This window comes from Phocoena phocoena, chromosome 2 (genome assembly GCF_963924675.1).
Source record: "Phocoena phocoena chromosome 2, mPhoPho1.1, whole genome shotgun sequence".
Taxonomy (NCBI): Eukaryota; Metazoa; Chordata; class Mammalia; order Artiodactyla; family Phocoenidae; genus Phocoena; species Phocoena phocoena.
The window spans coordinates 34,005,323-35,158,755 of NC_089220.1; the positions used below are offsets into that span (position 1 = coordinate 34,005,323).

General features: G+C 38.2%; 9 protein-coding genes and 1 pseudogene across 17 annotated transcripts; 5 read left to right on the top strand and 5 right to left on the bottom strand.

Moving 5' to 3' along the window:
• The first annotated feature begins 2,378 nt into the window (after positions 1 to 2,378).
• Positions 2,379 to 38,294, top strand: TMEM229B (transmembrane protein 229B). Its single transcript, XM_065872820.1, has 3 exons — positions 2,379 to 2,435; positions 26,299 to 26,480; positions 37,609 to 38,294. The coding sequence occupies exons 2-3, from the start codon at positions 26,354 to 26,356 to the stop codon at positions 38,124 to 38,126; spliced, it is 645 nt and encodes a 214-aa protein (XP_065728892.1). The 5' UTR covers positions 2,379 to 2,435; positions 26,299 to 26,353; the 3' UTR covers positions 38,127 to 38,294.
• A 48,190-nt stretch (positions 38,295 to 86,484) lies between these two features.
• Positions 86,485 to 110,363, top strand: PLEK2 (pleckstrin 2). Its single transcript, XM_065872290.1, has 9 exons — positions 86,485 to 86,962; positions 94,758 to 94,922; positions 103,975 to 104,156; positions 105,356 to 105,447; positions 105,763 to 105,950; positions 106,187 to 106,288; positions 108,025 to 108,108; positions 109,006 to 109,084; positions 109,839 to 110,363. Exons 1-9 carry the CDS (start codon positions 86,921 to 86,923, stop codon positions 109,964 to 109,966), a joined length of 1,062 nt encoding a protein of 353 aa, XP_065728362.1. The 5' UTR covers positions 86,485 to 86,920; the 3' UTR covers positions 109,967 to 110,363.
• Positions 110,364 to 113,103: 2,740 nt separating this feature from the next.
• Positions 113,104 to 132,354, bottom strand: EIF2S1 (eukaryotic translation initiation factor 2 subunit alpha). Of its 2 annotated transcripts, XM_065871461.1 has the most exons (8): positions 132,113 to 132,354; positions 127,878 to 128,119; positions 122,862 to 122,941; positions 120,925 to 121,076; positions 116,786 to 116,892; positions 115,326 to 115,423; positions 114,446 to 114,589; positions 113,104 to 113,654 (listed from the first exon to the last, which is right to left on the bottom strand). In XM_065871461.1, exons 2-8 carry the CDS (start codon positions 128,116 to 128,118, stop codon positions 113,529 to 113,531), a joined length of 948 nt encoding a protein of 315 aa, XP_065727533.1. In that variant the 5' UTR covers position 128,119; positions 132,113 to 132,354; the 3' UTR covers positions 113,104 to 113,528. The 2 variants fall into 2 exon arrangements, with proteins under 2 accessions (XP_065727533.1, XP_065727534.1); XM_065871462.1 differs by lacking the exon at positions 132,113 to 132,354 and having other exon boundaries at positions 127,878 to 128,122.
• A 381-nt stretch (positions 132,355 to 132,735) lies between these two features.
• On the top strand, positions 132,736 to 145,501 carry ATP6V1D (ATPase H+ transporting V1 subunit D). Its single transcript, XM_065871129.1, has 9 exons — positions 132,736 to 132,916; positions 137,309 to 137,426; positions 138,214 to 138,293; positions 139,897 to 139,964; positions 140,686 to 140,730; positions 141,823 to 141,926; positions 142,362 to 142,428; positions 143,617 to 143,695; positions 144,806 to 145,501. Exons 1-9 carry the CDS (start codon positions 132,876 to 132,878, stop codon positions 144,945 to 144,947), a joined length of 744 nt encoding a protein of 247 aa, XP_065727201.1. The 5' UTR covers positions 132,736 to 132,875; the 3' UTR covers positions 144,948 to 145,501.
• Positions 145,502 to 150,249: 4,748 nt separating this feature from the next.
• On the bottom strand, positions 150,250 to 213,158 carry PALS1 (protein associated with LIN7 1, MAGUK p55 family member). Its single transcript, XM_065871676.1, has 13 exons — positions 212,792 to 213,158; positions 199,038 to 199,246; positions 184,179 to 184,256; positions 183,466 to 183,612; positions 182,114 to 182,275; positions 179,992 to 180,069; positions 170,278 to 170,461; positions 167,106 to 167,177; positions 166,682 to 166,753; positions 164,226 to 164,393; positions 162,975 to 163,177; positions 161,118 to 161,228; positions 150,250 to 150,426 (listed from the first exon to the last, which is right to left on the bottom strand). Exons 1-13 carry the CDS (start codon positions 213,156 to 213,158, stop codon positions 150,250 to 150,252), a joined length of 2,028 nt encoding a protein of 675 aa, XP_065727748.1.
• A 49,506-nt stretch (positions 213,159 to 262,664) lies between these two features.
• Positions 262,665 to 292,091, bottom strand: GARIN2 (golgi associated RAB2 interactor family member 2). Its single transcript, XM_065872506.1, has 8 exons — positions 291,963 to 292,091; positions 287,245 to 287,333; positions 282,985 to 283,160; positions 279,547 to 279,746; positions 278,335 to 278,842; positions 275,241 to 275,488; positions 269,093 to 269,121; positions 262,665 to 262,782 (listed from the first exon to the last, which is right to left on the bottom strand). The coding sequence occupies exons 3-8, from the start codon at positions 283,141 to 283,143 to the stop codon at positions 262,760 to 262,762; spliced, it is 1,167 nt and encodes a 388-aa protein (XP_065728578.1). The 5' UTR covers positions 283,144 to 283,160; positions 287,245 to 287,333; positions 291,963 to 292,091; the 3' UTR covers positions 262,665 to 262,759.
• An 8,438-nt stretch (positions 292,092 to 300,529) lies between these two features.
• Positions 300,530 to 925,210, bottom strand: GPHN (gephyrin). Of its 8 annotated transcripts, XM_065872417.1 has the most exons (25): positions 925,039 to 925,102; positions 805,441 to 805,519; positions 702,539 to 702,596; positions 656,927 to 657,019; positions 644,249 to 644,287; positions 617,509 to 617,603; positions 577,081 to 577,147; positions 570,930 to 571,202; positions 534,697 to 534,831; positions 518,815 to 518,871; positions 478,677 to 478,739; positions 476,906 to 476,948; positions 422,281 to 422,418; positions 404,213 to 404,305; positions 395,009 to 395,064; positions 388,547 to 388,666; positions 386,960 to 387,018; positions 385,740 to 385,893; positions 368,835 to 368,956; positions 329,579 to 329,666; positions 317,823 to 317,896; positions 313,605 to 313,669; positions 310,194 to 310,297; positions 302,646 to 302,742; positions 301,406 to 301,539 (listed from the first exon to the last, which is right to left on the bottom strand). In XM_065872417.1, exons 1-25 carry the CDS (start codon positions 925,100 to 925,102, stop codon positions 301,406 to 301,408), a joined length of 2,370 nt encoding a protein of 789 aa, XP_065728489.1. The 8 variants fall into 8 exon arrangements, with proteins under 8 accessions (XP_065728493.1, XP_065728489.1, XP_065728492.1 ...); XM_065872420.1 differs by lacking the exon at positions 644,249 to 644,287; XM_065872418.1 differs by lacking the exons at positions 478,677 to 478,739; positions 644,249 to 644,287 and adding an exon at positions 516,521 to 516,592.
• On the top strand, positions 343,770 to 344,048 carry LOC136119403 (protein canopy homolog 1-like). Its single transcript, XM_065872920.1, has one exon. It carries the CDS (start codon positions 343,770 to 343,772, stop codon positions 344,046 to 344,048), a length of 279 nt encoding a protein of 92 aa, XP_065728992.1.
• LOC136143081 (mitochondrial assembly of ribosomal large subunit protein 1-like) lies at positions 458,766 to 461,341 on the top strand (annotated as a pseudogene).
• Positions 925,211 to 941,452: 16,242 nt separating the features above from the next.
• On the bottom strand, positions 941,453 to 957,803 carry CCDC196 (coiled-coil domain containing 196). Its single transcript, XM_065872808.1, has 10 exons — positions 957,754 to 957,803; positions 957,497 to 957,649; positions 956,114 to 956,210; positions 955,029 to 955,079; positions 953,217 to 953,294; positions 952,931 to 953,014; positions 952,350 to 952,407; positions 951,834 to 951,980; positions 941,741 to 941,811; positions 941,453 to 941,569 (listed from the first exon to the last, which is right to left on the bottom strand). Exons 1-10 carry the CDS (start codon positions 957,801 to 957,803, stop codon positions 941,453 to 941,455), a joined length of 906 nt encoding a protein of 301 aa, XP_065728880.1.
• Between the last annotated feature and the right edge of the window lie 195,630 nt (positions 957,804 to 1,153,433).

Consider the following 1,153,433-nt stretch of genomic DNA (forward strand, 5'->3'; position numbering starts at 1 on the left):
GCCTTGATTTCCTCGTTTATAGAATGGGGATTAAAAACAGCTGCCTTACCCAAAGAGAGAAGATATGTCCATTGTAAGGCATTATATAAATTTTTATTAGGAAGAAATGATTCCTAATTTGGGAATGAGGAAGACCCAGATGATGGAGTTAAGTCCATAGGAGAGCTGGTTACAGGAGAGAGTGACTGATGCCAACTCTTGTGCCTTAGTTCCCAACTCTTCCTTCTTCAGATTCTGTAACTGGCACCTTGGCTTCTATATACTATGGCTTCTATACTAAAATTATATAGGAAAACATTTTCTTTGACCTCAAAGTTTATTTTTTGCCTCTGATTTCAAAAGAAATTCAAACATTTTTGCTGGCCCCCAAAATATTGTGGGTGCTAGGCACTGCAAAGTACCTAATGGATAAGTCATCCCAAATTCAGATCTTCTGCCTTAACAGACCGCTGTGCTTTCCTCTGAGCAATGCTGCCTCCCCCAGCCAGAAGGGAGTAGGATCAGCGGCCAGCCACAGATTGAGAACCAGAGCAGAACTGGTCCTCCGAGGCAAGGGGGCGCCAGGGAGGTCCCTCTGCAGCAGGTGGGCTTTGCTGCCAGACTTACTGAAGCCTCTTCTTGCCAAGGTGTTTCTCGGAGGGGGCTGTCTCCTGCCTCTCTGACAGTGTTCTAGGACAGCCCACATGCTTCACTGTAGCTCTGATCGCTTCTCCCCATCCCTGCTTTACCCCCAGCAGAAAACACTTTCTTGTTATTGAAGGCCTACTGTACTGAGGACTCCACATATATTGCTATTGGGTCATCACAATATACTTATGAAATAGGCGATATTATCTCCATCTTAGAGGAGGAAACTAACTCAGAGAAGCCAAGAGCTCTTGCCACTGGTACCACATGGCTGTGCACTTCCTCTGTGGGTTTGAGAAACCCAAGACTTAGGATCAGATTAGGTTCCGACTGGAGGACAGCAGCTCAGCTTCTCATCCAGAGTGGGGCAAGGCCAGCTGGATGAACCTCAGGTTCCTTTTCTTAGAAGACTCTGTTCTGCCTTGGACCTCTGAGAGTTCTCTGTCACTGTGGCATGTGACAAAAAGGGGGTGAGGGCTAGGAGGGAAGCAGCCATCAGACCTCACAGATCAGGCCTTGGCACACATATGGTCTGTGTGAGAATTAGAAAAGAGCACCCCCTGGACGGATTATTTACAAAAAGATACCTTCAGGGGGTATTAGAAATTGTAAAAATGTCCTTCCCTCTTGGCTGCAGAGCCCAGGGCCAAACCCAGGCTTGGTGTAGGGATTGGGGTTGCATTGCCTTCCTATTCCCTGCGCAGCCTTTCTGCAGGACCCAGGACCCACCTGAGGGGCCTGTCTCAAGGCAGGGCCCTCTGACACTGATTTCCCACAGTTCCACATACCAAAATCTCCAGGCTTTCTAGATGACATCCATTATTTTCCACCTTCCAATAGAAGAATCGAGATTGACTTCAGAAGGAAACTCTTATGTTTAATCTTTGTGGTATAAACCAAACTGTGGGCCTTGGACGTTCAGGCTCTGCCTTAGGTAGATTCCTTAACTTCCACAGGGCTCAGTTCTTCCATCTTGAAAATGGGGATAATAAAACTCATCTTGCAGGCCCGTTTCAATGAATGGACGGCACGGAACATTATGCTGGCATATAGTGGGTCTGCAATACCATGTTGACCGTGGCCCTCAGGTAGCTGGGACCTACAGGATACCCACAGTGGACATTGTACACGCAGTCCACACAACTCCTACAAGCTGGGAGCTGAGGGATCCCGGCTGGTCCTCTCCTCGGGTCTCCTGCAGACACCTCAAACGCAGGCGCGGCGGCAGGGGCTGGGAGGGCCGAGGAGCTCTGCACTGCAGCCACCTGCGCCGCGGCCCGGACCGAGGGCGCGCTTCCAGGCGCCCGGGGCGGTGCGGTCGGCCGGGCAGCGGACCCGGCGGTGGAGCGGGGGAGCGGGCGAGCAAGGAGTTAAGCGGGGCCGGAGGCAGAGCGCTTGTCAGACGCGAGCATGTGCAGTTTGCACCGCATCCGTACTATGGGTGAGTGCCGCCGCCGCCGCCGCCGCCGCCGCCGTCGTCGCCGGCTCCGTTCTGCCAGGGCAGCGGCGGCCACAGCCCCCAGACCCCCGCACCGCCGCGGCGGCGGCCGACACACAATGCGGGACTAGGAGCCGCGCGGGAGGACCGGCGGCGTGGGGGAGGCAGGGCCGGCAACTCGGCGCGGGGGGAGCCCGAGCGCCGGGCTTGGGGGCGGGGAGCAGGCGGCGCAGGAGAGCGCCCCGAGCACCGGCGCGGGAGGAGGAGCGGGAGCGAGCAGGGGAGACAGCGCTCCCGGCCGCACCTGCGCCCGGCAGACGGCCGGCCCTGCCCTGCCCCTGCTCGCGGCCCCGGCCCCGGCCCCGCACCGGTAGGTGCCTCCGATGCCCGCAGAGAGGCCTTTCCGCCGCCGGGAGAGGTGGCCGCGCGGGGCGGGCAGCGCCGAGTGCGGGGGGTGCGGGCGATGGTGCGGTGATGGGGAAGACCGGGCGACCGGGCTGGGGGCGCTGCCGGATCCCGCTTCCTCTTTGCTTTCGGTTTCGAAGCGGTGCCCCGGCTCGAGAGCGAGCCGCAAATTAGATGGTGCGCCCAGGCTTGGATTCCCTGAGGGGGATGGGCGCACAGGGGGGCGTGTTGGGGAAGGGGGTGCACGCTGGCAACTTTCACCTCCTGAAACAAAGGGGGCTTGGGGAGATGCGAGGGGAAGGGGTCAGCCTGGGATCTCCGGCAGCGGATGGTTGACATCCCCTCTTCCTCCGGGCGGAGAGCATCCCCTAGGCCGCCTCAGGGGAGCGGAGGGGGCGTCAGGCTGGGTGGAAGCTAGAGAGGCTTGGGAGTGGGAACCACGGACCCTCCTGAGTTTGAGGCTGAGGACTTTTCTGAAGGGGAGGGAACCGTGCCAAGATGAACCCTCTCTCCAGGGTGCATAGAAAAACTAGGTGATGGTGGACTGCACACCTAGGCGTCCTCCCCTTCCCAGCCCCCTGGCTGCCAGCTCTCCATCTGCCCATCCTGATCTCCGGTCCTCTGTGGGAGATGCGGGGCTGGGATGGGGACCATTACAGCAAGGGGAAGGCGATATTGGCCTCTTTCCCAGGTGTCTTCCTTTCCCTCTTTCTGTGCCCAGTCAGAAACTGATCCCCTTCCCTTCCTGCCCTGGACTATGTCTCCCTCTTTCTCCACAGTTTCCTCGGGGGGTATGTTTGTTTGTTTGCCTCAGGTACAGAGCTTAGGGTGGCAGGTTGTTCTGATGCCACTTCGAGCCCTCCCAGGAGGAAAGGAGCAGGACCCTGGGGAGCTGTGCCAGCATAACCTTGGGGGCTCAGCTTACCAATTCTCCTGCGTTCTCAGCACCCAGTAGCAAAGGAGCTGTTATTCTGGCCTTCAGACTTGGGTCATCAGGGGGCCTGGGTTTTTCTCTTTGCTGTAACCAGGAAGAGGGGTCAAGGGGAGGGCTGAACAGCCTTCCCGGGGCAGGGATGGGGGATACAGTGTCTTTCTCTCTAGAAAACAAATGGGCCAGTTTCCAGGTCCCCAGTCCCCGACCTTGTGTCTCCAAGAACAAGGTGCCTCCAGCTCTGATCTGGCTTGCATGTGACCACCGGCTTCCATCCTGTGGCAGGACTGCCCATTGCCTTTCTTCCTCTTAGAAAAGACAGCCCTTTGAGAGTCGGGTTTTCCCCCGGGTTGCAAGGCAGTGCTACATCTGCTTGCCTGTGGAGACAGAAGGCACTGGATTGTGTGTGTGTGTATGGGGGGGTGGGGGCGTTGAAATGCTGGGTGACTCTCCTGTCTGCTCCTGTGACTGAACTAATGCTGTGAGTGGTTGGGCCAGGGGTGGGCCTCCCAGGACACCCTAGAGGAATGGAGGGGTGGGCTGAGATGAGGCTTGGCCTTTCTCCCCTAGGCTTTATATTTGGGGACACAGTTGAGTAACTGGGGAGACAGTAGAGAGTGGGCCAACTTATTTATCTCATCCTTGGAGGGAAATTACAAGCTGATTTAGTGTTGACTTTGGTCACTTAAAGGTACAGGAGGGAGGGAGCAGTAAAGGATAGCAGGAAAAAATGAAGTCCCCTGAGCTATAGCTCTATATGGCCCTGGACCTTGTGGCTGAAGTCAGATGCAGGTGCTAGACCGGAGAGCACCACCCGCCCCACTTCTAGGGCCCTTTCCCCTCTAAATGGGCAGGGTTGATTATGGCTCAGTTCTCCTTTGGGTTAATCCCCAAGCTATTCTGAGCTGAGGATGATGGTGTAGAGGCCTGACCTCCCCACCTCCAGTGGTGAGAGAGGGGCTTTTCCATGGACTGTTACTCAAATGTACTGACCATAGATGGGAAAATGATACTCCCTCCGACTCCCCCTTTTAAAGTGATGAGGCATGAGTTTTTACATTTATAAAGTGACTTAAGTGCCTTGGGTTCTTGAATGAAAGATGTTAAATGAGTTAGGGAGCCTTATACTGTGTTTAATTTCACTTGTATCAGATTCACATACTGTTTCTAAAGGGAAAGGTGTCATTTTGCAGGAAAGGGCTACATTACAGCATTTGTGATAGGGAAAGCGCAGTGTTGGTTTTAAAAGTGTAAGTTTTTAATCAGAAAGGCACTTGTGGGCAGCAAGTGCTTTTCTGTCTGCCTCTGCTCTCTGGATACCTTCAGGTTACTTCCTAGTAGGGTTTTTTCTGGTAGATGGTGTCCAGCCTGGATGTTGGTGACAGTCACCCTCCAAGCTCTCAGAAGGGTCTCTGATGATGTTGGGGACGCTGATGTTATAAATTGAGACCTGGGGAAGGGCAGTAAAGTGAAGCCGCTTGACCTTATCAGCAGCCGTATCAGATCTGGCTGTCCTTGAGGGAAGGGAAATCTAACCCTGGCACAGCCTGACTGTTTTCAAATTTGTATCTCTTTACTTTCCTCCGCACTCCTCCCCCACCCCCAATTTACAGACAAGGTGGTTTGGGTTATTTTTTTTATTTTTATTTTTTGTTCCAGGAACATTCCTTTTAAGGTGTGGATAATTTCTGACTTGTCAAACTCTCAGCTCCCTTTGTGGCAACACCTGGCTAAGGAGGGAATGTCGAAAGGGATACTGATGCTCTGAGCAAGAAGAAACTCAGCCTTACTGACCAGGTGTTCTGCTTCCTCCACCAACACCTCTCAGAAGTCAGAGGCTTTGTATTTGAAAAGTAAAGTCTAAGCTGATTTCTGGGGAAGGGCTGGGAGGTGGTACTTTTGACTATGGCTTCCATGGAGGGAAACTGAGTCACGCTAAGAATTAGCACACTGACTGTGGTGTGTGTGAATGTCTGTGTTGGGGAAGTTTTCCTTTCCTGGGATTTAAGAATGTTTACCGTTAAGTACCGGAGGAGATCCACTGGTTACACTTTTTCATCATGAGATGAAGATGCACTGATAGACTTTAGGTACCTATGTGTTTGATTTCAAATGTACATTTGCCTCAGACTTTGAGCTGTGGGATGTGCCATGCTGCTATGATTCAAGGAAAATGAAGGGGTTTTCACCCCTGCAACTCACAGCCATAGATAGAACTGAGGCTGAATAAGGAACCTATCCCATTCCCAGGTGAAAAAGAGAATCTGCTCCCTTCCCTTTGCTCACATCCATCCTGCAGGTGTGAACTCCCACTCTGCTTCGCCCTAAGGCTGTCCTCAATGTTCATTTTAACATCAGTTCCTTTATGTATAGATTTGGTGGGGTCGAGGTCACAGAGTGGGTGCTATTGGCCCCCTGGTCCCTTAGAGGATGGTTCTGAAAGGTAACTTTCCACCCTCCCCGGATGTTGGTGCTTCTGCCTTTGGGGTCGGTCACCATCAAGTCTGGCAACTTGAGTAACCAAAGTCATTGCCAATTCCTGTTTCTGAACATCCAGCTCCCCATTGTTCTTTACTCTGCTTGCTCCCCAGCAGGGAGTTTGATATCCTTTGAGGGCTCTTGGCTCTCAGTGTGGCTGGTATTATAGAGGGACAGCATCCTTGGAATTAGGGCAGACAGTCTACATGGGCAGGACTTGGGTCCTCAGATTGCTCCTTTTTGCTGCTCCCTCTGGAAGCATGGCAGTTAAAACAAAGTAAGACTTGCATTGTTAAATCCTAACTTACCATAGGGAGATCTAATAAATCGGGGGCGTAATTGGAGAGGGCTCTTTCTGCCATTCCTTTCCACCTCAGAAACCCTGCATTCAGGACACACTGGATTAGCCATTTCTGACTGCTTTCGTAGTTGGACTTGAATGACGAAGGCCTTCTAGCTGATTCATTCATTTGTTGTTTCCTTTCAATTTTTTTTTTTTTTTTTTTTTTTTGGCGGTACGCTGGCCTCTCACCGCTGTGGCCTCTCCTGCTGTGGAGCACAGGCTCCGGACGCGCAGGCTCAGCAGCCATGGCTCACGGGCCCAGCCGCTCCGCGGCATGTGTGATCTTCCCGGACCAGGGCACGAACCCGTGTCCCCTGCATCAGCAGGTGGACTCTCAGCCACTGCGCCACCAGGGAAGCCCTCCTTTCAGTTTTTAAGAGGCACTCCTGTCACGTGAGTTTCTGGAATGGTCCGTTTTCATCAGAAAGGTCACTTACCCTGAGTTTTCCTAGCCCCGAGCTAGGGATGCCAGCCAAGAAGGAGATTGGAGGGCCACAAAGAGAGGATTCTTTTCTGGAGTTCTGGAGTTCTTTGGAGCAACGGTGGGGACCACTGCCAGCCCCCATCTTCTTTTTCATAGCTGTCCTTGGCCAGACTCCATTTAGTCTTCCGTCCCTAGGACCCACACCCCCCCTCATTCCCGATCGAAAAAGCCTTTCTAAAGCCAGGAATAAGGCAGCCAGGTCAGTGGTCTTACTTTCATCTGCCTTCTGAAAACAAATATGGATGAGAAATATTGTCACCAGTGGGAAACATAAGCAGCGGCTCCAGACTTTCATGTTGTAATTGTGTTTTTGCCTGCCACAAACAAGGAGATGACCTTCCTATGCTGATCTGTAGATGCCTTAAAGCTTTCATATAGCCTGCCCAGTTTCCAGCACATGGCGAGTACCTATTACATCATCAGCTGTGGTACTTGGATATGATCAGAGACCCAGATTTCTAGGTTGTTGGGCAACGCTGTTGTTTGTGCAGGAGCTGATGGTTGGCGAAGGCTTCCGGAATTAGGAAATCCGGGATCCCTCCCTGACTCACTTGTGTGACCTTGGACAGCCCATGTCAGCCCTTTGGGATTTAATTCCACACAGGGAGCTTCAGCTGGCTTCAGTGAACATAGCAATAATAATGACGACAGCCACTGTTTATTGAATACTTACTATATGCCAGGCATTGGGCTAAGCCCTCGATAAAGGATAAAGTCACTGCCCATGTCACACAGCTAGCAAGAGTCCAAATTGGGATTTAAACTGAGATCTGTCTGATGCTACTGTGTTCAATAGCTTTGCTTTGCATGGTGGGACAAACTCTGGGGAGGAAGGAAAGTGGAGGTTAGTTAAAGTATAGGAAGGAAAGTGGAAAGTGGAGGTTAAAGTATAGGAAGGAGAGCTGGTGTGGATTAAACACAGCTACTTAAAAGGAGATGAAAATTGAGATTCTCCTTTGAAAAACAATATCCTGACGAATGTTTGGGAAGAGAGGGGTCGGTACCCTGCACTGGGGAAGCAGACCAGATGGCCTGGGATTTGCTATAAGAGGACCAGACTTCTGCTTGGCATAGGGATGTATCTCATAAACCCCACTTCATTTGGATGCCAGATTTTTCTCTTGCTTGATAGGCTGTCTGGGCAGCATTTTGCCTTCTGTCACTCTCCTTCCACTAGTCATAGTGGTTCATCTTAGCAGATTCTTGACTCCAGGCCTCGTCCTCCAACCTAGTTTCTGGGCCTTCCCCTGCCCGTCATTATGGTCCAGCTGTGGAGACCTTGATTATGACTCCTGGTCCCAGGTATACTCTGCAAAGTACGGTAAGCATTGGACCATCCTGTTCTTCTGAGGAAGTACTTGTGGCCGCTGATTACTCCATTCAGAGGTGACCGGCCAGTTCATCAGGATGGTCCTCAATTCTTTTATCCTTGTTTGTTCTAGGCAAGTTAACTCTGGGGCTTTCCTACCACTTTGAGGTGTTTGTGGAAGAGGAATGAAGATTGAGGTGGTGGCCTGCGGGAGGGGAGCTGACCTCCTTTGAGAGTTATCATGACGGTGTATAATGGAGCGTTGTGCTGGGGTCAGGGGACTTTGTTTGGTTCTTGTCTCAGCTCATGTGACATGAGTTCATTTCCTTGTCTGTAGAATGAGAACGTTGGAAGAGATATTCTCTAACACCTCCTCCAGCAATCATGCTTGGGTCATCTAGTAGAATCTGGATAATTTGGTTTTTTCTCAAATGATAACTCAGCTGGTCTGGAGTTGGAGGAAGTCACAGCTGGGAGAGCAGAGGTGTGGTTGAAGGAGAAAGAAGCCAAATTGGAAGTTAGGGGACTAAGATACAGTTGGAGCAAGTCCCTTCTTGGGAAGGGGGACTAGGTTGGATCATTCCTCATTTGTTTAAGTGGGGCAGCCGAGAGGTGGCGTCTGTTCCCCCTTATACACGCCATCTCCTAAATGATGAGGTACACCCCTTGTATCTTGAAGTGAAGGCAACAGGGAAGTTGTGCCTTGGTGTATGTCTTACAGTCTGCACTTACATTTAGCAGATGCCAGGGCCTGGTTCAGTCCAGGATCCTCCAGGGCTCCGGGACCGGAGGACGTTGGCTGATGCTTTCTGAATGACGCAGAGTCAATGAGAACGTATCTCCCTCTGCTGCCCTAGCTCCACTTAAAAGAGCAAGATCATACTATGAGCTCAGCCTAGGAACTCAGGGAGTCACAGCTTTTCTGTTCGTGAAATTGGGCCGCCTTGATTTCCCTTTGCGCAAGCCATTTGTCCAAGGATTCTGTTCTCCATTGGTACGTCTTCTGTTTTAATTTCATCGTATGCAAGGTTGGGGAGCAAATGAGTTCCCATTGAACCCACCAAACCAATCTTTTCTGTCCCTACCTGCCTTGCTTTATTCCTGAGTTCCTTATTGCCCTATAGCAGTGATTTCTAATGGTGGTTACCATACCACTGGGAATATTGAGAGATGATTTTAGTTGGTAAAGGGACAAACATTTCATTTTAATAGCTATGTTTCTAATGAATGTAAAGAAACATGACTCATTGGGATGACTTAACTCACTAACACGACTTAATTTTGTCTCCTGCTGGACCTTTATGTTGATTCAGTGGGATTAGTTGTTTCCCTGCCCTGGGAGGAAAACTCAATCAGGCCCCATAACTTTCTGGGTCATTCTTAGGCGGTAGGAGGTCCTGTGGTCACTTTAAGTCACAAACGGTCTCAATTCAGTACTTAATACATCCAGTCCTTTGTCACTGGCCTGAGAGGGACAGGAAAGGGCTTACTTGGCCAGCACTGTTGTCTGCCAGCTCCCAGCTTTCCTGGGCTTGGCAGGTACTTAATGCTGAGTCTCTTCTTGTGGCCACGTTCATGGGTTTCTCAGACACGCTTCCCCCACATTTGCTGGGACCATTTACTCCTTGTTGTCTTGAAAAGAGCAAATTATCCACTATTCTAGATCACTGTTCTCTCCTCAGCCCCTAAAATCCGCGATTCACCTCCAGCCTCTTCCGGCTAAGGTCCTTCTGTCTGTCCGAGTGGCCCTCCTGGACAAGACCTGCTCTGATCTCTTGCCAGCCTTCACTTGCTTGTGGCCCACTTTAGCCCAAGGAGACAATCACACATCCTCTGGCGCAGTGAACCTGGGAATGCAGGCCCATCCCCCAGCTCAGCCGGCTCCCTTGGCTCCGCCCACAGCAGATGGCCAGCTTTTGTCTCACACCTCGTGTGTCTCAGGTATAGTCAGATGCCAGTCCATCCTGTCCTTTCAGTTGCAAGGTCAGATATCAGATTTCCTGGGTGGTTCTTTTGGAGGCCCTCTTACCAGCTTGGGAGCGTCCTACGTGTTGTATTCACTGCCTTAGTTAAGACTTTTGATGGACCCTCTTGTTATGTATCATCAAAACCATAGCTGTCACAAGAAGCCCAGGATTTCATGGATATTATAGCTTAGGATGAGGCTACAGTACATATATAACTACAAATTTAACTTAAATTAACAACAACTAACACTTACTGAATACTTAAAATGAATGCCAGGTACTGTTTTCAGGACAGTAAACACTCTTTCCTGTAACTCTTACAAGGGAGGTACTTGTATTATTTCTATTTTACAAATGAGTAAACTGAGGCAAAGAGAGGTTAAGCAGCTTGTCCAAGGTCACACAGTTGGCATCAGAGCCCGGATTCAGATGGAAAGAATCTGACCCCAGAGTGGGCTCATTTAAATAGCCATGCTCTGCCTCTTCCTACGAGGGTTGTGGGCAGCCATAAATCATGGAGGCAGAACTCAAATGATTGGGAGATGCGGCCTTGGGACATAATTGTAAGTTCTTCACTCTGGCATTTAAACTCTCTATGCATTGCCTTTACCTGCTTTTCTAACAGCTCGTTCTGTGCCCTTCACCAGAGCCTAATCCATGTGCCCAGCTCACCCACCATGCACCCGCCCGCCCCGCCCCATACCTCATTATTTCCCTGCCAGGAGGTCCCTCCCCTGCTTTGCTGCCTCCCCAAATTACAGTCCTTGTAGAAGTCGGAACCCATCTTTGCTGCAAAGGTGTGTTTGACCAAAACCACTTCCGCTGGGATCTTTTACAACTCTTTTCATTTCCTCACTAAATTGGCAATTATTATGTGCTTTTATGCAGAGAGCAGTGAAGAGCAGTTTTAGCACACCTGAGTCTGATCTCTCTGTGCCACTCACTTCCTGTTTCTAACTTGTGCAAGGCCTTCACCCTCTCTGAACTTCGGTTTCATCATTTTTAAAGTGTGGGTGTGGATTAGCCCTTTTCAGATTCCAATATTCAATGATTTATGGTCACCTTCCAGTCTCCTCTAACTTTTCAGCTCTTGAGGGCTGGACCTGTGTCTAGTATGTCTCAGTACAGCCCAGGACTCTGTACAGGCTTTTACACACACACAGTATTTAACAATGTCAGTTGGTTGGTTGGCTGGTGGGAAATGCTTTAAGTTTGCTCTGGGCTTGACTGACTTTTAGAAATCGCCTTCCTCTGGGTGATCACTGCTGAGGACCGTTGCAGCTCTCTTTTCTGTACAAGTTTATAACAAAAGTTTTGGGTCCAATCTGCCACCTTTTTTCTTTAAGAGACGTAATGTAATGCTATTCAGGCCCACACTTTTTTATCTGCAGTTTCAAAATTCAAAACATTCTAAAACCAAAAGGCTTTTCTTTAACTCGTGTGATGGCAAATCCCGACCTGGACGAACCTGAGGCCACCGGTGGTCTCTTTACTAGGCAGAGTGTGAATATTCATAGATCTGGCTGCAGAAATGTGCATGTGTTTGGGGGTGCTGCCCCCAGACCCTGCTGTGGGGATTATGTAATCTACTGGATATGCTCTACATTACCTTTTAAAAAAAAATCTAAACAATTCTGAATGCCAAGGGTTTGGGACCAGAGATTGTGGTTCTGTGCGGTATTTCTTCAGAGATGCTATTGGCAGTAAGTGGTGGATAGGTCCTTGGGATGCGGGACTGTGCTAACATCACAGACCCTCACGTGACCTCGCCTCCTGGGCCTTGCTCTAATCTTGGCCCTGGTTCCAGTATGATAGCCCACGCCTTGGTTTTCCAATTTGTTTTTTTAAAATATTGCGTTATGATATAATTTATCTTGATTAGTAAGTCTTTCTTGGCACCTCCTTAAGTTTTGTGCCGAGGCAAGTGTCACTCCTCCCTCACCCTAGTCCCAGCCCAGCTTGACTCCTAAACCAAGAAGGCTTCCCTGTTGCTGCTATGGCATCTCAGGGATGAACTGATGTGTCCTCAGGGTGGGAGTGACTGCTGGGTGCATGTACGTCGCTTTAATCCTGGGATTGGGGGTGGGGGGAAGGGCCCTGTTGGCCCCCTGGCTGAGTCAGCTCTGCAGAGGGACTTGTAAACTCGTTCCTAGATGCTTGTCCTACATCTGGATGTTTCTTCAGAGCCCAAGTGAGCCAGGTTCCTCTACTTCCTTCTGGGAAGGGATGCAGTAACTCATTTGAGAGTCAAACTGCTTGTTAATCCCTACGGCTGCTTCGACCTGACATTTTAAAATTAAAAGCAGAAAAAAAAAAAAATACACACACACACACACACATACAAATGTTCCTGGAAGAACATGAAAACAACAGAAGAATGTACGGTGGTGGAATCTAAAGTGTTCTATTGTGTTTTCTTCATTTTTTTTTTTTTTGATGAGGAAACCAAGAGGAGAGGTAATAGAGTTGTGAGGGTTAGTGGAAGAGCCAGGCTCAGAAAGCCCTGTTTCCAGGCCTCCCATTAGCATCCAAGCCAGCAGGCTGTGCTGTTCCTTTTGTCCCAGTCCCCAGGTGTCCTCAGATGGGGAGGACACATGAATCAGTTAGCTATCCCCTCTTGATTGAAGGACACTTTCTTTTAACCTTTCATCCCTATTTGGCAGTGACGGGCATGCCTATGGGAATTTAGGCCACCTTTCCCCTCCCATTAAATAACCAGCCCCTCTCAGATTCAGAGCCCTAAGTATTTCTGGCCTGCCTTTTTAACCTATTACATACTGTTTACTCATCTTCTCATGCATTAAGAAGATATTCCCCGGACCAAGCCTGGCACCTAGCTCTCTGACCTCTTCTAAACACATCACTGCCTCCAGATATTCAACCATTTGTCATTTCCCTGGGCCCTGCAGATGATGTGTGGTCTTCTACCTATTGTCATTACATGCTGGAAAATGCTGAGGTATAGTATAATTTAAATTAATCGTGGAGATGAAATTTCCCAAAGGTCCCCAATTGAATAGCTGTCTTAAGCCCCATGGGTTGACCACGTCTTGTACCCATCGTTCAGGAACTTCATGTCAATATCTGTAAAAGACCATTGAGTTTCCTCTGTGGGGATTGATCATGTGAAGCCACCCTGATTCTACTCACCCCTCCATTTCCCTCAGCACTGCAGTTTCCCTTGCATCCCACAATCTGGGATGGTGCCCCTTTTTATTAGAACAATTATTTGTAATGCCTCCTAATTACCCCGAATAAAATTCATAGATAATATGACATACCTGTATACGTAAATTAAAATAAAATCCATATGCCTAAACTGTATTAAGAGAAATAAAGGAAAAGTTAATTATAATACAATATCACATATTCCAGTATGTAATTGTTTGGGCACGACGACAGAGAAAACAGAAGGAAGGAGTCAGCTGCTTGAACCTGTACATAGAATCACTGAGAATGTAACAGCTACAAATACCCACAAGATACAGGTGTGTCGTGTGGGTGACTCAAATACCAGGAGAGGTGACGCTGAGGCTTTTTCCCAGCTGGTGGACCACTCTTGGTAAAGTTCCAAACACACAGTACAGTATCCCCTCGACTTGCACTCCGGTGGCATTCCTGGACGAGTCAGTATATGTTAAAACCATGCAAAAATCCTCTGTTTATTTCAGAAAGGGAGTTTGGTTCTAGATGCCGATAATTATGAATGGGCTTTTCACCTCTGTGAATGCCTAGTGGAATGTTCTAAAGTTATGTGTGTGGGGGGGTTCTTTTGTGGGTTGTTGTGGGAACTGCAGGGCGTCTGGCATTCCAGGTCCCCACTAATAAGTACCCGTGGTACTCCCCACCCACCGTGATGCTGACAGAAGGCCCTTACCCCCGCCATCCCAGGGGTGGCCCCATTGAGAACAACTGGTCTGGAAGAAGGACCAGGACCAGGAACTGGGAGATCTGTGTTCTGGGTCTGGGCCACAGCACCTTAGTACTTGTATGACCTTAACTCTGGCTACCTGGGTCTCCTCTCTGTAAAGGGATTATTATTATTATTTTATTTATTATTTTTTTGTGGTACATGGGCCTCTCACTGTTGTGGCCTCTCCCATTGTGGAGCACAGGCTCCGGACGCGCAGGCTCAGTGGCCATGGCTCACGGGCCCAGCCGCTCCGCGGCATGTGGGATCTTCCCGGACCGGGGCACGGACCCGTGTCCTCTGCATCGTCAGGCGGACTCTCAACCACTGCGCCACCAGGGAAGCCCAGTCCTGCTTTCTTAATAGCTCTGGAGTCTTCGCTAATTTGAGGTGGCTGCTTGACCCTTGTTGGCATTTAGGATTGTGACCTCTACTTACTGTTTGGCTGGATTAAGATCTTTAGAGGCTCTCAGCACTGACAGGCTTAGGGTCCCCTAGGTAATTAAAAGTAAGTTAATATAATTCTAAATTATAATATAAAACCATGTACTTAGAAACAGCAACATTTATTTGTGTGCTGAAGCCACAGTAGCTTCTTTCTGATTCTCACTCATTTTCTCTTCTTTAGAATAACTTCCTCTGGTGTCCCGTCGTGGCTGGTGCCCTCAGTGTGTGTCTAGTGGGCCAATCCAGGATCACTTAGAATGTCAGCCACCTGTGGCCCGAGCTTGGCCCTTTGCCTCTTGGGTCTTTGCGTGTACCTGGTGGCATGACATAGATACTGGGTAATTGTTTAAGGAACGTGTGAAGGAATGCATGAATAATGAGATAAACTTGAAGTAAGTTCATTTAAGTAAAAGGCACTGTCAGAATGGAGGCTATTATTATTTGTAGGCTTCTGCTATTTGACGCTACAGTAGAATTTCCACTGTTGTGCTTCAGCTTTCATACTCCAACCCACTTAGCATTGAGTAGTCTGTACATAAAAGATGCATATAAGGATTTCTGAATTAATAAATAAATGAAGTTGTGCGATGAGATGGTTTGCCCGATTCCCTTTCCTGCAGTGAGGCTGCTTAAAGAGACTCCATCAGCTGCTTCTTATTTAAAGAGGTGCATTACTTAAAGTGGCTACCCCTCCTCATAGTACCTGGGGAGGGAGGCTGTGCTTGTGTGGGGGGAGGGGAGGGGAGGGGGGTTTACTTTGGAGTTAGGTGGTGGTGATAGTGGTGGGGTGTGGGAAACAGAGCATCTACCCTAGAAAGCCTGCATGAGATCTCAGAAGGGATGAACGTGGTCTAAAGGCCTAAAGTCAGGCAGAATGAATAGGACTAACCACAAATTTGCGGGGGGCGGGGGGTGGAAATGAAATACCATGAAACACCTAGAAGGCTGTGGCTTAAAAAATATAACCTGACTCGTTAGTATGGGCTTGTGGACAAAACAGGTGTCAGAACATCTCCAGAAAATATTAACTACATATAAGAATAGATCCAAAAGGTTAACCAGGTCTGTCCTATGGTACTGTTAGGGCGGCCTCCTGGAAGATTGCTGATCTTGGGTAGAGGAAGGAGTAAATAGGTGGAGAAGTAAGAAAAGGGGAGGGCCCCATTGGAGAGGAAATGTGTCTATGAGGGACATTTTGACAGGGCTGGAATTTTGGGGCTGGTGTAGACATGTGAGGACAAATGTCCTTCCTGGATTCACCCTCCATGTCTGCTCCACCCCACCCCACCCTGTCTAATGGAAGGGACCCCTTTGTTGTTGTTTTTTTCTCCAAACTTTTTGTTTTAAGTCCTTATTGAATTTGTTACAATATTACTTCTGTTTTATATTTTGTTTTTTTGGCCACGAGGCATGTGAGATCTTAGCTCCCCAACCAGGGATCAAACCACACCTACTGCATTGGAAGACAAAAAGTCCCAACCACTGGACCACCAGGGAAGTCCCTCTCCAAACTTTTTATTTGGAAGTAATTTCAAACTTACAGAAAAGTTGCCAGAATAGTACAGAACACGCATATACTCTTTATCCAGATCCAGTTTTTTTTAACATTTTGCCTCATTTGCTTTATCATTTATGTTTTCTCTCTCTCCCTCTTTCTCCCTCTTTTTCCTGAACCTTTTTTTTTTTTTAATTTATTTATTTTTGACTGCGTTGGGTCTTCGTTGCTGCGCATGGGCTCTCTCGAGTTGCGGCGAGTGGGGGCTACTCTTCGTTGTGGAGCGCAGGCTTCTCATTGCGGTGGCTTCTCTTGTTGTGGAGCACGGGCTCTAGGCATGTGGGCTCAGTAGTTGTGGCACTCAGGCTCAGTAGTTGTGGCTCTCGGACTCTAGAGCGCAGGCTCAGTAGTTGTGGCTCTCGGGCTTAGCTGCTCCATGGCATGTGGGATCTTCCCGGACCAGGGCTCGAACCCATGTCCCCTGCATTGGCAGGTGGATTCTCAACCACTGCACCACCAGGGAGGTCGTTTCCTGAACCTTTTTAGAGTAAGTTGCCTACATCACGGCCCTTTCTCTCTGGATATTTCAGTGTGGATTCCTAAGAATATTGTTTCAGAGAACCTTCAGTAAATTGAACTTTGATATGATACTTTTATCTAATCTGCTGGTTTTCTTACAGTTTTGTTGATTGACTTAATAACATCCTTTACAGCATTTATTTCCTCTCCAGTCCAGAATCCAGCACTGCATTTAGTTGTTATGTCTCTTTAGTCTTTTCATCCAGAACAGTTCCTCAGCCTTTCTTTGTCTTTCATGACATTGACATTTTTAAGAACATAGCCGCCTCCTCCTCCCCCTTTAAAAAAAATAGAATGTTCTTCCTTTTGGATTTCTCTGCTGTTGCCTCACATTTAGACCGAGTTATACCCTCCTGGCTAGCATACACATGAGTGATGTTGTATCTTTTTCATCGTATTACATCCAGAGGCACCGGATGTCCATTCGCCCCTTACGTGTGATGTTAAGTTGGATCACTTCGTCAAGGTGTACGATTTCTTCACTGTGCATTTACTGATTTTTCCTTGCTACTAATAAGCAATCTGTGGGGAGACAACCTAAGACCATATAAATGTCTTACTCCTTATCCACATTTTGTCCCGAGATTTACCAATCATCCACCCTGGGTTTGCAGGTATTTCTGGATCCCAGGCAAGGCATGGGAGGTCAAGCTATCTGCGACCAGGTGACCCACTTTCGAGGGCATCACCCACGTGGGAGGACCTTGCTGTGCTGTGGCCAGCCCTGTTGAGAAACCACATTTCCACAATCGTTTTCCTCTTTCTACTCCCACCAGGATCAGAAGCTAATTCGTCGTTCATTCAACTGACACATAAGAATGTTCTTGCGAAAGCTTCTCAGCTTTATTTGGACACAGTGGGGTATGGAACGAAAGCTAGTTCCCTCTCGGTGTCTTTAAGGAGCCTACCATTGAGTTGGGGAGACAAGACTTGGTCACTGAAAGGTAAAGGACATGTAAGTTGTCAGTACTGTGACCCCACAGGGCAGCTCAGTGAGAGCTGTCCTATGACCCTGGAGAATTAAGTGCCCTTAGGAGTTTGGGGGAGGAGGGATCAGAGTGGGTTAGGTACGATGAAGGGACATTTCATTAACAAGGGTAATCTTTGGGCCTTAAAGGACAGGCAAATCTGGGTAAACAGCGATAGATAAGGGCATTCCAGGAGGGGAACAGTGTGCACAGAGACACGGAGACGGGAGCATGGATGGAGAAATTGGGGGACAGCAAGTTATATACCAGTCTGGATGGGGCCAGGGGTTGGTGTAGGGGGCAGGATCTACCCCCTTACTGAGCACCTACCTCGCGCCAGGCATTTTAAAAAATAACTTTCCCGATTCTGAAAGTAACACACGTTTGATATAGGAAGTTTAGAAAAATAGTTTTTCTATATAAAGAAACATTTTCATGAAGTCACTCTATTCTTTCATCCAGAGATAAGTGGTTAACCATGGTGTATTTCCGTCATTTCTGAGATCTGTATCATTCTTCTGGCAACAGCTTTGTTTGGGTTCATAGATTCAGTAGCCCCTCTTATCCCTCAGAGGATATTAATCATACTTTGAAAAACATTTCATTCTGGTGACTTTATTGATTTTGTTTTCCAGCTAGAACTTCTGTTCTCTAATTCGGTGCTTCTTTGGTTGCTTTGGTTTTTGTCAAATGTTTGGTAAGTCTTGGTTGTGTTTCTTCTCCCTTTGTATTTTCAGGTTTTTTAGTCACCTCTGTGTGAAACCTGATTCCGTGCTCTAGAGCCAGCTGCCCCTGGTTGTGGACAGGAGGGTGGGACGTGTCTGCTGGGAATGCAGGAGCCGTCTACGTGTCCCCTTGCCTCCCTACCCTAACGTCCCGGCAGGAGCCTGGGTGGAGAGGTGGGGCAGGAGCCCGCTTGCCTGGCTCCTCCAAAGCCTATGACCAACCACTCAGGGCCTCTCCTGGACCCCTAATCTCTCCAAACTTGGACCCTGCAGAGCCACTTCTCTGACTGAGTGTAGAATCCTCAGCCACACCGCTGGGGTTCAGATCCTAGCCCTGGCACTTACTAGCACTATGACCTTGGGAAAGCTGTGTAACTCTGGGTCTTATCTGTAAAGCAGGGAAAATAATAGTCTGTATTTCAAAGGATTTTTGTGAAGGTTAAATGAGATAATATGTGCTTAGAACAGCATCTGGCACATATATGTGCTGTATGAGTGTCATTATTATTTTTATTCCACGGTTTTATTTTGGGGGGTTGTGGTTTCTGTATCTGTTTATTCTCATTTGCTTCCACCTTCAGGGAGCCCATATAATTCCCTCGTTTTCTGGTGTTGTAATGGATTTATTCTTCTTAGAAAATGTCTTTTCTGTCATTTTCTTAGACTTGGGGGATTTAGGCATTTGCCCCTGGCCTGCCATCTTGATATAGTCATACATTTCCTTCAAGTTCTTTTTCTGTGAGCCTGTATGAGTGTGTTATTGTTATCTGTAATACATACATGAAGGCATCCATTGCCATCTGTGTCCACTCACCCAGGAGCCTGGCCCAGGGCAGGACTCGCCACCTGGTCTAGGTTCCCGGACGCTAACTCTGTGCAGGCCTGGGAGGTGATGAGTTCTCTTCTCGGCCTTCCTCAGGCTGGTCTGAGGCGTCCTGATGAATGTAATGGGTCCTCTGCTTCCTTCTTCAAAAGGAATGTTAATTGTTTTCAGCAGTCTAATTACGTGCCTAATGAGAGCCTGACTGAGATAACATTCCCTTTAATTACTCTTGCCTAAGTGCTGTTTGGAGCCATATTTGAGAGTGTTGCAAGGCTCGGTACTTTCACAGTAGATGAAGCTGTCTGGCGAGAGGCTGAGTGAGGGGCCAGGGTTGCTGGGCTTAAGGCCCGCGGTGGAAGGGCCTGCTGCAGTCAGTGCCCAGCCCCATGTATGCTGGCCTTTCCTCTGGGCCATTACTTAAAGGAAAGGGACAGTCAGATTGGGTCATGTATGGAGCAAACAGCACCCATCACGGCTCCCCCAGAACAACTCATTTCTCAGTCTTCCCCCCAACCCACCTGCCCTTCAAGCTCCTCTTGGCCAGGCCCCTCGCTCTTGGAGGACCTGCCCCCGTGCCTTTGCCTCCATTCAACACTTGGATTTTGAGTCCCTACCGTATGTCAAGTTTTATCCAGGACATGAGGATGCAAAGGTAAGGAACTCGTGGTCCAGATGGCTTTCTAAAACAAAAAATTTGATCATGCCCTTCTCCTCTTTGGCCAGGAGAAATGCTACATGTCTGACCCCTACCCCCTTCCGGGGTTTATCTTCTGTACTTCCTTTGGTGGCTTTCCTTTTGTTCTGATGTGGTGTCTTTCAATAACCGGGCCTTCATGGGCAGACCCTTGGAAGGCAGCTCTCCCAAGCCCCTGGATGGGCTTGAGAGCTGGAAGGGACAGCTTACATGAGATTGTCTGCCCTGAGAAAAAAGGGCAGCTCTAGGTGGCCCACTGCCATAGGTAAATTAAGTCCCCTAATTCCTGTCTGCACATCTGCACCTCCCATGAATGGTGTAGCAGGGGGAAAGTGCTGATGAAACCCTTGGCCCTCCCATTTTCTAGCTGTCATTTAACCTCTGAGCTTCCCTTGCCTCCTGTCAGTCGGAGTTAATGCCTGCTTCATGGGCTCATGGAGGGGACTCATGAGATGACCTGTGTGACACCTGCCTGGCACATAGAGGGTACTCAATAAATGGTTTGGAGTTTTTAAAATACCCCAAGGAGCACCCCCTACACTGAGTTATAGCCAGAGACTCAGGGGCTGGCCTCATTTTACCAATGGCCAGAGCCCTCTCCTGGCCTCTTGGATAAAAGTCACTCTTCAGACAGTAGACAGTGACTTTCTTGGAACAAGGGTTCATCCTCCCCCATCTCACAATGGCAGCCTTGGTTAACTAGGCTTGAGGGAGAGAATGAGGGCAGTGGTGTCTGTTCAGAAAAAAAAAGAGGATTTCCAAGAGCAAGGAAGCTCAGCTCAGCTTTAGGTCTGCGTGTTTCACAGCCTTCTCGTCACCCTTGGTAAGTTCTAGAGCAATGTCCAGTGGAACTTTCTGTGATGATGGAGATGTTCTACATCTGCACCGTCCAGTATGGTAGACACTTGTCACATGTAGCTATTGAGCACTTTAAATGTGGCTAGTGAGACTAAGGAACTGACTTTTTTAATCTTATTCATTTTTAAAGTTAAATTTTAAAGAGTCACATGTAGCTAGTGGCTATCAGACTGGCTAGTGCAGTTCTGCAGTTTTCAGAGAAATATCTCTTTGTGCACTTCTTGATCTTGGCTTGGGCCTCGTCTCTAGGCTACTAGTTTTCACATGTCCTGTTTGCAGAAGTCAAGGTGTGCTAGTTGCTGGCAAGGACCAGGTAAGTCAAGGGGAACTGACAAAATCAGTGACTGGGAGGGTGATTTGGAGCCCCCAGAGCTATAGCCATCCTGCTGAGATTCACCCACCATGCCAGGCATCTGACTTTCTTATTTGAGATTCTGCCCCTTACTGTCTGCAAAGGGCAGAGCCACTGGTTTTCACAGCAGCAGAGATGGGTAGGTGGTGCTCAGATACATGACTCTCGTGCCAGCTAGGTGTGTTCCAGATGAGGAGGAATCATCTGTGCTAGTTAGAATTTTTTTGATTGTAAGTGACAGAAAATCCAACAAACTACCTGGAGTAAAAAGGAATATTTACCTTCTTGTTAAGGTGAAACACCCAGGCTAGAGAGGACCTGGTGAAGTTACTTAAATTCTTTTGATCAGAAACAGATGGAAATTCCAGGCCATGTGTCAAAGGATTTCACCTTCCCTTCATTTGTTAATAAAATTGCCAAGCAACAGCTGATGAGGAATTCATGGTTTCCAGCCCCTGCCTGTAAGAAGAGTCTTCAGTTGACTGGCTACATTTATTTGGCAGTTGGGCACTTTGCCCTGACCTAGGTGGCCCTGTAGGGATCACCAGATGACCCTTGCGATAAGGGGCAGGGAATGTCTGACCCCTAATTACACAAACTTTAGCTTCTCTGGCCTGGCTATTTCTCAAACTTGTTTAGCTTGTTTCCCTTACTGTTCCCCCTGCCTGGAATGCTTTTCCCAAAGCTCTTTGCAAAGCTTCTTTGTGTCTTTCTGATGTAGGCCCTGATGCTAGATCCTTAGAGAAGTTTAAGACTCGCCCTCCAGCACCTAATTTCTTTCTCTCCCCTACCAGGCCTTTGCCCTCCTTCGTGGCCTGTTACCAGACATTACAGTATGTGCTGGCTGGCTTACTTATTGTCTGTCTCCCCACAGAACTGTGAGCACCAAGGGGGCAGGAGCCTTGTCTTGTTCACACGGGGTACAGTGCCTGGCCTGCACCAGGTACTCAGTCAATATTTGCTGGAATACAACACCTCGTATAAACAAACCAGCCTCCACAGGACTTCTGGGACTGGGTCCCCGGCTGTTTAGAAATCTCTGGGGGTGGCTTGGCTGTAGCAAGCTGTGAAAAGTAGGGCATTGGGAGTCACGCTGTTGAGATGCTCCAGATTTGTCCTCCGAAAGACCAACTGGGCTTCTTTCTGCCTCCACCGGGGAGGCAATGAAGGGGCAGGGTCCCCATTGCTCCAAAGGCATGGTGCGGTGGATTCACCTGTGGGACATCCGAAGGATGTGGGCAGTCATAGGGAGAAAGCAGATACATAAATTCCCGGTCACTTTGTGGGTAAGGCTGTGAGTCCACTGCCTGTTCCTGTCCAGCTGACAGAAGGAGCCTTGCTGGTCTCACGTGATGAGGATTCTAGGGCCCCTCAGCTGCCGCCTGTTGGGATCTGCATAGGGGATTATTGATGAAGGGGAGGTGAGGCAGCTCTTTACAGTAACACATGCCTTGCTCTGGGATGGCAGCCAGGCAGCTAATTAGAGAGCCCAGCAGCTGTCCAGCCTTTCAGGCAGTGAGCAGCAGCTACACAGTGCCAGGGGGCGGGATGGGAGGGAAAGGAAAGGAACACAGGGCCAGAGGCCACCCTCTAAGGTGTAGGGGGTGGGTGGTCAGGGTTGGTTCCAGGCGGGGACATTGGGAGGGGTGTGTCAGGTGGAGTGGGCTGCATGGGGAGGAGGAAGGAAGAAGAGGAGGTTGTCAGGACAGGGTAGCCTGCAGGTGAGACAGAAGACAGGGTGATGAGATGTCCAGCAGGCAGGGTAACCTAGATTCCAAGCCCAGAGTGAGGGGCATGGAGTGGAAGGACATGGCCAAGTGAAGGGAAGGGGGGGTCCATCCCCTATCTACACCCTTTCTTCCGCATGCCAGCCAGGCCCCAGGGCCTGGGTCTCCTTGCTCCCAAGGGGGAGCTGACCAGACACAGCCTTTCCCCTGGTGGGGGGGGAGTTGGCATTCCAATTGCATTTGTAGCTGAGCACGGTCACTCCTTGGTTTGGGAAGTTGCCAATCCACTTGTGTTCAGGGCTGGTCCTACTACAGGACAAGTAAAAGCAGTTGTTCTGGGTCAAAAGGGAGGAACTGGGGAGGATTTGAAAAACCAGAGGGCTCCCCAATGGGTCTCTGGGGCATCTTCTCTTTACTCTATGGGCACCTGGGTGGGGTGATTTGGGGAAGAGGAGAACAGGAGAGAAAAAGGGATAGTGTTTGCCTGCCACTTCCTGGCTTCACTCTTAGGTTCCAGGCCATGGAGAAGGGTGGTGGATGGGGGTAGATTTGATTTTGAGGTTCCGGTCAGAGAAGCAGAGATTCAATCCTGCAAGCCCAGCTTACCTTAAATAGTTATAGGGGAGGAGAGAGAATGATGCAGAGGGAATTTCCTGCCAGCAGCTGCTGGTTAAACCTCTTTGGGAAATGAATCCTACATATATGGAAACTGGACGCTTCTTTGGAGAGTGCCAGCACATTGTAGAAATAACAGAATAGGCACTGTTATTCTCTGACCTGAACCTGAGCTTGGCTCCTTGCCCATATGAAAGCCTGCGGTGTCTCCCGGGATGCCTAGGACGCTCTGTTCCTGCCCCATCCCTCCTCATGTGACATGTCTTCTGTACTGTCCAGACCCAAGGCACTCACCCCATCTATCCTCACCTCTCAGCCTGGGTGATGGCTCTTGGAGGTGGGAGAAAGGATAGCGAGGACCCTCCTTTCTTCCCTGGTCTCCAGAGACAGCCCTGCCCATTGTAAACCAACGTTTATGGTGCTTTGTGGGAGAGAACACTTCCATGATGGTGGCCTAAAAATTAGAGAAGAACACCAGACATCATTATGTTTGGTTAATAACACTGGATGTTGCAATCATCCAGTAATTTAGTTGGATCCTTCTCTACCTTGCTTGTCCCTCCATCCAACAGAAGTTTCACGGTCTCAAGGAATTCATCATGTGGAGGGGGAAACAGACACATAATCATTTTAAGATGGGGCAATATGTTTCAATAGGAGGCTGTTTCAATAGAGTCCTGTGGGAACATCAGTGATGGAATACCTGGGGGGCTGTGGGAGGATGGCATCACAAAGGAATGAAGAGGAGGCAGGGTCTCAAAGGAGGAGTGGGTATGGTGGGCTGCAGAGGAGGGCAGTTAGAGAGGGCTTGAAATTGCATGGTAGTCTCTGCCCCTTCAAGCTTCTGGGGCATCGGGACGTGTCGAAGGAGAAGCTGGACGGACTTGGCTGTACATTTACAAATAAGCTGCTTCCAGGATGGACTAAGTAGATTACACCGAATGAGGGATGAGTGCATGCAGATGTGTGCCTTGAGAATGAGACTGGGATGGAAAGCAGTTTGAAGGTATGCTATATGGCAAGAGGGGTGACTCTGGAGCCCGAGGACCAGGGTTTGAATCAAATGTATGGATTTAGCCTAATCTCTTAATATCCTGAGGCCCAGTGTTTTCATCTTTAAAATGCAGCAGGGTTGGTTGGGGACAGGGTGCGGGTGGGGAGGTAGGATGATTCCTGCCTTCCCTGCAGGAGTCTGGGGAGAATTATGAGAGGTCATATACTTGAAAAAGTACAAGCACTACCACATGTTAGTTGTATAAGGGCTCTTCACACATTCCTCTACTCCAAAAACTTCTGGTTCAGGTCATGCTGTCCTCAAGGGAGCCTCATGCCCTCTTCACCCTGGGACCTGGTCTAAGGGGCCGGAGGGTGTCAGAGGGGTCTGGGGACAGCTTGTGCACTTGGAGGCAGAGGTGGGACCCCATCACCTCCTCGTCCGGCTCTTCCCCTGGGGGAAGAGCCTGCAGACCAGGAAGCAGGAGGTGTCCAGCATGAGGCTGGCCCCAGGAGGGAGCCTGTTCTGACTGCCGCGCTTCATCCGCCAGGGCGGCAGCCTAACCAGCCTCAGGCCCCCAGGGCTAACCGTGGCCACCAGCCTCGGGCGCCCAGGGCTAACCGCGGCGACCAGCGGGCTGTGCTGTCAGGATGTGGGCTTTGGTTTCTGTTTCTGTTTGGTTTTGACTAGTGCTGTTAATGCGGCCTGCTTAGGGCCCAGAGAAGGGGAAGTGCCCGTGGGGGGATCGAACTCCCCAGGCACAGGGTCATGGTGGTGCTGGAGATGGAGGGCGCGCTGGACATGCCCCTGATAGGTATGTTCCGGGGTGATCCCTGCCCATGGCCCGGCAGGCTGGGAGAAGGGAGGGGTGGGGACAGGTGGGGCAGGGTTGGGGGCTCCTGTTTGTGGAGGAGCTGGGGAGGGACAGAGGCCAGGAGAGCACAGCAGCCCGCAGCACTTCACCCACTCTGTCCTTCACTTCTCTCAGTGCAGAGGCCCAGGGGAGGGACCCGGGGGTGCATGCCCTCCCTGCCTGCAAGCACAGGTGCACACAGTGAATTTCAGGTCCCCAAGCCCTGCACTTTCACTTCTCTTGGCTCCCCTGCTGCCTCGCAAGTTGTCACCTTCGGGAGCAAAGGCCCGAGTCACCCCTGCTCAGAGAGCCTGGGGGGTTGGGGGAGGGAGGAGGGTGGCCATGGGCATCAGCGCAGGGTGGTGCCTCTGTGGCCCACCCTGCTTGGTCGTCCACTGGGGGATGGGGGCAATTCCCTCCCCCGGTCACACACTATTCTCAGCTTCTGAGCAGCCGGTCCGTCCCTCTGTAGGACTGGGCTGGATCTGATCTCTGTCCCTGGGCTTGTGCAGAAGGTACAGTTTATCCAAGGGATTTTCGGGGAAGCTTCCGCACCTTCATATTAAAGAAAAAAAAAATGTCGAAGTCTCTATCAGATGGTCAAGTCTTAGGGCTCTATTAAAAATATGTATGTGGCAAGGGGCATTATAAAGTCAGATTTATATCAGCTTATAGTCAATTACCGATGTTAATAGGAAGGGTCTCGACAATAATAATAAAATAATAAAATGAAATAAATATGAGGGCAGTGGGATTGCGGGTAGAGGGTTTTAGCACACATTCTGTTGGTGTGCTTGTTTTTGCACGTGCTTGGCTCCCCAAATGCTAAAACAAATGCTCTACATTGTCTGTCTTCCATGAGGTTCTTGACTGCCCTTGAGAACAGATGTACCCACTACAGGGGGAAGGTGAGAGTGTAATTTGAAGCTAAATTGAGAATGGAGCTGGATTCTAAAATTATATCCCTGCTCAGATTTACAAGTGTGCACACACTTCACTCATGGCACAAGAAGCACCGATTCCTAGCCCCCATGTGAACTGCCTGGGATCCATTCCAGGCTCTCATCTCCGGATTAACCAGACCTGGGCAAGCAGGATGGCCGAGAGGAGGTGGCAGGCTCCAGGAGAGGCCCCATGGCCTGGTTGTGATGAGTGTCAGGTGCTGAGCCTGGAGCCCGGAGCTGTGGTGTTTGCCTTGGGGCCGCCTCTCTGGCTGGCCTGGTGGCTCAGAGCTGGGGATAGTTTAAGCTAATGAACTCCTCCTCTTTAATTCCAGGGACAAATGGAAGCCACCCATCCACTAGCCGAGGATCAGCTGAGCCCTGGGGCTGATGCTTGCCCACACTGTTGAGAATGGCACCGAGGCCCAGCCAGGCACCGGGACAAAGGTTAACCCGGGACACTCCTGGACAGTGATCCTGATGTCTGTTCGGAGCCGTGCACTCAAAGGTGTGATAAGTGAGTATGTTACTGGCTCCCAGGGGATCCCTGGCCCTTCCTGCCTCAGCAGCATGTGCACAGGGCTGAAGGTTCCAGTTCTGAGCCTGCTTCCGGTCCAAGGGCCTGTCACAGGGCTATGGTCCTGGAATGGGAGGGGGTTTTCCAGCAGTTTCTTGCCGTGTCACATGCTAGAGCCATTGTATAGCCGCATGGCCTCTAAGAACTGGGTCAGACCCAGATGGGCTGACATGAGTGATGTGAGACACCCAGCACTTAGGAGGTGGCATCTTCCCCAGTTCTCTTTCTTATCTGTATGCTCATGGGTGCTTTGGGCCCTGGGCCTCACCTCTGCGCGGTGGGAACTGGATCTCACCTAGGCTTCCAGACTCTGCCCAGAAGCCATGAGTGGTTTGTGTGGCCTTGGGTAGAGCATCCAGGGCACTGGATGGTGAAGGCTTTGTGGTGCCTTAGCTGCCATAAGCGTGGCCACCAGGGGGTCAAGAGGAGCAAGTTCTCTGCTGCTTCTGCCATGTTTCAGCCATATCTCCTCCTCAGTCCAGAGGAGCGGCATGTAGGGCGAGGGGCCCCCTGGCTGGGGAGTCTCACCTGTCCTCACATAGCCTTTCTTTCCAGCCTCGGCCTCTGGCTTTTCCTTGATGATGCTTTTAAAAAATGACAGTTGGCTGCTCTCCCAAGCCGCAGAGGCTGTCCGGCCTAAAGGCTGTTCTGTCTGAAGAGGGCAGACAGTCCCACTGTGGGACCGGGGGCCGGCAGGCAGAGAGCTCCCCCGGAAACCAGGGCAGGGAGCGCTGGTGGGTTTGTACTCGGACACGTTTTAGGAGCTGTTGGACTGGTCCATGGGAGCCCAGAGCCCTTAGCTTCTATGTAGGAGTTTGCAGAGAGGGAAAGGGTAAACCGGGTATTTCTCAGCTTTAGATAGATCTTGACTCCACTGCTAGTTGAGAGTTTAAAACTCAAGGCTAGAATCTATTTTTCAGTCAACCGAGGCTTGCAAAATCAGTTTGCGATTGGAGGGTCTTTCAGGAAGTGTGTTACCGAGTTGATTTATAGCCGGGGTGGTGTGAGAGAGCCTGGACTGTGGGAGTGGGATGGGGGGTAGAGAGATGGTCGCGGAGGCCACTGTGGGAACGCGGTGACTCAGACGGAGACCTATTCCCCGCATTACACAGAATTCCCCAGAACAACCTACATCGTCAGCCTTAAAACAGTTGTACCCTTTTGTTCAGTGATACCACTTGTAGAATTGTTCATTAAGAAATCTTTCTTTAGGAAATAGTTCCAGCAAAGAAAAGGGCTGAATTCTCTTGTTACAGGCATAAGAAAGATGTTCTTGTGGTGTCATTGTCAGAGTAGAAATGGGAAACAGTTGTTCTCCCTTTGTTGAACACCTAGGTTAAGTAAATTATAGATTTCCACGTGGTGGACTATTACACAGCCATTATAATAAGGAGAACATAGGAAATATGACAACTTGGAAAAATTGATTATGATGTAATGAGTGGAAGTGTCAGGTTACAGGATAAGTACATTATGGTAACTTGTAAAATAAACACATGAGAAAAGATCGCAAAGGGGAAATGATAATGGCTGCTAGTTTGCTGGAATTATGAATGCCTTTTCTTTCTATGATGCATGGATTTGTTTCTTTTAAAACTAAATTAAATCTCAATGAGTACACCACATACCACTAAAAGTGATTTTCTCTAAGATGTGGGATGATGGGGGACTTTTGCTTTCTATATCATTCCTTTCTGCAGTGTTTAAATTTCAACTGTGAGCAAATGTCACTTTTGTAATCAGGAAAAAGAAAGACATTTTAAAATGCTAGATATAAAAAAATTTTAAAGGCTGTATTTCCCAAGAAAGAGGAGAAGAGAAAGGCTGAGCTCTTTAGCTCTTTATACCTGCTCTCATCAGTGTTTAAGGGCCTGCGCCTGTTTGGGCCCATTCATTCATTCATTCCTCAATCCATTCATTCACAGGTATCAGTGGGTCTTACTGCCAGGCACTGTTCTAGGCACTAGTTACCCAGCAGTGAACAAGGCAGAGCCCTGCCCTTGTGGAGCTTTCATTCTAATTGGGGGAGACAGACAATGAACAAGTAGTGAAATGTCGGAAAGTGAAAGCGCTAAGACCAAAATGGGATGATGTGGGTGACGGGGAGGCTATTTTGGATCAGAGATTCCTCTGAGGGGTGTTGGTTGAGCTGAGATCTGAATGACAACAGAGAGGCAGCCATGTAAAGTCTGGGAAGGGTCCTGCAGTCCCCACCCGCAGCTGCCCTTTGCTGCCTGAGCCCTGGTGAGCCTCGGTGCCAGGCTGACTCCGTTCCCCAAGCCCACTTGCCCCCGCCGCACCTGCCAGCTGGGATTTGCTCAGCATCTGAGGCTGTCCGAAATCCTCCCTGGCCGGCTGCCCTGCACGGATCGGCTGCTTCTGCTACTCTGGCTGCTGTCGCTGCTGCAGGCACAGGGCTTCTCTGGGCAGCCTGCACGCTGGCCGCTGCTCTTGGCTGGCATCTCCGTGGCAGGGCTGGGGCGTCTGAGATTCCCGGCAGCATTGGGGCAGGCTGGCCATCGGGGAGACTCTGGGTAACGTGTGGCCTGGTGAGAGGTCTTTGAATGGCACGTGCCTTAAGGTCCAAAGGGGTGGCTGCTGCCACGGTCCTGTGAGGGTCAGCCGTGACCCTGGAGGATCTTCGTGTGGATGCTGCCAGAACGTGGCTTCAGAACAGAACTTGGCCTCTCAGAATAGACGGAGAGCCTTCAGGAGCTCTGACACCAGTTCTGGGCTTCGCTGATGATCTACCGAGAAGCTCACATCCTTCTTGCTTCCTGTTGTCTCTCCATATACCATCTCAGCCTTCCACAAGCAGAAACTCAGAAAACGGTAGTGCCCTCCAAGGAGCCTGTAGTCAGCCTCAAGAACAGTGCAATGTGCTGACTGGGAGTGAAGGCTCTGGAGCTGAGGTCGAATCCCAGTTCTGCCTCATGGAGCTGTAAGAACTTAGGCTAATTTTCTAGCCTTTCTCTGCCTCGAATTCCCCATCTGTGAAATGGGCTTGAAGATTATCTGAGTTAGTACATGGAAAGTACTGAGAAGAGTGCCTGATTATTACTGTGACTTGGGAAGTAGCAGGAGGACCAGCCCAGGGAGCTTTCCTGGGGGGGCGCCCACAGCAAGAGAGGGTGGAACTCTATGGCATTTGGGCAAGCCAGTGACCCCTGGTATCTTCCCCCACTTGCTTCCCTTCTGGCCCTGAAGCAAGCCCATGTTTTCCTCCCCCTCAACCTGATGACCACAGGGGAGGCTCAGGACTGTTTCAGAACTTGCCTCTGGCACCCAGAGGTAAGGGCGACCGCCCACCCCTCATTAATTCCACTACCCCACCAGGAGACTGCACTCAGGGTTGCTCAAGCTGTGCCCCCGATGCCTTGTCCTCAGAGACCCCTGGAAGGCCTGTGCATCTCCCCAGAGCAGTGGTATTAATTCACTGTAATGGTTTTGTTGCCTGGGGATGGGGAGTGAAATCTGGGAAGTAAATGAGGTGAAAGAGGAAGGCTTGCCCAGCCCGTCTGCATGGAAGGGGAATCCTGATTTTCTAGCAAGACGCTCCTCTGGACGAAAATTCCCGGAGTTGTCGTGTTGTTCCAGGAAGTTAAGATGCTACACGATGGGGGGTTTTGGCAAAACCAAGAGCAGTCATCCCATGCGGCTTTGCCTCCAGCCTGTCTTGGACTTTGATGGCATTCTCTTCGCTCCTCTCAACTGCTCACCCTGCGCTCTGTCACCCTAAGGAATAGCTCAGCGGGTTCCAGGAGCAGCAGGTGAGATACTCCTAGGGAGCAGGGCTCTGAAAGCCAGCCCTCCCCCTCCCCCACCTGTCTCCTTGGAGGGGCAGTGCCGTGCCCTGATGACTGGCCTTGGGTTCTGGCCCTTTGCTGGGACTCCGTGTGCCTGGCTCTTTCATCACACATGAGGGCTCTTGTACTTGAGTGTTGTTCCCTAAAATCCCGCTTGAGAAGCCATCCACTGCTCTGCAGATTCTTTTCTCTGCTTTCAGTCTTGCCCACGCTCTCCTCTCTACTCCACCCTGAGTTTTCATTCCTGGGCTGTCCCATCTTTGTGTCATGGTCCTCAGGATGGTTATGTCTGTCACCGGGAGAAAGAAGCAACATCCCGTGAACTGCTGGTTCCTCTTGATGCAGGTAGACCCAGGGCTCCGATCCCAGGGCTGAACAAGGAGGTACTGGAAGGGTCTGGGGCAACGGGCTCAGGTTGGGGGAGGCCAGGCAGGGATGGAGGCTGTTGGGCCCAGCAGAGGGAGGGGAACCTGTCCTAGCTCAAAGTTCAGGCACAGCTCCGGTGAATATTAGAAGTGGGTTTGGGGAGTGGAGTTCTGAAAATCCACCCAGGCCAATGCCTGCCTTTAATTTTAGCATCTGTCCCATCACAGTGTGAGCTGCCATCCCACCTGACGACACTGTCTCACGTCCCCGCCCCTGTCCTCACCCCCGCCTCCTGGCCCCCGCCAGCTCTTCCTCATTCATCTTCCGTGGACCAGTCCAGGTCTCCTCAGACACCACCTGACCTCGCCTAGGTATGCTTCCCCTCCACTTACCCGTGTTCTTCCAGGCACAGAGATTCTAAACCCAGAATCCAGGCCTCGGGCTCGCCCTGTTCTCTCTCCCCACACCCTCTCTTCTGTTCGGCACTTGCCTTCTCTCCCTTTGACAGCCACTCCTTTAATCTTGCTTCTGCTCCATAGGGTTTGGGCGTCCAACTCTTCCAAGTCACCTGCTCCGGGGGTGTGGGCGTGGCTGGAGCCTCTGATCTGTAACCGACTGGGAAACCGTTCTTGGCCTCCCCCAAAAGATCAGACCAAGAGGCAAGGAGAGTAGGGTTTTAAAATCAGCATCAAGGAGGGGACTGACCAGAGTGATGACTCCACCAGTTACATGAGGCTGCTGAAGTGCACATCTGAAGAAGTCCCTTCTCCGGATCCTGGGGGACAGAGGGGCCAGGGCTACGAGTTCCTGCCAGGTGGACAGACCTGCGTTCAGAGGACCCTGAGTCGGGCAGGAGGCAGAGGGGTCTCCAGGCCACCACTGTCCACCCACCTCGGACTGCGGACCCCTCCTCGCTGCTCTGTGTTTCCCTGGAGCCCAAGCTCTGTTCTGGGCAGAGCTTAGCAACCTGTTGGGAGTTCAGCATAAAACTAGAGCTTGAGAAACTGTGCCAGGAATGCTGGCCCTTTCACTCACGCTTCTTTTAAAGCCAGGCCCTCACAGGGCTGGTTCTGAGACCCCTCCCCTTTCATCACACCTCCTCAGCCACCAGGGAGCTGGAAGCTCACTTCGATTCTCCTCAGCTGAGTTTTTGTTCCATGGGCTGTATGTGTGATTACTGTTTTCACCGGTAGCTTGGCTGCCGGGTTAGTGCTCTGGGTGGAGGTGAAGACCTGACTTGCTTGGCACAGAAGGCTGCCCGGCTGCTAGTGAGGACAGGGGCAGAAAGACCCTGCCACAGGTGGGAAGGAGAAGCTGACCAGGAATCCTGGCTCTGTGCCAGAAATGAAAGCCATCTTTTTTTGAGCATTTGCTGTATCCCTAGTAGTGGATATCTCTTAGCTCATTCATCCTCACTGTAACCCTCAGAGGTAGTTACTCTTATTCTCACTTATAAGGAATCTGAGACAGAGAGGTCAGGAAATGTGCCCTAGATCCCACAGGTGGGGGGTATTATTGTCCACAACACAAACCCAGGCAGTTAGGATCTGGAGCCCCTGCACTTAACCCTACACACCATTCACACCTGTGAGTCATGGTTTGTTGTTGGGCATGGCTCAGGAGGGAAGAATGGGTGTTAATTTTACACAGTTTCAGGTTTCCTTAAGTTCATTTGTCTGGCAAATTTACTGAGCATCTTCTATATACAAGGTGCTAAGATGATTAATATATAGTCATTCAACAAATAGTTTTAAGGGACCTCCCCGGTGGTCCAGTGGTTGAGACCCCGTGCTTCCACTGCAGGGGGTGTGGGTTCGATCCCTGGCTGGGGAACTAAGATCCCACATGCTGCGTGGCCAAAAAAAGAAAATAAAACAAACAAACAAACAAAAATAAATGTTTTTAAGATACCATTATTTTTATAAAAGTTATACATACTAGTTAGAAAAAAATTTTAGAGTCTACAGAAAAGTATAAAGATGGAAATAAAAATCACTTATGATGTCACCATCTAGAGATGATTGTGGCTAAATTTTTTGTATATTTACATGTGTGTATGCCTTTGCAAACTCAAAATCATACTCAGCATTCCACTCTGAATCCTGCTTTTTTTCTCTTAATGTTGTATTAAACATTCATCAGGTGGCTACTGGTGCTGGCCTCCAGAGGAATCATGGCAAAGCTGAACGCTAACTGTTATCACAGAAGTGAACGGGGTGCAGAGGTGGACAGGGCAGTGGACAGCTCCAGGGTTGCAGGTGTGTAGGAAAGTCTTCACAGAAGAGCTGGATCTTGAAGAAGGATTATGGCTTCGCAGGCCATGGTTGGGGGAAGGGCACCCCAAGTAGCAAAAACAGCAATGGAGAGATCGGGAGGACAGGCTCTGAAGCAGAAGTGGATCACGATGGGCTTTGCCAGTCATGCCTAGGGGTTGAGCCTTACTCTGTAGATGTTAGAGATCCACTAATGGGCTTTAAGTGGGGAGAAACATTGGATGGGCATTTTAGAAAGACTGCTGTTTCTATACACGCTTTCACAGTAGTGATGAGTAAATTGAAAGGAGCAATGCAAGGCTGGGAGACTGGTTAAGTAAGAGACTATTGGAGTCATCCAGGTGAGAGATGATGGGGCTTGAACTAGAGCAGGAATGAGAAACAGGAATGACAAGGAGGAGATGGATTTCAGATGTTTAAGAGGTAGAAAGGATAGGCGTTAATGGCTGACTTGGTGGCTTTGCCATGTGACTTGCTTGGGCCAACAAGATGTTAGTGGGTGTGACTTAACAACTTAACTAGTATTGAAAAGCACCAGTGCAGTGGGGTTGCTCGCTCTTGGGCCTCCGCCCTTGCCATGAGAAGACCTTGCCAGGGCTAGTCCACTAGGCCCAGAAGAAGGACAAGAGGCAAGTGGAGCAGAGCCATCCCAGCCAAGCATAGGACAGAGCCCCCAGATGACTCACAGCCTTGTGTCTGAGGCCAGCCAAGATCTGCCAACCCATAGGCACGTGAGTTGCAATAATAAATGAGTTTATTTAAGCCATTGAGTTTGGGGATGATTTGTTATGTAGCAATTGCTGAGTGATAGGAATGTCTTCATTCTTTTTTTTTAATGTATATATTTATTTATTGGCTGCGTTGGGTCTCAGTTGTGACACGCACAGCATCTTTCGTTGCAGTGCACGGGCTCTTCATTGTGCGTATGGGCTTAGTTGCCCGACCAGGGATTGACCAGTGTCCCCTGCACAGTAAGACTGACTCAACTACTGGACCACCAGGGAAGTCCCAAGAATGTCTTCACTCTTGAACTGAATGCTTACTGTGTGCGAGGCACTATTCTAGGCACCTGAGGGTGCAGTGCTGAATCAAAGTCCTTACTTTCAGGGAGTTCAGATTAAAGGGGGGAAGTGGCAGAAGAAGCAAGAATGACCTCTTTCTGCTAACTGGGTGCATGGTGGTACCATTAATCAAGATGGGGGTCAGGGCTTCCCTGGTGGCGCAGTGGTTGAGAATCTGCCTGCTAATGCAGGGGACACGGGTTCGAACCCTGGTCTGGGAGGATCCCACATGCTGCGGAGCAACTAGGCCCGTGAGCCACAACTACTGAGCCTGCGCGTCTGGAGCCTGTGCTCCACAACAAGAGAGGCCGCGATAGTGAGAGGCCCACGCACCACGATGAAGAGTGGCCCCCAGTTGCCACAACTAGAGAAAGCCCTCGCACAGAAACGAAGACCCAACACAGCAAAAATAAATAAATAAATTAATAAACTCCTACCTCCAACATCTTCTTTAAAAAAAAAAACAAAACACAGCCCAGGCTTTACCTACTTTGTGAAGGCAACATTAAAAAAAAAAAAAAAAAAAAAAAGATGGGGGTCATACGATCCCTGAGGTAGACCTGGGTGACCTGGTCTGAGGCGGCACCTCCAGTGGGAGGCCCTCCGTACTCGCTTCGCAGCAAGGGAAGGTGACCACCCCTTCTGCTGGACAGAGGACAAGCGGTCCCCTCCCGGCCACAGGTGTGGGACAAGACACGCTGACAGTCGGGCACCAGTAGGGACGGGAAAGCTGCTGGGGCTGGAACTGCCTTCCCCCTTCACCCTCCCGGGCCCTGAGGGGCTGCTGTTCGGTGCCATGGCCGGAGCAGCGAGGGGAACTCGAGCCTGAGGCCAGAGGCCTGGACTCCTATCACCGGCCGGTCCTCCCACACTCTCTGTGTCGAGTTGTGTGCTGGGTGCTCCTTTAATTGCATAATTTAAAAAGAGAAAAGAAGCTAAGAGTGGACCAAAACATTGCACAAAGTGTTCTAATTTCCAAAAGAAAAAGAAAAAAAATGATGGGGCTCATAGGAGATATTGGGAGGGAAGATAATGAGTTTGATTTGGGAAAGGAATATGAGGTGCCTATGTGACACTTAGGTGGAGGTGTTCGGGAAGGAGTGGGCTAAATAGGTGTAGAACACAGGAAAGCTGTTTGGCTGGGGACTGAAAGTCATCAACAGTGAAACAAAATCATCTGTACCAAAGAGAGACAGAGCACATGCTGTGGATATTCAGGGGAGGAAGAAAGGATTTGTGGTTGGGAGGATGAAAAAGATTTTGTTCTGAAGGTAACCTGTAAGCTGGGTTTGTACTTGTGGAGGCAAGAGGAGAAAGGCACATAAAACACATTAGATGGGATGGTGGTAAGACGCAGAGAGCTGGACTGTGAGAATTAGGCTGAAAAAGTAGATTGGAGTGAGATCAGGGAGAGTCTTGAATGCCGGGCCAACGACACTGCAGCGTTTCATTAGCAAATGGGGAACCATTGAATGTTTTTGAGCAGGGGAGTGACATTAGGCACGCATGTCTAGGAGATGGCTGAAGTATGATGAGTTTTGAAGTCGAAATCAAAAGATACGGATTCTAGTCTCACGTCTTCCATTCAGTGCCCCTGGGATATGGGGCAAATGACTTCTCTCTGAGCTTCAACTACCTCTCTTTAAAAATGGAAGTCAAACTACCTGCCCTTCACACGAGTCTTAATTTAGTAAGAACCAATGACAAAATGTGAATGAAAGTGATTGGAAGACCACCAAGCAATGTGCATGGGTAGGCATTATTGTGACTAGGTCTCCTTTAGCTGAAACGTAAGGCTGGGATTCCCAGACAGGTGGGCAGACTGCAAATGTCATCTTGTTAACCTCTGTCCCTTCTGCCACCTCGGAGAGAGGACTGCCAAAGGTGTCAGCCTGGAGTCCACTGGCAGCTGGGGTTCATGTTCTCCTGCTCTGCCTGCCCGTTCTTGATATAACCCTGAACTCTCCCACCCCACCCTCCACATAAATGACGTGTCATTTAGAGAACACCTGCTCAGGGGAGGACTGAACCAAGGCCACAGAACAGAGGACCGGGAGACAGCTGCTGCCATCAAGGAGTACACAGGCTGGTTGGATAGTAACTAGGGGTGGCATTGAGTAAAGGGTCAAATGAGTGGTCCACACAGTCGCTGGTGGAGGGCCAGGCCAGTCTTCGGAGAAGCATGATGGGGCCTTGAAGGCCAGTGGGGTTTGAAAGAGAGGATCGGAAAGGAATGAGAAGTAAAGGGGAGGACTCTCTCCTCTGTCAGCCCACTGGTTTCCTCTCAATATCGAAACTAAACACCAAAACCCCACTTAATGGAGCAGTTAAAAACAAATGCGACCACAATAAGCAACCACTTCACACCCATTAGAATGGCCATCATCACGAAACCAGAAAATAAGTGCTGGCAAGGATATGGAGAAATTGGAACCCTTGTGCATTGCTGGTGCGAATGTAATATGGTACAGCTGCTGTAGAAAACAGGAAGGCCACTCCTCAGAGAATAAAAACAATTACCATATGATCCAGCAATTCCACTTCTGGGTAAATACCCAAAAGAACTGAAAGCAGGGACTCGAACAGATATTTGTACACCCGTGTTCAGAGCAGCATTATTCACAATAGCCAAAAGGTGGAAGCACCCATTAATGGATGAGTTGATACACAAAATATACCTAGGTAGATCACAATAGAATATTATTTAGCCTTAAAAAGGGAAGAAAATTCTGACACATGCTACAACATGGATGAACCATGCAGACGTTAGGCTCAGTGACATAAGCCGGTCACAACAGGACAAATACTGCATGACTCCACTTAAACGAGATACCTAGAGTTGTCAAATTCATAGAGACGAAGTAGAATAGTGGTTGCCACGGGCTGGAGAGGGGATGGGGAGATAGACAGTGTTTAATGAGTTCGGAGTTTCCGTTTGGGATGATGAAAACATTTTGGAGATGGATGGTGGTGATGGCTGCACAATGAGAATGTACTTAATATCACTTCAGTGTATACTTTAAAACAGTTAAAATGGTAACTTTTATGTTATGTATATGTTCACATACACACACATAAAAGACACATGTGACGGGCTGCTTAGAAAGAGCTCACCTGAAGTAGGAGTGATGTGGAACTCACCTGAGTTTGAGAAGAAGTGGGGGAAGAGATGGGGACCCCAGTGGATGGGCCTAGTGAAAAATTAGCAAGTAGGCTGGAAATGGGGGTACTCTTCCACTGACTACCAGTCAGCCCAAGGAGTTATTATAGGGAGTGTAGTAGACACCTCTCTCCAAGTAGCACTTGAGTAGCGTTTCTCAGAGGAAGCCAGTGGGGCTGTTTGTTTTCCTCCTTTTATTTCTCATGCCTACCTGGCTCAGGTAAGGAATATGAAATAAAGTAATGAACATGGAATAGGATTAGGAGTATGATGAGTAACTAAAAGAGAAAGGTAGAGGCAGGTTTGAAATCCCCTCCGGCCTGGTCACTCCAGAGACTTGGGGCGGGCAAGTCTGTGGGCCTCCTCCCTCACTTGTGTCTCCTTTGCGTCCCTAACAGCCAGCCCCAGTCAGCGCCATGGCTTCCGCCGAGCCCCTGACGGCGCTGTCCCGCTGGTACCTGTACGCCATCCATGGCTACTTCTGCGAGGTGATGTTCACGGCGGCCTGGGAATTCGTGGTGAACTTTAACTGGAAGTTCCCGGGGGTCACGAGCGTGTGGGCGCTCTTCATCTACGGCACGTCCATCCTCATCGTGGAGCGCATGTACCTGCGCCTGCGCGGCCGCTGCCCGCTACTGGTGCGCTGCCTCATCTACACGCTCTGGACCTACCTGTGGGAGTTCACCACCGGCTTCATCCTGCGCCAGTTCAACGCCTGCCCCTGGGACTACTCCCAGTTCGACTTTGACTTCATGGGCCTCATCACCCTGGAGTACGCCGTGCCCTGGTTCTGCGGGGCCCTCATCATGGAGCAGTTCATCATCCGCAACACCCTCCGCCTCCGCTTTGACAAGAACGCCGAGCCCGGGGAGCCCAGCGGCCCCCTGGCCCTGGCCAACGGCCACGTCAAGACTGACTGAGCTGGGGGAGGGGGGTGGGCTGGGAGGCTCTCATGGATCCTGCGGACAAGGGTACCAAGCTGGTAGGGTTGCCCCCTCTGTACAGCACAAGCCCTGCCCCGTAGGGCACACGGAGCCCCCGTGCCCCACCCCCCGCCACCGTGGGCGGGCATTGGGGGCGTGGTCAGGCGTTGGGGGCGGGGTGTGGAGGCGGCAGGGGCACTTCGGGTAGGGTCTGTGGATCTCAGCCCAGCTCAGGGGCGGGAGGCCTGTGGCTACACAGGGACGGGACTACGTGGGTGACTTTGAAAGCAGCAGGCCCTGTCCTGACTAAGGGACACAGAGTGGAGCAGAAGGTGGGAGGCAAAGCCTGAGGAGGCTTTGGGCTGCTGCGGGGGCCACCTGCCTCCCTCTCACCTGGTTTAGTTGGGCTTCAGCTGGTTCCATTAGGCAATATTCAGGTGCTTGCTTGCAACCAATACCTCCCCCAGGGGCCTGCTGAGCTGCAGCCTAAGAAGAGACTGGGCAGCCAGGAGGCTGCTGGGCAGGAGTGCTGGTCTGCAAGGGCTGGGAGGTCTTCCCTTGGCTCCTTTCCCCTCCCCCAGGGTCCCACGCTGATCCCTTGGCCTTCGGGGGCTCCCCCCCTGGTGCTGGATTCCCACCAACCTTGGGCTTTTGGAGGTTTCAATCCCTGTGTGTTCAGCAGCATTTCCCCCTTTTCTCTTATTTTCAAAGCCTTTACCACTAGCAGCCCCTTTATCCATGTAAGCACCCCACCTGCCCCACCCACAACTCCCTAGGCAACACAGCAGCTGCCAGAGATAGAGCCCTGAGCAGACCCCTCCCACTCTCTTGCAGCCTTCCCTCCACTATCGTCGATGGCCAGATTCCTGAGAAGTGCCCCTTTATGCCTCCCCACCTGCCCCGGTCTGGGGGATTGTGGCAGGGCCCCTGGTGCTCACCTCCTTGCAGTGGCTAAAAACGAATGATAGCCCCAACGCACAGTCAGGCCATCTTGGGCCCCATGGATCCACAATGGGGACCTAGAGACAAATCAGTGTGAAGGGGGGAAGTTGGGCAGTAAAGGTACCTGACTGGTTTATTTTCAAACCAGCCGGGGCAGTCTAGCTTTCTAGGTGGTGGAGGAGCAGGTATGCAGCGGTGGAGAGTCATGGAGACTGAGGGAGGGAGAAAGAGAGAGCCTTTCAGCTTTGGGAGGGTCTTCGAAGCATCCTTAGTGGGAATGGGTCAGTACTGGTTCTGCCATAGCCCCAGCCCTGCAGCAAACCTCCTCAGGGCTACCCCGTCCTCAGCCCTCCCAGAAAGGCTGACCCACTGAGCTTGCTCCTTAAACAGTATTTACCCTGCCGTGCTCATGGGCATTGTCATTTCGGTTGCCCCGCCTTCCTCAGTGACAGGTCCATTGCTGGCAGTAGACAGGTGAAATCCTAACTCCAGCCCACTTCCAGCTCTGCCCCCTCCCTGAGTGGAGGGGTCCATCAGAACACAGCCTTTCCCATGGTACATGGTCTCTTCTTGACCACACTATGACTCTTAGGTAGAAATCAGCCTTTCCCTTTTTATAGAACATTAAAAGTGATAATACCACCTGTGGAGAGAATCTCCTCTTCTTGCTGTACTGCTCCACCTAGACTGTGCAGACAGCACCAGCTAGGGCACAGGCCAGGGTGGGGATGCGGGGTGTGGGCAGGGGCGGTGTCCTGGATTGGGAGAAAGGCTGGGAGACTCTGCCTTTGGCAGGGTTGTGTTCTGCAGTGACCCTGTCCAGGACAGTTTGAAGGGCGATCCCCAGCCTCTATGTCCTGGGCAGGCTCCTCCAGTCTAGGCACAACCTACATTCTGCAGGGGTTAACCCTACCTTTGATTTTACTGTGGCCCCAATTCCAGGGCTTTGGGGCTTCTAGGGGTTCAGCCTTCCAGTGGGGGTCAATTGCTTTCCATCTACAGGTGGAGGGGATTCCAGAGGAAGAATAGTGTCTGGTTCCCGGTTCATGTCAGTAATTGTTTCCTCGGTCTTTTCCCCTTGATCCACATTATCTCGGTCTCCTGGACCCCACTACCCCTCTAAGCCCCTTAGACCACACTACTCACCTTTGCTCTCCCCTCCACGACAGAATCTGGTGGTCAGCTTGTTGATGTCTCCCAGCCCAAGGCCTCCATGATTCTCTGCCAGAGCAAGCCCTTGGGTGGCCCACTGGGTCTGACCGCTCCAGAGGTTGCCCTGTCTGTTCCCTGGCACTATCTCTCTGGGCCCTATAAAAACTCCCAAGTGTGAGAGGTCCCCGAGTAAACCTGCCTGCCTGGCAACGTGCAGAGCGCTGTACTTCTGCTTCATCCAGGTGCCCTGAGGCTCCTATTCTCCCTCGTAGGGGACAGAGCCCCTAGCAAAGGGAGGTGAGGACCTGGAGCTTGACCACAGGATCTGTGTGTCTTCAGGGCCCCAATCCCATACTGCCCAAGGACTCAAAGTTTGGAGTAAACCCAGCCCTGCAAAGCAGAGAATCTGCTCACTTTTTATGAACCTCTGGTGTCCTGGGCCTCTCTCCACAGGACATGGCAGCGTCTCTGAGTCACAGATCGCCATGTGCTGTCCTGCATGGTTGAATCGCTTCTGACATCTGCTAGGCATCCTGTCCCTTGTGCCGTGTCCCCCCCGATGCCAGTGAGTCACAATGGTCTATGCTTATTCACAGCAATAATACCTAGGGAGTGCCCATGAAGTCCTTTTGTCCTGGTCCCTCGCTTTCTGCATGGGTCTCCTGGGGAGGCAGCCACTGAGTGGGTCAGTTAGGAGAACCTGTATTTATAGAGCTCTAGGCTATGCAGACACCACCACAGGGGATGCAGAAAATTGGGAGGCTCAGGCCTGGAGGGCTTATGGCTAAGGCAGGGAAAGCACCTTCCACCCTGAGGCCACCCCAGGCCTGGAGGAGCGGCAGGTCCCTGCTCTACAAAAGGGGCTTTGAGGCGGGTGGGACTGTCTCCCAGCTATGGCACCTCTTCAGAAGGATACATGCCTGGTTTGTGCACCCATTGCCTGCTCTGTCTCCATTGGTCTCTTTGTCTCTTTCTTTTCACATTCATGCACACAAAATATACCGGTGTTTGTGTTCCAGGACTGGCTCTGACCCATCTCTGTTTCTTCTGTTTTGGAGCCCCTTTCCTAGGAGCTGCTGGAAGCCAGGCCCTTCACACTCTGGCATCACACTGTCTGGAGCATGCTGGATGGGGCCATGCTGTGGGGAGGGCAGGTGGCATTCTCAACCAGTCCTTTCCACGATCTCTGTGCTGACCATCTCCGGTAACCTGAATTCTCCAGCCGACCCCCGACTCCCCATCATAGTCTGGTCCAGTCCTAACTTTGGGACCAGGCTGCAGCGCAGATGGGGAGGCCCAGGCAGTATCCAGGTTGACTGTGGGTTACTGCATCTTCCCATGAGATGGGCTTCTCTTGAAAATGCCAGCCATGACCTGCAATGTCTCATGGGGCGGGAGGGCCCATGGAAGGAGTCTGAGGGTACCCCAAAGAGCTGGAAGGCTAGAACCCCTTACTTCTCATTACCTTGAAAGTCATGCTTTTTAGAGTTCTGCTCTCCCCCTGGCAGTGCTGCTTTCCCCGAGAAGCACATTTGGAGGGAGTCATCCCTTCCTGCTCTGTGTACCTCTGTTCTGTCTAGCATCCCTTGTCCGCCTCTCCCCCCACCATGGTCCTGCCTACTTTCCTACTTCCAGGAAGAGGATGGAGGGTTCAGAATTTGCTCAGCCAGTTTAACCAAAACCAAAATGGCCTGGCCCCCCTGGCATAGCCAGACTGTAGAATACCTGCTGGTTTTCCGGATGGAATAGGCATTGTGCTTTCTGAATCATCGAGAAAGCCCTCTGCCTCCCCCACTCACTCGATGGTGCTCATTTCAACTGAAAGCCCTTCCCCTTATGCAAATGAGCAAAGCCCCAACAGTCATTTACATGTTAGTCTAAACAAATCTATAAGGCTAGTCCATTAGAGCAGGTGTTTATAAAAAGAAAGAGGCAAGCATAATGGAACAGGGTCTACCTGATGGAGCTTCAGACAAGAGGCAAGAGGTAGGACCCAGAACAAGGAGGCCGAGGGGACTTGAGACCCTTCTTCATTGGCCAGCTCCTTCTGTACTCTACTAAATAGGTACCTTTCTTTCTTGATACTTTCCTTCCTCACCTCCTCTGCCCCACCCTCACCCGATGCAAAGAGACCTTCTGACTCATCACACCACAGGTTAGAAGAACAACTGTGGTCCCTGCTGCTGCTGGTCCTGCGACTGCGGCCAGGCACTGCACTGATTGCTTGCCCTCATTTGCAACTTTTCTCCCATCCGTGGTGAGCACCGTTATTTCCCTATTTTACAGAGGAGGTCTGGTGGCAACCAGTCTACAATCCCGATTTACCATGTCACTCTTTTGTTAAAACGTAAGCCGAAGACCCTTTGGGGAGAACTTGTGATGAGTCACGTGTCCTTTTGTACTTTGATGAGACTCTGGCTGCTGTTAGAGTCCAGTCCCTCCAAATGCTATTCACAACGTGAAATTAATGTTCAGGAGGGGGAGGTTTTTGGGAGGAGAGACAGGGTTATAAAAAAGGAAGTATGGGAGGCCATCTTGGCCAAGACTTAAACCAATTGGCACAAGGATCCCTCCTCACGGAGGGAGGGTTGTGAAATTTTGGCCTCTGGCAACCCTGGGTTTGGAGGTGACATCTTCTCTACCTCCCACATGCAGCTTTATTTATTCCCCGGGCCTTTCACCTTTGATCCTATTTCCTTCTCTTGAGATTAAGCTGGGCCCCTAGCTGTCGGTGCTCTCAGAGGGTTTGAAACTACCAGGTGAAATCGTTCTCCTTTTGAAAATTCAGATGGGCCTGAGCATTGATCTGGTTAGTTCTTCAACTAATTATTGGACACCTACAGGGACCAGGCTGGTTACTGGGGTGCTCACAGCTAGTCAGGAGAAAGGCGTGGACTGTTCTTTCATGGAGATAGTTATATCAGTACAGTACAATGTTGATCAGGCCTCCAAAAGAGAAGCCTCAGTCTAACAGAGGAACCTGACTCATCCACAGGGATACATATGTAAGGCTTCCCCAGGGAAGAGACACGTAGTGCAAACCTGAAGGTCAAGTACTGATGCTTTCAGGGGTGGGCTGGCTTCTCACTGTCTGGAAATGGAAGTCTCACAGTATGTCAGCCCTAGTAAGCCCACCCTAAAAGCCAAGCTGAATGTTCCAGAGCACCACAGTCCCCTTTGGGAAACTGGAGTTAGGAATCCTATTTGAACAACAATCCTCCCTGCCATATCTGTGCCCACCACCATAGAACAACTCACCGCCCTCCCTGCTCTTCCCAAAGCATTAGTCCCCACACAGCCCTGCCAGCATTCTAGCTTCACTCTCAGAGTCCTTGGACCTTGGCCAAAGACCCAGCTCCATTGATTTGTCCAATGCTTCATTCTGGTGATATGCTTTCTAGGTGTGGGCAAAGGTGTCCTTTCAACGCCAAGTGGTACAAAGAAGAAGGATCCACTGATAGTCTAGCCTGGCTTCTTGCCTCTGTTACAGTCACACCTTCTAAACAGAAAGGAAGTGTTCTGGTTCATAAGGGTCCACTGATGGTGAAGGGTCCTGAGGCTGAATCTTCCTAGTTACAGCATGGGGATGTATTCGTTTCCTGTGGCTGCTGTAACAAATTACCACAAGCTAGCTGGCTTAAGACAACAGAAATTTATTCTCTCACGGTGCTGGAAGTCATAAGTCTGAAATCAAGGTGACAGCACGGCTTTCTTCTGGCAGTTCTAGGGGACAATCATTCTTCGCTTCTTCCAGATCCTGGTGGCTGTTGGCATGTCTTGGCTTCCTAGGCCTGTGGTGGCATCACTCCAGTTTTTGCCTCGATGGTCACATGGCCACTTCCCCTTCTGTCTGCGTCTTCTCCTCTTTTGCCTCTTCTAAGGACATTTATCATTGGATTTAGGGCCCATCTAGATAATCCAGGCTGATCTCATCTCAAGATCCTTGACTTAATTACATCTACAAAGACCCTTTTTCCAAATAAGGTCACATTCACATGTTCCAGGGATTAGGATATGGCTGTCTCTTTTGGGGAGCCACTCAGGTGTTAAGGGGGGAGATTTCTTCTGAAGCCCTGCATCCTATACCCGTTTAGGGATTCCATTAAGAGCGAGAGCTAGAAGTACAGTGTGGTGTAACCTGGGAGAGAACTCAAGGATTTAGGTCGGGGTTGTAGCTCTCCGTCCCAAGACACATCCTGTAGCTGCAATGGTTTCTGTTTAGATGCAGATCTGATTACTTCACTCCCTACTCCAGACTCTTTAATGATTTCCCACTAACTTTAAGATCAAGTTCACCACCTCGGCGAGGCTTTACACAGCCCTTTGTGGTTTGGCCTCATTTCTCACCTCCCCCTCAGTCCTGCACAATCCAGGGAGACTGACTTGTGGTTTTCCTGGCAGCTCCCTGCTCACTGCCTCCGGGCCTTTCCTCTTCCTGAAACACTCTTACTCCTTCTCTTAGCCCAACTAGAAACGGATGAGCTCAATTATAGCCAGCATCGTTGGTCTCTGTTTACTTCGAGCTCTCTCTGGACCCAGCTCTCGATTTAGTTCAGGCAAACTCAGGATGGAAGCTGTCTCCCTGGAAACTCTCAGCGTGACAGCTTCCAGCAGCAGTAGCTAAGTTCTTCCAGTGCTGTCCATGCAGCAGACCTTCGTTCGTTCGTTCAGCCTACTAAGCACCAGGTCCTGTGCTGGGCCTGTGCACAGCAGTGAAAAAGGCAGACAATCTTTGCCCTCCCTGCCTGATGGCTTCACCTGAATTATGGGGTGCATAGAACACTGATGGGCTGATTTAGGGAAAGGGAATTAACTAGACTTAGGGGTCAGGAAATATGTCTGTGTCGGATAGCCAGGAGAGGGGGTGAAGTGCCGGACTCCAGGTAGAAAAGACAACACACGCAGAGACTGAGAACTCAGAGAAAGAGCAGGGGCCCCTGTGGTTCTGCAGTAGCTCCCAGGGTGAAGGATGGAGTCCACAGGAAGGCAGGCTAGATCAGGAAATGTCTTGTAAACCAAGTCAGGGAGAGACAGATATAAACAAACAAGAAAACAACAGGCTGTAATACATTAACAGAGTGGTGTGCAAATGAATAGGGAGCACCTTTAGATTGGGTGGCCCTAAAAGGCCTTTGGGAAGAGATGATATTTAGGTTGAATCCGGATAATGAGGAGGACCAGCCACGCGAAGATGGGGAGAGTATTTCAAGCAGAAGAAACAGCTGGTGCAAAGGCCAAAAAGTGAGAATGAGTTTGGATAGCTTGAGGAACAGATGAAAGGCTGGTGCAGCTGGAGCTTGTTGAGAAAGGGGGTGAGGAGGACAGTGTGGAGGTGAGAGAGGCAGGCGAGCGTCACAGTGTGTGGGGCTCTGGAGGCCTGGGTCGGGGGGAAGAGAAACGGAGGCGAGAGCTCTCAAGGAAGGAGACTCGTGGGGCCTGGCCCCACCCCGGCCAGGGATCCCTTTCTGGGGGTGGGGCCCGGTAGGGGAGACTGAAGGTAGAGCCTGGGGTCCCGCATGCCCTAGCATCTGTCCTGCCCTCCTAGACGCGGGGTCATGGATTGGGGTCAGCATAACTGAGACGTGGGTGTGTTTTGTTTCTGCAAACCCTTCTCTCTACCTGTTATATAAGCACTCCTGCCCTGGGGTAGATTATTCCAGGCTGGGTCCTGCAGGGCTTAACAAACTAAACTTCTCTCTCTCTCTCTCTCTCTCTCTCACATACACACACACACACACACACACCCCACATACACAACACACACATTCACATTCTGAGCAGCCTCTGAGGACCCATCCTTTGACTCACTCACCCTGACTCAAGCCTTCTCTCAGGATGCACAGGCCAGGGGTGTCTAATCCACCACACATCCAACCCATCTCGCCTCATCTCACCCCACCTCTTACGCTTCAACCTTTGTGAGATGGGCCTGCAGAGCTGTCCTGAAGCTACCTGTGAGCCAACCCCCATCCCACCCACAGACCTTTGGGGTCTCAGGGCCCTGGCAGATTGGGGCAGCCCAGAGCAGGGCAAGGGTTGGGAACAGCATAAGTACTGAATCAGACAGACTTTAGGCCTAACTCTGGCTCTGCCACTTACTCTCTGTATGACTTCTGATAAGACACTGAGCCCCTTTGAGATTTAGCTCAGTGGATTTAGTTCACACTTAGTTTAGTTTGATTCACTGGGAGCATATCCTAGCCTTCCTGGCAAAGCTGAGTGTAAAAGTAACCACGCTGAAGGTTTGGAGCAACCAGAAGGGGCATTACAGTCCAGTTCAGCACAGCAGACATCTTACAGTGGGCTATTTGCCACCCCTATTATTAAAAGTCTGTGGGCGTTGCCCTCAGGGAGTTTTAACTGGCCAGCTCTGGCCCATCACCGGTTGTAGGGAGACCAGCCCTCCCAGCTTGCCTGGGACTCAGGGGTTTCCTGTGCCAAAATGGGAAAAGTCTTAGCAAACCAGAGCAAACTGGTGACCCTAGCTGGTGGGCGTTTACAGTATCCTTACCAAATACAATACAATGTAGTTCCTGCTTTGCAGAATGACCCCTCTCCCCCTCGACATGATCTTGGCGGGTCCTCCTCTCCCAGGACAAGGAAGGACAAGGAAGGACAATCAACCCTTTTTTCTTTCATTTGAGTATCAAAACGAAGCCTAAAGGGACTGTCCAATAAATCATTCCTGCCCATGGATCCCCAGAGGACTTTGGGTTCCTGTTGTTTTCTCAGAGTGTTCTTTGGCCTTTCCTTAGACACCCTGAGGTGCCCCTCACAATTTTCCAATTAATTCCTTCTTAGTTTGTGTTAGTCAGTTGATTCTGTTGCTTGTAACCTAACCGACCCTTCTCCCACTCCCCACGCAGCAGTGTTCTCACTTCTGTGTGTTGACAATCCAGATCCCTGCTACATACCTGACTTCTTTAAGCATCCAGCCGTCACTTGTGATCGTATCTTTAGCCCTCATGCTCCTCCTTCCTAATTCATGAGATGTTGCTCATGCCTTGAGCTAATACCCTCTACCCTGTCTGCACCCCACCTCTAGGAGACCTCACCCATTACAGTCTATGCTTGCCACACCTGCCTGTTCAGAGCCTTAGGTTGACTGTTGAAAGCTGAGGAAGCTTCAACATGGGAATGCCCCAAACTAGGCCCTTCCTTTATAAACTGTAAAGCACCCAGAAGTGTGAATCATGACCTTTCAAATTTTGTGTATAGGGACTTCCCTGGTGGTCCAGTGGTTAAGACTCCGTGCTCCCAATGCAGGGGGCCCGGGTTTGATCCCTCGTCAGGGAACTAGATCCCGCATGCATGCCACAACTAAAAGATCCCTCATGCTGCAACTAAGACCTGGCGCAGCCAAATAAATAAGTAAATTTTTTCTTTTTTTTAACCAATAACCACTTATCACAGAAAACCAACAATTTTGGAACGTTTCTTATGGTAAAGGAAAATTGTGTGACATTTTAAGATTGGCAAGTTTTTGTTTTGTTTTGTTTTTGTTTTTTTGAGGTACATGGGCCTCTCACTGCTGTGGCCTCTCCCGCTGCGGAGCACAGGCTCCGGACACGCAGGCCCAGCAGCCACGGCTCACGGGCCCAGCCGCTCTGCGGCATGTGGGATCTTCCCGGATCGGGGCACAAACCCGCGTCCCCTGCATCGGCAGGTGGACTCCCAACCACTGCGCCACCAGGGAAGTCCGTAAATATTTTTTTTTTAAATGCATACACATGTAAATGTGTATGTGGTACTATTTTTTTTAAAAATGTGTATATTCCAGGATTCAGACCTGATCCAGTTGGGAGTAATCTGATTTTGTGTGTGTGTGTGTGTGTGTGTGTGTGTGCTGCATTTGGTCTTCCTTGCTGTGTGCGGGCTTTCTCTAGTTGTGGCAGGTGGGAGCTACTCTTCATTGCGGTGCGTGGGCTTCTCATTGCAGTGGCTTCTCTTGTTGCGGAGCACGGGCTCTAGGCACGTGGGCTTCAGTAGTTGCAGCACGAGGGCTCTAGAGCACTGGCCCAGTAGTTGTGGCGCACAGGCTTAGTTGCTCCGTGGCATGTGGGATCTTCCCGGACCAGGGATCGAAACCATGTACCCTTCATTGGCAGGCGGATCCTTAACCACTGTGCCACCAGGGAAGTTCCCGAGTAATCTGATTTAGGAGCTGTCCTTTTCTGCAGTAGGGTCTCCAGGAAAACTACAGAGCTCTGAACAAATATTAGCTCCGTTTTCAGATGGGGAAACTGAAGCTCTCTAAATCCTTTAGAAGCAGGCAGTCTGCTAACCACCTCTGGGTGGACAGTGAAGGACAGCTAATGCTCACTGCCTACCTGGCTTGCCCACGGGCTGCTCCCTGGGACAATCTGTCCTGCTGAACCAAAGCCAAGGGTCAAAGCAGGAGGCAGAAACTTGTCTAGACCTCTTCAACACCAAAGAACAAGTGTCTTCCTTGAATCACTTTAGAAATGAGAACAAAATGATGTTAGGTGTTATTTTGCTGACTTTCACTCTATCTGTTCCCCCAGGGCCTCAGGCCTGCTGACCAGCAGGACCAGATGGCACCTTTTGTGGGAATATCTCATCATTTTGGCCTGTGTGTAGGCCTTGAACATCCTAAGAAACGACTCACCTTCTCCTTCTGACTGACATATCCTTGCATTCCTTCTAGTTATCCATACATTTTCCTTTCTGTGAGTCTGCTAAAGGCACTCGGGACCCAATTCTAGCTTATATTTCACGTCCTTGAGATGCCAGCTGACCTTGTTGTACACAAGGAGGCAGGATGAGGGTAAGGGAGGGGAAAGTGAAGGCATAGAACCAGGAAATGGAAGGACCAGATTGTTCCACATTTATAACTCTATTTGTAACCAGCCCCTTTCTCAGTCTTTCCAGAATGTGGCCATCTACACTGTGTGTTCCCCTGGCAAATTCCTGATTGTTCAACAGAAGATGCAACATTCCAGGCTTTGGAGTCATTAGACTTGAGTTTGAATCCCAGGTCCCTGACTCACTTGGGCGTGTTATGGAAACTAAGCTTCAGTCTCCCATCTGGACACGGGGTTAATATTACTCCACACCTCCCAGAGTTGAGGAGATCAGATGAGACAATGCTTGTCAAGTGCTTGGCATGCAATCAATATCAGGTATTAGGAGAAATATTCTCCTTTGTCAGTCTCATAAGTCAAAATGCAAGCAGATGTCACTCCAGCAAGCATCTCTGGACTCCTGCTGATGTGGTCATGGTGGCCAAAATCATGGGCTTTGAATGCTCCCAATCTGAACTGGGCCACTTATTATCAATAGGAAAGCTAATTAACCTCTGTACACACTAGTTTTCTCAATTGTAAAGTGAGAATGATCAAACCTACTCTATAGGATTATTATGAAGGTTAAGTTAAATAAAATTATATGTCTAGATGCTTAGTACAGGTCCATGATTCCTTACCCCAAACCCATGGGATTTTGCAAGACTTTCTGGATTTCAGAAAAACAATAACATTTATATGATGTATATTTTGTGACTCCTGAACCAGGTATGAGTCAGCACCCGATAGTGAAACACATTATTATTTCTACAGGAAACCTATGAATATCATACCTTGTGAGACAGGCAGGGCAAGTATTCACATTCTCACTTGACAGATTACAAACTAAGCTTCAGGACAGTGGGCTGTGCAAGAGCACGTGGTCTATAATTGGCAGCACCAGGATCCCTGGGTCATCTGGTCACCTGGCCCAGGGACTCTTCCCGTCACACCACACACCGTGAGAGACACCACCCTGCTACAATCATCCCCTTTGCTTAGTGAACTTAAAAAAAAAGCAGCTACTAAACAGTCAAGTTTTCTTCCCGTCTTTCTAAGTAGATATGTGTATATTTCTACACTCTTCACATATTCCGCCTTTCCCACTTTGGTGCTTGGTACACATTTCTCTGTACGGTATTGTGTTGTAGTGTCATTGTTAAAAACGATACAGTCTTCCAGAATCTTAATATAACTCAGTTAGCTTAGCTCTTCCCCTATAACAGGGTATTTGCATGTTTCCAGTTTTGCACTGTTCTAAAATAATGCTCAGTCACTCACTTTAAACTTTGCCTTGGGGATGAGCAAGTACATTGATCTGAAAACACCTGTGCCTTGAGCCCCGGGCTGGCTGGCAGCCTTCGGGAGATTGTATTGCCAGGCACTTCCACCATATATTTGTTGTTCCCAATCAACTAATCAATTAGGGTTTATTGAACGCCTACATGGGGAACAGGGAGCTCTTTGGTGCTGGGAGGGGGCACAGAAGCATAAGCTGTGTCTCTGACCCTTAAGAGGCTGATGTGTAACCCAGGAGGCCTTTCAACTTCAAACCGAGATGGGTTTGAGTCCAGCCAGTGAGGCCTTCTAAGCAGGCCTGGTAAAGATGGGCCAGGGTGTGACGTGAGTGATGAAAGCAAGAACTTTAAATAGGTCTCTGATGTATTCCCTTGCCTGTCAAGGGCTTTGGTTCCATTCAGGAGGAAGGTGCTAAAAATGAAACAGTGAATGAGGAAAACAAGGTCAGGTATTCCATGAAACCTTCCCTAATTTATCAGGTTTTACTTTCAGACTCTAACGGTCAGGACAAATCATTAAAAATCAATAGAAAGTACCACCTCCCTGAATCCCCTTGGTGGGGGGTCAGCAAAAGGATTAAGCAAGATCTGGTTGCTGGTTCTATCTAGCTTCTCCTTAAGCAAATTATTTAACCTCTCTCTGCCTCTGTTTGCCCATCCATCAAATGGGAATGACAATAATGTTCTCATGGGACTCAGGATTGTAACGAGGACAACTTGAGATCCTGACAAATGTGTCAAAAAGAACAAAGCGTTGCCCAAATGATCTGGGGGGGGCTGGGGACCACAGCTTGCTCGCTGCTGCATCCCAAGCACCTGTACAGTGTGGGTCTGGAACATAGTAGGAGCTCAATAAACATTTGTTGAGTGAATGAGGGAATTGGCAGGTGTAATCATGAGTCCATAAAGGGCAGAGAACCGCACGTCATTCCATCAACTCTGAGCCTGTGGAGGAGACTCACTCCACTCCACCTTCAACCCCACATCCATCCTCCCCAGAGCAGTTCCCATCCTGATTCTGTCACCCTGTATCCACTATAAGGAGTCCCTCATTCAGGGCAACAAAGATTCAAAGCCTTAAGTTCACCCGTGGTTGGGGAGCAGAGGCCAGCACTGACCTCAGCCCATCTCCTCGGGTTTCAGGCTGCAGCACTCTGTCACAAGAGACTGGCCAGCTTTGCCCTCATTTCCCGCTCCTGTCTGCTGAGGCAAGGGAATGTCGGGCCACAGGAGGCAGCAGCCAACAGCTGCTCTCTGGCCAGCTGAGAAGGACACCACTGGAAAGCAGCCAGGGCCTCAGGTGTTCCATCATCTCCTAGCCCAGCCCACCTGCTGCTCCTGGGGCATTTGGTACCCACAACTCCTGGCTGGCCTGTGCTAAGGAGTTCAAAGAGGCTTGAGTCCAGACAACTGGTTGACTTTCCCAAGGTTTCCTGTATTTCTTGAGTCAATGTCATCTTTCTCATTGTGATATCCTCAAGGACAGGACAAGCTGTGGAGGTCTGCAGTTGTGGGGTTGTGACAACCAGTCACTTTCCGAAGTCTGGTTTCTTTGTGTGTTTGTCTCTTTATTCTCTGGCTTCTCCATCCAAATGTAGGGTCCAGAGGGCAGGGCGCATGTTTAACCCTTTCACTGCTTTCTCGTCCCAGTGTGAGAACCGTGCCTGACCCAAAGCAGGTGCTGAATTAATATTTGTGAATGAATGAATGAACAAACAAATGAACTCTTTTGCAATGTTTGTTATATGTGATAAGTGATAACTAGTATAAATAAGTAATTATTATAAATTACTTTAGGGCTTCCCTGGTGGTGCAGTGGTTGAGAATCCGCCTGCCAATGCAAGGGACAGGGGTTCGAGCCCTGGTCTGGGAAGGTCCCACATGCCGTGGAGCAACTAAGCCTCTGAGCCACAGCTACTGAGCCCAGGTGCCATAACTACTGAAGCCTGCATGCAAAAAGAGAAGCCATGACAATGAGAAGCCTGCACACCGCAACGAAGAGTAGCCCCCGCTTGCCACAACTAGAGAAAGCCGGCGCACAGCAACCAAGACCCAACACAGCCAAAAATAAAAAAAAAATAAAAAATAGGGCTTCCCTGGTGGCGCAGTGGTTGAGAGTCCGCCTGCCGATGCAGGGGACACGGGTTCATGCCCCGGTCCAAGAAGATCCCACATGCCGCGGAGCGGCTGGGCCTGTGAGCCATGGCCATTGAGCCTGTGTGTCCGGAGCCTGTGCTCCACAACCAGAGAGGTCACAACAGTGAGAGGCCTGTGTACCGCAATAAATAAATAAATAAATAAATAAAATAAAAAATAAATTACTTTAAAGGAAGCAGTAACTTTCAGCCTCTCAAAATTAACATACACATTGTCCTGTCTTATTCATTTTAATTAATTCATTAATTCATTCAGTTATTCATTCAACCTTATATTGGCTTGGCCAAAAAGTTCGTTCGGGTGTTCATACCAGCTTACGAAAACCCGAATGAACTTTTTGGCCAACCCAATATTTGATCTGTAGGAGAGATTGGAATTATCCAGTCACATAATGTGTATTTTGGGGTACAAAATACGGGTACCAACTTCTGCAAGCATCTATGATGGGCCAGGGGTGGGGGATTTAACCTAGTCGGGGAGGTCAGGGGAAGATTGCTGGAGGAAGTTGCATATAAGCCAAGAGCTAAAAGAAGAAAGTCATTGACTGGGAGTCAGAGTGGGGACAGAAGGATACTGAAGGAAGAGTGGAGGACATGTGAAAGGGCTGGGGGTGGGTGGGAGCATGCAAGAAGGAGAAACTGAGCACAGCCAGGGAGTGAGGAGGTCAGGATGAAACTGGGTCACCCCCTTGGCGAGGCCTGAGCAGAGCAGATGGCCAGCAGCGTCCAGATGTGCTCAATAGGGGCCCTGGGCCAGGGCAGGTGCCCTTTGTAGGAGATGTCACCTCCTCCAAGACACTGGTCCTGACCCGCCAGCCTAGGTTAGTCCCCTGCTTTGTGTTCCCAAGAGACCAGGGCTTCCTCTCATCACTTAACTTACAAAAGTCTACTTTAATGATCTGTTTTCTTATTTTTGGCCTCTCGATTTGTGAGGTCCTTGGGGGCAGAGACCTTGGCTATTCATCCTGTGCCACCAGTGCCTAGTACAGTGCCAGGGACGTGACAGATGACCCCTTAGCATTTGATAAATGAATGGATGGAGGGCCCTCAGGCCCTGGTGGTGCTGGACAGGTGTTTGGATTTCTATACACTCAGGAAGCCCCAGCTAAGCCCTGTGTTGCTAACAGAAGAGTGTGGATGGGGGTGTCTCTGCTGAGTGCTGGAGGGGAAGGGAGCCAGAAGGCTGGAAAAAAGAAAGGTCAGGAGATAACTGTGCAGTTAGTACCACATGAAGGAAAAAAGGATATACAGTGCCATCCTTAAAAGGAAGGAGGGATGACAGTGTCAAGATGGATTTTCTTACGAGATGCGTAAAAGGAATTTCGACAGGTAAAGTTGCATGGGTTTAAAAGGATGAACAAGAACGTCAGCTGGGTATTTAGCAGACTCTCATGTATTACATGCCAAGCACTGTTCTAAGTTCTTTGCAGGTATTTAACATTTAAATCCTCATAACAATTGCATGAAGCATTTAGCTGTGACTAGGTCTATTTTACAGATTCGGTACCTGAAGAGCAGAGATGTTAAATACATCTCTTAGGGCCAAGCAGCCAGGCTCTGAACGCAAGCACTTTGGCCCAGAAGCCAGGCTCTTATCCCCACCCCGTGCTGCCCTCAAGCCAACCCTTGCTCTTTGCTGGTATAACTGAGGAATTGGCTTTAAAAAAATATAAATTTATTTATGTTATTATTTTATTTATTTATTGTTTCTGGCCGCGTTGGGTCTTCCTTGCTGCGCGCGGGCTTTTCTCTGGTTGCGGCAAGCGGGGGCTACTCTTCGTTGTGGTGCGCAGGCTTCTCATTGTGGTGGCTTCTCTTGTTGCGGAGCACGGGCTCTAGGCCCACGGGCTTCAGTAGTTGTGGCACGTGGGCTCAGTAGTTGTGGCTCGTGGGCTCAGTTGCTCTGCGGCATGCAGGATCTTCCCGGACCAGGGATCAAACCTATGTCCCCTGCACTGGCAGGTGGATTCTCAACCACTGCACCACCAGGGAAGCCCTGGAATATTTTTTAAGATCCTCCTGAGAGGGAGGTATGATTCTTCCCCATTTTGCAGATCAGAAAACTGAGTCTCAGAGAGGTTAATTTGTAGAAGACCAGTCAGCTGGTAAGTGGCAGAGCCAGGATCTATGATTACAGCCACGCTTGCTGTCTCCCATGTCCCCCTGATGCTCTCAACTGATCTCTTAACCTGGGTCGCAGGCCACTCCCTCTGCAGTGTGGGAGCCCCAGCCAAGGCCTGGCAGATGCAGTGCCCCATGTACGTATCTGACTCAGCAGCACCTTCTCTACTCTGCAGTTTCCCATCCCAGCTCTGAGCCTCTAACCCACCACTACAGAGACAGGAACACCATCTCGACCTGGCATGAAGTTAGGAGCAGCTAAATCCATCAGCAACTTTTGGGGGAAAAAGTAAAATCTATTTATACATCCCTGATGGGCAGGAAGGCAACAGCTCAATCTAGGAGAAGGTGGTTAAGGACTCAACTAGTCAGCATCCTGGGGACCTGCGTGGTCCCTGTGTAACATCCCACGCAGGGCTTGGAGCCTCTGGCAGATGCCCCATCTCGCTTGGATGCCAGGATGTTTTCCCTGGTGCTGCCCCTCCCTGCTCTCCTGATCCATCCATCAGGGGCTCCATTGGTGCAATGGCTGACAGGCTCATCCACACCTGAAACCAGGGAAAGGGGCAACTTGACCCAACCCAGCCTCCTTGACATAGAGGCCCAGGGCCAAGTTGATAGCTCAGACCTGTCAGGGTCCTCTGACAGCTTCCCTCCAATACAGTCCTCCTGTGCTGAGCTAATTTTGTATTACTTTTGGTCGCTTACAGCTAAAGGAGACCTATCTGTCTAATACATTCTTTGTCTTAACATTATAACACTATTAATCCAGACTAAATAATCACACACTAATTTTCTCTCTCTCTTTCTCTTTTTCATTTGAGCTGCTATAAATTCAAATCTCCCCCTCTAGACTTTCTTGTCTAGCTCAGGAGTCAGACAGATAGATAGCAAATGGTTTAGACTTTGTGGACCATAAGATCCCGGAGCAACTCCTCAACCCTGCCATTGTAGTGTGAAAGCATGTGAACAAATGAATGTGACTGTGTTCCAATACAACCTAATTTTACAAAAACTGCTGCAGGCTGGACTTCACACACAGGCTGTAGTTTGCCAACCCTTGATCTAGTTGGTCTTTTTGGATCCGAGCCTGGTCTTCTCATTTCTCCTTATTAAACATAATCTCATTAGCTTCAACCCATCTTTCAAGTCCAGGGGCATAGTTTTTGTTTTTTTTTTGCGGTACGCGGGCCTCTCACTGTTGTGGCCTCTCCCGTTGCGGAGCACAGGCTCCGGACGCGCAGGCTCAGCGGCCATGGCTCACGGGCCCAGCTGCTCCGCGGCATGTGGGATCTTCCCGGACCGGGGCACGAACCCGTGTCCCCTGCATCGGCAGGCGGACTCTCAACCACTGCGCCACCAGGGAAGCCCCGGGGGCATAGTTTTGAATCCTGTTTCTACCTTCCAGCATAGCAGCTCTCCCTCCCTACTGTATGTCACGTGCATATTGAAGGAGCTTTCGGGGTCTTCATGGTTCATCAGAGCAGCAGGCCCTTGAAAATGCAGTAAGTGGCGCCATGCTGCCCATCCTGGGAAAGGACACACGAGGGAGAAGTCAGGACCGCCAAGGGTAGGATGATTAACCGGACGGCCACCTAATCACACAGCCTCTGTTGACCAGCACCCAGTCTCTCTCTGTTTCTCTGATTTTCTGGCTCAGGGACGGGCCAGGAGTCATCTGGAGGCTGTTTGATTCTCTGAAAAATTCCTTTACTCAACACTCATTGTTATTCAGTGTGATAAACCCCCATGCCTGCTCTTTTACTGTGTCCTCCAGCAATCTCTGGGGCACCCTTCCTGGAATCCCACTCTTCAGGCTGGATAAACCTAAGCATTCATCAAGCCCAGTATCCCTCATTTTACGGATGAAAAATCCGAAGTACGAGATGGGAGCAACTTGCCCAAGGCATGTAGGGCATCTGTGGAAGAGCCAGACTGGAACCCTAGGTCCCTCTGCTTCTTTCCACATCCTTCCAGAAGGAACTGCCTCAGGTGAGCTTCCAGGTCATGAAGGCCCAGCAGCCCTCCTCTTGTACCAGTCCAGTGACAGAGAGGACAGGGACCTGGGAACTTGTGCATTCCAGTGCTTCTATCTGGGCCTCCCACTTTGCCATTAAATTGAACAGAATATCTAGTTTTTCCCTGAGAAGCCCTGTTTTTTGTGAACGTCTCTCACAAGCTTGGCTCTAAAGCCAAAAGGAATTTGCATTAGCCATAAGCAAACTGTGAACTGCATGAGCGGCTTTGCAAATTGTCTCCTTTAAACAAGATTGATGATGTTTCCTTGTGAATGACCATTTCTATATGCATGGTTTTTTTTTTTATGACGCCACATGGGTTTTTTCCCGTATATTCCACGTATTTCCAACACCAAATACATGTTGTTTTTCCATATCAATTCTCCAATTCCCTATCACCAACTTGGTTTCCAATAATTCAATTCAATTTTGATACTACCTACCTAGAGTTAGTATCAGATCCCACCAGTTAAAGAACTCAGTCCCACAAGATTTCCCCCGCTTTAGATGCTAGCTGCAAGTAGAATCCCTAGATGACCCTCACTTCTACCTGACCAACTACAAATCTGGGGGTTTCCACAACTCCCCTCAAGTTCTATAATTCACTGGAATGACTCAGAACTCAGGAAAGTGCTCTGCTCACAATGACCACTTTATTGTAAAAGATACAACTCAGGAAGAGCTGAATGGAGGAGATACACAGGGCAAAGTATGCAGGGGTGAAGCTTCCACGCCCTCTCAGGGCACACCACCCACCAAGCACCTCGATGTGTTCACCAGCCCGGACGTTCTCCAAATCTTGCTGTTCCAGAGTTTTTATAACTCAATCTCCAGCCCCCCTCCCCTCCTCAGAGGTTGGGAGGTGGGGCTGAAAATTCCCACCTTCTTACGACATTTGGTCTTTCGGTTGACCAGCCCCCATCCTGAAGCTATCTCTAGGGGTCCCACCCTGAGTCACCTCATTAGCATAAACTCTGATGTGTTCGAAAGGGCCTGCTATGAATAGCAAAAGACACTCCTGTCAGGAATTTCCAAGGAAGCTCTGTGCCAGGAACCTAGGACAAAGACCAACTTTGTCGTTGTTATACTATACTATACTATGGAGTTCCTAAATCAGCTAGGATGTTTATAGCTAGAGCCCTAAAAACACACTCTGGACATGCACTTTATCATGCTCATCATTAAGAGGCCACCCTCCTCCCATGAAAGAAAACGATGCTCCCTTTCTTTGTACCTGTTTCCCTATTTGGGGTAAGGGGATCGACTGGGGCCATGTCATTCTTATGTCCCCAGTTCTGAGTGGACAGGACTTCCTGCCATTCCCAGGACACTGGCCCTCCTCCCCTTTGCCTGTGCCGTGTCGTCTGCTTGGAATGAACTTCTTTCCCTTCTTTTCCTGTCAGATTGCAGGTGATCAAAAATGTAGGGCACAGAATGCTTTGTGCTGTTGGTAGGTCTTCTATGACAGGGTACTTTTAATTTACGTTTGTTTTTTTGGCTAGAAGGAATCATTTTACACTGTCACAGAACAGAGATGTAATTTGGGGCTCACAACTGACAGCACTCATTTCACGTAACTGCTGTTGGTTCTATCACATTTCTGATCATCACAAATTCTTCCCTGTGGGCAGATGCAAGGGCACACGCCCACACCCCCCTTTTCCCTGAGGCTACATTTGTGGTCAAAATCACAGCCATCCTCCCAAGCCCTGTTCAAGTACTCCCTCCCGTAAGAAGACTTCGCGGTTCATCCAGGCAGAATTAAAACAGGTCTTCCCATAGCACTTTGTACTCTGCTCCATTAGATTGTTAACAGGCTGTTTGCCTGCAAAGGCTGTGAGCATCAGGTTGTTGATCTCTGCCCTGAGCAGTATCTGACACATCATGAAGGCTCACTAAATACTGAGTCCGGGTCTACAGGAGAGAGAGGGTAACCTAATTAGACAAGATCCAGGACAGGACACAGAGGAAAACTGGTGGTGTGGGTAGGGAGGGCGCTCCCTGACAGCTATCCTCTTTGGAAGGAGAAGCTATTGCTCTTGAATGTCTGGTTCTGATTTACTCTGCCTTCTGCACTGCTGGATCCACCCCCACTAGACACACACGCTTCTATTAATAGATACAACTCAAGACAGCAGCTTCAGAAATAACCTCTTCTTCAAGGTCAGTGCGAGGCCATAGAAACACCATCCTGGTCAACCCGCTGAACCAATAGGCGGACACTGGTTCTCAGATAAAAAGGCCCCCAACCCTCAAGGATGGGGCACTGTGGAGGGTGAGCGGGACCACCTTATGCATTTCATGGGCCTTAGGCACTTGTGCCCTCATAGCCCATTCCTCTGAAAACGTATATTTTAGGTTATACTTTATGACTACATTGGCGTAAAGACAAATATAATTCAGCCTTGACTCATTTTTTATATATTCATTACTATTAGATTCATCTTCTACTTCTGATTTTTAAAAATTAAATTAAAACACTTTCATGGGCCCCTAAAAGTATTGTGGGCCTGTATTAGACTGGGCTCTCCAGAGAAAGAGAACCAGTAGGAGATATATAGATATAGATACATAGATATATAAATATAGAGAGATTTACTGTAAGGAATTGGCATATGTGGCGTCAGAGGCCAAGGAGTCCCACAGGCTGCAGTTGACAATCTGAAGACCCAGGAAAGCCAATGGTGTAAGTTCTTGTCTGAGTCTGAAGGCAGAAGATCAATGTCCCAGCTTGAAGACAGCCAGGCAAAAGCTTGAATGCTTCCTTGCTGTCTTTTTTTGTTCTACTTACTCTGACAGATTGGACGAGGCCCGCCCACACTGGGCAGGGCAACCTGCCCTACGGGTCCAGCAATTCAAATGTCACTCACATGTGACACAAACACACCCAGGGTAATATTTAACCGGATTTCTAGGTATCTTTCGGCCCGGTCAAGCTGCCACATAAAATTAACCAAGCCAGGACCTCAGGCTCCTTGTCTACTGGGCCTCCTGGAGAAGTTGGCCCTGAGCGTCAGGGAGTAGGTTAGATATGGCCCTTTCCTTGGAGTTACCACTTTGTCAATGGGACCCACAGAAGAGATGGTTCTTGCACACAGTGGTTACCTGGGCTCACTGCCAGGGGTCTTGGGCCTGGGGGCTGGGACCCAGGCATTTTAATCTCTAGTTGGGAGGAATGGGAAAGAAAGAGGGTCAAGGCCTCGGATGACTGGTTTTCATGTTTCCTTCGTCACAAACCATCTCTATCCTTAGGACACTACAACAGTTAAGATCAATATTCTGCCATCATTCCCTGCCGTCTCTTCCATCGGCCCATTAGCTGGATGGCCTAGAGAAGGCCTAGAGAAGAGTACCCGTTTGCTCAGGGTATCAAGGCAGGTGGTGAAGTAGAATCATGGCAACACCAGGGCAAACTGGGAGATCCATGGAGCGTGTCTCCCATGCCCCAGGCCTGACCAAGGAGCGGGGGCAAGGCGAGAGAGACAGAGAGTTCACAGCTAAGATTTTCAGGGCAAATCCTCCCCGACTGCATATTCAAATCACAGACCGCAGTCCATACACCTAAGGCCCATTTCATGTTGCTTTACATCCATATCAAGGAGGTTTGATCTTTGAGAAAATAAACACTGACCAAGCTTCAAACAAGTCAGACCTCCTGCTATTTATTTTTAGTTCTCTGGATGTGTGCAGATCATCACCAATGCAGTAAAGAAAATGCAGAAAAGAAAAATGCTTCCCATAATTACCCAGCTAATAAATCCTGGATGAAAGGCTCCTGGGGACAGTGTGTTCTGATGACCTTTGCTGGGGAGGTAGCTCTGTCCCTGAGGAAGACATAAGATGTGTTGGATGTGTGGTGGATTAGACACTCCTGGCTGGTGCATCCTGAGAGAAGGCTTGAGTCAGGGTGAGGGAGTCAAAGGATGGGTCCTCAGAGGCTGCTCAGAATGAGAATGTGTGTGTATGTATAGTGTGTGTGTGTGTGTGTGTGTATGTGTGTGTGTGTCGGGGGGAAATGAATGTGTTGCGTGTGTGTTTGTGTATGGGGTGTCTGTGTGTGTGTTGGAAAGGGTCTGGTGGAGGATGAGGGAGAGACTGGGGAAGTCTAGTCATGGGTTTTGAACCAGAGATGGGGGTCTATTTCCAGGGTTCTAATGGGCACTCGAAGTTTTTTTCCTGCCAAGAATCTATTTCTCCTTTTTTCTAGTTGAAATTCTTCTTGAATTTCCCTTTTGCTTAAGCCAGTGGGTTTTACTCACTGGCAAGTGAAAGATCCCTAAGTGAAGAGTCCAGTAAAAAGAGCACTGGACTGAAAGTCAGGAGACCCAGGTTCCAGCACTGGCTCTGTCACAAACCAGGCTGTGACCTTGGGTAAGTCACTCCTTCCCCTGCTCTCAGTTTCCCCATTTGTCAAAAGACCAGTGGTTTTCAGATTTGGGGTTTCATGGACCAGTTTAAATCATCATAAATAGCCACATCACCAGCAACGATCACCAACATTTTATGGAAGAAAGACTATTTTAACCCCCAAGGTACAAAGGACAAAATCTCAAAGTTGAAAAATGGGGTAAATTTAGATTTAAGAAAAATCCACTAGTTCGTATTTTTTCCCAATATTGCCCTAGACAGGAGAAAAGAGCACCGTAGATGTACTGCTCTGGTGCCTGGAGTTTGGTGACTATTAAACTTCACATACTCCCAGGTCCATCTTCAAGCTGTAATGTGGTAGGATGAATCTTTCAATTCTGTACCTTTGTCCAAAATTATCAGTCTGTGAACGGTCAGTAGCCCAGCCCTTAGCTGCCCTTTCCTCCTTCTGCAGGTGAGAGAATGGAAACATCTACGACAGTTAAGAGACATTTCCCCCAAACCATGCCGATGAAAACCTACTGCCACTACTGCTCCTACTATTACTACTGTTACTGCTGTGAATACCGTTACTGCTACGACCATTACTGCTGTGAATACCGTTACTGCTACTACAGCTACTAAAATACGAACAACAGCCTGTTCCTGACACTGTTATGGGCACTGTACATATTTAGAGTTTAAAAAGCTAACTCGGGCTTCCCTGGTGACGCAGTGGTTGAGAGTCCGCCTGCCGATGCAGGGGACGCGGGTTCGTGCCCCGGTCCGGGAAGATCCCACATGCCGCGTAGTGGCTGGGCCCGTGAGCCATGGCCGCTGAGCCTGCGCGTCCGGAGCCTGTGCTCCGCAATGGGAGAGGCCACAACAGTGAGAGGCCCGCGTACCGCAAAAAAAAAAAAAAAAAAAAAAGCTAACTCAAGTTTCACAACAACCCCATGAGGTAGAAATGATTATTATTTGCATTTTGAAGATAAGGACATTAAGGCACAGACAAAATAATGAAGTCACAAAATAATATTCAGTTGACCTTGGACTCTCTTGACTCTGCAGAGGTCAGATTAAATGTATGTGTGTGTCTAAGCCTTGGGGCATGTAGACCAAAGCTCATTGTCCCGGATCCTATAATTTCCCACCTGCCAGAGCGAAACTGGTACCTGTCCCTGTCCCTGTATGGATGGTCTCCTTCAGTCAGGGTCCAACAACAACACAATCACTGCAGCTACCATTTACCTTGATGCTCTGGATGAGGCCCTTGGGCTCCATAATCTCGCTTTATCCTCACAAGAGTCCCATAGGAAAGGGGTTTATTGTTTCTCTTTTGAAGGTGACATAACTGCAGCTTACAGAGGCGACCTGCCAAGGTCACACAGCTGGCTGGGATTCGAACTGAGGTCTTCCTGACTCTAAAGCCCCTATTCCTAACCCTGTTAAGAAAGGGGGAGACTATGTCCCATTTTGCAGTCAGAAATATAAACTGCTCAGAGAAGGGAAGTAATGGTCCCAGACCAGGGTGGAGCTGAAACCAGCATCAGGCCCAAATCTCCATGCTTCCTAGGTTCCTGTCCAAGCCCACGAGCACCCCACCTTCTAGATGCTGACCAGGAGAGGGCACTGGACAGGCATTTTTAGAAAAGGAAGGAGACTCAAGGGGAGATTAGGGACAGGACAAAATATCTTGGGGCCAGAGCATGCTGTCCTTGGAGCTCTTGCCAACATGGCTCAAAGTGGCCTTGGCGAGGTATTTGGGAGGGGGTTTCATAGCTGGGCTGGGAAAGAGGGCACCAGGCTGGGTGCAAAATTTCCCAAATGGCAAACTGGTTCCCTGGTGTCATCTCTCGGCCCCGACTCTTGACCTGCTGGGCTCAACCTAGTTTTCTCAGCCTGGAAAATGGGGTTCACAGGGCTTACTCAAGAGGCTGGGAAGGAACATGAGATAATGACTTCCTTGATTTTGGAGTGAGGACAAGCCTGAGACCTTGTTCTGCTCCCATCCCCCACTCCCTGTCCCCCTCTGTCTCACCAGTCCTCCCCACCTTGGTAACTGGCACCATCCATCATCAGGCTTCTCAAGCTGCAAGTCTGAGATTCAGCCTCGATTCCTCCCTGTCTCTCACTCTAGCCCATCAGCAAACCTCCAGGTCCAACCTCCCAAATATGTCTCAAGCTCCACCCCTTCCCCTCCACTCCACCACTGAGTCCAAGCAGCGTCCTCTCTCACCTGGACACTGCAGGGGTTCCTGAATGCTCTCCTTTCCCCCACTCCTCCCCTAAAGCCTATTCCCAGACCTACAGCCACAGTGATGCATGAAAATTTAAACCAGATCCTGTCACTTGCTTAAAAGCCTTCAATGATCTCCCATTCTACATAGACACAAATCAAAATCCCTAGAATTGGTCTGACTGGTCTGGCCCCCGCCCATCCAACCGTTTTAGGTCACAGGTCTCACCCTCATTCAGTGAACCCCAACCCCGATGAACCTGCAGTTCCTAGAATCCATCTTCCTCCAAAGGGCTTTGGCACCTTCTGGTCCCTCAGCTGAATGCTGTTCCCGGTCAACAGCTTCCTATCACCCAGGCTCAGCTCAGAGAGGTCGTCCCTGACCATCTTTTCTGAAGCAGAATTTTACTTTATATTCTAGCACAGTACCTGTTTATTTCCTTCTGAGCACTCACTACAATATAAACATGTCATTTCATGGCTTTGCTTACTTGTTTATTTTTGGCCTCCTCCATCAGACTGTAATTCCCTGAAGGCAGGGGCCTGTCTGTTTACGGTCGTAGCTCCCTAGCACAGCACTGGCACTCACATATTTTGGATGAAAGATTAAAAGTCCATTCCAAAAGTCACAATAGGATCTCAGCCCAGTGTCTCTCCTGCCCCTCCTGCTTCTACTCCTCTGCTCTCTTCCTCAACGGGGTGGCCCGCTGCACAGGAGGCTGGGAAAGTGAGGAATCTGCTCTCTGGGCTGGGTTCTGACCCCGTGGGAAAAACCTGCAAAAGGGCTGAAAGCGGCAGTGAGGTTATAGGGTGTTGATGGGGGCTGGAAGCAGAGTGATAACTCCCAATCGCCCACTCTGGTGTCCTGAGGAGATTCTTTCCCCAGCCTGGTCTCCCTCGTGGAAAAGAAGCCCCCTCTGCTGGACCACACAAGGATGCCGAAGACTGGGTACCACCTAGAGGGAGCAGCTGTGAAATAGCCAGGAGTGGGTGAGATCTGGTATTTCAGGGCCAGGAAACAGACGTGGTAGTTTGAAAGGAAGCATTTGTACTCTCCCTCAGGGCTGCAGAACATCAAGATTCAAACCTTGGGTATGTCGCTGGGCAAGGTCTGGCTCCCCCACTAACCCCCCGCTGCTCCATGTAGAGAGCGGGTGGGATCTCCCATCCCACACAGGCGCCTGGAGTCCTGGGCATTTGCCCAACCTTCTTAAGGGAGGTTGGCCAACCTTGACAGGACAGTAGTTTCTTGTGACATCCCTAGATCCTGGCAAGAAGCCCCAAGGCTCTGGGCAAGAATGGATCTGTAGGTTCCAGGAAAGAGGCTTCTGTGGGAAGCAGAGCTATGGTGACATTTCTGTACCTCAGGGATCGGCTCGCAAGGAAGTAAGCCCTCTGGGAGCCACAGAAGCTCAGAACTGCGTTAGCAACACACCCTATCAGACCTGTCTCCCCTTCTCATCCTGAAAAGGAAATATTCAGCAGTCTCCAGAAAGCTGCCTGCTAAGCTCTCCCTGCTCCCCAGTTTATTGCAAAAATGTGTGGGCAGTAAACTCTCCTAATGAGAGGACTACATCCCACACAGTGGCGCCAACGCTAGACACGGCCAAGGACTCGGTGGGATGACACGTAAAGGGATGCGAGGGCTTGGATCGAATCCAAGGCAGAAAGGGCCTGTTACCGCCTAGAGACTGGGGGTCCGATGGAGGGAAAGGGGAGGGGGTGACATCCAGGCAGGTTTGGCTCGAGGCAGGGATCCTGGAGATTATTTGTAAGTGTTCTGTTAACTTTTCAAGTGCCCTTCCTGGGATTTTGACAAATCAGTGAAAACTTGTATGACCATGAGGAATTTTTTAAACAGTCTCTAGAGCAAAATACAACATAACAAGCACCAAGGACTTAAGTGATTCTACCCTGTCGTGGCCACCGCTCTGTGGGCATCTCACATGGGGCATTGGCTGCCCACGGGCTTTGGTGTTCTCTGCAGTCATCACTATTCCTTCTGTCCAATTCTATGCAGGCACAGGGTCTGTCACCTGAAACGCTGTCTAGTCCTCTAAATGTTCCCATGGTCTGCGGTTTGCTTAGAGGTTAGTGGTTCTTAAACTTCAGTGTTGTTATGGGTCAGCTGACCTGCTTGATAAAATGAATATTCCCAGGCACCCTTCAGAGATTCTCATTGACTATGTCAGAAGTGTGGCCCCAGAATCTGCATTTCTACAAGCATCCCAGGTGATTCTGATGTAGGGGATCCTAAGACCCCACTTTGAGAAGCACTAAGAAATCATTGTGCAATTGATTGCTTTCCAATTTTTTTCTATTTAAATAATACTGCCATGAAGACGTTGTAGAGATGATTTTTTTTTCTTTTACCTTATTTTCTTTAGACATTTTCTTAAAATAAAGATTACGGAATCAAAGGACTGGAATTGTTTTGTAGTGTTTGCCAAAGTAGTCTCAAGGGAATTTGAATAATTGAACATTAAGTTTTAGCATTTAAATTGATTTTTATAACAGTATAAAAGTTGTCCATATTGCAAGTTCAAGATTTATAATAGGGCTGGTCATGTTTCTATATAAAGCTTTGTGTGTAAACTATCGGCTCATTTTCTCTGATTACTTCTCAAAAAAGGAACAGGATCCTGGCCTTTTATAGTTATATTAATTCCTTAGCTATTTTGGATAGAAAGCTTTATTTGCCACATATATTTCTCCCCCTTCTGTGGCTTTCATTTTTGGATTGGCTTTATTACATTCTGTGGCACAAAAGGCTTTTAACAACACATTTGGGTCCATCCACCCTGTCTCTGATATCTCTTTCAGCAGTAGTCAAAATGTTTTCTCATCACAGTTGAAACGCATTTGCTTTTCCATTTCCTTCTCTGGCTTTTTATGACCCATTTGAAATGTATTGTAGTGCACGGTGGGAAAAAATATGGATATAAGCTAATTCTGATCCATGCTGATGTCCCACGATTTTTTTGAAAATTTATTTATTTATTAATTTATTTTCTTTTTTGGCCGTGCTGTGTGGCATGTGGGATCTTAGTTTCCCGACCAGGGATTGAAACTGTGCCCCCTGCAGTGGAAGCATGGAGTCTTAACCACTGGACCCCCAGGGAAGTCCCCATGGTGTACCACGATTTAGATGATATTTGTTAAATAGTGACTCTTTCTTATAGCCTTGTGTTGATGCTCATTCATCTTACATCAAGTCCTTAAATAACTTCAGTCTCTTTCTGTAGAGTCTATTCTATTCCCCTGGGCAGATTCTCTTGTCTTTACTCCAAGAAAATACAGTAATGGCTGTCTGGTTATTTTAAGTTCCCCCAAAACATTTTTTTGACATTTTGCCCATTCATATTCCAGCTGAGCTTTAGAATTTATTTGTTAAATCTGTGATCCATCTCATTGTGTTTTAAGTTACATTCTTTTGTAATCTTAACTTTATTTAGACTTTATAATCAAGAGAAGAGTTCTTCATTCATTCATGTTTTCCTTTACTCCTCCCACTTTAAAATTTTCTTTGAAAAAATATCATTGAGGGGCTTCCCTGGTGGTGCAGTGGTTAAGAATCTGCCTGCCAATGCAAGGGACACGGGTTCAAGCCCTGGTCCGGGAAGATCCCACATGCAGTGGAGCAACTAAGCCCATGCGCCACAACTACTGAGCCTGCGCTCTAGAGCCCCCGAGTCACAGCTCCTGAGCCCGTGTGCCTAGAGCCTGTGCTCCACAACAAGAGAAGCCACCACAGTGAGAAGCTCATGCACCGCAACGAAGAGTAGCCCCCGCTCGCCGCAACTAGAGAAAGCCCACGTGCCGCAATGAAGACCCAACGCAGCCAAAAATAAATTTAAAAAAATAAAAATTTATAAATATACATATATATATATCATTTTTTCCAAGTTAAATGAATTTCCAACTATTTTGGGGGGGAGGGAGGATCATTTTTGTGACTAAGCCAGCTCTCCTTTTTCCTTCCCTCTGCCCCACTCTTAATTTATCCTTATACTCACGAAAATATAAGTGTTTTGACCCAAAATCCATGCCAATAAAATGATACACTCCCCCACCCCCACCTCAGGCCCAGCGTATGTTGCTTCTTGGCTGCAGCCAGCAGCAGTATGTGAGCTGCTCTGAGGTCACCTCCATCTGTCTTACTCCCTTTTTCTTCCCCTGCCTGTAAGATGGGCAGAATTGTCCTGGTACCATCTTCCTGGGTTAGGACATAGCTGGTTAGGAAGACTTAGAGTATTCCAGAAGTGTCATCCCTATTTATTGAACAAAACAGGAAGATACGGTGTAGTAAGTTGAATGAGTATCCCCTCAGGTCCATATAGAACCGCAGGATGTGACCTTATTTGGAAAATAGGGTCTTCGCAAATGTAATTAGTTAAAATGAGGTCATACCTGGATTAGAGTTGGTCCTAAATCCAATGACTGTTGTCTTTATAAAAGAGAAAACAGAGACACAGACACACAGACAGACACACAGACGAAGAATGCCGTTTGACAACAGAGGCAGAGACTGGGGTGACGATGCATCTATAGACTAAGGAAGGCCAAGGATTGCTGGTCACCACCAAAAGCTGGCAGAAAGGCCTGGAGCAGATTCTCCCTCAAAGCCTCCAGAGGGAACCAACCCTGCCAATACCTTGATTTCAAACTTCTGGCCCCCAGAACTGTGAGAGATAAATTTCTGCTGACTTAAGCCACCCATTTTGCGGTACTGTGTTACGGCAGCCCTGTGAAGCTAGTCTACACAGGATCCCTGGTCTCACCTGAAATCGTCCCCAGTGCTGACTTTTCATTGTAGGATTATCTAAAACACAGAGAAATCTCCTTGTAAGCCTGCCCCAAAGCAGAGAATGAACAGTCCACCCTGGAATGTAAATACTCAAGAAATGATGAGATTTTTCCTGTTTCCTGACCAACCACAAGTCTCTCTTTGTAGAAGGTGAACTATTTATGGCATATTCCAAGTTCTAAGAACCCAGGGCTCTTTTGCAAGGGAGGCAGTGTGATGTAATTCAAAAAGCTCGGAAACTGGGCTCAGACCACCAGGGCCTAAATCACGACTCTCATTTACCAGAAGTGTCGCTCTGAGCTGGTCACTTAATCTCTTTGAGCTGGACTCCCAATCTGTAAAAGGAGACAATAAAAATTTATACCTAACATATTTTAGGGAGTTATTGCTGGGGTCTGATGAGACAGTTTATGGGAAATCATTGTTTAAATTGTAAAGCATCAGGCAGATGTTATCACTAGTGTTTGCCTGTGGGGTGGGCAGGACAGAGAGGAAGGGCAGGAGGGACATTTACTTCTCACTGTATCCTTTTTTTGTTGCATGCATATAGTGAAAATAATATGTTAAAAATATTTTAATGTGTAATGAAGGGGAAAATGTAAATAGAATTGTGTGCCCATTTCCATCGTCGCCCAGCGAAGACATCTATAATGTGGGCACCAATGGCCCTCAGGTAGGAACCTCCGTCTCTCCTGAGCTTCCGGTGCAGGAGCTCCTGGGACATGACCCAGCTCATATCTCCTGAACCATTTTTCCTTGCTTGTGTTAATCCACAGTTTGGAAAATAGAATTGGGTGTCCAGCCCTGCCATGGATTTCACATTGTCTGATTTACCTTTTAGAAATCTAGAGAGAATAGGGACCCCTCTTGCCAAGTGATTGGGGCAACTTATAGAATTGTGTGTAAAGACAAAGGCATATTTGGGAAGGCATTTTCCCAGAGCATTTTGAGGTCTTGTGCTCATCCCAAAGGCAGGGCAAGAAGTAAATGCTTTATACCCAGACAAAACTATAATTCTAAAAATACATGCACCCCTACGTTCATAGCGGCACTATTCACAAAGCCAAGAAATGGAAACAACCTAAATGTCCATCGACAGATGACCGGATAAAGAAGATGTGGTATATACATGTACAATGGAGTATTACTCCACCATTAAAAAGAATAAAATAATGCCATTTGCAGCAACATGGATGGACCTAGAGGTTATCACGCTAAGTTAAAATGAGAAAGACAACTGCCACAGGATATCACTTATATGTGGAATCTAAAATATGATGCAAATGAACATATCTATGAAACAAAAACAGACTCACAGACATAGAGAACAGACTTGTGGTTGCCAATGGGGAAGTGCGAGGGGGAGGAAAGGACTGGGAGTTTGGGATTAGTAGATACAAGCTATTATATATAGGATGGATAAACAACAAGGTCCTACTGTATAACACAGGGAACTATATTCAATATCCTGTGATAAACGATAATGGAAAAGAATATGAAGAAGAATATATGTATAGCTGAGTCACTTTGCTGTACAGCAGAAATTAACACAACATTGTAAATCAACTACACTTCAATAAAATTTTTTAAAAAAAAGAGGTGATTTAATCAGAGTCCCCGAGGGATCAGAATGGGAAGCAGAGCCTCGCCTCCACTTAATGAAGCTCTCTGCCCAACCCCTGCCAGGTGATGAGCAGGTCCTCCAAGGTCCTGAGGGCTCATCTGGGCCCTTCCCCCTGATTCTATGTCCCAGGGCTGTGCCTGACACTCGCACCAGCCCACTCACTGCCAAGACTCCACTCCTCCAGTTGTCACCACTGGCCTCTTTGAAAGCTCTATCCCCTCGACACCATCAGCACTAGCTGGTCAATGTGACACTCTACTTGGGTCAGCCTTCTGCCAATAAAGGCCCCCTCTTCATCCTGCTTTGGGGGTATAAGGCTTAGAGCAAAGTCCCTTGAGCCCCCAGTGGGAAGACTCCTTCGGCTCTGCCACACAGCCCTCTCCTTCGGAGCACTGACATTTCAGTCCGGCACCAGCTGCGGGGCAGCACAGCCTTTCTCAGAACCAGAGGCATTTTGGCCTTGGTTTTGAGTTGGAGCCACCAGGTGAAGATCCTTCCCCACTTTAGCAGTGCCCTGATGTTATTCCCCACAACCTATCTTTCCCAAGCCCCGACTGCATATAAGTGAGCTCAGATTGTATACAGGATTCAGGTTCTGTCCCAGGAGGCCCTGGGTCCTTGTCATCCAGGGTGTGGGGTTGTCGAGCATAAGAGGGGGCTGGCATGTATGACTGTGGCCTGTCTCCATGGGCCCCAGCTCTAACCAAGACATAGCCAGGCTTGCCCTCCTCTTGTAAGAGTTTAACAAGGATGCTTGTGATTCCCTTATACACTATAATAGTTCAAGAGCAACAACTTTGGAGTCAAAGACAAACCTGGGTTCAATCTCAGCTCCACAGTTCACAAGCCATGCAACCTTGAGCAAGTTACTTAATCTCCTGCAATCCCAGTTTCTTCATTTGTAAAATGAAGATCAAATAGAGCCAGGTTACAGGGATGTCAAAGGAAGGAAATGAGATAATGCATATAAAGGGCTAACTGTTGGTACCTGGCATGTAGTGAGCACTTAATAAATATTAATTTGTTGTTGTTATTAATGAAATGATTTAGTCTCTAGTGATAGCTTGAGCTTGGTGAACTTGAGCAAGTTATTTCACCTCTGTGGGCTCTTATTTTATATAAAATGAGAGGATGGGTCTTGAGCCTTGTATTCCTTCCTACTGCATGATCCTATGATTCCTTTGACCCTAATGGGGTAATTCCACCTGCCACGGGGACCAATGTTAGGATGATCAGATGAGAGAGACTGCCAAAAGTCTACCAGGCTTCTTCAAACCAAAGCCTGTCTGGCTCCTGGCCTAGATCCCAGGGCGGCGGCAGGAAGGGCTGTGGGGAGTTTGCCTGTAGGAGTAGCCTGGTAGATAACCAATATTAAAGGAAGGAGTGCCAGGCCCTGAAGTCTACCTGAAAATCAGAGTCTGAGTTCCAAAGGAACAGGCATCGCTGAGTAGGGTAAATGTCTGCCCCAGACTGAGTCCTAGTAAGAAAAGTTGTGAGGTGACTCCGGGCTGAAAACGCGGTTTCTTGAGCTCTGTAAAGAGGCATTGTGGGCATTGGTTAAAGACCTGGCTGAAGAGCCAGGCTGCTTGACACTTTCCTAATGACTTACACACAGTCTTCACAACAACCCAGAATCTTGGTTCTTCCACTAAGCAGCTCTGTGACCTTGGTCAAAGTACTTAACCTCCCTGGGCTTCACATTCCTCATTTGTGTAGCAGGGGTAATAACAGTAGTTCCTCCCACTGAGTTGTTGTGAAGACTAAGTGCATATGAGTCCTTAGGAAAGTGCCAGGCATATAAGTGTTATACAAGTGCTGGCTGCGAATATTTTTATGATATTGCTTTGGGCTTGGTATGCTGAGAACACCTTTGCACGGGGGAAGGCAGGTGGTCCCTGTAACGTTGCAGTAGAAACAGTCAGAAGCTTCCCCCTGGAGGTCTGGGGCATAGGTGGAGCTCCTATAAGACACTCTCTGGAGAGTCTCAGAAATGTGTGCAAAAGACTTTTTGGATGGTCCCATAACAGTGGCAGAGTATACCAGAAAAATATAGTGTCTCACAAGTTACTATAACCCCCCATGCAGGGGCCTGAGGAAACTAAGTTTACCCCATCATCATTCGGGATCGAATCCCCTCAAGTCGGATACCCCTGGATGGGCTAAACAGTAAATTGTCATCTGCCATTCAGCGCAAATGAGTTTCTCAGATGAGCCAGTGTTTTAGCAGAAAGCGAGGAAATGAGAACTAAAATTGGATGGGGCAGGCGGGTCCTAGCACGGGCTCTGTGTGGGACAGCAGGTGGGTGGGCCCTGGGTGGCAGACAGGAAGCTCTGAGTGTGTTTTGGGTATACGTAGGGATTGCAGAGAGCAAGGAGGCAAGCACCCGACAAAGGTGGCCTGCTTCAACCTCGGGTTGAAGCCCCTGGGTCCACCATTGACAGACTCTCCGTGGGCCACAGCCCACCAGGGCTGCCCCTCATGCCCTCCCCTGGCCGACCGAGGTGGTCCTTCCTCACGGAAGCCATCTCGACCGTGTGGGACTTGGCTGCCCCCTAACGGCCACTAGGCAGAAGTTCTTCTCTTATACTAGGAGAAAACGCAAAGATTTTACAACAGCATTTGGATAGCGCTTTTCAGTTAAAAGGCACTGTCACAAATATGAGTGTAGCCTTTCTGCTGAGTACGCCCCCGATCTCCCATAGTCTTCAGCCGCTTGGAGCATATTTCCCCCCACCCGTCCCCAGCCACCTCCAACACGCCACCTTTCCGATTTCCTGGACTCATCTAGTTTTTCCTTATGGGTGGAGGAAAGGGTCCTGGAGCCTGGGGAGGACTGGGTGAGTTCTGACTCCTCCAGGGCCTTGGGTCCTTGCTCCAGCCAGAGGACTGGAGAGCACAGCTGGAAAATGTCAGCCCCTCCGCTCAGCTTGCCCACGCTCTCCCTTCTTCACACAGTGGTCCTGACCCCCTGGACACACCTCAGGCCTAGAATTGCTCTGAGTTGTCTTTGCTTCTGAGTTGCAAACCCCAGGAGTCTGCAACTTTCAGCTCCTCTTTAAAGCGGACTCCATCCACACTATCCACCCCAAACCAGCACACATCCTGTCCTTTCTCTGCTGCTGTTTGAGGGGCTTACCGATTGTCCCCAGAGTGAAGGGGGTAGCAGATAATGAAACCTCCAACAGGGCAAATTACAGAGGTTCCCATACTTTCAAAGGTCTCACAGCCATGATCCCTCGTCTTTGGCTCCTAACCCTGCTGAGATCATTGAAAACCCCAAGGGTGAGGTTCAGATCCTCTTCCCTCCTCAGGAGCTCGGCCAAGATGCTCTCAGATCCAACAGTATTCTCCCTTGTGTGGAGTGTCCTAGAGGCCATTGCTGATTATCTTTCCACAGAAAAAGGTAATCTGAGAGTCATACTGAATATTTTAAATGTTTGATGTGGTATGTGTTTTGGTTTTGGATGTGTTATTTTGAGAAACTACTCACCGATGTCTTGTTTGGGGCAGCATAAGTCAGCCATTAAAATGGTTTCATTCTGCATATTAAACTTTGTTTCCCCAGGCAAGGCCAAGCAGTTGAGCCAGTTGGAATGACGTCCTTCCTCTCAAAGTGAGACCTGGGAAGAATTAAGGCAATGAGAGGGGAGTATGCAATGGAGGGGAGCTGGGTCTGCTCTGATGGACAAGAGCTGGGCTAGGACCACGGGGGGACCGACTCCCAAGCACATGATGGGATCACAGCAGTGGTCATGGCTTTCCTGATCCGATGGCACCCTGAGAGCCAGCCTGACCCCTTGAGCTTTGCCCCCCATGGAAGCCTCAGCAGTCTGGGGCCCAAGAAATGGGGAGGATGTAGGATGCTGAGAATGGACGTGAGAGGGAAGATGGGGGTGGAGGGGGTTGGTTCTACTTCCTTCTCTCTTAACGACCCCTAATATTTCAGCTTCTCTCCCCTGCCTGGTTCAGTTCCATTGGACCATAATAGGTGAGAAGAAAGAGAGGGATTTAAAATTCTTGAATTCCTCCAACTATTGCAGGAGCCATCAGAAACACCCACCAAGGGCTCACTTGCACTCGGATGCTTCCCAGTAGGGTGACAGCCACACACTTGCCCTTTCTGGGGGGAAACAACAGCCCCTGAGATGGAAGAAACACTTGGGACCTAAAGGTAGCTGCATCAGCACAAGCTCATTACCCACACCCTTCCCTTTTGTGCAGCTCCCTCTGACTGTGTCAACATTGCCACAACTCGCTCCAGTCTTGTCTCAGACTTCCCGCTTCCTCTTTCCTGTGCTACCCCACTTTCCCTGAGTTCCCCAGTCTGGCAATGGGCACAGCCTCTCCCCACTCTGTGGCCCCTCCCCACCTCTCAGTCTTGGCCCCCTTAAGGGCTCCCCATTCTGTGAGCACCAAGAGTGCCCGGACTGTGCTAGGGGCTGGTAGAGGAAATTCCTATAGTACAATCTCTCTTACGAAGAAGCTGGTTGGGGAGGAGACTGGGGAGGGGTGGTCACAGGTCAGGAAAGAACTACAGGGACTTCTCTGGTGGCGCAGTGGTTAAGAATCCGCCTGCCAATGCAGGGGACACGGGTTCGAGCCCTGGTCCGGGAAGATCCCGCGTGCTGTGGAGCAACTAAGCCCGTGTGCCACAACTGAGCCCAGGTACCACAACTACTGAAGTCCGCGCGCATAGAGTCCATGCTCTGCAACAAAGAGAAGCCACCGCAATGAGAAGCCCGCGCACCGCATCGTAGAGTAGCCCCCGCTCACCGCAACTAGAGAAAGCCCGCACGCAGCAACGAAGACCCAAGGCAGCCAAAAATAAATAAAAATTTTAAAAATTAAAAAAAAGAAAGAACTACAAAGCCTTGTCGTAAGTACTATCCTAGAGGTTTATACAGATGGTCGCTTAATTTTTTAAATTCAGTCTTGGAAACAATATGCTCCCAGTCCCTTTTTGTCCCTTTCCTTCCAGCTTGGGACACTTTTGAGAGAATGTGATGTTTGTTGCTGCAAACACACTGAAGATGACAGGGCAGAAAAATGGGAAAAGCCCGGTTTTTGATGGCAGCATTAAGCCATTGAATCAAGTCTGAAACCATCTATCTCCAGACTTTTTGTTAAGTAAATAAAAACACCCCCCTAGGGTTTAAGCTACTGTTAGTTGACTTTTTGGTTACTTGTAGCCCAAAGCATTATAACCAATACACATTTTCTTCCCTGAATGAGAGAAGAAAATTAAGGGGGATTTGGGGATGGACAAATCACAGTTCTAGTGACCAGTCTGGGCAAACCCAAGTTCTTTGTGGAAAGGGGCAGAAAATCCTGTGGTAGATGGGCCAACTTCACCTTTGTTTAACTTTTTCAGCCAATATTTATAGAGTGGCACCTACGTCCTGGGCATCAGGGTTAAGTTGCTGAGGCTAAAATCAAGAGCAAAACCACACACGGTCCCAGTTCTCATGAGGTTTAGAATCCAATGAGGGAGTAAGACATTAACCAAATAGTAATCCTAACAAGTAAATAATTAGAAGCTGAGCTAAGCACATGGAGGAAAGGAACAGATGCTGTGAGAACCTACAATACAATACATACAACAAAGCCTGGAAGCTGGAAAGACCTCCCTGAGAAAGCAATCTATCTATAAGCTAGGAGCTGAAGGAGGAAGGGGACGGGTGAAGCAGGCAGAAGCTAGTGAGGGCTGGGGATACTGGGAGAAGTGCATGCAAAGGCCCTGGGGCAGGAGGGAACCAGGCTGGTTTAAGAGCTCTGAGAGAAGCAGACTAGAGTTTAAGTGGGTTGAAAAGTCTGCCTTCAGTGTCTCCCCAGATCTGGCCTACCAGTGTTCCCCATGATCCCCCCTGCTTCTTCGCTCATCCCACACTGCCCTTCAGGAACCCTGTGTCCTCAAGGCTCTTTGACTCAAGTTTGCACATTCTGGAACTCCACCCAGACCTGCCTTTCCCTCTAACCCCACCCTTCAAATGACCCTCCTCCCTATCAAAACCCCCTTTGCCTCCCCCAAAACCAATCTATCAAAGAATTTCTCCTATATTTTCTTCTTAAAAAAGAGTGAGAGGGCTTCCCTGATGGCGCAGTGGTTGAGAATCTGCCTGCCAATGCAGGGGACATGGGTTCGAGCCCTGGTCTGGGAAGATCCCACATGCCGTGGAGCAACTGGGCCCGTGAGCCACAACTACTGAGCTTGCGCGTCTGGAGCCTGTGCTCCGCAACAAGAGAGGCCGCAATAGTGAGAGGCCCGCGCACCGCGATGAAGAGTGGCCCCTGCTTGCCACAACTAGAGAAAGCCCTCGCACAGAAACGAAGACCCAACACAGCCATAAATAAATAAATAAATAAATATATTAAAAAAAAAAAAAAAGAGTGAGAGAGCAAGTGAATGAGATATTGAGAGAGAAAACCAGCCTGTCACTGTTGGAATTCAGACAGCAAGCAAATTTTAGGCAGGAGGCAGGCCCTGGACCTGGCACCTCCCACACACCCTCCTCCATGAGACACCAGTGGGCTCTGCATGGGAGATGCCTGGGGAGCAGTTCGGGCTCTCAGGGTGGGCCGGCTGCTCCCTTCCCTTCCTGGATACACCAGTAACTTCTCCTCCGCCATGGAACTCAGAGATGTCTGTACCCAGGTTTCTCACTGCAGCTGTGCCCGGGGCTTTGGGGGAGGGCTGGGCCACCCTCTGAAGAACTGACTTCAAAAGGCCTAAGGAGCAGCAGTGTGGCCCAGTGGGAGGAGGCTGGCTTTGGAACTAGACAGCTCTGGGGCGTGACCTGGGCCATCACTAAGCTTTCTGAGCCTCACTTGCCTCATCTGCAAAAAGGGAGTAAGATTATCTTCTTTACAGAGTTTCTGTGAGGATTAGAAATAAAAATGTATAAAAGAAGGAGAGAGAGGAGATTTTTAAACCTAAGCTAGGGCTCAAGCACAAATCTAGTGTCCAGGAATTAGCATTCAGTCTCAATTTCAAATATTTTGCCCTACATGTCCACTCCCGTGTATTGGGCCCTGGGTCCTGAGTTTTCATTTGGAAAGCAAGATGATCCCTGTAAGTCAAGATCTTCATGGTCCAATTTGCTAGCCACTGGTTACACGTGGCTACATAATTCTAACTGAAATAAAATTTAAACTTCAGTTCCACACCCTAGCCACATCTTAAGCGCTCAATAGCCATTAGTGGTATTGGACAGGGCAGATATAAAACATTTCCATCAGAAAAGAAAGTTCTATAGGATAACGCTGGCTTAGAGAAAAGGACCATGTGTAAACAGGAGGTCTGTTTATTTTACTTGTCATCCCACTCCTGGACCAAGACACAGCCTGGGACCAGCTGGCGGTTAGAGAAGCACTACATGTGTGCGATTGTGTGTGTGTGTGTGTGCGTGCGCGCACACATGCATGTGTGTATGGGTGGTGGACAGGCCAGGTGTCCAGCCCTCAGACTTTTAAGATGAGCTCGGTGACACCACTTGCAGAGCTAGAGCTGGTGGGTAAAGTCGCACAATGAGAGCCCACCACAGAGGTCTCAAACCTGCCCCATCTGTGAGACAGCAAGGCTGGGGGCAGCGAGGAGGTCCCCACCCTGGAACCCAGTCCTGACTCAGGACCCCAGGAGGAAGGACCTCCTGGTGTTAATTCTAAGGCAGAAGGGGAAGAAGGTGTGAGGCTACGAGATGCAAATGTGCAGCCCTTGGGGCACAGGGACATGTAACTCGGATAGCTACCTTGATTCAGGGGCTACAACAAGGAGCCGGAGGGTAAAACAAATACACTTCCCAAGAGTCTGCTCCAAAAAGGACACATGAGGAGGGGACTGAGTCATCCCAGGTCCTAGGGCTGGGCTGACCCACCCCAGGTCTGCCCTCCCTGGTTGCCTCTGGGTCTCACACACAAGCACTGCATCCTCTCAAGTTGACCATGGTCTTCAGGGAAATATGGACTGTTCCCCACCAGGCCTACTTCCCAGAGACCCTGACAACATAGGTGACAGGCTTCCTACCCAAGTCCACTTCCAGGAGCCAGTAATGTACTGAGCAGGCCACAGCCACAAGGAGAAGCACCTCAAGGCACCCCAGAGCATTTCAGGCCTGCAGACCAGGCAGCTCCCTGGGATTGTGCTACAGAGTTACCTGTCTTCCAAAATGCCTCCATCCCCTGCATTCTGTTATTCATTCAGAAGTCACTGGAGGGAGACGCAAGAGGGAGGAGATATGGGGATATATGTATACGTATAGCTGATTCACCTTGTTATACAGCAGAAACCAACACACCATTGTAAAGCAATTATACTCCAATAAAGATGTTTTAAAAAATTAAAAAAAGAAGTCACTGGAGGGATTCCCCTGGCAGGCCGGTGGTTGGGACTCTGTGCTTCCACTGCATGGGGCACAGGTTCAATCCCTGGCCGGCGAACTAAGATCCTGTGTGCAGAGCGGCACAGCTAAAAATAGATAAAATAAAATATTACACGTTTAAAAACAGGAAAAAAAGTGATAAAAAAGAGAAGTCTTTGGAGCACCAGGCCTCTATGCTGTTCCAGTCCTTGGGAGACCACCTCCATAGAATACAATACACTACCTCACTGCACCTCTGAGGTTACGAGCCCAGAGTTGGAGTCACATCTGTAATCACCTTGGCAAGTTACTTCTGTTTCTTTACCTGTACATGCAGAGAAAAACAGCAGCTACCCCACAGGTCCGTTGGGATTAATGGACCCCTTAGCACGGTACCCTAAATATGGCAGCTATCATTATTACTAGTAAGCTGTGGTTACACACAGGGCTGAGCCACAGCTCTGTCTGGGAGTAGCTGAAGGGGGCTTCAGTAGCTGAGGTGGGTCTGCGACAGGCAGGGTCATATGCTAGAGAGGGAAGTGGGGAGGACCATTCTGGGAGGAGGACAATTGTCTTGCCCAGTCCTTGGGGCTGCCTGCCTGACTGGGCTGACCCCTGAGTCTCCCCCACTTTTCCCTTCCTAAGCCAATCAAGAGACACCACGAGGGGTAAGAGGGAGAGAGGGAGGAGGTGGCCATGATCTGTGTCCTGGTTTGGGGTGGATACAAATCTGAGGGCTGGATAGCTCACCACCGCATCTTCACATCTCTGGCCATAGCGTGTCCCCATCCCTGGAAAAGTGCCATGAGGGGTCCAGGACTGTCCTCAATATAAGCTGCCTGGTTGTGGCCTCTAGAAAGAGAAGGCACAACTACCATCTTAGCACGGATTACCCTGTCTTGTCATAGGAAGTGACGAGCAGGTCTGGTTCTCAGAATGACCTCAGAAACTCACTGTCGGTCTTTTTATCCTAATAATGACAACGAAAATTGTAACAGTGGCAGTAATGTTTAAAACCTGCAGTTTTTCTGGTACCAATTTCCTTATTGCTATGTTGATATCTCATTCATCCAGAATTCAGTATCTGGCAACCTCACTCATGTGCAAAACAAAGCACAGAAACAGAAATCAGGTGAAGGAGGAAAAGCCTGGAGAAACTGAAATAGATATCCCATGATGACAGCACTAATGCTTCTGGACGCCATTTATCCCTTTTCTTAAGCACCATCTAATAACCCGGGTTAGTTGTCTGAGTCTAATCAGATCGTAGGCAATTTATAGAGTAGCCGCTGGAGATGGGCACCCTGACAGCAAGAGAAGTGGCAGCCGGTAATAAGGGAGGAGAGAGAGAAACTATGAAAAGCGGAACACAAACCCATAAAGCACAGCAGTCTGGATCTGTTTCAGAGGGCGTGTTTGACAGCATCTCTGCAGTTCCTGCATAATTCCACGCTCTTACCAACGGGCTCAGAAGATACATCTCTAGAAGTCCAACGGGTGAGTGATGCAATGGTTAGCATTGTGTTCATATAGGGCCAACCCTCACCCATCCAGTCTCAAGCTCTCCCCAGCATTTCTGAGAGATGCAATGTTACCTACTTCTTGTTACCATTTTTTTTTCCCCACTGAGGAGACAATCCAGAAGGAAGATCCCTAGCCTGGTGTCTGGAGACCCGAGTCACCTGTCCACCCAACCGTTATTCTTTGACCTCCTGCTATGGGGCTCCATTTCCTCCCCTGTAAAGCGAAGGTTGGTCTATGTAAGCTTTCAGACTGATAGTTCACGTTTTCAGGACGAGGCTGTTTGGGGCTGGGCAATAATGATCACGAACGGTATCAAGGGTTTACCAGGCACAGGTGCTTTCTAAGTGCTTTACATAGCTAAGCTTTAATCCTCCAAACAACCCTATGAGGCTCAGGTTAAGTGGCAAAGGGCCCAGCAATTGTTTTAATACCTAGCTATCAATGTCTTGAAATTCTTAATTTTTGAGCCATGAGCCCACCTTTTCATTTGGTATTGGGCCCTGCAAATTATGTTGCCGGTCTCCCCTCTAGAGTAGCTGAGTAACTGACAGCTGTGGTCCCTGACCAACGACAATAGCTAGCATCATTTGAGAGCTGGTCGGAAATGCAGAGTCCCAGGCCCGGCACAGCCCTCCGGAGTCAGATCTGCGCTTTTATCAAGATCAGATCCAGAGCCTGCAACCTCAATCGCTGTCGTCTGCCATTTCCTTCCACGTCCGCATTTACTGGAAACAGGAAAGACCTCAATTTCTGATCAAGTGAGGGGAGATTCACCTTGCTTCTGGGAAGTGGGCTTCTAAGGGCCCCAGATCCTAGAACACCGTGGGCAGGCCCCGCGCACAGACTGTCAGCAGCGTCAGCTAATTCAGACGTTACACTGTCCCCAGGACCCGACTGGGGTGGGACTAGGACAACGGCGCCAACGAGAGGAGGGCGCAGAATTTAAGGAGGCACGCGCTCCCAGGCACTGATTCCGCAGCCGCACGGCTCCGATATGCGTGCCTCAGGTGAGAAAAGTGAAAAGTGAAAGTGAGGGGAAAGTGAGAAGTCTCGGTTAGCTGGCGCTTCCCCCACCGGTTCGGTGCCCGTCCGCGCTGTTCCGCAGGCGCGCGTGGGGCGCTTAGAAGAGCCAGGCTCCAGTCCTGGGGATTTCTGGTTAGAGCAGCTCCGGTACAGGGTACGTCAAAAAAGAGCCTGATTGCTCAGAATCAGAATTCAATCCTTTCACCATCTCTTATCATTTTTAACCCTAGGAAGCTGGCAGCAACCCTCTACCCCTCTGGTACCTTTAAGCTCACAGCTCTGCGTTGGAGATGGTTGGGGCTGCCTTCACCCTGCATCAGAGAGCCCCTCCCGGGGCGGAGCTGGGTGCGTGGGGCCTGTGGCTTTTGTGCCCGCATGAGTGCAGGCGGGAGGCCAGGCTGGAGATGGCTCACCTGAATTCAGCTCGAGCCATTCACAGCACCCGGGAGAGGCCAGAGACCCCCTGGGGCAGCGTCTAGTTGGGGCTCTGCATCAGCGAGGGCGCTGATCTTCAGCTGGTACCCATGGCTGCTGGAGTGGAGAGGGTCCTGCTGATGGGAGGGCTGAGAAACTGAGTGATTTTCCAGGGCCGAGGTTCCCAGAGCCAATTTACCTTCAGAGCTTTTCCTCACCTGCAGAGATTTCTAAAATTAGGATTCTCCAATCCACACACATCAGAATCTCCTGGAGATGGCCCCTGCTACTTTTGTATGAAGTAGAAAAAAGGTGCCCACTCTGAGCAGATGTGCCCTGCTGGGATGTGGCTTGGCAAGTGGATGGAGCCTTCAGGCGAAGAAACGCCCTCCCCTTAGGAATGCAGCCCTGGGGGCTCGGAGATCTTGGACTGAGGGACACACATTGCCCTCGGCCCCATTTGCCCACTTTATGCAGAACAAAACCTGCACTGCTGTGAGCCATGGACCTGGGTGGGGTTGGTAAAAGCCTTGCAGGTATTTCTGATGACTTGCCAATGGGAGTCTCTGAGGCCTGGAGAGTGAATGTGATACATCTTGGCCAAACATGGTGCCATGGCCACTCACTTCCTGTGGGGTTCCTCAGACATTCCCAGGCCAAGGTTCTGCTCCTTTCTTTATTACCCACACAGAATAAATAAAAAGAAAGCCTAACCTCCAGGAATAACATTTAGGGAAGGGAGTGAAGGAGGGAAGAGGAAGGAAGGGGGAAGAGAAGGAGGGGAGGGCCCTTATCTACATTAAACAGGTCCAGCTCTGCCTGTGAGCACAGCTGAGTCATGCTAGGTGTCCTGCTCCACCCCCCACCTCCTGGAAGTGAGACAGCTGCCAATGGGCATTTCTCCTTCAGGACTGGGTTCTGGGGGCTACACAGGCTTGCTGGTACTGGTGGCAGGGAGTCTGGGCTCTCCTCCACCAAAGGCTGGCTGAGCACCCTGGAGGGAGTGACACCCCTCTCAAGGTGTTCCAGCCTTTCCAGTGGAAAAGGGAGGTGAGTTCCAGGGTGTTAATGAGAGGGCACTCCACCCCTTCATGTCTAGGAGAGGTTCCGAGTCATGTAGTTCTTTTGGCATTGCCCTGTAGCATCCATTATGGTGAGAGTGGGCAGCTGGGATAGAGAGGTGGGTGTATCAGTTTTCACTAAGTTACACCGTGGTAACAAACAACCCCTCCCTTCAAACCTCAGTAATTACAACAACAAAGGCTCACTTCTCAGTTTGGCTGCAGCTCCCTTCCCAGGCTGTCTTCATTAATGGATCCAAGCTGTAGGAACAGCCCCTCTCTGGGTCATGCTGGGCTGTGGCACAGGGAAAGAGCAATGGTGGAACCAAGTGATGGTGCTTAAAGCGGCTGCTGGGATATCCAGCTGATGTTTCATTGGTCAAAGCAAGTCACGTGACCCATCCCAAGTCTCTTGCGTGTGACTTGGAGCAGGGACGTATGATTCTATCACAGGGATAGGGCAGTGAATAATCAGGAACAGTAATGCAATCTCCCACAGTGGGACCCTGACTTAGGACATGGGGATTCCTTCTAAGGAAGAGAGAACATCCTTTGGCCAAAGGAGACAGTATGAAGTGGTGAAAAGAAAAAGGCTTGGAATCAGACAGGTCTAGATTATAACCTGGACTCAGCCACATACTAGCTGTGTGATCTTGTCCAAGTTATTTACCTTCTCTGAATCTTCTTTTCCATCTACAGAATGGGTATAATACTTAGTTCACAGGGAAATTTTGAGGCTTAAATGAGATAGTAAATATTAAGTCTTTGGCACATAGTAGGAATACAGTAAATAAAAACTCCCTACTCTACTCCCTGCCCATCTTTTGTATCTTATCCATAACTCTGGAGGTATTTATTACCAAGACTCCCATCTACTAACCTCACAGGGTTGGGATCAAGTGGAACAGAGAGAATTTATTGTGTCCTTACTACGTACCAGGCACTGAACCACACAGTTTACCTTCATGATCTCACTTGTTTTGTCCAATAGCCCTGTGAGGTAGGTACGATTATTACCCCATTTTATAGATGAGGAACATAAGGATCAGAGAAGATAAGTAACTTGCCAAAGGTCATGCAGTGACAGAAATAGGATTTAAAGCCATGCTTTAGATTCCAGGACCCATGCTCTAGAGCAATGATTTTTGAGAGTGATTTGTTTGGTAGATAAGAAAAGAAACTGAGAGTAAGTTTGGAAACTTATGGCAGGTGGACATTGCCATGACATTCAAGCTAAAGCGAAATAGCCTTATTTCGCTGAACAGAATACAGACTAGTTTAGGTGATGGAGAAGTCTCTGGTAAGTTGCATGTGGTGGAGGCCATTCTAGTCATGCAAGTAGGACCGCACAATTGTCTATGACTCAGAGGAAATGAAAATCGCTGGTCGTCCCCACAGACGGTGTGAGGGGCAGTGATCTGGAACACTGCATTCGCTATGTGCTGGTGGGCCTGCCGGGTCAGCTGCGGCAGACCAGGGAAATATTTGTGGTTAATCAAAATGATACCTTGTTTACACTGATGGGTGAGGCCTGGGGGCAGGGTTTGGGCAAAATTTCTCTTCCAACTTTTCCTGTTGCCTGCACTCTTAGCTCCTCTCTCCTCCCCCTTTTTGTCTCTGCCTAAACTTTTACATTTCAGGACCCCACAAGCCCTCCTTTTCCTGTGAGTGGTGCCCTATTCTGGGCCTCTCACTGCCCCTTGCCCCAGCAACTTCCCAGTTCTGAGTCTCTTCCAGGGGGACCCCCTCCAGCTGACTGCCCCTGGGGAGTAGGGGTCCACTCCCAACAGAGATAAAACAGAGATAACACAGAGCATAGGCAACTGGGGATGGTCTGTGTTGGGTCTGATAGACACAGGAGACCGGCATTAATATATGCTGCTGGTGAGGGCATCTAGAAATGTGGTACATTTCTAGAAAGCAGTTTGGCAACATGTGTCAAGAATTTTAAAATTTATATGCTTTAACCTAAAATTAAGCCCTAGATATTTATCTGAAATAATCAGGGATGTAGCAAAATCTTTATGTATAGAGATATTTATCATAGCATCATTTACACAGTGAAACAGGAAATTCAACCTAAATGGAAATGATCAAATAAATACATTATGAAATAGGCATGATGAAATATTATGCAGCCATTAAAGTTATGTTTCTGAATTGTTTTTAATGATTTGATGAGATGCTTATTAGCTATGACAAATGGAAAAGGAAGGGTTTAAATTTTTAAAATAAAATTTAATAAAAATATATGTGCATGTAAAAACACTCATCATCTGTCTAGGTGATGGGATTTGAGTGGTTTTATCCTTTTGGGTATTTTCTAAACTTTCTACAATGAGCACAGATTATTTTTATGATCAGAAAAAATATAGAAAACATTGTTTAAAGTCTTTTCTGGTTTTGCAGACAGTCACTCCCTCATTGCAGTCCTGCTCTGATGCAGGACACTGTTGGGGGAAGTGCCCCTGCATTTGCCAGGAGCAAGCCTTACATGGTTAGCTTGTATTCTGGTCCTGGCTTTGTCACTAACTGGCTGTGGGACTGTGGACAAGTCATTTTATTTATCTGGGCTTTGGGGTCCTCATTTATAAAATGAGGTTACTGGATTAGATGATTTAAGAATTAAATTCTGATTCTGTGGTTCTAACAAACTCACTGGGTCAAGGTATTCATTGTGAATAAGGCTTCATGATTTATCCTTTTCTAGTGTTAGTAAATGGGATTCTTAGCTATAGCTAAAGAAGTGACTCTCTAATGGTAGAATTTCACATCAGACTGTGATTCACCTACACCCAAATACTGACCTTATAGCTCTCTACAGCTTACACATTCTAGACATCAGCTGGCGCTTTTGAGAGAGTCAGAGTCCCTTCCACATCAGCCTCTGGCCCTGAAAAGGAGACGGGAGGTGTCTCTCTGGAAGAACAAGACAAGTTCCTTGGTCCCGAGTTTCCTTCCCTTCCCTGCTTCCTTCCTCCAGTCTCAAGCTGTTTCCCACTGTCTCTCTGCTTCCTCTGTCTCCATCCTCTTCGCTGTGGTTGAGTCTGGTTTATGTTAGTGTAGTTCCCTGGTGGACTGGTGGCTCAGCCACCACAACCAGGGGAAGAGGGAGTGTGACTCATGCCCTGTGTCCAGTGAGTCAGACTCGGGGTGGGCTGGACCAGGGGCTTCCCTAGGACAGGAAGCAGGTTCTTAGTATGCAGAGGCCTTAGCTCCCTCCTAATACGGACGCTGCCAGGATAGAGGACCAATCTTTCTCCCTTTCCCATTTCTGTGAACTCATTCAGGAACCCCTCTTGCCAAAGAAAATGTCACCTCTTCTAAGCCTCAGAAGGTTGTGTCTGGGTAAGGCCAAAACTGCCTCTGTGCCAAATGACTGCCCCCCAGCATCCGAGAAGAAAAAGGAGAATAACAGACCATAGTTAGAGCCAAAGAGGATAAGAATTTCCCATTCCAGTCTCTCATGTCCTGGGTTTGAGCCTAGCAAGTTTTCACAGCTCCGATTATCCTTTCCTCCTCTTCCCAGCTCTTGACATGAGAAACAAGTGCATTCACACTGCCCTGGGGTTAAAATCCAAGTTTGTGTGACCTTGGGCAAGTTATTTAACTGCTTCAAGTTTCAGTTTCCTTGGCTGGAAAGAATGAGATAATAAACTCACCTCATGGCATGTTGTGCATTAAATAGAACCCAGCACCCAACACAGGCCTGGCTTTAGAAGGTGCTGAGTCGATGTTCAGTCTGCAATGGAGTGGAAGCCCCATTGCTTTTGGACTCCTCTGAGATCCAAAAGTTGCTTTGTGCAGAAGGCTGAAATGGGCCATTTCCAGGGTACAGGAGCCCGTTGTGCTTTGGGAGTGGGCTCCAGGCTGGGTCTGAAAGGCAGCCAGGGGCACCATCTCCCAATCTAGAGCTTTCTCTTCCCTTTTACGCATCTGGGGCCTTTCCCCTTCCTGGTGAACAGTCCTAACAGGGCCCTTCACACTGCTGGGCAAACAAGGAATAAACTGACCTTCTCCTAAGGACTACCAGACAGGATCAGTTTTACTGATGCTTCCTTTTGTTTCAGGCTCCAATATGGCTTGTTGTCCATCCATCCAGTCCTCACTTAAATTTGTGACATTTTGTTCATCATGGATTTTTTTTGCATTAATTTTTACTAAATTTTAAAAAAATATTTAACGTATTTTAAAACATTGCATTAAAATATTATTTATCTTGATTACTGAACTCCTTGGCACTCCCTTAACTTTTGCCCCTAATGATGGAAACTTCAGCTCTAACTTTTTGAGGGGAGAGGTGTATTTTGGGGACCGACTGTGCCTGCTTCCTTAAACCTGTGACCTTGCTAATGGGAACTTTCTCTGCCCCCACCAGAGGCCAGGATAAAGCTCCCAGTCTGGTTCCAACTCCTCCACTCTCCCACCTCCATTTCCATGGAGCTCAGGAATGACCCCAAATCTTTGAAATCCTTTCGGTTCAGCTTAATTCCGTTAAGTATTGGTCAACAGCAATATACTAAGTGCCAGGCAAGTACCTGGTTAAGGCTGGGAGTGGAGGAAGATGGGCAAAGACGGGAAGAGTCAGAGGCGCAGAGCGCGCTGGGGGAACCTGGATGGAGAGAGCCTGGGCGGGGGAGGCTCCGGGAGGCGACACGGGGGCGGCCCTCCCCTGAGAACTAACCACGGACTTTAGGGCACCTTCGGCGGGGAGACCACGTCAGAAATCCCGTCCGGGATTGACTTCCCGCCCGGGAGGCCCCGCGGCCTCGGGCTCTGGGCGCGGGCCAGCGGGGCGGCGCCGGCGCCGGACCGGAGGCGCTTCCTGGGCGCAGCGCGCGCCGAGCTGCGCGCGGAGGAGCGGGAGCGCGGGACGGCGCACCGGGGAGGGCGCGCTGGCGGCGACATGGAGGACGGCGTGCTCAAGGAGGGCTTCCTCGTCAAGAGGGTGAGCGCAACGGAGCCTCTCCGGACACGGCCCGGGGCGGGCCCGCGGCGGGCGCCGGCTCACCTGAGCCGCGGTCGGCCGGCCTGGGGCCACGTTGGGCGGAGTCGCGTGTAGTAGGGAAAGCCGGGTGGACGGTGGTTGGGGGTGAGCTTTAGATAGAAAAGAGGGGCCAGGGCACAGGCGAGGAGGAGAATCCCGCTTGGCTAGGGCGTGTGGGGTGCAGGGGGCGGCTACTCGTAGTGGACAGCTTAATTAAAACAACTTACTAAAATACGAAGCGTATAGGATTAAAATATGATGTATTAAAACAACGAAAGTGTGTTCGGTAGTCCCCAGCGCCCGTCCAGTTAATGCATCATCTCCTATATTTTTCACAATAACCCGTGTGGGAGGAGGAAGCTTATGTTTCTTAAGCCCCTACTGTGCACCAGTCCTGGACGTTGTCTCCTTTAATCCTCCCAACAGTCCGACAGGTTGGTGGTACCACATTACCCCCCCACCCCCCGTTTCTTCAAGGGGAAAACAAAGCTCCAAGAGGTTAAGTAGCTCAGGATCTGGACTAGTGGGTGATGGAACAGGATCAAACCCACTCAGGCTGACTCCAAACCGTTTTCTGCCCACTGCAGGGTGGGTATTGTTATTCCTGTACTACAGATGAGGAAACAGGGGTAGAAAGATGAGAGCGCTTGCCCAGAGCCCCAGGGCTAATAACAGCCGGGACTGGAACCGCCATCCTCGTTTCTTCCACATCACCCCATGTGGCCTTTCCCACAGCAAGCAAGAGTCCAGACAAAAACTCAACATATCGGGAGGGCTTCCCTGGTGGCGCAGTGGTTGAGAGTCCGCCTGCCTATGCAGGGCACACGGGTTCGTGCCCTGGTCCGGGAAAATCCCACGTGCCGCGGAGCGGCTGGGCCCCGTGAGCCATGGCCGCTGAGCCTGCGCGTCCGGATCCTGTGCTCCGCAACGGGAGAGGCCACAACAGTGAGAGGCCCGCGTACCAAAAAAAAAAAAAAAAAAGTAGAAACTGAATGAAAAAGCAGCTGCAAGAGGAAATTAGATTTTTAAAAGTTCTTTTAACATTGATGTTCACACTAAACATTTATGCTAACCCTAAGAGCAGAGCATAAAATCTGGGGATGAGCCTTTTGGCTCTTCTGAGTTTATAGCTTTGGGAGGGGGATGGATGAAGAGGGATGAAGGGACTCGGCCTCCCCTGGCCACCAGATCAACCCTGAGGTCTCAAGTCACTTTCTGTTCAATAGGTAATGCAGCCATGTTATTTTACACACTATATGACATAGGAGGGCGGGTGTGTTGTTTGCTCAAAACTGTAAGCAGGAGGTGTAGGAGGCTGTGCCGGATCAAGGGTCAGAGTGGATACAAGCAGGTACAAAATTCCACGCCTGTTCCATGCCACTGGGATTAAAGTGATAGGTTGGTCCCTCACAGTTTGTGGAGGCAGCTGCACCTCAGAGAGACCACCTATGGGGAGCTTTTCTTGCAGCTTATAAGGTGAGAGGGAGAGGGGTTTGGGCAGGGGTTTTGATGGGCATTGTTGATTGCCGGGATAGCCGAGCCCTGGTAGGGGCCTGTTGAGGACAAGCCCTCGCAGAGGGGCCCTTTGGGGCATCCCCTTGTTCCTGGGGGTTACCTTATATGATTCCCCACCAACACCACCACCACGCAGAGTCAGGGGAGGGCTGGAGGGAAGGAAGGATGTGAGTTCTCTTCCAGATGGGCCACCCAGTCCAGGGTAGCAGCTTAGGGAGTATAGGGTACAGGGAAGTGAGGACAGTCAACCAGGTCTGGCCCCAAAAGCCCACCTAGGGCCTTAGCTGAAATACCTAAAGCACATTCCAGCCAAACCCAAAGACAAGAGTGTGAAGCTGGAGCCTGACCCTGAGGCAAGCGGAAGCCACACCCTTTCCTACAAGGCAGGGATGGGGCCCCTGCCCCTGCTAACTGTCCCTGCCCACTGATCAGGCGAACTTTTCCTCTCCCCCATTTCCCCCCTCCTCCTGGATGGCAACAGCAGCCCCCGTGGCCACTGGAGAAGGTGCAGGGCTACGACGGTGGGATTCCACAGATTCGGGGGGGGGGGTGGTTACGGTCCAGAAGTGGGGCAGGGCCTAAGCTGGAAACCCAGCGTACAGAACAGTCGTCACCAGTGAGGGCAAAGCAGGAGACGGGCAGGGACATGATGGATTTGGCTCTTAATCCAGCCCAGACAAGAAAGAAGCAAAGCTCCCGACAGAAATGCAGAGTGCTCACTTGGCCTGGCTTTAGAAGGAGGGTGAGGGGGAAGGAAGGCGGATCTGCATGGGTAGGACTGCTTGTGCTTTAAGAAGCAGCTGAAGCACTGAATCAGGCATTGCTGCCCGGCTCGTACCTCAGAAACAACACTCAGAAAATGACATGGCAGTGTCGACACGCTTTGGCCTAGAAATTTCATTTGTAGGACTCTATCCCCAGGAAATGCCATACAAGCTTTAGGAACAAAGTGTTATTTCTGTAGTGAAAAAACTGGAAACTACCTGTATGTCCCCCCAAATAAACAAATGATTACAAGTGAATTTCAGTTATGCAGAGGTTAAAAATGTTTATAATATTATAATCCAAAGAGTAAAAATATAAATGGTATGAGTAAGGAAAAAATTTGCTTGGAAGAAAAAAGCAAGAAGGCTAGAAGAAGTTTCGAAAGCTAAAGGTCTCACATCGAGGTGTTCGCAGGGCCATACTCCCTCTGAAACCTGCAGGGGAGAATCCTTCTTTGTTGCTTTTGTTTCTTGTATTCGCAGGCTGTAAAGGAAACACGCAGGTTTATTCCTTCCTGTGTAGGAAAAATCTAGCTCTTCCCCACTGTGTGTTTCTCTGTCCTGTGGGGTTCCTTTACTTTTACACAGAACATTTCACTTCTGACTCTTCTAGTCACCAAATGTGTGGAGGTTTTTCCCTACACCAAGCAATTCTCTGCAACACCCAGTATGTGTCCTACAATTTAACTCAAGGCTGACGCTATCTACTCAGAGACGGCGTTAGATCCCACAGCATAAGAGCTCAGTCCTACAAGACTGCTTCCGCAGCCCTCCCCCATGCCCCAACACACACACACTTCAGACACCAGTCAAAAGCCCAGGTTGTCACCTGTACTCTGACCAACTGCCTATAGATCAGAGGTTCCAGGGAAACACTTAATTAATGTTTACCAGCTTATTAAAGAATGTGATAGGGCTTCCCTGGTGGCGCAGTGGTTGAGAGTTCGCCTACTGATGCAGGAGGCACGGGTTCAGGCACGGGTTCGCGCCCCGGTCCGGGAAGATCCCACATGCCGAGGAGCGGCTAGGCCCGTGAGCCATAGCCATGGCCGCTGAGCCTGCGCATCCGGAGCCTCTGCTCTGCAACGAGAGAGGCCACAACAGTGAGAGGCCCGCATACCGCAAAAAAAAAAAAAAAAAAAAAAAGAATGTGATAAAGGAAAGAAATGAGCATCCAGGTGGAAGAGATGTGTAGGGCAAGGTATGTGGGAAGGGGCCCAGAGCTTCTGTGCCCTCTCCGAGTGTACCACTCTCCCAGCACCCCCGTGTGTCTCTCAACCTGGAAACTCTCCAAATCCCATATTTCTGGGATCTTATGGAGGTGTCATCATGTAAGCATGATAGATTGTTAACTCCATTTCCAGCCCTTCTCTTTTCTCAAGAGAATGGGAGAGGGGGCTGAAAATTCCAAGCTTCTAATCATGGTGTGGTCTTTCCAGTGACCAGCCCTCACCCAGGAGCCCACCCAGAGTTGCCTCATTACACAAAAGATACTCCTGTCACCCAGGAAATTACAGGGGGTTCAGGAGCTCTGTACCAAGAACCGGGGGCAAAGAGCAATATATTGCATTTTCTGTTATCTCACACAGGCACTCCTTGCTGTTCCTTGAGTTGTAGATGCATCATTCTATCTCTGCCTCCATCGTCACATGACGTCTTCTCCCTGTGTGTCTTTCAGTGTCCAAATTTTCCTCTTCATGTAAGGACACCAATCATATTAGTGTTATTAGGGCCACCCTAGTGTAGTATGACCTCATCTTAACCTGATTACATCTGCAAAGACCCTATTTCCAAATAAGATCACATTCACAGTTCCCTGGGGTTAAGACTTCAATGTATCTTTTGGGGGGACATAATTCAACCCACAACAAATACCATCTCTGCTTCTTTGGGGTTGCAGGGTCTTGGGCAAGACCTTTCTGGGTCTCAGTTTCCTCATCATTAAAGTTAGGGAGTATAGTATAGGCTTTTTCAAAGGGTCCTCCAGCTGTAACATTCTGTGCTTTTTTTTTTTTTCAATTTTTATTTATTTATTTAATTTTTATTTTTGGCTGCGTTGGGTCTTTGTTGCTGTGCACAGGCTTTCTCTAGTTGCAGAGAGAAGCTAGTGGGGGCTACTCTTCATTGCGGCGCGTGGGCTTCTTATTGTGGTGGCTTCTCTTTGTTGCGGAGCTCTAGGCGTATGGGCTACAGTAGTTGTGGCACGTGGGCTCAGTAGTTGTGGCACACGGGCTCAGTAGTTGTGGCTCGTGGGCTCTAGAGCGCAGGCTCAGTAGTTGTGGCACATGGGCTTAGTTGCTCCGCGGCATGTGGGATCTTCCCGGACCAGGGCTCGAACTCGTGTCTCCTGCATTGGCAGGCAGATTCTTAACCATTGTGCCACCAGAGAAGTCCTATTCTGTGCTTCTTAAGCCCAGTCCTAGGGTCACATCGCAGCTTATGGAATCTCCTCCTTCCCCCTAAAGGGGCTCTAAGCCATTCATGGTCCAACTGGCCTCTGGTCCCAGTAAGCCACTTACAGACAAGGAGCCTGGAGAGGGAGGCAGATTCCCAGGTGAGGGGAAGCCTGGGCTCTTTTTCAGCTTATGCCACTGTGCTTTTGGCCTCTGACACCATTTGCCTGCTGGTTTTGGATGAGTCCCTTACGCCCTCTGATTATGGCGAAGCTTATCTGAGAAGCAGGGATAATGGGGCTTTCCTTCTCACTTGGTGGATTATTACAGTAACCTCCAGCTGAGCTGGCTGCTCCAGTCTGGCCGACCTTACTCAGCTGTTCTGCTCAGGTGTGGTCGGTTGATCCTGAGAACCTACGCTTGTCATCCTTCTGCTTAAAAGTCTTCAGGGACTCCCCTCTGGCCACAGTGAAGTCACCAGCTGCTCCGAGTTTTCTACCTACGTAGTAGATTCTATCTCATCAGCCTTTCTTCGATTGCTCTCCTTTGCTGTCAGTCTGGATTCTTAGCTGCTCATAACACGGTCCACTCTAGCAAGTTTCAACGGAAGGGATTTCATAGAGAATAATAAATATCAAGTAACTCAGGAATATTTGGGAGGGCCGGGTGCCACACAGCCAGAGATGATGCAGCCAGACCAAAATATCCAACAGCACCACCAGACGTTTCTTGTGGAAACGTCACTGCCGCCACTGTTTGCCACTTGTCCCTGGTAACTCTGGGGATTGGGTGTCAGAAGAACCTGTCCTTCCACCACTATCCTGCCACCTTGGTGGCTGCCAAACATGCATCAATGCCCCGTGCACAGGACTGGCAGCAACCTGGCCACCTCCCTGTTCCTTCCTGCCATCGATTCTGGGAAATGTAGCATTTTGTCCAGGAAACGTAGCCCTATCTCTATTGGTTTGTTCTGCTCAACATGTGTTGGTTACACTTTTCTCCCTAACATCTCCAGGCCCCTTTCTCCTTTCCGGTTGTTTTAGTTTATTAGGGCTGCTATAACAAAATACCACAGACAGGACCACCTAAACAACAGATTTATTGTCTTGCAGTTCTGGAGGTCGGAGTCTAAGGTCAAGTTGTTGGCAGGCTTGCTTTCCTCTGAGGCTTCTCTCCTCGGCTTGTACATGGCACGTCTTGCTGTGTGCTCACATGGCCTTTCCTCTGTGTGCATGCCTCCCTGACATCTGCGTGTCCAAATTTCCTCTCCTTGTGAGGACCCCAGTCAGATTGGATTAAGGCCCAACTAATGGCCTTATTTAACCTAATCACCCCTGTAAAGGCCCTGTCTCCAAATACAGTCACATTCTAAGGTAGTAGGGGGTTAGGGCTTCAACATATGAATGGGGAGGGGGGGATAATTCAGCTCAGAACACCTATGTTTTAAGGTTTAAGACTATTTTGCCCTCTCCCCTTCTCTGCCTCACACCGGCCCCCATGCCGGAGCCACACCTGTGTGCCAGCAACTGCCTTTACTGCTAATTGCTGCGCCAGGACCCCCTCAGCAGGGATTGTTGGGCGAGGGGACTTGAGTCTGGGCCATGTGGTCTGGTGTAGACCAGTGCTCACACAGTTGACTCCTTCGACAATTTTCGGTTCCCTAACACAGTCAGTACACGCACGCTGAGCGTGGAACAGAATTGCAGCACCACAGATATGAGAACTGAAGCGGCCTTTGACATTAATAAATGCTGGGTCAGGAAACCAGTGAATCGGGGACAGTCTCTGAATCAGATAAAGTGCATCTCTCTTGGTTAGAATCCAGCCCTAATTGGGCTCTGCTCTGGGAAACATGCCAAGAAAGCCACTTTCATGAGCGTGTACAAAATCATTTCATTCTGATTCTTCAGCAGACATTCTCCCATCCACTGTTCTGTTCTAGAAACAGACTCTCTGCCTTCACCTGACTATCCTGTCCACTAGCTCCATGACCCACCTGAGAGCCCCCCCAACTCCCCTGCCTTTTAGGCCTGTCACAGCAGGCTAGGTAAAAACGTTAGGGTCCTTGACAATTTGTGGCTTCAACTTTACAAATTGCCCACATCCTTCAACTAACAATATTCTTTTTTCGGAATATATCCTAAGGAAAAAAAATTAAGAGATGCAGATCAAAATTTATGTGCAAGGATATTCATTGCAGAGTTGTTTATAATAGTGAAAAAAAACAACCTCAGTTACAACAGGAGATGGACAAGAAAATGATGCATCCACCTAGTGGTCATTAAAAGACATGTTTTAAAGAAATTTAATGGTGTGAGACGATGCTTGGCAAAGTCAGCAAAAGAAAAACTAGAAAATAAAACTCATATATGTAATATCCTGATTTTTAAAAAAACTAGAAAGTAAAAACTAAAAGGGAAAAAGACTGGAAGGAAATACAAAATGTTAACAATGGCTGTCTCCCAGTAGCAGGATCTTTTCTTCTGTTGACTTTGCAGTTTCTTTCAAGGCTTATAACCAGAAAAAAAGAACAGATGGGAACTGGAAAGTCAATGCCAAAGGTGTTTGTTACATACTCAAAAGAGATGACAAAGAGATCCAAAGCTCATGCTTTCTTCATGAAAATGAAAATAAAACGTGATTCTGAACTGGATCCTTTCACAATTAAGGACATTATTGGGGTAATTGGTGAAATTTGAATGGAGTTTGTGGAACAGATGAAAATAATATATTCATGTAAATTTTCTAATGTCGTATTGTGGTTATGTTGGAAATACCCTTTTTATTTTTGGTAGGAGTTACACAATAAAATACTGAGAAGTGATTGGAGCTTCATCGTGTTAAAAACTAACTCTTGATTGCTTTTGTAAAAAAATTTATAATTTTCTTCAGCTTTTCTCTGAATTGAAACTATTTCAAAGTAAAAAAATAAAATTAAGCTAAAAAAGAGAGATAATTCTGTCCCCTTATTGGAGAGTTGATCCCATGGCACAGTCTGGTCACCTGTGCCATGGGCCACCTCTCCCTGGACACCACGTTGTCCCCTCGGCCACCTCACCTCAGGGTTCTCCTGTCTGTCCTCAGGGTCACATTGTCCACAACTGGAAGGTGCGATGGTTCATCCTTCGGCAGAACACGTTGCTGTACTACAAGCTCGAGGGGGGTCGGAAAGTGATCCCCCCCAAGGGCCGCATCCTTCTGGATGGCTGCACCATCACCTGCCCCTGCCTGGAGTATGAAAACCGACCAGTAAGTGAAGGCCCCCGCTTCCCAGCTCCTCCCTCCCACTCCCTGGACCCTCCCGTCTCTGGCCTCTTTGGTGAAGGTGGTGTGGGTCATGGGAAGAGCTGAGTTACTGAAAAACCTAGACTCAAATCCTGGCTGCATCACGTACCAGGCATGTGACCTTGGGCAAGTAATTGCATCTCTTCGAGCCTTAGTCCCTCATCTATAAAATGGGATAAAATAACGACACCTGACTCTCACGACTGTGATGAGAATCATGAAGGTAACGGTGGGTCAAAACACCTTGTAGGCTAGGAGCCACTACACAAATGTGAATAATTACTGCTACTTGGGGTTCGATAGGAAGACTTTCATCCCCCGAGGGGCACATGTTCCAAAAGTTCGGGGCAGCTTCAACTCTACCATCAGAAACGAATCTGAATTAATCATTTACTGAGGGCCCATTAAGTGCCAAGAAATTTGCTGGGCTTGGAGGTGTCAAGGAAGAAAATGGTAAGATTGCTTCTTTCAGTTAATGATCTTATTATGAAAGCAAGTGATTAACAGAAAAACATTCAGAGTTCCAAATGTTGGTACAAACATTATTAGCCGCAGAGAACACTGTATTGCTGAAGGGGAGGAAAATGCCATCATAGGCTGTCTGCTCAGGTACAGCTTTAAGAGGGGTAGAGGTTTGGGCAAAGATCTGAAAGAGGAAAGAGGCAGAGTTTCCAGGCAGGTAGAAGGTCTTGGGTAAAAGTGGAGGGGCAGGTAGGGATAAATTTAGAGATCAGGATGGCCATTGTGGCCAAAGGGTATGTTCACTGAAGGAGTGGTGGGAGATTGGCTGGGGCCAGGTACAGGTAATAGGGAGCCATTGAAGGTCTTGACTGAGAGAAGGGGCTGGTGAAAACTCTCTTAGGAAGACCAAAATGAACACCTAAGCTCAGTTCCTAATAAGATAACTAGTTCCATAAAGAAGGGATCTTACCATTTTCTTCTTTCTTATCATGTTTTTCTTCTTTGACTCTTCTAGACAAATTGATGAATCTTCTAAGTATAAGAAAATATTAATGACAGTCAATTCTGGGTAATGGGTTTACTGGTGTTTGTTTTGTACTTCTTTATAGTTTAAAAGTTTTCTCAAATAGGAAACAAAAGGAGCTGTTAAAATAATCAGGCATGAAATGAGGCAGAAAGAAGGGATGAACCTGAGGAAACATTATGAAGGAAACATTGACAGGACATCGTTGACCGGATGTTGAGGGCAAGGGAGAGAGAGGCATTGAATATCATTCCAGCCTAAGAGGCTGCAAAAGTGAAATGTCATTCTGTAATTTCCACTGCAAACCTGGAAATGCCACTGATTAAAAGAGATGGTGTAGCTCTCCGTGGGGGTGGGATGGGACTGCTGGGGAGTGCTGAGCCTGGTAAGAGACTTGGGTGTGCATCTTCTTCCTTGTAGCATCATCAGACCAGACACAATGTCTGGGCACATAGCAGATGCTTAGTAAATGTTTGTTGAATAAATGGTTAATAAAAAAGAAAGATTTACAGATAAGTGAGACAGTTCTAAGACAACCTAGTTTTCTAGGTGCATTTAAGACTCTGGGTTTCAATAAATTAAACCTTGGAACTTGTAGGTTAACTTTTTCTTGGGGGTGGTAATTTTTAGAAATTGGAGTATAATTGCTTTACAATGTTGTGTTAGTTTCTGCTGTACGACGAAGTGAATCAGCTATATGTATACATGTATCCCCTCCCTCTTGGACCTCTCTCCCACCCACCGCCCATCCTACCCATCTAGGTCATCACAGAGCACCAAGCTGAGCTTCCTGTGTTTTATAGCGTGTTCCCACTAGCTATCTATTTTACACATGGTGGTGTATACATGTCAGTCCTAATCTCCCAGTTCATCCCACTCTCCCCTTCCCGCCCTGTGTCCACATGTCTGAACTCTATGTCTGTGTCTCTATTCTAGATTCCACGTATATGCATTAATATACAATATTTGTTTTTCTCTTTCTGACTTATTTCACTCTGTATGACAGACTCTAGGTCTATCCACATCTCTACAAATGACCCAATTTCGTTCTTTTTTATGGCTGAGTAATGTTCCATTGTATATATGTGCCCCATCTTCTTTATCCATTCATCTGTTGATGGACATTTAGGTTGCTTGCATGTCCTGGCTATTGTAAATAGTGCTGCAATACACATTGGGGTACATGTGTCTCTTTGAATTATGGTTTTCTCGGGGTATAAGCCCAGCAGTGGGATTGCTGAGTCATATGGTAGTTCTATTTTTAGTTTTTTAAGGAACCTCCATACTGTTCTCCATAGTGGCTGTATCAATTTACATTCCCACCAACAGTGCAAGAGGGTTCCCTTTTCTCCACACCCTCTCCACTATCTACTGTTTGTAGATTTTCTGATGATGGCCATTCTGACCGGTGTGAGGTGATACCTCACTGCAGTTTTGATTTGCATTTCTCTAATAATTAGTGATGTTGAGCATTTTTCATGTGCCTCTTTGCCATCTGTATGACTTCTTTGGAGAAATGTCTATTTAGGTCTTCTGCCCATTTTTGGATTGGGTTGTCTGTTTTTCTGATATTGAGCTGCATGAGCTGTTTGTATATTTTGGAGATTAATCCTTTGTCAGTTGCTTCATTTGCAAATATTTTCTCCCATTCTGAGGGTTGTCTTTTCATCTTGTTTATGGTTTCCTTTGCTGTGCAAAAGCTTTTAAGTTTAATTAGGTCCCATTTGTTTATTTTTCTTTTAATTTTCATTACTCTAGGAACTGGGTCAAAAAAGATCTTGCTGTGATTTATGTCAAAGAGTGTTTTTCCTATCTTTTCCTCTAAGAGTTTCATAGTGCCCAGCCTTACATTTAGGTCTTTAATCCATTTTATTTTTGTGTATGGTGTTAGGTAGGGTTCTAGTTTCATTCTTTTACATATAGCTTTCCAGTTTTCCCAGCAAAGAGACTGTCTTTTCTCTGTTATATATTCTTGCCTCCTTTTAATAGATTAGTTGACCTTAGGTGCGTGGGTTTATCTCTGGGCTTTCTATCCTGTACCATTGATCTATATTTCTGTTTTTGTGCCAGTACCACACTGTCTTGATTACTGTAGCTTTGTAGTATAGTCTGAAGTCAAGGAGCCTGATTCCTCCAGCTCCATTTTTCTTTCTCATGATTGCTTTGGCTGTTCGAGGTCTTTTGTGTTTCCATACAAACTGTAAAATTTTTTGTTCTAATTCTGTGAAAAATGTCACTGGTAATTTGATAGGGATTGCATTGAATCTGTAGATTGCTTTGGGTAGTATTGTCATTTTCACAATATTGATTCTTCTAATCGAAGAACACGGTATATCTCTGCATCTGTTTGTGTCATCTTTGAGTTATTTCATCAGTGTTTTATAGTTTTCTGAGTACAGGTCTTTTGCATTGTTAGGTAGGTTTATTCCTAGGTATTTTATTCTTTTTGTTGTGATGGTAAATGGGATTGTTTCCTTAATTTTTCTTTCTGATCTTTCATTGTTAGTGTTTAGGAATGCAAGAGATTTCTGTGCATTAATTTTGTATCCTAAACTCTACCAAATTCACTGATTAGCTCTAGTGGTTTTCTGGTGGCATCTTTAGGATTTGCTATGTATAATATCATATTATCTGCAAACAGTGACAGTTTTACTTCTTCTTTTCCAATTTGTATTCCTTTTATTTCTTTTTCTTCTCTGATTGCCATGGCTAGGACTTCCAAAACTATGTTGAATAAGAGTGGCGAGAGTGGACAGCCTTGTCTTGTTCCTGATCCTAGAGAAAATGCTTTCAGTTTTTCTCCATTGAGAATGATGTTTGCTGTGGGTTTGTCATATATGGCCTTTATTATGTTGAGGTAGGTTCCCTCTATGCCCACTTTCTGGAGAGTTTATCATAAGTGGTTGTTGAATTTTGTCAAAAGCTTTTTCTGCATCTATTGAGATGATCCTATGGTTTTTATTCTTTAATTTGTTAATATGGTGTGTCACATTGATTGATTTGCATATATTGAAGAATCCTTGCATCCCTGGGATAAATCCCACTTGATCATGGTGTATGATCCTTTTAATGTGTTGTTGGTTTCTGTTTGCTAGAATTTTGTTGAGGATTTTTGCATCTATATTCATCGGTGATATTGGTCTGTAATTTTCTTTTTTGTGTGTGATATCTTTGTCTCGTTTTGGTATCAGGGTGATGGTGGCGTCGTAGAATGAGTTTGGGAGTGTTCCTCCCTCTGCAATTTTTTGGAAGAGTTTGAGAAGTATAGGTGTTAGCTCTTCTCTAAATGTTTGATAGAATTAGTCTGTGAAGCCATCTGGTCCTGGACTTTTATTTGCTGGGAGATTTTAAAATTACAGTTTCAATTTCATTACTTGTGATTGGTCTGTTTATATTTTCTAATTCTTCCTGGTTCAATCTTGGAAAGTTGTACCTTTCAAGAATTTCTCCATGTCTTCCAGGTTGTCCATATTATTGGCATATAGTTGCTTGTAGTAGTCTTTTATAATCCTTTGTATTTCTGTGGTGTCAGTTGTAATTTCTCCTTTTTCATTTCTAATTTTATTGATTTGAAACCTCTCCCTTTTTTTCCTTGGTGAGTCTGGCTAAAGGTTTATCAATTTTGTTTATCTTCTCAAAGAACCAACTTTTTTGATCTTTGCTATAGTTTTCTTCATTTCTATTTCATTTATTTCTGCTCTGATCTTTATGATTTCTTTCTTTCTACTAACTTTGGGTTTTTTTTTGTTCTTCTCTCTCTGGTTGCTTTAGGTGTAAGGTTAGATTGTTTAGATTGTTAGATTGTTAGATTGTTAAATTGTTAGATTGTTTATTTGAGATTTTTCTTATTTCCTGAGGTGAGATTGAATTGCTATAAACTTCCCTCTTAGAACTGCTTTTGCTGCATCCCATAGGTTTTGGGTTGTTGTGCTTTCATTGTCATTTGTTTCTATGTATTTTTTTAGTTCGTCTTTGATTTCTTCAGTGATCTCTTGGTTATTTAGTAGTGTATTGTTTAGCCTCCATGTGTTTGTGTATTTTACAGTTTTTTTCCTGTAATTGACTTCTAATCTCAAAGCGTTGTGGTCAGAAAAGATGCTTGATACGATTTCAGTTTTCTTAAATTTTCCGAGGCTTGATTTGTGACCCAGGATGTGATCTATCCTGGAGAATGTTCCATGTGTACTTGAGAAGAAAGTGTATTTTGCCGCTTTTGAGTGGAATGTCCTATAAATATCAATTAAATCTATCTGGTCTATTGTGTCATTTAAAGCTTGTGTTTCCTTATTATTTTCTGTCTGGATGATCTGTTCATTGGTGTAAGTGAAGTGTTAAAGTCCCCCACTATTATTGTGTTACTGTCGATTTCCCCTTTTATGGCTGTTAGCATTTGCCCTGTTTTGAGGTCCTCCTATGTTGGGTGCATAAATATTTACAATTGTAATATCTTCTTCTTGGATTGATCCCTTGTTAATTATGTAGTGTCCTTCCTTATCTCTTGTAACAGTCTTTATTTTAAAGTCTATTTTATCTGATATGAGTATTGCTACTCCAGCTTTCTTTTGATTTCCATTTGCATGGTATATCTTTTTCCATCCCCTCACTTTCAGTCTGTATGTGTCCCTAGGTCTGAAGTGGGTCTCTTGTAGACAGCCTATGTACGGGTCTTGTTTTTGTATCTATTCAGCCAGTCTGTGTCTTTTGGTTGGAGCATTTAATCTATTTACATTCAAGGTAATTATCCATACCTATGCTCCTATTACCATATTCTTAATTGCTTTGGGTTTGTTTTTGTGGGTCTTTTTCTTCTCTTGTGTTTCCCTCCTAGAGAAGTTCCTTTGCTGTAAAGCTGGTTTGGTGGTGCTGAATTCTCTTTGCTTTTGCTTGTCTGTAAAGCTTTTGATTTTTCTGTCCAATCTGAATAAGATCCTTGCTGGGTAGAGTAATCTTGGTTGTAGGTTTTTCTCTTTCATCACTTTAAATATATCCTGCCACTCCCTTCTGGCCTGCAGAGCTTCTGCTGAAAAATCAGATGACAACCTTATGGGGATTCCCTTGTATGTTATTTGTTGCTTTTCCCTTGCTGCTTTTAATATTTTTTCTTTGAATTTAATTTTTGTTAGTGTGAGTAATATGTGTCTTGGTGTGTTTCTCTCTGGGTTTACCCTGTATGGGACTCTCTGCACTTCCTGGACTGGGGTGGCTATTTCCTTTCCCATGTTAAGGAAGTTTTTGACTGTAATCTCTTCCAATATTGTCTCAGACCCTTTCTCTTTCTTTTCTTCTGAGACCCTTATAATATGTATGTTGGTGCGTTTAATGTCCCAGAGGTCTCTGAGACTGTCCTCACTTCTTTTCATTCGTTTTTCTGTGTTCTGCTCCTCAGCAGTTATTTCCACCATTTTATCTTCCAGGTCACTTATTCATTCTTCTGCTTCAGTTATTCTGCTATTGATTCCTTTTAGTGTATTTTTCATTTCAGTTATTGTGTTGTTCATCACTGTTTGTTTGGTCCTTAGTTCTTCTATGTCCTTGTTAAACATTTCTTGTATTTTCTCAATCTGTGGCTCCATTGGATTTCCGAGATTTCGGCCCATCTTTACTATCATTTCTCTGAATTCTTTTTCAGGTAGATTGCCTATTTCCTCTTCATTTATTTGGTCTTGTAGGTTTTTACCTTCTTCATCTGTAACATATTTTTTTGTTGTGTCATTTTTTTTGATGGGTGGGGCTGTGTTCCTGTCTTACTGTTTGTTTGGCCTGAGGTGTCCATTACTGGAGTTTGCAGGCAGTTGGATAGAGCTAGGTCTTGGTGCCAAGATGAGGACCTCCAGGAGATCTCACAACGATTAATATTCCCTGGGGTCTGAGGTTCACTGTTAGTCCAGTGGTTTGGGCTTAGTGCTCCCACCACAGGAGCTCAGGTCTGGGCCCCGGCCTGGGAATCAAGCCGTGCAGTGAAGCAAAAAAAAAAAAAAAAAAAAGCAAAACAGTAACAAAGAATAAAAAATAAAATAAAATTAGAAAAATTAAAAATATATTAGGAAAAATAAAAATATAAATGAAATAACCACAAGGCAAAACAGAACCATGACAGCAAAAAAAAAAAAAAGAAGCCTGGAAAAGCCCTTGGTGGTGGGCGGAGCTTAGGTGCAGCGCGGCTGGAGGGGGTCCCAGAGGACTGAGGTTTAGGCCCAGGGCTCCAGCAGGCTCTCTGGGGCTCAAGCAGGCAGGGGAGACGCTAGCCTCGTTCCCCTCCGATCCCCCAGTACCCCAAAGGTCTCTCCCCATCCCTGCTAATCCCTGCTCCATGGGCGGGCTCCTCCAATCATGGGAACCCCTCCCTTCCCCCAGCCGCCCCTCAAGGGTGCCAGTCCCATCCTGCCTCCTCTTTTCCTCCCCTCCCCCTTGCCCCCAACATCCTACCCGGTTGCTCGGGGATTCCTCCCGTCCCTTTAGGTTTCCGAGGTCCCTGACCAGTGCCTGGTAGGGGCCCTAGTTGTGAGGAGACGCGAACGCCACCTCTTCCTACTCCGCCATCTTGGCTCTTCCTCCGCTGTAGGTTAACTTGTTGACCTGATACCGCTTCATAGTCTTTAAGGAACAGTGGAGAGCAGAAGTGCTGGTAGAACAGGCTGGCGATAGGAAAACTTTGTTCTGTGTTTCGAAAAAGGAGACAAGTTGCTAACTGGAGCTGTGAACTTCTTGCTAATTCTACGTAAAATTCTCAAACAGAGAAAATTGGCATCTGCCAGTTCATGACTACTTGAGGGGGAAGAAGCCAAGAGGAGTCAGTAGGTTCACTAAGAACAAGTTATAAAGTGTATCGTGTGTGTGTGTGTGTGTGTGTGTTTATTTTTAATTAGGGAAGCTATAAAAAAGTGTGTCTGGATTTCACATGGAACTTTATAGTCTCTCCTGAGATCTTTTCATTAAAATGGCAAACTACAGACTGACAGGGTGCTGGTTGAACTCATCTTTCCACGACGTCGATGAGTGAATCCATGTTAACTTGGAGGAACAGCTTCATGGTACTCTTTGGGACCGTGAGCCTGCCTTGTCTTATCCACCATTTTTGCTGTTTAGGTGAAGGACTTGATGAAGTTCGCAAGCAAAGCGAGGTAGGAGCTAATACATTGGAAACCAGAATCAGAATGAGACAGAATCCTTCTGTTTTCCAACAGAAGTGGTGAGCCCAGTCTACTCAGATGACATTTAGTAGGATCAACATGCAAAATCTCACAATGTTTGAAAAAAAACCCTAAATGCCCATTTAAAAGATGGAGGAGATGTGGCCCACCTGAAAAAGACTCTCAGCTGACTGCCCAGAGCATCAAGCCCTGAGGATGCCACTGCTGAGACCTCAGGCCCATGCTGTCTTGTACCCCCAGACCTTCCCTGGAGCAGTTTGTTCCATTCCAAGGGTCGTATTTTATGAGAATGTTGAACCAACGGCAGAACATTTAGCAGGGCATAAACTGGTTGAGAACGTTTAAACAGTATCATATGAGGAATGTGTGAAAGACTTGGGATGATTAGACCCGATTAGAAAGAGGATGAAAAGGAACAGAGCTAACAGTTCCTTCAAGGTGGGCATTAATAGCCTCATATGACAGATGAAGGAACTGAGAGTCAGTGGGTCCTTTAATGTGCCCAAACGTCCATAGCTAAGTATCCACATCAGTGTGACCTGGAAGCCTGTGCATTTCCCACTTCAGCACAGGGGCTGTCATAGGAGGTGAGCTTAATCTATGTGGTTCTAGAAGGCAGAATCAGGAGCAGAGAGACCAAGTGCCCAGGAAGCAGACCCTGTGCTAATGAGTCTGTCCAAAGGGGAAAGGTGGTGTGCTCCCCGTTACTGGAGGTGTACAAGCAAATCTTTAAAGACCACCAGCTGGGGTGTGGTTGAGCGCTCAGGCACTCGGCAGTCACTGGACCACGTGGCCTCCTGGATTCCCCTCGGTTCTGTCATTTTAGCTGCTCAGCCAGCATTCTCTTGCCTGCTCGGTCTGACTGGCTGTCTTCCCACAGCTCCTCATTAAGCTGAAGACTCAAACATCCACGGAGTACTTCCTGGAGGCCTGTTCTCGAGAGGAGAGGGACGCCTGGGCCTTTGAGATAACAGGAGCTATTCACGCGGGGCAGCCGGGGAAGGTCCAACAGCTCCACATATTGAAGAACTCCTTCAAGCTGCCCCCTCACATCAGCCTGCAGTGAGTGCCTGGGCCCTGTCCTTGCCCTATCTGGCCTGGCTGCAGACTCTTCTGTGTGTGTGCAGCGGGGATGCAGGGTTGGGGTGGGGTTTGGTGGGGGGGGGGGGTGGCCTGTGGCTGTTACCCAGGCCTGACTGGTACCACCATTGTGCTTCAGGGCCTTTCGCTGTCACTGTCCTGCTTACATTGTTTTCTCTGCCTGGGAGTGGCCCTACCTACCTGCCCGGGGAACCTCTTGGGGCCTCTGCCTCTCCTGGCCCCTTCAGTGTCTTGACACCCTCTCTTCAGTTTCAGCCAGGGTGCTCAGGGCTATGTGACAGCTCCCCAGAAATCCCTGCTCACCCAAGTCATTAGTCTTGTTTGCAGCCTGGGGGCAAGAACGATGCGTTCCGGTAGCGGTTGCATTCTCGCTCTGTGGGATTCTTCATCCATTCATCCATTCATTCATTTATTCATTCATTCAAGAAACAGTTATTGAGTGCCTACTGCATGCCATACATTGCTCTAGGTGCTCAGGAGATGCAAATGAGAATAAACAAAGTCTCATCTCAGGGGCTTTCCAGCCCAAGTACATAAACAGAGAATGAGAAAAGATCTTCCATTTGTGGCAGGAATCATCCCACAGAACAGAAGGAAAACAGTAGTGGAGGCGATACTATAAAGTAGGGACGGATGAAAGGAGTTCCCATCATTTCTGCAGGAAATACCCCCTAACCTTCCAGGCAGCAAAACTACCAAAAAGCTTCATACCAGGCTCTGGGATCTTGATTGTGCATCTAGGGCGCGCGGCTGAACCGTGGTGAGTGCAAAGCAGGACCAGTGGCAGATGAGTGCGGGTTCAAATGATGGGTGACTTTGAGAAGCAGCTGGAGGAGTTTGAACTTTATGCAGTAGATCATAGAGAATCATTACTGAACATTCTTTTGTTTCTAAATTAAAAGCCACAGCTCATTAGTTCTACTACAAAAGGAATACCTGTCTAGTCTAGAAATATTAGAACATTTAGATGAGCAAGAAGAAAAAGGAACGTCCCCAAATCCTACCTCTCAAATTCTGATGCATAATGGAATACCCCCTTTTTTGCGATGTGTATCATCCCATGTGCCATGTGCTTTATACCCTTAGCAACGGCTCTTGGACCCTCCCTCATACCTGTCAGTGTGACCAGGGTCCCTCCCCTTTGCCTTCCTTCTGGGTAGTCACATCGTGGACAAGATGCACGACAGCAGCAGTGGAATCCGGCCAAGCCCCAACATGGAGCAGGGAAGCACCTACAAAAAGACCTTCATAGGTGAGCCTCCCCTCTCGGGGGCTGGGCCAGGCACTGGAAACCTGGGGCTTGGTGATCCGGGACTCAGTGTGCTTGAGCGGCTTGTGTTGAGGCCAGAGCTGCCTGCCAGCCAAGGGGCTGGCCTGAGATGGCCACGTGTGAGTGCGGCCACAGCTCTGAGCAGCAGGTGTGACCTTCGGTCTGCTCTAGGGCAGAGCCCCAAGGCTATGCAAGGCTGCCCAAGAGGTCAAGGTCAATGAGGTCACAGCCAAGCACCCCTGAGGAAGCTGGTCTGGAGCCTGTCGTCTGACGGGTGCTGCCCTTACCCTGATGCAGGCTCCTCCCTGGTGGACTGGCTCATCTCCAACAACTTTGCAGCCAGCCGTCTGGAGGCCATGACCCTGGCCTCCATGCTCATGGAGGAGAACTTCCTGAGGCCGGTAGGCACCCGAAGCACGGGAGCCATTCGCTCTGGGGATCTGGCTGAGCAGTTCCTGGATGACTCCATGGCCCTGTACACTTTTGTAAGTTAGGGAGTGGGTTCCTTTTGCCACAGGGGCAGAGAGAGGAAGAGGCAACAGAGTTGGGGGGCGGGTGGGGATCCACAGTCACGGGTGAGAGGCCAAGGCTGGGGGAACAGCTTCACCCCAGGTGGAGTGGGTTTTCTGTATGAAGGCTTTTCCTTTCCCCCGCGGTAGCCTCCACAGCCTAGAACTAGGACTTTTTGGTAACAGAGTCCTTGCTTTCTCCTTCCCGCTAGGCTGAGAGCCCCAAGAGGAAGATGAGCTCCAAGGAAGAAATCAGTCTCAGCGCCGTGGAGTTAAGTGGCACAGTGGTAAAGCAAGGCTATCTGGCCAAGCAGGTATGGCCGCCTTGGAGCGGGGAGCAGATGGGCAGTTCGCAAGCTCGGGGGAGGCAGTAATCCCTGCAAAGGGCGGGAAGGGCTGAGACTGCCAGGGGCACTGATTATCAGCAGAATCTGCTAAAGTCAGGGTCCAGTGGCAGCCACCGGGAGCAAATCAAGGGGCATGCACGTGTCCACTCACGCATACACGAGCCCCAGACAAGGGGGCGTTCCGGGAAAAGTGCACACAAGTAGTTATCACAGCATTAGAAAACAATGCCTGTGTCACTGCCCAGTTCACTTATTTGTCTGGAAAGGCATTGCCTACTGGTTGGCATTTTGCCTTTGCTGGCTTTCTGCTCCCTGAGGCTTCCTGGGGTCTCTGCCTGCTTTTGTGGGACTCTGCCTGCCCCCTCGAGAAGTATTTTCTCCACCTACTTCAGTAGGTTGAAGGTGAAATTCTGCAGTGTAATCTCTGTGTTTAAAAACTGACCGTGGCCACTGCTCCTACCACGTTGGGAGAGCGGCCACGTTAAGCGGGGATAGCCGGGTCACAGTCACACCTGCGGCATGTCCACCTGTGCCTGCAAACCAAGCTGCCGCGTCCCGGCACGTGAGGTGTAAGCCAGTCTCCTACACACCTCTTGTGTCTATGCAGTCCTGACACGCCACGTGAATGTGTGCGTCTGTACAACACTGCTCAGCACCGTTCCCATCTTCTTGGAGCACTCGATGTCATTGTCACCTGCTTCTTGCGTATCAGGGTCCCCTTCTGCTCTTAGATTGCTTACCGTCCACGTAACTGCCTGTTTATTCCAAGGGCTCTGCTTCTGCTGGGCCTGAAGGGAGTCTGGTGAGGGGAGGTAGTGAGGTCCTGGGAGAGGAGGAGGGTGTGGGAGGGACTCGGGGTGCTCCAGACTAGAGGGTTAAGGAAGCTTTGTGACCTAGGGGTGAAGCCACAGTCACACGCACGGCAGTATCTTCCACGCTTAGATTTAAACATATAATTGATTGTTTCTTACTCTTTTTTTTTTGCAGTAGAGTTGATTTACAAGGTCGTGTTAGTTTCTGGTGTACAGCAAAGTCATTCAGTTATGAATATATATATATACATATTCTTTTTCCTATTCTTTTCCATTATGGTTTATTACAGGATATTGAATATAGTTCCCTGTGCTATACAGTAGGACCTTGTTGTTTATCCGTTTTATATATAATAGTTTGTATCTGCTAATCCCCAACTCCTAATTTATCCCTCCCCCACCCCTTTTCCCCTTTGGTAACCATACGCCTTACTCTTTTTCTGATGCGGAATGCCAAAGTGGTTTTCACTGTATATAAGTGCACATATATACCTGTAGGTGTAGGTTTGTTTTCGGACTAAGTTGACACTTAAAATTTGGTGCCCTTGGGTTCAAGTTTGCCTGTGAGTTCTTGGTCCAGTTGAAACCTGTGACCTCCCTGTCCTCCGTGTGCCCTGAGTGGTGTCCAGGCAGTGCTCCCCCTTTCTTTCAGTGCTGACCCTCTTTGGCTGTGTCAACTCGGCTAAAGGTGACTGCTGTTGGTGAAGTGTCACTGAGCTGTGAAGTCCATGACACGTCACTGCAATCCCCAGGTCTCCAGGCTCTTTTGAGAAAGTCATTCGTTGGAGCAGGCTGGCTGGGAGGTTTGAGGTTCCGCACTGGAGGCACAGAGGTGGGAGGAAGTGACTGAGAGCTGTCACCGATGAGCCTTGCACCCTCTCTTTGCCTCAGGGGCACAAGAGGAAAAACTGGAAGGTGCGGCGCTTTGTTCTGAGGAAGGACCCGGCTTTTCTGCATTACTACGACCCTTCCAAAGTGAGTGCCTTGTCATGCTCCCAGACATCTCTCCAGAGCAGAGCAGGCAGCTGGCTTCACCTCCCCCGCCCTTCCTCCCAGCGTCCCTACCATAACTCCCACCCACTATGCCTTTCCTTCCACGGTGCAAGCTACCCCTCACAGTCTGATCACTCCTTTCTTTCATCACATTGTTGCCTGCTCAGTGGATCTACATTGTTTTGAGAGGAAAAGCGTCTTTCAGTTTCTCCAAAGCTGGCTGTGTGCCTAGGGAAGGTGAGGTGGGCTGATAAAGAGACTCCTAACTGGTGCTTTCTAGTCTCTTTTCACCCCTTTCCACCCAAAGAGTCCAGGAATTCTGCCCCTTCAACCTCATGTCCCCACCAACGTTTTGAAAGGTTTCTTTTACCATGTAATATTTAAGCCATAATTCTGAGTTTCAGATAATAAGTATTCCTGCATGCTGGGTTTGATCTAATTCCAATCAGAAGAAAAGAAAAATGTCCTTTTAGTCAGCCTGTTCAGCCTTGTCTTGGTAGATGTATTCATTTGTTTTTTTGAAATAAGAATGGATGTTCCTCCCTTGCTGAGCTTCAGTCAGGAACCCCACCCTAAGCTGAGAAACTGAAGGAACTTGAAAGAGTCCCCCACCCCGGGACCCTGCTAGACCACAGGGAGGGCCGAGGGACAGGGAGGGGGGTGGCACTGCTGCAGCTGGCTGTGGAATGAAGAAGCCCGGACTTCCTCGCTGGTGCAGACGACTTGCCATATGATGTCCAAGTTCAGCCTCAACTGCTGTTACAAATGACTCTCACAGACTACTTTAGCAGGCTGACTGCGGGTGGTTATAGATGAGAGGGTGACTCTTCTTTTTTGTGCCTTCACACAGTTCCTAATCAGGTCTCCTTTCCTTTGCAGGAAGAGAACCGGCCAGTGGGTGGGTTTTCTCTTCGTGGTTCACTTGTATCTGCTCTGGAGGATAATGGCGTTCCCACTGGTAAGGGGCAACTTTCGCCCTGGCCTGATCTCGGGGGCCTCCCTCCTGTGCTCTCAGTTAACACTCTGCTGTTGAAGGGCTAAGCTGTGAGGGCTGATGGGCTTTCTCAGCGAGACGATGAATGGTGTGAGCTTTGAAGCCGATCAGAGAAAGGGCAAGTGGGGTGTTCTTAGTGTGTTAACAACACAACTAAATGACCCTTGTCTTTCATATTCTTTCCCATCCTTTTCTGTGCTTACTGGCCCATAGGCTTCCGCCTAAGAACAGTAGCTTACAATAGTGCTTAAGGACTGACAACACACTATTAGCACACTAATTTCACAATAGACAGTTGAGGTAGGAGGATAGTATTATTCTTAACTTATGGATGTAGAGATTGAGGTTCAAAGAAGTTAAAACAATTCAAGTCAAATCCCACATCTGTGTCTGGTTTTAACATAAACATACTGGACTCTTTGATGTGAGTTAGACTGTAGACCTGTGGTTTGCATAGCGGGCAGGCCAAGAGGGCTTCCAAGAATGTCCAGACATAGCACCGGCAGGCCTTAAGGCACAGGTGAGGGAGAGGGGATGGACAGGAGGAATACAGGAAAGCACACATCTGGTGGGATTTCCTAACCATACATATTTGTACTAAGAAATACTTCATGGTATGTGTTTTTGTCTGTCTCAGTTGACTTTCAGCTACTCCCAGCTGAAAGCAGACATGGATGTTCACTTGCTGATTTTTTTTTTTTTTTTTCTTCCTGCCTAGGGGTTAAAGGGAATGTCCAGGGAAATCTCTTCAAAGTGATTACTAAGGATGACACACACTATTATATCCAGGCCAGCAGCAAGGCTGAGCGTTCAGAGTGGATTGAAGCTATCAAAAAGCTAACGTGACAAGGATCTGAGGGAATGGGATCAGGATTCCTCCCTCTTAACAGATGACAGGATTTCCTGGAAAAAGGGAATGTGTTAAGACTTTTAGCTTTTTCTATTTTGTACTGCTTTGGAGTAAGATTGGTGAAGAGTTCCTTAGATTACAGTGGGCAGTGGTGCTATTTCCTTCCCCACCTTCAAAGTTAACATGGAAATGCTAGAATAGCCATTAGGCATCAGCATCTTGACTTTCGCTCATCATCACAACCAGCCATTCCTTGGGTACCAAAGTAGGTTTCCCTTGTCACACTAACTGGCCACGTTGTAATACTAAATAAAACATTATAGTCTCATGGTGGCGCTCTCTGAAATGCTGTCAGCAACTCATTCTTTGGAATGAATAAAAATTGTTATTTGTTCCTGGCTATTAGAATTCCTATACCAAGTTTTAGTTTTCAAAGGTTTTTCATGCTTAAGGCTATACGAATTATTAGGCAAGCTGATTATAAAAACATCTCAAGTGATCTGTCACTAAAACATGCCTCATCTTAAAGTGGGGATGGGGGGCAAAATTTTGAAAATATCGTTTTGCTTTGAAAAATAAGCTTTCGTTAAGTATTATACGTTGCAGAAAAGAAATCATGGACTCAGACAGATTAGTCACACATACAAAGTAAAATTACAGTTTTTCTGTGGAAAAAAATGTCATTTAGATAGAGCAGGAGTTTGTTGAAGGACAGGAACAGCTCTCTAAAGGACACAGAAAGATGTCAATGGGAAAAGAATTAAATCAAGCCATGAAATTTTGGGTTTTAGAATGAAGATTAATGGAGACAAATAGGTACCAAGAAGCTTCACCAGTTAGGAGGTTAATCTGAAGTAGTGAAAAGTCTGCATCATACAGTATCTTTAAAAACATTTTTATTACTTTCAAGTTTAATACAGTAATCTGCCAAGTACAAGTGCTTCGGCTTCCTTTAATGGATACGTAACTTACATTTAAGGGGAGTGGATACTTCCAAAGTGCTTAAGTAAAAATTCATTCTCTTCAATAGTTTGAACTGTCTCCTCTTAATCTTGTCTAGAATAACTGATCTGAGGTTTTACTTTATTCCTTACATTCTAAGAGACTGCCTTTTAAAGCACCATTTTCCATTTGGCATTTCACCAAGGTCTCTGTCCTTGGAATTAGTTTCTTTATTGCTTCTTGTTATCAACAGGTGTTTACCTGAATTAAACTGCATTTGGTTTGATGGCTTCTTGACTCTAAATTAGCACAATTACACCCCACTCTGTATGGTATCAGTATCGTGTGTTGAAAAGTAGTTGACTATCACCTTGAGGCAAATCAGGGGTCAACTCTCGCCAAGAGTACTAGCACTTGAATTTTTAAAAATCCGGAACCATTTACACTGTTCTCGATGTAAAAGTAGCTAGGTCAAGTACGGCAGCTGAGTAGTAACTGTACTGCTCAGCACGTCTCTGTAGGTTTCCACTAAGTGTTGAGCATTATCCATGTAAGTAATGGCTTGTCTTGTTTTACTAGGAAACATGAAAAATGGTTTGCGTTCATATTTTTCCAGGCCATTTAAGATTTTCAACTAATTATGCCTAATGGAGACTCAAACTATTTTCAGTTGAGTCAATAACCACTTGACCTCAAAGGCGGCATGGGGAGTAGATGAAATTGTCAATTTTTAATGAAGAGTCTTTGTGGGGAGAGATCCATTTGGATAAACTGGTCAATTGTCTTTGTCAATCTGTTCAAGTTATTTGGAGCTGGGTGTGATCGTGTTCTCATATTTGAAAGTGATACTTTTAGGTCACCAGGGTGAGTTGAGTTAGTTCTCTCCTTCATGATCAGTGAGGTATTGATCTTTTTTCTCATAAGGGTCATAAATTTGCAAAATTGTTGCATAACTGAGCAAAAGACCTGCATGGGATAAAATCACTCACCACTGATGCCACCGGTATTTCTCGACAGTTATGGCTTTTGAAGTATTAAAAAAAAATTCAGTAAACAAAGTGAAAATTCAATTCCTCTGCTTACAGCAAACATTTAAGGAGCACCTGTTACAGTTTGATAACATTCTTGATGCTGTGAGCTTTATAGACTTTTCTTTGACTCCTCAGAAAGACTGAAGTGAAAATTATGTGCCAGATTCTCCTCTAAATATTCCCAGTATGCAAGCCAGCAATCATGGCTCCCTCGTGGAAACGGTTATATGAAATTAGACTTCTGGATTTAAAGAGCTAGTAGAGGCTGCTAAATTAAACAAAGGGACAAACCTTCAAAAATGGCTCAAATGGCTCACCAACACACTCTTCTATTTTCCATTCCCTTTAACACTGAGGTAAGTCTAGTCCTGGATTGACTAAGGTGGGTTAGGTTTAATCTTCTAAGTATTTCTTGGGAATGATTAGTAAAATTAATTTATATAGTACCTCAAGTACCCTAAGAGATTAAATTTATGAAGCAGACCAAAGTTAACTTAAGACTTTCTACACCCTGGCTACTGTAGCTGTAACTGCAAACCATACGTTATCTATGAAATTTATTTACCTTTGTATATATTATTTATTTACCTTTAGAACAATCAGCTCTTAAAGAAAAAAATGATGGAAACACAGAAAAACCATTGTAATTGTGTTCAAACAGATCCCCACTCTATTATGAAGAGAACTGAAGCTTCTAGGTGGCACCTAGCAAATATTTTACTGGAAAAAAAAATCAAAAGTTGGGCAATGAGACTCAAATAACTTAATTTAAAAAGCAGCATCTTTTTCTTAAAAAACAAAAAAAAACACCCCTAAAACCTTTACCACCCTGAATTACAAACTCAAGGCAAGCAGCTTAGTACACCAACAAGGACCAGTGTGATAAATTCTCCCTCATACCACATGTCATCAGTCTCAAATAGGTAAAAGGCACACAACCAATGTAATTCTTTAGTTGCATTTTAAGGCTTTTTCCCCCTAGGAGTAAACTTTCACTAATTAAAATTATGTTCTCTAAACCCTCCCTTTGAAAGGATCTGCTATATTGATCCTTTAGGTCACCTGCCTTTATATTACTACATTTCAAATAAAATGAAGATAACAGAATTAGGGTCTTAGTAATCATAATGCTTTTAACTGGTGACAATAAGGAAGAAACCTATGGTTAAATATCCCAGAAATTTATTTAATGTTTGCTTGATACATTTTATATAGAAAGGTTAGGACTATTTGCTTTGGGTGCCCCTGGTAAATCTCATGGAGGCACTGAACTACAAAGGGGTGCCAATCTGGAGACATCAGAAATGGAAATCACACGCCCCAGTTTATGACTGTTCTTAAAGATTTGTCTCTAGTGAAATCAGGCCACTCCCTTAAAAAATGCTCAAGGTGTCAGAGCTACTGTGTGAAAACAGCTGACATTTAGGAGGGCATTTCACGTTTTGGTCTGTTGGAACATTTAAATACTTCGAAATAAAAAATATTCAGCTTTGAAGTTTTCAATACTGGAAAACTTTCAAGTCTAGGGTTAACAGCCAGGAAGGCTGCTTTGTGTTCCTTAAACTGGACTCTGTTGCCCACAAAGTTAATCTTCGGCTTTGGCTTCCATTTCTTCCGCATCGTCATCTCCATCCACTTCGGCATTTTCTCTCTCAAGCCTCTCCAGCTGCCTTGCAAGTTCAGTCTCATCTGTATCTGTGACCACTTTGGGCTGTGGAAGCAGAAGCACAATTTCAAAGTGAAGTAGTTAAACAGTACACAAATTCAATTTCAATAGTATTACTGCCTGGTATTTTAACTCTTAAAAAAACACTTTGCTAACAACTCTGCCCTATCTGTTCACTTTTGAGTGCTGAAATATCACCAATAAATTCCATGAGATAAATAATAAAAGAAATTTATGAGAGTAAGACAATACAGGAAAAGAAAACATAAATATTAAAACCTAATACATCTTCTGTAATTTCTAACAAGCTAGAACGGAAAATATATGAAAATAATTGCAGTGGCTGTATCTTTCAAATACACAAAAAGATGTCCTGTAAAAATGCATCTTCTGGCTTCAAAATAAATTACTTTTCTTTTCCACAGAAGAAACTGTTTTGAAAATTATATATGAAAATTAGTTTTTGTTCTTGTTGAGATGAGGAAAGTATGAGACTATTCTTGTTTTTAATTCTGAAATCAAATTTTAAGCATTCTACATTAAATTCTGGCAATAACCAATCACTTATTTTCATTGTCTATATTTTTTTCCTTTTGGGGGATCAGTGACCACAATCCTGAATAACCATCCCATGAGAGTTCTTATTTACTTATAAACACCCTTTTAGGAACTCTCTGAGTCAATGATTATTTTATGCTTAGGGGAGTTGTAATCTTAAACGTATCTCATGTTTTAAAATGACTCCGATTAGATATTTTAGAATGCAAATCACTTAGATCATTTAAATTTCTTAAGAACTTTAAGAACAAGGCAAAACACCCCAGTATTGACCTCACCTCCATTTGAACATTGAAGACGCCCCTCTTTTCCTCAATCTTTTCTTTTATAACAGCCATAGCTTGGTTGAGGACAGAGAGGCCTTCTGTTCTCTCCAGGGTGGTTGTAGTCATTACATACCGAGGAGGAGCTATTAGATTAATCTAAGGAAGACAAAATTCAATTATGAATGTACCTATACAACACACAACAATGAGGATGTTCGAGAATCGTTTTGCTTATCTGCTGCTTTAACAACAAATCACCCCAAAACTTACTCCCAATTCTGCAGCACAGCAATTTGGAGTAGTTTGTTAAAGTAGCCAAAGCTAACTGATACTATGATCTAATCCAGTAGTATAAACAGGCTACTGCAATACCAAATATGAAGGATTATGACTTCTGGGTCTTTGGTGGCTAAACTAACTATAGCTATCATTGGCACAATGGATAATTTGTCTCTAAAATTCCTGTTTGGTTCCAAACTAAACTGATAGAAGAAATTCTTCTATGAGATTCTGAATAACAACCATCCAGTTAATTTTATTGCTAATGAATGATTCAAGGCAAACATCTTGAAAGCTCTGTGTGAATATGAGAGAATAAGTTGCTCTTTTCAAGATTCTATGAGCATTATGGGCACAGTGACTCTTTACTGTAAAGTAGGCTTAGCACAGCTGGCCCCTTGGCACTAAATACCAACAGGAATCTCCATCCACTGTGACAGTGGCAGCAGCTACAACAAAAAGCCTACACATAATTGTAAACATCTCCTAGAAATATCATATCAAGAACCACTTTTCATAATATTTGTTATGAGACATGATCATTAAAAAAATCTGGTTTGATTTGGTTTAGGTGATTTTGGTTTATCAGGGAGGGAAAAAACTGACTACTCACCTTGATGGGCATGGTTTCTGTAGAACAATTCAAACCTGCTCTCAGGGCTTCTTTTACAGCATCGATGCCTTCATAACCATAACAAGCCACTTCAATATCTAAAATTATAAAAATTCAAAAGCTTATACCAAAAAAAATGCAAAAATTTTTTTAGAGGTTTAAAAGAAATCAGAGACATGACAAATACACTAGTATTCAAATATGTATGAAAGCTTTCATCATCCTTTCAATTATCAATCAATCCCAGCCATTAATTTTCATAATTAAAAATATCTGAATATGCACTGAAATTGTATCTTCTCATTCACATCAAGCCCCTGAATGATGAATGATGAAACTATAAAAAAAAGAGAAATTTAACGAACACCTTGAATTCTGGCTACGTCTGGGTTAAAAGTCATGATTTCAACCCCTCTGTGCTTTAGTTCCTTATTTGTAAAATGGAGATAAGGAGGAGTGTGATGAAGACTGAATGAAATAATAACTACAAATTGTTTACAACAGTTTAAAAACTGCATACCCTCTGACCCAGCAATTCTACTTTTAAGAATCTGCCTTACCGAACACTTGTATAAGTGGGTTAAGTGTATGTGTGTAAGGGTGTTAATTTGCAGTGTTTTTTGTAATACAGTTGACCCTTGAACAATACAGACTTGAACTGCATTGTCTGCTTACAAGTAGAATTTTTCAACAGTAAACACTACAACACTACATGAACCATGGTAGTTGAATCTTGGACTCAAAACCACATATATGGAGGGCTAAGTTATATGTGGATTTTAGACTGTACAGAGGGTGGGCGACCCTAACTCACCCACGTCGCTCAAGGGTCAACTGCTGTAAAAAGACTGGCACAATCTAAACACTCATCAAGAGGAAACTGGCTTATATCAAGGTTTATCATTCTATGGAATATTACTTAGCTATTCAAAATGAGAAAGATTCCCGTGTTCTACATGAAAGGGCAGCCATGATACACCAAGTGGAAAAAGCTAGTTGAAGAAAATTCTGCATAGTATCCATCCTTATAAAAACATAAAAATTTACATCTGAATATAAACAGCATACATTCCTGTACACCATATGTGGATAGGAAAAATCTCTGCTGAAAGAATATATTGCAAACTAACATAACAGTGGTTAATCCAGAGGCCTGGGAGGATATTACTGGACTGCTGGAATTTTAAAGCATGCACTAAAACAAAATAATCGCCACCCCCCATGCCCCAGAAAGCGGGCTAACAAGGTTAGCTGAACTCATTTACTTGCGTCAATATATATGTATTTTATAATTCTGTAAAAGCAAAGATAACTTAATTTCTTTAACTTTTCTTGTTATGAAAAACATTTAGAAAAAGGTAGATGTTGATGTAGCAACATATTCTTTGGTGAGGCTCATTTTGTAACAGCTTTTTTGGTACATGCAAAATATTTTAAACATCATTTAAAAAATCATTTACCTGCTCGAATTTTGACAGCCTGTGGAGTCAAACGCCTATTAATATTGTTAATGAGTACTTCCCGTTCATCTTCATTCAAATCTAAGCCATCCAAAATAGATGGGTCTCTGATAATTAAAAAAAAAAACAACACACATATACACAAAACAAAATGTCAAGGTTACTTTACTGATAATTAGGACACCAAACGTAATACCACAGAATAATGGTTAAGAGCACAGCCTTCAGTGTCAGAATTAGAGTTCAAATCCTAGCTTCACAATTTAATCACTATGTGTTTTTGGGCCTTTCTAGACCTCAATTTCCAAATATGTACAATTTGAATGAAAACAGTGTGTCTCACTGGATTGTAGTATTAAATGAGATAATGCAAGTAAAGCGTTTAGGCCTGTATGACAAACAGAAAACATCCAATTGATTATTATTAAAAGAAAAATTTTAGAGATCTGGCTAAAGCAAGCAATTTAAAATGTCGCCTATACAGGCATACTTCGAAGATACTGCGGGTTCAGTTCCAGACTGCCATAATAAAGCATGTATAGCAATAAAGTGAGTCACACATCTGGTTTCTCAGTGCATACACAAGTTATGTTTACACTATACTGTAGTCTATTAAGTGTTCAATAGCATTATGTCTAAAAATATGTATATAACTTAATTTAAAAATACTTTATTGCTAAAAATAGGTAACCATCATCTGAGTGTTCAGAGAGATGTGATCTTTTTGCAATAGTAACATCAAAGATCACAGATCACGGTACAAAATAATGAAAATTTTTGAAATATTGCAAGAACTACCAAAGTGTAACACAGAGACATGAAGTGAGCAAACGCTGTTGGAAAGCTGGCGCCAACAGACCTGCTTGATGAAGCGTTGCCACAAACCTTCAATTTGTTAAAAAAAACACAGTATACGCGAAGTGCAATAAAATGAGTTATGCTTATACGTCTCACATCCCACTATAATTAAGCATTTCCATGTAATTAGCAGTCCCTGCATCAAGGAGCTTAAAAAGAACAAAAACATGGAAAAAATTTTTTAAAAAACAAACAGAAGTGCATCCCTGGGGGTGAGGAGAGGAAGATATTAGTGGGGTCAGGAAGGGCTTCAAGGGTAAAGTGGCATTTCATCTGACCCTTGTAAGTGCCACAAACAGGGACCACAGTCTTAGTCACTGGCATGTTTGCTGAACGAATGAACAAATGGAAAAAATGAAATGACGACTAAAAGAATGGTAGGATTTTAACGAGCTAAGGTAGAACTTAAAGTTTTAAGAAAGTTATGATATAACTGAAAGACAAACCAACAGAAAATGAGGAAATGAGATAAATAGATGTTTCACAGAAGAAATACAAATGGTCAATAAACATATGAAATGCTGTTAACTTTACCAACATCCAGCAAAATGCAAATCAAAACAAGACACTATTGTATGTCAATCAGTTTGGCAAAAAAATCTGACATATATACCAAATGTTGATGAAGAGGGAATATAAATTGTAGAACCAATTTGGAGAGTACTCTGGCAAAACTAAGTAAATTTAAAGGTGCATATAATCAATCCTATGACCCAACAATTCTGTTCCTAGGTATCTTAGCAATTCCCAAACATTGTACAGAGAGACATGTACATGGACATTCGTCATAGCAGTTTTGAAAAGTACGGGGAAAAAAGGGCGGAGGGGATTATGTAAAAATCTCTTTATAGAGGAACAAATAAAGCATATTCTCACAACGAAACACTATATAGAAATTAATATGCAGTAGGCATACATCTATCAATTTGGAGAAATTCTGGTCAATAATAGCATTGAGTAAAAATGTAAAGTACAGAAAATCTTGTTACAATGATAAAATAAATTTTTTTTTGTTTAAACAAATTATTTAAACATAAAAAAGATTCTATACATACTTTTCATAACCTACCCACACATGTATATGTATATAAATGATAATGATACATACTAATTTCAGAATAGTGGTTACCACTGATAAGTGACTGGAATTCCGTCTTGGGAGGAATAAAATATCGTTTCCAACAATCTCAGAAATTATATTTAATTAAGAGAAAAAAAATGAAGCACATGTGGCACAGAATTATCATGAGTTAAATCTGGACAGTTGCAACATGTCTGATGAAGCAAGAAAAGAATGTGAACGGTGATGAGTGAATGTTAATTCGTTAAGATGAATGTTAATTTGTTAAGAATGTAACCTGTTATTTGTTAAGAATGCAGAGTGGTAACGGAGACGGGGTGGAGGCAGAAGCTAGAGAGGTAAGCGGGGCTGATAATGACAGGAAACCAAGGTAAGACATGTACTGACTGAGGAGTCCAGGACTGAAGTCAGGGAGGACAGAAATACAAAGCAGTGCTTGATGGTTAATAGCATAAGCTCTGTAGCATAACTACAATGCCTGTGTTTGAGGCTCTACCATTTGGTAGCTGTGTGAACTTGGACAATTTAATCTCATCTCAATTTCCTCATCTATAAGATAGGAATAATAATGACACTTATACCATAGGTTGTTGTGAGAATTATATAAATGTTAGCTGTTATTATTCTCACCTTTCCCACAAGGTGATATTTAAAAAAAAAAAAAGTCACATGAGGGGAGGGGGTAAACTAGAAGGTATTTGGAGCCTCTGATGAGTAGGCCTGATGGAGGTTCTAACAGTTCTAAGCCCCACTTGGCCATTCTGAGGGCTGAGGAGACCAATAACCCTTGGCAGCACAAGGGCTGGGAAAGTAACAATGCAGTGGTGAGGCTGCTTGTGAGGTATTAACATCTAGGAAGGACTGGGAGGTGCAGAAGTAGAGCAGTAAGTACAGAGAACTTAAGAAATCTGGCTGTTAAAAAGAGAGGACACAGTGCTTGTGACAGGAGAAAGTAGAGGGGAGGTTGAAAAGTTCGTTTTTAGTATAAATAGGAGAAATCTGAGCATATTTTTATGCTGATGGAGCAAAACCAATAAAGAAAAAGGCTGAAGACCCAAGAGAGGGAATAGGAGATGGAAAGACATCCCTTAGGAATAGCTGGGCACAGGTGGTAAGATTACTTTGAGAGCAGGAAGGATCCGAATTCCAGTATGACAGGAGCACAGGAGGTAGTGACAGGTGGGATGCAGATAAGTTGGCTGAGAAAGTGGAAGTAGAGGTGATCCTGTGCAATGGCCTCTACTTTCTTTTTTAGGTAGTGAGCGCACCAGGTGAGAGTGAGAGGAGAGGGACAGAGTGGGTATCTGAGGAAGAGTGTGGAGAAGTTCTAAAATAGCCAATCTAAGAATGAGAGGAAGAAGTGACCAGGAGTAAAGAGAATGTGGGGCAGCAGTTAAGGCCCAGCTGAGGTTGGAGACCATGAATATGCAGTGGCACCAACCTGCAAGACTGTGGTTTTTCCTAGCAGCACCCAGCAGTCTACAAGTGCAGAGAAGGCAGGAACATCGCTCCAAGGCTGGATGTAACAGAAGGAAAAACAGGGCAAAACTCATGACACTGGCAAGAAAGTTGTTGAAATGATGGACCATGGTGTGTCTATGCTGAATAAGAAAGAGAAGGCAGGAAAGGGTGAAAAAGGGAGAAAAAAAAAAGGTTTGGAATCAGAGCCTGATAATAATAAGAATTAAAATGACACAGAGTAGGACTAACTGTGGGAGCTGGAAGGACAGGAGGCTGTGGTGAAAGAACAGAATGTGTGAATTAAAGGTTTCGGAGACAGCAAATCCTGGTGACAGTAAGACCCAGGGTAAGGCTATATGGAAGACTAGCTAATGTGGCATGGGCTGAAGGTCTAAGGAACTGAGGTAAAGAAAACAAGTTTTAAACAAAACATCTATGTTGGCCCTGAAGTCACCTAGGACAATAACAAAACTAGGAGAGGACAGTATGTAAGACAGTAGTGTGAGATGAAACCATATGGTTTACAAAACTACATAACTATGGTATACCAAATCATATAGGCTCGGCTTTATAGGACTGGCCCATATCATGGGCCTATTATACTAAAATATTTTAATCTAAATTTGGCAAGGACTTAATACATAAATGTTGTGCTATTAAATGTCAGGCTCTCAACTTGTGTGCTAGACCCAGCAGCTGTAGTATCAATGGAGAAGCAGAGCTAAGAAGGTGTTCTTACGAGACTGCGTGCTTAAATGCATCATAGGCACCGTATCCGGGTCTCTTGTACTTGTCATCAAAGACCCAAGCGGTCCTCTGGAACAGGCTTTCCAGCTGCTCATCCTTGGTATATTCTAAGACCTCAGCAACATGACGAAGAATGCTGTAAACCTAGAAACAAAATGAAGAGCTCAACAATTCAAAGGTAAGAGATCTATATTTAAAAAAAAAAGGTATTTTTACATTTTAGTAGATAGCATATAAAAACAAACGTTTGGTTAATTTGACTACACTAATTCCTTAACAACAAAAGATTGCCACACACAAATTCTTTCTCCATAGAGAAATATTCGCTTTTCCATAATAACCAACTCAAGTGGGTATAACAAGTACAAGTAGTATAGCATTTACAACCTAAGACCCAGATCAAGTCAATTCTGGGACAAACAAACCTCTCTGAATATATTTCCTCAACTGGAAAGGGAGATACTAGTATCTTTCCTTTTTACTGTAGTGAGGTCTTATGGATCAAAATGTAAGATAGTATTATTACTACTCCATAAGAGCATGGAACCTGGATGGAGATTTTATTATTTCTTTTGCTCTGTTATCATTTAACAGTTATCCTTCAATCCTACCCACCTGCTGCCAAACTCTTTTCCTAATCTCCTAAACATAAAAGGGCTTAAAGAAGAGAAAGAGTATAAAAAGGCCTTCATGTTAATTACACACAAAATCTGAGTGAGGAAAAGTACTAACATTGGCTATTTCATTCTATTGTCTTATTATCCTAATAAGATCTATTATGCTCATTTTACAATATCCTAGGGGAACAAAACAAAAAGGAAGTTTCCTAGAGCAGTGCTTCTCAGATCTGGACTTGGTGGGACTTGAAAGATTTGGGTAATGGTCTGATGGCTTTTAGATTTATACTCTTTTACTGGGGTTAAGCAAGATTTTAAAAATATTTTCTTCATGTAAACACTGTTTTCTTGGCATTTTATCTTGAGGACAGAAACACACATGGCAGAGGAACAAAAGACACAAGAGAAGGGTAGAGAAAACAGAACCAGTGGAAACTGCCAATAAGCACTGAGGATCTAGGGAATAAAGGAAAATCTAAATAGGACCAGAGAACAGAAAAATACAGAAAGATGAGAATGAAGAAATGACTGTCCTTGCTTTATTAGTGCTTACTGAGGAAATTACAGCAAAACTAATAAGAAAAGGAAAAAAACCAAGGTGGGTGAGAGGTGGGGTGGAGAACCACACTAAGTAACAGGCCCTGCCTTGCTTTCCTGGATTCAAAGACATTTTACAAACCTTTGCTCATTCTTTTTTTTTTTTTTTTTTTTTTTTTTGTGGTACGCGGGCCTCTCACTGTTGTGGCCTCTCCCGTTGCGGAGCACAGGCTCTGGACACGCAGGCTCAGCGGCCATGGCTCATGGGCCCAGCTGCTCCGCGGCATGTGGGATCTTCCCGGACCGGGGCACGAACCCGTGTCCCCTGCATCAGCAGGCAGACTCTCAACCACTGCGCCACCAGGGAAGCTCGACCTTTGCTCATTCTTAACAAACAACAGCTGGTTGTCTCTGTGATCCTTATCCCAGAACAGAGCTGAAAATCAAAAACTACATGCTACGACAAGCCCAATCAGCTGAAATCACCCATAGTTAATTTAACCTAAAATACCTTAAAAACACTAATGGTCCAGTACTGATTTGAGAATATTACACATCAAGCAATGCTTTAAGGTAGTAACATCATGAGACAAGAACACTGAAGTCATACTCTTTTGAAGTAAAGTCTTCAAATTGTTTTTCTATGTAACACAGAATGAGAAATGGTAATACTGTTACAGAAAATGTAGGTTTTGTTTCTGCCAGGAACACACCATGCAGATTATTTATTAAACACATCAAATAGTGGACTAATTTGATTAACAAATCAACTTACAGTTTTGGATTTGGTAAATTTATCTTCACATTTGATTGCTTCCTCTGGAGAAACTCTTCTTTTTGACAAATCAATATATCCTATATGAGAAAAATTTGAAAAAATTATCTCTAAGTGCCAAAGAATCACTGTGACAATTTCCACCACCAGATTGTTGGGTTGGCATACCTACACTTATTCCCCACTAAAATCGTATCAACAAAATACTGCATAAAAAGTACAAGGTAAGAGATTTTTGTTTTCAGAAATGAATTTTTATCATCATGTAACTGCATATTCTATTACCTTAGTGGAGGGGATAATTCTCAATTATCCAAATGAGAGCTAAAGCCAAAAGACACTGTATTTGTCTATTTGGCATCCATTCATCACAGGGTCAACTGCATTAACTATATTTTCTGTATTCTTGATGCTCTGACATTTGTGGCCTGGCTGACTGGGGAAGAGACTTCCCTGCCTGGCACTAGACAATTCTTAGAGTTGGCAAAGGCCTCAGTGGGAGCAGCCTTTTACATGCAAATCAACCAATCTAGAGCCCATACCCCCAATCAAGTCATCAAAGTTCCACACAGCAGGCCAATATTATCCCATGCCCTAAACCAGCATAGAGCCAGGTACCAAACAACTAGGGACAGCCCCAATGCACCAAGCCCTGCCCAAACTATTCAAATGAGCCAACCCTAAACTGTTTACGCCGACCTGCCTTGCCTTTGTCATGGAAACCTCAATAAAAGCTCTGGCCTAGGCTTTCCCCTTGCTCCTTCTATCTCCTGATCAAAACTGGTGCTTCCTCATGTGGCTTTGCATGGCATGCTGGGTTCCCATCTCTTGGGAAACTTTAATAATAAAAATGTTCTTTCAATGGCATTGGCCTCTCCATGTCACCAGTCACCTCCATAAATAAAAGTCCCATGGGTACACAATGAGACAAGTAGTTAAATGTATTTTAAAGAATTATGAGGGAGCTCCCCAACGCTCACTGCAGCACTGTTTACAATAGCCAGGATATGGAAGCAACCTAAATGTCCATCAACAGAGGAACAGATTAAGAAGATGTGGTACATACATACAATGGAATATTACTCAGCCATAAAAAAGAACAAAATAACGCCATTTGCAGCAATGTGAATGGATGGAGAGATTGTCATACTGAGTGATGTAAGTCAGACAGAGAAAGACAAATATCATAACATCACTTATATGTAGAATCTAAAAAAAGGGTACAAACTAACTTATCTACAAAACAGAAACAGAGTTACGGATGTAGAAACAAACTTATGTTTACCAGGGGATGGTGGGGGGAGGGATAAATTGGAAGATTGGGATTGACATATACACACTACTATATATATAAAATGGATCACTAATAAGGACCTACTGTATAGCACAGGGAACTCTACTCAATACTCTGTAATGGCTTACATGGGAAAAGAATCTAAAAAAAGAGTGGATATATGTATATAACTGATTCACTTTGCTGTACACTGGAAACTAACATGACATTGTAAATCAACTACACCCCCATTAAAAAAAAATAAAGAGGGAGAAAATGGTTTTTTACGTTTACCCACATATTTTCCATTTCAGCCATCACAGTTCTTCAGCCTGAACAACTTCCTTTACCATCTCTTATAATGTAGGTCTTACCTGGTAATAAATCCCCCTAGTTTCTATTTACCTGAAAATGTTTTCATTTGATTTTTGTTGTTGAATATTTTCTTCAAATACAGAATTCTGGTTTGACAGTGTTCTTTCAGTGTTTTACAGATATCATTCAATGCTCTGACTTTCATTATTTCCAATAAGAATGCCACAGTAATTTGTATTACTGTTCCCCTACAAATAACATTATTTTCCTCTGGCTACGTTGAAGACTTTCTCTGTTTTTCAATAGTTTGGTATGCCTAAATGTGGTCTTAGTATTTATCCTGCTTCAGGTTTGCTGAGCTTCTCTAATATATAAACATTTTTCTTCCCCAGCAAATATGGGAAACTTTTGGCCATGGTTTCTTCAAATATATTTTCTTTTCTTTCTTTTTCTCCCCTTCTTTTGGAATAGAGCTTTTGATAGTTGACAGGTTTTTTTTTTTCCTCAGTTCTTCAGATTGGTTTTTTTAAAATGAACTACCTTCAAATTTCAAGAAGCCTTCTGTCATCTTTTATCTGCTGTTAGCCCATCCAGTGAATTTTTTAGATATTATATTTTTCATTTTAGTTCTTTTTGAGAGTTTCTAATTTCTCTACTGAGATTTCATTTTGTTCATTCACTATTAAGCATATTTTCCTAATATCTTTGAGTAGTTATAACATTTACTTGAAAATGCTTATCTGCTAATTCCAACATTAGGGTGATCTCTAGGTCAGTCTCCATTGATTACCTTTTTGTATGGGTCATATTCTCCTGTTTCTTCAACTATTTAGCAATTTGAGTTGTATCCTTGACATTAGGAAATATATGTGGCACATTGTGAATTCCTTTAGGTTCCTCTTAGGGACACTGAATTTTTTTTTTTTTTTTTTCTGGCTAATCCGCACGGCTTGCATTTCCCAACCAGGGACTGAACCCACGCCCTCAGCAGTGAAAGTGAGGCATCCCAACCACTGGGCTGCCAGGGAATTCCCAAGGATACTGAATTTTTGTTTTAGCAGTTAGCTTGTTTGAATTCAAAACTATAAGCTCTGTCTCCCCAGATGGAAAGCAAACAAAATTTGTTTAGATTTTTACCCTATCGGGCTGCAGTCTACCCTGTGTATTACTAGTTTCACGGGCTGGCCAGAGATTTCAGCAGAATTTATATATAAACTTGGGGGCTCTCCCTCTGTGTCTCTCCTTTCTCTAATCCCTATCACTACTTTCCAACTGTTGTGGTTGTCCAGAACTCTCATCTCTGGCTCTCAAGCCATTAAGACTGTATGTTTTCCCCTAGAATTGTCAATGCCCTGCTTGGAAGTTGTCTGTAACATGCACTCAGTCAAAAAACTGTAAAATTTATCCAGTGCAGTTCCTTTCTTCCAAGTGTCAACCTGCCTTCAGTTTCAGCCTGCTTTTGGTTGCTCCCACTCTCCTTGAGTAATTTTTATCACCCGTTCAGATACTTGTTTAGGGTTTATAGCAGTTATGATGAATGGTTTATCCAATAGGACTTAATCTTCTAGTAACAGAAAGGATCCCTTCTATAGATCTTCTGCACTTTGCTTTTTTTCTTATCTTACCCTGGAGATCTTTTCATATCAGAATATTCAGATCCCATTCTGTATAAAATTGCCTTGATTGGTTGTGTCATGATTTATGTAATCACAATTTAGATTGTTGTTTCTTGTTTTTAATTAACACTATGAAAACAACGCTATTATGAAAATAAATTTTTACATGTAAATACTGTACTTATACAAGTTTACCCTTTCACTTTTTCTGACGGCAGTTGAAAATGTATTTGATTCCTTTTTGTGTATATATTTCATATAATAGGAAAGCAATATAAGATAAGACACCATTCGAGGTCCTACTGGAGCAACAACAAAACACAAGTTTAAGGAATAATCTCAGTCTTCAAGCAGTTTAATAAATGGAAGCTGGGGAGGGTGCCACAAGTAAGTCATATCAAAGTATTTAGAATAATCAATGTGCTAAGTGGTAGCACCACCTAAGGGGTAATATAAGCTGCCTCGAAAGTTTACTGTCTAAGATTATAATCAGAAAAGAAGTCAGTTATGTATAAAATTATTCATTTGCAGAAGTATCAATTAACTAGGTGGCTGAGGAGATTCAGAAAGCCAAGCTCAGTCAGGGTGACTAATTGGTCTTTTAAGCATGACAGTAACCACTTGTCTGAAACTAAAATCTAACAAACTATAGTAAGATGACTAAAACAAATTATCTTAACTATATTAAGCCAGTTGAAGACAAAACCTACTCAATGGTATTATACAATATATTTAGAAAAATTGTGTTCACAAAGGTGAAGATTTACAAGGGGTCCAAAGAAGGGGTACCCGAAGAGTAAATAAATGAATACCTATTCATCTCTGCCGGAAAGATCCCATAGGATCTGGGGGTCACAAACATTGTGATTATCAGAGACATACAATATTGGGTTTTGGGTGTGTGTCTGCAGTATATTGCTTTTTTAAAGACATAAAAAATATTCCTAAAATCCACTTACCTTTGCCCAATTTCCATCACTTATTCAATAACCTGATTACTAATCTAACTCTAAATCAATAAAAAGGCACCTGACAAATATGAATGAACTAGTACTCTGGTTTGCTTATTTGTCTCTCTGAGTTTGGTGAGTTTGGCAATGAGTCAATTATCAAGATCCTGATAACCTCTGGGAATAAAATTCAAGTTACTTGGCTCACAAAAACTAGTCCTGGGATGTACTAATTAAACCACTACTGGGCTTCCCTGGTGGCGTGGTGGTTAAGAATCTGCCTGCCAATGCAGGGGACACAGGTTCAAGCCATGGTCCGGGAAGACCCCACATGCTGCGGAGCAACTAAGCCCATGCGCCACAACTGAGCCTGCGCTCTAGAGCCCACGAGCCACAACTACTGAAGCCCGCATGCCTAGAGCCCATGCTCTGCAACAAGAAAAGCCACCGCAATGAGAAGCCCATGCACTGCAACGAAGAGTAGCCCCTGCTCGCCGCAACTAGAGAAAGCCCGTGCACAGCAACAAAGACCCAACTTAGCTGAAATAAATAAAATTTAAAAAAAAACAACAACCCACTACTAACTTAAAAGGTCTTGTTTAGATGGTTAACTAGCACCCTTCTCTAACAACTCTGTATGTAAAAGAGTTTAAAAACAAAAGGAGGTGTTTTTTTTCTTTTTTTTTTACTTCAGTAGGCAATTTACAAAAAATATATTTTAAAATAAATCATTTTAAATCAAAAATTTCCAGATATAAATTATTTAATATATGAATACTTATATATTAAATATAAACTTATATTTAATAAGTAAATATAAATTTTAAAAATATAAATTATTTTAAATCTTTTTCTCATTTACCTTTTTCTTTGTCCACTCTGATAACAACCACACATTCATTCCTTCCAATTCGGATGAGTTTGTTTATAGAACGGATACGCCTTCTGGACAACTCACTCAGAAGAATCATGCCTTCGATGTTGTTGTATTCCAGCAAGCTGACATAAGCTCCCATTTCAGCAATGGACCTTACATTCACCATCACTACGTCATCCACCTCAGGAAATTTGTGCTGATAAAATCTACAACTTAGACCCGGCATTCTGCAATCTGAACAAAACAATCAAGTAAGTGTTCAGTTAAGGTCAAAATTTTTAAATGTCAATTTTCCACATCTTGCCACTGGAAGAAGTTATCGGTTTTCTCCCCTCTTTAAACTTCTTAAATGGTACCAGAAAACAGAGGAATGTTCTGGAACCAAGCTTTAATTTTTATTTTGCTCCACATTTTTGTAAGGCTTGCGTGATTCTCTACCATCAGTTTCAGAGGAATCATAAAAAATAATGACCATTTACAAAGTCCTTACACTGAAGGATTAAAGGTATACCTTAAGAGTAAAATATTATTTTAATACTTTAAGAAATAACAAATGATAGGAAGCATCACTACTATTATAAACCTGTCAGAAAAACTAAAGCTACTCTTCCTCCAAGTCAGCTAAGACTGGATATGTTACCGCCTGCTATATGAAGGGAAGACTCTTCCAACAAATTAAATCCTAACCCTAACCATATATCAAATGATATACTCCATTATTTATTATAGCCAAAATTATAGTATCACATGTCAAGACAAAAACAAAAAATTTATTAATCACAAAAGACACTAATCTGAATTTTTTTCCTCTTAAAACAAACTTGAATTTAATTCACAACTACCATAATTTTTAGCTTCCACTTTTCCCATTACTCCCAAATATTCTTCTCTTTTGTTGAATAGTTATATCCAAGCTCGAGAACAGCTTTATAGATTCCCACTACTATAAAGTTCAAGTTTCTCTTAACCTCCACACATTAAATATATTTAAAATTACTCCCTTTGATCCACCCAACCTATTTTCAACACCACTCCTATTATGACCCACAGGCCTAAAATCATACCATATGTAGAAACACATTTTTAAAAGGAAGCTCTCAAATTAATCATAGTTGATAATTTTCATGTTTTTCTGCTAACCTTAACTAATTTACTATTGTCAAAGCTCAGAAGACAGGCAATAATAAGACCTAAGGTCCTACGAAAAATTTGTGAAACTTCACCTAACTTATTTTTTTTTCTTATTAATTGGGAAATAAGACTGTCATTACTTATCTTAAAGACAGAACACCTACATCCAGCTCACAGAACACCAGAGTTCTGCTTCAGAGCAGTTTGAGAACTTGCTACCTGCACCCACATGTTTCTTCCTAGTGGCTTACCCACTGATTTATACATTTTTCCACTACCTACAGGGTCCTATATCATCTGGCCTCTGCCTATCTCCCTGAGGTATCACTTTCCTCCTAGTCTTCCCCATTTTATAGATGAAAAACATGAAGCATGGGTTAAGCATCTTGTTTTGTCATATACTTTTAACAAGTGACAGTCAAAATCTGAACCTATGAAGTTTGAATCCATAGTTTGTGTCTTATACAACAGGCTATATTTTCTCTCAATATCACTGATAAATACATGACAATCAGTAAAACATCTTAAACAAAAAGCACTATCAATGTACATATTCAGTGCTGGAACATAAACTATAAATTAGTGCAAACTTCTAGTATTAACCTATCCCGTATAACAAAAAATAAAGCTGCATATTAATAATAGTGGCAGAGATATATTTCTCTTTGAAGCCTGACAAAACAGGGATTTAGCAAATAAAGGGAAGCAGACATTCAATTACCCACCAAGAAACAGCTGAGCTGGTTGTTTCATTTTTAAACAGGGCTTTTTTTTTTCTTGGACAACTGTTGTCAAATATCTGCATGTAAGGTACTAAAATTTGAGAGCTGAAAAAGTTTCAAACTGGATATAAAAATAAACGTTATGGAAATGTATGAAACAGTTTTAAGAGATTTAACTGGTGCTAACCACTTTTACTCACCAAGTTTCTTCAAATAGTAAAGCCAATAATTTTGGAGAAGCAAGACTTAATTTAATTGTAAAAGAACATAGGCAATCGTGTAAAAGAATCCTGAAGGGAGATATGGATGCTAATGCTTCAGGAGGTACAAGTCTCTTTGCAACAGACAGTGTAAATAAAGGAATACTGCTAATGGTATGTCATTCCCAGTAAAACACAAGTAATAGAGTATAAAAAAAATCTACTTTGCAAAAGAACCTGCATAATGGTTAACAGATTTTGAACCTATCTCCTTATTTATGGAAATATTATGCTAATAACAGTAACTCTGAAAAAAATCAGTCAGGAAAATAGGAGTCACACATCAAGTATCTATCAGCCCTTTTACATAATTTTTAAAGCACTTCGACTTATTTTATTTCACCCTTAATAGGGTCCTCAAGTCAGGCAAGTAGCATAGCCTGACTTTGGGAATAGTTCTAGACATGGGTTCCAGACTTCACTCTCCTACTTACTAGCTGTGGCTGCTTGGGAAATGCATTCCCATTAACTGTAGTTTCTAGTGTGTGCCATGTACTTCACCGTTTTGTGGTGGGTATCAAATGAAATAATATACATGTGATAAAATTTGGAAAGTGTAATGTGCTATACAAATATAAGCTATTAAAAGGCAAAGGAGGTATCATTTCCATTTTGTAACTTAATTCATTAAACAATTATTTTATTATTAAAATAAAGTATTAAATGTCTTCCTCAAAGACAAATGCTTACTAAGTACAACAGGAGCTAAATCCAGGTCATCTGACATTGACTCCAGAGTTTAACCCACAAAGCCTCAATATGTCAGATTACTACAATACTGTATGTGTTCTCCAGTAAAGAACACCCATCTTTCAAAATACATGAACTGAATTCCAAGATAATTTCAAATACCCTGCAATGTCAGTAATTTTGCCTGGTCAAACAGTAGGCAGGACTTCTTAAACCACTGCATGGTCAAGTCGCCATAATGGATACAGAAGTCCACATTCTTTTCCAAAGTAAAGTATGATGTGATAGAGGCAACTCCCGTGATCATTCTGATTCGGGCCCCCGACAGTTATGTTCTGAATGCTCGTTTTGACTACATAAGTGCTACACAAATAAAGCTTTTAAACTAGTTCACTGTCGTTGAAATAGGAAGCACCCATCTCTAAAAACATTACTGTGCATCTTTTTGAGATGTTTTGAGAATCGCTGTCATTTGGCATACAATGAACTGAGAAGAGGCAGTAAAGCTCTATGTGAATAATTCCAAACTGTTGAAAGACACAGAGTTACGAGGTTTTTTCCCCGTGGATAACAGCTTAAATCGGTAGAAAAAACAAAACTTCTTTGCTACACCTTTTCCCCAAGAAACAATGTTTCTTGTTAATGAACGTTAAAGTAGCCTAAGTTTGGGGCGCTGACAAAAAGGACCTAAAATTCCCGTATCTTATGTGTTTTAGTTCTGCTTAACCGTAAGATCACAGCGCGTATTTCTACAAGTCTATTCTCATCGGTGCTGAAACACGGCAAACCGATACGAAGAGTAATAAACTCTTCAGTAGGATCTTTTAGTGCCATCTTAAGGAGCGACTCTCTCTCCAGAAACGCACCACGCCAGCAACACAGGGCGAAAGCAGCTTCGATTTTTTTAATATCACTTATCAGAGGAACAAACTTGGATCTTTTTTTTAACCCAACTCTTGTCAATATCGTGGCCCAATCAACGGGTTCCTTGAAGTGCCAGGTCTGGTTACAATTGAGAGTATTTGCTGGGGCGGAAGAAAAACAAAACCAAAAAAAGGATGGAACTCTCAGGCCCGGAGAGGGCAAAGTGTTCCGCGTCCCGGGGCGGGGGCGTCACGGCATTCTCCCAAGGCCGCCCCACCTCACGGCGTCCCCACTTGAAGCACACTAAAAGAGCTGTTCAGTCACTCGGCCCGCCTCCCTTCACGAGAGGCCTCCGTTCGCACCATGACACCTCTGCTACACGGGGAGACCGACACGGAGCCGGCGGGCGGTGGCAGCTGTGTGCAGACACTTCCCGCGCAGGGACGGGAGAAGGAGGGGGTGTTAGCCCGGGGCCTACCCTCTATCGACCACCCATGTCACTGGACACAACCAAAGTGAATTCCTGGAGAAACCGATCGGGGCGACTAGTCACCTGAGGTATGTGTGTGAATCCCGCACTGGTGTCCGGCGCCACGCTCTTCAATCGGAGAGACCAGACTTGATCCACCCGTAGCAGCCGCCGACTCTCCTCAGCGTGCGCTTCGCTCGACCCCACCGCGCATGCGCAACCACCTCGCAGCACGCAAGCGCCAACAGGATGGAGGCCCCTCTTCGTCACTGACCATAGAGTCCAGGTCCTCCGAGAACAAAGAAGAATGTGGACCTTAGGAGGACCTGAAAAGTACGTTTTCTCGCCGTCTTTAGCTTTCGCTAAGTAACCTTCAAGGCGCAGGTAAGAGGGAGGACTCTGATTCCTTGTCCCTGAAAAATAAATCCTCGCTGAAAGCTTTAGTCAACCATGAGGTGGCGCTGTGACCAAAGATGAAAAGTGGAGGAAAAGGAGTGTACTCTTCCCTGTTCTTTCGCCTCGCCCTGCGCAGCCGCCTGGGAGCTGGAGACTGGGGGGGCGGGGGTGGGGGCTAGAAGACGAACCGGAAATGAGAGGCGGTTCCGGGGTGCGCGCCCTTCAATATCCGGGCATCGCCTTCTTCCTGTCGTCTTCCCCACACCCCTACCCCCCACCCCTACCGACAGGAAGCGGAAGTTAAGAAGGCGTATCCTGGCTGCCTCTTAGCAACGCCGGGGTGGGTCACGGGACACAACCAGCTGACTCAGGTAGAGCAAGAATCAGTGGGTGGGCTTGTTGCAGCCACGATTGCCCGGCCAGGGACCCGGGCTGAATAGACATCGTCAGAATGTCGGCCAAAGACCGAATTGAAATCTTTCCCTCGAGAATGTAAGTAAAAGAATGGAACGAACAGGTGTTCAGGAAGACCTGCCCGAGCCGCTGTCCCTCCATACCCTGGACCAGCAGCGGGGCTCCTTGTTTCCTGGGCCGACCTGAGCTCTCTCCAGTCTCTTCTCGCGAGTCCAGGGCGAGGCTCCCTGAGGGGCCCCTTACACATTCCTCTGAGTGAACCAGACTGGACAGAGCAAGTCCAGCCCGTGAGAACAGGCGCCTGGCCTGCTGGCTTTTGTAGAGATTAGCTGACTTTAGTCATTAATCGAGCCATTCATTCCATATTCCCTTATTGATCCGGACACTGGATTTATATAACTATGAATCGTCGCCACTCTTGCCCTAACAGGGCTCACAGTTTAGTGGAGGGATAGACCAGCGGACGCAGTTTGATAAATGCTTTTTTTTTTTTTTTGCGGTACTAGGGACTCTCACTGTTGTGGCCTCTCCCGTTGCGGAGCACAGGCTCCGGACGCGCAGGCTCAGTGGCCATGGCTCACGGGCCCAGCCGCTCCGCGGCATGTGGGATCTTCCCGGACCAGGGCACGAACCCGTGTCCCCTGCATCGGCAGGCGGACTCTCAACCACTGTGCCACCAGGGAAGCCCTGATAAATGCTTTGAGAAGAGAAGTCTACTGCGGTGGGAAGCAGGCTTCTAAACCAATTTGGGGGTTTAATCGAATCGCCCTAAAGTGGGCGTCAGGTTTGATCTTGGATACCCATACTCATTTTCTAAGATCCCCTGAAATGTCACATGCGGTGGGAAGCTAGACCTGAATTTCCGAGGCACTCCTTTTGTCTGTCACCATTGCATGTCATTCAGACTTCTGTTAATAATCACCCATCACATTGTAAAGTGCATATTTGTTTATGTATATTTACCACTGAACTGTGAGCTCTCTCCAGGATGAGAAGTGTCTTGATTATTAATCCACAGAAGGTCCACAAAAAATGTTACTTAAATGAACCCATGCCATGGAATCTGTTCATTTGTGGCCTCCTTTTCTCTTTGGGCCTGAATTCTTTGTCAGGAGAAAAATTTTGAGTTTTCTCAAATGTGCCTAACAACGTGTGGAAGGTAAAGATTGTTCTTATTTGCCCTCTCCCCCTCCCCCTCTTCCTTTTCCTCTTTTTTTCACTGAGGAGCAGAAAATCAGTTTTGGCTTTGACACTTAGATCTTTTGATTGTGGTCCTATCTCTTTGGGGGTGTTCTGCTGTTTTCCTTTATTTTGACTTTTTCTCAGAGAATCTGAGGATGCTTTAAAATAAGAGTTATATTTTAACCCCCAAACCTAGATTTCTGTACCTACCTGGGTGGCTACAGCTTTTAATGAAATGAAGGGGTTTTTGTTTGTTTGGTTTCTACCTTTGCCTGTTGACTTTCTAATAGCTGTTAGTCCTAGGTGGGAAGTAAGTCAGTTGTGGAGAAAGGCAGTGCCTGTGAAATAGATAAGGCTCCGGACTACCCTGGGGTAGTGAGGACTGTAGAACTCCCAGCACTTAAAGACTGACTCCATCCAAACCTCTGCCCTAAGAGACACCAGACTCTAGCATGGCTTCTAGTAGCCTAAGGCTATGTTCCTAGAATGACTCCAGCCCCTAGTAAAATGCCTGCTTGAGAAAACTCATCCAGCCAGAATTTACTCTTTGTTCTATGCAACACCTGAGACTACGCCCCTGACCTCCCTTCCTTAATTGCCTGCTAGCAGACACAGCTGGCCTGATGGCATTTCCAATGCCCAACCTTTTGGAATTTTTCTCTGACTCGAGTCCACTCTCACTCTCCTCACTCATTTAAAAATGCCTAATCACCTGTGCACAATCAGAAAGGAGCTCAGCTCTTTCCCCTGCTGTCAGTGGTTACTGAATAATATCTGTTTTCACAGCTTTAACTAATGTCTGGCTGTGTTTATCTTTGATAGTAGTCAGAATGTTAACATTTTGTTTTGTTTTGTTTTTGCTTTGAGACTAAGAGGTGAAAATACACTCTTTGGGCTTAGACAAGAATGATAGGTTTGTGAAGGTGAAAATTGCTATTTGAGAGCACTCAGCTTGCCGATTAAGAGGAAAATCAGGTGCAGGAAATAACTGCTTCTCTAAATATTTTCCCCAAGGCTTATCAGCAGGTACTTTGTCATGTAGTCAGATGTTTTTGATTCAGCTGGAAGCAAAGTCATCATCCTAGCTGAAGGTCAAACATTTTTTGTAGGGCCAAGCAGCTCTGTGACTTGTAAAAGAACAAGTGTTTAAAGAGCGAGGCTAGAAAACACACTAGTGACTTCTGTTTCAGACACTGCTACCTTACAGTGTTATCCTGTGAAATGGGGCCGTCACCCACTTAGGCACCAGAGAGAGCAAATCAAGTTTAGAGTGGAAGCAAAAGAGGCATGAAGGATTTGGAGTCAACAGAAGTCAGTCACATCCAGGTTCTCCTACATACTGGCTATAAGCCTTTGGGCAAGTCACTCTTTGAGTCTCAAGAATTAAAATTTGTCTATTTCATGAGAAAAGAAATTAAATATAGGAGGAAATTAAAATTAGCGTGGTGAATTCAGTTTTATGAACCAGTTCACCTTTTTACTGTAAACTTGCTGCCATTTGCATTACTAGGACTTGACTTAAATTTGGTTCAACTCTTTGAGCCCAAAGTCTGGTGGTTAGTGTCAACAACACGGTATGTTAAATGTACACATTGGGGTGCATAGCTCTTGCTCAGGCTGGAAGCTGAACCAACTTCACTTGGTTAGACCTCCAGTGAAGCTAGTCAGTGCAAATTCAGCCACTGATAGCTAGTTTTTCAAAGACAGAACTGTTCACCTGAATTATGTCCCCTTAATCTATAGGTGAGGTAGTATGGCATATGGTTGGGGTACAGTGGACCTAGGTTTGAACCTTGGTTAAATCCCTGGAGTCAGAAATCTGTTTCAGGTCTTGCTCTGCATTTTCTTCACCGAGTGACTGTGGGAAAGTCATTTCACTTTTCTGAGCTTCGTTTTCCTATCTTTCAAGATAATGTCTAAAGCCCCTTCCAGCTATAGAATTATTTTAGTAATCTTTGGCCTATGGTAGAAGATTCAGTATAATCTAAGAATTTAGTCAGAAGTTTAGCAAAAACTATTTTGCAGTTGGTAATAACACCAGTCATATGAAATTATGTCCCCTTAAATCACTTTAGGTATGTTATACAATTGATTATTGAATCTTATTATCCACTTTTTTTTCTCATTATTAAATTTTATATGGCATATGGTAGCAAGAATGGAAATGTCAATTTCTGCTGTTGCTTTCTTGACTTTGGTTTTGGGGTTTCTGATGAGAAAAGATTGAAATAGGGAGGTAAGGAGATTTAAGTGGCTTGTCACTTCTCAGAAGTGTTTACTTATATGTGTTATTTGTTACCTGGAGTCATTTACAAATTAGTAAAGTGATTGGTAGTAGAGTCTTAATTGATGATATCAAAACACTTCAGTGCCACACTTTTAATGGAAAAAGTGATAAATGATTGTGGTATGAAATACAGAAGGTAAAACAGAATATAGTAGTAAAAAGTAAATCCATCTTTTTCACTCAACCTCACTTTCCAAATGAAACTGTTACCACTTTCTGTGAACCTCTCTAGAACTATTCTCTTTATCTGTATAAGCACATTCATCCCTTACTGTGCATAACTGAGACAATGTAATATGAGGAGCACATGCAGATCTAGCTTCCTCTTTTTTTTTAATGGCTTCATATCATTCTGTTGTATGATGAACCATGATTTGTGGAACATTTAACTTGTTCCCACCCTTTTGCTATTATAAATAAGGCTGGACTACTCGTCCTTGACCTTGTACATGTTTTTGTGTACATGTGGGAGTAAATCAGGGGGATAAATCCCTTAAAGTAGAATTGTTGGTCCTGAAGGTAAATGCATTCAAATTTTGATACATATCATTGGACAGATTTTTTTTTAAATTCTTAGTGCATCCCTAATGGAAACATATACTGTTTTAACTCACAAATCAAGTAATTATTTAAACTATGCTGGCATCATAAAATAGTTCTGACAAATATTTATTAAATCATAATAAAATTTATTAAATTATTAACCAATTATTAAGTAATATTTATTATTATAATTATTAAATTATTAATGTTATTTATTAACTTATTTATCAAATTATTAAGTTCTTATTTATTAAAGGATTGTTTCTGTTTTAAATAAAAAAGACTTCTTATTTATGGAACACTGAGGGTGGAAATCTACAGTATTGAGAAACCAATTAAGCCTGTCAGTTACAAATGGTATATATTCTTGCTCTCATGACATCAAGGAATTTGCATAATTTTAACACCATATTGGGGAAGTATTTTTATTTTAAATGTCTTTAACTTTATTTACATAGGGCACAGACCATCATGAGGGCTCGGTTAAAAGGAGCACAGACAGGTCGAAACCTCCTAAAGAAAAAATCTGACGCCTTAACTCTTCGATTTCGACAGATCCTTAAGAAGATAATAGAGGTAGAGTGAAGTTTGCTTAGAATTGTATTTATTTTAGAAGTATCTATGGAAAATCCAGCACGACCGTTGGCATTTTAATTAAACATTTTTCTTTCAAAGGTAAAAATGCCATTGTAAATGTAACAAGTTTCAGAAAGTACATTTAATAATATTCAAACTCTTTACTCTTGCCCCCAAACCTCACTTGATCTACTCTGGCCCCTGCCTGCCCCTCTGATCTCATTTGGAGCTTTTTTTCTAACATCCTCCTCTAGGACCTTTGCATTAGCTGTTTCTAATGCCCGAAATGCTCTTTCCCCAGAATTTATTATGACTGTCCTCTGGCCTGTCTGGTAACTTTCTACCCACCTGTCCCAGTTTTTCTTCTCTTTCAAAAAAAATTACTGTGTATTCTCAAACATTAAATATTCCAGATTTTAGAATCACTGTGCCATTAGGATTTTGAGAGCAGTATAGTGAATTTAAAAGATTAATTTGAGCAAAACAGCACAAATAAGGAATTCATTCAGGAATAAGGTCGGCCCTTCATTAAAGATTCAGTTTTCTATTTCTTAGTGCCTTTATTCCAGTATTTTAATTATAAAACTCATGGTTTTGCAACATTGTTAGTAACCATAACCAAAACTGTTCAAGCAAAATTGGATATATTTATTTTATTGTTACCAAATCAATATTTACATGTACACCTAGTGTAAAGTACTGATGGTTGTTAAAGGAACATGATTATGATATGATTTTTCCCTGTAAAAAACTTGGTTTTATTGGCTGTTGGTTTTTGCTTTTCCAGACTAAAATGTTGATGGGTGAAGTGATGAGAGAAGCTGCCTTTTCACTTGCTGAGGCCAAGTTCACAGCAGGGGACTTCAGGTAAGAACACTTAAGTGGGGTGTTTTGAAAAACAAAGTGCTATCATGTTCATAATTTCATGTAAAAGCCTCTTTTAATTTAAAAAAATACATAAGCATGAAAGACAAATGATATAGTAATAATAAGAACACTTTTAACCCCATCACTTTTTGTGTTTATTACCACCCACGTGTATCTGTTACATAGTTGCAGGCACAGAATACTTAATATTTTACAGTCCATTTTCATTTAGTATTGTATCATAAACATTTTTCCCTATTTTCACATAGCTGCATAATATTTAGATGTATGATAATATATTAACGTTTTCCTGTAATGGTGGGCCTTTGGGTTGATTTTCAGATATTTGGATTATTAGAAAAGGTGCCATGAACATCTTTATGTATATATTTTTTAATTTCTGTTGAATTATTTCCTTAGGAAAATTTTTAAGAATGGAATTGGTTGTTTAAAGGGCATGGACTTTATGGCATATGTCAATGTGTGCTTTACAAAGTGTACAAAATGGCTTAGTTATTGCTTTACATATGTTATGTTTGGTTATGTGATTTGATTCTCCAAATAAGCCTGTGAGGTGGACCAGGCGAGCATTGCTGTTCTCAGTTTAAGTTTAGTGCCTTCGTAAAGTCAAATGACTACTCAGGGGCAGAAGTGGAAGTTTTCAGGGTTTTTGATTTTAGTCTTCTTTACCAATAACACAATGCCTCCATTCTTAGTTTGTGTTATCTGGGAACATTACCTGTGGACAGTCTTACAGCTTGAGGGGCATAAGACCTTTTTTTTTTTTTTTGCAGTACGCGGGCCTCTCACTGTTGTGGCCTCTCCCACTGCGGAGCACAGGCTCCGGACGAGTAGGCTTAGCAGCCATGGCTCATGGGCCCAGCTGCTCCGCGGCATGTGGGATCTTCCCAGACGGGGGCACGAACCCATGTCTCCTGCATTGGCAGGTGGACTCTCAACCACTGCGCCACCAGAGAAGCCCGACCTTTCTTTTTTTCTTTTTTTCTTTTTTTCATAAGACATTCTGAAGTAGTAGACTTTTAATTTTTGCCAGTGTTGGTAGGATAACAATTTGCATTGACTTTTCCATGAGAGGGCGGGAATAAATAGTGTGTATGTGGTATGTGAAAGTGTTTTAGGGTGGTTATGGGGAAGACACTTTATTTTGTGATAGTAACAGGTGGGGAGTCAGACAAAGCCGGATGGAAATTAGATAGATTCCAAGGTAAAGGAATTGGACTCCCGCTTAGGCACACCTACAGATTTGAACAGCAAACCCAGAAGGAACGTTTTCTCCAAATTACATTAGTGGAATGAAAATCCCTAAAGTCACATCTATGCACCACATGTCTGATTGAAAACTTAAGCAGCCATGCACATTAAAATCATTCTTTGTATTCTTATGGCTGATGTTTGAATATTGCTCATACTTTGCTCTCTGAGGCCCTCCTCTGGTAGCAGTGATTGTTCTTTTCTGAAAGAAGACAATCATCAAAGCATAATCATGACATCTTACTTTTGTTGAAGTCACCTGATGGGTCCCTGCTGGTTTATTTCTCACTCTAAAAACTCAACTAAATCAAGGCCTTTTCTTTTTCTGCAGCACCACAGTAATCCAAAATGTAAATAAAGCCCAAGTGAAGATTAGAGCAAAGAAAGATAATGTAGCAGGTAACTTTTCAACCCTTTGGAACTCTTGGTGGAGAAAAGATAACATTTTAAAATTAACCCGTTTATACAGCAAGATCTTGATGGCCCAGTTAATCTTTTCTCCTTAGACAAAGTTGTTTGGCTTTACATGTTAAAACTTGTTTACTGGTGGTTGCCAGGGGATGGGGGTGGGGAAAGCTGTTGTTCAGTGGATGTGAAGTTACAGTTATACAAGATAAATACATTTTAGAGACCTGCTGTACAGTAGTATAGTTACAGTTAATAGGGTGTTGTGCACTTAAAAACTTAAGAAAGTAGATCTCATGTTGAGTGTTAACACATACACACAGGAAAAGGGACACAGGTCTTTTGGAGGTGATGGATATGTTTATTACCTTAATTGTGATGATGGTATCATGGGTGTATGCATATTTCTATACTCATAAAAATGTATACATTAAATATGTGCAATTATTTGTATATTATGTATACCTCAAAGATGAAAGAAAAAAAACAAACAAACATTGTAACAGCCAGATCCCTTACTAAGGATAATTTGACTTTTGAATAGGAATGAACACTTAAGGAAGGTTCCTAAATTCATTCATTGAAACCAGTTACAGTTCCAGGCAATCTCTTGACTTTTGAGTATTTGCTGAAAAAGAAACACAGGAAACAGTGGTTAAGAAACAGTACTTCAAGGACATGTTTGTGAATCCATATATGTTTTTGTGTTTAACAGGCGTTACTTTGCCAGTATTTGAACATTACCATGAAGGAACTGACAGTAAGTGTGAAACTTTTTATGTGTGTGTCTCTGGGTTCTTCCAGTTCCTCTTTAAATGAACCTTATTCTGGAAAATGATGATAAATAGACCTGCTTAGAGTTCAGTGGTTCCAGTGTTGGAAACCTTCTTTTTTTCACTTTATTTTTGGCCTCGCCGGGCAGCATGTGGGATCTTAGTTCCCCGACCAGGGATCAAACCCATGCCCCCTGCATTGGGAGTGTGGAGTCTTAATCACTGGATCGCCAGGGAAGTCCAGAAGCCTTCTTATCAGATATATTTGGGACAGTAGTTTATCAGTTAATCAAAAAAGTGTTATTGCAGGGAGTCACAAAACATTATACATTGCTTAAAATATTTTATTTCAACCTAGAAATTTATAGAGTCATTTGCAATTTTAAAAGTATAAGGCCATGGCCTTTCTTTGAGTATGAATCCACTGATTAGACTTCCATGTTGTCTTTCTGCATAAACCACACCCACAATGTATTGTTTATAATTTCCAGTTTGGGTCTTTTTAAAGTACAGTAAGATCTTAGGCACTGTGATACAATCTGAATGCTGAATCTTCCTAGACTTTTATAGCCAGCCTGCCCAATTTTTTTATAATTGTCTCACCTTTTCCTAATTTGACAGCATGTTTCAGGTAGTAATGCATCTTTGTTGAGTCTTTCCAAAGTAATCAGCTTTCTTTCATAGAAACAACAATATTCTTTCTTTGGCCCTCATATTAAATTGGTTCACATCAAATATTTAGTACTGCTTGAATAAAGAAGTAGAATATTCTAGAGAGTCACCTGTTAACAGAGTGTCAACCATACTGGGGCATCAGGCAGTATAATCTACAAAGGGAAGGGGTGCATTCATTAATCCAGCAAGGTAACTTCTCCTATAGTTAGATTTAGAATAGTATCCTTGTGCAAAACTATTCAGCAACATGTCCTACAGTTTTGGGGGAGTGAAATGGGCACTTAATATTTGGGTTAGTGAATTTATTTTTCCATGTTTGGTATTATTCTGACTTATCTTCTTTTGGGAAGTTTATGGGGAAGATTACACCCTAAATACAAATGTTGTCTGACTGGTTCTTTCAGGTTATGAACTGACTGGTTTAGCCAGAGGAGGTGAACAGTTGGCTAAACTGAAGAGGAATTATGCCAAAGCAGTGGAACTACTGGTGGAACTAGCTTCGCTGCAGGTAAGTTTCTGATGGCTTCTGCACCATCGTCCCTACTTTTTACTACTAACAAAATGTTTGTGCAATGTTATAGTTTCACTCTTGGCTAGGTGAGAACAGCAATAGTCAATATAGATTTAAATGCAAATATAATATGGTTTATGCATGAAAGCCTTTTTTCCCCCCGCTTTGTGGCCAGTTAATATATATCTAGGTCATTAGTGTATGATTCTCTTCTCTTGCCATCTTTATAACTTCAGGTGAGTCTGAAGTAAACAAATTCTAATAGAATGGAAATCATGTTAGCTCTATGGAAATCTCATAAGAATTTTGTGTTCTTTAGAAGTAGTCTTGGTTTCCAAATGTTTCTACAAGTGCTGAGTGAAGGCGAGTGGTGGACAGGGCATGAGTAGGAAGACTTTGTGCTTACATTATTAATTTATCCTCTTATTTTAGACTTCCTTTGTTACTTTGGATGAAGCTATTAAGATAACCAACAGGCGTGTAAATGCCATTGAACATGGTGAGTGTAAGCTGCTCTGGGGCTCTTTGTCCATCCTCTTGTCCGCACCTCCACATTTGTCACGGACCTACTAGGAATCAGGCACTGATCGCCTACTGAATAAGATGTTGCCCCTGCCCACAGTGGGAAGGGCAGTGAGTCAGTAATACAGGTAACTGTTAGTAAATCCTTTGATAGAAGTGTGTGTATGATTTAGGGGGTAGTTAGAGGAGAGTGGTGAGTTAAAAAGTACGGAATGTTTTACTCATTTCTGATTATTCATGAATAAAAGGTGAAACTATTTCTCAAGAGCCCTAATGTTTTTGTAAGTTCTTTCCAATGACTGAGTGATAAATGTTTTTGAACACATGAAGTATTAAGCTTTAAAGCTCTCTTTCTTAGGCCTTATGTCCTGTTCTCTTGCTGTTCTCCTTGATTTCTAAAAATAAATTTTCCCATTGGATGCATTTATTTTCCATCTCTCATTTCATTATTTTAAAACTGACTGCTGAATGTTGCCACAGTACTTTTTGCTTAAGAAACTCAGTTTTCATTAAAGCAACACTTATTCAATTTTAAAGTAAGAAAGGAGCAAAAGTTGAGCAGCAAGGAAATTATTTTACTTGGGCTCTATTAGTGTTAAAGAGGAAGTTATCTCATTGTTTAAAAACTCAAAACACATTTCCTGACTGCTTGCTTGTGCCAGCCTCTTGCATGGAATTGCAAGCAAAACAAAATGGATAAGGTAACAGTTCCAATTCACAAGGAGTTCACATTCTAGAAGCAGAATAGGCAAATTCTGTGTAAAGTAGAACCTTATGATTGACAGAAAATTCAACTTCCTGTATTCTCTCTGCTCAATGCTCCAGTTTTTAACAATGGATTGCTGTAGTATTTAAAATAACATCTATGGTTCAATGTTACATATTCATATAAATTCAGTATATTCAGTGTTGTATATGTATCACGGTCCAGTGTTACCTGTCCATAGAAAAGACAGTATGAGGGCATATTCCAAAATATTTATAATTAGTTAACTATGGAGTGGTTGGATTATACTTCATTTTATTTCTCTGTGTTTTTGTTTTTTGCATTAAATGTACATTTATTTTACAGTTAGAAAAAATAAGTTACTGTTATACAAATGAGCACTGGCAATTTGAAAAAAGATTTGAAGTTCTCACTATATATATATTTTTTAAACCCTAGTCATCATTCCCCGGATTGAACGTACCCTTGCTTATATCATCACAGAGCTGGATGAGAGAGAGAGAGAAGAGTTCTATAGGTTTGTTGGAATTTGCAGTTATTGATCATTTTTTGTTTTTCTGTATTCCAAAAGCTCGATTTGCTGAGACATGCTGGCTTATGTTCTTTAGAATTAGCACAGCTTGGGACTTCCCTGGCAGTGGTTAAGACTCTACGCTTCCATTGCAGGGGCCATGGGTTTGATCCCTGGTCGGGGAACTAAGATCCCACATGCAGTGCAGCGTGGGCAAAAAAAAAAAAAAAGAATTAGTACAACTTGTATTTTATTCTGATAAGAAACAAGGAATAATATTGCCAAAGGCTGTGGAGATAGATCTGTGCCAAGTTTTGCACACACCTAAAATATGGCATCTCTGAAAACTCAGGCCCTTCAGACAAACTATAAATAGCCTCGATAATTCTTTAAAATGAAACAATGATTTAGATGGGGTGTCTCCTACATAAAAAGAAACTGGAATTAATCAGTCAATCAACAAATATGTATTGCATGTTGGAAATGTTCCAGGAGAAGGTATAAAGTACTTGGGGACATTACATAATAATATAAATCATACCATTAGAGTCAGAGTACTTGGAGAGAAATGATACCTGTACAGGAATTAGCTCTGAACATTTAGAGCTAGTAGGGACAATAAATACTAAATAGGTGGTGTGCAGGGGTCAGTGTGTCAGTTTCAGAGAAGTGGGAGATAGGTGAAGGCAGGCGTATTCAGGAAAGACATAGCTGTCTTGCACCTTGAGTAGCTTCTGAGTATGATTTATAATCATAATTAGCAAAATTTGGTTTGTCCTTCAGTTGATGTGCAGGGTTGTGGTAATCCAGATTGAATGATCCAAAATTTTAGTGTCTGAATGCTGAAAACCTGTTCCATTATCAGGGAATGGACATCAAAGTTTATTTACCCTGAGACAGGAGCTTTTGAAATCAGTTATTAGCTTAAAATGTGTGTATTCTACCTCAAATCTTTTTTTTAAATGGGTTATAAATATGTTACTGAAATTGAAATTAATAAGGGTAGAATTTTGTTCTACTTTGTAGGTGTTTATTATCCTTGTTACAAAACTAGAAGAAATCAATTCTACTTAGTACCAAAACAGCATTCAGAAAATTCCCTCCTTTATTTTATAGGTTAAAGAAAATACAGGAGAAGAAAAAGATTCTCAAGGAAAAGTCTGAGAAGGACTTGGAACAACGGAAGGCAGCTGGAGAGGTGATGGAACCTGCTAATCTTCTGGCTGAAGAGAAGGATGAGGATCTTCTCTTTGAATAATGTTTCCTGCTCTGATTCCTTCAAAAGGCCTAACATGGCATCATTTTAATTCACGGTGTGTAGGTTTGGTATGTGTGGCTATTTAATTTTTGGCCTAAGAATTTCACCAGTTGTAAAATTCCCTGTTGTCTATTTATGGGATTACCTTTGCAGAATCATAATTCAGCAACCATTTATCACCAATGAGATTTGGAGAACCTGCCCAGAAACTTACAGAATTTATTCTGCGAAGTGTCACCCTACTCCACTTACATGTCTGTTGCAAGTGACCTGCTTACCAACATATTAAGAAATTCCCCTTAGGAAACAGCAGTGGTCTCAGGCCAACACACGTAGGCCAGCTACTGCTGGAACACCCTTTGTTCCTACCTACTTGCACACCATTGTCTGAGATTGCTGCAGCCATCCTTGTGTTAGTTACTGTGGGACTTCTCTCCTCAAACATTATGAAAACCTTCACTTATTCTTCCTTGAATATCAGGTCTGTCTTGTCTGTCATGGGAACAGTTCTGCCAGTTCAAATGTGACTATGGTAATATACAGTAAAATGATTTTAAAATGAGTTGTTCCTTTTTTAATGAATTTACTGCTAAGTTGTGTTCTTATGCTCAGATCACCACATGGGATTAGCATCCAAAAAGAGCTTTCTCTGCAGACATGTATGAAGTGGGTAGCTTCCCTTTCCCCCCCTTCATAAACTTACTGAGGTGAGTGAGTGAGTGTTGAATTTTGGGATACTAATAAATATGATTGCCAATGAGTTAAGAGGGCTTATTATTACTGCTGTTTTTTCTAAGAATAATTAATCCCCATTTGAGAGTAATAAGGTAACTGTAGTATTTTATAATCAGTAACAACTTGAGGCATTTGAATGACCATATCGGGTGACTGAGGTTTTTAGTAGTTTGATCTGGTGTGAGCCATCCATGATTACTCAGGCTTTCCTGCACTCAGTTATAGGCATTGTTTGACATGATTGGCCATGGAACAGTTTTTAATTAGTGAAATTGTGACACTAGCCTTAACCGTATTGTGTTTAAATCAACTGATATCACAGCCTAGACTAATTTTAAAGTAGGTAATTTTAAAGTAATTTTGCATACATTTAACAAAGACCTACCATAAAATAGCTTAGTGGTATTAGACATTTGTGTTTTATCTATTATTATCTCATCACAACAACCATTAAGAGGTACGTATTGTTTTAATCCTGCATTTCACAGAAGAAAATTTTGAGGTACAGTGAGCTTGAAGTGGTGAATCCCAGATTTAAATCCAGGCAGTCTACCTTCAGAATTTTTACATCCTTAACTTCTATCCTTTTTGCCTCCCCTATGTTAAAAACTTTGGGTAAAGGTAAAGACATAAGGCCTGTCCTGGAGGAGCTGATTTTTAGGAAATCCTGTTGCTGCTCACAATAAAATCTCAGATTCAATGTAAATTCAGTAGTGATTGGAAAACCAACAACTGAGTTCCTAAGTCTTGAAAATAAATAGGTAACAATGAACTGCTTAATATCTAATCCTCCCAACATTCTAGTGAGTTAGTTATAAATACCATCATCTCCATTTTGCAGGTGGAAGGCAGGCCAAATGTATCTTGATTTCAGAGCCTTGGTTCTTAAGTGGTATGTATGTATGTATGGCTCTGTAGGAGGCAAAAATTAGCTGGAAAGTAGATGCAGAGAGCCAGGTTTCGTGGGTTTTCGTTTAGATAAATTTATGTTCAACTTAAGGAACTAAGCCAGAGAAGTACCCTAGAGTTTTTCCTGTGGCACCATAAACCTCTGGTACTTACTGGCTTTGGCTACCCTCCCTACATAAGTAAGTGCAGAAGATTTTACAGTTTAGCATATTGTTAAAAAGAAAGAGACAAGAGTGGACAGAAAATTTGTTGTGTAGGGTTGGGGTGATTGAAGCTGTATGGGAAGGGAGTAGATCAGGAATAGGAATAGAAAGCTGGACTGGGGTAGCGTGTGTGTATGTGTAACAAACACTTTCTGGTACCTGATTGGCCTCCTTTGGGAGATACAGAGTAGGTATTATAGAAAAAGGGAAGGGATGAAGAATGGAGAATGAAAATATGTTATATATTTGTCAACAAGTCATCCTATCCTCCGTGTTCTCAAATTGGTGGTTGCATGTAGTGGAATTCGCCTGAGTATTACATACCTTCTTCCCCAGAAAACTAGTTCCAGAGTTCACAGCTTTAAGTTGTCTATCTGTCTTTAATACAGTTTAAACAATTAAGGAAACAGAACCTACATTTGTGCCAGTAGGGGGCACTTCCCCACTGTGAAGAATAAATTAAGACGTATTTGTGTTTCACCCAGAGGTTCCAATGGACTTGATTCTGGCAAAACTTGAAGACAAGGGTGGGTCATTTTAGATGTGTTGAAACCTTGAATGGCAGAGGATATAAACACAGCAAGAGAAAGTATTCAGTGACTTTTTAAATTTGAAATATAATTTTACTTTTTATTTTTACATTACAATGTGCAGTGTTACATCTCAAAACAACAGAGTGCAGATAGATACAGGCAGGATAAGAGTACAAAGGAAAATTAACAATAGATGTCAGAAAGGTTACCTTTATTAAGGCTAAATCCCTGGTTTAAATTTTCCACACACATTCACAGAATTACATTCAAATTATTCCTTAGGCCATGAGAAAAGGAAAAAAAAAATCCAGACATTAGATTTTCATAGAAAGCAAATCTGGATTAATCTAAACACTATTCTCCTTTCTGTTTGTTCTGACTTAAGGAAATTTAGTAAAGGAACATTATTTCCTTACTTGAACTAATGTACATTTCATTAGCGATTGGTATCATTCCTATCAGTGGTTAAGACCTCCCTCCACACTGGGGTCTCCAATCAGAACCACAGAGGGACAGGAAATGGAATTGGCCAGAGCGGTGTAGGGCACAACTAGGTGGAGAGCAAGGCTTTTTTCCATTTTCTTTCAAGGAAGTCAGCAACAACTCAGTTTTCACTTTGTAGGGACTATGTCGAATATCAGCACATCCATATCACCAGGATTGAGGAAAGTTGGGATATAAACATTTCTATCCCTCTACCACTGCTGATGAGGAAGAAAAATATATAGGACTTAAATGATCCCCAAAATACCTCATCAGCTTAGATTTTTAAGAAGTATACTACGGCATAGCATGTGCCTCGGTAGGGGACTTGGACTTGCTTGTTAAAGCCATGCCTGAGTCTGCACAGCACATGGCCCTAGCGTTGGCCCTGTGGTCTACAGGTAACTCAGGGACTAGCGCAGCAGCCACTTACTGACACCGCCTAAAATCTCATTCTAACTTGACTCAAACTGCAAACGTTTTAGATCGTAGGGTTGAAAATAGTTGTCAGTTATAAGCAGCTCACAAAACTCCACTGTCTACCACAGACTACCTTTCATTCCTAAAGAGAAAGTATACTGGAAAACTGAAAAGATTAAGTACTTACGGTGCCTTGTTTTCAGTGCTGAAAATCACTGTGACCTTTGCATTTTCCTGCCATAAACTGGAGTGTTTCAGACCTGAAGAGACAGTATGTATGGCATTCCTTACCTCAACCTAGGAATGTTACTTTCTTCCTAAGGAACATTATCTTGAAAGTATTTCCACACAAGATATATTCCACAGCCAACTTTGAGGCCATGTGAATTTCAACAGAAAAAGGCAGCATATAAACTGTCTACAATTTGTTCAAATAATAATATGCAAAGGAGAAAAACTCAAGTATGTACATGACACTGAGACAAACTACTCATTAAAAACAGTTGCTTATGTTAAATTAAGTGACAATTCAGTATTATTCCAGTGTTTAGCTTTGGGGACAGGAATTGTAGCTAAAGTCACCATATAAATAAAATCAAGACATTCACATTTGAGGTTGTTTGTCACACATCACACCATCCCTTAAGCCTTGAAAATACTACAAATTAACTTTCCATGCCAATTACAGAAGTTGAATTTTAAAGCTACAAAGCTATAGAGACAGTATGAAAGTTTCATTAGCTTAAATGTTTTATGATTTAGCTTGTTGCATTCTGATCATAAGAGGCAGACCTTATCAGGATAAAAACCTATTTCTATATGCTTAACTTTTACCCTGCAATGTTCTTTTCCTAAAACGTTCAAATGACTTTCAGGTCATCTTTTCCTTCTGATCTCAAAGTCAATTGTCATATCATTTCCCTCATATAATTTTATTCCAATGCTGAGCAAGTGTAGTCAATGACCATTTGTCAATCTATTAAATATTAGTATACAGTACAGCAACTATATTAATCACAGAATTCCAGTTTATTACCTACATATATGGCACAGTCATCAAATTATACTGTGCTCATATATAAAAATGAAAAAACTGTCAAATGTGCTATGTCCTTTTATGCATGTAAAAAACTATTTGCATCATGAGGAAGAAACTTAACAGTCAACAGAGTTTATATCAATATCTGCCATTCATAAAAATGTAACTTATACATTCTATTGTACTATGCAGATCAGGAAAAGGAAGTAAAAGTTACCCAATCAGTTGCAACGATTAAAGAAAAAAATTCAGAAAATCATTATACCTTTAAAAAGATCAGCATATGTTGTACATGTTTTAGATCAGAGACTAAAACAGGTGTGACCTTTGCATAAACCTTTCACTTGTGCAGTGAAGTCTGATCCACAAGTTTGAGCTAAAAAATTGGTGCTTCTAATGGAATGTTTTTATGAATTAAAAGACATACAAATGAATTCAAGCCTAACAGAGTAGCTCCAGACCAAAGTGGCACCATTTTTTTTTAAAGTAGTTCTGGTGACTAACCAAATACTGTTGTCTTGCCCAGTGCAGAGAAGCAGTTTCCCTTCACCCACAAATTCCCATGAAGTCATTTAAGTTAACTGTTAAATAACATCAATATTTATTACTATGTGAGACATGGACCATTGTGTATACACACAAAAGTTTTTCATGGAAATATGACTAGGCAGAAAAGACTTGGTTAGGTGAAAACAGAATTAAAAGGTTTTTATGTGGATAAAATGGAACTGCTCTGTTGAAAACTTCCATTTAAAATCCCCAAATGAGGCAAGAACCTCTAAAGCCCATGTACAGAGAATAAAGAATGCTGTTAATCAATTGCCTAAGGGGATTTTCTTCTCACTAGTTCAAGATCTAAGAACAGGTCTACAATTTATACTGCCTGCCACCTTCTAGAGACTTGCTCAAGTATCAGGGCTATCTTCCTATTGGCAGTTTGCCAGATCAAGTCCAATCATGCCACAGAATGGATGTTTCCTTCACCTCAGCCAAGTGGATGGCACCCACTGAGGTTCAGTATCAAGTTTGTTAATCAACCTAAGCAATTCCTGATAGGCTTTATCAAGATCCGAGTTCACAATTGCTGTGTCAAAGTAGTGGCCATTGTTCTGCTCCATCTCTCTAGTCTTCTCAATGATTTCTCTCAACTCTTCAGGCTGCAAAGAGAAGATAAAAATTATGAGGTAGGGGCTTCCCTGGTGGCGCAGTGGTTGAGAGTTCACTTGCCGATGCAGGGGATACGGGTTCGTGCCCCGGTCCGGGAAGATCCCACATGCTGCGGAGCGGCTGGGCCCGTGAGCCATGGCCGCTGAGCCTGCGCGTCCGGAGCCTGTGCTCCGTCCGCAACGGGAGAGGCCACAACAGTGAGAGGCCCGCGTACCGCAAAAAAAAAAAAAAAAAAAAAAAAAATTATGAGGTAATCCATTCCTTACCAAAATATACAATGAGTCAGAGATGGCTGAAGAACAAGAAATGGCCTTAGCACTGCTTTCCTTCTGTCTCAAAATACTCAGCCTCCAGTGTTCAACCCAACCCTGTCATGACCACAGGGATTTCCTTTGCTCTGGTATCTTCAGCACTCACACTGCGAACCATTTGCAACTCAATATAACCTGTTTATACTGCTATTTAGGTTTTTATATATTTCTGTCTTATCCACAAGACTAGAGGCTTCAAGAGCACAGACTGTTACTTTGAATTCCCTACAGACGTTCGTTTTCAAACATTTCAGGGCACCATAACCTCTTCCTAAAAATAACATCTTCTGTAACAGTGAACCTTTCTGGCAGGACCTCAAGTGCCACCTGCTCTTGGCTCTTATAAAGAACCCCTGCCCTCTATATCTGTTGCAGAGTTAAAAAGAGTAAACATCATGAGAAAAGGATCAACAGAATGGGTACCTTTTTCTATGAAAACACTGCTGGAAATCCAAGATTTTAATAATCTAATATATTTTTTGGAGGAAATACCTTTTAAAATTGCTTCTCTGCTTTCAATACACAAAGGAGGTCTTCAAGATGCAAAAACAAGTATCCTAAGAAGAGTTTGGGAAGCCATATAGAGCAGGCTACTTTAATGCATAAAGGAAACAGCTGTTTCACAGATAAACAGATGGCAAGGTTATATGCAAAACTTATCGAGAACCTTCTGATAATCAGGCATATAATCAGGCACATGTGTCCAAGAAAGTGAAACTGCCCCCAAATCACCCCTGTCGATGAAGAGAACTAATTAAATGTCCATATGTCTCAGACATAAAGGCCACACATCAATACTATATTGGACCCACAATACCAAACAATTTGTATCTTTCAACTGGTTGAACTTTTTTAACAGAAGGAAAACATTAAAAATATGACAGTGTATGTAAGTCCATGCCACTCTCTCACTTTGTCACAGCTTACCCTTCCCCCTTCCCCATATCCTCAAGTCCATTCTCTAGTAGGTCTGTGTCTTTATTCCGTCTTACCCCTAGGTTCTTCATGACCTTTTTTTTCTTAGATTCCATATATATGTGTTAGCATACGGTATTTGTTTTTCTCTTTCTGACTTACTTCACTCTGTATGACAGACTCTAGGTCCATCCAACTCACTAGAGCCGCATAGCACAGGGAGATCAGCTCGGTGGTTTGTGACCACCTAGAGGGGTGGGATAGGGAGGGTGGGAGGGAGGGAGATGCAAGAGGGAAGAGATATGGGAACATATGTATAACTGATTCACTTTGTTATATAGCAGAAACACACCATTGTAAAGCAATTATACTGCAATAAAGATGTTAAAAAAAAAAAAAACCGTAGTAGAAGAAAGTAGTTACAAATACCACCTATGACCATGTGACCACTTAAAGAAATAAGGACTGTAGTTGTCATAAGTATTTCTTCATTATTTACTTCAGAATACATTTCTATTAAAATATCTTTGTTTTCTTCCCTCTCTTATTTCCTTATCATGTAACATAAGATCATATATCATAGTGTTAAGTATTATTAATTTTATATCATTGTCTTTAAGTTATGGGATATTAAAGATAAAAACAAACATAAGTCAAGGAAAAAAAAAAAAATGACAGCTCTGGCTTGTCCTGAATTAGTTTCTTGTGTGGTCCTCTAATTTTCATTCTGGAATGTTGTGCATCTGGCTCTGGTACACAGAATCCTTTGTTTCCCAGCAGGGACTCTACTACACCACTGTAACTGAACATACTGTGACATTCTGGTTAAAACTTATGTCTACTCAAAGCTCAAGATTATTGAAAGAACATTCTAGAATTCAAGGTAGAATCTAAACCTTGTGTTACTAGATTTGAAATATAAATGTTAAGCCCCACATCTTACATAGATTCACCTGAGTATCTAATCCACCTAGTTTATCAAATTTAAGTATTCATCTTTTGCCAAAATGACTTATTTACTTGGTAGTTTATGTTTTAATTTTTCAAATTACAATTCATGATGAAATTGAAACAAAATGTTTTTGCTCAAATATCTTTGGCCTGAAAAAATTATCTATAGGCAAAATTGACCATAATAGTTCATACTATTAGTTTACCACTCTCAAGCCCCCATTACAGCAGAACAGATTCACAGTACAATGAAATAACTGATTATTTAAATTTTGCATTTGGTGAGGAACACCATCACTTTCTTAATTAGCACTATCTCACAGAGTTAAAATTGAGAATTTGTTTTTACTCAACACTTCTACTGTGTGATAAAACACTATTAAATACCAAAGGAGATAAAACATAAAAGGCAATAAGATACACCACCCTTTACCCAACAGCTGCAAAATATACATTCTTACTGGTGTGCAGGAACATGCACCAAGATAGAACAGATACTGGGTCATAAAATAAGACTCACCAAGATTTGAAAGACTGACATCTTACAGAGTATGTTCTCTTACCACAATGGAATTGTAAATCAATAAAATATAAATCTCCAACAGATGGAAATTAGATACTTCTAAATAACCCATGGGTTAAAGAAAATGACAGAGGAAACTAGAAAATATTTCTAACAAAATGGTAATGAAAAATATAACCTTAATTTGTAGGATGCAACTAAAGAACTACTTAGAAGGAAATTTATAACTTTATATTAGAAAAGAAGAAAGGTTTAAAAATCATCTAATTCTCTTCAGAAACTAGAGCAAGTGCAAATTAAAGCCAAAGTAAGTATAAGAATAAAAATAAGTCAATTAAATGGAAAATAGTCAAACAATAAAGAAAATTAACAAAAATGTCTCCCAACTTATTTCTTTTTCTAAAGTGTTTTGGTTATTCTTTAAAATTTCCATACAATTTTAAAATAATCTTTTCAATTTCCAGAGAAAAGCCCACTGGGATTTATTTTGCCCAGATAACAGGTTTCTTGAGATATAATTCATTTACAATTCACCCATTTAATGGTGAACTGGAAGCAATTCAATGGGGGATTCATACAATTTACCCACTTAAAATGTACAATTCAATAGTTTTTAGTATAGTCATAGAGGAGTTGTGCAATCAACACCACAATCAATTTCAAAACATTTTCATCACCCTCCATCCCCCGTCACCCCCCTCCCTCCAAAACCCCATAGTCATTAGCAGCCACTCCCCATTTTCTCCCAACCCCCAGCCCTAGGAAACCACTAATCTACTTCAGGTCTCTATAGATTTGCTTATTCTGGACATTCCAAATAATAGAATCATACAAAATATGGTCTTTTGTGACTGGGTTCTTTTACTTATGTTTTCAAGGTTCATCCATGTTGTACCATGTATCAGTACTTCATTCCTTTTAATGACCATTTTTCGAGAAAAGATAAAGCTACAGTCATCAAGACAATGTGATTTAGCATAAATACAGAATAGAGTCCAGAAATAATCCCTCCCCGCTACGTATTTGGTCAAGTCATTTTTGACAAAGATGCCAATGTAATTCAATGGGGAAAAAAGGATAGCCTTTTTCAAGAAATGATACTAAAGCAATTGGATAGCCATGTGTGATTAAAAAAAACCAAACCCTTACATCACACTAAAATAAAGATTAATTTGAGATAGATTATAGACCTTCAAGGGAAAGCTAATACAAGAAAGCTTTTAGAAGAAAATACAGAATCAATCTTTATAATCTTGGAGTAGGCAAATTTTTTTAGACAATACACAAAAATCATTAACCATAAGAAAAATGAAAAAAATTATGCAGTTGACCCTTGAACAACACAGGTTTGAACTGTGTATACAGAGATGTTTTTCAATAAATACAGTTCTACATGATCCATGGTTGGTTGAATCTGAAGACATGAAACTGTGGATATGGAAGGCCAAGTATGGGACTTAAGCATCCTCCATTTTGGTATCGCAGCAGGTGCTGAAACCAATCTCCCATGCATACCAAGGGACAGAGGTACTTCATTAAAAACAATTCTGATCTTCAAAAAATATGTTTTTAAATTACAAAGAGTTTGAAAAAATATTTATATCCAGAATATATAAAGAATTTTTACAATTCAACAAGAAAGCAACTCAATTAAAAAAAATAAAACTTGAGACATTTCACAAAAGAATTTGTCCAAATGACTACATGAAAAGATGCTATCATTAGTCATCAGGAAAATGCAAATGAAAACCACAATGGTAACACTTCACACCTATTAGAATGACTAAAAAGTTGTTACAAAACAACAACAGCAAAAGTTGGTAAGGATATAGAGCAAATGGAACCAAAGTGAGAGTGTAGAAAGAAAAACTGTTTATAAAATAGTTTTGTACTTTTTATACACTTAAAACATACACTTATCATTTGATCCAGCAATTCAAGAAAAATGAAAACATATGTCCACCAAAAAACTATGAATGTTTAGAGCTGCTTTAGTCACCAGCTCAAAATTGGAAACAACCCTAATGTTTTTTAACTGGTGAATGGACAAATTGTGATATATTTAGATCACGGTACACAACTCAGCAATAAGATATGAACTACTGTTAGATGCAACACAGATGAATCTTAAAAACATTATACTTATCAAAAGCTAGATACAGGACTTCCTTGGTGGCGCAGTGGTTAAGAACCTGCCTGCCAATGCAGGGGACACGGGTTCGAGCCCTGGTCCAGGAAGATCCCACATGCCACAGAGCAACTAAGCGCGTGTGCCACAACTGCTGAGCCTGCACTCTAGAGCAAGCGAGCCACAGCTACTGAGCCCACGTGCCACAGGTGCTGAAGCCCTAGCGCCTAGAGCCCATGCTCCGCAACAAGAGAAGCCACCGCAATGAGAAGCCCACACACCTCAACGAAGAGTGGCCCCCACTCACTGCAACTAGAGAAAGCCCGCGTGCAGCAATGAAGACCCAACACAGCCAAAAATAAATAATAAATAAATAAATTTATTTTAATAAAAGCTAGATACAAATTTAAACTTACTTATAAATGGTTATAAACTTAAACTTATAAATGGTTTCCATTTATACGAACTTCCAGAACAGACAAATCTATAGTGACAGAAAGTAGGTAAGTGGTTACCTAGGAAAGAGTGGAGGGGTATTAAGTTTAAAGGGGCATGAGAGAACTTTTCTAGAGTGATGCAAATGTTCTAAATGTTGATTGGCATGGTGGTTTCACAGGTACACATTTTGCCAAAACTCACTAAATTATACAATTAAAATGCATTCATGTAAAGTAATCTCAATAAAGTTAATTTTTTAAAATTAGAAAACTATAATTAGAAAATCAAGCACATTGTATACTGCTAAAACATTGTGGTAACTGATTAAGTTCCTGCTTTAAAAACATGTATATAGTTGACCCTTGAACAACACAGGCTTGAAATGCACAGTTCACTTGTACACAGATTTTTTTCAATAGTTAATACTACAGTACTACACTGTCTGCAGTTGGTTGAATCTGAAGGTGTGGAACTGCAGATATGGAGGGCCAACTATAAGTTGCACACAGATTTTCAACTGTGTGGAGGTTCTGGTGCCCAAACCCCACATTGTTCAAGGGTCAACTGTTAATAGGTATTCTTTCTAGAACTCACTCAATCTGAATTAAAAATAAAGTAGGTAAAAATATTTAAAATATTAAATATTACAATTAAATATTAAAATATCAAAAATAAAATAGGTTAAAAAATTCCATGAGAGCCCTGGCAGAGACCACCAACCAAAAGAAAGTTGCTTCACATGTTTTGGAACGGCATGTGGCCCTTGGCATGGTATCAAATTCTTGCTGGAGAAGAATAACCTAACAAAAAATAAGTGTGCATGTCAGAAAATAGAAAATTAGGTTGAACAAGTAAAATGGAGTCCATTTTGGTCCTTTATGTGCATTCCTCTCCTAGAACCACTACAGTATTTCTGGTCTACCAAAGTAGTTAACTGGGCACCAAGTTTCATAGACTGTCGATCTAGTTTTCCTTATTATATGTGATCCTCCTCAAGAACAGCCAGCAAACATGTCTCATATTTTTTTTGAATTTTATTTTAGTTTTTTAATACAGCAGGTTCTTATTAGTTATCTATTTTATACATATTAGTGTCTATATGTCAATCCCAATCTCCCAGTTCATCCCACCACCACCACCTCCCCCACTTTATGTCTCAGATTTCTTTTGTATCATCTCAAGTGCTTAGGACAGCAGATACTCTGACCCTACTTATTTATGAACTTGCACTTGTGTTGCAAAAATGAAAAAGGAGTGAAACACTACTTTAACCAGCTGGCCTACTTAGCCTAAATAAAGCAACCAGAATTATGCTCAGCACAAAGGATGGGAAAGTCCCTGATGTCGAAGACACTGAAAAATACCACCTTCACATACAGACTGAATAACAAATGTAAGTAGACCCAGAGTAGAAAAAGATACCTTGGGAAGGAAGAAAGAGGGCTGATGGGTGTGGTGAATAGTCAAGAATCAAAGACTTTTGAGGAGATTTTAGGGAGGAATATTATTATGTGTTTTTATGGCTTTTAAGGAGATTTAAAGGCATAGCAAATGAAATGAGATCTAAGTGATTCCTTTGTAAAATAGAAATTTTTAGGAAATTGGCAAAAAACAAGGAAGAGTATTTGTTACTTTGATATAGCATGTCACTTGACGGTTTTCATTTCATACATTTAAATAAAATGTCAATGCTTTCTGATTAATATATCAATATATTATCATTTAATTTTTAGTACTGTTTGGTATAATATGGACTACCTCAACCACATCCAGCATCTAAAATAATTAGCTGCCTGGGGCCTAGAGTCCTGGGCGGCTGCTGAGAGGGCCTTCCTGGCCTGTTGGTGCCTGTGGGGTGCTGCAGGCTTCTCCTGGGCGTCCAGTCCTGGTTGGCTGCGTGTAATGGCCTGCAGGGCTCTGAGTGGGCAGTGCCCTACACCAGCGATAGCCTTAAAGGGAGGAGAACTCGTCAGGGACGACACTGTGCGGGTTAATTTGGGAAGTGATGGTTAAAGTTTCTGGCTTTAGACTCCTTATTTATGTTGTTAATTTTGATGGGGGTAGAGATGGAAGCTGGTCCCGTTAACAATGAGTTCTCAGTCTGGAGAGGAAAACAAATCAAGGTGAACTAAAGGAAATGAGTCTTTCCCTAAAAGAAATAGAAGATGGGGAAGATGAGATGTCAGAAGATAATGACAATGGCAGCAGAGATGAGCCTGTCGTCCCTAAGAATGGTAGGAAGGTTGCTACTGCTCCCAGAAATAAAATAGAAAAAAACCGTTTCTGGCTCCCATGTTTGCTGAGAAATTAATATCACCACACAGGAGGGGAGCCACAGGGGCCAATTTGCCAAAAGACAGGAGGAGTGCCAAGCTCAAGGACCATGAGAAGAGACATGAGAACTCGGAGGAGGATGAAGAGCCTACGAAGAAAGCACCTGATAAACAGAAGGAAATGACCAAACAGAAGGCTTCCACTGAAACCAAAAAACAGAAATTAGAAGGAGATTTGGTTAGTGAATTTTAAATCCGCTGATGACCAGGAAAAAGCCCTGGAACTCAGTGAAACAAAGGGCCCTGGATATGAAACTAAATTGAAGAAACCAAAGGGAAAGGAAACAAAGAAAGATCGAAATGCCAAAACACTTTTGATCAAGAACCTGCCTGACAAAGTCACTCAGCATGAATTAATAGAAGTGTTTTAGGATGCTTTTCAAATCAGATTGGTGAGCAAGGATAGGATGAGTGAAAGGATCGCCTATATTGACTTCAAGTCACAGGCCGATGCACAGCGAGCCTTGGAAGAGAAGCAAGGAACAGAGATCGGTGGGCTTGCTGTAGTTCTGGACCTTGTTGGAGAAAAAAGCCAAGGCCAAGATGAAAGAGACGGAAAAGAGCACTTGGAGAATGGGAAAACGAAAGAATAAGAAAGCCATGCATTTCAAGAAAAATGTGAGAGAGCGTATTTGTGGAGGTAAAGAATGTTCCTACATGTTTAATATGCAAACAAAGCCTGTCTGTGTCCAGAGAATGTAACCTAAAACACCATTATGAAAGCAACCATCATAGGAACCACGATGGATTTACAGAAAAGATGTGATAGAAAATTCAACAAACTGAAAAAAAGACTGAAATTTCAACATGATTTGCTTTTGAACGTGGAAAGAATAAGTGATGCTGCCATGAAATGTAGTTATGTATTAAGTGAGAAAATTGCCTGGTCAGCAAAACCTCTTGCAGATGGTGAGTTTATCAAAGACTGTCTGTTGAGCGCAGCAGAAATCATGTGCCCTGAACAGACACGCACTTGCCAACATAAGACTAACCGGTAATGTTGTTGCCCAGCATGTTAACAATACGACTGAGAACTTGCAGGACAAGTTGCAAGAAAAAGCTGAATCATTTGTGGCTTTTTTCCATTGTAGCTCAGGAAGGTGTGGATGGAAATAACGCCCCCCCCGCCCCCCCCGCCACGTAGCTGTATTTATTCATGGTGTCAATGAAACTTTTGACATGATCAAAGAACTTCTGGACATGGTTTCCATAACAGGCACAACATCAGGAAATAGTTTTACGTGATGAGAAAAGTCTTAAAAAAATTTAACGTGGACTGGTCAAAGCTGGTAAGTATTAGCACAGATGATGACTCTGTGATGGTTAAAGAACTAGTTACAAAACTGAAATCTAAAGTGTCAGGGCTTTGCCAAGACAAGGAACTTAAGTCTCTGCACGGTCTCATTCTCCAGGAGACGCTTTGTGCTAAAAGATTAAAAATGGATCATGTCATGGACATAGTTTATACCATAACCTGGATACACTCCCATGGCTCGGACCACAGAAATCGGTGCTGTGTTTAATCAGTTAGACGCACAATATGGAAACATGTTCTGCTCTATGGAACTTAAGTGGCTGAATTGTGGTGTGGTCCTAAGGCAGCTTTTTGAACAGTTGGAGGAAACTCACTTTTTCATGTCTTCTAGAGGAAAATCTGAGCCTCAGCTTACGAGCAAAGATTGGGTCAGAGACTTAACCTTTTTGGTTGACATTATTATAACATATCTAAACATGCTGGATATTTCTCTGCAAAGGCGTTCACAAGTGGTGACACAAATGTATGATTCAGTTGGCTCATTCCTAGTGAAATTTTGTCTTTGGTAGACTCATTTGGGAAGGAACAACCTGGCCCACTTTCCTACGATGAAATTAGTTTTTGAAAATGAAAACGACAGCCTGAACTACATTCCCCAAATGAAAGAGTTGAAGACTCAATTCCAAAAAACGTTCTCTGACTTTTCCAACTTTATGAGAATGAACTAATCTTGTTTAGTTCCCCTTTCTCACTTAGTATTAATAATGTGAATAAAGAGCTACAAATGGAAGCTACTGAATTGCAGGTCAACACTATACTGAAAGCCAAATATGATAACGTTGGAATCCCAGAATTCTACAGATATCTTGGGAGGTTACCCTAAATATAAAAACCATTATGCAAAGATTCTGTCCATGTTTGGAAGTACTTATGTTTGTGAGCAGCTATTTTCTGCTATGAAACTAAAGAAAACTAAGTGTTGCTCAGAGTTAAAGGATCAAAGACGAATTCTCTGCTGCATGTTGCAACACAAGATTCGCAGCCTCACGCTGACTGATATCTTGGGGCAGAGGAAAGGAAGGCCAGATTCTGAATTTCAAATCTGAGGAGTAATACATTATGGAACTTTGAATAATTATTTATATTTCCAAATTATATTTTTTCAATGCCAAATTTAAAGTACAATCTCTGGCATCATATGTCTGTACCTTATAACATATAAAATAAAATTTGACTATATTCTGGCAAAAAAAAAAATAACTAAAAACATTTTTCCATTTCAGATCATACGAAAAGATCAAAGGCAGAAGACAAACAGAACATAAAATTTCAATGAGAAAAAAGAAGAGAAAAGCAAGAGGACTCAAGTTTGGCTCTTTGCATATGTGGACTATCTGCAGATAAAAGTGGGTAATCCCTAAGAATCTGCTGAGAATATTTGGTGTGGGGGGAGGGTGTTACCTAATCCTTGTTAGAAATAACATAGATCTGTGTGAAGAAATGTAAGGAAGTTTTAAGAAATGCCAAAGGTGTATGTATTACTGTATGTATATATGGTAGGAATACATAAAAATGTATGTATTACTACCATACATTTGGGGTGATAATAGGGAATGTATGCGGAACAACAAGAGAAGCCCCCTGCTTTGGAGAGCTGCTGAAGTCCAACCAGAGGCAACTGTGGCAGTTTTGGGGAAAGTGATATGGCAGAAAGAATAATCCGTTTGAAAGCCTAAGCTGATGTAGTTTTTAAGCACTGTGACATATTAAGCCATGACTGTTTCATGTTACTTTCAATGGAATAGTATGACAGTATAATAACTTTACCTTTGGATTCTTGCCCTCTTTGGCCAATAATGCCCGAAGTCTTTCTTGTGAAGGGGGTGCAATGAAGATAATATATGGTTTCAAGTCTGAGTTCCGGAGAGTCTTCAATGACTGTAAAGAAAAGACAGATCTTAACCATTCAATATAAGAATATATTGTGTACCTATAACACACACAGAATATTGGCTTACTCTTTATATGTAATGAAATAAAATTAATGAAGAATTACAACTATGTGATGATAAAATACCCTGCTAATAAGATCACACACAGATTAAAATAACCATATTAAAAATCCATTTTGAAGGAATTACAAATGAGCAGTCACCTTACCATGTGCCAGGGTCTAAATGCAAAAAGAACCAGAGAAAAACTTCACATACACATACAAAAGAAAATTCTGGAAAAGCACATCCAAGAAGAAAAAGCATACTGTCTGAATTAAGAGACTGTGGTTTTCACCTTGCCTTTGCATGAATGTGTGTCCCTAAATTGAAGCACTCTACAAAAATGGGGATTATTAGGGACATGTCCTTTTCTATCTTAAAAACAGTAATTAAGACAATATGCTTAACTACTCTAAGTTCTTTGGTAAATCTGTTAGCCAAAATAATATAAAGAATTCTGAAGGAATTTAGTAAAAACATCAATCCTTCTCTTAAGTCTGATATTTATAATTGAAACAGCAGAGACTAATAAGCTCTTTTGTTCACTAAAAAATAAAGAAAACCTAATTACTATTTCAGGAAAGCCATTTTGGAATCAATTCTCTCTCTCTCTCTTTTTTTAATAAATTTATTTATCTTTGGCTGCGTTGGGTCTTTGTTGCTGTGCGCAGGCTTTCTCTAGTTGTGGTGAGCGGGGTGCACTACTCTTCGTTGTGGCGTGTGGGCTTCTCATTGCGGTGGCTTTTCTTGTTGCGGAGCACAGGCTCTAGGCACATGGGCTTCAGTAGTTGTGGCACATGGGCTCAGCAGTTGTGGTTCATAGGCTCTAGAGCGCAGGCTCGGTAGTTGTGGTGCACGGGCTTAGTTGCTCTGCGGCATGTGGGATCTTCCCAAACCAGGGCTTGAACCCGTGTCCCCTGCACTGGCAGGCGGATTCTTAACCCCTGCGCCACCAGGGAAGTCCCTCAATTCTCTTTCATATACATCTCTTTAATTACCACTGCCTATGTCTCGTGAGTTGACATACACAGTAGGTTCCACCACATTAAGCAAAGTTTTATGCTAAAGCTGTATGTACAATGTAGAAAAAGAAAAAAAATTCACAACAAACACAATCTTAAAAATCCCACATTTCTAAAATTATTTTATTTTTAATGGAAATCTGAAAAGAAACTGTTAGTAATTTTTGAAGGTTTTCTTTTGTATGACAGATAATAGAACAGTGGACATTTCGTTAGATACAACCCAGCACTCATAATGATACTTACTAATACTTGAACTACGTCATTTAAAACCATAAAAATGGCCTCTAATTATTCTAATTTTTCTCATATAAGAATCAGGAAAGGGAAATTCTTTTATAACCTTTAAAATACCAAAGTATTTTATAACCTTTTATAACCTTTAAAATACTAAAGTATATACACATTTACCAGCACTACAGCTACTGTATTTTAAGTTTCAGAAAACATGTACATGTGTATATATGTAAGTATGGAATATATGTATTTTCCCCTCAGAGGAAACTGAAAGAGATTTAGCAACCTAAATTCGTAGGGAATCAGTGTGAAAAAACTGTATGAGAACTTAATTAGGTCCTGTGGTTCTTGGACCAAAACACAGTTCCCACTAAAAATTACTCTGTGAAAAATGTCCTCAAGTTCAACACCCTAAACCAAAATAGTTTTACCTGTGTACGAAGACTTAAAAGACATATTTTGCCCGAGTTGATCACTTGCCGTACAGAATCTATGCTGGTTCCATACAAATTTTTCTCAAATTCACCATGCTCAATGAACTTTCCAGCTGCTACGTCTGCCTCAAATGCCTGCCGTGAAACAAAGTGGTAATCTCTACCGGCTACTTCATGGTCTCGCCGACTCCGAGTTGTATCTAGGCAAACAAAATGAGGTAAAAATAATGGACGTGGATCAGAGTAAGGATGAGGGATAATTCTGTTAGTCAGAAAAAATGTTTATTTTGTAATACAAATTTAAAAATAATGAATTAAGGAAATGTTAGACGCCCATGTGTTTAATTTAACATTGACTGGTTTTACTTCTAGATTGAGAAATGAACAAAACTGTGTTTTTACTATCTTAATAACCATTACCTTTAATATGTTTTATGCTTACACTCCAAATTACTTCATCTTGCATTTCATTTAAAATACTATCACTCTGGGGACCTCCCTGGTGGCACAGTGGTTAAGAATCTGCTTGCCAATCCAGGGGACACGGATTTGAGCCCTGGTCTGGGAAGATCCCACATGCCGTGGAGCAACTAAACCCATGCGCCACAACCTACTGAGCCTGCACTCTAGAGCCCACAAGCCACAACTACTGAGCCCGCGTGCCCCAACTACTGAAGCCCACGTGCCTAGAGCCCTTGTTCTGCAGCAAGAGAAGCCACCGCAATGAGAAGCCCACGCACTGCAACGAAGAGTAGCCCCTATTTGCTGCAACTAGAGAAAGCCCACGCGCAGCAACGAAGACCCAACGCAGCCAAAAATAAATATAAATAACTAAATTTTAAAAGTAAAATAAAATACTATCACTCAGTTTTTCCATAAGATTAGGTACTATACAATCTTTAAACAGAACTTCTGTATTCAGAAATTAGGTCTAAATTAGGTCTAAATTTTTATCTTCTGCATCAGTTAAAAAAAACAGGAGCTGATTCCATACTGAGCAGGGCATTGTAAGAGGCCCAAATTGAAATTCATTTAGAACGTAATTAGTACCATACTCTTAGAGAAAATGTATATTTATCAAGAGTGACTATCTTTAATAGCAAATTCTCAAAAGATTTGGTTAAAACAAAGTTCCTCTTTCTTGGACAACACTCTTTTGATGAAATGGGTGAAAAACTTCCCTATACAGTTAGGTTCTAAGGTGGTAAGCTGAAAAGCACAGGAAAATGGGAATGCATCCAAACTTACGAGGAACTGCAGATGCAAAGCGGTCTTTCTCTTTGTTCATGAGCCTCTGACGCAATTCATTCTGGCCACAGTTCTGTGGACCAATCAAAATGATAGGTCTTTTCCTATTTGCTGGCTGATGATAAAGTGACATTTCCTCATAAGTTAAGATCTCTTCATTGTCATAATCTTTGAAAAAGAAAAAGTTAAGCCCTTCAGACAGAATTATTGCCATGTAATAAATATATACTCATAGATCTTTCAAAAAATTGAAAAAAAAGCACAAGTTATTATCATTAAAAATGCTTAACTTTTGGGATCAAGACAGTAATATGGAAAATCATGAGTATTTTCCCATGTCATTATATCCTTGCCAGGATTATGAAAATAAAGCAAATAATATATTAATCCTTCTAGAAATGTTTATTGCTTCTTGTTTCATACTGTGTTTGAATGTTTAATACAATATAACTATACTGATTCATATCAAATAGCTAGTTTGCAGCCAATACTTTGACAGAGGGTGAGGCACCAAGGCATAAACTAATGAGAATAATATCTGTCATTTTTGTAAAATGGGGATACTAATACTTTAATTAGAGGGTTGGTTTAAGGAGAAGACAATGTATATGCTGCAAACAATACCTGGCATGACAAACATTTACAGATAGTGCTGCAATTAGTGTTATCAGAGAAAGCTGGAATACTTTTCTGTGATCATATAACTTGAAAACACAGCATATCTATGCTATCCAACTTTCTACACTTATGTTTACTTTATCCTGGAATACTAATACTAACCTGAGATCATGATTCAAGAAGAGGTATAAATTATAACAGGTGGGGTAACATTCCTAAAGCCCATAATCCAGATGAAATCAGAGCTGTCAAGTGGTAAGAACACAGGCAGACAACTAGTGACCTGCTATCTTCTCAATCATATTACTTCAGCTAACTGGGTAAGAGCATCAGATGTGTAGTCAGACCGTCAGCTACAAGTTCCATGGGGGCAGGGGACCATCTTAATCTTGTCAGTGCTTAGCACAGAGCACAGAGCAGGAACTCAAACTCTAGTTGCTTAAACTCCAACTCAACCATGTATTAGCTGTAAGAACTTAAGCAGGCCACTTTCACATCTGAACTTGAATTCATTAATCTGTAATCTCAAGGAATTTATTTTGAGAACTAAATGGATGAAGGTTACTGCCCCTGGAATAGAAGTTATTATAAATGATAGTTATTAATAAAAATGTTAATTATGATAACAGCACCATGAACAGAAATGTAATTCCTTCCCTTCTCAAAACGCTTTTCCCTCTGAAAAATCTAAGTTCCTTCTTCTAATATGTACAGACTGTGGAAGCATTTTGACTCACAGATGTAGATACATCATAATATAACAGCTATTAGAGCTGAACCAGTTAATTTTAGTGTATTTCAAAAGATAAAGAAACAGATATTAATCACTTACCCAAGTATAGAGGAAAAGATTAAAATTCCAATAAATCTTCTTAGCTACATAATCTATCAATTAGCATTAAGGATGTTTATTTTGGGAAAAAAAATTTATTATAGTAGATGGAATCTCAGGTTTAGTTTTGTATCAAATTTTCCAATAATCTATAACATTTTATTTTCACTAGTTCAATTTATGCCACTTAAGAAATTTTCAAGGTATTGAGAGAATAAAAATAAGCCTTATAAATTGTGTAAGAAGTTAAAGACTCCCTTTGCTTTATTATTTAGCTTATTTCTAATGTGAATTAAAGAAGGGGTAGCAAATTCTAAAGCCCATGAGGACCAACCAAGAAGGTAATGAAAGCACTAAATCAGGCTGGGTTTATAAAACATTGGATGTGGTGGAGACTGCTGAATTAAGTAGGTGCCCAGTATAAAGGCAAAAGCATATCATTCAGGTCCAGCAGACCAGTGTCATGTGGGAATATGAGCCCAGTGTTATTAGAGCTTTTGATTTTAAGAGAAGCTACAACTTAAAAATTTTTTAATCTTAACAATAAATTAAAATAGAACAGAAAACTCTCCTGTGTGCCTGACTCAGTCAGCAGGCTCTATGCAATGGCTTGCCTTGGTGACATGAGTTACTGTAGACAAAATGTTCATTTTTTACTTAAAATGCAGCTATATTGTTAGAATTTGTTAGAAACATGTATTAATTTTGCAAATAAGGAGTTTAAGTAGGAAAAAATTTATGAGGAAACTATCAATATAACACTGTACATGGTAAATTGTACTATAATTTTTATACCAGTTTTTCTCAGAATTTAAAACTGTGCATTCCTCATAGGATTCCAAAAGAAAATAATTTCTGCTAAATGGCTTTATTAAGCACACATGTTACATTAAGAGGCCAAAACCAGAAATAAAATTCCCTGAAAATATCAATTTAATTTCTTTCAAGTGTTAGATATGGACCTCTTTCGGATATAAATACAACTATATCTGAGAGTGGAACTTACCATCATTTTTATTGGCATTATATAAAACCTTTTTCCTTTTCTTTTTATTCTTCTTTGCACACCATAGTTTTCCTGTTGAGAATAAAAAACGTAAGTATAAATGTGGTATTTGTTTCCTTGAATAAAGCTACATATTTCAAATAGAAGAACTCAAATAGTTTTAAATTTATAGACACGTTACATTGTTCATAGAAGAACTATTTTTCAGAGAAGTAGTTATAATTTTCCATTAATCTCACATCACAGATAGATAATCTTTAATACTTAAATCCTCTCCTTCCTTTACAGTCCTAAGGTAATCAGTTTTGCTTCTCACATCACTCTTGCCATGAATACATCTTTCTTGACAGTTATGATATGTAAATCTAAACCTGATTCCAGATGAAGACCCAAGAAACCTCAATGTCAAATATAAGCGTCCAACCTGATTTTTCTGGCTCCTTATCTTCTTCTATGGTTTGCTTCATGGCTTCCCTTTGCTGCTGAAAGCTTTTCCCTAATAAGCAGAAAGGAAAAAGAGTAAAATAGTTAAGTCAAAAGGATAGAAGTATTTTTTTTTAAATCAAGGGACACCACCAGAAGTAACTCTTCATTTATATTCCTTTCTAAATCCTCCTGCCACCACATCAGAGTATGTCAACTATGATTATACGCTCCAAACAGTTAAAGTATTAAGTCTCCACCTTGCTCTCAATCAATCCTAGAACATGTATTACTGAACTATATATCATCTATTAAAAAAGATAAATAACAAACCAGTGCTAGAAAACTTAATAGTTCAATTTTTACAAAGTTTTCATTTAGCATCTACTATGTGGAAAGCACTGTGCTGGATGTTACAATGGTTCTGATCATTTGAATTACTGCAAATCAAGCAAATTAATTCTAGGAGTTAACTTTCCAAAATAATATGTAAACAGTCACCAGTTTTTGATTCCAAGACAGCATTCAACATATTCCCTTGCATTTATCATTTTCAATCCCTCTTTTTCTTTGTATGTATGTATATGCTTTAAAGATTTTTCATTTCTACCTTAAGCTATCCACGATACAAATAAATGAAAAACCTATTACATTTTTCCTCTCAGGATTAAGATTTTAATATAGGAGGCTTTCAAGGTTTCTGATTTTCATGTTCTTTTCAGACATCTACCTTAGAATCAAATGTATTTTTTTCCTGAAGGATAAAAGTGGCTTTAGTTAGAAAATTCTGAATTAAGAGTTCTACTTTTATATTTAATTTTTATATTTAATCCTTTCCATTTCAGGCCAGAGATTCTTAAAAATCAATAAGCAAATTCCATCTATGATGTTGGGATAATCTGTTGAACTTAGTGCATTTTATAAGAGCACAAGCAAAAACAGTATTGAGTTTGATATACATAAAAAGCATTAAAAGAAATCAAGTTATCTCCAGAAGCTGTACAGATTGTGTTTTAGATAAAACAAGTAGCTACGACTATAGGGAAATTTTTAAGAGCACTAAATTTTTTTTTTTTTTTTTTTTGCGGTACATGGGCCTCTCACTGTTGTGGCCTCTCCCGTTGCGGAGCACAGACTCCGGACATGCAGGCTCAGCAGCCATGGCTCACGGGCCCAGCCGCTCCACGGCATGTGGGATCTTCCCGGACCGGGGCAGGAACCCGTGTCCCCTGCATTGGCAGGCAGACTCTCAACCACTGCGCCACCAGGGAAGCCCGAGCACTAAATTTTTTTAAAAAGTATTTGACTTCAACAGATTTAGAAGAAAAAGAACAAAATAATTTAAATAATTTACATATTAAAATGTTTTAAAACATTACAGTAATGTACTGCTATGGCACATTTTTATAGTACACACATATGTAGACTGTTTTTGAAATAGAAGCAGACATTAGTGGGAGACGGACATTATAACCTCTTAGAAATCCTTCTGACAGAAAACCGTCAAACTCAAACTAACGTGGGTCCATTTATTTGTCCTATAAAAAGACTTACAAATGGTATCATTAAAACTTCCTTGATTTATCTATATATTTTCAGAAACTCAATGTAATCAATCAGTCAATAGATATTAGTTCTAAGTATTTATGGGCTAAAGCTGACATGGTGAAAGATATCAAATTGATATCTGGCACAAGCACTACGAACCATAATGGCTGCCCAGTACCCCAGGATTCTAGAGGAATGTTCCTGTAACTGTTACTGTGAAGAATCAAGGGTATAGTATCATCCTCTGAACTTAATATAAGAAGCCCATTCCTCCTTCCTTGATATATGAGTCAGTATACACAGAATCTCCAGCTTTGGGGTTTTAAAGCAGATGATTTGTGGCTGTGACTTTATTATACACATAATGTATTACTTGTAGTCACATTCATTGTAAGCCAAATTCTATAGCCAGATCTGTTATGCTTAAAATCTTAAGGTTTAATAGGAGGTATAATCCCTAAAAAATGTTATAGGCCAAAGTCAAGGCTTGGAAGAGTTTTTAAAAAAAAAAAAACAGCCTTAGAAGGTCTAATTCAGAAGCATCAGTTCTGGCAGAACTATTTTAAAAAACCACCTATTTATTAATTTAGCAGATACTGCCCTAAATTTAAAAGAATAAGTAAGATGTAGTCACTGGCCTAGAAGTTTACAAACTGAGAATATACAGTACAAAGTACTGTAACAGACAATTCCATGTAAGTATTATAAAGTAGGGCACACAAAAAAAGAAAAAAAAACATTGTTTTACATTAATGTATAATTAAAGTATTAACGGATATGCTTTAAAGTCAAATATGGAAGAGAAGCTTATCTCAGTGCCTTATACAGTGCTGATATAACAGTATTTTTTGAGTGAATAAGCCGATGAATTATCACTTTATTCCCATTTCATCATTCCGTAAGTATTCCTTTGCCTTCACTAGTATCTTATACTTTCCTTGGTTCTGTTTCCCTCATTCCACCATAGCCACATCCTGGGAACTGCAGGAACAATTTGTAGGAAAAATTACATCTATACACTTCATTCCATTAAGCATCATCTTCACTCTTCAGAAGAAATATGTTCCCTTAATAATCTTAATGTCCAATGTGAGCTAAAGTTTTATTTTAGTATAGTCTAAATTAGAGAGTCTTCTTCAATGAAAAGTTGGGGGCATCCTATTTCCACCCTAAGATATCTTAGGAGAGATAAATTCAGTAGTCTTACTCTCCTGATTCCTTATAAAGTGATGCATCTTCACGAATTCCTACTTAGATATCAAGTTTGATGCTCCAGTTGACGATAATCTCCTGTTATAGTATAAGTTTTGTTGCCTTGATGCTTTTGTTGTTCAATACAAGTTTTGTTGCCTTGAAAACAGGGTAGTCTCAATGTACCTACAGTGAATGTAGTACAACATGGGATTGGCTGACGAGATTATATCGTAATTCCATTCTAAAGCCCAACAAATTGGTTAATTTATATTCAAGATACTTACGTTACAGATACAACATAAAAATCAACGACGTGAAAAAGTATTTACATCATTTTTTTAAAAGGCATGAAAAAGTGAGTTTTTCTCTTTGAAGATTTGTATTTTAAATGTTTTTTTAAACTTTGTACTTTCTACTATACTGTCTCTTACCTGGAACAAGCCCAGCTAGAGGCTGATTATCTTCGTCCCCTTCCCTGTAGGCCTGCCACCAATTTGGATCTTCTTGACTGATTACATGAAGTATATCCCCTTTTTGAAAAGACAGACCTAACTCTCGACATGGAACATAAGGGTCATCTGAGGGGTCATAGTCAAAATGAGCCTTTACGTGGATCTAAAAGATAAAAAGGGTAAAAGTAAGAACAACAATAGTGAAATGGCAACACAAAATCTTCAGCATAAATATAATTAAAATGTTACATTTTTCATTAGTGCAAAGATACTATGAATTGAAAGAAGGGAGGTTAGTTTAGTAACTGTATTTTGGGAGCAGAATTTTCCCAGACTCATCTGTTTTCTTCAGTTAAGACAGTCCTGTTGATTGCAAACATGTACAAGAGTATGCAAAACACTGCACTGTTAGCTGCTAACAAGCTGAGGTGCTAAGGGGCCTCAAAGGTTTGATAGAAGCAGAAGGAATGTAATAGAGACTCCCTCCCCTTCCATTCCTGACCTGTGAAAACAATGACTCTGCAGTAAGGTATGTAATTTCTAAACCACTACTACCAGGAAAGGTAGACTGTAAACCTCACCACATCTGTCATCTAAGCAGGTGAGTGTCAGTTTCCCTGGTGCCACCATCCAGGGAAACTGTTCTTGACCACACTGTCAGTGCGACTGTGCCTTAATCTCTTTCAGAGTTTCTTCTAAAGGGATATGTTTAGGGTTCATAAATAATGACACCCTAAACTGCTAAAATTATCTAAATCAAGTGTATAATCATTCCTATCGTGTTCTATACATAGGCTTTATTACTAGTGGTGTAAGTTAAAATGTTTGTTAACTGTGTTTTTACATATCTAAAACCTGTTAACGCTCTTAGCACTAAAGGTAAGAATTCACATGAACCTTATTGAAAGCTAAGTTATTTCTGATGCTATTTTCTTCAATATATTCTATAAGATAAACAAAGTATTCTTACTTCTTAGGAGGTATAAAGGAATTAATATTCTCTTTAACTCCCCTATCTGTACTTTTTATCCAAGCTGGTCAAATGGCATGTGGCATTTTCCAAAATCTGTAAGAAGCCCATTTTCATCTAACAAAATCCTACACCTATTTTCAATGAGTTTTTCTGCCCCACATAGGTTATATTTCAGGTTTGGGCTCAGTGAGCCAGGCGTCTGATTGACAGCCTAAGAATTTTATAATTCTGAGTTCTTTTCTATCCAACTGTTGTTTGACTTTCCTTAAGTCTTTTACCTTAACCATGACTGAGGCCACCAATCATAAAGATAATACTGGTCTGCTTCAAAAACTATTTTATGAGAAAACACTATCTTTTTTCAGCTCCTGAAACACTTAAAAAATTGACTATTCTCAATCAATAATGAGAATATATGAAATCTGATAAAATACTTTTAAAGTGCTATATATATAATACATATCCCTCCATTATAATAACCAAGAATCCTCATGAAAGCAACAGCCTCTTTCAGAAATTTTGTTTGAAGGTATCTTTAGATAAAGAATACTGTATTTTTTAATTTCAGAAAAATATTTTACTGCTATAAATATGAAATGAGGAAATCTAAGTCTCAATATACAAACAGCAACACTGAAGTAAAGCAAGTGACTCAGTTAAAAATACAGAACTTAAATGCTAGTCTGCTTTTTGGGGGGTAGCTTTTCATTGATGTACTACATAAGTTCAAATAGTACACAAAATCCTAAATGTATAGCTCAATTAATTTTCATAAACAAAACAAACCTGTGTAACCAGCACCCAAATCAAGAACCAGAATATCACCAGCACCTCAGAAGCCCCGCCTCACGTTCCTTTCAGTCACTAGCCACGCTATGTCCTCCAAGGATAAACATCATCCTGATTTCTAGAATAGATTAGTTTTGTCCTCTAACAGTAAACATCACCCTGATTTCTAGCATAGATTAATTTCCCTGTATTTTACTTCATATAAATGGAATCACATAGTACACACTCTTGGATTAAATATGTTTAAATACCTCACTCAATTTAACAGTTCTGCTGCATTACAACTGGAGTGTGCCCTAAACAGCCTTATTCTTGATATGAAGAACAGACTTTTTAATAAAATCTTGAAAACTTTGTCAGTTAAAACCAAAAATGAATTTTAGAGAGTTATACAGGGTAGTAGTGAGTCAAAACAGCTGAGAGACTGGGTAAAAAGACTATACATACAATTCTGTAACCCTGGCATGAGGTCTCTAATCTATAGGATGATTAAAAAAAAGAATCTCTGCTTGAGTACCATCCCTGTTAATCAATAATGCTTCTACATCTGTTTAAATTGTTGCTCTTTAGTCAAACAATCTTAGCAATCTGAACATGAAATTATAGGCATCATTTATGGTGGTGGAGAGATCATTTTATTAATAGGCTTTTCAAAGATGCATGAAATCAGACTACTTGTCAGCCTGATTGACGATTTTATCAAATCACTTTCTGAAATCAATACCCAGCATGTTGTTTTCAAACTGTTTTGCTCAGAACACCTGCTAGGATGTTTATTAAAATACTGACTTCTTATGCCACGTCTCAAACTTTCAGACTCTGTATTTTAATTATGTTCCATGTTATATACATGCTGTTTAAGATGTACCCTAAAATCTCAGGGAACTACTACCCTGAGGGAAACTAAATAGACCAGTGAGGACGCTGTATCTAAGTCTATGACCTTTGCCAGAGGCCAAACAAAATCACCCAGAGATGCTTTTCTCCCTACTCTGTTTAGGTCTTACCTCTTCACTATTCAGATTTAGTTGGTTTGGAATGAGGCCCCTCTTTGTGCAGGCTGGGAAGAGGAGTAAAATTGAGAGCAAAGTTTATTTCAAATCAGGGAAATTAACCATATGACTGAGTAAAAGTCTGAGTATTGACTTGACATGTACTATGTGACTTCTATCTATATATAGGCATACCTTGTTTTATTGTTTCACTTTACTGCATTTTGCAGATACAGTGTGACTCACTTTATTGCAGTGGTCTGGAACCGAACCTGCAATATCTCTGAAGTATGCCTGTATTCCACTGCAATTCTTATCAGCTGTAGGAGTTATCTTCAGCAATCTTTCCTCTTCAGCTCTGTTAGTGGCTAATTTATTTCCTTTCCCATACAAAAGAAAACAGAGTCCTTTTCAAATGAAGGAGAGATGCCGACCCCTATAGGAAAGCTCCAGGGTTTAACAATGCTGTATCACTACAATGTATCTGACCAAAACAATGTCTGATTTCTAATCCAAACAAAATCATCTGCTTAAATTTTAAATTACAAGGCTGTTTAGACACAATTATCTTCCAGTCCAACATTTTTCTCCTTGCCCCTTTTTTTTAAGCACATTTGAAATCCTAATGATGGGAGCACAGCAAAGGAATAATAATTCATTAATTTATTTACATCTTTCCTAAGGGATTCAATGCTCAAAAATAATTTTTCCTTGTAATATTTCTGTATTTCTTATTATACTAGACTTATCTCTAACTTTTAAAATTACTTATAGAAGAGAAAATAGTGAAAGTGTGTCTTCTTTTGTCTTTGGCCTAAACTTTACCATAAGGCAGATTATAAAACTAAGGGCAGCATCAAGAAAAGCCTTTGAGTGTCAAGCAACAGTTTTCAAATTCCTTCTCCTCATCCTGAGATTCCTCCTCTCCGATGCCCATTCAAGAAGGAATATCTTTTTTATTTGTTCTCTTCCATTTTTAACAGGAGAAATTTGGAATATCTGTGGGGCATCCAGTTAATGGTTAGTAGTAGTAGGCAGACAAAAATATGAACCTTAGGGTAACAGCAAACTTAAGAGAGCAACTGCCCTAACCTGAAAGGGGATGTCCATCTAATACACTGTACACTGAAATTTTCAATATTTTTTCATCTTCTGATAAAATATTTATAAAAATCTTATTGCATTATAAAATTCCAGATCTTCTTCCAAATGAGAAAAAATTAAGATGAAAATTATATTATACATTTTATACCTCTAAGAGAAAAGTAAGTATACTGGATGGCAGTGGTTCTCAACCTTTCCTTTTAACCCAGTTATCTTCATAGGCTACGAACAATTCTTAACCTATCGTTTTTTAAAATCTGTAGAATTTTCTGCAAACACATAAAGTACATATAAACAGACTGTTCCCCTGACCTAATTTCCCCACAATAAATACAACTATGGCCCAGATCTCTCCTTAGAATTCCAAAATGATATATTCTATTCTATGCATTCGATATCTCTACCTGAATGCCTCTCAGGTATCTCAAATCTATAAAATAAACCTTTGGATTTTTCTCCCCAAACCAGTTTTTCCTCCACATTTCCTGTTAGTAAGCACCACCACTATCCACCCAGTTGTTCGAGCATCCTTGCTTCTTCCCTATCCTTTACTCTCCACATTCATTACAAGGTCCTGTCATTTCTACTCCAGAACATAGCCTGATTCATATTCTCCACTGCCACTGCTATCTTCGAAATTTATAAGTCAACATCATACTTTATAATGGCTTCGGCAACAGTTTCCTAAACCTCCTTGCTTCCATTATTGGCTCTACTAATCCAATTTCCACCCAGCAGCCAGATGTGTTTTGTTTTTAAATACAAATCACACCATGTTACTGTATTTGAAATGCAAACTCCCTGCCACGGCCAAGAAGACTTACTTGACCTGGCCCTATCTATCTCTCAAGCCTCATCTCTTAGAATTCCCTCCTCACTGTTCTACTCCCCTACTTTGCTCCATTCCTACAGGCTTTCCAAACATAAAGTTCTTTAGAACTTATACCTGGAAGCCCTTCTGGTAATTAACAGGCCTGGCTTCATCTCATTCTATAGGTCTCAGCTTCATGTTGTCTCCTCCAGGAGGCCTTTCCTGCCAACCTTATATAATCAATCCCACCTCCTTTTATTCTCAGTGTTCAAATTCTATTGATTTCCATCTTATCACTTACTGCAAACTATAATTAATGTCATGTTCATTATTATAAAGCTAGCACTTATTAGCACAGTGTCCTAGTACACAAAAGGGATCAAGTAGATAATCACTGTGAGGAAAAAAACTATTTGGGGCCCATAATATTTCAATTATTAATACCACTGGCCTAGTGGCTAATGCTATGGTTTGTATCCCTGAACTGTGATTTTAGTATCCTCCTAAGTCTTTAAATTCCCCTAAAACTACATCTTTCTCCCATACTCCCAGCCCAGACCCCCAAAATCAAGAGACTTCAGTCATGCTCCCAGCATTATTAGAGTTATCAAGTCTCCTACAGATAGAAGAGATTCTACCTCAATTTCAAATACTAAAGTCTCATAATATGCTTTTATTATACTCAAAATACAGACTCACTATCATATCGTATAGCTACTAACAGGTTAATTCATCCATAGTTACAATTCTCTATCACGGTATTGTAATTATTTTCTTTGGACTGATAATAAACAGTAATACAGAAACCTTCTAACATTTAGTAGCTTTGTGGGACAGTACCTGTTATATTACACAGCAGTTAAGAGCAAAAGTTCTGGAATAGGCATGGGTTCTAGTCCTGGCTCCGTCACTCACCAGCAGTGGGCTTGGGCAATTAACTTGACCTTTCTAATTCTAGTTGCAATGCTTGTTAAATGGGAGTAATAAAGATAGCTATACTTAAAAGGGATACTATAAGGACTAAATGAGATAACACATGTAAAACAATTAGCATTGTGCCTGGCACGAAGTAAGTAATCGTAATAATAGCTAACACTTATTGGACAACCAATAATCTCTGAATTTTCTAGTGCATATTCCATCACTAGTAACTAGTGTGATCCCCCTACATTTCAATTTACTCCTGTTTATATTTGGGCAGCAGATTAGACGAAAAAAGTGCCTTTGGCTCAAATATTCTATTTCCTCCCTTCAATATTATTTCAATTATATTGTGAAATAACCTAAAGTTGTACACAACTTTTCTTTTAGTCAATGCGGGGAGAAGGTAACTGCAGTTTAAACAATGTATATGTTTCCTCAGACAAATGTGCCAGTAACCTAGGAAGCTAAACTACAAAGGTGTCAAGACTTTTGTCCACTGCAACCAATGGAGCAGCCCCTGACTGCTATGTGTGATACAAAAGAAACTTACCAAATAAGGGAGTACTTCTCCTGACACAGCTTAGTCTTGCCATTTGTAATGTTATAATTCAGCAAGTGATTATGATGGAGTTTCAGATAACACCTATTTTGTTATCTTAAATGCATATTTCCTTCTAACATCACAAAACATACATCAGAATGATAACCTTTTGTTGCTCTTACTAGATCCCGACCTGTACCATAATTATGCTTAATAAGTTGGCTCTAATTAAACTTTAATATGAAAAAAGATATACGCACCCCAGTGTTCATAGCAGCACTACTTACAATAGCCAAGAAATGGAAGTAACCTAAATGTCCATCAACAGATGAGTGGATAAAGATGTGGAACATATACAATGGAATACTACTCAGCCATAAAAAAGAACGAAATAATGCCATTTGCAGCAACATGGATGGACCTAGAGATTATCATACTAAGTGAAGTCAGAAAGAGAAAGACAAGTGCCATATGGTGTCACTTATATGTGAAATCTAAAATATGATACAAATGAACTTATTTATAAAACAGAAACAGACCCACAGAGGTAGAAAACAAACTTACGGCTACCAAAACAGAAAGGGGGTGGGAGAGAGATAAATTAGGAGTTTGGGATTAGCAGATACAAACTACTATATATAAAATAGTTAAACAACAAGGTCCTACTGAATAGCACAGGGAACGATAATATCCTGTAATAAACCATAATGAAAAACAATATGAAAAAGAATAGATATCTGAATCACTTTGCTGTACACCAGAAACTAACATAACATTGTAAATAAACCATACTTCAATTTTTAAAAATGGTTATTTCTTAAAATCACTAATCCCATATAAAATTATTATGCATATGCCAAATAAAATTATGATCTACTATCACTGTTTTCCTTGTGGAAATCTTCCATGCGAGCATTAATAATAGTAGTTCATTTCAAACCTGTTTAAGTTTGATAAAAACTTTACAAGAGATATTGCAATTGAGAGTTCTTCTCAATGAAAGGAGGAAATGAAGGGGAAAAAAATATTGCACACCATTTCTATTTTGAAAACACCTCTACCCATCAAATGCTGTATTCTAAAAGGGATAAGCCTAGCATCTTTTCTTTTCTTTTCTCTCCCTTTCTTGTTAAAGTCATATAAGTAAGCAAATATTCCAACCTTCTTCTGTTGTGTCTCCTCACACTGCATAGCCACTTTTGAAGTTCAGGGCTTGCTCATGGGAGAGATATGTGGGAAAGGATAGTGTACTGAGAATAAGGCTGTTGAAACTCAAAGACAAACTATTTCCTCATTTCTCTTCCTACAAAGAACTTTAAACAGAAGGAAGGTTGCAAATGCAACACTGACTTCAATATGTTCCAATAAAGGGAAAAGACCCGGAACGATAGCCAAAATATAAAGCATAACTGTGATGAAATATTAAGAAAAAAATGAAACTGTGTTCCCTTTCAAATTGTTATGCTTGTACAAAAATTAAGAATAGTAACAGATGCAATACATCAGGCTACCATGTTAATCCAGCACACTGAAGTCTATGACTTTTTAACAGCTTTACTGAGATATAATTCATATGCTATACAAGTCACCCATGTATACACTTGGGTGGTTTTTAGTAAATTTAGAGTCGTGCAACCACAAACAATTTTAGAACATTTTTATCAAAGCCCTACTGATTGGGAATCACTCTTATTCCCTCCTAAATCCCCACCCTTTCACCTAAGTAACTACTAATTTACTTTCTGTCTCTATGGACTTACCCATTCTGGACATTTTATATAAATGAACCCAATACACAGCCTTCTGCGAATGGCTTCTTTCACTTAGCATAACTTTTTCAAGGTTCATCCACGTTGTAGCAATATATCAGTACTTTATTCCTTTTAACTGCCAAATAATATCCCATTCTTATGGCTATACCATATTTTGTTTTCCATTCATCAGCTGGCAAACATCCGAGTTGTTTCTACCTTCTGGCTACTATGAAAAATGCTTTTTTGAACATTCATGTACAAGTTTTTGAAAAGAGGTATGTCTTCAGTTCTCTTAGGTTCTATACCTAGGAGTGGAATTGCTGGATCATATGGTAATGAAGTCTGTTTTTTACTATAGCTAGAGTATTTAAGAGTTGTGCATACTTTGTAAAAAGGACTTTTCCCCACTACACTAAGCATATTTAAGTTAAATAAACCCACCTATACTGACAGAAAAAGACAAAGCTGAACATTATAAGTCATAAAAATTCTGAACAAGAAGTATTTTCTATTTTTTTACTTTTCAGAGTTCACTAACTTTGAAATATTAATATGTCATATTTATTTAAATAAAATCTACTGAATTTACCTGTTTTTACTTGAGTGCAAGAAATATTTAGAGTGACATTTCTGATGCTCAAATGATAAACATCACTGTGCATGCTTTTGTTTGAGGTTTTCAATTCCTTGGTATTAATGAGCTGAAAACTTATATCCACACAAAAACCTCCACAGGGGTGTTTGTTCATAGCTACCAAAACTTGGAGGCAACCAAAATGTCCTTCAGTAGGTGTGTGGGTAAACTGTTGTATATCCAGACAATGGAATATTATTCAGTGCTAAGAAGAAAGGAGCTATCAAGCTATGAAAAGACATGGAGGACTTAAATGCTTACCACTAGAGAAAAAAAGCCAATTTGAAAAGACTACATACTGTAAGATTCCAACTATATGGCATTCTGGAAAAGGTAAACCATCGCAGTCAAGACAGTGTGGTTGCCATGGGTTGGGGGGAGGAAGTGATGAATAAGCAGAGCATAGAGGATTTTTAGGGCAGTGAAACTATTCTGTACGTTACGATGGTAGATCTATGAAATTATACATTTGTCAAAACTCATAGGATGTACAACACCGAAATTGAATCCTAAAGTAAACTGTGTACTTTGGGTAATAATGAAACCATCAATACACCAATGTAACAGATACACTACTCTGGTGTAGAATGTTGATAGCAGGGGAGGTTGCACATGTGTGAGTGGGAATTATGTGTGAACTCTACTTTCTGCTCAATTTTGCTGTGAACCTAAAACTACTTTTTTTTTTTTCTGGCTGCATTGGGTCTTTGTTGCTGCATGCAGTCTTTCTCTAGTTGTGGCAAGTGGGGGCTACTCTTTGTTGTAGTGCGCAGGTTTCTCATTATGGTGGCTTCTCTTCTTGCGGAGCACGGGCTCTAGGCGTGTGGGCTTCAGCAGTTGCAGCACACAGGCTCAGCAGCTGCAGCACGTGGGCCCTAGAGTGTGTAAGCTTCAGTAGTTGTGGTGCGCAGGCTCAGAAGTTGTGGCTCGCGGGCTCTAGAGTTCAGGCTCAGTAGTTGTGGCGCACGGGCTTAGTTGCTCCGTGGCATGTGGGATCTTCCCAGACCGGGGATTGAACCCGTGTCCCCTGCATTGGCAGGCAGATTCTCAACCACTGTACCACCAGGGAAGTCCCCTAAAAATCCTCTTGAAAAATAAAGTTTGTTAATTAAGAAAAAAGTAAACAGTAGCCATTAGAAAATAAATAATGAACATTAAAAAAGTCACTTACTACTGTTTCCTTAGCAGGAGGAGGCTTGATCTGTTGACTGGGAATCAGAACAAATGTCAAAGTACCATGCATATCAGACTGTAACAGAAAAAGTACATTATTTTAAAAAGCTGTATTTATGAAAATCATTCCATGATCTTATGATCAATAGTCCCTAAACTGGACTATTCTGGAACTCCAAGGAGACTTAAAAATAAAAAATTGGAAAAGATGAATCCCATTTTATCAGGAAGCACAAATTATACCTTTCGTGGACTCCATCATACAGCTACCTAGGAATATGACATTCTGCAATTTTGGTCCTCTCGTCCACTGGGAAAAGCCACTTAGCCCATAAGTCTTGGGTTTTTATCTTCCATTAAGTTTAAGTTTGGAAGATTTCACAGTGAAGGACTGGAAGACACTGCAGCACTTCCGGGTCATCTACCCTGACATACATCGATTTTAATACAGTAGAATTTGAAATAGTAATTTTACTAGGATTAGAAAAGCGATGCAAGTACACAAATATTCTTACTTCCCAGATACTTTGTCTCTGTCATTCATTCTATTTTATAACTGTATAGAGTCTTACTACTAGGTTCTCTATTATTTTCCAATACAGTCGGCCCTCCGTATTCATGGGTTCCATATCTGTGAATTCAACCAACCGCGGATGGAAAAAAATTCCAGAAAGTTCCAAAATGCAAAACTTGATTTTGTCACCTGCAAACAGCTATTTACTTAGCATTTACATTGTATTAAGTATTATAAATAATCTAGAGATTATTTAAAGTATACTGGAGGATGTATGTAGCTTATATGCAAAAACTATGCCATTTTATGTAAGGGACTTGAGCACCCATGGATTTTGGTATCCATGGGGGCCCTGGAACCAATCCCCCATGGATACCAAGGGACAACTGTATACCACTGCCCACCTTGCTCAGCTACCTCCAGCCTAGACAGTAATCACACTTATGGTCCTGAGATAGCAGGGAGCAGTACTCAATCTAGAGACAGCAGCCAGTAAAACAAGGGCTAAGAACAATGACCACTAGCACTTTGTGCTATCAAAGCAATGAATGGGACTGGGTGACAATAAGGATGTGAGGATGTTTTCTAGGTTCTTCAGTAGACGTCAGCAGATAGGAGAGATTTTAATGTAACAACTGATATTAAGTAAATAAGAATATAAATCTGATTGATGGGTATATATGAAGTGATCATAAATCACCCTCAAAAGTTGGCTCTAAATGGCCTCCTGATTATACCACCACTGTCTAACAGGACTTTCTATGATGACGGAATTCTGATCAGTGGACTGGAATTGCAGAATGCCATATTCCTATATCTACACCTTCATATGATAGCCATTAGTAACATATGCTTCTTGAGCATCTGAAATGCAGCTAGTAAGAATGAGGAACTGAATTTTAAATGTTACTTAAATAGAAATAACTAGCACATGTAGCTAATGGTTATTATATTCAACAATGTAGATCTATACCACTGCTATTATCTAATATTGCTAAGGAAACAACAATCAATTGTAGGTAATAAAAAACCAAAATAAGGGCTTCCCTGGTGGCGCAGCGGTTAGGAGTCTGCCTGCCAATGCAGGGGACATGGGTTTGTGCCCCGGTCTGGGAAGATCCCACATGCCGTGGAGCGGCTGGGCCCGTGAGCCATGGCTGCTGAGCCTGCGCGTCCGGAGCCTGTGCTCCGCAACGGGAGAGGCCACAACAGTGAGAGGCCCACGTACCGCAAAAAAAAAAAAAAGAACATAAAATCATGAGGGTGTGAACTTTGTTTCGTTACTGTTTCCCTAGCAGCTAGCACACAGTAGGCATTTAACACATGTATTTTTGAATGAGTTATTATTAGTGATTTCAGAGGCGAACAAAATATACCTGGTAGTAATAAAGAAAAAAAAATCAGCAGCACCTCCACCCCCACAAGAATAAAATTCTACTAATAAATATTGTGGAAACAATTATACCATGGGAAAATTATGCTAGAAATTGTATAGAGATCTTAACAGTTATTTTTAAAATGCTTTTTAAATATTTTATTCTGAAGTCCAATAACAAAGGAGGCTTTTGAGAGTCTATCAATTATTCTTCTACACGGGGCAACTTACCAACAAGTCAAAAACCTCATTGACATCTTTCCCCCGAATTTCAATGCCATTGATCTCCAGAACTTCATCCCCTTCATGTAACAGACCACTTTTTTCTGCAGCACCTCCTTTTACTATCCGACTAATGATGACAGAATCCATTTCATTACGAACTGTAGCACCCTTAAAAAAATTCAATAGCCAATATTTAAATAAAAATGCAATTTTTTGGTTCAACATGTCCTCATTTTTTAATTTTTATTTTTGTATTCAACAATTCTAGCCTTCAGTTATCTTGAGAAAAAATGTATTTACACAGCTAGAATAATCATGGCAATTAGGTTTGAAAGCTGATCATTTCCCCCACATTTTGTGCTTCAGAAGCATTCCATTCGTTAAAATTCTAAAATCAGACTTTTGAAGCATACAACAGCATAAAAATGCACTTGTTCAAGAACAATGTGAAAGCCTATAATCAAATTTGTTCTCTATATGCTGGATGCTATTCAAATGGTTATACTATATTTAGGTATAATTAGTGAACATGACTTGTAACTAAAAGTCTTTTTAAATTCAAAATATCATTAAGAGATGAATACTAATCTGGTTAATTATCAAAATATTAAATATGATAGCTGCATCCAATTCACATTAAAATGTATTAAACATCAATATTTATTATACAAATTGGAAGTACAACTGCAATATATACACTCAAAAACTGGAAATATGAAATACAGAATAAAGCTTGAAAGTAGATAGTTTGTAACACTTTTCTCCTGAACTTTTATTTTAAAATTTTGTCATGACATTCCCAATTTCTTTCTTTCTGGTGGGGAAAACCTAGTTACATAAAATGCCCTTTAATAAAATACAGTCTCTATTTCATATACCACATTGTGCAAGACAATTTGAGAACTTAGGATTCAAAAATATTTCTCCCAAAATAAAGAAAATTAAGTCAATGATAGCAGACTAACAGAAAAACGTTCTACATATAAAAACCACAAAATATTAACATTAAACAATGCATACTTCTAAGTATATGTGAAGTATGTAAGTAATTACATTGAATGAAAAGATCAGACTTTCCACTGTTTTAAAAAGCTGGCAGGCTAATGAAGCAGATTGCTTGTCCCTTCTTTGTTCAACGATTACTTCACAAGCTATTATTTTCATCAAATTATGGGTGAGAAAAGATGAACAAATGATTTCTCAGATGAATAAGGAGTATGAGGAAGAACATAAAAGAATTCCAAAAAGTTAGCCTCCAAAGAGAAAAACTACCAGAAATGTAAAGGGTCTTCAACTATCTGCCATACAGAAGACCCCTGTGTAGAAAGGATCTTGTATCAGAGATGTGGGACACTTACCAATGGAATATCTCGAGCCTTTTCTATACGAACTATTTTTACAGTTTCTCCTCCATATTGGCCAATGCTTTCATAAACTCTCTCATCTGTAATGGGCTCTAGCTGCATTTCCTGCTCAGCAACCTTATCATGGGCCAGTAAAAGTGCCTGTTTCAAAGAAACCCATAGCATTTAAAGTAACAGCATGATTTATTTCTGTAGAGAGATTTTAACCTAATCATGTACATAGTATCCTGATCATTAAACCTTTAAAAGAAGTGCTGTAATTAATTATATATTCAGATCTCTTTCCAAACTTTCCAACTGAAGTACAGATGCAACCCTGTATCTTTTATAGCTAATAATAACTAAAGATTTGTTAGGTATAATACGGAATACTCTGGGATGAGTTATCAAAGTCTAAAATATTTATTAAACTTCATAAAAAACAAAATTACCTCAAGGGTCCAACATCACAGATAATTAAAATTTATGGAAAAATATGACCAAAAAAGGGAGGAATTTGTAAAGAATAAAGTTGTTTCAAAAATAATGTGGTTAACTTTAAGTACAAAAATATATAATCCAACAATAATTATTCTGCAGTGGAAGTTGTAAGCAATCAAAACAGGCTACATTAATATTTGAGGTCTCTTTTAGCCCAAGAGACTCTGATTCAAAGTGATTTTGGATGCTGGAAAAACCACACATATGATGTTCTCTCCATTTTCTACCTGAATATGTGGAGCATTCAGCAAAGCAGTTAATTCTTGTCCTTCCTTCTGGTGGATTGGCTTCAAAACACTTTGTACCTAAGAAACAAAGAATATTCTTCCTAGGTTATAAAAACTATCACTAGCATTTATAAAGATTTTTTTTTAAAAAAGGTATGATTTAAAATTGTAAAAACTAGAAAACGGTTCAAGATGGTGGAGTAGAAGGATGTGCGCTCGCTCCCTCTTCCGAGAGCGCCGGAATCACAACTAGCTGCTGGACAATCATCGACAGGAAGACACTGGAACTCACCAAAAAAGATACCCCACATCCAAAGACAAAGGAGAAGCCACAATGAGATGGTAGGAGGGGCGCAATCACAATAAAATCAAATCCCGTAACTGCTGGGTGAGTGACTCACAAACTGGAGAACACTTATACCACACAATTCCACCCACGAGAGTAAAGGTTCTGAGCCCCACGTCAGGCTTCCCAACCTTGGGGTACAGCAAAGGGAGGAGGAATTCCTAGATAATCAGACTTTGAAGGCTAGCAGGATTTGATTGCAGGACTTCCACAGGACTGGGGGAAACAGACACTCATTCTTGGAAGGCACAAAGTAGTGTGCCCATTGGGACCCAGGGGAAGGAGCAGAGACACCATAAGAGACTGAACCAGACCTACCTGATAGTGTTGAAGGGTCTCCTGCAGAGGCAGGGGGTGGCTGTGGCTCACTGTGAGGACAAGGACACTGGCAGCAGAAGGTCTGGGAAGTACTCCTTGGCGTGAGCCCTCCCAGAGTCTGCCATTAGCCCCACCAAAGAGCCAGGTAGGCTCCAGTGCTGTGTTGCCTCAGGCCAAACAACCAAAAGGGAGGGAATCCAGCCCCACCCATCAGCAGACAAGCAGATTAAAATTTTACTGAGCTCTGCACACCAGAGCAACACCCAGCTCTACCCACCACTAGTCCCTCCCATCAGAAAACTTGCACAAGCCTCTTAGGTAGCCTCATCCAGCAGAGGGCAGAGAGCAGAAGCAAGAAGAACTACAATCCTGCAGCCTGTGGAACAAAAACCACATTCACGGAAAGACAAGATGAAAAGGCAGAGGGCTATGTACCAGATGAAGGAACAAGATACAACCCCAGAAAAACAACTAAATGCAGTGGAGATAGGTAAACTTCTGGAAAAAGAATTCAGAATAATGACAGTGAATATGATCCAGGACCTCAGAAAAAGAATGGAGGCAAAGATTGGGAAGATGCAAGAAATGTTTAACAAAGACCTAGAAGAATTAAAGAACAAACAAACAGAGATGAACAATACAATAAGTGAAATGAAAATACGCTAGAAGGAATCAATAGCAGAATAATGGAGGCAGAAAAACGGACAAATGACCTGGAAGACAGAATGGTGGAATTCGTTGCCACAGAACAGAATAAAGAAAAAAGACTGAAAAGAAATGAAGACAGCCTAAGAGACCTCTGGGACAACATTAAACGCACCAACATTCGCATTATAGGGGTCCCAGAAGGAGAAGAGAGAGAGAAAGGACCTGAAAAAATATTGGAAGAGATTATAGTCGAAAACTTCCCTAACATGGGAAAGGAAACAGCCACTCTCCGGAAGCGTAGAGAGTTCCAAGCAGGATAAACCCAAGGAGAAACATGCCGAGACACACTGTAATCAAATTGACAAAAATTGAAGACCAAGAAAAATTATTGAAAGCAGCAAGGGAAAAACGACAAGTAACATACAACAGAACTCCCATAAGGTTAACAGCTGATTTCTCAGCAGAAACTCTACAAGCCAGAACGGAGTGGGATGATATATTTAAAGTGATGAAAGGGAAGAACCTACAACAAAGATTACTATACCCAGCAAGGATCTCATTCAGATTCAACGGAGAAATCAAAAGCTTTACAGACAAGCAAAAGCTAAGAGAATTCAGCACCACCAAACCAGATCTACAACAAATGCTAAAGGAATTTCTCTAAGCAGGAAACACAAGAGAAGAAAAGGACCTACAGAAACAAACCCATAACAATTAAGAAAATGGTAACAGGAACATACATATTCATAATTACCTTAAACGTGAACAGATTAAATGCTCCAATCAAAAGACACAGGCTCGCTGAATGGATACAAAAACAAGACCCATCTATATGCTGTCTACAAGAGACCCACTTCAGACCTAGGGACACATACGGACTGAAAGTGAGGGGATGGAAAAAGATATTCCATGCAAATGGAAATCAAAAGAAAGCTGAGTAGCAATACTCATATCAGATAAAATAGACTTTAAAATAAAGAATGTTACAAGAGACAAGGAAGGACACTACATAATGATCAATGGATCAATCCAAGAAGAAGACATAACAATTATAAATATACATGCACTCAACATAGGGGCACGTCAATACATAAGGCAACTGCTGACAGCTATAAAAGAGGAAATCGACAATAACACAATAATGGTGGGGAACGTTAACACCTCACTTACACCAATGGATAGATCATCCAAATAGAAAATTAATAAGGAAACACAAGCTTTAGATGACACAACAGACCAGACAGATTTAATTGACATTTGTAGGACATTCCATCCAAAAACAGCAGATTACACTTTCTTCTCAAGTGCACACAGAACATTCTCCAGGATAGATAACATCTTGGGTCACAAATGAAGCCTCAGTAAATTTAAGAAAACTGAAATATCAAGCATCTTTTCTGACCACAATGCTATGAGATTAGAAATCAATTACAGGGAAAAAAACCCACAAAAAACCACAAACACATGGAGGCTAAACAATACATTAGTAAATAACCAAGAGATCACTGAAGAAATCAAAGAGGAAATCAAAAATACCTAGAGACAAATGACAAAGAAAACATGATGATCCAAAAGCTATGGGATGCAGCAAAAGCAGTTCTAAGAGGGAAGTTTATAGCAATACAATCCTACCTCAAGAAGAAGAAAAATCTCAAATAAACAATCTAACCTTACACCTACAGGAACTAGAGAAAGAAGAACAAACAAAACCCAAAGTTAGTAGAAGGAAAGAAGTCATAAAGATCAGAGCAGAAGTAAATGAAATAGAAACAAAGAAAACAATAGCAAAGAACAATAAAACTAAAAGCTGGTTCTCTGAGAAGATAAACAAAATTGATAAACCATTAGCCAGACTCATCAAGAAAAAGAGGGAGAGGACTCAAATCAATAAAATTAGAAATGAAAAAGGAGAAGTTACAACAGACACCGCAGAAATACAAAGCATCATGAGAGACTACTACAAGCAACTCTATGCCAATAAAATGGACAACCTGGAAAAAATGGACAAATGCTTAGAAAGGTATAAGCTTCCAAGACTGAACCAGGAAGCAATAGAAAATATGAACAGACCAATCACAAGTAATGAAATTGAAACTGTGATTACAAATCTTCCAACAAACAAAGGTCCAGGACCAGATGGCTTCGCAGGTGAATTCTATCAAACACTTAGAGAAGAGCTAACACCCATCCTTCTCAAACTCTTCCAAAAAATGCAGAGGAAGGAACATTTCCAAACTCATTCTATGAGGCCACCATCACCCTGATACCAAAACCAGACAAAGATACTACAAAAAAAGAAAATCACAAACCAATATCATTGATGAATACAGATGGAAAAATCCTCAACAAAATACTAGCAAACAGAATCCAACAACACATTAAAAGGATCATACACTATGATCAAGTGGGATTTATCCCAGGGATGCAAGGAGTCTTCAATATACAAAAATCAATCAATGTGATACACCATATTAACAAATTGAAGAAGAAAAACTATGGTCATCTCAATGGATGCAGAAAAAGCTTTTGACAAAATTCAACAACCATTTATGATACAAACTCTCCAGAAAGTGTCCATAGAGGGAACCTACCTCAACATAATAAAGGCCATATACAACAAACCCACAGCAAACATCATTCTCAATGGTGAAAAACTGAAAGCATTTCCTCTAAGATCAGGAACAAAACAAGGATGTCCACGCTCGCCACTATTATTCAACATAGTTTTGGAAGTCCCAGCCACGGCAATCAGAGAAGAAAAAGAAATAAAAGGAATACAAATTGGAAAAGAAGAAGTAAAACTGTCACTGTTTGCAGATGACATGATACTATACATAGAGAATCCTAAAGATGCCTCCAGAAAACTTCTTGAGCTAATCAATGAATTTGGTAAAGTTGCAGGATACAAAATTAATGCACAGAAATCTCTTGCATTCCTATACACGAATGATGAAAAGAGAAATTGAGGAAACACTCCCATTTACCACTGCAACAAAAAGAATACAATACCTAGGAATAAACCTACCTAGGGAGACAAAAGAGCTGTATGCAGAAAGCTATAAGACACTGATGAAAGAAATTAAAGATGATACAAACAGATGGAGAGATATGCCATGTTCTTGGAAGAATCAATATTGTGAAAATGACTATACTACCCAAAGCGATCTATAGATTCAATGCAATCCCTATCAAATTACCAATGGCATTTTTTACAGAACTAGAACAAAAAATCCTAAAATTTGTATGGAGACACAAAAGACCCCAAATAGCCAAAGCTGTTTGAGGGAAAAAAACGGAGCTGGAGGAATCAGACTCCCTGACCTCAGACTATACTACAAAGCTACAGTAATCAAGACAATATGGTACTGGCACAAAAACAGCAATACAGATCAATGGAACAGGATAGGAAGCCCAGAGATAAGCTCACACACCTATGGTCAACTAATCTATGACAAAGGAGGCAAGGATATACAGTGGAGAAAAGACAGTCTCTTCAATAAGTAGTGCTGGGAAAACTGGACAGCTACATGTAAAAGAATGAAATTAGAACACTCTCTAACACCATATACAAAAATAAAGTCAAAATGGATTAGAGACCTAATTGTAAGACTGGACACTATAAAAACTCTTAGAGGAAAACAAAGGAAGAACACTCTTTGACATAAATCACTGCAAGATCTTTTTTGACCTACCTCCTAGAGTAATGGAAATAAAAACAAAAATAAACAAATGGGACCTAATGAAACTTAAAAAGCTTTTGCACAGCAAAGGAAACTATAAACAAGACGAAAAGACAACCCTCAGAATTGGAGAAAATATTTGCAAACCAATCAACAGACAAAGGATTAATCTCCAAAATATATAAACAGCTCATGCAGCTTGATATTAAAAAAACAAACAACCCAATCCAAAAATGGGCAAAAGAGCTAAATAGACATTTCTCCAAAGAAGACATACAGATGGCCAAGAAGCACATGAAAAGCTGCTCAACATCACTAATTATTAGAGAAAAGCAAATCAAAACTACAATGAGGTATCACCTCACACCAGTTAGAATGGGCATCATCAGAAAATCTACAAACAACAAATGCTGGAGAGGGTGTGGAGAAAAGGGAACCCTCCTGCATTGTTGGTGGGAATGTAAATTGATACAGGCAGTATGGAGAACAGTATGGAGGTTCCTTAAAAACCTAAAAATAGAACTACCATATGACCCAGCAATCCCACTACTGGACATACACCCTGAGAAAACCATAATTCAAAAAGACACATGCACCCCAATGTTCATTGCAGCAGTATTTACAATAGCCAGGTCATGGAAGCAACCTAAATGCCCATCGACAGACGAATGGATAAAGAAGATGTGGTACATATACAGAATGGAATATTATTTAGCCATAAAAAGGAACAGAATTTGGTCATTTTTAGAGACGTGGATGGATCTACAGACTGTCATACAGAGTGAAGTAAATCAGAAAGAGAAAACAAATATCGTATATTAACACATATATGTGGAACCTAGAAAAATGGTACAGATGAACTGGTTTGCAGGGCAGAAATTGAGACAGAGGTAGAGAACAAACATATGGACACCAAGGAGGGAAAGTGGTGGTGGGGGGTGTGTGTGATGAATTGGGAGATTCGGATTGACATATACACACTAAAATGTATAAAATGGATAGCTAATAAGAATCTGCTGCTTAAAAAAATAAATAAAATAAAAATTCAGAAAAAAATTGTAAAAACTACTTGTAAGAAAGAAAAGCACTAAAGAGAATTATAACTTTAAAAAAGTATTTTTTTCTCACAGTTTTCAATCTTGTTACCTGATTGACAATAGCATTTTTATTTATGCCTATGAATGAGGTATTTCCTTCTTGAAAATTTCTGCAAACATACTATGTAAAAGAGACTAATAATGATTATATAAGGGAAGAACTGTTCTAACAGTTATGTTGCTATTTTATAGTGTTTTAATCATATGTTTATGTAACTACATTTTAAATCAGAGATGACATTTTAAAGTTACAGACTAACATATAAATTTATATTGGAGTAATGAAACAACCACCATACTACAGTGAATCACATTAAAAAATTTACCCAAGTCAAGCAATTCTTGCACTCCTAGGATAAACTCCACTTGATTTTGAAGAATTTTTTTTAGTCTTTGTTTCCTCACCTGTAGATTGGCGCCTACAATGTAAGGTTCTTAAAAGATTGAGATAATCCACACAAACTGCTTAGCACACTACCTAGCACATAGTAAATTGTTACCTTAATATATTTCTAGATGTGAGTTACTCACATTTTAAGATTTCTATATTAATGTTCATAAACCGGATTAGAGACTTGGTGAGCATAGTCATATACACTGGTCTACAGAACTACTGTTTTTAGTATCTATACTATTCTAGCACAATGAGTTGGGAAATAGTCAACAAATATACATGAAAACAGTTTATTTAACGTAAGACTCATATGCTCCTTAATGTTTTGATAGAGCTTGTAAAATTATCTGGGCCTGGTAGTTTATTTTAGGGGTGGATTTCCAACTTTCAATTTTATCTATAGTTACTACTTTTTTTTGGTTACCTTTTCTTAAGTCACTTTTGGCAATTTACATTTTCTTACAAAAACCACCCACTTGACAGCACTTTCACATTTAGTGACATAAAGTTGCAATTATAATTTTTTAGTCTCCTGTGTTTGCATCTACGCTTCTTTTTTCTTTCCTAATGTTATTAGTATTTTTTCTTCATCTAACTGGTCAAAGGTTTCTCTGTTTTCTTGTACTTGTCAAAAAACCAGCTTTTGATGTTAAATCTATTGTTCTTTCCATTTAAATAATTTAATTCCTTTTTTCTGCTCTAGTTTATTTCCCTTTTCAATTTCTAATCACTTGAGCTGTATGTTCAGTCGAATTATTTTCCATCTTTTTTTCTACCAGAAATATTTAAAGGTACAAATTTGCTCTGTGGACTAGTTTTCCTCAAAGATTATACTATATATGTTTTCACTATTAATACCTCTGATTTTATTCCTTTCTGTGCTTCCTAACTCAAGTACCAAAAAGAGCACTTTGCAGCAATGCAGATTAACAAAGCCAAAATTATCATCATCAATGAAAACATATAGAAGTAAATTAATATATAGTATAATTTTTTAATAAAACTAACTCACGATTGGGACTTCCCTGGTGGCACAGTGGTTAAGAATCTGCCTGCCGGTGTGGGGGACACAGGTTCAATCCCTGGTCTAGGAAGATCCCACATGCCGCGAAGCAACTAAGCCTGTGCACAACTACTGAGCCTGTACTCTAGAGTCCACGAGCCACAACTGCTGAGCCCGGTGCTAAAACTACTGAAACTCGCGTGCCTAAAGCCCGTGCTCCACAACAAGAGAAGCCACCTCAGTGAGAAGCCCGCGCACCGCAACAAAGAGTAGCCCCCTCTTGCTGCATCTAGAGAAAGCCTGTGCACAGCAGCAAAGACCCAACGCAGCCAAAATTAAATTAATTAATTTTTAAAAAAGTAACTCATGATTAGAACAGGAATCTAGTAATTCTCTAATACCTCTTATGGTTATTTTAAATAATTTTTAAAGTAATTCCCCCATCAAACCTAAGAGATGATAATTTTGGGATTAACTAATTTGACCACAAGTAGATCATAGCAATGACAGCATCAAAATTAGCCTGTCCTCTGGTTTTGGTACCTAGAAAAACATGTTTCTAAATGTAAAGTTCTATATGTATAAACAGGGGGGCATAGCAATTATTATCTTTTGCAAGAATTCGATTAAAGTCTTACTAATGGTCGAGTGCAGTAATCCAAAACTGTCAATAATTAAATGCTGATTTTTAAAATAGGGTACTTTTCTTTTTTAAATATATCATATCCCAGTTAATTTAAAATGAAATTTATAGTCCCTAAGAAAGTAATCCTGAGAGAGAAAGAAAATTTTCGATTAGAAATGCACTTTGAACAAAATGTACAAAGTCAACTCAATAATTTTGTGTATAGACACTTTTTTTCTATCTTTACCTTTTTATTTATTTATTTATTTTGGCTGCACTGCACGGCTTGCAGGATCTTAGTTCCTCGACCAGGGATTGAACTTGGGGCCATGGCAGTGAAAGTGCCAAGTCCTAACCACTGGACTGCAGGGGAATTCCCTCCTATTTTTACTTTTAAATCAGTTCCTAGCACCTCTGAGATAGTCCCTTCTAAAGAAATTTCAACTCCTGTTATGTGTTTATTTCCTTCCCCTATTAATCTAGTTGTTGCCTATTTTAGTGTCAACATACAACATGAGCTACTTCTACAAAGGCCTAAGGAATTAAAAGGCTATTCTTACCTCATACTGGCTCCTTTCCATTAGGCTATAAAAATGCTCTAATCTCTTATCTTTAAAAAAAAAAAGTTCTCTCTTGATCTTGTACTCTTCTCTAGCTAAAATACTTTCTCTATTTTCCTTCAAAGCATTTTAAACTAATTTTTTTTAATTACAGAAATGGTATATGTTAAATGTGAAAAATCAGAAAATAGATAATCCAAAAGAAGGAAATAAAACTCACCATAATCCCCAAACCTAGGGAGAATCATTTGGTATATATCCTCCTATATTCTTATACTTGTTTTTACCAAAATATTCACCAAGAGATACACATCTGACAGGAGGACTTGTAACTAGAGTACATTAAGAACTCTTACAACTCAATAAAATTTACAATATGATTTTTAAAATGGGAAAAAGATCAAAATATTTTCCAAAAGAAGGAAACAGCTTATGAAAAAATGCTCAACATATGGAAATGCAAACTAAAACAAGATACTGTTACACATCTGCTAGAATAATAAAATGGAAATAACCTAAATATCCACCAATAGGAAAGTGGTTAAACAAACTGTAGGATATGCATACGATGGAATACTACTCAACAAGAAGCTCAAACGACTAAATACATGCAACACACCGATGAATTTGAAAAACATTATACTAAACAAAGCAAGTCAGATATAAAAGACTATATATTATTTTATTCCATTTATATGAAATTTCCAGAAAAGGCAAATCTGTAAAAACAGAAAACAGATCACTGGCTGCCTAGGGTCTGGGGAGTGGGAAGTGGTTGCTGTCTACAAAAGAAATTAAGGGAGCTTTATGCATTCACGGATGTTTCTATAACTTGACTGTGGTGGTAGATTACACAGGCGTATACATGTGCCAAAAATATTGAACTATATAATGAAGCATACCAATTTTAAGTGTACATAAATTATATCTCAATAAAGTTGGTTATCTAAAACAATACACCCATAACCTCAAAACCATGAGAAAATCTTTGTGTATATCCTTTACTTCTTACTTTTACCAGAATGAGATCATGCTAGTCATACTGTTTTATAACAATATAACTATTTCAATTTGATACTAATTATTTTTTTTAATTAATTAATTAATTTGTTTATTTTTTACTGCATTGGGTCTTCATTGCTGCACGCGGGCTTTCTCTAGTTGCAGTGAGCGGGGGCTACTCTTCGTTGCAGTGAGCAGGCTTCTCATTGCGGTGGCCTCTCTTGTTGCAGAGCACAGGCTCCAGGTGCGTGGGCTCCAGCAGTTGTGGCACACGGGCTCCAGAGCGCAGGCTTAGTAGTTGTGGCGCATGGGCTTAGCTGCTCCGTGGCACGTGCGATATTCCCAGACCAGGGCTCAAACCCGTGTCTCCTGCATTGGCAGGCAGATTCTTAACCACTGCACCACAGGGAAGCCCTAATTTCCTACTGAAATATTTCTTCACTTCATGTTCAATGGCTGTTCAAAATCTTACATCTGGACAATTACACTAGCCTCCATACTCTAAGCCGGACTCCATTCTTGATCTCACACATCTCCCGCAATGTTATCAGAATAATACTTTAAACAGGAAGCCTGTTTATATCAAACTCTTGTTTAAAATCCTTCGGTAGCTCTGCAATCACTTATAAATTTCTTGCTTTGAACTCTTTTAGTGGCTTTTGTGTATTAAATTTGAGAAACACATCAACATCTAAATAAGAAAATTACCTATATATCCACCACCCAGAGATAGCCTTGTTAATAATTTATTATTTCTCTCAATATCTCTTTACCTGCATTTTCAAATAGGATATCTGTGTGTATACACATTTTATCTATACTTTAATAGGCCTCATGTTGACTACCAAATGAATCAAGGTTTTAGTTTTTCAAAGTAACTTATTCACATTTTCCCTGTTCCCCTACAACATTTCATGACTTTTTCTTGTTTTACTGCACTAGCTAGTACCTCCAGAAAAATGCTGAATACTAGTGGTGAGAGTCTGTAGATTCCTTTTATTATTCCAGGCTTAAAAAGCAACATGCTGGGGACTTCCCTGGTGGCACAGTGGTTAAAAATCTGCCTGCCAATGCAGGGAACACGTGTTTGAGCCCTGGTCTGGGAAGATCCCACATGCCATGGAGCAACTAAGCCCATGCACCACAACTACTGAGCCTGCGCTCTAGAGCCCGAGGCCACAACTACTGAGCCCGCGTGCCACAACTACTGAAGCCCACGCGCCTAGAGCCTGTGCTCCACAAGAGAAGCCACCGCAATGAGAAGCCCGTGCACCGCAATGAAGAGCAGCCCCTGCTCACTGCCACTAGAGAAAGCCCGCGCGCAGCAACAAAGACCCAACGCAGACAAAAATTAAAAAAAAAAAAGCAACATGTTGGGTGTTTCATCATTAGGTAAGATGCTCCCTATTAGTTTCTGATATTGTTCTTCATCAAGTTAACAAAATGTACCTGGTTTTCTAAGAATTCTCATTATCAAGGAAAAGGTATTAAATTTTTTTCAGATGTCTTTTCTGCATCAAGTTGACCATATGTTTTTCTCCTTTCATCTATTCATGTAACTTAATTATTTTAAAATGTTTACTAATGTGGATCCATTGTAAGAAAATTTAAACTTATTAATATGGCTTATTTGGCCTTCAGGACCTGGACTCTATCTTGAAAATCATATCCTACTCCTTACTCATTGTGCAATAAATATGCCATGCTTTCTCAGTCACTACTATCCTTGAACCCTTTGCCAGTGGAAAGGCTTTCCTTCTTTCTTGGGCTTTCAGGTAAATTCCCAACTGTCCTTCAAGACTTAGCATATTAAATTTTCTGTTTCTTCCTTCCTCCCAAATCTCCTCCTCTGCCATGTCTGCCTCTCCCCAACCCCTACTGAAGTAGGCACATCTCATTACGCTCTTGGTACCTTTTTCATACTGCCACCATAGTACTTCTCATTAGATTGTGATTGTTAACTCATTTTTCTTCCACAGTGAGAGTCTAACTCAATTTTCACTGGTTGATGTGCATCTGGGCTCCTTCCAGCTTCTAATGATTATCTGGCTGCTATGAACGTTTATGCTTAAGCCTTTGTGTGGATATGTTTTCATCTCTCTCAGGTACATACCCAGACATAAAAATGTTGGGTCACAGATATAGGTACTTTAGCTTTAGCAGACATTTCCAAACATTTTCCAAAGTGGCAATACCAATTTATACTCCACCAGTAACACTATCAGAGTTTCAGTTCCTCCATAAGTTCATTAAGATTTAACATTGCCAGTCTTGCAAAAATTTTTTTAGTCATTTTGGTGTCTATGCGGTAGTCTCTCATTTTGTTTTAATTTGCATTTCTCTATTAGCTAATGATGCTGAACTTTTCATACTTACTGGCTGTTGGGGTTTCCTCTTTTTGAGAAGTCTCTGTTCAAGTCCTTTGCCCATTAAAAAAAAACTAAGTAGTCTCTTTCTTGTTAATTTGCGACAGTTCTTTTGGATGCAAGTTTTTGTTATATACATACTTATACACGTATATACCTCAATATCTCAAAATCAAACACCATTTTCTAGTTTGTTGGCTTGCATTTTTACTGGATAAGCAAAAGTTCATTTAACGAAACCCAGGTTCTCAACCTTTTCTTGATAAAAGCACTTTAAAAATGACCAAAAAACTTGTTTTACATTTATTAATGAGTATCCTGGATTGTCAAAGATATAATCTGGATCTCAGTATCTGAAGTTTTCAGAAGCTGTATTATCTATTATATGATATTTAATGTTTAACTGATATTTTAAGCTATAAAAACAAAGAACACTTCCTAATGTGTTAAGACATTCTTTCATCAAATTCTTGAGTTTTTTTTACTTACTTGGATTAAATTTCCATTTAAAAATGATATACTAACTGAAACATGAGGTAATTTCTTCCTTTAAATACTGTATATGAAAAAAGCTGGAATTATGAATGCTAAAAAGCAAAAAATTAGGCAATGGGCATATGAGTAGCCTAGTTAGTCTCATCCCAGTCACAAAACCTCACCTGGCCTCAAAATTCAGAAACATAAAACAGAAGGGTTGAATAAGGTGACTGTTAAGCTTTTCCAGCTGTAAAATAAAAGCAATGGGTCCATTTAACCTTCAGAATTTTGTTATCAGATTTAACACTCTTCTTTGATGAGTTCCAAGTACATCCTTTTCTCACATGTTATGCACTGTCAAGTCAGGGCTGCCACACAGTTGTGCATGCACAACTCCAGGGGAAGTCATTCACTTTGTAGCACAACCGTATGTTGTTGCCCCAACTAGGTTAGTCATTTTGCACTCATTTTAAGACCAGTCTCAGCCCAATGTCACTAATCACCTACTAGCCCACCACCACCAAAGCAATACAATTCTCAAGTATTACTGAAGGCTGTGAAAGCAAACTTTGAGAAAATCTCCTTGATATAGAATCAATACTTTTACAATTGTGAACCATGTACATGTTAACTATGCTAAATCTAATATTGAAAATTGAGTTTTTAAAGCCCTTTTTAACCATTTCTTTCTCTCAAAGCATTACTCTTTAAGCCACTTCTAGTTCTTTGCCTCTCAACTCCTAAAACCTTTAAAGCTACGTTGCCTCCTTTTTTTTTTCCTTTCCTTCCAGCCTTTCTGTTGTGCCACTTTCTTCCAATGGAGCAATTTAAATCTCTCTTGTTTATATCATTCTCTTTTCTACCTACTGTTCTTAATGAAACAAAGCCCCAGTACCTAGCTGGACAAACCTTCCTCCTAAATGGGAAGAGAAGGATTACACTGATCTATTATGTATTCCTCCCAACCCTACACAATAAAACTTATACTATATTTGTGAATAAATAAGATCAAAGTACTGTCAGCTATTTCAATCTCTATAAGGAATTTTCAGGAAACCCATTTAAACTATAAGTAAAACTACAGGGATAATTTATTAATGAAAAATTCTGCATATTTAGTTTCAATAATAAAAAATGAGCACAAAGAATAGGTCTTAACTAGGTCTTTTAACTAGCAGATGGGAAATTTCCCCTCTAGGAACAGGTCCCTAGGTCACACTCCTATCCTGAGCAACATGAGACTTCTCTCTGCCACTCTTGCACATAGGACCTTCGCTCACTGTAAGCATCTACATGAAGAAAATACATTCTGTGCTAATTCAAAAAGTGCCTCCTAACCTATTTTACGTGTCTGTAGCTCTGGAAGCCCTACCCTTCCCTCAGCCCATTTTCTGTTTTGTGTCTGGGTTCAGTGAAATAGATTTACCTGATGGGCTTCCAGAATTATTCATTTTAAAATAACTTAAAATCCTGTAATAATGACAGAATGTCCACCCCCCAAAAATAGGAGATGGCTTACTTACATCCTTTTAAAACCTTCAATTTAAAATATGTTTGCAGAGGGACTTCCCTGGTGGTCCAGTGGTTAAGACTCTGTGTTCCCAATGCAGGGGGCCCAGGTTCGATCCCCAGTCAGGGAACTAGATCCTGCATGCCGCAACTAAAGATCCGACACACCACAACTAAAGATGCCGCGTGCTGCAACTAAGACCCGGCGCAGCCAAATAAATACTTTTTAAAATAAATAAAATAAAATATGTTTGCAAAACACATTAAACACTAAACATCAACAAGCAGCAGACACTAGAACTTAACTATCAGCATGTTAACATGAGAAACTCTCACTGTACATTAAAATTTAATTATTTTGGACCTTCTATACAGTATCTATAGAGGAAAAACTTCAAAATACCTACAAGTAACAAATCTTAGAAGTTACATATTTATGATACCTGATTATCAAATATAATTTAATCTCATCAGTATTAATTTATCTCAGTTTATAATGTATAATGCTTAAAATAAAACTATACTACATTAAAATTTTTCCCCTTTAGTAATTTAGACAAATATTTCTCTTACTATGCAAATATGGAGTTGTATATACAAACCTAATGCTATTCTCTTCATGAAACAGAGCCCTGACTGTGAACTAAGCATATATTTTTTTCAGGATAAAATACACATAAGCAAATTTTTCCTAACACAATAAATTATTAACATGTGATCAGCAGTAATTAATTCTAACAAACCTTATATTCACACCAGTATTTTCCAAGAACGCTGCCTTACTATCACTATCAATTACTTTGTATATGTCAATGAGACGTTCAGAATACATACCTCTTGTGCAAGGTCTTGTGCATTGGAGATAAGAGGAAATGGAGGACTGGCCTTGTTCATGTGTACTGTGACAGCGTTGTATATCTTAAATGCATTCTGGAAATCTTTATTTTGTACAAGTTGTAAAAGCAGTGAAATATCCTCCTGGCTCTGAGAATCTACCAAAGTATGTTGGATATGTTTAAGTGAAGAAAACAGGTCTTCCACTTCTAGTAGGAGAAGGAAAAGGTATCCAAAAATTAATTTTCTGTCTTAATTCCACATGTATTTTAAGATAAAATTTCTTGAACCAATAACAATTAAAGTTTTCAAGAAAAACAAAACTTGCAAATATTTTTGAGTGTCAAATCACTGTCATTTTACTGATTTTTAAGTAAGACTTTAAAAATTATACAACAGAATAACTTTTTTTCAAGAGTGTTTTAATTATGGAACTAATACATATCACTATAAAAATAAATGAAGGATAGAATACATAAATGAATAAAAAATTTTAAACCACCAATAGTCCTATCACTTAGAAACAACTTAAAAAAAATCGTACTGCATTTCCTTTTTTCATTTAACAGGGCATTTTCATTGTTTTCCCACATCACCAAACAGTCTTTAAAAAACTTATAATGGCTCCATGATGTTCTATTATATGTTTAAACTAAAACTTATAATAACCATTACACTAAGTTGAGCATTCAGGGTGCTTCCAATTTTTTGCTAGTATAAGTAATGAGCATTTCTGTACATAATGATCACTGCTATGTACAGTAAAAATGTCTGAGATCCTGGTGTTTCTTAAAATAATTCCAAGAAACAGAATTTTTAAATAAGATTCTGACATTTTAAAAGCCAAAGAGTTGTCTAGGGAGGTTTTACTAATTTATATCCCATTACCAATATTTTTACCAATATTCAAATTTACGATTTTTAAAAACCTTCCACTTCTTTAACAGGGAGGTTGAAGTTTACTCAGGCACTTCTTTCGTGGTTCATAGAACTCCTATGAACATGTGAGTCTCCTAAAGTTTTACTGAACATTTGGGGCATGTGTACATGTGCACGTTCCCTTTAGTGTGCACGTGCAGCACATACATTTTTCTGGAAGAGGGTTATCCCCAAATGGTTAAGAACTACAGTTTATCTCTTCTCTGACCCCCAAGAGGTAGATATATGCACATGTATACACTCTGTCACATTTGCTGGAAATAGTTTTCTAATTTTTCCATCTGTCTGTTAATTGCATTTGTGGTACCTTTATTATAGAAGTTTCCGGCTGTTATGTGTTAAGAATGATCCACCTTTCCCTGTGTGATTTCTTTCACTGTCCAAGCTTATAAACTCCTTCCCCTAGGTCATTAAATGTTTACCTACATTTAAATTTTCTAATGGCTTCTATTTTGTAGTTAACTTCAATCTCTCTGGAATTTTGTTATAGATTTGAGGGGAAATTTTAACTTCATTTCTTTTCTTCCAAATGGTTAACCAATTATTCTAACACCATTTATTGAATAATCCCTCCTTTTCCACTGATTTACGATACCACCAAATTCTTACATATATCAGGGTCTGTTTCTAGTCCACTGGTCTATCAGAACCACAATCTTCTTACAATAGTATTATAGTCTTTGCTCATATTGATATGACAAATACTTGCTCATTACTTTTTCAAAAATGTCTTGACTTCAAATGAGCTACAGAATCATTTTTAAGATACCTCCTCACTCTCTATTTCCTATTCATCCAGAAAGAAAAACCTATTGAGATGCTGACTAAAATTAAAACTGTAAATGATTCTGGGAAAAACTTTCAGTAGATAGTATCTGTGTATATCTGTGTCTTATACAGTCACATTAAAAAAAAAAAAGCAAAAAACCTCTTGGTTTAAGTCTTTCTGTTAGTTTTCTTCACACAGGACCTGTAGAAAAGTTACTGATTCTTATTTATCTTATATCCTACTAGTTAAGAGTTGTTAAATGTTTTATAGGTTAGAATAGCTCTTCTGTTGATTCTGAAGTTCCCTATCTTTCCCCCCGAAATCAAAACAGCTTTAGCTCTCCTTATAAAAATTATATATGCTCTTTAGTAATTTAAAATGCACCAAAAAACTGGAAAAAAAATTGAAAGTCAAAACTGTTATTTGAATGACCTAAGAAGTTGTGATCCAGAACTAAATAAAACTTGAGAAACAGCCAGAATTTAACCATAAGTTAATGTTATCTACAAGAGTAGACAGAATATAGATAGGGGAAATTTAAAGATGTTGGTCAAACAGTACAAACTGTCAGTTTTAAGGTGAATAAGTTCTGAGGATCTAATGGACAGCAATGGTGACTAGAGTCAATAATACTGTATTGTATACTTGAAATTTGCTGAGAGTACATCTTAAGCATTCTCACCACACACACAAAAGGTAACTATGTGAGGTGATGGATGTGTTAATCAACTTAATTGTGGTAAACATTTCACAATATCACATTGTACACTTTAGATATATAAAATTTTTTTGCCAACTATACTTCAATAAAGTTGGGGTGGGGGAAGAATATGGAGTGTCAGATTTCATCAAATTCGAAGAAGTCACCACAGAATTACCTAAGTGTATAAAGAATTCCCTGAGTATAAAGAATTCAATAGCCTTAAAGTATCTTTAGAGCAAAACAGGAAAGCATTTAAATATCTTAAAAGGAAAAAGAATTACAAAACCAACAAAGTAGTTAAGGTAATTGACTACAATCTTAAGGAGACTATAGACTTTCTGAGTGGATAATGAGACTTCTGTTTAAAATTTCAGTAATCTTTTAAAGCGGCTCAGCCTGGTTGTCAGGGCAATGAGAAAATCAGGAGCTTCAGGATCTCACTGCTGAATGAAATCAATAAGCAACTTTAGACAGCCTAGAAGGTAACAAACTCCCTACTATGTCTCTTCAAGCCCAGGGGGATTTAAAATTTTAGTGACAAAGGAACTTCTACATAATCTCTGTGTACCAAAGCCACCCACAGACACTAAAATACTGACATTTAAAAAAAATTTATCTGTAGTCATACCTCTCAGATATAACTACTGGTATTATTTTGTTATAATATATATATATATATATATATATATATATATATATATATATATATATAGCCTTTCAGACTTGTAAAAAATGCTGATCCTAACCATAGAGGTCACATTGTAAATGTTGTTTTGTAATCTGATATTTTCCAATGTCTTTAGAATAAATTCTTAGGATAAAATTACTTATCAAATAATAAAAACATTTAAAACTTTGATACATATTGCCAAACTGCCCTACAGATTTGTACTAACTCATACTCCTACCACTAAAGAACTTGAGTGCCTGTTTCTACAAACAGCCCAAATTTTTCACTTTTGGTGATCTGGTTAGGAAAACACGTATTTCTTTGTCTAGTAGTGACATTTAATGTATTTTCACAAGGTTAACAGTCATTTGTATTTCTTCTGTCGATTTTCTCCTTATCTTTTGACCATTTTTCTACTAGATTTTTTTCCTTAATGACTAGAATTACAGAGATTATATAAATATCCCTGCAGTCTTAAGCAGAATGTACTAAATTTTCTTGCTGTATCAGAACAATGGTTTTTAATCAAGGATATTTATGAGAATCACTAAGGACATTTACAAAGATATTTACATCCTGAGTTCTACCTCAAACACAAACACAATCAGAATCTCCTGTGTCTTCTTTAATTTTATATATATATATATTTTTTAAAGTTGACTATGTACCCTTCTGGTTAAGAACCAATGACTTACAGGCTTTATTAACAGCAGTTATTGTAATATTTTAAGACATGATATACTTGGGAATAACTAAAGCACTCACACCTATTTTCTTCTATACTAAATAACCTTGATTGCTGTACTGAATTTTTATGTCTGCTTTATAGTTATTCTAGTTCCTCCTTTGCAACTATTCAATATTTCCTTTTGTTGCCCTCTCTTACTTCCGTAGCAAACACAGCATATAATTTTCATTTTTAGAATATTTTACGCACAAATAAAATACTGTAGTCATAAGCCAGCAAGGAAATAGGAAAAGGTAGGGTAATCTAAACTAGGGACGGCTTAATGAGATAAAACTGGAGATCAATGGCCTTATTTCACGAGATCAGTTAACAGCTGAGATGCAGCACAGAGAGGCAACAGAAATTTTTTTTTTTTTTTTTTTTTTGCGGTACGCGGGCCTCTCACTGTCTTGGCCTCTCCCGCCGCAGAGCACAGGCTCCGGACGCGCAGGCTCAGCGGCCATGGCTCACAGGCCCAGCCGTTCCGCGGCATGTGGGATCCTCCCAGACTGGGGCACAAACCCGCGTCCCCCGCATCGGCAGGCGGACTCCTAACCACTGCGCCACCAGGGAAGCCCTGGCAACAGGAAATTTTCTGGTTAATCCAAAAGGGATGATTGCTTTAAAGTTCTAAGAGGGGTTTCCCAGGTGGCGCAGTGGTTAAGAATCGATCATCTGCCAATGCTGGGGGCACAGGTTCGAGTCCTGGTCCGGGAAGATCCCACATGCCGCGGGGCAACTAAGCCCCTGAGCCACAACTACTGAGCCTGCGCTCTAGAGCCCACGAGCCACAACTACTTGAGCCCGTGTGCCACAACTACTGAAGCCTGCGCACCTAGAGCCCGTGCTCCGCATCAAGAGAAGCCACCCAATGAGAAGCCTGCGCACCACAAGGAAGAGTGGGCCTCACTCGCCGCAACTAGAAAACGCCCACGTGCAGCAATGAAGACCCAACACAGCCAAAAAAAAAAAAGAAAAAAAAATTCTAAGAAATCAGTAGGCTTCTCGTGTTGATAGGAAGTTAGGTAAGGAATACAGGTTCCAGATAAAGAGTAAATCTGGTCAATTTTTTCATATTGTGTTCATACTGAGGAATTCTAAAGGCATAAAGACCATCTGGGACAGTTTAAAATCCAGAAAAGAAAAAAAAATCTCAGGGTCAAACTGGAAATGTCTTTCTCTCAGGAGATCAGGGACCAAGATAAGATCTATAGGAAATAGGAAGGCTGAAAGCAGAACAACAATACAACTGAGTCCCAAAGAGGCTGTTGACTTAGTACCTATCTACTTAAGTAAAGGCTATCAGGAGAACTTAAGGACCATGCCAAGCGCCAGAAATAACTTTAACTGGGCTTAAGGTTCAAATTTTGTAGGTTGGCATCAAGACCAATTTAAACTTGTTAATTATCATCCTTTACAAATTCACTAACCTCTATGAAGTCCTATTCACGTTTCTGTTGTTTAATTAGTAAAAAGTGTTTTCACTGAAATTATCTTTTTTTAGGAGTTGTCTCCAGACTTACTGCATTAATCAATGTTGCCAGATTAAATTGAGATCATTTGCACTTAAGCTCAGCTTTCACAATGAAATATCACCAACCCGTTATTTGTAGTTGAAAAACTACAAATATGTATTTGGCCTGAATTACACACTAGTCACTGCCAATATTGAATAGAAAGACACAGAACAATATCTGTATTACAGGCATATATACATATATATTATTTTATTTAATCCTCATAAAATCTGAGAAACTTTTCCCAATTTAAAAAAACCCACCAAAACCTGAGACATACATAGTTCAGAGCAAATCTCTACAGATGGAGAAAATGAAGTCATACAGAAAAATGGCACCTGGGTGAAGAATCTTTTTGAACTTCTAAGGCAGTGCTTTTTCTGCCATACCAAGGGCTTAAAAAAAGATAAATTTTTGTTTCTTTTTTAGATTTTAGGGCTTGATTGTGACATGTCATTTATCTGCTTTAGAAAAGCTGTCCTGAAGTGTCTTTCTGCCCAATATAGCAGCATGCAATGTACACTGACTAGTATTTAGAGGAGCTTACACATTCTATTTTACCATGTACCTGTACGAAGAATTTCCTCTAGTTAACTGTGTTTGTACATGTTCACACATATAATACACCCTCCAAATGCTACTTTTATAATACTGTTGCATTTTATTTCTGCTGTTTTAACCAAGTGTCTTATGCTTCAAATATTTTCTCAGAGTATTTTATTTCAACTCTAACATCACAATAGTATGCTAGGCAGTACACTGTAAAAGTTCAGCAAAAGAAACCAAAACTGCAGTTCTTGTGAATGTAGAGGCTATGTATCTTTTTGAGAAATATTGTAAAAACATCTTTGATAGTGTAGCACTAGCCTGGGTAACTAAGTAGTTCAGCAAAATTGATAACTTATGATTTAAATGGGAAGTTTCCAGATAAATTCCATATCTGCTTTCATGGCCAATTTAGCTGGGAAATTTTCCAGATAGCATTCTTAGGCAGGAAAGCTCCCCAAGTACTCTTATGCTTCAGGTTCAAATATGTTTCCATGACAAATGTTTAATGAAGAAAGAGAACAGATTAAGTTATTAGACAATCAGTTTTTAAGACTTCATTAAATATAAATATATAGCTTGACAAGAAGATATGGATTAAACCATATGTAGCTGAAACAAATAAATATGTAAAAGGAAATATGAAACAGTAAATTATATAAACTTATTTATAAAGACATGAATTTCATCAGAGGGTTTATCAATTTAATGGAAATTAAAAATGATGCTGCCTCTGCCCAATAAAGTTTTAAGGTCACAGAGAAAGCAAAAAATATCTATCGCATTAGTCTTAAAATACTGATTAGGATAAATTTTACTGGAAAATTCTGAATGGAATTCTGCCAAAAAGGTCTTTTCTTTGATATTAAGTATGATGTCATAATGAAAAATAATTGTTGGCAATATCAACTCTGGGATTCTCATTCTGACACACGTTCATATAAAAATTCTTAATTTCAAAAGGTATTTTGTTGTAGGTTTAAAAAACTTTGTTTCTATATGGTATATCTTTAAAAGCATTTTACAAATACATATTATGCAAAACAGCAAATTTTCTACACATAAGAAATGTTCCATTGTATGATGTAGTAATTAGATTACGTGCTACTTAAACGAAAACCACCTAAGTTCTTCGAAATTCTGTGCAATTCCAGAGGAAATCTGAAAAATCTAATCAGATGCAGCTAAATCCATCCTGTCAAATATGTACCCTCTTTTATAATAATGATGAAGATAGACAACAAAGAGAGGACAGACTATAGAGAGAACAGAGACTACCCACATGAAAACAGTTTCTACATATCTATTCTAGCATTAATATTCTTCCATTTCATTGTTTAAATAATACCAATTCTTTTAACCTATTCTCAGAAATTTCTATATTTCAACCAACTTCATGACTTTTTCCTGAACACTTTTAAAGATTTCTTCTTTTCCCCTAAACTGTACAGTCAAATTGACTATTCAGATAAGGAACTTAATAGTATTGAGTATGAGGAGATTATACCAGTTTCCAGTACATCTATCCACTGACTCGAAATTCGAATGTTCATTTAGGAAATCTTTGCTTAAGTAGGGATGGGCTGTCTTTCCTTTTTCTTTTTTTCTTTTTAAATTTAAGGACATAAAATTCAGATCTCTGAGCTTTGGTTTTCAGTGGACTAGGTTAAACTGCATTTATTAAAAATAACGAGAAGCTCATGAAACACCCTGAACAGTAATTAATCATTAAAAAATTGCGTTACAAATTAAAAAGAAATTCTAGACAAGCATACAAGCAAAGATAGTTGAGAGAGATGGCAGAGCAAAAACCTTAGCCCTAAATATAAGACAATGGAAAAATATCATTGAAATGACTACTATTCAATCAAGTACAAAAGCTTCATGATTTTTTTTCTCTGGACAAAACTGAAATGAGTTTGGTGAGCAAGAAAAAGACCCAAATATGAAGGCAGAATACCTGGGTCCTAGTTTTGACTTGATCACTTACTAGCTGCAATATATATCACTGGAAAATCCATCTCAAGTCTCTGGGCCTTTCTATAAAATGAGTGGGTTTGACTTGGATATTATTTCTCAAACTTTCCTTAGTGATCCATTAAAAATGTGTATTTTTAAATTTCTCAACCCAGTATATACACCCCTATTTGAAATAAAAATTTATAAATACTTACATGCAATATAATATACCTTAATAGCTTCTATTTTTTTCTAGTTCTTAAAAAAATTACTGGTTGGGCTTCCCTGGTGGCGTAGTGATTAAGAGTCCGCCTGACGATGCAGGGGACACGGGTTCGTGCCCCGGTCCGGGAAGATCCCACATGCTGCAGAGCAGCTAGGCCCGTGAGCCATGGCCGCTGAGCCTGCGCGTCCGGAGCCTGTGCTCCGCAACAGGAGAGGCCACAGCAGTGAGAGGCCTGCGTACCGCCAAAAAAAAAAATTACTGGTTGATAGGATGGCTAAAATTAAAAAGACATATTGGTATAATAACAAATAGAAGCAAGAATGTAGAGAAACTGTAACCCTCTCATGCTGCTGATGAAAAGGTAAAATAGTGCAGGTACTGGGGAAAATATGGCAGTTCCTCAATAAGTTAAAACACAATTACTATTTGATCCAGCAATTCCACTCCTAGGTATATACTCCAAAGAATTGAAAACAGATGTTTAAACAAAAATTATATGTGAATATTTGCAACAGCACTATTCACAATAGCTAAAAGGTAGAAACAACCCAAACATTCCACCAACAGATGAATGGATAAACAAAACATGGTATTTCCATACAGTGGAATATTATTCAGCTATAAAAAGGAATGAAGTAATGGTTCATACTACAACACAGATGAACCCTGAAGACATTATGCTATGTGAAAAGAAACCAGTTACAAAAAGCCACATACTGTATGATTCAGTTAGATGAAATGTCCCAAATAAACAAATACACAGAAAGTAGATTAGGGTGGTCAGGAGTTAGGGGGAGAAGAGAATAGAGAGTGAATGCTTAGGGGTCCAGAGTTTCTTTCTGAGGTAATGGAAACACTCTACATAATGGTGATGGCTGCACAATCTTGTGAATGTACTAAAACCTCATGAATTGTACACTTTAAAAGAGTGAATTTTATGGTATAGTAAAGCTGTCATTTTAAAAAATGAAATAAAAAATTACTGGTTAAGAGCCACAAACTAATTTCATGGACTAAAAGGTTAGATGATCTCTGGTAGCTTCTGGTCCTTACAAAAGTTAAATTTTAGTCAAACTTACAATGTGCAACATGTTTATATATGTGTTTTCACTTGGTCCTCAAGAAAATACAGAAACTGAGGCTCAGGAAACTTAAGTAACTTGTCAAAGGTCAATAGCAAGTGAAGGTAAAAAGTATTTAAACTCTACATTTGACTCCAGGCATCCCTGTACCGATATGCAGTGATATCACGCATTTCTGAACATAAAATGATTCAAGTCTTTGCAAGGGGAAAAAGTTAAAACCTATTAATACTTAATAGGTAGAATGAAGTTTTGATACATTGTGTCAAAGACTAAATGGTACAGCAGTTAATTATTTTTCAGTAGCATTATGCATATTTAATAACCAAACATTACATGACTATACACATATTCTAATGAATTTTTTAATCTTTATTTTAGGTTAGTTCTAATTTTAGCAATCTGAACAAATCAAAAAATCGTCAAATGTCCCAACATTTTAAACATAATACCAATGGGTCTAATCATTTCATTTCCAGAAAAAAAAAATTTCTCAAAGAACGGCTAATAAAGTTTGGAAATATCTATAGCAGTTGAGCAAAAATTTAATAGCAAGAATAATTAACTTCTCAGAAATGTATGAACTCAAGGTTTATTGGCACTGGAATTTTGTTTGTTGCCTTTAAATAAACTTTATTTTAAAAGCCAATCTTAAAAAAAGTTTATCACAATCCAGCAAAATTCCAGCATTTCCCACGGTCAATCAAAAGTCAAATAACATCAGAAACAAATGTGGAAGAAATATTTTATTTTATAACATCAAACAGAAGAATACTCTTGACTTAAAAGTCTGAATATTCAGAGACACCTGACAAAAAATATGTAGATACTAATACTGAAACATGGTATTATTAATATTACGAAAATATTTTATTCATCCTAGTTTTCTTCCCCTTGGTGTGTCTTTTTTATTTCTTAACACTAGTAGCATCTGGTGTAAATCAGAAATCCCCTAATCATAAATTTCAAGAATCTCCTTATTAGCCACAAAACAGATAGCTCACCATGGTTGTGTGATGGGTGGGTGTGTATGCCTTTCCTAAGGTCTCTTCAAAAGTGTGATAATCATACAGTGACATCCATGATAGACAGCAATGTTTCCTAGTTTATTCCCTTTAAATATTCTGTCTACTATATTTACTTGTCCACAATCCTGGCCCAAAATTACTTATCTTTGACTATAAAAATCAATCAAACAGTGAATTCTATAATCTAAAGACATCTGAAGATGATCCTACTCTACCTTATCCTACCTGCATTCTGCTCTTTTCTCAGAATTTTTCTCACAGGGTAGCTTGCTTTACTTACGAAAGAGAACAAGACAATGATATTGTATTTGTAGCAAAGCAAGTTTGAATAACTCGTGCCAATTTTACAGAAAGCCTCCCTAATATATCAAAATTCTTATAATTTATACTACTAATATTAATTATTCATTTGAAATTTCCACATCACTATTTTCTAATTTTCAATAAGATTCTAACTGCTTTTAAATAAGAAGATTCAGTTTATCCTTTCTGAATATTTTCTATTAATTCCATCCCTGCATTTTTATTATTATACAGTGCCGAATTTATAAATATGTTCATTAAAAACCACCACCCAGATAATTAAAGTATCTAACCTTTCCAATCACATTTTCAATTCTTTAAGGAGAATTTCCTCTACTCACAGATAAATGATGATGTATCATTTGGAAACTGAAGGCTCCCTCTCAAAGAAATAAATCAGTTGCCCCATCCTTCCCTCATTTAAAACAAGGTTGCTGTTTCTGGCTGTGAAAAAGGCTGAGAAGTTGTCTCCTGGCATGTGTATATTAATCAAAACACTGGCAGGGAGACTCATACAACTTTAAGGGAGTACTGTTGTAGTCTGATGTGTTAGCAAATTATAAACTGGAAAAAAAATGTCTGATACAAAGCTAATATACTTCATTTTAAAATGAAAACTTAAAACTGAGTATATCCAAAAACTGAAGATTTGACTGACAATAACAACCTTATAACTTTTCATGTTTCCTACACTTAACACATTTGTGTTGAATGTTACTAAAATTAAATCTATCACTTATTTCTCAAAATATGAAATATTCTCCTAACCAAGAAATGACTTACAGATACCTGGTACTACATTTCAAATTACTTTAAAATAAAATATAATAAACAGCCTTACGTTCAAAGATTGCACAAAGATAACTTTTAAAACCACACTGGATTGCAAGTTGGAAGAAAATATATCTGTACTTTAATCTATAGTTGTAGAAAAATTAACCAAGCAGCATACAAAAAGAAATAGGAAAAAGCAAAAAATTTAAGTGAAATGGTCTTCGGTTTTCTGTGGTTAGGTAAAAAAAAAAAAAAAAATTCCCTAAGTGAATCTGGCTTAAGCTGTATTTGTTTCCTCATGGAGATTACACGAATATTGTCTATTAGATGGACTTTTATGCCTCATACAATTAAAGCAAATGGACAAATACATTAATCTTAAAAGAAATTTAAACGGAAACCCAGAAGACTCAATCCAGGCTTGGGTTGGATATGTTACAATGTAAGCTTTCTCCAAGTCACAGAGAATATTTACAGAATATTTTAATATAAAATAATGGAGTGGTAGGAGATGAAGGCCAATAAGAGGCAATTGGGAATGAAACAATTTTACTCTAACAAAACTCTTAGGAAAAAAGAGCATAAAATTCCTTCATATAAATGTATTTTAAAAATATGTAGTCTTTCTGTTTTCACTATAATGCCTTTCATCTGAAGGCATTTAGCATACTTCACTATGACTGAACATACCTATGATTTCTTTTTTTTTTTTTTTTTTTTTTTAAGTGGGATCTTCCCGGACCAGGGCACGAACTCGTTTCCCCTGCATCGGCAGGCGGACTCTCAACCATTGCGCCACCAGGGAAGCCCCGATCCTCTTATCTTTTTTTTTTTTTATTTTGGCGGTACGCGGGCCCCTGACTGTTGTGGCCCCTCCCGTTGCGGAGCACAGGCTCCAGACGCGCAGGCTCAGCGGCCATGGCTCATGGGCCCAGCCGCTCCGCAGCATGTGGGATCTTCCCGGACCAGGGCACGAACCCGTGTCCCCTGCATCGGCAGGTGGACTCTCAACCACTGCGCCACCAGGGAAGCCCCCCATACCTATGATTTCTTAAGTCACAGAGAAGTGTGCACACTGCTTTCTGTCAAGAAATGTGGATCCTTAGTAAATGTATAGCAAAGAAAAGCAGCAGATGTTGTGATAAAGTAGAAACTGTTCTAGACTAGATTTAGTATGTATGGTGTATATACCATATATAGTATATATGGCACCTTTATATAGATTTAATATATATGGTATACTATATACAGAGAGAGAATACATATGGTACCTTTGAGTAAATCAGAAAAAGGTGTTCCACTCTTGGTAGCCAAAGCTCTGGTCTAGTGAGTGAAGAGCAGGCTGGATATCAGTCTCCACTCAAACCCTCTGTTCTTTGCAGTACCTCAACTGCATGTTCAGATTAGGCAAATTTAAACTTGGCCCTACCACTTGCATGGAGTCTTACACAAGTGATTTAACTGAGGTTCAATTTCTTTTTCTGTAATGGATATTACAGAGCCCTGTTAACAGGACTACTCTGGGTACTAAACAGAAAGCTGTTTGCTACAGCATCTAGTACAGGATTCAATAGACACTTAAATAAATGGCAAAACAACGACGAAAACCCTCTCCTTCCATAGAAAAGTGAAGTGTCTCTCTTTTCACATCTATAAATAATAAACCACTAAGAAATAAAATACTTCCTTTCAGTTAGCCTGGTTTTAAGGGAACACAAGTTAATGTATACCACTGACACTAGTTCAGGAATCTCTCCTGTGTGTGTGTAGGAAGAGAGGGCAGTTAAGTTCAATTATGAAATATTTTAAGTTTGGAAACACACATTCGACATCAATTTCTCTTATAGATTCATAATGCCTATTAGATTATAAAGGCTACAAGAAGTACTGTAATAAGAAGCTGTTTAACTTATTTAACCCACTGTTCTCGAAATTTATTTGATCACAGAATTCTTTTTTATTTATATCTATTAATATCTCATGTCACTAGTTTTTTTGTTTTCTTCACAAAATGAAATTTGGAAATAGTATAGGATTATGCCATAGGAATAGCACCAGTTCTTCTCATTAACAGCCATTAATTAAAGAAAATCAAATCAATGTTAAGCTACATATATTAATTTCATTACTATTTACTAACCTTAAGGAAATCAGAAATTCAAAATCTGAAAACTACTTTTCAGGAATTTTGATATAAAAGTTTGAGTTTGAAATAAAACGTGAATTTCAAGGCTTTAAAAGTTAGGCCTCATACGTAAATTTTTAATTCAAAGATTAGATATAAAAATTATGTTGTAGTGACTGAACACTTAGGATATGTGCTTTAGCTCTACCTGGCTAACAGTAAACAATGGTCATATGGCCTTTCCAAGAAAGGAACTGATCTTGGTCTGAGTTCAAATTGCTATTACTTACATTCTCTTATATCCCTCCTCCGTCCTATACACATTTATGTCACGGCAAGAGAAACAAAAGCAAAACATTTTCTATTATTCTACTGTTTTTACTTACCTAATATTTTCACAGCATAATGAGGACTTTCTAAGATAATTCCTTCCTCTGTATCAAATATAGGGTTATCTATTCCAGTTTTTGGAGGAATTTGGGCTAGTTTCTTAAGTCTCATGGAAGAATTAAGGTCAAGTTCTTGTTTTTTCCCTTCTTCCTCTCGCCTACGCCTCATGTCCTCCTGTTGTTGCCGAATACGTTCCAACTGTGCACTTCGACGTACTGGCATCATCCTGGTGCCCAAATCTCCAGGGCAGTCAACAGCCATCTCTCGGTGCTTCTGATGTTCCTCTGGTGATGCAAGATCAACATTTTTTACTTCGTTGTCTGATTCCTCAGTAACATGCCCATTCATATGGGATGTTGTCATGGTTATCTATAAAAACCCGTACCACTTTTTATAATTCAATTTTTCCTATAAAGCCAATCTCTTGATTCTGTAGTATAAAATCCATGTTACTTCAAAAAAAAAAAAACTTCTCACATCACATAATAATGCTATGAAAATGTATCCATGAAGGAAATCTAAGGGGAAAGATGGGGAAAAAAAGTATAAGAATTACAATATAAAAGTAGATTTTTTTACATAGTCCACTTCCAATCTCTATCTCTACACAATATAGAAAATATCTCATAAGTATATAATATTATCTTGCTATATAGATTAAATATTTTCCTTTCATTTTATAGATCTGAGGAAAACAAGGTGTTTCAAGAAAAAAAAGTACCCTCTCAAGTTTAATTTTACAGCTAAGAAAAATGATGTATTAGAAAGTTTAGCACAGCAAGAAAATAAGAAGGTTCTGGGTACTAGTTTAGTAGAGAATGAGATATTTAAGGTGTAAAAGTATTTTAATCATCTTTACAGTTGTCTCAACACAATCCTTTATGCTCAATTAACATACATGAGATTGAAATCCCTTCCTAGTTAACTGCTAAAGAACCTGGCATACAACAAGCCATGTTGCTGACTCGACATAAAGGCAGCACTGTGGGAGACAATTCACTTTTTGGAGTTTATGAGATGAAGAAGATACCCAATGAAAAAGAAATTTTAATTAGCAGCTAAGGCATCTACAGGATAAAACTACCTTAAGTGAGAAAAAGACTATGTCAGTTATCAGTCTTTATAACTGGTGGCAGTAAAAAAAGAATTAGGGTTAGTTCTTTCAGAGGATTCATTTAGAGAAAATGGTAGTATCTTTTACCACTCAAAAATGTTTTAAAGTCACACTATACAGCAAACAAGAACATATTGGACTTGGAGACCAGAAGACTGAATTTTAATTCTGGCTCTGCTACTTCCTCTAGCTTTATGATTTAAGACTAGTTTCTCTCTCTGAACCTTAGATTCCTTTGGAAAATTTATTCATAGAATTGTTCTGAGTTTGTTTTTTTTTAAAGATTTTTTTGATGTGGACCATTTTTAAAGTCTTTTATTGAATTTGTTACAATATTGCTTGTTTTATGTTTTGTTTTCTTGGCCGCGAGCATGTGGGATCTTAGCTCCCCAACCAGGGATTGAACCCGCACCCCCTGCATTGGAAGGCGAAGTCTTAACGACCAGACCACCAGGGAAGTCCCCTGTTCTGAGTTTTAAATGAGATAAAGTTTTAGAACTAAAAACTATTTATACTTATATTAATTCTTAGTATTAATTTGATTCTCCTATTTTAAAAATCCTTCAACATATTTTAGACAAGAAAAATATTTTACTGGATGACAATGGCTTTTCATCAAGCCATTTCTTGGGCATAAATAGGCAGATTATTTATATATGTGCAAACCCACACATTAAATCTAATTAGTCTTCTTTTGCTCAAGAGTTTAAAAATATTTACAATAATAAACCTACTACCTCCTTGAGTTGAGTAGCACTCCAGTTAATAGGCTGGTTAGAGAACATGCCAACTAAGCAAAAGCTGAGTTTTCAGACGATATTCCTAATGCCAGCCAGTCTTCTCTCAAGCAAACATCTTGTCACAGACTGCTTAACACAAACCCTCCTAGACTACCAGGAAAACCACTAGACAAATAATCAGGAAAATAGATGCAAGCTACATGAGCCACTAGAATTACATTTTCACAAGAACTCTGGTAGATTTTTCTGTCTTCCACCCAAATTATAGCTCTGATTTTTTATAATTATGCGATCTACATAGAAATACCTTATTTATCATTAAATTGCCTTCTTTTTCATTAAAACGAGAGCTATTAGAATTATGTTAGATAGGGACTTCCCTGGTGGCGCAGTGGTTAAGAATCTGCCTGCCAACACAGGGGACACGAGTTTGAGCCCTGGTCCGGGAAGATCCCACATGCCTGCGGAGCAACTAAGCCAGCGTGCCACAACTACTGAGTCTGCGCTCTAGAGCCCACGAGCCACAACTACTGAGCCTGCGTGCTGCACCTACTGAAGCTCGCGAGCCTAGAGCCCATGCTCCGCAACAAGAGAAGCCACTCAGTGAGAAGCCTGTGCACCGCAACAAAGAGTAGCCCCCACTCGCTGCAACCAGAGAAGGCCCGTGTGCAGCAATGAAGACCCAATGCAGCCAAAAATAAAATAAATAAATTTATATATCAAAAAAATTATGCTAGATAATTCTTGTTTTATAATATTGATTATATGCAAATGCAAATTTATCTTATTTAATATTTTCATTACAAGTAAGCAGAAATTTACATAGGAGTTACTGTAGTGCTATGTTTAATTTTAAAAATTTAGGAGTATATGTACTTCCAGAAAATTAAAACTCTCAACTTTCTCTACTTACAACATTTATGGGATATTAAAAATCAAACTTAATCATGAGTATTTTTTATTTACATATATGCTGGTCTACAAAAATTATGATTTGAAATTAAAACTTAGCTTAAAAATTATAAGATTGTGTCCATATTCACTGTACTAAATCATGGAGGTGGAAATTACAATCATGCAAGAGAAACTAGGCCAGGTGATCTCAGTCAGAGTTCTCATGCTTGGACTATAATCATGCTTGTCTATCTGGATCTAGTCTTTTACCCTCAGAAAAATTTCTGCAACCTGATATTAATTCACTTAAATCTCCATTTTGGTCACATCTCCCTTAGCGTGTTCATAGTCCACTGGCCGAGACAGCAAAGAAAATGAATGATTATTCTTCTCAGTTGATTTCTCCTCATTAGATTCTAAATTTGTTAAAAACGGGTCATTCATGTCTTATTTTTATACCTTCCCTGTACTTAACACAATACATGTCATATAGGAAATGCCCATTAAGTATTTGTTCAACTGAACTTAGAAATGTTATAAATTCAGATGATGGGCTCTAAAATTTAGTCTGTGATAGTCATAGCAAACCCTCAAAACATAAGGACACATTTCTTCCAGCAGCATTTCAAAAAACAACTAAAAATTAGCCAGATAGAACAGTCTGTTCCAGGCAGAGGGAAACACAAGACCAAAAGGAAGGAAGAACGTGAGAATATGGCATTTGCATAAAGTAGAATGGAATGCAAAATGGCTGGATGGGACAGTGGGAGCATGTCATACATGAATAATGATAAAACTAGAAAGGCAAGCAGGGGGCCAGTTGGAGAAGAGTAACAGATGAAAACTTTGACCTTTATCCTGAAAGTAGTAAGAATCATCATAGGATTTAAAGCAGGGACTAACATGATCACACTCACTTTTAGAGAAATATCACTCTGGTAGAAGACTAGAGGATAGACTGAAGGGTGGCAATGAGACCAGTTTGAGGGCAACTGTAAGAAATGGGGCCCTGGGCTTCCCTGGTGGCGCAGTGGTTGAGAATCCGCCTGCCAATGCAGGGGACACAGGTTCAAGCCCTGGTCCGGGAAGATCCCACAGGCCGCGGAGCAACTAAGCACATGCACCACACTACTGAGCCTGTACTCTAGAGCCCACGAGCCACAACTACTGAGCCCACGTGCCACAACTACTGAAGCCCATGTGCCTAGAGCCCATGCTCCACAGCAGGAGAAGCCACCACAGTGAGAAGCCCGTGCACCACAAGGAAGAGTAGCCTCCGCTTGCTGCAACTAGAGAAAACCAGCACACAGCAACAAATATCCAATGCAGAAGAAAGAAAGGAAAGAAAGGAAAGAAAGGAAAAAAAGAAAGAAAGAAATGGGGTCCTGAACTAATTTAAGACAGTGAGAATGAAGAAAAGTTATATTAAAGAAGCATGTAGTTACAGAATTCCTAAAACTTGGTGTTTATATTTCATATAGCAGGGCAAAAAGGAGAGAAGGAAGTAGTAACACTAGAAGAAGTAGTAACAACAACTACAACATTTACTGAGCACATAATTCTATGCCAGACACTACTGCAAGCACTTCACATAGTATTCACTCATTTAATCCTCACTAAAACTCTAAAAGTAGGTCCAGATATGCCTGTTTTATAAATGAGGAATGGGGACTGAAGTAGGCCTTGAAGACAGGATGAAGGAAAAAGAAAGAGGCCATATGAACTAAAGACAAAAAATTAAAGGTATGGGAAAAGTACAAACAAACCTAGTTGAACTATAGCAGTCAGTTTGTATAAGAGAATACTGGCTAGAAAATTTGACTGGGTCCAACTTATGAAAGGTCTTAAATATAAGTCCTTAATCTCAAGGCAGTAAGAAAGCCGTCAAAAAATTAGAAAAAAGGGGTGATCTGAACATAAATTTAGTTGAGCACTTACCCCTGGCTAGGTACTGGGGCTACAGAGACAGGATCCCTGCCCATTAGTTTATCTACCAAAATGTCTCACAGAGATCTAGAAATTAATGTGTCCATAATTAAACTCATATTTCCCTTTAATCCCCTCTATTCTCCTTGATCCTTTTCCTCCATTCTCAATTCTAATCAATGCCACTATATCTACCCAGTTACCCAAGACCGCACAAGGTTTAAGAGTACAGGCTCCAGAACCCGGCTGCCTAGGATCTAATCCTTGCCTATTTTCCTTTTAAGTCTCAGCTCAAATACATCCTCTTCTGGATTTCCATAATTTCCCAAACTGGGTATGTGCCTCCTCTGAAATCCCACAATCCCTATCACATCTCTGATCAAACTCGACTACAGCTATTTGTATCTCTGTCTGTCTGCCCCAGACTAGAAACGCTTGGAAGTCAGGAACCGTGCCGACCCATCTCTGGATCCGTGACACTGCCTAGTATATAAGACCAAGCAAACTGGAGGCTTCAGAATATGAACCCAGGCAGTGTGACTTCATGGCCACTATCTTTGGGTCACAAGGTGGACAGCAATATCATTAACTAAGATGAAGAATTCGACAGAAGGGGAGATAAAGGGCATTACGGGTTTAGTTTTAGACACAATTTCAAGGTGATTATACGTCATACAGGTAAATGATCTAATCAGCAAGGATCTGTCTTATTGATCTCTATAGCCCTGATAACTAGTTAAGGGATAAACGCCTAATTAACCATATAAGCAAATTACTCCTGTGTTCAGAACATCTGATGGCTTTCATATTGCCTAGAGAACAGAGTCAAAACTCACAAGGTAAATCCAAACTTTCTAACTGTATCTTTTACTACTTTCCTGTACAAGCCTTCTAAGTTAGCTTCCTCATTTGTGCCTGCCTATCCCATATCTTTCTCTTCCTGCCCAAATGTCTTACGAACTAAGAAATAAGAACTGCTTTTCCTTTCATCTTCTGCTTTCAAGGTCTACCACAAATCACTATTCCTTCAAGAAATATTTCCAGATCACCCCAGTTAAATAATGATCTCACCATACCAACACTCCTAAAGACTTCATAATGCTCACAAGTTAATTCATGAGGTCCATGACAGATTCTTCCAGAATCAAAGAAACATTATGCTGTGTCCCACAGTTTTGGCATTAAAGATCATTATAATTTTTAAACAGGCAAACCATGAATATTCTAGCTCATTTATGTAGTCATCACATAACAATAAACAATGAAAGAGAACCAGTCCAAAGGAATTATTCTGTCACTCTGGGGCGGGGGGGGGGGGGGGGGGGGGGGGGGCCGGCGGACGGACACGGGACGGGACCCTACAGTCCTTTGCTTAACAATTTGGAGTTGGAGGCTGGTAAATAACTGAACTAGAGAATTACCTCCTTATATGTAAATGAAAGACTGACTTATGCAGACAATGCAGTTACAAGCTGCTGGTCCTAAGAATATTCCTCTCATCTCAATACTCTAATTATAAATAAATTGTTTTTAAAATGCCTCAGGGCTTCCCTAGTGGTGCAGTGGTTGAGAGTCCACCTGCTGATGCAGGGGACACGGGTTCGTGCCCTGGCCCAGGAAGATCCCACATGCCGCAGAGCGGCTGGGCCCGTGAGCCATGGCCACTGAGCCTGCGCGTCCGGAGCCTGTGCTCCGCAACGGGAGAGGCCACAACAGTGAGAGGCCCACGTACCTCAAAATAAATAAATAAATAAAAATGCCTCAAAGGCCCACATTTCAAATCCTAATCAAAGTCCCAGCTTATTATACCCACACCCCCATGGGAAAAAAAAAAGAAAGAAAAATTTTAAAAACAAAGCAAAACTCTTTACACATTCCACAAAAGAAGAAAATGAATTTTCAGGCCCGTAGGCCAAATGTTAACTTTGAACTAGTGGAGAGAAAGGGCTCTGCTTATGTGAATTGAATACAGAAGAAGGGGGTAAAAAGAAGCTAAATAAGCTTCAATAAGTACAAATGATTGAGACTGGGGGGCCTGAAATAGCCTGAGGGATACAGGCCCACTGAAAACTCCACACCAAGAAACAAAACGATTCGTGTGAGAGCTGGGAAACATGAACTGTTAGCAGGAAGACCAGTTTCTATATAATCAGTATCCTAACTTTTAGGCAAAGGGATATGTAAAACATATACTTCATATGAAAACAGTCGGTCTACACTAGCATTTAGAACTCTAGATTTTTTTTTTCAATTCATCCTTCCTCCCCTTCTCCCAGGAGTAATGCCCTTTGACCAGCAGCTGGGAACTCTCATTTTAAGTGATCAGCATTCCTCTGACATTCTAAGAAGTTGCACTATTTGTTTCCATAGAAACAGCTTTGTCAGCTAACACAAAATTCAGGCCAAGAATAGTGAAAAGAACTTACATTATGCAAATTGGAAAGTCCTTGTCTACTATCCTTAGTTCTTCTCTGATTTTTCACAGAACTCAGACTAACTTTCTTACTCTGTAAAACAGAAAAGAGACAATTAATCAAGTGTAAAAGTCTGTAGTGTCTTTTAGAGGGAGGGAATGGCAGAAAAAAGTTAATTCAATATGATATCCAATTCTGTTTTCAGATGACTAGGGTTTCTCGGTATAAAGCAGTAAAAATGTACACACACCCATCTCTAATGAACATCAATTAAAATCAATATAAATTACCTGAAGTCAATGATAAGAAAGAGGTAAACATAACTGGTTTAAAAGCTTTTAAAAAAAGCACAAGACCCTTTTGTAGATGATTTTTAATGACTTTTTTTTGATCTCTAGGTTAGGCTCAAACAAAAATGCAGTTTTTGGTTTTTTTCTTTAACTACAACTTCTGGATCCATTTTAAACCTTATAAATAGTTTCATAAAGTCAAGAAAATGAGAAGTTTAGGATCCAAAAAGATTCAAAAAGAATGTGACAGACAAGAACCACAGTTAATTCAGAGGGGGGAATGTTGATGCTACATTGAAGACCAAGATAGAAGAGGATCCTGTCCTAATGGGAGATTACATTCTGATAGGGTAAAAGATAATAAAAAGCAAATACACAATAAGATGAATTCAGAGAAAGAATTATAAAGAAAGTAAAACAGGGTTATACAATAGACAGTGATGTTTGGAAGGGGCAACATTAGATAAGATGGTCAGGGAAGGCCTATTTTAGGAGATGATAATTAAGCTGAGACTTGAATGATAAAAAAAAAAAAAAAAAAAGTCAGTTGTGGGAAGATCCAGAAATAAAGGGTTCCAGATTGAGGGAACAGTAAGTACATTACTTTCTGGATGTCACCAGAATCTCAATTTCAATATATCCCAAACTGACCTGAACTTCTTCCCTACTATTGCTAATTACAGCACTATCTCCAAGATCTTCCTCAAGCCTTATTATCCAATCAGTTGCAAAGATCTGTTGATACCACAAGGTTTTTAGGATCCACTGAAAAAGTGGCAGAATAGCCACCCCAGAATATGCCACTAAAAGATACTGTTAAGAAAATGAGAAGGCAAGCTATAAAAAGGGAGAAATATTTGCAAAATACTTATATTCACTATAAATACTCTTATAACTCAGAAAGTCAAATAATACAATTGTTAAAAAGAGGCAAGAAATTTGACCACCAAAGATATACAAATGGCAAAAAATAAACATTTGGAAAGATATTCAACACCATCAATCATTAGGGAAAATGCTAATTAAAACCACAACGAGATACCAGCATAAGGATAGACAGAAATCTGTGGTATAGAATTAAGAGACCAGAAATAAACTCTAACATTTACAGGCAATTGATTATCAACAAGGGTGTCAAGACAATTAAATAGGAAAAAAACAGTCTCTTAAATGGTGCCAGGACAACTAGATATCCAGACATCCACATGCAAAAGAATTAGGTTGCACTCTTACCTCACACCATATACAAAAATTAACTCAAAATGAATCAAAAACACACATGTAAGAATTCTATAAAACTCTTAGAAGAAAATAAAGGCATAAATAAATCTTCATGACCTTTGATTACGCAATGGTATCTTAAGACAGGACATCAAAAGCACAAGCAACAAAAGGAAAATAAATAAATTAGACATGATCAAAACTTAAAACCTTGTGCTTCAAAGGACACCATCAAGAAGTGAAGAGGCAATGCACACAATGGGAGAAAATGTTTGCAAATCATTTATCTGATGGGGGACATGTGTAGAATATGTAACAAATGCTTACAACTCTATAATAAAAAGACAAATAGTCTGATTTTAAAGTGGGAAGAGGACCTGAATAGACAGCTCCCCAAAGAAAATATACAAATGGCTTTATTAAATAGGTGCATAAGAAGATATTTAACATTATTAGCCATCAGAGAAAAGCAAATCAAAACCATGAGACACCACAACACCCACTAGGATGGCTAGAATCAAAAAGACAAGTGCTGATAAGGAGATGGAGAAACTGAAACTCTCATACACTTCTGTTGGGAATGTCAAATGGTGCAGCCACACTGTAAAATAGTCTGGCAATTCCTCAAAAGGCTAAACACAGAGTAATTCCACTCCTAGGTATACGACCAAGAGAAATGAAATATATGTCCAAACAAAAACCTTGTACAAAAATGTTTACAGCAGCATTATTAATATAAAAGTGGGGGGAAAAAATCCAAATGTCCATCAACCGATAAATAAAATGTTGTATATCCAAAATGAAATATTATTGGGCAATTAAAAGAAAGTACTGATACATGCTACAACATTGATGAACTTTAAAAACAGAATTGAAAGAAGCCTGTCACAAAGGACCACATACTGTATAATTCCAGTTATGAAATATCCAGAATAGGCAAATCTAGAGAGACAGAAAGTAAATTAGTGATTGCCTTCGGCTGATGGGGTGGGGTGGGGGGATTATGGCTAAGGGGGGTACACGTTTCTTTTGAGGGGTGACGAAAAGACTAAAATTGGTTGTGGTAATGGTCGCACAGTTCTGAATATACTAAAAGTTACTGAATTGTACACTTGAAATGGATGAATTGTACATGGTATGTGAATTATAACTCAATAAAGCTGTTTAAAAAAACACAATGAATGGGGAGGGGGAAGGGTGAGCTTTGACAGGGTGAGAGAGAGTCATGGACATATACACACTAACAAACGTAGTAAGGTAGATAGCTAGGGGGAAGCAGCCGCAAGGCACAGGATATTAGCTCGGTGCTTTGTGACAGCCTGGAGGGGTGGGATAGGGAGAGTGGGAGGGAGGGAGACACAAGAGGGAAGACATATGGGAACATATGTATATGTATAAGTGATTCACTTTGTTATAAAACAGAAACTAACACACCATTGTAAAGCAATTATACACCAATAAAGATGTTTAAAAAAAAACACAATGAAATACCATTACAAACACAGTAAAATGGCTAAAATTTAAAAGACTGACAATACTAAGCTTTGGAGAGGATGTGGAGAAACTGAAACCCTAATACAGGTGAGAACATGAAATGGTAGTCAGTTTGACAGTTTCTTAAAAAGTTAAACATACACTTATGATATAACTCACTGATTCCATATGAGAAATACATATTTTTAGTTGTAAAAAAACCACAAAGGTTTATATGGAATATTCATAGAAGCATTATTAATAATGATAGCTTAAAATTGGGCACTATCCAAATGTCCTTCAGCTGGTAAATGGATAAATTAAAAAAACAGAATACTATTCAGTAATAAAAAAGAAAGAACTACTGATATATGCAACAACATGGGTGGCCTCAAAAACATAATGCCAGACACAGGAGTACATACTGTATGACTTCTATTTGTAATGAAATTTCTAGGAAGGGCAAAATTAGTGCTGTTAGAGAAAGCGGTTTGGTGGTTTCCTGGAGCTGTGGATGGGAGCAGAAACTAGCTATAAAAGGAGACAAGGGAATTTTTTTATGGGATTGGAAGTGTAATGAAACTAGATTTCAGTGATATCTACGCGATATAAATTTAATGAAACTCAAACTGTACCTGTAAAACATGTGAATTTTATGGAATGTAAATTATACCTCGATAAAGTTGTTTTCAAAATTCATCAAATTGAACACTTAAAATTATTAAATTTTAATGTAAGTTACACCTATTGAGCTGATTTTAAATTACACATTTAAAATTGCAACTTATTACATGTAAATTATATCTCAACAAAACCAATTTTAAAAGAAGACCAAGTCATATACTGACATCACATTAAAAAAACCTATTTACTCAATAAATGTTTAACTCAGTGCAAAAATTTGTTTCCAACAATGAATGCCCCACACATCATCTTCACAGAGAAGAAATTTAGCTATATCTAAAACTAAGTAAATACAAGTCAAAACTCAAATAGAGTTGACCCTTGAACGACACGGGTATAGGGACGCCAACCCTCTGTGCAGTGGAAGATGTATAACCTACAGGCAGTTCTCCGTATAGGTGATTCCTCCATATCCGCAGTTCTGCACTCATGGATTCAACAAACCATGAATCCTGTAATACTATAGTATTTACTACTGAAAAAAATCCACCTGTATGTGGACCTGCACAGTACAAACCCATGTTGTTCAAGCGTCAACTGTATTTGGGCTAGTCATGAAAAGTACTAGCTCAGAAATTACTAGTGACAACAATTTAAGCAAAAATATATAAGCTCACCAAAGATTTAATTGAAAAACTAGTTTTTTCAATTATTCCTTATGGAGAACTAAACAGTATATTTTTAAAATAAAAAATAATATATTTGAAGTAAACTAAATTCAATAGGTAACAATGTAAATTTTTTTAAGCTGCAAAACAGATTTATACAACTGACAAACCAAGCCCCTTAACTTAAGAAAAAGACCAAATGCAAATGTCCTGGGCTTATTTTTTAATGTAACAGTATGACAAGTCCTATAATAATGGCATTTCTAAAATTCTACTTAGTTTATGGTTTAGGTTTCAGATAAACGTACCTTTATTTATCATCCAGATAACTGCATGCCAAAGAAGCCACTGCTATACTCACAGCTTTAAAACTATTTATATATTTAGAATGTAGTATGTCAGATAAATTTGTATAGAATGGAAGCAAAATTCCTTCATTTGAAAAAAATCCTCAAAGTAGAAATCAAATGAGTAAATATTTCAAAGGGAAGTAGGGGTAACATATAACTTAAAGCCACATAAGTCATCTGCTCTCACAGACAAAAAAAAAAGAATGGTATGATTCCTGCTCAGTGTAACTGGATATCAATAAGGCCATGTCAATAGCTTAGAAGACACATCTTTCTCAGATGAAAACTTTCAGAGACTTAGCAGCTTTGAACATAACTGGCAAAAGTTGTATATAAAACATATCTGCAACAGAAAGATTTTCAAGTTCCTATTCTCACCCTGTAATTTTAGGCCATATGATTGCCTTAAGACAAAAATAAAAATAAGACAACATGGAAAAATTAGCTGGAAAAATAATGCTGCATTTATCGTTTGTTAAACATCTATATCCTAAAATATTCATTTACCAGTTTATCAAACATTTATTTATAAATATCACCTTGACTCTTCTTAAAACATTTTTGGATTACAGTGGCTCTCCATCAAGGGTGATTTTGCCTTCCACCTGTCCCCACCAGGAGAATTTTGACAATGTCTAGACATATTTTTTATTGTCGGGACTGGGTTGAGGGGTGCTACTGGCATCTACTTAGCAGAGGCCAGAAATGTTGCTAAACATGCACAGGATAGCGTCCCCACCCCCAAAGAATTATCCAGTCCAAAATATGACAGTAATGCCAAAGTTGAGAGACCCTGAGTTAAACCAAGCAATCACTAACCCAAAATTGAGGTATTCACTCATTCAATAATTTTCAGTAAGCTTCTCACACTTCCAAGACAAAACTTTAAACAGTCAAGCTCCCTTGCTAATAACCACTTAGAATATTTTCACTGATTGTTAGATTATTTTCACTGATTGTGTTTCAACTCTTTTTCAAGTACAGTACTGTGGGTTTCCAAATAAACTGCGGCTGAGAGATGCTTAAATATCATCTAGTATTTTTCAAAATGTTCAGGAAAGGATTTATTTCAAGAGTCATCTTGGCAGTGGATGGAAAGAGCAGAAGCTCATTTTTGTCATTCTTTTTAAGGTTCAAGGAATAAAAGTTCTGTTAACTTAAATGTTTAAATAATAAAACCTTTAATCTCATGAATTACTCTTACTTTACAAATCATAAAGTAAGGTCCAGAAAAATTTAAGTCACTTGACAAAGTGGCAGAGATCAATAAATCTAGAAATTCAACAAGGTAACGATTGCCAACAGAATAGCAACAGAGTAAATGGAATAAAAACTAGTACCAAATAAATTGCCCTGTATTGCATACCAGAACCTGAGTGGGAAAGCAAATACAATTTCAATAACATATTCCAGCATATGATACATTCCCCCCCACCCCACACCAGCATCAAATGATTACCATCTGGCCAGAGACTAAACATGCATATAAAATGATATTTACATTAAGAGCGGCCCAAACAAGACTAAAAAAGTGTTTAGACAAAACATTTAATGCTCAAGCTAGTATTATTTACTGATTCTCTCTGTGTCATGAACATTGGGCTACCAAACTTTATATAGTTAATCCTCAAACAGTTCTACAAGTACTTCTGTTATCCCCAATGACAAAAGGGAAGACAAATTTAAAGAAGCAAAGTATTTTGCCCAAAGAGCACCTCAACATAAATACTCAACAGCTGTAACGTGCACTTTTATGTATATGGTTTCAAGTCCTTCGTATCATATAATCCTTACAACATCCTTATGTGGTATTTTACAGAGGCCAAAAGTACAACGATTATTTAAATGGTTTTGAGTAGCAGTGATGGTGATAGCGGTTAGTATTAATAGAAGTAGAAGCAGTAGCACTTCTTGCCAGGCAGGGTGCCAAAAATTTCACATATATTATTCACATTCAATCCTTCCAACTCCTCAAAGTTATCCTCAAGTTTACAGATGTGGAAAACTAGTATGAAGAGGTTAAGTTGCTTCCCAAGGTCATAAATCTAAATGACAGAGCCAAGACTCATACCAAGTCTGTATGACTTCAGAATAGAAGCTCTTCACTCCTGCCATTACTTTTATCTAGTCTTATCCAATACAAAGAGGAAAGAAAGAAAACTTCTATTGATTATTCTCAGTTTGAACCTTCCTTCACTTTGTCCATAGAGAGTCTCTCTTTTAACCAATGAACTTCTATGAAAATCACACTTGCAGATCCAGATACCTAATAGCCTCCTCTTGCTTTTTTATGCCTAAAACTTAGCTTTGGCCATAATTATTCCCAGGGACCAATGGGACTACTTAAAGAACAATCATTCACCATGTTTCTTTACAAATCTGGATAGTACCCTGTTATAGTAGTACCTTGCAATATTAAGAACTATTGGAGGGGACTTCCCTGGTGGCGCAGTGGCTAAGAATCTGCCTGCCAATGCAGGGGACACGGGTTCGATCCCTGGTCTGGGAAGATCCCACATGCCACGGAGCAACTAAGCCCGTGTGTCACAACTACTGAGCCTGCACTCTGGAGCCCGCGAGCCACAACTACTGAAGCCCGTGCGCCTAGAGCCCGTGCTCCGCAACGAGAAGCCACAGCAACGAGAAGCCACAGCAATGAGAAGCCCATGCAGCACAACGAAGAGTAGCTCCCACTCCCCGCAACTAGAGAGAGCCCATGCGCAGCAACGAAGACCAACGCAGCCAAAAATAAATATAAATAAAATAAATAAGTTTAAAAAAAAAACTGTTGGAGGAACAAGAAATCATTTTGCTAACCAGATGATAATAAGCTCCCTATATATTATGTAATATTCTGCAGAGAAAAGTATTTTTTTTTCAATTCAGTGGGAAAATTCTCCATTTGCTTATATCAAACACAAAATAGAAGATATGGTGGTCTTTGGAGATATTCAAGACCACACACTCATAGTAGGAATTGGTTAAAAGCCAAACAGTATCAAAGATATCAAATGGTTGGTTACTTGAACTGCCCCATTATCACCTTCAACAACTTGGTAATGAAAGATTAAATGCATCCAAAAGGTTAAGTAAAGCTTCTGAAAAAGGCACTAAGACAAAAGTTAACTTACAACATTTTCAAACTGACTAGAAACGGATTTTTAAACTTGTGGGATAAAATTACTTGCAATATGGCTTTTCAGTAATATTGCTACCGATCAACAATATATATGGCCTAGTTGGAGAACAAGAACAGTCTCTGATAAGGAACAGAGCCAGTGTAAGAGATAGAAGATAAAGCCAGAACTGACTCTAAATGCAAGCTAAATTGTTTGAATTTTCTCCTGCAAGCAATGGGAGACTATGGGTTTCTGAGTTTTAAAAGAATCAAAAAAAGGTTTTTTAGGAAGTTAAATCTTCTCTACACTGTAACCAGAGTTGACTAGGAGAAATGTAAGTAGAGAAGCCAATAGAGACAATGTTTTAATACTTATGCATGGGAGGATAAAGGAAATAGGAGAAGAAAGGAAAAGGGATAATTTCAAACAATGCTGATAACAAAGGATGATTTGACAGGCTTTGGAGACCAGGAACCAAATACAATTCTAAAATACTGAGCATGACAATTGAACCTGGCAGAAAGTATGGGACCTTAAAATAGGAAAATTCAGAGAATAAAGTTTCTCTTCCTGGAAGTGAGAGAAAGAGGAGGGGGAAGATTAGAAAGATGATAAATTCCATTTTAAAAGTATTGCATTTAAAGTGGGAATTCTGTCAGGCTGTTAACTGCTAGTCAGGGAACCAAAGGCTAGAAATGAAAATTTGTAAGTGATTTCATATTCACATCTTGCATTTGTAAAGCTTTTCAGTTTCCACAGTAATCCAAGCACATTATCTCATTTGATCTCCACAGGTGCCCTGAAAGGTAAGCAGGTCAGATATCCCCATTTTCCAGAAGATATGCAAGCACTGCAAGTTAAGTCAGAGCTAGAAGTACTAGAATAGGAACTAAAATCCAGATGAGTGAAACTTTATGTGGATCCATAGTGCTAAGTTAGCTATATTTCTGTAAGACTACATACTGACTACAGGCTTCCTTTCAAAAATCACATAATTACATTATTCTTTTACCTTTACAATATGATTATAGAAAATTCATCTTTTCTCCTCAACTGAGTGCTTCATAAAATGAAGTTTAATCTGGTAATTAATTTCACTGTTACATGTGTTTAGAGACTACAAAGTTACTGTAGTACCAGATTGCGGCAGCATAACATCTATTGCTCAGTTTCTAAATAGTCAAGCAGCAGAAGTAGTCAAGTGGAGAAACAGTAGAAAATGCAAGTGAATTTTCCAACCTATTTGAAAAGTGAAACTAAGCTACCAATATCCCAACTTCTCAGTAACATTTTAAAAATGCTATTCTCTACTCTGGATTGTTCCAATTTCAGTATGTCCTGCCATAGTGAGCCAAATGTCCTGTCTTGCCAACTGTTTTGATAATAAAATATTAATGTATAGCTTGAAAAATGAATACCATAAAAATACAATAGACCAGATGCTGTTAGATAAATTAGCTATCCCCATGGGGTCAAATTTAAGTACTGAAAATTATAACCTTAATACCCCTAAATATGTTAGTAACTAATTATACCAACTCCCATCAATTCTCCTTCCATAATATTTCACATATACCTCCTTCAGCTTCTCTCTTCTCATACTACTACCTTAAATCTCAGTGTCTCTGGGCATCAAACTGAAGTCTGTTTGACTCTGGCACTTAACAACTACTCTGTAGAGCACATTTCAAACTTCTTAGCCTGGAATATGGCTCCCCTTGACTTAGTCCAGAATACTTTTCCCACTTTATTTCTCCCTCCTCTGTCTTCCGTAACAAACTAAAGGTGACCCTTGAACAACACGGCTTTGAATTGCACAGATCCACTTATATGCAGATTTTTTTCAGTAGTAAATGCTACATTATAACACAAGCTGAGGTTGGTTGAATCCACAGATACGGAGGGCAGGTTATAAATTATACTCAGATTTTTGACTGGGCAGAGGGGTTTGCCCCTAAGCCCCAAGTTGTTCAAGGGTCAGCTGTACTTGCCATTTCCAGTACAAGCCCTGCAATTTCTTTCCTCTGCAACTTTGACTTATTCTTTCTCATACCTGGGGGAAAAGTCCTTTTTGTTCAATTCTTTATCTGTCATAATTTTCCTCTTCCATTAAATATCTTATGAAATCTTCCTTAATTCTGCCTGTTCCCATCCACAACCAACCCTACCCTTCTAGGGTACTTAATCTATGCCTCTGCTGTAGCATTTATTTATACATTTCCCTCTCCCCATAAATTATATTTCACTTTTTAGTTAAGTCACTAATATATCCCCATACTACCTGGTAGATGATTCAATTTACTTTTTTTTTTTTTTTTTTTTTTTTTTTTGCGGTACGCAGGCCTCTCACTGTTGTGGCCTCTCTCATTGCGGAGCACAGGCTCCGGACACGCAGGCTCAGTGGCCATGGCTCACAGGCCCAGCTGCTCCGCGGCATGTGGGATCTTCCCGGACCGGGGCACGAACCTGCGTCCCCTGCATCGGCAGGCTTACTCTCAACCACTGCGCCACCAGGGAAGCCCGGTTCTAGAACTTTTGAAAGGGCTTTGTTGCTTCTGCTAATTTTTATGTACTTTAAGAAGGTAGTTGTAATTTTTAAAGTTTCTATGTTTTTTTCTTTCAAAAAAGTATTATGTGTGTTTTTTCTCCCAAATTATGAAAGTAACACTTTTTTTGTCAATATTTTGTAAGATATCCAAATTGTACAGAAGACAGACCTGAGATGTCTGTTATCCTTACTTTTCAGAGATAGTAAGTGAAAACAGTATTGCATATATTCTTCCAGATTTTTTGTTAGTAATTTTATAAACGTATTTTTATGTGCATTTATAAAAATGGGATGATATATAAACACCATTTGGAAACCTAATTTATTCACTTGCCTTTGTTCCATGTTAGTTGATATAGGGCTTCATGCTCTAGTAACCACATTAAAAAATTTTTGAAAGAAACAGGTGACATTCCTTTTCTTTTTTTTTTTTTTAGCTGCGCTGCATGGCTTGCAGGATCTCAGTTTCCTGACCAGGGATTGAGCCCAGGCCATAGCAGTGAAAGCCTGAAATCCTAACCATTAGACCACCAGGGGACTCCCTTAATAGTATATTCTATTCAACACAATGTCTAAAAAAAATTACCATCTCTACATGTATTAAATACAAAAAATGAGATGTTTTACATTTATTTTTTCCCCCACACTGAGTCTTCAAAATATAGTGTGTATTTTATACTGATGGCACATCTCAATTAGAATGATAAACTTTCATTGGAAATACTTGATCTGTATTTAGAGTTTTTAAAATTTACAGTTGAAAAAGTAGAGTAACATATCCCAGTTTTTCCAAACATACTTTATAGGATAAATTTCTAGAAAAGGAATTGATAGTGAAGCTTTATTTAAAATTTTTGGTATTTTTGTGGGAGAGGCCACAAAAGTGAGAGGCCCGCGTACCGCAAAAAAAAAAAAAAAAAAAAAGAGCTCTAGAACCATCAGGCAAAGAAAAGAAATCAAAATATTATTCCCAAGGCCCTAAACAATTTTATAAACAATGCAACAATAAATAAGAATTTCTAAATGAAGCACTTAAGCAATCCTTAGGATCATGACTCTTTGGAAGTCAGGATTTCCTCTGCCACATAAAAATGCATACATTACATCTTTAATTTAAAAATAAGAGGAAACCAGTTTACCAATGGCATAAGAACATTAGTTTTAAGAAAAATTCCAAAAGCGATCACTAATACTTTACAATATAGTAAGTCAAGTTCATCTTTCATATTAATAATGCATAATCACAAACTCAAAGAATCCTAATTACCAAACTCACATGGCTATTGTTTTGCCTTCTAGATGCCTATTTCTATGGCTATTTTATATAGATTTTCTCCTTCCCCTTTAATCTTAGGTGTCAATCCGTTAGTCAATTACTTTCCCTGAAACACATGTGTCACAAGTTGCAGGTCTCTAAAAATATATTGTAAGAGATACTAAATTTTGACCTCAAGTGATGTATAGCTTACTAGAGAACAAAAAATATACTCCAAACGTCAGCAAATTAGTAGATGATTACCTCTACCTAGATGACTTATTGGTATACAATTCAACAAATGGCCATTAAAAAAAAAAAGGAATTTGCCTTGTCATTGAAGAAATACCATTTCAGAGTTATTAGAACAAGAACATTAAGCAAAATTAATAATCAACAGAGAATATTTTCAGAACCAGAAGTAGAGCTGTGTCATCAAAACAGGAAAGGAGGGCTTCCCTGGTGGCGCAGTGGTTGAGAGTCCGCCTGCCGATGCAAGGGACGCGGGTTCTTGCCCCAGACTGGGAAGATCCCACATGCCGCAGAGTGGCTGGGCCCGTGAGCCATGGCTGCTGAGCCTGCGCGGCCGGAGCCTGTGCTCCGCAACGGGAGAGGCCACAACAGTGAGAGGCCCGTGTACCACAAAAAAAAAAAAATTTGAGAATGAAGAAGACTGATGACGATAAAACTGTCACCAAGTTTAGAATCCACTGAACTTTTAGTACTATAGAATTGTTGACTGATGTCTGGGTATGAGTAATGATCTGATTTTGACCAGACAGTCTTAAAAGGCAGGAAAACATAAAGGGGATATTATGCAACAAGAAATAAGAACAAAAGGTCAATCTTAAAGATTACTGTACAGAAATACTATAGTTATGAAGGGTTACTAAACTACACATTCGTGCAACAATGTAAGTACCCATTTGGTACAAAAACATGGGATAGTCGTTGGCAAGAAAAAGACTGGTAAGGCAGAGTCTTTATCCTTAAGGAACTTAAATTCTAGTATGGAAAACAGGGAAGTATACAAGCAAACAAACAAAACCCCTATAGAACTGCAATGCTATTTGGTAAGTGCTATACTACAACTGCAGAAAATGCTATAGGAATTACCTGTAGAGGAAGAGCATTCTAAGAAAACTTGTATAAATGGGAAAGAATATAAGACCCAAGACAAATATGAAAGGCTTCCATTACACAAAAGGAAAAAAAGTGAACAAAACACTAATGCAAGCACACAGACATGAGTAAAATTAAACAAATGCTCTCTAAACATAAAATTTTAAATCTCCCTAATTAAACTCAAACTCTACAAACTGTTACTTTTTAAGCCTATTTTAAACATGTGTAGTAAAAATGACCTAGTAAAAATTACCCTAGAATAATGCTTGAGAGTCAATAAGAGAAACTGATAAAGCTGAGTAGAACTTGATCTCACTACATACATAAGCTGTTTATAAATAAAGCAACAAATTGTTTTCCCCCATTCACTTTCACTATTATTTCAGAGATGAAAAAAGCTCTACCTCAACACACAATTATAATTATTTATCACTGACTCAGTCTATGACAACCAATTCACACAATTCCTATAAAACTGCTTAATCAAATTATTGATAATCATACAATCTATTCAAAATATATTTATTAAAACATAATGCAGCTCATTGCTATTCCATGTAAACATCATAAGCCAGTTTTGTATTCTTCCTATCTCTTATCTATGGATAAGCATTTATGAAGTGCTTAATATACACCAAGTAGTATGCTAATCATTCTTTTTTTTCTTAATTTTTATTTATTTTTTTATACAGCAGGTTCTTATTAGTTACCCATCTTATACATATTAGTGTATATATGTCAATCCCAATCTCCCAATTCATCACACCACCACCATGCTCCCAGGCCACTTCCCCCCCTTGGTGTCCATACGTGTGTTCTCTACATCTCTGTCTCTATTTCTGCCCTGCAAAACACTTCATCTGTACCATTTTTTATGGTTCCATATATATGTGTTAATATACGATATTTGTTTTTCTCTTTCTGACTTACTTCACTCGGTATGACAGTCTCTAGATCCATCCACGTCTCTACAAACGACCCAATTCTGTTCAATTTTATGGCTGAGTAATATTCCATTGTATATATGTACCACATCTTCTTTACCCATTCATCTGTTGATGGGCATTTAGGTTGCTTCCATGACCTGGCTATTGTAAATAGTGCTGCAATGAACATTGGGGTGCATGTGTCTTTTTGAATTATGGTTTTCTCAGGGTATATGTCCAGTAGTGGGATTGCTGGGTCATATGGTAGTTCTATTTTTAGGTTTTAAAGGAACCTCCATACTGTTCTCCATAGTGGCTGCAACAATTTACATTCCCACCAACAGTGCAAGAGGGTTCCCTTTTCTCCACACCCTCTCCAGCATTTGTTGTTTGTAGATTTTCTGATGATGCCCATTCTAACTGGTGTGAGGTGATACCTCATTGTAGTTTTGATTTGCATTTCTCTAATAATTAGTGATGTTGAGCAGCTTTTCATGTGCTTCTTGGCCATCTGTATGTCTTCTCTGGAGAAATGTCTAGCTCTTCTGCCCATTTTGGGATTGGGTTGTTTTTTTAATACTGAGCTGCATGAGCTGTTTATATAGTTTGGAAATTAAACCTTTGTCTGTTAATTGGTTTGCAAATATTTTCTCCTATTCTGAGGGTTGTCTTTTCGTTTCGTTTATGGTTTCCTTTGCTGTGCAAAAGCTTTTAAGTTTCATTAGGTCCCATTTGTTTATTTTTATTTCCATCACTCTAGGAAGTGGATCAAAAAAGATCTTGCTGTGATTTATGTCACAGTGTTCTTCCTATGTTTTCCTCCAAGAGTTTTATAGGGTCCAGTCTTACATTAACATTTCTAATCCATTTTGAGTTTATTTTTGTATATGGTGTTAGGGAGTGTTCTAATTTCATTCTTTTACATATAGTTGTCCAGTTTTCCCAGCACCACTTATTGAAGAGACTGTCTTTTCTCCACTGAACATCCTTGCCTCCTTTGTCATAGATTAGTTGACCATAGGTGCATGGGTTTGTCTCTGGGCTTTCTATCCTGTTCCACTGATCTATATTTCTGTTTTTGTGCCAGTACCATACTGTCTTGATTACTGTAGCTTTGTAGTATAGTCTGAAGTCCAGGAGCCTGATTCCTCCAGCTCCACTTTCTTCCCTCAAGACTGCTTTGGCTATTCGGGGTCTTTTGTGTCTCCATACAAATTTTAAGATTTTTTGCTCTAGTTCTGTAAAAACATGCCATTGGGAATTTGATAGGGATTGCACTGAATCTGTAGATTGCTCTGGGTAGTGTAGTCATTTTCACAAAATTGACTCTTCTAATCGAAGAACATGGTTTCTCTCTCCATCTGTTTGTATCATCTTTAATTTCTTTCATCAGTGTCTTATAGTTTTCTGCATACAGGTCTCTTCTCTTCCTAGGTAGGTTTATTCTTAGGTATTGTATTCTTTCTGTTGCAGTGGTAAATGGGAGTGTTTCCTTAATTTCTCTTTCAGATTTTTCATCATTTGTGTATAGGAATGCAAGAGATTTCTGTGCATTAATTTTGTATCCTGCAACTTTACCAAATTCATTGATTAGCTCTAGTAGTTTTCTGGAGGCATCTTTAAGATTCTCTATGTATAGTATCATGTCATCTGCAAACAGTGACAGTTTTATTTCTTCTTTTCCAATTTGTATTCCTTTTATTTCTTTTTCTTCTCTGATTGCCATGGCTGGGACTTCCAAAACTATGTTGAATAATAGTGGCGAGAGTGGACATCCTTGTCTTGTTCCTGATCTTAGAGGAAATGCTTTCAGTTTTTCACCATTGAGAAAGATGTTTGCTGTGGGTTTGTCATATATGGCCTTTATTATGTTGAGGTAGGATCCCTCTATGCCAACTGTTTGGAGAGTTTGTATCATAAATGGTTGTTGAATTTTGTCAAAAGCTTTTTCTGCATCCATTGAGATGATCATAGTTTTTTTTCTTCAATTTGTTAATATGGTGTATCATTGATTGATTTACATATACTGAAGAATCCTTGTGTCCCTGGGATAAATCCCACTTGATCGTGGTGTATGATCCTTTTAATATGTTGTTGGATTCTGTCTGTTAGCATTTTGTTAAAGATTTTTGCATCTGTATTCATCAGTGATATTGGTCTGTAATTTTTTTTTTTTTTTGTAGTATCTTTGTCTGGTTTTGGTATCAGGGTGATGGTGGCCTCATAGAATGAGTTTGGGAGTGTTCCTCCTTCTGCAATTTTTTTGGAAGAGTTTGAGAAGGATGGGTGTTAGCTCTTCTCTAAATGTTTTATAGAATTCACCTGTGAAGCCATCTGGTCCTGGATTTTTGTTTGTTGGAAGGTTTTTAATCACAGTTTCAATTTCATTACTTGTGATTGGTCTGTTCATATTTTCTATTTCTTCCTGGTTCAGTCTTGGAAGTTTACACCTTTCTAAGAATTTGTCCATTTTTTCCACATTGTCCATTTTATTGGCATAGAGTTGCTTGTAGTAGTTTCTTAGTATGCTTTGTATTACTGTGGTGTGTGCTGTAACTTCTCCTTTTTCATTCCTAATCTTATTAAGTCCTCTCCCTCCTTTTCTTGATGAGTCTGGCTAAATATTTATCAATTTTGTTTATCTTCTCAAAGAACCAGCTTTTAGTTTTACTGATCTTTGCTATTATTTGTTTCTATTTCATTTACTTCTGCTCTGATCTTTATGATTTCTTTCCTTCTACTAACTTTGGGTTTTGTTTGTTCTTCTTTCTCTAGTTCCTTTAGGTGTAAGGTTAGATTGTTTATTTGACATTTTTCTTGTTAACTTGAGGTAGGCTTGTATTACTATAAACTTCCCTCTTAGGACTACTTTTGCTGCATCCCATAGGTTTTGGATTGTTGTGTTTTCGTTGTGATTTGTCTCTAAGTATTTTTTTATTTCCTCTTTGATTTCTTCAGTGTTCTCTTATTTAGTAATGTATTGTTTAGCCTCCATGTGTTTGTATTTTCTTTACAGATTTTTTCCTGTAATTGATATCTAGCCTCATAGTGTTGTGGTCGGAAAAGATACTTGATACAATTTCAATTTTCTTAAATTTACCAAGGCTTGATTTGTGACCCAAGATATGATCTACCCTGGAAAATGTTCCATAAGCACTTGAGAAGAAAGTGTAATCTGCTGTTTTGGGATGGAATGTCCTATAAATATCAATGAAATCTATCTGGTCTATTGTGTCATTTAAAGCTTGTGTTTCCTTATTAATTTTCTGTTTCAATGATCTGTCCATTGGTGTAAGTGAGGTGTTAAACTCCCCCACTACTACTGTGTTACTGTCGATTTCCTCTTTTATAGCTGTTAGCAGTTGCCTTATGTATTGAGGTGCTCCTATGTTGGGTGCACATATATTTATAATTGTTATATCTTCTTCTTGGATTGATCCCTTGATCATTATGTAGTGTCCTTCCTTGTCTCCTGTAACATTCTTTATTTTAAAGTCTGTTTTAACTGATATGAGTATTGCTACTCCAGCTTTCTTTTGATTTCCATTTGCATGGAATATCATTTTCCATCCTCTCACTTTCAGTCTGTATGTGTCCATAGGTCTGAAGTGGGTCTCTTGTAGACAGCATATAGATGGGTCTTATTTTTGTATCCATTCAACGAGTCTGTCTTTTGGTTGGAGCATTTAATCCATTCATGTTTAAAGTAATTATCAATATGTATGTTTCTATTACCATTTTCTTAATTGTTATGGGTTTGTTTTTGTGGGCCTTTTTCTTCTCTTGTGTTTCCTGCTTAGAGAAATTCCTTTAGCATTTGTTGTAGAGCTGGTATGGTGGTGCTGAATTCTCTTAGCTTTTGCTTGTCTGTAAAACTTTTGATTTCTCCGTCGAATCTGAATGAGATCCTCGCCGGGCAGAGTAATTTTGGTTGTAGGTTCTTCCCTTTCATCACTTTAAATACATCGTGCCACTCCCTGTTGCTTGTAGTTTCTGGTTAGAAATCAGCTGTTAACCTTATGGGAGTTGCCTTGTATGTTATTTTTCATTTTGCCCTTGTTGATGTCAATAATTTTTCTTTGTCTTTAATTTTTGTCAATTTGATTACTATGTGTCTCGGCATGTTTCTCCTTGGGTTTATCCTCCCTGGACTCTCTGTGCTTCCTGGACTTGGGTGGCTATTTCCTTTCCCATGTTAGGGAAGTTTTTGACTATAATCTCTTCACATGTTTTCTTGGGTCCTTACTCTCTCTCTTATCCTTCTGGGACCTCTATAATGCGAATGTTGTTACGTTTAATGTTGCCCCAGAGGTCTCTTAGGCTGTCTTCATTTCTTCTCATTCCTTTTTCTTTATTCTGTTCTGCGGCAGTGAATTCCACCATTCTGTCTTCCAGGTCACTTATCCATTCTTCTGCCTCATTTATTCTGCTATTGATTCCTTCTAGTGTATCTTTCTCTTCAGTTATTGTATTGTTCATCTCTGTTTGTTCTTTAATTATTCTAGGTGTTTGTTCTTTAATTATTCTAGGTCTTTGCTAAACATTTCTTGCATCTTCTTGATCTTTGCCTCCATTCTTTTTCCGAGGTCCTGGATCATCTTCACTATCATTATTCTGAACGCTTTTTCTGGAAGGCTGCCTATCTCCACTTCATTTAGTTTTCTGGGGTTTTATCTTGTTCCTTCATCTGGTATATAGCCCTCTGCTTTTCATCTTATCTATCTTTCTGTGAACGTGTTTTTTGTTCCACAGGCTGCAGGATTGTAGCTCTTCTTGCTTCTGCTGTCTGCCCTCTTGCTAATCATTCTTGATACATCATCTCAATTAATCCCCAAAATAAAGACTCTGAAGGGGATCAGAATATTCCACCCCAAAATGTGACACTGGCATAAGGATTATTGTGAGCTAAAGGCAATTAAGAAACAGACACAGGAAAAAAAACTGGCCTCCCCTATCACGCTTAAAAAGGACAGCATAAATTTCCCTTTTTAAAGCTAGCATGAATTTCCATTTGTAAAGGTACCATAAAGAGGACCTCAACCCTGGGAGTTGACTCTTATCAAATCAGATGATACCAACTTAAATCTGCATAACAAACCTTACTAAAATAACCTTTATATTCAGTTTAGTTCCCCCCACATAATTACCTTCCCACAATTTACAGCCTCTAAAAGCCTCTTTTCCTTTGTCTTGTCTGGATTCCACAATTTATCATTCAGTCTCTCTGCTTCTTTGGTCTTCAACTCTTTTCTTTGAAGGTCTCCATATGCATAAGTAATAAACCATTTCTCCTGTTAATCTGTCTTTTGTCAGTTTAATTTACAGGGCCCCGACAATGAACCTAGGAGGAAAGAGAAAAAGGTTTTTCCTCCCCTAAAGCCTTCTGAATCAGGCACAAGTACAACCCCCCCACAAGTACAACATTCCTTATTCTGCAGATAACTAATCAGATTTTCACAGGTAAACTTGCCCAGAGTCACACACAAATCAAGAAGGCATTTCAGCACAAGTCTGACTCCGTAGTCTTGAGTACTTAATCGGCGCAAGGTTTGTAACTATAATGTCTATCAGTAAGAGCCCACAAAAAAGCAAGACAAAGCCATGAGCAAATTCATCTGTTCATGTTTATATCTTTGTAAATGAAGTGAATCAAGAACCCTCCACCCATAATTAAACACACTTACAGCCAAAAGAGGATAAATGGAATTGTTCTGAATCTCAAATTCTCTCAGGTTACAGGAGGTAACTAGATTAGAACAGTCTCTGGGATGAAACTCCCAAGTAAGGCTAAGGTTTAACAAGTAAATGATTAAAAAGTGCAAACGGATAACATGCACCTACCTTGTGCCATATTAAGCAGTGAGATACTAAAATAAAAAGACATATCCCCTACCCTTAAGGAGCTTACAATTTACAGGTTCAAAGTTCTTCACTTTAATTCAAGTACGATTTAAACACTAAATTAAGGATGGTTTTCCCCAAGAAAGATCTTAATCTTACCAAAAAAACAGTGGTAAACAAGGTAAGTCTTAAGGCAAGCTAAAATACAAAGTAGAAAAATCCAAGGGCTTTGGAGTCAAACTGAATTCAAATACCTGCTATCAGTTACGATAGGACTCTGGATAAAATAATCTCTCTGAGCCTCTGTTCAGTCACAAAGTTGTTAATGTTTAAAACTACATACAGGGCTTCCCGGGTGGTACAGTGGTTAAGAATCCACCTGCCAATGTAGGGGACACGGATTCGAGCCCTGGTCCAGGAAGATCCCACGTGCCACGGAGCAACTAAGCCCATGCACCACAACTACTGAAGCCCGCGCCTAGAGCCCTTGCTCCACAACAAGAGAAGCCACTGCCATGAGAAGCCCACACACCTCAACGAAGAGTAGCCCCTGCTCACCGCAACTAGAGAAAGCCCGCGTGCAGCAATGAAGACCCAACGCAGCCAAAAATAAATTTCTTTAAAAAACAACTATATACAAAGGATATCGCATACTGCATGACACATTAAGAGATGGGGCAAGGGATACAGCTCTGGGTAGGAGTTAGGGGAAAGCAAAAAGCACTGTAATTTAGCCAAATGCACTACTACTCTCACTATAAAATTTAAGTATAAAAGGGTAAGGTGTAAAGTATAAAAGGATAAGACATAAAAGGAACACTATCCCTTTAGATGCCTACAAAGAACCATCAAATTTCCTTTCATAAACTCTTAGGTATCTACTGATTACTCTTAAGTGAATCATTATTTTGAAAAACACCTGCAGCTTATTTGTATAGTTCTCAGACAAATCACTTGGATCAGAGGTTTAACTCTGGGGTTCATGATCTAATTTCCATGAATTCCCTGATATGCACAACAGTGTGTGTGTTTTGGGGGACAGGGCCAAATGACCATAAGACTCACAAAAGATTAACAGACAGTTAAGTTTACATGTCCAGTATTTATAAAGTAGAATTTACAGTTTTCAATGTGAGGCAATTTGAAGAAACTCAATAGTTTACGCTAAAAGAGTATGGCATTATCTCGTAAGTTGACCATTCCCCTATGCTATCATCCAGCAATTTCACTCCTAATTATATACTTTGAACAGTGGTGTCAATAGAACTTTCTGCAATAATGGAAATATTCTATATCTGCATTGTGCAAAAATAACATAGCCACTGGCCATATATGGTTATGAAGCACTTGAAATGTGGCTAGTGTAACTGAAGAGCTGAATTTTTAATTTTAGTTAATTTAAATTTAAATAGTCATGATTGGGATTGACATATATACACTAATATGTAGAAAATAGATAACTAATAAGAACATGCTGTATAAAAAAATAAATGAAATTCAAAGATAAATAAATAGTCATGTGGCTAATGGCTACCATACTAGAGAGCACAGCCCTAGAGAAACACATGTACATATTAACCTTGATAGACTAAACGTGCAAGGACATTCATGGTAACATTACTCATAATAACCAAAAGCTAGAAACAACTCACCAACAGTAATACAGTTAAATAAACTGTGATATATTATTTTTTAAAATAAACTTATAATTCTGTAACATTATAAGTACAATCCCACAATTTATTTGCATATTATTTGAGCAATTCTCTGACTCTGCCCGTTTCAAACAACTATTAAATTCTCTTAATCCAACCTAATCTCTAAGGGACTGTCCATACTTATTTCAAAGCCAGACCTTTGAGGGCAGTGACTTTATCTAATACTTCTCTACATCCTGCACAAAGTCTTTACATTGTAAGTATTCAGTATTTACCTATAATTTTCTGAATAAACTAGTTAGGAAATCTGAGGCAGACAAAAGTGTGCAAAAGTGAATGATGATTACTTGTAGAACAAAGGAAACCAACTCCTTATACATAAATATCATACAGATAATATAACCAATGTAAAGCAGAATTTTAAAAATCTGCTTAAAAACAGCCAACTTTTCTTTCATATTAAGTATAATACAATTATATTCTAAGCTGTAACTGTATTTAAATAACAATACAAAGTTTTCTTAGTAAAATTTGATAAGACTTTGCAACAGCTTCTGTTTAAGCTTTAGGGGGAAAATGGAGAACGTGGGACAAGAAAACTAGATTTCTGGGAGTCCAGATGCAGGTGATAACAGAGCTAACAAACCAGGCAATGGTGCAATGAGAAGAGTACTAGAAAGATTATGCATCTGGTATGTGAGATCCAACCCTAGTCCTGCCACCAACTACTGGCACAAAATTATTTCAACATCCACCTATGTGGCATCTCTGCCTCTGATCTGTGAAGGAGCACAAAATTTTTTTTTGGAGGGGAGTTAAAAATCTCGAATCTAGCTTTATCTTGACAGTAATTCAGAAAGAAAGAAAAACAACTTTCTGATGCTTCCCTTATGTCCCAAACATTACACAAAAATGAGTACCTAAATATGGGTACTTTCTAAGTACAACCAAATCCTAGCAGAGCACCTAGTTCAGTTTACTCACAGGAGGCAGTCAATTAACTTAAATGAATGCAGTCTTAAAGGCACTTCTGAAGCACACAAAATACAGAAAACCTACTTCTTAGGTCAAATTAAAGTAATGCATTTTAAGTGACATTATCAAACATTTTTTGTGACAATGTAAAATCTTCAAAACATGAAATTATATTTCAACACAAATTCTCAATTTTTTTCATGTGAAGTTTCTGACACTATTGTGAAATCAAACAGTTATAACTTATATGGCCAAAAAGCATAATTCAAAAGACAATTTAGCTATAAACACAACTATAATTTCTAATATTTGGAATAACTAATTAGATATACTACACACTGTAAAATAATATAAAATGGTGGGGTGGTGGGAGCAAATATTTATTGAGTATCTACTATGTGTCAGAATATTTTGCTCAGTGCCTTCCATACCCTATTTTTAACCTTTTAAATCATCTTCCGAGGTGGCCACATGTTAAAGATAAGGAAAGTGAGGGCCTGGCTGGGAATTAGAGCATGGAATAACCTCCCAACTCAGCTGACCCTAAGGGTCTTTCTGCTACATTACTATAATTATTTTCATTTCTCCTGCTAACTTTTTGCCCAAAACCAAAGTAGGCAAACTAAGCCCACAGGCCAAATCAAGGCATACCCTGATTTTAATAAACAAAGTTTTACTGGAACACAGTCACATTCGTTTGGCCATCTTTGCACTGTAACAGCAGAGTTGAGGACCTGCAACAGAAATTATATGATCTGCAAAGCTTAAAATATTCACTATCTTGCCCTTTAAATAAATTTGTCAACCCCTGCCTTAAAGGATCAATACTGCCAAGAACCTCAGAGGCCTCAAAACTTCGATGTTTAGGGTCTTTGAGACAACTAATAACTTAAGAAGGAACTTTAAAATTATGTGAGAGAAATTGCTTGAATTTTTATAGTGGTTAAATCATATGATAAGCCCAAATTTATAAAAATGATAAAATTAAACAGCTTGGTTATGAAGTTACTGAAACCTTCTTCTTTTTTTTTTTTTTTAGCCGTGCTGCACAGCATGTGGGATTTCAGTTCCCCGATCAGGGATCGAACCTGTGCCCCCGGCAGTGGAAGCACAGAGTCCTAACCACTGGACCACCAGGGAACTCCCCATGAAACCTTATTCTTAATAATTAAACTGCCTTCTGTAGTCTGAACTGATGGAGGAAAAATTTCACAATTCAACATACTAAAGAATATTTAATAAGCATGCATCTTTTTACTATGTACCCACATTTTTCATGAAAGAATATCTTTAGTATAGCAAAACAGAGCCTGGCTTTTTCTTATAAGTACTTTATTTTATATTTCACTTCACACTTTTTAATATTTTCACTTAATTCATTACACTTGGACCACGCCAAACATTTATGTGATCACTCAAGGGTCTATTATTGATCTTCCGGTGTTGAGGAAGGAGCCTGTTTTTTTCCTGTGGCTGTTTTCATTCCAAGTAAAAAAAAATCTCCTAATTAAATCATTTTATCTTCATTCAAAATATACTTACTATCCAAATACATTTAAACAACTTGCCTAAATTAAGCCAGCATGAGGAATGCTTGATTACAGTGTCACAAATAGTATTTCCTTTCTCCATTTAGTAATTTTAAAGAAGAGTCCTCCAGTGGTACAGTCTATAAACTCCTGTATAGACAGATCAAGAAAACTTAAGTCCTACCAACATGTAAAATTTACACAACTGTTAATGAATACCTTGATTTATCTGACTTTATAAACACTTTGGTTCACAAAATCTTATGTTCAGTTTCCTTGTTTATTTTTAAGAAAAATGTTAATGTCAAAGAAAAATAATCCAAAATGATTTAGTTTGTAACAACGCTGGAGTTATTCCCAGAAACATGGAAGGCTGCATCAACATTTAAAAATTAATCAGTGTAATTCACCATATTAACAGATTAAAGAAAAAAAATTCAAATGGTCACCTCAATAGATGCAGAGAAGCATCTGAGAAAATTCAACACCCATTCATGATTTAAAAAAAAAACAACCCAAACCCTCAGCAACCTCAGAACAGAAGGAAACTTCCTTAACCTGATTTAGAGAATCTACAAAATGACCTATATCTAACATTATATTTTAAAGGTGAAAGACTGAATGCTGTAAGATTGTGAACAAGGCAAGGATGTTCCCTTTCAACACTCCTAATCAATATCTCACTGGAACTCCTAGACTGCAAAGTCAAGAAAAAGAAAAGACATACATATTAGAAAGAAACATTTCTCTATTCATAGATGACATGACTATCTCCAGAAACATTTCGCTATTCATAGATGACATGACTATATCCTTAGACAAATCCCAAGAAATATATAGGAAAAAGCTCCTAAAAGTTATAAATGAGTTTAGTAAAAACGCAGGATACAAAGTCAACATACAAAAATCAATTATACTAGCAATGATCAATTGGAAACCCAAGTTTTTAAAAATGATCATTTACAATAGGACTAAAAAACTGAAATGCTTAGGTATACATATTTGCAGGATCTACATGTTGAAAACTACAAAACATTCATGAAAGAAATCAAAGACTTAAACAAATGGAGAGAAATACCATGTTCATAGATTGGAAAACTCTACCTTGTTAAGATGTCAATTATCAAGTTAATCTATAGATTTAATACAGTCTCAATCAAAATCCTAGCAGAATTTTTTTTGATATATCAACAAGCTGATTCTAAAATTTAAGCAAAAGAACTAAAAGAGCTAAAACAGTTTTGAAGGAAAAACAAGTTGGAGAACTCACATTACCTGATTTCAAGCCTTAATTTTAAAACTATATTAATCAAGACACTATGATATTGGCAAAAAAAATAGATCAATGGAACACAGGAGTCTAGAAATAGACCCACACAAATGTAGTCAAATGGTTTTTGACCAAGAGACAAAGGCAATTCAATGGAGAAGAACAGTCTTTTCAACAAATGGTCATGGAACAACTGAATAAACGAAACTCAACCTAAACCTTTCTTTATACAAAAATTAACTCAGGACTTCCCTGGTGGCACAGTGGTTAAGAATCCGCCTGCCAATGCAGGGGACATGGGTTTGAGGCCTGGTCCAGGATGATCCCACATGCCACGGAGCAACAAAGCCTGTGGGCCACTACTACTGAGCCTACGCTCTAGAGTCCAAGAGCCACAAATACTGAGTCCGCATGCCTAGAACCCGTGCTCCTCAACAAGAGAAGCCACCGCAATGAGAAGCCCACACACCACAACCAAGAGTAGCCCCTGCTCGCCGCAACTAGGGAAAGCCTGCGCACAACAACGAAGACCCAACGCAGCCAAAAATAAAAAGAAGAAAATTCAATTTAAAAATGGGAAAAGATTTGGAATTTGGACACTTCACCAAAGAAGATATACAGATGGCAAATAAGCAAAGAAGAGGTGATCATCATCATTATTCATGAGAAAAATGCAAATAAAAACCCCAATGAAATACTGCTATATACCTATTAGAGTGACTAAAATTAAAAAGGTTGATCATACCAAGTGTTGATGAGGATGTAAAGCAACTGGAACACTCATACATTGCCAGTGGGACTACAATTCAGCCTCTTTGGAAAACCAGTTTTACAGTGTACAGTTTCCTATGCTGCTTTAACAAATTACCACACATTTAGTGGCTTAAAACAACGTAAATTTATTATTCTCAGGTTCTGTAGGTTAAATATCTGACACAGGTCTCTCTGGGCTAAAATCAAGTTGCTGGCAGAGCTACAGTCTTTTCTGGGAGTTCTAAAGGTTAATCCATTTCTTGGCCTTTTCCTGCTTTTAGAGACCACCACATTCCTTAGCTTGTGCCCCAAATTCTCCAACCTCAAAACTAAGAACTCTGCATTTCTGTCCCTGCTTTCATTGTTACATCTTTCTGACTCTATCTTCTCTTTCCCCTTTAAGGACCTTCAGGATACACCAGCACAGCATCTGGATAATCCTAGGATAAACTCCCTATTTTAAAGTCAGTTGATTAATTCCATCTGCAACTTTCATTCACCTTTGCCATGTAACCTAATTTATTCACAGGTTCTAGGGATTAGAACATCTTTGTGGGCCATTATTCGGCCCACCACAGTTTTTTTTTTAAATAAACATACACTTCCCAGAAATTTCACTTGAAGGTGCTTATCCAAGAGAAATGAAGGCTTATGTTCACGTAAAAACCTGTTGGCAAAGATTTATAGCAGCTTTATTCATAGTCCAAACAAACAAACAAAAAACTCAAATGTCTTTCAACTGGTGGATGGATAAATTGTGATACATCCATACAATGGAATACTACATTCAGCAATACAACAGAAGGAACTGCTGATACACCCAACAACATGGACTGCCACTCAGATGTATTACGCTAAATGAAAGAAGCCAGACTCAAAAGGCTAACACTGTATGATTCCATTACCTGATATTCTAGAAAAGACAAACTACAGGGAAAGACAACATCAGATGCCAGGGGTTAAGGGTGGGGGAAGAGCTGACTACAAAAGAGCAGCTCAAGGAAATTGCAGGTGCTGGAACTGTTGTGTATCTTGACTTCGGTAGTTGCACAGCTCTATGCATTTGTCAAGACTATTGTACAACAAAAGAGTTAATTTCACTTCACATAAATTAAAAATAAAGTTAAAACCTCTGTGAAAGAAGGAAAATAATTATATCATTTGTCACCCATCAGATTGGCACAAATTAAAAAATCTGACAATGCCAATCTGACAATTCCAAGTTTGGACAAGGATGACTCATATACTGTTGGCAGGTATGTAAATTGTTACAACTTTAGAGGATAATTTGGCTGCAGCTAGTAAAGTTGAAAATGCACATCAACCTATGGCCCAGCAATTCATTCTAGGGAAAACTTCACAAATGTGCTCAAGGGGATATGCACAGGGATGTTCATTAAACATTGTTTGAAATATTGAAAAACTGAAAACAACCCTTCAGTCAGGGAATGAATTAATTGTGGTTAGTGGTTATTTAAAACTGAAAAGGAAAGAAAATGCAAGATGGAAAAAAATCAGAGAAGGGTAACTTATTGGTTTGTTTATTTAACAACAGTATATAGTGAAAAGAACACTGTACTTGGAATCTGAAGGCAAGCATATTAGCACTTAGTTCCAACTCTGCCACTAACTAGTCTGTCTATAAACCTCACCTTCCTTTTCCTGGAAAATGAAGAGGTTAGACTATACAAAGACTAAGATTATTTCCAACTCAACAAGAACACTGATACAAAAAAATGGACCAACTTTCTTGGCATGTCTGTGATGAGCTTTTTAATCATATAATAATAATTTAGAAAGACCATACAAACTCCTAAACTCACCCTACTGACTTGGATAACCCTCATATCCTTTTGCATTTTAACATTCTAAACAAGTTAATATTAATGAGTCCACCTTGTCAAGTTCAGAACAGTCTGGCCAAAAGTCATTGAAGTACATGGTAAGATTTACTTGATTTTGTTTTAACAAAGATAAAATGACAAATTGCTTTCCGTATTTTTTGCCTGTTTCACCTACAGAGTTCCTACATTATAATTTAATAGGTTTCACCTGCTACAATAGTATAAAAAGCCTTTTAAAACTTATAGGGACTTCCCTAGTGGCACAGCGGTTAAGAATCCGCCTGCCAAGGCAGGGGACATGGGTTCCAGCCCTGGTCCGGGAAGATCCCACATGAGCAGAGAAACTAAGTAAGCCCGCGCGCCACAACTACTGAGCCTGCGCTCTAGAGCCCGCGTGCCACAACTACTGAGCCCGCAAGCCACAACCACTGAAGCCTGCACGCCTAGAGCCCGTGCTCCTCAACATGAGAAGCCACCGCAATGAGAAGCCCGCACACCGCAACGAAGAGTAGCCCCCGCTCGCTGCAACTAGAGAAAGCCTGCTCTCGGCAACGAAGACCCAACGCAGCAATTAAAAAAAAAAAAAAAATTGTAATATGCCAAGTCCACAGGAATCTAGTAAAAAATCAGTAGTTCATAATCCAAAAAGCTTATTTAACAATTTCATTATCCCAGTACTAATACTTCAAAGACACCAATAACCAACATGCCATTTGTTCCAATTGCAGAATTTATTACGTTATTAATTTCCGGTATAATCCAAAGGCATAATTAGAATACTATCATTAACATATACACTTTAAAAAAAAACAAATATTAACTCCTTTCACCTTGTCATTAAAATCAAACTTTCAAAGTTCTTGTGCTACAGGCTTTCCAAATCTAAATTCTCACAATCCTAAACGAGTACGGAGACAAAACACACACTATGTACTACTAGAAACCTTCTGGCTATCAGATTTTAATTTCAGCGCCAAATGCCAAGAAAAACCTTTCGACCGAAACCTAAATTCGAACACCTTACCGTATGTCAATCAACTAAACAGAGGTGAGTTATTACCATTAGGAAGTTACATAATTTGCACCAAAGATTGTTTAAAGCCTCTCATTAAAAGCAGCTTAAAACAACTTACAATCTTCAAAGTTCACCTTGCAAACTTAGAGTAAATTATCAGAAACCATGAAGAAGATTAGGCTCTTCTTGAAAATGGTTACGAGGAAGCAAGTTGTTTATTTGTTTAAAGAATGCAGCGAGCAGCCGAATACCAGCAGCTGAGTCGGGCAGAGAAACGCCAACTACATTCCGTCTTCTAAAGAAAAGTGTTCTTCGCCCCGCCGATCTCCCGGACCCTGCCTGTAGGGAGTCAAGAGAGTCGCGAACTCGGGAGCGCGGGCGCAGAGAGAAGGCGCCTCCCTGCACCTCGGGCCGGCCGGGCAGGAGCCCCCGCCGGGGTGAGTCGTTCACCAAGCCAGAGGGAGCGGGCACCGCCAGACAGCGTTCATCCGAGGGACAAAGGTTGGGCTCACGCCCTCCGCTGCCGGCCCGGCGCCGGCTGCCTGCAGCAGCCCGGGGTCCCGCCCGGGCCCGGCGCGTGGGGGAGGGGGTGAGCCCGGCTGCCCCTCCCCCGGCCGCTCGCTGGGACCTGTTGATTAAGACCTCCACACCGAGCCGCTGCCGGTCCGCCTCTTACCTCCGCGCCACGGCGGCCGCTGCTTCTCCCGCCCTGGCCTCTCCCAAACACTGCAGAAACGACAGTTCCCCCGCGGCACTTAAAATACCGGATAAAGAATCCAGAAACTCGCGATTCCCCACCTCACAATCCTTAGTCCCCGCCCCCGCCCCACCGCCAGTCGCCGCAGTCGCCGCAGCCGCCCCCGCCGCCTCCAGCGACTCCACCTCGAGACCGCGCACGCGCTCCCGGCGCTGTTAGGCAGAGAGCCTTGCGCGGTTCGCCCAATCCCGAGCCGGCGCGGAGAAAGGGCCCGCTCATTGGACCGCTCCGCAACTCCGGGGGCCGGATCGCACACGCACTCGTGCGCCTCAAGTGGAAAAAGCGAAGTTCTTCGCGCTCAGTCGCTGGGGAACAGCTTTCGGCTTGAGTCTGCGGGCCAGGTTGTGGGAGGACGTGAGGTTTCCTTAAGACGCAATGGGCGGGTTAACGCTCTTGCAGACCTTTCTTCTCTCCCTGAATGTCTGTCAGCTCCTGAAGAAAATCTGATTCCTCTTGAGGCGACTCCTGTGAAACACATCACACAATATAACATTTGTGTAAAAAAGAACCACGACATACCTGAACACCTGGATGTGTGTAGTGTCCCACAAAAGAATTCTCTGCTACCACGGAAGACGCCACAAAGCTAGTACGTAGGACCGAGTTCTGAAAACCAGACAGGAAGGTGCCAAGGGCCACAGCTGTTTCACAAAACTCAAGTCCCTGGCTCAACCCACATCCAACGCAAGGAAATCCAGATAAACAGTCTTCAGGATTCCCTAGAAACAGCCATATCCAAAAAGGAAAAAAAAAAGGTTTGCGTGTGTGTGAAGAGAGATCTAGTTCATTTTCTAAGTTCTTAAATGCATAAAGTAAGTAATAATTCAAGAAATTTCCTTTGGTTCCTCAATGAATTTTTTTCCCCTTTAGCTCGGGGTTTCTCAACCTCAGCGCTATTGGCATTTGGACCAAATAATTCTTTCTTTGGGGACTGTCCTGTGCAATTTAGGATGTGTAGCAGCACCCCTGCTCTCTTACCCACTAGATACCAACAGCACCACTACCCCCATTTGTGACCCTCAAAAATGCCTCTAAACGTTGCCGAAGATCTTCTGGGGGACAAACTCACTTCCATTTGAGAACCACCGATCTAGCTGTTCAAAGAAACGGCCTCCTTATAAAGTAGTCTCTCTACCCATGCCTTCCAATTGCCTGGCCTCAAGCAGTTTTGCAAAAGACCCCACCCAAATGAACCCTGCAGCTACCTAGCCTTGCTTCCCCAGCTGCTTGGACGCCTCTGTCACACAGCCCCGTCCTAATAAAATGCTGACAACTCTCTGAGATAGCAGCTACTGACCTCAAAATATGTGGAAATTCCTTTGTGAAATGCTATACAAATGTTATTATTTTTACTTTCTAAAGGTATTTTCATCTTAAAAAAGGGTAGAACCTATGGCAAATAAAAAATTTATTCTCTGGTTAATAGAGCCATTCCCGGAATCCCAAAATCACTCAAATTACTGGTCTCGTGTGCAAAAAATGAAAGATACAAGAATGGAAGGTATAGAAACTGGAGGCAAGGTGATTGGATTTGAGTTTCAGCTTTGAAATTAACTAGTTCTGTGATATGGGTGCGTGACAAGTTTCCTGGGCCTAAATTTTCTCATGTGTAAATTAACAAGTTAACAACTTTTTCTTTTTTCTAGTTTTAAGATTCTGGAAGCCTCTGCGTATGTAATCTAACATGGATAGCATAGGGAGTTAAGAAAATATAATCTTCATCCCAAAATAGAATGAAATGGGCAACCTGTGGTTTAAACCCTCCTGTCAGAAGGCACTTTACCCACTGAATCACCCTGGCAAATTTATAACTTAGTACTTTGGATGAATAATGAAAGCCAAACTGTAAAATCAAGTGAACGGTGCAGAGTAACCATAGTAAATACCCTTCCTCCTTCCTCATCTTGGCATCTGTTCGGTCTATCATCTGACAACAGCTTCTATTACATGTTGATGTAATAAAATGTTGTGCTGTTTATTTCATTAAAGGCTTGGGGGAAATATATTAATATTGCATTTCAGATATTTTCAGCAGGTCTGAAATCTCAGTTTTCAAGATTCATTAACGGTTATATGTGAAATTCTTAACTAAGGCTATTATATCCCTTTGGTCTTATCACCTCTGTGTACTAGTGAAATCTGAGTTTTCATAACTGAAAATAATAACCTAATCACCTTATAATTGTATGAACCAGATGATCAGAAATAATGTAAATTAAAAGAAGAATACTCACTGATTCAGATATGAGAAGTTATGAAACAACAAATTAGTAGGTACATTAATTATTAAACAAATATCTAAAATTTTTATCAATGCAAAAAAAACCAGAAAGCAAACCAACAAACCATGAACTTTTCTAATTTAATTGGGTTTAGTTATTATTATTTTGATATTTTATAGTACTTCTTAACCTTTCATAAACCTACCTAAAAATATTATGTCCCTAAGCTAAGAACACTCTGCAGTTGTTGCCATGTGGAACGGGAGGTCCCACTGTCTGCAGCTAGCATCAGTATCGTTCAGTATAGGTCAGTATCATTCGACTCAATTGACTTCAATAAATATTCACTCATTAATTTAAAATATGTATACTGAGTACTTCCTATGTGCTTAGAACTGGGCTATAGGGAATCAAAACATGTGACAGCTCCTGTCCTGGACTATAAAAAGGTGAGGAAAGGGAAAAGTAAGGCAAGTTCATATAGGTAAGATACAAGGGAAAATATGGTAAATGAAAATAAGGTGCTCTATGGACTTAGAGAAAGGTAGTCTTATACTAAGAGAAACTTTACTAGCTTCTAATGACAGGGGGGTAGAGAGAGGGACAGAGAGTAAACTACAATGAAAATACCCACAGTAATAGGAAAACCGAGATCTTACACATGGCTTTAGAAAGATAGATATAAAATTTTTAATCAATTTGAATGACTGAGTACAGTCCACAGAGACAAACATGGGCTCATATGGGAACAGCAAGTAGTCTACAATAACTTCAGGCTAGGATATTCAATATATAGGATATTAGTCATTTATCACACTTTTATTTGTACCCTTCTTAGCTGGTCCTTTGCTAGGCTGAAGATGTATATATAAATAAAACATGACCCAGGAAAATTTTTATTTTGGAGAGAGGTAGTAGGCAAATTTGGAGGTTGGAAATTTTTCTAATGAAGGGAAGTCCAAGACTGAATGCCAAGAGAAAGGAAATCAAATTTGTTCTCCTTGAAAAAGGGCTATAAAGTGACCCACATCTTTTCCTCACCAAGCTCCCAATCAAATCTCTATTTTGTTAGTGTGTTAATCTCACCTGTCACTTTGATTCATATCCATATGTGAATACCTGTCTGAGACTGAGTCTGGAGTGGTACCTGTGCTCAACTCCAAAGAGCTGAACTCTAATGCCTCTTCTAGCCTCTCTTGCACTCACTCTGATTGAGATTTAACTCCACCACTGAGTCAAAACAGCCTTTCTCAAGAGCAACTTTCCTAAATGCAAAGGTCAATGCTCAGTCCTCATCTTCCTTGACCTGCCAGCAGCGTTTGACACTGTTGAGCATTTTCTCCATTTTATCCTCTGGGCTCCCGAAGTACCACTCTAGCTTCTTGTCCTACCCACTGCATCCTCCTGTTCGGTCTCCTTCGCTGGTTCTTTTTTATATCCCCCTGAATGCTAAAAGTTGGAGTGTCCCAGGGCTCTCACATGGAATATTTTACTTCTCTGTCTGCCTGGGATTGAACAAACAGCCCTAACATTTACTAGCTGTTTAATCAGAAGAAAGTTACTTAATTTCTCTAAGACTCAATTTCCTCATCTATAAATTGAGAATAATAAAATTAGCTACCTCCAGTGGTTATAGGGACTAAATGAAATGTATATGTAAAGTGCTTAGAAAAGTGCCCGACACTGTATGCATTAACTACTTGTCCTTATTCTTTTTTTTTTCATTCAGTCATCAAAATCATTTATTGTAATGATATATTTAATCATTTGGCTTAGTTTTGTTAAATTTTTTCTTAATTTAATTTATTTCTTATACAACAAGTTCTTAATAGTTACCTATTTTATAGATATTAGTGTATATATGTCAATCCCAATCTCCCAATTCATCCCACAACCACCAGTATCCCCGCCACATTCCCCCGTTGGTGTCCATATGCTTGTTCTCTATATCTCTGTCTCTATTTCTGCCTTGCAAACTGGTTCATCTGTACCATTTATCTAGGTTCCACATATATGCGTTAATATACGATATTTGTTTTTCTCTTTCTGACTGACTTCACTCTTTAGGACAGTCTCTAGATCCATCCACGTCTCTAAAAATGACCAAATTTTGTTCATTTTTATGGCTGAGTAATATTCCATTGTATATATATATCACATCTGCTTTAACCATTCATCTGTTGATGGGCATTTAGGTTGCATCCATGACCTGGCTATTGTAAATAGTGCTGCAATGAACATTGGGGTGCATGTGTCTTTTTGAATTATGGTTTTCTCTGGATATATGTCCAGTAGTGGGATTCTTGGGTCATATGGTAACTCTATTTTTAGTTTTTTAAGGAACATCCATACTGTTCTCCATAGTGGCTGTATCAATTTACCTTCCCACCAACAGTGCAAGAGTGTTCCTTTTCTCCACACCCTCTCCAGCATTTGTTGTTAGTAGATTTTCTGATGATGCCCATTCTAACTGTTGTGAGGTGATACCTCATTTTAGTTTTGATTTGCATTTCTCTAATAATTAGTGATGTTGAGCATCTTTTCATGTACTTCTTGGCCATCTGTATGTCTTCTTTGGAGAAATGTCTTTTTAGCTCTTCTGCCCATTATTGGATTGGGTTGTTTGTTTTTTTAATATCGAGCTGCATGAGCTGTTTGTATATTTTGCAGATTAATCCTTTGTTCCTTGATTCATTTGCACATATTTTCTCCCATTCTGAGGGTTGTCTTTTGGTCTTGTTTATGGTTTCCTTTGCTGGACAAAAGCTTTGAAGTTTCATTAGGTCCCATTTGTTTATTTTTGTTTTTATTTCCATTACTCTAGGAGGTGGATCAAAAAAGATCTTGCTGTGATTTATGTCAAAGAGTGTTCTTCCTATGTTTTCCTCTAAGAGTTTTATACTGTCTGGTCTTACATTTAGGTCTCTAATCCATTTTGAGTTTATTTTTGTGTATGGTGTTAGGGAGTGTTCTAATTTCATTCTTTTACATGTAGCTGTCCAGTTTTCCCAGCACCACTTACTGAAGACACTGTTTTTTCTCCATTGTATATCCTTGCCTCCTTTGTCATAGATTAGTTGACCATAGGTGCATGAGTTTATCTCTGGGCTTTCTATCCTGTTCCATTGATCTATATTTCTGTTTTTGCACCAGTACCATATTGTCTTGATTACTGTAGCTTTGTAATATAGTCTGAAGTCAGAGCATCTGATTCCTCCAGCTCCATTTTTTTCCCTCAAGACTGCTTTGGCTATTCGGGGTCTTTTTTGTATCCATACAAATTTTAAGATTTTTTGTTCTAGTTTTGTAATAAATGCCACTGGTTATAGTAGAGTCATTTTCACAATGTTGATTCTTCCAATCCAAGAACATGGTATATCTCTCCATCTGTTTGTGTCATCTTTGATTTCTTTCATCAGTGTCTTATAGTTTTCTGAGTACAGGTCTTTTACCTCCTTAGGTAGGTTTATTCCTAGGTATTTTATTCTTTTTCTTGCAATGATGAATGGGGTTGTTACCTTAATTTCTCTTTCTGAAGTTTCATTGTTAGTGTATAGGAATGCAAGAGATTTCTGTGCATTAATTTTGTATCCTGCAACTTTACCAAATTCATTGATTAACTCTAGTAGTTTTCTGGTGGCATCTTTAGGATTTGCTATGTAGAGTATCACGTCATCTGCAAAGACTGACAGTTTTACTTCTTCTTTTCCAATTTGTATTCCTTTTATTTCCTTTTCTTCTCTGATTGCTGTCGCTAGGACTTCCAAAACTGTGTTCAATAATAATGGCAAGAGTGGACATCCTTGTCTTTTTCCTGATCTTAGAGGAAATGTTTTCCGTTTTTCACCATTGAGAATGATGTTTGTTGTGGGTTTGTCATATATGGCCTTTATTATGTTGGGGTAGGTTCCCTCTATGCCCACTTTCTGGAGAGTTTCTATCATAAATGGGTGTTGAATTTTGTCAAAAGCTTTTTCTGCATCTATTGAGATGATCATATGGTTTTTATTCTTCAATTCGTTGATGTGGTGTATCCCATAGATTGATTTGTGTATATTGAAGAATCCTTGCATCCCTGGGATAAATCCCACTTGATCGTGGTGTATGATCCTTTTAATGTGCTGTTGGATTCTGTTGGCTAGTATTTTGTTGAGGATTTTTGCATCTATATTCATCAGTGATATTGGTCTGTAATTTTCTTTTTTTGTAGTATCTTTATTTGGTTTTTGTATCAGGGTGATGGTGGCCTCGTAGAATGAGTTTGAAAGTATTCCTTCCTCTGCTGTATTTTGGAAGAGTTTGAAAAGGATGGGTGTTAGCTCTTCTCTAAATATTTGATAGAATTCAACTGTGAAGCCAACTGGTCCTGGACTTTTGTTTGTTAGAAGATTTTTAATTACAGTTTCAATTTCATTACTTGTGATTGGTCTGTTCATATTTTCTATTTCTTCTTGGTTCAGTCTTGGAAGGTTATACCTTTCTAAGAATTTGTCCATTTCTTTCAGGTTGTCGATTTTATTGGCATAGAGTAGTAGTCTCTTATGATCCTTTGTATTACTGTGGTGTGTGTTGTAACTTCTCCTTTTCATTTCTAATATTATTGATTTGAGTCCTCTCCCTCTTTTTCTTGATTAGTCTGGCCAAAGATTTATCAATTTTGTTTATCTTCTCAAAGAACCAGCTTTTAGTTTTATTGATCTTTGCTATTGTTTTATATGTTTCTACTTCATTTATTTCTGCTCTGATCTTTATGATTTCCTTCTACGAACTTAGGATTTTGTTTGTTCCTCTTTCTTTAGTTCCTGCAGGTGTAAGGTTAGATTGTTTTAGATTTTTCTTGTTTCTTGAGGTAGGATTCTATTGCTATAAACTTCCCTCTTAGTACTGCTTTTGCTGCATCCCATAGGTTTTGGATCATCGTGTTTTCATTGTCATTTGTCTCTAGGTATTTTTTGATTTCCTCTTTGATTTCTTCAGTGATCTCTTGGTTATTTAGTAACATATTGTTTAGCCTCCATGTTTTTGTGTTTTTTACGGGTTTTTTTCCTCTGTAGTTGATTTCTAATCTCATAGCGTTGTAGTCAGAAAAGATGCTTGATGTGATTTCAATTTTCTTAAAGTTACCAAGGCTTGATTTGATCTATCCAGGAGAATATTCTGTGTGCACTTGAGAAGAAAGTGTAATCTGCTGTTTTCAGGTGCAATGTCCTATAAATATCCATGAACTCTATCTGGTCTATTGTGTCATTTAAAGCTTGTGTTTCCTTATTAATTTTCTGTCTGGATGATCTGTCCATTGGTGTAAGTGAAGTGTTAAAGTCCCCCACTATCATTGTGTTACTGTCAATTTCCTCTTTTATAGCTGTTAGCAGTTGCCTTATGTATTGAAGTGCTCCTATGTTGGGTGCATTTATATTTATAATTGTTATGTCTTCTTCTTGAATTGATCCCTTGATCATTATGTAGTGTCCTTCCTTGTCTCTTGTAACATTCTTTACTTTAAAGTCTATTTTATTGATATGAGTATTGCTACTCCTCTTTCCTTTGATTTCCATTTTCATGGAATATCATTTTCCATCCTCTCACTTTCAGTCTGTATGTGTCCGTAGCTCTGAAGTGGCTCTCTTGTAGACAGCATATACACGGCTCTTGTTTTTGTATCCATTCAGGGAGCCTGTGTCTTTTGGTTGGAGCATTTAATCCATTCACATTTAAGGTAATTATCGATATGTATGTTTCTATTACCATTTTCTTAATTGTTATGTGTTTGTTTTTGTGGGTCTTTTTCTTCTCTTGTGTTTCCTGCTTAGAGAAGTTCCTTTCGCATTTGTTGTAGATCTGGTTTAGTGGTGATGAATTCTCTTAGCTTTTGCTTGTCTGTAAAGCTTATGATTTCTCCATCAAATCTGAATGAGATCCTTGCCAGTTAGAGTAATCTTGGTTGTAGGTTCTTTCCTTTCATCACTTTAAATATATCATGCCACTCCTTTCTGGCTTGTAGAGTTTCTGGTTAGGAGTCAGCTGTTAACCTTATGGGAGTTCCCTTGTATGTTATTTTTCATTTTTCTCCTGTTGATGTCAATAATTTTTCTTTGTTTTTAATTTTTGTCAGTTTAATTACTATGTGTCTTGGCGTGTTTCTCCTTGGATTTTTCCTGCCTGGGACTCTCTGTGCTTCCTGGACTTGGATGGCTATTTCCTTTCCCGTGCTAGGGAAGTTTTCGACTGTAACCTCTTCCAATATTTTCTCAGGTCCTTTATCTCTCTCTTCTCCTTCTGGGACCCCTATAATGTGAATGCTGTTGCATTTAATGTTGTCCCAGAGGTCTCTTAGGCTGTCTTCTTTCCTTTTATTCCTGTTTCTTTATTCTGTTATGTGGCAGTGAATTCCACCATTCTGTCTTCCAGTTCACTTATCCGTTCTTTTGCCTCAGTTATTCTGTTATTGATTCCTTCTAGTGTATTTTTCATTTCAGTTATTGTAGCATTCATCTCTGTTTGTTTGTTCTTTAATTATTCTAGGTGTTTGTTCTTTTTTTTTTTTTTTTTTTTGCGGTATGCGGGCCCCTCACCATTGTGGCCTCTCCCGTCGCAGAGCACAGGCTACGGATGCGCAGGCTCAGCGGCCATGGCTCCCAGTCGCTCCACGGCATGTGGGATCCTCCCGGACCGGGGCACGAACCCATTTCCCCTGCATCAGCAGGCGGACTCTCAACCACTGCACCACCAGGGAAGCCAGGTGTTTGTTCTTTAATTCTTCTAGGTCTTTGTTAAACGTTTCTTGCATCTTCCCTTTCTTTACCTCCATTCTTTTTCTGAGGTCCTGGATCATCTTCACTATCATTATTCTGAATTCTTTTTTGGAAGGTTTCCTATCTCTACTTCATTTAGTTGTTTTTCTGGGGTTTTATCTTATTCCTTCATCTGGTACATAGTCCTCTGCCTTTTCATTTTGTCTGTCTTTCTGTAAATGTGGTTTTTGTTCCACAGGCTGCAGGATTGTAGTTCTTCTTGCTTCTGCTCTCTGCCCTCTGCTGGATGAGGCTATCTAAGAGGCTTGTGCAAGCTTCCTGATGGGAGGGACTGATGGTGGGTAGAGCTGGGTGTTGCTCTGGTGGGCAGAGCTCAGTAAAACTTTAATCTGCTTGTCTGCTGATGGGTGGAACTTGTTCCCTCCCCCTTGGTCATTTGGCCTGATGTGACCCAGCACTGAAGCCTACCTGACTCTTTGGTCAGGCTAATGGTGGACTCTGGGAGGGCTCACACCAAGGAGTACTTCCCAGAACTTTTGCTTCCAGTGTCCTTGATCCCATGCTGAGCCACAGTCACTCCCCACCTCTGCAGGAGACCCTCCAACACTAGCAGGTAGGTCTGGTTCAGTCTGCCATGGGGTCACTGCACCTTCCCCTGGGTCCTCACTACTTTCTGTGTACCCTTGAAGAGTGGAGTGTCTGTTTCCCCCATTCCTTTCAAAGTCCTGCAATCAAATCCCACTAGCCTTCTAAGTCTGATTCTCTAGGAATTCCTCCTCCCATTGTTGATCCCCAGGTTGGGAAGCCTGATGTGGGTTCAGAACCTTCACTCCCATGGGTGGACTTCTGTGGTATAAGTGTTCTCCAGTTTGTGAGTCACCCACCCAGCAGTTATGGGATTTGATTTTATTGTGATTGCGCCCCTCCTACCATCTCATTGTGGCTTCTCCTTTGTCTTTGGATGTGGGGTATCTTTTTTTGGTGAGTTCCAGTGCCTTCCTGTCAATGATTGTTCAGCAGTTATTTGTGATTCGGGTGCTCTCACAAGAGGGAGTGAGCACACATCCTTCTACTCCGCCATCTCTATTCTGCCAGATTTTCCTAAACCTCACAGTGAAGAAAGTCCAGCCCAGCCATGCTGTTGTCCAGACTGCCTTTGGACCCTGTCTGTAACATCAGCCCTTCCCTCAGTCTCCAGCCTGCCCACCTGCCCATGCACCCTGTATCTCTGGACTCACCAGACCCCCAGGCTCATGAGCCAAGGTTTAAAATAAATCTCTCTCTCTCTCTCTCTCTCTCTCATACACACACACACACACGCACATGCACACGCACACACACACACACACACAAACACACACACCCTCCTGGTTCTGTTTCTCTGAAGAACCCTGTCTAACACAGGACTCTTAGAGGCACTAAGAGACATGTACAAGGAAAAACAACTACTTGTCCTTATTCATATTATCATGTTCTTTTTTTTTTTTTTTTTTTTTGCGGTACGCGGGCCTCTCACTGCTGTGGCCTCTCCCGTTGCGGATAGCACAGGCTCCGGACGCGCAGGCTCAGTGGCCGTGGCTCACGGGCCCAGCCGCTCCGCGGCATGTGGGATCTTCCCGGACTGGGACATGAACCCGTGTACCCTGCATCGGCAGGCAGACTCTCAACCACTGTGCCGCCAGGGAAGCCCCTTATTTCCTTTCTTGTGAGCATAGGAAGTGTCATACTCCCACAGCAGGGCTGCTTTCCACACATAGCAGAACATTTCTGATATGGCACGTTGTCAAAAGCTGTGAACAGTTCAAATAAATTCATACTCCAAAATTCTATAAAGTTGCCCTTGTTTTCACACAGACTTAGCTCTAGTGAACTTTGATAGATTCCTGTGGCATGAGTCTCCCTTTCAGAAGTCATGCTGCTTTTCCCCTAGTAAGAAGGCTTTATTTACGTGTTCAGTGAGCCACAGAGACATTCTGCCCTGCAAAATCTAGATCTGCTTGATATATTTAAAGATACAAGGATCTCTCAAATAACAGACAAATTATGATGGTGAGGTTTTTATATCAGTTCCAAAACCAAAACACCTTATTTGATCCATAATATTGCTCCTACAGAACTTCACCAATGCATCAGAAAATGTGTTCCAAGTTAAAACTTATTACTGTAGGAATTGATTGCTTCCTGTAGTATTCACACTAGTTCTCTAGCCAGAAAATCTGGGACACCCCTAATTTGTCCTGGTCCCACGCAGTGGTGCCAGTAGCAGGGAAGGTAAGGGCTGTCTCTGTGGCTCGGAGTCCTGTAGCAGTAATAGTGACAAAGGACAAATGTGCACTTCTGATGGCTCAGCCTGTTTATATCTAAAGGCTCTTCTAACAAATATTATACATTCAAGGACTGACTTTATGTCTAAATCATGGAGATCATCTGCTTCCTAGAAAGATAACACTGCACTCACTTGCATCAGCCATGTATTAATAATTAGCTTATTGGTCTTTAGTTGAATTTTCCTTAAATATTGACGTTAACAGACCATTGACAGTTGATAGCCAGTTATGCTCAAGATTAATATCTGGTATTTATAGGTAACACTTATTTATCCATCCACAGGGAATATCACGCTCATTTTATTGAAAGATTTCCAAAGTATAGTTTAAAATATTTTTGTTTTAAAGTAGAATGAATCATGAACATATTTTTCCTTATAATAGGCATTGTCTTAAGAATTGTGTTCTAAGGCTATGCTGATCATATTAGATAGCACAGATATTGAGCTTCTCATAATCACAGAAATTCTACTGGACAGTGCTGTACTAAGGAATCAATGTGCTATCCCATGAACTATTTTTACAGCAGGACGATATGGAAAATAATATAAAGGAGTACTGGTACGAAATTCTAAAACCTTAGGTAAATATTATAAACCTGTCTTACGTGTTATATAACAAAAAATAATGAATATTGCAGAAAGTTGAAACAACCCATTTATGGAATATTTATGAACTTTCTTTGACCAAAAACCTATTTTTAAGAAAAAAATGCAGTACATTATTAAGAGCAAGCAAGTTTGTGTGTGTGTGTGTGTGTGTGTGTGTGTGTGTGTGTGTATGTTTAAACCTAATAAAAATTTGCAACTTCAGGCTGAACTACCTTGAGTTTCTTTTCTTCTATAAATATATGGTACTGGGCTTCCCTGGTGGCGCAGTGGTTGACAGTCCGTCTGCCGATGCAGGGGACACGGGTTCGTGCCCCAGTCCGGGAAGATCCCACATGCCGCAGAGCGGCTGTGCCCATTAGCCATGGCCGCTGAGCCTGTGTGTCCGGAGCTTGTTGCTCCGAACGGGAGAGGCCACAACAGTGAGAGGCCAGTGTACCGCAAAAAAAAAAATATGGTACTGCCTTAAAAAAATTGTTTTATTGAGGTATAATTTATATTCAATAAAATGCACCCACTTTAAAGTGTTAAGTTAGATAAATGCATACACCAGTGTACTACCACTGTACTACCAATTGGTATACACCAATGTACTACCACTACCAGTCAAGATATAGAACTTTCCTTCACCTCAAAGAGTGTCCTTTACCACCTTGCAGTCAATACCTTCCAGCCCACCCTGATCCCATGCAACCACTGATCTAACTTGTCTTTATAAACTGGTTTTACCTTCTCAATGTTCATATAAATGGAATCATATAGTATGTATTCTTTTTGTATCTGACTTCATTGTTGTTGTTGCATCTCTTTTTGCTGTTGTTATTTAGTATCACTGTATGAATACACAGTACCACAGTTTGTTGAACTGTTTCTCTGTTGGCGGGTATTTGGGTTGTTTTCAGATTTTGGTTATTATAAACAAAACTCCTATGGGAGTTTGTGTATAAGTCTTGTTTTGAACATATGTCTTATGGTGAACATGTTTTTATTTTTCTTGAGTAAATATCTGGAGTAGGATTGTTTGCTTATATGATACGAATGTCTTGGAAAAGTGTAGAGAGTTTAAAACAACCTGTTTGAAAATGGCATTCATTGATTCCCTAAGTATTGCCTCTTAGGCCAGCTGCTCACTGGAACACAAAGACGGAAAGAAGTCCCACCTTCAAGGACCCCAGAGTGCCCAATGTTAGAAACAACACAGTGGTGGGCTAATGTCCAAATGAGAAAAAGTAAAACCAAAGAGCATAACATATTTATCCAACAACCTCAAAGAAAAGAAGCTCTACAGATAAAAGTGAGTTTATGAATTGAAAATCTTATAGTTTGTATAGTTCTCTACTTATTTTAAAATCAGTACTCACGGGCTTCCCTGGTGGCGCAGTGGTTGAGAGTCCGCCTGCCGATGCAGGGGACACGAGCTCGTGCCCCGGTCCGGGAAGATCCCACATAACGCGGAGCGGCTGGGCCCGTGAGCCATGGCCGCTGACCTGCGCGTCTGGAGCCTGTGCTCCGCAATGGGAGAGGCCACAACAGTGAGAGGCCCGCATACCGCAAAAAAAAAAAAAAAAAAATCGGTACGCACAATGACAGTAATTAAGATTTAAGAAATTAGATTGACATGGATTAAATGCTTAATGATCAGTAGTAGCCTTTATTTCTGCCACATGGAAGACACTGCTTTGTTTTCCCTTCCTTCGATTGTTATTTCCTGAGCTGTGCTTGTTTTTTAGTTTAGTAGTTTGTATTTATCTGGCAAAGAAAAAAGATGGAGTCAGTTCAATTAATTCAAAAGTCTGAAATACAGAATCTTTTAAAGTTATTACTGTTAAGTATAAAACTTAAAGTAACTAAACATGAGTAGAATAAGTGATTGAAATAAGTAAAGTTACATTTATAATACAATACAGTATTTCTTCTTAATATAACAATAAATATCCTTGGACAGGTAAGATCTCATTTTTTAAATCTAGAAGTTGATGCAATATTAAAGGAACTTCTTAATTTCTTAAAATCTTTGTTTTTTAAAAGTTATTTCTACCATGTAATAATCTAATAAATCAAAAAGTCAAGATTAAAATGATGGGCTTTTATTCTTTAAGACTTATAGATATTGTCATTGAATTATTTGCAAGTTCTTGATCTATGCTAAACTGAGTCCTGAAATAAGTCATATATATGTGAGATTTACATACACATAATTTATGCTCATTGTAAATAAGGGGCCAAGTAACTTTCACATTATTTCAGTTATAATAATACGAAGTCTTTATTAGTAGCAAACTTTTTTCACCATATAAAAAAATCATCTACCTTTTCCCATATATTAGCGACTCATAATTTAAATATTTGGGAGCCACTTTTTGAATTTCTGAAGTCAAGATTTAAATACGTTATGTATATCATCATTTTTGCCCTTCTTTGCATTTGTAGATCTCTCTTAATGAGACCACAATATTTGAAATTTCATGTTATAGAATATATCAATGAAAGGATGAAATCACTGTAGAATATTGGGTTAGCTTTTTAAAGGAACTTCTCTCTCTAAATGCTATAATATATTGAGAAATAGCTGGGCTTGGGACTCTCCCTAGGTGGGTATAGGAATCAGCATATCACCCTGAATGCCATCCCTTCACTGTCCACCACCATAGAACACTGTTAAGAGCATACTTAATAGTGTATGCTCTTAAAAACACTATTAAGGAGTGACAAAAGAACAGCACAGACTAAGGAGAGTATGTGAAGGCCAGGGGATTATGGTGTGTGAACATTTGTTATTTTTTGGCCACATTGTTTTTCTCTGGTGCATTATCTCTGGCCCATGGTGTGCATCTGGGTGGGGCCCTGTTAATAAACTCAGTGCTCAAATGCTAAACTGACTTTGATGGCAGAGTGACAGAAAGGCGGAAAAGAGGGTAGGCACCTCAATTCCATCATCAGAGCCCTGATAGGATGGGTTATGCTTCCTGCTGAAGCCACCCCTGTTTCACCAAACTTCCCTTCAATTGTGTGAATTCAGCCTTAAACGCATGTGTGTGCATATGCACACACACTCACATGCACAGTCTCTCTCACACACACACACACACACACCACACATACACACATGCACAGTCTCTCTCTCTCTCTCACACACACACACACACACTCACACCACACATACACACATGCACAGTCTCTCTCTCTCTCACACACACACACACACACACCACACATACACACATGCACAGTCTCTCTCTCTCACACACACACACACACACTCACACACATGCACAGTCTCTCTCTCTCTCACACACACACACACACACTCACACACATGCACAGTCTCTCTCTCTCTCTCACACACACACACACACTCACACATGCACAGTCTCTCTCTCACACACACACACACACACACACACTCACACAGCATTAGCTATATTGGGAGAGGCAACTGAGAGAAGTTTCATTCATAAGTAACTCACTGTAAAGCTAGTGTCTCAAAGACATTTAGAATACTGTATGCCACCGCATACGGCTGTGCAAGTTGAGACTGCAACGTGAATGGGACCCCCAACTCTGTGCAGTGTCCAATCCGCACAACTGTACATGGCAGCCCTGCAGGCACTCTGTGGATATTTGTATAATTTTGGTATGAAAGTAAGAGGCTTTGGCTGTGTTGGCTAATCTGAGAAAGCAGGTTGGGAAAGAGTATGATAAGGGAGCAAAGAGGAAGGTAGCAATGAGAAAGGAATCACTGTAAAAGCAGTAGCAAGTAATTCCCTGCCAGTGCCTCACCTGAAGCGCCTTCTTGCCCTGTGCTGATGTTACATTTTGACCCCTGGTGGATTCTAGAGCAGAAGCCACAACAATATCTCAATATTCCATTCCACCTCTATTGTTACTATAATAGAAGTAATAAGATTCAATGTTAAAAGATTCAGTTTATTGGCAGCTTTTTGTGAAAAAGTCATGTCTGTCATTTATATCTATAGACTTATAATTGTAAAAATTACCTTTAGGTTGTCTTACTTGTTTTTTTCCATTGGCCTTTTCTTGTTTTACTTTCCTTTCCTCACATGTATTCCCCTGAGAAAGGGAGGACAGATGAGGCACAAGACTGAGGAAATTAGAAGAGGATTTGACAGGAGAGGAGAGAGCCAGAAAATACTGGGACAAGGTGGAAGAGAGGTCACTAGAGAGAGAGAGGAAGTGAGGAGAGAAAAAAGCCAAAAACAGGAGAGAAAAATGTCACAGAAGGAGAGAGAACTTAAATTTGAGTCTTAAATTCAAATGATGTTCCAACCTTCTCATCAAAAATGTCTTTATTCTTTCCGATGGAGCCCATTGTTAAATTTCAGTTTCTCCCACTCTTTTTCTTTTTAGCCCTGGTTTCATAAACAGAGAATGAACCTGGCTGCTTAGGATTCCAAGGGTTTGATTTGCGGTAGTTAAGAGGACAGTGGAAAAGAAAGATGGGTGGGGGAGGGGAGGACTCCCAGTATTTCTTAAATGAGTTCCCTCTTTCTTTTTTTGGTGGGGGTTCGCGGGCCTCTCACTGTTCTGGCCTCTCCCGTTGCGGAGCCTGTGCTCCGAACGTGCAGGCTCAGCGGCCATGGCTCAGGGGCCTAGCCGCTCTGCGGCATGTGGGATCTTCCTGGACCGGGGCACGAGCCCGTGTCCCCTACATCGGCAGGCGGACTCTCAACCACTGCGCCACCAGGGAAGCCCTCTTTTTCTTATTTCTTGAATCTCTATCCTTTGTCTCATTTCTTTCCATCTTGGAAAAATAACACGGGATTATAGATAAACCTATTGTTTGGGCTCACTGTAAAGAAATCAGCAAAGTTAAGGAGAATAAAGCTTAGAAAGGTAAGAAATTGAAAGTCAATAAAGGAGAAAGATGGACCCAGATCCAGAGAAGATGGGTTTAGCCTGGGCCCTGCCTTGTAGCCTTTTCATAAAAACAGTACATTTGCAGTGCCACTTTACCCAAAACCTTACTCAAAAAGGAGAAGAAGTGTCATTCTTTCAAACTGCTGAGAGGTTGGAGAGATGAATTGGAGACCATGGTCCCCAACTAGCCCTGCCCAGGAGTTATGTGAATGTGAATCTGATGGGGCTAATAGAAACAGCAATTTGTTTTACTGCCGTGGGAGCAGTTATTATTCTGGCTCCTGCCTAGAATAGAAATCAGATTTACAAACTCACTTTCCGTCTACATTCAGTCTAAATTCAATGGGACAAGGGATTAAAATTCTACCGATCTTTGCTTTTCTTGGGGTGAAGAGTGTTGAGTGTGAAAGGGGAAAAAAGAAGTGATTCAGAAGAGTGTGATAAGGGGGAAAGAAATGCTAATCAGAGGGAACAGTGAAAAACTGTACAATCCTAAGTAAGGAAAAGCGAGAGGATATAGGAAAGGAAAGCGGGAAGAATGAGAAAGTACATGAAAGAAAACAAACAGGGAAAATAATTAATACTTCGTGAAAACTGCATGCCAAACGTGTATATCGTACCATCTTCATGATTTAACAAGTGCAAGAGGGGAATTTCACTGCACGTTTGCTGTATCTTTCCTCAGCTCCTGATTTCCAGAGCCCCATTTCAAGCTGCCTGGTAAATTTACATAGATGCGCCACCAGGACCTCAAACAGGAGCTAAGAAAATCACAGCAGCAGAAAGGGCCTTGAGACAGCCAGTCGTGCCCTCCTCGTTCCCCCACCCATATGCACACACATTTGATAGCTGAGGAAACTGAGGCCCAGAGAGATTAAATGATGCATTCATGAAACAGAGGAAGTGCAGTTAGGACTCAGACCTAGGGCTTTTGATTCTCAGTTCAGTGTTTCATAGCTGATTTCTTCACCTTTTCCTTGCAGATTTTCTTCCTTTTCCCAGCTTGCTTCATGGACTCACTACCTCCTAGTCATGTGGCCTCCCAAACTCTGTCCTCCTCAGTCCTTTTTTTCTCATGTCCACACAGGTAGTTTAGTCATTAAAGCTTGTTGACTGTGTGTTCATGTCCTTGTTCTCATCTCATTGCTTCTTGCCTGGCCAAGACTTTGGTACCCTTCACCTAGACTACTATAATGACATTCTGCCTCTAGCCTCTTCCAGCTTCTCTTAGAGACTGCAGTCAGAGTATTCATCCTAAAATGTAATACTAATTTTGTCATTTCCTTGGCTTTCAGTGACTCCTCCTTACCTACCAAGTAGTACTTTCCAAACACCTTAGTGTGGATTAAAACCTCCATGACCTGACTCCTGCCTTGCTTCCCAGCTGCCTCTCTCACTACTCCTAAATTCAACATGCCCAGCCCTGTCTCATTCCTTTGATTTTGCCCACACTGTTCTTTATATCCAGGATATCCTTGTTTCCCCTTTCCTAACTCAAAGACTGCCTCCTTTGTAGAATCTTTCATGATTTTCTCTCTTGAGCTAAAACTAAGTTCTCCACTTTTCTCATACAGGGCCTATAACATTCCTATTTATGTTATTTGTGCACATGTCTTGAAGCCAGGTAATAGGTCCTGTTATTTATTTTTAATCTCTCCCAGAGCCTGTCACAGTGCCTCATATATAATAGATAGGCAATGAACGCTTGTTCAGTTGAACAAAATTGAGTTTGCGCCAGAAGACAGGTAAAAGAATCAGTCACATATAAGATGAAAATAAAATTATCAATGTCCTACATTAATTTCAAATTTCCATGGCTAAAATAAGGAGTGCTTCAGAATGTACAAAGAATGTACTAATTATATGCTCCTGCACTAATTATGTATTAGTGGTAAGGCTGTTGCTAGATTTATCCTTGTCTTTAGAAAATAAGAGGAAAATGTTTGCCAGTGTAGGATATCTCTGGAATTTTTACAAATTTGATTTCTTTTTGAAACAAAGTTTGGGATAGAAATTGATAGATGAAAATTCTATATATTGCGAAGAAAATTTTGTATTTTTCTTATAAACTATGATAGCGTTTTCCTACATTGTTTTCAGGTTTAATACTGTAGATTGGAATATAGGTAAAACCACATTACAGTGAAGTTCACCTGGTATTTTGGACACTAAATTCCAGTGGTGAAGGCCCAAAGACAAATCCTGCTTGTATAAATAGCTTTTCTATAATCATTTGCTTTTTAAAAATTTTATTGAGCTAACATTTATTTATAACATTATATGAATTTCATGTGTACAACTTTATATTTCTACTTCTGTATATCTTACAATGTGCTCCCCACCAAAAATTTATTTTCCTTCTGTCACCATACGCTTGATCCCCTTTACCCATTTAGCCCTCTCCACCAATCATTTGCTTTTTTTTTTTTTTTTTGGTAGGACTCTTGCAAAAGTGACTAAAAATGTCTTCAAGTGTTTTTGGTATTTTTTTCCTCTCCATTTACATTTAGTTAAGTGTGCTTCTGTGTTCCTTCCATGATGTTCTTTTATGTGCATGACTGGAGCTGAGGCCTATTCTACCCCCCAGAAGTTAGACAGTAACTTAGAAGTGGGTCAGCAGCAAGTAAGGGGAGAAATCTCCACCGGTGCCTACAAGACAGCCTCTACTTCAAATACTTGTTACAGGTTAAAGATCCCGAGACATGGAAATATGTAAGGAAAATGGTAACTAAATGGTATCACCTGACAGCGAAGCAGAAGCCAAAGATGTAAGCAGGAAGGAAAGAGGGGCTAGGTGGTTTTAGATTTACCAAGAAATTGCGCTGTGGATCAATTCCCTTCCAAATCAGTAGGAATAAGAGGCCGTATCATGTTCAGGTTCTGCCGGCAGAGCTACCTCGGGAGTGGTTCACGCCCAGTGAGTTAGACATTCAGGGAACTAGGGAACTCTATCAGCACAGAAAAAAGCAAAGTGATGCCTACCTCTTGAAAGATAGCATGAATATAGTCCTTGAGGCAGTTTCTGCAGGATAGGACTCTCACAATGGAGCAAAGGCAGGAAAGGGAACGCATCAAAACATCTAGCTGGATTCCTTTGTTCTTAACTACTCTGTTCTAGGACCCAGAGGTGACTGCTTGATACCAGGGATCACAAAGAAATGTAGTGGAATTTGTTTCATACCTGAAGTGTCTGAATCAGTTCTCCTGCTCCTGTAAAAATAAATAGCACATTTCAATGTTTTGGCAGTATAACCACAAATACTTAGAAAAGAACTACTAAGTATGAGATAATCATTCTCTAAGTACTTTGTAGGTAGTAATGAAACATATTTAGCAAGTCAAGGGTATTATTCATTATAATTTATTCTTAGAGTAAAATTATTTATTCTTAGAGTATTCTTAGAGCAAATTCTTAGAGTAAGTAAAATCTTAGAGTAATTCTTAGAGTATTCTTAGAGTATTCTTAGGGTAAAATTACCTAAATTTTCACAACATGTAAGCTATCCAACGTGTAAAAGCTTTAAAAGTGAGTTGTATGTAATTACATATAACCTATTTTTGTGTGTGTGTGTGTGGTACGCGGGCCTCTCACTGCTGTGGCCTCTCCCGTTGCGGAGCACAGGCTCCGGACGCGCAGGCCCAGCGGCCACGGCTCACGGGCCCAGCCACTCCGCGGCACGCAGGATCCTCCCGGACCAGGGCACGAACCCGCGTCCCCCGCATTGGCAGGCGGACTCTCAACCACTGCGCCACCAGGGAAGCCCTAACCTATTTTTATTGTAACTATCACCTGTCACTCAGTGAGGCTGTGACCATCCCTAACCTGCTACCTCTCGAGCCCCTGAAAATTCATTTGAGGTTGAGACTCCAAGAAGCTAACTGCTGCTGCTCTGGGGCTTCCGTAAACAGAGTCAGCTGTTTGATCACTATTTCTTTCTTTCTCTACAGTAGGGTCAGCAGACAGATCACACAGGAAGCTCTCATAGACACGTGGGGTACATTCTGGAATGGAGGGGTGACTGGGGTTACAGTGCCTACTCTGCTAGCTCTTCATCACAATCTCTGTGGCCCTGATGGGAATCTTGTAGGCGAATAACATACCCAAGTATTTGTCCAAGTTAATACACTTCTTATGGTTTAGTGGATAAAATAGGAGACTAGCTGTCAGTTTTTCAGGCTATTTCACTTTCAGAGATGTCTTTGGATAAAGAAGTTTGTTTTCTGCATGCCTGATTTTTAAAATTAATATCAAAAAATACTTATTTTTGTAACCTCATTGACATGCTAAAATATAAAATTGTCAGTTAATTTTCACCAAATCTTTGTTCCTTGGCTACATTTCAGTAACTCTTTTGGAAGTATTGCTGTTTGAGTAAAAGGGTTTGGAAAGAATAATTATCCTTAGATAATATCTTCCCAGATAAATGTGCAAAGACATAATTCTGATCCATTTAAGAGGTCTGGCAAATCCATGCAGTTCAGGTTCTACAACGGATCTTAAGGTTAAATTAGTAATTTTCTGAGAAGTTTGCAAACAACTACTCATGTACCAAGTAGGTCTGGTGATTTAAATAAGGTTGAGTTTAATGATAAAAGTTTTCAAGAGACTGAGAAATATCAAGAAAGTGTACTTAAAAAAAAAATAGGTGCAAATTAAAATAAAGCCTGCCATTGTCCTCTTTAAAACAAAGGGAAGAGTCACAGTAGCACTATTGCCGAGGTATGCGAAGGAATATAAATGCTTTATAAAGTAAATCCTTCACTTCTAAAATGACATTATACAAGTCTCCAGCGTCTTTCACTCATCTAGATTTAAGTTTCTCAATTTACATTTTTAAGATCAATGAATCTGAGGGCAAAATATTCAATGACATCATTGTTTAATTTTTTTTCCCATTGTTCCAAAGTATACGGTTAGAAAGTGTCACTGAAATCCATGGTCTTAGAGAAGAAAAATGAATATATACTAGAATTTAGTTATCACTCTCATGGTGCCCTGACTTAATCCTGCAATTGTCCCAGGATTAAGCATCAGTGAATCCCATTCTGTTCTTTGATCTTATCACATCTTTCATTTATAATGAACATTCTCAAATTAGGCTCTAGCTAGTAATTAAGTTCCTGATGTAAATAGGCAATAAAATATAACTTATGCTTGATTAAATTGGACTTAAGAGGATTAGTTAGAACCAAAATTTGTTTTTTGCTTTGTTTTTATCTATTTCTTTCTTTCTCTACAGTAGGGTCAGCAGATAGATCACACAGGAAGCTGAGAGACTGAAGGGCAGGGCCTGGAAGAGTTTGGGATTTGCTAACCAAGATCCTTTTCAATCTTTAAAATTCTAAGACTTTTGCTATTTATATAGGCATTCATTTCCTCATCGTTTCTAATAGTGATCATAATAGTGAGACTAACAAAATTTTGCACCTGCAGATCATTTTTCAACCTAAAAACTTAAGTTCTCTCTATAATTTTTAATATTTAAAAAAACTGCTAAGAGCTTATCTAATGCTCAGAGGATTTTTAGGGTTGTGAGACTGTTCTTTATGTGGCTATGTGTCAGTATGCATGTGTCAAAACCCACAAAACTGTGCAACACAGAGAGTGAACCTTAAACTAGGGACTATAGTTAATAATAATATATCAATGTTGTTCATTAATTGTAACAAATGTACCACACCAATGCAGGTGTTAATAATAGGGGAAACTGGGGATGAGAGGAGGGTGAGGAGGTGGCAATGGGGTGGGTATGTGGGGCTGTATGTACTATCTGCTCAATTATTCTGTAAATCTAAAACTGTACTTTAAAAAAGTTTACTAATTATTATTTTTAAGTTTTTTTTTTAAAGGCATTAAAAGTTAATCCAGTGCTTCAGGGCATCTATTATTTGCAAAAGGGCAAGGAAAGAAGTTGAAATGATTTAAACAGTTAACCTTGTTAGATTTTGAATCGTGTGTTTCTGAAGCCTTAGACAAGGGCGGGACGGACTTTGAGACATAATGAATGAGATAAAGCAGAAGGAAGATGTCAGAATGATCAGACCTGATTAATTATTATTTAGGACAAATTGCTAGATTGGATGGATTCAATTTTATCTCATTTGTTTTTTAGAAATCTTATGCTTTTCTATGAAAGTCATACTCATACACAGCAAAAGATATATTTTCTATTGAGTGGCACCTGCTTCTATACCTTTGCCTCTTACATTCTTTGTTTTTCTCTCACTACTTCTGACAGATGATTGATTACTTTTTTTTTTTTGCGGTACACGGGCCTCTCACTGTTGTGGCCCCTCCCGTTGCAGAGCACAGGCTCCAGACGCAAAGGCTCAGTGGCCATGGCTCACGGGCGGGCCCAGCCGCCCCGCGGCATGTGGGATCTTCCCAGACCAGGGCACAAACCCATGTCCCCTGCATCGGCAGGCGGACCCTCAACCACTGCGCCACCAGGAAAGCACCGATTGGTTACTTTTTAAATCTCCCTTCCTTCTTTCTCCTCTAACACATCAGACTTCCAGTAGTCCTCCTGGGCATTATTTAGTTCCACCAAAAGAACTCAGTGGTTACCATCAAGAAATAATAGATCAGTGTCCTGAGGGAAATTTCTCTCAGCTACTTCTCCACCCTCAATCTGAAGCAGGAAAGTTTCTTCCATCTGGAAAATAAATAAATAAATAAATAAAAGCATTCCAACCGAAAGCAGCAGAATACACATTCTTTTTAAGTGCATATGGAACATTCTCCAGGATAGATCACATGATGGGCCACAAAACAAGCCTCAGTGAACTTAAGAAAATTGAAATCATATCAAGCATCTTTTCCTACTACAATGCTATGAACTTAAGAAATCAACTACAAGAAAAAAACTGCAAAAGCCCACAAATACATGGAGGCTAAACAATATGCTACTAAACAACCAATGGATCACTGAAGAAATCTAACAGGAAATTGAAAAAAAAATACCTAGAAACAAATGAAAATGAAAATACGATGATCCAAAACCTATGGGACGCAGCAAATGCAGTTCTAAGAGGGAAGTTTATATAAATACAATCTTACTTCAGGAAACAAGAAAAATCTCAAACAACCTAACTCTACACCTAAAGCAACTAGAGAAAGAAAAAACAAAATCCAAAGTTAGTAGAAGGAAAGAAATCATGAAGATCAGAGCAGAAACAAATGAAATAGAGATGAAGAAAACAATAGAAAAGATCAATGAACTAAAATCTGGTTCTTTGAAAGGATAAACAAAATTGATAAACCTTTAGCCAGGCTCATCCAGAAAAAAAGGGAGAGGGCTCAAATCAATAAAATTAGAAATGAAAAAGAAGTTACAGCTGACACCACAGAAATACAAAGGATCATAAGAGACTACTACAAGCAACTATATGCCCCAAAAATGGACAACCTAGAAGAAATGGACAAATTCTTAGAGAGGTACAATCTCCCAAGACTGAACCAGGAAGAAATAGAAACTATGAACAGACCAAACACAAGTACTGAAATTGAACCTGTGATTTAAAAACTCCCAACAAGCAAAAGTCCAGGACCAGATGGCTTCACAGCTGAATTCTATCAAACATTTAGAGAAGAGTTAACACCTATCCTCTGAAGCTATTCCAAAAAATTGCAGAGGAAGGAACAACTGCAAACTCAGTCTATGAGGCCACCATCACCCTGATACCAAAACCAGACAAAGATACCACAAAAAAAGAAAATTACAGGCCAATATCACTGATGAACTTAGATGAAAATATCCTCAACAAAATTCCAGCTAATCAAATCCAGCAATACTTTAAAAGGATCATACACCATGATCAAGTGGGATTTATCCCAAGGATGCAAGGATTTTTCAATATTTGCAAATCAATCAATGTGACACACCACATCAACGAATTGAAGAATAAAAGCCATATGATCATCTCAATAGATGCAGAAAAAGCTTTTGACAAAATTCAACACCCATTTATGATAGAAACTCTCCAGAAAGTGGGCATAGAGGGAACCTATCTCAACATAATAAAAGCCCATGTATGACAAACCCACAGCTAATATCATGTCAATGGTGAAAAACTGAAAGCATTTCCTCTAAGATTAGGAATAAGACAAGAATGTCCACTCTCACCACTTTTATTCAACACAGTTTTGGAAGTCCTAGCTATGGCAATCAGAGAGGAAAAAGACATGAATTGATTTTTTTTTATTGGGGTATAGTTGATTTACAATGTTGTGTTAGTTTCTGCTGTACAGTGAAGTGAATCAGCTATATGTATACATATATCCCCTCTTTTTTGGATTTCCTTCCCATTTAGGTCCACCACAGAGCATTGAGTAGAGTTCCCTGTGCTATACAACAGGTTCTCATTAGTTATCTATATGAATTGATTTTTAATATATTTTTTAATCCAAACTTCAAAGCTCTTGGTCATATAGGAAAAATTTCTGAAGAAGCCTCCCTTGAATTTGACCTGATTGTTCTTCCTATGGCTATGAAGGGGAATCCCCATTTTGGCTCTGGGGCCTCAGGAGAAGCCCTCACAAGCCTTGCTCAGCCCTGCTTTGTACCTAGGACTGGCTTCTCATAAGGCAACAGTTCTCAAACCTGATTGTACATTTGAACCACTGGGAGGCCTATTACAACACAAAATGCTGAGACCATCCCAGAGTTTATGATTCAGCAGGGTGGGGGTGGGCCTGAGAATTTACATCATTAACTGGCTCCCTGGTGATGCTGCTGACCAGCCACACATTAAGAACCACTGGTAGGGCTTCCCTGGTGGCGCAGTGGTTGAGAGTCTGCCTGCCGATGCAGGGGACACGGGTTCATGCCCCGGTCTGGGAAGATCCCACATGCCGCGGAGCGGCTGGGCCCGTGAGCCATGGCCGCTGAGCCTGCGCGCCCAGAGCCTGTGCTCCGCAACGGGAGAGGTCACAACAGTGAGAGGCCCGTGTACCACCAAAAAAAAAAAAAAAGGGTAAGGGATATGTAGAGAAGAAAATACAGAGAAGTGTAAAGATAAAAATACCTGTAAATACTGTAGCCTCTATCTCCAAAATGTGGACATCGTGATTCTGTTGTTTTCTTCAGCACACACCACTGACACCAGGCAGATGGCCCAGAATGGCAACTGAATGGTGTGAAAATAAAAATTAGACAAAGTTGAACCAAATGTGGATAACTGAGTTGATTATGTTATCATTCAATTACATTGTATGTATGTCTGAGGATCTTCAGCAAACAATGCCCTAGTTGCAGGGACTTGAAAGCATGCACTTATTTACATACTTCACATCTTAGCATCACTTGGCATTTCCCTGCCTCACATACCTGGATTCTTCAGCCTTGAGAGCCGTGCTTTTAGAGTCTGTTGTCCTTATTTCAGTGGGCCTATCGCTCATCTCTTTGGATTTATTTGTCTCACCTTCTTCTGGAGTCAAGGTAGTTTGAAAACATCTTTCACCTTCGAAAGTTAGCATTAGGTTTGAGATGGTGACATGTTTTGAGGATTCTCTAAACTCATTCTTAATTTTTGTATCTCGTAGACAACCAGCCTTCAGAATATTTTCCATTTTTTCCTTTGAAAATAACAGGCGGCAGCAAATCAGGGAGCAGAAGAGCATCATACAGAAGCAGATTATTTAAGGAGCAGTAATTATTTCATCTATATTTACTGAGTGGCCTCAAGTGCACAGGCACAATGATGAGGGGGGTGAGGCTTGGTATTGCACAACCATTGAGAAGAGTCCAGGTGGGTGCTGGAGGCTGGCAGCATGGGGACCTGACACAGCACATGCTAGAACTCATGTGGTCAGGTATACCAATGTCACCTCACACAAGAAAATTAGGACTCAATTGCAGGACTTCCTCTCCCTGAATTGGCAGGAAAGGAAGGTTTTCTAGAAATGCCTTGACACCTGCTCCCCAATCCAAGGTTGCTCTTGATTTAAGAGCATCTAATAGGTGACAGAAGTTGGAGGTTCCTAGTAATACTAAAGAGTTTGTTTTTCAAAAGACTTAGAATCTAAAACTTAGTACCCTAAAATATTTCCCGTTCTAATGTCCTGGTTTCTGTTAATACACCACTTCTGTCGCTCCCCGCCTTCCTTAGAATCTCTCTCAGGCCTCAGAGCAATAGGTCAGCCGGTCTTAAGGACTCTGTCTCTCTTGGACTTCTCTGGTGGTCCAGTGGTAAAGAATCTGCCTTCCAATGCAGGGGACATGGGTTCGATACCTGGTCAGGGAACTGAGATCCCACGTGCCGCGGGGCAACTAAGCCTGCACGCCTCAACAAGAGATCCTGCGTGCCGCAAACTACAGAGCCCATGAGCTCTGAAGCCCGCACACCACAACCAGAGAGAAGCCCATGCTCCGCAATGAAAGATCCCACGTACTGCAACTAAGACCCTATGCAGCCAAAAATTAAAATAAATAAATAATAAATCTTTTAAAAAAGACTCCGTCTCTCTGATGTCCTTCACATCTGCACCTTCTTCCTCCCTTTGTCATTACATAGTCCATCACCTCTATGGCTGTTCCTTGAAAATAATGCAATAATCTTCTCTAAAGCTAAAACATTTTTTTCTGACAATGAAAGTAATGTATATTTATCATAGAATATTTGGGAAATCCTAAGAGATATAAAGTTAGAGGGAGAAAATTATTGCTTGCTTGATGCCACAGGCCAGAAATAACTACCATGACACATTTCATTGCGATCTTTCTGTCCATTTATTTATTTTGAATGTGTCTGCTTTGTGGTCATATCTCACATTTTTCACTTAATGATTTATTATAAAATGTTATTAAAAACTGTGTAAAGCGACTTGAATCTTTCTAATTAAAAATTATTTTTATTGTAGGAAACAGAAAATTCAGAAATATATAAAGAAGAAAACATCAATTGCTTATAAACTTGCAATCTAGAAACAAACTACTATTAACAATATGACTTTTCCCCCTCCTATTGTCTGTGTGTTTACATGCATTTTTATGTAATAAGGATCATATTCTTTACTTCGTTTTTCACTCAGGTTTACATCATAAACATTTTTCCAAGTAAAGAAAAATTCTCCAACAATTTTAACAGCTACAGAGTAGTCATTCGTTTAACAAATATTTCCTGAGTGACTATGATCTGGCCAGTCACTGTAGTTGCCCCTGAATGAGATAAACATGGTACCTGACCTTTGTGGATTTACATTCATTTAGCCATTTCTCTGTGGTGGATGTTCAGTTTACTTCCGTATTTTCATTATTTCATTTTTATAAACATGGTATAGATGTGGTATGATTAACATCTTTATAGCTAAATCCTCATTCCTTTTGATGATTAACTCCTTAGGAAAGATTCTTAAAAGTGGAATCACTGAGTCAAAGGGTGTCAACATTTCTAGGTTCTTGAATCATAATGATTTCAAGAAAGTTTGTTCCAATTCTCACCCTACCATGAATCTTTACAAATTCCAAGGTGACCCCACCTTTACGAACACTGACTATTTTTACCCTTTTAATTAGCAGTTTTGTAGATGAAATTTTTTTCAAGTTTGCACTTCTTTGATTACTAGTGAGGTAAAACTTTTCCACTAAATTCATTAGCTAGCGTTTTCTTCTTCTGGAAATGTCCATCTTTGCCCTCTGCCATTTTTCTGTTGTGGGCCCCACGGAGGTTTCTCAGCAGCAGTCTAGACACTGATCTCTTTACCTGCCATCCATCCTTCCATCAGACTAATCTTTTAAAAACACAGCTTTCACTCCCTTACACAGAGATTTTGTGGCTAAGGTTTGCCCAAGGACTGAGTCTACACTTCTTATTTTGGCATTCAAGGTTTGCAAGCAACTTTCCATCCTATATCCTAATATTTTCCACATATGTTATGCTCCAGCCAAACTGATTTATTCTCAGATGTGTCTCTGTGTTTTTCCACTTTCTGGCCCTTTCTAAAGATGCTCACTTTGGGTATTTTATTTTCTTATTTCCACCTTCACTTCTTATTGAAATTTCACCCCATCCTTCAGTATACTTCATACTTTTGTGTACATTTAAACCTTAATATAGCCCTTGCGTGATATTAATATCCCCATTTGAGAGGTGAGGAAACAGACTCATGCAGGTTCAGTGACTTGGCCAAACTAATATGCAGCAGGGCAAGATTCCAACCCAGGGCTTCTGATACCAAAGTTCCTTTTATCCCACCATAGCTTTCTGATACAGGGTTAAGTTGTATGGTATGGATGTGCACTGCCTGTTTCAGGGAACATCTTGCAACTCTTTTACACCAGGGTTCAGGTATCAGAACTCATTATTAATATTAGTTTACTAAGAGTAAGTTCCATAGCATTTTGATAATCGCTATCAGGTAGCTTACCAAAGAAGGTGAAAGAGAGTGATTATTAGAGAATGAAAGTCTTCCATGTCACATACCTTTTCCTCCTGCTTGGCCCTGAGTATGTCATCATTTTCAAACACCACTGTGACATTGCAGATGTCCGTGACTTCTGTGACTTCTGTGACAATTCTTATATCTGGGGCCTCGGTGACCTCATTTTCTGGAATATCCGTGACATCGGTGATGTCCGTGAATTCTGAGAAATCAATGCTTTCTATGCCATTGATGGGGTCTGAACATGTGTACCGGTGTGGGGTCTGTACAGCTGTGAAGGCTGCAATATGCGTGATGTCCACTGACCCTGTGATGTCTGTGCTGTCTTTGATTTCTGAGAGGCTGAAGACTTCTGACACTTTGGAAGCTTTGGCTTTCTCCTCATTCAAGAGGGAGATGAGTTCCACCCACTGACGGAATAGGGTGTCTTGTTTGCATGCAGGGGCACAGAGCTGTAGGTAGTAGGCTCGGCCACTCACCAGCTTTACTTTGATGCGCATATTCTCAGCATCATGCACAGAAAGAGTCACAAACTGCAGAGGGAGAAACCTGCAGACAAATGCAAATATCACTTGGAGGCCTGATTGGAAACTATCGGCAGGACTTTCCTTTTATAGCAGTTTGTGGCGTGAGACTCAGGACAACAGGCGTGTCTCTCTGACAGGCCTGGGGAGGGGCAGGCATGGGACGGGGCAGGACCTTCTTGTGGCCATATGTTCCCAGGTCTGGTTCTTAGCTTTTGAGGGTCAAAACTTTGATTTTTAGTACATGTAATCAGGCTCCTGAGGGCCATCTGGCCTGAATCATACTAAGACTCTAATGAACTAAAATATCAACTATTTACTATTTATTTAGGAGAAGTTGTCCCATTTAGTTAATCCTGCAAGGTTGAGACTGAGAGAAGTTAGTGATTTGCTGTGGGTCCTACAGCAAGTTGGTGGCTTGAGACAAGACCAGAGCTAATTCTGATGGAAGTTGGGATAGGGTGGGGGGAATGTTCTAGAGAGGCATTTTATTATGAGCCTTCAGTTCCTGTTACTTAGGTTTAAGTTTTGAAAAGTGAATGGCCTGTTTGACTTCCAGGTTGTCAAACTATCTCCCCAGACTTTAAGGATGTGACTCTCTCATCTGCAGCAGGGAGCACAAGTGAGATGCTCCCTTGGACCACTTGTCATCTGTGTTTCTATTCTCAGCTCCTCAGGGGTAAAGCATGTTTTCTGAGAGGTCTTTAACCTCTTCTCTTTGTAACTCACCTGGTGAGCACCAGATTCTCCAGAGAAGGAGATGTCAGAAGACTTTCAAAAAGGGGTTCTGAATTTTTCTGGGCGGCGGGTGTCAGATGTGCCAACAGCATCGCGTTGGGGGTCTTGAGGGTGGGACTGGAAGAGCAGATGCCTACAGTCACCCAGTTGGCTCGGTTGTGAAGGTAAATGGATTCACCTCTCCTGTTGACCTGAGGCAGAGAACAGGAAGAGGAGTTTTCTGTTGAAGTGTGTGGCCCTGACAACCTCGTTTACCCAAGCAGTGTAGGAATAAAGGAGAAATGAACCATGATGCCTTTGTTCAAGTGAATTCTTAGAGATATCACAGAGAACAGACAGACACAGTCTCTGACCTGTGGGGTCCACTGGGGAAGGCGAACATTAAACAAGTATGTCACTAAGTGTTGTTGTAAGTGTTACTGAGTATAAGTTCAGGGTGCTGTGCTGTGGAGAACATCACAGAAAACTTGACTTGGGAGGAGGAAGGCAATGGTGTGCTGATAAGTGTGTAACCACTGTCTCTCGGGAGATGCTCATAAGTTTATTATCAATTTCACTGGTATAAAAGATGAGTAGCACACAATTTACAGACAGTGATATACCATACTCTTTATGTTAAATCCATACAACCAATTGATTCTCCCAGAAGTCAAACTTGTATCCATAACCTCAAGATAATAGTAAAATGTAGTAATATAATAGGAATGATGAGTTTTGAGTATTTGTTGCCTTTGGTTTTTTTTTGGGGGGGGGTACTTTAAAAAAACATTTACTTATTTATTTATTTCTGCTGTACCGAGTCTTAGTTGCGGCATGTGGGCTCTTAGTCACAGCATGTGGACTTCTTAGTTGCAGCATGCAGACTCTTAGTTGCGGCATGCATGTGGGATCTAGTTCCCCGACCAGGGTTCAAACCCAGGCCCCCTGCATTGGGAGTGCAGAGTCTTACCCACTGGACCACCAGGGAAATCCCTTGTTGCCTTTGTTTTGAATAGTTTTATTTTTATTTTTATGTTTTTTTTGTGGTACGCAGGCCTCTCACTCTTGTGGCCTCTCCCATTGCAGAGCACAGGCTCCGGACGTGCAGGCTCAGCAGCCATGGCTTACGGGCCTAGCCGCTCCATGGCATGTGGGATCTTCCCAGACTGGGACACGAACCCGCGTCCCCTGCATCAGCAGGCGGACTCTCAACCACTGCGCCACCAGGGAAGCCCCTGAATAGTTTTATTTATAAGTTTATACAATTTAATTCTTAACGATGGCTGTGTTTAACAACTGACTTGTAAACTTCCTGAACACTTACCAATCGGCCAGCTCCAGCACACCCTCACCATAGGGTCAGAAAATCCTCCCCTGAGGAAGGGACCTCTAGCTGAGACCTGAACAATGTGGGACATAGACTGTCTGAGAATCTCTGCCAGTTGGAAGAAGAGGAGACTGGAAAGTGGGTAGACAGGGATGTGAAGGAAGCCAGAGAGGGGAAACACTTGGTTTCTCAGCTGTACATTAACTGTTTCAAAAAAATAAATGACTTAAAAGCAAATATATTTAGAAAGAGATTGTAGCCTACACTATTGATTACCTACCCAAAGCCATGCTCCTATTCATCGGATTAATGGAATTCTGGTTTTGTCCAGTATCCACCCCTCAGGGATGCTGCCCCAGCTGAGGAGCTAAATCCTGATCCACTTAAACTGGTCATGGTGATCCATTCCATCCCCTGGCCAGTGATTGCTCTCAGCAGGCCCTGGCCAACGAGACACTGCTGGGGGCCTCCTGGAGGCTCTGGGAAAGGGTTCTCAGCCCTCACAGACAGTTCAAGGATGAGACACATCCCTTCTGTTGCTGGCAGCTGTCATGTCCTGTTTGCATGTGATATCACGAAGGGAGTGAATTTGAGGGTGACAACAAAAAGAGACAACCCAGGTCCCTGATGACTCCCAAGAGTGAGTTGAGGTCCTGTGGTTCTTTCACTCTACTTGAGATAATTGTTCTTTTTCGCTCACAGTTGAGTCAGGAACCTTGATAACTTGCTGCCAGAGACATACCGACCACAAGAGGTTGTGTGTGTTAAAGGGAATAACATATCCAGTTAAGACATGGGGCCATGTCTGATTTATAGAATGCTGACTGCCTCTCCCAGTGTTCATTAGAACTTGAAAATGGTTATTTGAAAAAGGTGCAGAAGTGTGAAAAATAAAATAAAAAGATTATTAGTAGGAAAGAAGCACACAGAAGGTAAAGAACGTCAAATCACAGCATCACATGCTTTCTGGGGCATGACTTAAACATTAGTGTTCTTTGAGGCATCACCTCCCTCCTATGGTGTCTGGAAGTGAGGAGGTCTCCCGTCAGTGCAGAGAATGTGTTCATGTTGTCGTTCCTGTCACTCCTTTGTAGAATCAGCCGAGGAGCTGCTTAAATGGGCATGTTTCACGTTAGACTTGGTTGTGACATTTTCAGGAAGTTTAAGGGTATGGCCCACACCATTTAACTCATTTCCCTGTTTCTTTGTCTGAGTTTTTTTTTTTTCCCTTTGGCCATACCTCACAGCATGCGGAACTTCCCCAACCAGTGATCGAACCTGCACCCCACTGCAGCGGAAGCACAGAGTCTTAACCACTGGACCGTCAGGGAAGCCCCTGTCTGAATAATTTCATGTTGAATGTTTAGCGGAAAGTTAGAACTGCTCTCAAATGCATTGAAGTGTAGTTTCGTTCATCATGTAGGTACATTTTTAGGAGAAGGAAACTTTTCTCCCTGGCACAATTTGACAATTATATTTTACCTTCAGAACTAAGAACGAAAATGCATTTTAATCCCTAGTTGTGTTAGATGTTATTCTTTAAAATGTCTCCTAGGGGCTTCCCTGGTGGCGCAGTGGTTGGGAGTCTGCCTGCTGATGCAGGGGACACGGGTTCGTGCCCTGGTCCGGGAGGATCCCACATGCCGTGGAGCGGCTGGGCCCGTGAGCCATGGCCGCTGAGCCTGCACGTCCAGAGCCTGTGCTCCGCAATGGGAGAGGCCACGGCGGTGAGAGGCCCGCGTACCACAAAAAAAAAAAAAAAAAAAAAAAAAAAAAAAATGTCTCCTAAGTTAAGGAGTTATCTGAGTGCTTTCCTGTGGCAGAATATTCTAAAAATGACTATAATCTCTTTGTGTAGTTTTGGGGAGATGATATTAGAATGAAAATTTCAGTAGACTTGGGACAGAATTTCTAGGTAAGAGTTTGTTGGGAAAATTTGAAATGAATTTTCCTTTTACATCATAATTATTTTAGGTTGTTTGAAGTTCCCAAACTGTTCCCTTTAATTGTATCACACATTCCCTTGCCACATTAAAACAATTTTTCCAACCTTTTCTGTTGTCTTTGAGAAAATTAATTACCAAAGTTATTAGAACTTAATTCAGGGCTCAATTATTATTTACCTGGACAAAACTGCTCTCTAATATGGGAGGAGATACAAAAGGGGCATACTCTCCTTCATCCAACATATTTTGAAGCTCTCCTGGATCCTTGGAGCCTGGGACACAGATGTCATCTTGCTCGTCGATCCTCGTAGTAGACTGGCTGTTATTCTTCTTCATTGTGCTTACGTATAAACCTCAGAAAGTTGAAGAAATGGAAATACAATGAACAGAGACAGAGAAAATCTAATATAATAATTCATTCGCCTCACTTTTCCACTAATTCAACTAATTTTATCAACATCTACGACATTCCAGGGATTGTGATGGGCACTGGAGATCCATGTGAATAAGACCAATACGATGCCTGCCCTCACGCAGGTTACAGTCTCTGGGGAAACAGCAAGTAAGCAAGAAGATGTTGGATGATAAGGGCTACAAAGACTCTGGATCAATTCCATGCGATAAAAAGTGTCTGGGGTGTGGGACTGGCAACAGAAATTAGTTAGGGTGGTTAAGGGAGGCCTCTCAGCATCCCCCCTCCCCAAACCATTATTTTCCACCTTCCTAATTAATGGTACCTCTATCCTTCCCAGCATGCATGGGCCTAAAGTCCTTTTCTGTAAGTAGGGTATACCATACTAACCATACTAACCTGAGATCATCTCTTCCTGACCATTCACCCGCTACCGAGGCTTAGTGAACAGTGGGTATCTATCTAGTCACTGACAGCTGTACACCTCCTGCTGTCGCTCTGGCTCTCTCTCCAGAAACTGCTTCAGTAGACACCAATGGCTCTACTTCATTGGATTTCACCTTTCACCTACCAGAAATCACAGAATTCCAAGAAAGGAACAGGTCCTAGAATGCAATTCTGTTCAAACCTTCAAAAGATCACTCTTCCTTCTTCACAAACTCCATGCCGGTTAGAGGAAAGCAGTAAGTTCTGAATGCTTATTTCCACCTCAGTCCTTTCTCAGAGATCCTTCTTTTCCTTTCCCTAGCCAAGCTAGACAGTAGCAGTGAACATGCCCCATCTCTGTCCCAGCCAGGGCCTGGGACACAGAGACCACCGCTGCCTGCTAACCCATGAGCGTGTGACCCTGGGAATTCTCATCAGACCTTCTGCTGGTGACAACACAATGCCCCCCTCCAGCGCATCTTACACATGAACATAGGGAAAGTGAAATAACTCAAGAGAAAGTGAAATAGTCCAGAGGAGCCAAAATGTAAAAAGAATGAGACAAAAGAGATCATTCAGGAAAAAAAGAGAAACAGATAAAACAACAACCATCAGCTGAAACAGGGAGGACGGAAAATAATAACCAACAAAATATATTTAGTTCTTGCTTTGCGGCAGGCAATAATAGCTTTACATGCACTGTCTCATTTGATTCTAAAAGCACTATGAACTAGCATTTTTAAGATACTTATTTTATACACCATGAGGCTTGGAGAGGGAAAGTAACTTACCCGAGGTCACACCTTATAAGTCCCCACACCAGGAATCAGAACCTCATAGTCTGACTAGAGGAGCTTATGCCATGGCCTAAGGTTCAGTCCTGCCCTGAGTGCTTGGAAAGATGGATGTGAGAATCGGCAAGGGCGCGAGGGGTCAGGATAGGTCAGGACGTATGGGAAAAAGGAAAAGGAGGGTGAACCAGAGACAACAGAAGGTGCCTTCCCCTTCTTCCTATTCTCTTCCCTTCCTGAATAATTTCGTCCTAAATCCATTAGCTGGGACAAAGGGAGGCAGGACTCTAATGAGGGGAGTGAGGAGCCACAGCTCAGGACACAAGGGAGGCAAGAGGGCATCTATTACCAGGAGAAGGGCTGCAGCCCAGTGTAAGAAACCAGGGCCGAGCAGCCTGAGGAGGGGGTCCGAGAGGGAGAGAGGACGGTGGCAGAGATGGGTAATATGTTCATGCAGGGGAATTGATCTAATAAAATAGGAGACCGTGAGACTCTATGTAAATTAAAATTTCGATGAGGAACAGAATATTTAGTTCAAAGTACCTCTCACCAACATATTTATCAGTGTCAAGGGGGAAAAGTAACTGTACAGTGAAGAAGCCGGGCAGACACCGTCTCAGTGAAGTGATGAGTGAACACTATCAGTAATGGGAAAAACCAAAATGACGTACCACCTTACAGGATGCAACGAGATAATGACGTACCACCTTACAGGATGCAACGAGATAATGACGTACCACCCTACAGGATGCAACGAGATAATGACGTACCACCTTACAGGATGCAACGAGATAATGACGTACCACCTTACAGGATGCAACGAGATAATGACGTACCACCTTACAGGATGCAACGAGATAATGACGTACCACCTTACAGGATGCAACGAGATAATGACGTACCACCTTACAGGATGCAACGAGATAATGACGTACCACCTTACAGGATGCAACGAGATGCACACATCATTCTGTGATATTCCTCCCAAAGATGCATGACCTGAATCCAATTATTAGGAAACACCAGACAGATCCAAATTGAGGGACATTCTACAAAATAACTGGCCTGTGATCTTAAAAAATGTCAAACTAATGAAAGTCAAAGAAAGAGTATAGAGCTGTTCCAGACTGAAGGGGGCTAAAGAGACATGACAGTGATTCCGAACTGGATCCTTTGGCCGTGCAGGCCATTACTGGGACAACTGGCAAACGCGGAGTGGGGTCTCTGGATTAGGTGGTGGTAATAGGCAATGCTCCTGTCCTGGTTTTTTTTTGTTTGTTTGTTTTTGTTTTTTTGCAGTACGCAGGCCTCTCACTGCTGTGGCCTCTCCCGTTGCGGAGCACGGGCTCCAGACGCGCAGGCTCAGTGGCCATGGCTCACGGGCCCAGCCGCTCCGCGGCACGTGGGATCTTCCCAGACCGGGGCACGAACCCGCGTTCCCTGCATCGGCAGGCGGACTCCCAACCACTGCGCCACCAGAGAAGCCCCTGTCCTGGTTTTCATGGTTGTATTTTGGCCGTGTAGGAGAATGCCCTTGATTGTATTTGGGGATAATAGGGCAACGACTTGGCAAATTACTCTCGAAAGCTTCAGGAAAAAAAAAGTCTTTGTATTGTACTTGCAATATTTCTGTTTGTGATTGTTTAAAAATTTTAATGGGAATAATAATACAAGGAAAGAGGAAGGAAAAGAGGGTATAAACCAGGGGTCCCCAACTCCCGGGCCATGGACTGGTACCAGTCTGTGGCCTGTTAGGAACCAGGCCGCGCAGCAGGAGGTGAGTGGCTGGCGAGCAAGCGAAGCTTCATCTGTGTTTGCAGACGTTCCCCATTGCTCGCATTACTGCCTGAGCTCCGCCTCCTGTCAGATCAGTGGCAGTGGTGAGTTGTGTAATTATTTCATTATATATCACAATGTAAGAGTAATAGAAATAAAGTGCACAATACATGTAATAGGCTTGAATCATCCTGAAAACGTCCCCCACCCCCGGTCCATGGAAAAACTGTCTTCCATGAAACCGGTCCCTGGTGCCAAAAAGGTTGGGGACCGCTGCTATAGACGAGAGCATGGAGGAGGGGAGATGGATGAGTTCTGAGTGTTTGGCCATCAGTGCAAAAGGCTGTATTCAGCCACTTCAGATTTCCAAGGAGAGAGCTTTGCAATAGCAATGAGAGAATCCTCACAGTGACAGGATGGTAGGAAAAAGGCACATAATGGCCCATTGCCATCTAGGTTTTATCTCCTCCGTGACATCCAGCAGGACAAGGCATTTATTTTATCATCGCTGAGTGGCTGAGAAACAATGAAGCCGCCTTAGAGAATCAGAGGACACAGCAAATGTTGGAAAACATCAACTGGATTCTTTGGGGCCTAAATATACGGGGATCTCCTAGAATCTGACAAGAAGTCACAAGAAAGGTGCATTTTTAGATGAGAGCAAGGTATGACGGAGGAAGGAAAGCAAAGGTCGGCAGCCTTTTGGTTCAGGGTTACCAGTAATATCACAGCAACTATTCACCCTTCACTTCCCAGAACAGCTGTGATTGCTTACACTTTTGTCCCTATCAGCCCAGACTCTCTACTATCAGTTCATGTGTACCTGCTTGAGGTCTAGAAAAGCTGATCCCTGTAAGCAATGTCTTTGGTACAGCGTCATTCCCAGAAGAGGAAAGGAGAAAGAGAAAGCCTGGAAAGTGGAGTAAGTAGAAAGCGAAGGGAGAGAGAGACCAAGGGTGAGGGCGCATGTGACAGTGTAGCTCTACGTGGTCCCCCCACACCCTGCCAGCCATATGCACCATCACCTCTTACCTCAACTCAGGGTCAAGCCACAGTCCTCTCAGAGACAAAGTTTTTAACTCACTTCATTTTGGGCTTCTTCCTTTTAATGATGAAGTCTTCTGTGAAGGAGACAAGAAATGGAAAATAAAGTGTACAAGGGAAGAAAATACTAATCCTTACTTTCATTTACTACATGAGGACCATGCCTTAAAAGGAGTTCCTCTAGGGACTTCCCTGGCAGTCCAGTGGTTATGACTCCGTGCTTTTGCTGCAGGGGGCACGGGTTCGATCCCTGGTCAGGGAACTGAGCGGGCAAAAAAAAAAAAAAAAAAAAAATTAAATTAAATAAATAAAGGCTTTTGCCTATGCTGAAATTAAAAAAAAAAAAAAGAGTTCCTCTAATTATACTAGTAGTCAGAAGGTTGCTGTCTGTATTTGAACTGAACTGTTGGCAATGGTGCCAATCACGGTTTTTGGTGAGTGGAATCAGACAGTCATGAGTCTGTAGCCCATAGCTGGCCTGAAACTACGAAATAAGTGAAATCCTGGGCTCCTATAGTCATGAGGATATTCTATAATGTGACAAAGCTAGTAATATGGACTCAAATAACCGTTGTGCCATGGAGGGTGGTAAGAAGCCTGGGTTATTGTCTTCCTATAAAGAGCCAGAGCACTCTATTCAACTCTCTACCATCCCAACTGGTAGTTGTGTACATGTATACACTTACATATGCTCATACTATTTTGTCACTAGTATGTAGTTCTCACACCGTATTGTGGTTGCAGACACTATAGACAATCCTTTTTCCTCTCCATAAAATTCTGAAATAACCCCTTCAGGAATACCTGGGACCAGGTGAACTACAACTATAATTGCTCTCAGAACTCAAGTGCTGTAAGGCCAGTATGGAAACTGGTGTGGTGGGGATATAAAGAATCTGGAGCCAGACATATCCAGGTTCATATTTGGGCTCTGTCACCTGCTACTTGGTGACCTTGGCATGTTACTTGATATCCCTGAGCTCAATTTCCTCATCTATAATATGAGGATAAAACCACCCAACTCGGGACTTCCCTGGTAGCACAGGGGTTAAGGATCTGCCTGCCAATGCAGGGGACACGGGTACGATCCCTGGTCCGGGAAGATCCCACATGCTGCGGAGCAACTAAGCCCGTGTGCCACAACTATTGAAGCCCGCGCGCCTAGAGCCCTTGCTCCGCATCAAGAGAAGCCACCGCAGTGAGAAGCCCGCGCACCTCAATGAAGAGTAGCCCCCGCTCGCCGCAACTGGAGAAAGCCTGCGCGCAGCAATGAAGACACAACGCAGCCATAAATAAATAAATAAATATTAAAAAAAAAAACCAGCACCCTACTCAACTCAGTGTTGGGACCACTGGATGCACCAATGTATAAAAAACACTGAATAGCATGACTATTGCACCTGTAGCTGCTTGTGCTGGTCCACCACACTTGACCCTGTGTCCAAAAGTATAATCTCCTCAGTGTTTGCTGGGCTGGGTTCCTTCTTGATCACTGTCAGTTTCATATTTCCCAAGTTTCATTCATTCTAAGGAATGAAGGAATTTCCTCAGCTTAAAAACTGTGAAATGGAGTGTGCCTTGTGATCACCCTCCACTGGCGGGAACAATTGCATGGTGGTTGTCATTTGGCTGTACCTGCATGGACCTAGTCATGGTTGTTCACAATAAATTATGTACATTGGTTGTACTGCATGCGTTGCATTTAATTGCCATTTAAAATGTGTTCCCAATGGGTACCTGAAAATCTTTTGTTGACACCTTCTTGTAAGATTGGGAAAGTTTCTGTATAAAACTTGCAGAATGCACATCAGAGGCTTGGAAGAAGGTCCAAGAGACCAGAGTGGAGCACTCCTCTAAGAAATGCACAGAGGATGAGGGCACAGAGAGTGACAGATAAATATTGTGTGGAAGAATCCCAAGTAGTAAGAAAGCATTGAGTCATACAATTAGCTGCATTGTTTTTCTTTCTCAGTGGTCCATAGTATAATGCTGTATCTTATAATTGATGGATCTCAGATTTGATAAAACACAGTAGTCAACTCTTGCTCATCCACAAGTGGATGATAGAGTACACATTTTTGGGGGAAAAAATCACTTAACAAAGTGACAACATCCACATATTGGAGGGTATGTCTACTGTTCACAGACACATGCTACTCTGTATGTGCCCTGTGGCCCTTTCGCAGCACAGTCATTTATGTGGCTTCCAGAATCCCTGGATCTGAGAACAGTTCCTCCAGAGAGAGGATGATCTCCCAGGGGAGCAGGTGTAGCTGTGGATCCAAGGCCACAGAGAGGGAGGAGAGAATGAGGAGAAGGAAGGGCTCCAGGGGATTGGTAGCCAAGACCAGGCCTGGCCCCTCTTGTCCCCTTTGAACCCCGGAACAAAGGTAGGGGTCAGCTAAGAAACAAAGAATGTAACCATATATTTTATCTTCTCTGGTTTGATGCTTTTTATTGTTTGTTGCTAAACATTTGTTCTGGAAATACTTTGATACTTTTGAATTATGTGTATGGATGGTAAATGTGTGCTGAATTTTAACTAGTTTTGTTGTAACTGTGATTTGAGATTATCTCTCTGTATACCAAAGCCTCCACCCCTAACCTCTTCAGTTATGCTGGTTAATTAATCAAGATAGCACTGCTCTTACGGCATATGAATCGTTCTGTGAAACCAACTGTGTGGCTGTGCACGCGCACAGCACCACGCGTTTTGTCAGTGGTCCAAAAGCAGGGTCAGCCGTTAACTATTTATTAGGACCACTCTTAATAACTGGAGATGGTATTAAAGTTTTGGTATATATATATATATATATATATATATATATATATATACATATATATCTCATATCTTTCCAGTTTTACAAATTGCTTTAGCTATATAATATAATATATACTAATATTTTCCCATGACATTAGATATTTTAAAAAACAGCAGTTACCAGTCATGGTGTGGACCTATTGGGAACATCACAGTCTCTTGTAAGATGTGCCAGAACGAACCGCACCCAATGGTTCAACCGATGTTTGGGAAATAGTTTTCTGTTAAAGGGCAGTGGATGATCCAAGGTTCTCCCTCTGATGAGTCTCCTGTGCTCTGCTGTGCTTTCTTGTGGGGAGATCACAGAAGGGTGGCCTAACATTTTGCTTAACTTACTGTGTTTGGGGTCTCCTTTTCTCAGGCTGCAGGTTTGTAGTTCCCGTTGTTTCTGGTGTCTGTCCCCAGTAGCTAAGGTTGGTTCAGTCGGTTGTGTAGGCTTCCTGGTGGAGGGGACTAGTGCCTGTGTTCTGTTGGATAAGGCTGGATCTTGTCTTTCTGGTGGGCAGGACCGCATCCAGTGGTGTGTTTTGGGGTGTCTGTGACCTTATTATGATTTTAGGCAGCCTCTCTGCTAATGGGTGGGGCTGTGTTCCTGTCTTGCTAGTTGATTGGCATGGGGTGTCCAGCACTGTAGCTTGCTGGTCGTTGAGTGGAGCTGGGTCCTAGCATTGAGATGGAGATCTCTGGGAGAGCTTTCGCCATTTGATATTATGTGGAGCCAGGAGGTCTCTGGTGGTTCAATGTCCTGAACTTGGCTCTCCCACCTCAGCGGCACAGGCCAGACACCGGGCCAGAGCACCAAGACCCTGTCAGCCACATGGCTTTTGGGAAGTCTGAGGTCTTCTGCCAGCATTCAGTGGGTGTTCTGTAGGAGTTGTTCCACATGTAGATGTATTTCTGATGCGTTTGTGGGGAGGAAGGTGATCTCCACATCTCACTCCTCCACCATCTTGAAGGTCCTCCTCAACAGCTTGAGTTTTAATGGAAATTGGGAAAGGGAGAGAGTGAAAGTCTGGGAGCTAGCGTGCAAGTGTTTTCATTGGCTTTTCTGACCACTGAAATCAGAGAGGGTGTCTATAAATGCCCTGAAAATAATACCACTCCCATGTAGTCTTTCCCCGCACTGATATTTTGTGATAAAACATTTTTAAAGCTATAACAAAGCTGAAAATATTCTATAGTGAACACCCATATACCTACCACATAGTTTCTCTTTTTTTCTTTTGTCGTGTTATTTCCATAATGACGTGAAAGCTCTTGAATGATGGGGTTTACCTGTCACTCATTAGAACTGGTCTCTGTGATACTTGGAGCTTCTTTGTAGCACTTTGAAGCATAGCATTTACTTAGTTTTTTTCTAAGATTCTTAACACAGCAGTGAACATCTTTTTCGTATTGGTCCATCACAGTCATAGGTTGCAATTCTGGTTGAACCTTAGAGAAGATATAACTGTTGTGGCCTCCCTCTCTTCCGACAATGGGGCCCCAGCTAACCTTTTAGCTTTGAACAGAAAAGCCCTGTGTTCTAGATCTTCTCTCTCATTTGAATAATTTAAAATGACCACATTTCCACAAATTCATTCAATTCAGTCACTTATGGAAGAAAGTTTGAAAAATCAAAATGTAAAAATCATCAGAAAACTTGTTTTCAAAGAAACTCTCAATGAAACTATTTTTAAGAAAAAGAAATTCAGTAACCAGGTGTTAAGTCTCTGAGATTTCTTGCTTGCTCTGGTTGAAACTAGAAGGAAATGAAACTTTAAGGAAAAGGGGAAGGTGGATAAAGAATAGACATTTTGCCCTCGAATTATGAGAATTCATTGAACTATCCTTTCCTTCTCTCTCAGGTTCACACCAAAGTTGCAGTAGGCAGACAGTCACTTACATAGAGGTGAGGATGAAACAGATCTCTGGAGATCTCCTGGATGTCTACTAGAATAGTCTCCAAATAGCACGTTTCCAGCTCTTTTCACATTTCTTTGGCAGGTGTTTTCAGTCTACTGGACAGGCAACTTACCCCTTAGTGAAAGAAGCACAGGAGGCCAGACGTCCCTGGGCATTGTTCTAAGGCTCCTGCATCATAATGTGCTGACGTAGTCTCTGAAGTAAGAGAAGAACGCTGGGAGCAGCAGCCCTGAAGGTCAGCCCGTAACCCTGGGGTGAGGTGTTGCTGGCATTCCTGTGGAGCTGCACAGCTCAGGAGCAGTAGTTCTGGTTGCCATGTGAAGTTTTCAGAGGCTTCCCTGGAGAGAAAAGCCAATTTAGTCATAGGATCACCATGGAAAAGATATCATACTGAGAAAGTTGAAAACACTATCATTTATCATTCAAGTGATAATTTATCATTCAATCTACCAACATCCCAATTTTCAGAGACTTATACATACTTAAGCCGCTTTGTGCTTCTATGAAGAAAAACTTCAAAAGAAGGTAGGATTCTTAGAGGGCAGAGGCCTCTTTATCTTCATACCCCCGGCTTCTAGTATATTCTGACACGTGCTGTAGTAGGTGCTCAGTAATTGTTGGGTGAATGAATGAATGTAAAGAACTGCATGGCATTCTCTCTCTGAAGTTCTCCTCTCTCTTGAAGACGCATGATTAGGTTACTTGCCTTTGCTTTTCTCTGTGGCTTCCCTGTCAGATTGTCCTTCTTCATCTTTGCATTGTGGTCCAGTGCTGCAGATGCCCACCTGTCTAGCCACTCCCTCCCCTGCTCTTGAGGATGGAAGGGCACCAGGGGATGCAAACTCACCACTTAGGCCTGGGGGGCATGACCTTAGTGAATTAACTTCATTTGGGTCACCATATTCTAGATTCAAACACTTGCTTTGGACAGGGCCCAGAGGATATTCAGTCTCTCAGAATAAATATCATCTGAGTTTTTGAGTGGATGATAGGGTTCCTATTTCCTTAAGAACGGTAACTTCCACGTGGGACCATGTGTTGGGGTCAGGGAGACCACAGCATCCACTCCCATAGGATGTGTATCAGGCAGTTTTCCCAGAAGCAGTGTTGAGGGCTGGATGCATAAATGGAGTGTTTACTGGCATCAAGCTCTGGTAGTAACTCTCCACGTATAACTGGCTCAGCCTGCAGGCAAGGGCAGTCTGTACATGTGCAGGATCAAAGGGTTTCCTTTTATTTTTCCCTCAGACACTCCCTTTCCCGTCTTTTATCCTGAATGCCCTCTTTCGGATGGACAAATTCTTCCTCTAGTTGTATGAGTACCATTGGCTCTTTCTTCTTTCAGCATATTTGTTGTGTGATCCCTTGCCATTTTCTGTGCTTCCTGACTCAGGACCAGGGTACATTTCTGCATAAATCTGATTCATCTCTTCCATGTTGGTGTTACTAATTCTGATGTCTTGATGAAACTCTTCGTTTCTCACTTCTATTTTTTTCGAGGTTACTGGTATCTTAAAAAGTGAAGAAATACCAAAAGAGGGAAATAAAAATCATGGTATATTTTAAATATTTACCTTTAAAATATTAATGCTTTTTAACGTGCACAGCGTATTGAACCATACTTATAACTTTACGTGGAGATGATGTCATAGTTCTGAGTCTGAGGCACTTTGTTGAAATGAGGTCCATGACCAATTAACCTTCTGTCCTTGTTCCTCATGAGATGTGCCAACTCGCTCATGCCTGCATGGGGTCCTCTCTACTGCATGTCCTAAGCATGATATGAAGTTTTTATGCCAGGTTTTGTCTCTGGCTCCCTGGTGAGTGCTATACAAGGTCAATTCTGTTGGTCAGTATAGCAATGAGTACCTACTATTTCCTGGGGCTACAGAGGTGAACAGTCTCTGCCATCAAGTGGAAGAGGGGTGATGAAAGCAGATAATTTCAGTGGGATGCAGAGATAAGTGGAAGCACAGATAAGAGGCACAAAGTCCAGTCTGGGGATTTAGGGAAGGGTTCCTGGAGGAGTTAATGTCCAAGGTTAATCTTGGAAGATTAGCCAGCCTGAGCAAAGGCATTGAGGCATAAAATGACATGCTTTGAAGGGGTAACTGCAAATGGTCTGGTGTTAAGTGAGGGGGGAAAGTGAAGGTGGACGAGGGAGGGGCTAGATCACAGAGGACTTTAAAGACCCTAACTGGGGGCTTGGACTTGATTTGTTGCAGCAGTTTTCTGATGAGGAGTTATAGCACAGAGAGATTTATGCTCTGCATTGATCACTTTGGTATCAGTGTGAAGGACAGACTCAGGGAGGGCAATTCTGGAGGCATACAGATGAAGATGGTAGCAGTGGGACTAGAAAAGAGAGGGTTAATTTAGGAACTATTAGTAGAGTTGACAGAACTTGGTGACTAACTGGATGTGGGAAGTGAGAAGAAAGAGTGACTCAGAGGTTTCTGGTTTGGGAACCTGGGTAAATGGTGGTGCCATTAACCAAGAAACAAAACACAGGCAGAGGAAAAGGTGTAGGAGGCAGGAAGGATGAGTTCCTTGTTTGCAGGAGCCCTTGTCTAGCATGGTGCCTTGTATTCAATAGGTGTTTAGTAAATAAGAGGCTTTTTTCTTAAACCTTCAGTGGCTTCCCATGCTCTTAGGCTATTTGACATATATCATAGGGATGTGTGTGTGTGTGTGTGTGTGTGTGTGTGTGTGTGTGTGTGTTTAGTATATACCCAAGAGCCTATACATGTGTGAGCGTGATCTGGCTGCATCTCGGCTTCAGTTCTCTCCAGCTGTATCTCAGAACCCTCCCCTCTCCCTCATCATGCTTCTGTCTCCTTTCTGGTGTTGTATTCTTTAAGCCCTTTCCTCTGTCTGAAATGCTCTTCTCTCAGTTCTTAACATGCGGGGCTTATTTTCATTCTTCTGATCTGACTTCAAATGTCACCTGTTTAGAGAACCCTTTCCTCAATCCCCGGACAAGTGATTGTCTTTCAGCTCTAAATCCACCACTGCATTCTACATTGTGGTGCTGGGGCTGGAACTCAGCTAACGACATTTTTTTTTTTTTTTTTTTTTTGCCAGCTGGCTTCCTGTTAGGTTGAACAATAGGCTGCATTAGACTACAGGGAACTCGGCAAGCAGAGGGAGCGAAGAAGGGACTTGTGTTCGTTCCTGATTGCTTCTTGATTCTCTCTGTCACCCTGGTAATGGCAACTTGTTCTAGCCTTTTTTTCCCCTCACTCTCAGAATTAGCATCTGGGCAGTGCCTCTGCCTTGGAGGGTTGAGTCCTAGATCCAAGAGGTCTGACCTCTGAGCTTCCAGATTCTGATAATTCTAACCTCTTCCTCCCATCTCCCAGCCCTAGTTTTTTGTGGTATCCGCTTCCTATAGTTATTATCTCTGACATTTCCATGTTTCTTTTGTGCTTTTCCAGATCTCCAACACAGATTTAACTTATTGTTATGCTAAAGTCCCTTAGTGTAATTTCTGCCTTTCTTAATGGCTGGATCTTACACAACTGAATATGATTTAGGGCTCCATCCAGTTACTCTCTAACTATAATAGGATTTTCTTCATAGACTTTTCATAATCTGTATTTCAAAAAAATTTTTTGTTTTTGCTTTCTCATAATCTGTCTCCTCTTGGATATGAGTCTTGGTCTCATTCATCACTGTATCCTCAGAGCCTAGCATGGAGCCTTGCATACTGTAGGAACTTAATATATGCTTGTTAAATAAATTATTGAATTATTACAAAAGACTACAGGAGACATATTGCTAACTGACCATACAAAATGGCCAGAATTGAGCAACTTTTTAACCTCTTGGTTCTAGGCCAAGTTATAAATGAACTCTGTAATGATGTAACTCTGTTACAGACAGTTGAGCTCAACACTTCTTCTAAGCCTGTTAGAATATAATGTTTTATTTAACATAGATCCACCCATCATCATTGGGATAATAAGATACATAATTTATTTGCTTTGAATTCTGTATGTACATAAATCCCTACTTTCTATAATTAGGAATGATAATGACTTACCTATTAGGGTTTCATGAAGATCAAGAGTTGGTTATGGGTTAGATCCACAGTTTTTTTGGTTAGCAAATAATTGAAAAAACAAAAGCCATCCAAAGAATCCACTTGCTGTAACATGCAACATCACTTAATAGCACTTACTTGGTAAATGTAATCTGCTTATATTCTTTTTTTCATTGTGTGTTATATGATTTGAAACAACCAAAGCACAGAACCAAGAAAGCAGGTTAACAAGGAACTGCTTACAAGGAATTACCATAGCACAGGGAATTATATTCAATATCTTGTAATAACCTATAATGAAATATAATCTGCAAAAACCCACACCTGATTCACTATGCTGTACACCTGAAACTAATGCAATATTGTAAATCAACTATATTTCAATAAAATAAAAACTACAATGTCTAAGATGAGAATTGCACTCGATAGGATTAATGGTAGATTAGACATTGCAGAAGAAAAGAGTAGTGAACTTAAAGCATAGCAATAGAGCCCATCCAAAATGAAACAGACAATGAGAAAAAGAGTCCCCCCCAAATTAAGAGCACCTGTGAACTGTGGGACAATTTCAAGTGCCCTCATGTGCAGATAATTGGAGTATCTGAAAGAGAGAAGAGAGTGGGGCAAACAAAAAGTATTTAAAGAAATAACTGAAAACTTTACAAACTTGATGAAAATGATAAATCCATAGATCCAAGAAGCTCAATAAACCTCAACCTCAATAAACTGCGCCAATACACATCATAATCAAACTGATCAAAAACAACAACAAAGAAAAAAGTCTTAAGAGCAGCCAGCGAAAACATATATGCTATGTAGAAAGGAACAAAGATAAGGATGACAGCAGATTTCTCATTGGAAACAATGCAAGCAAGAAGAGGGGCATCTTTAAAGTAATGAAAGGAAAACACTATAAACCTGGAGCTCTATACCCAGCAAAAATCTCTCTCAAAAACAAAAGCAAAACAAATACTTTTTCAGACATGCAAAAGCTGAAAGAATATATCACCAGCAGACCCACACAACAATTTTAAAGGAACTCCTTCAGGCAACAGAAAAATGATACCAGATGGAAATGTGGATCCACACCAAAGAATGAAGAACCCCAGAAATGGAAACTACATAGATAAATATACACAATTCTTTCTGAAAGTCAAGCTCTGAAGGGAACAAGAAAGACTGGGTAATTGCTATGGCTAGGCAGGGGGCTAAGGGAGGTTTTCATTTTTGTTTTTAGGACATAGGAGAATTTTAAGGATGTATAAAGCTGATGGGAAAGCATGTAAGTAGGGAGAGGTGACACTATAGGTTAGATAGAGCAGAGTATAGGGCTTGGGCAGAAAGGTGGGTCCTTGACAGAAGAGGGTCAAGCACTTCTTTGTGACCTAGAGAAGGGGCTGGGTGTCTGGGCAGGGAGCCTGTCAATTTAGTGGGGGTGGCAGTCTTGTTGTAGACTTTGGTGGGTAAGTATGTACTGCTTGTATAATCATAAGAAAAAACAAACAAACATGAAAAAAAGGAACTGCTTAACTTCCACACAGCTATAAGCAAGAATCTAAAAACACCTTATAATCTTTTATTTAAATATCAACTACTAAGACAAAGAATTGTAATACATCATACATACATAATTTAAAAATAATTTTGGTCAAAGAATGCAAATAGATTATATGACATTGACTTTCACTGTGCCAAGTAGAACCATTTTATTGACCCTTAAGTTTTAAATTAAATTTCCCTTGAATCTACCTCAAATGTGTTCATATATATTTTTTTCCTTTTCTAATTCAGAAAGAAAAATGTTCCTTGTCTTCTCCAGCCTAACTGGGCCATCAATGTCCTTTAATCCAGCCCTTCCTTCCTCTTCTCCCTTCCCCATCTGGAACCTTACTCTCAAATTTTTAATATGCCCACTACTATTGTTTTTCAAGCAAATATCTTTTCTTCATCTTGTTATTGGTTCAAGCTACCATCCTGTGTCTATCTTTCTTTCCTCATGCCCAAGTTCCAAATATTTCATAGTCACGGTTTCTGTCTTGCTATCTGGCTTTTGCCTTCAACCCATTATTGAAATTGCACTCTTGCAGCTCACAAATGATTGCCTGATCAATACATTATTTTGAGCCCTCATTCTTCTTGACATTTATTTTTGACAGTTATCTTTCCTTCTTGAAACTCTCCTCCCTTGTTCTGGGACACTGCAGTACCCTGTTTTTCCTCTTCTAAAAACTGCTCTTCCTTTCATTACATCCATGGCTTTTTCCTCCAACACTCCAAAATAAGGTGCTTCCCAAGGCTCTGTCCTCTTTTCTTGGCAAGTCCTTCCTTAATAATCTTTCCTGTCTACCCTTATGTTTCAAATACTACCTTCATGTGAAGGATCCCCAAGGTTATATTCAGTTCTCTTCTGTGAACTCCTAACCTATACTTTCAAATGCCAACAGGACATGGCTACCTTAGGGCCCCTCTGACATCTCAAACACATGTCCAAACTTACCAGCTCCTCCACAAAATCCATGTTTCTGACTTTCTTTTTTTTTTGTTTCTTGTTGAACATGTTCTCAGTCAGCCAAGACTAAAGACTTTGAATCATCTCTTATTCGTCTAACTTCCTTTCCAACACTTGTAATCAGTCATAAAATTCTTTCCATTTTTTAGGTCCAGAGGCACACTCAGATGTCATGACCTTCCTATCACCATTACCCCTCTAACATTATGGTTAAGGCTATCGTCACCCCTCACCTGCACAATGATGATCACTTCTTAATTGCTGTCTCTCTTCAGTTTTTCCCCAATCCAGTCTATCCTATTCAATGCTGCCAGAGCATTTTTTTTTCCCAAAAAAATGATCCTAATACTTCCCTGATCAAGAATCTCTAATGGTTTAATTGTCTCTAGAATAAATCTAGACTCCTTACCCTGGTATTCAAGAAGTTCATAGTTTGGGCCTCAAACATGTACATTTTTGGTCTTACAAATATATCAATTTTCTGTTTCTATGGCTTAGTGTTTGGGAATATGGACTCTGAAGCCAGATTGTTAAGTTTGAATCCTGGCTCCTCCTTTTATTAGCTGTGTCACCCTGGACAAGTTTCCTAACCTCTCTGTGCCTCAGTTTCCTCATCTATAATAGGGATAATAACACTTACAAGGTTGTTGTGAAAATTAAACATATGAAAAGTGCTTAGAAAAGTGTCTGGTAAGCTCTGTATAATGTTTCATGGAACAAATATTTACTTTTGCCTATCCATATGCACATATGCCAGGAACTCTAAGGATTTGGGGATAATATCAGTAAACAAAACAAACAAAAATCATTGCCCTTGTGGATCTTAAATTCTATAATAAAAATAACAATTATTATTAATTGTACATTCTGTTTCTAGAATACCCTTCTTTCTGCATTATCACCTTTAAAATTCTACCTTGACTTCAAGACCCACTAAAATTTCTTACCCCTTGAAATCTTACCTTGTAGAAGGTTCTCATTTGAACTCCTCCAACTCTTTAAATCTGAATTACAGCATTCATCACATTTTACACATTCTACCATGTTATTATCAAATATCAAACATATCAAATATTATGCTTGCACATGTTTTTTTAATCTTCCTTGATGGACTGTAATGTTAGCAATTATCCCTATTCATTCTTGTAAATAGTATAGCATGATGTACCTTGTACTCAAGCATACAGTATATGCTTAATAAATATTTCTTGGATGAATGTAGGTAAAAAACTCCTTGCATGAGCTTTCATTTGACCTCTATTAATTAACCTTATCTTCTTTAATTGAACATATAAACTAAATTTAAAATGTAGAACATTTTATTTTCAACTTTGGAAATATCAAGTATAAGTATCAAATATTTATTATTTACAAATTGGCTTTTTTCATTACCATCATTTGGCACCTTGTCTACTAGTGGGCTAATTTTTGTTGTTTGCTTTACTAAGTACTCTATAGCATATTCAATGTCCCCCGTTACCACTGTTTGGAAAGTGCCCCTAAGTTTTTATTAAAGAAGCCATTGTGGATAGCATATATTTCAACTGTATTTTCTATAGTCAGTACAGATTTTTCCCATTTTTCACTTCCAAACATGATAAAAAAAATGTCCAGGTACTCATCTGCAATTTTATGGTTCATTACTTATTTTCCCCCTCTATTCCAAGGAACTGTAGATGTTTGAAATTTGTTTTTATGACATCTGAAATAAAAATGTAGTTTTTTTCTAAATTATCAACTATCTTTCCTCTAAATTTGCTTGCTATTCTCCAGCTATGACTGGAAAGACCAGACCAACTACAGGTTCTCTCCTACTTTCTAATCTGTATTTGCACAATGCTACAGTAAAATATAGATTATATTTTTTAAAATCTCCTTTATACCACTTAACCTTGCTAAGCCATCTTAACTATTCCTTTTATCCAGGCAGAACCCCATCAGAATGGCATAACAATCTTCTCTTTTTTTATTAACAAGGCCAACACACACTGGATTTTAAATAATGGTCGAGGATTTTTTTTTATTCATTAAGTTTCAGTATCATTACAGAAAATGTTATGGTACAGAGTTGTTTAACATTGTTTTTTCTTTGCTCTTGATTTCCACATGAATGCTGGTAACACTAATATCTGTACAAGATCAGTCTTTGATTTTATTTTTTATTCTGTACAATTTTAAATGTATTGGTTAAAAAGGCTGTCAGCACTTAAGGAAGCATTTTTTTCCCCCCAGTTTGTTTGTTCAAATAAAAGGTATCCAGTTACTGCCCAAGAGTACTGTGCCATGAGGCTACTGGGATGCGAGGCCCCCCCACCCCCGAACGCTCTGCGGGGACGGTTCTCCTTGAGGCAGGGCAGGGCCACCACCCAGTCACTCTCCATTTGGCACTGTGCACATAAACACGAGATACATGATAAAGAACAAGCAAAAGCTCTCTGTAAAGCGGTTATGAAGCATACTAAGAAGGGAAATCCAAGTGTTGCCTACGCTAGTATAAATAAGCAGACAGCCTTGATTTAAGAGCATAAGTAGTTGTATTTTAAAGATGAGAAAAACACAAGTTCTGCAGGCACCTACTGCTGTCTACTAAAAGCTATCGCTATCAGACCTAGCATTGAACACACAAAGCAATTTGCAAGAAAGGAAAAATTTGCTTTGATATAATCAGAATAGAGTTGTCTGTTAAGATTTATTTTTAGGTGTTTTCTTCTTTAAAAGGTATTTAAATTCTTTTGAAATATAGTTCAAGATGTTGACCATACAGATCAACTTTTATCCAAATCAGAAAAACTAGCTGTGCCGTTGCATATTACAGGATACAGTCAATGGTATGTAGACATGCATCAAAGCTTTCCCCCGCTGGTGACCATCATAGCCGTCCGATGACCATGACGTCCACCACCTCGCCCTTGTGGAGCTCCACGTACTGCTCTGTCTTTGGAGGAAGCATCAACAACCCGTTGGCACTGCGCATGCTCATCAGACGGCTGCTCATCTGGTTACCTAGGAGGAAACACTCGTTACAGCAGCATCAGCGTCATGGTGCGTGCATGCGCAGCCCTTGCAGTCCTTTCAGAATAAAAACTGATGAACGGAAACGCAGGTCTTCAAGAGGAAGAGAGAGGATCAGACTTCCCAGTACCTTTTCCAGGTGGCCTTGCTACTGTATCCTACTACCTTCTCACTGAACTTTAAAAATAAACATTACAAATTATTGCTTAAAAGAACAAAACCAAAATTTTACAGCATTGTGGAAAATACCATAGAATTTCTCAATTCAGGCTAAAATGTGACGTGTGTCCGAAAAGACAGGCTTTTAAACCCTATTAAAATAATACCAATAATAACAGCAGTGGCTACCATTTCTTTAGTATTTACTAAGTACCAGACAAGGTGGTAGACCTTTTACTCAACTACCTTATTTAATTCTCAACGACTCAAAAGAGGTTAGATAACTTGCCTAGGGTCCTACTAATTAGTTGGTGGCCAATTTGAATGCAAGTCTGATGGCAAAGCCCATCAGAGACCTACTCACTGTGCGCGCTGATGTTTGCACTTGATAGGACCTTTGTTTAATTTTTTCTGGAATCCCATCAAAAGTCAGGTAAAATATGACTAGAGAAGTTGGGGATAAAAGTTTAAAGTCTACAGCAGGTAACTTCAGAACTCTGAATTATCAACGTTGATTTCTCAGTCCTTAAATCTTACCAATATCTAGTGTATAGTAAAGGCTACAGAGAATCACACTCTAATTGGGCTTTAATCTCACACTGATGGGTGGCATAGCCCAGTCCCCTCCTTTTCCTACAAAGTTATGCTCAGAACTTACTGGTTGAACAAACAGATAAAAATCTTCTGTAATTTTAGATTTGTATTTCAAATGTTTATCTAGAAAATATGGCTCCATGGAATAACAAAATCTTTATTTTTATTTTTTTACTCGTCCTGTTACGCTACACTGTTTTAGGAATAAGTTAACATCTAATCTTTCAAAAGGGAAAATGTACAATAATTACAAAATTAGGTATACTCAAGGAAGGAGGTTATACATAAATTTGTGTTTTAACAGGATGGGTGTATAGAGATACCTGCAGGTGTGAATGACTAACCTGTACTCTGTGCCCAAGGTAGTGGTTCTTGGTGATGCCAAGTCAGTATACACCGATGGTATTCCGGGCGAGGATCCAGTTTTACATCACATGATAACTACAGAAAAATGAGGAAAAGAAAACAAACTTGATCACCTGATCATCTCTTAAAACTACAGGGTGGTGGCAGTTGTGCAAAGAGTTCAATGGACATGGAAATATCTTGGCATTCTGCTGTCTCCACCACTGCCACCTTATGTTCTTAATACAGGAAGTCCAGAGGTTGCATTGCTCTGGTGAAAAGAGAAAAGAAGGCTAAGAAGTTGGTACCCGCAGTAGGAAAAAGGGCAGATGAAAAATATAAAGTCTATTTTTGGATTCTAATTTTACCTCTGACCTATGAATTAAGAAATCAAAGCAGATGTTTTAACATTGAAAATAAAGGAGGTAGACCTACACAAACATACAAGCTCAACATCCATTTATCAGTGTGTCATCCAACTGTCCATCCATCCATCCATCCATCCATCCATCCATTCATCCATCCATCCATCCAGTAAAGATTTACTGAGGTGCTAATTCAGCTACTCATTCATACACTTGTCTTTAATATGAAAGGGATACTTTCTTTTTAAAATTCTTATTGGAGTATAGTTGATTGACAATGTTGTATTGGTTTTAGGTGTACAGTAAAGCGGATCAGGTATACATATACATAAATCCACTCTTTTTTGGATTCTTTTCCCATATAGGCCATTACAGAGTACTGAGTAGAGTTCCCTGTGCTATAGAGTAGGTCCTTATTAGTTATCTATTTTACAATAGTGTGTATAGGTCAATCCCAATCTTCCAATTTATCCTTCCTCACCTCCCCCCTTACCCCCAGGTAACCCTAAGTTTGTTTTCTATATCTGTGACTCTATTTCTGTTTTGTAGATAAGTTCATTTGTACCCTTTCTTAAGATTCCACATATAAGTGACATCCTATGATATTTGTCTTTGTCTGACTTACTTCACTCAGTATGATGATCTCTAGGTCCATCCATGTTGCTGCAAATGGCATGATTTCATTCTTTTTTATGGCTGAGTAATATTCCATTGTATATATGTACCACATCTTCTTTATCCATTCTTCTGTTGATGGACATTTAGGTTGCTTCCATGTCCTGGCTATTGTAAATAGTGCTGAAATGAACACTGTGGTGCATGTATCTTTTCAAATTATGGTTTTCTCTGGATATATGCCCAGGAGTGGGATTGCTGGATCATATGGTAGCTCTATTTTCAGTTTTTTAGGGAATCTCCATACAGTTCTCCGTAGTAGCTGTACCAGTTTACATTCCCACCAACAGTGTAGGAGGGTCCCCTTTTCTCCACACCCTCTCCAGCAGTTATTGTTGGTAGATTTTTTGATGATGGCCATTCTGACTATCTCATTATAGTTTTGATTTGCGCTTCTCTAATAATGAGTGATATTGAGCATCTTTTCATGTGCCCCCTGGCCATCTATATGTCTTCATTGGAGAAATGTCTATTTAACTCCTCTGCCTATTTTTTGATTGAGTTGTTTGTTTTTTTGATATTGAGCTGCATGAGGTATTTGTATATTTTAGAGATTAATCAAAAGAGATAGTTACTTTCTTTTCTCTTGATTATCAGATTATCCTATTATCAGGACTGATTATATCAGTCCAAATACTGATAAACAATCTCATTAAAGCAAATAAAAATAGTCTCATAAAAGTTATACCACTTTGGTTTGGTCACATCACTGGCACTAAAAGAATTCCTCTGAACGAGTCTTTGCTATGGAACGGCATCTTTCGTATCTTTGTAACATAGCCAATTTCTGTTCACACACATTATACAGAATGACCAATCAACCTTCAACCTGGAGCCACTGGTTTTTTTTTTTTATCTATGTCATTAAATTCATCCTGAAATCTGATCAAGGTGATAATGTGTTGGTAGCAGGTGCCTAAAAGGTATAACTTGAACAAGTTTATACAGTACATAATTATGATCTATAGCCCATCAAAGATTAGTTCAATGTTAGTGAAAACAAGACTCATTCCAATGCATGAGAATTAACATTTTCCATTAGCATAATAATCGTTTAAGTTACTCTATCTTAAAATGGTCTAGAAATCCTTTACTCAACTAAAACAGATATTGCTTGGATTAAATGATACAGTTAAAACTTGACCTGGAAATTTTTATTGAAGTGAGTTTATCTCTAATCCATTCTGGTTACTTTGTTTTAAAATATTCTAATAATCTAATTAGAATATTAAAACATTCTAATTATGCTTTTTCTCTGGAATCCAGAATAAGATTCAATTCTAGGGTGTTTCTCCTTGATTAAATCACACTCTACTCTTTCACATGATATTACTTATGTTTATACCCTATTTCATACCTACTGGGGGGTAACTTGCCATTGTTCCTAAATTATTCTGTGCTTACCTGAGGACAAAAATCTGTCTTTCAACCTGAGTGTGTGGGTGTGTGTGTTCTCCAGTACTAAACCACAAGAGCTATTCATGTGGCTGTGTCATTTGCTAAGTGTTTAAGGTTTTTCCCCAGCAATGGCACTGACTGGCTCATGGAAGTACAGTGGAGCAAATACTATACTGGGAAGATACTGGCACCTAGGTTCTACTCCCAGTTTTACCGCTGACCAATGTGCTGTATTGGCAACTTATTTTGCTTTCCCATACCTGTTTGTTCATCTACAAAATGGGGTTGTTTGTTTTAACGGAAGATATTTGTTAATTTAATAAACAAGAATCAATTGCATCAAATTAAAGTGAATGAAATTTTTTCACAGCCTCACAAACAGCTGTTCCTTTTGTAGCAAGAGATGAAGCTAATTAGATTTTTATGGTATTTTACTGAAATGCAGAATACTTTATTCACCAATATATTTAGTTACACTGACATTATAGTTCTGGTATATTACATCAGTTAGCTTAAGAAAGCACCTATTTACTATAAGCTTCAGTGCTTATAAGAATGATGTACCATGAGTAAACATACACATATATCAATATTTTGGTGGAAAAACACTGCAAATTGTGGATGTTTCACTTCTGCCTATTTCTTCTACTCTTTCAAAACTGGGCAGTGAGCTGTGGACTAGGAGTCCTCTGTTGCCTTTGAATATTTTGCTGGCACACAGTAGTCACTCAAGAGATAAAATTGTATTATTTGGTATAGTATTGTATGGTACGCTCTACATGTGAATGTCTAAGAGAGAGAATGAGAAAAAAAAAAAAAGAAAGGTCAATGAAATGAGCTGATAAGCCACAGACTGGGAGAAAATAATAGTAAAAAAAACACACCTGATAAAGGTCTGTTATCCAAAATACACAAACAATTCTTAAAACTCAATAATAAGAAGATGAACAACCCAATTAAAAACTGGGCAAAAGAATTGAGCACCTTACCAAAGAAGATATACACATGAGAAGTAAGCATATGAAAAAATGTTCAACATCGTAAGTCATTAGGAAATTGCAAATTAAAACAACAATGAGACATCACTAGATACTTACTAGAAAGGCCAAAAATCCAAAACACTGGCCACACCAAATCCTACTGAGAATGTGGAAGAACGGGGACTCTTATTCACTATGGTGGGAATGCAAAATGGTAGAGCTACTTTGGAAGACATTTTGGCAGTTTCTTACAAAACGAAATATATTCTTATCATACAGTCCAGCAATCACAGTCCTTGGTATTTACCCAAGTGAACTGAAAGTTTATGTTCATACAAAAACCTGCACACAAATGTTTATAGCAGATTTATTCATAATTGCCAAAATTTGGAAGCAACCAAGATACCCTTCAGTAGGTGAATGGATAAACGGAGGTATATCCAGAGAATGGAATATTATTCCTTGCTAAAAAGAAATGAGCTATCTAGCCGTGAAAAGACACGGAGGAACAAACGCATATTAATAAGTGAAAGAAGACAATCTGAAAAGGTAACATACTGTATGATTCCAACAATATGACATTCTGGAAAAGGCAAAACTATGGAGACAGTAAAAAGATCAAGGGTGAGCAGGGAGGGAGGAACGAATAGGCAGAGCACAGAGAGTTTTTAGGGTTGTGAAACTGTACGATATACAATGGTAGATACATGTAACTGTACATTTGTCAAGACCCCTAGAATACACAACACTGAAAGTAAACCCTAATGTAAACTATGGACTTTGGGTGATAATGATGTGTCACTGTAGGTTCATTGATTGTAACAAGTGTACCACTGTGGTGCAGGACGTCAACAGCTGGGAAGGTTGTGTGTGTAAGGATGGGGTGGGGAGGAGGAGTAATACAGGAACTCTCTGTAGTTTCCACTTAATTTTGTTATGAACCTAAATGTGCTCTAAAAACAAAATTTGTTACTTAAAAAAAGGGGAGAACATTTTTTTCCTTCCTCTTTGTCCTGTCCATCTTTTAGAGAAGTGACCTCAAAGAATTATCTAATACAGTAAATAATTAATTGCAAACACAGTGTAATAGGGCACAAAGAAGTAAATAATCAACCCTTCTTAGGGACACTGAGAAAGGCTTCACAGAGGGCATGATGCCTGAGTCTTATGACTAAGGAATTTTCCAAGCTGAGAAAAGAGATGGGGGTGATTAGGAGAGAACCTCCTAGGAAGGAGATCTCACGTCCGTTCTGGAGGCAGTAAAAAGCTTGGTATGGTCAGAGTGCAGGATGGGAAGCAGATGAAGCTGGAGGGGAAAACAGGCCTTGGGATGGAGGGCCTCCTGTGCTCACTTGAGCAGTTTGGATTTAACCCTGCGGTCATGGGAAGCATTGAAGAATTTTAATTGGAGATGCTGACATGATTAGAGTTAGAAAAGGGATTTAAAAGGAGGCAGGATTAGAAGAGAAACCATTAAACATTGGAGCCATCATTCAAACCAGCTTATTTGGCTACAAAACACAGGGGATGTGGATGGTGGAGGGCGCTTTAGGAGAATGGTGAAGATTTGGAAGACTGCAGTAAGGAATGGAAAAAGTTGATCCACAGGATATAAAAGGATCATCAAGGGGAATTTTGGCCCCTGCTGAGGTTTGTAAATTGGAAGTGATAACTTGAACAGCTGTACTCTCTTCTCTAGTTGTACTCAGTGCCCTGGGAATAAAACTGAAGGACAAAAAAGGGAGGATTGATCTAAGTTTGTGGATTCTTAGAGTTACTACAGTTCATGGAAGAAGAGGCAAAAAAAATTTGAGGGTGTTAGAAAAACACTGAAGTGATACACCACAGGATTTAGGTTGGATGAGGAAAGGGGTAAAGCCAGAAGGGACTTATGGAAAGGGAAAAGGGAAGGTGTTATAGGAGTGTTTAAATTCTTTTATATCTACTGGTAGGTAACTTGCCATTGTTCCTAAACTGTATACCAGAGTTCGTGATTTTTGAGATGGAGCACTTCAGGGTATTAAAAAGGATATGTGTATTGAGTTGCTGAAGCAGAAATAAAGTTATTTAGAATTATGAAAATAAAGCAACTGATTATAAGAGGTGAGGGAGAGAAGACTTTTAGACGATTGCCAAGACCTGACAGTCTTGGGAAGGTTTGATGGTGGTAATGAGGGCAAGGTGGAAGCTCCAGGAGACTCAGGGAAGAGGCTGGGCTAAGCTGCGCAGATTGGAGGAGAGAGTTTGTGGGAGACAGATGACCAGAGGGGATTCTATTAGAGTGGAGGGCCCACGTGATATGCTCCAGGCCCTGGTTGGTACTAAGGGCCCGGACTCTGCTCAAGTCTAGTCAAAACTTCCAAAGAGTGGTTAAAGGAGCTTTACACTAACTTTTAAAAGTACTAGAGAAGTTATGAGGCACTGATTTCATTAATCCAACAGAGAGGCGCTCGAGCTCATCTGCCTTATAAATCATCTAAAATCTATCAAGTAACTTTAAAAATTCTTACACCTGTTGGTGCAGATCAGTTTTAAGTTAATTTTTCCAAAGTTTCTATAACCTAGTTATATTTTTCATCTCCGAATAATAATAAAACTGGTTTATATTTCTTATAAATCATAGACAGTTCTATCATTTTCAATATTTTTTTAATCAATCCATAGGCCATTATATTCTCATATAACAGGTATCCAATTATACCTTTTGATGTTCAATGACTGATCATTTTTAAAGCTGAATAATGCTCCATTGTACACATACACTTCTTTTTCCCTATCCATTCATCTGTTGTTGGAAATTTGGGTTGTTTTCTTATCTTTGTATAGTGAATTATGCTATAATGAACATTGGGGTGCAAATATCTGTTTGAGATCCTGATTTCAATTCTTTTGGACATATACCCAGAAGTGAGATTGCTGGATCATATAGTAGTTCTACTTTTAATTTCTGAGTAACCTCCATACTGTTTTCCATGAGGCAACACGGATCAACCTAGAGGACATGATGCTAAGTGAAATAAGCCAGTTACAAAAATACTGCATGATTCCACTTATAGGAAGTATCTAAAATAGTCACTGACAGAGGCAGAGAATAGCATGGTGGTTGTCAGGGGCTGAGGGGAGGAGGGAAGGGAAATTGTTGCTCGATGGATATAAAGTTTCTGTTATGCAAGGTGAATACGTTTTAAAGAATCTGCTGTACAACATATTACCTATAGTTACCAATGTGGTATTGTGCACTTTAAAATACTTTAAGAGGATAGTTCTCACATTAAATGTTCTTAGCATGAAATAAACAAACAAATCAAAGAACACAAAGAAATGTTTGGAGGTGATGGATATGTTTAGTACCTTGATTGTGATGACGGTATCACAGGTGTTTGCATATGTCCAAATTCATCAAAATGTCTACATTAAATATGTGCAATTTGTGTATATCAATTATACCTTAGTAAAGCTTAAAAGAAAGAAAAGTACTGATTTAGTATTATAGTTTAAATTGCCAGGAAAATTGTTCATTAGTTATTACATAGAAACTGTGTTACATAATTAGTTTACTAGTAGTAGTAAAGCAAACTGAAGTTAGTGTTGGTGGAGAAGGGGACTATAATTTCAGAGTGATTTTTACTGCAGGTATAATTCCTCAGCCGTAGTGGTCCTTTTTCCAAACAATATGGTCTCCCTTTTCTTCTGCTTCACTAGAGTCTCTTTCTTGTCCTTTAATTGTCTTTTTCTGAACTGTTTAAAATTTATCAGCGGGGTCACAGAAAAAGTGATCAGCTAAATTGCTGTTCTCTCTAAGTTTACATAGGGGAAATTCTTGTCCCTCCTTCCATATAGGTTTAGTATTAGTTTAGTATTCTATTGACCATTTTGTCATTACGTATCCACTCCTAAATGGACTTCTAGCTGGAGAAAATTATTCACTTTAGGAGTCATGGAATAATGTGGGAAGGGAATAAAAGGGACTCCTTTCCCTCTGTTTTCTATCATGAAGAGGGGACTATAACCACATTTTTCCTCAAAACTAATATAAAATTCTAGATGTTTGTTTTGGGCAGTTAAAAAAATCATACTCTAATTTGTTATTAGGCTTCAATTTTGGTTTCCGGTCATTAGAAAACATTACCCTGGCTTTGATGATGGTTGGCCGAGGATCCAAGATGCCTTGCATCTTTCTCAGTGCAGGCACAACAAAGAGATTGCAGGTAACCACGGCTGACACAGGATTCCCTGAAAGTCAACCAAGCAGTTATTTATAGTACACACATAAAAATTTGCCATATAATTATGACTGTCTATACCTTCAGGTATCATAGAGAGTGAAACGACTAACCACTAGCATTCCTCTTCTGAATCACCTTGAATCCAAAAGGATGCCAGAATAGAGCTGTAGTTGACCAAATGCCACAGAGGGTGTAAATATTTGGATCTAGCAGTGAAATGCAGAGACTTATGATGCACGGAAGCTGTTTGACACCATTTATATCTGTTTTCCTGAGAGCCGTACATTGAAAGCCTTTAGTAATGAGTTTGCACTTGCTATTTTTAAAATGTTCTAAAATTACCATAGTAGTACATGCTCAGTGCAAAAAAAAATTAGCAAGTAGGATAAGAATAAAGAAATTTATCCATAATCCCCTCTAACCAAAATTTTCTTTAAACTAAAAAAAAAAAACAACAATGATTTAAGACGTGAAGGACTTGAAGTTGAATACTCTTAGGAACTGAATTATGTTCCCTTCAAATTCATATGTTGAAGTCTTAACCCCCAATGTGGCTGTATTTGGAGAAAGGACCTCTAAAGAGGTAACCAGAATTAAATGAGGTTGTAAGGGTGAGGCCCTAATCCAATAGGACTGGTGTCCTTATAAAAAGAGGAAGAAACACGAGTGTGTATACACAGAAGAAAGGCCATGTGAAGACACTGAGAGAAGGTGGCCATCTGCAAGCAAGGAAGAAAGATCGTAACAGAAACCAACCTTGCTGGCACCTTGATCTTAGACTTTCAGTCTTCAGAACTGTGAAAAAATAAATTTCTGTTGTTTAAGCCACCCAGTCTGTGATATTCTGTTATGGCAGCCTGAGCAGATTAATACAAATACCAAGTTTATTTGCAGTTATAAGAAAAATTTGAGGAATTCAACTGTACCTCTCCAAGAAGAAATCTGGGTGTGTCATGAACTTCAAAGAGAGGTATGGTGGGTTATGAAAAAAATGACTGAGCTGAGAATAACAGATTTCACTTCTCGTGTGGTATTGTTAACTCACCAAGCCACGTGACCCAGGCAAGAGTTCCAAACCTTTCTGGGTCTAACGTTACTCATCCACAAAATGAAAGGTTTGGATTATATGATTCTTAATATTCCTTTTGGTTCTAAAATTCAAATTTTACTAATACTTTTATACAGTGGTATGTGAGTATGCATATATATAGAGAGAGAGGGGGTGGGGAATGCTTATTATATTTTAGGTTACCTTGGCCTGGCTTTGTGCTGCTAATTTCATCATCAAAATAAAAGCAATGGTCAGTTTAGCCTATTACTAGCTAAAAGCATACCTTTAATTTTCTTCTACCCACAAAAGCAGTTAAGAATAGATTTTTTTTAAGTTGTTAAAAAAAGTTGTGATGAATGACATTGATTATTTCAATAGAAAAAGTGAGTTGTCCCACAGGACAGCAGACTCTTAATGAGAATCAATTGCTTTCCTCTTGCCTCAAAATATAAACAGATGGAAATTTTTCTGGAAGAGCAAAAAAAGGAAAAATACAAGAAAAATAAATAAGAAAGCTATTGCTCAACAATGATTACAGTATTCTTGTAATGATACTGTTTTATAAAATTACTCTATAAAAAATGAATTGTTCTATATAAGAAAAGAGACTGGAAAAATCAACAACAAGAAAAGTGCAAATAGTGGTTATTTCACGGGGAGGGAGATTATGGATAACATTTCTTAATGCTTATCCGTGTTTTCTAATGTTTTTACAGTGAACACATGTTACTATAGTAATTTTAAAAAGTTAAAAAAAGAACAAGTAGATAACACATAACTTTTCAACTGCATTAGAACTTATCAAGATTAGTAATGGCTTTAATTGCAAGGACCTTAAGAAACCAAAAATCCAATTCTGAGTTTTCAAATCCTTATAAAAAGAACCACTTTGCTGGTTCTACAATCTGAACATGTGAATTGTTGCTGCCCTCTTTTGGTACTTTCAGGCTGAGCAGTGAAAATCTCAAAATAAAGTAGCAATTTGAAAATAGGCTATTTAATTATAACTTCCTTGGCAGATCAACAACACTTAGTAATGGCAAAATAGGCTCCCACCATAACATACTTTGTAGGTCAAGTCATATCTTCAGTAGACAACAAAAACAGTCTCTTCTAGTCAAAATGAAGCTAGGAAGATGATTTCATTTCTCTATATAATGGTCTTCAGAGTATCTAGGGATGTATTAAAGGCCCTAAGGAGTTTTGTACCACAGAAATCGTTTGAAGACTAAAACTTTATTTACATGACCTCGCTCTTAAAATTTCCTATATGAGAGAAACATACTCTCCTTTATGCTTACAGATAGGGGCTTTAAACATGTTTTTAAAGTTCTAAAATTTTCTGCCTGCCTTCTTTTCTTTCTATCTCTATTTTGAGCTTTATTTAATATAGAAAAGCAGGTAAATATCCCAAAGCCACCAGACTTGTACATCTGAAAGGAATAAGTAGGTTATTTTCTAAAGGAATGTATGCCAAAAAATAGAGAATGGGACACTGCTACAGATCAGAGGATAATTTTTAAAATTGAAAAAAATAAGTAGATACATAAAACTTCTAAACTGCTTTAGAATTTATCAAGATTAGTAATGGCTTTAAAACCTGGCTTTAAATTAAATGCACAGCCAAAGTCCAAAAATTGTAAACTGAACCACTTTGCTTTTTCTATAATCTGAACACGGGAGTTTCTGCTCACGTGGGAGAGGGTGGGGATAATGATGTGGTCAGACTGTTGATGCCTGGGATTTGGCTGAGAAGCATCAGTACTTGCAGCCCCTCCTGTGTTGCTGCTCTCCCCAACCAGTCCAAATCTGGTGAGAACCAAAGGCAGCTTTGTACTTTTTTGTTCTAGTATTTCCATGGGCGATTTAAGGCCCTTTGGCCCCTTGAGCATAATACTCTAGTTGTGAATGGTAATTATACTGCTAACTTTGACCAATTTCCTGTAAGGAAAAGCAGGTGCCCTAGAAAGAGGTAGTGACACTTAACTCCTGATTATCATCTTAGGGTCTGAAATGTGCTTTGAAAGATACTAATTTGACTTTCACACCAACCCTAATTAGCCCCATTTTATAGATGAAGAAACAGCTTCAGAGAGGTTATGTGATTTGTCCAAGGTCATACAGTATGAAAAGCTGGGATTTGAACCCAGGTGTTTCAGATTCCAAATCATGCGCTCTGATAGGGGACTGGTCACCTGGGAAACAAAAAGATTTTGGTTATTTTTCCAGAAAAAGCAAAAGAAACTATTTCAATTATTCTTACCTGGTAGTGCAAAGATTATTTTTCTTACACCATCAATATCCAAAGTTGCAAATGTCGTTGGCAGGCTAGAGGAAAAGTAGAGGTTGTTTGTTAGTGACTGCTAAGCAACCTGAGTAGTAAGTTAAATACTGCAGTTTTCTTGTTACGTGGTTTTCATACAGGTTACCTATTGTGTGAAAGTTCTTTTCTGTTGACTCTCCTTTAAATCTTTATAACCTGAAGTGTTTCGAGAGCATTTAAATAAATTCTTTTTTAGCATCTTCTGTTTTCAGGTAACCAAACTTCCTGGTTTTCTGTAGTTTACATTGTTTTCCTTCTTGCCAGTGCCATAGAAGCATATGCCAAATCCTGGAGTTTCCCCACCCCTCTAGTTAACAATGTCTATACGTTTTTTTTTCTGCTGGAGAATAACAATCATTCTTTTTATCTGAAGACTACCTGGTAATACATGTCTATCAGATAACTACCTATTGTTCAAGATGAGTATTTCTCAGCCCTTTAAGACTATACTCAGAAATAAACATAAAAGTTTCCCTCCTATGAAGGGAATGTTTTGAAATGTCAAAATAAATAAAATACCATGACTAGAACAAAATTAAAGCAATAGTAATTTAAGAACATTATCAAATTATACTTCCTCAAAAGTCTTACATGAACGCTCATCATGGGGGTGTGCAGAGGGGTGTGAGTGTGAAGAGGGCAGGTGGTTAATAATAGTGATTTTTTTAATTGATTACCCTTAATATAGAATTTCAGCTAAAATTTTTATTATATTAATGAATCTTGAGTGATGCAAAATTCTTAGGGAATGCTGAGATTTAAAAGTAGCTGAAAAATTACCCTTTTAAGCACCCAAATTGTTTTTCTTTTTACTATTTTTGCTCGTTGGTTGAAAGAAGAAAGGATCACTCACTCATTACCTTTTGCAATAATATGATGAACATTAATATTTTCGATGAATTACAGCCATCATTATGGATTGATTCTACTCTGCTATGATACAGAGATTTTGGGTCACAGGGGTATTAAACCATAACATAACAGTACACGTGGCGGTGTTTCTATAGTTCTTGTTTCTGTTTTTTTCCCCTAGTTTTTTTTCTGTAGGTCCCCTTAATGCTAGACTGCCATCATCTTGACCCTTAAAGCTGGCCTTTGGTTTGGGAACCAGAGAGCAGTAGTAATAGTTATATTGTTGGAATGATAATAATAATAGTAATAATAGAAGTTACTATTTTTAAAGAAACATCTAAGCATTATATCCATTATTTCACTTAATTCTTACAATAATCCCATGAGGTGACAATTGTCATCCCATTTTACAGATGAGGAAAATGAGAGAGAGATTAAGCAATTTGGCCAAAATTACTCAGATACTAAGATTTGAACCAAGGTTTTTCTAACTTTATGGCTCATAATTAGATAAGGCTCTCATAGGGTACACTGTGAAGTGTTATTACATGGACTTCGTAACATCTATTCTTGGCTACTCTGAGGCCTTTTTTTTGCTTACTTCCTGATTCTTTGCTGTGTTTTAGAAAACTGAGATTAGAATGTCATATCCATTTATAGATAGGTTATTTGGCAATGACTGTTACTGTGTGATGAAAATAATTTCCAAGATACATTTTTGACAACAGCTATGCTCACTGTAGATGACCCATAAAAAACTGTGATTGGTAGATCTGGTTGATAATATTCCAAATGCTGTTTGAGTATCTCCGTGTCTAAAAGGAAAGAGGTTAATTGCATTCTGAATGTACTGTATGTGGGAAGAGCAAAGCTAAATTGTTCTTGAGCTTTTTATATTTCTTCTTATTCTACTATTAAGTAGCAATTACCTTTAAATTCTTCTTATCTTCAGACAAGTATAAAATTCTGGACAATTAAAGGAAGCCCATTTAAACTTCTAAACCACTTTTTTTTTAATAGCAAACTAACACACATAATAAGATTGAGGAGGGAATGCATAACACCTTCCTTCTACTGTATTTAAAGCCAATTTAAATCATCTTTTGAACCTTGCAGACAGCTACTGTGATTTCTCTGAAGGTACTCATTTTAAAAAGATTCCATTACAATAAAACATTTTGTTATGTGCGCTGCTATCATGAGTGTTTTATTGCTAGACTGTGAAGTTTTTGTTTAGGATCTGGAAAGCCATTTCCTTGAAACTCAACACCTATTGTTCATTTTTCCTCTTGAGATCAGAATGTAACAGCTTTTATACAATAACCGAAGTCACAGAAGTCCTACAGCTGAAGTAAGTGGTAAATAATAGACTAAAAATAAAATGAATACCAAAATTATACATCATGGGTGCTGAGATTAATTTAAATAATAGATAATTTAAATAATAGATATTATACAAATATTTCTCCTCTAGAGGTGAGGGTAAGTAATGTCAGCTTCTTTCTCACTGCAAAGGAATAATCAATTCAATTTTTGAGATTAGTGAGAAGTACACTGACATACTTTTGGGATGTCCTCTGTATTCTAATCAAATTAGTACTGCCCATGGGGACAGAGTAAAAAAAAGCCTGTGTACTCATAGCATAATAATATTTGCTTAAGACAAGATATTCTTAATAGGAATGATCCCAATCCAACACCTTCAATAGTAAAAGGGCCTTGTCAGTGGCAGCATATCAGTGCAACTACAGAAATATAATGCCAAGAATTCTAAATTCTATTACATTGTGGAGAAGGCTTTAGGGACAATCTTAACTTCATATTTAAATGTAAAGCCTGATCTCTGCCTTAGAACTGACACAAGGTATCCAATAAATCAGGGAGATTAGGAGTGCTGGCTTGACACTTAAAAAAGGTTTCTGGAATTTGCTGCTAGTTCCCACGGCTCACTTGTAACAACTGGTAAGTCCCACCTCTACTTTCTCTTAGGGTTCATATGAGCACCCATCAGAGTATGACCCTGAACTAAAGCATCATTACTGTTGTCCCTGACAGCATGGAGGTGTGCTGGAATGCTCACCCACACACTGAGGGCTTTCAACAGTGTTTTTATAATGTTTACATACCACAGGTTTATAGAGGAGCAGGGGTCTCAACAGGCAGGCTGTTGTTTAAAGACATGGCCACACATATTTTATCAACACCAATGTTTGCATTCTTTGAGGATTTACAATGGATTACAGAACCTCCATTAGCCCTTCCTGAGGGAGCTATTAGTTTTCAGGAGATATGTAAGATCTAGGTATGTGGTTACTTTTCTTTCCTCTTGGGAGGTAGTAAGAAGCAGTATGAAACACTATTCATGAAGTATTCTTACAAAAAGAAAAAATTGAATCTGAATCTACTCGAACCTTTAGATCTAACTTCTGATGTACAGAATATACTGGAGAGAGACAGGAACAAATTAAATGCCACCACAAGGAAGCAATCAGCCAAATCCATTCACTAGGACAAAACTAGGACAAAAGATTCAGTTGCTTCAACAAGTCAGTGGCATGCCAAAAAAGGGGGGCGGTGGTTGGTAAATGTTCCTGTTTAATAGAAACTTAACCAAATACAGTGAGTAGACCTGACTTGAATCCTAATTCAAATAAAACATATGTAAGAAGGCATACTTTTCCTTGACATTTGGGAGAATTTTCAAATACGATCACGGTATTAGATGATACTGAGGTATTCTTATTTATTCTGTTACCTGAGATAATACCATTGTGATTATGTAAGAAAGTACTGCTGTTGTTATTAATATTTGAGATGTATACTAAAATGACATGTCTAGAACTTGCTTTAAAACAATCCAGCCCTCTGCCCCCCCAAAAAGGTGAAGAAGAGGATTGATAAAACAATTACAGAAAAATGGTTACTGAAGTTGGGCGATGGGTATATGGGGGTTTCACTGTACTCCCTGCTTTTGTGTACGTTTGAGAATTTTCATACTGAAATGTTATAAGTGAGAGAAAGAAGCAGAAAAAGAGAAGGAAGGAACTAGACATGGAAATTAAAGGGAGAAAAGGTTTGGAAAGTTGCTTTGCTTTGTTTAAACCAGACCCAGTGATTTATAAAGAAGATGAATTTCCATTTCAGATAGGATATACACTTGTTCAGAGAACTCTAATACTATAATATTTCTTTTATTAGAATAAATAATCCATAATAGAAAATGTAAAAAGAAAGCATTTAAAAACTTTGTTAGTCAAAGCAAGCCAAACCAACCCCACATATTAGATAACAAGATAATTTTCATACCCTGGTTTCATAAAAACCCTGCCAAAATGGATCTGGGCATGAAGATCAATGTCCAGCACCTGCTTGAGATAGTCCTGCAAATATGAAAAATAATCACTTTACTTTCGAACATTCTAACATCAGACTTTCAAACTTTAAATGAAAAAAAATAAATTTGTAAGATTGAAAAGAAAAGAAACACCTTATTTTAGTGAAGTTGATTTAAGACAAATATTCCTTCATTCCTCATTCATTTATTCATTCAGTAAATATTTACTGAGCACCTGGTATATGTTGAGTATCAATCTATGTACAGGGAGATACAGCCTGGAGCAAAAGAAACAATGTCCCTTCCCTCATAAAAGGTACATTCTAATAGAAGTAGTTACATAGTAAACCAAGTAACCACATTAACATATAAATCATTACTTGATAGGTTGTTGTCTCTCTTTCAAGACAGATTTTTATGTCTGAGAATGGATGTTAATAAATATGACTTAAGTAGCTGTGCCTGGGCAGGGAAGCCACATGTATGCATCACACACTATTCTGTCTAATAACTTAAAATGATGCACATTCCTTGAGGAGACACTTGGACATTTGCCCACAGATTACCAAATCTAATAAGTCAACTAAAAATGTAGGGAGGGAGCTCTAAAACGGAAAGTCAAGGGTGTTTAATTGCTCCAACTTTATATTCTGCTATTACCAACACAACCAACCTAAGGTTATGACCAACCCAGAGCCATCTGACAAAACATGATCTTTGGAAAGGAAAGGCAATACTGGCTTGTAGTTGGTTTTGTAAACATAAAGAAAAAAATTGCAGTTTAAAAAGTTTCTCTTAAGTAATACAACCTCTTGGTCTATTACTGAGTTTCCTGCTCACTAATCCAAGATTCTAGTAACCTATTAAAATTTAAAATATTTCACAAGTTATGGGACACTTTTATTTTTTTTGCGGTACGCGGGCCTCTCACTGTTGTGGCCTCTCCTGTTGCAGAGCACAGGCTCCAGACGCGCAGGCTCAGTGGCCATGGCTCATGGGCCTAGCCACTCCGCGGCACGTGGGATCTTCCCGGACCGGGGCACGAAGCCGTATCCCCTGCATCGGCAGGCGAACTCTCAACCACTGCACCACCAGGGAAGCCCGGGACACTTTATTTTTAAAAGCTGTTTCCTTCTATCTCCACAGCCTCAACCAACATCATCTCACCTGAATTACTGAAATAGGTCTCTCTGCCAACACTCCTGCCCTCCTCCAATTTATTCCCGCCACAGTAGTGAGAGAGGCCTCCTGGAAACAAATCTGATCAAATCAATATATAATACTTCAATAACTTCCTGGTTTCCAGAAACAAGTCTCAGCTTTTAAATATCATAGCTAAGATTCTTGTATTTTCTAGTCCCCTTTTGCCAATCATTGCTCTTATCAGGCAATCCTTTTCCCACCAGCCTGATTCCTCTTCCTTAATCTCTCTCTCTCTACATTCCAGCAGGACTATATTGCTGTCAGATTTTACACTTTCTTGCCTCAAATCTTTGAAAATGTTCTTCCTTCCGTTTAGAATACTCTTTCTTTCCACCCTCCTCTCTCTCAATCTCTGAGATGACTCTCAATCTCAGTCATCTTCTCAGCCTCCCCTGAATTCCCAGGGCTGGATAGTAGATTGATTAGTGTTTATTTTTAGGTTATATTATTAGATGCAATAATTTAGAATTTACTTGATGAACTGATCCATGTACATATATGAATAGGAAATGTCCCTCCACCTAATATCTAGTAATCCTTTTTATCTTAATTTTCTCTGATATCAAGAGAGTCATACCAGCTATCTTTCCTTGTAACATTTTTCTCATCTTTTACTTTCAATGAGCTGTGTCCTTATATTTAAGGTGGGTCTCTTATAAGCACCATGCAATTTGTTGTTTTTTAAAATCCAGAATGACAATTTTTAATTGGAGGACTCAGTCCATTTACACTTAATATAATTATTGCTATATTTGGGGTTTAAAACTATTGCCCTCCTATTCATTACCTATTTGTCACTTTTGTTTTTATTTTTTTCTTCTTTCATGTCTTCTTCCAATTCACCAAAATTTTTTGTTATTTAATTTTCTTTTTCTTCTATTTGTTAGTTACACATTCTCTTACTATTTTAGTGGTTATTTTAGAGATTACAACATGCATTCTTAACTTACTACAATCTATCATAATTTGGTATTTTTATCACTTCCCAATGTAAGAACTTTAAAACATGTTAACTCCATCCATTCCTCTTTCCTTTTTGTGCTATCTTGTATCATATACTCTATATACATTATAAATATGTGTGTGTGTATATATATAACTATTATATATATACATTCTACATATACTATACAGACAATATATACTCTATATATTCAATATATATTTATATACATTTAAACCTCAAGATAACAATTCATTTACATTTACTCACATATTAATCCTTTCCTTTGCTCTCTAGTCCTTTCTACATTTTCATGCTTCTATAATCTTTCCACCTGAAAAACTCCCTTTAGGATTGGTCTGTTCAGTTTTTATCTAGTTCAGTTCCACACTAGCTTTTATTTTCTTTCAGCATTTTACAAATGCCATTCCATTGTTCTCTCTCTTTTATGTTTTAGAAGTTCTGTTTTGAACACATTGATTTTGTTTTTAATATTTTATTTTATTTTGGCTGTGTCGGGTCTTCATTGTGGCATGTGGGATTCTCTCTAGTTGTGGCGTGCAAGTTTTCTCTCTCTAGTTGTGGTGTGCGGGCTCCAGGGTGCATGGGGTATGTAGTTTGCGGCACATGGGCTCTCTTGTTGAGGCGTGCAAGCTCAGTAGTTGTGGTGCGTGGGCTTAGTTGCCCTGCAGCATGTGAGATCTCAGTTCGCCGACCAGGGATTGAACCTGTGTCCCCTGCATTGGAAGGCAGATTCTCTACCACTGGACCACCAGGGAAGTCCCTCCATTGTTTTCTGAGTTCCATAATTTCTGTTTAAATCATTTCTGTTAGTTCTATTTTTGGTCCTTTGAAGGTAACATGTCCTTCTGGTAAGATGTTTCTCTTTGTCCTTGGTTTTCAGTAGTTTTGCTATGACTACCTATGTATGGTTTCTTTGTATTTATCCTGCTTGAGATTAGCAGAACTCCTTGAATATCTGGCTTTATGTCTTTTATTAGTTTTGGAAAACTCTCTGCCAGTATCTCTTAAATATTGCCTTTGTTCACTCTCTCCTTTCCTTTTGGGACTCCAATTACACATATGTTACACCTTTCACCAAATCCCATACGTCTTTTATGCTCTTTTCCATATTTTTTCCAAATTTTCATTTAGTTTTTATAAATAGATTCTAATTTTCTAGTGAAATTCTTTGTCATTTCTTTTTCTTAAACACATTAATTACAGTTTTTAAAAGTCCATATGAGGCAATATAAATGTCAGGACCATTTTTAGGGTTGTACTATCTTGTTTTCCCTTCTAAATTTTTAGTTATTTTGTGCTATTTCTGGTATTTCTGGTAAAGTCCAAACATTATATATGAAAAAAATTCAGAGGTTTTGAATGATGATATATTTCTCCAGAAGGAATTTAATTTCTTCTGGCAGCTTAACTAAGATTACCTTGATATAATCAGAGACTGAGATAATTTGAGGCTCAATTGCAGTCTTTGAGAAGACTGCTTTTTTTTCCAGTTTGTCCTTATTCTTAGATCACAGCACTTCAAGGGTTTAAATTGAAAGCCTGAGATATTTGCCAGGGTCCTTCCTCCGCGGCAAGTCTTGAACTCTTAAGACTTTTGAAAACTCTACTTATTTTCTTAGCCTTTTAGCTATTCTGTTATGCTTAGATTCTTGACCTCTTGACCATTACATCATCCCCTGTCCCTCCTGGCTTAGGAGTTAGTAAATGCCTTGAGGAAATATATGGTGAAGAATTCCAGTTCAACTTCTCTGTGGTTCACTTTTCTCTGAGATCTTGGTGCCTTGAATCCCATCTGTCTTGGTTGTTCTCTTTGGACACCTTTTTCTTATCCTTTAAAAAAATTTACATAGCTTTTATCTATTTATTTTTAATAAATTTATTTATTTATTTATTTTTGGCTGTGTTGGGTCTTTGTTGCTGTGCACAGGCTTTCTCTAGTTGCAGCGAGTGGGGGCTACTCTTTGTTGCGGTGGGCTGACTTATTGCGATGGCTTCTCTTGTTGAGGAGCATGGGCTCTAGGCACGTGGGCTTCTGTAGTTGTGGCACGGGGGCTCAGTAGTTGTGGTGCATGGGCTTAGTTGCTCCGCGGCATGTGGAAACTTCCCGGACCAGGGCTCGAACCTGTGTCCCCTGCATTGGCAGGCAGATGATTAACCACTGTGCCACGATAGCTTTTATAGTTGTCCTTGGTGGAAGAGTTGGTCCAAATAAGCCACTCCATCATAGTAGAAGCAGAAATCTCCAGGCCTTTCTTATGTGTTCTTATAGTACTATGTCCTCCTGACATCATACACTTAAGGAATACTGCAGTTGCCTGATAACAGATATGTATCCTTTATTGTACTATAAAGTTTGTGAGATCAGAAACCCTCTGTATATATATAATGAGTCCATGGTGATTAGCACATGACTTTCATTCATTCATTTGCTAGTTCAACAAATATTTTTGAGTGCCTACTATGTATGAGGAATTCTATTTGTGCTAGAGATTTAATAGTGAACAAGATACATATGGTCCCTGGCACAAGGATGTCCTGTTATAGTTTACTGGAGGAGGAGACAGCCTAAAATAAGTAAAACAACAAATAAAATAACTATAAAGTGTGGTACATGCTATGAAGGAAAAAAGCAGGTGCTGGGATAGAGAATAACGGTATGAGGTGGAGAATAAGGAAAGGCCATTTTAAAAGAGGTGGTGAGGATGAGAAGGACTCAGCCATGAGAAGTGTGGAGGGATGAGAATTCCAGACAGAGGAAAGTATATACAAAACCTTCAAGAGCAGTAAAGAGTGTGTCTAGAACTGAAAAGACAATGGAAGGTAGTGAATGAATAGGAAAGAGGCATAAGGGGAGGTTGGAGAGATAGGCAGAGGCCACACATGCAGGGCCTTATGGGTAATGATACAGAATTTGGAAAGCATATATGCTCACTACATACTTATTAAATGAATGAAAGTATTTTATTTTTCTTGAAAAAAAAGGATTTCTGTTGTAAAAATGCCCCTTTTCATTCTTTCTGAACATGAAGAAATGCTTCATGTTTCTTGTGATGGAAAGCTTGTACCAGACATAGCAATAAAAGCTGAGAACCATCACTGTTCTTAAGTTTCTGTCTACCTATAGAAGCAGGAAGGACCTCTGTCTGATGTTCTGAAAGCTAGATCCAGATAGGAAGAAGAAACACGAATGGATGAAGGAGACAGGTCTTTTCCTCAACTCAGGTAAGAACAAACACTGTCAGATAAATTATGAAAGACTTTGAAATGGGCAAAAAAGATTATTGGATGTCCAAACAACCTTCTTGGTTATTTGTGCCTTTCATTGTCTTTGCGCTATTTTATAAAAATTAAGCTGTAGAAATCTGATGGTGAACATGATTAGTATCCAAAGAAATGCAAGTTAATTCTGTCGGTGGCGGTGTAATTGATTATTCTCCTGTGGATATAGAACAGTTCTGCATCCATTAGCAGACTGATTTCAGCATTTATGATTACCTATAGGTGTCTCTGTTCTTTGAATTCTTAGAACCAGTTGCAACATCTTACTGGTTCCCTCATTAATTTATGAGTTAAATAAAATCATTGACACATGTTCATTTTATAAAATAAAAAAATATATGAGATTCATGATTTTATCTTTAAAAAACTATACCTTAACAATTCTGAAGGCTCCACTGAGATGCCGTATTGATTTATCTGACAAAACCAAGTAAACTCAATTGCCAGAAAAGTGCATTTTATGGGTGGCTTAAACCTGCATACATCATTCTTTGGTTTCTGGAGTGTATTCCAAGTAGTAATAAAACCTGAAATCTGCTAACTTTGGGTTTCTCTATTTTTGCCTCCTCTATTAATTTTGGTGCTATGCATGGCCAATAAGGTATTCCCCTTTGTAGCATCAATGATTGAGAATTCGGTTTTATGGTCTGACCATTTGGTGATTCCTATAAATGGGTGATTGAAATCTATTCTCTGTTAGGTAAGAGAAGATAGAGAATCTGGTTTGTTAGTCTTTCTTGTTTGTTTGTCTGTCATTTTGAGCCTAAACCAATTAAGAATTTTGTGACCTCTAGGAAGGAAAATAGCTCTTTATTTGTAGACTATTTTTGTTTGTTTGTTTGTTTCTGTGTTTACTCTTAATCTGTGGTTGAAGTTGTAGAGCTGAAGCTGTATTTTGAAAAAATAAATTTATTTATTTGGCTGCATCGGGTCTTAGTTGTAGCGCTCGGGATTTTCATTGTGGCAAGTGGGCTCTTCATTGCAGTGCGTGGGGTTCTCTCTAGTTGTGGCATGCAGGCTCTAGAGCATGCGGGCTCAGTGGTTGCAGCATGTGGGCTCTCTTGTTGTGGCACACAGGCTCTCTAGTTGCGGCGCACAGGCTTAGTTGCCCTGCAGCATATGGGATCTTAGTTCCCCGACCAGGGATCAAACCCACGTCCCCTGCATTGGAAGGCGGATTCTTAACCACTGGACCACGAGGGAAGTCCCTGAAGCTGTATATTCTTTATGTGGTTGTGTGTCTATGTGTCTGTGATCCAGGAAGGCATTTATCTTGTTTTGTGAGTGTGAAATGTTTTCCTATTTCTGGAGGGTATTCATAAATTATATGCCTGTGAGACTACCACGCACAGTGGGCCTTCCTCGGAGTATGCTGCAGATTCAGGGTGTCCCCTACTACCCTGGCTCTCTCCATTTGAATTTGAATGTGATGGAGGTGTTGCAGGGGAAACACAAGAGCCTCTCATCCCCAACTCTCTGGTTTAGCAGGACATGAAGAGAAGAGCCCTGATCTTAGGCCCACAATAAAGTTTGCTTTGCCAACGGGGAGAAAAATGAACACACTGAAACACTTCTAATGTCTCTTAAATTAAAGATACTCTATTCTGATTCATTTAGAGAGATAAGTACTTACATAAATAGAATATTCCTAAAGTTCCCAGATAATAAGAAAATTTATCTTATACTATTTTAAATATGCTGCACTAAAAAAAATTCTTCTTATAATTTTAAGAATAAAGTTCACATAGTTAAGGTAAATCTCTGGCAAATGAGACTAGCTTAATTATTTTGGTTAATAAGCAAACCCAGCCATGTTCTTTCTCTTATCAGTGTTAAGTAGGAAAATACATTTTATTTTGCTTGGGTTTGTTTTTTCCTAAAATTATATAGGTTACTCATCAAAGAGTCTAACGCTATTCTTATATAATACTTAAGACTGTGAAAAATCTAAAATTTGGTTCAATGAAATAGAATCATTATTCTGACAAACTTTTAATTTCAATAGTAATTATGTTTGTAGAATGTCAGCTTGAAAATAATTTTCAAGATTTTTAAGTAATTTAAAATCTTGAACAGTTATTAAATTGATTAATTAATGAATAATCATGAGATACCTTGATTTCTAAGTACAATAGGATACTTGATCACTGCTTACTAAGCATGACTTTTAGTTAATACATTATACTTTGCTTCTTATTTTAATATGCCATAGAGAGGATAGATATATCTTTGGGTCGTGTTAATGAGTATGTTTTCATTTTTGCTACATTAAGAAGGTACAAAGGGGATGTGTGTGGCTGTACAAAGTTGTATTCTGTGTTTATGAACTTTGCTAGTCTGCTAAAATGCTTACATATGATTTGTCAATGACTGATGCCCCCTAATTTTTTCTGTGAAATAGAAATTAGTGATTTTCTTAAACATTATAATAAATATGGGTGGTTGCAATTATGTTAGAAGTAATCATGACAGACAAGTAAACTATGCATATTCTTTCACTTTTCAGGAAAAAAAAATATTAAAAAAAAAGTCCAATACTCAAAGTACTTGGTCTCAGGACCCTTTACATGCTCTTAAATTAAAATCCATTAAGGATCCCTAGAGCTTTTGTTATGTGGGTTATGTCTATCGATATTTACTGTATTAGAAATTAAAACTAAGAAGTTAAGAATATTTATTTGTTGGTTCATTTGTAAACAGCAGTGATGAAGCTATTTCATGTTAACATAAGTAACTTATTGTTTATACATTGCTCTATATTTAAAAAATCTCTTTAATGCTCAGCTTAATAGAAGTCAGGTGGATTCTCTTATTTGCTTCTGTATTCAGTCTGATGAGATATTATAGATCATACAGTCACTGGAAAAACTCACTATACAGTCATGAGAGAAGGAAAATAAAAAAGTCAAATAAAGTCTTAGTTTTATTATGAGAATAGATTTAACCTTGCAGACCCACTTAAAGAGTCTCCAGGACCCTCTTTGGTCTGGAGACCACTCTTAGTTCTAAAGTAAAGTGTCAGTTTGTTCCAACATATAAAAAAAGCATAATAAAAGACAAAACTCTGAAAATGACTTTGATTTGCCTTGGTTTAATTACCTGTGTTTGAAATGAAGCTGAGAAATATATTAAAATTTTAGTAAGTTCACTCAGTTTTGATGAGCTTACTTCTTTGCTTTACTGATTAATGCTTTCCCTATGATATGTAAGGTTATTCTTTTTGTGTAATATGCCTTTTTGTTTATTTTGTCTTTGATTATTTAAGGAAATGAAAAAGTATAGAACAAAGGTTCATAATTCATGAATAAGCCAATATTATTTATGATGTTACCTTCTATGCTTGTTTTCCAATATTTTATTGTTGCTTTGAAAAATTAGGTAACCAAGTATATTTCTTAGGTACCTATCTTAATCAGGTGCCCAATTTTTTTTTTTTTTTGACAACTCTTTTTTGCCTTCTAAAGATCAGATCTAAATTTAGGGAAAAAATTTTTTTTCAGAATATCTTCAGCGCCTAAGACTATGTTTGAAACTTCCTAGAGGGCCCCTAGAAAGTCACGAAGATTTGTTCTTTCATCTTATAAAAAGAGAAATTAGAAATAGTTAGGTTTGTTTGATATGTTACCGTTACAGGAGTTTCAGAGGAAGGGAGTTACTGTTACATCTGAGAAGAAAGGCTCACTGTGCTCTAGGTTAGGTTTATGCAGGTAAAATGTCATTAATATAATGTTTCAGAAATTGTATGCTTTATGGGAAGTATCTGGAGATTTGACAATGCCCTTGCTGTTCATAATATGTTTTCACCCTCAGGGGAAACACTCACCAAAACTTTTATGAAATAGTTACCTACTGTATACCAATAGAGAATCTTACTTATCTTCTAATATTATTGGTTACAGTAATAAATTAAGCACAGCTATTAAATATCTACTAGCTAAGGAAAGCCTCTGTTTTACTTTGATGCTGGCCTGAAGGCTCTGCTATATAAGTTACAGTAAATAGTTTGTGTCTGCAACAAAGACAGACACAGAGCACTAGGGAAAAGGACAATCACAGGTATTTTGAACTATTGATGCTTCAAAGAATAGTCTCTAGGGTACAGGCTGCTGAGGTGATATAGCTTAGATAACTTTTGTACAGTACCAGTGGACTGAGTCAGGAATCCCAGGACTCTTTAGAATGAAAACAGATGGTTTCAAGAAAGCAGACTGCTAACCCAAGATCTAGCAGAACAAGAAAACCATGGGACTAAATGAAATGTTAAGGGAAATAAAAAATATTGTAACACATTATTTATTTGTTTGGAATATTGTTCATTAATTTTAATATTCTATTGCTATATGGCTGTAGATGTGTAAAACAAACTCAAGGAGACCTATATGGTTAATTAATACTTTTGTTGCTAAATAATCAGGGCAAACCTATGAGACCAGTCCTTTTCTGTGATCAGTAATGATCTTTGTGATTATTTTGATCATATGGGGTGGGGGAGACACTGTTAGGAAAAATTAAGAGACCTTGAAATAGGAAGAAACAATTATTTGATGTCCAGTCTAGCGTATCCTTATCGATTATCTACACGTTTCATTGTCTTTGAGCTATTTTACAATTCAGTAAGTGGTGGAAAATTTATAGTAATGCACACAATCCTTTAGTTTTTAGGGCAGAAAGCAAATACTGTTTACTTGAAACTTTTGGTGTTTTATAAAAATGAAAACTCTTTGCAAAGGCTATGTGAAACAGGAGGAGGTGGGGGTGGGGAGAGATTTTGAGGGAAGCAACTATGGAAGAGTCATTTCTCCTTGGCTGAGAAGAGGATAGAGGTCTGTGGGTCCCACAAGCAGCAGGGGCCCCTTTCCTCTGCCCTAAGACTCCCAGTCTCCCCATAATCCCAGTGCTATTAGCATGGCCCAAAAGAACAAAGATCTGAGATCTAATGGCATGACAAGGACACTCTAGATGTGTCCAGCGAAGACTGGTGACCAGATGTGTCTCCTTGATGCTCTGTTGCCTCTTAAGCCCCTCCCAGTTCTTTGGCATAATTTTTGGAGGCAATTAGTCCTATAGTGGCTTAAACAAAATTTCCTGCCAGTTCTGTAGCATAGGTACTCACAGTAGAATTTAAGTTGAATCACATAAATAAATTTCTTGTGTACCTGAGTTTCTGCACTTAAAATTCATGTGTGCTACATAATGCTTCTGGATCTTTCCTTGACTAACTTCCCTGTCTTTTCAGTGACTGGTTTTCAGGCTCTGCCCTTGGGCTGAAGCAGATGTTCTCTCTCTTACACTTTTCTTTCTTTCTGCTACTGAGGTACACTGGAATTCTTTTGGGGACTAGAATTTGCAGGCTGGCAGGAGTTTGCTGCATTGATGCTTTCTCTCTTTCTTCCTGGTTCTTCTTTCATATGATTCCCCCTCAAGGAGTTAGGAAGGACAATTATTAGCTCCTATGGAATACTCTGGGATGCCCAGTTCCTAAAAATCTCCTTCCTAGTAAATTAAAGGTTTAGTGTAAGTATCTTACCACACAGAGAGTAAAAAAAGAAAACCAATATGCTTTACTATATTGGCCTGTGAGCAAATCCCTGGGATAAATGACATCTTTGTTAGCACTAATAAAGAAGGTTAAGGTCCAGAAGTGTTCTGTTCTTACCATAATTGAGCCACAATTGCCAAGCCTATGTAAGCTATAAGCTTGTTGCCTCTTCAGAAGTACTGGAAAAGCAAACTTCTGCTCTGCCAAATAGGTACTGTCCCATAATTAAGTTCATTAGCAACCAAGATAAGTTTTATACGAAATACTCCCTGGAAATAAGAAATTTAAAATTTAAGTACTCTTAACTTCAGGGTTTGCCCTCATGATGCTCAGAGCACATCGGGCAGTTTGATGGTAATGATAACAGACATGTTGCAAAGTATTTCTTATAGCTTTGCTACAATGCAGACCTCAGCCTAGCCTTTGTGATCTTGGGAGAGGACTGCAGCAATCTGCTCTACCCAGGGCTCAAGACCTCTAGGAGACTTTGAGGGAAGACTGACCCAGCAATCTGTCTGCTATGAAGAGAATACCTATCTACATTTTAACACCTTCACTCCTGGATTTAATTTGTGATGGTAAGCTCTCTGACTTATCTGCACTGCATACCTTTTAGAATGCCCAGAAATTTCTGAAGCCCTGTGGATTTTCAGCTTTGTGGCAGTCTGGTTATGGATACCAGATGACTACCACACCACTGTTAATCAACTGCATACTTCATGAACCTCATTTTTTCATACCTTTTCCCCCATGGACACACCCCCTGATGTGATGATGACATCAGCACGACTGATACCCTCATTCAAGGCATTGAGTAAGTCATCTGGGCTGGAAAAAAAATAAAGACAAATAAATTAACACACAAGGAAAAGGTTTAAAATATAGTGCCAACTAAAAACTAGACCACCTATTCAACGAGTAGGCATTAACATGAGTTCAGCACAAAAGTTTGTATGAAGTGGGAATCAATAAGGTCTCTGCACAGTAAAAGCATAACTCATTGTGGAGAAAGAAACTTGTAAGTGTGGAAATAGTAGTTACTGGTACTTTCACAGGCTTTTTACTCAACAAGGCAGTATAATGAGGGGAGACAGTGAGGTGTGGATAGGCTGCCTAACCATCCCAGTTTGCCTAGGAGTATCTCAGATGTAGCGCTGAAAGGTACACTGCCTTGGAGTATCTCAGATGTAGCGCTGAAAGTTACACTGCCTAGGAGTATCTCAGATGTAGCGCTGAAAGTTACACTGCCTAGGAGTATCTCAGATGTAGTGCTGAAAGTTACACTGCCTAGGAGTATCTCAGATGTAGCGCTGAAAGTTACATTTCCTAGGAGTATCTCAGATGTAGCGCTGAAAGTTACATTTCCTAGGAGTATCTCAGATGTAGCGCTGAAAGGTACACTGCCTAGGAGTATCTCAGATGTAGCGCTGAAAGTTACATTTCCTAGGAGTATCTCAGATGTAGCGCTGAAAGTTACATTTTCTAGGAGTATCTCAGATGTAGCGCTGAAAGTTACACTGCCTAGGAGTATCTCAGATGTAGCGCTGAAAGTTACACTGCCTAGGAGTATCTCAGATGTAGCGCTGAAAGTTACACTGTCTAGGAGTATCTCAGATGTAGCGCTGAAAGTTACATTTCCTAGGAGTATCTCAGATGTAGCGCTGAAAGGTACACTTCCTAGGAGTATCTCAGATGTAGCGCTGAAAGGTACACTGCCTAGGAGTATCTCAGATGTAGCGCTGAAAGTTACACTTCCTAGGAGTATCTCAGATGTAGCGCTGAAAGGTACACTTCCTAGGAGTATCTCAGATGTAGCGCTGAAAGGTACACTGCCTAGGAGTATCTCAGATGTAGCGCTGAAAGTTACACTTCCTAGGAGTATCTCAGATGTAGCGCTGAAAAGTACACTGCCTAGGAGTATCTCAGATGTAGCGCTGAAAGTTACACTTCCTAGGAGTATCTCAGATGTAGCGCTGAAAGTTACACTTCCTAGGAGTATCTCAGATGTAGCGCTGAAAGGTACACTTCCTAGGAAATTTCAGGCACACCAGGACAGTCGATCGCCCTAGGTGTTGGAGACTTAGGACTCTTTAGAGGGAATATGACTTAATTTAGTTAGGCCTTGAGAAATGGGCTGAATTTTTACAGGTGGGAAGGAATGGGAAAGGGCCTTGTAAGCAAGAGGATCGGACTGTGATGGAGCCTGTGGTGTTCTCGATGAATGGGGAAAATGAACTGCTTGGGTGAGGGATCTGACTTGGAACGGCTGGGATAGGTAGTGTAGGGCATGATTTTGGAGGGCTCTCAAGGTCAAGAATTTGAACTTCATCTAATGGGAAAAGGGTGGGGGGGGTCCCTAAAAATATAAAGAGCCAGTAGGTGTTTATTGGGAAAAGGGTAGAGAAAAAAAGAACAAGGAAGGCAGAGACAGTATGAGATATTTTGAGAGGATAAAGGGACAGGGTGAATGTTAGGGATTGAAATTAGTGAGATTCCTCACAGTCAACTGAAAAGACAAGTGCACCAGGCCTGCTCTGATTGTACAGATGGAAGGCCTGGGAGGAAGGATGGCGTGAAATCAACAGGCTTATCCTATTGATGTTAGAAGGGTTGCAAAGGCCTAACCTGAGATTAATCAAGTGAGAAAAAAACAAAATGCCAACCATCAGGGTTTCTGGAGAGATAGGAAATCAGGCAATAGCTGAAAGGGACTGTTTAGTCACAATTTTAAATGCATACAAAGCTACTGGGCAATGTGCACTGCACTTGCATTTACCTTCAAATGATGGAGTACAGAAAAGGTGCCTTTTGAGGAATATTTGTTCAGCCTAAACCCTTGTTTTCTAAGAACTTTTTACCCTGTGTAGAAGGGAGGTATTTCCCTTTCTCCTCCATAGACATTTTTTTTTTTTTTTTTGCAGTACGCGGGCCTCTCACTGCTGTGGCCTCTCCCATTGCGGAGCGCAGGCTCCAGACGCGCAGGCTCAGCGGCCATGGCTCACGGGCCCAGCCGCTCTGTGGCATGTGGGATCTTCCTGGACCAGGGCACAAACCCGTGTCCCCTGCATCGGCAGGCGGACTCTCAACCACTGCGCCACCAGGGAAGCCCTCCATAGACATTTAACATGTACATTTAAAAAGGGAACAATCCTGGCTTCTGATGCTCTAGTTCTTGTTTTTAGTCCTTCCTGAGGCATATTCTTGGTCTTGTGCTCCAGGAGACAACTCTTCCCATAAATCTTCCCATAAATCCCCCCCTTTGCTTAAACTAGAATCAGCAGGTTTTTGTTAACTTGAAATCAAATGATGTCTCAATGGGATAGCATATGTTCTCCCAAATCTCTCATGGTAGTGAAGTTTGTTCATATCCTTTTCCCTTGATGCACTATTTCATGGGAGGATGAGGAGGAGGGAGAGGAGATGAAGGAGGAGGAGGAAGAGAGGAAAAGGAGGAGGAGGAGGAGATTTGTAACTAGCACAAATTTTATCCGGGGTGACAGAGGTAAGGAGAGGAACTTGAGATCTACCGGAGAGGCTCTTCAGGAGACAAAGTTGGGAGGTGGCACATTACAGAGATTAAGAGTGTGAACTCTGGAGTCAGACTGCCTGAGTTTAGATCCTGGTGCTACTACCTGCTAGATGTAGAACCTTGGACAAGTTGCTAAACCTTTCTTTGCCTTAGTTTTCCATCTGTAAAGTAGGGATAGTATAGGGTTGTTATGTGGGCTAAGTAACATAATATATATGTTTGTGGGATAGTACCTGGTACAAACTGAGTTTATAAGAAAGGTTGGTTGTTGTTGTCATTACTGTGGTACTGACAAAAGTTATCATACAAACCTAACAACCTGGCAGAGTTCAACTTTAGCATATTTGACTGTTTTTATTTAGGAGAATATCTATGACTAACACAGAAGAAAATCATAGATTGGACCTCAAATACATTCACAGAACTGTATGTGAAAAGCCCAAAGGGCTCAATAAATAAGCTAGGCCTGGTTCCAGCCTGAATAGTTCCATTTACTATTAGGTTCTCTTACTGACTCTAGATAAAATTCTCCTGCTCCTCAAGCACTGGCCTGTCCATGAGTGTACCAGAGGTTGTTTGGCTTTGGTGAGCAAGTTCCCAAGGAGACAACAATAAAAGTTTGAAAAATGGCTCACATGAGGTTCAATCTATAACACAGAGATCCTTTGAAATCATCTAGTTAATTGCTTACGCAGTCAAAAAGATACCCAGGTATTCAAAGAAGGTCAGATCTATGTGTAAAACATTAAAAAAAAAAAAAACTTAAAAAAAATCCCTGACATGAATTTTGAAGCTAATTTGGTTGGGCAAACATCTTGGAAGAATTATATTAAAAAATGGGTGTATTTTTGAACTATGTATTTTGAACAGATTTTTCATCAATCTTTTTCATTTAGCTTTAGGGAAAAAGATAACAAATTACTCTTTTGTACTGAAATACTATAAGATATGTATGTGAGGGATTCCTGATCACTGCATGCCCAGCACTCTGGTCCCCTTGCCTTGCTGAATCATTCAGCTGAGCCAAACTGTTGGCCTGTGGAGTCAATGGGAAAAACATCACAAACACAGGGTGATGTGGGATGTGATTCAGGTGAAGGGACAATGACTATTATCAACACGACATATAATTTTGTGTTAGTATAAGAGACATTTGCTAATTCTACCAATCTTACAATATTTAATTTATAGCTTGTCAACTCTACAGGATTATGGCAAAGTCACTGGAAACAAAGCAGCAGTGACATACACATCAACATCTTTGTAGGTGGGTAAAGTTCCTGGGACAGGCTAGCTGATGGCTGCAAATAAACATACTTTTCAGTGATTTTTTTTCCCCCCTTATTCCTTGTTTTCATATTATCTGGGAAAGACTTTTTCCTATTTTGTAAAACTGCAGAGTCATCAACTCTTCACATGATATTTTCTAACTTGCAGAAATAAACTAAAAGGAATTTTATATCAAGCAAGTCCTTACTATAATTTATTATGTTTCAAAGAATACACTCAATGCTGCTTTCTTCTCTGTGGCTGATGGATCCACAAAATCACCAAATCTTAAAACTGGAAAGGTCTTTGGGGGTCATTGTGTTCAGTAGCAGAGCTGGGAGCACTCTTTGGGGCTTGCCCTTCTCTATCTCCCTCTGCCCATCTCTTTAACTCTACTTTCAGTTGCATACTTCTGGTGTGTGGGACCTAGTAAGAGATCATAGCTTACAGGGACAGGGACCAATGTATGGCAACTGTCAGAGGATTTGTAACTTCACTTATACTGCATGATATAACTCCATTTATTATTTCACAATAAATCTCTGAGGTAGATTGAACAGTGTGATTATGCCTATTTTACAGAAAAGGAAAGTGATATTCAGAGAGGCAAAGTAGCATATTAAAGGCTAGGCGGAGCAGTAAGTGGCAGAGCTAGGACTAGAACCTGTTTCCTTGTCGAGCGCCTAAGCAGAGTGACTGTCTAGCTTTTTCAGGCATATGATATGTCATACAAGGAAAACTCTCATGAGAATGGACCATTATGCAAAAGCATAAAACAGAGGATGCTAAGGCAGCAGGAGAAGATCTGTCTGGGATGACAATAAAAATGCATCTGTGAACACGTTAGTTCTGCGGAATGAAACAAACATAGTTCTGAACCCTATATTCAGATGAAAACTAAATAAGATTTTGATTAAACATAACTTAGGGCTTGCTCACAAGTCATAAATTTCCTCTCTTTTTTGTGATTCATATTTTAAATGATGAAATATTTCTCACATAAGATAACAGTATAACACCCATGTATCCATCTCTCAGATTTGACAAATGCTAATATTTTCCCATATTTATTTCATATTCCATCCCCCCAACCATTTCACTTTTAAGAACTAAAAATTGAGTTTGCTTCTAAGACTAAGAGATTACTCTGAATAATGATTAAAAATAGGTAGCAAGGATTATAATCATGGACATTATAGTAGGATAAAAATCATGATTTTCTCAGTTTTGTTAAATAGAGAGCATAGCATATTAATTTTCGCAACGATAGGAGAGTAAAATGAAAACATAATATGACCTTATATGTCTTATATATGACATTACTTCTTATATATAAGATCAGTTGATATTTAAGAAATAAAATTAATGACAATAATTCTCTTGTTTTAAAAGAACAATACACTGTCACACTTATGTGTTAATTTTACAACTCTATGATGTAGGCAGGGCAAGAGAGGTCAATGAAATTCACAGAGGTAGTGACAGGTTCAAGGTCACCTATGTTCACTCTACTATTCTTTTAAACTACAGTAGTATTCACACTGTGAAAGACACTTTGTTATATACATTGTCAGAAAAGTTATTGATCATTTTTATCTAAGTATGTAAATATTATTTGTGTATGCCAAATAGTGACAATCAAAGACCGATAACTTGTATTTTTTACATTTGAAATATCTTCTCACCATTGCCACTCGAAGGGATGTTCAATTAAGCAGATTAGTAAGTTTTCTAGGTATATACCAGTAGCTTCCCTTTTCTCAAAGAACAGCAGATCTTAAAGAGATATTGTGATACCATTTAATTCTTTCTTCATTAAAAACTACAGTTTTAATTAGATTTGAAAGGTGATTAACCATTTCTTTAAAGATAAATCTAATAATAGCATTAATCTTGATTTACTAACACTTTCTATCCATTTTCACTTGAAATAAGTACCTACCCATGGTTCTCTGAGAGTACAATATTATATGAAAACATTCTATAAGAGTATTGATTTAGTGCTAAATGCTAGAAATTTAAGTACTCGGTGACAGAAAACAGAACTGTCAACTGAAGCCTGAGTGTGTCAGGGCCTAGAATCCAGTTTTGTCTCTACCGCTGAGATGACTTTGAAAAATGAACATCATTTCTTGGGGTCTCATTATCCTTATCTGTAAAATGAGAACATTTTGACTAGGTCCTTTCCATGTCTAACATTCACTGATTTAAAGCACTAGAAGCTGATTGGGATGCAGTTTAAGCACAAAGGTATTATTTTTAAGTTGACCCAGAAGTCTACTTAAAAAATACTATGACTGCCCTATCCCTAACAACTGGGAAAGCCCAAACCTTCATAACTAAATGTCCAGGAAGCACAGAGGCTTCAATAGAAGACTGGCAGCTTGCTATTGCTGCTTTGCCAATTCAGAAGTTGTGACTTCCATGACTTTTACCACTTTGATCCTCTTTTCCACTATAACTACATTCCTGTCAGGTCTATGGCACCCTAGCAGCTTCTTGAGGGCTGAGGGTGAATACAACTCTCAGTAGGTAAAGGAAAATACCAGCAATTTAAGCTGCCAGCAACTGGAGGGTGGAAGAATAAGAACGATAGTTAGGATGGCTCTTAGTGAAATCAACATGTTGGGGGAAATAGATAATTTTAACAACAACAAAAACAACACACAATTAAAGCACTAATGGAGATTCATTTACAACCTTAAAAGGATGTTCTGGAACAAAAAATATAATTTTCAAAATTTAAAATTTAGTAGATGAAGGTGAATATAGTCTCTGTTGAAACTCAATTAGTGGCATGGAAAACCAAGTAGTAGAAATGTCTCAAAGAGATGTACAAAAATATAAAACGACACAAATCATGCAGGAGATGATAAGAAATTTGGAAGACACAGCAAGACACTGACATATTATTAATAGGAATCCCATACGGGAAAAAAGGAACTGATAGAAGGGGAAAATAGAGGAAAATTTCATTTATTTATAATGACTTGGCTTGGAGATTGAAAAGATTTACTAAGTTCCAGGTAAGACTGACAAAAAATTATACACCTAAAAATGTCCTGGTTAAATTTTATAATTTCAAGGATAAAGAGAATATCTTACAAGCTGTCAGACAGAAAGAAAAAATTTACTAACAAAGAAAAAAAGAATACTGGTTTTGGACTTCTTACCTACAATACTAAAAACTATAAAACAGTAGATTAATATCAACATACTCTGAGAAAAAAGGCTTGCAACCCCCAAATCCTATATCCAGTCAGACACCACTCACCTGTCAGGACAGAAGAATAATATTTGTGAAAATGTAAAAATTTAGATAATAAATCAGCAAGTAATGTTCTGGAAAAATGACTCTAAATGAAAAATATTAACCAGATCAGAGACCTCAAGATAGGGGAAGATGAAGAGTAGAGAAAACACTAGTAAAATACACACATATTTATAAACTATATAACTAAATCTAAATGAATAACAATCAAATAAACTGGGGGATTATAATATATGTACTAAACATGGATTTCCCAGAAGTTATAGAGACATACTGCAAGAGAAAACTTAGTAATAGTCTAGATTTAAAAGCATTATCTCAGCAATGCCTAAAAGTTGAGGGAGTGGGAGGAGATGGGAGAAGTAAAAGTGTTCTCAAAGTCTCATTGGTGTAGGATGTGCATGGAGGAAATAGGAAGGCCTTGTAGGAGGGATATAGTGAGCACCTTTTAAAAATATAATAGTGGAGAAATGAATATTTGATTATTAGTATCAGAAATTAGAAAGAAAGCATGAGGGCAATGGTAGAGTACAGCACACCTTCCAAAATAATGAGTGAAAGGGAAAAAATAGCACCTGCATCAAACCAATAATAGGGAAAAGGACAAAGAAGAAATAACAAAGTTCTATTAATAGTAAAAATAAAGTAAGATGGAAGGAAAAAATATCAAGAGAATAATATATAGCAAACTTCATGGTAAAGCAAAATGAACGTCAAGCTAGGATCAGGGTTACAGTAAGGCAGATGCAAGATTGAGTTTTTTAAAGCTCAATTCCCATTTGGATGTTATTTATAAGGGATACACTTAAAAGAGATGAAAGAATAAAAATAAAAGGTATGCCCAAAAGACACGAGGCTAATATAAATATTCAAGAAAGCAGGAATGGCATTTTAATGTCAAAGTGGAATTTAAAGTCAAAAGAACTAAAAAGGATAAAGAGAGGAAACTAATTGTGATAAAAGGCAAATTTATAAAACTGATACAATAATATATAACTGTCTCACAAGTCATGTTCTCATTTTATCTAGGCTTCTTGACTGACCTACCAAATCCCTGCACATTGTAGGCACTCAATAAATGAATGAACACTGGCCTCAAATTAATCTCTCCACAGTAGCTTTGGGAATAAATAATGTACAATATTTACAACTATAATGATATTATGGGCAAATAATATTATCTGTGGGTGGAAGAGAAGATACTACTAACATTTACGTAATCATAAATAGTACTTTCTTTGAGTGGATGTCATGTAGAAGAGGGAGTCAATTTATTTGGTGTTGCTCCAGGCAGAATTAGAACTAATGGATAAGAGAAACAGGGATAAAGACTTTGGCTCAGGGTAATAGAAAAACATCCTTGCCATAACAGCCATCCAACAATAAATGTTCTCCTCATGAGGCAAATAATATCTTTCTCACTAAAAGCATCAAACAGAAACCTGATGGCCAGCTGTTAGAAATTTTCTCTAACACCTCCACTGAGTAAAATATTGGAGAAGCTAACATCAGAAATTCCTTTCAATTCTAAGATATTGTATTGTATGGAAATACCAAAATTTATATAATTAACACAATGACTATTTTCTCTTCACGTATATAGACTGAACCAGAAATGGAGAAACTGATGCAGGCATTGCAATATAATACTCAGCTTGTAGATCACACGTGTCTCCCTCTCACTTTTTGGACACCAGGAACATTTGACTATTTGACTTGAGTGAAAAAAATAGAAGCATTTTTCCTCCCCCAAGCTGTGACATTCACCTTCATCTTGGAAGATGGTCACCAATAATAATAACAACTCTTCCTAGAGTTGTAACTTAATTAGATGTCAAAAAAGCTTAAAGTTAATAGAAAGGTAGATAAAAGAGAAAGAAGTATATCTCAAAATAAATCTATCAAAATGAATGTGGCTTTCTCAAGACTTTACATACTAATCAGTTTCTGTGAAGGAGGAATATGTCTAAAGGGTATGATATCTTTTGACTATTATATCTACTCAGATTTCAGTGGGTATTGGGGGTCCACTTTCAGTTCAGACTCTGCTTTTTAAAATTTCTATCTGGAATAGGGCCAAGATGGCAGAGTAGGAAGACCCTGAGCTCACCTCCTGCTATGGGCACACCAAAATCACAACAATTTACAGAGAAACTATCGATGAGAATGACCTGAAGACTAGTAGAAAATCTCATTGGCAAAGGCAAATATACAGTAAATGTAGTAAACCAACCACTCATAAAGCTAGTAGGAAGCTTAAATGAAAAAAGTAGTAAAATCATCTATATTCACAGTAAGTAGTTAAGGGTATGCAAACAAAAAGATATAAAATATGATGTCAAAAATATTAAACATGTAGGGGAAAGTAAAAATGCAGGGTTGTTAGAATGCATTTGGACTTAAGAAAGCATCAACTTAAAATAATCATGTATATGTGTATGCAAACCTCATGATAAGTACAAACCAAAAATCTATAAAAGATATATATACAAAAAGAGAAAGGAATCCAAACATAACAATAAAGATAGTTATCAAATCACAAGGGAAAAGAGCAAAAGAGGAAGAGAGGAACAAAAAAGACCTACAAAAACAAGTAACAAAATGGCAATCAGTACACACCTATCAATAATAACTTTAAATGTAAATGGATTAAATGCCCCAATCAAAAGATAGAGAGTGGCTGAATAAATTAAAAAAAAAAACAACCATATATATGCTGCCTGCAAGAGACTGACTTCAGATCTAAAGACACACATAGACCAAAAGGGAGGGGATGGAAAAAGATACTCCTTGCAAATAGAAAAGAAAGTTGAAGTAGCAATACTAATGCAAGACAAAATGGACTTTAAAATGGAGAATGTTACAAGAGACAAAGAAGGACATTACATAATGATAAAGAGATCAATCCAACAAGAAGATATAACAATGTAAAATATATATGTACCCAACATAGGAGAACCTAAATACATAAAACAAATATTAACAAACATAAAGAAAGAAATTGATAGTAACACAATAACAGTAGGGACTTCAACACCCCACTCACATCAATGGACAGATCACCCAGACAGAAAATTAATAAGGAAACATTGGCCTTAAATGACACATTAGACCTGATGAACTTAGTTGATACATACAGACCATTTCATCCAAAGCAGCAGAATACACATACTTTTCAAGTGCATGTGGAACATTCTCTAGGATAGAACACATACTAGGTCACAAAACAAGGCTCATTAAATTTAAGAACACTGAAATCATATCAAACATCTTTTCTGACCACAACACTATGAGATTAGAAATTAACTATAAGGAAAAAAACTGCAAAAAAAACCCCAAACGTGGAGGCCAAATAATATGCTACTAAATAACCAATGAATCACTGAAGAAACCAAAGAGGAAGTAAAAAAGTACCTAAACAAAAATGAAAATGGAAGCACAACAACCAAAAACTATGGGACAGAGTAAAAGCATTTCAAAGAGGGTAGTTTATAGTGATATAAGCCTATCTCAGGAAACAAGAAAAATCTAAAATAAACAACCTAACCTACACCTAAAGGGAAACTAGAAAAAGAACAAACAAAACCCAATGTTAATAGAAGGAAAGAAATATAAAGATCAGAGGAGAAATAAATGAAATAGAGACTAAAAAAGCAATAGAAAAGATCAATGAAACTAACAGCTGGTTCCTTGAAAAGATAAACAAAATTGGTACACCTTTAGCCAGACTCATCAGGAAAAAAAGAGGGAGGACACAAATAAATAAAATCATAAATGAAAAAGAAGTTACAACTGATACCATAGAAATACAATAGTTCATAAATAATTATTACAAACAATTATATGTCAATAAAATGGATAACCTTGGAGAAATGGATAAATTCCTACAAACGTACAATCTCCTAAGACTGACTCAGGAAGAATTAGAAAATACGAACAGACCAATTGCCAGTAATGAAATTGATTCAGTAATTTAAAAAATTCCCACCAAACAAAAGTCCATTAACAGATGGCTTCACAGGTGAATTTTATCAAATTTTTAAAGAACCATTAATGCCTACACTTCTCACATTATTCCAAAAAAACTGAGATGGAAGGAATGCTTCTGAACTCATATACGAGGTCAGCATCACCTGATATCAAAACAAAGATATCACACAAAAAAGAAAATTATAGGCCAAAATCACTGATGAACATAGATGTAGAAATCCTCAATGAAATATTAGCAAACAGAATTCAACAATATGTTAAAAGGGTCATATATCATGATCAAGTAAGATTTATTCCAGGGAGGCAATGATGGTCCAATATCCACAAATCAATTAATGTGATACACCACATTAACAAACTGAAGAATAAAAATCATATGATCATCTCAATAGATGTAGAAAAAGCTTTTGACAAAATTCAACATCCATGTATAATAAAAACTCTCAATAAAGTGGTTACAGAGGCTACATACCTCAACATAATAAAGATCATATATGACAAACCTACAGCCAACATCATACTCAATGGTGAAAAGCTGAAAGCATTTCCTCTAAGATCAGGAACAGGACAAGGATACCCACTTTTATTCAACATAGCATTGAAAGTCCTAGCCACAGCAATCAGACAAGAGAAAGAAATAAAAGGCATCCAAATTGGAAAGGAAAAAGTAAAACTGTCACTGTTTGCTGATGACATGATACTATATATAGAAAATCCTAAAGACACCAGCAAAAAAACTGTTAGAACTAATAAATGAATTCAGTAAAGTTGCAGGATACAAAATTAATATACATAAATCTGTTGTGTTTCTATACACTAACAACAAACTATCAGAAAGAGAAATCAGGAAAATAATCTCATTTACAACTGTGTCAAAAAGAAAAAATATACCTAGGAATAAAACTACCTAAGGAGGTAAAAGACCAGTACTTGGAAAACTATAAAACATCGATGAAAGAAATTAAAGATGACACAAGTAGAAAGATACACTGACTGTGTCCATGAATTGGAAGAATTAATATTGTTAAAATTACCATACTACCCAAGGCAATCTACAGGTTTCATGTAATCCCTATCAAAATACCAATGGCATTTTTTCACAGAACTAGAATAAATAATTTAAAATTTTGTATGGAAACACAAAAGACTTTGAATAGCCAAAACAATCTTGAGAAGAAGAACAAAGTTGGAGGTATCAAGCTCCCTGATTTCAAATTACACTACAAAGCTACAACAATCAAAACAGTATGGCACTGGCACAAAAACAGACCCATAGATCAATGAAACAGGATAGAGAGCCCAGAAATAAACCCAGACTTATGGTCAATTAATATACGACGGAGGCAAGAATACACAATGGAGAAAAGACAGTCTCTTCAATGAATGTTGTTGGGAAAACTTGACAGTTACTTGCAGAAGACTCAAACTTGCCTAATTTCTTACACCATATACAAAAATAAACTAAAGATGGATTAAAGACCTAAGTGTAAGACCAGAAACCATAAAACTCCGAGAAGAAAACATGGGCGGTATGCTGTTTTACATTGGTTGTAGCAATATTTTTTTTGGATATGTTTCCCCAGGTAAAGGAAAAAAAAGCAAAAATTAACAAATGGGACTATATTTGTTAATTAAAAACCTTTTGCACAGAGAAGGAAACTATCAACAGAATGAAAAGGCAGACTATTGAATGGGAGAAAATATTTGCAAATGATATGACCAATACAGGGTTAATATACAGCATATATAAATAGCTCATACAACTCAATATCAAAAAAACAAACAACCTGATTTTAAAATGGGCAGAATTGGGAGACTGGGATTCACATATATACAGTATTGATACCATGTATAAAATAGGTAACTTAACGACAATACACTGTATAGCACAGGGAACTCAATGCATTGTGGTGACCTAAAAGGGAAGGAAATCCAAAAAGAGAGGGGATATATGTATATGTACAACTGATTCATTTTGCTGTACATTAGAAATGAACACAATATTATAAAGCAACTATACTCCAATAAAAATTAATTGAAAAAAAAGATGGGCAGAAGACCTGAATAGATATTTTCCCAAATAAGATATTTAGATGGCCAGCAGGCACATGACAAGATGCTCAGCATAATTAATCATCACAGAATTGCAAATCAAAACCATAACGAGATATCAACTCATACCTGTCAGAATGGCTATTATAAAAAAGACAACAAATAACAAGTGTTGGCAAGGATATGGAGAAAAGGGCACGCTTGTGCAGTGTTGGTGGGATGTAAATTGGTGTGGCCACTATGGAGGTTCTTAAAAAATTAAAAATAGAACTACCATATGATCCAGCAATTCTACTTCTGGGTAGTTTTCCAAAGAAAACAAAATCACTAATTTGAAAAGATATATGTGCCGCTACGTTCACTGTAGCATTATTCACAATAGTGAAGATACGTAAGCAATTAAGTGTCCATTGATAGATGAATGGATAAAGAAGAGATGGTGTGTGTATATACTGTATATGGAATACTACTCAGCCATAAAAATGAATGGAATCTTGCCATTTGTGACAACATGGATAGACCTAGAGGGTATTATGCTAAGTGAAATAAGTCAGACAGAGAAAGACAAATACTCTATGATTCACTTACATATGGAATCTAAAAAACAAGACAAATGAACATACATATCAAAACAGAAACAGAGGCGTGGGCCAAAGGGTCCTCTGAATCCTCGCTGGATTCCGGAGGGAGAGGGGCACGCGGAGACGGGCACCAGCTGTTCCAAAGACAGCGCAGCTGCACCTGCGAGAGGTGTGATTCGATTCCCTTAGCCCAGTCAGAGGCATTCCTCACAGACCGCTTGGATAAAGTGTGTGAGCGAATGAATGACTACAAGCTTGAAGAAGACCCCGTGATTAAGGAGAAGAATTTCAAGAGATTTGCTCCAAGGAAAGGAGACAAAATATACAAAGAATTTTTAAAATTCTATTTTTATTCTGATGCTTACAGACATTTGAAATTCGCGTGTGAAACTATAATGGAAGAGTACGAAGATGAAATGTTCTCACTTATGGCCCAGGAGGCACACTACCTCGCTGACAAGCTGTGCAGCGAGAAATCAGGTCTGTGTGAAACTTCTACTAATCACAGTGAACTCTAGGAATGATGGTGCTGCTAGCTAGAGGAGAGACAAGTCACAGCCCCCAAGGTCAATGTCTGCATTTCTGTCTTCATGTTTCTTCATGAGAAGAAACTTTATGTCTCTTGTTCATAGTGCATTGTCTCATGTTTGATATTTTATTGAAAATCTCATTTGGCATCATGACAAGCCCCAATTCTTTCTATAGGTGAAGCTGAGGAGTGCATGAAATGAATTACCTTTGTAGATTTTGATACAAACAGGCTTGGCAGGAAAGCATTTAACTCAGTAATAGGAAAAAAGTGAAGACATTTCATAAATGAAATAAGGATTTAATAACGTGTACTGTATATTTCACGCACATATACAAGTATAGTGCTCTGTTTGATAAAAACTTGATTTGATTTCATAAATACTTGATTAGTCATGAAATTAAGAAAACATATTGCTGCAAATTCCAGGTTAATTTTTCTGGGTTGCATGGCTATCACTGAAAGAAGCAAACTCACTTTATATCAGGAATGAAATTTAAATTTCTAGAAACCTTAAGTTTAAAAACTTTTTAATTTCTAAAATTTAATTAAATGCATAAAAAGCAGTGAGCACTTTTACAGGGAACAGTAACTATATTGGCCTTTCTGATGCATACATCCTGAATTCAAATGATTTAGAAAATTGATTTATTATTCATGTATTTATTATCATGTAGTCTTAAAGGATGATACCAATGGCCATGTTTTGTTTCGCTGCAAACTCTCCTGTCGTGCCTTTGTTTCTTAAAGACTTTCACCTAACATTTAGCGTGTAGATTTTACTACTAACCAACCTATCATTCTTTCTATGGATGTTTTTGTAGGTGTGGAGATGGAAGGAGAGGTGGGAACTTATGGAAAATAGCCTTTTGACCACGTTAATAACAGAGTGTAGTAATAATCTAACTCTTGGAGATTTCATTGTCTCTGTTAAGTTTACATTCATTGGAATATAACTTTAATCATTTAAAAGGTCAGGACCTATTTTACACTTGTTTTAAAGAAGTTCTCATTGTTGTCTCTGAGAATTTACTAGGTAGGATGCTTATACTTTGTCATGTGGATTTCTATTTGCTAAGAATAAGCCAAGACCAATGAATCCACTTCACTGAGGAGTGGAGAGTAGAATAGAGCAAAGTCCCCAAAACAAAAACTATTTGCCATATGTTACCTGATGGCCTAGAAAGCACATTACTTAAGCCACTCAACTGACTCGTCAGGAGGAAATAATTCTCACATTTATAAAAATTTGCCAAAATGAAGAGAAAGACGTTTCCATTCTTCTCCTTTACCCACCTCAACTCTTATTAAAAGTTACATTTTTAAAGTTAATTCCATTTATTTGGGAAAACTGAGAAGGTTTGTGATTTTTTGATATGTCTGTAGCTGGCTAAGTAGTATAGATCCTACATATTATAACCCAATGAGGCTGCACTGCATGCAAATGACAAAAAATGGAAATAGGATTAAAGAAAAATTAGCATCATTTTTCAGTAGGGTAGTAAAATTGTGACTTAACACATAGGCCCTATAACTTTAGTAAACTTAACTATTTAAGTTTAATTTAGCATTTCAAAAAATGAGTCATAAACATTTTCCTAACTTAGGCTTCCTTGGTAAATGCACTAAACTGTTTCTTCACGGGAACATGTAGAGACACTGGCACGAAGTTCCCTCGAAAACCATAACATTTGTGATTGAAGAAGTGTTGGCTGCGGTCCTTCCATACCTTCAATGGTAAATCTGACACATTCTCACATCTAGACAGTACTAATGCTAATCGTAGAATTTAAGAGATTTTGGGCTTTTGTTTCCCACCTAAAGGACCTTGGGGAGGTATGCCTTCCCTCCACTGACACTGACGGCTGTTTCTCATGGATATTGAGGCTTCTGCTTTGACTGGAGAGAACCAAATATCTTGCCTCTGATGGGGAATATCTTAAGGTTTTGCTAAATAGGGCTTTTCAGTTTTTTCTTACTTCCCAGTAAAAATAATCTTGTCTCTTGCAAGATTTTCAATATCTCATGACTTAGATAATTTTTTAATTTCCAGATCAAACTTGTTAAACACATGTAACTGTTTGTAGTTACTGATTAACACTACATTTGAGTGAGCCACTGCATTTCTTATGGCTGCGATGACTCTTAAGTTTCCCTCTGGGTGTGGTGAGGCTGCGCTGCTTTTGCTAATGAACAATAATGAGAGAGTAGCTAACTGCTGGCTTTGCCATGCCTCCAAACACATTCCTGCATTTTAATGACTTTTATTGACCAAAAACAAAGCAAAAGCAAAAAGCCAGAAAAAGAAAAAAAGAAGAAAAAGAAACAAAACAACACCTAGGGTGTGGCAGAAAAGTTTCTTAGAGTCCATGAAAAGCACCTAATTCTGGGTCAGAAGAAAATCTCGGAGAAAAGGTGGGGAGAGGTTTATAATGCTTATTAAAATAATGTGGAGAGAAGACATGTTTCAGGTAGATGATTTCAAATCGTACTTTTAGGAGATGGTTTCTTTGGGTCTCCATGGAAGACTTCTGTGAGCCTCTGCTCATAAAGAAAAGACCAAATTGGCTGAGATGAACAGCTTATATTTTGTTATGTGGATTACGATTTGCTAAGAAGAAGCCAAGACCAATGAATCCATTTCACTGAGGAGTGGAGAGTGGAATAGAGCAAAGCTCCAAATGGGAGAGATCAATACTTGATTTACTAAAGCAAGCCCTAAAAAAAAAAGTCAATAACTGGTTATATTTTTTATACCTATTTCTCTGCTTGGTTGATATTTATTAATATATGTAATAGCATTATCTAAATATTTTAAAATATAAAAAAACAAACAAAAAAAACCAAAACAGAAACAGAGTCGTAGATACAGAGAAAAAACAGGTGGTTGCTAGAGGGGAGGGGATGGGGGAGATGACTGTAATAGGTGAGGGCAATTAAGAGGTACAAACATAAAATAAATGAGTCAAAGGGATAAAATGTACAGTGTGGGAATACAGTCAATAATAATATATCTTTGTATGGTAACAGATGGTAACTAATCTTATTATGGTGGTCATCTTGTAATGTATAGAAATATTGGGTCACTATGTTGTATACCAGGAACTAACATAGTGTTGTAGGTCAATTACACTTAACAAACAAACAAACAAACCCATAGAAAAAGAGATTGGACTTTTGATTACCAGAGGCAGGTGGTGAGGCGAGGGGGAATTGGATGAAGGTGGTAGAAAGGTACCAACTTCCAGTTACAAGATAAATAAATACTAGGGATGTAATGTACAACATGATTAATATAACTAACACTGCTGTGTATTATACATGGAAGTTGTTAAGAGAGCAAATCCTAAGACTTCTCATCACAAGGAAAAAATGTTTTTTTCTTTTCTTTTATATCTATACGAGATGATGGATGTTCACTAAATTCATTGTGGTAATCATTTCATAATGTGGTCAGATGATTTTTAAAAGATTTTTATTGGAGTATAGTTGATTTACAAGGTTGTGTTAGTTTCAGGTGTACAGTAAAGTGAATCAGTTATACATATACATATATCCACTGTTTTTTAGATTCTTTTCCCATATAGGTCATTAGAGAGTATTGAGTAGAGTTCCCTGTGCTATATAGTAGGTCCGTATTAGTTATCTACTTTATATATAGTAGTGTGTATATGTCAATCCCAATCTCCCAATTTATTCCTCTCCCATGTTTCCCACCTTGTAACCATAAGTTTGTTTTCTGTATCTGTGACTCTATTTCTGTTTTGTAAATAAGTTCACGTGTACCATTCTTTTAGATTCCATATATAAGCGATATCATATATGATATTTTTCTTTCTCTGTCTGACTTATTTCACTCAGTATGACAATCTCTAGGTCCATCCATGTTGCTGCAAATGGCATTATTTTGTTCTTTTTATGGCTGAGTAATATTCCATTGTATATATGAACCACATCTTCTTTATCCACTCCTCTGTCGAAGGACATTTAGGTTGCTTCCATGTCTTGGCTATTGTAAATAGTGCTGCAATGAACATTGTGGTGCATGTATCTTTTCAAATTATGATTTTCTCTGGATATATGCCCAGTGCAGAAGACCTAAATAGACATTTCTCCAAAGAAGACATACTGATGGCCAAGAGGCACATGAAAAGATGCTCAACATCACTAAATATTAGAGAAATGCAAATCAAAACTACAATGAGGTATCACCTCACACTGGTCAGAATGGCCATCATCAAAAAACCTATAAACAATAAATGCTGGAGAGGGTGTGGAGAAAAGGGAACCCTCCTACACTGTTGATGGGAATGTAAATTGGTACAATCCTATGGAGAACAGTATGGAGGGTCCTTAGAAAACTAAATATAGAACTACTATAAGTCAAATGATTATACTGTACACCTTAAACTTATATAGTGCTGGATGTCAATTATATCTCAATAAAAGTGGAAAAAATTGTATCTGCCTTAAGTTACTGTAATCCTGATTCTGGGATAAACCTTTTTTTTGCTTTATCACATAGTCTACTATAGAAGTCAAAACAAAGACAGATCCTTTACCCAAGATTAGATTTTATGGACTTAGCGTATTCAGAATGCAAATGCAGTTTTATTTTAACATATTTAATATAAACACACAGATGGACAACAGCTGCTAATTAGTTTCCTGTTTCATCTGTTACACCAACTGTGAGCTGTATCATTTTAGGATGAGTGAAGATGACAGCAGGAGACTGAGAAAAAAATTCTAGGATTTGGAGACTAAAACAATAATGGCAGTTGATCATACCAAGATAACAAAAAAAAAATAGTTAAGGATAAACCAATCATATACTAATTTCTTCAGAGGTCAAGGATAAATTCCTGGACTATAAATATTTTCTGGGTGTCTACTTCATGTATAGGATCAAACTATATACTACATATAGTCATCATTTAGTCCTCCTTCAGTCTCACTGGGTTTTCAGGTACTATGGAGTCATATAAAACAGAACAAAGTATGGTCACTGCCTTTAAATGTACAAACCAGTGCAGAAAACATGTGACAAAATTTAGAAAACTGAATAAAATGAGTAAATAAATTAACACTGATTGAACTAAAAATACATTAATTAAAGTGAAAATACATATAAAAAGAAATGTTATAAATGTTGAGTGGAACAGAATGATCAGAATTGGTTTGGGATAATTAGGAAAGGCTTTCTGGACATATTACTCTTTATGGGAGTCAGGTCATATGAGAAAAACATTTCAAAAATTACAGTAATACCTAGAGGTAATTCTTGGAAGAAACAGTAACATCAACTGTAATAGCAGCTCTTAAGGATTAAAAAAGGCAAATGTAGTAGCCCCTAAAAAGTCTGTCATTAAGAATGGGAAGAATCTCTTGTCAATAAACACATGTTTTTTATGGTAAAAAAAATATTTTTGGTTAACCAATAGAAAATGAGAGACCTCTGTTGATAAATGATCAGAAAATAAATCTATTATGTTGACTTAAAAATTAAAACTTTATTCCATAAGGGAAGCTGATAGTTTATAAAGAGGATAAGAACCATTTAAATTCAGATCTAAATTGTGATAATATGAAATTTCTAGTTTTATAAATTAAGCACTAGGAAGCTAGGATATGTTTGGTTCACAAATTGGAGGATGTAAGGCACTGGGCTCTGTTAAGTCTATCTTGATAATTCCTGCTAAAAGTGTCAGTTTTATAAGAATCCAATTTGCTATCTCCGTGCCTGTTCCCCTTCTGTTTTACGCTTCGCTGCGAAGAGGCAGCTTTACAAATTGGCAGCAGCAGGAGCAGGCAATTTAAGTCCAAAACATCAATTTATGACAGAACCAAGCAAGCCCAGCATGATTTGAGTGGGGCAGGCTTCCGTGATGGCAATTTTCCAGAAAGGGGAATTCTTTTCTTAATTAAGGGAATTTCCCAGCCTTTCAGGCCTTGAAAGCCTAGAAAGTCCAAGTCAGCAGTTTGTTAGCTACCTTACACCAAGCTGTTTCAAAACTTATGTAGAAATATAAACAGCTCAATAGTTAAAACTCAGTTTTAGGAATGATATAAATTTAATCAATGTTGAACTTTATTTAAAAAGATTTCCTCAAGTGGATTTTGTGTATTTGAATCATAATTACTGCTTGGTATATTTAAGAAGTTAATGTGTAATGTTTGGAAGTTAATATCCATTGAATGATTAAATCCCCCAAATCTACCCAGTTTTTACTCTGTTACTCTACTTCTTTTGGCCTGATAGAAATGCATGACATGTTTTATTATAGTAGTTTTTTTTTTTTTCTTTTAATACCTGCTGTGACCATCTAGTACTTTTTGGAGCATGAAGAGATGTACCCACTGAGAACTGAGTCCCTCACTCTGTTCCCTTTGCTACTGCACATGACAACACCTCTCAGAGATGTAGTTTTAAGCATTGAACTTGATATGTTAATTGGTTTATATTCATGAGCTGGACAGATTCTTTAAAATCATCACCATCCTGCTCCTCACAATATAATGAGTCATTTTGTACTTAAATTTCCAGGTGCCAGAATGCATATATGTTACTCTGGAAAAACATTTTACCTTTTGTGAAAGATGGCTTGGGAGAATTAACTGTGTGTGAAGTGAATGAGAGTGACAATAAAAATTATTTTTTGGGAAAAAAAAAAAGATGTTAATGTGTAAGATCATGTAAGCCAGTGGAAACAGCTCCCCAACTTTTAAAGTTAGAAGCTTCCTAAATTCATTTGGAATTCTGTTCCCCCGTCCTGCCCCACATTCTTCAGAAATATAAAATGAATCATCCTAGGTGCAAAGCTTTATATCATGCATTTTTTTCTGAGGTACCTCAGTTACCAATATAATTTTGTTGTCAGTGCCGTATTTTCTGGTCTGCTCCTATGGCTAAGGTTTTTGTACTCACTTTGAAGGGACCCTGTAAGATTTTTCTGGACAGTTGCACAGTTGGAAGTTTCTAGGTTCCATGGAAAAGGAGGATGGTATAGGAAAGGATAGCAGAGTTGTCTAATCTAGAAGAGGTACTCCTACTAAGTGCTATAGACATAGGGTTACCAAGACATACCTTGTCCTGGATTTCATGGAGCTTACATGCTGGGAAAGAAAACAACACTGGCTCAATATGAACAAATCCTTTTCCCACCCTGTTTAGGCCACATCAGGACACTGAGGGAAAAGAGAAAAAATGTAAAAACAGAGAAGCACATATGTGCTAAATGACCAATATCTTAACCAAGTCTGGCCACAATTGTCATGTCACATATAATACTCTCTACTTATGTATGTATGCAAACATCCTCATTTGTCTTAGACTTCCTCCACAGTAGGGAAACAGTATTTCATGCTGCCTAGGAGAACAAAAGGAAGCTAACAGGTTACTGAACCAGCCATGGGGAAAAGAAAACTAGGATATCTACTGTTCCATATTCAAAGTAGAAATAGGATGTAGCTTAGAAGTATTACAGTTTACCCCTGTAAACACAAACTAATTTGTGCCAGTTTGAAATCACTAGGTTTGACTAGTTTCATATTCAGATCATATTCAGTGTCCCCCTCTTTCCTTTCCTGTTACTTCCTGGCATTTATTGAGTAGCTACTATGTGCTGGCAACGTTCTAAATTCTAAGGATAAAGCCATGAACAACTTGTTTCACATGCCTACCAGCAAGCAGTTGAGGATAGCAGTTATTTTATTTATCATTTTACCCCTGGTATCAATATAGCTTTGCATACGGCAGACACTCAACAAATGGTCGTAAAGCTAATAAAATAAAAAATTTAAAAACACTCTCAAATAATTGTGGGTGTATGCCAAGATTTAGTTATAAAGGTCTTCATCAATTACTCACAATTGAGAAAGATTAGGAACAATCTAATGTCTGACAACAAGCGATTGTATAAATCAGTCAAATTATACTTTTTACTAGAGAATAATATGTAGGCATTAAAATGACATAGCGGAGTACTATACAATGATATGGACAGATGTTTATGGTATACTGAGTATAAAAATGGAGGGAAGGAAAATGGAAGGCAAAAATAAGTATAATTTCTTTGTTTTTTAATACACATTCACATACACATAAACTGTATACATGCATAGAATTAAAGAATAGAAGAAGAGTAATGTTGGGGAACAGCATTATGTGTTAATTTCCTTTGCTTTAAAAAAATCTATATTTTGTAAATTTTCTTCAATGAATGTTTATTTGTTCTAAGATTAAAAAGTCACATTAGGGACTTCCCTCACAGTCCAGTGGTTAAGACTCCATGCTTCCACTCTCGGGGGTGCGGGTTTGATCCCTGGTCAGGGAGCTAAGATCCTGCATGCCATGAGGCTAGGTCAAAAAAAAAAAAAAAAAAAGGTTACATTAAAAATGTATAGCTGGGTGGGGGGCGTTCCCAAGATGGCACAGTAGAAGGATCCAGGACTCACCTCCTCTCAAAGGCACAAAAATTTTAGAATTATTTACAGAACAACTATCAATGAAAAAGACCAGAACCTACCAGAAAAGATAATATAACTAAAGACATAAAGAAGGAAGCACAACAAGATGGGTAGGAGGGGTGAAGTCATAGTATAGTCAAGACCCAAACCCCCAGGTGGGTGACATACAAATGGGAGAATAATTAAAATTGCAGAGGTGCTCCCTAAGAAGCAAGGGGTCTGAGCCCCACATCAAGTTCCCTAGCCTGGGGGTCCTGTACCAGGAAGACGAGCCCCCAAAACATTTGGCTCTGTTGGTCAGCGGGGCTTGCTTTCAGGAGTCCCAGAGGATTGTGGGAAATAGAGACTAAACTCTTAAAGGGCACACAAAATCTCACATGCTCTGGGACCCAGGGAAGAAGCAGTAATTTGAAAGGAGCCTGGGTCAGACCTACCTGCTGATCTTGGAGAGTCTCCTGGAGAGGTAGGAGACAACTGGAGATCACCCTGGGGAAACAGACATTGGCGACAGCCATTTTTGAGAGCTTGTTCTGCTACGTGGACACTGGTGCTGGCAAATGCCATTTTGGAATCCTCCCTCTAGCTTATTAGTCTCAATACCCAGCCCCACCTCTGCCCATCAAGCTTGTAGGCACTGGTACTGCGATGCCTCGGGTCAAGCAACTAATTGAGCCAGGACACAGCTCCACTCACCAGCATACAGACTGCCTTAAGATCCCCTGAGCCCACAGCCACCCCTGGACACGGCCCTGCCCAACTGAGGGCACAGGACCTGTCCCCACACACCACTGCATAGGCACTGGACCTGAGACCCCCAAGACTCTGCAGTCAGAGATACTGGGACCCAGTTCCACCTAGTAGTGGGCAGGCACCAGCCTCAGAATCCCCTGGGTCCTGACCCCACCTACCAGTGTGCCTGTTTTAGCCTTGGGAGCAGTCTCACGCAATAGCAGGCACCTTGGACGAGAATGCTAGGCCTGGGACAACTGCAGCTCCACAGCCCACTGTGGCAGGACCCAGACCACCCACCAGCAGGCCACTAGCTGCCCTGGGACTGACTGGGCCCCTACACTGCCCAACAGCAAGCCAACACAAGCTTTGGGACACCCTGGACTCCATAGCCAGCTGTGTCAGGAATGCCCCAATGACCAGTGGTCTGACACCAGCTCTGGGACTACCGGGCCCTGCAGCCAAACCCTGCCAATGGGCCAGCACTAGCTCTAAGACTTGACTTCACCCACTGGTAGGTGGGTACCAGCCCCAGGATGTCCTGGACTCCGACTTCACCCACCAGTGAGCCAGCAATAGCCCTGGACACCCTGGGATTCTGCAGCTAGCTGTCTTGTGACCCAGCCCCACCAACCAGTAGCTGGCAGCTCTGTACAAGGCAGCGCCTGGTAACCAACAAAACTGGGGGCCAGTCACACCTACCAGATTGCCCAGAGTAGTCAGCCTGCTGAAACAGAAGGACCTACATAGCCCACACAGGGGACACCCCTATAGCACATAGCTCTGGTGACCAGAGGAGGGTGCACTGCTGGGATACATAGGAAGTCTTCTACAAAAGGCTACTTCTCCAAGATCAGAAAATGTAACCAACCTACCAGAAACACAGAAATAAAAAACAGCAAGTTAGGCAAAATGAGGTGATAGAGGAATATGTTCCAAATGAAGGAACAAGATAAAACCCCAGAAGGAGAACTCAGTGACATGGAGATAGGCAATGCACCCCAGAAAGCGTTCAAGGTAATGATCGTAAAGATAATCAAAGAACTAGGGAGAAGAATGGATGAACAGAGTGAGAAGTTAGAATTTTTTGACAATGACTTAGAAAATATAAAGAAGAACCAGAGATGAAGAACATGATAACTAAAATGAAAAATACACTAGAAGGAATCAACAGTAGACTAGGTGATACAGAGGAACAGATCAGTGAGCTGGAAGACAGACTAGTGGAAGTCACTAAAGCTGAAGAAAAAAAAGAAAAAAGAATTTAAAAAATGAGGACAATTTAAGAGACCTCTGGGATAACATCAAATGTATTAACATTTTCATTATAGGGGTCCCAGAGGAGAAGAGGAGAGAGAAAGTGGCAAAGAACATATTTGAAGACGTAACAGCTGAAAATTTCCCTAACCTGGGCAAGGACACAGACAGCCAGGCCCAGGAAGCATGGAGAATCCCAAACAGGATCAACCCAAAGAGGATCACACCAAGACACACTAGTAATTAAAATAGCAAAATTAAAGATAAAGAGAGAATATTAAAAGCAGCAAGGGAAAAGCAATGAATAACATACACAGGAACTCCCCTAAGGCTATCAGCTGACTTTTCAGCAGAAACTCTGCAGGCCAGAGGGAGTGGCACAATATATTTAAAATGATGAAAGGGGAAAACCTACAACAAAGAATACTCTACCTGGCAGGACTCTCATTCAAATTTGATGAAGAGATCAAAAGTTTCACAGACAAGGAAAACATAAAGAGTTCAGCACCACCAAAGCAGCTTCACAATGAGTGTTAAAGGGAATTCTCTAAGTGAAAAAGAAAAGGCCACAATTAGAAACATGAAAATTATGAAAGGAAAAAGATCATCATAAAGGCAAATATACAGTAAAAGTCAACCACATACAAAGCAAGTAAGGAGGTTAAAAGACGAAAGTAGCAAAATCATTTATATCCATGATAAGCAGTTAAGGGATTCACAAAACAAACAGACATAAAATATGATGTTAAAAATAGTAATTTTGAGGGAAGGAGAGTAAAAATGCAGGGTTGTTAAAATGTTTTTGAACTTAAGAGATCAGTAACTTAAAATAATCAGGTATACATATATATATGTAAATTGCTATATATATAAACCTCATGGTAACCACAAACCAAAAATCTATAATAGATACACACAGAGAAAAAGGAAAGGAATCCAAACATAACAATAAAGATAGCCATCACACCACAAGGGAAGAGAACAAAAGAAGAATGGAACAAAAAAGAACTACAAAAACAACCCCCAAGCAAGTAACAAAATGGCAATAAATACATACCTATCCGTAATGACTTTAAGTGTAAATGGACCAAATGCTCCAATCAAAAGACACGGAGTGGCTTAACGAATACAAAAACAAGACTTATATATATGCTGCCTACAAGAGACTTGTTTCAGATCTAAAGACACACACAGACTGAACATGAGGGGATGAAAAAAAGGTACTCCATGCAAATGGAAATCAAAAGAAAAGCTGGGGTAGCAATACTTATACCAGACAAAATAGATGTTGAAACGAAGATCGTACAAGAGAAAAAGAAGGATGTTACATAATGATCAAGGGATCAATACAGGAAGATATAGCAATTGTAAATATATATGCACCCAACATAGGAGCACCAAAATACATACAGTAAATGTTAACAAACATAAAGGAAGAAACTTACAGTAACACAGTAATAGTAGGGGACATAAACAAACCACTCACATTAATGGAAATATCATCCAGATAGAAAATCAATAAGAAAACACTGGACTTAAGTGATATATTAGATCAAATGGAGTTAATGGATATATATAGAACATTCCATCCAAAAGGAGGAGAATACAAATTCTTTTCAAGTGCACATGGGACATTCTCCAGGACAGATGACATATTAGGCCGCAAAACAAGCCTCAGTAAACTTAAGAAAATTGAAATAATATCAAACATCTTTTCTGACCATAATGCTATGAGACTAGAAATCAAATACAAGAAAAAATAAAACTGCAAAAAACACAAACACATGGAGGCTAAACAATATGCTATTAAACAACCAATGGATTACTGAAAAAATGAAAGAAATAAAAATACCCGGAGACAAATGAAAATTAAAACACAATGATCCAAAATCTATGAGACTCAGTAAAAGCAATTCTAAGAGGGAAGTTTATAGCAATGCAAGCTTACCACAGGAAACAAGAAAAATCTAAGATAGACAACCTAATCTTACACCTGAAAGAAGTAGAAAAAGAACAAACAAAAACCTAAGTTAGTTGAAGGAAAGAAATCATAAACATCAGAGCAGAAATAAAAGATATAGAGACTGAAAAAACAATAGGAAAGATCAATGAAACTAAGAGCTGGTTCTTTGAAAAGATAAGCAAATTGGGTAAAACTTTAGCCAACTCATCAGGAAAAAAGAGAGAGGACTCAAATCAATAAAATCAGAAATGAAAAAGGCAAAGTTATGACCGATACCACAGAAATACAAAGGATCATAACAGATTATAAAAACTACTATGTACCAATAAAATAGACAGCCTGCAAGAAATGGACAAATTCCTAGAAATGTACAATCTCCCAAGACTGAACCAGGAAGAATTAGAAAACATGAACAGACCAATTGCCAGTAATGAAACTGAATTAGTAACCAAATAACTTCCACAAACGAAAGTCCAGAACCGGATGGCTTCACAGGTGAATTCTACCAAACATTTAGAGAAAAATTAACATCTATCCTCCTCAAACTATTCCAAAAAATTGCAGAGGAAGGATGCTTCTAAACTCATTCTATGAGGTCAGCATCACCCTGATACCAATACAGACAAAGATATCACACACACAAAAAAATTACAGGCCAATATCACTGATGAATGTAGATGCAAAAATCCTGGACAAAATATTAGCAAACCAAATCCAACAATACATTAAAAGGATCACACACCATGATCAAGTGAGATTTATCCCAGGAATGCAAGGCTGGCTTGATATCTGCAAATCAATCAGTGTGATACACCACATTAACAAATTGAAGAATAAAAACTATATGATCATGTCAACAGATGCAGAAAAAGCTTTTGACAAAATTCAACATTTATGTATAATAAAAACTCTCAATAAAGTGGGTATAGAGGTTACATACCCCAACATGATAAGGCCATATATGATAAGCCCACAGCTAACATTATATTCAATGGTGAAAAGCTGAAAGCATTTCTTCTAAGATCAGGGACAAGACAAAGATGCACACTCTCACCACTTTTCTTCACCATAGTATTGGAAGTTGTAGACACAGCAATCAGACAAGAAAAATAATAAAAGGAATCCTAATTGGAAGGGAAGAAGTAAAACTGTCACTGTTGCAGATGACATAATACTATGCATTAGAAAATCCTAAAGACGCCACCGGAAAACTATGAGAGCTCATCACTGAATTCAGTAAAGGTGCAGGATACAAAATTAATATACAGAAATCTGTTGCATTTCTATATACTACCAACAAAAGATCAGAAAAAGAAATTAAGGAAACAACCCCATTTATAATCACAATAAAAGGAATAAAATACCCAGGAATAAACCCACATAAGGAGGTAAAAGATCTGTACTTAGAAAACTATAAGACACTGATGAAAGAAATTGAAGACCACACAAACAGATGGAAAGATACACCGTGTTCATGGATTGGAAGAATTAAAACAACCACACAACACAAGGCAATCTACAGACTCCATGTAATCCTTAAAAAATACCAATGGCATTTTTCACAGAACTCGAACAAAAATTTTTTAAATTTGTATGGAAACACAAAAGACCTTGAATAGCCAAAGCAATCTTGAGAAAGAAAAACAGAGCTGAGGGAATCAGACTCCCTGACTTCAGCCTATACTACAAAGCTACAGTAATCAAAACAGTATGGTACTGGCACAAAAACAGAAATATAGATTAATGGACTATAATAGAAAGCCCAGAAATAAACCCATGCCCCTGTGGTAGTCAATTAATCTATGACAAAGAAGGCAAGAATGTACAGTGGAGAAAAGACAGTCTCTTCAATAAGTGGTGCTGGGAAACCTGGACAGCCATATGTAAAAGAATTAAAGTAGAACACTTTCTCATACTATATACAAAAATAAACTAAAAATTGATTAAAGACCTAAATGTCAGACCAGAAACCATAAAACTTCTAGAAGAAAACCCAGAACACTCTTTGACATAAATTGTAGCAATAATTTTTTGGAGCTGTCTCCTAAGGCAAAGGAAACAAAAGCAAAAATTAATAAATGGGACCTAATTAAACTCAAAAGTTTTTTGCACAGCAAAGGAAACCATTGGCAAAATGAAAAAAGAACCTACTGAATGAGAAAAAATATTTGCAAATGATATGATCAATAAGGGATCAATATCCAAAATATATAAACAGCTCATACAACTCAATATTAAAAAACCCCCAAACACCCTGATTAAAAGATGGGCATAAGAACTTGATAGACATTTTTCCAATGAAGATATATGATGGCCAAGAGGCAGAAGAAAAGATGCATAACATCGCTAATCATCAGAGAAGTGCAAATTGAAACCACAATGAGATATCATTTCGCACTTGTCACAATGGCTATCATCAAAAAGACCACAGGTAACAAATGTTGGCATGGATGTGGAGAAAAGGGAACCTTTGTACATTGTTGGTGGGAATGTAAATTGGTGCAGCCACTGTGGAAAACAGTACAGAGATGCCTCAAAAAAAATAAAAATAGAACTACCATATGACCCAGCATTCCACTCCTGGGTATATATCCAAAGAAAATGAAAACATTAATTTGAAAAGATACATGCACTCCAATGCTCATAACAGCATTCTTTACAATGGCCAAGTTTGGAAGCAACCTAAATGTCCATCAACAGGTGAATGGATAAAGAAGATGTGGTGTATATACACTATGGAATACTACTCAGCCATAAAGAAGAATGGAAGTTTGCCATTTGCAACAATATGGCTGGACCTGGAGGGTATTATGCTTAATAATATAAGTCAGACAGAGAGAGACAAATACTGAATGTTATTGCTTATATGTGGAATCTAAAAAATACAACAAACTAGTGAATATAACAAAACAGAAACAGACTCACAGATACAGAGAACAAACTAGTGTTTACCAGTGTGGAGAGGGAAAGGAGGAGGGACAAGATAGGGGTAGAGGATTAAGAGGTACAAACTACTATGTACAAAATAGACAAGCTACAAGTATGTATTGTATAGCACAGGGAATATAGCCAACATTTTATAATAACTATCTATGGAGTATAATCTATAAAAATTTTGAATCACTATGTTGTACACCTAAAACTTGTATAATATTGTAAATCAACTATGCTTCAATAAAAAAAAATAGTAAATAAACAAGAAAATAAAAAAGAAGAAAAAAAGAAAATGTATACCTAGAATATCTAGAACAATGGCCTAAGAAGTTCATAATAGAACTGGACCAGGAAGAGAAGGTGATCATGTTACACCCATTTTAAAATGTTTCACCGTCCTACTACTAATTATTGGGTTGGCCAAAAGGTTCTATCGTTCTTTTCTGTATGATGGCTCTAGCAGCACTCAGTTGCCTTTACCTTCATTCTAAACAATTTTGTTTGATTGTATGTGACAGCTGTCATATCAGTGTGCATTTAAAAAAAGACATCAAAATTTGTGAATTTTTGTGTAGCCATTTTTTTTTTTTTTTTGCAGTACGCGGGCCTCTCACCGCTGTGGCCTCTCCCGCTGCGGAGCACAGGCTCCGGACGCACAGGCTCAGCGGCCATGGCTCACGGGCCCAGCCGCTCCGCGGCATGTGGGATCCTCACAGACCAGGGCACGAACCCGCGTCCCCTGCATCGGCAGGCGGACTCCCAACCACTGCGCCACCAGGGAAGCCCTGTAGCCATTTTAGTATTGAAGATGGAGGAGAAAAAGCAACATTTTCGGCATATTATGCTTTATTATTTCAAGAAATGTAAAAACGCAACTGAAACGCAAAAAAAGATTTGTGCAGTACTGTGACTGATCCAACATGTCAAAAGTGGTTTGCGAAGGTTCGTGCTAGAGATTTCTCGCTGGACGATGCTCTACGGTTGGGTAGATCAGTTGAAGTTGATAGTGATTAAATCGAGAATGGAGACATGAATTGAGAACAATCAACGTCATACCACGTGGGAGATAGCTGACAAACTCAAAATATCCAAATCAAGCGCTGAATATCATTTGCACCAGCTTAGTTATGTTAATCGCTTTGATGTTTGGGTTCCATATAAATTAAGTGAAGAAAACCTTCTTGACCGTACTTCTGCATGCGATTCTCTACTTAAATGTAATGAAAACGGTCTGTTTTTAAAACAAATTGTGACAGGCGATGAAAAGTGGATACTGTACGACAATGTGGAATGGAAGAGATCGTGGGGCAAGCGAAATGAACCACCACCAACCACACCAGAAGCCGGTCTTCACCCAAAGAAGGTGATGCTTTATATATGGTGGGGCTGGAAGGGAGTCCTCTATTATGAGCTCCTTCTGGAAAACCAAATGATTAATTCCAACAAGTACTGCTCCCAGTTAGACCAACTGGAAGCAGCACTCAACGAAAAGCATCTGGAATTAGTCAACAGAAAATGCATAATCTTCCATCAGTATAACTCAAGATCGCATGCTTCTTTGATGACCAGGATAAAACTGTTAGAGCTTGGCTGGGAAGTTCTGATTCATCCGCCGTATTCACCAGACATTGCACCTTTGGATTTCCATTTATTCAAAAATTCTCTTAATGGAAAGAATTTCAATTCCCTGGAGACTGTAAAAGGCACCTGGAACAGTTCTTTGCTCAAAAGGATAAGTTTTGGGAAGATGGAATTACAAAGTTGCCTGAAAAATGGCAAAGGTAGTCGAACAAAAGGGTGAATATGTTGCTTGATAAAGTTCTTGGTGAAAATGAAAAATGTGACTTTCATTTTTACTTAAAAACTGAAGGCACTTTTTTGCCAACCCAATACAGCTCCTTAAACAGCGCTGAAAGACAGTATACAGTCAGTAGCAAGCTGACTGCTTCAGGAGAGTCTTTTTTCACACAGGTAGTTCCTAACTCACAGATTATGTTCCCAGAGTCTATATGAGAAATTGGCTGTTTGGAACCTGGAACACATTCCTTTAAAAATAATATTACAGATGGTGGGCAAGACTCCAGGGTAGTTAAAAACAAAAAAACAAATCTTCATTTAGCTCATAATGTTACTAATATGTTGCTGAATTATGCTTTAGTATTAATCTGAATTTTGGAAACAAGGTGGAAGACTGAAGAAAGAATGTTGAAATGGAAAGCATTTGTTTAAGTTATCTTCCCATCTACCTTTCTAGGGTCCTTTCCTGCTGTCAAAGGTACTTCTTGCCATGCCTACAGTATCTTGCTGTGCTAAGGTTCTGATGTGGTCCTGTTCAGGATTTGCCCTATGAGTCAAAGAACTCTAAGTTCTAAGTGATTAGTTCCTGTTTATTTAGGACAGCAGATTTACCCTGATGTTGCATGTCTGATTTGAACTATTAAATATTAATATGTGAACAACTCACTCTCAGGTAGAATACTTTTAAACACAAATGCACCTCTAAATATTAGATTATCAAGAAGTATAGCAAAGTGAACAGAACAAACACATTTGGCCAATGTGGAGGATATTTGGGCTTAATAAAACACCTCTCCTAAACAGACTGGGTCTTGAGAGTCAGGGAATAAGGAGATTAACTGTTCCTTTAAAGTTTCTTGCTGTTCATGGCTTTTGCCCTTTCACTTCTCAAAAAGCTTTCTCTCCCTTCCCTTCTCTTAAAAGTACTGACAGAGGAGCTTAGATGGTGAGTAGGGGAAAGTTTAGAATAGGGTAGCCATTTGTGAATCTCAGTCATTTATAACTTGAATTAATGTAGGTCTGAATACCAAATTACCATTATTTACATTGCATGCACGCTCTCTTCTCCTCTTTCCCATTCTCCTCTCTCCACTCCTTCCCACCCCCTGGAAGATACTATGAACTTGTTATAACAAATTACCCAGAGGTAATAAATGCTGCAAAAGTGGCTCTAGTAGTTGTGGGAGGAAAGATAAAATAAGAAGTTATAAAAGGAAGGGGATTTTCTCTTTATGGAAGGGAGAGGTGTCTATTTTACAGTGAATAAGAAGCTTTATTTAGGGGTCCAGAAAGTAAACTTGAGCTACTGTAATAAATCCTCTTGCCTTCTTCTCCCACTTCTATATCACCTAAAGATCTAGAATTTTGCAACTCAAGTCCTTATAATTCATTCATACACACAGTCAATATTTAATTCAAAATTTAAACTAAATTTTCCTCTCTGGCTTTTGAAATATTGACAGTTACTATTTACTTAGGGGTTTTATCTATTAAAATGGATATAGAATATTTAGTTTATTAACCTTAATATTAATAAATTGTGGGTGCTAAGCCCAGTTAAGAGGGCAGCATGGTACAGCAAAAGGAGAAAGACCCTGGAGTTTGACAGGCCTAGGTTGGACTCCTCATTCTGTCTTTTACTAGTTGTGTGACTCTGAACAGCTTATTTAATTTTTTTGAGCTTCAGTATTATTATCTACAAAATGGGGATAAAAGACACTTATCTAGATCGGTTGTTTCATGAGGCCTAAATAAGATAAGTAAGTGAAAGAATGTAGTATAGTACTATATATATAGTAGGTAGTAAGTAAAGATTAGTATCTCTTTCCAGGAAAAGACTGGCATGTTTGGAGTGAGGAGGCTGGAGAAAATGGATGTGGATTGGGTGGGGAGGAAAGACAGGAGTGAAACAGAATTGAAAACTTCTTTGTAGTTCTTACTAATAACTATCTTACTCATTTCTGTAGTACCAAAGACTGAGACAACATCTGATATAGCATAACCCTTCATAAAAGTTTGTTGGATTATTAGAGTATACTTACCCACATATAATAAAACCCCAATTCTGCCACAAGCATATAATTGGCACCTTAGAAAGATCATATTTGTAGCAGAATAGAGGGTGAGTTAGAGGAGAACAAGGCTTGAGGCAGGGAGACCAGTTAAGAGGATAGCCTCATGTGCCTAGACAAAAAGTAAACAGAGCCCCAAACTAAGCCAGGATGGTAGAAATGAAGAGATAGGAACGTACAGAAGTACTGATGAGGGAAACTGTATGGGATTTAAATACAGGGCTGAGTGAGAGACAGAAACTTTCCATTCAGGTTTCTTATGGCTCGGGTGACTGGGTGGCTGGTGGGCACAGTCACTGAGCTAGAAGAACTCAAAGAAATGGAGTAAGATGGTAGTGGGAGGCGCAGTGAGAAAGGAAAGGAGGGAAAATGAATTTAAAAAAAATTTTTTTAATTCTTTTTCGGTACGCAGGCCTCTCACTGTTGTGGCCTCTCCCATTGCAGGGCACAGGCTCCGGACGCGCAGGCTCAGCGGCCATGGCTCACGGGCCCAGCCGCTCCGCGGCATGTGGGATCTTCCTGGACTGGGGCACGAACCCGTGTCCCCTGTATCGGCAGGCAGACTCTCAACCACTGTGCCACCAGGGAAACCCAATGAATTTAATTTTACATGTTGAATTTGCTCTGCCTATTGAACTTAAAGAAAATATACCTAGTAAGCAGGTGGATCTAGGCATGGAGCTCAAGACAGAAATAAGATCTGGGAGTCAATAGCATACAGAATTAGAAGGAAAAAAGGTCAAGGGTGAGCCATGGTGACACTTCCATTTGGGAATGAGCATAGGAAGAGAAGCTGCCAAAACAAGAAAAGAATAAACTACAAATGGAGAATGAAGAAGTTGAAATGGTGTATTGCTGGAGAGGGATGTAAAATTGTGGTAGAGAGACCTAACAGCTGGGTTGTGCAGGCATTTTATTTGTGTTTACAGACACATACCATTTTGATGAGGCTTTGCAATCCAGATGAAGATGAATCAACACCGACACCCTTCTGTTCTATGTAATAGCCTTCAGAATGCCTTTCGATTTAATCTCTTTTTTTAAAATTCTACTTCCAAATTTGAGCATAAGCTCTGGAACTTTCTAAAACATCTTTATTACTAGGCTGTAATTTATAGTGCATTTACAGTACATGCAATTTTAAGGACAAGATCTATATCTATTTCAGTTTTGAATCAAGAGCCTTTGGTTTAAAATTCATAGTAGAATCATGATTAAGTTTACCATACTCTGTTACTTCCTGTGATCCATGAACCAGTGGCTTGGTATTCTTGGGAACTTGTTAGAAATGCAAAATCTTGGCCCACTCCAGATTTGCTGAATCACAATCAGCATTTTTAATGAGATCTCCAGGTGATTCAAACAGGTACACAATTAATACTTCCTGACTAACTGAACAATGAATAAACAAACCGTATTGTTGTTCTTATTTCTAGTAGGTCTCCAACTTTAGCTCATGTGATACAACTTGGGCAAATTATCTTTCCAAAATATGGTTTACTATGTTAATTCTGCGTTTAAAACAAGCTGCAAATTTAACCAAACTGGGTAGTGCTGCCTGGATTACAAAACCTTTCAAAATCTGGCTTCAAATTTCTACCAAATTTACACAGATTATCCTTTTACCTGAACCTCCTACTCTAAACAGTCTGGCCTGACCTGAGTAAACTATTCTTTCTACTTCTCTATTTTTGTTCATTCCGTTTCCTACTTGGTTAACATACTCTCTTTTTCTAAATACACAAATCCTATTTATCCTTCCTGTCCTAGCTAAAATGAAATATCTTCATAATGATATTATCTTGTCTTCATAATGAGAATTGTGGATTGTTACTTTCAAGAAACTTAGATTCCATTTCCACCTCTGCCACTAACTTGTATATTGCTGGGCAAGTTCAATGAACATCTCTGGGTTTAAAAGCTAGTCTTTTTCATACACAAGGCCAATAGGCACATGCAAAGATGCTCAACACTGCTAATCATTGATAAATGCAAATCAAAACCACAATGAGATATCACTTCACACTTGCCACAATGGCTTTTATCAAAAAGACCACAAGTAACAAATGTTGGTGAGAATGTGGAGAAAAGGGAACCCTTCTATGCTGTTGGCGGGAATGTGAATTGGTACAGCCACTGTGGAAAACAGTATGGAGGCTTCTCAAAAAACTAAAAATTGAACTACCATATGACCCAGACACTCCATTCCTGGGTATATATCCCAAAACACTAATTTGAAAAGATACATGTACCCCAGTGTTCACAGCAGCAGCATTATTTATAACAGCCAAGATATGGAAGTAACCTAAAAGTCCATCAACAGATGAATGAATAAAGAAGATGTGGTATATACAATGGAATACTACTCAGCCATGAAAAAGAACAAACTTTTGCCATTTGCAACAACATGAATGGACCTGGAGTGTATCATGCTTAGTGAAATAAGTCAGACAGAGAAAGACAAATACTGTATGATATCACTTATATGTGGAATCTAAAAAATAAAACAAACTAGTGAGTATAACAAAACAGAAACAGACTCACATATATAGAAAAAAAAACTAGTGTTTACCGGTGGGGAGAGGGAAGGGAAGAGGGATTAAGGAGTAGAGGATTAAGAGGTGCAAACTACTATGTATAAAATAAATAAGCTACAAGGATGTATTGTATAGCACAGGAATACAGCCAATATTTTATAACTTTAAATGGTGTATAATCTATAAAAATTCTGAATCACTATGTTGTACACCTGAAACTAATATAACATTGTAAATTATACCTCAATAAAAATTTTTTTACATTATAAAAAATTTGTCTTTTTAAAGAAAAACGCTAGGAACCACAATGGTATTGTGTTCCACACAATGAGAGAAAATATGTCTAAGGAATATGTTTTAATATTCACATAATAGTTAAAAATGAATGTTTTAAAAATATGGTTAATGCTCACGTATTTGAAGCACCCCTCCCATAAGCTCCACTGTACCCTCTTTTTAAATGAAATGTACAAGAAACAAAGGCAAAATTCATCCAGGTCAATCCAAGTAAGTTATAGAGTCTTACCCTTCAATTTTAACATTTATTGTTAAAGTCATGGTAGGTGATAAGAATAAGAGCTAAGAAGTAGAATCATACAGAATTTAAACCCAGACTGAAACCTTTTAAAAATAACAAGAATAGCACTCTTACTCCCTACTCTTATCTGGCATAGCTGAGTAAGGGTTCTGTGCTTGCTGACATTCTTGAGCTATTTCTCTCCCTGCTTTAAACATAGGGTAGTTTCTCCCGTGACCCTGCTTGTTTCCCTGGAGAGCTTCACATAGAGGCTTCTGTATAACAACATTTGCTTTCACTAGCAAACGGCTATATAGGAAAGAGAAGAATGAAGAGGGAGACAACCTTCACAGAATATCAACAGGCTGCAGATTAAATGTGCGTTGTTTCCTTTGCTAAATTCCCAGCACAGATTTCCATCTGAACAGTTTATAAATTCTTTCCTCCCACATTCCACCTCTGCATTTTAAACCATTTACTCTGGGCCTCTTCAATACAGCACTCTTAGGCTGAGAAAGTTTAGATTTGCATCAATTGTATTTAAAAAAAAAATTGTTCTCAGTTTTATGTAAGGTATTAAATCCAAGAAAAGAATATACTAAAGATGTGCATATTCTCAAAATTGCCTATATCTTGCTTATAAGTTTTGTTGTTCTTTATATGCTGTTTTCAAGGGACATTTTGAAGTTACATGTAATAGCAACATTAATTATTAGGAAATGTCTACAACGAATCAACAGCTCGTCCTAGAAAATCAAATATTAGCATATCAGCATAGGAACCTTTCAATGGTGTTTTGGCCTTTGTAGTAAGGTAATGGCAGCATAGCTTTTCATTTTAATACAAAAGTACAACATTAGGAGGAGAGAATGAACAGAATTATAGTCAAGACAGCATAAGGTAAAAATGATACACACAAACAAAAAGCACCTTTTACCTTATAATAGTTCTTAGAGCTCATTAATGTACTTGGAGGCAGGGCCAAAGTCAGCGGTGGCTGGGAAACAAATTCTAAATCTGGTGCGTTTGTTCCCTGGAGTTTCAGGTCTGTTCTGTGCTGTTGGAACTCTTGGATTCATCCTACCTCCTCTCAGAAATTACTTTTTGCCTTCTTTAAAGGTGTATCTGCATCAGGATAAGTTTTAGATGCTTGGAAGTTTTTATATATGAAAGGATGGGTTACCAGTCAGGTCCAAGTTCAACCTTCCCTGCTTTTTTTCACTGGGTTCTTTCTATCCCTTCCCAGGGCTACGGAGACTGGGTCAGGGGTGATACTAGGTAACCTGCAGCACTGGCTTCACCAGCATGGGTTCTAAGTTGGCTGGTTACTTACCTATGGACTTCTCTAGAACTAAACTTTCAGGTAAATACAAATGGTGAATTAAAAAAATAAAATGATGTTTGAAAATATGTGTCACAGACTCTACTCCAGTGTCCACAGAGAAAGAAAAAAAATCAGCAGGAAAGAAGAGAAGTTTAAAAGGTGAGATTAACATAAAAACTACTGCCTTTCAGGTTACTAGCAAGACGCTGTGTTCCAGGTTTGGACTACATTGTGTCCAGTTTGAGCCTAAACTGGGGTTTATAGGAGTCCCAGCATACCTTGTGAAATGGTAGGACAGAGCCTCTTCAAGAGCATATTTGAGCCCTGGGAAAGCACTCATCTTAAGGGAAGGAGGATCCAGGCATAATGAGCTTTGCTCAGTGACAAGGTGGTGATAAGACAGATAGGGGCAATTATGGGTGACAGATACATCAGGGCATCCATCACTCAGATATGTCTCCTAGCTTTGTCTCCAGCAGGCTGTTGTTTGAGTGTTACTAAGAGCAGGCACACCTCTGGTGAACTGGAAGTAGTGCCTGGTGAAAGATAGCTGAACAGCAGTGTTGCATGGAAGTGGGATGTTCAGAAGGGGCAGACTTGTTTTTGATTGCATGTGCAGTTGGAGCTGGAGACGCAGTTGGAAATTTATAGAAATATTTGGAGAATTTAGCAGAGGGCTGAGTTAATTTAGTAAATGGGGTAATATGCTCTCAGAGATGGGCAATTATAGTCAATGTGCCTCCCTTTGTATTTACAAGTGGGTGAAGCCTGGAGAAACTCAGGTTTTATAAGAGTACGAAAATCAATATAAAAGTCCTAGAAAATAATTGAGCTTAAATAAATGAACTTCAAAGAATCAGTTAGTACTAATTTTGACATTTCCTTCTTACTCTTCTCACCCATGTCTTCCCTATCTTTCTTGACATACATAAAAGTATGAATAGGAATAACACCCAAAGCAGAGCAACATATTCCTCCTATTGTAAAAGGCATTCCAGGAAAATGTCTGTCCTTAAAGGACATAGACATCTGCATAATTCTTTGACTTCTGAAGAATGAAATAAGTGAAAATTATGGTATTAAATTTCTTTCTCTTTAGCAACAATCCTGCCTAGTTAGTATTCCCAAAATTCAAATTTGTACAATAACAACTTCAAAATAAAATCCAATACTTACTTGTCTCCCACAATTCCCAAGTTGATTGTGGGGTAACCATGTTCCTGAATTGTTGCTAAGAGGGTTGAACGATTGCTGTCTCGAATCTTTCCTGGTAAGAGGTCATCTTCAGGATTTAGCAGCTACAAAGCCAAAAAAAAAAAAAACCACTACAAATTATTTTCTTAGGATAATATTGCCTATTGTTAATGGGGAAAAAATAGATCTAGTAAACAGAGTTTAGCACATCTAGCACCTAGAACAGTATCTGGCCCATAGAAGATATATGCTCAAAGGATCTTTGATAAATAATGAAAGCACAGGAGGATCAGAAAACAGTCCTCCAGAATTAAAAAACATGCAGAAATTTAAGTGGTGACTAAACAGCAGGCCAAATATCACACCAGCTTTGGCTACAATTTGACAGAATAGTGCTCTGGAGATAGCTGCCTTTCTACTGGTTGGTTGTTTACTGGGTCAAATTAAAAAAAAAAACTTTCTTTTTTCCTCCCACTATTATTTTCTAATCTGTCCTTCACTGAGAATATTTGAGGAAGAGACTGTGTGACATGATATTCTCAAGTCTGAAGAGAATGATCATTTATCTTTTCTTTCAAGCTTTTGATCTCTTTTGTGAAGTGGGATCAGTAGTAACGAAGAAGTTAAACTTATTTGAAGGAGAGGGAGCCAGATATCTTGCCTCTATTAGCAAACTTAAACAAGTAATACTTAACTGCATACACCCATGATTCCATGACTTTGAACTGAATCACCCTTTAGAGATTTAATATCTACTATTATATGGCAATGAAGAAAATTATAAGAAGCTTATTTTATGTTGGGATGTTCCAATGAAGCAGTGTAGCGTAGTAGCAAGCAAGAGTCTACCTTATTCAGATAGGGTTCAAATTCAAGTTGCCCAAACACATTATGCCACAATTTTCTCATTTATAATATATAGTAATAAAACTACCTTGAAAGGCAGTTGTTAGGACTGAGATAATGAATACTCAGTTAACATAGATAAATATACAATAAAAACACTTCTCTGTCCTTTCTTTATGATACATGATATTGAAAGAGCACCTAATTCCCCCCAATTGTTCTCATATTGTTACTCCTAGGTGCTAGTATGGATGGAATCAGTTTATAACGTGAACACAGATTTACATTTATTAGATTATAAAATACTTAAGAGTAGGAGGTCCCTAACACACACAGACACATACAACATGCAAGTTTAATTTACACAATTTTAAGATATACTTTGATTTCAGAAAATTACAAAATGAAAAAAAAAGTACATCTTTGAAGTGAGAAAATCTGGAATATCATCTTAGGAGGTTGAAGGCAAGCCTGCACATTTCAGATGCTTAGGCTGTTAATATGGCCAATACCCAGGGTTTTGTATCTCAGTTCTGCCAAACAATGACCTAAAGCCCCTTTAGTCTTCCTTCTGACTCATTAGTGATACCACGTGGCTGGACCTTTGGCTTTATGTTGGAAAAGTAGTAGCTTTGCAAACAACTGTCCCCTTAAAATATCTGCAGAAAAACTTTGGTCATCTTATTCACTGTCACCTGGGAGACTTCCCTTCAAGTACTGCACTAATCTAACTTAATCAGATCCCATGTGACACTGCAACCCACTTTCATCCTTTGTCACTGGCAGAGCTTGGAAAGTTGCTATTGCGGTACTAATACAGATTAACTTTCTGATCTTAATTAACACACAGTTATTGAACTTATAATTTTATAAGGCCAAGGCTTGCAGCTTTTAAACTCCATTAATCACACAAGTTGCTGCAGAAAGAAAACTGAATGGTTATATAATATTTTTTTCACAAAGGGTACTGACCACCAACTGAGTAATAAGATTTCCCCGTTATTAGGGTGGTTTCTTTGCCCTTCATGTTCCTCTCTGTTATTTTGTTGCACACAGTTCCAGAAATAATAGAACAATTAGCGATCACTGGAGAACCAGTTGTTTGTCTGTAAAATTGACATAATGAAATAATAGCTAGTTAAGTGAGGGTATGGGATTTCCAGTGCATTTTAAGTATTTTCAAAGAAAACATACAGAATCGAATGGAAGATTATAAGGTTGCATACACTAGAATAAATTCACAGTATTCCTCTTTAAAAATGTAATCTTATTTTCCAGCTTCTTATACTTCTAGTCATCTCTGGAATGATGCCTGAAACTTATTGTAGTTAAAATATAAAAGAAAAAATACAATATAAAGTAAAATAAAACATAACCCAAAACAAACAAAAAAGAAAACAAAAACATAACCCATTATCTTGATACCTTGTTACTTTCTTATCCACCCCATACTAAATTTCAATTTCCTGTTTCTGTTATTGTCAATGGTGCCACGTATTTCCAGCTTTCAAACATTTAGCCTTTGATTTTTTTCATTTTGTAGTCCACTATCTTCCCAAAGGTTTCAATCCTTAATCCTTACTCCATCTTTTTTTTTTTTTTAATGTTTTGCTGCTTTATACACAGGAATCCATCTCCTCGACACTACATTTTTATTCACTCTCTTATCAACCCTCCCCATCCCCCAATTTCAGGCATTCAATATATCTGAATTTCTGCAAAAGCCTTATAATTGGCTATCTTGCTGACAGACTCTTTCCTTCTGAGAAATAAAATAGACACATCTACTTGCAAAACTGTACGATTACTTGCATAACAGGTAAACTGTACCAAACTATGATATGTAACAAACTATCTTAAGTCAAATTGTTATAACATAAGCTTGTTCAGACCTGTATGGTCCTATAAGATTATGGACAATTAGAGACCATGGTAACTCCATATGGACTCGTGCTCCAAAGATAAAATGAAATTGTTTCAGCAACTCACCTATTTCACAAAATGTGATCAGTCTGCCTAGACCGTATTTACTAACTACCTTAAAACCACCTCATGACCAATCCCAGTCCTCAAAATCCTGTAAGTATCCTTCTGTAACTTCCTCCTCTTGAGACACTACTGAGACTTTCAAGGTGATGCTCTTCCTTGCTCAGAAACTTTAATATATCCAGCTTTGTATGATCAACAGGTTTCCCTGGTGGTCTTTGTATTAGGACAATGATGGTCACGAAGGTCCCTACCAACACTTAGGCAAGACCTCATGCCGCCACTATTCTCATATTGGTTACATTGCACTTCACTGAGGTCTTTTGAGCCTCTTTGCTCACGGGAGTCTTTATGATGGTAAGTCCAGCACTTACATTAAACGCTGATCCTTTTTTGTTGAGCTCCCAAAGTTAGCTGAAATTTGTTTTGTTTTTGAAGGGGAGCAGAATATGCCGCCTCCAAATGTGCCCATTTGGCACATGCATTACTTTCAGCTGAAGGCAATCAAGACCCAGCAGACTCAATACAAACATTTACTACTCCCTTAACTGCCTAAAAGAATCTAGATAGGGGGCCTGGCCCAGAAAGAGAGCCATTACCAGAGATAACTTTTTATCTGACTTACCTGCATGGTAGGGCAAACATCTGATTACTGAACATCTGCTCTTCTCATCTTCCTGAACTGCCCTTCTCCCCTTTGAAGCCCCAGGCCCTATCCCATTCCCTAGCTCAGACTGACATACAAGCCTCAATTGCCTGACTGCCTTTGGGTCTCATATTTTTATGGGATTCCTGTATGTACAAAATTAAACTTTTCTCCTGTTAATCTGCCTTATGTCAATTTAATTATTAGATTAGCCAAAGAACCTAGAAGGGTAGATGGAAAAGTTTTCTGCTCTAAGAGTAAGATTCCCAGGACTTTTTGGTTATCTGACTGAATTTGTAAGGATTTTTGTTTTCCTTAGTGTTGGTTTGCTAAAGTGTTGATTTGCTACTAACCATTTTGTTTGTCAATTGGCTACATTGTTGTGTGTCTGTAAGAACTTTTCTTTGTTTATGTATGAGAAACTGGCTTTCAGAGAGATCTACCTCCCCATTCTGGCCTGCTGACTTTTAGGGTTAGCTCTCAATGGTTCAACTTTAGTTTTTTTTGTTTTTTTTTTTTAAATTTTAAATTTATTTTTTTATACAGCAGGTTCTTATTAGTCATCAATTTTATACACATCAGTGTATACCTGTCAATCCCAATCACCCAATTCATCCCACCCCCACCCCCACCCCCCATCGCTTTCCCCCCTTGGTGTCCATACGCTTGTTCTCTACAACTGTGTCTCAACTTCTGCTCTGCAAATTGGTTCATCTGTACCGTTCTTCCAGGTTCCACACACATGCGTTAATATACGATATTTATTTTTCTCTTTCTGACTTACTTCACTCTGTATGACAGTCTCTAGATCCATCCACGTCTCAACAAATGACCCAATTTTATTCTTTTTTATGGCTGAGTAACATTCCATTGTATATATGGACCACATCTTCTTTATCCATTCATCTGTCAATGGGCATTTAGGTTGCTTCCATGACCTGGCTATTGTAAATAGTGCTGCAATGAACATTGGGGTGCATGTGTCTTTTTGAATTATGGTTTTCTCTGGGTACATGCCCAGTAGTGGGATTGCTGGGTCATATGGTAATTCTATTTTTAGTTTTTTAAGGAACCTCCATACTGTTCTCCATAGTGGCTGTAACAATTTACATTCCCACCAACAGTGCAAGAGGGTTCCCTTTTCTCCATACCCTCTCCAGCATTTGTTATTAGTAGATTTTCTGATGATGCCCATTCTAACTGGTGTGAGGTGATACCTCATTGTAGTTTTGATTTGCATTTCTCTAATAATTAGTGATGTTGAGCAGCTTTTCATGTGCTTCTTGGCCATCTGTATGTCTTTTTTGGAGAAATGTCTATTTAGCTCTTCTGCCCATTTTTGGATTGGATTGTTTGTTTTTTAATATTGAGCTGCATGAGTTCTTTATATATTTTAGAGATTAATCATTTGTCTGTTGATTCATTTGCAAATATTTTCTCCCATTCGGAGGGTTGTCTTTTTGTCTTGTTTATGGTTTCCTTTGTTGTGCAAAAGCTTTTAAGTTTCATTAGGTCCCATTTGTTTATTTTTGTTTTTATTTCCATTTCTCTAGGAGGTGGGTCAAAAAGGATCTTGCTGTGATTTATGTCATAGAGTGTTCTTCCTTTGTTTTCCTGTAAGAGTTTTATAGTGTCTGGCCTTACATTTAGGTCTTTAATCCATTTTGAGTTTATTTTTGTGTATGGTGTTAGGAGGTGTTCTAATTTCATTCTTTCACATGTAGCTGTCCAGTTTTCCCAGCACCACTTATTGAAGACACTGTCTTTTCTCCATTGTATATCCTTGCCTCCTTTGTCATAGATTAGTTGACCATAGGTGCATGGGTCTGTCTCTGGACTTTCTATCCTGTTCCATTGATCTGTATTTCTGTTTTTGCACCAGTACCATATTGTCTTGATTACTGTAGCTTTGTAGTATAGTCTGAAGTCAGGGAGTCTGATTCCTCCAGCTCCATTCTCAACCTTAGTTTTAAGGACTTTAGACATATATAAGTGATATTTTCCCTGTTGACTGGCTTTTAGCTAATGAATTCATGGATTCACCTAATAATAAACTTGTACTTCTCCTGGCATAAGTTGGCTTCTGTTTTATCTTTCTTGCATTTATTTTTCTAGAAAGCGTAGTTTCATCAAGGAAAATTTGGAATTGCAGTGGTCGTTTTGGAGTACTTTTGACATGACAATTATTCACTTGAAAGCACTTTTAGAATAAAGGGCGAATACAATTCGGAATATTCAATGATTATCACTTTTATTGTTATGCACTGCTTCAAAATGAAATTTTAATAAAAATACAAAATATTTACAAGTTTGTTGAACCCTGTATTGAGGAAATTCTCTGTCTTACTTGTCTAAAAGAGGAATCACTTAGTTTATTTTAAGAGACCTCTCTCTTTGTTTCTGTTCTTCAGAGATTTAATCCTACCTTGATGGAATAATCCTATTTAATTCTATCTTGATGGTCTTGATGGAATTGTCAAAGGGCCTAAGACTGGTTGTAATAACTTACTTTCTCTCTTTTTAGTGTATTGAAATGGGTTTGTCTGCATCTAAGACTTCTCCTCTTTGCAAAGAGAAGGTATTAGAATTTTATAGGTCAGTAACTATTACCATATCCATTGCAAACAGCTTCCTTATACATCCTTACTTTCTCCTTCTTTTGGAAAATGTAATTAATTAATTAATTATGGACATTAATTAATTATGGCCACACCTTAGAAATACCTAGATAGTCCAGACAAACAGACCTAACACAAAATAAGGTGAGAAAAGTCAGATTATAAACTCTAATGGAGAATGGTCTTATTCTAAATGGCTTTTAATTAAACTCTGAAAAATAAGTTTTAATTGAGAGTTAAATTAATTGCCTTGGTTGCTTGGATGTAAGAAAGAAAAAGGAACATACAGAGCTTTTAAACATAATCTATGGAGTCTTTAAGAATTTGGTTTATAAATACAGATGTTTACAAATTGTATTAGAAAAAATTCATATTCTATTTCTATTATCATGATTCTGGACATGTCAGACTGATTTAATAATTTTAGTTTAAAAACTGTCCTGTGTCTTTTTCCTAACTTTACTACCATATAAGAAAGTTATACTAGTATAACATTCTAGTTATGTAAGCCTTGGGTCTCTCTGCTTTATTTTTTTCTATTCTTAAAAACTCTTATTTAAAAAAAATTTTTTTTAATTAATTTTTATTGGAGTATAGTTGATTTACAACCTTGTGTTAGTTTCTGCTGTACAGCAAAGTAAATCAGCTATACATATACATATATAAAAAATCTTAATAGGTTTTTTTTTTTTGGCCATGCCACACGACTTGTGGGGTCCTAGTTCCCTGACCAGGGTTCAAACCTGGGCCCCTGGAAGTGGAAGTGTGGAGTCCTAACCACTGGATTGCCAGGGAATTCCCTATTTTCTTATTAAAAAAATCCTAATTTGAACCTTCTAAATTGTGTTCATCTAAATATGGGGATGATGATATGGAATGTCTCCGTGAAAAGAGACTGATGAGGTTCAAGACATGCTACCCCAAAATATGGCATTTGGCATAGTGAATATTTTAAGCTGAAGGAATTTGAGAAATAGTACATGCAGGAAGGACTTTCTGACTTTCCCCTGAAGCACGTCAAAAAACCCTTATGTTAGAGGTGCCCTCCCTATGCCCAGAGGAAAGGAGCATCCTTATCTCTGAAGGTGAAGGGACAGAGAGAGGAATCTGAAGGAACAGGCCTTGCTAAGTTTCCCTCAGTTTACTACACTTTCCTCATGACTTCTGTCCTTTCCTATTTCTCCACAACTTTCCATTTTTCATCAAAACTAATTTAAAAAATGCTCAGGTTTAACTGATTCTTCAGGTCTTCATTTTTTTTAAATGAAGGCTCTCGTGTTACATAAAACTTACATTAAATTAATGCTGTGCTTTTCTCTTATTAATCTGTCTTTTGTTACAGAGGTAATAAAATTCAGAGCTTGAGAAATTAGAAAGGTAGAGGAAAAAATATTTTTCCTCCCTTACAAGATGAATTCTTATAATGCTTCTATTAAATCATGACTTTATAAGAAATTAAATTTTAATTGCCAGATCCTTAGTTAACTCTAAGATCTTAAACTAATATTAATTTGATTGACTGGTAAATAATCTTGGATATGTGGACACTGTAATGTTTAATATACCAGTGCCTGACGTAGAGAATGGACTTGAGGACATGGGGAGGGGGAGGGGTAAGCTAGGAAGAAGTGAGGGAGTGGCATGGACATATATACACTATCAAATGTAAAACAGATAGCTAGTGGGAAGCAGCCGCATAGCACAGGGAGATCAGCTCAGTGCTTTGTGTCCACCTAGAGGGGTGGGATAGGGAGGGTGGGAGGGAGTCGTAAGAGGGAGGAGATATGGGGATATATGTATATGTATAGATGATTCACTTTGTTATAAAGTAGAAACTAACACACCATTGTAAAGCAATTATACTCCAATAGAGATGTTAAAAAATATATATACCAGTGTTTATATTAAGTACATCATTAACAGGTTAAAGTAACCATCATTAACAGGGTAGAAAGGATATATGAAGATAGAGGAATGCTTATGTAAGGTAATGATTATGTTTTATTTATTAGGAAAAAACAGAACAATATTTTTCTTAAAGTAAAAATTACTGATTGTGCCAAAATATAAAGGAAGACAGTAAAAAATAAATTTAGGAGTATTATTCAGTAAAGTATAGAAGGTCTGAATGGAAATGACTTATTGCTTGGCAGTAATAACTATAAATAATGAATATACGGGAAGAATAATATATATTAAAAACATTGACAAAGTTGGCTACGTGACGTGGGCTTATTCATAAGGAAAAAAGGCCTATGGATCTTTTATTGTAAATTGTTACTAGAATTTGGGTTATCTTTTTGTTAAAAATGGCTAAGTTAATTTGTGTCCAGATAACAAAGGTCCCTTTTTATAACCAAAATATTCTGTTAACTCTCTGGTTTATGGCACATTCTTAAATCATTTTAATCAAAAGCTTCTAAAAATAATGGTTACTTATTGTTGATTAAAATTATTGTCTGTAAATATTTATTGTCTTTATTTATGACATATTAATATCTTGTTTCCTCTGACAACTCTTCTTGGTTTTGCCTTTCCCAAATTTGGAATAAATCTGTTGTCTTTTATACCTTTTAAGCCATTTTTGAGTTTACTGGATGGCTACTACATAATACAAAGATTTGCTCCTTTCTTCTTATAAAGAGAACCATGCTAAAATATTTGACATATTTTCATATACAGGTTTGGAAGTCTAGAATCATGGCTTTGAAGTACCTTGCAAACTTTGGTAATATATTTGTCCTAATGTTTGTCTGTATGGCAGTGGCCGAATATATAAACTCTAGAGCCTTAAATGTTGCCGCACATTTTACTGTAAGCTATATGGTTCAACAAATTATCATGAAATAAAGAGTACACAAAGGCATGGTGCATGTAGAGATCAAAAAAACTACCTCAGAAAACCTAATACACAATCATAGCCCATCAAAAAGTGGTACCAATCTGGATTGATCACATCTCAAAGATAATGAGCTAATTTAGGCTGAAAGTGACCAGAAGTGGGGGCACTGAGGAATGAAATTGAAATCAGAATTTGCAAAAGTGTACTATGACTTTTAATACAGATAAATTGTGCCAAACCATAATACAGAGCACAAACTGTCTTAGCTGAAATTGTTTTTTAACACCAGCTCATTCAGAACCACATGTTCTAAGATCATGAACAAAGTGATTTAATAGTAACTCCACATAGATTCATATGTTCCAAAGATAAAGCTACTGACTGTCCAGTTCCAGCAACCTGCCTAGATTACAAATTCTAATGAGTCCTACCCAGGGCTCTGGTGGTCTTTGTACAGGGGTTTTGACATTTCTGTTGCTCAGGAGCCCACATCTACTGAAAATGATCTTTCTCAAACACCAATCTTATGACTTTCTCCTCCTCAACTATACTCAGCACTGTCTCCCTGTCTGCCAATCCATGGTCATTTTTTACATTGTTAAAAACTATACTGAAGGATCAAGACTCACCTCCTTTAAGAAACCTTATAAAGGAAGAAAATTCTGACGCATGCTACAACATGGTTGAAACTTGAGGATATTTTGCTAAGTGAAACAAGGCAGACACAAAAAGAAAAATTCTATATGATGACACTCAGATGAGGTACTGAGAGTAACCAAATTCATATAGATAGAAAGTAGAATGGTGGTTGCCACAGGCTGTGGGAGGGAGGAAATGGGGAGCTGTGTTTAATGAGTATAGAATTTCAGTTTTGCAAGATAAAAACTGTTCTGGAGATTGGTTGCACAACAATGTGAATGTACTTAAAACTACTGAAGTATACACTTAGAAATAGTTAAGATGATAAATTTTTTGTTATGTGTATTCTACTGTAATTAAAAATGAAAAAAATTAAATGTCACTGATGACCTTGGCAATAACAGTTTCAGGGAATAGTGATGCCTTTAAAAAAGTGGCAAGTCAGGAAGGAAGTATTCCACTCTTCCTGGTAGGAAGGGAAAGATGGTGAGTGAGATTAGGTAATGGTGGAACATCAGGTGGAAATATCCAGAGGAAGTTGTAAATGAAGGCTTGAATTTACAAAAGAGGTTAAGTTTAGGGCTACAGATATGGGAAGTTACCTGCATATATTTGACATGAGAGGAAAACTCTAAGGGAGAATTTAGAGAGAGTGGAAGACACAGTAGAGAACAGCATCCTAGGGGAATATTCCAATTAGGGAATGGGATCAAGATAAGGAACAATGAAGAAAAAAAGTAGTAGTTGGCAGGGCATCAAGAGAGAACAATCATGGAACACCAGGAAAGAGACAGTTTCAAGGTGGTGGGTGAGGAATGGCACTGATGTCAAATGATATAGACAGTTTAAGGAAGATAAATATCAGAGCAGGTTTTAGAGGTTAGGAGGTGAATAGTATACTCAGGAAAGCAGTCTCTGTACTAATGGGGGGCAATAATGAGATTTGGGAGTTTGAGGAGAAAGTGCAGAGTGAGGAAGGAAAGCCAGCATGTGCAGACCTCTCTTTCAACAAAGCTGGTAGTGGATAGGAGGTGAATATGCAGTAGCTCAAGGAGGCAAGAAGGTTTTTAAATATAGGTTCTCTTCTGATAGCGGTAATCTTTGTCTTTTTGGATGTGAAAGGAGGATGAGCCACTAGAGAGAAAATAATCAGAGAACATAGAAGACACAGGAAGTAATTTAGAAATCAAAGTTCTGAGGAAGGTGAGAAAAAGTGGGTCTAAAGGTACAAGTAAAGGAATTGTTCTTAGAAAGAAGTACCTTTTCCTTTTAGATTGGAAGAAAGGAGGATAGCTAAAGGAATGGGGAAATTTTCGAGGTAATGAGACGGGAAGAAGAGATCTCACCTAGTTCAGTTTGACAAATATATTTATTTTTTACCTTTACTTTTTTCCCATAAAGGTGGTTAGGTCATCTGCCAAGAGTACAAAATAGGGCTGCTACTGAGGTTTAAAGAGGGTATAGAGTGCATGAATGAACTATCATACTGGAACTGGAAGAATGTACTAGAAAATCAACAAGACAGTTACATCAGAATTACTGAACAACTTTAAGTGCCAGGTTGCCATTAAATGGCAGTAATTTGTAGTTGTTCAGGTAATCATAGTTCTATGAATTTTTTCAGTAATGTTTTTCTGCTTGGGAGCAAAAATGGAGAAAGTGGAGAATGGAGTCATTCACTTTGGGTATTACCACAGTAAGCAAAGGAATAGGTTAAAGGAGTGAAGCTATCTAAAGTGTTATGAAGGCAACTTTAAAGTGGTGAGTCATAGTCCTTAATCTGGACAAGAAGTATAGTGTGGCTAGAAGAAAGTAATGGACTATCTAACCTGATAAGTTTCAGAGATTGCCATTAAAAAGCTGGGGAAATGAAATTTAAGGAAGTGGGAAGCATTGTGGAATAGTGGAAAAAAGTCATTACAGCCAAAAGATTTAGGTGTGAAACCAGGCTTCATCACTTACACAACATATATAATGTTGGGTAAGTTGCTTTGTTTTTGAGCTTCAAGTTTCTCTTATGTAAAAAGAAGGATAATTATATTAACCTCATAGTGTTGCTTTAATCATAAAGCACATAGCGGTACTGGTCATAGTAGACACTCAACTTCTTATTCCTTCTCTTATTAGTGGGGACAAAGATTTTAAAGATTCTACTTTTATAATAACAGCTGCTTGTGGCAGCTCCCAAAGAACAGTATATGGAAATTTTAGACAGACTTTATATATCTAAAGTTTAAACTTGTTTGTACAGACATCTGTTATTGAGAGTGGCCAAGAGATTTACAAAAGACAGAATAAAATAAGGAGAGGCATAGTGGAGATAAATACACTTAGTTCTGTGTATGTGTATGTGTGTGTGCGTGAGAGAGAGAGAGAGAGAGAGAGAGAGAAAGAGAGAGAGAAAGGGAGAGAGGAAGAGAGAGGGAGAGACAGGGAAGGAGGGGGTAGGAAGAATGAGAATGAATAGAAATGAATGAATGAGTTATGGAATATGGCAGAAGGTGACTGAAACTAGAAGAAAACTCACCATCTATGGAAGGAATATTTATTGCTAGTACTTTGGGTAACTAGATAACAAGCATACAATCTTGACTTCCTGAAGCTAATGGCAGCTGGCTGACTGATGTCCAGTTTAAAGACCTAAAATTCACCATCTACAGTTTCAAGGGAAACAATATATTTTATGGAATGGAGCTCATCTTGATGTTTCACTTTCTCTTATCTTCTACCTTGAATTCACTGGCAAATCCTGTTTGTTGATTTTACCTTCAAAATGTATCCTGGATCTGATTACTTCTCACCATCTCCACTACCATTCTAGTCCAAATCTCTTGCTGGAGTATTGCATATCCTTTCCTTTTTAAAATTTATTTTAATTTTTAATTTTAATTTAATTTTGTGTGTGTGTGTGTGTGTGTGTGTGTGTGTGTCAGGCAATTTTATCAGCATTGGTAATACAGTAGTGAACAAACAATACAAGTTTCAAAGAGGTACAGACAGTAACCACTGCATATCCTTTTAACTGGCCTCCCGGCTTTTCACTTTTTCTCTCCCATATGCCAAGCCATACATATAGAAGTCAGAGTGATCATTTAAAAATTTAAGACATTTTATGTTCCATGCTATGTTTCGCTTCCTCAAAACTGTCCATTTAGAATAAAATGATCTTGTTTCTGTTACCTCTCCAAGCTCATCTCCTTTTACTTTTCTCCTTTCCCTCTATACTTCAGCCACATTGGCCTCCTTGCTGTTCCTCAAACTTGATAAGCATGTACTCCAGGGCTTTAGTGTTTGTTGTCCCCTCTGCTTGAAACACAGTTCTGTTCACGAGGCATATACCCTCAATGGCTTCAGATTTCCACTCTAATTTCCCCTCATCAGTGTGGCCTGATTAGCCTTTGTAAAACAGAGGACTCTACCTGTCTACCAGTCAGGTCCGGGACAAGAAAACCAAAACTCCTCTAGGTATTTCAAATGGAGGGGGTAGGAGAAGAGAGGATTTAATGCATGGGATTGGTTACAAATATGTTGGCAGGGTTGGAGAAACAAAAGAAGAAACGTGTATTACTTAAGATCAGTAACTGCAGTCACCATCGTCCCCAGGGCTGTTGGAGGAAAGTGATGTTACTGAGTTGAGGAGATATACTCCTGCTACCTTCTTTCCACCTTCTAATACCATGTTAATGCATCTCAATGGCAAAACCTAACTGGACCACAGCTGGAAAGAGAGTCTGGGAAACTGTTTTCAGGCTTCCAGCTTTATTGTATAGGGGAGAGAACAAAAGGGCTGATGTGGAATAAGTTTCAATAGATAATACCTGGCATATACCTCTTCTGCTAGCATTCTGTATTATCTCACTCGGCTTTTTAAAAATTCATATCATTTACCACTATATGTTTGTTTATTGACTACCTGCCCCCCCCATCAGAATATAAATTCTGTAAGAGCAGAGGCTTTCTCTGTCCTGCTTGCTGCTGTATCTCCAGGAGTCAGAACACTGCCTGACATCAGTATGGTAGCATACTAAAAGGGGAGGGGTTGTGAGAGAAGACTGCCTCAGTGGAAAGGAGTATTTTGTCACTGACATTGTTTAGGATTGCCAGTGCATGGTGATAATAAAGAACAACATGACTTGTAGTTAGTTTTATTACTGTTTTCGAATTTTCTGCAGACAGTGCATTCTTTTATGTGAGGGTAAAGCCTTAATAAAACGCTTTCACCATGTCTAAGGACAAATTTGAACTTGGGTTAACTTTCTAGCTCAGTTCCTCTGGAAATTTGATAAAGAAAAATGTCAGCTTGTTAGCAGGCAACACTTCTATGGTAAAATGGTCTCTGATTAGTAACTTGCATATGGAATGGAAGAAATTACAGATGACCTATAAATCCCTAGTGGAAAGCCAAGCTTTGGGCTTCCACGAATGTGGTGACACTTGAAGCTGGGCATATCCCTTGTAGGGACTCTGGAAGTTGCCTAAGATTGTTATAAGAAATATTGATTCCTATGTAGGAGATGGTGCTTCTAAGTTGCTGGCTCCCATACTCCCCTAGTAGAATTCTTGTTCCCTTGCACTTAAATGTCACTTGAAGAACAAAGAGAACAGCTGTTGGGTGGCTGTGTGAACTGCTAAGATGACTGGTCCCACTGAAGAAAGCATGATGCTCCCCTGCTGGATGCTGAGTTTCCTGTTCAATATCTTTCTAAGTAAGCTGGTTCAAGGTACAGTATATTCATATATTGTTAAGTCTGATGTTTAGTTAAGAGAACCTCTGGTGAGCATTCCAGCGTGTAACAGATGCTTAATAAATATATATTGAACAAATACATGAGGTTGGAAATGTACGACCACAATTAAGTAATTACTGAATGGTATTCTATTACCTAAATTTTAACCTGCATAGTTTGTCAAAATCAACAAATGTCTACAACAGCTGGTCTGTGTTAGTTATTGTTTACAACTCTACCTTCCCAATTCTAAAAGAATTCCTTCATCCTGAATAAGATCATGTAGTCACAAAATACAGAGCAGGCTTTAAATATAGTATACATAGACATCTTGTATGGCATTCTTTGGGTTGGCTAAGGTTACAGTTTTGCTTAGCAATACACCACACTGGATTCAAGAGGTGGCGTATGTGAAGCCATACATATCAGGGGAAATCAGAACTAATACTTAAGGGGAGCTTGTGCTGTGACTGAATAAATTATAGACTTGTCACATTCATAGACAAATGTAATTTCTTTTGGCCTTTCTGAAATAAATGAGTACTTTTTTTTCCTTATTATTTTCTGGCTATCTGAGGATCTCAAGCCTCAGGAGAGATACTATGCATTATTTATCACTTTTATCTCTAGTTTCCAGTATAGTGTCTGGCATAGAGGTATTCAACAAACATTTGTTGAACTAAACTATATGGTGATAGAGAGTCATAATAATAGCTAACTTTGGATGGGAGTAGGGAGGAATGTCAAACTACATGGAACCAGAGATCATGGAACTTAGAAGCATCATTCCCTTGGAAAACCATGTTAAGTACAGCAGGCCAGAAAACGCAGGGGAATCTGTCAAAGCTTCTCTAAGGACAATCAAATCTATGGGGGCAGGGAACTAGGACTACAAAATCTTCTTTAGATTCTACCATGTATGTACCATCTCTATTCTCACCCCGTCACTTTTCCCTACTACTAGTAAATAGTTTTAATAAAGGGTATAAAAGATAGCTTAGGGGCTTCCCTGGTGGCACAGTGGTTGAGAGTCCGCCTGCCGATGCAGGGGACACAGGTTCGTGCCCCAGTCCGGGAAGGTCCCACATGCCATGGAGCGGCTAGGCCCGTGAGCCATGGCCACTGAGCCTGCGCGTCCAGAGCCTGTGCTCTGCAACAGGAGAGGCCACAACAGTGAGAGGCCCGCATACCGCAAAAAAAAAAAAAAGATAGCTTAAAAAATACTACCAATGTACTCTGGGGGATAACTGATAATATTAATCCAGGCCTACAAAGTCATTAGGAAGAACACAATAAATGTAGCTTAAACAAAGTTGCCTAATAACTAGTTGTCTATTAGTTTGCTCATTGTACTTAGCTTTCTTAAACCCCATGAAGTCACTTAGATGCACAAAGCATATAAATAAATCTCAAATAAGAATAGATCATTAAGTCAACCAGTTTAACAGAAATTTCTTTCTGATGCTGAACATAGTATCAGTTCGTCCTAGGGATATTAGAATCATCACTTTGTAGATCAATTAAAAAGAATGTTTATTTTGGGTCAGTCAATAGTTTTTGGGAATGACTAGCACACCTATACTGGGAAGTAAGCAAATCTAGAATTCTGATTTACCTCTCCATTAGCAAAACAAAACATTCTTTTCTTTTGCCTTTTCCAAAAGAGCTAGAACGGTAATAGACCCTTGAAAACATCCATCTCCAAGACTCTAGGAAATTAAAAATAATGGTAGCAACCTCTTTTTAGAGGTTAAAAGAGAAAAAAAAAAAACAAAATCCTGTTAATCTGTTTAAAAATAGTATAAGATCTAAAGGAATTACTTAAAAAAATCTCAATAGTTTGATTCTGCTTTTAGGCTTTGAATTTCCAGCGGATTCACTTTTCAATATTCCCAGTTTGACCTTACAGCTTCCAATTGAAGTTTTGTATAACTTAAGCATACAGGGAACAGGAAGTTTTTCAAGAGTTCTCATAAAAAGACTGACTAAATTCCCCTTCCTAAATCAGGGCTGAAATGACATTTTGACACATTCTGAATAGCATGCTACTAGAGATGCCATCTTTAGAGAAAAAAAAACCCTCTGATTTTCAAATCCTTCCTGGTGATTAAAGATCACATGGAATGTTTAGCAAGAAAAGGGGCTAGCCATGGTGTCCTAGTTCGTTGAATTATTTCCCACACAGAGGTGGCCCATCATCTCAGCAGCAGGGTATGCACAATTGATTGTCCCAACAGACTAAGTACTTGGTTTGCACAGTTGAATACCTACAGCTAGCAGTCAACATTCTTTGTTTATATGTACTGAGTGTGTGGAAGGTCATTGGTTGTAATATTTCATTTTAGTAAATGGAAGGGAACATTTCTTAATATGTAATTTCTAGTTCTTCCTTTTCATTTTCTGTACTTGAACTATCCTGAGGCCAATTTATTATTTCCTTGTTATAGAAATGTGGTAAGATCTATAATCCTTAATGTTCTATTTATAACACAGAACACAGAATGTCAGAAATACTTTCCTCTGAAAGCCCCACTACCCACCATCTTTCCCCTGCTGTCACCCCCCTCCGCTTTTTTTCCTTACCTCATTCCCTGTTGACATGACTGCAACCACTGGAAACTTATTAACTTCAACCTCTGTGACACCTACAGTTGCCAGAAGACCAATCTCTGAGGGGCCCATGTGGGTTCCTTTGGCCAAAACACATTCCCCTCTTTTAATGTCATGGCCAATGGGTCTGAAAGTCAAAGCAGAACCATAAACAGTATGACTAAGAACAGTATTTTCTCAACTCAGGGGAAACGTTAGTGTTAAAGAAGGAGGACACTCAAGGGGGAAAAAGTGAAGAGATGAGGCAGGACCAGAATACTAAAACGAAGAGATTCTAAAAACTCTATGCTTTTTTAATTAAAAAAATTAAATCACATAACAGAAGACAGAAATAGATTTGTATCTATTGCTGTTAAACAGGAATATGTTACTTCATGTTTGAAAGTTATTTTATAAATTGTTTTGTATCACATTACAGTCCAAAACACCAATTGCAATCTTTCTCTGATGTAAGGCAAGCATTTATATGAAAATATCTAATGCCATGTCCACAGCTTGTTAGCTTTGTGGTGAGGAGAATAATGCTAATGAGGTTACAGTCATGGAGATAATTTCCATTTAGACCACTTAGGCTGGTCCAGTTCTGTGGCTGCATAGGTCCATTCACTCTTGGCCTGCCGCCACAGGAACTGGAGAAGTATAGCTTTGTTACAAAACGTTGAGCAAATTAGCATTAAGAGAATCAGGGCAAACATATTCAATTGTAAGAAAAATCATTTGACAAATATACACTACTTATGGTAAGACAGTAGTCTCATCTTTGTATATAAGCAGTAGTACATTATTCCATTATTATTGGCAGTCAATAGAGGAGGGGCTTTCAGCTAATTATATAAATACTCAACTCTGAAAGTATCTGTGTTAATATCAAATTCTGGATTACCAAGGGGTAGGGATGGGTAATTCTGGATTATCTAGGAGGAGGATTAACTGTGGATTATGTAGGCTCATGACTTTGCCTCCTTCTCGTGTTGCTTTTGAATATTTCATTTGCCTTTACCAACTTTACAAAAAAGTAGGGAGGGCACACATGGGATACAGAATTCAGAAAATTAATTTTGCTACTTGTTAAAAGCCCTGAAAGCTAATGGTTAACTGATTGAGCTGTGAATTTATAATAGCCATGCTCTCCTGAGTTCATGATCATGGCAGAAACAAAAGTTGGCTATACATTCTATATGTTATGAACTTACCTGATATCTTGGCCTGGCCGAGCTTGCACCAGAATTCGTACTTCAAGCTCCTCAGTGCCCTATAATAAGAGCAAATCATGTAATTTCAAACAGAACAATCTAACTGAATTTTGATCAATAGAATTTAGCTACTCAGATGCTTTCATCATCAGATAGGCCCAGAATATATAAAAATATAGAGGAACAGAAAAGCCTTTGCTAAACCCTTTGAACATGATGAATTTCTACCACACGTTCCTGAAAAATCAGCTTTGATGCCAAGGAATGAATGAATGAATAAATAAACAAACAAACATTTTCACTGATTCTCATGCTTTTAAAAAATGTACCAATTCAAATACTGACTCTTACTTTGTAAGCAGCGTTCTTTAGGAAAAAAAAAAAAGATGGCTACCCTAATAGATACAGTGAATATGCATGGAGATAACCTGTCTCTTCTAAATCATGGGTTCAATACTATGCCAAGGTTCCTTGCATATATACCTGCAGGTATTTCTGAAATACTTGCAGAAATTTCAGTGAAGGACTTATAGTTTATCTGGTAGTAGATTTCTATAAATTAATGGTGATCATCATTTTTACATTTATGGACTGTGAATAACATTGTGACACTGGAACTGTGTCTTGTCATCTGGCAGAGTCTGTGGAGGCATGTGTTCTGGATTTCAATGCTCTGCTGGCTTCACTGATGCCAATAAATCTGTTGGACAGTTTTAACAGCAGGGCAATGTGATCTGTGTGCTAAGAGTTGAATTTTATAAGACTTACCTGTGGGAAGGTGATTAAAGAGAAAATCCCCAAATCAAGAAAAGAGGGTGTGTCTCAGCATGGCCAAATTTTACTATATACCCAGCCGAGGAGAATATATATTTGTTATTAATTCTAACTTTAAAAATACAAGATATCTTAAACTTCTCAAAACAATTAAGATAGCCAGTCATTAAAGCATCAGTTGAAATTATTCTTTTATTAGTGACTGATCCTCTGGTTTCAATAACTGCCACTAGTTTCAGTGAGATAAAGGCCTACTTAGAACAGAGTCCTTTATTTTAGGCAATAGAGGGGGAACTGACATAAATTTAATGTTTCCAGACTGTAATTTGGCGGCACAGATTTTCCTGAATTATAGAAAACCAGAGCTGAAAGGATCATTTGGTTTAAATGCTTGGCTTAGTGTAATATTCAAGAACTTGCCCAAGTGTTCTTTGTTAAATTCTTCTCTATTAAGATCTCCTTCACATTTTATCAGAAGCTAGTCTTGATGAACAAGTTTCTCAGCTAGATGATAAGTCAACAGTTAATATCTCTGCTCTTCTATCTTGAGGTAGTTTCTTTCCTTGCTTGCATATGAAATTTCTTGGCTCAAATGTGGCTCAAATTCTGCTGTAATCACAGTAATGATCATAAAAACATCTACTATAACAAAAGGTTTTCAAGCCTAAGGCAGTTCCTTATTTACTATACACTACAATGTAAGGTTCTAACATAACCAAAAAAATTGGGCTAATCTCATAAACATTGCAGAAAATAGGCATGACTTATAATACTGCCATAGGAATGGAGCCATAAGACCTGGTAATGACATACATCATCAGATTCCCTGATCAGTTCAGTATCTTCCACTTGTACTACTGCATCAGCACCACAGGGGATTGGAGCACCTGTTGTAACCCGCATGACTTGTCCTGGCATTACTGTCTGAGTCGGCTGGAAATACAAACATGCAAGAAAGAGTTGATTTACTTTACTGCTGCAAAGGAAAAGTCTGCAGGAGATGTGACAGTTTTTGAAACAAACCATAAAAGGAAAATCTTACAGTCTTATTCATTTTGGGAAAATGTAATAAAAGTCACAAACAAATATACTTACACCAAAGAGGCTTTCGTTTGACTTAAGTAATGACTTAATTAGATGTCTTTCTTGGTGCCCTACTTTCCTTTTGAAGAACTACCACTTATATTTGCCACTACTGTCTCTCACTCATTGTGAATTTTCTTAATATATGTAAAGTGATTTTACAGTCTTTAAAAAAATACCATGTAATATGATTTTATGAATGACAATTATGAAAAACCATCATGTTGATCATTTACTGAAGTTCTGATGTTTGAGAAATGTAGTATTTTATTAACCAACGTTTTAGTTAAATAAAGGCAAGCCAGAAAAATTATTTTAATTATTACTCTTGAAAATCTTTATAAAATATATTAGTTCACCTTGCAACTAATAATAAAAGTCTAACAAATGTAAATAAATCATTTAAAAATGATTCCAGTGTCTGTAATGATTTGGGTTAAATATTATATCCAAGATTTTTATTGTTTGAGCTCTCATATGAATGGTATGGGAGACTGACTACAGGACCTACCTTGCACACTTCCTCCCAGCACAGGAAAAATCATATTTCTGTCAGCTCCATCTAATAGGTTTGATCTGGCCTCAGAAGAGTCACTTGTCATGGGTCATGATTTAGGTCAGATTTGGGAAAAGGAATGCTTTAAATTTCCCCAAAAAGAAAATTCTGAGATAACATTAATTCCCCAATAAAAATGATATCTTTCCAAAGACATCTGCTTCTTAGGTATTTAAAATTTTAGGTTACAACACGTAAATATTCTTAACACTACTGAACTGTACACTTAAAAATGGTTAAGATGGTACTTTTTATGTTATACATTTTTTACCACATTAAAAAATATTAGGGCATGATTAAGGAAAATACCCTTCCACTAGATGTACAATCAAAGTAAAACTGGAAATTTATTTGTTAGAAAAGCCTTAAAAAGCTTATTTCCATAATGTTATTGCTGTAAACAATACCATCAATAGCTAATATTTACTGAATACTCAATCTATGCTAGGCAGTGTTAGGTGCATTATTATATTCCAGAATATAAGCCTTATAAAGACAGAAATTTTCATTTTCTGTTTGCCTCTCTAGATCGCATCGTCATTTTCCTGTGCTGTGGCCCATAAGGCCAACCTCTATGGACTGTTTCAACCAGGTTCCCATCACTCTGGCTTCTGGTTAGGTTCAGCCAATGGGAGGGGCCAACAAGAGATCAGAGGGTAGGAGAGAGAGAGAAGTACAATTTTTATTCCCCTTGCCCTTTCCCTGCTGGGCTGCAGTTTGGTGATGGGTATGTCATTTCTACTACTGATGCCACAGCTCCTATTAGGTGGACCTCTCCCATAGCTATCAATCTCCCAGGTCTAGGTACTACTCTCTCCCTTTGCCCCTTCAAACCTAGAGGAGGTAATGAAATCTCCCTGTTGCTAGTACCTGAGTGCTTCACATTCCTTTGTTAGTTTCCCCTAATCCTGTCTATATCTTGGGTAGAGTCATTTCATTAATCTTTAATCACCCTCTTTCCAGACACATTTATTGCTCTATCATCCCAAAGCCTAGAAAGTGTCTGGCACAAAGTTGGTAGTCAATAAATATTTCCAGAATGAATGAATAAGTATGCATGGTCTCATTACCACAACAACTACATGAACCATGTAATCCTCCTTGGCTTACAACTCCGGTGTTCTCACTGATTTTCTCCCACAAGTCACTGGAGAAAGGTTCTTGGGATCAAATCTGGCATTGAACTACATACTTTATATCCCCTTATCATGTTATTTGACAAAAAGACACTTCAGGGCTTCCCTGGTGGTGCAGTGGTTGAGAGTCCGCCTGCCGATGCAGGGTACACGAGTTCATGCCCCGGTCCGGGAAGGTCCCACATGCCGCAGAGCGGCTGGGCCCGTGAGCCATGGCCGCTGAGCCTGCGCGTCCGGAGCCTGTGCTCCGCAATGGGAGAAGCCGCGACAGTAAGAGGCCCGCGTACCGCAATAAAAACAAAACAAAACAAAACAAAACACATTTCAGGCTTATTTGGAATTGTTACATTCTACTGTAATTTTCTACCAAGATAATGCATAGAATTAAAAAAAAAAGCCTAGGGCCCAATGCATTAATTTTTAAAAATTTTTAGTTTTGGCTGCATTGCGTCTTTGTTGCGGTTCGTGGGCTTCTCATTGCAGTGGCTTCTCTTGTTGTGGAGCACGGGCTCTAGGCACGTAGGCTTCAGTAGTTGCAGCACGCGGGCTCAGTAGTTGTGGCTAGCAGGCTCTAGAGTGCAGGCTCAGTAGTTGTGGGGCGCGGGCTTAGTTGCTCTGCGGCATGTGGGATCTCCCTGGACCAGGGCTCGAACCCGTGTCCCCTGCATTGGCAGGTGGATTCTTAAGCACTGCGCTACTGGGGAATTCCTCAATGCATTAATTTTTTTTCAACCCCAGATACTACTTATTATCTGGTGCATCTCTTAATTCACTAAACATGACCATTTTGCAGTGCAGTGATTTTTGATGAAAAGCATTGTTTTGATATATGTGTTTTTTAGTAGAGGTGCTAATGTCAAAACTATCTTCTGAGACTGTGCAATAAAAATATTTAATGTAGGTCTAAAGAAGTCCTTTTTTTCCCCTGAAAGTGCCTTTCTGGCTAAGGCAGAAAGTGATTCCCAAAGTGAGTTTCAGGGTAGTTGCTTCTTAAGCTGATGTGTGTTAGCCTGGAGCCCTCCCTCAATTTAGTCTGATTCAATGAACCATATTATGTAAATTTACTTCAAGCTTTACTGTGGCTATACCTGTAATTTTCTCTGCTTCTTGGCTTAAACCAACTTTAAAGAAGTGTTTCTGTGTGGCTGCTAAATAAAAAATTTGGCTCCTCTCCAAAACCAGTAATTCTAAATGGTAGGTGAAGGATTCCCACCAGCTCACTTATATTAAATCTAATGTAAAAGATATTACTGGATATATAAAGACATTTATATATCTACTTAGAGTAGACATATAACCTGCAATTGAATTGAATCAACTGGAAAAACTCTAGCAATAAAGTACTTCCTTTAGATTGTTAAGACTACCAACTCTTTTTTTAATTTTTATTGATATAGGTACCTTATATACTTTATAGAAAGTAAAAACTATAAAAATCTTGATTTTTCCTTAATAGAGATATTGAGTTGGATTTTTTGAACTTTGTCCAATGATAGCACTTCATAATTACACAACTGAAACTGTCCAATGTTAACCAATAGGACCAAACTATAAGTGATTTAAGGTTAAGTATTTTGGTACACCAATAAACCATGTTGTAAATAACTGTCTCAGTGTATGCAATGGTCCCCTAGTGCTCAAGTGTATTTACTTTAAATAAGTGAGCAATTTGGCTCTTACAAGATCCCTGAGATTGCTGTAAAGAGTGTATGTGTATGATACATCAGTTATAGATAAAGTACATCACAGGTAACTTGAGGAAAAACCCTGTTTTCTTATATAGTTTTGACCTTTTTTCCCATCAAAATTTTATGAAAACTTACAAGAAGTTGGCAATTTTTTAATTTCACAACTTTTCTTGTGCTCCTTGTTATCAGTTGGAAGTCTTAACTAGTAAATAAAGTTTAGGGGTCCATAAGGCTCTTAACAATCTGCTACCTATGCCTAAGTATTCTAGGCAGTAACTACCACAAACGATTTGCAATTTCCTAATACCATGCAATTTTTCAAACACCACTGGGTCTTGACTTATACTGTTCTTTCTGCTTGGAATGTTCCTTTTTCATTTCTGTTTCTGTTTTTGTAAAACTCTCTTAGGCCCAGCTCCAATGTCATCTGCCTAGCCCTTCTAGGACAAAATGCTCAACCTCTCTATTGTGCTCCATAGCACATGACTGAGAGCATTAGTTTAACACTTAATATATTGTATTATATTTAGTTGTTTATACTCTGTCTCCTCCACTATATGTAAACTGTTAAGAGTAGTAATCATGTATTAATCTATTTTATATTCCTAGAACCTAGCACAGTGCTTCTTGGTACAAACAGTAGGTATGTTTGATAAATATTGGATAGACTCAGTTGAAGATCAGAGAAGTACTCCTTGAATAATTGATATTTTGGGGCTTTGTTAAAAAAAAATGGATGCTTTGTATGTCCATTGCTGATGGATACACATACCAAGAGGTCAAGTAAGTTATGAGGTCATAATGCAAGTTATTTATAAAAAAACGACCTAGGTCTAGTTGTTCTTTTTGTCAGGAGAACAGTCATGAAGAGCAAAACCAGCCTGTGCACAGCATGGACAAGGATCTAATTACTACAGTGTCAGGCTTAGCTTCAGAGACTTGTACACAGTACTCCTCAATGCTTGGATGTAGAGGTGAGGCAGCTAGGGTTACCACCATTGGCACCATCCTTCTCCTATATACTTCCTCAACCCCTCTCTATTTTTAGCACATATGGGAGTACATGCTAAGGCGTGGGATATAGCTTTTGCTCAAACTGCCCTATTTATTTATTTATTTCCTCCTTTATTTTATTTATTTATTTATTTATTGCAGTACGCGGGCCTCTCACTGTTGTGCCCTCTCCCACTGCAGAGCATAGGCTCCGGACGCACAGGCTCGGCGGCCATGGCTCAAGGGCCCAGCCGCTCCGCGGCATGTGGGATCTTCCCAGACCGGGTCACGAACCCGCGTCCCCTGCATCAGCAGGCGGACTCTCAACCATTGCACCACCAGGGAAGCCCCCCTCCTTTATTTTTATATAATCCTTATGAGTGTTCGGTGGTAGCAGAAGAGAAAAGTGCGCTGGTTTTCCCTTTGCCTCTAGTCAATAAGGAAGGTGCTCTTTTAACCAACTTTCAAAACTCACTGGATTAACATATGCTCTCTATTTCCTATTGAACGTAATGATGCCTACAGACCCTTGTTTGAAACTGTTAGACTCTTCTCTTGTACACCTAAGATTCAACCGAGTTTGCTCCCAAACTTGTTTGTGGCAATAGTTGCTACTGAATTAAGTTATTTAAATAAATATTACACAAACCAATGATATATGAGTGTAAAAGGAGCTATTTTTTTCCTATAAAAATTAAGTTAAACCTTTGGAAAAACTCATTTAAAAAAGGCTGCTAAAAAGAACTGATGTCAAATTAGGTATGGGTGAAGCAACTGTAAAAAAAATTATAAAAATATAATAAAAATCTAGAAGGATTCTATACTTAGATACTTTGCAAAGGCCTTAAATTTTTTTCCACTTTAAAGAAACTAAAACTTGAAATCACATATAATGCCTTTTGGGTATAAGAGAAGTTCAAATAGCAGATACTTATTAAAAGAAAAGCCTTAGGTCTTCCCTGGTGGCGCAGTGGTTGAGAGTCCACCTGCCAATGCAGAGGACGCGGGTTTGTGCCCCGGTCCGGGAAGATTCCACATGCCGCGGAGCGACTGGGCCCGTGAGCCATGGCCACTGAGCCTGCGCGTCCGGAGCCTGTGCTCCGCAACGAGAGAGGCCACAACAGTGAGAGGCCCGCGTACTGCAAAAAAAAAAAAAAAAAAAAAAGCCTAGCTCTCCATCAAATTACTGACAAATAAATGTTCATTTATTTAAGTTACATTTACATTTATTTTAAAAGTAAAAGATAATTTCCCACTTGTAACTTATTTCCAATTAAATGACCAATTACTGGTATCCAAAGCATTAATTAAGAGGACTTCTGTTGTACTTCGACCATGGCCCATCAGTGCTTCGTTTCTATTAAGAAATACCTGTTCTCTGGTTAGCTCCCTGATGAGAAAAATTAATCAAAATGATTAGCTAGACAGATTAAATAATCTGCTTCTTCTAAATTTCCCTGTATGTAACACGAGTCCGGGAAAACTCTGCAAAGACCACTTAGAAATTTTAGCTCTATTCAAACATTAATGTTTATACCAGAAGAAAGATTCATCCAATCACAGGGCTGGAAAATGCTTGTGCGGCATGTCATCTGAGACATACCAGTAACATCATGCTGTATATTAATAGATGCAGATTCTTTCAGTTAAGAAATAATTCATTTGGTTCTTTCTCATGGGAACCATCCTTTCATCTCTTTGATAACCTGTCTAATCCTTCTCTAAGATTTCCATTACAACAATGGCAGAAGTCTAGAATTAGAAGCCCAAAGTCCATGAAACTAAAATCTTTAGGGCCTTTCAGGCTTATGAATCTCACCTGTTCACCAGCTTGGGATTCCCCAATGATGAAACGATCTCCTGGGCCATCGGCAGCTGTGAGATGAACAGAACCAAGAACAATCATCAGAATGGACCTATAGCAAAGAATAAGAACCTAGTGTTGGAATTCTAAAACTTGACTCAAATGATCAGATAAGGCTTCAGGAAAGTGGAATACTTTTCTGATCTCCTAGTTTAGAAAAGGGCTTTGTTATTACTAGTTTGATCTTCGGTATCCACAACTCACAAGAACCAACAGAAGTGGTCCAGATTGTGCCTTTTCTTGGTGTCTCTGGAGATAGTTTTCTTGTTGTTCCATAATTTCCACTCTTGCACTTTTTAATAGGAAGTTCTTTTAGCCTATCGTCCTAAATAAATGGGTATGTATGTGTTATATGTGTGTACACACTCATGGAGACATATGTATGAAGTAGCAAGTGAAGTAGGAAGAACATATATTCTTTTCTTCATTTGACACTTGAAGGAAATGAGTTACAGAATGAAGAAACTCAGGTAGAAAAGGTTCAGTACCTTTAACAAGTTCTGGCTAGTGGTAGAGCTAGGACTAAAACCCCAGTCTCTGAATTTCCAATACAGTATTTTTTTTTATGATGGATCAAAATTCTGTTTCTAAATCAAAATACACAGGCAGTGCTGCATCACAATTCCCATTGACTGTTTATTTTTAATTGGAAGAAACACTTTCAGAGTTGAGACGGAAAAGACTTCTCATCCAATTTTTTCTATATACAGTATAGTAATGGCTGGATGAAAAAATATTCCTGGAGATAAATGTATTCAAAAGAGTTTTCTTCACATACAATTGGATTTCAGACCAATACTATTGGCAAGGCAATGCATACCTAATGAGTTTCATGATCATGACCATTATCTCCTTGTAATCAGCATACAGCAAGGGTTTGGGGGCACATACACAGCAAAGATAACACTATTTATATGAATATTTTAATCATATTTGCAGTCATGTTGATAAATAATTAAAAGTATTTTCCCTCTTTTAGAAAGGATATATAAAATTTATTGTTTCTTGGACTTCCCTGGTGGCGCAATGGTTAAGAATCCACCTGCCAATGTAGGGGATGCAGGTTCGAGCCCTGGTCCAGGAAGAGCCCACATACTGTGGAGCGGCTAAGCCCAGTGCGCCATAACTACTGAGTCTGTGCTCTGGAGCCCGTGAGCCACAACTACTGAAGCCCGCGAGCCACAACTACTGAAGCCCGCACGCCTAGAGCCTGTGCTCGGCAACAAGAGAAGCCACTGCAATGAGGAGCCTATGCACCGCAAGGAAGAGTAGCCCCCGCTCGTTGCAACTAGAGAAAAGCCCACACACAGCAACAAAGACCCAAAGCAGCCAAAAATAAATAAATAAATTTTAAAAAGAAAGAAAGAAAGCCAGATATAAGAGAATCCATGTAGCCTGATTTAAAAAATTATTGTTTCTTTATGTGACTACAAAGTAGTATTTTTTCTGAAGCCTTATATATACAATACCGTTTATAATAAGTCACTATTTTGCACAGCTGGCTTTGGTTAACCTGATGTGAAGAGGAACAAAAATTAACATTGGGTGTCTTCTACTTACTAGATGTTGTATCTTGTGCTTTTTAGACATTGTCTCAGTTAATAAACTCTTGGCTTTCTGGTGTTTTTTTGGAATGCTGTTGTATTTTCAGTGTTCACTTGTAAGAAAGAGAATACTGTAGTTTTCCTGCAATGGTATTCTTATGCTGCTTTCATGGGTTCTTTTTTCTTTCCTCTTTTTTTTTTAATGAAACAATTTAAAACAGACATAGAAATCACTGCTTCAACAGTTATCAACATTTTACCAATTTTGTTTCATCTGCCCCCACACTTATTTCTGCAGTATTTTAAAGTTAATCATAATTTTCTTACTGTAGAAAATTAAAAAGTCAATTATCTTTCAGAGTTCTGTACTAACTGCATCTCAAAACTGAATAAACTTAGTTTTGATTATTTCTCTGCTAGAGATATTACCAGCTTTCCACCTCCCATAAGCAACCTAGATGTCTTCTCTTTTTACTTCTTGCTCAAGGGAAAATTAGCATGGTTTTAGAGTAAAAGCTGAATCTGAATCCTGGTTCTGCCTATTATTAGCCTCAGGACTTTCAGCAAATTACTAAAACTTTCTCTAACCTTCCGTTTGCTTGTTGATAAAAATAGGAATAACCATACTTTAAAAATAATACCTTTTAAGGCTTTTTATTCCTTTCATTCATTCACTAAATTTCTACTGAGGTCTTCTGTGCTCTTAGTGTTATATTAGATGCCGGGACAGAGTAGAGAGTAAAACTAGATATTGTTTCTATTCTAATGCAGTGTCAGTCTGTTGCAATGTTTTTCAAACTCTAGATCACAAATAGAGGTGGGCTGTAAAATCATCTTGTAAAGAAAAAGAACAGAAAATATATCTCGTCACACATGGTAAAGGTGAAAATTGTGTCAAGAAACTTATTTTTGTTTATATATATGCATGCATATATATTTATATGCATTGTATATGTTATATATGTATGTGTATATCATTGGTTTGTGATGTCTAATGTATTAATGTGTGTCTTTCTATGGGTGTGGTGAAAACAAAACTCTTAAAGCCACCGATGTGAGGGAGGTAGACATTAATCAAAGAGTCACATTAACAAACATATAAATTTGTATATAAATACAAATTAAGAAAACCATTCTAAAGGAAAGGAACACGGTTTTATGAGAGCATACACTGAAAGTACCTGAACTACACTGGAGGGTCAGGGAAAGACACCCTGATAAAAGCATTTATGATTTGAAAATGAAGGATGAGGAAGAGCTAAGTAGGCAAAAATATATGGGGATGGGGCAGAGGGAGAGGGAAAAGGAGAGGGAGAGATGGGGTGGGGGGAAGAGGGAGAGATGGGGAGAGAGGGAGAGATGGAGGGAGAGGGAGAGAGACAGAGAGGAAATGAAAATGCTTCATCTATAGATATTCACCTAAAGAAAACAGTATGTGTAAAGGCTCTGGTTCACGTCCTCCCTCTATCCTATAGTCTAGCTACTCTCAGGAGTACCTGAGAATACCAAGATGACTCATATTTCAGCTCCATAACATATGCTACTCTCACTGCTTGGAGTGTCCTTTTCTTCTCCCTGCCTTCTGGTTAAAGACTTCTTAGCTTTTAAGACTCAGCTCAAGTGTCACCTTCTCTAGGAAGTCATATCTGACTTCCTTTCCCTCAAGAGTCACCTACTTCTTCTTTTGTTTCCACAGTGTATTCCTGAAATAACTCTAATTACGACTTCCTAATGTATTTGTAACCATTTGCTTACCTGTCTCAGGGAAATTCCTAGTATCTGCCGAATAACAGGTATTCAATAAATGTTCAATATACGAAGTATTCGGAAGTCCAAGAAACGAATGAGTGTGCCTCCTAAGAATCTTTGTAGAAAGATGCATGCATGAATGAACAATAAATAATATTTTCCACTGCAAAATGCTGTATTTTGAATGCCTTCCATTTTCTGCTGGTTCGTGTATATTGTTTTCTTCAAAATACGAGTCAACATTCACCAGCTTTAGAATGTTCAGAAAGACTGCTCTGCTTAATTCTATATAACTTAGATTATGTCTAGCATAGTGCCTAGTTCATCACTGATGCTCAGTAAATATTTGATAAAACAAAGAAATCAATTTGGCACTTCCATAATACTTAGGTGGGAAGTTTGTAAACTGTCTTATACACATTAGTATTGGGCTTTGTAAATTTTCTTAAATAATTTTATAAATGTGTGGTAGGTAGGGATCACTTCCTTTATTTCTTTTTTGAAACCCTCTGCTCTCAGTCTTCCTCTTGTCTCCTGTTCCCCACACATGCAAATATTACATACACTCAAAATGCTCATATCAGTGTTCTGCACGAATGCTCCAAACAAATGTCATTATATAATGAGTGGCTAGAGATAATCCGGGGCAAGGTTGATATAGAGTGTCAGGGAGGCCAACAACTGAAAGAGCCTTTAAGTGATTCTAAGAAGCAAGATGCTTTGTTGCCAAGGAAGGTACACTGACTGGGGAGAGAATATATCTCACTTTAACTGTGTTCTCCACTTTGCCCTGAAAATTTCCACCTGGGAAACATGCTAGATAAGGAAGGCTCAGTCAACCAACATTACAGAAAGTCCCAGGTATCAACGGAGGAGTCATTTTTACCATTTCCCTTATAACAGTGCTTCTCAACCCTTAATGTGCATAGAAATCACCTGGAGATCTTAAAATACAGATTCTGATTCAGTAGGTCTGGGACAGGCCCTGAGGTTCTACATTTCTAACAAGCTGATGCTCATGCAGCTGGTTCTTGGACTACCCTTTCTGAGGAGCACAGCACTGTAAGATTGAACGGAATACAGACAAATTCAGACGAAGAGAAAACTTAAGAAATAAAAAATTAGTGAACTACAACAGAAGTCCTGATTTTACATCAACACCAAGGCTAACTATTTATTATAAAGACAGAAAAGTAACGATCAATCTACCTAACTTACTGATATTTATTTTAAAACATCTATTAAACAGACAGGTAAAAGAAAAGTTGCCATTTTCAAGATGAATTCTACCAGCTTGGGTGGGAGGGGGCAGAAGTGGAGGTACAGTGGCAGATGAAGCTAAAGCTTGGAAAGAACTTAAGTAAGCCACAGTACGCCATTAGAAAAGATGGATGGATTCCAAGGATTTCTGTAAAGGCTTAGACTCTTTCCCCCCACTAATTCTGGCATTTCTATTAATAAGTTTTCTTTTCTGTTTTGTAACTGTAGGATTTAATTTGAAGGAAGAGATAAAAGCAATATAAACCAAATCCTAACAGCAAATGCACTGTATAATGCTTAATGCTAGACCCTGAAACTGCTCCCACTTCCACCTTTTTATTGTCCAGAAAACACTTTTAGTCTTTATTTGAAGATTTCTGATTATATCATTTGATATAAAATTGATACCATTAGATAACTATTCATTGTGTCAATGTATAGAAAATGATCATCCTCAAGCCATTTGCCCTAGAATTATCCCTTATTTTCATTTTCCAGCCATGTGGGAGCTCTCTTTAAATCTCTTGAAATCCTTTATAGCTATTCACTTATTTTCAATAACAAAAGCCTCATCGTTTCCATGTTAGGACTGAATAAACAGAGGCCATAGATAGCATAACTTTCAGAGGTCCTAGGCACCTCTATTCTTCAATAGAGGAATAAGGCAGAAGGACTAATATTCTGTTTATCTCTAATTATAGAACCAAACTGTCTAAGACTGGATGATAGGCAACAGGGTAATAGTATTGATATTTATGTGTATACTAAAATTAACATTGTAGAACGAGTTTGGAGTGGTGGCAAGGGTAGGTGACAAGACTAGCACAACAGGATTAATACTTGCTGCAGTTATACTGAGGGATTAAATCAGGTGAGTTGTTTGGAATTTTAAATCTGCTGCCTGGAAAGCAGGGAGCAAGGAGTAGAACAGATGAATGAGAAGGCATTTTATATTCTTTACCATCATCTTCCAGGAGAAAAATGCCCACATATTGTTAGTATTGGGAAAAGATATATTATTTCCTTAAATACATTATTTTAAGCTTTTGGGGATTAACTTAAATTAATTATTCAAAATTATCTCTCTGCTCACATGAGTAATACTCCTAGATCATAAGGCTTTCTTTTTCATCCAAAGTGTCCTACAGTGGAAGGCCACTGGCTGTCAAATGAGTTGGAAAACCAGCTATGGCCAAACAGGATTTAAATGGACAAAACAGAAACTCTAAAACATTACTTTTGTGACAGAATAAGAACTAGCGCAAAATCAAAAAGGTTATACCGAATTTTAGTATGCATTTTAACACACTGGAAGGAAGTACAACAAAATGTTAATAGTAGCTAGACAGTGAGATAATGGGTTAAAATGTTCTTTTTGATTTTCTGTATTTTCCATAAGCATGTATTTAATCAGAATGTATAAAAGAAAAAGCTTTAATATTTACTTAACCTAAATGGCAAGGATTTCTCTTAATATAATTTTCCAGAATTGTTTGTTGCACATGGTTCTCAAAATAATTACTGGCTTGTTTATAATTTTCCCTTTTCTTAAATAATCCCCAAACTAATTCTGAAGTGATAAGCCTTTCAAATTGAACATTTTCAAGAGAGTGAATTTGGTATTCTGAGATATTTTTACCTTTATTAACATCTAAGAAGCAATTGTGAGACAATGGGCACCCACATCTCTATAGGAGCGTGTGAATGCATCAAGAAGATGGTTGGCTTAATCAGTGTGAAGGGAGAAATAACTCCTCAAAAATACGAAAAAAACTATTGTATTGCTTCTAACTGGTAAATGCTACTTTCATTTTCTTTTCTCTTCTTTCATCATTCAAATTCATTCCCTCCTGAATGTAGTTTTAGGTTTATTAGTTTACATCATCATCACTTGATTCCTATCTTCTTTATACTCTATTCTTTATTTTTTAAAAGCTGTTCCTATTTCTTATTTCTTTAGCTATTTGTTACTGTCTTGATTTTTCAACCCACATACCTTAAAGCAAGTGATCCTCCAACTGGTTTGGAGTTTTATCCCACATGTTTCTGAAGGATACTGGCTAATGCTTAGTGATCCAGAGCAAGTTAGCAACCTCTTTACACCTAGAGGGTTAGCAATGCTCACAGGTGCCACTGGTTATTACTGGAAGGCCTAAGGCAAAGGCAGAGGAGAAGAAAAACAAGGAGAATAAAGGGAGTGGGGAGAAAGGAGTGGGAGTAAAGGAAGAAGGGGTGGAGAGAAGAAGGTATACAAAGTAGAGAGGTAGAGAGCCACAACAATAGCCTCAAGGATATTCTTTACCAAAACACTGCCTGGGGTTGGTATTATAATACAGAAAAGACTAAGACCATGCCTTTTTGTTCACTGATGACTTCTGCTGCCTTAATTATGTTGATCATAATTAACCAGTCATTCCTACTTTGAAATTTAACCATATCCATGATGGTTATCTGTTATGTGTTATGTCTCTGTTATACATTCCATATCTTAGAGAACTAGCAATGTTTCACAGGAAAGAAATAATGTGAATTAGCTGCATGGTGGATTATCTGTTGAACATTTTATACCGTAAGATGTCATTTCAAATGTTTGTGTGTGTGTGTGTGTGTGTGTGTGTGTGTGCTTGTGTATGTGTGTGAAATAACTAAAAACACCACCACTCTAAAACAAAATAAATGATATACTAAATGGTAATTTTATATATAAATTTCTTTGATAGATTCTACAGTTGCAGAAAGGCTCTTTCCTGGCTCACATGGGCTAACTAGAAAAGCTAAAAGCAATAGTTTCTTTTTATTGAGCTGCTGCTACCTCATCTAAAAATCACAGAACAACTTTCTGTTTCAGAATAATTCTGCCTAATATAATTTATTTTCTCACTTTCTCTTACTTTACATTACCGAGAATATAAAAAATAGACTTTCTTGTCCTTTTGGTGTTTCATCTGCTGTAGTTGTTTGTTCTACTCTGGAAGTAAGAATTCATCATTTCATAGCAATCCAATATGGCTACCAATTATAAGTTCAAACAGAATTTACATTTTAGAGGGAATAAGAAACAAGAGCCAGTGAGGCTATCAGAAGACTAAAATAAATTTCTTTCTGGATAATATTCATTATAATAAACACTATAGAAGAAATGAATTTGGAAGAGAAAACATAGGAGGCATTGGGGATTTGTTATTTATATTTTCAGAAATACTCTAATTTGTGAGATAGAGCTGAATGAGGTGCATTTAAGACAGTTTCCTGAGAAAGAATACACTAGTAGGAATTAATCTCTCCACCATTTTATGAGAATAACAGTTTAGATAAATGTTATCCTTTTTTCAGAGATGGTTTAAGAAAATGTGATAATAATAATAAAAAAAATAGTAATAATAGGTACTATTATTAAACATTAAAAAACAACGATTGAGTGCTTTTTTGGTGTGTGTGTGTTTGCCATATACTTTAAGGCTTTCTACAGTCTCACTTAATTCTCACAATAACCTGTTGGGATAAATACTGTTATAATTATCACCATTTTATAGATGAGGAAACCAAGGCTCAAAAAGTTTAAGTGATTTGCTCAAACTTACATAGATGAAACTGGTGCTAGAACCCAGATCACTCTTACTTTGTTATCACTCACTTTTCTACCACTCAAAGTCCATAATCTTAACCATTTGTTCTACTGTCTCCAACAGAGAAAGATACTGCTAAGATATGGCAATGGAACACGGAGGAGGTCAATGAATGTATTTAATTACAAGGAAGAAGAAATTATTTTAATAGCTAGATAGAGTAAAAAAAAAATCCAAAACCAAAAAATCAAGTAAGGGACTCCATAAATGACCATTAAAAAGGAACTGGCCTTCTTAACAGCTTTGATAAACTGGGAAATGTTTTTAGACATTTCTTCAATGATACCAGCCTTGAGTTAATAACCAATAATAGTTTCTAAGCAATTCAGTTGCATTTTCATTTTGGGTTCTTTCGTAGATTGGACTTTAGGCAGGCAAATGCTATTTAGTATTTGCTTTTGAGCTTCATGCAATCCCAGGCAACTCTAAAGGCATGAGCTGCTGGTACCATCTGGGGCTTCAGAGCCTTGAAATATGGAATCTTCTAGGGAATTAGAGGTTTTCCTCATGCTTGCTTTCTATGAAGCCCTTATTGATGTTTGAGTTTAAAGCAGGAGAAAAAAAATTCCCCACTTTATCCCTGTGTTGGGAGTTTGCTCTTCTTTCTTGGACCATATAGATGTTTTCAACTAGAAAACATTTGGACTTCCAGACCAAGACTGTCTGCCATCTGGTATGTGTAGAGGCCGAAAGAATAAATCATGATACAGTGTCTTTATCAACCTCTACATATTTATTTGTAAGTAAGAATTTTCAAGTAACTATAGTACTGTCACTGAAAAGTTTTAATCAAGATTGTGCTGGAAAATATATAGGTGTAGGTTAACATTGTTATCTGTGAATAAAATTATTTTGACAGCCAAGGGGGAAATAGATGTAATAGTCATTAGGTACCTGGGCTGAGCCAAAAATCTGAAAAAAAAAAACCCAACAAATTACAATGTGAGTATGTTGATACTCAAGAAAACCAAAATATTTACCTCGGACAGCATAGCCATCTTTTACTGATGCTGGGAACGGGGGTAGGTTGTCTTTTGCATATACATCTTGAGCAAGGACTCGCCCCATTCCATCTGTAAGAGAAAAGAAGGAAAATATGGATGCTAAGTGCAGTGGGTTAAACAGGTAGTCCTAAACAAGATGGACATAGGTACTTGTCTGACAAGGCTTGTATAAGGGCTCAGTCAGATCTCCTGATTTCTATCCCAAGGAATAGGCGACAGAAGGAAGAGATGCATCCTAGTGTCTGAAATGAAAGATTAAGATTCAGTCAATTAATAGCAATGCTTCCAGGGATTATTTGAATATGAGTAGCTACACAGTCATCAAAGATGTGTTCAAGTTGATGTGTCATTAATCCTTTAACAATCCAAAGATGATTTTCTTTAAAAAGTAAATTCTTAAACAGTCATAGTCATTGATCCAGTAATTTCACTTCTAGAAATCCATCTTAAGAAAATGGATAAATCTTTCTGTACATGTTTATTTCAGAGTTGCTTACATTAGTGAGAAATGGAAAGAAATCAAAAGTTTAACAATACATAAATTTAAACAATGATGTATCCTTATGATAAAATATTATACAGGCTAAAGTAATATTTATGAAAAATATTCACTGACACAGGAAAATTCTTATGACATACATTTTAAAAACATGCAGAACTGTATATACAATGTATAATCCTAACTATGTTAAGATATATGTATATAGAGCAATAGAAAAAGATGGGAAAGGCATACATGAAAATATAAAGTATTTGTTTACTGCAGTATGTTAGAATTATGTATAATTTTATACCCTTTGCTAAAATTTTCTGAAAATTTCCAAGTTTTCTACAATGATCACATGTAATTTCTAGAGTTTTTTTTCCTTTAGAAGAGAAAAGTAAAGAAAAGAAAGGAGCTTCCTTATCATTCTATTTAACTTTAGCCAAAATTTTGGCTTTATTAACCTAAAAAAAATTAGTGACTATAAGAAGAGCACCATTGATCTATTGTGTGAAGTGACTATTCAAACCACTATTCATCCACTCTGGATGAAAATCACATTTGGTTACAGCTCAGGAGTTTGATTTAGTGCCAAAAAGAATAAAAGTTTCAAGAGTCATGACCAATTCCTTAAATCCTCTAGTCAGAATCTGTCATTATTATTATTATTATTATTACTATTGTTATTATTCTAAAGAAGTAACAGAATAATTAATAGGAGATAGAGAAGGAAGAAGAGGAGGAGGAAAAAAAAATCAAGCTTCTCTCCAAAGACTGTAAGTAATACAGAACTTGATTTACATAAGATGTTTGTATAGATTTAGAAAATTCCATTGTTTCCAGAGTTGGATGAGTCTTATTTTGTTTGTTTCTTTTTCGTTTTTAGCTTTGTCCTTCTTAGCCACCTAGAGCCTCTGGTTTCCAGATTCCAGGACAAAGAAGTAAGGACAGACAGATTTTAAATTTTGTACTCTGATCCACAGTGATAGTGATGTTGACTCTTTCTTTTTAAGGAAAGTGACACCTGAATTGGAAGGGAGAACTTCTTAGCAGATTCTAGCTGTAGGTACTCCCAGGAGGTTGAAGCTATTCTGTAGCTATGGACCATACTTTGTAAGACCAGGGAAGTGGTAGGACCAGAGGGTCTGGTTTGTATTCATATATACAACATTAACTCCCAAATGAACCTGAAGCTATAAGGCAGTCTCTGGTAGTGAGCCCCGTGACATCTGTCCAGGGCCACAATGAACTACCTGGGGTAGCTCCTTATCTGAAACTATTCTGGTCTGGTGTGCCGAATGAAAATATAAGTGCTATGCCAGTTCAGATCCTAAGAGAATAATTTTCTGGGATGTGGCATAGCTCAGTAACAGTGGTTAATAATCAAATATAGCACCAGAGCTGAGTTTTTCTGGCAGCTGGTGCGGTTAATCTAGTAAATGTTTATATAGCATTTTATAAGTTACTAAGTAATATTATATACATATATAATCTCATTTAATCCTTAAAAAATCTAGTAAAGCATTATTATATTCATTTCACAGATGAAAAAAGAGAAATTTAAACAGGGTAAGTAACTTATCCAAGGCCATATATTTCACAGGTGGCTAAGGTAGGAATGAAATTTAGATCTTAGCGTGTCAATCATTACTACAATGGCAATAGCTACATACTCTCCATGTACAGCTCTTCCTCTGTTTCCCTGACGTTTAAAAAAGCTACAAGGTGATTCCTCAAAAAATTAAACATAGAATTACCATATAATCCAGCAATTCCACTTCTAGGTATATATTCAAAAGAATTAACAGCAGAGACTTGAACAGATATTTGTGCACTATTTTTATAGCAGCATTATTCACAATACAGTAGTCAAAAAGTGGAAGTAACCCAAGTGTCTACTGACAGATGAATGGATAAACAAAGTGTAGTATGTACATTTAAGAATATTATTCAGCCTCAAAAAGGAAGGAAATTCTGACATATGCCATAATATGGATGAAACTTGAAGACATTATAAAATAAGTGAAAATAAGTGAAATAAGCCAGTCACAAAAGGAGAAATATTGTATGATTCCACTTATATGAGGTAATCAGAATATTCAAAATCAAAATCATAGTATCAAAAAGTAGAATGGTGGTTGCCATGGGTTGGGGAGAGGGAGGAATAGGAAGTTATTTTTTAATGAGTATGGAGTTTCAGTGTGGGGAGATGAAACAGTTTTGGAGATGGATGGTAATGACAGCTGCAGAATAATGTAAATGTATTTAATGTCACTGAACTGTACGGTTAAACACAATTAAAACGGTAAATCTTATTTTATGTATGTGTTACCACCATCACAAAAAACTACAAAGAACTGATGGCATCAACAGCTAGCACATGTTATTTTTCCTTCCTAAGTCCTTGCCAGTAGCCCAGGAGAAGTGATACATGCTCATCATGGCTCTTTTTATTCCTGTATTCCAGAAAGAAAGAGGTTGAACACTTAGTATGCTAAGTATGAAAGACTATTGATACTGACAGTTGTAGATATCGTAGTGGCTTAACATAAATTAACTAAGTTCTCACTGACAGCCAATTTAGAGAAAAGGGTATCAGCTGACTTGATTTCTCCCTTTAATGCCTGAGTTACTCATATATCTTACTGTGCAATTCCACTCTGGAGGGTTCCTAAGGTATAGAGTCTACTCAATCATAATTTGACAAAATTAGATTCTGGAAACTAAAGTAAAAACTCTGTTCCGTAAGTTTCCAATAATAATTGACCCCCTACCCCCATCCTACCATACACATAAACACTAAGAAATAGCCCTCAAATCTGAGGAGGCTCAAATAATAACTCTGGGTTGGGAAGATGTACATATGACAAGAATAAGTGAGTTTATTTAATTATTTATTGAAGTATAGTTGCTTTAAATGTTCTATAAGTTACAGGTGTACAATATAGTGGTTTGCAATTTTTAAAGGTTATACTCCCTTTATAGTTATTACAAAATATTGGCTATATTCTCCGTGTTGTATAATATATGATTGTAGCTTATTTTATACCTAATAATGTGTACCTCTTACTCCCCTACCCCTAACTTGCCCCTTCCTTCTTTCCTCCCCACCCTGGTAACCTCTAGCTTGTTCTCTACATCTGTGAGTCTGCTTCTTTTTTATTATATTCACTAATTTGCTGTATTTCTTAGATGCTGCATATAAGTGATATCATACAGTATTTGTCTTTCTCTAACTTACTTCACTTAGCATAATGCCCTCCAAGTCTATTCATGTTGCTGCAAATGGCAAAATTTCATTCTTTATTTATGGCTGAGTAGTGGTCCAGTGTGTGTGTGTGTGTGTGTGTGTGTGTGTGTAACATCTTCTTTATCTGTTCATCTCCTGATGGACAGTTAGGCTGCTTCCATATCTTGGCAATCATATATAATGCTGCCATGAACACTGGGGTGCATGTATCTTTTCGAATTAGTGTTTTTGCTTTTTTGGATATATACCCAGGAGTGAAATTGCTGGGTCATATGGTAGTTCTGTTTTTAGTTTTTTGAGAAACTTCCATCCTATTTTCCACAGAGGCCGTACCAATTTACATTCCCACCAACAGTGTACGAGGAGGTTCCCTTTTCTTTACATCCTATAAGCGAGTTATTTAAATGCTACAATCTACCCAAGCTTCATTAGGCTACAAAATAATACACAGATCCTATTTTAAGAATTCTATATTTCTAGCATAAGACTTGCCTAGCGTAATTTGAAAATGTTTATACTGAGATTGAACTTTATTTTTGACAAGTGTCCAGTTTCTGACACAAAGAATGATTTGCCACATCTTAAACATGGTGGGCTTTTTCTTATTTCTATGCCATTGCAAATAATGTTGCCTTGGACAGCAATACATTTTTTCCTTCTTCTTTTCTCCCCCTAGTGAATCTTAGGCAACCTTTAAGTTTCAGCTCAGATGTCATGTCTTTGGCCTTCTGTCTCTAACCAGGAAAAGTTAGTTCATTGACCAATTTATTTATCCATTCATCAAACACTGGGAACCTACTATATGCTAGACACTGGGGACAAAAATACTAGTAAGACCTTGCTGATTTCCTCAAGGAATGCACATGTAACAGTGCATGTGAGAGAGGGGGATATGGAAAAATAAAAATATGATTACAAGATAGTATGATATGGGCAGTGACAGATATATGATCAGGGCAATATCGGAAGCATACAGAAAAACCCACCTAACCAACAATTTGTGGAACATCAAGAAAATCTTCCTAGATGAGGTATCTATGCTGAGTTTCACAGTTTGAAGTAAGAACCAAGTAGGAGAAAGGAGGGGACATTTTAGACAACGGAAGCAGGATCGAGGGAATTTAAACTTAACCTTATGAAAATGGGAATCCAATGTAGGATTTTTAAGCAGAGTAATGACTTCAAGTTAACCTCCCAGCAGTGTTTAAGTCTCTTCAGAGATAATGGAACGTTTTATGAACTTGCCTAGTGACAAGATACAGAATGGTTTGGAGGGATTGTACTTAGTCTTCATATTCTTAAAACATTTGTATCCATCTGTTATGGTACACTTTCCACATTACATTACAGTTGTTTGTGAAACTATCTTGACTTCTCCATCAGGTTGTGAATTCCTTGTTGTCACAGCATATCTCACCCATCATTGTATCCCCAGTACCAAGCACAGTGCTTGATACTTAAAAGGCACCCAGTAAATGTTTGTTGAATGACTGAGTCAATGATTGAGTACATTAATGATTAGAACTAAGGAGGGAAAGAAATGTCAGGTAAATAGAGAAAAAGGTAATATCAATCAAATACAACCAACTTCATCCAGAGAATACATAAAATGGAGGAGGACATCTTGTTAACTTCTACTCTCATTATTTCCCACTTAGACTCCTCTAAGCAAGTCATTTTTTGTGTGTGTAATGGATGCTCACCTCCATGCTTACAGTCATGACTTTCCTAAACCTGGACTATCATCTTCCTTTTTGTTATCAATAAATGTCTATCACCTATTTCAAGACCCCATTTAAGACAGTAGGTTCTCCTTGATTATTGCCCCTCTGATTACTACTCTTGTATATTCAGTTAGTAATATATCAGCAAGTATTTGCAAAATTGTGTGTAAGAGTTCTCAAGGTGGTGACTGTGAGAAAAGTGTGTGTTTTGTTTCTTAAGATTCTGAAGAAAGAGAACTGTATTTTTCATTTATGGTTAATCAAAGCAAAAAACACAGGTTATATTTAAAATGACTTATAGCAGCTTAGGCTTCCAGAGGAGTCTCTGCTATTATTTAAATTCAGTTCTTCTTAAAAGGCAAGGACAAATCCAAGAGAAATGAAAACATATGTCCATGCAAAAAACTGTACACAAATACTAATTGCAGCAGTATTCATTAACAGTCAAAAGATGGAAACAATCCAACAGTCCATCAATTGATGAATGGATAAATAAAACATAGTATATACATAAAATGAAATATTACTTGGCCATAAAAAGGAGTGAGGTATTAATGGGAACTATAAAACATTGCTGAAAGAAATTATAAAGAAGATACAAATAAATGGAAAGACATCCTTTGTTCATGGATTGAAAGACATAATATTCTTAGTGGCCATGCCATCCAAAGCCACCTATGGATTCAATGTAATCTCAATAAAAATGCAAATGGCATTTTTTGCAGAAATAGAAAAATTCATCCTAAAATTCATATGGAATCTCAAGAGACCCCGAGCAGCCAAAACGATTATAAAGAAAGCAAAGTTGTAAGACTCACACTTCCTGATTTTATAACATATTACAAAGCTACAGTAAGAAAAACAGAGTGGCACTAGCATAAAGACAGACAAATAGACTAATGGTTTGGTAGTTAATTTTATGTGTCATCTTCACTGGCCATGAGATACCTAGATTAAACATTATTTCTGGGTGTGTCTGTGAGAGTTTTTCCAGATGAGATTAGTATTTGAATTGGTGGAATCAATAAAGTATATTGCCCTCCCCATTGTGGGTGGCATCATTCTATCCACTGGGCATCTGAACAGAACAAAAAGGTGGAGGAAAAAAATTGTCCCTTTTGCTTTCTGCCTGCCTGTTTAACCTGGGACATTGGTCTTCTCTTGCCCTTGGATGGGCTTTATATCAACTCCCTTGGTTTGCAGCCTTTTGGACTTGGACTGGAATTATAACACCAGCTTTCCTGGGTCGCCAGCTTGCAGATGGCAAATCATGGGACTTCTCAGCCTCCATAATCATGTGAGTCAATTCCTCATAATAAATCTCCTCCTATATATATTCTGTTGGTTCTGTTTCTCTGGAGAACTCTGTCTAATACAAACGGAATAGAATAGAGAGCACAGAAATAAACACTCATGTATATGGTCAAATGACCTTTGACAAGGATATCAAGACCACTCAATAGGGAAAAGATAACCTTTTCAAAAAATGATTTCGGGAAAACTGGATAGCCACATTTGAAAGAATGAAGCTGGACTCTTTTATCTTCCACCATATACAAAACTTAACTCAAAAAAGATTAAAGACCTAAATGTAAAACCAACAACTATAAAACCTTAGAAGAAAACACTGAGGAAAGGCTTCATGACATTGGATTTGGCAATCATTTCTTGAATATGACAACAAAAGCACAGGCAACTAAAGCAAAACTAGACACAGGGGACAACATCAAACTTAAAAACTCTTGTGCATCAAAGGATACTATCAACAGAGTGAAAAGGCAAACTTCAAAATGGGAGAAATATCTGCAAATCATATATCTGATAAGGGGTTAATCTCCTGAATACATAAAGAAATCCTACAACTCAAAAACAAACAGATCTAATAACCCAATTAAAAATGGGAAAGGCACCAGGAATAGGAGCCCCCAGAGCACTTGGCTTTGAAGGCCAGTGGAGCTTGATTGCAGGAGCTCCACAGGATTGGGAGAAATAGAGACTTCACTCTTTTTTTTTTTAATACATCTTTATTGGAGTATAATTGCTTCACAGTGTTGTGTTAGAGAGACTTCACTCTTAAAGGGCACACACAAAATCTCACACACACCAGGACTAAAGGCAAAAGCAGTAATTTGATAGGAACCTGAGCCAGACGTACCTGCTGGTCTTGGAAGGTATCCTGGGGAGGCAAGGGGTGACTATAGCCCACCTTGGGGACAGAGACACTGGTGGAGGACATATCGGGGAGGATTCATCTGTGTGAGCTCTCCTGGAGGCTGACATTTTGCCACCAAGACCTGGCCCCACCAACAGCATGTAGGCTCCAGTGCTGGGATGCCTCAGGCCAAACAACAAACTGGATAGGGACACAGCTGTACCCATCAGCAGACAGGCTGCCTAAAGACTTCCTGATCCCACAGCCACCTCTAGACACGTCCCTAAGCATGGCTCTGCCCCCCAGAAGACCAAGACCCAGCTCCACCCATCAGGGGGCAGGCACCAACTCTTCCTGCCAGGAAGCCTGCACAAGCCTCTAGACCATCCTCATCTACCAGGGGACAGACACCAGAGGCAAGAAAACTACAGTCCTGCAGCCTGCATATCGAGTCCGCGAACAAAGGCCAGATACAGACCAGCTGGCCCCTGGCCCTTGGGTGACAAGAAGGGAGTGCACTGCTGGGACACACAGGACATCTCCTACAGAGGGCCACTTCTCAAAGGTCAAGAAACGTAACAAATCTACCACATACATAAAAATACAAACAGCAATTTAGACAAAATGAAGCAACAGAGGAAGATGTTTCAGACAAAGGAACAAGAAAAACCCCCAGAAGAAGCACTAAGTGATGTGGAGAGAGTCAATCTACCCGAGAAAGTGTTCATGGTAATCATCGTAAAGATGACCAAAGAAGAGTTAATACCCATCCTTCTGAAGCTATTCCAAAAAATTGCAGAGGAAGGAACACTTCCGAACTCATTCTATGAGGCCACCATAACCTTGATACCAAAACCACACAAAGATATCACAAAAAAAGAAAATTACAGGCCGATATCACTGATGCACATAGATGCAGAAATCCTCAAGAAAATACTAGCAAACTGACTCCAACAATACATTAAAAGGATCATACACCATGATCAAGTGGGATTTATCCCAGGGATGCAAGGATTTTTCAATATCTGCAAATCAATCAATGTGATATACCACATTAACAAAGTGAAGAATAAAAACCATATGATTATCTCAACAGATGCAGAAAAAAGCTTTTGATAAAATTCACCATCCATTTATGATAAAAACTCCAGAAGTGGGCACAGAGGGAACATACCTCAACATAATAAAGGCCATCTATGAGAAACCCATAGCTAACATCACACTCAGTGGTGAAAAGCTGAAAGCATTTCCTCTAAGATCAGGAACAAGACAAGGATGACCACTCTGGCCACTTTTATTCAACATAGTTTTGGAAGTCCTAGCCACAGCAAACAGAGAAAAAAAAAGAGATAAAAGGAATCCAAACTGGGAAAGAAGTAAAACTGTCATTGTTTGCAGATGACATGATGCTATACATAGTAAATACTAAAGATGCTACCAGAAAACTACTAGAGCTCATCAATGAATTCAGTACAGTTGCTGGGTACAAAATTAATATACAGAAATCTGTTGCATGTCTATACACTTAACAATGAAAGATCAGAAAGAGAAATTAAGGAAACCATCACATCAAAAAGAATAAAATACCTAGGAATAACCTACATAAGGAGGCAAGAGACTGTACTCTGAAAACTATAAGATGCTGATGAAAGAAACTGAAGATGACACAAACAGATGGAAAGATATATCGTATTCTTGGATTGGAAGAATCAGTATTGTTAAAATTATCATACTACCCAAGGCAATCTATGGATTCAATGCAATCCCTATCAAATTACCAATGGCATTTTTCACATAACTAGAACAAAAAATTGAAAAATTTGTATGGAAACACAAAAGACCCCAAATAGCCAAAAACACCTTCAGAAAGAAGAACGGAGTTGAAGGAATCAAGATCCCTGACATCAGACTATACTACAAAGCTGCAGTAATCAAAACAGTATGGTACTGGCACAAAAAAACAGACTTATAGATAAATGGAACAGGATAGAAAGCCCAGAAATAAACCCACACACTTATGGTCTATCACTCTACCACAAAGGAGGTAAGAATATACAATGGAGAAAAGATGGTCTCTTTAATAAGTGGTGCTGGGAAACCACTTGTAACAGAATGGAATTAGAACATTCTCTAACACTGTATACAAAAATAAACTCAAAATGGATTAAAGACCTAAATTTAAGATCAGATACTATAAAACTCCTAGAGGAAAACACAGGCAGAACATTCTTTGACACAAATCACAACAATATTTTTTTGGATCCGTCTTCTAGAGTAATGGAAATAAAAAGAAAAATAAACAAATGGGACCTAATTAAACTTAAAAGCTTTTGCACAGCAAAGGAAACCATAAACAAAACAAAAAAAACAAGCCATGGACTGGGAGAAAATATTTGCAAATGATGCTACTGACAAGGGATTAATTTCCAAAATATACAAACAGCTCATACAGCTTAATATAAAAAAAAACAAAACTGAACAACTTGATCAAAAAATGGGAAGAAGACCTAAACAGACATTGCTTCACAAAAGACATACAGATGGTCAATAGGCACATGAAAAGATTCTCAATATCACTAACTATTAGGGAAATGCAAATCAAAACTACAATGATGTATTGTCTCATACCAGTCAGAATGGCCATCATTAGAAAGCCTACAAATAATAAATGCTGGAGAGGGTGTGGAGAAAAAGGAACCCAAATACACTGTTGGTTGGAATGTAAATTGGTGCAGCCACTGTGGAGAACAGTGTGGAGGTTCCTTAAGAAACTAAAAATAAGAGTTACCATATGATCCTGCAATCCCATTCCCGGGCATATATCCAGAGAAAACTCTGATTTGAAAAGATACATGCACCCCAATATTCATAGAAGCACTATTTATAATAGCCAAGACATGGAAGAAACCTAAACGTCCATCAACAGATGAGTGGATAAAGAACTGGTGTATATACACAATGGAATATTACTTAGCCTTAAAAAAGAATGAAATGGGGCTTCTCTGGTGGTGCAGTGGTTGAGAATCCGCCTGCCGATGCAGGGGACACGGGTTCGTGCCCCGGTCCAGGAAGATCCCACATGCCGCGGAGCGGCTGGGCCCATGAGCCATGGCCGCTGAGCCTGCGCGTCCAGAGCCTGTGCTCTGCAACGGGAGAGGCCACAAAGTGAGAGGCCCGTGTACCGCAAAAAAAAAAAAAAAAAAAAGAATGAAATGATGCCATTCGCAGCAACATGGATGGACCTAGAGATTATCACAGTAAGTGAAGTAAGTCATTCAGAGAAAGACAAATATCATATGATATCACTTATATGTGGACTTTAAAAAAATGATACAAATAAACTTATTTACAAAACTAAAATAGACTCACATAGAAAACAAAGGTATGGTTACCAAAGGGGATAGCAGGTGGGGGGAGAGATAAATTAGGAGTTTGGGATTAACGTATACACACTTCTACACATAAAACAGGTAAACAACAAGGATCTACTATATAGCAAAGGGAACTACACTCAGTATCTTTTAATTACCTATAATGGAAAAGAATCTGAAAAAGAATATACACACACATATCTGAATATATATATATATATACACACATATATATATATCTGAATCACTTTGCTGTGTACTTCAAACTAACAGAACATTACAAATTAAACTAAAATTAAAAAATTTTTAAAAATGGGAAAGGACTTGAATAGACATTTCTCTAAAGATGTATGAATAGCTAATAAACTTATGAAAAGATGCTCAACATCACTAATTATCAGGAAAATGCAAATCAAAATCACAATGAGATATCACCCCACATCCATAAATTGGCTACTATCAAAAAATCAGAAAATAAAAAGTGTTGATGAGAATGTAGAAAAATTGGAATCCTTATGTAATGTTGGTAGGATTGTAGAATAGTGCAACCAGCATGGAAAACAGAAGAAGTTTCCTTAGAAAATTAAAAAATAGACCTACCATATGATCCATCAATCTCACTTCTGAGTATATATCCCAAAGAATTGAAAGCAGGGTTTTGAAGAGATATTTGTACACCCATGTTCATATAGTATGGTTATTCATAATAGTTAAGAGTTGGAAGCATCCCAAATGTCCATCAACAGATGAATGGATTAACAAATGTGGTGTATATATCTAAATACTGTCACATGGCACAAAATGAACAGACCTTGAGGACATTATACTAAGTGAAATAAGCTAGCCACAAAAAGGCAAATACTGTATGACTGCACTTATATAACATATCTAAAGTAGTCAAATTATTAGAAATAATAAGTAGAGTGGTGATTACCAGGGGCTGGGATGAGGAGGAAAAAGGGAGTTGTTGTTTAATGGGTAAAGAGTTTCAGGTATCCAGTATGAAAAAATTTTGGAGATATGTTTCACAACAATGTGAATGTACTTAATGCCACTGAACTGTAATGGTTAAGATGATAAACTTTATGTTATATATTTTTTTACTACAGTAATATTTTAAAAAGGAATGAGATACTGATACATGCTACAACATGGATGAACTTTGAAAATATTATTCTAGGTAGAAAAAGCCAGTAATAAAAGACACATATTATATGATCCCATTATGTGAAATGTCCAGAATAGGTAAATCCATAGAGATAAAAAGTAGGCTAATGGTTGCTTAAGGCTGAATGATGGGCTGTGGGGACAGGAGGAGGCTGATAGCTAAAGGGGATGGGGATTCTTTTTGAGGTGAATATGTTCTAAAACTGACTGTGGTGATGGCTGTACATATCTGTGAATATACTAAAAACTTCTGAACGGTATAATTTATGTGGGTGAATTATACTGTATATGAATTGTATTTCAGTAAACTTATTTTTTAAAGGGCAAGAATAAGAGATTTTTAAAAAAAGAATATTTCTCTCATTTTAACATATAGCTATATATAGAAGAGTCAAGAAAAGTCATATTTGAAGCACACATATACCATCTGGTCTTTATAGATCTTTAAAATATCTTGGAAAGAAAAATAAAACATTTCATTTGGAAAGAAAGAACAGCTTCATGCTTAAGGTTATCAATATAAATCTAGTAATAGAAAATCGGCCAGATTTTTATTTTGTACTCAGGCTAAATATAGGGATTTCTATCTTTAAGGTAAATTAGATCCCTACTGGATTAGTTCTGCTTTTGGAGTTGGTATCAAGTTAACCTACCAGCAGAACTTACGTCTCTTCAAAGAGAAAAACATGCATTACTTCAAGTTTTTTTCTAAAAGCCTGAGTAAGGCAAGGGAAAGGATTTGAAGAGAAAAATGCAATTGATTAGAAAATGATAAGGACTCCCAGCTGGCAGCAAATACTTGAGAACTGAAGGAATAAACGTCAGGTACACCCCTCTGCTACAGCAGCAACTATATCCATATATCTCAGTAGGATTCAAGGATTAGACAATGGATAGCTCTTCCAAGCAGTCAATATTACATTTCTTTCAATGATCGACTTTGGAACTTAAAAAGTATATAGTAGTGCTGCAAATTACTTTATCACATGGGGCAGTCTCCCTTGCATACATATACATACTTAGATAGATGTTAAACCATCTCTTCTCTTTGCCCATAGGTGGAGCCCAAGTATTAGTGTTGAATAAACTTTGGGCACGTGGTTTTAGAAAAGGAGCCAGGCAGCAGTAACTTCTCAACTAGATATTATGACTGTTTAGGCACCCATAAAGCCCCCTTGTGTGTGGGAGTTCTTTTTATAGTTACACAATTGAGTAAAATTAACTCACAGAGGAATCAGACCTATAATGCTGGCTGAATTATTCCTATGTCACAACCAGGTTGACTAATCATCCTCTTTCATACCTCCTTCTATGCATATCATTATATATTTTCATATATATTTTTTCTTTTAAAATGTATTATAAATATATCTTGCTTTAGGTCAGAGACAGGGAGAACTACCTCTGTTGTGGTCAATATTCTAAAAAGGATACTTCACTGCTTTAAACTGAGTTCAGTAAACTTAAAGCTTCCTTGTCTAGAATTGCTTAAGTCTTTTGTGGAAATACAAAGAACTGAGGTCAGTGATGCTAAAGTCTTTGGTCATGAAATCTTAAATAAAAGCCTAGCGCTTATAAAATAATGCTCCTAAGAAGGCAGAATCCTTTCTATTCAAAGGTTATAGTTTTTCCATTGTTAACTGAACAATATTGGGGATTACAGGGAATTCTAGAATATTTGAATCTGCCTTTCAGTAGCTAGTACTGTACCAAGTGTGAATTTGTAATGTGTTCATGTCATGCATTTTATAAGCAAAGATGAATCATAAATGGTAGTCTTGCAAATGTTATCTTCTATTGGTATTCCTCTCCCAAGAAACCAAAGTAAGGTATTTATAATCGGTGGAGCACTTGCTCCTTAAAGGCCTTGCTTGCAGATAGGAGCTGAAAATAGTAGATACGCTAAAAGGCAGACCAGAGACAATAGAAAATTCACCTGTAGTCAAAATAGATTAAACAAACAAACAATACACTTTACACATCTAGGCACTTACTTTAGAAGAATAATTTTCATACTGATTTGAGAGGTACTTTGCTATAATGGAATGAACAGTAGACTAGGAGTCAAGAATCCTAGGTTCTAGTTGTTTTTAATCATAACAATTTTCCTAACTCTAAGAACATTATTATACCTCTTTGGTCCTAAATTCCTTTGTCTTTAAAGTAAGAGAGACTACCTCATCTCCAAGTTACCTTCTTATTGTAATATTATAAGTATTTAATATATTATATGGTAACATTCCTTCACAGAGTTACCCTATATGTATGACCTTGAGAGCATCACTACCAGCACTTCTGTATACATGATTTATTCTTAGTTTTCTGGATTATTGTTGAACCTTCACAGACATATAAAAAGTAATTTTAGAGATCCTACAGTAGCAAACTGCCTCATAGATTCAGTGGTTCTGGATCTCTCTTAGGAAACATGGGCTTTCCTCTACAGGCTTCTATAATTGTAGGTGTCAGAGTATTTGCAGAGGCAAAATATTTGGGATTTCAGAGAACTGTGAAGGCCTTTCAGTCCTCCTCACCCCTATGAAATTCAATAGTTAGAGGTGCATCTAGTTGAAATCAAAATGAACTATGAAGGTTTGCTCATTAAAATGCAAACATCCTCGGAAAAGATAACATTTAAAGTATAGTGAGAATGAGTTTCTAATCTTTTTTCTGGGGAGAAATTGCTTATCTTGAGTAAGAGAATTACAGGCCACATTTGACTCAAAACTCAATTTATAGTGATTCACATTTAGATCACTCAGCTTTTTATACCCATGTTGTTTATTAGGGCACTTATGAGAGACAGTGATCAAATATGTCAGTCATTGCTATTACAAAATGAATGAACAAAGTGCTATGGGAACATGGAGGAAGGATACTTAACCCAGCTAGGGAAAGGGAGAAGTGGACACCAGAAATGTCTTCATGGAGGAGAGCTTCTTAAGCTTAATCTTAAAAAACATGTACTGGCAAAATGGGGAGATGTTGGTCAAAGGGTACAAACTTTCATTTATAAGATGAATAAATTCTGGGTATCTAAAGTACAGCATGGTGACTGTATTGTCACAATGCTGTATTGTATACTTGAAATTTGCTAAAAGAGTAAATCTTAAGTATTTTCACCATACATACACATACACAGAGTAACTATAAAGTGATGGATGTATTAATTAGCTTGATTATGGTAATTATTTCACAATGTATATATATATTAAATCATCATGTTGTATACCCTAAATATACACAATTTTAATTTATTAATTATGCCTCAATAAAGTCAGAAAAAAAAGAATACATAGTGGCCAATTATAAAGGGCCCTATATGACATATCAAGGAATTTGAATTTTATCTGGAGGTTATGAGGAATACTACTGAAGAGTTATATGCAGGAATGTTAATATCAAATTTTGAACAGATAACTTTGGTATGAAATTGGAAAATGGATGTAAAGATGCTAATTGGGGGAGGGAAGCCTTTACAATAATCCAGGAAGTTAATAATAAAGACCTAAATTAAAATCATAGCAGTGGGGATGGCAAACAAGGGACAGATTCAAGAGGACGTAGAGGAAATGAGTATTGTAGAAGTAAAGAAAATAAGTTTAATATTGGTCATGTTAAATTTACTAGCAGCAGGTATACATTTGTCGTAAGAGTTTGGAGCTCAGGCAAGGTCTGGGCAAAGATACAGATTTAGAAATCACTTAATAGTTGGTACTTGAAACAATTGGCATGTATGAGGTTATCTGAAGTGAACGTGTAAGATCTGAAAAGGGTCAGAGACAAACACTCTAAAGAAAGTTCATATTCAAGGAATTGACAAAGGAAGGCAAGCTTACAAAAGAGCCAGTAAAGGAGAAAATGTACCACATTGTTTATCTGTCCCTCTCCTGCACTACACAGTGAGATGCATGGGGTGGGGTTTTATTTTATTCATCTTTGCATTATCTGGACTTAACATAGTACCTGGAATTTAGATTTTTAATAGATAATTGTTAAACAAATCGAATTGTTTCTATATATGGTGTTGTTTTCTAAACAACTAATTAAAGTGCCTAGGAGGTTTAATTATAATGCTCTTTTGCATTACAAATCGAGTTTGATCCAACTCAAAGGTTGAATGCAAACCTAACTATTATTTTTCATCATCATGCATGGAAACACTTGACAAGAAGTTAACCGTCCATGAAGAGTTTGCTTACTTATGAGTGACAACTGATTTGATGAACAAATGAAGGGGAAACAAGCACATGAAAGGAAAAGAGAATCCACCTGACAGTATTATTTTTTTTCTAGAGGAGAAATAGAAATGGCCATTTCCAGTTCTGCTTTTTCCTTAAAAGGACTGGAATTTCTGTCTAAATGTGACTTGGCATCACAGTGAGATTTTTCTAAGGACTGATGTTAAGAGAAACTACCCTGATATTACAAGAGGCCAGGGATGGTTAACTTATTTTTATAACATGTAAATTTTTTCAACTTAATTTTACATTCATATTTTCTGAAGATGTCTTAGTGTTGCTTGACATAAAAATATCTAAATATCTGTACTTAATAATAGAAAGAAACCTATTTCATTAAACTTGATTTCTGAAATTATGTAGTTAATTCCTAACTCCCCACTCTAGTCAGTTTTATTATCTTTATTTCCTTTAATGAGGAATAAAACAAAAACAAAAGAAAAGGTTTAAACCTAATGATAACATATCTAAAAGAATGTAAGTCAAAGATGTAGGATAGGTGTAAGTTATGTAAAAATAATTTTTGTCTAAGTCGCGTCAGGGATCAAAGAGCTAGAATTTGGCATTTAATATTTCACTAATTTTAGGCCTTTTAATTTTCACATAATTTGTTACTTTATCTACTATTGTTTTTTATATTTCAACACTGGAAGAAGAGCACTATTATGTAGTAAAAATAAGAATGTTAAGTCTTTTTTTTTTTCTTTTTTGGCCGTGCCACGCATCTTGCGGGATATTAGCTCCCGGAGCAGGGATTGAAGCCGGGCCACCGCCATGAAAGCGCCAAGCCCTAACCACTGGACTGCAAAGGAATTCCCAAGAATGTTAAGTCTTGAGCCTTAATCCTATTCCTTTTCTGCTGTTCTATCTGAGTTTGAGTTTTCTTGTAGAAAAATTATGGTGTCTGTATAGATGCTCTCTAATGTTCATTGAAATTTGAGTATTTTATGATCTGTGAATAAAGTCCTTTATTTGTAAAAGCAATCCTTTTGTATTGTTTTTATCTGTATAACAAAAACAATTAAGAAACTACATTTTATTCAGATTGCACCTGAACTGAATTTTTAGAAAGGGAAGTAGTTGATTAAAAACTGAAAACACTGGAGAAAACTACCCTTCCATTATCTTTCCACAAGCTGGTCTCAATGTACTACTAAACTAAGAGCAGAAAATGAGAAGATATATGAAGCAGAAAAACTGAGATCAGACTGGTTGCTCAGTGATCCATAGATAAATTAACGTAGTATTTACATTTTACATTTAAAAACATGATTTCCACAAATGAAAATAATTACGAGACACATTAGTTATCTCCCATTTCTGTCAGAAAGGACATAAGGCAGACTCACAGTCAACTGTTTTTCTCACTCAGGGCTGACAGCCCTTTCTTTAGAGTACTGGTATTTTGATGAACAGGAGAAACACTGTTGACTTTTTCCTTTTTTCTTTATGTAAAGGAAGCTTTATGGGTATTTTACTCTGTATACCATTAAGATTGATCTTAGAGTTGAGTAGAAATAAGAAGCAAAAAGCAAGATGATGATAATTGCAGTAATAATAACATTTCTCTTTCAGGAAAACTGTGTATTAGTGTTAGATGAATCTTATTTGGAAAAAAAATGAAAATAAAAGGCAATGGGCAAATATAACAGTACCTCGGTAGTTGATGATTTCTGTCCCAAGCACCGGAGTCATCTCCAGGACTGTGATAAAGGCTTTGTCCATAGATGTTAGAGGAAAAGGAGACATGCGGTGTCTTCTAGCCACCTTGGTGATATCAACAGCACTGTGACCTAAACAGGAAGATAATTAACTAAGAATATGATGCTGAAACACTGATTAAAAAGTGGGAAAGGCTTATAAATATCAACAATTCTCAATTTCATGTGTCCAGAAATGAAGATTACAAGGTAAGAAACTTTTTCCTGCTTCCAAAAATATAGCCTGCTTTGGTGGAACATTAAATCAAGTTAGTAATGTTACACCATGTGTCAAAAGTTGATGAAATTTAATGATGATATTGGCTAATCTTTTTTGTTGTTTGTTGTTGTTGTGTTTTTTTTGCGGTATGCGGGCCTCTCACTGCTGTGGCCCCTCCCGCCGCGGAGCACAGGCTCCGGACGCGCCGGCCCAGCGGCCATGGCCCACGGGCCCAGCCGCTCCGCGGCATGTGGGATCCTCCTGGACCGGGGCACGAACCCGCGTCCCCTGCATTGGCAGGCGGACCCCCAACCACTGCGCCACCAGAGAAGCCGTGGCTAATCCTTTTTGAGTGCTTAACTATGTGCCATGGCACTATTCTAATTAATCTTCACAACAACCTAAAGGGAGCCATCATTATTATCCTTTATTACAGATGAGGAAAAAGAGGTTTACATATCTTGGCCTAAATCGCAAAGCTAGAAACTGAAGAGCCAGGATTCAAACCTAGGTAGCCAGGCTTTAGAGTCCATGTCCTTAACTACTATACTGAAGTTTGAACACTTAATGAGCTAGTTAGTGAAGTGAAATATACAAACTTGAATTTATTCAGAATTTCATAGGAAATTTTCTTTCTTCTAAAAACATAGAAAAATATTATTATTTACTCACTCCCCATGTAACCTTATCTAGTCCCCTGGCATTAATACCACCCATACACTAAACTCCCTAATTTTATATCTCCAACCCCAACCCCTACCTTCACCTCTAGACTTATATGTCATCCAAATAGCTGGTGGATAACAGTGTATATCTACAAGCTTATAAATCATCACATATGCACTTGAATGTGCAACAGGCAATTCAAACTTAACACGCTCAAAATCAAACTCTTGATTCCCCACCCTCCTAACCTACCTGCACGATGTCTTATTCTCTTGCAATTTGCATCTCAGTAAATAGAAACTCTACTCACTCAGTTATTAATCCAAAACCTTGGTGACATCTTTGATTCTTCTAGTTTCGTCAGGACCATATCTAAACTACCATTAAAATGTCTCTAGAATCTGATCATTACTCACCATCTCTACAATTATTACAATAATTGGAACCATCAATTATTTCCTGGGAAATTGAATAGTGTCCTAACTTGTCTCCTTCCTTCTATCCTTGTCCCATTACAGTTTATTCTCCACACAGTAGTTACAATGCTCCTTTTAAACTGTAAGTTGAATTGTGCTAATCTCTGCTCACAACTCTCCATGACTTTCCATTTCATTCAGAGTAAAATCTTTGCTATGGCCCTCAAAGCCCAACATATTATAGCCTACACTGTTCTCTTCTCCTATCATTTCACCCTTATTCAATGTGCTCTAGCCAAACTGGTTCCTTGCCTGAGAATGTCAAATACATCTTTCTTTAGGGTCTTCATACTTGCCATTTCCTCTACTTGGACCATTCTTCCCCAGATATTATGGTTCCATTCATCCCTCATTTCTTTCAGGTCTTTGCTAAAGGATCACCTAATCAGAGGCCTTTGTTAAACATCCTACATAGAATATTACCTACCATCACTCTCTATTCTCCTTACCCTACTTTATTTTTCTTCATGGGAAAAAAAAATATATATATATACATATATATACACATATATATTGATATTTATATACCTATAATATATATTTATACTTATTTGTTTATAACCTTCTTAGTAGAATGTAAGCTCCATGACAGCAGCAACTTTGTCTTTTTTATTCACTGTTGTCATCCCCAAAACCTAGAACAGTATCTGGCACATATTAGGCAATAAAAAATAAATAGTTGTTGACTTAATAAATGAATCATTTAATGACAAAAAGGAAATTCTTAGAGCACAATAAACAACTTGGCCCATGCATAAACAACTTGGCCCAAAGGGTAAACATAAAAGGAGTAACTGCAAACACTGTTGCTTGGCTATTGTAACTGATATCCACAATTCCCTTCTTCCGTAGCCACCTTTCAGCTAAGACTCGCCATATGATATAGTTCTGGTCAGTGAGATGTAGGAAGAAGTTCCTGGGGCAGGCTTCCTACTACAAATAAAAAGATAAAGAGATAAAGCTTTAAGAGGCGAGCATGGTTAGATATTGGGAGGTGCCATAGCCATTTTTCAACCATGAGGTTAGAAACCCACACATAAGTATTGGAAACACGAGAATAAAAAGAGGCAGAGTCTCTGATGACAATACTGAGCTGCTGTACAAGCCCTGGACTGCCTGCCTCCAGACTTTTTATATGTGAGACAAATAAGCTCCTATTTCTTTAATCCACTTTATAATGATTGTATATATTCCCCTGCAGTCTGTAAGTTCCTGGTCACTGCAATTTATTAAATTTAGTCCTCCTACCCAAACCCCAGCAGCTGCTTCAGGCATATTCACTGAACTGACTTACAGGAACTGTCCCAAAGAGTTTTCATTCTAAGACAAATGACATTGTCATAAGTAGTCAAAGAAAAAGACATACAATATGCTTATACTTATTTCTCACCCATGGGTAATCACAAAATTACAAAATTTTCAAAGCTTGAAGGACCTTAGAAATTATTTAGTGCTAAATATGAAAATTTTTTTCTACTTTAAGGTGAACACTTAAAGAAGGATTATGTATGATTTATCATTTACCTATAATTGAAACATAAATTTATTCATAACTCACTTTCACTACAGTCCCTGCCACGTCATTAAATATCAATAAATACATATTGTCACAACCAGTGTAACTGAAGAGAATGATAGATAGGTGTTTCTATAGACCCTTTTATTCGGGTTTATAGATCTCAGATCTGATCTTTTCTAAGATATTCTTTACTTTCTTTATGGTGAAAATTGTGTACAATCTTACAAAAGCTGTGCTTTTAAAATGTTTGGTTTCTGAGGAGAAAATTGCACTTTATTAGAAAGCAAGTTTGACTATCAGTGACACACACGTCCATTCAAAAAATATTTATTGAGTGCATTTTATGAGCCAGGCACAGTTACACCCTTGGTATACAAAGAGTAAGATACACCCTGCCATGAAGAATGTTTCAGCTCAGCAGAAAGGAAAGACATGTAAGTGAATAAAAAAATAAGGGCAGGAGGACAGTAAACAAATGGATGGTTCTCTAACTATAGAGATTGATATTTTTTTAAATTGGAAATTGCATACCAATTTCCCCCAGCCTGGAAAAATCTTTCCTGTCTTTAAGATAATTTTGTACCTTGTTTATATCTTTCTTATGGCAACTACCACTTTCTATCTAATGTTATAGACATTTAAATATTTGCCTTACCTATGCTAGTCTATCATAAACTCCTTGAAGGCAGAACCTGTATCTTATTAATCTGTGTACCCTTTGCTACTTTTAGAGCAATGCTTTCCTTATACTAACAGTAGGTACTGAATAAACGAGGTATGAATGAATAGCAAATCCTTCAAACAAAGCTTAAAGTTGGGAAGGAAGATTCAAAGTGGCACCTCCTGTTCTGCCCTTTGCATCTCTAGGTCCTTTCATATTTATAAACTCTCTGTCACAAAGTGACAGATAAATAATCCAGATTGCTAGATAAATAATCCAAACTTTGATGCTAATGGGTTAATATTGGTCCCTCACTAAACTATTTGCATGTTATCACAGAGGCTTTCTGGATATAAAATAAATTAACTGAAAGAAATGTCTCAAAGGAGGAGTATTTTAATTCTCTGGCACATTAGCAGATACGTGTGTGTGTGTGTATGTGTATGTGTGTGTTCTCAACAAGTGTTCACTGAGGACCTTCTATGTGCCAAGTGGCTTCTTCCCACTCAAGACCCACCCACGGTCACATAGTAGAAATAGTCAGCTACTTCACCAATAAAGAAGGGCTAACTTAGTTGTGTAAATATGAGAAAAACAGTATTGTTACCTTCTACACACAAGAATAAAATGATATAGATAACAGCTGCTCTTTTTAAAAACTGAAGTATAATTTACAATGTTGTGTTAGTTTCAAGTATACAGCTAAGAATATATGTATATATATATTCTATTTCAGATTCTTTTCCATTATAGGTTATTACAAGATACTGAGTATAGTTCCCTGTGCTATAGAGTAGGTCCTTGTTGTTTACCTATTTTATATACAGTACTGTGTATATGTTAACCCCAAACTCCCAATTTATTCCCCCCCTGCCACTATCCCTTTTGCTAACTATAAGTTTGTTTTCTATGTCTGTGAGTCTATTTCTGTTCTGTAAATAAGTTTATTTGTATAATATTTTTAGATTCCACAAATAAGTGATAACATGATATTTGTTTTTGTCTGGCTTACTTCACTTAGTATAATCATCTCTTGGTCCATCCATGTTGCTGCAAATGGCATTATTTCATTCTTTTTTATGGCCGAATAGTATTCCATTATACACACACACACACACACACACACACACACACACACACACACACATCTTCTTTATCCATTCATCTGTTGATGAACATTTAGGTTGCTTCCATGTCTTTGCTATTGTAAACAGTGCTGCAATGAACACTGGAGCACATGTATCTTTTTGAATTAAGAGTTTTCTCTAGATATACGCCCAGAAGTGGGATTGCAGGATTATATGGTAACTCTTATTTTTAGTTTTTTTAAGGAACTTCCATACTGTTCTCCACAGTGGCTGCACCAATTTACATTCCTACCAACAGTGTAGCTGGGTCCCTTTTTCTCCATACCCTCTCCAGCATTTATTATTTGTAGGCTTTTTAATCATGGCCATTCTGACTGGTGTGAGGCAATACCTCATTGTAGTTTTGATTTGCATTTCTCTAATAATTAATAGCTGCTCCTTTTATGTAAATAGAATTCATATATAACGTTAACATACCAAGTTCTGTTGGTATGTTACCAAGTCACCACATATAGGATGACTACGTGACCACATAAGATTCCATGTAACAAAAGACTGTAGCTAACATAAGTTTGAAAACCATTGATCTAGGTGATGCAGTGCTCTCATGTTCAGATCAAAAGTGGATAAGCCATGCTTGAGGGACAGCACCAGGGACACACACACACAGAGCCACTGGCAGCTGGAGGCACAGGCTGAGGATGCACAGCACTCACATGTATAGCTCAGGGGCTCTTATGCAGGCCTCCCATGGGCTGGCATGGTGAGGCCCATTTTTAGAAGGCATACATTTCCAAAATGAATCTGGTAAGCAAATAGTTATGTTTCCTTCTTTTGTTTCCATAAAAAAAAAATTTCAACTATTTTTTGATGTTGACACCAGTGACTGACAAGAAGCTTTAAAATGAAAGCTTCACGAAATTTAAGAATAGTTGCCTCTGACTTCTCCTATTTTGCAAGTTAAAACCCCAAAGCACTTCTAACAGTCCTGGGCCACTGAAGAACTGACTCAGACAGGAAAAAGCACCATGAAATGTTCTCCCCGACACCCCAGCCCTCTTCTTGATTCTGAGCTCAGCACAGAAATCTGATAGAAGAGAAAAAAACTGGGGAAAAAAAAGTATGCACTCTTGTCTCTGAAGGCCAGATGGGTTATAGCCTAGCAGCCAGTTTTCATTGAGTGGTCCATAAATCCATTTACAAAGAAGTAGGAAAGGGAGGAGAGAATAATTTTTAAAAAGAAAGAAGGTTATAACAAAAGGAAGTTGGGGTTTTGGACAGAGAAAATATCCAAAATTTGGATACAGTTTTTCCTATAAAGCAAAAGCTATTTCCCGGCCACAAACATATCCTGATGACTACCTTACAAATGAATACCAACAGTCACAAAGATAATCTGTGACTGTACTAGCTCCATTCAATGTAGGTAAACTACTGGGTTGGCCAAAAAGTTCCTTTGGTTTTTAAGTAAAAATAAAAGACATACTTTTCATTTTCACCAAGAACTTTATTGAACTACATATTCACTGTTTTGTTCCACAACCTTCTGCCATTATTCAGGCAACTTCATAATTCCTTCGTCCCAAAACTTTTATCTTTTTGAGCAAAGAACTGTTCCAGGTGCCTTTTACAGTCTTCCAGAGAATTGAAATATTTTTCATTAAGAGAATTTTGTAAAGACCGAAATAAATGGAAATCTGAAGGTGCAATGTCTGGTGAATATGGCAGATGAATCAGAACCTCCCAGCCAAGCCGTAACAGTTTTTGCCTGGTCATCAAAGGAATATGTGGTCTTGTGTTATCCTGATGGAAGATTATGCATTTTCTGTTGACTAAATCTGGAGGCTTTTCATCGAGTGCTGCTTTCAGTGGGTCTAACTGGGAGCAGTACTTGTTGGAATTAATCGTTAGGTTTTCTGGGAAAAGCTCATAATAGAGGACTCCCACCATATACACAACATCACCTTCTTTGGATGAAGACTGGCCTTTGGTGTGGTTGGTGGTGGTTCATTTAGCTTGCCCCACCATCTCTTCCATTACACATTATTGAACAATATCCACTTTTCATAGCCCGTCATAATTTGTTTTAAAAATGAAATGTTTTTGCTATGTTTAAGTAGAGAATTGTGTGAGGAAATATGGTCAAGAAGGTTTTATTTGCTTAATTTACGTGGAACCCAAACACCAAAGTGATTAACATAACCAAGCTTGTGCAAATGATTTTCAATGCTTGATTTGGATATTTTGAGTATGTTGGCTATCTCCCACATGGTATGATGTTGATTGTTCTCAATGAAAGTCTCGATTTGATTGCTGTCAAGTTCAGGTGGTCTACCCAACCTTGGAGCATCGTCCAGCGAGAAATCTCCAGCGCAAAACTTCTCAAACCACTTTTGACATGTTCCATCAGTCACAGCACCTTCTCCATACACTGCACAAATCTGTTTTTGGGTCTCAGTTGCGTTTTTACCTTTCTTGAAGTAAAAAAGCCTAATATGCCAAAAATGTTGTTTTCTTCCACCTTCAATATTAAAATGGCTATACAAAAATTCATTAATTTTGATGTCTTTTTTTAAATGCATGCTGATAATGACAGCTGTCACAATACAATCTAACAAAATTGTTTCAAATGAAGTTAAAGACAACTAAGCCCTCCTAGAGCCATCTTACGGAAAAAAACGAACTAACATTTTGGTCAACCCAATAAAAAACAAAACAAAACTAACAAACATGGAAATATGTGTCCTACTGAGATTATTGTGTTCAAAGAAATATTTACTTAAACTTATAATAGTTTATAAAAATATATCTTTATTGAAGTATAACTGCTTCACAATACTGTGTTAGTTTCTACTGTACAACAAAGTGAATCAGCCATATGCGTACACATGGCCCCGTATCCCCTCCCTGTTGAGCCTCCCTCCCATCCTCCCTATGCCACCCCTCTAGGTCATCGCAAAGCATCAAGCCGATCTCCCTGTGCTATGCTGCTGCTCCCCACCAGCCAACTATTTTACATTTGGTAGTGTATATATGTCGATGCTACTCTCACTTCGCCTCAGCTTCGCCCTCCCACCCCATGTTCTCAAGTCCATTTTCTATGTCTACCTCTATTGCTGCCCTGAAACTAGGTTCATTGGTACCATTTTTTTTTAGATTCCATATATATGTGTTAACATACGGTATCTGTTTTTCTCTTTCTGACTTACTAAACTCCGTATGACAGACCCTAGGTCCATCCACCTCACTACAAATAACTCAATTTCGTTTCCTTTAATGGCTGAGTAATATTCCATTGTATATATGCACCACATCTTCTTTATCCATTCATCTGTCAATGGAAATTTAGATTGGTTCCATGTCCTGGCTATTGTAAATAGTGCTGCAGTGAATATTGTGGTACATGTCTCTTTTTGAATGATGGTTTTCTCAGGGTATATGCCCAGTAGTGGGATTGCTGGGTCATACGGTAGTTCTATTTTTAGTTTTTTAAGGAACCTCCATACTGTTTTCCATAGTGGTTGTATCAATTTACATTCCCACCAACAGTGCAGGGGGGTTCCCTTTTCACCACACCCTTTCCAGCATTTACTGTTCCTAGATTTTTTGATAATGGCCATTCTGACTGGCATGAGGTGATACTTCATAGTAGTTTTGATTTGCATTTCTCTAATAATTAGTGATGTTGAGCATCTTTTCATGTGTCTCTTCGCCACCCATATGTCTGCCTTGGTGAAAAGTCTATTTAGTTCTTCTGCCCATTTTTTTTTTTTTTTTTGGTGGTACGCGGGCCTCTCACTGTTGTGGCCTTTCCCATTGTGGAGCACAGGCTCCAGACGCGCAGGCTCAGTGGCCATGGCTCACGGGCCTAGCCGCTCCGCGGCATGTGGGATCTTCCCAGACCGGGGCACAAACCCGTGTCCCCTGCATCGGCAGGCGGGACTCTCAACCACTGTGCCACCAGGGAAGCCCTTTCTGCCCATTTTTTAACTGGATTGTTTGCTTTTTTGATATTGAGCTCCACGAGCTGTTTGAATATTTTGGAGATTAATCCTTTGTCTGTTGTTTCATTTGCAAATATTTTCTCCCATTCTGAAGGTTGCCTTTTCCTCTTGTTTATGGTTTCCTTTGCTATGCAAAAGCTTTTAAGTTTAATTAAGTCCCATTTGTTTATTTTTGTGTTTATTTCTGTTACTCTAGGAGGTGGGTCTAAAAAGATCTTGCTGTGGTTTATGTCAAAGAGTGTTTTTCCTACGTTTTCCACTAAGAGTTTTATAGTGTCTGGTCTTACATTTAAGTCTTTAATCCATTTGGAGTTTATTTTTGTGTATGGTGTTAGACAGTGTTCTAATTTCATTCTTTTACATGTAGCTTTCCAGTTTTCCCACTTACTGAGGAGGCTGTCTTTTCTCCACTGTACGTTCTTGTCTCTTTTGTCATAAATTAGGTGTCCATATGTGCATGGGTTTCTTTCTGAGCATTCTATTCTGTACCATTGATCTATATTACTGTTTTTGTGCCAGTACCATAGTGTCTTGATTACTGTAGCTTTGTGGTATAGTTTGAAGGCAGGGAGCCTGATTCCTCCAACTGCATTTTTCTTTCTCAAGATTCCTTTGGCTATTCGGGGTCTTTTGTGTTTCCATACGAATTGTAAAATTTTTTGTTCTAAAACTGTGAAGAATGCCATTGGTAGTTTGATAGGGATTGCATTGAACCTGTAGATTGCTTTCGGTAGTATAGTCATTTTCACAGTATTGATTCTCCCAATCCAAGAACATAGTATATTTCTCCACCTGTTTATGTCATCTTTGATTTCTTTCATCAGTGTTTATAGTTTTGAGTACAAGTCTTTCGCCTCCTTAGGCAGGTTTATTCCTAGGTATTTTATTCTTTTTGTTGCAATGGTAAATGGAGTGTTTCCTTAATTTCTTTCTGATTTTTCGTTGTTGGTGTATAGAAATACCAGAGATTTCTGTGCATTAATTTTGTATCCTGCAACTTTACCAGATTCACTCATTAGTTCTTGTAGTTTTCTGGTGGCATCTTTTGGAATGTCTATCATTGGCAAACACTGACAATTTTACTTCTTTTTTTCCAATATGTATTCCTTTTACTGCTTTTTCTTCTCTGACTGCTGTGGCTATGACTTCCAAAACTCTGTTGAATAAGAGTGGTGAGAGTGGACATCCTTGTCTTGTTGCTGATATTAATGGAAACGCTTTCAGTTTTTCACAATTGAGTATGTTGCTTGCTGTGGGTTTGTCACATATGGCCTTTATTATGTTGAGGTAGGTTTCCTCTATGCCCATTTTCTGGAGTGCTTTTATCATAAATGGGTGTTGAATTTTGTCAAAAGCTTTTTCTGCATCTATTAAGATGATCGTATGGTTTTTATTCCTTAATTTGTTAATGTGGTGTATCACATTGATTGATTTGTGTATATTGAAGAATCCTTGCATCCCTGGGATAAAGCCCACTTGATCATGGTGTAAGATTCTTTTAATGTGCTGTTGGATTCTGTTTGCTAGTATTTTGTTCACGATTTTTGCATCTATGTTCATCAGTGATATTGTTCTATAATTTTCTTTTTTTGTGATACCTTTTTCTGGTTTTGGTATCAGGGTGATGGTGGCTTCATAGAATGAATTTGGGAGTGTTTCTCCCTCTGCAATTTTTTGGAAGACTTTGAGAAGGATTGGTGTTAGCTCTTCTATAAATGTTTGATAGAATTCGCCTGTGAAGCCATCTGGTCCTGGACTTTTGTTTGTTGGATGATTTTTAATTATGGTTTCAATTTCAGTGCTTGTGATAGGTCTGTTTATATTTTCTAATTCTTCCTGGTTCGATCTTGGAAAATTGTACCTTTCCAAGAATTTGTCCATTTTTTCATGGTTGTCAATTTTATTGGCATATAGTTGTTTGTAGTAGTTTCTTATAATCCTCTGTATTTCTGCAGTGTCAGTTGTGATTGTTCCTTTTTCATTTCTAATTTTATTGATTTGCATCCTCTCCATTTTTTTTTAAAACATCTTTATTGGAGTACAACTGCTTTACAATGGTGTGCTAGTTTCTCTCCCTTTTTTCTTGATGAATCTGGCTAAGGGTTTATCAATTTTGTTTACCTTCTCAAAGGACCAGCTTTTAGTTTTATTGACCTTGCTATTGTTTTCTTCATTTCTACTTCATTCATTTCTGCTCTGATCTTTATGATTTCTTTCCTTCTACTGACTTTGGGTTTTCTTTGTTCTTTTTTCTCTAGTTGTTTTAAGTGTAGGGTTAGATTGTTTATTTGAGATTTTTCTTGTTTCTTGAGGTGAGATTGTATTGCTAGAAACTTCCCCCTTAGAACTGCTTTTGCTGTGTCTCATAGGTTTTGTGTTTCCATTGTCATTTGTTTCTATGTATTTTTAATTTCTTCTTTGATTTCTTCAGTGATCTCTTGGTTATTTAGTAGTGCACTGTTTAGCCTCCATGTATTTGTGTTTTTTACAGTTTTTTTTGCTGTAATTGATTTCCAATCTCATAGCACTGTGGTCAGAAAAGATGCTTGATACAATTTTAATTTTCTTAAATTTTCTGAGGCTTGATTTGTGACCCAAGATGTGATCTATGCTGGAGAATGTTCCATGTGCACTTGAGAAGAAAGTGTATTCTGCCACTTTTGGGTGGAATGTTCTATAAATATCAATTAGATCTATTTGGTCTATTGTGTCATTTAAAGCTTGTGTTTCCTCATTTATTTTCTGTTTGGATGATCTGTCCATTGGTGTAGTGGGGTGTTAAAAGTCTCCTACTATAATTGTGTTACTATCAGTTTCTCCTTTCATGGCTGTTAGCATTTGCCTTATGTATTGAGGTGCTCCTATGTTGGGTGCATAAACATTTATAATTGCCATATCTTCTTCTTGGATTGATCCTTTGATCATTATGTAGTGTCCTTCCTTATCTCTTGTAACAGTCTTTATTTTAAAGTCTATTTTATTTGATACTACTCCAGCTTTTTTTTTGTTTTTGCTTTTCTTTTTGCGGTACGCGGGCCTCTCACTGTTGTGGCCTCTCCCGTTGCGGAGCACAGGCTCCGGATGCGCAGGCTCAGCGGCCATGGATCATGGGCCCAGCCGCTCCGCGGCATGTGGGATCTTCCTGCACTGGGGCACGAACACGTGTCCCCTGCATCGGCAGGCGGACTCTCAACCACTGTGCCACCAGGGAAGCCTCCAGCTTTTTTTTTTGATTTCCATTTGCATGGAATACTTTTTCCATACCCTCACTTCCAGTCTGTATATGTCTGTAGGTCTGAAGTGGGTCTCCTGTAGACAGCACATATATGGGTCTTGTTTTTTTGCATTCAGCCAGTCTGTGTCTTTTGGTTGGGGCACTTTATCCATTTACATTCAAGGTTATTATCGATATGTATGTTCCTATTACCATTTTCTTAATTGCTTTGGGTTTGTTTTTGTGGGTCTTTTTCTTCTCTTGTGTTTCCTGCTTAGAGAAGTTTCTTTAGCATTTGTTGTAAAGGTGGTTTGGTAGTGCTGGATTCTCTTAGCTTTTCCTTGTCTGAAAAGCTTTTGACTTCTCCATTGAATCTGAATGAGACCCTTGCTGGGTAGAGTCATCTTGGTTGTAGGTTTTTCTCTTTCATCACTTTAAGCATATCCTGCCACTCCCTTCTGGCCTGCAGAGTTTCCGCTGTAAAATCAGCTGATAACTTTATGGGGATTCCTTTGTATGTTATTTTTTGTTCTTCCCTTGCTGCTTTTAATAATTTTTCTTTGAATTTGTTAGTTTGATTAATATGTGTCTTGGTGTGTTTTTTTCTAGGTTTTATCCTGTATGGGACTCTCTGTGCTTCCTGGACTTGGGTGACTACTTCCTTTCCCATGTTAGGAAGTTTTCCACTATAATCTCTGCAAATATTTTCTCAGACTCTTTCTTTTCCTCTTTATCTTCTGGGACCCCTATAATGTGAATGTTGGTGCGTTTAGAGTTGTCCCAGAGGTCTCTGAGATTGTCTTCAATTATTTTCATTCTTTTTTCTTTATTCTGCCCCTTGGCAGTTATTTCCACTATTTTGTCTTCCAGCTCACTTATTCGTTCTTCTGCCTTATTGTTATTGATTCCTTCTAGTGTATTTTTCATTTCAGTTATTGTGTTTTTCATCTCTGTTTGTTTGTTCTTTAGTTCTTCTAGATCTTTGTTAAACATTTCTTGTATTTTCTCAATCTGGGCCTCCATTCTACTTCCAAGATTCTGGATCATCTTTACTATCATTACTCTGAATTATTTTTCAGGTAGATTGCCTATTTCCTCTTCATTTATTTGGTCTTGGTGGTTTTTACTTTGCTCCTTCATCTGTGACATATTTTTTGCCGTCTCTCTCTCTCTCTCTTTTTTTTTTTAATGAGTGGAATTGTGTTCCTGTCTTTCTGGTTGTTTGGCCTGAGGCTTCCAACACTGCAGTTTGTAGGCTATTGGGTAGAGCTGGGTCTTGGTGCTGAGATGAGGAACTCCATGAGACCTCACTCCAATGAATATTCCTGGAGGTCTGAGGCTCTCTGTTAGTCCAGTGGTTCGGACTCAGAGTTCCCACTGCAGGAGCTTCTGCCTGACCCCAGGCTCGTGAACCAAGATCCCGCAAGCCGCTGGTTTGCTTTGGGCTTCCTCCCATCTCCTTGGGCATCAGAGTCTCCCATCAGCGGTGAGCAGGTGCCCTAGTGGTGGGGGGACGCTCTAGATAATTTTTTGATGTGTTCATGGGGGGAGGTGAGCTCCATGTCCTCCTACTCCACCATCTTGAGCTGATCAAATCTAAACTTATAACAGTTTAGCTGGTGATGTATGGTAATGATAATTTGTAGGTAGACTGGCTACTTTGAGAAAAATAAACTACAAAGTACTTTAGGATATGGGATCTTTATATGGGAGTAGGGATGGTGATGGGGAGTAGAAGTCTAGACATCTTCCCTACTCATAGATGTTCGACCTAAGCAAAGAGTAACAGGCTGAATTATTATAACATCTAAATTGACAGCATTCTTATATGATGGGTTTAATTTTCTGAAGTAGATTTTCAGGATTAAAGCAATTCTAAATTAGCCACAGATTGATGATCTAGAGGTTTCTCTAATAAGCTTAGGTTTCCATTAGTAAAACTTAACTTGTCTCTTTTATATTTTCCTGTGTTTAGGTCCAGACATGGGGTTGATTATATGTGAGTTCAGAATCTTTGCAGGTAAAGTACTCAAAATATTATTGAGATTTCCTATTTTCCATGCAGCATTTATAATCACTAAGAAGACTATATATGATGTTCACTGAAGATTGCCATCATCAAAGACATATTTAAATACTAATGGCAATGTCTACGATGTACAAGGCCTTCAAAGGGACAAAAAAGTACAAATGGATTCCTTTCTACTGAGTAAACCAGGGATCTTTGTTATACAGCAGTAATCTTTTTCTTATGGCATGGCCATCTTAAATGAAGCTGTTCATACCAATGGAATGACTTTTTCCCACTTCAAATGCATCCTTTTTAACCTGCCAATTCTTAATATACAACGTTTCATCTTGGCTTGAAAATCCATTTTTTAAATTAGAAGTAAATGAAAATTGAGAGAATCAAAAAAAAAAAAAAAAGAAGTAAATGAAGAAAAGATGCTTTCAGGTGACAGAGTATAATAGAAACAAGATGTTCATGCAGGTTTTTCTTGATTGAATTCAAAATCTCAAGAGAAAAGTTTATTCTTCAAAACAATCGATAAAAGAGTTCTCCAAACTACTTAAAGTGTAAATCATTATTCATTCCTTAGATACAGAAAATCTCACGGGAGAGACCTGGTCTGCCTTATTAATATTACTGCCTCTATTTCCCATTGTATTTGAAGCTTGAGTTTCTTATATTTCTACTTCCTGGATCTTTCTGAACACAAACCATCGAAGACAATGAATAACTTTCCTAGGAAGCTTAAAAAGCAAAGGTGATAGTAATTTATTCAGGTTAAATAGCTAGGGCCTTTGGTAATTCAAAGAATGTGTGGTTCAGATACACAAAGCATTTAGTCTTTCATATAAACCTCAAATTAAGAGAAATCAGGTCCAAAGCTCTAGGGAAACTGTGGCAATAGTAGCATTTGTAGGCTCGGGTCTACAGGGCATTTTGTATATCTGAAAATAATTTCTTATATTGTTTTCAATTTAATAGCCTTTTTCTACTTGATTATTCAATGTTTTTCTACTTGTTTTTTCAAGATAATGAATAATATATCTGACAAAACCTAAAAACCATGGCTGAGGGGATTGTGTTATTAGGATATGAACAGATAATACAATCAATTTAATAAAATAAAAATTAAAATCCATGAGCATATACTAATAAAGTAATGATTAAATAAAATTCTTCATTATAGCAGAATATCAACTGATAAATGAAAAGAAGGAATTAGAAAGTCACCACTTGGCTACTATCATAGTAATAATTAGTTCATGCAAAAATCATCAATGGATACTAAAACTAGAAGCTGAAAAACCTCAAGAAAAACAACATATTTATATAGTCTCAACATATATCCCCACAAGATTCTTATTAACCACAACAGTAATTTTACAGTGGAGAAATCTGACAGACACCACTTTAACCAAATGATCAAAGTTAATACCACTAGTAATGGGACAAAATGACATTATGAAATTCCTAATATAATGTACTAAGAAGGACACAAAATCACATATGAGGTATTACTGTCAAAAATCCATAATCTGAACCAAGTCATCAGGAAACATCAGAAAAGTCTAAATTTGACGGATAGCCTACAAAATAACTCTCCTATACTCTTTGAAAATGTCAAGGCCATGAAAGACAAAGAAAAATTGAAGAATTGTTCCAGATAAAAGAGCCTAAAGACACATGATATCTAAAAGTTATGCATGATTCTGGATTGGATCCCAGATTAGAAGAAGAGAATGTTTTTTCCTTTTGGCTGTAAAGAACATTATTAGAAAAATTGGCAAAATGTAATTTGAATAAGATTACATAATAGCATTATGGCAAGGTTCATTTCCTGATTTTGGTAATTGTACTGTGGTTAGGTAAGAATATATATATATTTTTCTTTTGTTCCTTTTTTTTTTTTTTATAAAAGGACATATACATTTGAAGTATTAAGGGGTAAAAGGCATCATGTCTGCAATTTACTCATAAGCAGTTCAGGAAAATACGTATATTAATATGTAGAGAGAAATGATAAAGCAAATGTGGCAAAATGCTAACACTTGGGGGAATTTGGGTGAAAGATATACAGGAACTGTTTGTACCATTCTTGTAGCTTTTCTAAAGTTTGAAATCGCTTCAAAATAAAAGAAATTAAAGAAGCTTTTTTCAACAGTCCCTTCATTATGAAGCAATGCATGACCATTCTATTTTTTTCTGCACTGAGGCACTAGGAAATACTTTATCACAGGATTCTCATTGCATATTGTATTTACTACATATCTTACAGTAATTATACTTTTTTATATACATGTCTGTTTTCTTAACTAGATTAACAGCTCTTTGAGAAAGGAAAACATGTTTTAAGTCAAGGCCCAACAATACTGTGCACACAGCGGTCACATAGAAAATTTCTGATGAATGAGTTTCTAAATGCTTGATTTTAATCAGTCTAGAATACATAAATTGCCAAAGAAGATGGGCTGTAGAGATATATACATATTCTATTCTATATATATAGAAATATATATATATAGAATAGAATTATATATATATATATATATATATATAGAATTATATATATATATTCTATATATATAGAAATACAATTTCAAACCCTATACTGGTCATTAATTTCAATGTTCTTTTTATTAGAACTGCCCCCCTTTTAAAGACAACTGCAGACATTTGCTAACAATGAAGTGAAAACTAGGTATTCCTCTCTTTTCTCTACCTTTTTGTTAAAAAGTAGTGAGTCACTGTAGTAGGGAAAAGAAAAAGGAGAGTAAAAAATATGATAATTATCACTTTTAGCTAAGGTCAAATAATCAGGGAAATGGAAAATTAGCTTTGTTCAATGCATGTACTACTTAGCTTGAAGATTAAATGATAACACTGTAAGCAACACTGTAAATAAATCCTTATAGGTTCTTTTTGAGATCTAGAAGTTTATCTACAGAAAAATTATAAGTCCAAAAGGAGGAAAAAGTAATTCATTTCCCATGGTCAGGTATGAACTATCTTGGCAGCTGTCTTCCTTTGGCTTTTATTTTAAATTTGTCACATCAGGTAAGTTAAATATAGAAAACTAAAAGTAAATAGGTAAAAGAACTGACAGAACAGTGTAAACAGAGATGAAGTGAAAAAAATGGTATTAGAAGATATAATGATTAAAGAGAACAGTTAAAGTAACACTAAAAAAGGATAAAATTATTTTAAAAAACTTTAAGTGTAGGAATCAAGTGCCAATATTCCTAACAAAGGAAGCAAAGCCTTTTGAGTTGAGGTGGTTTCAGATGACCAACAGTAGTTTTTCATGACTGTGTTTATAGGGCTGGATTTCACAACGAGGTATTCTTAAGGATGAGGGCTCTTGAGGAAGCTCTCAAATCGGGATCCCTGGGTTCTTGCCCTTACTAGCAGTGCTAGTGCTTTATATACATTAAGAATTGTGGGTGCTGGTTATAGCCATTACGGCAAAAGACCAGCTTTCAGACACAATCTTCCCCTTTTCTGCCCCCATCTTTCTTCAGATCTTTCTCTTTGCTTACACTATTGGTAATTACTTTTTGCTTTGCTGTTATGCTGGTTCAGGAATATAAACCTCAGAGCTTGGTTTATATTTCCTTGGTTCATTCCTGTCCTACTATCTGATTTCTGGTTTGGTGCACTTTGGGTCTCTGAACTCTAGCTGCCTTTGTTAGGCTGCTAGGACCCCCCTTTTAATCTTCAGTAGTCAAAAAAGCTGACTGAGAATTCTCTTATTCCCCAAAGAGGCTGTCAAGATTCAATTTCAGACATACATATATATCACAGTCTTTAGGCAAGTAGTAGATGTTAATTTGTATGGCTGAGAAAGGAAATCTTAGAACAGGTGATCACAGAGAATGAAGCAAATGTGAAGACTGAGTTAGTGTCATTGGTGAAAACAAATCTAGTTTTTAAGGTATTTTGCACAATATGTAGATAAAAACTCTGTGGTTTACTGTATATTTATTGGCCACTTGATATGATCTAGGTCTTTCCATAGGCCTAAAAAGTAGGGTTAATTCACTACTAATTCTGCTGATATAAATGCCGTACATTAAAAAAAAGTGTGAATCATAGTATGACTTTAGCTGTAGAAATAAAGTACAATCCAAGGTATATACTGGAAGAAAATAATTATATGTGTTAGTAGTTGTTATGTTTAAGTAGTAGGATGAAAGTGATTTTTTTCCCTACTTTTATTATTCAGATTCTTTTTTTAAATTTTATTTATTTATTTATGTTTGGCTGTGTTGGGTCTTCGTTTCTGTGCGTGGGCTTTCTCTAGTTGTGGCGAATGGGGGCCAATCTTCATCGCGGTGCGCAGGCCTCTCAGTGTCGCGGCCTCTCTTTTTGCAGAGCACAAGCTCCAGACGCGCAGGCTCAGTAGTTGTGGCTCACGGGCCTAGTTGCTCCGCTGCATGCGGGATCTTCCCAGACCAGGGCTCGAACCTGTGTTCCCTGCATTGGCAGGCAGACTCTCAACCACTGCGCCACCAGGGAAGCCCTTATTATTCAGATTGTTGACTGATTCTACAATACTCAAAAATATTTAATAAATGCTTTTTAATTTGAAATTATTATTTTCTTAGTCAAACCTAGTCAATATCTTCCAAACTCATGGTCCAAATTCTAGGGTTATAGGGAAATTTTTCAACAGCATCTGATTTAATTGCACTTTTAACTATTAAAAGTTTCCTACTGTTCTAAGGATAAAGTTCAGGCTGCCTAGAGTAATGTGTTAGGCCTTTCATGATCTGTTCTTTCTCTTCAATTTCATCTCTCTTTGCTCTTACACATACCCTTCTTCTAGCTATAGCAAACAATAATTTCTAGTACACAGCACAATTTTGTCACACATCTGTATCAACTCTCCTTCTTCTTGCAGTCCAACTAGCAAATACTTGCTTATTTTTTAAGACTATGAAAATAAGGTATGGATTATATCAATATATGGTATTCTAATTCTTATGTTGCTCAAGTTAGAAATTGGGGGTCATTCTTGACTTCCTTAACTTCCACATCCAGTTTCTAATCCTGTCAATTGTGATTCCTTAATATTTCAAAAATCCTGCTTTATTTTTCTATTACTATTGCTTCAGCTTTCATTCAAGCTCTCATCAGATTCCTGGTTCTGATCTCACCCTGACTCAATTCATTCTCCACATAGTAGTAGACATTATTTCAAAAGCTCAAACTTGATCTTGTCATTTCCATGTTTAAATTCCTTTATTGGTCTTTACAATAAGGTCCAAACCCATTAGGATGGCAATTAGGATGTCTGTCTGCAAAAATTATATGGCCAATTGGAGGCCATCATCTGGTAGCTTCTTCAGCCTCTTTTTTCCCTCATTCCCTCCTTTCTCCTCCTCAAACCATACATCCTCCTCTATCTGCATGTCAAACTGCCTGGACCATGGTAACCTCTCCATAAATGTTAACCACTTGCATTAATATTATTTTTTATAGAGCCATCGACTGAGATAAATAGCCTTAAATTCAGGTAGTGAGAACAGTTTGAATAAGGCCGCTCCATCTGTTCCTTCTCATCACTGTCACTCTTCTCTACCCTGCTCTGTGCCTTCAAGGAGCTAGTGTTTATGAATAGGACCAATGGTTTCCCTGTCCCTGTGGCTTCTGCTTGAGTTCAGCCAATGGGAAGTATTGCAGGAGAGTGGTGAGCAGGAGAACAGTACAGAACTAAGGTATTTCTTCCCCTTGGCCTCCTGTTAGTGGGAGCTAAGACCAGAACAGTAACTAAAACCAGACTGTGGAGGCCTCTGAATGCTAGGCTTTGAACTTTATCATGTAAGCCGATGGAAAACCATTTACATAATTTTATCATGTAAGCCAATATTTTAATGTTGTTAAGCATGGGTGTGATGCCTATAAATATTTCTTGTAGAAAACAAATTCTACCACAAAGAGGTTAAAAGATTAGCTCAAAGTCAAATGTCTTAATAGACAGTAGGTCAAGATGAAAAGACCAAATCTCCAGCTTTTGTCTGGTGTGCTTCCTCCTATCTTACACTAGGGGAACTTTCTTTGTCAACTTCATTTACTAAATATAAATTGAATACTCTCTCTATATAAGGCTGTTTATTAAGCATTAGGGAGTGATGTTAAGGTAAATTAGATGGGATTCCAGTTTCCATAATCTCATGGAACACACAAATCAGGCTGTGTTTTAAGTAAAAAAAAAAAAAACAAAAAACCTGTAAATACTTATGTTTTAATGTAAAAGCAAAATACTATGTATGATAACACAGAAAAGGGAATAACTAATTCTGATGGAACAACCTGCAAAACTTCATAGAGGTGGTAACAATTGCTTTGATCTTTAAACAATAAGAAAAAGGAAGGAACATTTGAAACAGAGTGAACAAAAAAAGAGAGAGAGAATTCTCATTTTAGAGAATGAGAAATTGCATAATGAGGTTAGAGGTTGGATGGACAGGATGAAATATAAGACATAAACTGGTCAATTCAGTTAGGACAAATTTTGAAGATGCTTATAGTACTGTGGAAAATAGAGAACTATTCAAGACTTTTTACAGTGAAGTGATACATAAAAATGTAATTCTTGACTAATGGTAGATTGTAAGGAAGAGAGACTACAGACAGGCAGAGCAGTTAGTATGCTACTGCAATCATAAAGCTAAAAGACAATGAAGCCCAGAATACAACAGAAATTGGATAAAGGATATTTAGAAGAGCCATAACAAAGGGTTCTATGAGTGATTGTGCTTTGGGAAGGAGAAGGTAAATATTATAGTGAAATTTCAAGTTTGGTTATTAGGGTGGGTGAGAGTATCATTAACTAAGAGAGCAATATAGAAACAATTTGGATGGAAGGGTACTAAATTTGGTTACTGATGAGGGAAATGTGAGATGTCAGTAGGACATCAAGGGGTGATTCCAGTATGCAACAGCAAGGAGTATCTGGAGTTTGGGAGAGCAGGTAGGCCTATATTTAAGCATCAGTAGTATACACCTAGTAAATCCAATAATACACACTTTTTTTTTTTACACTTTTAACAATTTATAAGTGTACAGTATAGTCTTATTAGCTGTATGCACATTGTGTACAACAGACCTCTAGAACATTTTCATCTTGTGTGACTGGAACTCTGTACTTATGGAACAATGATGCCCCATATTTCCTCCTTCCTCCAGCCCCTGGCAACCACCATTCTACTTTGTTTATATGAGTTGATTACTTTAGATATCTCAGATAAGTCTAATCATGCAGTATTTGCCTTTTTGTGACTGGCTTATTTCATTTAGCATAATGACTCAAGGTTCACTGGTGTGGTAGCATATGACAGATTTCCTTGTCTTTAAATGCTAAATAATATTCCATTGTATGTATATATTCATTCCTCTGTTGATGAACGTTTAGGTTGCTTCCACATCCTGTCTATTGTGAATAATGCTGCAATGAACACAGATGTGCAAATATCTCTTTGAGATCTTGTTTTTTAAAAAAATTTTATTTATTTATTTTGGGCTGCACTGGGTCTTCATTGCTGCATGTGGCTTTTCTCTAGTTGCAGTGAGCGGGGGCTACTCTTTGTTGAGGTGCGCAGGCTTCTTACTGCTGTGGCTTCCCTTGTTGCAGAGCACGGGCTCCAGGCATGTGGGCTTCAGTAGTTGTGGCATGCGGCCTCAGTAGTTGTGGCTTGCTGGCTCTAGAGCGCAGGCTCAGTAGTTGTGGTGCATTGGCTTCATTGCTTCGTGGCATGTGGGCTCTTCCCGGACCAGGGCTTGAACCCATGTCCCCTGATTAGCAGGTGGATTCATAACCACTGTGCCACCAGGGAAGCCCCAAGATCTTGTTTTTAATTCTTTTTGATTATTTATTTGGAAGTGAGACTGCTAGATCATATGGTAGTTTTAATGTTAACTTTTTGAGGAACTTCTTTACAGTTTTCCATAGTAGCTGCACCATTTTACAATCTCACCAGCAGTACACAAGGGTTCTGATTTCTCCACATCCTCACCAACACTTGTATTTCTGTTGTTTTGATAGTGGTCATCCTAATAGCTGTGGTTTTGATTTGCATTTTCCTTATAATTAGTGATGTTGAGCATCTTTTCATATGCTTGTATATCTTCCTTGGAGAAAGGTCTCTTCAAGTCCTTTGCCCATTTTTTTAAACAATTTTTATTGTTGTTGCTACTGAGTTGCAGGAATTCTTTCTGTATTCTGGAAATTAACTCCTTATCTAATATATGGTGTGCAAATATTTTGTTCCATACTATAGGTTGCCTTTTCATTCTACTGATTGTGTCCTTTGCTGTGTAGAAGTTTTAAAGTTTGATGTAGTGCCATTTGTCTATTTTTGCTTTTGTTGCCAGTGCTTTTGTGTTATATCCAGGAAATCATTACCCATCCCAGTCTTGAGGCTTTCCCCTTATGTTTTCTTCTAGGAGTTTTATAGTTTCAGGTCTTACCTTCAGGTCTTTGAGACATTTTGTGTTAATTTTTGTATATGGTATAAGATAAGGGTCAATCTTCATTCTTTTGCATCAAGTTTTCCCAACATCATTTGTTGAAGAGATTGCCCTTTTCCCATTGTGTAGTTTTGGCACCTTTGTCAAAAATCATTTGACCATATATGCAAGGGTTTAGTTTGTTCTTTTTTTCTAGTCCCTTAATTTGTCCAGTTAGGTTACTGGCTTGAGACTTTTCTTCTTCTTTAATGTAGGTTTTACTGCTATAAACTTTCCTGTTATTACTGCTTTTCCTGCATCCCATAAGTTTTGGTGTTTTGTTTTCATTTTCATTTGTCTCAAGATATTTTCTAATTTCCTTGTGATTTCTTCTTTGACTCATTGGTTGCTCAAGAGTTTAACTTTCACAAATTTGTGAATTTTCAAACTTTCCTATTAGTTGGAAGATTTTGAGCTTCTTGAATTTCAAATTCCATTTCTTTCCTCAGCTTTGGGAAGTTTTCAGCCATTATTTTGTCATATAAGCTCTACGTCCCTTTCTCTCTCTTCTCTCCTTCTGAGACTCCTATGATACATATATTAATCTGCTTGATGTAGTCCTATAAATCCCTTAGGCTTTCTTCACTTGTCTTCATTTTTTCCTTTTTGCCCTTCTGACTTGATAATTTCGAATGTTCTTTCTTCAACTTCTTTCTTCTGCCTGGTTAAGTCTGCTATTGAATGCCTCTAGTGAATGTTTCAATCTAGTTATTGTATCCTTCAGTTCCAGCATTTCTATTCAGTTCTTTTTTTAATTTCTATGTCTTTGTTGATACTTTCATTTTGTTCATGAATTGTTTTCCTGATTTTGCACAGTTTTCTATCTGTGCTCTCCTGTAGATCATTTAGCGTCAAGAAAATTACCTTGAATTCCTTGTCAGGAAATGTATAGATCTCTGTGCCTTTGAGGTTGGTTTCTGGTGATTTAGTTTGTTCATTTGATTGGGTCATGTTTCCCTGTTTCTTCACATGCCTTGTGAATTTTTTTTTTTTTTTTTTTTTTTTTTGGCTGAGTTTTATGCATTTGAAAAACTAGCCACATCTCCTAGTCTTTATGGACTGGCTTTGTACAGGTGAAGACTTTCACCAGTCAGCCTGTCTAGAGATTCTGCAGGCCTCTGAAACCTTTTTCTGGGTGATGTAACTTCTCTTGGCTGTGTATGTAACTTTCTAATCAGAGGTTTGCCAGTTTCTTTTCAGAAGTCCATAATCTCTTATTCCTTCTGGTGTCTGCCTGCAGTGTTGCAGGTTCTCTGGTGCTGCATTAGCAAACCAATCTACTCTTTTATTCTTAGGCATTGAAAGTATGCTGGCTCAAATGTCCTGAGTCAGGTAGACAGAAACTTCCCCACCCACCAAAAAAAAAAAAAAAAAAAAAAAGCCGGACACATGCTCTACTCTTCTCCCTTCTGCCCAATGGAGAAACTGTGAGTTGGGTGCTTTCTCCCCATCAAACTGAGCCATGCTGGCCTCTGCACCATTTCAGGCTCTGTGGTGTCAGTGCAAGCTGCTTCTGCTCTCCCTTGCTTTTAGTGGCCCCCATGTACCCAAACTATGTCGATTCCATTAGCATTGCATCAAGCAAGACAGAAACGAGTTCCTTGGGCAGCCTTGTGAAAAGCTGGAATGTTGGGTGCACATTCTATTCTTTTCTCTCCTTGTCCCTCCAGTGACAGACTACAAGCCAGGTGCTCTCCGCTGATCATGGTGAGCTGTGTTGGCTTGGGGGAGGAGAGATCACAGGTAAAGTGAAAAGACTCTTCTTACCCATTTTAATGCAGCTGTTCTTGGCTTGTTCTTGGCTTTGCCCACACCTGGGTACTGCAACATCTTAAGTGGTTTCTGAAGTTCTCATAAGATATTTTGGTCCATATATTGTTAAGTTGGTGTCTGTAGGGGAAAGAAGGGTAGGACTTCCTATTCTGCAATCTATTAACTTAATGTTTTTAGCTATACCAGATACAATACTGAAAATGAGGAGGTTAAAAAGATTGACTAAAAGTAATAAATGAGTCACGATTTTTCATATAAATTAAAAATGTGATAAGCTAGGAAAACAAGACAAGTGAGATCAAATTTAAATTGAAGGTAAATACTCCTTATGGAATTATTAAGTTTTACAAATAAAAAAAATATTTGAAAACTTGGTATATAAACTATATGAGGATATATGAAAGAAACAGTTGATTTATTCTGCTAAGCAGTTGTTGTTTGATCCAGTAAGTGCCAATTAAGGGAGTAAGGAATTAGTTTGCAGAAGGAGAGAACTAGGAAATTTCTTCTAAAAATAAGAACTATAAGAAATGAGAATACTTCTTCAAGAACTATTTCATAATTCTCTTTTCTGAGGAATATGAAGAAAAAAGAAAACTTCATGTTTTTTATGGCAAGGTGCAAGAAAATTAACTAGAAGATTTATTCATAAAGAATAGATTGAATGGCATAAGACTAAAACCAAAAGGTAATGATACACTCCAGGTAAGAGGCAGTAATAGGTCCTAAATCTGGGTGATAGTAGTGAGAATGAGTGAAGGAATAAGGGCCAGAATAAAAACACAAAATAATTTAAGGAGAAGGAGCAGTTAAGAAAAATAGTGTCGGTAACAAAGAGGTTAGCATTTCTGCTAATGTCTATTGTTTTCCTTCTCTGCTCCCATTCTGAATTCTTACTCTGGATGTTCTGCTGTCCCTTGCCTGCTCTGCTTGCCCAAGGTCTTCCTTTAATTTATTTACTCACTTACCCATTCAACCCATTTATTGAGAAACAGTAATTGTGCTAGATCCTGAGAATAGTACTGGTGAACAAGACAGATAAGATAAGGGACTACAGGGCACAAGAGAAAAACATAGGAGGGGCACTTTGCTCAGATTTGAGAGGTGCCCCTTGAGGAAATATAAAATAAGTAGAAGTTTTCCAGGGAAAGAGAAGGGACAACATTTTGGAAAAGAGGGAACCTTTTGCAAATTGAAAGTGTCGTATGGCTGGAGCACTGAATTCAAGGGAGTGGTAAAGGTAAAACTAGAGGTAAACAGAAGCTAGACTATAAACAATTTCAAGGATTTGGGACTTTAAGAACAAGAATAAACTATTAAAGAATGAAAGTAATTAAAAGAGTATGACAGGTTTAGATTTGCATTTTAGAAAGATAATAATGGTTGCAGGAAGAGGAACAAAAGATAAACACTTGAAAGATTTTTGGTTTGTACAACTAGGTAGATAGTGATGTCATTCCTTGAGATGTGAGGAAGAACAGGTTAGGATTATAAATTTAGTTTTGGTCATGCTGAGTAGGAGATAACTGTGGAATATCCAAGAAGAGATCTACAGTAGATAATTGGAAATAAGTCTGAAGTTTAGGGAAATATATAGGTTTACTGAAGCTTTGTGAGTAGATGACCTTGCACATGCAGAATACAGAGTGTGAATGCAAGGTCTAAGAGAGAACTCTGAATAACACTGATATTTAATGACTGGGTCTAAAGTAGGAGCCTTCAGAGAAGCTGGAAAAAAAGGAAACAGATATTTTAAAAGGAGAGGACAGAGCCGCATAGCACTGGGAGATCAGCTTGGTGCTTTGTGACCACCTAGAGGGGTGGGATAGGGAGGGTAGGAGGGAGATGCAAGAGGGAGGAGATAATGGGGATATATGTATATGTATAGCTGATTCATTTTGTTATAAAGCAGACACTAACAGACCATTGTAAAGCAGTTATACTCCAATAAACATGTTAAAAAAATAAATAAAAAGAGAGGACAATGCCAAGGAAGATAATTGTTTCAAGGAGGGGGTGATTAGAAGAGTTGCCCAACCTTGACCTACCTACCTTTAGGCTTTCCCTTTCTCTTATACCCTAATAATAGTACTGTATGCACCCATTTTCTTAAAACTCAACACTTAGAGGTCGCAGCCAGATTATCTGATAAATTTACCTGAAATTAATGGATTCTAAAGGCTTGATTTGTTACCCCATTCAATGAACAGATTATCACTGAAGTAGTAGGTTTTTTTTGAAACAATGCCTTCACTCTAAAGAATAATTATTAAAATAATAACGGTAATATCAGCAGTACTACTAGTAATAATAACAATAGTAGCAGCTAACATTTATTGAGTGACTACTGTTTACCAAACATTTCACAGTTCAATCCTCATAATAACCTTTAAGGTAGATACTCTTATTATCATTTTACAGATGAAAAAATGAAGGCTAGTAAGTAGAGAAACCAAGATTCAGGTAGTTGAATACTAGAGTGTGTTTTCCTGTATAAAATGAGCCAGTGAGGACAGGTGTTTGAGATCCACAGATTTTTCATTGTATCTCAAAATATATAAAAAAGGCACCCACTTGCTCTGCTTATGTACGTGCCTGAATTTGAGCAGCACATCAATTTAGAGAGTTCAGGCTTGTTAAATCATAAATCTTGCTTATTGAAAGTGTTTCATTACTTTCTTAAGTTAGAATTAACATTTGGGACTTATAATACTTTAAATACTAAGGGGTTTTAATGGACTAGATCTGTCATTACAGGAAATGTTTATCAAACCTGATGGTAATAGGATGATGGACAGGTTTCATACAAATATTTAAGATCACTATCATTAAGGTGATGATGGCATCATTAAAAAGATGATCCATTACGTGTGAATATTATGTATGTAATATCCATACATAAATGTAGTATCACATTTATGTATGGATATTAAAAGTATGTGAACAGAAGGAGATATAAGTAAGGTTATAGATAGAAAATAATTATAAAATAAAACAGAAGTAAATCTAACTCCTGAAACCTTTGCCTGAAGTATTAAGGTCACTGAGAGGAACCCTAAAAAATCATAAAATTCAGTTGATTAGAATAAGACTAGCAAACTTTTGTGCATAAAGTAGAAAAAGCAAAGCCTCACAGAAAGTTAGGAGCTGCAGATAAACTAACATATCTTAAAATTTTCACTTAATAGTTATGGTAAGAATTTTAATGAATGACATTTATCTCATCTGCATCCCACTGAACCCTGTTTTATCATATAATGAGTGTCTCCAAATAAACAGTAATGTCTTCAAGTAAATGTGTCTGTAAGATAAAATTACTTTGAAATTAAAAGCCAATTTGAAACCTGGGATGAATGTGCTAGTCTTTGAGAACTGCCAAAACAATTTGGAAGAAAAGAGTAGCTTGAAAAGAAGGACAATGCTGAGTCAGTTTCAAAATAGAGCCATGGGAAATCCTTTACTTCAGTAGTGACTCGACTGAATCATTATTCCAGTTTTTTGCTACTGAAGTAATAAAATGTCTTAATTCATTTAAAGAAGAAAGTCAGAGGAGACCTTCAAGATGGTGGAGGAGTAAGACATGGAGATCACCTTCCTCTCCACAAATATATCAGAAATACATCTACATGTGGAACAACTCCTACAGAACACCTACTGAATGCTGGCAGAAGACCTCAGACTTCCCAAAGGCAAGAAACTCCCCACGTACTTGGGTAGGGCAAAAGAAAAAAAAAAACAGAGAAAAAGAATAGGGATGGGACCTGCACCACTGGGAGGGAGCTGTGAAGGAGGAAAAGTTCCCACACACTAGGAAGCCCCTTCACTGGCGGAGATGGGAGGTGGGCGGGGGTGGGGTGGAGAAGCTTCGGAGCCACGGAGGAGAGCTCAGCAACAGGGGTGCAGAGGGTAAAGCGGAGAGATTCCCGCATGGAGCATCGGTGCCAAACAGCACTCACCAGCCTGAGAGGCTTGTCTGCTCACCCGCCAGGGAGGGTGGGGGCTGGGAGCTGAGGCTCAGGCTTCGGAGATCAGATCCCAGGGAGAGGACTGGGGTTGGCTGCGTGAACACGGCCCGAAGGGGGCTACTGTGCCACAGCTAGCTGGGAGGGAATCCAGGAGAAAGCCTGGATCTGCCTAAGAGGCAAGAGACCATTGTTTCGGGGTGCGCGAGGGGAGGGGATTCAGAGCACTGCCTAAACGAGCTCCAGCGACAGCAGCGAGCCGCGGCTATCAGCGCAGACACCAAAAACTGGGCATGAGGTGCTAGGGTTGCTACTGCAGCCACCAAGAAGACTATGTGCAAGCACAGGTCACTATCCACACCTCCCTTCCAGGGAGCCTGTGCAGCCCGCCACTGCCAGGGTCCCGTGATCCAGGGACAACTTCTCCGGGAGAACACACGGCGCGCCTCACGCTGGCCTCTGCCGTTGCAGGCTCGCCCTGCATTCTGTACCCCTCCCTCTCCCCAGCCTGAGTGAGCCAGAGACCCCTAATCAGCTGCTCCTTCAACCCCATCCTGTCTGGCCAGGAACAGATGCCCTCAGGCGACCTACAAGCAGAGGCGGGGCCAATCCAAAGCTGAACCCCAGGAGCTGTGCGAACAAAGAAGAGAAAGGGAAATCTCTCCCAGCGCCCTCAGGACCAGTGGAGTAAATCTCCACAGTCAAGTTGATGTACCCTGCATCTGTGGAAAACATGAATGGACAAGGAATCATCCCAAAATTGAGGTGGTGAACTTTGGGAGCAACTGAAGACTTGGGGTTTGCTGAATGTGACTGACTGGTTTCTGGTTTTATTTTTATCTTAGTATAGTATTTAGAGTTTATTATCGTTGGTAGATTTGTTTATTGATTTGATTGTTCTTTTTTTTTTACATATATATTTTTTTTTTCCCTTTTTCTCTTTTTGTGAGTGCGTATATGTATGCTCCCTTGTGTGATTTTGTCTGTATAGTTTTGCTTTTAGCATTTGTCCTAGGGTTCTGTCCATTATTTTATTTTTTTTTTAATATAATTTTAGCACTTGTTATCATTGGTGGATTTGTTTTTTGGTTCGGTTGCTTTCTTCTTTCTTTTTTTTATTACTTAATTTTTAAAAAATAATTTAAAAAATTTTAATAACTTTATTTCTTTTTATTTTCCTTTTTTCTTTCTTTCTTTCTTTTTTTCTCCCTTTTCTTCTGAGCCATGTGGCTGACAGGGTCTTGGGGCTCCGGCCAGGTGTCAGGCCTGTGCCTCTGAGGTGGGAGAGCCGAGTTCAGGACACCGAACCACCAGAGACCTCCCAGCTCCATGTAATATCAAAAGGTGAAAGCTCTCCCAGAGATCTCCATCTCAATGCTAAGACCCAGCTCCACTCAACAACAAGCAAACTACAGTGCTGGACACCCTATGCCAAACAACTAGCAAGACAGGAACACAACCCCACCCATTAGCAGAGAGGCTGCCTAAGATCATAGTAAGGTCACAGACACCACAAAACACACCACCGGATGCGGTCCTTCCCACCAGAAAGACAAGATCCAGCCTCATCTGACAGAATACAGGCACTAGTCCCCTCCACCAGGAAGCCTACACAACACACTGAACCAACCTTAGCTACTGGGGCAGACACCAAAAACAATGGGAACTATGAACCTGCTGCCTGCAAAAAGAAGACCCCAAACACAGTAAGTTAAGCAAAATGAGAAGACAGAGAAACACAGCAGATATAGGAGCAAGGTAAAAACCCACCAGACCAAACAAACGAAGAGGAAATAGGCAGTCTACCTGAAAAAAAATTCAGAGTAATGATAGTAAAGATGATCCAAAATCTTGGAAATTGAATGGAGAAAATACAAGGACCTAGAAGAACTAAAGAACAAACAAACAATGATGAACAACAAAATAATTGAAATTTAAAAATCTCTAGAAGGAATCAGTAGCAGAATAACTGAGGCAGAAGAACGGATAAGTGACCTGGAAGATAAAATAGTGGAAAAAACTACTTCAGTGCAGAATAAAGAAAAAAGAATGAAAAGAATTGAGGACAGTCTTAGAGACTTCTGGGACAATATTAAATACACCAACATTTGAATTATAGGGGTCCCAGAAGAAGAAGAGAAAACAAAAGGGACTGAGAAAATATTTGAAGAGATTATAGTTGAAAACTTCTCTAATATGGTAAAGGAAATAGTCAATCAAGTCCAGGAAGCACAGAAAGTCCCACACAAGATAAATCCAAGGAGAAATATGCCAAGACACATATTAATCAAACTATGGAAAATTAAATACAAAGGAAAAATATTAAAAGCAGCAAGGGAAAAACAACGAATAACATACAAGGGAATCACCATAAGGTTAAGAGGTGATCTTTCAGCAGAAACTCTGCAAGCCAGAAGGGAGTGGCAGGGCGTATTTAAAGTGATGAAAGGGATAAACCTACAACCAAGATTACTCTACCAGGAAGGATCTCATTCAGATTCGAGGGAGAAATTAAAACCTTTACAGACACGCAAAAGCTAAGAGAATTCAGCACCACCAAACCAGCTTTACAAAAAATGCTAAAGGAACTTCTCTAGGCAGGAAACACAAGAGAAGGAAAAGACCTACAGTAACAAAACTAAAACAATTAAGAAAATGGTAATAGGAACACACATTATCGATAATTACCCTAAATGTAAATGGATTAAATGCTCCCACCAAAAGACACAGACTGGCGGAATGGATACAAAAACAAGAGGCATATATATGCTGTCTACAAGAGACCCACTTCAGACCTATGGACACATACAGACTGAAAGTGAGGGTATGGAAAAAGATATTCCATGCAAAGGGAAATCAAAAGAAAGCTGGAGTAGCGATTCTAATATCAGAGTTAACAGACTTCAAAATAAAGACTGTTAAAAGAGCCAAAGAAGGACACTACATAATGATCAAGCGATCAATCCAAGAAGAAGATATAACAACTGTAAATATGCACCCAACATAGGAGCACCTCAATACGTAAGGCAAATGCCAACAGGCATAAAAGGGGAAATCGACAGTAACACAATCATAGTATGGGACTTTAACACCCCACTATCACCACTGTACAGACCATCCAAAATGAAAATAAATAAGAAACACAAGCTTTAAATGATACATTAAACAAGATGGACTTAATTGATACTTATAGGACATTCTGATCCAAAAACAACAGAATACACTATCTTCTCAAGTGCTCATGGAACATTCTCCAGGATAGATCATATCTTGGGTCACAAATCAAGCCTTGGTAAATTTAAGAAAATTGAAATTGTATCAAGTATCTTTTCTGACAACAATGCTATGAGACTAGATATCAATTACAGGAAAAAAAATCTGTAAAAAATACAAACACATGGAGGCTAAACAATACACTACTTAATAACCAAGAGATCACTGAAGAAATCAAACAGGAAATCAAAAAATACCTAGAAACAAATGACAATGAAAACATGATGATCCAAAACCTATGGGATGCAACAAAAGCAGTTCTAAGAGGGAAGTTTACAGCAATACAATCCTATCTCAAGAAACAACAAACCTCTCAAATAAATAACCTAACCTTACACCTAAAGCAACTGGAGAAAAAAGAACAAAAAAATCCCAAAGTTAGCAGAAGGAAAGAAATCATAAAGATCAAACCAGAAATAAATGAAAAAGAAATGAAGGAAATGATAGCAAAGATCAATAAAATTAAAAGCTGGTTCTTTGAGAAGATAAACAAAATTGATAAACCGTTAGCCAGACTCATCAAGAAAAAAAGGAGGAAGGCTCAAGTCAATAGAATTAGAAATGAAAAAGGAGAAGTAACAACTGACACTGCAGAAATACAAAGGATCATGAAAGATTACTACAAGCAACTATATGCCAATAAAATGGACAATCTAGAAGAGATGGACAAATGCTTACAAAAGCACAACCTTCTGAGACTGAACCAGGAAGAAATAGAAAATATAAACAGACCAATCACAAGCACTGAAATTGAGACTTTGATTAAAAATCTTCCAACAAACAAAAGCCCACGACCAGATAGCTTCACAGGCGAATTCTATCAAACATTTAGAGAAGAGTTAACACCTATCCTTCTCAAACTCTTCCAAAATATAGCAGAGGGAGGAACACTCCCAAACTCATTCTATGAGGCCACCATCACCCTGATACCAAAACCAGGCAAAGATGTCACAAAAAAAGAAAACTACTGGCCAGTATCACTGATGAACATAGATGCAAAAATCCTCAACAAAATACTAGCAAACAGAATCCAACAGCACATTAAAAGGATCATACTGCATGATCAAGTAGGATTTATCCCAGGAATGCAAGCATTCTTCAATATACACAAATCAATCAATCTGATACACCGTATTAATAAACTGAAGGAGAAAAACCATATGATCATCTCAATAGATGCAGAAAAATCTTTCAACAAAATTCAACTCCCATTTATGATAAAAACCGTCCAGAAAGTAGGCATAGAGGGAACTTACCTCAACATAATAAAGGCCATGTATGACAAACCCACAGCCAACATCATTCTCAATGGTGAAAAACTGTACCATTTCCTCTATGACCAGGAACAAGACAAGGTTGTCCCCTATCACCAATATTATTCAATATAGTTTTGGAAGTTTTAGCCGCAGTAATCAGAGAAGAAAAAGAAATAAAAGGATTCCAAATCAGAAAAGAAGAAGTAAAGCTGTCACTGTTTGAAGATGACATGATACTATACATAGAGAATCCTAAAAATGCTACTAGAAAACTACCAGAGCTAATCCATGAACTTGGTAGAGTAGCAGAACACAAAACTAATGCACAGAAATCTCTTGCATTCCTATACACTAATGACGAAAAATCTGAAAGAGAAATTAAGGAAACACTCACATTTACCATTGCAACAAAAAGAAAAAAATACCTAGGAATAAACCTACCAAAGGAGACAAAAGACCTGTCTCTAAAAAACTATAAGACACTGATGAAAGAAATTAAAGATGATACAAACAGATGGAGAGATATACCATGTTCTTGTATTGGAAGAAACAACACTGTGAAAATGACTATACTACCCAATGTAATCTACAGATTCAATGCAATCCGTATCAAACTACCAATGGCATTTTTCACAGACTAGAATAAAAAATTTCACAATTTGTACAGAAACACAAAAGACCCCAAATAGCCAAAAGCAATCTCGAGAAAGAAAAACAGAGCTGGAGGAATTAGGCTCCCTGACTTCACAGTATACTACAAAACCACAGTAATCAAAACAGTATGGTACTGGCACAAAAACAGAAATACAGATCAATGGAATAGGATGGAAAGCCCAGAGATAAACCCATGCACATATGGTCACCTTATTTTTGATAAAGGAGGTAAGAATATACAATGGAGAAAAGACAGCCTCTTCAGTAAGTGGTGCTGGGCAAACTGGACAGCTACATGTAAAAGAATGAAGTTAGAACACTCCCTAACACCACACATAAAAATAAACTCAAAATGGATTAAAGACCTAAATGTAAGGCCAGACACTATAAAACTCTTAGAGGAAAACAGGCAGAACACTCCATGACATAAATCACAGCAAGATCCTTTTGGACCTACCTCCTAGAGAAATGGAAATAAAATCAAAAATAAACAAATTGGACCTAATGAAGCTTAAAAGCTTTTGCACAGCAAAAGAAACCATAAACAAGACAAAAAGACAACCCTGAGAATGGGAGAAAATATTTGCAAATGAAGCAACTGACAAAGGATTAATCTCCAAAATTTAGAAGCAGCTCATGCAGCTCAATATCAAAAAAACAGACAACACAATCCAAAAACGGGCAGAAGACCTAAACGGACATTTCTCCAAAGAACATATACAGACCGCCAACAAACACATGAGAGGATGCTGAACATCACTGATCATTAGAGAAATGCAAATCAAAACTACAATGAAATATCACCTCACACCAGTCAGAATGGCCATCATCAAAAAATTTACGAACAATAAATGCTGGAGAGGGTGTGGAGAAAAGGGAATCTTCTTGTACTGTTGCTGGGAATGTAAATTGATACAGCCACTATGGAGAACAGTATGGCAGTTCCTTAAAAAACTAAAAATAGAACTGCCATATGACCCAGCAATCCCACTTCTGGGCCTATACCCTGAGAAAATCATAATTAAAAAAGAGTCAGGTACCACAACTTTCATTGCAGCTCTATTTACAATAGCCAGGACATGGAAGCAACCTTAGTGTCCATTGACAGATCAATGGATAAAGAAGATGTGGCACATATATACAATGGAATATTACTCAGCCAGAAAAAGAAACGAAATTGAGTTATTTGTAGTGAGGTGGATGGACGTAGAGTCTCTCATACAGAGTGAAGTAGTCAGAAAAACAAATACTGTATGCTAACACATATATATGGAATCTAAAAAAAAAAAAAAAAAGTGGTCCTGAAGAACCTAGGGGCAAGATGGGAATAAAGACACAGACCTACTAGAGAATGGACTTGAGGACATGGGGAAGGGGAAGCGTAAGCTGGGAGAAAGTGGGAGAATGGTAGTATATGTATGGACATATACACACTACCAAATGTAAAATAGATAGCTAGTGGGAAGCAGTCGCATAGCACAGGAAGATCAGCTCGGTGCTTTGTGACCAGCTACAAGGGTAGGATAGGGAGGGTGGGAGGGAGGGAGACACAAGAGGGAAGAGATATGGGGATATATGTATATGTATAACTGATTCACTTTGTTATAAAGCAGAAACTAACACACCATTGTAAAGCAATTATACTCCAATAAAAATGTTTAAAAAAAAAAAGATGTGGGGCTTCCCTGGTGGCGCAGTGGTTGAGAGTCTACCTGCCGATGCAGGGGACACGGGTTTGTGCCCCGGTCTGGGAGGATCCCACATGCCGCGGAGCGGCTGGGCCCGTGAGCCATGGCCGCTGAGCCTGCATGTCTGGAGCCTGTGCTCCGCGACTGGAGAGGCCACAACAGTGAGAGGCCCACGTACCGCAAAAAAAAAAAAAAGAGTGGCACATATATACAATGGAATATTACTCAGCCATAAAAAGAAATGAAACTGAGTTATTTGTAGTGAGGTGGATGGACCTAGAGACTGTCATACGGAGTGAAGTCAGTCAGAAATAGAAAAATAAATACTGTATGCTAACACATATATATGGAATCTAAAAAAAAAAAAAAGGTTATGAAGAACCTAGGGACAGGACAGGAATAAAGATGCAGACATAGAGAATGGACTTGAGGACGTGGGGAGGGGGAAGGGTAAGCTGGGATGAAGTGAGAGAGTGGCATGGACTTATATATACTACCAGATGTAAAATAGATAGCCTTATATATACTACCAAATGTAAAATAGCTAGCTAGTGGGAAGCAGCTGCATAGCACAGCGAGATCAGCTGAGTGCTTTGTGACCACCTAGAGGGGTGGGGTAGGGAGGGTGTGAGGGAGATGCAAGAGGGAGGAGATATGGGGATATATGTATATGTATAGCTGATTCACTTTGTTATAAAGGAGAAACTAACACACCATTGTAAAGCAATTATACTCCAGTAAAGATGTTTAAAAAAAAAAAAAAAAGAAGAAAGTCAGTTCTGTCATTGTATAACCCAAATCCCGAAGCCTCTATTTTACTTCTTTTACAGTTTGTTCAAATACTCTCCAGAAATTAGCATAGAATTTTACACACAGTTAAATGAAGAAGAATGCCTTTTCACCAAATTAGGTGCAGATAAATTATTTTGCACTCTAGGGATATTTCTGCCTAGATAAATAAAGTTGACTACTATGTTAGAATGAGAATTGAAACATGACCTTACTATACTATTGTTTTCATAATCATAACTTTATTAATCCAGAAACTTCTTGCCCAGGAAGATAAAACTTCAAATAACTTTATTACTTAATCTAGGAATTTTCTGAAAGAGCTATTAGCTCTTTTGTGTGTGTGTGTGTATGTTTCTTCTTTTATGTATGTATATATGTATGTATGTATGTATGTATATACATATGTATGGCTGTGTTGGGTCTTCATTGCTGCATGTGGGCTTTCACTAGTTGTGGTGGGGGGGGGCTACTCTTTGTTGTGGTGCCCAGGCTTCCCATTGCGGTGGCTTCTCTTGTTGCAGAGCATGGGCTCTAGGCACAGGGGCTTCAGTAGTTGTGGCATGCGGGCTCAGTAGTTGTGGCTTGTGGGCTCTAGAGCACAGGCTCAGTAGTTGTGGTGCGTGGGCTTAGTTGCTCCGTGGCATATGGGATCTTCCCGGACCAGGGCTCGAACCCATGTCCCCTGCATTGGCAGACGGATTCTTAACCACTTCACTGCCAGGTAAATCCCGACCCATTAGCTCTTAAATAGACAGTATCAAAGACAGTTTAAACACCAAGACTATTTTAAGCCCTCATCCACAAATCCTTGTGTGCTGGGGGTGGGGTGGGGGTGGGGGCCCTGGGCACTGCTGTGGTACACAACCTCTTTCCAGGGAGTGAGGCATGCTGTGGGCACATGGCCCTGGTCTCCACTGCTGGCCATGAGGTGGCCTACTGCAGAACTAGCAATTGGCCTGGGCTACCTGGCCCTAAGCTCTGCCTGGAAAAGCAGGTGGGAGGAAAAGTGGGGAGGGGTGCCTGGAGTCTGGCACAGCAGATCATATTAATCCCAAATTTGGCATTGATATGCTGGTTTCACTTTGGGGCAAGAAAATGAAAGAGATATTTGTGTGATAAAAGTTTCTCCAGAGATGAAATATACAGATTGTGTATATTGTGTATACAGATTGTGTATATACACATTGTGATTGGGAATGGAATCTCCATCAGATACTTACATGTCATGGCCTACCTAGTTCACTGTGAAATGTACAAATGCCTGAGATGTAAAAGTGAGCCTCACATTAAGATCCAAAGGAAGACAGATTGAAAGATTTAATATTGTTAAGATGGTAATCGTACCCAAAGCAATCTATGGATTCACTGTAATACCCATCAAAGTCCCAAAGACCTTTTTCTTTTCCCCAGAAACGGAAAAGCCAATCCTCAAATTCATATGAAATGGCAAGGGGCCCCAAAGAGACAAAACAATATTGAAAAATAAGAATAAGGCTGAAGGATTCTCACTGCCCGATTTTAAACCTGACTACAAATCTACAGTAATCAAAACAACGTAATATTGGCATAACGATAGACATATAGATTAATGGAATAGAGAGTTCAGAAATAAACCAATTCACCTATAGTAAGTTGATTTTTGACCAGGATGCCAAGACCATTCAATGGGGGAAAGAATAGTCTCTTTAACAAATGGCACTGGGACAACTGGATATCCATATGCAAAAGAATAACTGGATCACTACCTCACACTATATACAAAAATTAACTCAAAATGGATCAATGACCTAAATATATAAGAGCTAAAACCATACAAGTCTTAGAAGAAAACATAGGAGTAAAGTTTCATCACTTTGGATTTGGCAATGAAATCTTAGATAGGATATCAAAAGCACACACAACAAAAGAAAACATATATATATAAAACTTCATCAAAATTAAAAACTTTTGTGCAACAAAGAACATTATCAAGAAAGTGAAGAGATAACCTAGACAGTGGGAGAAAGTATTTGCAAATGATATATCTGATAAGGTCTAGTACCCAGAATATATAAAGAATTCCTACAATCAACAACAAAAAGACAAGCCACCTGAATAAAAACTGGACAAAAGACTTCAAAAGATAGTTCTCCAAAGAAGATACACAAATGGCCAAGAAGTACATGAAAAGATGCTCCACGTCATTTCCCATTAGGGAAATGCAAATGAAAACCAAAATGAGATACCACTTCATTTCTACTGGAATGGTTATAATGAAAAAAACAAAAAACAAAAAACAAAAAACAACAACAACAACAGAAAAAACATAAAACAAAAAACAAAGTAACAAGTTTTGGCAAGGATGTGGAGAAATTGGAATCCTTGTACACTACTGCTGAGAATGTACAATGGTTCAGCCACTGTGAAAAATAGTTTGGCAGCTCCTCAGAAAGTTAAACATAGAATTAATATATGATCCAGCAATTCTACCTCCTAGGTATATACCCCAAAGAACTGAAAATAGGTACTCAAACAAATGTAGGTACAGGCATGTTCAAATCAGCACTATTCACAACAGCCAAAAGGTGGAAACACAAATGTTCATAAACTGACCAATGCATAAACAAAATGTGGTATAAATATACAGTGGAATTTTATGCAGCCATAACAAGGAATGAAATACTAACACATGCTACAACATGGATGAACCTTGAAAACATTAAGCTAAGTAAAAGAAGCTAGATAAAAATCGTCACATATTACATTCATCTGAAATTGTATGATTCCATTTATATGAAATATTCAGAATAGGCAAATCCTTAGAGGCAGAAAGCAGACTGGTGGTTGTCAGGGGCTGGGGGATGGAGAGTAACTGCTTAAAGGGTATGGTGTTTCCCTTTGGGGTGATGAAAATGTTTTGGAACTAGACAGAGGTGGTGGTTGCACGACATTATAAATTTACTAAATACCACCGAATTATTGACTTTGAATGATTAATAATTTTACATTATGTGAATTTCACCTTTTAATTTTTTTCAATTAAAAAAATTAAAAGGAAAGACACTGATGATTGGTTTTATGTGGACTTTGGCAGCCATGGTAATTCATTTGATGTTCTAGAAACCAGAGAAACCTACCAACCAGAGAAATTACGGATCATGTACTCATATGACATTTAGTTTAGATAGCATCTAACATTACCTAAAGATTTCATTTTTGGAATTGAAGATGACACTTCATCTCTGAGTCCAGTGGAATTTGAGTATGAATGAAGTGAAGTGAACTATTTTAGTCATTTCAGATTGGGAATGACTCATTTCTCTGAAAAATATAACTCCTTATCGCTACATAGTTTGGTTAGGTTGTTATTAACATAAGCCTTACCTGTGTCCTGGGTACTCATGCTGACTGACACGTGAAGACTGTAGCTAAATGACTGAATACACCAAAAAAAAATCCATATGTTCAAGTCATAACTTTAACATGTTGTCTTTATTTTTGGGGATCCCTGCAGGATTTCCTGGAGTTAGCACTGGCCCTTTTGTTCAACTTGAGCTTTGCTCAGGTTGTAATTAATTTTACTTACATGTAAATCTATTCTGTAGAGTAGAAAGGCCAAAATTAAAGTAAAACCAAACAAAGCCACACACCATACACACAAAATCCTTGTCTTGCTGTATCCACCCATCTTACACTGTTACATCATGACCTTTACCCAATTCTAATCAAACTGTCACAATGAAAAACTCAACTTAAACCTAGCTTCAAAATATCATAAATACCTCAATGTTGAGCGCACACCGAGATGCTACTAATACTCTGTTAAGGTGGTATTCTCCCTGGCTACACTAACCTCATATTTGTGGGGAGTCAACATTCAACAGTCTTAGAGGCCATAAGGAGACCCAGTCAAGGCTGACCCCTTCCCGCCAAAGCGCAAGATTCTTGATTTGACAACAGCAAGCTCCTCTGAGACCCCTTGACCCTCCTGCTTTGGGGAATGGGAGTGTCTCTAATCACCACAGTGAGATAAGTCTCACGTTAGACGGAGCACTCATTTATTTTCTTTGAGCTCCCCAACAGCTAAATTTATTTTGTCTTGTAGGAATAAGGAACCCATCTTCTTACTAACATTACTGTTTGTCTCTGTCTATCCTTGTCATTTTCTGTTATACCTCTATAAGGGGAAAATTCATATGGAAAAATATGGGCGTAGGCCCCAATAAGTCTGTTTTGCAAACTGGCTCTGGGAATTGAGAGGTTCAGGTTCCTTCTCAAAGTGGTGTCCTTTCATTAAGCTTTGCCCTGGGTTACCCATCAACCTCTGAGAACTTCCCTTGTTCTTATTTTGTTAGTGAGAGTCTGACTGTGGAAGAGAGCTCCTCTTCAAAGCTTTTGATGCTCTGGAACTACAAATACGTCAGTTTGTAGTTGGACAGTCCACTCATTAGGTTGGGGAGTCTGATGTATGAGGTGTCCAAGCAACACCTTGGATGGACTATTCACAGGTTCTCGTTTGCGTTAGTCTAAACTTAAATCTATGCCTCTATCCAGGCCAGAATCCTACTTTTTACATGCATTTATGTTATACCCCAAATCTATGTATTTATCTTTAATTTCACCAAGGATAATTTAGAATTATAGTGGTCACTTTGGGGAACTTCTGTTATAAACAAAATTGTTTGAGAGGTGCTGTAGGACAAAAAAGGAACAAAATTCCAAACATCTAATGGGCTGGATATTTTTGATTGGTGTGAGGAAATAACCAAAAGAAATTCAGATTCCAAAATTGCTTAAAGAAATTCCTTGGCAAAGGCAAAATAAAAATGTGAAAAACTTAAAATAATGTTTGTTTAGATCCTCCAAAATCATACCTTGAACCTAGTGGATTTTATCTTATTTCTCTTTCCCCATCCTATACTCCTCCATTTCCCTCCATCCATCTCTCCCTCTGTTCCACTCCCCTTTCCTTGTGGCTGGCCAGAAACTTCCAAAGCTCAGTTACCTCTTAAAGTTTAACTTCCTTCGGAACAGAAAAAAATCCCCTTATGGTTGATTTTAACTCCGTTCTTCCTCTGAGCTGAGAGTCATCAATGACTTTCCAAAGCCTAGAAAGGGCAGAGTGAAATTTGCAGAGAAATTTGGAATAATTTTAAGAACATACCCAGGGCTTCCAGTTCTATAACAATTAGTTCTTATGTTTGTGGAAGCTTGAGACGCAAAAAATTCCATGAGAAAGCAGAATTGAAGAACCTGAGGGTAACTCAGAAGAACCTAAACTGCACAGGAAACCAGAGGGGTTTAGAAAAGCTAGAGAAGTTGGTCATAGTCTTTTGGAGGCGATTCCAGAAGTCCTTCCTGAGAAAGTAGACTGGGCTCTGACTTAGTCTTACAAGCAAGGGAAGGATAACATTGGAGACCTCAGGGATAGGCTCTTTAACAGTTTTAGACAGCACTCAGGAGTAGATGTTAAAGCAGATGTGACTCCTAACTCTCTTCTAGATTTTTGTAAACAGTCTTAAGCCAAATAGGGGATTTAGTAGGCAAGCAAAAACTAGTATGGGAAGTAATGCCACTGCCAGAACTCAAGCACCTTGCTGAATATTTTGAGAGTCTTAGAACAAAAACAAAATAAAACTCAGAATAAATTGATAGCATTAGAGATAAAACAACTAGATGTTTCTACCAGGGTCAGTAAATCCCAAAAGAGGGAATCTCTTGATAAAGATACATACAGATACTATATAAAAAAGGATATTGGAAAAAGAGCTATCTTGTGTTAGCTAAGAAGCTAAAGGGGAAAAAAAATAAATTAATGAGGGGTATTTTTTGTTTTACCCTTAAATTCCCAGGGAGAAATTTCTCTAAATATTAAAGGAGAACCTTGCCAAAAAAAAATTTTTTTTTTTATTGATATAGAGGCAAACACTATCAATCCTAAACTCGACCACTGTTACACAATCTCCCCCACGGGGTAAAAAAACCTACTCAGTGGGTATCTCTAATAATCCGTTTGTTGGTTCCATGTCATTCATAACTGTTATCTTTGGACATTTAACAAAATAACATTCTTCCTTCTTCTGTGATATCATACCTGCTAACTTGCTAGGCAGGGTGTACTATAATGGAATTGTTAAATCTTTTCCTGATGGTTTCTTTCTTGAAATCTCTGAGGACTCCCTTATTTGCAAAGAGAATATAGCTAATTTGGAAATTGATTTACTAGTATCTTTGTGTTTAAATCAACCCTAAATTGAAGATCTGAAGGAGATGCCAGAATTTTTCATTCTGTGAGCAAAAATTCTATGAATATAGGGAGGATTACAGGGGCTGAACCTATTAGTACCCAAATCAAGCCATTGAAACCTACACTCCAAAGTGTAAAATGCTCTTTTGAACCAGAAGCTAAAGAAGCACTAAAACTAACAGGTAAAAGTAAATAGAGAAAAGATGCAACATATGTTGTACTAGTTTTTGTAACACTTCTATCCCTCAATCAAAATACTGCATGGGTGGGGAGAGGGATTTGTTCAGCACAACAGGCCCATAATAGAATAGTCATTTCCCACTTCCATGTAGTACCAATCCCCAAACGTATTTTATCTTCAGTACCTCCTGAGGCTGCATATTTGACTGTGGAGATTTATGTTTTGCTTTCTTTAATGACTCTTTAGGTCAAAATAGTCAATATTTGTTTGCCTTCTCCTGAGAAAATACAAAATATACTTTGACTGTTATGTTGCAAAGATTTACTGAAACACTCTCCTACTTTTCACAAGTCCTCAACCAGGACCTTAAGACTTTATATTTCCCTGTGATCCTACTCTAATTCAACATGTGGGTAACGTTGTGTTCTAAAGATGGAGTGAGCTCTAAGATTGATTCCATCTATCAACTTACTTTTTTAACTCACAAAGAGGATAAAGTTTCCAAAGAGAAGTTACAACTTTGTCTAAGTAAAGTTCATTACCTAGAACATGATTTCTCTCAAGGAAGTAAATCTCTTACTCCTGACAGAATATGGACTTTAACTAAGAGACAATAAAAAGGATTCTTGAGTCTCACTGACTGTCGTGGGCCATGTGTTCCCAACTTTTCTGCAATTGCCATGCCAATAAAAGACTTAGCCAAGTCCTTTGAAAGTGAACCTCTTCCCTAGGCACCAAACATGAACAGGCCTTTTGTGAGTTAAAATTAGCTCTTTACTAACTTCCTACTTAATTTTTATAAAATTTCATCCCTAGGATATGATCCTTTGTCAGAGGCAAATCTTCCCAGATGGCAGAACTCTGTGAGCACACCAGAAGTTTTAGTTAGCTACAGATATTAGGGTTAATATATGCATTGACAGTAGATTTGCCTTTGGGTTATTCCATGATTTTGAAATGCTTTGGAAACAAGGAAGGGTTCTTGACCTCAGAAGGAATCTCAGTTAAGAATGGTTAACAATTTAGGGACTTCTGTGGTGGTCCATGGTTAAGACTCCACACTCCCAATGCTGCGGGCCCAGGTTCGTCCCCTGGTCGGGGAACTAGATCCCGCATGCCGTAACTAAAGATCCCACGTACTGCAATGAAGATCCTGCGTGTGGTAACTAGGACCCAGCGCAGCCAAATAAATTAAAAAAAAAAAAAAAGGTTAGCAATTTATAGAAATTTTAAGTGCTCTAATGCTTCCTGAGGAAGTGGCTATTATAAAAATAGGAGCTCAAACAAAAGGAGATAATATGGAAGCTAGAGGAAATGTCTTGACTAATCATCATGCCAGACAGACAGCCTTCACTAAAATTATAGCCCTTATAATACCCCAAGGGACCAAGTGTTTACTTCAAAAGCGAATTGAGTTCAAAGCCCCTATTATAGAATGCTAGCAATCAGCTCCAGTCAGAAAAGAGGTACCACGAGAAAACTGGGTGTAAATTGCACTATTAGCTATTTAGCAGCACTGAAGGACTTCAAGCAGAATCTTATAAAAATTTTACATGAAATTACCCACAAGTTAAAGAAGAAATTTGCCACTGTACATAATCAATACTGATGGGAAAGCTTTACTCTATCTCATCTGTCACCACTATAATCCTGGTAAGAATATAAAGGTGGGACATGGTTAAGAGTCCAAAACTCAGGGCCCCCTCCTGAGGTTTAAACACCTCCAAATGGTTTCATGAAACTACTCTCTGGGTTTTGAATATGTTCATGGTGATTGTTTACTTATTCTTAGGATGGTATGAAGCCTTCCCTTGATAAAGAGCTATAACTCTAATAGTAGGAAAATTTTCTTGATTTCATGTTCCCAATCCAGGGAATTCTGACCTTTCTCTCTAGTGATGGAGGCATCCATTTTCCTGGGCCTATTACTAAAGAGTTTTGGAAAGATATGCCACTTACTAATTTCACCCCCAATCTTCAGGAAAGGTAGAGAGAACAAACCTAGAGACTCTTGAACTTCCATGACCTAAGGCATTGTCTTTAATGGCAACGAGATCAAATCTTTCTGTGGTTCATCAACTCTCCCACATACATCTAGGAATATCTCCTTAAATTCCACACTATTGCAAGCAGATATGGCTAAATATTGCAAGGAATTATTCATGCCATACACCAAGTCTTATAAACAGGTACAAGCAGCCTTTCATCAACACGCTTTTAAATAACCTTGTATGACCTAAAACCCAGAGAAGTGGTCTTTTGGAAGAGACATCAGAGAAAGACAGCTCTGGAACCCCGTTGGGCCTTATCAAGTACTGTTAGTAATCAGCACAGCTATACAACTCTAAAGGTTTGATCCTTGGATTCATGTCTCCCAAAGAGGCATAATCCATTCCTGAATTGGTAGATTTTAAGCCGAGGAGTTTTTAGAAATCCTCTAGAAACAGACAATTCTCTGAAAGAGACATCCTCCATCCAAGACCTTTGACCATATGAGTGTAGGGAGCTTCTACCCAAGATCCACAGAATAAGAAGGTGGACTGCCACAGTTTTATCTGCATTCTATTGTTCTTTATTTTCATTGTTATTTTCTTCCCTTTCTTCCCCTGGTTTAATGTTTCTTTAACTGTTATCTATATTGCCCTAATCTTAATATTGCACTTCGTTTGCATCCTTAATCATTCAGTGGTATGTATCTAATACTTGGCTGTTATTTACTTGTGAACTAGCTAAAGCATACAACCAAACTGGTTTTGCACTACATTATTATTATTATTTTTGGTAGCCACCCAGATTCCTTTGGTTCCACTTCCTCATAATGAATCTGTTGGTTTCCTGGGGAACTATACTCAACTATTAGGTGACTTTCCCAATGACAAACTGTATAACAGGCCAAAGAGATGGAGATCTAAAACCCTTTCTTACGTCATACCTAGAAGACAAGGTTCTTGACTCCACCAAAATAATTCTCTAATTTTTTTTGGGTGGGAAGCAAACTTTAAAAGAAATAGAACTTGTAAGGGAACTAAGAAACAACAATGTATTATTTGGAGGCTGTCTCACTTTTATACACCTTACAAGTTACTATTTTTCTTTTGCTTCAGATCCTCTAAATGGACTCAACACTTTAAATTTTATTGTATGGTGCAGAATTATTTTTGATGAGTGCCTCCAAATGTTATAACATATTTGATAAGCACTTATGGGTATTTTGGTCTCAAATAGGTCATTGGGTGTTCCCCAATTACTGGTATTGGATTTGTGGTACAAAGCCTACAGACTGGATAGGATCTTACTATCTTTGTAAACTGATGCCTGCCTTCAGTAGAGTCCTCAGCATCATCCAAGATCCATTTTTAAGCCATCAGTTTCTTTTTGAAGAAAAAAAAGATTGTTAGATAATTTAATTTTTAAAAAAGTAGGAAAAGTGGACCTTGATTTAAGAATAAATATCATGATCACTCCAGAGAAATTCTGGATATCTTTCTTCCTTTCTCAAGCCTCTTTACTTCAAGCTTTACAAGAGGCGCAGAAAGTAGGGAGTGTGCTACATGCTCTGATTCAGAGACTATAGGTGAGTTAGATAATGCCACCAAGACTAAAGAACTCCTCACTTGAAACATGAAATTACAGTGGCAGTGGCTCAGCTGCTTTAGATATAATATTGGCTTTTGAAGGAAAAACATGTGCTGCTTTTAGATAAGAATGTTGTTCTTACATGCCTGTATACGTCTCTGGAATCATTTATATTACTAAAAGGGTCCAGTAAGCAAACAAAGAAGTCAGAAAATTGGGTAGTTTGGCTAATAACCCTATATCTTCTTCTAAAAACTCCTCAGATTGGCTTAATTTTGTTTTTGTTTCTCTCCCCAGTTTTATTGAGATATAATTGACATGCAGCATTGTAAGTTTAAGGTGTACAGAATAATTTGACTTTCATATATTGTGAAATGGTTAATAGAATAAGTTTATTTAACATCCATCACCTCATATAGATACAAAAGAAAAAGAAATTTTTTTCTTGCGATGAGAACTCTAGGGACCTATACTCTAACAACTATCAAATATACCATACAATAATGTTAACTATAGTCACCGTGTTGTACATTATATCCTCAGTACTTGTGTGCCTTATATCTGGGAGTTTGTACCTTTTGACCACCTTCATCCAGTTCTCCTAACACACACTCCCTGCCTCTGGTAACCACAAATCTGATTTCCTTTTCTAGGAGTTTTTTTTGATTGTTATGATAAGTGAGATCATACAGGGTTTATCTTTCTTTGATTTATTTCACTTAACATAATGCCCTCAAGGTCCATCCTTGTTGTTGCAAATAGCAAGAATTCTTTCCTTTTTAAGGCTGAATAATATTCCATTGTGTGTGTGTGTGTGTGTGTGTGTGTGTGTGTGTGTATACATGACACAACTACTTTATCCATTCATCCATTGGCGGACATAAGTTCTTTCCATGTCTCAGCTATTGTAAATAATGCTGCTATGAATAAGGGATGTAGATATCTTTTCAACATAGTGTTTTTGTTTCCTTTGGATATATTCACAGAAGTAGCATTGCTGAGTAGTATGGAAGTTCTATTTTTAATTTTTTCAGAAATCTCCATACTGTTTTCCCTGTTGCCTGCATCAAATTACAGTCCCACCAACAATGAATGAGGGTTCCCTTTTCTTCCCATCCTTGCCAGCATTTGTTATCCCTTGTGTTTTTGATGAAAGCCATTTTGACAGGCATGAGGCGATATCTTATTATGATTTTGATTTGCATTTCCCTTATGATTAGTGATGTTGAGTGCCTTTTTCATGTACCTGTTGGTCATTCATATATCTTCTTTGGAAAAATACCTATTCAGGTCTTTTTATACTGGACTTTTAATTTATTTATTTTTGCTATTGAGTTGTATGAGCTTTTTATATACTTTTAATATACCCTTATCAGGTATTCAGTTTGCAAATATTTTTTTCCCATTCTATAGGTTGTCTTTTCATTTTGTTAATAGTGTCTTTTGCTATGCAGAAGCTTTTTAGTTTGATGTAGTCCCACTTGCGTACTTTTTATTTTGTTGCCTGTCCCGTAGGTGTAATATCCAAAATATCATCGACAAAATCCATGTAAAGCAGCAGTCCCCAATCTTTTTGGCACCAGGGACTGGTTTTGTTGAAGACAATATTTCCACAGACCGGGGTGGCGGGGGAAGATGGTTCAGGTGGTAATGCAAGTGATGGGAAGCATGGTTCAGGTGGTAATGTGAGTGATGGGCAGCGGCAGAAGAAGCTTTGCTCACTCATCCGCTGCTTATGTCCTGCTGTGCGGCCCAGGTCCTAACAGGCTGCAGATTGGCACCGGGCTATGGCCCAGGGGTTGGGGACAACTGATGTAAAGGAACTTTTTTCCTGTGTTTTCTTCTAGGAGTTTTACGGTTTCTGGTCTTACATTTAAGTCTTTCAAGTCATTTCCAGTTAATTTTTGTAAGTGGTGTAAGACAGGTGTCTACTTTCCTTCTTTTATTTTATTTTAAATATTTATTTATTTGGTTGTGCTGGGTCTTAGTTGTGGCAGGCGGTCTCCTTCGTTGCAGCTCGTTGATTTCTTAGTTGTGGCAGGTGGGCTCCTTAGCTGCGGCTTGAGGTCTCCTTAGTTGCAGCTTGCTGGTTCCTTAGTTGCGGCACGTGGACTCCTTAGTTACAGCAGGCAGCCTCCTTAGTTGTGGCATGCGAACTCTTAGGTGCAGCACGCATGTGGGATCTAGTTCCCTGACCAGGGATCAAACCTGGACACCCTGCACTGGGAGCTCAGAGTCTTAAACACTGTGCCACCAGAGAAGTCCTTAGTTTCCTTCTTTTAAATGTGAATATCCAATTTCCCCAGCACCATTTATGGAATAGTCTTTTCTCCATTGAATATCCTTTGCTTCCTTGTCAAATATCAGTTGGCTGTATATGCATGGATTTATTTCTGGGCTCTTGATTCTGTTCCATTGGTCTATGTGTCTGTTTTTATGCCAGAACCATACTATATGATTATTATAGTTTTATAATATGGCTTAAAATCAGGATGTGTGATGGCTCCCATTTTGTTCTCCTTTCTCAGGATAGCTTTGGCTATTCTGGGTCTTTCATGATTCCATACAAATTTTAGGATTTTTGTTTTCCACTTCTGCGAAAAATGCCATTGGAAAGTTTTTTTTTTACATAAATTTATTTATTTATTTTACTTTTGGCTACACTGAGTCTTTGCTGCCTCACGCGGGCTTTCTCTAGTTGCGGCGAGCAGGGGCTACTCTTGGCTGCAGTACGCAGGCTTCTCATTGCAGTGGCTTCTCTTGTTGTGGAGCATGGACTCTAGGCACATGGGCTTTAGTAGTTGCGGCATGCGTGCTCAGTAGTTGTGGCTCACAGGCTCTAGAATGCAGGCTCAGTAGTTACGGCACATGGGCTTAGTTACTTAGTTGTTCCACAGCATGTGGAATCTTTCTGGACCAGGGCTTGAACCCGTGTCCCCTGCATTGGCAGGTGGATTCTCAACCACTACACCACCAGGGAAGCCCACCATTGGAATCTTGATAGGAATAGTCTACTGTCTATAGATGGCTTTGGGTAGTATGAACATTTTTAACAATATTAATTTTTCCAATCTATGAACAAAGGATACTTGTCCATTTATGTGTGTCTTCTTTGACTTCTTTCATCAATGTCTTGTAGTTTTCAGTGTAGAGATCTTTCACCTCCTTGGTTAAATTTATTCTTAAGTATTTTATTCTTTTTGAAGCTACTATAAATGGGATCATTTTCTTTATTTCTTTTTCAGATAATTGTTAGTTCAGATAAGCTACTGAATTTTTGTGTGTCAATTTTGTATTCTGCAACTTTACTGAATTCATTGATCAGTTCTGTTTTTTGGTGGAGTCTTTAGGATTTTCTCTATATATAATCATGTCATCTGCAAATACAGACTGCTTTGTTTCTTCTTTTCCAATTCTGATGCTTTGAATTTCTTTTTCTTGCTTGATTGCTCCATCTAGAACTTCTAGTAATACGTTAAGTAGGGATGACGAAAGTGAGCACCCTTATCTTATACCTGATCTTAGAGGAAAAGCTTTCAACTTTTCACCATTGAGTATGATGTTAGCTGTGAGCTTACCATATATGGCCTTTATTATGCTGAGGTACATTCCTTCTATACCTATAAATTTGTTAAGAGTTTATTTTTTTATCACGAACAAATGTTGAGTTTTGTCAAATGTTTTTTCTGTGTCTACTGAGATTATCATATAATTTTTTTCTTTCACTCTATTAATGTGATGCATCCCATTTATTTATTTGCATATATTGAGCTGTCCTTGTATCCCAGGGGTAAATCTTACTTGATCACAGGGAATGATCTTTTTAATGTACTGATAAATTCAGTTTGCTAGTATTTTATTGAGAATTTTTATATCTATATTCATTAGGGATATTGGCCTGTAGGTTTCTTTTCTTGTGGTATCTTTTTCTGGCTTTGATATCAGGGTAATGCTGGTCTTATGAGTTTGGGAGTGTTTCCTTCTCTTCAATTTTTGGGAAGAGTTTGAGAAAGATCAGTGTTAATTCTTCTTTAAATATTTGGTAAAATTAACCAGTGATGCCATCTGTTCTTGGCTTTTTTTTGTTGTTGTTGGGAGATTTTTGATTATTGATTCAATCTCCTTACTAGTATTTGGTCTCTTCAGATCTTCTATTTCTTCCTGATTCAGTCTTGATAGACTGTATGTTTCTAAGAGTTTTTCCATTTCTTCTATGTTGTCCAGTTTGTTGACATATAGTTGTTCTTGGCTTAATTTTGGACACTTTTGGCTCCTGGCTGAAAAAAGGACTACAAACTCTGATCATAATCCTTCTCACATTTGTGTAGCAGGGTTCAGATGTGAGACCTCCACAGTCCTAAATGTTGCTATATAGCTGCTGTCTCATTCAATAGTTCAATAAATGACCATCCAACAACAACAAACACAGGCAAACTGACACTTATGAAGGTTGAAAAAACTTTCCTAGATAGTTGATGTAATACTGTGATTCCTTAAGTAAGGGTGAAGGTCTAGATTGATTGATTGATCACATCCTTAGATGTTAATGGTCTATCTTTCAGCTTAGGCTGATCACAAGGGGAATTCTGATACCTGAAACCATCTGTAAGTGCACAGCTTACTGTTTTCATTAGCATAACATTACTATTCCATTGTCTTTATCAGCATAACTTTACTATTCCAGAAGATTCTTCCTTGGAAGATAAAAGTTATAAATAACTTTATTGCTCATTCCAGAAGCTTCTTAAACAGAAAGCACCAACAAACGGTTTATACACCAAGACTCAGAAGTCCTTGCCTTGTCATGTCCGTGATTTCTAAATGATTATATCATGATCCTTATTTAATTCTAATCAAGCCCACATTAAAAGAACTGCTTTAGGGCTTCCCTGGTGGCGCAGTGGTTGAGAGTCCACCTGCCGATGCAGGGGACACGGGTTCGTGCCCTGGTCTGGGAGGATCCCACATGCCGCGGAGCGGCTGGGCCCGTGAGCCATGGTCTCTGGGCCTGCGCGTCCGGAGCCTGTGCTCCGCAACGGGAGAGGCCACAGCAGTGAGAGGCCCGCGTACCGCAAAAAAAAAAAAAAAAAAAAAGAACTGCTTTAAATCAAATTTCAAAACCTCATAAATATCCTGACTTTTCCGTTCCCTTTCTGAGACTCTGAGACTAAGACTTTGTTGAAGTGGCACTCTCTCTCACCAGAGTAAGAATAAACTCAGCCTTTTATCAACAGGTTGTTTTAATATTGGTCAAAAAGTTCATTTGGTTTTTTTCTGTAAGACGGCTCTAGTAGTGCTTACTTGTCTTTAACTTCATTCGAAACAATTTTGTTAGATTGTATTATGACAGCTACAATATCAGTGTGCATTAAAAAAATACCGTATCAAAATTGGTGAATTTTTGTGTAGCCATTTTAACATTGAAGATGGAAGAAAAAAAGCAACATTTTCGGCATGCTTTATTATTTCAAGAAAGGTAAAAACGCAACTGAAACCCAAAAAAAGATTTGTGCAGTGTATGGAGAAGGTGCTGTGACTGATCGAATGTGTCAAAAGTGGTTTGCGAAGTTTTGTGCTGGAGATTTCTCACTGGACGACGCTCCACGGTCGGGTAGGCCAGTTGAAGTTGATAGCGATCAAATCGAGACATTCACTGAGAACAATCATCGTTATACTCCACGTGGGAGATAGCTGACATATTCAAAATATCCAAATCAAGCATTGAAAATCATTTGCACAAGCTTGGTTATGTTAATCGCTTTGACGTTTGGGTTCCACATAAGTTCAATGAAAAAAACCTTCTTGACCATATTTCCGCATGCGATTCTCTACTTAAACATAAAAAAAACGGACTGTTTTTTAAAACAAATTGTGACGGGCTATGAAAAGTGGATATTGTACAATAATGTGTAATGGAAGAGATCATGGGGCAAGCAAAATGAACCACCACCAACCACACCAAAGACCAGTTTTCATCCAAAGAAGGTGATGTTGTGTATATGGTGAAATTGGAAGGGAGTCCTCTATTATGAGCTCCTTCCGGAAAACCAAATGATTAATTCCAACAATTACTGCTCCCAATTAGACTCACTGAAAGCAGCACTCGACGAAAAGCGTCCAGAATTAGTCAACAGAAAATGCATAATCTTCCACCAGGGTAATGCAAGACCACATGTTTCTTTGATGACCAGGCAAAAACTGTTACAGCTTGGCTGGGAAGTTCTGATTCATCTGCCATATTCACCAGATATTGCATCTTCAGATTTCCATTTATTTTGGTCTTTACAAAATTCTCTTAATGAAAAAAATTTCAATTCCCTAGAAGACTGTAAAAGGCACCTGGAACAGTTCCTTGCTCAAAAAGATAAAAAGTTTTGGGAAGATGGAATTATGAAGTTGCCTGAAAAATGGCAGAAGGTAGTGGAACAAAACAGTGAATACATTGTTCAATAAAGTTCTTGGTGAAAATGAAAAATGTGTCTCTCGTTTTTACTTCAAAACCGAAGGAACTTTTTGGCCAATTCAATAGTTTTGCGGTGCTAAAGGAAAGTTACCTCTTGCTTGAACAAAGTTACCAAAGTTAACTCTTCCTTGGACAATTCTGAACAAGCTCTATTAAGTTCTAACTTTTTTCCTTTCTCTAGTATCTGCTGATTTTTGCTTTGATACATTTTTATATGTGCTAAAAAAGAAGTTGATCATAGTTTTCTTTTTATTAGCTACATTTTGGAAATGTTTTCCTTGAGGATAGTTAATTCAGTAAGTAAATGAAAAAATGATTAAAATAGAAGAAACTGTATGGGGTATACAAGAAAGATTAGTCACCTTGCCTTGGGGGAACTCAGAGAAGCCATCACAGAGGAGATCACACTTGAACTGAGTATGGAAGGATAAGTAAGAGTTTTCTAGGAAAATAAGGGGAATGGATATTTTATGCTCTGAGGGAAAGGGTCCCAAGGAATAGAGGCAGGACATAGCACTGAGAGAATGGGAGAACTACTAATAGGGTCTCTATGACTGCAATATAGTACTACATGGCAAAGGAAGAAAAAAAAAAAGATAGAAGTAGACTAAATAAGCAATGAGATTAAGAAGTTCAGAGGAAGAACAGCTCATGAAAAGTCCTGGGTGTGGCTATGGGCATGAGTATGAGTTACTAAAGCAGTATTGAGAGGAACGACCTTAAACTTATAGAACTCACAGAACTAAGAGGCTACAATGTCGGATGGGCTCTCTACATGGATCTAAATGGCTATATGGACCATCTACATGATTATTTTATCCTAAGAAAAGGTGAACAGAAAAACCTGGACCATCATAAGGTCCATCCAAAGTGATTAACAACCAACAAGCCAGTTAGAGCATAAGTGAAATGAAAGCAGTTCTAACAGCACAAAGATCCATGATAGAGGTGAAAAAGGTTTCAAAGAAATCTGTTCTCAGTAAGAAATTTTTTTAATTCCTAATCACCACAATCACTATCAGTGATCCATCATCATCTCAGGATCAACAAATGGAAATCATACAGTAATCATCAAAAATGTCATTTTAAAATTTCATTTATTTCTTTTGTTTTATTTTAGCAAATATTGAATCATCACTTCCTTGACTCTTAGTTTTCTCAACCTTAGGTCTTAAGAAGGGATTATAGGACTTTACATCTCCTATTATTGAAGCACCTCCCTCAGATTCACACGCCTGTCAGATGTTATGAAAACTCACAAAAGTATACAAGTTAAACATGCCTGTTTGCATTTATTTTTATATAACTCTAATATGAAGGTCCTGGACAAACAACTGAAGTGTGCTTGCCTAATAACTCAAGGTTTTCAAGCTAAGGTAGCAGATTTACAACACAGAAATGGGAAAATCTTACATTAAAAAAAATAAAATGAAACAAAATTTTACCTCTTTGAAGTTCTCCAGGTACTTTTTAAATTGTTAAATAATACAGACATTCTACTGTAAATAGAAATCATTCCATTTACTAAAACTCCCAGTGGTATAAGTAAGGACCCATTTCAGTATGGTCCTCCTGAACTTCTTCTCTTGATAATGATCAGGAAGAAGATAGGGTGATACCATTAATATTAAGTGACAGAGAACAATATCTACAAAATTAGCATTTATACCGCACTTTTCTCTTAGAATCCCAAAGCTTTCAAGGCACAACCTTTGATGTCACATCATTTCAAGGATACAGGTAAGGAAAAGCTATTTATATTTCCTTTTTATAAGATAGGAAAATGAATAATACACAAAGTCAGAAAATGAATAATACACAAAGTCAAATGACTTCTATGCAAATGTTATTGGTGATAAAACAGAAAAATAAGGTTTCTTCATCTTTGGTTTAGGGCACTATGTTCTGAAATATGCTGCCTGTGAAGATAACATCTTTTAGGAATTCATATTCACGAAATGATTATGATGTACCTGCTTAGGGGTCCTTTTTTTCTTTTTTAGATTCATTTAGTGGATTTATATTACATTATTTTCAGTGAGTCTGTTTCCAAATAACTTTTTGGCAGTGGGGCAATTAAAGAGGGTTCTCATCTTGGAGTCACAGAGGAGCTCATTACTACCCTAACCAGTAGTGCTGTCAAAGTTCTGATGTCAGAACTTGCAAAAACAATTGTGATAAGGGAAATATTCATTAGTATATTGATACTGTTATTTTTAGAAGGCAAAAGCTCTAAAATTCATATTCTTGACATAAATTTTCCCCATTGCTCTTCTTCATTCTTTCACCAAAATGTCATTTTTAGCTTTCCTTCTTGTTGAACCACAAGTTCTAATCCAGTAGTCCATCTGAAATAATGATATACTCACTGGCTCTGAGAATGTTCTCCTTGCTGCTGCACCTGGACTGGACCTGCAGAGAGAGCATAAACTCAGTAATTTAGGGCTCATAACAGAGATAGCCAGATATGTATATTTAATGGGCAAACTCCTGAGGTCTAGGAGCAAAGGCTTTATGTATCTCACATATAAAAACATGTTAATAAAAATATGTCACACTTATTCCATATATTTTTAATTTTTCCTTTTCTTACTTAAAGAAAGGACTGATTTCTAGAAAAAAAACTGGGGGCACAATATTGTACATGGGACAAGGGTAAAACTAATGGCATTTTTTTAATTGATGTGTATTGGAAATCAGTATATGGGAAAAAATTCAAGTTACCACATATTCAGTTGTGAATTCAGATGCTTAATATTAAAGATACTGTGCTTATCTCTTGACTAATAATGCAATTCAAGTAATAAAGCTGTAATCAAATGTTCATTGGTAGTCATTTTTAGTTACATATGTTAATGAGGGGAAAAGAGAAATCTTCATATACAATATTTACATGTGAGTCTAATAACCTTTGTTATTTACTGATTATAATAATTGATTATAATTATAATATTAGTTATGAAAGATGTTTCAATTGGAAATCAATGAAATTGAAGTCACTTATTTGCCAGTTCTTAAGTGTGTATATAGTTATCAATCAGAAACTCATGCTGATTCAAATATTTCAGGTCAAAGTGGAACATTCTTTTACATGTTGCAAAACTGATGAATTCAAGGGCCATGCTGGATGGCACTGACACTTGTTGATTTCAGAGGCAACTGTATTGAAACTCCACACCTCTTCTTCCCACTCCCCAGCAGCTTGCCCCAAATGGTATACACAGCAAATTAATTTCTATCGCTTAACACAGTCTACTATTGTAATGAAACAAATTATGAAAGTAATGTTGCAACTTAGGGTGGGTAATGGTTGTCCTTCCCTGAAAAAAACAATTGTTAATGTTTAAAGAAACAACAATAAAAAAAATCACATACATACAAGACACACCAAAAAAAAAAAAGAGAGGAAATATAATTCCAGATGTTAAAGTTATTCTCTTTTGGCCCAGATTGTTTAATTAGTTTTAAATACACTAGAATGAAGATGCTAATCTGTAAGATAATATTCTTATATTCTTTTTTCGAAGTTTTATTGGAGAACAATGCTGGACCAAATGGGAAAGAAATTAATGACTACTTAAAGAAAATAATACAGTAAGGAAGACACGAGAGCAAGGAAAAGAAAAAAAAGAGAGAGAGGTTTGAGGAGGGTAAATCTAGTAGATAGAAAAGAAAGTATGGTCTTATAGAAGGGGACAATATGTAAATGCAGAATGTTCTGCTATTTCTTATTGAAAATTCATACCAAGAGGGTAAGAATGACCAATGAACTTGCTGCAAAATAAACAAGCAAGTTGGCATACCATGGAATGAAAATAAGTGTTAACTATATCACTAAAGCCTTAAAGGAGAAAAGAAACAAACACTAATAGACAAATTAATAGACAAGCTTAATAAAGAGATAAACTACATTTTAAAAATGATTCAAAGAACACAGGAGATAGCCAAAAGAGTGAGAGAAAAATCTGGAGAGAGAAGGAAAAGAAAGGGGAAAATGTTGAAGGACAAAAACAGAATTCAAAGAAGTCAAATGGAAGTCAAGAAAGTCTTCAACAGGATGTAGAAACAGAAGGAGCCAAACCCATAGCGCAAAGCAACGTTTGCGAATGGAAAGCAGCTCCTTTGATCAGTAATAGTTACTCTTAAGTCGTATCCTCTATTCCTCCAGAGTTCATCTTTAAGCCCTTCCAATCTAGAGTGGAGCTAGTGTATGGATAGAAACAAGAGATTTACAATGAACAGAGCAGTTCAGATGAGTAGTTCAAATTGTCTCATCAAATGTTTCAACAGACTTATATAATGTCTAAATGGAAATGGAGGTGAAGTACTAGCTGGCTTTACCAAAAAAAGCAAACCAAATCAAAACCACAATAAAAAAAACACTCTCTCCCTTTCTTAGGTGGCCTAAAAATTAACAAAAAATTCATTCATAGCATTAATTTTTTTAAAAGTAGTTTTTTTTTTAATTTACTTTTTAATTTATTTTTGGCTGCGTTGGGTCTTTGTGGCTGTGTGAGGGTTTTTCTCTAGTTGCAGCAAGCAGGGGCTATTGTTCGTTGCGGTGTGCGGGCTTCTCATTGCAGTGGCTTCTCTTATTGCAGAGCAGGGGCTCTAGGCACGCAGGCTTCAGTAGTTCTGGCACATGGGCTCATTAGTTGTGGCTCACAGGCTCTAGAGCGCAGACTCAGTAGTTGTGGCACATGGGCTTAGCCACTCTGTGGCATGTGGGATCTTGCCGGACCAGGGCTTGAACCCACGTCCCCTGGATTGGCAGGCGGATTCTTAACCACTGAGCCACCAGGGAAGTCCCTCATAGCATGAATTTAATAAAGAAACCCAAGTCTTGCTTTGTGGCACATCAGTTTAGAACAATATATTTCAAACAGTTTTGAAGAGAAATTTGGATGATGAGAAAAATTCAATATTCTGAATCTGGGTTCAAAAATTGCCAACATCAGTATAACCAATGTCTTCTCATTTACATTACATTGGCTATTTGACCCAGATTTGAGGGAAATCACTTTTAAAAATCAATGATTAAATGACCTTCTTTACTGTAGTGATTTTGAGTACACATTAAAAAATTGAGAAAATTAATTTAAAACATTTTAATACTTATGTGTGCAGTGGATGCCCTTTTCTGTACCATGAAACTTGTCATCATTATAATACTGACTTAATTTAATAAAATCCCAATATGAAGACTTTGCCTAGCTCACAATGTAATGGGATTTACTTGAAAGAATAAAGTTGAGAAACAACTATTGTTCTCATGATATGGACTATAAAAAAGGTAACACAGGTCTGTTTCAAGTTTTATGATTTGCTGTTGTTTTTCTTTATCTTACCCAATTTGTCAGGGATTAAAAATGAAAAGTATGGTGTTGGATGATCTGTTACTTTATTCTACTGGATTATGTTATTTTACTAAGATAACATTTATAGTATTGACAATTAATTCCCCTTTCAACTGAAATCAAAGCTAAAATCATGTGTAGAAACAGTATATTAAAGTCAATGGAGGAAATAAAAAACACAAGAGACTTACTGAAAATGAAGGTATTCATTTACTAATCAAGACTGCTTTCAGACATCAAATAATTCATTTAATTCATTTCAACATGTGTTTACATGTATAATTTTTGCTGAAGATCACATTGTCCATTAAGACATCTTAAGCAATGAAACAGAAAACAAAAGGAGGGAGAGCACGTAATAAACGGTAAGGAAAAAAAGTGAAAATGCTTTAAACAAAGCTGAGAAAACTTTAACAAACAACCACAATCTTTAGATACAGTTAGAGAAGTGACTTACCTTATGCTTAGGTCTTAACAAGAATAGCACAGTGTTTAAAGTCAGCTCTTCATTATGGGAGGTACAATTGAAAGCCATAGGTTATAATAACATGAATTGCTACACAGAAATGAAGACTTTTTCAGCCCAACATGAAAAGCTAACTCTTACGGGAAAACATTTCAACTTATGTTTAATGCAACATGAGAACATTTGAGGGTGTAAACATCAAAACACATGAATCTCACACCAATAAGAGAGAGACAGCCCAATCTCTCAAGAACACAGAAGATTTAATCTGTGACCATAATCTGTGACACATAAGGGAAGGCACATCACTCTAACATAGAAAGATGCATGCATAATGTGTAAGCATCCACTGAAAGCGCCCACACCCAACCCCCATCCCACTTGTACACACAAAAGCCCACTAAGATACAGAGAAAGAATGTAGTGCCAAGCTGTTATGAAGAAAGCAGGACACACGGAAGCACAGCAATGGTCATGTGATTTGAGAGGTGTTCTTCCCTTAAACCATCCCATCACCATGCTTATTTTAAAGAAGCCAGGAAAATACCCCCTTCAATGCTGCAATAGCTACGAGCCCCCAGCTTGAAGCTAGTGTGTGGAATTTTGATCACCGTTCCCTGCGATGTCAGGGGCTCTCCAGTGGAAGCCAGATGTGTAACACCAGTTAGTGGGGTACAAATATGTGAATAACAAACATCTTTTCCCTTCTGCATTTCACAGAAGTGAGGGAGGAGAGAAACAAAATAAAACCCATGTCAAGAATAGGTTCATAACAATATAAAGATGTGTAAATATTAAAATGGAGATTACATTTGATTGCAGGTTAACACAACTCAGATTTCATAAAAACTGCCTCTATTTTGCTGCTCACTGGGTTAATTTGTATTCTTTTTCCTTGTAAATATTTGGAATAAATCTATACAATATGGCTCATATTTAAAATTTCTGAGCAGTTGGTCAGATGGTGTCAAAGTCAAGAACAAAAGTCATCTTCTTTGATGGACATTATGAAAGCCCTCTCTATTTTTAACATGATTTTACTGGCTGGCAGTTACATTTTAAATTAAAAATTAAGCTTCTGTATATATGCTTACTTATATAATCTGAGAAACTCTATGTCAGTGGTTTGCTTTAAATTTTAATCTGTTTAAATTTTAAAGAGCAAATAACAAAAATGACTATTTAGAAATTGTTAGTAAGCTCCCTATGTACTTTTCTTTACTGTTGATAAATCTTATTTTAACATGGGCTGTTCCAGTCAATAAGAGGGTTTTATCAGCTTATTAGAAAAAATGTCAACTTTGGATTCCTATTATTGATGACAGTAGTTAACTTTATCTGTTTTATTTTTTGTATGAGATGGGTTTTGATTCATGTGTGGCATGCAATTTAGTTAGCAGATTTTTAATTGTTTAAAGATCATTTACTTATATTACCATTTTCTCTCCCTCATCCTATTCTTAGCAGGCCAGAATATCTTGATCTTTACTTTAGCATGTCTTTATTATTTTAGGCTCTGGACCCTCCTTTAATCTTACTTTCTTCATTGGTAAAATAAAGACTGTTATGGGCTCAAAGGAAATAATGTATGTATCAGTGATTTTAAGCTATAAAGATGGAAACAAATGTCAGTGGTTGTTATGATCAGTGGAGCCACTGACAGCTGTGAAACATTCTGAATTATACACACTCCTCATTATAACTTTCTCATCAGCTCAAAATGGAGGCAAGTTCTTATTTTTGATGGAAAGAAAAAAAATCCATGTACAGTTGTATGTTTTTCTCAATAGGGATTGACCAAAACTTTTTGGAAATGTCATAGCCATACGGCCATATGTACTGGTAGGAATGAAAGCCATATAATCTAAGTCATGGAGCAAAGTCTGAACTAGCTCCTCTAGCATATTTCTTGCACTCCTGAGCTTTTAGACCTTAGACAAGCTATTTCCTCTTTCTAGAATACTCTGTTGCTTATTTTCTGATCCAAATACTACTTGTCCTTTAAGATACAGCTTAAATTGTATTTGGGGCAAAAAATATTCCCCAAGTTCCTCAACCAGAAATAATCTCTTCTTTCCCTGAACTCTTTTAACAGCCTTACTGAGAAACAATTTACTTACTATAAAATTCACATATTTTAAGTACACATTTGATAGCTTTTAATAGATTTATATGGCTGTCCAACCATCACCACAATCTCGTTTTAGGGTATACCTAAATTCTTAAAGCCTCTTAACTGAACTTCTACTTTAAGAGTTCTCATAGTTACTCACATTTCAATTATTGATGTAGGTTCCCAAATATACGGTTTATTTTTGGAGAGAGAGGACCATGACTTTAATTCTCTTCATATTTCTAACTAAGTCAAATATAGTGCTTTGTATAAACATTTGCCAAATCTCAATGTATTTATTTTTGTAGTATAGTTTTTTTCAATCTCAGCAGATTCAAATTTATTATTTATAGTATAAGTATGATCATAGCTATTCCTGTACTATCTTAAAATGTTTTTATTTATTTGGATCAGGTAATAATAAGAGATACAATATGAAAAGTATGTGGATTATAGCAAAGAAATATCTGAATACCCTATAGAATGATTATAAGAATTTGGAAAACAAATTACTATTAATACTGCTTAAGGTTAATCAAATAGTGACATTTGGAGTCCAATAAAGGTTATTCTATACCATAGGTTTTAGGTCAGGTTAAGAAGATTTCTTTGAGAGAACAGAATGTCCTGTATCTCATAGGTCAGGTCACTTGAATGACAGAGATATTTGATGTATCATGGCCCTTTTGACTTTAATTTCTCTACCTTATTAAACTTATTTAAGAGTAATCTGTCTCTGAAAGAACAAACTTCACTGAATATCATTAACTCATAAAAGTAAAACTGAAGAGAATAGAGAAAAATGACCTCATTGGCATTTACTCAGATTACTTGCCTCTTTAGCCTACCTTGAAAGAGAAGGAAAGAAAGGATTGATTTAAACAACATTAAGCCAACAACTCTACAATCTTAGACTCTTAAATTCTATTTCTTTCTCTTCTCCCTTCTTATTGCAAAAATGGAGACTTGGTCTAGAAAAGCTCCGTTCCATAGTTCTATTCATTCATCACTTTATCTGGATAAATTAGGATATAAATATTGGGCTCATCTGTGCCCGATGACCATTTATTTGTGTTTAATTTGTGTTTATGATATCACAATACATATGTGACTGAACTCAAGAGTTTTATTTATAACGTGAAAGGCAGCATGATAAAGGAATGTTCTTTGGAGTCCAGTGGTATGGTTTCTGATACTGGTTTTTCCTTTTCTGATCTTTAGAACATTAGACGACATTCAACATCCTGGAGTTTTAATTTCCTTATCCATAAAATGAGGAAAATTAAGCAGGATAATATATGTAAAAACTATTGTAAATGAAAAAGAGCAATACAAATCTAAGTCATTATTATTATCCTTACGTACATTTTAAGTCACCTACATTTTATATAGGTAGAATCTGAGGCACAATGAGAATAAAGAATTTGCTCCAGATCATGCCATAAATCAGGGACAAACAGAAGACTATATAATTGCCAATTTCTAGACTAAAGCTTCAAAAAAGGCTGAGTTAAGGTGTGAGGTTACCACTGCAAGGGTTAATCTAATTCTGTGTTGTATGATTTTAGTCAAGTTATCTCACTTCCATGGGACTTAGTTTCTTTATCTGCAAAATGAGGATGTTTTCAGGGGTTTCAGCTGAGGTTGATGGACCCCTTGAGAGAACCTGTGGATAAAAATGAGGGGTCCATTTACTGTGATGGAGAAAAAAATTATCATTTTTATATTCACCAACCTAATTAAATTTTACTATTTTCTTTCATTATGAGCTTAGGTGACAAATTACAGTAATAATAGCAGAATCTATCGCTTCAAATTATTATGGATATTTAAAAATATTGTGTATGTTCACCAGGATTTCAAATTACAGTAGTCTAATGACTTGCTGCTAAATTTTGTTATTTGATGTGTTTTTAAAAAGGCAGTATTATTATATCATAATTTGTAATAGATATTTTGCTAATGATTTCAATTTAGTTTTTTTTGTAATCCTATGTATTTTATTATATATATATTTAAAACATTTTTCTGAAAAAGAGTCTGTAGGCTTTGCCAGATTCCCAAATGGGTCTATGGGAGCAAAAAGGTTAAAAAAAACTCTGAACTAGATAACTTTTAAGCTTCCTTTTATCTCTAGGATTTTGTTGCTGTAAGAAATCTTTAACACCTCCGTCTGCTGCCCTTTATCAAACCACATATAAAAGAAGCCCTTCTCTTTTTGAGAAAATTATATATTGGTCACTGAATTAAGCAACTGCCCATTTAATAGACAGACCATCTCAGAAACAAAAAAGATACATGGCTTTTAAAAAGTTATAAAGACCTCAGACTTAAAAAAAAAAAATTCTGCTTTACTTGTTCTTTTCCCATTGGTTTAGATAATTAATTAAATGGAATAATCATTTAAGTGTCATCACATTTCAAACTCTCTAACCAAAGGTGAACTTACACACACACACACACACACACACACACACATACGTGTGTGTGGATAAATGTGTATCATTAATATTCTTTGAACCCAGTCATACCTTGATCACAGGTAGAGAGCAACAATGCTGTTATCTAAGTATAACATAAATCTTTGCAGGCACACAGACAATATTTATAAGCAACATAATTTTACACATCTTTTCCAGAGGACCATTCTTAATTGTTTTCCCACCACCATTTGAATTACTACTGTCTTAAATTCCACTTAGCTTTCCTAAGTCCTAGGTAAATGTGAAGAATTTCTCTTTTTTCAGTATTAACCTCTTCTAAAAGAAGCTGAACTATGGCAGGTTACACAGCTGGTGAAGTGAATAATTACCATTAAAAATGAAAAGCCTATTTATGCTGCTTTATAGGTAACATGGTGAGTTCCTTATTCTCAAAGAGAATACTATAATATGTAGAACATATCTAAGAATAGAACTGATCACACTATGACTCAAGGGAATATAATTTGAACATCAATCGTGAATATTCTTAATGTATTTCCTATTTAAAGCTTTAATTCTAAATTGAGTCACTCTCAATGACCTCCAAAAAATTTGAAAGTCCTAGGTTGGTCTTCCCTTGGTACCAACAATATTTGTGAGTTGATTTTTGTTCTGAGAATTTTAATGTTGATCATGATAAACATGAGGAAAATACAACTACCTAATTATATATATATGTGTATATATATATATATATATATATATAAATTATATATATATAACAAACCTAAATAAAATTTTTTGACTAGTAGGGATTTTTCAATTATTGATGACACAATTTCTCAATCTTCAGATGAATAACTGATTATTTTAAAGAGAAATTTATATTCATTCTAGAGATGAGAAAGCAAGGATTGTTATTGGCTTTAGATCACACAGTAAAGTAATAACGGAACTCAGCCCTCTTGACTTCTAAATCCATTTCTCTGTACACTAGTAGATGACCTTATCTCTCTAACCTACCAATGGCAAGCACTGCATTCCTAATTAGACCTTGAACTTTCATTGACTCTTTGCTCCTATTTCTCTTAGCAATGAAAACCATTAAGAATAGGTATGTGAATGCAGGAATGAAGAAAAAATGATGTAATGGAAGGCAGTTTGGGGAGTAGCACTCTGGAGCCAAACTGGATTTCAATCTTGATTCTATCATTATTAGTTGTTGAAACTGGATTAAGTCATAATCTCTCTGTGTCTTTGTTTTCTTATGTATAAAATGAGAATAATACCAATAATTAACTTATAGGGTTGTTGTGAAGAAAATGAGATAATATACATAAAGTGCTTGCTTAGATGAATATCTGGCCCAGAGTGAACAGTGTATGAGTATTAACTAATACTGTGTTTGCTGTTGAAGGGCTATGTTCTACTTTGGTAGAAATAGGACTGAATCGATGCCCTGCCGTTAGGCCGTAGCGCTGCTAGGATTGCATCGATCTTCCTGTTTGTACTGTTTGTAACTATGGCCCCATCTTAAGTATTTCTAATTGAGAAACAAAACCTCAGGAAACCGAAACTTAACCAGCCGCTCTCGCTTCTGTAACTATGCTTGCTGAACCGTCTTTTGCAACCATCCAACCAATCAGACGGTGACTAGTGTCTTTGTTTAAAAGTTAACCTATCAGTGACTAGTGTCTTTGTTTAAAAGTTAGCCAATCAGTACTCCCCACCCCTGGAAAACCCCGCAGAAGGTCCCGAGCTTGTTTGTACCTGTCTATAAAAGAGCTGTACTAAACTCCATCGGGACCTCTTAGCGTCACCGGCAACGACTGCGCGGAGGTCCGGGTTCGAACCTGCAATAAATGACCCTTGCCGTTTGGCTTTGACTCTTGTCTCTGGTGGTCTTGTGGAGGGGTCTCGCGACCGTGGGCATTTCACTGTTGTTATCAATACTATTACCATTCTCTGTTTGGATGATACTCTAGATCTGTAATAAAGAATGTTGTCTAATTTCTTTCATGATTTTGACAGTTCTCATAAATAAGATCAAGTAAGATTAGTTTAGATAAGTATTTGAATAGAAAGTTTAAAAAAAAACCGAATATATCTTATGAAATAAAGCCTAATAGATAGTCAATAATATAAAAACCTGAATTATTGAGCACTTGTAATTATTATCATTTTCCGACATTCTTAGAAGAAAATCACCTTCGTTTTCATTAAATATGAGTTTTGAAATGCTGAGTTTTTAACTAGATTTAATATTCTTGGTTTTCCTTGAGTGGTAGCAGAAATGTGCCTCCTTGACATAAAGATTATTTTGAGAAAGAGCAGACATAAAAGAGGCTCTGAAAACAGAGTAGAAGTTACCTTTTGTAAGGGAAATTTACACTTATGAAATAAATTTCCATTTATACTGGGGTCTCAGTCCTCTGGACTTGGAAGAAGAACGATGACTCTTAAATCACAAGATAAATCTTGTCAATGGAGAAGGCACCAATTTAATCTATATAGCAAACCTTATTCTTGTTTGCTGTGCTTTTCCTGGGAACCTCTCTGTAACTGGCCTTACTGCCCCCACCTTTCATTTGTCTTTAGTTGAGGATGATATTTAAACTGGTAGTTTAGGCTATCTTAGGGAGTTACTCATCTTTTCCTGGTAGCTCCCAAGTAAACATGAGGTATACATGTTAACAAACTTTTGTTTTCCTTCGTTAATCTTTTATCACAGGTGTCTCAGCCAAGAACTCAGAAGGGTACATGAAAGATTATTTGCCTCCTCTACACATTCTTAAATGTCATGTCATATCACTTACTTACTCATTAAAACAAAACAAAAAACCTACTATTTCTACTGAGTGTAATATACCACGTAAGAGTATGGCTGCATTGTTCTCCTTCCTAAATCAAAGGCTGTTGTATTGCAGTTGTTAAAAAACAAAATTCAAGTGAGAAAATTTGACGATCTACTTGACTTTTTTCAACATTCCATGAATCAAGCATCATCCCACCGAGTAATTAGTTAGGAGCTCTGAGAAGCTGTACAAAATGGAAGGTTTTTGAAGGCAGAAAGGCAGTAAGACAAGGAAGTCATAAACAAAAGAAAGAAATATTTTAGGCTAGGCTAACTTCCTTGAGGGTGGTGGAGCGGGGTGGGGGAAGGCAGGTGTCTATCAGGTGGATTGCCTCACCAGTGCTGGCCAGGAAACCCTAGATTGACTAGTTAAAGGTTACATTCCTGGGAGAGGCTGAAACTGCAATTAGGTTAAGTGTTAAGTCTTGGTTTGCTGATGTAGGGTTTAGCACAAGTGACTCCATTTTGGGCCTCTTGTTTCTTTTTAAACACAGCATTGATTTAAAAAGTTGTGACTTTTATTTCTCTAAATGCTTAATTAGCATTCGTAAGACACATGGAAGATGTATGAAGGCAAAGACATTTCTAAAACATATTAGTAAGTAGCAATGATTTAGAAAATGTTTAGGCAGTTCCTGTGAGGCCTGGAGATATGAGCTAAGTTTTCTGAAGTCTTATATTGCAGCCATGTGTGGTGTATATTATATTGTCAATCAAGTCTCTCATGACCTAACCAAGTAAACAGTTAACAGATATAGTTTGATATTATTGTTAGACTTCTGTTTACATTATACATATCCTTTCCATTTTCTCTGAATTCTCAAGTTTTGGATGTCTAGGCTTAATCAAAGGAAAGGCAGAAAAATCCACTGTCATTAAAACAGAACTTTTGGCTTACAGAGAAAGCATAACTATTAAAAGTTATTATTTTTTTTGAAAGATAAACTCATGACTCTCAAACAAATATAAAATGAACATCTGTTAAAGATTTTGTCTAAAGTGTTAATTAATGAGAGAACCAGGAAGATGTTTTAATTGGTTCAAAAGAGAATCAAAAAAACACACATATATGGGCCATCAGGAATGTTGAAATGAATTTTCAGATTAACTGAGCAAAAATCAATTGTATTTCCAACTGGACACAATGTGCATTTCTATGGATTAGGATCATTTACATTACTATTCATCTACTACAGTTTAATCTTGTACAATAGCTCAGATGGTAAAAGAAGGAGATGTCTCAGAAGGATGCCCTAGATAAGACAGCCAATAATCATTTTCATTTATTTCAAAGTCTTTCACAATTTTACCTGATAACTTTCTGACCTGGGAGTAACTATTAATAGAATTTATGTCTATTAATTGAGTTCTAGTTTTGTTTAGTTTAGTTTTAGATACTTCTTCCCCTAGTGTATAACTTTGCCTTATAAGATTATATGAAATACCTACTGTAGTCCCTTTTAAATGGACTTCAGTTTTTGTGTTGATTGTAATATTAAAATAAGTTTACTACATTGAAAAAATGGAATTTATATGAAATTTGCATTCTTTTTAAAATCTGACTTGAAAAATATAACTTCCAAGTCTTAATACACACACATTTTTGTAGTTTTCTTTTTCATCCAAGTTCAGTGAAAACTCAGTTTGAATATAAATCTTATCTTGTCAAGATTCAGTCATGAAAAATTCCTAAGGGAAAGAGAACCTTAATATTTATTAAATCGAGGTAGTCAGTGTATGGGTGTTTGTCAGCTATATTCTTTACTATATATTTGAAATATTTCATTAAAAAATGAGAACTGTAAAAAAAAAAAGAAAAGAGGGGACTGATTTACCAAAGGACACTGACATGATGCTGTCCATACTCAAATCCTTTGGCTTAGATTTCTTACATTTAGAATTTGGGATCATCTGGATACCCTTTTGCCCTCTTTATTCTAAAAATATCCAATGCCAATGATTTCAACCCAAATATTTTTCATCATTTTCTTTTCTCTTTACTAAGTATACACTGTACTGAGAATGCTGTTAAATTGCAACCACTGTCCTTGATAGTTTCACCATTAGCCAGTTTACTCCCTCAACCCTTCTCAGGATTGCTTCAGGTAGCTTTGCTGTGCCTTGCATTGCTCAGTTGTTACATGAGGAATACAATCACAATCAACTCAAAACTCCACAGAAATGCATCCATCAGAGCTTTCCAACTCTTAAATCTCTTATTTACTAGCTGTTCTTAAAATTTTTCCACATAGGGAATTCTTAAATAATAATTCTTCCTTGTATACATGCTTCTTTATTGCTTATTTACTCTACTGTCTCTGTAGAACTCCCTACTTTCTCCTCTCTTTTCTTCAGCTCACCATCCATGTTATTTCTTTCTGTTAAATGTTAATACCAATTAACATGGGAGAGTTCATGGGTGATTTTTCCTCCCTCTTTGCTTATCTATATTCTTTACTGAACATGTGAAAAACAAGACAAAAGTCATTGAAAATGAAAGGAAAATAGAAACTGTCATAGAAAATGATAGACATTTGATTTTTTAAAAAATTCTAAAATTCAAACCTCTTAGTATAATATAGATTGACCATTATAATATTTGTTCAAGTCAGTCTCAGTCAATTGCTGATAGGTTTATTTTGAACCATCAACACATACTTCCTCAGTCCTTCCTCTGCATACATATCTGCGATAAGATACTTAGGATTAGTTTAGAGTCTATAATCATAGAACAGCTGTGAAGCTAACTGGTTTTATAAATTGTAAACCTGGACTCATTAGCATTATGTTTTCACTCATCTAAGCTGAAAAAGGCACATAAATACTTTATAGTCTTTTCACAGGATCACTGTATTTTAGACTTAGAAATTTTACCTGTAGAGATGTTATATCTAATTCATTTATGCTAGTTTCATCCAGATTACCTCTCCTAGACTGCTGTGAACTAGTTGGCCTAGAATTGAGGCACAGTATATGGTTGAGTCACCATATTTAAACACTAGAGCAGGTATGTTCATCTTATTTTGTCCCTTTATAGCAAAATGAGATACACATATTCATTTTAACAACAATCATTAAGGTTCATACTCTAATTCTCAGTGGCTGAGATGGGTTTTCACTGAAAATGGAAAGGAAAACAAGAAACAGCTAGATAAAGGCAGGTAATTTCTATTATAAAACACACACAAGGAAAGGGGAAAGCAGCACAGAAAAGAGTGAAGTGTAGGGAACTGCGTTAGGAAGGTGGATGAATGTAAATGAGGTAATAAATAAGGGAATGAGGATTCGTAGAGATTATTCTCCTCTTCACACTTCTTACGTCAACCTTCAAAACACACGGCAGACCTTAACACCACCAATATCATCCCTGCTCTGAAACTGTCTTTTAAAGTCAAAAGTCATAGCTTATAAAATTTAAAGAAGTGTGTGTGTAAGAAAAAAAAAATAGGTATTTTGAAACACATCATGACTAATCTTTTTTTTTTTTTGCTGCATGCGGGCCTCTCACTGTTGTGGCCTCTCCCGTTAAGGAGCACAGGCTCCGAACGCGCAGGATCAGTGGCCATGGCTCATGGGCCTAGCCGCTCTGGGGCATGTGGGATCTTCCTGGACCGGGGCACGAACCCATGTCCCCTGCATCGGCAGGCGGACTCTCAACCACTGCGCCACCAGGGAAGCCCCATCATGACTAATCTTAAGAGCAGTAGCAAAATTTCTCTTTGTGGATGGGATATTTAAAAGGAAACCAAAGTGATTTCAAACACAACTTAAAACAATGACACAGTATGACCACATCCACCAGGATAAATGACTTGGTAAAGCAAAGCCCAAGTAGGTAACTCTAGCTGGAGAATATTTCAGACCAAAGTCTTGAAACAGAGGTCAGTTATGCTGAAAGACAGATAATTGCAAGTGAAAGGATAGTGATATAGGTGGACTGAAAGAGTGGTACCTAAATGAACGCTTCAGAAATGCTACTATCACTGACCTGTAATAGTGAGAATGGCTACAGAGATCCTTGCTATATGGTGGCAGTTAAGGTTGAACAAATAACCCAATATTATTTTGACTTGTCCTTTGAACTCCTGAACTGTGCTACATGGCTCTAAAACAGATGAACTGGGGAGATTACAGATAAACTTGTTATGTATAAAGGGAAATGAGCTAAAGGAGGCAATTTAGATGATTCTGAACTTCTGGTCATACAACATTTTTTGTTTGTTCAAACTTCATTAACCTACATATCAAGGTTGGAGTAATTGACAGTTGCATGGTTCAATTTCTGTACTTACATTTATTTGAGAACATCCTGATATAAATTAGGTAAAACTTAATAATTCATGCCCAGAAAAATTGTTTAGGAATATAAAGATTAAATGCCCAATTTCAGGACCATTCACTTGCTTCCCATCTTTTCAAGATCAAATTGTAATATCAAAGGAAAAAAGGAAGGTTTATTCCACTTGGAAAAATAGTGTCTAGTTTATTTTCTAGTAAAGAAAGAATGTATATATGAAACAAGACAAATGCTTAACGGAACTAATAAAGGGTGCTGATCACTTGATCATTAAACCAATGCTCCTAATTAAAATACTGAAGGCCATTATAAGGTTGTTTACAAAAACAGCTTGAAACTGTCATGGTATGAAGGAGTTAAGTCATGTTCAGTATATTTAATGCTGGATGATTAGGCTGTGAAATCTCGTGGCAAGATAATTAAAACCAGTCTCATTTTCACCCAAACTACTTCAGACTCTTGAGCCAAATATTTTAGATTAAGAATTGACCCAACATTTCCTTATACAACCTCTTTCAGTTCTCAATGGCATCCTTTTATCTCTTTCCTACTCTCTCACTCATGTGCATGCTCTGAAAGGATGCCTACCTCCTCCGATGAGAAGTACTAACGACTAATTTAGCAGCATCTGACTGCAAAAGATCATTTTTTCCTTCAGTTTCCACTTTTATTCCTGGGGAATTCCCTTCTCTGTCAAGCACTGTACAGGAGCTCATCATTAATTACTGCAGCTTTAATACTAAATTCAAAGGGCTAGATTGCTACAGAAGTTTTCTTTCAGTGCAGATATACACAGCAGCGTTCTCAAAGAGCCATGCATTAGTTCATGCCATGCTTCTCAACAAAAAAAGTTAGGCATGGCAGCCCAAACAGAATTGGATTTAATTGCTGTGTGCTGGGATAGCAGCAAGTTGCCAGAGGGGGGGAAAAAAAAAGCAGCAAGCCTGATTTTTATGACTGTAGGCAATACTGACTGCAGAATGGCAAGGACAAAATTTCAAAAATAGACCCTTCTTTTCTTACCCTAAGGCAGACTCAGAAATAGAACAAGGAAAATTGCTAATATAATTGAAAACTGTGGCTATAAAAGTTCATATGAATCTGAATTCCATTCAGGGTTTCATAGAACATGAATCTAAAAATATCTTTAAGGTCTTTCTGAATTCACCTTGTTCTATAAGTTGTTCCTTATGCTCTGCAACTATTTAATATGGGAAAGTTAGAATAAGTGACCGATTTTTAAAATACTGAGGCAGAAAAGGGAATGAAAAACTAGGGCTTGTTTCCTTTTTCCATCTCTCCCTTTCTTCCCTTCCCCTTGCCCCCCACTTCTCTGTTTCTTTTTTTTTTTTTAATTTCTTATAATGGCAAAACATTTGAGTACCAACATACCTACATTTTCTCCCCACTCAATTCCAAGGGATATATGCCATTCTAGTTTTCCTATTCATAATACACATCGAGATGTGTTATATTAAAAATAATGTTATTTTATATAATAACATTACTATGTTTCATAACATAAGTCACATGGAAACTAAGTCAAAAGCACTTTAAAAGGTAGATTGATAAATGTTAATAAGCACATATATTTAAAAAGCTGTATGTAATTACAATTTATCATCCAATGCATTGATACTTATTCATGGATAAAAAAATATACCTCACTGAAAAACCAAACATGAATCTGGGTTCCTGAAATACTTAAGCTGAAGAGAAGTAAGTGAATATGATAAATGTGCATACCTATGAAATACTCTGACATTATATACATGTAATTACACAAGCTGAACTTTTAAAAGCTAATGGAAAGAGTATTACCATACATTATCCATTTTTATTTCTAGCTTAGCCTACTGATGATGATAGGGTGCCTTGTGGAAAAACCCTCAACAGTTCTTTATAATTCCAAATTATGTAATTCTTGTTAAAAATGAGGATAAAATGAAAACTCTATCTTAATGAGAGATGCTGTGAAAAGACAAAAGAATACCATTAAAAAATTCTTGAATAATAGACATAGTACACATAGGATTAACAAGACTGTGAATATTATAGATTAATCTACTTTGGAGAATGATAGCTGCAATTGTAAAATAGGGTGTTACTAGATAACACAGGTAAGTGCCTAAAATACACGCGAAAGACTATCAGTATGATAACAACGGATTCCACAGGATTCAAAACATGCCCTTAAATTCAATTGAGTAGACTTAAAAAAACATATCAAATTCCTTTTCATAAATGATATCTCCTTTGCATATGCTATTCATCCTGACTTATAATGTTTACTGGAGTCCTCTGTCTTCCTATACCACTCCAATGTGTCAGATAGCTTAGCAGAGCACAGGAGAACATTTAAGGGGTGAAAATTTGCCATAAGCAATGGAAATAAAATGTAATATCATGCTTTGCTTTTATTTCTCTTTTCCAAAGAGGTGCGTACTTTGCAAATAAATTAAATAAGACCTACCACCAATTTAGAATAACTGACACCATCTCTGTGTGGCCTAAAGAAATATGGCATTTTTAAAGTTATAAAATAAGATCCCAAGAACTCAAATCTATTCTAGGAAAATCTACCTTATGCAAGTTCCTTTTTGGGACTTACTGATAACTTCGTAAATTTTTGAGTAATTCCCCCATGACTATTTTGTAAACACAGGACCTCAAAATGATAATTTTCCTATGGATTTTTTTTGATGCTAACACTGAAGAGCTTTAATTTTCAAGCCAAAGGCATTTTTTTCTAGTAATATTTTCAAACACCACAGCCTGAATACATAGAATACGATTTAAAAAAAGACAATATTCCAATTTGTAAAATCCTTAAGTGAGGCCCCATATTTAATTTTTGCTATGTTCTCTATATACTTAATATGGTAATATCTACTCTGCAGTGTAGATGTTCAACAGACACTAGATGACTAATTGTGACCTACTGGTAGGGTCTGCAATAATCCTGGAAGCATAAACAATCAAGTAAAAATAACTATCATATCAAATACAATTTTTACATTAATTCAGGGCATCAAGATGCATTATAGACTTTCAAGCTCTAAGTATGTTTTTTATCTGCATTTGGCACTATGACTGAACTTTCATGTAGAAAGCAAAATGGATACAGGATACTCAAAGTCCAGTTCCTTTAAAATTATACCATTAATATTTTAACAGGATAAAAAATCCTGTTTGCTACATTCATTATAATATTCATATATTAGTTTTCTCGTGAACAGACCACGCAGTAGAAATCACCTCTTTTAATTCACAGTCATATGTTTGTTTTACTTTGCTCAGCTGGCTCAAAGACCTATAGCTTGTTTACAAGATACTAAGGACACAGAAGGCATTTAATAAGTCAGAAAAATCAGCATTCACTAGAAAGAGGAATTAGAAAATAATAATACCATACTATAGAAAGCTTATTGAAACTTAACTATATAGGCATAACCCCTTCATAGAAACATTCAATTTATAAATTCATTCAACAAACACCGACTGATGGTGCTGGGGAGAAGTCCTTGCCCCAAACTGCCAGTTTCCCTTCCCCTTTACCTTCCACTACAATGAGTACTTTAAAGAAGATGTTCCATCTGAGCTGTTGGAAGAAGAAAACAGAATGTAAGATCCTATTGCCATTCAGAATTTGCCAGGGTAAAATTAGTTTGGAGTAAGCTGGATTCTGTTAGAGGTTAAAAAGCATTTTCCCAAGAAATAATGTTACATATAGTACATAGATTCCTACATTAATCCATATATGTCTATTTGACCCTCAATTCAGTTAAACCGTAGCACCATTTCAGCTTATTAAGGGTTATATTAACTTTTGAGAACTAGCCTAGGAATCTGGTAACCAGTTATAAAGTTGTTTTCATTGGAAACTGCTTTGCCCCACTTATAAGTTGGTGACTGTCTGTAGAGTATGGCATATAATGGAATTTAAGGATAATATAATGATGGGGTTCAGGACGTGCTACCCCAAAACATGGCATCTTGCATACTGAATAAAACTGAAGAAGTATGAGAAGATGGCAAAAGCAAGAAGGTCTCTTGTCCTTCCTCTGCCCTTCTCCCCTGAAAAAGGTCAAAACACCCTCAAACAAGAGGGGTCCTCCTTATACCCTGAGGAAAGGAGCATCGTTTTCTCCAAGACAAAAGGACACCAAGAAGAATAAGAATGAACAGGCCTTACTAAGTTTCTTCTAGTTTACTACCCTAAGCTCATACTTTATGCCCCATCATATTTCTCTGTGACTATCCCCTTTTCATCAAACCTAGCATAACAACACTTAGATTTAACTATTTCTTCGGGTCTTCATTTCCTTATGAAGACTCCCGTGTCATGTAAAACTTATATTAAATAAATTTGTATGCTTCCTCCTGTTAATCTTTGTCAGTTTAATTTTCAGATCCAACCAGGGACCCTAAGGGGGTCAAGAAAAACTTTTTCCTACCCTAAAATAATAATTATAATAAAAAGTGCTATTCTTTTTAGCCATAATCTTCAGTGAGGTGGGGTGTGTGTGCATAAATAATCCAGCCACTAAATAGGAAAGTGATTTTGAAGAGATAAGATAAAAACTGGAGAAGACAGTCAACTCATTGAATGAAAAAAGATATATCTCGTAGATATATGTTCATATATATCATCTTCAATACACTTGATAATGATTAGGAAAAAGAAGCAAGGCAGGAATAGCACAAGTGCTGACATTAACTTGTGTCAAGTTGACAGTGAAGCTAATAATATTTGATATTTTAGTCAGATTGTGGCTAAAAACCATATGCAAAACACATTCTACTGTGTGACAAATGTAGCGTATAATATGTCTGACAGAGTTAGTTCAAACTAAAAATAATTTTACCTTTAGGCCTTTAGTATAATAACCAGTATTGATAATAATAATTATTATTATTTATTGAGTACTTATTCATATCAGGCACTGCACCAAGCAGTCTTTAGCAATTCAGTCCTTAAAGTGGTATCATTTCCATTTTATAGAAATATGAAGTGCAGACAAGTTAACTTAATCAAGTTTACAATCAAGTGCTTAATATTACAAAGCTAGTAAGAGGCAGGGCTGGGTTTCAAATCTAGGGCTGGGATTGAAATCTAGCCCAATCTCAGATTTTTAAGCACTGTGAGACAACCAATAAAACAATAATTACCGCCAAAGCATGAACATCTTTGGAATATGTTAAGAGGCTGGTTAAAGTTCTTGATTCTTCCAGAAAATTAAAAAGCTTATTTAAAAAAACTCTCAAATGAAAACACGGCCTCATACTCTCAACTCTTAAATTCACACACTAAGCATGAAGCTATTTAGAGATTTTAGTATCCAAAGAATAAGGCAACAGGGAGAATTCCCAAAGAAGAAATATTAAGTATGTTTTTAAAATTTTTATTTTTATTTATTTATTTATTTTTGGCTGCATTTGGGTCTTCATTGCTGCGCAGGGGCTCTCTCTAGTTTCTGTGAGCAGGGTCTTGTTGCGGAGCACGGGCTCTAGGCGCGTGGGCCCCAGTAGTTGTGGCTCGTGGGCTCTAGAGCGCAGGCTCAGTATTTGTGGCACACAGACCCAGCCGCTCTGCGGCATGTGGGATCCTCCCCGACCAGGGCCCGAACCCGTGTCCCTTGCATTGGCAGATGGACTCTTAACCACTGCGCCACCAGGGAAGCCCTTAAGTATGTTTTTAAATAACAAATGGCTTCAGGAAGCACTGAACTACTTAAAAAGCAAAGAAAGAATTACTATATCTTTTTCAATTCTGGGAGAGAATTAAGCCCTGATGCATTATACATCCATTGTATATAATGAATTAACTTCTCTTTTATGAATCTAGAATGGCACCATCTTCACAGGAGCTTTAGAAAATAGCCACACAAGTCACTTCTTGTACTGTGGTTTAGATGAGGAACTCTGGCTAAGAAAGGAAGTGCTTTTCAAAGGGGAAAAATAAGGTGACTAGAGAAAACTGATAATTCTATTTGCTGAAGTCCAAGCTATATATTCCATTGTATCCAAATGCATATTTCTGTAAACAAGTAAAAGAAAATTTACATTGCTAGTAGTCAAGAAGATATTTATCAAAATCTTTAAGAATTAGAACAGGATTGGTGGTAAACCAAACCTGTCTGTAAATCTATGGGTATGAACCACATCAGGGTATGGTCATGAACTGCTCAGAATTCATTAAACCTCTGTAATTTACAGGAAGCTGTGCAAGCATGCATTGGTATTACCTCCTATACAGAAGTGACAATTGGGTTAAGAAAGAAAAAGAAAAATGGAGACACAATGCTGGCCTGTGGTGCATAAGGGCACATGAAGGAAAAGAATGATGGGCATGAGCCCAATGGGGAGTAAAAATCACTTTGGTGTCAGTTTCCCTCACTATTGGTTACAGAGTACAAAAGCCACTGGAAATTTATATTTTGAGCCTTCTTTTGACTTAAATTGCCTGTCAGTACTCCCTTTGTGTCTTGGTAATAGATGAAGAAGCTTTATTCAGAGGTCTGATTATTCAACTTACTTATCAATCAGTAACATTAGATTCTGACTACAATTTTGCTGAAAGCTAACTAAGAAATACTTACTGACTTAACAATAAACCTCAACTTTCTATTATTATTTTTTTGCTTGTGTACCGATTCTGATTCCCATATGAATTCCCATCTGAATTTACGAGAGTGTGATTTTTCATAGACTTTTAGTTCCCAGTGGTTTTCAAACAGGATGTCAAGGAGACTGACTGCGGTCACAGAGAACAAAGCTGCATTGCTCTATGTAAACTTCAAGTTTCAATAATAGGGCAAGAAAGTCAATTCTATTGTTTGAGACTCTTCCCTCCTGTAACATTCAAGGTCAACAAGGAATTAAAGTTGTAGAGACTGGGATGACTGTTTGATACTGTTTGAGCCACAATGAAGAAAAATTGGGCCAGCTACCCCTGTTATTTATTTAAAAGTGGAATATTAGAGTAGACTGTAGGAACAGTCAGGCAGTGTAGAATTAAAATGTTTTAGAAGCATTGACCTAGATTAATATGTGCTTCAGGGAATTAGAAGAATGCATACAAATCTTAGGGACATTTGATACATATATAATGGGATATTTGAGACTGGGTTGTAACTCATAATTTGGGTAATGTGTGTTTATTAAATGGTTACTGTGTGCTAGATGGGGTAAAGAAGCTAAATAAATGTCTTTACCCAACCAAGTTTCATAGTCTAATAACAAAGTGAATATTATATATATAGCAATTAAGGCATAATTAGTGTCATTCATTCAACTTACACTTGCTATCTGCTGTATGCCCCACACTAATCTGGCCTGTGAATTACAGGTTAAAAAGAAAGCAGCCTCTGGTCTCCAGAAGTTCACAATTCATTACAGAAAGACAAGTAAAACATACAATTACAATACACCATGATAAGTAGTATAATAGAATTTAGTACAAACTGCTATGGGGATATGTAAGAGATGCTCCTAACGCAGATGGTGGGGGGGGGGGGGGGAATGGGGGAAGGTTATCAGGAAAGGTTTCCTGGAGCTGGGATATATGAGCACAGTTTTAAGGGACAATTATAATTTGGGTGAAGAAAAGATGGGAAAGTCAGAGAAAAAGGCTAGCGCAATTCACAGATTTGAGGGATCCTGGCAACTGGGAAATGGCAAAAAGCATGGCTGAAGCTAGTTTTAACCATGATAGGGAGTGGTAAGAGGAGTAGTTGATGTAGGTAGGGACCAATTCCTAAGGGCTGTGGAGAGCCACTGAAAATATTTTAAATAGTGGAATGACAATGATTACATTAACATTTTAAAAAGTTCATTCTGGTAAGCATGTGAAGATGGATTAGAGATATTTATGGAATAAATTATGAGGGTAGAGGAACTAGTCTGGATATTAATCTAGTAATCCAGATGAAAAATCCAACTAAATAATTGAACGAGGTTCTGGAGAGAAGGGCATAGATTCTAGAGATACAAAAGAGGCAGAATCTTTAAGACTCAGGTCTGATTGGTTAGAAGGGATATAACTCCCAGGTTTCTAGTCTGCGTGATTGGGTAGTGTCATATACTGAAATAGTGGATGAAGGTACAAATTTGGGGGTTGAGTTATGTACAAGGTGCTTATAACTCTGGAGAGAGATCTGGGCTGTAAATAGGAGTTGATGCCAAGGTAGTTACTATATAGTGATGTAATATTAATATATGTGAAGCTCCTAGAATGATCCCTGACCAAAGTAAGCGCTATACCGTAAGTAGAATAATAATGATGATGGATGGTGATGATCATAATAATAAAAATGGTTGATTATGAGATAACTCAGAAGCATGCAGAGCATCATAGAACTTTTTGTGATAATGAAAATGTTTTACGTCTATACTTTAAAATATGGTAGCCAATAGTCACATGTGACTGAGCACTTCAAATGTGGCTGTTGCAATTGAGAAAATTTTAAATTTTATTTAATTTTAATGAATTTAAATTTAAAAGTCATATGGAGCAGCTGGTTATTGTTTTGGACAGTGTAGATATATAGTGAGAAATGAAATCAAGAGAATCTGGGAATTAATCAAGTTGATCATCAACATGTAAGGAATAGCAGAAAAACAGTCAAATAGGCAAAAGGAAAAACAATATAGGGTAATAGGGTTTAGAAGCACAACTGAAATTCCCTTGATAGGATTATTAGGATGAATGGGAGTTGGTAGAGGAAGCTTTCTGGAGGAGTATGGACTGGAGCTACGAAGTGGAGGAGGGCATTTCAGGGAGACAGGCTAGCACACATAACGGCCAACAAGAAAGAAGGAGCATAATATGACAAGAAGGTTCACCCTGACTGGAGTGGTAGGCACATGATAGGGAGTAAGTGGTCAACGGTCCTTGTTTGCCAGGGACTAAGGGGGTTCCTGGGATGCAGAACTTTCAGTTTTAAAACTGGGACAGTCCCAGGACATGGTACTTCAGTGCTAAAATGAGGGAAGTCCTAGGTAAACTGGGAGGAATTGGTCACTAGAGACTACTACTAGATAAACAGTGGCTGGCCAAAGTATGAAGGACTTTGAAAGAGAGGCAGAGAGGCATCTACCCTTGATACAACTCAGAGGTAGGCTATTACAGCTTTTTCAATCAGGGAACTAAAAGGAATTAAAGTAGTGCTTAGGAAGATTAGTCTGCCATTAGAGGGAAGAAGGACTATACAAAGGGAATCCAATTATTTAGCTACTACTGTAATCTAAGTCTGAGGTGATTAGGGCTTAAAATAGAAACTTATGTTTATTTAATCCTTACTATATCCCAGGTACTCTACTAGATTTTACATAAATTATCAATTCTTCCTGACACTCAGATGCTGAAACTTTTATAAACCTTTGAAAAGTTGATTGATTTATTTGTTTAAACAGTTACTCATCATTCCCAAATATTTTTTGAGTGACTTCTATATGACACACCAAGTTCATTACTTGTCTTACTAAAGCCAGAATTTGAAAGTAGATCTGGCTACAAAGTTCATTGTATGTATTAGAAGTAAGAATAATTCAAAGGAAGAAATAACAAAAATGACAAAATTTAATGGCACACTGTCAAAGATGAAAAATAAGGAAGGGTAAAAAATAACTAGAAGATTTCTATGATGGGAAACTTTAAGAACATGATCTAAGAACTTTAAGAACATGATAGAAGGGATTTAGATAGAAGTTGGATATACTAGTTTGAAATCATAAAAAAAACATTCAAACAACAACTGGAAATATAAGTATGAATGCAAGTGAGCTATGTCACTTTAGTGTATATTCTAACAAGCTAACATTTATTTGGGCTTTAACTATCGATAACTCTAATTAATCTATTGTATTTGTAAATTCTCTATGGCATAGGAAGAATGATAACATCACGACAATAAGCTAATCTATTTGCATAAAGCTGGATTTCCACATAAGAAGAGATTTTTACCAATCTACATACCTACCTACCTACCTATCTATCTGTCTATCTAGATATATGTGGTGCTCCAGGAACAATGATGCTTCAAGGACAAAGGACGACCCTGCCTGAAAACGTTTAAGCGTTACACCCCTTACTGGACTCTTAATCACCCTCCCCACCATGTTGTGATGGTTACGAAATTCCTGAGCCCACCTGGGCAATGGGACCTGTCCCAAATAAGGAAAGGAGTCTGGCCTGTCCCACTCCCACCCTATAGAAGAAAGGTATATGTGCCTCAAACAATCAGTAAATGAAATTTTCACCTCGGACCATTCTTTTGTTTTCTGGCTATAAAACCTGATCAATAGCGCATGTTCGGGCTCGACTCTCCCAAACTACTAGGAAGTCGGCCCCACTGTTCTGGCAGCAACCCTTCCCTCTAATGAATTCTACCTTCTTTACATTCTGCTTTGTGTCTGGAAATTCTTTTCCAACCTGCGTTTGGACCAAGACAATATATCTCTATCTCCTCTCTCTCTCAAAGAGAGATATATATAGTTTATATTTTAGTTTTAAGACACTTACCTCAAAAACTTCCTAAACTTGTTATCTATGCATTAGTATTTCTTGATCTTTGGAATTGGCTTCACGTTTAGAATGTGTAAAATATTATGAATGTAATGAGATCAATGGCTCATGTTGTACACTATTGTTCATTCCTTCAAGCCAAGTTAAGGAAAGCTGGGGGGAGATGGTGAGCAGGGGAACTCACCTGCTCATATTAACAGCATTAATATTTCCTCATCTTAAACTTTAGAATTCTCATTTCTTATTTCCATTGATGACCCTCTTTTGTATTTCAAATGACCTGAGTATATGAGGCAATATATGAGGATAAGCAGAAATTCATTAGTGTCAACTACAATAATGTGTTTCAAAAATCTTTTTTATAATGGAAATTTAAGAATGTATGGCCAAGTAGAAAGAAGTACCCATTGTCTTTTGTCAAAAATTATCAACCAATTCTTTTTCAAGAATGTTTTGATTATATGTATCAAATATCCCTGTCAAAGAGAAAGTCATGTGCTTTCCCACTATCTTTATGGCTGGTCACTTATTTGGATGTCAGAGAGAAATATGTACTTAATTTTCTTATTTTGACTCAAACAATTTAAATATTCCAATTCTTTTTTTTTCATTTCAAATTTCCTTTTTAATTTTAAGTCATAGCTTTGTGTTGTAACACTACTTGTTCAAAAATTAGATCATGAAGGTACCTTCCTATGACCTCCAAATAATCAAAATGTTCTTCAATGGGCTATATAAAAAGCAAGTAGAATATTCCTAATTATCAATCTTTATCTTGAGTCATATAGTTCTTGTAATTTCAAGGAAGAGAAACTCAAATGTAAAGTGTTACAATAGCCAAGCATACCAGCACTGTTATATAACCATTCAGTAATTTTCTCTGCCAAGTTGCTCTGAACCTTAGACTACTGAGAATGTGTTTTTAATTTTTAAGGTTCTCCTCTTTTGAGTTAAAAAATGGTTACAATTTTATAAGTAAAATTAAAGAAAAAACACAAAATAGACCATCTGAGATATTTCCATTAGGCATTTATATATATATATATATATATATATATATACATAATTTTAATATATATACACATATAAATGCACTGGGATAAATCTCCATCTTCTGTGTCAGTCGGACATAGGTCCATTTTCTTAGAAACAGGAACTCCCTTCACAATGGTAGTGAGGAAATTGGCTGGACCATCCTTCTTGAATATAATTCCATGAAGACGCCATTTAAGGTCGTCTGGATCTTGGTTCCTTCTAGCAATCTACTACTCCAACAGTGTGTAGTTCATCAAATTCAGGTCTTTCTGAAGCCAGGCTAGAAATACAAAGTGAGGTGGACGACTAAGGTAACTGACCAAAAAGGAGGAAAGGACGAGGAGCAAAACAATTTCCCAATTTCATTTTTTCCATATTCTCTGTGCTTGACAAAGGAAAAAATATTCAGGTCTGAGTTCCTTTCATTCTTAGCCATTGTTGGTTCAAAGTTTTGTTTTTTTTTTTTTTGCGGTAGGCGGGCCTCTCACTGTTGTGGCCTCTCCCGTTGCGGAGCACAGGCTCCGGACGCGCAGGCTCAGTGGCCATGGCTCACGGGCCCAGCCGCTCCGCGACATGTGGGATCTTCCCGGACCGGGGCACGAACCCGTGTCCCCTGCATCGGCAGGCGGACTCTCAACCACTGCGCCACCAGGGAAGCTCGTCATTCACTTTTTAACTTGAGTTTTAATTTCTAAAAGTCAAATTTCAGGCATCCTTCTTCAGTATGTTTTATAGGCATGTTCAGGAAACAGAGCAGTGATTAACACAGATGAATATAGCCTCTCTCGAGCTATGCCCTTTCAGAGAGATCATACTGAGTTCAAGAGCTTTGTCAAGAAATCTTTTCTCTAAAGCATCATCTCCTTTGGTGTTGCCAATGTGGAATGGAATATTCATCTTGCTTCTATTCTGGGGCTCCACAATTCTAATAGTAGCTTTTCCTTTTTGACCACTTCCCAAAATTATAGTTCTCTTTTTCTGTCTAGCATCTTTGGATGGTTCCTTCACTGATGGAGAAGTTATTCACTGGTACTCCAAGCCACAAATCCTAAGAGATTCTGCAAAAGCACTTGCACCCAGGTCACCAATGAGCAAATTGCAGTTCAGAGTGATGCGCTTCAAACCAGCCATACAGTCAAGATCAGGTCTCCTGGAACGAAGACTCTCAGCCCAGGTTTCTTCATGCCTTCTGGTAGTCTGATACTTTAAGATCTTGGCCATGTGATCTGCTCCCTGCCATGTCAGATTACACCCCGTGAAGTTTACTGTCTTAAGAGTGATAGAGTTCTTTACACCTTGACAAATAACTGTCTTGCCCAGCCATGGCTGGAAGAAGCTCTGGATACAGATCAAGGGCAGAGGGTGCTTAGGAGCGGCGCCCAGTCTACCCCGCGGAGGCGGTCGGTGTTAAGTCCAGCAGGGCCTCCCGCAGGGAAGCGCACAAGGCGGGCAGAGGCACCGAGCCCTGCAGCGCGCACAGTTCCTCACAGCGCGGGAAGAAGTCGGCCGCGGTGTCGCAGCGCAGCTTCACCGAGTGATCATGGCCCGAGCGCGGCTTCGGGGACGCTGGCTGTGGACATGATGCCCACACCCGCCTGGGGTCCCCGGCTCGCCTCCTGGCCCCTCGGGCGTTCACCGCCCGGTGGCTGCCGCCCCGCAGCATGCGCAGGACCCACGTCGCAACCAGACGACGCAGGGCCACGAGCCCCAGCTAGGCCAGCCCCTCCATGCCGCGCTCCCGCTGCGAATTGCCGGCCATTGGCGCCAGCCTCATTGCCCTCTGCGCGCGGGACTGCGGTTCCCCAATTCATTTTCAAAGATTCCAAAAAGAGGTATTAGTTAAGAAACTTGGTAGAGTAGTTGCAGTGTTTTCAAAAGATACATTTCTAACAGATCTCTTTACACTATCTCCAAATTTCCAACTATTATATAGAAACAGCATGAAAATAATTCAGATAAGAGAGAAAGGAACGTGGAACACCCCAGACAACTATATTGAAATAAGTAAGAAATAAAGATTTTCTAAGGGAGATTTTGTAAAGTAGAAAATCTTATGTGATTATCTTGCAGTATATTCATTTTATGAATATTTTATTACAGTTTCCTCCAGCTTAAACATTTTGTGGCCCTGTTGGTTCTAAAAATTGGTCCCATTTTTCCTTTTGAAACAGGAAATGCTACAGTGCTTAAAGTCAAGTTTTATTCCTTTCCTTCCTTCCTTGAATCTCCTATCTGCAATTCAACTAAAACTTCCATTTGTATAAGCTCAAAATTGTCAGTCAATTAAGGTTTGTTTAGATTAGAATTGGTGTGCTAATAGTGGGTTAAGAGTTCAAATGGCAACTGTTTTGCATGCTACAATTTAAAAATGCCTCCTTTTCTTTAAAAGTTAAAGGTAAAAGTTCTTTTTTTTTTGGCCGCACTGTGTTTGGGATCTTAGTTACCCAACCAGGGATCGAACTGGTGCCCCCTGCAGTGGATGTACGGACCTCCAGGGAAGTCCCCTAAACGTCCTTAAGCATTAAGTAAAAATATAATTAAGTTTCAGTCTCTGTCCACTGAACAGGAAAAATGAATTTAGCGTCAAAATCTCAAATTATCTAAATCAATCTTGCTACTGGGAAATCTAAGACATTAAAAACAAGATTTCAAAAGGTTCAATGTTTATTAATTTTGTTGTTGTTGTTTAGATACTGTTACAAATCATAAAAGACATATCTAGTATATACTCCAGCTTTTCAAATAAGTCAGAAAGAACACTATTTCTACCAAGAGATAGTACTATTTCTGGCTTTGGTTTAAGCTAAGGGAATTCTGAAGCAATTTTTTCAAAGGATTTAAAAAAATGAACACTGTTGGAACAAAGTTGAAGATTAGTTAGAGATATGGAAGGTGAGTTCCCCTGTTCCCCCAACCCCCAGCTTTTTTTTTAACTTGGCTTGAAGGGATGATTAGTGTACAACCTGAGCCACTGATCTCATTACATTCATAATATTTTATACATTCTAAATGTGAAGCCAATTCCAAAGATCAAGAAATAGCTAGAGGATTATATTTAAGTAAGGCATAGTAGGTGATCAATAAATATTTATTAAATGACTAAATATGAGGAAAATAAGAATAATAAATTACACAAAGGAATGTCTTTCTAATATTTCCTTGAATTAAAGTTTCATATCTTATAGAAATACCTGTATCCTTTCATAAGATAAAATCCAAAACTATATAATCAACCTGAACCAGGTACTATGAAAACACAAGACTACCACATGCCATTCAGAGAGCTGACGACTTTTAATAACTCCTGAAAAGTGAAAAGCATGGTTTTTAAGACAAAACAATTTTCTGCTACTCACTTGGCAGATTTTACGACTTTGGGCAAGGTATCTAACCTCTCTCTTTTTTTTTTTTTTTTTGGCGGTACGCAGGCCTCTCACTGTTGTGGCCTCTCCCGTTGCGGAGCACAGGCTCCGGACGCGCAGGCTCAGCGGCCATGGCTCACGGGCCCAGCCGCTCCGCGGCATGTGCGATCTTCCTGGACCAGGGCACGAACCCGTGTCCCCTGCATCGGCAGGCGGACTCTCAACCACTGCGCCACCAGGGAAGCCCTCTAACCTCTTTGAGCTTCAGTTTCCTCATCTGCAAAATGAGGATGACAATAATATCTTCTCCAAACAGAGCTGTAGTAAAGACTGAGATAAGATAAATAAGATGTCAAACATAGAGCTTGTCACATAGTAAGAGAATTGTATTTTTTACAAAGGGGCTGTCAACTACATGGAGTAACATTTGCTGAGCCAGGTAAGGTTAGAAATGATCTTGTTTTTGTACATCTCATGGATAGATTAATTTTTGAACAAGGCTTATTATTTTGGTCTCATGAACGTCACAGAAGATAGTGACATGAAATTGGTAAAATCAGTGTGCTACATCAGGGAGTGGAGAATTTATTTCTTCAGCAGTGGAGATAAATGAAAATGATGTAAATGTGAGGGAAAGAAGAGAAGCCAAACATGGAAGGTTTGGCTACTTCCATAGTGATGCTATAAAATAAATAAGAAGAGGCTTCCATATGAAAAATAGAAACATGAGAACATTCCTTGAAATTCTAACTGTTAAGGCTTGTAGTCTAAATTTTGTGAAACAATCATTTACTAAATTAAAATGAAACAGGAAACAATTATGCAAGGTTATTTCTGTAAAGAGGACACCATGAATGTTAGATTCCCTAAGGAGTTCTTCACTGTATTGGTCATTACAGCTTCATAAATTAAACATAAACACCACCTATGGAGTCCACAGAAATGTGGCACTGAGTATAAAATATAGAAACCCTACCACAGATGACAAAAGGAGAAACACACTTCATGACAAGTAAAAAAAGCTCATGTGTCACAATGAAAGAAACAAACCCAGGTGAAGCCAGAGTTCATTTAAGAGCTGAGTGCTATGGAGAAAAGGCCACAATCCCGACTCCCCAGAAACCAGTTCCGCATTCCAACCTGAGAGCCCTCCTGCAAACATGCTGTCACAGAGAAAGTAATACCCTGATGGATGCTGTAGGCTGTGATTGGAGATGATGCCAATGGTAAACTTCTTAAACACTCTCATGGGAAATGGAGAATTGCCTGGATGAAGTGGCAGAAAGAAATGGGTTATATATTTTTTACACTGGGAATCATAATCCTGGGGTATTAAGAAAACACCTGTGGAAAATGCGGTGATGAGATGATACCAATCTTCTCTTTCAAAAGTCTTTGCTAATATCACAAGTTAATTCATTTCCCTTTCATTACTTCCTTTCTCCCTACAAACACACATTTCAAGAAGAAATCAATTCTCCACAAAATCAGTTTTAAGAGGAAAAAAAAAACTTGTAACAGCTGCAAAGGAAAAAATTAAAGAAGATGGCTTTAATTCTATTGACTCAATAAGTTCAACTTTGTGAAGCTACAGGTTTAGCAATGATATTCCTTTCAAGGCTTTTTATAAAGTTTTAAAGTCAGAAGATGATATTCTGCCTGTGGTTCTACATACATTTACCTGGTATTTTAGACAGTGCCATCTTTCTGTTTTTTGCATGAAATTCAGAGCTATTTCTGTGATCAGAATTACGCCGACAATAGTGGACTGTGCATTAGTAGCTAAAGTTGCCTGCACAAAGTGAATATGTGTAGAAATATGTCTGTAAAGTAAAAAATTAAGATCTTAAAATTCACAGGCTATTAAAGGCCTGTTATTTACTAGTCATATTTTGAGGTACATACACTCTTTTCTCTTAGCTATTCAATAGTGTCCCTGCTTTGAATAGTTGACTTAAAGGATATTCAGAGCCTGTTAGTGATATTTCAGGGACCCTGGTTTACACAACCAGAAAACCCACTTATGCTATGGTTTAACACTGTAAGAATAAGAAATTAAACCTCTGAAAAGGCAAATAACATAGGTCGAAGTTGATGTAAAGTATTCTGTTAAAAGAACATGAATCTCATGAGTGGTAAGCTTTTCCAGATTTTAAGAACCTTATACAAGTATCAAGGAGACTATTTTCCTGAGTAACCTAATCAGTTCTTTAAAAGGGAGTGAATCTTCTATTTTACATAAAAATAGGGGAATCATATTAAATTTTCATTTAATAATCGATTTGGAGGCTTTCCTCTGTCTATGGTTAATGGGACAGGATTGTTACTAATTTAATGTAAACCTTCAGCTACCAGAGACAGACCTACACAGCTCTGCAAACTGGAATCTTTGCCATTAGCCAACATGAGTTTAACAACAAATTACCCAGTTCAAAGGAATCTTTATGGAATTAAGGTGGTGGCAACAATTAAGTTGGCTGTTTGGGCTTTAACCATTTCAATTTGATACAGGGACTGCCAAAGAAAAGTTACTCAGAAAAAAGTGCTGTATGAAAATATAGAAGTTTCCCCATAAAACAGCTAGCTTTTCCCCTTTGGTCCCTTCATCTCTTTCAGCCAAGTGCAAAGTGCAAGGCAAAATAAATTAAGGCAAAAGGAAAATAAAATAAGAAAAATGGTGAGGGTGAGCATGTTGTTGACCATGTAAGTAAACTATGTGCAAAGTATACCTCAGATACACTATAGGTAGATGAGCACGAGGGAAGCTGAGCCTGGTTTTGCAGTGGGGACAAGAAAACACTGTTAAAGAGGAAATGATAGCACAGTAAGGGTCTCAGAAATTTAGAAGGTTCCATCACCAACACATTTGCCAGATAATAAAACAGCCTTATAAAGAGACACTTGAGCTTGAAATCTCAAGGTTCATACTATTTGAGGAGAACTGTGTGATAAAAAAATACCTGGCTTAAAAAAAAATCCATGATGGAGATGGCTCCCCAGATCAGAATCTGGTATGATCTTGCTCAGAAGACGCTCTTTTAAGGTTAACAGGAAAGTGGAACACTGGTCACTTTTTCCTATGGTACCACACTGATCTCAGTCTTAACACTAGCAAACTACATGTGAGATTATTTATAGAATGACTCTATTGTACATTTTCATATTACTCTTTAAAGAGGGCACCAAAGCCAGATCAGTATTCTGATTCTAATTTCCTGTTCCTACTATTCCATTCTCATTACTGAATCCATTCAGTATTACTGAATCTAAATAAACAAATAAGCCAGTAGCAACACCAAAAAGATATTTTCAAAACTTAACCACAAAACTCTTCTCCAGACCTGTCTTTTATCAGACTGTTTCATTGGTTTTTTTGTGATAACTATTTTATACTTAAAACCATGTTTAATCTTCATGACTTTCACTTGATAATTTCCTGGCCTGTTCTTATTTTCTAGGTTGTCACACTGCCACATTCAATTTTGTGGCCTCTTCTTTCATTATGTTGTCAGAATGCCATGTGAGCTAAATATTCAAGTATGCATTTTCTAGTTAGAAATTCTTCAGGAAGTTCCAAAATACAAAGTTAGGGTAGGGAAATAAGGTAAAGAAGATGGCACAGTGGAGAAATCAGAAATGTCCTTATTATCTGATCTGTTCTTTAAGTGTATTTCCAGCAACCAGCAGAGCGGAATATAGTAGGCACTCAATAATGGCTTACTGAATAAGTGAATATACAAAATCTTTTGCTTCTATCCTCAAAAACTGAATTGTATGAAATAATATTCAGAAGGTTTTACACTTACCATCACAAAGATTTGTGATAAAATGTATCACTGCCACTTAATGAGTTACTATGAGGTAGTTTCTAAAATATGATCAATTCTATACGTATTAAGAAATTAAATCTTTCAACCACATACATATCTGATTTTCTTTAGCGGGATACTAGTTCTAAGAAAGCTTTTCTCTGCACGTTTGTTCTGTTCCTATAACTATACCCATAAAAGTGAAAAACTTTATCTTTCAAAATAGTTTGAGCCTTGTCTTTTTTTTCCCCTCACTTTTCCATTTTTAATTACTAGGGAAATTTACTTGTCAAGGAGATCTTTTACTAGTACCCTATTGTCTTAATGTCAATTCTGAGAAAGCAATTCCACAGTAAGCATTAAACACCTCACAGATGTGTCACTTCCACTCCAAATGATGTCTTAGGCTACTGCAGACAATTTTATAAGTAATAGATGGTTCAAAGCAGAAGACACATTTTATTAATATGAGTAAATGTCAAACAAGGAAGACTCAGGAGGCTCAATGTTCTACATACAAGAACCAAAAAACACTGAAATTTGCTTAAAGAAAGTAGAGTACATAAACAAATTGATGTTTACTCATTTAAAAGCTACCAAAAGATTATTCATCTAAGGACTAATGTTCCAGTAGTTCTTCCTCACCTCAATCAAAGTAGGCTGATTCAATGTAGACACTTTCAGATTCTTAAGCCCTATATTAAGATATGATGTATTACTTGATCACTTCAGGGTGCCTTTCTTAGTTGTACGATATTTCCTATAGAAGGTATGATTTTAGGTGAGGTCAAGTAGGAAATTTAGCAGAAATCAAAATTTGATCGTGGTTTTCAGGGGAAATATCTTTATTAAGATGCAAGGAAGTAATAAACAGAAAAATACAATGTGTACAGCAAAAATACTCTAAAAACACATTTTTATTTTTAAATAAAAATACTCTAAAAACACATTTAAATATTTAAATAAGTTTAAAGAGCAACAGTGGAATTTATCTTTAAATCTCTGTAAGGGGCTCCCCAAAGAAGATGAATTTATAATCGATACTTTATCCATATGATAGTTCTATATTTGAAGGGTTTAATGTAATTCCATAGTGAGTTTACCTTGTGTGCTTGGCATTCGAAGAGCACAGAATAAACAGTGTAAAAAGGAAGAATAAAAACATAAAGGTAGAAAATTTCAGGGGATCAACTCTTTTAAGTGCATGCTTCCATGCAGAATGATCCGAAACCATCCTCAGAAAAAATAAGCAGCTATCCTTTTCTCAGTTTGTAAAACGATGATAATTTCACACAATCTCTATTATAATAATTTCTTTGTCAATGTCGCCTTGACACACTAACCAGTTTTAGCAGGTGTCAGCAAACTTTTTTGTAAACAGTCAGATAGTAAATATTTTAGGCTTTATGTGCCATATGGTCTTTGTTATAACTATTCAACTGCTGTTGTACTGCAAAAGCAACCACAGATTATATGCAAATGAAAGAGTATGGCTGTGTTTCAATAAAACTTTATTTTTGGGACACTGAAATTTGAATTTCATATAATTTTTCACATGTCACAAAATGATATTCTTTTGATTTCCCCCACATCATTTAAAACTGCAAAAATCATTCCTAGCTCACGGGCCCACAAAAGAGAAACAGGATTTAGCCCAAGGGCTGTGGTTTGCTGACTCCTGAGTTATAGCATTAATTTAATTAATAAAAAAGTGCAAAAAACCCAAAGACAATTCATCAACAATATGAGATGAGTTAGTTTAGAACTAAAGCTGGAATGAAGACACTAATCTTGAAAGACATAAAATCACAACCATCTAACTCATTATTTGTATTACCCCATTTCATACCAGTCTTATTTTGGCACTCAGGAAATTATTAAACATTTAAAAACTACACTTCAAAAGATATTACTTTCTGGCTTGATTCAAACATTTTTCTTAAACTTAATAAAAATATAGTCAAGTGATAACTCCTCCCTTAACTTTTTCCACTTCAGATAATACCATCCCTTTTTTGTGTTAGCATAGCAAGTACTTATAATTATCATATTCCTTCTGCTTCATCACCTTTCTTCTTAGTTCACTTATGTGCCAATAATCTGTCCTCATAAGTCACCTTCCCTTTTACTGTTTGTTAAAGCCTTTAAAAAATTAACATATTTGATTACCCCAAACCTACCTGCATATATTTGTAGCTGAATGGAAATGTATCATCATATTACATAGACTGAGTGAAAATAAAAAATTTGTGGCTTTGAGGTATTTTTATTCATCTCCTTTCTTTTCTTTTTGTCTTTATTTCATGAGTACTTATCTACTTTTTTTCTGAATGTTTCAACATTCAAGCTTCCTAGGGCCCTATTGCTCTTTAATGAATTAACTTTAATTTTATAAATTTACCTTGATGTACATTACTTAAAGGAATTCATTTGCATTATCTTATGTTTTCCAATTATCATCTGTCTGCGTTACTTTTTAATTAATTGTTTATTGAAGTATAGTTGATGTACAATACTATGTAAATACAGGTGTACAGTATAGTGAGCCATAATTTTAAAGGTTATACTCCATTTACAGTTATTATAAACTATTGACTATATTCTCTGTGTTGTACAATATATCTTTGTAGCTTTATATGTAATAGTTTGTACCTTTTAATCCCTAAACCCTAGGTTGCCCCTTCCCCTTCCCTTTCCCCACTTGTAACCATTAGTTTTTTCTCTATATCTGTGAGTTAGCTTCTTTTTTTGTACTCACTAGTTTGTTGTATTTTTCAGATTCCATATATAAGTGATATCATACAGTATTTGTCTTTCTTTGTCTGATTTATATACTTCCTACTAGATTCATGCATTAGATTACATGGAAAATTAATTTTTTCCTTTATGTGGTTTTATTCTTCAATCATTGTTCTCAGCACATTATCAATCTAAGGATTTGTAGTTACTTTTGCAGTAGTTAAATTAGGCAAACTGTGTTTAGGTACAAGATGAAAATTACTAAAAACTCATTTAGGGTTCAGAATACTTCAGTTTTGTATAAAGTATAGAAAAAGATGATACATTCTTAACTTAGAATTCAAGAATCGAATGCATCCTACTTTTTGCTATAGAAGAGTCCATGTAAAATTAAAAAGTATGTTTTCATATGAGAAATAAATAAAATTTAATACTGTTCTAAAAATTACCTCTTAATAAAAGTCTACTTTATATCATTGATTATAAGTAATAAATAAAAATGCAGGTCCTCTAAAAAATAATACATCATATAGATGATACCAATTGAAACATGAATAATTTAATTAAATTCTTATCCCAAACTTCTGAATGATGTCTCACCTTCTTCAACTATAAGATATTTAAGTGGCAACATGGTTCTGAACCTGTCATCTTACTGAAATATTTAGCGATGTTCAATGAATTAAAAGGCATTCATATACTTGCTCTTCTGTGTGGACACCTACAATAAATTTTCACAAAATGGAATGGTCACTATATGCCAATTTATCTCATTTTAGAAACGAAATTTATTTATATAGCGTGTGGGGTACTTAGAATAACTTTATTCTGCTTCTAAACAACAATTTTTAATATACAAGGCATATTTTAAGGCATTCTGGGGCAATAAGAATTAAAGGGAAGGAGAGACACTGAACATTCAGTTAAGATTTTTTTTTTTTTTTTTTTTTTTTTTTGCGGTACGCAGGCCTCTCACTGCTGTGGCCTCTCCCGTTGCAGAGCACAGGCTCCGGACGCGCAGGCCCAGCGGCCATGGCTCACGGGCCCAGCCGCTCCGCGGCATGTGGGATCTTCCCGGACCAGGGCACGAACCCGTGTCCCCTGCATCGGCAGGCGGACTCTCAACCACTGCGCCACCAGGGAAGCCCTCGGCTAAGATTTTGATTTGTGTCTTTTCCTAGCTGAACTCTGTAGAGAAAATACTATTATTTGCCTTTTGACAATATATTTTTTGTTCTTCTGTACTTTTCTAGTTAACAGGAATCTTAGAAGGATACACCTTATATTCAATCTTTTTAGAGAAAGGTAATCAGAACAAAGTGTGACCCAGTGAAATGAAACAAAAGATGAAGACACTGAGACTAGTTATTATGTACTCCACCACGCAGTACAGGTATTGAAAAAAAGAAATTGAAGAGTGGCATGAGAAAACCAATTTCCAAAGCACAGAGATTTCAATTTAACCCTAATCTAACACAAACTCCCTATCATATAGATCTTAGCAAGTTTCAACTTTCTGGTCTTGGTTTCACTGAAAGAAAAATAATATCATTTTTTATGACTGGTTAGGGAAGAGTGTGGCACTAAAACACACATTATCAGAATCTTTTTAGGAGTTTCTAGAATGATATCCAGATATATCTAGACTGATTTAATCATAAAATTCATACTAATCTTTTTTATTTTTTTTAAAACAGTGGGATAGATTCTGGGAATGATTGTGGGTAATTTTTCAAATTCTCTAAGAATATGACTGAAAAGAAGGACTGGCTCAAAAGAAAGAAGTAGAAAAATGAGACGTGTATTAATTTCCTTTTCTGTTTAGCTATCAGAATTTAAAGACTGATATTATTAAAAAACTTTGAACTTTAGTCAACAGAAATTTAATGACGAGATATACAAAATACACATAGTATATAATTAAAAACAAAGCTAAGAAACCAGAGAATTTTCATAACACTATTATTTTTTATTCTATCCTTCATAACAAAATTATTATAGCAATATGAATTAAATGTATGACAATAATCTCGGGAGAAGTAAACCAGGGCTAGGTTTCATAGGAACTTCTTTTTAAAGCCTCAGAAATAGGGATCAAGGTTAAATAGAGACAGCAATTATTTACTGTAATATTTTAGCTTTTCTTCTACCATATTTATACCATGTACCATTTTAGAGATTTTAATTCCTTTATCTTGAAAAGATATATTCAGGAGAAGGACCAAGCATTCTGAGTCTGAACTATCAGTCACAAAAAATACTATTGTTAGTATGCCTATATGACGTATGTACAGTATTGAGTGGCTATAAGGTATTGTTCTCCTTCAGTGTTGTCCTGGGTATATTAGCCATTATCTCAAGTATTTGTAAGATGTTACATAATAGTGTTCATAGTGAAGATTCTTACTACCTAATTTTCTTATTTTTAGACAAAAAATGATATCTTATAGTTATTCCCAAGGAGTCTGAGTTAAGAGACGTCTATTAACTCAGAATAGATGTATCTACTTGCCAGATTACCTATACTGAGACTCTAACACTGAATACCTTCCTTGACAACTGAAACTGAAACATCAAGGCTCTATCACTTGGATCCAGCCCATAATTTATAATCCTGCTGACACATCCAACAAGGGACAGAAGACACAGTAAATGGAAAAGCTCCAAATGAAGTCTCATAAAACGATCGTCAGAAAATTATACAATTGTATAAGAAACACAGATTTTGAAAAAAAAAAAAGGTTTTAATTTGCACTGGAGCCAGAATGCTATTAAATCAAATGCAATGTTAGTGTGGCTTAAAGGTCTTCTATGCCGATTTAATCTTTCTTTCATAAATGTGAGCATGAAGCTGCAGTTAGAAAAGAAAGAAAGAGATAGGGAGAAAAGAGACAGAAAGTAAAAAAGATGGAGATGAGAGGACAAACCAATCAGATTTGGAATTACCAGTCAGCAGAAGTTTAGGTAAAAAAAAAAAAAAAATCACCGGGTGAAATCGTACATTTACTCTGAGAGAGTATCCTTTCACATTGCCTTCTAGGTGATCTCTGAGCTCCTCCAGCTTTCGATGGAGCTACATGTAAACATCAGAAAATGAATTGAAAAAGCAACTTGGTCTCTTTTCAGTTTTCCTTTTTCCTTTTAAAAATAAGATCATAGCATTATACATTTCTCACTGCCTTTGGCAAACATTTCAAAACATCAAAGATCTTTGTATAGCGCAAGAATACATGCTCAATAAACCGTGACTAGGAAGAGAATATTTTATTTTAATTAAAGCCTCTTTTCTCCCCAAAGTGTTAGAGAAAATAAATACCTTAACTATCCTTATAAACCCCTAGAGATTCACTTTACAATTTTCTATTTTGTAGAAATATGGAATAAAGACATTTAAAAATTATGAAATTTGCCTTTCCCAACACACTTTTTGATTTAAGTCTGCATCCATATTCAAATAAACTGATTGAACCCTAAAATGTATATTTTGTTCTTATACATATTTATGTGTATACACATAATCATATTGTATATACACTTAAAAACAATAAACATACAATCACAACTTGAAGTTCTACACATCCAAAAGCTGAACTTCGAGATAAACACACGTGTACTCGCACACACAATCCAGTTTATAACAGATGGTGCTGCAGTATGGATGCCATTTTATCTCTATTTCACTATCAGTCATTTCCAAAAAGTTATGTCCATCTGCACCTTTTCACTTGAATCTGAGTCATAATTAATAGTCTCAACAATAATGGATTTATCTTCCCTTAAAAAATTAAAATATGATACCTCACAGGTAGACAGTGAGGAATGCTACTGATATATCATCAAGATACATAAAGTCATATTTTTCTGACTAAATAATTTTAGCTTGCCTCGCTTCTGAAATAGGTATATAATAGACACTTCCCATCCCCTCTGATTATTCTTAGTGAAGTAACAACAACTACAAAAATGCTACCCAGTATATAGCAGTGTTAGAGAACAGAGAAGATGGCTTGTTTGGAATAAAGGACACAAACATACAGACACACCCTCATCCATGTGCACTCATGTGTGTGCACACACATAAATAAACAACAACAAAAAAGTAAAATTAAGAAGGCAGAAGAGGCAAGGAGAGAAAAGAGTGCAGAAATCAGTGCTTCATAAATTGTTAAATGGAAATAAATTGGAGGTGTGTAAAATTTTAAAATGACTTAATATTAGCCTCAAAGTAGTTATTGAATTTTGGGACATCCCAGTACAGTGAATTATGTCATTTTGATTAATTTAGCAGTTACTATTGCTGTAAGGACAAGTGGGACTGAGATAGAAGAAGTGGTTAATATTGAGGGAGATTTCTCTGCATATTTTTAAAATTCAGCAAATTTTCTAACTTGCATTTATAGTGGCAGCATTAAAAGTGATTAATTGGCTATGTCTATATCTCTTAAGGGTGATAATTTATTTACCTTTCATTGTGATTAAATGTTAGAGTATCGAATGCCCAAGATAAATTGACCAAATGGATATTTAACGACTACCAAATGGGACCATTAGATCAGAAATCTTTAGGTGGTGTATTTGTAGGTCACATACACAAATGGGCAAACATATATATATATATATATATATATATATATATATATATATATATATATATATATCAGTTTCTGTTGATTGTTATATAAATTTTTTAACTTTTAACAAATAAAACAAAGGGGATTAAGAATGCTTACTATTAGCTATATGTGAGCCCCTATACTAGCTAGCATCATATGAAATTCCTTTTCTAATTCTTAAGATTATATATATATATATACATATATATATATAAAATATACATGCTATTAACTCATAATAATTATTTTCTGGAATGAACTACAAATGGTAATGACACTAAAATAACATTTAACAAAAAAAAGTAAAAAGGGCATATAACATTCTGAAAATATTAGTTCTCTGTGTAACAGGAACTTAACACATAGTCAGTGACATCAATCAGAGGAACGGTTTACTCTAGAACCCCAAATTACAGGCACCCGTAATGAGGCAGTGCCCTTTTTATTGTTTGTGGTGCCACTCAAAGCTAGTTATTTGGCAGCTTGCCTTCAGCTGGTTGCTCTATGTGTAGCTGAAACAAACAAAAAAAAATATGATCCAACAGCCAATAAAAATATTAAAATAAAACAAAATGGGATGGTGAAAAATGGAAAAAGCCCCCTTCCTCCCACCACCCTCCAAAAAGGAAGAAGTGTAGGCTATAGACGAAATCTTGCCAAAAAATGTTAGAAACATATTTACTTTGAGGGATCCAACTCTACTAGCAACTCCTTTGCTTTCATCCGGCCGTCTAATTTGCTACAATGAGGGAAGATGGGTAAAAAAGACAGAATAAAGAAAAAGTGAACTTAAAAATTTTTCTAAACATTACTAAATAATACATGCAAAAACATCAATTGACTCTTTGAGATACATCTTAGGAGGCCAAGCCAAGGAGTTAACTAACCCAGAGGCTATATGACATGCTCTGCAGATAGGTTGGTCACTAGAATTCAGTCTTTGTTATGACACTATTCCTAAGATAAGGAAATGGGCACTTACTTTTGGTTATCTTGGGGACTTCTTATGAAGCAGTATCTGGAGTAGTGTTACATTTGCATTTGGCTTATGAAAAACAAAGAATTACAAATATACCTATGCAGAAAACTTAGTCTCCTTTAGTGTCTATTCCATTGTAATATCAGAAAACATCAGTGCTATGACTAGAAACACGAGTGTTCCTTAAGTGGAAAGATCAGTCCTGACAAGCATCATTCTTGACAGGTGACAGAATGAAGCTCCTCTGCTTGTTAACCCAAGCATTGAGGTTGTTCAGCTGTCACTGAGATTCCAATTAAACAATTGTGCTGCCCAACCAGAAAATTTTAATGCCAGACCAAAGTTAGATACATTTACTCCCTCAAAGTTTTCAGTTATTTTTTCCTTTTGGGTAAGATAGGAAAAAAAGAAAAGTAAAGCTGCTATTTTAAAAATTTGTTTCACCTCACTGTGTAAATGAGAAAAGGAAGATTCTAAACCCAATCTAATATACCTATTAGATTAGGTATAAATTAGAAATCCCTTTGCTTTTTAATAGAGCTGTAACAATAATATTTTGGTTAAAGAGGAAGTCAAACTAAAAAAGAGTAGGGGGGAGATTGGAAGGGAAGCTTCAGACCAAGTGCTTTTACATTAATGGATTCCTACATGTGCAGAATAACGGTCTCCATTCAGAGCAGCATAGCTCAAGTTAGTTGTGATTCTCTTGCTTGTATTAGGAGACAACTGATGAAGTATCATTGTGATGCCAAATTCCCAGTGTTAAAGTCCTCAGGAAAAATAAGAAATCTGACCGTGCTACAAAATTATAGTTTCTGGAGACAGGCTATAGATTGTCTTATCCCTTTTAGGACATCTCTGATAGCATAAGTAGATTGCTTAGGAATAATACTGAGAAAATTGGATTTTCACTTTGAAAAAAAGCATCCTGATCCATAAGAATTCTGTCAACTTTTGGTTTTATTTGATATAAATAGTTTTTACTAATCCTTCAACATTAATTAAATTTCGTACCCTAAAGATAATCACTGATTCTTACCCTTCTTGGTTGAACAGAGTTCTTAAATTTAGAAACAGTGGATACTAATTAGAATGGAAACAGTCTATAAGAAAGGGCCTCTGGATGGACAGTGAGTTCATATTATTTAGTCATTTTCTTATGCTATTTTCTTTGATTTCAGAGAACATCTTTATATCAAAAGCTATTTTCCATTTTAAATTGACACAATATCTTGATTATAAACAACGTAGTTTTCTATAAAAAAATATAAAGTCTAATGTTTCATGCTGCTTTCTGAAAACTTTTAGAAACTGCATTGTTATATAGTAACAAGTGAACACCATTTTCTACATTATCTTTTATTTCTGGAAAGCTTAAAATTACATCAAGTCCAGCAACATGAGGTAGTTTCTTCAAGGTTACACAGGACATTAATGACAAATCTAAGACCACCACCATTCCTGGTTTCTACTTTAAAGCTGTATTCCCTTAATAGGCCTGGAAATAAATGGGTTGGAAAAAACCTGATGCTTATAATAGGATGTATATGTATACATGTCCCTGTGTGTCTGTTTGTCTATCTATCTCATTTATGGAAGAAATTTTATGTTACCACATTAATGTATGAATGAAAGTTTTCCTAAATCATTTCAATTCCAAATGCAAGTGCAAGTACAGAAGCTTAAAGAATGAAATATAAGAAGAGAAAAGACAATCACCATTGAACTCTGAACATGAAAAACAGACTATATACCAATTTACACAAAGACTTTTAGGAGCAGACAGCTCATCTGTCAATGCTTGACACCAATTTTCTGTATTTAAATCTGATTTTGTGAATCCTTAACTATCGTAACAGGAAGACTGTTATCCCTAATTAATGAGAAATTATCATAACAGGAAGATTGTTATCCCTAATTAATGAGAAATTATCCCTAATATTGAAAAACTTCAGAAAGAATATGAAAAAGATTTGTCACATATACTAAAATTTGAGTTGTAGAGAAAAGTCAAATCGATAGATTTTAAGACATAATGCTCTCATTTATGCTAGTCAACCCTTAATCATCAATTATGGAGTAGTATAAATAAAAGAAATTCACAGCTAATCCAGATACCTGATTACTATTTTTCTTTGATTAGAATTTAAAAGAAATCACAAAAGATTAGCATTTGAATAAAATGAACTTCACTCTTCATGATAATTATAAAAGCCTCACATTGTTAGCTAATTTTATACATATTTTTCTATGAGGCTATAAACATTCTGTATCAATAACTAAGAGAGGCTAAACTGCAATGTTTATACTACATACAAGATCACTGCAATATAAATGAAGTTTGAGAATTGGATGTAAAGAACTGTAGGGATTACAGGTTGGTTGAGATTATTAGTTTATAATAATGATATATGAAAACTAAAATGTTACCTGCAAAACAAAAAATATTATCACTAATGATTTTTGTACCCTGAAGAAATCCTTTTAAAAATATTTTTACTGAGATTGTTAAGACATAAATCGGAGGATCAAAATCATTTCAATCTTCTATTCAGCCTCTCAGCCTAAATATATTTAACAAGATATCCATTAAAAATTGTCTGAAAAGATTGCACTATATCACCTGTTTTGCAACATTCTGGGAATATTTCTTCAGGAATTAATTACTGGGTAATCTATCCTCAGGAATTAATTACCAGGATGTGGTTACTAAAGTAGTGAAATGACTGTTATTTGTATTCACTTTTTTAAATAAGAGCTTGAATTTTAGATATATCATGCAACAAAAGAAATGGCCTGGGTGCTAACACAATACGGACTGTTGATTCCCTTTGATTTAGCTCAGTTCTCCAAAACTGAGCTCACTGTAAAATTATTTCCATTATTAACAAAGTAGAAAATTACCCCATCTCACCCTCATCTCTCTTGCCAATAATAAGTAGTTGTAAGTGTAATATTTTTTAAAGGCAAAAACAAGATTTTGGAGTAGAAATCCAACTTTGTATTGATTTTTGAAATAAAATATGAAACTTTAAGGAATTTTGGGGTTGTAGAAGCCACTTAAGGTAGGCACCCATATCGCTGGATGTATGCATTAACACATCTCTTTAGCTGCAAGATGTTTGGTGAAGAACTGTGAGAAAAGTTTATATATTTTGTGTGTTTGTTTTATTGATGAGAGAACGCAGGTCTTAGAGAGGTCCATTAGCTTTTTGGAGACATATCAATAAAAAAAGCATAGCTTATATTAGATTCTCTGGCTCTCAGGTCTCTTCATTAAATTTGGGCTCTCATTATTGAATGACTAATGTAGATTTCCCCCTTTTCTCCCCTGATATATTTTGTATTGATTTAGATTAAGATTGTACAGATTAAAAAAAATTCTGTTTGTTTGTCCTAGGGATTGAATTGTTTTATTTTTAGAATTATCTAACTTAAAACATTCAGAACTACCCTGAGAGACAGACATTTTTAATCCTATTTTATTATGCCAGTTTCTTTTTTAAAGTATGGGTATCAGTGACAGGAAAGAAAACTTTTTTTTTTAGAAATTGTTTCTCTTCCAACCAATATCACTCAGTACATATTGGTACAGCTATAGATTGCTTCTGGTAGTTGTGACTGGAGAAGGAGGTTTTTAAAAAAGTTTTACTTGAGAACTCAAAATTTAAACAAACTCTTGTAAATAAAGAAATTCTTGTGGGGATCTGGTTAATATTTCAATTCACTATATTTCAGCCCTTTCAGTAAAACTGGTGCTTCATTGTAAAACAATTCTGCTTCATTTGTGATTTATTAAGGCAAAGTAAAAAAGAGGAAAGAAAGAAATGAAAGTAAGAGAAGCAATAATTCTATAAGTGTGTCGGGAAAAAATAAACACTCTAATGCATTTCTGGAGAAAGGCAAACCAATAAAAGAATAGAGAAGTTCAAGGAAATATTGCAAAGAATAATGAAGAATTAAGTCAAAAATTAGAATCTTGGTAGCAAGTCACAGCTCTACCAACTGCCCCACCCACTTATGAAAAATTTTTATACTTAGGAGATCCTTTATTTTAAAGGCTCCGATTTCTAATGGTTTATTAACATTTCAAATATTTATTTACATTTTACTGTACATTTATAATTTTGATCCCTAAGTTTCTATAATAGCTTTGATTCCAAAATAATACAATCTATACAAAATTAGACTTTTAAGCAAGTTATTTCCTGCCCACTAGCCAGAGAATAATTCAATCCATGCTCTTTTTCCCCAAGTTTCGTATCTGTCTAAAAAGAAATAATGAAGCCCATCACAGGTATGGTATAAAAAATTTATTAGGCATTTTGAAATAGATAAGTTTTAAATAGTATGTTTTTAAGAATTATTTATTATTTGTGTAGGAGATAGAAAAAAGTTTATTTTCAAACTTCCATTGAAATATAATTTTCTATCCAGCAAGATTTAGAATGGCTTAGCCTGCATATAAAAATGCTCTGGTATAAACAGACTTACAAACACAAATAGTTGGCTTTATGAAGATTTGCCTTAAATCTGAAAAGCAGGCAAAAGACATCCATCCTCATCATTGCCAGAACCTGTCTACATAACAAAACAAACCAACAAAAACTTACACTTTTCTGGTTTAAAAAATAATATAGATTATAAAATAACCTGTAATTTAATCCCTATGCAATTTTGTTTACTACTTTTTAAAACTACATATTTTATTTTGAGCATTTTCCTTTGTCATTAAATATTCTTAAAGATATGATTTTTTAGGTTATATAAATAACTCATATATATACATATTATTATACAAGTCATTTAACCATAGACATTAAGGTTGGTTCTAATTTTTCATGAATATGAATAATGCTGTGATAAAAATAATCTTGTACATAAGTCTTTCATGTCCTCTTTCATAACTTCCATTGAAAAATTTCTGCAAATAATATGATTGGTTAAAACACAAAATTTTTTATATATATAGTTTGCTTGCAAGGTTATACAAATTTATATTCCTACTAGTGTGACTAGGAATATTCATGTCACTGCTCATTATAGCATGGATGATTATAATTTAAAAATAGTTACCAATTTGACTACAAAATTTTTAACAGATTTCTGTGAGGGTACATTTTTTTCCCACATAATTATTTGCTGAATTTAATTCTTTTTATGAAATGGCTATTCCTGCCCTTTACTCACTTTATTTCTTTTTTTTTCCCCTATAAGATTAGAAGAGCTTTTTTAGGCTATCAAAGCTTTGATAGATTTGTTGTAATTTTTTTTTTTCTTTTTCACATCTGCTCCACTATAAGATCCTTGAGGTCATGGTTAGTAAGTCTTTGCATTGCTATATTCCCAAAACCTAGCACAGTACTTGACATAATATTCACTAAAAATATTCATTGAATGAATTTCTGAATTAATGTGTGTTTTGTCTTTAATGAAAGTAGGATGAAAAGGGAGAGCAGATAATCCTGAAGTTTTGGGCAAGAAAATACATGGCCAATTTTAGAATATGTATCATTTAAAAATATAAAGATCTAGAAAATAATTTAGTTTGGTATATGTTGTCTATTAAAGTCATGAATGAGACATGGGCCGTTAACTATATAGATTTGAATAATGGCTATATCTAATCAATTCTGCTGGTGAAATAATGATGGCACAGATTACTTTTGTTGAGCTGCTTTTACACAAATCCTATAACTTAAACAAAATGCTAGTGAATACCAAGAGAAATCAATATTCCACTTAACAAAGACAAAGCTTGACCTAACTGAGAAAGATCTTAAACTAAGTTAGAACGTTTTCACTTCATAATCTTTAACTTTATGTAGTAGCATGAAATGCAAAAGCTGAAATAAATGTAAATTATTTTACATTAATTGGATATTAACATAATATCAGACAGAAGGGCTAAAGAGAATGATAATATTTATTCAGTCAGTGTAGAAACTTATTGCAAACAGAATTATAGGTCTAGAAGGGACTTTAGAGGCTACTTAATTTAGTATCATGATGTTACAGATATAGAAACTGAGGTTTACTAGTTCTAACAAAGGTATAAAGTGGCAGACTAGGGCTGATACTCAATATTTGGTGCCTGATAGTGCAATACTTTTATATACTCAATACTGTTGACTTTTCAAACAACTTTGGATCCATAATTTTTAAAATATCTGTCAGTAAATCTGTCAAAGGCAAATGCTAAAGACTGCTCCTTCCAGAATATCATTAAATTGAATTCATGAAGATGCAAAAATGATCTCTTCCTGATATCCATATGAATTATGGGAACCATGGGCCTAAAAGTTTGGCATATGCTTTCAACAAAGGTAGAATTAATACAAGTTGCTAAGTTTAATTAAGAGAAGATTCTAAAACACTTCACTTCCAGAAGACTATCACAGCATTATATTTAAAACTAGGAAATAGGTAACAACTAAAATATGCAAAATAGGGACTGGTGAAAAAAACTATGCTATACCCACAAATTTGAATACTGAACAATAATTGATATTAATGTTGAAGAAGATAATTTAAAAACATGTAAAGATGTACATGACATAGAAAGAATGTTACTAAATGAATGAGACAGGTTAAAATATAGTTTCATAACAATAGCTAACATTTACTGATCGTTTCTTATATTTCAAACACTGTGGTAAGTGATGTATATGCATTTTAAAATTTAAACTTTACAACAACCCTATGAGGCAAATAGTATTATTATTTTTCATTTTACAGATGATTAAGGTTATAGAAGTGAAGTAACGTTCTGAAAGCCACACGTTTAGTAAGTGATAAAGCTGAGATTCATTGCCAAGCCTGGAGACTCTGGAACCAGAGCTCTTAATCACTGCCTTGCTATCATGATTCATTTATATAAAATATTTGAATGCATAGGAAAAAAAACCAGAATGACATAAGCAAAGTTTTAACAGTTGTTATTTATTAAAGGCAGTCTTACAGGAACTCTTTTTTTTTTTTTTTTGCTTATATTAATTTTCTAAAATGAGCATGTATATTACTTTTTTAAAATTAAAAAATAAAAGACCATGCCACTTATAGACTGTCTAAACTATAAAACTGATAACTCTATAGCTAATAATTTCTGGTTAGCTATATCTTCTCAGGCTAGCTAATCAAATTTCATTTGTAACTCAGATTCCAAAGTGGCGACTGTACACTTCACAGTTAAGTTATTCTTAGTTTCAATGATAAATTTAATTCTGTGAGCATTAAATAATAAGAAAAAGATGGGGCGAATTCCATTTTCAATTTTCATTGTACATAAAGGTAGAGGGGACACTTAATCAGATGAATGAAAAACAGAAATCAATGTAAAATCCTGTATATTTAGCAGAATGTCAAAGAACAATCATTTAAAATAATTTGTAAACTCAAAATTCATAGCTAAAATATATTATTACTATTTGGTTTTAGTTTTCTTCAAAGTGTCAACAACTAATTTACCATACTGGATAGTGTCTCTCCTGTTAGAAATGATATGAAAACAATCCTTTTTTTGAAGTCTCAAAAATCTGTTTGCTATCAAACTAGAATAAATAGCAAAATAAATATGCTGTTATAAATGAGGAGAAACTAGACAATAATGAATGAGAGTGGAAATCAGTTACTCAAAAGTCTATAGGAGCCAGGCATTTAATGCAAATAAGTAAAGTCGGCTGGAGGGTATAAAGAATGCCAGCTGAGTACTGATATATGTCGTGCTGGCCCAGTAATGTCAATCTGATTTTTTTTTTTTTTTTGAGGTACATGGGCCTCTCAGTTTTGTGGCCTCTCCCGCTGCGGAGCACAGGCTCCGGACGCGCAGGCTCAGCGGCCATGGCTCACGGGCCCAGCCACTCCGTGGTATGTGGGATCTTCCCGGACCGGGGTACGAACCCGTGTTCCCTGCATTGGCAGGAGGACTCTCAACCACTGCGCCACCAGGGAAGCCCTGTCAATCTGATTTTTTTAGATTAGCTGAAAATTGTATTTTTATTTAAAATCTCACCAATTTTAAATGTTCCAAACTAGTTATAAAAAAAGAAGTCATCCCCAAAGATATCTCTAATAAAATTATCTTCCATCAACTAGGTTATGACTTAAAAGAGGGCTCTCTGTGCACCTATAATTAGAAAGGAGACCCTAGGGAAACATCAGTTACTATACAAATATAGAAGTAGTATCACATTGGAAATGAGTAAAGTTAGCTGGGAATTACATTTTCTGGTTGTATCTTCAAAAGACTTTGTGAAGTCTTCTATTATTTTGAATCAGGGATGAGAAACTCTGTTCCCTGTCCTAGAATGAATCTAGGGTGAATCATTTATATTAAGCATGGTACCAGTGGTCATTTTCCTAAAGAATAAGATCTCTGGAATGAGAATACCACCGTAACATGGTCTAAATGAAAAAGAGTACACACATAATTTTGACCCAGGATGTTTCCAAGAAACATAAACCACTCTGCTCATTTGATTATACTAACAGTTCTTTAAGTGTGGTCCACAGACCTGTGAGGGTCCCTGAGATCCTTTCAGGGGTCCACAAGGGCAAATTATTTTAATAATAATACTAAGACATTATTTGTCTCTTACACTATGTTGACATTTGCACCGATAGTACAAAAGCAATGGTGGGTTGGTACTATAGTAAGAAATTAAGGCAGTGGATCCAAATAGTGTGAATAGTTATTGTATTATTCACCACTATGTACTAACAGTTTAACACTTTCCTCAATGAAACAGTAAATACTAACTCAATTTAATTAAAGCTTGTCCCTTGAATGTGACAAAATGGAAAGTATGAAATAAAATACTTCTGCTGCATAAGAAAGAATGACAGTTGTCTCAGGTTAAAGTACTTAGGCAATAGTTTGAGTTGCAAGCTGAACTAGCCAGGTTTTGCACAGAACAACATTTTTACTCGAAACAATGTCTGACAAACTATGACTATTCAGACTTAGATGTCTGGTAGACATTTTCTTGAAAATGAATGAAATGAGACTGTCAATTCATGGAAAACAGACAAGATTTGTTGGCTTTTTTTTTTTTTTTTTTTTGCCAAAGAAGAAACTCTACGTTTTAAGCAAAAATTAGAACTGTGGAAAATGTATATCACCATGAGCTTGAGAGCTTCCAATGCTTTCAAGGCATTTTTAATGAGCTTGGTGGTTATATTAATTAAAATGATTTTGGATATAGTCAACACTTGGAAGAACTTATATTTTCCATGTGATCAAAAAATATGTTACAAAATCATACCTGTATATAAGATCCAATAAACGTTCAGGACAGACCAATGGATTTTTTTTCCCCAGAACAAACAACTTTTTATTGAAGTATAGTTGATTTACAATGTTGTATTAGTTTCAGGTGCATAGCAAAGTGATTCAGTTTTATATATATATATATATATATATATATATATATATATATATATATATATATTCTTTCTCAGATTCTTTTCCATTATAGATTATTATAAGATATTGAACAGTTCCCTGTGCTATAGAGTACATCCTTGTTTATTTTATATACAGTAGTGTGCCCGACAGATTTTAATACATAGGAGTATGAAATTGTCCTTGACAGGGTTTTAGATTCTACGCTTCAACTAACTTTTTTTTTTTTTTTGCGGTACGCGGGCCTCTCACTGTTGTGGCCTCTCCCATTGCGGAGCTCAGGCTCCGGACGCGCAGGCTCAGCGGCCATGATTCACGGGCCCAGCCGCTCCGCGGCATGTGGGATCTTCCCGGACCGGGGCACGAACCCGTGTCCCCTGCATCGGCAGGTGGACTCTCAACCACTGTGCCACCAGGGAAGCCCTACGCTTCAACTAACTTTTAATAGACTACTAATTGAAAAATTTTGATGTAGTGTCAAAGAATATCCACAATTATAAGAAAATGTTATTAAGATAGTCCTTTCTTTTCTAACTACGGATCTGTGAGGTTGGATTTGTTTCTTCATATACTTCAACCAAAATAACATATCACAACAGATTGAGTACAGAAGCAGATGTGAGAATCTACCTGCCTTCCATTAAACCAGACATCAAAATGAATGTGAAAAAAAAGTAAAACAGTGCCATCCTTTTTAGATTTTAAAAATTTTGGAAAATATTATTTTTCCCATAGCAGTATTATTTATATTAACATAGAAAGGCCTTATTATTCTCATTTTGAAGCAAATAAATAAACATTTAAAAAATTTCTAAGTTTTAATTTTAAGTGCAGTAAATATCACCAACTATAACTCACATAAACAAGCTATTTGAGGTCCTTAATAATTTTTAAGTTTGTAAAGAGGTCCTGAGACCATTAAGTTTGAGAACTGCTGGATCTGACCAATAACGTTGAGAATATTATTGCTCAATAACCAATGCCCCATGGGACAGTTAACTTTGAACACAAAAAAACATATTTTTATGTCCAGAGGATGTATTTTATTAAATTAATTAATGTTATTAATTCAGTTTTTCCCAACCTTTTTGGTGTTTGTTGACTCCACATGTAGAACCCATACATTTCTACAATGTCATTAACTGCTGAACAGTTGTTGATATACCATTGTTGACATGACTTCAGACAAAAGCAAAGAAACCTGATGTTTAGTATAGTCTTACTGATTTTATTTAGGCTCTCAAAAATAGTGGAAAATCATTTGCAGTCCTCAGTTATTGCCTTGATCTAGGCTAGAATTTTAGAAATTTCATGACATTCTCCAGAGGCCTGGGAACCAATGAACTAGCCATATTACACAATCACTCTGATGTTCACAAAGGAAAGTGGTGATAATATGGAATAGTTTGTAAAAGCTAACATCCTAGGAAAAAAATCTCAGAGAAAATATTACCCTGGATCAAATATTACTGGATCAAATAATGCCATTTTTATATGTAAAGGAAATCACACTGCCTTTCAGACATACACATTAAAAACTTTGAGTTAAGAAAATATTCTTTAACCAGAGTAATATAAATTCTTTTGCTCAAAGGACAATAACAGAAGCCTAGAGAGAAGTCATAATTCTGCATTTTGTTTGAATATAAGATTAGACATTATTACTAATTATTAAATGAACACATACTACCTAAAGATATTTCAATATATACATTTAAATTATTTTATAAACTTTAATTAGACAGGGAGAATTTATATTTTCTTCTTAAGAGGAAAAAAAAACTTGCTGGTTAGTCTGGGCACAAAATTCTATTCTAACCTTTGAGGTACAAGGGAATATGTGACAAGAGATTACATTTATTCATTTACTTATTTTAGTCAAACTTCAGATGCTTAGGGAATAAAAGGAAAATTGAATTGGTCTTTGTAAAAAATTCTCTATTTTAATAACATCTATAGGGAATGGTGAATTGATTGGAAGTTTGGAATTTTTTTCTTTTTTGTTCTGGTCATTATTCTCTACAACAAGCCTCTTGATTCTAACAGAGGTGCTGCTGCCTTTCATAATTGAAAATCAGAACTCATTTAAGTTGTGGATCATGCTCACTTTAAAACGCAGTTTGTTACAGAATTATTCTTTTAGCAAACCATTTTTGGGAGACTATCACCATTTTAGAACTTGAGTCCTCTAGATATTGCCCATTCATAGAATCTACATACTATTTGACTTTTTTGGCTTAGGCACTAATTTACTTAGGGCAATGAAAGACTAAAATCCCAAGTTTGTTTTTAAAATATACTTCACTGTGTTCTCAAGCAAGAGAAGTGAAAATCAATTGTCATTTCAGTCAGATTTCATTAAAAGAAAATATCTGATATGAAAGAGAAACGACTTTCTCCATATACAGAAAAATATGTCATTTCAGCAAATAAATTTTTGCTGGAGACAATGTCATTCTATGAAGAACTGTTTAGAAAAGATAACACCTTGTTGTCCTTGTTAGATTGTGATGAGTGTACTGAAAAGGAAATCCAAACTTTGTATGTTTTACAGATCGTGTTCTCACTATAGCTGGAGAATCTTAAAGGATCAAAGCACAATCAAAGCACAATTATATTGCAGTGAGCATAAAAAACGTGAATTCAAAATAACGTTTAATATTGTATTGTTGACCTCACAGGAATAGATGCATACATACAAATGGACAGAAAGTTTTCATCTTAAATGCTGCCCCATGATAAAAAGCTACAGAGGGAAAGGTTGGAACTGTTAGTTTTTAATCATAATTTGGTTATTTAACCCTTCTGTGTTTTCACAAAGACTAGGGTAAGTGTTTCTGATGGTTATTCCCAGAGTATTCTGTACTCCTGCTGATAAATCATAGCACTTATTATACTTTATTATAATTTATAGTTGCCTGTTTTATCTGTTTGTAAAGCCAAGAACAATGTTATTTGCTCACCACTGCTTTCCCAGAACCAGGCAAAGACTTATCTAATAGATTAATAACCCTGTTGGGGAGGCAAGGATTACCAGCTTCATCATAGACAAAAAGCTCAGAGAAGTTGAGCAAGTTGCTTAATGCAGTGTAGTAATTAAGTAGAGAAGTCAGCATCTGAATCCAGGTCGCCTATTATCAAGTCAAGTGATCTTTCTAGTGCTCATCTTTTAAGACTGTATTGTATTTCCGATGTAAAGAAAACATATTCGCACATATATTTCTACACATGACAGATTGCATGCCTAATCTGAAACATGGAAGGGGGATTTCTATGGGGTTTGGCTAACAGTAATATGTACTAAATTATAAATATCCCATCCAAGATGCAGTAACAATAACAATGTCAAACTCAACTTGTGTTCTAATCTTGTGCTAGATATCATTCCTGGGATGTCTTATACATATATTAGATTGAAAACATTCAAAACCAAAATGTATTAACCACTCTCCTTTGCTTTTTCTCTTTTATTCCTTAGTATAGTTAATAACATCATTTACCCATATCTCAAATTAGAAACCTGACTTTCTTTTTGATTTCTTCTCTGCCCTAAATTTTTATGCTATAAAATTAAAATAAAGAATTCATCTAGAACAGATTAATGTCCTAAAACCTACATCCTTGAAATTTGACTCGGCAGGCAAAGGCAAAAAAAAAAAAGTCATTATTTAAAATAAAAAAGAATTGATATCTGAAGTTGGATTTTGAAGTCACTGAATTAGGTTATTTATGTACTAATGAAGTTTTAGTCTGAGAGTTCTTGATTGGTGAATACTACCTGTAAGGTGGTCATTTCTGCTGAATATAATTCTCAAAACCTCCACCTGGCAAAAAACCTTTTGTTTTGTTTTATTCATCTTTCATGTCCCTGGTGAAATGTTACTCCTTAGAGCGGCCTTCTCTGATCATCTCATCTAAGTGAGGTTTCCCTCCTTTTATTTTCTATCACTACACTTTTTTACTTCTCCTTAGTGTGAATTTCAATGTATCATTATTAAGTTACTGTAAAAGTATATTTATTATAATTTAAAGTTATTTTAAATAAATTTATTTTAAAAATACCTATTTACTTCAATATACCATTGACTAAACTGTAAACTCCATGAGGGCAGAGATTATATCTGTCACTGATATAAAAGTACATATAAAAGCATCTAGTTTGCATTCAATTAAGCAGTCTTATAATTTGAGACTTTTAATAGGAGGATTAATTTGATTATCTTCACTTCTTTTTAAAATATAAGTATTCAAACTAATTTTTCTATTATATTACTATTCTGATTCAACCGTAAAAGTTTAATTTTAAAATTACAACAAAGCAATAATTTTATCTTTGAGATTACATTCTGGTGCTGGTAAAAATTATTTAAAAGAAATAGAATCTTATTCCTAGACAAAAATGCAGAAAAAAATTCCTGAAAAAAAAGATATTCAAGTATTCTGTTTTATTTGAATTTACTGTCAATGTGAGCAGCTAAGTGTTAACTATGGAAAAAATATCAAGACAAGCAACTTCCTCCCCTAAAATTCTGCAATAAGCAAATTAACTTAATGTAGAAATTTGGAGTGATTTTTAAAACTGTATTTAATATTCTCTTTGCAATTAAGATGTAATTGCAGAGTTTTAAAAAGGCTCAAGAACTACTATGTATAATTAAACTTAGCTTAAAATATTTATGTACACAGTATATCACTACGAAAAAAATACCGTGTCTTAGATAATTCTGTATTCCCATCATTAAGGTCTTAATATTTGGTGAATGAGTAAACTTTTATACTGGACTTAACATTTAGCTTTAATTATTCCCAGACTTTATAAATGAGTACAACTTATACTGTTGGAATTTAATGAAGTCAAATAAATTATTTTGTTTTAAAAATTTATAAGATATGGATGAGATTCTTCTATCCAATTTATGTCTTGAGAACTCCATGTTTTCATTCAGTTGAAGATGTAGCTGACTGGCACCCCATGTATAAATGTATAACATACATTTTATATCTAGAATGTTTTTATAGTTTTTCTTTATTAAAGATTTAGGACATCAATTTTTTTAAACTATAAAATTAATATCAGCTATTTTTGACACAAGTCTAAAAACGATATACAACAGTTAACACTCTGAAGACTTTGCTGAAAAGGTTGTACCATGGAATGTAAAAACAACTGCACTACACATATCAAGAATTGCTTGAGATTACTTCTAGTTAAATTCAATGATAACATTCATAAAACTCATAGAAAAGCTGGAATTGAGGAAGATAGCTATATAAGTCCTTAAATCTGATGACAGTGAAAAAGCCACAGTTTGAAAAATTACCTAGAGAGCCCTGAAATAAATTTACTGTATAGCCTGATATCTAACATCATATCCTATTAAATAAGAAGGAATGTTACTGTTAAGCTTTTGATGCCAATAGTGGATCCATCCCATAGAAAACTTGAAAGCACAAATGACTAACTTTGCCAGGAAAGAGATATTCCAGGAAAAAGCATCACAGTCATAATTAGGTTTGCTTCTCAATTTTTCACATACATGAAGATGTCAGGTAGCAAATAAATGTCTAATCCTCCCCCCACCCCCTTACATGATTCAGTACTTGGGAAAAATTATAAAAATAAATACTAAGACACTTCCTCCCTCCCCCAAAGGTTGGCATTAAAACTTTCTTTCTAATCAATTTAGATTTGTTTCCAAATATTAGGCAGCAACATTCCAAGTTGAATATGTTTGAAAAAATTTGGAATGATACTAGAGCAGGGAGCTACCCCTGCCTGGACAAGTTAAAAAAAAATCCCTTTGGTGATATTATTTTATTTTGTTAATCTTTCTGTTTATTGGCCAGAAACACATTCATCCTCTGCATAAATAACTTTACTTCTATACTAATAAGTATGCTAAAAAGTAATAAGTCTACAACAAAGAAACAGGAGCTACACAAAGTAATACCGATCGCTGTGAGGTGGTAGGCATTTTGAATGAAATTTCTATTGCTCTATTGTTGGCCTAATATGACAATCTGTGAAACATTAGGTGGTAATTATGTTATAGTCCATTAATTTTTCATCATATTATCTTGCATGCAATCCAATCTTGACAAGCGGAGGGAAATATTGGTTGGTTAGTTTTCCCAGATTCACATAGCAGAGCAGGTGTAAGGTGCCAAGCAACTGTACTTACTTTTGGTGTTGGGCAGGAAGCTGTAGATAGGCGAGATGTAGCCTGAGCACGAGGAGATTCTGAAGGAGTAGTGCTGAGGGAGGCTGTGTCTCGTGGGAGCACCTGAACGCCACGAGAAATGATGGAGTCTGGAATCTGGACAAGAGGAACAAGTATGGTTTAATATGCTGAAAATACCAACAACATGTAAAATCAATACCCACATCAAACATTTTTTGAGGGGGGCATTCTTTGCTGCTAAGCTCTCAGATATTTGGTCTCACTCACTGTTACGTATGAATGCATCCAACAATTTGGGATAGGGTAGAAACCTTCAGATTTAAAATATTTTCCTTGGCCAAATAATATTTCACCAAAGCTTTTTTTATGAGGCAGTACAGAATTGTAGTGAGAAGTAAAGTGTTTGGCATTCACATACTGGCTCTGCCACTTAATAGTTATTTAATTCCTAGATATTTTCCATTTCCCTTTCAGATTCATTCTCTACCCTTCTTCACTCTCTCTGCTTGAAGCTAACCTGTACAGATACAATCAATAAGCTATTTTGTGCTCTCTGGTTTCTAGCTGGGCTCAGCTAATAGGAGCCACTGTCAGGAAACTGAAGAGTTGTAGGAGAGTAAGGTCTGACATTTATTCCCCTGGCTCCTTCTCTACCAGGTCACTGCAGGTTGGCTAAGATCACAGCCCCTATCAGATGACCCTTGCCTTCGGCTCTTTTCTGGATTCCAATAGCAGCTCCCTCCCTTGCCCCATTAGGACTAGGAGTATTAATGATTCCCACTATTACTAGTCCCAGGGTGCTGCATCATGTTTTGTTGCTTTCCCTAAAATCTGCCCAAGCTTTTGTAAATATCATAGTCCTTTATTAAACTCTTTTCAATTATCCATTTAAGTATGCTGTGACTTTGCTGGGATACTGATGGATATACTTTTTTAATTTGCCATTTCCTTTACCTAAAAAATGTAGATAATGATAGCATTTACCTCACCAGATTATTGCTGAGGGTTAAATAAGATAATGTATATAAATTATATAACACTTACAAGTAGTTAGTACTTAAGAAATGTTGGCAATTGCTAGTTATTATATTATACCTATCAATAGGGTAAAGACTGATGTAACTGAATATTACTACTGTAAAAACATATAAATGTAAGGACAAATAATGTGGATTATTAAAAAAATATTAATATTTATGTTGATTATAAAATTTATTATAATTTGGGGCTATGCATAATTTAGTTCATGTTCTAGGCTAGTACTAGTGAGTGTAGGTCTTCTAATCTCAAAATGAGAACTTGACTACTTTCAAGCAATTATCATTCAATCAACAAATATTACTTACTATGTGAAAAGAAGAAAACAGCAGCTAGATTTTGTGACTAGAAAGGTGCTCTCTATCTTACACACCATCTCTTTCTCACAAACGACATATTATTTTCATAAATGCTCTTTTATTTAGTTTCCATACCTACATCCTCAATACCAAAGGTACTTCCACCATTTCAGGGCTTAACAATTTATGTGATTTATGAACAATAACCCCATAACTAGGATGAAAAGCAATGGGAATTCTGAGAAGAAAAACAGCTCCATTTGCTAGTATATTTGAATAGTGAATTGCAATAAATATTTTAAAGAAATGTAAGTAGTCTAATTTAGAAGAGCTATATGTTGTCACTTATGTCTAATATAAAAGGCCATGTATTGGAAAGAAAAAGGTCAAACGCCCCTATTATATTTCACATAATACCACGTTTCTCTCTTTCACAGAAATTACCCATACTTATACTATACTTATATGTATGCTAGTTTGATCAATGTCTATCTCCCACACCAGAATGCATTGTCATGATGATGGAACTGTGTTTTTGCTACTACTGTACATCCAGTACCTAATGAAGCATCTGCACAAAGTAGTATACATGTATAATATATATTTCCAGACTTACACACACACACACACACACACACACACACACACACACAGTCTTCATCCCCCCAAGAAACAAAAGAGTAGGATATTTGAGGGAGAAGGTAACTTTAAATTGTGAGGTACATACTTTTGGGTTACTAGCCTGGAAATACAGAATTAACTATTGGAAATATGAGACTGGAGCTCAGGAAAAAGTTAGGGATTGGATATATACTTTGGGAATTATCACTGAAGGTGGTAGTTTCAGTCATGCAAATATTTCAGGTCACCCAAGGAGGGCATGTAAAAGAACAAACGATGACGGTTCAAAATTCTAGGTGATATCCATATTAAGGGGCTAACAGAAGAAAAGGAATTAGGGAAAAAAAAAAGCCCTGTAAATGGTATGATGATACAACCCTGTTTTCCTTGAATAATCTGGGTTTATATCTATTATCCTGACTTTATTAAATAACACATCTTCTCACTTTCAGAAGTGTTTCAGTTTGGAAGATAAATTATTTGGTCTTCCTATCTTTAAGAAACAGAGACAAAAGAGGAAAATTAAGACAGAGTGAACATAAGGGAAGAGAAAAGAGAAGAAAGATGCTATAAAAGATGTTACAAAATATCAACTATTGGGGAGAACAGGAGTAAGGTGAGAGTTGAAAAGATGCCATTAGATCTAGCAATTAAAGAAGATACAAGTAAAGTAAAAAGAACAGAAACGAGTTGAGGAAGCAAGTGGGGATGACAAACCAGGGTAATTGGTGGAAAAAAAAGAGAGACATTCACTAATATTCTTTTCTTTGGTGCTTGGAATGAAGATCTATCTAATGAGAAAAATGGGAAGTAAAAGTGGGAAAGATAACTCTAGGAGAGTCATAAAAATCTGGAAAAATGCATTGATGACTGAAGCATGGAGGATAACTAAGGCATTGGCAAAGGAAATATCAACCATCATTGAGAATCCAGTTAATACTGGCAACCATAAATTTCCAATTTCATTAGGTAATATAGTGTAGAAATAAAATTTCACCCATCTCAAAAAAGAAAGTTATGCTACAGACAGAGACTTAGAAATTATTTGCAGAGATAAGATTGTGGAAGCTACAGAAATAGATGAGACCTGAAAGACAAAGACCATATGGAAAGAATACAGCAAAACAGAAAAAGGAGAAAGAAACAGACATTAAAGAACAAGATAGAGGTGGTCATTAGTAACCTAAAAGAAAGCTATTATTTGATGAAGATAGATACCTCAATATAGGTGGTAAAGAAAAAAGTTGGAGGAAAAGGATGCAGTGAATATGGATAACTCTGTTGTACAGTGTTTGTAATGTTTCCTTTTTGGAGATATTATGAACAATTCTTGTTCATGTACCATAATTCCCACATGCATTAATTCTAGGATATATATACTCAGAAACAGAATTGCTGGTTGTAGGGTGTGAATACTTTCTTTTACAAATTCCCAAATTGGTTAAGTCAATTTATATGTCTATCAAAAGAAAATGGTGACAATTCCTCTTACTCCAGTATTTAGCTCTACCTAGTATTGTCAGTATTATTAATTCTTCTTCAAATGGGATACTAAAAATATCTTAATGTGTTTTTTAAAAGTCTTTATTGAATTTGTTACAAGATTGCTTCTGTTTTATGTTTTGATATTTTGGATGCGAGGCACGTGGGATCTTAGCTCCCTGACCAGGGATCAAACCCACGTTCCCTGCATTGGAAGGTGAAGTCTTAACCACTGGACTGCCAGGGAAGTCCCCTTAATGTGGTTTTAATTTCTTTTCCCATCATTGTTAATGAGAGTAAATACCTTTTCATGTTTATCAGCTATTTAGATGTTCTCTTTTGTAAAGTCCCTATTCAATTTGCCCTATTTTTCCCTTATTAAGTCATTCATTTTTTATTGAATTGTTACATTTCTGTATCTATTCTGGATAACAAGTCCTTTATCAGTTTTATATGGTGTAAATATCTATTCCTAATATGTAGCGTGCCTTCTTTATCATGTATTGTGATGAACAGAATATTTTAATTTTAATTTAGTTAGCTCTATCAATATTTTCCTTTATAGTTAAGTGGTTTTTGCGTCTTAAAAGGAATACTTTCTGAGTGACATCAGTAGAAAGGTAGAGTAGGTAATGTCAACAGTCCACACCTCTACTAAAGAAATGAATAAACTAACAAAATCTGTCAGAATCAACTTTATCAGAAATCTAAAAACTAATCAAGTTTACAGCAGCCAGGTGAATGCTTAATCAAAATCCCCCCACAAAACCCCCCAATTGATCCCCTACTACATAGCTCAGTGATGGCCTTGAAGACACAGCCCACATGTCTGGTAAAAGTTCTGAATACTGAAGGGAAACAAACCTTATTCTCAAGGGTTGTGGCTGTTTCAACATGTCTGGTAGCTCATTGAAGGATACCCTCAAAGGGCTTTCCTTTATTTTCCCTATCTTGGAACACTCCCATGGCTCAGGCAACTAACTGGAGGGGAGGTTATCCAAATATTTAAAGTCAAACATATTAGCCACTGCTGTCTGGGCAGTGGATAACAGGTGGAATGAGTAACAGATTAACTTAAAAACCTGGGAGGAAAGGCCATGTAATGAGATGCTTTCAGGCATAAGAGCTTTGAAAAGCTCCCAGATATTCCTGAGTTCCAGGAGGTCATGATTATGCCCAAGGCAATGCACATACTTAGAAGACTTCACCTAATGTTTCACCTTCTGCTGAACTAAAGATTTTGCACAAGTAGGAAGTGAAGATTAGGCAGAGTAGTAAACTGCCTGGCTGAGTGTTGAAGGCATGCTCCAATATATAAAAAGAGCTCATCTGCAAAGAATGGGAGATTTTCCTTTTCTGTATATTTATATTTTCCAGGCATTTAAGGAAATTATGTCAAATCACTAGCTGACTACGAAGCTAATGGAACAGAAACTTCAGTGGCCACACACAACAAAGAAGAACAGACTTGACAAAAGTAGTTCAGATATTTGTAGTGAGGTGGATGGACCTAGAGACTGTCATACAGAGTGAAGTAAGTCAGAAAGAGAAAAACCAATACTGTACGCTAACACATATATATGGAAGAGAAAAAAAAAAAGAAAATGGTCAGAAGAACCTAGGGGCAAGACGGGAATAAAGATGCAGACCTACTAGAGAATGGACTTGAGGATACGGGGAGAGGGAAGGGTAAGCTGGGACAAAGTGAGAAAGTGGCATGGACATATATACACTACCAAGTGTAAAATAGATAGCTAGTGGGAAGCAGATGCACAGCACAGGGAGATCAGCTCAGTCCTTTGTGACCACCTAGAGGGGTGGGATAGGAAGGTTGGGAGGGAGGGAGATGCAAGAGGGAAGAGATATGGGGACATATGTGTATGTATAACTGATTCACTTTGTTATAAAGCAGAAAATGACACACCATTGTAAAGCAATTATACTCCAAGAAAAATGTTAAAAAAAAAAAAGTAGTTCAGAAAAGTTAATCAACAAACAACAACAATTATAACAAGCAGTAATAACATACCCTGGGGACGGGAGAGAATTTGATTTCCAGTGTTGCTACTAGAAATGTTCAAAGGGCCCAGTTTTCAACAAAAAAATTATATGGTATGCAAAGAAACAAGAAAGTATGACCCATGTATAGGAAAAAAAAATAAAAAGAAGAAATAGAAACTGTTCTTGAGAAAGTCCTGACACTGGGCTGACTAGAAAAAGCTTTTAAATTAACTAATTGAAATATATTCAAAAAGCTAAAAGCAACCATGGAAAAGCACTAAACAAAGCATGATAATGATGTATCATTAATAGGGAATATCAATAAAGAGGTAGAAATCATAAAAAGAAACCAAGTAGGAATTCTAAAGTTGAAAAGTATAACTAAAATAAAAAATTCACTACAAGCGTTCAGTACAAGATTTGAGCAAGCAGAAGAAAGAATCAATGAACTGAGGAGCAGAAATAAATAAAGAATAAAGAAAAATGAACAGGGTTTAAGAAACATGTGGGAAAACAATAAATGTACCAAGATATGCATAATGGGAATCCCACGTAGAAGAGAGAAACAGGCAGAGAAAATATTTGAAGAAATAATGCCTGAAAACTTTCAAATTAGATGAAATACATGAATCTACACATCCAAGAAACTCAACAACCCCAAGATGGATAAACTCAAAGAGATCTACAACTAGATATATAATCAAATTATTGAAAGTGAAAGGAGAGAATCCTGAAAGCAGCAAGAGAAAAGCAACTCAAGGGATCCTCAATAAGAATTGTAGCTGATTTTTCAACAGAAAGCAAAGGGGCTGGTTGGCAGTGGGAAGACACTCAAAAATGCTGAAAGAAAAATAATCTGTCAACGATAATTTTTCTGTCTGGTAAAACTACACTTCAAGAACGAAGGAGAAATCAATACATTCTCAGATAAACGAAAACTGAGAGAGTTCAGTGCTAGAAGACCTGCCTGACAAGAAATGCTAAAGGGATTCCTTTAGGCTGAAATGAAAGGACACTAGACAGTAATTTGGAATTCATGTAAAGAAACAAACAACACTGGTACTCTACATAGGTAAACATAAAAGTCACTATTAATGTATATTTTGGGTCATGAATCTGTATTTTTCCTATATAATTTAAAAAGAAAACTACATAAAAGACTAATTATATATCTGTGTTGATGGGCACACAATGTATACATATATAATTTGTTAAAATAAGAATAAAAGTGAGGGAGATAGTGAAAAGTTGTTGCATAATATTTAAACTAACTTGGTATTAAGACTAGATTGTGACAAATTAAGATGTTAACTGTAACCTTCACAGCAATCTCTAAGGAAATAATGAAAAAATATTTGGTAAAAGAAATGAGAGAAAAAACAAAATGGTACACTAGAAAATATCTATTAATCAAAAAAGAAGGAAGTAATGGAGGAAATGAGGAACAAGAACAACAACAAAAGACACTGAAAAAAAACAGTGAACTGGAAGAAATCTTACCTTATCTGTAATTACATTAAATATAAGTGGATTAAACTACTCAATTAAAAGGCAAAGACTGGCAGAATAGATTAAACCCCCCTCAAAAAAAAAAAAAACAAAACAAACCCATGATCCAAGTATATACTTTAGATCCAAAGACACATATTGGTTGAAGGTGAAAAACTGGAAAAAATATTTTATGCAAACAGTAATTGAAAGAGAGCTGGAGAGGACGAGGGGAAGATGGTGGAAGAGTAAGACGCAGAGATCACCTTCCTCCCGACAGATACACCAGAAATACATCTACACGTGGAACAACTCCTACAGAACACCTACTGAACGCTGGCAGAAGACCTCAGACCTCCCAAAAGGCAAGAAACTCCCCACGTACCTGGGTAGGTCAAAAGAAAAAAGAATAAACAGAGACAAAAGGATAGGGACAGGACCTGCACCAGTGGAAGGGAGCTGTGAAAGAGGAAAGGTTTCCACACACTAGGAAGCCCCTTTGCCGGTGGAGACTGCAGGTGGCGGAGGGGGAAAGAACCGAGGAGGAGAGAACAACAACAGGGGTACGGAGGGCAAAGCGGAGAGATCCTCCCGCACAGAGGATCGGTGCCGACCGGCACTCACCAGCCCGAGAGGCTTGTCTGCTCACCTGCCAGGGAAGACGGGGCTGGGAGCGGAAGCTTGGGCTTTGGATGGAGCACAGGAGAGGACTGGGGCTGGCGGCCTGAACACAGCCTGCAGGGGGTTAGTGTACCACGGCTAGCCGGGAGGGAGTCCAGGGGAAAGTCTGGACCTGCCGAAGAGGCAAGAGACGTTTTCTTCCCTCTTTGTTTCCTGGTGCGTGAGGAGAGAGGATTAAGAGCACTGCTTAAAGGAGCTCCAGAGACGGGCGCGAGCCACGGCCAAAAGCGTGGACCCCAGAGACAGGCATGAGACGCTAAGGCTGCTGCTGCCACCACCAAGAAGCCTGTGTGAGAGCACAGGTCACTATTCACTATCCTTACGGGGAGTCTGTGCAGCTCGCCACTGCCAGTATCCTGGGATCCAGGGACAACATCCCCAGGAGAACACAGAGCGCCTCAGGCTGGTGCAACGTCATGCTGGCCTCTGCCGCTGCAGGCTCACCCTGCACTCCGTGCCCCTCCCAACCCCCGGCCAGAGTGAGCCAGAGCCCACGAATCAGCGGCTACTTTAACCCCGTCCTGTCTGAGGGAAAAACAGATGCGCTTTCGTGACCTACACGCAGAGGCAGGGCCAAATCCAAAGCTGAGCCCCTGGGAGCTGTGAGAACAAAGAAGAGAAAGGGAAACCTCTTCTAGCAGCCTCAGAAGCAGCGGATTAAAGCTCCACAATCAACTTGATGTACCCTGCATCTGTGGGATACATGAATAGACAACAAATCATCCCAAATTGAGGAGGTTGACGTTGAGAGCAAGATTTATGATTTTTTCCCCTTTTCCCCTTTTTGTGAGTGTGTATGTGTATTCTTCGGTGTGAGATTTTGTCTGTATAGCTTTGCTTCCACCATTTGTCCTAGGGTTCTATCCATCCGTTTTGTTTTTCTTAATAATTATTTTTTTATTTTAATAACTTTATTTTACTTTATCTTCTTTTCTTTCTTTCTTTCTTTCCTTCCTTTCCTCCTTTAGACAATGAATCATCCGAAATTGACGACGTGGACTTTGAGAGCAAGATTTATGATTTTTTCCGCTTTTCCTCTTTTTGTGAGTGTGTATGTGTATGCTTCTGTGTGATATTTTGTCTGTATAGCTTTGCTTCCACCATTTGTCCTAGGGTTCTATCCGTCTGTTTTTTTTTTCTTAATAATTGTTTTTTATTTTAATAACTTTATTATATTTTATGTTACTTTATTTTACTTTATCTTCTTTCTGTTTTTACCTTCTTTCCATCCTTCCTTCCTTGTTCCCTCCCTCCATTCTTTCTACTTCTACTAATTCTTTCTTTGTACTTTTTCTAGCTTTTATTCTGAACCGTGTGGATGAAAGGCTCTCGGTGCTGCAGCCAGGAGTCAGTGCTGTGCCTCTGAGGTGGGAGAGCCAACTTCAGGACACTGGTCCACAAGAGACCTCCCAGCTCCACATAATATCAAATGGTGAAAATCTCTCAGAGATCTCCATCTCAACACCAGCAACCAACTTCACTCAACGACCAGCAAGCTACAGTGCTGGACATCCTATGCCAAACAACTAGCAAGACAGGAACACAACCCCACCCATTAGCAGAGAAGCTGCCTAAAACCATAATAAGTCCACAGACACCCCAAAACACCACCAGACGTGGACCTACCCACCAGAAAGACAAGATCCAGCCTCATCAACGAGAACACAGGCACTAGTCCCCTCCATCGGGTAGCCTACACAACCCACTGAACCAACCTTAGCTACTGGGGACAGACACTAAAAACAATGGGAACTACGAACTGCAGCCTGCAAAAAGGAGACCTCAAACACAGTAAGATAAGCAAAATGAGTAGACAGAAAAACACATAGCAGATGAAGGAGCAAGATAAAAACCCACCAGACCTAACAAATGAAGAGGAAATAGGCAGTCTACCTGAAAAAGAATTCAGAATAATGATAGTAAAGATCATCCAAAATCTTGGAAATAGAATAGATAAAATGCAAGAAACATTTAACAAGGACCTAGAAGATCTAAAGATGAAACAAACAACGATGAACAACACAATAAATGAAATTAAAAATACTCTAGATGGGATCAATAGCAAAATACCTGAGGAAGAAGAACGGATAAGTGACCTGGAAGATAAAATAGTGGAAATAACTACCGCAGAGCAGAATAAGGAAGAAAGAATGAAAACAACTCAGGACAGTCTCAGAGACCTCTGGGACAACATTAAACATACCAACATTCAAATTACAGGGATTCCAGAAGAAGAACAGAAAAAGAAAGGGACTGAGAAAATATTTGAAGAGATTATAGTTTCAAACTTCCCTAATATGGGAAAAGAAATAGTTAATCAAGTCCAGAAAGCACAAAGAGTCCTGTACAGGAGAAATCCAAGGAGAAATACGCCACGACACATATTAATCAAACTGTCAAAAATTAAATACAAAGAAAACACATTAAAAGCAGCAAGGGAAAAACAACAAATAACACACAAGGGAATCCCCATAAGGTTAACAGCTGATCTTTCAGCAGAAACTCTGCAAGCCAGAAGGGACTGGCAGGACATATTTAAAGTGATGAAGGAGAAAAACCCACAACCATGATTACTCTACCCAGCAAGGATCTCATTCAGATTTAATGGAGAAATTAAAAACTTTACAAACAAAAGCTGAGAGAGTTCAGCACCACCAAACCAGCTTTACAACAACTGCTAAAGGAACTTCTCTAGGCAAGAAACACAAGAGAAGGAAAAGACCTACAATAATGAACCCAAAACAATTAAGAAGATGGGAATAGGAACACACATATCGATAATTACCTTAAATATAAATGGACTAAATGCTCCTACCATACCAAAAGACACAGATTGGCTGAATGGATACAAAAACAAGACCCATATATATGCTGTCTACAAGAGACCCACTTCAGACCTAGAGACACATACAGACTGAAAGTAAGGGTATGGAAAAAGATATTCCATGAAAATGGTAACCAAAAGATATCTGGAGTAGCAATTCTCATATCAGACAAAATAGACTTTAAAATAAAGACTATTAGAAGAGACAAAGAAGGACACTACATAATGATCAAGGGATCGATCCAAGAATAAGATATAACAATTGTAAATATTTATGCACCCAACATAGGAGCACCTCAATACATAAGGCAAATACTAACAGCCATAAAAGGCGAAATCGACAGTAACATTCATAGTAGGGGACTTTAACACCCCACTTTCACTAATAAACAGATCATCCAAAATGAAAATAAATAAGGAAACACAAGCTTTAAATGATACATTAAACAAGATGGACTTAATTGATATTTATAGGACATCCCATCCAAAAACAACAGAATAAACATTTTTCTCAAGTGCTCATGGAACATTCTCCAGGATAGATCGTATCTTGGGTCACAAAACAAGCCTTGGTAAATTTAAGAAAATTGAAATAGTATCAAGTATCTTTTCCGACCACAACGTTATGAGACTAGATATCAATTACAGGAAAAGATCTGTAAAACATAAAAACTCATGGAGGCTAAACAATACCCTACTTAATAACGAAGTGATCACTGAAGAAATCAGAGAGGAAGTCAAAAAATACCTAGAAACAAATGACAGTGGAGACACGACAACCCAAAACCTATGGGATGCAGTAAAAGCAGTTCTAAGAGGGAAGTTTATAGCAATACAATCCTACGTTAAGAAACAGGAAACATCTCGAATAAACAACCTAACCTTGCACCTAAAGCAATTAGAGAAAGAACAAAATACCCCCAAAGTTAGCAGAAGGAAAGAAATCACAAATATCAGATCAGAAGTAAATGAAAAACAAATGAAGAAACGATAGCAAAGATCAATAAAACTAAAAGCTGGTTATTTGAGAAGATAAACAAAATTGATAAACCATTAGCCAGACTCATCAAGAAAAAGAGGGAGAAGACTCAAATCAATAGAATTAGAAATGAAAAAGGAGAGGTAACAACTGACACTGCAGAAATACAAAAGATCAAGAGAGATTACTACAAGCAATTCTATGCCAATAAAATGGACAACCTGGAAGAAATGGACAAATTCTTAGAAATGCACAACCTACCAAGACTGAATCAGGAAGAAATAGAAAATATGAACACACTGATCACAAGCACTGAAATCGAAACTGTGATTAAAAATCTTCCAACAAACAAAAGCCCAGGACCAGATAGCTTCACAGGCGAATTCTATCAAACATTTAGAGAAGACCTATCCTTCTCAAACTCTTCCAGAATATAGCAGAGGGAGGAACACTCCCAAACGCATTCTACAAGGCCACCATCACCTTGATACCAAAACCAGACAAGGATGCCACAAAGAAAGAAAACTACAGGCCAATATCACTGATGAACATAGATGCAAAAATCCTCAACAAAATGCTAGCAAACAGAATCCAACAGCACATTAAAAGGATCACACACCATGATCAAGTGGGGTATATTCCAAGAATGCAAGGATTCTTCAATATACGGAAATCTATCAATGTGATAAACCATATTAACAAATTGAAGGAGAAAAACCATATGATCATCTCAATAGATGCAGAGAAAGCTTTTGACAAAATTCAACACCCATTTATGATAAAAACCCTGCAGAAAGTAGGCATAGAGGGAACTTTCCTCAACATAATAAAGGCCATATATGACAAACCCACAGTCAACATCGTCCTCAATGGTGAAAAACTGAAAGCATTTCCACTAAGATCAGGAACAAGACAAGGTTGCCCACTCTCACCACTCTTATTCAACGTAGTTTTGGCAGTTTTAGCCACAGCAATCAGAGAAGAAAAGGAAATAAAAGGAATCCATATCAGAAAAGAAGTAAAGCTGTCACTGTTTGCAGATGACATAATATTATACATAGAGAATCCTAAAGATGCTACCAGAAAACTACTAGAGCTAATCAATGAATTTGGTAAAGTAGCAGGATACAAAATTAATGCACAGAAATCTCTGGCATTCCTATACACTAATGATGAAAAATCTGAAAGTGAAATCAAGAAAACACTCCCATTTACCACTGCAACAAAAAGAATAGAATATCCAGGAATAAACCTACCTACGGAGACAAAAGGCCTGTATGCAGAAAATTATAAGACACTGATGAAAGAAATTAAAGATGATACAAATAGATGGACAGATATACCATGTTCTTGGATTGGAAGAATCAACATTGTGAAAATGACTCTACTGCCCAAAGCAATCTACAGATTCAATGCAATCCCTATCAAACTACCAATGGCATTTTTCACAGAACTAGAACAAAAAATTTCACAATTTGTATGGAAACACAAAAGACCCCGAATAGCCAAAGCAATCTTGAGAACGAAAAACGGAGCTGGAGGAATCAGGCTCCCTGACTTCAGACTATACTACAAAGCTACAGTAATCAAGACAGTATGGAACTGGCACAAGAACCGAAAGACAGATCAATGGAACAGGATAGAAAGCCCAGAGTTAAACCCACGCACATATGGTCACCTTATCTTTGATAAAGGAGGCAGGAATTTACAGTGGAGAAAGGACAGCCTCTTCAATAAGTGGTGCTGGGAAAACTGGACAGGTGCTTGTAAAAGTATGAGATTAGATCACTCCCTAACACCATACACAAAAATAAGCTCAAAATGGATTAAAGACCTAAATGTAAGGCCAGAAACTTTCAAACTCTTAGAGGAAAACATAGGCAGAACACAAATCACAGCAAAATCCTTTTTGACCCACCTCCTAGAGAAACAGAAATAAAAACAAAAATAAACAAATGGGCCCTAATGAAACTTCAAAGCTTTTGCACAGCAAAGGAAACCATAAAGAAGATCAAAAGACATCCCTGAGAATGGGAGAAAATATGTGCAAATGAAGCAACTGACAAAGGATTAATCTCCAAAATTTATAAGCAGCTCATGCAGGTCAATAACAAAAAGAAAAAACAACCCAATCCAAAAATGGGCAGAAGACCTAAACAGACATTTCTCCAAAGAAGATATAAAGACTGCCAACACATGAAAGAATGCTCAACATCATCAATCATTAGAGAAATGCAAATCAAAACTACAATGAGATATCAGCTCACACCAGTCAGAATGGCCATCATCAAAAAATCTAGAAACAATAATTGCTGGAGAGGTTATGGAGAAAAGGGAACACTCTTGCACTGCTAGTTGGAATGTGAATTGGTACAGCCACTATGGAGAACAGTATGGAGGTTCCTTAAAAAACTACAAATAGAACTACCATATGACCCAGCAATCCTACTACTGGGCATATACCCTGAGAAAACCATAATTCAAAAAGAGTCATGTACCAAAATGTTCATTGCAGCTCTATTTACAATAGCCCGGAGATGGAAACAACCTAAGTGTCCATCATCGGATGAATGGATAAAGAAGATGTGACACATATATACAATGGAATATTACTCAGCCATAAAAAGAAACGAAATTGAGCTATTTGTAATGAGGTGGATAGACCTAGAGTCTGTCATACAGAGTGAAGTACGTCAGAAATAGAAAAACAAATACCGTATGCTGACGCATATATACGGACTTTTTTTTTTTTTTTTTTTTTTGCGGTACACGGGCCTCTCACTGCTGTGGCCTCTTCTGCTGTGGAGCACAGGCTCTGGATGCGCAGGCCCAGCAGCCAAGGCTCACGGCCCAGCCACTCCGCAGCATGTGGGATCCTCCCGGAGCGGGGCACGAACCCGTGTCCCCTGCATCGGCAGGCGGACTCCCAACCACTGCGCCACCAGGGAAGCCCTATATATGGAATTTAAGAAAAAAAAAATGCCATGAAGAACCTAGGGGTAAGACAGGAATAAAGACACAGACCTACTAGAGAATGGACTTGAGGATATGCGGAGGGGGAACGGTAAGATGCGACAAAGCGCGAGAGAGGCATGGATATATATACACTACCAAACGTAAGGTAGATAGCTAGTGGGAAGCAGCCACATAGCATAGGGAGGTCAGCTCGGTGCTTTGTGACTTCCTGGAGTGGTGGGATAGGGAGGGTGGGAGGGAGGGAGATGCAAAAGGGAAGAGATATGGGAACATATGTATATGTATAACTGATTCACTTTGTTATAAAGCAGAAAGTAACACACCATTGTAAAGTAATTATACACCAATAAAAATGTAATAAATAAATAAAAAAGAAAGAGAGCTGGAATAGCTATAATAATATTAGATGAAATGGACTGTAAGGCAAAAACTGTCCAAAGAGACAAAGACCTCAGATAATGACAAAAAGGTCAATTCATCAGAAGACAAAACAGTTATAAACACTTATCCAGAGCCCCAAAATATATAAAACAAAACCCAACAGTATTAAAGAGAGAAAAAAAAATTTTAACAATAAAATTGGCAGACTTCAATGCTCTCAGCACTTTCAATAATGGCTAGAATAGCCAGTAAGAAGATCAACAAGTAAAACAGAAGATTTGAACAAGAGTATAAACCAATCAGACCTAGTAACCATATAGAAAACAATCTACCTATCAGGTAGATTGTTCCATGTTCTCAAGTGAACATGGAACATTCTACAGGATAGACCAAATGTCAAGGCCACAAAATAAGTCTCACTAAAATACTGAAGTCATACAATGTTTCTTCTCCGACCATAATGGAAGAAAAGTAGAAATCAATATAGAAGTAAACTGACAAATTTACAAATATGTGGAAATTAGACACATTCTTAAACAACCAATGAGTCAAGGAAAAAATCACAATAGAAATTAGAAAATACTTTGATATGAATGAAAATGAAAACACAACACACCAAAACTTATGGGATAGAGCAACAGGAATGCTCAGAGGAAAATGTATAAGAAAAGCAAACTAACCTCCCAAAAAAGAGGAGGAAGGAGTAATATAGATTCCAGTGGAGATAAATGAAATAGAGAACAGAAAAACACTGAAAGGATCAACAAAACCCAAATTGGTTCTTTGAAAATATCAACAGCATTGGCCAACTTTTAGCTAGACTGACCAAGAAAAAAAAAGATAAAACTCAAATTACTAAAATCACTAATGAAGTGGGAACATTATTATTGATCTCACAGAAATAAAAAAGATTGTAAGGGGAATGCTATGAACAATTATATGCCAACAAATGAGGTAACCTAGAGGAAACAGACAAGTTCTTAGAAACACAAAAACTATCAAAACTGATTCAAGAAGAAATAGAAAATCTGGAATAGACAAATAACAAGTAAAAAGACTGAATCAGTAATTAGAAAAAAGCTTCCAACAAGGAAAAGCTCAGAACCAGATTGCTTCATCAAAGAATTCTGTCAAATGTTTAAAGAAGAATTAAATAATTCTAAATAATAAATCCTTCACAAACTCTTCCAGAAAATGGAAGAGAAGGCTTCCTAAACTTATTTTATGGGGCCAGTATTACCCTGATACCAAAGACAAATTAAGATGACACAGGAAAGGAATATTACAAACCAATATCCTTTATGAATATAGATGTTTGGCAAACATCCTAAATAAAGTACTATAAAACTTAACTAACAGCATATTAAAAGGATTATATACTATGACCAAGTGGGATTTATTCCATTAATGTAAGAGTGGTTCAACATAATAAATATAATCAAAGTGTAATACAATGCATTAATAGAATGAAGAAAAAATCCACATGATCCCAGAATCCAAATGATGTAGAAAAAGCATCTGACAAAATAGAACACCTTTTCATGAGAAAAACACTCAGAAAACTAGGAATAGAAGACAACTTTAAACCTGATAAAGGGCATCTATAAACCCCACAGCTAACGTTCTACTTAATGAAAGACTGAAAGCTTACTTTAAGATCAGGATCAAGGATGTCTGCACTCATCACTTCTTTTCAACACTGTACTAGAAGTTCTAGGGAAATTAGGCAGGAAAAAGCAAGAAGAGGCATCCGAATTGGAAAGGAAGAAGTAAAACAATCTCTATTCACAGATGACACAATTTTTTTTTTCCACAGAAAGAAATATTTGAACTAATAAATTCAGCAAAGTTGCAGGACATATGAGGAACACACCAAAATCAGTTGTATTTGTATACACTAACACTGAAAATTTAAAGAAAGAAAATTAAGAAAGCATTTCCATTTACAACAGAATCAAAAAGAATAAAATATTAAGGAATTGGGCTTCCCTGGTGGCACAGTGGTTGAGAATCTGCCTGCTAATGCAGGGGACACAGGTTCGAGCCCTGGTCTGGGAGGATCCCATATGCCGCAAAGCGACTAGGCCCGTGAGCCACGACTACTGAGCCTGCACGTCTGGAGCCTGTGCTTCGCAACAGGAGAGGCCGCGATAGTGAGAGGCCCACACACCGCAATGAAGAGTGGCCCCGGCTCGCCACAACTGGAGACAGCCCTTGCACAGAAAAGAAGACCCAACATAGCAAATAAATAAATAAATAAATAATAAATTACTAAACTCCTACTGCCAACATCTTCTTAAAAAAAAATATTAAGGAATAAATTTCCTCCATAAAAAGACATAAATAGGGCTTCCCCGGTGGTGCAGTGGTTAAGAATCCGCCTGCCAGTGCAGGGGACATGGGTTTGAGCCCTGGTCTGGGAAGATCCCACATGCTACGGAGCAACTAAGCCCATGTGCCAAAACTACTGAGCCTGTGCTCTAGATCCTGCAAGCCACAACTACTGAGCCTACGTGCCACAACTACTGAAGCCCGCTCGCCTAGAGCCCATGCTCTGCAACAAGAGAAGCCACTGCAATGAGAAGCCTGTGCACTGCAACAAATAGTCATCCCCGCTCACCACAACTAGAGAAAGTCCACACACAGCAAAGAAGACCAAACGTAGCCAAAAATAAATAAATAAAATAAATAAATTTATTTTAAAAAGACATAAATAAATGGAAAGACATATATTGTTAAGGTAGCAATACTACACAGAGGGAATTACAGATTCAATACAATCTCTATCAAATTCCAACAAACTAACACAACATTGTAAAGCAACTATACCCCAATAAAAAAATAAATTTAAAAATATCACGAAAACTGGAAATAAAATTCTAATAGAATTTTTTGCAGAAATAGAAAAGTCCATCCTAAAATTCATATGGAATCTCAGTGGACTCCACATAGACAAAACAATCTTGAAAAACAAAGTTGGAAAATTCACACTTGCCAATTTCAAAACTTACTTCAAAGGTGCAGTAATCAAAACAGTGTAATACTGCCATAAGGATAGACATATAGATCAATGGGATAGAATTGGAAGTCCAGAAATAAACCCTCTTATTCTTTTATGGTTAAGTGATTTCTGACAAAGGTGCCAAGACAATAGGAAAGAATAATCTTTTCAACAAATTGTGTCAGAACAACTGGATATCCACATTTAAAAAATGAAGTTCTCGGGCTTCCCTGGTGGCGCAGTGGTTGAGAGTCTGTCTGCCGATGCAGGGGACACAGGTTCGAGCCCTGGTCCGGGAAGATCCCACATGCCGCGGAGCAACTGGGCCCGTGAGCCACAACTACTGAGCCTGTGCGTCTGGAGCCTGTGCTCCGCAGCAAGAGAGGCCGCGACAGTGAGAGGCCCATGCACCGTGATGAAGAGTGGCCCCCGCTTGCCACAAGTAGAGAAAGCCCGTGCACAGAAACGAAGACCCAACACAGCCAAAAAAAAAAAAAAAAAAAAAAAAAAATGAAGTTCTACCCTTTCCTCACATGATATACAAAAATTATCTCAAAATGGATCAACGACCTAAATGTAAGAGCTAAAAATTATAAAATTCTCAGAAGAAAACAGAGGGATAAATATTCTTTACCTTGGATTTGGTAATTGATACTTAGATATGATACCAAAAGCATAAGGAACAAAAGAAAATTTAGACAAACTGGACTTCATCAAATTTAAAAACTTTTGTACATCACAGGATTATCAAGAAAGGTTGAAAAGACAACCAATAGAATGGGAGAAAATATAGCAAATCATATATCTGATAATGGTTTAGTATCCAGAATATATAAGGAATACTTACAACAGAACAACAAAAGATGAATCCATTTAAAAATAACACAAAACACCTAATTTTAAGAAATGAGGTAAAAGACTTGAATAGACATTTCTCTGAAGAAGATATACAAATGGTCAACAAGCAACATGAAAAGATGTTCATTATCATCAGTCATTAAGGGAAATGCAAATCAAAACCACAGTGAGACACTTCACACTCACTCAATGGCTGTAATTTTTTTAAAAAAGGAAAATAAATGTTGTTGAGTATGTAGAGAAACTGGAAACCTCATACATTTCTGTTAGGTATGTAAAATGGGGCAGTTCTGTGGAAACAATTTGGCAGTTCCTCACAAAGTTAAACACAGAATTATTATATTACTTAACGGTTCTATCCTAGGTGTATATCCAAGAGAATCAAAAACTGGTGTTCAAACAAACGCTTGTACACAGATGTTGATAGCAGCATTATTTTAATAATGAAAACGTGGAAACAACCTAAATGTCTATCAACTGATCAGTGGCTAAACAAAAGGCATGACATCTATACAACGAAATATTTTACAGCCATAAAATGGAGTACTGATGTCTGCTACAACACAGATGAACCTTGAAAACATGATGTGAAGTGAAAGAAACTAGACAAAAAAAGCCACATATTGTATGATTCCACTCATATGTAATGTCCAGAGTAGGCAAATACATAACCAGTAAGTTGATAGGGGATGGGAGGTGGGGGTATGGGGAGTGACTACTTACTGGGTGTGGTATTTTTTGAGGGGTGATGAAATATTCTGGAATTAGAGGTGATGCTTGCACAATATTGTAGAAGTACTAAAAGTCACTGAACTGTACACCTAAACATGTTGAATTTTATGTGACTTTTACTTCAATTATATATTTTAAAAGAAATCTTTCCCTAATCCAGCCCAATGAAAATTTTGTCCTATATAAATCTGTGAAAGCTTTATAGTTTTGTCTTTCATACTTAGGTCTCTAAAAAATTTAGAACTTTTTTGGGGATACTGTATGGGATACGCGAATCAATTTCATTTTTTCATAAGGACTGCCTGTTGTCCCAGCATCATTTATTGAAAAAAGAACTTCACTAATCTGTAGTACAAACTCTGTCATATACCAAGTGTCCATATGTGTTGGCATTTTTTAGGCTTCTATTCTGTTCCATTGATCTAAGTGTTAATTCTTGCACCAATAATGCACTTTATATCATTTTAAGTCTTGGTATTTATAGAGCAGATCTTATCACTCTGTTCTTTTTCTTATTCATGAGTATCTTGGTTATTTTTGGTCCTTTGCATTTCCATTCTGTATAAATTTTAGAAGCAGCTTGTCAAGTTTCTCTCTCCCTCTCTTAATTAAATACATACACAAACACACACACACCACATACAAACTGTTAGGATTTCATTTACTACGCTTGTACAGAAAAGGATAATAGTTTTAAAGGATACCCCTCTAATTTACTGAAAAGTGTTTACTTCTGGGGGGTGTGTGAAAGCAAATGAGAATGAGATGAGAGGGTGGTTCAAGCGGATGTTAATCTTATCCACGTTTATTTTTATTTTTTAATAAAAAGAATGTACTCATGTATTATTGTACAATAAAAAAAATTTTAGTGATGAAAACTATGGAAGGGATTGTTACAAAAATTAAGGAGTGATCAATGTACTCAAGAGCCTGAGAGAAGTCAAAAATATGAGCATAATGTCTTGTATACAGTTGATAATTAATAATTTATTCTTTGATAATAAAGAAGCAGAAGCAGCCACCAACTCTGAGAATTACAAGCTCTCTTTGAGATAGAAGGAATGGAACAAAGTATTAACTCAGAAAAAGTTTAATCAGAAAGGATAGTTGTTTAGCCTTGGTGATCTTTATTTTAATATAATAAGCAAGAGGAGAGAATAGGGGAAATGAGGAGATGAAAAAAGGTAAAAGTCTGAAAACTGCAATTCATTAACGTATATAAAGGAGTCAATAAGAGATGAATGAAAGGCTTGCTAAGTAGTGAGGTTCTAGAGCAAGCAGAATTTGTAGTGGGTAAGTCAGCACAAATAAGGAGGAGAAATGCCAAATAACTTCCAAAAGAAATAGCATTCCTACTTTTAGAGCACTAATCTGTATTATATTATGCAACTGAGAAGATAGGGAAGACAATTTATTTCAGCTGATCTCAAACTCTCTAAGGATATGCACTGTAATTTCAACTGTGAATTATTAAACAACAGAATTTTCCTCGTAAGGGAAATTATAACTGGAATACATATTTTCTTAGGAACTGTGCTGATTCTTTCTAGTTATGTAGCTATTCTGTCCGAAAGCTACTTAGACTGATTAGGCAAACACTTCTAAAAGAAGAAATGGAGAATTATATTATCAAAATTAGAATACATAGCCAAAGTATCATTTCCCTTTATAAACTCTGTCTTTTGAAATACCAGTAAGAATACCAATGAAGTAAACATACAACTTTGTATTTGAAGCTAGAGAAATTCTTTAGTCGGCATACATTTCCTCTTTGAAGCACTATTTTTACCACTTAATATTTTTTTGTTTTGAAAAAATATTTAAACTTACAGAAAAGTTGCAAGACTAATACAACAGAAGATCTGTTATTTGGATTTAATTTTGGGTAGCTAGTGAGCAGATTGATAATAATTGAAGTGAGTCTCCCAAAACAGCCATGCATGAAGGAGTATGGCTTCCACGGCAACAATTCGCCAGTCCCCATTGTAAGGCTTTTGCAGTCCTTGTCAGCCTGATGGTTAGCTCTATCAAGTGAACCCTTTCCTGGTAACGTCTCTATTTAGAGACCTTTAAGGTAGGTTGCACTCTCTTAAAAATCCTACTATACATACAATTGTGCAACATAGGATCTGAACTAATAATAAAAATAGATTACATATGAATGCCTAAATGGGTTCTTTCAGAAAAAAAAATATATATCATGTGTCTTCCCAGAGCTTCTAATACTAATCAGAACACCAATTAAAGTGTTATGATTAAGTGTTATAAAAATTTACTAAAGAACAAAAGTATCAAACCAGAGTATCCTGAGTTCACTAAGGTATTTGACAAGTCATATATTTGACGAGAATTTTAAAAGTTCTTGGAACAAGATAGACAAAGTGCGTTTTGATGGGCTAGAAGAGAAACATATATTAGGTAGTTAAGCACTTAACCAGTACAGTTTCTGGTAGTATGTGAAATAGCCTATCCTAAAAAAATGTTCCATCAGTGACTTGAATGACTTGACTAACATACTTGCAGGTAACAGCACTAGAAAAGACAGGTAAAATACCAAATGTCTGACATAGATTTAAAAAAAGGTCTCCTTGGGGTAGACTGATCAGTTAAATGCAAAAAAATGAAATTAAACAAGAAAATGTGAAGACCTGGATTTAGATTAAAATCAATGGTATAAAAAATCCACAAGAATTTATGATTTATATTTATAAAGAAAAGCCACACTTTATGATTTTGCCTAGACAGAGAACTTATGAGGCTTGACTATAACAGATCTTTTAAAATAAACATAAAAATTTAAATATTCATATGAGTTTGTTTCTTAACAACAACTGTTTATACTTACTAAAATCATTTGGGATTTTTGTTGTTCTCAATGGTAGTAATCAGAGTTCTTATTATTCCATATAAATTTGCCTTCCAGGAAAATAAAAAGGTAAAACCTTGCTGATACCTGCATTCCAGTATCAATTTCTGATGGTGTATCTGTCTAAAACACTTAGAATAGTGTCTGCTACATAATTATTTAAAGCTATCTATCAATATTATCATTATTACTATAGCTGCTTAATACATTTGCTTACTATAGGGAGAGAATATGCTGATTATTTGTCTATCTCATGCAAAAGTCCTTGTACGTAATGGGGATTGCTAAATATATTTTGGTTTTTTTATATCTGTCTTGTGAACTTAGTTGGATGATGCATTGTAGTTTTTCATAAAACATATTAAACAAATATTCATACAGTGTATACTATGTGCCAAACTGTGTTGGATGTTGGATAAATCATATAAACTAACAGAGGTGATCCTTGTCTCATAGACGTTATAGTCTACATATATAGAACTCAAACACATGAATAAGTATATAATTGTAAATTGTGGTAAGTGCTATAAAGGAAAAGAACAAGGTGTTATGAGAGAGAATAGCTCTGAGAAAAATTTAGATTGGAGGAGAAGATTAGTGAAGTCTTTCTGTGATAAAGAGACACTGAAACTGGAACAGAAAAAATAAACAGAAGTTAGCCAGGTAAAGAGTGGGGTCAAGAGCTTTTAGGTAGTGGAAACAGCATGTGCTCAGAGCCAAGAAAAAGCTGGATGTAAACTTAGTGAGCAAAGGGGAGAGGGAGAGAGTTGGTAAGGGAAGGGCCTAGAACCAGATCATGTAGAATCTAGTAGAACAGAAACTATCTGATGCCAAAGCTCATGTTGTTAAAGCACAATGCATACTATTTCCCAGATTTGAAAAAGGTCTACGTAGTTTAATACAGTTTCCTACTTATTTTATTGATAATAATAGCAATCATTGTGAAAAACTTATAAGAACATATACTTATTGGCCCAAATAGTGATTACTACAGGTTTACTACACATGCATACAAAATCAGTCCACAGTACTAAAAGGTTAATGCTAGGAAAAAACAACTGGCATCCTAATAACTCAATCCCTACATTAACAACTATAGTAGTGATATAAAAACTTCTCGGTTCTTTCAATTAAAATTTTGAGAAAGTCAAACATTACTAAAGATAACATAACCTTCTAAAAAATCCTGCTACATGTCACCCATATGAGTAGGAGCAAATAAACAAGAATAAAAAAGCACATTAAGCACATGGACATCTTGAACAGAAATTTTATTTTATTCTGTAAACATCCATGCATTATTGTATTCCTTTCATATGCCAGGAAAAATTGTGAAAGACTTTGAAATGGACAAAAATATTCTTAGGTGTCTTGTGTAGTGGACCATTTTGAATTATCTACACTGTTTAGTCTTTTAGCTATTTTACAAATATAAGTTGTAAAAAACTGAGAGTAATGTAAGTAGTGTTCGTCCAAATGATCCTTTTGTACCATGGAAGTACAATGGACTGCCTTGCAGGTAATCACCAAGTGTTGCATTTATTTGTAAATTCATTTCAGCACTCCCAATGCCTATATATTTGTGTTCTTTGAATTCTCCTGTTAACCAGTTGTAACATCTTTCTGGTTCCCTCATTACTTAACAAATGAAATAAGATCTTTGACATGTATTCATTTGGTATTTGTAACAAAGACATGATTTTAATTTAAAAAATAATTCTTTAACAGTTTTAGAGATCATCCACTGAGATACCCAATGGATTCACCTAATAGAACCAGTAAACAGCATTGCCAGAGGAGTGCACTTTTTTTTTTAACATCTTTATTGGAGTACAATTGCTTTACAATGGTGTGTTAGTTTCTGCTTTATAACAAAGCAAATCAGCTATACATATACATATATCCCCATATCTCTTCCCTCTTGCATCTCCCTCCCATCCCCCCTATCCCACCCCTCTAGGTGGTCACAAAGCACCGAGCTGATCTCCCTGTGCTATGCGGCTGCTTCCCACTAGCTATGGATTTTACGTTTCGTAGTGTATATATGTCCATGCCACTCTCTCACTTTGTCCCAGCTTACCCTTCCCCCTCCGCGTGTGCTCAAGTCCATTCTATAGTAGGTCTGCGTCTTTATCCCCATCCTGCCCCTAGGTTCTTCATAACCATTTTTTCTTTTTAGGTTCCATATATATGTGTTAGTATATAGTATTTTTCTCTTTCTGACCTACTTCACTCTGTATGACAGACTCTAGGTCTATCCACCTCAATACAAATTACAATTTAATTTCTTTTTATGGCTGAGTAATATTCCATTGTATATATGTGTCACATCTTCTTTATTCATCTGTTGATGGATACTTAGGTTGCTTCCATGTCCTGGCTATTGTAAATAGAGCTGCAATGAACATTGTGGTACATGATACTTTTTTAATTATGGTTTTCACGGGTAAAGGTCCAGTAGTGGGACTGCTGGGTTGTATGGTAGTTCTATTTGTAGTTTTTTAAGGAACCTCCATACTGTTCTCCATAGTGGCTGTATCAATTCACATTCCCACCAACAGTGCAAGAGGGTTCCCTTTTCTCCACACCCTCTCCAGCATTTATTGTTTCTACATTTTTTGATGATGGCCAATCTGACTAGTGTGAGGTGATACCTCATTGTAGTTTTGATTTGCATTTCTCTAATGATTAGTGATGTTGAGCATTCTTTCATGTGTTTGTTGGCAATCTGTATAACTTCTTTGGAGAAATGTCTATTTAGGTCTGCTGCTCATTTTTGGATTGTGTTGTCTGTTTTTTTGATATTGAGCTCCATGAGCTGCTTCTAAATTTAGGAGATTAATCCTTTGTCAGTTGCTTCATTTGCAAATATTTTCTCCTATTCCGAGGGCTGTCATTTGGTCTTCTTTAGGGTTTCCTTCACTGTGCAAAGGATTTTAAGTTTCATTAGGTCCCATTTGTGTATTTTTGTTTTGATTTCCATTTCTCTAGAAGGGGGGTCAAAAAGGATCTTGCTGTGATTTATGTCATAGAGTGTTCTGCCTATGTTTTCCTCTAAGAGTTTGATAGTGTCTGGCCTTACCTTTAGGTCTTTAATCCATTTTGAGTTTATTTTTGTGTATGGTGTTAGGGAGTGTTCTAATTTCATTCTTTTACATGTACCTGTCCAGTTTTCCCAGCACCACTTATTGAAGAGGTTGTCTTTTCTCCATTGTAGATTCTTGCCTCCTTTATCAAAAATAAGGTGACCATATGTGCGTGGGTTTATCTCTGGGCTTTCTATCCTGTTCCATTGATCTATATTTCTGTTTTTGTGCCAGTACCATACTGTCTTGATTAGTGTAGCTTTGTAGTATAGTAAAGAGTACACTTTTAAGCACTTGCTTAAGCCCACAAGTATCTTTTCTTGGCAATTGGAGTGAATCCCAAATACCAACAGAACTTTACTTAGATGACTGTTTCTTTATGTTTAAAAAAACAAAACAAAACAAAAAACAACAGAAAACAAAACCCCATTGTTTTTTTTTTAAAAAAAAAATAAATTAATTTATTTTTGGCTGTGTTGGGTCTTCGTTGCTGCGTGCGGGCTTTCTCTAGTTGCAGTGAGCGGGGGCTACTCTTCGTTGCAGTGTGCGGGCTTCTCACTGTGGTGGATTCTCTGTTGCAGAGCACAAGCTGTAGGTGCATGGGCTTCAGTAGTTGTGGCACGTGGGCTCAGCAGTGGTGGCTTGGGGCTCTCGAGCACAGACTCCATAGTTGTGGCCCACGGGCTTAGTTGCTACGTGGCATGTGGGGTCTTCCTGGAACAGGGATCGAAGCCGTGTCCCCTGCATTGGCAGGTGGATTTTTTAAAAAAAATCATCTATTTTATTATCATCATTATTATTATTTATTTATTTTTGGCTGCACTGGGTCTTCGTTGCTGCATGCAGGCTTTCTGTAGTTGTGGCGAGGGGGGCTACTCTTTGTTGCAGTGCATGGGCTTCTCATTGTGGTGGCTTCTCTTGTTGCAGAGCGTGGGCTCTAGGTGCATGGGCTTAAGTAGCTGTGACACGTCGCTCAGTAGTTGTGGCTCTCAGGCTCTAGAATGCAGGCTCAGTGGTTGTGGCGCATGGGCTTAGTTGATCCGTGGCATGTAGGATCTTCCTGGACCAGGGGTTGAACTTGTGTCCCCTGTATTGGCAGGTGGATTCCTAACCACTGCGCCATGAGGGAAGCCCCAACCCCATTGTTTTTTGATTTGTGTTTTGTCTTTGTTTCTAGTTTGTGCACTGCCAGGAAATTATTGCTTCCTGGTGGCAGCAATGCTTGAGACTTTGCTTTTATGGTCTGACCATTTGGTGATCTCTGTAAATGTATTATAGATGTCCATTCTTTGTTGGGTGAAAGATGACAGAGAATCCTATTTGTAGTCCTACTTGTAGTTTTATTTGTCTATTTCTCCATTTTGAGCTCAAAACAATTAAACTGGTGCCCTCTGGGAAGGAGAACAGGTCTTTGATTTTTTTGGGGGGGGTGTATTGGGGATGAGTTTTTGTGTTTCTGTATTTACTCTGGACCTGTGGCTGAAGCTGCAGAATTGAAATTATGAGCCCTCTCTGTGTTTATCTGTAATTCAGAAAGACCTTTACCCTTTACCATTGCGAAATGTTTCCCAATCTCTGGGAAGTATAAAGCTATATTGTCTCTGAAGTTAAAGGAGCTCTGTTCTGACTGGCTTACAGAGCTAAATGCCTAAATAAGTTAATTATTCCTAATATTTCCCAAAATAAACTGAATTTCTAAAACTTCAAATATGCTAGACTTAAAAAAGAATCTTCTACTAGAAACTAACTCATAAATATTTTAAGAATCCAAGTTCATAAAATTAGGGTAAATCTTTGGCAAATAAGACTAGCTTAATAATTTTGGTTTAAAAATTGTCTTAAATAATTTTTAATGTTAAATATAATACAAGTACACATTTTGTTTTTCTTGGGTTGCTTTCCCTAAACATATACAGGTTTATTGACTGAAGAAGCTTACATTATTCCTACATAATCCATGTCAGCTTGAACATAATTTCCATGATCTTTAGGTAACTTAAACTTTGGAGTGCATTACATTAAATTAATGGATAATCATTAGAAGCCTAGATAATTTTTAAATAAGATAAAATAGGAAACATCAAGTACTAAGCGTAAATAAATTTTTTTTTACTGTGGTGAAACATAACATAAAATTTACTACTTTAACCAGTTTTAAGTGTACAATGAAATGGCATTAAGCAAATTCACAATGTAATGCAAACATCACCATTATCCATTTCCAGAACTTTTTCATCATCCCAAAGAGAAATTCCATACCCTTTAAACAGTAACTTCCCACTCTCCACTTTCATCTATCCTATTTTCTGCCTGTATGAATTTGACTATTCTGAGTACCTCATGTAAGTGAACTCATACAATATTTGTCCTTTTATTTCTGGCTTATTAAATTCAGCATAATGTTTTCAAGGTTCATTCATGTTGTAGCATGTATCAGAACTTCATTTCTTCTTTCGGCTTAATAATATTCAGTTATATCTGTATAACACATTTTGTTTATCCATGTATCTTTGGGCTGTTCCCACCTTCTGGCCATTGTGAATATAGCTGCTATAAACACTGGTGTACTAGGTGCTTGCTTTCAATTCTTTTGGGTATATAAGTAGAAGTAGAATTGCTGGATCACATGGCTAACTTTTAGAAGAACCACAAAAGTGTTTTTCACCGTGGTGGCACCATTTTATACTCCCTCCAGCAATGCCCAAGGGTTCCAATTTCTCCACATTCTTTGCCAACACTAATTTTCTGGGTTATTTGTGTGTTTTTTTTTGGGGGGGGGGAGGTTTTTTTTTTTTTTGATAAAACACCAGAATGGATATAAAGTGGTATCTCATTGTGGCTTTGATTTGCAGTTCTCTAATGACTGGTGATGTTAAGTATCTTTTTGTGTGCACATTGCTATTTGTATACCTTCCTTGGAGAAACGTCTATTCAAATCCTTCACCCATGTTTCAATTGGGTTCCCTTTTTTTCTTTTCTCAGTTGCAGCAGTTCTTTTTATATTGTAGATATTAATCATTTCTCATATATGTGATTTGCAAATATTTTCTTTCATTCTGTCATTTGTCTTTTTCTCTCTTGACAGTATCCTTTGATGCACAAAAGTTTTTAATTTGATGGAGTCTTATCTATTTTTTCTTTTGTTGCACTGATTACTAATCATAATTTTAAGTTTATATACTTTTGCTTATTTTTATTTGCTATATAGATGCTAGAAATTTGTGTCATATTTATGAACATGTTCCTTTTTGCTACTTTAACAAGTAGTCAAGGGATTGCATGTCACTGTAGAAAATTATATTATGCATGTTTATGAGCTTTGCTGTCTGCTAATATATGCGTATGTCAGATAGTTCTTAATTATCTACCCCAAGTTTTCTCTGTGAAATAGAAATGACTTTCATTAAAAGTTATACTTAATATGAGTTGCTGAGACTACAGCAGAAGCAGCAGTGATAGAGATATACAACTGAGCATGTGCTTTTATTTTTTTAAGGGGAAAAAAAAAATTGCCCTAAAGCAGCAGTCCTCGAACGTTTTGGTCTCTGGACCCCTTTACACATTTATAATTTATTTAGAACTCCTAGAGCTTTTGTACATGTGGGTTATAACTATCAATATTTACTGAATTTGAAATCAAAACAAAAATTTTACGAACTTACTAATTCATTTGAAAAAAGCAATGATTAACATGTTGCATGTTAAATAAACTATACCATTATATTATTATGAAGATAGTTTTCAACTTGTGGGTCATTTGAGAAAGAACTGTAATACTAAAGCAAAGTATCAGTTTGTTCCAGAATATTTGAAAGAACATAATGAAAGATAAAACTCGGAAAGTGAAGATTATTTCCTTTGATTTATAATGCCCGAGCCTGAAAATAAGTTATAAAATGTGTTAAAATACACATTCACTTAAAACAAGGTTCACTTAATTTTGATGGGCTTCTTTCCTTGGCCTACTGATTAGTGCTTTTACCCACTATCTATGTAATCTGCCTAGATAGCAGAGATCCTGTGTCTTACCAGAATAATTTTCTCTGCTATATGTTAACTTTATTATATGCTTGAGTATTTAAGGGGAAAAAGAACAAAAAGTTCCTCAGTTATGAAAGAGTTACTTCTTAACTGTGTTACCTTTTGTGCTTTTAAAAATGTTTTATTGTCATTTTAATAAAAAAAGGCAACCAAAAAATTATTTCTCAGGCATCCATGATCCTATCTTAAATCAAGTGTCCAAATTTCCTCTGACAACTCTAAATCAAATCAAATTATTAAAAAATTTCAGGGTATCTTTCACTGAAAACTATCTTTGAGATTTCCTGGCAGGCTCCTAGAAATCACAGAAATTTGTTCTTTCAGCATAGATAAGAGTGATGAAAGATATAATTAGTTTGTTTGATGAGTTACAACTATAAATTTCATAAGAAGTCGTCATATCAAAAGAGAAGCCCAGGGCTTCCCTGGTGGCGCAGTAGTTGAGAGTCCGCCTGCCGATGCAGGGGACACGGGTTCGTGCCCTGGTCCAGGAAGATCCCACATGCCGCGGAGCGGCTGGGCCCGTGAGCCATGGCTGCTGAGCCTGCGCGTCCGGAGCCTGTGCTCCGCAACGGGAGAGGCCACAACAGTGAGAGGCCCACGTACAGAAAAAACAAAAAAAACCAAAAAAAACAACAAAAAAAGAGAAGCCCAGTCTCCTCTAGGTTAAGTTTATATAAGCAAAATGTTATTAATATAACTATTTCATTAATTGTGTGCTTTGTGTAAAGTCCCTGGAGAATTGTCAATTACCCCCAGTCCCTAATGGTTTTACTCTAAGGGGAAATACTGCTTAAAAACTCGTGAAATAGTTATATTCCATCCCTCAATAGAGAATTTTACTCCCTGCCATTCCGCTATTACTGGATACAGTTAATAACTACAGCTATTAAGTTCCTGTCATCTACAGATGGATTTTGATGCTTACCTAAAAGTTATGCTGTAAGCTACAGACCAGAGCTTGTGCATTTAACAAGAAGGACAGTTTCACAAGCCTCACAGAAAGAACTGTACCAGATACTTACAACTACTGACACTTCAAAATATATATTCTTGGGTACAGACTGCTGAAGTGATATTGCTTAGATAACTTTTAGACTGTAATAGTGGACTGGGTTAGTATTTCCAAAACTCTCATTAGTCTAGAAGCTGAAAGCTTCATGAAAGCAAACTGCTAAGATCTAGTAGAATGAGAATTAATTACATAGGACTGAGTAAACAGAAGAATTTTTTCCTGGCTATTTGTTTGGAATATTATTGATGTTTTAAATGTTCTATTTTTAGGGTGTGTGAAGAAATTTCTTCTTTCTTCTCAATCTATATATAACCCACACAATTTCGTACATCCTGATTTCTTAAAACTAAAAGTTTTGATTCTCACCGAGTCCCTCAGAATTCAGAAACTCTTACTAGGTCTGCTAACTTTTTTTGACAATATAGTGATTTCCATAGATTTATTAAGAATATCTTCCTTTTTAACAGGATATAATTGGACAAACTGATGGTGGAACCAAGGACTTACCTGTGTCATGTTTGAGAATGGTGCCCATTTAATCAGATATGTCTACCACTTCTGAAGAACAAAGACTGGCTGTACTCACGAAGCTAATACCTATAAAGCCCTCCCAGGAAAAATGACCTGGTACCTGAAGTAGAGGGTCTCAGCCTTACATGTGGTTAAGGAAGGTCACTTATATATGGTAATGAACTTTTGGTGACCTGGAGAAGAGAGGAATTCACCCAGTAACAGGTACCTGCAGGTGAAATAGGGTGAAGAGATTGTCTGGGGCTTGGCTTCCTAAACTTGGAATGGCAAAAATAGAAACTTTTAAAAGTAAAATCTGAGATTCCCTATGAAAACTTCCAGAGAGAAGTTAATTTTGCAGCCTCAGTATTTGCAAAGCAAACTCAGAGAAGCTACCTGGTTAATTAATACCTTGCTGCAGCTAAATAAATAATCAATCCCAAACTAATGAGATCTGCCATTTTTTTGCAACAAAAATCATTATGAGATTATTATGATTGGGGGTGTAGAGAGCTGTCAAGAAAATGGGCAAGAAAGATTATTAAATGTCCTGATTTGTATACTCTTCTGGGTTATCTGCACTTTTTACTTTCACTATTTTACAACTCTGCAAGCTATAGAAAACTAATGCTAACGCAAATTATTGTCTACAGAAATGCAAATAAATTTTGTCTTGAGAAGGAACAATTGATTATTGTCCTGTGTATACTGACCAATTTTGTATCTATTTATAAATTCATCCCAGTCTTTGTGACTGTTGATATATGTATGTGTCCTTTTTTTTTCTTTGAACTGGTTTAACAGCTTACTGTTCTCTCATTAATTAATTAAATAGAATAACTGACACATTTATATTTCTATGAATGTTATGATTCAACCTTTAAACATATTATCCTTTAACGCATATCATACTGTGTTCTCCGAAGTATTTGTTTTCATGGATTTATCTAAATATATTTCTGACTCCAATTGTGCTTATAGCTTAAAGCTTTGCTGCTTGGACCAGCAAACTTCCAGAGTAAATATAGTCTACTGTTCACAGTTCTTACGTTGTGCAATACATTTTATCATTCAAGTATTCCAAACCAAGGTCCAAAAATCCTAATTCTCATTCTATAGAAGAATTTGTAACTAGTTAGTCATCTCCCATAACATCATTCTTTTTCTTTCTCTCTTGCACTGAGAGTTGCTATAGCAGAGAGGTGAAGAGTGATGATTCTGGAGCCAGACTGCCTGGACTTGAATACCAGTTTAGTCTCTAGCTGGTTATATGTCCTTAACCTCTTTGTGTGTCAATTTTCTCATAAGTAAAATGACAATGTATGTAAAGTGTTGGTATATGTAAACTGTTTAGAAGAATGACTGACAATATTATTTTAATATACTAAAATCATCATGGATAGGAAGAAACAATAAAACCATATATATACAACCATGTATATTCTTCAATTTTCTGACCAAAACTTTTTAAGTACTTCTGGTCTTTTGTAATGGTATCATTTATCTCCAGGCAAATCTATGAGTGTCAGGTTGCTAACTTTTAGCATTTTCTCTCTTAAGTTCCAAATAAATGCCCTAGGAAGACAGACACTTCCCGACTGGCCATATCAATCTAACATATTTGTTTTCTCCATATCCTTTCCCAAAAGGAAATCAGCAACTCTTTCTTCCCAGGGCAAGCAGATTTTCTTGCATCCAGTGGAGCTTGGGGACCATCATTATTATGTGGGACTTCTCCAGAAGATTTAATTTCTGTCAGTAAGACAAGATTTCTTATTATGTATCTCCATGGCTATTTTTGTCTTAAATTCCTCCTTGCCTCTCATTATGCTTGGAGTTTTGCAAGCATAATACAAGCATTATGCAAAGTATAGTTGTAATTTCTTCAGGTTTGGATCCAGTCTCCTTGAAAAGACCTTTACACTTATTTAGTAATCACAGAGGGGCAAGATTTATTTTTCCTTTTTTCCTTCCGTGTGTCACATGCCCCCACTCTCTGTTCTCTTGAATCAGGTTTCTCACTCAAATATGAAACTTCAGGGATTCCTATTTGATATGTTTCAGTTATTATAAGGAAGTCTTTTCAGCTCTTTGATGAGACACTACATACTGAGAATTATTAGTCAAGATGCTTTTTGGTTGCAGACAACAGTTTACCCATCTCTATCTCTAATTAGCTTTTTCAAAGTAACGTATTGGCTCAGGTAACTGAAAAGTAGAGGCGGGTATAGTTCAACGGGGCTGGAGTAAGTGGTTGAAAAATGTGACAGGACCGAGTACCTCTCTTTCTCTCCCATTTCTTAGGAATGCTTCTTTACAGTTGGCTCCATTACTGGCAGGCATTACTTTCATGGTTCCAAGATAGGAATTCTTTGAGTTGTATATTTCCTCATTCATATTCAATAGGAAATAGAGTCTATATTCCTAGTCATTCAAATAAAATCTAAGAGATGAGACCCACTTGCTCCTATTGACCTGAATTATGTGTTCCTTGAACTAAAAACTGTGGTTATGTGAAATAGATATGCTGATTATACTAAGCCACCTACCCTGGAGGATTAGTCAATCTCACCCTAACTATATGACTGGGAAATGCAGTGTAGTGTTAGAAAGAGGGATGGGAAATGGCTGCTGGAGAGGCAACTAACAAATATCCATTATGAGAAGCACTTCTCAAGCCTCTTTGTTTCCTGAAAAAGCAAGTTGATCAGTTTGGCAATAACCAGTATTCAGATCACTAGGAGCTAACTATTGAAGAGTTATTCAAATCATTTTCTGTGTAATAATATGAAACTCAGAATATGATAACTTAAAAGCTTGGTTATGAATACAAAACTTCCAAATATTTTAGTTTGAAAACCAGGATAATTATTGTAGTTGCTGTGGTTGCTTTATAATATGAGAATACAAAAGACAGTTTGGTATACTTTGGAATGTTTATAAGTTATAGCAAAGCTATAGCTGGAGAATTCAGTTGTCAACTGGAATTCATTAATAATTTTATTAATCAATATTTACATTTTCTACTTGGCCTTTGACTCAGCTAAGTTTGTTTCCAACCAGGCATGGCTTGTTGAATATAAGCGTTAAAGTCATCATTTGGTAGTTTAGCTCCTAAGGGTCAACTGATACTAGTTTTCCTCCCTGCATCCCCCTGAAATCCTGGGTGTTTTTTCTTCCTAAGGATTAAAAACAAAATTACACTTATTACTTATTTTTCTTTTTCCTTCTCATTTTATATTCATATCAGGGACTGAGGTTTCTTTTGCAGCCATGGTCTAAATTGTCACTGCTTATTCAGCTATACTTATCAGTTTAATCTTTCCTAGCCTGACACTTTTTACAAAGTATCATTCAGCCAATGACTGAAAGAAGTGATAAACACCCTTAAAAGTTTCTATATGTATATCAGAATTTGTACAAAGACTCAACTTTCTAAATGGTTGTAATGAGAACATAGTGAAAGAAAAGAAAAAAAGATGCAAAATCATAAGGAAAAAAAGCAAGATTAATACAAATTAAATATTATCTTGACCAATCTGTTTGGATATTAAAACTTAATGTGATCCTCTTAAGGGATTATCTTAATTAAGCTAGGCAATTTATTTTAAGGTATGTGATGAAATTACTAAAGAAAAAGATAACTTCTGAGCAATGAATTTCTTGAAAGTCATGTGATGAAAGTTCATTGCCACATACTACAAAATCTTAATGATGTTAGAGTACTTTAGGTACAGGAGAAACTCTATTAAATTCCTTGATGGAAGATACTCAGTGGCACTTACACTTTCCCAAAAAAGCACTAGTGAAGGTCTTTCAGAGTAAAACACATCTTCCGTCATATGCTATAGCCTACCTCCAAGGATAGGAGGTAGGCTGTATGCTTGCAAAATCATTAATGCAAAAGCCTCTTGTCTTACCGGTTCCTCTGCACTGCCTGTTGCATCATGGGAATAACTGATGAGACCAGGGATGGGCTGCTCACCGTGTGCCATGATAACAGCAGGACTGGTGTAGAATGGATGCTTCTAATGCACAACACATAACAACTATGAATATAGTGACAGGAAAACATGAAACTATACAAGCAAAATGACTGGAAAGGAAAAAGGGTGAAAACAAATGGAACAATGGAATGTCAAAAATTTTCAAATGAAGAATGACAAAATTAGCTTAGATATCAAATGGTACAAGCTTTTTTTAAGATTGAAACTGATGGTACTTTTAACTCTTTTAATTAAGAGTAAAAGAAAGAGAACATACGATGACTTAATAATGTATTTCATCAATCATTTCCATAAAAACAGAACAAACCTCACGCACAACAAATACTTACTAGCCTTAAGCAAGGACTTAATGGATCACTGAATGGATCTGGAGACAGAATAATACCATCTTCAGTGAAAGAACCACCTACTTGTTGTCTGAATGGACACTTCCAAAGGATCTCTATGATCCTTTCCAATATATACATTGTCCAAAAAATCCTCTCATGCTATGCTCATACCCAAAGTATCTGGATGAGCCATAAACTTTAAAAATTACTTCATATAGCGATTAGATTTTCAATCTTTACACTCTCAATGAACAATCATTACTCCCAGAAGTGATATGCTACTGTCTGAAGATTTTAAAGTGTACAAGGTGGGTTATACTAGATATGGATAATAATATAAATCATGTTCTGTGACTTTAAGATGATAACTAAATTTACTGAAATACTTCATGGTACTATATTTACTCCCAGAATTGTTCAAAGAGAACTTGTAATACTTTGATGCTGTTTTAATGATATTTATTACTTTATTAAATTAAAAACATGAATATCTTCCATCCATTTCTTCTCTTTATGACTGGAGTAATTTGTGTCCAATAGTTAAATAAGTGCTACTTAACTGCTGAAAAGTCTTGTCTTAAAAAAAAATATTTATTAATCTTCCTCAGCTAATTTCTTGAACCACCTTAGGTATCTTACCTTCAGTTTGGTGCTCCTCTAAGAATTTGTGAATATTTGATGTTCTGAATACATGAACATTGTATATTTACTATGATCACAAAAATGACATCTTCAAAGAGTTCTTAAATGTCACATTGTTTATCACTGGAGCTATTACTTCAGTAGATAACAGCAGAATTTTTAATGCCTCAGAACGCAGAATAAAACTTCAATGCTTTCAAGAACTCTACATAATGGAGGGAATATAGCTGTGGAGTGTCATGAATATCCCCGTTCTTTTTAAAGGATGCCCTGAAGTGGTATTTAACTTATGGAAGAATGGGATGGAAAGAGAGATGAGATCAATACATTTACCTGTGGGTCCTTTAGATCTCTGGGTCTCTCTCAGCAGGCTTACCTTGGCCGCAATGGCTGCTGCAGTTATATGTGATGAAGAACTATCTTCTGTTGAAGCAACACCACTGTCTTTCTTCTCTTCTTCCTCTTCTTCACATTGAACCCCTTTGTCTTCTGTCTGTTTATGGGGGCTAGTTGTGGGAGGAGGGGAAAGAGGTGGTGGTGGGGAAGGTAAATCTTCAAGTTCATCATGCACTTCTTTTACTTTTACAATGGCATCACGTAAAAGGTCAATGGCATGAGGTAGGGCTGGCAGTATGAACTGAAAGCATTCCTGTATGCAAGAGGAAGAAAAAAAATGAAGATAAAGCATTTTTATAGGCATACAAAATGGCAGCAGTCAAATGTGTTTGTGATTTTGGATTTGTGATTTTCTCTCCATCTGTCTTAAGAAAGAATCATATTTAATGTATTGTCTTTGCAATGCAAAATATGAAGTAAGAATGGTATATATTACGGTATTCTCCATAAGCTGAAGAACTACACTATATAAGCACACAGTACTTTTTTTTTTTTTTTAAGTAAAATTTCTATAAAACTTTGGGGTTTAAAGATACATTATGAGAGAGCAGGTAAGAATTTTTACCTTTCTGGTTAGAGAAAGATACTAGAACTAACAAACCAATTGAGTACTGAACTATTTTATTCAGAGAAATAAGTTCTGACTACAATCATAAAGTACAGCTAGACATCGTTGTACAATATGTAAAAATAGGTATAAGTTTGTACAGCATAAAAGTCAATATAGTCTCTTGGTTTCTTTTTTTTAGTGGGCAGTGAAAGAAAGTACAGCATTTATTGCAGGGTGCCAAGCAAGGAGAACAGGCAGCTAATGCTCAAAATATATCCATTATTACCTATATTGTATCACCAAAAGAAAATAGGTGAGAATTTAAAAATCAGAACATAAGGCCAGATATGTTTGGGGAATATGTTTGAGCAGAGGTCTTTCTCTTTTACATTTACAGTAACTTACCTTAAAATCTAATATGTAAAGAAATATCTTACAATTTATGGACTACCTGGAAGGTATCTAATCTTTTAACCTACTGGAAAAAATTGTATAGTGAAGAATTTAACTTTAATCAAAGAGAGGTCTGGTCTTTACTCTCAGTTTTTGGGAGGTGATCTCTAGTTCCTTGTTATGTCATGCCTGATAAGAGTGTCTCTGTTTGCCTGGGGGCTTTGGCCACTGCACAGTCTAACAATGTGGTTTACTATGAGGGCTTTGGGAAACACTGTATCAGTTTTGCCTCTGGAAAGAACTGGGAATGGCTGACTAAAGGTCAACCATGTGGACAATACGTGATCAAATCCTAATAAAAACTCTGAACACCAAAGGCAAAGGAGAATGTACATAGTTACCAATACTCTGTGTATACTGTCTTATATTGTGGCTAAGAGGAGGTGATGCTTCCATGATTCCATGGAAGAGGATGACCAGAAGTTCCCTGTTTGGTACCTCTCTTAGACTCTGCCATATGTGCTTCCTTCCTTGGCTGATTTCAACCTGTATTCTTTCCCTGTAATACAACATACCCATAAGTATAACAGCTTTCAGTGAGTTCTGTGAGTCCTTCTTGTGAATTATTAAAAGTGAGGGTGATTTTAGAAATCCCCTCAATTGCAACTGGTGTCAGAAATGAGGGCAGCCTTATGGAGTGCTCCAACTTTGTAGCTGGCTAACTTCTGCAGTTGGTCAAAACTCCTTACAGTTGGTGTTAAGAAGTGGGATTTGATAGAAAGACCCTGACTCACTGGAACTTGTGATCTGGGAAGAGGAAGGAAGAGAGGGTGGCGGATAACGAATCTTTAGAGCCTAGATGAACACAGGGTCACCCACAGTATGGAACTGCAGCTGTACTGTAATTAGTTACTGGAGATAAAATTAGCAATGAAGTTTTAAAATGAAAGATCTAACTCCTAAGGTTATGTCAAAGCACAAGAAATGCAAAATGATAAAAAACAAAGTAAACACACTATTTCTTGGTTAATGGTATCTGTACTAGCTAAAACAAAAGTAATGGAGAATGTTGGGGTGGATCCTGAGGCTGGGCCAAGTTTGGATTCTGAATGGTCTGACATATAGCTGCTAGCCTCAGAGCTGCTTCCCAAGGAAAAATTTATGTTGAAGCAATAAACAGTAAATAAAGTTGGACTGATTCATAAGAAAATGGGGAAAAAGAAACAAGAGATTCAAGGAACTTGTCCTAGCAGGGTGGAAATATTTAAATGGTTATTAAGAAATGTATGAAAAAAGTGAGCATTGATGGGGACAAAACAGAGGTCTTAAAGAAGCACTGCTGTGGGCTGAATAGACAGACTGGAGACCCTGCTGGTCTCCTAACATTAAGGGGTCCTAAGCAAATCTCTATTTACCCTGGTTTGGAGCAATTAAAAAAGCCAGGAAGCAAAGAAACCTTACCTTTCATCACCTTAAGTGATGGACCCATAATCTAATCAATATAAGGCCTGACAAAAGGGTATGGATCCCTTGACCCAACCCAGGCCTTAAACTCCAAGGCCATATGCACATAAATGGCTAAAATCATCAGGAGACAGAGAAGAGACTTTTCTGGAACTCCTTGACATGGGAGCTTCATGTACTGTGATTCTACAACCTGTTGAAATCCTAATGGGGGAGGGGGTACAGTTAGAATGGGAAGATATAGGAATGCAATAGTTGATGGGATTAAGGTGAATGTTTGGATAAGAATCAGAATGTTTGGAAAGTGAACTTTATGTGAAGTGATGAATCTCCTTTACCTGAATGTATTATGGGCATGGATGTTGTGTCTGACTGGAGAATTCGTCCTCTACCTCATATTGTAAAGCAGCAGGCATGTAAATCCACTCGTCCACCAATATAATTGGACATGCTAAATGGGCCCACAGAGTTCATTAATTTGCTGTACAAAAGCCCTGTGTGGAGTGCAGACTGGGCTTATAGCAAAAACTTGTGAGTGCCACCCAACAACAACTGCTGGGATTTTGGACCAGAAAATTTCCATTTGAGAGACAATTACTACTTGCTATTTGACTTTAACTGAGACTGCCTTTATAACTAAAGGACACAAAATAATCCTAAAACCTGAAATATCCAAAAGGTCTTGGGTAATTTCAGAGAAAAGCTCTAATGGGGACGGCAATGCCCAGGAGAGTTCCATAATAAAATGGAAATGTTGCATATAGAATCATGCTACCAGGAGAATGCAAGGAGGTACTCACGAGCAGGCAGCCTCTTTTCACCTAGGGCTGACTTCGGAACCACCTGAGGAGCTGCTGGATCCTATGGCCACTTGGGCCACTTGGGCGGTGCCCTATAAACAGCTTTCTATTGATCAACAAAGAGCTGCTTGGTTTATGGATGGCAATTCCAAGGTGAAGGGACAGCATCCTGTTTGGAAGGCCGCCACTCTGATTGAAGAAGGTAAAAACAAATCAGCTCGATGGGCTGAACTACATGTTTGCACCTATGTTTGGGTTTTTACTGAGTCACGGGAAGTGTCCAAATGGCCTGGCCGTATGGTCAGGCAGATGGGCAATGGAAAACTGGTCTATTAAAGGAATACCTGTATGGGACATGGCCCTGGGGAAATCACTCTGGGAACCTAAGGGGTATATTAAAGTAGATTATGTTAATGCCCACAAGAAGAACTCCCTTCCAGAACTGGAAGTTGATTGGTACTGGCGAGCAGATATCCTGGTGTACTTGCTTGAGATGGCCACCTGGGTCCATGAAATGAGTGGACACTGGAGGTCTGTAGCAATGCAGAGATGGGCTGAATCTAGCTATATTCCTCTTACACTCTGAGACACAAAATGCCAATAAGAACTGTTTTGTCTGCTAAAAAGAGAGACACAGAGGCAGAGGGATATGCAGCAAATTCCACAGGGGAAAAGTCCTACACATAGCTGTCATGTTGGACTGATGCTTTTAGTCCCTGGAGGCTACAAATGGGTCCTAACAGGTATAGACACTTACTCTGGTATGAGCTTTGCTTATCCCAGAGTAGATGCAAATGTTCAATGTACTATAAAAGGACCAGAACAGAAGATATTGTATCAACGACCATGGAGGCACATTTCTTCAGACCAAGGAACACTTTCATCCTCAGAGCAAAAATATGATAGAAAATTGAAACGGGCAATTGAAATATTTGTTGTCTAAAATGTGAGGAGATAAAGTCATGAAGCCTTCATTAGTGTGTGATCACACTCAACAATAGGGAGGCTAAGTGTGAGTTCCTTCTAGACAGATTCCTCTACTTTTCTGGGAAGAGGGGATGGCAAAGGATGCTTGTACAACTATACTTTTCTCTTTACGGTTAACCTTTTTCGTTTTTCCCCACGTCACCTCAACTTTCTTCTTTTCTACCTGATGCAATGGTCCTAGGACCAGGGCTGCAACTGTGGGTGCCAGAAGCAGGGATGATTCTTAAGCCCAAACTGTAACTATACTTTTAAATCTTTATGTCAGAATTCCTAAGGGCCTGATGGTGTAGACTATGTCTTACTCCATCTGGTCAAATTGGGCTTGACAGTAAATGCAGTTATATTGCCTGGTGTTTCAGACTGCCTACTAGCTCGGTACCTATGTAACCGTAACCTTATCTTATATGAATGAAATGGACTGAGTGGGAAGTACTTGCTAAACTAGTATTACTAATGGCAATCTGGGCCAGCCCAGTGGCCAAACCAACAGTCTCATTCAAAGATGTTCAAAGGAAATGTCTGAGTATAAATGGAGAGAAGGAGGAATGGCAGTTGAAGGTAAAGGAATGAGTAAATGCGTTATGCAACAAGGGAAATCCAGTATTACCTTGGTGTCTCAAAAGAAGCTTAGAACAAAGACGATATTGTTTCTTGGCTCAGCTGTAGCAGATGCCAGAAAGGGAAAAGCCATATGTTGCTGAGACTACTCCTGCTTTTGGAACCTGACAAGTCTGTAAACCTGAGGAACATTGCTCTGGGACATGTTTTGATCATATGATATCATGACGACTAGGATAACTGTTAATGTCTGTGTAGGACTCCAGTAATGTGCCAGTATCTTTTGACTCTTATTTTTCAGGTTATATTTACTAATATACTATGATATGTTATAATACAGGCATTGTTAATAAGATTATAATGATGATATTGATAGTGATATATACTGGGAATTTGAATTAAAGCCTCCTCAATACGCAATACCAATGGGAAATGATTGGCCTGAGCAAGAGAGCTAATTTCTATGGTAAATAACTGTGAGAATGTATCATAGGGCACAAATAATAGTAGATCAAGATGGAAAATTAATAAATGAGTACAAAAATATGAAAATTTGTATAATGGCTTTAGAGGATGAATTACCTGTTTCTCTAAATTTATTCCTATCCCACTCTGGCTCCTCCAAATCTTAGGCATAGTCACACTGTTACTGATGTTGTGTCTATAATACACATGCTATACTAAATACAGATGGCCAGCCATACAAATATGATTGTTTTGTTGTAAGAAAGCCTTGGCCAGAGGCCAGGGGGTAGCTTGTGTAATACAGAATTAACCTTACCCAAAGAGAGTCTGGCCTTTGCCCTCAGTTACTGGGAAATGAAAGGAGTGTCTTTGTCTGGAAACTCTGGCCACCAGACAGTCTAACTGTGATTTATGATGGGGGCTTTGGGAAATGTGGTATCAATTTTGCCTTTGGAAAGTGTTGGAGACTACAGGTATATGGGCAGTATATGATGTGCCTCAATAAAAACTCCAGATGCTAAGGGCTTAGAGCTTCCCTGATAAGCAATAATCCCTGTGTTGTTACACACTGATGCCCAGAGAGCAATGTGTTCATGATTCCACAGGAAGAAGATATTAGAAGCTCTCCATTTGGTACCTCTCCTTTATTCTGTCTTATGTACTCCTTCCCTTGGTTGATTTTAATCTGTATCCTTTTCCTGTAATAAACCATAACCATGAGTATACCACCTTTCAATGAGTTCTCTGAATCCATCTTGTGAATTACTGAAACTGAGGGTGGTTTGGGGAAGGCATTGAACTGCAATTGGTGTCAGAAGTGAGGGTAGTCTTGTGGAGTGCTCCAACTTTTTGTTTGGCTCTCATAGTGGCCAAAATTTCTTACACTAAACCATATAAATCTCAAGATAGCTTACCTGAGATCCTTTCTTGCTACCTGGCAAGTTAATTATCAGAGTTTTCCCTCTGATTCCACATACAGGCCTGGAAGGAAAGAGAAACCTGATGAATACTAAATTAGAATGATAGTTGGTTTAAATACATTCAACAACAAAGATCAATCATTGTACTTTATATGTGAACAACTGTTTTAGGAATAAAGTTGTTATAGCTAAAGATTCACCAACTGTTATACAAATTGGGCACTCACTCTAGCTGAGGTTTTTATAATAATGGTTAGTGTAGGGGATTTGAAAAATGCACTGAACATGAAATCAGAATAAATTAGCCACTTTAAAGAAATACTGGCCAAATTATCTTCTTCCTCTAACTTCAACTTTTTCATATCTCTTACAGTTCTAATTCAATGAGATAGCATATTAAAAATGACTAGTATAGTAATATCTATGTTCAAAAGTCTAACACATAAGGCACTCATGAGTTGAGTGAGATGTTTAAACTCTTGCTTCTCAGGAAGTCTATAAGTTTTAAAGTAAGACAGGTCTCTCATAACTCAACAGCAGTGGGGAGAGTTTAGAGAGCTCAGCTGTTAACTGATTCATTGATAATGTGTCAATTTAAAGTAGAAAGGTCTTTCAGAGATCATTGTAAATTTTCAGGCCACTTTTAAACCAAGTGGTTAGATAAGAAACATAAATAGTGGAAAAGCATGGGAAACTGGAATAAAGAGTTGAAGGCCTATGGGCTTCCCTGGTGGCGCAGTGGTTGAGAATTTGCCTGCTAATGCAGGGGACACGGGTTCCAGCCCTGGTCTGGGAGGATCCCACATGCTGCGGAGCAACTGGGCCCGTGAGCCACAACTACTGAGCCTGCGCGTCTGGAGTCTGTGCTCCACAACACGAGAGGCCGTGATAGTGAGAGACCCACGCACCGCAATGAAGAGTGGCTCCCGCTTGCCACAATTAGAGAAAGCCCTCGCACAGAGACGAAGACCCAACACAGCAAAGATAAATAAATTAATTAACTCCTACCCCCAACATCTTAAAAAAAAAAAAAAGAGTTGAAGGCCTAGATTTCATGAGAGTTCAAATCATGCTCTTCCAATAATTGGCTGTGTTACTTTGACCTGGTAATGATATCATTTCCATCATTTGAAAACAAAAGGACTAGATCAGATTAGTCTATTTCTAAAATTTCACAACTTAGATTGTAAGCCACATAAGAGTCTTTTCCTAAAACTTCTGATTGAGTTTCTTCTTTAATTACTTTAAGTCTTTGAAATAACCTAAAATTGTCTTTTATTTTATTGTTTTTTTCTTGTCCTATTCACAAAGTGTTCATAGCTATTTAAAACTTTCCATACGCTTTTCTTTTTAATTGAGATATAGTTGACAAATAACATTGTATTAGTTTTAGGTATACAACATAATTATTTGATATGTGTATAGTTTGTGAAATGATTATCACAATAAGTTAATATCCATCACCACACACAGTACAATTTTTTTCTTGTGATGAGAACTCTTACAATCTACTCTCTTAGAAACTTTCAACTATACAATATTATTAACTATAATCAACATGCTGTACATTACATCCCCAGGATTTATATGTGGAAATTTGTGCCTTTCAACGACCTTCACGCATTTTACCCACACACCAACCCCTGCCTCCGGCAACCACCAATCTGTTCTCTGTATCTATGAGTTGATTATTTTTAGATTGCATATGTAAGTGAGATCATATAGTATTTGTCTTTCTTTGACCTATTTTACTTAGCACAATGGACTCAAAGTCCATTCATGTTGTCACAAGTAGCAAGATTTTCTTATTTTTATGACTGAATAATGTTCTATAGCATATACATACCTCATTTCCTTTATCCATTTACCCATCAATGGATACTTAGTTGGTTTCCATGTCCTGGCTATTGTAAATAACGCTGCAGTAAAGATGGAGGTGCAGATATCTTTTTGAGATAGGGATTCTGTTTGCTTTGGATAAATACCCAAAGGTCGAATTGCTGGATCACATGACAGTTCTATTTTTAATGTATTTAGAAACCTCCATACTTTTTTCCAGAGTGGCTGCACTAATGTACACTGCCACCAACAGTGTATGAGGGTTCCCTTTTCTGCATCTCCTCTCCAACACTTGTTATTGTTTTCAATAACAGCCATTCTAATGGGTGTGAGGTGATATCTCATTGTGGTTTTGAGTTGCTTTTCCTGAATTAGTGATGTTGAACATCTTCTGATGTGCCTGTTGGCCATCTGTATGTCTTCTTTGGAAAAATGTCTATTCAGATCCTCTGCCCATTTTTTAATTTTAAAAAAATTGTTGTTTATAGTTTTGAATATTAACCACTTATGGGATACATGATTTGCATATATCTTCTGCCACTTGGTAGGGTTTCTTTTCATTTTGTTGATGGTTTCTTTTGCTGTGTAGAATTTTTTAGTTTGATGTAGTCCCATTTGTTTTTGTTTTTGTTTCTGTTTCCTTTGCCTGAGGATACATATCCAGAAAGAGACTGCTAAGACTGATGTGAAAAGTATACTGCCCACGTTTTCTTCTAGAAGTTTTATGGTTTCTGGTTTTACATTCAAGTCTTTAATCCATTTTGAGTTAATTTTTGTGTATGGTGCAAGATAGGGTCTAGTTTCATTCTTTTGCATGTGCTATCCAGTTTTCCCAACACAATTTATTGAAGAAACTGTCCTTTCTCCATTTTATGTTCTTTGCTCCTTTGTTGCAAATTAATTGTCCATATATGTATGGGTTTATTTCTGGGCTCTCAATTGTGTTCCATTGATTTATGTCTGTTTTTCTGCCAATACCATGCTGTTTTGATTATTACTGTTTTGTAGTATAATTTGAAATCAGGGAGTGTAATACCTCCACTTTGATCATTTTCCTCAAGATTGCTTTGGCTATACAGGGCCTTCTGCAGTTCTATACAAATTGTAGGATTTTTTGTTCTATTTCTATCAAAAATGTCATTGGTATTTTGATGGGGACTTCACTGAATCCATAGGTTGCTTTAGGTAATGTGGATATTTTAACAATGTTAATTTTTGTAACATGAGCATGGACTATCTTTCCATTTCTTTGTGTCTTATTCAATTTCTTTCAACAATGTCTTATAGTTTTCACTTCTTTGGATTAATTTACTACTAGGTATTTTATTCTTTTTGTTTTGATTGTAAAAGGAAATGTTTCCTTAATTTCTCTTTATGCTAGTTCATTCTTAGTGTACAGAAATGCAACAGATTTTTGCATGCTGATTTTGTATCCTACAACTTTACTGCATTCATTATTTCTAATAGTCTTTCTGTAGAATCTTTAGGGTTTTCTATATATAAAATCATGTTATCCACAAATAGTGACAGTATTACTTCTTCCTTTCCAATCTGGATTTTCCTTACCTAATTGCTCTAGCTAGGACTTCAGTACTATGTTGAGTAAGAGTGGCAAGGTGGCAAGAGTAGGTATCCTTCTCTTGTTCCAAATGTTAGAGAAAAAATTTTCAGTTTTTCACCATTCAGTATGATGTTAGCTGTGGGTTTGTCACATATGGCTTTTATTATGTTGATGTATGCTCCTTCATTTTATTGAGTTTTTTCTTTTTTAATCATAAATGGGAGTTGACTCTTGTCATATGCTGTTTTTTTGGCAACTATTGATATAATCATGATTTTTGTCCTTCAGGTTTGTTAATGTATTATATCATGTTGATTGATTTGTGGATACTGAACCATCCTTACATCCCTGGAATAAAGCCCATTTGATCATGGTGTATGATCCTTTTAATGTATTGCTGTATTCAGTTTGCTAATGTTTTGTTGAGAATTTTTACATCTATGTCTGTCAGACATACTGGCCTGTAATTTTCTTTTTTGTGTGTTGTTCTTGTCTGGTTTTGGTATTAGGGTAATGTTGGCCTCACAAAAAGAGTTATGAAGTGTTCCCTTCTCTTCTAGTTTTTGGAAGTGTTTGAGAAGAATTGGTATTAAGTCTTTAAATGTTTGGTAGAATTCAGCAATTAAGTTGTCTGGTCCTGGATGTGTTCCTTAGGAGGTTTTTGATTACTGTTTCCATCTCCCTACTAGTGATCAATATATTCAGATTTTCTATTTCACATGATTCAGTTTTGGAAGAATGTGTGATTCTAAGAATTGATCCAGTTCTTCTAGGTTGTCCAATTCGTTGATGCATAGCTTTTCACAGTATTCTCTTATGATCCTTTGTATTTCTGTGATATTGGCTGTAATTTTTCCTTGTTTCTGATTTTATTTATCTACACCTTCTCTTTTTTCTTAGTGAGTCTAGCTAAAGGTTTGTCAATTTTGTTTATCTCTTTAAAGAAACAGTTTCATTGACTTTTTTCCATTGCCTTTTTTAGTCTCTATTTATTTCTGCTCTGATTTTTATTTTCTTCCTTATATTGATTTTAGACTTTGTTCTTTCCCCCCGCCCTAGCTCCTTTAGGTGTAATGTTAGACTGTTTATTTGAGATATTTCTTGTTTCTTAAGGTAGGCCTTATTGCTATAAACATTCCTGTAAGTACTGCTTTTGCTACAGATTTTGATATGTTGCATTTTCATTTTATTTGTGTTCAGGTATTTTTTGATTTCTCCTTTTGATTTCATTGAACCAATAGTTGTTCAGTAGCATGTTGTTTAGTCTCCATATATTTGTGATTTTTCCAGCTTTCTTCTTGTATTGATAGTTGATCATGCCATGGCGGTGGAAAAGATGCGTGATATGGTTTCAATATTTAAATTCATTGTGACTTCTTTTGTGTTCCAACATATGGTATATTCTTGAAAATATTCCATGTGCATTTAAGAAGAATGTGTAGTCTGCTGCATTTGGATGAAATGATCTGTATAAATATCTTAAGTCCACTGTTTCATTTAAGGACTATGTTTCCTTTTTGACTTTATGTTTGAATGATATATACATTTCTCTGTGAATTCTTCAATTTCTTTCATCAATGTTTTACAGTTTTCAGTGTACAAGTCTTTCAATTTCTTAAATTTATTCCTAGGTATTTTATTCTTTTTGATGCAATTGTAAATGGGATTGTTTTCTTAATTTCTCTTCCTGATAATTTGTTATTAGTGCATAGAAATGTAACTGATTTTTATATATTGATTTTGTACTCTGAACCTTTACTAAATTTATTAGTTTTAACTTTTTTTTTTTCTTGGTGAAGCCCGTATAGTATACTATATATAATATCATGTCATCTGCAAAGAAAGACATTTTACTTCTTCCTTTCTGATTTGGGTGACTTATTTCTTTTCCTTCTCTAATTGCTCTGGCTAGGACTTCCATTACTATCTTGGATAAAAGTGGCAAGAGTGGCTGTCCATGTCTTGCTCCTAATCTTAGAGGAAAAGTTTTCAGTTTTTACACCATTGAGTATGTTAGTTGTGGGCTTGTCACATATGGCTTTTATTACATTGAGGTATGTTCCCTCTATACCCACTTTGCTGAGAATTCTCATCACGAATGGATGTTCAATTTTCTCAAAATTTTTTCTGCATCTATGGACATGATCATATGATTTTTATCCATCATTTTGTTACTGTGGTCTATCATACTCACTGATTTGTGGATGTTGGGAATTTTTCCATATCTTCTAGGCTGTCCAGTTTGTTGGTGTATAATTGTACATAGCAGTCTCTTTGTACACAGTAGATTCTTTGTATTTTTGTGGTATCAGTTGTAACGTCTCCTCTTTCATTTCTAATTTTATTTATGAGTCCTCTTCTTTCTTGATGAGTCTAAGCTAAAGGCTTGTCTATCTTGTTTTTCTTTTCAAAGAACCAGGTCTTCATTTCATTGATCATTTCTATTGTCTTTTTAGTCTCTATGTCATTTAAGAAAAATAATACATTTATTTATTTTTGGCTGCATTGGGTCTTTGTTGCTGTGCGTGGGCTTTCTGTAGCTGCAGTAAGCAGGGGCTACTCTTCATTGCAGTGTGCAGGCTTCTCATTGCAGTGGCTTCTCTTGTTGCAGAGCACGGGCCCTAGGCACACAGACTCAGTAGTTGCGGTGAGTGAGCTCAGCAGTTGTGGCTCATGGGCTCTAGGGTACAGGCTCAGTAGTTGTGGCACATGGGCTTACTTGCTCCACGGGGTGTGGGATCCTCCTGGATCAGGGATCAAACCTGTGTCCCCTGCATTGGCAGGCAGATTCTTAACCACTGGTGCCACCAGAGAAGTCCCTATTTTTTTTTTTTTTTTTTTTTTTTACTCTGGTCTTTGTTATTTCCTTCCTTCAACTACAGGCTTAGTTGTTTTGTTTTTTAAAAATTCTTTGGAGTGTAACGTTAGGTTGTTTCTTTAAGCTCTTTCTTCTTTCTTAATGTAGGAATTGATTGCTCTGAACTTCCCTCTTAGAACTGCTTTTGCTGCATAAGTTTTGGTATGTTGTATTTCCATTTTCATGTGCCTCAAGATACTTTTGGATTTCTCTTTTGATTTCTCCTTTGACCCACTGGTTGTTTAGTAGCATTTTGTTGAATCTCCATATATTTGTGGATTTTCCAATTTTCTTCTTGTAATTGATTTCTAGTTTCATACTATTATAGTCAGAAAAGATGATTGATATGATTTTAATCTTCTTAAATTTCAAGATTTGTATTGTGGCTTAACATGTGATCTATTCTGGAGAATGTTCTATGTGCATTTGAGAAGAATGAGTATTCTGTTGCTTTCCATTTGATCTAAAGTGTCATTTAAGTCCAGTGTTTCCTTACTGATTTTCTGTCTGGATGATCTATCCACTGATGAAAGCGGAGTATTGAAATCTCCAATTATTGTATTTACTGTCTATTTCTCACTTAAGGTATGTTAATACTTGCTTTATATACTTTATATTCATAGGTGCTCCTATGTTGGGTGCGTAAATATTTACAAACGTTATATCCTCTGGTTGGATTGATCCCTTTATTATTATACAGTGACCTTCTTTGTCTCTTATATAGTCTTTTGCTTAAGTTATTTTGTCTCATACAATTATAGCTTTCTTTTGTTTTTTATTTGCATGGAATATCTTTTTCCATCCTTTTACTTTCAATGTGTATGTATCCTTATGTGAGAAGTTAGGCAGCATATAGTGGGGTGCTTTTTTTAAAAAAAATTCATTCAGCTACTGTATATTTTGATTGGAAAATTTATTCATTTACATTTAAAGTAATTATTGATAAGTATGCACTTATTGCCATTTTGTTAACTATTTTCTTGCTGTTTCATAATTCCTTTGTTTCTTTCTCTTGCTCCCTTCCTTTGTGATTTTTTTGGTAGTAGTATGCTTAGATTCCTTTTTGTTTATCTTTGTGTATCTACTATAGGTTTTTGCTATGTGGTTACCATTAAGCTTATGCAAAACATCTTTTATTTATAAATCTATTTTAAGCTGATAACAACTTTTATTTATGTCTATTTTAAGCTTATAACAACTTAAGTTCAAACACATTCTAAAGCTCTACAGTTTTACTCTTACTATGTTTAATGCTTTTGATGTTGCAATCTGCATCTTTTTGAGTATTCACTAAACAAATTATTGTAGTTATAGTTACTTTTACTACTTTAACCCTTCACACTAGATAAGTGGTCAATCCACTGCCATTACAAGAGTAGATTATTCTAAATTGAACTATGTATTTACCTTTACCAGTGAGGTTTACATTTTCATATGCTTTCCTGTTAGCACTCTTTCATTTCAGCTTAAAGAAGTCCCTTTAACTTTTCTTGTAAGGCCAATCTAGTGGTGCTGAACTCTTTTAGCTTTTGCGTGACTGGAAATTCTTCACCTTTCCTTTAATACTGAAGGACAACTTTCTTGGGTAAAGTATTCTTGATAGACAATTTTTTCACTTCACCACTTTAAATACATCATGTCACTCCCTTCTAGCCTGAAAAGTTTCTGCTAAAGAATCTACTAAAGGTATTATGGAAGTTTCCTTATATATAAGACATTGTTTTTCTTTCTTGCTTTTAAGATTCTCTCCTTGTCTTTACAATTTTTGACAATGTAATTGCAATATGTCTTTGTGTGGGTGGGTCTCTTTGGATTCATGTTTACTGAAACTCTCTGGGCTTCCTGGATCTGGATGTCTGTTTCCCAGGTTAGGGACATTTTCAGCCATTAATTATTCCTTTAAATAGGTTTCTGTCCCTTCCTCTTTTCTCTCTGGAATTCACAGAAATGTTAATATTATTCTGCTTGATGTTGTCCTGTAAGTCCTGTAAGCTATCTTCACTCTTTTTCTTTCTGTTCCTCTTTCTGGATGAGTTCCATTGCCCTGTCTTCAAGTTCCTCAATCCCTGCTTCTGCATTATCTAGTGCTGTTGAACCCTTGTACTGAAATTTTCAGTTCAGTTATTGTATTCTTCAGGTTTGTGACTTCTGTTTGGCACTTTCTTATATTCTCTCTTTGTTGAAATTCTTACTTTGTACATGCATTGTTCTCCTGACCTTGGTGAGCACGTTTATGACCATTATTTTGAACTTTTTTCCAGGTAAACCATTTATATCTGTTTCATTAAGGTCTTTTTTTGAGGTTTTGTGTTTTAGGTACAGATTGATACATGCCTCTGGGATCTTTGTAATTTTATGAAGCAAGTTCATTCTAACTGTGCTTATGTCATTTCTTTTTCTAAGTATAGTGGTCATAAATTTATCCTTTCTTAGAATGATGTTGGGTCTATCTACATTTTTAATTTATCAAGTATTACAAAACATGGAATATATTTTCCAAGAATATAACTATTTTCCAAGGATGTTTCCAAGAATGTTCCAGGTTTTATTAACTCCCTCCACCACAAGGTTAGTGACAAATTAAAATTCAGTCAATACTTTTAATTCCAACTTTTTGGTCATCGAGCCCAGTCCTGTTATGTCTCCAATAATACTTCATCTGCTCTAGGTTGATACCCAAATAGCAGTGTTAATAAAGCTATGGGTATAAACTTCTACCAGTACTGTATGTACATAATAATCATAATACCTAGACCACTATTTCTGTATGTGTTATGTGTGTATGTGTGATATAATTAAAAGCCTTAGTAAATAGCCATGAGAAATTATATCTTTTTTCCCCCTCAATCTCTGTGGCCTTTTATTTTGCCAAAAATATGAGATAAGACTTAACAAAAATTCTTTGTTAGTTCCCTGTTCTCTTTGAATATTTAAAAATTAATTTTGAGGACTTCCCTGGTGGCGCAGTGGTTGAGAGTCCGCCTGCCGACGCAGGGGACAGAGGTTCGTGCACACTGGTCCAGGAAGATCCCACATGCCGCAGAGCGGCTGGGCCCGTGAGCCATGGCTGCTGAGCCTGCGCGTCCGAAGCCTGTGGCCTGTGCTCCGCAACGGGAGAGGCCACAACAGTGAGAGGCCCACATACCACAAAAAAAAAAATTAATTTTGAGATGTGTTTTTTCACTTCTAGAACGTCCAGAGTTATTGTAAGAAGAAAGTACTTTTCATTTATATAAACCTTTTTGGTTAATGAAGTATTTTTACAAACACCGTTTTACTTAACAGTTTTCAAAAACATAAGCACCATATTCTTAGCATATTCCAAAACTTATTAAATGACCTGTAGTGAGTATTATGGGATAAATGCAACCCAATTCCTTAAGGAGTTTACAAATATTAATACAGATTCACAAAAGCATATAAACAACTACAAGATAGTAGGTGATGACACAAGTTATCCTAAAATACAATGAGCTCAAAATAAAAGAAATAAATTTCTATGGGAGGGTATGAAGTATGTCTTTATGCAAGAGATAGCTCTTGAGTGATTTTATAAAGGAAAATATTTCAACAGGTAGGAAAGTGGGGGAAGGGCAAGAAAAAGAGGATAGTTTTAAGTGGAGGGGAAAAACAAGATAAAAGCACAGAGCCAAAAAAAATAGCACCAAGTACTTTCTGGGTATATTAAGTCCTTCATCTAGTGAGAGCACATTGTACTCAGAGGAGTAATGTGAGATAAGAAGTACCAGTGGAAAGATGTTGCAGTCTGAAAGATTAATAGTTTGCAATGTGTGGTCTCTGTGCCAGCAATATATGCATCATTTGGTAAATTGTTAGAAATGTAAAACGTTCCACACTGCCCTGCTCCTTTCCTCACTGTGACTGACCTACTGAATCAAAAACTATGGGGTGAGATCTACCACTTAGTATCTTACTAAGCTCTCTAGTTGATTTTGTTCCATGGCAAAACTTGAGAACTACTGTGATAAACTATGCTTGAATTTTGGTACTACTATTTATTATCAGTGTAAACTTGAGTTAGTTACTGAGTCTCTTTAATGTAGTTTTCAAAATCTGAGTTGTTGTAGGAATTAATATAATCCTTGACATATAACGTATAGTACAGTGGATACATAATATACAGTATGGTACTTAATGGATACTTAATAAGTATCTGGCCCTTTTTCTCTTAGAAAGTATATTGTGATTAGACACTGAAAGTCATAAATTCACGATAAAGAGCTAGAATGTATTCCTAAGGTATCAGGGACCACTGATGGATTCTGTTCAATATAATCAAGCACTACTTGAGGAATAACAGTCTAAAATAAATGGAAAGGGCATAATACAAGATACAAAGAAAAGAAAGTCTGATAATAGAAACACTAAATACAAGTTGAATGATTTCTGGTATATGTTCTGTGATGTATCTGTTTCAGTACCTCATACAGTACTTTGTTTTTTCTAGAGAAATCCTGCTTCCTTTTCTACTGTTTTTTCACTTTTCTTTTTTTGCAGGGAGAAAGGGGGCAACACCTGATTTTTTTCTCTTTTGCTATTAATGATATGGCAATGAGATTGAGAAGACTTGTGAAAAACTTAACATCTAACTAGTCCTTGTTATATGTCATGTGTTTTACTGGCATTTTTACATTACACACAAAACACCCCCTCGAGGTATGTATACAATAGTATATTACCTTCTAGTTTCTTATATGTAAATATAAATTACTGCCAACTTTGACAGATATTACTTGCCTTTTAGCTCTCATTTTTAGATATTTCTAGATCTGATACGGAAGATAAATTATTTTTGTAAGCACTATAGGTAGAATAGCAACATTTTATTCAATGAAGGTTTGAGATATATTTGCCTGAATTTATACTTACAAAATAAATCTCAGAAATTAAAAAGGAAATTAGAAATAGAATAATAGGACTTTTGTTTATTTCCTTTGAAAGAATGTTCTAGTTTTTGTCTTCTTTAAAGATATCAAATGAGGGCTTCCTGGTGGCGCAGTGGTTGAGAGTCCGCCTGCCGATGCAGGGGACGTGGGTTCGTGCCCCGGTCCGGGAGGATCCCACATGCTGCGGAGCGGCTAGGCCCGTGAGCCATGGCCGCTGGGCCTGCGCATCCGGAGTCTGTGCTCCGCAGCGGGAGAGGCCACAGCGGTGAGAGGTCCGCGTACCACAAAAAAAAAAAAAAAAAAAAAGATATCAAATGAGAAGATGCATAAACAGCCAGAAATATTCAATATTAAATGGTAATGTAACAGTCGTTTTTTAAAAAATAAAGAATATATTTAAAAATCAGGTGAACTTGGTTAGTGCATAAACTTAAATGATAGACTGAACTGTCATTAATTTCAATATAACTCATCTAATGGAGAGCTATCAGGGGAAAAAAACAAAAAAACAAGTACTAAAGACCATGAACCTATTTGCTAACTAATTGTGGGATAATTTAACATAAATTTCTTATTTAAAAACACCTTCTAAAATATATAAAGTATGGTTATCAGAGTGAATTAATTCATTCATTCAGTAAATATTTACTGAGTACTTAACCTGGGCAATAAGCAAACAGTGTTGCCCTAGGGGAGTTTACAGATTTATAGGAAAACATCAGTAAGTATTAAGACAGTTAACTAAGTTATAGGCATATTAATAGCTATAGGAACAACAGGAAGGGCACTTTAGTCTTAGTCGGGGGAGGGCAAGGGATGGTTAGGGAAGGCTTCTAGAAGGAAGGAAAACCTAAGCTGCTACCTGAAGAACAGGTGTTATCAGTTAGAGTGGGAAGAACATTCTAGGCAGGGGAAATGGCATGAACAAACGACTCGGAAGCTAGAGACAGAACCTGATGTGTGTAGTAACAATAATGAGGGTAGGTGGGTGGAATGGAGTGAATGTTTGTATCCTCCCCAAATTCATATATTGAAATCCTAACCCTCAATATGATGGTATTAGGAGTTGGGGGCTTGGGGAGGCAATTAGGTCATGAGGGTAGAGCCCTCATGAATGTGATTTAGTGCCCTTAGAGACTCCAAAGAGCGCTATAGAGCACCACACCTGTCACTATGTGAGTTCTTTTCTGTATCCTCAGTAGTGTACAACCTGGAAGAGGGTTCTCATCAGAATCTGACCGTGCTGGACCCCCTATTCTCAGACTTCTAGCCTCCAGGACTGTGAGAAATAAATTTCTGGTGTTTATAAGCCACCCAGTCTCTGGTTCTTTGTTATAGCAGCCCAAATTAAGACAGTGGGAGATGCTGCTAAATAGACAGCAGAGACAACTTACATAGGTTCTGGAAAATAATCTTAAAGAATTCAGTCTTTATCCATAGAAAAATGAGATACCACTGAAGTTTTAAGCAGAGAAATAACATACTAATATTTGTGTTTTCAAAAGATGTCTCTGGGCTGCAATGTGGAAAACTGATTGAAGAGGTGCAAAGAAAACAGAATGTTGGAATATGAGAGGTGAGTTAGGATGGTTGCAATGGTGATGAAAATAGACAGGTTATAGTTTTTAAATGACTTACAGAGACTTACAGAGTCTTAATTTTTTGTGACTTACAGAGACTATAATGAGACAGTAACCTTTCAATCCTAAAATATATATATATTTGTAAATTACATAGAGAATAATTCTTTAAAATGGGACATACTTGGATGAAAACTAAGTCCTAGTCTAGATTAATACCAGAAACTTGATATTCTGTGTTAACTTGATGACAATAGGCATGGATATAAAATAATATGAAAAATACCATTTTGTTTCCCTTAAAAAGAAATTTTTATTAAGTATTAAATACATACAGTTTGTAACGTATGTATAAAATGTAGACAATAATGAAAAAAACCTACCTATGTACCTACAGTCTAGGTTAAGAAACAGACTATTATATCTTCAAAGACTCTGGGTGCTTTATCCTGATCTCAAGTTCTATTTTTCCTCAGATAACTATTTTCCTGAATTTAAAAATCATTCCCTTACTTATTTCTGTAACACCTTTATTGAGATGTGATTCACATACTATACAACTCACCATTAAAGTGAAAAACATTATTTTTAGTGTATTTCAGAGTTGTGCAACCATCACCACAATCAATTTTAGAATATTATATTAACTCCCACCCCACTCCCGCAAAAAAAATCCCATACCTAACAGCAGTCCACATTTTCTCCTAACCCTCAGACCTGAGCAACCACTAATCTACTTTCTGTCCTATAGATCTGTATATTCTGGACATTTCACATAAATGGAATCATATAACATGTGGCCTTTTGAGATTAGCTTCTTTTGTTTTCAAGTTTCATCCACGTTGGAATATATGTCAGTCATAGTTAACTTAAAAAAATACTTTTGCACATAGGTTTATAGAAATATATTGTTCAGTTTAGCATGTTTTTGATATTTATACAAATGGAATCATGTGGCATATATTCTTATATAACTTGGTTTTTCTCACTCAATGATGTATTTGTGAGATTCCTCCATGTTGACATTCATTTTCACTGCTGTACAATATTCTCTTGGATAAATAAAATGTGGTATATTTATGCATTCTTCTGCTAATGGACATTTTTTGCTTCCATTTGTTGCTATTACAAAAAATCCAGCTATTAACTTTCCTTTACATTTCTCTTGGTATATATGTGTAAGTCTTTCCCTAAGGCAGTGTTCTTCAACTTGCAGGTCAAAACCAATTAGTAGAGCAGTACACCAACTTAAATATTTGTCTTAAGTAGCATACACACACACATACAAATACAGAAAACAGAAAATATCAGAATGCCTTCCTTGTAGTTAGGATAACTATTGTTTCCAAAAACTTGTACCTTCTAAACACATATGTGTCCATATATATGCATATATACATACCCACATACACAGAGCCATACACATACATATGTGTGAGGGTACTGGATTACAATGTGAAGTATATTTTTTAGTATGGCTCATGGTCAAAAAAGTGAAAGCTACTGTTCTAGAGAATATCACCAGATGTGGAGTTTATAAGTCATAATAATAAGCAGATGTACAGCATTACTACATAAAAACAAATCATATTCCATAGTGTACCAATTTATACTCCTATCAGCAGCAGTATTGCTGTCTATCCTGACAAAACTTGATACTGACATAGTTTTTTCTTTTTGTCTTCTTTTTAGTTTAGCATTTGTTTTATTTTTAAAGATTTACTTTTTTAAAAAAATGAGGTAAAATGGTATATAACATTATATAAATTTCAGGTGTGCAACATAATTCAATATTTGTGTAAACTTCAAAATGATTACCACCATAAATCTAGTTATCATCCATCAACATATAATTGACACCCTTCACCCATTTTGCCCACCCTCAAGTCCCCTTCCCCTCCGGTAACCACCAATCTGTTGTCTTTATCTATGAGTTTTGTTTTGTTTTATTTATTTGCCCGCCCCCATTCATGGGAAATGGAGCCCTCCCTTCTTTTTTTAATTGAAGTATAGTTGATTTACAATGTTGTTAATTTCTCCTGTACAGCAAAGGGATTCAGTTATATACACACACACACACACACACACGCATTCTTTTTCATATTCTTTTCCACTGTGGTTTATCACAACATATTGAATATAGTTCCCTGTGCTATACAGTAGGACCTTGTTGTTTATCTGTTCTCTATATTATAGTTTGCATCTGCTAATCCCCAACTCCCAACTGATCCCTCCCCCAACCCCCTCCCTCTTGGCAACCACAAGTCTGTTCTCTATGTCCATGAGTCTGTTTCTGTTTCGTAGATAAGTTCATTTGTGTCATATTTTAGATTCCACATATAAGTAAAATCATACAGTATTTGTCTTTCTCCATCTGACTTATTTCACTTAGCATAATACCCTCAAGGTCCATCCATGTTGTCCCAAATGGCATGATTTCCTTCTTTTTTATGGCTGTGTTGTATTCATACATATATACATAAATAAAACACTTTCCTTATCCATTCATTCATTGATGAACATTTAGGTTGTTTCCATATCTTGGCTATTATAAATAACTGCTTCAGTGAACATAAGGATGCATGTATCTTTTCATACTGTAATTTCATATTCTTCAGATAAACACCCATAAGTGGATTTTTTTAAACATCGGGATGAACAGATGATAGATAAGTGATAAAGCAACTACAGTAAAGGTTAACCGTAGAATTTAGTTAGAATACATAAAGGTATTCATTGTAAAATTCTTTCAATTTGGTATATGTTTGTTATTTTTCATAATAAAAGCTTGGAGTAAAATTATTTTAACTTAAATTTTCTAAGAGGTTTTTCAAAGCAATGTCATACTGGAAGATTCTTTCATTCTAACCACCATTCATTGATCTCATCCTGTAAACAGCTCTGAAAATACCACCTGCCCTAAGAGGTGTCCACAGAGTTATGAAAAAGAATTTCATATTTCACCTTGACCAGTTTGGACAAGGATATCCTACTGATTTTCTCTAAATTCCCTGTCTACTATATTCATCCTTATTTCCCACCCTTAGAAAGGTACTGGGACTCTATATATCATTGTTTATTTATGTTTTAGCTCATTATTTTTCTCCTGTAATTTATGTACCTCCGTCTGTTTGTGCAGGTTGCCTAAGAATTGTAAACTTCTGGTGGGCAGGTATGGACTTTTTCATATACCATCTAATACAATGTCATGATCATTTATTTATGCACTTAATTCAATTTTTATGAAACAAGGTAAGTTCAGAAAATTGTGCCGTTATAATCTCCACATTATGAAATAAACAAGAAATAAGCCTTACAAATGACTCCATTTTGAAAAAAACATTTTCGGTTTATAGGATAAAAACTGGTGTATCTATCTTCTTTTTTTTTTTGCGGTACACGGGGCCTCTCACTGCTCTGGCCTCTCCCGTTGCGGAGCACAGGCTCTGGACACGCAGGCTCAGCGGCCATGGCTCACGGGCCCAGCCGCTGCGTGGCATGTAGGATCTTCCCGGACTGGGGCACGAACCTGTGTCCCCTGCATCGGCAGGAGGACTCTCAATCACTGCACCACCAGGGAAGCCCTATCTTCATTTTTTATCTAAGAAACTTGATAAACTCTTTCACTGGTTCTAAAAGACTAGTGATTTCTTCTAAGTTTCGACACAGATAATCATGAAGCTATGTTTTGGCCTTTTCAATGCTTATACAAGTTCTTTTACTTTGCACAATACTGAATAAAAGTAGTTATAGTAGGACTCTGCCTTATTCCTAACTTTAAAGAGAAAACTATTAGTCTAACATCTAATTATTAACTATATTTGCTTGATTAGATTAAGGGAGTTCTCTGTTCGAATCCCAGATTGCTAAGAGCTGTTATTCATAAGTGGGTGTTGAATTTAATAAATGCTTTTTTATGAACCCATTGAGAAGACCACATGGCTTTTCTTCTTTACTCTGTTAATAGATGACTCATGTTAATCAGTTTTCTAATGCTGAACTATCTTTGTATTCTTGAACTAAATCTATCTTGGTCTTGATGTATCATTTTTTATACATTGCTGGATTTGTTGTGTTAATATTTTATTTTTGAAGTTTTTTATCTACGTTCACCATGACATTAGCCTATAGTTTTCCTTTTTCTACTATCCTTTTCTGGATTTGATAACAGGATTATCCTAGTTTCATAACATGAATTAGGAAACATTTACATTTCTACTATTCTCGGGAACAGTTTATGTAAGATTGGATCTGTTCCTTGAAAGTTGTTTAGAATATGCCTATAAAATGAACTAAACTTATTTAAAAAAATAAAATTCATTTTTTAGAAGAGTTTTAGATTTACAGAAAAATTAAAATAGTATAGAGAGTCCATATATACCCTGCACCCAGCTTCCCCTATACGTTATTCATATTTCCTAATGTCCTTTTTCTGTTCGAGGTTCCCATCCAGATTATAATATTACATTTAGTTTTCATGTCTCCTCTTGGCTGTGACAATTTCTCAGGCTTTCTTTGGCTATAATGCTTTTGACAGTTTTAAAAGGCAGCTGTGCTCACCACTATACCACTAACGCTCTCTTGACAGTTTTTGAGTACTGGTCAGGTATTTTGTAGAGTGCCCCATTACTGAGTTTGCCTGATATTCTTCTCATAATGGAATTTAGGGTGGAAGACCATAGAAGTAAGGTGTTATTTTCATCACATCACAGCAAAGGTCCATGCAATCAACATGATTTATGCATGTTATTAATCTTGATTGCCTAGCTGAGGTAGTTGGGAGATTTCTCCACAGTAAAGTTACTCTTCTCCTCTCCTTTCCATACTGTACACTTTGGAAGGAAGTTATTGTGTGCAGCCCATGCCAAGGAGTGGGGAGTTACGTGTCCCCTCCTCGAGGGTGGAATGTCTACATAATTTATTTGGAAATCTTCTGTAAGAGATATCTGTCTCTTTTCCCTCACTATTACTTTATTCAATTATTTATTGATATCAGTAAAGACTTGAATATTTATTTTATACTTTAGGTTATAATCAAATACTACTTTGTTTTGTTCCTCAAACTGTTCTATCTTTGGCCATTAGAAGCTTTGTCAGTTGGCTCCTATGTTCCTGTGACATTCATCCATAATATGGTTTTTAATTTTTTTTTTTTTTGAGCACTTCCTTACTTTCAAGCACTGAAAGAAGATACTCCAGGGTCATTTTGTATATTTCTTGCTCCAGTCCTAGAATCAGCCATTTCTCTGAGGCAAAATTCCGTTTATTGGAAAATCGTATTCAAAACCAAGAACTGAGCCATTAGATATGGTTGTTGTTACTGGGGTGTTGTTTCTTTTAGGTCCTCTCTGTTGACAGAGCAAAGGAATATATATGGGCATGCTAACCTGCATATATATACATATCTACAAATATTTCTATATATCTCATTTGTATCTATATTAAACCTAACATGAATCCATACTGATTTCTCCAACTCTGATCCATTACATCACATGGATCATTCTAGCCTCCTCCTCTTGCTTGTAACTATGTGATTTCCTACTGTATCAGTGAGAAATATGGTTCCCACCACTCATCACCCATTTACATTGTTCATTCCCAGTAAGGGCTCTGACTTACTATGATTTCTGACTTATGATTTTTTGACTTCATGATGGTGTGATAGTGATATACATCCACTAGAAACCATACTTCAAATTTTGAATTTTGATCTTTTCCGGGGCTAGCAATATATGCGGTATGATATTCTCTCCTAATGCTGGGCAGCAGCAGTGAGGTGCAGCTCCCAGTCAGCCATGCAATCATGAGAGTAAAAAAATGATACACTTACAACAATTCTTTACCCATATAACCATTCTGTTTTTCACTTTCAGTATAGTAGTCAATAAATTACTTGAGATAGTCAACACTTTATTATAAAACAAGCTTTGTGTTAGATAATTTTTCCCAACTGTAGGCTAATATAAGTGTTCTGAGCACATTTAAGATAGGCTAGGCTAAGCTATGATATTTGGTAGGTTAGAGGTATTAAATGCATTTTTGACTTATAATAGAATGGGTTTTTTTGGATGCAACCCCATGTCAAACTGAGGAAGATCTGTACAAATACAGTAAAATATCAGAATTGTTAATGCACACCAACATGGACTACAACATTATCAACAAAAATGCTTATGTATAGTTCCTTTCACCTTCAGTCTTATAAACAGCACTCATATCCAAAGTTATTTAGGTCAGTGTCTTTTCCCTCTATCCCCTTTAGTGACACTTTTTCCTGTATTTGTAAGACATTCAGATTCTCTTGTCAAGAGTCTGAATTATTTTATGTCTAGATAATGTTTTATAAAAATTTTGCATATAGTAAGCATTCTTTGTGATATAAAGTTCTGTGAGTTTTGACAGATGCATAATGTCATGTTTCCATATTTTACCACTACAGTATCATATAGCATAGTGTTTCAGCCCTAAAAACCTGCTGTGACTCATCCATGCATCTATCCTCCTCTCCCCACAGACCCCTGGCAGTCACTGTCACTGATCATTTTACTGTCTCTATAATTTTACTTTTTTCAAAATGTCATAAAATTGGAATCATACAGCATTCATCCTTTTCTGACTGGCTTCTTTTACTTAGCAATATGCGCTTAAGGATCCTCCATGGTTTTTTTTTGTGTGTGTGTGTGTGTGTGTGTGTGTGGCTTGATAGCTCATTTCTTTTTAAACAATGAATAATATTCCATTGTATGGATGCACCACAGTTTGCTTATCTATTTATCTATTAAAGTATATCTTGGTTGATTCCAGCTTTTGGCAATTGTGAATAAAGTTCTTATAAACATTCACATGCAGATTTTTTCATGAATATAAATTTTCAAATCAATTGGGTTAATATCTAGGAGCTCCTTTATTTTTGATGTAAATTCTTTTTCAGTTATTATGATAGAATAACTAGACAGAAGATCAACAAGGATACAGAAGAACTAAAAACACCATCAATCAACAGTATCTAACTGACATTATAGAACATTTCACCTGACAAAATAATCTACAGTCTTCTCCAAAGCCCATGGAACATTCACAAAGAGAGATCATATCCTGGACCATAAAAACAAAGCTCAGCAAGTTTAAAAGAAATGAAATCATACAGAGTGTGTTTTCTAACCACAATAGGATAAAATTAGAAATCAATAATAGAAAGTTAACAGAAAAATTGCCATACACTTCAAACTTAAACCAAGTTTATAAACTTTTGAATAACCAATGGATGAAAGAAGTCTCAAAAGAAATGAAAAAAATATATTGAAGTGGGTGAAAATGAAAGGACAACATATCAAAATCTGTGAGATTCACCTAAAAGAGTGTTTCTAAAAATACATTTAAAAAGAGGTAAAGTCTCAAATCAATAATATAAGCTCCCACCTTAAGAACCTTATAGAGCAAAATATGCTCCCCCCTCCAACCTCATGACCAAGTCAATAAAGGGCAGTTACAGCAATTCCTTTTACCCAGTTCATTATGTCTAGCTATTAAGAAAAAAATTACAAGGTATACTAAAAGGCAAAAAACACAATTTGAAGATGAGCAAACATCAGAACCAGACATGGCAGGGGTGCTTAAACTATAACACCAGGAACTTAACACAACTATCTGAGGGCCCAATGGTTAAAGTAGACAGCATGCAAGACCAAATGGGCAATGTAAGCAGAGAGACGGAAATCCTGAGAAGAACCAAAAAGAAATGGTAGACATAAAAAACAATGTAAAGGAAATAAAGAATGCCTTTGATGGGCTCCTTAGTAGACTGGACACAGCTGAGGAAAGACACTCTGAGCTAGAGGATATATCAATAGAAACTCTGAAAACTGAAAAACAAAGAGAAAAACAACAGAAAAAAACAAAACAGAATATGCAATGACTGTGGAACAACTATCGATACAAAAGGTGTAATATATGCATAATGGGAATACTAGCAGGAGAAGAAAGAAAGGAACAGAAGAAATATTTGTAGCAATAATGACTGAGAATTTCCCCAAACTAATGTCAGACACCAAATTACAGATCCAGAAAGTTCAGAGAACATCAAATAGAATAAGTGCCAAGAAAACTACACATAGGAGTATCGTTTCAAACTACAGAAAATCAGTGATTAAAAAAAAGATCTTGAAAGAAGCCAAAGGGGAAAAACTCTTACCTAAAGAGAAACAAAGGAAAGGATTACATCTGATTTCTCCTTAGAAACCATGCAAACAAGAAGAAAGTGGAGTGAAATATTTAAAGTGCTGAGAGAAAAGAAAAACCAACTTAGATACTATACCCTGTGAAATTATGCTTCAAAAGTGCAGGACAAACAAAAATTGGGGGTATCTGCTGCCAACAGATCTGCCGTACAAGAAACGTTAGAAGTTCTTTAGAAATGTCTATATCTGTAGAACTGAGTCAGTTTGCTGTACAGCAGAGATTGGCATAGCACCATACTTCAATAAAAAAAAAAATTAAAAAGAAAGTTCTTTAGAAAGAAGGGATCAGAAACTCAGATCTATGTAAAGTAAGGAAGAGCATCAAAGAAGGAGTAAGTTAAGGTAAAATAAAAACTTTTATTTTTCTCATTCTTAACTGATCTAACAGGTAACAGTCTGTTCGAAATTGTAGTAATAATGTATTTAATTATGTATATTTATGTATATATATGCTTATGTATACTTATATATAAGTGAAATGAATGACAGCAATGATATAAGAGATGCGAAGAAGGAATTAGGATAACTTTATTATTATAAGGATAACTTCATTATTATAAGGTGTTCACAGTACCTGTGAAGTAGTATGATGTTACTTGAAAGTGAACTTGGATTAGCTATAAATGTGTATTGCAAACTCTAAGGCAACCACTAAAAAAAAGAAAAAAAAAGAAGTTTATCCTATATGCTAAGAAAAGAGAAAAAAATAGAATCACATAAAAGCCTCAATTACAACCACAAGTGGCAGAAAAAAAGAGTGGAAGATAAAAACAGGAATGAAAAAGGGCAAGAAATAGAAAACAGTAACAAATATGGTAGACATTACTCCAATTATAATCACTTTGAGTACCAATGGTCTAAATGCATGAATTAAAAGACAGAAATTGTCAGAGTGGATTAAAAACATGACCCAAATATATGTTGTGTACAAGAAATCCATTTTAAATATAAAAGACACATATAGATTAAAAGTAAATAGATGTATAAAAATATACCATGCTAACATTAATCAAAAAAGCAGGAGTAGCTATATTAATTTCAGACAAAGCAGACTTCGAAGTCAGGAAAGTTATCAGGAATAAAGGACATTACATAATGATAAGGGGATCAATTCTCCAAAAAGATATAATGATCTTTAATGTGTATGCCCCTAACAAAAGTGTCAAACTACGTGAGGCAAAACCACAAAACTGCAAAGAGAAATATATGAGTCCACTAATATAGCTGGAGACTCAACACCCTTCTGTCAGAAATGGACAGATATAACTCAGGGAAAATCAGTAAGGACACAGTTGAACTCAACAATACCATCAATCAACTGGGTATAATTGACACCTACAGAAACTTCACCCAACAACAGCAGAAAGCACATTCTTCTCAAGCTCACACGGAACATTCACCATGATAGACCACAATCTGGGCCATAAAATAAACATCTTAACAAATTTAAAAGAATAGAAATTATACAATGTCTACTTTCAGACCACAATGGAATTAAACTAGAAATTAAACTTGTTCAATAACAAGAAGATAACTGAAAAATCCCCAAATTCTTGCAGATTAAATAACACTCCTGGAACTAATAAGTGATTATAGCAAGGCTGCAGGATACAAAGTAAATACACAAAAGCCAATTGCTTTCCTGAATGCCAGCAACAAACAATAGAAACTTGAAATTAAAAACATAATACCATTTACATTAGCACTCCCCATAATGAAATACTTAGGGATATATCTAATAAAATAGGTACAAGTTCTACATGAGGAAAACTACAAAACCCTGAATGAAATAAATAAATAAACCAAAGAAGAACTATATAAATGGACAGATATTCCATGTTCATGGACAGGAAAACTGAATATTGTCAGGATCTCAGTTCTTCCTGACTTGATCTACAGATTTCATGCAACCCAAATCAAAATTCACGCAAGTCATTCTATGGATATCAGCAAACTGATTCTAAAGTTTATATGGAGGGGACTTCCCTCATGGCGCAGTGGTTAAGAATCTGCCTGCCAGTGTAGGGGACACAGGTTCAAGTCCTGGTCTGGGAAGATCCCACATGCCACGGAGCAACTAAGCCCGTGTACCACAACTACTGAGCCTGCGCTCTAGAGCCCGTGGGCCACAACTACTGAAGCCCACATGCCTAGAGCCCGTGCTCCACAACAAGAGAAGCCACCACAATGAGAGGCCCGCACACTGCAACAAAGAGTAGCCCCTGCTTGCTGCAACTAGAGAAAGCCTGCGTGCAACAACGAAGACCCAACGCAGCCAAAAATAAATAAATACATAAATTAAGTAATTAATTAAAAAAAGTAAAGTTTTTACGGAGAGACAAAAGACCCCAAGCAGCCAACACAATCCTGAAGGAGAACAAAGTTGGAGAACTGATACTAACCGACTTGGAGACTTATTATAAAGCCACAGTAATCAAGACTGTGGTATTGACAAAAGAACAGATAAACAGATGAATGGAACAGAATAGAGAGCCCAGAAAGAAACCAACACAAATATAGTCAACTGATCTTTGACAAGGGAGCAAAGGCAACACAATGGAGCAAAAAATTAGGCTTTTCAACATATGGTACTAGAACAACTGGACATCCATCCACACGCAAAAAATGAATCTAGACAGAAACTTTACTTCTTTGTAAGAATTAACTCAATATGGGTCACAGCACAAAATGTTAAACACAAAAACTATAAAACTCCTAGAAGATGACATAGGAGTAGGTGCATTGACTTTTTAGATGTAACACCAAGGGCATAATCCACACAAGAAATAACTTATAAGCTGGACCTCATTAAAACTAAAAACTTCTGCTCTATGAAAGACAATGTTCACAAAATGAGAAGACAAGCCATAGACTGGGAGAAAATATTAGAAGAAACACAACCATTAGGGGAATATTTATCAAAATAAATAATTCTTAAAATGCAACAATAAGAAAACAACCCAATTAAAAAATGGGTCAAAGACCTTAACAGACACCTCACCAAAGAAGATATATAGATGGCAAGTAAGCACATGAAAGGAAGCTCAACATCACGTTATCTGGGAAATGAAAATTAAAACAATAATGAGATACCACTACACACCTATTAGACAGCCAAAACTCATAACACTGCAACACCAAATGCTGGCAAGAATGTAGTGCAACAGGAAATTTCATTTGTTGCTGGTAGGAATGCAAAATGGTATAGTCACCTTGGGAGACAGTTTGACAGCTCCTTAGAAAATGAAACATATTCTTACCATACAATTTAGTAATTTTGCTCCTTAATATTTACCCAAAGGAGCTGAAAGCTTATGTCCACACAGAAACCTGCACGCAGATGTTTATAGCAACTTTATTCGTAACTGCTAAAACTTGGAAGCAACCAAGATGTCCTTCAGTAGGTGAATGGATAAATAAATGGTGGTACATCAAGGCAATGGAATATTTTCAGTGCTAAAAAGAACAGAGCTATCAAGCCATGAAAAAACATGGAGGAACTTTAAATTCTTACTACTAAGTGAAAAAAAGCCAATCTGGAAAGGCTACATACTACATGATTCCAACTATATGACATTTCAGAAAAGGCAAAACTATGGACATAGTGAAAAGATCAGTGGTTGCCAGGGGTTGACAAGGAGGGAGGGATGAATAGGCAGAGCATAAAGTATTTTTAAGACAATGAAAATACTCTGTATGATACCATAAAGATGGCTACATGTCATTATACATTTGCCCCAATGCACAGAATGTACACCACAAAGAGTAAACCTTAATGTAAACTGTAGACTTTTGGTGACTATGAATTGTCAATGTAGCTTCATCAATTGTTAACAAAGGTATCACTCTGGAGGGGGATGCTGATAATGAGGAATAATTCTATACATGTTCATGAAAACCTGTACATAAACGTTCATAGCAACTTTCTTCATAACAGCCCTAAATTGGTAAAGACCCAGATGTCTTTCAATGGTGGAACAAACTGGTACAACCATTCCAGGGAACACTATTCAGCAATAAAAAAGAACAAAGTATTGAACCATATAACAATTGGGTTGAATCTCTAGGGAATTATGCTGAGTGTAAAAAGCCAACCCCAAAAGTTACATACTGTATGATTCTAAATATATAAATTCTTGAAATAGCAAAATACAGAAACGGAAAACAGATTAGTGGTTGCCAAAGGTTAGAAAAAGAAGGCTGAGTGGGAGATAGTTGGCTGTGGAAATAAAAGGCAACAGGAGGGATCTTTGTGGGGATAAAATCATTCTGTATCTTGACTATATCAATGTCAATATCCTGATTATAATTTTATGCTATAGTTTTACAAGGTGTTACCACTAGGAGAAACTTGATAAAGGGTACATGGGATTTCCATGTACTGTTTCCTACATTTGCATGTCAGTCTACAATTATCTTTAAAAAGTTTTAGTTAATAACCAATTTTTAAAAAATGTACTGAATTTTGTAGATATAAATATTTTTATATGTAAATATCAGCCAAAGGTATACTAAGAGGTACACATTTATAAAATTTGAATATAAAAAACCAAGTGGTGTTCTACTAAGAAATTATTATCTGGGGAGATGTTTTGATGGTCTGCCTGTATTTCAAATGCTTTAGTGGAAAAAAAAAACATTTTATATGCTTTCTACTTGTCTTGCCTTTTTGTTTCTTTTTATTTTCTCCCTCCTTTCAGTGCCTTATTTTGATTGTTTTCCTCATTTCATTTCTTCCCTTTGTTTTTGAAAGTTATATCCATTCTTTTAGTGATTACCCTAACAATTTTAGTATGTACATTAACTTTAAAAAATTAATCAGTATCTTTAATCTACTAGAAAAACCACAGGACTTTTAGAATATTTAACTGTAATCATATCAACCCAATTTACATGTTATTCTTTTTTTTTCTTTTTTAATGATTTTAATCTTTCATTTATTAATGTGGCATATTACATTTATTGATTTAAATATGTTGAACCATCCTTGCATCCCAGGGATAATTCCCACTTGGACGTGATATATAATTCTTTCAATGTCCTGTTGAGTTTGGCTTGCTATTTAGTTGAGAATATTTGCATCTATAATCATCAGTGACATTCTTTTCTTTACTTTGACTCCCTCCCTCCCTCCCTCCTTCCTTCCTTCCTTCCTTCCTTCCTTCCTTTCATTTTTGGCTGTGTCGGGTCTCAGTTGTGGCACACAGGATCTTTGTTGAGGCATGCGGGATCTTTTGTCGCAATGCGTGGGCTCTTTGTTGTGGTGTGCGGGCTTCTCTCTAGTTGTGGCGTGCGGGTTTTCTCTTCTCTAGTTGTGACACGCAGGCTCCAGGGTGCATGGGCTCTGTAATTTGCAGCATGTGGGCTCTAGTTGAGGTGCACGAGCTCAGTAGTTGTTGCACATGGGCTTTGTTGCCCCGGGGCATGTGGGATCCTAGTTCCTCCACCAGGGATCTTACCCACGTTCCCTAAACTGCAAGGTGGATTCTTTACCACTGGACAACCAGGGAAGTCCCAATGTTGTTGTTTTCAAGAATCAGTTCCAGTGTCTTTTTTTCATCCATAAAGCAGACATTAACCATTGTTCCCTTTTCCTTCTTGAATCCTCACTCTTCAGCTGAGAGAATTTTTCTTCTGCCAGAATATCCTTCAAATCTTTGAAGTGAAATTCTTTTGGTGATAAAATCTGGCCATTTGCCTTAGTAGAAAAATAACATTTTTTTTCCTCCCTCATAATTGAATGTCAGCTTTTCTGGTTGTGAAATTCATGGTTAACAGATAGTTACTTTCAGCACATTGAAGGTACTACTCCAGTATCTTCTTTTTAATTATTGTTATTGAGAGGTTAGCAATTGGTCAAATTGCTGTCTAAATTTAGGTACTCTGTATTTTCTGTCTCCCCAATTTTATTTTTAAAGATTTATCTTCATAAAACTGAAATTTATGTTTGACAAAATACTGTAAATAAAATGCATGACTAATTAGAAAAAAATTACAAGTGAAGTTTAAAATCTTAACATATAAAAAAAAACTCATAAAATCAATAAGGAAACATACCAAACTAAAAATTGATAAAGGATGTGAATATTCAACTAACAAATGAGGAACTATAAATAGTCAAAAAAAACACATGTAAAATGTTTAATATTGCTATTAAGCAATGAAATGTACAGGTAAATAATGACATATCATTTACTGCTTATCACAATGAGAAAGAATCAAATTTATAATGTCAAGATATAGAAAATTCCACTTTTTAAAACTTTACTGAATTTACATACCATAAAATTCATTTTCCTGGAAATTTTTAATATCTATTTTTCTGTGATATTTTACAGGGTTACTACCATGTGCATAGATAAAGATTCCTTTTTTTTTTTTTTTTTTTTTTTTGCAGTACAGGGGCCTCTCACTGTTGTGGCCTCTCCCGTTGCGGAGCACAGGCTCCGGACGCGCAGGCTCAGCGGCCATGGCTCACGGGCCCAGCCGCTCCGTGGCACGTGGGATCTTCCCGGAGTGGGGCACGAACCCGCGTCCCCTGCATCGGCAGGCGGACTCTCAACCACTGCGCCACCAGGGAAGCCCAAAGATTCCTTTTTATTCATCCTGCTAAATATATGTTTGGATTCCCTAATCTGCAGGTTGATGTCTTTCAAGATTTTGAGATTACTTTTGGTATTTTATTTCAACCATTTCCTTTCCTTCATTCTCTATTATCTCCTTCTGAACTCTATGTATATTTTATATTTTCTAACTCTATCTTCCATGCTTAACTTTTCATTCATTTTTATGTTTCTGTCAATCTGAGCTGCATTCTGGATAATTTCTTAAATAGCTTTATTTGGTTCCCCAATTCTCTCTTCAATTCTATATAATCTGCAATCTAATACATCTATTAAGTTTTTAAACTTTCATTATTATATTTTACATAACTAAATGCATATTTAGTTCTTTTTCAAACTATTTGTTCCTCATATATAATTTTCAAGCTTCTTTTTTAGTTCTCTAAATATATTACATTTATTTATTTTTATTCTTTTGATAATACCAGGATTTTAAGTCTTTCAGGATCCAACTGTAGTCTCTCATTCCTTAGTATGCCTTGATTCTTATGTTTTTTTTGTCAACTTTTATTCTGTATGTGTGACCTGCTAATTTTGTTAGAACTTTATCTGTGAGAAATCTTTGAGATCTAGGTTGAAGTATAATTCTTCCAGAGAAAATTTACTTCTGCCCATTGCTTAGATAAACATGCCCATTTTAAAATTGGGTTGCTTTTGCTTCTGGGTTGAAGTTCTTCATATATTCTGGCTATTAAACATTTACCAGGTATATGATTTGCAAATATTTTCTCCCATTTGGTGGTTGCCATTTTACTTTGTTGATAGTGTCCTTTGAGGCACAAAGATTTTAATGTTGATGAAATCCAGTTTATCGAGTTCTCCTTTTGTTGCCTGTACACTTAGTGTCATATTCAATAAAATGTTACCAAATCTAATGTCATGAAGCTTTTCCCCAACGTTTTCTTCCATGAATTTTATAATTTTAGCTCTCACATTTACGTCTTGATCTATTTTGAGTTAATTTTAGCATATGGTGTAAGTGTCCAATTTCATTCTTTTGCATGTGGATATCCAAATTTTCCATTACCATTTCTTTCTGAAGACTGTTTTTTCCTCTTGGCACCCTTCTTAAAAATCATTTGACCCTATATGCAAAGGCTTATTTCTGTTTTTTCTGTTTTATTTCATTGGACTAGAAGTCAGACTTAATGCCACTACCATTGTTTTGTTTTTTTTCTTCCCACTACTACTATTTAGATTATTGTAGCTTTGTAGTAAGTTTGATATCAGGGAGTGCAGGTCCTCCAATTTTGCTGAGGTTTTTTCAAGATTGTTTTGGCTATTTAGGGTCCCTTTAGAATAGATTTTTTTATTTCTGCAAAACAATATTGCTGTGCTTTGATAGGGATTGAATTAAATCTGCAGACTGCCTTGGGCAGTATTAATATCTTAACAATATTAAGTCTTCCAATCCATAAACTTGAGTGTATTTCCATTTATCTATGCCTTCTTTAATTTCTTTCAGCAAAGTTTTATAGTTTTTAGTGTACAAGTGTTTCACTTCCTTGATCAAGTTAATTACACAGTATTTTATTTTTTTGATGCTATTGTAAATGGAATTGTTTTCGTAATTTCTTTTGCATTGTTCACTGTTAGTGTATAGAAACACAACTGATTTTTGCATGTTAATTATATATCTTCAACTGTGCTGAATACATTTATTAGTCCTATCAGATTTTTTGCTTTAGGGTTTTCTACTTATAAGATCATGTCAAACAGAAACAAATTTCCTTATCCTTTCCCAGTTTGGATATCTTTTATTTCATTTTCTTGCCTAATGCTTTGGTTACAACTTCCAGTGGTATGTTTAATGACAGTGGCAAAAGGAGGCATCCTGGACTTGTTCCTGCTTTAGAGGAAAAGCTTCCTCTTTCAACACTGAGCATGACATTAGCTCTGTGTTTGTTTGTTTATTTATTTATTTAAAGATAGTTTCCTTCAATATATTCCCAGCTTGTTGAGGGTCATTTACATGAAAACATGCTGAATTCTGTCAAATGATTTTTCTGCATCAATTGAGAAGATTTTTTTTTCCTTTATTCGGCTACTGTAGTTTATCACATTGATTGCTTTTGTATGTTCAGCTACTCTTGCATTCTATGAATAAATCCCTCTTGATCATGGTGTATAATCTTTTTGATATGCTGAATTTGGTTGTATTTTGTTGAAGATTTTTTTGCATCAATGTTCCTAAAGGATATTGCTCTGTAGTTCTCTTTTCTTGCAACTCTTTGTCTTTGATCTGCAGGCAATGTTGGCTTCACAGAATTAGTTAGGAAGTGTTCCCTTCTCTTCAGTTTTTGGGAAGAGTTGAAGAAGGACTGGTGTCTGTTTTTCTTTAAATGTTTGGTAGAATTCTCCAGGGAAGTCATTTGGTACAGGTGTTTGATTTGTAGGTAGGTTTTTGATTACTGAATAAATCTTATTAGTTACAGATCTACTTGAATTTTCTACTTTTATGTGATTCATCTGGGTAGGTTTTGTGTTTGTAGGAATTGGTCCATTTTATCTAGGTTAGACATACACATACAACTGTTTATAGTACTCTTATAGCCCTTTTTGTTTCTGTAGAATTGGTAGTAATCCCTTCTTTTATTTCTAAGTTTATTAACTTGAGTCATATCTCTTTTTTTTCTTAGTCAATATAGCTAAAAGTTTTCAATTCTGTTGATCTTTCTGAAGCACCAATGTTTGGTTTAGTTGATTTTCTCTATTGTTTTTCCACTTTCTCTTTTATTTAACACTGCTTTAATCTTTATTATTTTCTTCCTTCTGCTAGTCTTGGCTTTGGTTTATTACTCTTTTTCTAGTTCCTTAATCTGTAATGTTAGCTGGTTGTTTTTGAGATCTTTCCTTTTTAATGTAAGCACTTACAGCTATAACTTTCCCTCTTAGCACTGTTTTCTCTGATGAATCACCGAAAGTTTGGTAGTCTGTGTTTTCATTTAAATTTGTTCATATATTCTAATTCCCCTCATGATTTCTTCTTTGACCAGTTGGTTGTTTAAGAGTGTACTGGTTTAATTTCCACATATTTGTGGATTTTCCTGATGTTATTTTTTATTTATTTATTTATTTTTGGCCACATTGCATGGCATGTGGGATCTTAGTTCCCTGACCAGGGATTGAACCTGCAGTGGAAGTGTGGAGTCTTAATCACTGGACTGCCAGGGAAGTCCCTGATGTTACTGATTTCTAACTTCATCATTTTGTGGTCAGAGAATATACTTCAGATGACATTTACCTGTTTAAATCTATTGAGACTTATTTTGCAGCATAACATATGGTTTATTATAGGAAATGTCACATGGGAACTTCAGAAGAATGTATATTCTACTGTTGTTGGGTGGTATGTTCTTTATATGCCTGTTGGAGATAGCTGATTTATTGTGTTTCTCAACTCATATCTCCTTACTTATCTTCTGTTTGGCTTTTCTATCCATTACTGAAAGTAGGATATTGAAGTCTCCAACTACTATTGAAGAACCATCTATTTCTTTTCTTTATTTTAATAAATTTATTTATTTTTGGCTGCACTGGGTCTTTGTTGCTGTGTGCGGGCTTTCTCTAGTTGCGGTGAGCAGCAGAAACTCTTCATTGCGGTGCACAGGCTTCTCTTGTTGCGGACCGTGGGCTCTAGGTGCAAGGGCTTCAGAAGTTGTGGCTTATGGGCTCTAGAGCGCAGGTTCAGTAGCTGTGGCACACGGGCTTGGCTGCTCTGTGGCATGTGGGATCTTCCCAGACCAGGGCTCCAACCCATGTCCCCTGCATTGGCAGGCAGATTCTTAACCACTGCACCTCCAGGGAAGCTCAGAACCATCTATTTCTTCCTTCAATTCCATCATCATCTATTTTTGTTATTTGTCTGTTATTAAGTATATAAATGCTTATCATTGTTATATCTTCCTATTCAATTGAAACTTTTATTACTATATAAATATCTTTGTCTCTTGTAACCTGTTTTGACTTAGGATATTTAACCTTTTAAAATTTAAAGTCTATTTAGTCTGATAGTCGTATAGTCAACCAGCTCTTTTGGTTAATATTTGCATGAATATCTTTTTCCATCCTTTAACTTTCAATATATTTGTGTCTTTGGATCTAAACCAAGAGTCTTGTTCACAGTATGTCATCAGATTATGCTTTTCTAACCATTGTGCCAGTCTGTATTATTTCTCGGGAGAGCTTAATCCATTTACATTTAAAGTAATTACTGATAAGGCGGAACTTACTTTTGCCATTTTGTTAACTGTTTTCTATATGCCTTATAGCTTTTTTTGTTCTTCATATCCCATATTAGTGTCTCTTTTTGAGTTTAGTTGTTTTTTTTAGTGAAATATCTTAATTCCCTTCTCATTTCTTTTCGTGTATATTTTATAGCTATTTTCTTTGTAGTCACCATAGAAATTGCACTTAACATTCTAAAATTTAACAGTGTACTTTGCATGTATACCAGCTTAACTTCAATAGCATATAAAAACCCTCCTCCTAAACTGCTCCATCTCATTCCCTTTCAGTTATTGTTGTCACAAATTACATCTTTATACATTGTGTGCTCCAAAACACTAATAATTTTCTTATGCATTTAAATTGTAAAAATTTAAATAAAGAAAATAAAAAGTGGAATTACAAACCAAAATTTCAATAATACTAGTTTTTATACTTGTCCATATTTATACCTTTATTGGAGATCTTTTATTTCCTCTCAAGGCTTTCAGTTATTGTACAGTGCCCTTTTATTTCAACCTGAAGAACTCCTGTTAGCCTATTTTGTAGGTTGAGTGTAATAGTAATGAACTTGCTCAGCTTTTGTTTATCTAGGGATGTCTTAATTTTTCCTTCATTAAAAAAAAAATTTATTTATTTATTTATAGTTTTGGCTGCGTTGGTTCTCCATTGCTGCACGTGGGCCTTCTCCAGTTGCAGCGAGCAGCAGCTATTCTTCGTTGCGGTGCATGGGCTTCTCACTGTGGTGGCTTCTCTTGTTGCAGAGCACAGGCTCTAGGTTTGCGGGCTTCAGTAGTTGTGGCATGCAGGCTCAGTAGTTGTGGCTCGTGGGCTATAGAGTGCAGGTTCAGTAGTTGTGGCACACAGACCCAGTTGCTCGTGGGCATGTGGGATCTTCCCAGACCAGGGCTTGAACCCGTGTCCCCTGCACTGGCAGGTGGATTCTTAACTGCTGTGCCACCAGGGAAGCCCTCTCCTTCATTTTTGAGGGACAGGCTTGCCAGTTATAGAATTCTTGGTTAACAGTATTCTCCTTTCATTACTTTGAATGTTTCACTTCCATACCTGCTTCTGGCCACCAATGTTTCTGATGAGAAATCAACTTATAATCTTTTGAGAATCTCTTGTATATGATGAGTGTCTTTGCTCTTGCTACTTTCAATATTCTCTGATTTTGGCTTCTAACAGATTGATTATTATATGGGCTTCTTTCAGCTTATCCTATTTGGAGTTTGATTTTTTTTTTTTTTTTTTTTTGCGGTATGCAGGCCTCTCACTGTTGTGGCCTCTCCCGTTGCAGAGCATAGGCTCTGGATGCACAGGCTCAGCAGACATGGCCCACAGGCCCAGCCACTCCGCGGCATGTGGGATCTTCCCAGACCAGGGCATGAACCCGTGTCCCCTGCATCGGCAGGCGGACTCTCAACTACTGCGCCACCAGGGAAGCCCCTGGAGTTTGTTTTTTATCTTGGATTTGCAGATTTATATCTTCCATGAAATTTGGGAAGTTTTCAGCCATTATTTCTTCAAATAATCCTCTGCCGCTTTCTCTCTTTCTTCTCCTTCTGGGATTTTCACAAAGCATGGTTTAATGGTGTTAGACCAAGAACTTAATGGTGTTCCACAGGTCTCTTAGGCTCTGTTCACTTTTATTCAATTTTTTTCCTTTCTGCTCCCAGACTTGATAATTTCAATAGCCCTATCTTGAAGTTCACTGATTCCTTTTACTGAAACTGGTTCTGAATCCCTTTAGTGACATTTTTATTTCAGTTATATTTTTCAACTCCAGAATTTCTTTTTGCCTTTTTATTTTTTATCTTGCTACTTATGTTTACATTTTACTTATATCATTTTCCTGATTTTGTTCACATCTTTAGTAATTTGAGCATCTTTAAGACAATTGTTTTAAAAATCTCTGTCTAGTAAGTTTACCATCTGGTCATCCTAGTCAGTCTTTTCTGTCAATTTTTTTTTTTCTTTCAATGGGCCACACTTCTCTTTTTCTTTCTATATCTTGTGTTGTGTTGTTATTGTTGAAAACTGGGTATCTGAATCTTGTAATGTGGTAATTCTGGAAGTCACATTCTCCCCCTCCCTGCAGGGTTTGCTATATTTTTGATTGTTGTAGAGTGTCTCTGTGTTGGGATCAGTCTGAGGTGTAAACCTAAGGCCAACTCAGGTCTTTTCTGAGCCTGCATTCCTCTTTGGGCATGTGCAATGGCTTTTTAAATTCCCTTATGTATGTGGTTGCTCTTGAGTGTCCTAATCCTTAAATGTCTGGCTCCCAAAAAGGGTAAAAGAGAAAATTGTAAGGGAAAAAAAAAGGCACTGTCCCTTTAATTCCCCTTGAAGTCACTTCAGTTGGTGGGGGTTACAACAGCGGCCACCTGCCTTTGTCCGTACCCCTATAATCAAAGCAGTAATCCACAAACAGAACCTAGATTCCTGATATTTGAACGACAAGGTCCTAATTGCCCACTCTGGCTCCCACAAGCATGTTAGTGTGGCTGCCTGCCATGGGGTTGAGGGATTGGGGAGTGTATAGTTACAATTATTTTGGGCTGAAATTGACTAAAATTCACCATAGTTTACCAACTAAACCTACCCCTGGAAGCTGAAAGCCTTCAAATACACTCTAGATATCCAAAATTGTTATATCAGATTCTGTTAGTCAACTATTGTCTAGGTCAAGAAGTGGATTACTGGTACTTCCTCTCCATCGTCTTCTGCCCAGCTCCCTTCTACAGCCTTTTATAAGCTAAGTATATTTGGTTTTAGGTTAAAAAATAGAAGCACTTCAAGATGGCAATACTGTTGTTGTCAATTATTATTTTAAATGATCCATGTTGTTTTAACATGTATTAAATAATACTAGGGATAATTTAATTCACTGATACAAAAATTTAAATCCAGTATTTTTTTCCTTAAAAAACTTTTAAACAATATTAGCATGAAAGCATTTTTGGCACTGAATGGAAAAAGTTTACTCCTCCACAATAACAGTGCATGTGTTTTGAGTGTTTATGTTCAGTTACTGACTAGATGAAGCTGAGATCAAATTGGTAATAATGGTAGATAGTAGGGCAAACTGTAAGAAAAAAAGATTAGTCCTACTTCATATATTAAAAACTAACTAGAGACTTCATCTTCTATTTCATAAGATAGATATTATGGAAAATTCTATGTAACAAAAAAATAAGCTGAATATGTAAAACACAATTGAAAGATACGTTATGGAGTATTACGATGGCAAATCTCTTTATAAAATTAAAAACTCCTTATCACTTTTTCTTTTTATGAATTTAGATATTCATATGATAGTTTTTCTTAGTGAGTTAATCTATATAGGACCTCATAACATTTCCATGAGCTATGTGAAGGCACTAAAAAACTATGTAGAGATCACAAATCAAGTTAATGACTGAACTGAGAATAAAACCAGGATAAATTATGTCTCAATGTGTAACCACAGTGGTTGCTCTATTACTGTCAATGATGCTTAGAAAAAAAAGTATTTGATCTCTTTAAAAAGTGAGTGGGGCATAAATTACAGATTTGGGGAGCTTATATGCTGAATTTCTGTGGGCAGTTCTATTAGCTCCTGGGACTGGAAGTGCTAAACCTAGCTGAGTAAATTTCCCAAGGTCACATAGATAGTAAATGCTAGGATATAAACTCAGGGATCTGATTTTTAAAATAGAGCTCTTTTTCTGTTGGTGTTGACCAACATAGTAGAACCTTAACTATGGCTCTGTCTCCTACTTATTGAGAACAGAAAATCAAAGAGTGACTACCTGAGAACTCTGAACATAAACAATAGCAGGCAAACTGGGGACTGAAGTCAGAACTTGAGTCAATAACCCTTAGGGGGCTAATTCCAGTTACACAGCTGTACTACTGTGATTGTGATGGTGCAAGCACTAGAACCCGGTGAGAAGACCTATCTCTCTGGCTAAAGTGTAAAAGCTTGGGTGAGAGGAAGCTCTGTTATTATTTTTTTTTTTCCTTTTCTTCTGCCTTTGCCCTGAAGGTGTTCCAACTGTGCGGAATTGCATAATAGCACAGGGGATTAATACTCTACAAGAAATATCATCTATTTCCAGTTCCTTTAGCCAGAAGCTATTTCTTATAGAGTATTAACTGGGAACTGTAGAGTGTAGGGAAATTCTTGGAGAGGAGAGAGTTGGAGAAGGCGGATTCCTTAATTCTGCGAATGAACTGAAACAAGTTCCAGGCTCACTCCTGAGCTAAGCACATGTAACAAACTCAAAGAATTATAAGAAAGGCTTTTAAAAACATAAGTAAAATATACTCCATTGCCCACACCTCAGGCTAACTCCTGAATGGTTCATGTGCTGGGCAGACCCGGACAGTATAGCAAAGGCTGAATCACCATCCACATAAGGTGAGACAAAATTTTCAATCTGAATCCAATCAGCTTGATTCCTGAAACAAATTAACTAACTAACTAACTAACTAACTAACTAACTAACTCTCTCCAGAGGATTTTAACAGAGTCCAGAGTCTTAAAAGATAATACTCAAAATGTCCAGGGTACAATCCAAAATTACTCAACACAGAAAAGAATCAGGAAAATCTGAGCACTTCTCACAGAAAAAATCAACAGATGCTAAATTAACTCCAAGGTGATTCAGATACTGGAATTGTTAGAAAAATAATATTAAGCAGCTATTATAACCATTCTCCTTTTGAAATAAATGGAAAGATAAAAATTCTTAGCAAAGAAATAGAACCATAAAAAGGCAGCTGAATAGAAATTTTAGAACTGAAAAAATACTATATCTGTAATTTAAAAATGCACTGGAGGGACTTCCCCGGTGGTCCAGTGGTAAAGAATCTGCCTTCCAATGCAGGGTACGCGGGTTTGATCCCTGGTCGGGGAATTAAGGTCCCACATGCCGCTGGGCAACTAAGCCCATGTGCCACAACTACTGAGCTCGTGCGCCTCAGTGAGAGAGCCAGCGTGCCGCAAACTACAGAGCCCACGTGCTCTGGAGCCCACGTCACAACTAGAGAAGGGAAAACCCACACACCACAACTAGAGAGAAGCCTGTGAGCCACAATGAAGAACCCATGTGTAGCAATGAAAGATCCTGTATGCCTCAGTGAAGATCCGGCATGCTGCAACTAAGACCCAACGGAGTCAAATAAATAAATAAGTAAACAAATATTTTAAAAAATTCACTAGATAGGCTCAAAGGCAAAATAAAGATGAAAGAGGAAAAATGTCAGTGAACTTGAAGATAGATTAATAAAAACAATCTGAAGAATAGAGTAAAAATGAATAAAAAAAGTGAACATCAGAAACCTGTGATATGTTATCAAAAGACGTATAATCCGTATCACAAAAGTACCAGAAGAAAATGAGAAAGAGATTGGTGCAGAAAAAGAAAAATCTGAAAAATAGCTAAAGATTTCCCAAATTTGGTTAAAGACATAAGTTTACAGATTCAAGAAGCTCTTTTAACCCAAAAGGATAAACTCAAAGAAAACCACACCCAGATACATAATAATCAAATTGTTGAAATCAAAAATAAAGAAAAAATATCTTCAAAGCATCCAGAGAAAAAAATCATACATATAAGGGAATATCAATTCAAAAGACTGTGGATTTCTCCACAGGAACCATGGAGCCAGAAGAGAATAGAATAACATTTTTTTAAATGCTGAAAGGAAAGAATTGTCAATCCATAATTCTATATCTAGTAAAAATATCCCTCAGGAATAAAGGTAAGAAAAAGACATTTCCAGATGAAGGAAAGCATTAAAAGGTTCTGCCAGCAGACTTGCTCTAAGAACTAGAATTCTGAACAAATAACAACACAACAGTGATCAACACTTAAACTTACTATGAATCAACTGTTCTGGGCACTTAAGCGGGCTAGTTTACTTAATGCAAGAAGGCTGGTACTACTAACATCCTCATTATAGAGATGAGAAAAAAACGATGTTATGTAACTAGTAACAGAACAAGAATAGAACCCAAGCAGTCCGAGTTCAGAGATGACACTCTTAACCTTTACTTGATGCAATCTTCCAACTTACTTGTACAAAAAAAACTGGAAAACTGGAAGATATTAAGTTAACCAAGCAGATGAAAACCATTTAAACAGATGTAGTAATTTAAAAAATTATTTTTATTTAATGCTGCTCTCTAGAGATAAAAATAGGAAGGCAAGGCACCAACTTGATGCATTACTTAACCTTGAAAAAAAATTCTATTACAGCTAGGATGAAACACTGAGTTATCAATAGGAGCCATAACAAGAAACATTTTTTTGAGTACCTACTATGTGTCAGAAATTGTTTTGGGGCTGAGGATATAAAATGAATAAGATAAAGCTGCTGTTCTTAATACAAATTTGGATTTTATACATATTAGGTAAAACAGACAAGAAAGTAAATAATTACAATATAGCACGTGTTATAATATAAGCATGTACAAAGCCCCAAGTACATACAAGGTAAAAATGCTAAACAAAGGAAGCATCAATCTAATCATGGCTGTTTACCATTTTTTTTAAACGATTTGAAAAGCACCAAAAAATAAACATTAAGGGAAATAGTCCACAATTCCCTTTTCCATAGCTCATGCCAACTACTATCTCTGTTTCAAATTTGTAAATAAACTCTCAGTTCAACAGGTAATGAACATAAAGAAAAGCCAGAAGAATCTGGCTGTGTATACCATGTGTATATAGAATCTGCTTGTGTATACTATGCTGTGTACACTTTAGTTTTCACAGCCTTCAGCCTAAAGATGATGGACTTATTTCAAAATACTTAAAATCAGCTCTTGCTAACTTATTTCCCATTCACTCAGCAGTCTACTGCTCAGTAATTATGCGGATTCAGAAGGGAGAGGAGAAATTAATCCAGAAAAATCTTTCAATAAGGCAAAAGTGTTATTTCTATATTAGATCAAGAAAGCTATATTCAATTTAAAGAGTTACCTTAGCAGTTGTAAGGAACAAGTTCTCCAGATAAACTGGGGATCCTGAAGGTAAGGACCATTTCTTACTTTTCTTTCCATACTTACATCCCTAATGGTTAATGCAAGGCCTGGCAAATAGAGTATTATTATGTCTGTTGAATTAGATTTTTATTATAAAATAATTAACAAGAGGTAACGTTTAATTCTTTCTTGACTATATTCCTTGAATGCCAAGAAAGAGTTCTTTTATGTTCAAAGACTACTACTTAATTCCATAGAGAAAAGAGACCAAATGTGACCTTTGATCTCCTACAGTCAGGTAATATAAGTAAGGGTTAAAAAAAGAACAGCATAGGGCTTCCCTGGTGCCACAGTGGTTGAGAGTCTGCCTGCCGATACAGGGGACACGGGTTCGTGCCCCAGTCCGGGAAGATACCACATGGCACGTAGCGGCTGGGCCTGTGAGCCATGGCCACTAAGCCTGCGCGTGCGGACCCTGTGCTCCTTAATGGGAGAGGCCGCAACAGTGGGAGGCCCGCGTACCGCGCAAAAAAAAAAAAAAAAAATAACAGCATAAAAGAATCAATGTGAGTTCATTAAAGACCAGCATGGACTTTTAAATTCAAAATCTCTATCAAGCTACTTTAGTTCTTTTTTTGCTCTTATTAAAATGAAATGTTATAATATAGTATTTGTAACAGGAAAGAAAATACAGTTAACTAATGACCCATTCACATTTCCCTGTAGCTGTGCTTCAAGTGGCTGACATTTATGGCATACAAACTTAGCCTAAGTAACAGAAAGAGCATTATAACTCATATTCTATGCATTCAATAGATATATTTACTTTTATATTCATATTGCACACAGGATCAATAAATGGTTATAAATAATGATTGTGAAACCCTGCAATTATAAAGTTGCTGTGTATTTTCTAGATTACTCTGAAATCAACTGTATTAATCAATGGTCATTAAATCAACAGATTCTCACTAAGTTGATATTTCTGTCTTTAACGTAAGTGATGTATGTTGTTCTCATTAAAGGGGATTTTAATCTAAGAATTGCTAAAATAATAACAAATAAATAACTAAACCATCAAATTGAGGATGGATGTCACCATCTAGGTCAACAAAGGCATAGTTTTAAATACACTAATTTAATATACTAGTAATATATTATTGATTGAGCTTCTTTTCATGACCACACATCAACATGCCTATTTACAAACTGACTTGTAAAAACTTATTAAAAAAGACTCTACTTCTTAGTTTTACTAAATTAGTATTTAATGACAACTAAGGGAAATTAATTGATGATTATAATCACACAAAAAAAGAATATTTTACATCTTAATAAACTGGACTCTTCTTGGTGTTATAACTGATAACTTTTAGCAGTAATACAATATTTTCTAAAAGTTTCAACACAATATGCAAAAACGAACAAAAAAAGAACTTGAAAGAAACTGTGGCCAATATTTAACTAGACAGGATACTGAGACTCATAACTCTGGGAAATAAGCGGGGCAAAATTAAGTGGTATGACTGGAGTTTCTTAGGTTTATCAGTCTATTGTAGTGATTAGTGGTATGGAATTAATTTTCTTTGCAACATGTTGGTGACTTTCTTACCTAGAGAGCATGCCCAGAGGTGTAACATTAAGTGATCCCATCAGCATTGCCAGGGCCATCCCTGGCGCTTCCCGTTCTATTACTTCTTTTGTGGCCTGTAATTAAAGATTAAATAGCAGACTGAGTGAAATTAACCAAAAGTAAGGAAGGCAGAGTAGTAAAACTAACTTAATTATAAATCATGCTATCTATAAACCATACTTAGTAGTTCTCCAAATATTTTAAGGCATCAAGACTCAATTCTTTGGGACCACTGAATAAAAGCTGAGGACCAGAACATCAAGGGAGCTTTTACATTAGCAGACCTTTCTTATCCCTTACAATTCAGAAGTATTTAATAGAAATTTCATCTTGCCTAATAACCTGTATTTTAAAATTAAGCCTCAGATTGCTATAAGAGCTCAATAGATTTTCACAGAATAAAAAATCTGGGTAGTTTTCTTTGTCTATTACTCTTGAAATAATTAGTCCGTAAAAACCCAAGGTCACCTTGTATCTCTCCTAGCTCTATGATTTTATGATATAATAAATGGAACTCAAGAAATCATCGAGTCAACTTTCCCCATAAATTGGGTAGAAGAAAAACTCTAGATTTACCATTTCCATATCTTCGATATAAATGAACTGATTGTTTTTAAAAAAGAATTAATGAAGTGATAGGCTTTAACTATATAATAGAAGTTTTAAGATAGGGCATTCTTAAGACAAGTGTGGTTAAACCTCGAATAAGGTACTGAAGGAGGCAAGAAAATTTGATTTTCTAAAGGTCAATGAAAATAGGCATGTATTTATCATAATGTGATGGTAAAGATATGTTTTAGGCTAAAGTTGGGAGTGAAACACATGACTTAATCCATTTCTAATCCTCTTTCTACATATGTAGCAGGTTACAATAACTGGGAGCAACACAGGAAGAAAGCTTGCAAAATAAAGTATTACAGTAAGTAAGAAGCAAGGCAAACAAAATAAAAAGTAAGTTATGGAAAAATATAGTGAAAGATTGATAGTTCAATATTTCATTAGAAGTCGAGTGATCGTCCTAAGTAAAATCACTGTTCTAGGCAAAATTTAGGTTGGTAAATATCTCACCTAGCCTAATAACCTAAACTTTAAAATGAAGTCTCAGATTGTTATAATAGCTCAATAGATTTTTATAGAGTAAGAAATCTGGGCAGAGCAGTTAAAATGCACCAAGTATGTGTTACATGCCAGTTGATGTTATAAACTTTTAAGATGCATATAAATTAGTTAATCCCTTATAATTATATAGAATAAAGGATTACTGGAATTGATGTAATCTACTGGTTCACTGAATCCCAGCATAATGCAATATTTAACAATGTCAGAAATTTTAAAGGAAAATTAACACTACCATAATGCTTTTCAATAAAACCTGCTTTAAAAATAAGGGGCCAGCAGGAAGGAGAAAAGAACATACTTAAATTTCTAAGTTTGGGAGTTAACTACTTTCATTAAAATATCAATATATAGCTGAAAATTGTAGAGCTAGTGTTATATATAATCTATCCCATGTTTTCCAAATTTAATAAATCCGATATGATTTTGAGGTCTCCTGAGAAGAAACACTATTTCCATGTTAAAATTGCTTCACTGAAGTTTACAACTTCTTCTTAGGGACCTTAAAATCTTAGAGCCCTAAAAATCAACAAAGGGATGTTACTGAGAACAATCTTAAAACAGCTCTTTGTATACGGTTAATATTTATTTCATTATCTGTTTGAAAAGGTCACCTAAGCAATGCGTGACATTTAATGAATTTGAGGGTCCACATAAAGATGATATACTCCAAAGTATAGTAGCACACGTTATTTAAGGACAAAGGAAGAAAATATCAACAGAGAAGTGACAGAGGAAGTCTTTCACTTACATACTTCAAAGCACAGCATTTATCCATCCATACAACAAATACTTATTAAGCACCTACTATGTACTAGGTGGTATTCTATGCAATGATGTTGCAGTAGTGAGTAAAACTTGTAAGAGTGTGCAAACTCACTGTTATCTAGTACATGAAAAACTCAATTGACAAATTACATATGAGAATTACCTAAAAGAAATGTAATTCATTCATTTTTCGAGATACTCTAAAATATACCATTGGATTTAGCCAGACCACAGTGGTCTACCTGAAAAGGCTCATCCACTTTTAAAAGAATTGTTTTACTGGACTTTGCTTTTATGGTATGCAGGTGGATACAATTAAATGGCTCAGTGAAACTCATATTTATTTTAGCGAGTATTTGAGACCATTGCTCACCACACTGTACTGAGGTCCTCTTTAGGAGGACCTGTAGGAGAAATTTCCTCTTATGTATTACAACTAGGAATGGGGTACACTTCTGTGATACCAGTTTGTCTTTAAAATTATGATGACTGTGAATCAAGTTACCTTTGAGAAGAGAGACTAATTTATGAATATTTTTTAGTAGGCTTACTGAATACAACCCAATTTCATCTTATTTTTCCTTGCCCTATTTTTCCATATTTATCTTATTAAAAGTTCTGTTGTATTTTATGTATTTGGCTAAACCATCTTAAATACTTTTTAGGGTATTAGTAAATATATGGATAATAGATGGATGAATGAATGTATGTATTCTTACACAGGGGTCTTCATCATTTTCCAAACATAATTTAGGGAGGACAGTTAATTCTTTCTGAAGACTTTCTAGACAATGTTGGCCTATAGACATAAATCTTGTACAGCATAGAACATAAGAGGAAAATATATATTGTGGTGATGCCACTACAAGGCATTGGTGTTGACAGGGGTGAGTGAGGAGGGAGACCCTCTCCAGGACTAGACACAAAGCAACTCTTTTGCTATATATTCCTAAATAATGCACAAATATAGTCTTTCTTACATCTATATCAAATACATCTTTTCCATAAAACATCAGAACCATTCTATTTACTTTTTATTTTCTCTTCTTCTGTTTGGTGTAGCAAAAAGATCACCATCTGTGAAGTCAGACAATACCACCATACAATTAAGGTCTGGAGAGTAAGGACTGGATCTGTTGAAGCACCTACCATAGTGTCCAACATACAGAACGTGCACTCAATAAATATTTGTTGAATAAAGGAGTGAACAAATGAACCCATATAGGCTTGAAACCCGGCTTTGTCACTTAGTTGCTCTGTGAATTAGAACAAATTAGAACAAAATATTTAATATTTAAAATATTTAATCTCTCTGAGCTTCAGTGTATTTATGAATAAAATGGATGTAATAATAAAGCATACCTACATTTTATGAGAATTAAATGATGTAAGTAAATCACCTAGCATAGAGTAGGTATTCAATACATGTCAATTTTCTCTATGCCTCTGCTTTCCAATTGTTACATCCTTGTATAATTTTGATTATACCAGTTAAAGAAGAGAAATAATACAAAAATCCAGAAACCAAACCTAGAAACAGTGGTTGAGAACCAAAGATGAGGGGAAAGAGAACAGAGAGCAAGAACCTAAATGTAAGAACATTGACAAGTTGGGGGCAGAAAGAAGAATACTGAAATAATGGTATCTAAAGGGAAGAAACAGCCAAACGAGATGGAAATTGGAAGATGGACAGGAGGGCAAGAGCTGGGTGAAAACATCTGTAAACTGTAAATGGAGAGGCTCAACTAGAAGGCAAAGAGCAAGAGAGTAAAAGTTAGTTTAGAATAAAATGAGAAAAAACTATCTGTCGAACTTACTAGAAAATCCAAACAGAAGAGTGGTTTTAACAAATGTAGCTTTATTCCTTCAATCATATACATTAGGATGACAAGCACAGATAAATGAAGGTTATCAGTACTTGTTAACAAGTAGATAACAAGCAATCATTATCAATGGACTATTCATAATCAATGGCAAAAAAAGATGCCATTAAAAGTTTGAAATCCTTTTTTCTTAGTTTCCTTCCGTTTCCCACATTTTTAAAATAAATTATTAAGTTTGATTACCAAATTCTGTTTTTCCTTGAGCAATAGTAGAAATTTATATTCTTACTTCAGATATAACCTTTTTTGGACTAGTAGATTCCAAAATAATGAGGTTTAATTGGATTTAGCTATACTCTTTAAATAAGACATTTTATTTTTAACTTCTAAATACTTTCTAAACTTTGAAGGTTGCAATTTCCTACGCCAAATCACTTATTGTGATTTTTTCTTTTACCCTTGACACTTTGAAGATAACATGAAAGTCAGAAAGATGCTTCAAAGACTACTCAAGTTGCAAAAAAGGGTGTCATAAACAATGATTCTATAGTCCAGGGAAATTGTCAATGAAGTTCAAGTCCATTTTTAACCTTCATAGGAAAAATTACCTTAAAAAACATTATTGCTAAAAGTCAATGATATTTAAGTATGCACAGGACACACAATAGTTAAATGTAAATGTGCAGAAATTTCTTGTATGCATGGTGGTGGTGAAAAATCACTTAGTGCTTTTATTTATGTTTATAGACATACTTTTATTAACAGGTATAATTTATGCATTAATATTTACAGGCTTGTTACTTGACCATGTAGATTTAGTACAATTTCCTCCTAACAACTACTACAGTGCCCTCTGCTGATTAAATAATCTTAAATAACAAAGACTATCTTTGAAACAGTATCTAATGGGTACTAATAACCTTGTTAAGCTATCAAGGTGGGATATGATTACAGCAGTGGTTCTCAAACTTTACTGTGCATCAGGATCTCCTAGAAACCTTGTTAAATGCTGATTGCTGGGCATACCCAGAGATTTTGTTCCAGAATGTCTGGCTAGGGTCTCAAATTTTGCATATCTAACAAGTTTCCAGGTTATGCTTGTGATGCTGGTCAGAGGACTACACTTTGAAAAACAGACTGCAGATAGAAGGAATGAGGTAGATTCATGATAATGTACACAACTTGTTCTAATATTCATAATCACCTTATATTCAACTTTGTAAAATAGATTGAAATAAATGTGAGGATCCTTCATTGGAGCAAAATATAGACCTAGTGAGGAGATAAATTAGGTAAAAATAGGCAGTTTAATGCCAGCCAATCAAACTTTCCTGACTCTATCCATTAACATCAGCCAAATACATTTTCTTGACTCAAACACATAAATTTTATTTTACACTTTAATAAAAGGTTATAATAAACAAACAATTCAGATCTTGTCTCTATATGTATCCTATGGTACAGAGAAGCTATCTTTAATATATTTTTTTCTCAGGACTATACATGATGAATAAAATTTACATAGATGACTAACTCATAGGGATGTTCAAGGAACACCAGCTATAAATTTACTCTTTTCTCTCCTCATTTAAGAAGCAGAGCAGAGTGGAAGTAAGAGTTGCAGTATTATAAGGGCAGTCTTTAATTTATTCCACTTGATTAAAAACATTCATATACAGATTTTGTTAATTTTATATTACTAATTACAAACACCTTTCAACTAATCATGTCATTGTATTGTAACAGTGTGACTAAGTGGTTAAAGACTACTGCTACAAAGAAGAAGCTGCAACTAAGTAATGAAAATATTTATTCCAGTTTAATTTGAGAGTTATGAATGCACTGGTAATGTATTTCTCTTCCTTGGAGCTTTAGCCTTCTTAAATATTTACATCTTTTTCCACTCTTGGAAGAAGCAGAAAGCTTTTCAAAATGGAGATACTCCATTTTGTTTTTCAGTTAAAGTGGTACAATATTTAAGTAAGATCTGGTTATAATGAAAGATCAAAGGAGACAGTATAATTATAGAGAAAGAAACAAAAAAATAAAAATAAAAATTTAAGTACTCCAGGCAATTTCATCGTCCATTCCATTCAACGAACATGTACTCTGCAATGAGCATGAGATGTTGAGTGAAGAGTCTACTGTTTCCATTGTTCATCTCAACCCTTATTAAATAACCAAGTTGAGTATATGTATAGCAGTGAGTACTCCAAAGTTTTATAATTTATTTACCCAGTGAGTACTTTTTCATATTATTTTCCTCATTTATCTAAATATTGATAGTCAAATTATCAAACAAAAAATCAGGGAACTCAAATGGGTGAATTATTTTTTATAAGAGATTTTCACAAGAATAGCACTTATCTTTATAGTCTACTTATAAATTGTACTATTTTATATCTCATTCCAGGAAAAGGGAGAAAATAGTGGTATTTCTATGGATTATTAGCATTTTTATATATGCATTACACTTTTATTCATTTTTGGCACTATGTGAAAAATAATAAAGTTCTCCTTTATTGTAGGTTGTTGGTTACATGTCCTTTAATCTATAGAGAAGAAAATGTTATTCATTCATGTTCTTCAAAAGTTGATATATAGATATGGAAAAATATCATGTTTCTCAAATCTGAAGAAAGATGAAGTAGAAAGATGATCCAATTTGAAATTGTACTGAAAGGCTGTTGTCTGGTCAGTTAACTGGTGAATGTATAACCCAGCTTCTTTACTCCAGCTACTTTGGAATTTTGTTTTTTAAATGTAGTTAGTGGTGTATAATATAAGTAGAAACATAAGAGCTACCTAAAAAAATCTATACATTGGATTTCCACTCTATTGATGGTCACACATAATTACTTGGTTTACTAAAAGCAGTGTAAGTTTTTAATGTTCATATAACAACATAATTTAAGCCATTCTTAAACATCTTAATTGAGAATAAAGGAAATAAGCTCCTACTTTAGACTTATAAATACTATTTGCAAATGACTCACTGCCAATTGATTTTAGAAAATCTAAAACTTTGCTCTTTTGCCTTAAGATACAATAATTCTCACTGGTGGCCTCTTTAGGAAGTATCCACATTAGAAACACGTAATTATCACATCTGCAGTTCTCTTGCGACAAAACTAGATTCTCACCAAGACAGACACATGTGAAAAAGTGAGAGGAAGAAATAGGTGAGGTAAAGGAAAGAGTGAGTGGAAGAACTGCTAAGAAAAGAGAAAAACCAAAAACAGCTCATTCCTATTTTAATATTATTATAAGGTGTTGCATTTTGTCTTCTCATACCACCCTCAGTTTTAAAATTACAGGCCAACTGGGAAAGATGGAAATGAGTACAGTACTTCCTAAAAGCAAAGAAATCCAATATTGCTGTTGTCTTGCGATAAGCTTAACTTAGTAGAAGTTTCAATAGTAAAGATGAGAGAAAAATCCATACACATTAAGTATTTGGAGGCTATGACATGCTGTAGCTTGAATTAAATAACTTGTTCTCTTACGGTTTTGCTCATCTAAAGATGGATTTTAAAGCTACTAACCTCTCACTTTATGATCAGGCTTTTTATTCATCATCTATAACCTAATAGCCCTTCATTATTCACATATTAAATAAATATAAGCTTTTGTTCTTATGCCTCCAGAAATTTATCCATCTCTCAGTTTCCCATTTGTAAAAAGGGGTAATGATATTTGTTATCCATCTTATAAAACTAAATTGTTAACACTATAAAGCAATTTTAGTTAACTAAAAGGATGTCATATTTATAATGCTAGTATGATAACATTATATATAACATAAATTTATAATGCTGTGGAAAAGCTCTTATTTCTCTTATTGCACTGGAGAGCTAAACATGAATACTATTATTTAGCAACATAATTTAATAATAGGAGAAATATTCACATCAGAACATTTTATTTATGGAGCCTTTCTTACAAAACATCTATAGAAATTCTCTGTTTAAGCACAACATATTCCTATATTACATAATACAGAGGAGACATATTTTATTATCTTTTTGTAAGTGAAGAAATAGACACACTAATAAATTCTATGAATAATGCAAAGCCACACAGTAAATCAATAAAACTTAGGCCTGTAGACTCCAATTCTGAAATTAATCCATTAAATCTATTATATGTTTTCAGTTTACAAGGTATTGTAAACTGTATATGTTTATGTCATATGTATATGTCCTATTCAGACATAGGAAGGATCTTTGTACTTTACTTAAATGCGACAGAACATAAAAATGCTCAGTATCATTCCTAACATGTAGTAAGTGCTTAACAAATGTTGAATACTATGATTTGTACTGAAACAAAAGTCTAAAGTCACTTATGTCATACAAGTTGCTGTAATGGACTACAGTCAAAGCAATTGTGAAAACTGAATAGTTCTACCAGAAGCAGTACAGGATAGAAGTTATGGGCACGTTTGTTTTTGAATGTGTGTGAATTACCAGATGTCTGAAGATTGCAATATGCTAGCAATAATCTTGAAAACTTAATGAAGATTTATCAAGAAACAGCAGTTTTGGAGATACCAATGACCAGGAATATAGCCTTGGACATTACCATAAAACCTCCAAAGTAAACTGGGAAAAGAAAATGAGAAGATTATAAATATATTTTGAAGAAAAAGAACTAACAGCACCTCCTGCATTTATGCTTTCACCTAAGTCCAATAGAAAACAGCTATGTAATTACATACGTAAGCAAAGATGAAAAAATATAAGCAAGTATCCATAACTACTTATGGTAAATAAATTGTTCAAATTGGTAAGCCAAATAAGTTTATATAATTTTTTAAATTTCCATAACAACCATACATTACAAATTAAGGCTGTGAAAACAACATCAGACTGACAAGTCAGAATGGACTTGGACCCAGGATGCTGTAAAATAGGGGAACGCAAAGAGGCAACATTTGACTCAAGTTAATGCTCTGCTGCTCATACTAAACAGAGGGGTCTTATCATAATCACTTAAAATCAACAACATTATACTTTATAGTAGAAAAATCTGCTTTGCAAGAGTCTCTCAAAAAAAAGAATGAAAAATAAAAAATAACTCAGTGAGTTACAACCTGGAAGACATATAAAAGCAAGAACACATTATTTATTAAATAAAATTGATATAAGTCAGATGAAAGAAAATCTTTACCTTTATTATAATGGAAGAAAAATCTCTTAACAAGGACTTAAAAATAATGAGAGGTCCAATTTTTAAAAACTATTCTAAAGAGTTGCAGCTATCCTTCGCCAATGAAAAAGGTAAAACTGTAGGAATGCAAAAAAGATTAAAAAACTTCTTAAAAAGTTAAATAACAGCTCTTCTATACACTCTAATTTGAAAGATAAAAGAAATATTTTATTCTATAATTATGAGATTCTTCCATGGAATCGTAACTTACATATTTGTGTGTGTGTGTGTATACCCTTGTGTATACACACACAAATATATTTTTTTGGTATGGAACTTAGAGCTGATATCTTAGAATCAGGATCTATAATTTAAGCTCTGAAGATCACAAACTCTTTTCAGAACATCCAGACTATGATGCTTAGAATAAGGTAGTTCACTATCCAAATAAAGCCTATGTTGCCTTCAAGTCTGAGATTTAGAAGTCAGAATAGAGTCCATCCTTGAACAAAACAATTACACTTCATAAAACTGAGGATAATGTATATGTGTGTGTACACACAAGTACATGTCTTAGAACTGGAGTTGAGTTCTTTAGGTTAGGGCTATAAGCAACTGAATAGTTGACTTTATTAGGGTAGCTGGTGGGAATGGGGAAGAAGAAATTGGTTCTATCTACCATCACTAAACAAATCCCATCACCTAGTCAGAATGAGTAGAAATGACCATTTCTACAAACATGCAAACAACATACACAAGAATATACACACACACTCCTGAGGCTGCTCATTTACAACACTGCCTCTTTCAATGCTACCTTGATGTTCATTTTGGCCCAATTATATGCTTTACCCCTAACTGTACCCCTAAGTGTAGCTCAGCATATGGTAGGCTCAAACCAAATACACAAGAATCAACAAACAAAGGATATAAAAAATTCAGGTTTATAAAACAAACCTGAAAGATTTGGTAACCAGATAGGTAATTATGAAAAGAGTTAACTCAGATCTTCTCTTCACATAATAAAAATTAAGTATCCAAGAGTAGAAGGTGCCCAAAGTAGGAACATTAACTGGGGCAGATGGAAGTTGACATTTTGCTCAATTAATACTATAATAGGAAGGGCAGACGTCTATACCTAACCAAGTTTGTCTCTAGAGAAAGGAAAGAAAACAAAGAAATAGGTGGGGATGTGGAGAGTGGCAACACTAGATTCTGTCATGTCCTGGTTTCCCAGAGGAGTCTTTGTTTTTTCCTTCTTTTTCTTTTTTGAACACAAGTTTCCCAGAAGTTATCAGACTTTTTAGAATTTTCTGTGAATAATTTTCAGATACCACCACTTCTGCAAATTCTCTATTTTTTAAAAGCTTTTTATGTTACAACATGATGGGTGCACTTAAGGAATATTCTCCTTAATCTTTCTGACCTGTCTCTGATCTCCAGGAGCAATGACAAGAAAACATCAAAGAGAAACAGCAGTTGTTTAAACTTGGAAGGAATCATTAAAAAAGAATGAAATTATAGTATTAATTTCCAGCCTCTCAAAATAAATGTGGCCTAAATCAATCAGGGAAAATGTAGATTTACTCTTAAAATTATTTATTAAAATGGAGGGTAGGTCTGAGTTGTTCTTGTGTCATTGGCAGAGGTAGGTTAGGAAGCTAAATAAATAGTAATTAATAGAAATCCAAAACATTAAAGACTATTTAAAGCAGTAAAGACTATTTAAAGCAAGGGACACACTCCTGGGCATATTTAAAGCAATAAAGACTAGTTAAAGCAAGGGACACACTGCTGGGCATATATCCGGAAAAGACAAAAACTCTAATTTGAAGAGATACATGCACCCCAATGTTCATGGCAGCACTATTTACAATAGCCAAGACATGGAAGCAACCTAAATGTCCATCTACAGAGGAATGGAGAAAGATGTGGTATGTGTGTGTGTGCATAATGAAATATTAATCTGCCATAAAAAAGAATGAAACATGATAGATCTAGAGATTATCATACTAAGTAAATCAGATAAATACAAATATCACATGATATCACACACGTTGGAATCTAAAAAAAATGATACAAATGAACTTATTTACAAAACAGAAATAGATGCACAGACATATTGATAGAAAACAAACTTATGGTTACCAAAGGAGAAAGGGCGAGGAATAAATTAGGAATCTGGGATTAACAGATACACACTACTATATATAAAATAAATAAACAACAAGGACCTATTGTATGGCACAGGGAGCTATATTCAGTATCTTATAATAACCTATAAAGGAAAGGAATTTGAAAAAGAATAGATATATATATCTGTAACTGAATCACTTTGCTGTACACCCGAAACATTGTAAATCAACTATACTTCAATAAAAAATACAAAAAAAATAAAGCAAGAGACAAATGATATGATATGACACAATCATTATCATAATTGAAAAGTAACCTCAAAATTACTTACATGTTACTTCATAGAAATATGAGACACTATATTGTTTTCAATCTAATATGATATATTCTGGGCATAAATCTTTACAGATAAAGGGAAACTGCTTTTGGTTAACTATGGATAACGTTGACATGAGTCTCAAAAATCAGTGAGTTTTCAATGCTGGCATATTAAGATCATTCTATGGATTGCTCTCAAGATTTTTCAAAGTTTACCAATTAAATAAAACAGTAAAATTATTATAAGTGAGAAGCAAAATTACAATGTGGGAGAAGCATAGCTTTTAATATATTATTTTTACTATTTGAAATATACTATTTTTATTACATGATGGAAGAGTTTTATTTATTTTTTAGGGATGTCAAATAAAACACAGGATATCCATTTAAATTTGAATTTCATAAGTGAATAATTTTTAGCTTAAGTACTCCCTAAATATTGAATGGGCATATGTATGCTAAAAACATACCTATTTATCTGAAATTCAGATTTAACTGGGAGCCCTGTATTTCTTTCCTTCCTTTCTTCCTTTCTTTTTTCCTCCCTCTTTCCCTGTCTCCCTCCCTTCCTTCATTTCTTCCTTCTTTCTTCCCTCCCTCCCTCCCTTCCTGTTTTATTAAAGTACAGTTGATGTACAATATTATATAAGTTACAGGTATATAATAGAGCAATTCACAATTTTTAAAAGTTATACTCCATTTATAGTTATTAAAAAAGTTGGTTATATTCCCTGTATGGTACAATACGTCCTTGTAGCTTATTTTTTATACATAATAGTTTGTACCTCTTAGTCCCCTGCTCCTATTTTGCCCCTTCCTCCTCCACCCTCCCCATTGGTAACCACTAGTTTGTTCTCTATATCTCTGAGTCTGCTTCTTTTTTGTTATATTCACTAGTGTGCTGTATTTTTTACATTCCCCATATAAGTAATAACATGATGGAAGATTTTTAAAAATTGTTCCTCAAAACATCAAAGTGAGAAGGCAGGTAGCAGTAGAAAAATAGAAAGTATTAAATATTGTATTAGGAAGAGAAAATAATACAATATTTAGATATTTAATTCAGTTTTGAAATATAACTGTTTCATTTTAATATTAGTAAAGAAAGTCAAACATGATTACTAAGTTTGAAGCATCTAAGATATCTTCATTCAGGAAAACATTTTGTAACTTTTAATACAAACCACAAATGTAACAGGTACATGGTATCCTATGTAATAGGTACATGGTATCCTATGATAATATTGTTGTCCTGACCTAATGAATATGGTCTAACTGCTCTCTATCCAAAATTTTAGAAGAAGTTTTTGTAGTATATTGTGAACCTCAAAATAAACACTTCACACATGTCACAAAATGAAACCCTGTACAAAATAATTTCCAATATAACTTCTTTAATACTTTTAAGATATTATTCTATTATCTATTTTATTCCAATGTTGCTTAAAAGCCTGCTGTCATTCCTATATAAGTGATCTGTCCTTTCTCTCTGACTACTTTTAAAATCTTCTCAGTTATTTTGGTTCTAAAGTTTTACTCTTATGTATTTAGGCATCAATTTATTTTATTTATCCTTCTTGAGATACACTATTCCTTCAGGATCAGTGGATTCATGTTTTTCCATCAGTTCTGTAAAATTTACAGCCATCATCTCTTTAATCATTGCCTTTCCTCCATTCTCTTCTTTTGGGGCTTTGATATAATAATGTATCTTGGACCTACTCATTTCATTCTCTATAACCTATGTCTCTCTTTTTTCCATTACATCAGCACTCTATGTAATTGTTTCCACATGAGGTAATTTCCTCAGGTACATAATTCAGTACGCTAATTCTCTCTTCTACTGGTTCAATCTGCTGTTTTCTCTGTTCTTAAAGTTTTTAACTTATGTTTTCTTATTGCTAAGAGTCCCATTTTCTCCCCATTTGCTCATTCATAAATGATGGTCTCTTGTTATGTTTTCACCTTTTAAGTATTGGGTTGGCCAAAAAGTTCCTTCGGCTTTAAAGTAAAACTAAAAAGACACATTTTCATTTTCACCAAGAACTTTATTGAACAATGTACTCACTGTTTTGTTCCACTACCTTCTGCCATTTTTCAGGCAACTTCATAATTCCATATTCCTCAAACTTTTTATCTTTTTTGAGCAAAGAACTTTTCCAGGCACCTCTTACAGTCTTCCAGGGAATTGAAATTTTTTTCATTAACAGAATTTTCTAAAGACCGAAATAAATGGAAATCTAAAGGTGCAATGTCTGGTGAATATGGCAGATGAATCAGAACTTCCCAGCCAAGCTGTAACAGTTTTTGCCTGGTCATCAAAGAACATGTGGTCTTGTGTTATCCAGAGGGAAGATTATGTGTTTTCTGTTGACTAATTCTGGAAGCTTTTCATCCAGTGCTACTTTCAGTTGGTCTAATTGGGAGCAGTACTTGTTGGAATCATTTGGTTTTCCGGAAGGAGCTCATAATAGAGGACTTCCTTCCAATCCCACCATACACACAACATCACCTTCTTTGGATGAAGACTGGTCTTTGGTGTGCTTGGTAGTGGTTCAGTTCGCTTGCCCCATGATCTCTTCTATTCCACATTATTGTGCAGTATTCACCTTTCATCGCCCCTCACACTTTGTTTTCAAAACAGAATGTTTTTGTTACGTTTAAGCAGAGAATCGCATGTGGAAATACGGTTAAGAAGGTTTTTTTTTCCCTTATGTGGAACCCAAACATCAAAGCGATTAACACAACCAAGCTGGTGGAAATGATTTTCAGCGCTTGATCTGGATATTTTGAGTATGTTGGCTATCTCCCAAGTGGGGTATAATGATTGTTCTCAATTAATGTCTCGATTTGATTGCTATCAACTTCAACTGGTCTACCCGACCGTGGAGCATCGTCCAGTGAGAAATCTCCAGTAGTAAACTTTGCAAACCTCTTCTGACACCTTCAATCAGTCACAGCATCTTCTCCATACACTGCACAGATCTTTTTTTTTGCGTTTCAGTTGCGTTTTTACCTTTCTTGAAATAATAAAACATAATATGCCAAAAATGTTGTTTTTCTTCCATCTTCAATATTAAAATGGCTACACAAAAATTTACCAATTTTGATTTTTTTTAATTTTATGCACGCTGATATGACAGCTGTCACAATACAATCTACAAAATTGTTTCGAATGAATTTAAAGACAACTAAGCACTACTAGAGCCATCTTATGGAAAAAATCGAAGTAACCTTTTGGCCAACCCAATATGTCTTTGTTCTTCTGGATATTTCATCATACACTACTTAACCTTGGATTGTCAGGGACAGTTTGATATACTTCTGTTGTGTCTGCATCCTTTGTGGTTTAGTATTTGCCCTAAACAAAATTTTCCAAATATGGATAATAAATGATAATGCTCACCTAATTCTTCTCTGTATTTTGTATTTGACAGTTCTAGCAGTCATCTTTTCATTCCACCTATTGATTAATGGTTTTGCTGCCTTACTTGTGCTTGGTGGGTTTTGGTAGTACATTCATTACTTGATTTTAATCTGTTGGAGTATGGCTGACCGAAAGTGGGGAAAACTTCCTGCAGAGAAAATCTATTTCTGCTTCTACCTTTAATCAGAGGACACCACTGACCAGTTCCACTTCAGCCTCCCACAAGTGTCTCATAGTCTCAGGGATCCCAGGCTGAGCTTTACACATTGCTGCTTGTCTAAGGTTAAGTGTCTTACCAGCAGTGCTGCGATGGTCATGTGTCCTCAGAGCATCTCCTTCTCCCTCTCCCAAGTCCTGGCTTCCTACATTTCTGGCTCTTGCTCCCTGCTCCTTGGTCTCATGGTATTTTGGGGCAAGAGTGAATGTAAAGACTGACAGTAGATGTCCTTTAACAGGGTATGCCTCATAGGGTATGCCCTTTTACTGGGTCAAATTTTTCTACAGAGGGAAGGTTTTTCAAAGTTCCAAATCAACAATTATTCCAGGCCATATACTCTTCGCAAACTGCTTTATTCTCTTATAAAATGAATGTCTTTTATATCATCATTACATTGAGGTTTTTGATGTACTGCACACTGCCCTACAAGAAGATGCTAACAATTTATATGCCAAACAACAATGCTCTTTTCATCTAAACCCTGCCAATTCCAGGCAATCTCAGTTTTAAATAGTTATTTAACTGATGTGTACAAAGAAACAGAATATTTTAAAAATTTACATTTCTTACCAGTTATGAGTACATATTTAAAAGCTACGTGCTTCTTTCCCCTTGCAAATGGCCTGTATATATCCTTTGCCTGCTATTCTACTCATTGCCATATTATTCCTATTTAATATTTAGAAAACTTAATATATTGAAAATATTAAACCTTTGGCAGTTAAATCTATTGCAAATATTAATTTTAAGTTGACATTTGTTACAATTTTTGTTGCTTAGTTGCTTAGTAAAATTTGTTACTTAGTTGACATTTCCATTAAGAGGCTTTAAATGCTTATACAGGGGTTCTATCATTATTTTTATTATATTTTCTGGGTTTCATGTCTCACCTAGAAAGGTTTCTTTTACCTAGAGATAAGAAAAATAACATCTTAATTTTTAAATCATAAGTTTGCAGTTTTTAATATTTAATGTCTGTAGTTTAATTCTGTGTTGCATGATCAGTCTTCTCCACCAAAATGGATAGCCAATTTTCTCAACACCTTTTATTGAATGACCGACCCTTCTTTCCTCCAATGTCTTGATGTATCATATATATATAATACTAAATTCCAATTTTATACATAGGTATGTTAATGAAATATCATTTGGTTGCATTTCTTTCTGAGTTTATTTTCCTGTCATTGCTGTGCCTTATATTTTATTGTTTTACTTGAAAAAAATCACTAGTTATTTTCATACCTTTGCTATTTTAAAATGAAATTTAGAATCAACTTTGTTGATTTAGAATCAATTTCTCCTCCAAAATTCCAGTGGGAATTTGTATGTATTAATGTATGTATGTATTTGTATGTATGTATTAATCAAGTTAAGGTAAATTGATAAGTTACACAAAAAATATTTTCACAAAAATATTTGCATCTAAGAATATCGCATGACTTCCTAATCATTCAAGCTATATTTAACGTCCTTTAACACAGTTTTCTTTTTTCAGGTCTGTCTGTCAAATGGCTTAAGTTTATTCTTAGGTATTATGAAGTTTCCTTTTTTCTGCTATTGCAAATGAAATCTTTCTAAAATTTTTTCTAGTGGGTTGTTTCTAATTTAAGTAATATTAGCATATAGATGTTTATAAAATAAAATACTCATATTCAGCTGCCATCCTGAATTCTTCTTGCTTCTAATACCTTTTCAACTGATTCTTTTGGGTCTTCTAGGTGAATAATTACATCCATAAATAAAGGGCTTACAGCTTTAAAAAAATTCATGTTAGAGTTCTTCATTTTAAAAACATTAATAAGCAGTGTGCTCTGTTATCAAAAGCTAATTGCACTCATTCTCTAGGTCACAAAGAGACAACTGACTTTACTATCTCAGATAGCAGTCAATGCATCTTTGAAGTGATGCTATTAGGGGTGACTACGGGGAACTTTCTGACTCACTGCCTTTATTCTCTTTAGGGATGCATACACAAACAAAATTAAAACACAGTAATCTTCCTACCTAGAGATAACTGGGAACTCTATTAATTCCACTTCAGACAATTTCCTTCTTATTCACAAAGATGCAATATTTTAACCCCTTTCTTCCTTTCCTTTCTCAACTTGTGCTTTTAGTACACATACACACACACAAACACACACACACTTATCTCTTATTTTTTCTTCCTGAACTGCAAACCACCTTATTCATGACTAAATGTACAAATTTAGTAAAAAAAATAAAAATAGCAAAATTCTGAAACAACAAAAAGGAAGTCATAAGTTTTAGATTAAAATTAAAACAAATAAAGGGCCAATGCCATTAACCTTCATCTAAACTGTTAACAATTTTCCTACATATTCTCCATAAAGATTCCCATCAATTTATTCATTTTCAATTAATGATATCTGTTTTTCTACAAGTTTGAACACTACAGATACATTTGAATGTTATTTTGAATTCAATTTTAATTACTAACATTTAATTCTATTATTTTTCTTCATTGCACACATTTTGTATGTCAGGAACACACAAAGTCTTTTGAAAGGTGGCTCAGAAAACTACTCTCTGCAATCTCCATACCTCGTTCGTCAAAAAGTGTTATAAATTCTATCTTGAGAGTAATCTACCCTTTCTACCCGCATCTGCATTTAGGTTCTCAGCATCTTTTGTTTGAATATTCCAATAACATCCTAATTGGTGTTGTAGCTAAGTTCACTCCCATTCAACCCATTCTCTATTCTTCTGCCAAAGTAGTCTCTCTAAAATGCAAATCTCATTAAATTCATTGCAGTTTAACATCTTTAAAAATATATATATCTTCATTTCCTACTAGAAAGAAATCCAAATGCCTTTTTTTTTTTTATGACACAGAGAGCCTTCATCATTTGACTCTACCCCTCTCCAGGCTCTTTCTTGCCACTGCCTCCTCAAAACCCATTCTGCAGGCAGACTGACCTATTGGCGGACTTATGATTTCAGCCATTGTGCCTTTATTGTAGAATTAACCAATTCTTTATACAATGGTATATTTATACAATGGCATATTTATACAATGGTAATGAGAATCAACAAACAACTACATGCAACAGTATAAATCAATTTTACAAATATAATGTTGAGCAAAAGAATCCAGACACAAAAGATTACATACTACTATACACTTTCAATTACATAATGGTTAGTACAAACCCAAAAAATCTATGACGCTAGAAGTCAGAACTGTAGTTACTCTCACGGGTTGGGCTGTGATGAAAAGGGGGCACAAGAGGGTCTTCTGGGACACTGATAATATTCTGGTTTCTTACACATTGTAAATCAACTATATTTCAATTTAAAAAAGAAGAGATTAAGAAAAAAAATTATTCTGGTTTCTTGATCTGGATGCTGGTTACATGGGTATGTTCATTTTCTGAAAATCCATTAAATTGTAACTATACTATTTGTACACTTTATGTAAATTTAAGTAAAAGGTAAAATAAGAACAACAACAGTTCTAGTATCACTTTTTTGAAAATTTCCCTATGTCCCTCAGATAAACTTTATCTTACATATATACCAATATTATATTGATGATCAAGTTACCTTTCATATATCCAATTCTTTCCTGAGTACTAAGATAATAAATTTCTCTAAGGAACTTCCCTGAGTACTAAATCATAACTTTCTATCCATGTATCCCCATGCCCCAGCACAGTGCCTGGCAGTGAGTAATCACAAATATTATGTAAATGAGGGTTTCTCAATGTATGCACATTTAACATTTTGGGCCAGAGAATTCTTTGTTGTGGGAACTGTCCAGTTCATTGGAAGATATTTAGCAGCATTCCTGGCCTCTAATCACCCAATGTCAGTAGCATCCCTCCAGTTGGAACAACCAAAAATGTCACAAAGCATTAAATGTACCCTGGGGACCAAAATGCCCTACTTGACAATCACTTACATAAAAAAATGTTTCTGTCAAAAAATACAAGCCACATGTTTTTCCTCCTGGCTTGCAGTATCTTAGTTCCCCACTAGGGATCGAACCTGAGCCACTGCAGTGAAAGCGGTGGACACCAGGGAATTCCCAAGCCAAGCCGAGCCAAGCCAAGTGTTAAACAATTCACTTGCCAAAAAACTTTGGGCATTACATGGTTTGCTTCTAAGGGGCGACTAAAAAACGTAGGCTGTCTTGAACACTAGAGGGGAAGTTAAGCTCTGTCAGGAAAAGTTTATAAAATGCTTTAAATGTCTAGATAATCAAATGTAATTCATATTAATTGCATGCTAGAATATTGTTTCCTTTGGAATTCTATGCAGAAAAGTGAGTTTGCCAAGCAAAATAATTGTGTAAATAGGACTGTACATTGTGGTGTTTTAAAAAATGACAGTTAATAGTAGCTATATGTATTCAATGTCCTAACTAAAAATTATTTTGCAAGGTTTGTATCTATGAATTGACCATTAATTCTAAAATATTAAGGTTCATAGTATTCTATCCATAAAACATTTAGTGTGAATATTCCATAAGAAAAGAATAGTTAGAAAATAAAGTACTGTGCATCAGCTATGAGAAGAAAACTTGACCAAGGGCATAACTAGCTTGTTAGAAAATAATGTGTTTGTACTTTATAAACTGCATGTTTTTGATTCAGAATGTGTTTTTGAACTTGACCTCTGTTGCAAGATGGTGAGTAGTGAAATAATTGAGTACTATTATGTTAATGGAGTTCGAGAAAAGAGAAAATGAATTGGTTTATATTTATGTGTCAAACTGATACAGTTAAAGTATAAATCTGACTCTGCCAAAATTATTTCCTGACAAGCAATTAGAATCAGTCTTTAAGAACAGGCTGCTGAGCCAAAACTGAATATAGAACATAGGCAGTTAATAAAAGAAACAAAACTGGAAAAATACAAGAAAAATGTTTAATCTCATTATTAGTCTGCAATATGCCAATAAAGGCATACAATTTTCACCTATCAAAGTAGTAAGATTAAAAATAACGGATGTGTACTTTCATAAACTGATAGTATGAATATATAAATTTGTACATATTCTGGAGGGCAAACTGGCAGACTTAGCAATCTTGACTGTTATTCTATTTTAAGGAAATATTTCTAAACTGGTAATCAGAGAAGTATATGACAATTTATATAAAGAGAGTGTTGATGATAGGAAATAATAAAGGACCTAAATGATTAATGACAGGGAAATTAAATTACTCATAGCTTGTTTATACTCTGTAGTGACTGACACATCCCTCCTCCCCGTTTTTGTTCTTTTATAAGAACACTAACAAAACAGAGAAAATCTTACTTTATATGAAAAGGAGAGTGATTAAGAACAAGGGCTCTAGAGCCAAGACTACCTTGTTCAAATTCTAATTCTATTATCTTCTACTCTGTGATCTGGGTTAACTTATTAATGATTTAATTTTTCTAAATCTAATTTTCCTGTTTGTAAAGTGGTACCTCTTGTATAGGTTTGTTGTGAGGATTAAATAAGACATTACATAAATGTTTATCACAATGCCTGGCACACAGTAAGTGCACAATAAATTTTCATAGCTATGGTATCACTTGGGATGATGTTATTAAGAAACCCAAGATATAAACCTTAATATATGTTGGGTTTGCTACTGGGCAAATTAATCAATTAGTCCTAGCTAATAACTATATGTTGAGATTACTGGTGGTTTGTATTTACTTCATTTTGCTTTTCTGTATTTCCCAAATTATTTTTTGGCAAAAACAGTAAAATCAAAATATATTTAGAAATCTACATTCAGAAAAAAAATTTAAAGCTATTCATAAAAGGCATTTTATTATGCCTTTTGTAAGTCATAAAAACATCTGTCTTTTCCTTATCCTAAATGACCATATGTTTTTCAGTTAAAAATCTCACCTTTAATACTGTGTCTTAATAAAAAGGTCACCATTTTTATGCTCTTATTAAACACCTATAATACACAAAATGCTGGGGTCCTAATATTCTCATTCTGATTCTAACAATCCAGGAATTATGGAAATTTGAAGACAGATTTTCTGGTTAATAAAATAGGAGCTTTCTGCAGATGGCCTTAAGTTTTATTTTTAGTTACTAACCATCATGAGAAACAGGACATCTAAAAAGGCTTTTGCCTTTTATCCTTCTCTCAAGATTGATCTTAATTTTGACCAGAGGACAGCCAGTTGGAGGATGAGAAAAGAATTTAACTAATAAGAGATATTTTCTTTCAGAACATTTGCTCAAGATTTCTATAATGAGATTACCTATGATTGCACAGTAAGTACACATCTACTACTGTAATATGGTTATGAAAAAACCAAATAAAAATTGATTCCTGAACATCTAAGATGTTTTTATGCTGCTTATATGAATAGAAAATAATCTCATTTCTTCATAAGTACTAAATATTACAAGAAATCTAAAAGCATTCAGAGATAAATACAAAAAGTTTAGAGTGGTTTGTATTTTATAAACATCGAAATATCTAACTAGTGGACTTTTCAGGTATTGATTTTGATGTTCACGGAATTAAATACTGGTAAATATACATGAAGAAGTTTGTATTGAACAGTTTCTTTATCCAAGGCAATTGACTTTTCCCTCAATAGTCTCTCTCACTCCACTGGATCTCTTGTGCCACACATGTAATGTGTTAGTTTTTGCCAGCAACACTGAAATATTTGATGTAGGAGACAAAGGGTAGAAAAAGAGATTGGGGTTTCAGAGACTGGTTATTAGTACCTGCTACTGTCATTGCCTACATTCAGAACTGAAGGAGTGAAACTTCCTAACAAAATGCTCATATAAGGAAGCTACATCTTCCTTTGCGAGGTATTGAATATGATCTACTGTTCTTCAGGAGAGAAAGGGAAAAAAAAAAGAAAAGAAAATGAAAAATTACACAACTTGTTTGTTAGGAGTAGCTGCCTACAAAGAATCTCCTGATTGAAAAGAAATTTAGAGGATCTTCTTATTAAATATAAAAAGGACTTGAAGACTAATAAAGGTATGAGAGAAATACTGCCTTTCAGGTTAACCTTTAAAAAAAAATACATTACAAAACTCTATTTCCAATTGAGCTTCCCTCAAAATAAAAACAGAATTTCAGATGTCATGAGAAAAGAAAAAGTATATTTATTACAAATAAAACAAGTTGAATAAAATGATGTTACTGATATTTTCCTTTATCCCAGGTCTTATACTTTAAAATACATAAATCGGGCTTCCCTGGTGGCACAGTGGTTGAGAGTCCGCCTGCCGATGCAGGGAATGTGGGTTCGTGCCCCGATCCAGGAGGATCTCACATGCTGCGGAGCGGCTGGGCCCGTGAGCCATGGCCACTGAGCCTGCGCGTCCGGAGCCTGTGCTCCGCAACGGGAGAGGCCACAACAGTGTGAGGCCTGCATACCGCTAAAAAAAAAAAAAAACCTAAATCATTTATTTTCATTAAATATGTTCTTCAGAATGAACACAAGTGAAGAAAAATCTTTTAAAATTATTCACCATTGTTAAAAAAAAAAAGTTAAATCTGGATGTAATTTCTATTTTAGTGCTTTTCTCCTGACATGAGAAGTTTGATCTTCCCAGCTGTGCTGTCAAAATAAATAACTTTAGTAGGACATCAGGGGATGGGAGGAAAAATAGGTTACTAAAACTTATCTTAAGTGCAGCACTTTTAAAGAGATTACTTTAAAGGAATCACTGTGAAGTACTGACCAATAGTAATGAAGCTAATTGCTCTCAAATTTGAAGGCACACATCAAGATAGGGAGGACAAATAAACTCCTAGTTCAAATGATAAATTAATCAAAACCATAATAAAAACCAATAAATGTAACCAGGAATTCAAGTGAGCTTTAGTTGACAGTGAGAATAAATTAAATTACCAAACATTTTCATTATTAGTATATAGTTGTACCTCAGGGGGTAAAATCCCTCATTGTGTTTGCAATTACATTCAAGAACAACCTCCTGAACATTAATTATCTATTTATCTTTAGCCATTCTCTATTCTTCCACTATAAAACCAATAAACTTGGTTTTAGGTAATGCTGTTTATTAACAGCTAACCAATGAAATCAGTAATCTGTCACTGAATGCCCTAGGTTTTAAAATTAAAGAGATTCTTATTGGCATTTAAACTATTACCAGAATCCTTCAGCTGTGACAAGGTATTAACATAGAAGACATTCTTTTTCCTGAATCAGTGATGCTTAGAAGAGGTGAAACGATTCCCTCATATATAATCACTCTGACTTTGAACATTTTCCCTGAAGAATTAGAAGAAAATAACAAAATTTTATGGATGATATTAGAAATATATTTTTTTGCTAAATGTATTTTTCCCTCTTTTGGAATGTAAGTTCCTTGAGAACAAGGCCTTATCTTTGTGTTACAGACACCTAACAGAGTATATGGCACAGAGTAAGCCTCTGAGAGAATTATTGGATGTATTGAATTAACTTCTCTCCTATGCATACAGAATAGTACTAGTTTATACACCACCCTTGGGAGAACTGAGAAGATAGTCACTCAAATCATTTTCTGTGTTTGATACTTTAGATGAGGAACCTTGGCTCAGAAAGGCTGGATAGAGTATGTAAAATCACCAAAAAATTGCTGAGTTGTGAAAACATTATCACCTAAAGGATTGAAAATCTTCTTTCCTAAACACATTATTATTGCATATTTAACTACTCTAGTTTCAAACCCCTTGAAGACAAGGAACAATTCTTTCCAATCTTTGTAACTCCTGTAAGGTCTAGGACACTATGGTGCAGAGTTCAATTCAGGTAGAAAGCTGAGTATCCAGAATTGAAGACCACTGAATTGAAATGAACTCCTGTTCCCATTACTGGTTCCTATAAATACAACCTGGTTGCCTCATCTCAGTTCCGTTAACTTCATTTAAACCTTGCCTTTCAAACGCTTACCTCCTCTTCTTTTAAAGTCTGCATTATTCCACTTCGAGTATTTTTTAAATTCAACCTTCTCCAGAATCACTTTTGCTGTCCTTCAAACATCCAATATCTGTGTTATTTCAACTTTATTCTCCCTTTTATTCTTAGAATATTGTGTCTTCTAAATCTCACTTGGCCTTCTGTGGCCTTTCTAAAAGTTTGTAATTTCTTCGACGCCTGATAAAGTATCTTGGACTTATCCATCTTTTGTGTTAATTATGTAGTTTCCCTGATGTCTTTGCTACTAATTTAATTTCTTCTTAGACAAAAGTATTAAAAGCTACTGAATTCACTTCTAGGTAAATACCCAAAAGAATGGTAAGAAAAACAGGTACTTGCATACTAATGTTCACAGCAGCATTAATGTAAGAGCCAAAAGATGGAAACAACTCAAGTACCCATCAACAGATGAATGGATAAACAAATTGTATATACACACAATGAGGGATGAAATTGTGATATATGCTACAACATGAATGAACCTTGAAAATATTGTTAAGTCAGACATAGAAAGACAAAAATTGTATGATCCCACTTATATGAGGTACCTAGAATAGGCAAATTCAGAGACAGAAAGTAAAATAGAGGTTACCAGGGGCTAGGGGAGGGAGGAATGGGGAGTTATTGTTTACTGTACAGTTTCTATTTGGGATTGTGAAAAAGTTCCGGAACCAGATAGTGGTGATGGCTATACAAAATAGTGAATGTACTGTACTTAATGCCACTGAATTGTACACTTAAAATAGTAAATTTTATGTTATGTGTATTTTATCACAATAAAAAAATTAAAACCTACAGAAGTAATTTTCTTGACTTTCCTAGAGCAGTCTTTTGCTTCATATCAATTTTATCTCTATCACTAAAGGAAAAGGAGAGGGAGAAACAGAAGCAAAACCTATCGATACCTTTTCCTGTATTCCCTGTTTATCACTCTCTTTTTAGCTTTTCCCTTCTCCTTTTCCCTCTCATTTTTAGTAAAAATAAAATAAAATTTAATATGGATACTCAGCATTTTCCACACTTCAAGCACAATGATGTTGTGGATACATACACACATAGAACACTTCAAGTCTACATACACACACTTTCATGCATGCATACACACCCCACTTTAAATCTCCTCAGACTCTTGAAATTGTGTGAAAATTTCACCAAGATTCTTCTCTACTTTTTGTTTGATCTTGTCTTTCGTTTAAATACAAGTGAATAAGACAATAAGCTTTATAGTCCGGATAATTAAAGCTTTTTAGTCTAGTTGCCAAATACTTAGTAAATAAAGGAAAATTTCAATTTTAAAAGTTTACCCACACAAAAGAAAACAGTCTAAAATGTGGGAGGGAAAGATAAATACATCAAAAGGATCTCTAAATGATATTACATAAATTATGGAGTAGCAGAGAAATGATATTCTCAAAGGAAAAAATGGAGCAGAGTGGAAAGTTCCCTTAATCTTAACTACAAAGAGCTATAAGACAACTAAATTTATTATTTTTAGAGATGATACTTTAAAGTTTCAAAAAATTCTTCTGGTCTTAACTAAAAAGGATAAAATTAATAGGAGTAATTTATCCTCATGAAGCCCTGGAAAAATCAGGGAAAATAAATTAGGAAACAAATTTATTATATGGAAAATTACTGAAAGATCCCATACACAAGGAACAAAAGTACATAATATATGATATGAAAAGGCAACTGAAGCAAAGATGATAAATGATTTAGAAAAAAATCTATTCCTAAATAGAGAGAAGAATGTTTGTATAAAAAAGCAGAAAGATGGTGGTAGTGAATTTAAAAGTCAGTTTAGGAGTAAATTGGACTGGACTTACATAGTGAGGCATTTTCCTATTGCTAAGATATGTTTGGACAATATGTAGGCAACACTTCTTGGAAATAAAATCTGATCAGGGTTACAAGACAACAGAGGAGCAACGCCAGTGATTTATCAGATGCAGAGAAGTATAAGGGAGGCAATATGGACCAATCAGCAAGTTGCAAGGCTGAGTACACAGGCGATGAATGTGATGTCTCATGTCAACTAATGGGGCAGCCATGTGCAGCAAATAGGTAGAGAAGAACAGTAGTCAAGCAAATTCAGTCAGCAGTCCAACTTAGTGGCACAAGGCAAGTAGAGATAGGTAACAAAAGTGCTAAACAATCTGAACCTACTTATAATATTACTGGTATAGATTGGGTAGGGCAAGATCAGGCAGACAGATAGCATAGCACTTGGAAGGCCACAGTATAGGAGAATGGTAGGAGAGCCGACAATGCTGGGCAGTCTAAAATGCTAAAATAGCAGATGAATATGTAGTACCAGGCCATTTGCTGATGGACAAAGCACCAGTGAGTGAAGAATGCAAATCATTCAGCAGATACGTAATGGGGGGAAAAAGGAGACACAAAAATGAAAGGCAGTTAAACAGGAAGACAGAACAGCAGAGAAGTGATGACAGATCATCAGAAGCAGTTGGGTAGGGTAGTGAAAAGCCGTCAGCAGGAGAACAAAACAACATTCAGGAAAAGAAGAGATTAAGAGTGAAGCAGTCTCCTGAATGGGGTGTCTTCCATCTAGGAAATAGTCATCAATAAACTGCGTATGAGAATCCACAAGAGAAACAGCACACAAATGGAGATAGCATATGGATCTGAACTCTACTGCCCAGGGATACGGAATGACCCTAGAACACAGATACATAACAATCCACAAGGAAATTAAACAGATGGGAAAAATGGGTCCAAGCGTTTTTTTTATGATGATAAAAGAAACCAAAACACTAAAAATTATTAATCTGGAAATGATTGGCTGGGATTGAAGTCTTCGCTTACCCCTTTCTGGAGCCCACAAAATGGGAATGTTGGGAATTTCTGCAGCAGAAAAACAGAAGAGAAAAGGGATTTCTGACTCCCAGTTTGAGGAAAGCAGGTCAAATTTAGGGCTGTATAAACTGGTTCAGGGAAACAAGAACCAGCCTGAACCTTCTCCCTTCCTCAGAATCAGGCCATTCCTGAGGTTTGGGAAAGGTTTAGGAAGCCCTCACCCCATCATTCCCCACAACCTCCCCTTTCACACTTACCTCCAGTGCAAACAGTTTCCAGCAAGGAGGTACTTGGGAAAATTCACTCCCATGTTTACACCATGGCAAAATTTCAGGATAGCCAACTAATAGTACTTCTTGTGTAGGCCAGGTTCCCGTTCAGTGGGATCCCTTCCACCCTTCGTGAGTGAGCAGAGGGGACAGGTTACTAGAAACTACCTACCTCTTTGAAAGTGGATGGGAAATGAAGCAGGGGTAGTAATACAATAAATAAATAGTAATACTAGTAAATACCTTGATGATCTCATCAGTTGTCATGGATTTTAATTCCATTAAGATACTGATGACTCTAAAAAAAATAGTATCTCTAACCCAGACTTTTCCAGATGCATATACCTAACTGCCAACTTAACACCTCCATTTGGATATCTAAAGGCAATTCAAATTTCCATGACCAAAGTAAAACTGATCTTCCTCCTCAAACCTCTTCTTCCCCCAGTCTTCTCCATTTCACTGAATGGCAACTCCATTCTTCCAATTGCCCAAGTCAAAGTCCTGGATCTTATACTCGACTCTTCTCTTTCTCTTACTCCATCTGTTACCTCTACCTTCAATATATAACAATAATGTATTTCTCACTACCTCTATCTCTATCATTGGTCTGAGTCACTATCATTTTTCACCTGGATTATTTCAATAGCCTCCTAAATGCTTTCCCTGTTTAAATATAAGTCAGATCATGTTACACCTCTGCTCAAAACTCTCCATTATACTAAGGGTGACACACAGGTTCTACATGATCCATGGCTTGCTCCTTCTCCTCCTTTAGGTCTTTGCTCAAATGTCACCTTATCAATGAAGATTTGCTTGATAGCCTTATTTAAAATTACAACCCTCTTTCCGGCCTGTACTACCTATCCACCTTCCCTGGTTTATTTTTATCCATAGTACTTATCACCATCTCTAATACTATCCATTTTACTAATTTACTTATATTTGTGACACACCACTAAAATGTAAATTCCATAAAGGCAGAATCTTCGGACATCTTTGTTCATTGCTGTATCCCCAATATCTTGAACAGTGCCTGGTATATACACAGTAGGCACTCAGGGCATATTTGAGTCTATGAAGTGCTAATTTTCACAGGGCAACTCCTTTCTGTCTTAAATTCTCAGAGCGTTTTTCTGAAAAGCTTACACACTATGAGCTTTTGATTAACAGAGCAGATGCTAATACACTACAGGTTAGGAATGTCCTAAAGTAGGGGGTGGCAAACCACAGCCAATGGGACAAATCTTGCCTGCTGTCTGTTTTTTTGCATGGCCTGAAATCACGGTAATCTTCGCATTTTTAAATGATTGAAAAAAAACTCAAAAGAAGAGTAATACTTCATGACATGAATATTATGAGAAAGCCAATTTTAGTGTCCATAAATAAAGTTTTATTGGGGCACAGCATGGCCCATTCATTTATATCATCATATGGCAGACTTTGTGCTACAGGGCTGGCAGAGCTGAGTAGTTATGACAGAGACTATATAGCCCACAAAGCCTGAAATATTTATTATCTCTAAATATTTACTACCTCTAAAGAATAAGTTTGCTGATCCCTCTTTTAAGGTATTTTATATTTAAAAGGCAAACAGTAATAACTAAAGTTTGAACAAAGATAAACTAGAGCATTATTATTAATACTGTTGCACAAGATACACCTATGAGGGAAGGTACATTTATATTAGGATAGGCTTTCAATATTATATAAAAGCAGACCTCTCATTCCTCTAAATATTTAATACTGATGGTGATATTCATTCATCTATCCACCCCACAGAGCAATCCCATCTTAAGGGACAGGATATAGTACAGGCAAGTCTTAAAAAATGCCAAAAAGGGAGTAAACGAGAAAGGGAAGTAAATAGGACCCACAAATAGAACTCATATCAAAGTATCATGTAATTACCCAAAACCTCTAAATACTGTGTTTAACAATAGTGGGAAATTGGTATGACGTGAATCTCTTTTGAATCTTATCAATGGGGTTATAATGCGGGTCTCCTATATAAAATATAGTCTTGAATCACTGCAAGCATGAGAAACATTATAAGACGACCCCATTTTACTTTACTTACTTATTTACTGCCATGCCGCATGGCATGTGGGATCTTAGTTCCCCGACCAGGGATTAAACCCATGCCCCTCTACACTGGAAGCACGGAGTCAACCACTGGACTGTCAGGGAAATCCCGTATTTATACAATATTCAAAACTAATTTTGTCATTGCTTCCAATGCCTACATTTTGTAGAAAAGTATTCTTAAAATTTGCAGAACTCTATTCAAAATCATCTCCTAATCAAAACTGACCTATCTTCTCCTCACATAAAATTTCATGCTGAGGATTATTACATGCAAGGGCCATATAACATATGCTGCAATCAAACTTATGGGAAGGAGTGAAGAAGGTGAGGGGAAAACACTTAAATTATTCAATAACATCCAACAATATAATGCTATCTTCAGTCTTCATAGAGGATTATAATATATTGCCTCTTATCAATTGGTCCTTTCAGCACAATCAATTGCTTCTTCTGCATTGTTGCCTTTGATATTTCATGTCCTTCTCCCTCTCTGTGCAACTGGTAACAGTTCATTTTCAAACTCCATACTTCCAACAGCTTTACTTCTTTCTTCTCAGCATCTTTTGAAGGAACTTGGATTCTTCCTGTAAATTCTCAGTTGTGTCTGTTATTATGATTATCTGAAATGGTTACTCCCTCTGTTGGATATTTGTCTGCCATTCTTTAATAGCAGCCATGGTTTTCTCAAGTTCCAATATGAGGAAATAATACTAGTAAAATTATTAGAATAATTCCAAACAGTTTATTTTGTTATCTGAGTCCATTTTCTTACCCTCTATCAGTTTCCTTTTATGCCTGGCAATACAAATATTCTGCTCTAATTCAGTGATATAATTCTAAGAAGCTCAGAAGACTTGATAGATATAAATCAATTTGTCATTATATTACATTTTGTGTGAAAAGTGATATTAAGTCCATTTTATAGATGGAGATCTAATAAAAGGAAGATGAATTCACATTCTTGGTTTCAGACAATAATGAAGAAAGGAATATTCCGAAATCTTCATTCCTGAAACTATATCTCTAAATAAACATGCTTTTAGCATTTTATATTTGCAAAATATTTAATGATGCTTTATTGTCAATATCTTAGCATATATTTTGCAAAACTATTCTAGTATGCCAGTCTCTGTTCATTTTATGAGAGTAGGTTGTAAGGGTGAGTTGGAACACTGATTTCAAGATTTTATTACTCTGATAAATTCAAGGTAAAAATAAACATTTAGCATGTCATCTCTGTTTCTTTTTCCTTTTCTGTAACTTATCCTGCTTGATTTTTTCCCCAGAGAAAAATTCTTTCAATATTTACTCAACCATTATCTACTTACTTTTTAAGCTAAAGTTCTATTTAGATTGTAGGTAATAATAGGAAATATTTATGTAGCAAATAAATATTGCTTTTACTCACATTAACTCACATAATATAACTACCCTCTGAGGTAGGTACTCTTATTCTCTCCATTTTACACATAAGAAAACTGAGTAAAGTAAGTTGTGTAAGGTCACATGCTAGTAAGAGGTGAATCTAGGATTCGAATCCAAGTAGTCTGTGCTCTTAAGCACTATGTTATGCTGCGTCACAAATGGTTATATGGGCAACACTACTTTTCTAGTAAGAGCTCTAATTAGACATAGAATTTACGATAATAAGTATATTTGTACTCACTTGTATGTTAACTGATATGATTCATCTCTCTTCCCCATTAGGACTCCCCAAAAGTTGAAAACTTGTTCTGATGCAGAGTAGGCATGCAATAAAGAAACGTACTTAAGGGAAAATGAAGACAGCGTTTTATTTATGGGTTCTTCATATATGAAATTTTTCTTTTTGCCTTATGCTAAAAATTCCAAAATCCCCACCTCAAGGAACAATGTACACTTCCCTCTGCAGTATTGCTATGTGGAACAGGAGGCTTTCAACATGATTTTTAAATGCAATGTCACATATTGCTCTAATTATCTAAATGTTCTAATGTTATACCTGTTACTTTTCAACTGGGATAGTAATACTAAGGAGCTTTTCCTTTTAATGCATAAATAAAACAAAGGGTAAATGTCTTGGGTAAGGTGGCAGGGTTGGACTTTCAAATAATTAGAACTACACAAGCAATTAACTCTCAGATGAAAGAAGCTGTGACTGAGATGTTCACAAAAAGGCTGGGAATGATGAAAAGGTCATGCTAGGACTTTGAACACGACGGATTTTGAATTCTCATCAAACAGTGAGTTCTCTATTATTACCTAGTAATTTTATATAAAACATTAAGCCAACTCGAGGTACAGCACTGACAAAAAAATCTATGATAAAAAATATCCCTTGTTTTGATGGTAAGATAAGTATTGACTGAAAAGGTTTCCAAACAACAAATCAACAAAATTGGAACCTGGTACTTCACAGCAGTTTAAATTTTATATACAAGTAATGGTATGGATAGTCACTAGGTTTGCACATTACATCAAAAACAAAATAAAACAAAACAAAATCTAGGGCAAAAAAACCAATCTTCAAAAATAATGATGTTAGTCTTACTGGGGAATGTACACTTATTGAATAAGTGCCAATTCTCAAAAGCGTTTACTTTTAGAAAGGATTGATGGCATGGTTTTACTGTGTGTATTGGTTGATAGTCATCTTATGAATTTTGGCTTCAGAGGAATCTCTGAATAATGATAGTTGCTATTTTGCATCTCCACAGATGGTAATACTCTAGCTGTTCTAAGAAAGAGATTAAAATAACATAGTTCTAGTTTATCCATCCTTCTACGTAAAGTGAATCTTCTGCTCTAGCTAGGAAGATTTTCTTAATTTTATCTTTCTCTGTAGCTTGATCATACATTTCCCTTTCTTTCTTACTCCCATCAGTAATGTCTTCTTCTCTCCTAATCTAAATCCTATTTCTCTCCTTCAATTTAGCTTAAATTCTACTTGTATAAAAATTTCATTGATAGCTCAGCTTTATATTAATCTTTCCCTTTAAAGAATTTTTTTGACCTGAATTGTCTGAACTTTTTTTTTTTTTTTTTTTGCGGTACACGGGTCTCTCACTGTTGTGGCCTCTCCCGTTGCGGAGCACAGGCTCCGGACGCGCAGGCTCAGCGGCCATGGCTCACGGGCCCAGCAGCCATGGCTCACGGGCCCAGCCGCTCCGCGGCATGTGGGATCTTCCCGGACCGGGGCATGAACCCGTGTCCCCTGCATCGGCAGGCGGACTCTCAACCACTGCGCCACCAGGGAAGCCCATTTGTCTGAACATTTTTGATACTAAGTTTGTATTGTTTTGATTTGTCAGGTGACAACTTTAGGAGTACATGTACTTTAGCATTCACTCAATAAAGCCCAAGGTGCTTGGTAAATACTTGTTAAATTGAACAAAGACTATAAATGTTGTTTTTAGCAAACTGGTAGGTCATAAATGTGCCCATGCTCTGAGGCATATACTACTTTACAATGGATAATGCAAAATAAATATAAACCCCAGATAAAAGGGACTATTACTAAAAAGCTATCCTGAATGTCACATATTTGGGCCATTTCAAGCCATATTCCAAAAATTTTAAACTACAGAGGTACAAAGTAAATAGGTTCAGACGGGATATCAGGAGGTACTTAATGCAACTGCACTAATAATCCACATATCATATAGACTATAGAAATTCTTATTCTTGTTCCTTTGCCCATGCCTTGAAGGAGTAGTGGGAAAATGTTGACTAACATTCTTATTTTTTAGACATATCCACCAGGTATGCTAATAGCTAACAATAGGTATCAGAGTACAATGGTTAGTAGCAGAAACATTTGGGGCTGTCATATCTAACTAGAGGTAATAGGTAATATTATTAATTAAATGAGAAAAAAAAGGTAAAGGAAAAAAGGACATTTACTGAGCATCTACAGACAAGCCAGGTTTTATACTAGATGCTTTTACATGCATTATAGTCACTTCCTAGCTTGGCTAACCTTGGGCAAATCAATTAATTGATCTGTCTCAGTTTCTCCACCTTTAAAATAGATACAACAATAGTACCTGCCTCATATGGTTGTTTTGAAGGCTAAATGAATTAACATATGCTTGAAATCGCTCCTGACACATAGTAAGTGCTATATATGTTTGTTAATTAGTATTATTGACTACTTTTATTGTCTCAATTATCAGAAAAAACAACCTTGAGAGGTAGGCATTAGTTAATTGAGTAGATGAGAAAACTGAAGTTTGAACAGGTTAATTTGCTTTAATTTCATAGTTAGTTAGTGGTAGAGTTTTAGATTCAAACTTAGGTCTGTCTGACTCACTAAGTGTTAGTATCAGGATATAGACATATTGCATCCCAACATATTTAGACAAAGGTAAAAAGATGAAAACGTATTTCCCATGTCCAGGACTATTTCATAAAAATTACAAAAAGAGCTCCTTCAAATGGCATAAAATATAACCTTATTTGACCATAAAGGGATAGTATATTTTATTGAATCTAGTTTTAAATATTTCCAGTACAAGAGTTTCTAGTATTCTGCTTTCTTACCAATTTCACACTGTTTAGTTATCCTATTTATACAGAACAATTTAAAAATACTCAGAATTTTATTTCAATATGGTTGTTTTTACCTTTACCATGTATAATAGTATTTTACTTTAGTCATAACAATGTTAGAATTACAAAATAAATACTCATAGAGTTCTACAGTATCAGTATATGATACTTTGCTAGGGAAATTAACGTTTTCTAGAGAATATTGATATGTACTTGAAAGCAACTATATAATTTAAATGACCTACAGTAGTGATCAAATATTCTTTCAAAAACACAAATTATTAAACATGGTGTTCTGCTATGCTTCTGCTATAATACAGGAGAGTTCTTCTGGGTTTTAAAATGTCCAATGTTAACTTTTAGATGGTGCTGTTAAATGTAAATTCTCACTGATTTTCACAAGAGTCACAAATTAAGAATCATTAACATATAGTCAGTAACTCAGCTCAATTATGTCTCCTTCCTTTTACTTACACAGTATTCTCGTTTTTGAAGCATTATAATGTAAGAAAAATGGTTAATGACCACATAAAATTATAGTTGACTTACAGTACATTCATACCTGAAGTTATGAAATATATAAATTTCAATATACTGATTATGAAATAAATTTTATAAAATAAATAGCTTTTCTTTGATTTGATATTTCTGTAAAAAAATTCCTAATAACCCAAGTGGAAAATATTTGTAGAAAGTTTAGGTAGTAATCTGTTCCAAAGAAATGTAAATATTTTAGGCTATAAACAAAATATGTGATCTGGAATTCATAATCTTTTCCTAGAAATTCATCCTTTGTACCAGATTTTACCTCTTTCAGCATTACTCATTTTGTCAGATGCCTCTTCACTTCCAAAATGAACCATAACAACCCTTTTAAATGAACATCCTTTACATCAAATTTATAGTTTCCTGAAATTTTTGCGATTCCTCCTTTAGTTTATTTCATAATGACAACTTTTATCAGGACACTTTTTAGGAGATACTACTAAGAACAAATGCTTGAAAATTTTTTTGGAGTGAGACTTTACTTAATGTATAACAAATCCAATAATTTGATCAATTTTGAAGGTTCAAAATTTTATGTATTATTTATAATGAGGGATCTTTTGTTTTTATTATTCTATATTGTCTACTGAGACAATGGTGCAATACACTTTATTGTGGAAGAAAAGTGTTCTTTCTTTGCTCCTTCTAAAAGTAAAAATTTAAGAAATGAAACCCAACATCATTTCAAATTACTGAAGAACAAAAGGTAAAAGTAAATTTAAAAGTCAGTTAAAAATGTGAGTAAAGATGACTTATGTTCATCTAACAGACCAGAGGTTGGCAAACTTTTTCTGCAAAGGAACAGATAGTAAAGATTTTAGGCTTTGCAGGCCTATATGGTTTTCATTCAACTATTCAGTTCTGCTGTTGTAGCCATAGGCAATAGGTCAATGAATGAGTGTGGCTATGTTCCAATAAAACTTCATTTATGGACATTGAAATTTACATTTCAAATAGCTCTCGTGTCACAAAGTATTATTTTCCTTTTGACTTCTTTCAGCCATTTAAAAATGAAAAATCCATTCTTAGTTCACAAGTCATACAAAGAAATATGACAGCCTGAATTTGGCCTACAGGCCATAGTTTGCTGACCCCTGCAATAGATCGAGTTTCTTGAGGACAGGGACCATGTCTTATTCATTTTTTAACTCCAGCACCCAGCATGGCATCAGATATATATCAAGGATTAAAAATAAAAAGCTTGATAAATGAGTAAATAAATGAGACCTAAGATGCATGCTAGGCTTTTATTTAACTCTTTAATTCATAATCAAAATAATATATTATTATACAACCTTTTATTCTGGTGTAACTTAGTAGTCTAAAAGTGCTGAAAATTATTTTTACCTTACAAATATTAAATAGTTCAGTATTTTCTAATTTACCATAATATATTATCAAACATTTCTTTGTAATTGCAAAGATGTTCTTTTTAAAATAAATGTTTCTTCATCTTTTATTCTCTTCTAGACTTTATGTCTAAAGGGCTTTCACTTTACCTCACTTATACGTCCTTAATTATACTTTTACCTTTTAAGAATAATAAAAGATTCTTTACGTAATAATACCTATTTTGGATATAATTGCTTTTAAGTGATAATGGGACATGAAGAGATAATATACTTGGTATGGCAATGAGTTACATTCTATAGAATTTTATTACTAGCACTTCACCAATGTCAACGGATTATCCAACCTTTATCAGATCCGAGAAAATACAATCTATTATTAAAAATAAAGCTTTTCAAAAGTTGTAGAGTATGGATTATTATGCTACTATATGTAAGCTTTGATAGTATCTCATGTTGAGAGGCAGGGAACAGACCAGCAGGTACGTGACTATCAGATAAACCTCATTCTAAGATACAGGGCCTAAAAGTAGAAACAAATTCGTAATTTAGGAAAATCAATTCTGATTGCCTTATTCGTATAAAATATGTAAATAAGCAAGTTTACTAAACTTGCTATTTCCATTTTTCTGTTAATAGACCTGGAAGAACTCTAAAGCTATTAAACTTTTCATTTTCTCTAAGGTTCAAACACAGTGCCAATAACTTTAGATTGCTTTATTTCACTCACTCAATTTATCATTTTCCCCCTTTCTTTTTTTTTTTTTTTTTTTTTTGCGGTACGCGGGCCTCTCACTGTTGTGGTCTCTCCCGTTGCGGAGCACAGGCTCCGGATGCGCAGGCTCAGCAACCATGGCTCACGGGCCCAGCCGCTCCATGGCATGTGGGATCCTCCCGGACCGGGGCACGGACCCGTGTCCCCTGCATCGGCAGGCGGACTCTCAACCACTGCTCCACCAGGGAAGCCCTCCCCCTTCCTTTTTTTAAACAACCCACACAACTCACAAACATTGTCCATTGTGTTTGTAGATCAAACTTATTACTGACAATTACTGACTATAAAATATTAGCACCTGAAGGGAGAAGTTTTATATTATTTTACCTTTATCACTAATATTTGTGTTTTCTGTCAATAACTTCTGACTCTATTTAAAAATATTTGCAACCTTAAGTTGTATATAGGTACATATGCTCTACAAATAGGTTTCTCTTTTTAGGCACAATTATCTAAGACAATTAACTATATTATTACAGGTCCAAAATTATATTTCTGGATTCCTAGCTGACATCCCAGTGTTAAGTTTTAGATATTATAAAAATTGCAACTATTTAAAGATAAGAAGAAATTAGGAGAATTATTTTTGGGTGGTCTTATATTGCTTTTATGTTTATTTTTCAAAGGCTTAACAGCCCTATGGACTTTTGCTGTAGATAATCATACCTTGTGTGTGTGTGCGTGTGTGTGTGTGTGTGTGTGTGTGTGTGTATAATTTGAAATAAAGTAAATCTATTAAAGATCAAGATATTCACAATCAGGTAACTTACTTGTTTTCAAAAATAGATATTAGAGAAGACATAATTATATGTATTTACCCCAATACAATTTTAGTCAGGTAGTTGCTATAGGCATATACAAATATAAGAGCACTTCTAAGGTTTTCTGGTAACTGAAAAACTGCACTGAAGAATAAAGAAAGGACTTCTCAATTTTCTGATATAATGAAATACAAAAAGTCATAGAAAGACATAGACTCTTGTTAACAGTAGCAAAGAAAAGGTTGGGTGATAAACAGATACTAGAATGGTAGAATTTCAAGACCTCTGAATTATATGGAGATGGAAAAGATAAAATATGAAGCTTACTCTGTTAAAATTTTAAAAAATTTAACAAGATTGTGACGATTTCATGGATATACTTTAAATCTAGTATACGACTATTTTTGCCCATTTGATAGTTATATATAAAAAATACTACAAATTTGTCCACTTTGGTAGTTATGTAATAACTAATAAAAAAAATTAACCCTTATAAGTTAACCCTTACATAGTGCTTACTAAAATGCCAGGAATAGTTCTCATTGAAACCTCACAGCCACCCTGGTAGATAAGCACTTTCATTTCCCTCATTTTATAGGCAATTAAGGCACAGAATGATTTAATAATTAGTCTACACTCACCGTATTGCAAGTAGCAGAGCCAGAATTTAAAAGTTTAGATTTGCAACCTAGTGTTTTGGTATTAACTTGAAACTCCACGGAATACAAAATATTTAATTTTGTGATGCAAATTATTTTCCCACAATTAAAAATAATTTTGTTAACTGGTTATGAATGAATTCTATGGTAACTTTTTTTACTTTTCTGATATAAAAGTAATATTATGAAAATATCAAACCAGTACACAAACAACAAGGATATATAAAACCAGGGTCATTTACTTCAAACACTTAACCCAACACTCAAACTCCAAAAATCAATGTCTTCACATATGTGGAAGATTTTCTTACAAACGAAACAAAACATAAACACACCTTTACAGGAGATGGCTCCCCTCCAATTGTACTTTTTAAGTTAGTCTCACAGTTTAAAAGAAATATAAAAATTGGCCAAAGGACCATTTCCCCTTAGGACCCAGAAGCTATATAAGAATTACTTCTTTTTTAAGTAGTTGAAGCTAACAATCTCCCAGAATTCTATTCTAATTGCTTAACAAAATGACTTTATTTATAAGCTTAATTATAATAATATTCCAAAAATTTCTGTGCCATGATTTTTACATAGAAGAATAGAAAACATTTTAAAACTTGTTAAAACAATGTGCATTTTCACATACTAGAGCCAATGGTTCCCAAAGTTTGGAAGCATGGTCTATGGGCCAGCAACATGTGTATTACCTGGGGCCTTACTAGAAACACAAATTCTTGGGACCCACTGCAGATTGACTGAATCAGAAACACTGTGGGTGAGACACAGCAATCTGCTTTACCTCTAATTGTGGTACAAGCTAAAGTTTGAAAACTGCTATATTAGAGTAAGGACAATAATTATTTAATAGGTACTGAGCAGAAGTATCTCGCTATGAATAAGATAGGAGACATAATGGTGCACTGATTTGGAAATAAAAAACCAGTTAACAGTAGGTTGAAATTCAGCCAAGAAACACTTTTCTGGGAGGTAAAGGAAACAATGCCACAAGTATTAATATAAGTTTGCATATGACTCTGACGTGACACATGAAGCTTATGGCTTCTTTAAAAAGAAAGAAGGACTTTCCTCCTGTATCACTGAGCACTGTCTATTCTTCATTCTTTCCCTAATTTTTTTTCCTGTGCAAGGTTGAAGGTGATTCTTGTGGCATGAAGCCTAGAGATTAATTCTGCCTTTTGGCTTATTAAATTCTGCATTTAAATTCACATTTAAAATTATGGAATATATAACTTTCTCATCAAATACTATAAAATTGGTATAAATATGCTATTGCAGTCATCCTACTTGAGACCAATGACAAGGGTATCTCAAGACAAATCAGAAACATTTTGAATTATATTAACAAAGCACATCAGACCAGATGCCATGCTGAGTCAGAGTTCTGCTGTTACCTACTTTGGCAATATGCCTGAAATTCAGCCGATACCACAGACCACTGAGCAAATGCAGGATTACCTTCTGGACCAGTTCAATCTTCCTCATTTTAGATAATTTCTACTTTAAGTCCAAAGAAAAGAAGTCAAGAAAGTTTTTTTTAATATAATGATTCTCCCACAGCAAAATGTTCACATTCTTAGAACCACAGGTCTCTTGTTCTGTCTAGCAAAATTACATAAATCATATAAAAAGAATAAAAAGGATTAAAAATAACATGAATAGTCTACTCATTGAATATCAGAAAAGCATATACTATCTCACCTCTGGAGTGACATCTCGTGGCGCAAACCCTGTTCCTCCAGTTGTTAGTATCAAATTAAGTTCCTTTTCATCACACCAATCTATCAGGGTTTCCTGAAAGAAAACAATAATATTTTCACATGCAGAAGGACTTGCCTGCCTACTCAAAACATTCACATACTGAAATACTTCGTATACAGTGAAGAAACAGATTCTTTTCAACACTCATTAAGAAAAATGTGAAGCACAATTCATGGAACAGTTTCTACTGTTAATCAAAAGACACTGCAGTTAATCAAAAGACACTGTATTTTATTCATTATAGAAAATGAAGATGCAACCATCATATTCTTGAAAGTAAATGTAACACAGGAAATAGCATAAATAGTTTATAATTAATGTTCATTATGTATTTAAATGGCATGTCTGACATCTTGTCAGCCACTCAAAATATATTAAGGTTGAAAAAATTGAGCACTATTTCTAATTATATGATCTCATTATTTAATAAGTATAGCAATCCTGTCAGGTAAATAGTCACACTTCAGTTTTATATTTAAGGAAACAGACTCATTGGTTTTATTCATTAATAGACTCAGAGAGATCAAGAAATATACTTGCTCATGGGCTCACAAACTAGAAGGGGAAAAAGCTAGAATTTAAACTTAGAGTTGTTGGACCCTCAACAGATGTTCCTCTATATTTTGCCTATGATTGAGTCAATATTTTTTTTCCCTAAGTTTCAAGTGGTTTAGGAAAGTTTTACGTTTTTCAGGATTTTATTTTAAATAGTTGCCTTAAAGGAAAGGTGTAGGAATAAATGATTGGTTAAAGTTTCTCTTTTTCCACACCAATATTATGACACTTAGTTGAGATTAGAATTACATACCATAAAATTTTGGAGTTGGTAGAGACCTTAGTAGATTTGTCTATTCATTTTACAGATAAGACAACTGAAGTACAATGTGGTTAAATAATTTACTCAAAGTTACCCAGCTAGTTTGTAAAGAAGTGGGACAAGGATCTCTGCTTACTCTATTGCTAGTTCTATTCATCCATCCTACATTTTGGCTATTTATTAAAAAGGACTATTAAGTGCTCATTTAAATTATAATTAAATATTTGCTTTGGTATTTTATTGTTTCATTACCTTTATACAATTCAGGTCCAAAACTTAATAATACAATTATATCATTTATGTACTGATAATTAGATGTGAAATACCAGTAGCAGGCTGATATCTATATGTAAAATACAATGTCTTCAGTTCTCTAATTCATCAGTGAGACAAAATGCATGATAATTATTCAGAAGGACAATTCAGGATTTTTAAATGATTTTTTTCCCTTTCCTTACTCATTTTTATTTCATCCTGGTATCACAGGAATGGAGAGCGCAAAACTCCAAATGAAGGAGATTTTTTCCCCTGCTGTGATTAATTAATGGCAACAAACTAGTTTTAAAAAGACATAAAATATAGACTACTAGAGACTAACTGAAGAACTCCCACCACTGATATAGTTACAATTTTGTTCTGAGGAAAGCTCACACACACAAAAAATCAATGGTTAATCTACAAACAATAAATGCTGGAGAGGGTGTGGAGAAAAGGGAACCCTCTTGCACTGTTGATGCGAATGTAAATTGATACAGCCACTATGGAGAAGAGTATGGAGGTTCCTTAAAAAACTAAAAACAGAACTACCATATGACCCAGCAATCCCACTCCTGGGCATATACCCTGAGAAAACCATAATTCAAAAAGAGTCATGTACCACAATGTTCACTGCAACACTATTTACAACAGCCAGGACACAGAAGCAACCTAGTGTCCATCGACAGATGAATGGATAAAGAAGATGTGGCACATATATACAATGGAATATTATTCAGCCATAAAAAGGAACAAAATTGAATTACTTGTAGTGAGGTGGATGGACCTACAGTCTGTCATACACAGTGAAGTAAGTCAGAAAGAGAAAAACATACACCATATGCCAACACATATATATGGAATCTAAAAAAAGAAATGATTCTAAAGAACCTAGGGGCAGGACAGGAATAAAGACAAAGACACAGACACAGAGAATGGACTTGAGGACACGGGGAGGGGAAAGGGTAAGCTCAGACAAAGTGAGAGAGTGGCATGGACATATATACACTACCAAATGTAAAACAGATAGCTAGTGAGAAGCAGCCGCATAGCACAGGGAGATCAGCTCCGTGCTTTGCAACCACCTAGAGGGGTAGGATAGGGAGAGTGGGAGGGAGACGCAAGAGGGAGGGGATATGGGGATATATGTATACGTATAGCTGATTCACTTTGTTATACAGCAGCAACAAACACAACAATGTAAAGCAATTATACTCCAATAAAGATGTTAAAAAAACAAAAACAAACAAAATCAATGGTTATTATAATAAAGGTGATTATGTGGTGGTTTCACAAATCAAACTTAAAATTTCCATTGTTTTGCTCTTCTATTTATTTAGAAATTAGAAAAGCAAAAATACTCATCATTCTAAGTAGTTATTATTTCTGGTCTATAAAAAAATACATAGTTGACTCCATAACTCAGCAATGAGATGAACTGATCTTGTCTTCCCACTAATAGATCTTAGAAACTTTAGATTTCTTTGTAATATTCCATATTACTGAAGTGTTTGTGCCACAGCATTCTAGTCTTTGACCACACTTCCATTTGTATCAGATCTTGATAAAAAGTGATGTGAAATCCAACTTGTATCAACAAAACAGCTCAAGCACTAAAAAAAAAAAACTATATCAAATACTAATTTTCAGTATTGTCAATACCAAGAGGGCAATTCAAACTTTTCAAATTTCAAGATGCCAACAAAAATAGTCAAAATAGTCCCTTTAGAGTGAAGAATGCTATTGTTTGGCAACAGGCAATAATTCTTATATTTCATCCATTGACTAAATAAACATTTACTGAGGACCTATACCATGTCTTAGGTGTTAAGAGTTAAAAAATAAGTGAAAGACTGACCCTGGTTTTAAAGAGGTCATAGTCCAGTAATGGTTCTCAACTTTGGTTATACACTGGAATTATCTGTGGAGCTTGTAAAAATACTGATGCTTGGGTCTCATTTCTGGGGTACAGCTTGGAAATTGTGATTCTAAAAAGCTTCCCAGGTAATTTTAAAATGCTGCCAACCAGTTGAGAACTACTAGCTTAAAGAGACAATAAGTTCAGTTATCTGAAGGTGAACTTCACAGCTAACCCAACTGGGTGGGCCCACAAAGAGGTCACAGCTTAAGGTTAGTTGCACCACAGGAATATTACTTAAATTTTTCTATTCCCAGGATGGATAACTGATAACACATACTCTATAGATTTTCTTTCATTTAAATAAAATTTGGTATCTTGAGCTCAGTTAAGGATATGTTCTAGTATTTGAAAAGTAATATTTTGTGGTCCAAAGTAGCTGTGTGATGTACCACAGTTTTTTAACTGAGCAAAAATCTTAGTTAGGATTTTGCACTTTTAAGAGAAAACAGGAATCTTATTCACTCAGCTGGTCTCCAAAACATAAGGATTCTTTCTCAACCGTTAATATAAAATACGAGTATTCCAGACACCTAGTGGTCATACTTATTTAACACATCAGTTCGTTTATTTAACAATAAAGTGCCTTTTATTCAGGCACTTCATTAGATAACAGGGATCCAAAGACAAATAAGGCCCTGGCCTCAAGGACTGAGTCAAGTATAGGTGCTGTGAGTCTAGTCAAGAACCTTGCTACTAAAAGTATGATCTGAAGACCAGCAACATTTGTTTTACCAGGGAGCTTGTTAGAAATATAGAATCTCAGGTCCCATCCAAGACTTACTGATTCAGGATCTGCAATTTTAGAAAGACTTCTCAAGGTGCTATATATGCACGTTAAACTGGACTAAGCCATGCTTTCTAACCATGTACCACTCAGGATATTGTGAGTCTTACTTTTCTATCACGTTAGATCACCTGAAAGCAATTTATCTTATCATATATGTTTCTGTACCTATAAGATACCTTTCATTTTGAGATATACCTGGCTGCTACCAGGTAGTATGTCATTGAGGATTTCTACATAAACCATCATTATGAAAAATTCCTCTGCATCTGTTGCAAAACTGAGGCTGAAGACATTGTCTATTTTAATGGTGATTTTCCCTTACATAAAAGGTATTTCTTTAAAAATTTACTGCCTTGAGCTTACAGGTTAGCACAGTAGGATCAAGCTGTAACAAAGAATTTCTGCCTCTCCATATCTAACAGAAATCAACAACAACAAAAAAGAGTAAAAACTAGAGGAAAAAACTTCCACCAGCAATGATCAAACGGGGAAAAATATACAGCTTTATGTCATAAATCTCAAAAGTTGGGTGGTCAACGACAGAAATAAATGGTCTTTGAGAAGCATACTGCAGCAGGGTTGAGGCTCATAATGCTGTTCTGGCTCCCAAAGAAGTCATAATGGTGAATTATCCGAATCATAAAAATTCTCACTAATACCTTCAAATCTAGAGAGATGTAAACTGAAAGAAACTATCTTTTCATCTTGAAAGCAGCTGCTGTGAGAAACAAATGAAACAAGGGGTTGAATCTCTGTGATCAAGTTGAAGGTTCCAGGAACAAATGCACACTGAATTGGGGAACTAATCTGAAACCCAATGATATCCCCACATAAACGGTGAGTTAAACCCTTATATAGGTAGAAAAACTCTAGTACTGGACATTTAATAAAATCTCACAGAGAAAAACAGAGCATTCCATAAAAGACGATATGTTGTCTCTATTCCCTCGCTTCCTCTATTTTCCTTTGTGCAAGTCTGTCAAGATCTGATATACTCTGGGCTGACTTCATCTTTCTTCCTACGTCTCTGCAATGGTTTATAAAATAAGTTCAGATTGAAGACTGGATATTGTTCAAGCAGGTTTTCTTTTTTTTTTTCTTGATAACCATACAATAAACAGAAATTTGAAGGCAAGGAGAGGGTAGTTAGAAGGAAATGTAACAGTGCTAGCTTCCTTATCTTTCAACAAACCCTACGGTTTAAAAAGTTAAAACTATGACTGTAACCTATTAATGATTTTCCTGATTTTTTTTTAACTTTAGAGAGATCTCTGTTTAGCAAATAATATCTCTTGTAATATGCTCTTTTCATTCATTTTCTTTTCCCTCTGTTTAAATGAAATAAAATGCTATTCTGTATTAACTTTAGAGAATTATCCTAATTTCATATAGCTGTATCTTTTACTCAATTAAACATTCATTCATCCATACTTCTACCTGTAATATAGACACAGAAAGATGTTAGAATGTTTTACAATTAATCTTAATAATATTTCTGGGTAATCAGATTTGAAGTGCATTTTATTTTTTACTCTTTTTATTTTAGTTTTTTTGTATTTTTGGAATTGTTTGTAATTCCCATGTATTATTAAAAACGAAAGGGATTTAAAAAATTTAATTTTCTGTCCTGTTTCAGGAACTAACATAGTGTTGTAAGTCAATTATACTTCAAAAATAAACAAACTTAAAGAAAAGGAGATCAGATTTGTGGTTATCAGAGGCAAGGGGTGGTGGGAGGGGGAATTGGATAAAGGTGGTCAAAACGTACAAACTTCTAGTTATAAGATAAATAAGTACTAGGGATATAATGTACAACGTGATAACTATAACTAACACTGCCATACATTATATATGAAAGATGTTAAGAGAGTAGGTCATAAGAGTTTTTATCACAAGGAAAAATTTGTTTCTATTTCTTTCTATTCACTAAACTTATTGTGGTAATCATTTCATGATGTATGTAAGTCAAGTCATTATACTGTACACCTTAAACTTATATAGTGCGGCATGTCAATTGTACCTCAATAAAACTGGAAGAAAAAAATGGATTCTTCTGGTATTAGTTCTTCATTCTGGTAGCTAGTACTTTAATGTCTCATTTCCCCCCATTATGAGCCAGCTGAGAAACAAATTTTATACTTAACAACAACTCATGTATTATTGTGGAAGATTAAATATGGCCACATATTCTTTATAAGTCCTCCTATCAAGAGGTGGAATGTATTTCTACAACCTTTGCATCTGGACTGGACTTACGACTTTGGCCAACAGAATGGGGCAGAAGTCATGGTGTGTGAGTTCTGAAGCCTATGTCTCAAAAGGCCTCACGGTTTCTGCCTTCACTCTTTTGGTATACTTCTATTAACATGATAGGAAGCCCAGGCTAAATCATGGAATGGTGAGAGATGATGTGGAGAGAAAGGCCTAGCAAAACAGATAGCAGCAAGGCCCTAGACATCTGACTGAGGCCATGTTAGACTCTCTAGCCATAGCTGAGCTAACGAATTATTTCAGCCACATGAGTGATTCCAGGTAAGACCAGATGATACACCTACCTGAAACCAGCAAATCTACAGATTTGTGAGAAATACTAAGTCATTGTTGTTTTAAGTCACTAAGTTTTGTGGTGGGTTTTGTTTTGTTTTGTTTTGTTCTTTTGCGGTACGCAGGCCTCTCACTGCTATGGCCTCTCCCGTTGCGGAGCACAGGCTCCGGACGCACAGGCTCAGCGGCCATGGCTCACGGGCCCAGCCGCTCCGCGGCATGTGGGATCTTCCCAGACCGGGGCACGAACGTGTGTCCCCGCATCGGCAGGCGGACTCTCAACCACTGCGCCACCAGGGAAGCCCTTGTGGTGGTTTTTAATGCAACAAATACAGTACAGATAACTATTTTCATAATTAGCATTTTTGCATCCTTCTCTTTCTCTATTTCCAATTTATATCTTATTAGTCATAAGTTTATACAAACTTTATAATAAATTTCCAAATAGCTTTGAAAGTGAACTTGATGTGAGTTACATTTAAAAAAACTGGCAAAAAGTCTCACGGAAGTGATTGTATCATTTAATTATTCAGTTTAAGAAACATACCAATGCCTAGTATGTGCAGGAAAATGTAGGAATGGGGGAAAAAAAAAACAAACCATGACAAATGTCCTTGATATCAAAGAGCTCAGAGGTATGAACAAATTAATATAGTATGGTACATCAATATATCATGGTTAGTGCTATGAAAGAGGGATGCCCATGTTAAGAAAAGTTTTTTACAGATATTACATATTTATGAATATATAACAGTTTCTCTACCATAACTAGGATGAAAACTATCACTACAGAGGTTTTCAGCAATACTTTTCTCTTGCCCAAGAGTGAAAAACCCAATAAAGAGAAAAATGGGACAGTAAGAGATATAAGGAAGTAAGTTTAGACAAGCCATCTTTCTCTACGTCCGCCCGAAGTCGCATACTCATCTAGATCTAAATCTAAAATAATACATTTTCTTTTTTCTCTACATTTATTGACAGAAACATGAATCATTGAATTAAGCAGACCTCACCAAAATAAAATCATTTGAGAAATGTTACATTTTTCTTTGGTCTACTAAAGAGCTGTGAAATAACCACCTGAAAAATTCCTATGTGTACATAATGAAACAGGGTCTTAGGGTCATCTCAGTAAAGTCTCCTCTAACGCCTCCAGGCAATTTGTTCCTGAAGTGTGTTCCTCTGGAAAGCACTTTTTACAGGTTAAAGAAATTTACATGTTTACATGTCTCATCTCTGAGAGTAACCTCCAAAAGGTTGATCATGAATCTCTATCAGTAAACAATTTCTGAATGTTATTTTCATAAACCACTGGAAAAGCATGTAGTATATCACACTTAAATAGAAATTTTAAAAAGATGAGATAAAGATGACGTAATATTTTAAATAGCTTTTCATTTTATTTTACTAAATAATGTGCAAAAAGTTCTCAACAATGTTTTTGTGAGAGCAATGTGATTAATACGCGTTATTTTAGAAAATCTTGGTTTGATATTTTGTGATATGGTAATTAAAAAGTAAAAAATAATTTTAAAAGATAACTAGACTGAAATGGAAGAAGTACTTTAGCTATATGTACTACATCATTACACAACATTTATTTTTCAATCTCATCCACCAAACACGCAAGTGCCTTTTTGAAATGGGGTTAATAAATTTCCATCTTTTATAATATTCATTAGTTGTTTCTACAAAATAATTGGAAGATGTTACTTTGAAAATGTTAACAAATAGGTTCAAAATCCACTAAAATTCTTCAAATGGAAAATTTTTAAATCAGTTAGAATTTTGTTTCCTAGATTTTTTAAAACTCTGCAGTTACTCGTTTTTATAAATAACACAGTATCATTTCCACTAACGAAATAACTTAATGTGAACAATTTTAAATATCCAAGTATCTTAAGCATGTTTTAATATTTTAGGAAAATTTTCTTAAGTTCTTCTTTCACGTCATTTTTTCCAAGTTGTCTCCTGAATTGTTTTAACTTCTCATTTATTAAGCAGATCCTCCCATTCCTTGTCCATTAGTATCACCTTATCTGTATTCATGTATTATCTGGGCTTAAAATCTCTTTCTCTGGTCCTTTTTGGCTTTGTCAATCTACTCCAAGCCACTTTAAAATATATTCTTTAAAATATATTTCCTTAAAACTTTTTAAAAATAACATTTCTTCATTGGAGAAAACAGCAACACATTTTCTAAATACTTGTTAACATAGCTGAAGCTTTCACTAAGCTCTTAAAAAAGTAAATGCAAACAATAGGTATCATCTATTAGACTAAAGAGCATAGCAAGTGATTAAAATGAGAAGTATAAGGGTTTCTGAGATATTTTGGGGGCTGTAGAGATAAAAAGGAAGCAGGTGGCTTTATCCAAGGAGTATTCATCCATAACTCTTCATACATTTATATTTTCCATTTCCATGTATATGAACATTATATGCATTCAAAACATCTATTTTTAAAAATATATATATGTGTTGGACTTCCCTGGTGGCACAGTGGTTAAGAATCCACCTGCCAATGCAGGCATGGGACATGGGTTCGACACCTGGTCCGGGAGGATCCCACATGCCACAGAGCAACTAAGCCCGTGCACCACAACTACTGAGCCCGCGTGCCACAACTACTGAAGTCCACGTACCTAGCACCTAGAGCACATACTCAGCAACAAAGAGTAGCCATGGCAATGAGAAGCCTGCACGCTGTGTTGAAGAGTAGCCCCCGATCGCTGCAACTAGAGAAAGCCTGCATGCAGCAACAAAGACCCAACGGAGACAAAATTAAATAAATTAATTAATTGAAAAATATATATATGTATACATGCTTACATAATCCTTAGGACATCTCTTATGTAGAGAATATCCCAAAACTAAGATTTGTTGCATTTCAAATCATCATTCGTTATTCTCTTACACCCATAAAAAATGTCAACCCAGGTGCTATTTCAGGCTAATTGTACCTTCTCCCTTTTAAGAAAGTGAGGCTGTTCTTTTATTCAAGTTGTCTGATTCTTAACCCCTGGACCAATTTCAGTTTACTTCTATACATTTAGACACCAAACACTATATAGTTTTCCAATACTGTATGTACTACTTATATCTTTATTTTAAAGAATGTGAGTGATTAGAGTTCTAACCATTGTTGATCTTCATTAACATAATGTAAGACCTTGCACTGATTGTGTCAAATGGTTGTGGACAGCAGATAAATATTACTTATGATAATCCTTTTCTTGTGCTACTAAATGTCTTTTATCAATATGATTTTCTCAACCTCAACTAGGTAACAGTATATTAATCCTCTCACTGCTGAAAGAAATAGAAATGAGTAGATACAACTATATCACATGCCTAATTATTCAAGTATAAATAATTTGTGCTTGGGCATCTCCAGTGTATTGTTCTGAAAGAAGGTAACCCGGGTCCACATTCTTCAATTATCACAATAGTGTGGGAACACTGTTACGATGAGGAATTAGTAACTTGAATTGTTTCACAGAATACCAAGGACTTGCTCCTAAAGATGGAATATCACAGATGGAAGTTAAGCACTTGGCAGAATACTTCAGACATAGCAAGGGCTGAATAAATGATTACTTTTGTTACTTTTCAACATTATTTCTGTCAGAGTTACACTGTCTAAGTATGGAATTTCTCCACAAGTTAATTACCTTAGAAGATATCAGTAGAGTTCAGGGTTCATGGTAATCTTCTTAGCATGAATTATGATAGGTCAAAATCGAAATGACATTTTTTAAAACATAAACCGCAAAAGAGAATAATCAAATGATTTAAAGACCTAAATGGATTTAAGAGATATGTCTTTTGACCTTTTTATCCTATTTTCCCTAAGGCCTTCACTAAGCTTAAGAGCCATATCTTGTGCATATCTGTACTCTCCAGTGATCTTATATAATAGGTTACGTGAATAAATTGTGATGATGCTACCGACATAAAGCTTTTCCTAAGATTGACTAGAACTCTGAAAGGACATTGAAATAAATAATAGGAAATCAAACATATTATCTCAAGATGACTCCAATAGGAAAACTTAGGAATCTACCTAATATAAGAAATGCAATTTCAGGCTTTCTCCAATCAGTCAAGTATTTGCTACCTAGAAAAACAGAATGGTTAAAATATGGAAAACAAACCAATAAAAAAGCTTCCCTCCAAAATTTCCCTTAGGATTCTAAGATTAGTTTCCTCTCTCTAACACAATAAACAAAAATAAACTCAAAATGGATAAAAGACCTAGATGTAAGACTGGACACTATAAAACTCTTGGAGGAAAAGATAGGAAGAACACTCTTTGACATAAATCACAGCAAGATTTTTTTGACCCACCTCCTACAGTAATGAAAATAAAAACAAAAACAAACAAATGACACCTAATGAAACTTAAAAGCTTTTTTTTTTTAAACATCTATATTGGAGCATAATTGATTTACAATGGTGTGTAAGTTTCTGCTTTATAACAAAGTGAGTCAGCTATACACATACATATATCCCCATATCTCCTCCCTCTTGCGTCTCCCTTCCATTTTCCCTAACCCACGGCTCTAAGTGGTCACAGAAAACCGAGCTGATCTCCCTGTGCTATGCGGCTGCTTCCCACGAGTTATCTATTTTATATTTGGTAGTGTATATATGTCCATGCCACTCTCTCACTTCATCCCAACTTACCCTTCCCCAAACCCGTGTCCTCAAGTCCATTCTCTACGTCTGCGTATTTATTCCTGTCCCGTCCCAGGTTCTTCAGAATCAGGTATATATATATATATTTTTTTTTTTTTTTTCCAGATCCCATATATATCTGTTAGCATATGGTATATGTTTTTCTCTTTCTGATATATATCTGTTAGCATATGGTATATGTTTTTCTCTTTCTGACTGACTTCACTCTGTATAACATACTCTAAGTCCATCCAGCTCACTACAAATAGCTCAATTTCGTTTCTTTTTATGGCTTAGTAATATTCCATTGCATATATGTGCCACATCTTCTTTATCCATTCATCTGTTGAAGGAGACTTAGCTTGCTTCCGTGTCCTGGCTATTGTAAACAGAGCTGCAATGAACATTGTGGTACATGACTCTTTTTGATTTATGATTTTCTCAGGGTATATGCCCAGTAGTGGGATTGCTGGGTCGTATGGTAGTTCTACTTTTAGTTTTTAAAGGAACCTCCACAATGCTCTCCACAGTGGCTGTATCAACTTACATTCCCACCAACAGTGCAAGAGGGTTCCCTTTTCTCCACATCCTCTCAAGAATTTACTGATTGTACATTTTTGATGGTGGCCATTCTGACCTGTATGAGGTGATACCTCACTGTAGTTTTGATTTGCATTTCTCTAATGATTAGAGATGTTGAGCATACTTTCATGTTTGTTGGCAATCTGTATAACTTCTCTGGATAAATGCCTATTTAGCCTTCTGCCCATTTTTGGATTGGATTTTTTGTTTTCTTGATACTGTGCTGCATGAGCTGCTTGTAAATCTTGGAGATTACTGCTTTGTCAGTTGTTTCATTTACAAATATTTTCTCCCATTCTGAGGGCTGTCTTTTCATCTCATTTATGGTTTCCTTTGCTGTGCAAAAGCTTTTAAGTTTCATTAGGTCCCATTTATTTTCGTTTTTATTTCCATTTCTCTAGAAGGTGGGTCAAAAAGGATCTTGCTGTGATTTATGTCATAGACTGTTCTGCCTATGTTTTCCTGTAAGAGTTTGATAGTGTCTGGCCTTACATTTAGGTCTTTAATCCATTTTGAATTTATTTTTGTGTATGGTGTTAGGGAGTGTTCTAATTTCATTCTTTTATATGTAGCTGCCCAGTTTTCCCAGCACCACTTATTGAAGAGGCTGTCTTTTCTCCACTGTATATTCTTGCCTCCTTTATCAAAAATAAGGTGACCATATGTGCATGGGTTTATCTCTGGTCTTTCTATCCTGATCCATTGATCTATATTTCTGTTTTGTGCCAGTACCATACTGTCTTGATTACTGTAGCTTTGTAGTAGAGTCTGAAGTCAGGGAGCCTGATTCTTCTAGCTTCATTTTTCTTTCTTAAGATTGCATTGGCTATTTGCGGTCTTTTGTGTTTCCACACAAATTGTGAAATATTTTGTTCTAGTCTGTGAAAAATGTCATTGGTAGATTGATAGGAATTGCACTGAATCTGTAGATTGCTTTGGATAGTATAGTCATTTTCACAGTGTTGATTCTTCCAATCCAAGAAAATGGTATATCTCTCCATCTGTTTGTATCATCTTTAATTTCTTTAATCAGTGTCTTACAGCTTTCTGCATACAGGTCTTTTGTCTCCTGAGGTAGGTTTATTCCTAGGTATTTTATTCTTTTTGTTACAATGATAAATGGGAGTGTTCCCTTAATTTCTCTTTCAGATTTTTCATCACTAGTGTACAGGAATGCAAGAGATTTCTGTGCATTAATTTTGTATCCTGCTACTTTACCAAATTCATTGATTAGCTCTAGTAGTTTTCTGGTAGCATCTTTAGGATTCTCTATGTATAGTATCATGTCATCTGCAAACAGTGACAGCTTTACTTCTACTTTTCCGATATGGATTCCTTTTATTTCTTTTTCTTCTCTGATTGTTGTGGCTAAAACTTCCAAAACAATGTTGAATAATAGTGGTGAGAGTGGACAACCTTCTCTTGTTTCTGATCTTAGAGGAAACAGTTTCAGTTTTTCACCATTGAGAACAATGTTGGCTGTGGGTTTGCCACATGTGGCCTTTATTATGTTGAGGTAAGTTCCCTCTATGCCTAATTTCTGGAGGGTTTTTATCATAAATCGGTGTTAAATTCTGTTGAAAGCTTTTTCTGCATCTATTGAGATGATTATATGTTTTTTCTCCTTCAATTTTTTAATATAGTGTATCACATTGATTGATTTGTGTATATTGAAGAATCCTTGCATTCCTGGGATAAAGCCCACTTGATCATGGTGCATGACCATTTTAATGTGCTGTTGGATTGTTTGTTAGTATTTTGTTGAGGATTTTTGCATCTATGTTCATCAGTGATATTGGCCTGTAGTTTTCTTTTTTGTGTGAAATCTTTGCCTGGTTTTGGTATCAGGGTGATGGTAGCCTCGTAGAATGAGTTTGGGACTATTCCTCCCTCTGTTATATTTTTGAAGAGTTTGAGAAGGATAGGTGTTAGGTCTTCTCTAAATGTTTGATAGAATCCGCCTGTGAAGCCATCTGGTCCTGGGTTTCTGTTTGTTGGAAGATTTTTAATCACAGTTTCAATTTCAGTGCTTGTGATTGGTCTGTTTATAGTTTCTATTTCTTCTTGGTTCAGTCTCGGAAGGTTGTGCATTTCTAAGAATTTGTCCATTCATGTTGTCCATTTAATTGGCATATAGTTGTTATAGTAATCTCATGATCCTTTGTATTTCTGCAGTGTCAGTTGTTACTTCTTTTTCATTTCTAATTGTGTTGATTTGAGTCTTCTCCCTTTTTTTCTTGATGAATCTGGCTAATGGTTTATCATTTTATCTTCTCAAGGAACCAGCTTTTAGTTTTCTTGATCTTTGCTATTGTTTCCTTCATTTCTGTTTCATTTATTTCTGATCTGATCTTTATGACCTCTTTCCTTCTGCTAACTTTGGGGTTTTTTGGTTCTTCTTTCTCTAATTGTTTTAGGTGTAAGGTTAATTGTTTATTTAAGATGTTTCTTGGTTCCTGAGGTAGGATTGTATTGCCACAAACTTCCCTCTTAGAATTGCTTTGCTGCATCCTATAGGTTTTGGGTTGTGGTGTTTTCATTGTCATTTGTTTCTAGGTTTTTTTTGATTTCCTGTTTGATTTCTTCAGTGATCTCTTGGTTATTTAGTAGTATATTGTTTAGTCTCCATGGTTTGTACTTTTTATAGGTTTTTTCCTGTAATTGATATCTATACTCAAAGTGCTGTGGTCAGAAAAGATACTTGATATGATTTCAATTTTCTTAAATTTACCTAGGCTTGATTTTTGTCCCAAGGTATTACCTATCTTGGAGAATGTTCCATGAGCACTTGAGAGGAAAGTGTATTCTGCTGTTTTTGGATGGAATGTCCCATAAATATCAATTAAGTCCATCTTGTTTAATGTATCATTTAATGCTTGTGTTTCCTTATTTATTTTCATTTTGAATGATCTGTCCATTGGTGAAAGTGGGGTGTTAAAGTCCCCTACTATGATTGTGTTACTGTCGATTTCCCTTTTTATGGCTGTTAACATCTGCCTTATGTATTGAGGTGCTCCTATGTTGGGTGCATAAATATTTACAATTGTTATATCTTCTTCTTGGATTGATCCCTTGATCATTATGTAGTGTCCTTCTTTGTCTCATGTAATCATCTTTATTTTAAACTCTATTTTGTCTGATATGAGAATTGCTACCCCAGCTTTCTTTTGATTTCCATTTTCATGGAATATCTTTTTCCATCCCCTCACTTTCAGTCTGTATACGTCCCTCGGTCTGAAATGGGTCTCTTGTAGACAGCGTATGTATGGGTCTTGTTTTTGTATCCATTCAGCCAGTCTAGGTCTTTTGGTTGGAGCATTTAATCCGTTTACATTTAAGGTAGTTATTGATATGTATGTTCCTATTACCATTTTCTTAACTGTTTTGGGTTTGTTATTGCAAGTTTTTTCCTTCTTTTGTGTTTCCTGCCTAGAGAAGTTCCTTTACCATTTGTATTAAAGCTGGTTTGGTGGTGCTGAATTCTCTTAGCTTTTCCTTGTCTGTAAAGGTTTTAATTTCTCCATTGAATCTGAATGAGATCTTTGCTGGGTAGAGTAAACTTCCTTGTAGGTTTCTCCCTTTCATCACTTTAAATATGTCCTGCCACTCCCTTCTGGCTTGCAGAGTTTCTGCAGAAAGATCAACTGTTACCCTTATGGGGATTCCCTTGTATGTTATTTGTTGTTTTTCCCTTGCTGCTTTTAATATTTTTCCTTTGTATTTAATTTTCCATAGTTTGATTAATATGTGTCTTGGTGCTTTTCTCCTTGCATTTATCCTGTATGGGACTCTCTGTTGCTTCCTGGACTTGATTATTTCCTTTCCCATATAAGGGAAGTTTTCAACTATAATCTCTTCAAATATTTTCTCAGACACTTTCTTTTTCTCTTATTCTTCTGGGACCCCTATAATTCCAATGTTGGTACATTTAATGTTGTGCCAGAGGTCTCTGAGACTATCCTCACTTCTTTTCATTCTTTTTTTTTATTCTGTTCTGTGGTAGTTATTTCCATTATTTTATCTTCAAGGTCACTTATCTGTTCTTCTGTCTCAGTTATTCTGCTACTTATTCCTTCTAGAGAATTTTAAATTTCATTTATTGTGTTAGTCATCATGGTTTGTTTGCTCTTTAGTTCTTCTAGGTCCTTGGTAAATGTTTCTTGTATTTTCTCCATTCTGTTTCCAAGAGTTTGGATCATCTTTTCTATTATTACTCTGAATTCTATTTCAGGTAGACTGCCTATTTCCTCTTCATTTGTTTGGTCTGGTGGGTTTTTACCTTGCTCCTTCATCTGTTGTGTGTTTCTCTGTCTTCTCATTTTGCTTAACTTACTGTGTCTGGGGTCTCCTTTTCTCAGGCTCCTGGTTTGTAGTTCCCATTGTTTTTGGTGTCTGCCCCCCATAGCTAAGGTTGGTTCAGTGTGTTGTGGAGACCTCCTGGTGGAGGGGACTGGTGCCTGTGTTCTGGTGGATGAGGTTGGATCTTGTCTTTCTTGTGGGCAGGGCTGCGTCCAGGTGTGTGTTTTGGGGTGCCTGTGACCTTACTATGAGTTTAGGCAGTCTCTCTGCTAATGGGTGGGGTTGTGTTCCTGTCTTGTTAGTTATTTGGCATAGAGTGTCCAGCACTGTAGCTTGCTAGTCATTAAGTGGAGCTGGGTCTTTGCATTGAGATGGAGATCTCTGGGAGAACTTTCGCTGTTTGATATTATGTGGAGCCCGGAGGTCTCTGGTGGACCAATGTCCTGAACTCGGATCTCCTACCTCAGAGGCACAGGCCTGACAACCGCCCAGAGCGCCAAGACCCTGTCAGTCATACGGCTCAGAAGGGAGAAAAATGGAAAGAAAAAAGAAATGAAAATAAAATAAAGTTATTAATATTAAAACATTATTAAAAATAAAATAATTAAAGTTATTAAAAAATGAAAAAAAATGAATGAAAGAAAGAAGAGAGGAACCAAACCAAAAAATAAATCCACCAATGATAACAAGCACTGAAAACTATAGCAAAAAAACGAACCAAAAAAATGGACAGATAGACCTTAGGACAAATGGTAAAAGCAAAGCTACACAGATAAAATCACACAAAGAAGCATACATATATATACACACTCACAAAAAGAAGGAAAAACATATATATTTTTTTAAAAAAAGGAAGAGAGCAACCATAGGAGTAAACAAACCTACTGAAGATAAGAAACTCTAAGTACTAAACTAAGATAAACATAAAACCAGAAACACATTAGACGCAAAAAGCAAACCCCAAGACTACAGCTGCTCCCAAAGTCCACCGCGTCAATTTTGGAATGATTCCTCATCTATTCAGGTATTCCAGAGATGCCAGGTACATCAATTTGATTTAATCCACTGCATGGAGATTTAATCCACTGCTCCTGAGGCTGCTGAGAGAAATTTCCCTTTCTCTTATTTGTTCGCACAGGCCCTGGGGTTCAGTTTTGGATTTAGCCCCGCCTCTGCATGTAGGTCGCCTGAGCGCGTCTGTTCTTCGCTCAGAGAGGATGGGGTTAAAGTAGCAGCTGATTAGGGGGCTCTGGCTCACTCAGGTCGGAGAGAGGGAGGGGTATGGAATGAGGGGTGAGCCTGCGGTGGCAGAGGGTGGTGTGACGTTGCACCAGCCTGAGGCACGCTGTGCATTCTCCCAGGGAAGTTGTCCCTGGATCCCGGGACCCTGGCAGTGGCGGGCTGCACAGGCTTCCAGGAAGGGACGTATGGATAGTGACCTGTGCTTGCACACAGGCTTCCTGGTGGCGGCAGCAGCAGCCTTAGCATTTCATGCCCGTCTCTGGTGTCCGAGCTGATAGCCAGGGCTTGCGCCTGTCTCTGGAGCTCATTTAGGTGGTGCTCTGAATACCCTCTCCTTGCGCTCCCTGAAACAATGGTCTCTTGCCTCTTAGGCAGTTCCAGACTTTTTCCCGGACTCCCTCCCATCTAGCTGTGGTGCACTAGCCCCATTCAGTCTGTGTTCACACAGCCAACCCCAGTCCTCTCCCTGGGATCTGACCTCTGAAGCCTGAGCCTCAGCTCCCAGCCCCCACCCACCCCAGTGGGTGAGCAGACAAGCCTCTCAGGCTGGTGAGTGCTTGTCGGCACCGATCCTCTGTGCAGGAATCTCTCTGCTTTCCCCTCTGCACCACTGTTGCTGTGCTCTCCTCCGTGGCTCTAAAGCTTCCCCCCTGCCGATCAGCCGTGTTCACCAGTGAAGGGCTTTCCTAGTGTGTGGAAACTTTTCCTCCTTCACAGCTCCCTCCCAGAGGTGCACGTCCCATCCCTATTCTTTTGTCTCTGTTTTTTCTTTTTTCATTTGCCCTATCCAGGTATGTGGGGAGTTTCTTGCCTTTGCGGAAGTCTGAGGTCTTCTGCCAGCGTTCAGTAGGTGTTCTGTAGTTGTTCCACATGTAGATGTATTTCTCATGTATTTGTGGGGAGGAAGGTGATCTCCACGTCTTACTCCTCCACCATTTTGAAGGTCTCCCCCACTTAAAAGCTTTTGCATAGCAAAGGAAACCATAAACAAGATAAAAAGACGGCCCTCAGAATGGGAGACAATATTTTCAAACGAAGCAACTGACAAGGGAATAATCTCTCAAATATACAAACAGCTCATTGACCTCAATATCAGAAAAACAATCAAAAAATGGGCAGGAGACCCAAATAGACATTTCTCTAAGGAAGACACACAGATGGCCAAGAGGCACATAAAAAGATACTCAACATCCCTAATTATTAGAGAAATGCAAATCAAAACTACAGTGAGGTATCACCTCACACCGGTTAGAACGGGCATCATCAGAAAATCTACAAACAACAAATGCTGGAGAGGGTGTGGAGAAAAGGGAATGCTCTTGCACTGTTGGTGGGAATGTAAACTGATACAGCCACTATGGAGAACAGTATGGAGGTTCCTTAAAAAGCTAAAAATAGGACTACCATATGACCCAGCAATCCCACTACTGGGCATATACCTGAGAAAACCATAATTAAAAAAGACACATGAAGCCCAATGTTCACTGCAGCACTATTTACAATAGCAAGGACATGGAAGCAACTTAAATGGCCATCGACAGATGAATGGATAAAGAAGATGTGGTACATATACACAATGGAATATTACTCAGCTATTAAAAGGAACGAAATTGGGTCATTTGTAGAGAGGCAGATGGACCTAGAGACTGTCATACAGACTGAAGTAAGTCAAAGAGAAAAACAAATATTGTATATTAACACATATATGTTGAATCTAGAAAAATGGTACAGATGAACTTATTTGCAAAACAGAAATAGACACACAGACATAGAGAACAAACGTATGGACACCAAAAGGGGGAAGCAGGGGGGAGGGGGTGTGAGATGAACTGGGAGATTGGGATTGACATGTATACACTGCTATGTATGGAACAGAGTAACTACTGAGAGCCTGCTGTATAGTGCAAGGAACTCTACTCAATGCTCTTTGGTGACCTAGATGGGAGGGAAATCCAGAAGGGAGGGGATATGTGTATACATATGGCTGATTCACTTCTCTGTACAGCAGAAACTAGCACAACATGATGAAGCAACTATACCTCAACAGAGTAAAAAACAAAACAAAACAGACATATGACCAATAGTTTGAGAGCAATTCAACATTAGGTATTCAATACATTTCAATCAGAACTAACAGGGCTTTGGAAACAGGAGAGAGAACCATTTATCACATTAGTATACTAGGTCCCCAAAGTTGTTAAAAACAACTGAGAAACAACATTCACACATAGAACACACTGCTACAGCATTTACACTTTGCTCAATTTGTGTGTGTGTGTTACTTGTACCATCATTCCTTTTCTACTATAGATACATTTAGATTTCTAAGTCTAGGGTGGTATATTGTGGCCCACTGCTAAAGAATTCCGCAAGGTAAGGACAAATCTGCTCATCCCATGAGATAATTGCAAGAATATTTATCCCATTTTATAAAGATATCACACTAAATTTATGAGATATTTATATGACTAGCCTGATAACAATCAAAGTTCAGTAAGATTCCAGATTACAGAATCAATGTAGCCAATAGAAATATAGAAAAATGCTGCTTCCAAGGTTGAACATTTGGAATAACAATATATGTGTGGATTTGTTTACATACTAAAGATATAACAAGATCTAAGAGAAAAGGGGATGATGGCATCTTCTTCTTCGACCTTTAGCCTTAAGATTCTTGAATCTCAATGGAAAACAGTCAATATAAACTCTTGCTTCAGGGAAGCTAATTTTTTAATGATTAATTAAAATCTTTATAGAACAAAAAAGATTGTTCTATTGTTTGTTTATAGAACAAACATATTTGTTTTATTTTTCTAATTTTTTTTTTTCCTGAAGAGTATACTTTCCATACTTCAATGAGGTAATGGAAAATAATATTAGAATGAACAGCTGGGATGCTAAGAAGGCAAACATAGATGTTTATTAGAATATGGTTTTATTTTTGTTATCACTACTGGTACTCTTTCCATTCATTATCCCCTATTCATATGCTTTACCAATGTATTTTGTTCTTCTATAGTAATAGATTTGTTTAATTAGTACTGGTAGATGGTAGTAATAAAACTCTGGTCTCTATAGATTCCCAGCTCTTTACTCATTTTTACCATGGTTTCAGAGGGCTCTTTTCTTGTCTTACATTCTTTCTCTCTCTGTGTCTAATTCTTTATATATCAATTTTCTCTCTCAAGAACTCCTAAATCTTTTATCCAACTCAGGCTATTTCATTAGAGTAATAAGGCTCTATGTTCTTACCATGGTCCATGATTTACATTTCTTGTAAAATCACATCCAAAAGTATATACCTATGAGGATCTTCTGGAGAGACAAGGGTCAAGGTATCCATAACCTCCAAAAAATTAAATATAACAGCTCTAGCAGGTCACACAATATTCACACACATTCAGGCAGTAATGATATATCACTTAGTAAACAGTGTAAAGGTGAATATGCATCCAGATTACATAATTTAGTATTTCTTGGCTGTCTTATTTCCTAATCCCAGTTCATCCTGATCTGCTTCAAATACTCTTGGCCATGTGTATGTCTTCTTTGGAGAAAGGTCTATTTAGCTCTTCTGTTCATTTTTCGATTAGGATTTTTATTGTTGTTGCTCTGTACTAGCTTATTTAAGTGATCGTCAATTCTTTTTATAAATTTGCCTTTCCTATTGTGATATTCCCTTTCCTAGAGATTCATGCTTCTTCTCTATTTAGAGAAGACTTTTCAATATTTCTTTTAGGGTACATTTACTATTGCTGTCTTCTTTTAGTTTTTGTTTGTCTGAGAAATTCTTTTTTTTTTAAACTTTTTATTTTATATTGGAGTATAGCCGATTAATAATGTTGTAATAGTTTCAGGTGCACAGCAAAGGGACTCAGCAATACATATACATGTATCCATTCTCCCCCCAAACTCCCCTTCCACCCAGGCTGCCACATAACATTAAACAGAGCTCCCTGTGCTACACAGTAAGTCCTTGTTGGTTATCCATTTTAAATAAAGCAGTGTGTACTTGTCAATCCCAAGCTCCCTAATTATCCCTTCCCCTCATCCTTCCCCCCACCATAACCATAAGCTCCTTCTCTAAGTCTGTCAGTCTGTTTCTGTTCTGTAAATAGGTTCATTTGTACCATTTCTTTTTAGATTCCTTATATAAGGGGTATCATAGGATATTTCTCTTTCTCTGTATGACTTACTTCACCCAGTATGACAATCTCTAGGTCCATCCATGTTGCTGCAAATGGCATTATTTCATTCTTTTTAATGGCTGAGTTATATTCCATTGTATATATGTACCACATCTTCTTTATCCATTCCTCTGTCGATATATTTAGGTTGCTTCCATGTCCTGGCTATTGTGACTAGTGCTGCAATTAACAATGGGGTGCATGTATCCTTTCAGATCATGTTTTTCTCTGGATAAATGCCCAGGAGTGGGATTACAAAGTCATATGGTACCTCTATTTTTATTTTTTAAAGGAACCTCCATACTGTTCTCCATAGTGGCTGTACCAATTTACATTCCCAGCAACAGTGTAGGAGGGTTCCCTTCTCTCCACACCTTCTCCAGCATTTATTGTTTGTAGACTTTTTGATGATAGCCATTTTGACTGGTGTGAGGTGATATCTCATTGTAATTTTGATTTGCATTTCTCTATTAATTAGTGATGCTGAACATCTTTTCATGTGCCTCTTGGCCAGCTGTATGTCTTTGGAGAAATGTCTATTTATGTCTTCTGCCCATTTTTTGATTGGGTTGTTTGTTTTGATGATATTAAGTCTCATAAGCTGTTTGTAAACTTTGGAGACCAATCTCTTATTGGTCACATCATTTGCAAATATTTTCTCTTAATCTGTCATTTGTCTTTCGTTTTGTTTATGGTTTTCTTTGCTGTGCAAAAGCTTTTGAGTTTAATTAGGTCCCACTTGTTTCCTTTTGTTTTTATTTCCGTTATTATGGGAGAAGGATCGAAAAAGATATTCCTGTGATTTATGTCAGAGAGTGCTTTGCCTATGCTTTCCTCTAGGAGTTTTACAGTGTCTGGTCTCACATTTAGGTCTTTAATCCATTTTGAGCTTATTTTTGAGAATGGTGTTAAAGAATGATCTTGTCTGAGAAATTCTTTACCTCTCCTTCTATTGTAAATGATAATCTGTTGGGCAGATTATCTTAGGCTGCAGGCTTTTCCCTTTCAGGACTTTGAATATATCATGTCATTCCCTTCTGCCCTGCAAAGTTTCTGCAGAAAAATCAACTGATAGCCTTATAGGAGTTCCTTTGTAACTGACTCTTTGTTTTTTTCTTGCTGCCTTTAGAATCCTCTCTTTAACTTTTGCCATTTTAATTATGATGTCTTGGTGTGGGTTTGTCTGGATTCATCTTGTTTGGTATCCTCTGTGCTTCCTGTACCTGGACATCTGTTTCCTTCTTTAGGTTTGGGAAGTTTTCAGCCATAATTTCTTCAAATACTTTCTTTCTTTTTTTTTTTTTTTTTGCGGTACGCGGGCCTCTCACTGTTGCGGCCTCTCCCGTTGCGGAGCACAGGCTCCGGATGCGCAGGCTCAGCAGCCATGGCTCACAGGCCCAGTCGCTCTGCAGCGTGTGTGATCTTCCCGGACCGGGGCACAAACCCATGTCCCCTGCATCGGCTGGCAGACTCTCAACCACTGCGCCACCAGGGAAGCCCTCAAATACGTTTTTAATCCCCCCTTCACCTTTTGGAACCCCTATCATGGGTAGGGTGTCACACTTTATATTATCCCATAGATCTCACATGTTTAATTTTTTTTTTCATGTTTCTATCTGCTGTTCTGATTGGGTGATTTCCATTATTCTATCTTCCAGATCACTTATTTGTTCTTCTGTGTTATTTATTCTGTTATTCAGTGCTTCTAGATTGGTTTTTATTTTGGCAATTGAGTTTTCTAATTTTGATTGGTTCCTCTTTATAGTTTCTAGTTCCTTGTTATAATAACCTGTATTTCTATTGATAATCTTTCTTAATTTCTTTAGTATTTTTATTACCTCCTTTTTGAACTTGGGGTCTAGTAGACTGGTGAGACATTTCATTATTTGTTCTTTCAGGGGATTTCTCTTGTTTCAATTGGGATTAATTGCTCTGCTTTTTCATTTTACTTAACTTTCTCTGTCTCTGTGAATTTAGGAAAAACAGTTATCTACTGTGATCTTGAAGGGGTGTTTTTATGTGGGAGCATCCCTGAGTAGACTGTGTGAGTCCAATATTTTTGATGCAAGGGGTGTTTTTGGTATGGATGCCAGCCACATTTTTCCTCAGAGTGTGCTGGCCATTATTCCCTTGATACGGGGTGTGATTGGTGTTATGGTTTTCAGAGCCTGCACTGGATGCTAGGTGGGGCCTCCTCTCTGCTCACAGCCCTGTAGAGGGCAGGGTCTGCTTACCAGTTGGAGTAGAACTCCTGAGGGTTGGGTTTCGTAAGGTTCCACTGCCTTTAAGTGCATGATTTGTCCCAAAGGAGGTGAGTGCTGAAGCAAGTGAGGCCATGTGGTCACAGCAAACCTATCTGCTGCCCATACAGGCATCTGTGGTTTTGCCTAAAAGCAGCCCAAGGTTGCATCCCTTTCTCTGTTGTGTTCATCCCAGACCTGGTGCTAGGCTGGTGCTGGGGGCCAGGGTGCTGTCACTGTAGGAATTGAGTTGGTTGTGCTGTGGCCTGGGACCTGGGTTGCTTGTGTGGCAGGCCTCTCCCAAGACCTGTCACCCCAGATCTGGCTCCAAGTGCTGGTGTAGGATGAGAACTGGTGTGCTCCCACTGGAAAATTAACCACTTGTGTACTCCTCCCCAGAGGCTGTCAACCCGAGACGTGAATTTCTGTGGTGCCACCTGGTGTGTGCACCAACAAACTCTGTGGTTGCTTAACCCGCACCCACCCACCTGAGTGTTAACCGTGGCTCTGATTCAGGACCTGTGGCCTGTCCCTGTGCACACACTGACAATAGGCTCTGAGATTTGGTCTGGAGTATGCCCCCAAGGCCTCCAGGCTGTCTCCATGCACGTAGACTGAGTCCTCTCCCAGGGCCCTTCCCTCTGAGATTCAGTACCTAGCCTCTGTGCATACTAGTAACCCTGGCTGGTGCAGGTTTTGGGCTAGGAAGTGTAGCAAGATGGCAGCTGTCAGCATAGATCTCTATCCTGATTGCTATCAAGCCAGCATGAGCTCACTCCTTGCAAGCAGAGTCCTGGCCCCATCAGCCCCTCTGTGTATCCCGACAGTCATCCCAGCAGGCAATGGGGCTCCCCAGGGCAAGGGGCTGCCCACGTGGGCCTTCCCTCCATCACAGACCCCTCCCAGTGGCGATGATCCCATCCTGATCCTTTTTCCCCCATCCTACCCATTTACATGGCTATCTTTCTTGAAGCTTTCATTGTATAAGAGATCTTCTGCTAGTTTCCAGTTGGTTTTCTGTGAGAATTCTTCCACATGTAGGTGTACTTTTGATGTGTCTGTGGGTGGAGGTGAGCTCCACATCCTCCTACTCCACCATCTTGATCCTCTCCAATAAGTTTCTGCTTGTTTTATAGTGTTTCTGTGGAGGGGTGGGAGCTTGAAGCTCTAACACTAGCTGTTCTACTATCCACTATTAATTCTAAATAGATATGCTATATTACATAAGAAATTTGCCAAGGTAAAACAGTGTGTTACCGTTAGCATGATCTCTGTCTCATACCCAAAGATGATTTTTCAGAGCAAGAACTGTGAATATTTTCCAGTTTTCCTTTTATTCTACATTTCCACAGTACAGTTCCACTAACAAACAATACCAAAACTTTCCAAACACAAATAACTAGGCATGAATTCTGTTGGTTTGAAAGTGAATCCAACATGCTGTAAAGTTTTATTTAATAACTCTATGCATTTATTACATGGTCTTATTGCCATCATTCTTAAATTAGCTCATGTGAGACCCTGAATTAAAGATAAAAAGATACTCTCAAAACACTTTTTAGCTATTGTATTTTTCAGTTCTAAAATTTTCATTTGGTTCTTTTTAATAGTCTCTATTTTAGGGCTAAGATTTCATGTCTCTTCATTAATTACAAGCATGTTTTCTTTAATCACTGAGCCTAAATATAGTAGCTGCTTTAACAATCTTTGTCTGTTAATGCCAACAGCTGGGTCATCTTGGGGTTAATATCATTTGATTGTCCTCTTGAAAATGGGTCACTTTTTTATTTCTTTGTATGTTAAATAATTTTGGATTGCATCCTGTACATGGTTGAATGATATGTTGAAGAGATACTAAGTTTTGTTATATTATTCTGAAGAACAGGGATTTCTTTCTATTTCACTAAGCAGATGACTTGGGTAGACCTAACTGAAAACTGTCTGTTCTGCAGTGGACGGCAATCCAAAATTTAATTCAATTACTTTAGCCTTAGCTGTGCTGACAGTAGTTTACTCATGGTCCAGATGTCAGCCAGAGATCTAGGGAGCTTTTTTACAGAATTTGAGGTGCCTCTCTTTGGCTCTATCTTTTCCAGGATTTCCCCACTCACTTTTCTTTTTATATTCTTTTCCATTATGGTTTATTACATGATATTAAATATACTTCCCTGTGCTATACAGTAGGACCTTGTGGTTTATTTTATATACAGTAGTTTGAATCTGCTAATCCCAAACTCTGAATTTATCCCTCCCCCACCCTCTTTCCCTTTTAGTAATCATAAGTTTGTTTTCTATATCAGTGAGTCTGTTTCTGTTTTGTAAATAAGTTCATTTGTATCATATTTTAGGTTCCACATATAATTGATGTCATATTTGTTTTTTTCTTTCTGACTGACATTACTTAGTATGATCATCTCTAGGTCCATCCATGTAATGCTGCAAATAGCGTTATTTCATTCTTTTTATGGTTGAGTAGTATTCCACTGTGTATATGTACATCATTTTCTTTATCCATTCATCTGTCAAAGGACATTTAGGTTGTTTCCATGTCTTGGCTTGTGAATAGTGCTGCTATGAACATAAGGGTGCACGTATCTCTTTGAAGGGTAGTTTTGTCTGGATATACGCTCAGGAGTGGGATTACTGAATCATACGGCAACTCTATTTTTAGTTTTTTGAGGATCCGCCATGCTGTTTTCCACAGTGGCTACACCAATTTACATTCCGACCAACAGTGTAGCTGGGTTCCCTTTTCTCCACACCCTCTCCAGCATTTGTTATTTGTAGATTTTTAAGGATGGCCATTCTGACCAGTGTGATGTAGTACCCCCATCACTTTAAAGCAGCTGTGGCTGCCCAAACTCTGTTTTTCCAGCCAGTAAGCCTACAGATTTCAGCTGCCAGCTAGGCCAAACCGGGGCCTATTCTGGGGTTAAGTGTTATATAAATGGGATACTCAACTAGTGCCTTCTTCCAAATGTCAGAATCTACTTGCTCTTGGTCACTCTCCAGTGCTTTCAGGTAGTTAAGGGGTATTTTTGGTCCAGACTTTATAATTGTTATTTGTGAAAACAACAGGGGCTTCTAATAGGGGGCTTCTAATAGGAACTACTACGCTACACTGGAATAGAGCTTCCTCTCAAAGCAGTTTAAATGCTTATTATTTTATTTATCAATAAAATTTAGTGCCACCTCTATGGGTCTGGCATTTAAAGTCATTCTACTCACTGCTGTAGAATAGGCAATATGAAAAAAAAAATGGCTATGTGAGAGAAGTTTGATTACACGTATCATCTGTTATACAATTACAAACTAGGTTCTAGAAATGACCGTTGGTGAAAAAAATAAATGTTTTGTATTTTAACCTGTTCCTATTTTTGTACCACTTTTAATTTTTGGGTGCCAAATGAGAACAGTCTTAGTGATTTTCATGATTCTAAACATACATGCTTACTGGAAAAAGACAAAAATAATTCAATCAAAATAAAGAAGTATAAAGAATTGAAAATCACCAACATTTTACCAGAGATAACCCATTTAAAACTTGCTAATCATCCTTCTATACAAATTTCCATATATACACACACCTGTGCTATTAACTTGATTTTCCAGTTTGACAATATATCATTAGTAAGTTCACTAAAATGATTTTTAAATCTACATAAAATATAGTCTATATATTTTAATTTAAAAACCCTATGGATAAATATTTTTGCTGCTTTTAGTTTTTCACATCTATAAACAACACTATTTACCTTAGTAAGTTTTCTAACTGTGAGCCATTGGGGTAGAAGAAAAGGTAATAGAAAGGGAACAGGCTTGGAGGCAAGACAGACCTGGGTGCCTGTTTCAGTTCTAGTCGATTTGCTAGCTTTATGTCCATAGGCAAGTTAGTGAAATTCTTTGAAAGCTGGACCACTGTTAAGAGGAGTAAGGTAAGCAAGGACATGAAAAATATCTACTATAATTCTGGGTACACAATAGGAACTTAAAAAATAAGTGCCTGTTTGTATGTGCATGGATGCACATACACACACATTATAAAACTATTAAGAAAGCAAAGATACTTGGTCAAAGCACATTTTTTTTAAGTATTTGAAATTTTGGTTTAATTTGCAACCTAAATGAAGAAGAGATTTATTTTGTTTCATTTTCATTTTAATACATCTCTACTGGAGTATAATTGCTTTACAATGTTGTGTTAGTTTCTGCTGTACAACAAAGTAAATCAGCTATATGCATACATATATCCTCATATCCCCTCCCTCTTGAGCCTCCCTCTCACCCTCCCTATTCCAGCCCTCTAGGAGGTCACAAAGCATGGAGGTGATCTCCCTGTGCTATGCAGCAGCTTCCTACTAGCTATCTATTTTACATTTAGTAGTGTATATATGTCAATGCTACTCTCTCACTACACCCCAGCCTCCCCTTCCCCGCCATGTCCTCAAGTCTGTTCTCAACGTCTGCATCTTTATTCTTGCCCTACCACTAGGTTCATCAGTACCATTTTTCTAGGCTCCATATATATGTGTTAGCATACAGTATTTGTTTTTCTCTTTCTGACTTACTTCACTCTGTATGACAGACTCTAGGTCCATCCACCTCATTACAAATAACTCAATTTCATTCCTTTTATGGCTGAGCAATATTCCATTGTATACATGTGCCACATCTTTACCCATTCATCTGTCGATGGACATTTAGGTTGTTTCCATGTATTAAACCACATTATTTATTACTGACTTATGCATATACCAAAATTTTGTGTGAGAATCCATATTCAAATTTTATAATGAGTAGGACATAAAAGAATTTTTAAAATTACATCACCTTCTTTCAAACGTCAATGATATGCCTCTGACAAAGTTTTGTATATGATGTGGTTCTCCTTTGAACATTTTATTCCAGGCTGAATATAGCTAGGTAAATAATTGGGCATAGATAACACCTATTATTTAATTAATTTAATGCTATTTAAAAATCTCCTTAACAAAAGTTATCTCAAAACAATTTTATTCACTGATATTTAGTCATATGTGGAATATAAAATGTCTGATTTTCAGTAACTTTAATAGTAATAACCATCACTATGGTTTAGTTTTCAATAAGAATATCAGTGGTAAAAAATATTTTTAAGATGTTACAATATAATTTATATGTTTATTAGTAAAGAAGAGCAGAGGAAATTCATTTTAGTAAGGTTAAATATAGTATTTGGATGGAATTTTTGCCAAGACCTCTGTGTAAAGATATTAATAATAATTAGTAAGAGGAACAATAAAACACTGATCTATCTATAGGCAGTGAAAAAGTAAGAGAGGTAGGCTTAAACTATCTTTTCAAAGAGAGCCAAGAACTACTCATTTTACCAGATCAGATTGTTCTGATGTTGAGAGGAAAATTACCTACTCCACATTGCACAATGGTAGTGCAAAGTCTGTTTTTTTTGTTTCCCCCTTAAGGGACTAAATGATCAGAAATATGGTAGAGAGAAAACTTACAGCAATATAATGTTTCTAATATTTTAAATAAATACGTTTTTTCCATCATTCCTCTGGGATGCCCTTATCCTGAGGAGAATATAACATAGGAAAAGGTGCTCTCAATTAAGTGAATAGTACCAGAAAGAAGAGAGATGAAAATCATCAACACTGAACAAACCAGACAAAAACACTAAATTAATTGGGTTGGGAAGTGAATAAATTCCCAGTTTTAGATTCTTACCTATATGCCTTAAAGACCCCCAACATTCATTAGTCCTCCCAAATATGATTTTTTCCTTTTAATTCCTGACCTCAGGGATTGGCACTATCTTCCATGACATTGTCTAAGCTAAAAACCTGAATCAGTCTATTTCTACTCCTCACTTCTCAAGTCTACTTGGATCATATCACATAGGTGCCATTTACTGTGTGCTCACTATGTACCAGGCACTGTGCTAAGTACTTTATAAACATTTAATCCCAAAATAACAACAGCAGCTTTTGTAATCCAACAAAGGCTGGTTTGTTCTATCCATATTTTTAGGAAAACACAGAATGGTTAAGATACAGGCACAGTCACAATCCAATTAAGATACAGAGTCTGTTTTATTAACCACTGTGATGTACCTCCCATATTTTCCATTACTGTTGGAAAGACATGAGCCTTGCCTTTATCATCATTCATCTAGATTGGTATAGAGCATCCTAAGTATTCTGCCCCTATACCTCCTTCCAATTCATTTGCTAATGATAGCAAATCCTCTGAAATATACCTGAAAAAATGTCTTTGTTTCAAAATCTTCAAAAGTTTCCCTCCCTAAGACATACAAATCATTTACAATGTGACTCCAGCAACTTAACATTCCATTGTCATCTCCTGAAGTTATTCTTAATAATCCCTTGACTTTAGACAAACTTGCATTTCTCAAAAACACTGTTTAGGGCTTCCCTGATGGCACATTGGTTAAGAATCCCCCTGCCAATGCAGGGGATATGGGTTCAATCCCTGGTCTGGGAAGATCCCATATACTGTGAAGCAACTAAGCCCGTGCGCCAAAACTACTGAGCCTGCGCTCTACAGCTCGTGAGCCACAACTACCGAAGCCCACGCGCCTAGAGCCTGTGCTCCACAAAGAAGAGAAACCGCCGTGATGAGAAGCCCCCGCACCGCAATGAAGTGTAGCCCCCACTCGCCACAACTAGAGAAAGCCCACGTGCAGCATCGAAGACCCAACGCTGCCAAAATAAATAAATTATTTTAAAAACCAACTGCTTATTCATATATTGTCTTTGCTCACTTTTTTTTTTTTTTTTTTTGCTTTAGAAGCCCTTCTCATCATATTCTTCATGAAGAATTCCTTTACCCTCTAAGCCAAAATCAGTCACTGTCCCCTCTGTGCTCTAAAAGTTTTAGTATATATATTTAACATAAAAATTACATTTTATAATGAATAAGACTGTCTCTTGCACAAGACATTGAAATCTTCAGGGTCATTCATTTAATCAACAAATATTTCTTCACTAATTATAACTGAAAAGGTTGACAAGCTGACTTACACAAAAATTTGGAATTTCTATTTGTCAGAGACACTTTTCAGAGAGTAAAAAGGGAAGCAACAGACTGCGAGAATAAATGTGTAATACACATTATCAAAGGACTCATCCAGAACACATAGGTAATGCCTACTATAAAGAAGAAAAAGACAGCTAACCTAACTTTTAAAACAGTCATTTCACAAAAGAGGATATCCAAATTATATGAAAATATGCTCAATATCATTAGTTATTTATTAGAGAAATACATATATTGGAAACATTTTTGGTCACAATTCTCTGAAATAATTAAATGAAAAAAGACTGACAGTACAAAATGTTAGTGAGAATGTGAAGTTAAGTGGAGTTCTCCTAAAATGCTAAAGAGAATATAAATGCATACATGTACTTGGGAAAACTGCAGAATCTAGTAAAATTATTCATTTATATACCCTAGGATCCAGTATCTCTAGGTCACATCTAGCTTGTCTATTAGGTGGATATCTAATGAGATTATGTGTATATATGTGCACCAAAAGACATGTTCAAGACTGTTTATTGCAGCATTATTCATAACAGCCCCTAACTGGAAACAACCCAAATATCCTTCATCAAAAGAATGGATAACTAAACTGTACATTTAATAAATCAAAAAGCACAGCAATTATCCATTGCTATAAAGTTTGATACAGGTAAAGATAATTCATGGTGACAGAAATCAGATAGTAATTACCTTTGAGGAAGAGGGAAGGTGTAGTGATTGGAAGGGGGCATAGGGAGATTTCTGGGATGCTGGTGATACTGTATTTCTTTAGCTGTGGGTTACTCAGATGTGTTCTCTTTGTGATAATTTAACAAGCTTTACACTTACGATTTGTGACTTTTATGTACAACTCATATAGAATATTATACTTCATTAAAAAGTTTATTTTAGGAAACAGAACCGAAACAAGAGCTATGAAACTGGATGAGATAACCAAGTGAGTTTAAGTACAGAAGAAACAAATGCTAAATAAATTATTATTGAATAAATAAAAGGGCAAATGAGAGATTTAAGAACAGCAATCCAATTAAGAGAAGGGGTATCAAAAAGTAACAAATATTGGGCTTCCCTGGTGGCACAGTGGTTGAGAATCTGCCTGCTAATTCAGGGGACACGGGTTCAAGCCCTGGTCTGGGAGGATCCCACATGCCGCGGAGCAACTAGGCCCATGAGCCACAACTACTGAGCCTGCACGTCTGGAGCCTGTGCTCCGCAACAAGAGAGGCCGCAATAGTGAGAGGCCCGCGCACCGCGATTAAGAGTGGCCCCCACTTGCCACAACTAGAGAAAGCCCTCGCACAGAAACGAAGACCCAATGCAGCAAAAATAAATTAATCAACTCCTATTTCTAACATCTTCTAAAAAAAAACAAAGTAACAAATACTGAAGTAAACATTTCCTCAATGGGTCTGCTGTATTCACGTAGAAAGATTGGGTGAATGATGTTTTGTATCTATGCTACTACTAATTCTCATTACCATAAAAGAATCCAGAATCTGGGCTTGAACCTGGCTCCACCACTACTTGCTGTGTGACCTTGGACAAATCACTTAATGATCTTTGCTTCATTTTCCTCACTTATGAATAGGAACAATAATAGTACCCACCTCATATGTTTGTTATGAGGATTAAAATGAGTTAGTAGTTTTTAAGCAATTACCACAGTGCCTGATACGCTGAACATTAAACAAAAAAACAAAACACAATCCTGGCAAAAGGATGTGACTTTGTGATTTCACTTTACTGAAGTTTATTTAAATCAATCAACTGAAAAACTACTAGATATAATAACAATGTTTCCTAGCAATAATCAGTTAAAAATATAATGCCAGAGTTCTGCTTTTGGGCAAAGTGCAGTAGATCATAGCACGTCAATACTTATATACCATAATGAGTAGACAATCAAATAATTACAAAAATCCTACTTTTTAAAAGACACTGAAAAGCTATAGAACCAATAAATTAGACAAAATAAGATTTTAGAAATGGGGAAACTTTTCTAAGTTAAACTGATAATCTGTAGCTTTTCTTACCCACCGCACCCATCTACACTGGGGATATTTGCTGATTTTGGTCACAGGGCTGACCATCAGCTTTTCCAGGCAGAGATCCTCTGCTGGGAGGAAAAGAAACCAGAAAGCTTTTAGACATTTAGAAACTGGAAACTTGAATAGACTTAAACACATGGCTGTTTTTTCCCTTGGAACAATTGTGGATTTCAGTGTTGTACATAAGCCTGCAAAGCTAGACAAAAAGCTTATGAAAGGCAGAGTGAAATCCTTTGCATTCTTCATGGTGCTTAAGAAAGAAAGATCTGCTAGGGAAGGCTAACCAAAGAACAATGAAAGTTTCCACTTCAAGATATCTGCCACTTTTTGAGGCTTATATTGGTTAGGCTGGAGGCAAGAGAGCTAGGCTGGAACCTAAGACTATCAAAGCTAAATCTCCTATTGTAACAGGAAGGAAGGGATGAAAACCCACCATATTCTCAACTCAGCTCTAACCCAGCAAAAGTTTTGACTGAATTGGAGTGATCACTTTCTCATATTTTCTACCTATCAGTAGAAAGGGAGACAGTATGATGGATGATAAATCATCTATAACCAATATGACTGTTTTACACAGGAAATATAAAAATTACTTGGTACGTAAGAAAATAGGGCACAATATTAAAAAGAAAACACAGATGAAAAACCCCACAAGAGATGCATGGGGAGTTTGCAGACAAGAATTTTAAAGTAAACTATGATTAATATATTCAAGAAAATAGAAGAGAGATAAATAAAACAGAAAAAATGATGGAAAATTTCACCAGGAAATGGAATCTATAAAAAATTAAATGGACATACTAGGACATAAAACTTACAATATCTGAAATTTAGATCTAAATGAGTAGGTTTATTAGGATTGAAGAACGTAAACACAGGTCAAAAGGAAAAATGCGGCAGAACACAGAATATTAAATTCAAAGACAAATAGACAAAAAAGTACAAACTGATGTAGAGAAAAGAATGAACAAACAGGACAAAACAAATATGTGAGACAGTCTCAAAAGTATATATATATGAATATATATATATATATATATATATATGAACTAAATACTATATATGTTTTAGAGCTATTTCCTTAGTGATTGCACTAGGGTTTACTATATGTATCTTATCAAAATCTACTTTAGATTTAGAGTTTATTAACTTAATTTCATGAGATATAGAACCATTATTCCTACATAGTTCTAGTCTCTCATCTTTCCTTTTTGTGCTATTGTTATCCACGTTACATATACATATATATATATATATATGTGTCTTTGTACATACAAATACACATGCATCAAATTCAATAATTTGCTATAATTAAGATTTTATATAATTTATGTTTATTGAAGAAGCCAAGAAAAGTAAGAGGGCAAGTAAATATTTATAGAGTTTTTGATATTAACTTTCTTATTTACTATTTCTGGTTCTATTTGTTCCTGTGGATTCAAGATTTCATCTGGTGTTATATACTTACTCTAATGCAGCTTTGCTCTCCAACCTACCTTCTTTGTTTTGTTATTTTCAAATATATTACATTTCTATATATTATTGGCTCAGCAAAAGTTGTATATGTATTGTCTTATACAATTGCTTTTCAAATCAGTAATGAGAGGAAAGGACAAAGAACATTCATCTATACTGTCTTTTATAACTACATAATTACCTTTACCAGTGCTCTTTCTGTGTGTGCATTTACTTTATGTGGCCACTTGTTTTCGGCCTGAAGAATTTTCGTATTTATTGCAAGGTGAATCTGTTAGCAATAAATTCTCTCAGTTTTTGTTTACCTGGGAGTGTATTTCATCTTCAATTTTGAAAGACAGTTTTCCTGGATACAAGATCCTTGGTTTGTTGACAGGTTTTTTTTCTTTCAGTACTTTGAATGTGTCATACTAGTGGCCTCCATTTTTATTGATGTTAAGTCAGATGTTAATTTTATCAGGTTCACTTCTTTTTGGTGAAAACTTTTTATAACTTTTATAAAACTTTTTATCTTTGTCTTTTGGCACTTTTACTATGATGTGTGGTATGAAACGGAAGACTGTGTCCCACCAAAATTCCTATATTGAAACTGTAATCACAATGTGATGGTATTTGGTAGGTGTGGGGTCTTTAGGAGGTAATTAGGTCATGAAGGTGAATTCGTTATGAATGGAATTAATGCCCTTATAACAAAAGGCCAAGGAGCTAGCTAGCTCTCTTTCTCATGTGAGGAATGGGAAGAAAGCTGTCTGCAACCCAGAGAAGGTCCTCATAAGAGCCTGACCATACTGACACCATTACCACGGACTTCTAGCCTCCAGAACTGTGAAAAATAACTTTTGTTGTATATGAGCCCTTTGCTATAGCAGCCTGAACTTACTAAAACCAAGTGCGTGGGTATGGATCTATTTTAGCTAGTCTTATCTGGAATTGGTGGAGCTTCTTGGATGTGTACATTAATGTTTATAATTAAATTTGGCAAATTTTCAGACATTATTTTTTAACATATTTTTTGTGCTCTTTTATCTCCTTGTACTCCCATTACCACATGTTGGTGTGCTTAATGGTGTTCCACCTTTGTCTGAGGTTCTGATCATTTGCCTATCTTTAAGTCTGCTGTCAACTCAGAACAGATGTTGAGTGAGCCCCACTAGCAAATCTTCCGTTTCATTTATTATACTCGCAACTCCAGAATTTTCATTTGGTTCTTTTAAAAAATAATTTATATTTCTATTGATAGTCTCTATTTGATGAGACACTGTCATCATGGCTTCTTTCCTTCTCTCAATATGGCTTCCTAGAAGATTTGTTTCTTTTTCTAAAAACGTATTTAAATAGACTGCTTTGAAATCTGTTAAATTCAATATCTAGGACCTCTCACAGGCAGTTTCTGCTGTCTGCTTTGTTTCTTGTGTATGGTCACACTCTCCTATTCTTTGTGTCTTAAAATACTTGTTGAAAATTGGACATATTATATAATATATTGTAGCAACCTGGGATACTGACACCCTTCCCTCTCTTCAGAGCTTTGTTGTTTGATTATTTATTTGTTTACTGAAATCAGCTAGGCTACTTTAAAAAGACTATTTCCACCCTGTACGAAACTTCTGATATTGCTCCTCAGAGGGTACAGCCAAGGCATACACAAAGTCACCTTGGGAAGACAGTGGTTTTAGTAGGGGTTTCTTCAACTGTCTCTTCTTTCCTTGATCTGTTAAGCTATTTGCCTCTTTGCTGGCACATCCAGCTGTTATGCTCCACTAATGATACTACTGTGATGAACAATGCCTGGGGACATACGTTGCGCCACAGTCTGATCAATTAAATTCAGACAGGGTAGATTTTCATTTCATCTTTGAGGTTTGTTCTCATTCAAGGATTCTTTTTAGCTGACTTTCTCCCAGGTTCAGTCTGATAAACTAATTTAGCTTCTTGCTCTTTTAGAGAGATTATCAGCCTACTCTGAATTGTTTACCACCAAAATATCCATTGTTTTTGAGAGTGACCTTAGGCTTGAACTTCCCCACATTGTTTCAAATAAGGCCTTTCCTTTGGGAACAGCTTAAGAGTAATATATTCTTATGGACTACCCTGGAAAAAATCTTTAAGCCACTGTTCCAAGTGCTGTGTAGGGGTGGTAGCCTTTGGTCTGCTTGGGCTGCCTCTCCTAATGTGGATGTTCTGCCCTATGAGCAAGCTGGAGTGAGGATGATGAGGCCTCCAGTATTCTCAGTGTGCTGCATCAGGACTAGAGCTACCCTCCTATGAATGCGGGCTGGGTAAAGGAAGGGAGCCCCTGACTTTCGACTGCATTCATCAGGAATCCAACCTCTGCAATTCAGAGTTGGAGGCATGAGAAATGATGAAGCCCTGCCCATCTTGGAGAGATACCATAACCCTTAATTGGGAGCTGAGGGGAGAGGAAGCCCCACACTCGAGGCCACATCTACCCAGAGTGAAATTTCCATCAAGATGAGGAGGGGTTACTTCTACACTGTTGGTGGGAATGTAAATTGATGCAGCCACTATGGAAAACAGTATGGAGGTTCCTCAGAAAACTAAAAACAAAATTACCATATGATCCAGCAATCCTACTCTGGACAAAACTATAATCCAAAAAGATACATGCACCCCTAAGTTCATAGCAGCACTATTCACAATAGCCAAGATGTGGAAACAACCTAAATGTCCATCAACAGATGAATGGATAAAGAAGATGTGGTATATATATACAATGGAATACTACTCATCCATAAAAAAGAACAAAATAATGCCATTTGAAGCAACATGGATGCAACTAGAGATTACCATACTAAGTGAAGTCAGAAAAAGAAAGACAAATACCATATGATATCACTTATATGTGGATAATCTAAAATATGGCACAAATGAACCTATTCTACAAAACAGAAACAGACAGACATAAAGATAAGACTTGTGGCTGCCAAGGGGGAGAGGGGGAGAGAGAGGGATGGACTGGGAATTTGGGGTTGGTAGATACAAACCATTATTACATTTAGAATGGATAAACAACACAGTCCTACTGTATAGCACAGGGAACTATATCCAATCTCCTGGGATAAACCATAATAGAAAAGGATATTTAAAAAAGAATGTATATATGCATAAAACTGAGTCACTTTGCTGTACAGCAGAGATTGGCACAACACTGTAAATCAACTATACTTCAGTTAAAAAAAAAGATGAGGAGGGGTTAAAATAAAAATAAAGAGAGAAAGCATTCCATTTATAGTAGGAAACAAAAAATAGGACATAAACTCTTTGCCTAACCATAGGTCTTGAACATTTGTCCTTTTATTCTCTTAACAGCTCTTGTTTTATATTTAAATCTATAATCCATTTTGAGTTAATTTTTATATAAGAGGTATAAAATGGGTGAGGTTAATTTTTTTGCTTATGGATGCCCAACTATTCCAGCATCATTTGTTGAAAAGGTTATCCACTGAAGTACTTTTGTAGCTTTATTAAACATCAAATGGACATATTTGTGTGAGTCTACTTACTGGTTATACATTCTGTTTCATTGATATTATCTATCTATCTGCCAATACTACACTATCTTGATTACTGTAGCTAACAGTAAACCTTATCATTGGGTAGAGCTAGTCCTTCCCTTTATTCTTTTTTGAAATTGTTTTAGCTATTCTAGAACCTATGCCTTTCCATATAATTTTAAAATAAATTTATGTAATTGTATGTCATAAAAAAAACTTGTTGGGTTTTTTAATAGAAAGTGCATAAACCTATATGTCAATTTGGAGAACAATGACACCCTTACTATGTTTAATCTTTCCATCCATGAACATGGTATGCCTGTCCATTTCTTTAAGTGGCCTTTTATTTCTTCAGCATTTTGTAGTTTTAAGCATACAGATATGTGTGTTCTTAAGTGCGACCTATTTAATTTTATTTGAAGTAATTGTAAATGGTATTGTTTTAAATTTCAGCTTCCTACTGTTGTAATTATATAAAAATCAAATTGACCTTTTTGATGTTGATCTTATATCCCCCAAATTAACTGAACTGACTTATTAGCTGCAGTTTTTCTCTAGATACTTTTTTCTACATAGACAATCAAGTGATCTGCAAATAGGGAGTTTTATTTCTTACTTTCCAATCTTTGTGCCTTTTAATACGTTTTCTTGCCTTCCTGTGCTACTGAGAACTTCTAGTGCTCGGTTGGAGGAAAGTAGTGAGAGCGGACAACCTTGCTTTTTTCCTGATCTTAAGAGGAAGGCACTTATTCTTTCACCATTAAGTATATTGTTAGCTCTAATTTTTTGTAGATGTTCTATATCAAGTTCAGGAGGTTTCCCCCCACCCCATTCCTATTTTGTTAAGAGCTTTTTCAAGAACAGGTTTTAGATTTTGTCAAACACCTTTTCTGCATCAATTGATATGACCATATAATTTTTCTTTTTTAGCTTGTAGATATGATAGATTGCATTGATTGTTTTTCCAATGTTGAACAAGTTTTTACCTCAAATAAATCCCACTTAGTAGTAGTGTGTAATAATTTTTTATACATTGCTGGATTTGATTTGGTAATATTTAGTAGAGGATTTTAAGTTCGTAAGAGATCTTGGTCTACAGTTTTCATTTTTGTACTGTCTTTTTCTGATTTTAGTATCAATGTAATACTAGCCTCATAAAACAAGGTGGGAAATGACTCAGTAAAGCTGAGTAAAATAGATATTAATTCTTCTTTAGTGTGTGACAGAATTCTCCAATGAAACCATCCGGGACTGGAGCTTTATTAGGAGCTTTTTCATTACAAATTTAATTTCTTTAATGGTTATACAACTATGCAGATTGCCTATGTCATTGTGGTTAGTTTTGGTAGTATGTGGGTTTTGAGGAAGTGGTCCGTTTCTTCTAAGTTGTCCAATTTATGAGTATAGTTTTTCAAAGCCTTTTCTAATTATCCTTTTAATGACTAAAAGATATGCAGTGATAGTCTTTGTCCTATCCTAATATAGGTGATTGTGCCTTCTTTAGTTTCGTTAGTCTAGTAAGAGGTTTACTAATTTTATTGAGTTTTTAAAGAACCAGCTTTTTATTTGATTTTCCCCTGTCGTTTTAATGTTCCCAATTTCACTGATTCCAATTCTTAAGTATCTCCTGTCTTCTTCTTGCTCTGACTATATCTGGCTCTTATTTTTCTAGTTTCTTGAGGAAGAAACATAGATTAGTGACTTGAGAGCTTTCCCCTGCCCTAAAAATTAGTGTTTTCATGGTATATCTTTTTCTATCCTTTTACTTTCAACCTACCTATGTCATTGTTTTTCAAATGAGTTGCTTGAGAATGGCATATGTTGGATCATTTCTAAAAATCCATTACATCAATTTCTGTCTTTTAATTGGTATATTTAGATTATTTATTTAAGGTAATTGTTGATATCTCAGGATTTAAATCTGCCATTTTATTATTTATCTTTTGTTGTATCTTCTGTTTCTCTTTTCATGCCTTATTGTGGATTACTTGAGCACTTTTTAGGATTCCATCTTAACTTACAGTGTTTTTGAGTACACAATTTTAAATACTTCAGTGGTTGCTTGGTGTTTCAATATACAGATGTAACTTAAAACAGTCTACTGGTATTGGCGTTTTGTCATTTCAAGTGAAATACCGAAACTCTACTTCCACTTAGGCACCTTTACCCTCCCACATTTTAAATATGATTATGTTCAGTATTTACTTTACATACATTGTGCACCACATCATATGGTGTTATAATTTTTGCTTCAACCTTCAAATGTGATTTAAGAAAATCATAAAAAAAGATCAGCTAATCTATTTACCCATTCTGCTGTTGTTCTTCCTTTCTAAATTTTCAAGCCTTTTTCTCTTATCATTTCCTTTCTCTTTAGAGAATTTATTTACCCATTCTTTCAGGATAGGTTTCCTAGTGACAAATTCTTTTATTTTTCTTTTGTCTGAGTATCTGCTTTCCATTCATTCCTGAAGGATAATTTGACTGGATGTAGACTTTGTGCCGGGTAGTTCTTTCTTTCAGCACTTGAAAAATGTTGTGCCGCTTCCTTCTGGAGTCACTGCCTACCCTGCCACCACACCCCCCCGCCCACCTTCAGTGTTTTATATTGGAGATGGTACTTTTCAGTTCTGTAATTTCCATTTGGCTCCTTTTTGTAATTTCTATTTTCTTCATTTGTTTCAAGAGAATTACTAATAGCTTGTTGAAGCATTTTTATGCTTGTTGCTTTAAAATCCTTGTCAGATAATTCCAACATGTGATTATTCTTCATACTGGTGTTTGTTCACTGTTTTCTTCTCATTCAAGTTGTGATTTTCATTGATCTTGGTATGATGAGTGACTTTTGACTGTTCCCAGGACGTCCTGGATATTATGAGACTCTGAATCCTATTTAATCTTTTTAAGATGTCCTCTTGTTGACTTGTAGTATAAGGGCCATATGTTTAGCTTCTTGCTGGGTCCCACTGACACCACTCTGGCAGAAGTGAAGCACTGATTCCCACTGCCTCATTGAAGACAATAGGGTAGAAGTTTAACTCTTCTCTTAACCTTGCTGAAACCTTTCTGGTGAAAGTGGTGCATCACCTTGCTCCACACTGTTGTTAGTATGAGATATTCAGCTCCCTGCTGGACCCTGTTAACACTGAGAGGGGAAGGGAAGTAGAAGGTTGACTCATACTGAGAGTGCAGTAACATCTCCACTGATGTTGATGTATATGAAGGTGGAGTGTCATCTCCCTTAAAGGCCTCATTAACACAGTAAAGGGAGGGTGAAGTAGAGTGGTGACTAGTCCTATCTTGCACTGCCTCTTGGTCTAACTTCTGCTGGGTTGGGGGAGTCTCAGCTCATCACTGGACCCTACTGACACTACCCTGCAGGAGGAATCAGAGCATAACCTGTTTCCACTGGGCTGGTGATAGAATATCAACTCCCTACTTGGTCCCCACTACCATATTCTGGCAGGGAAATCAGAGAACTGTCTACTCTGCTATGTGAGAGATGGAAGAATAGCTCCCTGATCACCCCACCAACACCACTGGCAGAGGGGATTCAGAGATCTGCTACCTGCTTCTGTCAGGTGGCAGGGGGTGAGGTGGAAGATCAGCTCCCTTCTTGGCTCTGCTGAAACTCTGGGGAAGTTAAGTAGTTTTCTCATTGGCATTTGGCTGGAGTAGGGAGGGTATGCCAAAAAAGGCTTTCTGTTCTGTTAGTCCACCCTTGTCTTGGGTCCTTTGGCAAGAGGGAACAGGCTTTTCTACGTGCTTTTCTTCTCTGCCTGTTGGTGGTTCCAGGTTGGAGGCTGGGTAAAATGTGAGACAAAAAGAAACCCAGGTAACTCACTGCCATGTCATTCCTCAAGTCCTGAAGTCCTAAGGCAGTCTGATTTCTTCTTCCTACCTTTCAGAGTCTTTCTATGCTTGTTTATTTTTTAATATAAACAAACAAAAGTCCAGGGATTTTTAATTGTGAGAGGAAAGATTTTGGAAGAACAGGGCTACTCCACCTTGGTTAGAACCAAAAGTCTTCTCAGTAGGAACACTTTTGAACTTGACAAACTCAGTGTAATATCTGGAGCAATTAATACATGAGCCAACAGAATAAAAAAGAAAAACAACATACAACCTTTCCTACTATACAAAAAAAGCACTATAATTATAATAGTATGGTGCTAGCAAAGGAACAGATGAACAGATCAATGAAACAACAGTTCAGGAAGAGAGAGATTTGTGTATGTGTATGTGTGTGTCTAGGCATATGAAAATTTAATACATGGTACCTGAGGCAGTTCAAACCATAGGGGGAAAAGATGGATTTTTCAATAAATTGGGCTGGGGAAATAGATACATTTGGAAAATATTATGAAAGTTTAGTTATCTCATTTGTAAATAAAAACAAATTTATACCAATATAAATTACAAATATATTAAGGAGTTAATACTTAAATATCTCTATTTTAAATAAATTCAGCCAAGTGGCAGTATAAATTGGCTTAACTACCTTGGAAAACAGTTTGATTTCATCCAGAAAATATACATTACTAAAACTCAGGAATCCCATTCCTCAGTATATATTTCAGAGAAACTCCTACACAGGATATTTTATAAGACTTTTATAGCACCATTTTTCATAATAGTTCCAAATGGAAATAAGTTGAATATCCTTCAACAGAAGGATGTCTCAATAATTTGTGGCACAATGCACTATTTTATAGCAAAAAATAAAACAAAAAAATAAACCAAAAACAACCCCCCCAAAAACCTTAGCTATAGACAACAACCTGATGAATCTCATAGTATTGAAAAAAAGAAGCAAGGCACAATAGATTGAATACAATGCAACTCAATTCATACAAAGTTCAAAGAGAAACAAAAATAAATTGTAATATTTAAGGATGTATACATATATAGTAAAACTAAATAAAAGAAAGGAACTGATAATGATAAAAATTCAGGGTATTGGGTGGAAGAGATGGTTGTGATTGGGCTAGGAATGTATTTGCTGTTTATCCCTTAAGGCTTTGGCCAAGCAGCCATTCAATATGAGGTGATTTACGGTAAATTATAAATGTATGCTTAATTCAAACTATGTATGAACTAAATAATGATTTCTGGTGCTAGAAACGATGTGAAAGATTACCACATCTGACAAAAATTGAATTATGCTTCATCAACCAATCATATCTTTTTAATAGTAAATGTACACATGCATATTTATTTATACACGGTATACTACAAAGAGTATATTTCAAATTTAGACTTAATTGTACTATTTAGGTAATTTTAAATTACTCATATACTAGCCAAATAAAATAAACATTACAACCAGATGTTTCAAATTTCCTCCAATCAAAACAAAAAGATATCAGCTGAAAATACTAATGGTGCCAAAAAATGTTGAAATATTTTATGACTGCTTTTCTTCCAACACTTTTGAAAGGAAGAATCAATTTCACATTTTTTTATGCCTCAGGCCTCAAACTCTCTAAAGCTGTTTTAGATACAGTAACTGATGGAAAAAAATCACTATTACATGTCATCCATGAATCATGTTTTTTTTCAAGGAATCTCTTGAGGAGTAACTGTTAAAATTTTATAATTAAAAAGAAAACACGGGCTTCCCTGGTGGAGCAGTGGTTGAGAGTCTGCCTGCTGATGCAGGGGACATGGGTTCGTGCCCCGGTCCGGGAAGATCCCACATGCCGCGGAGTGGCTGGGCCCGTGAGCCATGGCCGCTGAGCCTGCGCGTCCAGAGCCTGTGCTCCGCAACGGGAGAGGCCACAACAGTGAGAGGCCCGCGTACCGGAAAAAAAAAAAAAAAAAAAACACAATGAAAAACACTACTCCTTTAGAGAAAAGTCACTACTAAAAAATTTAAAGCATTTCTGCTAATGAATTAAACTAATAAAAGAGTATATTTATCCTCTGTTTCTAGGATGGGCCTTCCCCAAGGCAACAGTTTTGGGCCACTATTATGATCTCATATAGCTCTTTTAGGCAATTCCACTAACTAGCATGGCCTCAGCTAACTTTTGCATAATGACAAATCTCAGTAACAACTGAAAGACAGAATTATCTTTCTTTTGAGTTACAAGCTGATTTACCCAATGGCTTAGTGGATATATGGTTATCTAAGAGGAACCTCAAATTCAATAAGTCCAAAACTTACCCTATTTCCTCTCAAACTTATTCCTTGTTTTGTATCTCCTCTTTAGGTTAACACCAACACAATCTACTCAGATTCCCAAGGCAGAAACCTAGGTCAACCTTTCCAGCTTCCCTTAAATATCCAATAAATCACCAAGTATTGTTGATTCTATTTTCTTAAATAATATTTCTTGAATCTGAGGCTTTTTTCTTCAGCCTCACTGCCACTGCTTTAGTTCAAGTTTCAATCGTTGCCTATATTCCTGCAATCTGGTCTCCTTCCTTATAGATGGAACCTCTTCTCCACTGAAATAATTTTTCTCACTCATCAAAGAAAAACCTAATAAAATCACCAACATGATTATGCCACTTTCTTTCTTAAAATCACATAATGGCACCCCATAGTTTTCAGTTTAAAATCCAAATTTCTTAACATGGCATAAAGGCCCAATGACAATCCTACATCTCAACAATCTTTATTTTACACGTGTGATCTATCTGGTGTCATATTATCTCCTATTTATGCATTCACAAGTGCCTCTGCTTCTGTACAGAATTCCAATTTGCTTAGTACACCTCTTGGAAAGATTTTGCTGATTATCTTTTTTGAATGACCAAGTGTCCTTCCTTCCTATGTATTTCATAGAATACTTTGTTTACCTTTATCACTTAACACATATTGCAACTGTAATATAAGACAGAGCACCTTTAAGCACCACAAAAAATTAATTTCAACAAGCTCACCTTTATTAATTCCCATTTTATTTTCTGAAAAATGAGAGATATGGATTAGACATAAGGTTCCTCTCAGCCAAACTACTTTATGAATTTATGTCAAGTTGGAAAGAGTCTCTTGACACTCCTGACTTTTTTCCCCCACTTGCTGCTAGAATACAATCATGGTATTAATTACTGGTGTTGTCCACACAGAACACCTGAGATACTGAAAGTAACAGTATAGAACATAAACATGAATTTAACTTATTTAAAAATAATGTAACCAAGTTTAGGAATTATTTACTAAGATTTGAATTTACTGAACTTGATTTAGAAAAGTTTGATCAAATCAAACTTAACAATTTGTTGAGATCTTTACATGTACTGTTAAGAGGCTCAACTTGTCTTGTTTACCCTTGACTATTGCTATCCAATTGTTAAATTTTATTCATGGAAAAGACTAAGTTCAGTTCTCTTTAGACTGTAAACTGCTTTTAGGAAAGGGCCACGTGTTATGCTAGAAGACTAACAGTCCACAGGATTTAGTAAAATGTTAGAGACAGAAAAATGTAACAATGCTGTAATATTCAAAGAATAAGGTCAATTTTTCATGTATTGTGCTGTAAATTTTAAATTGAGATTGACCTACTGTGTTATCAAAGGAACCAGGAAGTATATACTAGAAGACTAATATTATTTATAATTGGTGAAAGATGATAGGGAAAAGAAATTCAAACAAGATTTTAAAAAGTCCATTATGCATACTAATGCTTATAAAGTGTTTTCTTAAGTAAATTTTCAATGAATTTTACAAGAAAGGGTTGCTTTCTTGATTTTCCTAACATGTATTGATGATGGTAGATGAAATCTGATGATGATTATCTGATATGTATATTTTAATTCAAACAGGATAACTGGGAATTAAATGATGTCCTAACACTGCCAAAGATTCAATAGGATAAAGAAAAAACAATTATTTGCCCACCTTCCCACTGAGACACTGATTCTTTGTAGAGGTGAAAAACGCCATACTATACCTTGATTTCTTCTATTTCATCTGGTACTATCTTGTATGCTGATATAGTCCCACCCAACCTGAAATTAGGAGAAAAAAATATTCTCAAAACCGGCAACAGTGTATTAAAAATATGGACTATTTCTTCCATTAGCATCAGAGTGCCACCAATAATTGCCCATTACCCACCCCAATAACCATGGAGGAAAAACAACCATTTTGTGCTCAGGTTTTCCATATAGTAGTTTAAAAAGGTAGACAGTAAATGACTACTGAAAGAGGAAACGTAAGTTAGATTTTTAACCATAATTAAACTTCTCTTATCGATGGTTTTAATGATGCTCAAACTGTCACTTTTACTGATAGATTCTGTCACAACTAAGATGTATCAAGAACAATAGCAGACATTTCTATTTTCATGGCATCATGAGACACAGCTAGGTTTAGAATACCTATCAATTTAACATACCATCAGTATTCTATAGTATTGTACTCAGGAAGACTGATTCCAAATTTCATGTTCTTTCCCTTACAACACACTGCTTTCCTCACTAAAGGAATCATTCTAGAGGTAAAGTGCTCTTTTACTCTAATCACAATTTTTCAAAGGTCCCACAACTAGGAGTGGCAGACTGGGCTTAAGAACTCACTTCCAGAAACTGATAAGCAAATTCTAAAATTCATATGGAAATTCAAGGAACACATAACAGTCAAAAAATCTTGAAAAGAAGAAAGCTGGAGAAGTTACACTTTCTGATTTCAAGTCACTACAGATCTACAATAATCAAGACAATGTGGAGCTGGCATAAGGACAGACATATAAAGCAATAGGGTACAACTGAAAGTCCAGAAACAAACATCACATTTATGGTCAACTAGTTTTTGTTTTCCTTTTTATTTTATTGTAATAAATATAGTTAACATTTTAACCATGTTTAAGTGTACAGCTAAGTGACAATTACATTCATAATGATGTGCAACCATCATTACTATTTGTTTCCAAAACTTATCCATAACTTAAACAGAAACTCTGTAATCATTAAGGAATAACTCCTAATTTTCCCCTTCCCCCAGGCCCTGGTAACTCCTAAACAACATTGTCTTTACGAATTTGACTACTCTAGGAAACTCACATAGAGGAATCATACAATATCCGTCCTTTTGTATCTGGCATATTCCACTCAGCATAGTTCTCAAGCTTTATCCACATGGTAGCATGTATCAGAACTTCAATCTATGAATTACTCAATCATATGGTAATTCCATGTTTAGCATTTGAAGGACTGCCAAAGAGTTTTCCACAGTGGCTGTACGATTTTACACTACCACCAAGAATGCATGATGGTTCCAATTAATCCACATCTTCATCAATACTTGTTATTCTATTTTTTTAATGGCTACCCTAATGGGTGTAAACTGGTAACTCATAGTTTTGAGACTCGCATTTCCCTAATAAGCAGTGATATAGAGCATGGGTCCCCAACCCAGGGAACGGTGGGCAAGCGATGGGCAAGTGACTAAAGCTTCATCTGCCACTCCCTGTCCCTCGAATTACCACCTAAACCATCCCGCCCTGCCCTGTCACTGGAAAAATTGTTTTACATAAAACCGGTCCCAGGTGACAAAAAGGTTGGGGACCACTGCTACAGAGTATCTTTTCATGTTCTTATTGGCCATTTGTATATCTTCTCTAAAGAAATATCTATTCAAGTGCTCTGGCAATTTTTAAATTGGGTTGTTTGTCTTTTTGCTGTTGAGTTGTAGTTTTCCATATATTCTGGATATTAAACTCTTACCTATTATTTCCAAATATTTTCTCTCATTCTGTAGGCTGTCTTTTAACGTTCTTGATAATACTTTGATTCACAAAAACTTTTAATTTTGGTGCCGCACAATTTATGCATTTTTTTCTTTTCATGCTCACCTTACTGGTGTCATGCATTAAGAATCCATTGCCAAGCAGAAACTAACACACCATTGTAAAGCAATTATACTCCAATAAAGATGTAAAAAAAAAAAAAAAAGAATCCACTGCCAAATCCAAGGCCTTGAAGATTTATCCTTATGTTTTCTTCAAAGTGTTTTATGGTTTTAGTTCTTCTATTTAGAACACTGATCTGTTTTGAGTTCATGTTTGAATATGGTGTGAGATATGGGTTCAAGTTAATTCTTTTCCATGTGGAAATCCAATCATTTAGCAACATTTGTTGACAAGCTTTTTCTTTCCCAAAGCTGTTGTCAAAGCTTTGACTTAGCACCCTTGTCTAAAATGAATTTTCCATAGATACGGGTTTATTTCTGGATCCTTAATTTTATTCAATTGGTCTATAGGTCTATCTTTTTGTGGTTCTCAGCATAGAAGTCTTTTACCACACTGGTTAAATGTATTCCTAGGCATTTATTTTCAGATGCTATTTTAAATGGCGTAGCTTTTAATTTCCTTTTCAGATTGTTTATTGCCAGTGTATAGAAACAAGTAATTTTCATGTGTTGATCTTGTACCCTGTAACTTTGCTGAACTTGTTTATTTTTTTTAAATTTATTTATTTATTTTTGGCTGTGTTCAGTCTTTGCTGCTGTGCACGGGCTTTCTCTAGTTGCGTGGGCTTCTCTTGTTGAAGATCATGGGCTCTAGACGCGCGGGTTAAAGTAGCTGTGGCATGCAGGCTCAGTAGCGGTGGCTCGAGGGCTCTAGAGCACAGGCTCAGTAGTTGTGGTGAATGGCCTTAGTTACTGCACGGCATGTGGGATCTTCCTGGAGCAGGGGCCGAACCCGTGTCCCCTGCATTGGTCGGCGGATTCTTAACCACTGCGCCACCAGGGAAGTCCCTGAACTTGTTTATTGACTCTAGTAACTTTCTTGTGGATTATCTATATACAGGATCATATTATCTGTGAATAGAGGTAGATTTACTTCTCACTTAACAGGCTGGATGCCTTTTATTTCTTGTCCTTGTCTAAATACTCTGGCTAGAACTTCCAGTGCAACGTTCAACATCAGTGGTGAAAGCAGGTATCTTTGTCTTGTTCCAGATATAAAAAGAAAGCTTTCCATTTTTCACAACTGAATATGGCGTTAGTTGTGGGGTTTTCACAAATGCCTTTTATCAGGTTAAGGAAGTTCCCTCTGTTCCTAGTTTTCTGAGTGTTTTTACCATGAAAAGAATGCTGTATTTTTGTTAAATGCTTTCTCTGTGTCAAATGAGATGATCATGTGGTTTTCTGCTTTTCAATCTTTCTATTAATGTGGTATTATTGCAGTGATTAATTTTCTTATATTGAACTACCCTTGAACACCTGGGGTAATCTCACTTGGTCACTGTGTATAATTCTTTTAATATGTGGTTGCATTCAGTGTCCTAATACTTTCCTATTTTGCATCTATATTCATAAGGGTTATTACTCTATAATTTTTCTTTCTTCTGGATGTCTTATGTCTTTTAGTGGCTTTGGTAGCAAGGTAATTCTGGCCTCATTGAATGAGTTAGAAAGTATTTTCTCCTCTTCTGTTTTATGGAAGAGTTTGAAAAGCATAATGTTAATTCTTTAAATGTTTGGAATAATTTAACAGTGAAGTAATCTGGTCCTAGACTTTTCTTTGGTGGGAGATTCTTTTTTTTTTTTTTTTGTAATTAATTTTTATTGGAGTATAGTTGTTTTACAATCTTCTGTTTGGTGGGAGGTTTTTAATTGTTGAAAATCTGTTTACTTGTTACAGATCTGTTGAGACTTTATTTTTATGTCAGTTTAGGTAGTTCACATGCTTCTTGGAATTTGTCTATTTCATCTAGGTTACCAAATTTGTTGGCATACAACTGTTTAGAGGATTTTTTATAATCATTTTTATTTCTGTAAGATCAGTAGTAATATTCACATCTTTATTTCTGATTTGTTTTTGAGCTTCCTCTTTTTCTTAATCAATCTAGCTAATGGTTTGTCAATTTTGTTAATTTTTTCAGAGAACAAACTTTTGCTTTTGTTGTCTCTGTACTGTTTTTCTATTCTCTATTTAGCTCCACCTTAATCCTTATTATTTTCTTCCTTGATCTTTTCTTTTTACCCTGCCTCCCTCCCTTCCTTACATTAATTGTCTTACGTATTTAAGCTGATTTTTTTTCTTTTTCTGTAGTGAATCATTTTAATTCCCTTGTCATTTCCTGTTTTACACCTTTTAGGTATTTTTTTAGTGGTTACCATGGGGAATACATTTAATATTCTAAATGTATAGCAATCTAGTTGATTGATAACAACTTAAATCATTATATGAAATGTCTGCTCCTAAACAGGGCTATCCTCCTACTTTTATGTTGTTGTCATAGCTAAGTTTGCTAGTTTTGGAGTTAGTTTTCTCTTTTTCTCTAGTCCTTCAGGGTATAAAGTACTGTATTTATCGAGGATGTTTCTTTCTTTTTGATGTGGACATTTATAGCTATATATTTCCCTTTGAAGAGTGCTTCCACTGCATCCTGTAAGTTTTGGTATGCTGTGTTTTTGTTTACATTTGTCTCAAGGTATTTTCTAATTAACCTTGTGATTTCTTTTTGAACCACTGGTTAAGAGTGAACTGTTTAGTTTCCATATATTGTGAATTTTCTAGATTCCCTACATTTTTGTTTGCTAGCATCTTTCCAATGTGGCCAGAGAAAATACTTGGAATGATTTCAATCCTTTCAAATTTACTGAGACATTTTTTTTTGTGTCCTAACATTTGGCTTATCCTATAAAATGTTCCAGGTCTTCCTCTGTGTATTATCAGCAATTCTCTTTTGAAGCATGACTGTGCTTGTGTCTGTTAATTTACTGTTAGAATTAAATGTGATAATACATTTATTTCCTTAATGCAATTTCATTTAACAGGCTTCTAATTATATGACTTTCCTGAATGAATTAATCTATGTAATAAAAATAAAGGAATCTGTAGATAGTGATTATTGCCATTACTGAAACAGTTCCAGAAAAAAAATATTGGTCCAAATTCATTAGGAATAGAAACATTTAAAGGTAATTCAAAGTTGCTCAGAAATATTTTAACTTTCTCCCCAACTCTAATCTGCTTCTTCTACAGTCCTCCCCAGTTTTTGTTATGGTAAATGCTAATTGATCCAGTAGTCCATGTCGTAAGTGTGGAAATCTTTCAAATGCCTTTACCTTTCTCAGCCCCTACAACAAGTAATAACAGTCAAATTTTTATTGGCATTAATTTATCTGGAAAATAGCCATTCTTCCATTTCCACTTCAGTACTTTAAGATTTTATCATTTCTAACCACAGTTTTAGTAGTATCCTCGCCACAGTTGTAACAAGCTGTATCTTTCTAAAATGTAATTCTTCTCATGTCACATCCTTATTAATGGATAATACCTTAAGAAGTGATGAGAATTCCCTTTATAAACTCGACTCCTCAATCCATTTCTTGTTTCATTTCCTGTAACCCTTTCACAGTACCTCTTTGTTCTAGCCATGCCCAATTGTCACTAATTTCATAAATGCTTTATGCCTCTCTATTACCTGTACCTTGAATGCTCTTCTACACCCCCAAAACTCCATATCAACCTTCAGGAGTCAAATACCACTTTGAGAACACTTACACAAACTCTGGAAGCAGAAATAAGCACCTCCTCTACTGTGAATAGTGCCTTACTCACACTTGCATTATAGCTTTTATCCTACTATTATAATTAGCTGTTTAGAGAACTACCTTCTCCACTAGATTATGAAGGTACAGATTATATTTTAAATTACTTTCTACACTTGGCAAATAGTGAGTACTTAAAGCTTGATAAAGCAGCACACATTTGGTAAATTAATGAGAGAGGTTAGAGGAGCCAGACATGTGAATTTTCACCAAGATCATAAACAAAATCTTTTTTAAGAGCAGTATCTCCAGACTTTCAGATCAAGATGGATGAGTGGGAGAAAGCATGAACACAACCAAAAATACATCTACATTACTATAGGAGGCAGGTCAAAAAGATCTTGCTTTATGTCAGATAGTGTTCTATGTTTTCTTCTAAGAGTTTTATAGTATCCAGCCTTACATTTAGGTCTTTAATCCACTTTGAGTTTATTTTTGTGTGTGGTGTTAGGGAGTGTTTTAATTTCTTTCTTTTACATGTAGCTATCCAGTTTTCCCAGCACCACTTACTGAAGAGACAGTGTTTTCTCCATTGTATATTCTTGCCTCCTTTGTCATAGATTGTGACATGGAACAGTTGCGTGGGTTTATCTCTGGACTTTCTATCCTGTTTCATTCACCTGTATTTGGTTTTGTGCCAGTACCATACAGTTTTGATTACTGTAGCTTTGTAGTATAGGCTGAAGTCAGGGAACCTGATTATTTACACTCTGTTGTGCTTTCTCAAGATTGCTTTGGCTATTTGGGGTCTTCTGGGTTTCCATACAAATTGTAAAACTTTTTGTTCTAGTTCCGGGAAAAATACCATTGGTAAGTTGATAGGGATTACATTGAATATGCAGATTGCTTTGGGTACTACAGTCATTTTGATACTGTTAATTCTTCCAATCCAAGAACATGGTATCTCTCTCCATCTGTTTGTGTCACCTTTGATTTCTTTCACCAGTATCTTATAGTTATCCAAATACAGGTCTATTGCTTCCTTAGATAGGTTTATTCCTAGGTATTTTATTCTTTTTGATGTGGTGGTAAGTGGGATTGTTTCCTTAATTTACCTTTTACTCTTCTACACTGTTGGTGGAAATGTAAATTGGTACAGCCACTATGGAGAATAGTATGGAGGTTCTTTAATAAACTAAAAATAAAACTACCCTATGATGCAGGAATCCCCCTCCTGGGCATATTCCCAGAGAAAACCATAATTCGAAAAGATACATACACCCCATTGTTCACTGCAGCACTGTTTACAACAGCCAGGACATTGAAGCAAGCTAAATGTCCATCAACAGAGGAATGGATAAAGAAGATGTGGTACATATATACAACGGAGTATTAATCAGCCATAAAAAAGAACAAAATAATGCCATTTGCAGCAACATGGGTGGACCTAGAGACTGTCATACTGAGTGAGGTCACACAGAGAAAGACAAATATGATATCGCTTATATGTGGAATCTAAATAAAAGGTCAAAATGAACTTATTTACAAAACAGAAATACAGTCACAGATGTAGAAAACAATCTTATGGTTACCAGGGGGAAAAGAGGGGAAGGATAAATTGGGAGATTGGGATTGACATATACATACTACTATATATAAAATAGATAACTAATATGGATCTACTGTATAGCACAGGGAACTCTACTCAATACTCTTTAATGACCTATATGGGAAAGGAATCTAAAAAAGGATATATGTATAACTGATTGACTTCTCTGTACAGCAGAAAGTAACATTATAAATCTACTCCAATAAAAAAAAATACATCTACATGAGGAACAATTCTCACTAAAAAGTAACTGAAAATTGGCATAAAGACTCCTGTACAACTAAGGTGGTAAGACAGAATCACAGGGAATCAGGCAGCAAGGGAAGTGATCAGGTCAGGACTTGTGCCCCTGGGAGGGGACTCAGAGGAAAAGGGAGATTACAGGGGTGGAGAATTTCCCTGGAGAGTAGTTCCAGCCACGTATTAGGTGCCCTAGTACTGGAGTCTGACACAGGGAAGATAAGTCCCCTTGGCTGGTTGAGCTCTGCTGCAATGAACAGGAGGGCTGTCAGCAGCACGGACTTCATTTGTGAGGAGTTAACCAGCACTGGCTTGCTCCCACGGCAGAACAGAGAGGGAGAATTAGGACTGCATGAATGGCTACCCAGTTTCCCACAACAGCCCCAGCATGCACCCCAGCCCAAGCTGAGCTAATGCTCCAGCCATGCTTATTTCACCTCAGAGCTCCACAATGGAGTGACAGTTGCCACAACTGGGAAGGCTCATCTGTGGGAGGCAGAGGTGACTCAGACCTGGGCAGTGTCTGAGCACAGCACGGTGGCCAATGCTCGTGCTTACCGAGAAAGCTTATCAGAAGCAACCCTGATCTATGACACTGGCCAGACTTCACAGCCTGCATCCTGATACACATCAAGAGGCCAGGTGGGCTCTGCCTGCCCTGTGGCATAGCCCTACAACATTACAGGGTTAGTGGAGACTGCGGAGGAGTGTGTGGCTGCAGGGGGAAACAGAGACACAGATGCAGCAGGGGCTGTCATGGCAGGCAGCAAATTGGAGGTAGCATAAAACTCTGTGGCCAACCTGCAGAAGCCCATGCCCCATCATGAGCCCAGAGCCTGCATGGCCGCTGTTGGTGCAGCACTGCTCTCCTAGGGCAAGGATGCCAGGTACTGAAAGAGGAGGGAGCACATATTTTAAGGAAACAAATCCAGCTCGTAATCAATATTCAAGGCTTCTGCTCCTTAAACTTGGGATCCAACCCCAGCCCCAATAGGGCAGAGAGGGACAATGAGTAGACAGGAAGCACTGCCTTACAGTTAGCTCTGGCCCTATCCCTTCATCTCCAGCCCTATCCACTACCAGCGTGATAGATGCCACAACACCCTGAGGAAAGATGTCACTTCTGTTCATGTCAGATCCAGCTCTCTCACCACAGGCATCAGGCACACACACACACTGTAATACAGACACTTCCATATAGGGACATTCTTTCAAGACCATAATAGGTAACTGTTTTACCTAAATTCATAGTGACAAAAAAAAAAAATGAAAAAAAGGGCTTCCCTGGTGGCACAGTGGTTGAGAGTCTGCCTGCCGATGCAGGGGACACGGGTTCGTGCCCCGGTCCGGGAAGATCCCACATGCCGCGGAGCGGCTGTGCCCGTGAGCCGTGGCCGCTGAGCCTGCACGTCCTGACCCAGTGCGTCTGGAGCCTGTGCTCTGCAACGGGAGAGGCCACAACAGTGAGAGGCCCGCATACCGCAAAAAAAAAAAAGAAAAGAAAAAAGAAAAAAAATAGGGATTTGTTTCAATTGAAAGAGCAACAGAAAACCTCTGAAAAAATAATGAAACAGAAATAAACAATTTACCAGATAAAGAATTAAAAGGCATCCAAATTCAAAGGGAAGAGGTAAAACTGTCACTATTTGCAGATGACATAATACTTTATACAGAAAACCCTCAAGTCTCCACCAGAAAGTTCTTAGAACTAACAAATGAATTCAGTAAAGCTGTAGAATATAAGATTAACATACAGAAATCTGTTGCTTTTCTATACACTAATAATGAACTATCAGAAAGAGAAAGCCAAAAAAAAAATTTCCTTTAAAATCACATCAAGAATAAGACACACAGGAATAAACTTAACCAAGGAAGTGAAAGATCTATACTCTAAAAACTATAAGCCACTGATGAAGTAAACTGAAGATGATACCAAAACTATGGAAAGATATCCCATGTTCATGGATTGGAAGAATACTGTTAAAATGTCCATACTACTCAAGGCAATAGACTGATTTAATGCAATCCCTAACCAAATACCCATGACATTTTTCACAGAACAAATCATTCTAAAATTTATATTGAAAAACAAAAGGCCCAGAACTGCCAGAGCAATCTTGAGGAAAAAGAACAAAGGTGGAGGTATCATGCTCCCTGACTTCACACTATATTAAAAAGTTACAGTAACCAAAACAGCATGGTACTGGCACAAAAAGAGACAGATCAACTGAACAGAATAGAGAGCCCAGAAATAAACTGACAAACTTATGGTCAATTAATTTGTAGCAAAGGAGACAAAAATATACAATGGAGGAAAGATAATTCAATAAGTGGTGCTGGAAAAATTAGATAGCTACATGTAAAAGAATGAGATTAGAACATTTCTTAACATCTACAAAAATAAACACCAAATGGAGTAAAGCCCTAAATGTAATACCTAAAACCATACAACTCCCAGAGGAGAATATAGGCAGAACACTCTTTGACCTAAATCACAGCAATATTTCTTTTTAGGTATGTCTCCTAAGGGAAAAGAAAAGCAAAAATAAATAAGACCTTAATTTAATTTAATTAATTTAAAATCTTTTGCATAGCAAAGGAAACCACCAACAAAATGCAAAGACAACATACTGAATGGGAGACAATACCAAATGACATGCACAATAAGGGGTTAATATTATCCAAAAGACATAAACAGCTCATACAACTAAAAATTTTTTAAAATCCAGTATAAAAAATAAACAGAAGATACAAATTGACATTTTTCTAGCTAACACACACATGAAAAGATGCTCAAGATCACTAATTATTAGAGAAATGCAAATCAAAACCACAATGAGATAGCAATTCACATCTGTCAGACTGGCTAACATCAAAAAGTATACAAGTAACAAATGCTGGCGAAGATGTGAAGAAAAGGAAACTTTTGCACAGTTTGTGGGAATTAAATAGGTATAGCCATTATGGAAAGTAATATAGAAAAAACTAAAAATAGAATAATCATATAATTCAGCAATTCCACTTCTGTGTCTATATATGAAGAAACTGAAAACATTAATTTAAAAAGATACATGCACCACAATATTTATAGCAGCATTACTTACAATAGCCAAGATATGGAAGCAAACTAAGTGCCCATCAACAGATGAATGGATGAAGAATATGTGGTAACTATATATACAATGGAATATTACTCAGGCATAAAAAAATGAAATTCTGCCATTTGCAACAATGAGGATAAACCTAGACAGTATTATACTTAGTGAAATAAGTCAGAAAGAGAAAGACAAATCCTCTATATTATCCATAATGTGGAACCTAAAACATAACTGAAATGAATGTGTATAACAAAACAGAAATAGACTCATAAACAAAGAGAACAAACTAGTAGTTACCAGTGGGGAGAGGGAAAGAGAGAAGGATAAGATAGCCTCAATTACCAGAAGGTAAGAAGCAGAAGCAAGAAGAACTACACTCCTGCAGCCTGTGGAATGAAAACCACATTCATAGAAAGACAGACAAAATGAAAAGGCAGAGGGCAATGTACCAGATGAGGAACAAGATAAAACCCCAGGAAAACAATTAAATGAAGTGGAGATAGGCAACCTTCCAGAAAAAGAACTCAGAATAATGATAGTGAAGATGATCCAGGACTGTGGAAAAATAATGGAGCCAAAGATCGAGAAGATGCAAGAAATGTTTAGCTAAGATCGAGAAGATGCAATAAATGTTTAACAAAGACCTAGAAGAAATAAAGAACAAACAAAGAGAGATGAACAATACAATAACTGAATTGAAAAATACACCAGAAGGAATCAGGAGCAGAATAACTGAGGCAGAAGAATGGATAAGTGACCTGGAAGACAGAATGATGGAATTCACTGCCACAAAAGAGAAAAAAGAAAAAAGAATGAAAACAAATGAAGCCACCTTAAGAGACCTCTGGAACAATATTAAACACACCAACATTCACATTATAGGGGTCCCAGAAGGAGAAGAGAGGGAGAAAGGACTCAAGAAAATATCTGAAGAGATTATAGTCGAAAACTTCCCTCACATGGGAAAGGAAATAGCCACCCATGTCCAGGAAGTGCAGAGAGTCCCAGGCAGCAAAAACCCAAGGAGAAAAATGCCGAAACACACAGTAATCAAACTGAATAAAATTAAACACAAAGAAAATTATTAAAAGCAACAGGGAAAAATGAAAAATAACATACAAGGTAACACCCATAAGGTTAACAGATGATTTCTCAGCAGAAACTCTACAAGCCAGAAGAGAGTGGCACGATATATTTATAGTGATGAAAGGGAAGAAGCTACAAACAAGATTATTCTACCCGGCAAGGATCTCCTTCAGATTCGACAGAAAAATTAAAAGCTTTACAGAGAAGCAAAAGCTAAGGAAATTCAGCACCACCAAAGCGGCTCTACAACAAATGCTAAAGAAACTTCTCTAAGCGGAAAACACAAGAAAAGGACCTACAGAAACAAACACAAAACAATTAAGAAAATGGTAATAGGAACATACATATGGATAATTACCTTAAATGTGAATGGATTAAATGCTCCAACGAAAAGACACAGGCTTGCTGAATGGATAAAAAAAATAAGACCCATCTATATGCTATCTACAAGAAATCCACTTCAGACCTAGCGACATGTACAGACTGAAAGTGAGGGAATGGAAAAAGGTATTCCACGCAAATGGAAATCCAAAGAAGGCTGGAGTAGCAATACTCATATCAGATAAAATAGACTTTAAAATTAAGAATGTTACAAGAGACAAGGAAGGACACTACATAATGATCAAAGAATCAATCCAAGAAGAAGATATAACAATTATAAGTATATATGCATCAAACATACGAGCACCTCAACATAAGGCAAACGGTAACAGCTATAAAAGAGGAAATCAACAGTAACACATTAATAGTGGGGGGACTTTAACACCTAACTTACACCAAAGGACAAATCATCCAGACAAAACATTAATAAGGAAACACAAGCTTTAAATGACAATAGACCAGAGAGATTTCATTAAGATTTATAGGACATTCCATCTGAAAACAGCAGATTACACTTTCTTCTCAAGTGCACACGGAACATTCTCCAGGACAGATCACATCTTCGGTCACAAATCAAGCCTTGGTAAATTTAAGAAAACTGAAATCATATCAAGCATCTTTTCTGACCACAAAGCCATGAGATTATAAATAAATTACAGGGGAAAAAAACGTAAAAAACACAAACACATGGAGGCTAAACAATACAATACTAAATAATCAAGAGATCACTGAAGAAATCAAAGAGGAAATCAAAAAATACAAAACAAAAACACAACGATCCAAAACCTATGGGATGCAGCAAAAGCAGTTCTAAGAGGGAAGTTTATAGCAATACAACCCTACCTCAAGAAACAAGAGAAGTATCAAATAAACAATCTAACCTTACACCTAAAGTAACTAGAGAAAGAAGAACAAAACGCAAAGATAGTAAAAGGAATGAAATCATAAAGGTCAGAGCAGAAATAAATGAAATAGAAACAAAGAAGACAATAGCAAAGATCAATAAAACTAAAACCTGGTTCTTTGAGAAGATAAACAAAACTGATAAGCCCTTAGCCAAACTCATCAAGAAAAGAAGGGAGAGGACTCAAATCAATAGAAATAGAAATGAAAAAGAAGTTACAACGGACGCCACAGAAATACAAAGCATCATAAGAGACCACTATAAGCAACTCTATGCCAATAAAATGGACAACCTGGAACAAATGGACAAATTCTTGGAAAGGTATAACCTTCCACGACTGAACCAGGAAGAAACAGAAAATAGGAACAGACCAATCACAAGTACTGAGATTGAAACTGTGATTAAAAACCTTCCAACAAACAAAAGTCCAGGACCAGCTGGCTTCACAGGTGAATTCTATCAAACATTTAGAAAAGAGCTAGCACTCATCCTTCTCATACTCTTCCAAAAAAATTGCAGAGGAAAGAACACTCCCCAACTCATTCTATGAGGCCACCATCACACTGATACCAAAACCAGACAAAGATAGTACAAAAAAAGAAAATTGCAGACCAATATCACTGATGAATATAGATGCAAATATTCTCAACAAAATACTAGCAAACAGAATCCAATAATCGATTAAAAGGATCACACAACATGATAAAGTGGGGATTTATCCCAGTGATGCAAGGGTTCTTCAATATACACAAATCAATGTGATACACCATATAAACAAACTGAAAAATAAAAACCATATGATCATCTCAATAGATGCAGAAAAGGGTTTTGACAAAATTCAACACCCATTTCTGATACAAACTTTCCAAAACGTGGGCAGAGAGGGAACCTACCTTGACATAATTAAGGCCATATATGACAAACCCACAGCAAACATCATTCTGAATGGTGAAAAACTGAAAGCATTTCCTCTAAGATCAGGAACAAGACAAGGATGTCCACTCTCACCACTATTATTCAACATAGTTTTGGAAGTCCTAGGCATGGCAATCAGAGACGAAAAACAAATAAAAGGAATACAAATTGGAAAAGAAGTAAAACTGTCAGTGTTTGCAGATGACATGATACTATACATAGAGAATCCTAAAGATGCCACCAGAAAACTACTACAGCTAATCAGTGAATTTGGTAAAGTTGCAAGATACAAAATTAATGCACAGAAATCACTAACAACGAAAGATCAGAAAGAGAAATTAAGGAAACAATCCCATTTACCACTGCAATAAAAAGAAGAAAATACCTAGGAATAAACCTACCTAAAGAGGTAAAAGACCTGTACTCAGAAAACTATAAGACACTGATGAAAGAAATCAAAGATAACATCAACAGATGGTGGGATACACCATGCTCTTGGACTGGAAGAATCAATAATGTGAAAATGACTATACCACCCAAAGCAATCTACAGATTCAATGCAATCCCTATCAAATTAGCAATGGCATTTTTTTACAAAACTAGAGAAAAAAATCTTAAAATTTGTATGGAGACACAAAAGACCTGGAATAGCCAAAGCAATCCTGAGGGGAAAAAAACAGAGCTGGAGGAATCATACTCCCTGACTTCAGACTATACTACAGAGCTACAGTAATCAAAACAGTATGGTACTGGCCCATAAACAGAAATATAGATCAAAGGAACAGGATAGAAAGCCCAGAGATAAATCCACGCACCTATGGTCAACTAGTCTATGACAAAGGAGGCAAGGATATACAATAGAGAAAAGACAGTTTCTTTAGTAAGTGGTACTGGGAAAACTGGAGAGCTACATGTAAAAGAATGAAATTAGAACACTCCCTAACACCACACACAAAAATAAACTAAAAATGGATTAAAGACCTAAATGTAAGACCAGACACTATAAAACCCTTAGAGGAAAACACAGGAAGAACCTTTTTTGACCCACCTCCTACAGTCATGGAAATAAAAATAAACAAATGGGACCTAATGAAACTTAAAAGCTTTTGCACAGCAAAGGAAACTATAAACAAGGCGAAAAGACAACCCTCACAATGGGAGAAAATATTTACAAACGAATCAGCGGACAAAGGATTAATCTCCAAAATATATAAACAGCTCATCCAGCTCAATATTAAAAACACAAACAACCCTATCAAAAAATGGGCAGAAGACCTAAATAGACATTTCTCCAAACACATACAGATGGCCAAGAGGCACAGAAAAGCTGCTCAACCTCACTAATTATTAGAGAAATGCAAATCAAAACTACAATGAGGTATTACCTCACACTGGTTAGAATGGGTATCATCAGAAAATCTACAAACAATAAATGCTGTCGAGGGTGTGGAGAAAAGGGAACCCTCTTGCACTGTTGGTGGGAATGTAAATTGATACAGCCACTATGGAGAAGAGTCTGGAGGCTCCTTAAAAATCTAAAAACAGAATTACCATATGACCGAGCAATCCCACTACTGGGCATATACCCAGAGAAAACCATAATTCAAAGACACACGCACCCCATTGTTCATTGCAGCACTATTTACAATAGCCAGGTCATGGAAGCAACCTAAATGCCCATCGACAGACAAATGGATAAAGAACACATAGTACATATATACAATGGAATATCACTCAGCCATAAACAGGAATGAAATTGGGTCATTTGCAGAGACGTGGATGGACTTAGAGACTGTCATACAGAGTGAAGTAAGTCAGAAAGAGAAAAACAAATATTGTATATTAATGAATATATGTGGAATCTAGAAAAATGGTACAGATAATCCAGTTGGCAAGGCAGAAATAGAGACACAGATGTAGAGAACAAACGTATGGACACCAAGGGTGGCAGGGAGGGTGTGGTGGTGGTGGTGGGATGAATTGGGAAATTGGGTTTGACATATATACACTAATATGTATAAAACAGGTAACTAATAAGAACCTGCTGTATGAAAAAATAAAAATAAAATAAAATTCAAAATAAGAACGGAGAAGAGAATAATAGATGTGTGGAACACAGTAAAAAAAAAAATGGCTATAAAAAAAGTAAAGAGAGAAGGATAATATAAGGGTATGAGATTAATAGATACAAACTACTATGTATAAAATAAATAAGCAGCAAGGTTATATTTTACAGTAGAGGAAAATATAGCCATTATTTTATAATAACTTTAAATGGAGTGTAATCTATAAAAACATTGAACCACTATGCTGTACACATGAAACTAATATTACTTTGTTAATCAATTATATTTCAACAAAAAGCATTTTCTCTACCATAATAATACACATTTGTGGTATGCACATTATGCACACTTCTTTTATAAAATAATTTTTACACATCTTAGTTTGAGCAGTGTTATTTTCCTCAATGCTTTCAACTTGACTGAACAAGCAAGCAGAATATCTTTAGCGATTTTCATAAGAAGCCAAATTATTGATTCATACATTAAACTTCAATGAATTAGTCTTGCTTAGACAGTGTTCAAAAAATATCTCTGCCCTTGGCTTGGTTCCTGCCATTTGAAGAAGTTATCAGATGTCAGTTTAACATTAAGTAACATTAATCTTATTTTTTTTCCAGCAAGAACATGTTGTCTAAATAATGCTAAACTTTTTAATCCCAATAGAAAGGTTCTTCTATTAAATATAAAAGTGAGACTACTAGTCCAACTAATACACACATATTCAATAAATTCTGTAAGTGGTTATTTTTAGAGTTTTCTATGCTTAAGGCCCTGTTGTGGCAAATAAAGTCCCGCTTCCAGCTCTAATTAAAATTCAAATCTAAAACTGCTTCAAGGGAGTTCCCTCGTGGTCCACTTGTTAAGACTTTGCCTTCCAATGCAGGGGGTGCCAGTTCAAACCCCTGTTCGGGGAGCTAAGATCCCACATGCCTCGTTGCCAAAAAACCAAAACATAAAGAACAGAAGCAATATTGTAACAAATTCAATAAAGTCTTTAAAAATGGCCCACATCAAAAAAATCTTGGAGAAAAAAAACTGTTTCATGAAATTATATCTCCTGGTAATGTGGTTTATTACTGATTTATTGTAAAATATACAATATTAAGAAAATGAATACTAAAATTATCAAATCAAGAAACTGGGAGTCTCTTTATTCAATTATATTTCTGTTACTGAATTGTTCTATTGATTCATTCAACAATCATTTCTTTCTAAAAAGACTTTCAATGTATTGAAGGTTTTTTGAATGCTAGAAAATCAGCGGGTGCTGCAACGAGACCTCAAAAAATTTGAAAAACCATCCTTCTCTAAAAAGTAAATTATTAATGTCTAGGTCCAATCATAATTGGTCACACATAATACAAAATACTAATGTATACATCTATCTTTCAGAAATGATTTCTTCGGACAGAAATCTATAAATGAACAGTCCTTGGAAATACAACTTTACAAAAGCAAACCACTTTTGAGATTTCCCCAGATTTTTAAAGAAATACACTTTTATGTCATTTGGAAATGCAGGTACAATTTCTAAATGTGCTATTTAATAGAGTTAAAAATAAGCAACAGTTTGGAAAGTGGATCTTAACAGGACAGTGATTAATTTTCTTAAGTCTAATATTTATGGTACTAAACTATGTCCATGTTATCATTCTTCAGCATGTGCAATGTACGTGTAAAGAGAAGATGGAGGAAAGAAAAAAATGTCCTTTGATTACAAAGGGCATGACATTAATTTTCTTAATGTGGCCAGCTATTAAATCATATCTAGAAAAACCTGAATAAATGTAAACTCCTTGAGAGTACGATCGAGATTTTATTCATTTTTGAATTCCATACAGTGTCTAGGATAACGTCATACAGGTATCAAACAAATCTGTATTGAATGAATAATGAAATTCATGTAGCACTCCGAAAACAGTGTTCTTTGAGGTGTTAATAAATACACTCCCTCCTCATTCCAAAGTTAAATATACAAATAAACTTAGGACACCAACATGTTACGTCTTTTTTGGATATATTCTTCATAGTTCTCCTTAGCATAATAAAGGTGCTGGGAAGTTCTACGATACAGTGCTGAAAGAAAAAAACTGCCAGCAAACAGTACTAAATCTGACAAAATTATCCTTGAAAAATGAAAGAGATATAAAGATTCTCAGAGAAACAAAAGCTTCGGAGCCCATCACTACTAGACCTTCATTACAAGAGATTCTAAAGGGAATTTTTCAAGTTGAAACAAAATGAAACTAAAGAGTAACATGAAAGCATATTAAAGTATAAAACTTACTGGGAAAGATAAATATATAGACAAATACAGAATACCATAATAACTCAATAGTGGTATGTAAATCACTTCTAATTTTAGTATTAAAGTTAAAAGACAATAGTAAGATTAAATTTTAAAATATTAGAGATGGATACACAATAAAAAAAAGTAAAAGTGTTGAGTTTTGTGTGTTATTGAAATTAAATTGTTATCAGCTTAAAATAGACTGTGATAAATATAAGATAATTAATGAAAATCTCATGGTAACCACAAAGCAAAAACACATGATATACATGAAAGGACTCAAAGCATACCAGTAACAAAAGACCATCAAATCACAAAGGAAGAAAGCAAGAGAGGAAGAATGGAACAAGAAACTACAAAATATTAGAAAAAATGAACAAAATGGCAATAGTAAGTCCTTAGCTATCAATAGCTGTATTAAATGTAAATGGATTAAACTCCCAAATCAAATGACATACAGTGACTCAATGCGTAAAATTTAAAAATGAAAGAAAAGAACAAAGATTGAACTATATGCTGTCCACAAGAGATTCACTATAGAAATAAGTACACACATGCAAGAAGATACTCTATGCAAGTGGTAACCAAAAGAGAGCAGCGGTGGATGTACTTATATCAGACAATATAGAGTTCAAATAAAAAACTGTCACAAGAGAGAAAGAAGGCTATTATATAACGTTAAAGGGTCAAGTCAACAGGAAGCTATAACAATTATAAATATATATGCACTCAGCATCAGAGTACCTAAATAAATAAAGCAAATATTGATAGATTTGAAGGGAGAAATAGACTACAATACAACAATACTAGGAGATTTCAATACCCCACTTTACATAATAGACAGAACATCCAGACAGAAAATCAGCAAGGAAACAGTAGACCTGAAAAACACTAGTTCAAATGGACCTAACATACATATACAGAACACTGTATCCAATAGCAGCAGACTATACATCCTTCTCAAGTGCACACAGAACATTCTTCAGGATAGATCACATGTTAGGTCACAAAACAAGTCTCAACAAATTTAAGAATACTGAAATTACAGCAAGTATCTTTTCTGACCACAATGGAATGAAACTAGAAATCAATAATATAAGGAAAACTGGAAAATTCACAAATATGTGGAAAAACAACAGACTCTTGAACAGCCACTGGGCCAAAGAATAGATCAAAAGGCAAATTAGAAAATAACTTGAGACAAATGAAAAGAAATAGAAAGCACACCCAAACTTATGGGATACAGAAAAAGCAGTGTCAAAAGGGAGTTTTATAGTGACAAATACTACATTTTAAAAAAAGAAGATAAATCTATGGGCTTCCCCGGTGGCGCAGTGGTTGAAAGTCCGCCTGCCGATGCAGGAGACACAGGTTCGTGCCCCGGTCCAGGAAGATCCCACATGCCATGGAGTGGCTGGGCCCGTGAGCCATGGCCGCTGAGCCTGAGCGTCTGGAGCCTGTGCTCTGCAATGGGAGAGGCCACAACAGTGAGAGGCCCATGTACCGCAAAAAATAATTTTAAAAAAGTTTAAAAAAATTTAAAAAAAGAAAAATCTCAAATGAACAATCTAACTTTATACCTCAAGGAATTAGAAGAGCAACAAAGTTAGTCAAAGGAAAGGAACAGCAAATATTAAAGCAGAAATAAACAAAATAGATAATAGAAAACCATTTTAAAAATCAAGGAAACTAAGTTGTTTTTTTTAAAAAACAAATAATTGACAAACTCTTAGCTGGACTACAAAAGAAAGAGGATTCAAATAAAATCAGAAATGAAAAAGGAAACATTACAACTGATACCACAGAAATAAAAAGAATCATTACACTATTATGAACATTTATATGCCAACAAATTGTGTAACGTACAAGAAATGGATGAATTCCTATAAACATACAATCTACCAAAACTGAATCGTGAAGAAATATTTAACCTGAACCGGCCTTTAACTAGTAAGTTGACTGAATCAGTAATGAAAAATCTCCCCAGAAAGAAAAGCCCAGGCCAGATGACTTCACTGGTAAATTTTACAAAACATTTAAAAAGTAACATTAATCCTTCTTAAACTCTTCAAAAAATTGAAGTATAGGAAACACTTCCAAATGCATTTTATGATGCCAGCACTACACTGACATCAAAGCAAGAGAAAGACACTATAAGGTAAGAAAATATCAAGCCAGCAACCCTGATGAACACACACGCAAAAATCCTCAACAAAATACTAGCAAACCACATTCAACAGCACATTGAAAGGTAATACACCATAACCAAGTGACATGTATCCCTGGGATGCAGAAATGCCTCAACATAACTAAGTCAATTAATGTGATAAACCATGTTTACAAAATGAAGGATAAAAATCACACGATCATCTCAATAGATACAGAAAAGGCACTTAAAATTCAACACACATTTATGTTAAAAACCCTCAACAAATTGGGTGTACAAGAAAGTACCTCAACATAGTAAAGGCCATATGTGAAAAGTCCACAATGAAAAAAAATCAAAATCAACAGAGGAAAACTGAAAGCTTTTCCTCTAAGCTTAGGAATAAGACAAGGATGCCCACTCTTATCACTTCTATTTAACATAGTACTGCAATTCTATAATTCTGTAATTGCCATAGCCAGGGCAACTAGGCAAGAAAAGAAATAAAATGCATCCAAATTGGAAAGGAAGAACTAACACTGTATCTCTTCATGATTACATGATTCTATACATAGAAAACTTTCAAGACACACAAAAAAACTGTTATAAGCTAAAAAAGTAATTCAGTAAAGTTGCAGGATACCAAATCAATATACAAAAAAAAAAAAAAAAAAAAAAAAAGAATCAGTTACATTCTATTCTATACACTAACAACAAACTATCCAAAAAGTAAATTAAGAAAATGGTCCCCTTTACAATAGTATCAAAAAGAACAAAATACTTAGAAATGAATTTAATTAAGAAAGCAAAAGACTTGTATACCAAAAACTACAAAACCTCGCTAAAATATACTTTAAAAGACAGAAATAAATGGAAAGGCATCTGGGTTGATAGAGTGGAAGACATAATACTGTTAAAATGTCTATATTACCCAAAGCAACCTACAGATTCAATGCAATCCCTATCAATATCCTAAGAGCATTTTTTTAAGGAAATAGAAAAAACAAGCCTAAAATTAATATGTAACCATAAAAGACCTCAAATATCCAAAGCAATTTTGAGAAATAACAAAACTCTAGGCATCACATTTCCTGATTTCAAAATATATTACAAAGCAAAAGTAATTAAAATAGTATGGTACTGCAGAGACAGAGACATAAACCTATAAAAAAGAATAGAGCGCCCAGAAGTAAATCCACTTATATACTGTCAACTGATCTTTGACAAAGGTGTCAAGAATATACAATAGGTACAGGATAGTCTCTTCAACAAATGGTGTTGGGAAAATGGGGTGTTTTCAGAAAATAATTTGAATGGAAAAAAAAGGTGGAAAGAGGAAACTTTTAGATTTAAAAATACTTAAACATATCAAGTCAAAACAATTTTGTTTGGATACTGATTCTAACAAATCAACAGTAAACATAAAGAAGAATTATAAGACAAATCTGGAAATTTTGAACATATACTGAGTATCTGAGGATATCAAGATAATAATGTTAATTTTTTAGGTATGATAATGGTATTGTGGTTATGTTTAAACACTGAAGTGTTTTCACCTTTGAGAGATACATACTGAAATATTTGTGGATAAAATTATATGATGACAGAAATTTCCTTGAACATAATCCAGTGGTATATGGGGAGACATGGGGTAGAAATGAAACACGTGTGGCTATAAATTATTAAATGTTGAAGGTTTGTAATGGGTAAATTAGGATTTATTACACTAGTCTCTCTTTTACACATGTTTAAATCTTTACATAATTTTTAAAAGGAGAGAAAAAGAATGGGAGGAGAGGAGCTGTAGATAGAGAGTAATTTTCTGCACAATAAAGGGAAGACTTATTAAAGAGGAAAAAAGATAAATGGGTCAATAACTGAAAAAAGAAAGGGAATCAAAAGATATCTTTTCAAAGGATAGGAAAATACCAGCATAACTGTATGTTAATGCGAAAAATCAAGTAGAAAGAGAAAAGCAAAGATTCAGGAGAGTTGTAAATTGTGAGAGCTACATATTTGGATGGATAAAAAGGGATTAGATTTAGTACACAAATGAATGGCTTGAACTTGCGTAGAAGTCTACATGGTTTTTCATGTATATGTGTTTTCACGGGTAATGCACAAGAAAACAGATTGTCTGGATTCAGATGAAGGAAGGTAGATCAATATGATGAAAACATAGGAAAGTTGTATTCGACTGTTTTTCTTTACTCCCTAACATAAGAAACAAGATCATAAGCTAATAGAAAGGACTGGGGAGGAGGTGCTGGAGAACTAAAGATTTAGAGGAAGGTACAACTGCCATCTAACATTATCGGAGAGAGAATGTATTAGGGCAGGGCTTGGCAAAATCAGGCCTGCTGCTTTTTTTAAAAAATAGCTTTATTGGAAAATAGACAACATTCATTTGTTTATGTATTATGTCTACATCTACTTTTGTGCTAGAACAGCAGAGTGGAATAGTTATGACAGAGACCATATGGTCCATAGTCTTAAAAATCTTACTATCTTTTACAAAAAAGTTTTGCCAACTCCTGTACTAGAGAAATAGGCTGAAATAAACAGACCCATGTGAAGTCAGTGATCATGAATCTAAAGACAGATGAGTCAGTATGGTTACACGTTTTTCTCCATTTTATTTAGCTGCAAGAAAGCAGGCCCAAAATAGATGGAAAGTTAGGATTTCATCAGCTTTATGAATTAGCCAAGTGTATTAGTTTCTTGTGGCTACTGTAACAAATCACCACAAACTTGGTAGCTCAAACAACCAAAAATTTATTCTCTCACAGCTTATGAGGCCAAAAGTCTGAAATCAGAATCACTGATACAAGATTATCACTGAAGTCAAGGTGTCAATAGGGCCACACTCTCTCCAATGACTCTAGGGGAGAATCTGCTCTCTGCCTCTTCCAGCTTCTGGTAGCTGCCACATTCCTTAGTTTTTGGCCACATGACTCCTCCAATTCACATGACCTTCGCCTCTGTGTTTGTGTCTTCTTTTGTCTGTATGAAATCTTCATCTACCTCTCTCTTATAAGGACACTTGTGATGGGACTGAGGTCTCACCCTGATAATACAAAATATTCTCCCCATCTCAAGATAATTAACTTAATCATATCTGCAGATACCTGTTTTCATTATAAGGTAAAAGAGTCCCAGGGATTAGTATCTGTTATCTTTGAGTGAGCATTATTCAGCCAAGCAAGCACAGTGAAACATGAGTAAGACTTGAAAATTAAAGATGTGTTCATAACAGTAATTATAAAGATTGACCACAGAATGCAAATTAAGTAAGAAGGGAAATGAAAACGGTAAAGAGCTAATCAAAGGGCAGTGAATTGGAGGTCCAAGTGAGATCAATTGCAGTTGAGTTACTAGACGAGTTAGAGAAAGAAGTGGTGATTGGTGAGAGGGATGACTGAAATAAAAATTACAGTGGGGTTATAGTTATCGGTAATAAAAAAGCCTACGGTATGACCATTGGAGCCAATGGTTTAGGAAGGGTGAAGGATATCATTAGGTGAAGCATATCATTGGATGAAAGGTGGTAAAGGAACTGAGAGGCCTGAAAATCCTTTTATACCTCCCACTTGAATCATTTAGTAATATTTTTAGAATGTCAGTGTTTCATAGAACATTGTATGACTAATGCAGAATTAACGAATATGCACATCTTAGTTACTACTAAAAGTAGAAAGCTGTGATAACCGCAAATAACATACTGTACAGTAGAAGGACTGAAATCGAGTTTTGCTCAAAACCTCTACAGAGCAACTGTCAGGCTTTATAGGTTTCAATGTTAAAGTTAATATATAATTAAAGAAAATCCTAAACGGGATAAAAATCTTTAAATTATTTTTTTAAAATATACCAGATACAGTATCATAACTAGCAAATTCAAGAAGTGAAAGAACAGTAAGAAGAATTAAATTTGATTCCCTTCTAACTCAATTTCTTTATATTTCAAAGACGCTTAGCAATTTTTTAAAAGTACTGTTAATAAATACTGTGCATTACCTATATTCTTCACTGTTTTGAGACAGAATAACACCTCTTCAGTCTCATTTCCCAGTATTATTGCTTCTCCAGTCCACCTCAATTCACATACCAAAGTCTCAACAATTCAAAACCACATATAGATGCCCAAAGAGCCAAAGTTTTTCACACATCCATATCTCTGTATACATTGCCTACAGAGTTCTTCTCTAACTGAAGAGCTGTCCTCCTGGTGGCAGATAGCTATATGTTCTTTAAAACCTAACTGAAGGGGCTTCCCTGGTGGCGCAGTGGTTGAGAATCTGCCTGCCAATGTAGGAGACACGGGTTCGAGCCCTGGTCTGGGAGGATCCCACATGCCGTGGAATAACTGGGCCCGTGAGCCACAACTACTGAGCCTGTGCGTCTGAAGGCTGTGCTCCGCAACAAGAGAGACTGCGATAGTGAGAGGCCCGCATACTGCGATGAAGAGTGACACCCGCTCACCACAACTAGAGAAAGCCCTCACACAGAAACGAAGACCCAACACAGCCAAAAATAAATAAATAAATAAATTTATTTTTTTAAAAAAAACCTAACTGAAGCCAATTTTTCTGGGAAATTACTTTGGATATTACTCTCCCACCCCTCCACTACTCCCTCCCCCTTGAGTAGTTAATCATGAACTCATGAACTCTAGTCTATCTATACTGTATATCTATTTCTATTGCTGTGCTTATAAATCTAGACTATAATGCATTCTTCTTCTACACACTTATGCCTATTACTAAAAGTGGGGTACTGAAGTCTCCAACTATTACTGTTGAATTGTCTGTTTTGTCCCTTCAATTCTGTCAGTTTTTGCTTCATATATTTCCAACTCTGCTGTGAGGTACATGTGTATGTTTATAATTGTTACTTCTTCCTGATGGACTGACACTTGTATCAGTATAAAATGCCCGTTTTTAAAACTTACTGCTTATAAAACTCTCTGCTACAGAACTCTGAAAAGTCAGGAACAGTAGGTCTATTACAGAACTTGGCCTAGTACTTATAATTAATAGATATGACATAACCATAAAAAATCTATTTTAATTTTCAGTGAAGTAGATATGAAATAAATTTATAAAATCTATTTTAGTTTTTAATAATTTAGAAAATAAATTACATTATCTTCTACAGTAATCTATTACAGTGTTTCATATTGTATACTTTTCCCCTCTAGGATATATACTAAAAATCCCTCATTTTGCAATTCATACTGACTTTCTTTTGTTCTGTCTTTGGTATATATATCAAACAAATGTTCAGACTCATAAATATATATGAGTCTGATGTATATATATGAACTCATATATATATATATATATATATATATATATCAGTTCTGTGTACTAGATGGTTAAATCATTTCTCAGCTTTCTCTTTAGTAACTTAAAAATTCTCAGCTTATCATAAATCTGACTTTCTAAATCTCTGTATGTTCCTGTAGGTCTCTTCTAAATTATGTCCAAAGTTTTGAAATTGATCCATATCTTAAATTAATAATTTTAATCATTGTGTATACTTATTTATTTTTACTGTTTCTTTTATTATAAACTTATAATACATTATTTAGTATGAGTATTAGATATTTTCCCTGATATATGCAGTATTCTCTTTAGTAATTCCCAGAAATACTACTGACAATTACTTTTATTTAATAATCCTTTCAGCACCTACTTTGTACAAATTTTGTTATATACTCCTGGGAAACACAAAAGAAAGTGAAAGAATTTATTATAAATGTATGCTATTGGGGAGACCTTGAAGATGGCGGAAGAGTAAGACGCGGAGATCACCTACCTCCCCCACAGATACACCAGAAATACATCTACACGTGGAACAACAACTACAGAACACCTACTGAACGCTGGCAGAAGACCTTAGACCTCCCCAAAGGCAAGAAACTCCCCACGTACCTGGGTAGGGCAAAAGAAAAAACAGAGACAAAAGAATAGGGACGGCACCTGCACCAGTGGGAGGGAGCTGTGAAGGAGGAGAAGTTTCCACACACTAGGAAGCCCCTTCGCGGGCGGAGACTGCGGGAGGCAGAGGGGGGAGCTTCAGAGCCGCGGAGGAATGCACAGAAACAGGGGTGCGGAGGGCAAAGCGGGGAGATTCCCGCACAGAGGATCGGTGCCGACCGGCACTCACCAGCCCGAGAGGCTTGTCTGCTCACCCGCCGGGGCGGACGGGGCTGCGAGCTGAGGCTCGGGTTTCGGTCAGAGCGCAAGGAGAGGACTGGGGTTGGCGGCTTGAACATAGCCTGAGGGGGTTAGTGCACCACGGCTAGCCAGGAGGGAGTTCGGGGGAAAGTCTGCACCTGCCGAAGAGGCAAGAGACTTTTTCTTCCCTCTTTGTTTCCCGGTACGTGAGGAGACGGGTTTAAGAGCGCTGCTTAAAGGAGCTCCAGAGACGGGCGCGAGCCGCGGCTAAAAGCGCGAACCCCAGAGACGGGCGGGAGCCGCGGCTAAAAGCGCGGACCCCAGGGACGGGCGGGAGACGCTAAGGCTGCTGCTGCCGCCACCAAGGGGCCTGTGTGCGAGCACAGGTCACTATCCACACCCCTCTTCCAGGGAGCCTGTGCGGCCCGCCACTGCCAGGGTCCCAGGATCCAGGGACAACTTCCCCGGGAGAACGCACAGCGGGCCTCAGGCTGGTGCAACGTCACGCTGGCCTCTGCCCTGCACGCAGTGCCCTTCCCTCCCCCCGGCCTGAGTGAGCCAGAGCCCCCGAATCAGCGTCTCCTTTAACCCCGTCCTGTCTGAGCAAAAAACAGACGCCCTCCAGCGATCTACACGCAGAGGCGGGGCCAAATCCAAAGCTGAGCCCCTAGGAGCTGTGAGAACAAAGAAGAGAAAGGGAAATCTCTCCCAGCAGCCTCAGGAACAGAGGATTAAATCTCCACAATCAACTTGATGTACCCTGCATCTGTGGAATACATGAATAGACAACGAATCATCCCAAACTGAGGAGGTGGGCTTCGAGAGCAAGATCTATGATATTTTCCCCTTTTCCTTTTTTTGTGAATGTGTATGTCTATGCTTCTGTGTGAGATCTTGTCTGTATAGCTCTGCTTCCACCATTTGTCCTAGGGTTCTATCCGTCCATGGTTTTTTTTTAAAATTTTTTTCTTAATAATTAATTTTAATAACTTTAATATACTTTACCTTCTTTCTTTCTTTCTTTCTTTCCTTCCTTCCTTCCCTCCTTTAGACAACGAATCGTCCCAAATTCAGGAGGTGGTCTCTGAGAGCAAGATTTATGAATTTTTTCTCCTTTACCTCTTTTTGTGAGGGTGTATGCGTATGCTTCTGTGTAAGATTTTGTCTGTATAACTTTGCTTCCAACAGTTGTCCTAAGGTTCTACCTGTCCCTTTTTTTCTAAATAATTATTTTTTAATTCAATAACTTTATTATACTTTATTTTACTGTATCTTCTTTCTTTCTTTTATCCTTCCTTCCCTCCTTCCTCCCTCCCTCCCTCCTTTCCTTCTTGCCTTCTTTCCTTCTTTGCTTCTTTCTTTCTTTCGACCTTCCTTCCTTCCCTCTTTTTTTTCTTTCTTTCTTCAAACTTCTACTAATTCTACTTTTTCTCCCTTTTATTCTGAGCCGTGTGGATGAAAGGCTCTTGCTGCTCCAGCCAGGAGTCAGGGCTCGGCCTCTGAGGTGGGAGAGCCAACTTCAGGACACTGGTCAACAAGAGACCTCCCAGCTCCACATAATATCAAACGGCGAAAATCTCTCAGAGACCGCCATCTTAACCCAGCACCCAGCTTCACTCAACGACCAGCAAGCAACAATGCTGGACAACCTATGCCAAACAACTAGCAAAACAGGAACACAACCCCACCCATTAGCAGAGAGGCTGCCTAAAATCATAATAAGTCCACAGACACCCCAAGACTCACCACCAGACGTGAACCTGCCCACTAGAGAGACAAGATCCAGCCTCATCCACCACAACACAGGCACTAGTCCCCTCCACCAGGAAGCCTACACAACCCACTGAACCAACCTTAGCCACTGGAGACAGACATCAAAAACAGCGAGAACTACGAACCTGCAGCCTGCAAAAAGGAGACCCCAAACACAGTAAGATAAGCAAAATGAGAAGACAGGAAAACACACAGCAGCTAAAGGAGCAACATAAAAATGCACCAGACCTAACAAATGAAGAGGAAAAAGGCAGTATACCTGAAAAAGAATTCAAAATAATGATAGTAAGGATGATCCAAAATCTTGGAAATAGAATGCACAAAATGCAAGAAACAGTTAACAAGGACCTAGAAGACATAAAGATGAAACAAGCGATGATGAACAACACAATAAATGAAATTAAAAGTACTCTAGATGGGATCAATAGCAGAATAACTGAGGCAGAAGAACGGATAAGTGACCTGGAAGATAAAATAGTGGAAATAACTACTGCAGAGCAGAATAAAGAAAAAAGAATGAAAAGAACTGAGGACAGTCTCAGAGACCTCTGGGACAACATTAAATGCACCAACATTCGAATTATACGGGTTCCAGAAGAAGAAGAGAAAAAGAAAGGGACTGAGAAAATATTTGAAGAGATTATAGTTGAAAACTTCCCTAATATGGGAAAGGAAATAGATAATCATGTCCAGGAAGCACAGAGAGTCCCATACAGGATAAATCCAAGGAGAAATACGCCAAGACACATATTAATCAATCTGTCAAAAATTAAATACAAAGAAAGCATATTAAAAGCAGCAAGGGAAAAACAACAAATAACACACAAGGGAATCCCCATAAGGTTAACAGCTGATCTCTCAGCAGAAACCCTGCAAGCCAGAAGGGAGTGGCAGGACATACTGAAAGTGATGAAGGAGAAAAACCTGCAACCAAGACTACTCTACCCAGCAAGGATCTCATTCAGATTTGATGGAAAAATTAAAAACCTTTACAGACAAGCAAAAGCTGAGAGAGTTCAGCACCACCAAACCAGCTTTACAACAAATGCTAAAGGAACTTCTCTAGACAAGAAACACAAGAGAAGGAATAGACCTATAATAACAAACCCAAAACAATTTAGAAAATGGCAATAGGAACATACATATCGATAATTACCTTAAATGTAAATGGACTAAATGCTCCCACCAAAAGACACAGATTGGCTGAATGGATACAAATACAAGACCCTTATATATGCTGTCTACAAGAGACCCACTTCAGACCTAGAGACACATACAGACTGAAAGTAAGGGGATGGAAAAAGATATTCCATGCAAATGGAAACCAAAAGAAAGCTGGAATAGCAATCCTCATATCAGACAAAATAGACTTTAAAATAGAGACTATTAGAAGAGACAAAGAAGGACACTACATAATGTTCAAGGGATCGATCCAAGAGGAAGATTTAACAATTGTAAATATTTATGCACCCAACATAGGAGCACCTCAATACATAAGGCAAATACTAACAGCCATAAAAGGGGAAATCGACAGTAACACATTCATAGTAGGCAACTTTAACACCCCACTTTCACCCATGGCCAGATCATCCAAAATGAAAATAAATAAGGAAACAAAAGCTTTAAATGATACATTAAACAAGATGGTCTTAATTGATATTTATAGGACACTCCATCCCAAAAAAAATAGAATACACATTTTTCTCAAGTGCTCATGGAACATTCTCCAGGATAGATCAAATCTTGGGTCACAAATCAAGCCTTGGTAAATTTAAGAAAATTGAAATTGTATCAAGTATCTTTTCCGACCACAATGCCATGAGACTAGATATCAATTACAGGAAAAGATCTGTATAAAATACAAACACATGGAGGCTAAACAATACACTACTTAATAACCAAGAGATCACTGAAGAAATAGAAAATATGAACAGACCAATCACAAGCACTGAAATTGAAACTGTGATTAAAAATCTTCCAACAAACAAAAGCCCAGGACCAGATGGCTTCACAGGTGAATTCTATCAAACGTTTAGAGAAGAGCTAACACCTATCCTTCTCAAACTCTTCCAAAATATAGCAGAGGGAGGAACACTCCCAAATTCCTTCTACGAGGCCACCATCACCTTGATACCAAAACCAGACAAGGATGTCACAAAGAAAGAAAACTACAGGCCAATATCACTGATGAACACAGATGCGAAAATCCTCAACAAAATACTAGCAAACAGAATCCAACAGCACATAAAAGGATCATACACCATAATCAAGTGGGGTTTATTCCAGGAATGCAAAGATTCTTCAATATATGCAAATCTATCAACGTGATAAACCATATTAACAAACTGAAGGAGAAAAACCATATGATCATCTCAATAGATGCAGAGAAAGCTTTTGACAAAATTCAACACCCATTTATGATAAAATCCTTGCAGAAAGTAGGCATAGAGGAAACTTTCCTCAACATAATAAAGGTCATATATGACAAGCCCACACCAACATCATCCTCAATGGTGAAAAACTGAAAGCATTTCCACTAATATCAGGAACAAGACAAGGTTGCCCACTCTCACCACTCTTATTCAACATACTTTTGGAAATTTTAGCCAAAGCAATCAGAGAAGAAAAGGAAATAAAACGAATCCAAATCGGAAAAGAAGAAGTAAAGCTGTCACTGTTTGCAGATGACATGATACTATACATAGAGAATCCTAAAGATGCTACCAGAAAACTACTAGAGCTAATCAATGAATTTGGTAAAGTAGCAGGATACAAAATTAATGCACAGAAATCTCTAGCATTCCTATATATTAATGATGAAAAATCTGAAAATGAAATCAAGAAAACACTCCCATTTACCATTGCAACAAAACGAATAAAATATCTAGGAATAAACCTACCTAAGGAGACAAAAGACCTGTATGCAGAAAATTATAAGACACTGATGAAAGAAATTAAAGATGATACAAATAGATGGAGAGATATACCATGTTCTTGGATGGGAAGAATCAACACTGTGAAAATGACTCTACTACCCAAAGCAATCTGCAGATTCAATGCAATCCCTATCAAACTACCACTGGCATTTTTCACAGAACCAGAACAAAAAACTTCACAATTTGTATGGAAACACAAAAGACCCCGAATAGCCAAAGCAATCTTGAGAACAAAAAACGGAGCTGGAGGAATCAGGCTCCCTGACTTCAGACTATACTACAAAGCTACAGTAATCAAGACAGTATGGTACTGGCACAAAAACAGAAAGATAGATCAATGGAATAGGATAGAAAGCCAGAGATAAACCCACGCACATATGGACACCTTATCTTTGATAAAGGTGGCAGGAAAGTACAGTGGAGAAAGGACAGCCTCTTCAGTAAGTGGTACTGGGAAAACTAGACAGGTACATGTTAAAGTATGAGATTACATCACTCCCTAACACCATACACAAAAATAAATTCAAAATGGATTAAAGGCCTAAATGTAAGGCCAGAAACTATCAAACTCTTAGAGGAAAACATAGGCAGAACACTCTATGACATAAATCACAGCAAGATCCTTTCTGACACACCTCCTAGAGAAATGGAAATAAAAACAAAAATAAACAAATGGGACCTAATGAAACTTCAAAGCTTTTGCACAGCAAAAGAAACCATAAACAAGACCAAAAGACAACCCTCAGAATGGGGGAAAATATTTGCAAATGAAGCAACTGACAAAGGATTAATCTCCAAAATTTACAAGCAGCTCATGCAGCTCAATAACAAAAAGCAAAGAACCCAATCCAAAAATAGGCAGAAGACCTAACTAGACATTTCTCCAAAGAAGATATACAGACTGCCAACAAACACATGAAAGAATGCTCAACATCATTAAGCATTAGAGAAATGCAAATCAAAACTACAATGAGATATCATCTCACACCAGTCAGAATGGCCATCATCAAAAAATCTAGAAACAATAAATGCTGGAGAGGGTGTGGAGAAAAGGGAACACTCTTGCACTGCTGGTGGGAATGTGAATTCGTTCAGCCACTATGGAGAACAGTATGGAGGTTCCTTAAAAAACTACAAATAGGGGCTTCCCTGGTGGCGCAGTGGTTGAGAGTCCGCCTGCCGATGCAGGGGACACAGGTTCGTGCCCCGGTCCGGGAAGATCCCAGAAGCCGCGGAGCGGCTGGGCCCGTGAGCCATGGCCGCTGGGCCCGTGCGTCCGGAGCCTGTGCTCCGCAACAGGAGAGGCCACAACAGTGAGAGGCCCATGTACCGCAAAAAAAAAAAAAATACAAATAGAACTACCATATGACCCAGCAATCCCACTACTGGGCATATACCCTGAGAAAACCAAAATTCAAAAAGAGTCATGTACCAAAATGTTCACTGCAGCTCTATTTACAATAGCCAGGAGATGGAAACAACCTAAGTGCCCATCATCGGATGAATGGATAAAGAAGATGTGGCACATATATACAATGGAATATTACTCAGCCATAAAAAGAAACGAAATTGAGCTATTTGTAATGAGGTGGATAGACCTAAAGTCTGTCATACAGAGTGAAGTAAGTCAGAAAGAGAAAGACAAATACCGTATGCTAACACATATATATGGAATTTAAGAAAAAAAAATGTCATGAAGAGCCTAGGGGTAAGACGGGAATAAAGACACAGACCTACTGGAGAACGGACTTGAGGATATGGGGAGGGGGAAGGGTGAGCTGTGACAGGGCGAGAGAGAGTCAGGGACATATATACACTAACAAATGTAAGGTAGATAGCTAGTGGGAAGTAGCTGCATGGCACAGGGATATCGGCTCGGTGTTTTGTGACCGCCTGGAGGGGTGGGATAGGGAGGGTTGGAGGGAGGGAGACGCAAGAGGGAAGAGATATGGGAACATACGTATATGTACAACTGATTCACTTTGTTATAAAGCAGAAACTAACACACCATTGTAAAGCAATTATACCCCAATAAAGATGTTAAAAAAAAAAATAGATAGCTAGTGGGAAGCAGCCATATAGCACAAGGAGATCAGCTCGGTGCTTTGTGACCACCTAGAGGGGTGGGTTAGGGAGGGTGGGAGGGAGGGAGACGCAAGAGGGAAGAGATATGGGAACATATGTATATGTGTGACTGATTCACTTTGTTGTAGAGCAGAAGCTAACACACCATTGTGGAGAAATTATACCCCAATAGAGAGATGTTAAAAAAAAATAAAAATAGAAAATAAATAAAATAAAATGCTCCTTCTTACTCAGCCACTTCATTAGATCACTGGTATCAAGGATTTCATTGATTTATACTTGTAGAAAAAAATGAGACCAAGGCTTCATCTTCTTTTAAATACGTTAAAAGTAAATTACAGATTTTTTTTATTCTTATGAACAATTTCCTGGTCTCAGAAAATTTTTAATTTAAAAAATTTTGAGAAATACCCAAAGTATTATAAATAATATGACTAACATCCTGTACTCACTACTTAAACTACGATATACAGCATTACTAATACAGTTATAGGTCCCTGTTAAACCTTTCTAATCACATAATCATACTCACTCCCCTAACCCAAAGAAGTACCCACTATCCTATATGTAGTTTAAATCTTTTCTTCATAGTTTTACCTCCTAGGGCTTTAAACAGTAATTAGTTTTGTTTTATTTATTTAAATGGTATTACAATGTAAGTATCATTTGGCAATTTGTTTTTTTCTCTCTCCATACTGTGTCTTTGAAATTCATCCATGTTAATATGTGGAGCTCTGCTCATTCATTTTCCCCAATGTATAGTATTCAATTTCTGAATATACTACCTACCCACTTACCTACTGGTGTTCCCTTATGTTGTTTTCTATTATTCACTTTTACACACAAACATCAAATTCTTTACCTACATATTAACCACCCCTACTTCCTGAAACTTTCTATCCTTGAATTCCATCACATCATGTTTGGTCTCCTCTGCTTGATACTCTTCCTGTACTCATCACTTAAATGATGTTTCCTTATGTCCCTTCTTTTTTTTACCCTGTATACTCTCCTTAGATGTTCTCTCACTCACTCCCATGCCAGCCTAAGTCAAATCTGTATCTCCAACCCTTAATTCTTGTGAGTGGCTACTAAGTCTAGAACATTAGTTGAATATCTAATAAAGGGTTATATATCACATTACAATATGTGATAAAATAATATTATCTATGTTTCCAGATTTTATAGCCACTCTGTATATCTAACCACCAATAAATACCTCCACCTGATAGCCATAATGGAGGACATTCTGAATTGTATTATCATATGATTTATGGCTTAGAGACCAAAACGATTTTTTCTACACAATCCTAGATAAAATTTTAGCTCCTCTAGAAACCCCACTTTCACATACTCTTTCTTTAAAACTTTTCAAAATGTCACAGTAGGTGGTTTTCCAACTTCTGGTCTAAGAACCCCCGTACTCTTAAAACATATTAAGGACCCCAACAGTGAAAAAGGCAAATACGTCTTATTATAAAAATAGCTTTGACCTCAGGGACCTCCAAACGAGTGCCTAACACATTTTGAGGGCTATTGGTCTAGGAAACTATTTTCTAGAGATGTTTCTGGTGCATCAGAGAAGTCATTGGAATTCTGCCTGAACAAATGAAATCAACAAATCATTCCCAAAGATTCCTTAGTAGCTACGGATTGAGGTACCCAGGTTGGCTGACTTATAACTTCCTGAGTTTTTTAAACCCAAATCAGCCTTGGTGCAGGGACATGCCTGAAGGTGATGGAATAAAGATAAATGAGACAGACTAGACCAAAACTATTTAAAAATAAATGAGCTATCTTTTTAAAATATGGTCAAACTTTGATTCCTAAATGCCTTTGTTAGAAACTCCCTTTTTTTTTTTTTTTTTTTTTTTTTGCGGTACGCGGGCCTCTCACTGCTGTGGCCTCTCTCCTGTTGTGGAGCACAGGCTCCGGACGCGCAGGCTCAGCGGCCATGGCTCACGGGCCCAACCGCTCCGCGGCACGTGGGCTCCTCCCGGACTGGGGCACGAACCCGTGTCCCCTGCATTGGTAGGCCGACTCTCAACCACTGCGCCACCAGGGAAGCCCTAAATGGCTATTTTTTTAACCTCATCATTCTTCTCCACTGTTTTGGTAAATGAGAAGAGTCTCTGTTCCCACTTCACCCAGCAAGAAAAGAGAACTAGAATTTACTGAGTATTTATAATGGGCATTATGTTAGGCATCTTTACATATACTGTCTCAGTCAGTCTCTGTGGTTCAGAAAGGTTAATTTGCTTAAGGATAGACAGGAAGCAAGGAGAAAAGTGTCATTTACCTAGATCTACCTCATTCCAATGCCCAGACTTTTTTTTACCAAAGTCATACTTCTCTGCGTCAGAAAATATGTTTCTTCGAATTAAGTTTTCATATATAAATGTTATTCTAAAGACTGAGAATGTTCTTCAGACTTTAGTTTATTTAAACAATAGAAAACTTAATTATCATTAAAAATATTAACTGTAATACATTCTTAATTTCAAACAACTCTCATATAGATTAACCACTGGAACACAATTAAATTTGTATTATTATGCTTCATAAATTAAAAGAGAAAGAAATTTAGGAAGAAGTTAGAAATCTTTTAAGGTCTTTAACAATTTGACATAAACCATTAGTAATTAGTATATTGGATACAAGCCTTTATTTATAACTATGCTATTTCCCTTATTTGCAGTTTTAATTTGTTTTGTAGTCTTATTTTTAATAAACATTAGTGAAATTCCATTGCATGTATTTCACATAATATAGTTTACAGTAAATATGAAGAACTCACAGAGTATATGATAATTTTCCCAGGACTAACATAACTTAACCTCTTGCTGATATGCAAAGAGTGTAATCCATAATTAAATGAGATTGGAGAGTAGTATTTAAATTATCTAAGATAGAAACATTTGTGAGTCTCTAAAGCCTTATTTACAAAGATTCTTTTGATATGCTACTAAAATTCTGTTAATCTATTTGCTAAAATAACATGTCAAACACTTTTCTTCATCCATTCGATAAATATTTATTGAGTACTTATTATATGCTAGGCATTACTCCACATGCTAGAGAGAAGGCAATGAAAAAAACAGATTTGGTACTTATAATTATGGATCCTACATTCTATCAGGGGATACAGGCAATAAACAAAGAAAGAAATAAGAATATTTCAATCCAGTAAGTGCTGTGAAGAAAACATAAAAACCAGGATGATATGTCAGCATGCACAAGATTGGATGGTGCTAGTTAAGCTCTGAGAAAGTACTAACTTTAAGGTCTGATATTAATTATCCTAGTATTTGTATATATTTAAAGTAATAAAGCTATTCTAAAAATAAGCAAAAACTTACAATTCAAAAGTTCCTCTATTTTAAATGCCAATTTAATCAACATTTTATTTAAATTAGTGAGATTGTGTATTTCTCTATCTCTTGGTCTAGGCTAAAAGTAATCTGAATTTATCTCTACTGCCTCCTTTCCTTCTTTGACTTTCTTTTATCTTTCTTTCCTACTCCTATAGTATGCCATGTTCAGATAAAGATCAATTATGTGGTCACCCTAGGCACTACCTAAGCACCTGCAGAAGGAAATATCAATGACAAGGTGATTCATCTTAGAACTCCTCAAATACTTAGGAATTGTAGGTATAAAGTACCGTAGAAGGTGGAGAATTATAAGCTAGCAGATTGCTTATATAGAAAGACTCTCAGGTCCTCAGTACAAGTAAACAACTACTTATTCTGATGGTGAAGGAATAGCAGAGAGGTATCCGGTAACAAGCAGAAATCAGATTATTTAATGAGTTTGAAGAAGTGGTAAAGAGTACTGTGAGAGATTTCACAGAGCTCTAGGAGGAAGTGAGAAAATGTAGCTAGAGTTTGAAAAAATATTTTTAACAAGGAAAAAATGAGATAATTATGCATAATAGGAAAAACAAAAAGTTGTGCATAAATGAAGTACACCACTTGGTTCAGCCACTAATATTTACAAGCCCTAAAAAATGAAAACATTGAATATGGATTCAATAAAAAAAATGTGATATTAACTATAAAGGGACAGTAGGTAGAAGTGAGGGAAAGTTAAGAGAGCTAATAATATTCTTATCTATCATAATGAGAAAGTATAGTAGGTAGAATAACGCCCCTGTGAATATGTTAGCTACGTGGTTTGTGGAATTAAACTTGCAGATGGAATGAAGCTCATCAGCTGACTTTAAAACAGAGAATTTATTCTGGATTATCTTGGTGGTTCCCAGTGTAAAATTACAAGGGTACCTTAAAGGTGGAAGAGAGATGGCAGTGTGAAGACTAGGCTTCCTGATGTTGCTTGCTTCGAAGTTGGAGGGGGTGATAAGCCCTGGAAAGAAGGTGGCCACCAAACGCTGGAAAAAGCAAGGAAATGAATTCTCCCCTTCAGCCTCCAGAAACGAATGTAGTCCTGCCCACATCTTGATCTCAGCCTGTGAGATCCTGTATAGGATTTCTAAAGTATAGAATTGTAAGATAACAACTACTTCTTGTTTTAAGCCATTTATAATAATGTTATGGTAACTACAGAAAACTAATACAGAAGTCAACATATAATGTCTAAAATACAATAGAAGGGCTTCCCTGGTGGTGCAGTGTTTAAGAATCTGCCTGCCAATGCAGAGGACACAGGTTCGAGCCCTGGTCCGGGAAGATCCCACATGCCATGGAGCATCTAAGCCCGTGAGCCACAACTACTGAGCCTGTGCTCTAAAGCCCGTGAGCCACAACTACTGAGCCCACGCACCACAACTACTGAAGCCCACGCACCTAGAGCCTGTGCTCTGCAACAAGAGAAGCCACTACAATGAGAAGCCCACACACCACAACGAAGAATAGCCCCTGCTCACCGCAAGTAGAGAAAGCCCATGCGCAGCAACGAAGACCCAACGCAGCCAAAAATAAATAAATTTATAAAAAACAAAATAAAAAATAAAATACAGCAAAGGGCACAGTATGAAATATGTATGCAAACATCAGAAGAAACAACTACAAGAAAGAAGTTGCTTTTGGAAGCAGCAGGAAAAAAGCAGATAGTTGGTTTTTATTGTTGTCATGAGCTATTTTAGCATTGCTTGATTTTTTTTAAAACGTGAATGCATTACTTCAATGAAAAATAAGAATTAAGTTTAAAAAAAGGAAAACCAACATAAACGAAAGACGTTGTATGGTAGAAAAATCTGATTGCTCTTCAAATGTTTGCCAGGAGTGAGAGTGGAAGATTCAGCTAAGCTGAGCTGTAGCTGATAGTTTCACTGTTTTTATTTTTAGCATGAACCAGCAATTATCTTTCAAACTTTTCTGTTCTCCTCACCTCAAACACATCTGTTATTCCTACTCAAACTCTAACACTATAAAATAAACAATAGGACTACCAGGAAGAAAGGTCTGCTAATCATGACTTTCAGCAGTAAAACAGTTTATTTTCACTTGCAAGTTAATTGCAGAGAGGTTAATAGAACTCACAGTACTGTATTAACCCATATTATTGACTGGAAACTTGTAGTTAGAAGAATGTGTGGCTGGAGAATATCCAACTTCAGGTCCATGAAATGAGCTCTAAACTCCGGTAAAAATTTGAATGAGGAGAATAACATTACAAAGATAGTCTGATTTTTAGAGAAAGAGCAGAGTAAAAGCAAAACGCTCCTAGTAAAAACTCCTTAGAAAAAGACCATTCCAAGATAAGATGATCTCCCTTCTCTATAGACTTTTAATATTCACTTGTTATCCCAATTCACTTGTCATGTAATCACATATACTGTCTTATTTTTGTTACTGTTTCTGGTGTGTGTGCGCAATATTTTCACAATGAATTTATATTTAGCAGCAACAGTCCTACCTTTTTAAAAAAAGATATTCCATTCAGTATTTAGCACTCTTGTATGCAAACATAAGGCACTTTATATATAACTTGAACAAATAATATGGAGACGTTCTGCACTGAGAAAGATGAACAATTAAGGATGGAACTTGTTAATTTTTTTTTTTTGATTTCTCTCTATTCCTTTGTTTTCCCTGCTCCCTGCTAAGTGGTTCAACCAGGATTCCTGCCAAAGCTAATTTAACATTCTGACAATTTACCTTAGACATTATAAGCTACTGAAGTTATAAATTTGAATAGCACTGAAGCAGCATATCCCTATAGCATTCTTTATAGTTCAGCAACATGTATTTGTAATAGCATGGAAATTCAATAAAACGCTTAAAAAGAAAAACCCCAAAGGTACTTTGAATAAGATTATAATTTTAATTGGCTTATCTACATTTTTATGCTCCGTTGAAAAAAAAATCTGCTAAAACCACCGGAGTGGCTGTCAACTGGCAGCAATTTTGCTCCCTGGGGACATTTGGCGATGTCTGGATATATTTTCATTATTTACAGCTTAGATAGTACTACTGACATCTAGTAGGGAGAGACCAGAGATGCTGTTTACCATCATACCATGCGGAGAGCCTCGCACAACAATTATCCAGCCCAAAATGTCAATAGTGCTGAGACTGAGAAACCCTACATTAGAGGAATAGAGAAACCGAATAGAAAACGAGAAAACATTTTCTTATAAGTATCTACAGTAGTACAATATATTTATCATGGATTCTGATACAGATGAAGGTCTATTAGTTATGTCCCAGGCTGTCTTTCCAACATACTAATTTAACAGTAACAATACGTAGTTTCATTTATTTAAATCAAAAAATTTAATTAGCACCTATAATACACAAAGCATCACACTGTATACTGAAGAGAACACACACAAAAAAAGTTTAGAACATGAAGTAGTTTAACTTATCATCCTTGTCTATCAGGAACTGCCAAAATAGTTAGGGGAATGTGATATAATTAAGTACAACAACATATAATTAAAATGAATGATACAGACAATGAGAACTATCAAACAGTAGAATACAGAATACAGAAAAAAATCAGGGTAGGGCTTCCCTGGTGGCGCAGTGGTTGAGAGTCCGCCTGCCAACGCAGGGGACACGGGTTCGTGCCCCAGTCCAGGAAGATCCCACGTGCCGCGGAGCGGCTGGGCCCGTGAGCCATGGCTGCTGAGCCTGCGTGTCCGGAGCCTGTGCTCCGCAACGGGAGAGGCCACAACAGTGAGAGGCCCATGTACCGAAAAAAAAAAAAAAAAAAAAAAAATCAGGATATACTCTAATGGCTACTCAAGACCTGACAGAGAAAAAAAAAATATTTAGGGCCTACAATCGTTTGAATTTAGATAGGTAGAGAGAAAGACGAAAAGTACTTCATGTGAGAAGCACAGTATGAATTAAGGTAGAAAGGAGCTATACAGATCACCTAGAGCAAAAGTTGGATGTTCAAATGAAGTAGTCTATAGGACTGGAAAGACACAAGGGGGCAGGACCAATGAGGTCTTAAGTGTTAGGCTAACAGCCATTATTATGATGGCAATGAGGAGCAACTGACATTTCTTTGATGAGAGAAATAACATATGAAAGCAGATTTAGGAAGTGTATTAGTCAGGGTTCCCCAGAGAAACCAACAGGATATGGATACAGATATAGAGATAGAGATTTGTTATAAGAATGGCCTCACATGGTTACGGAGGCCAAGAAGTCCAACGATCAGTCATCTGCAAGCCTGAAAACCATGAAAGCAGGTGGTATCATTCAGACGGAGTCTGAAGGCCTGAGAACTCAGGGGCCACTGGTGAAAAGTCCCAGAGTCTCAAGGCCCAAGAACCAGGAGCTCTGATGTCCAATGGCAGGAGAAGATGGCTATCCCAGCTCAACAGAGAGGGAATTCACCCTTCTTTGGCCTTATTGTTCCATTCAGGTATTCGGTAGATTGGATGATGCCTGCCCACATGGGTGAGGGGTGACTCTTCACCCAGTCTACTGAGTCAAATGGTAATCTCTTCCAGAAATACTCTCACAGATACAACCGGAAATAACGTCTTACCAGCGACTTGGGCATTCCGTAAGCCTGTCAAGTTGACAAATAAATTAAGCCATCATGGGAAGATTAGTCTGGAAACAGTACTGGAGCATGAGGAAGAGTGCTTCCAGAAACATCAGAAAAGAGACAACTGTAATAATTCATGTATGTGATAATGAAGGTCTGATTTAGAAGAAAGAATAGACTACAGGCATACCTCAGAAATATTGTGGGTTCAGTACCAGACCATGGCAATAAAGTGAATATTGCAATAAATTTATGGTTTCACACAAATTTATCGTTTCCTAGTGCATATAAAAGTTATGTTTACACTATACTGTAGTCTATTAAAGGTACATTAGCATTATGTCCACAAAAGCAATGTATATACCTTAATTTTTAAATGCTTTATTGCTAAAAAAAAAAACTATCGTCTGACAATACAGTGTAGCCAAAATCCTTTAATCTATAAAAAGATGCAATATCTCGGAAACACAGTAAAGTGAGGGATGCCTGTAGAAAGAAGCAGGGAACATTAAATTAAGGAAGAACAGTCAGGACTTGGTTTTCTTTTTTTTTTTAGAGGAAGAGTAAATATTTTGCACTTAAGAGTTTAATGAAAGTTAGAAACACATAGTTCAGATACGTCTGCACAACACCAGACAGAGAATCAAAAAACCCTAGCTTAATAACAGCTTCATCTACTAACAACAAGTTACAAGACTTTAGGTAAACTGGTTAATCTCCCAGATTTTACTATTGGTAAAATAAGCAAAATTGTGAGCAACCTGCTTACCTCACATCTTTGTTGCCAGAAGCAAATTAATTAATATATATACATACCTTATAAAGTCTAAATGCTATAGAAATTATTACTGTCATTTAAGAAAAGCTGAAACAGTATCTGATCATTTTAATAATTATAATGAATATGGACTTACTAAGATGATGATGATCTTAAAATGAGTAAAAATTTATCTTATTTTTAATTTACAATGATTAGAACCTAAAACTCTAACTCCAGGTTTTTGGATAAAATTTTATTTTGGTTAGCTATAGTTCATTTTCTCTATTTTGACACTCTTATACATATTTCTGAATACAGAAATGACCTTCAATTACATGTATTTTCTTATTATAGATTTATACAAAACAGATGATATGGAAATGCTACAGTATAGTGGGAAGAGCACTGACTTTGAAGAGATAATATTAAAAGGAAAAGACAAAATATAAAGTTCTCCAATAATTCTATATGCAATATTATGGTCACATATTTGAAAAATATAAAGGAAATAAAAGATTTCCTAGGAGAATATGAATTCTAAAAATCGATACAGGAGGAAGTTTATAAGTTTTTTAAAATGCCAGCAACAATGAAGAGATGAAAAAAACAGGTAAAATCCAATTCTAAAAAGGCATAATAATCAGAAGCAAGATGGTTTTCACATGTGAGTCTTATAAAACAGTGAATTAATAGATAATTCCTATGTTATACAAACAATTCCAAAGCATTAAAAATGATGGAAATCTGCCCAACATATTCTCTAAAGCTAGCATCAACTCAGTATTAAAACCAGGTTAATGTCTTTTTAAAATGTAGATGTAAAAACCCTAAAATAGACTCTAGTAGTGTATTAAATAAATAACATTATCAAATAACATGTTGAAGTAAGGTATACCTCTAGAGTAGGGTTCAATGTAAATTAAAAAACATAAAACCATCTCAACAGATACTGGAAAAGTACTTGATAAAATTCTATATACACTCCTGATTTAAATAAGCAAAATCTAAAGCTTCAAGTAAACTAGGAATAGAAAGAAATTTCCTAAGGAGGTATACAAGAAATCAAAAGTAACATTTACTCATACTAAATGGTGAGAAGTCTCATACTAAATGGTGAGAAGTCAGAAACCATCTCACTAAAATAAGTCAGGAAAGCATACTCTCTTCAGCTGTAATTAAATTCATATTAAAAGGCTTAGTAGAATAAGTAAGTGTTGGAAGGTTAATAAGCAAAACTCAAAATACCAATAATGACCAATTAGAAAATGTAAGAGAGAATAAAAGGACTATGTTCACCACAGGAAATACACAAACAGATGTGCATGTGTGTGTGCACACACACACTATCTATATATAAAACTAATGAGAAATTTGAAGAATCTGCTTTTTAACCAAAGAAAGCTGTATGTGTGTAGACATAACACATAACTGTTTTTAAAGGCACTGCTTTCAAATTCAAAGTTCTTCCAGACACCTAAAGGTTGATCCCCAAAGTCAGAGGTTGGGTTGCAAACTTAGCCTAGGATGAATTCAATCTTCGAAGGTGATTTCTTTGGACATTTGTATGTCTGTTTATGTGAATGCCTTTAATCATGAATGAACTCTATAGGTTAACAAAGTTCCTAACTCTCCCTATTGTCTTATACAGGAACTTGGAATGTTTGTAATACTTCTCTGGAAACTGAAGACATTTGAGTTTGCAGGTCTAGATTTTACTGTATGTCAACTTGAGTGTACAATTTCTGAGGACATTAAAACATTATATTTTTATCTTCTGCAGAACCTAATACAATTCCTAGAAAACAAATGCTCAATGAATATTTGTTGGTTTATTGATTTTTGAATGATTTGGGGGAGGTTATAAAGCACATTTGTGCTAGAATAATTGTGGATATAATGTCCAAAATAACTATAGAGTTTACACATTTAAAGTATTAAAACATTTGCTTCTAAATTCTTTTTGATTGCCTTTTATACATGTTTGCTAGAAGATAAACTCTAGGCATTGGTTATAGGCTTACACTCATAATCTAATGATATGGGAAAGGAATAGTGTAGTTCGAATTCACTATGATAAGCATAGTAAACATACATGCTCTTGATTAAAATTAGGCAATTTCTGAAGAATGTCAACACATTATAGCAAATGAACTTGCTACACAATGGGAATGATAAAGCCTTATAGGAAGTTTCCTAGTGAGAATACAGAAGTTAAGAAATATCTTTTCCTCCTGGCAGCCTACACAATTCCACTTCCTTTTCCACAAAGTGTTAGTACAATTGGACATCCATATGAAAATTTTAAAAAATTTGATTTAAACTTCACACCTTATACAGAAATTAACTAACTGTAAAATTATAAAATTTTGTTAAAAAATCTTTGTGACCTGGAGTTAGGCAAAGAGTTCATCAAAATTGAGAACTTTTGCTCTGTGAAAGACATTTATGAAAAGACAAACTACATATTGGGAAAACACACTGGCAACTCACAAATCCAAAAAAGGGCTTGTATATATCTTTACAAAGAATATATAAAGAACTCTCAAAATTCAACAGGAAGAAAGCAAACATATCAATTAAAAATAGGTAAAAGATCTGAATAAACACTTGAGGAAAGTTGATATACAGATAGCAAATAAGCACAGGAAAAAATGTTCAACATCATTAGCCAATATGATAGTGAAATAAAAACCACTATGAAATACCACTACATACCTCTCAGAATGGCTAAAATAAAAGATACTGACAACAGCAAGTTTAGATGCAGAGCAACTAGAACCCTCATATATTGTTGGTAGGAATGTAAGGTGGTAGAGCAACTTAGGAAAACAATTTGACAATTTCTTAAAAATTAAACATAACTTGTTTATAGAAACACTTATACTTGAATGTTTACAGCAGTTTTATTCATAATTCTTTCAAAACTAGGGCTATCTCACATAAAAACAGGGGTTTCGGATTTTCATTAAAATCCACAAAACCAGGGCTTCCCTGGTGGCGCAGTGGTTGAGGGTCCGCCTGCCGATGCAGGGGACACGGGTTCGTGCCCCGGTCCGGGAAGATCCCACATGCCGCGGAGCGGCTGGGTCCGTGAGCCATGGCCGCTGAGCCTGCGCGTCCGGATCCGCAACGGGAGGGGCCGCAGCAGTGAGAGGCCTGCCTACCGCAAACAAACAAACAAACAAACAAAAAAACCCACAAAACCCTAAAAGATCTGGCAGCACGGATCCCACCTTAGGACAGGACAACACTAGCTGATAATGAATAGCAACTTGTCTATGTACAGGGCATGCCACAGCTCTGCCTCCCCTCACACAGTGAATGCATATGCATTGACATCTGGCCCATTTCACTTTTGTATATTACTTGCCTAGTCTTTTGTGGCAGAACTGAACATCAAAAATTTGTGTTCCTCCCACCACAGTGTCAGATATATTGCTGCATAGTGGCTGCCTTGTCAGGAACTACATTTTCCAGTTCCTTGGATCCAGATATGACCACATGACAAGTTCTCTATAACTGAATGTGAACAGAGTGATCTTTTTGAATTCTAGGTTGGAGTTTTTAAAAAGTAGACTTTTCTCTCCTTTACCATCAGAAAGCAACAGTCTCCAAGCTCTTAAGGGATGATGAAGCCACAGATGAAGAAGCGAGACCAGCTCCAGACATAGAGAAATACTCACATTGGACTATTACATGAAAAAGAAATAAAACAAATTAAATCGTTGAAATTTTGGGTTTATTTGTATAGAATCTAGTGTTACTCTAACTCTGTGCTGTCCAAATAGGGTAGCCATTAGCTACATGTGGTTATTTAAATTAAAATAAAATATTTTGGTTCCTCAGCTATACTCATTCATATCAAGTGCTCAACAGTCACATATAATTAGTGGCTACAGTACTGGACAGTACAGGTGGAATATTTCCATCTTCACAGAAAGTTCTATTGCATAGAGCCACTCTAATACATTCCTATAAGCACCTGAGTTTGTGACTCCTGATTTAGGACTTGAAACAAAGAGAAATATAATATTCTTGTCAATTTTAAATGATTATTTAAAACCCTATTAACATCTATATGACATTTATAGGTTAAGAAATACTTTCACATGCATTATCTAATTTGGTGTCCTAAAACCAACTCTTTGAAGTTGGTAAGCACAAATTTCACCTTTTATCCATAGGAGCATTTTCCATCAACAGATCTTTCTGGTTGTGAAGGTAAAATTTAATATAAGAAATACATAATTGACATAAAAATACAAAGAAAAGTATTTATTACTGAGACCAACTTAAAATATCTAAAACAAATAAGGGTAGGAAGAGTAATGTCTTTGTTACTATTCTTATTTACTTCTATTTCAGTAAGTATTAATGATTTTCATAATTACTTGTTATACAAAAAACAAAAAGTACTTCAGAGTGGAAATAAAATTCTGGAATTCCCTTTTAGATCAATTTTGGCTTCTTTAGGATGAAGACATATTTGTGATTTTGAAGAAGAAAATGCTTTGTTGAGATTTTTTTCAATGGGTAAATAAATGGCTGTTGACTTCCCAGAAAAAGACCAAACTACTTGATCTCTAGATAATTAAAAGAAAATTTATTAGGTTTTTAAATTCTCAAATAACATAATTCTCTTGCGTTTTGTGGTCAAATTCACTTTGGATTTCTAATGATTTTCTGAATGTTGGCTTACGTTCACAATCTGACTCAAAAAAAGGTGCAGCCCTTTTCTTCTTGTTCTCTCTTCACTCATTGTCATGATTAATTAAATTGCTGGTCACAGTCATGCAAATAAACATTGTTCAAGCATTTATAATTATAGCACTTGAACACTTAGAATCATCAGGAATGCAGCAACAGAATGAGATAAATCTTTTCTCCTACACAGAATCTTATATGAGGTTAAATGACAAAGACAGTAAGTACCTAAAGGGGGACTTCTACGATTTCTAAGAAAAGGTTTATGTATCACTGACTCATACTGTAATTGACTCAGACAGCTGACATAACCTTCCAAATTAGTGATTTTTTTAAATTTTGAGTACTTGCACTCTTCACGACCTATGAAACCATCATCTTTTCTTCTCATATTCCAGTGGAAAACTTAAAGCTAACCAAGAAATGGTAATTATGAATATAATATAAGAACCTGGTGACATTCCCCTTTATTTTTTCTTTTACTAATATTTGAATATGTTTCCTGGGAAAACAAATTTTCCTTTTCATGTACATTCAATAATCCCATCCCCTAAATGTGGCATATTTGGTTTACCTTCAGTACTTTAAAAACAAAAATTGCACAATATGATTGGGATTCAGTGAAATGAGACAGCAAGTAGTTGGTGACTACCAACAGAGTCACAATATATAGACTCAGTGAGAAAAAGGTGAGAAATAGCCACATGGAACATGATGCATTTAAAAAAAAATGCTATCCTAGGCCATTAACAGAATGTATAGAACTAACTTTCCTCTCAAAAATTAAACATATCCTCCTTCTATATTTTACTATAGTATCAAATTTTTTGCTAACTCAGTAACATTTCCTTCTAGGTGTTTTCCTACAAATTACACACTTGGAATTGGAGGCAGCAATAATCATCCCTACACAATTCCTGAAGTTGCATCAACTTCCTGGCGCCCTAAATGTTAGCAGTACAACTAAGATCTAACAAAGATCTTACCTGACTTTCATTCCAGCCTTTCAACAAGTTCTATAAATTGCTAATTCTAGTAAATCACTTCCTGCTTGAAAAAGCCAGGGCGATTCCTCTTCTCCTGGTTGAATCTTGACTGATTCAACTAACTAATCAAAAGCTAGAAAACTGACAACAAGCTAAACTTCTCCAAGGTGGTAAAGGGAAAGAAATAGGCAATAAAATGGAAAATCACACTGAGTGAAAAAGGGAATATTTAATGTAGAAAATGAAAAATAAATTTCTGTAGTTAAAACCATAAGAAATCTCTGAAGTTATGAAGATTCATTCAAAAACACTATTTAAAAAGCATGGGAGGGGCTTCCCTGGTAGCGCAGTGGTTGAGAGTCTGCCTGCCAATGCAGGGGACGAGGGTTCGTGCCCCAATCCGGGAGGATCCCACATGCCACGGAGCGGCTGGGCCTGTGAGCCATGGATGCTGAGCCTGCGCGTCCAGGGCCTGTGCTCCGCAACGGGAGAGGCCACAACAGTGAGAGGCCCGTGTAAAGGAAAATAAATAAATAAATAAATATAATAATAATAAATAAAAATAAAAGCATGGGAGGGGGAAGATGGCGGAAGAGTAAGACGCGGAGATCACCTTCCTCCACACAGATACATCAGGAATACATCTACACGTGGAACAACTCCTACAAAACACCTACTGAACTCTGGCAGAAGACCTAAAACCTCCCAAAAGGCAAGAAACTCCCCACGAACCTGGGTAGGGCAAAAGAAAAAAGAATAAACAGACAAAACAAGAGGGACGGGACCTGCACCAGTGGGAGGGAGCCGTGAAGGAGGAAAGGTTTCCACACACTAGAAGCCCCTTTGCGGGCGGAGACTGCGGGTGACGGAGTGGGGGAGCTTCAGAGCCGCGGAGGAGAGCGCAGCAACAGGGGTGCAGAGGGCAAAGCGGAGAGATTTCCGCACACAGGATCTGTGCCGACCAGCACACTCACCAGCCCGAGAGGCTTGTCTGCTCACCCGCCGGGGCTGGCGGGGCTGGGAGCTGAGGATCGGGCTTCAGTCGGAGCGCAGGGACAGGACTGGGGTTGGAGGCGAGAACACAGCCTGAAGGGGTTAGTGCACCACGGCTAGCCTGGAGGGAGTCCGGGAAGAAGGCTGGACCTGACAAAGAGGCAAGAGACTTTCTTCCCTCTTTCTTTCCTGGTGTGCGAGGAGAGGGCATTAAGAGCGCTGCTTAAAGGAGCTCCAGAGACGGGCGCAAGCCCCGGCTAACAGCGCGGACCCCAGAGACAGGCATGAGACGCTAAGGCTGCTGCTGCCGCCACCCAGAAGCCTGTGTGCGAGCACAGGTCACTATCCACACCTCCCTTCCGGGGAGCCTGTGCAGCCCGCCACTGGCAGGGTACCGGGATCCAGGGACAACGCACAGCGTGCCTCAGGCTGGTGCAACATCCCGCCGGCCTCTGCCGCTGCAGGCTTGCCCCACACTCCGTAAACTTCCCTCCCCCTGGCCTGAGTGAGCCGGAGCCGCCGAATCAGCGGCTCCTTTAATCCCGTCCTGTTTGAGCGAAGAACAGACGCCCTCCGGCGACCTACATGCAGAGGCGGAGCCAAATCCAAAGCTGAACCCCGGAAGCTGCGCGAACAAAGAAGAGAAAGGAAAATCTCTCCCAGCAGAGTCAGGAGCAGCGGATTAGATCTCCACAATCAACTTGATGTACCCTGCATCTGTGGAATACCTGAATAGACAACGAATCAACCCAAATTGAGGAGGTGGACTTAGAGAGCAAGATTTATAATTTTTTCCCCTTTTCCTCTTTTTGAGAGTATGTGTATGCTTCTGTGTGAGATTTTGTCTGTATAGCTTTGCTTTCACGATTTCTCCTAGGGTTCTGTCAGTTTTCTGTTTTTTGTTTTTTCTTTTACATAAAAAAATTTTTTTTAATAATTATTTTTATTTTAGTAACTTTAATTTTACCTTACTTTATTTTTTTTATTTCCTCCCTCCCTCCCTCCCTCCCCCCCCTTTCTACTTTTTCTCCCTTTCATTCTCAGCTGTGTGGAAGAAAGGCTCTTGGTGCTCCAGCCAGGAGTCAGTGCTGTGCCTCTGAGGTGGGAGAGCCAACTTCAGGACACTGGTCCACAAGGGAACTCCCAGCTCCACATAATATCAAACATCAAAAATTTCCCAGAGATCTCCATCTCAACACCAACACCCACCTTCACTCAATGACCAGCAAGCTACAGTGCTGGACACCCTATGCCAAATAACTAGCAAGACAGGAACACAACCCAATTACCAGAGAGGCTGCCTAAAATCACAATAAGTCCACACACACCCCAAAACACACCACCAGACGTGGACCTGCCCACCAGAAAGACAAGATCCAGCCTCATCCACCAGAACACAGGCACTAGTCCCCTCCATCAGGAAGCCTGCACAATCCACTGAACCAACTTTAGCCACTGGGGACAGACACCAAAAACAACGGGAACTACGAACCTGCTGCCTGCAAAAAGGAGACCCCAAACACAGTAAGATAAGCAAAACGAGAAGACAGAAAAACACACAGCACATGAAGGAGCAAGATCAAAACCCACCAGACCAAACAAATGAAGAGGAAAGAGGCAGTCTACCTGAAAAAGAATTCAGAATAATGATAGTAAAGATGATCCAAAATCTTGGAAATAGAATAGAGAAAATGCAAGAAACATTTAACAAGGACCTAGAAGAACTAAAGAGGAAACAAGCAACGATGAACAACACAATAAATGAAATTAAAAATATTCTAGAGAGGATCAATACCAAAATAACTGAGGCAGAAGACCGGATATGTGACCTGAAAGATAAAGTAGTGGAAAGAACTACTGCAGAGCAGAATAAAGAAAAAAGAATGAAAAGAACTGAGGACAGTCTCAGAGACCTCTGGGACAACATTAAATGCACCAACATTCGACTTATAGGGGTCCCAGAAGAAGAAGAGAATAGAAAGGGACTGAGAAAATACTTCACAGGTTACAGTTGAAAACTTCCCTAATAAAGGAAAGGAAATAGTTAATCAAGTCCAGGAGGCACAAAGAGTCCCATACATGATAAATCCAAAGAGAAACACACGAAGACACATATTAATCAAACTTTCAAAAATTAAATACAAAGTAAACATGTTAAAAGCAGCAAGGGAAAAATAACACACAAGGGAATCCCCATGAGGTTAACAGCTGATCTTTCAGCAGAAACTCTGCAAGCCATAAGGGACTGGCAGGACATATTTAAAGTGATGAAGGAGAAAAACCTACAACCACGATTACTCTACCCAGCAAGGATCTCATTCAGATTTGATGGAGAAATTAAAACCTTTACAGACAAGCAAAAGCTGAGAGAGTTCAGCACCACCAAACCAGCTTTACAACAAATGCTAAAGGAACTTCTCTAGACAAGAAACACAAGAGAAGGAAAAGACCTATAATAACAAACCCAAAACAATTAAGAAGATGGGAATAGGAACATACATATCGATAATTACCTTAAATGTAAATAGTTTAAATGCTCCCACCAAAAGACGCAGACTGGCTGAATGGATACAAAAACAAGACCCGTATATATGCGGTCTACAAGAGCCCCACTTCAGACCTAGGGACACATACAGACTGAAAGTAAGTGGATGGAAAAAGATATTCCATGCAAATGGAAATCAGAAGAAAGCTGGAGTAGCAATTCTCACATCAGACAAAATAGACTTTAAAATAAAGACTATTACAAGAGACAAAGAAGGACACTACATAATGATCAAGGGATCGATCCAAGAAGATATAACAATTGTAAATATTTATATACCCAACATAGGAGCACCTCAATACATAAGGCAAATACTAACAGCCATAAAGGGGAAATAGACAGTAACACAATCATAGTAGGGGATTTTAACACCCCACTTTCATCAATGGACAGATCATCCACAATGAAAATAAATAAGGAAACACAAGCTTTAAATGATACATTAAACAAGATGGACTTAATTGATATTTATAGGACACTCCATCCAAAAACAAAAGAATACACATATTTTTCTCAAGTGCTCATGGAACATTCTCCAGGATAGGTCATATCTTAGGTCACAAATCTAGCCTTGGTAAATTTCAGAAAATTGAAATCATATCAAGTATCTTTTCCAAACACAATACTATGAAACTAGATATCAATTACAGGAAAATATCTGAAAAAAATACAAGCACTAACAAGACACTACTTAATAACGAAGTGACCACTGAAGAAATCAAAGAGGAAATCAAAAAATACCTAGAAACAAATGACCGTGGAGACACGATGACCCAAAACCTATGGGATGCAGCAAAAGCAGTTCTAAGAGGGAAGTTTATAGCAATACAATCCTACCTTAAGAAACAGGAAACATCTCGAATAAACAATTTAACCTTGCACCTAAAGCAATTAAAGAAAGAACAAAAAATACACAAATTTAGCAGAAGGAAACAAATCATAAAGATCAGATCAGAAATAAATGAAAAAGAAATGAAGGAAACGATTGCAAAGATCAATAAAACTAAAAGCTGGTTCTTTGAGAAGATAAACGAAATTGATAAGCCATTAGCCAGACTCATCAAGAAAAAAAGGGAGAAGACTCAAATCAATAGAATTAGAAATGAAAAAGGAGAAGTATCAACTGACACTGGAGAAATATAAAAGATCATAAGAGATTACTACAAGCAACTCTATGCCGATAAACTGGAAAACCTGGAAGAAACGCACAAATTCTTAGAAATGCACAACCTGCCGAGACTGAAACAGGAGGAAATAGAAAATATGGACAGACCAATCACAAGCACTGAAATTGAAACTGTGATTTAAAATCTTCCAACAAACAAAAGCCCAGGACGAGATGGCTACACAGGCGAATTCTATCAAACATTTAGAGAAGAGCTAACACCTATCCTTCTCAACCTCTTCTAAAATATAGCAGAGGGAGGAACACTCCCAAACTCATTCTATGAGGCTACCATCACCCTGATACCAAAACCAGACAAGGATGTTACAAAGAAACAAAACTACAGGCCAATATCACTGATGAACATAGATGGAAAAATCCTCAACAAAATACTACCAAACAGAATCCAACAACACATAAAAGGATCATACACCATGATCAAGTGGGGTTTATTCCAGGAATGCAGGATTCTTCAATATATGCAAAACAAACTATGTGATACACCATATTAACAAACTGAAGGAGAAAAACCGTATGGTCATCTCAATAGATGCAGAGAAAGCTTTAGACAAAATTCAGCACCTATTTATGAAGAAACTCTCCAGAAACTAGGCATAGAGGGAACATTCCTCAACATAATAAAAGCCATATATGACAAATCCACAGCCAACATCATCCTCAATGATGAAAAACCAAAACCATTTCCACTTAGATCCAGAAGAAGACAAGGTTGCCCACTCTCACCACTCTTATTCAACATAGTTTTGGAAGTTTTAGCCATAGTAATCAGAGAAGTAAAGGAAATAAAAGGAATCCAAATCGGAAAAGAATAAGTAAAGCTGTCACTGTTTGCAGATGACATGATACGATACATAGAGATTCCTAAAGATGCTACCAGAAAACTACTAGAGCTAATCAATGAATTTGGTAAAGTAGCAGCTTACAAAATTAATGCACTGAAATCTCTGGCATTCCTATACACTGATAAAAAATCTGAAAGTGTAATCAAGAAAACACTCCCATTTACCATTGCAACAAAAAGAATAAAATATCTAGGAATAAACCTACCTAAGGAGACAAAAGACCTATATGCAGAAAATTATAAGACACGGATGAAAGACATTAAAGATGATTCGAATAGATGGAGATATATACCTTGTTCTTGGATTGGAAGAATCAACATTGCGAAAATGACTCTACTACCCAAAGCAATCTGCAGATTCAATGCAATCCCTATCAAACTACCACTGGCATTTTTCACAGAACCAGAACAAAAAACTTCACAATTTGTATGGAAACACAAAAGACCCCAAATAGCCAAAACAATCTTGAGAACGATAAACAGACCTGGAGGAATCATGCTCCCTGCTCCCTGACTTGAGACTATACTACAAAGCTACAGTAATCAAGACAGTATGGTACTGGCACAAAAACAGAAAGATCAATGGAACAGGACAGAAAGCCCAAATATAAACCCAGGCACATATGGTCACCTTATCTTTGATAAAGGTGGCAGGAATGTACAGTGGAGAAAGGACAGCCTCTTCAATAAGTGGTGCTGGGAAAACTGGACAGGTACATGTAAAAGTATGAGATTACATCACTCCCTAACACCACACACAAAAATAAGCTCAAAATGGATTAAAGACCTAAATGTAAGACCAGACAGTATCAAACTCTTAGAGGAAAACACAGGCAGAACACTCTATGACATAAATCACAGCAAGATCCTTTTTGACCCACCTCCTAGAGAAATGGAAATAAAAATAAACAAGTGGTACCTAATGAAACGTCAAAGCTTTTGCATAGCAAAGGAAACCATAAACAAGACCAAAAGACCACCCTCAGAATGGGAGAGATATTTGCAAATGAAGCAACTGACAAACGATTAATCTCCAAAATTTACAAGCAACTCATGCAGCTCAATAACAAAAAAGCAAACAACCCAATCCAAAAATGCGCAGAAGACCTAACTAGACATTTCTCCAAAGAAGATATACAGACTGCCAACAAACACAAGAAAGAATTCTCAACATCTTTAAGCATTAGAGAAATGCAAATCAAAACTACAATGAGATATCATCTCACACCAGTCAGAATGGCCATCATCAAAAAAATCTAGAAACAATAAATGCTGGAGAGGGTGTGGAGAAAAGGGAATACTCTGGCACTGTTGGCGGGAATGTGAATTGGTACAGCCACTATGGAGAACAGTATGGAGGTTCCTTAAAAAACTCCAAATAGAACTACCATACCAACAGCCACTATGGAGAACAGTATGGAGGTTCCTTAAGAAACTCCAAATAGAACTACCATACCACCCAGCAATCCCACTACTGGGCATATAACCTGAGAAAACCAAAATTCAAAAAGAGTCACATACCAAAATGTTCATTGCAGCTCTATTTACAATAGCCAGGAAATGGAAACAACCTAAGTGTCCATCATCGGATGAATGGATAAAGAAGATGTGGCACATATATACAATGGAATATTACTCAGCCATAAAAAGCAACGAAATCGAGCTATTTGTAATGAGGTGGATGGACCTAGAATCTGTCATATAGAGTGAAGTAAGTCAGAAAGAGAAAGACAAATACCATATGCTAACACATATATATGGAATTTAAGGGGGGAAAAATGTCATGAAGAACCTAGGGGTAAGACAGGAATAAAGACACAGACCTACTAGAGAATGGACTTGAGGATATGGGGAGGGGGAAGGATAAGCTGTGACAAAGTGAGAAAGTGGCATGGACATATATACACTACCAAACATAAAATAGATAGCTAGTGGGATGCAGCCGCCTAGCACAGGGAGATCAACTCGGTGCTTTGTGACCACCTGGTGGGGGGATAGGGAGGTGGGAGGGAAGAGATATGGGAACATATGTGTATGTATAACTGATTCACTTTGTTATAAAGCAGAAACTAACACACCATTGTAAAGCAATTATACTCCAATAAAGATGTAAAAAAAAATTAATTAATTAAATAAAAAAAATAAAAAGCATGGTATTTAAGTATCTGACCAAAACATTTATGCAAGATAACAGACAGACTTCTATAATGGCAATGGATTTTCCCCCAATTAATCGCAAGTCTCATATTTTTACTATTCTTCATGAAACAAAAACATGTGAATAAACCACTGAATAAATTTACTTTCTACTATATAGTCTATTCTTTTGCTGTTTTAATGATGAATAATGATAACCACCTGCTACAACTGCAAAAATAAACCTGCAGCTCCACCATGTCCAGGTGTTCTTACTGGAAAGGAAAAAGTCGGTGTTGTCAACCAAGATCATTCTAGTAATATAAATTTTCTCCTCTAAACTACTTTTGTTATTAGACATCTTTTTAGTTCCTTATATTACGTTAAAATTCAAAATTTATCTCCTATTAGATCAGATTTACATAGTTTCACATTTTCCTTCTGTTAAAACTAAAACTCAGCTGAAGAAAAGACTTGTAATGAACTTCTACTTCAAATACTCATATATAATTCATTTCTAATAGCTTAATTTTAAAGTAATCTTCTGGGATATTGGCAAAGACGGCAGAGTAGAAAGACCCTGAGCTCACCTCCTCTAACAGGCACACCAAAATTAAAACTAAAATCAGCAACCATTAATTTAAAAGACAAGAACCTACTGGAAAAGATTGGTAACAAAGACATAGAGAAGGAATCACAAGGAGACAGATAGGAGAGGCAGAGTCATGATACAGTCAATTTCCATACCACTGAGTGGGTGACCTACAAACAGAAGAAGTACAATTGCAGAGGTTCTCCCAACGGAGTGAGGGGTCCAAGCCCCATGTTGGGCTCCCCACCCCAGGTGTCCTGCACCATAGTTGGCCCCCCAGAGCATTTGGCGTTGAAAGCCAGTGGGGATTACTTTCGAAAGTCCCAAAAGGCTGGGGTAGATAGAGACTTCAGTCTTAAAGGGCACACTCAAAGTCTCAAAAGCTCTGGGATCCAGGGCAGAAGCACTAATTCGGAAGGAACCTGGGTCAGACCTACCTGCTGATCATGAAGAGTCTCCCAGGGAAGCAGAAGGCAACTGCAGCCTACCCTGGGGACTTAAGACATTGGCAGCAACCATTATTGGGAGCTAGTTCTACCATGTGGACACTGGTTCTGGCAAGCACCATTTTGGAATCCTCCCTCTAGCAGGATCCAGCCCTGCTCTGGCTCAATAAGCTGTAGGCACCAGTGCTAAAGACACTTCAGGCTAAGCAATTAATGGACAGGGATACAGCCACACCCACCAGCAGATAGGCTGCCTTAAGACCCACTCAGCCTTCAGCTTCCTCTGGACACAGCTCTGCCCACCAGAGAGCCCAGAACCTGTCCCCACAAACAAGTGTACAGGCACTAGAACCAGGATCGACAGGCCCTCCAGCCAGAGACTCCAGGACCCAGTTCCATCTACCAGTGGGTAGGCACCAGCCCCAGAATCCCCTGGGCCCCAGCCCCGCCCTCCTGCAAGCCATCTACCAGTGGGCAGGCACCAGCCCCAGAATCCCCTGGGCCTCAGCCCCGCCCTCCTGCAAGCCTGTTCTAGCCTTGGTACCAGCTTCACCCATCAGGGGGTAGATACCAGCCACAAGAAAACCATAGCCTTGCTGCCTATAGATGCAGCCCACGCACCAAGAGACTAGACTCTGCCCTGGAACAGACATTACATAATGATCAAGGGATCAATCCAAAAAGAAGATGTAACAATTGTAAATACACACACACCCAACATAGGAGCACCTAAATATATAAAGCAAGTATTAACAGACATAAAAAGAAAAACAAAGAAACACAGTAATAGTAGGGGACTTTGACATCCCAGTTAGATCAATGGAGAGATCACCCAGACAGTAAATCAATAAAGAAACACTGGCCTTAAAAGACACATTAGACCAAATGGACTTCATATACACACACACACACACATATACATATATATTTAGAGAGAGAGAGAACATTCCACCCAAAAGCAAGAGAATATACATTCTTTTCAAGTGCACATGGGAACATTCTCCACGACAGATCACATGCTAGGCCACAAAACAAGCCTCGGTAAATTTAAGAAAATTTAAATCCTATCAAGCATCTTTTTCAACAACAGTATAACGAGACTAGAAATTAACTACAAAAAAAATAAAACGTGCAAAACACTCACATACGTGAGGCTAAAAAATATGCTACTAAACAACAAATGGATTCCTGAAGAAATCAAAGAGGAAATAAAGAAATATCTGAAGACAAATGAAAATGAAAACACAAAGACCCAAAATCTATATGATGCAGCAAAAGTATTTCTAAGAGAAGTTTATAGCAATACAAAGCTTACCTCTGGAAACAAGAAAAATCTCAAATAAAGAACCTAACCTTACACTTAAAGGAACTGGAAAAATGAGAACAAACAAAACCCAAAGTTAGTGGGAGGAAAGAAACCATAAAGATGAGAGCAGAAGTAAATGAAACAGAGACTTAAAAACAGTAGAAAAGGTCAACGAACCTAAGAGCTAGATCTTTGAAAAGAGAAACAACATTGATAAACCATTAGCCAAACTCATCAAGAAAAAAGAGGGCCCAAATCAATAAAATCAGAAATGAAAAAGAAGTTGCAACCAACACCACAGAAATACGAAGGATCGTAAGAGACTACGAACAAGTATAATACATGACAATAAAATGGACAACCTAGAAGAAATGGACAAATTCCTAGAAACGTACAATCTCCTGAGACTGAACCAGGGAGAAATGGAAAATATGATCAGAGCACTTACCAGTAATGAAACTGAATCAGTAATTTTAAAACTCTCAACAAACAAAAGTCCAGGACCAGATGGTTTCACAGGTAAATTCTACCAAACATTTAGAGAAGAGTTAATACCTATCCTTCTCAAACTATTCTAAAAAACTGCATAAGAGGGCTTACCTGGTGGTGCAGTGGTTAAGAATCCCCCTGCCAATGCAGGGGACACAGGTTCGAGCCCTGGTCTGGGAAGATCCCACATGTCGCAGAGCAACTAAGCCCATGCGCCACAACTAAGTGAGCCTGCGCTCTGGAGCCCGCGAGCCACAGCTACTGAGCCTACGTGCCACAACTAGTAAAAGCCCGCGCACCTAGAGCCCATGCTCCACAACAAGAGAAGCCACCGCAATGAGAAATAAGCCCGCGTACCACAGCGAAGAGTAGCCCCCGCTGACCGCAACTGGAGAAAGACCGCGCGCAGCAACGGAGACCCAATGCAGCCAAAAATTAATTAATTTTTAAAAAGAACCCCATAAAACAAATATAAAAAAAAAACTGCCTAAGAAGGAATGCTTCCAAACTCATTTGAGTGTGCCCTTTAAGAGTGAAATCTCTATTAACCCCAGCCTCTTGGGACTTTCGAAAGTAATCCCCACAGGCTTTCTATGAGGCTAGTATCACCCTGATACCAAAACCAGAAAAAGATATCACACAAAAAAGAAAATTACAGGGCAATATCACTGAAGCACACAGATGCAAAAATCCTCAACAAAATACAGGCAAACCAACTCCAGTAACACATAAGGATGACACACCATGATTAAATGGGATTTATCTGAGAGATGCAAGCATGGTTCAATACCCACAAATCAATCAATGTGATACATGGTATTAACAAAGTAAAGGGAAAAAAAATCAGATGATCAGCTCAATAGATGAAAAAAAAGCTTTCAACAAAATTCAACATCCATTTATAATAAAAACTCTCGAGAAAGTGGGCATAGAGGGGACATACCTCAAAATAATAAAGGCCATATACTCCATGGTGTAAAACATCATACTCAATGGTGAAAAGCTGAAAGCATTTCCTCTAAGATCAGGAACAAGACTAGGATGACCACTCTCGCCACTTTTATTCAACATAGTATTGAAGTCCTAGCCACAGCAATCAGACAAGAAAAAGATATTTTAAAAATCCAAATTGGAAGGAAGAAGTAAAACCGTCACTGTTTGCAGATGGCATGATACTCTACAAAGATAATCTTAAAGACGTCACCAAAAAAACACTAGAGCTCATCAATGAATTTGGTGAAGTTGAAGGATATAAAAGTAACAAACAGAAATCTGTTGCATTTCTATAAGCTAACAACGAACTTAGAAATTAAGGAAACCACCCATTTAAAATCGCATCAGAAAGAATAAAATGCCTAGGAATAATGCTGCCTAAGGAGGTGAAAGACCTGTACTCAGAAAACTCTAAGAAACTGATGGAAGAAACTGAAGATGACACAGATGGAAAGATATACTCTTTAATACAAAGATTAAAAGAGTAAGCAATGGAAACTCACTTTAGCAATATTCAGGGTTATCTGTGGGATACAAAGAGATGGTTTTTGGTTCCACGAACTTTATAATCTTGACAGAGAAGCAAAACATATGTAATTATGTAAATTACATATCTATATAATGGGCACATATATATGTGTGGCTTATATATTGTATATGCAGGTATTATATAAATTATTAGCATGCTATATATAAAATGTTAGGGCTTCCCTGGTGGCGCAGTGGTTGAGAGTCCGCCTGCCGATGCAGGGGACACGGGTTCGTACCCCAATCCAGGAAGATCCCACATGCCGCGGAGTGGCTGGGCCCGTGAGCCATGGCCAATAAGCCTGCGCGTCCCGAGCCTGTGCTCTGCAATGGGAGAGGCCACAACAGTGAGAGGCCCGCGTACCGCAAAAAAAATTTTTTTAAGTTAATATATTTTACTTTATATTAATGTATTTTTCTCATATTTTTTCATACATATGAGAAAAAAGACATATGAGAAAATATGAGGAAAAACTATTTTAAATATAAAATATGTGAATGAAGGAATTACATTGCATACTACCTGCACACAGCAAAATTTCTTAAAAGGTCTTTTTGTCAATCTCTAAGGGAAGAGAGTCATATCTCATTTAACTGCAATCTCTCTCCTTTCTCTCTAAAACTTACTCAAAACTTATCTCTTACTTTAATGTTCCTTTCCCCTTTCAATTCCTCCTTCTCCAGTCATCTCTTTACTATGTGAAGCAATTTAGTGGCTTCTCTCACTTGCCTTTCTAACTATTATCCAGAAACGGAGTTGGGAGATATGAAGGGTATAGAATGTTACAAATATTTTAATATATTTATTTCTCTACCACATATGAGTGGACAAAGTAGGAGATAACCCTGAAAAAGGGAGAAAGAATATGAACAAAAGCCCGGAGGTAGAAACTGTAGAACTGTACATGTAGAAAACAGAAGGCAGCAAAACACTGGAACTGTGCAAAATTTAGTGGAAAATAAATATATGTAAATAAGGAGGAACTAACTTATGAAAGCACTGGGAGCTTATGGACTTTTGACTAAGATGGAAAAACCTTTTATAAGAATAGCCTGCAAAATGATCTAATTAGTGAAAGATTAAAGACAGAGAAGTCAGAAGGATAGTGAAATATTCCAAATCATATGTGATAAGGGACTGTACAAGGATAGTGGAAGCCAACAGAAATAGGAAAAATAAATTGATATTTAGCCAAAAGAAACAGAAAAAAAACTGATATTCTAAAAGTAGAAATGCAAAAATCTTCAACAAAATTCTAGCAAACTGAATTCAACAGCACAATAAAAGGATCATATGTCATGATTTAGTAAGATTTATACCTGGGATGCAAGGACAGTTCAACATATCCAAATCAATTAATGTTATACACCACATTTAACAGAATAAAAGGTAAAAATCACCGGTCATCTCAATAGATGCAGAAAAAGTATTTGACAAAATTTAACACTTTTTCGTGATAAAAGCACTCAACAAATTAGGTTTAGAAGCAATATATCGCAACATAATAAAGGGCATACATGAAAAGTCCACAGCTAACACCATATTCAACAGTGAAAAACTGAAAGCTTTTTCTCTAAGATCAGGAACAGGACAGGACGTCTAATCTCACCACCTCTGTTCAACACAGTAGTGGAAGTCCTAACCAGAGCAATTAGGCAAGAAAAAGAAATAAAAGGAATCCAAATTGGAAAGGAAGTATGACACTGTCTATGTTTGTAAATACATGACATAAACTTATGCATGAAAAACTCTAAAGAATACACACACATCTGGTAGAAATAATTAATGAGTTGAGCCATGTTTCAGGAAACAAAATCAACAAACAAAAATCAGTTGCATTTCTATATATTAACGATGAACTACCTGAAAAGGAAATTAAGAAAACAATTCCATTTACAATAGTGTCAAAAAGAATAAAATATTTAGAGATAAACTTACAAAAAGGTAATTAACTTGTACAGTAAAAACTACAAAACCTTGCTGAAAGAATTTTAATATTGTTAAAATGTCCATACTACCCAAAGCAAGGTACAGATTGAATACAATTCATATCAAAGTCCAAATGGCATTTTTTACAGGAATAGAAAAACAATCCCAAAATTCATATAAAACTGCAAAAACCACCAATAACGAAAGCAATCTCAGGAAAGAAGTATAAAGCTGCCAGTATCACACTTCCTGATTTCAAAGTATATTACAGGACTAAAGTATTAAAACAGTATGACTCTGTCATAAAAACAGACACATAGACCAATGGAACAGAACAGACACTCCATAAATAAATCAACATATATACATTCAACTATTCTTGACAAGAATGCTAAGAATATTAAATGGCAAAGGATAGATTCTTCAACAAATGATGTTGGAAAAACTAGATATCCACATGCAAAAGAATGAAACTGGACCCCTGTCTTATACCATATACAAAAAAGAAACCCTCAAAATTAACTAAACTTAAATGTAAAATCTGAAACTGCAAAACTCAAAGGAGAAAACATAGGGGGAAAGCTTCCTGACATTTGTCTTGGCCACTACCTCTTGGATTTGACACCAGAAGCACAGGCAACAAATCCAAAATACAGACAAGTGGGAAGGACTACATTACTAAAAAGACTCTGCACAGCAAAGGAAACAATCTGCAGAGTGAAAAGGTATTCTACAGAAGGAAAGAAAATATCTGCAAACCATCTATCTGATAAGAGGTTAATATTCAAAATATTTAAGAATCTCCAACACAATAGAAAAATAATAATGATGATGATAATGATAAGCTGATTAAAAAATAGGCAAAGGACTTGCCTAAGAAGACATACTCATGGCCACCAGGTATATGAAACATCACTCATCATCACTAATGATGTTCAGCATCACTAACCATCAGAGAAACGCAGATCAAACCCACAATCACCTACCATTTCACACCTGTTAGGAGGGCTATTTTCAAAAAACCAAGAGCTAGCAAGTGTTGGCCAGAGTGTGGAGAAAAAGGAACACTTACACTGTGTTGGTGGGAATGTATAACAGTGCGGCCACTCTGGAAAACAGTACGGAGGTTCCCTAAAATATTAAAAATAAAACTATCATATGATCCAGCAATCCCACTTCTGGGTATATATCCTAAAGAACTGAAATCAGGATCTCAAAGAGATATCTGCACCATGTTCACTGCAGCAGTATTCACAATAGCCAAGATATGGAAGCAACCCAAATGTCAATCAACAAATAAATGGATATGGATAACATGGTGCATACATACACTGGAATATTATTCAGCCTTAAAAATGAAAGAATTCCTGACATCTGCAACAATATGAATGAACCTAGAGGACATTATGCTAAGTGAAATAAGGCAGTCACAAAAGGAAAATACGGCATGATTCCACTTATATAAGGTATCTAACATAGTCAATGCCACAGAAGCAGAAAATAGAATGGTGGTTGCCAAGGACTGGTGGGGAGAGAGAAATGAGAAATTCTTTCCCAATGGATATAAAGTTTCTTTATACAAGATAAGTTCTAGAGATCTACTATACAACACAGTATCCATAGTTAACTATATGGTATTTATTAAAACATGTTAAGGACAGATTTCATATTAAGTGTTCTTACCAAACAACAACACAAAAGAACACAGAAATTTTTGGAAGTAATGGGTATATTTAGTACCTTCATTATGGTGACAGTCTCATGGGTGTTTGCAAAAGCACAAACTGATCAAGATGCATATATTAAATGTGTGCAATTTTTAGTATATCAAATTATATCTCAATAAAGCTAAAAATTTCTACAACTTCATTTCTGATATAAACTAAAATACAATAATTATTGATAGGCTTCATGAAATTAAAGGAATCAAACATATACTTAACGTGAAGATGAACAAAGAATTCAGTTCACAGGTAGAACTGAATAAAATAATAGCTATTTTTAAAAATGTAAAGGAAAAGGATATATCGTAAACATTTTAATTATTATCAAGTAGAGGACACTAGATCTAGAAAAACACCATGGCTAATATCAAAATTGCTAATAACCAATTAAAAAGAGAAAGTTCTCAGAAAATTCAATTGAAAATCATAAAAATCATAAATTCATTCTGATTACAGTTTTCTCCCAAAATGTAGAAAAATTAACTTGTTTTAAGATATCATTATTTTTCATTTAAGTTACTTTCTGGAATAAATAATACACTTAAATGGTTGAAAAAAAAATCCAATGTTAGGAAAGCATGGTGAAAACTCTTCCTCCCTACCCTGATACACCAGTTTCCTATGTGTCCCTCTATGCATATAAAAGCAACTGCATAGATAGATAGAAATATATACAGATATTCCCTTTTTTACACATGGATATACACTTCTGCATACTTTTTTAGTCATTAAGACTGACATATTCTTTAAAAAAAGATGATCCTATATAATGAATACCTCCAGTTCTCTAGCTCTTAGTTCTTTAGTTCTTAGAGATTCTACCAGTCCAAACAAAATATACCAGTTTTATTTTTTCATATCATCGTGGGTTTTTCCAGATTCCCCATCCCAATCTCACGTAAACACACTCTCAACAAAATATCTTGATTTACTCAGTTTTCATCTCCCTTCACTCCTTGTATTTTTGCTTACTGCAACTGGTTTTAAAGAAATAATAGAAAATTTAATGAGCTGAACTCAAGTATTTGTAGAACAAGCAAGAAAATAACTAAGTTAGGTCCACTATGTGCTCCTCCTTCATTAATTGCCATGGATTTCTATTTCTGCTTTGCAGAATTAACTTAGAAATAAGGCTGCTCTGTTTTCTTTTATGTAATTCAGATTTAAACGAACAAAACCTAAATTTATGAAACATCATGCTCATTATCAAAGATGACTATTATTTTCAGCACATATGAAATAATCCAAAGTACTCATTTATTTATTTGAAATAATAATTATATAGACCTTAATTTTGCAACCATCCCTTGCTTAATGAACAACTGGGTATATGACACAAAGTTAATATAAGAATCCAAAAGATACTAAAAACAAATGGTTTGAGTCCAGAATCTGTCACTTATAAATCTACGCATCCTTGCAGCAAATTATTTGCTCTATCTAAACTGCACATTGCTTGCTTGTAAAACAGAAACTGTACCATCATCTACCTCACAGGATTACTGACAACAAATAATAAGTGTTAAGGCATTTATAACCTCTAAGTAAGCACTAAATAATTCTTAGCTGTTAAATATTGACATGTAAACATGCAATGAACATTCATACTAAATCTGTAAGTTCTTCGTAAGTACTTTTTAAGTAAATATGTAAGTTAAACATTCAAATTCATGAATATTTTTAACAAATACTTTTTTGGGCAAATACTACTATGTATCAGACAATGTAATGGGAATGGGGATAAAGAAGAGACTAAGATAGACAATCTTTGCACTCATAATTTATAATAAAAGGAAGGAGACATTAAGCAGACATTTGCATAAATATTAACTAATCATAATTTTAATAAGTTGGTAGGGAGAAACTCTTGAAGGTCAGGACCTGAGGCATACTTTGACATATATTACCCTGTACTTCTTTTGGTCATTCACCAACCGAAATATTTTTTTTGGTACCATTTTAGAAGTCTCCCTTTTAAACTATTCTTTTCCTTTTCCTTGTTTTAGAGACTAACAGTACACTGTACTTAAATTAGTACCTTTCCAATCCTGACTCACATTACACTTCAATAAAAAAACAAAACAAAATATATAAATGTAAGTTTTAACATTTTCGCCTCAATCCAAAACATTACCATATTAGATAGGGTAGGTAGGCTTAGATGATATAATGTCTCCCCCAAAATTCAGTGACAAGGCTCTACTATTTTCAACATTTTGCTTCTAAGCTTTTAATAATGGTCATCTCAGTCCTGGTTAGCAAGAGGAAGGAAAAAATAAAATAGAAGAATATGCATAGACGTTTATAAGGGCCAGGCCGGGGAAGTAGCAAATAATGTAAGCTCATATTCCCCTTGGCTGGCAGTCAGCGCATGGCCATGCCTAACTGCAATAGAAGGTTAGGAAGGAAGAAAGAGAGAGTAGATTTTGGTGCACAGGATTTAGTCTTCGTCACAATGGTCTCAAAAAGCTGTACTCTGGAGTATATGCCACCCACTTCAGAGACCATTACTCTACATTAAGTGGGCATGTGAACCACATGAGAGCCTGTTAAAATCCAGATTCCTGAATTCCATCCCTAAAGATTCTGATTCAACAGGTTTTGGATGAGGTCCAGAAATAAGCATTTTAAGCAAGCACTCTAGGTGATTCCGATGTGAGTGGTCCAAGATCATAGTTGGAAAAACACTGCTGTGGACCTCTGGTTCTAAATATGTGATTCATAAACACAAACTTGCAAAAGGAGGAAGGTACCCTAATCTCTCCTCTAACCAGAGTTTGTTTCAAGTATGAAAAGAAAAGATAAAAAGAAAACAAGGATATAAATATATCTGTATAACTGAGTCACTGTGCTGTACAGTAGAGTCTGGCACAACGCTGTAAATCAACTATTATACTTCAATAAAAAAATAAACAAATATTCATAGAAAATAAAATTTTTTAAAAGAAAACAAGGATAGGTATAAGACCAATATACTATAGAACAATGCTTCTTTTAGGAGCCTTCAGAAGATCATGTCCAAAATGTGAGTGCCACAAATTTTTCAGTATCATTTTCTGCTCTTCTGCTATTTTTAAATTTTACAACTTCTAGAAAAAAAAAAGAATATTATAAATACAAATCTTACATTGATATCAAAGTAACACATAATTCATTCTGAGCCAAATCTAAAAAATTAGAAAATCAGCCAAAGGCTATCCCAGCAAAACAAACAAAAATTTTATTTTCAGGACAATTGTTCCAGCTTGCCTGGCTTGCTGGAATCTAAGCCAAAGCTATGTACCACAATTAGGAGTAATAGTAACATGGGAAAATAAATAAAAAGGGTCAAAATCATGAAGTCTTAGAGCATGTTCAGTCCAGTCTCAAACTCATTTAGTTGAGGATTTAATCATCAGATTTTCTACATGGATAAAATACAAGAAGGCCAACAACATTTATAATTTTACTGAGCCCTATCAAGCTTTAATTTTGTTCCTACCACAAAGAAGAAAAAAAAAAAAGTACAGGTTGACATTATAAATCAAATTTACCTCTGCTTAAAAAAAAAAAAAGGGGGGGCTTCCCTGGTGGCGCAGTGGTTGAGAGTCCGCCTGCCGATACAGGGGACACAGGTTTGTGCCCCGGTCCGGGAAGATCCCACATGCCGCGAAGCGGCTAGGCCCGTGAGCCATGGCCGCTGAGCCTGCGCGTCTGGAGCCTGTGCTCCGCAACGGGAGAGGCCACAACAGTGAGAGGCCCGCGTACCGCAAAAAAAAAAAAAAAAAAAAAGGCACTGAGGCCATCCTCCTCACTCCCCCTAAATTAATACATTTTTCTTCTTTTTAACCTATAAGACCATGGCTACTACATTTGTGCCCTTTCTATATTTCCAGATTCAGAAAACAGAGCTATTATAAGTTTGATTTTAGTATCAGAGTAGTGACACTTGCAGAGTCAAAAATCAGAACCCCAGAAAAGGAATGCCTTCTGAAAGAAGTCGAAATCTATAAAAGAGTGACTGCATTTGTTTGGGTTATTCTGTTTGGGTTTTATGAAGGAAAAATAGCTCAGAAGTAATTTAGTTTAACTCTCCATTTTAAGATAAAAAACATATATAAGTGCCTAGTCCAAGGTCATCCCAGTTAACGTTGCACCAGGCATAGAAGTCACATCTCTTGGCTCCTATTCCAGTATTCTACTTCAACACAATGTTTTTGTACCTTTTGTTACCTAGTTAGGTGAAATGTAAAATAGACATCAAATTTGGGAGATAATGCCAGGCACATTTTTTAACTTGTCTATAAAAAAGGAATGAACAAAGTGATGGGTTTGTATGTTAATGATTACTAGTGCTCAGCAAACTTCGGCTCCAATGATACTAGTATTCAACTGAATAGAAAGGCATATGGACTCAGGAGACATAAACTAAGGGGGAAAAAAAGAAAAAAAAACTGTAATGTAACAAAAAGCCTCACAGTTGTTTAATGTTCAAAATCTTTTCTGATAAAGAATAGTCATTAGAAAAAGCAGAACTGATTATGTTTCATTGACTATGAAAACTAGGCCTATTTCAACATGAGTGTGTTGGTTGATTAATCAATAAAATTAGTTAAGGTAAGGAATCATAAAAACAATTCCTTACACATTCCATTTTACCTTAAAACATATAAATGAACATCTACTCACCAATCTTCTGATGTGACTTGGCTAAGGTTTTTCTCTGAGTACGGGTCTTCTGATTGGAGTTTTGCACCAGGTTTCTTTCAATAATTAATTATCTATAATTTCTTATGGAACTATCATTACAATAGATTTGTATGATTTTATCTCATATAATATCTAATTTTCAAACAAATTTCTAAGTAACTCAACTTTACAATCTTTCTAAAAATAGTTTTAACACAAATGAATTTTTCGCTTTCTTATTTCAACAGTTTTTATTGTTTAATTCAGTGATTATAATAAAAAGTTCTATCAGGATAAACTGGTTTGAGATAAATACAACTGATTCTTGGAAGCATAAATGCCAATTGCTGGGAACAAGTATGCAGCTATGCTAGAGAACAGTCTGTTACTCTAATGGAAAAGGTTTAGTATATTATGAACATCTGTCAGTGTGTTTCACAGAAGTAATTAAGAAAATAAGTTAAATGGTTAAGGGGAAGTTATTAAATGTACATGTATTATACCTTGTACTCCTTATTTTTGGCATTTATCTTATTCCACCTGTTTTATTATCATGGCTTTCTACCTTACCACACAAGGTCTTTAAAATCAGGAACTATTTCTTCATTTCTCCAAAGCTTAGAAATATGCCCAACTACAGGAGGAGCTTTATGTAGGCTTATTGCAAGAATGAAAGAGCTGAGATCTCTTAGTAACTCATCAAGTTGTCTAAATTTCTCAGAAATTTCCTTTACAAAATGGCAGTAAGGATATTCATATCTTGTTATATGAAATATGTGTCCTGGTATAGAGAAATACCTTAAGTCAGAAATATTGGGAAGTGCATTTTGAGTAAAGTATAGTAAAGAAATGATACTGGAGAAAATGGCCCTGGGAAAAGGAGGTAACTATGGAAGGGCATGATGAATGATCTTAGTCAAAGTCACCAAATTCCAAACTCATAATTTCACTTAATTTTTCAATATTTTAGAATTTTAAAAGTCATCAGTAACATATTACGTTTGACAGGTCTAAGACAATCTTAGAATCTATAGCTAATGATATTTTAGTTCAAGTTTAATATCTGGTCTATCAATTCTACATCAACATACTGATTAAAGAAAATGCCTGATGACTAATTTGATCTCTTAGAGACTAGATATAAAATTACCTAGGGGAAAAAAAGTATAAAGTACACAATGATATAAGGTATTTATACACTGGTAGAAGACAATTTTAAAAGACTATGGACTTCTGTTTTCCAGTCTGGCAGTTAAAAAGCTTGGAAATTGTTTATTTAATGTTGAAATTATAGTTCACTACCTAAGTAAATAATGTGGCATTTAAAGTTTTGAGAGAAAAAAATATTATGGCTTCATTACAAAAATATGAAATATCTTCCTTTTACCTGCTGGGCCAATTGTTTATTTAATTTATAGAATTATTTTAAATGAATTTTTTAAAATCTTCAGCTATTTCATATATCAATGCATTAATGTACATTTAACTTTAACATGGCCCCACACCCCTAAAAGTTGTATCTTAAAGAATAAATTAAAAAATACTTTAAGAAAAAAAAAATTTAAGTGTTCTCTTTGCACTTCTGAACATAGTGTTTTTACACTGTACTATAAATGCCTGTCTCATATCTGTTACCCCCTTACAGAAAATAATCTCTACCTATCTTCTTCATTATCATATTCCAGTCCCAGGCATAGAGTTGCTATTTATTAAGTTTTTATTGAATGAATAAATGAATGAATTAATATTTCACTTAGGATCAATTTCTTCTTATGATGTTCTAGTTACACGTTCCACAAATTTTATCTCATGCCAAAGGTACAAATAACAATGACAACAAAAAGAGCCTGATGTTTGTTTTAAATTCGCTTTTCCAACAGTTTGGAAATTATCTACTAAAGTAGATGGTCAATTATATCCTCAATACCCTTTAAAAATTCAATTAGCAGTTCTGGTTCCAGTGAGATGGAATAAAGACCAGTCTCCTTTTAGCTCCCAGCAATTTAACTATAAAACCTGGACAGAATGTTTGAAAACTGTGCAAAGAAAATGCTAACAGGCAGATCAGGGAAGAACATCAAAATTCAAAATACCACTGAAACAGTGGTAAATTTAACATTTCTTTCCCTCTTATCTCTTGCCTGAACTCAATGAAGCCAGGAACCAGGAACCCAGAAGTGAGTACTGTGTGATGCAGGTGAGATCCAGGAGAAATTCTCTAATCTAAACCAGGGGTCCCCAACCCCTGGGCCACGGACTGGTAGTGGTCCAGGACCTGCTAGGAACTGGGCTGCACAGCAGGAGGTGAGCAGCGGGAGCGCAAACGAAGCTCCATCTGCATTTACAGCCGCTCCCCAACACTCGCATTACCACCTGAGCTCTGCCTCCTGTCAGATCAGCGACAGCATTAGATTCTCATAGGATCATGAAGCCTACTGTGAACTGCGCATGCAAAGGATCTAGGTTGCATGCTCCTTATGAGAATCTAATGCCTGATGATCCGAGGTGGAACTGAGGCAGTTATGCTAGCGCTGGGGAGCAGCTGCAAATACAGATTCTCATTAGCAGAGAGGTTTGACTGTACAGAGACCATAATAAATCAATTGCTTGCAGACTCATATCAAAACCCTATCAGTGAGTAGCAAGTGAAAACAACCTCAGGGTTCCCACAGATTCTGCATTATGGTGAGTTGTGTAATTATTTCATTATATATCACAATGTACTAATAATAGAAATAAAGTGCACAATAAATGTAATGCACTTGAATCATCCCCAAACCACCCCCCGCACCCCCAGTCCATGGAAAAATTGTCTTCCACAAAACTGGTCCCTGGTGCTAAAAAGGTTGGGGACCGTGGCTCTAAACTCTTAAAGCACTGATAAAGAGTTGGAGAAATCCCTAGGTTCTTTTCTTTTTTTCCTTCTCCTTTTTTCCATACTACAATTGCCTGGGCAGTCCCACAGCAACTGTGATAAGTGAGGCCGGAAATGAGAGCTTACAGGAGCCAAAACTCTGAGGAAGGTGAAGCTAACTCTCAGAGGAGCAGTGACAACCAAAAGGGCAGGGCCAAACCCTGTAGGTTTTTTCTGTATGTCACTGTCTTCCCACCACACAGCCCTGGATGTAATGCAACTGCTGAAGAGAGCAGTTTCGTCCCTGAGGAACAAAAAGCAGACTGCAAGGAAGCAGAGAATACCTAGGCAACAACTGAGAAGGGAGACCAGGAAAGCAACCCCATAAAGCTGTTGTGAACTGATGGACTCACTCTTGACCTGCCCATTTATGGTTGAATCTGAGATCCTAATTAGCATACCAAAGATTTAAAGACCTTCAGTAATGAGTAGACCCACAGGCAGGTCCTGAGTGACCACTAAGGGTGCACTGAAGGACAAACCCAAATAGCATGGCAAAGTCTTGTAAAACAGAGCTGATATTAGAATCACAGCCCACAGAAGTCCACAAAAATATCATTATTCATAGGATCTAAGACTCAGGGTCTTATAATACAGGATACAAACTCACACGGAAAAAGACAATCAACTAACTCCAGTGTCAAGATGATGCAAATGTTGGAAGGCAGTTTGGCAGTTTTTTATAAAGTTAAATACACATTTACCATATGACCAAAGAATTTTACTTCTGAGTATTTATCCCAGAGAAATGAAAACCTACATTCACATAAAAAACTATATATAAATGTTCACAGCAAATTCATTTGTGATAGGCAAAAGCTGGAAACAATCAAGATGTCCTTCAATGTGGGAATGGATAAATAACTGTGGTATATCCACAGTTGTTCAGTAAAAAGGAATAAATTATTGATACACACAACTTGGATGAATCTCAAAGACAATGCACTGAAAGAAGCCAGTCACAAAAGGGTACACACCATCTGATTCAGTTTATTTGACATTCTAGAAAAAAAAAACTATAGTAATGGAAAACAGATCAGTGTTTGTCATCAGAGATAGAATGAGGATGTCATGGTGTGACTACGAAGTGAAAATACAAAGGATTTGGGGGGCATAATGGAACCATTCTGTATTCTGATTGTGGTGGTGATTAGAAAAGAAAGTCAGTTTTACTATATTATTATTTTAAAAATAAATTTTTAAAGAGATAAAAGAATTTTAATTAAGGCATCACAAACACATACATCCATAAGTAAACTGTTTTCAAGGAATGTAAGTCACTTTAAATAATAAATTCAACTATATAATAAAAATTACAGTGGAATATTTCTAAATTATCTAGATATATTTTTTTCATGACTGAAAAGACACTTTCCATAGTTGCTAAAATATGGAATTATTCTGCATCAAATTTCTGACAACTTATATAATAAAATGAAGAGATATCTCTAACAAATGCTATTCATGGGACTTCCCTTGTGGCACAGTGGTTAAGAATCCACCTGCCAATGCAGGGGACATGGCTTCGATCCCTGGTCCAGGGAGATCCCACATGCCATGGAGCAACTAAGCCCGTGTGCCACAACTACTGAGCCTGTGCTCTAGAGCCAGCAAGCCACAACTACTGAAGCCCGCGTGCCCTAGGGCCCGCACACTGCAACTACTGAGCCTGTGTGCGGCAACTACTGGAACACATGAGCCTAGAGCCTGTACTCTGCAGCAATAGAAGCCACTGCAATGAGAAGTCCACGCACCACAACGAAGAGTAGCCCCAGCTTGCCACAACTAGAGAAAGTCCGTGCGCAGCAACGAAGACCCAACGCAGCCAAAAAATACATTTTAAAAAATAAATTAATTAAAAATAAAGTACAAATGCTATTCATGATTCTTGATAGAATACTAAATTTAAAAATATATAAATAATATTTTGGGAAAACTGGAGAAATCTGGACTGTAAAATAGGTGATATTATTATATCAGTGTTAAACTTCTAGCATATGATAAGGGTTTTGTGAACAATACCCTTATTTTTAGAGACACATGCTGAAGTATTCAGGGGTGAAATGCCATGATATCTGCACATATTTTCAAAGAGTGGAGGGAAAAAAAGTGAGCCATATATATGTATAGATAAAGCATGTATTAGAAAATACTAACATTCATGAATCTAGGTGTGCAGTGTATAGGTGTTCATCACACTATTTTCTCAACTCTTCTGAAAGCTAAAAGTTTTCAAAATAAAAAGTTGAATAAAAGAGGCATAATAATAACAAAAAGGTATAAATTCACAAACAAATAAACTTTATGTAGTATTTATAACCTCTATTGAGATGTAGAATTTTTTACACTTGAAAGCCTGGTGTCTTCACTCTCTTTTGCCCTAATGGGCCTTCTACCTGAAGTGTAAATAGAATCAATTTGACTTGAGGCTTTATGGGCATCTACCCTGGAGATGAAGCCCCTATACCATAAAAGACCTTATCCACACGTCAAACACTACTTGGGATCATAATCCCTCATAAAGAAGCTTTCTAAGATAAATTATTCATTGCTATATTAAATCTCCAACCAGAAATGGCAACTAAACTACTGCTCAAATAGATGACTGCCTTTCTAGGCAGAACCAATCAACAGAGTCCAATCTGCACAGCCAGTGCTTTTGTTAACTTGTATATAATAGCATCTTAAAATATTCTGTCAACTACAATTCCTAACTTTTTAGTATTCTGAAATTTTAGTCAATTATTCAATATATAAGAACTGAGTACCCACTACATTCTTTCATGGTGTAAAAAAAATTGCAAAATGTATTAGATAATTCATTGTTTATTCTAAGCATTGGATTTACAAGTAGATAGTTGCATGCATAGTATGATTTAATGGCTGCTATGAAGATATCTCTCTCTCACACACACACACACATGCACACCCTACCACTCCCCACCAAAAACAGTATATGACTTCACTCCTTGTTTAAACTGCAGAGAGTCCAGAGGAAGAACTTGTTTCTGACCACCAGCCACTTAAATCTTCAATAAACTAAGTGATCAGATCTTTTCCTGAGAAAAGATTTAATAAAAGGAAGAGGGAGATATCATGAAGACAATGAAGATAGGAGAGAAAGGATATAAAAAGGAAAGTAGAGGTAATACAATTAAACTTTGCATACTACAGTAACTCAGAGTAGGCTTTCATTAGTCTCTTTACTCAAAGCAATTTTATAATCAAGCTGTAGAAAGAAAGAAGGCTACAGAACATACACAATTGGATCCAGTATCATCAACCAATTACATATAGTTGTGTTAGTTAAAACTGTAAGTTATGCTTTAATTGAGATGGCTGAAAGCTTGGGAACTTTTAGGAGAAAGGATGAGAAGCAGTAAATAACAGGCAGAATTCTGAAGGCAAAAATAAAACTTTTGTTTAAAATAACAATATGGCTAATGTTTATTCTTCACTAATGATGACTTATTCCTATACTGACTTGCCAAACATTAAATTCTAAAGTTTTTCCCTTTTGACAAGGTAAAAAAAAAAAAAAAAAACCCAAAGAAAAAAATGAGCCTTGACCTTGTTAGCTATTTTCAAGTAATTAAAGAGCTTTTATATGGAAGGTTGAGTAAGCTTTTCTGGATGCCTTGTGAAGGGATTTAGAACGAGCAATGAGATAAATCTGGGCTCAATAAAAGGGAGGATACTGAATACACTGGAGCCATGTTTTAAAAAAAGAAAAAGAAATGGCATATGTTACCTTGAAAAGCAATTAATTTTGCCTTTTTAAGTGTTTGGATAGAAAATAGAATACTATCAGTGTTTTATTTTTTTTTAAAGAAAACTATTAGTGTTTAAATTGAGAGTGGGGCTCACTAGGACTATGAGGGGAAAATAGAGATTAAAAATCAACCAAAAGTATGAACTGGAGCCATTCAAAAACAAACAAACTCTCTACATGGCGGTGACATGCTCATGTTCAACAGAGGCAAGCTTTTTTCCTGGTTTGTGTTCACAAGGAGGGAACAGTTGAGAAAATGCACAGGGTCCTTCTAATGTGAAGGCAATTACCAAAATAATTGGTTGCAAACAACCAAAAAACTAACCCCATCTTTATTCAGCAAAAAAGGGCATAAACAAGAAATAGAAGTTTGAAAATCCAAATTAAGGCCAGAAAATCAGGCTTAGAAGACAAGTGGAAACAAAATCAACTACAAAAGGAGCAGGAAAAATAACTGTATTATATTTTAGTGGAATAAAGAGCATGACTTAGACTCTAGAACATATTTCTCCAACCTCAGGCCACTATCATGGCTGCTGGACACTGGACCATTGCTTCCACAAATGAATCCTAACAGGGGAAGGATACTAGACAGTAAAAAATTAATAAATTTCTTGCTTTGGGGGCATATACAATCCCATCCAAATAGAATAGAATCCACAAATGCAACTGCCTCCAAATCAAACTACACAACTTGTCTAGTGTTTCTGGTAATTCTCATTCATGGTACATGATTTCCTTGTGCCTTTTCATATTCATAGGAAATAATCTGTGGTATTTCTTTGAATTTTAGGATAAAATATATTCACCAGGGAATTTGTTTCTGTGAGGTGCTCAGAAGCACTACCAGTCACGAACTGCTTTAAACTAAATTCACACATTTACGTTTTTTTGTACAGTCCAGGTGATACGAATTTGAATTGAAAATTCATTCAAAGATCATGGTTACTACTTCTCAGGGACTTTTCTTAAACCCCTATTTTGTCCATCTCTAAGGCATCTTTCTTTCCATTTTTCAGTCTTCTGGGAATGGGTGTGTGTGTGTGCGCGTGTGTGCACACACATGTGCGTGCATGTGTGTGAGTGATGGGTGAGCAGAGGTAGTACAAGCGTGACTAATCTCTCTCCAAATGTTTATAGAGAAATGACATCCAAAAAGGAAATATGAAATAAATTTTCAACAAAACATGTATTCATAAAAATGGCTAATTAAAGACATTATTAATTTTCTGGAGTTATAAAGGCAATATTAAAATGATTTCATTAGGAGGGAGTGAGGAGCAAACTTTTCTCCACACATTCCTAACAGAAACTTTCTTAGTTAATTAAGGTAATGATTTTAAACATAAATTCACCTAATAGAATTTTAAACTTAAAGAGTTAAATATATATAAAAAATGTCAAGAATAGACAAAAAAAGTTAAATATACTTATTGTGGGAATAAATATATTGAGTAAAGTTTCTATTTAAATTTATTTAGATCACAAATTTTTTTTTAATAAAATAATTTCAGATATCGAGGGTCCTTTCTATAAGAGGATTTAAAATTTTTTTTTAATAAGGGTAATGTAATGTTTTGCAAGTAAGCTCACATGAGCATCAATCTATTTCACTCAAAGCAAGACACATGCTATAAAAAAATCAAGTCAACAATGAAAAGGTTTTCAAGTATTTCCATTTTTCAGATTTTAGTCTGAAATACTTACGGGTATTTAGGAGAGCAGATGGCTCAAAAGGATAAATATTTGTAGCTTAACATTTTAAATAAAGACTATACCCTTTATAATAGAATGATTTCTGTGACAACAGACTGTTCTTATGTAACTATTTTGGGGTAGGAAGAAAATCTGTTTTAGCTTAACACTTTAATATAAAACAGAAAAGATAGTTTTGAATTAATGGTGCTTCAATTTATAACTTGAATTTTATGTTACTGTTTTGGCGTAATATTCAAGAATGAATATAGAGGGCTTCCCTGGTGGCGCAGTGGTTGAGAGTCCGCCTGCCGATGCAGGGGACACGGGTTCGTGCCCGGGTCCAGGAAGATCCCACATGCCGCGGAGCAGCTGGGCCCATGAGCCATGGCCGCTGAGCCTGCGTGTCCGGAACCTGTGCTCCGCAACGGGAGAGGCCACAACAGTGAGAGGCCCGCATAACGCAAAAAAAAAAAAAGAATAGTGTATTTGTATTAATTTAACAGAGAACAGGTAAGACATATTTGATTTGTCTTCCAAAGAAATGTTTACTTTGTGGCACTATTTGATATTTTATGTTTTCTAATTTCAGCAATCTTTGGCAGTAGCTGTTATTTGTATGTCTTTCAGTTGAAACAGTATCAGTCTTTATTTCGTCTCTTTTGATCCAAGAACCCAGAAGAAACTGATTTAGAGCTGATGACAATAATAGATCACGATGCTAAAGACCAGATTTCATCTTGGTATATTATAAATGTCAAGATATAGTAGCAATTTCAATAGTAAGCTGTCAGAAGGACTTTATTGACCTATTCAGTACCACATATGAACTGCATGACCATCTTGTAATTCTAAGGTAAACATTAAAAATGGAAATATTTTCTTTTAAAAAAACCAGAAGCAAAATTTTAGTCTATATATAAAAACTGGATTCGATATTCTATATTTACAGAAGAATATAGAAATGGGACAATTAAAACTATCTGTCCTTTCTGCACCTAAAAACATTATTTTCAAGGATCTACTGCCACACCATGAAGTGTGACTATCTACTGCCACACTATGAAGCACATTATTTTCCAGTAAAGGCAAGGAATATGAGGGAAAAATATTAGAACTAAATAAAGAGTCAACTAAATCAAGACATAAGACAGTAACTACATACTCCTTAAACTTGACAGTTGTATAACATTTAAGCTTGCCAGGTATGTTAGTCAGCTCATGCTGCCATAACAAACCAACAGATTAGGTGGCTTAACCATCTGAAATTGATTTTTTCACAGTCCTGGAAACTAGAAGTCCAAGACCAGGGTACCAGCCTAGTTAGGTTCTGGTGAGAGCTCTCTTCCTGGCTTGCCTGGCCACCTTCTTGCTGTCCTCATACTGGTACCCTGATCTTGGACTTCCAGCTTCAATGCTGAAGCATGAACCAATCAGCACATTCTAACCCCTTGCCAAAGTGATCACTTCAGGTATACTACCTAAGCCAGCCAATACAATCAAAGTGAGTCTATGATCGTCCACTGGGAATTCAGAGACATAGAAGCTTTCTCTCGATATCAATAACCTAGAATTGCTGTCTACTTTGTCAGCCTGTGAGAGGGCAAAGTTGAGAGAAGTATAAAAAATAAATATTGATAAATAAGCCAATCAACCAACTAGTCAATCAAAACCAAAAAACACAGCTGCAGCTCTGATTAAACTATACTTGAACCCTAACTACCTATAAACTTGTTAAATTTTATAAACCAATATATTCCTTTTGTAGTTTAAGCCGAGTTGCATTTTCTGTTGTTTCCTAATTGATAAAAACACAATTTAGTAGATTAACTTTCTCTTAGAATGATAATCCAGAAAAATCTTAAGACTCAAACTGTCCGACAAGAATAAATAAAAACAACCTATATGATAGAAAACAGAAACTTTCTTGTATCATGCCATACCCTATTTTCTGCTTTACCATTTGCCACCAATCTGTCATTTAACTGATTACTCATCGACTAAAAGATCCCAGCAAGGGGTGGGAGTACCAAATTTATACTAACTGGCTGTGTTTGGGTTTATGGTATTTGTGTGGGTGTGTGTAATGTCAAATCCTTAATGCCTGTCAGCTCTCTTTTCATAAGCCAGCAGGTGAGCAGAAAGCAATTATTAACCCTTAGTGTAACATTCTAGAATTGTACTGATAATTAATACATTTTCTCTATCTTTGAGAGTCAGAAGGATCCCTGACATCAGGGCTCTACTCAGCAAATAGGCTAGAGAGGACCCAATGCCTCTGAATCTATAGGAAAGTGTTGACAATAAAACTTGTGAAGCTTTATTTTTGTTTTATCTTGGGAGAGACTATATGATACAAAGAAAGCTGAGTCTGAAAGCATAATTCATTGAATTTAATCCATGCATTGTCCAAATAGCTTACAATGGGTTCATACGTATATATACCCCCCTTTTAAATTAATCCTAGGCCAACTATTTTAAATTTGAGCATATTCCTTTCATTCTTTGTGACACCTGCCAAGTTACATTTTCACACAACTGCAAATACTGTGTGCGTATAAATTATGCTTTCTAATTTTCTATATATTTTCCTATGATACTGTAATACTTACAATTATAAATCTAATGGTTATGCAATGATCTGCTAAACAGATAAACAATAATTCAGATAGCAATCTATATTTAGACATTGTCATATTTGATATCAAAATTTTAAAATAAAGGATGAACTAATGTAACATTTTGGATTATTTCCTTAGGAAAAATAATCAAAAATGGATTTACTGAATCAAATCATAAAACATTTTTGTAGCTTTTGATAGAAATGCCAAAATTCTTTCCAAAGTTGTATGATTTACATGGAAACTAGTAATATCCAATGCATCAATTCCTATGATAGCTCAACTGCTACATTTTCTGAAACTCAAGGAAAATTTCTGAAAGTACGTTCCATAACGGGTTTACCTGTGATGCTTCTTAAAACGAGACAAATTTCTGGAATTTACCCTTATTCTAGAATCAGAATCTCTCAGCTGTGACCTAGGAATATACAATTTAATAAATTCCTAACCTTTGTACAATAAAATTTGCCCAATAAAGTTTGAGAACTATTCTAGTTAAGTACATATAGTGCTTTCGCAGATTATCTAAATAACTCAAATTATAAAAATAATGACAGCATCTACTGAGTGCCTTCCACTTAGCAGAATCTGTTCTAAGAGCTCTTACTTATATTACCTCATTTAAGCCTCACAATAATCCTACGTGGCAGGTAAGATTATTATCCCAGTTTTATGGATATGAAAACTGAGGCCCAATGGTTAAGAAGCCCTGTTAAGAGGAAAACATACTATTTCAATCCAGGTTGTCACACTAGGATCTGAGCTCTTAACTTCTGTGCTATATTGTCTCACATGTCAATTATTTTCCCAGATACTACTCCACCATAAATACTACTTACCAGATGTTCTACCTGAGGGTAAGGAAGCAGATCTGATTAAGTGTGCTACAGAAAAGATAAAGCAGTATAAAATAAAAGGAGAGAATTAAGTATAAGGAGTATAAAATACAGGGAGAAATAATATTTGTAAAGCACCTTAAAAAGAAAATTTATACATATAGTGCTATTTTTATATTCATGTATATGTGAAAAAGACATATCACGACCTGGCTAACTAACAGCTTCTGAAACGTGATGATGCACAGACTAAACTTAGATCCACTTTAACATAGCTCATATAATATGTAAAGTGTTTTGAAAAAGAGACTTCTCAGATTCCAAACCCTGAATATATATCCTGCGATTTATAATCAAAGAGAAGCAAATTATTATATGACTGATGACTGGAATCTATGTACCATATATTTGTATTGTAGAAGTAATTCTAGTATTTCTACAACTTAATATATAAAGTTATTAACTTTTGAAATATGAATAACTTAGAACTTTGGGTGATTTATGGGAACAGTCAACTATGTACAATTGCATTAATAATCTTCATGCTTTTCTGGATCCAGCCCATTTCATGCACACTACTGTCAGTTAATTATCCTTTTAATGACAATTCCCAACATGCCTTTCCTGCTCAGAAGTTTTCTTTCCTTTGCCATTCAAGTCCCTTCCTTCAATAGTTTCCCATTACTTTCTTTTATGTATTTAATGCTCTGTACATTCATTATTTGCCAAAAAATTCCTATTCTTTTTTTTTTTTAAATACCCACAACTGTGCTCCTACAATCTACCTTATCTCTGGATATTGATAATTCAAACACACCTTCCTTTTCCTTAATGAAGCCTTTGGCCAAAAGGAGATAGACTCTCCCTTTCGAATACTCTATACTTTTTTTTTTTTTTGACATCTTTACTGGAGTATAATTGCTTTACAATGGTGTGTTAGTTTCTGCTTTATAACAAAATGATTCAGTTATACATATACATATGTTCCCATATCTCTTCCCTCTTATGTATCCCTCCTCCCCACCCTCCCTATCCCACCCCTCTAGGTGGTCACAAACCACCTACCTGATCTCTCTGTGCTATGCGGCTGCTTCCCTCTAGCTATCTATTTTACGTTTGGAAGTGTATATATGTCCATGCCACTCTCTCATTTTGTCACAGCTTACCCTTCCCCCTCCCCATATCTGCAAGTCCATGCTCTAGTAGGGCTGTGTCTTTATTCCCGTCTTACCACTAGGTTCTTCATGACATTTTTTTTCTTAGATTCCATATATATGTGTTAGCATACAGTATTTGTTTTTCTCCTTCTGACTTACTTCACTCTGTATGACAGACTCTAGGTCTATCCACTTCACTACAAATAACTCAATTTCATTTCTTTTTATGGCTGAGTAATATTCCATTGTATATATGTGCCACAGCTTCTTTATCCATTCATCTGTTGATGGACACTTAGGTTGCTTCCATGTCCTGGCTATTGTAAATAGAGCTGCAATGAACATTTTGGTACATGACTCTTTTTGAATTATGGTTTTCTCAAGGTATACGCCTAGTAGTGGGATTGCTGGGTCGTATGGTAGTTCTATTTGTAGTTTTTTAAGGAACCTCCATACTGTTCTCCATAGTGGCTGTATCAATTTACATTCCCACCAACAGTGCAAGAGGGTTCCCTTTTCTCCACACCCTCTCCAGCATTTATTTTTTATTGAGTTCATGCAGCTCAACATCAAAAAAACAAACAACCCAATCCAAAAATGGACAGAAGACCTAACTAGACATTTCTCCAAAAAAGATATACAGACTGCCAACAAACACATGAAAGAATGCTCAACATCATTAAGCATTAGAGAAATGCAAATCAAAACTACAATGAGATATCATCTCACACCGGTCAGAATGGCCATCATCAAAAAATCTAGAAACAATAAATGCTGGAGAGGGTGTGGAGAAAAGGGAACACTCCTGCACTGCTGGTGGGAATGTGAATTGGCACAGTCACTATGGAGAACAGTATGGAGGTTCCTTAAAAAACTACAAATAGAACTACCATATGACCCAGCAATCCCACTACTGGGCATATACCCTGAGAAAACCAAAATTCAAAAAGAGTCATGTACCAAAATGTTCATTGCAGCTCTATTTACAATAGCCCAGAGATGGAAACAACCTAAGTGCCCATCATCGGATGAATGGATAAAGAAGATGTGGCACATATATACAATGGAATATTACTCAGCCATAAAAAGAAACGAAATTGAGCTATTTGTAATGAGGTGGATAGACCTAGAGTCTGTCATACAGAGTGAAGTAAGTCAGAAAGAGAAAGACAAATACCGTATGCTAACACATATATATGGAATTTAAGGAAAAAAAGTGTCATGAAGAGCCTAGGGGTAAGACGGGAATAAAGACACAGACCTACTGGAGAACGGACTTGAGGATATGGGGAGGGGGAAGGGTGAGCTGTGACAAAGCGAGAGAGAGGCATGGACATATATACACTAACAAACGTAAGGTAGATAGCTAGTGGGAAGCAGCCGCATAGCACAGGGAGATCAGCTCGGTGCTTTGTGACCACCTGGAGAGGTGGGGTAGGGAGGGTGGGAGGGAGGGAGACGCAAGAGGGAAGAGATATGGGAACATATGTATATGTATAACTGATTCACTTTGTTATAAAGCAGAAACTAACACATCATTGTAAAGCAATTATACCCCAATAAAGATGTTAATAAAAAAAGGAACCGGTAAATAATAATAATAAAATAAAATAAAGAAAAATACCAATCCTTCTTGAAAAGATATCTGCACCCCTATGTTCACTGCAGCATATTTACAATAGCCAAGACATGATAACAACCTAAGTGTCCATGGATGGATGAATGAATGGATAAGGAAAACTCTGTGTATACATATATATGTGTGTGTGTACCTATATATATACACACATAAATACACACTATGGAATATTATTCAGCCATAAAAAATAATAAAATCTTGCCATTTGTGAAACATGAATGGACCTTCAGGGCACTATGCTAAGTGAAATAAGCCAGAGAGAGAAAGACAAATACTGTATGATCTCACCTATATATGGAAGTTTTTAAAAAAACGTGATAGACACTGAGAACAGATTGAAGGTTGCCTGAGGCAGGGGGTGGGGGATGAGTGAAATGGATGAAGGTGGTTAAAACATACAAACTTAGAGTGATAAGATAAATAAGTTCTTGGGATATAATATAGAGCATAGTATCCATAGTTGACAATACTGTACTGCATATTTGAAAGTGCCTAAGAGAGTACATCAAGAGTTCTCATCACAAGGAAAAAGAACTATAGCTATGTGAGATGACAGATGTTAACTAAAACTTATTGTGGTAATCATTTGGCAATACAGATCTTCCTCAACTTACAATGGGGTTACATCCTGATAAACCCATCATAAGTAGAAAATTTTGTAAATCAAAAATAATTTAATATACCTAACCTACTGAAGTTCTTAGCTTAGCCTAGCCTACCTTAAAAGTGCTCAGAATACTTATATTAGTCTACAGCTGGGCCAAATCATATAACACAAAGTCTATTTTATAATAAAGTAATGGATTTCTCATGTTTATTGAACACTGTACTGTAAGTGAAAAACAGAACAGTTGTATGGGTACAGAATGACTGTAAGGGTGTTGGTTGTTTACTCTCACGATCGCATGACTGGGAGCTGCGGCTCACTGCTGTTGCTCAGCATCACAAGAGATATCATTTGGTACAGTGCTAGCCCAGGAAAAGATCAAATTTCAAAATTCGAAGTATGGTTTCTACTGAATGCATATCACTTTCACACCATCGTAAAGTTGAAAAAGTCTAAATCAATCCATTGTTAAGTCAGGGACTATCTGTATCTATATATTTTAAATCATTATGTTGTTAACTTAAACTAATACAATGCTATATATCAATTACATCTCAATAAAACTGGGAAAAAATAAAAAGGTAAGGAAGGTGTGATGACAACTTCTCATTAAATACAAAATAACAACAAAAAAATTATAATACAGGAACCAAATTGAAATTCTGCAGATGAAAGGTATAAAACTGACATGGAGGACTTCCCTGGTGGTGCAGTAGTTAAGAAACTGCCTGCCACGGGTTTGAGCCCTGGTCCGGGAAGATCCCACATGCCGCGGAGCAACTAAGCCCGTGCGCCACAACTACTGAGCCTGTGCTCTAGAGCCCGCAAGCCACAACTACTGAAGCCTGCACGTCTAGAGCCCGTGCTCCACAACAAGAGAAGACACCGCAATGAGAAGCCTGTGCACCACAACGAAGAGTAGCCCCCGACTGCCGCAACTAGAGAAAGCCCGGGTGCAGCAACAAAGACCCAACGCAGCCATAAATAAGTAAATTTATTTTTTAAAAAAAGACATGGAAATTCACTAGGGGAACATTAAATATGAATTGGCAATAGAAAGAATTGATGAAATTGGAGATAAAGGAATGGAGATTAGGTAAACCAAAGAACAGAGAGAAAAGAATAAAGAAAGATGAACAGGGGCTCAGAAAAGTCTGGGACACCACCAAAAACATTAATGTATGTGTAATGGGAGTATCAGAAGGATAAAATAAAGTGAATGAAGCTGAAAAATATTACAAGGAAAAATGGCTGAAAACTTCCAAAATTTGATGAAAAACATTGGTCTACACATCTGAGAGCCTCAACCAACTCCAATTAAGATAAGACATCCACAAATAAACCCACTACAGTAAAAATGTGAAAGACAAAATCATGAAAGTAAAAAGAAAACTGAATTATCACATATTATGGAACTCCAATAAGATAAACATTTGACTTCTCATCAGAAACAGAGACTAGAATGCAGTAGAATGAATGATATAAATATTTAGACCACTGAAAGAAAAAAATGGGTCAAATAAAAATTTAAGTCCAGGGAAGTAATATTTCAAAAATGAGGGCAAAATAAAGGTATTCATAGATAAATAAAATAGGCAGAATTTATTGTTAGCTGAACTACCTTACAATAAATACTAAAAAACTTTCAAGACTGAAAGCCAATACCCCAGAGTAATTACAATATACACGGAGACACACAGACACACACAATGAAGAGCAAAGGTAATTGTATAGGTTAATTATAAAAGACAGTATAATTGTATACTTCTTTTTTTCTTAACTGATTTAAAGAGCAACTGTATAAAATGATATTTGTATGTATACAGAGAAAGACCTAATTATATTGTTGGGCCTATAGCACATAAAAACAAAATATAATTGACAAAATAGCACAAGAAGCTTGAGGAACAAAGCTGTGTTGGGTTAGGAAACATACTAGATGATAACGCCACAAGAACAAATGAAAAGAATAAAAAATAGTAAGAATATTAACATAATGAACACTTTTATACACACATACTTTGTTTCCTGAAAAGATATAAAATTATATAACCTAATTATAACAATTTATGTGTTGGGATTGTAACATTTTTGAGAAAATATGTATAATAATTGTTTTTAAAAAGGGAGGAAAATAAATAGAGCTATACAGTGTTAATATTTCTATATCTCACACAAATTAAGTTATTATAAATAAGTAGGATCTGTTAAGATATTTGTTGTAAGCCATAGAGTAACCACTAAGAAAATACTTCAAAAATATAGTGAAAAATTGTTAAAGATATTAAAATGTTACTCTGTTGAAAAACTGGATGTCCATATGCAAAAGAATGAGTTGGATTCTTACCTTATGCCTTACATGAAAATTAATTTAATATGGATCTAAGACCTCAATGTAAGACTTAAAACTACAAAACTCTCAGAATCAAACGTAGGCCAAGGGAATTTCCTGGTGGTCCAGTAGTTAAGGCTCTGCATTCCCAATGCAGGGAGCCCAGGTTCGATCCCTGGTCAGGGAACTAGATCCCACATGCCACAACTAAAGATCCCACACACCGCAACGAAGATTCCACACTCTGCAATGAAGCTCCTGCATGCTGCAGCTAAGACCTGGTGCCACCAAATAAACAAATATTAAAAAAAAAAATAGGCCAAAAGCTTCATAACATTGGATCTGTCAGTGATTTCTTGGATAAGACATCAAAGGCACAGGCAAAAAAAGAAAAAGAAAAAGACAAACTGGACTTCATTAAAATTAAGAAATGTTCTTCATCAAACAACAATGTCAACAAAGGTTAAAGGCAACCCACAGAATGGGAGAAAATGTGGGCAATTAATATATGTAATAAGGGATTAATATCCACATTATACAGAGAACTCCAAAAACTCAGTAACAAAAAAACAAATAACCCAATTCAATAATGGGCAAAGGACTTGCAAAGACACTTCTCAAAGAAGACACACAAATGGCTAATAAGCACATGGAAAGATGTTCAACATCTCTAATTATCAGGGAAACTGAGGTACTACCTCACACCCATTAGGATGGCTACTATAGCTTAAATGTGGAAGTAATCTAAGTATACTTTGACAAATTAACTGATAAACCAAATGGGCTATTTGCATACACTGGAATATAATTCAGCCCTAAAAAGGAAGGAAATTTTGATATGCCGCAACATGGATGAACTCTGAAGACATTATGGACATTATGTTAAGCGAAATAAGCCAGTTACAAAACAACATATACTGTATGATTCTACTTATATGAGGTTTCTGGAGTAGTCAAAATCATAGAGACAGAAGTAGAATACTGGTTGCCAGGAGCAATTCCTGGGAACTGCAGAGAAGCACAGAACTGGAGTTAGTGTTTAATGGGTACAGAGTTTCATTTGGGGAAGATGAAAACGTTCTGGAGATAGATGTTGGTGATAAGTGCACAAAAATACACACATACTTAATACCATCAAATTATACACTTAAAAATTGTTCAGATGGTAAACTTTATTGTGTGTATTTTACCACAATACAAAAATTTTGGGGGAAAGGGGGTGATTCTGGCACTTCCTTAAAATGTTAAAATATGAAGTTACCATATGACCAAGCAATTCTACCGCTTGCTCTATATTAAAGAGAAAAGACAACATACTTCCATACAAAAACCTTTGCAACTAATGTTCATAGCATTATTATTCATAATTCCAAGAAGTGGGAAAATCGCACTGTCCATTAACTGATGAATGGATAAACAAAATGTGGTATATCCATACAATGAAATAATATTTGGCAATAAAAATAATGAAGTATTGACATGTGAAACAACATGGATGGACTTTGAAAATACTATGCTCATGAGAGAAACCAGTCAGAAAAGGAACATATTTATTTATTTATGCAAATTATCCCAAACAGGCAAATATACAGACAACGAGTAAACTAATAGTTGTCTAGGAGCGGGAGGTTGGGGAGTCGTTTCTGGGGCAATGAAAATATTCTAAAAAATTGATGGTGGTGATGAGAGCACAACTCTGTGAATACAATAAAAACCATTAAGAATTGGAATTGGCCAGCAAGATGGCAGAGTAGAAGGATGTGAGCTCACCTCCTCTTACAAAAACACCAAAATCACAACTAACTGCTGAACAACCACTGACAAAAAAAAAAAAAAAATGCTGCAACCTACCAAAAAAGATACCCTACATCCAAAGACAAAAAGAAGCCACAACGAGATGGTAGAAGGGGTGCAACTGTGATAAAATTAAATCCCATACTCGCCATGTGGGTAACCCCCAAACTGGAAAATAATTATACCACAAAAGTTCTCCTATACAAGTGAAAGTCCTGAGCCCCATGTCAGGCTTTCCAGCCTGGGGGTCTGGCAACGGGGGGAGTAGCTGCCAGAGAATCTGGCTTTGAAGGTCAGCAGGGTTTGATCGCAAGAATTCCACACGACTGGGGGAAACAGAAACTCCACTCTTGGAGGGTGCATACAAGGTCCTGTTCACACCAGGACCCAGGGGAAAAAATCAGTGACCTGTGCGCCAGGCCTACCTGCCAGTATTGGAAGGTCTTCTGCAGTTGATGGCAATATAATCTTACCTCAGGAAACAAGAAAAATCTCTAATACACAACCTAAAATTAAACCTAAAGCAACTAGAGAAAGAAGAGCAAACAAAACCCAAAGGTAGTATTAATAGAAGGAAAGAAATTATAAAGATGAGAGCAGAAATAAATGAAATAGAAACAAAGGAAACAACAGAAAAGATCAATGAAACTAAAAGCTGGTTCTTCAAAAAGATAAACTGAATTGATAAACCTTTAGCCACACTCATCAAGAAAAAAAGGGAGGGCTTCCTGGGTGGCGCACTGGTTGAGAGTCCGCCTGCCAATGCAGGGGACATGGGTTCATGCCCCAGTCCGGGAGGATCCCACATGCCACAGAGTGGCTGGGCCCATGAGCCATGGCCGCTGAGCCTGCGCGTCTGGAGCCTGTGCTCCGCAACAGGAGAGATCACAACAGTGAGAGGCCCGTGTACCGCAAAAAAAAAAAAAGATAAAAAAAGAAAAAAGGGAGAGGATTCAAATCAATAAAATTAGAAGTGAGAAGGGAGAAGTTCCAACGGACACCACAGAAATACAAAGGATCATTAACAACTATATGCCAATAAAATGGACAACCTGGAAGAAAGGAACAAACTCGTAGAAAGGTACGATCTCCCAAGACTGAACAAAGAAGAAATAGAAAATATCAACAGACCAATCACAAGTACTGAGATTGAAACTGTGAGTAAAAATCTTCCAACAAACAAAAGTCCAGGACCAGATGGCTTCACAGGCGAATTCTATCAAACATTCTGAGACAAGTTAACACCTATCCTTCTGAAACTATTCCAAAAAATTGCTGAGGAAGGAATACTCCCAAACTCATCCTATGAGGCCACCATCACCCTGATACCAAAACCAGACAAAGATACCACAAAAAAAAATTACAGGCAATACCACTGATGAACATAGACGCAAAAATCCTCAACAAAATACCAGCAATCCAAATCCAACAATACAATAAAAGGATCATACACCATGATCAAGTGGCATTTATCCCAGGGATGCAAGGATTTTTCAATATCCACAAATCAGTCAGCATGACACACCACATCAACAAATTGAAGAATAAAAACCATGATCATCTCAATAGATGCAGAAAAAGCTTTTGACAAAATTCAACACCCATTTATGATAAAAACTCTCCAGAAGTGGGCACAGAGGGAATATACTTCAACATAATAAAGGCCATACTTGAAAAACCTACAGCTAACATCATACTCAATGGTGAAAAGCTGAAAGCACTTCCTCTAAGATCAGGAACAAGACAAGGATGTCCACTCTTGCCACTTTTATTCAACATAGTTTCGGAAGTCCTAGTCACAGCAATCAGAGAAGAAAAAGAAATAAAAGAAATCCAAATTGGAAAAGAAGAAGTAAAACTGTCACTGCAAATTACTTAATATTGGGCTGGCCAAAAACTTCATTCAGGTTTTTCTGTAACATCTTAAGGAAAAACCTGAACAAACTTTTTGGCCAACCCAGTATTATTCACAGAAGATCTTAAAAATGCTACCAGAAAACCAGCAGAGGTCATCAATGAATTTGGTACAGTTGCAGGATACAAAATTAATACACAGAAATCTGTTGCATTTCTACACACTAAAGATCAGAAAGAGAAATTAAAGAAACAATCACATCAAAAAGAATAACTCCTAGGTTTATTCATACCTAGGAATGAACCTACCTAAGGAGACAAAAGACCTGTACTCCAAAAACTATAAAATGCTGATGAAAGAAATTAAAGATGACACAAAGAGATGAAAAGATATACCATGTTCTTGGATTGGAAAAATCAATATTGTCAGAAAGAGTATAATACCCAAGGCACTCTACAGATTCAATGCAATCCCTATCAAATTACCAATGGCCTTTTTCACAGAACTAGAACAAAAAATCTTAAAATTTGTATGGAGACACAAAAGACCCTGAATAGCCAAAGGAATCTTGAGAAAGAAAAACAGAGCTGGAGGAATCAGGCTCCCTGACTTCGAAGCTACAGTAATCAAAACAGTATGGAACTGGCACAAAAACCAAAATACATATCAATGGAACAGGATAGAAAGCCCAGAAATAAACCCATGTACCTACGGTCAATTAATCTACAACAAAGGAGACAAGAATATACAATGGAGGAAAGACAATCTCTTCAACTTCTCTACAACTATGTGTAAAAAATGAAATTAGAACATTCTTTAACACCATACACAAAAATAAGCTCAAAATGGATTAAAGACCTAAATGTAAGATCAGATACAACAAAACTCTTAGAAAATTCTCTGACATAAACTGCAGCAATATCTTTTCCAAGCCATATGCTAGAGTAATGGAAATAAAAACAAAAATAAATAAATGGGACCTAATTGAACTTAAAAGCTTTTGCACAGCAAAGGAAACCATAAACAAAATGTAAAGACAACCCACAGAATGGGAGAAAATATCTGCAAACGATGTGACCCACAAGGGATTAATCTCCAAAATTTACAAACAGTTCATCTGGCTCAATATCAAAAAAACAAATAACCCAATCAAGAAATGGGCAGAAGACCTAAATAGACATTTCCCCAAAGAAGACATACAGATGGCCAAGAGGCACATGAAAAGCTGCTCAACATTGCTAATTATTAGAGAAATGCAAATCAAAACTACAATGAGATATCACCTCACACCAGTCACAATGGCCATCATCAAAAAGTCTACAAACAATAAATGCTGGAGAGGGTGCAGAGAAAAGGGAACCCTCCTACACTGTTGGTGGGAATGTAAATTGGTGCAGTCACCATGGAGAATAGTATGGAGGTTCCTTAAGAAACCAAAAATAGAGCTACCATATGATCTAGCAATCCCACTCCTGGGCATATATCCAGAAAAAAACATGGTTCGAAAGGATACATGCACCTCAGTGTTCACTGCAGCACTGTTTACAGTAGCCAAGACACGGAAGCAACCTAAATGTCCATCGACGGATGGATGGATAAGGAAGATGTGTTACATATATACAATGGAATATTACTCAGCCATTAAAAAGGATGAAATAATGCCAACCTCAACATCATGGATGGATCTGGAAATCACCATACTAAGTGAGGTAAGTCAGACAAATATCATATGATATCGCTTATATGCAGAATCAAAAAAAAAGATACAAATGAACTTACTTACAAAACAGAAATAGATTCATAGACTTAGAGGACAAACTTATGGTTACCGGGGAGAAGGGTGGAGGGGAGGGACAGATTGGGAGCTTGGGATTGACATGTACACTGCTGTATTCAGAACAGATAACCAACAAGGACCTACTGCATAGCACAGGGAATGCTGCTCAATATTCTGTAATAACCTAAATGGGGAAAGAATTTGAAAAAGAATAGATACATGTAAATGTATAACTGAATAGCTTTGCTGTACACCTGAAACTAACACAACATTGTTCATCAACTATGCTCCAATATAAAATAAAAATTTTAAAACAACCCATTAAAGTGTACACTTTAAATGGATGAACTGTATGGTATATGATTTAGATCTCAATAAAGAATAAAGTTGTCTAGACATTAAAAAGATCCTTAGGAGAGGAGGATAATGCTTCTTCTGTTCAGGCTCCCTACCTGCTCCCCACTCCCTCGAAAAAAAAAAGTTAAAGTAAATTCACAAAGAATTAGAAGTGCAACAGACAATTTCAGCAAGTCTTAATCTCTTCAGTGATAGCCAGATCAAATCTAAAACACTGTCTTCAGTTTTTCCATTACACTTTCAGTGAGGCACTGACAAACTACAGCTTGTTCTGGATGGCTTTCTCAAATCCAATTATCCTGACTAAATCACTGGTGTGAATAAATCAATGAAATAACTAAATTTAAAAGTTATAAATAACATATATAATAAATGATCTAATTCTACCCTTTTGAGAATGTAATATACTTTATTAGGACACACAACTGACCTTTGGATTACATCTTTTTAGCAATATCTGACACCTTCCCAAACCACTGTCCTTTATAAAGGTATTCTGGAAACAGAAAGAGTAACCTGAAGTCCATTTTATTAAAAACTGTCCCCCAAATTATGGCAAGGACCATGCCTGCTTTATTTACCATTATTTTCCAGGTCCTACCATATTAAATGACACATAGTATATACTCAATAAATATTCATTAGTTATTTTTTAAGCACTTCTAAATTCTTGACTTAATGATAGAGGAGAAAAGAATGTTTTAAACTAAGTATTAAAAAGTACCCTATTTACATTTCATTTTTTTCTGCTAAAAAATGTCAAGACTTAATATCACTTTGCTTCCAATTTAAGTGAACTATAAAAATTTGCACTCAATGCCAGGTGGCTAAGTGAAAGTCTGACCAGAATATAAATGTCACTTCACCTCACAAAGTGCAACTCAAATATTTTTCGTCTGACTATGCTCTTAGTTATTTATAAAAGAGGGAAAGATAAGATACAACTTTACAGAAAAGAAAAATACTATCTTAACTTACTTTTTAAATTACTGTCTTTTAAGAAACAAGTTAAAGTAAGACTGAATTACTCAAGTTATTTTTTTTCCTCTACAAAATTATGCTATGAGAGTTATTTTCAAAGTGAACTGTTCAGAAACAGATTCAATTTTGAAAATGCTTTCAGGGATCTTCCTCGATTTCATCAGGAAAAAATGGAATCCTTTGTTGGCAACATCTTCTCAGTATTCTAAACAGCAACTGCCTATAAATCAAAACCATGAGGATTAGTGACTCCTTTTGCTCATGGAGTTAGGTCTCTCATTTATGTCATACACACTTAGAAAGATACTGAGACTGCAGAAGGAACCAATGCTGATCAAAGTTTAAATACAGCTATTAGGTCAACAAAGGGTAGACTTTTGTATTGAACACCAATAAAGGGCTGAATGTTAGAACTGCCTGAAGAATGGGGAAAACGCAGGTTTTGCCAATGTATATTCACTATACATTCAGTCTGTTACTCTCTTACTCTTTCCATTACCCTCTCTTTCATTTAGTCACTAAATCGCACATTCATTCCTTCACTCAACTATTTAAGGAATATGTCTGGTTGGGTCTATTGTGGTAGGTGGTAACGATATAAGATTAAACATGAACAGTCTCTGCCCTTAAGTAAGTTATAATCTATTGAGAAATACAGACAGTACATACACAAACAATGATAATATAGTGTAAAAAGCTATGATAGAAGTTTAGGCAACATATAGGAGGAGCACATGGGAGATCATAGAGGACTCCAGGAAGGAAAAAAATCCAAGCTCAATCAGCTCAACCAGCCTTCCTCCCTAAATGGATTACCCTAAATTTAAAATTTAGGCTTCCTTCTTAACGTTCATTTAATCTCTCTCGGAGGGTAAAAAAAGATTAGGGTAGTTAACATTTACCACAGTGACCAGGTAGGAGTGGAAAGAAGGGGCAGCAAGGGCTAGTCTCCTTTAAACTGCTGCCCAATTGTCTAGTATTGTGGACGTTTTCCCAGCTGGGTAAAGGTAATTTAATTCTCCTTATTCTCAAAGAATAGTATTTTAAAACTTTAAACTCTTAAAACATCTAGAAAAGAAATAAATGGGTCTCTCCTAGCTTTTCTTTTGTCATTTTCTTCCTAATGTGGGCTAAGTCACAAGCAGGTGTTTCTTAGGAAACTCATTAGGGAAGCATACTTAGGCAGACTTTTGATTAGCAAGCTTCTTTACCTGCCTGTTTGTCTTCCCAACCAACAACCAACAATCTTCCACTGAAAAATCCAAAAGGAGTTCACATATAAGGACTCAACTGTCATTTTTTCATCGAGGCTTTTCCTTTGCAGGTGTTAAATCTCACTTTCAATCTCACGTTTAGTCTCTGCAGATACCAACATAAACCATAACCAAAGGAAACAAAAATTCTGTTCCACCTCCTCCTAATAAAAATTGAGAAAAAATATATATATAAAAGTTCAGGGTGAGAGAACAATTAAATGATCAAAAGTCATATACCTACAAGCCATATAGAAAAAAATATTTTCAAACATTTTAATGTCAGTTCCTAGGTGGCCAGTGCTAAGATGTTATTCCATCATATTTTTAATAAACGCAGCAATACAAACTAAAACCAAATGTGAAGTCATTATGCTGTAGATCTTAAACTTACACAGTGCTGTATGTCAATGATATCTCAATAAAACTGGGGAAAAAATTTTTTTTAATGTGAGAACAAAATCAAGAAAGTCAAAACTAAGGCGAGGAGTAGAAAGAACGCAATGCCTGGTTGTCAGGAGGCCCATCACCATGTAGTTTTAGGACCTTAGATAAATCACAACTCAGCTGAGCTTTAGGTTTTACATCTCTAAATTGACAGAACTAAACTAATTGAGTATGATTCCCATGCAGAAAAGGCAATTTCAATGTAGTGGGTAATAGACTGTAAAGATGATGGAAGGTGCAAATGGAAACTAGCCAACTCCCAGCAAAAAGCAGGATTCATACAACACAAGGATACAAATTCTGCTAACAACCTGAACTAGTTTGGAGCAATCTTCCCTAGTCAAGCCTCCAGATGAAAATGCAATCCCCAGCCAACACTTAGATTTGCAATCTTGGGAGATCCTGAGCAAAGGAACCAGTTAAACTGTGCCCAAAATCCTGACTGTGAGATAATACGTATTGTTCTAAGAAAGTTTGTGGTAATCTGTTACACAGCAATATAAAACTAATATAAGTAGACAATGCAATCATTCATTTTTTCACTCTGACCATCAGTGTCAGATATATCAATGTGTTCTTGATAAACGAAATACATGGATATCAAAACTTTGTTTTAATCACTAGTTTTAATCTCGTAGACTCTCATTCATCTTCAGCCAAACTGAGTTTCGAAAAAGTGTAACATACCCCTGGAGTTTCTATTCATTCTCATAATCAATCATTCTCTCCCTCTCTCTCTGTTATTCCTTCTTTGCTCCCTCCCTTCCTCCTTTCCTGCTTTTTTTTTTTCCTTAACAAAAGCTTCATTTCAAGGATCACCTCTTTTTAAAATACTTTGTCAGTGCTCCCATTAAACTTTTATATGCCTCTATAATAATATTCCTCAGTTAAGGTATTACAATGGAAAGGGGAATGAGAATCTTTGACTCCTTTTCCTTTTTTGACTGATAGCGGTAACGTTTCTCTTTTTAAGAAAGAAGAAAGTATGGAAAGACAGAAATAATCTGTTATTATTCCACCTGCTGTCTAGCCAGTTGTAATTAATGTAATAAATTCATCTGAGTCATTTCACATTTGTGTGTGTGTACTACATAAACAGTAAATAATATCAGGAAATAGGGAACAACTATTATCAATTAATTGAACTATGCACTCCTTTAAAATTATTATAGCTATTACTACCAATACCTATCTAATTGAGATGATATGGGAAGGCAAGCAAAATGTTCTGCTTTAAAATAATAACAATTCTTGACAATGTATACATTTGTCCTTAAATTAACAGCTGAGACTGAATACACTACACATCTCTTAGTTTTATCACTCTTTTTCTGGGACTATCTTCTCTCTCATTTAATTAGGGTATTCCACCATTCTGACCACAGGCATCCCTCCCATGACTGGTAAGTCAAGATAGCCTATACCCCTGGCCACAGTGATTGGCTGAGGTTTGGACACATGACCAGATTAACAAAATCAGAATTATTCCATGAGATTTTATGTTTTAGAGATGAAGTGAAGAGAGATCATGAAGCTAGAAGGAAGGGAATTACAGTAAGTTATCAGCCATCTTGCCCATTTCATGGAGAAAGCCTGACTGCCGTAAGTGAGAATAAAGCCAAGAAAAACCAAAAGAGATGATGAAGGAAAGTGAGAGAAACAAAACCAGTTGCACAAACCCTCTAATTCTCTTCTTTGAGGCTCCCACCCTTGATCTGGTTTCTGAAACTCTTTCTTGATTCCTTGAGAAGTACTCCTTAGTTACATATGCCAATCAAATCACAAATTAGCTTTTGAAGCTAGTTTGACTTAGGTGTCTGTACCCTGAAAATGAAAGAATCAACTAATTAAAACAATACATTATTTATTTCATTAAAAAATTCTAATACTGGATTGGTCATCTATATGCCTCAGGCAGACAACTCAGATATTATCCATCTTCAATCATATGTTCCTTAATTACAGGAACAATGTCAATTAAACCTAATTGCTGAAGGATGTAAGATGAACATCTACTAGTGTTTTGATTAAATAAATTTTTAAACAAATGAACCCATAAAAACTGTAACATACATTCCCAGGAATGTACGGAATGATGGAAATGAGAGAAAGTCTTCTAAAAGTAAAGTATAATCCAAAGTCTTTGGATTTGCAGTTCTGACATAGAGCACAGTACCATAATACCTTAGCACCAGCCTAGATTAAGCTGTACTGTCCAAATATATACTTTACAGTCTAATAACCATATAATCCAAAAAAGAACCTGATTAAAAATGATAAAAACTTACAGTTAGAGATGTTACTACAGACAAGACAGCTTTGGTATCTGTCTTAGATTTAGCAGAACTATTGGCAGCAGAGCAAAATGAATGATCAATAATGTTTAAAATGCTGTCCTTGGGAAAATCATTTCCACATCAAATGGAATTTATCTTAAGAAAAACAAAGGATAATATAAAAACTCATATTTTGTTTAATAATTAAAGGTCTCTTGGGACTTCCCTGGTGGCGCAGTGGTTAATCATCCGCCTGCCAATGCAGGGGACATGGGTTCAAGCCCTGGTCCGGGAAGATCCCACATGCCACAGACAACTAAGCCCGTGCGCCACAACTAATAAGTCCGCGCACCACAACTACTGCATCCTGCGTGCCTAGAGCCAGTGCTCCACAACAAGAGAAGCCACCGCAATGAGAAGCCCATGCACCACAAAGAAGAGTAGCTCTCGCTCGCCAGAACTAGAGAAAGCCCGCATGCAGCAACAAAGACCCAATGCAGCCAAAAATAAAATAATTTTTTAAAAAAGCTAAAGAGAAATATTTTTTTAATGTATTAAAGGTCTCAAAGATACTCTAAAATTGAAATTTAATAAGCAAGCCATAAAAAACATTAAAATTGAAATGTAATCAATAAGCCGTAAAAAACATTAACTAAAATCATCTACCTGCAGTATGAGAATGTACAGCTCTATGGAAAATAACCACTTCAAAAACCAGTTTATCTTCTGTTGACTGGCATTTTTAAGAAATTCAGTTCACCACGGCAACCTGTCTTAACACCAGCAGATAAGTACAGGCTATATTTAGATATGATTGCTTTCCAGACGGCAATCCTGCCTTTCCTTCATGTTTAATGTCATGATCCAAGGGACCAAAATATCATTCAATCAGATTGTAGTGTGAAGACAAGTATACATCCTCAGGGGGATGAGGCTGTGTTTCAGGACCATGAAAAGAATAGCTTCCACCAAAGGTGGTAAAATTTGTAAAGAAGCACATAAAGGTAAATAAAATGTTCATGTCTAAGAAATTTACAATCAGATACAACTATTTTGTCCAATTTTATCTTTGTTCTTAAACATTAAATGCCATTATCAAACACTAATGATCTATACTATCAAAATACATTTCAACTAGCAGGTTTTTGTTATTATTTAATTAGTATGCTGCATTTCCAATCAGGCACCTTCTAACTAAAAAAGAAAATTATTTTTTACCCAAAAGCAATCCTTTAAAGATTAGGTATAACAAAGAGAAGTATTAATACAAGACAAGTAATACAATACATAACAAGGAAGATTGATTAAAATGATACTGTTATGAAATTCCCCTGGATGTATTTGTACTTTATAATCTTTGTAATGATAGTGAAAAGAATTTCTATTTTACTGACTAAGTAACACAGTTTACTTCACAAGGTACCGAGGTATCATAATAATCAGAGAGAGTACCTTTTATTTTTCTTTACTCTCTAGATGAGCTGCATCAAAATTATTAAAGATAAAAGAAGTGAAGTTCAATTAAAAATACCAAGAACACATCACCTCACACCCATTAGGATGGCTACTATATTAAAAAACAAAAACCAACAGAAAATGAGTGTTGGTGAGGAAGTGGAGAAATTGGAACACTTATGCACTGTTGGCAGGAATATAAAATGGTGCAACCACTATGGAAAACACTATGGAAGTTCTTCAAAAACTTAAAAACAGAATTACCATATGATACAGCAATTCTGCTTCTGGGTATATATCCAAAAGAATTGAAACCAGGGTCTCAAGGAGATATTGGCACACCCATGTTTTGAGCGGCATTATTCACAACAGCCAAAAGGTAGATGCAACTCAGTGCCCATCAATGGATGAATAAGTAAAAAAACTGTGAGAGATATATATATATATATATAATGGAACATTACTCAGCCTTAATAAGGAAAGAAATCCTGACACATGCTGGAACTCCCTTGAAGCAATTGTGCTAACTGAAATAAACCAATCACAAAAAGACAAATATTGCATGATTCCACTTATGAGATTCCTAGAGTATTCCAAAACTACTGAAACAGAAAGAACGGTAGTTGCCAGAGGCTGGGAGGAGGGGAATACAGGGAGTTATTGTTTAATTGGTATAAAGTTACAGTTCTCCAAGATGAAAAACTCTAGGGATAGGCTGCAACAGTGTGTATATACTTAACATTACTGAACTGTACACTTATAAATGGTAAAATTGGTTAAAACAGTAAATTTTATGTTACACTTATTTTACCACAATTAAAAAAAAACACCAAGAATATTGACAAGAAGTATTTCCTCATCCATAATACAATTTATCCAGAATTTATAAATAAGATTTCTATTTTATTGAATCATCCTTTCTTAAAAATCACAAGAGGTCATAATTTGGTAAAATAGTTTTCAAAATCTTAACATTACTGAAGCAACTGAAAATACATTCTGAGTAACAGAAAGAAAAACAACAAAGACTGACATAATTGTCATGTTTTGCAAAATTTTCAAGGAATATAAACCTTCCCTATCTGCCCTATAAAGAAAATTACTAATATCCTACATTATGAATTATATTTCTAGTATTCACAGATGGACAATTCTTCTATGAATTAAACAATTCTTCCTCTGATTTACATATCACATATCTACGATGCACCAAAATTTTTAAGAGCTTTTGCAAATTAAACAAACAAGGCACATCCATCTATAACACCCCCCCCACACACACAATCAGCATCAACACAATGAGTAGCACAAAGAGGTATTCAATTTCTATTAGTCCTTTTCATTCTTATGTTACATTTCCTCTTTTGATTCTTAAACAGCTTTTAATAGTTTCTATAAATGAATCTGAGTTCACATAATTATCTCTGCTAAATAGTTTATAAATAAGCAATAACAAATCTAAAGCATAAATATGGTAATATGTTTTATCTTTCATCTTCAGCAAATAGACAATGGGAATTTGAAAGCATTTTTGAGAATTATCACTATAGAGAACACAACTGATATAACTTAAAGTATGTTATATACAGTATCTCCTGTATGCTATATACAGTATCTCTTTTTCATATAATAGTCATCTCTCCAGCATAGATAACAAGAAAAAGCAAAAATTTTCATGCTTTAAATAGCACATAACCTTCCACTTAAAGAGAACAAAAATTAATTATACCATGTTAATAGTTTCTTGTATGTATGAAAATTACGTACCACATTAGATACGTTTCTAACATAACATCAAGCTACATTTGACACTTTTCAATGTGCCATTGAAGACCACAACTAATACAAGAAATCTCATAAAACAACTCAAATTGACAAATTATACATACAGCAGAGGAAATCATTCTTAAAATGTTTATAATCATAAATAGAAGATAAGTAATTAAAACTGTTAATTGTTTATTTCAAAATTTAACACGCATGCAAATTACTAAGTCAAACAAATCTTTAGGCACATTATTAGCAAAAAGTGAAAGTCAAGTTCCTCTACTTGGTCTTATACGTAACACCTACAAGACTACGACAGAAACAAATATTCTTAGAGTAACTACCCAAAGAAGAGAGCTTGTCATGTATTCCCCTCACCACAACCTTGCCACAAGTCAGATTCTGCTCTCATTATTACAACAAATCAAAAGTTAGTAACAAGATCAGAAAGTCTTGCTTAGGGAGTCACAACTTTATTTTTTTTTCTTCTCCCATGGCATCCCTCCTTCATCATGTTCACACAATATAGCTCACTCAGTTCACTCAAGCCCAATAATTACTTTTACTACAATGATTTTACTAAAAATCTTGGGTTGTGTACTATACACAGTTTAGATAAACTACAGAGGATCTATCACGTTATTCCATCAGCTTGCCATAGATACGAGTATAAAGTAGTCATTTTTGGTTCTGCCCTTTTGCTCTCCTCTGTGGCAGTAAACCTCTCAAACTTCATTCATTCATACATATACACACATACAACTCGGTTTTATTACTATACTTTGTCCACAGATATTCCATACCTGCTCATTTATCTGATTAAGACACTCTACACACCATTCTGAGTGTCAATATTGATCAGATTAGCCTGGGTTCTTCTCAACCTACTTTTTCCTTCTCTCTTTATTCTGTCTTCCTTTCTCACAGTATTAGTGATTGAAACACAGTACTTAATTTTTCTTCACACATCAACTCCTTTCAGCATCAGGAGCTCACGTAGGTGAAGCATAGTACAAATCTGCCAGGCATATTAACATAGAGCATTCATTCAATACACATATCTTATTCTAATAATATTTTTTATTTGGAACATTTATTAAAATAACATATTATACAATTTTAGCAACCCTTACACTAGTCAGGAGTACTCATCAAATGCCAGTTATTTTTTGAGGGGATTTTTGCAGAAAAGTTATTTCCGAAATATTTTCTACTTAATGTTACAACATAAACAATTCATATAGAACCAAAAAGTAGTATACATGAACTGATGAACAAACAGTAAAGAATTACATCAAAAGTCTGGGAGTCTGTGCCAGACAAGAGGTATGTACTAAGGTATGTACTAAGTTAATGTTGCTATAGAATAGTAACTCAAAATAAAATATTTCCCATCATAACAACTGAAAAAAACACATTCGTTTTCCACATCAGGCATTTCTTTCCCTACAGAATTTCAGCAAGTGAGAAATATATCTTTAAAAAATGAACTACAGTCATTAATAGTACATTTTGACAATTCTTATTAAGAAAAAAGTTCTTTCCAAATCCAAGTGTCAAGGGCAAAGACAAATTCTTGCTCACTGAATTCTTACATTCAAGACTAATGCCAAGAGACTAATGCCAAGTTAAGAGAATGATGTTAAATTAAGCTATCTAGCTACTTTAAAACAGAGACTTAGAATTATTTTGTCCACTCAATGCAGTAGTGATCTGAGATAAATTTCTCTTAGAAATTTTCTCTAAGATTAAATTCCTATTTTAGTGATAGGTGACATTATGAATATTATTCTACATTCTAGGAAGAAGTACCAAAGTGTTTCAAAACACTACAACTCATTATTATAATCCAATTTTCAAGTATATTCTCCACAGCTTTTATATTATTGAAGTCCATATAAGCACATTTTTTTCCAAAAACATTGCATTAAAAAGATATATAATCCCACTGTACCAAAAATATACCTTACAAATAATACAATGGAATAATTTATTTTATCCAAATGGGTGACATCTTTCAATGATATTGTAAAGCTTCTTCCCATATCCTCATGCACATGTTATTCAATATTCATTTACTAGGAATAGTTATATCCACATAGAACAATTCTATTCTTCATTAAATATTTATAGAACTGAAAGGACAACTTATCAATCTTCCTTTCAATAAAAATCATGGAGAAAGAATATTGACAATCCTTTTGAATGAGGAAAAGAGAGACATTAAAAAAAATTAGAGAATTGGGATTGGAAACTCATTTCAAAACTCATTACAATAATGAGTTCATTACAATAACTTCAATATTCAATCATTTTCACCATTCTGTCTTGTAACTATATTTTTTTAATGACTTGGAAAATCATTATGAAATCAATAACCTTCAGGTTCAACACACTCCTGTGTTTTATTCCTCACACAATTTTAAATGAATTACTAGTAAAATCTGGATGAGTATAGATTACATCTGATGTGGAAGAGTAATTTTTTGTTATAATATATTTTACTGAATGCATTAAGTATCATTAAAGAAAGCATCTGCCCACACTCAATTTTCTTTCCCTGCTGCCCAGGGCTTAACTAGTATTGAATGTTTTTTTAATAAAAGGTGATCTTACTGGAAGGATATTTTCCTACAGAAGATAGTATGCATGATTTGCAGTTAATATAAAACTGAAAAAAATTGATTCATGAAATAAAAATAGAAAATGACATTATATTCTGATATGAAATATGTTCTGATAAAGAATGGAACTGACTCATTAGCCAGAACATTAAAAATTGAAACCTACAAAACTCTTCAAAAATCTTGTGCTATACATAGTGTTCTAATGTAAAACATCAGAAATATATTCAATACAGTCAAGTATATTGTTATTACAAATAACCGTTTTACATTTGTAATTATACTTACAAATGATTAGTATAAATTATTCAAAAAAGCTTAAAATTGATGTAAACAAATTCAGTCTTGCCTTCCCAAGCAAAACAACTACTAATCATCTTCCCTTCCTATCTACTGCCACATTGGTAAGATATCATCAACCATTAGTAGATACTCTTTGAAAGTCAATCATTAATCACAACTTTATCTCTTCTTCTAAAATCTCCTCAATTTCTAAACAGAAAGTGTTCCATAACTTCACTTCTGTTGAAACTGTTCTATGTGCTTCACTATATGTAACACAAATTGTCAGAAAACAAGAAATTACTCAACCTTAAATCAGTTCTGTTACAACTCTTCCGGAAAAAGTCACACAAATCATAAAGTTTGAATTTACACTTAATACTGAAAACCAAATACTTACAAAGAAGGATCTTGTACAAGATCTTTGAGATTTATCCCACTGCGATCTTCTGCAAGATTCCTGAAGCAACTATCACTCACTAAACAGGAAAAGGGGAAAGAAAAAGAAAGTTAATTTTTGTTTACATTTCATTTAAATTATTACTGTCCAAAAGGAATTTTGAAATTAAAATTGGTTCTCTGGATAGGGTTTTTCTAAACATCAAGAATGATCAATTTCTGGGCCTGGTAGATTAAACAGCAAATATTAACATTCAATAACATCAATAATCTAAGCACACAGACTTTATATAAATACAATATATAAAAGAATAAACATACGGGTCTAAATTTTATTTTACTTTTACAAGACTAATTTACCAGTCCATAGTGGCAAGTCACTGCTTCCACAACAACTAGAAAAACAAAAAAAGGTAAACTATCCCCCAAAATCATATTTTTAAAGACAATGGAGAACTTTGGATACAAAAAGGATAAACTAGGAGAAAAGTGCTATCTCTTCTTGGGTAAGCTGAGCCTCCTGATTGTTTCACTACTGGGAGGATTTACCATCTAGACGTAAGAACCAGACAGAGGGACACTACCAGGGAAAAGAGAAACCAGCATAGTTTGCGATAGCTCTTGGGCGGGCAATGACAGACTGGAATCCCATGGGACCCACAAGACACAGACAGTTTTCTTCTGGGAGATTTGCTGGGGCCTAGGACTGTACAAGAAGTTCTGGGGGAAGGAGAAGAGAATGGGACACAGGGCAAATAATGTTTTCTGCACTGCAGAAGTGATTAGGAGTTAAAGTCACACTACAACAGATGGAGCCTACCACTTTCAGTGCAGAATTTCAATAGGTCTCCCCTCAAGATATTTGCTCTCAATCAAAAGCATCCCACCTTGAGAGGGGAGATGAGTAAAAGGGGGCAGAAGCCAAATGGTAGAGTAAAATCTCCAACAATTTCATAGTATATTAGTACAAAGCCACAGCACAGAGGAATAACTGCAATGCAACAGGTCTGGCCCTTAAGACATTTAAAACCAGAGGCACACTGAGTATATCTAAAGCTGTCACTCAAACCACCCAGCTCAATTTGTGGCTGAGTTGAGACGGTTAACACGTAATCATTTCTTTCTAATATAATATTGAAAGAAAATAACATTTACATCAATTTCTATCCTAGTATAGACAGTATTTGGTATATGATAATAATTACAAAGTACAGGAAAGGGGACAAAATGTGACCAATAAACAGTTGAAAGTATATGCCAACCCACAGACAATACACAATTAGAAGACAAGGACTTTAAGAAAACCGTAAGTTAAAGAAGATATACAAAAAATGTTCACAGTAGATGAAAATTTTCACATTTCAATAGAGAATTAAAATCTGTGAAAAAGAATCTAATAGTAATTTTAGAACTGAGAAATACAGTATCTGAAATTAAGAAATCTGTGGGTGGGTTTTTAGCCAACTCAACACAGCAAAACACAGAATTAATGAACTTGAAGAGAGCATCCAAACTGAAGTAAAAAGAAGAAGAAGAAAAAAAAGAACAGAGCATAAGAGACATGCTGGAATCAAACAGCTAATGTAATTGTAGTTGAGAAGAGAGAGAATGGGGAAGAAGTAATACTTTCAGAAAAAACAGCTGAGAATATTCCAAAACTGATATAATACATCACTCATTGACTCTGGGAATACAGCCAACCCTGTACTGGAAAATGTGAAAGAAAACCACCCTCAGCAAACTGCTGAAAATCAAAGATAAGAAGAAAATCTTAAAAACAGCAAGGGGAAAAAAAGGACACATCACCTTCAAAGGAAAAACAATAAAACTTGCAGCTGAGCGTCCAACATAAACTATGGAATACAGAAGACAATGGAACAATATAGTTAAAATGCTGGGGGAATATCTAGAATCTAAGTCTATACCTTGATAAAATATCCATCCCAAAATTAAAGGTGAAATAAAATTTTACTCATATAAAAGTTTTGTATTTGTAAGCATAAATATTAAGTTATTATTTCCTATTTCAATTTAACAGTTTTATTATGTATCTCTTAGCCATTTTCAATCTTCACAAGGAGCAACAAGAACACTTGCCTTGTCCCTTTCAAAAATCCATTACCTAATATTTTATTCATATTTTATATTCCCTTTTCTTACAGCTCAAAATTATAAGCTCCCTAAATCTGAATCTGCCTCTAATATAAATAAAAAACGTATATAATGATGCATTTAAAGGATCTGAAGTTGAAATCAAGTTTGCAGTTTTATTATTAACTCCAAAAAGGTATCCCCTACTTTTTTTTTCACAATGAGGTAATTTTGATCAATATATAATTTTCTCTCCATATTTAACAGACACTGATCTCAACCTATTGATTCGAGACAAATTTCCTGCTCTTCATAATTTTAACACAAATGCTCATTACAACATTTCCTAATTAGGGCCAAAAGGAAAAAAATAAAATGTTGCCACACTATAAGAAAAGTTGGTTTCCAGCTGCGTTGAACTAATATTGAAATTATAATATATTATATCATAAAATTTGTTCTCATAAAGTTTCTTGCCCAATTTGGCAAATATGAGAGCTTAGTTAAAACTTCAAGAGCCTGAAAGTTTGGGAGGCTTAATTAAAATAGAATAAACCTTTGCTCCTATAAAGGCTTATTAGTCAGCTAGTGAAAATAAATTTTGCTAAAGGAGGCACTTTCTAACGTTCATATCTCATCCAAAGTTTAAGTTTAAAACAGAGCAAGAAATCTAAAGAAATTCAATAGTTTCTTAACAAATATTCTGAAACTCTACCTGCCTAATATATTTATTTTTAATAAAATATATTTAAAATATTTAAATATATTTAAAATATAAAATAAAATATATTTCACCAATGTAACAAATCTTGCTTTTGAATTATAAATAAGAACATGGTAGATTTTAAGAAGCTAGTGAACATACTTTTTTCATGTGTAAATCACACCAAAATCAATCAGTTTGGTCATCATATTTTTTTGTTGTTCTTCCCCCCCACCAGTATATGCCAACAAAAGGAATTACTATGCTCTTTGTTCCAATGATTAATATCACAAAATTAAGAGCTGGTTCTTAGGAACATATGTATTTTTCAAAAATTGTCCCTTTCTATGATCACAGTGTGAAAGTTAAAGGTTTAGTGGAAAATGTCATTATGCTGTAATTTTAAAATATACCAAAAAATATGAGCACTTAATTCCTTTTATTTTGAAAATATATCAGATAGTTCAATTAATACCTGATATAAGAAAAATTAGACTAACTCCATAATTCCTGGTTTCGTTTTTTTAAGATAGATCTCTATATTTTTTGTTATTCAGATGAAAATCACATAACACAAAATTAACCATTTTAAAGTGCACAATTCTGTGACATTTAGCTCATTCAGAATGTTGTGCACCTCCACGTCTATTTCCAAAACATTTTCATCATCCCAAGAGAAGACCTGGTACCCGTTAAGCAGCAAGTCCCCAATCCTCCCTTCCCTTCCCCCAATCACTGGCAACCACCAGTCTGTTTTTGGTCTCTACGGATTTAATAATTCTGGATATTTCATACAAATGGAAGCATACAATATAGGACATTTTGTGTCTGAATTCTTTCACTGAGCATAATGTTTTCAAGGTTCATCCATGTACAGAGAAAAATCATTCCTCTTTATGGTTGAATAATATTCCATTGTATGTATGTACCACTTTTGTTCATCCACTCACCCTTTGTTGGCCATTTGAGCTGTTTCCACCCTTCAGTTATTGTGAACAGGCTAAGTAAGCACGCACGTACAAATATTTGTTTGAGTACCTGTTTTCAACTCTTTGAGGTATATACCCAGAAATGGAATTGCTGGATCATACGGAAATTCCATGTTTAACTTTTTGCCAATTGTTTTCCAAAGCAGCTGCACTATTTTACATTCCACCAACAATGTACAAGGATTCCATTTCCCCACATCCACAGACGTTATTGTCTGTCTTTTTAAATTTAGTCGTAACAGTGGGGTGTGAAGTATTATCTCATTGTGGTTTTGATTATATTTCCTTAATGATAAATGACGTTGAGCATTCTTTAATATGCTGTTGGCCATTTGTATATTTTCTTTGGAGAAATGTCTATTTAAGTTCTTTGCACACTTTTTAATTAGGTTGTTGAGTTGTAAGACGTCTTTATATATTCTGGATACTAGACCCAGACATATGATTTACAAATATCTTCTCCCGTTCTGTAGGTTGTCTTTATGCTGTCTAGATGTCTTTTTTTTTTTAATTAATTAATTTATTTATTTATGGCTGTGTTGGGTCTTCGTTTCTGTGCAAGGGCTTTCTCTAGTTGTGGCAAGCAGGGGCCACTCTTCATCGCGGTGCGCAGGCCTCTCACTGTCACGGCCTCTCTTGTTGTGGAGCACAGGCTCCAGACGCGCAGGCTCAGTAGTTGTGGCTCACGGGCCCAGTTGTTCTGCGGCATGTGGGATCTTCCCAGACCAGGGCTCGAACCCGTATCCCCTTCATTGGCAGGCAGATTCTCAACCACTGCACCACCAGGGAAGCCCTCTCTAGATGTCTTTTAATGCACAACAGTTTTTAATTTTGAGGAAGTTCAATTTGTCTATTTTTTCTTTGGTAGTTTGTGCTTTTGGTATCATATTTAAGAAACCACTGCCAAGTCCAAGGTCATGAAGAACTTCCCCTATGTTTTCTTGTAAGAATTTCAAAATTTTAACTGTTATATTTAGGTCTTTTATTCATTTTGACTTAATGTTTGTACATGGTGTGAAAGTAAGAGTCTAGCTTCATTCTTTTACGTGTGGGTATCTAGTTGTTCCAGCACCATTTACTAAAGAGGCTGTTCTTTCCCCATTGAATGGCCTTGGCACTCTTCTGAAAAATCAAATACTCATAGACACATGAGCTGATTTCTAGACTCAATTCTATACCATTTATCTATATGTCTACCCTTATGCTAATATCACACTGTTTCTATTACTGTAGCTTTGTAAGAAGCTTTTAAATTGGGAACTGTGAGTCCCCCAACTTTTTCTTTTTCAAGATATTTATGGTTACTCAGCATCCCTTGCAACTCCATATGAATATTAGGACTCTAATCCATTTCTTACACCAAATTTTTTTCCCATTTTAAGTAGATTCATTTTAAGACACATCTGACTATTACCAATTACCTGCCCTCATATGCCACTTTATATTTTTTTCCATGTTTAAGTCCTACCATTTTCTACCTCCTAGAAGAAAAGTTCCCTGAATTCTCCTAAAAAGGATGCAAACTAAGTAAAGAACTATTACTGAGCAAACTGAAGATAAATATTGTCATGATGGAAATTTAGTAATGTTCTTAATATATCCAACCTAAAATTACAAGCCAAAATAATGCTAATATGTAAAACCTATACTATGATAACCATTTCACAACTACCAATGATGCCTGAATCTTAAGTAATTTTAAGTAATTTCAAGCTGTTGTGCACTTTGCTGTCAAAAGGTAACACATTCCCAAGCTGAGAAAATTTAGAACAATAAGCGAAATCTCCTTTCCCAATAAATTTGCAACAGATATGTTTCCTGAGTTCAAACTACAGTTTGAGCAGGATTTTTTGGATCTGATCCAAGTGGAAAGAAATTTTTTCATATTTTAAAATCCACTTAATAACTATGCAACTAAGGAGCCTCCACCTTATCTTCAATTGGACGTTGATTATTCTGCAATGTAATGTACATGCTAAAAGGCAAGAAAACTTAATAGAATTCTAAAACCACATTCCAGATAATTAATGTGCTCCATTAAAATTATCTGTTCATGGACTGATATCAGTATTCACCAATAACTATCTTTTCAATGAGTGGAAAGACATACGCAAAAATAAAACACTCCATACAAATCAGCATTAATAAATGAACATTTACAATTTATTTTGATGACAAGAAATACTAACTGTAAACTCTAATCATTCCTCACCCAATTCCATTCTTTAAATTGGTAAATGTGTATGACAAATACAGCACTTAATTATTATAATTATATTTGGATTTCATAAATTTTAGAAATTGTAAAAATATGTTTTCTTTCTTGTGATAGTAGTATATACATAATATTTTCAATTTTGCCTCTTGGCCCACAAAAACCAGAATATTTACTATCTACCCCTTACGGAAAAAGTTTACTGATCTCTGGTTTATAGGAACACAGCAGGATTACCATGCACCATACAGAGCTAGTTGATGTTAATCCCTAGCACATGCATTAGTATAGCATATTTCCATGACTATGCACAGAACAGCATAAATTACAGAACCGATTTATACTCTCCTCTATTTTTTATATCTCTGGCTAAAGCCCATATCAAAACTCAAGTTATTGGGAAAACTTCCAAATATATTCATCCATCCTCATATATGTTCACCGACCAATCCTAGACAATGAGAGATCACTGAAGACTCAGTGGGGGGCCAGGAGTACCATTCTCACCCAGCAGTGCCGTGGAGAGCCTAACTCAAGTATTAAAGGAGGCCAAATGGAGAACTTGACTTCTACCCCAGCCTGGCAGTAAAGAGGAAATGACTACCTCCCTTTACCTGCCTGAGCAACGTGTGAGTAAGCCAGCAAAAACAGAAGATTTAAATAAGATCCCAGTTCATAATGTAATACCCAAAATGCCCAGGTTTCAACAAAAATATCAACTGTCATTATGGATTAATGGAACAGAATAGAGAGCCCCCAAAAAACCCCTTACACCTATGGTCAATTAATCTTTGACAAAAGAGGCAAGAATATACAATGGAGAAAAGACAGTCTCTCCAGCAACTGATGCTGGAAAAGCTGGACAGCCTCATGTAGATCAATGAAGTTAGAACACTCCCTCACACTATACACAAAACTAAGCTCAAAATAGCTTAAAGACTTATAAGACATGACACCATAAAACTCCTAGAAGAAAACATAGGCAAAACATTCTCTGACATAAATTGTACCGATGTTTTCTTAGGTCAGTCTCCCAGGGCAACAGAAATAAAAGCAAAAAGAAACAAATGGGACCTAATCAAACTTATACATTTTTGCAAAGCAAAGGAAACCATAAACAAAATGAAAAGACAACCTACGAAACGGAAGAAAATATTTGCAAATAATGCAACCAACAAGGGCTTTTCAAAACATACAAACAGCTCATGCAATTCAATATCTAAAAAACAAACAACCCAATCAAAAAATGGGCAGAAGGGCTTCCCTGGTGGCGCAGTGGTTGAGAATCTGCCTGCTAATGCAGGGGACACGGGTTCGAGCCCTGGTCTGGGAGGATCCCACATGCCGCGGAGCAACTAGGCCCGTGAGCCACAAGTACTGAGCCTGCGCATCTGGAGCCTGTGCTCCCCAACAAGAGAGGCCGCGATAGTGAGAGGCCTGTGCACCGCGATGAAGAGTAGCCCCCACTTGCCACAACTAGAGAAAGCCCTCGCACAGAAACGAAGACCCAACACAGCAAAAATAAATTAATTAATTAAAAAAGCCCTGAAATTTGGAGTTTAATACTGAATTCTGCTTTCTAAAAAATAAAAAAAAAAAATGGGCAGAAGACCTAAACAGCCATACAGCCATTTCTACAAAAAAGACATACAGATGGCCAACAAGCACATGAAAAGATGCTCAACACTGCTAATTATTAGAGAGATTCAAATCAAAACTACACCTCACACTGGTCAGAATGGCCATCATTAAAAAGTCTACATATAACAAATGCTGGAGATGGTGTAAAGAAAAGGGAACCCTCCTACACTGTTGGTGAGAATGCAAATTGGTGCAGCTACTATGGAGAATAGTATGAAGATTCCTTAAAAAAACTAAAAACAGAGTTGCCATATGATCCAGGAATCCCACTCATGAACATATATCCAGATAAAACTCTAATCTGAAAAGATACATGCACCCAAATATTCATACCTGCACTATTTACAATAGGCAACCTAATGTCCCTCGACAGATGAATGGATAATGAAGATGTCATATATACATATATATACAGTGGAATAATAGCCATAAAAAAAGAATGAAATAATGCCATTTGCAGCAACATGGATGGACCTAGGGATTATCATACTAAGTGAGGTGAATCAGACAGAGAAAGACAAATACCATACGATATCACTTATATGTGGAATCTAAAATATTATACAATGAACTTACTTATAAAACAGAAACACTCACATAGAAAACAAACTTATGGTTACCAAAGGGGTTTGGGGAGGGATAAATTAGGAGCTTGGGATTAGCGGATACAAACTACTATAAATAAAATATATAAATGACAAGGTTCTACTGTATTGACAGGGAACTATAGTCAATATCCTGTAATAAATAATAATGGAAAAGAATATGAAAAAGAATATATATACAAAACTGAATTACTCTGCTGTAAACCAGAAACTAACACAACATAATAAATCAACTATACTTCAATTAAAAAAAAAAAGATAAAAAGTCAATTGTCATAAAAAGAACCAGGAAGATCTCAAACTGAATGAAAAAAGACAACTGATAGTTACCAATACAGAAATGATAAAGACATTTAATCACAGAAAAATAGACCCCAAAAAATTAAAAATAAACAAAGCCTCAAGGACCTATGGGACCATAACAAAAGTCCTAACTTTCCTATCATTTGAGTCTTAAAGGAGAGGAGAAAAAATGCAAGGCTGAAAAAGTATTTGAAGAAATAATGCCTTGAAAACTTCCCAAATTTGGCAAAAGACACAAACATACAGATGCAAGAAGCTGAGAAAACCTCAAACAAGAGAAAGGTAATGAAATCTGTACCAAGACAAATCATGGCCAAATTTCTGAAAACTAGAGACAAAGAAACAATCTTGAAAACAGTGAGAGAGAAACTACACCTTATCAATAGCAGAAAAACAACTCAAATGACAGGAGATCAGAAACCAGAGAAGACAGAAGTGCTCAAATAAAAGAACTGTGAACCTACATACTATATATAGTGAAAATATCCTTCAGAGGTGGAAAAGAAATTAGGACATTTTTCAAATGAAGTTAAAACTAAGAAAATTTGTCACCAGGACACATACCCTAAAGAGCTGGGTCTGAGAAAAGATCAATTAAGTTGACAAACCTCTAACAAGACTGACAAAGAAAAAAAAATAATAGAATACACAAATTACCTATATCAGGAATAAAACAGGAGGTATATGACTACAGACTCCATAGAAATCAAAATAATAATAAAGGAATATTACAAACAACTATAAAGGAGTTAAATTTAGCAACATAAAGAAAACAGACCAATTTCTCAAAAAACACATATTACCACAATTCACCCAATATGATATAAATAATTTGAATAATCCTACAACTATTAATGAAACTGAAATTTTAAAACTCCCCAAAAAGGAAATCTCCAGGCTGAGATGACTTCAGTGGAAAATCCTACCAAATATCTACAGAACAATTAATACCAATTCTATACCATCTCTTTCAGAAAACAAGTGGAGGGAAAACTTCCAAATTGATTTTATGAATCCACTATTACCCTGATGCAGAAACCAAAGACAGTACCAAAAAACAAAAACAAAATCCCACAAATATTTCCCATTTGAATATAGACTCCAAAGATCCTTAGCCAAAAGTCAGCAAACAGAATTCAGCAATATATAAAAAGAATTACATACCAAGACCAAATGGGGTTTATTCTAGGGATGCAAGGCTGTTTCAAAATTTGAAAAACAATTCATGTAATCCAACATAGTAAAAGGTTAAAGTACAATCACATGATCATTCAACTGAGGCAGAAAAAGCATTTCTCAACATTCAGCATCCCTCCATAATAATAAAAAAAAATCTCAAAAAGAATAGGAATAAAAAGGAAATTCATCAACTTGATAAACAGCATTTATAAAAATCTTCAGCTAAAACCATTCTCAATGGTAAAAAGACTGAATGCTTTCCCCTAAAGGTCAGGAACAAAATGAAGATGTCTTCTCTCATCACTCTTACTGAGTGAAGTAATGGAAGATTTAACCAGTGCAACAGGCAATAAAAGGAAACAAAAGGCATACAGATTAGAAAGACAGAAGTAAGCTATCCCTCATTACATATAACATCGTCGTCAACACACAAAATCTACCAAAAACTCCTTTAACTAATAAGTGAGTTCATCAAGATGTTAGGATGTAAGATCAACATATAAAAATCAACTGTATTTCTATGCATTAGCCATGAAAACATTATCTTAAAGTTAAAATATAATACCATTTACAATTGTTCAAAAGAAAATGAAATACTCGTAAGTACATCTAACAAATCTTGTACAGCACTTGTATACTGAAAATTATAAAATGCTGGTGAAGGAAATCAAAGAACTAATAAGAGAGACATATGGTGTTCATGGATTGGAAGACTCAACACAGTACACAGTAACAATACATATTCTCCCCAAATTAACATCCAGTTTAGCATGCTTCCTATCAAAATCTCAGTGAATTTTTTGTACACCTGGACAATATCACTCTAAAATTCATAAAGAAAGACAAAGGAACTAGAATAATTAAAACAATTTTGAAAAAGAACTAAGAGTGAGGGACCACTCTTCTAGATTTCAAGACATATAGATACAGTAATCATCAATGTGTGGTATTAGCAGAAGGATGAACACACATATCAATAAATCAGAACACAGAAGAGACCCAGACAAATATGCCCAACTCATTTTTGACAAAAGTACAAAAGCAATTAAATGAAGGAAAGACAATCTTGTCAACAAATGGTGCTGGAAAAAGTGGACATCCAGAAGCAAAAAAGTTTAACCTCCACCTGTGTCACACCTTAAAGAAAAATTAACCCAAACTAGATCATAGAGTTAAATGTGAAATGTAAAATTATATTAAATTCTTATAAAAAAACAGAAGAAAGTCTTATGGGCTAGGCAAGAATTCTTAGATTTAAAACAAGAAGTACCACCCATAAAAAGAAATATATATAAACTGTATTTCATCAAAATTAAAAACTGCTGCTGTGTGAAAAATCCTGTTAGAAAAGTGAAAGAAGCTACCAAAAATTATCTCTTTTTAGAACAACCAAATATGTCTGCATGTAATTTAAAATAGTTAAACCTTCTTGCTTTTAAGAAAAACCTCTGATGCTCACCTCCTTACAAAAGCATAATAGTAAAAGTGATAGAAAAACATTTATATATCTTTTATAAATCCATAATTGAATACCTTATCCATTATGCTTTATAAATTGCTTATGTTGCATATTACTCAAACTTTTTTTTAAGAGAGAAGTTTGACTCTCCTGGAAAACTGATATGATTCTTCTTTTCAGATAATGATATCCACAGGACATTTTTTTTTGTTCCTATTTTGTCTTGGTTTCCAGGATACTTAGAGTCAAATCTAGTACTCGATTGCAGTAAAGTGTACTGGATGTGTTTAACAATTACTATTCGTGTGTGTGTGTGTGTGTGTGTGTCTGTGCCTCTGTGTGTCTCTGTGTGTATCTGCTTCTACCTTGTGGAAGTTATTAGATCATAATTTGTAATAAATAAATAAAAAGTCCTGTCCATTCTCAGTTCACATGGAATTAGAAATCAGTCCTGAGACTTCTGTTGAAGACAAAAATATTCTGATTTGTAAGACCTATTAAGCAATCAGGAGTTTTCTCTATAAGGAACTGGAGGCTCAGCAGCAATTCTAGCTCCTTCTCTTCTAGAAGACAAATATCAGATAACTAGCTATGGAATACAAATGAGTAGTCACCAGATCTCCTGGGAAGATGCCCAACAAATTGTACATTGTATTATGAAAAAATTTTAAGAGTAATGTTTGCTGCAATCAATTTAATTAACCATAGTAAAGGACAATGCTTCTCAAACCATAACGTGCATCAGAAACATCCAGGGAATTTTTGTTTTTTTAAGTACCAGAACCTCCTTCTGTCTCAGCAATTGTGAGTTAAGATTTTGGGGTATAGTCAGGTTTTAAAATCAATGGTACAATAGAAAGAACAGTAAGAGTAAAGTCTGAACAGCGACCTCAAGTCTGGTTCTATCAATTACTAGCTATATGAGCATAAGTATACATCCTTCAGACTCTTCACCTATATACACAACGGGAATAAGACTATCTGTACTACCTAATGTTCAGAATTGCTGAAAAGAGCAAATGGGTAATATGTTAAAGCACATTGAGACCTGTGAGATACCATATAAATAAGATGTATGGTTAACATTACTAAGGCAAAGAGATCAACAGAACTGATAAATGTACAATGGGTTTATAATTAAATTCAAGGTTCCTTGACTGACATTATGGAATATTTTCAAGAGTAAATGTTATTTTATAAATTTCTGAATATGTGTCTTTTATTAAAAATATCTCTTCTAACATGGCAATAACCATCAGTAAGGATTCCTTTAAGGTAAAGGACTTTGAATCATGCAAATCTCAGATCGTCTTCATTGGAGCTCTGTTTCCCTCATTCATTTTGTAGTCAGTATGCAGAGTTAAACCCACTGCAGCAAAGTCTCCAAGTGTCCATAGTTAAAAATCCTTCTCTCCACATCATTCACGATCATTTCTAACTATTTGCAATCATAAAACTTATCACCAGAACACCAATAACATTCGGGTTATTTGGCTGCAAAATCAGCTGATTTACATACACACCACCACATGATTCTTAACCTTCTGATACCACATTATGAATAACTCCATTGTGGTAAAACTGAAAACACACAGGTAATAGCAAATTCCCCTGGATTTGCAAGTTGATTGCCATTGCAAGTTGATCTTTAAATCAAGGTAGCAACTTGTTTAAGATGATATTTGAATATATATTTTTAAATCTTCCTTTATTTCCCATTTAACACACATAATACTACATAAAATATTTTGAGTTGTTATACATCCAAAAGTAAAAGACCTGCTGATATTTGGTTTCTTGTAAAAATTAAAAGATCTTTAATACAAGGGAAGGAGCATATCTAACTGTAAGAAAACACACATTTCTTGTACAGTTTTTAATCTCTTTCTTAAAAATTTAAATTGTATTTAAAGTATACTAGGAGGCTTTGGAGGGTTGGCATAATCTGATTTACGTTTTTCTTAAAACTTTATAGAATTCACTTTTAAAATTTTAATTATGGTAAAATACACAACATAAAATTCACATCTTAACCATTTTTAAGTATATATTCACACTGCTGTGCAACCAATCTCAGGAACTTTTCATTTTGCAAAACTGAACCTCTGTACCCATTAAGCAACAATTCCTCATATTCTCCTACCCTTAGCCTCTGGCAACCATAGTTTTGCTTTCTGTTTGTATGCCTTTAACTACTCTAGGAATCTCATGTAAGTGGAATCATACAGTATTTTCTTTTTGTGACTGGCTTGTTTCACTTAGCCTAATATCTCAAGGTCATCCATGTTGTAGCTTGAGTTAGAATATCCTTCCTTTTTAAGGCTGAACAATATTCCATTCTACGTATATACTACATTTTGTTTATCCATTCAACTGCCAATGGACTTTTGGGTTGCTTCCACCTTTTGGCCAATGTGAATAATGCTGCTTTGAACACAGGTGTACAAATATTTCTTCAAGATCTTACTTCCAGTTCTTTTGCGTATATACTCAGAAGTGGAAATGCTGTATCATATGATCATTCTATTTTTAACTTTTTGAGGAACTGCCATATTGTTTTCCATAGCAGCTGCACCATTTTACTTTCACACCAGCAGCGCACAGGGGTACCAGTTTCTCCAAACCCTCACCAATACTTGTTATTTTCTGGATTTTTTGATAGTAGCCATCTTAACGGGTGTGAGGTAATATATCATTGTGGTTTTATTTTGCATTATCCTAATGATTAGTGATGTTGAACATCTTTTCATATGCTTGTTGGTCATCTGTACATCTTCTTTAGAGAAATGTCCATTTAAGTTTTTTGCCCATTTTTAATCCAATCATCTGATTTTCGTTGTTGAGTTGTTTTTCATCTTTTGCAACTAAATTATAACTCTTAATAGTGTGATTTCAATCATATGTAAGTTTTTTTAAATCATATTGAAAGTAACCAATAACAGTAGAAAAAACCCACTGTGTTTCAAAACACAGTTATGTTGCATTATTTGTAAGGTGACTTTGTATATACATTTTAACCTTTTTAAGCATTATGCCCCTCATCTATACAATAGGAACAATTATATGTCCTTATCTGATCTCATAGGGGTAGCCTGAATATCAAACGAGATAATTGTAAAACTATAAAATAAAGTTATATAAATAAATGCTGCATCCAAATCAGTTTAGACAGCTTTGAAAATTTTAAAATAAAGATGTACCAACCTGGAAAGAGACTGAGGATTGGGATGTATGATAAGTAAATCAGAAAAACCTGGATAAATGGAGCCAGATAAATATCTTTCAGATTAGTGTCATTCTTATCATTCATACCAATTCTTTTTTATTTTTCATTTGCTTCATAGATTTTTAAGTACCATGTTCTCCATGTAATGCTTGCTTCCAGAATACTCTTATGAAGCTCCTAAATATTCAGGAATTCCAAGGAGCAATTTAAGAATTCCATATCAACTTCATCACATGGAGCTATAGAACAACCTGCCACTCTTCCATAGGATAGAGCATGAATTACTTTCTTCTTTCAACAAAGAAAAGAAAAACACAGCAAAACTTCTAAGCATGAAATAAGTAAACATTTGCATGCCTTACTGCATATTTTAAATTAGTATTTTAAATATGCAATTATAAATTTTTATGTAAGAATTAATCACTTCTATTTAAATGTAATAATTAACCTCTTCAAAATTTTGTAAAAACCTCAGACTAGTTTACTTAGCAACTGAATTTTAAAATCTCCTTATCCTTCTTTTACTTGCATAGTGGTTTAAGAACACAGACTCCAAAGTTAGATGACCTGGATTTGATCTTAGCATCCATTTAATCAATGTGTGACCTTCAGCAAGTTAACCTCTCTGTTCCTTGACTTTTTCATGTTTAAAATGAGGCTAACAATAATAGCACCTCTCAGAGTTATTGCAAGCAGTAAATAAGTCAATACAGATGAAGTGATTAGAATACTGCCAGACACATTATAAATGTTACTGCTATTATTTCTATTATTATAATCATTACTATTATCTCTGCTTTGGCTTTGTGATACATTCCCTTAAAAGGATAAAAGCAAAACTGAAACATTTTTGATGGCACATTTCACAGTTAAAGGTTTATCTAATTAACAAGGCAATCAGAAAAGATATTAATGTGGGCAGAGAATGAAATTCATCTTAGAAAGCATCATGAATATCTAAAAAAGTATACTGAACCACTAGATTACACTGTAATTTATATAGACAAATTTAAGAAAGATGGTATCTGAAGTACATAGATTTTTTGAGAACCTTACTATATACTTGTAATTACTTCTTCCCAAACTCACAATTTAATCCAAGGCTTACTGGATATTTTACAGAAGTAATCATAAATCTAAGTAATAGAGAAATCCAAATTTCAACAAAGTCAGGCAGCTCTAAAGGTAAACTCCAATGAAGGCCAAAAACCTGGTTAATTAAAAGTAGTCATTTAAAATCTCACTAGAATTAAGCCATCACTTACAAATAAATCTCAGTTGGTTACCTCTGACTATGCATATACCTTTGTATCTACCTGCCTGGTACAGGTACAAGACTCAACTAAAGGTGTAAATAATCAGTACCATTAAAATGATGAAAGTGAAACAGAATCACTTATCACATAGAAAAGGAAATAAAAGAATTAAAAGGCCAATTCCTCTAATATAACCACAGTAGAGGATAATAAAACCATATATTAATATAACCATAATATAACCACAGATGTTGTTGGAAGCAAGGTGTAAATCTTTACTTTTTTAAAAAACAAAATTTCCACTCACTACTCCACCCATAACAGTAGGAATTACTATCTGACTTCTGAAACTATACATTAGTTTTTCCTGTTTCTGAACTTTATATAAATGAAATCACACTACAGGCAGTCTTCTTCTATCTAGTACCTTTTGGTAAACATTATGCTTATGAGATTCATCTATGTTTTTAAATTTAATTGTGCACTGTTCATTCTCATTGTATAGTATTTCACAGCATGAAAATGCAATGATTTATTTATCTGTTCTAACATAGGCAGACGTCTGGATTGTTTTCAATCTAGGCTATTACAAATAGCACTGCTATAAACATTTTGCACATGTCTTTTGGTGAACGTAAGCAAATATTCCTGTCAGATATATACCTATGAGTGAAATTCCTGGATCAGAGAAAATATGTATGTTCAGGTTTAGTGAACACTGTTCAGCTTCCCAAAGTGGTAGTACCAATTTGTGTATAGGATAATTGTATAACTTCTTAACACTTGGAAATGTCATCTTTTTATCCAGCCACTGTGGTGGAAGTATAGAGATATATATTTTGTGGTGATTTTAATTTGCATTTCTCTAATGATTATCAGTGTTGAGCACCTTTTCATGTTCATATTGATCACATACTGTTTGTGAAGTATCTTACAAGTCTTCTGATCATTTTTTAAATTGGGTTGTTAGAAATGAATCTTTTGCTGTATATATGTATTCTTTTTTCATCCTATGGCTTGCATTTTAGTATTTTATAGTATCTTTCCTAAAGTTCTTAATGTGATCCAATTTTACAGTCTTTCCTTAAGTTGTAATGTGATCCAGTTTATCAAAATTTCCTGTTTACTGTTTAAGAAACCCTTGCCTAACCCAAGATCATGAAGATATTTTCCCATGTTTTCATTTAAAAGCATTATTTTTTTTATCTTTCTCAGTTGGACCTATAATATATCTGAAATGAATTTTTATGTATGATGTGAAGTGGGGGTCAATGGTCATCTTTTCCATAAGGATATCCAATGGGGGAAAAATTCTCTTCTGTACAGTACTGCAATGTTATCTTTGTTGTAAATCAGATGATAGTGTATGTATAAATCCTTTCCTGGATTTAACAGTTTTCTGTTGCTACTGTAACAAATTAACACAACTAACTTAATTTTAGTAGCTTAAACCAACACAAATTTACCGTCTCACAGTTCTGTAAGTCGGAAGTCTCGGTTGGCTTGGCTGGTTTTTCTGCTTCAGGTTCCACAAAACCAAAATCAAGGTGTCTGTCAGCTTGGCTTTTATTAGGAGGCTCTGGGAAGAATCCACTTCCAAACTCATTCAAGTTCACAGAATCCAAGTCCTTTGGTTTCAGGACTCACGTCTCTGTTTCCTTGCTGGCTGTCAGCTGGGGACTGCTCTTAGCAACCAGAGGCCTCTTTCCAGCCCTTGTACATGGGCACCTGAATATCAGAGCCAACAATAATAGTGCATAGAATCCTCCCAATACTTGAAATCTCTCCAACTCCCACCTCTGCTGCATTTATCTGCTGCTTCCAGCCAGAGAAAGTTTTCTGCTTTTAGAGGCTCATGTGATTAGATTGGGCACACCCAGATAACCCAGGATCATCTATCTATCTAAACATCCCTAATTGTATTTGCAAAGTTCCTTTTGCTATATAATGTGACATATTACAGGTTCCAAGGATTAGGGCTGGACATCTTTGGAGGCCATTATTCTCTCGACTATAATGAACACTCTATTCTGTTCCATTAGTTTACCCTTGCACCAATATCACTGTCTAAATAACTCTAGTGTTACAGAAAATCAATATCTCGTATCCTAAAGTCTTCCACTTACTTTGTTATTCCTTAAGATTCCCTTGGCTATACTTGGCCCTTTGAATTTCCAAAGAAATTTTAGACTAGATCATCAATTTTAAAAAACAAACAAAAAAATCTATGTGTCTTATAATAAGAATTGCACTAATCTTTACAGCTATTAATCTATATGACCTATGTGGTCAATTTTAGCTAACATTTCATATGAACTTCAAAAGAATGTGTATTCTATCATTTTCCAGTGACATATTGTAGAGTTAACGAGGTCATTGATCACTCTTCTATCTCTTTATTTCTTGATCATCTACTTCTATCAGCTATTGATAGAGCTATCATAAATTCTCCCACTATGATTGAGGATTTGTCCAGTTCTCCTTTTGTTTCTACCAATTTTTGCATTATATATTTTAAAACTATCTTAGCATGTCCATGTAGATTTAGGATTGTGATAACTTCCTAAAACACTGACCCTTTTATCATTATATTCATACATCTTTTATATCTAGTCTTGATTTTAAAGTTTACTTTGACATTAGGGTAGCCACACCAGATTTCCTTTAAGAGTGCATGGCAGATCTTTATCTATCCTTTTACTTCAACCTCCCCTGGTCTTTATATTTAAGATGTGGTTCTTGAATGTAGCATGTAATTGGGTTTTGTTTTCTTTTATACAGTCTGACAAGTTTAGTTTTTCAATTGGAATTTTAGTCTGTTTATATTTAATGTAATTGCCAGTATGATTAGGACAGAACAGGTAGACTGAGACTTAACACAGATGCAACTAAGACTTAAAATATGCCCCCAACATAAACTCAGCTGTTCATATTATAGTAATATAATGTAATATAATGTCTATATTTTATCCTGTTTTTCTAGGTAAGAATGCTAATTTGCTGCCAGCTACTCCACTGCACTCAAAAAGTTTCGAAACTTAGCTTCTACATCATCAAATACTTACTTGAAAGCCTATATTAAATCCAAAATGATGTTCAAAGTCAAACTTAGTCTCTGAATAATTTTTGCACCATAAGCAAGTTCTAGCAGCACCTTTGACATTTTACAGTTTAATAAGGTAGTGGTACACTTTTAAAATTCCAAAGGGTAAAAAATATTTAAAGTAAGTCATACTATTTTATATTAATTTTTAATGTGACCTAGAAAAACAACTATTGTAGATGCCTTCCAAAACCACTTCTTGTGCCAAAAAAGATTATCTCACAAACACACATCAACTCAGGAATAAACAAAATAATATGATCCATTCCACCTAGGCATTTCCTCTTCTTTAAAACCAATGCCATACCCCAGTCCATATCATCCCTAATCCCTCATTAAATCCCTACATTTAATCTTTTCTTCTAAGAGGCCATAACTTAACCTCCAATAGACTCAGAGTTACCCTTCTAAACACAAATATGATGAGCACTGCTTACTTTTATATATAAAATCTCCAAGTGACAAACGTTGATTTTAGATAAAATACAACCCCTTGAGATGTCATATGAGGTCTAGTTTTTCATAGGGGATTAATGAATTTGGGATCCAAAAGGTTTTATGTATAATGTTTGATATCCACATGGATAATAACCAAATAGGTTGGCATGAACTATCGTATAACTCAGGAAAGAACTCATGTGAATATCATATAATTATCAAAGTTCTGATGAGATATATTGCTAAAGATAATATTAGATACACTAGGAAATTAACTGTAATATGCTGGCATTCTATAGAAAGTCATGTTTTTTCTGCCTCTGACTTTCCTCTTGTAGTATCAAACAACTTGGTAATGTGCTCTCTGATTTCTACCCTATCATGTTACCTGGTACTATATTAAAAAGTTGTCACAAATTACCCGCAATAGCTACAATGCATTTTTAAGTAAAAAAATGTGTTTTTCTTTTGCTTTTGAATCTTCATGATAAAAATTTCCATTTAATACTTAATATCAGTGCAGTTCCTTGATTCTGAAGATAAAAACACAAGAAAAAATATTCTTTTTTAAATGATATTCATTTTCTCTATCTGATTTAAAATATTTATTGTTCCATATTTATTTACCTGATTCTGCCTAGCTACAATGTTTGGATCACAGAGGAGATCATAATAAAAGAAATTTGACTGCATAATCTATTCCTTTGAGAGAAGGATAGCATAAGTAACAATAATAGCAATGACACAAATAAAAACTAACATTTATTGAGTGTTCCCTATTTGTGTCACAAAGTGTTTTCTATGCTTTATATTATTTAAAAGCTATTCCCTAGAGACTTCTTCTTCTGCATAAGTTACAGTCACAAGAGTACATCATTCTCACCCTAAATATAAGAACATGTTGAATAAACCAAAAAATCATTATTTAAAAAAAAATCATAGAGCTGGGAGATTTCTTCTACCAAAGAAACCTAAATGAAATAAATTCCAGAAAATGGAAGAAGAGCTGCTTTCATCCTTGGTAGAACAGCTGTAACAGGAGGAAGTCACCATAAATGAGGACAAGAAGAAACCAGAAAATTTTTAACAAATATTTAAAGACAAGTGTGGGCTAGCATGATGGCTAGAATCTCTAGAACCCCAGCCACAAATAAAGTCTGTACCTGCCATCCAACTCTCCCCATTTTGGCTAAGCTGACACCTTGAGGATATACCAACCATTATAGCCTAGTAACTATTACAGGAAAGAAAGAAGCATTATGCTCAGGAATAGTTAAGGCAAAATCTTGAATTTTCAAAATAGGTCTGCATTATCTTCTGCCCTTTTAGCCCTGATCATTATTAGCAAGGAAGCAGTCAAGAGATGATCATTTTCTGAGGATAGCCACATTTAGTGTCAAATTGCCTTACCAAGGTACGTGCACCAGGAGGTGGTGAAAGAGAGTCAGTCAAAAATGTTTTTAAGCTGTTGTTGGAGAAGGGCAACTCAGTACTCAACAATACCAGATGCCTGTAGATGGTACGAAACACAGAACTTCCATCAAACAATTTGACTACTGCCCCACCAAGTTTGGCCTTTGTGACAAAAAGAACACCAATGTCAGAATGTAAATAGTTCAGAAGGCCAAAAACATGACACATTCGTTTCAAGGGTCACAACGGTATAGCCAGTCAGTTGATCTGACTGGACGACAAAACCATTCCTGAAAAAGTTATGTGAAGGACCACCACTAGACCCAAGATGGAGTCAAGGGTCCTTCACCATGAGAAAAACAGGCCAACTTCTGCCAGGGGTGACAAGTTTGGCAGGCAGTGATGGCTTGTACATCATAAGCATATAGTACTGTATCTTTGGCCCAGTCTACGGTGGTGGATACATTAGCCACACCCAGTACAATGATGGATCCAGGTGGCCGTGGTGGTGACCTGAGCAGTGTAGGCTTGATCAGCAATTTGATTCTAGTCACTCTCATGAAAAAACAGGCCCTTACTCTAAGCATCAATATGAGTGACCAAGACCTTCCAAATGGCAGCTGTGATTTGTTTCCACAGCTGTGGTCTCATTGAGGATGTGCCTTTAATCTGCTATTCTGTAATCCTACCCAAGTGAGGCCACTGTCAGTAGCCCACCACTCAGGAAAAATATAACATACTTGATCCTTTAGAGTACTGGCTAAAGCAGGGATTGGCTAATTTTTTATTTTTGTAAAGGGTGAATAGTAAATATTTTAGGTTTTATAAGCCACATACAATCTCTGGTGTGTATTCATTTTATTCCCACTGCTTTAAAAAGTGTAAAAAACATTCCCAGACTCAAAGCAGCACAAACACAGGCTGCAGCCAGATTTGGCACATGGGCTGAAGTTTGCCAACTCCTGGTCTAAGGCAAAGAAAACAACTTTCAATTTAGCCTATTGTGCTAATCATAATCAGCCCTTACCACAATTGGTCTTTCAGAGACGTCCTTGGAGCTGGAGAGTGGCTGCCACCCAGTGGACACCATCAGTTTTTCACTTAGCTGAATCATCAGTGAAACAGGCCTAAACATTTAAGGTAAACTCTGTATATGTAATCAGTCTAAGGGCTTTACCCAGAAGGTCAATTTAACATTATTTCCCAGTTGCAAACTTTGTTCAAATCTACCAGTTGAATTCAGGTACTTTTTCCCCTACCAAAATATGACCAAGAAGTCTAATAAGCACACATCACGGGCTACAGAAATAGCCACAAATGATTACAAATGACACTCCCAGGTGTAACTGCAGGGAAGAGCAGGTAGCAAGAGAGAAAAAGGATGCTGGGGACACCAAGAGCTGTAGGTAGGCTTTTTCTCTCCGTTAGCTTCTCTCTCCACAGTTGGGTTCAAGCCCTGGGGTTGTTTCCTCCCTCATGTAACTTCCAATATATGGAAAGCACCCCAGCTCAGGGGACCTACATATCACTGCAGCTCTTCCCTTCAGTCTTTGGCACTTTTGGTAACACCTGTGGCCATCTTTTCCTCCTCACATGGGACCAGGAAGGATGGTGAATTCAGCACCTGTATTCAACAGAACCATAAAAATTTGAGTCCCTCCTCTCCTTCAGAGTTCCCAAGAGCACCTGGTTTATCCTTTGAAGCATCTGAGGTCAAGGTACACAGGGAAGGTGGGATAAGAGGATGCAGACTGAGAAAGTGGCACAAAACAATAAACATGGCTTTGCATTTACTTTCAGTTTTGAGCAGCCAGTCCCATCGTTCAACCAAACCAACTTCTAATATTGTTCCTTCACCCAAAGGTCTATATCCTCACTGCTGACACAATTTATTTCATTTTGGGGGACCTGTTGATTCAGCAGCCAAGCAGTATTGCCTCTGACTAGGGCCACAGGGCTTGCTACCACATTCTCAGGATAACCTTCCTTTTCCTCCCACACAGAAGAGAGTGAACAACCAAAGTACCATTTGGGCAGCTTGTTTGAATCCTGGAACTCACTGCTTAACCTCTAAACATCATCAATCGGTAGGACAATGGGGGAATTCCCTCCCCACCTAGCCCTCATGCTCAACACTTAGGTAAAGCATTGGTTATGAGGTCCCAGGGAATCTTCTCACATTTCATAACCTAGCCAATGGGGGAATTTGTCCTCCCTCCCTAAAGCCACATCTCTATCAGCATCCGAATCTCTCATCAAAGCTACACAAAAACTACTAGAACTAATAAGTTTAGCAAGGTTACAGAATACAACGTCAATGTACAAAAAAAATTGTGTTTCTATATACTATCAATGAACAAAGGGAAATTTTTTTAAGTACCAACTACAAAAACATCCAAACTATGGAAATGTTAGGAATAAACGTCACAATAAATGTGAAGGACTTATACACTGAAACTACAAAACATTACCGAGAAAAATTAAAGATCTAAATAAATAAGACATATACCTTGTTTGTGGGTAAAAGACTCAATATTGTTAAAATGCCAATTGTTTCAAAATTGACCTATGTAGATTCCAGTCAAAAATCCAAGCAGCAGCTCAATATCAAAAAAACAAACAACCCAATCCACAAATGGGCAGAAGACCCAAATAGACAATTCTCCAAAGAAGATTTACAGAATGCCAACAAACACATGAAAACATGTTCAAAATCTAGAGAAATGCAAATAAGGTATCACCTCACACCACTCAGAATGGCCATCATCAAAAAATCTACAATCAATAAATGCTGGAGAGGGTGTGGAGAAAAGGGAACCCTCTTGCACTGTTGGCAGGAATGTAAATTGATACAGCCACTATGGAGAACAGTATGGAGGTTCCTTAAAAAACTACAAATAGAACTACCATACAACCCAGCAGTCCCACTACTGGACCTTTACCCGTGAAAACCATAATTAAAAAAGATTCATGTATCACAATGTTCATTACAGCTCTGTTTACAATAGCCAGGACATGGAAGCAACCTAAGTTTCCATCAACAGATGAATGGATAAAAAAGGTGTGACACATATATACAATGGAATATTAGTCAGTCATAAAGAGAAAGGAAATTGAGTTATTTGTAGTGAGGTGGATAGACCTAGAGACTGTCATACAGAGTGAAGTAAGTCATAAAGAGAAAAATAAATACTGTATGCTAACACATATATATGGAATCTAAAAAAAAAAGGAGTTTCTAAGAACCTAGGGGCAGGACAAGAATAAAGACGCAGACGTAGAGAATGGACTTGAGGACATGGGGAGGGGGAAGGGTAAGCTGGGATGAAGTGAGAGTGTGGCATGGACTTATATATACTACCAAATGTAAAATAGATAGCTAGTAGGAAGGAGCTGCATAGCACAGGGAGATCAGCTCGGTGCTTTTTAACCACCTAGAGGGGTGGGATAGGGATGGTGGGAGAGAGACGCAGGAGGGAGGAGTTATGGGGATATATGTATATGTATAACTGATTCATTTTGTTATAAAGCAGAAACTGACACACCACTGTAAAGCAGTTATACTCCAATAAAGATATTACAAAAAAAAAATCCAAGCAGATTTTGTTGTAGAATTTGATAAACTGCTTTTGAAATTCATATGGAAATGCAAAAGATCTAGAATAGCCACAAAAAAATTTGGAAAAAGAACAAATTTGGAGGCTAACATTATCTGATTTCAAGAACTATCATAAAGACGCAGCTGTCAAACTAGGATGGTATTGGTGTAAAAACAGATAAATAGATCAAAGGAAGAGAAAAAAGTCCAGAAACAGACCGTGACATAGGTGGAAATTTGTTTCTAGAAAAAGGTGAAAATGAAATTTAGTAGAGAAATGTCAGCCTTTTCATCAAATGATGATGGGAAAATTGGACAAGCATACAGGAAAAAAAAAAAAAAAGAATTTCAATCCAAACCTCACATCATGTATAAAAATCATTTCATAATGGATCACAGACCTAAAGCTTAAAATTGTATAAATTCTACAAATAAACCTAAGAAAATATTTGTGACTCTGATTTAGCAAAAGATTTCTTAGAATACCGAAACACAATCCATTAGAGAACAAACTGACAAATTGAATGTTATCATAATGTAACTATTTATTCTGAAATAATCACAGACTCACAGGAAGTTGCAAAAATACTAGAGTCCTGTGTTCCCTTCACCTAGTTTCCCCCAATGGTGATATGTTATATAGTACAACATCGAAGTTAGAAAAATTAACATTTGTATGTTACTGCTACCTAGTCTACAAACCTTATTATTTTCAACATTTTTTTACATGTATTCATTAGTGTATATAGTTACACACAGTTTTATACCATTTATGGACTTGTTTAATTACTACCACAATCAAGATACAGAACAGTACCGTAAACTACAAAATAACTTCTCATATTATCTCTTTGTATTAACACCTACATCCCACACCATGCTTGTCCCTGCTCCTGTGGCAACCACTAGTTTGTTCTTCATCTCAATTGATATTTTTTCTGGAGAATGTTATATAAATAGAATCATATAGGTTATAACCTCTTGACATTGACTTTCTTTACTAAGCCTAAAGTCCTTCAGGCCCATCCAGGTTGTTTCATGTTTCAATGGTTCATTCCTTTTTATTGCCGAGTACTATTCCATTCTTTGAAAGTACCAAAGTTTGTTCAAGAATTTAACCAATGAAGGACAGTCTCAATAAATTTCAAAGGACTGAAATTATATAAAGTATGTTCTCTGACCTCAAGAGCATTATATTTTAAAAAATCAATGATAATAATGTAACTAGAAAATTCCCCAAATAATGGGAAATTTAAGAATGTATTTCTAAATAATAATGCCATAGAAGAAATCACAAGAGAAAATAGAAAATATTTCAAACAAATGATAAACATATCAAAAATTTCAGGAGATATCTAAAACAATTTATAGTTTTAAAGGCCTATGTTATAAAAGAAGAAAGCTTAAAATTGAAGATCTAAGTTCCTACCTTAAGAAGCTAGGGGGTGGAGTGAGGAAGAGCAAACTAATCCCAAAGTAAATAGAAGAAAGGAAATAATAAAAGAACAGAAATCATTGAAATAGAAAATAGACAAACAATAGAGAAAAATTACATCAACAATTGGGGTCTTTGAAAGCATTAATAAAATTTATAACCTGTGCCAAGACTGAGAAAAAAACAACACGCACATAATCAATATTAAGATTACAAGATTTGGGACTTCCCTGGTGGTGCAGTGGTTAAGAATCCACCTGCCAATGCAGGGGACATGGGTTCAGGCCCCAGTCCAGGAAGATCCCACATGCCACGGAGCCACTAAGCTCTGTGCCACCACTACTGAGCCTGCGCTCTAGAGCCTGCGAGGCACAACTACTGAGCCCATGTGCCACAACTACTAAAGTCTGTGTGCCTAGAGCCCATGGTCCACAACAAGAGAAGCCACCGCAATGAGAAGCCCGTACACCACAAGAAAGAGTAGGCCCCACTTGCCGCAACTAGAGAAAGTCCACACACAGCAATGTAGACCCAATACAGCCATAAATAAATAAATACATACATATATTTTTTTTAAAAATTAAAAGATTTGACATACATCATGAAAGATTATACAGACATTAAAAGATTAAGGGGATATTATGAACTATTGCTTGCTAATATACTTGAAAACTTAGATTAAATGGATCAATTCCATGAAAAACTACATCTTACCAAAACTGACACAAGAAGAAATAGAAAATTGGAATGGTACTCTCCCTAATTAAGAAATTTCCAGGGCTTCCCTGGTGGCGCAGTGGTTGAGAGTCCGCCTGCCAATGCAGGGGACATGGGTTCATGCCCCGGTCCGGGAAGATCCCACATGCCGCGGAGCAGCTATGCCCTTGAGCCATGCACGTCCAGAGCCTGTGCTCCGCAATGGGAGAGGCCACAACAGTGAGAGGTCCATGTACCGCAAAAAAAAAAAGAGAAATTTCCACCTACCCCATCCCATCTAAAACAACCATATACAAAACCTACAAACCCAGATTCCAGCCACTGATGACTTTATTGGTAAATTCTATTAAAAATTTAACTTCCCAATTTATTTATAAGGCCAGCATAATCCTGACAACAAAATGACCAAGGACATCACAAGAAAACAAAAAACAGACACAGACCAGTACCCATCATGAGTATAGATGCAAACATCCCTTTTAAAAATAGAAAATGAAATCCAGAAATATATAAAAAGGATGATACATCATGACCAACTGGGTTTATACCACAAACACAAAACTGGATTAACATTTTAAAACCTCTACACGGATCAATGAATATATAACCTCAATAGATACTGACCGAAAAAGCATTTGAAAAAATTCAACACAAATTCATGACTGAAAAAAGAAACTCTCATTAAACTAAGGATAAAAGTAAGCTTCCTCAGTCTAGTATAGGGCATCTAATAAAATCCAATAAATAAACCAAATGCTTAAAATTCTCATAATATTAAAGTACTGAAGGCTTTCCCTCTAATAATTGGCAACAAAGCAAGGATATTCACTCTGACCACTTCTATTCAATATTGTACTGAAGATTCTAGACAGTCTCATAACACAGAAAAAGACAAACAAGAGTAATAAAGCTCTGAAAGAAAGAAATACCATTAGTATTATAAAAACTCTTCCAGAAAAGAAGTGAGCCCTTCCAATATAACCCTGATATCAAAATCAGACCAAAAAATAAGACAGGGCTTCCCTGGTGACGCAGTGGTTGAGAGTCCACCTGCCGATGCAGGGGATGCGGGTTCATGCCCCTGGGAAGATCCCACATGCCACGGAGCGGCTAGGCCCGTGAGCCATGGCCGCTAAGCCTGTGCTCCGCAATGGGAGAGGCCGCAACAGTGAGAGGCCCGCGTACCGAAAAAAAAAAATATATATATATAAGACCTTTCTCATAATCATATTATAAAAATCCTAAATATTAGTATATTAAACCCAGTAATTACAAAATACACCTCAGCCAAGTTTACTGGAATTCAAGGTTGGTTTAATATTTTTAAAAAATCAGTGTTACTTACGATACCAATATTTCTCTTTTAAGGGAGAAAAACATATGACCATCTCGTACTTGAAAAAAAAGTTTAAATAAAATTCAACATCCATTCATGTTAATAACTCTGAGCCAACTATGAATAATTGCCTGATATCTACAACTAGTTATATCCTTGTCTGATATCTACAAAAAGCAAAACATTACACTTAATGATGAAATGTTAAAAACTTTCCCTTTCAAATTGGGAATGAGACAAAAATATTCATTATTATCACTTCTATTCAAAAGTGAACTGGTGGTGCTAAACAGTACAATATGGCAAAAAAAATGCAAAGAATGTACAGTGAAACTATTAGAATTACTAAGCACATTTAGCAAGGTTGAAGGATGTAGGGTCAATATAAAAAATTAATTATAACAAAGATAAAGATTTTTTAAATGACACCACTTACGAAGGCATCGAAAATTTCACGTAACTAGGTACCATATAATGAAAGGTATGCAAAATGTCCTCACTGAAAATTATGCAATTTAATTCAAAAAAATTAAAATATCTAAGTAAATGAAGGGATACATCAAATTCATGAATTGGAACACTCAACATTTAAAAATGTACCTTCATTCATTTACATCTTAATTGAGGATAGTAAACAGTAATTTAATGATATATAGTAGGTTTCAAAGTGGGAATCAGGTGACAGCAATATGCTGTATAGTGATTAAGAGAATAGGCTTTGGAGTCAGTTAAGCCTGGGTTTAAAAATCTTGTTCTAGTACTTCCCACTCATTGGCTCTGGGACAAGTTACTTAACCTCAAAGAAGCTTGATGTCCAAAATTATTTGTTGGGAGAGACAATTAATTAACTATGAAAAGTTCATTTAATACTATACTATTTTTATTGCCCATGGTCTCAAAACTTGTAAGTGGAAGAGGTGAGCTTTGAATCTAGGCAATCTGGATCCAAAGTTTTTGCACTTAAAAACACGGCTATATAGTACCTCTGAAAAATACTAGTTTGGCTAATACAAAGGTGAATTATATACTGCCATCAAAAAGTTTCCAGCTGGGAGAGGAAGGAAAGATAAGACATGAAAAAATAACTACAGCAAGTAAGAACCAAATGAACACAACAGTGGTTAAAATTAAGGACTGATAATACCAAATATTAGTGAGTATATGAAACAACTGAACTCTTATGCATTGTTGGTGGAAATTTTAAATGGTACAATTACTTTGGAAAAAGGTTTGGCAGTATCTTATAAAGTTGAAGACACTATTTGACCCAGTAATCCTACTTATAAATATTTACCCAAGACCAATGAAAACATATATAGTCGATTTTCATTATTCAAAGAATCCGTATTTGTGAATTCACCTACTCACTAAAACTCATTTGTAACCCAATAAACAACATTTATAGCACTTCATAACAATTTGTGGACATGTGCAGAATGGAGAAAAATTTGAATTGCCTGACACAAACATTGTCAGCTCAAGTGGAACAAGGCAACACCCTGCCTTGTTATAACTCTCATAGTGTAAACGAGCATCCTTTTTGTGGTCTCTTTAGTGCCATGTTTTTCAAGTTATTTTGCTTTTTGTTGGTGATGCTGCAGTTCAGAACATCCCCCTATCATAGTGCTGAAGTGTTCTCTAGTATTCCTAAGTGTAAGAAGGCTATGATGTGCCTTAAGGTGCAAGTACGAGTATTATATAAGCTTCATTCAGGCATGAGTTATAGTGCTGCTGGACGTTAGTTCAGTGTTTTTTTGTTTGTTTTTATTGGGGTATAGTTGTTTTACAATGTTGTGTTAGTTTCTACTGTAGAATTCAGTGCTAATGAATCAACAGAATATGTTAAATAACATGTCTTTAAACAGAAACATACATAAAAGGTTATATATTCATCAGTTGACAAAAATGTTGTGATCAGAAGCTCACAGGAACCTAACCCTGTACTTCCCCTAGAAGAAATGGTTTAGTATTAGCTAGTTCAATGTTCACAGTGACTTTATAAAACATAACTACCACAAATAAGGAGAATCAACTATATCCATAAAAAGACATATGCAAATATCCATAGCAGCTGTACTCACAACAGCCAAAAACTGAACCTAACCCAAATGTCCATTAACCAAACAGATAAATAAATCGTGGGATAGTCATACAAAGGAATAGTACTCAGCAATAAAATGGAATAAAAAGGAATAAATATCAGAAAAGTGATGCTGAACAAAAGAAGCCTTACACAAAGAGTATAATTCCATTTACATGGAAAGAATAAGAAACGTACAACAAATATATGGTGAAAAAATTAAAGTGCTTGCTTCAGTGTGCGAGGACTGACTGAAAAGTGGCAGGCGAAACTTCCTGGAAAGATGGAAACATTCTGTATTATGAAAGGGGAAAAGTTTCATGTATGCACATAATTGTCAACACTATACAGCTAACATTTGTGAATTTTAATATATATAAATTATCTCAAATAATTAACAATAACTGAGTGGAAGGTGGAAAGTGGAGGAACATATAAATGAAACAAGAAAGTCACAATGCTAACTGCTCTATCTGGGTGATGAGTACATAGGGGTATATCATACTGTTTTTTGTATATTCCCTAAATTTTCCAAAATGAAAAGTTTAAAAAATAATAGGAGAAGGAGCAAGTATGTAGAGAAATTACAGGAGAGAAAATGAGATTTATAAAAGTGAAACAGTTAAAGTGATTACTTGATTTGAAGGCCTTCATGGAAAAGTCATTAGAACTGGGCGTATTTGGTATATCTTTTTGGACAGGCAAAGGCAGGTAAGTGCATGAAGTGGACATTGAAAACAGTGTAAACAAAATCATAAAAGTACTACTAGTGTTGGGCTATTTAGGGAACAGTTTGGCTTAAGTATAAGGTCAAGAGAAAACAATAATGAGAGACACCTGAAAAAGTAGATAGACGATGAAATCATCAAAACAGCCTAAAATGTTGGGCCACAGAAAACACACTGGGCAACAGGAAATCATTTTGCACATTCAAGTTTGGAAACAACATGATTAGAGCTAAACTTTGGAAACTTTAATCTAGCAGTAATATGAAGAACAGTATGGATGCATTACTATGTCCCTATGAGAGACAATAATGCTCTAACAGGGCAATGACTGGAAGAACAGGGAACCAAGGACACAGGCATTTGAATTGGTAATTGATGGCTAAGATTTTCAAAAGAACAAATATCAAGTTATACATCTTTAAAGAGGTTTAAGCACTAAGATTCTTCTCTTTAGCGCAATATAATATTGAGAACACTAACCAAATGAAAACAGAATATGTTGAAGTCTGATGCCAATTTCCTCAAGATTTACAACTGGAAGTGTTAATTTACAACGAGCAGTATCAATCCAATTAATGTTGGAATTTCAGTTTAGTATGTTGTTTTTAAAAATAGCCTTGTTATGGAACTACTATAAAAGTACAAGCAAGGATTCCAGATTGGCAACAAAGTACTCCAAATAGCAATGAGTATACTCTCTATGCTTTGTTGCCTTTACAGAAATGGTGTTAAAACAAAAAATTTATATTGGTGATAAAGGTATCTTATCCAATAAAGTTCTTTATCACAGCCCTCTTCACCACCACCAATGGCTTTAGCATAAAAATAATGCTTTACATTCAAATGAATAAACCTTAGTCAACAGAAATAACCACTGCTCTCATGTAACTTCTAAGGGAAAAAAAAAAAGGAAATATAACCAAATTACTAGTAAAAAATCACCTTGCATATCCCTGAACTCTATTAGTTCCCTATCTGGAAAATTTCTGTTCAAGGTTAAATTCATAACCATTAAATCTGTTTTTATTATTTGAAGGGCTTTATAAGGACAAATAACTATTGTCCATCCTACTGACAACAAAAAATATTAGCTTACAATTAACGAATAGTTTTAAATTAGACATAAGCACTTCTGAGTACAAATGTAGTCACAGAATTGGAATAATTTTCTGAAGCAAACAGTAAAATCTGTTTTTCTGAAATATTTTTTAAAAAGACATGTAAAATTATATTTTAATTATACTCCAATTATAGCCAGAAACAAAACTTCATTTAATGGATATTATCCTATAACCTAGTGTCTACAAAGTAACTGTTTTAATACTCTTCATATTAAAACTTTAACATTAAGTTGTGCTTGCGGGTGTATATTTACACCTGAATACACACACACAAATATATGCATAGATATTATATTCAGTAAATTTTTAAACTTGCGCTAATGGAGATAATCCACAAGATTAACCATAAGCTTCAGAAATGAGAGTAGAAGGAAGAAAACAGTATTAGGTGACATACATTCCTGTTGTATATGTTTGCAAATATAGATGCTAGAGCCAGAGTTCCTACGTTCTAATAGTGATTCTACTATTTATATTTTGCATAAACTCTGGCAAAATCTCTAAAAATCAGAATTCGTCTATAAAATAGGAAGAAATACTACCTTAGCTTCATGTAATATTGTGAGAATTAAATGAGATAATCCAATTAAAGTGCTTAGTCTCACATATTGACTAATATGGAAACTGTTCATACCTTAAGTTTTTGACAACTAATGCATTCACAGGATATCACAGAGGTATATTTTATCACAGTGGACAACGTACAGTTGACTGTACATAAAGGACAGTGGAATATTCTCAGGGAATATTAACATTAATGATAAGATGTGTAATCAACTTGTTAGACATGAAGAAATACAAGCTTCCTTCTTTACATTTAAACGTTTCAGATTTAAGAAAATATAAGATTCCTTCATACTCTACAACTGATGGGTAAAAATAGAAAAATGAAAATAAAGAATATTTTACCTTAGACAAAAGTGACCTAATTTATATCAAATATTTGTTGACTACATACTACCAAGATAGATATTTAAAGATATAATTGGAAAATATTTAAGATAATAGAAGCATAGCTGCAAGACATAATACAGGATTTAAAACCCCATTCCATTCATCCTAAAAAATAGTAACAGTGTATAAAAATTATGCATAATAATGCTCAGCATAGTACTGCTCATACTACTGAAAACTGGATATAATTAATGTCCAACTGCTGAAGATTATATTATGACATTCATATTCAATAGAAAGTTATATAACCAGTTAAATGATTCTGTGCTGAATTTTTAATAGCATGGAAAATGTTCAAAAAGCTGAAAAAACCAAGGAACAAAACAGTTCTTAGAGTTTGATTCAAAGTTTGCAAAATACACAGAGAAAATGAAATTGGAAGGAAAAACATCAAAATGTTATGACTATTTCTGGATAGAGGGGTTACAGGAATTTTTAATTTTCTTTGTGTATCTTGCATTTCTCAAATTTTATTATTTTATAAATTAAAAGTTAGAATTTTTAGAAATCCTATTCTTTTAGTTTTTACCGACATAAATTTCCTACAAGGATTTCACAGCCTATGAGATTCACAACGGGATCCCATGTTTTCGAAACAATTTTTTCAATTTTCTTTGGTGAAATACCTGCTCAATGATCCCCATTTCAGCCTCATGAGCCTGTTGTAACAGAAACAAACTGAACACTGGATCAAAAACCAATTTCTTGGGGGACAAAAAAAATTTGACCAAGAACAAAGACTAAGTAGTCTATAACTCTTATTTCAAAATGTTCAATTTTATTGGCTAAGGCCAATTGGCTAAGGCCTTTGTGATCCTCAAACTTCATCTTCCATCTATCCTCCCTAAAATATGTGAGCCCAAGAAGCTTGCAAGTCATATTAAAATGTTCTATTTTCTTTATTTTGGTAGTAATTTGTCTTTCTGACCTTAAATTTTACCTATTAGTTAAGTAAATTAAACAGTTTTATCAGCATTAAGTGCTTATTACTATAGGCATTAAAATGGAATTGGAGTAACTTCTAAAGTTCCTTCACTAACTTAAGATTTTATGAAGATTTAAGTAACAAGTAAACATTTCTAATTATATGTGCCACTTCTAATTATATTAGTCACAAAGGGTTTGGAAGTATTCATTAACATTAATATTAACATTTCCTGTGGGCTTTCTATGTGATAAGAACTTTGCTAGGCATTGGGAATGTAGAAGATGAAAAGCCACAATTCTTGCCTCAACTAGTTCATACTCCAGCAGACTTCTACATATACCACCTACTATGAATCAACTGAATTATAAGAACCCAGTTCTAAGAAGGTAATCACAATTTTGCCTATTAAAACATTTGGTTTAAAAGAGATCCTAAAAAATTCTCCTCTTAATTTTCTGGATTTTATGATGAATTTAAAAGGTATGGTCTAAGGCTTCCCTGGTGGCGTGGTGGTTGAGAGTCTGCCTGCCGCTGCAGGGGACACGGGTTCGTGCCCCGGTCCGGGAAGATCCCACATGCCACGGAGCGGCTAGGCCCGTGAGCCATGGCCGCTGAGCCTGCGCGTCCAGAGCCTGTGCTCCGCAACGGAAGAGGCCACAACAGTGAAAGGCCCACGTAACGCAAAAAAAAAATAAAAAATAAAAATAAAAGGTATGGTCTAATAAGATGTAGCTGAAGAAGACAATGAGTCTAGTATTTAAAAAGTAATATATGAGAGAGAAAATCCTCTGTACTTTAGCAATTTTTAATAATTACTTGAATTTTTTTGTTTGTTTTACTCTGCCACAAAACACTCACTCTTTGCAGGCCTACTTGGAAATGCCGATTGGTTTAGCCAATGTTTCTCCGTCTAGCTAATGTTTCTCCATCTTCCATTAATAAGAAACTCATGCATTTACGTTAAAACTGCCATGGGGACTTCCCTGGCAGCGCAGTGGTTGAGAGTCCGCCTGCCAATGCAGGGGACACGGGTTCGTGCCCCGGTCCGGGAGGATCCCACATGCCTCGGAGCGGCTGGGCCCGTGAGCCATGGCCGCTGAGCCTGCGCGTCCCGAGCCTATGCTCCACAACGGGAGAGGCCACAACAGTGAGAGGCCCGCGTACCGCCAAAAAAAACAAAAAACAAAAAAAAAACACTGCCATGTTCCTCTTCCAATTAAGGGCATTACTGTCATATTTTCTGACATTACAAGAACAGAAGAAAAAGAGATAGTAACTGAAAAAGGGTCACAGTGATAACATGAATCCTGAAAATTAAGAGCCTGACCCTCCACTATCACTTCCCTATTCCAGCAATACTAGTACCAGCCATTATGTAACAAATGAGCACATTCTGAATTTAAGTAATCTCTTCCATCCTCACAAGCCCATTTAGTGCAATTTTATTGATTTTTCAGGGCTTAGTTTAGATACTATCAGCTACATAAAACCCTTCCAATATCTCTGAAATAATCTCTCCTCTGAATACTTATTATATTTTGGTGGTATTACCCTTAGGCTACTTAACAAAAATTACTTTGAATTTAGTTATTTTAGCAAAACACCCTATTAACCCTTTTAGACAGAAAGGGCCCCTAAGGGCAGGTACTATGTCATGGTATCAGTTCTATTGTTTTAGTAGTGTCCTAAGTTCATCACTCGCTGATTGTGTAACACTAAAAAAGCTACTTAACCTCTTTGTTGCAGAGTACATCATCTACCATAGTGAAATCTACCTCACAGGACTGCTGTGATGACTAAATGAATGAATACATATTAAATGCACAGAAGCACAGTCACTCATTATTCATAGACTCAGTATTTGTGAATTCGCCTACTCACTAAAATTTATTTGTAAGCCCAACATCAATACTTGCTGTACTTCTGTGATTCTGCAGGAATATGCAGAACTGAGAAAAACTTGAGTCGACTCACATGACCTCAGCTGAGGTCGAACAAGGTGATAATCTTGTTTCAGTTCACATACTGTAAACAAGTATCCTTTACACAGTCTATTCAGTGCCATATTTTTGTGCTTTCTGTTGGTGATTCATTATTCAGAATGGCCCCCTTGCATAGTGCTGAAGTGCTGTTTAGTGTTCCGAAGTGCAAGAAGGTTGTGATATGCTTTAAGGAGAAAAATATGTGTGTTAGATAAGCTTCATTCAGGCATAGGTCATAATACTGTTGGACATGAATTCAACATGAATGAATCAATTACATATTAAATAACGTGTCTTTAAACAGAAACACACATAAACGGAGGTTATATGTATTGATCAGTTGACCAAAATGTTGTGACCAGAGACTTTCAGGAACCTATCCCTGTAATTCCTCCAGGAGCAATGGTTCAGTATCTTCTAAGTCAGTATATGTGGCATCTTTATAAAAGTACAAAACTACTGCAAGTTAATGAGAATCTTAGAACACTGACAAATACATAGTGAGAACTCAGTATCTATTAATTACCATTAATACTTTATTGTTATTTAGCACATAGTAGGTACTCAAACCTCTGTTGAATTACTGCCTGAATAAAATCAAAGTAAGCACCAGATAGAAAAAAATTTCCAAATTATTTTTATAAAACAAGTATGATATTGATGCCAAAACTTGACAAAAACTACAGAAAGAATATTACAGATCAATCACACATATGAAAAACAATGTACAAGTCTTAAGATATTAGGAAAAAAAATCCAAAACACTAAAAAAAAATCATTAAAAAGTGGGGTATACTCCAGAGATTCAAGTGTACTTCAATATTCAAAAATCCATTCATAAAATCTATATTAACAAAAATAAGCAGAAATTTTAAATATTCATCCTTATAACTGCTGAAAACTCAAGTAACAAAATTCAACACGATTCATGTACAAAAAATAAAAAAAGGTTTAAAATAGAAATTAAGAGATATTTTCTTAACCTGAATGTGTGTGTGTGTGTGTGTGTGTGTCTAAAGATCCACCATCTTATTTAATGGAAAGTGCTAGACACTTTTTTCACTCAAATAAGGAACAAGGATGTCCATTATCACCTCTATTATTTAACATTTATTGGTAGTGTTAAACAATACAATTAGAGAAAACATCAGAGGCAAAAAAAAAAAGGAAAAAACACATAAAGCAATCTCTATTTAGAGCAATCTATACTTATGGTATAATTTATTACATCGTAAAAATGCAAAAATAATCAACAGAAATCTATAACAAATCACAAGAGAATTAGTAAATAAGATGTAAAATTAACAAATAGGAAGTATATAATTTCATATATACCTTCCCCCAAAAAACTACTTAGATAAAAAAAATGAAGAGAAGACTCTGCCTATAATGAAAATAATAAAATAAAATACAAAGGCATATATACAGCAGAGAAATAAGTGAGCTCAGAGTAAGGAAGAAAAAGTTTAAAAACTTCCATCCAATGAAAGATTTAAAAATAACTATTACAGAAAAGCAATGAACACCCCTAGCAGATTAAACTCCTTAAAACTACTTTCCATTAAAAAGAGTTTCTTTAAGGAAAGAAAATGTACAAAATGAGCTGAGGAAATGTTATACCTGAAAGTAAGGCAACTATCAAAGATTCATGCCTCAAAAGCTTCTTAAGCTCAACATATACAAAACTATACTAATGGCCTTCCCTCCCAAACTATTAGAGTGTTTAGCTAAAGATCACATAAACTACAGGGTTGGATAAAATGACCACTGAGTTTCTTTCCATTTCTTTATTTTGCTTTTGGCTTTTAGGGGTGGAAATCAGGAAGAAGGAGCACTGTACCCTTTGGCTAAGAACATTCATCCAAAGTAAGACTGTTGGGTTCACTAGACATATAACCATGAGCAAGTTAATTAATGTCTTTGGCAGAGTCTCAGTATTCTTACATGTAAGAAAGGGCAGTTGTTAGGATTCAATGAGACAATACAAGCAAATTACTTACCACAGTACTTAGCACAATAAGGAGAGACTACAAAGAATAAAAAAGCAATAACACTTAAAAAGAATATGGCTAAGAGTTTTCCACAACAGATCAAGGACTTGAACCTGCACATACAGGAAGAATAAATAATGACAAATATAAATCCATACTATACATAATCCAGATATATTACACAAACTGTAATACAAAAAAAGAGATCTTTAAAACAGCCCAAGTAAAAGGACAGTTCACTAACAAAGGAATAACAATTAGATTGATGAAAGACTTCTTAATAGCTCAAATGAAGCTAGAAGATAAATGTAATAATAACTTCAAAATGTTAAGAGAAAATAAATAACTACCAACCTAAACTGGTAATGGTATACCTTGGTGAGAGGGGAAAAATCTTTCCACAAGAGCAAGACCAAAACAAAGACATTTTCAGATATATAACAAATGCGCTTGTCAAGCTTTCAAAAAAGAATTTCTCTTTATGGCTGAGTAATATTCCATTGTATATATTTGCCACATCTTCTTTATCCATTCATCCGATGATGGGCACTTAGGTTGTTTCCATTTCCGGGCTATTGTAAATAGAGCGGCGATGAACATTTTGGTACATGACTCTTTTTGAATTTTGGTTTTCTCAGGGTATATGCCCAGTAGTGGGATTGCTGGGTCATATGGTAGTTCTATTTGTAGTTTTTTAAGGAACCTCCATACTGTCCTCCATAGTGGCTGAACCAATTCACATTCCCACCAGCAGTGCAAGAGTGTTCTCTTTTCTCCACACCCTCTCCAGCATTTATTTTTTCTAGATTTTTTGATGATGGCCATTCTGACTGGTGTGAGATGATATCTCATTGTAGTTTTGATTTGCATTTCTCTAATGATTAATGATGTTGAGCATTCTTTCATGTGTTTGTTGGCAGTCTGCTGTAATGAGGTGGATAGACCTAGAGTCTGTCATACAGAGTGAAGTAAGTCAGAAAGAAAAAGACAAATACCGAATGCTAACACATATATATGGAATTTAAGAAAAAAAAAATGTCATGAAGAACCTAGGGGTAAGACAGGAATAAAGATGCAGACCTACTGGAGAACGGACTTGAGGATATGGGGAGGGGGAAGGGTGAGCTGTGACAGGGCGAGAGAGAGTCATGGACATATACACACTAACAAACGTAGTAAGGTAGATAGCTAGTGGGAAGCAGCCGCATGGCACAGGGATATTGGCTCGGTGCTTTGTGACAGCCTGGAGGGGTGGGATAGGGAGGCTGGGAGGGAGGGAGATGCAAGAGGGAAGACATATGAGAACATCTGTATATGTATAACTGATTCACTTTGTTATCAAGCAGAAACTAACACACCATTGTAAAGCAATTATACCCCAATAAAGATGTTAAAAAAAAAAAAAGAATTTCTCAATAAAGCATGCCAAAGAAGAGGAAATATGTCCTTAAAAGAAAGCTATAAGAAGTGAATAAAAATGATGATCAAAAAACTTGTGGGCTTCTGTGGTGGCACAGTGGTTGGGAATCCGCCTGTCAGTGCAGCGGACATGGGTTCAAGCCCTAGTCCGGAAGGATCACATGTGTTGCGGAGCAACTGGGCCTGTGAGCCACAACTACTGAGCCTGCGTGCCACAACTACTGAAGCCCATGCGCCTGGAGCCTGTGCTCCGCAACAAGAGAAGCCACAGCAATAAGCCCGTGCACCACAGCGAAGAGTGGCTCCCACTCGCTGCAACTAGAGAAAAGCGCGCATGCAGCAACGAAGACCCAATGCAGCCAAAAATAAATAAAATTAAATGAATAAATTTATTTTAAAAACTTGTTTAATGTAAAGGCAAACCTAAACAAACACAGAATAAAACAACAGTATATATAAAAGAATTTAAAAACTGGTCAAAAATGAATGAATACGTGTCTAAGACAGTGCTTGCTAACAAATGTTCAAATACGATTTTTTAAAGAAAGAATGAAATACTACAGAAAACTGAAAAGGATAAAGAAATGTAGCCAAAATCAGATCTAATATAATAGGCCACTGTAATAAAGAAAAAAACAACATGATCATCACAATTGATGCACAAAAAGCATCTGACAAAATCCAACACCCTTTCATAACAAACACACTCAACAAACCAGGTATAGCAAGGAACTTACACAACATGAAAACAGCATTTACGAGAAACACAGTTAACATCATTCTCAATGATAAAAGAGTTAAAGCTTTCCCTGTAAAATCAAGAACAAGAAAAAGAAAGCCCACTTTCATGACTTATACTGAACATTGTCCTAGAAGTTTTAGCAAGAGCAGCTAGGCAAGAAAAATAAAAGGCATCCCAGTTGAAAGGGAAGAACTAAAATACTATTTATATTTGTGGAAACATGATCATGTACACAGAAAACACATAGGAATTCACAATAAAATTATTAGAACTAATAAATTCAGCAAGATTGCAGGATACAAAATCAATATACCAAAATATACAGTATTTCTATACACTAGCAATGAATAATCCAAAAGTGAAATTTAGTAGACAATTCTATTAACAATAGCATCAAAAAGAAAAAAAAACCCTAATCGAATCTTAGGGTTTTGGGTTTTTTTTAAGTACAAGACTTGGGCACTGAAAACTACAAAACGTTTTTTAAAGAAATTAAATAAGATTTAACTATGTGGAAAGCCATTGCACAATCGTGAACTGACTCACTACTGTTAAGACAGTAATATAATCCAAATGTTCTACAGATTCCATACAATCCCTATCAAAATCATAATGGCCTTTTCTGAAAAATGTAAAAGTTTATCCTAAAATTCCTAGAAATTGCAAGTAACTCTGAATAGTCAAAACAATCTTGAAACAGATGAACAAAGTTGGAGGAGTCACACTTTCTTATTTCAAAACTTACTGCAAAGCTACAGGAATCAAAATCGTATGTTATTGGCATAAGGATAAATATGAGGATCAATGGAACAGAATTCTGAGTTCAGAAATAAAACTATACATCTATGGTCAAGTGGTTTTTGACAATAGTGCCAAACCATTCAATGGGGAAAGAATGCTGTCTTCAAACAATGGTGCTATTACAACTGGATATCCCCATGCAAAATAATGAATTTGGACCCCTACCTCACATTATATTCAAAAATTAACTCTAAAGGGATCATAGACCAAACTGTAAGAGATAAAGCTTTAAAACTGTTAAAAGGAAACACAGGAGTAAATCTTCACGAACTTTTATCAGGCAACAGTTACTTAAATAGGACACCACAAGCACAAGCTATAAAAGAAAAAAATAGACAAATTGGACATCGTCAAAATTTTAACATGTTATGCTTCAAAGGATATCATCAAGAAAATGAAAAGACAACCTACAGAATGAAAGAAGAGTTTTACAAATCATATATACGAGGGATATGAACTCTTACAATTCAGCAGCAACAACAGAAAAGCAATTTAAAAATGGGCAGAGGATTAACTAAAAATACATCATAGATCTAAATATATAACATGAAACTATAAATATAAAACTCTTAGAAGATACATAGGAGAAGAACTCTTAAAATTCAAAAATAAAAAAAAAACAATCCAACTAAAATATGGGCTGAAGATTTTAATGGACACCTAACCAAAGAAAATATACAAGTGGCAAATAAGCATGTGAAAAGATGCTCAACATCATATGTCATTAGGGAGATGCAAAATGAAATGACAGAGAGACACCACTACACTCCTATTAGAATGGCCAAAATCTCAAACAGTGACCCTACCAAATGCTGGCAAGTATGTGGACCAAAAGGAACTTTCATTCATTACTTGTGGGAATGGAAAATGGTACAGCCACTTTGGAAGGCGGTTTGGCAGTTTCCTACAAAAGTAAACATACTCTTACCATACAATCCAGTAACTGCACTCCTTGGTATTTACCCAAACAAGCTGAAAATGTATACCTACACAAAAACCTGCACATGAATGATAATAGCACCTTCTTCATAACTGCCAAAACTGGGATGCAACCAAGATGTCCTTCAATAAGTGAATGGACAAACTGTGGTACATCCAGACAACAGAATATTACTTAGTGCTAAAAATAAATGAGCCACCAAGCCATGAAAAAACATGGAGGAAATTTAAATGCATATTACTAAGTGAAAGGAGACAATCTGAAATGGCTAAACACCATATGATTCCACTACATGACATTCTGGAAAAGGCAAAACTGTACTGACAGTAAAAGGATCAATGGTTGCCAGAGACAATGGGAGAGAGGAACAAGTAGGCAGAGTGTAGAGGATTTTTAGAATAGTGAAACTACTCTGTAGGATTTTATAATGGTAAATACATGTGTTAAGACAGTTGTCAAAACCCATACAAAATATGACACCAAGAGTAAACCCTAATGACACCAAGAGTATCACCCTATGACTTCGGGTGATAATGATGTGTAAATGTAGATTCATCAATTGTAACAAATGTACCGCTCTGGTGTGGGACTTTAAGATAGTGGGGAAGGCTAGCTATATATATGCAGGGGCAGGAGTAATATGAGAAATCTCTGTACCCTCTCCTCAATTTTGCTGTGAACCTAAAACTGCTCTAAAAAAAATAAAGTCTATTTTTAAAAAGTAGGCAGAGGACCTGAATAGATAGTTCTCAAAAAAAGATATTGAAATGGCCAATAAGTACATGACAAGATGCTCAACACTGTTAGTCCTCAGGCAATACAAATCAAAATGACAATGAGATATCAGAGGATGAATAAAGTAAAAAAGACAGATATAGCAAGTCTTGACAAGAATGTAGAGAAACTGGAACCCTCAAACATTTACTGGTGGGAATGTCAAATGATGCAGCCACTTCAGAATGTTTGGCAGCTCCTTAAAAAATAAGACATAAAGTTGCAGTATGACATAGCTATTCCACTACTAGGTATTTACTCATGAGAAATGAAAACACGTCCAGAGAAAAACTTGTATATCAATGCTCATACCAGCATAATTCATAATACTCAGAGTGGAAACAACCCAAATGTCCATCAACTGATCCATGGATTAGCAAAACGTGGTATATTCATAAAATGGGATGTTATTTGGCACTTAAATGAAGTATTGATATATGCTACAATGTAGATAAACCCTAAAAGCATAAGCCAAGGGAAAAAGGTCAGACAAAAAAAACACATACTGTATGATTCCATTTATATTCAATGTGCAGAATAGTCAAATTTATATGGAAAGTAGATTAGTGGTTGCCAGGAAGTGAGGTGAGGGGGAAATAGGGAGTGACGGCTAGTAAGTACAAGATTTCCTTACGGGGTGATGAAAATGTTCTGGAAGTAGAGAGTGGTAGTAGTTGTACAAGTTTGTCAATATACTGAATACTACTCAATTGTACTTATTCAAAGAAGAGAGAACCCACTAACCACAAAATCAACAAACATACTAAAAAGACAGCTTGTTACCATGTCATCAAATTACTTTTATCCTAATCCTAGTTATCAAAAAATTTTTTGTTGCTTCCCAGAAACAAATAGTATCTCACTCAGTGAATGTGCTAACAAAAGGTTTTGTTCTTTAATTATAACTTTACCAATATCTTTTATTAGGTCCACTTTGCAGGGTTTTTTGCTAATCCAGTATCATACACACTTCAGTTCCATAATAATAAATTGCAACAGAAATATATAGATGGCTAAAGGGATACAGAATATAAAATGTAAAAATGAATTAACACCTAAATATTTATCTGGTTTCAGAATAATTTGCTTTAATGGTACTCTCCAATATAATGTGGTTTTAAATGGTGCTACATGAAAATTAGGTTTGCTTTTGATTATTGTGTTTTTTTACTATCTAAAAAAAAACATTTTAGTACTTTCTATTTCTGAAAAAAATCCAAGCAAATTTAAGAAAGTAGAATAAATAAATCTAATGGCCAATACTGCTAAACATATATCCATCACAAAAAAAACCTCTCAAATCCTCATTTACAGTACTACTACCTTTTTAAATTATTATTTTAAAAAAGCATTAGGATTTCAGTTTGGGGCACAACGTCATGGACTCATCTCTCCATGCTTCTCCATGCTAAGAACAACTAAAAAAACTGGAAATTGTATACTAGACAGCCATAGGAGAAATCTGAAAGATGGAAAAAAGAAGGCAACTGGCTAGGGACCCCAGAACTTGAAGAATAACACAGCAGCACAGCATTGCTCAATCTATCACCTAACTAAAAAAGGCACCCCAGCCTTGATGTTACTCGACCCAACACTCAGGGGTAAAAAGCAGCCCAGGCAGGTTGAGAAACAGCTTTGGTTCCAACAAAAGCACCAACTGGAATGGAGTGGGAGTCCTGTGAGCAGCAGGCAGCCAGGGAAAGAGTTTTCCGTGTCCAAAGGCCTGACATCTACCTCTGACCTAGCAGATCCAGACCAGAGACATTCATTCCACAACTGAGGATGGCACCATTAGGGACCAAACAGGATGCATAGAAGGAGACCAGAATAGCATTATAAAAGCTCTGAGCACTAAACTGTCATTGGAACCACAGCTCCCAAAAGCAGGCTGAGACTATGCATTAAACTGACAGTGTGTATGCTTACCAAATTAGAATATTAAAATAGAATCAATAACAACATCCAACATTTGTAGGACACAACCAAAAAATACTCCTCAAACCAAGATCAAGGAAAATCAAAACTTCAATGAGAATAAAAATCAACAAAGACCATCAAGTATCAGATGCTGGAATTATCTGACAAGGATTTTAAAGTAGCCATCATAAAGATGCTTCAAGGGACTTCCCTCGCAGTCCAATGGTGAAGACTTCACCTTCCAATGCAGGGGGTGTGGGTTCAGTCCCTGGTTGGGGAGCTAAGATCCCACATGCCTCGTGGCCAAAAAACTAAAGCATAAAACAGAAGTAGGGGCTTCCCTGGTGGCGCAGTGGTTGAGAGTCCGCCTGCCGATACAGGGGACACGGGTTCGTGCCCCGGTCTGGGAAGATTCCACATGCCACGAAGCGGCTGGGCCCGTGAGCCATGGCCACTGAACCTGTGCGTCCGGAGCCTGTGTTCTGCAATGGGAGAGGCCACACAGTAAGAGGCCCGCATACCACACACACACACAAAAAAAAAAACAGCAGTATTGTCACAAATTCAATAAAGATTTTAAAAATGGCCCCCATCAAAAAAAAAAAAAAAACATTAAAAAAATTGCTTCAAAAACAATTACAAACGCTCCTTGAAATTCTACCAAAACAGCAAAAATAGACTTAAAAAAACACATACACAGAAACTGAGGAACCTGTGGGATAATATCAAAAGACCTAAATTCATATCACTGGAGCAAAAGAGAAAGAGGAAGAGGCTGAGAAGAATTTACAGAAATACTGCGAGAAAATTTCCCATTTGACAAAAGACATAAGACTATAGGCAAAAAACCCAGAAGATTCCATGTCAAGCCACATCAGGATAACCCTCCAAAATCCATTCCAAGCCATATCATAATTAAACTTCCAGAAATAAAAGCCAAAGGAAAAAAAATCTTGAAATCAGAAAGACAAATAATAAACACTGGAGAGGATGTGGGGAACCCTCCTACACTGTTGGTGGAAATGTAAACTAATGCAGCCACTATGGAGAACAGTATGAAGGTTCTTCAAAAAACTAAAAACAGAGCTGCTGTATGATCTAGGAATCCCACTCCTGGGCACAAATCTGGAAAAGATACACACTGTAATTCAAAAAGAAATGTGCACCACAATGTTCATAACAGCACTATTTACAATAACTGAGACACGGAAGCAAGCTAAATGTTCATCAAGAGATGAGTGGATAAAGAAGATGTGGTATATATATACAATGGAATATTACTCAGCCACAAAGAAGAATGAAATAATGCCATTTGCAACAACATGGATGGACCCAGAGATTATCATAATAAGCGAAGTGAGACAGAAACATAAAATCATATGACATCACTTATATGTGGAATCTTAAAAAAAATGATACAAATGAACTTTTTAACAAAACAGAAATAAACTCACAGTCATAGAAAGAAAACTGAAGGGGATGGTGGGGGGAGAAGGAGTAAATTAGGAGTTTGGGATTAACATATACACACTACTATACTGAAAACAGATAAACAAGGACCTACTGTATAGCACAAGGAACTATATTCAGTACCCTGTAGTAAACCATAAGAGAAAAGAATCTAAAGTATATATATATATATAAAAGAATATATATATATACTCAGTTATACATATATATGTATAACTGAATCACTTTCCTGTACACCTGAAATGTTATAAGTCAAATATAATTCGACAAGCCTCTTAGATAGCCTCATCGAGCAGAGGGCAGACAGCAGAAGCAAGAAGAACTACAATCCTGCAGCTTGTGGAATGAAAACCACATGCACAGAAAGACAGACAAAATGAAAAGACAGAGGGCTATGTACTAGATTAAGGGACAAGATAAAACCACAGAAAAACAATTAAATGAAGTGGAGATAGGCAACCTTCCATTAAAAGAATTCAGAATAATTATAGTGAAGACAATCCAGAACCTCAGAATAAGAATGGAGGCAAAGATTCAGAAGATGCAAGAAATGTTTAACAAATACCTACAAGAATTAAAGAACAAACAGAGATGAATAATACAATACATGAAATGAAAAATACACTAGAAGGAATCAACAGCAGAATAACTAAGGAAGAAGAAGGGATAAGTGACCTGGAAGACAGAATGGTAGAATTCACTGCCATGGAACAGAATAAAGGAAAAAAAACGAAAAGAAATGAAGACAGTCTAAGAGACCTCTGGGACATTAAACACACCAACATTCATATTATAGAAGTCCCAGAAGGAGAAGAGAGAAAGGACGCAAGAAAATATTTAAAGAGATTATACTCGAAAACTTCCCTAACATGGGAAAGGAACAAGCCATCCAAGTCCAGGAGGCACAGAAAGTCCCAGGCAGGATAAACCCAGGAGAAAAACAACGAGACACATAGTAATCAAAATGACTAAAATTAAAGACAGAGAAAATTTATTAAAAGCAGCAAGGGAAAAACAACAAATAACATACAAGGGAACTCCCATAACGTTAACAGCTGATTTCTCAGCAGAAACTCTACAAGCCAGAAGGGAGTGGCATAATATATTTAAAGTGATGAAAGGGAAGAAACTACAACCAAGATTACTCAACCCAGCAAGGATCTCATTCAGATTCAACAGAGAAATCAAAAGCTTTACAGAGAAGCAAAAGCTAAGAGAATTCAGCACCACCAAACCAGGTGTACAACAATGCTAAAGGAACTTCTCTAAGTGGGAAACATAAGAGAAGAAAAGGACCTACAAAAACAAACGCAAAACAATTAAGAAAATGGTAATAGGAACATACATATCAATAATTACCTTAAATGTGAATGGACTAAATGCTCCAACCAAAAGACACAGGTTCGCTGAATGGATACAAAAACAAGACCCACCTAGACCTAGGGACACATACAGACTGAAAGTGAGGGGATGGAAAAAGATATTCTATGCAAATGGGAATCAAAACAAAGCTGGAGTAGCAATATTCCTATCAGATAAAATAGACTTTAAAATAAAGAATGTTAAAAGAGACAAGGAAGGACACTACGTAATGATCGAGGGATCAATCCAAGACGAAGATATAACAATTATAAATATATATGCACCCAACATAGGAGCACCTCAATACATAAGGTAACTGCTAACAGCTATAAAAGAGGAAATCGACAGTAACACAATAATTGTGGGGGCCTTTAATACCTCCCTTACACAAATGGACAGATCACCCAGACAGAGTATTAACAAGGAAACACAAGCTTTAAATGACACAACAGACCAGATAGATTTCATTTATATTTATAGGACATTCCATCTGAAAATAGCAGATTACACTTTCTTCTCAAGTGCACACAGAATATTCTCCAAGTTAGATCACATCTTGGGTCACACATCAAGCCTCAGTAAATTTAAGAAAACCCAAATCGTATAAAGCATCCTTTCCTACCACAACCCTAAGAGATTAGAAATAAATTACAGGGGAAAAAAACGTAAAAAACACAAAATATGTAGAGGCTAAACAATACGTTACTAAATAACCAAGAAATCACTGAAGAAATCAAAGAGGAAATCAAAAAATACCTAGAGACAAATGAGAATGAAAACACAGCAATCCAAAGCCTATGGGATGCAGCAAAGGAGTTCTAAGAGGGAAGTTTGCAGCAATACAATCCTACCTCAAGAAACAAGAAAAATATCAAATAAACAATCTAACCTTACACCTAAAGGAACTAGAGAAAGAAGAACAAACAAAACCCAAAGTTAGTAGAAGGAAAGAAATCATAAAGATCAGAGCAAAAATAAATGAAATAGAAACAAAGAAGACAATATCAAAGATCAATAAAACTAAAAGTTGGTTTATGAGAAGATAAACAAAACTGATAAACCCTCAGCCAGACTCATCAAGAAAAAGAGGGAGAGGGCTCAAATTGATAAAATTAGAAATGAAAAAGGAGAAGTTACAATGGACACCGGAAAAATACAAAGCATCATAAGAGACTACTACAAGCAACTCTATGCCAATAAAATGGACAACCTGGAAGAAATGGACAAATTTTTAGAAAGGTATAACCTTCCAAGACTGAGCCAGGAAGAAATAGAAAATATGAACAGACCAATCACAAGTAATGAAATTGAAACTGTGATTAAAAATCATCTAACGGGGGGACCTTGAAGATGGCGGGAGAGTAAGACGCGGAGATCGCCTTCCTCCCCACGGATACACCAGAAATACATCCACACGTGGAACAACTCCTACAGAACTCCTACTGAAGGCTGGCAGAAGACCTCAGACCTCCCAAAAGGCAAGAAACTCCCCACGTAACTGGGTAGGGCAAAAGAAAAAACAGAGACAAAAGAATAAGGACGGCACCTGCACCAGTGGGAGGGAGCTGTGAAGGAGGAAAAGTTTCCACACACTAGGAAGCCCCTCCGCGGGCGGAGACTGCGGGAGGCAGAGGGGGGAGTTTCGGGACCGCGGAGTAGTGCACAGCGACGGGTGCGGAGGGCAAAGCGGGGAGATTCCTGCACAGACGATCGGTGCTGACCGGCACTCACCAGCCCGAGTGGCTTGTCTGCTCACCCGCCGGGGCGGGCGGGGCTGCGAGCTGAGGCTCCGGTTTTGGTTTTGGACGGAGCTCAGGGAGAGGACTGGGGTTGGCGGCTTGAACATAGCCTGAAGGGGTTAGTGCACCACGACTAGCCGGGAGGGAGTTCCGGGAAAAGCCTGCACCGGCCGAAGAGGCAAGAGACTTTTTCTTCCCTCTTTGTTTCCTGGTGCGCGAGGAGAGGGGTTTAAGAGCGCTGCTTAAAGGAACTCCAGAGACGGGCGCGAGCCGCGGCTAAAAGCGCGAACCCCAGAGACGGGCGCGAGCCGCGGCTGAGGGCGCGAGCCCCCGAGACGGGCGCGAGCCGCGGCTGAAAGCGCAAACCCCAGAGACGGGCGCGAGCCGCGGCTAAAACCGCGGACCCCAGAGACGGGCGGGAGACGCTAAGGCTGCTGCTGCCACCACCAAGGGGCCTGTGTGCGAGCACAGGTCACTCTCCACACCCCTCTTCCGCGGAGTCTGTGCAGCCCGCCACTGCCAGGTTCCCGGGATCCAGGGACAACTTCCCCGGGAGTACGCACGGCGGGTCTCAGGCTGGTGCAACATCACGCCGGCCTCTGCCACAACGTCACGCTGCCTCTGCAGCCGCAGGCCCGCCCCGCACGTAGTGCCCCTCCTACCCCCATCCCCCAACCCCCGGCCTGAGTGAGCCGGAGGCCCCGAATCAGCGGCTCCTTTAACCCCGTCCTGTCTGAGCGAAAAAAACAGACGCCCTCCAGCGACCTACACGCAGAGGGAGGGCCAAATCCAAAGCTGAGCTCCTGTGAGCTGTGAGAACAAAGAAGAGAAAGGGAAATCTCTCCCAGCAGCCACAGAAGCAGCGGATTAAAGCTCCACAATCAACTTGATATACCCTGCATCTGTGGAATACCTGAATAGACAAGGAATGATCCCAAATTGAAGAGGTGGAATTTAGGAGAGAGATCTATGATTTTTTTCCCTTTTCCTCTTTTTGTGAATGTGTACGTGTATGCTTCTGTGTGAGATCTTGTCTGTATACTCTTGCTTCCACCATTTGTCCTAGGGCTCTATCCGTCCATGACTTTTTTTTAAAAATTCTTTTTCTTAATAATTAAGTTTAATTGTAATAACTTTATTATACTTTACCTTCGTTCTTTCTTTCTTTCCTTCCTTCCTTCCCTCCTTTAGACAACGAATCACCCCACATTGAGGAGGTGGTCTCAGGGAGCAGGATTTATAATTTTTCCCCCTTTACCTCTTTTTGTGAAGGTGTATGTGTATGCTTATGTGTAAGATTTTCTCTGTATAGCTTTGCTTCCAACATTTGTCCTAAGGTTCTATCCGTCCCTTTTTTTTTTTTTCTAAATATTTTTTAATTCAATAACTATATTATACTTTATTTTATTTTTACTGTATCATCTTTCTTTCTGTCTTTTTTCCTTCTTTCCCTCCTTCCTTCCTTCCTCCCTCCCTCCCTCCCTCCTTTCTTTCCTTCTTTGCTTCTTTCTTCATTCCTTCCTTTCCTCCTTTCCTTCTTTCTTTACTCATACTTCTACTAATTCTCCCTACTTTTTCTCCCTTTTATTCTGAGCTGTGTGGATGAAAGGCTCTTGGTGCTCCAGCCAGGAGTCAGGGCTCTGCCTCTGAGGTAGGAGAGCCAACTTCAGGACACTGGTCAACAAGAGACCTCCCAGCTCCACATAATATTAAACGGTGGAAATATCCCAGAGACCTCCATCTTAACACCAGCACCCAGCTTCACTCAACGACCAGCAAGCCACAGTGCTGGACAACCTATGCCAAACAACTAGCAAAACAGGAACACAACCCCACCCATTAGCAGAGAGGCTGCCTAAAATCATAATAAGGCCACAGACACCCCAAAACACACCACCAGACGTGAACCTGCCCACTAGAGAGACAAGATCCAGCCTCATCCAGCACAACACAGGCACTAGTCCCCTCCACCAGGAAGCCTACACAACCCACTGAAACAACCTTAGCCACTGGAGACAGACATCAAAAACAACGGGAACTACGAAAGTGCAGCCTGCAAAAAGGAGACCCCAAACACAGTAAGATAAGCAAAATGAGAAGACAGAAAAACACACAGCAGATGAAGGAGCAAGATAAAAACCCACCAGACCTAACAAATGAAGAGGAAATAGGCAATCTACCTGAAAAAGAATTCAGAATAATGATAGTAAGGATGATCCGAAATCTTGGAAGTAGAATGGACAAAATGCAAGAAACAGTTAACAAGGACCTACAAAAACTAAAGATGAAACAAGCAACGATGAACAATGCAATAAATGAAATTAAAATCACTCTAGATAGGATCAATAGCAGAATAACTGAGGCAGAAGAACGGATAAGTGACCTGGAAGATAAAGTAGTGGAAATAACTACTGCAGAGCAGAATAAAGAAAAAAGAATGAAAAGAACTGAGGACAGTCTCAGAGACCTCTGGGACAACATGAAACGCACCAACATTCGAATTATAGGGGTTCCAGAAGAAGAAGAAAGAAAGAAAGGGACTGAGAAAATATTTGAAGAGATTATAGTTGAAAACTTCCCTAATATGGGAAAGGAAATAGTTAATCAAGTCCAGGAAGCACAGAGGGTCCCATACAGGATAAATACAAGGAGAAACACGCCAAGACACATATTAATCAAACTGTCAAAAATTAAATACAAAGAAAGCATATTAAAAGCAGCAAGGGAAAAACAACAAATAACACACAAGGGAATCCCCATAAGGTTAACAGCTGATCTCTCAGCAGAAACCCTACAAGCCAGAAGGGAGTGGCAGGACATACTGAAAGTGATGAAGGAGAATAGCCTGCAACCAAGACTACTCTACCCAGCAAGGATCTCATTCACATTTGATGGAGAAATTAAAACCTTTACAGACAAGCAAAAGCTGAGAGAGTTCAGCACCACCAAACCAGCTTTACAACAAATGCTAAAGGAACTTCTCTAGACACGAAACACAAGAGAAGGAAATGACCTATAGTAGCGAACCCAAAACAATATATAAAATGGAAATAGGAACATACATATCGATAATTACCTTAAATGTAAATGGACTAAATGCTCCCACCAAAAGACACAGATTGGCTGAATGGATACAAATACAAGACCCTTATACATGCTGTCTACAAGAGACCCACTTCAGAACTAGAGACACATACAGACTGAAAGTAAGGGGATGGAAAAAGATATTCCATGCAAATGGAAACCAAAAGAAAGCTGGAGTAGCAATTCTCATATCAGACAAAATAGACTTTAAAATAAGGACTATTAAAAGGGACAAAGAAGGACACTACATAATGATCAAGGGATCGATCCAAGAAGAAGATATAACAATTGTAAATATTTACGCACCCAACATAGGAGCACCTCAATACATAAGGCAAATACTAACAACCATAAAAGGGGAGATCAACAGTAACACATTCATAGTAGGGGACTTTAACACCCCACTTTCACCCATGGACAGATCATCCAAAATGAAAATAAATAAGGAAACACAAGCTTTAAATGATACATTAAACAAGATGGACTTAATTGATATTTATAGGACACTCCATCCAAAAACAACAGAATACACATTTTTCTCAAGTGCTCATGGAACATTCTCCAGGATAGATCATATCTTGGGTCACAAATCAAGCCTTGGTAAATTTAAGAAAACTGAAATTGTATCAAGTACCTTTTCCGACCACAATGCCATGAGACTAGATATCAATTACAGGAAAAGATCTGTAAAAAATACAAACACATGGAGGCTAAACAATACACTACTTAATAATGAAGTGATCACTGAAGAAATCAAAGAGGAAATAAAGAAATACCTAGAAACAAATGACAATGGAGACACAACGACCCAAAACCTATGGGATGCAGCAAAAGCAGTTCTAAGGGGGAAGTTTATAGCAATACAAGCCCACCTTAAGAAGCAGGAAACATCTCGAATAAACAACCTAACCTTGCACCTCAAGCAATTAGAGAAAGAAGAACAAAAAAACCCCAAAGCTAGCAGAAGGAAAGAAATCATAAAAATCAGATCAGAAATAAATGAAAAAGAAATGAAGGAAACAATAGCAAAGATCAATAAAACTAAAAGCTGGTTCTTTGAGAAGATAAACAAAATAGATAAACCACTAGCCAGACTCATCAAGAAAAAAAGGGAGAAGACTCAAATCAATAGAATTAGAAATGAAAAAGGAGAAGTAACAACTGACACTGCAGAAATAAAAAAAATCATGAGAGATTACTACAAGCAACTCTATGCCAATAAAATGGACAATCTGGAAGAAATGGACAAATTCTTAGAAATGCACAACCTGCCAAGACTGAATCAGGAAGAAATAGAAAATATGAACAGACCAATCACAAGCACTGAAATTGAAACTGTGATTAAAAACCTTCCAACAAACAAAAGCCCAGGACCAGATGGCTTCACAGGTGAATTCTATCAAACGTTTAGAGAAGAGCTAACACCTATCCTTCTCAAACTCTTCCAAAATATAGCAGAGAGAGGGACACTCCCAAATTCCTTCTACGAAGACACCATCACCTTGATACCAAAACCAGACAAGGATGTCACAAAGAAAGAAAACTACAGGCCAATATCACTGATGAACATAGATGCAAAAATCCTCAACAAAATACTAGCAAACAGAATCCAACAGCACATTAAAAGGATCATACACCATGATCAAGTGGGGTTTATTCCAGGAATGCAAGGATTCTTCAATATACGCAAATCTATCAATGTGATAAACCATATTAACAAATTGAAGGAGAAAAACCATATGATCATCTCAATAGATGCAGAGAAAGCTTTCGACAAAATTCAACACCCATTTATGATAAAAACCCTCCAGAAAGTAGGCATAGAGGAAACTTTCCTAAACATAATAAAAGCCATATATGACAAGCCCACAGCAAACATCATCCTCAATGGTGAAAAACTGAAAGCATTTCCACTAAGATCAGGAACAAGACAAGGTTGCCCACTCTCACCACTCTTATTCAACATAGTTTTGGAAGTTTTAGCCACAGCAATCAGAGAAGAAAAGGAAATAAAAGGAATCCAAATCGGAAAAGAAGAAGTAAAGCTGTCACTGTTTGCAGATGACATGATACTATACATAGAGAATCCTAAAGATGCTACCAGAAAACTACTAGAGCTAATCAATGAATTTGGTAAAGTAGCAGGATACAAAATTAATGCACAGAAATCTCTGGCATTCCTATATACTAATGATGAAAAATCTGAAAGTGAAATCAAGAAAACACTCCCATTTACCATTGCAACAAAAAGAATAAAATATCTAGGAATAAACCTACCTAAGGATACGAAAGACCTGTATGCAGAAAATTATAAGACACTGATGAAAGAAATTAAAGATGATACAAATAGATGGAGAGATATACCATGTTCTTGGATGGGAAGAATCAACATTGTGAAAATGACTCTACTACCCAAAGCAATCTACAGATTCAATGCAATCCCTATCAAACTACCACTGGCATTTTTCACAGAACTAGAACAAAAAATTTCGCAATTTGTATGGAAACACAAAAGACCCCGAATAGCCAAAGCAATCTTGAGAACGAAAAAAGGAGCTGGAGGAATAAGGCTCCCTGACTTCAGACTATATTACAAAGCAACAGTAATCAAGACAGTATGGTACTGGCACAAAAACAGAAAGACAGATCAGTGGAACAGGATAGAAAGCCCAGAGATAAACCCACGCACATATGGACACCTTATCTTTGATAAAGGAGGCAGGAATGTACAGTGGAGAAAGGACAGCCTCTTCAATAAATGGTGCTGGGAAAACTGGACAGGTACATGTAAAAGTATGAGATTAGATCACTCCCTAACACCATACACAAAAATAAGCTCAAAATGGATTAAAGACCTAAATGTAAGGCCAGAAACTATCAAACTCTTAGAAGAAAACATAGGAAGAACACTCTATGACATAAATCACAGCAAGATCCTTTCTGACCCACCTCCTAGAGTAATGGAAATAAAAACAAAAATAAATAAATGGGACCTAATGAAACTTCAAAGCTTTTGCACAGCAAAGGAAACCATAACCAAGACCAAAAGACAACCCTCAGAATGGGAGAAAACATTTGCAAATGAAGCAACTGACAAAGGATTAATCTCCAAAATTTACAAGCAGCTCATGCAGCTCAATGACAAAAAAACAAACAACCCCATCCAAAAATGGGCAGAAGACCTAAATAGACATTTCTCCAAAGAAGATATACAGAATGCCAACAAACACATGAAAGAATGCTCAACATCATTAATCATTAGAGAAATGCAAATCAAAACTACAATGAGATATCATCTCACACCAGTCAGAATGGCCATCATCAAAAAATCTAGAAACAATAAATGCTGGAGAGGGTGTGGAGAAAAGGGGACACTCTTGCACTGCTGGTGGGAATGTGAATTGGTTCAGCCACTGTGGAGAACAGTATGGAGGTTCCTTAAAAAACTACAAATAGAATTACCATATGACCCAGCAATCCCACTACTTGGCATATACCCTGAGAAAACCAAAATTCAAAAAGAGTCATGTACCAAAATGTTCATTGCAGCTCTATTTACAATAGCCAGGACATGGAAACAACCTAAGCGCCCATCATCGGATGAATGGATAAAGAAGATGTGGCACATATACACAATGGAATATTACTCAGCCTTAAAAAGAAATGAAATTGAGCTATTTGTAATGAGATGGATAGACCTAGAGTCTGTCATACAGAGTGAAGTAAGTCAGAAAGAAAAAGACAAATACCGTATGCTAACACATATATATGGAATTTAAGGGAAAAAAATGTCATGAAGAACCTAGGGGTAAGATAGGAATAAAGACGCAGACCTACTGGAGAACGGACTTGAGGGTATGGGGAGGGGGAGGGGTGAGTTTTGACAGGGCGAGAGAGAGTCATGGACATATACACACTAACAAACGTAGTAAGGTAGATAGCTGGGGGGAAGCAGCCGCAAGGCACAGGGATATTAGCTCGGTGCTTTGTGACAGCCTGGAAGGGTGGGATGGGGAGAGTGGGAGGGAGGGAGACGCAAGAGGGAAGACATATGGGAACATATGTATATGTATAGCTGATTCACTTTGTTATAAAGCAGAAACTAACACACCATTGTAAAGCAATTATACCCCAATAAAGATGTTTAAAAAAAAAAAAAAAAAAATCATCTAACAAACAAAAGTCCAGAATCAGATGGCTTCACAGGTGAATTCTATCAAATATTTAGAGACGAGCTACCACCTACGCTTCTCAAACTCTTCCAAAAACTTGCAGAGGAAGGAACACTCCCAAACTCATTCTACAAGGCCACCATCACTCTGATACCAAAACCAGACAAAGACACTACAAAAAGACAATTACAGACCAATGTAACTGATGAATATAGATGCGAAAGTCCTCAACAAAATACTAGCAAACAGAATCCAACAGCACATTAAAAGGATCATACACGGGCTTCTCTGGTGGCGCAGTGGTTGAGAGTCCACCTGCCAATACAGGGGACGCGGGTTTGTGCCCCGGTCCGGGGGGATCCCACGTGCCGCGGAGCAGTTGGGCCCGTGGGCCATGGCCGCTGGGCTTGCGCATCCGGAGCCTGTGCTCCGCGGCGGGAGAGGCCGCAGCAGTGAGAGGCCCACGTACCGCAAAAAAAAAAAGGATCATATACCATGATCAAGTGGGATTTATCCCAGGTATGCAAAGATTCTTCAATATATGCAAATCAATCAATGTGATAAACCGTATCAACAAACTGAAGAAGAAAACCCATATGATCATCTCAATAGATGCAAAAAAAGCTTTTGACAAAATTCAACACCCATTTATGATACAAACTCTCCAGAAAACGGCCATAGAGGGAATCTACCTCAACATAATAAAGGCCATATATGAAAAACCTACAGCGAACATCATTCTCAATGGTGAAAAAACATCATTCTCAATGGTGAAAAACTGAAAGCATTTCCTCTAAATTCAGGAACAAGACAAGGATGTCCACTCTCTCCACTATTATTCAACATAGTTTTGGAAGTCCTAGGCATGGCAATCAGAGATGACAAAGAAATAAAAGGAATACAAATTGGAAAAGAAGAAGTAAAACTGTCACTGTTTGCAGATGACATGATACTATACATAGAGAATCCTAAAGATGCTACCAGAAAACTACTAGAGCTAATTAATGAATTTGGTAAAGTAGCAGGATACAAAATTAATGCACAGAAATCTCTTGCATTACTATACACTAATGATGAAAAATCTGAAAGAGCAATTAAGGAAACACTCCCATTTACCGCTGCAACAAAAAGAATAAAATATCTAGGAATAAACCTACCTAGGGAGACAAAAGACCTGTATGCAGAAAACTATAAGACACTGATGACATAAATTAAAAATAATACAAACAGATGGAGAGACATACCATGTTCCTGGACTGGAAGAATCAATACTGTGAAAATGACTATACTACGCAAAGCAATCTACAGATTCAATGCAATCCCTATCAAATTACCAATGGCAATTTTTACAGAACTAGAACGAAAAATCTTAAAATTTGTATGGAAACTCAAAAGGCCCCGAATAGCCAAAGCAATCTTGAAGGGAAAAAAAGGGGGCTGGAGGAATCACACTCTCTAACTTCAGACTATAATACAAAGCTACAGTAATCAAGACAATATGGTACTAGCACAAAAACAGAAATAGATCAAAGGAACAGGATAGAAAGCCCAGAGACAAACCCATGCACCTATGGTCAACTAATCTATGATAAAGGAGGCAAGGATGTTCAGTGGACAAAAGACAGTCTCTTCAATAAGTGCTGGTGCTGGGAAAACTGGACAGCTACATGTAAAAGAATGAAATTAGAACACTCCCTAATACCACACACAAAAATAAACTCAAAATGGATTAAAGACCTAAATGTAAGGCCAGACACCATAAAACTCTTAAAGGAAAACATAGGAAGAACACTCTGTGCCATAAATCACAGCAAGATCTTTTTTGACCCACCTTCTAGAGTCATGGAAATAAAAATAAACAAATGGGACCTAATGAATCTTAAAAGCTTTTGCACAGCAAAGGAAATTACAGACGAAAAGACAACCCTCATAACGGGAGAAAATATTTGCAAACAAAACAACGGACAAAGGATTAATCTCCAAAATATATAAACAGCTCATGCAGCTCAATATTAAAAAAACAAACAACCCAATCAAAAAATGGGCAGAAGACTTAAATAGACATTTCTCCAAAAAACACATACAGATGGCCAAGAGGCACATGAAAAGCTGCTCAATATCACTAACTATTAGAGAAATGCAAATCAAAATGATAATGAGATATCACCTCACACCAATTAGAATGGGCACCATCAGAAAATCTACAAACAACAAATGTTGGAGAGGGTGTGGAGAAAAGGGAACCCTCCTGCACTGTTGGTGGGAATGTAAATTGATACCGCCACTATGGAGAACAGTATGGAAGTTCCTTAAAAAACCAAAAATGGAATTACCATATGACCCAGCAATCCCACTACTGGGCATATACCCAAAGAAAACCATAATTCAAAAAGACACATGCACCTCAATGTTCAGTGCAGCACTATTTAATACCCAGGTCATGGAAGCAAACCAATGCTCATTGAAAGATGAATGGATAAAGATGTGGTACATATATACAATGGTATATTACTCAGCCATATAAAGGAACGAAATTGGGTCATGGATGGACCTAGAGACTGTCATACAGAGTGAAGTAAGTCAGAAAGAGAAAAACAAATATCATATATTAACGCATATATGTGGAATACAGAAAAATGGTACAGATGAACCGGTTTGCAAGGGAAAAATATAGACACAGATGTAGAGAACAAATGTATGGACACCAAGGGGGGAAAGCAGGGGGCGGGGGTGGTGGGATGAATTGGGAGATTGGGATTGACATATATACACTAATATGCATAAAATAGATAATAAGAACCTGTTGTATTAAAAAAAAATAAAAGTATGGTTGGCACAAAAAAAGAAATATAGATCAAGAGTATAGGATAGAAAGCCCAGAGATAAACCCATGCACCTATAGTTACTTAATCTGTGACAAAGAAGAATATACAGTGGAGAAAAGACAGCCTCTTCAATCAGTGGTGCTGGGAAAACAAAACAAAGCAAAAACAAATATACTTCAATTTTTTAAAAAATTTTTAGAAAAAGAAAGAAAGAAAGAAACAATGTATAGAGGAGCACTAATTCCAGTGACAGTGGATTTCTAACCTGACATCATGGAAGCCTGAAGGAAGTGGCATAACATTTTTCAAATGCTGAATGAAAAGACGCATCAACCACAAATTCTATATTCAGCAAAAATATCCTTCAGAAATGAGTGGGAAACAAAGACAGTCTCAGACAAACTCGTCGTTAGCACACATACCTTACAGAATGATTGAAGTAAGTTCTCTAAACAGAAAAGAAGTCTTGGAAGTTCAGAAAGGAAAGAAGTCCAGTGGAATAGGTAATGACAGTAATAAATATAACAGACTATCCTTCTCCTCATGAATTTATAAAATCATATTTGATGGCAAATGCAAAATTTATAACACAATCTGATGTGCTCAATACAAGTAAAGGAAATAGTTATAACAATTATATTTTAAATATAAGGGCAAGTGGTCTAAATGAAATTAAGTTTTCTACACTTCACTTGAAATGGTAAAATGGTTACACCTACCAGTAGACTATGATAAATTATGTACGTTTATTATACTACCTATAACAACCACTAAGAAAACTATACAAAGGGTATAGTAGTTTTGGTTTTGGAGGAATTATATGGATAACTATATACATTATAATCAAAGTAAAATTCTAAAAAGTGTTCAAGTAATCTATATGGGAGCCAGGAAAACAGAAATAGAACAATGAGAAACAAGGGATCAAAGAGAAAACAAATAATAAAATGGCAGACTTGAGCCCTCACATGTAAATAATTACTTTAAATGTAAACAGTTCAAACACACACACACACAAAAAGGCAGAAATTGCCAAAGTGAATTTAAAAAACACAACTGAACTATACACTCTCTACAAGAAACTTACTTCAAACATAAGTAGATTAAAAGACAAGGATGTAAAAGGAGATGTCATGCAAACATTAATTTTTAAAAAAGCAAAGATGGATACATTATCACCAGATAAACTTCAGAGCAATAAAAATTACTAGGGACAAAGCAGAATCTTACCTTATGATAATAGGATCAACCCATCAAAAAGACATAGGAATCCTAAATATGTATGAATCAAATGACAGAGCTTCCCAATACATAAAACAAAAACTGAGGGCTTCCCTGGTGGCACAGTGATTGAGAATCTGCCTGCTAATGCAGGGGACACGGGTTCAAGCCCTGGTCTGGGAGGATCCCACATGCTGCGGAGCAACTAGGCCCGTGAGCCACAACTACTGAGCCTGCGTGTCTGGAGCCTGTGCTCTGCAACAAGAGAGGCCACGATAGTGAGAGGCCTGTGCACCGCGATTAAGAGTGGCCCCCGCTTGCCACAACTAGAGAAAGCCCTCGCACAGAAACGAAGACCTAACACAGAAAATAATTAATTAATTAATTAATAAACTCCTACCCCCAACATCTTCTTAAAAAAAAATTTTATATAAGAAAAGAAACAAAAACTGAGAACTAAAAGGAGAGATAGACATAGCCACATTTTAGTTGGGGACTTCAACATCTCACTTGCAGCATATGAAAGAACTACTAGTCAGAAAAATCAGCAAAAATATGAAGGAACTGAGCTGTACTACATGACCAAGCAATAGAATCTAAATGACATTTATAGACCACTCCATCTAGTAACAACAGAATAAACACTTTTTTTGAGTTCCTATGGAACAATCACCAAGATAGACCATATCCTAGATTATAAACCTCACAAACTAAAATGATTAATATCATACAAAGTATGCTGACTATAACTGAATCAAACTAGAAATCAATAATGTAATGACAACAAGAAAATCTCCAAACTCTTGGAAATTAAAGAACATACTCCTAAATAACCTAGGGGTGAAAGAACTCTCAAAAGAATTTAAAAATACATAGAACTAAATAAAAATGAAAATACAACTTATCAAGTTATGGGTGCAGCTAGAGCCCTACCAAGAGGAAAACTCATAACACTAAATGTTTATATCAGATAAAAGGATAGGCCTCAAATCAGTAATCCAAGCTCCAACTACTTCAAGAAACTAAAAAAAGAAAAAAAAAAAAGGTAAAATGTACCCACAGCAAGCAAAAGGAAGAAAATTATAAAACCAAAAATTAATAAAATTAAAATCTGTAAAACAATAAAGGAAATTGATGAAAACAAAGAGATGGTTCTTTGAAAAGGTTAATAAAATTTTAAAACTTGTAGCAAAACTGACAAAGAAAGAAATAGGGATGATATAAATCATTAAAATCAGGAATAAAGCAGAACAGTAGTAAAGATCACATAGCCATTAAAAGGTAATAAAGGAATACTACAGATAACTTTACACTCACAAATCCAACAAACTATAAGAAATGAACCAATTCCTCCAAAACCACAAACCATGATGAAATAGTCCTGAATATCTGATTAGGTCTACATATCTGATTAGCTTCTTATTAAAGAAACTGAATTCATAACTTTAAAAGTTTGAAAAAAAAGAAAACAAATCTCCAGGCCCAGATGTTTTCACTGGAGGATTCTACCACATATTTAAAGAACATTTTTACAAAATCCCTTCTGACACAGAGAAGAGAAGGGAACACTTCCCAGCTCATTTTATGAAGCTAATATTACCCTGAACCCAGAAAAAGACAAAAATAGTACAAATAAAATTACACAGCAATCTCTCTCATGAACTTAGATGCAAAACCTCTTCAGTAAAATGTTAACAAATTGAATAACAGTATATAAAAAGAATTACACACCAAGACCAAATGGGATATATTCCAGGTATGCAAGACTGTTCAATACTCAAAAAAAAAAAAAAAAAATCAACGTAATGTGCCATACCAGTAGGAGAAAATTGATATGATCGTATCAACTAACAGAAAAAAACCCCACAGAAATCATCTCAGTGTTCTATGAGAACATTTGAAAAATTAAAATTTTGCTAATATGATGGTTGCATTTACTATGTGCCCAAGAATTTTTACTATAAACTTTTAATTTTTACACATATAAAAGATTTTACAATCATAAAAATCTGATAACTTCAATGACCCAAACACTGGAAAAATATTATACTTAAATGAGTAGTTTTAGTTTTTGAGTTTTTCATTCATTTACATTTATATTTCTTTCCTGTCACTCGTAAATAACACTATGATCTAAAGATTGCTAAAATTAAAATTTTTGTGCCGGGTATAAGAAAGATAAAATGCACATCAGAGCCAGATTAAGAAACTTATAAAACTTGACATAAATTTTTCAATAATAGAGCAACTTCTTTATGTAGTCCTACACTGACACTGCTTGCTGGCTATGAAATTTACCACCAAAGGTAAACAAACTGAATCACCTAGTAGGTATTACACTAGTAGATAATACTCTTAGTTTTTGGAAGTCCATATTTGCTTTCTTTGCCTGTTGAAAAAATAAAAGTATGTAAGAAAGTATGTCTCAACACATACATTATAATTGGTCACTTTAACTTTAAAAGCAGGCATTTCACCTCTGACACTAAATCATAATAAAGTTCATTTACGGTATTTTTATACCAGAATTACATTAGGTCATCCACCACAGTCAGCCCCTTTCTCTAGCAAAATTATTTACCACATGTAGATTTCTGTTCCCAGCGTGGTCTTGATTTTCTAATGTCAACTCAGAGCCAGCTAGAAAGACTCTGTCATACGATTTGTGATCATTTCCACTCTCAATTTTTTTTTAACCCAGAAACACATTAAACAAATAACATCCACAGCATCTGTTTCATCATATTTGGGGAAAAATAAAATCTAGTGTGTTTGGATAAAATATAATCCATAGTGATTTCCATTCACTGATCCAAGTGTATAGAGATTTCATCTACCTCACATCATACACAAAAATTAATTTGAGATAAACAGGCCTAAAACTATAATGGTTTTAGAGTAAAACATATATTCTGTCTTGTGGGCAGAGAAATGTTTCTCACAGTTGACAAATCCACGATTAAGGCACCGGCAGATTCAGTGTCTGGTGAAGACCTGTTTCTTAGTTCACAGACTGCCATTTTCTTGCTGTGTCTTCACATGGTGGAAGAGATAAGGGAGCTCTCTGGAATCTTTTATAAGGGCACTAATCCCATTCGTGAGGGTTCCACCCTTATGACCTAACCACTTCCCAAAGGCCCCACCTTGAAATACCATCACATTAGGGATTAGGTTTCAATTTATGAATTTTGGGTGGGACACAGTCTACAGCAATATGGATTTTGATTACACAGATATACACATGTCAAAACTTAGAGAAGGGGCTTCCCTGGTGGCACAGTGGATGAGAGTCCGCCTGCCAATGCAGGCGGAAAGATCCCACATGCCGCGGAGCGGCTCGGCCCGTGAGTCATGGCTGCTGAGCCTGCGCATCCGGAGCCTGTGCTCTGCAACGGGAGAGGCCACAACAGTGAGAGGCCCGCGTACCACAAAAAAAAAAAAAAAAAAAAAACTTAGGGAAAATAGATGAGATTTATTTCACTGTATGTAAATTTTACATAAAAAGAAACCTGTAAATTAATGCTGAATCTAGTTAATAACATTCATGCTGAAGTATTTAGGAAGAACCATACTGATGTCTGCAATTTACTTTGGGTTTTTTTGTCTTTTTTTTTTTTTTGGCTGCACTGGGTCTTCATTGCTGTGCGCAGACTTTCTCTAGTTGTGGCAAGTGGGGGCCATTCTTCGTTGCAGTGTGCGGGCTTCTCATTGTCGTGGCTTCTCTTGTTGCGGAGCACGGGCTCTAGGCACGCGGGTTTCAGTACTTGTGCCACGTGGGCTCTAGAGCACAGGTTCAGTAGTTGTGGCACACAGGCTTAGTTGCTCCACAGCATGTGGGGTCTTCCCGGACCAGGGCTCAAACCCGTGTCCCCTGCACTGGCAGGCAGATTCTTAACCACTGTGCCACCAGGGAAGCCCTACAATTTACTTTGAATGCACCAAAAATAAAATGGACTAACAGACAGAATGTGGGATAGACAGATGGCTAGATACACATGATGAAACAAGAAAAATAAAATATTAGTAGCAGAATCTAGATGGTGCTATACAGATATTCAATATAAAACTCTTTCACCTTTGCTGTATGTTAGAACATTTTTAGAATAAAACATTAGGGGGAAGTTGAGAGATTTCCATTTATTTATTTTACTAATATTTATCAAATGAAGCTGGCTCTTTCTTTTTATAGAAGAGAACATGACTACAATTAAGCAACTAGGCCATAAATCTAAGATATGATTAGAATCTAAATTCCCCAAAGTACTGCTATTTCACCCAAAATCTCACACTGAATTATTCATGAAAGGAGTTTGTCAACATATTCTTTGCTAATAGTATATAACAACATCAACCAATTGCTTAGCATCTTTTTTCAGTCTTAGGTCATAAGACACATTGTGGTGATTTAATAACGTCCACTTGGATAGGCCAAAACTATGTTTCCCAGAATCCTCTTCTCTGATTAGTTCTGGGCTAATCCATAGAAATTTCCATGAGACCTGGAAGGCGGAGGTGACGCAGTAGCCATTAGTTTCTGAAGATCGTCATGGTCAGATGTGATGAAAGACAGAAGCACAAGCAACAGCCTTCCACAGACTTATCCAGTAGCTATTCTTTGTGATCCCACTCTAATAGTTTGAAATGCCTGGCTTCCCATATTCCCTTGCAAGCTCCAATTAATACACCAACATCAATGTCTCAGAATAGGTGATTAGTGACTTTCCTCTGCATTTCCAATTTCCCTTGTAGGATTCTTAGTTGACAGTTTCTCCCACAATTATACAAGGTTTTATGTCTATAATACATCCTTGATTCCATAACACTCATGATGGTTCTGCTTCCCTTACTGAACTCTGACTGAGAATACCGGCATACTTCCCTTATTCCGTTACATGTATCTCTAAAAGTTATAAAGAAATTAAAAAGTTAAAAGTTATTTTTATTTCACCAAGGACTGTGAAAGCCTTCTGATGGTTTTTAAAGGAAGCATAATTCTTTTATAAAGTAAATGTTCAGCCTTTAGATATTCTGTAATAAATATGAATTTTTTTTTCAAGAAAGAAACAGTAAGGTATAATGGTAGAAAAACTAAACCCAGTCAGCCTAAGATATGAATCATGGCTCAGTCATTTATGAGCTGAGAGACCTTAGTCAATTTACTAAACCTCTCTGCAACCTGTCTTCTTATCTTGAAAATGTGTATGATGATGCCAGTGATATCTATGTAAGAGGGACTCCTGGATAGAAATCTGCCCGGAAGAGCATAAAGCTAAAAGACTTAAGTTTTCACAGCAAGCATACTTTCTATATGCAATCTAAATTTATTTGGAAGGTTTGGTGGGGGTGGGAATTTTTGGTGGAAATTAACAGGAAAAGTTAAAATACCCTCATGTCAATCCCACGGTGCTACCAACAGAATAATACAATCATGTAATTAAAACTAGTATATTCCTTTTCTCTCCCGACCTGGTCATGCCGCACAGCTTCTGGGATCTTAATTCCCGGACCAGGAATTGAACCCAGGCCCTCGGCAGTGAGAACACGGAGTCCTAATCACTGGACCACCAGGGAATTCCTGAAACTAGTATATTCTTAATAAACGCTGGCTATCATCTTTCTCTTCTGTATTAAAGAGATGAACTGTTTTTTAATTCCTTTTTTTCTCTAAAATGAATTCTAACCATTTAAATAATTCACAATTTGAAATAGTATTATCAAGTTTAATTGTTCTTCAGTTATGCTAATCTACATGAATCTCCACATTTCCCTTTTTTCAAATCAATTCCTATGCCTTCTAAAACACTTTCACCTATGTTCAGATGAGCAACTGAACATTCAAGTAACAACTAAAATACATAAGTAGTTTATAGCAGTGCTTCTCAAACTTTCATTTCCATGTAACCACCCAGGAATCTTGTTAAAATGCAGATTCTGATTCAGTAGGTCTAGGACTGAGGCCTGAGACTCTGTGCTCCTAATTAACTCCCAGATGACACTGTTACTAGACCACAGACTACACTTAAGAGCAGCAAGGAACTTAAAGTAGGGTATATAGTAGGTTATTACAAAACTTTAGAGCTGGAAAGGACTTTACAAAATTTATAATCCATCTAAAAACACAGAGAGGCTTCCCTGGTGGAGCAGTGGTTAAGAATCCGCCTGCCAATGCAGGGGACACAGGTTCAAGCCCTGGTCTGGGAAGATCCCACATGGCGCGGAGTAACTAAGCCTGTGCGCCACAACTACTGAGCCTGCGCTCTAGAGCCTGAGAGCCACAACTACTGAGCCCACGTGCCACAACTACTGAAGCCTGTGCGCCTAGAGCCCGTGCTCCACAACAGGAGAGGCCACCACAATGAGAAGCCCGCGCACCGCAACAAAGAGTAGCCCCCTCTTGCCGCAACTAAAGAAAGCAGGCGGGCAGCAATGAAGACCCAACGCAGCCAAAAATGAATGAATGAATTAATTAATTAAAATAAAAACAGAGAAAAAAAAAAATAAAAAAAATAAAAAATAAAAACAGAGAGAACTTAAGGGTCCTAAGCAAGGTCACTATAGCTAGTAGTAGAGCCAAAGAAAATCCAACTTATCCTAACAACAGATTCCGTGCACTTTCCACTACACCAGTGCTTCTCAATCTTCAATTATTTATATGTAATTACAAGGCAATTAAATCTATATAGGGAACCTGAAATCCTTCAAATGTGTCATGCTACAATCGTTCCTTCTTCGAGTAACCTATCGTATTATTAAATTATGGCAAGATTTGCCAATCAAGGTTGAAATTATATCAGTCACATCTACACTACGGGAAAATGAATAACACATGCAAATTCTCCTTCTGAAATTAAGAAATCCTACTCCCTGATGTTTTGACCAGTCTATTTTAGAGAGAGACTTATCCATCTGATTACCAAAATATAGCAAAAGAAAAAAACTAAAGGAATTTTGCCTGAGAAGAAGTCTGATGAGATTTCACTAGGGATAAACTTATGACTAAATTTCACCATAGGACCCAAAATATCTATCCTAGTAAAGGTTATGCACAATCCTTCTGTACTCCTCTGCCCTTAATCATTGAAGGAACAATATCATATCTGGAACCAACACCCTTTGGACAAGTGAAGAGTCCCACTTTCAGACAGATGACTGAAAGTAGAGCACATAAATATTAAGACATTACATTTGATAAGGAATAAAGAAAGAATGAGTACCTTTGAACCATCTCTCCTAAAATTTCTACTTTGTTTTGATTTAAAAGAAATTAAAACAATCCAGGCAAGAGAAGGAAGACATTAATTTTGGCAGTTCTTGAAACAGTATACCAAATTTCCAATGTTAGCCATTTTTAATCAACTCACTTTTTAAAACAAAAACTTCTAAACAAAACCTTTATATCATTACCACAAATGAGAGAAATGGATGACTTGCCATAAATAAAAGATAACAGTATATATGTCAATCCCAATCTCCCAATTTATAAAAGAATGTAAAAAAGAGTATGTGTATACGTATAACTGATTCACTTTGCTGTACAGCAGAAACTAACACAACATTGTAAATCAAGTATACGCCAATAAAAATATTTTTTAAAAATATATATATATACACACAACAGTAAAGATAACAGTAGAATATCATTAAATTCTACTAGAGAATGTTGCCCACAGAATGTTCTGAGCCTGAGCCCCTCTTTGTTAAAAAGGGAGAATGTGTTCAAGAGGTGCTAAGGGCTTATGTTTATAGATACAAGGAAAAGGATTGAAAGAGAAAAACGGAAAACGTTTTTATGCAATTGGATGTTATTTAATGCGTTGTCCTGAACACCTTATATTCATCCCAAGTATCTGAATGTGACACACTTTGAGAAACACTACACCACACCATGTTGTTTCTTAATTGATATTTCTCTCTGGTTAATCCCCTAAATAGCTTAATATTCTATTGACAGGAAATGAATATTGTATTTAATTCCCCAGAGCACCTAGTCCAGTAACTGGTACACAGTAGGCACTTAATGATACGTTTAAGTGAACCAAAAAGATAAGTCATTAAAACAAGCAATTTATTTAGAATTGTTGATTTCTCAGAGCTGAAAACACTAATGAGATCACCTACTAGTTTAACTTACTCATTTAAAGATGTGAATGTTAAGTATTGAGACAGTAAGTGACTAGCCTAATCAGAAGTGTTTTTAGGGACTCTGAAATTTCTTAGTTCTCATTCTAACAGCTGTGCAGGCAGATGTCAAATGAATGGCTTAAGGCAAAGGAATCCTTCTGACATTTTATTTAGGGTCAGAAGGACAAGAGATTGGCAGGGAGGAAGCAGGGAAGGGCTATACACATTTAGGAAGATAACTTGCCCAAAAATATTCCACAAGAAGTAAGGAGAAATCTTAGGCTGGCAAAGATACTCACCCAGAATTCCACCCACATTGCTAAGACTGTCCCAGGTTAAAGGGTAGAGAGGCAGAGGATACTCTCAAGGAAGGTGGCTGTGTTCAGAACCTTCCTTAGTGAGAATTTTCTAAACTTCTTTTATCATTACAAGAATTGTCCCATGCCTGGAATCTCAAACATTTGTTGACTTCACTAGTTTCCTCCCAAATCCCCACCCTCATTCCTGAACTAATTAGAAGTATTACACATGTTCCAAGACTGAAAGAAGAGTGGTAATAAAAATATAAAACACAAGTATCCCTTGAGCCGAAAACCTTGTTTCTAAACCCTCGACTTAATGATAAAATGGAGGCCTTTTCTAGCCCGCAGGAAAAGATTTAAATTTGAGGACTAAAGCAGAGTCAGCTTTCTCAGCAAATGTGCTTTAAAAATGAACTGGCAACATTAAGTATGAAAAATAAAGATTTATTTTGATTGTAAATGATATAACTTAAGTTTTAAAAAGAGAGGTAGGGTATGGTTATTATAGGATATCTAGACATCTCAGTGTATCAAAAACTGGCCAGATATAGGGCCACTACAGGGACAAGAGGAACTAGAACCTGGGAGTTGACCACACAGTCAGGATTATCTCTGCCTCTTCACTCTGTGAGTGGATCTCATTCTCTCCAGCTAAACATAGGTTATCTATCTACATGGTGTGGGAGATGCAAGGGTGAGCATGACCTTTGGTAGGTTAGAACTCCTGTCTGCCCCTGGATATACTGCCATAGCCAGTGGGATGGGGCATTATAATTGACTACATCTGGATTAAGTCCCCACCTCAATAAACAAGGGTAGAATATTATGTTCAGTAATCTCAACAAAAGCACAATGGTATGTGTTGGGGGAGGAAGGGGGTCTGTTAACAGAAATGAGAGAAGTATATAGAACAGAGAAAAGTAAGATCACATTTTAATTCAATTTCACAATGACAGTGACAGTTTTCCCTTTCAGTTGTGTACAACCAATTCCTTAGCATACCAATAGATTTATTCATGCAGGGGAAAATAGGTTTGCTTAGTTCTTGAGGAAGAGTAACTTTTTCATCAGTCATGGGTGATGAAAAGCACCCATGGTGAAAAGCACCAAGTCATGGGTGATGAAAAGCACCTCAACAGAGGTGCTTAAACACAGCCATAATTCAGTACCAATAAATTAAGAATAACAAATCAAAAATATATATATTACATACTACTTCATGTGCTTAGAATGATTTTAATTTAGCTACAATATACAGCACAACATATTTTCTTCAAGATGCTTTTTTATTCTTGGAAATAGAGATTTCCTAGAATATCTTTTCAAGGCCAAATGTAACCATATGTTTATAAACATGCTATGAATTTATATAATGATGGGATATTGGGATAATTTTCACAATTCACTTAATTACCCCACTGAATTGAAAAGATAAGAATTCAATCCATTATTTAAAAAACTTTGACTTAAGCAGAAAAATATGCTTATGGAATAATGAGTATAAAAGTAAGAAAGCATGGGGATGATGATGGATAAAGTGATATATTCTACAAGTAGTTCAAGAGGCTTTTGATAGCATTCAATCTGTTTAACGTACTAGAAAAAGAATGTATTTAAAGCTCAAATTCAATTGCTATTTCCAACCAAGGAATTTTTTAGCATCAAAGCACATGTTTACTCATATTCTTTCATTAAAACTTCTTTTGATACTGAACAATTAGATTTGAAAATAAAATAAGAGGGCTTCCCTGGTGGCGCAGTGGTTGAGGGTCCACCTGCCGATGCAGGGGACGCGGCTTCCTGCCCCGGACTGGGAGGATCCCACGTGCCGTGGAGCGGCTGGGCCCGTGAGCCATGGCCGCTGAGCCTGTGCGTCTGGAGCCTGGGCTCCGCAGCGGGAGAGGCCACAGCGGTGAGAGGCCCACGTACCGCAAATAAATAAATAAATAAATAAAATAAGAAAGAAAAGTAACTTCATAGAAGTGTATTTCCCTCTTTTTTTCCTTGTAAATAACAGATATTAAATCATGTTGGTGACTCAGTAGATGGCACTGTTCTCATTAAATTAAAATGGATCTAATACAAAAAAAAGGGCACAAAAACTTAACCAACACTAATGTGCTTTCACCCAAAAATATAAAACAATATCCTGAACATCTGTATTAATTAATGCATTGAAACAATCAAATCTTAAATACAGTGAATGATTATTTACAAAACATTTACTTCCTTCCTACTGCAGCTTGACTAGAATTCTATAATTTTTCTTTTGGAAATATTAATGAGTGATCTAATAACACCTCTACTGAAAAATAAATTGGTTCTCTTTCCTCTAATTAAAATGTGAAATAACAGTACTTTCTATTTCTTTTAACAGTGCCTTTATTAGGGAATAATGTTTTCAAAATACTAACTAGGCTGCCATTATCAAGTTTTGAATGTACAGTTACAAATATTTTCTTCTCAAACATCACTCACTGCATTTACTGACTTGCAGTTACTTAACTTCCTCTGAGTTAGCTACGGTCACTTAAGCTCCTTATTGGCAGAGAGTACATCTTACACTTTATAGATCCCACAGTGACTCTCAAAAAACACCTACGAAATAAAATTAATCACTAAACATAGTATACAGCAACAAAATGTATTCAATAATTATTTACTGAGTAGGGTATACATCAATGAACAAAAGCAACAAAAGTGATACCAATAAAACCTATTGCCCAGATCAGTAATTTAACTCGGAGATTTTATATTCAAGTTCTGAGGTGATGAGTTTATTATTCCCATAATCACATAGAGGAAATGATCCACATAACTTAAACTAGGTTGTATGACTAGCCCTAGGGCATCGAAGTGACCGTTTACATTTAGTCAGTCATTCAACAAATATTTTCTGTGAACCTACAATGTACTGTCAAGATCCAAACAAATCCCTAGGGATTTAAACAGGAATCAAGGCAATCCTCCTAGATTGATCAGCTCTGCATCCCACCCTCTCTCATTTTCTTGCTCTATATCTGGACAAAACAGGCCTCTGGAAGATTCCAGATGAAAGCAATTCAGTATTAAATAGCCTTACCTATTTATCCATTAGGGCTTAGCATTAGTCACCCTTCCAGACCAAGTAATGACATAGAGCCACTGCTGCCAAAGCTGCACCACCATCCCAAGTCCCCTAGACTGCTAAACAAATCTAAAGATAAGATACCACCTCTAGGCTCTAATGCTGCTCTGGAGTCTCAGCTTTCTCTAACCTAGTATGCACAAGATTCCAGGGTTGGATTCTGCTTTAGTGCCTGCTTCTGTTTTCTTACCAGTTCTTTATCTGGGGGTCTAAATTCATATCCCAGGACTCTGCTAAATGGCATAATTTGGCTCCAAGGTAATAATTACATCCCTTCATGATGTTTACCTATATTGAATTTCCTGAAATGCCCTGCCTGATTGGCACTAGCTCCATTTAAAAATGTAGTGCTCACAACACTTTTAAAGACAACCTAGCCTGCCATACCTTTTGGTTACTCTCTTACCTATGGGATTTATTTTCCAAAGTCCACATCTACAGGCAAAACTATGCTACAAAGTTTCAGAGGCTAAGTCTCTGTTAAGTCTCACGTTCCTTAACTATCAACAGCCCTGTGTTGCCAAGAGAAATGTTGTCATTGCCCCAAAATGTGATGTCCTCTGCCTTATTCTACAAAATATTTAGGAGTCTATAAACACTCTTAAGCCTCTAAAACTCAAAATATCTCCAGTTCAGAAAACAAACCAACAAACAAAAGCTGACTGACTACCTCCCAGGGCTGTGCCTGATTAAAGATCTTCCAGATGAAGAAGAAATTCCTTCAAGGAGCTCAACCTAGTGGGGTCAAAAGGTTTACATTAACTTAACAGTACAGTTAGTTTAGGAACCCATACAACCTAGACTGGGAAAAAAGTAGACAATAAAAAAATACTATCTGCTTACTATATGTCAGAGACACAGTCGATACAATTCCTTAGTTATTTTTATTCCCTCATAAAACAGCCTAGCTATCTTCTAAAGTCAGTTGCAGAATTAAGAAAATACCCAAGATACAAGGATTTATGTCTCTTTTATGCCCACCTATTTGATTAAATGGAAATATCTCTTCAATGAGTGCTATTAAATACCTGAATGGATTTCAGTGAAATAGTGGAATCTCTTTCTCCAGAGACTTTTAAAAGTAGGCTAAAGATAACTCAAATGTGAAAAATACTTTTAAGGTTCTTTAAGGCAAGAAGACGAATTAACTAAATTCCCAGTAATATAAAATTTAAAGGTAGGGGAATGAAGGAAGACTTTTTTTAAAAAAAATGACATGAGATGATATGAGTTCAGTTGGTGTTAAAATTATTATCACTCCTAATGAAGAAAGAAGAATCTTTAGGATTGATAAACTGATGGTATTAAAAAACAGAAAATCCTAAAATAAATAGAAAGTAGAAAAATGAATTTTCTTTTTGCTTTTTCTTTCATTTTTCTCTTATATTGTTTTTTTCCTGAAAGTCTTGAAAGAATTTCTCAAATCTAGCACTATATTTTAGTTTCATGTTTTCAGTATTTCCTTACTTTAAATCTCAGATTATTTATGTATAGTAAAATGACTAAAACGAAATTAAGGATAAAAAATGTAAGTTATTATCTGTTAGTTCACACACAAAAGCAAGGGTTTGGAGTCAAATTTTTCTGTTCAAGTATTTCCTGTGTTTTGTAGTTTTATGCGTGATATCTTTTGCTACTGTTCTTGGTTTTTAAAAATTAGGGTAATAATAACTGGTTACAACAATAAAAATCATTAACATTTTACAACTGTCATCTTTTTATATTCAATCATAACAGTCACATAAGGTTCAACAAGTCTGTTGCCAAATTATATAAAAGTAAATCAAGGTTCAAAACAGTTATTCATCTATCCAAAGATGGTAATTTTAAAAGGGAAGAAGTTAGAGTGGATAATTTCTAAAGCCCTTTTCAGTCCTAACATTTTATGACTATAGTGTGTGTTTCAAGCCCTTGCTTTGCTTTTGTCACTCAGTACTAAAAATGGCATACCAGAGGATATGCTATGTTTCTTACATTGGAAATGCTTACTTTGTGGCATTTAACTTAAATTTAGAGTGAACTTTTGGCAACTACTAGAACAGATCAAAAGCTACTACTACCAAAAAAAGGTAAAAAAAAACAAAACCAAAAACAAACCAAAAAATCCTTTGATTCTTATTTCCAATGGTCATATATTTCAAAGAAACAAAGCCTAATTCCTCTACAATTAAACACCAATGAATTATAGGTAAGAATATGGCGGTATTGCAATAGTAAAGCAAACTTTACCTTATACTTTGAAACATAAAATACTCTCTTGTTTTAACTGTAAAACTGTTAACATATTAGTCATAAGATTGTTTAACAGCTCATCTCAGTGTTCAGTGCCTTCATAGTTTGAGACAAAATCTTATGTTAATCAGCAGTTATATGATTTTAACTAAAAATTTGAGAAACATCTCCCCATTCCTAATCATTTTTCTTTTACCAAATGAACAAAAGAAAACAAATTGTTAGGTCCTCTTATTCATATCTCAAGAATTTAGATAAAAGTATTCTCTAAAGTATTTTAGCTCTCTAGTTTTATATTAAGAAGTAATACTTGAGGTCTAAGATTCCTGGTACCACCATGTAACAATTTGACCCTGTGGAAACAAATGGGACTAGCAAATAATAACCCTCATTCCTAGGCAAGGTATAAAAAGTTCCTGCACCCTTTCCTACAAGATGGATTACATTTTTTTCCCTTAGATAAAATGAGTAACTTCTGCAAATTCTGTGTTGAAAGATCTCTTATTTCTCTTTTTCATGTTTGATATGTTTGTCCCCATATATAGATTATAGGACAAATCAATCTCCTAGTTTTCTAAACAAGGCAAAAAGAAGTTGTCACTGGACCCCACAATTTCTTCCATAGAGAAAGGTCAGAACACTTCCTTTTGCTGGAGCAGTCATTTGCTAGTATCTACAGATGCCTGGACACAGATTAGAGGCAAAACTCTCCTGTTGGTCAACCTACAATCTTTAAGCTAACAAAGCTAGTTCTCAGTACAAGGACTTTTTGGACAATTCCCACCTTCAGGTGGGTACAGAAAAGTAGAGGTATTGTTTACATTCCTTTGGATAGGAAATAAAGGGTGGGAGAAATCCTTTTCATAGGTTTCTGTTTCCTAGTGTACTGAAATTTAAATCTCATTGTGATCAAAAGAATCAAAGTACATCCAGTCCAGAGAAAAGCAGTTCCAGCATCCCTAAAATTGTCAGTCTCTAGAACAAATATGTTTCAACATTAGCCCACAGAATAAAGAAAGTTAAGAAGTCAAAAAATAATTTAGTCCAAATACAACTTGGAATAAAATTGCTAATTAACTTAGGTGGTTAATTAACCTAGGTGCTAATTTAACCACACTCATCAGGATTATCTCCCCTAAGTGTTAGAGCAGGCAGTTAGCCAGATGTGAGCAGAGAAGTTAGTTCTCAGTGAGCATGTCACAGGTCATGTGACAGGAAACCATACATCTTGTGATAACAGGGGTCCTAGAGGCAAAGAAAGAAAGGCAGAAACCTCCAGAATCTGAAAGTAACCTTTTGCTCATTATTCCCTCATTTCCACAGAATCAGCCTTGCAACCAGAGCAGTACCCATCATGCACCTGATGCCATGACAGATCCAAGAAGACCAAATAAGGACAAAAATTTCCCCTCCCTTCAGGAAGGTGGAGCTGGGATAAAAACCAGGACATTACCCCCAAAACTCCTCCCTCCTCAATGAATATTCCACCCAATCATTTTCACATCCCATATAACCATCTTGCTAAAAGGAACTCTGGGGCGCACCTGAGCCTGCCGGCTTTCCCTTCGGAGAGTTGTACTGTCGCTCAATAAATCCTCACTTTGTTTACTTGGCCTCTATGTCTCATCTCTGAATTCTTTCTGTGATGAAACAAGAACCTACCCTGCACTAACATAAGGAGGAAAATCCTTAATATATAGGGAGAAGTACATCAAAACCATAATAGCCTGGTGGAAACTCACTGTAGCTAGGAGAGGGAAGCATAGGGGGAAGAGATGCTCTACTCTTGAAGGAGCAGGAATACATGCTAGTTCCAGCCTTACAACTAGAAGAGGGAAAGGAACACTTGTAAAGGCCTTAATCCCTATATCCAGGTACACAATGCCTGCCTACTGGGACTTAACGATAACATTAGTTGATAGCACGAGAGTGAATTATATACACTTACATGTATGTATGTATGTGTGTGTGTATATATATATATATATATATATGTACACATACCTTTAAATACATACATAACAAATACATACATACACATAAAGTATTATTCCTATCTCACACTAGCCTAGAACCCCTAACTCCTTCCTTAGGTCATACATCGTTGTCAGCAAAGGGATTATTAAGAAGATTCTCTCTGGTTTAGAACTTGTACCCTCTCAATTTCAAAGTCCTAAAACCATATTTATATATAGAAAAAAATAAAAGGTAAATTTAAATGTAATTCAAAACTATCTTGGCCTGGGGAGAGGGGCTGAAGAATCTTAAAATGTCACCAAATTTTAGAAGTGATCGGGATTTCAGAGATAAACTAGGAGTTCAACTCCACTATTTAAAAAGTGAATATCATATGACATTGTTTATATGTGGAATCTGAAAGAAAAAAAAAAAAAAGACAGAAATGAACATATTTCCAAATCAGAAAGAGACTCAAAGACACAGAAAAAAAACTTATGGTTACCAAAGGGGAAAGGAGGGTGGGAGGAGGAATAAATTAGGAGGCAGTGATTAACATATACACACTACTATGTATAAAATAGATAACCAACAAAGGACCTACTCTATAGCACAGGGAACTTTACTCAATATTATGTAATAACCTATAAGGGAAAAGAATCTGAAAAAGAATATATATATATATATTCAGTTATATATATATAACTGAATTGCTGGCTATACACCTGAAACTTACACAATACTGTATATCAACTATACTTCAATAAAAATTTTTTTTTAATAAAATAAAAAGTGAAGAAACTAAAGCCCACAGGGATTTTCCCAATGTCATACAACTAAGTAATGAAAGAGTCAGGGCTGAAACTAAAGTTATTCAGTTCTTAGCTGATGAATATAATAATTGTACTTGCTAGCTCATTAAAAAAATTTTTTTCCAGAAGTGTAGATTCAAAAACAAAAAATTACTATTATTTAAGTTCTCTTCCCTGACAATAAATTAACATTAGCTTCCCATACCCTACAAAGCAGAAATTCCCTGCCTAACTTTGAATGTTGTAAAGTTAAACCTATGTGTCCCTTTAAACATACCAATAGTCATAATCATCATAATTACAACATTGATTTTGGGCCAAACTAGAATTTAAGAAAAAGAAATCTGACAAGCAGTATTCAAGCTAGATAACCTTAACAAATATATTTAATTTGTATATTTATACATAAAGTATATCAGGCAAGGCCTAAGAGCAAGTTTTTCAAATTTGTAAACTACACCATGCAACCAATTCAAGATTATTTGGGTTGGACTGTGTAATCGTTCAAGATTATCCAGTTTATAAATAGAGAAAAAAATTTTTTTCACCTAGCTAATATTACTTAATTTTGAAATGTCAAACACCCAGCATTAAATCTCATATTAGTTGCTTCTGTCTGAGAAGTGACTTTCAATAAGTTAAACTAACACAATAAGAAACAGTATGCCAAAAAATGCATGCATCTTATACCAGTTTAGCAGATTTCTTTCATCAAGACACCAAATTCATTGTCTAGGAAACCTGTCAAGTCCAGGTAAAACAGACCTATGATGCTCAAAGTACCACTGTGCTCTGAAAGATGTCCATTGTTACCAAAGAGAAGGAGTCTCAGCCCACAGTTCAGTGATTTGCTCAAACTTGTTATATCTCAGTAGGAAAGAAAAATGTAATCAAAAAAGTACATAACACTTAGCTACGGAACATCAGCAAAAGGAATGGATGATACATTTACAATAAAAAGAACCAAATGCTTTATACTATGACTGCTATGATAAATCTCATTTTTATGAATGGATATGGTTGTTGGCATATAATATACCCTCTCCTTGTGATAATTTAATACCTTTCCAAATTAAACAAAATCTGACATACACACTTACCCTTCTCCTCTTCCTCCCCACTTTATAGATGACTCACCCAACACAAAAATTAGCCAGAAAACAGCAAATTTTACTTCTTACACATACTTTGTTATAAAATTTGAGGAAAAGATTTAATGACATACATGCCAAGGAATAATGCTAATACTTTTAACTGGTAAAAAAAAAATTCTTGGCTTACAATCATTAGCACTTGTAAAGGAGTAATTATTATCAATCAAGATTTAATTGTAGCATACTAAAAATATACTAAAAAGTACTATTTATTTTTTTGTATCCTTACTTGTACGAAGAAGCATCTAAATATAAGTGTATTTAAAAATGTGTGATGAGAGCATAAATTAAACATAAACTCTTAAAAACAGAAAAACAAGGGTGAGGCCAAAGTAGAGCCAGGAATAAAGCTAAAAATGTACCATAAATGTAAACCCATTGCTGTATGTTTTAATAGATGTATATATTAGAAGACATGTTTAAATATATCCAGGTACTGGTATATGTATAAAATGTTTTTTAAAAAGTTATACTAGAAATTTACAGTGACTACCTTTAAAGAAAAGGACAAGGGATTGAGGTTGAAAATTTTTTCATTTTAAACATTTCTGTGCTATACTGAATGTATGTATATATTAAATACAAATAAATCAGAAAGTACTAAGCAGACCATGAAAAAAGCATTAGATAGCCACAACAACAAAATTAAGGCTCAAGGGTCTGGAAAATACAGAGGATTACAGAGTACTGAATACATAGTGGGAGAATGTGATGTTTCTGTAGGAAATGGACAGTAAGGGAAGCAGAAAGGATAAAATGTTATTTACTACATCAAAATGTTAGATGTGCGATCAAAGCAAGTCACCCTAAGAAAAAGACTACTAAGTACTTCTAAATTCCTCTCAGCCTTTTGTTTCAACCAGTAGCTAGCTGTAAGACTTAAGAAAGCCACATACACTGAGACTGAAGCTTCACTTAAATAAAAGGGAATGACTACATTAGTGGTACCCAAGACCAATTTTTTTTTTTAAGTTTAAGTCATTCTCAGTAAACTCAGAAAAGTAAATGACAATGTACTGAGTTTTTCTATAAAGCTAACTTTATTAAACTTAGAGGACTTTTTTATTCAGTGACTTCGTCCTTTTTTATACGTTCAAACATTCCTTTATGACGGTGATAGCTGATAACAGTTGGGTTTTTATTATGCTCTTAGAAAAATAAAAAGTTGGCACTTCTTTGTCCATCCTCCAAACTTTTTAATACATTTTACTAGTCCATGAAATCCAAAATTTTAGAAACCACTAAAGTACATGCTAAAGACAGGTATGTTTTGAGTCCAATGAAAGGTTTAAATCTCCCTGTATTTTAATAAGGAACCACATTTATACAGTGATAGCTATCTATTTCCCCAGAGGTACAAAGATGAATAGCAACTTGAGAAATTGTCAGGAAATTGTTAAGAATATATGTTCATGCCTCCTGAATGCTTCAAATGGAACATGTACTTAATTTATTCATCAAGTACTTACTGTGTACCTACGCTGACAGTAATGTAAAACATTAATATAATAAAAACTTGCTGTGGTCTCCTTAAACTCTGAATAGCAGAACCAAGGATTTGTCAGTGGGCAAGAAAAGCCAGACTAGAAATTACTACCATTTGCGATTAGAAAGAGACATACAAGTGTCCAATGAAAAAAATGCAAGCAGTCAAGCAAAATTACCAAGATGAGTTGGCCAAAGAGGTGGTGATGAATCAGACATGATACGTATTACTGGAACCAAAGTACTAAAAAAGGGTTTGGTCATAAGACATAAAGAAAAATATTAGAACTGGGATGTAAAATAAGAATATAACTAGAACTGGGGTGTAAAATAAGAATATTCTAAAAATATTAGAACTGGGATGTAAAGTAAGTTACTGACTTAGGATTGTTTACATTTCCTTTATCTAGAAAGAAGTTGATGCTATATTAAGGTCTGACCTAACTTTCAAATGAGCATTTAACAGGCTCAGATGAAAACTTTAGAGAGCTAAAAGGAAAAGGGGTGAAGTCATTTAAATGAAACCTAGTATTCAGAAATAATAAAGAAAGAATTCTTCATTCCTGCTTTTGGGACAGAAGTGAAACCATCAACAAAGAATTAGGTTAAGTATATAATAAACCCACTAAGTACCAAACCTTGTATATTAGTATGAGGCTTAAATTACATCTTAATTTAATGTGCTCAAAATTAGCCATCCTAGATGTTACACCCTATATTATTCTTTAAAATTACGTTTCTAGCATTCAAAAAACCAAGTTCATTAAGTCTTATAATTAAAATTTGTTAGTCTTAGAGAGGTCTAGAGGATTACATTTTGTTTAATAAGCTCTTCACAGATTACGATTAAATCCTTTAAGAAAAAAAATTATATGTGCCTCCCCACTAAAATCTGTAAACATCCTAATCCCCGGAATCTGGGAATATGTTATTTTACATAGCAAAAGGGATTCTGCAAATGTAATGAAAATTATGGACCATGAGATGGGGAGATTATCCTGGTTTATCTGAGTTGACCCAATCTAATCACCTGAGTCCTTAAAAGAGGGTACCCTTCTCAATTGTTTTCGAAGAAAGAAAACAGGATGGATGGTAGTATAAGAAGGACACAATCCATCATTGTTGGCTTTAAGGATGGAAGGAGGCCATGAGCCAAGGAATGCAGGCAGCCTCTAGAAGCTAGAAAAGGCAAGGAATCAGATTCTCCCCTATAGCCTCCAGAATGGAATGCAGCCCTGTTGACACCTTGGCTTTAGCCCAGTGAGACCCATGTTTTGACCTATAACACTATAAGCTAACAAATTTGTATTGCTCAAGCCATCTGTGTGATAATTTGTTACAGCAGCAACTGAAAATATATATTCTATAACTTCAGTTTTATAAATTATTTTAACTTAGCCTATTTTTAGAAATAATACACATACAGACATATATAAAGCAAATTACTAGACTGAAAATAAGATAACCTGAATTCTAGCCACAACCTGACAGCTAAATATCTGTGTGACCTTGGATAAACCATTTCTTCACCACTGGGACACCAATTTCCTCATCAGTAATATGAAACCCATAAGCAATTGTTATGAAATAAATCAAAGCAGCAATTATAGTCAATCCTAGACTCCGGAAACCTGAGGATTAAACAGAATATAGAAATAGTTATTAATTTAAGATTATGTTAATGAGAACAGCATTACATAATTAATTCCATTTATAACAATGAATTCTATACTAAATGATATGAGCAATTATAAGAATGACTTAAAATGAAGGATCAAATTTCAGGGCTGAGCAAAGATTTTTTTGAAAGGAAGCCACATAAAAAAATATATGGGGGGCTTCCCTGGTGGCACAGTGGTTAAGAGTCTGCCTGCCGATGCAGGGGACACGGGTTTGTGCCCCATTCTGGGAAGACCCCACATGCCGCAGAGCGGCTGGGCCCGTGAGCTATGGCCGCTGAGCCTGCACACCCAGAGCCTGTGCTCTGCAACGAGAGAGGCCACAACAGTGAGAGGCCCGCGTACCGCAAAAAAAAGTATATATATATATATATATATATATATATATATGGGTCTGATGAGTATCATTATCTAAGACAGACAGTAAAATCAGATTATTTTTTTCACTCTCACACCTCATTATTCAAATTTTCATTATTCTGAGAATTTCACAGAAAAATTGTTTCTGATCTTCAAGACTGTATATTGTCTTCTTCATGTATTCTCCTCACTGTATTTCAGTACTTTTTGTACCAGAGATCAATTACAACACGGTATTTATGTCATTTCTTAAAATAAATTCTAAGTGGGAGTACATGTTACCATGATGCTATAGTTCCTCAGGAATCAATAAACATTCAGTTTTATACAGTGAAACTTTCTAGCACACAGTAGTAAAGATTACCATAATTCTTCAACTGGAAACCTATCCCACGTTAGTTTGAGAGATTTCATTTAGTGGGGGTGGGGGGGAGTCATTTTTTTCAGGTGAAGGTTTTTAGTAATTTTTCAAATAAATTACTAAACTGCTTCTAAAATAATGATTATTATTAAATGTCTCCAGTGGATAGTAATTAGTATGCAGCCAGGTCAAAGAAATATTCTCAAACCAAAATGAGATTCAAGGGCAAGAGGATTATCATAATTTGGAATTCCACAACTATAAGATACATTAATAACTCACATAACTGGAAAATAACTCAGTTTTAAGGGATTTATTCCACACATAATTCTGAAGTAGAATACACTTTTAAAAGTCAAGATGATTTTTGATGACAGCCTTGTTTAAACACACTTAAATCACAGAATCCAGTGGATTCAGAAGGGAACATACAGATAATCTGACAGTGAGACCTTACTTTTCTTGTAATTTAATACTTTGATTTTATTTGCGAGAAAACACGTAGGCTTCGAAAACTTCAAAACTATGCCTTCAAAAACTATGTAGCATGTTCCATCTTATAATTTAATGTAAAAATGTATCTTCTTTTCCTTAGAATATTTCCCTTAGAAATCATCATAATTCTGCCAATACAACTTTCCTAAAGATGGCATAATTTACATAAGCAGTCATTCTATTTACAGGTGTCAAGTATCTCAGTCATTGTTCACTTAAATCAGTGATGACTTGTGTTTTATTTTAAAGTGGTAATTACAAGTTGCTTTTGCATTAAACCATCGCTTTGCCATTATATTCTCAACAAAGCTTGGGAAAACATTGTAATATCTTAGTATTCATTAAACATTATCAGTTTGTTTTTTTAATTAAGACATGTAACAAATGCTTGAAGTAGAAGCCTTTGTATATTCTAGCACCCAAAGATACTATGACAGTTGCCATGAAGGAACACCAATTTAAAATGGTAATGAAATAAAACATGTCAAGGTAGTCTGACATATGTAATCTGACATATATGTAATCTGACATATCTGACATAACAGTACAACAGTACTTCTGTTATTCTTTAATGAAGTCAATGTTAAATGTTCAATGTATTTAATATAAAACTATATAAACAGACTTTTAAAACTATTTTTTAAATGCAGAAATTTAAATTTTTGGATCCAAAAGTTAGTCTTACACTAATCTCTCAAAATCTTATATTGATCCGAATAAAAACTAGTTTCATTCCATTTTTTTGATCAGGATATATATCTGCAAAAGAATATTTAGTGGGATTATTTAGATATTCCCGATTGTCCTTCCATTTCCATTCCCATAGTTTTTTTGCAATCCCTTCATATGAAAAATTCTGCCTTTGAAAATATTCTGTCTTAAACTTTCTATCAAAATGGTATAGTGAGTGGGACTTCCCTGGCGGTTCTGTGATTAAGACTGCGCTTCCAGGGCTTCCCTGGTGGCGCAGTGGTTGAGAGTCCGCGGGCTGATGCAGGGGACGCAGGTTCGTGCCCTGGTCCGGGAAGATCCCACATGCCGCCGAGCGGCTGGGCCCGTGAGCCATGGCCGCTGAGCCTGCATGTCCGGAGCCTGTGCTCTGCAATGAGAGAGGCCACAACAGTGAGTGGCCTGTGTACCGCAAAAAAAAAAAAAACAAAAACAAAAACAAAAAAACAAAGACTGCGCTTCCAATGCAGGGGGTGAGGGTTCAATCCCTGGTTGGGGAACTAAGACCCACATGCCACGCAGCACAGCCAAAAAAAAGAATGGTGTAGTGAGTTTATACAGACTCATCGCATCAGTTCCAAACACACGGTAGTGACAGAAAAGAAAAAAGAAAACTGGGAAGGGGGAAAAAAAAAAAAAGATATTTAGTGACGCTTAAAAAAAAAAACTCAATTGAAAAATGGGCAAAAGATTTAAAAAACTTAAACAGATATTTCACCAAATAGTATACAGGGATGGCAAATAAGCACATTTTTAAAGATGTTCAACATCATTAGCCAATAGAGAAATGCAAATCACAATGAGATACCAGTACATTCCTAAAAGAATGACTAAAATAAAAAATACTGACACAAACAATACTAGTGAGGATGCAGAGCAACTGGAACTCTCATACATTGTTGGGGGGACAAAAATGGTACAGCCACAGTTTGGCCGTTTTTTAAAAAGTTAAATATACACTTACCATAGGTCCCATCAATCCCACTCCCAGGTATTTACCCTAGAGACATGAAAACGTATGTTCACCTACCCTAGAGAAATGAAAACATATGTTCACAAAAACCTGTACGTGAATTTTTAGAGCTGATCTGTTAAAAAAACAAAAAACCCAAATGTCCTTCAACTGGTGAATGGATAAACAAACCATGGTACATCTGTACAATGAAATACAACTCAACAATAAAAAGAAATGAACTACTGATAAATGCAACAACTTGGATGAATCTCAGAAGCCATTATGCAGACTGAAAGAAACTAGTCTAGAAAAGGTTAAATACTGTACGATTCCATTGAAATAACATTCTTGAAAAGATACAACTACAGTGACAAAGAACAGATCAGTAGTTGCCAGAAGTTATAGTCAGGGAGAAGGTGACCAAAATGACATAGCACAAGGGAGGTTTTTGGTAGGATGAGATTGTTCTGTATCCTGACAGTGGTCATGGCTATGTGAATTCATATATGTATTAAAATTTACAGAAGTGTACCAAAAAAGTCAATTTTACTCAACATTCATTTAAAAATATATTTATATTAATAGTACATAAAATACTTATTTTATATAGTTATATACTTATATTTTATATTTATGTATACATACTTGTGTGTGTGTGTATGTACATATATACACACACAAACATACAGCTGACCCTTGAACAACGTAGGGTTAGGGGTTCCAACCCTCCGCACAATCGAAAGTCCATGTATAACATATAGTTGGCCCTCTGTATCCTCAGTTCCTCCGTATTCACAATTCCGCATCCACGGATCCAACCAACCTCAGATAATGTACTACTATAGTATTTACTATTGGAAAAACTCTGCATATTAAGTGGACTCGCACAGTTCAAACACATATTGTTCAAGGACCTACTGTTTATATATTCACCCCACTCCCATCCTGTGGTCTGGAAATAAAATAAAAATGTAAAGTGAGCTGAGTGAAAGCTACAGACCTATTGAGCTCCTCTGTACAGAAGAAAGCAGTGGCAGATAATCAGTCAGTTCCTGTAGGGTAACGGGAACCAAAGTTCTCTAGCTCTAGCAAAGACCACAGCTAAACTCACTGCTTGAACTTATACCTCAAACTTCTCCCACACCACCACAACCCTAGCTTCTGAAAAGAAGGCTGGGGGAAAACAAATAAAACTATTATTAAACCACTACTGGGACTGAGACTTTAAAGGAATTGCAGAGTAGGAGGCTAAAAACCTGTAAAGATATTCCCTCCAGTTGTTGACATACTCCTAAACTTTACATGCACAGAGCAAAATTCCAAGAATGCCAGCAGAAAATGGCAGAGGTTTCAGTAGTCACACATGTTGGTAAGACTGTAATTTAAGTTAAAAAGACCTTGGGACTTCCCTGGTGGTCCAGTGGGTAAGACTCTGTGCTCCCAATGCAGGGGGCCAGGGTTCAATCCCTCATCGGGGAACTAGATCTCGCATGCAGGCTGCATTAACCACATGCCGCAACTAAAAAGTCCGCATGCTGCAACTAAGATCCTGCATGCCACAACTAAAACATGGCGCAGCCTGAATGAATGAATGAATAAATATATATATAATAAATACACACACACACACATACATATAAAGTTAAAAGGACCTTGATAAAGTACCCTAGGCTTTAAGTTGAGACTTCAGAATGGCCTGGACTACATGGAACAAGAGCAAAAGTGAAATAGATCAGCCCTAACAAAGACTAACACTAATCCTCAATAAGATTACAAAAGATGAGTCACAGAACAGGCATATATGTATTTGACATTGCAATGTCATTCCTGTTTTAAGTATAAAACTTCAAAAACTTAAGTCCTTATTGTATATAATTTAAAATACTGATTCAAGTGAAGCCAGTTTATGTGTCATATCTAAGTATTCACATAGCTATTGCTCTGATCTCTCTACTAACAAGCTACTTTACTTTCTATCCTTTCTCTTTTCTGCTTCCTATGACTTCAGCCAGTACAAGATTCAACTTAATATAAACTAACTCAACCTCATGAAATCTCATTATTTCAGCTGCCCTGCTAAATCACTCATTTTCTTAATTCCCATCAGATTAGATAAAATCATCTTCAGACACAAGAAGATAAACAGATTACAGGCCAATTTACTGAGCATCTCTTGAAACAGGTGCCCCCTCTTAAGTCCAAATGGCTATGGCTGGAAAGAATGGTATCAAGAGATACAAAATGCACACCTGCCTCAGCATGCCACTTTGGCAAGGGCTGTAATAGTACAGAAGCTGTTTGCCTTACAAAGATATGGGTAGAAAGGCACTTAACAACATCTCTTTAGAGTCTTGGCTTAAAGGCCACCAAAGTCTCAAACATAGTTCTGCTCTGCAACCTCCTTTTAAATCATTCAACATGTATTGGCCATCACCTACATGAGTAATATTACACGATGTGGCAAATAATTGTATAAAAGAGGGCCTCCATACTTAAGAAGCACACAACCTATTTAAATAACATTAATATACATGAAACATTTAAATAACAAATAATACAAGATAGAAGGTGATTAAATGCCAAAATGAATGGAAACCATTGAAACTAAGGGTAAAAAAGGTCATATGATAATTTTAGGTACACATCACATAAAAATGCTATAGCAATTACCTGTCTATTAACAAACAAGTTAATGTTCATGAAGCAGACTAAGGAGAAATCCCAAATACTAAGACAAACCCCAAATTTTGAGGATAACAGTTCTATTTCAGAGGATTTTGTATAGGCTTATGCCTCAACTTTATAATGTATTTGGTAGTACAGTCAGTACAAAAATGAAATTCATCTCTGTATGCACTCTTTAAAAAGAATTCTTTTAAAAATTGTATGCATTCGGGCTTCCCTGGTGGCTCAATGGTTGAGAGTCCGCCTGCCGTGCAGGGGACACGGGTTCGTGCCCCGGTCTGGGAAGATCCCACATGCCGCGGAGCGGCTAGGCCCGTGAGCCATGGCCGCTGAGCCTGCGCATCCAGAGCCTGTGCTCCACAATGGGAGAGGCCACAACAGTGAGAGGCCCGTGTACCGCAGGAAAAAAAAAAAAATTGTATGCATTCATTTATTCATGCAATAAATACTTATTAAGCATCTACCATATGCCAGACACTATAATAGATGCTAGGGAGATAAGAGTGATAAACAATATACACATTTGCAAAACAGTCACTTCATTCTTACTGATAAACATCTATGAATCCCATATCAATACAGGAAAGATGAATATTATTACTTGGTAATATTATAGAACTTAATACAACTTAGGTAAATGTGTATACATAAATAAATGTACATAAATATATTTGATATAATGTACCATACTTGTAATATACCATTCTATGTAACCTACCATATGTTCATGATCTGCTACAGAGATTTTGTTTTGTGACATAATAAAAAAAACAATAGGTGCTTATGCTACTACCATCTTTTGGTTTTTGTTTTGCTTTTAAACTAGTGTTTTTAAACTTGTTTATCCTTCAAATTCTGAATCCACCTTTGTTCCAATATTTTAAATCTATACATTAATATTATTTGCCACAAATTGGCTGAAAACTATTGAAACCTTTATATTATACCATGTATGTATTATACTATGTATTTTTGCTTAACAATCTGCATTAGAAGTATCTTTCACATATCTGTTCAACTCGGTGTGAATGAAATCCTTACATACCCACTTTCAAAGAATGAAAATGAGGTTATTAGGATCACTTCTAAAGTCTGTTCAGGTACTAAAAGTCTATGATTCCCTAACTGTACAACTGACAGTATAAGAGCAAAACTCAAGTAAAATCCAATCATTTACTGGGACCTGCACCTAATTTAAAACGTCTTTAAAGCCATAGCCCCATTTGTTGCACTGGCCATTCTACCCAACATAACCTTAATCTCATTTCTGTCCCCATCCCTGCCCTTGATTACACACACCAATCCTTGCATAAACTGTAAATCCATGTGGTTTTTAAACAATAAAACTCAGAAAGTTCAGGAAAGTAAAATATCCCAAAATGTAAACTTTTAGATAATTAGCCAAATATTTTTAATTTGTACTAAATTATATCTAGTACCATGTTATAATCAAGATGAAATTAAATAAAAGGGCTTTTGATGAAATTAAACAAAAGGAAGATCAAGAAGCCAGGAAACTATCCATATAAAAACCAATAACAGATTAACTGAGAAATTAAATGGAAAACATAAAGAAATTAACTAAATGGAAAACATAAAGAATTTCCAAGTGGAAATTCTAGAACTTAAAAGTACTCGAATTGAAATTAAAAGTTTACTACTGGAGGGGCTTAACAGTATACTGAAGATGGTATAAGAAAGTGAAGTTGAAGACCAATTATTAAAATTACTGAACCTTGCTGAGAGAAAAAACAACTCAAGAAAAATGAATTAAGCTTCAGGGACCTGCAGACATTATCAAATGATCTAAAATATGTATAACTGTGGTCCCACTGGGGAAGACAGTGAGACTGGGGCAAAAGAAGTATCTGAAAAATAAATGGCTGAAAACTTCCCAAGTATAATGAAACACAGCAATTTCAAGAAGTTTAGCCAATCCCAACCAGGATAAATATAAAGAGAACCACATCTAGGCATATCATAGTCAAATTGATAAAAACCAAAGATAAAGAAAAAAATCTTGAGTGCAGCCAGAAAACGGGGAAAAAAAGCGGGGAGGGAAGACACATCACGCACAAGCAAAACAAGGATAAGAATGACTACCAACTTCTCATCAGAGGTCAGAAGACAATAGAATGACATCTTTAAAGTACTGTGGGTGTGGGGAAGTAGCAACCTAAAATTTTATATTCAGTAAAAATATCCCTCAGACATGAGGGTGAAAAAAGACACTTCCAGCTAAACAAAAGCTGAGAGAAGGAATACTTGCCATGTGATCTTCACTATAAGAAATGCTGAAGGATGTCCTTCAGGTCAAAAAGAAAGGATACAAAATGGATACTTAGATCTAAAGGAAAGAACAAAGAGTAGGAGAAATGGTAAATAATTGGGTAAATATAAAGACTATGTTTTCTTTCTTCTTATATCACTTAAAAGTCAAATAACTGTTAAATGCAAAATATAGCAACACTGTAAGGTAGGATTCATAACATACATAGAAGTAAAACATATGTTGAAAAATCACACAAAAAAGGGCAAGAAAATGGAATTACAGTCAGCCCTCTGTATCCATGGGTTTCGAATCTGTGGATTCAAACATCTTGCAGATCAAAAATATTAAAGAAAAATTTCAGAAAGTTCCAAAAATCAATACTTGAATTTCTCATGTGCTGGTAACTATTTACATAGCATTTACATTATATTTCCAACTACTTACACGGCATTCACACTGTATTAGCTTATTATAAATAATCTAGAGATGATTTAAAGTGTATATGGGAGCTTCCCTGGTGGCGCAGTTGAGAGTCCGCCTGCCAATGCAGGGGACACGGGTTCGTGCCCTGGTCTGGGAAGATCCCACATGCCACGGAGCGCCTGGGCCCGTGAGCCATGGCCGCTGAGCCTGCGCGTCCGGAGCCTGTGCTCCGCAACAGGAGAGGCCACAACAGTGAGAGGCCCGCATACCGCAAAAAATAAAATAAAAAAATAAAACCCGGCTTTTTTTTAATCTATGTTAACATAACTCAAGGACTTCACAAAATGCTACCAATGTAGACTAGATGACTTATTAATATTAGCATGCTTGGAAATACCTTATTTTAGCATTATTTTGTATAAATAAAATTTCAGTGATATTTCTTCTGTATTAATTCAAATTGATAACACTTGTTTTAGAAAAGACAGGTGAGTAACTTTACCAGGTTCACTGGAAAAGCAGGTATTTCAATGCCATCTTCTGTTTAATTTCAGTTATACCAACACATTCAAAACTGATCACTTAATCATTTTCAAAAATACTAATTTCATTCAAAGAGCTAATTATGGTATCTTTAACATTATTTCATTTATCTCAATGAAATAAAGTTGTAATATAATGCAGTGGGGTTAAGAAAATGGACAACCCAAACTACCCAAGTTGAAATTCTAACTCCACCAGTAAACTATGTGACTTAGATATACCACTTCATATCTCTGTACCTCAGTTTTCCTCACATGAAAGAATGGAATAATAGGCCTTATTATTTTAGGTTATGATTACTTTTAACCTAGTTAATATATGTAAAATGCTCATACAAAGCCTGATATATACTAATCATAATGATATGTGTTAACTATGATTATTAGAGTATTTCTCCTGTTACATAGAAAAAGCCCTGGATTGGGGCTTAAATTCTAATTTCACCACTTGTTGCAGATTTTAGCAATCTGCTTGACTTCTCTGAGACTCCTCCATTTCCTTACCTATAAAATGAGAGACTCTAAGGTAGGTCTCTTCCAGTTTGAGAATTTCCGCTTTTGGAGAAAATTCACATTCTCTCTTCTCATTAAATTAGGAGCTTATATCACCTCTTTCCCCTGCTCATTCTGAAATTATTTCTTTCTCCCTTAACTTCTCATTTATTTTCATTCATTTTAATATTTACTAATTTTCTTCAGATTCACCAGCCCCATTTTTTTTTTCTTATTCGCCTCTGGTGACATTTTCCTAGGAGCTTGATACAACTGTATTCTTACTTGCCTCTACTCAGTCTTACCATTTCCTATAATCTCAGTATAGTCATGATCTTCCACCCTGTGATAGAATAATAACACCAAAAACACAACATTTTTATAGCACTTTTACACTCATCCTCTCATTTAAATCTCACAACCACCACCCTGTAAAAGGTTATCATGCTCAGAGAAAGAATGTGATCTGACCCATAACCTGCAGAGCTAGGACATAAACTTAGGATAAATGCCTCAGAATGTTAATTTTGTGTTATTCCTTATTGTTTCCTTGTCTTACTAGAATGAGCAGGAAATTAGCTAGCAAGAGGACCTAATTTTGAGCACCAACTCTGATACTTACTATTTGACCTTGTACAGGATATATCACAACTCTGAACCTGTTTCCCCATGTATAACACTGGGATAACAAATGTTTTGTAAGAAAAAAAAAAAAACTGACTTATAAAATCTAAGGGGCTGTACTTTTTTCAAACACCTTGTTCATGCCAAAAGCTGTCTATCTCTGATTCACTGCATAACTAAATTTTCTCCCCCTGGCCCATGTAGCATAGGACTATGTCAGCTTTTTCCTCACTGTTCTGAATTAACCCCCTAGTTCTCAGATACTTCTGCTTCATTTGATCCATAGAAGAAACCGTCTGTGCTTAGAAAGATCAATTCCACTGAACAGAGGAAACAGTCATTCAAAAATTGTTGAGCATCAACTACGTTCCGTGAACTATGAACCAGAAAATAATATTGGAGAGAAAGAAAATATTGAAAAGAAAATAATATTGGAGAGAAAGAAAAAAAGAGATGTACTAAAATGAGAGAGACAGAGATCATTAAAAGAAGTCTGATAAATTTTTTATCCATGCACAAGAAGATTAGAGACCTCTTTCTCCTCCTCTTTCTTTCTACTCTTTTAATTCTAACTCCTTCCCTCCTCTGTTGGATAGAGGAAGCGAGCAAAAAGAAGAATTAGGAAAAGCTGGGTTCAAGTGCAAAGGCTACACCAGGGAGAATGGGATAAAATATGGTATCTAGAAGTCTACAGCACTCCTAATACCTCCAGATAACCTACATAAAGCATCAGTAACTAAGAAACAGAGGATGAAAGAGAACAAAATTAATAAGTATGTACAACTTGCCAGTTATTGTATGAGGTTCACACAAGTATATTATCACATTTAATAGCTACACAATCTTGAGATGCAGGCAATTCTTTCACTTAACAAATATTTACTGGGCACTATATGCTAGGCAATGTTTGGAGTACTCAGAATATAACAGTAAACAGAACTAATAAATGAAGATCTCTGCCCTGGTGAAGCTTATTCTGACAGAAGAGATAGACAATTCAAGAGATGCTCTGTCTTGAATTCAATATGTAAATTAAGAAGTGTGTTAAATGGCAAAAAATGGTACAGAAAAAAACAGAGCAGGTAAGGGGGATTAGAGGTATATAGGGGAGGAGTGTATGTGAAAAAGAGATAAGGATGCGATTTTAATTACAGTGGTTTGAGATGGTGACATTTAAAGAAGTTGGTTGTGTGGTTCCTGGAAGCCACTGGAGAGTTCTAAACTTTTAGAGTTTTTCTAAAGGGAAAATCCCTTTTTGAAGGGATCACTCAGCTACTATGTTGAGAAAAGACTGTTAGATGGCATGTAAGAGGGCAACTGGGCTTCCCTGGTGGCGCAGTGGTTGAGAGTCCACCTGCTGATGCAGGGGACACGGGTTCGTGCCCCGGTCCAGGAAGATCCCACATGCCGGGGAGCGGCTGGGCCTGTGAGCCATGGCCGCTGAGCCTGTGCGTCCGGAGCCTGTGCTCCACAATGGGAGAAGCCACAACAGTGAGAGGCCCGCGTACCGCAAAAAAACAACAACAAAAAAAGAGGGCAACTGAGAGACAAATTACAAGGTTACTGCAGTAATCCAGGTGAGAGATAATAGTGGTTTGGACCAGGGTGAAAGCAGCTTAGGTAGTGAGAAACTGACATATTTTAAATATATTTTCATATTTTGAAAGTAGGGCTTGACAAGATTTTGATTACAAATTGGTTATGGGAGTAAGAAAGAAGAATCAAGAGCAGCTCCAACTGGAAGAACGTAGTAAACATTTACTGAACTAAAAAATATTGTGGGAAGAGCAAGTTTTGAGCAGGGAATGAGTAATTTGGTTTGAGACATATTAATTATAAGATGTTAATCAGAAATCCAAATGGCAGTGTCAAGTAGAGGATCTGTATACAGTATCTATGAGTCTGGAATTCAAGAGAGGGATCTTAAATGGGGATATACGGTTGACCCTTGAACAACACAGGGCTTAGGGACACATGACTCTCCACACAGTGGAAAATCCAAGTATAACTTATAGTTTACCCTACTTAGCCAAGGTTTCTCTGTATCCTTGGTTCTGAATCTGCAGATTTAACCAACCATGGATCATGTAGTACTTGTAGTATTTACTAGTGAAAAAAATCCAAGTATAAGTGAACCCACAGTTCAAACCCATGTTGTTCGAGGACCAGCTGTAAATACAAATTTAGGAATTTTCAGGATATAGGAATTTTCAGGGTATAGTTGGTGTTCAGAGCCATGGTCATCAAGGGAGTGAGTATAGACATAGAAGAGAACCCAAAACAAATACTCCAACATTTAAGAGACTGAGAAGAGGAGGAAAACAAGTGACATAGGAAGAAAGATTTTTGAAAACTATAATGTCCTGGAAGCCAAGTGAAGAAGGTATATGTAAAAAGGAATGGTCAGTTGTGTCAAATGCTGCTGCTAAATTAAGGGAGATGAGTATGGAGAAATTAACTTGAGATTTAACAATATGAAGGTCATTGGTAACATTGTCAAAAGTAGTTTCAATGCAGCCCTAATGGCAAAAGCTTGATTGTACTGGATTTAAGAGGAAATAAAAAGAAGGGAATTGGATACAACACAGACAACTCTTTCAAGGAGTCTGCTGTAAATGGGGAGCAAATAAAGTGTTACCTGGTAAGTAGGGGGGAAAAAAAGATATTTTAAAGATAGAAAGAGCAGTAGGTTTTTTTGTCTTCTTATGGCAGTGATACAGTACTGAGAAAACTTTATGACATGGTGAGAGTGGAGAATTGATGTCCTTAATTAGGCATAAAAAAATAGAATCTAAAACACAATGGAGGGAATTGGCTTTAGAATGGTAGAAAGTAATAGGTGAGAATACAGACTATAGGAATTAGAGATGGTGGTAGTAGGTAGATGTGGTAAAAGGAGTCCATGCAATCAGTTCTCTTCTGATTGCTTCATTTTTTTTCAGTGAGGAAGGAAGCAAAATCATCAGCTGAGGACAAGACGGGGGATGAGATATTGTTGGAAGGTATCATGACAGAAAACATGAAATCAGTCATTTAAGAGAATAGAAAAATAAATGATCTAGGAAAATATGGTACTATTTATTAAGGATTCACTTGACATTTGTGATGAATTTAAAGTAAAACTAGTCAGCATGATTTTGCATTTTCCTCTAGACACATACAGCTCCACAGACACAGATTGGATTTAAATGAATATTAGATTTAATCTGGGTTATGGTTTTTCCAAGTGAGTGTAACCACATTAGAATGAGACAAGAAAGTTAAGGGTATATGCCAGGGAGTTGAGGATGCATGCTGCAGATAATGAAGGACCATGAAATTAAAGTTGGATAAAAGAGGAAGTGGTGACTCAAGGGACAGAGGAACAAATTAAAAGATGGTGGAAGCAATAAATCAATTATTTCTATTTTATAAATAAGACTTAAGTTGCCCACATCACACATCTTTTTTTTTTTTTTTTTTTTTCTTTTTTTGCAGTACGCGGGCCTCTCACTGTTGTGGCCTCTCCCGTTGCGAAGCACAGGCTCCATACACGCAGGCTCAGCGGCCATGGCTCACGGGCCCAGCCGCTGCGCAGCACGTGGGATCTTCCCAGACCGGGGCAGTAACCCGGGTCCCCTGCATCGGCAGGCAGACTCTTAACCACTGCGCCACCAGGGAAGCCCTACACATCTTTTCCGTTACATAACTGGAACAGAATATGAACTCAGATGTGTTTCATTCAAGTCACTCTTTCCATGGTACCAACGGCGCCAGGCTGTCTTGTAAATTTGATTTTCACTGGCATGCCACCCTCTGCCAGGTTGGACCTAAGGCAAATTACAAGTTAAACAATTTTTTCCCAGGCCTCTTCACCTCTCTCTTCTTCCATGTCTCAAACGCTAAGAGCCCTTCAGTGTCCAAACTCACAAATGAGTCTTGCCCTCCCCCGGATTTCTACAAAATTACTCTCATTTTTCCCTACCAATGGACCCCCTTCATGAAAATCTGAATCGCTAAGAATCGCTCTGAATGTAAAAATACTGAAGTTTGTTCAGGTTTTTCTATTAACATCTTACAGGAAAAAAACCTGAACAAACTTTTTGGCCAACCCAATATCTCAAATATAAATGACTAAATAAACCCTCTTCATGGCTATTCTCATTCTAACAGGAAGTCTGGTTAACCCACTTTAAACTTCATTGTGAACCATATTAGGTAAAATAACTGAGCTGCGCGAGAACTTTTTATTGACTTTTCTTATTTCCAGCACTCTCTCTCTTAAACATATCCTTTATAAAATCCCACAATACAGAATTTTATCTTCTCTCAGAGAATGAGAAAGTGATAACACTACAAGCCATGAATCAGACCCAAACTTGTGTTAAAGTTGGGATTGACATATATACACTAATATGTAGAAAACAGATAACCAATGAGAACCCTCTGTACAGCACAGGGAACTCCACTGTACAGTAGAAACTAACACAATATTGTAAAACAACTATAGCCCAAGAAAAATTTTTTTAAATAAAAAGATATTTTATATTTAGAAATGTAAATTGAATATTACAGTAAGTCTGAAACTACCTGCAAGCAAGAACTAAATGTAGCCAGTTAGAGGTCTCTTCTGTTATTATGAGTAAATGGCTGAAAAGACAAAGGTCTTATTTATAATTTATGTCGACTATTATTTTTAAAGAAACCATCAAGTTAGGACAATAAGAAGGCTTTAATCCTAAATATATACCAAAGTATCACCACTGACGATCTTGGAGGGCAGAAGGTAGAATTCTACTATAAATACTATACATCTCTGCATTTATATTCAGTTAGCATGGCTACTAAGTTTTATTACAATTTGCAATTATTCATTCTACCTTTCTTCAAAAGGAGAAGAAACCTCTACCTCTACTTGTTCCTATGTAACATAGTACTTTCATAGGAGTAAACATCTATGCCCCACTGACTTTGGCTTTGGCCAATGACGTATAAACAAACATCCAAGCAGAAGATTTAAGAGCCAGAAGGTATTTCTGCCAAATCTTTCTTTTTTCCCCTGTTGGGAGAACAGAGCGGCCCAAATAGGAGTTGTTCTCCAGCCTGGATCTCAGAATTAGAAGACACACGGAGCAAGAGCAGAGCCACTGCCAACCTTCAGGTAACATGTATCAAGAGCAAAAAATAAACCTTTGTCTTTGTAAGCTAGTGAAATATGGGGGTAATTTGTCATGCAGTATAACTCAGCAAAAGTTAATTCAGCACGTATTACTTTTATAATCAGAAAAAAATAGATTTCACTGCTTCCATCTTTAAGGACAATAGGTGTATAATACTTCAACAACAACTAGGGGAAAAAAATGAAGGAAATGTGATATTCTTAAGACATCAAAGAACTTAAGAAATAACAAGAAGTAGATAAACTGAATTTCCACCTAAAGAGCCCTCTTTAGGTGAGGTGATAATCACCTGCTATTTCTTTCCTAGGAGCATTTAAAGATTCCAGGCATAGACTGAGAATTGAGACTGGCCCAGGCAGGAGGACTGGTGAAAACAGTAAGCAGCACAGCTTTTAAGTGTGATGGACTGAAAACTAGAAAGCTCCAAATACAAGGCTAAAAAGGACATTTGCTGAGTTCTACAGTGATGCAAGAGGCTGGGGTAATGAGCTAGAATTGCAGAGTGAGATTTCCCTTAGTTTCATGGTACTTAAGAGAAAACTTGCTAGAAGAGGGAGAATCACACAAGCAAAACAAGACAGGTCTCCAACATTGCCTGAATTTGAAGCAGTGTGAAGCAAGAGATGAAAGGGCCAATCTCAAGACCTCCAAAGAACAGAACTGAACCTCCTGTAGTCTTTCAGGACTGTGGAGAAGAAACCTGACAGTCTCTCAATCAAAAATCTAGTAGGGCAAGGTTGACAAGTAAGAGACGATTCAATCTTACTAAAATATTACTGTAACTGCACTCCAGACTGACCCTGATTAAATCCAGCTCAATTCTTAATTAAACTGAGGTGTCAGCACCTCACCCAATTGGCCTAACAGTTGAAAAAGGGAAGAAAGATACCCTCTGGAGGAAGATACCCTCTTCAGCCTCTATATAGTTAAGTTACAATATACAGTGTTCAGTATATAATAAAAAATTTGAATTTCTATTAATATAACCACTCTTTTCATCAATATTTGCATGGTATATTTTTTTCCTTCTGTCACAACGTATGTAAAGAGACAAGAAAATATGACCTATAATCAAGACAAAGACTAGAAAATAGAAGCAGAGTCAGAGATGATGCAGATAGTGTAATAAGCAAAGACTTTAAAACAGCAATTATCAATATTTTCATGAAAGAAAAAAATAGAAAAAGTTTATGAAAGGATAGAGATAGTCAACAAAAATGGGAATCTATTTAAAAAGACTATTTTAAAAATGGGACTCTATTGTTTTTTAATTCCTAAAACTGAAAAAATAAGCTATTTGAAGTAATTTCAGTATTAGGCTGAACACATCAAGAGAGAACAGTAAGCTTAAAAAACAAGTCAGGGCTTCCCTGGTGGCACAGTGGTTAAGAATACGCCTGCCAAGGCAGGGGACATGGGTTTGAGCCCTGGTCGGGGAAGATTCCACATGCTGCGGACCAACTAGGTCCATGTGCCACAACTACCGAAGCCCGTGCACCTGGAGCCCGTGCTCCACAACAAGAGAAGCCACCGCAATGAGAAACCCATGCACTGCAAGGAAGAGCAGCCCCCGCTCGCCGCAACTAGAGAAAGCCCGCATGCAACAAGGAAGACCCAACACAGCTAAAAATAAATAATAAATTAATTAATTAAAAAAAAAAAGTCAATAGAAAATACCCAACTAACCCACACAGAGAAGAGAGTAAAGAGGACAAGCACAAGAGGCATATGAGATACAGCCAAAACATCTAACAAGGTTGAGGAGAGAGGAGAAAGATTAGAGTAGAAGTAAGATATAAAAGCCAGTTTTTCCAAAATTAGTGAAAAATATCAACCCAGCAAACCCCAAACAGGATAAATGCAAATAAAATCATGCTTAGATACCACACAAACTTTTAGAAACTAAAAGCAAAAGGAAATTCTTAAAAGCAAAAAAGAAACACACATTACCTTTAAAAGAGCAACAGTAAGACTGATGGCTGACGTTTCAAAGGAAATTATGGCAACCAGAAAAGTAATGACATATTTGTACTGTAGAAAGAATAAAAGACACCAACCTAGAATCCTGTAACAGAAAAGTTTTCCTTTAAAAAGAAAGGTGAAGTAAAGATGTTTGCAGACAAAAAACAGCTAAGAAAATCTCCCTCCAAGAGATCAGCAATATAAGAAATATTAAAGGAATTACCTCAAACTAAAGGAAAATTATCCCAGATGATAGCAGAGAACTGCAAAAATGAATGAAGAGCACTAGAAAGAGTATATATATGGATAAATAGAAAAAGATATTGTTTAAAAAGTATTAATTTAAGATACACCAATAAATCAAAGATGTTTATGAAAATCTCTAGGATACTAAAACAGTGTAATTACATACGAATGTATAACTGAAAAGTTAATCAGTAAAAATGAAATTTATAAAAGTTAACAAATCAAAAAATGCAGGAAGGGAAGAAAGAAAACAAACACAAGGAACAGATGGGATAGATAAAAAAGAGTTGGTGAGATGACAGAATTCTACCCAACTATGTTAGTAATCACATTAAATGTAAATAAACATTCCAATTAGAACACAAAGACTGAGACCTCCCTGGTGGCGCAGTGGTTAGGAATTCGCCTGCCAATGCAGGGGACACAAGTTCAATCCCTGGTCCAGGAAGATCCCACATGCTGTGGAGCAACTAGGCCTGTATGCCACAACTACTGAGCCTGCACTCTGGAGCCCATGAGCCACAACTACTGAGCCCGCATGCCACAACTACTGAAGCCCAGGCACCTGGAGCCCGGCTCCACAACAAGACAAGTTACCGCAGTGAGAAGCCCACGCACCGCAACAAAGAGTAGCCCGTGCTCACTGAAACTAGAGAAAGCCCGCGCATAGCAACGAAGACCCAACGTAGCCAAAAAGATAATAAATTAATTAAATTAAGAACTTAAAAAAAAATCCACAAAGACTGTCAAACTGGATCAAATAAACATGACCCAATAATATGCTACTTCCAAAGGATATACCTTAAACAAGAGAATACAGATAGCTTGAAATCAAAAGGAAGAAATAAACTGTAGAAATACTGATGAAAAGAAAGAGCAATCATATTAACAGAAGTTCTAAAGTAGACTTCAAGACAAGGAATACTACTAGAGATAGAGAAAGACATTTTATGATGACATAATGGTTCAATTGTAAATTATAACAATCCTAAATTTTTATATACCTAACAAGAGCTCCAGAATACATAAAGTAAAAGTTGAAAGAACTGAAAGGAAAAATCTATGGTCATAGTTGGTAATTTTAAGATTCTTCTGTCATAACTGGCAAAAACAGAAACAAAATCATTAAAAGATTTGATCAACATGATTAAACAATTTGACATTGTTGACACATAACACTAACATCAACAAATTGCAGAACATTCTTTTCTAGCAGATGAAATGTACCAATCTAACACAAACTCCTTCAAAGAATAAAAAAGAGAGACAGAGACTAGTTTTTATGAGGCCAGAAAACTTGATACCAACACCAAACAAAACTTTTTGCAAGAAAGGAAAATTACAGGCTAGTGAATAGACATAAAAATCCCATACAAAATACTGACAAATTAAATCCAGTGATACAATACATTGTGACCAAGTGGGACTTATCCTAGGAGTGCAAAGTTAGTTTAACATTGAAATCAGTGTAATTCACCATATTACGGAATTAAGGGCACAAATCATATGATTTATCTCAGTAAGAGCAGAAAAACCATTTCATAAAATTTAACCATTAATAGTTAATTTATATTTAAATTAAATATAAATATAAATAAAATTTAGCCATTAATAATATAGAAAACTAGGAATAGATGGGAAACTAATCTGACAAAGGGTACCTACAAAAACCTATAGCTAACAAAATAATTAATGTTGAAATAGTGAACATTTTCCCCCCCTACATTCAGGAATAAAACTATCACTACTTCTACTAAACATTGTTCTGAAAGTCTTGATCATTGCAATAAGGAAAAATGAAGAAAAAAGTATAAAGACTAGAAAGGAGTAAGTAATATCATTATTATCCTCAGATGATATGGTTGTAAACAGGAAATACAGAAGAATTACAAACTACTAAATATTAAAAATAAGCTAATTTATTTGCCATTTGCAGCAACATGGATGGACTTGGAGGGCATTATGCTAAGTGAAATAAGTCAGACAGAGAAAGACAAATACTGTATGATATCACTTATGGAATAGGGAAGAACAAATCTGACTCCATATTGGATCTCTTTCTTTTACTTTAACCTTTGTGTTCTATTGCTTTTGCTACAAGTTAATAAAGAATGTTGCCTATAGCCTGAAATATACAGGATAGACCATTCTCAAGGCTCTGACCTTTAAAACTTTTCTATTCATAGAGAGATTAAAAAGTTGCAGAACAGAGAATAACATTTGTCTTGATGGAGGTTTATAGGGACACTGTGACCAGACCTAGCAGACAGCTACAAGAACAAAGGATTACAGCACCAAGAAATTTGCACAACCAACCACACTCCCTCCTCTTTTACTATAAAAGAAGCCTAAATTCTAACTCAGGCAAGATAGTTCTTCAGGACACTAGTCCACCATCTTCTCAGTCTGCTGGCTTTCCAAATAAAATCTCTATTCCTTGCCCCAACAACTTGTCTCTTGAATTATTGGCATGTTATGTGGCAAGCAGTATGAGCTTGGACTCGGTAACACTTATATGTGGAATCTAAAACACAACAAACTCAGTGGGAATATAAATTGATACAGCCACTATGGAGAACCATATGGAGGTTCCTTAAAAAGCTAAAAATAGAACTATCATATGACCCAGCAATTCCACTCCTGGGCATATACCCGGAGAAAACCATAATTCAAAAAGATACATGCACCCCAATGTTCACTGCAGCGCTATTTACAATAGCCAGGACATGGAAGCAACCTAAAAGTCCATCAACAGAGGAATGGATAAAGAAGATGTGGTACATATATACAATGGAATATTACTCAGCCATAAAAAGGAACGAAATTGTGTCATTTGCAGAGATGTGGTGGACCTAAAGACTGTCATACAAAGTGAAGTAAGGGAGAACGAGAAAAATAAATATCATATAATATCACTTATATGTGGAATCTAGAAAAATGATACAGATGAACTTATTTGCAAAGCAGAAATAGAGACAAAGACACAGAAAAGTAGAGAACAAACATATGGATACCAAGGGGCGAAGGTGGGGGGGGATGAACTGGGAGATTGGGATTGACATGTATACACAACTATGTAGTAAACAGGTAACTAATGAGAACCTACTGTATAGCACAGGCAACTCTACTCAGTGCTCTGTGGTGACCTAGACAGGAAGGGAATCCAAAAAAGAGGAGATATACGTATATATATAGCTGATTCACTTTGCTGTACAGCAGAAACTAACACAATGGTGTAAAGCAACCATACTCCAATAAAAATTAATTTAAAAAAATACAACAAACTAGTGAATAAAACAAAAAGGAAGCAGACTCACAGATATAGAGAACAAACTAGTGGTTACCAGAGGGGAGAGAAGGGGGGAAGGGCAATAAAGGAGTAGGGGGAAAAGGGGTTTATTATGGGATTATATGAAATCATGTTTGTAAAACTTCTGAAAACTGTAAAGCACTATAGAATTTAAAGAATCTTTAATTCAATTTAAAAAATTAAAACAATTTTTCAAATAAATAAAATAGAAAGCAATAAAAAAAGCTAATTTAGCAAGGTTGCTGTTCATTAGACCAAAATACAAAAATCAATGGTATTTCTATGAATATGAAACAACTGGAAAATGAAATTTAAATAAACAATACCATTTACAACAACATTTTTAAAACATTACATGCCTAGCCATAAACTTAAAAGTTATGTAAGACATCTAGATTGAACACCATAAAACACTGCTAAGAGAACTTAAAGACCCAAGGAAATAGACAGATAATCCATAGTCATAGAATGGAAGACTCTATATTGTAACATGCCAATTCTCTCCAAACTGATCTACAGCTTGGATGCAATCCCAGTCATAATACCAACAGATTTTTTAAACTGTAATCTGATTCTAAATGCATATGACAATACAAATGATGGAGTACAGCCCTCCCCCCCAAAAAAAAAACAAAAAAAGAGTTGAAGAAGAAAAACTTTGGACAACTTATACTACCAGATATCTAGACTTACTATAAAGCTATAGTAATTAAGACAAGGTAATGTTGGTGCAAAGATAGACAAACAGACCAGTGGAACAGAAATACTGTAGAAATAAATCCGCTTGATTTATATCAAAGGTACCCTACAATCCAGTGGGAAAAGGACAGTTCTTTCAAAAAAGGATGCCAGATCAACTGGCTACCCATATGTTCAAAAGAAATTCTTGATCTCTACTTCATCGTGCATACAAATTAATTTGAAATGTATCACAGAACCTTAAGTAAAAGGGAAAGCAATAAAGCTTCAAGAAAATTTTGGATAATATTTTAATGATCGTGTAACAGGCAAAGACTGTTTAAACAAGACACAAGAAATCCACTAATCATAAAAAGAAAATTTAATAAATTGAACTTCATTACTGTTAAGAATTTTTATTTATTAAAAGATACTATTAAGAGAGTGAAAAGCCTAGCCACAGACTAGGAGAAGGTATTTGCCATACATATACACAGAGTTCCCATATTCAGAATTATAAAGAATTCCCACAAATCTATAAGACAAAAACAGTCCTATTAAAAATATATATTTTTTTAAATTAACACATTAAAAGGTGTTCAACATCATTACTTATCTGGGAAATATAAATTAGAAGCCACTACACGCTCACCAGAATGGTCAAAATTAAAAAGACTGACAATAGCAAATTTTGACAAGAATGTAGAGCAACTGAAACTTTCCTCCATTGTTGGTGGGGACAGAAAATAGTACAACCTTTTGGGGAAACAATAACTCAGAAACTCTACACCTAGAATGGAGACAATATATTTATCAAAAGACCCATATGAGAATATCCATGACAGCTTTATTAAAAATAGTCAAAAACTAGAAACAAGTCAAATGTCCACCAACAGAAAAATAATAAATTTGTTCTGTGGAATACTACATATTAATAAAAAGAACGAATAACTGCTACACACAACAACGTGGATAATATCGCAAACATAATAATGAGTGACAGAAGTCATTAATTTATATAAAATTCAAGAACAGGCAAAGTTAATCCTTTATGATAAAAATCAGAATAGTGATTACTTGGAGGTGGCAGGGGAATTAGATATTGACTAGTAAAAGGCATGAAGGAAAATTCTGGACTGCTGGAAATGTTCATGGGTGGTATTTACAAGGATCTATATATATGAAAAATTCAACATACTGTATAATTAACGTTTGTGTGTTTTACTGCATACACGTTATATCTTAAATTTTAAAACTCCTACAGTAGATAATTTGAATGGGATATTTGGGACAAATCTTACCACAAAGGATACACCATATAATTTTTTTAATACCCAAGACTAGGAGTAAGGTAGCCTGGATTTAGCTCCAACTCTATCATTTAGATGTGTAAACTTAAATAAGTCATTTAACTCGGTCTTAGTTTCTTTATGTACTAGAGTGGGTTAGTACAGATAATCCTTAAAGTTCTTTCTATATCCAAAATCTGAGTCTTTGAGATATACTCTTTTATTTACAAAATCAAATTTCAAACTACCACATAGTCACCTAAGGCCTGAATGTAGCAAAACCAAATCAGCTCTTGTAATTTTAACCGAAAACGGTTAAAAGAAGTACATGCTGCTGTTTATCCTGAATCCTCTATACCTATATTTAAGCTCATCTACTTTAGCCAAGACATTCTGGTGCCACCCCTTCAACAGCGAAAGAAACCTGTCAGCCAGATTACCTTTCCTTGTTTTTCTAAGGATGGGTTATTCATTCTTCCACGCCCGCTCAAACCATCTCCTTTAAAATACCATCCCTCCTACAGCCACTCAGTCAAAATTAATTGTTCCTTCCTCTGTGCACCCGCAGTATGTTGCTTGTATCTATTACAGCTCTTATTTCATTCTGTATTATAGTTCCTGCATTCTTGTATGCAAGTGGACCCTTTCCAGAGAAAGGATATACTCACTCAGCCAACCAGATCACCCAAATCAACCTTAGGAATCAATGAATAACAGCATAGTAGGATCACCTTCATATCTGAGTCTATGTTAATGGTGGCAAAGTGAAATAATAGATACTAAATGCTGCTATACCCTACTCAAAGCAAGCAGAAATTACAATGAATATTCAAATACTGAACTAATTCCAGTCCTTACTTTAGCCTACTCTCCAGCAGAACAATGAAACAGCCAAAGGCAGACAGCTGAAGAAAAAAAGTAAACTAGGCCTGAAATGGGGAAACAAATTATTTATTAAAATAATTACCAAATTAGTTTATGTCAGGAAATAGATGGTTAGGGAGAAAGCAAGCGAACTACTTGGGAGTTAAATATTCAGTATCCCTTTTCTGTTAACTGCTCCTGCTCCTGTCCACATGGTACAACATAACCTCTATCCTCCTATCACAAATGACTGTCCAGGACAAAGTTCTTCCTCAAGTATTTTATAAACAAAACTGTGAAAATAAAGTCAGTCCTTTTCTGAATGGCTGAAATGGGAAGATCTAAACAATACAGGAGCAGTCAATGGTAATGTTTTTCACACTGCGAAAAAGGCAGATCTGTGGTAAGAGAAAATAGAGCTTACTTTACAGAGTGAAGCAAGATGAGAAACAGTCCTTAGGACCTTCAAACCTTGGGTCCAATATTCCTAGGGCCTCATCCCATATTTAGGTTCTATGAGATAGACACCCCATTATTCTTACAATAAATGTCCCCTTTACTAAGGCTAGCTCAATTTGAATGGTCACTTGCAACCAAAACAATCCTGTGATAGACTGACACTTTGATGATCCCAAATTAATCATGCTTCCTAGTATTCCTAGTCTCTTCCCACGATGACTCTGGGCTGAGCCTCTGAGCATTTTGACCAATAGAATAATGTCAGAAGTGAGGCTATGCCAGTTTCAGGCCTACCCCTTAATCATCCTGGCAGATCTGTTTCCTCCCTGTCACAATGCTTGCTCTTGGAATACTTCTTGGAACCCGGCCATCACACCATGAGGCTAATGAATCAGCCATGTGGAGAAACCCACATGCAGGAGAACCAAGGCCCTGTTGTCCAATCAAGCCTCCAGATGTCTACAGCTATACCAGAACCCCAACCAATGCCACATAAAGGAGAATAACTGAGTTAATTCATAGAAATGTGAGAAACATTAAATTGTAGTTTTAAGCCACTAAGTTTTGTGGTGGTTTACAATGCAAATTTTAATATAAAAGTTTAATTCACATGCAGGTAACTTAAAATTATACTTTCCTAACACAGACTATGTCTCTGAGCATGGATTGAGAAACTATGGCCCTTGGGTCAACTCTGGCCAACCATCTGTTTTTGTAAATAAAGTTTTGTTGGAACACAGTCATGCTCATTTATTTACATATTGTCTGTGGCTGCTTTTATGCTACAAGGGCAGAGCTGAGTGGCTAAATATAAAGCCTAAAATATTTACTATCTGGCCCTTTACATAAAAAGTTTAGTAAACCCTGTCATGCAGGACTTGGCAAGTGCTTTAATATATAAATAACTAAACCTGTAAACCTACTTTACAACCAACTCCTCGTTCCTAAAGGATGACACTATAAACATTCAGTAGTATTAGCTTAACAAAACACAAAGCACATCACATGGCACATACCTGCCAAAGGCTGAATATTTGTGTCAGGCCCCACCAAATTCACATGCTGAAACTTATTCCCCTAGTATGTGGGGCCTTTTGGAGGTGATTAGGTTATGAGGACACAGCCCTAATGAATGGGGTCAGTACCGTTATAAAAGAGACCCAGAGAGTTCCCTCCCATTTTCTTCCATGTGAGGAGACAGAGAGAAAATGGCTGTCTATGAACCAGGAAGTAGGCCCTCACTGGACACTGAATTTGTTGGTAACTTGATCTTGAACTTCCCTGACTCCAAAACTGTAAGAAGTGAATTTCCGTTGTTTATAAGCCACCTAGTCTATGGTACTTTGTCACAGCAACCCAAGTAGACTGAGACAGTTACTGAATTGTGTTGCATTGTCTGTTAACAAGTCAGGCTATAGTCAGACTAACAGATTAATCAACAGGAAATGACAGGCCAGGAAAACAATAGTAATAAAATCAGATCCATACCTATTTAGCTGTTTAAAAGTTCCTACTTACGGGGTTGGGGGGTCTCTATTTCAAGTTTCTCATGTTATTAGATATGACCCACTTCTGAATTGCATTAAGAATCAGAAAGTAATGAATGTTTCATTATGATGCATAAGTGACAATTTTTTTAAATTAATAATGCTTCATAGACCCATCTGCAGAAGAAAACCGGAAAATTCCAAGTCCAATACTGACCTAAGTCAATTATTCTCAAACCTTCCTGCCCAAAATCATCTTTGGCAATGCTTTAAATTCTATAGATTTTCTTTTGGTACCTGATTTTATAAAGTATCTCTCTCCTTTTATATATAATATTCATTTGTCTTATGCCCCAAGTCAACCCAAACACAAGATCTAAGCCTTGGCTCACTGTCCCTGGGATTTACTATTTTCCTCATATGTCAATTAAAACTCTCTTTCCTACAAATCAACAATTATCGATGTAAATAGTTTCATTTTGCTATCACTTTACCACCCTGTATTACTGCACCATTTGTATAACCCTTAAAACTTTTCCACTTTCTTAACTATAGTAAAGTATTCCATAACTATAATACCTACATATCTGTATGTAGAGGCAGTTTTCTCCACAGATCTTAACAAGCTCTAGAGAATATCAGAAGCAGTTTCCCATATATACTTTACTTTAAACCTACGCCTCAAAAATCTCAAATTCTTGTCCTTAGTTACTACACTACAAACAGCATCTTCTGACTCTAACAACACCAGAATTAAGCTAGAAAATAAGAATTTAGATCAAGCAAAACCCCAGTACAGTATTGTTCCTTAATGATGCTCCTAAAATAAGATACAATAAAAGAGAAAAACAGCATGGAAATAAACCATGATTGGGTCAGATATCTAAAAGTTATATTGGTTGCTTTCTGTTATCATCTTTGTAAAGGTAATTAGATTCAAATTATTACAATATATAACAAACACTTAATGAATATTTATTATGTGGGCACACGCACTCAACATTTACATTTATTATTTCACTTATCAAAACAACCCTCTAAGGCAGGCAATGGATTTTTCCCCATTTCGTGGATGAGAAAATTGAAGCTTGGAGAAGTTAAGTAACTCTAAAACCTACACTTAACTCAGGTATAAACCCAGGTGGTCTAATCCACAGCCTACCTACTATTCTGAATATCTGTGTGAACCTAAAACATAATATTGTTCATGAAGGTATATGTCTTATTTTTACAATAGCTTCATTTTAAATACTTAATAGCAAAACAATCATAGTATTTGGGGAGAATACTAATTTTTGCTTTCCAGGTCTCTGGTATATCACTACAATTTAAATTTAAAAAGAAAAAGGTAATACCTTGAAACCTCTAAATCTCTTTTATTCTTCTAAGCTTGATTGTGTGAATCAGTTATTACACTTACATGTGTGTAATTCTTATTCTAAATCTTAAACATTTTGCAATTTGAACTCTGCAGCATGTGATAGTGAATGAAATAAAACTGCACACATTTTGCCATGGAAGTTACAGACATTTATTATTTCCATTTACACTTGGTATGAATGTCAGTGTCTTCTAGCAGTTTTTCCTGTTTGAAGCAAGGAAGACATTTCAAATCAATAATTTTGCTGTCAGTAACAGATTGTAGAACGTGAATACAAGCAATGAGAGAATGGTAAACATGAGGTATGTATGTTCCTGAGATTGGGATTATTAAGATTTTAGAGCTGAAGGAGATTTTAGAAAGCATCTCTTCATCTTTACATTTTACAAATAACGATACCAAATGCTCACTGGAAAAATCCAAAATAGAACTTATTCCAGGGTTCTTTCCCCATATAGTAGTAACAGAATCAAGACTGGTCTTTGCTATCATAGATTTTCTGAATAAGATAATATAGTCAGCCAATCTTTTAATGTGGAAAGAAAAAGAAAAAAAAGTCAGAGGTGATAACTGGGAAAACAAAACAAATATATATATATTTACATTTTAAAGTATATATACATATATATACTTTAAAGGCAAATCCAGAAAAAAAGAATTAATTTTCATAGTAGAGATTACTGCAGGAAACCACTATTTCTACAGCAAAAAGCTAAAAGAGGCTTCCCTGGTGGCGCAGTGGTTGAGAATCTGCCTGCCAATGCAGGGGACACGGGTTCGAGCCCTGGTCTGGGAAGATCCCACATGCCGCGGAGCAACTAGGCCCGTGAGCCACAACTACTGAGCCTGCGCGTCTGGAGCCTGTGCTCCGCAACAAGAGAGGCTGCGATAGTGAGAGGCCCGCACGCCGCGATGAAGAGGGGCCCCCGCTCGCCGCAACTACAGAAAGCCCTCGCACAGAAACGAAGACCCGACACAGCCAAAAATAAAATAAATTAATTTTTAAAAAAAAAGCTAAAAGAATATAAAGGTGTTATATAGACTTCCAAAATATCATTTGCAGGGGAAAGACCACTATTTCCCAAAGAAGTGTTGAACACAATTCTGGTATGTCTTGAAAAACTGTTCCATTCTCAAAAAGTTTTGGAAACACTAAACTAAATAAAGTTCAACAGGCTCCACAACTGTAACACTATTCACATTTTTAATATGTTAATATGCTCTAGTATACTGTTAATCTCCATAAGGAGAGATACATTATATACCACTTTCCAAATTTATTTGACCACATAAAAATCTCTTAACATCATACCTATGATAACATTTCCCTGAGAAGTGCTAAACTGAGGAACAAAACTTAGGAAATACTGGGAGCAATCGTTTGTAGGAACAAAAAGACTAAAGACTCATAGCTAGGGACTTCCCTGGTGGCGCAGTGGTTAGGAATCTGCCTGCCAATGCGGGAGACACAGGTTCAAGTCCTGGTCTGGGAGGATCCCACGTCCCGTGGAGCAACTAAGCCCGTGCACCACAACTACTGACCCTGAGCTCTAGAGTCCATGAGCCACAGCTACTGGGCCCCTGCACTAGGACTACTAAAGCCCGCATGCCTAGAGCCTGTGCTCTGCAGCAAGAGAGGCCACTGCAATGAGAAGCCTGCCCACCGCAGCAAAGAGCGGCCCCCACTCACCGCAACTAGAAAGGACCCGTGCACAGCAACGAGGACACAGGGTAGCCAAAAATAAAAATTAATTAATTAATTAACTTGTTAAAAAAAAGACTCATAGCTGATCAAAAATTTAAATAAAGCAACATAAAAGAACTACTGTAAAAACTAGTAAAATCTTACTCTATTACATGCATACTACTGTTCTAAAATGTCCTTAGATAACCACACTTATGCAGTGTATGAAAAAGTGGAAGTCAGTCATTGTGAGTGCTCCTGATAAACTAACCACTGTTGATATTAGGGGGCCCTGAGTTTAACCCACTAGTTCTCACACATTAACTTGTTCCAGTTCCAATTAAAACTATCTGCCAGAGGACCACTTTCATGGAAGAAGCAGGAGAAAGGAAATAGGGCACATAAACTATACTCTTAGGGGGGAAATTAAGAAAGCAAAAAAGGCATAATAAAGACTTAAGAAAACCTCTAAATTCTGCCCTTCTAGTGGCAGAAACCCCTCTTCTTTTGAAGGCTTCCCTATCCCCTTCTGCGTGTGATTCTGGTGACGCTGCCTATTTAGTGTCCCAATCCCAAAACAGACATGAAATACAGACCTGGCCAATCATAGTCCTCACTTTCCTAGTCACAATGATTGGCCCAAAGATGGACCTGTGAGCCAAGCCAGGTGAAGAAGCAACCTGGAATTTTATATACAAATGCCATGAAAAAGAAAATCTCTCCTCTGGATTCACTAGTTGGGTACGGAAAACCTGACTGCCTATTACTATAATCTCCTAACCTGCACCCTCCCTGCCCCAATTCTGGCTACATGAAGGAAGTCAGCATGCAACAAACTGAAAAATCAAAGCACTAAAACGGAGAATAAGTGTCCATCATTACGGTAATCCCCTGGACACACTGCTTGAGTATCTAAAGTCAGTTCCTCCTCTATACTCTATGTAAATTAATAAATTCCCCTTTTCACTTAAGGTAATTGTGAGCTGGGTATCTGTCGTCTGCAATCTAATCCACGTATATAACTCAAGAAACAGTTGTATCTGAAAAGAACTCGTAAAGATTAAAAAGATAATACCAAATGAAAGTGAGAACACCAATTACAATTAGTACAAACTTGTCTTCCAAAAAGGGTGTAATTTCTATCAAAAATTTTAAACGCAGATACTGTTGACCCCAAAATTCTATTTATAGTAATTTAACTTATATTTTTTTAAAAACCCACAAATATGCAATAATAAATGTACAATGTTATTATCTGCAACATTTGTCACATGAAAAATAAGAAACCGCTATGGACATCAATTGAGGACGGACTAAATATAGCATAACTTATGATGCAATACAATAGAGCCATTACAAAGAAAGATGTGTATCTATATGAATTAATTATTAAATGCCAAGGAGTATAATGTAGTGGTTAAGAGCTTACACTCTAGGAACAGACTACATGGGTTCAACTTACAGTTTGGCCTTTTATCAGCTTGGCTTCTTATTGCAGTAATTTGAGCAAATTACTTAATCTCTCTCTGCTACAATTTCTTCAAATGTAAAATGGTAATACTATTATGAGGATTAAATAAATTAATAGGTTCTATGGCAGGCTCTAGAAAATTATTTCACACTTGGTAAGCTCTTGATAAACTCTGTATTATCATTTTCACTAATATGAAAAGTTGCCCAAGATATGATGTTAAAAGAAGAATATGTATGAGCAAAAATCACAAACTCAAATACCTATGAGGTGAGGCAGATAACAAATAGGTTAAGTGGGAATCGTGGCAAACTGGAGAATACATGCCCTATCTCAAACCACTCTAACCAACTACTGTCCTGTGAGAAAGAGGTTGCAGTGTTGCTGAATCTTAAAAAGGTAAAAGTACGGGTTTATATAAAATATCATTTTTTAATGTTAGGAACATACTTTTTTGTAAAGACACAGTATGGGTCTAATGAACATGTGTACTGGTCAGTTACGGTCTGTAGTCTGCCACTGACTGCCACAAAAAGGCAGCTCCAGTAGATTAGAAACTAGAAGCGGGGAAGGGAACAAGTGTGTAAAGTCACAAAAAAAAAAAACACTACAGAGAACTATACTACCACACTCCACAATAAAAGATATTCAGAATAGAATATAGAAATGTAATTGCTCAGAGTGCAGTCAGACCTGTGATCGAATTCTGGCAGGGCCACTGGTGTAATCTTAAGCAAGCTACCTATTTCTCAGGCGGTGTAAACGGAATAATATATTACCTTATAAAGACTGTAAGGATAAAATAACATGGGCAAAGTGCTAAGCACAAATAGAACATATTTATGCCATATATATGTATGTATACATATAAACTCGACAGATGTTAGCTATAATTACTTAAACCTGAATGAATAAAATAATTAAATTATGTTCAATATTTTCTATCTTAGAAAGCAGGAAATGTGTAATGGTTTAAAAATCTGTGTCAAAAATGGCTTGACGTGAAAACGGTTTTGGTGCTTATACTTATCTACAACAAAAATAAAATATAGAAGCACTTTATTCCTTGAAATGCAACATAAACGAAGCATGATTTGTCAACATCTAACTTGACTTAACAGTGTGTTCATGTTAGTGCTAAAATACAAGCCCCAAGAGGATAAGGACTGTGTCTGTTTTATTCACTATTGTATCCCTCACTTTAGCACAGAGCCTGGCACACAGTAGGTGTTAATTATTGAAAACATTATTTCCTTTCTCCCTCACATTAACTATGTAAGGTAAGCATAATTTCCTCCATTCAACGCTAAGGGAACTGAGGTAAAATGTGGTTAAGTGTCTTGAAAGTAGTAGTAGATGTAGAACTTTTGACTCCTATTTTATGCTACTTTGACCTTCAGAATTAACCTTCAAAATAACCTTCAGCATTTTCAGAATATTTTACCTATAATTTCAATTTTTCATTTTTTAAGATGACAGTTTAAAAAATTACTCTAAAATTACTCTAAAATAATCCTCATACAGATTACGCCCATCAACTAAGAATACATATACAAATTAATTAGAAAATAGATAAGAAAATACATAAAGAAATACATAAGGGAAATATAAAAAATATATATAAAATATTAAATTTGATAGTATAAAATATCTCAAATAGACATCATTGATATCATCTTATTACCAGTAATAAATATACAGAAAAACACTAAACCCCACTCCATCTACCCTGAACTGTCTTTTTAGTAATAATTGTGAAGTTCTAGTTTATCTAAATGTTTCTCAGTAGCTGCTTCCTAAACTACTAAATGTCACACCATCCAATTTTTTTTAAACATCTTCTATGCAAATACTTCATTAATAGGTACTATGACAAAAAGGCACAGAAGAAGTGAAGAACACCTGTTTCAAGAACTTTAAAATCTACTTTAAAGAAGATGCTTATATATGAAGCTATTAGCAAATTATGCCAAAACAGCATATGAAGAGGAAACAAAGATTACTGAGTATACAGTTAACCCTTGAACCAGAGGAGTTTGAACTGTACAGGTCCACTTTCACCCAGGATTTTTTTCAGTAAGTACTATAGTACTACACAATCCAAGGTTGGTTGAATCAACATATAAGGAACCTTGGATAGGGGAGAATCACAGCTATGGAGGACCAATTACAAAGTTAAACTCGGGTCTTGGACTGTGGGGGGTGGTGGATGGGGGGTTGATAACCCTATTCCCCCCACCACCCCACTGTTCAAGAGTCAACTGTATAATCCAAGTTAGACATACATGGTAGGCATTTTCACATACATTATCTCAGTTCCTTTTTAAAATTTATTTATTTATTTGGTTGCACCGGGTCTTAGTTGCAGCAGGTGAGCTCCTTAGTTGTGGCAGGTGGGCTCCTTAGTTGCGGCTCGCCAGCTCCTCAGTTGCAGCTCGCCAGCTCCTTAATTGTGGCGCATGGGCTCCTTAGTTGTGGCATGCGAACTTTTAGCTGTGGCATGCATGTGAGATCTAGTTCCCTATCAGGGATCAAACCTGGGCCCTCTGCATTGGGAGCACAGAGTCTTAACCACTGCACCACCAGGGAAGTCCTGTTTTTTTTTGTTGTTGGTTTTTTTGTTTGTTTTTTGTTTTAATATTTATTTATTTGGCTGCATCAGGTCTCAGTTGCGGCGCGTGGGCTCTCTAGTTGTGGTGTGCCGGCTCTAGAGCTGCACGGCATGTGGGATCTTAGTTGCCCGACCAGGGATCGAACCTGTGTTCCCTGCACTGGAAGGCGGATTCTTAACCACTGGAAGTCCCCTCAGTTCTTAACAACTCTGTGAAGTAAGCTTTGCCATCTTCATTTTGGAGAAGGAAATTGAAATTCATAGAAGTTAAATGACTTTTGAAAATAAAAGGCATATCAGGATCTGAGATCTGAAATACAAGTCTAACTCCAAAGTCTTTTTTTTTTTTCTTTAAACTACATCTTGCAGCCTCCCACATGTACATGATTACAGGGTGTAGCAACATTTATAAACACTAAAGGAAAAGAAAGAAAGACATCATTGTAGAGAATAATTCCCAAGAAAGATTTTGTTGTGGAAATGAAGTGTGAGCTGAGTCTGAAATTAAGTATAAAACTGAAACTACTGTTAATTTTGTGATTAATACCACAAAAATTTCTAAATGAAAAAAAATCTAAATATTTTCCCTTCAGTTTATACTGACTGGACCTAATCGCTGAAATTTTTCATCCTTTCTTCCATTTCTTATCCTCATTTTTTTTTTTTTTTTGCGGTTCGCGGGCCTCTCACTGTTGTGGCCTCTCCCATTGCGGAGCACAGGCTCCGGACGCGCAGGCTCAGCGGCCATGGCTCACGGGCCCAGCCACTCCGCGGCATGTGGGATCTTCCCGGACCAGGGCACGAACCCGTGTTTCCTGCATCGGCAGGCGGACCCTCAACCACTGATCCACCAGGGAAGCCCTCCTCTTGCATTTTTAATGTATAATTTACCCCTCCCCCATAATCATTCCCATTATAAAGCCAAAAAAAAAAAAAACACCTAAGCCTGATATCTTATATGAGCCTCCTTCATGCTAGTGGTGAGAAAAGCTGAGAGAAAGAGTTAAATAATACTGCTCAAAGTTACAGGACGTTACTGGCCAAACTAGCATTAGATAGAGTCTTCTAGAGTTCTTTCTGTGGCCCTGTGCTCCTTAATTTTTTCTCACCAAAGTACCAATAACAGAAGAACAATAAGGTCTATAGTTATACAATGGGTTCACTTGAAATTTCTTTGAAGTTTGATTTTGTCTAAAAGCTCCTTTAAAATTCTATATTCATGCCTAATTTACTCATGCAACAGTCATATGTACCTTGAATATAGTTAAAACTCTTAACTATGTTTACATACTACTAGTTTATAAAGTCTTTGGTCAGTGGTGATAGTATTAAATGTATTCAATAGAAGTTAATGTAATGATTTCTTACTTTAATCACTAATACATTGCTTCCAACCAAAAATTCATGAAAGAACTACCTAGTTTGAGAAATAGGCTTCTTTTTAATAACAGTCATATAGATTAATATTGGTATGTTTGCCAGTACACACAATTCCATTTCACAGGATATAGGTTTTGTTTGCAATAGTGATTTGCCTTACTTAATGACAACATCTATTCTCAAAAGATATATTTATATATCTTTATCAATAAATGGGCTTTTCAGAAAATAATATTGACACACATAATGCACAAGGATAAGCATGAGGAATGAAATAAACGACTGAACAATTCCAGAGTCAAATGATTATTACCTCCTTAGCTTAGAACTTGTTTTTTTAATATTTTGAATGAATTTATAAATGACTGAAATACTCTTTACATGTAACTAATATTTTTGCTTTCTAGTTTACAATTAGTCTTTTATCCAATCTTTATTATCTAGTTTTATATATGTCTAATAACTCTTCCTGATTACAAATCTACAATTTAGTGCAATAAAATGTATATTACTAGAGCAAAAACATGATTTTAAAATGCCCTTTCCTAAAAATTTGTATCTTTTTCTCATCCATGCCACTGTTCGTGAATATTTAGGTAATGGATTATCATCTTTAGCTAAGTGCTTTGGTATACCAAACATTAGCAGTGGTTAGCTAATATGATATTTAATAACCAACGAAACATAATCTATCCCACTCTATATCACAAACATATATGTATTGATTATTTTCCTGATGTTTCCATGGAACTTATAGTGGTAGAAGTAGTTTGCTCCCTTGATAAACAGCTTCTTTAGAAATAGACAAAAACAGGTGAAAAATGACACATTTGATATAGTGAGCCTGCTGTGTACTTGTTAAGACCTTAAGTATAATTACTAATGAAGTTGTAAAAAAATAATAAAAATTCCTACATCTGCCCCACATCTTCTTTCTAGTTTCAAAGCAACAGATATTTATTTGCCTGTTATTCATCACATTGTCTTTAGTCTGTTAAAAATAGTAATAGGGCTTCCCTGGTGGCGCAGTGGTTGAGAATCTGCCTGCTAATGCAGGGAACACGGGTTCGAGCCCTGGTCTGGGAGGATCCCACACGCCGCGGAGCAACTAGGCCCGTGAGCCACAACTACTGAGCCTGCGCGTCTGGAGCCTGTGCTCCGCAACAAGAGAGGCCACGATAGTGAGAGGCCCGCGCGCCGCGATGAAGAGTGGCCCCCACTTGCCACAACTAGAGAAAGCCCTCGCACAGAAACGAAGACCCAACACAGCAATAATTAATTAATTAATTAATAAACTTCTACCCCTCAATATCTTCTTTAAAAAAAAAAAAAAAAAAACCTAGAGCTTAGATCACTAAAGACCATATAACTTTCATTTCTAACAAATCAACATAAAACAGTTACTAACAAGGTATTGTTTTTAGAGATCGACAATAATCTTCAACATAAAATGTTTCCATGAAAATCTATGTAAATGTTTCCATTTTCCTGAACAAAACGATAATATAACTAAAATATCCATGTTACATTAAGTATCATACTCTGATTTCCAAGTTCTGAATAATTCAAGATAGTAATACAAAAAAGAAATGCCTTTACTAAATATTTTCCTACCATATTCTTTCAAAATTCTAACAGTTAATTCATTTGATACAGTTTCAGTAGACTGCGTACCATATTTGCCAAATTCATAGCTGAGATAAAGATTACAAAAACACCTAGAAGATGAAAAGTTTCAAAGTGGTATAAAATCTATCTTTCAAGACATAATCAAAGATGTCACAAAGAAATCAAGGATTTTAGAAAGGACAACACAATTTACCAAAATACTAACATATTGTAAAATGTGTGCATTTCCTCTAAAATATGTAAAACCTCTAAAACCTCTAAGTTTTCCTCTAAAACCTCTGTAAAACAGACTTAGATAAAATACTTAAAATCACTATTATGAAACATGGAGAGGATATTTTATAAAACAAGCCTTCCACTTTTAAGAAAGCCACAAATTATAACTCACAAAATCAAGGTTTTAGATGCGGCCTCAAATTCAATTTTCTTAAGTATGAAATCATAGTACTTAAGTTCAGTAAAGAATAATTTTACATAGTAAAACTGCAGTACTTGAAAGTTCTACAAGACAAAATTGTGCAACATGGCTTTATTTCTGTAGGTTTTCTTTGTGTGTACAAAATCACATGGAATGTTAAAACCATAAATATTAAGTTGTTTGTAGTAAAATCCACTATTCAGAGTGGGGACTGGTGCTCTTTCCTATGATTCTTCACATTTCCAGGCTCTATCATAGCAGACAATACTTATATCACTAACTTTAAGTAGAAACCTCTCAGAGTTATTTCTGACTTCAAATATCCATTTTATCACCAAATTCTATTGTCCTCCGTTACCACTTCTCTGTTGCAACATTCCTTCACCTATATCCTTATTCCTGACCCTAGACTTCTCCCCCTAAACTACTGTACCTCATTCTCATGCGATAGTTTCCCTAGATTGTCTTTAATTCCACTGCCAAAGTTATCTTCTCTCATTGACATTCTGCTCGTGCCACCTATCCTACCTGAGCATTCCAGGGCCTTTGCATTACATTTTTTTTTTCTGCTCAAGAGCCTCACTCTCAGCAACATATTCATTTATAAGGTTGCCACTGACTTTCAACTCCCCTTTAAAATGTCAGTTTCTTCTTAGCCCTGCTAAATGTACCAAATTATCCCTTCAGGTAATCACATTTGCTCCTAATCCATCTGAGTATGGAATACCTTTTATATTTAGCTCTCAATCACACAAGTAATTTATTTAGACAATTTTAGCACAGTGATGACATACACTGTTTCTTTAGTTGTTTGCATACCAATGTCATCCCTATTGGACTGCAGAGACACAGATAAGGGCTGCATCTTTCAAAGCATTCTGTACAACAGCTATCTACAATGTCACTTAACCCAGGTAGGATGATTCATTAAATAAAACTATTATAGAAAGCTTAAGTAAAAAAAAAAATTTTAATCTCTATGGTTTAACTTTAAAACATCTATGACCTTTCATTTCCATGGACAGTTGACATATTTTGGTTTCTATTAAGCTTCATTCTCACTACTCTAATAATTTTCAAAGCACAGCTAGAATTTAAAGTGCAAGTTGAGGGTTGATATAGGGTATATGCTTTTACATCCCGCAATTAGATTCTTTGAAAATCAGCAATGTCAGCTCCAAGATTTCTGAGTTACAACTGAAATCTTCACACAAGGCAAGAACTTCAGCACCAAAAGAAAAGAACAGCGCATCTTGTAATGGGGGGGCGGGGGAGGGTCCCTTCCCTGCAACTGGTTTAGACTAGTTTCTCTATCGCAGGGGCTTTCAATTAGGAAAATTCAATAAATCACCATTAACATCTGGAAACAATATCAGAGAAAGGCGACCCAGCTACTTAAAAGACAGGAAGAGGTACCATGGAAATCTTTTTCATAAAACTCAGCAGCCAAATTAAGCTTTGCATTTTTTATCTTACCAAGAGAGATTTTTTTCTACCTAACAATAAAAGCAAGTCTCATTCAATTCAGTTCCTTCTCGAGCACCGTCTCAACCTGTCAGAATTTGACAAGGGAAAAAAATTTTAAAGTGTGTGTGTGTGTGTGTGTGTGTGTGTGTGTGTGTGTGTTGGGGGGGGCGGGAGGTGGGAGGAGAACACCAGGATTCCCGTCTACCTCGCTTCTTTTTCCGAAATCAGCAAGTCCTGGATTTCCTTCACTCCGAACTAAGCCCTCAGGTTCCAAATATAGTTCTTTAACCCCCACCTCGCCACTCAATTACACAGAAACCTTACCAACCACAGAACCATAGCAGAAACCCCTACAAATCGGCTTGCTATTCATCTCGGAAGTCATGCCCTGCAGCAACTGCCTGTCGCCGAACTGAGGGATGTTACCCAAATACAGCGCAACGGAATCAGACATGCAGAGCACACACGGCTTCCGAGAGGGAGGGAAACGCGACCCGGGAAAAGTGCGCTCCTCAGAAGCCTCGGACCATCCCGGCGGGGGGCGGGGGGTGGTCCCCGAAGGGAGGGGAACAGAGGAGCCCGAGTGGGGGAATCCTTCCCTCTCAAGTAAAAAGGGCTGGATCCCTGGCCGCAGATAACAGTCTGTCCCTCTAAGAAAACGAAGAGGCGGGCAGAGGGCCCTTTGCTTGGGAAGGAGGAATGCAAACACTTTCCGAGGTCCGGGTGCAAGCCGATCCCCCACCTCCCGAGGGAGACGAGGGGTGTCCCGTGAGTGGCTGAGGGGATTCCCGGCTCGCGAGGGGCAGCTGGAGGCGGAGCAGAGTTTCGCCTAACGAACACCCGTGTCGGCTCCGGCCGGTGCCCCGCGAAAGCACGCCTAGAGCAGAGCGGGGCCGCCCGGGTGGGGGGAAGGGAGAGGAGGGAGGGGGTGGAAATGGGATTCCCCCCTCTCTGGGACCAGCAGTAACGGAGGAAGCGCGCGGGCCAGCCGAGAGCGGCGTGCTCCAGCCTGCGGAGCCGGGATCCCGCCGCCTGCGCTGGCAGCAAGGAGCCCCGCAGCGGCCGCCACACCGGTCCCTCTGTCCCCAGGGGCCCAGGACTTCGGTTGCGAAAGCAGTGGGACCTGACATCCCACGGGGTCGGCCGCAGCTCCCGGGGGACCCCGCGAGAACACCCCAACCTCCAGCAGTTCTCAACGGTTGTAAAACGTCCGCCCCCCCCAGTCCCCTTCCTCAGCCTCCGCTCCTCCCGAGGCCACAGAGAAGGGTCACCACTGGCGAGAAGCCTGAGGCAAGCCGGGGACAGCAGCCGCGGCGGTCCTGGACTTCCTCCCGCGATTACCTGTGAGGACTCCGACCCGGATTTGATGGTCGTGGTTAGTTAGGATCATTCCCTCGGTCGCCATGTTTCCCAGCGCAGTCACCGCACTGACGGGAGCCGGGAAAAGCCAGAGCCCGGAGCGCGCGGGCCGGGAGCGCGCTCGCCTCGGAAAGCGCGAGAGCGCCTGGGAAGCGCGAGGCAAGCGCGAGGCGAGCGCGAGGCGAGCGCTCGGCGGCCTGAGCGAGTGAGAGGCCGGGTCCCGAGGGCGCGAGTCCGCGGGGGGAAGTAGGCGGAGTCAGGGCGCGCGACCCGGAGTCCGGGTCCGAGACAGCGAGCTGCCGGTGGGTTACGCGGTGGCTGCTGAGGGAGAGCGCGCGGAGGCGTAGGAATGAGGCGGGAGAGACTCCTGTCGCTTTTGCGGAGCGCGAGACCCAAGGCCGCTGGACGGCAGGAGACTGAGGGGAAAGGACAGCACAAGCTCGGGAGGTCGCGGGGGCGGACGCGGGGACAGGGGCGGAGCTACACCGCGAATCGTGGAACTCGTGGCGACTAAGGGGAGGAGTAAGAACTCGGTTCCGAGGGCTGGGAGCGGGAAGGAGCCGGCGCAGCCCGATCAGAACCGGCGAACGCTCCTGGGCGCGCGAGTAGCGCGGGATTGGTTGGGAGAACGCGGGTGCGCGCGAGACGTGAACGCTGCCTCAGCCGAGCTCCAGACAGAAGCAATCTCCTGCCGAGCCCGGCGTTTGTCAGCTACTTGCGGCGGCTGTTGGGGCGGCAAAGCAGCTCTCCCGAGGGGAAGAGGAAAGGCTCCAGGGACCCTGGAGGTGCCTTAGAAAGCTGCGTGGGTGGCAGAACCGCAGCTGCTGTGACAGCCCGCGGTTGGCGAGGAAGGAGGTATCCTATCCTGCCTTATCTTCCCGCTTGCCGCCCTACCGTAGGATTTCCCAAGTCCAGGTCCAAGTCTGTACCTTCAGGAGGATCCTCACTAGCGAAGCTTAGGAGCCTGCGGCAGAGCATCTTGAGGAGAGATAGCTGGCTTCTCTTTCTCCCGCTGTCGCATGGTTTTGTGGCATCAGGCTTCTTCGCTAAAGGCTCTGCTTTTAGGTGAAAAGCACCAATCTTAGAGAATGAGATTAGAGAATGTTCCTCCCCCCGAGCCACAATCACAAACCTGGAAATAGAAGCCCGGTGGTGGCAATTTTCATTTCAGTTATTTGTGGGATATGAGGTTACCATGAAAATAGCTTTTGTTGCCACTTACCTTCATGTGTCTTTCATAAAGTGTGATATGAATCACCTGTGGCTATTTCACATGGGTTTCTTAGTTCCTTTCTTTCTAGCCCTTTCAACTAATGAATAAAAAACATATACACACACATGTATATGTATTTTTTTTCTCAGCTTTGGTAAAACCGGGAAGCATACAAATGAAAAGCAAAATGTCAAAAAAAATGTATAATCATCATTTGTATACAATTAAAATCTCAGTTTGATGGTTATGTTTTATTGTGCCAACGAGAACGTGGACTTACTCTCTAACTGAAGAGTCACATTGTTATGTATTTCATCTTAAATAATGGGAGTACAAAGGAGATGATGGGTGGAATTGAGGTGGGAGAAAATTGATAAGTAAAATTTCTTTTGAGTATGTGTATTGCTAGTATTTTTGACAGTGGATTTAAAATTGAAGCCAGATCATGAACCCACCTCCTATAATAATCTATCACCATAGAGCCTGAGAGCCAATGGATTCTTAACTAGTTTCAAATGAGAGATATATATGTGAAAGTGTGTTTTCTTTATTTCAAACTAAAGATGAGAAAATGGTTGGTTACATTTCCTTTCTATCTTTATTCCCTCTAGCGCCCCCAAATTTGAAATGATTTTTAAATGTCTTGAATTTTCCGAGAGATAAATTCTAATTCTGCCCACTATAGGTTCTGTAAACGTAAATGAATTGGGGTCTTTTTCTTTATCGTTTATATAAGCTGGTAGATAAGCACCCTTTCAATTTACAATATTCCGTTATTATTCATGGAAAGAAACTGGCACTTTTGTTTCACAAATAACAGAAAACAAGGGACTTTCTGTATCTATAAAAGCAGCAATGGTGAAATTCATTAAAATTTTCACTCGGGACTTCCCTGATGGCGCAGTGGTTAAGAATCTGCCTGCCAATTCAGGGGACACGGGTTCGAGCCCAGGTCCGGTAAGATCCCACATGCCGCAGAGCAACTAAGGCCGTGCGCCACAACTACTGAGCCTGCGGTCTACAGCCCGCGAGCCACAACTATTGAAGCCCACATGCTGCAACTACTGAAACCTGTGCTCCGCAACGAGAAGTCACCGCAGTGAGAAGCCCACGCACCGCAACGAAGAGTAGCCCCCACTCACCGCAACTAGAGAAAGCCCGCGCCCAGCAACGAAGACCCAATGCAGCCAAAAATAAATAAATAAATAATAAATTTATAAAAAAATTTTTAATTGGGAAGGGTGAAGATGAATTAAGCCTTTTTAAAGTATATGGAGGTTAGTTTGTTAAACCTGCTAAAATTGCTGAAAAGAAGTAATGTTAATAGAATTAAACTGGACAATTATAATAGATGCTTGTCTTTCAACAACTTTCCTCAAGTATATTCATCTCAACTGAATTTAGGAAGCTCTAAGAAAATTTACACAGGAAAAGCCTAGTGACCTTGCTGTCTGGTGGGACTTTTTGTTTTACTGCTGGTTATTGAATGAATATTGCAGTATCCACATGCTTTTTAACTCCTGTTACCATGTGACATTTCTTCAGAATTCATCTGGGAATCAAGTGTTACAACAAAGAAAACTTTCTGGAAAGTAGGAAGAGAGTAGCATTTCCAAAGATTGATAAATGTCTCAGGAACATATTTGGGGGGGGGGAGAAAGTGGAAAAGTTCAGAGTTTGTATATAAAGCATTAGAAGTGCCCAGGGATTTATTCTCTCCATTCCTGAGATACTAATAATGAAAATTGAGTTTACACTGAGAACACAAAAGATGGGTAAACATTTGGCTGTCATAATGACTTTCATTATAAAGATGAAAGTTTATCAGTAGAAGTGAATTACTCAATGAAGGACAGTTGAGTTTTTCTGGTACTGGTATATTTACATTTAGTCCTCCTAGTACTTTAGTTTTCCTGTGGTTAATCACACTTTCAATATAAATAAGGCCAAAGTTTACTGGCTTTTCTGAGGTTAGACTCTCCTCATTAGCACTAGATGTAAGCAAGAACAAAGTTGGTAATGCATTATTCTTCCACTAAGGCTTATTCTACTCTTGCCTCTTTCCTGATTGGCTAATAGCCACAACTGAGTGGATTACAAATGGGTGCAAGCCACATTTTGAATATACTTAATGCCACTGAATTGTACACTTTAAAATGATTAAAATGGTAAATTTTGTTTGGTGTAGTTAGCACAATTTTTTTAAAACTGGATGTAAGGTGAAGCTCTGGTTGATTTTAACATAGTATTTTCCCCAAAGGAAGGGTGATAGAGTTAAGATGAACTTTTGACTGACTGAATCAGGCAAGGTGTTAGTTCCTAGGGCTGCCATAACTAAGTACAACAAACTCAGTGACTTAAAACAACAGAAATTTTTTCTCTCATGGTTCTGGAGGCCAGAAATCTAAAATCAATGTGTCAGCAAAGCCATGCTCACTCTAAAGTCTCTTGAGAAGAATTCTTCCCTTGCCTCTTTCTAGCCTCCAGTGGTTGCCTGCCATCCTTGGCGTTCCTTGACTTACAGTTGCATCACTCAGTCTTTGCCTTTGTCTTCACATGGCCTTCTTCCCTGTGTGTATTTTTACTTGCCCTTCTTCTAATGATACCAGTCATTGGATTTAGGGCCCATATTAATCCACTATGACCTCATCTTAACTAATCACATCTCCAAAGACCCTATTTCCAAATCCAAGGTTCTATGTGGATGTGAAATTTGAGGGGACACTATTCAACCCAGTACAGGTGGTAATAGATTACATTACTGTGTAAACATATAAATTACAAACTCAGCCTATTAGAAAAGAATGTTCAGAAGTTTCTCTAAAAGCTAGATTTAGGGACTTCCCTGGTGGCGCAGTGGTTAAGAATCTACCTGCCAATGCTGGGGACACTGGTTCGATTCCTGGTCGGGGAAGATCCCACGTGCCGTGGAGCAACTAAGCCCCTGCGCCATGACTACTAAGTCTGCGCTCTAGAGCCTGCAAGCCACAACTACTGAAGCCCACAGGCCTAGAGCCCATGCTCCACAACAAGAGAAGCCACTGCAATGAGAAGCCTGCACACCACAACAAAGAGCAGCCCCCGCTCAATGTAACTAGAGAAAGCCCGTGCACAGCAACGAAGGCCCAATGCAGCCAAAAATAAATAAATACTTTTTCAAAAGAAATAAAAAGCTGAGATTTAGAAATTAGACACATTTTTAGAGAAAATACAGCTCTATAGAATAGAGAATACTGGGGAAATTTAAAATTTTTGACCTAAATAGCCTAATGCTTTCCCCCCAGAAGTAGTTTTCAAAATTAGAAATTTCCAAAGTCTAATAAGATAAATTTAGTCAGTCCTACTAATGAAATTGACATTTTGGTTTTAGTTCTGATGCCCTTGTTATCTTTTAGTAAAGTGGAGCTGAGCCACGTCAATTTCTCATGGAGTTTTATGACACTTATTTGGGAACAACTAGGACAATGTTTTCCGATGTCAGCCATGTTTATTAAAATTAATTGAACTTTTCCTTCCTTGGGCTTTTGATATTATATTCTGCTTCCCAGATTGCTGCTTGAATAATTTTGTGCCACAGTCCTTTGTATTTCTCCTCACACTTACTCTCTTCCTCTGAGGTCCCCAACTGGAAATCCAGATGAATGAGGCTGTTTTTGGTTGCAAGTGACTGACGCTAGTTTAAGCCTAAAGGAATTCATTGGCTCACGCAGCTAGGAAGTTCAGACATGTATTGGCTTCTGTAAGCTATAATTTAGATGAGTAGTTTTCGAGTCCATCTAGGGACACCGGGAGACTCCAAGATCTTTTCAGAGGGTCTACACAGTCAAAAGTATTTTCATACTAATACTAAGCCATTATGTGCCTTTTTCCTCTCATTTTCTCATTAGATACAGTAGAATTTTCCAGAGGCTACATGATGTGTAGTGATGTCATCACTCTGATAGCTAATGGAATGTGTGTTTGTATATTCTCATATTTTAAAAATTTTAATATAGTAAATATCAATAGGTATAACCTACTTAAACAAAAGCTCTTTGGAGTCCTCAATAATTTTTAAGAGTGTAAAGGTGTCCTGAGACCAAAATCTTGAAAACCACAAATTTAGGTCATGGAGAGTGATGTGAGGTGAGAACTCCACCAACCCTAAAAGGTCTCTCCCCTAGAATCTCCAGAAAGGAACACAGCCCCGCTAGTACCTTGGATTTAGCCCAGGAAAAGTCCAAGCTACAGAAAGTTTTTCTAGGTTTGACCAATGGGAAGCAGCAGATGCCTATAGGAGGGAACAAGAATGTCTGAGTCGTGTGGATGAAAGGCTTTTGGTGCTCCAGCCAGGAGTCAGGGCTCTGCCTCTGAGGTAGGAGAGCCAACTTCAAGACACTGGTCAACAAGAGACCTCCCAGCTCCACATAATATTAAACGGCGGAAATCTCCCAGAGACCTCCATCTTAACACCAGCACCCAGCTTAACTCAACGACCAGCAAGCCACAGTGCTGGACAACCTATGCCAAACAACAAGCAAGACAGGAACACAACCCCACCCATTAGCACAGAGGCTGCCTAAAATCATAATAAGGCCAAAGACACCACAAAACACACCACCAGACGTAAACCTGCCCACTAGAGAGACAAGATCCAGCCTCATCCACCACAACACAGGCACTAGTCCCCTCCACCAGGAAGCCTACACAACCCACTGAACCAACCTTAGCCACTGGAGACAGACATCAAAAACAGCGAGAACTACGAACCTGCAGCCGGCAAAAAGGAGACCCCAAACACAGTGGGATAAGCAAAATGAGAAGACAGAAAAACACACAGCAGATGAAGGAGCAAGATAAAAATGCACCAGACCTAACAAAGGAAGAGGAAATAGGCAGTCTACCTGAAAAAGAATTCAGAATAATGATAGTAAGGATGATCCAAAATCTTGGAAATAGAATGCACAAAATGCAAGAATCAGTTAACAAGGACCTAGAAGAAATAAAGATGAAACAAGCAACGATGAACAATGCAATAAATGAAATTAAAAGTACTCTAGATGGGATCAGTAGCAGAATAACTGAGGCAGAAGAACGGGTAAGTGACCTGGAAGATAAAATAGTGGAAATAACTACTGCAGAGCAGAATAAAGAAAAAAGAATGAAAAGAACTGAGGACAGTCTCAGAGACCTCTGGGACAACATTAAATGCACCAATATTCGAATTATAGGGGTTCCAGAAGAAGAAGAGAAAAAGAAAGGGACTGAGAAAATATTTGAAGAGATTATAGTTGAAAACTTCCCTAATATGGGAAAGGAAATAGTTAATCAAGTCCAGGAAGCACAGAGGGTCCCATACAGGATAAATACAAGGAGAAATACGCCAAGACACATATTAATCAAACTGTCAAAAATTAAATACAAAGAAAGCATATTAAAAGCAGCAAGGGAAAAACAACAAATAACACACAAGGGAATCCCCATAAGGGGAACAGCTGATCTCTCAGCAGAAACCCTACAAGCCAGAAGGGAGTGGCAGGACATACTGAAAGTGATGAAGGAGAAAAACCTGCAACCAAGACTACTCTACCCAGCAAGGATCTCACTCAGATTTGATGGAAAAATTAAAACCTTTACAGACAAGCAAAAGCTGAGAGAGTTCAGCACCACCAAACCAGCTTTACAACAAACGCTAAAGGAACTTCTCTAGACAAGAAACACAAGAGAAGGAAAAGACCTATAATAACGAACCCAAAACAATTTAGAAAATGGCAATAGGAACATACATATCGATAATTACCTTAAATGTAAATGGACTAAATGCTCCCACCAAAAGACACAGATTGGCTGAATGGATACAAATACAAGACCCTTATACATGCTGTCTACAAGAGACCCACTTCAGACCTAGAGACACATACAGACTGAAAGTAAGGGGATGGAAAAAGATATTCCATGCAAATGGAAACCAAAAGAAAGCTGGAGTAGCAATTCTCATATCAGACAAAATAGACTTTAAAATAAGGACTATTAAAAGAGACAAAGAAGGACACTACATAATGATCAAGGGATCGATCCAAGAATAAGATATAACAATTGTAAATATTTATGCACCCAACATAGGAGCACCTCAATACATAAGGCAAATACTAACAGCCATAAAAGGGGAGATTGACAGTAACACATTCATAGTAGGGGACTTTAACACCCCACTTTCACCCATGGACAGATCATCCAAAATTAAAATACATAAGGAAACACAAGCTTTAAATGATACATTAAACAAGATGGACTTAATTGATATTTATAGGACACTCCATCCAAAAACAACAGAATACACATTTTTCTCAAGTGCTCATGGAACATTCTCCAGGATAGATCAAATCTTGGGTCACAAATCAAGCCTTGGTAAATTTAAGAAAATTGAAATTGTATCAAGTATCTTTTCTGACCACAATGCCATGAAACTACATATCAATTACAGGAAAAGATCTGTAAAAAATACAAACACATGGAGGCTAAAGTATACACTACTTAATAATGAAGTGATCACTGAAGAAATCAAAGAGGAAATAAAAAAATACCTAGAAACAAATGACAATGGAGACACAACGACCCAAAACCTATGGGATGCAGCAAAAGGAGTTCTAAGGGGGAAGTTTATAGCAATACAAGCCCACCTTAAGAAGCAGGAAACATCTCGAATAAACAACCTAACCTTGCACCTCAAGCAATTAGAGAAAGAAGAACAAAAAAACCCCAAAGCTAGCAGAAGGAAAGAAATCATAAAAATCAGATCAGAAATAAATGAAAAAGAAATGAAGGAGACGATAACACAGATCAATAAAACTAAAAGCTGGTTCTTTGAGAAGATAAACAAAATAGATAAACCACTAGCCAGACTCATCAAGAAAAAAAGGGAGAAGACTCAAATCAATAGAATTAGAAATGAAAAAGGAGAAGTAACAACTGACACTGCAGAAATAAAAAAAATCATGAGAGATTACTACAAGCAACTCTATGCCAATAAAATGGACAATCTGGAAGAAATGGACAAATTCTTAGAAATGCACAACCTGCCAAGACTGAATCAGGAAGAAATAGAAAATATGAACAGACCAATCACAAACACTGAAATTGAAACTGTGATTAAAAATCTTCCAACAAACAAAAGCCCAGGACCAGATGTCTTCACAGGTGAATTCTATCAAACGTTTAGAGAAGAGCTAACACCTATCCTTCTCAAACTCTTCCAAAATATAGCAGAGGGAGGAACACTCCCAAATTCCTTCTACGAGGCCACCATCACCTTGATACCAAAACCAGACAAGGATGTCACAAAGAAAGAAAACTACAGGCCAATATCACTGATGAACACAGATGCGAAAATCCTCAACAAGATACTAGCAAACAGAATCCAGCAGCACATTAAAAGGATCATACACCATGATCAAGTGGGGTTTATTCCAGGAATGCAAGGATTCTTCAATATACGCAAATCTATCAATGTGATAAACCATATTAACACATTGAAGGAGAAAAACCATATGATCATCTCAATAGATGCAGAGAAAGCTTTCGACAAAATTCAACACCCATTTATGATAAAAACCCTCCAGAAAGTAGGCATAGAGGAAACTTTCCTAAACATAATAAAAGCCATATATGACAAGCCCACAGCAAACATCATCCTCAATGGTGAAAAACTGAAAGCATTTCCACTAAGATCAGGAACAAGACAAGGTTGCCCACTCTCACCACTCTTATTCAACATAGTTTTGGAAGTTTTAGGCACAGCAATCAGAGAAGAAAAGGAAATAAAAGGAATCCAAATCGGAAAAGAAGAAGTAAAGCTGTCACTGTTTGCAGATGACATGATACTATACATAGAGAATCCTAAAGATGCTACCAGAAAACTACTAGAGCTAATCAATGAATTTGGTAAAGTAGCAGGATACAAAATTAATGCACAGAAATCTCTGGCATTCCTATATACTAATGATGAAAAATCTGAAAGTGAAATCAAGAAAACACTCCCATTTACCATTGCAACAAAAAGAATAAAATATCTAGGAATAAACCTACCTAAGGAGACAAAAGACCTGTATGCAGAAAGTTATAAGACACTGATGAAAGAAATTAAAGATGACACTAATAGATGGAGTGATATACCATGTTCTTGGATGGGAAGAATCAACATTGTGAAAATGACTCTACTACCCAAAGCAATCTGCAGATTCAATGCAATCCCTATCAAACTACCACTGGCATTTTTCACAGAACTAGAACAAAAAATTTCGCAATTTGTATGGAAACACAAAAGACCCCGAATAGCCAAAGCAATCTTGAGAACGAAAAAAGGAGCTGGAGGAATCAGGCTTCCTGACTTCAGACTATACTACAAAGCTACAGTAATCAAGACAGTATGGTACTGGCACAAAAACAGAAAGATAGATCAATGGAACAGGATAGAAAGCCCAGAGATAAAGCCACGCACATATGGACACCTTATCTTTGATAAAGGTGGCAGGAATGTACAGTGGAGAAAGGACAACCTCTTCAATAAATGGTGCTGGGAAAACTGGACAGGCACATGTAAAAGTATGAGATTAGATCACTCCTTAACACCATACACAAAAATAAGCTCAAAATGGATTAAAGACCTAAATGTAAGGCCAGAAACTATCAAACTCTTAGAGGAAAACATAGGCAGAACACTCTATGACATAAATCACAGCAAGATCCTTTCTGACCCACCTCCTAGAGTAATGGAAATAAAAGCAAAAATAAACAAATGGGATCTAATGAAACTTCAAAGCTTTTGCACAGCAAAGGAAACCATAAACAAGACCAAAAGACAACCCTCAGAATGGGAGAAAATATTTGCAAATGAAGCAACTGACAAAGGATTAATCTCCAAAATTTACAAGCAGCTCATGCAGCTCAATAACAAAAAAACAAACAACCCAATCCAAAAATGGGCAGAAGACCTAAATAGACATTTCTCCAAAGAAGATATACAGAATGCCAACAAACACATGAAAGAATGCTCAACATCATTAATCATTAGAGAAATGCAAATCAAAACTACAATGAGATATCATCTCACACCAGTCAGAATGGCCATCATCAAAAAATCTAGAAACAATAAATGCTGGAGAAGGTGTGGAGAAAAGGGAACACTCTTGCACTGCTGGTGGGAATGTGAATTGGTTCAGCCACTATGGAGAACAGTATGGAGGTTCCTTAAAAAACTACAAATAGAATTACCATATGACCCAGCAATCCCACTACTGGGCATATACCCTGAGAAAACCAAAATTCAAAAAGAGTCATGTACCAAAATGTTCATTGCAGCTCCATTTACAATAGCCCGGAGATGGAAACAACCTAATTGCGCATCATCAGATGAATGGATAAAGAAGATGTGGCACATATATACAATGGAATATTACTTAGCCTTAAAAAGAAACGAAATTGAGCTATTTGTAATGAGATGGATAGACCTAGAGTCTGTCATACAGAGTGAAGTAAGTCAGAAAGAAAAAGACAAATACCGAATGCTAACACATATATATGGAATTTAAGAAAAAAAAATGTCATGAAGAACCTAGGGGTAAGACAGGAATAAAGACGCAGACCTACTGGAGAACGGACTTGAGGATATGGGGAGGGGGAAGGGTGAGCTTTGACAGGGTGAGAGAGAGTCATGGACATATACACACTAACAAACATAGTAAGGTAGATAGCTAGTGGGAAGCAGCCGCATGGCACAGGGATATTAGCTCGGTGCTTTGTGACAGCCTGGAGGGGTGGGATAGGGAGAGTGGGAGCGAGGGAGACGCAAGAGGGAAGACATATGGGAACATATGTATATGTATAACTGATTCACTTTGTTATCAAGCAGAAACTAACACACCATTGTAAAGCAATTATACCCCAATAAAGTTGTTAAAAAACAAAACAAAACAAAACAAAACAAATTTAGGTCATGGCTCCATCCCAAAACACTAAGGCAAAGGCAATAGCATTTTCTAATTGGTTGGCCTCAGTCATGTGTTCACCCAGAGGATCAGGATCAGATGAACCCCTACCAAATAGACAAAGATCAAGGGTACCATATGTAAGGCTAGTGCCTTGACAGATTAGTAGTTAGTCAGAAAGGGTTTTAACTGAAATGTCAACTGAGACTTAAAATTGTTTCTGGTGATAAAAAGTTGAAAAGCTGGATACTTCCATTAAGGCATCTGAAGTAGCATAACAGTTGGGAAAATAAATGCATAACCCCCCCCACACACACACACACAAAATCTCCTATCTCTCTCTACCATTACTCTAGATTTTAATCTTTTCTGAGGGCTTTAATTTATACATTTGCTATGACCCACATTGTTTCATGTTAATATTCAGAAGCTAGAGAAGCTCTTCCCTGTGTGTCCTGACAATTTACAAATGTACAAGGTCACCACTTATTTATATGGCTGCTTACCTGATAAAAGAAGGAAACCAGAAACAAAAAAGTTTTGTTTCTAAAGAAAGCACTGGTTTTTCTCCCTCCTTAATTCAAAGAAAGTGTAGACGAAAGAGGAGGAGGACAGTATTTGCTAGAAGAGGAAGGAATTATTGGATAAGGGAAAGGAGAATGAGATTTATTAAATGGAAAAGTAACATTAAGTGTCCAGAAACTATTTAATTTCTTAAAAGGGCTCTGTTTACAAGGCCTTCAGTTTTTAGGATTCAGTATACACAAGTAAAGAAAAAATAGTCCCTGGGACTTCCTTGGTGGCATAGTGGTTAAGACTCCGTGCTCCCAGTGCAGGGGGTCCAGCTTCGATCCCTTGTCTGGGAGTTAGCTCCTACATGCATGCCGCAACTAGGAGTTCACATGCCACAACTAAGGAGCCCATGTGCCACAGCTAAGGAACCCGTGAGCCGCAACTAAGAAGCCCTCCTGCCACAACTAAGACCCAGTGCAACCAACCAAATAAATAAATATTTTTAATAAAGCAAAGAAAAAATAGTCCAAAACTTAACCACTGACATGGATTAAGTTTAAGTGAGCTTTTTAAAAAAAAAAAAAAATTATTATTATTAATTGGTTTCCATATAATCAAAGCCCAACTACCCTAGAAAAATAGTTTTGTCTCTATAAAAGCAACAAAAAATTATTTTGTTAACCTAAGTAACCTCATTTTCTCCCAGGTTGACTAATAATTGGAGGAAGTATGGTCGATAGGAATGTTTATACGGTAGTTTAGCTTAAAATGAACCTGCAGTAGAAGTTTGAAATGTTAAAAAGCATAAATGAATTGGTGAAGGAAGCAGAGATGATGGATTTTTCAGTTGTGCTGAAAAATCTCATTTTACCATGTAATAATTACATTTCATATTTATCTGTGTATCACCTGCTGTGGGATTGATTGGGTGCAGAGCGTGAATCCCTTTCCAACACAGAACCTTGTTTTCTTCCCATTTCCTAATATTTGATGACTAAATACAGAACATGTAAGGCAATAGAGACTTTGAATTGCTAGCAGTGCGGGCTACTCCCAAGGTACCAGAGGGGCTGTTAGAAATTTGCCTTGCCATGTAACAGCTTGCAGAAGCCTCTGCCTATAAAAGGAGACACCAGCTAACCTGGCCAGAGTTCACATAAACAATATTAAAGCTGAATTTTTCTGCCTGGATCTAAAAGAGTAAAGCGAAATGTTGCATACTGTCCCTTGTCCCCTTTGATGACTGCAATTCTAGATTAAAGCTGAAAATAGCAGACTGTTGTTGTTGGCCTTATTTCATTTAGGAAAGAAGTATGACAAACATTACAAATCACTTTGTGGTCATTGCAAAACAGCAACTTTTGGGGGTGAAATGTTAGCAAATATTCTTTGAATAGCTAGAATGTCAAGGTAAAATAAATGAGATAAGCCACAAAAATAGTACTACCTAAGATTATGGTTATTAAATGTTTTACTGATGGGATAGAGTTTTCCTCAGTTGAATTTAAAATTGAAAAGTATCTCCCAAGTACAGTCAAGAGTATCAGTGATTTTATTCTGAGAGAAACATAACTGGAATATTATGAGTATAAATAAAATTGTAATGTTTCAGTGCCATAAATATTTTCTGATTACTCATTCAGTTTTGCTAATAATTTGATTCTGAGATGGGAATGCCCTATAGACATATTCCAACCATATTGGAAGGAACAGCCCTCCCTGTAATTTAAACTAATATTGGATTTATCAGTGATTCTCTTGGGAGTTTGGGTATCTTGAATGAGTCTCTGATCTGTTGGGTAAGTTGACCGAATAAATTTGTACCCACAAAGCTGAGATCCATATTCTGGACTTATCAAAATGCAGACACCCAGGCATAGCCAGCCAATCTAACTGATAACTTTGCACTGCCATATAGGTGAAAGTCGGAATCCAATGTGAAGTCTTAAAGACAGTAGAAAAAAAGGCTATAATATTTCAGTTTTGTGCTTTGAAGAAATTGAAAGATTTGGAACATTTGAGGGAAAGGTGATAAGCCTTATAATAATGAACATACAATTTCAGTACTTTAGAGATGGCAAATGGTTCACTTTTTAAGAAGTTATACATCTCTGCTAGCAAGTGAATTGTTTATTTCATGCTTTGGTTAACAAAAAAAAAATGGGAAAAAAGGTCAGATACTCATCTAAACACATTTCAATGGTAAAAACAAACAAACAAAGACCATGATTTTAAAACATTTGAATGGTGTTCTTTTAATCCAATTTTTAAAAGGGGAATCAAAGGCCTTGTGATTAAATGATGTATTCCAGATAGTCAGTGGTACAATCAGATTTTATTTTCCTGATTTTTGTTCTCATTGCTCTGTCTAATCCAATTGACTTGGAAAATCTTTCAGGACTGCTAAAGCACAGAGGGCCTAGATGAGAACAGATGTGGCTTTCTTGAAACAGAATGTGGACTATACACTCAGCTAACTCAGTTGGTAGAACATGAAACTAATTGTCTCAGGACTGCAGAGCCTGTTATTTTTGTGGTCAAGAGAGGAAAGATATGAGTTAAATTGGAATATGAATTGGCAGTAATAATACCAGGCTCTGGTAATTAGCTTAACTGTTACTGTGGGGCAGTAACATGTGGGACTTTGGACACCCTTTCAACATATCTGAACTTCAGTGTCCTCTTCTGTAAAGTGATGGAGATTTATACTTGTTTAAAGTCCCATCTAATGCCCAAATTCTATGATTTCATGTAAAGTTTTCCAGTCTGAAAGTACATTTTTAAAAATCTGCCTTTAAAGCAACCTTTAAAAATGTAAATTGACCTTGGGAGACCAAGAGTTTTACTTAGTTGGCTTACTTTACTCATTACACCATACAAGGGATTCCTACAGGTAATGAAGTGTTTTGTAACAAATCAACTTTCCTCATATTGACATGAGATAGGAAATTAATGACAACTTAATTAAAGAAAAGATCTGAAGATCTCAGGGACTACAGTATGATCCAGTGGTATCATACTGACACAAGACAGGGTGTCAATAGACCTGGGACTTTGGAATTAACTTTCTGTGGCCTTATGCCATACCTGAGGCTCTATCAAATCCCAGGTACTGTGTTAGGTGATCAAAATGAAAAGATGAAGAAGACACAGTCCTGGGTCTCAAAGAGCTCACAGTTTGGTAAGGGAGATTAATAGCTGGATAAATAAACAATTGCAAGATAGTTCGCTAAGTGCTATGGTAGACGTAAGGTAGCCTGAACAATGATTCTGAAACCTGGCTTCACATAAGAATTTCCTGGGGACCTTTTTAAAAAATACAGGTGCTTTTACCCTCTCTCTCAGAGATCATAATTTTTTAAAAAAAATTTTATTTATTTTTGGCTGCGTTGGGTCTCCATTGCTGCAAGCGGGCTTTCTATGGTTGCGGTGAGCTGGGGCTACTCTTCGCTGCGGTGCGTGGGTGGGCTTCTCAGTGCGGTGGCTTCTCTTGTTGCAGAGCACAGGCTCTAGGCACGTGGGTTTCAGTAGTTGCAGCACACGGGCTTCAGTAGTTGTGGCTTGCAGGCCCTAGAGTGCAGGCTCAGTAGTTGTGGTGCATGGGCTTAGTTGCTCCATGGCATGTGGGATCTTCCCGGACAAGGGATCGAACATGTGTTCCCTGCATTGGCAGGCGGATTCTTAACCACTGCGCCACCAGAGAAGTCCCTCAGAGATCATAATTTACATGATCTGGAGAGAGCCTTAGTGAATTGGTGTTTTTAAAAGCTCCCAAGGATATTCTGATACACAACTAGGATTGAGAATTACTGGGATAGTACAAGGGCACCAAACTTGGCCCTTAGGTCAAATAGGCAACAGTCAAGCAGACAAGAGGAGAAGAATTTTTCAGAGGAACAGCTTTGTGCAAAGGCATGGATATAACAGAACTCATGGTGAATCAGGGGAACTGCAACGAGTTCTGTGCGGCTCACTGTAGATGTATGAGGGAAGGGGGTTACAGTGAAAGATGAGATCGGGGATGTAGGCAGGAGGCAGATCATTATGTGTTTTGTGAAGGAGTTCGGACTTTATACTGAAGTCAAGGGGAAATCAGTAGGGACGTGACATGATCTCATTTCTCCTTTCGAAAAGATAGTTTCAGTGGTGCTGGGGAAGATGGATTAGAGGAGCTGGAATCAGGGAAACTAGTTAAAAGAGGGTGTGGTAATCAAGGCAGGAAAGAGAGCCTAAACTAAAACAGTGGCACTGGGAAGGCAGAAGATATTCACGGAATAGATAACGAGGAGGCAGTATCAACAGGGCAGATGGGTGTGGTGGGTGAAAGAGTAAGAGGAGTCTATGGAGTATTATTTCCTTATTTTGTAACTACTTTTGCTCATTTGCTAGTGGAGGATCTGCCCAGAACTAAACACTTCAGAGGTGGAGAGAACAGATTTTTATGGACTTGTTAACAACATACAGTGTGGTTTGAATCTAGTCATTTCAAAAATCAAAAGCTATCAAAATAATCAGAGGCTGTTTACAATCCCTAAATGACTAAATTCCTGACATGCTTAAGGCCAAGCATCTAACTAGTATTTCCACCCATTGTGGAGGGGAGAGAGAGTGGAAATAGCACTAAAACGAAGGTTTGAGAGATTTTAATTAACACAAATGGCTGTACCTAGTCTTTAAATCTGTCCAAAGCAAAGGGAGTGAAAGCTTTCTAATCCTTCAGCGCTTCTTCTGGCCTTGACCTCAGAAAAAAGAGCCTCCCTCTTCCTTCATCAAACTGACTTCCTTTAGCTCCTTGTTGTTTGTGTAGGTCTTTGCGCCCAGAATTCTCTAAGACAGGAAAAAACAGAAAAAAATGACAGCTAAAGCACCAAGTGTCCTGGCACTCACTTTGCAAATCCTCTAAAAATATTAAATTAGAATACTAAAAATATTAACAAATGCATTCCAAAATTCTACACCCACTATCTATTCAAGCCTTTGAAATGATTTCGAAAACCAAAGTAATTTTCACATTAGATTCACTTTTGCCAGTAGTTGCTCTGCTCATAGTTGCAGTGTCCATGGTACCTGATGGGGAAAATGAGGAAAATGAGAGCTTTCTTTGAGTAAAAAACCTAGTTTTATTTTGAGTTGCAAGGCTATTAGCATTCATCATAGTACCATATCATTGTAGGACTGACTCTGGTATTAGCATTGATGTGGATTTTCTAATTGTTGTTTTAGAAAATAACTTCATCAAACAATGTTTTTAAAGTTGAAGTGGCAAACCTTCTTTTTTTTGGGGGGGGGTACGTGGGCCTCTCACTGTTGTGGCCTCTCCCATTGTGGAGTATAGGCTCCGGACACGCAGGCTCAGCGGCCATGGCTTATGGGCCCAGCCGCTCTGTGGCACGTGGGATCTTCCTGGGCCGGGGCACGCACCCATGTCCCCTGCATCGGCAGGCGGACTCTCAACCACTGCGCCACCAAGGGAGCCCTGGCAAACCTTTTTTTTCTGTTGAGAGCTCATGTCCCACAGGACAAAATAATCGTTTGAAGATTACATCAAGTAAAAACAATTTTATTTGAGAGCCTACAAAGTGTGCTTCCAATACAACTTTTAAATGAAGAAATGAGATGATAAATCATGCACATATCTGCACACCCTCTGGTAACCCAGACACACATTCCACAAAAATGGCTAACTGTGGACAGCGGAGAACAAACAAAAGGTGAAGGTGGGGGTTGGGATGAGAAAGAGGAGGCAGAGAGAAAGGGAGAGAATAAAAAGGGAAAGAGGGAGAATTGTAGGGTGCTAAATAGGCTCTGTGGTGAGTCAGTCCTAGGTGAGGGCTGCCAGACTAAAATATAGGACACCCGGTTAAATTTGAACTTCAATAAACACCAAATAATTTTTTTTTTTTAAACATCTTTATTGGGGTATAATTGCTTTACAATGGTGTGTTAGTTTCTGCTTTATAACAAAGTGAATCAGCTATACATATACATATGTTCCCATATGTCTTCCCTCTTGCGTCTCCCTCCCTCCCACTCTCCCCATCCCACACTTCCAGGCTGTCACAAAGCACCGAGCTAATATCCCTGTGCCTTGCGGCTGCTTCCCCCCAGCTATCTACCTTACTACGTTTGTTAGTGTGTATATGTCCATGACTCTCTCTCGCCCTGTCAAAACTCACCCCTCCCCCTCCCCATACCCTCAAGTCTGTTCTCCAGTAGGTCTGCGTCTTTATTCCTATCTTACCCCTAGGTTCTTCATGACATTTTTTTCCCTTAAATTCCATATATATGTGTTAGCATACGGTATTTGTCTTTTTCTTTCTGACTTACTTCACTCTGTATGACAGACTCTAGGTCTATCCATCTCATTACAAATAGCTCAATTTCATTTCTTTTTAAGGCTGAGTAATATTCCATTGTGTATATGTGCCACATCTTCTTTATCCATTCATCCGATGATGGGCGCTTAGGTTGTTTCCATGTCCTGGCTATTGTAAATAGAGCTGCAATGAACATTTTGGTACATGACTCTTTTTGAATTTTGGTTTTCTCAGGGTATATGCCAAGTAGTGGGATTGCTGGGTCATATGGTAATTCTATTTGTAGTTTTTTAAGGAACCTCCATACTGTTCTCCACAGTGGCTGAACCAATTCACATTCCCACCAGCAGTGCAAGAGTGTCCCCTTTTCTCCACACCCTCTCCAGCATTTATTGTTTCTAGATTTTTTGATGATGGCCATTCTGACTGGTGTGAGATGATATCTCATTGTAGTTTTGATTTGCATTTCTCTAATGATTAATGATGTTGAGCATTCTTTCATGTGTTTGTTGGCATTCTGTATATCTTCTTTGGAGAAATGTCTATTTAGGTCTTCTGCCCATTTTTGGATTGGGTTGTTTGTTTTTTTGTTATTGAGCTGCATGAGCTGCTTGTAAATTTTGGAGATTAATCCTTTGTCAGTTGCTTCATTTGCAAAAGTTTTCTCCCATTCTGAGGGTTGTCTTTTGGTCTTGGTTATGGTTTCCTTTGCTGTGCAAAAGCTTTGAAGTTTCATTAGGTCCCATTTGTTTATTTTTGTTTTTATTTCCATTACTCTAGGAGGTGGGTCAGAAAGGATCTTGCTGTGATTTATGTCATAGAGTGTTCTTCCTATGTTTTCTTCTAAGAGTTTGATAGTTTCTGGCCTTACATTTAGGTCTTTAATCCATTTTGAGCTTATTTTTGTGTATGGTGTTAAGGAGTGATCTAATCTCATACTTTTACATGTACCTGTCCAGTTTTCCCAGCACCATTTATTGAAGAGGCTGTCCTTTCTCCACTGTACATTCCTGCCTCCTTTATCAAAGATAAGGTGTCCATATGTGCGTGGGTTTATCTCTGGGCTTTCTATCCTGTTCCACTGATCTATCTTTCTGTTTTTGTGCCAGTACCATACTGTCTTGATTACTGTTGCTTTGTAATATAGTCTAAAGTCAGGGAGCCTTATTCCTCCAGCTCCTTTTTTCGTTCTCAAGATTGCTTTGGCTATTCGGGGTCTTTTGTGTTTCCATACAAATTGCGAAATTTTTTGTTCTAGTTCTGTGAAAAATGCCAGTGGTAGTTTGATAGGGATTGCATTGAATCTGTAGATTGCTTTGGGTAGTAGAGTCATTTTCACAATGTTGATTCTTCCCATCCAAGAACATGGTATATCTCTCCATCTATTTGTATCATCTTTAATTTCTTTCATCAGTGTCTTATAATTTTCTGCATACAGGTCTTTCGTATCCTTAGGTAGGTTTATTCCTAGATATTTTATTCTTTTTGTTGCAATGGTAAATGGGAGTGTTTTCTTGATTTCACTTTCAGATTTTTCATCATTAGTATATAGGAATGCCAGAGATTTCTGTGCATTAATTTTGTATCCTGCTACTTTACCAAATTCATTGATTAGCTCTAGTAGTTTTCTGGTAGCATCTTTAGGATTCTCTATGTATAGTATCATGTCATCTGCAAACAGTGACAGCTTTACTTCTTCTTTTCCGATTTGGATTCCTTTTATTTCCTTTTCTTCTCTGATTGCTGTGCCTAAAACTTCCAAAACTATGTTGAATAAGAGTGGTGAGAGTGGGCAACCTTGTCTTGTTCCTGATCTTAGTGGAAATGCTTTCAGTTTTTCACCATTGAGGATGATGTTTGCTGTGGGCTTGTCATATATGGCTTTTATTATGTTTAGGAAAGTTTCCTCTATGCCTACTTTCTGGAGGGTTTTTATCATAAATGGGTGTTGAATTTTGTCGAAAGCTTTCTCTGCATCTATTGAGATGATCATATGGTTTTTCTCCTTCAATTTGTTAATATGGTTTATCACATTGATAGATTTGCGTATATTGAAGAATCCTTGCATTCCTGGAATAAACCCCACTTGATCATGGTGTATGATCCTTTTAATGTGCTTTTGGATTCTGTTTGCTAGTATCTTGTTGAGGATTTTCGCATCTGTGTTCATCAGTGATATTGGCCTGTAGTTTTCTTTCTTTGTGACATCCTTGTCTGGTTTTGGTATCAAGGTGATGGTGGCTTCGTAGAAGGAATTTGGGAGTGTTCCTCCCTCTGCTATATTTTGGAAGAGTTTGAGAAGGATAGGTGTTAGCTCTTCTCTAAACGTTTGATAGAATTCACCTGTGAAGCCATCTGGTCCTGGGCTTTTGTTTGTTGGAAGGTTTTTAATCACAGTTTCAATTTCAGTGCTTGTGATTGGTCTGTTCATATTTTTTATTTCTTCCTGATTCAGTCTTGGCAGGTTGTGCATTTCTAAGAATTTGTCCATTTCTTCCAGATTGTCCATTTTATTGGCATAGAGTTGCTTGTAGTAATCTCTCATGATTTTTTTTATTTCTGCAGTGTCAGTTGTTACTTCTCCTTTTTCATTTCTAATTCTATTGATTTGAGTCTTCTCCCTTTTTTTCTTGATGAGTCTGGCTAGTGGTTTATCTATTTTGTTTATCTTCTCAAAGAACCAGCTTTTAGTTTTATTGATCTGTGTTATCGTCTCCTTCATTTCTTTTTCATTTATTTCTGATCTGATTTTTATGATTTCTTTCCTTCTGCTAGCTTTGGGGTTTTTTTGTTCTTCTTTCTCTAATTGCTTGAGGTGCAAGGTTAGGTTGTTTATTCGAGATGTTTCCTGCTTCTTAAGGTGGGCTTGTATTGCTATAAACTTCCCCCTTAGAACTGCTTTTGCTGCATCCCATAGGTTTTGGGTCGTTGTGTCTCCATTGTCATTTGTTTCTAGGTATTTTTTTATTTCCTCTTTGATTTCTTCAGTGATCACTTCATTATTAAATAGTGTATTGTTTAGCCTCCATGTGTTTGTATTTTTTACAGATCTTTTCCTGTAATTGATATCTAGTCTCATGGCGTTGTGGTCAGAAAAGATACTTGATACAATTTCAGTTTTCTTAAATTTACCAAGGCTTGATTTGTGACCCAAGATATGATCTATCCTGGAGAATGTTCCATGAGCACTTGAGAAAAATGTGTATTCTGTTGTTTTTGGATGGAGTGTCCTATAAATATCAATTAAGTCCATCTTGTTTAATGTATCATTTAAAGCTTGTGTTTCCTTATTTATTTTCATTTTGGATGATCCAAATAATTTTTAGTATATGTATGTCCCATGCAATAGTTGGGACATATTTAAACTCAACATTTATTGTTTATCTGCAATTCAAACTTAACTGGGGATCTTCTTTCTATTACCTAAGTATGGCAACCTAATCCTAGACAACCTTCTGCTCTCCTGATTGTGTGATGCAAAAAAGTTTAGAATATATTGTCACTCACTGAGATAATCATAATATCAATACAGGTACAGTTTACTTTTTTTTCAACCTTCAAAATTCATATTTAGGAAAGAAGACTTTTGTTCTCCCCTGGACTTCTGTGGAGTTTTATAGGAAGTGAAAGAATGAGCTAGTTTAGAAATTAACTTCGGACTTCCCTGGTGGCATAGTGGTTAAGAATCCACCTGCCAACGCAGGGGACACGGGTTCTATCCCTGGTCCGGGAAGATCCCACATGCCGTGGAGCAACTATGCCCATGTGCCACAACCACTGAGCCCACGTGCCACAACTACTGAAACCTGCACACCTAGAGCCTGTGCTCCACAACAAGAGAAGCCACCACAATGAGAAGCCTGTGCACCGCAACGAGGAGTAGCCCCCACTGCCTGCAACTGGAGAAAGTCTGCACGCGGCAACAAAGACCCAATGCAACTAAAAATAAATAAATAAATAAATAAAAAGTTAACTTCATGACCTACTAATACCATGAACCGAAGGTTGACATTCAAAAGGTTCAAGTTGCTGCAAGGCTTGAAAAAGCCTGTATTTGAGGGCAATGTTATTTATCAAGGACTCAGATTGGAGCCAGCTGTGGGTTTCCGCCCCTGCCTTTCAGAATTTTAGCCTAACACTACTATTTTCCTTTCAGCAGCACCTGCTGGAGTGTATTCAGCCATCAGGAGGAGTAATACTAAAGTGAAGCAAAGGTTGAAGCTGGGGAGAATGACTTGGTTTCAGAACAGAGGGAGTTATAGAATAAATAAGGTCTCAAGAGTATTCATTTCCCACTGCACTGGGCTTTCATCTGAATTTATAAGTGTAGCAAAATATTCACATGCAACCTTCAGCTTCTTAAAAGAGCTCAAGGAAATGCTAAGAGTTGGGGTGGGCGTTTAGGGGTGGGATAGGGGAGGAGAGAAGAGCAAGGCTGTCAGAATCAAGTGTCTTATCACCAGTTCTATTATTATGGAAGATAAACCTCTTCTTTAAATACCGGCAGATGTGATGGGAAACAGCTGAATTTAAAGATTGCTTCGTGCCTGTGCGCTCTAAGATATGTGACTGCCAAAGGCCAAGAACTGCTCTCTTGACTCTACAGAATTCTGGGTAGGGCTGCCATACACTCTGGGCCAAACTGTAATTTTATACTGGTCTGGAAGTAAATCCTTTCAAATGCGACCCGTCTCTGGAAAGACTTCACCGTGGATGTAAAATATTTTTTTCTTCTATAAGACTAGGTGATGAAGTATGCTAAACCGATGAGACTGACCTGGCTAATGATACATACAACCTGGGCCTCAAGGGGATTTGCACGTAGGGATTGCTTGAAGTGTTACAAAGTCAGTATTAACACAGGATTATATATATATATATATATATATTTTTTTTTTTTTTTGGCGGTACGCGGGCCTCTCACTTATTGTGGCCTCTCCCGTTGCGGAGCACAGCCTCCGGACGCGCAGGCTCAGCGGCCCTGGCTCACGGGCCCAGCTGCTCCACGGCACGTGGGATCTTCCTGGACCGGGGCACGAACCCGTGTCCCCTGCATTGGCAGGCGGACTCTCAACCACTGCACCACCAGGGAAGCCCCAGGATTATGTTTTGCCAACCAAACAGATCACACCACTGCAATGCAGCCAACCAGCACACAGGACAATCGATGTGGGAGGAGGAATTCTTGGCGAGGAGCAGTGCGATAACCCTCCCTCTACTTGGAAATGCCTATAGCAGAAGGGCCTGTACCCTGATTTGCTGGAAGGTGTGTCCAAAATTACATTCAATCCTTTAAGACAGATCTGTGAAATTCAATTCTTTTGAAACTAGAGGAAAAGGAACATTATCCAGGAGCACTACTAAGTACTTAAACTTCAAAAGGTCCCCACCTTGCACAATTGCCTGATTTTTTAATTCCTTGTCCTGATCGCCTGATTTATCTGTGGTAGAAAAAAACAAACAGTATTAGGGATTGTGGAGGGCGGGACAGTGGCTGTTTTTGGAATGGAGGACACTGTAGTTCACGGAGTGGAATAATAGGTACAGATTTTGCAGCAGAATGCTGAATTTAATACGGGATAGTCAAGGCTGCCAGTAATACACCTCAGTGTCACAAAGCATGGCAGAAAACACCAAGAGATCTTTTAATTTTTTCATTTGATACATAAATGTAGCACATTTTGTCCTAAGGGCAATAGAAGACTGATGGCTCCCTGCAGGTTCCTGAATTACCACTGTTTATGGACTAAAGGCCTGGATGTGGTTGGTGCCACCTACTGGGCTAAATGAAGAATTACAAATCTGTCAACCCCTTTTGGAAGTAGTATTTCTTTTGTTACTGAACAAATTAATGTTGGGGGTATGATTCTTTATTGGGAGGATTATACATTAAACAAGTGATAAGCTTGAATTCAAATCATAGCCTTTAGTTGTGGAAGAGTCATAAGAAATCACATACTGGAACACTGTCACTTTGTAGCATATTTTAGGAGGTGAACTTTGGATATGCAGTCAGAAGCCTGGCTTCTCTGAACTAGTTTCTTGTTCTATAATACCTACCCCATAGAGTCACTGTGAGGGTTACACAAAACCATGTTTTCAACATGCTCTATAGTATGTTATGGTTGCTTTAGATAAAGAAAAACACTGAAACAAAATGACTGGTCCAGGACATCTAAATGGTTAGCCTCAGAGTAAGGCCTGCAACTCATATATCTGACTCTAAATCTAGTGCTTTTCCCAGTAAATTGCTATTTCCCAAAATTTGATGGTGAGATGATTTTAGGAGGCAACTGCAATAAATTTAGGAGGTGCTGGAACACAGCATTAAATACTATAAATCACAGTGAGAAAATTATTCCTTTTTTGATTCTTTCAAACTTGACACCTTGATGGCATCAAGGAGAAGAGTTTCAGTTTGGTGCTGGTTTTCTTTAAAACTCTCTACATCTTGCTGATCTCACTTCCTAATAAAGATAAAACAGGTCTTAGGGTTCAGCACTGTGTTAGAATACTAAAATTTTGTTCTCAGTATACTTATTATGTTTACTTTCTATTATAGAAAACTACATCTGTTCTTCGTTTACAACACATATTACTGTTGGTAATAATATCTTAATATAACTACTTTAAAAATCCCTCTACGAAGAAAACTAATATTTCTTTTGTTTTCTTTTCAATAATTAAACACTAGGTTATAAATAGGTCAATAAAACCAAAATCTAAGACTTAAATTTCATATCCACTTGGGCTCAGACAAACTCAGAGAGTTTGTATATGTGTGTATTAGAAAATGAAACTGGTCTACAATCCATGCTCAATGCATGTGCAGTCAATAACACACAAGCAATGGGTCACGCATGCCTGTAGCTACGTGCACTTGTGGTAACTGAACAGTTTAGTGTCCTATCGCTTAATACTCCAGAAGCATTAGAGGAGAGAAGAGAAAAGAAGATGTTGATCTGTGGGCTGTTCTAGTTCAGAGTTCAGAGATTCAGTGCTCTGCAAGCAAGAGAAAAAATATCTTCCGCGGTGATCACGCTGAATGGAATCTTTCACTATTTTCTTGGCTTGATTTGAATCCAGAGTGAAAAGATTCTTGGCTCCTTACTCTATGGATCCCTTGAGATGACTTTCAGCTAATTTTAAATGAAATAAGACGTGGATCTCTCGCCCTCATAACCCTCCCCTCCTCTATCTTTTTAATTTGCATCTTAATGACTTTATACTGCTTCTGGTTGTATTCCAGGTTCTTATTGGAGAAGAAAACCTCAAGCTTTCTGCTTTCCAATTCTTATCAGAACAACAGTTAAAAGAGAGACATGAATGGAACACTGGCTGAAGGATAGGTAGTTCGTCCAATCGTCCAGATTTTCTAAATTTTAAATATGGATCAAGTCAGGCCAACAGAGTGCTATGGACCTGGACCAAATCATCTTGAGCTGATCCATCACTTTTAAAAAAGGTTCACATCAGGGGCTTCCCTGGTGGCGCAGTGGTTGAGAGTCCGCCTGCCGATGCAGAGGACATGGGTTCATGCCCCGGTCCGGGAAGATCCCACATGCCGCAGAGCGGCTGGGCCCGTGAGCCTGCGCGTCCGGAGCCTGTGCTCCGCAACCGGAGAGGCCACAGCAGTGAAAGGCCCGCGTACCGCCAAAAAAAAAAGTTCACATCAATAATTTCTTATCAGATTGTGCCAAGGAACAGATAAGAAACAGCCTAGGAAATTTAGATTCTGAATTTATTTTAGAAATATTTTTGAGGACATTAGCTACTATGACACACATAGAGTGTCCTGTTCCCCTGATGAGGACCTGGAAGAGAAATTTCTCTCTCATTTCAGTACCAGTAAAAGCTGTGTTTCTTCTGAGAACTTGGTTTATTTTTATTTTGTGGACACCATAAATTCATGTTTCTTTTTCGGGGAAATTCATAACCAAGACTGAAGCCTACCTGTACCAACTGTATGGTACTTTCACTACACATTTTTATGTATTTACCTGGCTTCAACTTATTTTCCCTTTACCTTGATTTAGTCATCTGTTTATTTGATCTTCATGCTGTGTGTGATTTTATAAGTTATTCAAGCCCTTACGGAATATGATTGAGAAGAAATTAGAGACATACATATTAATACTGATAAAACATTGGCATCTCTTAGCCATGATTTCTTATTGCATGTCTCTTTTTTAAATTACAGAGTTCAGATTCATAGATCCATGAAAATTTAAGAGCCCTTTCTTCCTGTCCCTAAGAAAACCATTCCTTTATTTTTTTATGATAAGCTATATGATTTCCTCTAATGATGCCATAAATTCTTTGGGGTGGGGAAATGGTGAAACTCCCAGAGGAATATCTGGATTGGTGAAACTCACAACCATTGTTGGATGTCTCTTTGGCCTTCTATTCTGAAGTAGCAGAGTCTATTCCAATAAGATTTGTGAGATCAAACTACTCTAATTCCTAAGAAAGGGGACGAGGTGAGGAGAAAACTGATATTTTATCAGGTGTCAACTATGTATCAACTACATATGCTAAGCACACAATATATTACTCAGTCTTTACAAAGGAAAATTTTATTTCCTCTAGAGGAATCCTTATCTTGATATAAGAGTTTCAGTGTAATAATAATGATGATGATAGTGAAAACATTTTTTATAACACCGCTAACTAACTTACTGTGTGCCAGGTATTGTGTTATCATTTTACAGGTAATGGGATCTCCAATGTAAAACCAAACAAACCTCAAATTGTGTACCTATGATACTCTACCTACCTCGGGACCCATGAAGATTAAAAATTTGAGCTTTGGCTCAAAATTCTGCTGTATGTACAGTGATAACTTCAGATCATTGGGCTTCTGGTAGTTCTTCAAGGCTTCAATTCTCAGCTCAATCACTTTGCCATTGAAGTCATTCTATAAGAGAACATTTTTCAAAACTCCTCATATAGTATTGACTTCTCTAAATCCACTATTACCTGAATCCTTTTAACTCAGAAGTTTAAAAATGAACCTATCATGCTCAGTCTTTAAAAGTGGGCAGAAATTATGTGTGATTTTTCCCCCCATTTCAAATAGGACAAAATCAAGATCATAGGGAAAAAGTGCTATACTCAGGGTGAAGCTGGAGATAGGACTCTTCAGTCATCTTCCCACAAAACATTGCTTTTAGCATGACAATTGGTAATCCAGATGAGAGGATCAGGTTTACCATTAGGAAACTAAAAGCCTCTATATTGCATGAATGAAATTGTACCCTGTGTCCAGCCTTGGAAGACTTAGTATCTGAATGAAGTTAGCTTGTTCCTGATACCTGACCCATTCCATTTTCTTCTGTTGCTTTTCCTGGTGGAAGAAAGAGCCTCTGGTGGCAAAGTAAATTGAGATCAGAAATCAGTTTTCTCAATATGCTGCAAAGACTTTATAGCAAAATTATGGTGTCATAGAGTCACTAATATATTGGTTTCAACTGCAGTCCTCTTAATTGTCATCACCTGTACATCCCACTCTCCAAAAGCTAAAAGCTAAAAGAACAGGATGTTTTCTATCAATGAGTTGGCTGCAGGAAGATTAGATACAAGCATAATATCTCTAAATAAATGTTCAAAAACAAATTAACAAGTGTTTTGACATCACATAGCTATTTCAAAGTTGTCATTATTGGTACAGATTTTCCCACTTTGCTCTAGCTATCATGATTTACCAGAAACTTGCCGTGTCACTGACTCAGATGTAATACCCCAAGGGAACCAGATCTCCTATAAAATTTTGTATCAGTTCAGGAGCACACTTAGGCAGATTATTGCTACATTAAATATTTCTAATCTATCAGCTCTAAAAGCCACTACTTTCAGAAAGATCATACTACCTTCCTTATTTCCTTCACTTCCTCTGCACACAATGTCTCCAGTTCATTCTTGGTCTTCCTAGATGATGAGGGGGTTTGGGGAGCCTGGGAAGAAAGAAGAGAGCTAAAGGAAAAGGAGGTCCCAGGAAAGAAATGCAATGTCTTAGCAGACAGTAAATCCAATATACCCTTAAGGCCCAGATCCTTCCTATCTGTCTACCCTAATCAGTCCTGATTCTCAATGGGCTGTTGCCATCTGTGCGGCATCAACAACTTTGAAATTCTGAGCACCATGCAGTCCACTTGCCTTTCTGTCCTGTAAGTCTGCTTTGTTCTTTATCTGCAGTGCTTTTTGTTGATCACTGAGTTCTTCTGTGCTGAATGTCTGTAGAGAGACATTTTGGCAAAGCTTTAAATTACTGGGACTTCATGAGGGAAGTGGAAAGCCAATGTCAAGGCTTTTGGTTCCTGCCAGTCAGAAAACTCTCAGGGCCTGATATGAAAAGTGTACTACCAAAGGAGGTTCAGAATGGAATGAGCCCTTCCATCTGGTCTTTTGAGTGAAACTTATAATAATAAAAACTATTAACTGAACCTTTATTATATGTCAATCACTACTATAAGCTACTTACTACAATTACTTATTTACTACATTACAAATGTTCTCATTTAATCCTCACAGGACTATTTTTATTTCCATTTTATAGATAAGAAAACTGAGTCTTAGAGAGCTTAAGTCATTTGTTTAGGGTGACTCAGGTAGGAAAGTACGGAGCTAGAATTTGAACCAGATCTCCTGGACTCTGAAGTCTGTCTTCTTAACCACTAGACATACGATCTTGTCTCTCTATTTCTCATTGTCTAAAAGTATGGGGAGGGAAAGTCAATCACAAGCTCAGGTATATGGACATCCCTTATACAAAGTCTTTTGGGAGCTCTGGAGAAACTGGATTTTGATAGAGGAATGATGCTGGCATATTTCCTATCACTAAGACTCAAGAACTCAGAAACTAAAACTTCTCACAATTCATAGAATTGATTTGTAGCTGCCACTAAGAACTAGGAGCAGATCTCAGTACAAGATGCAGGGCTTGATAGTATCCTAATTATCTGTGGAAAAGTGAGATGGAAAAAGCAGTCAGCGATCACACTCACACCTGTTTATATCACAAGACAATCTGCTATTCAGGCCTCATAATTTGTGAAAAAGCACTTGGATCCCAAAGCCTTAGTCCACAAAGGAATTTCTACCCCTGCTTGGTTCCCCAGCAAAAAAATTTAATTTAATTTATATATTTAATTTAATTTATTTTTTATTTCCCAGCAAAAAATTTTATTTCTATCCCTGCTTGGTTTCCCAGCAAAATATTTTTATACTAAACAATGCTGTGATTATTGCAAAATCAAAGAGGAATTAGAATCAGGTATTCGTTCATTCAACTTACATTTATTGATTGTCTACTATGTGTCAAGCATTGTGCTACATGCTAGGGATTCCAAGATGAACAAAGCAATCAAGATACTGGATAAGCATGTATTCCAGAACCGGGCAGGGAGATAAGAAACAAATAAAATAATAATAACACAATAAAATTTAAAAAATAGTGAGCTTATGTTATAAAAAGTGCTGTGGAAGACATGAACAGAATTGTATAATAGGAAGGGTGTGTGTGTGGGGGGGTGATGTCCTTTTTCAGGTGGAGTGAATAAGGAGGGCTTCCCTGAGGAGGTGATATTTAAGCGGAGACCTGAAGGATGAGAATGAGCCAACTATAAGAAAATAGCATTACAAAGCCCAGGGATAAAGCAAAAGCAAAAGTCTTTAGAAAGGAAAGGTCTTGGCATGTGGAGACCAGTGTGGGAGGGGAGGACTTCTATGAGAGGAGACTAGAAAGGTAGGCAAGAGCCAGACTATACCTGGAATGGCTGTAAAGGGTTTTCCTAAGGAGAGTGACATTATTTGATTGTTTTAAATAAGGTCAGAGAATGAATTGGAATGAGGCATGAGTGGAAACAGAGACATGAAAAAATGAGGATGTAGACCAGAAAAAAGGGAAGCTTCTTTGCATTCTGGTTTGTAAGACAGATACTTTCAAGAGATCCTTAGAGGCACACATACCTTGTTCCATAGCATCTCCATTTCCTTCCGAAGCATCTTGTTCTTCCTTTCCTGGTGGAGAGGAAAAAGCAAACAAATAGAAATATGTGTTTGTCTAGTCATTAAAGTTGGAAGAAATTACTAATAGGGGGACTAAGGGGTAGGGGCATAGTAAACCACAGAGGAAGACAATAAATGGGCCTAGCCCCAAACCCAGGAACATGAGAGATGAGCTTGATGATGATGATAAAAAATAATAACAATTTGGAATAGTAACTTTAATTACGGTAATTGTGGTATATCAATATAGTAGTGAGTTTCTCACACTTGAAACACGTAAGATGTTCTGATCATATGGCAGTTTCTTTGGGGCTTAGACCACTAATTTTTAATTTTTAAGATCCTTTATGTTGTTAATTTTTAAAAATAAATTTATTTATATTTATTTATTTTTGGCTGTGTTGGTTCTTTGTTGCTGCGCAAAAGCTTTCTCTAGTTGCTGAGAGCAGGGGCTACACTTCATTGCAGTGCGTGGGCTTCTCATTGTGGTGGCTTCTCTTTGTTGCGGAGCACAGGCTCTAGGTGCACAGGCTTCAGTAGTTGTGGCTCGGGGGCTCTAGAGCACAGGTTCAGTAGCTGTGGCGCATGGGCTTAGTTGCTTCGCGGCATGTGGGATCTTCCCAGACCAGGGCTCGAACCCGTGTCCTCTGCACTGGCAGGCGGATTCTTAACCACTGTGCCACCAGGGAAGTCCTATATTGTTAATTTTTAAAAATCTTGAAAGAATCTCTCAGACCAAACTCTTTCCTTTCTTTTACTTTGGTTATTTTCTATTTCTTCTGAAATGTGAGGGGTTAATATGCTTGTATGCATTAACCTTTAGATGAAAAGTTTTTCAAAAGTCAAAAAAATAGAATTTTTGCTAGCTAGTTCTTATTCTTCCCAACATTTCACCTGACTCCCTTTGGTTCACCCAGGACTTTTCTAGATCAAGGACCTATGAGTGTTGGAGCACCAATGCTAGAGATGAGCACTCTGTCTGACAGCAATGGAATTGAGAGCCCTGTTCAGAAGGCCATTCCCTGGAGTGCCCACCAACCTCTTACCAGATTCTGCTTCATCTCTTCTGCTTCCTTAATGAGCTCAATGACTGAGGATTCACCATTCCCCTTCCCTGCCATAATCTGCCTCATGATCTGCAGACTAGAAAGAAGACAGATATCACAAAACATAATACTTCCTAAAAAGAAATATTAATATTCCATGACCCGTCAGAAACTACTCTACCATGAGAGGGAGATAGGGGCTGAAATCACAAGATTTATGGAAGTCCTTCTAGACATAGAAGGTCTCGAAAAGACAATTTCATTCCTAATTGACGTTTGCCTTAGGTATGTGCTCTATAACGAATTCTGTGCTCTGTAAGGCTCAGAACTTAGGTGTCCAACAGCTAGTGAGACTCCTCTCCACCCCTTCAGAAGAAAGTTTTGTTATATGACTTTTGGGGTAGAAAGGGACGTTTTTTTTGCCTCTGTGAAGAAGGAGGTTGAAGAACCTCTTGTCTTAAGGATAAATCTCAGAATTATTCCCTACCCCCATCTCTGTTCATCTCCCCTACTTTACTTCTCCACATAAAAACATTTGAGTTAGTTGGAGAACCCACTTATATCCTTATGGTAGCCTCTAGAGAATCAGGCCATCAAGAAGTTTCTGATAAAATCCGAATATCCAATCTATGACTGTAAGAGAGGATATTCTTTAAAGGTATTAATTAACTTATGCTTATGTTCTTTGTGCTTTTCCCTCTCTAATTATAAGCAAAGAAGTAAGCCTTTGTGTTCTCTTGCCCTGAGAGGGCTGAGTTTCTCGGTTGTAAACAGCTGGTGCTTGACTCTCACAACTTTCTGCCTGGCTTTTTCTCTCCAAAAGTCTGAGCTCCCTGAAATGTTTACGGTAGGGTAGAGAATGAAGGTAGACACATTAAGGTGAGATTCTCTGAAACTAGAAAGGAAAAAGAGAGTTGGTGGATCCCAAGAACAGTGAGTGCCCTAGCAAAGAGTTAAGACCTCAACTGCCTAGTACATTTAGTAAGGCCAGACCATAATCCAGAGGACTCTGATGCTCAGAAATGATTACCATTTCACTGTGTGGCAATGGAAGAACAGAGTCATTTATCCTAAAGTGATTCCACAAACATGAATGAGGAGCTATCTGTGTGACCATGATGGATTGAGGATAGTAAAGTCTCTTAACAGTTTCTTGGGAAGAAAAGTAATAACTGTAGCCCTGTGAGATGAGCTGAGTTATATTTAATTCTACTAAAAGAAGAAGGATTCCTTGTCACCCTGATTTTGTGGTTACATTCTTTTAATTTACTATAGCTGAAGGTCTAAACCTTTTAAAAAATGTAAATAATCATTGCTAAATCCTATGGATTAAAGTTCTCTTGCCTTTCCCCTTCTAGGAAATCCTGAGAAGGGAACACTTACCTTCTTTGTCTTTCCTCCAAGTTAGACATCAACTTCTGGAATAACAGCTTGTTCTTATCTTCTAGAGGTTTTAGCATCTCTAGCAGTTCCTGCTTCCTTAGTTTTAAGTCCTCACTCAACTCCTTCAAGTAGCTGTCATCTATTTTTGGACTTCTGTGGGAAGAGACACTATATCTGCCTTCAGCCTGGGCTAATAACAGAGACCCTCTTTTCGTTCCTGGATAGTTACCACTTGGCATCTTCCGTCAAAGACTCACCTTGTTTTGGAAGATAAGTAAGATCCTGGAGAGTTTGAAGCACTTGTCATCTTGAAGGAAAACTTCTACTCTAAGAATAAGAAAGGTCTTCTTGAAAATATGTGCCTTCTTGTTCCGTTCATTTAAGTCATCATTTTTGTGATGCTGTTCTTGAAACTCCTGTTTCATTGGACAGATTTTTAGCTACAGGTTGAGGTCACAATGGCGCTAAGACCACAGATTTAACAGGTCTTTTAAATAACTCCAACATCAGAGACAGCTTATTGACTGAAAATACTATTAACTACATCTGAGCAGTTCTTGCCTTAGCTTTAACCAATGCCAAAAGTTTTATTCTGAAGTTTTTGACTGAGTAGGGTAGAATAATAACACATCTATATCATGGAATTCCTATTGTGTTAGAAAATGATGGCTTGTCAAAAATAACTCATCAACACCATCTTCCATGGCAATTGACCTCCATGGAATGCCTACTATCTGTAGGGCACAGCACTGGATTCTGTGAATAAGGAAAAGATAAAGACAAAGCATCTGCCTCTGGGAGACTTAGGAGGAGAAGGGGATACCTCTAGGATACTTTTTAAAAAAATAGAGGCCAGGGCTTCCCTGGTGGCGCAGTGGTTGAGAGTCCGCTTGCCGATGCAGGGGACACGGGTTTGTGCCCCGGTCCGGGAAGATCCCACATGCCGCGGAGCGGCTGGGCCGGTGGGCCATGGCCGCTGAGCCTGCGCATCTGGAGCCTGTGCTCGGCAACAGGAGAGGGCACAACAGTGAGAGGCCCGCATACAACAAAAAAAGAAAAAAAAATAGAGGCCAAACTGACAAATACAGGTATGGGTATAATATTGAGTAATATAATACATGAGCCAATTGTCATTACTTTCCTATCTTTTTTTTTTTTAATTTTATTTATTTATTTATTTTTGGCTGTGTTGGGTCTTCGTTGCTGCTCGTGGGCTTTCTCCAGTTGCGACAAGTGGGGGCTACTCTTCATTGCGGTGCGCGGGCTCCTTATTGCGGTAGCTTCTCTTGTTGTGGAGCATGGGCTGTAGCATGTGGGCTTAAGTAGTTGTGGCACGCAGGCTCAGTAGTTATGGCCCACGGGCTTAGTTGCTCCACAGCATGTGGTATCTTCCCAGACCAGGGCTCAAACCTGTGTCCTCTGCGTTAGCAGGTGGATTCTTAACCACTGTGCCACCAGGGAAACCCCTACTTTCCTATCCTTAAAACGTGATATATCACAATGGCAAGGTAGAATTATATCAGACATGAAACAAGAAGATATAATTTGTAAAAGATCATACCATCAGTATGTCATTTAATAGCCAAGTTCCTTCCTGAGAGGCTGTAATTCTAGACTTACCTCCAGATTCTGATTTTGCCTCCATTTTCCTCTCCTTATTAGAATCACGTTTCTCCTAGACCCTAAAATCTCCATCTTCAACTATTCACTTAGTGATCAGAAGATAACTGTAAGAGTTATACATTTGTTTCTTTATGTTCTTTTTTTTTTTTTTTGGCCATGCTGCGTGGATTGTGGGATCTTAGTTCCCTGACCAGGGATCAAACTTGGGCCCATGCAGTGAAAGCATGATGGAGTCCTAACCACTGGACTGCTAGGGGATTCCCTTTTATGCTCTTTACACACAGTTTTAGGACAATATTTTTTTTTTTAAATATTTATTTATTTATTTATTTGGCTGCACTGGGTCCTAGTATTCATTTTTGGAAAGAGAGAACTCCCCAAATTATATACACTTTAAGGGTATATAAAGTATCTTCTACAGCAAAACTTCTCTTTAGGCAGTCTCTACAAATACTTTTTCTAAAGCATATATATGTCACTTGTAATTTTTATATGATAGCTAGTGTAATATGACATTACATTAGAATAGCCATATCAGGTGAAACATAATGTAATTCACATTGGTTGCCCTAGGATTTTCCATGAAAAGTTTGGATTGAAAGAGTGTGAGCGAACTCCACACAGTTAAGAGAAGGAACAAGGTGGACTAATTATTAGTTGTGGCTTTTTAGACTGCAGACGTGGCAGGTGGTAGCAAATAGAGGACAAAAATGGCATTGATCACTGAAGCATGACCTCTTTAAATTTCTTGTTGTGACATTTGGTTGGCAGAATTATGTTAGAATTTTAAAACTTTAAATGCACATGCAGAATCCCAACTCACCTTCCTTTCTGTCCTTGGTTGGGAATGATTGAAAGTAGAACACTTGCTATTCTGATGTGCTCTTTTCTATAGCCAATCAGCACCTTTAATTTCCTAACATTCTGATGCCTCTTTCTTCAACTTGGAATATGACTTCTAAGAAGAATATTTGCCTTGTAATAATGTACACAGATTTTAAGAGCTTAAACCCCCCCCAAAAAACCCCCAAACCCCCCAGTTTTGAAAGGGGATAATTGACATACTACATTATCTCTGGGACAGAGGTAGGGAGGGTGAAGATATAGATGAACATTAGAAGTGGAAAGGAAGGAAGTTGAACACTAATTTTTCCTGAAGTAGACGTTTAGGTCATCTGTTGATTGAGGAAGCATGGTAGGAAACTTTGGAAGAGTAATAACTTGAGGTTTGGAATAGCACTTGAGCAGTGGGAAAGGAAGCCAACCACACAAGAGTGAAAGGATTGCCAAGTAGTGCTAAGGGTCAAGGTAATCTGGGAATTGCTGATCTGCCATGGCATGAATCAGCAGTCATGCAATTTCTCCAGCAGTACTTGGCAAACTAGAAGCAGTAGTAGAGAGAGCAGATGGTTGTTCGATTCTGAGCGGCGACTTGGCAGAATGGATGTGCAGAAGTTCAAGGGAGTAAGGATACTGAGAGCACTGGTGAGAGTATCTATCAAAAGGCTGATCATCTCATTCAGGTGATGCAGGGAAAAAAATGAAGAAGGGGGTAGCTAAGAGGGGAAATCGAGACGGGGTTGAATTTAAGGAGTTTGGGATAGAAGAACAGGAGGTTATGGTTAGCAAACATACTTCTTATGAAATAACTTGTAGAACCTCATCACTGATTAGATAAATTTTAGTAGCAATTCATAATTTTTTTTCTGCAGTAAGCTTTCTGTTTCTTCCTGTCACTGCATAATATTCACCGAAATTCATGTGATACCTCAAAATAGACCTTATAACAAGCTATTCACAATGACCTCATCCAACGTTATAGCATTTGATTTTAGTATCTGTTAAGAGAAAGTGTCATTGTTCTATAATTAGAGAACTCAGAGCAATAGCATTTTTGTTAGTTTTACCAGTAGAAAATCAAATTAGTTTAATTAAGCCAGGTCTCCAAGAGTAGAGACAATTATTTTCATATTAAAGCAAAAAAAAAAAAGTTTTCCTATCCTCCTCACACTCAGCCTTGGTTGTCGCAATAAAATTAGAGAATTCCTCAGCGAAGAAACATGAGGACCTTCTGGTCCTTTCTGACCCAGAGCCAGTTCAGCCCCTGAGGAGATTTTAAGAATTCCATTAACTAAAATAAGGAGAGATGTGCTGGCAAAATCATAATAGCAAAAATTGTAGGCTCTTGAAGATCTCCCACATCTCCCTGTGTTGTCTGTTATGACCGTTTTGTGGTCTGTTTCACTTTAATCTGTGCTATAGCTGTCCCAGGCTAGAGTGCACCTACATTTGGAGTGAATCCGGGTAGTTAAGAAGATGGAGGTTAAATTTTGGAACTCTTAAACTCTCTGTTATTGTTGAGGACTTTTTGAAAGTATTCTCTCAATGTGTCCAGATACTTAGTACAATGGTCTTCAAACTGAGGTATTTGAACTTTCACAAAGACTTTTTAAGAAATGTGGAAACAAGGGTAGTTTTCAGGGGATCTTGCTGGATCCTCGGTTTCCATAAGTACTCTTTTACTGAAGTGGATCTGCCTGAAAATGCCCCTTGGTGGCTTTTCCTATCTCCCCTTTCCTAATCACACTTTTATATGGGTTTTGGCTTATAATTCAGAAGGATTTCAAAGATCTGAGTGACACTGCTATAACAAAACACCTTCCAGTCCTATTTACTTTGTGTAAACAATTTTTCTAAGTGAGTATTTTATGTAAAGCAAAAACTATGAATAAAATTGATGCTGAAGTCTGTCTTATTCTAGCCATAAATAATATTCACCTATTAATAGAAGAATTAAATAAGGGGGAAACAGTCTACCCATCATATTAATACAAGCATTTCTAAAATAATTCATTATAATTAAAAATTATTATGAAAATGTCTATTTTTTGTCAATGTGTACTACTTACTAATAATTATAATGCTAATGCAATTCTGAAGAAATTTTAACATTTAGAAACTTAAGGTCACATGAAATAAAAAATAAAATTTCAATGTACATGCATATTTTGCAGAGAAGAATGATAGGGTGATAAAAAAAGACTTCAAGCATAAAATACATTACATTTGAATAAAATTCTGTGGGGGAAATGGGATGGAAATTTGAGTTCAAGGAGAAAAAGGAGAAAATGTAAAAAAATTTGTTTTTTTAAAAGAATTTATTATTTATTTATTTATTGGCTGTTTTTGGGTCTTCATTGCTGCATGTGGGCTTTTCTCTAGTTGCGGCGAGCAGGGGCTACTCTTCGTTGCGGTGCGCAGGCTTCTCATTGCGGTGGCTTCTCTTGTTGCGGAACATGGGCTCTAGGCACAGGGGCTTCAGTAGTTGTGGCTCGCGGGCTCAGTAGTTGTGGCGCACGGGCTTAGTTGCACCGTGGCATGTGGTGTCTTGCCAGACCAGGGCTCGAACCCATGTCCCCTGCATTGGCAGGCGGATTCTTAACCACTGTGCCACCAAGGAAGACCCCAAAATGTAAAAATTTTGACTGCTAAAGAAGAACTTGTTTGTATTTAGATTTTATTGTATATGGGTTTTTAAGATTAATTGTATACATTTTAAAGTGACATAAGATTTATTTGAAAACATCAATATTACACCAGAAATTGTATTTTTTTAACCACTTAAACTTACAATAAAAAAGTTTAGATGTCAATCTAAAAACATGTGAAATGATACCTAGCTCCCTAGTGTTTCAAAATTCTTTTAGAATAGACAAGCAAAAAATAAGTCTAAAGACCACTGCTCCAGCGCAGTGGTTCTTGACTCTATTGTATTTAAGAATCCCCTGGGAAACTTGTAAAACCTGCAGATTTCCAGGCTCATCCCCCAGAGATCCCTACTCTGTAGATCTGGAGAAAGTACAGTTTTAACAAGCAGTTTCTGGTGATTTTGATATGTCATCTGTGGATTAGCCTTTGAGCGATACCACTTCAAGTTTTCTTCTCAGATCACAATGCATCAGCAGAAAGCTACTTGCTTGAATCAACTTTTTCTGGGCCATCTGTAGAACTGCCTGCTTCCTCTGAGTCATATTTTGTGTCACACCTTCACCTTTCACTTGGGAGGCCTTGAGAAAATTTTATGAAGACTTCCTGCATTTGTAAAGAAGATTATCCAAAACATCATTCTCTCACCTATTCTCTCCAGCCACCACTGCTGCCCACAGGTGACCACACATCACAAATTTCACTCAGAATTGGGTACTAAAGAAAGTGTTGCCTCTTCAGAGAACTATTGGTATGTAGTTTTCCTTAGGGATAAGTCAGTAAACTGGTTTTGCTTTTCTTTTCTTCTGGTTTACTAGGAATCTCAGAGAAAATTTTGTTACTTTGGACATTTGGGTCCTAACCCCTGCTTATGATCTTCTAACGTAATTAATATTTTTCTTGGTCCTGATTTTTTAAATGACTTTTCCCCTTTTTTATTATTTTAATAAATCACCTCAGATCCTTTCTACAGAAGTCAATCTGTAAGCAAATAAATCAGTAAACAAATAGCAAAAAACTATTCTTTTGTATATACTTTAAATATATATGGATACAACATATTGGAACCAAAATATTTTCTAGTTTTATTCATCTATGTGTGTGTTTATACATCTGTAAAGGAAGTCTGCTTTGCTTATGGAAGTAGAAAATGGATTGATGAAATTTACTGTTACATTTTGGGTGTACTCAGTGGTAAGGCAAGTGCTCCACAACAAGAGAAGCCACTGCAATGAGAAGCACGTGCACCGCAACGAAGAGTAGCCCCCGCTCGCCGCAACTAGAGCAAGCCCGAGCGCAGCAACGAAGACCCAACGCAGCCAAAAATAAATAAATAAAATAAATAAATTTATATTAAAAAAATAAAAAAAGCAGTTCAGTACCCAACTATTTCAAAATCTGATTTCCTCTCATTTGTCACTTATTAATGGGCCTATTTTCTCTCCAGTGTTTCTTATCCCCCTGATATATTTGAGGAAACTCTTTTTAAATCCTTAGGGCTATTATGACATCACTAGTTCTTTTTACTGTTTTTTTTTTTAAATCAAGCTCAGAATTTAATCACTCTATATATTCCTTGCCTCCCCCCTCCACCCTGCTTTTCTATTTCAGGTACTGTTTTTTCTCTTCTAAATCTAGTATTCTGAAAAATCCCCAGTGAGTCCAAGCTGGATGTATTTTTGTTTTGAGAAATTTATCAGTTGGATTATAATTTATTATTGCTTATCTCTAAGTTATTTAAGGATAATCTGGTCTTTTTTTAGCTAACAATTTCCTATATCTTCCATCATTAGGGTACACAAAGATATAGCTTGTTTTGTGGGTATTAAATATTTTCTCCTAATTTTGACTTGCTATTGGTTTCTTAATTCATAAAAATAGGCTTATTTGGAACCTGTTTTTAACAAACCTTGCCTTCTAAACATGTCTCTTGTCTGTGTCCAATTCTAAGGGCCACTCTAATGTTCTTTTGCTTTTCAATATTCACTTGGTGCTATTGAAAAGCAGACTCAATAAAAAAAAAAAATTCTTTGCTATTAGAAGGATATTGGAGAGAACAAACATTAGGTTCAGAGTCAGGAATCCACTGTTAAGTTTTCTGTTTCACACTTTTTTTTTCCCCATGCTTTACCTATCCCTCTTTCCCCATCGAAAATCAATCATCTTCCCCTCTTTTCTTATCTAATATTAAAAAAATGCGGGGCTTCCCTGGCGGCGCAGGGGTTGAGAGTCTGCCTGCCGATTAAGGGGATGCGGGTTTGTGCCCCGGTCCGGGAAGATCCCACATGCCGTGGAGCGGCTGGTCCCGTGAAGCGGCTGGTCCCGTGAGCTATGGCCGCTGAGCCTGCGCGTCCGGAGCCTGTGCTCCGAAACGGGAGAGGCCACAGCAGTGAGAGGCCTGCGTACCAAAAAAAAAAAAAAAAAAAAAAAAATGCATAAAAATTTTGCAAAGCACTATGAATGCCTGTGAAAAGGGCATTATGTAAACATCCAGTATTATTATGCTGGAATTTTGCCATTAGGTTGTTTGCAAAAGAATAAGGTTTAGAATAATATTATGTCCTTTCAATCTCCAGTCCAAGGAGCTTCAGTTACCAAAATACCAGGAAAATGGTTCTTATATGGTAGGCCCATAGAAAAGCTCCAAGACACTAGATTTAGGCCTTTTTTTAAAAAATTGGTGATTACTTTCATTGTTATTATGTTTATTCTCTTGGGAGAGTCATGACAATGGAAGGAAGGAATTGAGGGCAGGGTGTGCTGCTTTTGCTTATTTTGCTTAGAGAAGCAGAAAGGTAACAAAGGAGTGGGTCCTGGCTGTAGTCCAAATAGTTCAGTTTATGCATGAGAGGGAGGGAAAAGTGATGTTCCATAATGCAAATGAAATTTGTATAAATATTGACATGGTGTATATAGGACATAAGGGTAAGTACTGCCTCCAGAGCCACTAGAAGGTACTAGTGGCTGTACTAGACATTCCTAGATGTAAAGGAGCATCCTACACTGGGCAATTTAAGGGCACAGAAAAGGTCAGTCAGCCTCAAAATACCTCCTGCTTCCTGGATGCCACATTCTGAAATCTCCACCATGACACCTACTCTACTGGGTTGCATTTGCTGTCAACTATTCTATTCAGAGCCCCTGCATAAGACTAGGCAGTCTAACTTAATGCAACTAGCAACTAACTTGCTGTAAATATGCAAAGGATTGATTTTCAAATCTTCATGGAAAAGATGATTTTATGATGAGAGGTCTTGAAGGATGAGTAGGGGGTTGACAAACTCAAGTACCTGTGCAGTTAACGTAAGTATATGAAGTAGACTAGGTACAACACAATAGGTGCTGAGCTGTTTATGTTGTTGGGTAAGAATAAAATGTGCTTCATTACCTATTATAGGCCCAATGAAATAGCCAACAAAACATATCCAGGGCCCTACAGAAATCCTAGGCCACCAACTTGAGACCTGATTTTATATAGATGGAGGAAGGATAGTGAGGTATTACATACAGACTGAAGGGCAATATGAAAAAGAAGTCACTGAGACTTGCATGTTTTCTAAGAGCTCTACTGGCATTGGTTAATTTATCACAGGGACTGGTGTTTTGACATAGGGCCCAGTGGTAAGGCCAGGTCAGAATCACGGGATTGGAGACGGAGGAAACGTAGCTAATATTCAATTTATTAATCACTGGTCTATTGCACACAATTAGCTCACAACACAGGTTAGTCAAAGTAGTGAAAAGAGAAAGTGACCCATTCCAAGGAGAAGCCTCTGGCAGCCTCCATCTGCATTAGTTCTCAGCAGCATGGAGTCAGGTCCTCCAGCAGAGTCCCTGGGCTCAGAGGTCTCATTTTAAGGAGTCTGCTAGTAGGGTGTAACTGTTATGCCCCTGGGAGTCTTGTCTCTATCATTTCCCCTTTCTGTTCTAGTGATATCTTTCCTTGGAGTTAACAAACAAATTCCTTATCTAAAGTAGCACTCTTTATCTATCAGACTGAGAGACACTTGCAGTCCTATACCAGACGTTTCAAAACAACTAATACAGAAGTTCGCTTTGGCCACTGTGACTCTATCTTGAATTACTTAATACAGCTTAAATCCTGAGTTTCACACCAGATGAGTAGGAATCATAATACAAAAGAAATAACATCATAATAATTGGAAATATTTCATAAGCAAGGATATAAGAAATGGCTTCTATTCTTTTGATGAGATAAAACAGTAGAGCAAGATCTGGTAGCCTAGAGTGTGCAAAGGACATCTTAATGGTTCAAAGGTTCAGAAATATTTCCCATAAACATTTCACTATTTATGCCAATGCATTCTTCTTTTTTTTTTAATCTTAGAAAAAAATTTTTAACATCTTTATTGGAGTATAATTGCTTTACAGTGGTGTGTTAGTTTCTGCTGTATAACGAAGTGAATCAGCTATATTTACATATATCCCCATATCCCCTCCCTCTTGTGTCTCCCTCCCACCCCTCTAGGTGGTCACAGAGCACAGAGCTGATCTCACTGTGCTATGCAGCTGCTTCCCTCTAGCTCTCTATTTTACATTTGGTAGTGTATATATGTCCATGAACACATTCTTCTTTAAAATGCAGGTGTCAATCAGAAAAGTTTAAATCAGATTACCTTGTATAACCTAGTTTAGATGAACTCCAAAAAGAGAATAGAAGATTATAAAGGGGGATGGAGGGGGAAAGTTTAGAGCTTGAGGCTCCATTCCGGTAGAAGTCAGAATTGTAGGTGGGTGTGAGTGCTCTGGCAGGCTGAAGGCAGCTGAGGAATCCTGCAGGTATGGGGGTGAGTACCGCAGGAGAGGGAGGAGGAAAGCTTTGCCTACTGTGCAATGTTGCCGAGGACAGCTAATTGCTTGTGCCCAGAAAATTGCCTCTGGAAGCCTTGGGCAATATGCCGTAGGTTTTCCCTGATGCCTAGTTTATCAGATTAAGTAGAAATTTGGTAGGGAGGAGAGGAGGGGAATGATGAGCTGAAAGAATTCCTGCGCTGAAAGAAACCTTAAAGATCACCAACTTTTTCAACCAATTAACTGTAATGACAAAAGAGGGAATTTGAACATCCAGGAATTTTACCTTAGCCCTAATCAACCCACCACAAGTGAAAATGTCTTTGGGTACTAAAAGGGAAAGTGCAAGGGGGCTTCACTTTATAATTTTTTTTCGGATTGACTCTGGTATGAAGAATATGTAAGTAAGGGAAAGGACCTTACATTTGTTGAGTCTCTATTGTGTGCCCAAGTTTTGTACTGGACACATTATATTTATCTCACTTACTTTTCACAGCAATAGTGGAATGAGTTGTCACCATCGTATAATACAGGATTAACAAATTCTGAGATTAATGAATTTGCCCATGGTTGCTCAGCTATTAAGAGGTTGAGTGAGAATTTGAATTCAGGTGTGTCTGACTAGGCCATACTGCCTCTTTTTCACAGATGTTGAAAGGTAAATGCTAGATGCTTTAAATAAGGAGCTGATTAGGGATATAAACTAGGAGCTGATTCTCTCCTTGTCTCTCCGAGTTTAAAATCTAAAGAAGGAACACTTTAATTAATTAACTGATCATCTTAGCTTTCTATAATGTCCCAACCTGGTAAATAAGTAGGGGACATCACTTATAGCCACTTAAGTTGGAAGGTATTCTCAGTGTTCATAAAACCTTTTGAAATATAAGGTGAGGTGCCACACATGACCAAAGCTTTTTTCCTTAATCCTTTATAGCTTCTCATGGCAGATAAAAGAGTGTTCCCAAACTGTCCTAAGATATTAATAGGTTCAGCAAAAACAAAACAACCCCCAAAACCTGGTGGGAGCAATATTTGCTTCAAAAGTGTGTTTCAAAAAAAAAAAAAAAAAAAAAAAAATATATATATATATGTGAGAAAAATACTAAGCGTATTTCTGTTGCCCTTAGTATGCAAAAGTCTGTCCTCAAGATATGGTGGGCAATTCTAAAAGCAAAGGAAGTTGCATATGTCACCTGAAGCATAATTGACTGGTGTTCAATTTGTTAATTAATGCAGAGTTAGATTTGACCATTTTACCACCTTAATCTAAACAGCAACGTATGTCAAATTTCCCATGATCTTCAGCCTGTATTACATACATTTGTGTTATGGATAAAATTTTAATGATGTCTAACAGCAGAGACCACTTTTTTACTGTCTACTTTAATCCAGATGCTTATTATATTTTACGAGCTGTTGATTTTTCATCACCACATTATAATCAAACATGTTTGGGAAACACTGACCTAGAACTTGCTGCCAAGTCGCTACCATGCTCTGACTGCCAGTTTCCCAAAGGGTACACTCTCTTTTTGATTTAGTTTCCTACTTTTTGAACTTTTGGTACTTCATTAGACAGATCCACAATGTCCAATGCACATAGATCTATAGTATTAAATGCACATAGTTTGAACACTTTCCTTACACACTTGATAACAAAAACCATATTGCCAGAATGGTTAAAACAGTAAATTTAGTATGTATTTTACTACAATTAAAAAAATGCAACAGGGGTGACAGTGGTACATGAGTAAGAATATAAACTCATTGCAAAAAATATTTTTGATGTCATATATAAAACAAAAATATTTTATTAGTGTGAGAAAAACATATAAATAGTAGCTAAATGTTCCCTAGAAACAAGAAATATACTTGTGAGAATATTTACATAAAATTAAGTAAAAAAGTTGGACCACAGTTTCCATGAGGGAATTGTTCACTGGTGTGTTCTCAGCATTTGGTACAGTGCCTGCCACATATATAAGTTCAACAAATATCTGTTGAATGGGTAAAAAGTTATTTTAGCTCTGAGGCCCTTTCCCTGGTTTCCCATTTAACCTGTTTACTTCCTAGAGCAAGTTACATAATTTATACTTAATGTTTCCCTGTTCCTGTTTCCCTTAGAACATACTGATTATAAAATTTTTGTTAAATCTCAGATTAAAAACAAACAAACAAACTCTGTTGTATATAACAAATATATATGTGTAAAAAAAATCGTTTAAAAATATTTTTAGGGGGTTTTATTTTAAAAATCATTTATATACATTTAATTATATTAGGATGAACCATATAAAATTGTCAGTTTTTGGTAGGTCAAAAACTGCCAATTTCATTTGTTTGATCTTAGTTTACAAATTACCAGCTAATTTATACCTATAGTTCCAAGTGATGGAAACATTGAAGCTTGGAGAAAATTTATTTTAATGTTCATTAAAAGGGTTCTTCTTTACTTACAAATGCCAGGGACTGAAAGTGATCTCAAAAATTAGAACAAATATTATAGCATCTTCATTAAAATATGTGAAGCAGACATTTTACTATGAACTTTTATGGCTAATCATAAATCTCTTACCACAGACTGTGGAATGACCGTCTGAATGTATTATAAAAAGATTTAATGACCTTAAATATTGATTACTTTAACACATAGAAGTCCCTTCCATTTCTGAAGTTAAAACAAGCACTCTCAATTATTATGGTTAAAAAGGATTGCATGTATTTCATAACTAAGAATATAGTAATAAATTGAATCTATAATTTGTTTTAAAAAATATTGCCATTAGTGATACAAAGCAGGGAGATTAATTTTGATCATTCACTATTTGAACAATTTCAAATCCCTGAATAACCATAAAATCATTTGAAAGGCCTAGGTCAGGGGTAGGACAATGGCCCTAGAATCACAGCAGTGACCATGGGCAAAGTCCTACACAGGAAATACAGTAACTTTTGCTTCTGTTGTCATCCACGACTCCTTTAGCTACTTGTGGACATTGACACGAGAAACCCCAGCAGAAAATCCTTCAACACGAAGAGGTATACAGGGAAGAATTAGAAGGTGCAGACTGCTGCTCCTACCTTCCAGTTGTAACCAGTGTGTCCCCTTTCTTCTCCCAGTCTCTGCTTTGCAAGAGAAGGTTTAGGTTGAGTCTACACAAGAATGGCTGGTTTTCTAGACTAGCTAGTAGACCATTGCAATGTTAGTGGGAGGGGTGAGTGGATGATGTGCTACATTTTGGTGAAAACCTTCGAGACATCTTCTGTGCTTACATTAACTTGTACATTAAAAAAAACAGTACCATAGAGCATATGCTGCATTGTAGCATGCTTTTTAAAAATGAAAAAAATATATGTTATGAACTTCACTCCCCGTCACTCATTATTTTTGTACATTCTTTTTAGAATTGCTTAAGATTCTATTGTGTGTGTTGTGCTCCACAAGTTATCCAAACAATCCTCTGTTGTTGTTATTAACTTTTTCTGAATTCATTTCTTCACTATTAATGACAACATTACAGCTAAATCTGAGCATAACTTCTTAATTCTTTTTTAGAATAAATTTGGCAAATTCTAGAAGTGTAATTTCATGGTTGACAATGGGGATTTTGAATGATTTCCTGAAGAAAACATTTAGCTCCCAAGAGCAGAGATAAGGAAGAGATACAGACAGTAGAGTGGACCCTTTCATACTGGGGGGAGCTTCTGAAGAGGGTCTAACATTTGCCACCTCATATTTAGACAATAATTTCAGACTAAGGCCAGAAAGACAGACAGACTGAGGAAGTCTGAAAATGGTTAACATTTTTTGAGTATTTATTATGTGCCAGGCAGTGTTCTAAGCATTTTCTGTGTATAATCTCACTTTATTCCTACCATAACTCTAAGAGATAGGTAAAATAGAAGAAAGAGAAGTTAAAAACTTTCCCAGTGTCCCACATTGAGGACACGGCAGGGCACAGAGCCATCTGTGCTTTTAACCACTGTGCATTCTTGCCTCCCAAAAGTCCCCAAAGAGTCTACAGTGCACACTACATCTTTCTAAAATCTCCTACTTTTCTCTTTTTCAAAAGTTTGAAAGTTTTTACCAGTGCCACATTCTCTCTTGGTAGTAAATACAGCGATTATAAACTGAAGGATTTTGCTATTTGTCACTAATCATGGATGCCATTTAATAAACTGATCTATGTTAATTATAAGGTATGGCATCAACTGTTGCTACAGTTTAATTACTAAATTCTGATAGTTGGTATAAATAAACAATTATTTTTGTGTGATTGTACTTGATCAGGACATTGCTGAATTCTTATTGGGTATATTCTCATTGGATATATTATGTTCCAGTTAGCTCAGTTCCTTTTAAGTGTTAATGGGTAGTACAGCATATTGGTTAAAGAATGGATTCTGGAGCCAGACTTCTCAGGTTCTAACTCTACCTCTGCCATTATTTACTAGCTGCGTGACCTGGGAAAACTTCCCTAGCTTTCTGTGCCTTAGTTTCTTCATCTGAATCTCCAAATCTACATCTCCAGCTTTGACTACTCAGAACTGTATAGTTGCATGTGAAATTACCTAGAAGTATCTCTACGTGACTATCTGAAAAGCATCTCAAACTTAACATCACCAACAGAACCTGCTTCAGTCACACTCTGCCCTGGCCTATAAGTGGCAACACCACTTACTGTTTGCTCAAACCCCAAATCTAGGAGTTTTCCTTGATTTTTCTTTTCCCCTCATTCCCATACCTAATCTATCAGTTAATCCCATCCCCTTTACCTCCCAAACATCTTTCAAATATGCCTGCTTCTTCTATTTCCACCAACTCTGTCATATCCAAGCCACTGTCCTCTGATGTCTGGGCTCCTGCAATGGTTTCTCTACTGGTCTCCGTTCTTCCACCTTCCTTCTCCTTCCTATTGTCAAAACGATTTTTTTAAAAGCATAAATCATATTAGTCACTCGCTTACTCTGAATTTCCCAATAAATTTATTAACATATTTAAGATAAAAGTCAAACTCCTTAATCTGGTTTTCAAAGTCTTACAAAATGGGTGCTGTAGGGGGTTAAATAGTGTCCTCCCCAAAATTCATGTCTACTTGGAACCTCAGAATGTGACCTTACTTGGAAACAGGGCTTTGCAGATGTAATTAAGTTAAAATGAAGTCATACTGGAGTAGGGTGGGCCCTAAATCCAATGACTTGTGTCCTTATAAGAAGACGAGAGGACACAGAGACAGAGGAGATATAGAGAAGAAGCCCACATGGAGACGAAGGCCGAAATTGGAGTGATACAGCTGTAAGACAAGGAGCACCAGCGCTTGCTGAGAGCTGGTGGAAGCTGGGAAGAGGCAAGGAAAGATTCTCCCCTAGAGCCTAGATCCTTTAGAGGATGTACGTCCTGCTGACACCCTAATTTCAGCTTTTGGCCTCCAGAACTGTGAGAGAATATAATTTATGCTGTTTAAGCCACCAAGTTTGTGGTATTTTGTTACAGCAGCCTTAGGAAACAAATACAGGTGTATTTATAACTCACTAGCTTCAACTCTATTGCCCTCCTCTTATTCTCTGCCCTCCAGTCCAGCCACTCTGGTCTCCCTTCTGTCCTTGGTGTTGGAACACCAAACTGGTTCTCACCTCAGGGCTTGTCACCAGCTGTTCCCTCTCCTTGTGATGCTCATCCTCTGATATTTTCATGGATCCTTCTTGTCATTCAGATGGCAGCTTAAATGTCACTCTGTCAGATTCCTTCCTCAACCACCCATTCTAAAGTTGCCTCCCAAACACTCTCTATCACGTCATCCTACTGCTTTGCACTTAGTATAATTTGATGTTTCTTATTCGGTTAAGTATTTATAGAGTCTGTTTCTACCCCCTCACTACACCCCCCACCCTCACTCGTGCATGCACTAAACCACACTAATATATAGCCACTGGCCACTTATGGCTATTTAAATATAAATTTAATTTAAATTAAATAAAATACAAAATACAGTTTTCAAACTGTGTTAGTCACACTTCAAGTTCTCAGTAGCCACATGTAGCTAGTGGCTACCATATTGGACAGCAGAGATATAGAACATTTCCATCATTGCAGAAAGTTCTATTATATAACACTGCTCTAGAATATAAGTCCCAGAAAAAGAGGAAGCTTGTATCCCCAGTCCTTTTTTATCTTAAACAAGTTTTCCTTTTTCTTAAATTTAAAAAAAGAGGTATAGTTGATTTACAATATTATATTAGTTTCAAGTGTACTACATAGTGATTCTAAATTTTTATAGATTATACTCAATTTTAAGTTATTATAAAATATTGGCTATTTTCCCTGATTGTACAATATATCCTTGTAGCTTATTTATTTTATACACAGTAGTTTGTGCTTCTTAACCCCTATCCTTATCTTGCCTCTCCCTTCCTCCCCCTCCCCGCTGGTAACCACTAGTTTGTTCTCTATATCCGTGAGTCTGCTTTTGTTTTATTATACTCATTTGTTTCATTTTTTAGATTCCACATATAAGTAACCACATACAGTATTTGTCTTTCTCTGTCCCACTTATTTCACTAAGCATAATACCCTCCAGGTCCATTTATGTTATTGTAAATGGCAAAATTTCATCCTTTTTATTACTGAGTAGTATTCCATTGTGTATATATATATATATATATATATATATATATATATACCACATCTTCTTTATCCATTCATCTGTTGATGGACGCTTAGGTTGCTTACATATCTTTGATATTGTAAATAATGCTGCTGTTATTTACAACATTGGTATGTATATAGCTTTTTAAATTAGTGTTTTTGTTTTCTTTGGATATATATCCAGGAGTGGAATTGCTGGATCATATGGTAATTCTACTTTTATTTTTTTGAGGAACCTCCATACTGTTTTCTATAGTGGCTGTACCAATTTACATGCCCATCAACAGGACTTTTCTTTTTGACACATCCTTGCCAATATTTGTTATTTGCGGTCTTTTTGCTGATAGCCATTCTGACAGGTGTGAGGTGATATCTCATTGTGGTTTTGATTTACATTGTTGAGCATCATTTCATGTGCCTGTTGGCCATCTGTATATCTTCTTTGGAAAAATGTCTGTTCAGGTCTTCTGCCCATTTATTTATTTTTTTCTGCCCATTTTATAATCAAGTTGTATGGCTTTTTGATATTGAGTTGTATGAGCTGTTTATATATTTTGGATTTTAACCCCTTATCTGTCATAACATCTACAAATATTTTCTCCCATTCAGAGGGTTATCTTTTCATTTTGTTGATGCTTTCCTTTGCTGTGCAAAAGCTTTTAAGTTTAATTAGGTTCCATTTGTTTATTTTTATTTCCTTTGCCTTAGGCTGAGACAGATCAAAAAATACTGCTATGGTTTAGGTCAAAGAGTGCTCTGCCTGTGCTTTCTTCTAGGAGTTTTGTGGTGCCATGTCTTTTTTTTTTTTTTTTTTTTTGGTACGCGGGCCTCTCACTGTTGTGGCCTCTCCCGTTGCGGAGCATAGGCTCCAGACACGCAGGCTCAGCGTCCATGACTCACGGGCCCAGCCACTCCACGGCATGCAGGATCTTCCCGGACCGGGGCACAAACCCGGGTCCCCTGCATCGGCAGGCAGACTCTCAACCACTGCACCACCAGGGAAGCCCTGTGGTGCCATGTCTTATACTTAGGTCTTTAACCCATTCTGAGTCTATTTTTGTTTATGGTGTGAGAAAATGTTCTGAGTTCATTCTTTTACATGTAGCTATCCAGTTTTCCCAGCACTACTTATTGAAGAGACTGTCTTTTCCCATTGTATATTCTTGCCTCCTCTGTTGTAGATTAATTGACTATAGTTGCGTAGGTTTATTTCTGGGCTCTCTCTTCTGTTCCATTGATTTATATGTCTATTTTTGTGCCAGTATATTGTTTTGATTACTGTAGCTTTGTATTATAGCCTGAAGTCAGAGTGTGATACCTCCAGCTCTGTTCTTCTTTCTCAAGATTGCTTTGGTGTAACCCCAGTATGTTGAAGTTGTGTGCATAATAGATGTCAAATATTTTTTGAATAAAGAATGAATGCACTTTCAAGAAAAACATTGCTGACCCTTGATGTCAATGCACTTTATAAAAGTAAATGATAATATCACTGTTAATGGAGAGTAATATGGCTTTCTGGAGAAAAATAACTTCCATTCTCTTAAACTTTTCCAAGAGAGCAGGATTTCTATAATATAACCACAACTGCCATGGATTATTCTTTTGTTTGTTTGTTTACCCAGTAAAGTAAAAAATAGATCTGGCTGTAAAGATTTCAAAAATTTTTCTTGAGTGGTGGCTTCTTTGGGTTATAAAAATTTTTAGTAGAGATTTTTTGAAAAGTGGAAGGAGGGCAGATGGAGGTTTGAGTTGGATATTGTCTTCTGTGCAGTATAGTGTCTGCTCTAGATGTCTCAAAAGATAGTGTTCAATCTCACATCTTTAGTAATAATTTCTCTGAGCTTTGATTAATGTGGGTGTGAAATGTGTCTAATGTAGCAGTATGTGTCTGAAACATTCTAAGAAGAGTCAAAAAGTATTTTTAGTTTTAAAAATGAATTTTAAATAGGTTAAAATGGAATATTATTTAATATAACAGGTATGATACCAGATTACTGCATTAGAAGAAAAAGTGTAAAAATATATCTTTATCATACTTGTAGGAAAAATAGACCCAGTATGTTTTGAAGCCATTGAATCCTTGACTATCAGAGTCCTATTATTCTGTTTTCAAATCATCACGATGAGGTTAAGATGAAAACTTGTACATGTCTGATACTATGTCTGACTAAAAAAAAACGTTGGTTTTTCTACTCCATCCTATTCCTCTATTTTAATACTTAGATAACTGTCAAAGTTGTTACAAGGAAGCTCATTGATTAGCTAATGGAAAATTATTATTGATTAACAATGGAGAATGATTACTTCAGCAATACCTGTGATTGAAATCTAGGGACTGACAAGAAGTCTGAAGACCAGTTCAGAGTGGGTGAACTTGACTAATATTTATTGAAACTTACCCATTTCCTATTACAAAATTGATCACAGAGTGGCCTTATGACACTATGCAAGTGTAGTAGTCAGAACTTGGTCTGAAACAGTGTACAGATGCTCCATGCACTGTTAACTAATTAGAATATAGTATTTCCAACTCATAAAATTTATGGCTTTAGAATCATTGCTGATGTTTTTACATGCAATTGAAATGGAGGAAAATACAGGGAACTAGATAGGAGTTCTTTGCTGTAAAATAGAATAAGAGAAGTGTGTGTTTGTGTGTGTGTGTGTGTGTGTGTGTGTGTAAAAGAGAGGGGGTGGGGAGCGGGAGGAAAGAGAACAAAAAACTAGAAATGATGGGAGTATGTCTGATTTCAGAAATAAAAAAACTGAATATTAAAAGGGTTCAGAAACTTCCGTCCAGGCTCTAGACTAGATGATCTTCTCTTCTAACTCTCCAGCACAAAGTGATATCTCAGCATCTCTGTGTTGTGTTCAATGGCCAGGAGTGCATGCCTGAGTGATAAAGCTATTCTGGTAGAGATGAGAATACCTTATTCCCACTGGGGTTCTGTGAGAGGCAAGAAAGGAGCATGAGGGCTGCAACACAATGATTCTTGAAACCTTGATGAATAGTGCTGTGGTTAAAGTGACCCAGTTTCAGATCCACTGATGTATGAATGTCCTTTGGCCATTGACAAAAACAATGAAGAAACAAGAGTGTGCTGTCTGGGTGTCCCCCTGTACAGTCTACATTTTCCAGAAAGTCAGTCTCCTCTGTTAGAGTCAGTATTCATTCAGGGAAGTCCCCATATTTTCTTTTGCTTTGTATGTTTTCTGCCATGCATGGAGAAGAGAAGAGAGTGAGTAGAGAAGAGCCAGGGAGGAAGGGATAGGAAAAATAAGGGACAAACTATGGTAGTTAGGAATATTTTTGAGGATTCCAGATAGGCCTGAAAATCAAGATTCCTATGGTCTTGCTTACAAAAGGGTATCAGGTTAAAATATATTTAGATAGATGTATAGATAGATAGATAGGTACACAGTCATGAAGCATAACTTGTAAAAATGTACTCTCCATAAAAATCAAATGTCAGCCTCTCCTGTGTGCTACCAAAGAACTCTCCTTCTTTCCCCTTTGAATAGTAGTTCTGGATAAAAAAAAGCACTGGTTTCTGGCAAAGGAGGGGTGTTGTGGATTGGAGATACATAGAGAGGGGAAACAGAGGAGGAAAGACAGAAGGTGAATGCTTCTGCTGGGGGTGTTGCCCAGGAGTTTCCTAAGATGCTCTAGGCAATTGCAGAACTGAGCTTGTGTCTTGAACTGGCCCCATGGCTCCTCTTCTAGACTTGAAAAGAACACCCACTTTATCTCCACTTTTCTTCTTGCTCACTGCTCCTCCCTTCTTCTTCTTTCCAAGCTCTCTCCAGTTACCGTGCAGAGAGAAGTTGCTGTGGCAACTTTCATTTTGATTCTTTGACCTCCAACTTCTCATTCCACAAAAAGCTTTGAGGACCCCACAGGAGTCATGGTCCCATTTCACCTTGGCCAGGCACTCATTGTGCCTGGATATTGAAGGAAGAAAAGGATTAATGACATTATTTTGCTGACTTTTGGTTCGGGGTTGAGCTAAAACAAAGATAGATAGGAAGACCGTGAAGAAATATAAGTTGGGCAAATAAACAATTGTCCTCTTTTTGAGAAAATCTTTGCATGACAATTCTCAAATTGAAAAAGTAGGGTTAACACTTTATATTGCATGAGCCATCTGTTACTGCAGGTTCAGTAAATCAAATAGCAGATCTAAAATCTCTCAGTGATATGTTATTCTGCAAAAGATAAGAACAAAATCTGTGATTTGGGTGTTGCAGAAATCAGAAATATGGGATCAGAAAAAGCCGATCTCCTGATGGTCTAGTTGCTGAACCCTAAAATCTAGTCAATATGACATTACCAGATCAATCTCCCTTAAGCTTCTTTTATCACATGAGTTCCCTACTCCAGAAATTTCATCCTATCCCAATTTCAAATATTTTCTTTCTTTCTACACACTTTCTCCTAAATTGACATTCCTGCAAATTTTAAATTAGGCATTCAAAGTCCATTTCTAGTTTCCCATCATCCGTCTATATGACCTCTGTTTCAGTAAAAGCATATGCCCATAAATCCACCACAATCAGCTTCTGCTCCTTGCCTCTTTGGGGTTTGATCCCTTTACTCTGGAATATGTTGCTTTCTGTCCAACTTCATTTGCTCCAAAGAGTTCTACATCTTGGTCTAGTTCAAATCCTCTAACTTCAGTGGAGCTATCGCTGAATGTAGCATAACTGGTACCTCTCTCCTCCAACTTTATACAGACCTTAATAGACTACACAGTCTAGTATTTGATTATATACACTTGCTCACCCTTAAATAATATGTGAAAACGCCTTGCAGTCTAAAGAGCATAACAGTGTCTGGCATATAATAGTCACCCAATAAATATTCATTCATTTATTTCCTTCTTCATTATTGTTGCATATTAATTGTTTTCTTCCTAACAAGGCTGGCAACTAATTAAGAAAGTAATCATTTTATTTCCTCTTTCCCCACAGGGCCTGGCATTCTTGAAGAGCACTCAGTAGATAATCAATAGATACTTACTGACTGAATGATTGATTGACCAATGCACTTTGCATTTGGATTCCGAGTACAGAAGCTCTTGAGGATGTGCTGGTTTTCCTCCATGTGATCTAAAATTGACCTCTACTGTACGGTGGAAAATTCACTGCCTTTTTTTTTTTTTTTCTTTTTTACAGATGAGAAAGTTGAAATACAGAGAGAATTTAAATACTCCCAAAGTCAAATAGGATGTTAGTGACAGCTACAAGCTAGAATTAGAGGCCAGGCATTCTGACTGCCAGTCAATTGAATTTGGAGTCATTGAACTATGCTTTTTTCTGGCATGAGTAGCTTTTATCCACCCGTTAATCTCTGATGTATAAGCTTTAGCACATTGCAATATGACTCTGCTTCTCTTTCTTTTTTGTTTTATTTGTTTATTTTTGAGTAACTCATAGGTAAAAATGTATCTAATTATCTGTCATTTCGTTTGCTTAAATTTTTTTAATTGAGGTATAATTGATGTATAACATTATATGTTTCAGGTGTCCAACGTAACGATTTGGTATTTACATATATTGTGAAATGATCACCATAATAATCCAGTTTACATCTGTCACTATACATAGATAGAATTTATTCTTTCTTGTGAGTAGGACATTTAAGCTCTACCATGGTGGTTGTTTTTGGTTCTTTGTTAGCATTTTAAGATCAGGAACTGTGCCTTATATGCCCTTACTTACATTTTTGGTGTCTAGCACAGTACCTGATATTTAATAGATGCTTAATAAAATTTGTTGAATGGATGGTATTATCAGAAAAATGATCTTTTTAGAGTACTGAACAAACCTAACCCCTGTTTATAGCATTGAGGGGAGTTAAACTTATAGTCTTATTTCATTCATAGCAATCTATTCTTAGTATTGAATTATATGTCCTGTGCCTAGTTATTGTCCTTTAGGGATTACACACAAAATTGAACTACCATAGCATTGTCCTTGGTTTGATTCCTAAACTATAGGCTAACCTGGGCTTTAATTTCCAATCCGCAAGTAAGAGTATAACACTTACATATTTAAGAAAAGAAAATAACTTCTCCCAACTGAAATAAGAGGTAATTTAAGGAGACAGAATTACTGGCCCCAAGTTAGCAGAAGCACTTTATCACTGACTCATCTGAGCCGTATGGATTTCATAACTGATGATTAGCTTCTCTTAATCAGTTGAACATCCATTTAAGGGACAAATTGATTAGCTCCTTGTATAATTAACAGAACACTAAGTACCATCACTTTGAATTGAAAAAATTGTTTTGATTAACAGCAAATATGAACAGTTTAACATTAAGACATTAAATGGTGCTATCTCAAATCATTATTAATCTGTTTTTTAAAAAATGTTGAGGAGGTGTTTGCATCTAGCTCAGTGACCAATGTTTGCAATTCCCAAACCATTTTCATTTTTCTGGCTGGCATTAAATTTAATATACCTTTTCCACAGAGGATAAGATTATAATATACTAATATATAAATAATAACCAACACTAGTATGTGATCAACTCTTAGTTTGTACTCTCTACTTAGTGAAATGGTAAACAACACAGTTCTGAGTCATAGAACAAGGAAAATAATTAAATATTAAACTTTTGCAAATCATTTCAAAAAGAATTGTTGAGGAATTGGAGAAAGATTGGCATGGATGTCAAAATGGGGAGAGTGGTTATTAAAGATGTCAGGATCTATAAAGGACATGATTCACGAGCTAGAAGAAATCACAGAGTTGAACAATGTGGAAATATCCAAGAGTAGAAGTGAACAAGACATTAGACAATTAAAAATGTGAAAGGCTCTGCCTGCTGAAGTGAGGTCCAAGAAGATATTCCAATGGGGAAGAACAACTGGGAAATGGATGGATCTTACAATCCACAGGAGGCCAGCAAATTGTTTAAAGATGTGCTATGTCAGTAGTCATAAAAAATTGCACTAAATTACACAAACACATAATTAAAGCTAAACATTCAGAATGTTAAGGCTGTGTCATCCTGAGACAGATGGTGGTTGATTCTGATTACACCTTAGGCACTGAAGACCTAATTAATCTTTTCAAGAAGGTGTGCAGGTGTCAGTCAATTCTGGAGTTAGTGTTGAGCAGGACAGTTTAATGGAGACACTGGAATACTTGAAATTGGTGAGGCCTGAGGCAAGTTTCAAACACTATTTGCAGAAGTTTCGGAACTTAGTGAACATGCAGGAAATTCGGTTTAGGCCTGTTTCTGAAAGTCTACATGCGCTACGTTTGTCTTTTTAACTCATCTCAAATTACAGTCCCAGTAAAGGTTGGCTTTAAAGAGGACCATTTTGTAGGCTCCAATCAATAGGACACTGAACAACTAATCTAAAATGGTCATGTTACCTTAATATTATTACATTCTATTGATTCACTAAGGGATGTTTGGCTGTGGCAATGTAAATATTACCTGAATGGTAATTGCTGAGAAACAATAAAATAACAGAAGTTCCACTAGACCAGCTTCTCAAATAGTAAGTGCCTGGCTAGCAAGTTGAAAATACAGATTCCCAGGATCATCCTCAGTGATTCTGATTCAGTTGGTTTGGGGTGGGACCTGGGAATCTGCACTTTTAACAAATACAGGTAGGAGATCCATGCACCATCCTTTGAGAATCACACACAAGCCAAGAGTTCCTTGAGGGTAAGGACCATTATTTATTTTTTATAAAAGTTTCAGGACTTAATATAATGATGCTTGACAATAGTTAAATGATTTGTTGTGTCAATTAATAAATAAGTGGTTGATTATTTCTCACTCTGGCTTACTCTCACTTAATATCAAAGTGTTTTCAGATTCCACAATGTTTGCCCAGATGTTCTAGTCTTAAATTCTTCATCCTAAACAGCAGAATCGTGCCTCATATTTGGGGTTTCTGTATATTCATTCATTCAACAGTCAAAAAATATTCATTGAGCTCATACTTTATATGAGGGACTGTTCTAAACACTTGGGGTGGGTCAATGAGACAGAAAACAAATATCACTCCCTCATTAAGCTCACATTCTAGAAATTTGCATGTATCCTACTTCTAACTCCAAAGTTTTAAAATTATTTTCTGGGACTATAATTATGTGTTATAAATTCTTCACACTAAAGAGTTTCTTATAGAGTCTTGAATTAAGTAAAACATTCATTTTGGCAACTTTCAAAGCTCACTGAGGAGAAGAGAGATTGGCTTAAAGCACCAGGGAGTTTTATTTTTGCACATAAATATTTATGTGTGTAAAGGGGTGTGTGGTTAATTATAAGTGACGGGAAGAGAATGACAGATGCTTAGATCCTCTGTCCCCACGGAGAGACAGACCTTGCTTGTTGGAGTGTAGTGGCACATCGTGTGGTCTGTGTACTGAATCACTGATTTAAATATTGCAGCAGCTGGAGTGCAAAGTATATCAGCAAATACTACAGGAGAAGGAGCGTGTGTGTCTTGAATACAAAGTAAGAACAAAATAGGTTTGCACAGTCACATTGAGTAAGGTTGTGGATGGCCCTTTTCTTTTTATATTTCAGTTTCAAAGGAGAGCTGGAGAAGGGCAAATGGACAGTCCAGGGACACAGGCAGATAAATAAGTAGAGGGCCTGGTGTTGTTTCCTAAATCCTAAATTTCTATTCCCTGAAGAGAGAGAGAAAGTCTCACCCTACCAGGGAAAATCTATTCAGAGAATTCATCTCCATAATGAAAGTACTAAACCAAACAAGTATTGTCCCTACCTCAGTGCTCATGGGGAAATTGAGAAGGAGAAACTAGTTTTCTCTAGCAACTTTCACTTTATTGCCTCTATTTTTGGTCTAATATAAAGTTCAAAACGCTTTTCTCAATTTTCTTTTAATAAATAATATGAATAAGGGCTTACACAGACCACACCTGACCTCATTTACTATTCCCCAATTTACAGATTAGGAATTTGAGGTGAAGAGAGTTCAAATGATGTTACACAAAGATATACAATCATTTAGTAAGTAGCAGAATGAAAACTAATTCCAGGTTCTCTGATTAAAAAATCCGTTTCCACCATTGTACTGCCTCTTCTTACTCTTATTCCTTTTTTGTAGTTGTTGTTGTCTCTTTTCCCTTATAATTCCCCAAGTTATAAATGACAGGAAAGCTGGGGGAGTGAGTTATTTTGGGTGGGAGGTGAAGAAAATGGTTAACACTGATGGGTAGAACTTTCCTACTTACAGATAAGGTATTGAAAAGGAGTAGGAAAAAATAAAGAGCAACTTTAGAAGGAGTATGAATTCAAACAGTAAATGAACAGATACATTTCATACTTAAACAGTAAAATAGCTAAAAATGTTAACTCTTTTTTCTCAATTTTCTAGATCTCTATCAACTGCACTGAAGATTTCCCATCATCTGGTAAACTTCTTGGGGAGATCACCTAACCAAAAGCATCCTCCAAAAGTTCCATGATATCACAAGAAGAGATACCTCATTCTCAACCTGAAAATGTCAATGATGGTCACTGGAAATTATGGGCCAGGTCATATAACACATTCATTCTTTGCGAGTCTGAGTCACAGCTCACCATCCATATTGATGCCAGCTGATTTGGTAGTGTTCATGTGGAAACAGCAGGGAACAGTGAGCTAGGTTCCATTCTGCCTCATGCCTCATCAACCAGATGGTTGGCTGTAACAAATCCAATAATGCTGATGTCAGAGGCGAGAGAACACAGCTGGATTTTCAGGTTCAAGGGGAAAGAGGGAATCTGTAATGCTAAAAGTTTGGAAGGAAATTGCCTTTGGACTAGTAGATAGAGACAACTAGAACTGATGGAGAGTTTCTAATGTTAAGTCCTACAGCTACATTTCTACGTAATTTCTTCTGCGGGCATGGTAGGATCTGAACCCTTTTTATCTCACACCTGCTAACAGGATTATTGGTGCCAGTTAGCTAGTTATTGTGCACCAGATCCAGAGGAAGTTTTAGCACTGACATACTAGACTCCTACCAACTCCTGTATCATATTATCCCGGGGATTTCTGATGACTAGCTTGAAACCAAAAAGTACAAGGGAAAATACCTTAGAGCACCAGCTCCTAGGAACTTGTGATGAAGATTTTATTTTCACGAGTATATCACCGTAAATTCGCACTTTGACTAAGACATAAGAAAGGTAATTCATGCTTTGTTTACTGACTTGGTCACGTTAGGGCTAGCAGGAAATCTAATTGCAGGCACATGGGGCAGGGGAGGGTGGGACAGGGCTGTTCTCCTACAAGGATTTCCTACACAATGTAGGAAACTTGGAGAAAGGCCCTCAGTCTTTATTCTATCATAGTTGCTGCTAAGATGTTCATTGCCCAAGCCTATCTGGTCCTTTTGAATATGAACACTCCCTTGTACCAAACTTGGTCATGGCTCCAAAGACCATGATACCTGGTATCCATGTGTTGGCACAGCAGAGGTCTGGCCACTGTGTGGGAGTAAAGGCCAAGTCTTCCATCTACACCTGAAACACACAATACCTCTCTCCCCCTTCCAAGAACCTCCTACTCTGAAGGAATCCTTCTCTTTCTCCAGAAGTCAGGCCATTATTCCTTGTTTTCCAAGTATCAGCTTCTTCTCAGAGATCTGAGTGTGAGAGGGGTGTTGCTTTCAAGGTCTCTTCCGAATCACAAAAAAGCTACTAAAATAATTCTCACAAAGCAAGGGAGGCTGGTCACAGGGGCATGATTATTTTTGGAAGGAAGGTAGGATGAGGAAAATTTCCCTTTCATTCTTTGTATTCTCCTATTACAGCAGGAACAAGGTAAAATTAATATTTCAGTGAATCATCCTGCCACAAAGAAGGTGACTTGTAGGTTACTGAGGTTCAGTGAAGACTTGTGGGACATGCACAGCCTATTGATGATTGAATCGAGTTTGGGAATGTAGGACCAGAGAATGACTGAGCAATGATTTGCAGATAAATGCTTGATCCTGGGAGATTCAGGCAATAGTTCATTGGGACAGTAATTGTGGCATTTGGTGTCAGGAGAGTAACACAACCAGGGAAGGAGAGCTATTTAATCCTAAATGTGCAGGAAAAATACATAGTATTTCTGTTGTCGGGAGTACCCACATATGTGTGCGTAAAATGCTTAAGCAGTAAACCCTCTCTGTGATGCTGCAAAAAAAAAAAAAAAAAAGTTTCTCCCACAGTTGCTACAGCAAAAGGGGTGCTGTGGATTTCAACTCCCAGGAATTAATGTATGTAAATGACTTCTGGGTAAGCAGGAATGATTTTTTTTCAAAAAGCACTCAGCTCAGAAGTTGCTCTTTTCTTGTCAATATTCTGGGTGATTTATACAACTGTTCCCACTGAAGAGTGCAGAGAGAAGGAATTTTGCAGCAGAACGTGATTGTGGAATTGGAGGCGAGAGATGTCCCCTGAAATTGTAATGATTGCACAGAAGCAGAGTGAAAAGATCAGTTGAGCCAAGACAAACACATTTATTTTAGCTATAACTGTATACTGATGAGATAGAGTTAACAATTGGTACCACAGCTACCTGATCCTTATTACTGTCTATCATTTGTAAATAATAACTACTACATGCTTGTTGTATTATATTAAAATAAAATAAAAAATAACTAACATGTATTAAACAGTTATAATTTTGCTAAGAGTTTATAGTAGATAGCAAAAGTGGCCACAAATTTGCCCCTTTTCTGTATTCACACCTCTGATGGTGCCTTCCTTCATTTACTCTGGGCTACACCATATGACTTGTATTGGTAAATGGGAAAATAGAAAATTTGACAGAGGCAGAGGCTTGAGAAGTACTTGAGCAATGGAGCTTGCACTGCTGTTGCTCTTGGAACCCTGAACAGTTATATGAACAAGCTCAGGCTACCATGTGGGAGGATGAGGGACATGTGGTGCATTTACCCCCATCATCAGAGCCAACAAGGAGCTGAACCCCAGAAGCAGAGTCAACTAGCTCATTGGCAACTGACTGTAGATGAATGAGTAAGCCACACTGAGACAGCAACGTTCAGAAGTGCAATCAAAACTGTGACCTACCCAATAGAAACAAAAGCAAAAAAAAAACAACAAATGGGACCTAATTAAACTTACAAGCTTTTGTACAACAAAGGAAACCATAAACAAAGGAAAAAGACAACCTACAGACTGGGAGAAAATATTTGCAAATGATGCAACCATAAGGGGCTTAATCTCCAAAATATACAAACAGTTCATACAACTCAATAACAACAACAAAAACAAAACCCAGTTGAAAAATGGGCAGAATACCTAAATAGACATTTCTCCAAAGAAGTTGTACAGATGGCCAACAGGCACATGAAAAGATGCTCAACATTGCTAATTATTAGAGAAATGCAAGCCAAAACTACAATGAGGTACAACCTCACACCAATCATAATGGCCATCATTAAAAAGTCTACAAATAACAAATGTGGGGAGGGTGTGGAGAAAAGGAAACCCTCCTACACTGTTGGTGGGAATGTAAATTGGTACCGCCACTATGGGAAACAGCATGGAGGTTCCTCAAAAAACTAAAATTAGAGTTGCCAATATGATTCAGCAATCCCATTCCTGGGCATATATCCAGACAAAACTATAATTCAGGGGCTTCCCTGATGGTGCAGTGGTTAAGAATATGCCTGCCAACGTAGGGGACACAGGTTTGAGCCCTGGTCTGGGAAAATCCCACATGCTGCAGAACAACTAAGCCCGTGAACCACAGCTACTGAGCCTGCGCTCTACAGCCTGCGTGCCACAACTACTGGGCCTGTGTGCCTAGAGCCCGAGCTCCGCAACAAGAGAAGCCCGCACACCACAATGAAGAGTAGCCCCTGCTCGCCACAACTAGAGAAAGGCTGCACACAGCAGTGAAGACCCAATGCAGCCAAAAAAACCCCCCCAAAACCCAAGAAAACTATAATTCAAAAAGATACATGTACCCTTATGTTCATAGCAACACTATTCACAATAGCCAAGACATGGAAACAACTTAAATGTCCATTGACAGATGAATGGATAAAGAAGATGTGAGGTATGTATATATATATATATATACACATATATATATGTGTGTGTATATATATGAATACTACTTAGCCATAATAAAGAATGAAATAATGCCATTTGCAGCAACATGGATGGACTTAGTTTATCATACTAAGTGAAGGAAATCATAAAGAGAAAGACAAATACTGTATGATATCACTTATATGTGGAATCTTAAAAAAATGATACAAATGAACTTATATACAAAAGAGAAACAGACTCACAGACAGAGAACAGACTTGTGGTTGCCAAAGGGGAGGGGGGGTGGGGGAGGGCTGGATTGGGAGTTTGGGATTAGCAGATGTAAACTATTATATATAGAATGGATAAACAACAAGGCCCTACTGTATAGCACAGGGAACTATATTCAATATTCTGTGATAAACCATAATGGAAAAGAATATATATAGATATAGATATATATCTGAATCACTTTGCTATACAGCAGAAACTAATACATTGTAAATCAGTTATACTTCAATAAAATAAATTTTTAAAAAAATTGTGACCTATCAAACTGTGAGCTAAGTAGGTTATTCTTTTAAGTCACTAAGTTTTAGAGTATTCTGTTATACAAGTTTGTTACTCAGCAATAGATTATGGCTAGAGTATCTTATGCACATATGGCTTACTTAAGGTTCACCACAACCCTATAAAATAGGTAGCCTTATCAGTCTCATTTTACAGGTGGAGAAGCAGAGAGAAAGAGGGAATGAGAACATGGATCAGTCTCATTCAGCTTATAAATGGCAGCACTAAGATTGAGACAATCTGATTCCGGAGTCCATGCACTAAACTGTTATGCATGATTAAACTTTAACTTATGTCCTAGCTAATTGTTTATTAAACCAACAAAACAAAATACCTATCTTCAAAAAGCAGTTCAATTATTTTCAATTAATACTTTTAATGTGAGACCTCTAAAATGTCTCACATTTAAAGGAACCCCTCAGGAAACCTTTGGCCATGACTGAGTAAAAAAGACCATATTCATTCACCTTCCTTAAACAACTATAAAACTGGACAAAATGAATCAATGGGTTTCAGACATGGGACAACAGGTGGCACAGGGCAGTGATCCCTGAAGCCAGGGAAAGAAATGAGGTGAGTCCTACAAATATAACAGATTATTACCTGGAGAGAATTTCCAGACTGCAGCACAGGAAGGGGAAGCCAAACAGGGAGTAGTAGTCCTGCTGAGATGAGAAGACAGAGTTTGAAGTTTAGGCAGACCAAGGTGGCCAGAATATTCAGGGAAAAATGTGGGAGAGGTGAGAAATTCACAGAAAGAAATCTTTACATATCTGTAGAAGGAGTTCCTTGAGTCTTTGAGTAATTATCTACTGCATCTGAGAAAATTACCTGAGGTCATGGAAAGAACCCTGGAAAAGAGTAGGTAGATTTCATAGTTCTCAGAATAGCTGGTGTTCTCACTAGCCAGACTGGTAAGAATTTCTAATACAAAGAGCCTACATCCAAGAAAAAAATTGCCAGACATCCAAAGAAGCAGTAAATAGTATCCATAACTAGGAGAAAAATCAATAGAAGCATATCCAGAAATAATAGAGATGATGGAATTATCTGACAAAGACATTAAAAATGCCCATCTCCATATATTTGAGTAGGGAAAGCATGAAAATGATGAGAAAAGAAAGATTACTTACATCTCAGTTGAACTTCTAGAAATGAAAAATACAATATCAGAAATAAAAAACATATTGAATGGAATTGATAATTAGAACTGCAGCAAAAAAGATCAGTGAATTTGAAGATATCACAGTATAAACCATCCAAAATTAAGCATACAGAGAAAAAAAAATCAGTAACAAGAAATCAGCGATTTCAGGGAAACTATCAAATGTTCTAACATGTACATGTAATTGGAGAAAACAAGAAGAGATGGCAGAAAAATATTTGAATAATAGTAAATAATAGTAAAAAATTTCCAAATTTAATGAACCCCCAAATCCCACAGATCTAAGAAGTTCAATGTACCTCAAGTAGTAGAAACAGAAGAAAACCACAAGACATATCATAATCAAATTGCTAAAATTCAGTGATGAAGACAGAATCTTAAAGCAACTAGAGATAAAAGCCATTAACAAAGAGGGAGAGAGAAATGATAACAGATTTGTTAAAAACCATGCAAGTCAAAAAACAATGGAATATCTTTATAGTACAGAAGGAAAGTAATCTAACCTAAGATTTTATACCCAGCAAAATATATTTTTCAAAAAATAAAGGCAAAAAAAACCATTTTCATAAAAACAAAAACAGAACACGTTCATCACCAGCAGTCTACACTGCAAGAAATGTAAAAGGAATTTCTTCAGACAGAAGGAAAATGGAAATTTGGATCTACTCAAAGAAGTAAAAAGACTGGAAACAGCAAATATATGAGTAAATACAGAAAAGCTTTTTTCTCATTAAAAACTCTATGAGGGGCTTCCCTGGTGGCACAGTGGTTGAGAATCTGCCTGCTAATGCAGGGGACACGGGTTTGAGCCCTGGTCTGGGAAGATCCCACATGCTGCGGAACAACTAGGCCCGTGAGCCACAACTACTGAGCCTGCGTGTCTGGAGCCTGTGCTCTGCCACAAGAGAGGCCGTGACAGTGAGAGGCCCGCACACCGTGATGAAGAGTGGCCCCCGCTTGCCACAACTAGAGAAAGCCCTCGCACAGAAACGAAGACCCAACACAGCCATAAATAAATAAAAATTAAAAGAGTTCCGATTTCAAAAAAAAAAAAAAACTCTATGAGATGATTATTTAAAATTATAACAATGTATTTTGGGATTAATAATTTTGTAGAAATAAAATACAGAACCACATTAGCACAATGGATGAAAGGGGAGATATGGAAGTATATTGTGGTAAGATTCTTATAATATACTTGAAGAGGTATAATATTATTTGAAAGTATTATAGAGTGTGGTAATTACAGTATATGTTTTAAATTTGAGAATAAAAAAGTTCCTAAAAACTTATAAAAAGTCTTTGGTCATTATGAAAAGTACAAATAACCCAATCAAAAAATGGGCAGAAAACCTAAATAGACATTTCCCCAAAGAAGACATAAAGAAGGCCAGGAGGCACATGAAAAGATAATCAACATCACTAACTATTAGAGAAGTGCAAGTCAAAACTACAATGAGATATCACCTCACACCAGTCAGTGGCCATCACCAAAATGTCTATAGACAATAAATGCTGGAGAGGGTGTGGAGAAAAGGGGACCTTTCTAAACTGTTGGTGGGAATGTAAATTGGTACAGCCACTGTGGAGAATAGTATGGAAGTTCCTTAAAAAACTAAAAATAGAGTTACCATATGATCCAGCAATCCTACTCCTGGGCATATAGCTGGAGAAAACCATAATTTGAAAAGATACATGCACCCCAATATTCACTGCAGCACTATTTACAACACCCAGGACATGGAATCAACCTAAATGTCCATCAACAGAAGAATGGATAAAGAAGATGTGGTACATATATACAGTGGAATATTACTCAGCCAGAAAAAAGAACAATAATGCCATTTGCAGCAAAATGGATGCACCTAGAGATTGTCATACTGAGTGAAGTAAGTCAGACAGAGAAGGACAAATACCATATGATATCATTTATATGTGGAATCTAAACAAATGAACTTATTTACAAAATGAAAATAGAGTCACAGATATAGAAAACAATCCTATGGTTACCAGGGGGGAGAAGTGGGGGAGGGATAAATTGGGAGTGACATATACACTCTACTGTATATAAAATAGATAACTAATAAGGACCTACTGTATAGCACAGGGAATTCTACTCAATACTCTGTAATGACCTATATGGGAAAAGAATCTAAAAAAGAATGGATATATGTATAACTGATTCACTCTGCTGTACTGCAGAAAGTAACACAACATTGTAAATCAACTATACTCCAATAAAAATTAAAAAATAAATAAATACAATTGATCCTCATTATTCTTGGATTGTGTATTTGCAAAATTGCTTACTCACTAAAATTTACTTACTTGTAACCGCCAAATCAATACTTAATAGTGCTTTTGTGATCATTTGTAGACATGCACAGAGCAGTGAAAAATTCAAGTCACCCAACACTCACATTCCCAGAGGAAGTTGAATAAGGTGATGTTTTGCTTTCTTGTTTCAGTTCTCATATTATAAACAAGTTTCCTTTTTGGGGCTCCAATGTCACATTTTTCATATTTTTTGCTTTTTGTTGATGAGTTTGCAGTTTAAAATGACACCAAGAATAGTGTTAAAGTGCTGTATAGTGTTCCTAAGTGCAAGAAAGCTGTGATATACCTTACTTGGTTTGGATAAGCTTAATTCAGGCATGAGTTATAGTGCTGTTGGCTGTGAGTTCAACACTAATGAGACAATATATATTAAGTTGTCTTTAAACAGAAATAGACGTAAAGCAAGATTATCTACTGATCATTTGATGAAAATGTTGTGAACAGAGATGCACAGCAACCTAATTCTGTATTTTCCCCAGGAGCAAAGGTTCAGTATGCATTACTTCAGTGTTTGTGATGACTTCATAGAGCATAGCTACTGCAAAAATGAGAATCAACAGTACTCAAAATGAAAAATTGAAAATTTAAAGTAAAAAAATACCATTTACAATAGCATCAAAAACTATGTAATACTTAGGGTTAAATTTAATAAAACATGTACCAGACCTGTATATTGAAAAATATAATTAAATATACACTATTTAATTATGAGAAATTAAAGACCTAAATAAACAGAGAAGTATACCATGTTCATGAATTGAGTGACTCAATATTGTGGATATAAAAATCCTAGCAAGGTTTGGTTTTTTGGTAGAAATTGACATGCTGATTCTAAAATTTATATAGAAACACAAAAGACCTAGTATAGACAAACAATTTTGGAAATAAAGAACAAAGTTGTAGGACTTACAGTATCTGATTTTAATATTTACTGTAAAGCTAAAATGATCAAAATAATGTGATTTTGTCATAAAGCTAGAAAAACAGATCAACAGAACAGAATAGAAGGTCTAAAATATATCTTAAAATATTTGATCAACTGATTCTTGACAAAAGTGCCAAAGTAATTCAATTAGGAAATATAATCTTTACAGCAAATGTCTTAGAAAAATTGAATATCTATATGCAAAAAGAATCCCCCAGGTGTGATTTAGAAGAGACTCACTGTATGAAGGAACAATTGAAAACAAGATTCAGGGGTTATGGAGCTTTAGAGGGTGATGCCTGGACAAGGTCTATTCTTGGTTTATTACATCTCTGAGGAACCTCGAGTTCTGGGGATGACTTCTATTTCTGAAGACTGTTGTTCTTAAGTACATAATTTGTTACTTATTTTGAGTTGAAAAGCTGCCTGTCCTCCAGTATTTTAAACAGCTAGCCTCACCCACAATGCCTAAGTACATATTTTTAATAAGGAATGTAGAAGAAATCTGACTATGTTTCAAAATGTTTGAGCTTTGAGTAGAGACCTGTATATAGAAAGGGGAGACACTTTGAAGGCACAAGAGAAAGGTGTATTTCATACATCATCAGGTATAATTCTGGGTTTAGCACAGCCAACTTGTTTAATAGTCTATTAATGCATTAGCCATAGACTTCAATACTTTGCCTAATTTTTCTTAATCCACTTTTTTCAGTCTTTAGAGATGAGTTTTTTGGGGTATTTCTGTGGTAAAATATATGTAATATAAAGTCTACCATTTTAAAATGAGCAATTCAGTGGCATTAATTACATTCACAGTAGTGTGCAACCATCACCATTATTTATTTCCAAAACTTTATCACCCCAATCAGAAACTCTCTAAACATTAAGCAATAAATCCTCATTCCCTCTCCCTGCAACTCCTAGTAACTATCAGTCTACTTTCTGTCCCTATGAATTTGCCTTCTCTAGATATTTTATACAAGTGAAATCATACAATATTTATCCTTTTGTCTCTGGCTTATTTCACTTAGCATAATGTCGTCATGGTTTATCTATGGTGTAGCACGTATCAGAACTTTATTCCTTTTTATGGCTAAATAATATTCCATTGTATGTACATACCATGTACTGTTTATTCATTTATCTGTTAATTGTGAATAACGCTATAATGAATACTGGTGTACAAATATCTTTTTGAGCCCCTACTTTCAATTCCTTTGGCTATATGCTTAGGAGTGGAATTGCTGGATCATATGGTGACAGGATGATTTTGTAAAAGCATAAATAAGGCATAACTATTATAAAAGAACGAACATATAGAGATAAGCTTGAAGAAAACAACAACAAAAACAAGGTCTGCCTATTAGTAGTAAATTGTTTCTCCAAACTTGTTCTGTGCTTCTTACCTAGCAGAGTATAATGTTTAAATATAAAGTTTGTGTACACATGGTATCTGAAAGTAGTTTTTGTAATGACCTTCCCTTGTATTTTATATACTAGCTACTTGCTCAAAAGTGATATGGCTCTCTTTCCAAGCAGGAAAAGAGTAGAAGGAAATCATGACTGAAAGAGCACAGGAGGAGGATGAACAGCTCCTCCCAGTTTTCTCAGAACTTTGCTGTAGACAGTAAATCACCATACGTCATAGTCTGCCAATAACCTGTACTCTTCTACACAAAGACATTTTTGCTGCTGTTGATGTTAACGGTGGTAATTAGAAAACTGTGCTGGGTCTAGGTTTTTTTTGTTTGTAAAAATTGTTATGTTTTCTATAAATACTATATATACTTTGGGTAAAATATTATATAGAAGTTCTTTGGAAAGAACTTAGCGAAATGTCTGGTGATAGTGGTGGTAGTGTCTTAGAAGGGTGTTTGTGTGAAGGCTCCATGTAATGCCTGTCTCATTTTTTACCAATAATTACAAGTTTTAAAAAAAATGTTTTTTCCTAATAATTAGACATACTTACTGATTTAATTTTGGTTCCTTTCTCTTTCCTGTCTTTACTTTGTTGAGTCAAGTGGCTAAAACCTGGGTTGCAGGGACAATTGCAAGGCAGGAACATACTTCACAAGAATCTAATCAGTTGAATGGGAAAGTTGCCTTAGGTGAGGCACTGTGCTGGGCTCTGTAGGAAAAGAGCTGGTGACGGGTGACTCTCAGGATTTCCAGATATGATCCTGGATTATAGTGTTTACAGGCTGCTGTAAAGGAATGACACAATCTGTGTATATTATATAACACAGCCAGCATGGTCTGGGTCAAGTACCCTGCAATCAAATGCATGAATATTTCTGCAGTGAAATGTGTAAGGACTATGAATAGCTTCCCAGCCATTCAGGTCAAGTTTGTCAACAGATGAATTATGAAAAACTTTCAGTTTTAAGAGCACTTTGTGTTTTGTAATTGTAGATGAAAGACTACGCAGTTTTCAGCGAGTTTTGCTAGTGTCTTTTGGGTTGAACTCATGAAATATTAAAAAAAACAGAAGAGAATTCAGGGGTCATCTTATCCAACTATTTTTACCTGCTAAGAAACAATAATATTAAGTGAGCACTTAAGATTCCAGCTTTGCATTATCTCATTTAACTCTGTTTAACCATCACATTAACAAATGTCAGTACTAGCCTCCAATAACAAATCAGACCCAGATAATACTCGGGTAAATCAAAGAAGGTTGGTTACTAAATGACACAGAAGGAAATCAGCATGGCGGCAAAGTTATCCAATGAGACAGAAGTCTAAGCTTTCAGGTTTTCCCCCAAAGGGCCACACCAGTGGATACATAGTGGTTGTTTGCTTAGTCTGAATGACTTGGTACCACAGAGACATGGGGTTAGTTCATGAGAGTAGTTCTTCCTGAATATTTCACTTAAAAATAATATTCCTGCTTGACTTATTTTTCAGCTCTATCAGTCTCATTATTATAAACAGAGTTTCTAATAGAAAATAGCTAGCCTTTATTAAGTGGCTAATATTTGCCAGGAATATTATCTCTTTTAAAATTGAAGTATAGATGTTTTACAATGTTGTGTTAGCCATCAGTTTTAATCCTTACAACAGTCAAGGTACACAATATCATTGCCATTAACAGATATGAAACTGAGGTTCTGATAAGCTAAATATCTTGCCCAAGACTACACACAAGAGACATTAACTGGGATTTAAATATGGGCTTGTTTTTCCTTTATGGTGTAGCCTTGAGGCTCCCCTTTAAGAAAAGTGCTCGACAGAAGTCTAAACATAAAAAATTTATCTACATTATAAAATAATACTTATTTTATAGACAAATATTCTTAAATTGCAAGATTTCTTTAAATTACAGTTTCCTTGGCACATTTTGTTTATTGATCATTAGTTACTTGATGCAGAGTCTAGGGAGCCATGGCCAAATGCTGATCAATAAGAAATGAGGATACAGAATTTCTGGAATAATAAATCACAGGAAAATACAACTTAATATGTTCCATTTTCCATAAATACATGTATCCTAGAAGTGGATTGATTTGAGCTGGAAATGTATTCTTGCCTAGGTAGTTAGGAGACGTATTTTAGAAGGCTACATCGAAAAGAACCCTGTCAGATGTCATTAGGAGAGTCACTGAACTGAGCTGAAAGCTGGAGACAAGATTCTTATTTATGAAATGGAAAGACCAGATAAATAGGTTATACTAAATTCTACAAGTAAAGAAATGCTGCTAAAATCCGACTGAAAATGTTGTCATAGTTATTTTTACTCTATCAGAGTCTTCAAACTTAAAGATCCCCTGCCCCACTTCCCTTTAATTACTTCTATTTCAGATATATGCATGGAATACCCAAGTACTACTCAAGAGGTACATTGATGAGAACCACAGAAGGAGATTTAACATCACAGAATAATAAAGCATTAGTGGATAAGATGTGATAGGGCATATTTTGAGTAAACAAAAATTAGCTTTCTTGTGAAGGGCTCTTCAGTATGAGAATGTGACAAAAAAAGATAAAAATGATGTGAAGGGAAATTGAAAAATAAGCTTCTGCTTTAATAAAACCCTATGATTAGGTAACAAGATATATGCACGATTAAATAAGGCCCAACCACCAAGACATTAATTAGGCTGATTCAGGGAAGCAATTCTTCCTAAATACTCCATTTAAAATAATTTTCCAGCTTTACTTTTTCAGCTTCATCAATCTCTTATTTTGTATTATGTCATTGCTTTTCAAATCTAAGCATTTGGCTTTATCAACATATTCATCATAAGCATGCTTTCTCTCTCTCTCTTTTTTTTTTTTTTTTTTACAGATTTCTCTACATTTCAATTGCTCTTTACCTACAAGAAGCTTAAGTTTCTTCCTTTCATAGAAGTAACAATAACAAAAATAATAGCATCTGTTATTTGTGGACTTCTTTTTCTCTAGAATGTTAAGGGCTCTACATGATTTATTCTCATTTAATCCCACAACAAGGAGGAAACACGTTTAGAGAGATTATGTGATTTTTTTCAAGGTCATACAGATCTAAATGGTAGGGTCAGAATTTGAATGGAAGGATCTGCTTGACTTCAGAGTCATTGCTCTTAACCATCTCATATCACCAGCCTCCCCTCCAGGTGTGGCATCCTTGTGGGTGGTAGGGTAGTAGTCCTGAGACCACCCATCATGGGGAGGAAGAGAGGGAGATCTCTCCAAGAGGCTTCAGGCTCCTTCATCTGATAACTGGGCAGTAACTTCTTGGTCCCTCAATCTACTTATACTCTACTCTTTAATTCCTGATTATTCTTAGAAGCTCTTTGGGGGAATAGATAGACAGCTATTATTTTAAATCTCAAGGTTAGGTCAAGAAAGAGAGCTAGTCAAAGATTAAATGACTTGCCAGGGGAATGGAATGGGAGGGTGAGTTCCTCTGGGCCAGGCTCTGTGGGAGAGAGTAAAACAAGTCAGAGGGGATAATTTGCCCCACCCTGGTGTTCCTAGTCTAATGGGGCTCAGAGCTCCGAGCTCTTGATCTACCCCAGCTCCTACAGTGGTTTGTTTCTCCACCACTAATCTTTGCCCCGGCAGAACTGTGTAATCCTGATTTATCTTAGTGTACCTTGGGACTGCCTCTGGAAGGCTAGTGCATATACTTACAGTAAATTGAAGTCCATGTTTCTATAATGGATGGAAAGAAAAGCAACAAAACAAACAAGTCATTATGTTAAATCTGATTTGAATTCTCCTTAAAAAAATAAAGCAACTGGCATGATATTTTGGCAGCTTTTTGACAGTGCCCACATTTGATTTGACGAGATGCGTGCTCCTATTTGAGTTATGTGCAAAAGAGGGCAGGCAGATGGAAGGCTTTTACAAAAGGAAAAAAAAAAATCCTGGTTAGTGTAAGCCTGGAATTCCTAATTTGCTTTTAATTTTTTTTTAAAAAGCAATAAATAGGTCTTAACAGATGGGTTAACACTTGAGTTAGAAGCATCCTTTGAAAAATTACAAGCAATGAATGCCTTTTACAGATGTAGAGAGTTCAAATACATGAAAATCACAGCAAACCACACAGGGTGAGGCTCAAGAAACTTTCTGAAAAAGGAGGTTTAGAGAAATAAACATATACTCAGCTATAGAACAATTTGCTGCAGCCCTCCAGCATAGCTTTTCAAACTGAGTCATGACCCATTAATAGGTTATGAAATCAGTTTAATGGGTTGTGACCAGAAGTTGAAGCAAAAGGTGGTGGTGGGAACAGGAACAGGAAATATTCAGAGTGCACCTTGTGTATTAAGAATAAATGCAGTTCCGTGATGGTTTGTTCCATTACACACTGTTTACTGGGTTATGATGTATTTCTTACTAGAGGTCATGATTAAAATTTTTTCAAAGACGCTGATCTAGCAGATGACTAGTGCAACTATATCACAATATGACTCCATTCATGAATAACCAAGCTTTATTATGTATTATATAGCATAAACACTTGAGTAGTGCTTCTGAGTATGCCAAGTATAGTCAAGGAAATCCTAGTTGGCTTGAGCAGAGTTGGCCAGGAGTGGCCTGTGAAAATGTCCTACCTGCCAGGTATCCCCAGCAAGGATGCCTGGGGTAGACCCAGAAACCTTGTACCTGTTGCCATAAGGTGAACACCCAGAGAGCAGGTGATCAATTGCCTTTCTTTTGTGGACCCAACTCAAAGAGATGCTGCTTTCAGATCCAAGAGGATGATGTGATTAGGTATGTGATAAGAAACAAGAGATCTGGAAGCTAAGCACAAAGAGGTGACACCTTGCTTCCCTATAAGTAATTCTTAATGAAAAAGAATGGTAATCTAGCATTTAGTGAGCACTTACTATATGCCACTACTGTTTTAAGTATTTTCCATGAATTATCTAGCAATAATCCTAGGAGAAAAGGCACTATCGTTACCATTTTGTACATGAGGGAAGGCTATGCTCAGGGATGAAGGAAAATCTGTCCAAAGTTAGTTATTTGTGATGGAAACAGAACTTGAGTTTACATTTGCAGCCAAAGCCTGAGTCCTCCCTAATCCTCCATACTGCCTTGGTTGCATCAATTTATTGCCTCCATTGCCTAGGCTTAATGGTGTTCTCTTTCACCACAGCAGACAGCAAGGACTTAGCTCTGTGAATTAACTTAGCTCCGTGAATTATCCTTACTTGAGTCCCTTTTTTCTTCTACTCTCCACATCTAGTCCATTAGCTCTGTGCTCAAAAAAGGGATATACCACATCCATCCACTTCTTTCCATTTTCACTGCTTTCACCCTAATCCAAGCCACACCATCTCTCGTTTTAGGCGGTAGAATACCCTGACTCGTCTCCCATCTGTCATTCATGCTGCCCTATAATCCATTCTCCATATGGCAACTAGAGGAACCTTTTAAAAACAAATCAGATAACAACACTCTTTCACCTGAAATTCTCCACTGGTTTTCTTTTTAATTTGGAAAAAAATGTAGCTGAGGATGTGTTCACTGACCCACTCACCTCATGACAATAAATACCCTCTCAGAGCCCCCGTACCAGTTGCCTCAGATTTGCTTTCTTTGCAGCACTGTCTGAAGATCTTATTTGTTTACTTGTTTATTATCTGTTCCCCCATCTAGGAGACAAAGCACTGGGCCCTTGTCTGTATTGTCCTTGGCTGTATCTTCAGCATTTAGAACAGGACCAGCCTGGCAAATAGCAGGCACTCAAGAAGTATCTCTGAATGTACAAATGAATGAGTAAATTTGTGTCATGATTTTCCAGAGGCCCACCATCTGAGTGTAAAGCTAGAATGCTCTCTTGGCCCTGACAGTTAGATGTGGCATTTCAAAACCAAAGCTTCCAAGTGTGGCTCTCTCAGTTACTGCCATATTTGGTTCTCCTTCCTTACAAGACTCATTGCCACCACGCTGACAGACTTGAGAGTCAGGAAAGTGGTATCAGAAAACCAGAATTCTGTGACCTCTTTGAATCTTGATTCTTTCATCTGTAAAATAAAGATAAGTCTACGTAGTAAAGATCTTTTGAGGATTAAAGAAAGTAGGCATGAAAAACAAATGATTGTGATTACCTGTCTTTTAAGGTACTTTGGAGAAATGAGAAGTGGATGTGAAAGCGCTTTGTTAATTCCAAACTCAGGAAATTGCCCTCCATCTGGGTGTCATCCTCAAGACCTCATTTCCCTTTATCCCCACATCCAATAATTTACCAGGTTCTATCAACACCTCTTCCTCTCTGTAAAATGGGGACATACTTCCTTAACCTGTTTATCATTTGCGGTCTCATGCAGGGCCCAAGAATTTGATGAGATGAATTGACATGCCTGGAGCTCAGAGATATTTTTAAAGTATTAGTTTTTCTTTTCCTGAGAAAAGTTCATTTGTACCTTTACTCAAGATACCCTGCTTTTCAGTGCCACACAAGGTTCTCTTATGCTATGAAGGTCAGGGTGTTTTCTCGGGCTTGTCAACCCTCAATTGTTTAGATTTAGAGGGAAGGAATAAATCCTCCTACAGCTTCTCTTCTTTCGTTCCTCATATGATTTAAATAGCTGCTGAAACCTGAGAAGATTCCACCTGGGTACCTCAGCAGTTAACTTTACATCTAACTTCTAACAAGCTGAAGTGATCACATACTTTTACCAAACCAGTTTACCTGCCTGGAGTCCTCCTTCATGGTCTTATCCAGGAAGACACTTATACTTTCACTGCTTGCCTTGTGCTTTTGCTGGTAATAAACCACCTTAGTTTATTATGATTTTTTTTAATAAACTATTTCCCCATTCTTTCTTCCCTGCCCATCTAATTTTTACCAGCTGGCCTACTGTAATGGCCACTAAGTGGTTCCCTTGCCTTTAATCTCACACCCCTCCAATCTAACTTGCTGTTTTTATTATTATCTCATCCCCTTAGGCCCATCTCCTGACTTTCACGATCAGGTAACCTAGGAAACAAATTAAAGACAGAACAGTAGAGCTGGTGAGACATGGCTCCTACCTTTCTTATCCATCTCAAAGGAGCTACTTTTTTACTTTTTTTTTTTTTTTTTTTTTTTTTTTTGCAGTACGTGGGCCTCTCACTGTTGTGGCCTCTCCCGTTGCGGAGCACAGGCTCCGGACGCGCAGGCTCAGCGGCCACGGCTCACGGGCCCAGCCACTCCGCGGCATGTGGGATCTTCCCGGACCGGGGCACGAACCCGTGTCCCCTGTATCGGCAGGCGGACTCTCAACCACTGCGCCACCAGGGAAGCCCAGGAGCTACTTTAAGTGTGCTAACTGTGGACCAAATGAGAGAGTATTGCCCCAGCAGACCAATTCCAAGTCTGACTATGCGCTTGTGGTTAAACTGGGCAACTCACATCATATTTCCGGGTCTGATTGTGCTCATCTGAAATGATGAAAATAGTAATGGTTAAAACTTCTTTTGTATTTACTATGTGCCAGGCACTACTTTAAGCACTCTACATGGATCTATTTATTCTTCCGATAACCCTTTCTGGTAAATACTACTACTATTGTCTGCATTTTACAGATTAGAAAAATGAGGCACAGAGAGGTTAAGGAACTGAGGCAAAGGCACACAGCTAGGAATTGTTGGGACTCTGATTCAAATCCAAAGTCTGCACGTGGATGCTGTTAAAAGGAAGAGTTGAATTAGATGAGCTTCTGGGGGTCTCTCTAGCTCTAAAAATACCTTAAGTCCACATGCCAGGGAAGGCTGCTGTTTCCCCCAACAAACACAAAGCGCAGGCACAGAGCTGTGTTAAGGTGTGACACTGCAGCCAGTATAGTTCATCCTCAGGCAGGGAACACTGTCTAAATATAGAGCTCCCTTAACATTGGAAGGTCTGACTAAACTGGGTTAGTTGCCAGTTGAGGTGCTAGAGGCAGAGCAAGATGAAAGGTGGGCCAGCTGTGCAGTGGCACCGCATAACAATGTAGGGCAAAATTCCTCCCTGAGCTCTGCCCTGCTTGCATCATTGCTTTCATGGCACGTCCTTTTGTGGGATTATATAACGCTGATTAAGGTAGATTACTTTAGGAATCAATCTGCCTCTCAGAGAAAAAAGGGCATTTTGCCAAACCCTTCTCCACCAGGGTGACAGTTTCACGCCTTTAGGTTTTGCGTTTGTCAATTGCAAGAGAAACTGTCTTGTGTCTGAGCCATGCATACCTGGACTGTCTTTGGACATGCATACTTTCCAACGATGTTAACTTCCTGCCTGGCATGCTCTTTGAAAGATGTTTCTAGGCCCTTTAAATACTGTTGTGGGTTGAATTGTGTCCCCCCAAAAGATGTTCAAGTCTTAACCCTTGGTACCTGCCAAAGTGGCCTAATTTGGATACAGGGTCTTTGCAGATGTAATCAAGTTATGATGAGGTCATTGTAGGATAGAGTGGGCCCTAATCCAATGACTTGTGTCCTTATAAGAAGAGGGAATTTAAACATTCAGACACATAGGGAGAACGCCATGTGATGATGAAGGCAGAGATTGAAGTGATGTTTCTACAAGCCAGGGAATGCTAAGGATTGTGGGAAAACCCCAGAAGCTAGCACAAGGCAAGAGTCTTACCTAGGGCCTTCAGAGGGAGCATGGCCCTGCTAACACCTTGATTTCAGACTTCTAGCCTCCAGAACTGTGATAGAACACGCTTCTGTTGTTTTAAGTCACCTAATTTGTGATACTTATGGCAGCCTGTTGGGCTGCACCCTGCAGGCCTGCAAGCCTTGCAGTTACCCAGCCTCAAGACGGAAGAAAGAGCCAGGAGTCAGTGACAGAGACATCTGTGACTTATTGGACCGGGGGAATCTTACATACCTGAAGCAAGGTCCTGGAGTGACATCCCACTGTGTGCAGGAGATGGCAAGCAGGACACAGCAACTGTCTTTACTACTCGAACAAGTGAGAACGAGGCTACCTTTTATAGGGGGGAATCGATGTTATATGGGCTTATTAGTTACCAGGGGCTAATTAAGGTCTATAATTAAGAGGATTGGATAGTCATGTGAGTAAAGCAGGGACTGGTTGTGCAGGGGAGGTACAGAGAGCAAGAAAACAGTCATCTTGAATGGCTTAAACACACACAGCCCTAGGAAAATAATACAGATACTTCTCTAGATCTTTTGCCAAAGGCATTTGAAGGACTTCATAAACATAATTCCATTAATCCATACAACATAATTTGAACTGCGTGGAAGGAAGAGTTCCATGGAAATAGAGCTAGGACACAGGCCTGAAGACCAGAGACGTAGCTCTAACTCTGCTACTTACTAGCTCTGTGATTTAGCGGCAAATCACTTAACCTTTATGAGTTTTTAAAAATTAGTTTAAAAATGGAACTATTGTAAAAGTACCGCCCAGTTTGTTCATGAAGTTGTGATGAGGATCAATAACGATTTACATGGCCCTAAAATGTTTGCAAAGCACATCCAGGTGAAAACATTACCTTCTTTGTTTTTCCCAATCACCCTACAAGGTGGATAGTTTTCTTGATGTAACGTTGCTGATCCATACAGAATTTAGAGAAGCTGTTTACTTGTCAAAGGCAACGCAGCTGGTAAATCCTAGGGACAGGACTTTGGTCTCCACTCCATATGCTCCACTGTCTTGTGTTTAGGAAAACACTTGGTCCATAGTAAATGCTCAACATGTATCTGTTGAATGAATAAAGGAATGGATGAGCCTTTGTTATCTGACACTTAAACATGTGAATCTTTTAAAACATTTCAGCTGAGAGAAGGCTAATATATTTGTGAAAATGAACAAAGGAAACCTCATTTAAATTGCAGTCAGGAAGCCCTGAAGGGGGAGCTCTCACACACGTATCACTCACCACAATTTATAGACGCCAGCAGGAAGAACGATTTCCTTCCCACCCATCAACTACAAGCTGCCCACCGCCTGCAGCCAATGAAACACCATCACAGCCCTCCTCAATTTCCTCCTTTCCTTCGCCTCTCCTCTGTTCTCCAGACTTGCCTATGGTTTGCCAGTTTGCTTGTCCTGAATTGCAATTCTCTACTATTCTCAAATAAATTCATTTTGCTGGTAAAATAACTTTTCTTAAGGTCTTATATTAAAGTATAGAGTATACAAAACTCATTCATGTACACAAAATTATTTGTGGGATGTTTACTAAGTGCTAGGCATGGGTCTAGGTACTAAACATACAGCAGTGACAAAATAGACCAAGTCCCTGTTTGGGTAGAGCTTACACTCTAGTCGGGGAGATAGACATTAAACAGACTCCTATCTTGACATGACATTTTTAGAGAGAAAATTAAGCAGAATAGTGGAGATAGGGCTTATGGGGTTGGGGAGAGGGGAGGAAGGATGTTATTTTACATAAAGTAGTCAGGAAGTGCTCTCTGATAAGGTGACTTTGGAGCAGATCTGTGAAGGAAGTGATGGGTATCTAGGTAAGGCTATGTCAGGCCAAGGAAATAGCAAATAAAAAGCGATTTCAAGGAGTTTTCTTGGGATCTTCAAAAAAACAGCAAGGAATCCAGTTAGAAGAAGAGTGGATTGGAGGCCAGAATGTTATGGGAGGCCGGATTACGTGACTGTCCTAGATCAATGGCAAGAGGTAGTGGTCAGATTCTGAATACATTTTGAGGGTAGACATGACGGGATTTTATGATTGATTGGACGTGGGTTGTGGAAGAAAGTGATGTATCAAGGATGACTCCAAGGTTTTGATTTGAGTGACTGGAAAAATGGATTTAAAAGTTCTTAAGATGGTGAATTCTATGAGAGAAGTAGGTTTGGGGTAAGAGTGGGGAGACCAATTTAATTTTGGACATTTTAACTTGAGATTCATTGTAGACTTTCAAGTAGAGTTGTTGTGTACACAAAAGGATATATGAGTCTGAAGCTCAGGGAAAAGGTCCTCCTTAGAGACAAAACCTTGGGAATTGAGAGCATATAGAAAGTATTTACATCTATGAGGTTGGATGAGATCACCTAAGGAGTTGCATATAGACAAAGAATATGTTCAGAGCTTGTGTCCTGGGACATTCCTCCTTATAGGGGTCGGGAATATGAGAAATAATAGGCAGAAGAGATTGAGAAGGAACAGCCAGTGAGGAAGGAGGAAAACAAAAAGGGAGAGATGTAGAAGTGGAGGGAAGATGATTTTTCAAGAATGTTTGGAAACTTATCACACAGAAGAGAGAGGGACAATTGCTAAAGCAATGAACTCAACTCACATAATGCTGACCACCTGAGTTAGGTGAGACTAAGTTGTTTCCACCTATTATGACAACTTGGAAGTGATTAATAGGCAACCATGACAAAAGCAGTTTAGGTGTAGGTGGGACCAAACCCTGCTTGCAGTGGATTCAGAAGAAAATAGTAGGAGAGGAAGTGGAGACAGAATATAGAGGCCCTTTAGAGGAATTTTGCTGCATAAGGGGCAGAAAAACAGTGTGGTAGTTGGAGAGTAATTTGCTGTCAAGGGAGTGGGAGGTTGGTTTGTCTGTTTGCTTATTAAGAGGGGAAATACTTGTGCAAGTTAATGGTAACAACCCTTAGAAAGGAGAACATTGAATGTACAAGGGAAAAAAGGAGAATTGCTGCAGTGATGTCCTTGAGTCAGTGGGGGAGGTGAGATCCACTGAACAAGGGAAGGGTTAGCTTTGGAAAAGAGCACGGAGCAGAGTCATTGTCACGGGGGGAAGGCATAATATATGGGTACAGACACGGGTAGGTTGCTTGTCACACAAGTGAGAGCCTATGCAAGTATTCTCTGAATGCCTCTATTATCCCAGCAAGGCAGGAAGAAAGACAGTCAGCTAAGAGCAAGGAGGGGCAGGAGCTGGAATTATGAAGGGATGCAACACTCAGAAGTGTGGGAGAGTGAAAGGACTGAGGAAACGTAGTGGTAGGATTTCCAGGCAGCATTGTAAATATAAAAAGGTAAGGGGTTATTTTTTGAATATAAGCCAAAGGATGGGAATTTTATACATTTGTTGACAAGCCCATCCGTAGAAGCCAAGCTGCAGGCCTTGGTATACACAAGAATTCTGACCTCTAGGAATCTAAAATCATGTAAGCAATAAATAATGAACACATGAAAGATTCAAATAATAGTTGAAGACAACAGAAGAGCTGTATGTGACAGGGAAGCATATTAAATTGCCAGACATGTGTAAGGAGTTCAGAGGAAGGAGAGAGGTGATCTAAAAGGAATATGATGGTTGAGCCTGATACAATAGATACATTCGTAGAGGGGCAAGCAAACATAAAGGAAATGATAGGAACAAAGACTAAAGCCTGGATGGAAAAAGGCAGAGAAATATCATCACCAAGTAGTTGCCAGGTAAAATACAGGACACACAGTTAAATTCAAGTTTTAGTTAACCAACAAATAACAATTTAGGTATAAATACATCCCATGCATATTTATCTGAAATCAAAGTTAACTAGGTACCCTGTAGTTTGCTAAATCTGGCAACCCTATCACCAAAGTTAATGGAAATCAGAAGAATGTTAGTTGAACCAAGGGAGGAGAGAAGTACAAGAATGCAAAATGTGCTCAGTGGTGACAGATACTTCCACAGAGCCATGGAAATGACGTTTTGTCATTAGGACACCACTGGTGGCATTTGACACAGCAGTGAAGGCAGAGGACCAATGCAACAGATAATGCGCCACTCAGTAGAGAGGTTTGATAATAAGAAAGGAGAGAAATATAGTCTATGGCCAAATGTCAAGATGGACCCCAGGCCCTGGGGCTCACAGCCACTGGGGTGATATATGCATTTAGTTAATGTGTGAAAAACCAAGATCCTGTCTTTAGAAAATTCTATAAAGGCCAGAGATTAATAGTGAGGCCACAGCTTATCTGGCTTGGTACCCTAGGACTCAGACATCCCATTGTGGAGCACAGGCTCCGGACGCGCAGGCTCAGCAGCCATGGCTCACGGGCCCAGCCGCTCCGCGGCATGTGGGATCTTCCCAGACCGGGGCACGAACCTGTGTCCCCTGCATCGGCAGGCAGACTCTCAACCACTGCGCCACGAGGGAAGCCCTCAGGCATCCTTTTGTTGGGGAGCAAGACAAGGGAAGGAGACACATTTTTGCAAATGAAATAAAAAGAGAAAAAACAAAAGGACGGGAATCCTGCTGTTGGCAAAATGTTCATTTTAATTATATAGTAGACCAAATTCAGATACGCTCAGATGGAAGTTGGATTGTGAACTTTAGATTATAAATCACTTAATAGAACACACTCTTGGCCCAGGAGGCTTGCCTTATACTGGATTTTATTTCATTGCAACTGGGTAGAAGAAAGCATCAAAGAAACTCTGAGAGCCAAGCACTGATGTGAAAAAGGCAGTGGCAGAATTGTCCCGGCCTGGCCACCAGAGGTTGGGCCTTGGTCAATGAGGACAGCAAGTCTAAGGGTTGTGAACTATTAGAGTTAGAAGTGTTAGAATGACAGTGACATATGCTTCTCCAGTCACGTTTTATCCTTAGGCATCTCAAGGTTCTATGGTATCATTACAGAATATTTATTACTGAAATGCCTGCCCTCAGGAAGAAAAGGGGACGGCTTTTGGAAGGAGGTTTTAAAACTGAGGGTTAACGGAGTGATCTTTGACAATAACTGCTAATGGATTAGGGTCAGGGACAGCTCAGTGCTCACAGACCTTAAAAATATTGTCATCTATATTTCTCCCTGAATGAAGTGTTCATCTTGCCAGTTCCTATAGTTAATGAGATTGTTAACTCTGTCTATTTATAGCAGCAAACCTTCACTGGCATGTAGCAAATGCTGATTATTAATCAGGGGCCTCTACTGACTCAGGATGGAATGAAATGTAATTATTCAAATTAGATTTAGGCCAAGGTCCAATGACCTCAGAGGCAACATCCTGATTTTGCAAGCCTAGTTTCTGTAAGCTGCATCTCTGGAAGATGTTGAGATTCCAATCTTCAGGAACCTTGGGGTGAATAGTGATGCTGAGTTTAGGCATCTCCTGGCACCCTTAAAAGAATTGAATTTTCTGCTATAAATGCACCTATGCACCTGCCAGCTCATGACTCAAAATCAGCTTTACTGAGTAAATCATTATACAAAGTAGTTATGGATGTAGAATTTTAATAGCAAATCAATGAAAGTTAATTTTCATGGATGCTATTAGGAAGGGTGCTCAACAAGCCTGTCTCCTATATCATGTTACTTTATACTTTGGGAGAAAAGCTAAGCTCTTATATAGGTGATTAAAAAAAAGAAAAAAAGACAGGCATGGGAATGGCCCAACCCTCTCTTCTATACTTAAGTGAGTGTCCTCCCTGACATTTACCATTTAGCCCTTCAGTGGGAAATAAGGATACCTTCAGGGTAGGTAGGGTGGAGGGAGAAAACTTGAGAGGGGTTCTCTGAGAAGTTTGCAGCTACCTTGAAGGTGGACGTCCTTCAAGCCCTGATTGAGGAGTCAGGTGAGACCAGTATTTGCTGTGTCTTTCATGCCCCCTGGCCCTTGGGTTAGATATATGTTTCTCTAAGCTCCTGCTATGTTTGGGCCTCCGAGCCTTTTCAAAAAAAATTTACTTATTTTATTTTTATTTATTTTTGGCTGCGTTTGGTCTCTGTTGCTGCACGCGGGCTTTCTCTAGTTGCGGTGAGCGGGGGCTACTCTTCGTTGTGGTGCACGGGCTTCTCATTGCGGTGGCTTCTCTTGTTGCTGAGCACAGGCTCTAGGTGCGCGGGCTTCAGTGGTTGTGGCTCACGGGCTCTAGAGTGCAGGATCAGAAGCTGTGGTGTGAAAGTGTGCTGACCAAGCGAAAGTGAGCTTTCCTTTCTTCAAGCAGAATCGGGTATTTTGTACTTGATGGTATTTCTATTTTCACATGGGTGTCTGAGAAACCTGGAAAGTGCTTTTAACATCTCGGTGGGGTGAGAAGGGGAATGAATGCTTTAACTGTATTGTCATTTACTCGGTACTGGTCTTGGACAGGGATTCTTTGGTTCCAAGTAACAGAAATCCTCTCAAACAAGCTTGAGCAAAAGTGGGGAACCTATTAAGTAGATACCGGGATATCTCCCAAGGGCAGGATGTTCAGATGGGTCTCACAAGGATCCACACTAGGACTCAGAGAGCTTCGCACTCCAGGGGCTGCCAGTCACTTTGTTTCTCCTACTCTTGCAATGTCTGCTCCTTCTCTGTTTCCCTTGCAGACCAGCTTTCTCTGCTGAGCTTGTGTTTGGCTCGTTATGGATGCCCATGAATGGTACCCTCAGTCTCTGTGTTATAGGAAGTTTCCTGTCCACAGCCCATTCCTATCTGACTTAATCTCAATGCTTACGTTTAATATAGTATTTTTAAGAAATTGAGATACACTTCACATAATGTAAGATTCACCATTTAAAGTGTTCACTTCTGTGGTCTTCAGTATATCCATTATGTTGTCCAGCCGTCACCACTACCTAATTCCTGAACATTTCCTTCACCCGAAAAGAAACCCTGCATCTCTTAGCATCTAGTCCCAACTATCCCCTCTCCCCCATTCTCTGGCAACCACTAATTTACTTTCTGTCTCTTTGGCTTTGCCTATTCTGGACATTTCATGTAAATGAAACCATATAACATATGACTTTTGTGTCTGGCTTCTTTCACTTAGCATAATGTTTTTAAGGTTCATCCATGTTGTAGCATGTAAGAATACTTCATTACTTTTTATGGCTAAATAATATTCTAGTATACAGAAATGCCACATTTTGTTTATCCATCAGCTGATGGGCATTTGAGTTGTTTCCACTTTTTAGCTATTATCAATAATGCTGCTATGAACATTTGTGTACAAGTTTTTACAGGAACATATTTTCAATTCTCTACCTAGGAGGAGAATGGCTAGGTCATATGATAATTCCATGTTAACTTTTTGAGGAACTGCCATACAGTTTTCCGTAGTGGGTGCGTCATTTTGCATTCCCACCAGCAATGTATGATGAGGCTCATTGTCTTTTTTTCTGTTTGTTTTTTTGTTTCTTGCGGTACGCGGGCCTCTCACTGCTGTGGCCCATTCCCGCCACGGAGCACAGGCTCTGGACGCGCAGGCCCAGCGGCCATGGCTCACGGGCCCAGCCGCTCCGCGGCACGTGGGATCCTCCCGGACCGTGGCACGAACCCATGTCCCCTGCATCGTCAGGCGGACTCCCAACCGCTGCGCCACCAGGGAAGCCCCCCCGCCCCTTGTCTTTTAATTCCAAATTTCTAGGAGATAGAATCCGGTTACTCCATTTCAGTCTCAGGATGGGTTCCCTTTAGGTCAGATACCTACTCTGCTCCACATGGCTCAGGATGGGGATGGGCAGTGGTGTGTGGGAGTAGAATGGTCACAGTCATGCAGAGGCTCACCATGGAGCAGTTCTCAGAAAAGAAGGAGTGGTTTGGGTATTTCTAGAATTTCTCCCTTCCTATCTAGCCCTTACCTCACCCTCAGCATACCATCTTTATGATCGATAGTCTTGAGTCATGGCAGTGGTCTGTTGATGACAATTTGTTATTTTTAAATTAAACTGAGCCTCAAACTTTTCTTTATGACAAGGCACAAAAATCTCTAGTGGCTAGTAAAAAGTAGCATGTTCACTTTGAATAGACATTTGTAATATCAAACCTGTGCCGCAAATGAAAACTCCAACTCCATGTAGAGCTTTAACTGACATGTGTAAGATCATAAAGTGAGTTAGTGACTATCTGGAATTCGCATTTGGAACCTCAGTGCTACTGACTGAATTCTCAGGCCACTTGTGCGTTGATACTATAATTATTGTCCTTTCTTATTATTTTGGGACCCAAATTCCCATTCTTTATTCATGCCTTTGGGGAATTTGTAGACAAAACCTTACTTACACTTTCCAAAATGAGTTGCTTTATAAAAATCCCAGAACGCAGTCAAGCCCATCTGCTTCCTCTCCTATATTAACTTATTTGTTGCCGTAAAGCTCCAGACAGTCCTTAGAGAGATGCAGTTACAGGAAAGAAAACTGATTATGAGGGAAAGATTTTAGGGTCGTTGAGATTTATTCCCCCGATATGCAAAGTCTGTGTAATGTGTGCAGTAGCCTGAGATCACCTTGGCATGAAGCATGGCTCCCGTTTGAGCAGCTCATCATGCAGCCTGCACATGAGGGGAATAGTAAGCAAAGGATTCCCATCACAGAAGATTTAACAATCAGGAGCTTAAGATCCTGCGATGGAAATGAGGCCGCTTGTGCAGCATTTTAACTGAGCATTACTCTGGAGCTTGTCTCTGAGGATTAAGTATTAAGGCTCCCAAAAATTATTGATTTGGATCCAAACGGGAAGAAGGATTTAACATTTGCCTTGTTTTCTGTGAAAGTCAAGATATATGTACACCAGCAAACTTGAACCTGATTTAGACTCGTGTGTGTGTGTGTGTGTGTGCGTGTGTGTGTGTGTGCGTGTGTGTGTGTGTGTGATAGAGAGAGAGAGCGAGAGAGAGAGATAGAGAGAGAGAGAGGGAGAGAGCGGGAGAGAGAGAGATTAAGTGGTTGCAGAAATCTGAGAGTGGAAGTTAAATAATGATAGATAGATAATGATTGATTTACTCCACATTATTTATAATAATTTATGATTATTCTTTGTTTTACTTGTGGGGTTAAGGGGACAGGGGTCTTCATTTCTATCTCCTAGATAAGGCTTTATCTGACAGGTGGCGTTAGGTGGCTGAGTCCCCATGGAGTGGCAATTCAAATGTTACGTGAGCCTGCTTCCCAGGTCACAGACTGTGGGCAGTGTTGCTCCCCCACCACTCCTGTCTCCTCAAGAGCCTCCAGACACAGCAGGTGACACTGATGGATGGTCCCCACCTAGCTCTTTACTGAAGCCCCACACTGTACACAGAACAGGCGAGATGGCTGATGCCTCAGTAAGGGTGGACAGCTAACAGGTCAATAGAAACTCAACCCAAAATTGCTGTCACAGCAGCTTGTTATAGCTTTTGGCTTTGATGTGCAGCTACAGCGCTGTGTAATTCAGCAAATGCAGTGTTTCAGGACTGCTCCATTAGGTGTAGCTGTAACCAGAAGTCAGGTGATCTGGAGCCCAGTTCCAGCTGGAGCTTATGACCTTGGGATGATTTCTCAATGCTTCTGAGGCTGTTTCTTCATCTGCCAGAGCAGTGGAGTGGGGGTTAGACTTTCCTAACCAGAATTGACTAGGATAATGCATGTGGAAGTACTTTGAGAATGAAAGGAAAAAGTATTATTCAAACAACAAAGCTAGGCAGGTCGGGATCCCCTTGGGGATATTTCCCCTTCTAGGTTGGGAAAAGTGGGAGAAGAGAACTAATGTTCTTCTGAAACAGGTATCACATATTTTGTCTCATTTAGCCCCATCAAGGTGGGTGTTAGTCCCATTTTGCAGATGAGTTGACTAAGGCTCAGAGAAGATAAGTGCCTGCCTCACTGTTAAGCCCCGCACTTACTTCTGTCTTAACAACCCACCCCTTTCCCCCTGCTTCTGTCTCTTAACTGTTATATGGTCATGCGGGGAAATTAATCCCTTTGAGCCTGGGTCCCTCATCTGTAAAAACAGAACTAATACCACTTGTCTTGCAGGCTCACGTGAGGATTAAAGGAATTAGTCCACGAAGAGTCCCTGGTCAGTTGTGGGAACGGACAAAGTGCCTGGTCTCTCCTCACCTCCGGCCGCCTGCCTCATCCATGCTGCCCCCTCTACACTGCTCCCAAAGTTCAACCTGTGCTTGGGGCCTCCCTCCTCCCTTCAGCAGGAAGAATGAGAAAATGTCTCTCCACATTATCTTTCCATTTTTACTGACATTAGAAAAATTTTGAGAAACACCCTTAGATATTTTCTAAGCTAGGCACCTAAGCAAGTTCTCTGGGGGAAAACTATTTTTCAGCGGAGGGAAGCAGCGTGCCTTGAGCTGTTGTTCAGTAAAAGCTCAGGGCAGAGATTTTTGACATCATCGATCATTTTATTTGTATTTCTTTAATGGCTGAAAGCCATGGCACTGTTTTTCTCTCCTAGTGCTTGTTATTAATCCCATTTAATATTTATCATCAAGTGAATATTGATAAAGTTTGTGAAATAACATTGTTTCACTTAAGATAGTGATTTGAATCCACACATTTAACTCTTCTTCTTTTCACCCCATTTCCATTTGAAACAGCTCAAGAAATATTAGCAAACATCTGCAGCAGAGCTAGAAAACAGAAAACGATGCAACTGGAGGCCGGAAACGTTAGAGACATTTCTATAAGATATAGTTCATATAAAGCTTGATTTAGGGTCTTACTATTTAGTAATGAAAAATTCTTACTTTATGAATTATTTTTAAAAGCTTTGTTGTGGGTTGTGTCCCCCAGAATAACATGTTCAAGTCTTAACTCCCAGCTCCTGTGATGTGACCTAATTTGAAAATAGGATCTTTATAGATGTAATCAAACCCAGATGGGGTCATGCTGGATTAGGGTGGGCTCTAATCCAATGATTAGTGCACTTACAAGAAGAGAGATACACAGGAATGAAGGCCATGTAACAAGCGAGGCAGAGACTGGAGTGGTGCAGTTGTAAGCCAAGGAATGCCAAGGACTGCTGGCAACCACCAGAAGCTAGAGAGAAGCGAGGAAGGATTCTTCCCTAGAGCCTTGTGAGGGAGCATGGCCCTGCCAAAACCTTAATTTTGGACTTCCAGCCTCCAGAACTGTAAGAGAATAGATTTCTACCGTTTTAAGTCACCCAGGTTGTGGCAATTTGTTATGACACCCTTAGGAAACTAATGCAAGCTTGACTGAAAACTTTAAAAAGTGGATTTAGAGGAGTACTGACTCCAATGTATATGAAGAAAAGACACCTGAACAATAAGTGGTTAGATTCCCTTAGCAGAGCCTCAGATAATCTCCAGGCTCAGACAACAGGGGTTCAAGTAAATGTGGGACACATCTGAACCCTACAAATTACCTTGGGAAGTTGGACTTTGACTCCATCCTTGCCATGAACTGCCATGTCAAGTAAAATGGAGGCATCATCACAGCAGTTTGGTACTAAGGAAAGCTGTGCCATTCAGAGAAGGGGTTGGCTTGGGGGACCACAACAAACATAGAAAAGCATCCCCTAAGTTCAATGGGCTAAGCAGCCAAACTTTCTTGCACACGCTTTTTCCTAACTTCTGGGTACAAACCAGACTGCCAATCTTATAAAAATAAAGTCATGAAAATATGAAAATTTCCTTCTTCTTTGTCTGAAATGAAACAGTTTGAATAGAGACCTGCACAGTTTCTGATAAGCCACTTTTCAAATCCCCAAACAGGAAAAATGTAGACATGCATTTGTTAACAAATTTTTGTTGAGCACTTACTATGTGCCAGGCATTATGCTAGAATGAGAGCTTCATTCAGAGGTTTTGTATCATATACAAAGATCTGAAGGCAAAACAAAAGAAAACATGGGCAGAAGAAGAGAGGCCAGTCAGAGCAGTCCAAGGAAACAGCCCCGCTGAAATGAACTTATTCCAAGAAATCAGAAGAAGAAAAAACTTAGGTAAATCACCAGTTCCTTTTAATGTTTCAATATGAGATTAGAGAGGACACTGTATTTATGAAAATGGAACAATCTAAGGGTAGGAAATATTGCCATAAAATCAGCAATATAGTCTTTAAAATTCTCAATAAAGGCAGCATAGAGAAAATTGAACCCTGCAGTAAATTGAATTGATGAATTAGATGATTAAGTTGAGAAAGTCTCCTAGATTGCAGAGGAAAAAATGCAAACTTAACCATAATGCATATATAAAGGAAACATATACAGGGAATAAGTCCAACAGATCCAATTTAGGTATAATAAAAATACCAAAAGGAGAGAGCAGCTACAGAAATGGAAACAATAAAGAAATAATAGAAAAAAACTAAACTTATAAAACATTTGCATCTTCAGACTGAAAGGACCTACTAGGAATCAGGTAAACTTAGTGTATAGACTCCTACACTAAGATAGAGCCCAATGCAGGTCCCTTCCTGCACTCAGGGAAAAACAACAAAGCAAAACAGATTATCTGGAAAAGGGAAAAAAGAGCATCAGCATACTACTTTCCCACCATACTAATTGTTGGACAACAGGGAAAAACATACATAGAATTTTGAAGGAAACATTATTGCCCAAGAATTTCTTATTTGGTTTATGTGAGAGGGCATAGAGAAATCTATTCTCACACATTCAAGAACTAATAAAATATTCCTTTTCCTGAGAAAAATTCCTTGAAGAAGTCCTATAGCAATTCAAGAAAGGAATCAAAATAAATAATTCAAACTGGAGGAAGCCAGAGCATCACAGAAGTTATTGCAAAAGATGAAACCAATAAAATTTAGTATTAGTGTATAAATGATTGCTGTTAGCATTATAAAATATAGCAAAAATATGAAAAATGATAATAATATGATCTAAAAAGGTAGATTATTCAGATAAAAACCTGAGAGTGTGGAGGAAAGAGGGAGAAATAGAGGCTCTGTGAGTATATAAGTTTTGTCTGATCTGTTTACTATTTTATCCCCAGGCTTAGAATAGTGCCTGGCATACTGCAGGTGCTTAATGAATGAATAAAAGTCTGCCAAATCTCTATAATCAATTATAATTTAAAACTCCCATGAAACAATAATAAAAAGACTGATAGAAAGATTAAGGAAAAATTCAATTTACAGCAATTTGAAGAAAATAAAAGCCGAATGCCCCCTCCCTCCCCGCCAAAAGATACTCAATCTAACTAGTAATCAGAAAAATGCAAATTTTACTTAACAAAGACATATTAATTCTTATCCATCGATGTGATTGCCAAAGATTAATATGTCTGACAATACCACATGTTGGTGACCATATGGGGAAACAAACTCTCTTAATCTTTTGGTGGACTTTAAATTAGTACTAATACTTTGGAGAATTTGGTAATATGAAGCAAAACTGAAGGTGTGTGTATTCAGCTACTTGATTTCTAAGTATACACTTTAAAGAAACTCTTGTAAATGTGCTTCCCCATGAACTCCTCCAATGGTGTCCCTGTTTGTAATAGTGAGGAAGTGGAAACAATCTAAATGTCCATCACAAGGGGAATAGATAAATGAACTTGATTAATTCACACAATTAAATAATATACATTAGTTAAAATTAGTGAACTACATTTGTGTTTTAACTAAATATCAAAAACATAAAGTTAGTTAAAAAGAAAAAAGAGCAAATTCCAGAATGGTATGAATACCATGCTAGGATTCATGCACATTTAAGAAGCACTCAAAGCCATACCCACTTTACTACGAAAATTGCCTACAAAGACAGAGATTAACAGTAAGAAACAAGAACTAAGTGGAAACATACCAAACTCATGATAGTGATTACCCCTGGGGAAGAGGAGTAGGAGAGTTTTGAGACTGTGGTTTGAAATAAAAGACTTCAACTTCATAATATTTTGCTTCTTTTGTTCAAAAGAATCTGAAGCAAAGTGACAGAATGTTAACATTTGTTAATTCTGAATAGTGGATACATGGGTGTTTGTTATATTATTCTTGTACTTTTCTTTATTTTTAGAAACTTTCATACTCCCCCAAAAGTGTAATAAATATCTAAACTTATGCCCTTACAACAATAATTTTTTTAGGAGATTGATGAGTTCTTAGGGAGGCCGTGAGTCCATGTAACTCTGACATGATATTAAAAAAAACAAAACTTCCTGTGTATACACATTGTATTTTTTGGAAGGGCACAACCCTATCCCTTCCAAAGGCATTTGGAAATGTATGGGGGGAGATTTTTTTTTTAACATCTTTATTGGAGTATAAATGCTTTACAGTGTTGTGTTAGTTTCTGCTGTATAACAAAGTGAATCAGCTATATGCATACATATATCCCCATATGGGGGGAGAGTTTGATTTGCATAATACTTAAATGGTGTTACTGGCATTTAATACCTGGGGCCAGGGATGCAATTTGTAGGACTGCCCCTATAGAAAAAGAATTGACCAGCCCCCAGTGCCAATTATGTCCTTTTGGGAAATATTGAGTTAGAAATTGCATTCTGCTGAGGATAACAGAAAATCCTACTATTAGTAGTTTAAACAAATAATCATTTTCTTTTCCTTATGTAACAGGAAGTCTGGAGGTTGCTGGTGTAGGTTCAAGAGTGGCTCAAGGGTTTCAGGGCTCAGTTCACTGCATTTCTAGTTGTCTTTTCTTCATAGTCTCACAATGGCTGCTGAAGCTCTAGCCATCAAATCCAGTGTCCAGACAGGAAGAAGAAGGCCTAGGGAAAGAAAGGATGATATCTTTATTTGTAAAGCAAGATTTTTCCAAAAATTCCTGATAGACTTCTATATATGTCTCATTGTATCACATGGCCTTGCTTGCTGAAAGAGAGTTTAGTTTCTGGTTTTGCAGCTTTTGTACTAGAGAAGCCAAGGAAAAGGGGGTTTGGGATTGATGTTAAGTAAGTCAACCCACAGTATTTGCTGTAAAAATGAATAGGTTAAATCTTCGTATTAAAATTAAGAGGGTGGGTATATCAAGGTTCACTCAGGAAAACAAAAGCCACTGAATATTTACCACAAAGGGAGTTTAATGTAGGAAGTCAGTTACACAGGGGATTGAAGAGTACAGAAGCTAAACGGGGGACAGTGAGGCAGCCCAGAGATTAGCAACCTCAGGAAACTATTGTCCACTCAATGTTAGACAAGGGAGAAAGCAGAACAGGCTCATTCAGGAGGAGCTGGAGCCAGAGCAGAGCTGCAGCTATTGAAGAAACAACACATAAGAGGTGGGGGAAGAGGAATACCCCTGCTTATTTTTTTCTCTCACAGATTTCTTCTCTTGGCCAAACCCAGTGGGAAGCCAGCTGAGAGTCTGTAGGGACCCCACTATGATGCAGAGCTAAGTAAGAGAAGCACAAGGAATAAATTGGAGGGAAAACAGATCCAGGACCAAGTACACTTGGTCAAAATACAAGACACACCTCTATTTAAAGTAGAGAATAGTACGGACAATAAAAGTAAATCAGGGGTGACAATATTAATATCAGATGATGCAGAATTCAAGGCCTGGGCCATTAAATGAGACGAAGAAGCATTTTTCTATTTCTTTCTTCCTTTTTCCATCACTAATAGGTGCAATCCATAACAAAGATGAAGGAATCATTGAAACTTTAAGTGCTAAATCGTGTACATCAAATATATATATATCAAAGCCTCTTAGAAATATGAGAAATCCACAAGAACCATAATCATAGAGGGGGACTTTAATCCCTGTGCTAGATCAAGCAGACAAAATTAAATAAGGACATTCAACAAGAGCTCATAGTAAGTCATACGGCAGCAGCCAAACCTGAAATCAGAGATAGTCACAGCTTTAAGTGCTTTTATTAATACACAAGAAAAATGAAGATAAATGGATTCAATTATGGCTCCAACTCAAGAAGACAAAAAACAAATATAACTTTAGGAAAGCAAGAGAAAGGAATCAATAAAAACAAAAACAGAAATCAATACATTTGAAAGAAATGTGAAATTGATAAAGTTACCAAGAGCCTATTTCAAAAAGATCAATAAAAGAGACGAACTCTTGGAAAACCTTATCACAAAAAAGTGAGAAAGGACCCAAATACACAGCATTAAGAATAAGAAAGGTTATATAACCACAGATATGGAGATTAAATACCTTGTAAGAGCAATATTGTATATGACTTAATCCTCAGACATTTAAAAATCTCAATGGTAATGATGATTTTATAGGGAAATAAAAATATTACAGAATTAAAAGAGGCCTTATTATGGCTCATGAAGCCCTGAAGTTATACTCTGTCATGGAAATTGGAGTATGACATCTATTAGGATGGAATACAAACTGAGTTTACTGAACTGTTTTCCCTATTAGACTACAAGCTTCCTGAGGTCAAGAACTACACTTTATTTGATTTTGCATCTCCAGTATGTAGCTAAAGTATACACTGCAGATGTTCAGGGGATGTTTGTTGAAAACATTTCTTCTTTCCTCCCTCCCTTCCTTTCTTTCTCCCTTTGCCCTTACTTCCCTCCCTCCTCCCTTTTCCTTCTTCAACACATCATGGAATAATCAGGAACCATTTAGTTTAGAATAAAGAGCGCATTTATTTATGTCTCTCTTTAGGTCCTAGCAATGGTCTGTTCTCTATAGATCCCATCACTCTATGAGGCAGGCCCCAGTGTGGGGTCCACAGAGGGTTCCTCTGCAAGCCGCACTGCTTATCAGGAGCTGCCCGGAGCTGGTGACTCAGAATGGCCCAGCAGGCTCTGGCTGTTGCTAGGAAACCACAGTTCCCTGGTGGGACCCAGCACAACGCTTGCAAGTTGTCCCTGATAACTTAGAGGAAGCCAAGAGCTGTCAGAAGAAGTAGGGGGAGAAACAAAAAGCTAAAATGAAGGAAGTAGTTTTCCCTGCCCAGCACTAAATGACATGTATCTATGGGGACTAGAGACGAAAATAGTTGGAAGAGAAGTTAGCATCATTAAAACCACTTTTGCTCTTGTTTCTTTTGATGTTGTAAAAATGTGCTGTGAGAACATGGCCCAGAAGATACATCTGTTCTGTAGACAGTCTTGGCGTTTTCTGGAACTTTGGCCACGGGAGAGGCTGGGGAAGTGACAGAAGGGTCTTCTGCAGGATCCCTGACACTCTGATTTGGACCTCTCCAGCTTCCTGGTCAGCCATCTTTTGCAGGTGAGTGCCTCCTGTGGCCAGCAGTCAGCACACTTTCAACCAACTGCAAATCAGTGTTGCCCAGGCACACTGGGAACAGCAGAAGGACAAGGAACTCTACAGCTGTGGTTCTCCAATTTGACTGGATGTCAGAATTCCCTGGAGGGTTTCTTAAACACAGATTGCTGGGCCCTCCTCCCAGAGTTTCTGATTCAGGAGGCCTTGGTGGGGGCTGAGAATGTGTATTTCTGCTAAGTTCCTAGGTGGTACTGATGCTGCTCCTCCAGGGACCACACTTTGGGGACCTTGGCCCCAGACTATTAAATCTTGCAAGGAATTAACAAGTCAGTGAACTGATGGAGAAACAGAGGTTCAAGGAAGTGCAGTGGACTGCCCAAGGCCACTTAGCTACTGATGGTGGCCTCAGACCAGGTTTCCTGGATTGAACACTAGTGCTTCCTCCACTGCAAAATGCTCTCCAAGCAGTGTCTCTTTAAAAATTCTCCAAGACTCCAGATGGCCGCCAATAGGGGTGGTCCTATGAAGTGAATGCCAAGTTGCTAAATCTAACCCTGATAGCAACAGCTTTGAATGTGAAGCCAGAGACAGTTTGCAAAAGCCTTTGTGTTCTTCGTAGCGTTGTCTCTCATCTTTCTAAATGCTGTAGATAGAAGAGGAAGCATGTTGAGGAGGAGCAGACACAGCTAAGCAGGGCTCCAATACGTTTCCAAAGAGGCATGCCTCCAGTGCCACACTGCCAAACCAGGGCTGCTGGTGGGAAGCCCCATCGGCTTTGGACTCAAATCACAAGGCAGGTCCCCCTTTTGCCTACAGCCCCCCTGCTCCTCTTCGGCCTCTGTGTGTGCCGAGATAGCTCCAGAGATACATTTAAAACTTAAAATAAAATACACGTTCTTTTCACTTTTGCTTGAGCATGGGCTTCATCAGCCATCAAGGCTAATTGTAAGCTGCTGGATACAAAAAGAATGAAAATCAGGCAAACAACATATATTAACAAGGTCTGGCTAAAGCAAAACTAGGGCGAGTATGGACTTTGCCGTTGGTCCTCCTGGTCTCCTCTTTGACCCTCTCGCGACCCTCCAAGGCCCTCCACTCTTCCCTCCCCCTCCTGATTTCTATTCCTGTATGACTTTGCTCTTCTTTTCCTTCAGCTAAACTCTACTCAGGTGTGAGATACAAGAGATTTAAGGGCTCACAGATCTTCTAATTTTAATAAAGGACTTTTAAAGACTAAAAACCCTCCAAAAGTTGAATAAATGAAGCTCTAATGATGAAATCTGGGGGGTATGGGAGAATGGGGGGAGAATCCCTAAGAAACAGGACCTTAATCAGAATTTTTTATATTGTACCTCATAGGTGGCCACTAATTTGTCTTATGCTAAGGCTGAGACTTACATTGTGCATTAATAATACTGACAGAGGGTCATACTTTAGGAACCCTCACTTGTATTTGCCGTACTTCCATTCTCATAAGAAATTTGTGCCCAGATGACATTCAGTGGGAACTGGTGGACAAATTCTTGTTTCTATAGCATAATGGTGCTAAGAAAAAAAATAACTAGGAGGTTTCCCTGGTGGCGCAGTGGTTGAGAGTCCGCCTGCCGATGCAGGGGACGCGGGTTCGTGCCCCGGTCCAGGAAGATCCCACATGCCGTGGAGCGGCTGGGCCCGTGAGCCATGGCCGCTGAGCCTGCGCGTCCGGAGCCTGTGCTTCGTAACGGGGGAGGCCACAGCAGTGAGAGGCCCGTGTACCGCAAAAATAAAAGAAAATAAAATAACTAGGGAGCTCCTCCTTCCTGCCAGGGCCTTAGCTTTGTTCATATTGTCTCTTCTTCATGGGGTGAACTGTATGTTTGTGAGTGCTACCGAGTGAATGAAGAAATACTTGACATTGTACTTGTGTGTGGTGCTTTATAGTTTTCAGTGTGCTTCATATACATTATCCCCTTTGAGCTCATTTCTTGAATTTTTGGAAGTTATAATTTCCATTTTACCTCTGAGGGTACAGAGGTTCATATACATCAGTTAGATAGTAGCAAAGCTAGAACTTGAATCAAAACCTTTTGATTTTTTTTTTTTTTTTTTTTCGGTACGTGGGCCTCTCACTGTTGTGGCCTCTCCCGTTGCGGAGCACAGGGTCCGGATGCGCAGGCTCAGCGGCCATGGCTCACGGGCCCAGCCACTCCACGGCACGTGGGATCTTCCCGCACCGGGGCACTAACCCGCGTCCCCTGCATCGGCAGGTGGACTCTCAACCACTCGCCACCAGGGAAGCCCAAAACCTTTTGATTTCCGATTCCAAATAGACTATATTTCATCCAAACACAATAAATCAAGGATGTATCATAGAGGAGGCCGACTGGGTGGGTAGAGAGGCTCTTGGAGGACTAACTAGAGCTGGGAAGTCTCTGGTCAGCCTATGAACATATTGAAAAGGGAAACATTATGGAGCTGGCCCTCCTTCTGGTGATCCCAGTGGATGTCATGATTTGTGTGTCCTAAGTCCAGGGTAGTGGGGTAGGCAACAACATGATGTGGCCTGTGACTCTCAGGAAGTTAGGAGAGCAAGAAAATGTGGGTTGGGCTGGCAGAGAGGAAAGATGGAGCTGAAATGGAGCAGAGGGTTCTTCCTGTTACCTCTACGATTCCACTCATGCAGTGAAGGTAAGTCCTGAGAAGGTGGGGAGGCTCCTTCAAAATCATATTTCACCTGGGAATGCAAAAATGGGCAAGTAGAAGGGCTTGTGCTGACTGAGGTCCCTCAGGAATTATCTGTGTGTTGTCTGCTCACTCAATGCTCTGTATAAGTGTTACACAGTATTGTATTTCATTAATATTGTTTTGTCAGAGAGTACTTGTCCTACATTTCAGATGTTCCCAGGAATGCTGGGAGAAGGAATAATGTTAACCAGCAATATTCCATGCATTTAATTACTCCTGGGAAATTACGATAGCCATAGCATTGACTAAGGAGTTAAGAGAAGGAAGGCATTTCAGGTGTGTGGATTAGCAGGCACAAAGATACTAAGACGGAAATGAGCTTAATCTGTGGCGAAGAATAAAATCCCCTGCCCTGTCAAAGTGGAGAATCTGGGAATAATAGAAAGTAAGATTGAACAGGTAACCTGAGACTGGATTATAGGGTCTGGAGTGTCACATTGAAGAGGGCTGCCTTGATTGCGGGCAGCACTGAAGGTTTTTAAGCAAGCATCATTTTAGGAAAGTTATTCCAGCAATGCACATGATGGTTTGGAGTGGGAAGACCCTGGGGGCAGGGAGCAAAGACATAAGGCTGCTGGAGTAATTTTTATAAGAGGTAATAAAGGGCTGACCTTGTATGGAAATGGAGAGGAAGGACAGATATGAAAGACATTAAGATGAGTCTTTTTTAGTTGTCAAGGAGAAAGTCGATTGTTGAACACATTGTCCCCGCTAGGATCTTGTGGGCAAGAAGCAGGTTTTCCTGCTATTCTCTTAACCTACACTCTTGCTGCTTGTTTTCTCAATGTGGTCTCCTGTTGTCTTAATGGAGCAGTGGAGCTCTGCTCATTAAAGCTGTGCAGCACCTTACAAGTTTCACTCATTTTAGGTAACTGATTTTATAGCATTTCAAACCTGCCAAATTGATAAATTAGGCATTGTACTATTTTACAAAATCTGGAGTCTCAGGTTTAGGGAATTTTGAAAATTAGCAAATCCTATGGCAAATGGCAGCACCTGCTGGCAAATATGATATTACAGGCTAACTCTAGTAGGCGATGGAATGGCCCAGAAAAAGATGAGCAAAGAGAGCAAAGCTGCAGGAGCTGGAAAGGTTGAGGAGGGGAATCCATAGGCTAGGGAGAAATTGACATATTCCAGGGAAAGATAGGAAAAGAAATCAGTGGTGGCAAGAAAACCCCAAAGTTGGAGAAATCAATTCAGAGAATTTTTAAAGAACTAATATGTGTCTATCACTATGCTAGGTGCTTGGACAATATAAATGGGATATCAGACAAGGTTCTTGACCTCATAGGTGATTATATATTGCGAATAATAAATTCTAAATGCTGCAAAAACTTCTTTTAAGATAATATTGCAAGAGATTGACTACCCTCCCCAAACCTTCTTCAATGATGATTTTTTATTTAATGCATTTAAGAATTATTTTCTTGGGAATTATTTTCCCTGTAAAAATACTTTTTAACATTATATTGGAAATTGGTGTGTGTATGGGGGAGGTGGGGAATGGTTTCACTTTACATGCCTTGTTACTAGAATTCATACATTCTAGAAAGTCAGATTTTTCAGACTATGTGATTTGCATTCGTGATTCAAAGGAGATGATAAAAGTCTTTATAAGGTCTGGTCCTAGATTTTCAGGGAGACTGGCATGTAAAAGACTTCATAATTTATCTGCTTATATCCACCTTTTTTTTTTCCCTGGGAAGAATTTAAGACTAATCTGAGGCAGATAAGATCAGCAACTGTAAAGAACTAATTATGTGCAAACCTCTGTACTAGTTATGGGAAGGGGTAAGATGAGGCATGAGACATAGTGACTGCTATGTGGAAAGGTAGGAGCAGGGATAAAAAGTTAATGAATAATAAAAGGTTAACTATTAGAACATAGTTTTGGAGTTTGACTGCCTGGGTCAAAATCCTGGCTCTGCAGTTGTTTAGCTGGGCAACCTTGGGCAGGTTGTGAGAGCTTTCAGTGTCTGATCTGTAAAAGGGAGAAATAATAGTACCTGCCTCCTAGGTTTGTTGTGAGTTTTAAATAGGTTAATATATGTAAAGCACTATATAGAGACAGGCATTAGTAAGCACTATACGTGTTCACTACTATTATAATGGAAAGTGGTAAACGAGTGGCGAGTGGTTTAGTCAGCAATCTCTGCAGGAGTTAGCTGTAAATCCTTCTGGGAAACAGTGTTATAAATAAAGAAGTCGTGTTGAGAAGAAAAGAGCACAGATGGGTGAACTGGGGAGGCTTACTGGTGGTGACTCTTGTAAGCTCAGTCTTTGAAAAGAAGTAGGATTTTTATGAGAGAAGAGGCAGGCAGAATGGCCTGAATAATAAGGGACGGAAATGATGGGATGGGGCCTGTTACGGGGCGGGAAGAGAGGCTGGTCTGTCTGGGGCCGTGTGAGCTTAGAGAAGTAGTTGAAGCCCTATGTTGGGATGCTCATGGGGGCCTTGACTACCATGCTGAGGAGTCAGAACTTGACTGAAGACTTGGGAGCCACGGAGGGGGTTTGAATGGGGGAGTGTGGCACATTAGGAAACTTAATCTGTGAAGGATGCTGCAAGGCCAGGAGACTGATTACGCGTTGCAGGGGAGGAAAATAATTTTCCCTCTACCCTTCTGAGTTCTTAGCTGAGATCTCTTTAGTAAAAGACAGATTAACAAGAGAATAGAAATTTATTAACATGTAGCCCTCATGTATACATGGGAGATACCCAGGGAAAAATGAGTAACTCTCCGAGGTGGCTTAGAATTCAGGGTTAAATACCATCCTAACAGAGAAAGAGGAGGGGTACATAGGCCCCTTAAGGGGAGAGTAAATGGTTTTTAGGAAAGATGAATGGACTTTAGAAGAACAGAGGGGAGGTGTGATAGTTTGTGACAAAGTGTGTCTGGGTGTGGTGTCGACTTCTAGGCTCCTCTCCTGTGATAAGAGTCAATCTCGCCTTGTTGATGAAACTTCTGGGGAGGGGATTTATGACAAGTGAGATCCTTTTGGAGGATCTGACTTTGGGCAGATAAGGGAGTTCAGAGGAAGCCTCTCCCTGCATCTGCTGTTTTTCAAATACCTACAGTTCAAAATAATTAATTTACCAAAGTAGCCTATTTTGGGGTGGCATGTTCTGCTACCCTCAGGGTCAAATCAGTGTAGAATCAGAACTGCAATGATGAGAATCTGGACAAGGGGAAGGCAGATGGAAGGATGTTGAAGTGGACCTAAGGAAGACTTGATGACATTGAGTGCTGGGACCAAAGCAGAGGGTGGGGGAGAGCCCGCTGTTGAGGCTGGAGACATTGGGATAGTTGAGGTACCAAGTGAGCTTAGGAGGAGGCTGGGGGTACTGCAGATGATATTCTAGACCTATTGAGTTTGCGGTGATAGGAATAAATGAACACTCCTAAGGTCTGAGGCAGTTTCCATTAAGGGGCTCAGATAAATGGCCCTGGCAGTTCTAGGGTAGAGGGTCTCCTTGAACACGAAGTATATCTCTAGACAGATATCCAAATGATTTCCTCAACTTTTCATTTTTATATATGTAATGTCATTACAAGACTAGTGATTTCACTGCTTTTAGGCTGAATCAGGGTAGCATTTGTCTGCGCTCCTCAAGAAGCACTTGAGCAATATAAAGTTTTCATCATTATCAGCATTAAGTGTGGCCCATCCATCCTGGCTAACTCACATTCAGCCTTTTGTGCTGACTTTCTGCCCGAGGACCCCAATGCCTCTCCTTCCAATTTAGCATTAGTACTAATGATGGGTGCTAGAGCAGAAAGTCAGATCGGTGGGCAGAGTCAGATCTGCTCCTTACAGAGTTTCCAGTTTCCCCAAATGCAAATGTCTTCGGGGCAGGGGGCTGGGGGGCGATTTTTGTCCTTCAGGTGAAGTCGGGTAAGTGATGAGAACTCGTTTTCTCGAGTGAAAGGCTGATGCCATTAGAAATGGTTCGCTCTTTGCAACCTCATTTAGCAGCAGACTAAGCAGTGGTTCATTAAGCTGTAAGCAGCTGTGTAGTGGCACCAGAGGCTTCTTAGGGCACTGGGCTGAGATGGTGCCTTCACTGTTTAACTTCTGCATCTGGGACCATTTAGAGCTCTGTAGAAAGAACAGTGAGTGTGGTGAAATTGAACATGGCCAGATTTGCCCTAACAGTGAATTAAGGCTGTAGGCTCTGAGATCCAGAAATAGTAACAGCATCATACATAAAACAAAATAGGGTAAATTTTGCAAAGGAGCATTTGTTTTCCCATTTCAAGTGATCAGGTGTAATAGGGATAGGAAGTAAAGTAGAAATAAAAATTGTAATCTATACCTTGGCCCAGATGCCAAATTGTGGTGAGGTGCATTTCAGTATGTCTTGGGCTTTTACCTAAACATTTTCTTTCTATGTGGCATTGTGGATGGGTTCAAAATTAAAGGTATGGGATTTCTCTGGTGTGTAATCTGTTCACTTAGTTCTCCTTCCACTTGTAAGTCAGCAATGCCCCCAGTGGTAGTGAGCACAGGTAGCTCAATATGCTTTGAGTCATACTTTCCATATTTATCACTTTTGCTTGTTTTATAGTCTAATTTTAGGCCTGACTTATTTTTTCCTCTCTTACTGCTATATTAATAAAATTCACAATGCCTTGAATGTAGCAAAGAGTCAACTGTTCATTGAATGACTTGTTTCATAATTGTAGTAGACAGTAAAGTGCTCAGAATGTTGCCGGCTTTGGCAATTCTATTGTGCAAGCAGTGTAGGCATAAGAGTAAGGCACACTCGGGTTCTCTAAGTCACCAGAGGCAAGTTGCTTAAACTATCTGTATCCCAGTTTCCTCATCTGCTAAAGGGGGAGTGTATGATCTTCACAGAATCATTGTAAAGAATGAACAGAAAACATATAAAAAGTACCTAGCAGAATACCTAGCATATTAATACTCCTTTAGAAAGTATTTGCTAAGGAAATAAATAACTCCAAGGCAAGATTTCAGAAGACATAGACAGTCTTCCAAATACAGCAAAGTTTCAGAAGTGTCATGCTGATGACATACCCAGTGTGGTGCTAGCTATGTATTATAATCCTTTATTTCAGTATACATTTTTTTAACTGCCAGATTTATGGTGAAAGGGAACTTGGATATCTAAAATGTTGTGAAACTTTTCTAAAGGTGAATTGAAAGGGATTTTCTCTCTGCTTTTAATAATGTAAACCAAGAGCAAAAATGGACTCTATAAGGCACATTCCAACTTGCCATGAGAACTTAAGATTGCTTAAAATGATGAATAAACAAAAAAGAAACAGTGTGAAGTGAGCTCTATGAAAACTTCAGTGTCTCAAAAGAGTATTTGGAGAGAATATTGTGATATCATGACCTAAAGATTGGACCACTGCCCCGCTGGGAGCCACCAGGGGTATTCATGTTCTCACGGACTTCCTGTACCGTTTGTGGACACCTCTAACTATCATGAAGAAAGATAGTGTCATGGACCTATTTTCGCTTTAGGGCTTAATTAATTTTTCTTCACAATGCAGTGAAGTAAAATTATTTCTGGGAAAGAAGTGGAACTTTGTTGAGAGTACTGTTAGATAATTTGGACTTTTATATCCATTAGCCACAACTCAAGAATTCAGAGAAGAGAGACAGGCTTAGAGTTAATGAACAAACCACTCAAGAAATGAGGTAAAAGTGGAAAGCCACAGATTCATTTTTTATCAAATGTTCTCTAAACATAATGTTGGCTGTGGAAATTGATCACATGGTCCTCTGGGAGACTGACTAGATTGTGTTCAGAGCCACTAGGTGCATCCAAATTGCTCTAACTTAACCCCCTTCCCATTTTTTTTTAAAGCCTTGGCTTACTTCTCAGTCACATTTGGGATTTTTTTTGGACCCTAAGTCTTAATTTAATTAGTATGGCCTCTCAAAGGGAGAAATTTACCACTTCATAACATTAAACATATACACCAAAGCTGGCTTGCGAGGTAACTGTCTTAAGCTTTTAGGAGGAACTACCCTTATTTTAGCAGTAACCTGAGGTGTCTGTTTTGTAGCTGTAATTCAGAACTCCTGGAGAGGGTTATAAGGCTGTATCCAACTTACTTATAACCTTACTCAAATATGACAGTGGTGAACTCCTGAAGATGGCAGCAGCACTTTAAATTTCACCAGCCCAGGAAGGGCCTATGGTTAACACAACCAGAAATCAAATGATGCTGGCAATCATTACTGTTTTCCCTGTGCCCCCAACATTTCCAGCCACTATTTCAGATTTCCACTTTACCTCTTTGAGCCCTACACAGAGTAGAGTATAGAAAGAAGGAAGTGAAGCCCCCAAAATGTCTGTCTAATCCTCTTTATCAAAGAAAAAAGGAATTTTTAAACCTTTCAACACCACCAGCCCCTCCATTTCCCTCCTAAATGTGGATTTTCTCTCTACCTGAGGGTGAAACTGAAGGAATAGAAAAGGAGATTGTAGATTATACACTGATTTTTATTTTTTATTTATTTTTTAAAATTCGTTTTTATTTATTTATTTGGCTGCGTTGGGTCTTCGTTTCTGTGCGAGGGCTTTCTCTGGTTGCGGCGAGCAGGGGCCACTTTTCATCGCGGTGCGCGGGCCTCTCACTGTCGCGGCCTCTCCTGTTGTGGAGCACAGGCTCCAGATGCACAGGCTCAGTAGTTGTATATACTGATTTTTAAAACATTACCCTTCACTAGCTAGTTATACTGTTAAGCAAAGAATGAGCAAATTATCCCTTCTGTTCTCTATTGCCAGAAATGCCCTTTAAAGAAAATTAATGTTTCTTCTGTAATTGCTGAGAACTATAAATTACAATGCCTGTACATAAGAGATCTCCATAAATATAACTCTGAGTCTTTCACATTTGATCTGAAAAGCTATATTATTTATATAATTTTCTATGTGGAACTGAAGATCTAAAACAAATTTTCTATGCTGATTATCACATTTATGTTTATAATTATTTTAACTTAGATTTTTAAATTGCAGAGACAATACAAGCTTATATTAAAAAGTCAAACAATTCAGAAATATATATGGAGAAATTTAATAATCTGCTCTGCCCATCCTACTTCCTGAGGTAACTGTCAAATATGCTCAGAAAAATAGCCCCCAAAATGGGATTGTACTGTACACACTATTGAAACTTTCTCTGGATCAATAGATATAGATCGAAGCCTTTTAAAATAGCTGCATAATGTTTCATAGTATGGATGTAACACAATTTATTCAGCCATAGCTCCTGTGATGGACATTTGTACTCTTTCCAGTTTTGTCATCACCACAAACACTGGTGCAATTTCATGTACAGCCTTATGGGCTTATGCTTTTATTTCGTAGGCCACAGTCCTCAAAGTAGAATGTTACTTAGAGGGTTTTGTGTACTATAAGTTTTAGTGAATACTGCCAGATTGCCTTCTAAACAGGGTGTAACAGTATTTGAATGTTCATTTGCTTGCATCCTTACCAGCACTTGATGTTACCAATATTTAAAAATTTTTTGCCAATCTGTTGGATAGAAAATGGTATCTTATTTGAATTTACATTTCCTGCATAGTATAGTGTGTAAAAGCATGGACCCACAGCCCACCTGGCTGGCTGTGCTGCCTACTAGCTGTGTGACCCTGGCAAGTTACATAGCTTCTCTGTGACTCAGTTTCATTGTTCCCATTGAAAATGGGAGAAATCATAGTATCTGCAAAATAATATTATTATTAGGATTAATTATGTTAATGTTTGTAAAGATTTAGAATGGTGCCTAAACACTGCTTAGAGCAGTGCCTGACATAATATGCACTATATGAGTTAAATAAATGCATTCCAGTGATACTGAACATCCTTTTATATATTTATTAACCGTTTGCATTTCTTCTGCTAAATATGAATGCCCAAGTGTTTAATGCTTAGTGTAAAAAAGTGGATGGATTTTTTTTTTCACTTTTGAAATCAGATCACTCCTAAGGAAAAGCACAGTAATCCCTGACCCCACTACTCCACTGGTTGAAAATGCCAGACATGCAGAAGAATTTTGCTGAAATGCTTGAATGAGAAGAAAAATAGAAAGGTTTAAAAAAACAGACAAAGAATTTTCCAAATAAAATAACATTCCAGGATTAATTCCTGCTAATACAGATGGGACCTCAGTTTACTTGGATAGAGATGTAAATCCATTAGGGAGGGAGGGAGGGAGGGAGGGAGGGAGGGAGGGAGGGGGGGAGAGAGAGAGAGAGAGAGAGAGAGAGAGAGAGAGAGAGAAAGGCAGCTGGATAATTGCCAAGGGTATAATTTTACAAATGAGGAATCATCATTTGATATCTTGGATTTCAGAATAGCTCATCCTTTCTTGTTGAGATCACTAAACACATACCTCTCTTCTCAATTGGTTATTTTTCACTTGGATTTGTCCTCTACAGGGAATCTTGTATTATTTATCAGTCATATAAATCTAAAAACACCCAGCATCAGGCTTGCTTAGATGCCAGAGACAACTATTTCTTGTGTTTTTCCTCTCAACTTCTATCAGCAACATGCTCTTTTTATGTTTTCTCTACATCTTCAGAGCAACAGAAGGATGCTCTTTCATCAGGGATTGGTTTTAGTCTGTTACAGTTAAATTCAAATTTGAGCAGTTTTATTCCATTTCAGATTTATGAGGGGGGTGGGTGAAGGGAGGGAGGAAAGGGGATGGGGAGAAGCAGTAAGAAGGGTGGTGGGAAGGGGAGATTTTTCTGAACCACGTTCCTTGGCAGCTGTGCAGTCTTCTTAGGCAATATCAAACTGACTCTTACTGAACCTTAGAAATAACGGAATGCAATGAGAATGTTGATGGAAATGCATTCCCTTCATAATATCAATTTCAAATATTTTGATATCCTACCACCATCTACCATCTGTCAGGCTCACTCCCTCCAGTAGTTGGACTCCAATAGCTCTTCTGCCTCACCTCCAATCCTTTGACTCTATCCCCTTTGCACTGATCATTATCTTCCCTCAAGTCTTTACTGCCCCCCCTCCAAATTTCTTTGCATGTATCTTCAATTCCCTTGCCCCCTTATTTCTCCATTGCTCTACTCTGAATTAATTACCACAGCCTCACGTGGATCGTGTAGCCAACCAATCTTGCAGCATTTCCCTAGTCAATTCCCTCCATCCCTGCTAGAACATCATCTCATACCTTCTCTCCTCCAGCCTTCAACGTCCCTCCCTACTCCTCGTTCTCAGCTCATGACCTAATTTCTTATTTCACTGAGAGGATACAAGCACTCAGAAGAGAAATTCCACATGCTCTCACCACCCAAACTCATAACCTAGCTGCATCTGTACCCACGAACCTGCTCTTGCTGTTGCTGCAGTGGGTGAGCTATTCCTGCACCTATATAGGGCAGTCCTTCCACTTGCGGGCTAGATTCTGCACATCCCCCAACCTTGCTTACTCAAGGACATTTCTGCAATTTTACACTCTCTCCTGCATGATCCTCCTCCTTAGTCGATCATCACCATGCATGCTGCAATAACTCACCTTTTAAAAAATTTCAGTATTGGTGTTAACTATAAGCTAGATAAACAAATTTCTGTACAGTCATTTTAATAAGGGAAAATATTATGTACAAAACATGAAGCTGGCTCCTCTCCCTGAGTGAAGTGTAAAACATTTTTTCAAAGCTCAAAGTTAGTGACACAATAAGTAGACAATCTATAAAATGTGCTAAAGCAAACCTTAATTGTTATATTTAAAGCTGGGTAGTCTCCAATATTAAGCAGAAACAGGCATTATTACCAGGTTTCTGTGGAAGAATTAAATAAAATCAACAATGATGGGCCATAAACTTCTAGTAAACTTAGGAAATCATATAACTTTGATACAGATGATGTTAGAATAAGTTTAGAAGTGGTATAGCTTAGACTCTCCCACTCCCAAGAAAGTACCAGAAAGATAATATGCACATTCTTAAATGTGAAGAAATGTGAACACATTTGTTTCTCTGAATTCTTTAATTGTATTGCTCAGCACTGTTAAGATTCATCACCTGTGAGGATACAGAGGGAAGGTGTATGGTGCCAGATTGCTCTGTCAGCCAAGTCACTGGACTCATTGGTGCCTCTCATCTATGGTCCCATGAGCCATGGAGACACCTGGCTGCCTTGTAAATGGCTGCTAGCCCCCCATCTGACTGTCTCCTATTGGACCTCGAATCTCCCCCAGCTGCCCCCTTCATCTGGGTCACATCCTCTGTTCCAGCACCTGAATACTGCAAGGACATGCCTGAGGTCTTGTGCTGCCTCTTCAAAGCCCTAAGTATCTGAGCAGTAGAAATATAAGTGTTTTCAGTTCCATAATGCCTGTTTCTATTCAGAAACAAGATCTCTGATTGCTGAAAAGACGACAAACCATTGTTTCAGATCTCTCTGATTTTCCAGCACTCAGAGGTAGTAGCACCCTAGATACTCGGCCACACAGCGTCCACCCAAACCTGAAACTCCCAGGGTTAGGGATTTATATGCAGAAGCACTTCTCACCCCAGTGACAGTGGTACATTCTGGGGATTAAGTTAAACTTGCTGTTACACTGTGCACATTTTAGACACTCCTGGTCTGGGACGCACTGTGGTTCTTCCACTCCAACCTGGCTGCCAAAGCTCTGAGTTTGTGTACAGGAAAGTACCAGCTTCTCTGTGTCAAGTACATGGCCACTCTGGGGTCAGGATGCCAATTCAGTCCCCTGTCCTGGCTGCTGGCCACTATTTCATCTTATAAAAACACTTCCTTTGACCACAAATCACACTCCAGCTACTGCCCACTTATATATTCCCCATTATAGTAAAACTCAAAAAGTATTGCCTACGTTCTTGTTCTCTTTTCCCATTTTTTTTCTTCAATCCACTCCAGTCAGACTTTCCACCCCCTGTACTATTAGTTGCAAGTGACACAGTTGATCACTCCTTCCTTCTTAGAACTCTTTCTTTACTGGGTTTCCTTCTAGACTCTTCGCTGGCTCCCTCCCCTTTCTCATCTGTTTACTTTGCAATGCCTCAGGGCTCACTCCTTGGGCCATTCTGTTTCCTCTGTCCACATTAACTCCCTATGTGATCTCAGCCAACCTTACCCACAGGGCTGACAAAAAATACTGGATTCCCAGTTAAATTTGAATTTCAGATAGACCACCAATAATTTTTTAGTCCTGTGCTTTTATTTTCTACATCTGGCAACCTTGCCCATCCAGTCTTTTCCCTGATGACTCCTAAATTTCTATCTCCAGCCTAAATCGCTCTCCTGAATATTTTACAGATGGGAGAAAAACCTTGCATATTTTATAGCCTCAGCATCTCCACTTGGATTTCTAACAGGAGTTCAAGCTTGCCATGTCCAAAACAAATGTTGATTCTCTTACCTCTCACTGCTTTTATTCCTCCTGTAGGCTTCCCCTGTCTTGAGCGATGGCATCACCATTCTCCCAGTTGACCCCTCTTTCTCACCTGCTGCACACCTAGTCCATTAGCAGCCCCCAGAGATGGAATCGTCACAATAAAATCAGAATTCTCACTTTCACCACCTCCACTGCTACCATGCTAATCTCAGCCATCATCATCTCTCATTTGGACTGTTGCAGCAGCCTCCAAATTGTTCTCTCTGCTTCTACCTGTGCTCCTCTCTTCCCCACTCCCTGCATATATTCCACAGAGGAATATTTTTTTTTTTTTTTTGCGGCACGCGGGCCTCCCACTGCTGCGGCCTCTCCTGTCGCTCAGCACAGGCTCTGGGCACGCAGGCTCAGCGGCCATGGCTCACGGGCCCAGCCGCTCCGCGGCATGTGGGATCTTCCCGGACCGGGGCACGAACCCGCGTCCCCTGCATTGGCAGGTGGACTCCCAACCACTGCGCCACCAGGGAAGCCCCACCACAGAGGAATCTTTTAAAAATATAAATAAGACCATGTCACTCTTCTGCACTAAAACCTATAAATCTTCTCTTATCACTCTGAATAGAATGCAAGATCCTGACCATGAGTTTCAAGACTGCACACCCCCTGTCCCTCTGCCATCTCCCTGACCTCATGGGTTATCCCTGTCCCCTTGCTCTCACTGCTCCAGGCACAGTGACCTCTTGACTCTTCCTAGAACGTTCCAAACACCCTCTAGCTTCCAGGATTTCATACTGTTCCTTCTCTTTGGGATATACTGTCCCCACATATTTGAGTGACTTGCTGCCCTGCTCTCTTTAAGCCTCAGCTGCAGTCTTGCCTAATGAGAAAGGCATAATAACCACCCTGCATAACACCCCCTCCCTCCATCATACTCTGCTCCCTAAGCCTGCTTCATTTTTCTTCCTAGTACTTAGCATCCCGCCCCCCGCCCCCCCCATGTTTATTTCTCGTCTATTTCCACCAGCTCCCACAACTAGAATGTGAACTTGATGAGAGCAGGGCCTTGGTTTTGTCACTGCTGGATATCTGGGGCCAAGAATAGTGCCTGTGGTCATAATTGCCTTCAATATTTGTTGAACAAATGACTGAGCCAATTAAGAAATGGAAAAGAAGAGATTTATTATGGAGGTTGTGATTAAAGAAATTACTATCTTTCCTTTTGTTCTGTGTCTTAATTCAGTTTATGACCTAGCAGTCTCTCTTTTTGTTGGCCTACCTTTTCAGTTTTGTAAATTGTGTGGGGATAGCTGTTCTCCTCCCCTAATAATCAGTAAAATCCTTCCATTATTTACAAGGATTCAAGAAGAAGGGAGGAATGCATCTTTCACTAAACTAATTTAGAGGATCAAGGAGGGGGAAACATCAAACCAAAGGTAAGTAAAAATGTTAGTTGAGTATTTGCCCTTGTAGCAAAGGTGGAACTACTCCTGGAACCTGGTTATCAGCTTCTGCTCAGCGCAATCAGGCAAGAGGTAAGGCTTGGAAACTGTTATTAGAATCACCTGAGTTGGCTGTGAGTCAGGAAAAATGTCTTTCCTATAAAAATTATGGAGAGAACATGCAAAAGTGACACTATCTGAAGTAAAACTGAGAATTTTCATAGAAAGATTGAAATAACAAATTCAAAGATACTTTTATTTTGGCTGCCATTTTTCTTATCTGCATCTGTTAGATTAGAGTTTTATACATGTTTTCCATATTTTCTGTTCAAGAGTGAACTGTTTTATGGATTTCTCAATCTTTGGTGGCTTTTGAGACTTTGGAAGCCTGAGATCCAGAATATGTTTGTCTTAGTCTGTTTGGGCTGCTGTAACAAAAATAGACTAAATGGTTTAAAAACAACAGACATTTATTTCTGACACTTCTGGAAGCTGGGAAGTCCAAGATCAAGGCACCAATAGATTTGATGTCTGGTGAGGGGCTGGCTTCTTGGTGCTGTGTTCTCACATGGCAGAAGGGGCTGAGACACTCTCTGGGGCCTCTTTTATAAGGGCACCAATCCCATTCGTGAGGGCTCCACACTCATGGCTTAATCATCTCCCAAAGGTCCCACTTACAAACACCTTTACACTGGCGATTAGATTTCAACCTATTAATTTTGGGGGATACAGACATTCAGCCTATAGCAATGCTTACATTATTTTTTAAAGACATAATTGCCATAAAGTCACAAAATTAAAAGAAAATTATAATGAAGTACCTTGTGGATCCTGGAGGATCCTAAGATCTTATTTTCAAAAATACTTATTGACTATTTCCTTCTCATGGTAGAACATAATATATTCTTTATTATAGGATAGGTTGCTTTACAGCCTGTTAGTCAATTTTTTAGAAGTGGAAAACGACCAGCACTTTGCATGTTGGTATCTGCTCTCCAATCTTTGCTGTTAGAAAAACAAATTCATTCCAAAGTCAGTTTTCAAACTGGACCTGCCATGTTTACCATTCCTGGTCACTATCTTCCTTCTGGCTCCTTCTCAGGAAACAGCACAAGTAGCAAATGTGATACGAACACCCTCAGAAACTGGCTGGTCAGAAATGTAAGGTGAAATGAGAATCTAGCTCATCCCAGCTCATTTCTCCACTGGCCTCTGGTTCTCCTTCCTCCTACATGGTTTTAAATTTCTACCTGCAGGAAATGTTGGGGAGAAGTGGGCCTATTTAGGGCTTTTCAGAGAAGGTAAAAAGCCTTAATAGGGATAGTTGAGATCCAGCCTCTAAGTAAGCAACAGGGGTTTGGCTAGAGGAGAACTGAATGGATGTTTCTGCCAAGGAGAAGGAGAGGGGCAGAATGTTTATGCTCATATGATGAATGATGCTGAAAGGAAAGTGCTTCTTGGCAATGACCTGTTGCAGTTCTAAGGTATTTACCCTCTGGAGTATTCAGACCGGAGACAGACAAGAAACCTTGCTTTAGTTCTCTTACTAATATTAACAATCTTATTCCTTCATTGCCCAACAAAATTTTACTTGAATCTGTACCCATTCTAGAGACACTTGTGAGTAGTGGTGGCCAGAGGGATAGGTTAGGAGGTATATGAGTGACAGCTGGATGAATAGAGTCCGGGGGTGCTTGCACCAGAGAGCTTGGTGGCTGTGGTCCCATCTGTAGCGTGTAAGGAGGGCCAGGGAGTGTCAGGGGCCAAAAGTTGTTCAGAGAGCTGCCTGCCTGTCCGGAGAGAGGCAGTGTATTTTTCAGAAATAGGACATCAGCAAGGTTGTTCAACATTTGCCCTTAATGATGAAAAATATCTTGGACTTGTAGAATGCTTACTATATTCTAGGTTCTACTCCACACACTTTACATGTATTCACTCATTCAATCCTTATGACAGGCTACGGGGGAAACAATTTTCTCATGCCCAATTTACAGAGGAGGAAGCTGAGACACAGAGGGGTTCAGTAACTTGCCCAAGGTCAAGTAGCAAGAAACTGGCAAAGCTGAGATTTGGACCCAGTCTGACTCCAGAGTCTGTGGCCCTTTCACCACATGACACAGCCTTACTATCCATGTCTCAGCAGTGGCTGGATGATCAGACAGTTGTCCAGTTATTCAGGGTCAATGACCTGAGATAGATAATTAGGATTGGGGGTAGAGTTGGGGTGGTGTGTAGGTGGGGAAGCAGCAGCATAAGTTAAGAAAATAAATACTCGGAGGTAATGATGGGAAGGGATGTTGTACCAGAAAAGAGGGCATTTGAATGGGATGGTGGTGCTTTTTTGCATGATGTTTATAGATATAGATGTCTGTACAGATATTCATGGGAATAGCACAAAGAAAGAAACTGGAGTTAGCTATGGGCAGCTTATTGTCTAATTTTCTTTAGGCCCAAAGTACACAAGTTAGTGCTTGTTTTCATGGTTGCTGCAGAATTTCAGATAGGAAAGCTTTAATGGGTTACAATCTGAGTTCAAAATGTTCACATTTTGTACCTGGCTAAAATCACTGCAAGTTATTGGATGTTCTGATTCTGAAAAAGAGCCAGCTGTTTTCAGTGTCCTTTGCTTCCAAAAAAAACAAGTTAGTCCCAGGTTATTTCCAGCTACATTTTATGACATTCTGAGTCTTTCTGCCATTTGAGAAGTTCCAAGATCAAAGACTAGATAAATGATTGAGATCCTGTCACTCCAGCAAAATATCTGTTTTATGGTCAACTTATCTGCAATCAGAAGCTTAGACTTCCAGACCAGGCCACAAGCCCTGTTGTACCACCAGAACTTTTCAAAACCAGTTTAAGATTAGTCAAGGCTGATTGTCTACGTCATTGAAACTAAGGACCAGAAGTGACACTTGGTACTTCTCTGTGGAAATGACAACTGTCTCCTCCTCCACATCATTCCCTTCACCGTCATCAACACCAACAAACATTTGTATTGTGCTTTACAGTTGACAAATCATGGCATGTGATGCTGAGTTTGCTTTTCTTTTTCTTTACTGTTTCTGCTTTCCATTGAAAGCTAATACGAAATCATTGAATGTCAAAATTGTTCTTTTGTCTTTTAAAATTGTGACAGGGACATACAAAGTTACCAACTCTTACTTATCTAAACTAATTGAACAATGGTTAAAATATGTCAACAATAATTAGGTCAGTTGATTTGGACAATTAAGATACAAATATGGCTTTTGAGTAGTAAAATAAAACCAGGCTTTGTGAGACTGACGGAAGGATAATTCCAAGTATGTAGGCTTTTTATATTAATGCTATTTCATAACAGAAATTCATCTTAGAAGTGCCTAGAGCTGACTGTAATAGTGAATAAAGACAAAGATACTAGGGATTGAGTAATAAACTGCTATGGATTTGGCCTGAAAAGTTTTCTAAAAGAAACAACCTAGATGATGATGAACAACCGGGTTTGGGAGTATGACGGTTATCTACCTTATTTTTAGTCCTTGGTCCTTGTTTCAAAGATATGTACTCAAATATTGCTTCTTGATTTGAGATTCTGCTCAAAACTTGGCCTCCATGTGACTCTTTTGCAAACTGGCATTCTCTGACCTGACCTCTAAAAGAAGGTTACTGCTCAGGGCCGGCTGATAGGAATGCTTATAAATAACAACCCAAAGTGCAGTGATATGCTGCACTAATGCTAAACACCAACGGTAACGATACAGAGTGGGAGGAAAGGTTTGCTGTTTCCTTTGCCGAACTAGGCTGTGTACAGTTTGACCTCCGGGAAAGTCACTTTGTTTGTGGGTGTGTGAGCGCGTGAGCAAGACATTTGAACTATCAGAGGATATAGATTTAATCATTTTCAGGTTGCATTTTAACTTTTACATCAACAACTTTAAGAGTTTTTAGATATCAAGTCAGTGACATTTACATTTGTCAAATGAAGGCATTTTTGTGCACCAACTTTAAAATTTAAGAAAGGAATTTCTTTATTGGCTGCTTCAGGTCTTAGTTGCGGCACATGGGATCTTTGTTGAGGCATGAGGGATCTTTTCGTTTCGGCCGTGGTCTACGCAGGTTTCTAATTGTGGCGCATGGAGTTTTCTCCCTCTAGTTGCGGTGCATGGGGCTCCAGGGCGCGTGGGCTCTCTTGTTGAGGGGCGCGGGCTCAATAGTTGCGGTGTGTGGGCTTAGTTGCCCCGTGGCATGTAGGATCTTAGTTCCCTGACCAGGGCTCAAACCCACGTCCCCTGCATTGGAAGGCGGATTCTTTACCACTGGACCACCAGAGAAGTCCCTCTGTACCAGCTTTTTTCTCCTCTATCTGAGCTTGGATATATACATAGATGGGAGCACAGAGTTTTTCTTGTTGTTAACAAACTTTAAAGGCAACTTCAGTTAAATAGGCTGTAGCTGAGCACTCCCAGTCCCGTCAGCCTCTCTCTGCTTGAGCGCAGGCAAGAGTAATTCACTCTCAGTGGGAAACAGAAAGGACATGTACTGTTTTCCTAAGAAACATAAGTAAAAGCTGTGTGTCTGACAGGCAGTGACATCCTCTACCCCACTTCCAGTGGCTGCTCTGTAGCAAGTCTGTTGAGAGCATTTCCCACAGTTGTCACTGAAGTGTGGGGATTTATTTCCCAGAAGGACTACTCCCTGGAACAGTCTTCCTGTTGAGACTGCCCTCCCAGTAAGACCTCATCCTGATTTTGCATTTAGCTGTTACTTCCTGGAAAAGGGTCAGAGACCATAAGGAAGAGAAGTCTACTTGTAGCCATACCCCAAATATTGTAGGAAATGTGGATCCAGTTTCCTCTTGAGAAGACCTCATTTGAGAGAACTCAGTTCTCACTTGAAAACTTAATTGGACTGGATGACTTTTGTTCCCTTCAAATTCTGCAACATTTGGTTTTCTTCTATGAACACTACAGGAAGCTGTACTGTAGAGAAGCATCCCATTTCTCAAATGCTTTTAAAGTTAAAACAAGATTTGTCTGGCAAAGACATCACAGTGTTTGGCAATGTCCCAAACTGACTCCTATTTTTCTGTCCTTATTGGAAAATACATCTGGGCTCATAACCTTTAATCCATAACCTTGAATCATCAACTATTGTCTCACCAAGATCTTTTAGGGAGAAACATTTCATCCATTGTTGTTTTTCACTTGGTCTTGGGCTTAGAGATCATGTGGATAAAGTCATGAACTTTAATTGCAGTATCGAGTCTATTATGAATCTGTACCCAACCCAGTCCTTCATAGCATGCATTCTGCTTCTCAAGAAAATGTGGAGGGGGGAATCCCCTGGTGGTCCAGCTGTTAAGACTCCGCCCTCCCAGTGCAGGGGGCCCGGGTTCGATCCCTAGTCAGGGAACTAGATCCCGCATGCTGCAACTAAAAGCCTGCATGCCGCGACTAAAAGATCCCGCATGCTGCAATGAAGATCCCACGTGCCGCAACTAAGACCCGGCACAGCTGAATAAAAAAATAAGTAAATATTAAAAAAAAAAAAAGAAAATGTGGTGCGAAGTTTGTCTGCCAATCATGGCTTTGTCCTTCATCACAGATAGATGTAGCCTCTGGCATTTCCTTTCTGCCTCTCTGTCTACCATCTGTGACCATGGCAAACCCCCTCAGTTTTCATCTAGCATTCAAAAGTAGCTAAAACAAAGTGCAACTTCTCTTCTTCCAATTCTTGGAGTACCTTCTAGAGGCAAGGGGCTGTTTTGGATGCAGAGCTCACCACTCTCCTGCGGCTTGGTGGAGAAAGCAAGAGAACATGTGTAAATACTATGCACGTACTTGCTCCTGAGGGCCTTTGTTTCCTTTCTCTCATTTATATCTCAGTGGGAATGTGAGCCCACAGGACAGAGATCGGATCTAACTGTACACTGTGTGATATCACTGCTGGCATTCAGTGTGTTACCTTTTACAAATAGTAAGAACTATAAACCTATTTTTGGTGCTAGCGAGAGCCTTCCTAGGAAAGGAAAGAAGGAGGTAGAGATTTTCTTAAGAATTTCAAAAGGCCATAAAGCTCTCAGAGACCTTGACTTTCCTGGTATTTATCTTTTTCTCCCCTCCGCATTTTGAGTATCATTGATTTACACCAATAAGAAGGAGTGAAGACTGTCTCTGCCTGTGCAGATTCTCCTGGGTCTGGAGAGAGGACATGGTTTCTAATACAGACTGCATGGAATTCCAGCTTTGATGAATAGTTCTTTGATGAGTCCTTTGATGTTGCTCAATTTTTAGGGATCTGTTTCCAGACACCTGACAATAAGTACACTCAGCAAAAACAGCCTTCAGACTTCATTTCCCTCCCACCCAGGGAAGCCACGCACCATGCCCTTTCATCTCCTCCACGAAAGCCAAATTGTGTCTGACTTGAACTTGCTGAATTCATATTAGAGCTCTAAACTTCCTCACTTGTTGCCTTTTTTCTCAAATGCAGCAGCTGTTGCTGGACTTTTGATGAAATTGATGAAAAGAGACTCAAATTCAATAACTCCTTAGAGGGCTGTGGTGCCTGGGGAGGTGTAAAAGGGGAGGACTACAGGCAAGGTTTCCAACAAAGCCTGGCTCTTATTTCCACCCACTTCTGCATTTTTCCTAGGTTAACAAATCCCAATGCTGAGCACAACTGAAACACAGAGGGTGATGTGCACAACTAGGACACAGGACTGCCAGGCTGTGGATGGTGTGACTAGGATTAATAGCAGGAAAAGAGAAGCAACTAACTCTGGGTAGTCAGGAAATATATGCTTATCCCAAGGTTCAGAAATTGAGTATATGTACATGAAGAGCCTTTCTGGGTTAAATTAAAAAGGAAAAGGAGCAGACTTAGGTATTTTAGCATATAGTTATAAACCTCTTACTCAAAATGGTCTTTTTTAAACATCTTACTCATGCTGCTAAGTCATAGGACTTCTTGCTGATGGGAGAGTTTAATTAAAAGGATATTTCCTGGAAAAAGAACATACCAGATCATTGTCAAATAGGTTTTTAAAACAATACATTGGGGACATTTTTGATGTTGGTGTTAGAAGAAAGGTAATATTTTAGCAGCCCAGAGCATTTTATGACTATCTAAATGATACAGAGAATTCATCCAAAGGTATGATGAGAAAGGAGAGATCAGTGGAAAGGGTTGGTCAGGGAAGGCTTTGTGTGAGAGGTAATGATAATAGCCATCAGGTGCTACGGTGGGCATTTCTTTCTTTATAAACTATTTCACGGACTTCTGGAAAGAGAGGATTTTACAGATTGTGAAACAGAGCCATAGCGAGGTAATTTGTCTAAAGCTTTCCAGTTCATCAGTGGTAGAGCTAGGGCTTGAACTGGGGCAATTGGATCCTTTCCTCTATGCCACACTGTCTTCACGTGGGCTGGACATGATTTAGTTACAAGGTAGAGCAGCTTAGAATGAAGGTTAGACCTTGAGGATCGGAGTGGCCAAGGAGAGAGAAAGATGAGTGAACACAGTTCCTTGTCTTGCCCTTCACCCTGCAGTGATGGAGAACCAAGGGGAGAACAGCCTGATGATGAGTGTCCAGCCTAGATTCATCAACCTAAGTCCTCTGACACCAAATAAAATGCTCTTTCCACTACGTTTTAGCAATAAAATATTTTATTCCAGAGTTGGAATAAAGGATAATGTCTTAAAGTGCAAAAGCATAACATGTTGTAAATGAGTTTGCAAATATAAAAAAACATGGGGGACAAGAGTTCGAAAGTCAAGGACACTAATCTAAGTTCTTGAAGAATGATAGGGAGAAATTGAAGACAATAGCATCTATTCCCTGGTTTTACCCCAGGGTGGTGGTGGTGGTGGTGTGTGTGTCTGTGTCTGTTAGTGTGTATTGGGGCACAACTGGGGGCTCCCAGAGATAATTCCTGCCCTGTTTGACTCAAGTCTACCTGCTCTCCAGGGGCAGAACTAATTGTTTCAGCTTTCTCTATCTTGTCATTGGCAAGACTTAGTATTATTTTCCGTTACCCAACTCCTAAACACCTCACATCTCTCTCTCTCTCTCTGTCTCTCTCTGTCTCTGTCTCTGTCTCTCTCTCTCTCTCTCTGTCTCTGTCTCTGTCTCTCTCTCTCTGTCTCCGTCTCTGTCTCTCTCTCTCTCTGTCTCTCTGTCTCGCTCTCTCTTTCTCTCTCTCTCTCTATCTCTGTCTCTGTCTCTGTCTCTCTCTCTCGGCTAACCCAGGTTCTATATGAACGCAACTGTAGCAAGACATATTTAAGATGATTCTGGCTGGGGTGAAATTTGGTCACACTGTCCAGGCTTTCTGTCCACCAGTTCTGCTCTGAATATCCGATTCCTGAGTTCCTCCTATTCCCCAGCACTTACTTGCATGCGTGGATTTTCTTTCAGCTTGGCATATCCTCTGGTTCCCAGGAACTTTCCAGGTATAGTTCCTGGAAAGGCACACAATCTGCCCTCTTTGTTTTGTTGTAGAACTGCTGGTCTGGGACCCTGCAGTGGATGTCCACTGTTTCTGCCTGCCCTTCCTTCCCTCCTGGTGGTAAAACTACCCTTCCCACACTGCAAGCAGCTCTTGATGAGACTTTTGCCTGGAGCATGTCTTTTCTTAGTGTGTGCACGTGTGCTTGTCAGAATCTGATGATTCTGCAGATGTTTGGATGAAAATAATTATGACAGGGAAAGGTGTTTCACTTTCCCAAGTACAAGAAATGTGAGAAATTCTGGAATTCTGTCATGGTCCAGAGAAGACAGAATGGAGTGAAGCCATCTATGCCTATAGCAACAGAAAGAGATGATATCTTGGGAGCAATGGGAAAGATGCCCTAAGGAATGTTTGCGTTAAAATTGTTTATATAACCTAGAAGCTGATGAATACTTTAAATACATTATTACTGTAATCTTTTAAGACGTAACACACACACACACACACACACACACACACACACACACGAAAAGCCAGCCCAATCAGATATTTTCTTCAGGAATTTAAATCTTAAACAGATTGACCCAAGGATGGATTGTTTTAGGAAGAGTGACCTGAAGTGACTGTCCAGTGGTCCTACTATTGAGATTGTCTAAGCTGCCCTTATTTTGGACTGCTCTAAAATCTAAGGTTTAGCTTTCCTTTAATTTTTGTGAACTGCCCTGTGTACTTCCTAAGGTTTCTTTTTAATTTGTTGTTCAAATTAGCTAGAGTCAGTTCCTGTTGTTTGCAACCAAAAAACCTTAATCAATACAGATCCTTACTTATTTGAAATCACAACTGCCAAGGGCAGGGTGGCGGTCAGTAAGATGACAAAGCCCTTCCTGCTTGGGTCCTAAGATTGTTCACAGAGTGTAGGGATGAAACTGTTCTCTCTGTGCTCACTTGAACCTGATCTGGCAGCATTTCCTATGCTCTGCCATGCTGGTTACTTTGACCCGGCTTGGTCTTCTTTGGACATTTCCATTCCCAGGAAGCTGCTTCTGTTCTATCACCTGTTTTAGTACTAAAAAGTTTATGCTTTTTGTCTCTGGTAGTTTCTCTAAAAGTCTTCTAGTTTCTCTATAAACTCCAGGGCAGGGCTTCCCTGGAGGTGCAGTGGTTAAGAATCCACCTGCCAATGCAGGGGATGCAGGTTCAAGCCCTGGTCCGGGAAGATCCCACATGCCGTGGAGCAACTAAGCCCGTGTGCCACAACTACTGAGCCTGCGTGCCACAACTTCTGAAGCCTGTGCACCTAGAGCCCATGCTCTGCAACAAAGAGAAGCCACCGCAATGAGATGCCTGTGCACGGCAATGAAGGGTAGCCCCTGCTCGCCGCAGCTAGAGAAAGCCCGCACGCAGCAACAAAGACCCAAAGCAGCCAAAAATAAATAAATTAAAGTAAATAAATTTTAACAACCCAAAAAAACTCTGTGGCATGCCCAAGTGGGATTTCTGTTCTCGCTTCCTGGAGATTCACTGTTTCAGGAACTCCTTTCTCCTGGGTCCATAGCCTACTGGCAGTAGAGTAGTAACAAAGGAGTGACTCTGGGATTGAGACAGACATGGGTTAGCATCTCACTCTTACTACTTATGGGTGACTTTGCCTAATCTCTCTGAGCCCGTTTTTACAGAAATAAATGCTGTTCATGGTTGCAGAACTTCAGACTGCTCTTAGTGACTCAGTACTGGTGTGTATTGAAGACAATGGTTTCTGGGCAAAAGAGTGTGGATAACTCAGTGCAAAACCACTAGTCTCTTGGGAGAAATGACTCTGCATGGGCTCTAGAGATGATAAATTTACTAGTGTCATCTTTAATATGAGATGTTACGAATAAGAGACACCCAGAGAAGTTCAGTCAATTGATAAAGGACATTCAGCTAATTAGTTACAAAACCACATCTGAGATCCACCCCTCCTAATTCTCTTTGAAAAGCACTATTGATGCCAAAAGTTGCCCTGAATGCTTTGTCTGCATACTTTTGGGGCCTTTTTTTTTTTTTTGCGGTACACAGGCCTCTCACCACTGTGGCCTCTCCCGCCGCGGAGCACAGGCTCCGGACGCGCGGGCTCAGCGGCCATGGCTCACGGGCCCAGCCACTCCGCGGCATGTGGGATCTTCCCGGACCAGGGCACGAACCCGTGTGCCCTGCATCGGCAGGCGGACTCCCAACCACTGCGCCACCAGGGAAGCCCATGCATAGTTTTTTGATATATTAACTCTAGCACTGAGTTCTGTCACTGGAGAGATTCTTCTACCTGTGATGGGCGTGACGGTAGCGGTCTGCATCTAGAGAGGGAGTGAGCTTTTCCTAACGTAAGATATAGGATGGGTCCCTTTTGGTTTAGTTTATTGAATCAGGAAAGCACAAACTCTCTGCAGCTCAGAATCTGAGCATTCTCCAGTGACTTTTCAAGGCAGCCCTGGTATTAGGCCTTCCATATCCAGCCAGCAGGGATAGCTCATAGGACTGGCCTGTGTCTAAGCAGGGAATGGACACCAGTAAGGGTGATCTGGTCACCGTGGCCCTGAAAACCGGATTTAGCAGTGAGGTAGACATAGCCCCAGTGAGCCAGTCTTCTTATCACTTACCAGTCCAGGCAGGCTTCCCTGGGCAGAGGGAGGACTGCTGAGTTACATCAGACGTAAATGAATCAATACAAACCAATTCCTTCACAAAAGAAAACCTAATTAGTCACACTGCTCCCCATATCAACTGTGTGTCTCTCTCTGAGCAGCTGACACATTCCAATTCCTGCAGACAACTGCATTCTAATGCTCCTTAATGAAAAATACATATCTACTTCGTTATTGCCAAGTTTAAGTCTTGCCAAGTTTGTTTTCTAAAACATAATAAAACCTAAGGCAATAACGAAGTAGACTATGTATTTCTTATTAAGGAGTTTAGAAAGAGTCTGGCTCTGCAGGATTGGAATGTGTACATAGAGGATGATGATCTAATCAGAGCTTGGTCCATACTTGGCTGCCTTTGCAAGAGGGAGATGCAGAGCTGGGGGATGAAAGCGAGAGGTGTGACCCCATGGCACCTGCTGGAAGGTGTTGCAACCCAACTGTAGCCTCTGGGAAGAACATGCACTTCCCACAGGCCTTTCCTACTAATAGATGCTTTGTATGACTGCAGGAACCCCCAAGAAGTCAAAGGCCACCTGCTAAGGGAAACTCAAATTTTCTTTCATTCATCAGTCATCACTCTTCTCAATGACCCTGGCAACCAGAGACAACTGTCTTCTAGAGCCAATGGAGAGCACTCTTTACTGCACCAGCACCTTCAGATGCCGTGAGTGTGAATTAACTATCGAAGGTGGTACCATAGATGGTTGAGCATGTGGGCTTACAGTCAAATTCCTGGGTTCAAATCCTGACTCTGCCACTTACTAGCTGTTTGACTTTGGACAAGCTGACTTTATTTCTCCAAGGTCACATTTCTTCATAAAGAAGAATTGGGCTGATACTGTATTTTCTTAGATCTAGGATGTTAACATTACTTTTTATACAACTAATGAAGAAAAATGCCTGCCAATCAAACTATGACACAACATTGATTGTAAAATTCACCTATTTTAGAGATGTTAAAATGTTTTTTAATAAAAGGATATTACAGTTGAGGAAGTAGGCTGGCACCTACCTCATGGTATTCGTGTGAGGAATAAGATAATTCATAGAAATTCTTAGCACTCTGTCAGTCACAGAATAAGCCCCAGTAAGTGATTACTACTAGTTTACTACCAGAAGGTGGTAGTTTGGGTAATTTCAGCCAATCATTTAACTCTCTGTGCTTTATTCTCTTCATCTTTAAAATGAATGGGTAGCCATATGGTCCTGCCACCCAGAATTGGGAAGAAAAACTAATTAAAAAATCATTTTTAGGTCCTTAGCAGTTCTAACTGTGAAACACTATCAACTCCTTCTGCCGCTCATCTTCTGTGCTTAAAAACTAATAAGGAAATATACTCTGTATATTTTTATGTATGTATTAATTTAGCTGGAATTCCAAGGCCAATTTAAACTTTCAACTTGGAGTATTTATATTTCTATTGTAATTGTTGAAAGAGAACTTTTAAGTTTTTATTTATCTTCCTCAGTATAACTCTGATTTTTCATGAGTGGTTTTGTTTTTAACTGAGAAGGGAAAGTTACCCTAATATAGTATCTCCATTGTTGGCCAAGCCTAAAGAAATAATATCTGATTGCAAAGTTTTGCATATCTGTGAACTCCCACAAATTTTAGAAGACTGGTATTAATAAAAATTAATCTCAGTTATACTAGTTGGGTAAGAAAGGAAAATACATTCCCGAGTATTTCAAGTTATAACTAAGTACAAGGGAGATTCAATTACTAGTCCCATAGGGCCTTACTCTTAGATCCCACTTTGAGTAGCAAGGAGCTAGACCAATAAAGGCAGCTGTTGTGTAAGAGAAGTTCAATTTAACTGAACTCTCAGTTATTAAACCTTTAGTATGATGCAGGCATGGTGTTAGGTGATAGAGATGCAAAGGAATTTAAAACAAAGTTCTTGCCCTCCTAGAATTTACAGTCTGATAAGAAATGCTAACACAGGGTGATAAATACTACAAACGTGACATGGGAATATCAAGGAAGCAGAGACTGGATCTGCCTGGGTAAGCAAAAGAAGGCTTTAAGGATTGTATAGGAGTTTACAAAATGGAGAGTTTGGGAAAGAGTATTGCCTACAAAGAGAATAGTGTTTGCAAAAGCATGGGTATAAAGAAACATGGGTTTCATGTAGCTTAGCATGACTTCTGTGCAATGTACAGTGTGTGTGTGTGTGTGTGTGCGTGTGTGTTTATGTGTATGGGGTGGGGTCCCTTGTGGTAATGAGAGACTTGCAAACAAAGTTGAGATAAGATTGTGAAGGACCTTAAGTTGCTCCATTAAGGAGTTTGGACATTATCCCAAAGGCAAAAGACTTAGATTCGAGAAGTGTTTGGTGGTAGATTCAATGGAACGTAATGACAAATTGGCTATAGGCTACTGAGCATTACAGAGGAACTAGGAATGATTTCAGGTGTCTAACATGGGCTCCTACGTGACTGGCGTGGGCAGCATTCACTGATAAGGAACATAGGAAGGGCGGCTACAATGAGAAAAGCACGTAATTGAGACTCAGAAGACCTGGAATTTCGTCTGAGTTTTTGAAAAACCACCTTGAAAATAATTAGATTAGGTTATTGTTATATAAACACTAAACCCCTTTGGGCCTCATTTTCCTCACGTTTACGGAAGTAAGATGGAGAAGAAATATACCAAGATGACTTAGGAGTCAGGGTGCCTGAATTCACTTCCTAATTCTGACAATTACTAGCTGCGCAGTTTTTGGCCAGCTACTTAACCTAAATCTCTTCATTTGGAAAATGAGGATAATAGACACCGGAAGGTTGTTATAAGTTATGTATCTGGCACATAGTAAGCCCTCAATAAATGTTTGTTCTTACTATTTTTATTATTATCTCTATTATAAAAGGATATATTTGTCCTTTAATTTGAGACAGCACAGCATAGTGGTAGAGAGAATGAACTTGGCACCAGAGTGTTTGAAATTTAGGCTGCATTTGCCATTCGCTGCTGTGTGATCTTGGGCAAGTTAGTAAACTTTCTGAGCCTCACTTCACTTATCTATAAAATCAGGATACTGAGGGGATCTACCTCATAGGGTTGTTGTGAGGATTAGATGAAATGCTGTATGTGAAGTGCTCTGATGAGTGCCTGGCACAAAGTGCGTATGTGTTTGTTGTTACTATCGTTGTAATTATTATTGTACTAATTTTAATTTTGAGATTATAAATTGTTTGGGAGTAAGTGTATTCCGTAGAAAATTAGTTACTTTTCCATGTCAGTGACTTTGTTCAGCCAACAGAGCAGGCTCTGAAGAGACAGTCCTGTATTTAGTCAGGTGACACATGGCGTGGCCTGCAGGCCGCTGAAGCTGAGGACGGTGGAGGGCCTCTGAAACAGCTCCTCTGAATTAAATGGGATGACTTTCTCCTCCAGATTCTGTGTGGGAGGCTTATATATTTGGTTTGGTAATGAGTTTGCTTTCTGAGCCAAAGAAGAAGAGAGAATAAAAGGAGAAAGAAGGCGTGAGAGGCAACCATAGAAACCTGGAGGCTCATATCCTCCAAAATGGAAAAGGAGCCTGCATTTCTGCAGAAACAAGAGAGAAACAAACAACAATCTCGAAGCTCATTATGATTTAACTTTGAGACAGCACCAAATGACAGCGATGTGACTACTGAAGGCTGTTTGAACTATAAGCAGGACAAAGTGGGAAATGGAGTGTATTAGCAGGAGCGTAAAAGATAACCTCCTCGCTTACAGGCTGCGCACACATTCGTGCACGGATGTGATGTTAAGGGCTATTAAATCTCTCTAAAGTGGCCGTTTCCCTTTCTATGGCAAATGACTGAAAAATCTTTTTATGTATTTACTTGAACAAAATTCTTAGAATCTTTTAAGACACTTGCCCTCTGTTGTGAGAAGAATGCAAACTCGTGACTGACAGGGTCAACAAGCAGGAAGCAGTGATGAATCCCGAGGGCACGTTGCCTTGCATCGCTCAAAAGAGTAAAGTGTGAATTCATTTAATTTTTTTTCCTGTAAAGAAGCATTTCTCTTTGTGTTCGAGTTTTGTAGAAGATTGAAAAATAGAAGAATCTGAGTGCCCTGTTTTCCCACTGATTGACAGTGTCAGCTCCTCTGCTTCTCCACTTGTCTGTTATTACCATGATTATCACTAGGATCATCTTTCTCTGACTTTTCCCATCTGAGAAGAGCAAATTATCCTCAGCATCATACTGTGAGACAGAAGTCTGAATGGAGGCGCAGTGGTTGGGAGTCTACCTGCCAATGCAGGGGACACGGGATTGAGCCCTGGTCTGGGAAGATCTCACATGCCGCGGAGTGGCTAAGCCCGTGCGCCACAACTACTGAGCCTGCACTCTAGAGCCCATGAGCCACATCTACTGAGCCCACATGCCGCAACTACTGAAGCCCGTGTGCCTAGAGCCCGTGCTTCGCAACGAGAGAAGCCACTGCAATGAGAAGCCTGCACACTGCAACAAGGAGTAGCCCCCGCTTGCCGCAGTTAGAGAAAGCCCACGCGCAACAAAGAAGACCCAATACAGCCAAAAAATAAATAAAATAAAATAAATAAGTTTAAAAAAAAAGAAGTCTGAATGGAATAGCTAGACATTAGTGTTTGTCTACATTAATGGCATAAATTGGGAACTTTGTAATTTGATCTTGGGTATTAGAAGAAGTCAGTGTCCATAACTGTCTAAGGTAAACTTTTATTTTTTGCCAGTGTTTTGGCCATTTAATTTCTATTTAATTTTACGTAAAACGAGGACTTAAAAATAAGTATCACATCTAAGCAATATGGAATCAAAGTTAAGCTTGACTTTTGTATTGTAGAGGTGCAGTTTATGTAGAAAGCAAATACCTTTCAAGCATTAACAGGACATTTGAAGGAATTATCTGTAAATACATAGCTTTTCAGCTGTAGACAGTAAAGTGTAAAGGAGGGCCAAAGGAAATTTATGGGAAAATTCAGGTTCAGATATTGCTTGCTTTACCATTCTTCTTTTTTTAAAAATTCAGATACAATTGACATATAACATTACATTAGTTTCAGCTGTACAACCTAATGATTCGATTATTTGTATATACTGTGAAAGGATCACCACAGTGAGTCTAGTTAACATCCATCACCACACATAGTTACAACACTTTTTTTCTTGTGATGAAAACTTTTAAGATTTACTCGCTTAGCAATTTCAAATATATAATACAGTTTTATTTACTATAGCCCCCATGCTGTATATTACATCCCCATGACATTGATTTTATAGCTGGAAGTTTGTACTTTTTAACCCCCTTCACTCATTTTGCATCCCCAAGCCCCCACCTCTGGTAACCACCAATCTCTTCTCTGTATCCATGTGCTTGCTTTCTTGTTTGCTTGTTTTGTTTTTAGATTCCACTTATAAGTGAGATCATGTGGTGTCTTTCTCTGTCTGACTTTTTTCACTGAGCGTAAGGCTCTCAAGGTCCATTCATGTTGTTGCAAATGGCAAGCTTTCCTTCTATTTATGGCTGAGTAATAGTCCATTGTATATATATACTACATCTTCTTTATCTGATCATCTATTGATGAACACTTAGGTTGTTTCCATAACTTGGCTATTTTAAATAATGTTGTAATGAACATGAGGGTGCATATATATTTTCCAGTTAGTGTTTTCATTTTTTTTTTCAGATAAATACCCAGAAGTGGAATTGCTGAATCATATGGTAGTTATATTTTTAATTTTTTGAGTAACCTCTGTATGTTTTCCACAGTAGCTGTACCAATTTACATTCCCAGCAACCGTGTACAAGTGTTCCCTCTTCTCCACATCCTTGCCAACACTTTAACTTAAATACTTTAATATACATCATCCGAAGAGGAGTTTTGCAGAATTTCAATATCTCTGAAGAATTTTTAAAAAATTTAAGTCAACTGAATTGACTCATTAAAATGCACTTCAAAATGATATCAAGGGGCAACTACACAACTGCAAAGCAGAGATGCAGGTCTGTAGATGTCATTAATTCAGTCACATTTGTTGAATTCAAATGAGGATATATAGTCCCCGGTATAGAAAAATGCAAAAGAAAGAAGATACTCATTTTTTTTTGCTTGAGGTGCTTACTCTGGCTTTTGGCATCACAACTTTATATGTACAATAAAGTAGAAGGTGTTATGAGTCAGGTGACCAGGGTCAGTGCCCCTTGCTGCCTCTTTATGACCTTGGGCAAGTCTCTTAAAGCCCTGTAGGCTGAAGTTTCTTCATGTGAAAAATGAACAGTTTAAAAAATATATTTTCTAATATCTTTTTCAGCTTTAAAAGTGTATGGTTTCAAGTGAATGAAAATTAACATGGTGGGAACAAACTGCTTCGTTCACTTATTCACTGAGAGCATCCTAGGAGCTAAGTACTCTAATGGGGCTGTGGATATAAAAGACAGGAACATTTGGTCCTGCTTTCAAGAGGCTCACAAAGCAAGAGCAAGACTGACCAGCTAGCAATTAAAATGAACTGTACTCAGTGTGCCCCAAATCACTGGGAGTTCAGAGGAGGGCAGGTTTATCTCTGGGGTTAGGTGGGGCAGCCATCCAGGCTGTGGCGGTAAGATGTGTGTGGTAGACCCCAAAACATAAGTGGAAGTTTGGCAGGTAGAAAAGAAGGGAGGATGCCTCTGGCAAACAGAGTAGCATTGACAAGACATACACCCTGGGACTTCCCTGGTGGCACAGTGGTTAAGAACCCACCGCCAATGCAGGGGACACGGGTTCGAGACCTGGTCCGGGAAGATCCCACATGCCGCGGAGCAACTAAGCCCGCTAGCCACGACTACTGAGCTGATGCGCCACAACTACTGAAGCCCACGTGCCTAAAGTCCGTGCTCTCAACAAGAGAAGCCACCGCGATGAGAAGCCCATGCACCACAACGACGCTCCCTGCAACTAGAGAAAAGCCTGCACGTAGCAACAAAGACCCAACGCAGCCAAAAAAAAAGAAAACAAAAAAACATACACTCTGTGCTTGAAGGGTTAGCGAAAAGTAATAGAGACAGAAGAATTGTTTGAGACTTGATTGTGAAGAGCTTTAAAAGTCATGCTAAGAACTTTTGACTTTATCCCAAAGGCGTTGGGGAACCATGAAATTAGGAGACATGATCAAATTTCTTTCAGAAAGTTCACTCATGTGGCACTTGTGGAGTCTGGATAGAGGGAAGATGGAAGGGAAGCTCTTTGGAGACTATTTGGATGGTCCATGGGAACAATGATGAGAGGCTTACCTGGGGCTATGACAGTGGGAACAGGGAGGAAGGGACACATTTGAGAGATGGCTCAGAAATAGAATCAACAGCATCTATTTATTCATTCACTCTACAGATTTATTCAGTCTGTGCTATGTGTCAGCCAGTATGAACCATGAAGAGAATATAAGTACTTGATGCTGACAGGGGAGTGGTCAGATTAGAGCAGAGGGAGGTGGTACTAGTTTGGATGGGCTTCCTGGAGGAATGCAGTCTGACCTAACTTTCCAAAAAAGGAAGAGACATGAATTCATAGAAAGAGGCAGGGGAACATTTTATTGCCCGATTAAGGGCTTGTAAGAATGCAAGAATGAAGAGATGACCAGCAGGTATGCTTGACTAGCAAAGAGAGTCTTTTTTAACCTGGAAAAAATGGAGAGATGGGTGGCATTTGGGAGAGAAGACTGAGAGCAGAAACATCGAAATTTGATGTAGTGACCACGGGGTACCCCTGTAGGTTTTTTAGAACCCATAGGGAACTACTGTGGGTTTTTAGGAGGAGAGGAGCTGTGTGGTAGAGTAGAAAAAAAATGATGGAATTAATGTTTGTAGATCTGGATTATGCTATTAACTAGCTGGGTCATCATTCAAATCATTTAATGTCTCCAAAGCTCATGTTTGTATAGTTAGGATGGGAGCAAAAAGGCATTTAGATGGAAATCCAGCTAAGAGGCAACTACAGTAGTCAATTCAAAAATGCATGTGAAGTACAAACCATGGACCAGACACTATATAGACACTGGGGAACAGGAAGAATAAGAAATGGCAGGGAAATGGACTTTCCAGCCTGCTGGGCACCTGGAAGTAAGAATATTGTCCAGGAAAAGCTTGGATACTTGCCTTTATTTTCTTCCCTCCCATCTCACCCCATTTCTACCTCTGGATATGGCCTTGCTGATGCTGGGTTTGACTCAAGAAACAAAGGGATAATGGTATCTGGAAATATTTCCTATCAAAGGTATGAATTATTTGCATACATTCTTGAATAGTGATGCAAGTCCCAGGTATAAAAGGATTAGACTTGGGCTGCATCATGACCCCCAGCCCCTCAGGTGCTTTGGGCACCAAGGGAAGCTGCTATAAACAGCTTCATCTGCTTCTGCTCTGGGTGGCTGCCCGACCGCTTCTGGCGTTCTTGGCCAAAGAAATCAGGCACGTAACCTTACAGATTAAGCAAAAGTGGTTTCTCCCTGCCAGTTTAAACCTACCTGTATGCTTCATCAGTCTTTGGCTTTCCATGGGATTACAGTCTAATAGGAAGGTAGACATATAAACAAATATATTAGAGTGCGACAAGTGGTTCTTTTTTCTATAGACTGGCAGTGTGGTGCTGGGGAACTGAAATGGAACAACTTTCTCTGCTGAATTTGGCTTTGCCAACAGATGAACTTCTTTCTGTTTCCTCGTAAAACATCGTGCTGAGTCCTGACAAGTGGAGGTGCCCTGGTTGCCTAGGAGGGAATATTCTCCCAGGGGCTGGGCAGGGACTTGAGACGAGGGAAATGTGGTTCTTCTTGTCCCCTGAAAAAGTAACACTGGATTTTCTGGCCTAGAGGTACATTGCCTAATCTGCCTCGGTGCTTCTCATCTTTCTGTGTCCTGGCCCTTCTTGGGCTGCTTGTCTGAGGGAAGATGATTGATGAAAATAACCTTTCTTTGTCTTCTGTAGACGCTCACCCAAAAATCAGGCACCAAACTGGAGAGGCTCTGCCGTTATTTAGAAATGAAAATTAAGGCAAGTCATTTATCCTTTTGGGTGTAATTTGTTCATCAGTTACAAAGAGACTGTCCTTCCTACTCAAAAGACTAATATGAGGATGAATACAATTTGGGAAGATATCTTTGCAACATAGAGGATCACTAAATACAATGCACCATTTAATTATCAATCATCTCCATAGCTTTTTCTAGCCTCCAGCATCTACTAGCCATTTTTAGTTTCATCCGCTGCCTTAAAGCATTCTCCTTAAATTCTTTCGATTTCAGTCAAGCTCCTGATGGGCAAGCATAATTCACATTCTTGCTGAGGGACACCTGAAGTCAGCTTTCACCCCCTAACCAGGTATCCAAAGCCAGATTTATATTTCTTTTAAAACAAGGGGAAGGAAATCCTCAATAGAAAGGTTGTCTGGCAACCGGATAAAAGAAGAAATTCCTTTCAGGCTTTCCAAGAAGACAGAATGGGAGTCTTGAAATATAAATGACTTTTTATTGGTGTCTTGAAAAGGTATTATTCTCAACCATCTGCCTCTCTTACCCCCGTGACTGAATATGGCCTATGCAAGCAATTAAACCATTGTGTGTCTTTAAATTGAATGAAAGTAGAGATATTTTAGGAGATGGACGAAACCTTAGAGATTTCCTGGTTTATCCACTTATTTCTTGAAGTAGGGAAGTGGAATTTAGAACAGGTCAAAGATTTCCCCTTGATCTCTAGCTTTTCAGTGCTGAGCCAAGATCAAACCCAGAGTTTCTAACTCCCAGTTCAGGGTCCTCACCCCTGGGCTAAAGATAAGATACGAGCATGAATAACTACAATGGAGGCAGAGAATGGTATTCTCAGTCTCACACTAGGCCTCAATGTCCAGCCTGATGGTAAGTGTGGTAGAAGCAGTCAAAGGCCCTAGGCCAAGGGGACATCATTTCTGCCCACACTGTCAAAGGGCATTTGGGTTGGAGAGCATAAATGACCCTTCAGATGTTTACCTTGGAGGTATTAAATTCCAACTGTGCCTGTTTCACAGAGGAAGGACAACTGGTTGGTGTCCTTTCTCCTAGCTCAGAATTGCTCCGGTTATTCTGATCTTTCTGCTCCGGTTTAGGCCCTCCCTCATGGTCTGCCCCAGTGGAAAGCTTGGTGGCTTTCCTGGGATGTCAGGTTATGGAGAATAAGAGTACCTAGGAGTGGGGAGAACATACTTCTGGTCAAATTCCATGATAGTGAACTCCCCATGCCTGGGCCAACTCCCTTGGTGTTAATACAAGTCAACCCCACTTGAGTTACATAGGCCAATACCTGGGGCTTAGAAATATTTGTTTCACATGATCTCACTGTGATGGAACATTCCTCCCTCCCTGTATCTTTCTCATAGCAATGAATTTCTGATAGTCCAGAGGGAGTAGAGTCTACCTGGGGTCATGGCCTGCCCCTGCCTCTACCACTGTCTCTCTGTTCCAGGCCTGGATGACACAGCACAGGGCTCTCGGTCCTTTGCAGTACACGATGCACCATGTAGTAACTTATCTTGCTGCTTCCTAGGGCCTCTCTGGTGAACTCGGTGGCCAGTGGGGACTTCCCTGGAGCCTTGAGGGTTGTGTCTCTGCAGTGGATTTTCAGGGAGTTATTTATAGTTATATAACTGCCAGGTGAAGGATGGGCAGTGACTCCCCGGCTGGGGGAATTGAAGTGTTAAGAAGTTCCATGTATGAGGGATTCTGGGCACACAGAACCATAGAGTCCTAAAGCTGGAAGGGGGTTAGGATTACCTGTGTCACAGGAGATGGCTTTGCTGTGAGACACTTCAGGGTCTGGCTGCAGCACAGGGTCAATGGGGAAGTTCGCAGAGGAAAACACATTTGTTCATGGAGACCTAGCAATTACGAACTGGGCAAGAAGGCAGGGGAAGAGAAGGAGTTCCCTGCAGCCCTGAGATGAAGTGGCTTGGCTAAGGACACATGGGTAGTTCTCTTTCCTGTGCCACCCATCAGGTGGACCTGCTTTCTAGTGGAGCTGATTTGAGGAGGTGAGGAGAACCAATCTTCATTAAATGAGTCGGAGTGAAGCCAGATGTTTGCAGCTGGAGTTGGGCTATGTGACTCCTGCCACCTGGTGCTGCTAATTTGTTCCTGGGTTGACCATCTGATCTTCTGCCCACAAAATGAAGCAGTGAAACACTCCTTCTGCCAACATAGTAAGTGAACGTGTTCTCCTCCCACTGTTCCATCATGAAAGTAGCATATCTGGTGTCTGTAGGTGTTTGAAGGATCCAACTATTCATGTCATCTGCTGCCTGGATCCTGGACCAGTTAAAGACTAGGCACAAGGGTCCAAAAGGGCTCAAAGCACCTGCCTTATTCCAATCCAAGGAGAACAGTCTTCCCCATCTGAACTGAACTTATGACCCCATCACAAGCAGCGTGGCTAGATTCCACAGGAGTAAAATGTAGACTTTTAAGGCATGGAAAAGTCTGGAGTGTGGAGACTACCTGAGGCCTGTGGCAGGCTGGATCCAAAAGAGAGCCAATGACAGCTACTCACATGCTTAGGACACCTTCCTCTATTGGAAGATGGGACTTAAAGGGAATGGAGAAGCTGGGGGCGAGAGGGCATAAACTCTTATTCTAAGATCTGGTTCAGGACTAGGAGGAGAAGATGGCTCCTCTACATCCATTTTTTTTCTTTCTCAGTGAAACCTACATCTCTCTGTACCTTCAATCACTGTTATCACCGGCTGTCCTGGAGCTTATCTTCAGCTTAGATTGTGTTTCCCCAGACCACACGGTACTGAACACAGAGTAGGTTTCTCAGCAAATCCATGTTAAGACCTGGGTTTACATCTTGGTGAAATAGGAAAAATCCAATTCAGCAGGTGATTGTCCTAGGTTGCGTCTTCCCTGAGACAAGGATTTGGGTGCCTGGAGTTTATTTGGAAATTGATTCCAGGAAACACCAGTAGAGGAAGGGGAAAGTGAGACAGGGAAGGGAGGCAGCTGGTAAAGGGGTGTTATCAAGTGCCCACTTGGGCAACTAGAGTTTATGCCCCTGGGGAACTCCACAGCCAGTGTACAAAAGATGCCTGGAGTTCTCCCAGTTGGAATGAGGGAGCTGAGCGTTTATTTACCACATTCCTTCGGTCATCCTTTGAGACCACTTTTCTAGCACTGCATGTAGCATGCACATGATACACAATTTGTGCTTTTTGGAGAAAACCCATCTAGCAGATAGGTGTGAGCCTCTCACCAACTCTCGGTGGTTTGTCTCTGTGTGTTTTGTTGCCTTTGTCGCAAGAGGCTGTCTAAGCTCCACTCTTGGCTGGAATGTACTGCGGCAGCCTCTAACAGTTCAATCACTTGTTGTGCTGACAACGCTCCCTCCAAGAACTGTCAACCTCTGACACATACGAGGAAATGACAGCCTTGTACAAAGCTCCATAACCAACTCCCTAACTGGATGAGGTCTCATAGAAACTGTCAAGACAATGGCAGGTACTACAGTCCTTCAGAAGCTCCACAAAATGACTGCTGCTGCCCGAATTGCTGCCTTCATTTCAGACATTGACTAGTTGAGAGTGAATTGGCTTCTGACAAGTTTCTTCTTCTCTGAGTTTGGGATGGATCCTGCCTGCTTTCTACTTGACCATTCAAAGTGTTGGCATGGGCACCTGGACTGCCCCTTGGAGCTGGTGCCTGGAACCCACCTGCTAGGATGAACAGGAAAGTGAATCATGAGAAGAGTCCTAGGAAGGCTGCATGTCAAATGGATGCTTCACACGAGCTTCCTGGTTTCTATCCTGCTCCCTGCTCTTAGGCATCTCTGTTGTGCATAGACAACCTGGGCGGCCCCCTCTGCTGGTCTTAGGTATCTCCTCTGGCACCTCTTCAGTGCAAGACTCAGCACATGGTAACTTATTGTGCTGCCTCCTAGGGCTGATTCTCTGGTGAACTCGGTGGCCAGTGGGGTCTTCCTTGAGGAGCTTCCTTGGGAACCTTGAGGGTCATACCCCTGTAGAGGTGAGGCAGTGGATTTTCAGAGGACTGTTGCAAATTCTGCTAAACTTAGAGGCAATCTAGTGTGAGATGTATTCTAGGCTACAGGTCAAGCATTTTCAAGAACAGAACCTTACATTAGTTTTCCTGTATTTAAATGCAAGTGAAATAGTTTCGGAGATTCAAATTTCAGTCTACATAATTCAGGTGTGCAAAATTAAAACTTTTTTTTCTCTTTAACTGACCTTAACACTTGTTGTGGGTTGAATATTGTCCTTCCAAAAAGATATGTTGGAGTTCTGATCCCCCAGTACCTCAGAATATGACCTTATTTGAAGACAGGGTCTTTACAGAGGGAATCAAGTTGAAATGAGGTCATTAGGATGAGTCCTAATCCAATATGACCCATGTCCTTACCTCAAGGGGAAAACTGGACACTGACATGCACTCAGGGAAAACACCACATGCCAAAGAAGGCAGAGATCAAAGTGGTGCTTCTAAGGCTAAGGAATGCTAAAGATTGCCAGGGAACCAGCAGAAGCCAAGGCAGAGGCATGGAACAGTCTGTCTCTTGGCCCTCAGAAGGAAGCACCCATGTTGATACCTTGATCCTGGACTTCTTGCCTCCAGAATTAAGAGAATTGTGAGAGAGTACATTTCTGCTGTTTAAGCCGTCCAGTTTGTTGTGCTTTGTTATGGCAGACCTAGCAAACCAATGCAACGCTCAAATCTTTTTCAATGATGGTGATAAACTTGATCTTGCCAATTCAAAGCAAATTTGGGAGTCTTCAGGTGAATTCAGTCTCTTTTGAATAAATACTCAAGCAATTCCTATTTTCCTCTTCTTCTCTTCCCTCCTTCCTTTCTCACCAGGCTGCGGCCCTACACGGAGGTATCTGTCCTCTGGATTCTGCTGACATGTCTCTTTTCTTCTCTATTCCATTGGCTCTAAATGATCCGTGTCTGTTACTGATGTGTCCACTCTGCATGCCGCCCCTGTATCAGGTCACTGGATCCAACCAGGTTATTCAACTTCAACACCCTCATCTTAACTGTTAGGTTTAGTCAGGGCCACCAGCTCATTCTCAGCCTCATCTGCACCCGTCTTGAGCAAAGTAGGGACAGGATGGGCTCAGCCAGGGGCAGGGGAACCTTTCAGATGTTCTGAACCTGTCTCTGGGGCCGTAGGCTACCAGGACAGGAAATGGTGGTCCCAGGACATACCTCTGCCATCCCAGACCTATCCTACCACCACTTTGCCTCTCCTCTGGCTACCCATGTGTCAAGGGACCTTCTGTGAGGCTGAGATGTGTGATCTCTGTGGTATCATTGCAGTAATAACTGGAAACATTCTGAAATCCCATCAGTGGGAGAAGGATTAAATAAGTGAAGAGTATTCATATTGTGGAATACTGTGTAGCTGTTAAAAAGAGTGAAGGATCTCTCTTTATCCTGACATGGAAAGATCTCCAAGACATATTATGTTCTAGAACGATACTATGGTATGGCTCCATTTTTGTGGAAACAAACCTATATACATGAGTATGGATGCAAAGGCATAGAAAATCCTGGATGGGCACATATCTAAGTGTTAAGAGCATTACCCAGAGGAGACATATGAATTGGGAGAGGGGAGCAGGTATGTGAAAGAGGGTGTTCACTTTTTCCTCAGAGTCTTTTTGTATGATATGAAATATTAACAAAACTGTAGTAATGAATTATGAAATTTTGACAAGTTAAAAAATTAGCCAGACCCCTCCAAAATACCATAAACCGTACTGAGAATGGCCTGCCTGTCCTCTTCTTGATAATTAAACTGTTCTCTCTTTCTTCAGTCTGAAAAGGCTCGGCATACTTGTTGGCTTAACTGAACCTCTCTTTCACTCAGATGTTGTTAGCACAAAACTTTAATGAATAAATGAAGGACCAGAGAATACAGCTCCAAATTGCCCTCTGGACCACAGCCTGTGTTGTCACAGAGGCCTTTGGCAATCCAAAAGGAATAAAGTTGAATCAGGTAACAAGGGGAAATCAATATCTTATTCACGTTAAACCTGCCCTTATGCTCTCCATTATGTGACTTGCCACACTGAGAATCGATCTGTTTCTCTTCATGTGGAACACAGGGGCTCTAAAATTTTCATTTATATATATTAATTTTTAAGAGGAGAACTTCACTTCATGGCGCTAGTTCCTTTCCCTGTAAAACTGGTGGGTTAATAGCAGAATTAAAAACAGAACTCCTCATGTTTGACTCAGCTCCAGTCCTGCATACTAAGTAAACGTTCTCAGAGGAATGGTTCTTGGGTCAGGACAAGGATAATAATGGTCATTAATAACCACCACTCATTACATGGTTCATCTTCCCCGAGCTCTTCTAACCTACTGTTTATAAGTGCTCTTTAATGTGCCAAGTGCCCTGGTCCCACCGAGGCAGACACACACTCGGAGGGAGGGTAATTGCTGCTGTCGTGATGAACCCTGGCCTGTGCATGCAGCATTCCCAGATCACTTCTCCTACCTCTGGGGCAGAGGGTTAATGGTCACTGTCCAAGACCGCTTGGGACAGGGAGTGGTGGAATCTAATTACTGGCTCTTGTGGGTGGACCCATGTGTGTCTTGATGAACAGGATGAGCTAAAGTAATCTCCAAATCTGCATGCTAACTACCTTCTGGAAATTATTGTTATTTTGAAGGCCCTAAGGAAATTATATCTTTATTGTGAATCTAAACGGTCCTCTATTAACTCTCGCTGTTGCCTTACCTGATTCTTATTGCTCTGAAACCTTGATCCAGCAGCAACTAAATTACCTCCTCATTTTGTCCAAGAGAACCTAGATTATTTCTGTCTGTGGAACTACTGTCCCCAGCGTAGATCCCTGTCCTCATTTGTACCCTGCCTACCCTCCTCACCAGCCCCCTCCCCAACTGGTAGATCTTATATGGGAACAAGTACATAATTCTCTCTTTCCAAACAAATTGGATGAGATTTTGTTTTCTGCTTTTTGAAGATATGACTGGACACTTTAACTAAAGGTTCTTGCACCTTTATTTTCTCCTTTTTGAGTAGGCGACTGAGTCGTCAGAAGTCAGAAAGAATAAGCAGGGTTCATGGAGAAACTTATAATTATGGTTGGAACTTGAAACAGTATTTGCAAGCTATTGTTAATATATTTTTTCTGGTTTGCATGTGTGTGTTGCAGTAATATATATTTCCATTTATTTTGCCGGTGGGTAAATTCTTTATTCCCTTGAACCGCTGGAAAACATTTCTCTGTTAACACACAGGTGACTATTCTGCACACATACACATCCCCTTGCCATGAATCTTTTTTTTTTCACATCTTTATTGGAATATAATTGCTTTACAATGTTGTGTTAGTTGCTGCTGGATAACAAAGTGAATCAGCTATATGTATACATGTATCACCATATCTCCTCCCTCTTGCATTTCCCTCCCACCCTCCCTATCCCACCCCTCTAGGTGGGCACAAAGCACCTAGCTGATCTCCCTGTGCTATGCGGCTGCTTCCCACTAGCTAGCTATTTTACATTTGGTAGTGTATATATGTCCATGCCACTCCCTCACTTCTTCCCAGCTTACCCTTCCCCCTCCCTGTGTCCTCAAGTCCATTCTATACATCTTTATTCCTGTCCTGTCCCTACGTTTTTCAGAACCATTTTTTTTTTTTTTAGATTCCATATATCTGTGTTAGCATACGGTATTTGTATTTTTCTTCCTGACTTACTTCACTCTGTATGACAGTCTCTAGGTCCATTCATCTGTTGATGGACACTTAGGTTGCTTCCATGTCCTGGCTATTGTAAATAGAATTGCAATGAACATTGTGGTACATGACTCTTTTGGAAATATGCTTTTCTCCGGGTATATGCCCAGTAGTGGGATTGCTGGGTCATATGGTAGCTCTATTTTTAGTTCTTTAAGGAACCTCCATACTGTTCTCCATAGTGGCTGTATCAATTTACATTCCCACCAAGAGTGCAAGAGGGTTCCCTTTTCTCCACACCCTCTCCAGCATTTATTGTTTCTAGATTTTTGATGATGGCCATTCTGCCTGGTGTGAGGTGATACTTCATTGTAGTTTTGATTTGCATTTCTCTAATGATTAGTGATGTTGAGCATCCTTTCATGTGTTTGTTGGCAATCTGTATATCTTCTTTAGAGAAATGTCTATTTAGGTCTTCTGCCCATTTTTGGATTGGGTTGTTTGTTTTTTTGATATTGAGCTGCATGAGCTGTTTGTATATTTTGGAGATTAATCCTTTGTCAGTTGCTTCATTTGCAAATATTTTCTCCCATTCTGAGGGTTGTCTTTTCGTCTTGCTTATTGTTCCCTTTGCTGTGCAAAAGCTTTTAAGTTTCATTAGATCCCATTTGTTTATTTTTGTTTTTATTTCCATTTCTCTAGGAGGTGGGTCAAAAAGGATCTTGCTGTGATTTATGTCATAGAGTGTTCTGCCTATGTTTTCCTCTAAGAGTTTTATAGTGTCTGGCCTTACATTCAGGTCTTTAATCCATTTGGAGCTTATTTTTGTGTATAATTAGGGAGTACTCTAATTTCATTCTTTCACATGTAGCTGTCCAGTTTTCCCAGCACCACTTACTGAAGAGACTGTCTTTTCTCCATTGTGTATTCTTGCCTTCTTTATCAAAGATAAGGTGACCATATGTACGTGGGTTTATCTCTGGGCTTTCTATCCTGTTCCATTGATCTATATTTCTGTTTTTGTGCCAGTACCATACTGTCTTGATTACTGTAGCTTTGTAGTAGTAGTCAGGGAGCCTGATTCCTCCAGCTCCATTTTTCTTTCTCCAGATTGCTTTGGCTGTTCGGGGTCTTTTGTGTTTCCATACAAATTGTGAAGTTTTTTGTTCTAGTTCTGTGAAAAATGCCATGGTAGTTTGATAGGGATTGCACTGAATCTGTAGATTGCTTTGGGTAGTAGAGTCATTTTCACAATGTTGATTCTTCCATCTAAGAACATGGTATATCTCTCCATCTGTTTGTATCATCTTTAATTTCTTTCATCAGTGTCTTATAGTTTTCTGCATACAGGTCTTTTGTCTCCTTTATTCTTTTTGTTGCAATGATAAATGGGAGTGTTTCCTTAATTTCTCTTTCAGATTTTTCATCATTAATGTATAGGAATGCAAGAGATTTCCGTGCATTAATTTGGTATCCTGCTACTTTGCCAAATTCACTGTTTAGCTCTAGTAGTTTTCTGGTAGCATCTTTAGGATTCTCTATGTATAGTATCCTGTCATCTGCAAACAGTGACAGTTTTACTTCTTCTTTTCTGATTTGGATTCCTTTTATTTCTTTTTCTTCTCTGGTTGCTGTGGCTAAAACTTCCAAAACTATTTTGAATAATAGTGGTGAGAGTGGGCAACCTTGTCTTTTTCCTGATCTTAGTGTAAATGGTTTCAATTTTTCACCATTGAGAATGATGTTGGCTGTGGGTTTGTCATATATGGCCTTTATTATGTTGAGGTAAATTCCCTCTATGCCTACTTTCTTGAGGGTTTTATCATAAATGGGTGTTGAATTTTGCTGAAATCTTTTCCTGCATCTATTGAGATGATCATATGGTTTTTCTTCTTCAGTTTGTTGATATGGTGTATCACATTGATTGATTTGCATATATTGAAGAATCCTTGCCTTCCTGGGATAAACCCCACTTGATCCTGGTGTATGATCCTTTTAATGCACTGTTGGATTCTCTTTGCTAGTATTTTGTTGAGGATTTTTGCATCTATGTTCATCAGTGATATTGGCCTGTAGTTTTCCTTTTTGTGACATCTTTGTCTGGTTTTGGTATCAGGGTGATGGTGGCCTCGTAGAATGAGTTTGGGAGTGTTCCTCCTGCTATATTTTGGAAGAGTTTGAGAAGGATAGAAGTTAGCTCTTCTCTAAATGTTTGATAGAATTCACCTGTGAACCCATCTGGTCCTGGGCCTTTGTTTGTTGGAAGATTTTTAATCATAGTTTCAATTTCATTACTTGTGATTGGTCTGTTCATATTTTCTATTTCTCCCTGGTTCAGTCTCGGAAGGTTGTGCTTTTCTAAGAGTTTGTCCATTTTATTGGCATAGAGCTGCTTGTAGTTATCTCTCATGATCCTTTGTATTTCTGCAGTGTCAGTTACTTCTCCTTTTTCATGTCTAATTCTATTGATTTGAGTCTTCTCCCTTTTTCTCCTGATGAGTCTGGCTAATGGTTTATCAATTTTGTTTATCTTCTCAAAGAACCAGCTTTTAGTTTTATTGATCTTTGTTATCATTTCCTTCATTTCTTGTTAATTTATTTCTGATCTGATCTTTATTATTTCTTTCATTTTGGTAACTTTGGGTTTTTTATGTTCTTCTTTCTCTATTTGCTCTAGGTGTAAGGTTAGGTTGTTTATTTGAGATGTTTCTTGTTTCTTGAGGTAGGCTTGTATTGCTATAAACTTCCCTCCTAGAACTGCTTTTGCTGCCTCCCATAGCTTTTGGGTCATTTTGTCTCTGTTGTCATTTGTTTCTAGGTATTTTTTGATTTCCTCTTTGATTTCTTCAGTGATCTCTCGTTATTTAGTAGTGTATTTTTAGCCTCCATGTGTTTGTATTTTTTACAGATTTTTTCCTGTAATTGATATCTAGTCTCATAGTGTTATGGTCAGAAAAGATACTTGATACGATTTCAATTTTCTTAAATTTACCAAGGCTAGATTTGTGACCCAAGATATGATCTATCCTGGAGATTGTTCCATGAACACCTGAGAAAAAAGTGTATTCTTTTGGTTTTGGATGGAATGTCCTATAAATATCAATTAAGTTCATCTTGTTTAATGTATCATTTAAAGCTTGTGTTTCCTTATTTATTTTCATTTTGGATGACCTGTCCATTGGTGAAAGTGGGGTGTTAAAGTCCCCTACTGTTATTGTGTTATTGTTGATTTCCCCTTTTATGGCTGTTAACGTTTGCCTTATGTATGGAGGTGCTCCTATGTTGGGTGCATAAATATTTACAATTGTTATATCTTCTTCTTGGATTGATCCCTTGATCATTATGTAGTGTCTTTCTTTGTCTCTTGTAATAGTCTTTATTTTAAAGTCTATTTTGTCTGACATGTGAATTGCTACTCCAGCTTTCTCTGGATTTCCATTTGCATGGAACATCTTTTTCCATCCCCTCACTTTCAGTCTGTATGTGGCCCTAGGTCTGAAGTGGGTCTCTTGTAGACAGCATGTATATGGGTCTTGTTTCTGTATCCATTCAGCCAGTCTATATCTTTTGGTTGGAGAATTTAATCCATTTACATTAAGGTAGTTATCGATATGTATGTTCCTATTACCATTTTCTTAATTGTTTTGGGTTTGTTATTGTACGTCTTTTCCTTCTCTTGTGTTTCCTGCCTAGAGGAGTTCCTTTAGCATTTGTTGTAAAGCTGGTTTGGTGGTGCTGAATTCTTTAGTTTTTGCTTGTCTGTAAATGTTTTAATTTCTCCGTGGAATCTGAATGAGATCCTTGCTGGCTAGATTAATCTTGGTTATAGGTTTTTCCCTTTCATCACTTTAAATATGTCCTGCCACTCCCTTCTGGCTTGCAGGGTTTCTGCTGAATGATCAGCTGTTAACCTTATGGGGATTCCCGTTTATGTTATTTGTTGATTTTCTGTTGCTGCTTTTAATATTTTCTCTTTGTATTTAATTTTTGATAGTTTCATTAATATGTGTCTTGGCATGTTTCTCCTTGGATTTATCCTGTATGGGACTCTCTGTGCTTCCTGGACTTGATTTACTATTTCCTTTCCCATATTAAGGAAGTTTTCAACTATAATCTCTTCAAATATTTTCTCTTTCCCTTTCTTTTTCTCTTTTTCTGGGATGCCTATAATTCGAATGTTGGTGTGTTTAATGTTGTCCCAGAGGTCTCTGAGACTGTCCTCAGTTCTTTTCATTCTTTTTTATTTATTCTGCTCTGCAGTAGTTACTTCCACTATTTTATCTTCCAGGTTACTTATCTGTTCTTCTGCCTCAGTTATCCTGCTATTGATTCCTTCTAGAGAATTTTTAATTTCCTTTATTGTGTTGTTCATCATTGTTTGTTTGCTCTTTAGTTCTTCTAGGTCCTTGTTAAACATTTCTTGTATTTTCTCCATTCTATTTCCAAGATTTTGGATCATCTTTACTATCATTACTCTGAATTATTTTTCAGGTAGACTGCCTATTTCCTCTTCATTTGTTTGGTCTGGTGGGTTTTTACCTTGCTCCTCCATCTGCTGTTTATTTCTCTATCTTCTCATTTTGCTTAACTTACTGTGTTTGGGGTCTCTTTTTCACGTTCGTGGTTCCGTTTGTTTTTGGTGTCTGCCCCCAATGGGTAAGGTTGGTTCAGTGGGTTGTGTAGGCTTCCTGATGGAGGGGACTGGTGCCAGTGTTCTGGTGGATTAGGCTGGATCTTGTCTTTCTGGTGGGCAGGACTGCGTCCGGTGGTGTGTTTTGGCGTGCCTGTGACCTTATTATGATTTTAGGCAGCCTTTCTCCTAATGGGTAGGCTTGTGTTCCTGTCTTGCTAGTTGTTTGGGATGGGGTGTCCAGCACTGTAGCTTGCTGGTCATTGAGGGAAGCTGGGTCTTAGCGTTGAGATGGAGATCTCTGGGAGAGCTTTTGATGTTTGATATTATGTGGGGCCAGCATGAATCTTTTGGGTAGACATTTTTGTTTTTCTATGAAGGCAGGAGCTAAAGCATAAAATTATGTCACCTGAGAAGTGATTAGGGAATTTTTCTTCTTCTTTTTTTTTTTAATAGCGGAATTTTTCTTTTTAAACCAAATGAATGCCCAGCCAGATCAGCTTCCTAAAGTGAAGTGAGAACTGCTCAAGCTGTGCCTGGGAATATTAATAAAAGGAAGAGATGCCTCTTCCCACAGCTTGTCATTTCAGTGTCCCCCAGCCCTGCAGGCAGCAAAGACGAAGCATTGGAGATCCTTGAACCACCGATTTAGGAGGTTGAAGCCTGCCATCTAGCGGCTACTCAGTAGAATTAACCAACATTTTGTTAAGTTTAAGCATGACAACGGTTGGAATATACCGAGGTGTTACTAGCATGTACTCACAAATGCCATCTGAATTTGGGCTGTGGTTATTCTGTAATAATACCAAGAACTCTAAAGCTTGAAAACGACTACCAGCACATCTTTGTCTTTAGGAAGCAGACGAGAAGGTGGATGCTGGAGAGGGAGGTATACTGTGCTGTCAGGTTCCTCCCCTAGAATCTGTAATGCTGAAAAGTGGGACCATCTGGAATGCCAGTGACTGCAGCCACCTCCAGTTCTAGACAAATGGGTAATTTCTTAAAGCGCCCTTCTGATGAGCAGACAAACTTCAGGCTTGTTGGCTAAAGTGTCATTTGTGGGTGAACCTGGAAAGATCATAGCAGGTGATGCAGTAGAGCACCCAATTCACGAGGTTGATCTGTGTATTGGGTGCTCAACACATGAAAAGTCATGATGCCTGCTGGTGGCTGGGGTATTTCCCATTGTACCAACCTGGACAATGGGGATGAAAAAAAAAATGAGAGCATCTTTAATCGTTCCCTGTGGCTTATGATTTTAAGGGTTAGAGAACACCTGAAAGGGTTTGCTTTAAAAAAAAAAACCTATTGGGTGGATTTCAGTGATTTTTATCACAACCTGCTCCTGCTTTCTGCAGGTTGTAGGAGTTGGAAAATGATAGGGGAAGATTGTTGCTATGATATATGCAATCTATCCGAAGGTCAGAGCATGGGAAAAAAACGGGGAAATTGGGCTTGCTGAGATCCCAAGTTCACATAAGAAGTAAGAGCAAGGTTGAGGAGATGAGTAATTTATGCATGAGCTGCGTAACTCTTTTCAGTTTTCCCATCTGTGAGCTGGAAATGAAGGAATGATCAAATTTGCCAACTGATTGTCTTCCCATGATGTTAAGGTGGTGGGACAACCTCTAAAGGTGTTAAGAGTAGCACTTAAATATATACTCTATTTAAAGCGGTTCGCTGACAGATGACATATCAGGGCCTTTCCTTTTTTTTTTTTTTTTTTTTAAATAGTGCCACCTGATTCAAGTTGGGAACAGAAAACCACCTTGAAGTAAATGTTCCTTGTTCTACAAAAGATGCTTGAGTAGGTTCCCTTGGTTATGTAAATGTCAGACAAGTTGGCCTCCGGTCCCAGGAGAAGGGAGTAACAAGACATCCAGTGGTTTGAATCGTTTAGAAAAGTTTGCCTCACATCTGGTGTGAGGAATGGTTGGCGCAGAACAGCAGCAGGAGGGCTGTGTGCTACGTGCAGTTGTGTGGTCAAGTCAGATGAAAATTAATTAAATACTCTTTGGATTTAGTTGCCCACTCCCTGTTTTCAAAACGCTCCTCTTACCTTGGCTTTTGTGCCCAGACTCTCCTGCTGCTTTCGCCTGCTTCACTGGCTGCTTTTTCCTCCCCTCCTTTGTAAGATCATGTTCCTCCACCATCTGCTGGTGTTCCTCAAGGGCTTGGTCCCGCTAAAGCATTTTCAAAACGGTAAAATCAAGTCTCACATAAATGGGAACGGAACACGTCAAAGATTTTATGTAGCCCATTAATGAATGAAGAAACCAGGAAGGTGTTAAAATCAGGTTCAGGGAGAATTTGAAAAACATATACATTCAGGAATGCTGAAATAAATTTGCTAATAGATGCAAAATGGTTAATAGAGAACAGTAAAACATAATTCTTGGGAGCATCTTTTCTACAGGATAAAAATCAATTGTATCTCTATTGGGACAACATTTATTCACCATGCTATGGACAACAATCATTTGCATTGCTATCAATTTTCTACAAACTAACCTCTATCCCTAGAAAGTTGTAAAATAGCCTGGCCAATAGGAAGACAATGAAAGGTGCACAGCTCTACAGAATCAGATAATCCCCAGAGGGTCCACTGGACAATGCCCAGAGCTCAGAAGTCTCTATGGCCCATTTTTGAGGTTTTGATGATTTTCCCCAACACTCCTGAGCTCTTTAATCATTCTGTGTTCTTTCTGGGCAACCTCACCTAAGCCCGAGCTTCAGTCGCCTCCAACAACAGCTGACTTTCAAGTTTATATCTTTGGTCTGGTGCCCTCAGGTCCAAACCCGTGCATCCGTTACCTGACAACTCCCCTTAGATGTTTTTGAGAAGGTAACTTCCCAAAGTCATTTAGCTTTTTAGAAGAAGAGCTGAGGTTTGAACTTGGGACTAGTCGATTTCAGAACTGGAGCTAGAAGCCTACAACATTAACAGGCGGTAGTTTTGAAGTGTCCAAAGGTAAGGGGCTGGAACCTAGGCAGTTGACCCCTTCTCCTTCTGTCCTATAGTGGTGGTGCTTCAGGGTGGGTGGGGGCCCCTCCCAGGGCCTGAGAGTGGGCTCTTGTCTAACACTCAGAAATAAATGGTCCAAGGAGACACAAGTACTGACAGAGCAAAAGACCTTATGTAAAAGAGTGCTGGAGGGGAGAGCAGAGGCGTGAGGGAACCCCGGAGAATTGCTCTGCCTCCTGGCTTGCAGTCTCAGGTTTTATGGTGGTGGGGTTAGCCTTCCAGGTTGTCTCTGGTCCATCATCTTGCTCGTGCCCATATTTGGTCTCACCAGGGCCCTTCTTGGTGGCACACGCAACTCTCAGTCAAGATGGTTTCCAGCGCGAGCGTTTCTGGGAGGTTGGCAGGACATATCAGGGGCTGGCATCTCCTCCTTCCTTTTGGCCCCTCCCAAATTCTTCTGGTTGGTTTTGGCGGCAGCTGTCAGTCCCTTGTTCCTCATTGGGACCTCCTATTATGAGGTAACTCGCTCAAGCGGCTATTCTCGTGCCTGGCCAAGGCGGGCAGTTTCAGTCAACAGTTTCCTACCAGTGAGGGGTGTCCTCTGAGGAGGAGAAAGCTGGAGACATGGACCTCACTGATTCTCTGGCTGAACTTTAGATGAGAGACCGCGCTGCTGCTGGCTGTCCCTGGTGAGTGTTGCCACTCCCTGATGAAGAGGCAGGAGTAGGTGATACCTTTTTTCTATGGTTCAGTTTTCAGACGCTGGTGTTCTGGTGTGGTGCCCTTGATCTAGCTACCTGTTACTTTTTCTTGCGTGAGAAAGAGGCCTCCAGCCTGGGCGGAGGGTAGGAATAAAGTGTGTGTGTGTGTGCGCGTGTGTGGTGGTGGGGTTCCCAGGTATTCTGAGGGTGTTCCGCATCTTCTACCGTCACCCCGCTGACCTTGGTTTCTGCTGCCCTCTCCCTTTAACTCTTCCCTCCTTCAGTGTCCACACTTCCCTTCAGGAAGAATGAAGTCTCAAGCCCCATCGAGCCCTAACTGGTCTCACAAGGTTAATAGCAAATTTTGACCCAAGTAGGTGCTCATTTCTTCCTGTTTGGTATTTTTCTTCTCTTTCTGCCTTCCCAGCCCCAAACCCAGAGACTGTTCAATCAGTAGCTGATCAGATGAAAACAGCTGACACAGAGGTGAGGATAGCCAGTAGCCATGGCCCTTGTTCAATGCCTGTGGAAAAAGTGAATTTCTGCCTGGTAGAAAGTATGTGGGAGCTAATCTTAAGCCTGCTTTCAGACACATCTAACTACTTGCTGGCTCTTCATTCTTTTCTCTGCCAGGGAGTCGTCATGTACACAGTCCCTCCCTTACTGGCAAAGACCACCTCAGTGGGGATTTTATTTACTTTATCAGGAGGGCGAGAGGAGGATGGGTCAGGTTGCCTGGCCTTGGTGTTGACACAGAAACCAGGGAAAATGCATTGTGCTGAACTTGGTGTTCCCTAAATTGTAAACATTCTTAACACAGCATTCTGGAAAATAAGTTCTAGTGAAAAGAGAACTGTAGACTGGGGAACTGAGGGACTGAACTGGAAGGGGCACTCATTTTCCCCAGTTGCTCAAGTTACGGACAAACCATGTCACAGGTCACAGAAACGGGCTCTGCCACAGTCTCGTCGAGGTGTGGTCGGTAGCATCGTGAACCGACCACAAGTGCCAGCACAGGTCCACTGAGGGCAGTGGGGCAGGGGTGGGAGGGCCAGCCTTGTCCAGGTAACTCCTCTTCCCAGACCTTGGGCCTACCCAGGGCTGTGCCCCCTCCCACTTTGCTGGGTGACTCCTAGCTGGGGCTGGCTCTCAGGCCCCAAGTATACTTTCAGCCTGCCCTTTCTGAGAACATTTCTAGTCTTATGAGATAAAGGCTTACCTGCAGCCAGAGAATCCTACACACACCTCCTTTGAACTCTTGCCACTCTGAAAAGCCAAAAACATCTGCCCACAACACATCGTTTTGGAAGTCTCTTTTCCTTTTTTTTCCATCAGAACTGTCTGAAACCACTTTCTACCTTAGATGAAATTGCTATCTGGTGCAGTACTTCAAGTGTGAATGCCTTAGAAGCCACCTTTAATTCTTTTGAGTTAAAGAAAAGAATACTCTTTTTTTAGGGTCTTTCTCTAGGAATGAGGTGATTTCCTCCCCTACCAACTGTTTCCCTACCTTTTCAGCAGGCTCACCTTCTTTTGGTTATACTTGGTGAAAAGGAGGCTTTTAAAAAATATTATTAAATTGAGGTATAATTCATATATAATTCATGCTTTTCAAGTTGTACCATTTAGTGGTTTTCAGTATATTTCAAAGTGGCGCAACCATCACTGCAATCTAATTCCAGAACATTTTCGTCACTCTACAAAGAAACTTCATACCCATCAGAGGCCTCTCTTCATTATTCCCTCCCCCCAGCTCCTGGCAGCCACATTCTACTTTCTGTTTCTATGGGTTTGCCTATTCGGGACATTTCATGTAAACGGAATCACACAGTATGTGGCCTTTTGTGTCTGGCTTCTTTAATATTTTTAAGGATCATCCATATTGTAACACATATCAGTATTTTATTCTTTCTCATTGATGAATAATATTCCATTGTTTGGATATACCACATTTTGCTTATCCACTCATCAGCTGATGGGCATTTGAGTTGTTTCTGCTTTTTGGCCAAAAGCAATAAGGCTGTGAACATTCGTGTACACATTTTTGTGTAGAGGTATGTTTTCAGTTCTCTCGGATATCTATCCAGGAGTGAAATTCCAAGATCACATTGTACTTTGTGTTTAACTTTTTGAGGAACTGTCATACTGTTTTCCAAAGGGGCTGCATAATTGTATATTCCCACCAGCAATATGAGAGTTTCAACTTCTCTACATCCTCCCTAGCACTTGTTCATCTTTTTGACTATAGCTATCCTAGTAGATGAGAATTATATCATGATGGTTTTGATTTTCATTCCCTTAATGACTGATGATATTGGGCATCTTTTCATGTGCGTGTTGGTCATTTGTATATCCTATTTGGAGAAATAGCAAAATGATTTGACCATTTTTCAATGGGTTGGATTTTTGTTGCTGAGTTATGAGTTCTTTATTCTCTATACAAGTCCCTTGTCAGATACCTGATTGGCAAATTTTTTCTCCCATTCTGTGGGCTTGTCTTTCACTTTCTTGATACTGTCATTTGAAACATGAAAGTTTTAAATTTTCATGAAATCCAGTTTATCTATTTTTCCTTTTGTTGCTTGTTCTTTTGGTGTCATGTCTAAGAAACCATTACCTTACCCCAAATCACGAATATTTATGTGTATGTTTTCTTCAAAGAGCTTTATAGTTTTGGCTATTAAATTTAGGTCTTTATACCATTTTGATTTAACTTTTGTGTATGGTGTGAGATAGGATCCAAATTCATTCTGTTGCATGTCCTAGTGCCATTTGTTGAAAAGATTATTCTTCTCCACTGAATTCTCTCCCCTTATTGAAAATCAATTGACTGTAGGCATATGAGATTATTTCTGGTCTCTTAACTCTATTCTCTTGCTCTATATGTCTATCCTTACGTCAGTAGCACACTGTCTCGATTACTGAAGCTTTGTAGTAAGTTTTGAAATCAGGAATTACTAGTCCCCTCCAATTTCGTTGTTTTTTAAAATCGTTTTGGCTATTGTGGGTCCCTGTCATTTCTATGTGAATTTTCGGATCAGCTTGTCAATTTCTGCGAACAAGGCAGGAATTTCTATAGAGGTTGCATTGAATCTGTAGATCGATTTGGGAGAAATTGTTATCTTAAAAATAATGTCTTCCCATCCATGCACATATAATGTCTTTCCATTTAAGTCTTCTTTAATTTTTTTCAGTGATGATGTGTTTATATACAATGTAATGTGTATATAGGTCTTGCAATTTTTTGTTAAATTTATTCCCAAGTATTTTATTTCTTTTGATGTTATCGTAAATGGAACTGTTTCCTTAATTTCATTTTTGGATTGTTCATTGCTAGTGCATAGAAATGCAATTGATTTTTATATATTGATCTTATATTTTGCAACCTTGTAGAATTTTTTTTATTAGTTCTGATAGTTTTATTGTGGATTCCTTAGGATTTCCTATGTTCCAGAGCATGTTGTCTGTGACTAGGGATAGATTTACTTCTTCCTTTCCAATCTCGATTCTGCCTTTTATTAGGAGGCTGTTTTTATAAACAGTCTTGCTCCTACTATCCTCCCCTCCCCCGTCACTGCTCCTGTCTCCTCTGGAGCTGCTGACCTCTCTCAGGATCACATAGCGCAGCAAACAACTTTAAACTTGGTATCAGACATCACTGTCCTAAAGACCATTGACCATCTCCCTGCGGGGGATTTCTCCCTGGCCAGTTTTCTCTTCTGATGGCCTGAATGCCTGGGCATCTTCTTGAGCCTCTTTCTGTCTTCAGGTTGCCTTCATACCTCTTCCATTTTCAGTCAAGTGCCTTATCTTCTCTCTCTGGGGTGCCCTCAAAATTTTCTTCACCTTACTACGCAGAGCAGTTCAACTCTCATTGTTTCACACACTCCTATCCATTTACACTCAGGTGCCTACAGTAACAGCAAAAATTTTTTTAAATGAACCAAAACCAGGCCCCAAATAAAATCACCCCATTAAGATGCATCAGAGCATTTTTCTAAACTAAAGAATTGTCTCTCTGCAGAGGAATTTTGCTTCTCCCATAGAAATCAGAAGTAGCTACCATTAGTTTTGCTAATGGATAGTAGTCCCCCCCCCCGCCCCCACTACAGAGAAGTTAAAACCAGCTTTTTCTTTTTTGAGAGGCTCTAGTTTGATAAAAGAACCATTTTCTGGGAAATCAGAATATCCTCAGATCGCCAGGTCTTACACTGGGAGTCTGAAGGTGTCAGTGCTCAAGCGAAACAGGCTGATGCTGGCAAGTGATGTGAATCGGCAGGGTGTAGAGCAAAGAAAGTGCCTGCCGCCCAGTTCTACAAGGATCAAGTCATTAGCCACTGTAGTCGCTGACCTTCAGTACACCCTGAACGGAATTCAGGACAAAAACAGGATGAAGCATTCCATGTTTGGGTATATGAGCTCCTAGCTAGTTAAAATGCATATCTAAGGAAGAATTTCAATGACCCCAGATTCTTGCATCTTCCCATATAGAGATAAGCACTAAAATCGTGAACTTGAAATATCTGGATTTTTTTGTGATTAACCGTAATCTTTTACCAGGATGTATCCTTGAATACATATAATTCCCAGCCAGAAAAACTCATATACATCCTGGCTCCTCCCCTAACCCTTTGGAGCAGGTCCTCAGAGCTATCTGAGAGGCTGTCTTCTGGGCTATAGTCCTCAGTAAGGTCCTCAAATAAAACTGAAAGCCACAGCTCTCACATTGTGTGTGCATTTTTTGTTTCGGTCAACAACGGCATAACTCAGATCCTCTGCATGTTATGTGATGGGGAATTCAGGGGTGTCCCATGTAGGGTGTCTCCTCTCAGGTCCAGGGCAGAGGAAACAAAAGTTAATACTGACGAAGTAGTTAGGAGTTTGGACTCCGGAGCCAAACTGCTTGGGTTCAAATCCCAGCTCTGCTACTTAATAAATGAGTGACCTTGGGCAAATTACTAAACCTTTGCTATAATTCTACCTCACATGAAGTTCTCTCATTCATACCTAAATTTTTTTATCTGTAAAATGAAGATGATAATAGCATCTTCCTCACAGGATTGTTATGAGGATTAAATGAGTTAATATATGTTAAGCTCTCAATACAGTTCTTGGCATGTAACTAAGAAAGTGTTAAAACAAACAACAGTTGCAAGAATAATACCCTGATGTGTATGAGGTCTTCTTTTCCAGATTGTGAGTTTCTAGGTAGGGAGAGACTGTGTCTTATGGAACTTTGCATCTAGCATCAGTGCCTGGCACATAACAAAGACCTTCATCAAATGTCTATTCTTGATGGAATGAATGAAAATTTTAGATCCACTCAGAGAGCAATTCCTTAGGCTACAGATCAAAAGTAGACGTTATCAAGCGCCTTTGTGAGCATCCTTGGGGGAAGTGTTCTCAAAGCTGCCAGGGAGTGTGTGGATGAAATGTTACAGAGATTTAAATTTCAGGAGTTAAAGAAGATGCTGTAATTTAGAAAGAATTGTCCAGAGAGAAGAAAAGAAAAATATTAAGCAATGTAAGAATAAAGGTCTTTATTACAGGGGAAGGAGAGTCTGTAATAGTAAGATGAAAAAATCCCACTAGAATAGGGATTGGCAAACTTTTTCTGTAAAGGGCCAGATAGCAAATATTTTAGGCTTTGTGGGCCATGCAGTCTCTGTTGTCACTACTCACCTCTGCTGTTGTAGAGTGAAGCAGGTAGAGACAACATGTAGACCAGTGGGCCTGGCTGTATTCCTATAAAGCTTTATTTACAAAAATAAGAGGTGGGCTGGATTGGTCTTTGGGCTGTAGTTTGTTGACCTCCGCGCTAGAACAATGTTGGGAATGAATACAGGAGTATCATGAGACTGTGACAGCTGGAGAAGCAGCTTGCACAGAATCCTTTTTGAGAGAAGAGGATGGCCACCGCAGTATCCTGGGGAATCCTTCTGCCATATGTGTAGCTACAGGGAGCACTTAATACGACCACTTCAGTCTTAAATGTGGTAAATATGGAGAAGAGTAGACAAAAAACACGCAATACCATAACTTTTTTTTTGAAGTGAAAGGACAATTCAATTGGATTGAAACCCACTTATATTAAAAATAGAGAGAACAGATAATCCAAAAGAGAGACTCCATAACTTATTTCTATTTATCTCCAGAATGGATTTTATATCTATGTTAAGGAAGAGACTTATGACCTGGGAATTCACGGGATTTTAAGAACAATAATGAAGCCAAACTTGAAAATGTCTCCAGACTGCCACTTCACATGCCCCTCCACCCCCGGCATCCCCCCGCCCCGGCTTCCTTCTCCATGCTGTAGGGATGCTTTAACCCCTCCTCAGGCAGGATGGGACTCACTCAAGATGAGAGTGGTTCATTGGACAGCCGAGAAGTACAGCCTCTCCTGGACCACATGTCCATTCAAGAACTCATAATCTATAAGCCAATCTGGAAACCATTTTCTTATTCCTGGACAAGGTTTTCTTGCTATGTGACTCCCCGCTGGCAAAGAATGGAGGAAGAGGGAATGGACTGTTTTACAGAGGCAAACTATAACTTCCTCACAATTCCGTTCTATAGAATGTCCCTACGGCACCTTCTATAAAGAAGCTGAGGATATTTGGTTTTAGCTCTAATAATCAGTTCTGGCATACTAATTTCCTAACCATTGGAGGCTCCATGTGGTTGCTAAGTTTGCTGCATCACAGAAGTATACCTTCAGCCTGTTGTATAATTATCTCAAGAATTATAAAGGCAATAAATGCATGATTGCTTTTTTAAATTAATGCATTAGAGCAGAGATGCATAATTGGTACTTTAATGATCTAGTGGCAGCAAATTAGATAATAATGTGATTACAAAATGACAATTACTTTTGGCAATTAATTGGCATCACCTTTTTCACTACATTGCTCGGGACTCTTCATTCCAATGAGAAATAGGATTGTTCTAAGCCTGAATGGGAGCTATGGGGAAGAGTTAAGTTAATTACTTAACAAAACAAGTGGTTGATCTTTATATTCTTGATCAATGGGTCTTTGGGGTTTAATAACAACAACAACACACTATATACCTTTTCCCCTGAATAATACCCAAATGATGTATAAACTTTTCGTAATGTAATTACTGCCCATAAATCACTTCATTTCTGAAATATGGTGGCTTCTGATGGGATGAGATTGCTTTTTTCACAATCCCATTAGTTTAAGAAGGAAAGAAAAAAAATCTTGCCTCTAATAGGGAGGCAGGTAAAAATGGAAGGTGATTTCATCACATGTTACATGCAAACTGGCTGAGAAAGAAACAAAAATGTCTCATATCTTTCTGAGAAAAAAAAAAGACATAATGTTGCAAAATGCTTTTACATGCACAATTAAATTTAATCCTCATAGCTGTGTTTTGGTAGTAGTGGATTTATAAGAATTGTTCTAGAAAAAGTCCCCAAATGTAAATGAAGTGGTTTATATCAACCAGGTGAAATTTCTGTAGCCTTTCTATATTTGATGGGGCTTTTGACCTGTGTTTAATAGATTAAAAAATTTTAATATGCAATATATCAAAAAATATTTTTACAGTGTTTTGATTAAATAGTTATAATTATTGACAGTTAAACTTATTTTGAAATTGGTAATTTCAACATTACACTATCTGTTGCTAACTCAAAACTATATGTCTCTATGGAATTTCACTACATGCCTCCTGTTCTCTCCCAAAACTGAATAATGAGATTAAGCATCTCTCAATAATGAGAGCAAGACACTATATCGACGGATTTCTAACTGCTCAGCTCTATCTTTGATGTGTTTTTTTTTTTTGTATACAACTCAGAGTCTCTAAAAAGTTCTTTCTGCATTTTAATATCTAGCACCAGCCACTGTATTATAAGGCAACTGAGAACACTGGCAGAGTGAGAGCTGAAATTGAGGCCACCCCACAGGACCTTCAGATCTTTATTTGAAAAGGCCATTTTGCAGGGCTAGAGAGATGGTGCAAACCTGGGGACACTCATATCTGGAATTCCAGTTCCAAGTACCCAGAGTCAATGCATAAAATCAGTCCTTTATGTTTTCAAGTTCTTGGATGCAGGGTGAATATTTACGACTCCGGAGACATACACAGCACTCATTCATTCATGTTTTTGTATATCCAACAATTATTTATTAAATACCTATTATGTTCCAGGCAGTGTGTTAGCTACTGGGCATACAGAAGCGAACAAAGCAACTACGGTCTTGACTTTCATAGGGAACACAGCAGAAAGGAGAAGACAATCCCATTATTGTTCTGATTATAAGTGAACTTTAATTCAGATGGAACTGGTTGGTTTCTCTCTTTCTTCTCTTTCTTTCATGTCTTCCCTTCCCCTCCATTTTATTTCCATCTCAGCCTCCTTCTCCCTTCCTTTCTGTCTCTTACCCATGGGGTTCTGAAAGTTATTCTCAATGTAATACAGATTTGATGTCATTTGGTTTCTTAGATAATGTTAATCTGGGGATGTGAGATAACAAAATCCTGGGGACCAGCTATATTTTATATCTAATTCACATTCCTTTTTTGAGGGGTTTTAGGTTTTCTGGCAGTATTGAACATCCCCAGGAGGAATGTTAGTATTTAAGAATACCTTTGCTAGTTCCCATTCTCCTTTCCTTCATTTATTTTTAACAAAGGAGGAATAGAAAGAAAGGCCAATATCTATTCCACTGAATAACTACCATTTTTTGAACTCCTACTGTGTGCCATGTACTTTCTGTATGAGACAGCATTGTTATCCTTTTTCTATAGATGAAGAAATTGAAGCTGAGTAAGGTTTGGTAACTTGCCTAGGGACGTACAATTTGCATGTGAAGGAGCTGGGGTTTGAACTCATCACCATGAGAATATAAAGCCCTTGTTACCCTTACCAGTTGCTGTGGCTTCTAGAGCCCTTAAGTGACCTTAAATCTGCAGCTTGATAATTTGGACTCTTCTTGTTTCCTTCGAGTAAGGATAAAAATGGTAGATGCCTTTCCTTTTCCCCTGTCTATGAGACTGAGTCAACTACCTTTTTGGAACATATGATCAACCTGGTGATTTTGATTTTGGCCTTAATCCTAGAAAGAACTGGTTCCAATCATGGTACAAAGTCTGGCCATGTCTTTCAACCCATGAAGAAAAATGAAAATTTTATTTCCTCTCTTTCTGGGATACTGAGGGAGTTGACCCCATCATTAAAGTGTGTTAGGAACACAGGGTCTCTATAGATTCTATTTTCACATAACATTAGCTGTCACCTTTTGCAGGTAGAAAAAAATGAGGTACTAAGGCATAACCAAATTAATTTTACATCACGCTGGAGTTAGTGGTTAGTTGCGCGATTATAAAGATTGTATTCCTGGGGCTATCACATAAAGATGAAAATATTTTTAACAGAAAGATGGTGTTGGTTGCACTGATGTCTTTTGAAGTTTTACCATCATATAGCATTTCTTAGAAGGTAGTCATAGGGCATTTGTAAATGAATATCACTGGCTGCACATATTTTATTTGAGAAACATTATTTGCTTACCATGAAAATGAAGGTTTTGAAGTCTGCTCAGCTAGAAAACTGTATTTGTAGCTGAATAAAAGCTTTTAACTCTTGATATGTTGCCTTTGGTTGCTTTTATGCCTGTTTGCAATAACTTCCCGTAAGATCCATGCAAAGCAAGCCCCAGTGCCAGTAGATAAGGTGTTTTAGAAGTTAGAATTAATTGCAGAGGTCTAAGTGAGACACAGTGTTCATTTGCTTCAAGGTTTGTCTGGAAGCTCAAGGTTATATGCCTAAAACTGCTTACAGTCAGTTATTAACAATGGTGGCTCAAGCTATGCATGCTGGAAGGAATTTCCTGAAAAAGCTACACATACTTTTAATATACTTGGAATATAAGAATTCATTCATTCACTTATTCATTCATTCATTTTCAACAATGATTCATCGAATGCTTATTATGCACTAGGCACTAGGATAGAGATGAAACAGAAGAGAACAAAACAGTCATGATTCTTGCCTTTGTGGTTTATAATATAGTGAAGAAGATAGAAATTTAAGAAGTAAAAGAATAATATAGACTTGCAAATTGTGATAAGAATTCTGAAGGGAAAGTATAGGGTTCTAAGAAAGGAAACCATAGGGTGGTCAGGTTGCCCAGTGAGAAGTGAGGAAGCAAACACTGCAAGTCGGGGGAGCAATGCTGAAGCGGAGACTAGCTTGGCAAATGCAAAGAACTGAAAGAGGCCAGCGTGACACAGTGGGTGAGGGGGACAGTGATGCTAGGATGAGGCATGGAGGCATGTAGACCTTGGTAAGGATTTTGGATTTTTTTCCCAACAACCTTAGGGAGTTGTTAAACAGGCAGTGATGTAATCTGATTGGTGCTTTAAGAATATCACTCTGTTTGCTATGTGGATTTGGAAAATGGTTTGGAGGGGGCAAGAATAAAAACAGGGAGACCAGTTGTAAGTCTATGGTCGTAATCCGGGTGAGAGATGGTAGTAGCCCAGAGTGGTAATGAAGGAGATGGAAAACAGTGGTGATGAAAGAGATGGAAAACAGTGGTAATGAAAGAGATGGAAAACTCTGGAAATATTTGGAAGTAGAATCAATAGACTGATAAGGGATTGGGTATGAGGCTGGTAGGAGACAGAGAGACTGAACCCTAAATAATAACTTTCAGATATTTGGCTTTAGCAATTGGATGGATGGAGATGTCATTTTACTGAGGTGGAGAAGATTCGAAGAAGAGTGGCTCTGGAGCAGATGATTAAGGACCTAAGTGTTATTTTAGGTTTTTGTAGATACTCTTTATCAGATGAAGGATGTTAATTTCTTTTTCTAGTTTGCTACCAGTTTTTTTTTTTTAATCATGTGTATTGAATTTTATGAACTGCTTTTTTCTGCATCTACTGGATGGTCACAGGATTCATCTCCTTTATTTTATTAATGGAGCAGATTGCATTGAATGATTTTTGAATGTTAAACCAACTTTGCAGTTCTTGCATTTCCAGCTTGGTTGTGATGTATTGATATAATATTTTTCACACATTGCCATATTTGATTTTCTAGACTTTGTCTAGATTGTTTTTTAAAAATCAATGTCATAAGTGAGCTGGGCCTCTAATGTTCCTTTCTTGAAATGGCCTTGGCCAGTTGTTGTATCAAGATTATTCTGGCCTTAAAAAAATGAACTAAATTTATGAGTAAGTCTGGCTAAAGGTTGACTCTTAGAGGAAAACATAGGCAGAACACTCTGACATAAATTGCAGCAAGATCTTTTCCCACCCACGTCCCAGAGTAATGAGAATAAAAACAAAAATAAACAAATGGGACATAATGAAACTTAAAAGCTTTTGCAAAGCAAAGGAAACCATAAACAAGAAGAAAAGATAACCCTCAGAATGGGAGAAAATGTTTGCAAACAAAGCAACTGACAAAGGATTAATCTCCAAAATATACAAACAGCTCATGCAGCTCAATATCAAAAAACAAACAACCCAATCACAAAATGGGTAGAAGACCTAAATAGACATTTCTCCAAAGAAGACATACAGATGGCCAACAAACACATGAAAAGATGCTCAACATCACTAATCATTAGAGAAATGCAAATCAAAACTACAATGAGGTATCACCTCACATGGGTCAGAATGGCCATCATAAAAAAAATCTACAGGGGCTTCCCTGGTGGCGTAGTGGTTGAGAGTCTGCCTGCTGATGCAGGGGACACGGGTTCGTGCCCCGGTCCGGGAGGATCCCACATGCCGCGGAGCGGCTGGGCCTGTGGGCCATGGCCGCTGAGCCTGCGCGTCCAGAGCCTGTGCTCCGCAATGGGAGAGGTCACAACAGGGAGAGGCCCGCGTACCGAAAAAAAAAAAATCTACAAACAGTAAATGCTGGAGAGAGTGTAGAGAAAAGGGAACCCTCATGCACTGTTCGTAGGAGTGTAAATTGATACAGCCACTATGGAGAACAGTATGGAGATTCCTTAAAAACTAAAAATAAGACTACCATGTGACCCAGCAAACCCACTCCTAGGCATATACCCAGAGAAAATCATAATTCAAAAAGACACACGCACCCCAATGTTCATTGCAGCATTATATACAATAACCAGAACACAGAAGCAACCTAAATGTCCATCAGCAGAGGAATGGATAAAGAAGATGTGGTACATATATACAATGGAATATTACTCAGCCATAAAAAGGAATGAAATTGGGTCACTTGTAGAGACATGGATGGACCTAGAGACTGTCATACAGAGTGAAGTAAGTCAGAAAGAGAAAAACAAATATTGTATATTAATGCATATATGTGGAATATGAAAAAATTTGATATAGATGATCTTTTTACAAAGTAGAAATAGCGACACAGATGTAGAGAACAAATGTGTGGATACCAAGGGGGAAAGGGGGAGGGTGGGAAGAATTGGGAGATATGGATTGACATATATACACTATTGATACTATGTATGAAATAGATAACTAACGAGAACCTACTGCATAGCCCAGGGAACTCTACTCAGTGCTCTGTGGTGACCTAAATGAGAAGGAAATCCAAAAAAGAGGGGATATATGTATACGTATAGCTGATTTACTTTGCTGTACAGTATAAACTAACACAATATTGTAAAGCAACTATACTCTAATAAAATTTGTAAAAAATGAACTGAAGAGTGAGCTTTCCTTTTCTTTTTTCTGGAAGAATATGTGGAAAAATTGGCATTGTTTCTTCTTGACATATTTTGTAGAATTCACAGCAAAGCCATCTAGGCCTATAGGTTTCCCTGGGCAGGTTTTTAAGCAGTGAATTAGTTTTTAAATTACTTTTAGTTTTGCTAAGTTGTGTGTGTGTTTTATGGAATATACCATCTAATTCATCTAAATTTTCAAATATTGGCATGTAGTTAAAAAATATCTTATTATTATTCTTTCATTGTTTGTAGGATATGCAGTGGTATCCCCTTTTCATTCCTGACATGAATTATTTGTGCCTTTTTTTGAAGGAGTATTACCTTATTAGTTTTTTCAGCAAAACTGCTGTTTTCTTGGATCATCTCCTCTACTATTTTATTTTCTTTTTCATTAACGTATGTTCTTATCTTTATCATTTTCTCCTTTCTCATTTCTTTGGGCTGAATTTTCTGCTCTTTTTCTAGCTTTTTGACGTGGATACTTAGTGCACTGATGTTCAGGCTTTCTTCTTTTCTGTTGTATGTCTGTAGGGCTATAAATTTTCATGTAAGTGTGATTTGAATATGTATTTAAAAAAAATCTTTAGGTTAATATTTGTTATATAATTTCCTTTGTGATTTCTTCTTTGGCCCATAGGCATTTAGAAATTTACTTCTTAATTTCCAAATTGAGGGATTTCCTACTTGTTCGGCTTAATTCCACTGAAACCAAACATATTCTGATATGATTTTGATTTTGAAATATATTGAGACTTGCTTTATGGCTCTGAATATGGTAATTTTGTCAAATGTTCTGTGTGTCCTTGAACAGAATGTGTATTCTGTAGTCATTAGGTACCCTGTTCTATAAATATGTCCACCAGGAAAAGTTTGATTGTATTGTTTAGATCTTTGGTGTTCCTACTGAATTTTTTGACTGCTTGCTCTACCTATGAGATAGGTGTGTTAAACTCTTCCAGTGTAATTGTGGATTTGCAGACTTCTCTTTCTGTATTTTTTTATATGTTTTGAAGCTATGTTCCAAGGAACAAGCAAATGTAGGACGGTTGTATCTTCCTGGTGTATTGACTTCTTTATTATTATGCAATGTTCTTCTTTAGCTCTAATAATGTTTCTTGTTCTAAAGTCTTAGTTATCCAATAGCAGTATAGCTATTGTAGTTTCTTTTGGTTAGTATTTTCATGGTATACCATTTTTATCCTCATGCTTTTGACCTGTCTATATTATATTTAAATGTGTGTCCTTAAGCAGTGTGTGTGTGTGTGTGTGTGTGTATGTATGTGTGTGTGTGTGTATGTATATATATACATATATATATTTAAATACATCCTGATAAGCTTCCTCTTTTAATTGAAACATTTAGTTCATTTACATTGAAAGTAATCACTGACATATTTGGGCCTAAATCTACCATCTTAGTATTTGCTTTTTATTTGTTTCACCTATTTTATATATTTTTTTAATCTCTCCTTTGTATTTAGATTATTTTCTATTATCCCAAGTTAAACATTAATTTACTATTCTATTGGTTATCCTAGAGATTATATTATATATCCTTGACTTATCAAAGCCTAACATAATGAATACTTTTTCCTAATACCAAATACAGTTGACCCTTGAACAACACAGGGGTTAGCAGCGAACAATTCAAGTATAACTTATAGTCAGCCCTCCATATGTGTAGTTCCACATCTGTGGAGTCAACCAACCGCTGATCATGTAGTATTGTTGTACGTATTTACTGAAAAGAATCTGCGTATTAGTGGGCCCTCGCAGTTCAAACCCACATTGTCCAATGCTCAACTGTAATGCAACCATCCTAGACTAGTTCTACTCAAAGTGTGGTTCTTAAATCAGCAGTGGTCTGTGATCTTCAATGGTTGATTTTGTATATCAACCTGGAGAGGTCTCTGCACCTAGATATTTGGTCAAACGCCAGTCTAGCTGTCACTGTAAAAGTATTTTTAAGATAAATTTATATTTCAATCAGTAGAGTTTAAGTATAGCAGATTTTCTTCCACAGTGTGGGTGGGCCTTGTCCAATCAGTTGAAGGCCTGAAGAGAAAAGACTGAGGTTCCCCGAGGAAGCAGGAATTCTGCCTCCAGACTGCCTTCTGACTCACGCTGCAGCATCAACTCTTCCCTGCGTCTCCTGCCTGCTGGCCTTCCCTGCAGATTTCAGACTTGCCAGCCCCCATACTTGCATGTCCCAATTCCTTAAAATTTCTCTCTCTCTTTCTCTCTGTCTCTCCATCTTATTGGTTCTGTTTCTCTGGAGAACTCCTGAATAATGCAGGGTCCAAAATCAAGCCCCAAAGCTTGGGAACTTTAAGAATGTTCCCTTCCTTGGCAGGCCCCAAACTGTCATTTTCATCCCCTTGCCTTATCAGTTTGTTGAATACTTTGCTCAGTTTCTCTGCCTCTCAGCCATCTCTATGTAATTGGAAGATCTCCCCAGGGATAAAGTAGTCCCCAAAGCTAGGCTCATTTCTCTGGGTTTCTTTCTTTTTTTGGATCTTGGCCTCATGGTTATTCACTGCTGTGTTATTGCTAGTTCTCTGAGGCCCTCAAACATATATAGAACTATTTTCCCTGGCTTTTGTAGCTGTTCTCAGTGAAAGAGTTGGTCTGCTTTATGTAGTTCCCCCATTACCAGAAGTGATTCTCCTGGAATAGGTGGCTGTCTGTCCTTCTTGATCAAAATCCGTGAGGGAAGTCTCAGATATTTCTTTTGGGTCAAGACTTCAGTTTTGCTTTTGTTAAATTTGAGGAGCTTTTGAGACATCTCAGGTGAGATAACGGAAAAGTGGTTGGATAAACAAATCTAGACCTCAGGAAGAAGAATCTCCATGGAGAAATTTTTTTGGCACACCAGTATACAGATAACACTTAGAAAGATAAAATGAATAAGATCACCTAGGAGAAAGTCTAGATAGGGAAAAGAATAGGGGCTGGGAATGCACTTTTAGGAACTCCAGCATTTGAAAGTTAGTTGGAGGAGGAGGTATGAGTGAGATACTGGGAAAAAGTTGTCAAAGGGGTAGAAAAATACCCATGAGAGTATAATGTCATAGATGCAAAGAAAAAAGAGAATTTAAAGAAGTAGAGTATGATCAAATATGATTTATCTGATGAAAAGTCTGACAAAATAAGACCTAAAAAGTTTCTGGGCATTTGAGCCTCACAAATATACCAGAGACACTTGATGGATGGCCGTACTTGGGAAGAAGAGTGGGCGGACAGCCTCAAAAAGAGTGATGCAGGGCTGTGGGAAGCCTGCCCCGCAGCCATCACCCTGGTGGCTTTCAGTCTCTAATCTGATCATGAGCTTTGTGCTATCTTAGCTTGAAAGACTTATTTGAAACCTGTGCTCTGTCCTTTTGGCAAATAACTTGGGTAAAACCTGTCAAGAGCAAAAAAAGGATGGCGGTATTCATGCCTCCTCCTAATACTCACCAGCTCTTTGGGGAGCAAACCTGTAGTTCTTGTTCTCAGCCAGAGCACAGCCTCACCTCCTGAGGCGAGCTTGCCTTGCTCATCCTGCAAAACTCCCTCTGACGCTGGATGTCTCCCCAGAGCCAGGAGACAAGAAAATGCTTATTTCTCATCCTAGAGATGTGTGCTTTTTCACAGCAAGCCGGTACTATTTGAGCTCTCAGGGTAATTTTCTTTAGTTATTGGTCCAGAGGAAAATTTAGGCTAAAGGAGAACTTGTTACTTCTATTTGCCAATATTTCAGAAAAATGAGTTATATACAGCATAAACCTCATTATGGCCTCCTTATAGTCCTAGGAAACATTAAAGATTGGTTGCTTCCCTTGGAAGCACGTGGCAATGTGTTTGTATACTTATGCTGAGTTTGATTACCAGATACACTGATGGTTTCTAGACCATAGTGTAAAGGACAACTGTTTAGCAAGGAAAATATTGACCCCCAAACCCATTACCCTTGTGGGATAAGTGTGGAGTAAAATACAAGCCCTCACTCTGAGTGTATTGACTTGGAACCATGGGCAAAGTGAATTTAGTTATTTCTTTATCTGATTCACACCTGATGAGGCAAGCAGAGCCTATGAGTCTGGCATGAAATTACACCAAACTGCTTCACTAAAAGAGAGAGTACTTCAGAGAGAAGCCATCCTGCTGCTTTGGGGAAAAGCAGGACACAGTTGGACACAGTTTAAGGCTCCGTTAAATGTAGTCTTTAATCAATGCAATCCTGGTCAAACTGTCTACCGCTACTCGTTTGTTGGGTCTTGATGGCTGTTAAAGAGGGTTTACTCATATATGATAATATCTCAGTGAATGAAATGAAATGATTTGCTGAGTGATTGGTAAGACGACACAACCTAAAATCTTTTAATTCTGCGTAACTGAGTCACTTAGTCTTTCTGATTATGATCCCTAAACGTAATGTGAGAATAACAGAATACTTGTCCTACCTACATCACAAGGTTGTGAAGATCAAACAGGATAATGTATGGAAAGCTCTAGATAAAGACAGAACTTTGTTTGCTGTAATGTAATCACCTCCATTTCAAAAATCGTAAACGTGGCTTTACGTCCTTTCAATCACTGAGTGTTAGGAAGCCTCTTTGTGGTATCACAACACTGCCCCAGTGTATCAGCATCCAGCACACATAACCACCTAGGACTACCACGAACCCTTAGGAGACTTAACAAAAAAAGACTACTATAAACACTGAAGAAAATTGCCAAGGACTTAAGCCAAAAAAGTCATAGATAATGTCCTATAATTGACCATTTTACCAGCCCAGAAGGAAAAGTGTATTTTCGTTGGCTGGTGATAGCTATAATAGATAATTCTGGCAGCACCAAAGCCATAAAGCATACAAGAGTGAGAGTAGGAAAAGGCTGGTGCAGAAGGGTTCTCCAGAGAAACAAAACCAATAGGATATATACACGTATTCTAATAGAAAATTAGATAGATTTATTTATTTATTATAGGATTGGCTTACATGATTATAGAGGCCAAGAGGCCATCTGTAAGCTGGAGAACCAAGAAAGCTTGTGGTGTAATTCAATTTGAATCCAAAAAGCTGAGAACCAAGGAAGCCAATGATGTAAGCCCTGGGTGGAATCCAAAGGCCCCAAAACCATGAACACCAACGTCCAAGGGAAGGGGAAGATGGATGTCCCAGTTCAACCAGAGAGCAAATGTATTCCTCCTCTGTCTTTTGGTTCTGTTCAGGGACCCAGTGGGATGATGCCCACCTGCACTGGTGAGAGCAATCCACTTTACTCAGTTTACCTATTCAAATGCTAATCTCTTCTGGAAACACCCTCACAGATACACCCAGAAACAATGGGCTATCCAGGCATCCCGTAGCCCTGTCAAGTTGACACATTAAATTAACCATCACAATTGGAGAAGAGGTGAGAGAAAAAAAAAAAGAAAAAAGAGCAGATAGTTTGGGAGAGAATAGCATAAAGCAGCAGCAATGGTTGAAAGTGATAATAAGGGCAATAATAAGAAGCTCTGGATCAGTGGAGAAAGAAATTGTAAAGTTTTTCAATTCAGTCCAGGGACGGCAAGTACATATGTCATTTGGGGCGGACTTCCCATCTTGTGTCCACAGCAGACATTGTTGATCAATCATTGTATTCTTTTTATTCAGTCAAGACACCCGAGTGGCAAGGCAGAGTGATCCCAAAGCTGAAGCACTCACTCTGTGGGAATATGAAGAGTCTCACCTAGAGCCTATTGGAACAGTGTGTGAAAGGGATGGATATAACTCATTAGATTATTTGGAAGTCATGTAATGAGATGAGCAGATCCAGAGGGTCAGGCTCAGAGATGTAGGAATACGGTCCTCGTAGAGTGCTCAAGATCGTGCTTTAGGTAGCTGCCACAACTCAGCTAGAATAGGCACAAGAGATACAATCTATTTGCCAACCAGAATTTTATTCAACCTCCTCATTTGACAATCAGGAAATTGAAATAACTTGTTCAAGTTCACCCAAAGAGTCAACCAGGACTAAAATCCAAATTTATCTTTCCCTAGTTGGAAACTCAAGACCCATCTCAGTTTGGAGCTTTTTAGCTGAAGACTGATTCCTGGAATGGTTGGGCAAAGTAGAGAAAGGAACAATTTTAGATTTTAGAGTTTAAGCCAATGGATCTTGAGCCAGGGCTTTGAAGTTTAGTGTATTAATATGCTTGGCCTGCTGTAACAAAATACCAAGAACAGTTTGGCTGAATTGATTGCCTCACAGTTCTGGAGGTTAGAAGTTTGAACTTAAGGTGTCAGCAGGGTTGCTTTCTTCTGAGGGCCCTGTTCCATTCCTCTTCCCTAGCTTCTGGTGGTTTGCTGGCAATTTTCGTTGTTTCTTGGCTTGTAGACACATCATCTTGATCTCTGCCTTCATGTTCACATGGCATTCTTTCTGTGTGCATGTGTGTATCCCTGTGTCCAAATTTCCCCTTTTTATAAGGACACAGTTATATCGGATTAGGGACTACCCTAATGACTTCATTTTAACTTCATCATTTGCAAAAACTCTATTTCCAAATATGGTCACATTCTGAAGTACTAGGGGTTAGGACTTCAGCATATGAATTTGGGGGACACAATTTAACTCATAATGTAAGGTTCAGTTTTCCCTAAGTGTCAGGTCTCTGGCTATAGGAGCCAGCTTGATTTTAGTGTAAAAGCTTTCTTAATGAAGTTATGTTTAACATTAGGGTTGATTCTTCAAGAGGTTGCCAATAATAGACCATGCAGATGAATTCATAAACCATTATCAGTTCCAGGTTTATTGTATAATAAGGATGTTCAAGGTCATGTTACTGTGGTTAAAAAGGAGAGGGAGTGGCTAGGTGGAGGTGATACCCTGTAGCAGAGAATGAAACTTCAGAGTGAGGTGATGCTATTCTGCTGCTAGTTAGGGGGACGGACCAAGGACCGCTATAGCTTGGGGAGCTGGAAGATACCTTTGGACAAGGTTCCTCTATACATAAAGATCTAACGATATAGATATGAATCAGGAGATGTCAGGAAACCACCATGTTCTCTGCCACTGGACAGAATACAGAGGCACGTGAGGTGGACAAAGCTCTCTGCTGCCTGAGAGCCCTGTTCCCCAAGAAAAGTAGTGAAATTTGTGTTTGGTGCCCATTCTATACTTCCCATCTTTTCTTCCCAGTTACTCCAGTCTATGGGGGCACCTCCTTTCCAACTCCCTCAAACATGCAGAACCATGTTCTGTCCCTCTTCCTCCTGTACAAAACTGTTCTTAAGGAGAGATCTAAAACATATTAATTCACATTTAGATGTGATTGACTGATAAGCGTTTAAAGTGGGCTCTGTCTTGAGCGATTTGTAAGTGACTGTCAAGAACTTAAATTAGAGGAATGAAGCTCTAAGGCTAGAAATACAGGCTCATTCAGCTCTAAATGGAACCTCTTTTACTAGCTAATCAGCTCCTAAATTAAAATGCCAGTGTTAATTTATCCTCTAGAATTGTCAGTGATCTAGGAATTTGCTGATTACATTAGCAATTTTTCTCTAATTCTAGGAAGATGCAAAATAGGAAGCTATGAAGATATGAACCTACACTTGTTGGCCATATTTAAATCATCTACATTTTGCTGACAATCTCACCTGACTTATCCAGAATTTGATAGCACAGGACTTTCTCTTCAGTTTTATCACAGCCCCCTCTCTTTTCAGCTGGCTTGAAAGTGTAAAATCCAATCGTGTTTGTTCCTTGGCTATCGGACAGGAACTGCTCTTTCCACCATGGTTTCCTTGATGGTGCCAAATAGTGCAGAATCACTTTAAAAGAAGGGCTTCCCCTACTTCTTTCAAGAGTGAATTTCACCAGCCTTCTCTTTCCCTTGTCCCTGCTCAATCTCCCTCAGTTTTTTGTCCAACTCAGTCAAGAGAAAGGGTATAGATATCTTCGTACATGTTAGGTGTGGGTGTAGGTATAGACATAGGTGAGGGGCCTGGCAGAATCTGTGGGAGATGAGGATGGCCTGGAATGAACATTTCTTGGATCCTGACTTAACTCCCTGCTGTCCCTCAGTGGCTCTGGAGCATGGCTTGGTTAGCCACTGAAGGTGGTCGTCGGCCACCATGGGGTCTCTCTGGCAGAGTCAACACCCTCAGCCCTCGGGAGAGTTCACAATACCCTTCCAAGGGACAGGCAGGATTCCTCTCGGGGGGTTGACACAAAACCAGAAAATCCCTGCTTTTGCTTTCTCTCTTACTTCAGCAATTGACCTGACAACTTCAGAGGACATATTAGCAAGTGGTGTATACAGGCAACAGAACCAGCAGATAATCAGTACTTTGGTAAGATGTACATTCCAGAAAACCAAGCTGATGTGACTGGAGATTTCTTAGATAAATAGAACATTTCCAACCACTCATTACATTATATTGTTATCACAAAAGCTAAGTTACTCTGATTTTAAGCATTATTTTCTATGAAAAGAGTGGCTGGGGAAGCTAAAAGTTCTGGGGAGACGAACCTCATAGTTACATTTGAATAGCTTTTCTGGATGGAGCAAATGCATTTAAGTCAATTGTCGGCTCACTGAGTTTCTTTGGCCTTGGGATCCAGTGGGTGCCATTATGTGCTCTGAGGCTTCACTTTGGCAGAGAATGGAAGGGTGAAGATTCAAGTCTAATTTTTTTTAGCAGACACTCCCAAGGCATGATATTCCGATTTGGTTGGATGAAGTCTTTGAGGGGAAGGTGGAATTGACCTATGGCTTTCTTGACTGCCTGTCACCCACACTTTCTATCCTTTACTTTCTAATTATTTACATTTATTTGATGTATATAAAATATTCAAACACTCAAAAAACAAGAAACACCCCCTCCAAAACTAAAACTTCAAAAACTACCCAAAACTCCCTAAAAAGTAGAGTCTCTTTCCACCCTTGACACACAGTTTCCTAGTTCTGTTTCCTATAGGCAGCTACAATTATCAGTTTCTTATGTGTCTTTCCAAAGATCTACTAAGTAAATATTAATATATGTATATTGCTCTCTCTCTTTCACCTATATAATCATACTATATACATGGAACTACACCTTGCTTTTTTCATTAAACAATATGTCTTGGCCATCGTTCTTTCTTTCTATCTATCTATCTATTGAATGGGCCAAAAGTTTCATTTGGTTTTTTCTGTAAGGTGGCTCTAGTAGCACTTAGTTGTCTAACTTCATTTGAAACAATTTTGTTAGATTGTATGTGACAGCTGTCATATCAGCTTGCATTAAAAAAACGACTTATCAAAATTGGTGAATTTTTGTGTAGCCATTTTAATGTTGAAGATGGAAGAAAAAAAGCAACATTTTTGGCATACTATGCTTTATTATTTCAAGAAAGGTAAAAATGCAACTGAAATGCACATAAAGATTTGTGCAGTGTATGGAGAAGGTGCTGTGACTGATCGAATGTGTCAAAAGTGGTTTGTGACAGGTAGACCGTGGTTCCACGGTCGGGTAGACCAGTTGAAGTTGATAGCGATCAAATCGAAACAATAATTGAGAACAATCAACGTTATACTACGGGGGAGATACCCGACATACTCAAAATATCCAAATCAAGCGCTGAAAATCATTTGCACCAGCTTGGCTGTGTGAATTACTTTGATGTTTGTTGTTCCACGTAAGTTAAGCGAAAAAAACCTTCTTGACCATATTTCTGCATGCGATTCTCTGCTGAAATGTAATGAAAACGTTCGTTTTTAAAACAAATTGTGACTGGCAATGAAAAATGGATACTGTACAACAATGTGGAGTGGAAGAGATCGTGGGGCAAACGAAATCAACCACCACCAACCACACCAAAGGCCAGTCTTGATCCAAAGAAGGTGATGTTGTGTATATGATGGGATTGGAAGGGAGTCCTCTGAGCTCCTTCCAGAAAACCAAACGATTAATTCCAGCAAGTACTGCTCCCAATTAGACCAACTGAAAGCTGCACTCGATGAAAAATGTCCGGAATTAGTCAACAGAAAACGCATAATCTTCCATCAGGATGACACAAGATCGCATGTTTCTTTGATGACCAGGCAAAAACTGTTGCAGCTTTGCTGGGAAGTTCTGATTCATCCACTATATTCACCAGACATTGCACCTTTGGATTTCCATTTATTTCAGTCTTTACAAAATTCTCTTAAGGCAAAAAATTTCAATTCCCTGGAAGACTGTAAAAGGCACCTGGAACAGTTCATTGCTCAAAAAGATAAAAAGTTTTGGGAAGATGGAATTAAGAAGCTACCTGAAAAATGGCAGAAGGTAGTGGAACAAAAGGGTGAATACATTGTTCAAAATAAAATTCTTGGTGAAAATGAAAAATGTGTCTTTTATTTTTACTTAAAAAACTGAAGGAACTTTTTGGTCCACCCAATATCTATCTATCTATATCTATCTATCTATCTATCTATCTATCTATCTATCTATCTATCAGTCATTGGCCAAATTCTTTGTAATGGATGCATAATATTCCATTTTATGAGTGTACCATAATTTATCTAGTCAGTTCCCTACTGATGCTTGAGATGTTTTGTCTTTGGTTGAAATGATTTCTAAGGTGGTTTTTGGGCTGGGGTACATGTGCAGAGACTCTAGGCTTTTGTTTTGATATTTTGATATTTTGTTTTGATATTTCCTAGATTGTTTGGACAATTGAAGTGCATTTGTGGAGGTTGGGTGGGAAAAGGAGAGGAGTTACATCATAGGAAGAGGTCCAGTGGGGGACTGAGTGAACTCTTGCTACATGGAATGTGATTTCATTTTCTCCTCCACCTCCCCAAGGAAATCCTCAGTAAAACTGCCATTACTGGCCAATGTTTTTGGCAGTCATTCATTCATTCAGCAAATATTACTGCATTCCTTCCATGTGTTAGGCACTGCTTTAGGTGCTTTCTCCCCAGCAGAGCATTGAACAAAACAAAGTCCCTGCTGTCATGATATTTATATCCAGTGGAGAAAAATAAAATCAAAATCAAATAAATATATAACTTCTCTAAAGGCAAATAAAGCAGGGCAGGGGCTAGAGAGCAACAGAGGATGTTGGAATTGACTTCCTCAGAGGTGATGCTCTGTGGGTTCAGAATGGGTGCTGAGGTCTCTGGGCAGTACTACCACATCTAGGTTCCCTGGAGTGCCCAGTGACCTCCAGTTTCCCACAGGAGCCTGACTCCAGCTGGATGTTGCCAACAGATGCTCCCTCTGTAGCCAGGAATGTAGCACCATCTCCTTTCAATGTCTGTGATGGAATTTGTGAGGGAGAGAGAGAGGAAAAGGGAGAGGGAGCTAAAATAAGGGGATGGCAGCCTAGGAAAACATGTGGATATTCTACCATAGATTTAATTCAACGCCACTGAATTACCAAAGGGCTTCTCATCATTCACTGTTTAGCAGGGGGCAGGGAAAATTTTTCATTATTCAACATGAGATGAAGTAAAAATGCCACACTTTGCAAAACATGCAAGGTTACCTACTATGGTAACTGCTTGCAGAGTTTTATTGTGTCTGCAGCAAGGCTAATTAGTTTGCTCTGAGCTTCATTGGAATTCCTGTTGGAGATGATTGTCTTGGTAACTGAAAGCACCATAGAGAGTGAGAACATCAGAAATACCATTTGGGGCTGCTGGCACAATCTGAGTCTTTCTTAGGGCTTTCTCAGACACCAGCAAGGACTGTCGGGTGTCCCTGTCTTGTCCCTCTCAGACTGGTAGTGGGGGCAGGGTTTTTCAGAAATTGCATAGCCTGTAGTGTTATATGTGTTTAGAATCCAGGCTCTGAGTCAGACCAGTCTGGGATTTCACATTTACTGGCAGCCACTTACTGTGAAACCTCAGCATTCAACGACACTGTGTCCTTATTCGTAAAGTTAGAATAATTTTAGTATCTACCTTACAGAGATGCTATCAAGGTTATAATAGATGTGTTTGTAAAGCACCTGGTCTATTGTAAACTCTCACTAAATAGAGCTATTTTCTACTTCTTCTCATTCTCCTCTTCTCCTTCTTCATCACCACCACCATCATCATCACTATGACCATCATCATCTTTTTTTCTTTTCTGCCTGTATGTCTAATTCATGTGGTGGAATTTGAGGTATTGTGTCCACACTGGACAAACTATAAAGGGCAGTATTAGCACAACTGAATCCATCTTCTAAAGGCCTCAAGGAAATAAGGAATTTAGTGACCTGAACCCTGGTTGGTCCAGGCTTTGCTGCTGCTACGTGACTTGGACCAATCCTTTCATCTCTCTCTGGGATCCACCCTCCTCTTTGGTAGGACAGAGAGATAGAAATTAATGATCTCTTAGGTCCAGTCCCACTCCAAGGTGAGTGGTGTCTAATGGACCACACCTAAGTAAGTTAGGGTGTATTTGGCAGCAAGTAGCAAAGTAACCAATTAACAGTGACTTAGACAAATGGCGTAGACTTAAAAAAAAACTTCTAAGCAAATTTTAGCAAACCATATTCAGCTATGTGGCAAAAAAGATTTTATGTATATATATTTTTTAATTAATTAATTAATTTATTTTTGGCTGCATGGGATCTCAGCTGCTGTACAGGCTCTCTCCCGCTGCAACAAGCAGGGGCCACCCACTGCCCACTGCAGCACACGAGCTTCTTATTGGGGCGGCTTCTCTTGTTGCGGAGCACAGGCTCCAGGTGTGCGGGCTCAGTAGTTGTGGCTCACAGGCCTAGTTGCTCCGCGGCATGTGGGATCCTCCCGGACCAGGGCTCGAACCTGTGTCCCCTGCATTGGCAGGCGGACTCCCAACCACTGCACCACCAGGGAAGTCCAAAGATTTTATATTACAACCAAGCTGGAGTAGTTTTCTCTTTGCGTCCTCTGAATACAGCTCATTCAATAATTCACTTAACACATGTATATTTTTCTCCTCAATGACATTGGAGAGCGTTGGTGGTATATACCTTTGTACCTCCCAGAGTTCCTAACTTAGTGTTTTTTTCTAAATAAGTATCTGTCAAATTAAATGAAAAAATCAGAATGAATGCAAAATCTTGGGTAATACCCAGTATCTTACTGCTAGAATCTTACTGCCAGGCACAACTTGGGTCCATCAACAACTTGTAAATTAGTAGATTGTTGAGACTTCTGTTTTTAGTCTAATGGTTTGCATATATAACTTCTTGGGAGCTCTTAATACATCACAAGAATACCCTTAAGCAGCAATTAACCTTGTGAACAAAAGAGAAGTCACAAACATTATTTATTACTTTGCCAGTCTCAATAAAGACCTAATGTGCTAACAGCTTCTCGTGGAGACAACTGCCATCAGTTAAGTAAAAACATCATTAAGTTGTAATCGCAAGTATCAATAGAGGCAGAAGCTACTAGTTTTCTGATTGCTGACGGGCATTAACTGGTTTATGGGTATCCGTTCCAATAGCTCTCTGCTCTATTGTGTTATTTTACCACTGTCTATTAGACTCATTCACATCTACACACATTTATTGAAAGTTATAGTTGAGAGGCACTTGAAGAACGTCTCACCCAGCATTTTGCAACCTGTGGCCCAAAGATCTCTGAGGGGTTTCTGGAAATCTCTTAAGGGACTTTCTGGGTATCAGAAGGTCAGACAGTGTACAGTTCTATGGGTGAAGCAGGGCATTTTGACATGCTTATCGTGATGCAAAATTCATCTTGGCTCAATCATTTTGATACAGATATTGTGGCATGGCGTGGCTGCACAAAATGATCCTATAAAATCATAAAACCCCGGGTCCTTATCATCGATAAAGTGTGCCTGGCTAGCCTTGATGCTTACTCTACCCCAAACCCAACCCCTGTTGTGGTGATTTTCATTTTCTATTTTACTCACTTATCTGTTGTTTGAATTTTTGTTCATATTTATTACTTTTACTCAGAAAAATATATTAAAGGTATTCCTTAAAAGTCTGATTAAACTGGGATATGTTCTTAGGAGCAACAGGCTTATCTCCCCAAACCAGAGTTACATGGGAATATTATGAAATGAAAACATATATTATCACAGGTTCTGAGAGGACTGCTAGAAATATAATTGGCAATTTCCTGTGCAGTCTGGAGCTGAGAATAAGGGGCTAAATATCAGTATGCCCAGTGTCTTTAAGTCTGATGGTTGAATGAGAGAATTTGAGACATGGACCAGCCAAGGTATAAGTAAATTCTTTTTTTTTTTTTTCTTTTGCGGTACGCGGGCCTCTCACTGTTGTGGCCTCTCCCATTGCGGAGCACAGGCTCCGGACGCGCAGGCTCAGCGGCCATGGCTCATGGGCCTAAGCCACTCTGCGGCACGTGGGATCTTCCCGGACCGGGGCACGAACCCGTGTCCCCTGCATAGGCAGGCGGACTCTCAACCATTGCGCCACCAGGGAAGCCCCTAAGTAAATTCTTAAAGAATTCCTCGGTCTCACCCTGTCTCTGAACCTCATCCACCTTCACCACATCTTTCATCTTGACCTCACCCCTACTTCTTCATCCTAGAATGATATTGGCAGTGTGCTAAAGGTAAGGTGTAGGGTGGGCTTACTGATGTTTCACATTACCTGGTATAGTAGTTTCCTGGGCTGCTGTAACAAATCGCCACACTCTTGATGGCTTAAAACAATGGAAGTTTATTCTCTCACAATTCTGGAGGCAATAATTCCAAAATCAAGATGTCAGCAGGGCTGTGCTTCCTCGGAAGCCTCTAGGAGAGAGTCTTTCCTTGTCTCTTCCAGCTTCTGGTGGATCCAGGTGTTCCTTGGCATGTGGCTACGTAAGTCCAGTCTCTGCCTCTGTCTTCACGTGGCCTTTTCCTCTGTGCCTGTGTCTTCTCTCCCGTCTCTTATAAAGACACTTCCATTGGATTTAGGGCCCACACGGATAATCCAGAATCATCTCCTCATCTCACAGTCCTTAAATTCATATGTAAAGACCCTTTTTCCAAATAAGGTAACATTCAAGCTTTTATCATATAAGGTAATATTCACAAGTTCTGGGGATTGGGATGTGGATATACCTTTTGGGGGCCACCATTCAACCCCCTACATTTGGTAATTTAAAAAGAAAATTGGTAATTTTTTTAAGTTGAAAGTTTAATTGATTGTATTTTCTCCTGAGTCAAAATGTTCCTTGGTCAAAACATCTGCCAATATCAAAATGTCACTTTTCTGACTCTGGAGTTCACCTCTACTTCAGCCAGAGCCACTTATGTCTAATACTTTCGGCTGTTGTAAGTGAACTTTGACCAGAATAAAACTTACACAACTAAACGTCATTGGAAACTCCTACTTCTTGTCTAATAACTTCATTTTTCTGTGAGGAAATGGAGACCCAGAAGTTAAGAGAACACTGCCTTTGAGTTCTAAGGGCTGCAGACTTCATCCCGTCTTCACCAATCACCGGGTCTGTGACTGTGGTTATATCACCTCATTTCATTACTCTTGTTTCCTCATTGAAAAAAAACATGATAATAATACTTCTACGTCTAACTTAGAATTGTTATGAGTATAACAATGCTTTGAAAATAGGTATAAAGTTCTCTTTGTGATATTATGATGGTTTTTCAACATATATTTGAAATGTGTTTATGCTTCTCCGTTAAAAGAGAACAGGAAAAACAGATAATTATGAACTCTGAGCTAGAAGGGATCTACTCCTCCATTATAGCCTGCAGTGACCTAGGGAGCTATTGAGAACACACACAAAAATTATAACTTAAACTTTCAGAAAGGGAAGTAAGGAGGCAGCTATGAATAATAGGACCAGTTTAAAGCAGAGTTGGCAGATTCACAAGCTTAAAGAGGCCAGGCAGGTAATATAAACAAAGAAAACAGGGTAAGATTAAGAAAAATAGTAACAGACACGTAATGGAAAATTGTAAAGGATATAATGGTTGGGGGCAATGATACAGAGCAGTGGGGATTGTAGTGAATTGGAGACCAGGGAGCAGTATTTAGTTCAGTCTAAGGAAATTGCTAGTCTTCATCTGCCTGCATAAGATGCAAGCCCAGCAAGCTAGATCTTCCAAGGAAGAAATCTGGATTTTTATATGAGATAGTCTTATATCAATAGTTGGTTAGGCTAGCCTATGCTGTGATAACAAACAGCCCCCAAGTCCTAGTGGCTTAACAAACGTTTTTCCTCCTTTATGTGAAGTTCTCTGGGAGTCTGGGCAAGTCTCCAAGGCATCTTCCCTCCATGCATCAACCCATCAAGCCATCTGTACCGGCTCAACACTAGGTTTCCGTATAACCAGGGGCCAAGTGTTATGGGTTGAATTGCATCTGCCCAGAAAGTTATGTTGGAGGCTTAATTCCCAGTACCTGAGAATGCAACCTTATTTAGAGATAGGGTCTTCACAGAGGTAATCACTTTAAAATGAGGTAATTAGGTGGGCCCTATATCAGTATGACTCGTATCTTTCTAAAAAGGGGAAATTTTGGACACTGGGACATGCACACAGGGAGAATGCCATGTGAAGATTTGAGGTTATGCTGCCACAAGCCGAGGAACTACCAGAAAGGAGGGGAGAGGCCTGGAACAGATCCTTCCCTGCACCTTCAGAGGGAGCGTGGCCCTGCCAACACCTTGATCTCAAGCTTCTAGTCTCCAGAACTGTGAATAATTTCTGTTGTTTAAGCTACTCGGTTTGTCACAGCAGCCCTGGGAAAACAATATACTGAGAAACAGAAAGAGTGGAGAACACACACAGGAACTTTTCCCTGACTTTGCCTCAAAGACACACGTCATTTCTGCTCACAGGCCATTGGTCAGAAGCAGTCATGTGGCCCCACCTACTACTAAGGGACTGGGAAGTATGTTCAGAAAAGCCTAAGTGGAGGTTGGTGAGCATTGGTAATATCTACCCTCTACTCCTGATTTTTAGTGTTAGCAACTATACAGTTTGGAAGAAAAAAAGTAGAAAAGGAAATGAGACTGAACAAAGCTTCATTCTTTTTTTTTTTTTTTTTTTCTCCGCTTGGCTGTGCCAGGCGGCTTATAGGATCTTAGTTCCCCAACCAGGATCGAACCCAGGCCCCCTGGCAGTAGAACTGTGGAGTCCTAACCACTGGACTGCCAGGGAATTCCCTGAACAAGCCTTCATTGAACGAGCCAAACAAACCCTCCCTTGGTGTTGTTTTCACCAGGCAGTTCCAGACTGGGACGTGTCCTGAGGACAAGCCCATGGGCAGTGCTGCTCTGTTCATAGGGTAAGATTTGTGCTTCTGAGGGAACGTGGTTTTTGGTCATGGGCAGGGATAAGCACAGTGGGTGCATGAAGCCTTTGGTATCAAGTGGAGGTCTGAGCTTGGAGAAAGGATTCCAGAACCTGAGAATTAGGGCAACATGGCGGTCTTGGGAAGGGGAGGGTGCACAGACCACCACTCTGTAACAGTTTTTAGCTGGGAGCTGTTTTTTTCAATTCTATGCTCTCCTATCCTCTTTTTCTTCCCTTCTGAACACAGAGTCCATGCTCCCCAGGAACCAGATCAGTCCCACCAATGCATCTGCGTTATATAGGTGAAAGGTTTTTGGAGATAACTCTGGGAATCTGCTCACCATTCATAGCATTATTTCTGTAAACATACAGTCTAAATTTCAAACAACCAGCTTAGGAAATGATTTTTACACAACAGCTCATTGGTGAATTTGGGACCACGTGTGTGTGCAAGTACATATTTACAACCTTGATTTATATTCAACTTGGCAACAGCATTTTAAAAGTATTTGTGTGCAGTATACTTTACTCATGTGCATATAATTTAAGAATGATAAATCTAGATGCTTTCAACCGAATTTCTCTCAGAATATGTGTCATATTAACTTGGCTTATGGATCGTGCTCAAAATTATTCTTAAAGAACATGCTTGGTTGGTTTCACTGAGCCAAAATTTTTTGAATATTCTCAAAAGCAAGAGAAAGAAGTGAGACAAATTGTACTGTTCATGTACTGTGGCACAAGCTAGAGAAATATAATTGGGCTTCAGGCCAAATTCTGAAGGCGATTGGAGCTGCCTGTGTCAATGGGGCATAATTTTTCCTCAGCTCCTGTTGACAGAAAGAAAAATTGGTAGTGATTCACTTCCCAATGCTGGGGATTCAGAGAAAATATCTGGTCTCCAGATCACAGCAGATGGGTGTGTATAGAAGCCACCGATTTGTCATTTGCAGGGAGCAGGGAACCCTCCAGTTTGAAAGAGTCCTTGTGAATCTGTTGCCTTGGGCCATCTGTTCTGTGGCTGAAGGCAGTACCATACACCAAGTAGAGGTTTGTGGAATGAATAATGAATCTTTCCAAGAGACCTTCCTTGCAAGTGTGCCCACCTTTTCTTTTCATCTGACCACTATATGGTCCACTCTTTGGTGATCATGGGAAGGTACGAGGTCTGCACTGAAAAGGCTAAGTTTCCTCTCCTAGATTCATTTATTCAGCAAATATTTATGAAACCTAAGTAGTGTTAGGGACTGTGCTAAGTCCCAGATGTCTAGCTAACCATAGTGCAACCTGGAAAAATGGGTTTTTCCTGAGAAAGAGGGAGATGTCTGAGCAGATGGTGGGGAGGAGAGGTTAGAGCCTGGACATACTGATCCTCTGTTCTGATTTCAGGGACGTAATCTGTCCACGTGAAAGATTCTTATGCCTGATGCCATTCCTTCCTCCTGGACCCTGGATTGCATCCCCTTGCTTCCCTGGGGTTTTATGCTATCGGTTTCTTTCACTTGGTTATATTTTCAATCTACTTGTTTACTGGCACATCCCCTCAGCATATAAATGTGCTTAAGTCTTTTACCTAAACAAAACCAAGTCCTTCATTTGCTCTTAAGTTTCCCTTTAGTTTCCATTCTTTCCTTGTCATTTCCTTCACACAAGCAAGTTGAAAGGATTGGTTTACTGAGCACCCCCCCTTCCTCACCCGCCTTGAGCAAACCCTCCCAGGGTGGCTTCTGCCTCACATTCTGTGCTAGAACTGTTCCGATGGGGGTCATTTGTGATCTCTCCGAGCTGAGTCCATTTTAAGGTCCACACTGTTAATGTTTTGGTGGCATTTTTGACCCTGCTGACCAGGCCTTTCCCAAAACCCTTTCCTCCCCTGGCTTTCATGACCTCAGATGCTCTTGATTTCTCAATTACCTTCCTGGTTCTTCTTCTCAGGCACCTTCACAAGCAAATCTTATTCCACCTACTCTTTAAACGTTTTTTTTTTCTTTTGTTCTGTTTTCTGAGGTTTGGCTCTTGGCCATTGGCCATCTCTTCTTTTTACTCAACTTACTTTCCTTGGGTGATTTCATCCACTCTTATGTCCTTAATCAGCCCCTATCTATGCTGACAATTCCCAAATCTGTATTTCCAGCCTAGATTTCTTTCTGGAGGCAGACCACATACTTACTACATGTTTAATTTCTCCACTCGTATGTCCCCCAGGAACCTCAAAACCAACAGTTAAAACATGAACTCTTCATCTGTCCCCTACCTACTGTTTTCCCTTGTCAACCTTAAACAGAGCGAAGAGCAATTTTATTTAAGCAAAAAAAAAAAAAAAAAAAAGGAAAAAAGATGAGTTTATTTGGGAATAGCAGAGGAATTGCAATTTGGCACAAGCCTGGAGAACAAACAAGGAGAGCATTCTTTCACAGAGGAAAGGAGGAAGTTGGCGGGGTTGTTTTTAACAAAAGTTCGTTTGAGGAAAATAAGAGTTCCAAGTGGTGGCAGCTTCTCATTGCCTGCAGGAGATGGCAGCTTACTGTTGCGGCTGAGAGAGGAAAGCTTCCTTCTTCCTACTGCACTAAAGCAAGCTGCGCAGGGACACGTGCATGAGAGCCTGCACTTCACGGCTTCCCGATTCCAATTCTGAGTTAGGTTTCCTTAATACATTTTCACACCCTCCATCTCAGTACCTGGTATGATTCGTCCCTACTCAGTTGCCTAAGTCATACCACAATGTATGAGTATCATGTCTCATCAGTCCTACCAACTTTTTATTTTTCAGATACTTCCCTTTTCCTTCATCCCTACTCCCATTAACTCAATGCAGTGTTTTGCTTGAGCTGCTGCTGCTGCTTTCACCTCTCTAGCTTGCCTGCAACCAGGCTTGCCCACTGTTATGGACTGAATTATATCCCCCCCACCCCAATACATATGTTGAAGCCCTAACACCCCCCAAATGTGCCTATATCTGGAGATAGGGCCTTTAAGGAGGTATTTAAGGTTAAACGAGGTCATAAGGGAGGGGTCCTAATCTAATACACCTTGTGTCCTCATAAGAAGAGGAAAGGACACTAGGGATATACAGACCACAGAGAAAAGTGAGGGCACAGCAAGTAAGTGGCCATCTGCACGACAAGGAGAGAGACCTCAGGAGAAACCAAACCTGCCACCACCTTGATCTTGGGTTCCAGCCCACAGATCTGTGAGAAAATAAATTTCTGTCGTTTAAGCCACCTAGTCTGTGGTATTTTGTTATGGTAGCCTGAGCAGACTAATGTAACCACTTAAATAGATTCTTTCGAAAACAGACTTGATCATGTCACTGTCCTGTTGAACTCTTCTTTGTGTAGAAGACCCCTCTGCATCTGCCCCTTCCCCTCCTCAGTGCTCTGGACTTGCTAAATGATGGCATATACCAAGCTTTCTCTGTACCTTTGCCATATTCTTTCCTTGGCTGGGTTTTTCTCCCTTGTCCAGTCCATCTCCTTCCCTGATAACTTCCATTTGCTTTTTGTGACCTGACTCTTGCCTCCCTGGTCTGTGGGGTGCTATCACAGAGCTTCCATAGACCTCAGCTGCCTCCCCTCCAGACTGTGAACCCGTGAAGACAGGACTGAGGTCTTATTCATTTTTCTATTGGCACCATCTGCATTATGCTTGGAATATAGTAGGTATTCAAAAATGATCTTGGATGAATGAACAAAGAGTAAATCTATTTATTCTTAGGAATACAAAAGAAAACTTGACAAATCACCATGTTATCCTGGTGGAAAAAGCCAGTCAAGGTGTAACCTCCTCTTGGGTCTGCTTTATATTATGATCTATTGAACCTATACATGCCTGTGGTCCGAAGAACCAAAACCATATTGTTATTATTGTCATCACTGTAATAGCAATAGCAATTTTCATTTATTGAGCCAATATTGTATGCTGTGGGTTATATATAAAGCATCTCATTTAATCCTCACAACCACTCTATAAAGTAAATATTTATTATTATTGCCACTTCACAAGTGAAGAAACTGAGGCTTAGAGAAGTTATATAACTTACCCCAGCTTACAGGTGATAAAGCTGGAATTCAAACTCAGCTAATATTTTGTTAGTTCCCCTACATTTCCTAGTTCTCTTGCTGTTATTTCTAGTCTGGATAGGACTATATGACTATTTCTGAGTCATGAGCAGAAGTGACTTGTATCAATTCTGGGCTCAAGCATGATTCTCTAGCATCTCTTTCCCTCCTGAAGTGAACCTTGAAGCCCCATCTTGAGATAGCAGAGTGTCCATCAGCCTTGACCCCTGAATGACACAGGGCAGAAGAACCCCCAGCTGGCCTGTGTTGGCTATGCAGTGTGAGTGAGTAATAAACTCGAAGTATTAAAGCAACCAAAATGTTGAGATTGTTGTCACTACGACATGCTCGCTTCTGTCCTATTAAACATCTTTGTCTCCCTCTGCACAGGGCAGCCCTGGGGTCCACTGCAGCAGTCCCATGTCCTGTATAAAGAGAATATGCAAAGCAGAAGGGGGACCTAGTACCTCTCAGAAATCTAATCATCTCTCTCAACACAGGGTAAGACTACTGGATGTCAGCTGCTCAGCCAGGTCTTACTGGGTTACTCAGTGTATATGAAGCATCATCTCCGTGAAGACCTTAAATATCCAAGTTAAAGAGATAAAAAGGGTGAAAGTATAATCAATAAAAATATAGGCAGTAATTATGTGAATGCATTGTGGAGGTGGTTAGCCATGGAATGATATTAATTATGGTAAATTACTGATATTAATCAGGGATGAGGGATATAAACCTTGAACTGTCACTTCAAAGTTGGAGGAGTTTATTGTAGGGTTTCCCAATCTCATGATCATTAATATTTTGGGCCAAATAATTCTTTGTTGTGCGGGCTGTCTTGTGCATTGTGAGATGTTTAAGATGTTAGCAGCATTCCCGGTTTCGATTTACTAGATGCCAGTAGCATCACCACCCAACTCCAGCGTGACAAACAACAATGTCCCCAGACATTGTCATAAATTCCCTGGGGGCCAAAATCACCCCCCCCCCCACAGTTAAGAACCAGTGGTTTATTAAATACAGCTGGGGATAATATATATTTCTACTAGGATGTAAACAAGTGTAGTTTGGGGAAAATGGTACTTGTTTACACAGCAGATTTAAGGACCACCAGGAATGTGGTGCCCACAAATGTTTCTCCTCCCTGAAAGATAAACTCCCTGGAGTCTGGGGATTCCTTGTTGTGGGTTAAAGCAGAGAGGCCCTGCTTTCCCTTTTAATGTGCACTATCCTTGGGAAGGATTACACAGTAGATGCTAGCCTGGAATTTATACATCAACAAAGGGAGGATCTGAGAATAAATCTGAGCTAAGAGGGAGAAAAAGAAAAACAAGACACTTGGCACTGAAAAAGCAGCAAGGCCAAGGAGGGAGAGCTGATAGCAGAAAGGGACAGGGGCTCTAGCCCAGGATGCGAGCCTGTGTGTTTTCATGGGGGAAGAAGGAGGCTAATAGAATTTTGAAATGCTTGAGGAAAGTGTGCAGTCAGTTGCAAGCTTGGGGGAACTCTGAGGACACTGGGCTCTGGGGTGAGGGGATAAAGAAAAACCAAAGGAGAGAAAATCCTCAGGGCTCTGGCATGTGTACAAGGGCCTGCTGATCTGGCTGTGGCCTCTTCTGTGGTCTTATCTCACTGCACTCCCTCTCATGCTTGGGGTCAGCCATCATGGCCTTCTTCCAGTTCTTGAAATGCTCTGTGTTTAAACCTTCCTGCTTTCCACATGTTGATCTGCCTGCCTGGAGCCACATTCCCTGACCCACCTGTTCTTATCTATCTGGCTTCTCTGAGTTAACTGTTCCTCATGTTTCAATCTATTGCTTCCTCTGGGATGATTCATAGCATCCTGCTCTTCATAGCACATTTCTTAATGTATAGCTGGATATTGATTTGTGGGATTACTTTATTACTGATATCTCCCTCCCAAACTTAAAGCTCTAATGATGGTAGAAAGTGTGTAAGTTTGGCTCATCATGGTCTCCACAGAACCTAACTTCAGGCCTTGAATGTAGTATGTGCTCAATAAATAATTTTTGAATGAATTTCTAAGGGTCAGGATTTTCCTACTTCATAAGTGTGCCTCGTTGAGTAGGGGCAGGATCCAGAGTGGTAGAAAAAATGGTAGGAAGGATAAAGAAAAAAAATCACAACAAAAGACACAAACTCATCACACCAATAGTCTTACCTTTGTCATTCAAAAATCTTTGTTCTCCTTTTTCAAGTTCTAGGCCACTAAAAAATGGCATTCCTGGCCTATATAATCCAATTTACCCTATAAAGATGCTAATAGTTAGGTCATGGGACTGTCTTGTATGTGGGCTCAATGAATCTGACTCTATGTTGGGCAGGAAGCAGTTTCTGCTTCCGGGTTTATCTTACAGAACTGAAACAATGGTATAGAAGCAATTCCTGCTCCTCTTAGACTGCTCAGAGGGTGCTGGGTACCCCTGAACATTTCACATTGTAATGATCTCCAAGAGTGGCTGAACAGGGGTTTGAGTCACTGCATTTGGACAGACTGTGTTTAGAGTTAGTTGGTAACACTGAAGTTCCATCTGGCAATCCCTTTCTCTGCTTTACATGATCTGGGCCATGAAAGTCAGCTCCGAATTTAGTTCCTTCTAGATGTGTTCTTGTTTAGGGGGTTAGCAAATAATAGAAGATAAATGCAAAGAGAATCTTCTGTGAGCTGTTTTGAGTCAAGTCAGCTTTTGTAAGGATCAAGGTTGAGACTTAATATTTTTTTAAGGGCTGTTTGCCTAACATAGTGCTAGGAACTGAGGTGACAGTGTTGCACCGGACTGACATGGAGTTTGCAGCCTAGATTTCTGAAATAGTGAGATAGACCTGTCTGTCTATCTGCCTATCTACATTTTATCTATCTATCTATCTATCTTCCTACTTAACTTATGCTAACAAGTGCTAGGAACTGAGGTGACAGTGTTGCACTGGACTGACATGGAGTTTGCAGACTAGATTTCTGAAATAGTGAGATAGACCTGTCTGTCTATCTGCCTATCTATATTTTATCTATCTATCTATCTTCCTACTTAACTTATGCTAACAAGGAGTATACTCAAAAATAAAATAATCAAGGGAAATTCTGATTTAGTGACAGTTTAAGCAAAAGTACTGAACTTCTAACAATAAAAACTCATTAAAAGGAAAGAAAATTTTGCCTGAATACAAGCAGGAGAAAAAAACTTTAAAACATTTTCATTATTTTACCTATTCAAGAATGGAGATTATCTTTCTTGACAAGGATTAACAATATAAAATGTCCTCCTTTTTTTTTTTTTTTTTTTGCTGTACGCGGGCCTCTCACTGTTGTGGCCTGTCCCGTTGCGGAGCACAGGCTCCGGACGCGCAGGCTCAGCGGCCATGGCTCATGGGCCCAGCCGCTCCGCGGCACGCGGGATCCTCCCGGACCGGGGCACGAACCCGCGTCCCCTGCATCGGCAGGCGGACTCCCAACCACTGCGCCACCAGGGAAACCCTAAAATGTCCTCCTTTTAATAGTTGCTTCTATATAAACACACCCACACACACACAGATGTGTATATATGTTTATACATGATATTCAGGGATTGGGATAAATTTTGTTCTTTTGTACCTGGTATGAGCTTGTTTTATAAGCTCAAAAAGGTACATGAAGTCTAGTGATAGACCGGAACATTTGAATTGGAACAATCTTGGAAACTCTCAGTCATAGAGTAGCCATGCATATCTCTTAGCTCTTACTGTTTGTTCTCTGACTTCCTCCCGTCCGTGACTGAAAGCTGTTCTCTCATTAGATATATGTATATGTAAACCGTGGTTCCATTGCCTATGTAAGATGCTTACTCTGCATGGTCTCATAATGATCTCTTACCTCCACCTCCTCCATATCTCCCTCCCCATCCTTTGGACATACTTGGGCTTGGGATACTAAAGATCAGCTGTAAGGCTTCTCCCAGCATGACTCATGTGATAGTCCTGGTCCTCCAGAAAGCAGATGTCAAGACAGGATTTTATTAAGGGAAATGCCTGAGAAAATGGGAGGGAGCTGAGAGAGACTGGAAGAGCCATCAGAGCAAATCTGACCTTGAGTGAAGGACAGAGGAAAGAAATGTTGCATGGGAGCACCCTAGATGCTGAGCAGGCTATGGAAAGTTCTAAGGAAAGTTTGGCAAGGCTCTGAGGGAGTCCTTGAGCCAAGGTTACCCATTAAAGGAGTCCCATTTCTCCCAGGAAAGAGCCTGCCTTAGACTCCTTGCTGTGCTTAGTCATTGCCTGGGAGCAGCTTTTGGGAAGAGCGGCCTAGGTGCCACAGCAGTGATGAATTTCAATGGATGTCAGAGCCAGCAGCAGCTTGGGGCCCTTGAGCAGTTACACTTCCTGCAGATGGAAGTTTGTGAGGCCCATTGTCATGACCATCACAGCTTGTGATTCATTCAGAAGTTGGTTTGGAAAACCTGCCTCCTCTAGGCAACAGATGGGAAGGTTTTCAAGATTCCAAGGAAACATTTGGCAGGACAGACCCTAGTCTTAATTACTGTAATTTCTTTCTGGAATACTGGCTGTCTTCTATATGGATGGAGTCATAAAAGAAATGATATTTGGGGAATGGGGTGAATTTTTTTCTTCTGTATCTGATGTCATCAAGTTTTACAAACTCAAAAAGATGCATGAGGTCTGATGATAGACCCGAATAGTTGAACTGGAGCATACTAGAAAATCAAGGCCATAGAGTCATTAGGTGTATCTCTTAGCCCTTCCTGTTTCTTCTCTTGTTTCATCCTCTCTCATGACTAAAGCTTTTTTCTCATTAGATTGAAAGAACTTCCTGACAGGAATTGGCCCCTTCAAACTTCACTCCACCCTCTTTCTAGTTTGATATGATAGGAAGCTATAAAAAACTGTATGTCGCATAGAGAACAGACTTACGGTTGCCAAGGGGGAGGAGGGGCAGGGGAGGGTTGGACTGGGAGTTTGGGACTATCAGATGCAAACTATCATATATAGAATGGCTAAACAACAAGATCCTACTGTATAGCACAGGGAACTATATTCAATATCCTGTAATAAACCATAATGGACAAGAATAAGAAAAAGAATATATATATATATATATATTCGGTATATATGTATATATCCCTGTGTAGTCACCAGATTTGTAGGTATGAAGGGTAGTTGTAGCCAGGGCCAAAGCAGCAGCTTCCTGATCTGTGGCTTGTCCCGGTGAGGTGACCTTGAAATCTATAGGTCTAGTGGCAGCTCTCTGACTGATTGATGCTCCTCCAGTTCTACCAATGTCTGTGTAAGCCCCTATTACCCAATATTAAGCTCTCTGCTTGAATGATCTGGACTATTTCTCTGTTATCTACACTCAACCCTGATTATATGGTAACTAAACTCCCCCCAGAGAAGATTGTTATTCATTAACTCATTTGTTCATTTGTTTGTTCATTCATTAATTCAACAAATACTTATCCATTTAGTTATTGACTATTGGACTTGTGCCAGGCACTGCAAGACACAGAGGATTCTCTGGAGAAGACATGGGTTTTTGCTGACAGGCAACATGATCTGGTTGGGCCCCTTCAGGGAGGTGGAGTGGTGATTTCAAGGGTAAAAGGGCAGTGTTTAAAAAGTTCATCTTTAGAAAAAGAAAGAAATCCCATCTTACTTTCTTAATTTTTTTAAAGGCAATTTTATCTGTTGAAAAGACCTATGTTTTCTTTTGAACTGGAAGGGAGGAACAAGTAAAATTATGGAACTATTTTTTTTCCTTTTTCTTAGCCTTTATTACTATAAAGAAGACCCAATTAAAACACGCCGTTTCTGATATATCAAAATGTATGCTATGCAGACATACAATAGAAATGGTTACAAAAATGAGAAAAGTACTAACTGCCTGCCCTCATGGAGCTTACAGTCTAAATCCTCAAATTAATTAGCAGAACAGAGTACTGGTAAGTCTTTACATATTACAGAGTAATGACCACTGAATGCATAAGATTTACATTAAATTTTTTATGACAAACGTTAACAAGTATTATTGATTGCAAATCTATTTTAAAGGTGTAAAAAACATCAGTAATATGACAGAGGTGGATCGTTGTTATAAAACAGAATTCTAAATGAAACAACTACTAACAATTAGAAATAAAACTGGCTCTAAAGGAATGATCATAATAAAAAAATACTAAGGATTTTCATGTATTTTTGCATTCTCTGTGACATACTGACTCTCAAGAAGGTACTAGGGACCTATTCCTTCCTTCAATTTTTAAAGTAGTAAATAGAAAGCCTTGAAACAATGACACATCCTCTAAAATTTATGGAACTATTATTTTATTGTTTATCCTCATTTTCCTTGATTGTCAGATTCCATCTTAATATTGTTTGTCTCCCAAGACTCTAATGGATGGTTGCCTTCCAAAATTTCTAAATCTCCTTCCTGAAATTTAAGTGGTAAAGATGCAGGTGATTGTTTTATATTTTGTAGCAAACACCTTAACCTTTTCGAAGATTCTAATAATCACAAATGAACTGTATCACTCAAGGTCTCATTTTCTCTCTGTTTAATAAAAATTTAAATGGGTGGAATTTGGTGGTTTCTTCCAAATAAATTACCTTTTCTTGGCCCTTGGGGTAGAAGGACCCTTTCCCATCCTGTATGGCATGGCTGCTGAAAAGTTAATGGGACCTGAGACTGAATTAGTCAGTAAGTTGTCTAGTTCAAGGGAAATAAAAGTCCCACTGTACTTAGTGAAAGGGAGCTTGGGGTTAAACGTGGGAGTCACACTTTTTGAAAACTACCTACAAACTGGAATTTATAGAGGAAGACAATTGGGGTGGTGAGATAGCTGAAACCTATGTTGTATAAGGAGTGGTAAAGAAACTAGGTTGGGAAAAAAAGGGTGTGGAGTGGGAAACAGAATAAAGTCAGTACTCTACTCACCACAGTGTGGAATTAATCTCTTATTTCAGATCTCAGGACATTGAGATCTAACAGTAATACGAAAAGTTCTTTTTCAAATATTTATATTTATGCTTAGTGCTTCATTTGTTTGTTTGAATCATAACAACCTCAGAGGTAGGCATTATTATTCTCATTTAACAGATGAGAAAACTGGGGTTCAGAGAAGTTAAGAATCTAGCCCAAAGTCAGGGAGTTAATAAAAGCCAAAGCAGAATTAAAACTCAGGTCCCTCTGACTGTAAGGACAATGCCCTAAAAGGCAGTGCATGTATGCCTCAAAAAGGAGAGGTGGTAAGCAAAACAACTGCTTGGATGGGGAGAAAATAAAACGTCCTTTGTTTTATGTGTGGCTGTGTCTCTGTACCTTCCTACCTGATAGAGTGAGAAACTGCATTACCTCTAATTTCCACGCATTAGCAAGGTGAATGCATCCCACTCATCTCAATTTAAAGAGCAAATGCCATGGCACGGGTTCAACGGGCATTTTCTCCCTTGTGTTCCAATCTATGGCTGATGTGACAAGGACAGAATTGTCAGAACAGCTACTAATTAAATAGTCCAGAGCTTCATTAGGAAGATGTGCTGAATGCAGGACTCACCAGGCAAGTGTTGACATCATCGTTGACACTATTTGTCCCTTGGCTGGCAGCCTCGACACAGCAGAGGGGCTGGACTCTGAGGGGAGGGCAGGGCTCCCAGGCTTGCTGAAACCGCTTTCAAGGAAGATTCAGAGATGGTCACTATTGGTCAGGAGTAGAATTCCCACGGGCACCTGGGTTAAGCTTATCACTTTGGCTTTCTCTTCTTCAGAGAGTCAGTGGCCTTCTACACCCAGAGCACGTCTGTCATGGTTGACATGCACACGCACGCACACACACTCACACTCATGTGTGCATGCCCTTAGAGATCGTGCAAGAACATAATAGAGTTGTGGGTGTCTCTGTTACAAAAACAGAACTAACCTATTAATCTACCTCCTTTGGGGATATGATCAGTATTCAGGAGACAAGGCCACCCTAAGAGGCTTTCTGTATGCAAATAAAAATGAATTCTTGCCCTTCTACCTTAATAGCCAGAACAGGTGAAAAGACGTGTGTACCCACTTGTTCAGTCCCAGCTTCCGTGATGCAAGTTCTCATGGTATTGTGGGGCCTTCCTGACTCAGGGACTCAGGGATTCAGGGGCTGACATTTTATTTCATGTCCAGGGACATGTAGGCCACTCTGAGACTAGAAACTACTACCACAAACAACAGATCTTCCACACAGATCAAGAAATCTTTTAAATATCAGAATTCTGGGTCTATCACTGATTTGTCTTTATACTTTGCTCTCTGAGATCCTGCATGAGAAAAGCAATACTTTGATCTCACAAAGGACAGTTACTATTTTCTCCATTTTGTAATGATGAAGCTGAGGTTTAGAGAATATGAAGGACTTATGCAAGGTCCTAAAATTGGTAAGAGGCAGAACAATGACATGTTTCCATTCTTTGGGCCCTACCTTTAATACTTGCTCTGCTCTGTGACGTCCCCATAACAATTCTTCTCTTTCTCACTTGTTCTCCTGAGATCTCACCATGGTACTCTGTACACACTTTTTTTTTTAAGAATGTTCTAATTTCATTTTTTTAAAAAAATATTTATTTATTTATTTGGTTGCACCGGGTCTTAGTTGCAGCCGGTGGGCTCCTTAGTTGTGGCATGCAAACTCTTAGTTGCGGCACGCATGTGGGATCTAGTTCCCCAACCAGGGATTGAACCCGGGCTCCATGCATTGAGAACATGGGGTCTTAACCACTGTGCCACCAGGGAAGTCCCCACTGTACACACTTTCACCATTTCTTTCCTTGTCACCAAGTAACTTTGGTCAAGTTCCCTTCTGTGCTTTATGTTTGTTATCATACAAATACCCTATATAAACACAAGGTAATTAAAAACAATTGAACAGTGGTTAACCTTATCCCCAGATATCATGCCATCCAACTTCTGCTTGAGAGACTTCAAAGAACCTTGTGTTTGCTCTACTTTCCAGTGAGTCAATGAAGGAAGGCATTGTTGCTGTCATTTCAACCATCAACCGACAAAGGGTCCAGAATGGATTAGACTTCAGGATTGATGTGTGTCCTATGGAAAGAGCGATGCATACGGATTTCTATAATCTTACATTTATAAGATTATAGAGAGACTGTAGCATTTCCTTTACAAATTGGTTTTGACCAATTGTTCATCTATAACCTAGCTACTGAGTAATACATTTTTGAAAGTATTTATTTCTTTTTTAATCATGCTGTATATTTTACACTCATACCTGCCTCCCAACCCCAGTGGAATTCCATCAAAGGAGAGGAAGGGTTTGGTTTTTTATTTATTAATTTATTTTTGTTGGCACTTGAAGCAATACTTTAAAAGTTTGGAATCATAAGCACTAGTAAAGAAATTTTTTTTATTGTATGAAGCTTTTTGTTCTGTGGACTTACTAAGTTGTTATATTTCTGAAGAGGACCTTGCCACTCTCCCTAAATCTAGTCTGGGTTATTTGAATTCTGGAGTGCCATGTATTCTGGTTTCCTAATTTACTCCAGGCAGCCTAACTCCATTTCCATGAATACTGTTTTCTGGAATGACTGTCTTGTCTTTTAGTCACAGGGGCAGCTGGCCTTGTCATGGTTCCTCCTGAAACTCCACAATCTGTTGAGCTGGGACTCTTCCTCCCAGCTGGTTGGCTCAGGGTGTGGTCTCATCCCTGGGGACCTGCCTCAGGACACACTTCCTCTGCTTTGGACTTGACTGTCTGAGTAAATGAGCACCAACTCGGTGAGATTTCTCTATCTTCTAACTGAGAGAAACATAATCAAGTGGATCTGCTTTGAGAAGGAAAAGGACTCACCCTGTGAGCTCGTTGACGGTTAACACCTTGCCAGCCAGGGACCAGGGGCCTCTGAACTACAGCCTTCTCCATGTTTTATTCTCAAGGAAACACCATCTTCATGTCTCAGGTTAAAGCGACTGTGGCTTCTTTAAATGGAATGTTTGGTCTTCCCATTTGGGATGTGCGGCTGCTTTGACATTCAGGAGAGCCATCTGGGATGGGCACATCTTTCCCTAGCCTTCCTACAGCCCACTGTCCAGCACATAGGCCTGCAGAAATAGCTCTGGTCTTTTGCTTTCAATGTGGATGCAGAAGGGCAGTTATAAATGGGAATTTCTAGCTCAGAGAAAGGAAGGGAAAATACATTCTGTTTTTAAAGAAAAAGTAACATACCTTATTGTTTAAATAGCAATTAAATTACTTCAGATTTTTTTGGCTCAAACATAGTTGTTTTTATTCATTTATTTGACAGATATTTAATATGCTCCTCTATTTCTTTAATAATAATAACAAAAATTTATAAAGCCCTTACTTTGGTCTAGGACTGTGCTAAGTATCTTACAAGCAGTATCTTAGTTGGGCCTCTCAGAAACTCTATGAAAAAGGTATTATTATCAATCCTATTTAATAAATTAGGAAAGAGAATCTTAAGAGGTTAAAAAAAATTAAGGGGAAAGAGCTAGTCAGTGTTACGGGGGACATGAAGGAGAGACAATTTTTGTCTTAGAGTCTAGAATGTTTGAATGAGAAGGAAACTTAGAGGTCTCCCATACAACCATGTCATTTTATAGAAAAGCCTTGAGAGCTTCAATCACTTGCCCAAGAACCCACAGTAATTACAGGCAAAGGAGGGCTGGGCCAAGAGCTCCCAATTCTCATCCCAGTGTACTTTTCATTCTATACTGCCTTCCTCCAGGAGTTTAGACTATTATAGAGATAACACCCTTATCCACCAACCCCCAGCATTATAACAGTGAATGTAGGCATGTACTTAATGTAGACATGAGGGATGCTACTGAAAAGTTCCACAGGTGCTGAGAGAAGGAGGGGATTTTGGGGGGTTGCTGGTGTTCCAGGAAGGCCTGGTAAAGAAGGGGACACTTTAGCTCAACCCAAAGTGGGTGGAAGATCTGAATATTCAGAGAGAGAAGAGAATAGGCATCCTAAGGACTGGTTTGAACAAAAACTTCGAGTTTCAGGCAGGGATAAAGAAGAGACCTTCCTAGGTGGCAGAGGGTTCATATAAGGGAGTAATGGAGACAAAGGAGACATTATGCTGAGCTTTGCATGCCAGGTACACCAGGGACAGAATGGAGGCAGAGGGAGCTGGTTCTGGAAACAATCTAGTATAAAATGATGAGGTTCTGGGTAAAAGTGGTGGCCATGAGAGGATGGAGAAAGCACATTTTCATGTGTCGACAAGATTTAGGGTATTTCAGGGAGAAAATGTGGTAAATAGGAAGATTCTAGGGGGAGGAGATTGAGGTGGGAGTGAGGCACTGTCTTTGACAAGCAGGAATGATGCGCTTCAACTTTGGGCTTGGAGCCAGGTGCAAGGCCACAGGGCTGAGTGCAGCTGATTTACACCCTATTGATTTTCCTGAGCAGATCATTTTCACCTCATTGATTTTCTTGGTTGATTGGCTTGTGTTTTCTTGTTGGTTAGAGGTCACTTTGCTCCCTGTAGATTCATTTTTGGCTTCTTGCTACTTCCTCTTGTTAGTGTGTGCTGCTCCAATCATGACTGCCAGCTACTGACCAAATATGACATTTCCAGCTCTGATAGCTTTTCTGTTTGGAGAAAAATTGCAAACGAGAAGTTGAATTTACAGAGGAGTTTGGGCTTAGCTCAGCCATCCTGAGAGAGTTGTTGCCATGGGTAGCACAGAAAGACTGGAATCGCAAGAAGGTGACACTGTCCATGTGTTAAATGCTCGAGTGAACCGTTAGGGGTGGGTGGGAAAGTGACTAGAGTTGCTGGCTCACACTTCTTTCTCGCTCCCACAATGACAGCTGAGCCAAGTGTATTTAAGACAGCTATGAAATGACCCTGGACAAAGTTACTTCATTATACTGGGCTCAGTTTTCATCCTCTATGAAGGGAAAAGTTGGTATTGACATGGGATTCCCACATCTGGCTCCTTCCGCTTGTTAAAATCCTATACCCCACCCCAAATGGTTCAGATTCAGTAGGTCCAGGGTGGAGCCTAGGAGTCTGTATGTTTAACAGTCTCTTTAGAAGATTCTAACAAACTGGTCTGAGGGCTGGTGTTTGGAGAACTCTGATCTGCCTGCCCTCCAGGATCCTTCTAGTTTTACTCGTTTGCCTTTTTCTTTGGGTTCAGGTGGTCTTTAGGATGTACTGTCTCCCCTTTTAGTGAGGACCTCCCAGTTCCCCACCCTTCTTGTAAACAAAGCATCTCCCTACTTATATAAAATCTGCTTTTTTATCTTAATAGGAACGTATAATAACACACTGTACCACCCATCCCAGCACTATATATATTTTAAGTCATATTTCTGTTGTGGAATGACAGTGTTTGGCTCCAACTAAAGGAATTCAAGCACCAACAATCATGTAGGGAAAACAGCTTTGGGGGAATATGGGATGGGACAGGGTCTTCCTGTGAGAGAGTCTGTTTAAGGGCAGCCCGATATTTTGGCTCCATTTTATTCTCCCTGACCTTCCCAGAGAGGAGATGGGAAACCACAGCAGATTTAATTTCTTCCTACCTATAAATTTTATGCCTCTTGCCAGGTTCCAAATTTAAATAAATAGTCTTTAAACAGCACAAGTGTTTTAGCCTTATGGAGAGCTTCCCAGGAGAATTTCTTCCCTAGGAATAATAATTATGGATGGTAATGGTGATAACTATCTCTACTGAGCGCTTACTATGGTCTATACACACTGTACCAAGTGCTTTCATACATCATTTTCATTTAATTCTCACAAAACCAATCTGAGATAGATCCAGTTGCTATCTCCACTTGACAGATGAGCAAATGAAGTTTAGAGAGGTTAAATAATATACCCATAACCACAGAGCTGGTGGGCAGGGGAACACAGATTGACCTTTGCTCTCTAGGTCCTTAATGCCTGAGGGCTGAATCGTCATACTGTATTGCTTGCACTGTGTGGTCTGACAAATGAAAGGAAAAAGCAGGGCATGATCAGCAGGAGACCCTGGATTTGGATCCCCAGATATCAATCTACTTTTCACTGCCTTTCTCTGCCCAGTTATCCCTTGGTATCTGTGGGGGATTGATACCAGGACCCCCGTGGATATGGAAATCCTCAGATGCTCAAACATAAAATGACACAGATTTACATATAACCTACATACATCCTCCTGTATACTTTAAGTCATCTCTGGATTACTTATAATACCTAATACAATGTAAATGCTATGTAAATAGTTGTAAATACAATGTAAATGCTATGTAAATAGTTGCCAGTGTGCAACAAATTTAAGTTTTGCTTTTTGGAACTCTGGAATTTTTTAAAAAAATACTTTTGATCTGCAGTTCGTTGAATATGTGGCTACAAAGGGCTGACTCTATATACATCTCAAGTCACAGCAAATCATAGGCATTTTCTGCTAGATGGGGAGGAATGTGATAACCAAAAATAGCTTTCCTACTATGTATGTTAATTTCACAGTAAATTATAAAGCTTTTGCCTGTCTTTATCTGCATGTGCAACACATGCTTTGAGACCAGTGTAGTCCTAGAAGACCATTTAGCTCCCTTCCCAACCTGGTGAAACCAAAGTTTCTAGTTAAACCGTCTATCCCTCTTTTATAAAATTTAGTTTAATTTTGTTCTGGTTAGAGAACATACTTTGTGTGACTTCTATTTCTTTAAATTTGTTAAGATTTGTTTCCTAGTCCAGAACATGGTCTGTCATACTGACTGGTCTATGTTCATTTGAAAGCAATGTGTTTTCTGCTTTTGTTGGGTGAAGAATCCTGTAAATGCCAATTAGCCTAAGTTGGTGGATAGTGCTGTTCCTTACTGATTTTCTGTCTTTCTGTTCTATCATTGCTGATGGAGGAGTGTTGAAGCCTTCAATTATAATTGTGGATTGGTCTATTTCTCCGTTCAGTTTGACTATTTTTTGTGTTATCATTGGTCTTTATTTATACAACTGAACAATCTCTACATTTTAATTGATGAGTTTAGACCATTTATAATTAGTATGGCTATTGATATGGTTGCTTAAAATCGACCATCTAGATAGTTGTTTTCTATTTTTCCATCTATTTAAAAACTTTTTCCTCTTTCTTTCCCTTGTTGAATTAGTTAAACATATGATTCCATTTTATTACTGCTATTTGTTTATTATTTTTACCCTTTTTAATTTTTTAGTGATTGCCAATCGGTTTGCAATGTACAACTTTATACATCTGTAATTAATTACAGTCTATCTTCAAATAATAATATACCTCCTTGTGTGTAATGTCAGGACCTTACAACAGTATACTGCCAATTTTTTCCTTTCATCCTTTGTGCTATTGTTGTTATATAGTTTACTTTTACATATGATATAAATACACAATACGTTGCTACTATTTTTATTTAAACAATCACCTATTTTTGGAGCCATTAAAAATAAGAAGAAAAAGAATTTTATTTTTACTTTCATTTATTCCATTTTAAGGGCTTGTCATTTCTTTGTGTGAAAACTTGATACCAAGTTTTCTGCTTGGTATCATATTGCTTTTGCCTGATATTTTTCCTTTAATATTTCTCATAGTGCAGGTCTGCCGGCAATGGATTCTCTCTGTTTTTCATTTGTTTGTTTGTTTTTGAGAAAGTATTTCTTCTTTTTTGAAAATTATTTTTGCTGGTTATAGAACTGGTTAATAGTCTTTTTCTTTTAGCACTTTAAACCCGTCACTCCATTGCCTTCTAGCTTGCTTGGTTTCTAACAAGAAGTCTTCTGTCATTCTCATCTTTGTTCCTATGTATATAATGTATCTTTTCCCCAGCTCTATTAAATGTTTTTTAAACATTTGTCTTCTGTTTTCAGCAGTTTTGATAGGATATGCCTAGTGTTTTTGGCTTTATCTCTTGACAGTATTGTTTTCTTCTTCTTCTTAATATGCCTTATAATTTAAAAAAAATCTAGACATCTTATATAGCATAGTGGAGACTGTAAATCGTTTTTGTACGTAGAAATGAGTGCAACTTTCCTTCTGCTAGGCTTTTGGTGACCCGAGCTTGGGGTTTGTTGTTGCCATGATTAGCCACAGCCCATTGCAGACTTAAAATTCCTCTGGCATTACCTTGTGTTGAGGGTAGGGGCTGGCTTGCAGAGGGTTTTTCTTAATGTCTTCTCCATCCTCAGGTTTCCATCTTCTCGTTGAGATTTCCTCAGGGAGAGTTTCTCTCCACACTTTTGTAAGTCTCTCAGCAATATTCGATTATTATTTGTTACTTGCTCCTTGTTAGCCTGGTCACAGGAAGTGTTGGGCAGTGGAAAGGCATTCTCTGTCATTCTCATTAGAAGGTGTCAGACAGGGGCTATGTCCCTGGGTCTCAGTGCTTCTGCCCCCTCCAAGAGGTAGTTCATCCCCAATGAACTGCCTCATCCCCAGGAGTAGAGGGCTCTTTTTTGTTTTCTTCCCTTGGCTGCAGTAGGTTATCTTCTGTGCCCTCAGAGTGATAGTGTGTGTTGTTCTTCTTCCGACAGTTTAAAGCTTTTGTTATGTTGGGGATATAGTGCAACAGGATCTGGGTGGGGTTTCTCGTGTTTCCTGCAGCAACAGCTGTTTCCTTTCCACAAGCCTGTGGGACAAGGGACACTTTCTCAGAACTCTTGCCAGACTTTTCTGTGAGTGCCCAGTGAGATCCATGAAGAAGAAATTACAAGTGGCTATTGATCCCCCCTCAGGGAAATCCCCCAGGGGTTCTAAACATTCTACTTGTCCTTTACCAATTTGCTGACAATTTTAGCTAAATTCTTCAACGCCTAACAACATCCATTCCAAGTAAGCAAGAGCACACGTTTCATTTCTCCTTGCAGGTGCCTGTCTTTCCTCAGATTTTGTGTTAGTTAGTTGTCCTGCCACCTCAACTCTTTGGTGGTTTCAAGAAAAGTTTAGGATGTACTGTTTTCTTTGTAAAGTAGTTTTTTTTGTAAGTGTAGGACTGATGCTCTTTCTGACTTTCTCCATCTCACGTGCACTTGTAAGCCTCCTGCTTTTGCACATGTCGTTTGCTCTACCTGAGATTCCCTCCCCTTTCCTCCACTTGGCAGCTTCCTACTTGTCTCAGTGACCTCATGTTCTCATCTGCTCAGAAGACGGGCATATTTACACAGATATTAAACCATTAAATTACTTTGTGGATTCATAGACAAATAGCAGGGTTTACAGTCTGAAGATGTAGTATTTGAGCCTCATCTTGATCCTCAGTAAATCCCTTGTTGAATTTGAGCCTCATTTTTCTTACTGTAAAGTAAGAATGCTAGTATCTGCCCAGCCTCCTTTGCCAGGTGAGATAATGTGTGTGACAGTATCTGACGCACTTTTAAAGCTCAGTTTCAGCCCATCAGCCTAGCAACAGGCCTGTCCCGAAGAAGATCCCACTCTTCCCAAAACTCAAGAGGTTTGCCGCCCAAGGGGTGCCAGCTTGGTCTTGTGTCAGAGTGGAATTTCTAGGGGGACAAGCCCTGTCCTCAGTCAGCAGCCATGAAGTAGAAAAAGTTGAAGCAAAAGGCTGGCTTGGACCCGGAAACCCTATATTTTCTTTTTATTTACAAAATTTACTAAGGAAAAGAAATTGATTTCCATCTTTACCGATGTGTTAAAATTGCCACAACACCTCATATTACCAAATAGATTTACTGTATAAATTGGAACATAATTGGTACTTCAGGCAGGTCACAAATCTACCTTCGCAGGAGCATATCATTCACAGTACATTGATTATAAAAATTAGTTAATTCAAGACAAATGTTGCATTCTCTAATTCCTGGCACAAATCCCTCCAAATCCTCCATGCGTTACTGCTATTGAACTAAGAGATAGATATCCATCAGGTCACTTGATTCTCTGCAGACCTGATTTAGATGGTACTTATGCTACTGCATCCACCAAGAAGAGATAGATCTCATTTATTAAATCTGCCAGGCAGGAACCTAAATGATGGGATTTAGTAATATTGCACTAATCTGTTGCTTTTATTTACTGCTCCCTGTCTTACTGGTGTAAATCTTCTCACAGAGAATGTCTCCTAATTCATTTCATTTGACTCTGCTGGTAAGGAGCAGGGGTGGCTCATTGTCAGGTTCATCATGAGAACTAGCATTTTTGAGAGCTTCTGTACAGTGGACAACGTCGGTGCTCCACCGAGATCCCCTCGAATAACTTTGCAGTGGTGGTGGTGGTGGTGGTGGTGATGGTGATGGTGATTGTTTGTGTGTGTGTGTGTGTGTGTGTGTTGGAGGGGTTACAGCACATTGAACCAGACAATGTTAAAGTATGTTATATGTATATTTCATTTAATCTTCACAACTCCATGAGGTAGGTACTATTATTTTTTCTGTTTATAGATGAGGAAGCTGAGGAAACTTGCCCAAGGAACTTGCCAGAGATCATGGTTCTAGGATGTGTTGCCTGGGTGTGGCTCCAGGGCCACTGCTCTTCTGCTCATTTCCTTCTATGCATTTCAGTGGCTGGGAAGATAATGACCATGTAAGATGGCAGGTGACTAGTAGGTGGCCAGCCCTGGTGTATGTGGTCCTCTCACTCTCCTTTGCAATTGTTTCTGAGTCCTGTCTGACTTGCAGAATTACCTTCTCCACACCCCTCTCTAAAATATCGTGACAGTCCTTTGTTGCTACTTATCTGAAGATCCTGTTCCAGTTACAGTTTAGATCCTCCAGAATGGGATTGCTACTATTTTATACATTAACACAAGCTTCCTTTTATTTCACACAGAGTTACTTTGCTCGAGCTTTTGCTGTCGGTCAGGATATACCAATATCTTCCAGCAAAGAGGAAAATTGAAAGACAACTGAAAGCTACAAGTCCAAGCTTTTCCTCTGAGTTCCGTGTTCAGGGAAAATATCATGAAGTATCTCTTTAGCAAGCTGAGAGCGTGACTTCCTGAATAGGTAAAAAGAGATGCTGCTGGGTATAAAAAAAGAAGGGAAAAATGAATTTGATAATGGCAGGAAAAGACGGCAGTTGGGCACAAAAAAATGAAAGCCAGATACTCAATTTCCCAGGAGAGCCAAAACCTGGAGCTAATCATGTGAACTACTTCTGACTTACAGTGTGATTTTAGGAGAGATGGCAAGACCTGATCCCAGCTCAAGACCTCTCTCACCTCTTGGCTGATACCAGAAATTCCACCTTCATTGCTCATTTCCTTGGTTTGATTTTGTTATGAAGGCCATGTCAGCCAGAAAGAAAAGAAGGAGGAGTTGAGGGATGAAAAGATAAGGCTAAGAGCAATGAGAAGAGCATATGCTGAGACGATTTTGCCTAGAGTTGGCCCAACTTCTGGTCTGTCTGAAGGTCTCATTTAGTAGCACTTCTCACTTGAGTGATCATCTCTCCTTCCCCCCCTCCCTTCCTTCTTTTCTTTTTACTGTTCTGTGTCTTTAAAGACAAGTATAGATTTGTGTAACCACCACTAGCACCATCATCCCCCCAAATCCCTTTTTGTTGTCCTGTTATAGTCACACTCTCTTCCCACACCTGCCCCTGGGAACCATTGATCTGTTCTCCATCATTATTATGTGTTTTTTCAAGAATGACATATAAATGGAGTCATACGGTATGTAACCTTTTAAGACTGGCTTCTTTCACTCAACTTAATGCCTCTGAGATCCATCCATGTTGTTGTGTGTCATACCATCTGCTTTTGATCTCTCATTCATCGGATCTGCCCTCACTCAACAACACGATGCTTGCGGTATAGAGACTGGGACATAATACTGTCTGTTTTCAACTCTTATTAAAAGCCTGCATTTTGGTCAGGCTCTTTATTTGCAAGGAATAAAGACCTACTCAACCTTACTGGAGAAATTGAGAGTTTATTATAAGAATCCAGGGCTCCCCCAGGCATCACCATAGCTAGGTCTGGAAATGGGAGGTGGTTTGGATCCAAGGCAGCTTTGGTGGAGAGTATATCATCACAGTCTCTCTCAAGAGCTGCATGGTCTCTGATTTGCCCTGTTTCTATCTCTGTGTGTAGATGTGCTCTGTTCTTACTCTTTACCAGCTGTCTTTCCTAATATCATATGGCATCTTCTTCCCTCTTCCTCAACCTCAGTACTTGGCCATCACAGCTTTTCCCACCTCTGATCTCAGGACAATTCCTGATGCCAACTGGGGCTTTGGATTCAAATTCCTGGGGAATAATCTGCTTAGCTCTGTTCATCTTTCAAGTCAGGCCTCAGGAATCTGGCCATCTGATGAAATGCCTGCCCTTCTCTAACCACCTGTGTCCAATGCAGGTGGGGTCATGGTGGCTTTACCATGGAGTAGATTCCTTAGGGGAGGGAGACTTGGAGAGTGGGGCAGGCCATGATTGACCACTAGTATTTTCCACGAAGAAAGTACTCTTTATAGAGGACTGTTGAAAGGCCCATTCATTTTTTTTTTTTTTTTTTTTTTGCGGTACGCGGGCCTCTTTTTTTTTTTTTGAGGTACGCGGGCCTCTCACTGCTGTGGCCTCTCCCGTTGCGGAGCACAGGCTCCGGACGCGCAGGCTCAGCGGCCATGGCTCACGGGCCTAGCCGCTTCGCAGCATGTGGGATCTTCCCGGACCGGGGCACGAACCCGCGTCCCCTGCATCGGCAGGCGGACTCTCAACCACTGCGCCACCAGGGAAGCCCGGCCCATTCATTTTTTCAGGTATTCTATTCTTCATTCTTTGATCAAGCCAGACCATAGGAAAGATGTGGTCAGGCCATCCTGCTTGGCCTCCAGCAGACTGCTTTCACTGAGCTGTGTTTTGTTACCCTGCTGGTTCACCAAGAAAAATGACAAGTGCCCTATTGAAATTGTGACTGCACTTCATGTTGTTGAGGGCATTGTCCATGCAGTGTCTCTAATATGAAGCTTCATGGGAGAAATTTATCTTAGGGAAAAATTTAAGGACATGCTTTACTTCCTCTGAGGAGATGGCACAGTTCCTTCCTCTTGAATGAAGAAAGCTGGGAAACTCATCAAACTCCCTCTGTGTTGATACCCAGGAAACTCAATTCTCAGTAAACCCAGGTTCAGCTATTGCAGCTACCCAGCTCCTTTGGTGAACTTCTTGTCTTACACAGGAAGTTGATTGTCAACGTTGATTTTATCTAATCTAAGTACCTCTTTAGTGCTTTGGTTCTCTCATCTGCAAGTGCTTAACTTATTTGACTATGGCCAGGGCAGGAATGATGCTAAACATCCCTACCCAGTAGAAAGCATAGAAGGATAAATCCTGGTAACTCACTTTTAATGCTAAAGATAAGATTTTACCTGTGGAAACTTATTGCAGGCACTTTTGGATGTGGGAATAAATGAAGGAAAGGTTTGTGTTCTGAAAAACTGTGGGGCTGACCCTGATGGACCATTGGCTTTCCTTGGAGGGATAGAAGCTGAGAGGGGGTTGTTACTGAGCAGCTCTGGAGTCACTGCTACTGACCTAATGTCCCTGGAGGGGCTCACCCATGCTCCTCTAACAGGAAACTGCTCCTTGTACTATGGGGCAGTTGGGAGACATTAGGTTTAACAGTGCCTTTGTAATCTTCATTGTAATCTATCATGGGGCCCAGAGAGACTGCTCCTGAGCTGCAAGGACGCAGAACAGGTCAATAGCAGGTCAGCTGGTTTATAAAGCCACAGGGGCCGCTTAACACGGTAGCACTTGAAAAAGCATCATTGCCAGACAGATCCGAAGTGGACACCATGACTCTATGCACAGAGCTCAGCGCAGGGATACAGTTAGAACCAGGGGGCTGCCCTGTCTCACCTCCACCTGCAGCCCCTTGAAGGAAACACTGGTATTTTTGCCATTGAGAGGCCAAAAGAGAGTATTTATGCAGAACCCATGAGAACACACATTTCACCTTCCCTATTAATAGACTGGGCCTGCTGGGAACGAAGGTTTCTCATTATTCATAATTACCTGGACATTATTCCAAGCCAAGCTGTCCTGAGACCAGGTTGAAAGGAAGAATTAGGATGCCACATCTCAAGTTTCCAGCCAGATGATTTAGGATAAAAGGTCTCAGTCAAATGTTTTTACCGACCTTCATCACAGACTCCGTTTTCTAGCCACTGACCGGGACTTCAAACTTTGAATCACACAGGAAGTCAGAGGTTTTGTACCCAAGAGGATCCAGGAAAGGGTAATAATTGGAAATCTCTTGTGGAAGGCTCCAGGGTCATGGAAATATCCAGTCCCATGGAACTACTTGCCTCACCTGCTTAAACTTGAACTAGAGGGGTCAGTCTTTTGGGGGAAGAGAGTGGTTTTGAGCAACAGACTGGAAAACCAAGTCCTCAATTTCCTCCCCAAACTTCCATTCCCTATATGAATTTAAACAATTTTCTCTTAGGCTGCCAGCCTTGGGAAAGCAGAAACAACCCCCACTTCTCTCAACATAGGCCCCTTATGAGAGACCCTTATTTGAAGAGTTGGAACCCATTTATGTTAATCACCCTCCTACAAGTAGAAGATGGAAGAGACAGAGATATATTAATTATAGCCCCCCTCCCTCCTAGACTACAACACTATTGTTCAGAATCTCTAGGGCCTCAGTCTCCTTCCAACTAGACTTTCTTTGTCATTTGTGCTTCCCCCTTCAGGAAACCACATGTCATGAGCTTTGCAGAACATGCAATGCCATTTAACACCTCATTGCTTTCTCTTCCTTCAGAACTCCCCTTTCTGGCAGCAGCCAGAAACCTCCCCAAAGCAAATGAGAAAGTGAAGGAGGGGATGAGAACTCCTGGTTGGGGGAAAAGATAACAAAAAAGGAAGAGAAAGTCAAACCAGAGCCAAATGAATCACAAAAACAAACAAACAAAATAACAACACCCCTCCCCCCCCAAGCAAGTGTATACGTATTTTTGGAATACAGTAAAACTCTGCTGTAATGTGTCATATGACTCTATAATTTAAACCTGAGTTTCAATCATTTTTGACTGTGTCTTATAGTAAGAAATAAATTTTATATTATGACTCAGTGCACACACCCAGTTTTACAAAACAGTGTTCACCCTTACTTCATGGGATGCATGCTGACATTTTTTCCTATCTTACCCTTCCTTATTCTATTCAAACCTTTTTTGTTCTGTCACTTAAAAAAAAAAGGTAATGGTGGCTACCCACTAAATTAATTTCATGATCCACTAATTATAACTGGCAATTTAAAAAATACTGTTTTGTTAAACTTGATGGAGGACAGATGTCTGGATTCATGGACTTTCAGAACTGTAGATCATCCATTTCTAGTGTAACCTCATTTTCCAAGTGAAGACACTGAGGCCCTAAAGAAGTTGTAATTCATCCTTGATCATATAGCTGATGGCAGAAACAGTGTTTTTTTTTCCACAAATTCACTTGGTGATGCAAGAGAGAATGTGGTGTGGGACAAAGAGCCTGGGGTTGGAATCTGTAGACACATTCTGTTTAGAACTATGTGACTTAGAGCAAATCATTTAAATAATTTGACCCCAGTTTCCTATAAAATGCGTTGTTGGGGGAACCAATTAGGTAAGATATAGGAGAGGCTTTGTTAAGTGGTGTAGTCCAAAGTCCAGTTCTCCCTTCCTTTCTGCAATAGCCTGTGATGCAGGGGCAGGTGTTATCTGTATCTCTAGACCCCTGGCATTGGGAAAGGAGGAAAAATCTGTGCAGCAATTGGTCTCCTCTTCATCATAGATTCCCAATGTCCCTACTTAACTCTCTTCTCTTTTTTGAATGATTTTTTTCTTCTTGATTTTATCTTATCATTTCACATTTCATAATAAAGATCTTTGTCAATGTTTTTTGATTTTTGAGTCTTCTTGAATTAATCAATGCCAACGAATGGTCAGAGGCAAACAGTCCGTATAAAGATGACAAACATACTCAAAAGTGTCTGCGCAGGACTGTAGCAATCAATAGACCTGTGTTTCTCTCAGTGTGGGAAGCAGAAAAGGGCAGACTAGCCATCTGGAAATTCATCTAAGATGTTCCACCTGTGTCGTAAGAGAATGATGACATTCCACAAACAGGGTCAGTAGGAATGAGAAAGCCATGTGGATCCTACTGGTTCCAGGGGAGAACCATGTTGGCCCTGATACATGAGATTTTCTCTGACCTGAATGTAAGCAAGTGTGAAGGGTCTCACATGAGGAGAGGCCACTCTTTCATGTGGTGGCTTCAGATGGCATCTGGAGGACAGAGTCTTATTTACAGGTGGCTTTGTCCAGAGAGAGTTTCAGTTGGCATCACTCACCTGTCACGGGCTCTGCTTGGACATTCAGGTTCCTCAGGGATGAGCATCTCAGGAAATCAAGAAGGAGGAGGCATGTTGTGTGCTCTCCTAGCAGCTCCTTATACTTGGTTTACCTTGGCTAAAAGCTTCCAGAAGGAGAGTTGAGCTCGATCTGGCCTCTTGGTCACCCTGGGGCCATTTTTCTGCTCCAGATTGGAAAGAGTTCAAGGGACTGGAGTTCACTTCCCTCAGGACCTTGATATGTCTTAGAACCACAGGAAAAGTTTGCCTGGAAAAAATTTAAATAAATCCATCTGCTTATCCCTCCTGTTTTATATTTGAAAGATACAGCAAGGGTAAAGCTCATTTTGCTTTTTCTCCTAGCAACATAAATTCTGCTCAAATATCTGGTTAGGTTTCTTTAGTAATTTATGCATTCTCAGCTCAATGATCTTCTGCAGAAACAGCCTTTTATGAGAAACTAGAATTTTCCTGGGGAGAAAATTGCCTTCTCTGTCACTGTAGTCTATATTTAGTGCATAACCACCTGTGTGACGTGACCTACGTTTCCACATCTGAAATGAAGAAGCTGTACCTAGAGATGATATCTTTTCGTGGTGGTAAAGAGCACAGATTTGGAAAGCAGACTGCCTGGGTTTGATCCCTACTTTCCACTTATTAGTGGTGTGACCTTGAGAAAATTACTTAACCCATCTGTGTTTCAATTTTTTCACCTATAAATTAGTGATGATAATAATAATACCTATGTCATGAAGATGATATGAGTTAACATAGTGCCCACTTATAGTAACTGCTATATGAGATTTAGCATTTTTCTCACTCAGATGATCCATAAGTTCCCCTGTCATTTTAAAAGGGGGTGGTTAGATTAAAATAATACCATTTTACATTGGAATAGCTATTTATTGTTTATAAGACTTGCCTTCATATATTAAACTCTGGTTGAGGAAATTGAGGCTGAAAAGTTAAGGAATTTGTTTAAGGACATATTTTTTAAGCAGAGCAACTTAGTCTTGGGCTGAGCCTTCTAACTTCCAGTTTCTGGCATCTTCCTCGCATCATTATATCATTCAGCTGTGTATTCAAATTCCCCTCTTTAATGGTTCTCCTCTTGTTACCCCTCATTATATTAAGACAGTGCTACCATTCTCCAACGTACTGGATGCCACGAGGGACCCAAAAGCATCCATGGCTTTTCCTGCCCCTTTATATTTTAATTAAGATAACACTAGCTGCTGTAACAGATAAACTAAACACAATAGCAATTCACATCTCACTCATGTAAAGTACAATATCAGTGTTCTCAGTTAGTAGGCAGCCTTCAGTGTGGTTACTCAAGGACACAGGCGTCTTCCAAATTGTCTCCAGTCTCCTCCAGGACCTTGGAATTCTCTCCTTCTGGGTGACAGATGAGACAAAAAATCATGGGGGTTTTTCACCCACTTTTTTTTCCTAACATCTTTATTGGAGTATAATTGCCTTACAATGGTGTGTTAGTTTCTGATTTATAACAAAGTGAATCAGCTATACATATACATATATACCCATATCTCTTCCCTCTTGCGTCTGCCTCCCACCCCTCTAGGTGGTCACAAAGCACCGAGCTGGTCTCCTTGTGCTATGTGGCTGCTTCCCACTAGCTATCTATTTTACATTTGGTAGTGTATATACGTCCATGCCACTCTCTCACTTAGTCCCAGCTTACACTTCCCCCTCCCCGTGTCCTCAAGTCCATTCTCTACATCTGCGTCTTTATTCCTGTCCTGCCTCTAGGTTCTTCAGAATCTTTTTTTTTTTTTTTTAGATTCCATATATATGTGTAAGCATATGGTATTTGTTTTTCTCTTTCTGACTTACTTCACTCTGGATGACAGACTCTAGGTCCATCCACCTTGCTACAAATAACTCAATTTCATTTCTCTTTATGGCTGAGTAATATTCCATTGTATATATGTGCCACATCTTCTTTATCCATACATCTGTCGATGGACACTTAAGTTGATTCCATGTCCTGGCTATTGTAAATAGAGCTGCAATGAACATTGTGGTACATGACTCTTTTTGAATTATGGTTTTCTCAGGGTATATGCCCAGTAGTGGGATTGCTGGGTCATATGGTAGTTCTATTTTTAGTTTTTTAAGGAACCTCCATACTCTTCTCCCTAGTGGCTGTATCAATTTACATTCCCACCAAGAGTGCAAGAGGGTTCCTTTTTCTCCACACCCTCTCCAGCATTTATTGTTTGTAGATTTTTTGATGATGGCCATTCTGACTGGTGTGAGGTGATACCTCACTGTAGTTTTGATTTTCATTTCTCTAATGATTAGTGATGTTGAGCATCTTTTCATGTGTTTGTTGGCAATCTGTATATCTTATTTGGAAAAATGTCTATTTGGGTCTTCTGCCCATTTTTAGATTGGGTTGCTTGTTCTTTGATATTGAGCTACAAGAGCTGCTTGTAAATTTTGGAGATTAATCCTTTGTCAGTTGCTTCATTTGCAAATATTTTCTCCCATTCTGAGGGTTGTCTTTTCATCTTGTTTATGTTTTCCTTTGCTGTGCAAAAGCTTTTAAGTTTAATTAAGTCCCATTTGGTTTTTTTTGTTTGTTTGTTTTTATTTCCATTTCTCTAGGAGGTGGGTCAAAAAGGATCTTGCTGTGATTTATGTCATAGAGTGTTCTGCCTATGTTTTCCTCTAAGAGATTTATAGTGTCTGGCCTTACATTTAGGTCTTTAATCCACTTTGAGTTTATTTTTTTGTATGGTGTTAGGGAGTGTTCTAATTTCATTCTTTTACATATAGCTGTCCAGCTTTCCCAGCACAGTTTATTGAAGAGGCTGTCTTTTCTCCATCGTATATTCTTGCCTCCTTTATCAAAAATACGGTAACCCTAGGTGCCTGGGTTTATCTCTGGGCTTTCTATCCTGTTCCATTGAACTATATTCTGTTTTTGTGCCAATACCATACTGCCTTGATTACTGTAGCTTTGTAGTGTAGTCTAAAGTCAGGGAGCCTGATTCCTCCAGCTGCATTTTTCTTTCTCAAGATTGCTTTGGCTATATGGGGTCTTTTGCATTTCCATACAAGTTGTGAAACATTTTGTTCTAGTCCTGTGAAAAATGCCATGGTAGTTTGATAGGGATTGCATTGAATCTGTAGATTGCTTTGGGTAGTAGAGTCATTTTCATAATGTTGATTCTTCCAATCTAAGAACATGGTATATCTCTCCATCTGTTTGTATCATCTTTAATTTCTTTCATCAGTGTCTTATAGTTTTCTGCATACAGGTCTTTTGTCTCCTTAGGTAGGTTTATTCCTAGGTATTTTATTCTTTTGATTTCAGTGGTAAATAGGAGTGTTTCCTTAATTTCTCTTCCAGATTTTTCATCATTAGTGTATAGGAATGCAAGAGATTTCCATGCATTAATTTTGTATCCTGCTACTTTACCAAATTCATTGATTAGCTCTAGTAGTGTTCTGGTAGCATCTTTAGGTTTCTCTATGTATAGATTTATGTCATCTGCAAACAGTGACAGTTTTACTTCTTTTCTGATTTGGATTCCTTTTATTTCTTTTTCTTCTCTGATTGCTGTGGCTAGGACTTCCAAAACTCTGTTGAATAATAGTGGTGTGAGTGGACAATCTTGTCTTGTTCCTGATCTTAGAGGAAATGTTTTCAGTTTTTCACCATTGTCTCAATGATGTTGACTGTGGGTTTGTCATATATAGCCTTTATTATGTTGAGCTATGTTCCCTCTGTGCCTGCTTTCTGGAGGGTTTTTATCATAAATTGGAGTTGAATTTTGTCAAAATCTTTTTCTGCATCTATTGAGATGATCATATGGTTTTTCTCCTTCAACTTGTTAATATGGTGTATCACATTGATTGATTTGTGTATATTGAAGAATCCTTGCATTCCTGGGATAAACCCCACTTGATCATGGTGTATGATCCTTTTAATGTGCTGTTGGATTCTGTTTGCTAGTATTTTGTTGAGGACTTTTGCTTCTGTGTTCATCGGTTATATTGGCCTGTAGCTTTCTTTCCTTGTGACATCTTTGTGGTTTTAGTATCAGGGTGATGTTGGTCTTGTAGAATGAGTTTGGGAGTGTTCTTCCCTCTGCTATAATTTGGAAGAGTTTGAGAAGGATAGTTGTTAGCTCTTCTCTAAATGTTTGGTAGAATTCGCCTGTGAAGCCATCTGGTCCTATGTTTTTGTTTGTTGGAAGATTTTTAATCACAGTCTCAATTTCAGTGCTTGTGATTGGTCTGTTTATATTTTCTTTTTTTTTTTTTTTTTGCGGTACGCGGGCCTCTCACCATTGTAGCCTCTCCCACCGTGGAGCACAGGCTCCGGACACACAGGCCCAGCGGCCATGGCTCACGGGCCCAGCCGCTCCGCGGCATGTGGGATCCTCCAGGACCAGGGCACAAACCCGTGTCCCCTGCATCAGCAGGCGGACTCTCAACCACTGCGCCACCAGGGAAGCCCTGTTTATATTTTCTATTTCTCCTGGTTCAGTCTTGGAAGGTTGTGCTTTTCTAATAATTTGTCCATTTCCTCCAGGTTGTCCATTTTATTGTCATATAGTTGCTTGTAGTAATCCCTTATGATTCTTTGTATTTCTGCAGGGTCATTTATTACGTCTTCTTTTTCATTTCTAATTCTATTGATTTGAGTCTTCTCCGTTTTTTTCTTGATGAGTATAGCTAATGGTTTATCAATTTTGTTTATCTTCTCAAAGAACCAGCTTTTAGTTTTATTGATCTATGCTATCGTTTCCTTCATTTCTTTTTCATTTATTTGTGATCTGATCTTTTTTATTTCTTTCCTTCTGCTAACTTGTGGAGTTTTTAAATTCTTCTTTCTCTAATTGCTTTAGGTGTAAGGTTACATTGTTTATATGTTTCTTGTTTCTTGAGGTAGGATTGTATTGCTATAAACTTCCCTCTTAGAACTGCTTTTGCTGCATCCATAGGTTTTGGATCATTGTGTTTTCATTGTCGTTTGTTTCTAGGTATTTTTTGATTTCCTCTTTGATTTCTTCAGTGATCTCTCAGTTATTTAGTAGTGTATTTTTAGCCTCCATGTGTTTGTATTTTTTACAGATTTTTTCCTGTAATTGATACCTAGTCTCATAGCGTTGCAGTCGGAAAAGATACTTGATATGATTTCAATTTTCTTAAATTTACCAAGGCTTGATTTGTGACCCAAGATATGATCTATCCTGGAGAATGTTCCATGAGCACTTGAGGAGAAAGTGTATTCTGTTGTTTTTGGATGAAATGTCCTATAAATATCAATTAAGTCCATTTTGTTTAACGTATCATTTAAAGCTTGTGTTTCCTTATTTATTTTCATTTTGGATGATCTGTCCATTGGTGACAGTGGGATGTTAAAGTCCCCTACTATGATTGTGTTACTGTTGATTTCCCTTTTTATGGCTGTTAACATTTGCCTTATGTATTGAGGTGCTCCTATGTTGGGTGCATAAATATTTACAATTGTTATATGTTCTTCTTGGATTGATCCCTTGATCATTATGTAGTGTCCTTCTTTGTCTCTTGTAATCGTCTTTATTTTAAAGTCTACTTTTTCTTATATGAGAATTGCTACCCCAGCTTTCTTTTGATTTCCATTTTCATGGATTACCTTTTCCCTCCCCACACTTTCAGTCTGTATGTGTCCCTCAGTGTGAAGTGGGTCTCTTGTAGACAGCATATATATGGCTCTTGTTTTTGTAGCCATTCAGCTAGCCTATGTCTTTTGGTTCGAGCATGTAATCCGTTTACATTTAAGGTAGTTATTGATATGTATGTTCCTATTACCATTTTCTTAATTGTTTTGGGTTTGTTATTGTAGGTCTTTTCCTTCTCTTGTGTTTCTTGCCTAGAGAAGATCCTTTAGCATTTGTTGTAAAGCTGGTTTGATGGTGCTGAATTCTCTTAACTTTTCCTTGTCTGTAAAGTTTTTAATTTCTCCATCGAATCTGAATGAGATCCTTGCAGGGTAGATTAATCTTGGTTGTAGGTTTTTCCCTTTCATCACTTTAAATATGTCCTGCCACTCCCTTCTGGCTTGCACAGTTTCTGCAGAAAGATCAGCTGTTAACCTTATGGGGATTCCTTTGTATGTTATTTGTTGTTTTTCCCTTGCTGCTTTTAATACTTTTTCTTTGTATTTAATTTTTGATAGTTTCATTAATATGTGTCTTGGCATTTTTCTCCTTGGATTTATCCTGTATGGGACTCTCTGTGCTTCCTGGACTTGATTGGCTATTTCCTTTCCCATATTAGGGAAGTTTTCAACTATAATCTCTTCAGATATTTTCTCCATCCCTTTCTTTTTCTCTTCTTCTTCTGGAACCCCTATAATTGGAATGTTGGTGTGTTTAATGTTGTCCCAGAGGTCTCTGAGACTGCCCTCAATTCTTTTCATTCTTTTTTATTTATTCTGCTCTGTGATAGTTATTTCCACTATTTTATCTTCCAAGTCACTTATTCGTTCTTCTGCCTCAGTTATTCTCCTATTGATTCCTTCTAGAGAATTTTTAATTTCATTTGTTGTGTTGTTCATCATTGTTTGTTTGCTCTTTAGTTCTTCTAGGTCCTTGTTAAACGTTTCTTGTATATTCTCCATTCTATTTCCAAGATTTTGGATCATCTTTACTATCATTACTCTGAATACTTTTTCAGGTAGACTGCCTATTTCCTCTTCATTTGTTTGGTCTGGTGGGTTTTTACCTTGCTCCTTCATCTGCTGTGTGTTTCTCTGTCTTCTCATTTCACTTAACTTACCGTGTCTGGGGTCTCCTTTTAGCAGGCTGCAGGTTCGTAGTTCCCATTGTTTCTGGTGCCTGCCCCCAGTGGGTAATGTTGGTTCAGTGGGTTGTGTAGGCTTCCTGGTGGAGGGGACTGGTGCCTGTGTTCTGGTGGGTTAGGCTGGATCTTGTCTTTCTGGTGGGCATGACCATGTCCGGGGTTGTGTTTTGGGGTGTCTGTGATCTTATTATGATTTTAGGAAGCCTCTCTGTTAATGGATGGGCTTGTGTTCCTTTCTTGTTAGTTGTTTGGCATGGGGTGTCCAGTACTGTTGCTTGCTGGTCATTGAGTGGAGCTGGATCTTAGCGTTGAGATGGAGATCTCTGGGAGAACTTTCGCCGTTTGATATTATGTGAAGCCAGGATGTCTCTGGTGGACCAGTGTCCTGAACTCGGCTCTCCTTCCTCAGAGGCACAGGCCTGTCACGCGGCCGGAGCTCCAAGACCCTGTCAGACACATGGCTACTGCTGTAAGGGCATTTCTGGAACCAGCCTGGCTCCTGGGAGATGTGGGGCGGTGGCTGGAGCGGGGACCCAGAGGGCTGAACAGACCTGTGGTGCTGGGCAAGGGCGGGCACCCATGGAGGGGGTTGGGGAGAGAAGCGGGAGGGTGGCCACTCCAGGGGCAGGTGCGAGGGTGCCAGGACCAGCCCAGGCCAGGGAGCCCCCTCTCCCCCTCCAGCGCCCCCTCTCACCCACTTTTTAACCACTTTGATCTGGAAGCGACACTCATTACTTCCTTTCACATTTCAATGGCAAAAGCTAGTTGTGTGGCCCCACCTAGGTGAAAGGGGGGTGGAGAGCTCCACCTAGGTGCAAGGGGAATGGGGAAATGTAGTCCCTGGAGGGGCAGTCACTTCTTGATGATATTCTAAGGAAGCATGAATTTTTGGTCATCAGCTAGTTATCCTGGGCCTGCTCATTCACCCCATGGATTCAATCACTTGTCAACCATGCCTTTTCTCTCCCGAGTTTTCTCTCATGGTGATCCTTTACTTCCATTCCTGTTGCCACCCACCTAATTCAGGCCCTTCTAATCTCACACTAAGATATCATCATCACTCTTTAAGTGATGCTCTTACTTCTATTCTCCACACTTTCCCAAGTCTCCCTTGTGCCACAGCCAGATTAATCATCCTGAACTACTCTTTCAAAATGTCTTTTTCATTAGCTCCACTCAGCGACTCAACAGTGTTGGGGCTCCTATCCACAGAGTGATAGGTACTGAAAGGGCAGAAAAAATGGTCCCTGAATTTAAGCTGCTTATAATGAACTATGGCCCAGGACAGGAGTAAGTGCTAGGATAGAAGTATGAATAAATTGCTATATGTGTATGGAGGAGGGAGATATCAATTTCTCAGAAAGGAAAAGCAATTCTAGTTAAGAATTATTAAGGAAACTGAAGCACAAGACTCGGGAGGAGGTAATAAGAGTGTAGTTTCCGAAACTGAGCTCAACTCACTGAGCCTGGGTGAATTTCATTTCAGGAAGCTGAGAGAGATGTGTTCCAGGAAACTGTCATTGCTCTCACCCTCTTTTAAAAAAATTAATGATTTTGGTGGAAGACTTGATGCTCAGGTTTATGGTTTATGTGAATTTCAGAGCTAAGCTAGTATCTTTGAAGTCGTGAATTCTTCTTGAAATTCTATGGGTAATTTTCTAAACTTGAGGTTAGAATGAAAAAAGACAAATGAGATATTGTCTTATGTATGATCATTTTCTTCTGTGTATGTATATCCCTTTGGAAAAGTAGAAGCCAAGGAATTTCTAATTATATTTTGTCTCAGAAGTGATCACAAAGTTAACTTTGTACCAGTGAGCACGACTCAGCCAGAAGGCTCTTCTTGTTCATTAAATAAAAAAAAAGAAGTAGTCAGATAGAAGTTAGACCCTGCATCCTCTGCCTGAGTTTCAGGAGGAAATAACTCAGTTATTACTGAGTTATAACTCAGTGAGTTGTCTCCTGCATGCCTCCTTAGCTGGTGCTCCCTACGTCTGAAGTAACAGCTTTGGGGAAAAGGATCGCTGAGAAGCTGGCTGTGCTCTAATGAACAGAAGTCTGGAAATTCAGCATAAACATCTGAGACCTGGGAACTAACTGGAAGTGCTGTGGTTGGTAGCATCAAGGGATGTCTGAAGGCCCAGCTCTGTTTCCCTGGATATCCCAGGATGAGAATCAAGGGGACTGCTAAGCTGAACCATGGTTTAGATGGTTTAAAATCATGACACCACAAGCCAACACCATTCCAAGGAGAAAGACCCTGGATCATCTTCTACTCTTGGGCCAGGGGTGAAGGAACACAGGGTGAGTCCATGCTCCTAATAAGTGGACTTCTTTTCTTTTGTAAAAGCCTAGAGCTAAAGAATGATTAGTTCAGTTGAATCACGCAAGGGGCTGTCTTCTGAGTCAACAAGGACCCGTATCTAGAAATGTTGAAGCAGAAACCCCCTGGCCCCTTGCTAGTGATGTTATAGAGGGAGTTCCTCAGGAAGTTCCTCCTGTTGTAGAAGGCAGGAGTCAAGAAGGCTTTGGGAGGAGGGGCCTTTGAACATCCCTTTGAGTACCAAAAATATTCAGACTCCCCAACTTGCCACTGTCTGGTTAAGAGCTTGGACTTAAGGATCAGAAAATCTAGGTTTCAGTCCCAGCCCTGCCACTGACTGTTGAAACACTGAACAAGTTTGTTCACCTTTCTGTGCCTCAGTTTCCTCATCTGTAAAGTGGGGATATAATATTAGTATGTCCTCAGTATCAGTGGTAATATTAGTAGTTGTCTTCAAAAGACAACTAAAAAATATCTGTTGCTCAAGCACAGCTAAGTTTATTAGACTTACTGCAGTTAAGGAAAGATCATCACTTGGCAAAGAATATAGTGTCTCAGAAGGGGGAAGTCAAAAGAGGGTTTTTATAGGGCTTTAGGTCCTGGGCTGCATGACTTTAAGGCAGGTCTTAAAAGGCAGGAGATGTTGGGATTGGGCAGTTTATGACAGTAGCTTTGGATTGGTGGGTGCCAGGAGGCAAGAGTCTTGACGTGAGCTATTTTATGTGCTTCACAGTCTTATCTTCCAGGAGTAAGTATTTCAGGAACAAATAGCTAAACTATTTTTGCCTGTTCCTATTATTGTTTCCAGGGATGGGAAAGTGTGTTGGTTTCGGTTAATAGTTACTCCATAAGGTTGTTATGAAGATCAGATAAAATAATGGACGAAAGTACATAAAGCACACGCCAGGCGTTCAGCAAATGTGAGTCAATGTTAACTATTGATTGTCCATTCCTTTACATTTCCTATGTTACTTGTGGCCAAAAGAAATCCCACCTTTATATGTCAATATCTTTGTAAATATCATTGCCTCATCCTGCTGTTTCCTCTTTCAATTTATGCTGTTTTAGAGAAATTCAAAACTTTAAAACTGCTCATTGTCCTGCCTTCCTAGACCTCTCCTAGTAGGGAGAGATTTTGTCTTCTGAACTTGATGTCTTAGTTTGGAGCCATCCTTTGTGATGCTCATTACATTCTACTCTCTACCTGTGATAGTTACGTGCATCTAGATACTATTTCTCCTGTTAGACTCTAAGATTATATTTTTCCCCAAACGTAGCCCTCCTCAGTGCTCAGCCCAGAGCTTTGTCCATGAGCGGTTCTCCAAATGCTTGACAATTTAATAAACATAATTAATTATAGACCAAATGTAAAATTGAAGACCTTAGGCAAAAACTTCAGCTCAAGGCAAAGCCTGGATCTTTATGCATATTTTGCTCACAGTAGGTGAATCCAAAGCATTGCGGTATCTGTTAATGTGACTGGATGATGGCAAGCACTTATGTCCAGGTGATAATATGGAAGAGGCTGTGTGTGGAAATAGCACATAGGCAGTGGAAAGTGGTGGTAAGAGACTCCAAAGTAGTGAAGGTCAGAGACATTGGCCAAAAAGACCATTTCAAACATGAATCATTGTCTCTAAGTCATGGCTAAAGATCTAACAGGAAAGACCAACTAGCAAATTCATAAAATGATACTGTTTCCCTTAGGTCATGGTCATTGCTTGCTAGGTTACCACATTTATCAACATTTCCCCTCCTGGGAGCCATCTGACAGGCCCCACATTATTTTTGAAGTTAACCTTGGAAACAGAGACCTAATTTTTTAAGTTAGAGACTGATTATGTTAATTTAATATGTATTAAAGCTCCATATGTAATTCATTTAACATTTTAATGAAAAGAGTAGCACATTGTTTTATAATAATAGCTACCACTTTATAAATGTGGTGCTTTATTATACATTAACTCATGTAATTCTCACATGACCCTATGAGGTAAGTATTTTTTGCCCCCATTTTCCCTGCAGGGAAACTGAGGTTCAGAGGGGTTGAGTAAATTGCCCAACATCTCTTAGCTACCAAACGGTGGAGCCAAAATGCAAACTTAGGGCAGCTTCACTCTAAAGTCATTTTTTTAACTGTAAGAGTAATTAAATATACATATATGTTAGATAAGTTTCTCATCTAAAAGCAAGAGTTTTTACTACATGAAACTGATTGTGAGGGATCAGGGGAGACATCATAGAAGAGTTAGCATATGAGTATTAGATATAAAGTTATATAAGTTTTTCTGAGACATATATATAGGTTTAATTATATATACATGTATGCATATAAATAAGCTCAACTAATTATAAATATGAATAAAAATACATATTTCTATCAAGTTTGCTCAATTAGTCCTTAGCTATGTCAATTTTACATACTTTTACATACACATCTGGTTATAAGAGATACATATTTATTAATGTTAATATAAATATATATTAATAAATATAAGGGGAAAGACTGATGAGCCAGCACTGCTGCTGCCACACAGGATGTGTTGCTCAGGGTTCTGTCCTGCTGTTGGGTCTTCAGTAGATCAACTGAATCAGAGTACGTTCCTCTTGATAGCTCCCTGAAAGTTCAGGCAGCAAGCAGAGCTGTTCCTACTATTGCAGGGTAAATCTTTTGCTACTGTTCTTGCTTTCCCAGGTTGTTCATCTCATAGAATTTTAGAACTGGAGGAGAGCTTAGAGATCACCTGGTTTCCATTGTCATTTTATTGATATGGAAATCGATAGGCCTAGTGGATCCAAAGGTGTGGTCCTAGGACCAGAAGCATCAGCCTCCCCTGGGAACCTGTTAGCAATGCAAATTTGCAGGCTCCATATACCCAGGGAACCTGAAACTCTGGGTATGGGGCCCAGCAATCTGCATATTAACTCTGGGGTGGGGTCCAGCATTTTAACCAGCCCTCCAGAGGATTCTGAATAATTATGCTACAGTTTAGGAAACACTGGCTTGGGCTTCCCTGGTGGCGCAGTGGTTGAGAGTCCGCCTGCTGATGCAGGGGACCCGGGTTCATGCCCCGGTTCAGGAAGATCCCACATGCCGCGGAGCGGCTGGGCCCGTGAGCCATGGCCGCTGAGCCTGTGCGTCCGGAGCCTGTGCTCCGCAACGGGAGAGGCCACAACAGTGAGAGGCCCGCGTAACGCAAAAAAAAAACCAAAAAAACCCACACTGGCTTGAGCCATTTGTCCAAAGTCATACAGCTGCCAGCAGGACACAAACCCAGGTCTCCTGGCGCCCAATTTAGAGTTCCTTCTGCTCCATTGTTTTGCCTCTGCCCCTTCCTGAGCTTACACTTTTTCTCGTTGGCATTTTTTTCTCGTTGGCATTCTTCTGGAAGCTGGTATTTATTCATTTAGTTTTAATGAGGTCCAGTGTAGCTACCTTTTCTCCACTCTCAGTTTGATGAGAGATTTAAGTTCAGGAGCTATTACCTAATTATAATAATTTCATGTCTAGGGACTTTAACAACAATTTCTTCAAAATGACGTTTTAATTTGACCATGAATCCTTACCCTGCACGAAGGTGCCGCTAGTTCTCCTGGTTCATAGATTTTTCTTTGCTCTTCCAGCAAAATTCAGCAGCTGAGCAGATGCATTTTCTTTCACTCTTCTGAGTAGGCAGGAAAGGCTCATGCCCTTTCATGAGCAATTTTCTTTTTCTAGTGACAGTTTTTATTCTATTCCGACAAAACCACACTTCAGGATTATATGTCTTTCAATTTCACCCTCAAAGCATCAGCTTCAGTGTCGCGCATGGACTTTCACACGTTGAAAGAATAAGGCTGTCTGAAGCTTCTGAGGCCCTCCTTTTGCCTCAGTGGATCCCAGGCAGGACAGACACCCTGTCTGACCCTCCTCGCTCTTCTTCAGGGATATCCTCCATGTGGCTGGGCTTCCAAGGGGTGTCCACTTTGTTTACTCTCTATTCCCTCTGCCTGCATTTCCTCTGGGCTTCCATCCTCAGGCTAAAAGCCCTGGATGTTGTGGTCACAGGCCCTTGCTGGAAGCTGTGTGTCTTATGGCTTTTTCCTTCCCTGAAAGAAGTTTGCACGAAGTGCTGAAAGGCGCTTTTGAACTTGACTGGCCTCCTTGGTGCAAGGCTTAACCTGGGGCCAGGAAACTCTGAGGGCCTTGGAATGATGCTTTGTTTCTTCTCTCCTTCCCAGCAGAGCTCTTTCAAATCTAGATCTTCTCAAGGTGGTTAACCCAGGCCACACCCAATCTGAAGAGCTGTTGGGAGGCTAGAGGAGGATTCCAGGCTGAACTCTGTGGTATGTGTGGCATGAGGTATACTCTGGGGAGACTTTGAACCAACATTCAAACCCATCTTGAATGGGCCCAGAGGGCCTGGACTTGACCTGGCTGCCCAAGGGCCGCCCCCCGCTCCCCCCAGGTGAGGCTGGCCCTGGGAACCGACCAGAACCTGGTGAGCTACAGGACGAGAGAGGTGAAGATTTTAGGCAATTTCTCCTAGGTGTTTGGATCCATGATGTTTGTCTACTTGAGGTTAGGTTTTCAATGCTGAAGCTGTAAATATTAATATTTATTTGGTGCTTCTGGTCTTGGGTTTAAATGATTACATCTTGGTGATTCTGTTTACAGAAGTTGCTGTGGAGTCCCTCTTGATACATAAAGAATGACAAAGATTAATAACTACTATGGAGTCCATGCTGTGGGTTCCAGTAATAGGTACTTTATAGACTGCCACTAATTCTTCTATCCAACATGCCAAGTGGATACTATTAGCCTCATCCAGGTGAGGAGACAGATACTGAGGTTAACCAATTTGCTTAAAGTAAAACATTTACTAAGTAAGGAAATTTAGTGACAGTTGTCTTTCTTCCTGTGAGAGTTTGGTGTAGTGGTTAAGTGAATTGACTGAAATCAAACTGCCAAGTTCAAATTCTAGCTCTGCCCCTTAACATTGTAAGACCTGACCATACTCAGTCTCCCAGTTTTCCCATCTGTAAAATGGGCATAATAATGACATCTACTTCATAAGGTTGATGCAAAGATTTAAAGAATTAGTGTACATTAAGAACTTAACAAGTGCCTGGCATAAAATGCTCACCATATGTATGTTGGTTATTAAGAAAAGCCCAGCTTGAAAAAAAAGCACTGTTTCAAATTATTTGCCAGATGAACTATTTCTTTAAAGTATGTTTTCCACATGTCTAATACTCATTTTCTGGCTCTCTTCAGGACTTGGTAATAAAACAATTCAGTGCTTAGTGAGAAAGTCCAAGAGGGGATATGTAATCTTTACTTGGAACAAATAATTTATCACTCCTCTCACCCCCCTCCTCCTCTCCCACCACTTCCAGAGTGCTCTCTGGGCACCCTGATCTTTCTAACTCCTGTGGCTGCAAATCACACAGCAGCCAGTGCTGAATCCCATTTGCAGTACAGAGACTGCCAGGAAGGAATAGGCTTAATTAGTAAGAGATGTTCAAGGTAAAGTCTTCACAAAAGAGCTAACTGTGCTGTGTTAAAGGGAAGAAATATGATGAAAGCCACTATTACAGGAGCTAGGATGATGTATATATTTTTTTAGCCTTTGCCTGCCAAGTCACATCTGCTTAGATGTTCCAGCTCCAATTTCAGGGGTAGTTCAAAGCTGAGGTTTCTGACTAGGAAACCACAGAACAGTGCAAAACCCTTCGGGCTTATGCCGTCAGATTTGTAACAACTCTGGCCGATTAACATGCCTACTGGGGGTAAATGTAAGTGAAGAAAACAGGGACCCAACTCCCAGAGCTTAATGTGAGAAAAAGACGTGGAAGTAGCCAATCTCAAATACAATGAGAGATTTCTAAGCTTAAGCCTGAAGATAGAGCACTATGGGGGCATATTAATGAATCTGGATGCTGAGATAGCAACAGCTAAAAAGAGGCAGCGACAGCTCAAGAGAGCTGGAACTTGACCAGGTTACCAGGTATAAGGGAAGCATATCATAAACAATGGAATCAGAAGTCTCAGTTCTGATGTTGGCATTATTTTGCCAGTTTCGTGACATTGGTGAGTCTCTACAGCTGTGGGCTGTAGGTTTTTAAGGTCTTATGTATTATTCTCAGTAACCTCCACATAAGCGTTAAGTTGCAACCAAGGATTTTAAGGAAGAGATAGAGAATCTTCTCTAACAAATTGTTAAAGGCTCCAGAGAGACTGGTTGGAGATATTTATAGGACTTAAATGGAATCTTTGCTTCCTCTTAATTCATATATCTTACCCAGCAGTCGGTGGGCATCTTAGAATTTGTGGCTATTCCAGAAACAATTTTCAAACCATAATTAGGTGGCTATTAACTATTTCCTGGCTTTACTTATGGTCATTAGTATGGTTTACATCTTGTTTCTAGAACTGATTGTCTCTTTGGGAATTTAGGGAAACTTCTTTGACCAAACTAAATGTGTAGACTCTATTCTGAGCCTTCTAATGTTGTTAGGGTTCTTGAGGTTAAATGATACTTAAAATAATACGTAAACTGAGCAAACTTGCTCATTCATTCATTCAACAAATATTTAATGAGCCTTGACTATGTTCTAGGCATTACAGTAGGTGCTAGGGAGATGGCAGTGACTAAGGAAACCCTACTATGACACAGTCAAAAATCTGCATGTGTGACAACTAGTTTCATGAGTATTTACAATAGAAAATTATAGATTTCAAGATACAGGAAATGTAGGAAGAATGGCAGAGGCTGTTAGACTCACTCATCTGTCTGCTTTTCTACATTTCTCAGCCCCTTGCATTTGGTAGGGTTGTGATTAATTTTGACCAAAGGCATGTGAGTGGAAGCAATGTGTCACCTTCATCTAGGACATACTTTCTCCATACTCACTCTTACCTAGACTTGATGACTTTGGAGACACATGCCAGCGAGCATAGTTACAAATGGAGGAGGGCAGCCCAGGCTGCTTCAGACTATGATGTGAATGAGAAAAAAACTTTTAATGTCGATGTCATAAAAGGCAAAGACAGACAGTGATAATGTTCCAGATTAAAGGAGACAACTAAATCTATCTGCCCCTAGAATGGATTATGTACAGAAAGGGGAAAAGTGCTTCTAAGGACATAATTGGATCAGCTGACAAAATTGGAATGTGAATATTAGGTTAGATTTTTTTAAATATTGTATTAGATTTTTTAAAGTATTGTATTGTCAACCTGTGAAGATGCCAGTTGTGCTATGGTTATGTAAGAGACCTCTCTATTCTTAAGAAATACACACTGAAGAATTCAGGGGCGAAGGGCCATAATCTATATAACTTACCCTCAAATACAAAAGCAAATGGGGGTATAATATTAACAATAGGCAAATCTGGGTAAAGGGTGTATGGATGTTCCTTGTACTGTTTTTAGGTTTGCAACTTTTTGTAAGTTTGAAATTATTTCCAAATTAAATTTAAAAAATTAAAATGTTATTAAGTCACGAAGGCATTGGGGTTTATTGTTGCCACAGCACAGCTCGTACTTTCTTGACTAGTACAGATGCAATTGGGAATACATTACGTGGCTACAAGCTAGCTCAGTGGATGAGGGAAGAGTTCTAGAGGAAGATGATCTGAAAAATAAGTAAGAATTAGCCAAGTGAAGAGGGAGGAGTATTCCAAGCAGAGGAACTATGTCTGTGAAAGCCCAGTGCATTCATGGAGTAGAAAGAATTCAACATGGCTAGGACATAGAGTTTGAGGAGGGAAAAGGTGAGAGATGACTCTGGACATGTAGAGAGACCAGGTCCTAAAGGGCCATATGAGCGCTGTTAAGGCATTTGGACTTTGTACTAAGGGCAATAGAAAACCTTGAAGGGTTTTAAGCAAGAGAATGCCATGATACAATTTACAGTTTAAAATGGATTGGAAAGGAAGAAGGCTATTTCAGCAAAGGCCAATGGGACAGTAGTAGTGGCCACAGGTATGGAGATGTGTGGGAGATTTGAGATTTGAGAGCTAGTTAGAAGAGGAAGTCCATTGTCCTGGGTGATTGATGGGTGAGAAATGGAAGGAGTGAATAATAACTCCTCAGTTCTGGCTGGGGGAATCTAGTAGATGGGGCTACCATTTCTCCAAGTAAGAAACCAGGAAGAGGGTCAGGTTTGTTGAGGGAAAATAATATCAGTTTGGATGTTTCATTTGGGACATCCATTAGAGCAGTGGTCAGAAGGCAGTTGGATAAAGGGGCAGGGAGCTCGTAAAAGAGGTCAAGGCTACAGGTAGAGATGTGGGAGCTCTCAGCTCATTTATGGGAGTGGTGAGGGCACCAGGAAGAGGGTAGAGTAGAGAAGAGGGCCCAAGGCAGAAACCACAGGGACTGTAGGAGTATGGATGGTAGAGAACTTGACAATAAGCCTGGGCTCCAGCAGTGCCAGTGTAGATAGGCTATTGCTACTCTTGTGATTCAGTTTTCCCCTTTGAAAATTAGTCCTATCTCATTGGAATCGTAAAGCTCTGCTAATTGATACTTAGACAAGGTCTTAGATTAGATTTAGAAGCTTCAAAATACATTTACAAGAGATTTCTGTTATGTTTACTGATTAAAGTATTTTCTATGGTTAGTGAGTGATTTGTTGACATCTCATTTTATAGATGGGGTCATGGAGTTCAAGAGGTTTTAAATGCATTTACTTCCTATTTCTCAGGGATTTGGCTAACAAGCTAGGAATGGTATGCCAAGATTTTGGCTCTTAGACTTAATATAATTCCGAATTAATTATTCAGAGGTCCATGTTACATATGCCTTCTTATATTCTTTTCTGGGTTTAATCCTCAATTTATTCTATGATTCAGTTAGCCGGTGCTCTCCTTTTCACTGTTGTGTTTTTTGGAAGGCTATATGGAAACACAACTTTTCAGTCAACCAGCAGATCACCATCCTTCAACTCCTGACTCCTACTCATGCTCCAACACCAGGTTTAGGTGTGCTCCTGGAAGCATTGCTCACTCTTCCTCCCTAGGCTGGGCTAGGTGCCCGTGGGCAAACTTCCAACATTCTGCTGACAAGGTCTGTTTCCTGTGGCTCTCTCCCACTAGCTTGTGAGCACCTTGAGGGCCAGGACTGAGTCTGATTTGTTCGTCTTTGACCCTTCGGCACTATTAGCGGGTCTCATAGAAGATGCTTATGTTTAGGATTTGCTTGATTTAGCAGAACTGACTGAAAACAGACTTTCATTACTGAAGAGGCTGAAGGCTCAGATGGCTAAAATAACCATTTCCAAAGTGGAGTGCATACATCTCAGAAGTTGCACAAGATGATTCCATGGAGAAAAAAAGAAATAGTAGAATTGCTATTTAAGGATATAACTGTTCTTTATCCCTTCACTTAAATTACTGTGTTAGAGTATGTTTTATAATAGATACAATTATTAGCACACGTACATGTATAAACATGTATTTATGTGTGTGTGTAATTGTATTTGCATTTATATATGTTGAAGCGTCATGCTCAAAATTTTTCCTTGGAATGTAGATTTAGGTTGTGGGTGTGATTCCTTTGTGGGTCCGTCACTGGCTATTTCAAGGCTGCAGAATGATCTGGCAATCCCACTTCTGGGCATATATCCTAAGGAAATGAACTCGCTATCTTGAAGTGATACCTGCACCCCCATGTTGATTTCAGCATTATTTGCAATAGTCAAGACATGGAAACAACTTAAGTGTCCGTCGTTTGAAGAATGAACAAAGAAAATGTGGTGTATATAATTTTTTCAATGAAATATTATTCAGCCATAAAAAGAAGAAAATTCTGCCATTGTTAACAACATAGATGAAACTCGAGGGCATTAAGCAAAGTAAAATAAGTCAGACAAAGAAAGACAAATACTGTATGATCTCACTTATATATGGAATCTAAAAAAACTTATAGGTTATAGGAGGGTCGGGGATGAGTGAAGATGGTTAAAATGTACAACCTTCCAGTTATAAAGTGAATATGTCCTAGGGATCTAAGGTGAAACATGGTGATAATGGTTAACAATACTATATTGCATACTTGAAAATTTTTGAGAGTAGATCTTAGTTCTCTCCACATCCAAAAAACAAAAAGTGGGGTGATGAGGTTGACTAACCTTACTGTGGTAATCATTTCATGTATCAAATCATCATGTTGGACCCCTTAAATTTATACAATGTTATATGTCAATTATATTTCATTGAAGCTGGGGGAAAAAAATCTGTAGAGTTATCCCCTTATTACTGCTTAGCCTCCTTTCATGCAATTGTCAGCTTTCAGAGTTACTCACTGAGCCCAAACCCCTCTTCTCTGTTGGTTTCTTTTTTCTGCACCCTCACCACCCTGTACAGTATTTGGCTTTTGTCACAGAGTAATCTGGCCTTGCTAGGAATTTATTGGCCTTATCTTATAGGACATCTTTTATAAAACTAGCACATAGCAGACACCTCATTAATGATGATGATGATAATAATATATTGATGATTGAACTAGACACTTTCTGTTAGTATTGTATCCTGTAGGGGTTGCTGTCTTCCTTTGTTTGGATCAATGTCTTTGGATTAGTACTTGAAAGATGATTGTGGATGTCATGGAAACGAATATCCAGGTAAGCTAGCAGACCTGATGGGCTTGTATTGGTAGGATGGCTGGAAATTAATACTGCATGAGAAGGTAGGAGGGAGGGAAAGATAGAGAGAGGAAGCAAAGGAGGTAGAAATGAGAGATTTGAAGGAATGAGTCTCTTGGAATAATGGCTACTGTTTTTCATTTTATAGGTCATTTAATCCTCAAAATAACCCAAGTATTGTCTTTATTTTTGCAGATAAGTGGTGCCCAAAGAGGTTAAGTGACTTGCCCAAGATCACATACTTAGTAAGTGATAGAGCTAGGATTCAAACCTAGGTTTGAGTGACTGAAAGCCCCCAGGACAAAGCAATTCTGAGTAGCTGGCTTGAAGCTGGCAGGAAGCCCTGGAGAGATACCTGTAGGCCCTTCTGCCCACCTGAAATGAGAAAAACTAGAACATGGTGCCCCATGTGACCACCTTGTGACCACTTAAGAGTTAAAGTCTGAGTTGGACCTTTAAGGATTTGCCTGGAGCAGGCAGAGTCTTCTGTAATCACTTCACAGCTGTTCCTGGGGTGGCGGCAGCCTGGGCACCCCTCTTTTCTGTTTCCTTTCAGAATGTTCTTTCTTGCTTGGAAATATTTAGTGTGGCTCTATTTGAATTGTTGAAGTAACGGCATCTGGTATTTTGTGTGCATTTTCTCTGAAAGTAAGAAAATTGTTGTTCTCCCTGCAGCAGAATCTCTGTCTCTCTCCCTGCCCACCCTCCCCCCTTTTTAATTTTAAAGCATTTCTTTGGCATATTCTGCTTTCTTCAGACTGTGTCTGCCTTGATGAAATGCAGGCTTCGAGACTGTCTGCTCTGGTTCCAGTAGGATTTTGAGGACTTTTAAATTTGTGAGCCAGTCCCTTCAAGCAATGGGCTACCCTTTCAATAATTAAAGGAAAAACCCCAAAGCTACTAACAACCTGCCTTTCCTCTCCTTTTTTTCCACACTGGTTCCAGCATTTTTGGTTAATACTACTGCTGGATAAATTAGAAAACAAAATCTCTGTGGGTGACCAGGCAAAACTTATTAATCGTATAACCCTAGCAGACGGCATAGCCCTAATACAAATATTTGTGCTTCTGTCACTGGCACTCATCTTGATCACTGCCAAATAGTGACAGATTTTAAAGACAATCACATTAAGTATTAATCAAGCTTGAAAGATGCAGCCACTCAGAGGCATACTAAACAAGTAGGCATTTCCTGCCTGCTTTCTGCACGAACAGCATATCCTGTGCCAGTGTATTATTGAAAATGTCCTTTTCCTTCATAAAGCCTTCCTTTCAGCTGCCTAAAAATCTACAGTGGCCATTGGCTGGCTGGGTGACCTTAAGCCAGTGACACAGCTCCTACTAGTGCAAGCCTACTACAGCTCCTATTTAAGCCTGGGTTCCAGGCTTCCCTGACAAGCTCACCCTCCTTATTCTAGCTTCTCTCTTGCTGCTGGGGTGTGGGCAAGTGCTAGATGTTTGGTTCGGCAATTAGTGAGAACTCTTGGAGGTTAGAAAGGGAACCGGTTCAGGGAGAAGGCTGCCTGGAGTCAGGGGTGCTCAGGCTGGGCCTGGAAGGAAGGGAGAGAATACTGCAGGAAAAGGACTGGGGAAACGGTGGGAACATGGCATTGGCCATGTTTGCCTGACTTGGAGAATAGTAGGAAATAACATTTGCTAATTCGGGTGGGGTTAGCAAAGACAAGAAATTAAGAAAGAAATTCACACTGTTTCATTGAAAACTTCTATTTGCCTGAGGAGGCTCCTCAAAGTCAGAAAACATCAGGGAGGGCAAGAACTGCCAGTCTACACACTCTGGGAAGCTGGTCCCAGAGAGAAAGGAATTAGGTGGAGACTTAAGACGACTCAGGTGGGCACTCCAGAAAGATGGGTCCAGTGATGCTTGGAGGATGTAGAGAGGAGGAATCAGAGCTCCAGTCCTACCACAGATCCTCCTTGTGTTGCTCAGTCTTTACCCACAGCAAGGGGACCCCAGAGGCTCCAGAGCTGCTCAGAGCTCCTGGGTATTAATGCTGAAGAATGAATAGACAGAGTTACCAAAAAGAGAAGTGGGCTGGCATCTCAGTCAGGGCCTCGTGGGACCCTGCCCAACTCGGGGTCAGCTTTTAAGCTTTGTGGTTTCAGAAATATGAGATTGTCTCTTCTGAGAAAGTTAGACTCAGGGAACTGACTCACATTCAGCAAACTCATGTGAACTTGATGTATAAGTGGAAAATCTCAGATATTTATAATGAGAACATAAAATTTTGGGGGTGGAGCAGGGGTGAGTGTGTATTTGTGTGTGTGTGTGTGTAAATATTGAATTGGCTGGTTTGTGCCCTCTCTCTTTGTAGGCAAATCCATAAGTTATCATTTTAAAAGTTGTTTGTTAAGGAAAAGCCCATAAATAGGCTATATCATCCTCTAGGCAGTGCTGAAAATGTGACAGCAAATTCTTGTTGTTTGGCCTCTGTTTGTCTAGACTCTTTATTTTATTTTTTGTCTAGACTCTTTAAAAATGACTTCCTCTCATTCTGTTTACACCCAACTTTCTGTACAATTAATTAGGTTCCAAGTTGTTTCTTGGAGATTAAAACTTCTCCAGTTAGGGTTCTCTTAGGGTGGAGGTGGGGAGTTAGGCCCTGCAGGTGGGATACTAGGTAGATAGAATCAGAAGATAATTATCCCTTGGTAACTCTTTGCCAAGCTACCAACCCATTTAAGCTCACAACATTACTTTCTTCCCTTATTATTGGGAAAAACCACTGGAACATAGAGTTTTAGGAGCTGGAAGAGGCCTTAGAAATAACCTATCCCAGCTTTTTGGCTTGGTATAACAATCTACTCTTTTGGCCACTTGAATTGACTTCTCACTCATAAATCTTCATCTTTCCCTTATTCTTTCATCTGAGGAGTAGATGTTCTCCTACCAAGACTAGCTACTCTCCCTCCTATATGCTTGATCACATTTCCTTTATTATGACCATATAATTTATTATCCAAACTGGGACACTATTGTGAGTAAAAGGGGGCATTATTAATAATGAAGCCAGGACAATAGGAAAAGTTGGACATATGGTCGTCACCATTTCTACTGCCTTCAGACCTTGATTCTTCAGTAGCCCTTGTTTGTCTCTTTTTCAGTCTCTCCTTTTCATCTGTTTAGAAATAAAATCCCTCATCAGCATTCATTGTGAACCTTCTTTGTGATAACCTTTAGGGGCTTGGGTGGTGCTTTTCCCCTTAGGAAGACTTACCTCCTGCCTTGGGAAAGAGGGAGTAAGGGCAGGGAATGAAGGGCAGGAGCTCGTTCCCCTGGTGTTCCCCCAAAGGCAGATATTTCTCTGGTAGGAATTCTAAGTAAGAGGGTCAAGGTAAGAATGCTGAGAGAAATCGTTTTGCTATAAGCAATCTTTGCTGCTGCTTCTGCTGCTTCACCGGGCACCCACTCTTGCTTCTTCACCTGCTCAGGATCCCTCTGACTCTCTTCATCCCCCCTCTCCTCCTTCACTTGGGGACTTGCCCCTCACGGCCGCCCCTCCTTCTTGAAATGCTTGTGTTTGCCTCCAGTGTCAGTCCGCTGCCCCGAGAGGTACCTATGTGGTGCACCGCTCACCGTTCCCTCTGCACTAGCATACAGTAACAGCAAGATAAATACCTGTTAATTGGAATGAAAATGCGCGGCTGTAGTGCAGCTTCAGGGTTCTGTTTCTTCAGCTCTGTTTCTTCTTTATTCTTCTCCAGAAAGACTGAGTATTTTTGGCATCGTCACATCTCCACCCGGAAGAAGGAAAACTGATGTGTTTGGAGAGTCATTCGTTCACACAGTAGGAGACAAATTTTCATTGACCCACTAAATCCTTCAACTTAGTGTCTCATGAGAGATAGAGGGCAGAGATCCTGGGTTATTGGGGCATCCTGATTTCAGAGGCTGATGAAATCCAAAGTTACGTCTAAGCTTCTCTCATCTTGCAGTCTTGGCTCCTCCTGTACCTTAAAGGTTAAATGCCCCACATAAAGCTGCTGACAGTATAGTGAGATGTCCTCTGGAGGCTGCCTGATGACCCCTTTGTACCTGTTGGTTGAAGCTGGTTCAGCTTCAGAGGTGTGGTTAGAGACATCTTTACTGAGGATTTGTGAAATTTGTCCCAGGAGTCAACTCTGGGGATTTGTCTATTAACAAGGCTGGAACCATTTCCTGACCCCTTTTCATCTTCTTGCCAGAAATCTCCAAATGTTCAAGAAGAATTGAGTTCATTTCCCTTGAATTGCTTCCTGTTCATTATTTTAATGTCAACTTCATCTTGATTTCTCACTCACAGTCTAACTAGCAATGAGGAAGAAAATATTGATCATTTCCCAAGAAGCTGCTTTAAGAATCCCTCCAGGGCATTGAATATGCAGCTTTTGGGCAGGGTTAATAGTTCAGAATATCCTTCAGGCTTCTAGATATTTAGCTGCATAGAATTTTCCATTTGTGACCTAAAATAGATGATGCACCTTTTGCCCACTGGCAGATTCAGGTCCAGCCCCTACTGTGTGCCAGGCTCCGTCTACTCTTGACACCTTTTTACGCTCTTGACACGTTTTTACCCTAACTCTTCACTTCTCTCCCAGGTTTGGTGCACTTTTGCTCCCATCAGCTTGCTCCTGCTTTTCTTCTCTTAAGACTGCTCCCAGCCACTAGAGTCCTCTGTCTCCACACAGAGTTGTCAGGGCCTGGAGTTCAGGTCCCTGGGGCAACCCTTAGCCAATGATTGACAGGTGTGGAGTATGAAAGACCAGCTCCCTTGCTTGGGTTGAAACAAACTCAGGCATAATTTATGCTCCCAAGTTGCTCTGTGGGATCAGGCAGAAGTACCTCTCCATAAGGCTTTGCCTGAAATTGCACCCTGGCTTAGTTTCTTTCTCTTCCCATCCTGCTTTCCCACTGCCTTACCTGCTTTTCCTGGGAGCATTTCATACGGAATCACTTGCCTACGAATCTTCATCTCAGGCTCTCCTTCTGGGAAATCTGATCTAGGACAATGTAATCTCATTGAATTCTCACAGCCATTCTGTGAGAATTAAAGTTTTAAAAATTTACTTTCAATATTCTCATTTATAGATGAAGAAACTGAGACCCCTAGAATTTAAGTCCAGAACCATACAACTAATAAGTAAGGTGCAGAGTTGGGATTTAAATCCAGAGCTTCTGACTTCAAATCTTGGCTCTGCTTAATTTATTGAGAAGAATTTTGGTTTGAGGGAGGACAGGTTTACATGAAAAAACAAATTCTTTTCTGCCTAAAAGGCAGTGGCATTCAGCTGAATGAAATTAAGTTTTAATTTTGTATTTTCTAGCCAGATAAGTTTAATTTTGCAAGCTTCATGTGGCCAGGAGCTGTGTTTATATAGCGTGCTCTCACTGGCTGTCAACAACATGTAAAAATTCTATCTGTACACAGCTTACTGCTCCTTCCACATGCCCCAAGACCTTG

Excerpts from the sequence above, each read along its gene's own strand:
- TMEM229B (XM_065872820.1), top strand. The coding sequence starts at position 26,354 with ATGCTTGCCCACACTGTTGAGAATGGCACCGAGGCCCAGCCAGGCACC. Across the intron at positions 26,481-37,608 it reads TGCACTCAAAGGTGTGATAA|CCCCAGTCAGCGCCATGGCT; the intron begins GTGAGTATGTTA and ends CCTAACAGCCAG.
- PLEK2 (XM_065872290.1), top strand. The coding sequence starts at position 86,921 with ATGGAGGACGGCGTGCTCAAGGAGGGCTTCCTCGTCAAGAGG. Across the intron at positions 105,951-106,186 it reads CCATGGCCCTGTACACTTTT|GCTGAGAGCCCCAAGAGGAA; the intron begins GTAAGTTAGGGA and ends CCTTCCCGCTAG. Across the intron at positions 109,085-109,838 it reads GGATAATGGCGTTCCCACTG|GGGTTAAAGGGAATGTCCAG; the intron begins GTAAGGGGCAAC and ends CTTCCTGCCTAG.
- EIF2S1 (XM_065871461.1), bottom strand. The coding sequence starts at position 128,118 with ATGCCGGGTCTAAGTTGTAGATTTTATCAGCACAAATTTCCTGAGGTG. Across the intron at positions 116,893-120,924 it reads GCATTTAAGCACGCAGTCTC|AGACCCATCTATTTTGGATG; the intron begins GTAAGAACACCT and ends TTTAATTATCAG. Across the intron at positions 113,655-114,445 it reads TCTTCAATGTTCAAATGGAG|CCCAAAGTGGTCACAGATAC; the intron begins GTGAGGTCAATA and ends CTGCTTCCACAG.
- ATP6V1D (XM_065871129.1), top strand. The coding sequence starts at position 132,876 with ATGTCGGCCAAAGACCGAATTGAAATCTTTCCCTCGAGAAT. Across the intron at positions 138,294-139,896 it reads TTCACAGCAGGGGACTTCAG|CACCACAGTAATCCAAAATG; the intron begins GTAAGAACACTT and ends CTTTTTCTGCAG. Across the intron at positions 140,731-141,822 it reads TTACCATGAAGGAACTGACA|GTTATGAACTGACTGGTTTA; the intron begins GTAAGTGTGAAA and ends TGGTTCTTTCAG.
- PALS1 (XM_065871676.1), bottom strand. The coding sequence starts at position 213,158 with ATGACAACATCCCATATGAATGGGCATGTTACTGAGGAATCAGACAAC. Across the intron at positions 184,257-199,037 it reads CACAAGACCTTGCACAAGAG|GTACAAAGTGTTTTGAAGCC; the intron begins GTATGTATTCTG and ends TTTGTTTCTTAG. Across the intron at positions 167,178-170,277 it reads TCTAGCTGGGCTTGTTCCAG|GGAAAAGCTTTCAGCAGCAA; the intron begins GTAAGAGACAGT and ends TCTGCTTATTAG.
- GARIN2 (XM_065872506.1), bottom strand. The coding sequence starts at position 283,143 with ATGAAGAAGAATAACAGCCAGTCTACTACGAGGATCGACGAGCAAGAT. Across the intron at positions 278,843-279,546 it reads GAGAATCTGGTGCTCACCAG|GTTTCTCCCTCTGCAGTTTG; the intron begins GTGAGTTACAAA and ends ATTTGTCTGCAG. Across the intron at positions 262,783-269,092 it reads AACTGATTCAGACACTTCAG|ATAAATACAAACTACTAAAC; the intron begins GTATGAAACAAA and ends TTTCTTTGCCAG.
- LOC136119403 (XM_065872920.1), top strand. The coding sequence starts at position 343,770 with ATGAATGACTACAAGCTTGAAGAAGACCCCGTGATTAAGGAGAAGAAT.
- GPHN (XM_065872417.1), bottom strand. The coding sequence starts at position 925,102 with ATGGCGACCGAGGGAATGATCCTAACTAACCACGACCATCAAATCCGG. Across the intron at positions 577,148-617,508 it reads CCTCTGGGCATGCTCTCTAG|GCCTGTATGTGGAATCAGAG; the intron begins GTAAGAAAGTCA and ends CTTTCCTTCCAG. Across the intron at positions 388,667-395,008 it reads AATCCCAAGCTGGTGAACAG|CCGACTCAGACAGTAATGCC; the intron begins GTGAGATTCATA and ends TTGTATTTCCAG.
- CCDC196 (XM_065872808.1), bottom strand. The coding sequence starts at position 957,803 with ATGACAAGTGCTTCAAACTCTCCAGGATCTTACTTATCTTCCAAAACA. Across the intron at positions 956,211-957,496 it reads TTGGAGGAAAGACAAAGAAG|TCTGCAGATCATGAGGCAGA; the intron begins GTAAGTGTTCCC and ends TCTTCTTTCTAG. Across the intron at positions 951,981-952,349 it reads GGAACAAGCTAACTTCATTC|AGAATGACTTCAATGGCAAA; the intron begins AGATACTAAGTC and ends ATGTTCTCTTAT.